This window comes from Lissotriton vulgaris, chromosome 2_1, assembly GCF_964263255.1.
Source record: "Lissotriton vulgaris chromosome 2_1, aLisVul1.2, whole genome shotgun sequence".
Classification (NCBI taxonomy): Eukaryota; Metazoa; Chordata; class Amphibia; order Caudata; family Salamandridae; genus Lissotriton; species Lissotriton vulgaris.
This window is the reverse complement of record NC_141687.1, coordinates 1,911,707,158-1,912,860,590: the sequence shown is the minus strand read 5'-3', so window position 1 is coordinate 1,912,860,590 and position 1,153,433 is coordinate 1,911,707,158. Positions and strand designations below refer to the sequence as shown.

The following is a 1,153,433-nucleotide window of genomic DNA, read 5'->3' as shown; positions in this document are numbered from 1 at the left end:
GCTGTCTTCTGAGAGATAAATAAAGTGTGTGTCCAAGTGTCAGCACTACTTAGGGCCTAAGAGCAGGGAACTGGGTGCTTGTCAAACCAAGGTGAAGATGGAAAACTATGGTAAGAAGCACACATCCCAGTAAAAATGAAAACATAACAAATATTTATTCAGGATACATACATATATCACATTTCAAAATACAGCATTGTCTAGTAATGTTATGAAAAGGGGGTTATTCTTTTTTACCCCAGTAGCCCTGCCCGCACTGACCCCTCCCACTGCCCCGCCCCCATCGGGCAGGCCTATCTGTGCGGACCTTGGCCACAAGCCAGACTGCAATTTTGGCCCACATGAAAAAGTTTGTGACTACCCATGCTCTCCATGATACAGAACTCAGCTGCCAGACTCATCTTCGACCTCCCCAAACCAACCCACATCTACACCCCACCATAAAAGATGCCAATTTAAGATGTTGATACACACCTATAAGGCCCTCCACAACAAAGGACCAGATTATATCAACCACTCACTGAACTTCAACCAACCATCCAGACACCTGCGCTCCGCCTTCCTTGCCCTCGCACACATGCTTCACATCTGCCGAGGCAACAATGGAAGACAACCCTTCTCTTACCTCGTTGCCAAGTCCTGCAAGGACCTTCCCCTTCACCTCCAAACATCATCCTCTAACTCGGAATTCAGAAAGTGACTGAAGACCTGGCTTTTCGATTTATGCCAGCAAGAACCTACAGCATGGCACAAAGTAAAGAACGCAGAAATAGACTCTCTGAATGCCCATCTTTTGGAAAGAACTGGAAACAAACAAGGACTCCCCTGCAATGGTCTACCTCCAAGCAGCCATTAATTCCCTCGTGCTAAGAGATCTTTGGGACTCGAGTTGCACACACAATTGCTTCAAGTGTGTCTCCCTTAATACAGCTCCTCCGAAATTGAATTGGAGTATCGTTGCTATTGCTTACCCAAAACAGTATAATTTAAAATCAGGTAAGCCTCAATAAGTCTCTCTAGTTCACTTGAATGAATCTTGTAAAATCCAACAAAGTGGTACCAATGGCATATAATGAACGATGACTCATTGTCATTTTTGTAGTGTCCGTTGAATTCCGGAGTGGAAGCTCGTATTTTACCGACTTGGAGGCATTGATTGTTCAAATAACAAGGTAATTGACACCACCCAGCAGGGTAATACATTAGTAACTATTAGAAAGTCCACGCAGGGTATACTGATGTTACTTTCATTAATTTTAGGTACTACCCGCCATGTCAACATAAGAAATAGCGTCTCCTTGACATGGACCAAGATATGATTTCAAGGTAAAATGATACCTCTGCAATAATAGTTACCATTCGTGGATTTGCATACCAGGTTATCTAGATATATTCTGGATTCCATTCCATTTTGTCTCTGCAGGATTCCTGTTGAGATGTGGTGAATTCGGATCACCCAACAGCGTTTTCTCTTCTACAAAGGGTAAGAGAAACTGCCAAACCCCATGTGGGGGATAGGCTTCACTTTTACACCACGGATAGTAATTCCAAATTCCTCTCATTTTAGGGTTATTCAATATTCCCTGGTTGCCTAGTTTTGCTCTTTGTCCTGATGAAGACTCGCAATCCCCAGGTCCAAATCACCGGTTGGGAATAAGTTGAGTCGAAACGTCGACATTTTCAATATATATACCTGGGACCATTGTTTTTCCAACATTGTAGACAGTGCAAGATTGAGGACATTTATACGTGTGTACCACAATGTTGTTGATTACAATTTAAATGAATTAGGTTTGTCGGCCAGGTGTTCAATACGGTGAATTTTGTGTCCAGTATTGATTGTTAAAATTATAAAAAACTATCTCTTAATCACTACTGTGTAATTCCTTTTCTCCTCCTCACTTGTTTTCACCCCCCTGAATCACATCTTTTCTTTTGCACGTTCCCGCCTTGGGGCAACCTATGTTTTATGTTTTTATCGACAAAAATAATGTAAAAAATTAAACAAGAATATATTTTTCTAAACCGTGGTGTAAGGTTCTTTTCAAAGATATAGCCTTTGAGTTACAGATAGCAGACTGATCATTGTTGCTTTTGTTTTGAACATTTATTCATTTTCTGATTTGATCAAATATTACAATCTATAGGTCTAGGACCATTGTTTGTTTATAATTCCATTTACCCAGGTCCATACCTTATGGGCCACCCCATTCTCGTAATGGTCATTTGAGGTGGGTAGTATTAAAGTCTGTGACTTAGGAGTGACTACACTGGGTGGTGCAGTGAGTTGTGCCTTGCTGCCATTCTTTGTTCCCAGCTTTGGGACATTGCTCTCCAACACGGTGGCCATCAGCCAGTCCTCAAGAAAGAGCTTGGTGATGGGGTGTTCTGACCATTTGGGGAACCCCAGAAAACAAATGTTGTTGTTGTTGTACCATGAGCTCCCCTAGCATCCTCCGCACGACAGTACACTTCCTCCTTCATGGTGTCAAGCTGGGCTTGTAGTTGTTGCACTGAGGGATCCAGAGACATTAGTGCCCATCATCCTAGACAGCCCAGCAATTTATGGTGATCCACCCTCAGCAAATTCACGAGATTATTGCTTCCAGAAATGTCTTTGTGCCCAGAATGGCATGAAGAACTGTCTTGAATTGCACTGTGTGCTTGTCAAGGGCGGGTTCAAGGTTTTGCAGGGTGCCCATAGGTTGATCTGGGGAGATCGAGGAAGGCACCATGGTGCAAGGTTCGAAGATGAGATTTCTGGTAGTTCTGTTTTTCCCCATCATGATACGTTAAGGGGTTGAAGCAGTGAATACGTTCTGCAGATTAAGTGCGGGAGAGGATCCCGTTGGCGTGTTGGCTCCTCCAACGATGCAGTGAGCAGCAGGGAAGAATTGCACAGTCACAGCCCTCCAGTAGATTTCCAGCAGCGGAGCAGAGATCCGCTTTCACAGTCCAGTCAGGCAGGTAGCAATGAGGGATCCCAAATGCTGCCCAAAATAAGCCCCAGAGTCACAGGTGAAGTGCAGATCTGCTCCAACAGACTTCAACAAATGGTCTGGGTACAGGCAGGCGCCAATCCTAGAACCTCTTTTTTGAAAAGTGACGCATCGCTGCGTGAAAACAGTGATGCGTCACTTTTCACTGCACCCTCCTTCCAACACCAATGATGCGTCATATTTACAGTATTACGCATCATTGCACAAGGAGTTACAGATACGTCCGTCTTTCTGGCGTATCTGTACGGCGCAAAAAAGACGTATTGCTGGAGTGTGTCACAAAAGTGACGCAACTCCAGCAATGTGTCCTTTCACATGGGGCAAGCCCCATGTAAAAGGGCCTGCGTCAGTCTCACGACTGCTGTGAGGCAGGCGTAAGAAATTGACGCATTTGCTTCCTAGAAGTGGCGCAGTGAAATCTAATAGATTTCACTGCGTCACTTCTATGACCTTTTCCTGCATCAGAACACCCCTGCATAGATTATAACTGGCGCAGGTATAAAGTAGTGCAGGGGTTCACAAAGTGACGCATCTACCTAGATGCGTCACTTTGTAAATATGGTGCAACAAGGCACATTTTTTACGCTGCTGGTGCATCACAAAAAGTGATGCACCGGCTTCCTAAAAGTGACGCACGGCCTCATAAATGAGGCCCCCGGAGCGCATTCCCTTGCCTGGAAGGGGCCCACCACCCCATGGAAGTCGCTGTGCAGTAGGCTCTAATCACTAGGGGCACCCAGGGGCTGCAGGCACTGAAGGGCACACAGGAGGGTGGAGAGCTCACTGTAGCACTCCTAAATTAGATTCCTAGTCACCTGACAGCAGACAGCGATGCAGCAGGGTACTATCGCCAAAGGCGGGACCCCTGGAGCAAGGCCTGGTCTGTGCAGCTTTTTATCCCCGACGCAACCACACGTCCTGCATCTACCTCTGGGAACTCTTCTAGGGCCACTACAATGTTCATTGGACCCAGGAGCGCCACAGTGCCTGCAATCTAATGATGCCCCAATAACTCACAGGGATAGCCACATCTTCCACATCGACAGTACATTCTTGCGGCAGTCCAGAGGTGTGCCTGCCTGGGAATGGGAACCCCTCCTGAGGCTTCAGCCTGCTATAATGTTGTAGGGTTCACCTCAGATGGCAGGGCCACTTTAGAGGGGTCAGGACTCCTGGCATTGCTTCAGGGCCACAGCGCAATTATGAAGTGTGCATGGCTCTTAAGGGATTGCCTCAGTGTCGTGCTCCAATACAGAAGCAAAAAAAAACAATTAATGGAAAGAATGTTGAACAATGTCAAAAAGTCTCCACAGTAAAGAGCCTAAATCCATTGTTTTATGCTTCCCATGCCATTCCAGTTTAAACCTAGCCATAAGCAAATTAGTTTTGACCCGACTCCCAATGAGAACTGGTCAGCCCGAACTGCCAGGCCAGGTCCTCCCTGGACCAGAAACAAGCATTCTAGGACTGGTTTCAGGATTTTACCCCTCATCAGCCAAGCTAAGTTGACTCTAGTTGCATGGAGAGCAAGGGACCGACATCTGGGCATCCCCCTCCCAATCAGAGTGACAAATGCAAAAAGAACACTTGATAGACAGAATGTTGAACAATATCAAACATTCACCCCAATACAGAGATGAGGGCCTAAACCCATCGTTTTTGCTTTGCATGCCATTCCATTTTAAACCCAGCCATATGCAAATCAGTCTTGACCCTGCTCTCAATGGGAACAGTCCAGCCCGAACTGCCAGGACAGGTCCTCCCTTGACTGGATACGAGCATCCTATGACCAGTTTTGGGGATTCACCCCAAATCAGCCAGGCTGGAGTGACAAATACAAAAAGAATAATTGATTGACAGAACATTGAACTATGCCAAACATTTATTTATTTATTTTATTTATTTTGAAGGTCTTATATAACGGGAACAAGACCCTTGAGGATATCAGATATGAGAGCTTTTCTTTGAGCCAGTGATGAGTCTTGCTGCTGCATTTATATTGGCTCTTAGGGGTGCTGTTGATGCTTTAGGGAGGCCACATAGGGAAACACTTCCATACTCCACCCTCGGCATAACAAGCGCTTGAACTACCAGCTTAAAATCGTTAGCTGGCAAAAATGGTTTCAGCTTCCTCAACGTGTTGATCTGGAAGTTTGCTCCTTTTATTGCATTACTAATGTGCTTTGCATGGTAAGGTTGCTATCAAGAGTTATTCCCAGGGATTTAGCGGAGTCTACAATGTTTGGTTTGACGTTGAATGCAGTGTGATATATTTCACCAGGTCTTGCATCATGGGGACTTTGGACGGTGGTTCAATAAGTAGGAATTCAGTTTTTTGAGCGTTCAATTTGAGATGTTTTATGCCAACCAAATCTGAGTGTTCCTGAGCGTTGTGTTGAGCATTGTAATATCCTCTAAAGAGTGGATCTTAAGCTAGAGTTGTGTGTCGTCCGCATACATGTGAAATTGGACATTCGATGCATGAAGCAATTCCGTGAGGGGTCCCAGGAAGAGATTGAACAATGTCGGAGATAAGGAGGAGCCTTGAGGAACTCCTAAAGCGGCTGGTACTGGATTATAGAGAGTGCTGTTGACCTTGAATTTTTGCGTTCTGTTATGGAGGAAGGAGGTGAACCAGTTTAGTACAGATCCAGATAGCCCCATTCTTTGTTTAAGGATATCTATCAGGTTTTCATGTTTAACCATATCAAAGGCTGAGGATAGGTCAAGCAGGATGAGAAGGCAAGCTCCGTTCTGATCTAGGATCTGAAGCGCATCATCAATGATGTGTGTCATGGCTGTTTTGGTGCTATGACCTGCCCTGAAGCCTGATTGTTGTTTGTTAAGCAGGTCGTAGTGGTCGATATGCTTAATGAGTTGGAGATGAACGCATTTTTTCAGTAGTTTGGCCAGGGTAGGAATATTGGTGATGGGACGATAGTTGTTAAGGTCAGACGGGTCAGCGGAGGGTTTCTTTAGTATAGGAGAGACCTGTCCAATTTTGAGGGAGTCTGAGATACAACCTTGTTGTAGAGAACTGTTAATAATTTTGGTCCAAAAGCTCAAAAGCCATGAGGTCAAGTCTTTGACAGAATTTGCAGGGAGAGGGTCTGAGGAGTGATTGGACGGCTTTAGAGTGGTGAGAATCTTGTCTAAGGCTTCATCCGAAAAGGTATCGAAGGATGTCCATGCTGCATTGTTTTTTAAGAGCTGTTTTGAGATAATTTGGTGTGATGCTGAAGGGGGTGTAAGTGCGATGTTCAACTACAGTCTGGTGTAAAGTACTAGGTCATTTAAAAGCTCCTTCTTAATGGTATCAGTTTTCTGTCTGAAGAAGTCAGAGAATTCTTCACAGTTGGGTTGCAAACTAGCTGAGTTTTGAAGTTGTTGAGGAGCAGCCTTAGTTTGGGTTTTGATGAGCTCAAAAAGTTTTTTGGGCCGATTTCGTGCCTGGTCAAGTTGGTGGCTAAAGAATTCCTCTTTAGTGAGCTTGATCTTTCTATAGTACGTGTTTCTTTTTCGCCTAAGATACTTAAGGTGCAACGAAGATGGGACTCTTCTCCAAATGAGTTCATGAGATCTGAGAGATCGTCTGTCCTCGTTAAGAAGACCGTTGTACCAGGGCTTAGAATCTTAAGTGGAGACTCTCTTTAATTGTAAGGGGGCTACATCATTAATTAACATTCACCTCAGTACAGAGATCTGGGCCTAAATCCATTGTTTTTGTTGCTCCCCATGCCATTCCAGTTTAGGTCCAGCCATTTGCAGATCATAATTATTATGAAAATGCCACTTTCAGAAAGTTGGTATTTTCCTGTCCTAACCACTTGGTGCTGGCAGCCTGTATCTTGGGTCACATGACTCAGTGTAGCTGGCTGTTGATCTTTGAGTATTTGTTAATATTGAAAAATAGGATGTTGATGTATACCAAGATATCTGTATGTATAATAACAAACTCACATTTCTGTTGTTGAATTCACCCAATAGGAATTCCCCCTCAACCTCGAGCCAGAAATACATGGTCAGGCAGGCCCTGCGACCTAATCCTGAAGCAACTGATTGACAGATCACAGGTGGGGTGACACATAACCCTTAGACAAACGTGCAAACATGAAAACCCAGATCAATCCCACAGATAGGCAACAACACCGCAATGGTCTCAGGAGATTGGCCCCAATAGGACACATTTCGCCAGAGGGGCTTGCGTTCCCCAAATCCCAAAAAACACCATAAAGTCAGATGCCACACTAAGTTAGGAACACGCAGCCAGTCAGAACCCAGCATGCACATTAAAAGCAGTGATCATGCACTCCCTATGCGTGTCATCTGGACACATACACATTGGCTCCACGAGGCCCACCTGCACTTATTATGAAATGACCAGATTTATGGCCTTGTTACTAGGTCCAAATTTCTGTCTCTGAAGGAATGCATAAATCATGTTATGACGCTTCATGTAATGTATAAAATTATGGCCAAAACCAATGTGCTTTGAGACAGTCTTCAGACCCTGAATATGTTGCCTGCTCTCCCAGCCGCTGCATTTAATTAAAATAATTGTTCCGGTTTTGCCAAACAATTCTTGTCTTTCACTTTTCAAGATAAATTCATATTCGAGCAACATTTTGGTGATCCAGAGAGAAAAGATTAGTTCTTTGAGCCGACTGCAGCCAAAGGAAACAGAAGTCACCGTAAGGATTCACAAATGCACAACAAGAACAGTGAGCAGACATCACAATTGATTGGAAGGTCTGCTGAATCCACAGAACAGAGGTCCACCCTGAAGCCGCCTTCAGTGGGTAAGAGACTACATCTTATCCTTAGTCCCAGCATTTGGCATATAAAAAACTAGGAAAGGTGAGGGTTATTTGTTGCTTTGACTGCTGGGCGTGAAACTGAGGATATGCTTGTCTTTCGGTGTGATACAGGGGCGACTTAGACCTCTAGGCGAGACACAGAAGGTATGCTTGATCCCTAGGTGTTATACAGGGGTGTGGCTTCACCTCTTGAACAATTGGTGTGACACATAAGGTACATGTAGGCTCTGGCTGTGATATAAAGCCAGCATCTTGATCTTATTTTTTAGGCTAAATGATTTTTCTTAGTGTTTTCTGTTTCCTAACTCTGGTAGTATCCGAAAGAATTGAGAGTTGATATTCGCTTGGACCACTAGGCATGATACAGCCAGTACTCACAACCTTTGGGTGTGATATAGGGTGTAATTTGGATATTAAGGAAACATTTGGACTTTGGGGAGTTGTGTGCAGCTTGTTCATGGCCAAGGAGGGCCTGTAGTTATCGAGTTGCACCTTCTTCTCAGTGTAAATTGCTGATATCTTTGTCCCCAACTATCGGCCTCTCTTAGTTCTATGTTCCTCGCGGAGCTTCCCCTCATCATTGTGCAGCATGTGCTAGGAGCGGGCTTAGGTTTTTTGGACAAAGTCATAATTTTTTCCTCTGTCGTCTTCTCTTTTTACTTCTATTTCATTGTGGTTTAAAATGGATGCATTTTTTCTTGATGTTGTGATGCTGAAAGAATTAATGCAACTGCGTTCCATGTTTTTTTTTTGATGAACACATTTTTATTGATTTCACAGAAAAGCACCAGCCAATCACCAAGGCACCATGATATCAAAGGAATATATGCAGCAATCTGGACAGCCTAAAGACTTAAAACATGCAAATTCAATAGGAAACATTTTGGAGCATCCCCAGCGAAATCAGACCATTCCCCCGAACCACTTACCCCAGACCCTGCAATACTTTGTGGGGCAGCAACGCGCTGTGTACATTGTCTTCTCCTGCGTGGCACACCAATCCTCCCAGCCCGCCATTTCCCAACGGTGGGAGGATCAAGGTATATCCAGGCGGACGCTATGTCTCTCTTGGCCACTACCATCCCAGTGGTGTAAAACGGTTTTTCATTTCTGGTCCCATCCACCCCATCTGTGATGCCCAACAGTGCATGTTAGGGGTCGTGCAGGATCGCCCACCCCAACACTTCAGTGAGTTCCTCTTCAATGTCTCCCCAAAATCGCAGCAGGTGCGGGCATGTCCATACCATGTGGAAAAATTCAGCTAGTTCGTGACTGCACCTATCACAGGCGGGGGTCGGCTGGCGCCCCGCGCGATGTAGGGGTGTCCGAGTCAAATAGGCAAAAGTAACACAATTGATGGACGGAAAGCAGAACAAATCAAAACATTCTCCCCCAGTCAAAAGATCTGGGTTAAATCCATTATTCTTTTGCTCACTATGCCACAACAGTTTAGATCTGGCCATATGCAAATCAGTCTTGATCCTGTGCCTCATGGGAACAGTCCAGCCCGAACTGCCAAGCCAGATCCTCCCTGGACCAGAAACAAGCATCCTAGGACCGGTTTCAGGGTTTCACCCCTCTTCAGCGAGGATAGCTTGACTCCAGTGGCACAGTGAGCCCAGAATCCATGTCTGGGCATACCTGGCACACTTAAGGTGAGAGAGCAAAGGACACACAATTGATGGACGGAATGTAGAACAAATCAAAAAATTCTTTCTTTCACTCACAATGCCACCCCAGTTTAGACCTGGCCATATGCAAATCCGTTTTCACCCTGTGCCTCATGGGAACAGTCCAGCCCGAACTGCCAAGCCAAGTTCGCTATGAACCGGAAGCAAGCTTCCTAGGACCCGTTTCGGGGTTTGACCCCTCTTTAGTCAGGATAGCTTGATTCCCGTGGCACAGTGAGCCCAGGACCCACGTCTGCATATACCTGGCGCGCTTAGGGTGAGAAATCAAAAGACACACAATTGATGGACGGAATGCAGAACAAATCAAAACATTCACCCCCAGTTAATAGATCTGGGTTAAATCCATAATTCTTTTGCTCACCATGCCACCCCAGTTTAGACCTGGCCATATGCAAATCAGTTTTGACCTTGTGCCTCATAGGAACAGTCCAGCCCGAACTGCTAAGCCAGGTCCTCCCTGGACTGGAAACAATCATCCAAGGACCGGTTTCGGGGTTTCACCCCTCTTCAGCCAGGATAGCTTGATTCCAGTGGCACAGTGAGCACAGGACCCATGTCTGGGCATACCTGGCAGACTTAGGGCGAGAAAGCAAAAGACACACAATTGATGGACAGAATGCAGAACAAATCAAAACATTCAACCCCAGTCAAGAGAACTAGGTTAAATCTATCATTCTTTTGCTCACTATGCCACCCCAGTTTAGACTTGGTTACATGTAAATCAGTCTTGACCCTGTGCCTCATGGGAACAGTCCAGCCCGAACTGCCGAAATCCCAAGCCAAGTCTTCCCTGGACCGGAAACAAGCATCCTAGGACTGGTTTCGGGGTTTCATCCCTCTTCAGCCAGGATAGCTTGATTCCAGTTGCACCGTGAGACAAGGACATACGTCTGGGCATACCTGGCGTACTTAGGGCAACAAAGCAAAAGACACACAATTGCTGGACGGGATGCAGAACAGATCAAAACATACACCCCCAGTCAAGAGATCTGGGTTAAATCCATCATTCTTTTGCTCACCTTGCCACCCCAGTTTAGACCTGGCCTTATGCAAATCAGTCTTGACCCTGTGCCTCATGAGAACAGTCCAACCCGAACTGCAAAGGAAAGGTCCTTCCTGGACCAGAAACAAGCATCCTAGGACCGGTTTCAGGGTTCCAACGATGGATTTAGGCCCAGATCTTTGTAATGGGGTGAATGTGTGTCAATGTTCAGCATTCTGTCCATCAACTGTTGTTTTGCATTTGTCACCCCGAGTGGGACAGATATGCTCAGACGTGAGTCCCATGCTCTGCATGCCACTGGAATCAAGCTATCCTGGCCGATGAGGGCTGAAAGCCCGAAACCTGTTCTAGTATGCTTGTTTACAGTCCAGGGAGGACCTGGCTTGGCAGTTTGTGCTGGACTGTTCCCATGGGGCACAGGGTCAAGACTGATTTGCATATGACTGTGTTCAAATTCGAATGGCATGGTGAGCAAAAAACGATGGATTTAGGCCCAGATCTCTGAACTGGGGTGAATGTATGACATCGTTCTTCCTTCTGTCCATCAACTGTGGTTTTTGCAGGCATCAAATAGGCGACATGCTAAAAAAAAAGCTGTATCAAACGCAATCTGGCGGAGGCAGTGACTGTCCTCGGGCCATAAGGGCATCACACCAGTCCTCCTTCTCTAAGGAGCCTACCCATTGTCCCCGTTGAGTCCGCAGCCGATCAAGTGATGTTGGGGTATTGTTAATGATGTTCCATGTTAAATGTTCTGTCCAGTTAATGATTCAATGTGCATATGAAAAAGTCTCCATTTGTCTCCATTTTGCTATTCCACTGCTAAAAGTACAATTCAAAATGTTTTTGAGTTAACCAATGCACTTTCTTACAGGTTGTTAAATTCCGTGTGTGCTGTTTTATGAACTAAGAGTGTTTGATACATCTCTGTCATAAGCTGAGCTCATAGTAAAAGTAGTTATTGCCAGCATAATCCCTTGAACATATTTTCTCCATGATCAGGGTAGTATTTAAGTTTATTTAAAAGACTTGTTACATTAGAAGTGTACTAGACCTTAAAAAGTTCCCAAGTCATCAAGGAGCCATTTTTAAAACACATGCAAGCTACATTCCCTCACAGGCTAAAAGGCTAGATAAGTATTGCTCTGAATGGCACGCTCACTCTGAGGGCTAGATGTATGACCGGTAAAAATAGCGACTCGAAAATTGCGTCAAATTGAGATTCGCAAATGGCGAGTCGCAAATGATACCTAGGTAAAAAAGAGACACCATGATTGCGAGTCTCTAATGACTCACATCGCTTTTTTGGGTCATGGTTATTTGCAAGTCAGTAAACGCTTGCAAATAGTGTACTTCTCAGAAAAGTCCTTTTTGCATACGCAAATAGCGAGCACGGCAAAAACAAGCCCAAATAGTGGACGCAAATTACGATTGTAAGAAAAACACGACAAAACACTTCCTGGGTGAGCTGACATGATTATTGAAGAATGCTGCAACAATCATTAGGATTTTTTTGGGAGGGACTCGCACAGTGTTCTAGAGGCGGACAAAAGAAAGATCTGGCAAGGAATGCAGCAGAGCATCAATGCCCTGGGTGTGGCACACAGGTCCCTGAATGACATCAAGAAGCAATGGTATGGCCTGCGCCTCAGGGCCAATGAGAGGGTGGGAGCAAGTCTGCAAGAGGTACAAGGGACAGGAGGAGGGCTATCTATGGCATCTAAACCATCTGCAGCAGAGGCATGGTAGAGAGTACCCTTGAGAGAGCAGCTGTTGTTGGATTTGTGGCCCATGTTACATCACAGCCACCACCAAACCCTGGTAAGCGTGAAATGTGTTAGAAATGTTTGATTCACCACTAAGGCCTGTTCTGCACATGCATACTAATCATCCACACCCAACAATCCAATGCCACAAAACAAAAAACCCAAATGGTGCATCATGGGATATGTACTCATTGACATATACAGTGTAGTTATGAAATGACATGAGCTTATAAACATCGCAACACCACTGAGATAGTGACTCACATATTTAATTTTCTCCTTGCATGTTTTGTCACATAGATACACCACTGGGAGGAGAGCACAAGGCAGAGGACCTGGAGGAAAGCCCCGATCAGGCCCAGTTGGAGGAAAGGCAGGATGGGGGAGCATCAATTGGGCCACTTTGCCTGGAGGACCAGACACAGCTGCAGCAACCACATCACAGGCTACAGCCAGTGTGACACCAGACTCACAGCATTCAGCACCATCAACACAGTCTCCTGCCACAAGGGTGTGGCTAGTGCGACCAACCCAGCAGCCTGTACAGTGTATACAAGCCAGTCTGCAAAGTGAGCCCCCTGCTGGAGCACCCAGTCAAGTATTGTTTGGAGGCCTGTAACAGGTGACGTTAAGAATATAGCACCTGCAACAAAACCACCAGAGGAAAAATTAATCTAAAGCTTACACAGGCATACAGGAACATCATCGAAAAAATGACTGATACCCAGTGCCGACTGGAAGCCAAATTTGATGCTCTCACAGGTACCATTGCCGATCTATGCAAAGAATTGGCAGAAAAAAGGGTGCAGAACAGACGCATGGCGCGCAGCAGGGGCCACAAAATGGACGCTTTGACTAGGGCCATTGGGAGGCTTCCACATGCTACAACCCAAAACATAAAGCTCACCCTGGGGCTCCAGGTGGAGATAGGCCACTATAATGAAGATGCTGATCGTGGCTTGCAATAAATTACTGCAGCAGTGGAAACACTGTAAACCTATATTTTTGACGGTGGTGGTGCTATGGAGAGAGCAGACAGTGAGGTATCCAGTCGCACTAGCGTCTCTTCTACAGAAACACTTCTAATGCATGGGAGGAGCTGCAGCCAGACTGTGATTGCATGTGGCAGATCTAGCCAGGCTGGACAGAGAGGCAGAAAGTTAATTCTATAGTGCAACTGCACAATTATTGGGCCACATATTAGTTTCAAATAGTGGTGATAAAACCACAATGCAGTTACACATTTGTTTAAGCATGCGTTTTGTGAGGGACATGTTGTCATGATTTTGTTGCAAGCTTGCACAATAAAGCACCAATTCATAATCACAGTTCGTCCTGTCTTATGTAGAGGGTAGTGTGTAATTGCTTTGGACATATGTTCAAAAATAATAGTTAGCTATCTGGTCTCTGTGCCTTCTCCACTGTGCTGCAGACCTACCACCCCTTTGATGATGAGCAGGTGGTCCTGTGTCCTCATCCTCCGATTCAGAGTCAGACACATCCATGGGAAATACACCCTTGCAGTCCATGTTGTCAAGCATGGCAGATGTTGCCACTATTTTGCAGACAGTCTTAGGTGCATACTGCAGGGCTCCGCCACTCTTGTGGAGGCACCTAAAGCACGAATTTAGGATGCCAAATGTGCACTCGATCATGGTCCTGGTGTGCCTATGTGCCTTGTTGTACGCCTTTCATGTGCGTTGTGGGGAGAAAGGTACAGTGTGAGCATCCATGGTGGCAAGGCATACACACTGTCACCTGGTGAAAGATACATGATGGTGAAACAACAAGCAGACATACATAGAAGTGCAAATACATTTCTCTGGGGACCTGAAAGATCTGTACCTTGAAGGTATCCCTCATCAAAGTCACCTCTTTCTAATTTCTGGTATATTGTACTGTGTCTGAAGATGTATGAGTCATGTGTGCTTCCAGGATATTAGGCAACTAGATCTGTGATGATGTTTTTTGCATAATAGGTACTCTATGACGGATGGGGGACATGTGGGCACATGGGTCCCATCTATGCTCCCTATAACCTGTGGAAACCTTGCTATTCTGTAAAACTCCAATTTCGTTTCTTCATGTTCCTCATCATCCCTGGGCAGTTAGATGTGTTGTTGGATGTAGTGTAGCGTGGCATCTAGGAAATTGTGAAAGAAACGCAAAAGCGCACTCTGCAATACACCTCTGGCCACTGCAATGACATCCTGTTAGCTACCAGTGTCCAATAGGTGGAAGGAGCACAACACCTTCCCATGTGTGGGGATTGCATTGCTATGCAGGGTTCTGCTTTCCAGTTGTGGCTTCAAGGTGTCTATGAGGTCTAGGATGATAGTGCTACTCTGCTTGTACTGGTAATAAATCTCTTCCTCTGTCATCTCAAGCAATGTTAGCCTGACTCTGAATATCCTCTCCAGTCTCCACAGTCTCTGGTTGGCCGCCAGTCTCTGCATCCTCCTTGCTGTCCCTTACAGAGCAGCTATTGTGGAAAGATTTCTGATGCATTCTGGGCCTGTTTTTATAGGTTGGGCCTAGTTACCACCTGGTTCTGGTTAGTAGTAAATTGAATGCGCAAATGGGCCTAATTACTAATTTTTGCGACTTGTGACTGCTCTGTACATTGCAATTAATGACTCGCAAATTGCGAGTTGCAATTTTGGAAACGCAAAACCCAGTCTCATTTTTGTATTTTGCCAGACCCTTTCGTACATTGCATACAACCATTTTTGCATGCACAAATCGTTTTGTGACCAATTTTGTGCATAAAAAATGGTTGTATATCTTGGCCTAAAACCCATGCTTGCCCCTGGCCAGAGGGGGGATCCTTCCACATCAACATAATAGAACAGACAGGGACACACATTCATGCTAAATACGTAGGACAGAAAAAGGCTAAAAGTCAGGCATTGTTAGAAATATGGTCCATCTTTGAGGTGGCCCAACCCACATTTCTATCCCAGAAGCTGCAAGCAATGTGTCCACACCTCCCCCACCATACACAAGCACATGGGCCTGAACTGGGTTACACAAATCTCCTGGTCGAGGGAAACGAAAGGCCCCCTAGTGGGCAGCAAACCACTAGATCTAAGGCAGGAAGGTTGCCAGATCAGGAAACCCAGACAATCCCGGCCTGGATTAGCTGAAGTATGAGACCCATCCATCACATGGCCAAGATCTGTATCATTCAATGTTATACTGAGGAACTTAGCGAGTCACCACTAGCTACTGTATTCATTCTCGTTCTGAGGGGTATGCACTTTAGAGTGATATACAGTTGTTTCTAAGGTTTAGAAACAACTGCATACCACTTGTAATTGACACCCCACATAGTATGCAGTATTCACTGCAGACTATGTAAGGCACCGAGTGTTGTTCGGCTGCACTATTTCCATAGCGCAAAATTCATCCTTGCATCCATTTTTAGATGCTAATGTGAATTTTGCGCTAAGAAAATAGTGCCACATGCCAATTCTCCCCACACCTAGTGAAAACACAACACAACACAATAAAAAATCCCACACCAATTTAGAAACATAAAGTAAGATTAATTATTTAAGACCAAACTAACACAAATTCAAGCCCAAAGCACCAACTGTGTTTAGCTGGACTTGCCGGACTGGGACAAAGTCACACGTTCAGGTGGACCGCAATGGAGTTTGGGCCAGATACCTGTACTAAGTTGTTCCAGTTGATAAATGTACCTTATTCCTGCTTGTGGAGCACTTCCCCTGACACCAGTGGTACTGAGAAGTGGTGCAAGGTCCATACCAAGGATACGCCGCACAGCATCAGATGCAGGATGATTAGAGGCTGCAATGTGTTACATTTTGTCTACAATGAGATGCTGCAAGGTCTGCATCGAGGATGAATCATGCAGTGGAGGTTCTGATGAGCTGAGCAGCCTGTGATGCAGGCTTGCCTCAAGGCTGCATCATGCTGTGTTGGTTCCGGCGAGGTTCTGCATAGAATCAGGTTTGTGCTGTACTGCATCAGTTCTGTGGGACCACAGCTGGGCAGGCAGGGCACCTTTAGCTCCAGTTCCAAAGGACTAGGGCTGGAGTTGCACCACTTAGGGGGGGGCTCACAAAAGGCAGAGTCCAGGGGCAGGGTCTAGGGTGGTTGGAGCCTTTTCTTCCCCTGAGGCTCTGATCAGGAGGCCAGCCAATTAGCCCTTGTAGTCACTCTGGTGGTCCTGGGTCCACGATGTAGGTCCATTCCTTCTTCCTATGGTGGCAACAGGGCAGCAGGGCAGTCCTTCTTGCAGCAGAGCAGCACATCATTCCTTCCTTTGAGTCTTCCAGAGATCCAGACGTGTGCCAAAGAGATGGGTCTGAGTGTCCATTACATATAACAGCTTTAAGTGGAAGACGTTTATGGAGCTCTCCATCCCCAAAAGTGTCTGGAATTTCCTTTCTTCCTGTCCTGGCCCCAGTTTGTCAGGGGGCACACAAGACTAGTGGGAAATCCTTTGTGAGTGTCCTGAGGCAGAGTCCTTTTGGCGTACTAGTATGTAGGTGCAGCTCCTCCCTCTCATTCTGACAGAGATGGCTCATCTGGCAAAACACCTAGTCCCCCTTTGTCTCACTGTCTGGGAGTAATATGTTGATCGAATATGAAAATTAAAAACAAGAGGCATTTGGCAAAACAGAAACAACTAGTTTAATTAAACAGAGTCTGGGAAAGCAGACCACTGAGCCAGGGTCTGGAGAATGTCTTAAAGCACATTGGTTTCGCACGTCATTTTATACATTACATGAAGCGTCAAAAAAAGATTTATGCATTCCTTAAAAAAACAGACATTTGGGCCCTGTCACAGGCCATAAATCTGGTCATTTGATGCGAAGCACAGATGGGCTTCAACATGGACACAATGCTGGGCCAGTGTGTATGTGTCCAGATGTCCAGCTTGATCACTGTATGTAATATGCATGCTGTGTACTGATTGGCTGTGTGTTCTTAACTTAGAATGGCATGTGACTTTATGTTCATTTTGGGAATGTGTGCCCTTCCAGCCAACCGTGCTTTTTTGCAGCCAATCTCCTGACACCACTGTGGTGACACTGCCTATCTGTGGGATTGATAATGGTTTTCCTGTTTGCATGTTTGTCTAAGGGTTACGTGTCCCCCACCTGTTATCTGTCAATCAGTTGCTTTAGGCCTAGGTCGGAGGGCCTGCCTGACCATGTATTATGACTCGAGGTTGAGGGGGAGGTCATACTGGGTGAATTCATCAATAGAGATGTGAATTCGTTATTTTACGTACAGATATTATGGTGTACATTAACATCATATTTTTCAATATTAACATTCCTCCCTCTAGTTGAAGTTTCAACTACTTCATTTAACCCATACTTAATGACAATCACATTATTTGAGTTTTGATGTGTATCTTTTCTGTCTATTACTAATTCCCTAGTTAACTTGCATCCTACCAAACTTAAGGAGTGTGTTTTAACAGCAGGAACCCCTCACTTGTAGGAAACCCCACAAAACAGCACAACAATGGGAATAGGGAGCAATTACAGGAAAATTCTGGTCATCAATCAGGGAAACCTGGATACACATCAGAAAACAGTCCTGTTCACGGGCACCTCCCTGCTTCTTCACGTCTGCTAGAAGACCATGCAGTGCTTAGATGGCAAGAGCTAGTGTCCCATTATCCATGTTCTCTCCAGGGATAAAAGAACAGCAGGTCGCACCGATCTTGGCACACACATCACCCTCTGTCGTGGTGATCAAGTCCATCACATACTGATGTTGCATCACTGTAAGGTGGATAGCTCTTAGTTCTTCCTTGATGGCATTTAGACTGAGTTCAAAATCGTTGATCATCGTCTGTATTTCCCACTTGGTTCTTTGTCACCAGCTGTCATTCATCTTTGTTTGTATGGTAAAGAAGGATATGAGCCCTCCAGCATTTACTTGAGTGTCAGAAAACAGTCTTAAGTCTTCTGAAATCTCCTTGTACTGAGTCCAACTAAAGTAATCTGCAGTTCTTTTTTCTTGAGCTTGATGCAATAGTGTTGTTTTCTGTAGTGGATGTTGGAACAATTCAGACAAAGCTTCTCCAGGGATGACCAGGTTTGGGGTGTATATGGTTTTGAGGGTGCAGAGGCCTGCCATCCAGGGACAAGCTGGGTTTAGGCAAACTTGCCACACTGCCAGTAAGTATCTATCAACAGGGAGGTGCTGCATTGCAGATCTGGCACGTGCTGTATTGCTCCAGCAATTTTTATTGGTGTCAAGTGGGATTATTCCTTTACCTCTGAAACACAAAGAATACAGTGTATGTTTCTGTACAATTAGAGGTTGCCGCTTCCCTTCCAGCCACATGTTCTCTCAGTGTCCCAGTATTCCTGATATGGGCTATCTATGCTGGCATTCAACTCTTTTCTTATAGACTCATTTCCCCTTGTATCATCAAGGTGAATGGCCCTGCACTGAAACTCCATGTCTGGGGTCCATATGTTAATAAAGAATACTACCCCAAATACTCTAAGGGCCACCCAGGGACCACAAACAAAGGCAGGAGTGGACATGTTGGTGCACTAGTGCGTTGGTCTTGCTACCTCCAAGAACCTCTTCTCTGGAAATTCTTGGGACCAGACAGTGTCCTACTCTATGGTGCCCTGCCTGCACATCCTTTCTAACTCAGTTTGAATGTTGCTAGTGTCAGTGAAAAGGTGTACTGCTGTGGGGTTGTTTTCAAACTGGGTGATGCTTACCACTACTTTATGGGGTTACTTCTTGGCCCTAATCCTACATAGGTACAGATGGCTGTGATAGGTAAAGTCTGTCTGCGCCCATGGTGTGGGGTATCAGTGAGCAGACATACCATGACCTAGCCGACATTAGGGCGCCTATGGCAGTCACAAGCTCTGTAGAAATGTCAAGGTAGGCTCCATGTAACTAGGCATATTTCTCTCTGCGGATGGATGCTAAGCAGATGATATACAAAGGTGCCATAATACATAACTTTTGGAACATTACAGGTCTCGTGATGATGTCTGGAGGGGTCTTCTACAGCTTTCTGGCCTCAGGGGGTGTCTTTGCCTGGCACAGTATAAAGAGTCTGTTGTTAGAAATTAGTCAGTCAAAATAATCTGTGGTCTTTTTGATGTGAACACTCGGGCCTTCTTGGGATTTCAGATGTTGCTACTGAAGACATGGCAGACCACAGTAAAAGTGGTGCATGAGAAGCTCAATTGCAGACTTGTTGGATAAGAGGTGTGACTTGAAGGTTAGCTTTTAGAACAACATGCATCCTTATTTGGTCTTGAAAGTTCCTGTGTCTGTCATTTTAGGGGAATATACAGTACATCCATTTTGTGCAACCTTTAGAGGGGTACTAGATGGTGATCCCAGTTGGGGAGTCATTTTAGGAAACTGTTAACATTGAGTCATGGAGCACATGAGTTTTATTTTTGTCGGTCATTTGGTTCTCCTTCCTCTCAATGACAGGGGTGAGTGTATTAGTTGGGTGATTTTCGTGAGTGTGTGGATTATCCTATTTATCAAACCACCGTTTTACAGGCGTTGCTGGCCCTCTAATACCCTACCTTTCTTAACGTTCGTATGTCAGTATTTATACCGATGCGTATTGGTACCTTTTGACCTCTACATAATCAATGCGCCATGAAAGGAAGGGGGGTTGTTCCAATTTGGGGGTTACGGGTAATTGCAATGTGTCATGAGGACATGTGTATACCCCTCTTGTACCTGCATGTGGTGTGCAACGGAAGTCTTTAGTGGTGGTGGGTGTATTGACTATGCCCTTTTTCTGAAATCTTCTCTTTTGGTTATTTTAGGACTGCTTCTTGTAGGTCATTGGACGTCTTCCTAAGGTCTCATGCAGTGTGGGTTGTATTGTGGCATACCAGTGGAGGTCGAGAGGCTGTTGTGTGGTCTCCATGTGATTCCAATGTGGCAATGATTGGGATTATGCCTATTGCTCCCATGGACGATGCTAATACAGCCCTGTGCATATTATCTGATAAGTTGGTTGTGAGCGTATTTGTGCACCTTGTGTGCGGCTTTGTGAGTCATCTACAGAACCCCCTGACCTCCCTTCACCCCTAACTCCCTAGGATCCAGGATGCTTGGGTCTGCTGCCCTTGGCAGGAATCAGGGACTTCTTACCCAGTGACACGCTACTCCCCCTGTTTTTGAGGGACATGATCTGATGAGCAGACTTTGGATGTTTAGAGGAGAGGAGGCAAGATCTCTAACTTGCAACGGGAGTCAGGTGTGAAGCTTGGACTGAGATGGCTGACTGCCCTGGTGAATCTCGCACTAACTTTGTGCCAAATTGTTGCTTATTTGTGAGTGGACTATGGAATTCTAGAGAGGCATTTTTATCCCTGGCTTCCGGCACCGGAGTGTCACCTTGTTGTTTACTGAATAGAGGGCCTCCACTTGCTAGTGGTCTTAAAAAATGAGGTCTGTTTGACATAGTAGTCGGAACGTGACCCCATTGAACTTGGTACGAAGGTACCTGAGTACCTGTTTTTATGCACTGTTCAGGGGCCACCATGCCCCCATGTCAGACTACCCTCCCTCCCTGGGCATAGCCAGCCAACCCAACCCAGCAGAGTGGGGCCTAAGCCCCAGCAGGCAGCCAAAGTGGCAGATTTTAGCGTGGATTCCCGATTAACTGCACCTTCGGCTGCCCTGAGTTTTTCCTGAATGTAAGTAAAAGCTTGAGTTTTCTTCTAATGCTGTGTCAGTAGTATTTGTTGTCTGACATGGGTATGAAGTGGATGTGTTGTATTTACAATCTGGATTTACTGCGTATTTTGATTGGGCAATTGCGTAAAGGTATTACCCCCCACCAACAGTTATGCCTCCCTACCTTGGCCGTGACTCTGGTGCTTGTTGGTCTGGGTTGCTTGCCTGCTGGGCCAACCACCTGGTCCTTATTGCGGTTGTGTGTTTGCTGTCTGATTTCCTTGTGGCTGAATGTGCTGCACGCTTGGGTTGATCTGGGATTGGTTTTGTGGATGAGGATTTTGCAGGGACTGGCCAAGACCTATTGATCGTTGCTCGTGATAAGCTTTCAGGCTGGTTCGGTCAGCCATGTGGCCCATTCAGTGATAGTAGTAACACTCTCTGAGGTCTAGCTGCTGCCAGCCTCCCTGACCTTTATGCAGTGGAGCTCCCTTCAAGACTGGTGCTACGTGCATGCTTTCACTAAATGTGGCTGAGGAGTATTTTTTAACTTATGTTTGACCAGCTTAGCGTTGTCTCTTTGGGATTGCTTCTGTTTTTCCATGTCAATTTCTTCTTGTAGTGATGTAATATGTGGATTGTTAGAATTTTGTGTTGTGCATGTACCATATTGCACGGCGCAGGCATGATGCAAAGCCCTCATAAATATTCCCTCTAGTGTCCTAAATAGGCCATAATAGGACTTCAAAAAATATCATGTCTTTGTACTTGTTGTGCTGCTTAATTTTATTTTAAAAGCAGGCCTTGTCTCTATGCTTTGTCTAGTGGCTCTTGCAAATAAATTGTGCCAGGGGTTACTTGACTCAAATAAATATACGACAGAACAAAAATCATACTACCAGTACATGCTGTAATGAAGAGAAGCAATGTACTTGGTCAGATTGTCTCTTAAATGAATTTATAATAGCTCAATATTTTTAGACACTGCTTAAGTGTACCGCCTAGGTTTAAAATTTTGTGGCAGAAGAATAGGTTTAAAAATACAGCTGATAGAATACAAGAAATTGCATGCGACAGATCACATTTCTAAACTAACTCGGCCAGTCTGAAATGGCCTTTGGTCTGAGAGGCTGAAACACTGCAGTGTAATCTTACTTTCTGCAAATTCTTTAGCAATCCGAGTTAATTGCATATTATGAAATAATAATATACTTGAGTGTTAATAATCAAAGAAGCTCTAGTACAGCAATTGCAAACTGCTCCGGATTTTAGTATATTCATTTTATCAATAAAATACATTTTTATTTATTAAGCCATGCGTTTTTTAATGAAAATGTAAAGCAATAACATCCACACAGAGAATATTGCATTCAGTGTTCATCAAACTACCAAAGGTCTCACCCACAGGGAGCTAAATTATCATTAAAACAATAATATAACACACATTCAAGCTTTATTGAGAGTACAGCTATAACAGGGTAAAAAAAAACATTAGCAAAGCCACTAAGATTAGCTTCCATATTGAATCCCGACTAAAGTTTTTTCAGAAAGTCTGCTGATGACAAAAAATCATAAAACATCTGATTTCTGTATACAAATACATCCATAAGAAAAATAATTTATTGTGTGATGATTCAGTGTTTTTTTTTAAGATTTAAAGTGGACTCTTGTGTATTACAATACAAGCACATGAGCGGTAGATTGACACACCAGTAGCCAATAGCATGAGGTGAAGGATCCTGCTGTGTGAAAGGGGGGAAGGCTGAGAGAAAGCCCAATTATATTGAAGAATTGTTACCAATAGGTCAAACAGGCGCCTGCTCTGTCAAGCCGAAGCTAAAAAGCATTGTGTGGAAATGCTCGCGTCAGTGCCTCACAAGCACTGACAAAACTATTAGGTAGGATTCCAATCTATCGCTATATGGGTTTTCTGTGTCAGTTCAGAAAGCAAATCAGTCTTGCCTGTGGTCCAAACGAGCAGGTATGCATGAATTATTAAGCCACAACACCCTTGCACAGGAAAACTGGGATCGTTTATCCTTTATATGCCTTCATCAATGATGTGCAAATTGGTTTTCTAATATTACTTGCATCTAGTTCTGTAGTACTGACTTCGGGTCTGACTCCGCTTTTTCTGTGAGTTGTTCTGTGTTACTCTAGAAAAATGTATGACCTACTGCCGTATTTCCAGGACTAAGACAGGCTTACACAGGGAAAATGGTTGTGAATTGCATCCTTGATCAGTCTCTGGAGTTTAAAAGAAAGGTGTCCAGCTTCGTGGAAATCACAAAGGGAACTCTACTGTAGATACCACTGGTGCGCATTTATGTTGCGTTAAAACCACACTTGAGCTATTAACCAGTGCCAGATGTCCGCAAAGTGGTGTTTTGTGTGTTTTTGCACGGTAACGCCTACTCTGTTTATTATTAGCGTTAGTTGTCACTCTCATTCGTGGCAATGTTTTTTGCAGAAGCTACCGCTGGAAAACTGCCTATATCGGCAGTTTGAGAACGGGCGATAATTATTTCACCGCTTTTGCTGCGCTAAAGTGCCAATAACTCGACGATAAGTCCTTGAGAATATGCCCCTTAGGGTCCATATAAATTCCCTTTTTTGAAAATTGGCACAATGGTTGATAAAGACCAGGACTATGTGATGTGGATGTTAAGTGAACTGTTAAAGATGTTAGTAATCAATGGCCACCACAGCTCTGCATTACAGTTTAAGAGATCAATAGGGATCCCATCGGGCCCGATCGCTTCCCACCGGTACACTGGCCTATTAACTTTGATTCTAGGGAGTTGTCTAGATCTGCACACTCTTCTAAATAATAATAATAATATTAATGATATTAGTAGTAAAATGTTAAACCCAATCTGCCCCAAAAATATTATACTGGAGGTGGGAACTAGCAGTATGGAGGTTGCATAAACATACCGCCCTTATGTGACGACAAGTTAGAAGGAAGACCAAACAGCAGGGTAAAATGTATACAATTTGAATTAGCAAAAGTCTTTATTGTAAAGGTTGACTAAATAAAACACAAATCAAGGGACCCTGTCCAGGAACTGTAACATTTGGAAAGATACAGACCCTGTCTCAATAGATTTAATGTCCACACATACATTTTAGCAAGCCCAGACTGGAGGGGGGCAGCCAGGACTGGGGACCACAAATAGGTTCAGCAGGAAGATTAGGAGTTCCAGTGGAAGAGAGCTTTTTTCTGTTTACATGGGGATTTACTGACCAAAGAAGAAACCCAGTGGTACCAGGGTGATATTGGCCCACATGCATCAAGCACTTTTTCATTCGCAAACGGTGCGATTTCTTAAAATCGGCCGTTTGCGAATGCAAAAGTGCTTTTTGGGATGCATGAAGCAATTTTAGAATTCGCAACATTGTTGCGAGTTCTAAAATTGCGGGTGCTTTTAAGAAGTCGCAGATGTGCGACTTCTTAAAAGCAATGCATCATTACTTTGACAAGTGGAAATTCGCAATTAGGGTTCCAAATTTACCGAGTGGTTGAACCACTCGGTAAATTTGGAAAAAGTGTTTAAAATGCTTTAAATGTTTTTTTTTTCAACATTCATGTTTCACACACACATGTCCTTAGGACATGTGTGTGTGAAACATGATGCGAAAAATACATTTCAGGGGTGCAGGGGGGGTCCTTTGGACCCCCCCCTGCACCCATGACATTTTCTAAGTGCCACTCGCAATTTGCATTGACTCCTATGGGCCTTTTGGCCCATAGGAATCAATGGGAATTGCGAAAATTAACTTAAGAATTCGGTATTTCTTTGGGATTCGGTAAAAATTGCGATTTTTACCGAATCACAAAGAAATACCGAAAAAAATGATGCATAGCATTTTGCACTTCTTAATTTGCGATTCCTTATTTTTCGCAAATTAAGAAATGCAAAATGACACAATGATGCATGTGGGCCATTGCTCCTAGATGCAGGCTGTGGACATGCTCCAAATAATACATTTCAGGCAAAAAGTGGATACCTAAAATTAACAATAACACAGCTAACCGTAGAGTTCATAGTTTCTGGGACAATCCAGGCACATCGTCGGACCATTAAAATATCCTTAAAGTAAATAGCAGGGAAAACGTTATGCCTCACCAACCAGTTCAAGGACTTATTAAACAGTTCCTCTGATGACTCATTCTGACCCTTCAACAGGGGTAGAACCCCAATAAGTACCACTATGTATGGGTAGGTGGTGGGCAGAAGGTTAAATTCTACTTGGGCAGGCACTTGAGCTGGGGTACTAACAGGTGATACAGCTCCTCGGGGGCCATTGTTCAAGGTGCTTCTCTTGTGCCAACCACAATGCTGGAAGAGGGATTGGAAAAGATGGGGCCCTGGGCATTGCTCAAAGGATGTCAGAATGGACTGCTTGTATGATGGAACTTCGCCGGACAAGGATGTTAAATTTGGATCGGGTGTTACAGCCACAGCGTAAGGCTGAGAGAAGGAGAGCGCAATGGTTCTGCTGATTGCAGAGGAATTTCAGCGTTATGCAAAAGAGACAAAGAAGATGAGAGTTCGTTTCCAAAGCATCTAGGGGCATGACTTCGGGGGATAGTTCGGATTTTACAAGGTACTAAGATGAGTACAAAAATCCTCCAAAAGTGCTCTGTACCTCTTTGGGACATACAGGTAGTGCTCTTCTTCCCCCTCAAATGAAGAATGCTATGAGGGGGGGAAGAAAGGCACAAAAGAGCTTTCTTTGTAGCTGGGCATTAGGGCGGCGTGGCAGTCTGTGTTGGGGTGGTAACTCTGTTGCTCAGCTGTTTGAGATGTGCTCCACGTTTGGATTTCCTAGGTGGTGTTAAAGAATCAATATTACCCCTCACATGAAGAGAACTGGTACCCTTCATGTGGCTCATTGATGGAAGATTTAAACTTGGGGAATTAAAGGGAACTAAGGTTGCGGCACCAGCAATTGAGGTGATAGTATCAGGAGAAGCAGCTAGTGAACTAGCTCCCACCAGTCTGCATACGCGACTCTTGTCATGCTTTTGGTTGGGGGATGAAGTCCCCTTCACTGCTGGGGGTCATTATGGCCAACTAGCCTACCAGTTACCTCCAATAAGCCCCACACAGTGGGATTGCTGAGAGGTGGTCGCAGGCCATGCCCCCTTTTTTCAATACCCTGCAAATGCACCTCTTGGTGCACTCTTTGTTGGGGGTGAATTCCCCTTGCCCCTTGGGGGTTCCGGTGGAGCCACTAGCCCACCTGTTACCTCCAGTAAGCTTAACACAGCTGGGTTTCTGAGAAGTGGTCAGAGACCATGCCCCCTTTCTTCACCACGCTGGAAACACGCCTCCTGGCAGTATGCTGCATGGGGGATGAAGTCCACTTTAGTCCTGAGGTCCTCGGGACACAAGAAGACCTCATTGCCCCACCAGCAGTGCGCCAAGAGGCGCGTTTGTAGAGTAGTGTAAAAAGTGGCATGGCCTCAGACCACCTCTCAACAATTCCACTGTGTGAGGATTATTGGAGGTAAAAGATAGGCTAGTTGGCCCCTAAGAACCCTCAGCATCTGCAGAGCAGTGGAGAAACGGGACAGAGTCTCTGGGGAGTTGCCGGATTCTATTTTTTTTTTAAGGAAGGGAGTCTGTCTGGCCCCCTTCCTTTGACCATTGGAGTTCTGGACTTTTTGGTTCCGTCCAGAGGTGTCAGGGATAACACCCGAAGACCCCGGAGTTCCACCTGTCTCGGTGCACAAATAAACAGAAACACAGGCTTCTCGATGGTGGCGTCAAAGACCAAAGGTTTATTACTGCAGGGACACAGAAGTCACAGAAACTACACACGGGCAGTATCTAGGAGCCTGTTCGATTTGTACAAAAAGGGTTGCTCCTTATATACTAAAATTTGAGCTTGAGGCAAATTCTTTACATGTAATACATTCCCAAACCTTTGTGTCCTAAACAATAAATATTTGGCGTTGCACAGGAATCGTCGACAATATCTGATGTCAAAACATTACGAACGAGGGGTTCCCACTTTTCCATCATAATCTCATGTCAACTTTTCATTCAAGACCCGGACCGCCTCATCGTAAATTTCGTTACCTCCCCCTAATAAAGGCCCAGAAGGAAAGGAGCAGAGCCAGGTGCAGAAGATAGAAAAGCAGGATAAGGGATGTTTGTGGGTTGTAAATGGGCAAGGCTACTGGCTTCGGCCGCCTAATCATGATCAGGCCAACGAACACAAGAACCAGTATAGCTGGACTGGCCTCGGGCAGAGGAGACAGCCTTTGTCGAGTCATGCAGCTACAGCGTGTTCTGTTCTAAGGTGCACGTGTCACTGGAAAGGTGAATCGCCGGCTAAGCCTACGTGTCCTTAATCGAAATGAAGTAATCAGAGGTTATTGCGTATGTGAGGGCAAGAAACAAAAAATGGCTGCCATGATCTAAGATGGATGCCATGGGTAGATCGGAAATGTGTTTGTAACAGGAGTACTCTTGCTCGTAGCATAGCGAAGACACCAGGATATGCTAAATGGATCATTTGCGGTTCGCTGATACCAATATTATGTATTTCCGACAATACTGAAAACACGGGTTCAAATCGTCACGGAACCTCAGACCCTCCTTTTGCCCTTACATAGGCAATTACTCAGTCTATGTCAGAGTCTAATTCTATGCTCATTAGGTCAGTAACATGCTGTTGTATCATCATCCTTTCTCGTGCCTTTTCTCTAAACGCAGGTGGTTTTCTAAAACAGGTTGCAGCACAAAGACTACACAAAGCAGGACCACACTGGATAATCAGGCAGCATGAGAATAGGAATACTAAGATGACACCAATGACCATCAGAACCTTCCATCCCCACGCTGATATCAGAGTCCACAACCACTCCATGAAGGACCAGTTTCCCTTGTCTACATGTATAGAGTCGGAAATCTTGTGTAGCTTAGAGATCGCCTCATAGACTGTTGGAGCATTATTGGGAATAAAGACACAGCAGCTCGATTGGATCATTCTGCATACCCCACCTCGATCTGCAAGTATTACGTCTAGAACCATACGGTTCTGCAACGTCATGAGTCTATCCGCCTGAAGCTCAGCTGTCAAGTTGCTAAGGGCACCAGCAGTTTCGGTAATAGTAGATTCAACTACCCGTGTTAGCTGACGTATGTTTCTACTATTGGCCATAGGCCCCCAGAACGGAAGGAAACCTTTGAAGAAGTCTCCAGCTTCCTGACCAGCGGTGTCTTCCTTGCTGAAAACACCTCTTGCTACTCTGGTCTTGTGATAGTCAGAAGAAGCAGTGTATGTTGGAGGCAACAATCGAGCAATATAACATGAACCTGAAAAGTCAGCAGGCAACCATGTATACGCTCTGTCTTGACAGATGAAGTAGGTTCCCCCTAGCAGTAAGAAAAGCAGGGGAAGAGTTAGACGGAAACACGTAAGTCTCTACGCACTCACTCCTCCCTAGCTGAGCTCTCGGATTTCTCCCATTACCTTGCAAACAGACCTGACCTCAGTGAGGCACGACCCAGATTGGAGTGGAGCTTCTTCGCTTGCTTTCTCCCAAGCTAAGGCGATACTCTGTAGAGTTCCAACTCAAATATACTCGTAATTCGTCTCTAGGGTAAGATGGAGTATTATTGACGTCCTTGATCATGTCAATAATTCCCTGGACTAAAGCTTTATTGGCAGAGTTATATTTAGTGGAACGTGGTGGACGCGGAGGATAGGTTTCAAGGGCATAGGCAAAAATGGTCTGAAGGGCCTGAAATGATCCATTATAGCTAAAAGGCAAAACCAGATAGGGAATGCCTTTATCCATAGTGTGGGGTATCAAGCCACACACCCAGCAGTCTGTAGTGTTAACTACCAGTTGGTGTTGGTGCAAGAGCTGTACGAAAGTGTTATTGATAAATTCTGAGCGTCGAGCTTGCTCATGTTCAGGAAACGAGTGAAAAGAGTGTATAGAAGAAACAGTAGAGGTAGCAGGATCAAGGGGAGGTACTGTAGTTACTGGCACAAAGATTAAATTTATACCAAAAACGATTCCACCCACCAACGTTATTAAAACAATTAAAAATGTAATAGCACATTGCATCAGAAAACATTTGCTATGAAGGATTCTGTAAAGTCTGTTTCTGCGAACATCAATCACATTTTCTCGTTGCAGCGCAGGAAGCTCCATCTTCTACAATCCGCTCGCGACCACTGATGATGTGTACGTAGATGAAAATGCCTCTGTCAGCCCTGGTAGTTCCCAGAACCAACAGAAAGATCGACCTTGTGTCTGACCCCTGCAGATTCAACTAGGCACACAGCCACGACCCTACGGCTACCCAGACGGCAAGGCAATTTTTTAAAAAAAAACAATAAAACAATAGCAAACTTCCTGGCTGAAGGCAAAAGTTCAAAATTTCAAATATCACAATAGGCAGTTTCCTGCTTTATTTGTCCATATTACGAGATCGTAAGTTGTATCTTAGTTTTGCAGGAACTGTTTGATCAGGAAACAATGTCTTGTCAGCAGAGGTTGCAATGTTCAAGTTCGCAGATGGCAAAGTTTCTTCTGATGCAGAGGGCAAGTGTTCAGGAGTCAAAGAAGTAGTTTCAGGAGAGTCAGAGTTCGAAGTGTCAGTTATCAGTTCGGCATCGCTGAAAGGGACAAACTTGGGTGTTCGCTCGAACTCAGAGGCACCAATTCCCTTCTTAATCCAGTTGTCATAAGGAAGTGGCAGGGGCACACGTTTGACGTGTGTCGCATGGATCCAATGCTTGCGACCAGCCACACGAACAGCAGTTCTCGTTGTTAGCAGTACTTGGTAGGGGCCAACAAATCTGGGCTGAAGGTTCTTCGTCCTCACAAAGTTCCGCACCACAACGTGGTCACCTGGTTTCAGCTGATGACCTGGACTCTCCGGAGGCTTTGGCAATGCATCGAAAACCTGTTGGTGAATAAGACTCAATTTAGCAGTCAAGTCGTAAAGGTAATCAATCAACATTGGATATTCCAGAGAACAAAATTCCTTTGGCCTTGGCACTCCCCAAATATTAGCAGGACGGCCAAAGACAATTTCATACGGACTAAGCCCTACTCTAGAATGCACAGTCGCTCTCGTGGATAACAAAGCCAAGGGTAGTGCGTCTGGCCAAGATAAACCCGTGGATGCCTGTATTTTAGCGAGTTTTAGTTTGAGGGTGCCATTGTAACCCTCAACTAAACCAGCAGACTGGGGATGGTTTGCACTGTGGAATTTTTGTTTTATTCCTAAACCGGCACACACACTCTGCATAACTTTCCCTATAAACTCACTTCCGTTATCTGACCATACAATCCGTGGCATTCCGTATCTAGGGAAATATTCTTTGAGAAGAATTTTGGCAGTTGATAGGGCAGTGTTGTCCTTTAGTGGATATGCTTCGATCCATCTGGAGAAAGCACAAACTACCACCAGGACGTACTTTAAGTTATTGCACCGATCCATGTGAATGAAGTCTAACTGAATCACTTCAAAGGGGCAAGAGGGTGGAGCGAAGTGACCAGCAGGTGTAGGGATTCCCTTGCCAGGATTATGCATCAGGCATACCATACAATTTTTCACCACTCTTTCTGCACATTTACTAATCCCATCATTCTTCCAGACTGGAGCCAACATCTTACATATCCCTTTAGAACTTATATGTGCTACTCCATGTGCCATTGTCACCACTGCAAGCACATACGCATCAGGCAACATCCAACGCTGTTGTTCCGACAAGTCAATCCAACACCCACTCGAATCCAACTTGCCCGCACTTTCTTTCCATGCACGCTTTTCCTCCTCAGTTGCCTCTTTCTGAATCTCTTTCACACTTTCCACTGTATCCTCACACATTCCAAACTCGGAAATCCATCTTGCAGACGTTGCAACATACATTCTACTCATCATATTTCTAGCTGTCTGTTTAGCGGTCTCGTCAGCAAAAGCATTCCCACGACCAACATCATCCGTGATTGCTTTATGCGCACTGCATTTCACAATCGCAACTTCAATCGGCAAGGTTAGAGATTCCAACAAGTCGTTAACTAGCTGACCATGTTGAATCTTAGTCCCATGGGACGTAATGAAACCTCTTTCTTTCCACAAACGGCCAAAATTATGGGCCACGCCGAACGCGTACTGACTATCTGTGAACACATTCACTCTCTTTCCCTTAGCTAAAACACACGCTCTCGTTAGAGCGATTAATTCTGCAGCTTGGGCAGAATTCTGACTCACTCTTGCAGTCTCCACAATCGTACTCAAAGTCGTTACTGCATAGGCAGCAGTCACATCACCATTCTCCAATTTAAAGCATGACCCATCAACATACAACGTGCCATCTGGATCTGACAATGGGGTGTCTTTTAAATCAATTCGTCCTTTTGTCTCTTCCTCGGTTCTGAAACAACAATCATGGGGTTCGGAATCACTCGACTCTTGATTAGCCGGCAACAGTGTTGCTGGATTCAATACATTGCATCTTTTGATCTGAATATGACTCGCTAGTAGTGTCAGCTCGTAGCCAGATAATCTAGCACTGGTAAGGTGTTGTTCTTGGTTCTGTTCATGAGTGTGTCCACAGCATGAGGAACCATGACCACTAGCATGTTATTCATCACCAAACCAGCAGATTGTCGAATGGAAGCCGCAGCTGCCGCTGTAGCTCTCAAACAACTAGGTAACGCTCTAGCTACCGGATCTAATGTTGATGAAAAGTACGCACAAGGGCGTTGTTTATCACCGAATCTCTGTGTCAGAACACTCAACGCGCAACCTTCTCTCTCGTGAACATAGAGCGTGAATGGCTTGCTGTAATCGGGTGTACCCAATACAGGAGCTGAACATAGTGCATTTCGTAACTCAGAAAAACTCTCCTGACATTCAGCAGACCATGGCACCGGACTCGGAACATTTTTTCCAGTCAAAGCTACCAACGGTTTTGCTAAAAGAGAAAAATGTGGGATCCACTGCCTACAGTAAGAGGTAATACCTAGAAAGGCACGTACTTCTCTCTGTGTGCGAGGAACACTCATCTGCGTAATTGCTTTTATTCTCTCTGGGGTCAACTTCCTTCCCTCCTTTGACAAGAGATGACCTAGGTAGGTCACTTCTTGGCAGCAGTATTGCATTTTCGAAGGTGACACCTTGTGATTCAAATTAGACAAATGATGCAATAACGAAATCGTAGCTGCTTTGCAAGTTTCCTTGTCATCGGCAGCCACTAGAAGGTCATCTACATACTTCACTAGAGCAGAACCTGGAGGAAGTACAAAGGAATCTAACTGACTTTTTAATGCCTGACTGTAAATGGATGGGCTTTCACAATAGCCTTGTGGAGCGCGTTTAAACCTGAAGCTTCGACCTCCTAGACAGAAGCCGAAAATATCTCTGCTTTCCTCGGCTATTGGAATGCTGAAAAAGGCATTTTTCAAGTCGATGACTGAAAACCATGTAGCTGTTGCAGGAATCAATGTTAACAATGCAGTAATGTCTGGAACTACAGGAAACTGCGGAACCACAATTTTATTAACCTCTCTGAGATCGATAACAAATCTATATACTGGAGGCTTTGAAGGATCAGTACGTTTCAAAATTGGCAATACAGGACTATTACAGACATTTCCTCTAGTTTCTTCAACCACCCCTTTCTTAATCAAATCTTGCACAATCAATAAAAGTGCACGTTCACCCTCGCTAGAGATCTTGTATTGAGGAATTCGTGGAAATTTGACATTTGCTTTTAAAGTGACTACATATGGTGGTATTTCTAAAAGGCCTACATCGTTAGGACCAGTCGCCCAAAGAGTATCAGGGAGTGAACGCAGCTCTGGTGGGAGTGCATCCATTGACAAGTACATCGGAGAGGTGATTCGTTTACCCAACGTAAGCTGTACTCCTTCCGGAGAACAGTACAATGTCGCATGTAGGAGTTTTAACAAGTCTAAACCAAGCAGATTTTCATTACAACCTGTCGTCAAAATCAGGGGTGCTTTCAATTGACACGGTCCAACAGAAATAGACAAAGGACCAGATACAGGATTGTGAACAGGGGCGCCTGAAAAACCTACAGAAACATTTGTTAAGCTGGACAAAGGTGCGCCAGGGAGTTTCGCATCAATGATAGAACTTTTTGCGGCACCAGTATCCAACAGAAACGGTTCGACTACACCTGATGTTGCTACTGCGACATAAGGCCCACTCTGATCCACTGGAACTGATACTACCCCCTCTCTCTGTCCATGGCTGTCCTAGTACTCATTTTGTTGAAATCCCTCATCAACTTCACAATAATCCTCAACATGATACTGTTGAGATCTATTTTGTTGAGCAGACTGTCCATTCAGCTGATCAAAGTGATTGGAAGGGCGATCATTTGTTTGTGGAGGCATAGCACCTCGTCCTCGACCTCTAGAATTTTGCACAAAACCACCACGACCTCTCTGAGCTGCTGCTGCGCTATTTTGCGCTAAGACTGGACACTCATTCTTATAATGTCCTTCTTTCTTACAATATGCACATTGATTCCATTGGTATTGTGGTCTCTGAGAACCATAATCTGTCCTTTGATACGACCCTTGCTGTGTATTGGTCTGATTCATGCGAGGCGGATATGCTTGTTGCAGAAGAACTTTAGTCTTTAAGTCTTTCGTTTTCTTATCTGATTTCTCTTTCTCCTCTTTATCCCTATTTTCATAATACTGTGCAGTTGCAAGTATTTGCGCAGTTGTAGAGACAGCCCACGCACTCTCGGAATCTTTTAATTTATTGCATAGCTCAGGTAGCAAATTGTGTACAAATTTATCTACAAACAATCTCTGACCTCCTTCTGTGCTCATATCCTGACCACTGTGATCTACAAAAGTCTCTTCGAAACTCGTGAAAAAGTCGGAGACACTTTCGTCTTTCTTTTGCCTGCATGCGGACAACTTGTCCCAGTTAACACGCAATGCTGGCATCAGAGTTTTCATTAAGTCGATTATCCTACCTGGAAGATTAGCAATTAGAGGTTTGGGTTTGGAACCACCTATTTGCTGACCATCCGCTGCAATAATAGCTGCCCAATCACCACCTAGAGCAACTGGATGATTCTCTTTGCGAATTTTAGCCCAAATTGGTTGTGGAACTACATTCCCAAATAACATGTCAATGTCCGCTAGATTCATCACACAAGCCTCAACTGTTTGTGCTAACTCCTTATAATATCCGGCAGGATTCTTACGCGGATCTGGCAAGGCCTGTTTCACTGCTAACACTTCAGCTCGCTTCCACGGAATGTGTATCCACACTCTCTGGAATTGCGCCGGAGCGGCTGCAATACCAAGGACTGCATCAGCTTGTATAGCTTCGCGCCAAATTGGAGGAACCTCTCTCATTGGATATTGGCGATTCTGCTTCGTACTATTTTTCTCTAAGTCCCTCGGTGAACGAAGTGATGGATCATTCCTATAACTTAAAATCAGTTCCATCGCTTCTTTTATATTTTGACCTACTATCATACCTGCAGCAAACTCTTTCTGAACCTTAATTAAGTCTTCTAAATTCAATTCAGAGTCATCTTCTTCTAGTTCCTCACGTAAAAGAGAGCACATCTCGTCGAAGACATATCGTTGTGTTGGTTCATTCCATTGCATAAATGTATCCAATACATCTCTAGTACTGTATCTTCTACTCTTCGAAATCCATCTGAGAGCCGTGGAATCTAATATTCCCCGTTCCTCAGTACTTGGGAGCTGACTACGCCTCTGTACAGAGTCAGAAGTAGGTGTCTTAGTTAAAGATTTATAGAAAGGAGATAGAATGTTAGAGGCAGAATCAGTGATTCTTCAACGAACCGAAAGCGGAGTCATAATACTAGCAGATGTAGAAAACACAGTAGCAGTTGGAACAGATTGTACAGGGACAGTAGGAGTATCAAGTAAGGTAGCTTGTGAAGCAGTAGGTGTAAGCAATATAGGTATAGGCAAAGAAGTCGGCAACCCAGGAAGAGGTGGTGCCGTAGGAACATTCACATTAACCACAGGAAGTACAGGGGCTTGATTCTGAGGGGCAGGAGCAGGAATACCAGGTTGTCCAGCAACCGGCAATAGAACATTTGGTACAGGTGGAGCCGTAGCACCCTGTGCATACGGTGGTGGTGACCGTAACAAGTAAGACAACAGAGGATCGTTTTCGGGGTCCTCTACTATCTTAGTCGTACTCGATGGCAAGGCTGGGTAGCACTTATCTATCGCTAAGTTACGCTCTCTAGTAGCTATCTCCATTGCTTTCTCAGACTCGTTATCTTGCAGCTGCTTAGCCGCTTGTTCTAAAGTTAACTCTTGCTCTTTCTGTTCTTTTTTCAACCTTTTAATTTCTCTCTGTTTAGATTCCTTTCGCCAGTAACTGAAAGAATCAAACATTGCCGGCCGGGATTTCTTCTTAAACAATTTTACTTCTAAATTGTCAAGAACTTCAGGTTCAAAACTACCATGTAGTGGCCAACTAAGGACACCATCTTTTTCAGTGTATCGGACCCACACCTCATTATAAGATATAGGACCCACTCCAAACTTACAATAAAGATCATATAGGGGAGTTCCGATCGGAGGAACCAGACATGAGTCCTCCAAGCGGGAATCACTGTTGCAACCAAAGCACGACAACATACAATTTTTCCGACTTACCATTTTATAATCCGGAACACAGAACAAACAAACACAAACAGGAATGTGCACTCGAACCAAGAACTTAGGCCTACCAAAAGCGAACAAATGTATCGATACCCAAACTAAACCAATAGATTATCGTAACCAGAACAACCAGTGATAATCTTACGAAACCAAACCAAACCAAGAACTAAAAAGGATTTTAACAACCCTTACGAAGTAACCAACTAGCAACCACTAAATACTTAACTGAGGCACTGAAGACGTCACCAAGGAGAAACCCGTCACGTTTCGCCGTACTAAGGACTGCACCTCGGGTCCAAGACAGGGCGACGGTCAAGGCAACGGACCACTGCAGCCGTCCGAACGGGAACCCTCGTGGAAGAGAACGTCGGGCCACTTTTGCGATATGCCGGGATCGATGAAGTGGGGTGCCTCCCTCAGGAATCTTCACACGAAGCTTCTCGAACTCTTCAGGCTTTTGGACCGGTACCGAATGACGTCGCCCTACGTTGGGCGCCAATTGGAGTTCTGGACTTTTTGGTTCCGTCCAGAGGTGTCAGGGATAACACCCGAAGACCCCGGAGTTCCACCTGTCTCGGTGCACAAATGAACAGAAACACGGGCTTCTCGATTGTGGCGTCAAAGACCAAAGGTTTATTACTGCAGGGACACAGAAGTCACAGAAACTACACACGGGCAGTATCTAGGAGCCTGTTCGATTTGTACAAAAAGGGTTGCTCCTCATATACTAAAATTTGAGCTTGAGGCAAATTCTTTACATGTAATACATTCCCAAACCTTTGTGTCCTAAACAATAAATATTTGGCGTTGCACAGGAATCGTCGACAATATCTGATGTCAAAACATTACGAACGAGGGGTTCCCACTTTTCCATCATAATCTCATGTCAACTTTTCATTCAAGACCCGGACCGCCTCATCGTAAATTTCGTTACCTCCCCCTAATAAAGGCCCAGAAGGAAAGGAGCAGAGCCAGGTGCAGAAGATAGAAAAGCAGGATAAGGGATGTTTGTGGGTTGTAAATGGGCAAGGCTACTGGCTTCGGCCGCCTAATCATGATCAGGCCAACGAACACAAGAACCAGTATAGCAGGACTGGCCTCGGGCAGAGGAGACAGCCTTTGTCGAGTCATGCAGCTACAGCGTGTTCTGTTCTAAGGTGCACGTGTCACTGGAAAGGTGAATCGCCGGCTAAGCCTACGTGTCCTTAATCGAAATGAAGTAATCAGAGGTTATTGCGTATGTGAGGGCAAGAAACAAAAAATGGCTGCCATGATCTAAGATGGATGCCATGGGTAGATCAGAAATGTGTTTGTAACAGGAGTACTCTTGCTCGTAGCATAGCGAAAACACCAGGATATGCTAAATGGATCATTTGCGGTTCGCTGATACCAATATTATGTATTTCCGACAATACTGAAAACACGGGCCCCAGGGACTCATCCCGTCTCAGGGAGACCAATATATAAGGCATTATCATAATCCAGTCTAGACATGATCATAGCAGAAACAACCATCTGTATTTGGCAGATGAGAGGAGGGGGGGCAAGTCTCCACAGCTGTCTCATTAAGCCCGCACAGGTTTCGACCATGTCAGAAACTTAATTTGCCCTGGAGAGATTGGCATCAATCTTGAAGCCCAACGTTTTAAAAGACCAGAACTGACGTTGGGGGGATGCCTAGCTCTTGTGGACAGAAGAGGTCATTCCAGGGATTGTTTGTAGAGGAGATGACAAGGACCTCAGTTTTATTGGGGTTGATTTCAGCGAATTAGCTATCATCCAGTTCACTGTGCATCTAAGTGTGTTTTGCACATGGGCATGGGCTTGAGCAGAGTTATCAATCAGGAGGATTAGTTGTGTGTCGTCCACGTAGTTAAATACTTGGCAGTCCATGCGGGCCAGAGCAGCCATTAGTGGCTGGAGGTAGATGATTAAAAGCAGAGGGGACTGTGCTGAACCCTGGGGGACACAACAGATGAGTGTGCTAATTTGCGACACCTGAGCAGGTGTACCCAGTTGGACCCTTTGGGACCACCCTGACCGAAAGGACTCAAGCCATTGGTGTGCCAACCCACAAATGACCAAATCAGCGGTCTGAGCCAGAAGGTGTGCATGATTGACCATATCGAACACCGCTGACAGATCTAACAGGGCCAGGACGCTCGGTTTCTTGTTGGTGGACTTGAGCCTAAGTTCATCGAGCACTAACAACATCACCAATTCAGTGCTATGGTGGGCCCTGAAGTGAGCCTACCGCGCCTTGAGTAGCTGTTTTTCCTCAATAAACGACAAGAGTGTTTTGAGAACCTGCTCTTCCACTACTTTCAGGAAAGGGAGCTGGGAGATGGGCCTATAGTTCTTAAGATTGGCTACATCTACCACTGTTTTTTTCAGTCGGGGTGACCCTGGATTCCTTCAGGCTGGTGGCCAAGCAACCTGTCTCCAGCGAGTGATTAAGTAGATCAAGGATCTCCCTCTCTAACCTGGGAAGAGCCATTTGAAATATACTTGGAGGACAGGGGTCTGCTGGAGAGCCTGATTTGACATGGTTCATTCGGAGGGACAGGAAGGCTAGGTCTAAACTCGGGAGGGAGGTGAGTTGCTTGCCGGGGATACGGGGGACTAGATCCTGATCAGGGGGCACTGGTTAGTTGGAGTGTTATCAATATCAGCTGGAATGTCCCTGATTTTATGAAGGAAGAAGACCTGAAACTTATTATAGTCTGCTGGATCGGGTGTGAATTTCTGCTCTAATTTCTGGCGGCTGAGTTCTTTCAGGATTCTGAACATTTCTTTCTGTTTGTTTGCGGCATCCATAATTCTAGCCTCATGGTATTCAGCCTTCCTGGTCATGATGACTTTTTATATGTGGCTAGCATGGTTTTGTAGCTTGCAAGCGCGGCTGGGTCATAGGATTTGCGCCAAAGCCTCTCAGACTGGCAGAGGGTTTGCTTCTTTCCCTCAGGTCCTCATTGAATCAATGGGCCCCCTTGCCCTTATTCCTGACTCTTTCCCTCAGGCAGGTGCCACCTGATCTAAGGCCTCTCTCAAGATGCCGGTACGGGACTCACTCTCCTGGTCGAGGTTACCTTTCTTGTTATTTTTAGGTGGGATACGAAGCAAAGTACCAACTAGTCTGCCTGCCTCGATTTTAATCCAGCCTAGCACCACTCTCCACTCTGGAGGTGGTTGCATCAGTTGGAACCCAGCAACTGATTAGTGAATGTTCTGAACAGGCGCAGAGGTAGTCTATTAAGCTGGCCAGTGGCTGAGTGGTCCAAATGAGGTCAAGGATGTGTCAAGGATGTGTCCCTTGATGGGGGTTGGGAAGTCATCCAGCTGATGGAGCCCCAGAAAGCTCATAGCTTCCTCAAATTGACTGGCAACCAACTCTCTCAGTGCTTTTCCCAGCAGTAATTGAAGTCCCCTCCTACTAGGAGTCATTGGTACTGTGAGCAGAGGTCACTGATGATTTCCGTAAATAGCTCAAAGAACTTGGGGGTTGATCGTTGGGGGCCATATGCCAACATGAGTGTCAAGCAGAAAGAGTCTGACAAGATTTTTATCCTCAAAATGTCTGCACTTTCAATGTTCTCTGCCACTATCTTATCTACCACTAGCAGTTTGTCTTAAAATATCACTACTCCCCCTCCTCTAGTCTTTTCTTGTCTGTCTTGCCATAGGACATCGAAATCCCCAGGAAGGGCTGCCACAACATTTGGGATTGAGATGTCCAAAAGCCAAGTTTCTGTGACTATCAGGATGTCAATACCTCCATCCTGAAGGAGAGAGACGATTTCAAGGCTGTGCTTCTGCAGTGAGTGCATATTTAGAACTGAGATGTCATCAGTGATGTCATGAGTGATGTCACTGACCATGTTATGAGTGATGTAGTATGTGGCGTCATCAGCAGTGCATTGCGGGCGTGCTAGTTATAGTGAGCTGAACTAACTATAACGAGGAATTTCAATGGTTTTGTATGAGTGAAATGTCCAGCTAACTATAACATGTGTGAAACCTAAGGTTTTTTCAGTGAATTTCAAAGGTTTTGTAAATGATAATTTTTAAATATATAAATTATTATATATATATTTATTTTTATACTATTTTCTTAAATTTGAATTATAAATATTTATGTTTATTTAATTTTTTAAATTATATTTCATAATCTTAATGCAAAATAATAACAAAACTAAATCCCATTTTTTTATAAATTATTTTTTTTCGAAATTTTTTACAAATAAATTCTGTATAATTCCTTTTTCATATTTTTTGGGGTAACCGCGTCGTACACGTACAGTGATCACACCACACTTTGTACTGTAAATGGTCCTCTGCTCATAGCCGCGCACTCGTTACGGATACGCTTTGACCTTGCATGTCGCATCAACGCTTCTGCGTGGCGTCATGTACGGCGCCCCGTAAGCGTACGGCGCAAAAGTTTCTAATTGTTCAAAAACATATATTTATGTATTTAATGTACATATGAAGGGAAGACATTATCTAGGACGATCATGAAAATAGTTTTTTCAAACTTTTAATAAGCAATTATTACTTTGAAAAGAAATTACGCAAATCGCAGAGGTACGTCGTACATACTCGCATCTCGAGAGCACCGTAAGAGCACCTTAAGAGCACTGTAAGCGTACGCAAAGTCATGTGAACATAAAAGGAGAGTTTTGATTGGTTCATAATACTTTCCTATTCCAACTGTTGAAAGACCCCTCTCATTTTGATCATCCTACTTGGACTTTCCTAGGAGAAACATTTATTCTGAGGAGCTGTAGTCTTTTAGAACCAAACTCTACAATGTCTGCTCTTTTTGAGACTACATCAGTACATTCCTCTGAGGAAGATTTTGTTACTGAGTCACCTCAGAAAGAGAAAAGAAGCTTTCATTTGGAAGTTTTTTTCATATCCAGAGGGACAGAAAAAGGTGAATACGCCGAAAGTAACGTGCAAGATCTGTGAGGTTACACTTTCCAGGGGTGACCCCAGTAAAAAGTACTCTTTCGCGACAGCCTCAATGGTTCGCCATGTCAAAAATTTTCATCCAAATAATTATGCAAGGATGGCAACACAAAGGTTCAAAGAGAACCCTAAACCTGCAGTTCCTTCTACCTCAACTGTACCACCACCTCCTCCGAGCAGTCTGCATCCTATTATTGTGCCTCAGTTTGCGGATCTTACAATTCGTTGTAAATTTTGCAGAGAACTCCTTTGTTACGGTGAGCAGTCTATTGACCTCATTGTGAAGAGGAAAGAAGAGCACCGTTGCCCAAAACAATAATATATTTTTTTCTTTTTTGTTCCTGTTCCACAGTTTTTTTGTTTCCAGTTTCATTTTTTTGGCTTAAAAAAACAACTAAAAACTTGCTGAAAAAATACAAAAAAAATATAAAACTTAAAATAAAAAAAACAGTTCTTTTCAGAACTACCTCCACTGGCTTAAGAAAAAACTATATTTCTATATTAGTGTGTAAAAGTTTGTCGGAATGAATGTGTAGTGCATAAATGAATGAACGGATTAGTAGTGTATGGTGAATGTGAAAGTGCAAAACTATTAGGGAGTGCTACAGCATAATTGTATACGGTGTTTACTTATAGTATACTGTAGTACCTCCGAAGCACTTCAATGTAACATATCCATATACATATGTTACAAATCTATGCTTCAATTTGCACTGCTAGTAAAACTGCCTGGGTGAATTTGTATGTTAGGAGTGGATTTACAACCCCCTTGTGGCTCTTTTACACATGTTTTCCGTCACTTTTGTGATGCAGCGGTGGTGCAAAAGATGTGCCATGGTGTCTGATATTTACAATGTGATGCATATGGAAGGTGCATCACATTTTAAAGCCCTGCGCCAGAAAGAGGCTTTCCTGCTCATAGAGGGGGGGGGGGAGTGGAAGTGTTCTGGCATAGGAACGCCTCCTAAAAGTGACTGAGTGAAATCTATAAGATTTCATTCACTCACTTTTAGGCCTATGCTACGTCAAAACCCTGCACCTGCTTGAAACAGGCATAAGGATTGACACAGCATTGTGAGCATAGAACCCCAAGAGCATTGCTGGAGCTGCGTTGCACTTGGAACGCAAGTCAAGCAATGCACCACCTTCACAACACAAATACATAACATATCTGTGCCGTTTTTGCTCTATATTACACTACATTGTAAATACGATGCATCCATTGTGGTGATATCACAGTACACAATAACAGGCATATATCTGGGAATGTACCACTTATTGTACATCTGCTGATTACTGTTTGAATGTATTGAATGGATTACTACACACTGATCAATGAGTCACTACAAAACTATAACAGGAATGACAGAGTGCTTGGTGGAAGTATAAAGATAAAGATCGAGGAATTCAAAATATAAAAGGTAAATTTGCAGGTGCTTAGAACAGTACATGCATAGTAAATAGGAATTTGAAGCAGTCCATACACTAAGGGCCACTTTGGCTCCATAATTACTTGGGTACTGACTGCATGATTAAAGTTTTGCAAAGAGAGTGCATGGCTGAATTTATAAGAGCTTCAGTTTTACCACAGTACATATATAAGGAAATATTGCTGAATTACTCACTACAATATTGAAACAGTAGAGTGAGAGTGATTGTGAAAGTCTAATGATACAGACTGGGAAATTGAATGTATAAAAAACAAATGTACAGCTACATAGAAGACTGCATGCATAGTCTATACAGGTTTAAAGCAGTACATGGCCTAAGGCCTACTTTGCACCATGATTACTTGAGTACTGACAGGATAATTACAGTTCTGCAAGGAGAGTGTCTGTCTGAATTTAAAAGAGCTTTATTTTCAGCACAGTGCGTACATAAGGGCATTCTGCTGAATAGCTCACTACAATACTGAATCATCAATCACAAAGAGTTTGCTTAAAGTGTAAGAAAATAGACTGGAAAATAAAAACTATAAAAGACAAGATTGTCCGTGCATAGAAGAGTGCATGCATAGTGTATAGGAGTTTGAAGCAGTCCATGCCCTAAGGCTCACTTTGCACCATGACTACTTGGGTACTGGCTGAATTATTACAATTCTGCAAGTAGAGTGTCTGGCAAAATGCAAAGCCGCTTCACTTTTGGAACAGTGTATACATAAACACATACTGCTGAATGGCTCACTACAATACCAAAATAGCAGTGCCAAAATGTTTGGAGGAAGTCTAAAGATACAGACTGGGCAATTGAAAGTTTAAAAGCCAGGTTTGCAGGTGCATAGAAAAGGATATTTATTATTTATTAACCTTCCCAAAGCCCCAAGCGCCAGCACATCTTTCCGAGGGTAGGATTACGATTTACAAATGCTAGCATTTTTTAAATTAAGAACCATAAAAATAACAAATAATAAACTTTTTTTTTCTTCTAATGATAACGATATTTTTTTATACGTCTTCTATTTAGATGCTTTTAATCATGAAAATGCAAAGAACACATTTTACCGAGTAACACTTTTTAAACTTTCCAACGTATGTAGATAATAATACCTTATACAAGTTACTATCAAAATCAAAACCTTTACAGCTTCATAGTTTGTAACTGTTCCGAACACGTGCAGAAAAAAAACAGTTAAAACGTGAGCACGTGTAAACTGCAAAACGTGCCATCTAAATAAGGGGAGCCACATCTTCCTTCCATAGATTACTAAACAACAAAAAATCCTATAAACCACACCTACTGTGCAATTAGTTTAATTTTTGCGAGTTATTTCGGAATCGCCAATCTCTGTTGCAGGTTCAGTTCTCTAGCATCGGATTCTCTTTTTACAAACATAATCCGGAGTTGTAAGTTGTTTCAATATGGTATAGGTATAGTACTTAGTTATAATTTGTGGCTATTTGTCAATATTTAAACATTTATATGTAGAAAAAAATGTTTTTGCATGTTTTTTGCTTTTTCTCTGTAACGTCGGCAGCTTGTTTTCAGAAACAGATAGATTATAACAAATAGTGTTCGTTTTCTGGCTCCTTTCACCTTATATATAGTGACTTTTTATATTATAATATTGATACTGTACTTCACTCGAGAGGTGTTGCTGACCCGTCGACGCAAACCCTAAACATTTAGAATCAACGTCACAATGTTACACTTGTTATTGTGTTTTTCCCTAGAGAACACATACTGTTTATATGTATATTATAACATTAACAGTCTTGGTGATCTTAGTGGAATTCACAATCCATCGTCACAAACAGTAACGATAAGTATGCAACGTTACCGGCTTGCGGCTTTCTGTCTATTTTCCCCTTGTGATCATATGCTGTGAGAATATATACATATTATTACTCTCACCGTCATGATCTCAGAGGAGTTTAGGACCCGTCGCCACGAAGATCAAATTTTTTCACCTCCCGGAGAAAAGAAGTTCAGTAAATAATTACCGCTCAACAGAATTTCATTATGGATGTTCTGTTAAATACATAACTTTATTTTCCTTTTCTTTCTACTGTAACAATGGTATCAATCGTTATATATAATAGATTGTCCTATTGATACAGAAGAGGAATCGGAGATTTTTCAGCGACATCTGTAATATAATTATCAAATATTTATGAGTACTTGATCAGATATTTTTATATATATTAAAATATAGCTATCATGCATACTTTGTTACTTTAAATATTTAATAAACCCTACATTTCTGAATGTTATTTTCTTATTTCTATTCTTATTTGCGATTCCTATTCACCTTCTCCCTAAAGAATATATAGGACCTGTACTATATATTATAAGATTACCATTCTATATATTCTTTGGTGAGTATGTGATTTATTAGCGGAACAATCTGCAACCTGTAAACACTATGACAGCACATTTCTGAATTGTACAGAATACAAATGTGAAAAATAATCATGCATGCATTTCTATGTAATATGAAATAGTTTAACTGTTTTACTTGTTCTCTTGATCTGAGATAATGTAGTGCGGGAGTGTTTGTTGTAGCACTTCTATTCTACTTTATTTAAAAGTAACTGATGCCCTCTTACATCAACAAGAATGTGGGGCAACACTTTTACAAACTGTAGCACAAAAAGGAAGAATATAGCCACGCTTAACTGATATTTTATGAAATTCCATTTTTAATTGTCACCTCTTTTATATATACAGCGACAGTTTCTGAAGAAAGTTTATTTGTATTTGGTTAATAAAATTGTTTCAAACCTAGACTGAATGTTTTGCTGCGCAACCACACCTCCCCATCAGGAAAGTAAACACCACATTATAAGTAAATAGTACTACTAAGAAGTATGTCACCTACAAACTTGATTAAAGAAAACAGCGCAAGACACTGTCATTTTTCCGCCGTGATTTATACACCACACGGCAATTATATAAATGGCCCTTGAAACATATAAAAAACATTGTTCCCCTCATAATTCCTCTCCACCACCTTATGGGCACTGTACAGAGTTAATAGTGTTCCTAACCTGCCCTCTACTAAAATGTATCACAATATCACTGACAACAGTGAACAGTTCCCACCCAATAAGGAGCAAACTTGTGCGTGGAACACTTTAGCCAATAAAATATCCATGTTATTCCACACACGAGCAAGGAATGACTGCTAAACCTTCAACCTTTAATACTTTACAGCCAATGAACATTAAACTTTGTAAATTCCAGATTGGAGCACGTTAACCTAATACTCCATGAACAGGAAGGAATCCCTAACAAAACTTTTCCACTGACTTCTTCAATGACTAACATGTTGTAATGAACTTCTAACCTCTGTACTCACGCAAGTGATCCATGAACTGATACTATGGTAACAGGCAGAAAGGTAGTGGCTGTACAAAAAAAGTTATATTTACCCTGGATCCTCTACAAGACAGAAACGAAAGCAAAATACCACATTTACAACCCTTTTGCACTGTTTTTTAAATAAAAAGAGGCCCCGGGAGGGTTTGAGTGGAGGAAGAGGCGGTCCCCGTACCTCCGGGGCGCAATGAGCCCCCCCATATACATATAGTTAAAGATCCAGGGGTAGCGATCCCCGCGCAGGGGAGATTCTCTAGGCCCCCCATTATGTAAAAAAATTTCCCCAGGGATTTGGCCCCCCCAGAGGCTGATTAACAATAAAACAGGCTTCGCATTTTTTTCTTTTTCGCCCAAAATGCGTACCCTGAGTTTAAAAAAAAGGAAAAGAAATTATCCCGCGTGACATCATATATGGCGCCCCGTACACATACGGCGCCCCGTAAACATATGGCGCGAAAGATTCTAATTGTTCAGAAACATATATTTATATATTTAATGTACATATTAAGAGAAGAAATTATCTGGGATAATCATGAAAATAGTTTTTTAAAACTTTAAAAAAGCGTATATTACTTATAAAATTAATTACAGAAATATCGGCAGTACATCGTAAGAGTAAAGATAGTTTGAAGACTTATACATTTTATAAATCAATATAGTAGTGCACGCTAAAGAAGAAAAGTTCGCACAATTATTGACCCCTCTCCCAACATTTAAAAGCCCCTGGGGGAGGTGGTAAATTAATCGAGACTGAATAAGTTAGTACAGCCTACTGTGCTTATGCTACCAGGAAAACACAACAACAGTACAAAGCCCAGATTTCCATTGTAGTGATTTCTTAGTTGCAGGTCTAGCTGTCAGATCAACACACACTCTCTCATGGCTCGTATACACCCACAACTAAACAACAAAATAACTATGGGGCAAAATGGGGATGTGTCTTTTCAGAAGTGTGTCTGGGTGAATGAGTGAATGTGTGTTGAACAAATCGTTTGAACAGCACACAACAATGTATCGCACTCGATGGGAGGATATCCATCAGTTTATTGTCCTTTGCCGCCCTGTCATCATCTGAAACCTTTTCCAAAATGTGGAAGGTGGAAACCGCAACGCCCCCGCCCTACCATAGCAAACCGCAGTGTCCCGGGGGTAGGCACCCCGAGACACTGCAGGAGCCGGCTCTGGGAGGCGGTGGTCCCCATGGCCATCAAGGGCTCCAGGAGGGGGGCCGTGCGACCCCCTCCCAACCTTAAAAAGCCCCGGGGGTGCAGGTCCCCGGGGCTGAAAGGTAATTTTACATATTACTGCCCCAGGAAGGTGGCGGTCCCCGGGGCGTGTACGGGGGCAGGGTGAGCTGAAAACATACTTTTTAAAAAAAAAAAAAAAACAAGGGGGTGGCAGTCCCCGGAGCTCCGGGGGGCCTTACAAGCCCCCTCTATGGATAAAAATTGCCCCTGAGATTTGGCCCCCCGGAGGCTAATTAAGAATAAAACGGACTTCTAGTTTTTTTACGTATATGTGTACCCGGCATTTTATTATTTAAAAAAAAAAAATTGGGGGCCTAAAGGTCCATGTGGGACCCCTGAGCAGGCCTAGAAGGTCACGATGTTTCTACACTTCCCCCTTTCCTTTTTTTCATCTGTGTTGTACTGTTTTCTTGTTACTCGGTTCTACAGAGGCACAAGATGGCTGCCAACACTTCCTGGTTTGGAGTGTTGACAGACAGTTGACATCCAATCAGCATGCAGCTCGTGCTCGTAATTGTACGGATTTCCGTACCCGTGCAGTACTTCGTCTCTAGATATCTATTGTACTTGGGCCTTCTGGCAGGTTCACCCCTGAACTTTTTGCTTTTGATATGTGACTTGATGTTAGTGATTTTTGGCTTCTGCGCACTTTACCACTGTGTCCCAGGGTAAAGTGCGTGCATGTAGTAAGGTTGGCCTGCCCTCCCATGGGAATGCATGGGGAATGTATGTGTCTATGTTAGTTCCTGATGTGTGGGGAGGGCAGGCTCGAGTTTGGTATGTGTGGACTCGTGTGATTAAATGCTGCGCGTTGATGTGTGCGGCGTGAATGTGTCTAGTGTGAAAGTGCCACTTCTAGAAGTTGGCATGTCTGTGTAATTTATGTGCATTGGCTGGTGAGTGGCAGGAGCTGGCTGGTGTGCCAGGCTCCAGGAGTCAGGATGGGTCTGCCCCAGTGGTGAATGGGAGATCTGCATGTTGATGGCCGGGGAGGAGTGCACCTGGGACCTGAATAGGGCTGGGCTTTCCCCACACAATCCTGGCTCCACCCCCTGTGGTGCGACTGATTACCCTACCCATCCTGGTAATAGGCATAGGGGCTGAGCAAAACAAAGTGCTCAGGAACCAGTTGTATCTGGTTCGCCCCTTGCCTGCACCTATGTAGACAAAGAATGTTTTAGTATAAGAAGGGGCTGTGACCCCATGCAAAATGTCTTCTTCCTGATCCTAACCTTGAGGGAGGCCTGCTGCTGCTGGGCGCCAGGAGGACCACCACTGGGGGCTGCCTCCCTGCCTGGAGGGCCCTGTGAGCTGGCCCCTGGGCCCAGCCTTTGCCCCCACCTCCTGAAAGACTTATTTTGGGACCTGTGACCGTGTTACTTAAAGCGCCTGGGCAGCGCTTGATTTCTCCCCCAGAGGAGCGCTTTCACTTGTGAACGGCAGCCTGGAGCTGCGATCGCCTTCCTGAGGGATTCGCTGGCGTGGGGATCCCCCTGTCTTTGCTTTGCGGCACGGGTGCCCACCCCGTTTATGTGCCGTACTTTGTGCCTGTTCATATTTTGTCCTCACGGGTGCCCTCCCCGTGTCTACTTTAATTTTGTGGTTAGAGGGTGCCCACCCCTCATTTTGTGCCCTTGAGTGAAATTACTGCCGCTCGCCTGGAGATCGCTTAGAAGGCGCTGTGCCCGCCTCCCTACCAATGGCCCCGCTGGCATTGGCGGCCCTCAGTACCAGGAAGCCAGGCACAAGACGCCCGGACGTGGGCAGGACCGGCCGATTCCTCTTCCCGCTTCCCCAGGTCCGGGGAAGCCAAGCAGAGCCCCTGGCTGCCGTGGGGGCCCAGCAGCGAGAGAAGATTCGGCCGCCAGAGCAGCGTGGCTCCCCCAGTGGAGGGAGAGCCCCGCAGCCCAGAAGAGAGGACCGGAGTCCCCCGAGAGCCGCCCGGTGAGTAAAGGAGGGCTGGTGGGGGGCTCCGCGAGTGTGACCGTGGAGCCGGTCCCAACCCAGCTCCGGTTCTGAGCGGGCCTGCCATTGCGGGCTGCTCCAACGGCAGAGGCCTTTGTTTAGAGCTTGAGAGGCTCCACCTTTTAAGGGGGCATTGTTTCTTCGAGTCCCCCAAGCAGGGGCTCCAACGTTGGGTGCCACATTTCTTTTAGAGCCCACAAGGGCTCCGGGGGCATTCTTGTAATTCCGAGTCCCCCGAGAGGGACTCCAATGACAGGGCACAATTCTTTAGAGTCCACGAGGCTCCCAGGCTCCCACATCGTTTTTGACGCTATTGTTCCTTTCAGAGCCCAGAAGAAGAGCCAGGAGGTACGATGGTGCCAAGCTTCCTGCTACAGCTGCCCAGCACTTAGTGGGCAGCTGCTTCGTTTAGGCTTGCCCCTTTGCACAATCTTCTGTTGACTGCCTGCGCAGCCTTCCCTGACTTTGCTGGACACAGGGCGTTTCAGCCCCAGAGAGGCGAGTTGGGCTGGGGACAGTTCTGGTGTTGTGCCCTTGCGTGGGGTACATGTTTTGGCCCTATATGATCTTTGCGCAATTTGTAATAACCTGCCTAGTATGATTTCTGCATCATGTATGTCTTTGTGTCTATAACTCTGAATGTGTTTTTATGCTTAGGTGGTTGTTTTTCCTAGTATAGGTTCTACTACTTAGTTCATGGTTCCCTATGTGATATTTTCGTAAGGGGGTTAGGGTTGCGTAGGTGATACTTACCTTTTACCAGTGGTTACTGGTTGTATGCTACATTTTGCTATTTGGTGCTATAGTTATTATATGTGCTATGATCTAAGTGTTAGTTCTACCAAGTGCTTATTCCTGACAGTGGTCCATTTGGCCCTGTCCCATGTACATAATCCCCTGTAAATTCTGCCCATGCCTATGGCACATTGTAAAGTGTGCGTTTATTATCTAATGTGTTTGGTATAATACAAAGGCTATTTTTATATATAACCTTGTGTGGAGTTTCCTTTGTGGTGGGCCTTGGGTGTTGTTGCTGGGTGCGTGCGCAAATACTTAACCTACATTTATGTTATGTTATGTTATAATGCTTTTGTAGCATGCACTGTTACTCGAAAGTGTTCTGGCACGGAGGAGAGCACAGATGAGGGCGGATGTATGTCGTTACTACGCATGCTTTTACAACGCATGCCTTTACCACACAGGTTTTACAACGCAAGCCGGTATAATGACTTGCGTTGGGGGGGGGAGTTGTAACGCTGAGCGCAGAGGTCTCTTAGAGAGTGAACCGTTTCTTAAGATAAGTGGGACCCAGTCCGTGCAGGGCCCTATGGGCCAGAGTGATTGCTTTAAACTGCACCCTTTGGGCCACAGGGAGCCAATGTAATTCTCGGAGATACTGTCATGCACTAGATCTCGAGGGGGCATTAAATAGGAGCCTGGCTGCGGCATTTTGGATAATTTGAAGCCTGTGCAACAGATAATCAGGCAGCCCCAAGAACAACGCATTAGCGTAATCCAATCTGGACAGGATCAAAGCACGGGTGACCGTTTCTTTAGCTGCTCTCGGGAGGAAAGGGAAAAACATTTTAAGTGTTTTTAGAGTGCCAAAGCAGGTCCCTGTCAGTTTTTTTATATGGTCACTAAATCTAAGATCCTCGCTAAACCAGATACCCAGATTTTTTGCTGTCCCTACCTTGGGCACCGGGCACGGGAAGTCTGGGGGCCACATGCAGGTTTTAAAGTCATCCAGGAACTGGCCATAGAGAAGGACCTCCGATTTATCCTCATTACATTTGAGGGAGGCTTGGGCCAGCCATTGAAATACTGAGGCCAGACAAGTCCGGGCAATGCCCGTATTCAAGTCAGAGCCGTCCCAGGTGAAGAGAAGCTGCGTATTCACAGCGTACGCTATCACCTTTGCGCCCATCTCCTCTGCCAGGCAGACTAGCGGCTTCAGGTAAATATTAAAAAGCAGGGGACTGAGGGTAGAACCTTGTGGCACCCCAGTGGCCAGTTTTCTAACAGAGGAGGTGCAAGAGGCCATACAGACCTGTTGTGAGAGGGAATCCAGAAAGGATTTAATCCATTTCCATGCCAGGCCAGAAATCCCTACCGCAGAGCGCCTGTCCAGGAGCCGCGGTGAGGCACCGTATCGAAGGCCGCAGAGAGGTCTAGTAAAATTAGGGCTGCCCTGCCGCCACCATTTAGACACTCTCTGATGGCCTCCGACATCTCCACCAAAGCAGTCTCTGTACTGTAGGAAGATCTAAATCCTGACTGGGCTGGGTGAAATGCTCCTGATGCTTCCAAAAATGCCTTAAGCTGCCGGAAGACCACTTTCTCACAAACTTTAGCAAGTGCAGGAAGAAGGGAGATGGGCTGGCAGTTAGCTGGCAGCAGAGGGTCCACTGTGGGTTTCTTCAGGAGAGGGAGTAGTTTAGCACATTTCCATTGAGTAGGCACATGGCTGGCCTGTAGGGACCAATTCACAATATCCACTACTGATGGGCAAACCACCTCAGTAACACCCGCCAAGACTTGCGCCGGGCAGGGGTCAGCTGCAGAGCCAGACTTCAAAGACCTTTAAAGGGTGAGTATATCTGTTTCGGTAGTGGGCAAGAATGAGGAAAACAAAGCGGGTCATACTGGCTGCAGGTAGGTTGGGTTCCGGGGAAAAAGTCTCATTGGGCCTAGACGCAAGACCAACGCTCTCTTGGATTTTAACAATTTTATCAGTAAAAAAAGAGGAGAGCTCTTCGCACCACTCATTAGATGCAGAATGCGCGCTTTGTTCCGCACATGGGGAGAGAAAGCTATGGACAATCCCAAAGATCTCTTTACTATTATTCCTTGCCATCATAATCCTACCGGCAAAGTAATCACTCTTTGCCTTTTTTATAGTCATGTAGTAATCTCGCTGGGTTGAGCGTAAGGTTGCTTTTGCTCTTGGACAATAGGTCAGACCCAACAGAGCTCCAGCTTCTTACAGCCCTGCTTCAAATCCCTAAGATTTGATGAGTACCATGGTTGTGATGGGAGAGAGTGCCGGGTACTACCTTCTTTGCATTAGAACACGCTCCCACACCCTCACATTGCCTCCAGGATTAGCCTGTCTGCTCCTGTCACATTACCTAGAGGGTGCGCAGGGGTTATCCTTGGCGTGTAACTCCCTTGCCCTGACTAGAGTGGTGGTTTCTGCCTGGCTTTGGCGCAAGCCTTAGCCAACCGGAAATCCCATTTCTAACAATATCACTATGATTTTACTTTTGATTTTCTCAGGAACTACTGAACGGATTTACACAATTTAACAAAAAGCACAATCTGCGAACATAACTCTACCTCTCTGCGAAATTTGGTGTAATTCCGTTCAGCCGTTTGGGCTGTAGCCCTGGCTAAAGGTCCCTATAGAAAATAGCATGGGGAAAACATGTTTTGGGACCCCCCTTTTTTCTCGGCCTCCACTTGACGAATCACCCCAAAACTTTCAGGGAAGGAGTGGAGCGAAAAAGGCCATTTTCTTGGAGAAATTCACAAATATATATATATATATATATATATATATATATATATATATATATATATATATATATATATATATATATATATATATATATATATATATATATATATATATATATATATATATATATATATATATATATGATCTACTGGCGATAGCCAGTAGGTATATATAGTTAGGATTTTTTCTCTATGGAACTTTTGAAAATTCTATGTCTAATAACTTTGGCGTTTGTGGACGGAATAGGCTGAAATTTTCAAGAAAATGGCACATTTTGTTTCTGAGCAGCCCCTGAAAATTTGGGGGGGGGTTGTCAAGGGGGGGCCGAGAAAAAAGGGGGGTCCCAAAACGCGTTTTTCCCATTCATTTTTCCATAGGGCGGTTGGCCTCACTTTTAGCTCGAACGGCTGAATGGATTTGCACGAAACTTGGCAAAATTGTAGGGACTGTTAGCCCGATGTGCCTTTGCTAGGTCTCAATATATGTGCTTCAGTGGATTTTGAGAAATTAACGTTTAAAATAAGATATATATCTGTAACAGCGCTCCGGGCAGCGCTCCGGTTCGCGTACTTTTCACGTAACGGAACTTTGCGATGCGAAGCTGATTGGCTCTCCGGTGTCTGTCAACATTCTAAACAGTCCGGAGCGGCCGCCATCTTGTCTCTCGGTAGGATCGAGAGACAAGAGGAGGCCAAAACAAAGGGGGAAATGAAGGAAAGGGGGCAAGGTAGACCCCTTTTGACCCCCTAGGATTGATGAGGGGGATATTATAGAGCCACGCGGGGCCCAAAAAAAAAAAAAAATTCCAATTTTTTCGCCGTAGAGACGCGTCTTGGTACGCGAACCGGGCAGCTAACCGGGCAGCTAACCGGGAAGCTAACCGGCAGTGTAACGGGAGTCTGAGGAGTAGCTGATTGGCTGTCAACATTGTAAACAGTCCGGAGCGGCCGCCATCTTGTCTCTCGGTAGGATCGAGAGACAAGAGGAGGCCAAAACAAAGGGGGAAATGAAGGAAAGAGGGCAAGGTAGACCCCTTCTGACTCCCTAGGATTGATAAGGGGGATATTATAGAGCCACGCGGGGCCCAAAAAAAAAAAAAAAAATTCCGATTTTTTCGCCGTAGAGACGCGTCTTGGTAAGCGAACCGGGCAGCTAACCAGGCAGCTAACCGGGAAGCTAACCAGCAGTGTAACGGGAGTCTGAGGAGAACATTGTAAACAGTCTGGAGCGGCCGCCATTTTGTCTCTCTGTGGGATCGAGAGACAAGAGGTGGAAAAAAAAAGGTGTAAATGAATGAAAGGGGTAAGGCAGACCCCTCCTGAACCCCTAGGATTGATGAGGGGGCTATTAAAGTTCCCTGCGGGGCAAAAGAAAAAAAAAATTGTGATTTTTCGCGGTAAAGGTGCTTCCTGGTACGTTAACCGGGCAGCTAACCGGCAGCGTAACGGGAGTCCGACATATTGTGTTTTTTGAACGTTTGTGATATGTGCACGTGTGGATTTTGTCTAATTAAGGTTAAAAAAATATATATCTATCTTTAAGCGTGTTCTGGCGCGCTTACATTTTGGGTTTGGTTTGCGCTGCAGAGACGATACGTCACGGTTATGCGATGCATCATGAGGCGTCTCACGGGCTACGTGATACGTCACTTAATAAAGAATATATTTTACAGCTATAGATATTAGCTTTTAAAAAACCAATGAAATTCACAGAAAAAAACATAGGTTATAGACCATATATAGTTAGGAATTTGCATTTACAAAACCTTGAAAATTCACTGAAAAAACCATAGGTTATAGACCATATATAGTTAGGGATTAGCATTTACAAAACCTTATTTTATTTGCACAAAACCATTGAAATTCCATATATAGTTAGTTGCACTAACTATATATCGCGGACCCGCAATCCACTGCTAATGATGTCACATATTACATCATTCATGACATGGTCAGTGACATCACTGATGACATCACTGATGACATCACTGATGACATCACTGATGACATCTTAAATGACATCACTGATGACATCACTGACATCTCATTTGACATTACTGATTACATCACTGATGATATCATTCATGTGATAATACATCTTCAGACTCTAATATAACCTTAGATACACTCAGTGTAAACAGGCACTCACAGACTGTCACACATCCATGGAGTTACTCACACACCTAGTCAGTCATGCAAAGAATCAATCACATCTCCATTTCCTTAACTATACAGTTATACACACCTTACTTATTCAAACATATACTAACACATATTTACTCTCTTATACAATCCTTGATACAAGTTCACAATGATTCATACAGCCACTCTCACATTCACTGGCTCTTATGTTCAGTTATTTATATATGTCAACTCTCACATGGAGTGTGTTTTACATATGTACTTACTTTGACATGTAGCACTGAGATATCCATTCACTCACCAATATACTCATGCACACAGTCAACTGTCCATACAGCTGTTTCTACATGCACTTTTGAACCCATACACCTAGGGAATCAACTGCTCACACATCTATGCACAGAGTTATACACCTCCCAGCCACCCACACACATACTCAGTCTCCCATACAAATACTTGGGCAACCATTCAATAACCCATATAGTTACTGTTATAGCTACTGATTTAAACATGCAGCAGTTTACAGAACAACATAAATAATGATTGCCAAATTAAGACACTTTAATCACTAACCCATGCACTCAGTGAGACACATTTAATCATTCTCTCATACAGTCAGTCATGCACCTACTAAATCCTTCATCCAGACACTTATACATCCACTCATTCTTCAATATGTAAGACATATTTTAACTTTACAGAAACATACAGTCACTGGGTGTTGTCATCAGTGATGTCATCAGTGATGTCATCAGTGATGTCATTTGAGATGTCATCAGTGATGTCATCAGTGATGTCACTGACCATGTCATGAATGATGTAATATGTGACATCATTAGCAGTGGATTGCGGTTCCGCGATATATAGTTAGTGCAACTAACTATATATGGAATTTCAATGGTTTTGTGCAAATAAAATAAGGTTTTGTAAATGCTAATCCCTAACTATATACGGTCTATAACCTATGGTTTTTTCAGTGAATTTTCAAGGTTTTGTAAATGCAAATTCCTAACTATATATGGTCTATAACCTATGGTTTTTTCTGTGAATATATATATATATATATATATATATATATATATATATATATAGATATATATATATATATATATATATATCTCTCTCTCTCTATATATATATATATATATATATATATATATATATATATATATATATATATATATATATATATATTACCTACTGGCGATAGCCAGTAGGTATAATATATAGTTAGGATTATTTCTCTATGGAACTTTTGAAAATTCTATGTCTAATGACTTTGGCGTTTGAGGACGGAATCGGCTGAAATTTTCAGGAAAATGGCACATTTTGTTTCTGAGCAGCCCCTAAAAATTTGGGTGGGGTTCGTCAAGGGGGGGCCGAGAAAAAAGGGGGGTCCCAAAACGCGTTTTTCCCATGTTAATTTCCATAGGGCGTTTGGCCTCACTTTTAGCTCGAACGGCTGAACGGATTTGCACGAAACTTGACAAAATTGTAGGGACTGTTAGCCCGCTGTGCCTTTGCTGGGTCTCAATATATGTGCTCCAGTGGATTTTGAGAAATTAACGTTTTAAAAAATTTATATATCTGTGACAGCGTCCCAGATAGCGCTCCAGATCGCGTACTTTTCGCGTCACGATGCTGATTGGCTCTCCGGTGTCTGTCAACATTCTAAACAGTCCGGTGCGGCCGCCATCTTGTCTCTCGGTAGGATCGAGAGACAAGAAGAGGTGAAAAACGAAGGGGGAATTTAATGAAAGGGGGCAAGGTAGACCCCTCTTGACTCCCTAGGAATGATGTTGGGGTTATTAAAGGGTCCCGTGGGGAAAATAAAAAAAAATGATTTTTCATGGTAGAAGGGCTTCTCGGTTCGCGAACCGGGTCGCAAACTAATGGCTGAATGGATTTGCATGAAACTTGGCAAAATTATAGGGACTGTTAGCCCGATGTGCCTTTGCTGGGTCTCAATATATGTGCTCCAGTGGATTTTGAGAAATTAACGTTTAAAAAACAGATATGTCTGTGACAGCGTCCCAGATAGCGCTCCAGATCGCGTACTTTTCGCGTAACGGAGCTTTGCGTAGCGAAGCTGATTTGCTCTCCGGTGTCTGTCAACATTCTAAACAGTCCGGTAAGGCCGCCATCTTGTCTGTCGGTAGGATCGAGAGACAAGAGGAGGAGAAAAACGAAGGGGGAATTTAATGAAAGGGGGCTAGGTAGACCCCTCTTGACCCCCTAGGAATGATGTTGGGGTTATTAAAGGGTCCCGTGGGGCAAATAATAAAAGTTTGATTTTTCGCGGTAGAAGCGCTTCTCGGTTCGCGAACCGGGTCGCAAACTGGTAGCGAAACGTGAATTCGCCATTTTGTGTTTCGATTTCATTAAATTACTAGGTATAAGGGGGTACGGGAGACGTATCCTGACCCCTTTTGTTTTCTGAGGGTGGCTGAGGAGGCTCATATATGTTGATACATTTCTTCCAGCGGCTGTGCGTGAGCGTTTTTTTTTTTTGCTGCGTGACGTCTGTTAACGTTCGATTCGATGGAAATCAGGAACTGTTGACCGCCATTTTGTCACTGCCAGTAAATATTTTGTTAAAAATAATTGTTATAAATTAATCCTTATTGATAAACATTGTCTGCGCCATCTTGTCTTTTTTGCAATGCCACAATTTTGTTGAGCACGGCAGCCATTTTAGATGCCTTGACCAGACCCACTCTCTGCACGCCGCCGATCCTCAGCATGGTTCCCCACCCTCGCAAGCATCTCCCCCACGCACTGGTCACCCCCGCTCTCTCTCTCATGCATGGGCCAGAAACCTCCTCCCATGTGCGCTGCTCTTCCCTGAGAATCACACCCTGTGCCCGCCCGACACCACCCTTTCACCCTATTCACTACCGCACCCTCTGACACTCCTCTTCCTCTGTGTCCGATTGTCCAGGCCGGTCCCAGGCTATCACCTAGCCCTGCAGATGTAGTTTATGGCCCCAGCTGTAGAGAATCACCTCTCTTCAAAGGAGTTACAGTAGATCAAGGCCCCCACCCGATGAGATCCGTCACACCACACGCGTTCCTACTATCTGATAACCATCCTGTATTGTGCTTGGGGAGGGGATTCTCACTGTGAGGGTGTGTGGGACCGAGCCTGAAGCGGAAGATTCCAGGGATGCCTCTTTGTACATCAAAGTTTTTACAATTATGTGTCACATTAAAAATATATAGCACTCCAACAAAGTAGGATTATAACACTTTAATAACTTATAAATATATAGAACGCAACAAAAACAGTAAATACATTTAAACATTTTTTTGAAAAAAGAAGCAACAGTGGTCAGTAGCTGTGTTTTGTGCGAATAGTCCCAAGGCAGCACAACGTGCTGAGTTCTGGACGGCACCCAGGTGATGTTACCTGGGTGCCGCACTGGTTTTTGGTATCCTGCAATGCAGCTCCGAAAAACGGCGTGGGGCGTCCCGGGGGGTGCGCGGGGAGGCCTCGTCAGTAGCGGTCTGTTGTGCGAATAGTCCCAAGGCAGCAGAACGCGCTGAGATGTGGATGGCACCCAGGTGATGTCCAGTAAGTTGTCGCACTGGTTTTGGCATCCTACAATGCTGCTCCGAAAAACGGCGTGGGGCGCCCCGGGGGGGGGCGGGGGGGGCGGCGTGAACGGGTCTCCCCAGGTGGAGGCTCGTCTGCTGTACTGGGGCGCCCCTTTACCGTTTCAGTTGCCATTCCGCCCGCTTTTGCTACACTGTGCCTCATCCTCCATTCAGCTGTTTATCGCCCGCTCTTGCGTCTACAGCGTCTCGCTCACCATGTAGTTGAGTTGCGCCCACTCTTGCGGTGCAGCGATAGGCGGCTGCCACAGGACTCTCAAAATGGCGGACGGCTCTTCGGATTTGGGCCTGGTCCACTAAAATGGCCCTGGGACACCTTGGAACTCGGACGTCCCCTGAGCCTTGAAGATTTTACAAAAGTCTTGGGGGCTCCCGACTCCTGCAGGCTTCCGGTGGGGAGCGGCTGCCATGATTGCTCGCGGAATGACCACGACGGAGCCACGAGATGGTGGTGCTCTCAGGCTGACGCCAGCTTCAGTCTGAAACATCTAGAAACAAGGTGGGGCTTTCATCGTTTGGGAAAAAAAATGTTTTAATCCAATGAAAAGTGTTATTTTTAGGTCATATGATCAAGCCTTCCATCATTAGGAAACCAAAAGTAAAATGAACCAATGAAAAGTTTTATAAAGAAGTCACATGACCTGTTATGCTTACGTTACGCGCTGCTATAAAAAGCGTAGAAAATCCGTTGTCACATGAGGCGGCGTCAGTAGCGGACCGATGTGCGAATAGGCCGAAGGTAGCACAACGCGCCGAGATCCGGATGGCACCGAGGTGGTGTCCAGCAAGTTGCACTGGTGTGGCCAACCTGTAATGCTGCGCTGAAAGTCGGCGTGGGGTGCCTGGGGGGGGGGGGGGGGGAGGTGGCGCAAACTGGCCTCTCTCGCCTCCCCAGGTGGAGGCACCTGATGTGCAGTGCGGCGCCCCTTACCGTTTCACTCGCTGTCCAGCAGAGTTGCGCCCGCACTTGCTGCTACAGTAGGCCGAAGGCAGCACAACGCGCCAAGATCCGGATGGCACCGAGGTGGTGTCCAGCAAGTTGCCGCACTGGTGTGGCCATCCTACAATGCTGCGCCGAAAGTCGGCGTGGGGCGCCCCGTTGGCCTGTGAGGTTGCGTCAGTCAGTGGGGGCTGTTTGAGAAAGCAATGTGATGCTGTGCGTCGCCCCCAAGATGGAGGCTCCTCGGCTGCAGTGGGGCGCCCCTTGGTGTTTCACTCGCTATCCAGCTGAGTTGCGTCCACACTTGCGGCTACAGTAGGCCGAAGAATGCACAACGCGCCGAGATCTGGATGGCACCGAGGTGGTGTCTAGCAAGTTGCCGCACTGGTGTGGCCATCCTACAATGCTGCGCCGAAAGTCGTCGTGGGGTGTCCTGTTGGCCTATGAGGTAGTGTCAGTAGCGGACCGATGTGTGAATAGGTCGGAACCAGCACAAGGCGCCAAGATCCGGATGGCACGGAGGTGGTGTCATAGTTGAGAGTTCTGAGCAGCGCTTGTAACACTGTCTGATTCTTATTTGCACCTGCTGCAGCTTCACTATTGCCCTGGTGTGGCCAAAGATCGCCCATGACATAGGCGGCCGGCTCCCATGGTCCGGCGGAACTTTTTTCCTTTTCCTTTCTGCATCTTGTCCCACAATCCGTTTGACCTTTAGACACGACCAGGTCCCTGAATGTGTGCAGGGGGACACTATTGATTGAATCAAAATGGCGGCTTCACACAAAGCTGACTCAAGCGTTGCTGGTGATGCTATACAGACAAAAAATGGTTTTCAGTTTGTACATTCTTCAGGATTTTTCCATTCTAGTCTGCTTGAGAGTTTGTAGAACAATGGCTTTAGATCTTGCCCACCCCTCTTTTGACTGTTGGTTCTTGTTGCCTATCTCTTCTGTAGTCATTTAACTGAACCTTTTTTGACTGCCGAAAGGGGTTCTGGTCCGACCGCTAGTTGGTGGAGACATTTCGACTATATCCTGGACCAGCCCGGCCTCGCCCAAAATGGCGCCGGTATAAATGGGACTCGTAACTCCTTGTTGTGTACTGGTTGCACAACCTTGATATCACGAGATACGTATGCAGTTTTGAAGCACATGGCGGCGGGAACGAGAATTGATTGAATATTTCGACATCCCTATTGATATTAAGTTCTGATGTGTTATTGATTACTGTACTATTGAAAGTTCGAATTAACGTCACCCATGGTACTTGCCCGCAAATGTATATCTAGATAATTTTATTGTAAGTGGCCCTGTCGTATTTTAATTACAAAATGTACGTCCACCGATTCCGCAACTGTTAGACACCTTAGTTCTTGCAACCTAATGGCCCGCTCGTTGCGTTCCTCTACAGTGTAAATGTCTCCTCATCATATACGATTCCAGTCTGCTCCGTGGCCGGCCCACGTGGTTATAGGCCCGTATTTGTATACTGACATTTTCACAATAAAGGTTTTTAAAACAAAACATGGTAGTAGTATTTACATTGGTAAAGTTTTTAATTTTAGTCACTGTTTTCGAATCAGTAAAAGGCAAGTGAAATAAAGCAGTCCAATTACATGATGGATAAAAGGTATAATACGCAGGAACGCAGTAAAGATAAATGGTCAAGGGCTGTTGTGTTTTTTACTCCTGCAACATAAAGTGATCGATAAGAATCTGATATTCAGGCGTATTGGCGACTAAGACAGCAGGCCGAGCATCTTTTGCTCAACGGCTCCATCATGGGACGAAGAAACGCCCTTTTTCTAGAAAAAGGAATATATTTTACTTGCAGGACAGTTGTAAATTTTCCGGGAAAATACATTAGCCTGGAACATTATAACATATATGTTTAAGAAAAAATAATGTTCGAAAGCAATAAAAAGCGTAATTTTTAGGTCATATGACCAAGCCTTTCATCATTAGAATAACAAAAGTAAAATGAACCAATGAAAAGTTTTATTAACAAGTCACATGACCTGTTATGCTTACGTTACGCGCTGCGCGCCGCGCCCCAGATCCCTTCCGGGAAGCTGCGCTCCGCGCACTGGAGTACTTCCGGGTGTGCTAATGCGGCGTGTCATATAACGCATTACGCGACAATGTAGGTCCAGAATATAGTCAAAATGTCTCCACCAACCAGCGGTCGGAACACAACCCCTTTCAGCAGTCTAAAAAGTTCTGTTAAATGACAACAGAAGGGACAGGCAGCAAGAACCATCAGTCAAAGAGGGGAGGGCAAGTTCTTCCCTACCGGGTCACGTTGGGGCGCTACCGGAACTGATCGAATTGGTAGTCTACAGTGTTTCTGGATGTTTCAGACTGAAGCTGGCGTTAGCATGAGAGCACCACCATCTCGTATCTCAGTCGTGGCCATTCCACGAGCAATCATGGCAGCCGCTCCCCACCAGAAGCCTGCGGGAGTCGGGGGCCCCCAAGACTTTTGTAGAATCTTCAAGGCTCAGTGGACGCTTTCGAGAATGGGGCCCAAGCCCTAGCAGACAAGCGTCCGAGTTCCAAGGTGTCCCATGGCCATTTTAGTGGACCACGCCCAAATCTGTAGAGGCGGCCGCCACTTTGAGAGTCCTGTGGCAGCCGCCTATAGCTGCATCGCAAGAGCGGGAGCAACTCAACTACATGGTGAGCGAGATGCTGTAGTCTCAAGAGCGGGCGGTAAACAGCTGAATGGCGGAAGAGGCACAGTGTAGCAAAAGCGGGCGGAATGGCAACTGAAACGGTAAAGGGGCGCCCCACTACAGCGTGTCTTCAGGTCAAACGGATTGTGGGATAAGGTACAGAATGGAAGAGTCATCAAAAGGCAAAAAGTTCCGCCGGACCCCGGGAGCCGGCCGCCTATGTCGGGGGCGATCTTAGGCCATGCCAGGGCAACACGACTTGGGGAGGGGGCAGAAGTCAAGCGCACCCTCCCAGTCCGCGCCACCACACCGTATGTTGAAAATCTGAAGCCATCGTTCTACAAACTCTCAACCAGCCTTGGATGAAAAATCTTGAAGAATGTACAAACTGAAAACCAGTTTTTGTTTGCATAGCATCAGCAGCAACGCTTGCTATCAGAGTGCATGAGTTTCATGCTCGATCGATTGAGCTAGCCGGATCAGGCAACAAAAAGTATAAAATAGTTATGTAAATAGTTATTTAATAAAATGTTTTACCCTGTTACTTTGCTGGTGTGTTGTATATATTTATAATATTTGCATAGAGTTTATCGTTATTTTGGGCGGGGTGGGTGGCGGAGCCGAGCTGTCTTGCAGCCATCATGGTGTGGAGCTCAGTTGAAGGGTTGTTCCTAATGTTTCTATTTTAGCGAGGTCAAAAAGAGATCCCATTAGTGGCCTACTGATTTTGCTCGATTATTATTTTTTTTTTTACACGATTTTTCACTATCTGCAAAGACTAAACAGAGTATTGCGTCTTTGTGCTTGTTAGTAAATAGAGAATGAACCAAAGAGAATAAATTCTAAAATAGTAAATGCTTGGATAACAATCAATCAAATGGAGAGACAAGCAGGCACGACGGATTACAACGGGGGCAAAGGCCTGTGTTAACTACCCTTCACTATCTGCAAAGAGAGAGTACTTCTAAGAAAAAAGAGGGGGGCAGCGTTCAAAGCACATCAGCGTGCATAAACACGAAAATGTTTTTACCTATCACGTACTTGACATTTGACAGCTTTTGATATTTGCTATTAAAAAACCATTGAAATTCAATGAAAAAACCATAGGTTTTAGCCCATATATAGTTGGGATTAGCATCTACAAAACCTTGAAAATTCACTGAAAAAACCATAGGTTATAGACCATATATAGTTAGGGATTAGCATTTACAAAACCTTATTTTACTCGCAAAAAACCATTGAAATTCGCATATATAGTTAGTTGCGCTAACTATATATCGCGCACCCGCACCACTGCTGATGATGTCACATATTACATCATTCATGACATGGTCAGTGACATCACTGATGACATCACTGATGACATCTCAAATGACATCACTGATGACATCACTGATGACATTATCCAGTGACTGTATGTTTCTGTTAAGTTAAAATATGTATTACATATTGAAGAATGAGTGGATGTATAAGTGTCTGGATGAAGGGTTTAGTAGGTGCATGACTGACTGTATAAGTTAGTGATTAAATGTGTCTCACTGAGTGCATGGGTTAGTGACCAAACTGTCTTAATTTGTGCATCATTATGTCTGTTGTTCTGTAAACTGCTGCATGTGTTGATCAGTAGCTATATGAGTAACTATATGGGTTATTGATTGGTTGCCCAAGTATTTGTATGGGAGACTGAGTGTGTGTGGGGGTGGCTGGGAGGTGTATGACTCTGTGCATAGATGTGTGAGCAGTTGATTCACTAGATGTATGGGTTCAAAAGTGCATGTGGAAACAGTTGCATGGGTGGTTGACTGTGTGCATGAGTGTATTGGTGAGTGAATGGATATCTCAGTGCTACATGTCAAAGTAAGTACATATGTAAAACACAGTACATGTGAGAGTTGACATATATAAATAACTGTGCATAAGAGCCAGTGAATGTGTGAGTGGCTGTATGGATCATTGTGAACTTGTATCAGGGATTGTATAAGGGAGTAAATATGTGTTAGTATATGTTTGAATAAGTAAGATGTGTATAACTGTATAGTTGAGGAAATGGAGGTGTGATTGATTCTTTGCATGACTGACTAGGTGTGTGAGTAACTCCATGGATGAGTGACAGTCTGTGAGTGTCTGTTTACACTGAGTGTATCTAAGGTTATATCAGAGTCTGAAGAGGTTCATCGTATAATCACATGAATGATGTCATCAGTGATGTGATCAGTAATGTCAAATGAGATGTCATCAGTGATGTCATTTGAGATGTCATCAGTGATGTCATCAGTGATGTCATTTGAGATGTCATCAGTGATGTCATCAGTGATGTCACTGACCATGTCAAAAATGATGTAATGTGACATCATCAGCAGTGGATTGCGGGTGCGCGATATATAGTTAGCGCAACTAACTATATATGCGAATTTCAATGGTTTTATGCGAGTAAAATAAGGTTTTGTAAATGCTAATCCCTAACTATATATGGTCTATAACCTATGGTTTTTTCAGTGAATATATATATATATATATATATATATATATTTATATATATATATATATATATATATATATTACCTACTGGCGGTCGCCAGTAGGTATATATAGTTAGGATTTTTTCTCTATGGGATTTTTGAAAATTCTATGTCTAATAACTTTGGCGTTTGTGGACGGAATTGGCTGAAATTTTCAGGAAAATGGAACATTTTGTTACTGAGCAGCCCCTGACAATTTGGGGGGGTTTCATCAAGGGGGGGCCGAGAAAAAAGGGGGGTCCCAAAACGCGTTTTTCCCATGTTAATTTCCATAGGTCGGTTGGCCTCACTTTTAGCTCGAACGGCTGAATGGATTTGCACGAAACTTGGCAAAATTGTAGGGACTGTTAGCCCGATGTGCCTTTGCTAGGTCTCAATATATGTGCTCCAGAGGATTTTGAGTAATTTAGGTTCAAAAAAAGATATATATCTGGGCGGAGCCTAACCACACATCTGATCTGATTGGCTGTCAGCACTTCATCCAAGAAGTGTTGGCAGCCATCTTGGGACCAATATACATGATAGCACCTCATTAAAAAGCATTGTAGTTAATAGAGGGTTTTAGGACTTTAGTTACATTATAAATCATTTGTTGATGGTACCATACTCGTTTTAGGAATTGTGGTGGGTTCTAAGGTGATTTTACCATGTGAAAAAACCTTCTGCTGTGATATCATGAATATTGTTTGAAAGAAAACTAATATCTCATGATTTTCCCACAGTGGTTTGGAAGGGGATCTATAAGCTAAACTGAAAGCATATTTTCTGTAAATTCACATTATCTTTCTCAGTCATGTGAAAATGAAGTCTGACATTCTCAGTAAAACATGTACATCCAACAAGGACAGAGACTGTCAGTTGATTCCTTTGTGTTCTACTGCAGCCTCCTAGAGTGTTCTAAAGAACAACTAGAGCGCTAACAGTCCTACTTATTACAAAGGTATGGCACACCTGAAGCCATCTTGATTGGAATAAAGTGGTAACTCTTAAAACATTTAATTTAAAAAGAAACAACATGAGGGGGTATATTTTGCCATAGAAAGTATGATTAGTGCTGCAGAATGAAAAATTAGGGCACATTTTGAGTGACTTCTCAAATCCTTTTCTATTTCATTAAAACATTCTGACATACAGTCTCCCAAAATGGCCACCAGAGACAAAAGAGCCCAAATGTAGCCCAAATATCACCCAGATGTAGCCCAAGTATAGCCCAATGACAGAATGTCCCAGAGTGTTCTAAAGAACAACTAGAGCGCTAACAGTCCTACTTATTACAAAGGTATGGCACACCTGAAGCAATCTTGATTGGAATAAAGTGGTAACTCTTAAAACATTTAATTTAAAAAGAAACAACATGAGGGGGTATATTTTGCCATAGAAAGTATGATTAGTGCTGCAGAATGAAAAATTAGGGCACATTTTGAGTGACTTCTCAAATCCTTTTCTATTTCATTAAAACATTCTGACATGCAGTCTCCCAAAATGGCCACCAGAGACAAAAGAGCCCAAATGTAGCCGAAATATCACCCAGATGTAGCCCAAGTATAGCCCAATGACAGAATGTCCCAGAGTGTTCTAAAGAACAACTAGAGCGCTAACAGTCCTACTTATTACAAAGGTATAGCACACCTGGAGCCATCGTGATGGGAATAAAGTGGTAACTCTTAAAACATTTAATTTAAAAAGGAACAAAATGAGGGGGTATATTATGCAATAGAAGGTATTATTAGTGCTGCAGAAAGAAAAATTAGGGCACATTTTGAGTGACTTTTCAAATCCTCTTCTATTTCATTAAAAAATTCTGACATGCAGTCTCCCAAAATGGCCACCAGAGACAAAAGAGCCCAAATGTAGCCCAAATATCACCCAGATGTAGCCCAAGTATAGCCCAATGACAGAATGTCCCAGAGTGTTCTAAAGAACAACTAGAGCGCTAACAGTCCTACTTATTACAAAGGTATGGCACACCTGAAGCCATCTTGATTGGAATAAAGTGGTAACTCTTAAAACATTTAATTTAAAAAGGAACAAAATGAGGGGGTATATTTTGCCATATGAATTATGGTTAGTGCTGCAGAAAGAAAAATTAGGGCACATTTTGAATGACTTCTCAAACCCTCTTCAATTTCATTAAAAAATTCTGACATACAGTCTCCCAAGATCGCCACCAGAGACAAAAGAGCCTAAATGTAGCCCAAATATCACCCAGATGTACCCCAAGTATAGCCCAATGACAGAATGTCCCAGAGTGTTCTAAAGAACAACTAGAGCGCTAACAGTCTTACTTATGACAAAAGTATGGCACACCAGAAGCCATCTTGATTGGAATGAAGTGGTAAGTCTGAAAACACTCAATTTAAAAAGGAACAACATGAGGGGGTTAATTTTGCCATAGAAAGTATGATTAGTGCTTCAGAAAGAAAAATTAGGGATCATTTTGAGTGACTTCTCAAATCCTCTTCTATTTCATTAAAAAAATTCTGACATGCAGACTAAAACATGCACTTTGAATACCAGCAGCAGACGTCCCTGGTGAGCAGTAGCTTTACTACAGTGATCTAATGTGCAACTAGAGTGCTAACATTCAGAATTTATGGCAAATGTGTGACACATCTGAATGCCTTCTTGATGGAACCAAAGTAAACAAGCATTGAAAATGCAATAGATCTCGCCCTCGTTTAAGTTAAAGCCATTCTGTTTGTAATGAGGTGGCTTTTTAGCTTTGCTTTTATTAGTGTTTTTTCAACTTGCATGTAAATAACATGCATCTGTATGCATATAAGTATATGTATGCATGCATTTATGTTTGTATTTATATGGATATACAGATGATATATGTATGTATATATATATATTCACTGAAAAAACCATAGGCTATAGACCATATATAGTTAGGAATTAGCATTTACAAAACCTTGAAAATTCACTGAAAAAACCATAGGTTATAGACCATATATAGTTAGGAATTAGCATTTACAAAACCTTGAAAATTCACTGAAAAAACCATAGGTTATAGACCATATATAGTTAGGAATTCGCATTTACAAAACCTTATTTTACTCACACAAAACCATTGAAATTCCATATATAGTTAGTTGCACTAACTATATATCGCGCACCCGCAATCCACTGCTGATGATGTCACATATTACATCATTCATGACATGGTCAGTGACATCACTGATGACATCACTGATGACATCTCAAATGACATCACTGATGACATCACTGATGACAACATACAGTGACTGTATGTTTCTGTAAAGTTAAAATATGTCTTACATATTGAAGAATGAGTGGATGTATAAGTGTCTGGATGAAGGATTTAGTAGGTGCGTGACTGACTGTATGAGTGAGTGATTAAATGTGTCTCACTGAGTGCATGGGTTAGTGACTAAACTGTCTTCATTTGTGCATCATTATGTCTGTTGTTCTGTAAACTGTTGCATGTGTTGATAAGTAGCTATATGAGTAACTATATGGGTTATTGATTGGTTGCCCAAGTATTTGTATGGGAGACTGAGTGTGTGTGTGGGTGGCTGGGAGGTGTATGACTCTGTGCATAGATGTGTGAGCAGTTGATTCACTAGATGTATGGTTTCAAAAGTGCATGTGGAAACAGCTGTATGGGCGGTTGACTGTGTGCATGAGTGTATTGGTGAGTGAATGGATATCTCAGTGCTACATGTCAAAGTAAGTACATATGTAAAACACAGTACATGTGAGAGTTGACATATATAAATAACTGTGCATAAGAGCCAGTGAATGTGTGAGTGGCTGTATGGATCATTGTGAACTTGTATCAGGGATTGTATAAGAGAGTAAATATGTGTTAGTATATGTTTGAATAGGTAAAGTTTGTATAACTGTATAGTTGAGGAAATGGAGGTGTGATTGATTCTTTGCATGACTGACTAGGTGTGTGAGTAACTCCATGGATGTGTGACAGTCTGTGAGTGCCTGTTTACACTCAGTGTATCTAAGGTTATATTAGAGTCTGAAGAGGTTCATCGTATTATCACATGAATGATATCATCAGTGATGTGATCAGTAATGTCAAATGAGATGTCATCAGTGATGTCATCAGTGATGTCATTTGAGATGTCATCAGTGATGTCATTTGAGATGTCATCAGTGATGTCATCAGTGATGTCACTGACCATGTCATGAATGATGTAATATGTGACATCATCAGCAGTGGATTGTGGGTGCGCGATATATAGTTAGTGTTATGTTATGTTAACAAGTGGTTTGTATAGCGCGCGGTTACTTAGGCAGAGTGTCCCGGCGCTGTGTAGATCTGCGGAGAGACGTTGAGCGGAGAACAGGCGCACTAGATGCTGAAAAGCCAGGTCTTTAGGCCTTTCCTGAAAGACAGGAGGTTGTCAGCTTTCCTCAGCGAGAGGGGGAGCTTGTTCCAAAGCTGCGGGGCACAAGCTCTGTAGTGCAACTAACTATATATGGAATTTCAATGGTTTTGTGTGAGTAAAATAAGGTTTTGTAAATGCGAATTCCTAACTATATATGGTCTATAACCTATGGTTTTTTCAGTGAATATATATATATATATATATATATACATATACATATACATATATGTATATATATATATATATATATCCAGTATCTCCGAATCCCCTTGCAGCGCCCAGCCGGAACACAGCCAAAGAAACGGATACAGACTCCAGTTTTGCGTGGATCTAGCAGGTCTTTATTTTGTTTTCAAATTGTCAGACGCGTTTCGAATACCTCTGTATTCTTTCTCAATTGACAAACAAATAGTCCGCTTTTTATTTTTATACTTTTAGAAGTGATGCTTTCACCTATTCCCAGTGCAAAAATAGAAGAAATACTACATGCCAATGCATGCTGGGTATTGTAGTATCAACACCACAAACTTTACCAAATCCATAGTATAATTTGTCCATTGAACAAAATACATTATAACTGCATAAATGCCAGTTCATTGGTAAGAGAGTACATTACCATGTGCAATTAGGTTCCCGTGCATATAAGCTAAATAGTTTAGGTCAGATATGTATATATTTACAACATTTTTCATGAAAATACCATAACATACAAAAATATATATATCTCACATTATAAAAATATATATTTGATAAATGTATATATTATGTACAATATAAAAATATAAAAATAGAAATATATACATATTCACTGAAAAACCATAGGTTTCATCCACGTTAAAGTTAGGAATTAGCATTTAAAAAACCTTGGAAATTCACTGAAAAAACCATAGGTTTCACCCATGTTATAGTTAGATGGTCATTTCTCTCATACAAAACCATTGAAATTCCCCCGTTATAGTTAGTTCAGCTAACTATAACTTGCGCGCCCGCAATGCACTGCTGATGACATAACATATTACATTACTCATGTCATGGTCAGTGACATCACTCATCACATCACTGATGACATCAGTGCCTGATGTCACTGATGACATCTCTGTGTCAACCTTAATCGCCATTTCCCGTGGAGCCAGCCCTGGGCCTAGCCCTACTTTCAAACACAAATTACAGGTAAGATAAGCGTTTGGTGGGAGGTAGTATAATGGAGTATTAGGAGAGACGAGAGATTGACAGTAGTACTACTAAAGTCCTAGGACTCTTGAATTCACTTACCTTAGTGTTGAAAACATTTAGCCATTTACACTTCAAGGAAGAAAACGACACAGACTTAAGTTTCAGGAACACAAACTTTCTGTTAAACCCCCACCCACCACACTCAAAAGCAGTAAAGAACAGGTATGCTCAGATAAAATTTCAAAAAGTATATTTTTGTAGCCCTAACAAAATAATCTCCCGCAAGACCCTCCCTAACCCCAACGATTGTCCTTCAAAAGTCCCAAAAACAACCCAACTCCCAATTCCCACCCCCCAAAAGTTTCTAAAAAAGGGGCAAGGGACACTACGGCAGGCTGCTGTTCACTTTTGCGGCCAGGACATCATACTCCTTGCGTAGGGTGGCATGGTCGGAGCGGAGGCCCTCCACCAAGGTCTTGTACGTTAGGACCTCCTGCTCCAGGTAGGACACTCTGAGGGATAGGCGGTGCTGGCGTGCCTTGAAACGCCTGTGGGGGGCAGCTGCTGTCTTTGATGCTCGGCGGTGGTGGTTGGCTTTGGTAGCCCGGCTCTGTACCGCTGGAGCACTGCGCTGGCTGGCAGCCCGTGGGGGCACGGAGGAGGATGCAGCTGTCCCAGTGGATGTGGTCCCGGTAGACTGCGTGTCCTCCTCCTCCAGGGCCACCAGCCACCGATATTCGGCAACAGTGGCATCCAGCCTCCGTTGCTGGGCCATTCGAGCCAGCTCCTTCCTTGATGGTCTGTTTGATTTGGAAGGAGCAACTATATGAAGAAAGAAAGACATAGTCTGTAACCAATGCTCCTTAAGATTAACACAAAATGATTGAGCAGAAAGTTGTGCCACAGTACAAGTAGCAAATTGAAAGCACAGTACATAACTATTGAGGACAGTATCTATCTAACCTCCCTCTTCTTCATCCTTGCTCTAACATTAGTGGGAGTTTAAGGAACAAATTCTACAAGCACTATGGACTTCCATTACAGTCGACTATGACAGTACACCAGTCTAATTCTTCTTCTTCTGTCTTGTTTAGGAAAATTGGTACGTTATCTTATGCAAGCTGGCATAATGCCAGCGCAGTGAACTTGCACCCGAGAAAAACAGAAGCACACCATGATGAGTGAGACAGACTTGCGTTACTGTACCGGTCCAGTACATGCAGGTGGTGAAGCTCTTACTTTTCTATTACGGGTGGCACTGAAAATACTCTGTTAAAAAGGCTACTGCTTAATTAATTTAGCTTTCACCCTACAGTGCAAATGAGTAGTAGAAAATGAAAATGAAGAAGCTAAATAATCTGATTATCTATCACTTCACATGGGATGTATTTGATTACATATGGGATGACTTTAGGTGCTTTTCTTATTATTGAGTGAACAATGATACACCCGCACATGAATGGCTTACTACTACTAAACTAAAGTTATTAAGAGAGGTAGGGAGTGTCCACCGTAAGAACCGGATATATGCTGTGCTTGCAGTTGCAATACAAACTACTGCTACTATTTTTGGTAGTATTTGGACAAAATTGCAACTTCTTTTCCTTGCCTTCCATACACTGGAACGGACGTGCGGGTGCGGTGTTACATGCTCTTCAAAGTAACAATTAGTTCATCCAGTGACCGTCTACTCTCTCTAGATACACAAATGCTATCTAAAAGTCAGATAGTACCATGATCCAGGCATCCATCCATTCAAAGTATATGCACACATACAGTTTCTGTTTCACCCACCCAGGCTGTTCTCCTTCCACCCATCCTTGCTTCATCATTCACCCAGCCATGCACCATACCATATTCTTTCCTTCCCAGCCACCTCGGGGACCAAGCAAACACATATCATTCTTCTTTGCCAGTCATCATTAAATTTCTCGTCCTTCCACACTTACTTACACCCTTCTTTCGCTTTTCATTCATCCCATCCATCAAGTTAATCTCAGATCTGATTGGGATTCTTCTCCCAAAAACTACACAGCTAAGTCGAAGTACATTTAGAGGAGGCTACTACCTGGTTGATTTATAATACACCCGTGCAGATAGCTGGCGCAGGCTCCTTGCACTTGCTGGTGCGCCCCCTCTCCCTCCCAGAGCCCCAGATAGCACACTCTGCAGTCTTCAATCTCAATAAGTAAGGAATATATAGCTTACCTCTGCCCGCCACCACCGTGTGAACCCTCACAGGCACACTGGTGTCGTCCGGCACTTGCACCGCATCCTCCCCAAAACTGTCCCCCTCATCCACCACCACCACCTCCGCGCTGGCCCCGCCATCAGATGTTCCAACTACAAAGAACATTTAAGAATGTTAGAATACACCACTCACTACTATATAATATTTGGTCTAGGAATAAAGAAATGTTAAAAAAAACAGCAAACAATGTAATAATTTGTGGCTGTCTACTCTAAAGTAAAAATGTCCCTTTTTCCAGGGAAGGCTGTTGTCTTGCTGCACCTTTTGGCACAACTGATGAATGCTTGCTTTTTACTTTTTAACACGCACCACTTTTTCTCCTAACAGACAGAAGCTTGACTTCTAAGAACACAAGCAAGATCAAGTTCAAACCAGGTGAGAGCTCGGCTCGACCACAAGAAATGCGTCCAATTAATCGTCAGCACTAAGCACTTTTCCATTTTCAGTTAAATGTTTACTTTTATGACAAACTTGATTTTAATAAATGTGTTTACTTTTAATAAAGCTTTTAAACTTAAATAGACTCTGTGGTTTTTGGTCCTCTAGAATAGAGTGGCTGAGCTAAAGGTTTTGGAATTTTTGCAAGCATGAGTCCGTGCCTCTGACACTTCTTGACTCTGACTCCGTACTCTTGTCCTGCTTTCAAGTTCAAGTTCAGGAATTTGTATAGCGCACTACTCACCGAGAGGGTCTCAAGGCGCTTGAGGGAGGGTGGGTGCATTACTTATCGAATAGCAAGGCTTTTAGTTGCTTTCAGAAGGAGAGGTGGTGCGTTGGATAATCTAATCATCATTGGGGATCAATCATCGGTGACTTTGGGAGCTAAATGACTCTGCCACACTATCTAGTCAGTAAGGAGATTGGGGGTTCAACTACAAAGTCTGTTATCACTGAGGTATGTGGAAAGTCTAACAGTGCCTATTATAATTGATAAGCTAAGCAATGCATTATTTAGTGTCCATAGTTCTGTTTCTGCAGATTTGTCCCTGGAACAGTAGTAGAATGGATTGTCCTCCTATCCAAACCAAAAGTAAATAGTATCTTATTATTTCTTGGTGGTCATGCACCTTTTTATTGTTGGCAATTGTCAAAGCAAAAACATTTAGAAGACTTGAAAAGACAGTATGGACAATCCCAGAGAACTGCACTCAGTGTATAGAGCTATTGCTGACTAGAATGGGAGTCCAATGGAATTGCCAAATGTGCAATCTTAGTTAGTTACACAGACAGACTAATAAGAATAATCTAGTAATACCACAGTGAGTCATAGTCGAGGCAGGATAAGAATTTAGATCCAGTCTACAAGAAGATCAAAGGCGATTTAGAAAAAATCGAATGAGGAACGCTAGGAAAAAATAGGTACTCTATATTAAAATAAAACTTACCGGGGCCAGCAAAGGAGCCCTCGCCTGCCCGATCCTGGCCGCGAACAGCAGCCTCCTCCTCCTGTGTCCTCTTGCCCCTGGGAGGAGCTGATGTGCAACATGAAAGAAAGAAAGACCAGAAAACATGGATGAGATTTGTCAACCAAATCAAACACTTCAAAAGAACAATAACAAAATATTTTGACGAAATAGCAAATAGACAACTATTCCACGGGATATATTGACCAATCTCATGTGGTCTAGTACGTTATTAGTATTGCTTGATTTGCATGCGAAGTGACAGATAAAGTCCATCGGGATTGCAGATCAGCGACAACACTAAAATGTTTCCTTCTACATTAACCAGCCATTAAAATACTCAGACTATCAATCCACCACCGCTATTTCTTCTTATCGCCATGTGTACAAAGGAAGGACTGGACTTGAGTCTGTAGGGGCTGATTTAGAAGCCCCTTGCGGCTCTTTTGCTCCATTGTTGCGTGACTTTTGTGACACAGCGGTTGAACAAAAGAGGCGCCATGGTGCGGCGTATATTAACAACGTGACGCATATGGGAGATGCATCACGTTGTAAAGCCCTGCGCCAAGGGAGGTCGTTCCTGCGCAGGAACGCATCCTAAAAGTGGCTGACGGAATTCTACAAGATTTCAATCAGTCACTTTGAGGACAATGATGCGTGACTTAAACCCTGCGCCTGCTTGAAGCAGACGTACGGCTTGACGCAGCATTGGGGAGATAGGGCACCCCAGAGCATTGCTGGAGCTGCGCCATCGTTGCGACGCAACTCCAGCAAAGCGCCGCCTTTACGGCACAGATGCGTAACGCTTTGGTGACGTTTTGGGCCCATGGTGCTCCGCATTGTAAATACAGCGCACCTTGGGTGGTGGTGGCGTGGCGCACAATTACTGGCGCATCCCTGCTACATTGCAGGGTTGCGCCAGTAATTAAAAATCTGACCCTTAGTGTCTGGCATTAGGCAGTTCTTTAAACTACACTCATGCATAATTTCACAGGCCAATGAAATGAGTACAAAATCGAAAACAAATAAGCATATTAGCAGCGCTACTGAGAAGGAGAGCAGTGCACCTGAAATGCACAGAAGATTTTGAAATATAATTTACCTACAATGTAATCAGCAGCATTATTGCTCTTGGTAAAAAACAAACATTTGCAAGATAATAACACACAGAGCAGGAGAAAACATAGTAAAGAAATAGCTACTACTACTCACCAAGCCCGAGGATCTCAAGGCCAAGCAGGTCGAGCAGATCGCGTTCCCGGTCCAGGACATCCGTCCAGCGGTGGGTGGCCTGGTTGTAGGTGCGCCGGACCCGAGAGTGGTGGTACATGGCCCGGCACACCTTCTCCCACCGCTTCCGGCGCTTCTGGATCCCGTACCCGCTAGCGATCCTGCCGCCTACCATGATGGTCCTGGGGAGTCGGCGCTGAACATAAAAAAATAGTGCGGCCAACTCCTCCGGGCTGAAGATCTCCCGGGGTGCGACCTGCTCCCCCCTCAAACGCCCTCAAGGGAGCCGGGCACGGGGTGCGGGACCCTTCCCCTTCTCGGGATGCTTCCCGGCTCCCTTCACCATGGTCTGGGCAGAAAGGAAGCTAAATAATAAAGAAAATAGAATAGGGAAGACAAGAAAAAAAAAGAGTTTAAGAAAGTAGTTTAAAATTAACCAAAAGTAGCAGAAAACCAAAAATATAGAGCTAGAAAAATAGAGAGAGAGATAATAAGTAAAATAGATCAAAAAAATCTTCAAACAAGCACAGGATGGCAGATATACAGAGAGGATACAAAAAACATGCCCAGAACCATAGCAATGAATGAGAAACAAGATGGCCGCGCGGGTAAGTTCGCACAAGATTTTCCTCGCGAACACACGCAAAATTGTACTAGCGAGCTGCACACTTTGCGAGATTACACATCGCGCCCGGAAACGGAAATACGTCATGCAAACAAGATGGCCGCGCCCTTGAACGACCACGAGGGTAACTTTGCGCCGTTGCGCTACAAGCGGCTCGCTAAAACGCACAAAACCTTGCGAACTAACACGCCGCAAAAAAACAAATCGCATATTCGCACAAATTTGCGGCTTCTGAATCCGATCTTGCGCAAGTTTGCGCCCCGTGAATCCAGCGAAATTGCAGAAAAATTTGTTTTGCAAAACTGAAAGCACTCAGCAGGTGCAAGAGTTCAAACTCATCATTAGTAACCATTCCCTGTAATGCTTCCTGACTGGGGCCCCTCCAGAGTTCAGTTGTTAGTTGCAACAATTGTATGACCCTGCTATGACCCTTACAGCAGGCTCATAGAATAGCTACAAGTAGACCACAAAGGTCCTGGAAAAAAAAATTGCACTGCAACAGAAAGCAAATTACTGATAAGGAAGCAGGTGCCAGACCTGGAATTTTAAAACAGTGACACATTAATAAACCAACCCCAAATTAATTCATGTCAGTTGAAGCAGGGCAGGTGTGCTTGCTTTTCCCCCGCATAATCTACAGTGATGATGAGCCAGAGGGTGGCATTGATATACCAGAGGGTGGCATGGGTGAAACAGAGGGTGGCAGTGGTGAAACAGAGGGTGCTGGGAACCTGTGATGATGAACCAGACGTAGAAACAACATAGTCGCGACCGTTGCGAGCGGACAAGTAAGTTCGCAATTGCGAACTGGTACCAAACCCTCGCGAACTGGCAGAAACACTTGCGAACACAAAAAAAAAATCCGCAAATTCGCGAGAATTCGCGGATTTTGCGGATTGCGAGTTCGCAAATTCGCAAAATTCACGAGCGCCGGATTTGCAAAATTCGCCCATGCTTAGGACTTAGTCATTTTCTTGGCAATTTCCAAAATCACTCCACGCGCTCTCTGCAGCTAGACCCTAACTCCCCTCTGCCACCATGGATTTGTTTCAAACCTCTTGCAATCTAAAGTATCCATAGCCAGCACTGCTCCCAGACCCCGAAACCCACCCACAAACACCAGGAAGCCCCCCAAACAGGCCCCCGAAAACGCTACATTGAGCAAAATGTCAGAAATAACCCAAAGAAATTCTGCATGGATTTTGTCCAAACCACTTCTATCCGGCATTAGACCTTCCCAGCAATGCCCCAAGACTAACCCTGGGCGAAGAACTACGCTCCGTTTGCGGAGTTTGCGGAGTTTTGGCAACTCCGCGTTCCGCGGAGTTCGCGTAGCTGTCGATAACTCCGCTATCCGGTGCGGAGCGTAGTTGTCGCGCGCTAAATAACATTATCGCGTGCGCGGCAATGGCTTACCTTGGTTCTGCGTTCGCTTTTTCCCGGTCGCGTCTGCCACCATGTTTGTAAACCCTCCCGTGCAACTGTGCAAACGCGATAACGTCATTGGAAGCGCGACCACGTTAATTGTGACCCGGAACAGGAAATAAGGGAACGCAAGCAGGCGGGACAAACCTCTGGGGTAATTTAGCGCGCTAGCCATCCCGAGCATGCAGGCAACGCCCCGAACACGCGCACCGCGCTCCCGAAGACGAAAAACGGCGCGCGAACGGGCCCAGCAAGCAACTCCGCATGGTTGCGGAGCTACGCGTAGTTCGCGGAGTGCAACTACGTCTTCGCGTAGCTCCGCGGAGTCCGACTCCGCGAACTACGCCCAGGGTTACCCAAGACCCGCCAACCCACCCGCAAAAAAGCACAACACCCCCAAACAGCCAAAAAGGAAAATCTCATACTTACAATATTTATCGGCCTTCGGTCCAAACGCGCTGTGCAGCTAGGTCATAACTCCCATTTTCCACCACGGATTTCCTGAAAAGCAAATGCAATCAAGATTAGACTGTCCCAGCAGTGCTCCCAGACCCCAAAACTCACCCACAAACACCCAGAACCCCCCCAAAGAGCACCTCAAAGGCAAGCAAGTCAGCAAAAACGCAAAAAAAATTCCGCCTCCGATTTGGTCCAAACCACTTTTATCCGGTATTAGAGCTTCCCAGCAATGGCCCCAGAGCCGTCAACTCACCTGCAAAGAAGTAGAACACCCCCACAAGTGCAGAGTCTTTCTCCATTGGGCGTAATCCAGCCCTCTGCTTTGAGGGAAATAGGAGTCTGGGGGAGGAGGATAGAGGCGCATGTTCTTGTAAACTTGTGAACCTGAGGAATGCAGACTGCGGCACCTTCAAATCAATCAGCAAACAAGTGAAGACAGTTCTGCTGATGGGCTTGTTTTTGTGATTAGGTGATTAAAGTTTGAATTAAATTAACTGTGCAAAACAAAGAAAGACAGACACACAGGAATAAAAGTGAATAAGGACGAAAAAGAAAGTTATTGACTCATTGTCTCATTTTCAGGGCTCGGTGTCAGGGAATAAGAATAAGGCATTGTCATCATACTCTGCGAATTCAGGCAGGATGAGGTCAGTGTCACCTAAAAGAGAACAAATTCCCTCATCTACGTTGCTGTGCTCCTCGTCTTCAGCCGGCGTGCTTTCTCGTACTTTGTAATCTGGTGGTATGAGGTGCTGATTCATCTTGATCATTGTTAACCTCTCTACATTTTTGGGCGAGAGGCGGCTCCGTTTGGAAGTTACAATGCTACCAGCAGCACTGAAAACATGTTCAGAAGACACGCTTGCGAGTGGGCAAGACAAGTAGTTTATGGCCAGGTTGGAGATCTGTGCCCACAATTCTTTTTTCCCATGCCAATACTCCAATGGGTCAGAATTAGCATAGACCTCTGTTGAGTCATTCAGATAGTCCTGCACCATCGACTCAAGGTCCTCCAAGGTTCCTCCACTTTGCTTACTTTTTGCTGTGACCTTTTGAGAACCAACCCCAAGCAGAGTTAGCCAATCCTCTTCTGCATCCAATGTTACTGTTGTGTCTGGTGCAGATGATCCGGTTGCCGGTGTCTTTAACGGCTGAGAGGTCACTTGTGCCACAGCCACAGGTGCAGAAGTGGCTTCTTTTGACTGGGGATGGCCTGCTGATGCTGATGAACTGCCTTTTCCTTCAATTTGCTGCTGTTCTCTTTCAAACGTCTTGGCTGACAAGGCTAGCCAACGTTTGTACTTTGTAACATCTTCATCATCAAAAGGGAAGAATGCTCGGGCTACCAGCGTCTTTTTGTCGTGTGGATCCAGAATAGTAGCACAAATGTAATGCTGTTCTGAGTGTGTCATTTTAAGAGGTTCATCACCACGTAGGCGCTCTAATAATTTCTCCGCCAAAACAAAAGCGTCTTGTTTTTTTTCATCTTTTTGAAACATAGAAGACACCACCTTCAGTTGGTGCTCCACCATGCGCAACAATGGGATAGCTTTTCGCAAATTACAGTCCTCCTTGCTGACTGCACGCGTGAAGACCTCAAAAGGACAAAGCATGTCTGTCAGGCTTTTAACTAGGTTCCATTGCGCCGCATCTAGCCTTAGGTCCTTCTGAGCTGCACCCAGTGTTAAGAAATAGTGATTGAGTACCGTATACTGCTCATACAGATGCTCAAGCATGTAGAAGGTTGAGTTCCAACGTGTTGCCACCTCCTGGATAAGTGCTTTCACTGGCAGATGCTTCCGGGCCTTAAAAGAATAGCTGAAATGGCTGCACATTCTTCGGCAGGCGGCCACTAACTCGTACGCTGGACTGTCTTCATCACTCAAGAATTTTTTAACAACCAGGTTTATACAGTGCGCCAAACACGGCACTCTGAAATATTGACCCAGCTCCATGGCCTTAACTACATTGGCGCCATTATCCGTGGAAACATAACCAATCTGGTGTTTTTTGGGGGACAGCCACTGAAAGACCTTTGTGTTAAACTCATTCAAAATGTTTTCTGCTGTGTGACGTTTCTCCGAGCCAAACATGGCTAGTGTTGCATGTTTCCGAGCAGCTTTAAAAACTTGGTCCGGGTCAACACCTGCATTTAGCTTTGCTTCAACCCCTGAAAAAGAGACCCAGTGTGCAGTGATGCACATGTAATCAGCGCCTGCACCAGTGGTCCACATGTCTGTTGTCAGATGTATAGTGTGAACAGCACTCTTCTGCAAAGCTGCCCCAATCACCTTCAGCACATCTTCGTGTAGTGCTGGAACCGCAACTCTGGCAAAATAGAACAGGCTAGGAACCTTCCATTTAGGTCAGAGTGCTGCCACTAATTCTAGAAAACCAATCCCTTCTACAAAAGAAAAAGGGAGAAGGTCCAGAGCTAGCATGTTAGCTATCTTAGTGTTATACAGACGCGTCAGTGGTGGTTGCGTTCATATGGCGCTTCTGTAAACAACATGGTTCTAATGTTGCCCTGGACCAAGCATTTACGAGATGATGATGACTTCTTCGACCCAGTTACGCTTGCTGATGAACTTTTTCGCATTGGTGTCTCACTCTCTCCCACACTCTTAGTGTGGCTCACATGGGGTGTGCTGCTGACAGGGTACTGGGTGTAAGTTAAGTGTTTGACACGTCTTCTTCCTCCTCATCATCATCAGATGAAACATCAACGTTTTCTTGACTTGCAATTCGGGCTTCCTTGATCTCCTTTAGGTGCGCAAACCATTGGACAGCGTGCTGTCTCTCAAGATGACCTCTCTGGCCTCCGGAACCATAGTTGGTACCAAACTTACCACGACTAACTGCATGCTTACAAATGCTACAAATGGCTAAGTTTTCCTTTTTTGGGCAAACACTAAAGAAGTCCCAAACTGCGGACTTGAAATGTCTTTGGGGGCTGGAGGAGGCGCCGATACTGGTGGTGGTGGTCCTGCTGCTAATGCCAGATGAAGTGGAGGATGTGGATTGCCGAACTTCAGTACCTTTTGCACTGTCACCACCACTAATTGAGGTTGAGGTGGATGGATGTCCCATCTGGCGAGGAAGAAATATGGAAGCGGCACGTGTTGGTGTACTAGTTAACTCCAATGATTGTGGTGTTTCCATTGCCTCCTCATCGACAACATCATCACACTCAGCAGCTTCTCGGGCTAGGGTCAAAATGTCTGTTTGCTGCATGCCTGCTGGGGCTGCAGTGACCTTTATGATGACTGGGTCGTCGTCATGAGAGTCTTCATCAGCAGCTGTATCCGCCACTTCTTGTTGAGCCTCATCACACTCCATAAGTATGAGACTTTGGGCGGGCTTCCTTTTACACTTAACTACCTTTGTCAGATCATGGTGTGCCTCACTCTCAGACGGCAGTGGTGCTGGTTCCCAATTTTGATCCGTATCATCAGAAGGAAGTGTGCTTGAAGAAGATGTAGACACCACCCTTGATCTCTTCCTTGCTAGGGGTGTGGAAGACAATGAATGATCATCAGGAGGAGTGGCTTCCTCAAATGATACCTCGGCTTGATTGTTGATTCCCTGATGTGCCCCTACTTCTGGGGGAACAACAATTGGGGGCACTTGTGACCCTCCATGCACCTCTGCTTGCGCATCTCCTTGGGCTGCTTCTCCTTCCACAAGTACTTGGGCTTGTACTTGCAAATGTGGTTGTTGTTGCGGCTGTGGTTGTTCAACACTCGTCAGATGAGTTACAACAACCTGTGTTGATTGAGGGACATTGCTGCTACTTTCTTTCGATGAGCCAACATCACTGGTCGATGGTGAATAAACAACTAGACTAAGTGCCTCTGCAGCACTCAAGGGCTTGGACTTAAGTTGGCCTGGTGGTGGTGGTGGCACTGAGCCCAATAGAGCGGGGGTGCTGCTCCCGGCTTGGTCCCCAGCAGATCCCGCTGCTGCTGCAGGCGTACTTTTTTTTTTACTCCCAAAAAATGTGGCGGGCGGCACACCAGTCTCCTTGGTAACTTGCTTCTTCTGCTCCTTACTGGCAACTTTCTTGCTAGAGGAGCTACGGGGAACTTTTTGGGTGCCATCTTCTTCAGAGGTCAGAACAGCAGGCCGCAGTTGCATGAGTTGCAGAGTTGTCTGTGGCCAGACGTGACGTCGCGTGACGTTATGCTGCACACACACACCGCTGCAGGACTTCTTCCTGGCACTGGTGGCTCTCTTGAGTCTTGTGCACCTAAAAGCAATAGAAGACAGAGGAAGATCAGTTCAGTTATACACCCCCAAAAATCGAAAAACACAGAAAAATCAGCACAATCCCATGCCCTCCATGATGTGTAAATTCAAGACACCCCACAGAAATACTAGGCCCATGCACCACTCACTACCCCTGGTGAAAAGGCCACAACAACAGCTCAAAAAAAGAAAATCACAGAAAAATGAGCACAATCCCAAGCCCTCCATCATGTTTAAATTCAAGACACCCCACAGAAAGACTAGGCCCATGCACAACTCACTACCCTTGGTGAAAAGGCCACAACAGCCCAAAAAAACGAAAATCACAGAAAAATCAGCACAATCCCAAGCCCTCCATGATGTTTAAATTCAAGACACCCCACAGAAAGACTAGGCCCATGCACCACTCACTACCCCTGGGCATAAAGGTTGAAAGCTAGGCAAAATGGTTGCAGACCTAAGAACACTGCCTGCATTCAAAATCGAAAAACACAGAAAAATCAGCACAGTCTCATGCCATCCATGCCCTCCATGATGTTTAAATTCAAGACACCCCACAGAAAGACTAGGCCCATGCACCACTCACTACCCCTGATGAAAAGGCCACAACAACAGCCCAAACAACTAAAATCACACAAAAATCAGTACATTCCCAAGCCCTCCATGATGTTTAAATTGAAGACACCCCACAGAAAGACTAGGCCCATGCACCACTCACTACCCCTGGGCATAAAGGTTGAAAGCTAGGCAAAATGGTTGCAGATCTAAGAACACTGCCTGCATTCAAAATGGCCCCATGCCTCCCAGCACATTGCCTGCCTGTAGCAGCACTCAAAATGGCCCCCACCCACATGGCCTGTCCCCATGAACACCCCCAAAAATCGAAAAACACTGAAAAATCAGCACAATCCCATGCCATCCGTGATGTTTAAATTCAAGACACCCCGTAGAAAGACTAGGGCCATGCACCACTCACTACCCCTGGGCATAATGGTTGAAACCTAGGCAAAATGGTTGCAGACCTAAGAACTGTGCCTGCATTCAAAATGGCCCCCTGCCTCCCAGCACATGTCCTGCCTGTAGCAGCACTCAAAATGGCCCCCACCAACATGGCCTGTCCCCATGAACACCCCACAAAATCGAAAAACATAGAACAATCAGCACAATCCCATGCCATCCATGCCCTCCATGATGTTTAAATTCAAGACACCCCACAGAAAGACTAGGCCCATGCACCACTCACTACCCCTGGTGAAAAGGCCACAACAACAGCCCAAAAAATCGAAAAACACAGAATAATCAGCACAATCCCATGCCATCAAGGTCCTCCATGATGTTTAAATGCAAGACACCCCACAGAAAAACTAGGCCCATAAACCACTCACTACCCCTGGTGAAAAGGCCACAACAACAGCCCAAAAAAACGAAAATCACAGAAAAATCAGCACAATTCCAAGCCATCCAGGCCCTCCATGATGTTTTTTATTAAAGAGACCCCACAGAAAGACTCAGTCCACCCACCACTGAGTACCCCTGGGCAAAAGGCACCAACAACAGCCCAAAAATCGAAAATGTCAAAATTGTAGTTGCAGCAACTGTAATGCCCCAAACAAAACTTACTTGTGAAATTTCTAATCCAAAAGTGATCCAAAGAAAGTCTAAAAGGCCTCAAATCCAAATATCCAGCAGCATCCACAAAAAGTAATCCTTCCAGGTGAAGAATCCGAATGAAAGTGACCAGCACATGAAGAAAGAACTGGGAGGAGCCTGCTGGACAGGAACAGGAAGTTGGAGACTGTGGGGCACTTCCTTCCTCCAACCCCCCCCCCCAAAAATGGACTCCTTGCAAATAAAAGTGCAGGCAAATGTCAACCTGAGGAGTTATTCTAATAAAAATCATAATTTTCAGAAGGTTTATGCTGCTTGCTGGTGGATTTCTTGTGCAGAATTTCAAATTAATAATTTCGCGAGTGCGACATTGTTGCTGCTCGCCGCATCTTGCGAACTCTCGCGATACGTGCTGTGCAAGGTGGCAAGCCGCGATTACGTAATCACGGTCGCCAAACTCCCGTGGGATCTCGCAGTAAGATCCAAAATGGCGCAGCACTCGCAAAATATCGGCAAACGCTGAATGACGGTAAGTGAGCACCCCACGCCGCAAAATTGTATCACCAAGAAAAAAAAATCCGCTGCGTGCAAATTTGCGGATTTTCTGTAACTTCGCGAGCGTTTGCGGTTTGCGAATTTACCAAAAATCCACAAAATCCGAGAGCGGAACGGATTTTCCGCCCATGCTTACTTGACACCTTATTAGCAAAAGAGGGCGGAGTCTGTAGAATGTTGAAAGCGCAACATTTTTGCACTTACATACCTGACAAAAGTGTGGAGATCAAAAGGTATGTGAGGAACATTACAAATTTGAAAAAGGAGCTCAAATCACTGGAGGTTGACAGTGCCTGGAAGAGACTAACTGATGGTCTCTCCTCTGTAGGTAATTGGTTTTGTAACTTAGGAAAAAATCTTTTGAGTAAAATACTTATGCCAATCATGGGGATAAGTATAGTAGTGTTTATCATATTCATTTGTTGTAAATGTCGCAAAAACACCAGAAAAAGTACACTGTGAATAAGAGAGGAGTGAAGATAAATGTGGATGAAATGGTATTGGAGGAACTGAATAATCAGATTTATAAAAAGGGTGAAAAATTCTCACCCTAATAAAGATGCGGAGAAAAGGCTGAAGAAAAAGTTTGAAGAAATTGAATTGGGTGAAATGTGAAAAGTTGGCATCTGGTTCCATTAATAAGTGATGATAGTAAATATCATCAAAGAGGGGATTGATGGAGCCAGTATTCGCATGTTACGCGACCTACTTGTATCAAGAACCTCAAATAATGTTAATAAATTAATTCAACCTGTTTTGTCTTACTAATATTGCACATTATACACTACACGGGGTGTCCTAGAGAAGCTTGCCTATGTGTTTATTAATCGTAATATGGTTGCCTTTAAAATGGTCACTGCTTTGCGGGAATTTAGTCTGCGCATGCAACGGTCATACCCATGTGATGTGACGCACTCACAATTCTGGAAGGATTTTGTTGCTCATGCGATGTATTCCTAAAAATGGCCGCTTTGTTTTTTCACATGCTCCGTGCATGCATTGACGCTTCTGCAAAGCTGTCTGTTCTGCTTAACTCCTAATGCTATAGTTATTATACAGTTTAGGGGTGTAGTATAGCCAATCACGGTATACAGTGTATTAATTTTTCTGTGTTTCTAAATTGTATTCGCTTACTTTTCATGTATCATATTCCTTGGGCCTGGGAGGCGCTTACTACTCCATCTTTGAAGCCCGTATAGTACCAGTCATGTGATGAGGGAAAAGAAAGTCATGCAGCAGTGGAACTCAGCCAGCTGGCAGCCAAAGCTAAGATGCTCATGAGAATCGACCTGTTACCCAGCAAGACGAAGCTGAACTGTACCTGCATTTGAAACATTTGTATTAAAACTACTGTGTACCCTATTGTATTCTACAAAATCTTATGCCATGGGAACTGGAATGTAAGGGGTGGGGATGAAAATGAATATTAAGCCTGAGAAAGTCTAAGTTTTAGGTGGTGCAATGACCTAACCTCCTTTTTTGACCAATCAGAAATTAGGGAACCTTTCACTTGCAACATTGGTGGGTGGTACACTGACCTGAAAACAGTATAACTAGCCTAGGTTTAGCTAGAGAAATTGTCCGTCTTGTCCGAATAGCAGACCTGTCACTGATCCAACGAACTCTATAGGTGATTGATACAGAGAGATGCGGAGCACTCTGTCCGTAGTCCGTATTTCCACGGACTCATTCGTGGTTTGGAAAACCTTGAGTGCTGGCGAAGCACTTTGCTGGGAGATTCGAGATCCCAATCGGGGTTATTGGCAGATTCCTTGCAGAGAGGGAGTAGCGCAGGCGTTGCATCCGAAGCTGCAGGTGTTGGTTGTACCCTTTGGTGAGCCCAGTCCTGACCTGAATCCTGGGGTTATCCTGTCCTGACTGTCCATGAGCTGTACCTGCTCGCCTACTAGCAACCTAAGTCCTTGAGAGTCCTTTCCCGCCTTTTCCAACTGACCCGTGGCCAGGGTTAGTCTTCAACCTATCCTAGGTAAATATAACTGAGTGTGGGTGTTTGTCTATCTAAACTTCTCTCTCTTGTCCCGAATAAAGCATAATTGCCTACGTTCTTTCCCTGTCTCTCTATAAATAAGATTTTCATGCAAACTTGTCTATTAGCATGTTCCACTTTTCTCCCTACCGTTAGTAAAATATTGAATCATTCACATGTGTAGTATGTTCCATTCTTACCCTCCCTTTAGAAAGTAAGCACATCTAGATAAATCAAACCGCATAGGTTTCGTTTCTTCTGAACCGTTAGTGAATTTCAAAAGTCTGCTTTGATTAGTATGTTCCCTTTCTTTACCCGCCTTTAGTGAAGTTGCGGAAGTCTGCTGATCAAAATAGCGTGTTCCTTATTTTTCCTTTCCCTTTATATTTTTCGGTTTCTAAATGATTCTCACTCTCATTCATAGCTATACAATAGTTCTTATTTGAGTTATAGATAGTTTGACCTGTGTAAATCTGTGGCTCATGGCATATGAGGATGAAGATAATTAGATAAAGGTGTTTAAAACTTCTTGTGTCTGTGGTCATTATAAAAAGTACAAAACCGTTGTTACTCCCACAGCTAGCTCCCTGATCCGTTGTGATCATAGGTACCTGTTTCAAGGATTGGTAAGTCAGGTACATGGAAACAAACAGAAAGGAACTGAATTGCTGATAATAGTGTGTAGGTTTCCTGATTAAAGTATACCTGAAAAATTATTTCTTATGGGCCCAAGTGTGTGTTATGTTTAGTCGGGTGACCTGCGCGCTCTATCACCAGGAGAATGCTATCTCGTAACTGTTACTTCCAGGGTCGTTTGCTGTATGCAAGTATTGTATCCAAACAGCAATCCAGACATGGAGGTGGCAATATGGCCTCATGTGAATATCTCTTCTATTCGAATTGATACTTTAAGCAGAATGAAGTCTATTCTTTTACAGACAAATGTGCCTTTGACCTCATCCAAAGAAATGTGTGAACTGCAAGTTGCAAGGACAGCGGCAGAGATACATACCCTTTTATCAACAAATTGCCCCGTGCATTTCGTCGAAATGGTAAGCCAAATTTTAAACATGTCTGATACCAGTGGCATCGCACATGTATTTAAGACAATTTTTTCGGGACTGTTAACACCATTTGAAACAGTTCTGGGCATCTTCCCGAATTTTGTCCATTCTGTCTTTGGCGGCCTACCTTTAATTTTGGTACTTGTAGCAGGAATTTTATTTTTGTTCCTTCTGCTCCGATATGGCAAGCCAATCCACAGACAAGACTCCAGCAATGATGGAAGAAACTATCCTAGCAATTTGATACCGAGACCGTATCACTAAGGTCCTCGGATTGGCCCGGCTAAGAGATCTGAGTACAACTTGGTTTCTTTCATTTAGACCAATCTGGCAGGATTGCATCTTACCTCTGCTTCGATGTCTGCTATGCGGAGAAGAATGCGTGTTGGACGACTGTCTTACACTACCATCAGCAGTATTAATGGATATCGATACTTTGCTTTGTCCTGTAACGACTCATGCAACGTATTTTCCACAGCGGCTACCTATTCTGATGACGGCATTCGTTGAGACTTCACCACTACGAGTAGGTGGTGCTGAAGTACGAGAGGCAAGCAGCACCAAACAGGTACAACCTTCTGTGAGCATTGCTGATCCAAATATCGATGATAGCAATCACGCACAAAACTGCACAGTTTCAGTATTTTCAAACTTGGTCGAACTTTCACCTGATGTTGTAGACCAATTTTTTGCAAGCCTATCTGATATGATGTTTTTTTCCCTTGAACAATGACAATACCTTTTTAAAAACAACAAGCACACAGCGTTCCCTGAACTCTGAATTTGGCCTTCAGTTCTGTTAAACAAAGCAACTGAAAACATTTGGAACTATTTTTTCCCCTAAAAGCAAAATTATTTTTCTTTCAAATCAAAAATATTTACCATTTTTTCCGGCACATGGTACTATGCTTAAAGTAGAACTATTCTTAGAGAACAGAGCTTCTATTTTTAGAGACATTAGAGGGAATATTTTACCTCAGCGTCTAGCACATGTACACTATCGTTTAATAATATGTGATGGAATGGTCTCGACCTTCTTTTCTGTATACAGAGCCATTTCATGTGTAATTTTCGTGATTCGTTCAGCTGATTTATATACATTTAACTGAATGATAACCTTGCTTGAAAAAACGTACAGTACCAATACTCATTTTCGTGTATAAACCATACACCATTTCAAATGCAATTATGTATTTTGGGGTGGGTTGGAAAACACACATGCATCGTATGTTTAATATTGCTTATTTTTAGTAATGATGGACATTAATATGTGGAGTGGGTGTTATATTTCTATCTAGGACCCTATTTCGATATTCCCGATTCATGCCCTTATGTGGTTATATTAAATAATATCCTTAAAAAGGCATAAGAATCATATCCATATTTAGTAATAGCCCATGCAGTCCAAAGCACGGCAAGGCTACTCCCAAAGACTCCTAGAAAGCACAACGCGTTCTTTAAACAAACCAAGCCTCCAGCAGCCCGGGAATTCCCCCTGCTTTTGTTTTGATTTGCACAAGAACTCCTGGAGTCCAGAAAGAACTGTTAGTTCTTAGTGACGTCTTATGTCCAACCTTACGTCAAACCCGGCACCTTTCAGGTATAAATATACCAACGTTGCCTTAAGCCAACACACAGTGGTGGGGAGCAGAGCAAAGTTCTACTTGTCCGAGAGCCCAGCTGTTGCCAGAGCCGAAGGAAGCCGCCCCCCCCTTTTTGACGCACTGGAGAAGCTGCCTTTCTCACGCCGAGAAATTCAGCTCCGGTGTTTCCAAGTCACCCTCGCTGGTTGCTGGGAGATTGAGTCCTGAGAAGCAAAATACAAGACCTCCTTCATTCTATAACCAAGGTACGGAGCTGATTAAAACCTTAGAGAGAATACTTGATTCCGATACTTGGCAAAAACCTAACTTTAACTGAAAACTGCTACTTACTTACTCCTTCCCACGTATTAGGCTCAGGTCAGGTACACTGGGGTAGGCGTTTCTTAGAAGCATCAATTGAGTCTGTTAGTCAATGTTTTTATGTACGTATATATTTTATCCATTTTAAAGTATCATATGGCTAAGAAACCATATCAATGCTTTTACAGTATTATTTCATAATACTACTTTTACTGTACGCACTTTATTTATGATAGGTATTGCAATTCTGGCAATTCATTTCTCTTGCATGAGAAAGAAGACTACTCAATAAAATAACACCTTTTTATTGAAAACGCCGTCTCTCTATTTCTCTGCACTCTGGTGAAATTGAGCATGCACGATTGACTGAGTGAAATAGCTGTCTATTGTTTTCACACGACTCTAGAGATACACTCTTTATTCTGAGGGAGCAAATTTGTCATGTTTGTGCGGTTGTCAGAAACTAATCCCTTCTTGTCTAAATCAGGATGATTAACCCTTTCCTGAACATTCGAGAAAGTTTCTAGTGACCTCTGAGCTAACTGGCAAAACTAATTAAGTCTAACATAGTCAGTAGAGACCTAGATGACCTCAGTCCTACGTCTACACTGCTGTTTAGGTCATTCCAAAGCCCAGAGCCTATTGGGAATATAGGAACTACACTACAGGCTCTTCTCCTTGGTAAACGTTCATCTTGATTCCCAGAAGTGCCCTAAAAGTCTGGGGTTTGGGACCATCTTTTTATGCACAAAAACCCTTTGTTCTCTGAAGTCAGAGAGTGTCCGTACCCAGCCAAAACCAGTTTTGCCCTCACTGGTGCGGCTTCCTGGCAGGAGGTGGAGACAGCATTGTTGAAGGCAGACCAGGCCCATTTAGGTGAAAGAAAATCTCCTCCCCCTACTCTAAATAAAGTCCAGGTCTATTCAGCTCAGCCCAGACTCAACAGGGTCTCTTGAGCCACAGCCCCTCTCCAGCCCCTGTCATCCAAAACCCGGACATGCAATACACAAACCTAGCAGTGGCACACTGGATGGTTAAACAAGAAAATACCTAGTTTCTAAAAGTGGTATTTTCACACACAGAATGTTAAAATCATCCTCACTACAGGATGCATTTTAACATTCTAAGTTCAGGCATACTAAACTTAATTTTCCTACCTTGTTCCCAGGGGTAGTTATGTTTATAAGATGTTAGAAACAAACTCCCCATTCTGTCCTATAGGAACAGGTAGCCTTGCAATGGTGAAAAACGAAATTGACAGTAGTTCACTATCAGGACATGCCACACACATCAGGGCATGTCCTACCTTTCACATACACTGCACCCTGCCCACAGGAATACATTTGGCCTACTTTAGGGGTGACTGACATGTAAGGAGAGGGAAGCTTAGCGCCTAGCAAGTGGGTACACAAGCCAAGTCGACTTGGCAGTACTAGACTGCACAAAGGCTCTGTAATGGCAGGCCTGCGTTACATTTTACAGGCTGCTCCTCTGGGAGGCACAATCAGTGCTGAAGCCCACTAGCAGCATTTGATTTTCAGGCCCTGGGCACACACAGTGCACTGTGCTAGTGTGTGACTTGCAAATCCAATATCCCAATAATGGGATCATTAATCAATAACAACAATTTACAATGGGAGCACTTACAGTTTGGCACTTAACAGCAGCGGCAAAGTGCCCAAAGCATTTGGACCAGCAAAACGGAGTCCAACACACAGCAAAACACAGGAGGCAAAGGCAAAAAAATGCAGGGGCGATCCACCCAATGGTGCCAGGTCTAACACTTCTCAATCAGGAATTACACTTAATAAATGTCTAAAGGTATCCCCAATGTAACCTCTGAGAGGGATAGGCCTCACCGTAGTGAAAAGTGCAATTGTGAAATTTTCAGGATCAGGGCATGTAAAACTAAAAGGTATGGGGCAGATTTACAAGCCCCTTGTGACGCATTCTGTGCACAGTTGCATCACTTATATGACGCAGCGCGGAGTAAACAATTCGCCACGTTGCGGACAAATTACATCTAGGGAAATGTGCTAGTGCTGATACTATGGATAGGACTGACTATAACTATTCCTTCTATGATGAGTAAAAACCTGAGTCTGTACCCCAATAATAACCTACCTGATGATACTGTAGAATCACACACTAGAAGTACACCCCAAAGTATAGACGTACTAGACAGACCACTTAGCCTGAAACAAACAAAACTGAACTTAGAAGCACCAGATGAGGAAGATTTACAGTTTAACAAGATTAAGAACAAAACTCATTTAAATGTTTTCACAAACCTATTAGTACATTATGTAGAGACGATGGAAATAAATGACCGTTATGTCTGCATGAAGCTACCCACTTCAGTAGCTGAAGGTGTGACTTACCACCACTTGCCCTTAACCTATGGAATTTCCTGTAGTGTACTAACTAGCTTATTTTACAGAAGAGGACCGTTACAGTATTACTACTCAAACCTTGACGTGACATTTTCTGAAATTTCTGTTCGAAGAAACCTGAACCCTGTACATACGACTAGAGATGTAGCTAAATACATGGGTGATTATTTTCTAACTGTAGGAAAGATTAACATAGATGACGCACACAAAAATAACTTGACTTGTTCTTTACATGAAAAGGAGAAAGAATTTCTGGATATGGTAGAAAAGAGAAGAGAAAGTTTCCAAAAAGAAAGCCAAAGACAAAACTCAGAAAGTTCTTAAATGGGCAGAAAGTATAGGGAGCACCTCAAATGGTGGAGCCAATGCTGCCATGTTACTGGATTTCGAAAAGAAAGGGAAACTTTGTCTTCACAGAGAAAAGACTAGTTACTATAATAACATATTCAATGGTTCCAGTGAATGCGAACATAATTACAAGGTAATTGCGGGGTTGGGGGATTCAAAGATGGGTCAGAGCCGGTGTTTCCCGGAATTTATTTTATATATGGAAACAAGGCATATTTCAAATTGCCGGACCATTGGTACGGAAGCTGTTACTTTGGTATTGTCTTCCCAAAGATATAACATGTGGGGAAAATCACTGGAAGCACTGAAAAGACTAATAAATTAGCACGCACAAAAAGAGAAAGTGTCGGAGAAATAGTGGGAGATATTTTTAGTGCATTGATACCTGCAGTGGGTGTGACTCTGAATACACACAGAATTTGCAAATTGTCAACAGTAGTGGATCGGTTATCTACTGACACTGCTGGAGGTTTCCTGATGGTCAATACCGAAATGGTTGCAATCAGATCTACGGTTTTACAAAACAGGCTTGCTCTTGACACCTTATTAGCAAAAGAGGGCGGAGTCTGTAGAATGTTGAAAGTGCAACATTGTTGCACTTACATACCTGACAAAAGTGTGGAGATCAAAAGGTATGTGAGGAACATTACAAATTTGGAAAAGGAGCTCAAACCACTGGAGGTTGACAGTGCCTGGAAGAGACTAACTGATGGTCTCTCCTCTGTAGGTAATTGGTTTTCTAACTTAGGAAAAAGTCTTTTGAGTAAAATACTGATGCCAATCATGGGGATAAGTATAGTAGTGTTTATCATATTCATTTGTTGTAAATGTCGTAAAAACACCAGAAAAAGTACACTGTGAATAAGAGAGGAGTGAAGAGAAATGTTGATAAAATGGAATTGATGGAACTGAATAATCAGATTTATAAAAGGGTGAAAAATTCTCACCCTAATAAAGATGCAGAGAAAAGGCTGAATAAAAAGTTTGAAGAAATTGAATTGGGTGAAATGTGAAAAGTTGGGAGCTGGTTCCATTAATAAGTGATGATAGTAAATATCATCAAAGAGGGGATTGATGGAGCAAGTATTCACACGTTACACGACTTCCTTGAATCAAGAACCTCAAATAATGTTAATATATTAATTCAACCTGTTTTGTCTTACTAATATTGCACATTATACACTACACGGGTTGTCCCAGAGAAGCTTGCCTATGTGTTTATTAATCGTAATATGGTTGCCTTTAAAATGGTCCTGCTTTGCGGGAATTTAGTCTGCGCATGCGTCGGTCATACTCATGTGATGTGACGCACTCGCAGTTCTGGAGGGAACTTGTTGCTCATGCACAGTATTGCTAAAAATGGCCGCTTTGTTTTCTCACATGCTCCGTGCATGCATTGCCGCTTCTGCAAAGCTGTCTGTTCTGCTTAACTCCTAATGCTATAGTTATTATAAAGTAAGGGGTGTAGTCTAGCCAATCACGGTATACAGTGTATTCATTTTTCTGTGTTTCTAAGTTGTTTTCGCTTACTTTTCATGTATCATATTCCTTGGGTCTGGGAGGCGCTTTCTACTCAATCTTTGAAGCCCGTATAGTACCAGTCATGTGATGAGGGAAAAGAAATTCATGCAGCAGTGGAACTCATCCAGCTGGCAGCCAAAGCTTAGATGCTCATGAGAATCGACCTGTTACCCAGCAAGATGAAGCTGAACTGTACCTGCATTTGCAACATTTGTATTAAAACTACTGTGTATCCTATTGTATTCTATGAAATCTTATGCCATGTGAACTGGAATGTACGGGGTGGGGGCGAAAATTAATATTAAGCCTGAGAAAGTCTAAGTTTTAGGTGGTGCAATGACCTAACCTCCTTTTTTGACCAATCAGAAATTAGGGAACCTTTCACTTGCAACATTAGTGGGTGGTACACTGACCCAAAAACAGTATAACTAGCCTAGGTTTAGCTAGAGAAATTGTCCGACTTGTCCGAATAGCTGACCTGTCACTGACCCAACAAACTCTATAGGTGATTGATACAGAGAGCTGCGGAGCACTCTGTCCATATTTCCACAGACTCATTCAGGGTTTGTGAAACCTTGAGTGCTGGCGAAGCACTTTGCTGGGAGATTCGAGAACCCAATCGGGGTTATTGGCAGATTCCTTGCAGAGAGGGAGTAGCGCAGGCGTTGCATCCGAAGCTGCAGGTGTTGGTTGTACCCTTTGGTGAGCCCAGTCCTGACCTGAATCCTGGGGTTATCCTGTCCTGACTGTCCATGAGTTGTACCTGCTCACAACCTAAGTCCTTGAGGGTCCTTTCCCGCCTTTTCCAACTGACCCGTGGCCAGGGTTAGTCTTCAACCTATCCTAGGTAAATATTACTGAGTGTGGGTGTTTGTCTATCTAAACTTCTCTCTCTTGTCCCGAATAAAGCATAATTGGCTACGTTTTTTCCCTGACTCTCTATAAATAAGATTTTCATGCAAACTTGTCCATTAGCATGTTCCACTTTTCTCCCTACCTTTAGTAAAATATTGAATCGTTCACATGTATATTATGTTACATTCTTACCCTCCCTTTAGAAAGTAAGCACATCTAGATAAATCAAACCGCATAGGTTTCGTTTCTTCTGAACCGTTAGTGAATTTCAAAAGTCTGCTTTGATTAGTATGTTCCCTTTCTTTACCCGCCTTTAGTGAAGTTGCGGAAGTCTGCTGATCAAAATAGCGTGTTCCTTATTTTTCCCTTCCCTTTATATTTTTCGGTTTCTAAATGATTCTCATTCATAGCTATACAATAGTTCTTATTTTAGTTATAGATAGTTTGATCTGTGTAAATCTGTGGCTCATGGCATATGAGGATGAAGATAATTAGATAAAGGTGTTTAAAACTTCTTGTGTCTGTGGTCATTATAAAGAGTACAAAACCGTTATTTCCAATGTTACATGGTATTTGAGTGTTGTCTACTTACTCCCACAGCTAGCTCCCTGATCCGTTGTGATCATAGGTACCTGTTTCAAGGATTGGTAAGTCAGGTACATGGAAACAAACAGAAAGGAACTGAATTGCTGATAATAGTGTGTAGGTTACCTGATTAAAGTATATCTGAAAATTATTTCTTATGGGCCCAAGTGTGTGTTATGTTTAGTCGGGTGACCTGCGCGCTCTATCACTAGGAGAATGCTATCTCGTAACTGTTACTTCTAGGGTCGTTTGCTGTATGCAAGTATTGTATCCAAACAGCAATCCAGACATGGAGGCGGCAATATGGCCTCATGTGAATATCTCTTCTATTCGAATTGATACTTTAAGCAGAATTAAGTCTATTCGTTTACAGACAACTGTGCCTTTGACCTCATCCAAAGAAGTGTGTGAACTGCAAGTTGCAAGGACAGCGGCAGAGATACATACCCTTTTATCGACAAATTGCCCCGTGCATTTCGCAGAAATGTTAAGCCAAATTTTAAACATGTCTGAGACCAGTGGCATCGCACATGTCTTTAAGACAATTTTTTCGGGACTGTTAACACCATTTGAAACAGTTCTGTGCATCTTCCAGAATTTTGTCCATTCTGTCTTTGGCGGCCTACCTTTAATTTTGGGACTCATAGCAGGAATTTTATTTTTGCTTCTTCTGCTCCGATATGGCAAGCCAATCCACAGTCAAGACTCCGGCAACGATGGAAGAAATGATCCTAGCAATACGATACCGAGACTGTATCACTAAGGTCCTCGGGTTGGCCCGGCTAAGAGATCTGAGTACAACTTGATTTTTTTTCATTTAGACCAATCTGGCAGGATTGCATCTTACCTGTGCTTCGATGTCTGCTATGCGGAGAAGAATGCGTGTTGGACGTCTGTCTTACACTACCATCAGCAGTACCAATGGATATCAATACTTTGCTTTGTCATGTAACGACTCATGCAACTTGTTGTCCCCAGCGGCTACCTATTCTGATGACGGCATTCGTTGAGACTTCACCACTACGAGTAGGTGGCGGTGAAGTACGAGAGGCAAGCAGCACCAAACAGGTACAACTTCTGTGAGCATTGCTGATCCAAACATCGATGATAGCAATCACGCACAAAACTGCACAGTTTCAGTATTTTCAAACTTGGTCGAACTTTCACCTGATGCTGTAGACCAATTTTTTGCAAGCCTATCTGATATGATGTTCTCCCCTGAACAACGACAATAACTTTTTAAAAACAACAAGCACACAGCGTTCCCTGAACTTTGAATTTGGCCTTCAGTTCTGTTACACAAAGCAACTGAAAACATTTGGAACTATTTTTTCCCCTAAAAGCGAAATTATTTTTCTTTCAAATCAAAAATATTTACCATTTTTTCCGGCACATGGTACTTTGCTTAAAGTAGAACTATTCTTAGAGAACAGAGCTTCTATTTTTAGAAACATTAGAGACAATATTTTACCTCAGCGTCTATCATGTACACTATTGTATAATAATATGTGATGGAATGGTCTTGACCTTCTTTTCTGTATACAGAGCCCTTTCATGTGTAATTTTCGAAATTCGTTCAGCTGATATATATGCATTTAACTGAATGATAACCTTGCTTGAAAAGACATACAGTACCAATACTCATTTTCGTGTATAAACCATACACCATTTCAAATGCAATTATGTATTTTGGGGTGGGTTGGAAAACACACATGCATCGTATGTTTAATATTGCTTATTTTTTAGTAATGATGGACATTAATATGTGGAGTGGGTGTTGTATTTCTATCTAGGACCCTATTTCGATATTCCTGATTCATGCCCTTATGTGGTTATAATAAATAATATCCTTATAAAGGCATAAGAATCATATCCATATTTAGTAATAGCCCATGCAGTCCATAGCAGGGCAAGGCTACTCCCATAGACTTCTAGAAAGCACAACACGTTCTTTAAACAAACCAAGCCTCCAGCAGCCCAGGAATTCCCCCTGCTTTTGATTTGATTTGCACAAGAACTCCTGGAGTCCAGAAAGAACTGTTAGTTCTTAGTGACGTCTTATGTCCAACCTTACGTCAAACCCGTCATCTTTCAGGTATAAATATACCAACGTTGCCTTAAGCAAACACACGGTGGTGGGGAGCAGAGCGAAGTTTTACTTGCCTGAGAGCCCAGCTGTTGCCAGAGCCGAAAGAAGCCGCTCCTCCCTTTTTGGCGCGCTGGAGAAGCTGCCTTTCTCACGCCGAGAAATCCAGCTCCGGTGTTCCCAAGTCACCCTCGCGGGTTGCTGGGAGATTGAGTCCTGAGAAGCGAGATACAAGACCTCCTTCATTCTATAACCAAGGTACGGAGCGGATTAAAACCTTAGAGAGAATTCTTGATTCCGATACTTGGCAAAAACCTACCTTTAACTTAAAACTGCTACTTACTTACTCCTTCCCACATATTAGGCTTAGGTCAGGTACACTGGGGTAGGCGATTCTTAGAAGCATCAGTTGAGTCTGTTAGTCAATGTTTTTATGTATGTATATATTTTATCCATTTTAAAGTGTCTTATGGCTAAGAAACCATATCAATGCTTTTACAGTATTATTTCATAATACTACTTTTACTGTACGCACTTTACTTTATGATAAGTATTGCAATTCTGACAATTCATTTCTCTTGCATGAGAAAGAACACTGCTCAATAAAATAACACCTTTTTATTGAAAACGCCGTCTCTCTATTTCTCTGCACTCTGGTGAAATCAAACATGCATTGACTGAGTGAAATAGCTGCCTATTGTTTTTACACGACTCTAGAGATACACTCTTTATTCTGAGAAAGCAAAGTTGTCATGTTTATGCGGTTGTCAGAAACGAATCCCTTCTTGTCTAAATCAGGATGGTTAACCCTTTCCTGAACATTCAAGAAAGTTTCTAGTGACCTCTGAGCTAGCTGGCAAAACTAATTAAGTCTAACATGGTCAGTAGAGACCTAGATGACCTCAGTCCTACGTCTACACTGCTGTTTATGTTATTCCAATGCACAGAGCCTATTGGGAATATAGGAACTACACTACAGGCTCTTCTCCTTGGTAAACGTTCATCTTGATTCCCAGAAGTGCCCTAAAAGTCTGGGGTTTGGGCCCCTTTTTTTATGCACAAAAACCCTTTGTTCTCTGAAGGCAGAGAGTGTCCGTACCCAGCCAAAACCAGTTTTGCCCTCACTGGTGCGACTTCCTGGCAGGAGGTGCAGACAGCATTGTTGAAGGCAGACCAGTACCATTTAGGTGAAAGAAAATCTCCTCCCCCTAATCTAAATAAAGTCCAGGTCTATTCAGCTCAGCCCTGACTCAACAGGCTCTCTTGAGCCACAGCCCCTCTCCAGCCCCTGTCATCCAAAACCCGGACATGCAATACACAAACCTAGCAGTGGCACACTGGATGGTTAAACAAGAAAATACCTAGTTTCTAAAAGTGGTATTTTCACAAACAGAATGTTAAAATCATCCTCACTACAGGATGAATTTTAACATTCTGAGTTCAGGCATACTAAACTTTATTTTCCTACCTTGTTCCCAGGTTTAGTTATGTTTATAAGATGTTAGAAACAAACTCCCCATTCTGTCCTATAGGAACAGGTAGCCTTGCAATGGTGAAACACGAAATTGACAGTAATTCACTATCAGGACATGCCACACACACCAGGGCATGTCCTACCTTTCACACACACTGCACCCTGCCCATAGGAATACATTTGGCCTACTTTAGGAGAGGGAAGCTTAGCGCCTAGCAAGTGGGTGCACAAGCCAAGTCGACTTGGTAGTACTAGACTGCACAAAGGCTCTGAAATGGCAGGCATCCGTTACATTTTACAGGCTGTTCCTCTGGGAGGCACAATCAGTGCTGAAGCCCACTAGCAGCATTTGATTTTCAGGCCCTGGGCACACACAGTGCACTGTGCTAGTGTGTGACTGGCAAATCCAATATCCCAAAAATGGGATCATTAATCAATAACAACAATTTACAATGGGAGCACTTACAGTTTGGCACTGAACAGCAGCGGCAAAGTGCCCAAAGCATTTGGACCAGCAAAACAGAGTCCAACACACAGCAAAACACAGGAGGCAAAGGCAACAAAATGCAGGGGCGATCCACCCAATGGTGCCAGGTCTAACACTTCTCAATCAGAATTTACACTTAAGAAATGTTTAAAGGTATCCCCAATGCAACCTATGAGAGGGATAGGCCTCACCGTAGTGAAAAGTGCAATTGTGAAATTTTCAGTCTCAGGGCATGTAAAACTCAAAGGTATGGGGCAGATTTACAAGCCCATAGTGACACTTTCTGTGCACCGTTGCATCACTTATATGACGCAGCGCGGAGTAAACAATTCGCCACGTTGCAGCCAAATTACATCTAGGGAAATGCGTCACATTGTAAAGCCCTGCGCCACATTATACCAATGTCAGGTATAATGTATGCAGGGTGGGCAGTCCCATGCAAATACCCATGTAGAACGGACGCAGTGAAATTTACAACATTTCACTGCGTCACTCTACACATTCACTTCATCAACATTTCTACACTTTCTCAGACCAGGCAAAAGGAATGACGCAGGACTTTTTTAATGAGACTCACCTATCTGTTGTGGCGCATTGCTGGAGTTGCGGCACTTTCATGAGCAACTCCAGCAATGCGTCACTTTTTGGCCAAAAGATGCGTCCGAATTTTTGAGGCATCTGTCGATCCTTGCTCCATGGTGCGTTGTGATGTAAATACGGGGTATCCATGGTGACGCAAAGGGTTTCGTTTGGAGTCACAGGGAAACTGACGCATCTGGACAGATGCGTCTGTTTTTGTAAATCTGCCCCTACATGTCCTGCAATATACTTACACAGCACCCTGCCCTATGTGCTACCTAGAACCTACCCAGGTGTAACTAATGTGTAACAAAAGGGGAATTTAAGGCTTGGCAAGGGGTTTTAAATGGCAAGTCAACAATGTAATGAAACTGCAGACAGGCTCTGCAGTGGCAGGCCTTAGATATGTTGGTAAGTGCGTGGCACAATCAGTCCTGCAGGCCCACTCGCAGAATTTACTTTACAGGCCTTAGGCACATGTAGTCTACTTCACTATGCACTTATACGTAAATTAAATATACCAATTGTGAATACACCAATGTTACCATTTTAAGGGAATTGAGCACATGCACTTTAGCACTGATAAACTGTGGTAAAGTGCTCAGAGTCCTAAGGCCAACAAAAACAGATTAGCAGAAAGTGAAGCAGAACAGGCAAATAGTTTTGAGGAAGACCACCCTAAGCTGACAGGTTTAACAACCACTCATCCGTGAACCCTAAAAAACGCTTACCACCCCAATTCTCCACCTATTTTTGAACCCTAAAAAAAGTGTTCTATGCCTGAACTCCAATTATTCCTGACCCTTTAAAACCCCTCATCAGCCTAAATATTACCCACCTCTAAACACAAAAACCCCACAGTAGTCGTAAACTCCACCCAAGTTTAATGTAATTTGGGATTTTTCCTTAAAATTATCTTTCCTCTAAACTGGTTTTCCATGATTTAATTTCCTCCAATGTGGGTTCTCAGTTATCGTTGGATTGTTTTGTTTTTCCTTAAAATTGTATTTCCTTAAAACTGGTCTTCTATGATTTATTTTCCTCCAATGTAGTTTCTCAGTTATCGTTTTCATTTATCCACACATATCATTAGTTGCCATGTGACTTTAACTGTGAAGTCAGAAAACCCAGGGGGCATATTCCCAAGGCAGGCGAAAGGAAATTATCGCCGCTCTTGCGGCCGTTTTCAGCTGCAAAGCGGCGATAATTTCATCGCCCTATTAGCAAGCTGTCGCTAACATCAGTTAGAGACAGCTTTTAGCTGATAGCGAGCGGTTTGGGGCCCGCTCAGACCACTTCTTAGCCTGTATATCCAATGGGAGGTGGATATTCAGGTTAAGTACCTATTAGCGATAATGCCTGAATATCGCTGAATTACCAGCGTTATTCGCGCATTTCGCCGCTATCGCCGGATATTTTATCGAGTTGGAGATAAACGTTATCTCTGCGATAAAATCCAGTGATGCGCTGCGATAAAAAACATTTCGCTAAGCCTATTTAGCGATAAATATCGCTAGTTGTTGAAAATATGCCCCCCGTTTCCTTCTTTCCTTCAGCCTTTCAAGGTGATGAATTACTAGCCGGCTTTGCTATTAGAAACTCATCATCCAGCACCCAAATCACCAGAGGACCTCTGAATATATTCAACAGCAAGCCTATCCACCTAAGTGGAGTTTTTTTCAAAAGAGCAGCAGTCACAAGCTGTGTCTCCCTGGCAGGACTCAAAGACATCAGCCTTAGAGAATGGGTTTTTCCCAAGATGGCCACTAGTTACTGCAATAGCTGGGGTTCCGGTGCCTTTCACCAGCCCTGAGATTCTCGGGACTGGGGCAACTCCTTTGAAACCCTATAAACACCTCCAGGCTTATTGCTGTCATGTTTATGAATTATGGTATGAGGTGGATGCTCAGAATAGGGGCAATGAGGAGCAGCTGCGAGTGACAGTGTGGCCACAGGGCCAGGGGCAGAGACAAACCATGGTTAGGGTGCAGTATGCTGTGGTATGGTATGCTCAACTCACCAGAAGTGAAAAACAATTAAAGTGAAAAGCAATCCCGTGAAATAATGATTGGACTGCAGCCAGCAAGGTAAATGCTAAGGGGCAGATTTACAAGCTCCCTGCACCAACAGTTCGTCACTTTTTGTGATGTACTGGTGGCGTATTTTACTGCTCATTATTTACAAGGACAGGAAAAGCCACCCTGTGTGGCTTTTCCTGTCCTTGTAAATATGTCCCCTTTACACACAGCACTTTGCGTGAAAGGGGCGTTCCATGGGTGTTGCTGTGGGTGTTCCCAAGCAACACCCATGGAACAAGACACATTTTCAGAATTACGAGGAATCGTAAATCTGGAAATGAGTGTGAATGCTCTGCCTCCCCAGGGGAGGCGTAGGGAGGTGAAACGAGGAGAAATGTTTTCATTTCTCCTCGTTTTTTCCTCGTTCAATGATTGCTGCATACTACAGCATGCATTGTAAGAGGAAAACGCATGTAGTGATTGCTTTTGTGCAGGAAGGTGCCCCTTTCCGCACAAAATCAATCTCCCCATGACGCAGGTATCCCTGCATCATGGTGTAAGGGTGCCTGCGCCGGCGCAGGCAGCTGTTTGTGCGCTAGCGCTAGGGAAAGCACAGGAATGCAACAAATTATTGTAAATATGTCACATTCCTGTGCTTTGGAAGTGCCACAGCCTTGCGCAGCCAAAAGGCTTGCATTGCGGCGTGCAGCACTTCCTCGTAAATCTGCCCCTAAATGCATTGATGCGTCACAGCCAGCGAGCAACAGAGGCTCTTCCATTAGGGCGAATAAGCGTTGGGCCCCATCCCCCATCAATCAATAATAAAATGGTAATAAAGTTAATTTATCACCATTTTATTTTTCAAGAACCAGCGTCCCGAGCTGAGTGTCTGAGCGGGCAGAGTCGCTGCTGAGTGGCAGCAGCAGGGTAAGTGGTGGGCTACGCACTTAAGTTTAAAGTGTGCATATCTCTTTGGCCGGCTGTCTTGTGATGGCCAGTCAGACATTCGCACTTTAAACTTCTAAACCCAGCTGTCTTAGACAGCTGACTGCAGAGCAAGCACAGGTATCGGTCCCCATGGGAGTGCTCATAGAGGCCGCTCCATCCAATTCTGGAGCTTTTCTCATAGTGGGTAACAGCATAAGAGAAGCTCCAGGATTGGTTAGGGGAGCTGGCTGGGTCCCATGCTGTAAGAGAGAAGAACACCGAAAACGGAGCGAGGAACGTGCAGCAATGTAAGTGACTATTTTATTTACTTTTTTTTATTAATATATTTATTGTCGCTGTGCTAATGTGCGCTAATCGCCGACATGCATTACATTACCGTTTTAAACCTTACCATTTTATCTTTGAAACGATAATATGATGTATGTCGGCAATTTAATTCATGCAATTTTGCGAGTGCATACGCCCTCCTCCCCTTTGCCCGCCACACCACTCTCCCTAGTTGGCACATGCCACTGCCAGCGAGCTAGAAATCTGAATGTATCGACCTACTGCATTTCCCCTTTTGGCATTTAACAATCTATACTGTAACTAAACTGCAGCTGAGTGGTAATGGAAAGTGGGACTCTGATGTATTCCTGATAATCTATGAGAATAATCTATAATTACATTTGCAAGTCAACTTCTGTTTACACGCGTCTATTAAATTCTAGAAATCGTTTGTATTCTTTACGGCGGCGAGATGCCGCTCTTATGCACTAATCTCCCGCCATGCTTTAAAGCGAGGATAATATATAATTTCTAAAAATACTCAGCTGGTCTCCTGCAGGTTTTCCATGGGCTCCCTGTTGGCTAGGCCCGTAGACAGCGCAGCATCTGTTGATAGCAACCTTTCGTCTGATAGCAGGGGGGAAAACACGTTCAAAGTCATGAAAGCGTAATGCACCTGTTCGAGGTAGCCACATAAAGGTGTGTGATTCTGATGGTGGCTGCAGTAAGCGATCGCCCCCGGCCATGGAACGCTTTCTTCTGTCTGGGGATTACTGCCCACATTAGGAGCGACTTCACCAAAAGAGAACGCGATCCTGAAACCCCATTATTGACATGTAATAAACTTGAAGAGAACAATAAACCGGAATGTCAATCAGTGGGTTATTCTGCTGTGGTTTGAGGATGATAGTAATTTATTCTGAAATGTAAGCTAAGGTTCTGCTCATGTTAGACCAATCTGAAGGCCGCACCCGTGGGCATGATCTGGGCAGCGTTCATCAAAAGCCCCTACTGAATAATCAAATTGCATCTTAATCTCGCGTGCTACCATTTTACGATATGAAAAGATTAGAGAAAAACTGCTGCCTTTAGGGAATATGAAATTGTATTTGTGGGATACATTTTGTTTGAGTGCCATTGAAGAGCGATAAAGCCTGGTAACTGTGTGAGGTCTATCTGGTATTTGTATACAGCAGATATTGCAGGCACTGTTAAAAACCCTTCAGTGCTCGCGTCGCTACCAGCTGGGTGCTGCGCACGACCGTTGGCCGACACCCACTCCGTCGAACGCCCGTACGGCGGCGGGCTCAATTTGGGCGTCATAATTGTGAGAGACGAATTCATAAAGCATCTGGCACATTTATTAAAAACGGCATTTTAAATAATAAAATACCTAGTGCCTCATCGCCTTTATTATGAACTCACTAGCTGAGGTTTTAGGCAGTACTAGTGATTCCTACGTACTGAGGTGATTCAAATAGTCATGGAGGGTACATATCTCAATCTGCCTAATATTGAACAAAGTAAAGCGACTATTGAAATGACCTGGAGTTGAGAGGTCAGCGCACCCCACAATCACAAGTAGCATTTACTTCTAGTTTTTTGGCATTTTGGAAGCATGTATTCAAGTTGTTACACTTGTCAGCCTTAGGGTAGTCTGCCCTCAAACTTTTTGCCTTGATTCTTCTATTTTTCTGTATTGGTTTTTGCTGGCATTAGGACTCTGTGCAGTTTACCACTTCTAACATGTGCTAAAGTGCTTGTGCTGTTTACTCCCTACAGCATGATAAAATTGATTTACACCTGATTGGCATATTTCATTTCCCTTTAAGTCCCAGTAAAGTGGTACTACATATACCCATGGCCTTTAAATTAAATGCTACTATGAGCCAATTTTTCGTAAGAGCTACAGTGGGTTTCATAGGCAACCATACAATGATGTATATTATATTCAATAAAGACTGTAAGGTATGAAAAAAGATTAAAAAAGGGTTTGTGAAAAAGCACTCACCAAACGCAATTAACAATGTCACAGACAAGTCACATACATATAGTAACCCAAATAGTAATAATAATCACCATGGACGTAAAAGAATTGGGGTGATTTTTTTCTCTTGTTTTTATGTGCAAATTCATAATTAACCTAGCACCCCAATTAACATCACTGGTAGGTCTAGAGTGCATATACATTCATATATTATGCCCCAGGTGGAAAGAAACACAACACAAATGAATGACAAACACAAGAGTATATACAGAAAGAAAGTTGTTATTTGAGCAACATAGAACTCCTTAAATGATTAATAATATCTATAGTTTACAGGAAATACGCAAGTTTGTCTCTTTATACTGTCATACTCATATTTGATATTGGAGTTGCGCTGTTTTTAATTTGATGTAGGTCTGGATCCATATCAAAACTATAGTATTTTATTTAGATCAATAGTCATTTTTAATTCGCACCTGTTCAATCTTCTCACTCACCATCTGTGATGAATCGCCTTCCAGTCATACAAGGCAATTCTTAATGAAAGATCTCTGGCAAAGTGGCCCCTTGCAGCGGCCCCATGAGGAGCATGCCCAACGATGAAGCATGACACCTTTGGGTGGGCGGGGCACTTTTTTCTACCAGCAGTTGCTCCCAGTGATTCCTCTAGGTCTCTAGTAGGTTACCTGGTGAGGTACAACAGAACAGTATGCTCAAGTAGAAATTTTAGTGAGTTCTATTTCTTTTTTTTATATATATATAAGCAATTTTATTGTTTTAACAATAAACAACACTAGCAAATCAGCTTTGGACACTGAGGATGACAATTTACAGCCAAGTACATGATCAATACATAATGTCCGACCCCAACTGAACAAATAGGTATATTCATTGTATACACAGCTGTGACTACTTCATGGCACCAAACCATTTGCTCCACACCCTGCGGTACTTCTTTGGACAACCTTGCGCTTCATACATGTTCTTTTCCTGTGTTGCGCACCAGTCCACCCCCCTCTGCCACCTCCCGGAGCAAGGCGGTTTTGGACATTTCCAGGAAGCAGCTATGTCTCACTTGGCCACTACTATTGGCATGTTTTAAAAAAATGTCATTCCTAGACCCATCCAGCCCATCTGTAATCCAAGGACAGAGTGACGTGGGTCATGAGGAACTTCCCACCCCAAGATTTCTGTGAGCTCTTCTTCGATGTCATCCAGAACCGTGCCAGAAAGTGACATGTCCACACCATGTGGAAAAAGTCAGCCTGGTCGTGGCCGCACCGTGTGCAAGAAGCGCTTGGGTAAAAGCCCGCCCGATGAAGGCGTACTGGGGTTAGGTAGGCAGGGTGCAAATAGTATAGTTGGATCAAGCTGAGTTTAGCTGATGCTGTAACAGTCTTGGGTGCCATGAGAGTGTCACGCCAATCCTCTTTCTCTAGAGTACCTACCCACTCCTCCCATTGGCTTCTAAGCCTATCCATTGAGGTTGGGGTGTTGTTGACCATTGTCCAGTAAATGCGAGAAATACCCCCTTCCCCAGGTCACCCAACATAATCTGTGCTTCGGGAGGGCTATACTCAGGGAGCCTTGTGTCATCTGATATTTGTACGTGGAGGGCATGTCGCAGTTGCAAATATTTGCAAAATTGTGATGAGTTCAGTGAATACCGGGTCTGGAGGACTTGAAAGGAGTGCATGTGACCACTTGCCCACACATCGCCCAATTGCGAGATACCTATAAGGTCCCATGCTCTAAATCCCTGTAGCCCACTGACTTCTCGTAGCCAAATGCCATGCCATAGAGGTATGCACTGAGTCAGCTTATGTGTCCAGTGAGTGTGGCGCAGAGCTGCTCGCCAGGCCAACAGCGCAGAGCGCGTTTCATCTGGTAAGGTGGACGGAATGGACTCCCCGTACATCAGGGACTGGATTTTGGACAAACCTAGCTCGCTCAATTTAAGCCTATAGGCCGAGTTGGACAAGCCCCCATTAAGCCAGTCATGTAGGGTCAGTAAATGCTTGGCCAAGTAGTATGGGTATGAGTGTCTCATCTCCATGCCCCCATCAAGTGAAGGAATCTGGCATAAGGTCAGGCCCATACGCTCTCCCCCCCTCAAGGAACTTGGCGGCCATAGCATCCAGTGCCCGAAAACAGGCCCTAGGAAAAGAAAAGGGGCTGTTCTAGAGGACATATAGGAACCTGGGGAGAATCATCATTTTAAACAAGGCAACTCTACCTAAGGGATTCAGAGGTAACGTCTGCCACTTCTGAAGGTCTTTCTTTACCAACAGGGTAACATTAAGGGAACAGCTTAGCTCAGGGAGAAGGGCCACCCAGATCCCTAAACATTTGAAAGACTGACGCTGAATCGGTATTGTGGATTGTCAGTCATAGCAGTCTCTGAAGAGGGACCAGGACCAACTTATCGGGATTCACCCGGCAGCCGGAGGCCTGCCCAAAGGACTCTATGTCTTTTTTTAAACATATTTTATTGGGGTTTTACACACATACATAATGTTCAAATCTTTACCAATTATGATTATAATTACATTTCCATTTTCATATCACAGTCTCTTAGTTTACTTATGCCAAGTCATCCATTTAATATACAATCTTATTATGGATTAATGCGATTCCCCTTATATCTAAATCTAAATCTAATCCCCAACTCCCTTCTACCCACCCCTGGCACAGAACCCGTGCGGCCAGTTTTTATCATCATATCTTAATTTGTTATAGCCCTCCGCCCTCCCACCCACTTTCCAGGCATTCCATAACTCTGATATTGGTCCTAAGCTGCAACCATTCCTCTCTTTCACTGGGGTGGTCTACGTTCCCCGCTCTCATCCTGATGTTCCTGATTTCTCTGTGGGGATGCCCCTTCCAGAGTCACTTCTCCTGTTGTGAGCTCAGGTTCCTTTAGGCTATCTATCAATGTTTCCCATGCTCTGGCTCATTCCAGTGATCCAATTCCCTCGTCTGGCTTTTCTGAGGAGCACTCTCCTTGTTGTAGCTAGTTCTAAGTGGTCAGATTCGCCTTCTTGGAGGCAGAAGTCCTTCTGATTTTTTGTGCCCTGGATCAGGCAAACAGGAGGTTAGCCACCTGACTCTTGGAGAGCAGTTGCAGTCCCTGGGAGCCAGCTTGAGTCAGGAGACTTTGAGTCTTCTTCTAGGAGTCAGAGAGAGCCTTCTACTTTGAAAATGTTTTCTTTCCAGGGCAAAGAATGTTCTGAGGAGGTGGTGATGGCGAGGTGCTAGTCCAAGCAAGTGACTAGCAAGTTACTGGAGACTGTACACCCAATCCTAAATACATTCTTACAAATTTCCTGCATCCTGCTGTTGGGCATGCCCTCTTGGTTTGCTGTAACCCTTCCCATTAGCCCTAAAACAAGATGGCTTCCACCAGCACCCACAAGGGAGATCTCTGGTCCTTCCCATAGCCACTTGCCTATTTAGATGAAGTGTCCTCCTTCTATAAGGACCTAAACTGGACTTCCATCATGCTGAGGTTGGAGCAAGAAAATCTTGGAGGGCCATGAGAATGAATGATAGTATCTCAGTCAGTCACTTAGCTTTATTCGATTTTGATTTAAAACCATAAAAGCATACAGATAAAAAACAATATGAACATAGGAGCGTGGAAGAATACATATAATACAAGTTAAAAAAGACATATGCCCAACCTATAGGAGCCTTTTCCTTATTTAAAACATAATACATAAAAACCACATTACTGACTGGGTTAAAATGTAAACTTGACCCTTTATAAAAGCTTCTCAAACATTGCAGTATTTGTAGAATAAGTCGAATCTATGGAGGGCAGGTGAGCTAATACCACCCCTTTCTAGCAAATAATTATATACTGCTGTGGGTCTTGGTAGGGGGATGTGTGGGGTACACGGATAAAAATCATACAAATCCCAAATGGAGATGGGACCGTCACCTTCGTGAGGCTGGGAGGATCGTAAATAGGGGACGATGTTCCTATTCCTAAATTTGACAAGAATTAGGTCCCCGGGAATGTCCTTAGGTAGTGATCCTAACCAGCCCACCCTTCTAACACTCAGGATACCACCGTCCTTATTGGGTGGCAGGGGTCTATTTTTAGCTAACCAGAAAATGACCTTGTGTAATAGGTCCTGATAACTCTCGGGTTTCCTGTGAGCGGGAGTTGGTACTCCTGAAAGAACAAGCACAAAGGGTGCGGCTTCCGGAGGTAAGTCTATACATGCAGCTCTGTTTGGCTCTGCTCTAGCAGCAGAGTAATTAGTTAACACAGGATTTGGGGCAATTTTAGTGACCAGTGGGGGTTGACTCTTGGGAGGCTGTCTTTCAATCGGGATATTTTTCTTGTATTAAAAGAAGGTTTGTGGGCGGTTTTGGTAGCAGTTAGAGGTAACATGCTGGGAAATTGTCTTTCAGTTGGAACCGTTTTTGTTGTGTCAGTTAACATAGGCACTTCAAGTGCAGTTTGTGGGATAGAACAATTAGGTATCTCCATCTTTATAACGGGTGAAGAGTTGGCTTTATTAGCTGTCTCTATACTTGTCAACCTATCCCCTAAAATGGTAATTCGTTCTAGCAAGGGTGCTATTAGAGATCTTAACAACAGTTCAAGCTGAGGCAGTAATTGCAATTGAGGCGATGATACTTTATCCTCCAAACTTTCAGTGACCCCCCTGGATGTGATGGAGTTTGTGGCAGGCGATGGGGGATTGATACAGAGTTTTTGTATTTTGGGTTGGAATTCGTAATCGTTTACCCCGTCGTGTTTCCTTTTCGCACTTTGGTCCTGCGACAGTGCAATAGCCTGGATGTTGTCCTCATTGGGTGGTAGGGAAGGTTCACGAGGTCTGTCAGCGGGAGTGTTAATACTAAGGCCTTTTACGGGGGAGGGGGATGTTACTGGAATAAACTTAGTCCCGCACAGAGCATTTAGTTCCTCCCAGTAGGACAAGTTTTGCAAACTTTTAGGGGTATATGACGGGGATTGCATTGTATCGAGGGGTTGGCGACGGTCATCAATATCTATTTCGCAGATAGTGGTAGGTGATGTATAGCTCTGAATAAGCTTTTCCATTCTCTGGCTGTAGTATGGAAATTTAATATGCCCCCTTGTGTGTCATGAATAATAAAGTGTGTTCAAAAGTAGTGTCTGTGATGGGGAAGGCAAAAAGTCCATGGGTAGTCTGTGAATGGTATACAGTACTATACCTTCTTTTGCTGTGCAGCCAAGGGAGGTGGCCCGTCCCCGTCCACCTCGTGCCTCTGAGGGCCTCAGAGGGCCCGCCCTTTGCCCGGGCTTAGCCCCGGGCACCCACCCGCGCGCGTTCCAGTGACGGGGGGGCTGCTGTCCTTTTCAGGCGCCGCCTGACGCGCTGGTCCCGTGTGTGGCGAGAAGCGCCACTGGGGCGTTTGGGGATTGTGGTTTCCACCCCTCGCGCTCCGGCCGCTGTTGTGCTTGCGGCGGCGAGGGGGAAACCGGACAGGAAGAGTTGCTCCCCGGTTTACGTGAGCCCTTGGTTCTGGGTATTCTCCCGGTTCTGCTTTCATGCGCCCCGCTCCCCCGGGTCTGCAGTCCTTTTCAGGCGCCGCGTGGCGCGCTGGTCCCGTGTGTGGCGAGAAGCACCGCTGGGGCGTCTGGGGATTGTGGTTTCCACCCCTCGCGCTCCGGCCGCTGTTGTGCTTGCGGCGGCGAGGGGGAAACCGGACAGGAAGAGTTGCTCCCCGGTTTACTTGAGCCCTTGGTTCTGGGTATTCTCCCGGTTCTGCTTTCAGGCCCCTAGTATCTATTAGGCATTTCCCAATGAAAGGAAGAACTGCTAAGGTTGCCCTTTGTTCTGCCAACTGTTTCTACACCCCTTTGAGATGACCAATCACTGGTAACGGACCACTTCTTAGCAACACCCCTAGGCCGACCCAAAGGCCAAGTTATTGTTTTGCTGGAAATGAGTTATTGATAGCCAGGCAAGAAGGTACCTTATACCTCCACAGTAGGGGTGAGAGACAAACTCGTTCTCAGCCATTTTTATCTCAGCCAGACAAAATACACTTTCTGAATGTCACTTTTCCACTAGTCATCAAAATCTTCTTTAATTGTTGAATTAGATATTTAAACTGAGTAAAAATGAAATTTGTAATTATGACTGAAAGGAGAAGTTAATAAATAATGATTTTTCTCATGAAAAATGCAGCTTTACCAACACAGTAAAAACTGTTTTTGATTAATTGATCGTTGTAAGTGCATGATATCCGAATGTGTAGAAAGCCACATTTGAAATATTTAGCATCCAGTCTTGTGAGATTACAAGGCAGCCTGTAGGGGTGTTGGCTAATAATATATAAACATATTTTCTTGCATACTACACTCACTTTCCCTTGCTATGTGTTCATGCAATTCCTGTAAGCTGCAGCCCAACCAGAGCACAATGGTACTCCTTGAAGTCACATATTTTTTATCATATTGGTGGTATTGGAAATGACAATCTTTTGGGAGGTGTACCCCAAATTTTTGCCTTTACTGATTTTGCTGGCTGTAGAACTCTGTGCACGGTACCCCTCAGGGGTACAGTGGTTGCGCTCCTCCATTCAAACTGATGAAATTGGCTTAACCCTAATTGGCATATTTAACTTACCATTAGTATATGGTACATGAGTGTACCCAGGGTCTGTAAGTTAGATGTCACCAATGGGCTGCAGCACCCATTGTGTCACCCACTGCAATGACAGTGCAAACATGATGCAGACCTACCATTACAGCCTGGCTGTGCCCTTTCAAAACTGCAAATTCAACCTGCCAAAATGACCCCTTTTGGGCCTAAACATTAATTTTAAATATTAAAATGCCACCCCTAAGTAGGCAAGTTTTCAAGTTTTATTTATTTATGATAACAGAACTCTCACGAGATCCACATAAAAAACATAGAAATATATTCAAATAAAATCTTATAAAAGAAAACATACTAACTAGTACATAAAATAAAGATACACAGAGATCAGGGCATCTGAATTACCACTTAGTACATATCCAGAAAACATTTGAAAAATTTGTATAGTTTAAAACAGAACATTTCATTGGGGGGATTTATCATAGCTGCATTAAAAGCAGAAGCGGACAAAATATTCAATTGAAAGCAAATGGGTCTTAGCCATTTCCGCCTATAAGGCATCAGTGCTGGGCAAACATAAATAACATGAAACAAATCCTGCTCCTTCATATGACATAAATCACAGACAGCTGAAGAGCCATACCATTTGGATAAGAGCAATTTCAAAGGCATTAAATCCTGTCTTATTAGAAATAGTAGACGTCTAACCACGTGAGGAATGTTCCATAGAACATATGGTTGAGCTTTCCTCCCAAGACAGGAATCGATAACTGGAGTAATACCCTTTTTCAGAATGCGAAGCTCTCTATCCAGTCTAGACCCTAGTTCCCACGAGGAAGACTTCAAGAGAGTTTTTAACTGATATGGTGACAAAGAAAATAAAACATCTTTATCTAGTTGTAAGTGACTCACACCATATCTGAAATTTTTTATAATTAATGAATAGTCATTAAAATTTCCCAACAACACAGTTTTTATAAGATGTCTTAGAGTGCCCGGCTCGCCCCTTGCTAGGCTGAGAACCCAGCGCACGATCCCCGCCAAACCTTGGACCCAGCTACTGCGTAAGCCGAATTCCTGTCTCAAGACAGCCGTTGAACTCGCTGTATTGACAGATACAAGGCTACGTAAAATTTTTCCTTCCGAGGAATGTAAAAAGCTCCAATTTTTTATATCAATTAGCTCTATTCTGTAGAGTAAGGAGGCAGGAACTTTTGCTCTAAATACGTCTAACAGTATTGAAAAGTGTCTCCTACCTGTAGCCTTATACAAGGATACCAAACTCTTTCCCTGGACAATAGCTTTCCGGGAATTATTAGCTATATGAGCTTTTTCGCTTAAGTTACTCATAACAATTTTACCAAGGAAGGTATACGATTTCACTGTTTCCAATTTTTGGCCCCCTACAGTCCATGGAAAATTTGCATATTTAGTTTTCTTCCTACCCGACATACACATCACTTTGCTTTTTGCGATATTAATCAACAAAAAATGTTTTCCTGCATACTTATGTAAGGCATGTAGGCGATTATTCAATCCCTTGGGTGTTAGGTCAAGAATCAAAATATCATCAGCATACATGAGACATACAATTGGGGAACCCCCCAGGATCGGAGCTATGCCAGAGCATGCAGAGAGAGCCAGAGGTAAATCAACTATATAAAGAGAAAACAGCAGAGGAGCCAATAGGCAACCCTGCTTTAACCCATTAGACGTGTGAATAGTTCTAGATAAACCTCTTTCCCCGCCTAGCAACACTCTGCACCAAGTGTCCGAATACAGGGCACGGACTAATTTAATAAGAAAAGATGGCATTCCTAAATCGAATAGCTTTCCCCACAGCAATGTCCTATCCACTTTGTCGAAAGCTGTGGAGAAATCGATGAAGGCGCCATACACATGTCCACCACGAACTTTGACATATTTCTCCGTTATAACCTGGAGTGCACTCAAATTATCTAACGTACCGTGCTTTTGCCTAAAGCCAGTTTGTTCAAAGGGCAAAATTTCGGCCTTAGATACCCAATCGTTAATTAAAGCAAGAAGACACTTTGCGAAGACCTTGCCAATGGCATCAAGCAAAGCGATTTGACGATAGTTTTGGGGTAGGTCTCTAGCCTCTTTTTTATATAAAGGCACTAAAATGCTCCCTTTCCAGGATGGAGGGACTGTTCCGCTAATAAAGCAGGATTTAAACACAGGATAAAGAATTTTGCTCCATAATTCACTTTGTTGTTTTAAAACCGAAATAGGGACCTCGTCGGGACCCATCGCACCAGAAGAGCGCATGCTTTTGATGGCAAGTTCAATTTCCTTTTCGGACGGTGAATCATATAAACGAGAGTCTACAATGGGAGCATCATCGTCCCATTGGGGACCATTGTTGCTGTATAAGTTCTCGATATAATGAGCCCAAATCTGCTCATCAATGGCAATAGGCATAGGACAGGATCTAGTGCCGCAACCCTTGCCAATTAATGACCAGAATATCCTGGCATGTCCCTTATATGAGGCTTCCCGGAGTTGATTCCATAAGGAGTCCTCATTTTCTTTTTTTAATCTGGCCTTTAACCTCGATCTCCTTCTTTTTAACAGTGGGCATTACAGCCCATAAGACAGGGCGCATGGTAATTAAAAGTAATACACATAAGTAATACACATAAAAGATTAATATTGAAAATGTCCTGACAGAGGAAAGCCATTTTCATTTTACCAGGTTTGGCTGTTCCATAGGAAAGCAATGGGTTACAATAGTGCATTTAATAATGTTATCTCCAGCTAGGAAACAGATACAAAATTAATTCTTGGACTTTTTGAAATATTTATTACGAGTCCAATTCACTGGTGAATTTGATTCTTAATGAATAAGGAAAACATACTTTTACAAAGTCACCTTTTCCTGGCCTAAAGTGTCTGGAGTTTCATTTGCATGCACTCTAGCAAAGGCCTTGGGTGCGGCCGGATGACCATGTAGGCTGTACCCAGGAACTTGATTACCTTAAAAAATGCCTACCCTGTCATAGGCAAATGTTAGTGACACATATGCAGGGCTTTTCTCCCCCCAAAAACCCCTTCCCAGTCAGACAGGCACCAATTCCATTGGGAGAGGAGCTGCCCCCATAATTAGTTCAGAATGGCCATAGAGGAGGGGTTGCTCATTTCTCTGGCCACACCTCTCCGGTGGAGACATAGGTTCTGCACAAGAGGTTAAGGGTCTCGCCATCTTGGATTTAGGTAGAGAGAAGCACTGTGAGATTGTTTGCAGTAGGGGCACAGGGAATGCTGCAACAGGCGGAAGGGTTGACCCTAGGAACTTTCACCCAATTACTTAAACAGGAGCCAACCCACAGAATGGTGCAATGCTTAAATGTGACCCCTACAGTACCCTAAAGTGGCCTCCTCAGAACAATTCGAGACCTGTGGAAAAACAGAAAAAGACTGGACATGCTGCCTGTGACCTGAGAAGAGCCTGCAGATTGAGCCTACTCTCCCTCTTGCTCTTCAAGGGCCGTAAGGCTAAACATGTACTCAAGCTATAGGGATACAACAATCTACAAAAGGCCTTTTCTGCACCTGCCCAGCTGACCAGTTCCAAATACATCAGCGCCAGACCCAGTAGATGGCCTCTACAGGAGTGAGTCTTGACCCCCACCCAACCCCAAAATGCTGTTCCCAATGTCCTGGACCCTTGGAATCTGTTAAGGTTTACTCCTTTTACTGTATTCTGAAATGTTTTGGCTTCAAGAACCTGGAAACAACCTGCCCGCATATTTCACATCATTGGTTCATTTTTTGCACCATTTACTGTGTCATTACAGGAGCGTTAATTAAGGCTTATTCACCAAGACTCAGAGAGTGAAAAATAGAGGGACCACAACAAAGATGTTGTCCTTTTGTACTGTAATCAGCTGCTTTGCCACACTCTCTTTTACACATTTGAACGATGTAACTTGTTTATGCTGTAGGGTGCTTCTCTCTTCCTAGTAGGCTTATACAAATGGTGATTCAATTGTCTTTAATGCTCCTTTTCCTGAGAAAGCACGGTCAACTCAGAAGAACGGGGTAAGACATCAACACTTTACAGTTGTGGATCAATACGTTGGATTGTTAGATTTAACTTATATGTAGCAACCGTTGGTTCTATTTTCTAACTTATTACCTCACTTACTGGGACACAGGTGTTTGATATTCGTGCAATGTTCTTTTATGTAAATTCTCAGATTTTGGAAAAAGATGTGCGTGAAATTATGTGAAATAGGAGTCTAGCATTTATCACTATATTTCAGTGTGAAAGGCGTGTTTGCATCCGTTTTGGACACAAGGTCGAATGGGGGGATATTAACAAGGACTTATCTCCAATTTATCTCCACATTAATGCATCAAAAGTGGAGATAGATTTAACACACGATTCACAAGCTGGTGCAAACTGCAGACATCGCCAGTATTCCCTTGATAACTGCCCCAAAATTCCTCTCTACGGTGGACACCACCAACTAACCTTAATGAGATGCAGAGTAGGCATTCCCGTGCAAAAACACATGAAAAAACCACAACACCACTTTCATAACAAACTGCCAGATCTGCGAAGCGCATCAAAAACAGGCGATAAGCTGCAATAGCACCAGGTATGTAACACCTGCCTTTTGCTGGTGCTAAGCAGGACGACTACCCACAGCATGAAAGGGAGCCCAGCCAAGAGCCACACCAGAAGACCCACAGATGCCATGGAGACAATGATCATGCAGCTCCGATACCTATGAGGGCCACAACATCCCCCGCCACCACCCCCAGCCCCCCCCGAACCGGAAATACACATACCGTTCACGACACAAGAGCCACAAAAAGGGCATGATGATGCACATTGCCAAAATAAGTACACACGTGTGTGGCCAGAAGAACGAGAAACAGTCACACAGCACTGAAGTAACAACCAAAATCTTTATTGAAATACAACACAAAACACCAATGCGTAAGACTCCTGTCGGGTCCGTCAGGGACAATATCGACGTCACAGCATGGAAAATAAAGCACAAAATCAGGACGTGTGTCATGCGCACATCAAAGGAGCGAGACACATAGAAATAGAGAAGGAAAGTAAGCCAAAGAGAGGGAAGGAAAGGAAGGGAGGGAGTGAGAGAGAAGGGGGCGAGAGTGAGAGAGAAGGTAAGGAAGGGAGAGAGAGGAAGAGACATTGCCAGCCCTGCACACACAGGCCCCACTGTTCACCTGGTACCACCGGTGTGCCCACCAGTAGGCACACCTAGTGCCAGTGCAAGCTACAGGCCCCGGTCCCACCACCATGGCATGGTCCACATCATGCAGGCCGGCCCTGCGGCGCAGCAGGTCCCACGCATGAAGCTGAGTCCTGAGTCATCAATGGCGAAGACCACATCAGTGCACACATCATCAACGCAGGCTGCACACCCGCTCAGCTATTTCCGTGGCACTAACCCTGTGCAACTCCAGCCAGCACCACGTGGTGGTAGGCCAGTGATGGCCGCAAGTCTTCAGGTGCCACTAACCCTGTCCAACGCCAGTCAGCGCTATGTGGTGGTAGGCCTGTGAGGGCCGCAAGGCTTCAGGTGCCACTAAAACTGTGCAACGCCAGTCAGCGCCACGTGGTGGTAGGTTCGTGATGGCCGCACGGCTTGAGGTGCCACTAACCCTGTTCACAACAACTCGTTGGCCCTTTATGATTGTGAACCATGGAGCGTCCGTCATCCAGTCACCTCTGGCAGAAGGGAATGTGACGTTGTCGGCCCCTTATATTTGCAGGGTCACATGGCCTGTGACCCCTGTGCTGGATGGGTGTGGTGTGTGTGCAAACCTGCCCTCAGGGAGTGGCCGTGACATGCTGACAACTAGACCAATGACCTGCACACCACCTGCAAATACGCCTCTGACAGGTAAATATGTGGGCCCCCCCCTCGGAGCGTAAGCGGAGTGGTCTGGCCTGGTATACGCCGGATCAGCACAGGGCTTGCAACAATGACTCGGGGGCTATGGGCATAGTTCAGTCCAAGTCCAGACAAGGAAGTGACTGATGCGTGTGTCCCTGTTGTAGTGTCTACGGCACCCGGAACACGATAGGCAATGTAGCACACAGTGACAGGCATCCCACTAGATGAGCATCATTGACGTAGGAGAAATCACTGTCCCTACATTAATCCACACATTCATACATGAATGATGAAAGACATGACACAGCAGTGCATTACTGGGTTTTTATTGCACATCCAGTGACGTTTTGCAGGTGAAGTGGTACAGGGCCATGCCAAGCTCACTACACAATATGGGCCCATGGAGGGCCAGCAGAGTCCATCCGCGGATGACAAGTACTGCGGAAGAGGAAGGGTACAGTCCGCAGTCTGGTCGCCGTGTCATTGGTCATTAAACAAGATATGGCAGTCCATGTCTCAGTCCAAGGTGAGAGCAGCGGAGTGTATCGGGGAGCAGTGGAAGGTCATGGGGCCGTGTGCGACACTAAGCAAAAACTGGCCAGGTGGCAGAAATAAATGCTAGTGCCTCCTTCTGAACTCAATCCCATCCACGTCCTCGTCCTCGGATGTGTGCTCTGCCCCACCTGTGGCTGTTGCAGTACCGGCTGCTGCACTGTGTGCCACTCACACATCAGGGGCCATAGGAGGATTGCCGGCCGTAAAGTGTGGCAGTGACACATCAGGTGCTGGAGTGGATAGGCCTGTCGCACTGTGAGGCACTGACACACCAGGGGGCAGAGATGTGGATGGTGTGGGAGCAGCAGCATTCATCAGGGCCACGCCTTTTTGCAGCAATGCCATCATAAGGATCTGTAGGTCATGGTAGATCCCAGCTACATTTCGCGGAAGTGCAGCGGTGGCTGCCATCCTTTCCGCCTCCATCCGCAACATCTCCTCCATGAGCCTCTGCATGTGTGCAAGCTCAGGCTGGGATCCCTGGAGCCAGTCTGAGCGGACAGTTGTTCTTCTCTTCGTGCCATGACTCCAGCGATGTCAGTCAGGGCTAGTTGGAGACCATGGAGCAGGCCGTGGGTGACCGTTAGGGACTGGAGTTGGCCCCTGATGTGACCTAGACACCCATTAATGGTGTCCAGTTTGGTAGACATGAGGTTGAACCCCACCACACCTGCTCAGTCGTCTCCCGTTAGCCCTCCAGCACACGGCAGTGGAAGGCCATGGGTTGTTCCTGGGGGTCTTGGGAGACTGCCGGGACTGTGGGTGCCTCCTGCTGGGTGGTTTGGGTAGTGGATGGGGTCTCCTTGATGCAGCTGGGCTGCCCTGATCTCGAAGGTGAGTTGCAGATGATGTTAATGATGTCTTGGAGGGCTTGGGTGGCGATGCTAGGGGTGTCCTCCTCGTTATCAGTGAAGCGTGGCTGGAACTGCTGTGCAGGTGGTGTTGAAGGTGCCTCTGCAATGTGAAGGGGAGATGGTGCATTACAATGTGTCCAAATGTATGTAGCCGCACGATACATGTTGACATTCAGACAGCATGGCATTGTACATTGTGACAGTCTGTAGATCAGGGCCATGACCCAGTGTCATTGTGGGTGTGCACTGTGCTCTGCTTGATTGTGCATGTGTGCCATTGTGGCCATCTCCTCCCGTCTCCCCAGTACCTGGTGGTCACTCACCCTGTTGTGGTTGTGTTGTGTCCTGTCAAGCGGTGTCCGGTCTCCCGACTCCAGCCACAGTCTCTACACTGACGACTGTCGACACCAGCTCCTCCATGTCATCCAGCATGACCTAGGGCGCTGGGCTCCCACCTCCAGTCTGCATTGCTGCCTTCTGGTTGGCTGTAAGTTTCTCCTTGGTCTTGCGCTTGATGTCAATCCATCATCTCTTGGTCTCATACATTAACCTCTTGTGCTCTCTGACGGCATTCACCTTTTCCACAATGTCCCGCTATATCCCATTTTTGGTGCCCAATGACACGTTGGAGGTGACGAACAGTTGTTGATGGTGTTCCATCACCTCCGTGGCCAGGATCCTGTTTTCGATGGACTGAACTTCATCTTCCTCTTCTTCTTGTCCTTGCCCTTCCCTGTCCCCAATGTCCCAGGCTGGTCATCAGGGGTGCTTGTGGGGTTGCACTCGTCCTCTGCACCTGCTCCGACTGCCTCCATGGCGCTTGGGTGTTGGTCAGTTTGTGTTTGAGTGTTTTTTCTATTTTTATAGTGATTTTTCCCGACTGCCATGTGTGTATTGCAGGTGTGGCGCTGCTTATTGCTGATTTCCTCATCGCCCTTTGGCCCATCGCATGTTTTTTTGCGTTGAGATTTGTGTTTTTATCTCCGTCGAGTTGGTTGTATCGCGGACATTGGCCGCGATTTCACCATACTATCACATGGTACCGCCTAGTTGTGAATTCCACGTTGACACAGGGTTATTTTCCTGCGAAGGCTGCAATGTATAAAGTTGCGTTAGCATTTTTTGGTGATGTTTAGCACACGTTCTTGTGAATATACCGCATTGTGTGCTAAAAAATAGCACACAAACACACATGTCGCCAACAAAAGCCACCAGCTTCTGTTCATTCGTAGTGTTCATGTGTCACACAATAGCATGCTTAAGGAAACAGTCTTTATTTACAAAACCATGCATTTTTATGTTTCAAAGGGTAATATTATTAAAAGTATGTCACAAAGGATAAAACTAAATATCGAATAACAGAGCATCAAAGATAAGCAATACAAAGCATAATACTAATGGTAGATAAGCAAATAATCATATAAGAGGAGAAGGTTTAGGGAAAGGGCACAAGATAATTGGGAAAAGAAAACAGGTATGGAGCATAATAATTGTACAATGAAGATAAGGTTTCAAAAACCATGCATATTTTAGTAATTTCAGGAGTTTCATGTAGTAAGAGTAATGCAAAATGTCAGTTATTACCTGCGATTATGACGCTGTAATGAACATTTCACCAAGGGCTAGCAGGTAACCATTACCTGGAGATTGAGCATTTCTCAGCTAAATCTTCTGTTGAATTATCGATTGCAATCCTTTAAATAGGTTTGCTCACTTACTGCTATTAATATTCAAACTGATTGAATAAATTGATTCACTCCTAGTCCAGACCTTTTTTTACCACATTTGTGGCTAGATGTAGGTAAATCAGATTTACCGATTCATAAATACTGAATTTTACCGATTCGGTATTCATGAATCGGTAAATCTGACATAGGTAATTATTCGGTAACAAATACCGAATCGGTAGGATTCGGTATTTACCGATTCGGTAATTACCGAATCGGTATTTGCCATTGATTCCTTTGGGCCTTGAAGCCCATAGGAATCAATGGCGAATACCGATTCGGTAATTACCGAATCAGTAAAAATACCGAATTGCCAAGGGGGACAGGGTGTCACTTTGACACCCTGTTGCACCCCTGTATCTGGCTTGTGTGTCATGTGACACACATACATGCCCTGTGTGCCACATGGCACAGGTGTACAGGCACAGATGTGCATGTACACAGGAATTCGTTATTTACCATGGAATAGTATTACATGGTAAAGAACAAATTCTTAGGGGCCTGTGGCACTGTTTGCAGTGCCACCTACATATTGATTTACAGAATCAGTAAATTTACCGATTCGGTATTTTACCGATTCTGTAAATTTACAGAATCGTTAAATTTACCGATTCTGTAAATCAAAGGCCCCCCTACATTACAAAACCCAAATATCGGTCGGTAACGGCCGAAATCGGCCGATACCGACCGGTATTTGATCTCCTACATCTGGCCCTTGGTTTCTTTCCAAACAGTGAAAGAAGTACATTTATTGGCCCGGGTGCTGTGTATTGAATTAGAATATAACGCAGCATTTAATAATGATCTGTTTCTTAAAAAATGACTCTAAAACGACTTTAGAGGGAATATTGTTTTCTTATGATTTACGTCCCTATTTTCTAATGGAATGTGTGGTAGATTTACTTCTCTGTTGTTGTCTTTAATACAATATGGCATAGAAAATACATAAATAACGTAAGCGCAACCCAAACGTTTATCTTCAATAAATCATTCAGAAAGTTTAAGACTTTTGCCATTTTGTAGAACCTGTCTATGAAGCACAATGTAGAAGAACACCCTATAATGATAGGATATCCTGTATTGATTACTCAGTATAATGAAAACGGCAAAGTCAGGATTATTTTTTAATATGAATTACAATTCTCAGGAATTACGCCAATATCGCGGAAATGCTTATAAATCGCCAAGAGCATTGCAAACATGACACAGCAAGTTTAATGCAGTGCAACTAATAAACACCGAACAGTGTGTAATCATTTTTTGAACTCTCGAAATCTTAGTGTAAGATTAACTATACAATTCTTCTATGGTAGTCATTTTTTATTTTCAAAGCGTGCAATAATATGAACACGCGATACAATGCAGTTCACCTAATGTAAAGGAACACGCACATGCACATCACATATCATCAGCCTTTGGATATGCGATGCATAGATCTGCATAATGCAGTAACTTCTAAGTCTTGCCAAACTTGCATTAATTGTATCTACCCAAAGTCATACTTGCAGTCACTTGAACTTTCATTTGTCATATATACAGATCTAATACATTTCACTGATATCTAAGGCCTAGATGAAACAGTTACATATGTAAGAGGAATCACTCCCCTGATTCACGAAAGAAAAAAACGTCCTAGAACCGTGGAAGGTTTCATGGGCCTGCAAATATAAGAAGTGGAAAGAAGCTGCACTCTCATGCCCATGGATTGTCCCTTCTGGTGAGCAGTCAAAATGATTTGTCACAAGCAGATTCAGTGAATTGTTTCATGGCCCTGGAAGCTGTGATTTTTTCCTCCGAATCGGGGGTTTACTAAACCCTGTTCGACCTATTGGAACGGAAACCATGTTATATTGGTATACAGGATATTTGATTTTGCTCTGCCAAATTACAGCTTTGATGGTAAAAACGAGCGATCGCAGCAATGATTAGAAATGTTTTCTATCTGTCATATGCTGCCTTTAAACACACTGTAGTAGATGTGGCTTAAACTGATTGGAACACTACTTTTGCAAGTTATTTCTCATCTTCAATGCACATTTTAACATCCTACACTAATAGCTTGCCATATGTTATCACTGATGCAGGCAGGTGCAGCTGTATTTTGAGGACGGTTGAAAAAATGTCCATCTTCATCTGAAGGTGCTTTGCCACTTAAAGGGGAAATTACGCACTTCTGTGCATGGTACTTTTCTTTTACATGAATCTTTGAAAAGGTTGATCACTTCAAAAGCAAAATAGCTGATTTGTGAATCTTGTACAATGTGACAGATTTACACATAAAGCTCAAACCCAAGTCATGTGTCTCGGTAAGTATGACCAGAGATGTAAGGCATCAGGTGGGCAAACGAACTGGCATTGTTCAACAATGTCACAGAACTAAGGGGCATATTATCAAGGGGGTTTATCTCCGCTTTTATGGCTTTAAAAGCCAAGAAAGTGGAGATAAAATTATCTCCCTATTACCTAGCTGTCGCTAACACCAGTTAGCGACAGCTAGTAGGAGATAGCGACCATCTTGGGCCCCGCTTTGCATGTCAGTGATATTTATCACTAATGACATGCAAAGTGGGCGTGCCAAGATGTTAGCGACTGGAAGCAGTCGCTAACATCGCTATCTCCTATTACCAACTTTTGGAGATATTTGCGCTAATCGTGATTATCTCCAAAAGCTAACACCTGCCCTTGAGCAGTTCTTAGCCATGTTATCCAATGGTAGGTGGATAACATGGCTAAGGGCATTAGCTCGGAAATGCATGAATATCGCTGACTTTTCAGCGATATTCATGCATTTCGGACGATTTTTATTGCTTAGGAGATAAACCTTGATAATAGCAAGGTTCCTAAGCGATGAAAATCGCCGCAGCTCGGCGATAAAAATATTGCCGCTAAGCCAACATAGCGATAATTATCGCTAGTTGTTGTTAATATGCCCCTGAAAGTTTCAAAGATAATCTAATCAAACTTTCTTTGCTAGGGTGGATAGAAAGGAAGGTATTGCATACTCTCCTTGAGGATAATGGGGATAGAAGAATAGTTGATCTTACCACTACATTAGCGTACAATTATCAGGGATTCAAGGGCAATGCGACCAATGAACCTTGCAGTCATGGCACTGAAGTGCAGGTCGCTGACAAACTCAGACATGTGGATATCCTACAAAGCCAATTTAATGATGAAATACTGGAACTTAAAAAAGGATCAGACCAGGAGATCCAAAAGGAAATGCAAGGAACTGACCTTGTGACCCCCAACAGTAAACAGTATCAGAATGTAAATGTTAGAAATGTTGGTTCTCTGGTTGGCAGAGGTTTCCACCCTGTCCAAGTAGGGACAACAATCCTAGTCAGGGTAAGCTACAACCACACTAAAAGAAATGAGGGGGGAGAATCTCAAACTGTTCAGGTGGTCCATTTCTCTACAGGGAATGAACTTTACCATGGAGCGACCTCTGACCCTGACACCAGCCAGGTCGCTCCCCTCACTGCCACGCAGCCCCCTGTGTGACCTGTGACCCCTGAGGTCTGCTCTGCTGCTGTTGGTTCCTTCCTTGTTTTGTGCTCGCAGCCCCCTGTGTGACCTGTGACCCCTGAGGTCTGCTCTGCTGCTGTTGGTACCTTCCTCGTTTTGTGCTTGCAGCCCCCTGTGTGACCTGTGACCCCAGAAGTCTGCTCTGCTGCTGTTGGTTTCTTCCTCGTTTTGTGCTCACTGCCCTTCTTTTCTTCTGTATCCCTGTGCCCGTTTTTGACCCCTGCTCTGCTGCTGTTTGGTTCCCTCCTGGTTGTGCCCCCTGTCCATCTTTTTTCTGTGCCCGTTTTGCCCCGTGCCCCCTCTCCTTTTCCCCCGCCTTCCCTGTCCTCGCCGTTCTTTCCTGCCACTGCATCCCTGCGGCCCCAGCCCCCTGTCCCCCATTGGCTGCCCCACCTCTCAGCTACTCCTCCCTCTGACCCTTATATGGAGGCCGCGCAGCGGTAGAGAGAGCGACCTCTGACTCTTGCACCAGGCAGGTCGATCCCCTCACCGCCACGCAGCCCCCTGTGTGACATGTGACCCCTGAGGTCTGCTCTGCTGCTGTTGTTCCTTCCTCGTTTTGTGCTCGCAGCCCCCTGTGTGACCTGTGACCCCTGAGGTCTGCTCTGCTGCTGTTGGTTCCTCCCCTGTTTTGTGCTTGCAGCCCCCTGTGTCACCTGTGACCCCTGAGGTCTGCTCTGCTGCTGTTGGTTCCTTCCTTCCTAGCTGCTCCTCCCTCCATCTGACCCTCATATGGAGGCTGCTATTCCTTCTGCGCCCGTCCGCGCCCCGAACGCGCCCAGCGCCAGAACCCCTGGACCCCGCGCCCCCGCAACACCAGACTGCGCTACGACTCCAACACCCTCAACGCACTCATCACCGGACGAGACCACCCCTGCTACCGGGCCACCCCGAAGCGCACCCAAGGGCCCTTCGCCTGCCGGAACTGCAGATACACCAGCAGCCAACCCACAAGATCACCAACCAGATAACCCAACTACCTCCGCTGCATCCTCCTCAACACCTGCTCCACTCGCAAGCACGCCATCGAACTCTGGGACCTCCAAGACTCTACCGCCTCCGACGTGGCCTTCCTGACGGAGACCTGGCTGAACGCCACCTCAGCACCAGACATCGCCATAGCCATCCCACAGGGCTACAAGATCACCCGCAGAGACTGCACCTACGGATTGGAGGGGGAATCGCCATCATCCACAAGGACACCCTCAGAGTCTCGACCAACACCGATGACACCCTCACCGCTGCTGAGCACATGCTCTTCCAGATCCACACCGACCCCAACACGACCCTCCGAGGAACATTCGACCTAGTCAGCCCCCACGCCCTCGCTTCCACGGACTACATCCTCCTCGGGGACCTGAACTTCCACCTTGAGAACAACAACGACGCCAACTCCACCGCCCTGATCGACAACCTCACCAACTTCGAACTCAAACAGCTCATGACGACACCCACCCACGCCGCCGGACACATACTGGACCCCATCTTCTCCACAAGCCCCCATGGCTCCTTCAACCACACCACCGAACACCACTGGACCGACCACAGATGCGTCCGCTTCACCTTCAGGAAACCCACCACACACCACCGCACCCAACAGCTGCCACGCAGCTGCTGGGGCAAGGTCACCAAGGACCAACTGACTACCACCCTCGCCATGAGACCACCCGCTGACCCCACCGACCCCGACACCGCCGCAACCAAACTCAAACAGTGGATCAACGACTGCACCAAAACCCTCGCCCCTCTCAAGACCTCTACAATCAACCACACCAACAAGGAAGCCGCCTGGTTCACCGAAGACCTCCGGATCTCCAAGCGCACCTGTCGGAAGCTGGAGAAGAAATGGCTCCACTACCAAACACCAGACAGCCACACAGCCCGCAAGAGCGCCACCCACTGACACCACCAACTCATCAGGACCGCCAAGAGGACCGCCTTCAAGGACCGCCTAGTTAACAACGTACACAACACCAAAGAGCTCTTCAGCATTGTGAAAGAACTCTCCAACCCCAGCTCCAACACCAACGACATCCCACCTTCACAAGACCTGTGCGACTCCCTGGCCACCTTCTTTCACCGCAAGATCGCCGACATCCACGACAGCTTCAACTCCGAGATCCCTGCACCCACCACCGAGTCCACCACCCCGCGACCACTACCCACACCAGCCGCCTGACCGCCTGGACCAACGTCAGCGACGAAGACACCATCAAAACCATGAACTCCATCAATCCCGGATCCCCATCCGACCCCTGCCCTCACCACGTCTTCAACAAAGCCAGCACAACCATCATGCCCCACCTCCGGAAAACTATCAACAGTTCCTTCAAGACAGCAACCTTCCCAGAAATCTGGAAGCACGCCGAGATCAACGCTCTTCTGAAGAAGCCCAAGGCGGACCCCAAGGACCTCAAGAACCTCTGGCCCATCTCCCTGCTCCCGTTCCCGGCAAAAGTGACAGAGAAGATTGTCAACAAACAGTTAACCGGCTACCTCGAAGACAACAACATCCTGGACCCCTCCCAATCTGGTTTCCGCAGCAACCACAGCACCGAGACCGCCCTCATCGCCGCCACTGACGGCATCAGGATCCTGATGGACAAAGGAGAAACAGCCGCCCTCATCCTCTTGGACCTATCAGCTGCCTTTGACACAGTCTGCCACCGCACCCTATCAGTACGCCTCCATGACGCCGGAATCCAAGAGAAGGCCCTAGCCTGGACCACTTCTTTCCTCTCCGGCAGAACCCAGAGCGTCCGCCTACCACCCTTCCGCTCGAAAACCGCTCAGATCATCTGCGGCGTCCCACAGGGATCCTCCCTCAGCCCGATGATGTTCAATATCTACATTGCACCGTTCGCCCACGTCGCACGACAACATAACCTCAACATCATCTCCTACGCCAGCGACACCCAGCTGATCATATCCCTCACCGAAGACCCCCACACCGCCAAAGCCAACCTCCACAGAGGAATGAAGGCCATAGCCGACTGGATGAAAGACAGCAGACTGAAGCTGAATTCAGGCAAGACGGAGGTCCTTATTCTCGGACCCACCCGATCAGCCTGGGACGACTTTTGGTGGCCCACATCGCTAGGCACAGCCCCGGAACCCAAAGACCACGCACGCATGCTTGGGGTCATCTTCGACTCCACCCTCTCCATGACCAGGCAAGTCAATGCCGTCTCTGCATCCTGCTTCAACACCCTCCAAACGCTCCGCAGGATCTTCAAGTGGATCCCTCCCGACACAAGAAAAACCGTCACCCAGGCCCTCATCACCAGCAGACTAGACTACGGGAACGCCCTCTACTCAGGAACAACAACCAAGCTCGTGAGATGACTACAACAAATCCAGAATGCCTCGGCACATCTGATCCTCGACGCCCCTCAACGCAGCCACATCACACCCCACCTGAGAGGCCTGCACTGGCTCCCCGTCAACAAGAGGATCCCCTTCAAACTCCTCATCCATGCACACAAAGCACTACACAACACCGGACCTACATACCTCAACAACCGACTCAGCTTCCACATCCCCACCCCAAGTCTCCGCTCAGCCAACCTCGCCCTCGCCACAGTCCCTCGCATCCAAAAAACCACCACCGGCGGCAGATCCTTCTCCTGCCTCACCGCCAAGACCTGGAACGCTCTCCTTACCAGCCTACGACAGACTCAGGACCTGCTGGACTTCAGAAGACTTCTCAAGACCTGGTTCTTCGATCAGTAGCGCCCCCCCCCCCCCAGTGCCTTGAGATCCTTTTTTTCTGATTTAATTATGTATAGGTGGCAGCAGAAAGGGATAAAGTATCTGGGTGATTTATTTTATAATGGTCAAATGATTTCATTTCAGGATTTAATGACTAATTTTTCTGTGGGAAGAAACGATTTTTTTAAATACTTACAACTTCGTAGCTTCCTACAGAATCATCCTTCAATTCCTCCAGTTAAAATTCCCCTACTAGAGCTTATGCAAAAAAAACCCCGGATAGGCGCTATATATTTAACCCTAATGCAGGAATTTGGGGATGATTTAGGCCAATGCCAGATGAAATGGGCTAACAGTCTAGGTATATTGGATGTTGATGTCTTATTGTCGATTAAAATGGCTACAGAGTGTCTTATAACTGGGATGATGAAATCCCAACATTTCATGTGTATCCATAATCTTTATTATACTCCAAGTAAAGTAGTTAAATGGAGTACGACGGTAGGCACGACTTGTAGTCGATGTGGATTGTATGCAGCCGATGAATTACATATGTTTTTTCTTTGTTCCAAATTATCATTGTTGTATCAACAAATTGAAACTTTTCTATCCATTATTTCGAAATGTAATATAAAGATAACCAACGAATTAGTCGTACTTGGTATAGATCATACTGTTACTAGGCCCAGACCAATTTCTTATTTCCTTTTTCTCTGTATGGCTGCAGTCAGAGCTTGTATTACTAAAGAATGGGTCAGCCAGGATCCACCCACGTTTTCTATGTGGCGGGAAAAATTATTATTTATGTATAACATGGAATCTGCTATCTATAAGCTTAAGGGGGTTAAAAAAAGAACTATGGGGGAAAATATGTGGGCACCGATTGCCGAATGGATCTGACTTAATTGCCTGTACTCTCTGCTGCATTTATTTATTTATTTATTTTTGTTTGTTTCTCTGTCAAAAATTATTATATTTTTTGTTCTTTTTTTCTGAAGATACTGTGTTATCTTACTTATTTTTATGCTTTGCTGTATTCCCTTGCAATAAAACAATAAAACTTTAAACAAAAAAAAAAAAAAAAAAAGAGATCCTCATGGATATGTAGCATGCTTTAGAAATGCAGTGATTGTTTGAATACCAATCTGGAACAGACCACACCAATGCTGATGGTCTCCCCAGGTTCCTTTGTCTTAGTGAAGAGGTCTCCCAAGGCATTGGGTAGCTCTCCCCACTTTCATCATGGTGGGGACACGTGTTAGACTCGTCATCCTTGGCGTGGCTTCCCCTGACTTTTTGCCTTCAGACCTCCTGTTTCTTGCTGACTTCATTTTGGATGGCTTTAAGACTCAGGGCACTTTACAATTGCTAACCAGTGCTAAAGTGCATGTGCTCTTTGCTTAAAAGATGGTAACATTGGCTTATCGACAATTGACATATTTAATGTACTTATAAGTCCCTAGTAAAGTGTACTGCATGTGCCCAAAGCCTGTATATTAAATGCTACCAGTGGGCTTGAACCACTGATTGTGTCACCTACATAAGTAGCCCCTTCAAACATGTCTCAGGCCTGCCACTGCAGAGCTTGTTTGTGTTGTTTTAAACTGCCTTGTCAACCTGGCAAGCTAACCCTCTTGCCATGCCCAAACCTTCCTTTTTGATAAGAATAAGTCACCTCTAAGCTAGGCCCCAGCAGTCCAAGGGCAGGGTGTAGTGTACTTGAAAAGTAGGACATGTATTTTTTTGATTTTACATGTCATAGTAGTGAAAAACTCTTGCATTTGTTTTTCACTACTGCAAGGCCATTTCTCCCATAGGTTAACATTGGGATGCCTTATTACATTTTATAAGTGTAATATTCTATTGGGTAGAGATGGGCCCCCAATTTGGTGTCTTGAGAATCACAGTTTAAAATCCCAACTTATGGTGAAGTTAGATTTTAAATTGTAATTCGGAATATTTTACTTTTGGTAAGTTGGCATTTTCTTACTTTAGCCATTTATTGCCACCTGCCTGTTTGTGATACACATCTGGGACGGGTGGCAATTGGGCTTTGCACATTCCCACTAGACAGCCACACACAAAGGGAACATAGGTATGACTGATGGGCCATCCACATCCTGATGGTCCATCCTGGTTAGGATGGGAGGAAGGAGCTGAAACTTACACCTGAATAGGCTATGTTCTGTCCCCATACAAAGGGCTGCATACACCCCTGTAGTGAATCTGGAGCCGGGGCAGGAAGGACAGGGAATCTGTGCACTTCAAAGGCCTAACTTTGAAGTCTCCCCTACTTGTATAAGTACTGTACCCCTGACACCACCTACTCAGTAAACTTCTGAACCTGTGGATACTCTGCCAGGAAGAAGGACTGCTGTGCTGCTGAAAGGACTGCCACTCTGCAGGACTTCTACTCTGTTGGACCCCTGCTCTGCTGTCCTGACCTGATTCCTGCTGCCCTCTATGCCTGGGAGTACGAATAACTGGACCTGCATTTCTCCAACCCAGAGTGACTCCAAGAGCTTTCTGTCTTGCCTCCTGTTAGAAGTCTCAGGGACATAAAAGACTTCCAACTCCCCTGTTAATGCACATGGACTCTGCCATCTGAGAGTCTTGCCCTGCAAAGTCATGCCAATCCAGTCTCGGACCCTCGGAAGTGGGTGTAAAGTGCTGCTCCAGTAGAAACTCACACATCAATGTTGTTGCATGGTTTGGAATCAATGCATCTCCTTCAACAACGACACATCACCACTGCTGCGAGCTCAGACGACGATGCATTGCTCCTGCTTGTAGGATCAAGGGCAGTGCCTCTCCATTGATGGTGTAGCATCATTGCTGCTGCAAGGATCAAGGACATTGCATATATTGAGTGGGAGGTCAAGAAGGGTATGAGGCAGGGATGCCTGCTCTCCCTACTTCTGTTTTCCCTTTAACTGGAACCCTTAGTGATCCACATTCGGGCATTGAGTGGGCAGTGAATGTTCAATTTGGGAGCACAGAATATGTTGTCTTGTGGTATGCTCCTTCTACATCTGCAACAAACACAGACCTCAGTGACAAAGTTACAGTGATATTACTATGGTTTGGTATATCCTCTAGTCCCCATATCAACCAGTAGAAGTGCCTGTTTTTTCCACTAGCATGACTGCAGGGCCAAGTCCTGGAGCATCTGCAGGGAATAAGATGGGAACGGGAGAAATGCAGATATTACAGGTGATACAGGTGCTACAGGTGACACACATGGCAGTTGAACAATATACTTGAAGGCATCAATGTGGCTCTGGGATAGACTGCTGCTAGCAGTGGCGGGCAGTATCTCAGTGGAAAAAGTATGTTACTTTCCAGCTGTTTGTATGTCCTCTCGAATTCACAATGCATTCTCTAAAGACCTACACTCAAAGAAATTTACAGTCTACTAATCTCCTAATATGGGAAGACAAAAGAAGGAGTATGGAGATGGGGATTTTAAAGTTGATTGCAGCAGAGAGATTCTTGGCATCACTGATCTGGAATTGTACTATCCAGTGTCACTTATTTACAGCACCCTGCCAGATGGTGTGGGATGAAGATAATTGGGAAAAATGCTTGCAGGGATTCTTAGGGTGGAGGATCTGCCTGTGAGACTGATGGTGGGAACATGGCAGGGTCCACAATGTTCTATGAACAGAACCTGTTTCCTCCTGAGGCGAAAAGCCGGGAGTTTGTTTTGCTCGTTTTTAAAACTTTGTGTCACCACTTACTTGCTGCTTTTAAACGCACTCTTCTCCTGGCACCACAGAACTCTGGTTAAAATACTCTCTGCACAGCGGATTTTAGCGCTGGCTGTAGAATCGAGTTTCCCTAACTATTCGCGCCGCCATTGACAGCGAGCCGCGAGGCCACGTCCACTCGAGGCCACGCCCCTCACCTCGCTCTGCATAAAACGCTGAATACAAGCGTCTTCAGTCAGAACCTGTTTCCTCCTGAGGCGAAAAGCCGGGAGTTTGTTTTGCTCGTTTTTAAAACTTTGTGAATTTAGATTTTAAATTGTAATTCGGAAAATTTTACTTTTGGTAAGTTGGCATTTTCTTACTTTAGCCATTTATTGCCGCCTGCCTGTTTGTGATACACATCTGGGATGGGTGGCAATTGGGCTTTGCACATTCCCACTAGACAGCCACACACAAAGGGAACATAGGTATGACTGATGGGCCATCCACATCCTGATGGTCCATCCTGGTTAGGATGGGAGGAAGGAGTTGAAACTTACACCTGAATAGGCTATGTTCTGTCCCCATACAAAGGGCTGCATACACCCCTGTAGTGAATCTGGAGCCGGGGCAGGAAGGACAGGGAATCTGTGCACTTCAAAGGCCTAACTTTGAAGTCTCCCCTACTTGTAAAAGTACTGTACCCCTGACACCACCTACTCAGTAAACTTCTGAACCTGTGGATACTCTGCCAGGAAGAAGGACTGCTGTGCTGCTGAAAGGACTGCCACTCTGCAGGACTTCTACTCTGTTGGACCCCTGCTCTGCTGTCCTGACCTGATTCCTGCTGCCCTCTATGCCTGGGAGTACGAATAACTGGACCTGCATTTCTCCAACACAGAGTGACTCCAAGAGCTTTCTGTCTTGCCTCCTGTTAGAAGTCTCAGGGACATAAAAGACTTCCAACTCCCCTGTTAATGCACATGGACTCTGCCATCTGAGAGTCTTGCCCTGCAAAGTCATGCCAATCCAGTCTCGGACCCTCGGAAGTGGGTGTAAAGTGCTGCTCCAGTAGAAACTCACACATCAATGTTGTTGCATGGTTTGGAATCAATGCATCTCCTTCAACAACGACACATCACCACTGCTGCGAGCTCAGACGACGATGCATTGCTCCTGCTTGTAGGATCAAGGGCAGTGCCTCTCCATTGATGGTGTAGCATCATTGCTGCTGCAAGGATCAAGGACATTGCATATATTGAGTGGGAGGTCAAGAAGGGTATGAGGCAGGGATGCCTGCTCTCCCTACTTCTCTTTTCCCTTTAACTGGAACCCTTAGTGATCCACATTCGGGCATTGAGTGGGCAGTGAATGTTCAATTTGGGAGCACAGAATATGTTGTCTTGTGGTATGCTCCTTCTACATCTGCAACAAACACAGACCTCAGTGACAAAGTTACAGTGATATTACTATGGTTTGGTATATCCTCTAGTCCCCATATCAACCAGTAGAAGTGCCTGTTTTTTCCACTAGCATGACTGCAGGGCCAAGTCCTGGAGCATCTGCAGGGAATAAGATGGGAACGGGAGAAATTCAGATATTACAGGTGATACAGGTGCTACAGGTGACACACATGGCAGTTGAACAATATACTTGAAGGCATCAATGTGGCTCTGGGATAGACTGCTGCTAGCAGTGGCGGGCAGTATCTCAGTGGAAAAAGTATGTTACTTTCCAGCTGTTTGTATGTCCTCTCGAATTCACAATGCATTCTCCAAAGACCTACACTCAAAGAAATTTACAGTCTACTAATCTCCTAATATGGGAAGACAAAAGAAGGAGTATGGAGATGGGGATTTTAAAGTTGATTGCAGCAGAGAGATTCTTGGCATCACTGATCTGGAATTGTACTATCCAGTGTCACTTATTTACAGCACCCTGCCAGATGGTGTGGGATGAAGATAATTGGGAAAAATGCTTGCAGGGATTCTTAGGGTGGAGGATCTGCCTGTGAGACTGATGGTGGGAACATGGCAGGGTCCACAATGTTCTATGAACAGAACCTGTTTCCTCCTGAGGCGAAAAGCCGGGAGTTTGTTTTGCTCGTTTTTAAAACTTTGTGTCACCACTTACTTGTTGCTTTTAAACGCACTCTTCTCCTGGCACCACAGAACTCTGGTTAAAATACTCTCTGCACAGCGGATTTTAGCGCTGGCTGTAGAATCGAGTTTCCCTAACTATTCGCGCCGCCATTGACAGCGAGCCGCGAGGCCACGTCCACTCGAGGCCACGCCCCTCACCTCGCTCTGCATAAAACGCTGAATACAAGCGTCTTCAGTCAGAACCTGTTTCCTCCTGAGGCGAAAAGCCGGGAGTTTGTTTTGCTCGTTTTTAAAACTTTGTGTCACCACTTACTTGCTGCTTTTAAACGCACTCTTCTCCTGGCACCACAGAACTCTGGTTAAAAAACTCTCTGCACAGCGGATTTTAGCGCTGGCTGTAGAATCGAGTTTCCGTAACTATTCGCGCTGCCATTGACAGCGAGCCGCGAGGCCACGCCCACTCGAGGCCACGCCCCCACCTCGCTCTGCATAAAACGCTGAATACAAGCGTCTTCAGTCAGAACCTCTTTCCTCCTGAGGCGAAAAGCCGGGAGTTTGTTTTGCTCGTTTTTAAAACTTTGTGTCACCACTTACTTGCTGCTTTTAAACGCACTCTTCTCCTGGCACCACAGAACTCTGGTTAAAAAACTCTCTGCACAGCAGATTTTAGCGCTGGCTGTTGAATCGAGTTTCCCTAACTATTCGCGCCGCCATTGACAGCGAGCCGCGAGGCCACGCCCACTCTAGGCCACGCCCCCCACCTCGCTCTGCATAAAACGCTGAATACAAGCGTCTTCAGTCAGAACCTGTTTCCTCCTGAGGCGAAAAGCCGGGAGTTTGTTTTGCTCGTTTTTAAAACTTTGTGCCACCACTTACTTGCTGCTTTTAAACGCACTCTTCTCCTGGCACCACAGAACTCTGGTTAAAAAACTCTCTGCACAGCGGATTTTAGCGCTGGCTGTAGAATCGAGTTTCCCCAACTATTCGCGCCGCCATTGACAGCGAGCCGCGAGGCCACGCCCACTCGAGGCCACGCCCCCACCTTGCTCTGCATAAAACACTGAATACAAGCGTCTTCAGTCAGAACCTGTTTCCTCCTGAGGCGAAAAGCCGGGAGTTTGTTTTGCTCATTTTTAAAACTTTGTGTCACCACTTACTTGCTGCTTTTAAACGCACTCTTCTCCTGGCACCACAGAACTCTGGTTAAAAAACTCTCTGCACAGCGGATTTTAGCGCTGGCTGTAGAATCGAGTTTCCCTAACTATTCGCGCCGCCATTGACAGCGAGCCGCGAGGCCACGCCCACTCGAGGCCACGCCCCCCCACCTTCCTCCCTCCCTTGATAGTATGTGCTTACACCGTACGCGCAGCGGACGGGCGCAGCGGGCGCGCCGATTGCGTGCCGAAGGCGCGCCTAAGGCAAGCCCGTCTTCGCCCGTCCTCGCCAAGTCATCGCCTCTCGCCAGACCCCCTGCACAAAAACCACGGACAACATACGTCTACGACAGAAACCTACTCCGGTCACTCAACCCAGGCCCACGATGTGACAATTTAGAGGGATGCATTGGACGAACTGCTCTTCAATGTAAGGCCTGTAAATTAGCTATACCTGAGCCACGTGTACTTAGCCACAAAGCTACCAGAAGTAACCAGGCCTCGCTCACTATCTCTCAGCTCAACGTCAGGTCCTTGGTCAAACACCATGCGGAGGTAAAAACGCTTCTAATAGACGAGAACCCAGACATTATGTTCTTATGTGAAACCTGGCTTAGGGATGATCTAACCAGCATCCCCAATCTAACGTTACCGGATGGGTTCTCTATGACCTACATCAATAGAGACTCGAGGGGAGGCGGCATTGCTGCCATCTATAGAACTTCCTTCACCTGTTCATTCTTAAAGGAAAACATTACTGGCTGTGAATGTGCGCGTTTTAAAATCTCCACTAGCCCTCACTGCTCCCTTTCTGGCCTTTTTATCTACAGACCCCCGGGGCCTTCCTCGAAATTCATAGAGGAGTTCCTAGAGACAGCCCATGCACTGATCACTAGCTCCGCTAATTTTACAATCCTAGGGGACCTTAACCTCCACCTAGATGACATCTCGGACACTAATATCAGCAATTTCCTAGCGGACCAATCAGCCCTGCAACTGACCCCTCTAATACAATCCCCCACGCATGTCGCTGGTCACATACTTGATCCGGTCTTTACCAACATTCCAGAAGCCAGAGCTGACTCTCCTAAGCCCATGGCCTGGACTGATCACTCTCTTGTCACATTTTCTATCCCGATCATCACCCCACCCAACAAAACGGCACCCGCCTCCTGCCTGAAACGGCCCTGGCACAAACTCCATAAAATAGACCTCTCTGCCAGCCTAGGCAAACCTAACTTTGAGGGTACTAACGACATTGACACGTCGTATGCTGCCTTCCAGGAATGGATCACCAAGGGACTGGATGCTATTATACCGGCCAAATGGACTAAAGGACGTAACATCCCCTCCAACCCGTGGTACGACGAGAAATGGAAACTACTTAGGAAAGAATGCAAGAGAGCAGAACGACACTGGAGGAAAAACTACAATCATGAGGACAAAAACTCATACCTGGTCGTGCTCAAAGCATACCACAAAGCTATACGCGCTGCTCGTTCAGCCTTCTACGCTAAGGAGATCAGCGCAAGCCCCAACCCCACGAAAACTATTTTTAAAATCGTCCAAAAACTACAAAGCGGCGGCAACCCTGCCTCTTACATCTCCTCAACTCAGCAGTGTGAAGACCTTGCCACTTTCTTCACTGAAAAGGTGAGGAAGATTTACAATTCCTTCACACAAAACCCCTTAGATTGCACCAACTCTCCCACCGCCCCTTTCGAGGGCTCCAGGCTCACCTGTCTGCCAGCTATCTCTCTTGAGGAGCTAGCCACATTTTGCAGGAAGGTGAAATCCGGTGCCCCTACAGATCCTATGAGACCAGTCCATTTTCTGGGAGCTTTGGACTTCTTCCTCCCATCTCTGACCTCACTCCTCAATCTCTCCTTCTCCTCGGCCACAGTACCCATCTGCTGGAAACAGGCCTGGGTCACTCCCATTATAAAGAAACCCACCCTAGACCCCACTAAACCGGAGAACTACAGGCCCGTCTCACTGCTCCCCTGGGTGTCCAAACTAGCAGAGGCTCACGCGAACAACGTACTAAATGACCACATGGCGGAAAATAACCTCCTGGACCCCTCCCAACATGGGTTCGGGCCGGGCCATAGTACGGAGTACGCTCTCCTTTCCACCACTGAACACCTGCGGAAGATCATGGACACCGGTCAGAGTGCTGCGCTGATACTGCTCGATCTCAGCGCGGCCTTTGATACGGTCTCCCATGACATCCTTCTAAGACGCCTGGAAAGCATTGGGATCCAGGACCTGGCACTGGAATGGTTCCGATCGTTCCTCACGAGTAGGTCCTTCCGGGTGTCAGCTCCCCCATTTATCTCCCAACCACAAGCGATAGGCCAAGGAGTCCCACAGGGCTCTGCCCTCAGTCCATCCCTTTTTAATTTATACATGCAGCCTCTTGCGGAAGTAGCCAAAAAGTGGGATCTCACACTGGTGTCGTACGCCGACGACACACAATTGGTAATCACCCTCAACGAGGCGCCCTCCCCCGATGCCACTAGATTTAGGGATGGATTGGCCGCCGTCGCCAACTGGATGACTGCAAACTGCCTTCAACTTAATGCAGGAAAAACCTGCTCCTGGGCAAGAACCCCAACAGCTGGAGTGATCTCTGGTGGCCCCCCTCATTGGGCCCAACCCCCCCCCCAAAACTCTGGCAAAAAACCTGGGAGTATGGTTGGACTCAGCGCTAAACTTCCAGACCCACACCAAAAAAGTAGCCGCAACTTGTATTGGGCTGCTAAGAAGCCTCAATCCCATTCTAGGCTTCTTCGACCCTAAAACGCGGCAACTCATCGTCCAATCGACCATCCTTGCCCGGTTGGACTATGCGAGTGTCCTGTTACTAGGCGCGAACAAGGCTGAAACTAAGAGATTTCAACGAATACAGAACTCTGCGGCCAGGGCAATAGTAGGCCTTCCTAGAAGGTGCTCCGCTAGAGCCACCATTCACAGACTTCACTGGCTGCCCGTGGAAGCCCGCATCCAATTCAAAGCCCTCACCATTGCCTTTAAAATTCTGAAAACTGAGGGCCCTGAGCTCCTACGCTCGCTGTTAACACCCTACATCCCCCAACGCAACCTTCGTTCTATGGGGCAACACATAGTCTTGGTTCCCCACACGAAGTTCTGCCGCATCGGAGGACGCTCATTCAGTCTGCTGGGTGCAAAGCTATGGAACTCCCTTCCCCTCCACATCCGCTGCCTTGACAACCTGTCCGCTTTTTGTAAAGCTATTAAAACCCACCTCTTCCCCCCCCTGTAGGCCCCCTTCTCCCCCCCTTTCTCAGTTGGTTATGATATGGTTCTTAGCGCCGGGACGCCCCGTCGCTGGGGCAGCTGTCGCGCTCAACAAATATATAACATAACATAACATAACATATAGTACACCAAGTATCTTAGGCATGGGAGACTTTGGTGAAGATGCTAATATGCAAAGCGCCCTTCTATTGGTAGCTCCCAATCTGGTGGTGGCTGCTGTTTCTAAAGATTGGTAAAGTTATTTCAATGATTGGGTGGAAAGAGGGGAGGTGTGAGATATTAGGGGATCTTTACCTAGGTAATAAAAGAGATTGAGTTCAAGTTTGATTGCCTACTAGGCCTACATTTAAAAGAGGACCTCTGCATGCCATTGTCTAATGGGGACTGGAATAAAGCCTGTACATTGGTAAAGGAGGTTTCAAGCAATGCCAGATTTAAACTTGCACATTTCTACGTATTGCATCGTACTTAGTTATACTGTCACCTACTAAACTGTATAAGATATACCCAAGCCATCCAGACTAGTGTCCCAGTTCAATGGAGAGGGGCATGGGGTTTACATATATGATTAGGAACCATGTGGCGATAACGCACTATTGGACAGCCATTGTCCAACATCTGAAATGGGTGACCGGTATGAGACTAGATATCACAATACAACATTGTTTGTTGAGGGTAATACTGCGCCCTAACAGCAGTAAGGTGTGATACAGGGCTGCACAGCTGTGGCTCTTATTGATCAAGAGATTCATTGCTATTAGATGGATGTTAGCTTCCAGTCCCACCCGATCAGCGTTGACATATGTCTGATTAGGCGTTGACTGAGGAGAAATGCATGAAAGGGGTGAGGACATACGAACACAGAGAAGAACACTATTTAGAAAGGCCAATTATACTACAGAATCGAGCAACACCAGACGAGGCTGCCTCCCTTGTGTGTAGCTTAAGAGGGCTGCACTTGACTGATAGGCACGAAGCATAGGCCATAGGCAAAGTTGAAGTAGACTGTGGAGAGGATGGGTCAAAGGGGCATTTAACAAGGAAGACATCAGTCATAGATGACAACTGTTGCAAATTTCAGGGGTAAATGTCTTCTCAATGTACTTGAGGGCTGGTGGGAGGAGCTCGGTGTGATGCATCTGGAGAAACCAGCAGGAGAAATCTGGCTAATTTCACTTACAAAGTAAGAACAGTGAGAGGAACCTGTAATGGGCATGTCCTGCTGTTGATATTTGCTACGGATGCTGAAAAATGTTGTGTCTCTGTTATTGACTATCCGTGATCTATGTCAAAAATGTTTTTTAAAAAATACATTTCTGTTTACTGTAAAGTATAACTCTTGTGGTGCTATTTTATTTGGTTTCAGCAACCTTATTTTAACTATTTTTAAAGTTTCCAAGTACTCTGTCTTTTAAAAAAAAAAATTTAAAACGTGACAAACAATACGTTTAGCCACTGAAATAATTGGCTGAATATTCAATGCATTTTTAGCCCATTCGTTTCCTTTCATCAAGAGATAGCAATACATGTTTACTAGCTTGCCTCTCTATGATTAGATTGAGCTTATCTGAGGTTTGTCTGTCCTCATGATGATGAATTCACTGATGATGAATGAGGTAGGTATCGGTGTGGGGAACCAGTGAAAGACTGACTGAAAGGGTTGAATGTATACTGGAGTTTCCTACACTGAAAACTTTAAGTGATACCCATTAGCCTTCTCTGCACTATTCATAAAACAATTGTGCTCTACTGGTAAACAGTAAAGTGAGTTTCAGAGACCTGAACTCTTTACAAGAGAAGACAAAACTTAGTGCCAGATGTACATAGCTTTTTTGCCTTCGTAAATAGTCTGATTCACAGCATTGGGCAGTCTGAGATCGCAAAAAAGGCTTTTTTGTCTGAAACAAAAATCATGACTCTGTAAGATATTACCCAACCGCAGTTTGTGATAGTGGTCAAATAGTGAATCGGCATGGAACGTAATAATGTTGTGTGACCGGAATCCAGTTGCAAAACATTAATAAATTACCACTTCTTGAAAGGACGGGGTAAGCCATTTGCAAATGGATTGTAGTCCCAATTGTACTGTATTGCTGTCCAGTCTTTCTGAAATGTGTCAGTTTAAAGTGTTCTATGTTTTAGTTCAAAGTGGAGCGTTCTCTTGTTGGCCTGTTGTTTCTTGACCAGCTGGTAGGAGTCTGCTCTCATATAGATTGCCCATGAAGGCCATCTAGGTCAAAAGTTGACTCAAAGTTTTTTGAAAGCACATTTTTGGTGGCCCAGTTTGGATGGAGAGGTAGGCAGTTTGGTAGAAAAGTGCCCTGTTTGCAAGGAATATGAAGAAGTGAGTTGTGCACAGGTCAACAAAATTCTGGTTGTTGGTAATGAGGAGGTGCAGAATGAGGATGACAGAAGGAAAAATAGGCCCAAAGCTTTGTTCGTAGTGGATTGATGTGAAACATGTTTGATGATGGACACTGGATCTCACTTTAATTCCCAAGAGTTTATTTGAGGAAGCATGGTGTAACAAAAAATGATTGCCTAAGGATATTTACCCTGGTGGATACCAAGATGAATCCATCGATTTAGTGGGGTACTTCAAAGCTACTCTCATGTTTTCCGGCAGGGAAATTCAAGGTAAGGTCTATGTGGCAGAGCAAGGTCCTCCCATTATAGGGAGGGTGCACCAATACGATTTGTGGATCATAGTGAATCCCAGAGCACCTACTTAGGTTCTGGTCATTGAGGATGAAGGGGTTGAGAACATTTTGAGGGGGGCAGAGGTTGTTTTTAGAGAAGAGCTAGGACAACTTAAAGATTATAGGCCATATTATTAAGCAAGGGCGATACATAATTGCCGCTTTTATTAGCAGGAGACTGCCGCTAAAGCGACGATAATGGGCTTGATAATATGCCCTTGTGAATTCCCATAGAAGCCCAGGTTCTGGTGTTAACCTGTGCTTCTATGGGAATTCACAAGGGTATATTACCAATCCCATTATCGCCGCTTTAGCGGCAGTTTCCTGCCGCTAGAAGCAGCAATAATATATCGCCCTTTCTTGATAATATGGCCCTATGAGCATCGCATCCTTTTAAAGAAAGATGCCATTTCCATGCAACATAAAGTCAGAAGGATGCCCTTTGTTGTGAGAGAGGACGTCAAAAAACGTATCAAGAAATGCTAGAGGCAGGGGTGACAGAACCCATGGAGGCATCCCCTTGGGTGTCTCCCATGGTAGCATGAAGAAGGCTGATGGGAAATTGAAATTTTGTGTGGATTTGAGATCGTTGAATCAATGTATGGTGGCTGATACGTTTTCTCTACCGAACATTAGTGAATTGGTGACCACCCAGAAACACGCTAAGTTCTTTTCTAAACTCAACCTAAAGGGCGGCTACCACCAGATTAAATTGCAAAATTACTCCAAACATCTCACGGTGTTCATCACCTCTGAAGGCATATTTCAGTTCACACATTTACTATTTGGTTTATCATCAGCCGCTAGTGTTTTCCAGCAAATGGTCACTAATATTTTTAAAGGAATCAATAATACAATTTATTTCCAAGATGATATCTTAATTTTTGCCAAATCTGTGGAGGAACACAATGTTATCTTGAAACAGGTTTTAGAAAAATGGCTGAAGTGGGTCTAACTCTTCGGAAAGAAAAGTGTACATTTATGGTAGAACAAATCGAATATCTTGGGTACACCACAAGTGCAGATGGAGTTAGACCTAAGAAAAGTCTGTGCAGTGCCATTTACCTAGCGCCTCCTCCCTTAGGCAAAGATCAATTAAGGTCATTTATAGGTTTAATTAAATATTATAGCAAGTTTGTTAAAAAAAATTCTGACAAAACTGTCTGTTTGAGGAGTTTGCTAAAAAAAGGAGTGAGTTTTGTGTGGGACGTACAACATCAGGAAGGCTTTGATAACATAAAGAAAGAAAGTTGTGAGTCCAATGTTTTAACTCACTTTGATTTGCATCGTTAGTCAATAATCACAGTGGATGCTAGCGGTACAGGTTTAGGAGCCATCTTATCACAGCAAAATGCAGGGTCTGAGGGAACTGTAGCTTTTGCATCTAGGACGCTGACCCCAGCTGAACAAAATTACTCTGTCATCGAGATGGAGACCCTTGCGGTGTCTTGGGGTTTGGAGTACTTCCCCACATATCTGTGGGGTACCAAGTTTTTAATTCGCACAAACCTTTAATCAAAATGTTACCACCTGGTGGTACTGGTAAGGGTTCGGCAAACTGGTAAAATTGGCTTCCAAACTTCAAAAGTTTCAGAATGTGGTGGAACAAATTTATGGCTGGAGAAATGTGCAGGCAGATTGTTTGAATGTCTGTTAATTTGAAGGTGGTGGATGGTCACGTGGAAAATGGAAGAGGAAGAAGTCGTAGCAGTAGCCTCAGTGGAATATGTAGTTATGGCGGGTGAGGGTGCTTCTGAGTGGATGCAAGTAATAGGCGTCAATGACATTTTAAAGAATTTGAACTTAGGTTCTTTAAGATAGAGTTGCATCTCTGTTTCTGTTCGTCCATCTGTAAAAGTTTTGGGTGAGTTGTCAGTGTGTGGAAAAAGTGTTTTAATGAGGCGTGAGAAGTTTGTTCCTCCTTTTTGTCTTAGGAGGAAGTTGTTGGCTCTGGTCCATGAAGGCCATCTAGGTCAAACGTTGACTCAACATCGTTTGAAAGCACATTTGTGGTGGCCCGCTTTGGATGGACAGGTAAGCAGTTGGAAGGAAATGTGCCCTGTGTGCAAGAAAGGTGAAAAAAGATTGAAGGTGGTTGCTACCTCTGAGATAGGACATATTAATAATCCTGCTGAGGCTTGGCATAGTATATGTCTGGATTTCATTGGTCCTATGGATGAATTGAATGGAAGAGATAGATTTGCATTGTTGTGGTGAATGTTTTTTCAAAGTGGTTGAGCGTAAAGTTTGTGAGAGATTTTACCACAGAGACTCCCATCGGGTGTTTAGGGGTACTGTTTAGGGATGAGGGCATTCCATCAGCGCTGATCACTGTTAATGGCACGCAATTGGTCTCACAGGAGATGCAATTCTTTCTGAAGGATTGTGGTTTTGCACACCACCGCACTTCACTGTACAACCTGCAAGGGAATGGCCTGTGTGAGATGGGTATCAGAGTCATGAAGGGAATTATCCAGGTGGCGACCGCCAACGCCTGTGGTGTGCATAAAATGGTGAATGAGATGCTATGAGAACACCAGGCAAGGCGCTGGGTAGAAATCTCCGATTGAGTTGATGTGAGGGAGAGCCCCCGGCTCCAAATTGGTTCTTGCATGGATGAGGAAGTTGGCGCCTTTAGGTGGGCTTTTTCCAGAGCCCCAAGAAAATTCTTGTACTCCCAGCCCCTTCAAGGTGGTTGACTTAGTAAAGGTCAGGAGTGGGAGGATTGGTAGAGGCCTAAGTTTAAGGGACCTTACAGAGTCAGGAAAGTTTTAGGTAAATGTTTAATTATGGAAAATGGCAAAAAACTGAATCTTCGACGGACAGCTCTGTACCAAAGGGGTGGTAATCCAAGGAGGAAACCTCCCGCAGCAGTGGTTATGTGTCTTGCTCAAAAATCAGATGTTGTTGCCCTCCCAGTCGCGTTGAGAGCGACTACTGAGAGTGCCGACTCATTTCAGTCATTGTCTGGGGTTTCAGAGGGGCTAGGTGCTTCACAAACCAGGGATTCTTTCCCTGGTCCTGAGGGTTCTAGCGCCTCTAAAACCGCCCATTTTCCTTAAGGATTTTGTATGTTAGTTTTGTTGTACACTATGACATTTTTGCCTTTGTTTTTCTTTTCTTTTCTTCTTGGTAGTTGGGAAGGGGAAAGATGTGTTGTACTTGTATTGTGGTCCAGTCTTTCTAGAATATACCAGTTTAAAGTGTTCTATGTTTATGTTCAAAGTGATGCGTTCTCCTGTTGGTCAGTTGTTTCTTGACCAGCGCTCTCATCTACTCTCCGATTTACATAAAGAATTAAAACCTACCTGCGGAGATTGTATTGTCATTTACTACAGTCCCTAACCGACCCCTTGGTGAATGTAGGCAAAACATGTTGACAAAAAACATGCGAACATGGAACCACTGCCTACTCTTGAAAAACGTTACTTCCACTTTTTATTTTGGGTACACATCTCATTTTTATTTAGGAAGACGGGTTACATTAAATAAAAATACTTTTTTGAAAATCTATCACAGAAATCTGCAGGCCAACATCCCTGTGATGATTAAAACCTACCTACGGAGATTGTATCGTCATTTTCTACAGTCCTCAACCGACCCCTTGGTGAATGTAGACAAAACATGTTGGCAAAAACATGCGAACATGGGACCACTGCCTACTCTTAAAAAACGTTACTTCCACTTTTTCTTTTAGGTACACATCCTATTTTCATTTGGGAAGACTGGATACATTAAAAAAATACTTTTTTAAAAAGCTATCACAGAAATATGCAGGCCAACATCCCTGTGATAATTTTGTGGGTGCAGGGATTTCCTGCATTCTTATACCCCAAAATGACACCTCAATAACATACTCACGAGTGGCTGTGTCAGGACGTGTTAAACTGCAATTTCATGAGGCAATGCAACCTGAGACAAAGCATCACATTACATATAAAAAATACAGCCACCTTAGCAAGGATGGAATCAATAGGTGAGTTCTGGAGTATTTTAGTTTTAAGGGATTTATTGTAAAAATTCAATAGGTACAGTGCATAATTTATTATCAGCAGATGCATATGTTATTGCCATAAAGGCTCTCAGTAACCTGACCCCAGGAGGTGACCTGACCCCAGGACACCCCCCACGTCGCACGGCTCCTCAGCTGTGAGCGCATCGCTGCCCTCGGCGCCGCAGGTTCGCTCCTGACCTCAGTGTCCCCTGCCGCTCCTTATCTTTTGTTTTCCCACTGTTGCCCACACTTGGGACTTGATTTGTGCTTTTTTCCCTGTATCTTTAGGCGTTTTCCTGTATTTATAGGCGTTTTTGTTGTTATCCTCGTATTTTGTGTTCGTGTGCCCCCCAACACTCGCTTCCCGCTGCTGCTCCCTCGCGGCCCCACCCCCTTTTCTTTCTGTACCCCCACCCATCGGACGCCCCGCTCCTGCCTCCCAGCTGCTCCTCCCTCCTACTTCGCCTCATATGGAGGCCGCAGGGCGGACACGCGCAGAGGGCACGCCTAAGGGAAGCCCGTCTGCACTCGTCCGCACCTGGACCGCGCCCAGTGCCAGGACCCCTAGCCCTCGAGGATGCCAACCCAACCGACGGACTTACAATGCCACCACCTTCCATGCACTCAACACCGGCCGGAACCCCGCCTGCTACCGAGCCACACCGAAACGCACCCAGGGAGCCTTCAGGTGCCAAGCCTGCAAATTCACCTGCCTCTGAACCTGCACCACACCCACCAAGCCAAGCACCAGCAACAACCACCTCAAGTGCATCCTGCTCAACATCCGCTCCGTCCACAGGAACGCCGTTGAACTCTGGAACCTCCTCGACACAACATCACTGGACGTCGCCCTCCTCACGGAAACCTGGATGAACGCCTCCTCAGCCCCTGACATTGCCATAGCCATCCCGGAGGGCTACAAGATCACCCGGAGGGACCGCATCAACCAAACTGGAGGAGGCATCGCCATTGTCCACAGAAACACCATCGGAGTCACGACCAACTCCGACAACACCCTCACTGCCACCGAGCACCTCCACTTCCAGATACACACCAACCCCAAGACCACCCTCAGAGGCACTCTCATCTACAGACCCCCTGGACCACGCAAACAATTCAGCGAAGCCATCGCAGACTTCGTCAGCCCACACGCCGTAACCTCCTCAGACTACATCCTCCTAGGGGACCTCAACTTCCACCTGGAGAACAACAATGACAGCAACACCGCCACCCTGCTGGACAACTTCGCCAATCTCGGACTCAAGCAACTGGTGAACACCCCCACCCACTACACCGGCCACACGCTTGACCCCGTCTTCTCCTCCAGCAAGCACATCTTCTTCAGCCACTCCACATCACTACACTGGTCAGATCACAGCTGCGTCCACTTCAACTTCAGGAGAACCACGACTCACCACCACCCGCAACAGGTTCCCCGCAGAAGCTGGAGCAAGATCACCATCGACCAGCTCACCACCTCCCTCAGCCAGAACCCCCCCGCCAACACGACAGACTCCAACGAAGCAGCCCGCAACCTCACACAGTGGCTCACCAACTGCGCCGATGACCTCGCACCACTGAAGAACCCTCCTAGCAGACCCGGCAGCAAGAAAGCCTCGTGGTTCACCAACGACCTCAAAAACTCCAAGAAAAACTGCAGCACCTTCGAGAAAGCCTGGCGCCACGACCAGACAACAGAAAACATGACAGCCCTTGAGAACGCCACCCGCAAACACCACCAACTGATCCGCACCACCAAAAGGACAACATTCAGTGAACGTCTGGACAACAATACCCACAACAGCAAAGAACTCTTCAGCATTGTTAAAGAGCCCTCGCAAGACCTCTGCGACTCAAGCGCCTCATTCTTCCGCAGCAAGATCACCGACGTACACAACAGCTTCGGCACACAGACCACGCACCCAACCACCAAACCAATGCCCCTCACCACCACCCTCTGCACCTGGACCCTGGTCAGCACCGAAGACACCACCCACATGATGAACACCATCCATTCCGGCTCCCCAACCGACCCCTGTCCTCACCACATCTTTAACAAAGCCGACTCCATCATCGCACCCCAACTATGGGACATCATTAACAGCTCCTTCGCATCCGCCACCTTCCCGGAGAGCTGGAAACATGCCGAACTGAGCGCCCTCCTGAGGAAACCCACCGCGGACCCCATGGAGCTCAAGAACTTCCGCCCCATCTCGCTCCTCCCTTTTCCTGCCAAGGTCATTGAGAAGACCGTCAACAAACAACTCTCCGCCTTCCTCGAGACAAACGGATCCCTCGACCCCTCGCAGTCCGGTTTCCGAGCAAACCACAGCACAGAGACCGCACTCATCGCATCTACCGATGACATCAGGTCCCTGCTCGACAACGGGGAAACAGCTGCCCTCATCCTCCTGGACCTCTCAGCAGCCTTCGACACAGTATGCCACCGCACCCTGATACAGCGCCTCAGCAACGCCGGTATCCAAGGATCGGCCTTGGAGTGGATCCTCTCATTCCTCGCCGGAAGAACCCAGAGAGTCCGCCTCCCCCTGTTCCGCTCCATGGCCACCGAAGTCATCTGCGGAGTTCCGCAAGGATCCTCACTCAGCCCCACCCTCTTCAACGTTTACATGAGCCCCCATGCAGCCATCGCTCGCCAACACAACCTCATCATCTCCTACGCGGACGACACCCAGCTGATCCTCTCCCTCACCAACGACCCCACCACCGCCGGAACAAGCCTCCAGGAAGGAATGAAAGACGTTGTGGAATGGATGAAGCTTAGCCATCTGAAACTTAACTCATACAAAACGGAAGTCCTCATCCTGGGACCATCCCCCTCCGCCTGGGACGACTCCTGGTGGCTTCCGGCCCCCGGCACCGCCCCCAAGCCAACGGACCACGCACGCAACCTGGGCTTCATCCTGGACTCCTCCCTCACGATGACCAAGCAAGTCAACGCCGTCTCGTCATCCTGCTTCAACACCCTGCGCATGCTCCGAAAGATCTTCCAGTGGATCCCCACCGAAACCAGGAAGACGGTCACCCAGGCCCTCGTCACCAGCCGTCTGGACTACGGGAACACCCTCTATGCTGGAACCACAGCCAAACTCCAGAAAAGACTTCAGCGCATACAGAACGCCTCAGCACGACTCATCCTGGACATCCCCTGTCACAGCCACATCTCTGCCCATCTGAAAGACCTGCGCTGGCTCCCCATCAGCAAGAGGATCACATTCAAACTCCTCACCCACGCACACAAGGCTCTCCACGACATGGGCCCCAAATACCTCAACAACCGCCTCACATTTTACACACCCACCCGCCAGCTCCGATCCGCCAGCCTCGCCCTCGCCTCCGTCCCACAAATTCGCAAAGCCACCGCCGGAGGAAGATCCTTCTCCTACCTGGCGGCCAAGACATGGAACTCCCTCCCCACCCACCTACGGCTGACCCAGGACCACCTCTCTTTCAGGAAACAACTCAAGACCTGGCTGTTTGAGCAGTAGAGACTACCCCCCCCCCCTCCCAGCGCCTTGAGACCCTAGCGGGTGAGTAGCGCCCTTTACAAATTTCTATGATTTGATTTTATTTGTTTTAATATTGCATTACAGAATGGTAAGCAAAATCCGAACAATTCTAAGTGTCAATGAGCAACATCTTCAGTAAGAAATCAGACAGCATCCCTAGGATCTTAGGAAGGTTTTCTGGCTCACCCCCAAAATTAAGAGTTTATACAGGAAATCTTAAAATTGAATATAATTAAAACTGCAGATTCATCTTGGTGGTGCCAAAATAGTTTCAATCTCAGCAATTTAGAGCACAATTGTATTAAAAATCACATTGCTGCACCATCTTAACACTATCAGTAGAAAAAGAAGGAGTAACCCTTTAAACCCCATGGGTACAGGGCAAATGGTCAAATAAAACAAAAGGATTCCCTTGGTTCTATTTACAACTGTCTTAGCATTAGTTTCCCTCCTAATCTAAATTAGCTCTTGGTTTTTGCCGTGGTACCAGAATATGCAGCACAGAGATGCCAGAATTGAAGTCGGGGACAATTGATAAAAACCCCATGAAAGAGGAGAAGAAAGAATTGCCTCCTATTGTCAACGTGCATAAGTAATAACTAAGAATCTACACAAAATACAGTTCGGTATAACTGTCCTCACTAAGATATTGAAAAAGGACGATTAATTTGCAGAGCAATTACATGGTATAAAGGAAGAAATTTAAGCCCTAACCATACCCTATTTAAGGAGTAGGAAAATGATGAAAAGCTGAGCACAAATACCTCCACAGAAAAGACTGGGGGGATTCTTGGGGATTTTAAAGAATTCTGGTCTTTAACTGTCCTGAAGAAGGTGGTGCGCATATCCGGATCCACCGAAACGCGTTGACATGTATTAACCTTTGTGGTTTTTTAAATTTTTATGTATTTGATTGTATAGAAAACTTTTTGGCATATTTGATCATTTGATTTGTATATTGAAACAAAAGTTTATAGGATCTCTAGTGGTAGATATAAACTTGATGTTGCCTTCAACTGGACATGTGGGAATGGTTTTAAAATATTATCTTTGAAGCACAATAAAAAAAGAAAGACATATATATCTTGGCAACGTTATTGAATATTAATTCTTAGACTGTAAGTGCTTTTGTGGTTCTATTTATGACACGGGGCCCTGAGTAAACAGGAGTATGATTGTTGATAGTTTCTGACCAAGACCTAATTTAGATTAGGAGGAAAACTAATGCTAAGACAGTCGTATGATATATTGTAAATAGAACCAAGGGAATCCTTTTGTTTTATTTGACCATCTTAACACTATCCCACTATGGAATATTGATCCAGTCCCTCTATGATAATGGTATCCAGAGATGGCAGGACAAACAGCAGCAAGGCATTGTGAATGAATGCAGTACAGTGAGCTAGCTGGATGGATATGAGTAACTGCAACATGAATGTGTCCATGTTGATAGTTTTTCTTTGAGAACAGCAAGAACCTTGTCAGTGGAAATAAACAAATACAACCATGCTTGACTGTGTGCTGTACAAATATTAGAAAGTGAACATGCAGGGGAAGACATCCATTTTGAACAAGATGGTGTTGAGGCCTAGCTGATGCCTAGTTAGCATGATATATCAAAAAAGCACATCAACATGTCATAATCAATTTGTTCCAAAACCAATTACATCAAATAAGTATAAACATATAATCAAGTGTAAATCCACATTTTGAAGATTGCTAATAATGAGAAGGTTTAAAAAATATATAACATTTCTAACAGCTATGAGGCATAGTGAGTCAAAATGTAGGATATCCCTCATCAATTTTCATGAGGTAGGTCAAATTGTGACCCACTACAAATCATATTTTTGTGAACGCACCTATCAGTACATACTTCAGTTTGCAAAAACAGTATGAATTTGGTAAAACTTGGTGCACAGTTTTCAACCATTTTTACTGGCTCCAGGGGTTTGCTCAATTGGCTTTGTGTACATTAATCCACATTTTTATTTGACTAAAGTTAATCTAACAGATGGCCTCCTACTCTGTAAACCATTTACAGCAGAACACTTTTACACATAAAGCTCCTCTCTAGGTCCCCTGGCTGTCTAGAGCAGTGTTTCCCAAATTGAAGTCCAGGCAATAAATAAAGATACCTTTAAATTCTGTATTTATGTGTCACATTTGCTGCGCTTCAAAAACAGAGGTCAAATGTCCAGCTATATCTTCTGTTTATTTTTTAACAAGGAGACTAGTATTCATCAACTCCGCTGACTTTGCAGTTAGAGAAGGAAAACTAAAGTGAATCATGTGGCAATCCTGACTGACAAAGAGCATACCTTTACTATTTCTGTGATGTATATAGATAGTTGGTTATGTGTATATATATATATATATATATATATATATATATATATATATATATATATATATATATATATATATATATCACCTTCGCTTCTTCTTCTACGAGTTCGTAGATAAAGACACGGCACAGCAACAGTTGATCTTCTCACAATTTTATTTACACACCATGTGCAAAAGAAAGTGCATCAAATAGACAGTCTATGCGTTTCGGCTCCTGCCTTCAACTGGACCATATATATATATATATATATTACCTACTGGCGGTCGCCAGTAGGTAGTTATAGTTAGGATTTTTTTCAATGTTAAATCTCAAAATTCTATTTGGAATAACTTTGGCACCAGTTGACGAATCTGCCTGAAAATTTCCTCAAAATGGCCTTGTCGAGTTCCGGTCTTTCCCTGAAAGTTTGAGGGGGATTTGTCAAGCGGGGGCCGAGATAAAAGGGGGGTCCCAAAACACGTTTTCCCCATATTAATTTCCATAGGGCGGTCGATTTCACTTTTAGCTCGAACGGCTGAATGGATTTACACCAAACTTGGCAAAATTGTAGGGACTAGTAGCCCGATGTGCCTTTGCTATGTCTCAAGATATGTGCTCCAGTGGATTTTGAGTAATTTCGGTTAAAAAAAATATCTATAGGCGCGCCCCGGTACGCGCTCCGGGGAGCGCACCGGGCGTGCCACGCAACTTGCGCGCAGAAAGCTGATTGGCTCTTGGGTGTCTGTAAACATTCTAAACAGTCTGGAGCGGCCGCCATCTTGTGTCTCGGTAAAATCGAGACACAAGAGGTGGCAAAAACAAAGGGGCAAATGACCATAAGGGGGCAGAGTAGACCCCCTCTGACCCCCTAGGTTTGATGTGGGGGCTAAAATAGGGTCCTGCGGGGCATTTAAAAAAAAAAATATCGATTTGCGCGGGGGGAGCACCCGGTACGCGCTCCGGGAAGCGCACCGGGGAGCGAAGCACGGGGAAAATCCAGGACCATATTTATGAAGGCCTTGCGCTGCCAGTTTTGCGACGCCTGTGCGTCACTTTTTGTGATGCACCAGCGGTGTAAAAAAATGCGCCTTGTTACGCTATATTTAAAAAGTGATGCATCTACCTAGGTGCAAGATTTTGACGCAACAGCATCCTAAAAGTGACGCAGGGAAATCTCATAGATTTCACTGCGTCGTTATTACCAAATATTTTGCGGGGGAATGCCCCCTCTGCATACATTATACCTGACGCAGATATAATGTGGCGCAGGGTTTTAAAAAGTGACCCATGTACCTAGATGCGTCACTTTTTAAAAATAGCGCAACGAGGTGCATTTTTTTACACCGCTGGTGCGATGCGTCACTTTTCTGTGCGCACTCCTTACGACATTCCAGATGTGACATATTTAATGTATGACGAATCATGTCGCAAGGAGTTACAGATACGTCAGTATTTCTGACATAAAAGTAAACATAAAAGTGAGGCATTGCTGGAGTGCGTCACAAAAGTGACGCAACTCCAGTAATGCATCCTTTCACAAGGGGAAAGCACCATCGCACCAGCGGTGTAAAAAAATGCGCCTCGTTGCGCTATATTTAAAAAGTGACGCATCTAGGTAGATGGGTCACTTTTTAAAACCCTGTGCCACATTATATCTGCGTCAGGTATAATGTATGCAGAGGGGGCGTTCCCCCGCAAAAAGCTTGGAAATAGCGACGCAGTGAAATCTATGAGATTTCACTGCGTCACTTTTAGGATGCTGTTGCGTCAAAATTTTGCGCCTGCCTCACAGCAGGTGTAAGTCTGATGCAAGACCTTTCACATGGTGCTTTCCCCATTTGAAAGGACGCATTACTGGAGTTGCGTCACTTTTGTGACGCACTCCAGCAATGCATTACTTTTGTGTTTACAGATACGTCAGAAATACTGACGTATCTGTAACTCCTTGCAACATGATTCGTCATACATTAAATATGACACATCTGGAATGTCGTAAGGAGTGCGCACAGAAAAGTGACGCATCGCACCAGCGGTGTAAAAAAATGCGCCTCGTTGCGCTATATTTAAAAAGTGACGCATCTAGGTAGATGGGTCACTTTTTAAAACCCTGCGCCACATTATATCTGCGTTAGGTATAATATATGCAGAGGGGGCGTTCCCCCGCAAAAAGCTTTGTAATAGCGACGCAGTGAAATCTATGAGATTACACTGCGTCACTTTTAGGATGCTGTTGCGTCAAAATCTTGCGCCTGCTTCACAGCAGGTGTAAGACTGACGCAAGACCTTTCACATGGTGCTTTTTCCATGTGAAAGGACGCATTACTGGAGTTGCGTCACTTTTGTGACGCACTCCAGCAATGCGTTACTTTTCTGTTTACAGATACGTCAGAAATACTGACGTATCTGTAACTCCTTGCGAATTGATTAGTCATAAATTAAATATGACATATCTGGAATGTCATAAGGAGTGCGCCCAGAAAAGTGACGCATCGCTGTTTTCACGTAGCGATGCGTCACTTTTCAGAAATGAGGCCTCCAGTTTATTCACTGTGTCACCTCTACGACCCTTTCTTGGTTCAATACGTCCCTTTTGCATACATTACACCTGACGTAGGAATAATGTGGCACAGGGGTTTACAAAGTGATGTATTTACCAAGAAACGCCACTTTGTAAATATGAATAAATAAGGTGCATTTTTTATTGGAATGTTGTGTCACAAAAAGTGATGCTTTGGTGGCGTTAAAGTGACGCATGGCTTCATAAATGAGGCCTTCTACCTTCAACTCCAGCAATGCATCTTTTCTTATCCTTCAACACTCCTGTTCTTTTTCAACATTTTCATTGAATATCAACATTCCCCATATTCACTCTTCTTCTCATAACTTTCTTTCCTAACACTCACCTTCTTTCAGTCCTCCTACTTCCCTTCTTTTTTCCTCTCATACCTTTCTGTTCTTTCTTACTCATTCTCCTTTCAATTATCAATGCACTCTATTTCACTTACTCTTTTTCATTTTTTTAAGAATATAGCTCTTTGATGAGAATTGGAGGTAGTTCTGAAAAGAACTTTTGGTTTTCTTCTTTTTTCAAAACAGGAACAAAAACAGGGAATGGAAACTACTCAACAGGAGCAAAATAAAACGAAAAAAAATTAGGGGTGGGAAGGGCAGCGATGGTTCTCCAATGCTCGAACCATGAGCTGGACACTTTGCTCCCCATAGGTGAGGAGTTGATTGCAGTATCTGCATCTGAGGACACCATGGTTAAATGCAGGTTGAATGTTTGGCACCTGCTCCTGTGATTGCCCCCTCCCAGAAGAAGTTGCTCCTCCGGTTGATGTAGAGGCCCCATCACTGGGAACCTCTTGTGCCAGAGCCCTGACACTTTCCCGGGCAAAATTCTGGGGGTGCTTCCTCTCCACATGCCGGATCATTGTGAAGTTGCCAAAAGAGTACTTTTTCAAAGGGTTTCCTCGTGACAGCTCTTCTTTGCAGATCTTGCACTGCACTTTTGGAGCATTTACCTTTTTTAGTCCAGGTGGGATTATAAAAAATTTCCAAATGAAATGTTCCTTAACTTTTCGTTGAGGAGGCTGTTCATCGATGAATTCTGGTTCATCCTCACTGCTGGATTGTCTGCTAGCCATTGTAAAACCAAAAAATATCCAGGAGCAAAAAGGCAGGTCTTTCAGTCACAAAAGTGAAAGAAGAAGTGAAGGAAATGGGTGGGGATTTCATTCTTTGTAAAAAAAACTGTTAGCAACCAATGAAAAGTGTTATTTTAAGGTCACATGACCCGACGCGCTTACGCTGCGCGCTCCGGAGCGCTTCCGGGTGCGCAAACACGGCGCGAACGTAGGCCCTTCCGGGGCGCATACGTGGCGCGAACGTAGGCGCTTCCGGGTGCGTTTACGCGGCGCGAACGTAGGCGCTTCCGAGGGCGCTTACGTTGCGCACCGAAGTGACGTCATCAAACTTTTACGGAAATGCATAATCATTTTCCTTATTAAAAAAAACTGATTTTATTTGTATGGTACGAAATGTTTTGCATTATTATTAACTTTTCATTCCTATTTTTTTTCACGAACGAAAGTAGCGCTCTGGGTGCGCTTTCCGGTGAGCTTACCGGTTAGCTTACCGGAAAGCTTACCGGAGAGCTTACCGGAGCGCGCACCCAGAGCGCAAAAGAAAAAAATTATATAAAAAAAAAAAAAAAGAATACTTACACAAAAAAGCAAATTGAAAAAAAAATAAAAAGGTTAGAAACTCGATATAGAAAGGAATTAGCATTTAAAAAACCTTTGAAATTCACTGAAAAAACCATAGGTTTCACACTGTTTATAGTTAGGAATTAGCATTTAAAAAACCTATTAAATTCACTGAAAAAACCATAGGTTTCACACCAGTTATAGTTACCTGGAAATTTTACTGACATAAAACCATTGAAATTCCATGTTATAGTTAGTTGGACTCACTATAACTTGCGCGCCTGCAATGCACTGCTGATGACATCACATATTACATCACTCATGACATGGTCAGTGACATCACTCATGACATCACTCATGACACCATCCAGTGAATGTGTGTCTTTCTGAAAAAATAAATATGTTTTATATATGATTGTGTATACATATGTTTTATTCTAGTATATGGAGTATTGATGTATATAAGTGAGTAAATGTGAGAGTGAGAGATTGTAAGTGTTCCTGTTTAAATAAGTATGTGATTCTATAAGTGATTGTTTAAGAGAGTAAGTATGTGTAAGTTTCCTTAGAAGTAAGGTGGTAGTGTGTGTATAGCTGTATATGCAAATAAATGGATGTTCAATAGTTTTTTTGCATGTGTGAGTATATGTGTGAGTAACTTTTGGAAGACTGTCGGTGTGTTAACGGATGTAAAGGTGTCTCACTACATATGATAAGTGAATATATGTAGAATGACTATTTAGAACTGTTGGTGAATGAGTGGATGTGTATATAAATGCTTGAATTACTGAATTGGTTGTTGTAACTGGTATAGGTATCGCCACTTTTTTGTAGATGTTAGTTTCTATTTTTGAATATGCGTTTCAGGGGTTACATTACACTGAAAGGAGGTCTGTCACTCTGTCACAAGGATGGAGTCATCAGTGATGTCATGAGTGATGTCACTGACCATGTCATGAGTGATGTAATATGTGACGTCATCAGCAGTGCATTGCAGGCGCACAAGTTATAGTGAGTCCAACTAACTATAATGTGGAATTTCAATGGTTTTATGTCAGTAAAATTTCCAGGTAACTATAACTGGTGTAAAACCTATGGTTTTTTCAGTGAATTTAATAGGTTTTTTAAATGCTAATTCCTAACTATAACTGGTGTGAAACCTATGGTTTTTTCAGTGAATATATATATATATATATATATATATATATATATATATATATATATATATATATATATATATATATATATATATATATATCTTTTTTTTTTTAACGGGTATGATATGTCATGTCGGCAATGTGCTTGTCTTTGTCTTACCTGTGACATTTTTCACAAATGTCGCTTTTTCGGAACATATTCATCGGGTTGTGACAGAAATAGTTCAAACAAATAGATTGTAGTACAGGGCCGTCCCCTTCATCATCTGTAAAGAGTTGGCAGATTTCGAAATAGATAAATTAGTGAGTTTTGTTTCCAAGTAAATAAAGCAATGTAAAATAATAACTCTCAGCAAATGTACAACTTTGTATTAATAGCGTTCCAGTTCATTATCATATATTGGAATGACAACCTAGCAAATTAATATGACCATATTTTAAGATGTTAGTTTATCCTCCTAATAAAGTGGATATGGTTTATGTAATGAGGCTGCACAAAAGAACATCCTCTGACAGGTTTCCTTGAGTCATAAACGTAGACACTTTAATAATGCCGCATTAAAAAATAATTCTAATAGCAAATGCAATTCTTCAGTCTTATAGCACCCAGAACAATTTTATGGTCGGACAGTCTGTTGAAAAAAAACATAATTTCAGATGTAAATCACAGTCAAATTGAAAAAAGTGGATACAGAAACCACTTCAATTAAAACTGCCATGCTACAATACCAAACACAAAAACATATATGTGGCAATAGTATTTATTCGAAGTTAAGGGCTCGATATAAACAGCTAACGTTACAAACCAATCAGTGACTTTTGTACACCAACTAGTTTGCACTTGGGACTTCATTTTTAGATGCAACTGATGTCTTTTGAATGCCAAAATTCACATTTTCATAAGCTGGTCAAACATTAATATTTATGAGGCAGGAGTTATTTTCTGACCTCTTACATACACCTGTGAATGCAGGGAAGGAGGCATGTGAGGCACGGCAGAGCTCCATATATGCTTTTGCAATACTTAAATGCAGTGGTGGCTCCTCCACAATGGAGGAGGAGCATCGCCTCACTGCCTGGCGCAGAGCCTGCAAACGAAAACTAAAACAAAGCTAGTTTTATTTTTTGTTTGCTGGCTCTGAGCCAGCTTGTGCATGGAGGGCATGGGAGGGAGGAGGAGGAGTGCTTGTGCACTCCCTAAGTGCTCATGTGTGTTTGGTCGGCCGTCTCAGGCTGACCAAAACACACAAGCACACTTAGGTTTCTCCAGTCAAGGTGCATTCAGCAGCCGTGCAGGAGAAACCTCAAAGACTCAATGACCTGAGAGGAGAGTCTTTCCTTCCTACTCAGACCAATCCACATGCTGCTGCACTGCAGTACAGGGAGTGGCAGGGAGTCTGTCCCAGGGGCTGCTGGGACCCAGAAAGAGGCCAGGAGAAGCAACGCTTTGCGTAAGGGTGCCGACTGCCTCAGGTCCGTTTTTAAAATTATTATTATCAACCTGCGGTACCCAATACACCCCCATCAGCTTGCTCTCTATGTTACTGGTGGCCGCCACTGCCTAAATGTTCCTTAGAGGAACAGGAGTTCATTTAAAAACAATTTTTATGAGCAGGGAAAGCCATTGGAGACCCCTCAAGAACACCTGCCATCGGTCACAAAGTTGCCACACTGTCTTTAGGACCAGCTTCCACTTTATAAATCAAATACTACCACAAGTCAGGAATCAGTGTCTTGTCAATCGGGTGGTACTACAATTGCGATCTAAAACCTTTGATTCACTGTAATCCATATCGCAGAGAGAAGGGGTTGCCTCTTTCATGTCCTCTCCTTCTTGAGTTTTGAGAAGGCAGAAATGCACTTTGCAAGTTGGAAAAACTCTTATGACATGCAATATTTGGGAGAGGTTGTGGCCTTATGGCTAGAGCTGCCGACTTTGGAGCTGGAAGACCAGGTTTGAGCCTCAGCGTCGGCTCAGCTTCCTGTGTTTCTAGGCAAATCACATAATCTCCCTGTGTCTACTAAGAATAAGAAATGAATGTGTCCTTGTGTAACGTAACTGGTTCTCATGTAAAGCGCTTTGAAACTTTCGGATCGAGTTTGCGCTATATAAATCTGCACAAACAGTATACATTTAGTATGAAGTTTGTGGATGAGTGGGTGAAAGGATGAGTGAATAGATAGGTGGATGGACAGGTGAAAGTGGAACGTGGTGTAGGTGGCAAGGGTAATGTCAGTGCAGACTCCTCCAACAGTGCGTTTGTGATCTTAAGGTTACTGAAAGGTGTGAATACAAGGGTAAAGCATCCACACCAAATGCCCCCCAAGAACAGGTAGACCCTAAAACCTATAGTCCAATACACTGAAGGACACAAGGTGATTCTCTAACCATATTCTTCTTATTCTTTCTGAAAGCTCTCCTACAAACACATGTTTCATTCCATCTCTCCACTAGGACTTCCTCAGTGCTAGAAAACACATAAAAGTACCCCATTTATTAAAACATGAGTCTAGAGCAGGTAATCTTCTATCATCAAAAATGCAGAACACCAACCAGCGTTACACTAATCGAAAACCAGAATATAAAAGTAAACACAAATGAAAAAAGGCAGAGGGGATGTGATTACATAAGTAAACTTGGGATGTTTTTATATTATATAAGGGTATTATGTTTTACCTTAAGAGCTCAATTAAAAAAGTATTTTATATTATATAAGGGTATTATGTTTTACCTTAAGAGCTCAATTAAAAAAGTATGTCTTATTTTAAATAAAGTAAAAGAATACAAAGCGTAAATGAACATTGTGTTCATGTTAGCAATGTTTGCAATTTGTGTCAATTCTCTCCAAACTTGTACCAATGTTCGCAAATAGTGTAGAAACCTTGATGTACCACTTATGTACAGGACGCCCCACACTAAGGGCCCAATGTAGGTGGCCAATACCGGTCGGAAACGGCCGAATTCGGCCGTTTCCGACCGGTATTTGGCCTTTTGAGATGTAGGGGACCTTTTTTTGTCCGATTCGGTATTTTACCAATTCAGTAAAATTACCGAATGTGAAAAATACCGATTCGGTAAGTTTACCGAGTTTTACAAATCGGGATGTAGGTGGGACTACTTTCAGTCCCACAGGCCCTTCAGATTCGTTATTTTAACACCCAATCCAATTGGGTGTTAAAATACCGAATACAGGTGTGCATGCACATGTGTGCATGCACACCTATGCCATGTGACAGACAGACATGCCCTTAGGGCATGTCTGTGTGCCACATGGCACACAAGCCAGTATTGGGGGTGCTAGAGGGTGTCAAAGTGACACCCCCTGCACCCTTGCAGAAATCGGTAATTACTGAATCGGTAAATACCGATTCGGTAATGCACATTGATTCCTATGGGCTTCAAGGCCCATAGGAATCAATGGGGGATACCGATTCGGTATTTACAGAATCGGTAAATACCGAATCTTACAGATTCGGTATTTACCGATTCTGAAATACCCACATCTCCCCCCCCTCCAATTTACCACTTCTTAAATACCGAATCGGTATGATTCGGTATTTATGAAGTGGTAAATTGGAGTTTACCTACATCGGGCCCTAAGCGACTTAGTCAGTCAGAGCAGAAAGTCCATCTTAAAGTGGACCATAAAATAATTCCATCTGAAAGCAATTTAGTGTTAATCATACCTGATTGACTAAGTCACTAAAATATAGTTTACAAGTGTAACACACCCTTAGAAAAGAGAGTAACTCGAATTTCAAGTTTAAAGGGTCTACCCCAGCGCATCAAAAGCAGGGAACCAATAATCTAAACCAAATCACAACGTGAATAAAACATGTTTCTGTAATGTAGTCAAACGGGTAATGCACTTCAAATGCCTCCCCTCTTAACAATCATGTTTCTATTTTATGACACTGGCACGAATAAAAATATATCATATATCCAGCAGTATATATTACATATATGAATCCTGTCATTTATATTATCCCGTGTAAAAATGTTTTAGAAATGTAATATTAGGCCTTTAATGTGATAGCCCTCATTAATAATATTATATCATGTGCTAGACTTGGCATCTTTTGGCGTGTTTCCCCTGAGTTTTTGCTTTCTGCCCTCCCGGTTTTTACTCTGTTTTTGCTGGCATAGTGTTTCTGCGCACTTTTCGCACTGCTGATCAGTGATAAAGTGCAAGTGCCCCTGTGGTAAAGTATGTTATGGATTAGTGTTTCCATGATTGGCTGTTCGGTTTTCTTGTCATGCCCTAATAAAGTGCACTGAGTGCGCCAGGGCCTGGGAAACAAATGCTACGCGTGGGCCTGCAGCACGGATTGTGCCACCCACGTGAGAAGCCAAGAAAACATACCTCAGACCTGTCATTGCAGAGTCTGACCGTAGTTTGTAACTGTCATTTTGACTTGGCCCGTGCACCAACTGACCAGTGCCTTACCTTCCATTTCTTACATGTCAGGCACCCCTAAGGGAGACCCAAAGTACCCCTCTGGGCAGGGTGCAGTGTATGTGAAGGGTAGGACATGCCCTGGTGTGTGTGGCATTTCCTGATAGTGAATTACAGCCATTTCGTTGTTTCACTATTGCAAGGCTACCTGTTCACCATAGGACAGAATGGGAAGTTTGTTTATAACATCTTATAAACATAACTGGCCCTGGAAACTAATTGGGAAAATAACATTTAGTATGCCTGAACTCAGAATCTAACAATGCATCTTTTAGTGAAGGTCATTTTTACCTTCTGTGTTTGAAAATACCACTTTTAGGGAGTAGATATTTTCTTGCTCAGTCATCCAGTGTTCCTCCGCTGGAATGTGGATTTGCCTGTCCAGGTTTTGGATGACAGATGGCTAGGAAGCAAGGGTGGCTCCGGACAGTCTAGGTAGGTCAAGAAAGGGCTGAATAGACCAGGGCTGTGATGGGGGAAGAGGGAGGAGATTTCCTTGCACCTCAAAGGGCCTGGTCTGACTCTGACAATGCCGTCTCCACCCTCTGCCGGGAAATCACACCAGAGAAGGCAGAACTGATTCTGGCTGGGCACAGACACCCTATGCGTAGAGGATGTATGACGTTACTCCGCATACCGTTACAACTACCTACCATTACAACGCGACCATTACAACGCATACCATTACAACGCATAGCGCTTTGGGGTGCTGGATAGTGGTAAGTATAATATACTATTCTAACTCCAGTCCCCGTGGACCCTAGGGAAGGTGTTGGATAGTAAATTATACTTATTCCCTATCCTAGAGCGCCCCCCAGCGCAATGCGTTGTAATGGTATGCGGAGTAAAAGTCGCGTTGTAATGGTAGTGCGGAGTAAAAAATGTGTTGTAACAGGTGCATACCATGCGTAGAGGATCAAAGGGTTTTTGGATACAAATACTGGATACATATAGCTGGAGAAGCTGTGATAAGGGACTACTACTTTGCTGTGTGCTTTGCTGTGTTGGACAACAGTGGCTGCTTCTGTCTTGGGCAGTGAAAGGATAGGACTGAACTTTCTGCAATCTACTTTTGTGAGTTTTTCCAAGGGCATGAGGTAGAGCTTGCCCCCTGTGCAAGAAGTCTCAGGAACAGCAAAGACTTCAAGCTCTTCTGCCCTCAGCACTGGGGACTGTGACAGTAGAAAAGCAACTCAACGATGTCTACGACGCCCCTGCCTACACCGTGTCCAAAAGGCACAGCAGAGGACACCGCCGCAATGTCGCACCGTGACCCTGGTCTCACCGATGACGCCTGCTGATGCCACCACCGAGCCATTGCTCGCACTGCGACCTATGGGCACCGCACTCTCCACAACTTTGCCTTGGCCTCCCCGATGCCGCCGCTCCACGCCGAAATCAACGCCGCTGCTTGCACCGTGGTTCGAGGGCACCACTCGTAAAGTTACACAACGCATCACCCTCATCCCACACCTCTGCCTTGGCCTACCAATGCCGGCACCATTGATTCCTGTTTATCAGCAGACAACAGCGCTTCAGCAACGACGACGACGCTGGTTGCACCGTGACCTACCAGCACCGCGATGAGCACCGCCTTCACCTCGCACCATGACCCATGTCGCACCGCGACCCTCGTCTCACTGACGACGCCATCTGACACTGCCACTGAGCCGCTGCGTGCACCGTGACCTGAGGGCACCGCACGCCGCACTGCTGCATTTTGCACCGCAGCACCTGATGCCTGCTGATACCAGCACTCCTGATCCCAACAGAAAGGAGCTCGACCTGCAACGTGAGTGACTTCAAGGGCCTTGGCGCCCTTCATCTCTAACAGGTACTGTTTGCATGTCTTCCCTACACCGTAGTTGGTCTGCGACGCCGTGACCAGCCTGAACTAGATGGATTTGTTTTCTCACAATGCCGCGATAGCCCCGGATGGAGCTATCGACATCAAGGAACTGCTTTTAAAGCATATTTTGATAACTGTAAATTTTTAAATACTCTAGTGTGGATTCTTCTCGTTTTTGGTCTTGTATATATATTGCCTATTTTTCTAAACTGGTGTGGTGTCTTTTTGTAGTGCTTACACTGTATTACTATCGGTTATATGCAAATGCTTTACACACTGCCTCTAAAATAAGCCTGACTGCTCCTGCCAATCTACCAAAGGGGTGAGCAGGGCTTAGTTTAGGAGTGTAACTCCCTTATCCTGATTAGGAAGAAGAGTCCCTACTTGGACAAAGCTGCAAGCCCTTGCCAACTAGAGACCCCCATTTCTAACATCACGCAAAACAAACCCTAGGTTCCTATTTAATAAACCCCAGAAGTATTGTAATTCATGGTCCACATTTAAACCCTTCTTGGGTTCGCTAGAAATTTGGAGGAGAACTATAAGAAAGAATGAAAAATAAACATTTGGTATAAGGATCCCCTTGTGTCTTCCTATGTGCTCTCAGGGATATTGGATTGGACGGGTGGAAGGATGGCATAGTAAATGGAAGCCTTAGAGGGTGGATGGATGAATGATGAATGGATAGGTGGATGAATAGAAGGAAGAATAGCTCAGTTCATGGACAATTGAGTGGACTGATGGATGGACAAAAGATCAATGCATGAAAGACTTTATAAATGGATGAGTAAATCAAAGGATGGGTGAATGGGTGGGTGGGGTGGATGGATGCATGTACAGATGATGGATGTGTGAATGGATTGATGGATGAATGGATGGAAAGGCAGATGGATGGATTGTGAAAGACTAAATGAGGGATGAAAGAATGAACAGATGACAAAATGTAAAGGGAAAATGGTGGATATCAGTTAGTGGATGGAATGGTGAAAGCATGAATGAATAGATGCTTGGGCAGAGGAGACAAAAGAGGTCTTCTAGGGAGAGTTGTGCTCTCTTGCTTAGTGCTGTCAGAGCTTTAGTCCAAAGTGGGTGTATTTGCATTTTCTGGCTACTCCATTGCAGCCTAGATGGAGTCAAATGATGCGCTCAGTGGACTTTGAAGTGGAAGGGTGGTGAGTAACTTTAGTGATGTCATATTTCAAATCAATTGCGAAGTGATGTAGGAAGAAATCATTGATGTCATTAATAGGGTTACTTATAATTTTATTAGGGATGCCTTTTGTGATGTCTTGCATGTTGCCATCTGTGAGAGCAAGAGCAGCATATGGCTAAGGGGAGTTAGAAATATATAGCTCATTTAAGTGGAGAATTTTAGAATTTGTTAGGATTTGTGCTACAGGCATGCCACAATGACAACTTTGTTTTTGATTGATTACTTCACCTTATCATTGGCTTGCCAGCAATCTGGAGTCACTTGGCTGACTGTGATTGGCTCTTTCATAGTGGTATTAGTCTTCAGTAGTCTATCAGTCTTATGATGGTATTGCCTGCATATCTCTGAGCAAACTAGACCACTTCTATGGTCATCGGATAAGATTACCTGTGGTGTTATTGGTCATTGTTGTTTGAATGAGGAACATTCTATGGCATCAAACACAAGGAAAACCACCTGAATTCGAACCCTGCAAATGTCTTTAGTAGAGAACTTTAATTATCAGTACCTACTGTGGTAGTGAGCCTTTGTCTTCATCGACGTTTACGGGGTTTCACTTTGAGGTCAGAGTCCAGGTAGGAAATTAAGAATTTGCTAATTCCAAACAGGTTACTGGAAAATCCTTCAGCGAAAGGTCTTACCTGTTGCTGCAGGGAGTGACTAGATGTGCTGATGTTCATGTGTCAATTATTTCTCCATTGGAAAGAGAGAACAAGGCTCTATTTTTCTGCAAATAGGATGAAAGGGCGGGGGAATGTACAACTTGACAGGGCAATAAAGATAGATTAAAGCCAGAGCATGTGTCAATGATTTGCAAGGCTCAGAAAAGGCAGCACTGAAGACATTTTAAACCACCCAAGGATCTGGCACGGGATGAAAGGGCGCAGCACACGTGTCACAGTGAATGAGCTAAGAGAAACTTTTCACAAAGGGTCTTATGTACTACATACACTAAACCACATTCCTTGCTATATAAACAGAGATGACGTTTGTTAACTGAAACCTAGAGTTGCAATTTATGGGTGAGTTTCCTGAAAGGCTTTCCTTGTGAAATTCCTGTTTTGTAAAACCATAACTTGTACAAAAACAATGTGAGTTTCTCTCCACTTCAGGTAGAATCTTGCAACATGTGGCGGCAGTCAGAATCAGAAAGTGGCATCGAACACAATTTGAGTTATAGGCAGAGTCTTAAAAGTGTTCTGGAAAGCAATGCAGCGAAACATTAATTAGACCGTTGCTCAGTTTAATTATAATGGCTCACACAATCGGTAAAACGGTCCTGTTTACAGAATATAAGACTTAGACCCATTCATATTGTCTTCCAGTGTATGTTTATAAATACCGTTCTTTAAGCTATTAACCCTTTGATACATTTTAAGCTTTATGTTCACATGCTTATAAATATTAACCTGTTTGCAATAAGGTACTTTTTAACTTTTTCTTGAACTCCCATTTCTATAATAACATAAATCTTTTTAGTAAAGGCAGTTTCCAAATAATGAGCAAATGAAGCATATACATCTTTAGACCCTTAAAAAAGGATTCTTGAGATTACTTAGTGTTCTTGCCTCCTTTGACTCTTCAGTTATACCTTGTTCGATTTTGAAAACGTGATGAAGACATATTCAAAATACTCCGTGTTGTCTTAAAATCTACGGTTCTGTCCATTTCTCTCTGAATGTAGATTCATGGCCTTTCTTCTGTTTCTGTCTCTACTGCTCATTTGTTCTTCCTTCCCCTCTTAATTTGTAGTCTCCCCTTCTTATTAGTCATCTTTTATCTTCTCCTCTACTTTTAACAAATACTCAAAATGTATTTCTTCTTTGGTGCCTAAAATGCATTGGCACCTAAGCTTCATCTATGTTATGTTATTATGTGTTTGCGTTAAGCTTACAGTCAGTCGCTTTTTGTACTGTTTATACGTTGTGCGACACACCAGACTCGGTAAGAATACTGAGCAGAAGCGACAGGGCGGCATATGATGCACCCTTTCTTTACCCAGCACACGGCATGGCGCATTGGTGTGGACTTATGCCTGCAAGCCTTGGCCTAGCAGAGCGGAGCCACTGTGGGATACCATAGTGTTGTTAGAAGGGGGGGGGGGGGTATATTGTTGATTTTTGCCTGTGGTGGCCGCTTATATTCTCTCTCCTTCTTGGTTTCATATGAATTGTATCCCATTCCCATAACTCTGTGGACTGCTGGCTTGAGCCCTGTTATTTTAAAAAACACAAGGGAACCCGAAAGGTAGGTAAGGACCTTGGGTAACAGTTTAGTATTAGAACAATGGTCCTTAAAAAGAACAGTATGGTCATAAAGATAAATATAGACTCCAATCAGTGCTTTATTAAGAGTGTCCAGCCGGACAGTCAATGTAATCATTCAAAAATTTCAAAACCAAAAGTATAAACACATCAATTCAGTGGGACACAATCCTGCATCCTACATAAACACATGACAAGTACACTTTAGGACAGGAACATATCAGGCAAGAAAGGGTAGCTTATGGAATATTGAACACAGGGGCATATTATCAAGAACAGGAGATAAAAGTATTGCCGCTTTATCGTCAGGAAACTGCCGCTAAAACGGCGATAATGGGCTTGATAATATGCCCTTGTAAATTCCCTTAGCAGCCCAGGTTAACACTAGAACCTGGGCTGCTATGGGAATTCACAAGGACATATTATCAAGCCCATTATCGCCGCTTTAGCTGCAGTTTCCTGCCCATAAAGCGGCAATGATTCTATCGCCTTTACTTGATAATATGCCCCACAATTTTTAACAAGCTGGAGGAAACAGTAAATACACTATTTTGATTAGATTCGATTAATGTGCAAACTGTTTACATTAGTCGACGACGTTTCGATCATATTTAAAAAATAGTAGGATCATCATCAAGACAGTAAGGGTACAAGTCTGAATAATTAGAGATTGCCTCAATAAGGCTTGCGAAAGGTTAAGCCGCATACGCATTTGTTGGCAGTAGTTGAATTACTAGCATTTTCTGAAGATGACTAACCTGGCGTTTAAAATGGGAAAATAACAAGTTCCAAAGCAGCAAGTGGCGATGCACGTTATGTCGTTTGATCCAAGGCTCGATGTCTGCCATCGAGCCTTGGATCAAACAACATAACGTGCATCGCCACATTGCAGTTGATTGGAGTCTATATTTATCCTGATGACCATACTGGGCTTGAGCTCTGATGGCTGCAATTTTTCTGTTGCAAATACAACCTTTGTCAATACTTTCCTGTGCATGGCTTTTCAACAGTTGAGGTCTCAATGAACAAGGGCTGACCACATTTGGATCTTCTGAGTCGTAGATGATGCAGACCTGAGGATTATAAACATAGACGTAGTAGGGTGCATATGGGTTCATGGTGTTTAAGCCAATAGAATTATTGTGAGTGAGCAGAACAATTCAGCATTTTTATAGAGTTCTAAGAAGTTGTGTTTCATGTAAAAGAAAAAAGTTTGGGGGTAATTCATCTTCCTTCGCTGAGATTTCAGAAAAAAGTTTACTTGGAGGCAATCCCCCACTTCAAAGAGTCCAAATTTAAAAAAGGTCCTCCAACAATGAAACCTGTCCGAATACGTTCTTAAACCAATGCTTTCTTGTCATTGATAAAGGGTCATTGGCAAACACTGGAAGGAAAACCTCCTGCATATGTAAATGTTTCTTGTCAAGCTTCAAAAGGCAATTTGACGCTATACCTCATCCATAGAGGATGGTGATGTGGCATACATGGTTATACAAACTAGAAAAAGTAAGAAGATTACTTTGTTTGGAACTTCTCAAACTCAAGTGGTAATTGCAGCTGGTCATCGTATCTCAGTGGATCTGCAAAGCCTTTTGGACCAGGCATGCCAACCTTCTCTAACCTACAGACAAGCCTAGAGAGAGGACATGAATCTCCCTGTAAAGTCAGTGGGTTGGGAACTCTTATTTTACTCTTCGAAATGTTAATTGGAATGGTGTCTGTCCCCCTGATGGCTGTGGAGACAGAACATAAATTGAAGTGTAGGTTTCTGTTTTTAATTTCCAGTATTGCCTTTACTTCCTCGGGGTAGGGCTATAATGAGTACTGTGGAATGTAGCTATCTATATATTTGATGAGGAAGTGTGACCTCTTTAATATAGACTTGATCTATGCAAAGAAGAAACCGTTGAAATCAGAACCCTTAACTACAGGCGTGAACAGGTCTTTGGAGTCATTGGGTTCTATTCAATTATATTAGCTTTAGCATCAACTTATATGCCATCTTTCCCACTGTCTACAGTTTCAATTAGCACCATCAAAATCAACATAGTTTCCAAAGGTTCCCAGGAGAGTCAGATGGGATGGACCATATAGAGACTGTGATGCAGCTGATGAATCCACTTGTGAAAGAAAGAGATTGCATTCTCAATCAATCAAATGACAAAAGTAACTGCATCCTCCAGGTTTCTGATGTTGGAGATATAAACTATTGAGAAATTGCTGTCGGCTAAGGACAAAAGAGACTGAAATGAAGTGGGAAATATTAATTATTCTGTGGTTAGTGCTGACAAGGCTCCTTAAAGGTATACGAGGAAACACAATTTTCTGGAGGCTCAAACATCATGGCCACACCAATGTCCGTGTAGGAAGACACTAATGTAGGATCGGTCTGAACATTAGGCGAGGGCATGACATACTGATGAACAGTGGAAAGTCAGTACTCAGTCCCAGCCTGAGTAAAGTGTTATCAGTTGGTAAAAGGAAGGAACATACTTTAGCATGCTCGAAAGAAACAAAAACGAAACACGTCAGTAAAATGCATGTTCATTTAGTAGGTGTGATATAGCACCAAATGAGCCCAAAAGGTCAATCTTATTTGTACAGGTAGCAAATAATCATGACTTTTGTGCCATGAATGTGATATTCAAGAATTGCAGTAAGAGGGGCAATTATCACTAGAAGCACTTCAGAAGTAGAAAAGTGCAGTAAGAGTAAATAAATTTAATGGGATTAAGGAGATACTGTTTCCTGCCAAAAGCAGGGCTGATTGTGGACATCCTGTGAATGTGGTAAAACTGAATGATACAAAAAGTAAGATCAGAATGAATTCGGCTTATGTTTAATGAATATGTTGAAAGACAAATGAAGGCGAATACACCTATTAAGAACCCATATTTAGACCTCCTGGGACTGATGGTAAAGGAAAAGTTGCATCTCCTGTTGGCACCACCAGAAACTTCTTAGAATTGTTCTCAAAGCCAATGCTGAGCTGCCAGTGCATGTAATCATTGCAGGTGCGCAATCTAGTCAAATATTTTTGTAGTTTCCAGAAGTGTTCCAAGATAGAACTGTACGTCTTTGGGGATATGCACATAAAATATAACTGACAGTACGATCAAGACTTCTTATATGCCAAGAGATAAATGTTCCTAAGGGGCAAAGTTTGAAAGGCATACATATGTTGTGTAATGGTGATACCAGAGACTAACCCTGGGAAAAGGACTTCGCTCCTCCCACGGAGTGGGCGTAGTGTTGCCTACTTCGTGCTTCACAAAGTAGGCGTAGTAGGCAACACTACGCCCACTCCGTGGCGGCGCGAAGTTGCCCGCCACCCGCCTCCCTCCCGCCCTCTTATAGAACCATATTTTTACAATTAAAGACAGTAAAATAAAAGAAAACGCACTTACCAGGATGCGGTGTCTTCTAGAAGAGGGTGGGAGGGAGGCGGCCGGCGGGTAGTGGGGCTACGCGAAGTGTGTTGGTGGGCGAAGCACCCACCCGACTTCGCAGAGCTTCGCGTAGCCCCACTACGTGCACTACGCCCACCCTTACCAGAGACCTGTTTAAGACAACAGAGTGGTTGAAGAGCTAAAGCCTGCTGCTTTGGCCTGCTGATTAATTTAGGCTTCCATTTTTGAGACTAGGGTCCAGATTCCCAAAGAATCCTTGAATGCAGCGTAGCAGCCAAAAATTCTGCGCTGTATTGTGTGACAGGGATAGGGCAAGAAAGAATCGTATCTAGTGAGAAATGGCACTTTCTCCCCTCTCCCTAGTGCTGACACGGATTTCAGCTGCCGTGTGCCAGGTGCACACCCTAGTGCCAAAGTGCTAGGGTGCGTGCCTGAGTCTCCCGTAGGTTTTGTACATGAAGCATCTCCTTCTGGTACATAATACTATGACTAGACAGGTATAAATCCTTTTCCTACTTTGTGTTTGTACTGTACACTGCAGTACAAATGCAGTCAGAAAAGCAAGGAGAAATTAAAAAAATTCTCCTTTTAAACACCTGATTTTCAGCAACGTTGATTTGTGGTGCTAAACCCTGTCTACTAATGTAAGTAGATAGGGTTTAGGTTTAAAAGGCAGGGGTGGTTGCATGGGAACACCCATGTACCACCCATGTAACTTCCACTTGGTCATAAGTATAGCAAAGCAGCGATGGGTGCTGCTTTTCATTACTTTTGGGTTCTTTCCGAAAGTGACTCGGAAAAAAAACATTTTGTGCTGGTGAGCACCACTTTTGTGATGCTAAGCCAGCGCACAATGTTTGAGAAGCTCCCCGTATGTCCTAAAGTAAATCCTACGACCGCGTAAAACCTGGTCCCTGTGTCCAATCCGCGTTCCTTCATCGTCAGTCTTAAATCATGCTTAGGTCCCGGTCTACTGCAACCAATTGTTCATGGTTTGCTCTTGACGCTTTTGATACTATTTTTATCTAAGAACTTAAAAATTCACATCTCCGGTTCCCCTCATTAGATTTTTGTCACTTTGTAGACATTTTACTTAACAAGATGTACTATATTATGCTAATTTGGTTTGAGAGTTTTATCGTATTGTATTTTGACTTAATGACTATTTTGGGGCTGCACAAATGCTGTACACATTTCCTCCAAGTCTGGTTTGTCTTCTCTGTGCCATAGCTACCTGGGGTTTGAGCTCAGGTTAGCTGAGTTGTTTTAGTGGTTCCCTCGAACAGGGAATGTGGTGTTACTTAAGGTGAGTAGTCACCCCCTTAAGTAATAATCCAATTTCTTACACTCACCATGTAACAGTACATGGGACTATGAGCTCTGTCAGAGTAGGCCAACTTCATCATTTTAGGGCCACCTTTATTAAAGATATTTTTCTGTCTTTCCAGCCAAATATCAGTATTTGTTATGTCTAACCATTTCTAAAAAAACCTACTGATGCAGTTCCGAAATCTCAATCAATCACTTGCCAGCAAAGGCCTCCTAAATCTTACAAAGGATTTATGTCATGTGACTCAAACTAGCGCTGCATGAAATTCAATTGATTTGCTTTAATTACATGAATTGTTGGTGAAATAATTCAAGATTGCAAATTAATTATGTGAGAAAAAAAAATCCATCATTTCGCACTATATGCCCAAAATGTATCCTCGGGACGAGGATACATTAAAACAAAGCACCAGTAGCAACAGCTTCTTGCATTCTGTTCGTGTAAGTCTGTGGTAAATGTTTACTTCAAATGACAGATTTCACGTAAATCTTTACCGCCCATGTCGCATAATTACGTGACTAACCCCCAGATGCTTGAAGCACCGACTCTGCGAATCCTAAATAGCGAAAAATACTGAATCGTTATCCAGAATTCGCAGAATGGGATGCATCATCAAAATCGCTAAATAACTGCCATTCGCAACCGGCCACAATCGCCATATGCAAATTTGCCAAAATCACTATAAAATCGCAGTTTTGGCTGTTTCCCAACTCCAAATTGCAATTTAGCAAAATCCAAAATCGCAAATAGCGATCTCACAGATTACGAGATCGCTAAAACGGAAAGTCGCATTTTGAGCAAAATGATAACATCACTACCAGGAAGAAGGCTGCTCCATGCTTCATTTGGATCACCGAGCTGGATAGAGGAGGAGGCACAGCACTGAGCTCCAAGAGACACACCCTGCAGTCCCAATACAGGATACACATTGATTTCAGAATGTCCCAGGAAGCTGTAGGACCCAGTGAAACAGCCAGGAAGCGCAAAATCAAGTTCTCTGAAAAAGAACTGGAGTACTTGATAGAGGAAGTCAGCAGGGACCATGATCAGCTGTTTGGGAAGCTGTCCCGGAAGGTGCCCGAGGCTACCAAAAGGCGCATCTGGCTGCGCTTCAAGGCCAAGCTCAACGCCATTGGAGTCATGCACCGGTCAATCGATGACCTCAAAAATAGGTGGTACGACCTCAGAGGCCGTGCCAAGAAGCGCTTTGCGGAGAGACTGGGGGAGAGAGTGGCCATGGGAGTGAGGTTCTTTGATTTCGACTCCATTTTACATTTGCAGCCATTTTGTGTTGCCTTTACACAGGCTGCTAGATTCACAAAGTGTCTCTGCCCATTGGACTGCAACGTGGCAAAACCGCCTCCGTCCTTGTCTTGAAACCCATCTCAGACACCAGCCGGCCTAACTAATCCTTGACTGGACTACCTAATCTCTATATCAACTATATGTTAGCCTTTAGTATTCTTCTCTTGCCGTATCTTATCTTTTGGCCTTCCCCATTCTCTCCTTGTGTTTTCCTATTTTACAACCTTTCTTTTGAAGCATACAGACATGTCCTGCCATCGCAACACTGAACCATGGGTACCAGTATTGATTAACTCTGGGGGCTGGACAACACACAAACATATAAGCAGAGAGCATTCTGGTTACTCAACACCTTGTTTTCAAACTCTTCTGATTGGCTAAAACTTTGTGCATTGGGTGTATGTTTGTACAGATGTATTTTGGATATAAAAGTTTGTGAGCCACGGAGTAAAGTGGCAGTCTCCTGAGAACCTACTTGGTGCACTTCTTGGACAACTGTGCTTAGTTGCAGCTAATAAACTTGATCTTCCTATGCCCAACAGAGTATTCCGTGTCTCTGTGCAACAAGGCAGGTGAACTCAAAGATTGCAGGCGAGCCCTGCGCCGCCAGGCCCAAAGGCCCGGTTCTTCAATTGACAGCCCAACGTGGGGCGGCTTCAGAGGTAGCGGTTGAGCCCAAGGATCGTGAGGAGCCCTGCAGGAAAATTCCAGAGGAGGCGCCCCCAATCCAGCGACCCCTGTATGTCGAAAAGTGGACCGATGGTCTATTGAAGTGTGGCTTCTCCTTTCCAACGGCTGCTGGTGACTGCTGCCCTGACTGCCGTCCTGCCTTGGTCCTTTTTTTTTTTTTGGTGATGACTGGTATTGCGAGACGCAAGATGGACCTCTGTTGGCGTGAGAAGACATTTTGTTAAGTATTCGTGGGTAGCGCCCACTTCTTTGTTTTTGGGTTCTTTGATTCGAATATTGCAATAACCGAAGCCAAGGGGTGAGTACGTTTGCGCTGTTTTGATTAGCCCCTTGTTGTTTGTACAGGAGCCAGTGAAATAACGATGCCTGGTTTCAGTAAGTTTAGGAAATTGTGTTGTTTTGGTTGCGATAGGGACTACCGACTGGAGGACTCTTGTCCAATTCCTCCGGCTGGAACTCCTACTTATGAGCTCTATTCTAAGCATGGTGTGGGCCCCATCACCTTTGATGAAGTGTGGGTTCACTATACAAAGAAAGATGGTGTTTTACAGTGGCCACATAATGGTAGTTTTGAGCCTGACATTCTAGATGATTTAGAAGCTACTTTGTTTAAAAGAAAAGCCCGGTCGGCTATGTTTGACTCTTTTTGCCTTTGGCGCAAGGAAGCCAAACAGAAAGAAATTAAACAGGCAAAAAGAGATGGGAAAGAAAGAGGCATGACTGTTATACAGGCTGCCCAGCAGTTTAAGGATGATGAAATAGATTATGCAATTGAGGTCTCAGATAGACAATATCGCATGGCAATCGATAAATGTTACCCAGTGCTGCCAACTTTTCCCCCAAATACTGATGCTGATCTTGAGAAGGATCCTTTAATGTCCCACTTGTTAAGATCGCCCCTGCCCTATGTATGAGGTGCTAATGCACCCCCGCTTTTGTTACCCATCCAGCAACCTGTTATTCTCCCACCAGCTCCAGCTCCTGCACCTCCACTACAGCCCCTTGTGGCACTACCACTACCGTTATCTCCTTTGCCTCCAGCTCCCTCGCTTCCAGCTCCTTTGCCTCGACTTCTTTGCCTCAGCCTCCTTTGCCCTCGACCTCAGCTCTACCCGTTGCCTCTTCTCCTGCTCCGTCTCATACTTTATCCCCTGTCTTTCTGTCAACTTCCCCCTCAGTTCATAAATGGATGGTTGATACCGTTTCTGGCCTTTTATCTCCTTTCTTTGGGTCAGTAAGCATGACTCCTGTCCTTCCCCGCAGGCAAACCCGTAGTTTACTCCCAGGTTCCCAAGAACGAGATGCGTTCGATCTCCTTGCCCGCAAGTGGATTATAAATGGCCCGAGTATACTCTACAAACTATTATGGATACTTTTGAGCAGTGGGATGCCCCTATACAAAGATTGGTTTTTGACACCATGTGTGGCATTTTAGGTCAGGAATGGGAGGCTGCGGGATTGGGTTTAGCTCCCAAAGGTTTGCTGGATATTAGGACTGATTTTGATAAGGGAATTATTGTGGGTCCTGAGGTTGAGGATGCTATACAGACACTTGTCACCTTCAGATCGATGTTAATTTCCCGGTCTTTTTCTGAACCTGATCCTTCTGTTAGGCGCAAACTGAAACACTATCCTATGCGAGAGGTTCCCCCAGTGTGGAGAGAAGTGGTTGCAGCCCAGGATGGTAATCAGCCTATACCAGCTCATTTCCAACGTATATGGGTACAGGTACCTTGGAAGAGATCTGAGGTGCTGGCCCTTAAACAGTCTTTACCTGACCCCCCATAAAAACCCTGGTGGTTACTACAAAGATTTATCTCAGACTGTTGATGCTTGCATTATGAATTTGGCTGACATAGATATGTTGATGGGAAATGTTGTCCCACAATCATTGTGGGCTAGGATTCGGAAAGAGGACCATGCCCAAGAATTAGGAGGTGATTGGAATGCTATACTGGCTGCTGATATACTCCAGGTGGGCGGTGCTAAACCTGATGATTTAGTTGCACAACTTCCTGGTAGGATTATTACCTAATGAAAACTATGATGCCCGCTCTGCGAGTTAATTGGGATAAGTTAGCTGCCTGTAAGCAGAAGAAAGATGAGAGTGTCTCCGACTTCTTTACTCGTTTTGAGGAAACGTTCCTCGATCACAGTAGTCAGGATATGAGCACAGAGGGGGGACAGCGATTGTTCGTAGATAAATTTGTATTTAATTTTCTTCCCCAACTCTCTAATAAATTAAAAGATTCCGAAAGTTCATGGGCTGTTTCTTCTTCAGCCCAGATATTGGCTACTGTTCAGTATTATGAGAATAGGGATAAGGAGGAGAAGGATAAACTTGATAAAAAGACCAAAGAACTAAAGACAAAAGTTCTTTTGCAACAGGCTTATCCCCCTCGCTCTGCTCAGCGTCACTTTCAGCCGACTCCCCAATTTCAGAAGTTGTTTCAGAAACCTGAGCCCTTTGTCCCACGGCCTCCACTGGGTCCGAATCAATGCGCCTATTGCAAGGAGGAAGGACATCTTTAAGAATAATTGCCCGGTTTTATTGCAGCGTACTGGTGGTACACCTGGGCTGCGAGGCCAAGGTGGCTTCCAGTCAACACCTAGGGGGAGGGGGCAAAGTACAATGTCCCACGATCAATGTTCCTTTCTGCCTAAAAATTCCATGAATTATTTTGATCAGCAAAATACTCAGTCTGCCCATTATTATAATGACGATTATTATATGGAAGATGAGAATCAGGGTTTCTCCAGCTAGGACAGCCATTGACAAAGTGAGGGAATCATATCCGTTCCAGTGGGCCAAAATGGGCCTTATGTTGAAGTCGTTGCGCTAGGTGTGTCAGAGCTATTCCTCTTGGATACTGGTGCAACAAAGAATTCTATCATCCACTTAAACTCCCTCGGGCACCGTTGTCTGGCTTAACAAATGTTTCTGTAGGATTTTCTGGCGCCCCAGTTCCTAACCCAGTTTCTTGTCCTCTGCCCATTTCGTTGCTCCTTATGATTTAGAGGCTCCGCTTATTTTGACGACTGGTTGTGGTGAAAATTTGTTGAAAAGACTATATGCGACACTGCATTGTTCTCCTTCTGGTGTACATCTTACTTTAGGGAAGAGACTGATTTCCCCGACATATTTGTCTAGAGACCAACTTCCTCTTGAATTACGCTCCCTACCTGCCACTCTTTGGGCTACGGGCCCCAATGATGTTGGTCTCTTGCAGATTCCACCCTATGTTGTCACCCTGAAGTTCAATGTTAGGTTACCTTGCATTCCTCAGTACAGAATTTCGAGTAATGGTGAGAGAGCACTGATGGCTCTCATTTATGATCTGGTTGAGAAAGGTGTGGTTGAAGAGATTAGAGGAAACGTGTGCAATAGTTCTGTTCTGCCTGTCCTTAAATGTACTGACTCTTCCCAGCCACCTGTTTATCGTTTTGTGATCGATCTCCGGGAGGTCAACAAGATTGTTGTACCCCAGTTTCCGGTCGTTCCAGATATCACTGCTCTATTGACAATGATACCTGCTTTGGCTGCCTGGTTCTGGGTCATTGACCTTAAGAATGCTTTCTTTAGCATTCCCATTGCTGAGGAAAGTAGGGATATTTTTGGTTTCTCTTTGGGAAGGCCGAAGTTTCCGGTTCAAGCGCGCACCTCAAGGATATTGTGAAAGTCCCTCCATTTATAGTCAGGCTTTGAAAACTCAGCTCGATGCTTTCACTTTGCCTCTGGGTGCCACCCTTATTCAGTACATAGATGATCTGTTGGTTGCTGCTGATTCTGAGGATGTTTGGAAACTAGTTACTGTTTCACTGTTGCATCACTTGTCTGACCTTCATCATAAGGTTTCGCCCTCTAAATTACAATATTGTCGCCAAGAGGTTACCTAATTAGGTCATCTCTTGTCGAAGGAGGGACGGCGATTGACCCCAGAAAGAATCTAAGCAATTGCACAAATGTCTGTACCATGCACACAGAGAGAGGTGCGTGCCTTTTTGGGCATTTCCTTTTATTGCAGACAGTAGATTCGGAATTTTTCTTTGTTAGAAAAACCTTTGTTAGCACTTACCCTTAAGGATACACCCCAACCTCTTCCTTGGACAGAGGAATGCCAGAAAAGTTTTACTGATTTGTGCACCTCCTTATGTTCTGCTCCTGTGTTGGGTACTCCGGATTACAGTAAACCTTTCACACTTTATGTGCATGAGAGAGAAGATTGTGCGTTGTCAGTCTTGACACAGCAATTTGGGGACAAGCAACGTCCATGTGCTTATTTTTCGGCTACATTAGATCCCATGGCTAAAGCATTGCCTAGTTGTCTGAAAGCTACAGCAGCAGCAGCAGTTTCTATTTGCCAATCTGATGGATTGGTGCTAGACAATACGCTTATTGTCAAGGTGCCGCATGCAGTGGATACTCTCCTAAACAGGAGAAAAACTCAGCAATTTATGAGCGCCCGCTTATCTGGGTACGAGCTGACGCTCTTGGCTAGTCACGTGCACATTAAACGATGTAATACCCTAAATCCAGCTACACTGTTACCGATCCTAGTAGAGAAAGGCATTCAAGAGCAACATGATTGTTTTCTCCGTACAGAGGAAGAGACGAAAGGTAGAATCTATTTGAAGGATACGCCGCTCCTGGACCCGGATGGGATCCTATGGGTGGATGGTTCGTGTTTTAAGCTCCCCAATGGTGAAATGACTGCAGCCTATGCTGTTACCACCTTGCATACAATTGTGAAGAAGCTTGTTTCCTTCCCAGTATAAGAATTGGCTTGGGAGTTTGGTTTGCCCTATTCCCTGTTTGCTGGAATGGTGCAGTGAGCTAAAAAACGGTGATGGATCAAGCCCTGATCTTTGGACTGGGTAAGAGTGGTCTGCTTAATTCAGACACTCTGTTCATCACCACCCCCTTTTCTGAATCATTTTGTCCACCATAAGCATGGAAGGATATACTCAGATGTGAGTCCCTTGCTCATTGCACCATCAGGATTCAAGCAAGCCGGGCCGACTACGGCTGAAATCCCAGAAGCTTGTTTCCTTCCCAGTATAAGAATTGCCTTGGTAGTTTGGTTTGCCCTGTTCCCATCATGCACTGGGACAGGAACAGACTAATTTGCATGTAGCCAAGTTCTGAGCTGGGATGGTGCAGTGAGCTAAAAAACGGTGATGGATCAAGCCCTGATCTTTGGACTGGGTAAGAGTGGTCTGCTTAATTCAGACACTCTGTTCATCACCACCCCCTTTTCTGAATCATTTTGCCCACCATAAGCGTGGAAGGATATACTCAGATGTGAGTCCCTTGCTCATTGCACCATCAGGATTCAAGCAAGCCGAGCCGACGACAAGCTGAAATCCCGGAAGCTTGTTTCCTTCCAAGTATAAGAATTGCCTTGGTAGTTTGGTTTGCCCTGTTCCCATCATGCACTGGGACAGGAACAGACTAATTTGCATGTAGCCAGGTTCTGAGCTGGGATGGTGCAGTGAGCTAAAAAACGGTGATGGATCAAGCCCTGATCTTTGGACTGGGTAAGAGTGCTCTGCTTAATTCAGACACTCTGTTCATCACCACCCCCTTTTCTGAATCATTTTGTCCACCATAAGCGTGGAAGGGTATACTCAGATGTGAGTCCCTTGCTCATTGCACCATCAGGATTCAAGCAAGCCGGGCCGACGACGGCTGGAATCCCGGAAGCTTGTTTCCTTCCCAGTATAAGAATTGGCTTGGTAGTTTGGTTTGCCCTGTTCCCATCATGCACTGGGACAGGAACAGACTAATTTGCATGTAGCCAGGTTCTGAGCTGGGATGGTGCAGTGAGCTAAAAAACGGTGATGGATCAAGCCCTGATCTTTGGACTGGGTAAGAGTGCTCTGCTTAATTCAGACACTCTGTTTATCACCACCCCCTTTTCTGAATCATTTTGTCCACCATAAGCGTGGAAGGGTATACTCAGATGTGAGTCCCTTGCTCATTGCACCATCAGGATTCAAGCAAGCCGGGCCGACGACGGCTGAAATCCCGGGAGCTTGTTTCCTTCCCAGTATAAGAATTGGCTTGGTAGTTTGGTTTGCCCTGTTCCCATCATGCACTGGGACAGGTACAGACTAATTTGCATGTAGCCAGGTTCTGAGCTGGGATGGTGCAGTGAGCTAAAAAACGGTGATGGATCAAGCCCTGATCTTTGGACTGGGTAAGAGTGCTCTGCTTAATTCAGACACTCTGTTCATCACCACCCCCTTTTCTGAATCATTTTGTCCACCATAAGCATGGAAGGGTATACTCAGATGTGAGTCCCTTGCTCATTGCACCATCAGGATTCAAGCAAGCCGGGCCGACGACGGCTGAAATCCCGGAAGCTTGTTTCCTTCCCAGTATAAGAATTGCCTTGGTAGTTTGGTTTGCCCTGTTCCCATCATGCACAGGGACAGGAACAGACTAATTTGCTTGTAGCCAGTTCTGAGCTGGGATGGTGCAGTGAGCTAAAAAACGGTGATGGATCAAACCCTGATCTTTGGACTGGGTAAGAGTGGTCTGCTTAATTCAGACGCTCTGTTCATCCAAATTGTTTATCACGGTCTTGCTATGTATAAATTTACGAATGAACTAATTCAGTTTTGTAAAGAAGCTAACATGTATTAATTTGTATAATACAAAGACTTTTTGAACAGATAACTGCGTTCCTTTGTGTTTTGAGTAATTGATATCTCACTAAACACTATTCCTTGTATCAGAGAGCTGATTTGTGTTTATTTGCATTTATGAGCATTGTACAAATAATTTGTCTTACCCAACAGGACCAATTTTTGCTGAAATATTGCAGAAAGACTACATTCATATGGAGATATGCAATAACCTAAGGTACGTCCTTGTGGTGGTGTGTGCCTTTTCTAGATGGATAGAGGCCTACCCCCAAAGGATAATACTGCCTTGTCTACAGCCAAGGTCATGCTGAAAGAATACTTCCCGAGGTTTGGTTTACCTCGAATTGTCTGGAGTGACAACGGAAGTGAATTCGTGGGTCAAATCATGCAGAAAGTATGTGCCGGTCTTGGTATTATTTTGAAAAAGGGCGTGGTGATGAACAGAGTGTCTGAGTTAAGCAGACCACTCTTACCCAGTCCAAAGATCAGGGCTTGATCCATCACCATTATTTATCTCACTGCCCCATCCCAGCTCAGAACCTGGCTATATGCAAATAAGTCTGTCCCTGGCCCAGTGCATCATGGGAACAGGGCAGACTAAACTACCAAGCCAATTCTTCACCAGAAAGGAGACAAGCTACCGGGGACCGGTTTCTGGCATTTCAGCCTTCTTCGGCCCGGCTTGCTTGAATCCTGATGGAGCAGTGAGAAAGGGACTCATGTCTGAGTATACCCTGCCACACCTATAGTGGCCAAAAACGATTTTGAAAAAGGGGGTGGTGATGAACAGAGTGTCTGAGTTAAGCAGACCACTCTTGCCCAGTCCAAAGATCAGGGCTTGATCAATCACCGTTATTTATCTCACTGCCCCATCCCAGCTCAGAACCTGGCTATATGCAAATCAGTCTGTCCCTGGCCCAGTGCATCATGGGAACAGGGCAGACTAAACTACCAAGCCAATTCTTCACCAGAAAGGAGACAAGCTACCGGGGACCAGTTTCTGCAATTTCAGCCTTCTTCGGCCCGGCTTGCTTGAATCCTGATGGAGCAGTGAGAAAGGGACTCATGTCTGAGTATACCCTGCCACACCTATAGTGGCCAAAAACGATTTTGAAAAAGGGGGTGGTGATGAACAGAGTGTCTGAGTTAAGCAGACCACTCTTACCCAGTCCAAAGATCAGGGCTTGATCCATCACCGTTATTTATCTCACTGCCCCATCCCAGCTCAGAACCTGGCTATATGCAAATCAGTCTGTCCCTGGACCAGTGCATCATGGGAACAGGGCAGACTAAACTACCAAGCCAATTCTTCACCAGAAAGGAGACAAGCTACCGGGGACCGGTTTCTGGCATTTCAGCCTTCTTCGGCCCGGCTTGCTTGAATCCTGATGGAGCAGTGAGAAAGGGACTCATGTCTGAGTATACCCTGCCACACCTATAGTGGCCAAAAACGATTTTGAAAAAGGGGGTGGTGATGAACAGAGTGTCTGAGTTAAGCAGACCACTCTTACCCAGTCCAAAGATCAGGGCTTGATCCATCACCGTTATTTATCTCACTGCCCCATCCCAGCTCAGAACCTGGCTATATGCAAATCAGTCTGTCCCTGGCCCAGTGCATCATGGGAACAGGGCAGACTAAACTACCAAGCCAATTCTTCACCAGAAAGGAGACAAGCTACCGGGGACCGGTTTCTGGCATTTCAGCCTTCTTCGGCCCGGCTTGCTTGAATCCTGATGGAGCAGTGAGAAAGGGACTCATGTCAGAGTATACCCTGCCACACCTATAGTGGCCAAAAACGATTTTGAAAAAGGGGGTGGTGATGAACAGAGTGTCTGAGTTAAGCAGACCACTCTTACCCAGTCCAAAGATCAGGGCTTGATCCATCACCGTTATTTATCTCACTGCCCCATCCCAGCTCAGAACCTGGCTATATGCAAATCAGTCTGTCCCTGGCCCAGTGCATCATGGGAACAGGGCAGACTAAACTACCAAGCCAATTCTTCACCAGAAAGGAGACAAGCTACCGGGGACCGGTTTCTGGCATTTCAGCCTTCTTCGGCCCGGCTTGCTTGAATCCTGATGGAGCAGTGAGAAAGGGACTCATGTCTGAGTATACCCTGCCACTCCTATAGTGGCCGAAAACGATTTTGAAAAAGGGGGTGGTGATGAACAGAGTGTCTGAGTTAAGCAGACCACTCTTACCCAGTCCAAAGATCAGGGCTTGATCCATCACCGTTATTTATCTCACTGCCCCATCCCAGCTCAGAACCTGGCTATATGCAAATCAGTATGTCCCTGGCCCAGTGCATCATGGGAACAGGGCAGACTAAACTACCAAGCCAATTCTTCACCAGAAAGGAGACAAGCTACCGGGGACCGGTTTCTGGCATTTCAGCCTTCTTCGGCCCGGCTTGCTTGAATCCTGATGGAGCAGTGAGAAAGGGACTCATGTCTGAGTATACCCTGCCACACCTATAGTGGCCAAAAACGATTTTGAAAAAGGGGGTGGTGATGAACAGAGTGTCTGAGTTAAGCAGACCACTCTTACCCAGTCCAAAGATCAGGGCTTGATCCATCACCGTTATTTATCTCACTGCCCCATCCCAGCTCAGAACCTGGCTATATGCAAATCAGTCTGTCCCTGGCCCAGTGCATCATGGGAACAGGGCAGACTAAACTACCAAGCCAATTCTTCACCAGAAAGGAGACAAGCTACCGGGGACCGGTTTTTGGCATTTCAGCCTTCTTCGGCCCGGCTTGCTTGAATCCTGATGGAGCAGTGAGAAAGGGACTCATGTCAGAGTATACCCTGCCACACCTATAGTGGCCAAAAACGATTTTGAAAAAGGGGGTGGTGATGAACAGAGTGTCTGAGTTAAGCAGACCACTCTTACCCAGTCCAAAGATCAGGGCTTGATCCATCACCGTTATTTATCTCACTGCCCCATCCCAGCTCAGAACCTGGCTATATGCAAATCAGTCTGTCCCTGGCCCAGTGCATCATGGGAACAGGGCAGACTAAACTACCAAGCCAATTCTTCACCAGAAAGGAGACAAGCTACCGGGGACCGGTTTCTGGCATTTCAGCCTTCTTCGGCCCGGCTTGCTTGAATCCTGATGGAGCAGTGAGAAAGGGACTCATGTCTGAGTATACCCTGCCACTCCTATAGTGGCCGAAAACGATTTTGAAAAAGGGGGTGGTGATGAACAGAGTGTCTGAGTTAAGCAGACCACTCTTACCCAGTCCAAAGATCAGGGCTTGATCCATCACCGTTATTTATCTCACTGCCCCATCCCAGCTCAGAACCTGGCTATATGCAAATCAGTCTGTCCCTGGCCCAGTGCATCATGGGAACAGGGCAGACTAAACTACCAAGCCAATTCTTCACCAGAAAGGAGACAAGCTACCGGGGACCGGTTTCTGGCATTTCAGCCTTCTTCGGCCCGGCTTGCTTGAATCCTGATGGAGCAGTGAGAAAGGGACTCATGTCTGAGTATACCCTGCCACACCTATAGTGGCCAAAAACGATTTTGAAAAAGGGGGTGGTGATGAACAGAGTGTCTGAGTTAAGCAGACCACTCTTACCCAGTCCAAAGATCAGGGCTTGATCCATCACCGTTATTTATCTCACTGCCCCATCCCAGCTCAGAACCTGGCTATATGCAAATCAGTCTGTCCCTGGCCCAGTGCATCATGGGAACAGGGCAGACTAAACTACCAAGCCAATTCTTCACCAGAAAGGAGACAAGCTACCGGGGACCGGTTTCTGGCATTTCAGCCTTCTTCGGCCCGGCTTGCTTGAATCCTGATGGAGCAGTGAGAAAGGGACTCATGTCTGAGTATACCCTGCCACACCTATAGTGGCCAAAAACGATTTTGAAAAAGGGGGTGGTGATGAACAGAGTGTCTGAGTTAAGCAGACCACTCTTACCCAGTCCAAAGATCAGGGCTTGATCCATCACCGTTATTTATCTCACTGCCCCATCCCAGCTCAGAACCTGGCTATATGCAAATCAGTCTGTCCCTGGCCCAGTGCATCATGGGAACAGGGCAGACTAAACTACCAAGCCAATTCTTCACCAGAAAGGAGACAAGCTACCGGGGACCGGTTTCTGGCATTTCAGCCTTCTTCGGCCCGGCTTGCTTGAATCCTGATGGAGCAGTGAGAAAGGGACTCATGTCTGAGTATACCCTGCCACACCTATAGTGGCCAAAAACGATTTTGAAAAAGGGGGTGGTGATGAACAGAGTGTCTGAGTTAAGCAGACCACTCTTACCCAGTCCAAAGATCAGGGCTTGATCCATCACCGTTATTTATCTCACTGCCCCATCCCAGCTCAGAACCTGGCTATATGCAAATCAGTCTGTCCCTGGCCCAGTGCATCATGGGAACAGGGCAGACTAAACTACCAAGCCAATTCTTCACCAGAAAGGAGACAAGCTACCGGGGACCGGTTTCTGGCATTTCAGCCTTCTTCGGCCCGGCTTGCTTGAATCCTGATGGAGCAGTGAGAAAGGGACTCATGTCTGAGTATACCCTGCCACACCTATAGTGGCCAAAAACGATTTTGAAAAAGGGGGTGGTGATGAACAGTGTCTGAGTTAAGCAGACCACTCTTACCCAGTCCAAAGATCAGGGCTTGATCCATCACCGTTATTTATCTCACTGCCCCATCACAGCTCAGAACCTGGCTATATGCAAATCAGTCTGTCCCTGGCCCAGTGCATCATGGGAACAGGGCAGACTAAACTACCAAGCCAATTCTTCACCAGAAAGGAGACAAGCTACCGGGGACCGGTTTCTGGCATTTCAGCCTTCTTAGGCCCGGCTTGCTTGAATCCTGATGGAGCAGTGAGAAAGGGACTCATGTCTGAGTATACCCTGCCACACCTATAGTGGCCAAAAACGATTTTGAAAAAGGGGGTGGTGATGAACAGAGTGTCTGAGTTAAGCAGACCACTCTTACCCAGTCCAAAGATCAGGGCTTGATCCATCACCGTTATTTATCTCACTGCCCCATCCCAGCTCAGAACCTGGCTATATGCAAATCAGTCTGTCCCTGGCCCAGTGCATCATGGGAACAGGGCAGACTAAACTACCAAGCCAATTCTTCACCAGAAAGGAGACAAGCTACCGGGGACCGGTTTCTGGCATTTCAGCCTTCTTCGGCCCGGCTTGCTTGAATCCTGATGGAGCAGTGAGAAAGGGACTCATGTCTGAGTATACCCTGCCACACCTATAGTGGCCAAAAACGATTTTGAAAAAGGGGGTGGTGATGAACAGAGTGTCTGAGTTAAGCAGACCACTCTTACCCAGTCCAAAGATCAGGGCTTGATCCATCACCGTTATTTATCTCACTGCCCCATCCCAGCTCAGAACCTGGCTATATGCAAATCAGTCTGTCCCTGGCCCAGTGCATCATGGGAACAGGGCAGACTAAACTACCAAGCCAATTCTTCACCAGAAAGGAGACAAGCTACCGGGGACCGGTTTCTGGCATTTCAGCCTTCTTCGGCCCGGCTTGCTTGAATCCTGATGGAGCAGTGAGAAAGGGACTCATGTCTGAGTATACCCTGCCACACCTATAGTGGCCAAAAACGATTTTGAAAAAGGGGGTGGTGATGAACAGAGTGTCTGAGTTAAGCAGACCACTCTTACCCAGTCCAAAGATCAGGGCTTGATCCATCACCGTTATTTATCTCACTGCCCCATCCCAGCTCAGAACCTGGCTATATGCAAATCAGTCTGTCCCTGGCCCAGTGCATCATGGGAACAGGGCAGACTAAACTACCAAGCCAATTCTTCACCAGAAAGGAAACAAACTACCGGGGACCGGTTTCTGGCATTTCAGCCTTCTTCGGCCCGGCTTGCTTGAATCCTGATGGAGCAGTGAGAAAGGGAATCATGTCTGAGTATACCCTGCCACACCTATAGTGGCCAAAAACGATTTTGAAAAAGGGGGTGGTGATGAACAGAGTGTCTGAGTTAAGCAGACCACTCTTACCCAGTCCAAAGATCAGGGATTGATCCATCACCGTTATTTATCTCACTGCCCCATCCCAGGTCAGAACCTGGCTATATGCAAATCAGTCTGTCCCTGGCCCAGTGCATCATGGGAACAGGGCAGACTAAACTACCAAGCCAATTCTTCACCAGAAAGGAGACAAGCTACCGGGGACCGGTTTCTGGCATTTCAGCCTTCTTCGGCCCGGCTTGCTTGAATCCTGATGGAGCAGTGAGAAAGGGACTCATGTCTGAGTATACCCTGCCACACCTATAGTGGCCAAAAACGATTTTGAAAAAGGGGGTGGTGATGAACAGAGTGTCTGAGTTAAGCAGACCACTCTTACCCAGTCCAAAGATCAGGGCTTGATCCATCACCGTTATTTATCTCACTGCCCCATCACAGCTCAGAACCTGGCTATATGCAAATCAGTCTGTCCCTGGCCCAGTGCATCATGGGAACAGGGCAGACTAAACTACCAAGCCAATTCTTCACCAGAAAGGAGACAAGCTACCGGGGACCGGTTTCTGGCATTTCAGCCTTCTTCGGCCCGGCTTGCTTGAATCCTGATGGAGCAGTGAGAAAGGGACTCATGTCTGAGTATACCCTGCCACACCTATAGTGGCCAAAAACGATTTTGAAAAAGGGGGTGGTGATGAACAGAGTGTCTGAGTTAAGCAGACCACTCTTACCCAGTCCAAAGATCAGGGCTTGATCCATCACCGTTAATTATCTCACTGCCCCATCACAGCTCAGAACCTGGCTATATGCAAATCAGTCTGTCCCTGGCCCAGTGCATCATGGGAACAGGGCAGACTAAACTACCAAGCCAATTCTTCACCAGAAAGGAGACAAGCTACCTGGGACCGGTTTCTGGCATTTCAGCCTTCTTCGGCCCGGCTTGCTTGAATCCTGATGGAGCAGTGAGAACGGGACTCATGTCTGAGTATACCCTGCCACACCTATAGTGGCCAAAAACGATTTTGAAAAAGGGGGTGGTGATGAACAGAGTGTCTGAGTTAAGCAGACCACTCTTACCCAGTCCAAAGCTCAGGGCTTGATCCATCACCGTTATTTATCTCACTGCCCCATCCCAGCTCAGAACCTGGCTATATGCAAATCAGTCTGTCCCTGGCCCAGTGCATCATGGGAACAGGGCAGACTAAACTACCAAGCCAATTCTTCACCAGAAAGGAGACAAGCTACCGGGGACCGGTTTCTGGCATTTCAGCCTTCTTCGGCCCGGCTTGCTTGAATCCTGATGGAGCAGTGAGAAAGGGACTCATGTCTGAGTATACCCTGCCACACCTATAGTGGCCAAAAACGATTTTGAAAAAGGGGGTGGTGATGAACAGAGTGTCTGAGTTAAGCAGACCACTCTTACCCAGTCCAAAGATCAGGGCTTGATCCATCACCGTTATTTATCTCACTGCCCCATCCCAGCTCAGAACCTGGCTATATGCAAATCAGTCTGTCCCTGGCCCAGTGCATCATGGGAACAGGGCAGACTAAACTACCAAGCCAATTCTTCACCAGAACGGAGACAAGCTACCGGGGACCGGTTTCTGGCATTTCAGCCTTCTTCGGCCCGGCTTGCTTGAATCCTGATGGAGCAGTGAGAAAGGGACTCATGTCTGAGTATACCCTGCCACACCTATAGTGGCCAAAAACGATTTTGAAAAAGGGGGTGGTGATGAACAGAGTGTCTGAGTTAAGCAGACCACTCTTACCCAGTCCAAAGATCAGGGCTTGATCCATCACCGTTATTTATCTCACTGCCCCATCCCAGCTCAGAACCTGGCTATATGCAAATCAGTCTGTCCCTGGCCCAGTGCATCATGGGAACAGGGCAGACTAAACTACCAAGCCAATTCTTCACCAGAAAGGAGACAAGCTACCGGGGACCGGTTTCTGGCATTTCAGCCTTCTTCGGCCCGGCTTGCTTGAATCCTGATGGAGCAGTGAGAAAGGGACTCATGTCTGAGTATACCCTGCCACACCTATAGTGGCCAAAAACGATTTTGAAAAAGGGGGTGGTGATGAACAGAGTGTCTGAGTTAAGCAGACCACTCTTACCCAGTCCAAAGATCAGGGCTTGATCCATCACCGTTATTTATCTCACTGCCCCATCCCAGCTCAGAACCTGGCTATATGCAAATCAGTCTGTCCCTGGCCCAGTGCATCATGGGAACAGGGCAGACTAAACTACCAAGCCAATTCTTCACCAGAAAGGAGACAAACTACCGGGGACCGGTTTCTGGCATTTCAGCCTTCTTAGGCCCGGCTTGCTTGAATCCTGATGGAGCAGTGAGAAAGGGACTCATGTCTGAGTATACCCTGCCACACCTATAGTGGCCAAAAACGATTTTGAAAAAGGGGGTGGTGATGAACAGAGTGTCTGAGTTAAGCAGACCACTCTTACCCAGTCCAAAGATCAGGGCTTGATCCATCACCGTTATTTATCTCACTGCCCCATCCCAGCTCAGAACCTGGCTATATGCAAATCAGTCTGTCCCTGGCCCAGTGCATCATGGGAACAGGGCAGACTAAACTACCAAGCCAATTCTTCACCAGAAAGGAGACAAGCTACCGGGGACCGGTTTCTGGCATTTCAGCCTTCTTCGGCCCGGCTTGCTTGAATCCTGATGGAGCAGTGAGAAAGGGACTCATGTCTGAGTATACCCTGCCACACCTATAGTGGCCAAAAACGATTTTGAAAAAGGGGGTGGTGATGAACAGAGTGTCTGAGTTAAGCAGACCACTCTTACCCAGTCCAAAGATCAGGGCTTGATCCATCACAGTTATTTATCTCACTGCCCCATCCCAGCTCAGGACCTGGCTATATGCAAATCAGTCTGTCCCTGGCCCAGTGCATCATGGGAACAGGGCAGACTAAACTACCAAGCCAATTCTTCACCAGAACGGAGACAAGCTACCGGGGACCGGTTTCTGGCATTTCAGCCTTCTTCGGCCCGGCTTGCTTGAATCCTGATGGAGCAGTGAGAAAGGGACTCATGTCTGAGTATACCCTGCCACACCTATAGTGGCCAAAAACGATTTTGAAAAAGGGGGTGGTGATGAACAGAGTGTCTGAGTTAAGCAGACCACTCTTACCCAGTCCAAAGATCAGGGCTTGATCCATCACCGTTATTTATCTCACTGCCCCATCCCAGCTCAGAACCTGGCTATATGCAAATCAGTCTGTCCCTGGCCCAGTGCATCATGGGAACAGGGCAGACTAAACTACCAAGCCAATTCTTCACCAGAAAGGAGACAAACTACCGGGGACCGGTTTCTGGCATTTCAGCCTTCTTAGGCCCGGCTTGCTTGAATCCTGATGGAGCAGTGAGAAAGGGACTCATGTCTGAGTATACCCTGCCACACCTATAGTGGCCAAAAACGATTTTGAAAAAGGGGGTGGTGATGAACAGAGTGTCTGAGTTAAGCAGACCACTCTTACCCAGTCCAAAGATCAGGGCTTGATCCATCACCGTTATTTATCTCACTGCCCCATCCCAGCTCAGAACCTGGCTATATGCAAATCAGTCTGTCCCTGGCCCAGTGCATCATGGGAACAGGGCAGACTAAACTACCAAGCCAATTCTTCACCAGAAAGGAGACAAGCTACCGGGGACCGGTTTCTGGCATTTCAGCCTTCTTCGGCCCGGCTTGCTTGAATCCTGATGGAGCAGTGAGAAAGGGACTCATGTCTGAGTATACACTGCCACACCTATAGTGGCCAAAAACGATTTTGAAAAAGGGGGTGGTGATGAACAGAGTGTCTGAGTTAAGCAGACCACTCTTACCCAGTCCAAAGATCAGGGCTTGATCCATCACCGTTATTTATCTCACTGCCCCATCCCAGCTCAGAACCTGGCTATATGCAAATCAGTCTGTCCCTGGCCCAGTGCATCATGGGAACAGGGCAGACTAAACTACCAAGCCAATTCTTCACCAGAAAGGAGACAAGCTACCAGGGACCGGTTTCTGGCATTTCAGCCTTCTTCGGCCCGGCTTGCTTGAATCCTGATGGAGCAGTGAGAAAGGGACTCATGTCTGAGTATACTCTGCCACACCTATAGTGGCCAAAAACGATTTTAAAAAAGGGGGTGGTGATGAACAGAGTGTCTGAGTTAAGCAGACCACTCTTACCCAGTCCAAAGATCAGGGCTTGATCCATCACCGTTATTTATCTCACTGCCCCATCCCAGCTCAGAACCTGGCTATATGCAAATCAGTCTGTCCCTGGCCCAGTGCATCATGGGAACAGGGCAGACTAAACTACCAAGCCAATTCGTCACCAGAAAGGAGACAAGCTACCGGGGACCGGTTTCTGGCATTTCAGCCTTCTTCGGCCCGGCTTGCTTGAATCCTGATGGAGCAGTGAGAAAGGGACTCATGTCTGAGTATACCCTGCCACACCTATAGTGGCCAAAAACGATTTTGAAAAAGGGGGTGGTGATGAACAGAGTGTCTGAGTTAAGCAGACCACTCTTACCCAGTCCAAAGATCAGGGCTTGATCCATCACCGTTATTTATCTCACTGCCCCATCCCAGCTCAGAACCTGGCTATATGCAAATCAGTCTGTCCCTGGCCCAGTGCATCATGGGAACAGGGCAGACTAAACTACAAAGCCAATTCTTCACCAGAAAGGAGACAAGCTACCGGGGACCGGTTTCTGGCATTTCAGCCTTCTTCGGCCCGGCTTGCTTGAATCCTGATGGAGCAGTGAGAAAGGGACTCATGTCTGAGTATACCCTGCCACACCTATAGTGGCCAAAAACGATTTTGAAAAAGGGGGTGGTGATGAACAGAGTGTCTGAGTTAAGCAGACCACTCTTACCCAGTCCAAAGATCAGGGCTTGATCCATCACCGTTATTTATCTCACTGCCCCATCACAGCTCAGAACCTGGCTATATGCAAATCAGTCTGTCCCTGGCCCAGTGCATCATGGGAACAGGGCAGACTAAACTACCAAGCCAATTCTTCACCAGAAAGGAGACAAGCTACCGGGGACCAGTTTCTGGCATTTCAGCCTTCTTCGGCCCGGCTTGCTTGAATCCTGATGGAGCAGTGAGAAAGGGACTCATGTCTGAGTATACCCTGCCACACCTATAGTGGCCAAAAACGATTTTGAAAAAGGGGGTGGTGATGAACAGAGTGTCTGAGTTAAGCAGACCACTCTTACCCAGTCCAAAGATCAGGGCTTGATCCATCACCGTTATTTATCTCACTGCCCCATCCCAGCTCAGAACCTGGCTATATGCAAATCAGTCTGTCCCTGGCCCAGTGCATCATGGGAACAGGGCAGACTAAACTACCAAGCCAATTCTTCACCAGAAAGGAGACAAGCTACCGGGGACCGGTTTCTGGCATTTCAGCCTTCTTCGGCCCGGCTTGCTTGAATCCTGATGGAGCTGTGAGAAAGGGACTCATGTCTGAGTATACCCTGCCACACCTATAGTGGCCAAAAACGATTTTGAAAAAGGGGGTGGTGATGAACAGAGTGTCTGAGTTAAGCAGACCACTCTTACCCAGTCCAAAGATCAGGGCTTGATCCATCACCGTTATTTATCTCACTGCCCCATCACAGCTCAGAACCTGGCTATATGCAAATCAGTCTGTCCCTGGCCCAGTGCATCATGGGAACAGGGCAGACTAAACTACCAAGCCAATTCTTCACCAGAAAGGAGACAAGCTACCGGGGACCGGTTTCTGGCATTTCAGCCTTCTTCGGCCCGGCTTGCTTGAATCCTGATGGAGCAGTGAGAAAGGGACTCATGTCTGAGTATACCCTGCCACACCTATAGTGGCCAAAAACGATTTTGAAAAAGGGGGTGGTGATGAACAGAGTGTCTGAGTTAAGCAGACCACTCTTACCCAGTCCAAAGATCAGGGCTTGATCCATCACCGTTATTTATCTCACTGCCCCATCCCAGCTCAGAACCTGGCTATATGCAAATCAGTCTGTCCCTGGCCCAGTGCATCATGGGAACAGGGCAGACTAAACTACCAAGCCAATTCTTCACCAGAAAGGAGACAAGCTACCGGGGACCGGTTTCTGGCATTTCAGCCTTCTTCGGCCCGGCTTGCTTGAATCCTGATGGAGCTGTGAGAAAGGGACTCATGTCTGAGTATACCCTGCCACACCTATAGTGGCCAAAAACGATTTTGAAAAAGGGGGTGGTGATGAACAGAGTGTCTGAGTTAAGCAGACCACTCTTACCCAGTCCAAAGATCAGGGCTTGATCCATCACCGTTATTTATCTCACTGCCCCATCACAGCTCAGAACCTGGCTATATGCAAATCAGTCTGTCCCTGGCCCAGTGCATCATGGGAACAGGGCAGACTAAACTACCAAGCCAATTCTTCACCAGAAAGGAGACAAGCTACCGGGGACCGGTTTCTGGCATTTCAGCCTTCTTCGGCCCGGCTTGCTTGAATCCTGATGGAGCAGTGAGAAAGGGACTCATGTCTGAGTATACCCTGCCACACCTATAGTGGCCAAAAACGATTTTGAAAAAGGGGGTGGTGATGAACAGAGTGTCTGAGTTAAGCAGACCACTCTTACCCAGTCCAAAGATCAGGGCTTGATCCATCACCGTTATTTATCTCACTGCCCCATCCCAGCTCAGAACCTGGCTATATGCAAATCAGTCTGTCCCTGGCCCAGTGCATCATGGGAACAGGGCAGACTAAACTACCAAGCCAATTCTTCACCAGAAAGGAGACAAGCTACCGGGGACCGGTTTCTGGCATTTCAGCCTTCTTCGGCCCGGCTTGCTTGAATCCTGATGGAGCAGTGAGAAAGGGACTCATGTCTGAGTATACCCTGCCACACCTATAGTGGCCAAAAACGATTTTGAAAAAGGGGGTGGTGATGAACAGAGTGTCTGAGTTAAGCAGACCACTATTACCCAGTCCAAAGATCAGGGCTTGATCCATCACCGTTATTTATCTCACTGCCCCATCACAGCTCAGAACCTGGCTATATGCAAATCAGTCTGTCCCTGGCCCAGTGCATCATGGGAACAGGGCAGACTAAACTACCAAGCCAATTCTTCACCAGAAAGGAGACAAGCTACCGGGGACCAGTTTCTGGCATTTCAGCCTTCTTCGGCCCGGCTTGCTTGAATCCTGATGGAGCAGTGAGAAAGGGACTCATGTCTGAGTATACCCTGCCACACCTATAGTGGCCAAAAATGATTTTGAAAAAGGGGGTGGTGATGAACAGAGTGTCTGAGTTAAGCAGACCACTCTTACCCAGTCCAAAGCTCAGGGCTTGATCCATCACCGTTATTTATCTCACTGCCCCATCCCAGCTCAGAACCTGGCTATATGCAAATCAGTCTGTCCCTGGCCCAGTGCATCATAGGAAAAGGGCAGACTAAACTACCAAGCCAATTCTTCACCAGAAAGGAGACAAGCTACCGGGGACCGGTTTCTGGCATTTCAGCCTTCTTCGGCCCGGCTTGCTTGAATCCTGATGGAGCAGTGAGAAAGGGACTCATGTCTGAGTATACCCTGCCACACCTATAGTGGCCAAAAACGATTTTGAAAAAGGGGGTGGTGATGAACAGAGTGTCTGAGTTAAGCAGACCACTCTTACCCAGTCCAAAGATCAGGGCTTGATCCATCACCGTTATTTATCTCACTGCCCCATCCCAGCTCAGAACCTGGCTATATGCAAATCAGTCTGTCCCTGGCCCAGTGCATCATGGGAACAGGGCAGACTAAACTACCAAGCCAATTCTTCACCAGAAAGGAGACAAGCTACCGGGGACCGGTTTCTGGCATTTCAGCCTTCTTCGGCCCGGCTTGCTTGAATCCTGATGTAGCAGTGAGAAAGGGACTCATGTCTGAGTATACCCTGCCACACCTATAGTGGCCAAAAACGATTTTGAAAAAGGGGGTGGTGATGAACAGAGTGTCTGAGTTAAGCAGACCACTCTTACCCAGTCCAAAGATCAGGGCTTGATCCATCACCGTTATTTATCTCACTGCCCCATCCCAGCTCAGAACCTGGCTATATGCAAATCAGTCTGTCCCTGGCCCAGTGCATCATGGGAACAGGGCAGACTAAACTACCAAGCCAATTCTTCACCAGAAAGGAGACAAGCTACCGGGGACCGGTTTCTGGCATTTCAGCCTTCTTCGGCCCGGCTTGCTTGAATCCTGATGGAGCAGTGAGAAAGGGACTCATGTCTGAGTATACCCTGCCACACCTATAGTGGCCAAAAACGATTTTGAAAAAGGGGGTGGTGATGAACAGAGTGTCTGAGTTAAGCAGACCACTCTTACCCAGTCCAAAGATCAGGGCTTGATCCATCACCGTTATTTATCTCACTGCCCCATCCCAGCTCAGAACCTGGCTATATGCAAATCAGTCTGTCCCTGGCCCAGTGCATCATGGGAACAGGGCAGACTAAACTACCAAGCCAATTCTTCACCAGAAAGGAGACAAGCTACCGTGGACCGGTTTCTGGCATTTCAGCCTTCTTAGGCCCGGCTTGCTTGAATCCTGATGGAGCAGTGAGAAAGGGACTCATGTCTGAGTATACCCTGCCACACCTATAGTGGCCAAAAACGATTTTGAAAAAGGGGGTGGTGATGAACAGAGTGTCTGAGTTAAGCAGACCACTCTTACCCAGTCCAAAGAGCAGGGCTTGATCCATCACCGTTATTTATCTCACTGCCCCATCCCAGCTCAGAACCTGGCTATATGCAAATCAGTCTGTCCCTGGCCCAGTGCATCATGGGAACAGGGCAGACTAAACTACCAAGCCAATTCTTCACCAGAAAGGAGACAAGCTACCGGGGACCGGTTTCTGGCATTTCAGCCTTCTTCGGCCCGGCTTGCTTGAATCCTGATGGAGCAGTGAGAAAGGGACTCATGTCTGAGTATACCCTGCCACACCTATAGTGGCCAAAAACGATTTTGAAAAAGGGGGTGGTGATGAACAGAGTGTCTGAGTTAAGCAGACCACTCTTACCCAGTCCAAAGATCAGGGCTTGATCCATCACCGTTATTTATCTCACTGCCCCATCCCAGCTCAGAACCTGGCTATATGCAAATCAGTCTGTCCCTGGCCCAGTGCATCATGGGAACAGGGCAGACTAAACTACCAAGCCAATTCTTCACCAGAAAGGAGACAAGCTACCGGGGACCGGTTTCTGGCATTTCAGCCTTCTTCGGCCCGGCTTGCTTGAATCCTGATGGAGCAGTGAGAAAGGGACTCATGTCTGAGTATACTCTGCCACACCTATAGTGGCCAAAAACGATTTTAAAAAAGGGGGTGGTGATGAACAGAGTGTCTGAGTTAAGCAGACCACTCTTACCCAGTCCAAAGATCAGGGCTTGATCCATCACCGTTATTTATCTCACTGCCCCATCCCAGCTCAGAACCTGGCTATATGCAAATCAGTCTGTCCCTGGCCCAGTGCATCATGGGAACAGGGCAGACTAAACTACCAAGCCAATTCTTCACCAGAAAGGAGACACGCTACCGGGGACCGGTTTCTGGCATTTCAGCCTTCTTCGGCCCGGCTTGCTTGAATCCTGATGGAGCAGTGAGAAAGGGACTCATGTCTGAGTATACCCTGCCACACCTATAGTGGCCAAAAACGATTTTGAAAAAGGGGGTGGTGATGAACAGAGTGTCTGAGTTAAGCAGACCACTCTTACCCAGTCCAAAGATCAGGGCTTGATCCATCACCGTTATTTATCTCACTGCCCCATCCCAGCTCAGAACCTGGCTATATGCAAATCAGTCTGTCCCTGGCCCAGTGCATCATGGGAACAGGGCAGACTAAACTACCAAGCCAATTCTTCACCAGAAAGGAGACAAGCTACCGGGGACCGGTTTCTGGCATTTCAGCCTTCTTCGGCCCGGCTTGCTTGAATCCTGATGGAGCAGTGAGAAAGGGACTCATGTCTGAGTATACCCTGCCACACCTATAGTGGCCAAAAACGATTTTGAAAAAGGGGGTGGTGATGAACAGAGTGTCTGAGTTAAGCAGACCACTCTTACCCAGTCCAAAGATCAGGGCTTGATCCATCACCGTTATTTATCTCACTGCCCCATCACAGCTCAGAACCTGGCTATATGCAAATCAGTCTGTCCCTGGCCCAGTGCATCATGGGAACAGGGCAGACTAAACTACCAAGCCAATTCTTCACCAGAAAGGAGACAAGCTACCGGGGACCAGTTTCTGGCATTTCAGCCTTCTTCGGCCCGGCTTGCTTGAATCCTGATGGAGCAGTGAGAAAGGGACTCATGTCTGAGTATACCCTGCCACACCTATAGTGGCCAAAAACGATTTTGAAAAAGGGGGTGGTGATGAACAGAGTGTCTGAGTTAAGCAGACCACTCTTACCCAGTCCAAAGATCAGGGCTTGATCCATCACCGTTATTTATCTCACTGCCCCATCCCAGCTCAGAACCTGGCTATATGCAAATCAGTCTGTCCCTGGCCCAGTGCATCATGGGAACAGGGCAGACTAAACTACCAAGCCAATTCTTCACCAGAAAGGAGACAAGCTACCGTGGACCGGTTTCTGGCATTTCAGCCTTCTTAGGCCCGGCTTGCTTGAATCCTGATGGAGCAGTGAGAAAGGGACTCATGTCTGAGTATACCCTGCCACACCTATAGTGGCCAAAAACGATTTTGAAAAAGGGGGTGGTGATGAACAGAGTGTCTGAGTTAAGCAGACCACTCTTACCCAGTCCAAAGAGCAGGGCTTGATCCATCACCGTTATTTATCTCACTGCCCCATCCCAGCTCAGAACCTGGCTATATGCAAATCAGTCTGTCCCTGGCCCAGTGCATCATGGGAACAGGGCAGACTAAACTACCAAGCCAATTCTTCACCAGAAAGGAGACAAGCTACCGGGGACCGGATTCTGGCATTTCAGCCTTCTTCGGCCCGGCTTGCTTGAATCCTGATGGAGCAGTGAGAAAGGGACTCATGTCTGAGTATACCCTGCCACACCTATAGTGGCCAAAAATGATTTTGAAAAAGGGGGTGGTGATGAACAGAGTGTCTGAGTTAAGCAGACCACTCTTACCCAGTCCAAAGATCAGGGCTTGATCCATCACCGTTATTTATCTCACTGCCCCATCCCAGCTCAGAACCTGGCTATATGCAAATCAGTCTGTCCCTGGCCCAGTGCATCATGGGAACAGGGCAGACTAAACTACCAAGCCAATTCTTCACCAGAAAGGAGACAAGCTACCGGGGACCGGTTTCTGGCATTTCAGCCTTCTTCGGCCCGGCTTGCTTGAATCCTGATGGAGCAGTGAGAAAGGGACTCATGTCTGAGTATACTCTGCCACACCTATAGTGGCCAAAAACGATTTTAAAAAAGGGGGTGGTGATGAACAGAGTGTCTGAGTTAAGCAGACCACTCTTACCCAGTCCAAAGATCAGGGCTTGATCCATCACCGTTATTTATCTCACTGCCCCATCCCAGCTCAGAACCTGGCTATATGCAAATCAGTCTGTCCCTGGCCCAGTGCATCATGGGAACAGGGCAGACTAAACTACCAAGCCAATTCTTCACCAGAAAGGAGACACGCTACCGGGGACCGGTTTCTGGCATTTCAGCCTTCTTCGGCCCGGCTTGCTTGAATCCTGATGGAGCAGTGAGAAAGGGACTCATGTCTGAGTATACCCTGCCACACCTATAGTGGCCAAAAACGATTTTGAAAAAGGGGGTGGTGATGAACAGAGTGTCTGAGTTAAGCAGACCACTCTTACCCAGTCCAAAGATCAGGGCTTGATCCATCACCGTTATTTATCTCACTGCCCCATCCCAGCTCAGAACCTGGCTATATGCAAATCAGTCTGTCCCTGGCCCAGTGCATCATGGGAACAGGGCAGACTAAACTACCAAGCCAATTCTTCACCAGAAAGGAGACAAGCTACCGGGGACCGGTTTCTGGCATTTCAGCCTTCTTCGGCCCGGCTTGCTTGAATCCTGATGGAGCAGTGAGAAAGGGACTCATGTCTGAGTATACCCTGCCACACCTATAGTGGCCAAAAACGATTTTGAAAAAGGGGGTGGTGATGAACAGAGTGTCTGAGTTAAGCAGACCACTCTTACCCAGTCCAAAGATCAGGGCTTGATCCATCACCGTTATTTATCTCACTGCCCCATCACAGCTCAGAACCTGGCTATATGCAAATCAGTCTGTCCCTGGCCCAGTGCATCATGGGAACAGGGCAGACTAAACTACCAAGCCAATTCTTCACCAGAAAGGAGACAAGCTACCGGGGACCAGTTTCTGGCATTTCAGCCTTCTTCGGCCCGGCTTGCTTGAATCCTGATGGAGCAGTGAGAAAGGGACTCATGTCTGAGTATACCCTGCCACACCTATAGTGGCCAAAAACGATTTTGAAAAAGGGGGTGGTGATGAACAGAGTGTCTGAGTTAAGCAGACCACTCTTACCCAGTCCAAAGATCAGGGCTTGATCCATCACCGTTATTTATCTCACTGCCCCATCCCAGCTCAGAACCTGGCTATATGCAAATCAGTCTGTCCCTGGCCCAGTGCATCATGGGAACAGGGCAGACTAAACTACCAAGCCAATTCTTCACCAGAAAGGAGACAAGCTACCGTGGACCGGTTTCTGGCATTTCAGCCTTCTTAGGCCCGGCTTGCTTGAATCCTGATGGAGCAGTGAGAAAGGGACTCATGTCTGAGTATACCCTGCCACACCTATAGTGGCCAAAAACAATTTTGAAAAAGGGGGTGGTGATGAACAGAGTGTCTGAGTTAAGCAGACCACTCTTACCCAGTCCAAAGAGCAGGGCTTGATCCATCACCGTTATTTATCTCACTGCCCCATCCCAGCTCAGAACCTGGCTATATGCAAATCAGTCTGTCCCTGGCCCAGTGCATCATGGGAACAGGGCAGACTAAACTACCAAGCCAATTCTTCACCAGAAAGGAGACAAGCTACCGGGGACCGGATTCTGGCATTTCAGCCTTCTTCGGCCCGGCTTGCTTGAATCCTGATGGAGCAGTGAGAAAGGGACTCATGTCTGAGTATACCCTGCCACACCTATAGTGGCCAAAAATGATTTTGAAAAAGGGGGTGGTGATGAACAGAGTGTCTGAGTTAAGCAGACCACTCTTACCCAGTCCAAAGATCAGGGCTTGATCCATCACCGTTATTTATCTCACTGCCCCATCCCAGCTCAGAACCTGGCTATATGCAAATCAGTCTGTCCCTGGCCCAGTGCATCATGGGAACAGGGCAGACTAAACTACCAAGCCAATTCTTCACCAGAAAGGAGACAAGCTACCGGGGACCGGTTTCTGGCATTTCAGCCTTCTTCGGCCCGGCTTGCTTGAATCCTGATGGAGCAGTGAGAAAGGGACTCATGTCTGAGTATACTCTGCCACACCTATAGTGGCCAAAAACGATTTTAAAAAAGGGGGTGGTGATGAACAGAGTGTCTGAGTTAAGCAGACCACTCTTACCCAGTCCAAAGATCAGGGCTTGATCCATCACCGTTATTTATCTCACTGCCCCATCCCAGCTCAGAACCTGGCTATATGCAAATCAGTCTGTCCCTGGCCCAGTGCATCATGGGAACAGGGCAGACTAAACTACCAAGCCAATTCTTCACCAGAAAGGAGACACGCTACCGGGGACCGGTTTCTGGCATTTCAGCCTTCTTCGGCCCGGCTTGCTTGAATCCTGATGGAGCAGTGAGAAAGGGACTCATGTCTGAGTATACCCTGCCACACCTATAGTGGCCAAAAATGATTTTGAAAAAGGGGGTGGTGATGAACAGAGTGTCTGAGTTAAGCAGACCACTCTTACCCAGTCCAAAGATCAGGGCTTGATCCATCACCGTTATTTATCTCACTGCCCCATCCCAGCTCAGAACCTGGCTATATGCAAATCAGTCTGTCCCTGGCCCAGTGCATCATGGGAACAGGGCAGACTAAACTACCAAGCCAATTCTTCACCAGAAAGGAGACAAGCTACCGGGGACCGGTTTCTGGCATTTCAGCCTTCTTCGGCCCGGCTTGCTTGAATCCTGATGGAGCAGTGAGAAAGGGACTCATGTCTGAGTATACTCTGCCACACCTATAGTGGCCAAAAACGATTTTAAAAAAGGGGGTGGTGATGAACAGAGTGTCTGAGTTAAGCAGACCACTCTTACCCAGTCCAAAGATCAGGGCTTGATCCATCACCGTTATTTATCTCACTGCCCCATCCCAGCTCAGAACCTGGCTATATGCAAATCAGTCTGTCCCTGGCCCAGTGCATCATGGGAACAGGGCAGACTAAACTACCAAGCCAATTCTTCACCAGAAAGGAGACAAGCTACCGGGGACCGGTTTCTGGCATTTCAGCCTTCTTCGGCCCGGCTTGCTTGAATCCTGATGGAGCAGTGAGAAAGGGACTCATGTCTGAGTATACCCTGCCACACCTATAGTGGCCAAAAACGATTTTGAAAAAGGGGGTGGTGATGAACAGAGTGTCTGAGTTAAGCAGACCACTCTTACCCAGTCCAAAGATCAGGGCTTGATCCATACCGTTATTTATCTCACTGCCCCATCCCAGCTCAGAACCTGGCTATATGCAAATCAGTCTGTCCCTGGCCCAGTGCATCATGGGAACAGGGCAGACTAAACTACCAAGCCAATTCTTCACCAGAAAGGAGACAAGCTACCGGGGACCGGTTTCTGGCATTTCAGCCTTCTTCGGCCCGGCTTGCTTGAATCCTGATGGAGCAGTGAGAAAGGGACTCATGTCTGAGTATACCCTGCCACACCTATAGTGGCCAAAAACGATTTTGAAAAAGGGGGTGGTGATGAACAGAGTGTCTGAGTTAAGCAGACCACTCTTACCCAGTCCAAAGATCAGGGCTTGATCCATCACCGTTATTTATCTCACTGCCCCATCACAGCTCAGAACCTGGCTATATGCAAATCAGTCTGTCCCTGGCCCAGTGCATCATGGGAACAGGGCAGACTAAACTACCAAGCCAATTCTTCACCAGAAAGGAGACAAGCTACCGGGGACCAGTTTCTGGCATTTCAGCCTTCTTCGGCCCGGCTTGCTTGAATCCTGATGGAGCAGTGAGAAAGGGACTCATGTCTGAGTATACCCTGCCACACCTATAGTGGCCAAAAACGATTTTGAAAAAGGGGGTGGTGATGAACAGAGTGTCTGAGTTAAGCAGACCACTCTTACCCAGTCCAAAGATCAGGGCTTGATCCATCACCGTTATTTATCTCACTGCCCCATCCCAGCTCAGAACCTGGCTATATGCAAATCAGTCTGTCCCTGGCCCAGTGCAATATGGGAACAGGGCAGACTAAACTACCAAGCCAATTCTTCACCAGAAAGGAGACAAGCTACCGGGGACCGGTTTCTGGCATTTCAGCCTTCTTCGGCCCGGCTTGCTTGAATCCTGATGGAGCAGTGAGAAAGGGACTCATGTCTGAGTATACCCTGCCACACCAATAGTGGCCAAAAACGATTTTGAAAAAGGGGGTGGTGATGAACAGAGTGTCTGAGTTAAGCAGACCACTCTTACCCAGTCCAAAGATCAAGGCTTGATCCATCACCGTTATTTATCTCACTGCCCCATCCCAGCTCAGAACCTGGCTATATGCAAATCAGTCTGTCCCTGGCCCAGTGCATCATGGGAACATGGCAGACTAAACTACCAAGCCGATTCTTCACCAGAAAGGAGACAAGCTACCGGGGACCGGTTTCTGGCATTTCAGCCTTCTTCGGCCCAGCTTGCTTGAATCCTGATGGAGCAGTGAGAAAGGGACTCATGTCTGAGTATACCCTGCCACACCTATAGTGGCCAAAAACGATTTTGAAAAAGGGGGTGGTGATGAACAGAGTGTCTGAGTTAAGCAGACCACTCTTACCCAGTCCAAAGATCAGGGCTTGATCCATCACCGTTATTTATCTCACTGCCCCATCCCAGCTCAGAACCTGGCTATATGCAAATCAGTTTGTCCCTGGCCCAGTGCATCATGGGAACAGGGCAGACTAAACTACCAAGCCAATTCTTCACCAGAAAGGAGACAAGCTACCGGGGACCGGTTTCTGGCATTTCAGCCTTCTTCGGCCCGGCTTGCCTGAATCCTGATGGAGCAGTGAGAAAGGGACTCATGTCTGAGTATACCCTGCCACACCTATAGTGGCCAAAAACGATTTTGAAAAAGGGGGTGGTGATGAACAGAGTGTCTGAGTTAAGCAGACCACTCTTACCCAGTCCAAAGATCAGGGCTTGATCCATCACCGTTATTTATCTCACTGCCCCATCCCAGCTCAGAACCTGGCTATATGCAAATCAGTCTGTCCCTGGCCCAGTGCATCATGGGAACAGGGCAGACTAAACTACCAAGCCAATTCTTCACCAGAAAGGAGACAAGCTACCGGGGACCGGTTTCTGGCATTTCAGCCTTCTTCGGCCCGGCTTGCCTGAATCCTGATGGAGCAGTGAGAAAGGGACTCACGTCTGAGTATACCCTGCCACACCTATAGTGGCCAAAAACGATTTTGAAAAAGGGGGTGGTGATGAACAGAGTGTCTGAGTTAAGCAGACCACTCTTACCCAGTCCAAAGATCAGGGCTTGATCCATCACCGTTATTTATCTCACTGCCCCATCCCAGCTCAGAACCTGGCTATATGCAAATCAGTCTGTCCCTGGCCCAGTGCATCATGGGAACAGGGCAGACTAAACTACCAAGCCAATTCTTCACCAGAAAGGAGACAAGCTACCGGGGACCGGTTTCTGGCATTTCAGCCTTCTTCGGCCCGGCTTGCTTGAATCCTGATGGAGCAGTGAGAAAGGGACTCACGTCTGAGTATACCCTGCCACACCTATAGTGGCCAAAAACGATTTTGAAAAAGGGGGTGGTGATGAACAGAGTGTCTGAGTTAAGCAGACCACTCTTACCCAGTCCAAAGATCAGGGCTTGATCCATCACCGTTATTTATCTCACTGCCCCATCCCAGCTCAGAACCTGGCTATATGCAAATCAGTCTGTCCCTGGCCCAGTGCATCATGGGAACAGGGCAGACTAAACTACCAAGCCAATTCTTCACCAGAAAGGAGACAAGCTACCGGGGACCGGTTTCTGGCATTTCAGCCTTCTTCGGCCCGGCTTGCTTGAATCCTGATGGAGCAGTGAGAAAGGGACTCATGTCTGAGTATACCCTGCCACACCTATAGTGGCCAAAAACGATTTTGAAAAAGGGGGTGGTGATGAACAGAGTGTCTGAGTTAAGCAGACCACTCTTACCCAGTCCAAAGATCAGGGCTTGATCCATAACCGTTATTTATCTCACTGCCCCATCCCAGCTCAGAACCTGGCTATATGCAAATCAGTCTGTCCCTGGCCCAGTGCATCATGGGAACAGGGCAGACTAAACTACCAAGCCAATTCTTCACCAGAAAGGAGACAAGCTACCGGGGACCGGTTTCTGGCATTTCAGCCTTCTTCGGCCCGGCTTGCTTGAATCCTGATGGAGCAGTGAGAAAGGGACTCATGTCTGAGTATACCCTGCCACACCTATAGTGGCCAAAAACGATTTTGAAAAAGGGGGTGGTGATGAACAGAGTGTCTGAGTTAAGCAGACCACTCTTACCCAGTCCAAAGATCAGGGCTTGATCCATCACCGTTATTTATCTCACTGCCCCATCCCAGCTCAGAACCTGGCTATATGCAAATCAGTCTGTCCCTGGCCCAGTGCATCATGGGAACAGGGCAGACTAAACTACCAAGCCAATTCTTCACCAGAAAGGAGGCAAGCTACCGGGGACCGGTTTCTGTCATTTCAGCCTTCTTCGGCCCGGCTTGCTTGAATCCTGATGGAGCAGTGAGAAAGGGACTCATGTCTGAGTATACCCTGCCACACCTATAGTGGCCAAAAACGATTTTGAAAAAGGGGGTGGTGATGAACAGAGTGTCTGAGTTAAGCAGACCACTCTTACCCAGTCCAAAGATCAGGGCTTGATCCATCACCGTTATTTATCTCACTGCCCCATCCCAGCTCAGAACCTGGCTATATGCAAATCAGTCTGTCCCTGGCCCAGTGCATCATGGGAACAGGGCAGACTAAACTACCAAGCCAATTCTTCACCAGAAAGGAGACAAGCTACCGGGGACCGGTTTCTGGCATTTCAGCCTTCTTCGGCCCGGCTTGCTTGAATCCTGATGGAGCAGTGAGAAAGGGACTCATGTCTGAGTATACTCTGCCACACCTATAGTGGCCAAAAACGATTTTAAAAAAGGGGGTGGTGATGAACAGAGTGTCTGAGTTAAGCAGACCACTCTTACCCAGTCCAAAGATCAGGGCTTGATCCATCACCGTTATTTATCTCACTGCCCCATCCCAGCTCAGAACCTGGCTATATGCAAATCAGTCTGTCCCTGGCCCAGTGCATCATGGGAACAGGGCAGACTAAACTACCAAGCCAATTCTTCACCAGAAAGGAGACAAGCTACCGGGGACCGGTTTCTGGCATTTCAGCCTTCTTCGGCCCGGCTTGCTTGAATCCTGATGGAGCAGTGAGAAAGGGACTCATGTCTAAGTATACCCTGCCACACCTATAGTGGCCAAAAACGATTTTGAAAAAGGGGGTGGTGATGAACAGAGTGTCTGAGTTAAGCAGACCACTCTTACCCAGTCCAAAGATCAGGGCTTGATCCATCACCATTATTTATCTCACTGCCCCATCCCAGCTCAGAACCTGGCTATATGCAAATCAGTCTGTCCCTGGCCCAGTGCATCATGGGAACAGGGCAGACTAAACTACCAAGCCAATTCTTCACCAGAAAGGAGACAAGCTACCGGGGACCGGTTTCTGGCATTTCAGCCTTCTTCGGCCCGGCTTGCTTGAATCCTGATGGAGCAGTGAGAAAGGGACTCATGTCTGAGTATACCCTGCCACACCTATAGTGGCCAAAAACGATTTTGAAAAAGGGGGTGGTGATGAACAGAGTGTCTGAGTTAAGCAGACCACTCTTACCCAGTCCAAAGATCAGGGCTTGATCCATCACCGTTATTTATCTCACTGCCCCATCACAGCTCAGAACCTGGCTATATGCAAATCAGTCTGTCCCTGGCCCAGTGCATCATGGGAACAGGGCAGACTAAACTACCAAGCCAATTCTTCACCAGAAAGGAGACAAGCTACCGGGGACCAGTTTCTGGCATTTCAGCCTTCTTCGGCCCGGCTTGCTTGAATCCTGATGGAGCAGTGAGAAAGGGACTCATGTCTGAGTATACCCTGCCACACCTATAGTGGCCAAAAACGATTTTGAAAAAAGGGGTGGTGATGAACAGAGTGTCTGAGTTAAGCAGTCCAAAGATCAGGGCTTGATCCATCACCGTTATTTATCTCACTGCCACATCCCAGCTCAGAACCTGGCTATATGCAAATCAGTCTGTCCCTGGCCCAGTGCATCATGGGAACAGGGCAGACTAAACTACCAAGCCAATTCTTCATCAGAAAGGAGACAAGCTACCGGGGACCGGTTTCTGGCATTTCAGCCTTCTTCGGCCCGGCTTGCTTGAATCCTGATGGAGCTGTGAGAAAGGGACTCATGTCTGAGTATACCCTGCCACACCTATAGTGGCCAAAAACGATTTTGAAAAAGGGGGTGGTGATGAACAGAGTGTCTGAGTTAAGCAGACCACTCTTACCCAGTCCAAAGATCAGGGCTTGATCCATCACCGTTATTTATCTCACTGCCCCATCCCAGCTCAGAACCTGGCTATATGCAAATCAGTCTGTCCCTGGCCCAGTGCATCATGGGAACAGGGCAGACTAAACTACCAAGCCAATTCTTCACCAGAAAGGAGACAAGCTACCGGGGACCGGTTTCTGGCATTTCAGCCTTCTTCGGCCCGGCTTGCTTGAATCCTGATGGAGCAGTGAGAAAGGGACTCATGTCTGAGTATACCCTGCCACACCTATAGTGGCCAAAAACGATTTTGAAAAAGGGGGTGGTGATGAACAGAGTGTCTGAGTTAAGCAGACCACTCTTACCCAGTCCAAAGATCAGGGCTTGATCCATCACCGTTATTTATCTCACTGCCCCATCCCAGCTCAGAACCTGGCTATATGCAAATCAGTTTGTCCCTGGCCCAGTGCATCATGGGAACAGGGCAGACTAAACTACCAAGCCAATTCTTCACCAGAAAGGAGACAAGCTACCGGGGACCGGTTTCTGGCATTTCAGCCTTCTTCGGCCCGGCTTGCCTGAATCCTGATGGAGCAGTGAGAAAGGGACTCATGTCTGAGTATACCCTGCCACACCTATAGTGGCCAAAAACGATTTTGAAAAAGGGGGTGGTGATGAACAGAGTGTCTGAGTTAAGCAGACCACTCTTACCCAGTCCAAAGATCAGGGCTTGATCCATCACCGTTATTTATCTCACTGCCCCATCCCAGCTCAGAACCTGGCTATATGCAAATCAGTCTGTCCCTGGCCCAGTGCATCATGGGAACAGGGCAGACTAAACTACCAAGCCAATTCTTCACCAGAAAGGAGACAAGCTACCGGGGACCGGTTTCTGGCATTTCAGCCTTCTTCGGCCCGGCTTGCTTGAATCCTGATGGAGCAGTGAGAAAGGGACTCATGTCTGAGTATACCCTGCCACACCTATAGTGGCCAAAAACGATTTTGAAAAAGGGGGTGGTGATGAACAGAGTGTCTGAGTTAAGCAGACCACTCTTACCCAGTCCAAAGATCAGGGCTTGATCCATCACCGTTATTTATCTCACTGCCCCATCCCAGCTCAGAACCTGGCTATATGCAAATCAGTCTGTCCCTGGCCCAGTGCATCATGGGAACAGGGCAGACTAAACTACCAAGCCAATTCTTCACCAGAAAGGAGACAAGCTACCGGGGACCGGTTTATGGCATTTCATCCTTCTTCGGCCCGGCTTGCTTGAATCCTGATGGAGCAGTGAGAAAGGGACTCATGTCTGAGTATACCCTGCCACACCTATAGTGGCCAAAAACGATTTTGAAAAAGGGGGTGGTGATGAACAGAGTGTCTGAGTTAAGCAGACCACTCTTACCCAGTCCAAAGATCAGGGCTTGATCCATCACCGTTATTTATCTCACTGCCCCATCCCAGCTCAGAACCTGGCTATATGCAAATCAGTCTGTCCCTGGCCCAGTGCATCATGGGAACAGGGCAGACTAAACTACCAAGCCAATTCTTCACCAGAAAGGAGACAAGCTACCGGGGACCGGTTTCTGGCATTTCAGCCTTCTTCGGCCCGGCTTGCTTGAATCCTGATGGAGCAGTGAGAAAGGGACTCATGTCTGAGTATACCCTGCCACACCTATAGTGGCCAAAAACGATTTTGAAAAAGGGGGTGGTGATGAACAGAGTGTCTGAGTTAAGCAGACCACTCTTACCCAGTCCAAAGATCAGGGCTTGATCCATCACCGTTATTTATCTCACTGCCCCATCCCAGCTCAGAACCTGGCTATATGCAAATCAGTCTGTCCTTGGCCCAGTGCATCATGGGAACAGGGCAGACTAAACTACCAAGCCAATTCTTCACCAGAAAGGAGGCAAGCTACCGGGGACCGGTTTCTGGCATTTCGCCTCCTTCGGCCCGGCTTGCTTGAATCCTGATGGAGCAGTGAGAAAGGGCCCCATGTCTGAGTATACCCTGCCACACCTATAGTGGCCAAAAACGATTTTGAAAAAGGGGGTGGTGATGAACAGAGTGTCTGAGTTAAGCAGACCACTCTTACCCAGTCCAAAGATCAGGGCTTGATCCATCACCGTTATTTATCTCACTGCCCCATCCCAGCTCAGAACCTGGCTATATGCATATCAGTCTGCCCCTGGCCCAGTGCATCATGGGAACAGGGCAGACTAAACTACCAAGCCAATTCTTCACCAGAAAGGAGACAAGCTACCGGGGACCGGTTTCTGGCATTTCAGCCTTCTTCGGCCCGGCTTGCTTGAATCCTGATGGAGCAGTGAGAAAGGGACTCATGTCTGAGTATACCCTGCCACACCTATAGTGGCCAAAAACGATTTTGAAAAAGGGGGTGGTGATGAACAGAGTGTCTGAGTTAAGCAGACCACTCTTACCCAGTCCAAAGATCAGGGCTTGATCCATCACAGTTATTTATCTCACTGCCCCATCCCAGCTCAGAACCTGGCTATATGCAAATCAGTCTGTCCCTGGCCCAGTGCATCATGGGAACAGGGCAGACTAAACTACCAAGTCAATTCTTCACCAGAAAGGAGACAAGCTACCGGGGACCGGTTTCTGGCATTTCAGCCTTCTTCGGCCTGGCTTGCTTGAATCCTGATGGAGCAGTGAGAAAGGGACTCATGTCTGAGTTTACCCTGCCACACCTATAGTGGCCAAAAACGATTTTGAAAAAGGGGGTGGTGATGAACAGAGTGTCTGAGTTAAGCAGACCACTCTTACCCAGTCCAAAGATCAGGGCTTGATCCATCACCGTTATTTATCTCACTGCCCCATCCCAGCTCAGAACCTGGCTATATGCAAATCAGTCTGTCCCTGGCCCAGTGCATCATGGGAACAGGGCAGACTAAACTACCAAGCCAATTCTTCACCAGAAAGGAGACAAGCTACCGGGGACCGGTTTCTGGCATTTCAGCCTTCTTCGGCCCGGCTTGCTTGAATCCTGATGGAGCAGTGAGAAAGGGACTCATGTCTGAGTATACCCTGCCACACCTACAGTGGCCAAACACGATTTTGAAAAAGGGGGTGGTGATGAACAGAGTGTCTGAGTTAAGCAGACCACTCTTACCCAGTCCAAAGATCAGGGCTTGATCCATCACCGTTATTTATCTCACTGCCCCATCACAGCTCAGAACCTGGCTATATGCAAATCAGTCTGTCCCTGGCCCAGTGCATCATGGGAACAGGTCTTGGTATTAAGCAGAAATTCCATGCGGCAAACCACCCTCAATCAGCGGGTTTGGTAGAGTGCTATAATGGCACTCTCAAGCTTAAACTTGGGAAGACACAAGCCAGTACAGGTCTTGCCTGGCCCGATGCTTTACGTTTGGCCCTCTTGTAATGTAATGTAATGTAATGGCACATTTTTATAGCGCGGCTATCACTCCAGGGAGCATCTTGGTGCTGGTACCGTTGCCAGTTGGAGTGAGGCCGGCTGACTGTTGGGTTTATGGAGATCCTGCACGTTTACACCAAGGCTTTACTGGCGGTATCGGAAAGTCTAAAAATCCAAGTTTTCTAGGCTTTTTTAAACTGGCTTTCTGAGGGGATTTGACGGAGCTGCAGTAGGAGCTTATTCCATGCCTTGGATCCCAATACCGCGAGGGATTTTCCCCCCTTGGTGGCAAGCCTAAAGCTCGGGATCCGCAATAAATTCTGATTTGATGACCTAAGGCTCCGAACTGGTGTGTAGCGTCTAAAGTCGTTTTACAGGTACTTAGGACCTTGTAGGTGGAAAGCCCTAAAAGTAATGACAAGTATTTTAAACAAAGTAGGCTTATGTATTGGCAGCCAATGAAGGGCATTGAGTGCGTCCGAGGCAGATGACTTCCTCGGCCAACCAAGAGTAAGGCGGACGACTGCATGTTGGACCATCTGCAACCTGTGGAGCACAGATTTATTTGCTCCCGCATACAGGCTGTTGCAGTAATCCAATCTTGATGTTACAATTGCAACCGCCACCGTTTGCCTTGCTGTCAGGGGGAGAAGGTCGAAGAATTTTCTGAGGCCTCTGATATGTTAAAACAGGTACCAGCGACAGTCACCGCCTGTTGTTTAAATGACAAGGAGTCATCAAACTTAATGCCCAGGTTCCGGGCGGTGGAGATGGTGTTTGGGGGAGCTTCGGTATCTTCCGGCCACCACTGCTTTGGAGAGAAAAAAGTTTGATGACCGAAAGGCAAAATTTCGGTTTTACCCGAGTTGCATTTGAGATGGTTGCTCCTCATCCAACGGAATGTGGCGGCCAGACAGTTTTTAAGATTTTCCTCCCCTCCAGATGACTCTCTATCCAATACTAGGATGAGCTGAGTATCATCAGCATATGATATTGTGCTGATCTGGAAAGATGAGATTAGTTCGATCAGGGGGACCATGTATAAGTTGAAAAGTAACGGGCTCAAGCTAGAGCCCTGCGGCACCCCAGTCGCAATAACCTTCTCCTCAGAAAAAACTCTCCCAATACGGTGACTTGGCGCCTTTGACTGAGAAAATTCATCAGCCACGCCAGCACTGCTCCCCCTAAGCCCGATTTTACTAGGCGGTTGATTAGTATAGAGTGCGAGACCGAATCAAAAGCCGCCAATAAATCTAGTAAAATCAGGACGGCTTTCTTTCTCTGGTCGATGGCAGCCCGCAGGGTCTCAGCCGTGAACAGGAGGGCAGATTCTGTCGATTGCTTAGCCCTGAAGCCTATCTGGTTGGTATGCAGAATGTCGTTGTCCTCTAAGAACTTGTCAACTCAAACAGCTGTTCATTCTCATGTGGGACTTAGCCCATATGAGATTGTGTTCGGACGCCCGGCTAATGTCTGGGGTGTCCCTAGACCCAAGAAGTGCTCTGACATAGAATACCCAATGTTGATTGACTATTTGCATGACCTCACCACTAAATTGCGTGTTCTCCATCAACAGGTACAAGACGCTTTGCCTCAGGCTTCTTCGGATCCTGGTCACACCATACAACCCGGTGACTAAGTTTGTACTAAAAAATTTCAGAGGTCAAAGAACTTGGAACCTCGCTGTAGAGAGCCACGTCAGGTGTTATTGACAACACGCACAGATGTGAAGGTGGTCGTAAAGAAAAACTGGATCCATGGTGTGCACTGCAAAAAGGTGCCCTTGCTTTTGCCTTTTGATCAGTGGGTCCGCGAAGGTATAGGTGATTGTGAAGGAGAGAGGGTCCCCCGGTTGGTACCTTTTGCCAATGCACACCTAGAATGGACTGAGAAAGAATATGATGACGTTTTGCAAGAAGCTATCCCACCACATCTGAGATTAAACACAACGAATCCAGAGACACTTTTCCAGAATCAGACTGTACCGAACAGAATTAGATACAATTTGAGATCTAGAGCAACTAAGGGCAATTAGGGAACTTTTTTTTGTTGTGTACTTTTTGCGATGTTGACCATCTAATTAGGTTGCAGGGTCGTAGTAAGAGCCTTAATTAGTGACCCGAATTGTGGCAATAGGTCTGCGAGACTTGCAGTGTCATAGGACGGCTAATAATCACGGCTAAGTGAAGAAGGAAGACTGCCACGAGCAACATCTAGAAGCTGGATTCTGCTAAATATTGTAAATTATTATTTAATAGATGTGGCGTAGTACTATGTGTTTTAACTATGCTATGTGTTTTATTAGCTTGTGTGGGTTGGGTTATTCACACTTTGCAGCCAACATCTGTACCTATATCTACCTCCCAGCCCATACCTTTTCGCACTACTGTTTCCCCACACCAATTTCATACGCTACCAGAGCATGAGCAAATTAGGAGAATGGAGTATTTCAACAATTCCTTCATTCAATTGTTACACCAGCATCAATTGGTGATCAATACCACCGATCGCTGGGTTTGTGGTCTTTTACCCCATAATACAAATAGAGGAATGCCATATTTAGTTCTACCCTTCTCCCTAAAAGGATCTGCTTGGGCTTACACCTCTATGTTTACCAATGCCTATGAGAACCAACATCGACATCCTGTTGGTCCGTATAGAGATGGAATTGACGTTAGTCATGACGCATTCATAAAAGGAATAGTGGCTATGTCAAAACATTATAAGAAATTTAATGAATTCCCCACTGACGAATGACAAGCATACGTTGACTGGAATGTGACACAGTACGTCATTAGTCTTACAGACAGAGACAAAAGGAAACGATCCCCACCTATATATACTGTGCCCCACCAAGGTCACCTATGTCTCCAAGCAAATGGTCGAAGTCCAAAGGCTCAATTGGGAAAGAGCACTTGTAACATCACATATATCTATACATCCCGAACGTCTCCACCACTGGTAGCGTCTCAAGGAACATATTTCGTTTGCCATGACAGAGCCTATACATGGCTACCAGCCGATTTCTCAGGAACTTGTTATATGGCTTTTCTCCTCCCTCCAACATATACAGCTCCATCAGGACATCACAAGACAAGGTACGGTAGAGGGGTTATTGCTTTGGAAGACACAGTAGGACAAGAAGGAGGCGACTTCCTTAAAGGATTCCTCCCATTTTGGGGCCCTATGGCCAATAGTATAAATTTCAGACATCTCATTCGTGTTGTTGAAGCAACAATAAATGAAACTGTCTGAGCACTGGGTAATATCACTGCTGAGCTTCAGGCGGATCGCCTTATGACATTATAAAAAAGAATGGTGTTAGACATCATTCTTGCGGATCGTGGTGGAGTCTGTAAATTGATCGGATCCAGTTGTTGCATTTACATACCTAACAACGCCCCTACAGTATACCAGGGCATCTCTCAATTACACCACATTGCTGAGTCCATCCACCAGGACGAAGGAAATTGACCTATGATGGGATGGTTTTGGGGACTACTATCCACATGGGAATGGAGGGTATTGACCTTTATTGGAGTAGTTTTGGCCATCATCTTTTCGTGTTGTCTTTGTTTGCAATGTGGCCCTGCAATTTGTGGTCTTAGTGCTACTACGTGTGTCCCAAGACCCATGTCACAGAAAACAGAGATTATGAAGATGATGTTGCAGCAACAGCTTGATGACCTCCTGACCATCGACATTGGTTCAGATTAGTGGGAGTCTTTATGTATTGCCTGTGTAATGGCAAAAGGAGGGTCTGAGGTTCTTTGATTTCGACTCCATTTTACATTTGCCGCCATTTTGTGTTGCCTTTACACAGGCTGCTCGATTCATGAAGTGTCTCTGCCCCTTGGACTGCAATGTGTCAAAACCCCCTCCATCCTTGTCTTGAAACCCATCTCAGACACCAGCCGGCCTAACTAATCCTTGTCTGGACTACCTAATCTCTATATCAACTATCTGTTAGCCTTTAGTATTCTTCTCTTGCCGTATCTTATCTTTTGGCCTTCGCCATTCTCTCCTTGTGTTTTCCTATTTTACAACCTTTCTTTTGAAGCATACAGACATGTTCTGCCATTGCAACACTGAACCATGGGTACCAGTATTGATTAACTCTTGGGGCTGGATAACACACAAACATTTAAGCAGATAGCATTCTGGTTGCACAACACCTTGTTTTCAAACTCTACTGATTGGCTAAAACTTTGTGCATTGGGTGTATGTTTGTACAGATGTATTTTGGATATAAAAGTTTGTGAGTCACAGAGTAAAGTGGCAGTCTCCTGAGAACCTACTTGGTGTACTTCTTGGACAACTGTGCTTAGCTGCAGCTAATAAACTTGGTCTTTCTACGCCCAACAGATTATTCAGTGTCTCTGTGCAACAAGGGAGGTGAACTCGAAGATTTCAGGCGTGCCCTGCGCCGCCAGGCCCAAAGGCCCGGTTCTTCAGGAGGAGTAGACTCCACAGTTCCTGCGAACACACCAATGGAGGAATTAGTGGAATACACCATCAACCCTGCAGCCTGCGTGGTGGTCCCTCAACTGGACACCTCCCATGCCACACACCAATCACAAGGTAAGAACCATGCAATTACGACCCCATCCCCTATCAATGCCCATGCCCCCAGAGCAAGCCATATTGGTAACCCAAGTCCCTCCCAAATGCCCAATTGCATTGTGGGACCTGTGTGTGACAATGTGCCCTGATAGCCACACACAGCCAGAATAGTCAAGTGAAACATACCCCTAAAGGCAGTCAGGGAATTCTAGCCTGCATGCCTGTTGCTACATCCTAGGTGCCTGAATCATATCATTAATCATGCACTCATTCACATCACAGGTGCTGCAGATGATGAGACGTCTGATAGCGAGACACTCCACATTGTGGAGACTCATGATGAGACGGAGGCAGAGAGCCAACCAGCACCAGAACCTGGACCAGCACATGCACCAGCACCTTCACCAGCACCTGGACCAGCACCTGGACCAGCACCTTCAGAAACACACAGGGCCACCCCTGCAGCCATAGGAGGAGCACAACCTCACCAGTCGTCACGCATGGCAGTGGAGCAGACCCCACCACCATCCAGGAGGCAGATACGCCACACAGCCACTGTGCGGTCTCAGGCAAGCAGCAGGTTGAGGCAGCAGCGCTCTGTGGCCACCCCAGCAGACATCGAGCAACATGCACATAACCTAGGCCTTGGTATAGAGGCTCGGATGATTGCTGTGCACCGCAAGCAGGCACAGCACATGGCAGCAATGCAGCTGCAGCTCTACAAAACTACACGAAACATTAATCAACTAACCGAAAGTGTGCAGGAGCTAACCGCAGCTGTCAAAGAGAGCAACCAACTTATGGTGGCGCAGCAGGACATTACACGCAGATGCCACTGCCAGCTGCTGACACAGCTATCTGCCTACACCCGCTCAAACCACCTGATTGGGAACGCCACTTCCCAGCAGGTCACTGGCCATGCAGATACAGATGGTACAATGCTGCCAAGATGTTGCAAGGGCCCTGGAGCAGGTCACCACAGTTGTGGAGAACCAACAGGTTTCTGGCCATGGCCAGGCAAGGGGGGGATGATGCCAGTGAGGGTACATCTAGCATCAGCAGCCTGTCTGTGCCGGTGCAACCTGAAAGGCGCCCCAGTTCCCGGCCCAACGCTGCATCACGGCAGGACACTCCCAACGTGGAGGTTGAGAGGCGACAGGGTGAGCCTGGCAGGAGGCGCCAGTGAGTGTACATTACCGGCAGTGCCATGGTGACGTAACCGCGCACGCCTGCTCAGGATACAAGAGCCTGTATGACTCAATACAGTTGCACAAATGTTTGCATATTTGAAGCACATCGAGAGCTTGTTAACTAAACAAAAGATGTATTTTGAACACAAATATTCCTCATGTCATTCATTCATGTGGCATGCATGAGTGCAGTGTTGTGTGAGGGGTATGGGTGCACTAGAAATAGTTCAGTGTGATGTTGGTGTGGCGCATGTGTCCTTCAGCAGGATCATTCCCGTGTGCATGATGCACATGTGCAGGTGGCAGGTTGTCCCCCTCCGACTCACTATCAGACACCTCCACAGGTATCCTCCGCTTGGTGGCAATATTGTGGAGTATTGCACACACGGCCACGATGCGGCAGCAGACCTCAGGCCGGTATTTGAGGACCCCGCCAGCCTTGTGGAGGATGCGGAATCGACTCTTTAACATGCCAAATATCCGCTCTATCACATTTCTGGTGTGTATATGCACAGCATTGTACTGCCGTTCTTGTGGTATAGCAGGGTTGAGGTATGGGGTGAGGAGGTATTCACAAACGCCAGAGGCGCTGCCACCTGAAGGTAGGGGCAGAGGGTCAGTGCCTGTTGTGAGCAGCAACATGGTCTTAACATACTGTATGTGGGCATGTGTACTTACCTAGGAGATGTCCTTCGCCAAATTCACTCCTAGCCAAGAGGGTGTGTATGCCGCTGTGCCGGAAGATGAACGAATCATGTGTGCTCCCCGGGTATTGGGCCACAATGTCTGTGATGATGGTCTTCGCATTGCAGACCATCTGGATGTTGAGGGAGTGGTATGACTTGCGGTTCCGGTACAGGTATTCGGTCTCTGCAGGTGGACCGATGTGAATGTAGGTGCAGTTGATGCAGCCAATTACATGGGGGAAATGGGCAGTGTGATAAAAGTCCAGTTTTGTTTGCACTAAGTCCTGTTGGGTTGTTGGGAAGATGATATAGTGGTGTTTCCGGCTCAGCATGGCATCCAGGAAAGTCTGTAGGCATTGTGACATTGTGCTCTGTGATATACCCCCTGCAACTGCGACTATCCCCTGAAAGCTGCCAGAGGCCAGGAGGTGCAGGCATCACAGGCAGGACCTGGACATGGGTGGGCACGGCATTGGTCCTCCGTGTTGGGTGCTGCATCAGGGGGTCAAGGTCTCTGATGAGCTTCTTTATCAGAGCCCATGAGCCTGTATTTAGAGTAGATCTCCTCTTCAGTGTGGCCCAGGAGTGTAATCCGCAGCCGGAAGATGCGCTCCTGGATCCTGCGTCGGTTCTGGGCTGCAGCCTGAATCCTCAGCCGCCTTGCCACGATGTAGAGACCTGGCATTGCAACTTTCCTCATGCTCCTACTGAGTCTCCTTAAGTGTGTTTGATTTACCCAACACCTGTTTCTTGTTTGTCATTTTTTTTTCACCAATTGGACTTCATGGTTACCACCTGGTTTTGCTTCTCCTTAAATTGCGACTTGTTTTTAGCGATTTAGGGTATTTTCGCTATTTGCGATTTATGATGAATGGGAATAGCGATTTACTAGCGATGTCGCAATTTATTTGCGAGTTCGCTATTTATTTCGCAAAAAATGTGGGTTATCGCTGTTAAGGAATAGCAATGGGGGTTATCAAATGGTTTTGCAATTCTTTGTTTTGCAAATTCGCTATTTCCTTCTTTTGTACTTGATGCATTGCGGGAGCGGAAATTGCAATCGCAATCGCTGTTTCGCAGCGATTGCGATCGCAATTTCGCTTGATGAATTTATGCCATAATTCTGTAATTTTATGAATTTTGGATAAGTATAACACAAAATTCCTTAAATTACGCTGATATAATTAAAATTTTGTCCATGTCTACTAAAAATAAATATCCAAACAACCATGTTAACAATTCCTTATCCACCTGTCCAAAGCCTTTCGTAAGTTCTTATCATAAATTGCCAAAATGCCAAAACCTTACATTCCAACTCTGTATCCTCTTTACAGTACACTTTGTTTACTAACGGGGGTCTAGGAAACTCTAATTTTATTCTCATCAGCACTCATTTTGTAATTTACCTGCTATCTTACACATAACAAAACATAATTAGCCAATCACGTATGTGGCCTAAACTCCAGAAACAATGGGTGCTGGATTAAGAGTGTCTCAAATATATATCCCCGAGAAGACCCAAAAACATTTATGCTCCTCATAATTACCTTCACTATTTAAATGAACCCTTTACAGTTACCTCATATTAATTAGAATTATGATGAGAATAATGACTTAAAACAACATCACAATCAAAAAAGCAAATGAAGCCTATGGAATTGTTACATGTCATCTTATTTTCAGAATGTACCATTAATTGTCCATTCTTTGATTAATCATTTTTCTCAGGAATCAATCATAAGTTTCTTGTTTAGAGTTTCTCCAATTTACAAGCCATTCAAAAACAAATAGTATCCCCATGTATATGGTTTAAATATTTCTTTTAATGAAACCATGTTTCTCATTTTGATACTTGTATCTCACGTTTAACATAAATATACACAATTTATACATATATACAAATACAAACAAGACTTGTACATTTACAATTATATACAATTTTCTTCGAACCAAACTTTGGGTTCTTTTGCCCAACTTATTCTCAAAAAGGATGTTTATCTACACCAATATATCCAAAAACATTCCTTATTTTAAGACCGCCAAAACAAAATAGAACAAAAAGAGTGTCCAAGGTTTGACATTTTTAACCTCTCTCCATCTAGCACTCCTTATTAATCATTATTTCAGATTCCAAATCAAATGAACTTTTTTTGTATTGGTGCCTTCAATAAAATTGTCTCGACGCGTATCAGCCTCTTATCATTCCAGGCCTCATCAGGACTTTAAGGGCAAACAAAATTCAGACATCTGCAGTCTAAGTATGACAGAATAGGGAAATAAATTCTCCTCCGGGTGGTTCTCTGATTCACACCTCCGTGAAGGAATGCCGAGACTACAGACTTAGTCATCTAATTAGACACAATCTCTCTCGATAGATCCTATGAGCAGATCCTCCGACCAACAAAGAAATCCTTTCAGTACACCAACTCTACTGTGAGTCTGCCCGGAGATGGCCGCCCGTTTTAGGTGTAGCCTGTGTAGGTTCCGTAATTGAATAGACAACGGACTACACAACATCCTGAGAATTCATCACTAGATATATAAGAATGGCCACACATAACGGCCTTCTTCAAGACCAGTTTTATCGTTTGTTTTACAGAGCTTTTCAACGGCTCAAACAAAACAAAATCTACTACCATTGCAGATATCACTTTTGGGGGTATCGGACCATCATCTTCCATATTTGACTGTTTTAGTTTCACATTTTTCCCTTCCAAGTGCTTTCTTTTTTCTTTAACCTTACCTTTACATCTTTTGGAATCCACAGCCTGAGATTTCACATCACATCGTCAGCTGACCAGCATCTTCCTTCCTCTAAATTTGTTTTCCTTTTCATCCCTACCACATTCACCTGTTCATGCAGACATCACACGTTTCAATTTCCCCAACTTCTCCTCCACTTGCTCTCCAATAACTTCAATTTGATCTCCATAGCCATATTTACATTTCCCTTTATTTTTTATCCAAGGCTAATCTATTCCCTTTAATCACTCAAAGACAGAACTGTCACTTTCCTGACAATAATTTCCTCTTAGACCAGTAATCACTAGATCGATATCCCAAATCATGGGCACATTATCCAAGTTAAAGGGCAGTTCCTAACACTTGAAGTTTACCCCTGTATGCAGGGTTATGTTTTCCCAACACAAAGGCCAAAAATGAAAAATATGTGTTACTCCTGGCATCCTTGGTGTGGTCTCCACTGTCTTTTAGCCTCTACCTCCTTTATTTTTGACTGCATGTTGAACTTAATTGTTGCTGATTTGTGTACTCTGGCCACTTTACCACTGCTGATCAGTGCTAAAATGCAAGTGCTACCTGCGTAAATTGTGATTATATTTTGGTATCCATGATTGACATGTTTGATTTACTGGTAAATCCCTAGTAAAGTGCACTGTGTGTGCCCAGAGCTGTAAACCAGATGTTAATTGTGGGCTGCAGCACTGATTGTGCCACCCACCTCAGTAGGCCTGTAAACATCTCTCAGGCCTGCCACGTCAGTGTCTGCAAAAGTAGTTTTTAACTGCAATGTCGACCTGGCAAGTACACCGCTTACTAGACCCAAACATTCCCTTTTCTTACATGTAAGGCACACTTAAGATAGGCCCAAGGTAGTCCCATGGGTAGGGTGCAGAGTATGTGAAAGGTGGGACATGTGATGGTGTGTTTTACATGTTCACTATTGTAAGTACTATCTCACCCATAGCCTATCGTTGGCGCTGCCTTGTAACATCTTACCAGTGTACTTTCAATTGGAAAGAGATAGAGATTTGGAGTTTGGGCTCCATGAGCTTAGAATTTAAACATGCATCTTTTAGAGAAGGTGGTTTTTGAATTGGGTGTTCTAAAATGTCACACTTAGAAAGTGGGAATTTCTTTCTTTACCACTCTGTGTCTCTGCCAGCCTATGGAATCAGTGTCTGGTTTAGACTGCCAGCTGGGTTGTTTGTGCATTCACTCTAGACAGTCACACAAGTGTTGTATGGCGTTTTAGATTCCGAATGAACTTTCCAGATTCATGCCCTTATATAGGTACAATTCGCATTGCCCTATATAGACATAGAAATCAAGCCCTTATTTAGACATAGCCCATGCTCCCCAAATACAGTCATGGCTAATTCCATCCATTCATCAATGTCACAACGATTTCTTGGAAAACCAGACTCTTGTGCAGAAGGGACTTTCCCTAGCCTGGATATTGATTTCTTCAAGAAACTCATTTATTATGCATGAACAACTATTCCTTAGGGGTTCATCCATGACGTTCATATGCCCGACTTTACGTCAAAGCTGGCATTCCTAAACACCTTCAAGGTATAAATATACCTTCACTAGCTATAGAAAAGCACGGTGTGGTTCGGTGCAGTTTGACTACCTACTTGCCTTGACGCAGCTCGCTACAGCAAGTGCCAAAGGAAGCCGACTCTCCAGCTGATGCACTGACAAGAAGCTGTCCTCCTCTGCCGAGAATCCAGCTCCAGTGTTTCTGACTCTCCTTGCGGGGTGTGGGAAACGATACCAACCTCGTTCATTCTAAGGTATCGAGCTGATTAGAACCTAGAGAAACCTTTGGCAGTTTTTGGCAGTACTAAAACCTATGCTAAACAGCACTCACTCCTCGTACTAGACTTAGGTTAGGTACATTGCGGTAGGTGTATTTTAGAAGCACCAGTTGAGTATTTTAGTCTGTGTTATTTATGTATGTATTTTCATATGTCATAGCACTAGACAATGCTATTACAGTATTATTTAATAATACTATTCTCGCTGTACGCATTATACTTTGCATTCTGTCTAATGATTGTAGCAGTTCACCTCTCTTGCATCAGAAAGAAGACTGTTCAATAAACCTTTTATTGAAAACGCCTGTCTCACTATTTCTCTGCAACTCTGAGAAACAAAGCATGCACGATTGACTGAGTCAAATAGTTATCTATTGTTTCCACGACTCTGAAGCTATTTGTTCCAGTACTAGGGAAACAAAGAAGTCATGTGTATGCGGTTGTCAGAAAGTAATCCCTTCTTGTGAATACAAGAACGTTTATAGTGACCTCTGAGCTAGCTGGTACTCACAATTAAGTTTAGTATATTCGATAGAGACATACTGATCTCAGTCCTATGTCACATCTATAGGATATAATATTCCAATGTGAAGAGCCTATTGGGAATTAAGGGCCAGATGTAGGTGGCCCAATACAGGTCGGTAACGGCCGAAAATACCAATTATCGGCCGTTACCGCCCGGTATTGAGCCATCGGGATGTAGGAGTCCGAAATCCGTCCGAATCGGTAAATTTACCGAATCGGTAAAGTTACCGAATCGGTAAAATACCGAATTGGAAAAAATACAGAATCAGTAAATTTACTGATTCGGTAATATACCGAATCGGTAAATATACCGAATCGGTATATTTACCGATTCGGAAGTGTTACCGAATCGGTAAAATACTGATTCGGAAAATAAGAAGTGGTAAAAACGATGTTTGAGATGTAGGTAAGCAAAGAAATACCGAATTAGCCTCAAAATCGGTATTTAAGAGTCGGTATTTACCATGGATTGGAATCAGGTGGTAACCAACTGCAACCCATAAAAAAAGGACCCAAAATGCAATTCAACTTGCAGTATTGCAGCATTTTATGTCATTGCAAGACGGCTACGGCTACAGCAGGAAGGAGAGAGGGAATGGCAGAGAGAGGAGCAGGTCTACAGACAGAGGATCACCCTGTTCATGCTCACAGAGGCAGAGATCCTCCAAAGGTACAGGCTGGACTCAGACACCATTTTGGATCTCATCAGGGACCTCCAACCACTGTTGGAACACACCACCCCAAGGGCACACGCTATCCCACACTACGTGCAGGTGCTATGCAGCCTACACCTGCTTGCGTCTGGCAGCTATCAGAGTGTGGTTGCTGCGGTAGGTGGGGTGACCCAGAGCAGTCTGTCAAGGTTTTTCCACAAATTCCTTGATGCCATGTTACAGAGGATGGACCAATACATTTCTTTTCCTGCAACCCATGCGGAACTGGTACAAACAAAAGCAGACTTCTACCAGATGGCACGATTCCCCTATATCATTGGCTGCATTGATGGCACGCACATTCCCATTTGCCCCCTGCTGACACAGAATACATATACCGGAATCGGAAGTCAACGCACACCATCAATGTGCAGGTGATTTGCAATGCAAAGTGCGCCATCACTGACCTGGTGGCAAAATTCACTGGGTGTACCCACGACTCCTACATATTTCAAAACAGCGGCATCTATGCACGGCTAACTGCAGGGGAATTTGGTGAAGGATACCTCCTAGGTGAGACACATTGTCAGACCCCCATAATAACAATAGCAGTGTGAAGTACATGTATGCATGTGAGTAATGTTACCCCTTATCCTTCTAGGAGACAGTGCATATGCCCTCCGCTCATTCATACTGACCCCCTACCTCAACCCCTCAACACCCAGCCAGAGGAGGTATAACCGGGCCCACAAAAGCACAAGGAATGTAGTTGAATGGACCTTTGGCATATGGAAAAGCAGATTCAGATGCTTGCACAAGAGTGGAGGTGCAAGGCAGTATACCCCCTTCACCTGCTGTAAGATCATTGCTGCCTGTGCCATGTTGCACAACCTTGCGGTGAAGAAGGGCACTGAGGTGGAGCTGTCAGACTACGAGGATCATGACGACGACATTGCTGTGCCAGAAACCCAACCTGCTGGAGTGTCAACACCAAGTGATGGCAGATACAGACGTGAGGAGATTACAGACAACTATTTCTGAGTGAGTAAAGGAACACAGACATGTTGTGAATGTGAAAAACGAAATTTAATGTTGCCACAATGTTCATGCACTGATGTGCAACAAAAAAAAAATATTTAAAGGTGGGGACTGGTAATGTCCCGGGTTGCCTCACCCACACTGTCAATGTCATTTTTGGCTGCGCTTCCCAGAGCCACTGGGATGTTGCTCACTCCCTTCAGCATGGCCTGCAGGCTCTGCTGAGCGCCTGGTGCTCCTGCATGGCTCTACAACAGCGCTAGCTGTCGTCTGCCTCAGCCACGTCCAGGGCAGGATTGACAGCAGTATGAGAGATGATCATGGCCTCCAGGGCACTGGTGATCCTGGCCATGCCCCTGGTTACCTCTGCGGTGTTTTGCGTGAGGCTCTCCTGCATGTTCACGCCTCTGCGGCATAGCTGGGAAGTTGCCGTGGCCAGCCGGTTCATAGCCCTGTTGTGCACACGCGCATCCCTGCGCCTTGTGTGCTCGATGGTTTCCATTTTTGCACACAGCTGGTTGATGGTGGTGGTCATGTGTAGCATTCCAGATGCAATGTCACTGTTGGTCTTTGCAACCTCCCTGTTGCTTTCCACTAACTCACTTATGCCCTTGCCCATGTCTCCCATTTGCAGATTTAGGGTCCGGAATTGGCGGTGGCAGGCCTTAATAGATTTACCCTGCATGCGCTGGATGCGCACCATGCTCCCCTCAAGGCCACGGGACACAGTGCCCTCTCCGGGTGGACCTGCACTGCTGGGAGTGCTTTGGCGGCGGCGAGTGGTGCTGGGCTGATGGGTGGACTGCTGTGCAGCAGGAGTGACTTGTGTGGGTGCTGGAGCCTCACCCTCAGCTCCCGCCATGACTCTCAGTGGGGCCACAATTCTCCTCCTGATGAGGTAGCAGGTGCTGGCAGGGACCGTGATGGGGAGTTCTCAGGTGAGAACACCAATGGGGGGGATTGAGAAGGGTGTGGGGAGTGGGGAAACACGAGGGGATGAACAGTGTCATCCTCATGGAAGATGGCAGTGGTGTCTTCCTCCACCTGCGAAGCATCTATGGTGCTTGGCCCTGCCTCCACACTCTCCTCCCTCGCTGGTGCAGTCCCTTGTGATGTTGCCCCTAGGTATAAAGAAGCGTATGTAAACTGAGTGCTAATGTGTTACAGTCACTTCAATAAATGCATTGCACATTTCACTTTCATTACTCTCATTTGCTTTCAGTGTCTTGCTGATTTCTGTGCACTTACATATGGTCCTACATTAGCTGACTACATTTCCCATAATGCATTGATCATGTATAGTGCTAGCAGTACTGGACTGGGGTTGGCCTGTACACAAAGGCTAAAGGGAAGCTGTTTGCTTGGGGGGGTCATGCTGCGCAAGCCTCTTACCTTTTGTAGTAGCTCTGGCTGAGCTGTCCACATCTCCTACTCCCACAACACTGTCCGGCTCGATGGTTGAGGCCACCAGTTCCTCCAGGTCAGTCAGGGGGGGTGCTGGGTTCCTGCCTCCACCGGTGACACCAGCCTGCTTGTGGATCTCTGCCATTTTTTTTTCTGGTGAGGCTCCTGATGTCGTAGAACCTTTTCTTCAGGTCCTCTATGCTCCTGGGGGTCACACCCACAGCATTCACCTTCTCTCCTATGGCAGTCCACAGTTTTCTTTTGGCTGACTCTGGTACAGTGAGGGACTGCCTGCCAAAGAGCTGTTTGTGGACCCTCACCACTTCCTCCACCAGTACCTGCAGCTCCATGCTGCTGAACTTTATTTTTCGTTTTCTTTCAGCCTTCTGGCTCTCAGTGCTGCTTGACATTATCACAGTCTTTCAATACAAAAAAAACTCTCCCTGCTGCTCTGTCTCTCTGCTCAGCTCTGACTGCCTCTCCAGAACCTTCTAATGAGTTGCAGCTGCCTGGGTAGCCACTCCCTGGTAGGGTGGGGGAGGGTGGTGCCACCTGATTGGCTGTTTTCATTAGTTTCACTTTTACTTGCTTGCCGAATCCGTATTTACCGATTCGGTATTTACTGATTTGGTATTTCCAATGCATTCCTATGGGCCTTTTGGCCCATAGGGTTGTATGGCCATTACCGATTCGGTAACTACCGAATCGGTAAATACCGATTCGGTAACTACCGAAAGTCCGATACCCAATTTTTCCGATTCGTTATTTTTTACCGATTTTTTTCCTGCATCTTGAATACCGATTCGGCAAAATTCAGCATTTAAGAATCGGTAAATGACTTTTACCTACATCTGGCCCATAGGAACTACACTCCATGGCGCTCAATGTTTGGTAAGGCACTAATTTAACTCTAGATACTTAAGTAACTCAGTTGTGCTTTTCTCAGAGACCCCTACTCATAATACTCCAGAAGAAGTCTGAAGTGGGTAGGGATAATATCCGCCATAGCTGAGTAGGATGGAAATCCTATGTATTGTGCACCTTATCGTTGTCTCCTTGAAACTTGTTCTGCAAACTTTCAGTCAACAAAAATGTCGAATAACGGCAACTACACCGAGAATGGTGGAACTGCGGCTGATCTAGTAGATTTTAATCAAACAGGTTTTAATGAAACCAATGAGGATGCTACATCCATTCCTCATAATTTAAGGAAAGCCATCACTATAAAACCTATAGGAAATGGTCTAACATCGAGAAGTGGTAGGATAGTTTTTGTGATAGAGGCACATGAATATCACTAGACAGCGGTATTGTACTCATGGATAATCTTCCCCGAAGCAAATCCAGTGACACAGGTGTTTCACTTCTACAAAAAAGATGAACCACCAGAGGAATACATTCCTTTTGAGGATATACAAATTCCACTAACTTACCAGGAGCATGCGGTCTGATTTAAAGGCGACCTAAAACATTTAAATCACATTTCCATGCTTGGTCCACTAGGTAGACAAGGAGCAACATGGCCGGTCTTAGCCAGCTATACACCATATCCTGACATTAATGAAATGACAGATGCTGAATTACTAACTCAACTTAAAGAGTTAATCAAAATCTACAGACAATTGGTTCAATATGTCATGCAGACTCTCACAGTCCAACCTGCCATAATGATTCCACAGCATACCCCTCACCAGGGGAATACACTAAAAATGACAACACAGACTTTACACAGTCATTGGTAAATTACCTGCAAAGCGGGCACAAATTCCAATTTGGGTAGCTCAAAAAATAACTCAAATCGAGGCAGTATTTCCTAATACTAACCCTCATGAAAAACACAGGATTTAAACAATCTGTTTACCAATAGGGATCACACCACATCTGGAGGACTGCACCACTTGGGGTACAGTCTTCGCAGCTGTCTACACTAAAACACATGGTGTTCCATCCATGGTGGTAATACCTGATGTCCTGAAACAGATTCAAAATGAATACGGGGCAGAGCCTGCTTTAAATTTAGGTATGAAACTACTGAAAGATTTTCAAACAGGTCTTGACAATAATATTAGCTAATATTAAAGGTGAAGCAGCATCAGTGGCGATCCGCCAGAAACTAAGGGAATTTGATGTAACTGAGCATTCACAAGAACTAGGCAGAATAATTGAAAAATCCTATGAAGAATTAGGTAGAGACTGTCTGGGTGTGATACCAGTTAAACCCCAACTGTCTGAAAGTCCTGAAAAGGCCTTTACTAAAAACACTCCTGCTCTTTCTAAAAAGAAGTTGGAAAACACTCAACAAACTTCCAAAAGAGAAGCATTCTCATTCCAGAGGTTGGTCTCCTCAAAAGGAGCCCTCTTAAAGGAGGTATAACCTCAGGAATATGGATAATTTGAGAAAACCTGATAGGTATCAAGATACTGATGCACATTCTTCTAGTACCTTTCAGACTTCGTCACAGAAATTCGAAAGAAGAGGACGATCAGAACACAAGGAAGAACGCGTGAAGTCCAAAGATGACCAACACGTTTAGAAAAACAAGAAAACTCAATACACCAAAAGGAAGGTAGCAGGTCTAAAAATCAGACATGCTGAGGATCCTGAGGATACAACTCAAGAACGGGTAATGGGCTCAGACAATGTTGGACAGCGCAGCAGAAGTCACCATAGCTCGTAAGAATTTGAAGGATCATCTGGAGACAGTGGACTTGAATGAATTCTTCCAAGTTGAAAATGCAGGTACCAGGGTTAGTTCTCCTCATAAGTTACATGAAGTAGCACTCTGGATGGAGGGAGACATATCAAGAAAAGTGAGAGCACTCTTTTGGGAGCGACTTTCTAAGGGTTATGACATTCTTCTAGCCGAACAAGACAGGCCACCAGAATTTGTCAGGGAGTGCCCAAAATTCACACAGTGCAGCATTAATGAATAACATTGTGCGTAAAAAATATAAAACAGCATTAGATATTTCTAGCGGTTTCTTCTGTCAAAACATTGCACCAGAAAGTAGGTATTTGACCGCTTTCTCAATTATGGGGACACAGCGTCACTTCTGTTGTCTCCCACAGGGATTCAAGAATGATCCTGGGTTATTCTCAGTGAGGGTAACAGAGTTACTACAAACTTATGATGATGAAGCATTATCATATGTCAATGACATCTATCTAACAGATGACTACTTGGATAGGCACTTGAATAGGGTGAATACTATTATACTTGGATTTGCCTCTGAGGGTTACAAATTCAATTAAAAAAAATGTCCTCTTTCTAGAATATGAACTTTCAAGTGAAGGCAAAAGCCTGGCAGCAAACTTTCTAGAGAAATGTGCATTGCACTAACCTCCAAAAACGCCGAAAACCTTACAGTCAATTTTAGGTTTCCTGAATTTCGGCAGAACTTATTTTCTAAACTACGCATAAAGGGTTAAACCTCTCTACAAATTAATCAAACCTGATTTTAAAACAGTTAATTGGACGCAAAAACACACACACATTTTGCATTCCTTGCAAACAGACATGTTAGCAATAAAATATTTGCAAACACGTGTAAACTTACTCAACTTAGTGATCCGAATCATTCCAGGACAATGCAGATTCACGTATTTAACTTTTAATGAAAGTGAAAAAGTACCAATAGCTTACAAATCACACTTGTACACAGAAGCAGAAATGAAATTCACTTCAACAGCGAAATTCTGACAGCGGTTCAAACTGCAGTAGCGAGAGAGAGAGTACTTGCATAGAGTAAGCGCATTATGGTCGTTACACCTGTACCTGCCTTAGAGGCAGTGACGAAAGCGAGCATTCCAAATACTAAACCTTTTCATCTGAGATCGATACAATGGGTTAATTCTCTTGCTGCAAAAGACATCGAATACGTTTTTGCCCCTTATTTGAAGACACAAGCATTTCTACAATACGAACAAGAATGTCCTCTGCCTACTGAAATTCTGCCTCTAGAACAGTATAAATTTATCATTTATACTGACAGATCAGCTCGACCCGCTATTGGGGGGTAAACAAGCCTATAGTGCAGTGTGCGCTATCGTTATAGGTCGCTGGCGCAATGGCGCATTCTGACCAATAGTCACTCGAACTCAATCACTAGGAGATTGTACAGTTCAGTGAGCTGAACTGCAAGCATTCAAGATTGCGCTTGAGAATACGGACCACGAATTCCCCACATTCATAGTGTGCGATTCGTATTATTGTGTTCAATCTTACAATGAATACTTGCATAACTGGATTCAAAACAGATTTAAAGATGCAAAAGTTGGCACAATCAAGCATAAACCGCTTTGGGGACAAGTAGTTCAGTTACGACAAGGACTACATACGCTGAGTCACCAACGTGATGGTGTTCACGTTGCAGTGAATTCATTGGCTGATGAAGCCGCGAAGGCAGCTGTGCAAACGGCTTCTGTAGCTGCAATCACTCGTTCAAAAACGAAAATAGACGGCGAAATAATGCTAGCTGTCAATGCTTCAAGCAAACACATTTGAAAAACGTTACTGAAAGGGTTTCCACTCAAATACTCAAACATCACTGATGCAAACAATGTTCCGTTTCTCAAATCCCTTGAGTGGGGGATATAGTAATTCCAAACATGGAACATAGATTAGGACTAATTTTAGCAGCACATGAAGAGCTTGCCTCTGCACATGCAGGTGTTTCTGCCACAGTGTCATTATTAAAACAGAAATACTGGTGGCCGCGCATGAGGAAACAAACCAGAAACTATGTTTTGGAATGTGAAATATGCCAGAAGATGAAAGTCTCTACTGTGAAACATCCTGCGCAGACGCCCGGTTAATTTCAGATAAACCATTTGCTTGCATTTACCTGGATCACTGCGGTCCCTTACAGAGGGATGGTAACTATAAATACATAATAGTCGCAGTGGATTCGTGCTCAAGATTCGTTTGGATGTGGCCTCAGTGCTCGGCTGACGCTCAAGCTGTCATAAAAGATTTGCGAGTCTTTATCAGCACATACGCAGTCGGCACGCTACATTCTGATCAGGGTCTTGTGTTTGGCTCTCTAGCTTACAAGAAGGCCATGGTCAAATTGGGTGTTGCATTGCAGTACTCTAGTCCATTACATCCTGAGGGAAATTCGGTTGTGGAGAGAAAAAAACGGGACACAAAGCAATCTATATCAGATAGGATATTAGGCTCGGGTGATGGTTGGATCAAACATCTAATAAGTGTCCAACGTAGTCTTAACAATCTGCCAAGAAGTTCTCCAGGGGGATCACTCCATATGAAGTCCTTTTTGGGACCAGAATGTTAGTAGCAGACCTCGATTATCAGACTTCAGTGGTAGATCAAAAACCTTTTGATATCAAAGAATGTTTGGCTGTTTTACAGGACTTAAATGAAATAAGAACGAAACAAATGAACGTGTTCATGAAGCCAACCACCACTGAAGAAAAAACGACCATCCCAGCAAGGCCTGTCTGGATTACTAAGCTTGGAGATGTAGTCAGAGAGAAGATCGCAGACAAGAAGGAATTTGGGCCTTCATACAGACAACCAGTACCTGTCCTAGCAATCCACGGTTCAAGAACAGTAATACTGCGGTCCCTTTCTGGTAAAAAGGAGAACAGGTTCATGTCAATTAACCTGGTCAAACCACATCATGTAGCCGATCATAAGCAGTAGGTCAAGTGGACTCCACCGATGTAGCAGACGACCTAATCTAGCTACTATCTAAGAGGTTCAAACTAAGAGACTCTTCACCTTTGAAGAATCTGCAGTGCAACAAAGCTATGGAACTTGTACCTCTTGAGACCCAAATAACAGTTCGTCAAGAAACGCCTGTCTACAATGAAGTAGCATCTGACTACACAAATGTAACAAGTGATCAAGTGGTTCCAGTGATTTCAACGTATCCTGATGCAATCCCTACAATTGACAGAACTGCTTCTAACTATTTCATTAACTTTGATACATTTTCTGAGGATCCCAGCTCACCTGAAACGACGCCAGCTAAAAGAACTTTCAAAGAACAAGCAACAGACCTTTTTCATCACCTAGAAAAGACTTATCTGGTTTCACCATTGATTGAACTTTGGATTGTGTTGGGTGTGCTTTTTCTTCTAATTTGGTTGACCCTGGTAATAGCTTTGGGAATGCTTATAAATGGAAAATATGTCAAAATGGACAGAGCAACTAAGAACATCAAATTACTACTCAAGCCACACAAATCGTCCCATCGTTAACAAGGAGACTTGTCATAAGTGAACATCACAGCCGTTCCTATACCTGGTGCTATAGCTTGGGAAAGAACTGACTATGACATTTTTGGCCCGTTGGAGCTGTTGTAGATTCCTCACCAATTCAAGATTTCGTTAAGTGACTTTGTTTCATCTAGTACCTTTAATAATATGATGTCAGACTTAGAAATGTCTGCAGTATTCACTAATCATGAATATTTAGAAGGTTCATCAGACTATGAACAAATCTTTTGTTATAATCACTATGGTCATCATTTCTTGCCAAATCTGCAAATCCTAGAAATGTATTAATGTATAACCAATGGGAACATTGTCCAACACCTCCAAAGGGTAGCTCAAAAACATTTACTATAAAATTTCCATATTTTTCAGGGTTCAATGTATCCAATGCTGAATCATTTTACTTTAGAAATGTAAACAAAACAGGCATGAAAAGAATGTTGACAAATACCAAACTAATTTATTCTGCAGCCTTTTATGCTCAATTGTCTAAGCTAGGTTTCGACTTTTGGAAAGACAACATTGACACGAAAACTGCATGGGGCACAAAAGATTGGCAGGTACAGGGGATAGAGGCTATGTTTAGAGCATGTATCATCCCTGAGCAAATTATGTTTTTGAATGATACTGTCCAACAGACATCTTGTCTTGGTTAGTCCAGATAAAAGACCTGAACAATCAGTCCATACCTACACCTACCTATACCTGATAGTAACACTTCATAGGGAGAGGTCGACGTGCACACTATTTTGCATCACAGCAGAACAGACCCAGATTGGAAAAAATGGTTGATCTGGCCCACAGACACAAACAACTGTCAAAATAGATTCCTGAACAAAACACAAGGTTTCACATTTTCTGGGCCGGACCCAAGATATGTTCAAAGACAGCATCCAGGAATAGGACCAACATACAGTGTAGGGAAACTGTGCCTTGAATGGTTACATAGTTATACACTCAAAGTAGTAAAACAACACTTATCTTTACTGAAAGATGGCGCTGATCTTAGGGAATTATTGCTAGGACCAAAAACACCGCGTCAAAAACGTTTTATATATGCCGGTATCTATGCTGCTTATAATGATGCATGGAAGAATATGCAAGCAGAGACTGCAGAAAGAATATGAGAAATTGATCGTATTCATTTAGAGAAAACTCTCTCAGTGGTTGACAATGGGTTAACAACTCTGTCCTCCAGGATATATTCTTTGGACAGCGTTGTGTCTTCTGCCATAGACACAATTGCATTTGCAACTTGGTCATGTTGCAACATGGTCAGTCACAATAACGTTCTATCATACGATTCGGACTTGATGTTTCAAAACCTTCGTTCAGGCTTTGTGCCTTGGCATTTAATAAATACTACGTCACTGTTTTTAGAATTTAATCTCACTGATATACAGATCGAATTGGCACAAAGGGGAACAGACTACAAGGTGCTGAGCATTGAAAAACTGGAAAGATTGCCATTTACAGTCGCTGAAAAAACAGCCACTGAATGAATAATACATGGAACGATCACTTTGCCTGTTACAATTTTCCATTTTCAGTATTGCCTAAAACACATACCACCAGGCACATATGAAAGGTTGGGTAAAGAATACATCAAGACATCCTGGGAATTACCGTACACACACAGATGTTAGAGTGGGGGAAGAGAGGTTTTTCTTAGTGGTAAAAATTGTGAAAAAGCACTAAGCGGTTCTCTCCTTTGTCAGGGTATTAATTTACACAGGCCTGTGATGGTTCCTCTACCAACTTATCCTGCACATGCAAGGTTCACCAGCTGCAGTGATTGATCCAATTTTTGGACAACTTTCCAATGGAAGTTACATCATGTTGAACGATCACAGCTGCTGTGGCATGTTGCCATGTTTACCCTATCTAGTAACTGTGTCAGCCAGAGTCACTTGCTGTATGCAAGTATTGTTTCCAAAGACCAAGACAGACAGGGAGTCGCCATTATGGCCTTCACTGAACATCTCTTCTATACGATTTGATACTTTAAGCAGAATGAAAGCCATTCTTTTGCAAAAAACTGTGCCACTGACCTCGGCCAAAGAAACCTATGATCTTCAAGTTTCAAGGAGTTCTGCCGAGATACATGCTCTCTTAACTACAAACTGCCCTGTACAATTCTCAGAAATGTTAAGCCGTATCTTAAACACATTTGATACCACTGGTATTGTGCATGTATTTAAGACCGTATTTTCTGGACTGCTGGCACCTTTTGAAGCAGTCCTAGGAATATTTCCAAACTTCGTGCACTCAGTGTTTGGTGGACTACCTCTCATGTTGGGACTTGCTGCAGGGATACTATTTTTGCTCCTGCTGCGATATGGCAAGCCAATTCACCAGCGACACCCAGTTCTCCATGGAGACAACTCTACTGGCGATGAAGTGTCGTGAGTGCATCGTCCAAATTTTGGGACTACCTCGTCTACGAGAATTAATTACCACATGGTTTCTGTCATTCAGACCAATTTGGCAAGATTGTATCTTACCTGTTCTACGCTGCCTGCTATGCGGAGAAGAATGCGTGTTAGACACATGTCTCACACTCCCATCAGTCATGCCAACGGATGTTGATACTTTGCTTGAACCAGTAACGGTCCAGGCACTGTGGCTACCAATTCTGCTGACAGCATTCATTGAGATATCAGAGACGCAAAATGCTGACGGTGAGGTACGAGAGGAAACGGGCACACAGGTAACATCCGACTTGAACATTGCTGATGCGACCAATGCTGAAGACGATGCTTCACATCTATGTGCGGTTAATCTTCTAAACGAGGTAATCCAACTTTCACCTACAATGGTAGATGACTTTTTTACAGATTCAGAACATTTGATGTTTTCTCCAAACAATAACACTGACTTTTGATTTGGCACACAGTGTTCTGAGGGACTTTGAATTCGACCTTCATTTTTTCATAACAGTGTTGTAACTTTGGGACTCTTTTTTCCAATGATTAATTTTTTTTCTCCAAATTTGTATTTTTACCTTTTTTTGGCACAAAGTAAATCTGCTATTCATAGCGAACAAGAATTCTTTGAGAAACTTCCAAAGACAATATTTGACCTTGTCCACATTCACAAACACTTTTATGTAATCTGACATGAAATGGTTTTGGCCCTTTTTTCTGTATTCATAAGCCATTTCATAAATGTATATTTTCGTGATTCATTCATTTAGCATCCAAATGTCAACATATATGCTTAGAATGAAACATTGCTTTAAATGCATACAGCACCAATGCGCTTTTGTGTACAACCAGTACCATTGCATTTTTATGTGTTTTGGGTGGGTTTCAACACCTAGGGCCTGATTCTGATGCGGTTAGGAACCCATTCCCACCCAGGGCCTGATTCTGATGGGGTTAGGAAGGCCTCCCAATGGCATATGCTCCTTCCAAATTGGAGTGGGAAAGTGTCTTCCCAACCCAGGGCCCAATTATGATGCAGTTAGGAACATATGCTCCCATTGAAGTCAATGGGAGTCCAACCAAATCATATCTGGAAGCAGCCAGATGCATCATAAACCGTTGGTCGGACTCTCCCGATACGAGTGGGTCAGAAACCATTTCCAAACCAATTCGGTCGGGAAGCTTTCCAACCCACATCAGAATTAGGCCCATAATGTTTAGATATGTTTAACGTGTTCAGAACTGAGTAATTTTGTACATAAGAAAGTGGAGGGGGTGTTGTATGGCGTTTTAGATTCCAAATGAACTTTCCTGATTCATGCCCTTATATAGGTACAATTCACATTGCCCTTATATGAAATTGAAATTGAAATTAAAATACTTATAGAGCGTACGACTACCAAGCGGTTTCTTGGTGCTGAGGATACACTTCCGTGGGAGAGGCAGGAGAAGGGTGCTAGTGTGGAAAGGCTTGTGTAAAAAAGAACGTCTTGAGAGCTTTCCAGAACTCAAGGTAGTTAAGGGAAGACCTGAGGGTGAGGGGAAGGGTATTCCAGAGGGCAGTAGCAAGAGTAGAGAACTTCCTACCCCCGACTTTTTTTTCCTAAAACGAGAAACAGAGAGAAGAGATTGGGAGGAAGAGCGCAGCTCTCTACTGGGAATGTAGGTCTTGATTTCAGAGTTAATAAAGGCCGGGACCGTTCCTGCTCGAGCCTGGAAGATTTAGATCTGGTGAGATTTAGGGAGATTGTGAACCAGTCGAGTGGCCTGATTTTGGACCAGTTGGAGCTGTCGAAGGTAATAAGCAGGGACACCAGTGTACAGAACGTTACCATAGTCAAGGCGAGATATAACTAAGGCTAAAAGAATGAGCATGAGAGCGGAAAAGGAAAAGAACCGTGATATTTTACGGATAGTGCGGAGGATCAGGAAGCAGGACGAAACAACTGAGCTGATCTGGGAGTGCAGGGTGAGGTTATCATCGGGAGAGGAGGACAAATTAAAAATGAGCTGGAGGTCATCGGGGTAATTGAGGACTGTGACCTCCATCTGCTAGAGTGCAAAAATAAGAGGAAAGATATACAAATTAAACAAGAAGGGGGACAAAGAAGAGCCCTGAGGAACACCGGAATGGACCTTCCATGAGGGTGCAGACCAGAGCAAATCCCCTGATGCCAGCCGCCTTGACACGGGCAAGAAGGATGGAGTGATCAACCATGTCAAATGCGGCGTATAAATCAAGAAGGACCAATGTCTGGGGCTGATTGTTGTCTATTTCCTCTCTGAGTTGGTCCATAACGGAGAGAACTACCGACTCCGTAGAGTGTGCGGGACGAAAGCCCGCCTGACAAGGGGCTAAGCAGCCATTGTCCTCAGCAAAGGCACTAAGAGCTTTGGCTACGTGTCGTTCCAGAATTTTGCCTAAAAAAAAGGAGAAGGGAAATGGGACGATAGTTTACCTTATATAGGCATAGAAATCAAGCCCTTATTTAAGCATAGCCTTTGCTACCCAAATACAGGCATTGCACTTCCATCCCTTCATCAGTGTCACAACAATTTCTTGGAAAACCAGACTCTTGAGCAGAAGGGACTTCCCCTAGCCTGGATATTGATTTATTTCTCAAAGAAATTCATTTATTATGCATGAACAATTATTCCTTAGTTGTTCATCCATGATGTTCATAGGCCCTACTTTATGAAAAAGCTGGCATTCCTAAACACCTTCAAGGTATAAATATACCTTCACTTGCTATAGCAAAGCATGGTGTGGTTCGATGCAATTCGACTACCTACTTGCCCGACGCAGCTCGCTACAGCAAGTCCCGAAGGAAGCTGACTCTTCAGCTGATACACTGACAAGAAGCTGTCCACCTCAGCCGAGAATCCGGCTCCAGTGTTTCTGACTCCCCTTGCAGGGTTTGTTGGGAAATCGAGTCCGAGACAGAGATACTAACCTCGTTCATTCTAAGGTATGGAGCTGATTAGAACCTAGAGAAACCTTTGACAATTCTTGGCAGAACTAAAACCTATACGAAATAGCACTTACTTCCTCGTACTAGACTAAGGTTAGGTACATTGGGGTAGCCATATTTTAGAAGCACCAGTTGAATATTGTAGTTTGTATTATTTATGTATGTATTTTTATATGTCATAGCACTAGACAATGCTATTACAGTATTATTTTATAATAATATTCTCGCTGTACACATTATACTTTGCATTCTGTCTAGCAGTTCACCTCTCTTGCATGAGAAAGAAGACTGTTCAATAAACCTTTTATTGAAAATGCCCGTCCGACTATTTTTCTGCAACTCTGTAGAAACGAAGCATGTACGATTGACTGAGTCAAATAATTATCCATTGTTTCCACAACTCTAAAGATATTTGTTCCTGTCCTAGGGAAACAAAGTTGTCATGTTTATACGGTTGTCAGAAACTAATCCCTTCTTGTGAATTCGAGAAAGTTTTTAGTGACCTCTGAGCTAGCTTGCATTCACAATTTTTGGTAGAGACATACTGACCTCAGTCCTATGTCACATCTATAGGATATATTATTCCAATGCGCAGGGCTCATTGGGAATATAGGAACTACACTACACAAGAGGGATTTGAGGTGTGCCCTGCTTATCCTGATGGCCCATCACCAAGCTGATGGGTCTTCCTGAGCTAGAGTGGTGGGAGGAGTTGTTACTGACACCTGAAGAGGGCTGTGTCTGGCCTCTCACAATGCTGTCTCTGCTCCCCTGTAGTGTGCCTGGAGCCAAGGTAGGGCAAGGCAGGATCTTGTGGGGAATAAAGTCTTTCCTTTGAAGTATGTCTACTTTGAAGGCCAGATAGAGTATAAGTATTGGACCTTTAACCCCACATATTTAGAACAGATCACTGACAGAATATCGACCCGACAAAATATGGATGAAAAATATAGAATGACAGAATAACAACTTCCATCTACAAACAGGTAGTACAAAAATATCGAATTCTAGATATCATTGTAAATAATATAGTTTGCTAAAATATCGACTTTTTTAAATGTCTTAAAAGTAATATAATATTAATTAAATTATCAATATAATTAAGTAAAACATACTTAAAAATAATTAAAAAACGTCAAAAGTAATAAATAATAAATAATAAATAAAATGTAAAAAGAAACATGTATTTATATTTTTATTATATATATTAACGTAATAATATATCTATTTAATTATAAAATATTAAAAACATAATTTAAAATATAATTACAAAAAATATATAATATATATATATATATATATATATATATATATATATATATATATATATATATATAAAATACATTATATTTAGTAAGTTCAAACATTAAAATAAATATTTTTTACAAAATAATATTTTACACTACATTAAGTACAACATTACTGGAAACATTGCATAGTGTAGGGGATAAAATAACTATTTCCACTGCAACGAGTGGTACACTTGGGCAAGTGTTGGATAGTGGGTAGATACAAATTACTATTCCCACTCCAGTGAGTGTAACAGTAGGGAAAGTGTTGGATAGCGGGAGGGTAAAAATTACTATTCTCACTCCAGTGACTGAGTGCAACAGTAGGGAAAGTGTTGGATAGCGGGTGGGTAAAAATTACTATTCCCACTCCAGTGAGTGTAACAGTAGGGAAAGTGTTGGATAGTGGGAGGGTAAAAAATATTATTCCCACTCCAGTGAGTGCAACAGTAGGGAAAGTGTTGGATAGTGGGTAGATAAAAATTACTATTCCCACTCCAGTGAGTGCAATATTAGGGAAAGTGTTGGCTAGCGGAAGGGGAAAAATTACTATTCCCACTCCTGTGAGTGCAACAGTAGGGAAAGTGTTGGATAGCGGGAGGGTAAAAATTACTATTCCCACTCCACCGAGTGCAACAGTAGGGAAAGTGTTGGATAGCGGGTGGGAATAATTTAATATTCTCACTCTACCAAGTGTAACAGTAGGGAACGTTTTGGATAGCATAGGGGAATAATTTAGTATACCCACTGCTGCTATATAATGAACATTAATTAACAAGTAAATATTTTTTTAATTAATTTACCTCCCACCATTTCCCCTATAAATGTCACCTACAGTATTGTAAAATATTAATAAATAAATATAATCAGTTAACAATTCATTCATTAACTTATTACAATTTTCAATAAAATTAATAACCTTCAAATCTAAATTAATTCACAAAATTAACACTATAAAATAACTTTTAATAAATATAATATAAAAAAAATTAAAAATGACTAAAGTACTTCCTACCCTACTCCCCTATCAACCCCCACCCCACTCCAAAAAAAGTACACAATTAACATATTTACAAAAAAATTATTAATAGTTAATATCTAATTAATTACTCATTAATACAAAGATAACACACAACATAATTACCACTTAATTATTAATTGTTATTATTCAATGTATAATTAATTAATAATAAATTATTAAATACTAAATAATTAATGAATAAAGCAATTAATTTAGTTCAAATAAATTACATCCTACCCTATTCCCCTATAAACCCACAACACGCTACAGAATTAAATGGCGCAAAAAATAATTAACATATAATTCCTTATTTCTAAATATTTCTAGAAAATATGTTATAATTAAATTACTTCCCACCCTATTCTCCTATAAACCCACAACCTGCTACTGATTTAAATTTCACAAAAATTAGAATATTTCAAACTCATTATTTAAAAAAAATTCAAACATACAATACAAAAATAATACATACTTTTAACACATATACTAATACGTAAAGCACTATAAAAAGTCGATATTTTTAACAACTAAATTCGATATTATGTCCATTTTATATTTTAGACTCGATATTTTGCCATGTCGAAATGAAAAAATCGATATTCCGACTGATTACCATTAGGAACACTTATGGATTGAGGACTGAGAAGCTGTCAGGAGCAGTACTGCCCCTTTGCCGTGTGTTGCTTTGCAATGTTGGCCTGCAGTTGCTGCTTTTGTATGTGGGCAGTGAAAGAACTGGATTTTGCTCTTGAATCCGGCTTTTCCAAAGTTCTCCAAGGGTGTGTGTGTACTTGCCTTCTGTTGGAAGTCATAGGGCCATTGAAGACTTCATCTGCAGCATCCATGAATTCCATTGCTGGCAATTCTAACCTGCCAAATGGTGCCAATTCCAGTTCTGGGCCTGTGGAGGTTGGTCCAGCTGCAAAAGACTGAAAAATCAACACATCGCCCTTCCTGCGCCTGTGTTTCGGACGCAGCACCGCTGTGTGGGAGACGTTTTCATACGCTGCCGCTGTGCGGCCAAGGAAATCAAGGCAGCGTCTGTTCACAGCCCGAAGTTTAGCACACTGTGTTTCTGATGCACAAGACCGCAGCACTGACTCCAACGCAGACCCTGCTTTGTGGCTGAAAGAATTGACGCAGCATCTGTTTGCTGCTGCCACCTCAACTTCCAGCTCGTCTGGATTTCCACGCATTGCACCTGTGCTCAGTTTTTCACCACACCACCCGCAGACCAGAACTGTCGTACGATTTTGACGCATCGCTTCTCCTTATATCGCTGAGCTGACACAACACTTCTTTTGCGTATAGCAGAACTGATGTATCACAATCCCAGGGACTCAAGAACTGACGCATCACTGTGTTTTCCGACACTTCTCTCCTCTGTGGCTGTTTTTCTTTGTGGATTTTGACACCTCAAAGGTACTTTGTGTAAAATCCCACATCCATAGAGTTCCATGGACAGAATTGCCTAAATCTTTTAAAAGTGAAATTTTTTGCTATGTATGTTGAATTTTTGTCTTTTTGGTCCTGTTCTATTTAGATAAGAATTGTTTATTTTTGTGAACTGGTGTGGTGTCTATTCATAGTAGTTTTTCTGTGTTACTATGTGTTTATGTACAAATACTTTACTCATTGCCTCTGAGATAGGCCTGACTGTTTGTGGCAGCTATCAAGAAGGAGAGCAGGTATTATCTTAAGTGTGTACCTCCCTTACCCAGACTAGAAGGAAGAGTCCCTACTTGGACAGGATGCATACCACTGCCAACAAAGAGAACCCCATTTCTAACAATTAGTTTACAGAAACGAAATGCAACCACAACAATCAGAAAGTCTACCACACTTTAGGAAACACTTTCTTTCTTCAGTGGTTCACAATGCAATGTGCCATCACAACGAGCCTTCCATGCCCCTTTAGCCAAGTCATCATACATGGCATACCACACATGCGACAACCCCATTCTCGAACTATGTCCAGATATATATAAAACAATGTCAGGAAAAAAACACTTCTCGCATCCACTGAATATTTGACTTGTTTACTGCTCCCACTTCCAGAATCCTTGCATACAGTAACTTCTTCCTGCGGCACAGAGCACTTACCTTCTCAATAAGTAGCAATAAAAATAGAAAGATGGCTGCATTCCGAAACTTTTTAGGATGTTTAAAATTTTGAAAGTGCTGAGAATTTTTCATTTCATTTCATTTATTACTTTATTTTCGATTTGTATAAAATCACAAAAGTTAAAACATACATAAAATATATAATAAAAACAGTGACAGTGACAGGGCTGCTCATGGTAATTACATTAAATGATGCAGTATCTATAGTCTAGCACCTTATTTAAACATTTAAAAATTATTATTATTAAATAGTTTAAAAAGCATTAAACGTTAAAAGAAAACCATGATTATTAACCTATATTTGGCTCACAGCATTTGGATAGGGTACAGATAGTCTTGGTAGATAATACAGGATGGTAATTCGAAATCAACGAGGCTTCGCTAGAGATGAGCCTTTGCCTCTTCCTCTTCCCTTTCCAGCGAAGCACCCATACCCACCCCAGGTACTTTGCTACTGCTACCACAACCGGAATGGCCACAGAGGTTTTAAGGATTCGAAGGGCGTCAAGGATGGACCTAATACCCATATTAGCAGCGGTTGGTTCGTTCTTGGTTTACTGTAAGCAGGACAAGCGAAAAAAATGTGGCCTACTGTTTCTAGTGTCCACGCAAAACAGACAGTGACTGGATTGTGTGTTGGCCCACTTGCTTGTAAAGTTGTTGGTAGGTAGCGTTCCAACTCTAAACTGGTGGAACACTTTCCTATCGCGGGTTGATGAAATAATATCCCAAAATACATCAAATTTGGGCTCCAGCTTGAAATCTAAAAAGACACTAGAAAGAGAGGTTCCAGAGGAGGTCTGGATATGTTTCATGTTGACCGTAGCCCAATAAACAGCTTTAAACTTGGATATTGATGGAAATGTGCTATCAGCTGGGGATGACCACAAATGGACCAAACCCATGTCTGATAGTATATTATGTACAGTCCTGAACAAGCCCAATCTCTTGTTGACATCCTAGTCCTTGACTTCCAACAGGGCTTGGGCATAATGGATAAGTTCAGGGGGTAACCAATAATCTTCTCCAATAGGCAACCAACCTATAATGTACCACATCTCTAAAGGTGTAGCACCCTGAATCCGAAAACATGGGGACTCGAGGGGTCGATTTTGGAAGACCGATTATAGAACGTAAGGCAAGGTAAAACTGTATTTGCCTAGTTACTTAAAGCCATTGCAATGCATACAAATATACAACCATATTAAAAATGGTCCATATTTAAAAAGTGCATGCTCCCTCATGAGCGTCGCAACGTGAGCTGCAGAAAGACATTTCTGTGTCCATACAGTTTTAATGTCCCGGCTGATTTTGTCTTTACTGCCTGTGGAAAGATGCAGTCCGCTGTGAGATTTATCCATTCACTTAGTGAAATTTCCCCCGTAGAGCGATTGTCTACAAAGTCATGATCAGTTTGGCATTTTTAAGCAAGCTGCTTCGAGAAATTTAACTAGCCTAGTGTTAATTTGTGGTGATGAGGGATCAAAGCATGCCAGTACAACTTGTCTCCTTGTCCTGATCCCTCTTTGATTGAGGGGAATTTTTAGCAGCTGTCTCCTTTCTTGACACAGCTCCGTGCAGGTATAGATTGTGTGAGTAATGTCGCCCTGATCCTTGTTGCACAGACTGCAAAGAGTAAAAGCCTGCTCCCTTTTCCAGGGTGGGAGCTGCTGCGTAGTTGGTAACACTCCTAGTCTGAAGTTGAAAAAATTTTGTTTCAGTATTTTTGAATTACCCAAATTAAAGTAGTGTTGTGGGGCTAAGGACTTATATGTGGCCACGGTCATCCAGGCATGCGCTCTAAGCGAGAAGGTCGCCTTATCCTCTAGCAAGGAGAGTGTCTTCAGCGTCTTCCGCACCGTTTTTTTGAACGCCGAGTGGAGGCAGTGTGTGTCCCATAAGGTGGAGAGGTCTATGATCATCAAAGCCTCCTCAAGATATTGGCCTGTGGATGAGTTCTGCCTCTGTTGGATCTCTTGCCAGAGGATATAGTTTAATGTGTTAGGGTTTTGCTGACCTAATCTTGTGCCAGCAGTTAATGAAAGCACCGTAGCTAGCCAAAGTTTGCTTTATGAGACCAAACTTAAGACGAATTTGTGCCGGTGAGGTGTAGGTCGGGAGGCTGAACATTGTTCTATATGCTTTAACAAGTGTTTTATCCAGCCGATTACTAGCTCTCCCGCACAGTGCCTCAGTGCCGTAAGTAATAGAAGGTAATATTTTGGCCCTGGATACCATCAAGAGTGGATTCAGAGTGGGGCCCAGTAATTTGGCTGAGACTCCTTTCAGGGAGAGTGCGAGAATCATCCCTTTCCTTTTGATCTCCTGTTGCTGGCGACTGACTAGACCTTCTTTGTCTATGTAAATACCCAGATACTTGTAAGTCTCTGCTGATTCAACGTGTTTATTACCCAAGAGCCACTGGTAGGGCTTTTTTCATTTCTCGTTAATTGTCATGGTGCTTGTTTTATTTAAGTTTATTGAGGGACAATTTTCTTCTGCATAGACCTCTAGGCAATTCAGGAGATCTTGCAGGCCCACTGTTGGGTAGCTGAGTAGGACAATGTCATATGCGTAGAGTATATTAGATATTCCGCCAGGCACATTCCACGGAGGTGGTGATCCTCGCTGTCCAGGATACTCTGAGGTCCAACGCCGATAAGGGCATACATCGGGCCCTGGTTCTCCTGGACCTGTCGGCTGCATTCGACACAGTGGATCACACCATTTTATTACACCGTGTCGAACAAGCCGGCCTCAGCAGCTCGGCTCTTGGCTGGGTCAAGTCCTTCTTGAAGGACCGATCCCAGGCAGTCAAGCTCGAGAACTTTATGGCACCCAAACTTTCTACCACCTGCGGCGTCCCGCAGGGTTCATCATTATCCCAGCTTCTATTCAATTTGTATCTTAAACCGCTGCTGCATTCCCTAATAAACAGGAAGGTCACTGTCTACAACTACGCGGATGACCTGCAGCTGGTATTCCCACTAAATTCAACGGACTCTGTCGAGGAATTCCAGATTACTATGTTGCACATTCAAGGGTGGATGGATCAGAACCGTCTAAAGCTTAACCCTGGAAAGACTGAGTTGGTACTCCCAGGCAAAAGTGCAACGAGCTAGGGACCTCATTTTTGGCCGACTTCAATTATTATTATTTATTAATATTTATTATTGACATTTATTGAGCGCACAGCTACCCCCAACGGGGGTGTCCCGGCGCTGAGGAATGCAGAACAAAGGGGCAGGACTTAGTGGCCTGAAAATAGGAAGGTTTTCAATTTGCCCCTGAACTGAGATTCAGTGTCAATAGTCCTAAGACTGATGGGCAGAGAGCTCCACAGCTTGGATACTGCCACTGTGAAGGCTCTGCCTCCCTTTCTCGCATAACGAAATCGGGGGGTTGACAGAAGGTGAAGGTGGTTCGATCTGAGATTGAGAGCGGAGTGGACTGGTTTTAGTCTGTGACTCAGGTATTTAGGGCCTTTTCCATTGAGAGCTCTAAAAGCTAGTACCAGGGTGTGATGGCGGGCGGACTGCAGGCTGGAAAAGCAAGCGCGGAGGCCGAATATAGTGGGCGATGTTGTTATTTATTCAAAAACAAGGTAACCAACAAGGTACGGGCCACATAACATATAGTCCAGGTAAGGGATCCGAGGTCGGGTAGAGGGCCTGTGTCCGGTTCCTTTCTTCAGGTTTGTCTCTGGGGTCCTTCGTCGGGGAGGTACCTCGGAGGGCAATAAGAGACAAACAAAGGACCTGTTAGTCTGGTCGGTATCTCTATACAATGCTTCCACCGTCAACCGGGTAGTGAGGGAGAGAAAGGAATGGCTGTGAGGAAGGAGGGGGGGCGGTATCCAGAAGGGAGGTAGGGTGAGAGCGAGTCAAGTGAAATCGTGACGGGCAGGGGTTTCACACAGTGAGGTGCTATACAACTAATATACAGTGCGAAGAAGTGGCTAGGGGATAGTCTATACATACAGTATATACAACGAGCACCTAGCGAGCTCTCAGGTGGAATTACGGTACTCACACGGTCCGCCGTGACTCTCCGCTGAGTCACGGCCGCTCTTCAGCCACCTCCTCGGGTCTCCACCAATCCTCCGTCCACACGTCTTCTTCGGTTGCCTCGTCTCCGTCTCCAGTTCCGGTTCGAGTGTCCTGCCACGATACTCCAACGTCGGTCGTCTGCCAGCTCTCAGCTTTTACCTGTTCCGACGCTGCCACGGGGTTGGAACTTCCGGGGTTAGAGGGTTGTCCTTCCTGTGGTCGAAAGTCACTGATTGGCTCCTGCAAGAGAGAGGAAGGTGGAGTTCCGTTCGACATGGTTGTAGTGCCTATGTTCGTTACTGTCATGGGGAAATGGTCGCGGCGCCTCAGTCCTGGCGGGAAGGAAGCTGATACAGGTGTGTGGGAGTGTTCGTAGGATAGGGGGCTCCGGGACTCCGTCTTACATCCCCTTCCCCTAGCTGTCCTTCCTGTACGGGGTGGAGGAGATGGAGTATGGGGGTAACGGGAAAGATAGTCTGCGTTGCCTTGGTCTGTCCCTTTCCGGTGTAGAGTTTTGAAATGGAAGGGTTGTAGGGAAAGGAACCACCGGAGAACGCGGTCGTTGTGCCCTTTGTTCCGGGACATCCACTCCAAGGGGGCGTGGTCAGTGTAGAGGATAAAGTCACGGCCTTCCAGGTAATATCTTAGACTTTCCACTGCCCATTTTATAGCCAAGGCTTCTTTTTCCACTACCGCATAGTTCTTTTCTCTAGGAAACAACTTCCGGCTCAAATATAAAATGGGTTTTTCGTTCCCCTGAGCATCTCTCTGAGACAACACGGCCCCCAACCCTTGCTCGGAAGCATCAGTCTGTAAAATGAAGGGAAGTGAATAGTCCGGGCTCATCAGGACCGGGCTGGAGGTCGGAGCATTTTTCAGGTCCGTGAAAGCCCTCCATAAGATGGGAGTGGGGTTCTTTAAAATCTCTTCGGACCTGACTGTTTTCTTGAGGATGTCGGTTAGGGGGGCTGCTCTCTGTGAAAAATTGGGTACAAATCGGCGATAGTAACCCAGAAGACCTAAAAAGGCCCGGAGGTCTTTTTTAGTTTGAGGAAAAGGCAGGGACTGAATAGCTTTCGTCTTGCTTTCTTGGGGTCTTATCAGGCCATCCCCCAAGAGATATCCCAGGTATTTCACTGTTTTTGCAGCCAAGGTGATTTTGGCGGGGTTAATCGCAAAACCAAAGGAACCCAAGGTAGAGACTACGTTAAAGAGATGGACCAGATGTTGAGCCCAGTCATCACTGAAGATAACGATGTCGTCTAAATAGGCTCCGGCATACTGTGAGTGGGCTCGCAGGACGTGGTTCATGGCACGCTGAAAGGTGGCAGGGGCACCATGAAGCCCAAATGGCATGACGATAAACTGGTATAACCCCTCAGGGGTCGAAAAGGCAGTTTTCTTTTTATCCTCTTCCCGGAGGGGTATTTGCCAATACCCTTTACAGAGATCGAGGGTGGAGATGTACTTCGCCTTTCCAATTCTCTCAATCATTTCATCTACCCGGGGTAATGGATAGGTGTCAAAGCTGGATACCTTATTGACTTCCCGAAAGTCAATGCAGAACCTGACAGAGCCGTCAGGTTTCGGCACAAGGACTATAGGGGAGTTCCATTCGCTTATGGAGGGTTCTATTATCCCCATCTTTTGCATTTCCTCTATTTCCTGCCTTATAACCGCCCGGCGGGCCTCAGGGACCCTGTAGGGTCGTAACCGGACTACCTTCCCTGGTTCTGTCTGTATCGTGTGTTCGATGATAGAGGTTCTGCCCGGAGGAGAAGACCCCTTTTACGGGTGCTAGGGCCGCACGGAGCTCATTGACCTGCAGGGTGTCAAGTTCGGGATTGATGCAGGGATCAAAAGGGGTTGGAGATGGGAGATTGGTGCCGGACAACACCGGACGGGGTCCTTCCCATTCTTTTAGAAGGTTCACGTGATATATCTGAGTTGTACCCCGAGTGGGATCCAACTCCACTTCGTAGGTTACCGGGGTCACCTGCTGTAAGATGGTGTAGGGACCTTGCCATTGACCTAGGAGTTTCTGGTCTGAGGAAGGCATCATGAGTAGGACCAGGTCACCTACAGCGAAGACGCGGTTTTTGGTGCCCTTGTCATATTGTCTTTTCTGTGAATATTGGTCCTGCTCTAGGTTCTGGCTGACTATGTGCCGAATCACCGATAGGTGAGTCTTCAGGTTTTCTATATATTCAGGGAGTGGCCGGGTACGGTCTGGCTCCGCTTCCCAGGCTTCCTGAGCCATGTCCAGCAAGGTACGAGGAGGACGCCCATACAACAGCTCGTACGGGGAATATCCCAGGCTACTCTGTTTCTTACACCGAATGGCGAATAGGGCCAGAGGTAACATGTCTTCCCAACGTTTTGCCTCCAAACCTAACAGTTTTTTGAGGGTTTGTTTGATGGTGGCGTTGTACCGTTCCACCAAACCGTCGGTTTGGGGATGATACGCTGAGGTTCGGATTTGTTTGATTCCCAGTTGGGAACAAACGTTTTTCATGAGTGCAGAGACAAACGGGGTACCTTGATCGGTCAGGATTTCCCTGGGAAACCCCACCCGAGAAAATATGGCAATCAGGGCTTTGGCTATATTTTGGGCTGTGGGTTGGCGTAGTGGAACAGCTTCCGGAAAGCGAGTGGCGTAATCTACTATGACCAGCGCATAGCAACACCCGCTTCGGGAAGGCAAGAGGGGACCAATGATGTCCATCCCTATTCTGCTAAACGGGACGTCAATGATAGGGAGGGGCTGTAAGGGTACCCTAGGGGGTCGATATCTGCTATTCCTTTGACAGACCGTACATTCTCGGCAATAGTTCTTGACCCTCTGGTGAACTCCCGGCCAGTAAAACTTCTCTAAGATAGCCTGACTAGTCTTCTCATCCCCGAAATGGCCTCCTAACAAGTGACTGTGAGCCAAAAAAAGGACTTTGTCATGAAATGGAGCGGGGACTAGTAGCTGTGGGTTCTGTTGGGGCCCCCCTTTTCGGTATAGTAACCCGTTCTTTTTTAAAAAAATAGGGACCTACGTGTAGGGGGTCTTCGTTCTCTAGGGCGTTTCCCCATGCTTCTCTTAGGAGGGGGTCTTCTTGTTGGGCTGCCCGGAATTCCCGGTCTGTTTGCCAGGGGTGGTCTTCCGTGAGAGTGGGATAGGCAGTTGCATAGTCTTTTTTCTCTCTTCGCTTCTGACTCTTGGGTTTGTGAGATTTGGGTTCGACATCCGGGAAGGTGTGGCCCTCTGAGTAAGGGGCTTCCTTCCACCACTGGGTCAGAGAGTCAGTAGTGTCCTGAAGAAGCGAAGGCAGTCCAGGGTAATCGCTTCCCAATATGGCTTGTTCCGGTAGTGCCGGCACAAGGCCCACGGTGAGGTTAGTTCTGGAATCATTCTTATGCTGCACTCACACTTGCGTCGTAGGGTATCGTTTAGTGTCTCCATGGACGCATTGAATTGCTACAACACCCGTATGGATACCAGGCGGATGGGCTAGGTCTTGTGGCCTGAGAACACTCTGACGGCACCCCGTATCAGCAAGGGCCATGACTTGTTGTCCGTCAATAGACACGGGGCAGTGGAAGGGAGGAGGAGAGGTCCCCGGAGTGTTACAAACATAGTTTCTTACGAGGCCTATCTCCATTGGCTCCTCCTTCTGTGGACACATGCGTGCTATGTGCCCAAAACCCCCGCAAGAATAACATTGGGGTCCAGGGTTGGGTGGCCGAAAGGGGACCGGTGGTTGCAAAAGAGGAGGAGGCTCTGGTCTCCGAACTAACGGGGGTCGTGGAGGACGAGGGGTAGCAACGTGGTGGGGTCTGTGCAGGTGTTCCTCCTTGCCCAGTTGGAGTTCTTGAGCACGACTGAAGGCACAGGCAATGTCGATGGCTGTGTCTAGTGTGAGGCGGGAGTGCTGTCTCACCCAGCGTTGTGTGGCCGGGTGTAGCAAATTCAAAAATTGTTCGAGATATATTTTCTCCAGGATATCTTCCTTTGTAGAGACCTCAGGTTTGAGCCACCTGTTGGCAAAATCTTTGATACGAAACGAAAGAGCCCTTGGATTCTCTTGTGGTTTTTCTCTTGCTTGTCTCAGTTTGACCCTGTACGTGTCGTCGTCTATACCAAGACGTTCGAGTATGCATTTTTTTTATGTCTGCATACGGGGTGGTCCCCTGTACGTTTGCCTGTTGATAGGCAGCTTGCAGGTCCCCGGTTAGGAGGGGTCCTAAATATTGGCCCCATCGGTCAACCGGCCAATTGGCTGCTTGGGCCAACCTCTCGAAGTTGGTGAAGAAATAGTCGGCATCTTCTCTAGGCACATACTTCTGGAGGACTACTGAGGGTAGTGAGGTCAGGGGTCGTTGTTGTCCCAGGGCATCAGTCAGTTTGCCCATAGCTTGTTCGTGAACCGCACCCTGACCTTTGAGGACGTCGTACAGCAGACCCCTATCATCTTCTGCGGTTTTCAAGAACTGTTCCATCAGTTTGCCGAATTGTTCCTGGGACTCGGCCATTTGTTTCACCACGGCCTCCATGCTTCCAGCGGATCCCACTTCTGACACCAGATGTGATGGTGGGTGGACTGCAGGCTGAAACGCCGTTGACGCTATTTGTGGCTGTAATTGTTCTTGTAACAATAATGTTTGTTTGTTAGCCACCAGTTTGGCATGTGATTTATATGTTTCTTGTTCTGCCAACTTTTTCTTGAGCGTTGTTGTCCATTATGAACTTTTTTATTATAAATATGTATATAATAAATTATAATGGTTTGTGAAAATTTCCTAATACGTGTATATATAGGCTTCTTCTACTTTTCCATCCTCATTTTGTGTGTAACTCTAATTTTTAGTGTTTAAATGTTAATTGTGATTTTTGTTTTCACCTGAACCTTTTGTTAGGTGTAATCTCTTTTCAAAAAGAAACGACTTGGCAGATGCTGATTCGCCTATCTGGCCCCTAAGATCTGGAACTATTTTCCCCTATCACTCCGGAGCTGCACTAATCTGGCGGAATTCAAGGGCGCACTGAAGACCTGGTTATTCAAGCTAGCGCACGGTTAGGGTATTGTTTACCATCTTTCTTACCTTTAGCACCATGAAACCCCTGGGTGACCGTGCGCTTGATATATTTTGAATAACATAACATAACATAACATATTGGGGAACCCCCTAATTTGGGTGCGTGCGAGTTGCAGTTGTTAAGTGCCAGGGTTAAGTCTGCCATGAATAGGTTGAATAACATGGGGGCCAGCATGCGACCCCGTTTCAGCTCTTTCGATTTTTGGATTTTCCTTGAGAGATGCGTTCCTGAGCCCAATTTTACTTGAACCCAGGTGTTGGAATGTAGGAGCATGATCAATGATAGAAGATTGTTGGGAATGCCTCATCTAGCTAGCTTCGACCATAGTTTGGGCCTATCCACATTGTCAAATACGGCACTATAATCCATAAAACAGGCATGGACCTGCATGTGCTTGGTTTTTGCCATGTCCATTAGCATTGACATTGCCATGATGTTAGTTACTGTGCCGGTGCATTTTCGGAATCCTGTCTTGTTAAGCTGGATTATTTTTTTGTTTTCTGCCCAAGTTGTCAATTCCTCCAGCAATGTACCCGCGAAATATTTGGCTTCATTATCGATCAAGGCTACTAATCGATAATTGGCTGGTAAATTCTTGCTGCCCGTTTTATGGATTGGCACAATTATCGACCCTTTCCAAGAGTCTGGAATTATGCCCAGCTGTCGTAGTTCAAGAAATAGTGAATGCAGTATTTTTGCCCAGTCCTCCGGTTTTTCCTTGAAAACTGCTGGTGGAATACCATTCGGCCCTGTTGCTCCCTCCTTTTTTCCCTTTTTGATCTGTTTTTTAATTAAGAGCTGGTCAGTTGTGGGTGCACATTTACTGCTGTATAGCTTATCACCAGCAGATTGAGATGTGCTGATTGTCTTTAAGCATGAACCAGCTTCAGGGTTTGCGGGAGGGAAGCTGGCGCTTTCCCTACTACAGTCGATGGTATCAACTTCATGCTCCGCTGTTTTGATCTTCCCCGGCGTTGAGGCAGTGAAACTTTGGCTGTTAAAGTGGGACTTTAGATAGGTTTCCCATGTTTCTTCTAGTATGTAGGAGGTGAGGCCCACATGGTTCGGTGTGTTATCTTATTTACTGTTTTCCAGAATCTATCACTGGCGTTGTGCTTGATGTTATTCAAGAGTTTCACCCAGAGGTCCTGTTCATTGTTGTTGTTAATATTCCATTTCAGCCTCTTTAATTTGGTTCTCTGTTCCCGCACGTTGGAAATGAGTTTAATATTACATGGGTCATGGCATAGAGATCTTAGTGAGCCTTTTATTGATTTTTTGAGTCCTTTTAATTATATTATTGATTCCTAGATAGATTAATCAGTTGTGGCTGCCCATGAGAGATCCTTGGTATAGTAGCTGTTGCCTTTAGAGCGCTGAAGTTTCTTGTAAAGCGTTCCCAGGAATTTATCTGGTTCTCGCCAGGTATTTGACCCGATATATAACTGATCGCTGTATCTATCAAGGTCTTTATGGATTCCGTTGAGAACTTAATCCTCTTGTAATTGGTTGTGTAACTTGAGCCTAGTTGTAAAGCGGGGAGGATGCTGTTCGTAGCCGTGCCTGCTAGGGAGGCCTGATGTGGGCGGTGATCACTGTCTCCTATATCGCCCATTTTGAAGCCTGTTACATATTGCCACAGTGGAAGGCTAACAAACGTGTAGTCTATAAGCGAGCTTGCTAGCTCAGTATGGTAGCTTGCCGCTGGAGGAGTATCATTGTCTGATCTTCCGTTATGGGCCCTCAGGTTTAGGTGTTCCAGATCTTCCAGAAAGTGGCGATTTACTTTGTTTGGCCTCCCATGGGAAAAGGGGCTTTGCTGAGGTAAATTGTAGTATAATGATTGGAGACAGACTTCCTTTGACTCGGATGTTCCCATTAGAAATAAATTCATGTCCCCTGATAGAATGAATTTTGAGACTTCTGAGCAGTCTGCTTGCGAGGATATTAGTTCTATTAGTTTTGCTGTGTCAGTTGTTGTTCGTTTCGGGTGGATGTAAACGTTGAACAGGATTACTTCAGACTTTGTCTCTACCCATGGGAGGGTGAGTTTAACTGATAATGCTACATCATTCTCCGGCCCCGTTAGTTCCGCTGTTAGTATGGATGATATTGAGATATATGTTGCCAGCCCCCCTGAGGCTTGGCCCATTTCGCTCCCTTTAATGGCGGGGCAAGCGAAACAGCAGAATAATTGGATGTACAATGGTTCTATAAGCCATGTTTCCTGTAGCATGATGATATCAAAATTGTTGAGATATTGAAGGAAGTCTGAGTCCTGAGATTTTGCTGCCAAACCATGTACATTCCACAAGCAAAGGCGAATTGTTGCTCCTTTCGGCACGACTTTATCCTAATCTACGTAGTTGGTATGTCATTGTGACACTGTTGCAAGAGTTATTGTTCTGACACATTGGTCTGGAAGACCAGAGTTCCATCTGCTTGAAAGTTCCGCCCTTAACGGCGAAAATTGTTTACCTCGATTATCAGCCCTTCTTTGCTCCGAATGGTCAAGAGCCCCTTTAAGATCGAGGTGGAAGGCCGAAAACCTTTTTGTTGTACTTAGCTTGGGCTATTGGCTATTAGCGGTGCCGGATAAGCTGGAGGATGGTAGGGTCTGCTTTGAATGCCCCAGTCCTTAAAGGTGGTGTACTCTTTGTGCTGTAACCGCTGATTTCCATAGAGCTCTTCTTATTTCTGGTTTTGCTGGATTGTCGGCGGGGAGGAACTCAATTGCAAGTAGATCTGAAGTATTTAGACCATTCAAGGTGGGAACTTCCCAAAGTAGTTTTATATATTCCCACGATTCAGCAGATCATGGCGACCTTTCGTGATGTATTCTGGTTTGAGCAATATGTAGCTCTTATGCGACATCTGATCATTTGACGGATGAACTATGCTTTCCCCAGTGCCTGTTTGGTAGGGGACAACATTTTCTGATCTTGTTGCACTGCTACGCATAGATCATTGGAGGCACTTCCCATAGATGTTGTCAGGATTATGATTCCCGGAGGTATCTGAGCTTGCCCAATGGGAGCGGACTGTAGAATTTGGTCGGGGACTACCCTCACTTGGATTTCCTCTGGCAAAAATGCCATTGCCTGGGGTGTGCGAAGCTTTCTCTTTACCAATTCATTGTATCCAACTGTGGCAGGTGTTATTCCCTGCTGAGTCTGGTCGTGCCTAAGGAGAGGGAGCTGATTCAGCTGGTCCGGGGTTGTCCTTATGTGATTCCCCTCTGATGCGAGTGCTACTATCTGTGATTTGCCGGTCTTCATTTCCCCCGTCGCTTCTTTGCCCGCTGGGTAAATGGTAATTTTTAGCCCAGTTTTCTGCCCTGGGCTCACCTGGGGAGGCTTCTCATCTTGGGAAGTTGGTTCCAATTGCTCAGGCCAGCCGGCGTGGCTATATATCTCACAGCTGGTGTTTGGAAACGGATGGCCGCTGCCAGTTGTATTAGTTGTTTTTTCATATGCTGAAAGTGGGTCTGTTTCATATTGCTTAGAGGGGGCTTCCTTTGGTCTTGTTGGCTTACCAACTGGGTTAAGGGGTGCTGCTGTGTGAGGGTGTAAACCTGTGAGGGTCATTCTTCCTTGGCTGCCATCCACTGTGCTACGTGTAATTAAGTTTGAGCTTTGTTTGATGAAAATTGGATATGTCTGTGCTTGCTTCAATGTCTGTGATTTATGGTTGCGGCCTTTTCTTTTTAGATGGCGACGTTATTTAGCGTTCAATGTAGTCACTCCCGGAGTTGTCTTTGCTGCCTTTGGAGAATTGCCGCTGCTGTTCAAAGTGCTTGCCCTTTGCAGTGAGCGTGTTACAATTAGTTTGCTGGGTTGCTCGGACGTTGTTTCTGCTATCGAGAGTGCGTTGCTGTCATTAGTGAAGCAGTTATCTCTGGGAGCGTCGGATGATTTTTCCTTCAACTCCTTAAGCATGGTAGAGAGCGTTCCCGGGAGGGTTGACAGCTTATCCACAAATTCACTGCACCCGCATTGGAGATATGATGCTGTTTGTGCCCTTCTTATTAATGAATTAAGATCCCCAGTTTTTCATCAATCCCTGATGTAAACACTGCCAATGTGTTTAGTAATGTGAGCTGTGTGTCCATCTTATCAGATTGACATTGTAGTGCCTCCACTGACAGCTGCATAGTTTTTAGAAGGGAGACCTAGACGCCTCCGTCTTGCCCATTTGGGTCCCCCTGTGACTGTCCCTTAGAGCCTCCTTCCCTCCCCCCCCAATGCTTGTGAATCTACTGATTCGATCTAAGAGTGATTCAGCTTCAATGGGGGAGGGTCCTGATTTTGGACTGGGGAATATGCTGCCAGCATGCCTCCCATTCCTGAGTTCCTAAATATGACAAGGCAGTCCTATCTTCCTCCCGCCTTGAAAAGTTTGAATTGGCTGGCGGGGATGTGGGCTTTTGGTTTGCTTGGCTGGTGAATCTGGCATTTTCAGCGTTTTCGGCGTTACCAAATGGTGTTATTGCCCTTTCATTGTTATGAACCTTTGAGGTCTCCTAACTAATGGCCACCCCTTCGGTGGGCCCAGGGGAATCCTGATGAGCCAGCTTGTTGTCCAGCCTGAAGGCTGTTAAACCCATTTGGTTTCTCTGGTTAGCCTCTAGATTTGTTTCAGTTGGCTGAGCTTCTCCACTTGAGGGCTTCGGGGCCTGAGTGGATTCGGGAGGTTCTGCTGATATCGGTGAAGTTGGTGCCAGTGTAGTGCTGGCTGCTGAAAATGAGTGCTGTTTTGTCAATTGTGGTGGGAGCTGCCGCTCCTTGAGTTCTAATACTTTTGTTGATGCCTCAGGATCTCATTGGGTCGGGCCCGTAGGTTTTGCATCTCCTGTTGAATTTAAACACTGCACCTTCTGATACACTGAAGGGCTGTCTAAGAGAGTGGGTGTTGGAGTCCCAACTTTGTGTTGGTTTAACAGTTTCTCGTTATTGATTTTTGTTGAAGGCCCTTCCATTGTGGAGACCATCCTTATAGGTGAGATTATATTGATGTTTGGGGATTGGCAGTGCTTGTTGTTCTTTTGGGTCGATGCACCGTTGCACCGACTGGCTGGTCTCTGGGAGCCTGTGGACCCCCTGATGCCCAAGGTTATAGAACGTAGAAATTTGTTCTGACCCATGACTAGGTTATCAACATTTGCATAGCCCCACAGCTCTGCTCCATATAGTATCGAAGCACCAATTTTGGAATTTTAGAGCTGGAGGACCGGTGCTATGGGTTTGATGTGGGAGAGTCTGTGTTCCTTCAATAAAGCTCCCACAAGTGGGGCATGTCTAACTGCTTGTTGAGTAACCTGAAGCTTCCAGGTGACCTTCCTGTCTATTAGAATACCCAGGTATGAGAATGTCTCTAATTGTTCAAGGATTCCCTCGTTCATCCGGATGACACCGACAGCCTTGGAGGAGTTTGTCAGTACCATTTACTTGGTCTTTTCAACATTGACAACAAGATCATGTTCCAGACAAAACTCCTCAAATCTGGGCAGGGCACACTGGAGGCCCTGTCTGGTCTTAGAAAGTATGAGGGTGTCGTCCGTGAACATTAATAGCGGTATCTTAGTCCCTGCTAATGTTGGAGCATCTGTGGGGAAATCCTTGAAAAATTGAACCACCCTGTTTATATATATATATAGAGAAGAGGATGGGAGCAAGGACACACCCTTGCATCACCCCCCTGTTGACTGAAATTTTTTGTGTGGTATTACCCCTTGCATACCAACTAACCTGGGTGAAGTTGTTAGTATATAGTTTCACCACAAAAGCCAACAGGTCTGCTGGAATGCCCAATTTTTCTAGTATGCTCCACATCTTATTGTGCGGGACCAAGTCAAACGCAAACTTAAGGGCCACAAATGCAGCATAGATAGTACCCCTCCCTATGGTCACAGTACACCAGTAAAACAGAATGAACCTCATGACCTGGTCCACAGTGCTTATACATTGCCGGAACCCTGCCTGAAGATTCAACAAGATGGCAGATTCCTCGAGCCAGGCCTGGATTCTGCACAGCACCACCCTTGCGATGACCTTTTGAATGCAATCTATTAGGCTGATAGGCCTATAATTAGCCAGTAACGACCAATCCCCTTTTTTAAAAATGGGCAAAAGGTACAGGGCAAGCGAGCTCCTCTGGCAATGGCATTAGTCAGGAGCTGGATGTATTCGGCCCATAATCCTGTGTCTTAGAGGACCAGATCAGCAGGGATGCAGTCGAGCCCCGGCACCCTACCCTTTGGGACCCGAAGCAGAGCGTTTTCAACTTCCTGCTTAGTAATCTGAAGAACAGGGCTTTCTGATGGGATTCCCGTGAAGACACTGGTTACAGAATCACTAGTAAATTGACCTCCGAAATAGGAGACCTACTACTGCGGCTCTACATGGTTTGATGGGACATTGGCCGGAACGCCGTTGCCCCACTTCACCAGGTGCCAGAACGTGGTCATATCTCTCCTGGTACTTGCCTTCTGCAGGGCAACCCAATGCTCCTCATCCCAATCCCTTTTGGCTGCTACTTGCGCCGCCTTGTAAGAAAACCTACTTTTATTTATTAATGCCCTGTCTATAGACCTTATAGCCGCTGCTAACAATCTATAGGCTGTCCGACAGGATGAATTGTACCATTCTGCTGCTTTAGATCATGCTGGTTGGTTAGATATTTTATTTTTAGTAATAAAATACATTTTAAGATCGTTAAAAAGGTGCTTATGGACATCTACTGCCCTATCACTCTGTGCTTCTTCTGCTGCCTCTGCCTGGAGTGTTGCTACCGCACTAGACACCAATATATTCATGTGGGTCACACTCTTGGCATTGCATGCGACCGTGGACCATTTGAGGCAACGAGTATCATTAGTCGCGTGAGCTTCTACATGATCAGAGCTACCTGCCATACCCTCTACTTGGGTGGAATTGTTATTGCGCAAAGAAAGAAGCAAGGGATTGTGGTCGCTTTCGACACGTACAATAACCTCCATGTCTAGTAGGCACGGCCAAAGTTCTTTGCTTAACAAAAAAAGTCTATACGACTTGCACGTTGCCCACTTGTGAAAGTTTCCTTCCCAGTTTTGTCTGAATTGGTGCGCCCACTTACTGCTCTCACCCCGTTTTCCATACAGAAAATATTCAGTTGTAATGCAGCACTAGACCATTTTTTGATAACGGGGAGATCCAGTGTGGGAATAGACCACAACTCATCCTCTTCTGCACTAGAGTGCCTGTCATTGATATCTAGGGGTTCATATGTACAATTTAAATCTCAGGCAATGAGGACCAGATCTTCCTCTTGGTTCTTGGTCAAACAAGAATCTAAAATAGCAACCGTTTCCAACGCTTTGCCACCTTGATTTCCCCTGGAATAGACATTGACGAGTAGAATACCTGGGAGACTTCCGTTGTACAGCTTAATAATAAGGATGTACCTGGATTCAATGGAAATCTCCTCCAGCTTAAGTTGGAGGGACTGCCTTACCCATGTTGTCAAACACCCTTTGGGCCGACATTGCATTCCCTGTTCGTCAGGGTTTGAAAAATTTAAATAACCTGGACGAAAAACTTTCTCTGTGGCCCAGGTCTCCTGCATGAAAACAATATCCTGCGCTTCTATAAATGTGGACCATTCACTAGAAGCAGTTTTTAATCACTTGGCCCGCTATATTCCAGGAAATCAGTTTGGGACCTGGGTTGTCTATACCTCTTGATAAAGAGCTTAGACCACACCCTAGTGGAGGATGATTTTTAACATTGCCATGGCTGAGCTCCTCTGAGTCACAGGAACTAGTCAGAGGCACGGTAAGACCCGGAGGTGGTAACTGATTATGGATGGTAGACATGCCCTGAAAAAGCAAAGAGGGAGCAACTCCAAGTATTGAGTCTTGCACTACTACATCTTTTCCCAAGTCAGACTGCGTAGGGGTTTATGCTGTGCTGAAGGTAAACGACTCAGTCAGTCTATATCCTCTAAACTAGTAAATGGGTCAAATCTATTGTAAGCGGGCACATTATAATCATAGCAATTCTGGACCTGCTGACCACTCCTTTGATTACCCGATTTAGGAGTGGGTGCTATAGTGTTACGATAGAAAAACCCAAGAGGCATTATAAAAATACCATCCCTGTTCAGATGCCCAGCCCCTGCCCTTTCTAGGATCGTCCTTACAAGGTGCGGAGACCCGAAATTCAAAACCACACAATCACCACTGCACACTTTGGGTGACAAACCTACCCACGGGGTTCTACATTTCATTTTGAACTCTCGGAAATGGTGAATACCCAGACCAGCTCTGTTATGTAGTAAATGGAGGGCCTTGTTTTTGAGGGATGAACAGTGTTCCACTGAGTTTGTCTTAAGTGATGGAACATTGGTAAGTATGACCGTATACAGTGTGGATTCGGGTGGAAGCTTTAGGGAATCCCCCCATATGTGAGAATTGTTCTATATTACTGGTGCGTGGTATCAATAAATAAAGTTGACAATATTAGCCTCAGTGCTTTGCAGTAAGTACAACGCACATTTTATCATTTAAAGCTGGATTTCAACATGGGCATTTTTAGGACTTCGAAAATGCATCAGAAAATGTTACTGAAATGTTCCCCCTTAATCCTCAGGCATTCTTCACTAAAAAAAATAGTAGAAAAGCGAACTGGCGTCAAAAACTCTAACATTCAGCTCAAACCCACAAAGTCCAGAGCATAAACATGCAACAATTCCTGTTAAAATTTTGCATTTTGAAGACGAACTGTAACAAATTTGAACAAGCTATACTTTGGGCAATTCCATTTCTAAAGATTTAAATATACAACTACTTTGTTTTAAATAATTTCTATATGTCTTTTTAATATTAAAAGTGTATCGAATCAAGTGAGGTTATTATATTTTTTAGTATTTGGAATAATTTTTGACCAGCTGCTGAAAGATTGCAAGTATGCGCTAACCTTCAACCTTGGCTTTCAAAGACCAGTGCTAATTTGGTGCCATTTTTATTTTTAGTCTGATGATCACTAGCTTTATATCATCCAGTGGGAAAACGAACACCGTGCCTAATCAGGCTGCCTGTCACAAATGCTTTTTTAATGAGGCGCTGTTCTGAACAGAGTAGGATGGAGCACCATCCATCTTGAAAACATAATGTGATAAAATAATCTTTGTACTTGTTCTGTTCATCCTTCTTGTCATTTATGCTCATGCAATAAGCCTGAAAATAATTTGTGCGGGGGTGAGCTGGCGTGTGTGTGTGGTGTTTCGTTTGTGTGTGTGTGTGTATGGATGCCTCGGTAAATATAAATTACTATCAAGTTCCGTGCCTCTCTAATTGTTTTCTCAGGTAGCTACATGACTATGAACGGAGGCCAGTATACTTAATCAGGGCAACTTTCAAAGATTGATTTACTAAGGGTGCAAGTCAGGCCTGTCTGAGCAAGGCTGACATGGCTTGGCAGTTCGGGCTGGACTGTTACCATGAGGCACAGGGTCAGACTGATTTGCATATAGCATGTCTGAACTGGGGTGGCAGAGTGGGCTAAAGAACGGTGATGGATTAAACTAAGATCTTTTGACTGGGTGTGAGTGTTTGATTGATTCAGATGCTCCGTCCATCACCACCCCCTTTTGTACCGCTTTTGGCCGCCATAAGTGTGGCAGGGTATGCTCAGACGTGAGTCCCTTGTTTCCAAAAAACTGACTACTTTGTGGAAGCAAACGCCTTGTCTGATAAACTACAACATAGAGGCTACCCGCGCCGACTGGTGAAAAATGCAATGAAGAGGGCTTGGTACTGCACTCGAGAAACCCTGCTAGAACCCAAACCAAATAAATCCACTGAAAAATTGGTATGTGTCACAACATTCTCTACAATTTCAAACAAAGTGAGAAAATCCATTAAAAAGAATTGGCACATCCTGAATTCAGGCCAGCTAGATTTGGAGCAACCAATGTTTGCGTTCAAGAAAAATAATAGCCTAAGGAACCAACTTGTCAGGGCAGTATTGCCCTCCACTGCGACTGTGAATGTGACTTTCAACGATCACTGGGCACTTCCACCTGTTAAGGGTCACCATAAATGTGGTTCATGTATTGTATGTGGCTACTGTATTGAAGGGCAAGAATTTGTGTTTGAGGGTGTAAAAAATGAGCATAAAAACCTTCACGAACTGCAATAGCTGTGATGTCATCTACGCCATTTTTTGCCCCTGCAATAAGATTTATGTGGGACAGACAACACAGAAGATTAAACTGCGCATTTCCCAACATCGCAGCAGGATCCGCTGCAAAACAGCAAACGCCCCCCTCGTTGAACATTTTTCTGAGAAGGCACACAACGAAAATGAGGTTCGCTGGACAGTGATCACCCAAGTAACCCTTCCACCAAGAGAAGGTGATCTCACAAGACTCTTAAATAAAGAGGAACTGAAATGGATCCTGAAAACTAACAGTTTAAACACCGGACTTAATCTTCAGGAAGACTGGACCAATCTAGTCTGAACAAATGTCACCGTTGAATTGCATGCAATGTAATTTATCTTATCTGTTGTGGTTCAAAAATGTATATAAAAAGCCTTACTGGGCAATATCTTAATAAGTGGCTATGTGTCTGCACGTCCATTGGTCACTTCACAATCACTATCACTAACACTTCCCCATTCACTCTCCTTTCCTTTTTTTAAAACCACTTTCGCCCTTCCCAGGTGACCCCCGCCTACCTTCCCAATCGCCTGGAACTAAGCCATGCTCACTACATGGTGAGTCATGCTCCGCCGTAACACAGTTCATTATCCTCTGCACCACAATTTCCCGCCCCCCCCTTGTTTAAAATAATATCACCCGTTTTTTCACTGCGCGGCTTAAATCCACACTACGCCGCTACTGTTGTATTGGTTCACTTCACGTCGCTGCACAAACAGGACCGCTATCAATTAGTCTGATCCTCGATTGTCTGCGTAATGTCACGGTAAATCAACACTCCTCGTGGCACAAATAGGACTGCCATCCATTGTTTTTAGCCTCGATTGTGTGTGTGATGGCACGGTACAACAACACTCCTCTGCGGATACTAGCCCGTGTACTGGTTATAACCACGCCAACGCCAGTTGCAATTGACTATCACCATTGCTGCACGATAGTAGATTCCCACCCACGGGGTCTACCATTAGTCACAATATGACAACGCTGTCTCAGTCCCACACCATCTACGATCACGTCAGTAATCTCACTGTCCTGTGCACCTAGCTGGTTTCATTTGACACATTTTTAAGCACTGAAGCACAACAATGTCAAGTTTGAATACACTATTGGTTGCTTAGTCCATAATTCTTTGTAAATATTGTAAATATTCTCTCCTTTTTCCATTTTTTCACTTCTACCTTTCTAGGTTTGAGAGATTTGTTATTATTAGGCATTTATGAAGTGTCCTGATCATGATCCCTGTGAATTAAATGTGGGATCGAAACGCCGTCGACCATATTCATGTGCCATATACAGTCTGTATACTATATGCAATGTTTATGTAATGGCGCATATGACAATATCTGTTCACACTGTGATTTAAAAGAACAATTTAGCGTTTTGCCTAGAAGCTCTTTCTGTTCACTTTGAGTGTACTAAAGTGTCAATGTGTAATTGAGGTACAGGCTTGTGCCCCACACTGTGATACAGTTGAAGGATATTCTTTCTTATATTCTGTTATGAAAAATACATGCTGACCACTGTCCGGCTGGACAAGTCACCTAAATACGGATTCCATTGTGTCTGTATTTATTTTCTTGGCTTATCTTGTGTTGCATGGAACCACTGTTGTTTTCATAAGATTGTTTCCTGAGGTCCTTTGCTGATTTACATGGGTCCCTTGTTGTTTTGAAACGGACTGTTCCCATGAGGCACAGGGTCAGACTGATTTGCATATAGCCATGTCTGAACTGGGGTGGCAGAGTGGGCTAAAGAACGGTGATGGATTAAACCCAGATCTTTTGACTGGGTGTGAGTGTTTGATTGATTCAGATGCTCCGTCCATCACCACCCCCTTTTGTACTGCTTTTGGCCGCCATGAGTGTGGCAGGGTATGCTCAGACGTGAGTCCCTTGCTCACTTTGCCACTGGATTCAAGCAAGCCGGGCTCAAGATGGCTGGAATGCCAGAAACCGGTCCTTGGAAGCTTGTTTCCGGTCCAGGGAATACATGGCTTCACAGTTCGGGCTGGACTGCTCCCATGAGGCACGGGGTCAGACTGATTTGCATATAGCCATGTCTGAACTGGGGTGGCAGAGTGGGCCGCCAAAGAACGGTGATGGATTAAACCCAGATCTTTTCACTAGGTGTGAGTGTTTGATTGATTCAGATGCTCTGCCATCACCACCCCCTTTTGTACCGCGTTAGAAGTTTGAAAAAGGCAGGCTTACTTTTCCACTTCATACAACATCAGAGGCTCAGAGAATGAGGCATGTAAGATCACCACTTACTGCGTGGCTCATTTATATAGCCTTTTTTGGACTTCTCCTGTTAACTCGAATATTGGGGTCAATATGGCATTCAATTGAACAAAAATAGCTTTTAACATATGTAAGTGAATTGCTAATTTAGGTGGGTTGTAGTCTGCCACAAGAAATAAAGTCAATATCCCGTTAGGTCCAAACATAGGTTTCAATCATTTAAACCTGAGCTCAATCCTTATATCTATGGCACAGAGCAGACATCCTTCATTAAGAGAAAATATGTAAATACATTAGAAGTACTGAAACAGTTATAAAGTCAAAAACACACCACAATGAAAATTCATAAAAATAGAGAACAATCTTTAAAGAAATAAAAAATACTGTTTGCATGTGACTGCGACCTAGGTGTAATTCAGGTCAACTGCAATGGAGTTTCAATAAACCTGTCCACTCAAATTGCTTACCCCACCTCTTTGGACCAAAATCATCAATGCCTTGCTAGCACAAGGTTACATCCCGGATTGCCTAAAAACCGGCCAAGTCACCCCAATCCTAAAAAACCAACAGCAGACAACTCCAACCCCAACAACTTACAACCAATAACCAACATTTCCATGCTAGCCAAGGTCCTGGAAAAATGTGTTCAGCAACAACTGAACAAACACATCTCGAACTTCAGTCTACTGAACACCCACCAATTGGGTTTCAGACCTGGGCATAGCACAGAAACAGTCATCCTGACCATAGTAGATGATGCCATTCAAGCCCTTGACTGCAGCAAAACGTGCCTACTAGTCTTACTCGACCTCTCATCAGCCTTCGATATGGTCAATCATGACAAACTACTAAGAAGACTAGAAAACAGGATGGGTTTATCTGGTAAAGTCTTTCAATGGTTCAAATCCTTCCTGGAAAACAGAACACAATCGTACATGAGCAACAAAAATCAGTCAGTTTCCAGAAGGTTCCACCCTATCTCCCATGCTATTCAACCTATACGTCGAACCACTTACCGATCTACTACAGCAGGCAAACATCTCCTTCCACATGTACGTGGATGACACCCAACTGTACATCAAGATCTCCTCTATTGAAGAGATAAGTACAATGAATCTAGCTCTCGAAAAGACTTTCAAATGGCTATCGACCAACTTCCTCAAGCTAAACTCTCAAAAAACAGAGTTTCTTTTAATCTCCCCTCCTAATAACTCCACTGAGACAAAGGAGTGGGTCAAAATGATCACTGCTCTGAACTACACGCCGATTTTGGTGGACTCTTCCATTTTACTTGGAATCACTCTGGATAAGAACCTTAACATGCAAAGTCACACCAACTTGTTGGCTAAAAATGCCCGCTTCAACCTCAGCTATCTCAGAAAAATGAAACCATTCCTCGAGAACTCGGACCTCAAAACTGCAGTTCAGTCCTTAGTTATCTTGAGGCTGGAATATGGATGTACCACCCTCTCAGAGCTTCCCAAAATCTCAACCGCTCCTCTAAAAACTTGTCTCTATGCCACAGCAAACTCTTAACAGGATCTAGGAAATATGACCACATATCGCCACACCTGAAAGCACTCAACTGGCTACCCTACGAAGCTCGAATCCACCTAAAAATGGCCTGCATCACTCACAAGGCGCTACACCACAACACCCCCAAGTACCTAGCCCAAAAACATACCTTATCGGGAAGAAACAGACATACAAGGAGCACAGACAATCTACTTCTGAAACCCTTATGCTTCAAGAAGACTAAAACTTCCAACAGAGCATTCTCCGGAGCAGCACCAAAGAATATGGAACGCTCTTCCACCATACATCAAGAAAAATCTCCTCTCTTCAAAAAGACAGCAAAATTATTCTTGATGAGCAAATTCCTTCCTAAAATCCGCACAATCACGACACCAGCTCTACAGCCTCCTAACTACCTCTACTCTGGGGTCACTGAGACCGCGAAGTTAGACCCGCACAAACTTGAACTTACTTTCTTGTTCAGAACAATTCTCAATGCTGCTATTCTCTGTTAGTTTTATATTATTTTTTTTGTATGCAGTGTTCTCCATTAAATGCGTACACCCTGCTCTTTATGTAAAGCGCTCTGATACCCTATCTTGGGTCTGGTTCGCGCTATAGAAAACTCTAAAAATCCATACTAATATAATAAAGAGAGAGCCCAAACCTTTGAGGCGAGTAATCTCAGGAACCACAGCACCATTCACAACACCCAATACAGCGTTGGAAAGGGCAGTTGCAGCAGAAGGACATAGGCTATGCAGAAGCCCACCATATACATTTAAAAGGTAAAAGAACCTTGCCAGGAAAGTAGTCCCTTGTGGGCGTGTCTGCATTGTGCTGTGGGCGTATGCTGGGGGCGTGAAAAACGCTGGGGGCGTGTGGTATGTTCCGCCCTTCATGCCATGTCTCATATTGTGTGCTAATCCCACTCTGCTCCCTTTAAATACCCCTACACCCCATAATCATAACCCACCCTTACTCCTTAAAATACCCCAGCACCCTTAAACACTAGCCTATCTTAACCCTATAAATATACCGTGTACCCCAAAACCCAAACCTATCCCTAAACCCTAAAAATACCCCTGTACCCCAAAACCCAAACCTAGCCCTGAACCCTATAAATACCCCTGTACTTCAAAACCCAAACCTACCCCTGAACCCTAAAAATACCCCTGTGCCCCAAAACCCAAACCTAGCCCTGACCCCTTAAAATACCACTGTACCCGAAAACCCAAACCTACCCCTGAACCCTAAAAATACCCCTGTACCCCAAAACCCAAACCTAGCCCTGAACCCTAAAAATAACCCTGTACCCCAAAACCCAAACCTACCCCTGAACCCTAAAATACCCCTGTACCCCAAAACCCAAACCTAGCCCTGACCCCTTAAAATACCACTGTACCTCAAAACACAAACCTACCCCTGAACCCTAAAAATACCCCTGTACCCCAAAACCCAAACCTAGCCCTGAACCCTAAAAATAACCCTGTACCCCAAAACCCAAACCTACCCCTGAACCCTAAAATACCCCTGTACCCCAAAACCCAAACCTAGCCCTGAACCCTAAAGATACCCCTGTACCCCAATACCCAAACCTAGCCCTGAATCCTTAAAATACCCCTGTACCCCAAAACCCAAACCTACCCCATAACCCTAAAAATACCCCTATATCCCAAAACCCAAACCTAGCCCTGAACTCAAAAAATACCCCTGTACCCCAAAACCCATACCTATCCCTAAACCCTAAAACTACCCCTGTACCTCATAACCCAAAACTATATCTGAACTCTTAAAATACCCAAACACCCCAAAACATATACCTCAGTACCCCAAAACATATACCCTATACCCAAACTTACCTTATCAAAAAAAATTTAAAAACAAGTTTTTATCATTCATGCATTTACAACAAATTTTGGGGCATATTACCAAGCAATAGCGATAATTATCGCTATTGGTTGGTTAGCGTTAAAAAATTATCGCCGAGCTGCGGTGATTTTTATCGCAGATAAACCTTGGTATTACCAAGGTTTATCGCAAATGCGATAAAAATTGGCCGCAATGCATGAATATCGCTGAAAAGTCAGCGATATTCATGCATTAGGGAGCTAATGCGCTTAGCCATGTTATCCACCTCCCATTGGATAACATGGCTAAGAACTGCTCAGGGCAGGTGTTAGCTTTTGGAGATATTCGCGCTTAGAGCGAATATCTCCAAAAGTTGGTAATAGGAGATAGCGATGTTAGCGACTGTTTCCAGTCGCTAACATCTTGGTACGCCCACTTTGCATGTCATTAGTGATAAATATCACTGACATGCAAAGTGGGGCCCAAGATGGTCGCTATCTCCTACTAGCTGTCGCTAACTGGTGTTAGCGACAGCTAGGTAATAGGGAGATAATTTTATCTCCGCTTTCTTGGCTTTTAAAGTCAAAAAAGCAGAGATAAACCCCCTTGATAATATGCCCCTTTGTTGTAAATGTATGCGTGGTAAAAGCATATAAAATGTAATGCCATGCGTTATAATGGCATTGCGGAGTCATGGTACTTTCGTAATGAAAGTATGCGGAGTGATGGTATGCGGAAAGAAAGTTGCGGAATAATGGGTGTTTACCCTCCCCCGGTAAGTACATTGGTGGCACGGCGGCCCACATCTCCAGCAACATACTCATATTTTTTCACCACCCATTTGAAAAATGCACAGGTCTCTCTCATTGATGGCCAGCACCGACATACACTTTTAGACACACCTCCCGCCACAAGTTCTAGAATTGCGAACTTTAGAGCTGGGGAGCTACGTTCGAGTCTCGGCATCAGCTCAACATCCTGTGATTCCAAGCAAATCGCTTTGTCTACAAGTGCCTATCACAAATGAATGTGTTCTTCTGTAATATAAATGTGCTCATGCCATGTTGTCGAGTTCACGCTATATAATATTACAAGGAAAAATAAAGTAATCTTAAGTGCATCAGCAGTGCACTGTGAATCCGAGCGTTTCACAGGCCTGTCATAGATAAGAAATGCCATCAAAACAAAATCCTACAAAACAATATACTACTGGCCGACAGCAATTCATACTCAGACAACGTCGGGACGGGCTGCTAGTAAATAAATAAAGTCCCATACACCAATAGGAATGTTCCCGTTAAAGATTTTACCTTCTGACTTAGTCCTTGAAAAAAAAAGTCAAAATCCACCATGGAAGTACTCTGAATGCCAGATGGCTACTGAATGAGGTCTTGCTGAAATCGTTGGTTTTGGTAGATAAAGCTGAGGACAAGAAAAGTTCCAATTTCATGCCCAGCGAAGAGTTTTCATAAGCCATATGCTTTTTGGGCCTTTGCTTGGTCAAAATTTCCTTGTTTAAACTTAGTCTCATTTTGTAGAGCTCAGAATCCCCCTGTGGGGGAATGCTACAGGCTGCGCATCGAAGGTCGGACCGAAATCAAACAAGCTTACTGTGAAGATCTGCTGAATGGATTTTTCATGTGGCAAAAAGCTCCAAGTAGTACCACCTTGAAATTGTCACCCGACATAATCACCCTTGATTGAATTGTCTTGGCTTATTGATCCCATTCCTCCATTCCTTCAGCAGCCTGACGGTCAAAAATGTTTCTAAGTCCTAGCTTTTCAGAGATGGTATGAGATGTACATCTGGACACAGTCAAGGGTCCCAGGAATTCTAGGACAGCATTTGGGGATCAGAACGTACTCCAGCAGAAGCCACCAGTGGGGTCCAGTCCTTCTCCAGTTGCCACTGGTCAGTTTGTCACTTCAGGAAAAGTCCTCTTGAAGCTTTTCACCATGTTGTCACACAGGAGGTCAGCAATCTGATTCTTGGTGTCTGCCTAATTGTCCTAAGTACACATGGGAGCAGGCCCAGCCCTTCAGCTCTCCTCACATGTCTCAAACAGTAGGTGCAGTCCATCTTCTCTTCTTCCACAAGTCCAGAAAGTGTCCTGAGCAACTGCTGATTTGGTCTGTTTTTGTACAGTTGAATAGCCGATGGGTGGGGGTGACTCTTGCACACTTCCTAACCAATAATGAGAAAGGTTGTGCATAATATCATGTTTGTCTTACTGGAAACTAACCCAGAATGCATTATGCTAGGGGGAATCCAAGAAGCCCCAGGCCTTTTACCCTTGGAAGGAGCATGTGTGTCAGGCAGGGATGTTTTAGGGAAATGAGCATTTCCTCCTCCTAAGCTACACCAATTTGGTTCTAGGGCAACCTCCCCCTCACTCTGGGATTGTGTGCACTTTGGTTTAAAGTGTGCATGTCTCTTTGGCAGGCCATCTTGCGACGGCCAGCCAGACATAAGCATTTAAAACCTGTCTAACCCAGCTGTCTTACACAGATGAGTTAGAGAAAGCCAAAGCCTCCAGTGGTCTTGAGAGCACTTAGAGAGGCCACTAGCTCCAATCTTGAAGCTTCTCTCATACTGGTTACCAGCATGACAGCAGCTCCGGGATTGGTTAGGGGAATTGGCTTGACCCCGGAGGAGCTAGCAGGGCGTTGGACATCATACAGCAAGCAAGGTAAGTGGCTTTTTATTTTTATTTATATTCAACACTCACCTTGCATGCATGCACCCACCCACCACCCATTTGCCCGCCCACCACTCTTCTGATTTGCCAGCCATCACTGCACTTTGATATCAGCTAAGGGTCAGGGACCTATGGACAGCAGTTGGGGGCCAAGGCTCACTTCAGCAGAGACCAGAAGCTGGTTCTAGGGCAGGCCCAGTTGCAACTGGTCAGTTGGGCAGCTCCATATTTACAGGAGGTCTGTCATATTACCGTTGTAGTCCACTTCTTTGTCCTGTGTAGAGAGATGGTGAGCAGTACCAAGGTTCTCGGATCTTCTTAGCATGTCCAGTATTCTTCAGTTCTTCCACAGGTCCCAAACGTGTTCTCAGTTAGGTATTGTAAGGACCCTTTGTATGCCTGGCACCAGCCTGGGTGTGGGCTGGCTCCTGGCCTCTCTCCAACCAATGGAGTGAAAGTTAAAATTGATAATCCTACCCACAATTGCCACATTTATGTGTGCCGTACTGCAGACAATCCCACAGTGCCTTTCTGTACCTAAAACTAAGTTTACAGAGTATTTTCATTCCCAGTTCAGAGCTCCTGTGCCCTTCCCAGTGGTGTACATCTAGTACAATGGGGTGACCCAGTGACCTTCAGAAACTGGGTGTACAGGAATGTGGAAAATGTTGGTTCTGTTGGGTACAGAATTTCTTACAGGTTTACTGAATAATAATCAATAATAACAAGCAACAATTTATTTTATTTTATTTTATGAACTTGTATAGCGCTTGAATCACCCCTGTAGTGGTATCTCAGCGCTTACGGACCCATAGTGAGAAAGCCGTCCCATAGGAGCAAGGAACTAGAACAGAACAGTTTTCAGCTCTTTCCTAAACAGCAGATTGTCTGGGGAATGCTTCACTGCAATGGGGAGCTGATTCCAGTAGAAAGGTGCTAAATATGAGAAAGCTTTTCCCCCTGTCCTTGACTTCTTAACCTTTGGTATCTTGAGGAGGGATTTCGAACCAGAGCGGAGTTTCCTACGGCGAATGTAACGGTTAAGTTTGTCTGCCAGGTAAATAGGTCCCTTACCCCCCATTGCTTTGTGAGTAATGCAACAAACCTTAACTTTTATTCGCTTGTGTACGGGCAGCCAGTGGAGCTTTTGGAGAAGGAGGAGTGAGGCAGTTCGATAAGGGGCATTCAGTGTTAAGCGGGCCGCCGTATTCTGCACTACCTGTAGGCGATCCATAAAACACTGATTGGTTGAAATCAGTAAAGCATTGCAATAACCCAATCTTCTATACACTAGAGTCTGATAAAGAGACTTCCTTATAGAATCAGGAAAGAAAGGGAAGACTCTTCTTAGCAAGCTTAGCACATGGAAACAAGATCCAACAGTATGTGTCACATGCTCCTCTATGGTTAGGGTCTGCTCTATACGAATCCCTACATTTTTTACCATTGTCTTTGGTACTGGAACAGTCCCCAGCTCTCTAGGCCACCACTCCGGGGTCCACAGCCCAGGTCAAGCCTTTCAGTAGTAATCAATGAAAAGCGGAGAGAAGAAAAGGTAAACACCATGAATCAAGAGACAACAAAAAGGCAAAAACACACCAAAATTAAATCAATCAAAGTCTGTATTTTAGGATACATCCATATGTTTTTATCATTTTATGGTGTCGAAAATTACATTAACAGGCTGTCAAACTTCATGAACATATAATTTGTTCCAACAGCGCAAGTGATAAGGTGAAAAGGTTGCAAACGAAGTGCTAAATGTGAACAAAATATATACAGTGCAGTACAAAATGCTGAAATTGATGATTCAAAGGACATCCAACCCTTGGTACATAAAGCTCTGTGCCGCTTGGGATTTTAAATTTCCGTTTCGCGTGGGGTTGAGAAAGTAGGGTCAGGATTTTCATGAACACGTTGATGTTTCGACTCAATGGAGTGCTTGATTTACGAGTAGGCACAACGGGTCTTTCTCAGGACAAGATGATAGGAGGGACAGCCATAGTTAATGAAGGAAAGGTCTTCAGGGAAAGTTCCACCTTAGGTTGGACTTATGGCAACTGTGGAAGGGACTTAGATGGTTATAAATCACTTCAATAGGGCAACATCGTTCTGTAGCACTCCGGCGCAGCATTTAGCTGAGGTATAGCCAGGGAAATGAGCAACCCTTCTCTGTGGCAACTCAAAACATGTTCCGAGTGCAGCTGCTTTCCGAATGGGTTTGGTGCCTGCCTGACTGTGGAAACAAAGATACACCCTGCATAGGTGTCCGATAACATTTGCCTGAGACAGAGTAGGACACTGTGAAGTTAATGAAGTTCTTAGACTAGGCCCAGGTAGCCATATTGCCAGAGAAGCAGAACACCTTCCCACAGTAAAGGCCTTTGTTACAGCTTTGAGAGCAAGTTAACACTGTATCAATGGTGCTATTCAGCTGTCAGGTGACAGCTGAAGTTCATACATATGAGCCTCTAGAGGCTTTAGGCATGGAAAAGGTAACTTTCTAAAAGTAAACACATGTAAAGCAGAATAGTGCTTCATATATCTGTCAATACCGGTTTGGGACAGATGTGTCACTGGGATTGGCAAGGGCCTCCACTCAATCCGGTCCTTCACTGGATTATTTCCTGCACTTAGGTTTTTCCTACACATAGGTATTTCCTATTTTTCACCAGAGACATTTAAAAAGAAACAGGTCTGGAGAAAACCACAGACCCACTGGGTTTCAAGTAAACAGCTGAAAAATGTAAGTGTAGGTAGATTGTAGGGTACTTATAGCCTCAATTCATCTCTAGCAACCATTTTAATCCAGTCAAGAAACCCACAAATTAAATAATACTTAGGGATATTGAAGACTGTTTTAACATTTCTTTTCTCTGGCACTGGGAGATTTTCTCTCCTTCTGAAACAACACAAAAAAAGGCTTGCTCCTAAATTATTGGTTGTAACACACTCCTTGAGCCACTGTGTATTCAAGTGTTGAATGCCTGCTGATATTGCATGCCATGATTGTATGGTGAGAGCCTTGCAATTACATCTGGCAGATCTGTCCCAAATCGATATTGACAGATTTACAAAGCCCTATTCTTCTTTGCTGTGTTTAGTTTTGATAGGGAGGATAGAGAACATGTCTTAAGGACCTCACTCACCTCTTGTGATTGTAACTTTCTAAAAGTACCTTCTGCTAAATATTTCTTACAAATTAGACTTTCCTAGTGAATTGGGATTATAAGAAATATTTTTAAAAATCCAGGAATTAATTTCGTAGGTGTTTCCTAGCCAGAGATACCATTAGGAAATGTAATGTTGTATCCAATTGTGTTACTTGATACAGGTAAAATAGCTTTTGGGGGCTTTTAACCGTGAAGAAATGTTTAACATGAAAGATTCATGTGTCCTACTTTTAAATACCATGCATCCTGCCTTACAGTCATTAAGGCATACTTAAGGGTAACTTAATAAAATGTAAAAGGAAGGTTTAGGTCTGTCAAACAAGGTTATTTTAACAGGTCAAAAATGAAGTTTTAAAATCGTACAGCCAGGCTATAAAGTACAGGCCTGAAGTTATGCTTGCATTGTCACTGCAGTGGGTGGCTCAGTAGGTGCTGCAGTCGACTTATGACCTTTAAATTACAGGTCTCAGGTACAGTTTGTACCATACACTAAGAACTTATAGGTAAGTTAAGTATGTCACTTAGGAGTACGACAGTTTGACCAGGTTGAAAAGGAGTATACAGGCATTTTACTCTGGTTAGCAGGGGTAAAGAGTACAAAGTACAAAGCAAAAACTGTCAAGGATAAACCCTGGGGCTACACCACACAAACAATGGTCATTTCCAGCAGAGCTACTTATAAATCTAACCATTTTTTGAACTGATACTAGTTTTTTACATTTTACTTCAGGATTTATCAGTCTGTCTCAGTAGCCATCCAGTAGCTCTATTTAGTGTTCCAATTTATTTACAAATGGTCAGTGCTGCTAAGGTCTATTGGGACCCCCTATAATTTTTTTTGTTTGTTGCAGTTTTACATGGCATGCAGTCAACTTAGGGAATTGGAGTGCTTTACATGAGTACCAGTTGGCACAGAAAGATTAAGCGATTTGTCCAGAATCACAGTTTTTTGTGCCACGCTGAGAATTGAACCTGCTTCACATCCTCTCTTGTTATCCTCAGGTCTGCAATTTGAAAGTTGTTTTAAGTGTTTTTTTCACGGTTTATCATCACAGTGAGGGAGTGTCCTTGGACAATATGAATATCCCTAATGAATTGAAATCTGAATATGAATTTCAAATTGTTCTTACTCTAGATTCTATAATGCTTAAGAGAAGGAAAATATTATCGTCCAAGAAAGCAACTGTAAGTCACTGGTCCCCGCCTCAAGGTTATTCTTTTGCAACTCAAGGGCATATGGTTGAAGCATTTTTGGAGGAAGACTAACCCGGAAATGGGCAAAGAACAATGCACATGGCATTCAGAAATGTCATTTTGTATGGAGTGCGAGACTACGAATAGCAACAGCCTAGAAAAATATCAAAAGGTCTTTTTTATCAGTTATCCACAGATGACACCCAGATGATGCTGGGCCTCCAGGAGGATTCAGTTACAAAGAGGTTAGATCCCATGCGATGTGGATGGTGATAAAATTAAAATACCACTTTTGGACTGTTATGTTTTCTATCATTCTTTTTGAGTGGCTTGGAACATTGGAAGCTCAGAAAAGATACACAGGAAAAATCAAGTGTTCTGTTCACGTGGAAAATGATAATAACTCTTCTGCCTGGGTATTTGCTAGATACACTATCTAAACCAAAGCCATTCAGCTGTACTCTACTTGAACCCAAGTTAGTAACTGAAAATTGTCTGATGACTTGTATGTGTGGGAAAACGCTCTAATCCGCTGCCATGCGTCATTTGAAAGTTCTCCGTACAGATCTGTGGGATTTTCTTTCCTTTCAAAATTTCAAAAAGTATTTAAAAGTACTCGTTGCTAAAGGAATCCTAACACTGTATGTAATATTCCCAAGAAGGGTTATAAATGAAACTTATACTGATGTTTTTAGCTTTTTCTGCTTGGTGTTCACGTTTTTTGGTTGCTCAATAAGCAATTTTGTCCAAACGTGTTAGATCTTTTAGGAGTTTAATGGTTTTTAAATATGCGTCTAAAAGAGTTAGTAAGGAGCAATGAACAATATTAATCAAAAGCAAAGACAGAGATGCAAACTGAATAGTAACTGCATACTGTAGCTTCCGGTGTCTCATGAGGAATAACACCATTGATATTAATACTGTGAATGATATGGAGCAATTGCAAGGCTAGCATGAGATTTGTGTCAAAATATGTAAGTGTATGGTCCTTATTAACAGAACCCATACAAATGTGTTTACACTAGCCGCAAAACATTAATCAGAATACCACTCCCAAAAATCTTAGCATTATTGCAACTTTTCTTTTAAATATAAGAATAACTAGCAGAAACAATGTTTCCATGTTTTTAACACATTTAAAGAGGCAGAGTTAGCACTAGCTTTATGCTGGTGCCAAAGGCCATGTCATATTTTGGTAGTACACCATTTGCAATGCGGTACTACCACATTACTTAATATAGCAAACTTGTGCAGTTAATTCACTTATCCATCGCTAACTCTAAAATTAGGGTCTCTGTATAATAAGGAATGTACATTGAAATTAATACAAAGCAGAACTGTGTTAACCACCAGAGATGCTTAAAGTTGTAAAAATAATTAATTGAGTAAAATAAATAGTGACATTTGGTTGCAATTGTGGGAGTTAAAAACACTTCTTAAGTTACAGGACCGCAGCCAACATACTTTGACCAGGTACGCATAAAATGTGACTATCCACTATTGTACATTTACCTCGGCCCTAAACTAACTCTACTGAAGCTAAAGTTAATGAAAATGTAATAAATTTAAATTAGTACATTTAACCAAACCATTGGTATAGTACAAACCTTATTCTAAATGTCAGTAATTTACATTACACAAACATATTACATTACACATGGTCACTGTAGGAAAGTAATCGTTTTTGGCTTGACCACCCCTATTTTTTGATGGATGCTACTGATTACTGACTCAGAAAGTGCCCAGGGCTCTGCTGACCATGCCGAGGTCCAGTGATCTATCCGCTAAAGGTGTATGTTATTGGTATAATTCTAATTGGCAAAGACAACCTGCCTGTAAGTCTCTAGTATATGGTAGGGCATGTAGATTTAGACACCTCAGTGGACTTAATAGACTTAAGTTTGTACTGCTGTAGTGGCTGGTGCCATTTAAAAGCAAGGTCTGCCTTGCAGGCTTGTTCTAGTATACAACTATGTCCAAATTTATCTTTGGAACTAATAGTACTTCCAAAGTCCAAAACTACATTTATATTTCTTATACGTCACCCGTAAGGCCTGCCCTAGTAGCTCCAAGGGTAGGGTGCATTGTTATCAAATGCAGGGATAATATAAAATATGTTTTAAATACCCTGGTAAGGGAAAACAAAAGTACTTTTTCCCTAGTGTAGTTCTGCCAGTTCCATAGGCTAACTTGTGGGAGGCTTTATTAAATGTAATAAAGTCAATCTTTGTAGGGGAGCTAGCTACCAATTTCATTCAAAGTTTCAAAATAATGGTTACAATAAATCCAACAACCTGCCAAAGTTGTATTTATTGTGTAGTTATCATTACAGGCGTGTAGTTTTATCATTTACTATCCTGAAGCCACCTAAAACAGCCCTGTAACCGCCTCTTCTGATTGGTCCGCCTTTGAGAGACTGAGCAAAGCTGCTTCCTGAGTAGGTGTGAAGAGGCCTGGGGCTGAAACAATACAGCCATTTGGTGGGAGGAGATTTGCTTCCTGGAGAAGATGAGCTAGATTTCAAAGGTAGGAGCCTCTGCAGAAAACAGATGACACAGGACCCAGACTACCCTCACTTCCTTGATCTATAGCCAGGTGGGAGCCCCTCCTAATTAAACTAGCAGAGGGGCTGGAAGGGGAGGGTAGTCAGTTGCTAGCCACGCCTTTGGGTTGTGTTAAACAGACACGGACCAACAAGAGATCTTCTCCATTTTGATTTTTGGGAGAACAGTGCATTATGGGCCAAACATTTTCCCCACTTCCCAGAAAATTGTCATAGCATGGGATAGGTGGCTTTGCCCCTATTGGTTTGGGAGTCCCCCCTCCTCCTCCAAAATGGTGAGAAAATATGGGTGAACTGGAGCAGCTCCTGAAAAATACTGCCTGGAACTAATAAGAAGGGCTGCCCAATTGGACCCTTGAGCTGCACATAGAAGGCTTGCACTCAGAAGGACTGCACCTGCTACACTTATAAGACTCCACGAAGAAAGAACTGTGAGTGTCTTAAAGGAAAAAGAGTGTACTTCCTGATCAGCAACATGCACAACAGTGATGGAAAAGGTCACCTGAAAAACCAAAGACCGAATCACCCCCAGCTGACAAGTTGTAACTAGATGTTTCCTGGACTGTGCAGGTGCATTGTGGGAAATGGAATCTTAGCCACCAAGAGGCAGTCCAGAATCTCTGAACCCTTCGCTGGAGCTATTGGAACCTTATTTTCCCCAAAAGAACCCACTCAGAAACAACCAGATCTCAAAGTTTGGAAACTTTCTGCAAAGTTTTGCAGAAAAGCTACAGGAGGAGAAAGGCTCAACGTTAAGAGTTAAGTTGATGTTGTTGACTTGCAAATCGGCCTGACCATGCTGCTTTGTCTTGCTGAAAACTCCGAAGTCCCTTGCAATTGACATGAAAGTCTTCCAGAGACTCACAAAGACATCGCAATGCAGCAGGCCTCCATCATCAAATCGCACCTTTGATCTGAGAAGCCAGATGACCCATGATGAGCACTTTGATGAGATAAAAGATGAATTTGAAGGTAAACTTATGACCGAAACCTAGCCTCAAAATATTTGACCCACACTCAAATGCGTTGGGACTAAAAAAATAACTTTTTCCTGGTCCAGCACCGCCAGATGGCCACGAGTGGATATTTAAGCTTTTTATTGATAGAGTACACAATTTCTTATTTAATATTTAAAGGTTCATATTACGTCAGGGCTACTCCATCTCTCTGGTGGAGAAACTGTCAACCCGCCAACATTTAAAATAAGCCCTAAGACTTTTGGGAGCAAAATACCTTGTCAGCTAATTAGTGATGCAAATTGATGACAAAATATTCCACTGTCCCTACCTACTACCTAGCGAAATCGCAACCAAGGGAATAGTCATGGCAAAATCAGCAGGGAGAGAAGAGCGGTATCTGGGAATGTGAAGAGACATCAGAGGTGTCGGATAAGTGGGAGACCTTCAGGCTCTTATGAAATACTACTATTCTTTCTTTGCAGCTGGAGAACTGGCCTTTCACAAGTGCATCCAACATTACTGTGCAATAAATTCACCTCATTACTATGCAACCCATAACTGGGTCCTGACAGGGATGAACCTGGTTTAAACTGTAAGGGGACAAGTTAGCTCTACCTTACTGATGCAGGTTGAGAGGTTTGGTGTACATGCTCATTGGAGGAACCAGTAGGGTAATACTACTGTGTGTGTTTAACAAGGAAAGACTAATTCATATTCCCCCTAGCTGCATACAGATACTGTAGTGCTGTAAAGCTTTGATTGGCCTAGGCTATCTGGACAACAGCAGGCCACGACCATCTGGTCAGTGACATCTATGGCCAGTTCAGCTGTGTCCAGCTTTTCACTCCTGATTACCATAAGCCACTATGAAGTGTGGCTTAACAGTTGAGGCAATATGACTTCCTGGATGGCCCCAAAGGTTAAAGGGGGTTTAAACCAGCAGATTTGGGCTCCAGGAAGGCAGACACTACTCCTTCACATCTAGGGGTGATCTGCTAGGCTGGCAGTCCCATGAAGGTATAGGGTGTGATATGCTTAAACATGCTCCAATGAGAGATCTACAAAACCTGTGCGGGTGCTGAGGACCTGGCCCCCTCACGGACTAGGGCTCCTGGTTTAAATCAGAGCCACATTCCTACCCAGGGCAGGGTAATGCCAGAAAGTGGAGGAGTCTCACGTTTCTCCAGGCCAACAAGCTCAGAAATTTCCCAGTGTGTTGCCAATTAAGCCAATGTGGGTCCCGGGGGACTGGTTCATAGGGTGATGGCTCCAGGAACCAGCCAGACTCATCTTTCATCCATAGGACAGGGTTCCACCATCCCCTCAGGTTATCAATATTGACAGACATCTGTCTGTTAAATCTACATTGCTTCAAAATCATAATGTCACCAGTGACGTTTCAAGGTAGATCCTGCCAATAGCCAAGTGTGGTCATACCAAGATTGAGTCAAGCCCATGAGTATACAAAATATCACCGCCAAACAGGCGTAAGAAATTTTGCAAACGCTTAGTTCTAGCTTCGGCCTTCCTCCAGTATTAAAGGATTGATTCCTCTGTGGCTGCTCAGTTGATAGTCCTGGGTTATCAAAAAGTATCATCTGTGAACATTCCATATGGAATGTTTTATCAGTGCAATCCAGAGATGCAGTACGTGGAGACATACAGTGGTGAGCTGGTTTTGCCACTGACAATTTCAAACAGTTCATCCAGAGTTTCTATGAAGTCCAGTTGTTTTGTCTTTAAAATGTGTTCAAAAATGAAAATCTTTGTGTCTGACAACAAATAGTTGACAAGGTTAAAATAAAGCTGCGGCAGAGTTCGCATAGGCCTGCTACTCAGAACTCAGCGAAGTGGTAAAAAACTTGCAGCGCTACGCGAATTTGCGCGAGCATGCAAGTTGCTAGTTCTGCATGCTCGCGAGACATTTCTGACGTTCGGCAATGCGGATTGCGTGTTCGGGGGGAATATCGCATGAACGTCACTACACGGTAGCATATGGGCGCAGCCATCTTTTTTTTCTTGTCTGGTTATGGTTCTGGGGCCTGTTTTTGAATCCTCCCTATATCTTTTCAATCCTTTGTCCCTAAAACTTTTTTTTCTGATCTTTTTTATTTCATATCTATACATCTCTCTTCCCAAGTGTATATTCTGCGTTTTTGTACTGGTTTTCTATTATTTCCTTTTGTTTTGCTTTTTACTTCCCTTCTTTTTCTCCTGACTTAATTGTTTACACCTACCTATTTTTTTATTCTCTCCCTAGCCCCCCAGAACCATGACCAAGATTACGAAGAGTGCTTCCTCTAGTTCCCGGGGAAACAGGAGGAGCCGTCTTCCTTGCAGAAGGCAGCACCCGGAAGGGTGCAGCCCGAGACTTATTTTCTAAGGTGGAGGTGACTGCACTCGTTTTTTTTTGTGCAGTGCCACCTCCCCTTAACCCTGGCAGCACGCGACAGGCCTGGTTCCGGGTTGGGGATCCAGGAGCGACACCGCCAGTGGGCGAGGGTGCGCCGGGCAGTGTTTTGCTTCTCTGTGGTACGCCGCACCCATAACCAACTGTCACACAGGTGGTCCGACATCCTGGACCAGAAGCAGGACCTGCTGGACCTGGTAGGTGTTGAGGATCGTTGGGCTTGGTGAGTAGCTAATTATATTACTATTGTATGTTCTGTTCTGTGTTATTGCAAATATTACTTTTTTTCCCAAATAGCAAGAATGCTGCTGTTGCTTACATGCAGGTAACTTACGTTTAAAAATCTTATATTATGTGATTGTTATTCTTCTAGACAGTTGCTCAGCTCTACTAATCTAACTTGTTTGCAACTTTGCACTCTCTGTGGGTGATTATGAAAGCCGTCTAGAGAACTTAAGTTAGGTAATGCAGACTAGAGATGCTCCTTTCCTTTGTCCTGTTATCTAGATAGTGGTAGGTAGTCAGTTAGTTAGTTAGTTAGTTACTTAGTATTAGTTGGTAATTTTTTAGTGGTCCACTTGATGCGTCCTCCTCTCACATGCTGCTCACTCCTTAGTAGAACTTTTTGTAGTTTGTTAGTGAGTGAATAATATAGCAACTCAGCAACCAAGCAAGAATTTGGTGTTTGCAATATGCATGCGTCAATCTATGCATTTTTGAGGACTCAAATACAAAATACAGACAATACATCAAAGAGGGCTGATGATTGCAAATGAGATCGGAACTTAGAAGAAGCAAATATAATTTCTAGGCATTTCATTCCAAAGTCTTTGGAATAGGCAGGTTAGGTGGTACTTAGGTTTAGGATTCTGGAATCGGAATGGGACTGTGGAATAATAAAGAGATAGGACGGTCCGTGACCGCGATCTAGTATACTACTAGTTGATCTGATTAGATAGGTCAATTTTATTGCAATTGCTGTTTCCTGCCCAAAAATCTTTTTGGAACGATTTTTTTATATTTAGTTCACACCAATCAATTTTTGTCTCTTTAATTATGTCTTAAATGATCAGCATCCATGGGCAAGAAGAAGAGGGGGTCTGATGAGGCGGGAGCTGGATGTGCCTCCCAGCATCGCTCCATTGCAGATGGCTCTGCTGGCCCGTAAGTCCTCCTGTTGTTAATATTAATATATATTTTCCTAACTTTTACTGCACCTTATTTTTTTTTAAAGTATTATTTCGGTTTGGGGGGCGCTAGGTGGCGCGCGACCAAGATGGCCGCACACCTGTGAGGCTCCAGCCCAGCCGAGCCAGTAAGCATTCATAATGCCCATCCTGAATCGATTTTCTGTGCTATAACCTACACTGCGTGAAACCTACTTCTCTGCTGCTTCCAGCGATACCACATTCGTGAGTGTGGCCTGACGGGCGGTGGAGGAAGAGCCCCCTGAAACAAGAGCGGTAGGCTTTGGGCTGCTCCAGGTGCTGCGCTGTGGACCGCGCGGTCAGGAAGCACCGAGGCTGTGAGGGCGCCCGAGCGGAGTTGTGGACAACTAGTGGCGGAGGAGCGCTGTCTTCCTGGTGTTTTGGCCGCTCAAAGCGGATATCAATATCTTAAACTTTGGGTGTTTCGACACCGCGTCCACCTGCACCCTACCCCATCGACCCGTGGCAGTGAAGTAGCCGTGACGCGGGGGTGCCGAGACCTGCCAGAATCATTTTGCGTGGCTGCTGGACTGCAAGCTGCACTCGGGGGCCGCGTGAGATCGCCACCTCGCGTTCCCTGAGCTCTGGACCACTCCCTAGTTCGCCTCAAGGTGAGTGGCTTTATTGGTCAAGAGGGGGTTGGAATTCATACCAGGCGAGTTGGAAACTGATGCAGAAGGCAGATTCTGTTGGCTCTGGGGTAAATTTCACTCTCACGATGTGACCTTTGTCAATTTTTATGGACCTAATACTGACGATTCGCAGGCCCTCCTTCGTTTATGGAGCAGAATTCAGGAGATAGGCACCACCTACATCATCTGGGGCGGGGACTTTAATACTATAATGCACCCCCACATTGATAGATCCTAAGATTCCCCGGCACGTTATACGACTACCCAGAGAGTGCTACGAGACATTGTTGATGAGAACTGCTTACTCGACTCTTGGAGATATAAACACCCCATGCACCGGGAGGGCATGCACTTCTCTGCATTCCATTCATCTTGGGCCAGATTAGACTACCTATTCGTGGCCACAGGTATGGAGCACTGCCTAGGGCAGGTTACCCACTTGGCTCGTACCCACTGTGATCATTCCCTGTTCGTCGCTGAGATACATGCCCCCCTCCAACACTCTCCATACAATAGCTGGCGCCTCAACCCACTGCACCTTCAAGACACGTTATTCAGAACTGAGGTCGAGCAAGACATACAAGACTTTTTTGATCGCAATTAATACTCTGTTCCTAGCATCACAACTGTTTGGAAAGCGTTCAATGTTACAGTCCGGGGCTGGTGCATATCTAAGGGCGGGGGCATACTCAGATCGCTGCGCAATAGCTTATCCACATTGGAAAGGGAACTCAAACAATTGGAAAGTGGGCTGGGCTCAGATCCTGATGGGAATGACACCAGGGCCACCATACGCAGCAAACTTACGGAATATGAAGATCTTACTGATAGGGAGTACAAGTTTTGGGGGAAACACCATATAGCACAGGTTTATGGAGAGGGGACGGCCCCGGGAAAGCTCTGGCAGCCGCGATCAGGCCACCTAGATTTTCCAATTATGTGACTAAGCTGCAGGATGTTCAAGGCAATGTGCATAGGAACCTCCCTGATCAATTGCGCAGGCTTAGGGACTACTATAATAACTTATACTCCTCCCAAGGAGGCACCCCTCTTGACTTGCCAGGCTACTTCGAGCATACAGCCTTCGCCTGGTTAGGGGACACTCAACAGAAATTTCCCAATCTAGATTTAGAACTGGATGAAATTATAGAAGCTATCATGCAGATGAAGTCCGAACGTGCCCTGGGGTCCGACGGACTGCCAATAGAATTTTATAAAACCTATGCTTCAATACTAGCTCCAATCCTGAAGGAGGTGCACTACGCTGCTTTGGAGGAAGGTAGTCTGCCTATTACAATGTGAGTGGCACTTATAACCTCCCTGTTGAAACCGGGGAAATCCTCACACTATTGTGACTCATATCAGCCCCTTTCGCTCTTAAACTGCGACACTAAAATATTAGCCAAGGTCTTGGCGTCCCTGCTCAATCTATTGATGCAGCGCCTGGTGTTACCTGACCAGGCTGGTTTTATTCCCAGCTGAGCCACGTCGCATAATCTCCAAACCCTGGCCTCTGTATTACAAGATATTGACCCTAAATGCTTGGCGGTTGCTGTACTCCTTGACGCTACCAGAGCGTTTGACTCCCTGGAGTGGGACTACCTACTGGGCACACTGGGTTATATGGGGATGCCTTCTACCTTCCTCCAAGGGATCCAATTGTTATATAATCACCCGGTGGCCTCAGTGCTCCTGAACAGGACCAAATCTTCTCCTTTCACTGTATCCAGAGGCACACAGCAAGGTTGCCCGCTGTCCCGCAGCCTACTTGCCCTGGCCATCGAGCCCTTAGCCGCTAAGCTTTGGCAACACCATAACGATAAAGTGTTAATCTACCCGACTAGACAGCTACTCATCTCCCTTTACGCAGATGATATGACACTTTATGTTCAAAAACCCATGATAATCTCAACCCCATACTTCGTGAGATAACCAAATTCGGGGCCATTTCCGGGGTGCAAATCAACTGGTCTAAATCTGCGGTCTTTCCCCTTACAGACTACACTCCACCGCACCAACTGGACTATCTCCTGGTGTTGGTAGGGCAGACGAGGTAAAATACCTAGGTATATGTGTCACTGGAGACAGGGATACTCTTATGCGGCTAAATTATGGCACACCCACAGACAAAATTACAGACACCATCACTAAGTAGATACCCTTCCCCTTTCCATGGCGGGGAGAATCTCCTTAATTAAGATGGTTTTATTGCCCAAACTTTTGTACCTTTTTCTTAACATACCTTATCCTCCTGGGACCTTTTTCTTTAAAACACTCAATTCTCAACTTACGAGGCTTATATGGGGTGGGAAACAGGCACAACTAAACCTGACCACTTTGATGCTGCCATACCACCAGGGGGGATATGATGTACCTAATTTCGAGCTATATTACTAATGTGCACAGGCCCACTTCGCTGCGTATTGGTTTCACCCACCTCCCTTCATGCCCCATTTAGCAGTGGAGGATGGCTATATGGCCCATAACACCCACAACGTGCATTCTCTTCACGGCGGTGAAGGAACACGAACGAGACTCGTCCACCGTAGACTGTACAATACTGGCATGGCAGCGCATAGCTCGTAAGCTGGAGATTCCCATTTTGTACTCTCCTAAGTTGTCACTATCGCGAAACCTGTATTGCAAGTCACTTACGAAGGGCTGTATCGGAAGATGCTGTAGAAACTTAAGTATAGCACCTAGGGTGATCTCTACATGGGAGGGCAGTTCCGTCCAGGGAACAATTTTTTGAGACCTGCGGCCCGACGACAATGGACGCATTTATGTATACCTGTCTCCGACAGAGTGTGAAGGGTGTAACTCCTGCCTTTTCAGAGGAGCATGATACATTAGCCCCACGGCATGCCATACTACAAGCAGATAGCCCCCGGCACGTTATATCTCTCCTTTATCAGCACACACAAAATTCGCCGGCCTCCTACCCAGTGCGCGCCAGGCAGGAATGGGATACTGATCTACATGTTATTCTGACGGATGAACAGTGGAAACCTAGCTGTGCGCAAACAGAGGCAATGACCAGCAATAGTAGGTTACGCCTCATTCATTTAAAATGTTTGCACCGCCTATACCATACTCCGGCCAGGCTCCATAGGTTTCGCCTCAGGGACAGTGATGCATGTACGCGACGCGGTCGGGAGGGAGCAGGGTTTTTACACCTGGCGTGGAACTGCCCCCAGGTGATGGCCTACTAGGCACAGACGTTTCAGGGACTATCGACCATGATAGGTATCCAGATGACACCATGCCCTCTCATGGCCCTACTAGGTTTGACCTAGAAAATCCAAACAGTGCACAAACCGTTCCCAGCAATGGGATTACTGCTGGCGAAATGACAGGTGGCATGTAGGTGGGGGAGAGGTCTTGCTCCTAAATTTAAGGACTGGATTCACACTATGTCTACATAGCAAGACTTCATGCACCATTAGGCAGACATGCTTCCCACCAAATCACGCCTGAAAGACATCTGGGGCCCACTCACCTCATATCTTCTCACGCAGGAAGTAGATCGGGGGAGGAGGATGAAGCACCCGGAACTGGGACCTGCCCCCACACAGGAAGTATCCACATGAGACACGAGCTCTCAGAACGGGGCGTTGTGGCATTCTGACTCGGGACTGGAAACAACAAGGTCCTAACTATTGTATTTATCGCTGTTGGGGAGGAGGGTGGTGTGAAGCTGTGCTAACTTTACTAGTTATGTTCTGTCTCGAAATAATGTTGTGACCTAGTGCATAGCCATATTGTATCGCTACTTCTACATAAGCGCTAATAGACTGTACTACCATGGACTGGACAGCTTTGCATTAATTCTTGGCCTGTTTGTCGGTCGGTTAGGGAAGGGGTAAGTTTAGTTTGTATTCATAATTGCGTGGACAGTTGCACATTGCTGTACTGTGCAAAAAGTCAATAAAGGTTTTTGAACCTAAAAAATAAAAAAAGTATTATTTCGGTTTCCTAAATCTATTTTTTTTACCAAATTTTCTTCTATCTATCTTTTTCTAAATTATTTTATCCCTGCATTACCTACCAACTTAGCTATTTATATTTGTAGTGTCTGTTTTTATTTACATTAAAACTAACTGCCTCTGACTCTTTACTATTAGTTTGTCTGTAGCTTGCTTTTTTCTGGTTTTTCAGTCAGCTTTCCCTCTCCCCTTATATTTTGTGTACTGCCTAGTGGTGGTACTACTGTAAGACTCAGAGAACACATTGGTCCTTACTACTACCAGTACTACAATTCTGCTATGCAGATTGCATGCTCAACTAAGGTATTCCACGCATGTTTGTTGATATTAGAAGCCTTTCTTTTGCTTTCTTTCTCATGCTCAATCAGTAAATAAAATGATGGTCACGTTGGACACCCCTATGTGGTGTATTTTACTTTTTCTCATATAGGCCTAGTACTATTATTAGCAGTAGTTGATGGTGAACAATTGATTACTAGGCATTTTGGCTGGAAGGAAGTATGAGGAGGAGGAGGGCACCATTACATTTTCCAACCAAGAGAGAGGACTTGAGAGACCTCATGTCCGATTGTCCACCTAGTTGGACACTCTTTTTCTATTTAAAAACTCAGATCCACCAATAGCTCTAGCCACTGAGCCCAGTCATTTGGATTGTCCTCTTTATGAGAGGTGTGGTATTCCTTTATGCTTATTATTCAATTGTAATGGAACATTCATCAATGTAATTCCGTAGAATGTAGAACGTAAGATTCTGTTGCCTAGTGCCTTGGTCAGTTGCTTTTGGGCCTGCTGGTAGATATGACGTTTTCAAAACACTTGTAACCTGAATAAACATCTTATGTTCAGCATCACCGTGACTTCATGCTTCTTCACATTGGCGACGAGCGGAGAAATTTGTAACCCTTCAAGATCATCCCTCATCACAAGGAAGAAGACTACTGCGTGATCAAAATACGCACAGCACCTGGCATGTCAATTACAAACTTAATTTTAGCAAAGCTTGTTGATTTTCAACCACGCGCCCACAAAGACTATTGACCTTAGGCCTACAACCAACACATCACTGCTTCAGTGTCCCTGGTGCCTTTCACTCAAAGACGCTGATGTGCACAGCACCTTCCATGTCATTTACAAACTTACTTATCTTTTATTTGGAGCTTTCAATGATATTATTTTTTAATTCTGCACTTACACGCACAGCTCATTTGCTAATTATTCAGCTCACATTGGCATCTTGGCTGTTATTTAGCACTTTAGCAGACCCAGACATATTTTTATCCAACAACGCTGATAAGCACTGCATCCTGCGTGTCAGTTTTGGGAAACATGTTTATTCTTCATTTCAGCTGTCTTCTTATTTATTCTGTGCTGACACGCACAGCTCATTTGCCAATCATTGATATCACTGCTCTATGAAAATTGGGTGAAACCTGTAAATTTGATGTGTCTCTTGAGGAGCGCATTCGGGATCAATTTATGCTTGGTAGCAATGTTGAGAAAATAAAAGATGAACTTTGGCAGAAAGATTACCCTAAATTAGATAACGTTATTTCCATATCAAAGAGGACAGAACACTCTCTTGATTGTGTCGAGGTTATCAAAAAAGAAAATGGTGTCCTGGAGGAGAAGGTCCCCTCTGTTACTAAAAAACCCATAAAACCTGTTTGGAAGCAGCATGAATCTACTCTAACTTCTCCAGCTCCCCATTATTCTGCTGCCTTTAAATTCAAAGGAAACTACAAGATTAAATTTTACAGATGTGACATGTTTGGTCATCTCGCTCTTTCTTCTAAATGCCGCAATTGCAGGAAAATTGGTCACATAGCCAAAGCATGTAGAGCTCAAAAGCACAAAAAGGACAGACGGGTCTAGGAAGTTTCCATTAAAGAATATTGTGATTCTGATTATGATGAGCTACACTGTGGGGAAATTCTAGTAGGTAACGGTCAAGTCAAGTGTAAAGGACCTGTGGATGAGGTACTGATAAGTGATTGCAACCTTAAAATGCTTTTCGACTCGGGAGCTAAGATCTCCCTCATTCCTAAACAGTTCTTTGACATGAAACTCTGTGGGAAGGTAAGAGTCTACAAGTCTGACATTAAGCCCCTGGCTTACGGAGGACAATCCATAACATTGTTTGGCTACTTCTTGAGCAATATAGAATACAAGGGTAGACTAACTGCAGGGAAGGTTTACATCTCTTGTAGGGGGTACAGTATTACTAGCTGGTTCCATAAGGCTGGTCTGGGTGTGGCATTGGTCCCCGGGCTGACCCTTGCATTGTTCTTAGGCACATTTCTCCACATCCAGTCCCTCTGAATGTTATTTCGAGTGAGATTGCTCCTAATGGGGCTATGCCTGAAGCTGATTCCAGCAGTACACTACGCTCTCAATTTAATAAAGTGTTTTGTGAAAAATTGGGTTGTCTCTCAGACTATACACACAAAATTACGCCAATACTGTAACATGTAGAGTACGCAGTGTACCGTTGTCCATGAGGGAATCCATGCATGCTGAACTAGAGAAACTAAAAAAAGAAGGGATCATTGTTGAGACAGAGGCAAGCGAATGGATGGCTCCGGTTGTGCTCGTGCGGAAACCTTCTGGTGAAGTGCATTTGTGTGTGGACCTCTGTGCCCTAAATCGTGCAGTTGTCACCGACAGATACCCTCTTCCTAACATTACGGAGATGCTAGGACAATTAAGAGATGCACATGTTTTCTATACCCTTGACCTCATGGCGGCTTATCATCAAGTTAAGATTGATGATGTGTCTATGAATTTGACTGCATTCATAACTCCCTTTCGAACCTACAAATTCCCTTATCTTCCTTTTGGCTTAAACTCTGCAGCCTCTGTTTTCCAAAGAGTCATGGAAGATGTGTTGAAAGGTGCGGATGGACTTAAGATTTACCAAGATGATGTACTGGTTCATTTCTCATCTCAACAAGAACATGATGTCAGAATAACGTTTTGGTGCGCAAGGTTTGAATTTGCGTGAGAACAAATGCAAATTCAAACTAAGATAGATTACCTGGGTCACTGCTTAACTGAGGGTGGAGTCAAACCTAAGAATCGCTTCATAAGGACCATTGAAGAACTTACCGTTCCACAAGGCAGAGATGAACTTTTCACTTTTTTAGGAATGGCTGAATACTACAATAAGTTTGTACCTCAATTTGCATGCCGAACGTTCACTTTAGGATCTATTTTAAAAAATGTGAAGTTTTCTTGGTCGGGCCCATGCCAGTTGGAGTTTGACGACATCAAAAAGGCATTAACTTCAGCCCCCCTCCCTTCAGAGTTTTGACTCTTCTTCGAGCTCCATCCTTATCACTGACGCCAGCTCTAAGGGTTTGGGAGCTGTTCTTAAATAAGTAAGAGACGGAAAAGAAGTGACTATCTTGTTCTTGTCTAGGACACTTGTTGGCCCAGAACTTCACTATTCAGTAAAAGAGAAAGAAGCTCTGTGTATCTTCTGGGCCATCAAGAACTTAAAAAAATTCTATGGGGAAGTTCTTTTGTCATCCATTCAGATCAGAAGCCTTTAAGATATGTATTTTGTAAAAAGGGTCTAGATGCCGTCTCCTTCAGGATATGTAAATGGGTGATAGCCTTATAAGGCTTTGATTCTTTTGTAGTGAAGTACATTCTTGGAGTAGATAACAAGGTTTCCGACGGCATCTCTCGCCTTGTTCCTAAACAGTGTGGTGACATCCCTGATGACTCATGGGAGATTTATGACTTCAAGATGTGCAAGATTATAGAAGGTATAGTCTCTGAGGCTGAATGGAAATAGGACATGAAGAATGACATGGTTATAATTGAGGTGTGCAGGTTGGTGTCTGAGGGTTGGTCTGGTAGCAAGACTTTGAACAAAAGTGTCAGGGATTTCTGGAATGTTCGGTAGGAACTCTTAGTGGATGGTGGCTTACTTTACAGAGGCACCAGACTCGTTCCTCTATCACTCATTAGAGAGAAGATTGTCCATTTGGATCACCGGGGACACCAAGGCATTTGCAAAACTTAGAAAAGGTTTTGATTTCATTTCTGGTGGCCGGGCATTGATATTCTTGTGGAATGAATGATAAGAGACTGTACAGAGAGCAATGCTTGCGATAAGGTTTACAAGACTAGGGTACAACCCATGGTCATACAAGAACCACCCACACATTGTTGGCAACATGTAGCCTTGGATCTCTTGGGGCCTATTTCTAGTAAGACGGGACAGTTTTATGTGCCTGTGTTAATTGACATTTTTTCTACATGGCCTGAAGTTAAAGTGACACAGAGCATTGAGACAAAAGACATTACTACATTTTTGGAAGACATTTTCCACAGAGAGGCACTACCAGAATCTCTCTTAATGGACAATGGGGTCCAACTTGTGTCAAGAGAGATGGAGGAGTGTTTGGCCTTGAAGGGAATCAAACACAAACTTTGTTCTCTCTACCATCCTGAGTTCAATAGAATGGTGGAGAGCGTTAACTGTGTTCTTAAAGAATCCATTCAACTAGCTAAAGAACAGGGCAGGGACTGGAAGTCTGGAATGCTTGAAAGCGTCATGATTTAAAGCTTGAAAAAAAACGTACTTGTTCCAGTCTTGGATGAGAGGGGAAGGTACTGATGTTGTTGCTAGCCAAGATTCTCAATTTAGAGCTCAACAAGATGGCCAAAAGAAAAATGAACTTTGATGGCACAATTGTACGTGTGGGTGACCCTGTGAAGGTACGGCAGCCACCAAAGTTTTCTGGTGCAAAGTTCTCTTCTCCGTTTAAGGCGACAACATTTTTTCACAATGCTGCTAATCTTAATGATGGTCGCATTTGGAATTTGAGTAGGATTGCTCTCATGCGAGAAACTACTCCCAGGTGTTCTAATACAATCTCTGAACAAAATCAATCTTCTCTTTCCTCCAAAGTTGTTGCTCCACTACGCAGGAGTTCTCGCGTATATAGAGCTTCTGGGAATCTACATGACTTTGTTTCTAAATAGGTATCTTGCTGTGCTGTTAAGGTTTTTGTTTTTTTACGTTTGGAAGGAAGGTGTGTGGAATTGCTTCATGTTTATTATTAATTTGTAAAGGAACATTCATCAATGTAATTCCGTGGACATGTAGAATGTAAGAATATGTTGCCTAGTGCCTTGGTCAGTTGGTGTTGGGCTTGCTGGTGAATAGGACATTTTCTTACACGTGTAACCTGAATAAACATCTTATGTTCAGCATCACTGTGACTATGTGCTTCTTCAAAAGAGGCTTTTCAAAAATTTCCACCAAAAAAATGCCCATTCGGATATTTTATTATTACTACTCTAGTACCCGATTTGTACTAGTGATGTGTAGTTTATGTATGTATTGTATTTTCAATCTTGCTTGTGAAAAAAAAATAGGGGAGGCGTATATGGAATCTAAGACATGTGCAATGTTTTTTCTAGGCAAACTGCCCACCAGTGCTGTCGCCAGCGGCGAAGGCGATGCCAGTAGGATACCCGGATACTTTAAGCATGTCCTCGACCCATTGATTAACTCAATCGGTTTTAAACATCCCCCTCATTCTCCACCCAGAACCAGTCGGCAGTGAGGTAGCCCTGAGACGCAATTCCTCCGCGCTCTGGAATAATTATCGGGTGAGTAATGTCATCGACATCATCCTAAGGGCCAAGTTTAATTATTTTAGGCATTACAAGATGTTAAAGCCTCCCCACTCCTGTTTCCCCCACAGTATCCGCAGGCAGCAGGAAGGTCTCAGAGCTTCAGAATAACGATTGGGTTAGTGAAGATGTTGTACATCTCGCTGCAGATTAGGAATCTTCCTAAGGGCTCAATCTAATTCCTAGTGATCTTTTCATCCTTAGTCAGAGGCCAACGCCCCTCTTGATCGGTTGTAACTAAAAGGCTGCGCTATTGCCTAGTCGCTCTTTCTGCCCCTCGGTGCAGCAGTAATATAACAATAATCCACATTTTTAAAGCATCTCCAGGCGCTGGGGGCCGTCGGGAAGATTAAGCAAGCTATTGCCCAGATCGTCAGATTCCAGCGTCAGTCGCCCTGGCCGCGGCGACACACCTCTCAGTAGGTGAGTCAGCCGCCTCTGCTCAAGACAGTTATTACATTAACACTAGTATACACCAATATGAAACACACCTGACCCTTACACCTTCATATTCACAGGCTGTCTCCCCCGCCTATGTCCTGATGAAGATCCACACTGACTAACTAGTAGTGCAGATCCTGGGTTGAAACTTCGACAATATCCCTTGGATCAGTCCTAAGGCTTTGCGGAAAAGACTTATTCATTCAATTCACATATTCATTCATTTCTAATACCTACTTCCTGGCCACCAATCCTCTTGTACATATTTTTAATCACCTTGTACATATTGTGTACCGTTATTGGTAAGAGATTATGAATACAGAAATGGGCAGTGAGACCTAGTGTGGTGGAAATGAGTGAACTAGAGCAAGCCCACCTGTTTCGCAGTCATCTAGCATGTCCATACACACTGTCCTGAAGAAGACCCGACTTGACCTCCAGTTGGGGCACTCTCAGGGTTGAAACGTCAACGCTCATTGAAGGCCCAGACTAACCCAGACTCCGCACAAACGATAGAAGGGAGTCTTTGCTGTTCAAACAATATCTGGCCTATCCCTATCCTTCACCTGTATCAAAAAACTACACTCACCTTGTATAAATTGCGCACTTGCAGAGCACTGAGCACTTATATCACATGATTACCTCACATTCATGTAATTATCCTTTGTTGACAGCTTCTGTTTACTATGTTAATCAATGAATGACGCAATTCTGATAAAAGAATCCTTTTATCTACCTGGCGCTACAATATAGTTGTTGCCTGTTTGCGGATGTATATTAAGAGCACTATTGAATAAACCCACCTTATACCTGACAGAACCACTTTTTTGTTAAACTTCCTTTGACTTGAAGCATATGTTTTGTTGAATAATTCATTGATTTTTTGGTTGCTGAAGGAATATGTGACACCCAACAGAACCATTGTTTTCCCTATATAAGTAAGGAGGGAGCAGCAGATGCGGCAGCTGCAGGGGGTGAAACAGCAGCAGTGGCGGGCGTTGGTAATCTATATTCCTTACTTATTGACAATACACTCGCAGCATGGGTGTACAGTGTACTGTTTATAGAGACTAAGTTGTGAACAACGGTTGAAGAAGACACCCTCTACTTAGCATTAGCAGCGGGAGTTGAGTAACTAATGACCTCTTCTATCTGAGTTCAACTCAGCGGAACATTTTTATGACGAAGACTAAGAGTTAGACGACCTTGATGGATGGGTTGAACTAAAAGGGCAAGAAGAATGCATGAAGGAAGGACAGGTGACATACAATATCCGACTGGCAGAGAAGAATGCATTGGTGAAGGAAGGGGGCCTGGGATGCATAGGTGGCTGATAGGATCCATGGGTGGTTGAAGGATGGGTGAAAGGTGAAAGAGAGGATTCCTGCCTGGGTCAGTGAAACTGTATGAGTGAAAGGAATCCTCCAGGGGGTTTGATGGATCAAACTCAAAGGCAAGCAAAGACGCATGGTTGGTGGTTAAAAAAATGAAAATTGATGTTGTTGGTGAAATGTTTGTTGAGATTAAGAAGAATGTTTACTTTTAATGGATGGAATGCCTGGATGGTATTCAATCACAGCATGGGTGGAGACTGGATGAAGAGAATGGAAAAGAAAAATAAACTGTGCCAGAGTAGCAAAGCCAAGGGTGAAGATTAGAATAAAAAAATAACGCTAGAAGACCAATGCAATGATAAATGGAAAAATCGCTGGGAATTTTCAAGGTTTTTGATTCAAGGTTGTATTTCAGAATACTCCTAGGACTCGCAATAGTTTGCAAGCAAAACATATATATTTTGTATGTATGTACCCACACCCACCCATTATCAATCGCCTCCCTCTCCCAACCTATGTCATTTCGACTGTGTCAGTCATGGGTGGCCTATCAGCTGCATTGGTTTTTTTTCAACTTCTTTTTATTAAACAGAAAAACAAGTTTCAGATAATCATTACATTCGCATTTAAATTCCAGGATAAAATTTACTACAAGTATCTCAAAACATGGCAAAACTCTATCTCCATTACTGGCTGTTACCATCCATACACTTGAGGGGTATATAGTAACATCATGTCCTCCTGGCAGTTTTGGGACACTCCTCATGACACTGCCCAATGGCCACGACACCTTGCCCACGCACCCCACATCTTTTTATCAGCTGCATTGTTAACACAATCAAAACAATAGTAGTAGCTCACGTCATTCCATATATCATCATTCATATTAGTAATCAGATATCATCTGCCTTGTTGTAGTAGTCAGGTGAAAGTGAAATTGAGCAGTTGCCATTGATTTAACAAAGTATGGCCATAATAGAAAAATAGATAATTGTGTAGTACAACTGCCCCACCTGCAGACAGTAGAGTCTGCGACTATGACACGAGATGTCTGTCTGGGACGCAAGCTGACTGAACTGGCTTAATTTAGCTAAACAGGAGAGATAAGAAGAAGACTTGTCTATTCCATAGTGCCTAGTAATGCCTGAAACCCACACAAATATTTTGGGCTGAGGAAGTGGGAGGATACCACAATTGTTATGTACTGTACTTGCTAGTGCTACTGTGCCACTATAATTTTATGTGTATAATTTTGTGTTACTGTTTTGCTAAGAGTATTGATTACAATTGTCTTTTTTCTTTCTTGATATAGCTACTCCTTCCCAACCAAAACAACCCACCAGGCAAGGGTTTGCAGCCAGGGCCTGGCAACGGAAGTTGTAAGCCATCCAGGACAAAAATCGGTGGCTGGTGATTCTAGGCCCCAGCCAGGCCCACCCCAGCCTTTGGTGATATGGCGCCCTGGTCTGGCAGCCACCCGCTGCACTTCAAACACTGCTGTCCACCCTTGCTGTTCATCCAAGACATTTCACTACTGCATGCTTCTCCGGATGACACGCCTAGAGGCCAGGATTGAGGAGAGGTCAAACACCCTAGAGAGGAAGATCCGGCGAGCCGGACATCTGTCTTGGACCTGGCCCTTCTTTAAAAAATAAATTTGGGTGGGTGGGAATTGGGCGTTTGGGAAAACATGGGGTGTATTTTATGGATAATTCTTGGAATTTTTTTTAATTTATGGACAATTAGACTTACTGCTGGATATTGATTGGGGTTGGGGAGAAGAGTGGGTCAGTTGTTGTGGGTCTTTTTTCATTCTAGTTTATTTGTCAGGGGAATACATTATTTATAGTTTACATATGATGTCAATCTTTTGTGGAGGGGTCACTCTTTTACTTCACACTGTTTCCTTTGCTGCAGGGCAACAGACAGTTTTTGATTGAAATCTATTGATAGTGCAACACACTAACAGATAGATGCGGTACCCTCACTTGTCCTACTAGTACTGTCAGTCCCTCCTCCTAGTCTATGCAGGTTGCAACTAAAACCCTAAGGACTCGGAAGAGTGTGGGTGTGTGAATAAATTAATTTCCATAGTGTATATATTCTGCACCCCCCACACTTCTTCTCTTACCGGTGATTGACGTTTATACTTTATAGGTGAAGCGATGGCTGCATGGTGATGGCTTGGATTCCCAAGGTGCCATGGTGCTGGTAGTAGTAGACACTGAAAGCAGCATTTGCAAAAAAAGAAAATGAGACAGTCTGTCACCTGAGGGAGACTAGGGAATGAGTAGTAGAATTAGTTACACATGAAGACTGCCAAACAAGAAACTATGATGATAAGCAATACTAAAGAAAATTAAAAGAGAATGGAGGGCTAGTCTAGTACAAGTTACAAACTGATGTCCATTTGAGCTATGAAGTGGACAAACGGCTGCATAACCTTTGGTGCTGGAACTAGGATGATTGATGACTCAATGCTGGGAAATATATAATGATGGATTATGTTCCTCTGGGAAAAATTTGAATATTGAATACTGTGCATGGGTGGGTAATCTAATCTCTAAGGAAGCCAGTTTGGGCTATAGCATATATACTTTGCGCAGAAGAAGATCCTCGCCCTTCTTTGAATTAGTGTTGTTTCACCACTTCCGCCGCTGCAAGCATGTGAACAATAATTGGTATAAATTAATTTTAGTCACTCATCTATAAATCACACAACCCAGGGGAAGAGGGTTATGGTTTGATAAATGGTTGGGAAGGGGCATTTGAGGGAAAAATTTGACAAAGACGAGCACTACACATGGACATTTGGAAGGAAGGGTATTCGTAGAGCGCAACGTTCGCTCCGGAAGGAGCATCATGGCGCTGAAAATCCTTGAAACCAGGTCACAGAGAGAAAGGGGGAAGACTAGATGGATGCTTTGGTCCAGTCGTCGGAGAGATTAAAGACCCACGTTTTAAGAAGTTTCCTAAAGGGTTTCTCAAGTGTCTGAAGTCTGAGGTGTCTCGGCATACTGTTCCAGGCTCTAATAGCCAGGGTGCTGAGGGTTTTTCCGCCTTTAGACTTCAGGTTGAACTTGGTGGGGATCATGAAGTTTTCATGAGAAGAACGGAGGGAACGGCTCGGATTGTAATGAGGGAAGCGCTTGGTAAGGTAAGAGGGGCCTGTTTTGTTAAAGGCTCGGAAAGCAACAGTGAGAATCTTAAAAAGTATTCTTTTGTGCAAGGGGAGCCAATGTAAGGTGTTCAGGGCTGAGGAGATAGAGGATTTGCGTGGGAGTTTTAGAACAAGGCGGGCGGCGGTGTGTAGAACACTTTGAAGTTTAGAGAGAGTGGACTTCTTGGTCCCTGCCAGAAGGCTGTTGCAGTAATCCACACGTGAGAGTATGAGGGCTACTGTTACTGCCTTTCTAGAGTCGAGGGGGAGAAAATCAAAGAAGACATTCAACTTGGCAGCAGACCATGACTTGATGAGTAGTACTAGTTTAGTACAGGGCAGTATATTATTAATTATGCAATTGCCTTGCCTGTCTGCCCCAGAGAGTCCCAAGTTGCATATATTTTTTGTTCTGTTGTACCAGGCTTCCTTTGACAGATAGCAATTAAAATTTAAAAATATCTGTAGGAGTCAAATATAAGCAAACATAAACAACAACACAGTTGTAACGATTGAAGAGAAAAAATGAATCAAATGAAATGATACCATAATGATTGCCATATTGGGAGTTGCATTCTTCTTGGTCCTTCCTTGGACCGTCCGTCCGTCAATCGTGGGTGTCTGCCTGGTGGATGCAGTTTGGTAAGGTATGTGTGAGTTATTTTTCCCAGCATAGCGTAGGGTAAGGGACAGCCTGTAGATGGAAAAACAAAAAGGATATTGAAAAATCAAGGAGAAAAGTTAAACTGCAAAATTAAGGGGGAGTGCAACAAGAAGACTTTCAGAGGCGGCATGGCTAAATCATGTATGTTACCAGCAATTACCTCCAAGAACAGGAGCAGGTTGCCCACCCAACCTCCACTTAGCTTCGAATTTGAGCCAGACAGCACAGAGCACACATACCCACAAAGCAACATAGCATTTTCCAAATTAAGTTACAAAGGGCCATATGTATCAAGGTAATTTTTATTCGCAAATGCTACAAATCCAAAAACAGCATTTGCGAATACAAATTAGCTATTTCCAATGTATAAAGCAAAATCGCATCGCAAAATGAGAAATCGCAAAAATTGCGATTCCTTATGTTGCGATTCCCAGAATTCTGCGAATTTCCTAGCGATTCCTTATTTTGCAATTTCAGAGTTAGCGAAATTCACAAACGGGAAATCTCAAAATGAGAAATCGCTATGGTATGAATGAAATAAATCGCAATTTGCGAATTCACAAAAATCGCAATTTAGAGAATCGCAATTACCACCAAGTAGGAGCAGGTGGTAACCCGGTGCAAACTATTTAAGGAGTCCCAGAATGCAAAAGACTTTTTCCACAATGGCTGGGCTGTACCTGATAGCCAGGAGGCTGCGACTGAGAACTGCTGCACAGAGGAGGAGACGCCAGGAGAGGATATTCCGTGCATGCATTACCATGTTCCAGCGCACTGAGGAGGACATCTACACACACTACTGACTGGATGAAGAGAGTATCCTTGATTTAATTGAGGAACTCAAACCCTTCCTTGAAAACCCCACAGGCAGGACACACTCCATCCCCACCCACATCCAGGTCCTGTGCTCACTGCACCTTTTGGCATCGGGTAGTTTCCAGGGGGTGATAGCCTCAGCAGGAGGGGTGTCACAAAGTGCACTTTCGCTCTTTTTCCACGCGTTCCTTAATGCCATGGTACAGAGGCTGCATCACCACATTCACTTCCCAAGCACCACACAGGCACTAGACTAGACCAAGCAGGACTTCTATCAAATAGTCCAATTTCCCCACGTCATTGGTTGCAAAGATGGGACACATGTTGCAATATCCCCTCCCTCCCAGAATGAGTACGTATTCAGGAATCGCAAAGCTACTATTCCCTGAACATACAGGTGGTATGTGATGCCAAACACATCATCACAGACAATGTCGTTAAATACCCAGGAAGCACGCACAACTCTTTCATCTTCCGTCACAGTGGGATACACCATAGACTCACAAGTGGGGAGTTTGTCGAGGGATATGAACTAGGTAAATGCATTTGAACAGAGGCCACACTTGTTAAGACTAGCATGTGCAGGACAGTGTTTAACCATATTCATCCCACCCCACAGGTGGCAGTGCGTCTGTTGTCCGGGACTTCATACTGACGCCCTACCTGAATCCAGCCAACGATGGGGAGCGGCTATACAACAGCGCCCACATAGCAACCAGAGGCACAATTGAGCGTACATTAGGGATACTCAAGAACAGATTCAGATGCCTACACAAAAGCGGAGGGGCACTACAATGCAGCCCCCAGACCTGTTGCAAGATAGTGGTATCATGTGCTATGCTGCACAACATCACCACCAGGAAAGGCACACCGGTGGAGCTCAGTGAATCGGATTAATCAGATGTGGAGGGGCCTGCCCCAGGACGTATGCCAGCCGGTGTAGCTGGTGCAGCTGCTGGACGCCCGAGGCGAGATGAGATTACACGCAACTATTTCTAGGTAAGAAAATTTGACACAATGCTAGATATCATTTGTGAGACTGTGTTTTATTCCTTAACTGCAGGATAAATGATGTCACACAGCCTGAATGACACCCAATGTCTCTCCCAATGTCCAGCACATGTTATTGTCACAGTGCAAGTCTGTAAACAGGAGCAAGTGTACAAGTAAAGTGGGTAGATGCACCCATCCAGTGGTCACATTCGCTGCACCTCAAATGCGGCGCTGCCGTGAGGAAGCCCCTGTTTGGGGTTGCTCAGTGCCCTCCTCACTTGGGCCACTAGGCCTACTGGTACGGGCACTATGGCGCCTATCCATGGTGGGCAGGGGAGTGATGCTGCTCCTTCCTGACTGTGCATCCTCATCTGTGGGAGTCAGGACTCCAGGCCCAGTAGTACGAACTGCCCGCAGCTCGTCAACTGCTGATGTAATTTGAACCAGTGCCCTTGCAACATCCTGGCTGTTGTGTGCCACCTCGCGCTGCATGCAGATGCTGCGTCTTGATAGGACATTGGTGGCAGAGGACAGGCGGTTCACCGCCTGTGTGTATAGGTCCAGGCGCTGCATCTCTCTGCGCTAGCAGCATGGTCAGCCTTGAGTTCTGCACAGAGTGCCTCCGGGGCACACGTCATGCCCCTGAAGCCTGCCCTCACTTCCCTCTGTAACACTTTGATAGTTTTTGCTTGCAGGCGCTGTGCCTGCAACATGTGCATCTCCAGGCCACAAAATACTGTTTCCTCCCCTGGATCTGCAGCACTGCTTGATGTGCGAGCCCTGTGCCTGGTTGGGACTGGTGGGATTGGGTCAGCACGTGCATGTTGTTGTCTCTGTGACTGTTGCTGTCCTGGCCCTCGTCCTCCAATGGGGGTAGTGGTGGGACTACATGTCTCCTGCAGCGCTTTGGAGGGTTAACGGGACTGTCCTCCTCCTCTGTGTCCTCCTCTTGCCCTGCTGCTTTTGCGAATACAAATTAGCTATTTAGCTTCTATGTTTGGGAAATCACCCTGTCTTCCACTGCCTGTAAGCTGTGTTCCAGATGGTGCTGTGGACGTAAATGCACTCATTTAGTAACTGGTCTGACTTGCACTTGACAATTATTAAATATCACTGTTTCGGATTACATGTGTCTTTTGTTTGCCTTTCCTGAAGTGCACATTATTGGGGACTGGCTAGGTGTAAATGCACTATTGTAATGTGCATGTGACATCCCATAATGCATTGCAGTGTGTGCTTGTGTACCTGCTCTGGACTACTAATTTTGGACTGCCCCTGGGTCGCTGCTGGGGGGGCTCGGGGGGTGTCAGGGTTGTGATGGCATGCTTCTTACCTGGTCCTGGTACCGGGTGCTCGGAGCTGTCTAGGTCAACCACGCCCATGACACTTTCAGGTAGCAGGGTCTCCTCCACCAGTTCCTCAAGAGGTGTGGAGTCAGTGGCTGTGGAGATCCCTCCACCGGTCTTCCTGGACTGCTCCAGCCTGGCAGCCACCTTCTCCTTAGAGCGCTGGCGCATGTCATACCAGCGGTTTCTTAAGTCTTCCACACTCCTGTGGGTCACCCCAACAGCATTTACTTTCTACTGGATTTCTGCCCATATGCGCCGCTTGCGTGTCTCCGGGACCATGAGTGATTTTTTCCAAATAGGTGCTCATGGCTGACCACCATTTCTTGGATTAGCACCTCCAACTCTGCCTCAGAAGATTTCTACTTTCTCTTCCTCTGGCCTTCCCCCTGCTGCTGCTGCTGTGTTTCCTGGCTGGCCATGTCTCCAGTGTCTGCCATTCTGTTCACCACTGCAGAGTTCCCTCTCCACTAATCGTTCTCTCTGACTGTGATTCAGCGACTCAGGTGCAGCATGGGGAGTCACACTTCCTGGTTGTGATGTCATTAAGCTGCACCTGAGTTTCCGAATAGCAGATTTGCAAAATTCGCCAAAATGCGATTTTTTTTACGTTAAGGAATCTCAAAATTGCAATTTTTTACGTTAAGGAATCACTATTGGGGGTAGCGCAATGAAAATATTGATTTTTACCGAATTGCTATTTTATTGCGATTTCTTACATACAAACCATTTTGCGATTCTGATTTTGCGATTCGCGAAAATTCGCTAATTCAGAATCGCAAAAGGGTAGCTTGATACATATGGCTCAATATTAATGCACCTCTGTCAGTCACACCACCACACTCGCCTCCATGACTACACAGACATGTAGGTCTGGTATTGTTGTTTTCCTTTTAGGCCACTTCACACCCGAGTTATTCCACAATCATCTCCGATCCTACTGACTCTGACTGCAAGTATGGTAGGGCCATGCTGTCCAACTCTGTACCAAAACGAAATGGATCGGCCTGCAGTAATACAATTTTGTCATTGAACAACATAAAGGGAAAGATTGACTTGAGTCACTTTTTTTGTGTGTAGAATACTAGTAGACCATGCACAACAAACACCAATCACTCAGCATACAATGCATGCCATCATTTACCTGTGCTTCCGGGGCAGACCCTCTAGACTAGGAAATGATAAATGTATAGTCAGGTTTTTTTGCACTCGAGGCAGGCACACAACTCACATTTGTTGTATGTATTCTCCATCTAATGTCTGGCTTGAGGGAAATGGATTTAGGGAGAGTCAGGAGGAGTGGAATTACTTCTTCACTAACTGCACACAGGTGAAACTCCAATCCAGCAATAATAAAACATAAGCCGGTGGTGATGGATTTGTTGTAATCTAAACCAGAAAGTTGGTGACCCACACAAATAATAAAGCAAATAATATTCCTTAGCTATATCTTTTTTTTGGGGGGGGCATCAAAGGAAGAAAGAAAGTAACTTGAAAGCCAAGTTGTCAGGAAAGTGGAGCTCGTTCTCAAACTCTGGTGGTTCACCCAGAAATAGGTCACCTAACACACTACTTCCATGACCTGAGTCTCCGTCATCATCTTCCTGCTGTGCTACTCCAGGTATGGTGTAATCCGGTAGTATAAAATGCTGATTCATTTTGATAATGGTTTACCTTTCCAGGTTTTGGGTTGAGAGACTTTCTGTTCACTGTCAGAACGGCACCAGCAGCACTGACAAAATGCTCAGGAGAGACATTTACTGCAGGGCAAGCCAGATAGTTTATCGCCAGCCTACTGAGCACTGGCCATTGGAGCCTTTTCCCATACCAATACAGCAATGGGTTTTGATCAAAGTAGACCTTTGTTGGATCATCCAGATAGGCCTGGACCCTGCGCTCAATGCTCATGGGTGCTCCGCTGAATATATGATGTTACAACGCATGCAATTACAACGCTTTCTTTTACAAGGCAGTCTTTTCATCGCAACTTCCATTACATTGCATGATATTACAACGCATACCATTACAATGCATAATACTTTTAGGGCAACAGTAGGGTAAGTGTTGGATAGTGTAGGGATAAACATTACTATTCCCACTCCAGTGAGAACAACAGTAGGGTAAATGGTGGATAGTGTGGGGTAAAAATTACTATTCCCATGTACCCCAACACCCATACCAACCCTAATACAAAATCTCCATTACTTACCTTATAATGCGTTGTAATGGAATGCGTTGTAATGGTATGCGTTGTAATGGCATGCGTTGTAGGGACATGCCTTGTAATGGCATGCATTGTAATGGCATGCAATGTAAAGGCAGTTGCATTGTAACAGTTGCATTGTAAAGGTAGGTCGTTGTAATGCCTGTGTTGTAATGGATATTTCCCATTCCGCTTTGCTCTGCCTCTTTTGCCTTTGCTTCAGCACTCAACTTAAGCCTTGCCTGTAGAAACCATTCCTGTGTTAATTTTGGGGATTTTGCTACTGTTCTTGTTGTTGTTTATCTTGGTGTTTTGGGGTTTTTTGGCTGCTGTGAGCCTACCACACTGCCCTCAGACTCTGACTTTGAACTTGAAGCTGGCTGCCATGTAGTACTTGTTGTGCCCTGTAGGAGCGGGCCTTTAATTCCCAGCGGTTCTTTTTCTAGCTGACTGGCTTGTATCCAAGTTTTGTAGCGGGCAACAAACCCGTCTGAAAAAGGAATGAAAGTGTGTATTAATGGTTTTTACCGTGGATCAAGAATTGTGCCACAAATGTAATGGTTGGATGACACAATACCTCTTTGCACCCTTGTATTTTCAAAGAAGCAAAGGGTTAAGCTCTCCACCAACTCATGTGCTTCTTTTTTTCCTCCACATGTGCGTACATTGCAGGCACCCCCTTCAGCTGTTCCCGTAGCATGAGCAACAATGGGATAGCTTGGCCCATAGTACAGTCCTCCTTGCTGACTTCACGTGTGAAGACCTCGAAAGGAAGTATCATTTCTTTCAGACATTGGTCCATCTCAATGAGCATTAAGCACTCTTAGTCGCAGTCATTCAAAGACTTTATTTTCAAAGTCTTCCAAAATGTTTGCAGCAGTATGAGATTTCTCCATGGCGAACATGGCTACTGTTGCATGTTTCTAAGTGGCATTAAAAATCTCGGCAATGTCAACACCTGCAGATATCTTCTCTCTAACCTCCACAAAAGAGACCCAGTCTGCAGTAATGCTCATGTAATCAGTGGCTTAGCAACTGGTCAACATGTCTGTTGTCAGGTGAATAGTGTGAACAGCACTCTGCTGCAAAGCTTGTACAAGCACTTCGAGTACGCCGTGATATAGTTCTGGAACAGCAACTCTGGTGAAATAGGATCGCTGGTAACCTTCCATTTCGGGGCAGATGGCTGCCACAAATTTAAGAAAATCCACCCCCTTCTACATAAGAAAAAATGGGAGGTCCAGCGCTAACATTTTAGCCAACTTCGCGTTGTACAAACGTGCCTTTGGGTGGTTATGTTCGTTCTGCCCCTCCAACCTAAATATGCCGAGAATGGTAGCCTGGATTTTTTTCCTTTTCTTGTGCCACTGACGCATGTGACTTCTTGAGACCAGATATTCGTCTCAATGCGCTTTTTTCCATTGCGGTACCCTCGTGCCTTGGGCCCCTTGGGTTGTCAGCCTGAATCTTGTGTCATTGCGATGTTTCTAATAATGATTTGGGCGGTACCACTGCACTGCTGGGGACAGGGCTGCTTTGTGTAACAGAGAAAATGTCTCCCTCTTGTTCACCTTCCACCGTGATCATATCTTCTTCCTTCCCTCCACCAACAGCACTTTCAGTTATTTGGCTGCTAAGGTGCACCACCCGCTGGATCAAGTGATGTTTTCTCAGATGGGTTGTTTGGCCTCTGAGACCATAGTTTGTACCAAGCTTACCCCGACTAACACATACTCCACAAATGGAGCATATAGCAATGTTCACCTCCTTCCTGCTAAACAAAAAGAGGGCAGGTCAATTTTGTGATGCTGCTGGTGCCACTTGCAATGTCGGATGAACAGGTAGGTGGACATGACATTTGACTCTCTGCAGTACCTACATCTACTTAGGTGGTTGTGGTGGATGTAGGTCGCTGCCAGGACTTTGTAAATATGGCAGCTGGAGGTGTTGTTGGTGGTATCTGTGTTGGTGGTATCCGTGCCACATCCCTCACAGCATTTTGGGATGGGTTAATGTCGGGCTCCACTGGGGCGGGGCTAATGTCCATGATGACTGGCTTGTCATCATCCTCCTCTTCTAAATCTACCTCTATAACTCTAAGGCTTTCTGGAGCCTTCCTTTTCCCGAGCCTTGTCTAATGGCATGTCTCACTCTCAAACTGAGGTGGCTTCCAAGTGGCGTATATATCATCAGAAGGGGGCTTGCAGAAGAAGTTGATGGACTAACCCTCCTTTTCCTTGCTGGGTATCTGAAAGACATTGGATCTTGCTCTTCTTCTTCCTCTGCAGGAAGATTGGTCACCTGAACTGCCCTTACTTCGGGAGTAATAGCTAATATTGCGGCTAGTTGCGGCTGTTGTTGTCCACTCATCTGAGTTTCCTGCATTGATTAAGTACTACTTTGCGATAACGATAAGTCAATTTCAACATCACTGCTCATCGGCGTTGTCGTGATTAGACCGGCTGCCTCTGCGATAGACATGGGCTTGGGCCTAGGTCGGTGGGGTGGGTCGACTGATGCGGGGGTACTGCTCCCAGCTTGCTCCCCAGACACTGCTGCTGCAGGCGCAATTTTGGGTTTCCTAAAAAATGTCTTGAGCGCCATACCCATGGTGGTAAGTGGCCGTGCCTTCTTCTCACTGGCAACATTCTTGGTACTGGACCTGGTACCTTTCTTTGGGGTCATCTTGAAGATATAGACCAAAGGGGGTTGGCAAGGTGCAGAGCACAGGTAATCCGTGTTTTCACAATCTTAACTGTTTAGCAGTTGAGTTTTGAGAGGGTTGGGTGCTACAGCAGGTAACGTATCCGTCCATATACGTTCTCAAATAATGATAAGCAATGTGCACACATATATTATGAACGCATCCCTGCCATTGAGCACTCCTTATAGTTCTTCACAGAAGACTCACTTCAAATAAGGTTGATTATTGTTTTAATGTTCAAATTAACATGTGTTCAACAGTACTTTACTTCGATATTCACATTTCATATCAAGTGAAGATTTCAAGTGATCCTTATATTCAATACACATTTCATTTCATTGAAAGTCGCTCCAATGCATTTCGGGCTCCATCGCCCTTTATCAAGGAGCTCTGCAAGCAAAAATACATAGTGTGTAACCCATCATATCAATGTTCAAGACTGGTACAGTAACGTAACATGCATTCAGTTTCATGCTAGTAAGTGACTGCATATCTGTGTCGGCGGTTGACAGGTGATCAGTGCACAAGTGTTAGAAGCGGCTGTGATGTGATGACAGCTCTCTGCGTAACCGTGTAAAAGCTAAAAAAAATGGGATTTTAACACTTACGTGGATAAGCGTTTAAGGAGCTTGACTTCGACTGCAAAAAAAATGAACACGCTTCAGTTAGTTCATGCCTCCGAGGGAAAAGGTTCGCGCTATTCCCTAAATAACTCACGTCATGCCAGCAGGCTTAACGCCGACTTACTATATTAGTAGCGAGATGCCTTCTCAGCTTTCTACGGGGTGACTGCAAGAGCGGTTCCCGGGCTCGCGTCGTAGGTGTCCTCACAGGGAGTGAAAAATAACTGGGCGGTAGGAAGCTTTGAATTCCAAACGCGGATGTGAAATAAACGAGCCTTGATTGGCTCAAGGGACGCTCACGTGTTTGCTGGTGATAAAAAATGGACTATGTGGTGAAAAACCGGGTTGAGTCCAATGGTGACAGCCTTAGTAGTCGCGGCCATGTTAGGTGTGTACGGTAATGTGTGCAATTCAAAGGCATTCTATCTCAATATGAATATATATTAACAGAGCAGGCACATGTATTACAGTCATATATATGTTATAATACCAGGCAGCACAAAAGCATTATGCAATAGGTTGTCACCGGATAGGTGGTTACAAAAAGCAGCTAAATTCAGTTCGGTCATTAAGCCCAAATGGCTTTAAGGTCTGAAGGCGATATATCCAGGCTATTTCACGCTGTAATAGTGTCTTGCTATTGTCATTGCCTTCTTTTTTGTCAATTACTTCCAGTACCAAAAATTTAAGTTGAGCAATACTGTGTTTTCGTTCCGCAAATTGCATTGCAATATTCGATTTTTCATTTTTAGTGCGAATGTTCGATTTATGTTCGTTTAAGCGTACTTTTATTTTCCTTTCCGTTTTCCCAATATAGGTTTTCCCGCATGGGCACTTCAACAGGTAAATTAAGTTGGACGAATCACAGGTTGCACTGACGTTTAATTTGATATTATGGCCCTTCATGGGGTGGCATATGGAATTACTTTTAATCACGTTGTTACGACTATTGCAGTTAAAACATGGATGAGCTCCTTTAGCCTCTGTTCGGATCATAGCTTCTTTAGAGAGGATCTCCTTGAGGTTGTTGTTCCTTCTATAAGCAAATATGGGTGGTGATTTGAACAAATCCTTAAATTCAGGTTCAGATGCCAAAATTTGCCAATGGTTCAAAATTATTTTTTTATATGCAACACTTTGTGTGGAGTATTTGGAGACTAATACCATCCAGGATGGTTTTGAACCATTGGCGAATTTTGGCATCTGAACCTGAATTTAAGGATTTGTTCAAATCACCACCCATATTTGCTTATACAAGGAACAACAACCTCAAGGAGATCCTCTCTAAAGAACCTATGATCCGTACAGAGGCTAAAGGAACTCATCCATGTTTTAACTCCAATAGTGTAACAACGTGATTAAAGGTAATTCCATATGCCACCCCATGAAGGGCCATAATATCAAATTAAACGTCAGTGCAACCTGTGATTCGTCCAACTTAATTTTCCTTTTGAAGTGCCCATGCGGGAAAACCTATATTGGGAAAACGGAAAGGAAACTAAAAGTACGCTTAAACGAACATAAATCGAACATTCGTACTAAAAATGAAAAATCGAATATTGCAATGCACTTTGTGGAACAAAAACACAGTATTGCTCAACTTACATTTTTGGTACTGGAAGTAATTGATAAAAAAGAAAGCAAGGACAATAACAAGACACTATTACAGCGTGAAATAGCCTGGATATATCGCCTTCAGACCTTAAAGCCATTTGGGCTTAATGACCGAACTGAATTTAGCTGCTTCTTGTAACCACCTATCTGGTGACAACCTATTGCATAATGTTTTTGTGCTGCCTGGTATTACAACATATATATGACTGTAATACGTGTGCCTGCTCTGTTAATGTATATTCATATTGAGATAGAATGCCTTTGAATTGCACACATTACCGTACACACCTAACATGGCCGCGACTACTACGGCTGTCACCATTGGACTCAACCTGGTTTTTCACCACATAATCCGTTTTTTATCACCTGCAAACACGTGAGCGTCCCTTGAGCCAATCAAGGCTCGTTTATTTCACTTCCGCGTTTGGAATTTAAAGCGCCCTACCGCCCGGTAAGTTTCCAATCCCTGTGAGGACAACTACGACGCGAGCCCGGGAACCATTCTTGCAGTCACCCCGTAGAAAGCTGAGAAGGCATCTCGCTACTAATATAGAAAGTCAGCGTTAAGCCTGCCGGCTTGACATGAGTTATTTAGGGAATAGCGCGAACATTTGCCCTCGGAGGCATGAACTAACTGAAGCGTGTTCATATTTTTTGCAGTCGAAGTCAAGCTCCTTAAACGCTTATCCACGTAAGTGTTAAAATCCCATTTTTTTGAGCTTTTACACCGTTGCGCATACATCTGTCATCACATCACAGCTGCTTCTAACGCTTGTGCACTGATCACGTGTCACCCGCCGACACAGATATGCAGTCACTTACTAGCATGAAACTGAATGCATGTTACGTTACTGTACCAGTCTTGAACATTGATATGATGGGTTACACACTATGTATTTTTGCTTGCAGAGCTCCTTGATAAAGGGCGCTGGAGCCCGAAATGCATTGGAGCGACTTTCAATGAAATGAAATGTATATTGAATATAAGGATCACTTGAAATCTTCACTTGATATGAAATGAGAATATCGAAGTAAAGTACTGTTGAACACATGTCAATTTGAACATTAAAACAATAATAAACCTTATTTGAAGTGAGTCTTCTGTGAAGAACTATAAGGAGTTCCCAATGGCAGGGATGCGTTCATAATATATGTGCGCACATTGCTTGTCATCTTGAAGATGTCAGCAGCATGCAGTGGCACAAGTTGAAGAGAAGTCTGTGGTCACAAGTCACATGACGTCAAGCGCAGAAGGACTTCTGTCTGGCAGTGCAATGGGTGATGTTGTCTCCTCATTTTCTGTGCACCAAAAAGCAAAGAAGCAAGAAGAACATCAGTGAAAGGTGGTATTAATTGTTGTGGTCCACTTACTAGAAAAAACAAATGTAATATACCTTAGTGTATGGTCACACTTGTTATTATTATTATTATTATTATTATTATTATTATTATTATTATTATTATTATTATTATTATTATTATTAATAATAATAATAATATTACAGTTATTACCTCAGTTATTAAAAAAATAAACAATAGAGTGTAGCCATTTGTGAGACTTTAACAACAACAAGGGCTTTCATGGTGTACTGTACAGTACTCTCTGGAAGGATAGGAAAGAAGAACAACAACAAAATTATAAACGTAATGGTTTGGCACTGTGCATCTCGTGAGATGCAGCATTCAGGGTGCTGCAGCTGACAAATGAAAATGGATGGAAGCAATAAGCCAAGAGGAACAAAAGGAAAGACATGCAGGCCTATGGAAAAAGCTCACTAACTGCCACCACAAAATGGCCACCAGCCACATGGTCACTTACAACAAAAGGGGATGATGGACGGAGTGTTGAACATTGCAAGCACTCACCCCCAGTCACAGATCTGGGTTTCATCCATCATCACTCTTTAGCTCTGTCCGCCACCCCAGTTCGGACATGGCCATATGCAAATCAGTCTACCCTGTGCCTCAAGGGAACCGTCCAGCCGAACTGCCAAGCCAGGTCCTCCCTGGACTGGAAACAAGCATGCTAGGACTGATTTGGGGCTTTCAGCCTTCATCAGGCAGGATAGATTGATTCCAGTGGCATGGAGAGCACAGGACTCACGTCTGAGCATACCCATCCCACTCTGGGTGACAAATGCAAAACAACAGTTGATGGACAGAATGCAGAACAATGTCATACATTCACCCCAGTACAGAGATCTGGGTCTAAATCCATAGTTTTTTTGCACACCATGCCATTCCAGTTTGAACCCAGCCATATGCAAATTAGTCTTGACCCTGTGCCCCGTGGGAACTGTCCAGCTCCAACTGCCAAGCCAAGTGCTCCCTGGATTGAAAACAAGCATCCTAGTACCGGTTTCGGGCTTTCAGCCCTCATCAGCCAGGATAGCTTGATTCCAGTGGCATGGAGAGCACAGGACTCACGTCTGAGCATACCTGTCCTACTCGGGGTGACAAACGCAAAAACAACAGTTGATGGACAGAATGCAGAACAATGTCATACATTCAGCCCAGTACAGAGATCTGGGCCTAAATCCAACATTTTTTTGCTCACCATGCCATTCCAGTTTGAACCCAGCCATATGCAAACCAGTCTTGACCCTATGACCCATGGGAGCAGTCCAGCCCAAACTGCCAAGCCAGGTCCTCCCTGGACTGGAAACAAGCATTCTAGGACCGGTTTTGGGCTTTCAGCCCTCATCAGCCAGGATAGCTTCATTCCAGTGGCATGAAGAGCACAGGACTCACGTCTGAGCATACCCATCCCACTCTGGGTGACAAATGCAAAACAACAGTTGATGGACAGAATGCAGAACAATGTCATACGTTCACCCCAGTACAGAGATCTGAGCCTAAATCCATTGTTTTTTTTGCTCACCATGCCATTCCAGTTTGAACCCAGACATATGCGAATCTGTCTTGACTCTATGCCCCATGGGAAAAGTCCAGCTGAACTGCCAAGCCAGGTCCTCCCAGGACTGGAAACAAGCATGCTAGGACTGATTTGGGGCTTTCAGACCTCATCAGGCAGGATAGATTGATTCCAGTGGCATGGAGAGCACGGGACTCACGTCTGAGCATACCCAGTGGGTGACAAATGCAAAAAAACAGTTGATGGACAGAATGCAGAACAATGTCATACGTTCACCCCAGTACAGAGATCTGAGCCTAAATCCATTGTTTTTTTTGCTCACCATGCCATTCCAGTTTGAACCCAGCCATATCCAAATAAGTCTTGACCCTGTGCCCCGTGGGAACAGTCCAGCCCGAACTGCCAAGCCAAGTGCTCCCTGGACTGAAAACAAACATCCTAGTACCGGTTTCGGACTTTCAGCCCTCATCAGCCAGGATAGCTTGATTCCAGTGGCATGGAGAGCACAGGACTCACGTCTGAGCATACCTGTCCCACTTGGGGTGACAAATGCAAAAACAACAGTTGATGGACAGAATGCAAAACAATGTCATACATTCACCCCCATACAGAGATCTGGGCCTAAATCCATTGTTTTTTGTTCACCATGCTATTCCAGTTTGAACCCTGCCATATGCGAATCAGTCTTGACTCTATACCCCATGGGAACAGTCCAGCCCAAACTGCCAAGCCAAGTCCTCCCTGGACTGGAAACAAGCATCCTAGGACCAGTTTCGGGCTTTCAGCCCTCATCAGCCAGGAAACTTGATTCCAGTGGTATGGAGAACTCGGGACTCAGGTCCAAGCATAACCTTACCACTCGGGGTCACAAATGCAAAAACCAAAAGTTGATGGACAGAATGCAGAACAATGTCATACATTCAGCCCAGGACAGAGATCTGGGCCTAAAGCCAACGTTTTTTTGCTCACCATGCCATTCCAGTTTGACCCCAGCCATATGCAAACCAGTCTTGACCCTGTCCCCCATGGGAACAGTCAAGCCCGAACTGCCAAGCCAGGTCCTCCCTGGACTGGAAACAAGCATCCTAGAACCGGTTTCGGGCTTTCAGCCCTCATCAGCCATGATAGCTTGATTCCAGTGGCATAAAGAGCACGGGACTCACGTCTGAGCATACCCGTCCACTCTGGGTGACAAATGCAAAAACAACAGTTGATGGACAGAATGCAGAACAATGTCATACATTCACCCCAGTACAGAGATCTGGGCCTATATCCATTGTGTTTTTTGCTCACCATGCCATTCCAGTTTGAACCCAGCCATATGCGAATCAGTCTTGACTCTATGCCCCAAGGGAACCGTCCAGCCAAACTGCCAAGCCAGGTCCTCCCTGGACTGGAAACAAGCATGCTAGGACCGATTTGGGGCTTTCAGCCTTCATCAGGCAGGATAGATTGATTCCAGTGGTATGGAGAGCACGGGACTCACGTCTGAGCATACCCATCCCACTCTGGGTGACAAATGCAAAACAGCAGTCGATGGACAGAATGCAGAACAATGTCATACATTCACCCCAGTACAGAGATCTGGGTCTAAATCCATAGTTTTTTTGCACACCATGCCATTCCAGTTTGAACCCAGCCATATGCAAATTAGTCTTGACCCTGTGCCCCGTGGGAACTGTCCAGCTCCAACTGCCAAGCCAAGTGCTCCCTGGATTGAAAACAAGCATCCTAGTACCGGTTTCGGGCTCTCAGCCCTCATCAGCCAGGATAGCTTGATTCCAGTGGCATGGAGAGCACAGGACTCACGTCTGAGCATACCTGTCCAACTCGGGGTGACAAACGCAAAAAAAACAGTTGATGGACAGAATGCAGAACAATGTCATACATTCTCTCCCGTACAGAGATCTGGGCCTAAATCCATTTTTTTTGCTCACCATGCCATTCCAGTTTGAATCCAGCCATATGTGAATCAGTCTTGACTCTCTACCCCATGGGAACAGTCCAGCCCGAACTGCCAAGCCAGGTCCTCCCCGGACTGGAAACAAGCATCCTAGGACCAGTTTCGGGCTTTCAGCCCTCATCAGCCAGTAAACTTGATTCCAGCGGTATGGAGAGCTCGGGACTCAGGTCTAAGCATAACCTTCCCACTAGGGGTCACAAATGCAAAAACAACAGTTGATGGACAGAATGCAGAACAATGTCATACATTCAGCCCAGTACAGAGATCTGGACCTAAATCCAACATTTTTTTGCTCACCATGCCATTCCAGTTTGAACACAGCCATATGCAAACCAGTCTTGACCCTATGACCCATGGGAGCAGTCCAGCCCAAACTGCCAAGCCAGGTCCTCCCTGGACTGGAAACAAGCATTCTAGGACCGGTTTCGGGCTTTCAGCCCTCATCAGCCAGGATAGCTTGATTCCAGTGGCATGAAGAGCACAGGACTCACGTCTAAGCATACCCATCCCACTCTGGATGACAAATGCAAAACAACAGTTGATGGACAGAATGCAGAACAATGTCATACGTTCACCCCAGTACAGAGATCTGAGCCTAAATCCATTGGTTTTTTTTGCTCACCATGCCATTCCAGTTTAAACCCAGACATATGCGAATCAGTCTTGACTCTATGCCCCATGGGAACAGTCCAGCCCGAACTGCCAAGCCAAGTGCTCCCTGGACTGAAAACAAACATCCTAGTACCGGTTCCGGACTTTCAGCCCTCATCAGCCATGATAGCTTGATTCCAGTGGCATGGAGAGCACAGGACTCACGTCTGAGCATATCTGTCCCACTCGGGGTGACAAATGCAAAAACAACAGTTGATGGACAGAATGCAAAACAATGTCATACATTCACCCCCATACAGAGATCTGGGCCTAAATCCATTGTTTTTTGTTCACCATGCTATTCCAGTTTGAACCCTGCCATATGCGAATCAGTCTTGACTCTACACCCCATGGGAACAGTCCACCCCAAACTGCCAAGCCAAGTCCTCCCTGGACTGGATACAAGCATCCTAGGACCAGTTTCGGGCTTTCAGACCTCATCAGCCAGGAAACTTGATTCCAGTGGTATGGAGAGCTCGGGACTAAGGTCCAAGCATAACCTTACCACTCGGGGTCACAAATGCAAAAACAAAAGTTGATGGACAGAATGCAGAACAATGTCATACATTCAGCCCAGGACAGAGATCTGGGCCTAAAGCCAACGTTTTTTTGCTCACCATGCCATTCCAGTTTGACCCCAGCCATATGCAAACCAGTCTTGACCCTGTCCCCCATGGGAACAGTCCAGCCCGAACTGCCAAGCCAGGTCCTCCCTGGACTGGAAACAAGCATCCTAGAACCGGTTTCGGGCTTTCAGCCCTCATCAGCCATGATAGCTTGATTCCAGTGGCATAAAGAGCACGGGACTCACGTCTGAGCATACCCGTCCACTCTGGGTGACAAATGCAAGAACAACAGTTGATGGACAGAATGTAGAACAATGTCATACATTCACCCCAGTACAGAGATCTGGGCCTAAATCCATAGTTGTTTTGCTCACCATGCCATTCCAGTTTGAACCCAGCCATATGCAAACCAGTCTTGACCCTGTCCCCCATGGGAACAGTCCAGCCCGAACTGCCAAGCCAGGTCCTCCCTGGACTGGAAACAAGCATCCTAGAACCGGTTTCGGGCTTTCAGCCCTCATCAGCCATGATAGCTTGATTCCAGTGGCATAAAGAGCACGGAACTCACGTCTGAACAAACCCGTCCCACTCAGGGTGACAAATGCAAAAACAACAGTTGATAGACAGAATGCAGAACAATGCCATACATTCACCCCAGTACAGAGATCTGGGCCTAAACCCATAATTTTTTTTCTCACCATGCCATTCCAGTGTGAACACAGCCATATGCAAATCAGTCTTGACCCTGTGCCCCATGGGAACAGTCCAGCCGAACTGCCAAGCCAGGTCCTCCCTGGACTGGAAACAAGCATGCTAGGACCGATGTGAGGCTTCCAGCCCTCATCAGGCAGGATCGATTGATTTCAGTGGCATGGAGAGCACAGGACTCACGTCTGAGCATACCCGTCCCACTCGGGGTGACAAATACAAAAACAACAGTTGATGGACACAATACAGACCAATGTCATACATTCAGCACAGTACAGAGATCTGGGCCTAAATCCAACATTTGTTTGCTCACCATGCCATTCCAGTTTCAACCCAGCCATATGCAAACCAGTCTTGACCCTGTGATCCATGGGAACAGTCCATCCCAAACTGCTAAGCCAGGTCCTCCCTGGACTGGAAACAAGCATCCTAGGACCGGTTTTGGGCTTTCTGCCCGCATCAGCCAGGAAAGCTTGATTCCAGTAGAATGAAGAGCACAGGACTCACATCTGAGCATACCCATCCCACTCTGGCTGACAAATGCAAAACAACAGTTGATGGTCAGAATGCAGAACAATGTCATACATTCACCCAAGTACAGAGATCTGGGTCTAAATCCATCGTTTTTCTGCTCACCATGCCATTCCAGTTTGAACCCAGCCATATGCAAATTAGTCTTGACCCTGTGGCTGTGGGAACAGTCCAGCTAGAACTGCCAAGCCAGGTGCTTCCTGGGCTGGAAACAATCATCCTAGTACCGGTTTCGGGCTTTCAGTCTTCATCAGCAAGGATAGCTTGATTCCAGTGCCATTGAGAGCACAGGACTCACGTCTGAGCATACCTGTCCCACTCGGGGTTACAAACGCAAAAACAACAGTTGATGGACAGAATGCAGAACAATGTCATACATTCACCCCCATACAGAGATCTGGGTCTAAAGCCATTGTTTTTTTGCTCACCATGCATTCCAGTTTGAACCCAGCCATATGCGAATCAGTCTTGACTCTACACCCCATGGGAACAGTCCAGCCCGAACTGCCAAGCCAGGTCCTCCCTGGACTGGAAACAAGCATCCTAGGACCGGTTTCGGGCTTTCTGCCCGCATCAGCCAGGAAAGCTTGATTCCAGTTGTATGGAGAGCTCTGGACTCAGATCTAAGCATAACCTTCCCACTCGGGGTGACAAATGCAAAAACAACAGTTGATGGTCAGAATGCAGAACAATGTCATACATTCAGCCCAGTACGGATATCTGGGCCTAAATCCAACGTTTTTTTGCTCACCATGCCATTCCAGTTTAACCTCAACCATATGCAAATTAGTCTTGACCCTGTGCCCCATGGGAACAGTCCAGCCCGAACTGCCAAGCCAGGTCCTCCCTGGACTAGAAACAAGCATCCTAGGACCGGTTTCGGGCTTTCAGCCAGGATAGCTTGATTCCAGTGGCATGAAGAGCACAGGACTCACGTCTGAGCATACCTGTCCACTCTGGGTGACAAATACAAAAACAACAGTTGATGGACAGAATGCAGAACAATGTCATACATTCACCCCAGAGCAGAGATCTGGGCCTAAATCCATCGTTGTTTTGCTCACCATGCCATTCCAGTTTGAACCCAGCCATATGCAAATCTGTCTTGACCCTGTGCCCCATGGGAACAGTCCAGCCCGAACTGCCAAGCCAGGTGCTCCCTGGGCTGGAAACAATCATCCTAGTACCGGTTTCGGGCTTTCAGTCTTCATCAGCAAGGATAGCTTGATTCCAGTGCCATTGAGAGCACAGGACTCACGTCTGAGCATACCTGTCCCACTCGGGGTGACAAACGCAAAAACAACAGTTGATGGACAGAATGCAGAACAATGTCATACATTCACCCCCATACAGAGATCTGGGTCTAAAGCCATTGTTTTTTTGCTCACCATGCATTCCAGTTTGAACCCAGCCATATGCGAATCAGTCTTGACTCTATACCCCATGGGAACAGTCCAGCCCGAACTGCCAAGCCAGGTCCTCCCTGGACTGGAAATAAGCATCCTAGGACCGGTTTCGGGCTTTCAGCCCGCATCAGCCAGGAAAGCTTGATTCCAGTGGTATGGAGAGCTCTGGACTCAGATCTAAGCATAACCTTCCCACTCGGGGTGACAAATGCAAAAACAACAGTTGATGGTCAGAATGCAGAACAATGTCATACATTCAGCCCAGTACGGATATCTGGGCCTAAATCCAACGTTTTTTTGCTCACCATGCCATTCCAGTTTAACCTCAACCATATGCAAATTAGTCTTGACCCTGTGCCCCATGGGAACAGTCCAGCCCGAACTGCCAAGCCAGGTCCTCCCTGGACTAGAAACAAGCATCCTAGGACGGTTTCGGGCTTTCAGCCAGGATAGCTTGATTCCAGTGGCATGAAGAGCACAGGACTCACGTCTGAGCATACCTGTCCACTCTGGGTGACAAATACAAAAACAACAGTTGATGGACAGAATGCAGAACAATGTCATACATTCACACCAGAGCAGAGATCTGGGCCTAAATCCATCGTTGTTTTGCTCACCATGCCATTCCAGTTTGAACCCAGCCATATGCAAATCTGTCTTGACCCTGTGCCCCATGGGAACAGTCCAGCCCGAAATGCCAAGCCAGGTGCTCCCTGGACTGGAAACAAGCATCCTAGTACCGGTTTCAGGCTTTCAGCCCTCATCAGCCAGGATAGCTTGATTCCAGTGCCATGGAGCGCACAGGACTCACGTCTGAGCATACCTGTCCCACTCCGGGTGACATACGCAAAAACAACAGTTGATCGACAGAATGCAGAACAATGTCATACATTCACCCCAGTACAGAGATCTGGGCCTAAATCCATTGTTTCTTTTGCTCACAATGCCATTCCAGTTTGAACCCAGCCATATGCGAATCAGTCTTGACTCTATGCCCCCATGGGAACAGTCCAGCCGAACTGCCAAGCCAGGTCCTCCTTGGACTGGAAACAAGCATGCTAGCACCGATTTGGGGCTTTCAGCCCTCATCAGGCAGGATAGATTGATTCCAGTGGCATTGAGAGCACAGGACTCATGTTTGAGCATACCCTTCCCACTCGGGTGACAAATGCAAAAACAACAGTTGATGGGCAGAATGCAGAACAATGTCATACATTCAGCCAGTACAGAGATCTGGGCCTAAATCCAACATGTTTTTGTTCACCATGCCATTCCAGTTTGAACCCAGCCATATGCAAACCAGTCTTGACCCTGTGACCCATGGGAACAGTCCAGCCCAAATTGCCAAGCCAGGTCCTCCATGGACTGGAAACAAGCATCCTAGTACCGGTTTCAAGCTTTCAGCCCTCATCAGCCAGGATAGCTTGATTCCAGTGGCATGAAGAGCACACGACTCACGTCTGAGCATACCCATCCCACTCTGGGTGACAAATGCAAAACAACAGTTGATGGACAGAATGCAGAACAATGTCATACGTTCACCCCAGTATAGATATCTGGGCCTAAATCCATTGTTTTTTTTGCTCACCATGCCATTCCAGTTTGAACCCAGCCATATGCGAATCAGTCTTGACTCTATGCCCCATGGGAACAGTCCAGCAAACTGCCAAGCCCGGTCCTCCCTGGACTGGAAACAAGCATGCTAGGACCAATTTGGGGCTTTCAGGCCTCATCAGGCAGGAGAGATTGATTGCAGTGGCATGGAGAGCACAGGACGCAGGTCTGAGCATACCCATCCCACTCTGGGTGACAATTGCAAAACAACAGTTGATGGACAGAATGCAGAACAATGTCATACATTCACCCCCGTACAGAGATCTGGGCCTAAATCCATTGTGTTTTTTGCTCACCATGCCATTCCAGTTTGAACCCAGCCATATGCGAATCAGTCTTGACTCTATGCCCCATGGGAACAGTCCAGCCGAACTGCCAAGCCAGGTACTCCCAGGACTGGAAGCAAGCATGCTAGGACTGATTTGGGGCTTTCAGATCTCATCAGGCAGGATAGATTGATTCCAGTGGCATGGAGAGCACAGGACTCACGTCTCAGCATACCCAGTGGGTGACAAATGCAAAACAACAGTTGATGGACAGAATGCAGAACAATGTCTTACATTCACCCCAGTACAGAGATCTGGGTCTAAACCCATCGTTTTTTTGCACACCATGCCATTCCAGTTTGAACCCAGCCATATGCAAATTAGTCTTGACCCTGTGCCCCGTGGGAACAGTCCAGCCCGAACTGCCAAGCCAAGCGCTCTCTGGACTGAAAACAAACATCCTAGTACCGGTTTTGGGCTTTCAGCCCTCATCAGCCAGGATACCTTGATTCCAGTGGCATGGAGAGCACAGGACTCACGTCTGAGCATACCTGTCCCACTCAGGGTGACAAATGCAAAAACAACAGTTGATGGACAGAATGCAGAACAATGTCATACATTCACCCCCGTACAGAGATCTGGGCCTAAATCCATTGTTTTTTTGCTCACCATGCTATTCCAGTTGGAATCCTGCCATATGCGAATCAGTCTTGACTCTATACCCCATGGGAACAGTCCAGCCCAAACTGCCAAGCCAGGTCCTCCCTGGACTGGAAACAAGCATCCTAGGACCAGTTTCGGGCTTTCAGCCCTCATCAGCCAGGAAACTTGATTCCAGTGGTATGGAGAGCTCGGGACTCAGGTCCAAGCATAACCTTACCACTCGGGGTCACAAATGCAAAAACAAAAGTTGATGGACAGAATGCAGAACAATGTCATACATTCAGCCCAGGACAGAGATCTGGGCCTAAAGCCATCGTTTTTTTGCTCACCATGCCATTCCAGTTTGACCCCAGCCATATGCAAACCAGTCTTGACCCTGTCCCCCAGGGGAACAGTCCAGCCCGAACTGCCAAGCCAGGTCCTCCCTAGACTGGAAACAAGCATCCTAGAACCTATTTCGGGCTTTCAGCCCTCATCAGCCATGATAGCTTGATTCCAGTGGCATAAAGAGCACGGGACTCACGTCTGAGCATACCCGTCCACTCTGGGTGACAAATGCAAAAACAACAGTTGATGGACAGAATGCAGAACAATGTCATACATTCACCCCAGTACAGAGACCTGGGCCTAAATCCATCGTTGTTTTGCTCACCATGCCATTCCAGTTTGAACCCAGCCATATGCAAATCAGTCTTGAACCTGTGCCCCATGGGAACAGTCCAGCCCAAACTGCCAAGCCATGTCTTCCCTGGACCGGAAACAAGCATCCTAGGACCAGTTTCGGGCTTTCAGTCCTCATCAGCGAGGATAGCTTGATTCTAGTGGCTTGGAGAGCACAGGACTCACGTCTGAACAAACCCGTCCCACTCGGGGTGACAAATGCAAAAACAACAGTTGATAGACAGAATGCAGAACAATTCCATACATTCACCCCAGTACAGAGATCTGGGCCTAAACCCATCATTTTTTTTCTCACCATGCCATTCCAGTTTGAACACAGCCATATGCAAATCAGTCTTGACCCTGTGCCCAATGGGAACAGTCCAGCCGAACTGCCAAGCCAGGTCCTCCCTGGACTGGAAACAAGCATGCTAGGACCGATGTGAGGCTTTCAGCCCTCATCAGGCAGGATCGATTGATTTCAGCGGCATGGAGAGCACAGGACTCACGTCTGAGCATACCCGTCCCACTCGGGGTGACAAATACAAAAACAACAGTTAATGGACAGAATGCAGAACAATGTCATACATTCAGCCCAGTACAGAGATCTGGGCCTAATCCAACATTTTGTTGCTCACCATGCCATTCCAGTTTGTACCCAGCTATATGCAAACCAGTCTTGACCCTGTGACCCATGGGAACATTCCATCCCAAACTGCCAAGCCAGGTCCTCCCTGGACTGGAAAAAAGCATCCTAGGACCGGTTTCGGGCTTTCAGCCCTCATCAGCCAGGATAGCTTGATTCCAGTAAAATGAAGAGCACAGGACACAAGTCTGAGCATACCCATCCCACTCTGGGTGACAAATGCAAAACAACAGTTGATGGACAGAATGCAGAACAATGTCATACATTCACCCCAGTACAGAGATCTGGGTCTAAATCCATCGTTTCTTTGCTCACCATGCCATTCCAGTTTGAACCCAGCCATATACAAATTAGTCTTGACCCTGTGCCCGTGGTAACAGTCCAGCCCGAACTGCCAAGCCAGGTGCTCCCTGGACTGGAAACAAGCATCCTAGTACCGGTTTCTGGCTTTCAGTCCTCATCAGCAAGGATAGCTTGATTCCAGTGGCATTGAGAGCACAGGACTCACGTCTGAGCATACCTGTCCCACTCAGGGGTGACAAACGCAAAAACAACAGTTGATGGACATAATGCAGAACAATGTCATACATTCACCCCCGTACAGAGATCTGGGCCTAAATCCATTGTTTTTTTGCTCACCCTGCCATTCCAGTTTGAACCCAGCCATATGCGAATCAGTCTTGACTCTATACCCCATGGGAACAGTCCAGCCCGAACTGCCAACCCAGGTCCTCCCTGGACTGGAAACAAGCATCCTAGGACCGGATTCGGGCTTTCAGCCCGCATCAGCCAGGAAAGCTTGATTCCAGTGGTATGGAGAGGTCTGGACTCAGGACTAAGCATAACCTTCCCACTCAGGGTGACAAATGCAAAAACAACTGTTGATGGACAGAATGCAGAACAATGTCATACATTCAGCCCAGTACGGATATCTGGGCCTAAATCCAACGTTTTTTTGCTCACCATGCCATTCCAGTTTCACCCCAGCCATATGCAAATTAGTCTTGACCCTGTGCCCCATGGGAGCAGTCCAGCCCGAACTGCCAAGCCAGGTCCTCCCTGGACTGGAAACAAGCATCCTAGGACCGGTTTCGGGCTTTCAGCTCTCATCACCCAGGATAGCTTTATTCCAGTGGCATGAAGAGCACAGGAATCACGTCTGAGCATACCTGTCCACTCTGGGTGACAAATACAAAAACAACAGTTGATGGACAGAATGCAGAACAATGTCATACATTCACCCCAGAGCAGAGATCTGGGCCTAAATCCATCTTTGTTTTGCTCACCATGCCATTCCAGTTTGAACCCAGCCATATGCAAATCTGTCTTGACCCTGTGCCCCATGGGAACAGTCCAGCCCGAACTGCCAAGCCAGGTGCTTCCTGGACTGGAAACAAGCATCCTAGTACCGGTTTCAGGCTTTCAGCCCTCATCAGCCAGGATAGCTTGATTCCAGTGGCATGGAGAGCACAGGACTAACGTCTGAGCATACCTGTCCCACTCGGGGTGACAAACGCAAAAACAACATTTGATCGACAGAATGCAGAACAATGTCATACATTCACCCCAGTACAGAGATCTGGGCCTAAATCCATTGTTTCTTTTGCTCACCATGCCATTCCAGTTTGAACCCAGCCATATGCGAATCAGTCTTGACTCTATGCCCCATGGGAACAGTCCAGCCGAACTGCCAAGCCAGGTCCTCCTTGGACTGGAAACAAGCATGCTAGGACCGATTTGGGGCTTTCAGCCCTAATCAGGCAGGATAGATTGATTCCAGTGGCATGGAGAGCACAGGACTCACGTTTGAGCATACCCGTCCCACTCGGGGTGACAAATGCAAAACAACAGTTGATGGACAGAATGCAGAACAATGTCATACATTCAGCCAGTACAGAGATCTGGGCCTAAATCAAACATTTTTTTGTTCACCATGCCATTCCAGTTTGAACCCAGCCATATGCAAACCAGTCTTGACCCTGTGACCCATGGGAACAGTCCAGCCCAAACTGCCAAGCCAGGTCCTCCCTGGACTGGAAACAAGCATCCTAGTACCGGTTTCGGGCTTTTAGCCCTCATCAGCCAGGATAGCTTGATTCCAGTGGCATGAAGAGCACAGGACTCACGTCTGAGCATACCCATCCCACTCTGGATGACAAATTCAAAACAACAGTTGATGGACAGAATGCAGAACAATGTCATACATTCACCCCAGTACAGAGATCTGGGCCTAAATCCATTGTTTTTTTTTGCTCACCATGCCATTCCAGTTTGAACCCAGACATATGTGAATCAGTCTTGACTCTATGCCCCATGGGAACAGTGCAGCCAAACTGCCAAGCCAGGTCCTCCCTGGACTGGAAACAAGCATTCTAGGACCGATTTGGGGCTTTCAGCCCTCATCAGGCAGGATAGATTGATTCCAGTGACATGGAGAGCACAGGACGCACGTCTGAGCATACCCATCCCACTCTGGGTGACAAATGCAAAACAACAGTTGAGGGACAGAATGCAGAACAATGTCATACATTCACCCCAGTGTAGAGATCTGGGTCTAAATCCATCGTTTTTTGCTCACCATGCCATTCCAGTTTGAACCCAGGCATATGCAAATTAGTCTTGACCCTGTGCCCCGTGGGAACAGTCCGGCCCGAACTGCCAAGCCAAGTGCTCCCTGGACTGAAAACAAGCATCCTAGTACCGGTTTCGGGCTTTCAGCCCTCATCAGCCAGGATAGCTTGATTCCAGTGGCATGGAGATTACAGGACACACGTCTGAGCATACCTGTGCCCCTCGGGGTGACAAAAGCAAAAACAACAGTTGATGGACAGAATGCAGAACAATGTCATACATTCACCCCCGTACAGAGATCTGAGCCTAAATCCATTGTTTTTTTGCTCAGCATGCTATTCCAGATTGAACCCAGCCATATGCGAATCAGTCTTGACTCTATGCCCCATGGGAACAGTCCAGCCAAACTGCCAAGCCAGGTCCTCCCTGGACTGGAAACAAGCATTCTAGGACCGATTTGGGGCTTTCAGCCCTCATCAGGCAGGATAGATTGATTCCAGTGACATGGAGAGCACAGGACGCACGTCTGAGCATACCCATCCCACTCTGGGTGACAAATGCAAAACAACAGTTGAGGGACAGAATGCAGAACAATGTCATACATTCACCCCAGTGTAGAGATCTGGGTCTAAATCCATCGTTTTTTGCTCACCATGCCATTCCAGTTTGAACCCAGGCATATGCAAATTAGTCTTGACCCTGTGCCCCGTGGGAACAGTCCGGCCCAAACTGCCAAGCCAAGTGCTCCCTGGACTGAAAACAAGCATCCTAGTACCGGTTTCGGGCTTTCAGCCCTCATCAGCCAGGATAGCTTGATTCCAGTGGCATGGAGATTACAGGACACACGTCTGAGCATACCTGTGCCCCTCGGGGTGACAAAAGCAAAAACAACAGTTGATGGACAGAATGCAGAACAATGTCATACATTCACCCCCGTACAGATATCTGAGCCTAAATCCATTGTTTTTTTGCTCAGCATGCTATTCCAGATTGAACCCAGCCATATGCGAATCAGTCTTGACTCTATACCCCGTGGGAACAGTCCAGCCCGAACTGCCAAGCCAGGTCCTCCCTGGACTGGAAACAAGCATCCTAGGACCAGTTTCAGGCTTTCAGCCCTCATCAGCCAGGAAAGCTTGATTCCAGTGGTATGGAGAGCTCGGGACTCAGGTCTAAGCATAACCTTCCAACTCGGGGTGACAAATGCAAAAACAACAGTTGATGGACAGAATGCAGAACAATGTCATACATTCAGCCCAGTACAGAGATCTGGGCCTAAATCCAAAAATGTTTTGCTTACCATACCATTCCAGTTTGACCCCAGCCATATGCAAACCACTCTTGACCCTGTGCCCCATGGGAACAGTCCAGCCCGAACTGCCAAGCCAGGTCATCCCTGGACTGGAAACAAGCGTCCTAGGACCGGTTTCGGGCTTTCTAAGCGTACCCGTCCCACTCGGGGTGACAAATGCAAAAACAACAGTTGATGGACAGAATGCAGAATAATGTCATACATTCACCCCAGTACAGAGATCTGGGCCTAAAGCCATCGTTTTTTTGCTCACCATGCCATTCCAGTTTGACCCCAGCCATATGCAAACCAGTCTTGACCCTGTCCCCCAGGGGAACAGTCCAGCCCGAACTGCCAAGCCAGGTCCTCCCTGGACTGGAAACAAGCATCCTAGAACCGGTTTGGGGCTTTCAGCCCTCATCAGCCATGATAGCTTGATTCCAGTGGCATAAAGAGCACGGGACTCACGTCTGAGCATACCCGTCCACTCTGGGTGACAAATGCAAAAACAACAGTTGATGGACAGAATGCAGAACAATGTCATACATTCACCCCAGTACAGAGACCTGGGCCTAAATCCATTGTTGTTTTGCTCACCATGCCATTCCAGTTTGAACCCAGCCATATGCAAATCAGTCTTGAACCTGTGCCCCATGGGAACAGTCCAGCCCAAACTGCCAAGCCATGTCTTCCCTGGACCGGAAACAAGCATCCTAGGACCAGTTTCGGGCTTTCAGTCCTCATCAGCGAGGATAGCTTGATTCTAGTGGCTTGGAGAGCACAGGACTCACGTCTGAACAAACCCGTCCCACTCGGGGTGACAAATGCAAAAACAACAGTTGATAGACAGAATGCAGAACAATTCCATACATTCACCCCAGTACAGAGATCTGGGCCTAAACCCATCATTTTTTTTCTCACCATGCCATTCCAGTTTGAACACAGCCATATGCAAATCAGTCTTGACCCTGTGCCCAATGGGAACAGTCCAGCCGAACTGCCAAGCCAGGTCCTCCCTGGACTGGAAACAAGCATGCTAGGACCGATGTGAGGCTTTCAGCCCTCATCAGGCAGGATCGATTGATTTCAGCGGCATGGAGAGCACAGGACTCACGTCTGAGCATACCCGTCCCACTCGGGGTGACAAATACAAAAACAACAGTTAATGGACAGAATGCAGAACAATGTCATACATTCAGCCCAGTACAGAGATCTGGGCCTAATCCAACATTTTGTTGCTCACCATGCCATTCCAGTTTGTACCCAGCTATATGCAAACCAGTCTTGACCCTGTGACCCATGGGAACATTCCATCCCAAACTGCCAAGCCAGGTCCTCCCTGGACTGGAAAAAAGCATCCTAGGACCGGTTTCGGGCTTTCAGCCCTCATCAGCCAGGATAGCTTGATTCCAGTAAAATGAAGAGCACAGGACACAAGTCTGAGCATACCCATCCCACTCTGGGTGACAAATGCAAAACAACAGTTGATGGACAGAATGCAGAACAATGTCATACATTCACCCCAGTACAGAGATCTGGGTCTAAATCCATCGTTTCTTTGCTCACCATGCCATTCCAGTTTGAACCCAGCCATATACAAATTAGTCTTGACCCTGTGCCCGTGGTAACAGTCCAGCCCGAACTGCCAAGCCAGGTGCTCCCTGGACTGGAAACAAGCATCCTAGTACCGGTTTCTGGCTTTCAGTCCTCATCAGCAAGGATAGCTTGATTCCAGTGGCATTGAGAGCACAGGACTCACGTCTGAGCATACCTGTCCCACTCAGGGGTGACAAACGCAAAAACAACAGTTGATGGACATAATGCAGAACAATGTCATACATTCACCCCCGTTCAGAGATCTGGGCCTAAATCCATTGTTTTTTTGCTCACCCTGCCATTCCAGTTTGAACCCAGCCATATGCGAATCAGTCTTGACTCTATACCCCATGGGAACAGTCCAGCCCAAACTGCCAACCCAGGTCCTCCCTGGACTGGAAACAAGCATCCTAGGACCGGATTCGGGCTTTCAGCCCGCATCAGCCAGGAAAGCTTGATTCCAGTGGTATGGAGAGGTCTGGACTCAGGACTAAGCATAACCTTCCCACTCAGGGTGACAAATGCAAAAACAACTGTTGATGGACAGAATGCAGAACAATGTCATACATTCAGCCCAGTACGGATATCTGGGCCTAAATCCAACGTTTTTTTGCTCACCATGCCATTCCAGTTTCACCCCAGCCATATGCAAATTAGTCTTGACCCTGTGCCCCATGGGAGCAGTCCAGCCCGAACTGCCAAGCCAGGTCCTCCCTGGACTGGAAACATGCATCCTAGGACCGGTTTCGGGCTTTCAGCCCTCATCACCCAGGATAGCTTTATTCCAGTGGCATGAAGAGCACAGGAATCACGTCTGAGCATACCTGTCCACTCTGGGTGACAAATACAAAAACAACAGTTGATGGACAGAATGCAGAACAATGTCATACATTCACCCCAGAGCAGAGATCTGGGCCTAAATCCATCTTTGTTTTGCTCACCATGCCATTCCAGTTTGAACCCAGCCATATGCAAATCTGTCTTGACCCTGTGCCCCATGGGAACAGTCCAGCCCGAACTGCCAAGCCAGGTGCTTCCTGGACTGGAAACAAGCATCCTAGTACCGGTTTCAGGCTTTCAGCCCTCATCAGCCAGGATAGCTTGATTCCAGTGGCATGGAGAGCACAGGACTCACGTCTGAGCATACCTGTCCCACTCGGGGTGACAAACGCAAAAACAACATTTGATCGACAGAATGCAGAACAATGTCATACATTCACCCCAGTACAGAGATCTGGGCCTAAATCCATTGTTTCTTTTGCTCACCATGCCATTCCAGTTTGAACCCAGCCATATGCGAATCAGTCTTGACTCTATGCCCCATGGGAACAGTCCAGCCGAACTGCCAAGCCAGGTCCTCCTTGGACTGGAAACAAGCATGCTAGGAACGATTTGGGGCTTTCAGCCCTCATCAGGCAGGATAGATTGATTCCAGTGGCATGGAGAGCACAGGACTCACGTTTGAGCATACCCGTCCCACTCGGGGTGACAAATGCAAAACAACAGTTGATGGACAGAATGCAGAACAATGTCATACATTCAGCCAGTACAGAGATCTGGGCCTAAATCAAACATTTTTTTGTTCACCATGCCATTCCAGTTTGAACCCAGCCATATGCAAACCAGTCTTGACCCTGTGACCCATGGGAACAGTCCAGCCCAAACTGCCAAGCCAGGTCCTCCCTGGACTGGAAACAAGCATCCTAGTACCGGTTTCGGGCTTTCAGCCCTCATCAGCCAGGATAGCTTGATTCCAGTGGCATGAAGAGCACAGGACTCACGTCTGAGCATACCCATCCCACTCTGGATGACAAATTCAAAACAACAGTTGATGGACAGAATGCAGAACAATGTCATACATTCACCCCAGTACAGAGATCTGGGCCTAAATCCATTGTTTTTTTTTGCTCACCATGCCATTCCAGTTTGAACCCAGACATATGTGAATCAGTCTTGACTCTATGCCCCATGGGAACAGTCCAGCCAAACTGCCAAGCCAGGTCCTCCCTGGACTGGAAACAAGCATTCTAGGACCGATTTGGAGCTTTCAGCCCTCATCAGGCAGGATAGATTGATTCCAGTGACATGGAGAGCACAGGACGCACGTCTGAGCATACCCATCCCACTCTGGGTGACAAATGCAAAACAACAGTTGAGGGACAGAATGCAGAACAATGTCATACATTCACCCCAGTGTAGAGATCTGGATCTAAATCCATCGTTTTTTGCTCACCATGTCATTCCAGTTTGAACCCAGGCATATGCAAATTAGTCTTGACCCTGTGCCCCGTGGGAACAGTCCGGCCCGAACTGCCAAGCCAAGTGCTCCCTGGACTGAAAACAAGCATCCTAGTACCGGTTTCGGGCTTTCAGCCCTCATCAGCCAGGATAGCTTGATTCCAGTGGCATGGAGATTACAGGACACACGTCTGAGCATACCTGTGCCCCTCGGGGTGACAAAAGCAAAAACAACAGTTGATGGACAGAATGCAGAACAATGTCATACATTCACCCCCGTACAGAGATCTGAGCCTAAATCCATTGTTTTTTTGCTCAGCATGCTATTCCAGATTGAACCCAGCCATATGCGAATCAGTCTTGACCCTATACCCCGTGGGAACAGTCCAGCCCGAACTGCCCAGCCAGGTCCTCCCTAGACTGGAAACAAGCATCCTAGGACCAGTTTCAGGCTTTCAGCCCTCATCAGCCAGGAAAGCTTGATTCCAGTGGTATGGAGAGCTCGGGACTCAGGTCTAAGCATAACCTTCCAACTCGGGGTGACAAATGCAAAAACAACAGTTGATGGACAGAATGCAGAACAATGTCATACATTCAGCCCAGTACAGAGATCTGGGCCTAAATCCAAAAATGTTTTGCTTACCATACCATTCCAGTTTGACCCCAGCCATATGCAAACCACTCTTGACCCTGTGCCCCATGGGAACAGTCCAGCCCGAACTGCCAAGCCACGTCATCCCTGGACTGGAAACAAGCGTCCTAGGACCGGTTTCGGGCTTTCTAAGCGTACCCGTCCCACTCGGGGTGACAAATGCAAAAACAACAGTTGATGGACAGAATGCAGAATAATGTCATACATTCACCCCAGTACAGAGATCTGGGCCTAAACCCAAAGTTTTTTTGCTCACCATGCCATTCCAGTTTGAACCCAGCCATATCTAAATCTGTCTTGAACCTTTGCCCCATGGGAACAGTCCAGCCCGAACTGCCAAGCCAGGTGCTCCCTGGACTGGAGACAAGCAACCTAGGACCGGTTTTGGGCTTTCAGCCCTCATCAGCCAGGATAGCTTGATTTCAGTGGTATGGAGAGCTTGGGACTCATGTCTAAGCATACCCGTCCCACTCGGGGTGACAAATGCAAAAACAACAGTTGATGGACAGAATGCAGAATAATGTCATACATTCACCCCAGTACAGAGATCTGGGCCTAAATCCAAAGTTTTTTTGCTCACCATGCCATTCCAGTTTGAACCCAGCCATATCTAAATCTGTCTTGATCCTGTGCCCCATGGGAACAGTCCAGCCCGAACTGCCAAGCCAGGTCCTCCCTGAACTGGAAACAAGCATCCTAGGACCTGTTTCAGGCTTTCATCCCTCATCAGCCAGGATAGCTTGATTCCAGTGGCATGGAGAGCACGGGACTCACGTCTGAGCATACCCGTTCCACTCGGGGTGACAAATGCAAAAACCACAGTTGATGGACAGAATGCAAAAGAATGTCACACATTCACCCCAGTACAGAGACCGCAGCACTGATCGTCCGTACTAGGTCATACTGGTGGGGCGCCATGACTGCCCCTAGTCGTCAGTATATAAAGTAGAGGGAGGAGGAGGATTTAAGTCTAGGTCGCCCTCCTTAGACGTGTAATCAAGACATAAACCCTAAGTATCGGGTCCTTAGACCTAGTTTGAAACTGTGGCACCTGGCCAATATGGCCGGAAAAGAACCTGAAAGAAAGAAAAATGTATTTATTTAGTCCCCTCACTCACCAGGGTTTCCCCACAGTGACATTCTTCATCATTGGGGCCATCCCAGCACTCTACGAACTGGGGCGTGCTGCGACTTGCGGAGTTACGTAGGAGCACTTTATTGTGGAAGACTATGTGTGGTGCAATGTGTGGTGGAGTGGGTGTTAGTGATTAAAAATACTGTGCAAGTGGGCCTCAACTACTTTATTCCAGCTCCAAGGTAGGTATGGTTAAAAATGGAGTTGACACTGTGTACCAATCTATAATGAGAAGGGAATCAGTGTGTGGTCGACATGTTTCGAGCTTCCCCTAGCTCTTCCTTAGGACCACACAGGGACCAGCCTTACGTAACTCCGCAAGTCGCAGCACCCCCCAGTTCGTACAGAGCTGGGATGACCCCAATGATGAAGCATGTCACGGTGGGGAAAACCTGGTGAGTGAGGGGACTCAAGAAAGACATTTATCTTTCTTTCAGGCTCTTTTCTGACCACATTGGCCAGGAGCCACAGTTTCAAGCTAGGTCTAAGAACCCGATACTTTGGGTTTATGTCTTGATACATCTAGTCGTCCTCACAGATTTGAACACACTCCTGCCGAAGCTCCTACTGAGAACACCCCCCTTGGGTAAGTGGGCCACAGCACATCACTGTCCTGTCTAGCCCTGTTGCTGACAAGATTGTGCTCAAATGGATTGGCTGCAGTGTTCAGGAAGCCCTGAACAACCAGGCTACTGCCTAGCAGTGGCACAGATATAAGGTGAGCAGAGTGTTGTGGAGCTGCTGTGGCCCCGCCTATATAACCCCTCCCCCAGGCTGTGGTCTCAGCTAGAAGCCCAGAGGTCATGCCCGGCCTAGGCTTAACTGTGCAGGGGAGGAAGAGACCAAAAGAAGTGGTTGCAGTCTTGAGGAGGCCCCCGGGGAACTGATTTGCTGACTGGCATGGGAGCTGCTACCGTGTGGGGGAGGAGTGATGCTGCTGCTGCAGCCCTGCCTGCACGCCCCCAGTCACTGGCCCAGCCAGAGGCTTGGAGTCTGTGTCGGGCCTAGACCTGACTGTGTGGAAGAGGGCTTGGGCCAATACGTTGCATCTGAGGATCTGACCGTCCCTGCTCCACCACCCTTCCCTGCACCCTGGTTGGAGGGCTCTTGGACTTGCACCTGATCACCCAAAACACCACTGTGACATTTGCATACATAGGCGAGAAGGCCTTCGGCCCTAGCCTGGTGCCTTAGACTGAATCCCCCCGAGGCAAACAATGTGGGGCATAAATTACCGAGAACATATCTGCCACGCACCAGCAAAGATACACACACTGTGTTGGAGTTTACTACGTTATTGTTAACCACCGGGCTGGGAGGACTCTACTGTGTAGTTCAGCGGAGGGGAGGGCTGCTGTCATCTAGTTGTTTATACCCCTACTCATCAGGTCTGGTCCGGGCTTGGAGACAGGGTTGAGTCGGGCCTTGTACTGGGTGCGGTGGATTAGACAGGGATTACAGCCTAGGGGCCCTGCAACAGGCCTAGCTCTTGGCTCATCACATCGTCAGCTGCGCACCTTAAGACACTGCAATAAAGAGCCTTGCAAACCTGTGGCTGGCTCTGCCCTAGGACAGTAACCTCGCTGACAGCTGGGATGTGACACCAGCGGGCTCATGTGGAGCCCCTGGGACTTGACGCGAGGCATCATACACAGCCCTCTCATCTGGTCTGCCAAAGAATCAGTTGAAGTGCTCAGACCCTGGCCTGGACCTGTCCACTGACGCCCCCTGAGTGAAACAAGCATTGGGCCTGCCTCATTGCACACTGACCATGAGGGTCATGCCCTTTAACTGGCCATGGGATTCCTGCGTTCAAGGACCTAGCCGGTGCAGGTGCACTCAGCCTCAACCTTAAAACAGTGAGCTGGAGAGCAGGTGGGAGACGGAGTGCTTAACCTAGATAAGTCCCTTGGGGTCAAACTGGATACAGTCCTACAAGCAATTGAAAAGATTAGCACCACCCTTGAGCACACACGTACGTCACTCAGGCACATGATTGAAAAAGTGACAGCTGATTTCACCCTGCTGCATGCAGATCACTGCAAGCTTGCAGAGAAAGTGAACGTGGTGGAAGACACACTGACCAAACTCCAACCAACAACCTGCAAAACCACAAATCTGCCACAGACTATGATGGAGCGTGTGCTCATCCTGGAATGTAGGGCTGAAGATGCTGAAGGCCGATCGAGGGGAAATAATATACACGTTGTAGGACTTCACGAAGGGTTAGAGGGTCAAGATACTATAAGAGAACTGGATACGCACACTGCTGCTGCCCGATGCCACACTCTTGCCCTTCTTCTCGCTTGCCATCGCAAAGGCCGCCACCTGGTGCCAACCCCAGGCCTTTCCTGTTCCGCCTACTAAACTACAAGGATCGAGACTCCATTCTTCATGAATCACAAAGGTTACAAGACAATAAAGTAAACAATGGCTCCATCATGATCTTTTCTGATTACACTATGGCAGTGCAGAGGCAAAGGAGCGCATTCCAAGCGGTCAAGTGGTGCCTTCTAGACCTTAAAATATGCTACTCATTGCTTATCCCCTGCGGTCTTTGCACCGTAGTCAATGGCATGGCATATTTCTTTGATTTTCCGGAGGAGGCATGGTACTGGATGGAGGCTGCTGGACTTATGGCCTCGTGCCCTGCACCTGCCAAAGTGGGATGAACAGGAGATGTGACAAAGAGTCGCGCCTGCCGGCATTGCAGGAGGACCAATCACCCCTCTCAGATGCGTGCGGTTCCAGACCCAAATCAAGTGATCCTAGAGAGACGACAAGCCTTATACATGTCTTCCACAAGGGTGTTCAGGATATGGCCCCAGATTAAGATGCTAACTTCATGCAATCTTTAAGTGATGTTTGTTTCTCTAGCACATGGCCGTCCAGAGCAGACTACTTGGCTCTGCCAAAAGTTACTCCACAAGTAGCAGATTACATACTATGAAATAACAATAAGGCCTTACCTTATAGCAATGCCATAGCTGTTAATGACTTCCTTGCTTTTGAACTGACTCACGCCTGCAAAGGCAATGGATCACTTGCCTACTGCAGTCTACAGCCAAAGCATGCTGCAACTATACTGGGAATCAATACAGGTGGAATGTAGGACTAAACCAAGATTTCATAATCAGCAGACACATGTCTATAGTTGGGTGCACACACATTGCAAACAAATGGGGTCCCACACAATTGTCTCCTGTGACCCTACGTTCCTTAAAGCTGGCCCACAAGACTGGTGGTGAACGTTTGGGCAAATACCTATTGTACCTCTGCTCAGGAAATATTACACATATTGAGATTAACTTTTCTTTTGCAAATTTTAACTAGTTACCCTATTACACCACGCCCCCAACCGCACCCACCTGATCATGCCGCCACACGTAGGTGGAAGCCACAGCCCCCAAGGTGCCGCCACCCACGGGGCAATAACACATTACCCACATGACACGCACTAACATTATCACATTGGATGTGAGAGGCATGCACGCACTCTTGCATCGAAATGTTGTGTACTTTTACCTTAAGTGCAGGTCTGCACACAGCTGTACTGCAAGAAACACAACTGGCATTAACTGAAGCTAACAGACTCAGATGGCTCCGGAGAGGCCAGGTATTCACCACAGCTTACTCCTCATATGTGAGAGGTGTCCTAATATCGGTGAGGCCAGGGAACCCCTTTGCAGCAGACAAAGTAACTATGGGCACTGAGCGATGTTTTGTCCTGACCACCTAATGGTTGCCAGTTACTACTAGTGTCAGTATATGCCTCCAACACAGACTACAGCTAACCAACACAACTTATCTAACACAATGTCTGGTTGGTGCAGAATCCCATGGCTATTAAGGAACGATTTTAACTCTGTTCTGCACGCTACACTATACCGCTTGTTTCCCCACTTTCACCCACAAGCATTACGTGATTGGTTCCAGCACTGGGGACTGGTAGATATAAGGCATACCCACTCTCTCCGATGCTTTTTTCTCTGGTTGTAGAGCAATTAGCCGCTGTTATCTGTACACAAATCCGGGAGTGGGGTATCCTGCTAGTAGACGGGATACACACAATTTGACTATACACCGATGATTTTCTCCAGTACATCCAGGACATTCAAGAATACTGTCCGGACCCCACCTCTACACTTAATGGCATTCCCATCAAGCAGCAACTTACTATCTTTATGTAATTGGGGATTAGAATCTACCATCCGCCAACAGACCTGTTGGAAGGTAACCTTGGAAGAGTTCTAACAGCTATCAGATTCCATATGGTGTTCTGGCACACACTCCCCTTATTGGTCATGGGTCAAGTTGCATTTCTCAAGATGGTAGTCTTACCAAGTCTATTATACTACTTCACCAATCTACCCCTTTACATTGTTCCCCCTATCTTTTGCAAATTCGAGTGTTTTATGAGAGGATTAAACTGGAATAATACCGGTTGCTGTGTGGCACTCTCCCAGCTGTATTTACCAATCAACCAAGGCGGGCTGGCAGTTCCCAACATGGAAGAATACTATCTCGCCTCTGGGCTTCAGTGGGTGACCGGATGGATGACGGGGAGACAGCAATCTGACACAGGCTTGTTACGCCTCCCTACAGTGGTATCACTCTGTCCACTGAGACAGCATTGGGACCAGACCTGACCCACCCCTGTACTGACAAGGAATGGGCCGCAATTCTAAAAGTCCAGTCCAAATCCCCCACAATGCCCGCTTTGCCTTATCCAATACTTCATAACCCAGAGAGCGTAACTTACTTCTGCCAAAATAAACAGATACTTCTATCATGCAGACGCCGCTAGTCCCAGATGTCACGTGCTAAATGATGATTTCATACACGTGCTAGGTGCCTGTCTACTCCTCATCCCTTACTGGCAGAAAGTCATGTCCCAGCTATCCGACTGCACAGGCCGTACAATGGCGATCACATGGGAGGCGCGCATCCTGGGTCTTTTCCACAGAAGTAAACAACTTAAGGTGAATACTAATTTCTAAGACCTAGGAATGCTGGTGGACAAACTTCTAATCACTAGGAGATGGAAATGCCCAGCACCTCCCCCGCTGGTGGCTTGGAGACAATCGATGTTGACATGGGCATTAGTCGAGAGTTTTGCATTGCACAGGGAAGACACCCTAGGGATTTGCAAGATCCCTATTGCCGCCTATTGGGGTACAGTTCTGCAGGACTATTAAAACGGGCCACATCTGGAACTAAACATCCAAGAACCCACACTGCCACAAGTGGAGGGGGCAAGGAGAGTGGGCATACCGCATAATAGCAAACACGAGAGAGGATAGCTAACATCAGCATGTTCGCCTTACACTATACCCGTGGTTTGAGGTAAAGAAAGCTTAGCAATGTGGATGCTGTTGATATATTTGGCAGGACAGAGAGAAGGGTGTGGACCCGGGGATCTCGAGGTTGGGCCATGTTACCCTCCTAGACTATATTTGTCCCTTCCTTATCCCCTCAGCCTCCGGTTATTATTGAGAATTTTCAAGAGGGACATGTTGTCAGCACAACAAGCCGGAGTTCCTACAGCACAACAAAAGATTGAGCTCCTAGTAGCCCTATCACACCTGGAGGTGAGTGTCCTACCGCTGTACAGAGAGGGTAAATTAATCAATCACTCAATCATAGCATTTGTAAAGTGCACTACTTACCTGTGAGGGTCTCAAGACACTGAGGCGTGGGGAATGCTGCTACTGTTCGAAAAGCCAGGAGTCTTCTGAAGGTCAGTAGGTCAGGTGTCTGCCAGAGGCGGATGGGTAGGGTGTTCCATGTCTTGGCGGCGATGTGGGAGAATGATCTGCTGCCAGAGGTCCCTCTGCGGATGCGGGGGACAGTGGCGAGGGCGCGGTCGATGCGGCGGAGCGGAGCTGGCGGGTGGGGATGTAGAAGCTGAGTTGGCTGTTGAGGTACGCTGGTCCGGTGTTGTGGAGTGCCTTGTGTGCATGGGTGAGGAGCTTGAAGTTTATCCTCTTGTTGACGGGGAGCCAGTGCAGGTCTCTTAGGCGGGGTGTGATGTGGCAGCGACAGGGGATGTCGAGGATCAGGCGTGCGGAGGCGTTTTGGATGCGTTGGAGTCGTTTCAGGAGTTTGACCAAGGCTCCTGCATAGAAGGCGTTTCCCTAGTAAAGGTACAATGTGCACAGTTGCAGCTGGTAGGGAACGGGGTGGCAGGCACTGTTCCCTCTAGGGCGCGTGTGCGCGCACCTCCCCTGACGTCAGCGCGCACCACCTCGCGTGGAGCGCGCACACAGGACGTCGCTAGAGAGAGTCGCGCCGCCGGCCGATTTAAAGAGGCGAGCGGGCGCGAACATGAGGAACTTTTTGTGGCGGTGACGGCGGAGCGGGCGTGAGGAGTGCAGGTAAGGAGGCGGGGGGGCTGGTGGAGCTTGTGGCGCTTGCGGCGCGTGGGCTATGTGGGAGCGCGAGGCAGGGCTTTTGTTATTAAAGTGCGGGGCAGACTGTGGCCTTTTGTTTAAGTATTGCTGTTAATCAGAGCCCCTTCACGGGCTCCGATTAACAGCAATACTTAAACAAAAGGCCACAGTCTACCCTGTGCTTTAATAACAAAAGCCTAGAGACAGTACACGTTGTGTTTAGAAACTGTCTCTACGCTTTTGTTATTAAAGCGCGGGGCAGACTGTGGCCTTTTGTTTAAGCATTGCTGTTAATCAGAGCCCCTTCACGAGCTCTGATTAACAGCAATACTTAAACAAAAGGCCACAGTTTGCCCCACGCTTTAATAAAAAAAGCATAGAGACAGTACGCGCTGTGTTTAGAAACTGTTTCTACGCTTTTGTTATTAAAGCGCGGGGCAGACAGTGGCCTTTTGTTTAAGTATTGCTGTTAATCGGAGCCCGTGAAGGGGCTCTGATTAACAGCAATACTTAAACAAAAGGCCACAGCGGCTGGGGAAATGAGCAGAACTGAAGGCAAAAGGGACACAAAAACAAGGAAAAAAACAAGTGGCACAGAGGGCAGAACGGCACAAAAACGAGTAGGACAGAGGGCAGAAAGGCACAAAAAAACGAGTAGGACAGAGGGCAGAATGGCACAAAAAACAAGTAGGACAGAGGGCAGAAAGGCAGAAAAAATGAGTAGGACAGAGGGCAGAAAGGCATAAAAAACGAGTAGGACAGAGGGAAGAATGGCACAAAAAATGAGTAGGACAGAGGGCAAAAAGAGTAGGACAGAGGGCAGAAAGGCACAAAAAACGAGTAGGACAGAGGGCAGAACGGCACAAAAGACAAGTAGGACAGAGGGCTGAAGGGCACAAAAAACGAGGAGAAAACTAAGTGGATCAGCGGGCAGAAAGGCACAAAAAACGAGTGGAACAGAGAGCAGAAGGGCACAAAAAACCAATGCGAAAACAGTGGAACAGAGGGCTAAAAGGCACAAAAAAAAATGAGTGGAACAGAGGGCAGAAGGGACCAAAAAACGAGGGAAAAACGAGTGGAACAGAAGGCAAAAGGGGGCAGAAAAACGAGTGGAACACAGAACAGAAAGGCACAAAAAACGAGTGGAAAAGAGGGCTAAAAGGTACAAAAAACTAGTGGAACAGAGAGCAGAAGGGTACAAAAAAACCAGTGGAACAGAGGGCAGAAAGGCACAAAATACGAGTGGAACAGAGGGCAGAAGGACACAAAAAACGAGGGGAAAACAAACTGGAACAGAGGGCAGAAAGGCACAAAATACGAGTGGAACAGAGGGCAGAAAGGCACAACAAACGAGTGGAACAGAGGGCAGAAGGACACAAAAAATGAGGGTAAAACGAAGTGGAACAGAGGGCAGAAAGGCACAAAAAACGAGTGGAACAGAGGGCAGAAGGGTACAAAAAACAAGGGAAATAATAGTGGAACAGAAGGCAAAAGGGGCACAAAAACAAGTGGCACAGAGGGCAGAAGAGCACAAAAAACTAATGGCACAGAGGCAAAATACAGAAATATAGGGGCAGCTAAGAACAGAAGGCAGAATGGGTAGAGAGGCACGGTGGCAGCGAGGGGAACAGAAGGGAAAACTGGGCAGAGACACGTGCAGTGAGGGGTACAGAAGGAAAGACCGGGCAGAGAGAGCACGGGGACAGCGAGGGGAACAGAGGGAAGAAAAAGGGGCACGGACCACGTACAGGCAGCGGGGAAGACAGACAACAGCAGTCAGAGACACAACAATGAAAATACAGGCAATACAATACATTTGCAAACTGCCCTTATGACCCTTATTGTGGGTCTGTATTCGTGAAAATGCACCATCTTTTCACTTTTTAAAGTAAACGATTTGAGTGCCATTTGGCGCCGCAGACATGCGCGGTTTGGTTCCTGGCGCACATAGCCATGGTTGCAGTGCACAGAGACCCTACACTGCCGCACACAGAGGAAAATAATTAGAGGGAACATTGGGTGTAGGGTGGGGAGGATGGGGGTTGAAAAATATGTGTTTTTTTTAAAACACTTACCTTTTGTAATTGGTCTCAGCACCGTGGATCGGCCCTCAGATGGAGACAGGGAGCCTGTGCCTGTTCTCAAGCAGGCAGTGCATTGCAGCCTGTTGGGAAACATGCAAAGTGCACAAGACTGTTTAGCTGACCAAGCACTGACTAGACCTGGGGACGCCCAGCTCTGCAAGGCGCTCTACCACATGTCCCTAAGGTTTCATTTCTTAAAACATATCCTTACACTATAATACACTCAAAGCATTATACATGCAAATGTTCAAAAACATCAACAAATTATATACCAAAAATCTTTTATATGATTCAAATTAGATCAACAAAAAACAGTCAGTGACTTTTTACTTTCAATACATTCATGTTGCTCCCATAATCACCTGCTATGCAAATTGCTCCATAGTTAACAATTTTTCAAAATAAAAAGCCCAATGCATTTCGGGTTTTAAATAAGCCCTTCTCCAGGGGTTATATGTCACAACTACGTTTTCTTGCAAATTTTCTGGCGTTCAGTCCTGCTGGTGGGCACTACAATGCAAACAACAAAGAACCCACTTGTAATGCTGACGTTAATTCAAGATAAACGTCATGTTTACATTTTGTTCTGTAGGATTTGCAATTTTTTTTAAAAAGGAAAAGATATGGTGAACTTGTTTTGAGAAACCGCAAAATCAAGTGATTAGTGAGTTTGTCTAAAAAAATGACATTGAGGTGATGTTTTATCAAAAAAACGGTTTGTAGCTGTGGTTTTAGTGTTCTCAATACCGCAGCATGCACCCTATTCATGCTTCATGCCATCTCGTGTATAATTACGGTGCTCAGTGTGTACCGAAAAATGTATTCACTGCTATGATTTCCAACGTCTCTTGTGCTAAACGAAAGGAGCAATTGTGGAATAAATACTACTGTAACCTCTGCTGTAGACATTTATGTAGACACTCTAATTAATATTTCTTACTGATTTTGTGTTCCGATGAACATGCGAAGTCAGTTACTTTAAATGTTCTACGCGTGCGTGTTTTAGGTGCCTCGTGCGTTAACGTCGTGTTAACAGCAGGGGCGGCTGGTGACATTTGAAAGCAGTGGGGCGTAAAAGTTGGGCATGACTTTTAAGCCGCAAGCAAAGCGAGTAAGCGATGCTAACAAAAGTGGGTACAGGTTGGATCCTCCTCCGAAGAGAAAATTGGAAAACGATAGGCAAATGGTGAATTTGAAAGCAAAGGTATTATGCTATTAAGTGGCTGAAGTTTTGCTTTCAATGTAGGAATTGCTCCCTGCCAAGTAATAAAACCTTCCTACTGAACAAAAGCCACAGTTTACATTATCAATATCGATTCAATGGCAAAACATACTGCTGTCACGGAAAAGCTATTAATTCAACAGTATGACGTAGGGCTCACACCCACTTTAAACACTTATGTGACCATAGGCGCTTCAGTGCGGGGATTGAGGGACGGCAACTGGTGCGCATCACACGCTCATTGTTGCTGACATTATCTAAGACCTGCGACACAGTTGGCACTACTTGACAAACACAGTGGCAGCATTAATGGCCAACAGCAAAGTTAAGGAATAACCCCAATGACCTCTGTGGTTTTTAAGGCCCGCTGCTCGTGAATCTGGGTTAGAACTGCCAGGGACCTTAAGTGAATGCGTCATTTAGAGGCACATAACATAGCAAACAGAGCAGAAGACAGCCCTTTCAGAGCTCCAGAGAAAGCTTGCTAGGTCTGGTTTAATAAGATCCACTATTGTTCCCTCACACGGTGAATGGTGATCCGAAACACTTTGAGGAGCATCCTGTGAATGGGTCATTAATGGAGCTTTTGCAAGTATTTGGGGGCACTTCCCTCACCTTGCCTGTAATGTGATGTCGCCCGGGGGGGAGGAATTAAATATAGTATATAATAGTATAAATATATAATAAAACTTACATCACCGCCGGTCCGGGTCCGCACCTCCTCTTCTCCTCAACCCCTTATTATTTATTATTATTATTTATTTAACGATTTGTAGAGCGCCTGGTGACCCGGAGGCATCCCCGCGCTGTAAGAGCTTGCAATGACCAAAGGAGGAAAGGAGGTCCTATTTGGGGAAAAGGAGAGTTTTCAGCTTTTTGCGGAAACGCAAGTGGCATGGTTCCAGCCGCAAGCAGCGTGGGAGCGAGTTCCAACCTGAGGACGCTTTTACTGCGAAGCGTCGACCGCCAGTGCGCACCTTCCTGAATCTTGGGACGTTGGCCAGACGCTCATTGTCCGAGCGCAGGAGTCTGGGTGCTTTATAAGGGGTGACCATGTCTCTTAGGATCGAAGGGCCTAAACCGTTGAGGAGTTTGTGGGCGGTACACATGGCCTTAAACTCTATCCTCTGTCGCACTGGGAGCCAGTGTAGGGCCTTGAGCGCTGGTCGGGCGGAGGCTCTGGAGGGAAGACTCTTAAGGAGCCGGGCAGCCGCATTTTGGGTGCGCTACATTTTGCCAGGGTAGATTCGGGGGCTCCTAGATAGACGGCATTACTATAATCCAGACGAGCAAGGATCAGGCCTTGAACCAGGAGTTTCCTCGATAGGGGAGGGAGTAGCGGAAGGATCTTCCGGATGGAACGCATGAGACCGAAGCAGGTTCCTGATGTTTTGGCTGCTTGGGTCCTCATGGACAGATCAGGTTCAAGCCAGACCCCCAAAGTCTTGATTTCCTTCTTCGGGGTGGGCACCTCGCCAAAAACATCGGGCCAGACCGATGGGGGAATAGTAGACCATTTTTTGCCCATAAGCATGACTTCGGTTTTAGATCCGTTGAGCTTAAGTGATGACTCGCACATCCAGTGGTGGATTTCCTGGAGGCAGTTCAACAGATTGTCTGGGTGGTGGTCAAGATGTGAGAGTGAGACGACCAATTGCGTGTCGTCCGCGTAGCTCACTATCTTGATCCCGAATGGGGCAACTACGTCCTCCAGAGGGGCCATGTAAGCGTTAAACAAGGTGGGACTTAGCAAAGACCCTTGGGGAACTCCGCTAGACAGAGGGAGTGGGGCTGAGCGGGAGTTGCCGTCCCAAACCTGGAACGAGCGGCCCAACAGAAAAGATTCTATCCAGGCGAGTGCGGTGCCCCCGAGTCCTGCCCTGGCCAGCCGGTGGAGTAAGACACAGTGGTTCACCGTGTCAAAGGCTGCACTAAGGTCCTGGAGGATCACTGCCACTGACCCTCCTGAATCCAAAATGCACCTTGCCTCCTCGATGACTGCGAGGAGGGCGGTGTCCGTGCCGTGGCCAGGACGAAACCCAGTTTAGGACCGACGCAGGAGGTTGTTGGATTCGAGGAACTGGGACAGTTGGACATTGACCAGTTTTTCGGCCATTTTGCTAATGCCCGGGAGGAGCGAGATCGGCCTGTAGTTTGCCAAATCGGTGGGGTCCAGTTGAGGTTTTTTGAGGAGAGCTTTGACTACTGCACCCTTCCAGCTCGGAGGGACAGACCCTTGGCGCCTTCACGTCGTCGAATGGCATTGGCAGCCCCTTGCAGCCAATCCTGGTGCTGCTGGGGCACAGGTTACTCTACGCACAGGTTACTCTACGCCCACCTTCGATCTCCTAATGGGCGTGCGCAAATAAGCACGAACACAAGTGCGCATGCGTGGGCACGGGTAAATAATTCACCCTCCGTCCCCACGCATGCGCACTCGTGTTGCTGCCTGCCTGGTGACAATCATGTCAATCAACATGACGCCTCCCGAAGTCTTGCTGACTAGCATGCATTGTCAGTTCTCCCTCGGTGTCTCCTGCGGGCGGCTGCGGGTGGGGGGGCTACGACCCCACACCCCTATGGACGCACCGCGCCTGGTTAACAGTCTCTACGACTTCCAACCTTAATCGCTTGTGTGTACAAGTTCCCAAAGGCGCTAAAAAGCCTCCATGAATCATTCCTCTAAGTTTTAAAGTGTGAAGAAATATGCTTTAAACCCGCAGTATCGCTCACCAAACGGACTTCTCAATTTTGCGGTCTCCGAACCCAGCGGCTGCATCCGATACCCAGCGGCTGTGTCTGATCCTACACTTCCACCACTGACCACAATTCCAGCATTTGCTCATTCCCCTGTACACTATATTTGGCCTTGTCTGTTTACTTTTTAATATTTCCCTTAGATTTTTAGACAGCGTATGAGCAAAGATGGGTGTTCCTTCAAAAACATTTTTAAAGTGTGGTTCATTTGCAATTATCACCCATCGGTTTCGAATAATCTTCTTGATCGAAGCTCCTGAGAAGATTGTTTTGAAAACGAAGACCATACGCTTGTTTGATGATTTTGTTGATTATTTTACAAGGGATGTACATTGAAGTTGTGCTACTGTCTGTTTTGCTGTTTTCAATACTGTATCTGGATAACCTCGAGCCTTATATCGCTCAATCTGTTCCTGTATTAGTAAATCACTTTGTGTTGCCTCCGATGTTATTCTCTTAATGCGTATTAGCTGAGAACCCGGTAAGTGATCCTTCAAAGACCTAGGATGCGCACTGGAGTAGAGTAAAGCATTGTTGACATCAGTCGATTTCCGATATACCGTTGTGGATAGACCTTCAGGGCTTTTGTATATTTCAATGTCCAAAAACTGAATCCTGTCTGGTTGAATGTTATGGGTGAATTTTATTCTAGGGTTCTTCAAGTTGATATCATGTATGCATTCCTCCAAAATCCTCCTACTCCAATTCTAAATTACTATAATATCATCAATGAATCTCAGGTATACCAGTGCGCGATCCCGCCATCTTTGATCCTGTAAGATATGGGTGTCTTGGAAATAGGACTTAAATGTGTTGGCATACGAGGGGGCTCCCGGAAAGCCCATCGATGTGCCAGTCCTTTGTAAGTAATACTGTGTTTTTCAAATGAAATAGCTATGGTGTAGGGAAAAATGTAGTAGTTCAAACAGTAATACCCCAAAATCTCGATCAATTTCTGACTACAGTAATCTCCATTCAATGGCTTCCAGACCTTCGTTTTGAGCAATTGACGTATATAAGCCACTACGTCAATTGTACAAAAGACTGTCTCTTCATTGATGAGGTGACTTACTCTTTCTAGTTTTATAAGACAGTCCGTGGTATCTTTTACGTATGTTTCCCACCTTTGTACTAGTGGTTGCAAATGGTGATCTATGAAACGTCTGATCGGCTCATATATCGATCCACATCCTGCCATGATGGAACGAAGAGGAGGGTCTGTCGCATGCTTGTGTATTTTCGGAAGCATATAGATGGGCGTCCCCAGGCCTCGTCAGTGCAGTTTCAAATAGGGGGTTGGGCAACACCCCAAGCAGGGCAGCTCCCCAAACAGTTGAGTCCATCACATTTTGAAACTCAAAATACTTTTAGTTTATTTAGGTGTGCAGGTCTACACCTTCACAGAGCTGTTTAGCTGACCAAGCAGTCATGTGCACGTAGTGTGCACAAACCACTCCTCCTCCCTGAGCCACCAGCCCTGCCACACCGAAACTCAGCCCAAAGCCAGGAAAAATAAAATAATAATTTTATTATCATTTTATTTTTCCCTTTTTCATTGCTATAAGAGCAGTTGGGCAACACGCCTCTGCCTTAGCGCCAGAGCCGCCCCTGTGCATATGGATACATATTGCTGCTAAAACATGCAAAGATGGGACCATTTTCAGATGTTTTCTTCCTGGTAGCGTGTAATGCCCCTCTGTCATTTTATATCTAATGCAAAAGACTGAAACTAATTAAATATTGTAACTCGTATTGACATATCGACCCTTTCCCTATGTTGCAGTTTGTAAAATGAAATATATTAAAACAGATTTAAAAAGAACAAAAAACAGATAGCCCTAGTAAATTTGGATTAGTTGACCAGATACCTTAAACCTATAATAAAACCAGCATAAAACAGAGATTGAGGGTTTGCAGATTTATATTTCGGTGTAGTACTTTCCTTAGACATCTGTGTAGTATAATTCCTCTGTCTCTCTCCCATTCATCTTGATTCTAAACATTGGTTCTCTGACGTAGTAAGACAAAGAGTAGGATGGCATGGAGTAAATAGCTATTTACAACAACCAACATAGGGATAATTCTTTCTGATGTAAATGTAAATCCTTATCGATCGACTTGTCGATTCCTGCTTTGATGATGGAGGACCTCCAGCCTGACAAAAAGGTGAAATAATTAGGATTGGTGCAAGACAATCATGTGTTTCTGAAGCCAGACACCACTGTAATTTATAACAAGCTTTAACAAAGTCATTAGGTCTGGCCTTGGCAAGTTTGTGCGATAGTTTTTGTTTCTTTTTTTAATTGGAAATATATGACATAAAAATGAGAAGAATCATGCCTTCGCCTAAACGTGAGAGTCAAGTGCTTCCACTAAAAATGTTAAATGACAAAGAAATAATTATTGCATGAAATGTTAATAGAGCTGTATAGGTGCTTCCTAGGTCTAGAAAAACATTTTAGTTTTAATATACATCACAGGGTAATGTGTTTCTCATTGGCACAAAGATACAGTACTATTGGCTTTACAATACTGTAATATGAAATTATAATTCAAACACACACGTGGATGGCTAAGAACAAATTAAAAGGGATAAAAAACGGAGATGTTTATTTTGGTGGATGCGCACATGTAATCAAGTAACAGGCATCTACCCGCAGTGCGAGAGCCAATGGCTGAAGTGGGCAGACACACCGCCCGATGCTATCAGCAGAAGATAAAGGAGTATGTGGGTTGAACAGACCAGTGCATGAAGAGGACGAACCAAACCCCCTCTGAATGTATACATGCATGCAATTTTTAATAATGATATTTCTGATTACATAAGGCTGACAAAACAAACAAAGCTGCCTCTATGCCAAAAATGAAAACAAATATCCCAATTCCCTCTAAGTTGCCATATACAATTCACAGCTGACCGCACAACAGATGCCACAAAAAGCCTTTGTAAAACGAATATCTAGCCCGAAAGTAAGGGTGTCAGAACTCTTTTCAGAGGGCCACTGGCTAGGCTGGAGCTACTAGTCCCACCTGTGGGGTTGCAGCTTTTTACTCCTGATGTCTCATGTCCCAGTCTACTATTAATTTGGAGCAACTGGGCCATGTAGTCCTTCGGCACTTGTCTTTCAGTGGTAAGCTTGGTCCAGCACTCTAAAGGAGTGTGGTGGATAAAGATTACTGCACACATTTTCACAACTCAAAATGTACTCAGCAGTAGCAATAAATCAATATTCAGCCAAATTCACTTTTGTGGAAAAAAGAGAACTATTGTATTTCTACGGCTAACCCAAATAAAGGAAAAGTACGACATTCACAAACAATACCATGATTCCCCTTGTGGTAAAGGATCTAATGTTTCAATGGCAATTCCCTGCCCCACTCCCTTTTGGCATTAATGATACTGATTATTCCCCATTCACTGTTGGCAACATTCAAGGGATGCCCTACTAGAAGTCTGTGTCTCAAGAGACAACTCTGACTCTTAAATTAAAGTCAAAAGTGTCCTGGTGCTTCAGTGCTTTCCACAGTCAGCACCCCTGGGCCCGATAGGCTTGAAACAAGACTTTATGGCTCCGGTAGGAGTGAAGCGTACAGAGTCCTGAAGTGCGACTGTGGGTGCTGGCGCTGGCTCAGGTCCCAATCAGGTAAGTCGGTTGCACGTGGACTCAATGGATGCACACAGCAGGAGCAGATTCTCATTCCTTCTCAGTCGTGATCCATATGCATTCTGAAGTTTTCCTGCAATCTCCTGCGGGTCGAGCTTCCCCATGCTCCTGATGGGAGGGAGTGATTCCGACACTCCGGTCCTCAATCCCAAATTTTGATGACAAGGTTCTCATGGCATCCCCATTTACTCCAGCGGGTCGATCTGTTGCAGTCAGTGTTGCTCTGGGTGACCTACCAGTCACTACTGCTTGCAGTCAATGAGCTCTAGCTCAATTTGCACATTACAAGTATTCCCGGCAACCCCTCCTGGCATGCAGAGTTGCTGCTCAGCTGTCACATAAGGCTTTGGTCCTTACCGCATGACAGTTTTTACCACAGTGGCACCTCCTGGCATACAGGGTTGCTGCAACGTTACTGGACAAGATCAAGGCTGCGCATTGTTCTTTATAAAGGTGTCCCCTTCTGGCACACGGGATCACCATTGCATTATGGCGCAAGACTTAAGCCCTTACTACACAGCAGTCTTTTCCACGGATATCTTCTTGGGGTCCTATCTGGCATACGGGTGTCGTCAACTCAGTCCTGCACATGGGCAACAACCCGATCAATGCAGCTGGTATTTTCTCACACCACTCGCAGGGAGTCCACTCAACAGGGCTAACCATTGGACCTTGCTCCAGGGCTGGACAGGCTGTGGCAGGCACCGAGTATTTTTCCGGTGGGCAGGAAAGATGGAGGCCAGTTTTGGAACCATGGGGGCCAGTTTTGCAGCTTTGCTGCAATATTGGCCCCCTGTAACAAAAGCGGTAGTGGTACTTCTCGCTAGCACACTCCCCGCTACTGGGGCAGGACAAGCAGATTGCCAGGGCTGGTTTCTGTTTCCAGTCCGGCCATGCCTTGCTCCGTCCAATGCTTTCGTCTTCCTCACAGGGCACACTACTTTTGGCAAGCAGACCATGTGCTGGAGCTCCAGACTCCAGGGCAGGTGGATTTGGAATCCCTGGGTCATGTACTCACACCTAGCTGGAAGACTAGCAGGCCTTAGCCCCCAGTCCTGGTCATAAACAGAATCCCGGGGGTGACCCGGCCTCTCACCAGGCCGGGTCACCCCTCTGCTCCTGCCTGCCAGCCTTTCCGCCTTTTTCCGCCGCAGATGCCCCCCTGGCCCCCCGAGCGGCCCAGCCTCAGCAGAGCCGCCCGCTCGCCAGTTTCCCGCCGTAGCTCGCCACAGGCCCCGCCCACCACTGGCCCATTGGCCGAGCCGCTCCCGCCGCCCAGCTGACCCGCCCTCTCGTCCCCCTTCTTAAGGGGACAGCAAAGAGTGCTCGGGAGTGACCGCTGCGCCTCTCACCAGGCCGGGTCACCCCCTTGCTCCTCCTGCCGCTTCCTGCTCCTGCCTGCCAGCCTTGCCGCCTTTTCCCGCCGCAGACGCCCCCCGAGCGGCCCAGCCTCAGCAGAGCCGCCCGCTCGCCAGTTTCCCGCTGCAGCTCGCCACAGGCCCCGCCCACCACCGGCCCATTGGCCGAGCCGCTCCCGCCGCCCAGCTGACCCGCCCTCTCGTCCCCCTTCTTATGACGCCCCCAGAGCGACCGCGCAGCTGACGCACGCAGCGGGAGCACCGAATGAGCGCCGAAGGTAAGCCCGTCTGCGCCCGTCCGTGCCTGGACCGCGCCCAGCACCAGGACCCCTGGCCCCCGCAGACCCCAGCCTACCCGCCGGACGTACGATGCCACCACCCTCAACGCACTCAACGCCGGCCGAATCCCAGGATGCTACCGAGCCACCCCGAGACGCACCCACGGACCCTTCTGCTGCAACGCCTGCAAGTTCACCTGCATCCGGACCTGCACTACTCCAGCACCAACCAAGACCAAGATGAGCAACAGCAGCAGCCACCTGAAATGCATCCTGCTCAACACCCGCTCCGTCCACAGACACGCCATCGAGCTCTGGAACCTGCTCGACACAACCTCACCAGACGTTGCCTTCATCACGGAAACCTGGATGAACGCCTCTTCAGCGCCCGACATCGCCATCGCCATCCCAGACGGCTACAAGATCATCCGAAGGGACCGCATCAACCAGACCGGAGGAGGCATGGCCATCATCCACAGGAACACCATCCGCATCACGACTAACACCGACGACACCCTCGCACCCGCTGAGCACCTGCACTTCCAGGTCCACATCAACCCCAAGACCACCCTCAGAGGCACCCTCATCTACAGACCCCCGGGACCACGCACACAATTCAGCGAAGACATCGCCGACTTCATCAGCCCGCACGCCCTCCTCTCCGCTGACTACATCCTCCTCGGGGACCTCAACTTCCACCTGGAGAACAACAACGACCGCAACACCACCACCCTGCTGGACAACCTCTCAAACCTGGGACTCAAGCAGCTGGTCACCACCCCCACCCACTACGCCGGACACAGACTCGACCCCGTCTTCTCATCCAGCAAGGACATCGCCTTCAGCCACGCCACCGGACTCCACTGGACGGACCACAGCTGCGTCCACTTCAGCTTCAGAAGGACCACGATCCACCACCACCAGCAACAGGTTGCACGCAGAAGCTGGAACAAGATCACAGCCGACCAGCTCGCGACCTCCCTGAGCATGAACCCTCCCACCAGCGCAACGAACCCAAGCCAGGCGGCCACCAACCTCGCGAAGTGGATCAGCAACTGCGCAGACGACCTCGCCCCCCTGAAGACCCCGCCTAGCAGACCTGGTAGCAAGAAAGCCCCATGGTTCACCGACGAACTCAAGAGCTCCAAGAAGAACTGCCGAGCCCTCGAGAGAACATGGCGCAGAGACCCAACACCGGACAACATGACTGCCCTCAAGCTCGCCACCTGAAAACACCACCAACTCATCCACACCACCAAGAAAACCGCTTTCAAGGAACGACTGGACAACAACGCACACAACAGAAAGGAACTCTTCAACATTGTGAAAGAGCTCTCCAACCCCAACGCCGGAAACAACGACATCACCCCTTCGCAAGACCTCTGCAACTCCCTCGCCTCCTACTTCCACAACAAGATCGCGGACATACACAACAGCTTCAGCACTCAACCGACGCACGCCACGACCGAACCACCGCCCCCCACCACCACCCTCCGCGCCTGGACCCCGATCAGCACCGAAGACACCGTCCGCACGATGAACTCCATCCACTCCGGATCTCCTACCGACCCCTGCCCTCACCACGTCTTCAACAAGGCCGACGCGGTCATCGCATCCCACCTGCGGGACATCATCAACACCTCCTTCGACACCGCTACCTTCCCGGAGAGCTGGAAGCACGCTGAACTCAGCGCTCTACTAAAGAAGCCATCAGCCGACCCCACCGACCTCAAGAACTACCGCTCCATCTCGCTGCTCCCGTTTCCTGCAAAAGTCATCGAGAAGACCGTCAACAAGCAGCTGGCCGCCTTCCTCGAGACGAACGGATCCCTCGACCCCTCGCAGTCTGGCTTCCGGGCCAACCACAGCACCGAGACCGCCCTGATCGCAGCCACCGATGACATCCGAGCCCTGCTTGACAACGGAGAAACAGCAGCCCTCATCCTCCTAGACCTCTCCGCGGCCTTCGACACTGTCTGCCACCGTACACTAGTGCAGGCACTCAGCAACGTCGGAATCCAGGAGAAGGCACTGGAGTGGATCATCTCCTTCCTCGCCGGAAGGACACAGAGAGTCCGCCTCCCCCCGTTCAGATCTGAAGCCACCAAAGTCATCTGCGGCGTTCCTCAAGGCTCCTCGCTCAGTCCAACCCTCTTCAACGTCTACATGAGCCCCCTCGCAGACATCGCACACCAGCACAACCTCAACATCATCTCCTACGCCGACGACACCCAGCTGATTCTCTCCCTCGCCAACGACCCCGCCACCGCCAGAGCCAACCTTCACGAAGGGATGAAAGAGGTAGCCGAATGGATGAAGAACAGCCGCCTGAAACTGAACTCGGACAAGACGGAAGTCCTCATCCTGGGATCCTCACCCTCCGCCTGGGACGACTCCTGGTGGCCCCCCGCCTTAGGCAGCGCACCCAAACCAACAGACCACGCACGCAACCTGGGCTTCATCCTGGACTCCTCCATCTCGATGACCAGACAAGTCAACGCCGTCTCCTCGTCATGCTTCAACATCCTGCGCATGCTACGTAAGATCTTACGGTGGATCCCCACCGAGACTAGGAAGACGGTCACCCAGGCCCTCGTCACCAGCCGTCTGGACTACGGCAACTCCCTCTATGCCGGAACCACCGCCAAACTCCAGAAGAGACTCCAGCGGATCCAGAACGCCTCAGCACGACTCATCCTGGACATCCCCCGTCGCAGCCACATCTCCGGACACCTGAGAGACCTGCACTGGCTCCCGGTCAACAAGAGAATCACCTTCCGACTCCTCACCCACGCACACAAAGCCCTACACAACCAAGGCCCAGGATACCTCAACAGCCGCCTCAACTTCTACGCTTCCAAACGCCAGCTTCGATCGACCGGCCACACCCTCGCTGCCGTCCCCCGCATCCGAAGAGCCACCACAGGGGGACGGTCCTTCTCCTACCTCGCCGCCAAGATATGGAACTCCCTCCCAACCCACCTCCGCCTGACCCAGGACCACCTCGCCTTCAGGAAGCAACTCAGGACCTGGCTGTTCAAGCAGTAGCGGACCCCCCTCCCCCAGCGCCTTGAGACCCTCTGGGTGAGTAGTGCGCTATATAAATGCTTTGATTGATTGATTGATTGATTGAGATTCCCCTCCTCACATAGCCCATCTGCCTGCTTGGCAAATGACAATTTCGGGAGTTTCAAACTCCACTTCTTATTGTCCATTTCTAAAACACCAAATGTGATTTAGGGCCTGAGCCTTAGAGGTTTTATGTTGTGGTTCTGCCGCTTTTGAAGTGACTCCTCCTCCATTCTCTGGTCCTCTTGTAAGCCTGTCTATCACAGCAGGAGGGTCTCCAAAGCTGATAAACCCACAACACAGGCAATTGGAGTGACTAGCATTCACACCTGGATGTCGGTCACAGTGATATGTGTCTCAAGAGATTAGCACACGGCTCCCAGCCCTACTCTTAAAGATTTATTTTCCTAGCAGCTCCATCTGCTTATTGAGATGTGCTCCAGTCCCCTAGTTGTGTTGTCTCACTGAGGTGTACAGTGGAGGCCTGGTCCTCCCCTCCCCAGTGTGTGTCCCACCTAGTTTCCAGGAATACTTCCAGGAAAGCAGCAATCTACAAACCTGTCTGGGGGATCTCTCTAACTACACTCCATGTTTCACCATGCAGGCCTAGGTCTCCCAAAATGGATCTCAGTGCCCTCCAAATATTGTACCATCCACAGGCACACATACACCAAATGCATGCATACTCAATACACGCACGACACACTTCTGTACCCTCCATGTACTGTACCACTCACAAGCGCACATAAATCCAACATATGCACTTAACATGCACACACTGCACTGTAGTGTAGTTCCTATATTCCCAATAGGCTCTGTGCATTGGAATAATCTATCCTATAGTTTAGACGTAGGACTGAGATCGACTAGGTCTCTATTGAATATACTAAACTTAATAGTGAGTGCCAGCTAGCTCAGAGGTCACTAGAAACTTTATCGAATTCACAAGAAGGGATTAGTTTCTGACAACCGCGTAAACATGACAACTTTGTTTCCCATGAATAAGCAATATATCTCTAGAGTCGTTGAAACAATAGATTAATATTTCACTCAGTCAATCGTGCATGCTTCGTTTCAACAGATTTTTGTAGAGAAATAGAGACGGGCGTTTTGTCTTTTTCTCATACAAGACAAGTGAACTGCTACAATCATTAAGCAGACTGCAAAGTATAATGCGTACAGCGAGAAGAGTATAATAAACTAATACTGTAAAAGCATTGTATGGTTTCTAAGCCAATAATAAAAATACATACATAAATAACATTAACTGAAAATACTCAACTGTTGCTTCTAAATACGCCTACCCCAATGTACCTAACCTAAGTCTAGTACGCGGGAAGAAGTAAGTATGGTGTAGCATAGCTTTAGTTGTTTTTGCCAAGAATCTACCAAAGTTCTCTCTAGGCTCTAATCAGCACCATACCTTGGTTTAGAATGAAGGCGGTCTGGTATCTCTGTCTCAGGACTCGATTTCCCAACCCCCCGCAAGGGGAGATTGGAAACACCGGAGCTGGATTCTCGGCGAGAGAAAGGCAGCCTCTTGATCAGTGCGTCAGCTGGAGGGTCGGCTTCCTTTGGCACTTGCTGTAGCGAGCTGCGTTGGGCAACCATTTTGCCCTTTGCTGTCTCTCCCTTCACCCTGGGGTGTAGCAATTCTGTTTAAAAAACATCTAACAGTCACTAAACTAATGGCAGAAACAGTCGATTTAGCTGATATACTTGGCGTGAAGATTACTTTGAGAAACACTTGTCTTGCTGTTCTTACAGTCTATCGTCCCCCAAAATCTACATCTTTGTTTAATGACCTACTGGCCCCCATCATTTCAGATATCTGTACAGGCTATCAAAAAGTCTTAATAACAGGAGATTTCAATGTCCATTGAAACAAAACGCTTAAAGATGTGGCAACCCGACAGGTGGAAACCACTATGACCACACTTGCGCTCCAACAATTAGTAGAGGCACTCAAACATAATAAAGGCCATACCGTCGATCCTATCTGGACCTCAGCTCCAGATGTAGCTCTCACAGATATCCTACCCTGTATATGGTCAGCTCACTACCTAATAAACTGTGATATCCCAATAGATGGGTATCTGTCTCAACCACCACCCCCAAAAATTAAAAAAGTACGTCAATGGAGGAAAGTTGACTCAAAAATACTGACGGACACCCTCCTCAAAAATATACAGTTACCTGATACGCATGGTGATCTAGATCAGGAATACATGAATGTGCTGCAAAATCTTAGTCAGGCCATTGATCAAATTGTACCCGAAAGGAATCAAAAAATAAATAGAGCAGTAAAAGGGGCCCATTGTTTAATACTTCCTTGAGGGAACGCAAAATAAAGCTACGCCATTTAGAGAGACGCTGGAGGAAAACAAATGATCTCATAGATCGGGATCATTATAAAACATTTCTTAAACTGTATAAAAAATGTATTCTGTCAGCAAAAGCAGATTACTATGAATCCCGAATTAACAATGCGGAGAATATCCAGAAAGAAACCTTTAAGATTCTAACAGAGTTGAGCAAGAAAGCAGAAAAATCAGAATCCCCGATAGATTGTAACACCTTTCAACACTACTTTCTTGATAAAGTAAAAACTATTCTTTCTGACATCAAGAATACCTCCAGCAGTCACCCTTCATTTTTCCACCTTCAAGCCCCCCACCCAAAAATATACCATCTCTAAGTTTCCCTTGATTGACTCTACAGTCTTAGGACAGCTTATGAGTCGAACCAAGTCAGGCTCACTAGCAGACCCATGCCCCCCTAGCATTTTCCGCCTGGCGCTCCCTACCTTAGAGAGTCATATTGTCTCCCTACTGAACAAATCATTAGATATTGGCCAGCTACCTCCCAGTTTTAAAGAAGCACGAGTTAGGCCCCTAATAAAAAAGCCTGGGGCTGACCCTACCAACCCAAAAAATTATAGGCCAATATCCCAGCTACCTTTTCTGTCCAAGATTTTGGAACAACACGTTTTGATATCTCTCTCATCATTCCTAGAGTCACACCATCTACTACAGGAACGTAAAGCAGGGTTTTCGGGCCCATCACAGCACTGAATTGTTGATGTTTCAGTGCTGGATGAACTCAGAGGTATGGCTGACAGTAAGAAGCTGAGTGCCCTGATACTGCTAGACCTGTCAGCGGCATTCGATACTGTCAGCCACACCCTGCTTGTGGACAGACTGGCCGCCTTTGGGATACAAGATATAGCCTATAAATGGCTAAAATCCTTTCTTTCTGGGAGAACTCAAAGGATTCAATTGGGGGACTATATATCAGACCTGGGTACCCTGAAGTGTGGAGTCCCTCAGGGATCTGCCTTGTCCCCACTCCTATTCAACCTGTATCTGCAGCCCTTAATTGACTCTTTGGTAAACATGGGCTGCAGAACTTTCAACTATGTCGATGACACCCAGTTGTTACTTAGCATTGACAACACGGCATCTGCACAGACCCAAGCCCAAAAAATTCTCAGACATACGGTGAGCTGGATGACAGCGAATTAGTTGGAGATTAATCCGGACAAAACTGAGGTCCTGGTGGTTTCAACTGATGCTTCTTTTTTTAGAAAAAGGGGACCCCTACACACTGTTCGGTTTGCTATTCGTAGGGAGTACGTAAACAAGTAGGAAAAAAGACTGTATAGCAAACCAATTATTGTTGTACCGCCCTAATAATACATAGACTCACAATATTGTGCGACCTTAAATGATTATTAAATGATAAAAAAATATATATATAAATTCAGAGACCATTTTATTTATATTTTTTTCTTCTATTTGTTATACATATTATTTATAATTTTTAAATGTTTTTTTCAATTAATTACACAAAATACATTCAAATACATACATCACATATAATTACATGACAACATAAGAAAAAGGGGAGGGAAGGTGCTATACCATATATTCGGTCGGTGGAGAATTTGAAGGAGGCAATGCGGTGGAATAGAACTTTGCGCGTTTCGGCCAGTAGCCTTCGTCAGGTGCCCGTCATTCGCAAGTTAAAGACATGACAATGTGCAACATAGATCTAAAGAAAAAACACATAATATACATATATGAATATATCGGTCGCTATTATACAAAGATTCTTACATCTTAAAAGACTTTTAGGGTCACTATTTACATTTCATGATATATATAACAGCAACAAACATATTGTCAAACTGTACTGTCCTTTAGTGTTTCACTTATTTTTCTCATTAAAAACTTCCAGTATCTGCAACGTCAGTTTCTAAACATACTCTTATCCTTGTGGATAACTGTCTCTATTGTGTCTATGTTTAAATCAATATACACCACAAGATGTTATAAACTCTGTGTTCAATATCTCACATTTCACAAATTTCTTCACCCTCTAGCTTGGAACCATCATTTATAGGTAAAGCAGAGATCAAAGAGAAAAAGGGAAGGAAAAATAATACAACATGAATTTACAAGAAAATGGCACTAAGTTGACTAACTAGTACTCACAAATGTGGTATCTAGTGGTGCTTCACTTTAGTATTCCCAATAATTGTTATTCCTGGAGACAGCGTTTCATTTGTACTGTAAAGAAAAAAGCGTCTTTTTGATGAATTGTGAACCTTTAGTATCGCAAAAAGGGTCTTATTGTATTCAAAATTGTACCTCGTGGGGATCTTATACAGGTCTCTGTAGTTAGTGGACATCTGCGTGCTGGACATTATTTTTTATCCCTCTGGAAGAAATACCAAAGATGATTCCTAGTTTAAGAGCTGCTCGTCGACCTGAGATATAGACAAAAAGATGGACACTTATAGCTGAGCGAAATGCTAGGGAATCCACTCCTTTGTCTATATATGCTTTACTTAAATGTCGCCCTTCTTCACTATTAGTCCCCATGGGTTGTGCCTGCCTGTATATTATCATTAACTGTATACGAATTTAAACAGACGGCCCATAAGTACCCTATATTTATCTGTGTTTCCTACAGTATAGAGGCAGTCACGGGTATGTTTATTTAAACCCTCGTATTTGCTTAAAGAACAGATGTGATAATAGATTTCTGTTGTGGCTCAATTATGTATCCTTGATACAACAACAATGTGCTGATAGGTTCAAAAATAGAAGACACGGGTTGGATATTCCTAAATAAGCAGTCGCGGGTAAAGCTAGACTGATTATATTTATATGCGACCATTACACTGGCTGTAAATATAAGAATTCTAAAGATTAATGTTATTACCTTTCACAGTGCCTTGGTTTAAATGCAGAGGACTCATTTATGTCGACCATCTTTTTTCAAATTGTAAGCCAATGAAATCCGCCTAATTGCTTCTAAATCTGAAAAACCGCCAATAGTATCATTTAGTTGTTTATCAACCTACATAAGACACTAATCCTTGCACTATGTCGTCTACTTTCTTTGACAGATATTACCTGATAGCAGGATAGTCTTTGTCTGTAATGTGTCGGTCGGGTTGTCTAAAAAGAAAAAAATGCTAATAAGCGTCTACACTTCCGTTGCACTAAACGACGTTATACATGTCTTAATGCAACCCGACTAAAGCCGATTTCAGAACATACCTTTGCTTTTATGCGGCTTTACGGAAAATGGGGGTTCTCGTCTGGCATCTGCTTGTCTTGGCAGCCAAATGTTCAAGTAAATGTCTCTTCATTACAGGCGTTTTTATATAACTACAATCCCGTGTTTTTCCGCTAATACTTGTCAGGTGTTCTGCTTTTGACTGGCGCATCTAAGTGACGTATGTTCTTACCATAGGGTTTACTGTCAGAGGAGATTTCTAGTTAGTCGAACCATAGAATCCGGCGCATTTAAGTGACGGATGTTCGTACCATAGAGTCTGCTGTCAGAGGATATTTCTAGTTAGTCGAACTATAGAAAACAGACTAAGCCGTTACCACTCAGTTACGTCTTCTACTTCTATGGAAGTAAACAACAGACTCAATGATTTTACTGGTGATTCACCACCTTGAAGAAACATTTATTTAAGTGTGGCACCGCACGTGTAGGAAACGCTTAATTGACTTTGACACTACACGTGTAAAGTTAATACGGACACATCCGTATTGTATGGAACTGACTAAAAGGTCAGTTGGAGACGGGGGATTTGCAATTTGAAATATGCAATCTGATGACCTAATGTGCATAGGTGTTTCCTTGTTAATATATCAATTAGGGAACTTAAATAAAACCATTGTACGATGGCTTCTTCCCATAGGATTTCATAGTTTTACCCTGGTCGTTGGTATGTCAGCGAGGGAACTGAAAAAAGACCATTATATGATAACTTGTTCCCATGGGATTTCAGAGTTTAACCCTAATCTTACTGTATCCAGAGTAAATATCCAATATACTTCATGTTTGCGGCAAATTTTGTCCACACAGATCCCTGGTTTCGCGACAATTTTTTCTAAAACTGTCCACCGTATCTCTTCTGGCTTGTGGTCAAATTCCACATAGTGGGCTACTAGCGGGGCATTCATTTTTATTGTACAAATGGCTGATTTATGCTCAGTGATTCTCGTGTACACTGAGCCAGAAGATTCTCCAACGTAGCCTTTGATACTTGGGCAAACTAACAGGTATACGATATTTTTGGTCTTACAATTTGTCATACAAGTCAGAGATATAGAGATGCCATTAAACTGTAAGTCTTTGGTCTCAATGGCTTGTGGACAGATCTTACAAATTCCACACTTGTAGTTGCCTATTACCGGAGCCCCGGTAGTAATGTTTCTTTGACTACTTTCCTTCATTGCTGGTATTCGTGATCTGACTACTAAGTCTTTTAAGTTTTTGTTCTTTCTGTATGCAAAGAGGGGTTTCGGTATCATATTGTTACTGGTTTTGTTGACATTCAACACATGCCAATTTGAATACATGATTTGGCGGATTTGGTTGTTCAACAGGGAATGTCTGGTTACAAACACTAAACCAGCATCTCGCTTAGTTTTAGTGTTCGTAAGAAGATGTTGTCGGTCATAGTATCTTGCTCTTTTATATGACTCGTGTATTAATCGATGTGGGTAGCCACGTTCTTTGAATTTCTCCTTCATTACAGCAGCCCTGTCATCGTAGTCAATTAATCTAGTACAATTTCTCCCTAATCTGAGGAATTGACTGAATGGTATACTGTCCTTCTGTGATGTTGGATGAAAGCTGCTGGAATGGAGGAGTGTATTCCGAGCAGTGGGTTTAACGAAGAGGTCCATGGCAAGCTGTCCCTCATTGTGTTCTATCTTAAGGTCCAGGATTTCTATTTCCAAATTGCTTATTGTTTCAGAAAATTTTAAGTTGGGATCACAGGCGTTAAGCCAAGATATGAATTCTTGTAATGTGTCTTCATTATCGTCCCAAATAATAATTATATAATCGATATATCGTGACCAGTAAAATATCGATTCAAAAAATGGTGCCACTTCATATGGCCGGGATGCCCGCCACCCCCTCCCAACACCAATTCCCCATGGGCGGAGACAGACACAAGTTTGAGCTTTTGGAAGGCGGGGGGGAGTTACCCCCCGGCCGTATTTATTAAAATATGAAACAAAATTTAAAACTTTAAATTAAAACGTTTCATAAATTATGTACAATTTTACTTTCATTACATTTTGATGAAGACATGTTCTTTGGCTAACCTTAACAGATCTCTAATACAAAGGTTTCCTAGCCGAGTCTAGCATCCTGAAAATGCATACATTCTAAAATAAAATTGTACATCCTAGCATTAAGGGCCAATGGCAAGGTCTTAACCGGTGTCAGATCCCTACTACCAAACTCCCGCCCTCACGGTGTGAGTGGCGCATGCGCAGAGGACTTTACCCTCGTTGCCAACTGTAACTTCCCTTGTCGTGGGGGCCCCCTTTCACTCGACGCCATTTTAAAGGTCGTCCGAGTTCCCGTGTGAGGTATCTGTAAGAAGGACAGCGTGGACTCCCCCCTTCCCCACACTCTCTTCCGCCGGAGCGGATATCCGGCCCCCGGGAAATTCGTAGGAGGGGCATATAGCCGTCTCCCCCCTGGGAGGGGCCTATGGCCGTCTCCCCCTAGGCGACCCATCCGTCGTGGGTGCCGCCTCCCCTTGGGAGGGGCCAATGGCCGCCTCCCCCCGGGCGCTCCCATCCATACTGGGTGGCGCCCCCCCTAGGGACCTTGAAATTACTTGCTCACCGATCATGACCTTATCGCCCGACCAAAATAAATACGACCGTTGTTTTACCTACTATGGAAAGAAAATACGCCTAATCTCCAACAGCTTGACGATTCATCAACTTTGAATTTCTACAAAGGGAAAAAAGTCCTAAAGCACAAGACAATTTTTATTATGTGATACACTCCTTCACTTTTTCTACAAAGGAAAAAAGGCCTACACACATTTATTCAATCCAAGGCATACATCAATGCTGTAAAATGTGACTGCATCTCTTTAATACATTCAAATATTACCAACAATTACTTTATTCAAACAAACATTGCAAGAAGAAGCTGGTGGGTGGGTCAAAATTGCTGCTTGTTCCATCGAGGGCTCACGAGCAACGAGTGGTGCAGCCTTCAGAGCACTGGAACAAGAGGACGCTTCCTTGGATTCCCGCTCTATTTATCTGTCTGCGGGAGGGCGGGGGCCCTCCTCGGGTACGCCCATCTGGGCGCAGTCTTCCGGGTGGGTGTCTAGGACAACCCCTTCTGGGCGGGAAGGGCGTGCTCCGGCTACGCCACTTTGGGCATACCAGCCGAACCACGCCCCCTGCCCAAAACGGTTTCCCGGGGGGAGCGGGGCACCCTTCCATACGTTCGGGGGGACCGAGTGGTCTTCCCTTTCCATATGGCCGGGATGCCCGCCACCCCCTCCCAACACCAATTCCCCATGGGAGGAGACAGACACAAGTTTGAGCTTTTGGAAGGCGGGGGGGAGTTACCCCCCCAGCCGTATTTATTAAAATATGAAACAAAATTTAAAACTTTAAATTAAAACGTTTCATAAATTATGTACAATTTTACTTTCATTACATTTTGATGAAGACATGTTCTTTGGCTAACCTTAACAGATCTCTAATACAAAGGTTTCCTAGCCGAGTCTAGCATTCTGAAAATGCATAGATTCTAAAATAAAATTGTACATCCTAGTATTAAGGGCCAACGGCAAGGTCTTAACCGGTGTCAGATCCCTACTACCAAACTCCCGCCCTCAGAGTGTGAGTGGCGCATGCGCAGAGGACTTTACCCTCGTTGCCAACTGTAACTTCCCTTGTCGTGGGAGCCCCCTTTCACTCGACGCCATTTTAAAGGTCATCCGAGTTCCCGTGTGAGGTATCTGTAAGATGGACAGCGTGGACTCCCCCCCTTCCCCACACTTTCTTCCGCCGGAGCGGATATCCGGCCCCCGGGAAATTCGTAGGAGGGGCATATAGCTGTCTCCCCCTGGGAGGGGCCTATGGCCGTCTCCCCCTAGGCGACCCATCCGTCGTGGCTGCCGCCTCCCCGTGGGAGGGGCCAATGGCCGACTCCCCCCGGGCGCTCCCATCCATACTGGGTGGCGCCCCCCTAGGGACCTTGAAATTACTGCTCACCGATCATGACCTTACCGCCACAGGCCGGATAGTTGACCGACTATCCGGCCCCCCACACCTCCTAAAGGTCATGCCTCCTCAATCCCACTAGCCATGCTATGAAGTCTCCTAAGAGTAAATCATTCCCCGCCCTGGACAGGTGAACCCCATCATTCAAGTAAAAGTGATCACCCCGAATACACCCATGGGGAATGCTTTGCAAATGCGCGGAGCGAAACAATTTCCCAATTTTATTGTTGACCCTCTTTACCGAGTGGTTCAACTCCGTCACAGAGAAACCCCCCCCGCCAAACTCTCCTGTGGATCATGTGGGACCAGGCAATTGTGCACCCCGGGAGCCTCCTAGCCAACCAGCTGACTGCCGACAATATGTGTTCCACTAACACTCGTCTTCCCAGTCTTACCAAGTCATTGCCCCCCAAGTGAATATGAGTACAGATGGCGGTGACCTTTGCCGCCCTAAGAGACCCTCCACAAACGATTGAAATTGGTCAAAACAGAGGCCTCCCTTCCCATGGAAGGTTACTCTGAACCCATATTCCCCAGATGCGTGAGTCGCGTCACCTGCCATGAATACGTCCCCGGCGCGCCTCACGTATGAGTGTCCAACGACCCATACCACTTTCTCTCCAGTCGGTGATCCTCGACCGCTGGTCCTCTGGTGATGGGTTGATCCCAAATTCCGCCCCGCGTCACAGGCTTGCGAAACTGTAATCAAACAAAAGACAACAAGCGTGAGTGCATTTCATCAGTCTTTTACAACATGTGCAGTCGCACATACCTCTTGAAACAGTTCGAGGACCAACGGCCTAACTGTTTTACTTCTTCCGCACCCAGACCCCGAGCCGTAGCCTCAGTAGCGGCCCCTATTCTGAATGAGTGGGTCCCAAAATCGCACGGGTTCAAGCCCGCTGCAGCAATCGTAAGTGCCAGCACCCTCTGAAACTGAAATTTCGTCAACGGGGTGCCATCCTTGTGTCTAAGCAGGCTCCCTCCCCATGTCGCCGGCCTCTGTGCCAGGTAGTCCTCTAAATACCTTATCGGACAACTGGGGCTCCCTCGAGCGCGCTGCACAACAACACTACTCCCTAAAGCTTCCTGGTCTGTCGTGGACCTGGCTATCGAGATTAGCATAGAATCACCCCGTATTTGAACGTGATCCCTGCATAGGCCTCCCTCCATATCTTTCTTGTTCCTCTCCACGAGTTCACTTACCCGCATGGCCCCATGGAATGCCAAGGCGAAAGCCGCTCGGAACAGAACTACCTCGGAAGGGGAGGAGCAAGTCTCATCCAGTTTTGCTAGTAGCAGAGACAATCTCTCTAAACCAATCGGTTGCCTTGTATCTTGTCTGCGACCCTCCAGGCGTTGCCAACCGCGGAGCGCCTTCCTGACTAAAAAGGAACCTGTCGTGTCCTGTATGCCGTGGAGCTGTGCCATGAATGATATGGCCGCCCCTATGTCTGTTGGCAGTTGCGGCTGATCGGCCTTCTCTATGACGCGCCACTAAGAACCCCAGGAAGGATTCCTCCTGCCCCCAGCTATGTCTCCCTGCCGCCCTAAAAAGGCGCAGTAAGAACGAAACGCTCCCTCATAGGCTTTCCTCGTCCTGGGCGCTAAGCTGGCTGCCACGAGGTCCTGTAATCCGGGGCACCGATCAGCCATAGTGCTTCGGGGAACGGTGCCGCCACTAGATCCGCTGTAGGTAGATAGCTCCTGAAAGCCTGCATGTGTGAACGAGAGAGTGCATCAGCTGCATTATTCAGTGCACCCGGCACATGTTTTGCCCTGAACTGTACATTCAATCTCATGCAACGTAATACAATTTCTTTCAACAGTCTCAAGATCCACTTGCAGCGTGCTGCCTGCTGATTAATGCATTCAACCACTGTCATATTGTCAGACCAAAACACTACTGAGCGGTCCCTGAAATCTTCTGGCCATGCCAACAGAGCCACCCAAATGGGAAATAGCTCCAAGAACCCAATGTTACCTGTTAGGCCACTGGAGTGCCACCACGTCGGCCATAATTGTGCCGACCATTGGTTACCAAAGATTGCGCCAAATCCCACGCTCCCAGCTGAGTCGGTCCATAAACCCAATTCATCCGACGATGCTGGGGGTTCGTTCCACGCCATTCGACTGTTGAAGTCCGCCAGGAATGCCAACCAAATGCGCATATCCTGGCGAACCTCTGCCGACAGTCTCGTGCGGTGGTGTCCCTCCTTGAGGCCGGCCATCGCCTGTGCAATGGAACGTGAGAAGGGGCGAGCTATCGGTATTACTCTCAAGGCAAAGTTAAGCTGGCCCACTGTTTGTTGTAACTGGTGCAGGGTCACTTTTTCTTTGCCCAGGCATTGTATTAAGGAAGCCCTGAACTTGGCCACCTTCTCCATTGGCAGACGGAAGCATCCCTCCACAGAATCGAGCTTAATTCCCAGAAACTCCATTGAAGTAGATGGCCCCACTGTCTTACCTGGTGCCAATGGGACCCCAAACTCCTGCATGAGAATGCAGAAGTCCTGCAGTGCCTGTGCACATTTCGTAGTGCCTGCCGGCCCTAAGAACAGGAAGTCGTCTAAATAGTGCATCACCTGTCTATGCCCAGTGGCCTCGGTGAACGCCCATTCTAAAAAACAGCTGAACATTCCAAAATAAGCACAAGAAATTGAGCAGCCCATGGGCATGCATTTATCCATGTAATACTTCCCTTGGAACGTAAATCCTAGCAAGCGCTGGTCCCACGCGTGTACCGGGAGCAACCTGACTGCTGATTCGATGTCTGATTTCGCTATCAGAGCACCGGGGCCCAGGTGATTCAGTAGGTCAACGGCATCGTCGAACGATGCGTATCGGACTGAACAGACTTCCCGGTCAATGGCTTCATTCACCGAGGCCCCCCTCGGGGCCGACAGATTGTGAATGAGTCTATACTCCCCTGGGTCTTTCTTCGGAACCACTCCTAGAGGTGAACACACGAAATCCGCCACTGGCGGGCATGGAAAAGGTCCTGCTACCCGTCCCAACCTGACCTCTTTGGTAATTTTCTTGGCTGCCACTGCCGGGTTGTGTTGAACAGATAGCTGATTCTTACAAAAAGGGCTCCCCCGAAAATTCCCCGCCGGGATGCTGAAGCCATATAGGAAACCATTCCTCAAAATCCCGGTGGATACATGATCAGGGTATTTGTTCAGCCAGGGAGTCAAAGCCATGATGTCGATGGGTGAAGATGATTGCTTCCCAAGCATCACATCAATCCTGCTTGGATCCCCCCTTTCCTCCCGAACTACCGCTCTTGGACCTACAGCTACTTTCTGGGTATGAGGAGTTCCCACAGCCCGCACAAGCATGCCGGAACCTACATGTTCCCTGGGGCCTGTTACAGTTACCTCTGTTGAAACCCCAACAAACCCCGCGCTTGCCCCCATTCCCGCCGGTCTTGGGCTTTGATTCCCCACCGGCGCTTGCTCGAAAGGGCTGCGCCGGCCTTTGTTGAACTGTCCCAGACCCGCTCCCGCCCGGCGAGGACGTACCCGCCGATCCAGGCAAGAGCTGTTTGTGCCATGACACCGTGTCGAGACAATCCCACGTTAAAGTTACATCAAACTCTTTAGATTTTCGAAAGTGAACATCATAACCCTTCCATTCATTCCCCCCGTACATTGTATAAAAATCCATGATCCTGTTCTGGTAACATGATAGATCGGGCAACACTTCAGGTTTACGTTCCCCCATTACTGCCGTAAATATAGAGAAGGCCTTCACCCAGTTCGCTATGGTCTCGTCGACCCTAAATTCCGCCATCTTGGCCCGCCATACGCTGGGGTGCCATAAATCTTTCTGGGTCTTTGCGTACTCTATCTCACGATGGTCGGTCAACAGTGAAAACAAATTAACATATTTGTCCCCCCACATCATTTCCTTCGTGGCCCCCGGGATGTGCTGGGCCAACCTTTCCCGCCTCGAAGGTACTGAACTCTCCCCTACCATTGGCAACGGGTTCTTACCGGGTTCAACCGCCGTGTCTGCTGTCTTTTCTCGGCCAACCGCCGTCACTCCCTATGCCACCTGTGGGGGAATAGAAGGAACATTCGCCGTCCCGGCTTCTCTTGACTGCCGTAACTGCTCGATTATTATTCTGCTTCCTCGGCCGCATCCCCCGCAGCCACTGCCCCCCCGGTTTTCTTCTTAAGCAAGGGTAACACTGCCGCTAACTGAAGGGCCAGTTCTGGGGGCATCTGATCATCCTCAACCGGCGTTATTACAACGGGGATTGGTAAACCCACATCCGGAGTTTGTACCGGGCTGTCCACCGGTGTGACTGGGCCTGCTGGGGGTACCTCCGGGCCTGGGCCCTCCCCGGAACTCGCCCGCTTCTTACTACGTTTCCCCCTACCCTCTGGGGCGACTCCCGGCAAGGCCGGTCCTATCACCTTCTTAGGCCGCCCGAGAGGTTGTTCTGGGCTGCTATCTGCTTCTTAACCTCTGCTAAGCCCCGACCGATCGAATCCACTTTACCCAGTTTTCGGTCCATCACCGCCATTCGGTTCGCCAAAGTGCGTAGTATCTTCTCCACCTCGGAGCTCTTTCCCGCTTTTTTGCCGGACATGACTTCGTTCACTCTGTTCGACTTGATCGACGAGGTCCTAGATCCTACACACGCCTGATACTGAAAGAGAAACAACAAAGATTACAAGTTCTCAAAATTGCTGCTTGTTCCGTCGAGGGCTCACGAGCAACGAGTGGTGCAGCCTTCAGAGCACTGGAACAAGAGGATGCTTCCTTGGATTCCCGCTCTATTTATCTGTCTGCGGGAGGGCGGGGGCCCTCCTCGGGTACGCCCATCTGGGCGCGGTCTTCCGGGCGAGTGTCTAGGACAACCCCTTCTGGGCGGGAAGGGCGTGCTCCGGCTACGCCACTTTGGGCATACCAGCCGAACCACGTCCCCGCCCAAAACGGTTTCCCGGGGGGAGCGGGGCACCCATCCATACGTTCGGGGGGACCGAGTGGTCTTCCCTTTCCATTAAAGATGTGCTTCTCTTCAAAATGTGCTACATAAATGTTTGCAATCGTAGGGGCGCAAGAGGCGCCCATGCTGACTCCCTTTGTTTGCTTGTAAAGGTTCCCTCTGAATTCAAAAATATTGTTTTCCAAGATGATATTAAGACAATCCAAGTTAAAAAGCATGTTGCAGTCGATGTTAAAGGACTCTATGAACCATTTTGTGGCTTCAATGGCACCTACACATGGGATTTTGGAGTAAAGGCTTTCAACGTCCAATTTCACCATCCACTGTCTTTGAGCATTGAACGCTGAGCCTTCAAGTTGGGTAATAATGTGTCTAGTATCTTGAATGTATCCCAATATTTTCTCAATAGGTGGACGTAAAATTGCATCCTGATATTTGGATATGGGCTCGGTGACGCTACCAATGGTGGTGACAATAGGGCGAAACGACGGATCGTGTTCACTCTTGTGTACTTTTGGAATGCTGTATATACTGGCCATTTTAGGATTGTCCACATTCATATATTCATATTCTTTGGGACAGATATCCCCGTTGTTTAGTGCCTTTAACGTTAGTTTAGAGATTTTGTTCTTGATCTTGGCTGTAGGATCCTTCGAAATTTTGGTGTAGAAGGTGATATCATTAAGCATTTGTTCCATTTTTTTCAATATACTTGTCTGTATCTAAGAGGGCAATCCCACCCGCCTTATCGCCACTTTTAACAGTTATTTGGGTAGAATCTTTAAGTTCAAGCAAGGCTTGATGTTCATCCATGGAGATGTTATAAATGGTGTGTGGTATATGTTTGGTTATATTTCTTAATTTTGAAGTCACAATCTTTTCAAAAATTCCTACTTCTGGAGCTACTTGATCAAGGGTGGGTGTAAACACCGATTTTGGAGCCAGACCGGATTTGTTATGTTCTATTGTGTCACATTCTCTGTTAGAGAAAAAGCTTTTAAGCCGAATTTTTCAGAAGAAGCTCACCATATCATTGAATAACTCAAATTTGTTCAACCCAGAATGGGCAACAAATGAGAGTCCCTTAGATAATATGGAAAAGGTGGCAGGACTAGCATCATGACTACTTAGATTAAATATAGGAATAGTTTTTACTCCCTCCAGTAGCGGGCATTTCTTGTTTCCAAGTATCTGTCCGCATTCGGCTGAAGGTCCTGGAAATGCGGCTGATATTGTCCCTGAGGTTGGTAGGATTGATTCTGTGGATATTGTCCCTGAGGCTGATATTGTCGGTTTTGTTGGTACTGATATAGGGATCGATATTGGGGTCGATAATTCGGTCTCCAATTGCCTCGCTGTTGGCCTCCCTAAAAAAGGCCTATAGCCTTGATTCGATCTAAAGCGATTTCCTCTGGGTTGGTATGGTGACATGCTTGAATTGCTGCCTGAATCGGAGAAGTTGAAAAAAGTAGTGAATTTGTTGGATCTAGGTTCTGGGTGGTATGTCATGTTGTCTTGATCTGTTCCATCTGATTGGCCGTAAATGTTTTCTGCTAGATAAGGATACACTTTTTCCTTGCTGAAAAAACGAAGATCTTTTTGTAGTTTATCCATCTTTCGCTTTTAAATACTCACTATATGAGTTGAGATCCATCTCTATGTCGTCTAACTTTTTTTAATATCTAGTATTACAGTGGAATTTTTAATTTTATCCTCGAGTTCTGTTATTTCCTGGGCTAATTGTGTCAGGACTTCCCTTACAGTCTCTATAATAAGCATCATTAGGTCCCTCGAGCATCTATTTGCAATGAGGGACCAACGTTCTAGAAAATGCTTAAGGTGAACAAATCAACCAGGGATGTTTTTTATCTGGAGGCCTTGAGGGATCACTCCAGCTTTTAGATAATCCAGTATGAACCTACCATGAAGTTAAATTCTTTTTGTCTTCTTTTTTAGAGCTAGTAATTTTATTAGGTCTCCACTTTGCTCTTCGTTTGTTGTGTTTCTAGTTTCAAAACTCACAGATGATCCCACCATAGAAGCAAATTCTTCATCACTAAATCCATATAATTTTAATGTAGCCATTATTTGACCTAGGATGATGTTATTTTTAAATTACTGATTTCCAAGTCGTAATAAGGACTATTTGAGATGTAGAGGCTAGATTAATTTCCTCATAGGATTAGGTCTTAAGTAATGTAGGGCTAATTTAACAAATAAAGGGGATCATCTACTTTTCATAACGCTCCAGATATTATGCATAGACTGCCAAATATAAAGATGGAAAAGATACTAGAAAGGGAAAAGGAAATTTGGAGATAAGAGAGAGACAGTACCATTAGAATTAGCTTACAACTGGCATGGAGAGATACATGGAACACTGCCAGCTACCAAATCTATGATTGATATATTAATGACAGTAATTCCCCTCATGGACAGGCCATGAGCATGCAATTTTTAGAAAAAGGGGGCCCCTACACACTGTTCGGTTTGCTATTCGTAGGAAGTACGTAAACAAGTAGGGAAAAAGACTGTATAGCAAACCAATTATTGTTGTACCGCCCTAATAATACATAGACTCACAATATTGTGCAACCTTAAATGATTATTAAATGATATTAAAATATATATCAAAATTCAGAGACCATTTTATTTATATTTTTTTCTTCTATTTGTTATACATATTATTTATCATTTTTAAATGTTTTTTCAATTAATTACACAAAATACATTCAAATACATACATCACATATAATTAAATGACAACATAAGAAAAAGGGGAGGGAAGGTGCTATACGATATATTCGGTCGGTGGAGAATTTGAAGGAGGCAATGCGGTGGAATAGAACTACGCGCGTTTCGGCCAGTAGCCTTCGTCAGGTGCCCATCATTCGCAAGTTAAAGACATGACAATGTGCAACATAGATCTAAAGAAAAAACACATAATATACATATATGAATATATCGGTCGCTATTATACAAAAATTCTTACATCTTAAAAGACTTTTAGGGTCAGTATTTACATTTCATGATATATATAGCAGCAACAAACATATTGTCAAACTGTACTGTCCTTTAGTGTTTCACTTATTTTTCACATTAAAAACTTCCAGTATCTGCAACGTCAGTTTGTAAACATACTCTTATCCTTGTGGATAACTGTCTCTATTGTGTCTATGTTTAAATCAATATACACCACAAGATGTTATAAACTCTGTGTTCAATATCTCACATTTCACAAATTCCTAAACCCTCTAGCTTGGAACCATCATTTATAGGTAAAGCATAGATCAAAGATAAAAAGGGAAGGAAAAAGAATACAACATGAATTTACAAGAAAATGGCACTAAGTTGACTAACTAGTACTCACAAATGTGGTATGTAGCGGTGCTTCACTTTAGTATTCACAATAATTGTTATTCCTGGAGACAGCGTTTCATTTGTACTGTAAAGAAAAAAGCGTCTTTTTGAGGAATTGTGAACCTTTAGTATCACAAAAGGGGTCTTATTGTATTCAAAATTGTACCTTGTGGGGATCTTTTAAAGGTCTCTGTAGTTAGTGGACATCTGCGTGCTGGACATTATTTTTTATCCCTCGGGAAGAAATACCAAAGATGTTTCCTAGTTAAAGAGCTGTTCGTCGACCTGAGATATAGGCAAAAAGATGGACACTTATAGCTGAGCGAAATGCTAGGGAATCCACTCCTTTGTCTATATATGCTTTACTTAAATGTCGCCCTTCTTCACTATTAGTCCCCATGGGCAGTGCCTGCCTGTATATTATCATTAACTGTATACGAATTTAAACAGATGGCCCATAAGTAGCTTATATTTATCTGTGTATCCTAGAGTATAGAGGCAGTCACGGGTATGTTTATTTAAACCCTCGTATTTGCTTGGAGAACAGATGTGATAATAGATTTCTGTTGTGGCTCAATTATGTATCCTTGATACAACAACAATGTGCGGTGCCACACTTAAATAAATGTTTCTTCAAGGTGGTGAATCACCAGTAAAATCATTGAGTCTGTTGTTTACTTCCATAAAAGTAGAAGACGTAACTGAGTGGTAACGGCTTAGTCCGTTTTCTATGGTTCGACTAAGTAGAAATTTCCTCTGACAGCAAACTCTATGGTACGAACATACGTCACTTAGATGCGCCGGTTTCTATGGTTCGACTAACTAGAAATCTCCTCTGACAGTAAACCCTATGGTACGAACATACGTCACTAAGATGCGCCAGTCAAAAACAGAACACCTGACAAGTATTAGCGGAAAAACGCGGGATTATAGTTATATAAAAACGCCTGTAATGAAGAGACATTTACTTGAACATTTGGCTGCCAAGACAAGCAGATGCCAGACGAGAACCCCCGTTTTCCGTAAAGCCGCATAAAAGCAAAGGTATGTTCTGAAATCGGCTTTAGTCGGGTTGCATTAAGACATGTATAACGTCGGTTAGTGAAACGGAAGTGTAGACGCTTATTAGCATTTTTTTCTTGTTTGACAACCTGACCGACACATTACAGACAAAGACTATCCTGCTATCAGGTAATATCTGTCAAAGAAAGTAGACGACATAGTGCAAGGATTAGTGTCTTATGTAGGTTGATAAACAACTAAATGATACTATTGGCGGTTTTTCAGATTTAGAAGCAATTAGGCGGATTTCATTGGCTTACAATTCGAAAAAAGATGGTCGACATAAACGAGTGAGTCCTCTGCATTTAAACCAAGGCACTGTGAAAGGTAATAACATTAATCTTTAGAATTGTTATATTTACAGCCAGTGTAATGGTCGCATATAAATGTAATCAGTCTAGCATTTCCCCGCGACTGCTTATTTAGGAATATCCAACCCGTGTCTTCCATTTTTGAACCTATCAGCACATTGTTGTTGTATCAAGGATACATAATTGAGCCACAACAGAAATCTATTATCACATCTGTTCTCTAAGCAAATACGAGGGTTTAAATAAACATACCCGTGACTGCCTCTATACTCTAGGATACACAGATAAATATAGGCTACTTATGGGCCGTCTGTTTAAATTCGAATACAGTTAATGATAATATACAGGCAGGCACTACCCATGGGGACTAATAGTGAAGAAGGGCGACATTTAAGTAAAGCATATATAGACAAAAGAGTGGATTCCCTAGCATTTCGCTCAGCTATAAGTGTCCATCTTTTTGCCTATATCTCAGGTCGACGAACAGCTCTTAAACTAGGAAACATCTTTGGTATTTCTTCCCGAGGGATAAAAAATAATGTCCAGCACGCAGATGTCCACTAACTACAGAGACCTGTAATAGATCCCCACAAGGTACAATTTTGAATACAATAAGACCCTTTTTGCGATACTAAAGGTTCACAATTCCTCGAAAAGACGCTTTTTTCTTTACAGTACAAATGAAACGCTGTCTCCAGGAATAACAATTATTGGGAATACTAAAGTGAAGCACCACTAGATACCACATTTGTGAGTACTAGTTAGTCAACTTAGTGCCATTTTCTTGTAAATTCATGTTGTATTCTTTTTTCTTCCCTTTTTCTCTTTGATCTATGCTTTACCTATAAATGATGGTTCCAAGCTAGAGGGTGAAGGAATTTGTGAAATGTGAGATATTGAACACAGAGTTTATAACATCTTGTGGTGTATATTGATTTAACAAAGACACAATAGAGACAGTTATCCACAAGGATAAGAGTATGTTTACAAACTGACGTTGCAGATACTGGAAGTTTTTAATGTGAAAAATAAGTGAAACACTAAAGGACAGTACAGTTTGACAATATGTTTGTTGCTGCTATATATATCATGAAATGTAAATACTGACCCTAAAAGTCTTTTAAGATGTAAGAATTTTTGTATAATAGCGACCGATATATTCATATATGTATATTATGTGTTTTTTCTTTAGATCTATGTTGCACATTGTCATGTCTTTAACTTGCCAATGATGGGCACCTGACGAAGGCTACTGGCCGAAACGCGCGTAGTTCTATTCCACCGCATTGCCTCCTTCAAATTCTCCACCGACCGACTATATCGTATAGCACCTTCCCTCCCCTTTTTCCTATGTTGTCATGTAATTATATGTGATGTATGTATTTGAATGTATTATTGTGTAATTGATTGAAAAAACATTTAAAAATGATAAATAATATGTATAACAAATAGAAGAAAAAAATATAAATAAAATGGTCTCTGAATTTTGATATATATTTTTGTATCATTTAATAATCATTTAAGGTCGCACAATATTGTGAGTCTATGTATTATTAGGGCGGTACATCAATATTTGGTTTGCTATACAGTCTTTTTTCCTACTTGTTAAACTGATGCTTCACCTTGGGGTGACTTGTTTTGGCCTCAAGACCTTGGCCCCACCCGAAACCATGTTCTAATGTAAAAAGTCTTGGCATAAAGATCGACCATGAGCTGTCAATGGCCAGCCAGATTTCCTCCGTTGTTGGGACCTGCACAAATCTAATTAGACAGCTACGTAAGCTAGTCCCTCTTCTTTCCTCTTCCACGCTTCGAACAATCGTCTCCACCACAATAATTTCAAGACTAGATTATGGGAATGCCTTGTATCTGGGACTGCCCAAAACATTGATCAGTAGGCTCCAAGTGGTCTTGAACGACGCAGCTAGGCTGATTTTTAGGCTACCTAGACGGACTCATGCATCTCCACTGCTGTGTAAGTTGCACTGGCTCCCCATAAAACAACGGGTGGAGTTCGAAAGTCTATGCATCGCCCATAAGGCAATCTATGGCCAAGCACCTGCTTACATTAAAGAACACCTTGGAGATTATAACCCCACACGATCATTAAGGTCCTCTAACACTCAGCTGCTATCTTGTCCCCGTTATAAATTGGCAATGAAGGGAGGCAGAGCCTTTTTTGTGGTGGTTCCAGAGATCTGGAACAAACTTCCAGAGTCTCTTCGCAAGGAATCAAATCTGTTGCATTTCAGGAAGTCTCTAAAAATGCTTCTGTTTAGGGAAGCCTTAAGTATCGCTTAGTTGCCACGGCCTCACGCATCTTTTCCTTTCACCCACTCTGCTAGAGACCTGACGGTGATTTGGAGCTATACAAGCTTCACTTAATAACAATAGTCGAACTGCTCCGAACCACAGTAGTTTGCCATAGCAAGTGAAGGTATATTTATACCTTGAAGGTGTTTAGGAATGCCATAGATTGACGTAAAGTCGGGCATAACAACGTCAGGATAGAACCCCTAGGGAATAGTTGTTCTTTGCAAAGTACATGAGTTCTTGGGCAAATCAATATTCAAGCAAGGGGAAGTTCCCTAACTGCTTAAGCCGATTTTCCAAGAAATCAATGTGACATTTGGTACGGGTGGAAGTAGCCATGCCTGTATTTGGTCTGCATGGGCTATGTCTAAATAAGGTATTTATTTCTATGCCTATATAAGGGCAATGTGAATTGTACCTATATAAGGGCATGAATCGGGAAAATTCACTCTGAGCTCTAAACACCACACAACAGCACGCTTAATGTATTGTACCACTCACAGGTACACATACATCTAGCATGCATCTAAAATGCATGCGCTGTATCTTTCATGTATTGTACTGTTATGAGCCCCAATGTATCCGAATATAGGCCTGGGTAGATGCACCACCTTTTACCTACATTTGTCCTACCTTGCTCTACAGAACTGCTCTGGCCTGGCTTTTTACCTAGTTATGTGCCAACAAAAAGTGTGTGTTTTTTTTTTGGCAAACTAGCCCCATTTATCATGCATGTGGATTCTTAGTATTACAGCAGGATTACCATCTTCTGTATAATAACTTTGTACAAAAGTCACCACTATGGTCATCCTTGAATGACAAGCCCACAGTACCATTCTAGGTAGACCCCCTGCGGGTACCTTTTGAGTATATAAGCACCACATCTTCACTAAGCAAACCAGAGGAGAAGCTTCCATGCTGACACTAGACGCTGGAGTCCCAACACGCAGAAACTCCAGCGTGCAGTGGTCTGACATCCCTTGTGAGGTGTCCAACTCAAGACCAAGACGGTGTCCTTTGCTCTTTCCCGTAAGGTAATGGAGTTGTCTCTTTCCTGGGGTAATTCTTGTTTCCACACATACATACATGCTAAGTACACTTAGCTAGGGTACACAACTTAGGAGTATGCTTGATTATTGCTATGTATCCACATGCCTGCATTTATTCACTATTTTAGCACCATGGTAGAGTTCTACCCTTTATGTACTCTGTCGGTGCTTGCAATAGTATTTATCGGGTTCTGTCTAATGGTTGTGTAGCACATGCATTACTAGAATGATGCTGGCTCACTAAATACTTATTGAAAACGTCCCCATCGTTTGTTCTGTGTATCTCTCTGAGGCCGATTGAGCATGAGTGACTGAATGAAAATATCTGTACTATTTCCACGATCCCTGAAGGATGAAGGGTTGTAATATTAGATAGTTGCACTGTGAGCTAGCTGGTCTAAAGGCTAACATACGTTTGGGGGTGTCTGGAATCAGTCTGGACACCAATTCCTCTGTTTATGTTGTCTACACGCATAGATCATATGTATCATTAGGAACTACACAACAGTACCACTCAAAGGTACAATTACAACCAGTGTGTGCATGTACTGCAGAGCGCTACACCTTTCAGGTATTGTGCCACTCATAGGCACATCCACCTCCAGCACATATGTACACCATGCAAGCACTACTTAGTACTGCATTATCAATGTATGGCACACTTCCCAAGCACACATACACATGGTGCTGGTACCCCACTTCTGTGTTGTGTAGCACTTCACAGCAAAACTGATGTAGGTTAAGGGTGAGTTAAGCACACAGCAAGGGAACCTTTCAAATAGGAGTGAGCATGTCGGCTTTACTCCAGTGACAGGCTGAAAGGGACCTGTTCACTCCTACTGATCACTACATGGTATAGTACCACTATCGCGCTTGTGCTGCATAACTCCTGATGAAGGTGGTAGCCTTCCCCAACTAGGAGGGATGGAACTTTGGGTGCTTCTCCTGATCCAAAAAGACCACAATCCATGAGACAGGCCAATTTCATGATGCACACGCATGATATGTATTTGCCTATGGCAACAAAATACAGCATTAGGGATTCCAACACCTATACAGTTGGGCACTCAGGGCAGGGGTGAAAGTCCATTATCATGGGGAGGACTTTTTCAATCCAGACACAGAGACCAGGAAGCAGTTGTACCAAAAAGACTAGACTCACTAGTTGGTGTAGACAGAGTACGTTTGAAGACCAAATCTGTTGAAATTATTTGTCTACTCTTCACGGTACCAGAAAAACTCGATGAGGAAATTGACACCTACTCACCTTTAGGAGAGCTCTGATCGGCTGAGGCAAGGTTGGTGCAGATACGAAAGTTTGAATGGGTCTCTAAGGATGCAGATGGTTTTGGTTCACAGGCAGTTAAAATGGGACACACCACTTCCTTAAATTGAAAGTATCACAGTTCTTCACTGTGGTGTCTGTAACTACATTAATATAATATCTTTGAAATATATGTGCTTCATGTTGTTATAGTATTGCTTGCTTACTGTCTCCTTGTTGTCACTCTTTCTTTTCCGATTCAGAAAAGGAGCTATATGCAAATTAGTCTGTCCCTGGCCCAGTGCATCATGGGAACAGGGCAGACCAAACTACCAAGACAATTCTTATACTGGGAAGGAAACAAGCTTCCGGGGACCGGTTTCTGGCATTACAGCCGTCTTCGGCCCAGCTTGCTTGAATCCTGATGGTGCAATGAGCGGTGATGGATCAAGCCCTGATCTTTGGACTGGGTAAGAGTGGTCTGTTTAATTCAGATACTCTGTCCATCACCACCCCCTTTTCTGAATCGTTTTGTCCACCATAAGCGTGGAAGGGTATACTCAGATGTGAGTCCCTTGCTCATTGCACCATCAGGATTCAAGCAAGCTGGGCCGAAGACCGCTGTAATGCCAGAAACCGGTCCCCGGAAGCTTGTTTCCTTCCCAGTATAAGAATTGGCTTGGTAGATTGGTCTGCCCTGTTCCCATGATGCACTGGGCCAGGGACAGACTAATTTGCATATAGCCAGGTTCTGAGCTGGGGTGGTGCAGTGAGCTAAAAAACGGTGATGGATCAAGCCCTGATCTGTTGACTGGGTATGAGTGTTCTGTTTAATTCAGATACTCTGTCCATCACCACCCCCTTTTCTGAATCGTTTTGTCCACCATAAGCGTGGAAGGGTATACTCAGATGTGAGTCCCTTGCTCATTGCACCATCAGGATTCAAGCAAGCTGGGCCGAAGACGGCTGTAATGCCAGAAACCGGTCCCCGGAAGCTTGTTTCCTTCCCAGTATAAGAATTGGCTTGGTAGTTTGGTCTGCCCTGTTCCCATGATGCACTGGGCCAGGGACAGACTAATTTGCATATAGCCAGGTTCTGAGCTGGGATGGTGCAGTGAGCTAAAAAACGGTGATGGATCAAGCCCTGATCTGTTGACTGGGTATGAGTGTTCTGTTTAATTCAGATACTCTGTCCATCACCACCCCCTTTTCTGAATCGTTTTGTCCACCATAAGCGTGGAAGGGTATACTCAGATGTGAGTCCTTTGCTCATTGCACTTTCAGGATTCAAGCAAGCTGGGCCGAAGACGGCTGTAATGCCAGAAACTGGTCCCCGGAAGCTTGTTTCCTTCCCAGTATAAGAATTGGCTTGGTAGTTTGGTCTGCCCTGTTCCCATGATGCACTGGGCCAGGGACAGACTAATTTGCATATAGCCAGGTTCTGAGCTGGGATGGTGCAGTGAGCTAAAAAACGGTGATGGATCAAGCCCTGATCTGTTGACTGGGTATGAGTGTTCTGTTTAATTCAGATACTCTGTCCATCACCACCCCCTTTTCTGAATCGTTTTGTCCACCATAAGCGTGGAAGGGTATACTCAGATGTGAGTCCCTTGCTCATTGCACCATCAGGATTCAAGCAAGCTGGGCCGAAGGCGGCTGTAATGCCAGAAACCGGTCCCCGGAAGCTTGTTTCCTTCCCAGTATAAGAATTGGCTTGGTAGTTTGGTCTGCCCTGTTCCCATGATGCACTGGGCCAGGGACAGACTAATTTGCATATAGCCAGGTTCTGAGCTGGGATGGTGCAGTGAGCTAAAAAACGGTGATGGATCAAGCCCTGATCTGTTGACTGGGTATGAGTGTTCTGTTTAATTCAGATACTCTGTCCATCACCACCCCCTTTTCTAACTCTTTCTTTTCCATCACCTTTTTCTTGTGTTATGTGCATAGATCCCACATGTTAGATAAGAACGCTGGGGGCATTTGACAGTTGGGGGAATGACAGGTGGCCACATTCTGAGGTAATTTGGGTAACTGAGAGTTAATAAACCTTTGTACCTCTTATGCTTGCTCTTCTTTTCACAAAGCAAACACAAGGAGATGATGGACGGAGCACTGAAACTTTTCAGACACTCACCCCTAGTCACAGATCTGGGTTGAATCCATCATTGTTCTTTAGCTCACTTTGCCACCCCAGTTCAGACATAGCTATATGCAAATAAGTCTTGACCTTGTGCCTTATGGGAACTGCCCAGCCCGAACTGCCAAGCCATGTCTTCCCTGGACCGGAAACAAGCATCCTGGGACTGGTTTGGGCTAACAGCCTGGCTTAAATCCAGTGGCAAAGTGAGCAAGGGACCCCCATCTGGGCATACCCTGCCAACTTAGGGGGAACAAAGCAAACACAACGAGATGATGAACGGAGCGCTGAAACTTTTCAGACACTCACTCCCAGGCACAGATGTGGGTTGAATCCATCATCGTTCTTTAGTCACTTTGCCAATATGTGTATTTGTAAAAAAAAATTAAAAAAAATTTTAAAAAAAAATTCCAAAGAAAAAAAAAAATGTTTGTACACTTTTATGGTTCTTTTTGTAAAAATGAAACCGAATAAAGTTTTTACTTACTTACACTTTGCCAACCCAGTTCAGACAGAGCTATATGCAAATCAGTCTTGACCCTGTGCCTCAAAACATCTTAACTGGCAACGAGCGCAGGTTCGTGTCATGCGGCATTATCCCAATATATGTTGCTGGTAAGGAAATGTAACATCCCTTCAGCGCTGCTCGGTTCCCTGCTATACTGCTTCTTCTGCCGGTCCCTCCTGTTGGGCCAAGGCATTCTGGTTTTAATTTGGCCATGGCAAATCAAGACATTTCAGCACTACACCCTTGTCTCAACAGGAAGGCAAGGCTTCTTTCCAAGTACTTTCTCGACTGGGCCATGCCTGCTGGTGACTCTACCTCCATTCCGAGCACACCCAGTTTTGTCTTCGCTGACTGACTGCTTCTACTTCCCAGTCAGTGCATTTTCCTGTGGAGTTCTTCAACCGTGCCACGCCTGCCGGCGACCCTGCCTCCATCCCGAGCACGTCATTGCTAACTGACTGCACCTCTCCTTCCCAGTCAGCTCCGCCCTCCTCGTCTGCTCAGCCATCTGCTCCTCCTGTCCAGCTCCTTTGGCCGTTCCCACTGGCTCTTGATCATTTTGGAGAACAGTAATTTCACATTTGCACCTCTTGGTCATTAACTCCATGCGCGCTAGCGGAATTCCGCTCCTGCGCTGAGTTTTTGTAAATCGCTCTTTACGTGATGAGCTGGGCTCGTCATCAGCGTGCCAGGAGGCTACGCCATGACGAGCCCAGCTCGTCATCAGCGTGGAAGGGGTTAACATTCATGGAGAAGGAGACCTATTGTGTTTCGATCCAGAAAGGAAGAACACATTATATGTTTCCATACAGAGCTGTATCGCCACCCTTATTTTATTTATGCGATTTTATATAGCGCAGACTTTACCCGAAGGTGTCAGAGCGCTTCACAATAGGAACAGCAATGATACATGAGGAGAAAAATTACAAGTGAACAAATTACAAAAGCAAACGTTACGTTACATGAATCAAAAGTGACAATAGTGAGCAACCAAAATACATGAGGTAGCAATCGGTACATTACGATATGTGTGCAGGTTACAAAAGTATACAAAGTACAAGTAGAGGTATAATACTGCAATAAATGGCAGACACTCCAGCACAAGAACAAACGTTACGTAGGCAATGGTGGCACTTGTGCAAGTATCTAAAGCAAACAAAAAGTGAGAGGTAGCATACAGTGTGATACAAGGGAAAAGTGAAGTGTGCAAGTTACTAAAGGGTACCATACACAGGTACAAGGATAATACTGCAATAAATGGTAAATACTCAAACTGCCAGAACACACTGGGAAGGCACTTCAATAGTCAAGGACAATAGAATTTTCAATAATGGGAGGCCTTCCTTCAGGTGATAGAGAGGGTGTGAATTAGGTTTGGAGGTGTCTTTGGAGGAGGAGAACTTTGAGGTCCATTTTGAAAGGCTGGGAGGAGGAGGTGGTCCCGAGCTGAGGCGGAAGTGAGTTCCAGATTCTCACTGCGCTGCCTGAAAAGGATTGGGCCATTGAACTTTCCTTCTTGAAAGTGGGGGTTCAAGTAGTAGATTTTCTGCATTAAGAGATGGTCTAGAGCCTCCAGACAGTTTCAGTTTATTCGACAGGTAGAGAGGAGAGGAGGAGTGCAAGGCTTTGTGGGTGATACAGGCAGTCTTGTAGATAGCTCTAGCCTCGATTGGAAGCCAGCGAAGGGTGGATAACAACGGTGTGATGTGGTCGCTTCTTTTTGCCTCATAAATGAAACGGGCTGCTGAGTGCAGGACAGATTTAAGGGGGGGACAGGTGGGATTTGAGGAGGCCAGTAAGAAGAGAATTGCAGTAGTCCAGTCTGGAGAGGACCAGCGATTGCACCAGTGTTTTGAGGTCTTGTTCAGGCAAAAAGCGACGAATTCCCCAAAGAAGGCGCAATTGGTATCGTGCAGATTTTGCAATGGAGTTGATGTGTGGGATTAGATTGAGTTTGCTGTTGAGTATGACACCAAGGGATTTTGCGCTGTCGACAATGATGGGTTTATTGTTCCGCAGATTCATCTGATCCATCCATGATTGAACCGGGGGAGGAGAAAGTGAGGAAGAGTGGCAGTGGCAATCACATTAAGTGCTCTCCGGTACTTTTGATTACTTATCCACTATAAATGGAGTAATGAATGCCATCACAATGCCAGAAAATTTCCTGGAAGTGTCGGGAGCACCAAAGGAAATATGGGGCAATGGATAAAGTTTTGAGATGCATCTGTTGGTGATAGATGGACTGGAGTATTGTGCTGAATGCAAAATGGCTCTTTTGTGCAATAGTTCAGGTACTGAAGGAAGGCATATATTTGATAATGTCAGTCCAAATATAAAACCTGAAGGAGAAACAATTTGGAACTGATATATAGAGGCATAGAAAAGAATGAAAGATTACTTTAATACTACCCTCAGCATTATAATGGAGAGTCACAACTTTTACTCCAGATCTCAGGCCCAGGGCAAATCTCATGGTGCTACCCTAAGTATGCTAGCTGTCATGCACTTTCCAGAATCTGGATGAAATGATTCAGGACCAATTACTTATTTGCACTACTTGTGTGAAGGCTTGGGGAAATGTGTTATGTCACAAAAATCCCCCCCAAAGATAAGGTTATAAGTACAATCAAAAGGTGTGAGTATGCAGTAAAAGGCATCAACATGCTAAAGAAACCGGACAACGTATACAGCGAAATTTCCTTCATACACGCTCTGAGGCATGACAAGAATGAAACCTCTTGAAACTAAAATTAGGATAGATTTGCCAGCAAACAAGCAAGATGGACACAAAATGGAATGATACCATTGTGTATTTACTAGTCATGTTGCATCTTATAAGAAATTTCTTGCCTTGGTCAAGGATTACCGCCAGAGTGGCAAAAGGGATCATTTTGGCCCGGTTTGTCGATCAAGCACATGCCAAAAAATGAGTTTTCGCAATCCAATAGGAGGACAATGCATGTAGCAGTACTGATGAGCAACTAGAAGACTAAGGGCCTGATTACGAGCTTGACGGTCAGGGTTACTCTGTCACAAACATGGCGATATTACGTCTGCCAAAGTGCAATTCCATTATATCCTATTCAAATTGTAATACGGCGGACGGGATATCCGTCATGTTTGTGATGGAGTTTCCCATCTTTCAAAATTGTAATCCACCCCTTAGTTTTATTGGTAGCCCTCCTAAATAATATAGAACATGATTGTTAGAAATGGGGTTTCTGGCTGGCAAGGGTATGCACCTAATCCAGGAAGAAATCACCACTCTAGTCAGGATATGGGAGTTAAACACCTAAAATAACCCCTGCTCACCCCCTTGATAGCTTGGCAGAGCCGTCAGGCTTATCTCAGAACACACTACGCACACCACAAAAGAGACTCCACACAAGTTTATATAAAAATCTCTTTTGTATTGTACATAAAACACATAGACCACAATCACATAAATCACTTTGCCACTAGGCAATGTTCATTACATAGCAAACACAGGGAGATGATGGACGGAGCACTAAAACTTTTCAGACACTCACCCCCAGTCACAGATCTGGGTTTAATCCATCATCATTCTTTAGCTCACTTCACCACCCCAGTTCAGACCCAGACATATGCAAATCAGTCTTGACCCTGTTCCTTATGGGAATAATCCAGCCCAGACAGTGAAGCCAGGTCTTCCTTGAACTGGAAACAAGAATACTGGGACCGGACTTGGGGTAACCCCCCAATGCAGCCAGGCTTGCTTAAATATAGTGGCAAAGTGAGCAAGGGTCCCACATCTGTGCATACCCTTCCAACTTAGTACGAACAAAGCAAACACAAGGAGATCATGGACAGAACACTGAATCTTTTTAGATACTCACCCTTAGTCACAGATCTGAGTTAGCCCATCATTGTTCCTCAGCTCCTTTGGCCACCCGAGTTCAGACCCATCCATATGCAAGTCAGTCTTGACCCTGTTCCTTATGTGCACAGTCAAGCCCAAACTGTGAAGCCAGGTCTTCCCTGAACTGGAACAATCATACTGGGACCGGTTATGGGTTAACACCCTATATCAGCTAGGCTACCTTGAATATCGTGGCAAAGTGAGCAAGGGACCCACGGCTGGGCATACCCTTCCAACTTAGGACGAACAAAGCAAACACAAGGAGATGATGGACAGAGCACTGAATCTTTTTAGATACTCACCCTTAGTCACAGATCTGAGTGTAGCCCATCATTGTTCCTCAGCTCATTTTGCCACCCGAGTTCAGACCCATCCATATGCAAGTCAGAGTTGACCCTGTTCTTTATGTGCACAGTCAAGCCCAAACTGAAGCCAGGTCTTCCCTGAACCGGAAGCAATCATACTGGGACCGGTTTTGGGTTAACACCTTATATCAGCTAGGCTACCTTGAATATCGTGGCAAAGTGAGCAAGGGACCCATGGGTGGGCATACCCTTCCAACTTAGGACGAACAAAGCAAACACAAGGAGATGATGGACGGAGAACTGAATCTTTCCAGACACCCCCAGTCAGAAATCTGAGTGTAACCCATCATTGTTCTTTATCTCACTTCGCCACCTCAGTTCAGACCCAACCTTATGCAAATCAGTCTTGACCCTGTTCCTTATGGGATCAGTCCAGCCTGAACTGCCAAGCTAGTTCTTTCCTGGACCAGAAACAAGCATCCGTGGACAGGTTTTGGAGTGTCACCCATCATCAGCCAAGCTAGCTTGAATCCAGTGGCAAAGTAAGCAAGGGACCAACGTCTGGGCATTCCATGCCAACTTAGGGCGAACAAAGCAAACACAAGTAGATGATGGACAGAGCACTGAAACTTTTCGGGCACTCACCACCTGACACAGATCTGGGTTTAATCTATCATCGTTCTTTAGCTCACTTCACCGCCCCTGTTCAGACTTAGCCATATGGTCATTACATCACATGTAGTGCACTTATGTAATTATTCATAAGTTGCACAAGTCATAAATCACTTTGCCCTAAGGCAATAGTCATAAAAGCAGCAGTTAGTGGAATAAATTAGATAATTGTAGGTTCCACAAATCATGAAACCCGTATCCCTATACATGAATACCACCTTAAACCATCACTGTGCACACTTGTGCATATATTTTATAACATTGGGGCATAAACACGACATAGCCATATATCAGGATCTGAAAATGCAGTTATAAGACGTAGAGATCAAATACATGGATCTCTCAATTTAGGCAAGGCCTGGAACGTAGACCACAAGAACACATTGCTTGCCTACTATCAGCAGTGTGGTAATTTCCCCAGAGCTTTGTTCTCTTAATTCTCGCCCAGCAATTGCCACAACAGTACGAGATAGTGCCCCCCAGGTATGTGCAGACACTGGGGAAAAGTACTCATGACCATCCTCCGCGAGGCGACATCGCTGGGTCCCCTGCATGTAACAGCCTTCTGTGACTGCCCACTAGCACATGGGGCAGCTGCTTTCCTTGAAACTGCAATCTCCTCCTGGCTCACTCTGGGTCGGTCGCCCGTATGTGGTGTACACAGAGTGGTGGGGTCAGCTCACAGCCCAAATATCTACTGTCAGACCTCAACTTAGCTGGCCCATCTCCTCACATGTTGGAGGGGAAAGTACTCATGTTGGAGACCTCTCTTTGTCTCAGGCGGCCTCACTTCCTGGTGATGAGAATTACTGGTCCGCGGCCTGTGCACAAGCTTTCTCTCTGTCTCTCCGGTCTGTGCCCCGTCCTGCACTTGGGTTGCTTCAGCAATACTCTGCTGCTTCGTCGTTGCGATGGCAACCTGCTAGGGCCCTGCTCAGGCTCCTTCTGGCACTGCAGCTTCTTCCCCTGGCACAACTTCACTCCTCTGTGCCTTCTGCATTTGTAGAGTGAGCTCACGCCTCGGGTTCGGACAACAGGACTCAAAGCGCTCACCACGTGCTGTTACTCGATAGTTATAGTTCTTCTTAATGGTTGCCAGGAGGACAGACACAAGCATCGGCTGCTAGGTAGGAGGGGGGAGCACTTTCCCAATAGCAAGATCTCTCTTCCCACAGCTCCACACACAAGGGACCCTTCAAGAGCGATCTTCACAGTAAAATCAAGTGCTCCTCAGCACTTTTATGCACAATATAAAGGGGAAGAACAGTCCAGTTCTTCTCCTGTCCCAGTTTGGAACAGCAACTGCAGGCCATCCCACCCCCACACAAATCGGGCGGTGCTCTCCACACAGCTTCTACAGCTCTCCCACGAGGCAGGTCATATTTAGATCCAGCAAGGATCTGTCCCATAAAGTCTTTGATTTCCCTGAGACTTCCAACAGGAGGCAAGCACACACAAGCCCTTGGAGATTCCTCACAAGCAGTATATCAGAGTAGGGCAAAAAGAGTTAGTACATTTCCGCTAACACAGACAGAAGCAGCAACTGCAGACCAACCCACCCCTCACTCACAAAAGGCAGCTCTCCTCACACAGTCCTTCTGCTCCTCTTCTTGGCAGGGTCTCAGCATTGTATCCTATGCTGATGACACCCAGCTTATCCTCTCGCTCACAAAGAACCCCCAAGACATCAGACTCTGTTTCCAGGAATGTATGAAGAATGTGGCAACCTGGATGAAGGACAGCTGCCTGAAGCTAAACTCAGAGAAGACCAAGATCCTCATCCTCGGTCCCTTCACCTCCGCCTGGGACAACACCTGGTGGCCCTCCACCCTAAGGAGCCCACCCACCCCAATAAAACATGCCTGGAACCTCGGCATCATCCTCGCTTCCTACCTCTCCATGAACCTCCAAATCAACGCTGTCGCCTCCCTAGTTTCAACTGCCTCCGCATCCTCCACAAGACCTTCAAGTGGATCCCCAAGACTGCAAAAGGACCGTCACCCACGCACTCATCACTAGCCAACTGGACTACGGCAATGCCCTCTACACCGGAATAAACAAGACTCTCCTCCACAGGTTCCAGACCATCCAGAATGCTGCAGCCAGACTCATCCTCGGGACACCTCGCCACAAGCACATGACCTAAAACCTACGAGGCATCCACTGGCTCCCCGTCGAGTAGAGGGTCACCTTCAAACTCCTCACCCACGCCTACAAATCCCTCCACAACATCAGACCAAAATACCTCAACCAGAGAGAATCCTTCCACAAACCCAAGAGGAACCTCCACTCTGCCGACCTTGCCCTGGCAGAGGTTCCCCTCATCCGCAGGAGCAGAACCGGTGGGAGAGCTTTCTCCTACATCGCAGCCAAAACATGGAACGAGCTCTCTGTGAACATCAGATACTCCCAATCCATTCAGGAGTGACCTCAAGACCTTGCTCTTTGACTGATCTGGAGCCCCCCAAGCACCTTGAGACCCTCATAGGTGAGTAGAGTGCTTTACAAACCCCTGATTGAGGGTCCTTGTTATACCTGCTACTCAGCCAGTGTGACTGTGGTGGTTGGATTGTTGGTGTGTGAGGATGCTGTGGAATGTTGGTGAGTGAGAGAGTCAGTTGGAGGATGGGCTGAGCAGCAGGAAGGGTGCTCCTGGTGGGGCTCTTGATGATAACATCTATCTTAATAAATCAACCTTCATAATCTGCATGGACCAGGCGTCTTTCATTTACAACATATTTTGGCAACAAGTTGGTGAAGGAAACCTACGTCTGTAAGCTGAACTTGAGAACCCAGAGAGAAACTGAGAAATAAGGAAGAGACTCAAGAGAACTGCTGAAGATTTAAGGAAAAGTTCTAAGAATGTAAAGCTTGCCTCTGCCCTGGAGATCACCCCACCAGTGTTCTGTTGCATCAAATAGCGCTCTCTTCGGGCGCCCATCTATTTGACTCGGCCTGCGTTTGGAACAATATATGTTCTGTGGCAAGGATAATAGTCTGGCGGATTTATGTTGCCAGAAGTTCGATTATCAGCAAGCACGGAATCATCAACAAAAGAATTTAATCACAGCCAATCGAGTTATCAAGGGCAAAGTTTATTGACCAAGGATTTCACCTCTCATGTTGGCCACATGCATCGTCTAGAGGGGGCGTGGTGACTTATATGGATATCTCCTGTGGTCTGCTGCCTGGAGAGTAGGTGACCAGTAGCGGTTCAATTCTGTGAACCGGCTGGGGAACTAGTATATTTTTGGTGAGCTGTGCCTGGGACATGGCTGTGTCGTTGCGTACTGGCAGTTATAATCAATATCCTGCACTTGAATAGTCCGCGAGGTGTAGCGCGCATTCGCTTACCTTCTCCTGGCCGTAGCGTGAAGATGTGCTAAGGTGTTGCAGTGAAGTCAGCAGCATTCTCTTCATTGTTGGCATGAGTGCAGCACCTCGAGCAGCATGTACGTGCCTGGAGCCACTCAGGAAATTTTTCCGATGTGCTGCCATCTTGTTGTCATGACGAGGCAAGAGAAGGAGTCCTGCACAGACTGGAGATTTATTCAACGTCATCTGTGTCAACATCTTGAGGAGCTGAGGGGACCTCAGCACTGGCAGCGATGTCCAGTTTGCTGCTGCACATGAAGCATTGCCTTTCTGGGTTGGAGACAACGACGGGTTACAACTGGTCCTCTTCCATATTGGTAAAGACTGACCTGTGAGTTTACTTGTATCATTTGGAGAAACTAGTGAGTCGTTTGGATTTCCTGTGAGCGATTCGCCTCATCAGCTTTCTTGGCTTGTGATTTCCCCAGCTCAATTAGACAAACTATTATAGCTTGCATGGGTCCTCTGCCTGTGCCGACATTGGGGGAAGTTGGAAAATGACCTTGCCCGAGAGGCTTTATTGTTATTGTTCCGAATGAACATGGTAGGTCTTCTTTCCTTGTGACTGCCATCTATACTACTATTATAAAGAGAGAACACAAACCTTTGAGCCAGGTAAACTCGAAAAGTACATCACCAATCAAAACACCCAAGACATCTTTAAAAACCTCAGGGCAAGCAGAAGGACATAGGCTATTAAAAATAAAACATATACGTTGTTTAAAAAATTTCGAAATAAAAATAAAGTAGTCCCTTGCAAGTAGCGCCGTCCACGACGTCTGCGTGATGACATCATTTGCCTTTGCGCTCCCTGGCAACACTTCCGGAAATGGCGCCGAAGATCGTGACCTGCTGGGAGGACTGCTGCTGCCCTGCTTGCTGCTGTGCGAAGTGGCGGCCTGTGTGGGCGTGGGGCGCCTGGAGAGTGGTGGCCTGTGCGGGCGAGGCGCCTGGAGAGTGGCGGCCTGTGCGGGCGGGGCGCCTGGAATCGGGCCCGCCGGCTGAGGTAAGGATCTCCGGGACACGGGCGGGAGGGGGCCGGGGGCAGAAGTGCACGCAAGCCTCAAATGCTGCCCCCAGCCCCTTTCTGCCCCAGGCAACGCTGGGACGGGCTGCTAGTTTATATATAATAAAAGGATTTGTGAGGAAAAGGAGTTAGATCAAAGGGTAGCAAATGTTTTATTGTCTTGGGGTGTGTAGACGGTCTAACACCATTGTTGGTAGATCAATCAATGCTGTTTCCCTTCTGACCTTTTGGAACTTTGAGCAGTGCTATATGCGTATACTTATGCAGTGCGAGTGAATTCGTTTTGTGCACCTTGTGTGTTCATAGTACAGATTTAGCTGGGTGAATTGACGTTTGTGAGTGAATAAACATGCGTAGATTGAGTTTGGTACGTCAGGTACATATGAGCATATTGTGAATGGGAGCTTTTGTTATTAAGAGTGCTTTTGCTACCCATATGGTATTTGATTACTATGCTGTTGCAGGAGTAAAACCTGCACATGGGTGGGCCAAGTTGGTAGGCTCCTATAATTTGGGCCCTACAGTTCTTAGGTACATCGTTGATTTGGTCATGTATGGTGATTGTGTTATGTTTTGCTGGAGTTTCTTCCTGGTGGGTTTATCAACCATCTTAGTTACCATCTTAACCTGTAACTGGACTTAATAAACCACCTTGCTATAACTTACTACTTGACTACATCTGGACTTCTTTTGGTGTACAACAGTCCTCTTGTTTCTTGAAGTAATCTAAAGTCCTGGGGTTTCAGATCTACTACTTATACCCCATTTTGTCATTGTTTTGTTTGTGGCAAGGGTCTCTGAACCCAGTCCAAAGCAGTACTGTTCTCCCTGGTGCAGCATGACCACTGGGGCTGATACAGCAGTGTGCAAAGGAGACACAGCCTATGATGGAGCAAGGATTTGCTTGTAAAGAGACTTCCTCGGATTCAATCCTCTTGAAATAAAACAAAATGCACTAATAAACATGTTTTTTCTTACTAATAATGCACCACACAACATTTCTAGTATCTAGAGGAAGCTTTACTATGTGCCTTTACTAACCGTAACTCGAGTGTCCTACAATGGCCGTCGCAATGTGGGAACTTTTCTGAGCATGCGTCTGTCACACTCATGTGATGTGACGTATTCTCTGCTTTGGTGGGAAATATTTGCTTCTGCGTACTAGAACTAAAGATGGCTGCTCTATGTTTTCACATGCTAACACTTGCATTGCTGTTTTTACTAAATTATTTGTTCTGCTTAATTCCTAATGCTGTAGTTAAAATAAATTAATGGGAATAGAGTACATATAAGTGGTATTCAGTGCGTTCATTTATTATTTGTTCTAAAACTGTTCTTTTTAATTTTACTATTAGCTCATGTTTGGACCAATCAAGTACGTGACTGCGCATGTGCTGAATTATCCCGAGTCCACAAGCCATGGCATTCAACGTGTGCCAGTGACAGTCTTGCCTGCGATGCGCCTGGAAACCCGACCTTATGAACCTCTAAGAGGAAGACAATTTGATAAATTGTTTAACATTATATTCACTATCAGAACATTCATTGTTGGGTGGAATAAAATGCATGCGAAAATAAAGTTATGGGCGGGAAAGATCATTTGAATTATTGAATCAAGTGACCGCATAACTGGTATGGTGTGATGACCTCTCCTCGTCTTTTGACCAATCAAATTGAGGGAATACACGAACTTGCAACATTGGGGGGTGTGCACTGCCCTGGAATATGTTATATCTAAGGTAGACTTAGCTAGTTAGATTGTCCGGCTTGTCCGCATAGCTGACCTGTCACTGACCCAACGTACTCAATAGGTGATCGAGAGCAGAGGTGCTGGAGGAGCACTCTGTCAGAAGAATCGATAACCCAATCGGGGTTCTGGGAAGGAGTTCGATAACCCAATCGGGGTTTGGGAAGGAGTTCGATAACCCAATCGGGGTCCGACAGTTAGCTGCAGAGAGAGAGTTGTGACGCTGGTGTTGCACTTTAGCTGTGGGTGCCGGTCCTGACCTGCAGTGGTCCTGTCCTGATTCTGGCCTACACCTGTCCTGTCCTGTTGGCACCTGAACTATCAGGGGTCCTTTCCCTTATCTAAGCCCAGGGCCAGGGTTGGTCTTCACACCATTCTAGGTAATTATAAATCAATGTGGGTATGTCAATGCAGTGTTTCCCTTTTCTTACCCTTCCTATGTTTCGATGCTTAAAGAAAGTCTCATAACATTTTCACATCATCTTGCTTTGATCATATTCTTTCTAATTGAATGCACTTTAATTGAATTGGTATGGACTCTGACATTTAAGAATTTACATAGATAAAGTGTTTAAACCTTTCCCGAGTCTATGGCTATTTTATTAATGCAATTGTTTATTACTGTCTATTATGCTAACTCCCTTGATCCCTTAGGACTCTAGGTACCAGTAACTAGGATTAGTAAGTCAATTGGTATAGGTCCTAAATGGGTAATTAAAATTATGATTAGCGTAGGTTTACCTGTTCAAAGTGTGTATGTTATATGGGCCCAGGTGAGTATTTTAAAACGAGCAGGTAAACCCGCGCTCTATCAGTATTCTTTTGGTAGCAGAGAAGTGGTTAGGGTTTAGTTAAGATAGGTAGTTAGTTACGTATTGATTATTTTGAATTTGAATTGATTTTATGTATTAACCAAAACCCGTTTGCATTGTTCTATGTTTGTTTTGGAATCCCCGGGGGCAGAATAGAGGGTGGTAAATGGAAGCATTAGAAGAATGGGAAACTGAGGCTTTTGAGCGAGATAGACCCAGAAGCGACAGAAATTGGAATACACTTTATCCCAGATTTCCTAAAGAGACAAGAGATAAGCAAAAGAAGAAATGGTTGGAGACAGTCTATGTTAGTGGAAGGATTATATCCTGTACTGACTCTAGAAGGATCTTCAAAAAGCAAGTGCACAGAGAAAAGGAAGAATTGAGTGACTAGTGGTGACTCTGATGATGATTATCTGGAGGATTTATTGATGAAAAATCCACCACCTTACCATGAGGAAGCTAGTAGAGCTAACCCTAGTGCCCCGTTCTTAAAGCCACCTTTGGTTCCACAAGTTATACATGAACCATCATTAGAAAAAGTGTTGCAGAAACGGGAAAGAGAGGGAATAAATAAACAGAGAAACAAATTAATTCAGAAAATTTCCCAGTTGAATACGAGTACTGAAGCCTTGACTATACCGGTAACTATAGGTCCTGTTGTTCCCTTGTACGGAGATAAACAAATCTGTCCTAAAACTCCCAGTCTGACCACACCTGTAGTACAGCCTAGAAAAGAAACTTTGATTGTTGATGACCAAGCAAGTGAGTGCGAGTCAGTAGTATCCCTAATGGATTTACCTATAAGGGAACCCAGAGGTAGCTTGAACAGGAAAAACACGCCCGGAAGCATTAGAGAGGTAAGAATGGAAACATCCTCAAGTACAAGAAGTGCAACTATAGTGTCCCCAGAAGATATAGAGAGGTGGTCTCGAGAAATAGAAAAGCCAAAATCACAGCCGAAAGCATCGGATATTTTCAAATTAAGAGTAGAATTGGAAGAATTGATTGCTGGAAATGTGGGGTTAGATAGATTAAATACATTCAGTGAAGACGAATTGGTGTTCATATGTCGAAGTATTACACAAAATTAAAAATAAATCCATGAAAAATTGATGAATTTGGCTTTGGAGATGGGAATTGACATTGGAAAATTTAAAGTGTTACAGAAACCTTACAGAACTGAATTTTCTGACAAAGATTTAGAAAACATGAATGTGTCAGGACGTAAAGTGCAAATAAAGGAGCTACTGTCACTGTTGCAAAAGTGGGGTGATTTCGATTAGTGGAAAGCTAAATGGACAAAGAAAAAGGAGGAAGCCCAAGCGAAAAATACTGCAAATGAATATTTATTAAAATGACCAGGAAAGGTTATGTCCAATGAGAGAAGTGCCAGGAGGAGGTTATGTGCATGTCCCATGGTCCCGACAGGATATTTTATCATTTATGAATGATTTCTCAAAACTCAGAGAGAAACCTGTATAGTGGTACAGACAGGTCGAAAGATTTGTAAAAGTATCAAAGGTATTGTTGAAAGATTTAGATGGGTTGTTTGATATTGTAGTTCCCGCAGATTTATGGACAGAATGCTAAATTACTATTGATTGGTCTAGTGACAAGTACCCAAGAGACCCAAAGACAGGAGCACCATCAGATGACGTGATGAAAAAGTATCATCAAGTCATAACATTTCTGAAAGGGAAAGTACCCCCAAAAGAAACAGATTGGACAAGAATAGACAGAACTACCCAAAATAAAGATGAATCAGAACATTCATATTATGAATACCTTTTACAGGTATTCAAGTAGTACAATGGGTTAGAGAGTATTGATACGAAAGACATAACACATTTTATTTATTGATTTGTGTCAGGGTTAAAGCCAGACATTTCGAAAATGATTAAAGATCATAAAATCTGCTGGCAGGCCAAGCCTTTTGAAAAGATACTCAAATATGCAAAATATTGTGGTTATGAAATTGACAACAAACGAAAGAATTTAGAAGAAAAGGTAATGTGGGCACAGGTAAATTTAGAAGAGCAGCAGGAACTCCAGTTGAATCAATTGAAAAATAATCAGAATAAAGGAGATGGATACTGGGGTAAACTTAGAGGAAGGATTAACAGAGAGGAGGCAAAGAAAAAGTTTCCTTGTGATGGGTGCGGAAAAATGGGGCATTGGAGGAACGAGTGTAAGGCTGTGCTGAGTAATAATGTGCAAAATGACCATTTTAATCCACAGACGCAGAATGGGGTGTCAAGGAAACCACATCAACAGGTAATACAGAACCAGTTACCACTTGCACCTATGCCAGATTCTGGGAACCAAGCAAAATACAGTGTGGATACCACAAATTGGGAAGTGGAAGGAGAGACGCAGTGACATCACAATTTCTTTTGAGTGAAGCATTTTTCGAAGAAGATAGTTATTGAAGGTGCCTGAGCGGGGAGGACGAGGAGTGCGTACTTGGCGCATCCTTGCCGGTAGGACAGTCAGGTCCATACATTGAGGGAAAAGTTGAGGGAAATAATGTTACCTTTTTGTTGGATACTGGTGCTACCCGTTCGACTGTGAGAACAGCAGAAGTTCCAAACCTACCCCTCTCGGGAGAAGCGATCCAAGTAGGGGGCATTTCTAATAAACAAATTAGTACCCCTGTTACAGAACCTATGGAAATCAGAATAGGTAATTTTAAAGAAATGCACACATTTTTAGTGTGCGACTCCAGTCCTGTGAATCTATTAGGTAGGGACTTATTGTGTAAAATGAATTGCACAATAGTTTGTACCACGAATGGTGTTGAAATTCAAACCCCAGACCAAGATGGAGTTTATAAATTACTGTTAGCCAAACAAGAAACTGAAAATAAAAAGTTGCTAGTGGAAGACCTCCTAAAAGAATTGCAGCATACGGTGAATCCAGAAATGTGGGATTTCACTGGGAAAGATGTAAGCTTAATGGCAAATGTTGACCCGGTAAAAGTGACAGTAAAAGAAGGTACAGTTTACCGAAATATTCGACAATACAAGATGAGCCCAGAAATAAAAGCAGGTGTTGCAGCAGAAATAAAGCGTTTGGTTAAGAAAGGCATTTTACAAGAAATTATGAGCAGTCCATATATTTCACTTATAATTGGCATAAAGAAACCGAGCAGAAAATATAGGGTTGTACAAGACCTTCGCAAAGTTAATAAAATTGTAGTCCCATGTTGTCCAGTTGTGCCAAATCCTGCAGTGATCCTGTATCAGATACTACAGGGAGCCGGATGGTTCACAGTAATTGATTTGTGCCATGCATTTTTCTCCATACCATTACATCCAGCTAGCAAATTTATTTTCTCATTCAAATTCGACGACCATGTTTAGCTTTGGAATCATGTCTCTCAGGGGTACACAGAAAGTCCATTGATTTTCAATCAGATATTGAAAAAATTTCTTGAATCTCTGGCCTTGCCCGGACAGTCTGTCCTGGTGCAATATATAGACGTCCTGTTGGTGGCGTCTAAGACTCGAAATGACTGTGTTGTTGATACCATTGCATTGCTGAATAATTTGGCTGAAGGAGGGCAAAGAGTGTCACCTGTGAAATTACAATTCTGCACCACATCAGTAAAATATCAAGGGGCGCCAGATAGAGAGAGGTGTCAGAAGGGTTACCTCTGAGAGAATCAAGATAATCAGAAACATTAATCTACCTCAAACATAAAAAGAAATCAGAATGTTTCTTGAAGTTGTAGGTTACTGCAGGCAGTGGATTGTGGAATTTGCAGTCCTAGCTAAACCCCTGATACAAATGACAACGAAAAGAGCAAAAGACCCAGTAGAGTGGGATGACGAAAGCATGACTGCCTTTTTGAAGCTGCAAGATTGTCTCTGCTCAGCTCCAGCCTCAGGGATGCCTGATCATTCAAAGGAATTTGCATTGTTCTGTGATGCAGGCAACAATTGTGCATTGTCTGTTCTGACCCAAACTCATGGTTTAATGAGACATTGTGTGGCCTATTTTTCATCCACACTAGATCCAGTGGCATCTGCATTGCCAGGATGTCTGAAAGCAGTAGCTGCGACCTGCATGAGTCTTGAGCAAAGTGAATCCATCATTATGGGACACCCTGTAACAGTGTATGTCGACACTCAATGGTGATTCTGTTAACCAGAACACGTACTCAGAATTTGACTCCTAGTCAGCTGACTAAGTTTGAGCGATGCCTTCTGGGTACAGGGAATGTGACCATTGCCGTATGCACTGTCTTAAATGAAGCCACAGTGTTACCTGATTTACACTTTGAAGAAGTGAAAGGGGAAGTCGAGCATGATTGTATCGACCTCACAGAGTACAGTACTAAGCCCCGTCCAGACATAAAAGAAAAGTAATTGTTAAATTCAGAATATGAGCTATTTGTGGATGGCTCATGCATGAGACATGAGAAAGGAGGATTGAGTGCTGCCAATGCTGTGTGTACTTTGTGGGGTCCAGTAGAGGCATCCTACTTACCTGAAGTCAAGTCTGCACAAATAGCCAGATTAGTTGCATTGTCGAGAGCCTGCAAATTTGGGAAAAATTGGAAAGTAATCATATACACTTATAGTTAGTATGGTTACGGAGTTGTGCATGACTTGGGACAACTTTGGATGCAAAGGGAGTTTCTGACTTCTTCCAGTACTCCTATTAAAAATGGACATTATGTAAAAGACTTGCTAGAAGGAATTCAATTACCAAAAGTAGTGGCTGTGGTCAAGTGTGCTGCTCACCAATCTGGAAATGACAAAGTGACAGCAGGTAACCAATATGCTGACCAACTAGCACAGCATTGTGCCAAACATAAGATGGCAATAAATAAGAAAATCGATGCATATGGAAACAGCTGCCAACTTATGTTGCTTGAAAGAGTGAAAACATGGGAAGAGGTGAGAGATTTGCAAAATGAGGCCGAAACAAAGGAAAATGAAGAATGGGAGAAAATAGGATTTCGGAGAAGGGTTGAGGATGGTGTTATTGTGTACCTTATGGGAGACCTGTGTTGCCAGATTGTATGCTTGCTCCTGAGGGTAGGATGTAGCATGGAAGTTCACACATAGGTAGGGATGGGAGGATTTGATTATTTAGACAGAGTTGGTTCAATGCGAGAGTCAGGAATGCAGCAGAGAGTCTTTGCCAGAGGTGCATAACCTGCCAACAAATGAATCCTGGTAAGAGAACTGTAGTGTTGCCAGGAAAGATTGGTAAGGCAGAAGGTCCCTTCATACGACTCCAGATTGATTTCATCCAGTTAACCTCTTGCCGAGGACTGAAGTATGTCCTTGTCATTGTCTGCTTGTTTTCAAAATGGGTGGAAGCCTTCCCCTATCCGCAGGAATGATAGCATCACTGTAGCTAACCTACTACTGAGGGAACATATACCACCTTTTGGTTTTCCAGTAACAATTGAATCAGACATAGGGTCTCATTTTAATGATGAAATAATTTGTCTGATCTGTGATGCATTCCAAATTGAGCATAGGCTGCACTGTGCATACTGCCCAGAGGCTTCTGGGGTGGTAGAACAACTGAATGGCACAATCAAGTCACGATTGGGAAAGATGTATGAATATAACCGATTGGAGTGGCCAGATGCTTTACCTCTTGTTCTGATGGGACTCAGAAGCATCCCAGACAGAAAAACAGGCTTGAGTCCCCATGAAATAATCATGGGAAGAGCAATGAGGCAAGCATGGGTACCAGGACACAAGCTGATAAATATACCTGATGATTTAGTACTTGAGTACTGCAAAGAACTGGCTGACCAAGTGAGTTCTATCTCTCACCAGATTGGGGAAAACGCTGTCGCCAGACAATCAACTCCAGCACATGACCTGAATGCAGGTGACTGGGTAGTGATAAAAGAACATACTCGAGAATCTTTCCTAGCACCAAGGTAGGGAGAGCCACATCAAGTGATATTGGTTACCACCACAGCTGTGTAGTGCAGGCAAATTCCTAATTGGATCCATGCCAGTCACACCAAGAGGGTGAAAGAACCTGATGAAGTAGAAGCTGAAGGTTGTGCAGCTGAGGGGTCTCGAGAAGTTGATCCCGAAGTAGTTGATGAAGAACAACCGAGCACCAGTCAGGATAAATGGATTCCAGTAGTCAACATACCTGCAGAATTTGTGAGAACCAGAAGTCAAACCTATCTAGATAGACAGAGTGATCGTGAGGATGAGTCAGGTATAGAAGAATGTACTCATATTACAGAAATCCAAGCCAAAAGTAATTCTGAGGAGAACCAGATACGGAAAGATCGATTTACTCAGACTTTTGAAACTTCAGCAAGAACTCCTGAGTCTGAGGAGGGACAGATAGGTATTAGGTCGAAAGCTCAGGCAGAAGACAATCAAGAAATCCAAAGACCTGAGCAGGACCAGATAGGTGTAGAAAAACGTGTTCAGGAAGAAGAAGGCGAACAAAGTCAAACTCAAAGTCAAAATCAAAGTCAAACTCAGCAAATTCCTGAACAAGGCCCGATTAGTATTCAGGTAAAAGAAACAAAATAAAGCCCTGGACCAAGTCAGATAGAGAGGAATTCAGAAGTTGACAAAGAACAATTACTTCCACAATTGAACGAAAATAAAAGAGCATCTGAAGAAAGTCAAAGCACAGTGCCAGCCAAACGACTCAGAAAGGGAGATAAGTGGCCTGGTTTTGTCAAAAGACTGACATTTCTCCTTAAAACAATAAATGAAGAACCAGAACAAGTAAATGAAATATCAAGCCAAGCTGGACCGTCCACAGAACAACCAAAAAGGAGAAGTCCATGTTTGAAAAGACTGAATACCAAGTTCAAAGGACCTGAGTGGATGTATGTCATACTTGAAGATTTCCAAAATCTAGAACTGAGTGATGACAAACTTATTGTTGATCAGACTGACAAAGAAGTGAGACCAACTTGAGAAAAGGTTCACAGGTTGAAGTCTGTGGAAAAGATACAAAGAGGGGACAAAGTCTCCTTAGTCAAAAATGGCTGATTATAATGTTAATGGAAGACCGAAAAGAAATTGTCTAAAGACATGTTGTAGAATATGGACATGTGGTATATTATTAGTAGTTATAGTATGGTTTGGATTGACATTAGCTATACCTTACTTAATGAGCAAAGAAATGCAGAATAACACTAATATACCTGAGCAAGTAGATTCACCCAAGAAAATAGATACACATACACATGAGAAAGCAGTTAGTCTTAAGCAACCTGGAGTGGGTTAAGAAGCATCAGATGAGGGAGATTTACACTATAGAAGAGCTAGAAATAGAACTAATTTAAAAGTATTTGCTAATGTGTTAGTACATTATGTAGAAGGTATGGAGATCAGTGATTGTTATGTGGTCATTAAGTTGCCCACATCAGTAGGTGAAGGGGTCATCTATCATCACTTACCCCTTACATATGGTATTTCATGTAGCATTTTAGCTAGTTTGTTTTATATACCTGGAAAATTGCAATATTATTATTCCAATTTTTATGTCATCTTTTCTGAAGTTCCTTTACGTAGAAATGTAAATCGTATTTCTAGTACTAGAGATTCTACACACTTCATGAGTGATTATTTTCTAATAGTAGGATCAATAGATATAGCTAAGGCTCACAAAGATAATCTAACATCCATATTACACGAGAAAGAAAAGATGTTTTCATATTTAGTTGAGAAAAGGAGACAAGATTTCCATAAGAAAGCATCTGATCATAAACGAAAGATTCCTAAATGGGCTCAAAATAAAGAGTTTAACCCTAATGGCAAGACTCAAGCTGCTATGTTGCTGGATTTTGAAAAGGAAGGGAAACTGTCTCCATAGGGAGAAAACCGATTATTATAAAAATATATTCATTGGTTCCAGTGAATGGGAACATAATTTCAAAGTAATCGGAGGTTGGGGTTTCAAAGATGGAACTGAACCTGTATATCCTGGAATGTATTACATTTGTGGGAACAAGGCCTATTTTAAATTGCCTGATCATTGGTAAGGGAGTTGCTATTTTGGAATGGTATTCCCAAAGGTGTACCATGTAGAGAAAATCACTGGAAGCAATGAAGAAACTAATGGACTAACACGTAGTAGAAGAGCAACGTTTGCTGAAATTGTAAGTGACATATTTAGTGCAATAATACCTTCAGTGGAAGTGGTTGTGAACACTCAAAGAATTTGCAAATTGTCAACAGTGGTGTATCGCTTATCGACTGACACTGCTAGTGGGTTTCTAATGATCAATACTGTACTAGTTGTGGTAAGATCAATGGTTTTACAAATCGACTTGCTCTTAATATATTATTAGCAAAAGATGGCGGAGTCTGTAGAATGCTGAAGATGCAACATTGTTGCACTTACATTCCAGACGAAAGTGTTGAAATTGGAAAATATGCAAGAAACATTACACATTTGAAAGAAGAATTGAAACCACTGGAGGTTGACAGTGCATGGAAGAGACTAATTAGTGGTCTCTCTTCAACAGGCAGTTGGTTCTCTAACATAGAGAAAAGTTTTGTAGGTAAAATACTGATGCCAATGGTGGAAGTAGCCCTACTGATTTTAGGGATAATAATTTATTGCAAATGTCGCAAGCACAAAAAGACATATACAGTAAATAAGAAAGGGAAGAAAAGAAACTTCAATGAAATTGATCTTGAAGAATTAAATGGGGATTTGTATAAGAAAATTAAAAACTTCCACATGAATAATGGGGAAAACATAAAAGAGTGTTTGAAGAAATAGAAATGAGTAAATGTTGAAAAATTGACATCTGTTTCTGTAATTTGTGATGATATAAAATATCATCAAAGAGGGAATTGGTGGAGCATGGTTTCGCTTGTAAAGAGACTTGCTCGGATTCAATCCTCTCGAAATAAAACAAAATGCACTAATAAACATGTTTTGTCTTACTAATAAATCACCACGCAACATTTCTAGTATCTAGAGGAAGCTTTACTATGTGCCTTTACTAACCGTAACTCGAGTGTCAAAAAATGGCCGTCGCAATGTGGGAACTTTTCTGCGCATGTATCTGTCACACTCACATGATGTGACGTATTCTCTGCGTTGGTGGAAAATCTTTAATTCTGCGCACTAGAACCAAAGATGGTTGCTCTATGTTTTCACATGCTAACGCTTGCATTGCTGTTTTTACTAAATTGTTCATTCTGTTCAATTCCTAATGCCGAAGTTAAAATAAAGTAATGGGAATAGAGTAGAGATAAGTGGTATACAGTGCATTCATTTTTTCTTTGTTCTAAAACTGTTCTTTTTGATTTTGTTATTTGCTCGTGTTTGGACCAATCAAGTACAATGTTGCTCCATCTTGGGTCCGCGACTGTGCTGAATTATCCCAAGTCCATAAGCCATGGCATTGAATGTGTGACAGTCTTGCCTGCGATGCGCCTGGGGACCCGAGCTTATGAACCTCCAAGAGGAAGACAATTTGATAAATTGTTTAACATTTCATTTACTATTAGAACATTCATTGTTGGGTGAAATACAATGCACGGGAAAATAAAGTTATACACAAACTTGCAACATTGGGGGGTGGTACACTGCCCTGGAAAATGGTATATCTAAGGTAGGCTTAGCTAGTTAGATTGTCTGACTTGTCCGAATAGCTGACCTGTCACTGACCCAACGCACTCAATAGGCGATCGAGAGCAGAGGTGCTGGCGGAGCACTCTGTCAGAAGAATCAATAACCCAATCGGGATTCTGGGAAGGAGTTCGATAACCCAATCGGGGTTTGGGAAGGAGTTCGATAACCCAATCGGGGTCCGACTATTAGCTGTAGAGAGAGGTTTGTGACGCTGGAGTTGCACTTTAGCAGTGGGTGCCGGTCCTGCCTGCGGTGGTCCTGTCCTGAGGAAATTTGGTCCGTACCTATCCTCAATCAATCAATCAGGAGTTTGTTAAAGCGCGACTACTCACCCGTGAGGGTCTCAAGGCGCTATGGGTGGGAGGTGAGGGGGGGTGCAGGTTCCATTCCATCAAGGAGGGGGTCTGTCGAAGAGCCAGGCTTTGAGGTTTCTTGCGAAGATGGGGAGCAATGTTGTCTGTCTGAGGTGGAGCGGAAGGGCGTTCCATGCTTTGGCCGCGAGGAAGGAGAAGGAACGGCCTCCCGATCTGGTCTTTCTGGTGCGAGGGACCACGGCGTAGGAAAGCTGGGCTGATCGTAGGGTCCTTTGGGGTGCGTGGAATTTGAGTCGGCTGTTCAGGTATGCTGGTCCGGTGCCGTGGAGGGCCTTGTGTGCGTGGGTGAGCATCTTAAAGGTGATTCTCGCCTCGACGGGGAGCCAGTGGAGTGTGCGCAGGTGCTGGGAGATGTGGCAGTGTTTTGGCAGGTTCAGGACCAGTCTTGCGGCGGCGTTCTGGATGTTCTGTAGCTTGCGGATGAGGTTTTTGTTTATTCCGGCGTAGAGTGCGTTGCCGTAGTCGAGTCTGCTGGTGACCAGGGCGTGAGTGACTGTCTTTCGGTGTTTGAGGGGGATCCATTTGAAGGTCTTACGAAGGAGGCAGAGGGTGTGGAAGCAGGAAGATGAGACAGAGTTGATCTGGCGGTCCATTTTGAGCTCGGACTCCAGGATGATTCCCAGGTTGCGTGCGTGGTCTGTGGGGGTTGGCGGGTTTCCGATGGCGGTGGGCCACCAGGTGTCACTCCAGGCATCGGGGTTTGGGCCCATGATGAGTACTTCTGTTTTGTTGGTGTTTAGTTGTAGGCAGCTGTTTTTCATCCATTTGGCGACAGCTTCCATGCCTTCTAGAAAGTTGCATCTGGCGGTGTTGGGCTCGTTGGATAGCGAGAGGATGAGCTGGGTGTCGTCTGCGTATAACACGATGTTGAGTCCGTAGGTTCTGACGATGGGGGCAAGTGGAGCCATGTAGACGTTGAAGAGCGTCGGGCTGAGGGAGGAGCCCTGGGGGACTCCGCAGGTGGTAGGTGTGGGGTCCGAGAGGAAAGGGGGGAGTCTGACCCACTGCGTCCTGCCGGAGAGGAACAGATCCAGTCGAGGGCCTTGATGACTTTTGCTGGGAACGGGACTGTAGTTTTTGAGGTCGGTGGGGTCAGCTGAGGGTTTCTTCAGGAGGAGGTTGACCTCGGCGTGTTTCCAGTCGTCGGGGAACGAGGCGGTTGCCAGGGAGCGGTTGATGGTGTGGCAGAGCATGGGTGCGATGGTGTTGGCGGCTCTGTTGAAGATGTGGTGGGGGCAGGGGTCCGTGGGGGCCTCTGAGTGGATTGACTTCATTGTCTTCAGTGTGTCTTCGGTGTTGAGGGCTGTCCAGTCATCAATCGCTGGTTTCCGAGTGTTGGGGGTGGTTGGTGAGGGTGCAGTGTGTTGGTTGTCTTCGTCGAAGTTGTCGTAGATGCTCTTGATTTTGTGGTGGATTCTGGTCTACACCTGTCCTGTCCTGTTGGCACCTGAACTATCGGGGTCCTGTCCCTTATCCCAGCCCGTTGCCAGGGTTGGTCTTCACACCAATCTAGGTATTTATAAATCAATGTGGAAATGTCAATGCTTTGTTTCCCTTTTCTTATCCTTCCTATGTTTCAATGCTTAAAGAAAGTCTCATAACATTTTCACACCATCTTGCTTTGATCATATTCTTTCTAATTGAACACACTTTAATTGAATTGGTATGGACTCTGACATTTAAGAATTTACATAGATAAAGTGTTTAAACCTTTCCCGAGTCTATGGTATTTTATTAATGAAATGTTTATTACTGCCTATCATGCTAACTCCCTTGATCCCTTAGGACTGTAAGTACCAGTGACCAGGATAGGTAAGTCTATTGGTATAGGTCCTAAATGGTTAAATAAAATTCTGATTAACGTAGGTTTACCTGTTCAAAGTGTGTATGTTATATGGGCTTAGGTGAGTATGGTAAAACGAGCAGGTGAACCCGCGCTCTATCACCTAATCAGGTGCAAGCAAAACTTCTCCCATCACTCTAAATGCAGACAAGGTCTATTCAGCCCAGTGATGAGACACCCAGGCAAGGCAGGGCGCACCTTAATCGCCCCCATTGGCTGTCTAGAGTGAAGACACATCCCCACCTTCTGTCATTCCAACACCAGATGCTGAATACACAAACAGCCAGTGCACACAGAATGGTAAAGCGTGAAAAAGCCCACTTTCTAAAAGTGGCATTTTCACACACATAATTTACAACCCACCTTTACTAAAAGGTGTGTTAATAAAGTCTGGGTTATTAGAGCCTAAACTTAATTTTTCAATCTTGTCCCTATTGAATGCTACACATGTATCTCAGTGCTTAATTTATAACTTTATAATGATGCTCTATATTGTAAATGTACTTTTGCTTCCTTTATTTATTGCTTTTGTTATGTTTTTTAGACATTATGTTGTATATTTGCTCTGTTTTTACCTCGTTGCTTTATTTATTTCATTAATCTGTTGCACTGTATTTCTTTAATATAGAGATGATCTTTCTTACAGGCAACAAATTAATTTATAATAAAAGCTATAATAATTTAGTCACAGCTATACTGGAGGAGAAATAAGTCATCCATGGAAAATTAATGAAGTTAACTCTAAGATAAGTGCTTTAATGTAGTAGATTCACCTCCCCAAGTAAAGAAAGTAAATCGCACACCCACGGCAAGTCCTACTGAGATTATACAACAATCCTGTTGAAAGTCACACCTTAGCCCAGCAAGGATTGTATTGTTTCCCTCAAATTCCCTACCCTTTCGCTTCGTTCTGGATTACAATAATTATTGGTTTCGATATTTAAATGTTTTATTATTATGTCAATGCCCATAGATTTTACTATTTACTCTTTTGCTCAGGATTATCTATTTTCATTTTTGTTAACCCACTACTTTCATTATCATCCCCAGTTCTCCTTGCCATCCTACACAATGCTGTAGAATCGGGAGCGCGCGCTGTCAGTTGCAACCTGAGCGTGTTTGAGCTCCTCTGACAGCGCGCGCTCCCTGCTCGGCCCCCCTGTGTTATTGGAAGACCCAGCACCAATGGGTGAGCAGGACCTGCGCATTGATTGGCTGACGGCTCTTCATTGAGGCTGCCTTCTTCGGGGGAGATGCGGCGACGCGCTCGGGTCCTGCCGCTGGTGAAAAAATTCAGACTTTGGGGCAAAAAAAGCCCCAAAAGTCTAAAGAAGCGGCTGATCCGCATCGTACGCTGGACAGGGCAGGATCCCAATGCCACCAATAACCTGCGCGCGGCGTGGCTGAGACGCACGAGGGAGCCGCAGTGAGCGCGCGCGGTGACGGGCGCAGCAAGAGCAGGATGCCTGGGCAGAAGAAGCAACCCCCGCCGGGCGGCGCGGCCCTGGAGCCCCTGACACCAAGCAAGAAAAAGAGCAAACCCTCCTGCTTCCTCAATATCAAGGTCTTTCTGGTATCCGAGTGCGCGCTCATGCTGGCGCAGGGCACCGTGGGGGCGTACCTGGTGAGTGCGGTGGCTGGAGGGATATGGGAGAGGGAATGGTCGGATACTAGTTAAGAGGGGCCGGGGAGTTTCGTGTGGCACCTGGGGAATGAACGATACCTGGGGCCAATGGGCGGGAAGTGAATACTGCTGGGAGGGCACCTGCAGAGTGTTGGGGAGGGTAGGCACACTAGCAGTGTTCATGTAGAACCATTGATATTCTAAGGATTGCACCTGGCTAGTGCGAATGAGTCTGGAGAGTGTTGCGCAGGCACTTGGAGAGATATGTGGAGTGTGCGGGAGTAGTGGGGGCGTGAGGGCCCCTACCGAATGCCAGGAGGTGAATCCCAGGAGGAGAATTGTTGCAGGAGAATGAGGGCGGTAATGCTGGCAGCATTCAGTGATCATGTGTGGGAGGCTAGCAAAGAATGCCGGTTTGTACACGGACGGGGAGCGAAAGAAGAACCTCAATACTACTAGGTAGCATCTCGGGAGCATGTGGGTGCCTCTGGTGGGTGCGTGGGGCACAGGGGTGATATCGAGAGGCATGTAGAGTGTTTAGACTCCCCTACTGCACTTCGGGGGTGGAGCCGAGGAGCGGGTCTTGCTCGGTCAATTATATTGTAAATAGCAGTGGTGTGGTTAACTACAATGTCATTGACGGTTCACGAGGAGCTTACTTAGTGCTTGGTGTGATAATAAGACTTTGGTGGCGCAGAACGCGGGTGGAGTTGGAATGGATGGAGCGCGGGATATCTTGTTAAACGCAGTGTGAGGGGGTCATTCTAATGAATGCAGGAAGCGAGAGTGGAGACAGCCGTAAGTGACTTAGTGCATCTACTGTGATACCTTCGGACCTGACCAATGATTTGGTGCATATACAGATTTGTGTCAAACCCAGGGGAAGAATGGTGGCAGATTTTCCAAAGGTCATGACCCGGCATAGAGTGCATCCAAGATCCCTGCTCCTCAAGAGACAGCAGAGGACTGTATAATGGGGACGTTGGTAAGAGATGCCTTGGTTTAAAATCTCACGTGAGAACTGCATGATTCCTCGATTCATGATGCCGGGGAATGGATCCAGCTGCAGAAGATCACAGGAGCATTAGGGGTGCCGGACGCCCAGATATCGGGTAGAGCAGACCGTGGAATAGAGCCGTGGGGTGATCAACGCCAGTGATCTAGACATCAGTCTGAAATCTATTACGGATCTACCAGGGGACCAGAGTTGGAGGAGAGAGTTATGGGTGCTAAGGCCAAAACATTGAGCTGAAACTGTCGATGGAGCAGAGTCTGTGAGCACCAGGTGTCTATTCACGGGCTTCGAACTGCCAGTGTACCAAAGATTAGGGCTCAGACATGGCAGGATCCTTATTTGGTAGTGAGTGGTGAGTAGATTATAGACTAGGGGAAGGCAGTACCCGCTGCAATGCAATTATCGTTCACAACCCAGCTACCTTTCCTATCAATTGTTGACAATGATTCTTTGTCTTTGACCCTGTACAGTGCTTCACTGCCTTTCGACTTGGTTTGCGCTATAATAATATCATACACATACATGTGAGGCATGGGTATTAGATCTGCCAGGGTGTCTGAGTTGCCTATGGTTTTGATTTGGAAAGAGAGCTGCCAGAGTCAGCAAGCCAAAGGTCTGAGAGATGCCAGCATGTCAAACCTAGGCATAAAGTTTGCCAGGGATCCATAGCTGAAGGCCAGGGGTGCAGACTAGGGGGTGACAGCTGGCACGGGTCATCCGAGTTGAGTGTTTCAACAGGTCTTGGGCTAGTGTTAGATCTATGAGGGCCATGACCCTGAGGGCAACTCTGTAAGGGTCGGAGACATATTATAAGGAACTTCCATGAGGGTCATGACCTTGAGGTGAACTTTGTAAGGGTTAGAGACACATTATTTAGGACGTCCATGCATTCTAGCATGAGAGTGTCATTGTCCTGCCAGCAGCGATCGGAGGAAATAGCAAGGGTGAGGTCTGACAAAAGTGTTGTCTCTTAAGGGTCCTTGCCATTCACATGTTGGCACGACTTCGTGTCCCATTTAACGTCAGTCGAGGGGCTGGAATGTAGCGTGTTCATGACCAGCAAAAGGATAAAGGTGGCCCACTCCCCCATTCAGAGCAGCACCAGGACGACAAGATGCTACCATTAGCTCAAGCTCATGCGTACAACGCGAGTGCACTCTTTCTTTCAACTGTTTCAAACGTGTGCTGTTCTTGGGACTGTTGTGGGAAGGTGAGGGGCGGCGTTACACAAGGCCTTTCATTTATTTCCTTTCAAACTTGACGTCCCTAAAACTCATAAACATTCACAGAATTTTTCTTTGTAACGCACGTGGGCGGAAACTAGATTTAGTTGCTTAACTGATATACCCTGCCGTTGATGGGAGGATTGGGGCAGGGGTGTGAGGGCAGGTAGACAGATGTGCACACAACACTCTGCAGTGAAACTAGAACACGTTCAGTGACAGCACTATTACTTGCTTCAGTTGACGGTTTCCGAATCTTGCATAGCACCTAAAGGCACTGTTACCCTTTCAAACCCGTTTCAGACCAGCTTTAGTGTTCGCGGCGTTGACTGCAGCAAGATATGGATCGTGACTGTAACATTGCAAACCGTGCAGATATAAACACGGTGCTGTTTCATCACCGTACAAACGATAGTACAGTGTGAGATGCTACATTTAAAACCTGATTGCAGATACACGAAGGCTGCTGCTCCGAGCTGTTTGCTCGCCAAATCGTCGACGTTCTGTGAGGCTCAGGCCTGCACCACAGTGAGTAACATCGCCGATACAATTCAGTTCATGTACACACGTCTGCAGACCGCTCTTCAAAGGCAAGGAGAGATTATTGCGCACGGCATGTTCTCTGGTTAATTGCTGATCCCGGATGATATGCATATACAAGGATTACACGCAGGAGTTCCCAGGGCATTACACTGTGGGCTCTAATTATTTGCCAGGTTTAATATGGTTGATGAAAGAGAATGACGTATTGCACGCTGTGCGTGACATATTTACGCACACAAGTCAAAAGAAGGGGATAACGCGGTCTGATTTTACCCACGTTTAAATATTGTTTTTTCAATTTTCTAGGGAAATAATCCAGAGCCTGTAGCTATGAAAATCTCGGGGTTTTAAACGACAGTTATGGAAAAATGAAAATGTCACATGCAGTAGAAGTACTGTAAATTGATCACTGCCGTAAATGACTCAGCAGCTCTACTGAAGTTTTACCCTATCATATGTGAAGTATTGATTTTAATGAACTGAGGTTTTCTTCCAAATCAGCCCCTCATACACTTGTTTGGAGCTTTTTGAAAGCTATGCAGCTTTCCCGTTATTGCATTTATTAAAATGTGATAAAGAATTACATGTCACGTGACATTTTGGTAGTGCCAGAATAGTGGACAATGGGGCTCATGCATCAAACTCCCGTTTTGCGTTTCCAAATTTGCGAATTTTACCGAATCGCAAATATGGATTCGCAAAACGGGATGCATCATGGAAAGTGCAAAATATTTCCGATTCGGTAAAATTCGCAATTTTTACCGACTCGCAAATATTTTGTGACTTCAAAATTGCGAATTCGCAATTCCCATTGACTCCTATGGGCCAAAAGGCCCATAGGAATCAATGGAAATTGCGAATGGCACTTAGAAAATTTCATGGGTGCAGGGGGGGGTCCAAAGGACCCCCCCTGCACCCCCGAAATGTAATTTGAAATGGATGTTTCACACACACATGTCCTAAGGACATGTGTGTCTGTAACATGACATCGTTTAAAATGTAAATTAGTACATTTTAAACATTTTTCGCAATTTACCACGAGGTTCAACCTCGTGGTAATTTGCACTTCCAAACCTTGTTCTCGCAATTTCATTTCTGAATGATGCATTGCATTTAAGGAATCGCAAATTTGCGATTCCTTAAATGCATTCGCATTCTGGAAAGTCGCAAAATCAGCGAATTCCATTCAGAAATGATGATGCATCTGAAAAAGCACTTTTGCATTCGCAAACGGCCGATTTTAAGGAATCGCACCGTTTGCGAATGCAAAAGTGCTTGATGCATGTGGGCCTTTGTTTCAAGAGAAAAGAAAACATTTATGCTCGCTAAGTGGGCCTTTCTCAGAATTTTGTAATTCGGTTTATGTTACCAGTTAGTAAGTCCCCTTTACAGGAATCTTTAATATTAGGGGCAGAGGGGCAGGCTTGAAACTGTCACGTGTTGGTGACGCTTGTACTAGGGTAGCGCTATGAAGATCTACGAAAGAAGAATGTCATATTTTGTTGCAGTTTTAATTTAATTCCCAATATTTATGATACTCCACAAATTCCACGAGCTTAATATCTTCATTGGAACCTTTGAAAGAACACTTGAAAGGAACATTACAAAATCTTTCAGAGAAGAAATGTGTACATTATTTGAAAACAGCACAACGAATTGCAATGTTGATTCATAAAATATAACAGTATATATATTCCTGTAGTAAAAACGATACTGACGTTCTTATGTCGTTCCTAGTAAGCTCTGTCTGCTTCTCAGTATAAAACACTGTAGCAGCTGAAGGTCTGTTCTGCATCTGGTGAGTTTGTCACATAGTCCAAACAGACCATGGAAAAGTTGATTGTATGTCAGAATACGATTGTCAGAAATATCGCTTGACATAAATATTGTGTTCTAAATATTTCCAAAAATATTCAGTTTGCTGTGGATTTTCTATTAATAACTCTAATGGGATCATATTTTTGTCAGTGATATTTTAAACCACATATTTATGTTAGACATTCTGACAATGGAAATCTGGTACTGTAGGAAATCCACAATTTCTGCATAGTCACCCAGTATTTATGCTAGATTTAGAATCCTGCTCACGTTACCCCTGCTAACCAGTAGTACTGTGCCTGCTCTCCCCTTTACACAAGACTAGATTGACTTATTCCTGATTCGCACATTTAACTTGCCTGTAAGGTCCTAGTAAATGATGTAGAAATCGGACTCAGGCGTGAAAGTTAAATATCGCTTATGGACTGCAGCACCTATTGTTCCATTCACTGCTGTGACAGTACAAACATGACTAGAGGTCTACCCTGTGTAGCCTAACTGCAGCAATGTAAAACCTGCAGTGCAAACTTTCAAAACAACCCTTTTTGACAGGTATATACCTCTCTTTTAAATATTAGTAAGTCACTCCTAAGTAGGCCTTCTAGCCATTTAAGCAGAGTGCGCAGTATTTAAAAGTGTGACGAACAGAACATTATTATTACCATATCCTTACAGTAATAAGACCTAAAAAGCTATTTTCACTGTGGCAGACCTAGTTGTCCTATGTAGAAAATAAGAAAACAAATTGAAATACTAATACTGTATCTCAGCAATGGGACCAGCTATAAAAATAATTAAATAGATAATTAATATTACCAAATCCCCTCAGTGATAACGCCCAAAAATATATATTCGCTGTGGCAAGCCTGGCTTTACTATGTAGAAATTCATAGTACAAATTAGAAGCAATATTTAATAGCTATTAGAATTTCAATTCAATGGCGAAGTCCTATTTTTAATTAATTCAAAGGAAAGGTAACTTTTAAAAAGTACTGTTTCCCTTCCTGAAGTTCCTGGAGGGTGATTTGCATTAACCCTCCAGCAACTCCCTGCATGTGCTTGCCTAGCAAGAAGTGTGAAATTCCTCTTATGAGCACAAAATAGGCTGATCTGAATCAGGGCCGGACTAGTCGTAGAAGGCATCTCGAATTTCCCTGGTGGGTCACCAGGGTGGGGTCGGTTTTGGGCCCCTGGGGGGCCATTTTGTTACCAGGATCCAGCAATATCATCCCACTCTAACAAAATCGTCTGAAACCAGCTTCAGCAAAAGGGTCGACCGCACCACCTTCTCCCCCAGTGGGGACGGCCAAGCAGTTTGCCAGCACCAGTTTCGGTTCCCAGTCCAGACCTGATCTGTATGGGCAGAGATGACTCCTCTGTGTTCAATAGAATATATACTCATTTTTAGTAAAATAAAGAAAAACCTGGTTGTTCAGATTGAATTGATTCTTTAGCTTTTGCAAGTGAGTAGCACACTGGATTTTGGGCATTCGGCGCAGGGACACTTCGTGTCGAAGTAGTTATGCTCTTTACAAGCTCCACTAGTATTATTATTAATATTAATATACAGGATGGGGGCTAGGGGCATGAAATCACAGTGTTAAATCCTGCCTTACAGGTCTGTTGAGTCACATGTAACACTTCATCACACTTGAAAGGGAGAAAACAAAATCAATTCGTGTGCATCTCCTTTTGTTTGCTGAGTGTCACTGCTTTTGTCCTACCAGGCTTCTATCTCTGGGTTTGCTGTGGGTACAGTACCAGCTTTAAAATGGATTTCAGTGTTTGATGTGGGAGGATACTAGTGATGACCTTAGTGTGCTCCTTTACACACCCAGACTCCTCAGAGCCCATTGGTTTTTGTGGCGAAAGGCTTTGCAATCTTGAAAATGCATTTTGGGGCTGTTTCCAGAAAGGCAAAAGGAGCTACTGAAAACGTGGGTATGATTGACCTGGGGAACCTCTACCCACATTGATTAGGAAGTCACCCACATCCATTAGCTGGTGCCAGGCATAAATGTCGCACCCCAAAGCACCAGGGCAGAACACTTTCTGGACCACGGAAGAACAGAAGAGGATTGGACTTGCTGTCTGTGACGATCCCCAAAGGACTGTCTCTGCTCCTCTTGTAACCTGTGCCATGCACCCTTAGACTCTCTGGATACGCAGCTCTAAGGTCATGAGAGGCTTGGAAGTGTACTCCTATGGTTGCTTAAGTAGCAGGAAAAGGTTGAAATATTTTGAAAACTTTTTCTCAAGAGCCTAACCTAGCTACTGTGAGAAGTACCGGACTGGAAGTTTCACAGCATTGGAATGTATTTCATATTCATCCTACTGAAGGGCTCCAGCATATCTTAAAAAAATACTTACATAGTCTCTTTCTGTTTTAGGACTTAGAATCATTTTCAAACAAAAACCTCAAAAGCTCCAGGGACTTAGCAGGACCAGCATGCTGCAGGTATTTGGCCTGCAGACCCAGAGCGCCAGCTGCAATTTCAGATTTGCCCCATAGGGAGTCAGCTTTTTCTAAACAAAATGGCAAAGTCCATTGTTTATTAGGACTTTTAAACTTTGTCAATTGTTTTGGCTTTCATACTTTCACTTGGACAAATCCATTTGGCGTACCCGATCAGGGAGGTCAGCCTCAAATTTCTAGGTCTCCTAGGCCCTGATCTACCACAGCCTTTGACTACCATTGGTGCATTGTGCTTTTTTGACTCTCTTTTCATTTAAATATTTAAAAAGTAATTTCTACAGTTCCATATTGCTCTAAGTGAAGCCTGTCTGCTTTGTGCCATTGCTACTAGGGAGTTGAGGTCAGGGTATTTTAGTACTGTCGGGGTTTAAACTAACAAGAGTTGTGAATATTTCATGAGGTGGGCAATTGCCAGCTGCCTATTTGCTCATGTCTACCAAAATATCCAGTGTACATTATGTTACCATTCCCTACACATTCGACCTGATTAAGAGTTTGACGGAAAGGGTACTCCATCGCAGGTGCAACAGACTATCCGCTCCACCAAACTGAAGGTTCTGCCTCCTCTTCTAAAGTTGGACTGATGTTAAATATTACATTGGCAGAGACTTTTCTGTCACCACCACTGATATACACTGCCAACTGTTTTATGGCCTAAGGGACATTTGAGGTTTGGCCATTTCATCACCCACCCCATTTAGAGTCGGCTGTCACATGGCTAGTTTTTACTGTCCGTCACTGTCAGATAAAATGAAGCGGTAAATGGTAGTGGACATTTCTAAATGATCCGTGTACCATTGGAGACAACTCCCATGGTTTGGGGGTTATTAGTTTGTTTCATTTTCAAAAACAAAGAGTGGTTTGAGATTTTGTTTTTGAAAATAAAAAAATAGGTTAAAAGTTGGATAAACGTGACATTCATGTTGACTGAGCCATCCGTCAAACTTTTAATACATGGACAGAAACCACGATGACAGCTGCTCCTGCCAATGTAAAGAAATGTCTACTGGGCCGACAGACATTTCTGGATTCAGAGGATGTGTACTCCATCATGGCGATAGAGTATTTTACTCTATTGCCTTTACGGAGTGTAGACCATCCCCCACACTCTAAATAAGCCCAATTTTTGTTATACCTTTGTGGTAATCATTTATGTCTCTCCTGCCTTGTCTCTATTTTTCTCTTTTTGTTTTTTTCAAAGTCCCCTTAACACATATTACCAAGCCTTTTGCATGGGAAACTGGGCAGCCAATTTATTACGTTTAAAAGCTGTCCATTCAAGCTCAGATTTTTTTCTGAAATGAGGAGATTCTGAGAGCTATTCCTACTATGTGAAAGGTGTGTATGCCAATGCCAAATGCCGTGGAATAGAAATAACATTGCCCACAACAGTCCTGCGTACTGTTGTGATGAATAGTGAAAACATTAACAGAAAGGCCACTTTTGGATAAGACTATTTATTAATGTTACAAGACATTCTGAATTATAAAGAGTACTACAGAAAATTAAGCCTCGTTGACTGCTTTTAGTGTCTCTTTTTTTTTACTGTCTATCTCTGTGTTTCCAGTTTGAAGAATACTTAGTGGATTCATCAGACTGCTCTGAAGTTCTTCCCACGCATTTAAAGCATTCTGGGTGAGAATAGTGTCTTGGTTGACTTTGCTGCTGATTAACAACACAAGCCTCTGCTTATCCAACCAGTTGACTCAAATTAGTACCTTTCCTATTGCAAATTTTCAAGTTCATTTTCTATCTCTGAGTACATTTTTCAGTCTTTCGTTGGAGTTTATATTTCTGATTTTATTTTAGAAAAAAAAACTGAATACCGAGGACATGTGAACCTAAGTTTCTGTAGACTTAGAATCAAACATAACCTGAGGCCATCAAAGTTGGCAATAGCGCCCACAAAGATGACAACATTGAATTTAAAATGTGGGGTTTTGGCAGTCTGTCATAAAACTTAATTTGAATTATTTAAGCAACAGAGGCCAGGCGGATCAATATACTTATCACAAACAGTGGCAGATATTGGCAACCAGTGTTTGTGAGTTCAATATCAAGTTTTGCGAATCAAACTATTTAGTAATAGGGCGGTTAATAATTTCTCAGTTGGAGTGTTTTGCAATATGATCTCCCTCATTAATATTCATAAGGTAGGCCACAAATTGCGATTCACTTCGATTGGTGGCATTCGCGGCAACGGCGGCTTCCAAAGGTCACAGACCACTGTTTCTATGAATAGCTTTTTAATTATTCTTTTTAAAGCTGCCTATTTTCCATAATAGAAACAAAGCTACTTTTTTTTTGGAAGTGAAAAATCACTTTTACCAAGTTTCTCGGAGAGCTGGCCTATTCCCCTAAAATGTTTTCCACAGTTCACACTTTGGACCCCTAGCCTTTTCTGAATAGGTTAAAAGCCAAATGTAGGAGTTAGTAACTTTTCAGTGGTTTGCAACGAGAATTTAGTGGCAAACCACCGATAAATACGGTACAAATTTTAAATTTGGAATGGATGTCCCCAACACACCACTTCCAAATTGCAAGTCAGTAAACAATCAAAAAACATTTTAGGAGTCAACAAACGTTCCTCAATACTTAAAATAGGCTTCAGTCATAAGTGGTATCTATTCTGCAGTCACAAACACTCTATGTATAACTGTTCAGTTCACCTGATTACTTATATTCAAAGATTTGCTAGGGAATTATCACAAGTATTTCTCCATGATGTGCTGGTCACAGCGATAGGACATTTGATATATTTTTACTTGCGCCAGGGATGGTATGCTGCTTTAGAAATCTACATACCCTGTAAAAACTCTGTTCAATTTTGGTGCTATGCTGTAAGGGAGCACCTTTTGTCATTATTCCCAATATATTAGAGTTCTGATAACACCCCCTGATAACGCCAGAGTTCATATTTTATCAGGGTTTAGATTTCTGAAATGCTCTGAGCTTGTCACCTTTCTGAAAATCTAAATACAGAGTCTGGAAGAGGCAGAAATAATTAGTTCTAGGATTGGAGGGGACTGTAAGTCTCTGAATGCCCATAAAAAGTGCATGGTTAAGGGTATTTACCAACCCCTCTTCTCTATTTTTTTCCCACACTGGAAAAGGTTGGAAATTTCCTTCTGACAGGGTGGGAACATAGGGGCTGTAGGGATAGAAATTTTGCCATGGCACAGCAGATTTTTGCGTGAACTATTATATCTGCTCATTCAAAAATGGATATCACAAAAGTTTCCCAGAAGTGTGGTTTCTAGGCCCACTTCTGTAAACACTCGTGCATTTTCAGAAAATCGCAAATTTGCATCAAGGCAAGGACATAGATCAGAGTATGTACTTTTGGGTTTTTCTTTAGAAATTAGGAACCAAATATATTTTCATGTTTTTCCAAAATGTTGCCCATAATGGGCTCATACATATTCTCTATTTTTAATCTTTTTTTAAACATAGGTAAGCCTTAGACACATTTTACTAAATGATTCCTTAGTACATAGTATCTAAAGTTGTACAATAGTTTATAGCAATTTCTTTTATCAAATTGCTATTGTTTTCTGTACATTTTATTATGAACGCAATTTCCAATCTTTCTTTCAGGCTTCTGCATATAGTTGAGTACTAACAAGGTGCATTCTGGGAGCATTATTAGTGGCCCCCTATTTGTTAAATTTTGCAAACATGTAAATTCTTTATACTGGGTCCACTGTCAGTAATGCAAGTTGAGTTCGCAGCATTTCCTTAGAGCACTCACCCTAATAGTAAAAGCTTTAAAATAATCAACCACGTGTACCTTTTTTAAAAGCTTTTGCATATGGGTACAATTATTGCCTTTGGTTCAGCATTCCTCTTATATATAATTGGCAGACAAGGAATTTGTATTGCAAGGCATTGGTCCTACTTGGCCAGTGGTCAAATTGAACATAACATTGTGTTGTCCTTTTCCCCAAACAATATGTACTGGTCTTTGGGTGATGCATTATGCAATTTCTGAATACCTGTTTTACTTTGCATTTCCTGCACTTTTACCCAAAGGAATTGAATGCTTCGACTAGAGACTAAACAACAAAAAAAACAGCTATATAAATAGCTATTCTGTAGCAAAAGTTCGAATATTTAACATGGAGCCATGACATTACTAGAGAAAAAAGTGTGGCTCATTGAGTAATTGTACCTTTGCACCCCAGCTTCATCAGACTGAATAGGACCAATGGCAGTAATAATCCTTATTCATCACAATAGACATTTATGAGGTAGGTAGGTATTTTCATTCCCGTTCTTAAAATGAATGCATCAATCTCAGTAGCCCTACTCACTCAGTGCATTAACTGACTCAACCTGCACAGACATTCCATGGTTTATTTAACCAAGAATTGAAGTTGTAGTCTGTCCCCATTAATAATGGTTAATTAAGTGGACAAGTGAAAGGAATGCTTTCACTTATTTAATCTATAATGCTTTCAGTGTATCTTGCATCTTTAGCTTAAATTTTGATACTTGTGTAATTGATGTGATTTTAAAACTGATTTTACCATTTGTTGAGTGTACTTTTGTGAAATAATACAATCCTACCTCGATCCCCTGGGCTCTCCCGTGCAGCTGCAGGAACGCTGCCACGGGATACTTCCTGGTGTGGACGCCCTCCCCTGGGACACGCAGGCCACGCCCACCACCTGTCAGGCCACGCCCCTTTTTCGGCGATCACTTAAATAGCGCGCCAAACCGAGCGCGAGGCAGAACCTACTGACCTCCTGAGGCGGAAGCCGGGAGAGTCGCCCTAGCGAATTTTAAAAATACTTGTGTAATTGATGTGATTTTAAAACTGATTTTACCATTTGTTGAGTGTACTTTTGTGAAATAATACAATCCTACCTCGATCCCCTGGGCTCTCCCGTGCAACTGCAGGAACGCTGCCACGGGATACTTCCTGGTGTGGACGCCCTCCCCTGGGACACGCAGGCCACGCCCACCACCTGTCAGGCCACACCCCTTCCTCCACCCCTACTTAACATGTGCCTCCACCGGAAGCGCAGCGGACGAGCGCAGCGGGAGCGCCGTTTGCGTGCCGAAGGCGCGCCTAAGGCAAGCCCGTCTGCGCCCGTCCGCGACCAGACCGCGGCCGGGGCCAGTTATGCTGCCGGTAATGGAACACAAGGTGGAAGGATAGTGTGGTCAGGTGAGGACTTAAGGGCTCTTGATCCCCCATCTGAATGTTGCTCTCATACTACAGATCCTCTGACTTTTAACCCCCCTCAGATCTGTGGCAATTGTGGGATAGTTTTTGGCAGTGAAGACTCTGTGAGGCTCCCCAATCCCAAACCTCCAACTCAGATAGGCTTTAGAACTGGCCTACTGAACTGCAGATCCCTAGCCAAACATGCAGACGATGTTTGGTTATTACTAGAAGAGCAGGAGTGGGATGTCCTGTTTTTAACAGAAACTTGGATCAAGGAGGACAACTTGACCTCTATTGCACTAGCAGTTCCTCCGGGATTTAAAATATGTCTCGCCAACCGCCCTGGCGCAAAAAGAGGCGGAGGTGTAGCTATTATCTTTAAAGAGCAGCTAATATTAACATCCTCGGCCCCCACTACTATTCAGGGAATCGAAGGCCTTCACTTCTGCTTTCAGGTTAGCCCTCAGCTATCGCTAGCAGGATTGGTGATATATCGCCCTCCGGGCGGTGTAGATCCCAACCTACTCACCCTACTAGACACGATTGTTCAGAGCTCTCTCCTCCACCCCCAATTCATTGTGGTAGGAGACTTCAACATCCACATGGATAAACCTGACTGTGCCGTGGCAGAGCTGCTCAGAGCAACGTTAAATACGGCCAGTCTTAGACTGATCAATGAGGGCCCTACACATACAGGGGGCCACACGATCGATCTCATTTTCTCTAATATCAAGAATGTGCTGCCTGAGGCACCACTCCCTCTGACATGGTCAGACCACTCATTGGTCCCATTTAAACTGAACATGGTTTATGACATTCCAGCTTCAAGTAAATGTTATTTCATTAAGAGACAATGGAAAAGGCTGACCCCCGATACTATGGGCCCTGTCTTGGCACAAACTACCCCATCCTTGACCGACAATGCCAATATAGATGCACAGCTCCTCAATGAGTGGGTCGGAAAGATGGTCTCTTCCATTGCTCCGGCCTCACGAGCATTATCAAAGAGAGACTCCCCCTCAGCTCCCTGGTTTTCACAGGACCTGAGGAAAGAGAAAGCAGCCTGCAAAAAGCTGGAAAGACTATGGAGAGCAAACTACGGCCTGGAAGAAAGAACTATATATAAGGAAGCTTCCAAAAAACTACGGAAAGCAATTAGAAAAAGTAAAAAACAATTTTATGCGGACTCTATTCTACAGGCCGAACAGTCAAGCAAACAGATTTTCAAGGTGGTACAGTCGTTTTTTAAACCCAAGTGCATTGAGAGGGAGGTTTCGCTGACATCTACTCTATGCGAGCACATCTCCGAGTTCTTTGACCAAAAGATCAAAAAGGTGTATGAATCTTTTGGACCAGAAATAAAAACGTTGAAACAGGGCCTCGCGATTAAAGATGAGCCAGGTGAGACCCTCACCCAGTTCATGAATATTTCCCTGAGTGAGGTAAGACAAGAACTTATCCGATGCAAATCCGGATCCCCAGACGACCCGTGCCCAGCTAAATTATGGAGCTCTCTAGCTGAGTTTGTAGCCCCCACACTACAACACATTTGGAACTCATCCATCACTTCGGGCATATTCCCGGACGTCTGGAAACATGCTACTCTCCTCCCACTAAAGAAAAAACCTAATGGGGATCCAGAAGACCTTAGTAATCTCCGCCCAATATCACTGTTAGCCGCCCCGGGGAAAATGTTGGAGAAAGTCATACAGCGCCAACTGAGCAAATTTGTATAAGTAAATAAGGTACTACATGAGACACAGTCAGGCTTCCGACCCGGCTTTAGTACGGAAACAGCGCTTATTGAGGTAGCCGAGTCAGTAAGGTGGTCGATGGATGCAGGTAACTCAGCAATGCTGGTACTCCTGGATCTGTCGGCCGCCTTCGACACGGTGGACCATGCCAGACTACTCAGCCGCCTGGCCGAGATAGGTATCCAGGATAAGGCACTGGGATGGATACACTCCTATCTGTCCCAGAGAACTCAAAAGGTGGCACTAGGGACGGTCTCTTCAGCACCCAAGGTCCTCAGCTGCGGAGTTCCGCAAGGGTCGGCTCTCAGCCCCCTTTTGTTCAACATCTACCTCGCTCCTCTCTTTACGTTGATTGCCAACTGGGGTGTCAAGGCAATTTCCTATGCCGACGACACCCAGTTGGTATTTCCGTACTCAGAGATGACGCAGGAGTCCTTTTCGAACTTCAAAGGCTGTCTCCAAGACATAGCCCATTGGATGAACATGAATAAATTAAAATTAAACGCCAATAAGACCGAAGTAATCTTCTTTGGCAGAGGCCCCACCCCCACCTCAGAACTTTGGTGGCCGACGGAGATGGGCCTAGCCCCCTCACCCAGCCGCACGGCAAAACATCTTGGAGTGAGGTGGGACGATAGCATGTCCTTCACCTCCCACATCCAACAAGTCGCCGGCTGCTGCTTGAGCAAACTGAGAAATCTCCGTAAAATCCTGAGACTCCTCCCGGAGAGCTGCCGGAAAACGGTTATCCATGCCACTGTTACATCACGGCTGGATTACGCCAACGGACTCTACCTAGGCCTACCAAAATACCTGACGCAAAAACTTCAGGTAGTTCAAAATGCGGCTGCGAGACTGCTACTGCGAATCCCTCTCAAGCAGTCAGTCTCTCCGCATCTTCGATCACTGCACTGGCTGCCAGTTGCCAGCAGAATAAAATTTAAAGCACTTACGCTGGCGTTCAGATCTCTGCATGGCTCCTGCCCAGAGTACTTGAAAAACCGCCTCCCGAGGTACTCCCAAACCCGCGCTCTGCGGTCCAATTGCCGCGTTCAACTGGCCGTCCCGCGTACGAAAAAGGCTCGACTAGGCGGTCGGACTTTTTCGGCAAACGTTACCTTTCTATGGAACACTTTACCACGAGAAATCCAGCAGGCCCCTTCTGAACCTTGCTTTAAGAAGCTGCTGAAAACGTGGCTCTTCACCCAACCCCGCTAGCTCTCCTATTCTAGCCTCCAGGTCAACTGTGTTCTCCTAGCGCCGGGACACCTCCTAGCGAGGTAGCTGTTCGCGCTTTATAAAATGCAGTATTATTATTATTATTATTATTTACAAACAAAATAGCAAAGTAATATAAATTGATTCAGCGTGTAGTGTTAACACTGAATTTCTTCAAGGTAGTTTAGTATAGAGCATGAGATGATAGTAGATTTATACAGGCAGATTTTACGATCCAAAGATAGTCTTTTTTTGTCAAGCCTTAATATTTTCTCATGTACAGGACAATTTCAGGCTCTTCCTTATATCTTGAAAATGCGCAAGTGACTTAATTTCAACCAGTAGGGTGTTCCACAGGGCTAAACTAACTGTGCCAGTAATCTGCCACCTCCTATTGTTTTTGAACTAGGTTGTGCCCCGGTTCAAAATGAGTTAAAACTAATTCCCAAAGTACTGCTGCATGCCTACATTTGACATTGATTAAAATTAAAATGCATACCAAACAATGGGTTCACACAAAAAGTAACTTAAATCAAAAACACTATCTCTTGGTTGAAGTGTCTTTATGTTTGTTGATGGGTTAATGATTTAGTTTGACTGTGCTTTCTGGTACCTGGATAGGAATCGTCAGATAGCAAAGCAAGATTGTTAAAAGTGGAGCAGGTTCAGTGTTGGTATGTACATTTAAAATCCAGGAATTAGTACTTTATGTTTCTCTCCGTGTTGTTTTCTTGAAGTAACAGCAAGGTCCTAACAATAATGTACCATAATGCATTTGGATTGTAAATGCCAACCTGTAGCCAAGAAAGAAATTGAAGCCATGATGCTAATAGCTTTTAGACTTTAGACACTTTAAATGTTAACACACTTTGTAAAAAAAATAAAAACAGACATTTGCCTTTTAAATTGAACACTTTTTTGTTATATAATGTGACTAATCTGTCATTCGTTTCGTTTGTTTGAAATCTTTATTTCGACCAATAAGATCATAAAAGATATACACACATCACAATCAGAAGCAATATATACATTACATCAAAACAATGATTTTTTTAAAAATTGGTCGTTACAATACGAATCAAGTTGTCTAAAATCAATTACCATCTAAAATTTAAAAGAACATAATTAAGAATCCGCATCCAGCTTAAGAAAGCGTGAACGTGCGTGCCACATTGCTGTTAAGTACTTAGCCATTGCAAACACTATCTGTGGGGAAAGATCAGTATTCAGGATTCTGTACGCAGGTAAGAAGTTTCTAAATCCCATATTTTTGAGGAGAGGGATAAGCCAATATTTCCAGATTTTTTGGTAAGGCTCGCAGAAAAATACCACATGTAAGTCATTTTCTTGGGGGTGCGCGCATGCCGGGCAGCGCTCAGTGGTCGAGGGCGAAGACCATGAACTTGTAAATTACCTTAACGGTAGGGTACCATACCTCCACTGCAAAAAGAGTTTCCTAGCGAGCGCTGGACTCATACCATACAAAACACTTTCAAAAGAATAATAGTCTTTGTTTTGGATGAATAAATTTGTAAGGGGGCCCACCCGCGTCTCATTCACGGCAGCAATTAGCTTTAGGTTGTAATAGGCCTTTGATAGTTCTTTCTGTGAGATCTTGATGCTTGCTTTTGCCGGATCAGTCCAAAGTTCTGGTAAACCAAGGGTCTCAAGTGACCTTTTTAAATAGGTTAGCCATGGAATACTACTAGCGTTTGGTATGTTTAAAAACTCCTGAAGCTCAGTCCTGTATTTGTTGAGATCAATGCTGCTCCAGAGTCGTCGCCAGAAGGTTAATTGCTTGAGTCCCAATTCATCTGCATTTGGCCTGATGTCCAGATCGAGTCTCAAAGGAAGCAGCGGCGTACTTGCGGGAAGAGCTACCATCTGCCTGATAAATTTATTGTCTGTGGTCATCAGTTTTTGAGCAGTGGTGTGACCCCACAGTTCGCCCCCGTATGTGACTGCCCCCCGGGCCTGTGCTTTATAAATTTGAATGATTGGACCCAGTGGGCGGTATATAGAGTTCTTGACCATCCTTGAAATACCACCCACTAACTGCACAAGCTTCATGTTGGCTTTAGTCTTGTGTGTTTCCCAGGTCATTTTCTCGTTTAGAGTTACCCCCAGGTATTAGAATGTAGAGACCCTCTCTAAGCGGACTGAGCCGAGCAAGCGGTTGGGACGTGTTGAGGGAGTGAGGTTTAAGATCATATATTTTGTTTTTTGAGTGTTGATCTCAAGTCCCCTTTCCGTGCAGAATTCGTGAAAACCATCCAATACCCTTTGGATTCCCATGGGGGATTTCGATAGCAGCAGGGTATCATCCGCAAACATGATAGCGGGGACCCTGCTGCCATCCAATTCGGGGGCATCAATATCTGCAATCCTAGACAGGTGGGCAATTACCCCGTTCACAAAGAGGCAGAACAGGGTCGGTGCAAGCACACAGCCCTGTCTCACCCCTCTGTCAACAGGGAATCTGTCTGTAAGCTCCCCATTCCTGCCACACCTGACACGTGCAAAATTATTCTGGTGTAATTTAATTAGGATGGATAGGATTTCGACTGGGACACCCATATCTGCCAGAACTCTCCACAGTTTTGGTCTTGGGACCAAATCGAAGGTGGCTCGCAAGTCCACAAACACAGTGTACAAGCTGCTGCCCTCGATTAGTGCAGTCCTCCAATAAATGATATTCAGGCGGAATATTTGGTCGGTTGTAGATATCCCCCTAATAAAACCTGCCTGATATGGACTCAGAATAGCATATTCCTCCAGCCAGGTCTGGAGCCGATCTAATATAAGTCTCCCAAAGAGCTTCTGGGACACGTCTATGAGGCTGATGGGCCTGTAATTGGCTGGGAGCAGAGGCAACTCCTTCTTAAATATAGGAACAACCTCTGCGCCCAGCCAAGTACAAGGCACATCCATGCCCTTCAGAACTGCGTTAAATAGTACCAATAGGTAGGGGGCCCATATATCAGGCTCCTGTTTAAACAGATCACCTAGAAGACCATCCAAGCCTGGCTCTTTGCCCAGTGGTAGGTCCGCAATCGCAGCTCTGACCTCCTTTTCTGTAAAGATGTCCCCCTCTAAATAGTTTGTGACAAATGGGGAAGAATAACATTTAGCCCCATTTTCCTCTGTGTAGAGGGACTGAAAATGTTCCTGCGATACGCTTGGTGCGATATTTGGTTCCATTGCTGGTGCTAGGTCTTCGTATCTTCGAGGGGTAGTATCTTGGTCCCTATCTTTAAGAAGGGCGCAAGGGATATCCCTAGTAATTATCGTCTGATTGCTCTCCTCAACTCAGTCGGTAAGATTTTTGCGAAGTGTCTTTTAAATCTACTTTCCGACTGGGTGGATGAGAATAATATTTTACCACTCGAACAAACGGGATTCCGTAGGGAGCACGGCACTCTAGATAATTTGACCACCCTTCATGTGATATCGGACAAGTATACGCAAGTGAGAGGGGGATTTGTGTATGCAGCCTTCATTGATTTCTCCACAGCGTTCGATAGAGTGGATCGTAGAACGCTGTGGAGAAAATTATCATCTCTTGGAGTACCCCCATACTTGTTAGAACTTGTTCGCACATTACATACGGAAACCTGGTGTAGGGTGTTGCAGGGGGGAGAAAGGGGTCTTTCCGATCGTATCCCTTCTCTAAACGGCCTGAAACAGGGCTGCCTTTTGGCGCCTCTGTTGTTCTCCCTATATACGCAGGACCTACCTGCAGCCGTATATGTCTGTGAGGGTATTGCTCCAGTGATAGGGGGGGCCTCCATCTCCTGCCTGATGTACGCCGACGATATTCTTGTTTTGGATTTAACACCTAAGGGTTTAGCAAATAGGTTGCAAGCACTCCATGCCTTTGCAGTTTCCCACTCTATGAGGATTAATATATCTAAAAGTAAAATCATGTGCATAGGGGGGAAAAAGAAGTGTCGTTCGGAAAATTTTGGGTGGAACATTGGCGGCCAAAAGCTGGAGGTAGTTAAAACTTACACCTTTTTGGGAAAAATCATTGCGGCTAACCTGAGCGAGAGGCCTCATATTGAACATTGTTCTCGAAAAGCCCTCGCACATGGTAAAGGCATAAATTCACTATACTCAGCGACCGGTAAAAGACATTTTTCTTGTATGCTTGAGGTATATAGGGCTAAGATCCCCGCTACCCTTCTTTATGGTATCGAACTCGTTGAGTTAAAACTCTGGGATTTCTGCCATAAAACTGAAGGGAAACTCTTAAGATCCTTGTCTTCACTAAACACCAATTGCTCTTTGGCAGCTTGCAGACTTGAGTTTGGGCTAAGGAGCAGTTGGGTGCAGGGATTATGTGCTCTAGTACGATGGGTGTCCTCTCTTGCCAGAGCAGAACCGGGGACGATGAGAGCCCTACTTAAAAGCGAATTATTAGGCAACTTTAAAGAGTTTTCACAACTTGTAAAGAATTTTAGAAGAGCGGTGACTCTTCTGAAGCTAGATGAAAGTACTTTGTTCCTGCACTCTCAATTGCAACTAAAAATCCTGTTAAAACAGGCATCTTGGGAACTTTGCTTTCTAACAGATAAGAATGAAATACAAGGAAAAGGGGGTTGTGATCTTCTCCTTAACTCATATGTTGCCAAGAAAGCCCAAGCCTATGTTCTATGGAATTTACCCCATGGCATTAGAAGGTTGTGGTTCCTCCTTCGTCATGACCTATTACCATTAAATGTACTTCTATCTAAATGGTATGGAACATCTAAAATGTGCAATCTTTGTAATTCAAGTATACAGGATCGTATGCACGTTTTGCTGATTTGCCCCGCACTCCGCACTTTGCGCCTTAAATGGCTAAAACCAATTTGCATCCGCTTAGGTATATCCAATGTAAATATCTTTCTACAATCTTTATACTCGCCCTTAAATGAAATGTTCTGCTTCTACATTTTTAAATTTTTTAAAGGATTTTTAGATATTTATAAATACGTTATTTAACTTAATTTGTGTCAGCCCTTTGTCGTACTTTTGTTAACGGATGATTCATGGACTTGTATAACATATGTTTATGGAATATTATGATTGAATTTGTAGTTTTTTGAACTTGTTGCATGTCTTTTTATGTGGCCCTCGACGCGAGCCAAAACATAAATAAAAATAAACTAGGTCTTCGTATCCTGTGTTAACGATACACCAGAACTTCCGGGAGTCCCTAGTGGCCAATGAACAAGAAAGTTCCTCCCATTTATTCTGGTCCCATTCCATTTTAGCACTATTGACCATTTTCTTATATGCCCGTCTTCTAGACTGTATCTCTAGTCTACTTTTGCCCTCTTTAATAGAAAAGAGAAGATCCCCCTTTGCCTTACGACATGTTGCATTGTACCATGTGGAACGGTGGAAACCAACGCCTCTAGTATGAACCTTGGAAAAGAGATCTATCGCTAAGGTCCTAACAAGTGCCTCGTGTAACAACCACAATGTTTTATGGGTTTCCCTTGAACTTGGTTCCCCACTGAGGGTTCCGACTTTTTCTAATGTTGGAATTATTCTCGTATAGAGGCTGGATAGTTTTTCCCTACTGGCTGCCAATTTTTCCCACCTTACTCTCTTTCTATTGTTCTCGAGAAGTAGACTAGGATTTGGATTTACTGCCACCAGAGCATGGTCCCTGCCCCCCTTGCCAGGGACGGGCAACAAAAAAGGTTTGGGTCCTGTCTCTGACTGGCTTGGACCTCAACTATCTTACGAAACAGAAAAAACTAGCCAGTCAGGATTACTTTTCTAGTGATTTAGGAGGTATCCAGCCTGTCTGTACTGAGTGATCCACAGGGTTGTTTAGAAAAGATTTTTATTTTGTTTTGTTCGAATTTGATTAACTTATCATATGTTTTCAAAGGCACATTTATCAAAACAATCAAGTAAACATTCAGACAAAAATGTGCGCAATATATACAAGTGTTGGAACTGTACACAATAAATACTCAAAATTCAGGAACACCAAAAACAAAACTATATACAAATCAATTGAGACATGAGAAACATTTAACATAAAGAACCAATCCTTCAAATTATAAACCAAAAGACAGGCGGACACAGGGATTCAATGATACTGCCTGCCTGTCTCAATAGGCCTGTGATTAGGTGTTTTTTTTGGATTGGACAACTAGGGAGAGAGAGAGTGGTATTATTTGTTCCCTAGCTGCACCCTTCTTCCTTGTAACAGGTTGGGGGTCAATGCGTTTCGAACCACCGATGAGTTATGGGTTCTCCTTAGGACGTGGACTGGGTGAATCCATTTATGCAGAATGCACGCAGGGGCTGCAATGTTGAGAAGCAGCTTCACACGGTGTGGAGTTTCCAAACTTGAAAACGAGTGAAAAGATGTGTTGTGGAATTGGAATGCCCGGGGATTAATCCGGAGGTCAGGGAGGAGCACTGCTTGCCTTCAATTGGAAATCTGGCGGGAACTCGACTGAATCGGTTCCGCGGCCTCCGGCGTGTGGCTGGATAGTTTTTTCCTACTGGCTGCCAATTTTTCCCACCTTACTCTCTTTCTATTGTTCTCGAGAAGTAGACTTGGATTTGGATTTACCGCCACCAGAGCATTGTCCCTGCCCTCCTTGCTAGGGACGGCATAGTCCAATTCCAGGACGTTGTTGTCACTATCTGTTCTGACCAGCACCCTAAAATCAATGATATGCTGCCACGAGGACAGCTGAGCTAATGTAATGTAATGTAATGTATGTGGTCTTGTAAAGCGCACTGCTGCCCTGAGGCGTCGTGGCGCTGTAGACCGCTGGGGAACCCGTCCTGGCTATCCCTGTGAGATGGTCCCTACTGGGTATCTCCAAGGTGAAACCAGGCATCCCCGGCGACTGTGGGGGGCCGTTGTAGAGATGAGGCAAGCTAATGCCCAGAGTTGCAGAGTGTGATCCCTGGTTAGAGTAGGCACAGAGGCGAGATTTATCAAGTCCGCTGACCCTAGTCCACGACCCTGCCGCGTCGGGAATTGAACCCTGGCCCTGGGCCGTTCTCTGCTTCCGGGTCTGCCGCCTCTAACCAGTGAGCCACACCACTCCACAGCTAGGACGTAATCTATTCTTGACTCCCTGCCCGCTCTGTTAAAGGTATGTTTACTGGGATTGTCAGATTTAGTACGGCCGTTACACGCCCTAAGTCCATGTTTTTATAGGTTTGGGCGTTAATCTGTAGAGCAAGTGGGGCCCATGCTCTAGGGGGGAAGCTACCGTTGGGGGAACTAAGCATCTAGCATCCTCTTCTAGTGAGGTCCCATCCAGGAGGTCGGCAAGAGGCTCGAAGTGTGAGTTGAAATCCCCTCCCACCACGATTGGGATCCCCGTGGGTAGTTCATTGAGGAAATCTGAAAGTTCCTCAATGGTGATCGATTCTTGTGCTATGTTTACTGGTCTGGAGTAAACATTTATCAAGACGAGTCTACAGGAATTTGTCCAGTCGAGCTGCACAGCTAGAATATCTTCTGTGGTCAGCGGGAGTCGAGTGGCCTGGCATCCCAAGTGAGTTGCCACCCATACTGCAAGGCCACCCGAAGGGCGTCCCCTACCCCCCCCATTTCGCCGGAGTGTAAAATGTAGCAAAACCCAGGGGAGAGTGCTCTTCCCTCGCCCAGGTTTCTTGGAAAAGGCATATGTCTTTAGAATCAATAAATGATATCCAATCCAGTTGGTCCCACTTGTTTCCCAGGCCTGCCACATTCCAAGAAAGAATTTTCAGGAAGGGCGGCCTGTGGTTTGCAGATGGTACTGGAGAGGGAACGTTGTCGTTTGAATTGGCCGTGGGCATTGTTGCTGGGGCCGTAACTCCTCGTAATTCTCCAACTTCCCTGTAACTATTAGGGTGGTTCCTATTTGGTTCGCTATTATGGGTCATTTCTCCACTTTCATTTATAGAGCTACAGGGTGTGGTGGTTCCATCGAGACCCTCTCTATGGCAATGGTGGTACTCCTTGCCATAAGACCTCACCCTTCAATCCACCATTTCTAGTTCACTGTATCTGTTAAATGTGGCAAAGTATGTTGGGTGGTGGACTCTAGGGCGATATTCTCTTCTGTTTCTTCCACCCCAGCCACCTCCCCTACCATGATACATTTCCCACCCCTCCTCCTCCAAGAATGCTGTAAAGATCGCTTGCTAATGGATTCTGGGATAGTTGAAGTTTGTTCTCCCACTGTGGTCCCACCCAACCCCGTCTCAGGGAGACTGCCCCATCTCTCCGCATTTTTCTCATAATTCAGTGGAGGATAGAAGAAAGAAAGGGGTAGTGACTTGATGTTACTCTCCTGGTCATCCGGGTGCCATCCACAGATATATGCAGCGATCCTGGGATCTCTAAAATGTATCAGAACACAATCCCCATGGATGGTTTTCTTTGAGCTGCCTACCCATGGAACCCTTCTAACCATTAGGACCTCACTAGTTATGCCTTGAGGTAAAGGTCTGTACATTGATAGCCAGCTAACCACCTTGTTCTTCAGGGAAGCTGTTGATTCTCTGTAGGTAGTTTTCAACTCCGGGACCCCTGCTAGAATTACTGTATAAGGGCTGGCCTCCGGAGGTAAATACACAGCTCTAGGCTTTTTAGTATTCCTAGGTGCCTCAACTGTTGGAGATTTTAGTTTGTGTGGGTCATAAGGGACCTGTGCATTGTCCTTGACACTGTTTGGGTTGGTCTGGAGGGGAGGGAGCGGTGGTTGTTGGTTTGTGGGAGTATTAGGATTGTGTACTTTGGCCCTGGGTAGACTTGTCGTAGTTGGGGGATGAATGGGTTTGGCCTTTTGTGCCACAGGGACTGCCCTATTATCTTTTCCAGCGTTTGTTTGGGGATCCCTTTTGTTCTTTATCTCTGTGCCACCTCTGCCACCCCCACTATCTGCTTTTAGACTGTCAGCTAGTTGGACGGTCGATTTTTCTATGAATACTAGCCTAGCTTCCATCTTAATTAACCTTGCTTCTAGAGGACTTAGTAGAGATCTAATGAGAGCACCTATATCTCCAAGCGTAATATCCTCGCTAGAGGTATCAAGGGGGTGGTCTGTTGCCTCTACAAGCAGTACATCAGAAGAGGTTATCTCTGTTGCATCAGCAGGCCTAGTTTTTGTGGTGGTTGAGCCAGGTCTATTAGCTTCGGGGATAGGATTTAGTTTGGGCGTTTTTCTCTTCCTTTTCCATTTGTTTTGGGTATCTGTTTTCATTTTGGGAATAGCCCCTTCCCTTGCCCCCTGAAGAGAGTTATTGGCTGTTCCTTTATCAATGATTACCTCTGGAACGAGGACTGTGGCGGTTAGTGGGGTGGGGTGTGATTGAATCAATGGCAGATTTAACATGCTCATGTCCACGTATTCACTAAGGTCCTTTGCAATACTAAATGAAGTCGAGTTTAGTGTAACTGGGTTCACAGGAGAATTGACAACACCAGGTGTCTCGTAATTAGGGTCAATGTTGTCAATGATTGGTGTGTGATTGTCTCTGCTAGCAGGGGACTTGGCATGTGCCAAGGGGCCCATGGAAGATCTCCTTGCCCAATCTAATTCTTGAGAGATACGCCTCTCTAGGACCGTAATTTCATCAATCAGTTGCGAGCCGGCCTTAGCAAAATAGTTTTCTAGCGTACCTTTATCAGCTCCCGCTGCCGCCAAGTTGCTTTTGCTCCGGGTTTCCCTTGTGGTCATCCTGCAGGGGTGTATGATCGAAGTTTTCGAAGTTTTGAAGGAAGGATGGCCAGAAGTACAGTTGGGCCAGAGCAAGGGGGGTGGCCCGGTCCCGGTCTCTCCCGTCCTCGAAAGGCCAGCCCTTTGCCCGGGCCTAGCCCGGCGCACGCCCACGCGCGTTCCGCGTTCGCGCTGAGTGGAGAGCTATTATAGGAGCAGGAGGGGGCGGGGAAGAGACACCAGGTGCACTGCGTTGTTGATGCGCGGTGATCCCTGGGTCTCGCAGTCCCGGCCCCTGTCAGCGTGTAGATGTGGCTGTTGAATCCCAAATGCAGGCTCCGTAGTAGATCAGGAGAAGGGCAGAGTCTCTCGTCAGAAAACGGCTGCAAGCGGCCCCTGCGAAGCGGGGGCGGCGAGCCGTAAATAGCCGTAATAGGATTTTTAATAGACCATTCTCCTTTGTTTCTTAATCTTTATTTAGTGATCTTTCACAAATAGAATACAGAAAAAATTAAATTAAAATAAACAATGTAAAATGAGACATTCAGCATTGTATTAACAAAACACGAGCTTGACTTGACTCAGTTATACAGTGGAATTATGCCACAAGCATCTAGGAACAGCACTTGACAATATATTGAATAACAAAAGGATAAACAATAATAGGGAGAGCATAAGGGGAGGTAGACTTAGGCATATGCATTGGTGTTTTGAAGTGTGACATAATGAGGATATAGCTGCAGGTGATTCAGGGAGTAATTCCAGGGGGTCTGGATCCAGGGATTATAACTAGGATGTGAGAGGCTGAGGTGGACTTAGGCCTATGCATGTCTTGAAGTGTGACATAATGAGGATATAGCTGCAGGTGATTGAGGGGGTAAATCCAGGGGGTTTGGATCCAGGGATTATAACTAGGACCTGAGAGGCTGCCAAAGTTATATCGCAGTATATCATACTCTGGATCCAGGCTTTATTAGTTCGGCGTATTGCACTAACCCAGCAAAGTGCAATCTCTCTCTTCGCTAGTAAAAAAGCAGTGGCAGTGAATCCACGGAGGTTCTGTGGAATGAACGAGAAGTTGCCCAGAAGAGCTAAAAATGGGGAGGGGTCTAGGACCAGCGAGGTAATCAGAGAGAGAAAGTGCCACAAACACAGTGGAGTAGAATGTAGCAATGACTGGACAGGTTCAACTCATATGTGGGAAGTCTGCCCCCAGGAAATGGCACTTAGGGTAGAGGGTTGACATGGATGGGTATCTATGCAAGAAATGAAAATGGAGTCATTTTTGACAATGGTTGGGGGATACCGATTTAATTTGTGTGCAGCAATAGGCCCAGTCTTTGTCAGTGATGGTGTGACCTAAATCTTCCTCCCAATACTGTTGCACCTTGCTGTCGCATGTATGTTTAAAAGCGAAACAGCCACTGAAAAGCTTGGTGATCCGATGTGCTCCATTAGGGTCAGTTATTAAGAGTGCGAGAGGAGGAAAGTCCTCAGATGTGAGGGGGTAGAAGGAATGCGGGAATGTAACGTGCTGAATAATGTACAAAAAATAAGCCTGTCCATATATATAGCGTCTGCATGATTGGTATCAATAGTATAAGATATCGCATGTTCGTCTGGGAACAAATCACCAAGTGTGTGAAGGTTATGTCTAGTCAAGGTATGATGTACAAGTTTTTCAATCGTGAGAAGCAGCCAGGGGTTCGGAGAGAGAGGAAGTACAGGGGAGTATAAAGAGTCATAATCCAATAGCCTGCTGAGTTTCCGCCAGGCCCAGTATGTGGCAGACAGAGTTTGTATATCCGCAGGGTCCAGCTGGAGGTCCTGCAGTAGTGGGGAATTTAAAGGTGTGAGATCCGCCAGCTCACAATCTGGTTTTGTATAAGGCAGATGGGTCCCTGGGTGAAACAAATGGTATACAAATTGAGCCTGGGCCACCAGAAAATAGATAAAAAAATCAGGGACAGCGAAGCCACCGCGTCCATACGAGTAAGGGTGTCTGTGGTCTGCGACCAGCCCAGTCTAAATATGAGAGGAGCTTGTTAAAGGGACGGCTATGTTTAGAATTAGGCTTAGAAAACAAGGATGTACAGTCATTTTTATAATGGCTATACAGCCCGCCATCGAGACGGGGAGCCGTATCCAACATTCAACTTGGACTGCAAGTCAATCCATGGTGGTACCGTAATTCAGGCAAACAACTTGGTATTTGTCTCTATGTAAAATGCTGCATAGATACCTAGTGGTGTTAACGAGCCATTTGAGGGTGTATTCACAGGAGGGAAGGCTGGTAGCAGCGGTAAGAGTTAACAGTTCAGATTTCACCCAGGTGATACATAAACCAGAAAGACCGCCAAATTGAACAATTTTCCTCAAAAGAGGGGCCAGATTGTTCAATGGATGCCGGACAAATAGGGATATGTCATCGGCAAATATAGACATGAGAAGTGGTCCAGATTTAAAATGGAGGCCCGATGCATGTGGTGCTCCTGGAAATGGCGAACCAAGGGATCCATGGCTATAATAAATAATAAGGGCAAAAGGAGGCAAACCTGTCTGATGCCTTGAAATATGGCAAAGGACTGAGAGAGGAAGCCATTGATACCGATGGCTTAGAGGGGTCTGAGTATAGTAAGGAAATTAGGGCAGTGAATCCAGCTGGAATACCACGTTTTTGCAATGTTGTGTGTAGGAAGGGCTATTCCAGAGAATCAAAGGCTTTTCCCGCAAAAATGTGCGCAACCACTGCTGGTGTTTAAGGGGGAATCCTGTTCAGGAAAAAGAAAACTGTGCTTTGGTGAAATTAAGTTGATCTATGTGGAAAGAAACCAGTTTGTGTGAGAGAGATGATTTGTTTAAGTATCAATAACAATCTTTGGCAATAATTTTGTTGTCAAAGTTGAGCTATGAGAGGGGTCCGTAAGATGCACAGAGATTAGGTTCTTGCCAGGTTTAAGTAGCAAGGAAATTGCTGCCTCTCCTATGGTGGAGGAAAGACCCCCCTGTCCAGAGCCTCAGGATAAACCTCCAATAGATGGGGAATCAGAATAGAATTAGACAATTTATAAAAAGCGCAAGTAAAGCAGTCGAGGTGTTAAAAAGGGTTCCAAAGACAACCGGTAACCAAAGACCCTTTTATGTTGCCCGGCGGTATCGCCTCTATGACCCACCAATATTAATTAATGAAGAAGCAGGCGCTGGAGACTGGAAGGCGGGAAACGAGGATTTTATTCTCTCCGGAGGAGAACACATCAATTCAGACAGCAAGTATCGTCACGAGGTGCTCTAACCACATCTCTGAGGCCTGGCCTCTTATACTAGGGTTTACGACCTTTATTGCACATAACACATTCTCGCAATACTTTAGTACTTGAAAGAACATCCTTGGAATCTCCCCTTCAGACCCGTTCCCACATACATTTACAGTTGGATTCCCCACCCCGGTCACAACAGGTGATGGTTGTCGCACAGCAGGGCATTCCGCCGATTCACGGAATGCATGGGGTTTGATCGGATCTCATGGGGTGGGGGCTTTGATCGGTTCGGGGATCTTTTGATGGGGAGGGGAAGCTTCCTACTGTACGGGGTAATAAACAGTATCCGCAGGGCCAGGTGGCGGCCTGGGAACAGGGAAGACAAACGGGGACACAGGAAAAGGGGGTTTGCATCAGAAGGGTTTGAGGCCATGAAAGGAATGAGGGGAGGTGTCGCGCTGGGAACAGGATGGGATTCCGTGGTGAAGCTGCGCCGAGAAGGGGTTTATGACCCAAGGCATGAGAGAGCGGGGGTTGTCAGCGTGCGGGGGAATGCTTGCGAGGTTAAGAGAGAGAGAGACGCGCTGGCTATCAGCGAGGGGCAGGGAGGCCATGGTGCTCAAAATGGCTGCCGCTTACGCGCACGAATGGGCTTGGAAAGGGGCAAGATGGCGCCGATAATGTTCACCAAGTTTGTACTTATTTTCCACAGTCCTCCCTTTAACATTTCCAAGACATCTTGCTGGCCTATTTCCTATCTACACCTATATGCAGCGGTCATAAGTAAGGGAGAGGGGACTTAGGTGAAAGAACTGTACATAAACATCACATTATAAACATCATATTGAAAAATCTCATCATTTAGTAGGCGGGTTCATCGTTAAGTTGGTTGCAAAAAAGTCATCGTAATGCAATATCAGACTAGAATTATGTAGCGAGGGCGTTGGGTACAGATCATAGAATAAGAACTGGTAAGTTATCATATAACTAAGTCCTTTTTGTATACGGCGGGTGCATAGTCAGTCCAATGGTGGTTGGGAGAGAAATGAGATACAGTAAAAAATATATATATATCAGAGTTCTCGTTGTCCTTTGTCGTCTTCTGTCGGCACTGTGGAGCACCTGGATTACCTATCAACAGAAATGTTCATGTGGATTGAATCGTCTGCGGGCAGGGGTGCATTCTGTTTGGTTTTCGCCAGACCTCGTAGGGGAAATGCGTTACGGTTTTGGAGCAGGTGCATCTTCTTCCGTAATGTAGAGCATAGATTTTGCAATGGAAAGTGCAATTGTTCCAGAATTGTGAGATCTGTTCGTTTCTTGTGTCTCTGTGGTGGGCATTTCCTGTTGCTTCCATCATCTTCAGGGTGCTTGGTAGCGGGCAGAACCACAGACTTTGTTTATCTTTTCTTCGGGGGCGACCCTTGGTGGAGTTCTAGGTCACCGTTCTGGGATTTAACATAGTTCGTGGTCTACTTAGTCGGAGCTCCCTCCCTTCTGACGCAGGGAGTACTCTTCTCTGGGTAGCTCAGTAGGATTTGGAGGAACTTGGGAGTTCGGGTGGAAAGGTGCGGGTGTGAACAGTCCTTATGGTAGGTCGGAGGAGGAGGGGATGGAGCAAGGCCGAGTCGGGAACAGATCGGGGGGACGGAGGGTTTGCGACAGGCGGGTCCGTAACCATGTTCAGAGAGCGGGGACTTTTTGGCACACGTTGATCATAGAGCAGGGGCTTCAGGTCAGCCCTTTCCTTAGCTTTGTTTGAAACAGTGCCCCGTCCTGCGACTCCTTACTGCTGTGGTCTCGCCTCGGCCTCCGTCGCTGATGTTCCACAATCCGCAGTCAGGCCGCGTGCTCCCACATCCGGTCTCTTTCCCCTCCGACAGTGATACCCTTAAATGAGTGTTGAAAAGACAGTCTTTAGAGATTTTGCAGAAAAAGGTAATTACATAAGTCTATTTTCTCTCCCAACACCAAGGGTAAGTACTCGCTACATTTGAAACAATTGATGATGGATTTTGCTGGATTCCTTACAACTTCCTATTGTTGGCTAATTCTTTGACGCTTTGATGATTATTACGTTCATTTGTCATATGTCTATTATAGTAGATGTCAGTTCTTCTGGCAGAGACCCATTTCCCTAGTACGAGTCTTGCAGGGCTAGGCTGGTCTTCAGGGCCTTGTATTTTACAAAAAGTGCAACGTGCTATTCACCATAGTCTGATAGGCATCCTTCTGAGGGAAGAACATAGGCTAAACAAGTCCTCATTACATCAAAACATCTTATTTTCAGCAAGGCTTACAGCAACAAGGTCTTTCGATTTTCGATCTAATTTTTAACTTTGCATACATCTTTCTAACTTTCTATATAAATCCTCGCAACCTGGTTACTACAAAAACTCGGGGGGTGGTTTGCGATAATTATTAAACTTATCCTCGGGGAAGGTGGGATCTTATGAAAAGCGATTAGGAGAGCAAGGGGCGTTTTTCAAGTTCTCGTTCAGGGCAGCTGATACCAAACTGGGGGCATTTTGGGTAGATGGGGGTGTCCCGATCATTTCTTACAGCTTGGGGTACGGAGACAATTTTCAATGGGGATGGTCGCATTACCACAGACACATTTTATCACAGAAGCCACTGACAAATAGTTCCCTGAGAGTGGGTCAAATTTAGGGAACCTTAGTCGTCTTACCTGTCCCTTTCTTATCGGTCAATTTAAATTTCATCCATATTTTAGTAGAAAAGGAGAGGCAGTAACGTGGTACCGATACAATTTTATTTAGGACACATTTTTTTTGCAAATACTTGTGGTATTTGAGGCCAATCAGGAGGTGCACCAGGTTCGCCAATTAGGTGCCAGTCGCTAGGAAGAGGGAAAGTGTGGAGGGGTGAAAGAGTGAGAGAGAGAGAGAGAGAGAGAGAGAGACAGACAGAGAGAGAAAGACAGAAAGAGAGAGAGAGAGAGAGAATAGGCAAAACAGTACGCATGGGACATAGAGAATGACCGTGTATTGTTTGGGCTATTCAGTGCGTTACCCAACGTTAGACGTTTCGGGTCTGTGTTAGGATGTAAAAGGCATGCAGTTTTGGGACAGAAAAGCATTAGATCTAGTACAAAAAGGTTGTGCATCGGGCAGGGCGTCCTTTTTGTGTCGTCTTGCAGCGGTAGTCCGTTTTCATGCATCGGGCGTGACGTGGTTCCAGATTCCTTATGATACTCTAATCGGGATTCTAATGTAACCTGCAGAGGAAAAAGGGGGAAAAAAAAAAGGGGGGGGGGGTAGGGGGACAACATTCGAACACATCAAATGTATAGGCACTTAAGTCCTTTACTTACCACATACTCGTACTTATCTCTTCGGGATATAATCCCTTAGGGTTCTGGTTTCCTAAAGTCATGGGGGCAGGCAATGTGATAGGTGGTTCATGGGGAGGTTCGAGGATGGCATTAAGGATCGTGTGTAGTGAGATGTATCCGGCCATCGGGATCCCTAAATCATTCCCAAAGCTGTGATGTTCTAAGGCATATCAGCTCTTCGTTCAACCCTGTACCTTAGTACCTTCGACCACCATCTCTTTATAACTTTTCATCGATCACACCGTTTTACTTTACCCATTCTCGGAAGTCGAGGTCCTTCTTCATACGTCAGTTCCTGAGCTTAGTCGCATATCTTGGAGGCAGCGTATCATACCTTTGATTCGACCATCAACCCAGGGCCGAACAACCATTTCTCGGATAACCTTAAAAAAAGAGCAGAACAGTTGCGCACAGAAAAACCCTCCCACCGATACCCGCATTTACAAAAGTATGCGATGCCTATCCATAGCCTTTTTTAAGACCTTTATTTGTAGAGTTATTCAGTACGTAAAATGTGAGAGCGCAATTCATATTTCGGTCTGACATGTCGTCGATGGAAGCACATACAGTAGGGGGTTATTTTGTAGCACAAGAACATGTAAAAAGGTCTAATTAATTATTTGCAAGTAACCAAAAACATTTCATTGCGTGACGAAGGAATCAGGGGCATTTCAGTTCATAAATGGAAACACAGTCAAGCTCATCGTAATCACATTTCCTAGATGTAAACCGCGGGTGTGCATCATGAGCGACGTTATGTATCAGTTACAACAAATATCAAAAAATAAATTGTTCATTGAAATCAACATTTTACGGAACCCTTCTTAAATGTTCGCCAAGTGAACCCTCCTCCCTTTAACATCGAGTGCGCAATGGTTCGTATATATATATATATATCTTAGTACATCAAGTTTCATTAGCTAAGGAACACCATGAGGCATCCGTTAGTTTTCATTGATACCAGCGCCATTTTGGGCGAGGCCGGTTTTAGTCCGGAAGTAGCATCAGGGGCAAAATATCCCCGACAATTGGCGGTTGGACCAGAGTCCCTTTCGGCAGTCCAAAAGAAAACTGTGCTAACAAAGGGGCTGGTGGTGTGGGCCGTCAATCAAGAGAGGGAGGGGGTAAAGTCTCTCTTACCGGGTCATGTTGATGTTCAGCCGGAACTTGCTCGAGTTCGTTAGCCCATAATGTTCCTGGGTGGTTCAGACGTAGGCTGATGCAGACACGAGAGCACCGCCATCTTGTTGCTGTGCCGTGGTTATTTCATTTGAGATCAATGCAACTGTTCCTCACCGGAAGCCTGAAGGGGCCGAGGGCCCTTGGGACTTTGGTAGAATCTTCAAAGTCGAGGGGATGTTTGTCGATGGTGGGGGCTTGCGCCCAGGTGGGCAAGTGCCCGAGTTGCAATTTCGGACAAAGTTACTCCGGCGGCCTAGACCCGCCTTTCGAGGGCCCAGACGCCATTTTGAGACCCTGTGGCAGCCACCTTTGCCGTATCCATCAGGAGTGGAAGAAACTTCTTGTGATGGCAAAAGACAGAGCATCATGCTGCTGGAGCAGGACATTTTGGTTCGGGGCGCCAGGGTGCAGCAGTGGAGCCTTCGTCTGGGGAGGTGAGGGAGGCTCGTCCGTGCCGTCTCCCTCTCCCGGCGCATCCTACACCGTCCCTTGGAATCAGGGGCGCACATGATGACCACCCTACACCCCTGATTCCGACTCTTGGGGGACCACTGTACATCCGGTGCTCCGTAAATATGCCCATCGGACATTGTGTGTCCTGTACCACGCAAGTATACCAGCCGGGTCTTGTATATCCTGTACTGAGAAAATATACGAGTCGGGCATTGTGTGTCCTGTGTTGCGGAAATATGGCCGTCGCCCGGCTGGAGGACATCGGCGTCGGGCCAGGGCAGGGAAGCCTCCTACCTGTGGAGGTGGAAGAGGCTCGTCCGCGTCGCCTCTTCCTCCCTGCCCACCCTGCATCCGTTCGATGGAGGAATTTGTGATGGCCGGACCAGGAGATACAAGGGAGGGGGTCATTTTCATCCGCCCCCTCCCTATTCGCGGTCCGGGGGACGCCATCCCTGGAAGGGCAGTATGGGAAGACCATTTCATTGCCCGCTGTGTGGGGTCTCCAGTACCTTCTCGCCAGCAATCTCTTTTTGGCTCATGGTTGCTGGCAGGCCCCGCCCCACACGTGCTATGTGTTTCGGATGGGCGGGACCATCAAACTGTTACATTGGGAGACTTCCGGAGTGAGCATAATATGTTTTGTATTTTTCCTATTAGTAAAGTTTGTTTTTTAAAGAGTTCTACTAGTTATTCTATTTACTGTTGGTTGTGTGTTTTACCGTAATTAAATCCTAAGTTATATAATAGACGCTTGGCTTCCTTGAGTCTTTTCTCTAACGGGGGGGGTTGTTTACACTGACCTGCAGTTGTGTTTGTTTTTCAGAGTGGGGGAGCAACAGAGAGCAATCAGTCCCAGAATTCTAACATGTCGTTAAAATTGGTCTGACGAAATCTGTGCCATCGAGCATAATCAAACGGGGTGGTCCTGTCTGTACTAGTCTGATTGGTTTTTATCTCACGCCTTTTTCCTTTCTGCCGGTCCGTCCTTTCTGTCAACCTTCCATTCTTACCTATGCTTTGCAGAATCGGACATTGGGCTTTCCAGTGTCCAAGACATTTACAAAAAGCACATTGGTTTTGTTTTACATCTGTTCGTCCTGTGCGTAATGTCGGGGGATTACCTTCGGGTCGTTGTGTTCCGGGGTTGGCTTGTCGGCACATCCCTCTACACCGTTCTCTTTCCATGTCTACTCCTCGGGACTGTGCCATCGCTGGCCCTTCCCTTTGCCTACTAGACGTTTGGAGGGTTATCCGTCGTGTCCCCTCATCTTTTCTAGATTCGTCGCCTTCCCTTCGTCGTGTGGCTTCTTTGCGCCACATGCCGAGACTATCGAGCATAATAGGTGTTGTTTCATTCCTACGAAGGGCTATTTCTACCGTTTCTATTTTGTCTAGATCAAAGGATCCTCTCAGTGGCCACTGTCTTTCTCGATCCTTTTTTGTATATTTATGCCACAGCTGGCTATAGGCTATAGCAACTAATCCATGCTTTGTGAACATGTCCTTATTAGGGGTGCCTTCCAGCGGAGCCGGATGGTTCATCTCTAATAAGCGGTCCGGGCTAAACAGGCTACTGACTAGTGGGGAGAAGACAGGCATGACGGATCACAATGGGATAATAGTCAGCACTACCTATCTTATCACTGCGCGCAAAGACTAGACAGAATATTTCTATTCTACGTTGTTTGTACGTAGTGAATACCTCATGAACCAATTCTGAGCAATCAACGTTAGGTCAAAAATAAAAAATCAATATTGTCAATGGGGAGAATAAGTAGGCTCGCAAAAGTTCGCGTCACCTACCCTTTCACTATCTGTAAAGAGGGGACCTATTTTTCCCTGTTTGCAGACAGAGAATCTCCAGAAAACAATCTATAACAGTTAATCAATGTTTAGGTCGAAAATAAAAAATCAATATGGTCAATGGGGAGAATAAGTAGGCTCGCAAAAGTTCGCGTCACCTACCCTTTCACTATCTGTAAAGAGGGGACCTATTTTTCCCTGTTTGCAGACAGAGAATCTCCAGAAAACAATCTATAACAGTTAATCAATGGGGGAGAAAGATGGGTCCGATGGGTGCGTACCTATCCTTCGCTGTTTATAAAGGGAGAGCCTGTTGTTTCTCCGTTTGTAGACAGTGAATCTCTAATAAATTAACAAAAAGTAATACTAGTATTTTCTCAACAATTATCAACCACTTCCAATTATCTATCACTTTCGCAATTCGTCGTGTTTACACGACCTTACCCGGACCGCATGGACAGTTTCTCGTCTTCCGAATCCAGCGCCCGATCGTCCTCTTCTCTTCGTACTTCTCGTGGCACTTCCTGATGGTTCCCAGTCAGGACCGCAGATCACTCGAGAGAGGTCTGTTCGGAACCAGTGAAGTTCGGATGATCGGCTGTCAGACAAGGGTCTATCGGACAGGGTACCTTCCGATCGTTGCAGTCGTTCACTCTGTCGTCGGGACCTCTCCCACTGGATCCACGAGTCGCTGATGGGCCCCACGTTTGGGGCGCCAATTGTTAAAAAGGGTTCCAAAGACAACCGGTAACCAAAGACCCTTTTATGTTGCCCGGCGGTATCGCCTCTATGACCCACCAATATTAATTAATGAAGAAGCAGGCGCTGGAGACTGGAAGGCGGGAAACGAGGATTTTATTCTCTCCGGAGGAGAACACATCAATTCAGACAGCAAGTATCGTCACGAGGTGCTCTAACCACATCTCTGAGGCCTGGCCTCTTATACTAGGGTTTACGACCTTTATTGCACATAACACATTCTCGCAATACTTTAGTACTTGAAAGAACATCCTTGGAATCTCCCCTTCAGACCCGTTCCCACATACATTTACAGTTGGATTCCCCACCCCGGTCACAACAGGTGATGGTTGTCGCACAGCAGGGCATTCCGCCGATTCACGGAATGCATGGGGTTTGATCGGATCTCATGGGGTGGGGGCTTTGATCGGTTCGGGGATCTTTTGATGGGGAGGGGAAGCTTCCTACTGTACGGGGTAATAAACAGTATCCGCAGGGCCAGGTGGCGGCCTGGGAACAGGGAAGACAAACGGGGACACAGGAAAAGGGGGTTTGCATCAGAAGGGTTTGAGGCCATGAAAGGAATGAGGGGAGGTGTCGCGCTGGGAACAGGATGGGATTCCGTGGTGAAGCTGCGCCGAGAAGGGGTTTATGACCCAAGGCATGAGAGAGCGGGGGTTGTCAGCGTGCGGGGGAATGCTTGCGAGGTTAAGAGAGAGAGAGACGCGCTGGCTATCAGCGAGGGGCAGGGAGGCCATGGTGCTCAAAATGGCTGCCGCTTACGCGCACGAATGGGCTTGGAAAGGGGCAAGATGGCGCCGATAATGTTCACCAAGTTTGTACTTATTTTCCACAGAGGCTGTTGACCTTTGTTCCATATAATGAGCCTGGGAAATTTCTTCAGCAGTAAAGGGTTCACTTAAAAATTGGGATTGTCTGGTGTTGAGTCAGACCAATGTGATCTCTTCAGAATAAACCTGGCACGATGCAGCATCAGGGGTCAACTGCGTAGTATATAAAGATTTGTAATATGATTTTAGCTCACAAATTCAGTCTTCATTCACAGTGACTCGAGTCCAAGTGGAGTTCAGCTATATACCAGGGGCTGCATGGAGGACGCATAAGGAGTGACAGAGTTCAACCAGGGCACTCCCCCATCTCCATATCTGCTTGCCACAGAGTATTTGCCAAGAAATGTAACTTCTCTTTCGAGCGAGATCACAAAATTCCTCTAGAAGAGACGAGCGTCTATGTAAAGACGATGAATAGGGGAGAGGGGTATTCCCCCTGTTGCTGTCCGTGAGTTTAGGCTCCACCATGCCAGACTGTTGCGGAGATCTCGTAGTACTCCTGCCACCAAAAGGAAGCACCCTGGGTTATCTGTAATGATATTATGGTGAATAAAGGGAGACCTTCATGTAGGGAGTATGCAAACTCCACAAGAGTAGGAGCTGTAGTGGGCAAGATATCTATAGGGTCCCCATGATGACGCAAAAGTGGGAGCTGATTGCAGAGGCAAATGCATTTACTGTAAAAACGCAACTTTAATGCCACATCGATTGAGATATGACAAAATCAGTTTACCCTTTCGGGGATTGTTCAGGCCATAGAGTTTCCAGGTAAGAAGTGTGGGATCTACGTATCGTCTAGTGCTTCCTATCGGTAGAGGAAGAGGGAATTGCAAGCATGTCAAAATTAACATATGGCCTCATCCAATGTGTTGTAAAGAGAAAAAGAAGAAGAAAAACCTTGGAGAAATTAAAATCCTAATGAACACCCAAAGTACCCACCCCCCTACCTAGTGAATCTCTGCAAAACCCAAAGATCAAACAGAAACCCAAACATTTTGAAATGTGGAATCCTCCTTGGGGGGGGCAAGCAACACATCGGAAATTGATGTCCAATATAGGGAGTGATAGCTAATGATAGATTAGTGGAAATCAGGGTTACATGTAGGAAGAAGCTGAAAATAGAAGTGCAGAGAGTCTGCTTGTGCTCTCTTTTTACAGAAGGTGATGACATCAGCTGAGTTGTTGAAGAAGCGGGGCTTACCATCCAACACCACCCAAAGCCTTGCAGGATACAACATGCCATAATTAAGTCTATGTTTTCGGAGCAGTGCTTTGGCATTGCTGAATTTCCACCTTGCCCCCTGAATGGCAATGCTGAAATCAGGGTGAATGGAAATTGTGGAACCTTGGTACTGCAAGGGGGTCTTTGCATGAGCTAGGTGGTTTACGTTGTCACATTGTCATGGTCTCTGTAATTCAAGAGGCAGGCCACAAGGGGCGAGGTGAAGTTCCTGGTGGTGGCCGAGGACATAGAGATCTATAGGTTCGCTCTACAACAAAAGTAGATGTAAAATGCTGGATGACAAATAGTTCAGAAAGCAGAGGTTCGACAAAGTGTTCTGGGCACCTCAAAGAGGTAGATTCCGCAAGGCCAATTATGCATAAGATGGCACGAGGCCTGAGACACGTTCCTCATCAGCATCAAGTCTGGTGCCATGTTGTTCAAGGCACTCTACCATTCTGTCAAGCCGGGATGCAAGGATATCAAAGCGTGCATCAATCCTGCGAAAGCCGGCTCGAAGTTCTGGCAAGATCACCGCCGCGCTCACGGGGCAGCCCTGGAACCTAGTTGACTCATGGTCATCCTCAACATCTGATGGGGGAGCCAGGTTGTCCAGTCGGTTTGGGATGATAAAAGGTGGGTCGGCATTGTTTGGGGTCCCCCCTTGACCCATGGTGAGAAAGTTACGATGTTGAATAGGAAACTGTGGGTGAGCAGGGCCAAATCATGATTAGAGGTTCTGCCAAGGTGAGGTATATTAACGTGCTATGGGGGAGAGAATATCCCGGGCTCCACTGGTGTAGGGAAAGGGCACTTAAGGAATCTTCCATGGGCAGCACCAACGATGAAGCATAAGGTGAGAAATTCCACTAGCTGCCATGAGTAACGAAAGCCATGCAGGGGAATATGCCAGTACTATTCCTGTCCTACAGCACCCCCTGCACAGTGGGAGGGTGGCTACAGCAGCATTGAGTGCAAGTCTCAAGGAGCACAGTAGGCAAGTACTTACTGGCATGATGGTGCCGTCCCGAGTGGGCAATGAAGCAACCAGTGTTATGCCGCTGGTAGCAGCATGGAGGAGATCTGCAGACGGGTAGTGTGTGCTCTCCCAGAAGGATCTGGCTGGGTCTTTCCTCAGCAGACACTGGTGGGCTGCCAGTAGATGCAGGAGTGTTTGGCAGCTGCAAAGTGGGGAGCGTCTGGTGTAGTGGCAAATGGCGACAGCCAGGTCCTGCCTCCACGGGCCCTGGTGTGCTGTGATGGATATGGGGATGGTCAGCCGGCTGCTAAGTGTTGAATGGCTAGCCGTAGAAAGTAGGGGCATGGACCTGATGCGGCAGCAAAAGGTGGCCCAGATAAGGGGGCCCAACGAGGCACTGCAGCCTTGGCCTCACGCTCATCCACAGACACTGCAGCTGCGGGGCCTCCCAAGCAGGCTAGGCCGTGTCCTACCACCCAGTGATCCAGCAGCTGGAGGGGGCACCAAGTGTAATCCGACAAAGCACTGCCTTATGAAGGATAGGTAATGCAGTTTTCTCCTATTGGTGGTTGGCAGAGGTGAGGATAGGCACCATAACCCTCAAGAGAAGTGCTTTTGGTTCCAGAGCTTTACTGCTGTCGGCCATTGCGGTTGATGGCTTGGCCACGCCCCTCGACGGTACTCTTAAATGTAGCCAATGCCTTGTTAATTTGACAGCATATTCCTTTAAATTATCTGATTTCTGTCTTCCAGTGATTAACAAATTGATTTTTTGAATTATCTCTCAAGTAAATGGCATGATATTATCAGACTGTCATTCCAAAACTTAGCAACAAAATTAAGTTTGTCGTAAGTAAATGTGTGTTTTTGAAGTCACTTTCCAGCAGCTGTAATTCAGAATCAAATTAATTAATTATTTAGTGTTTTTGAGGAGCAGGAGCATCGCTATTGCTGATCAGTTAGAGGTGAGGGAACCACTGGGGCTCCATCGGTAGCCAGCTCGTTTTGCGCATATCCTTAAACCATGGTTCTATCCTGCACAGTGATGAGTGCGCCACTCTTTCTAAGGCACAGAAAACCACTATTGCTTTGTTCATTCGACCCTCCTGTGGAGTGAGTTCTTCCTGGAAAGGAAAGTTATTAAATTACTCTGACACAAATGAAGTAATCTCCTGGCACATTAAGGATATTTGCCTTTTGCTTTGCAGCAGCAAATGCTCACTTATTGGGCTTGTTACATCTTAGTGAAGTAGAATTCCCAAGGGGCTACTTCAGCATGGCCACTCTTTCAGCATTCATCAGTAATGAAAGTAAAACTATCTAATTGACTGATACACTTTCATTAGATGGAGGATTTTAAATATGGCCAACTACCTCCTACCACAGTGCCTTGATTGACATACCTGACTGGTGGGCCACATGCTAAGATCTTAATGACCTCCTTAATCATTGCTGTATCTGCCTACGTTACATGTTTTTCACACTCAGTATATCTTGAAGTATTTTTGACCATAGGTCTTTAAAATCACTACACAAAGCTCATTCTACCAATCTATAGTATTAATAGTAGCAAGTTATCCTTATGAATTGCGTTAGCTAGTGAAGTCTTTAAACTTCCTCTTTTGCCACAAAGTAATTTACCTTCAACAGTGCCCTTTTATACACTGATGCCGGTAGCAGTACGTTTCCAGTAACTTTCGGAGACCACTCCTGATGTCAAAGGTAATTGAGGTTTGATTTTGAGATTCTGGAAAGAAACACTTTTATCCAGTTGAATAACTTAGTCTAATCTTCTTCCAATCGTGTTGGAATGGATTCTTACTGCTGTAGATAGTTTCTGGTTAATCTTTTTCTCTAAAGCAGGATTTCAATTTCTCTCTTTCTGTGGAAAGGGCTTCTCTTTTTCATCTCTTGCTTTGTGGAGAAATGACATTGTATTTCTTTATGACATACTCTACCACTATGAAATCTTTGTTGTGCTGACCATTATAAGGAGATCAGGTGCACCAAATGGGTGCTATGCTCTCGATCAGATCCCCTAGCAGGTCTGCGACCTGATCTTTGCGAGACTGTCCATAATAAAAAGATCATTTGCACCCAACACATGGTTGCTGTGACTCAGGTTCAGAACCTTTCGTTGGCCTTTATCAGTGACCTGAGTCTGTGACATTAGTTATTTATGGTGTAAGCCATTTCTATGTGAACTAATATGTTGCTGCTTAAAGACATGGCCATATCCACAAACCCTTCTCCAAGACAAAAACTCTGTCTGGATGAGGAGCAGCCGTCTAAAACTGAACTCGGACAAGACGGAGGTCCTCATCCTCGGACCCACCCCTCAGCCTGGGACGACTCCTGGTGGCAGACCACACTGGGAACAGCACCGATACCCACCGACCATGCACGCAACCTAGGATTTATCCTCGACTCTTCCCTCTTCATGTCTAAGCAGGTCAACGCTGTCTCCTCCTCCTGCTACAACATCCTCTGCACGCTCCTCAGGATCTACAAGTGAATCCCGACCGAAACAAGAAGAATGTTGACAAAGGCCCTCGTTAGCAGCAGACTGGACTACGGCAACGCACTCTACGCAGGAATCCGAGCCAAACACCTACGACGACTACAACGCATCCAAAATGCCTCCACCCGACTGATCGTCAACGTCCCCCGCCGCAGCCACATCACCCCCTACCTGAGAGACCTACACTGGCTCCCCGTCGACAAGAGGATCACCTTCAAGATCCTCACCCACGCACACAAAGCACTCCACAACGGCGGACCAGCCTACCTAAACAGCAGACTCAGCTCCTACACCCCTACCCGCCAGCTCCGCTCCGCCTGCCTTGCCCTCGTCGCTGTCCCCCGCATCCAACGAACGACCTCTGGCGGCAGATCGTTCTCCTACCTCGCCGCCAAGACCTGGACCACCCTCCCTACCCACCTACGGCAGACCCAAGACCTACTCGCCTACAGATGACTCCTCAAGACCTGGCTCTTCGAGCAGTAGTGGCACCTCCCTCCCCACAGTGCCAAGAGACCCTCACAGGTGAGTAGCTCGCTTTACAAGTACTCTGATTGATTGTAACCTCTTCCTCGTCTGTGGTGTATATTCATCTTTTGGAATGTGTTCCTGCGTGCAGGAATCTGGGGGGTGAGACCTAAAACTACATTCTCTTGCGTCTTTGTGCTTTTGTTTGGACAGTGTAACGTATTAGCAAACCATGCTTTCCGTTGCACTGTCATTTGCTCAACGTTTAAATTTGCAAGTCGACTCACATTGCCCTTATTGCATAACTGAGGGTTCACACTTTTTTCCTTTGAGTAGTCCAGCATTTCAAAAGCACTGGGATTCACTTCTGAATAATTGTGCAGAACCTAACTTAATAAGCAAATGGCTATTTTTTTACTGGGGTCAACCAATGCATTTTACAGTTAGATTGGCCAAAAAACTCAAGGTTGCAGAGTTAATTCTGAAGTGGCACTCTATAATGATTCCATACTTTAATTGCGTGTCAAACAAGTCCAGCTCTCCTCTGGGTATTTTCAGGGGTTTACTTCCCAAGATAACTTACTGTCCATTATTTCGACTTTCATGCAGAGCAGCAACGAAGGACCTTCACATTTTTCTGTCTTGGGCAAGTTTCTGTATGTGCCCCAGCCGTGGTTCAGAATCTTAATTTTTGTTTCCATAGTTCACCTTCAGGTGTACTCTGGCCTTCTTGTCTTCCGTATGCCTTCTGGGGTCCAGTGGAGAGCTTTTCCCGTGTTGGAGTCTTGTTCTTTTCCAATGGAGTGTCCTATCTATCTTCTTTTTTTCTCCTAATGATGGTGTCCACAGGCACGGCCCGTGCCGGGCGTTATACTAGGGCGGTGACGTCAGGCAGGGGAGGGTCAGGGTGGGGGGATGTAAAATACGGGGTAAGGACCATTAGAGGTAATTATCAAAAAAATATAAATAAAACGAATTTCGTTGCCCACTCTGCATCGCCAAATGTTATGCAGCTTGGGCAACGAAATTCTTTTTTTTTTTTTATACTTACCTCTAATGGTCCTTATCCCGTATTTTACATCCCCCCACCCTGACCCTCCCCTTTCTGACGTCACCGCCCCAGTATAACGCCCGGCATGGGCCGTGCCTGGGTGTCCATGCTCTTTGCTTGCACCTGGTGAGCAGAACCTGGGTGGAGGTGGTTTGCAGCCAGAAAATGAGCAAAGTTTTGCTCAGGTAACTGGTGTGGAAAGCTGACAATTTGGCGGTGTCGCTTTTTGTCATCTGCCAGCATTCTGATCCATACAAGAGTTTGGATGGTACGCAGCTATGGTAAAGCCTTAGCTTGGTGTTGGTTCTGTACTGATATGACCTCCACAAACATTGTTACTCACATTTTAGTTTTTCTCCAAACCATAATTTTTCTTATTTTTTTACATGTAAAATAAATATATTAAATTTGCATTAATATTGTATTTAAAATGGCCACCTAACAGAGGAGCTCTGCGCTAACTTCATCGATCCAGCAATATATTCTGCATTGCCGCGTAATATCGACTCTAAAATGAGCAGGCCTGTACTTTAAGAGTCACCCAGAACCTGCGAAGCCCTCCAGCTCCTGATTTGGCGGTGCGTGAGTGACGAGCCGGGTTGCTGCTGCAGCGTTTACACTGGGCCGTGCACTTCCGGCCTGACGCACTCCTCTGGCCGACCGGAAGTTGATGCTGGCCAGGCAAGCACGCCTTATTGACTCGGCCAGAGCAACAGGACGAGCATAAGGTGCCGAAGATACGGAGCTGTGAGACTCTGCGTCCCCCCAGCCTTGGTGTGAGGTGTACCCTGCCGGATTGCGGGACAAGCGCGGCAGCGTGCGGTATGCGGACACAGTTGCTGCCCCACGCTCTCCACTACGACAGTACTGTCAGCTACTATGGGCCGGACAGACAAAACCCAGCAGAAACTATCCTTTGAACAGCGCCATCCCAGGGTTTGTGCTGGCGATAGAGATGCAAGTGGGGAGCGGCCCTTGGAACTACCGAACAGCGATATCAAGGCCATGCTGACATCGATGGAAAAGGGTCTTCATAACTCGCTAACGTTGCTTGGCACGAAGATTGACTCCCTCTCCTTCCGCATGGACAGGTTGTCCGAAAGAGTGGGCAAACACGTGGAACATCTCGATATGGCTGAGGGACGACTAACTGAATTGGGGGAAGCTCAGACGGACGTTGAGTCAAGTCGCAAACACATGGAAAAGCTGGTACAGTCCCTACAGGACAAGGCTGAAGATTTGGAAGCGAGGTCTCGGAGGAGCAAATTACGCATTACGGGCCTGCCGGAAACAACACCCACCGGGAACATGGAACAATTTGTGGAGAAATTGCTGATACAGCTGCTGGGCAGCGATACTTTTTCGTCCATGTTTGTGGCCGAGCGGCCGCACCTATCCTTAGAGTCCACGGCTGCCCCCGGAGCATCCCCACAACCCATCATCACTAAATTACATAATTATCGGGATGCAGTGCTGAGATTTGCCAGGGAAAAGCAATCACTTCACTATGAGGGTTCAGTGCTTGCCTTGTTTCCTGAATTCACAGCAAGGGTACAGGAGGCGCAATGCCTGTTCGTTCCACTCAAAAAGCAGCTGAGAGAAAAGAACATCGACTATGCGATGCTGTACCCTGCCCGACTCTGGATAAATCGGCAGGGCAATCACTCTTCTTCACTGACCCAAAGGCATTGCAGAAAGCGATCAAAGACTGGTCCAGGGTGCAATGGGGCAGCCCTGAAAAGTCCACAGGAGCTGAGGCTGCAGGAGGATCGCTTGATGAGCATGACTGAACACGAGATTGCAGACCTCTCAGTTAAGGAACTTCTGCTAATGACTCTGGGTATCACTATAATGTGTCTTCTAGGGCAGGGTGGGTGTGGCGTGATTTCATGGTATTGTGTTGTCTACGATGGGATACAGATTTTCTAGTATTGGTTGCTAGCTCTTTGAGTTACGAAATGTAAGTTAACTATTTTGTGCGCCAATGGTTTATACTATCAAGTTGATGTGCGGTCTAGCATATACTTTGCCAAAGGTTGGTTTACTAGAGCATAAGTTGTAACCTCCGCCCGAGTGATTCACACACAGGGACTCTTGTTGTTGCTGTATTTTAGGGAGGGAAGTAGAGGGTTGTGGGGGGGGGGTCATCTTGTTTCAATTTGCAAAATATATGTTATGATTTTGGGGCCACTTCAGGTTTTTGTTTCTTCAGGTCCTGGTTGGGGGAGCCTTGATGTGGGTGGTGGGAGGTTGGGGTTTGGGTCACACACAATTTTATATATTGGCTTTAATTGATTTTGCCCGCAGCACAGTTCCATTTAGTTGCATACTATTCAGCGAGGGTGGTTTTGTATGACTTTATGACACAGGTGACTGAAGAAGGGCAGGTCCTTGAGGTGGACACACTTACAATACTAACCTGGGACTGAACGATCATAGGAAGGTTCGTAAGGTTCTGGCCTACTTGGAAAGACACCACATTGATGAATCGTTTTTGCAAGAAACACATCTCCCGCTTACTTCCTCCATGTTGCATTGTAGGGGCCTATTGGGAACCATACATGCTGCGGGTTTTACCACACATGTGCGAGGGGTCCTCACATGGGTCAATCCTAGGTCCGCTCTGACCCTCACACCACTAGCCACTGACACTGCCGGGAGATATGCACTCAATAGATGTAGAGGGAAGAATATGGATCTGCTGCTATTCAACATATATGGTCCTAATTTTGACAATCCTGAATTTTTCTCTGAGCTGGCACGGGTGGGAGGCTGCCATAGCAGGTTACAGCAGCTTTGGGGTGGAGATCTCAACCTGATTCGTGACCTCTGCTTAGATAGGATGGGGGGCCCCACATGTCGCATGACAGGGAGTTGAATAGTATTCTGATTGGGTCTGATCTAATCAATGTTTGGCGTTGGAAGCATCCACACACGGGGGGTTACACACACTATTCCGCATATCATAACATCCACACTCGTATTGATTAATAGCTTGCCTCTAGCTCACTATGCAAAAAAATTTGCACTTGTCAAGTATTACCACGCACGCTTTCTGACCACTCTCCGGTTCTTCTAGTGTTAGAGACACCCGGCCGGCACATACTCCCTTTCACTTGGCGATTCCCTCCCTACTCTTTGCTAGATGCGTTGTTTAAAGACGAGCTTTCAGAAGCTATTGTGCGTTTCTTAAAAAAGAATGTGGAATCAGTTGACGACTATCAAATCGTCTGGGGGGCCTTTAAAGTTTACATTCAGGGGATTACTATAGCTAAGCACTCAGGGGTTCTCCGTTCCATACGCAACCGGCTGCAAGTCCTAGAGGGGAAGATCAGAGACCTAGAGGGCGGACGGCTGCAGGGTTGTGACGCGGAACCAGAAGGTGTGCTAGCAGACTTACTGAGTGAATATAATCAGGCAGCGGATGATGAGATTAAACATCTGGGCAAATATACCCTGGCCCAGTCGTATGGAGAGAGGGACAGGCCAGGCGGGGTTTTGGCTCGGCTACTTAAGAATCGGTGGGAAGCGAGGCAGGCTGTAGAGATTAAGTCAGCTTAGGGCTCGGTGCTGTCGGATGCCAAGGAAGTAGCGGACAGATTTCACCAATATTACACATCGTTATACGCCACCCGTGCTACCGCTGTGGATGAGGATATAAATGATTATTTAGCACATATCAAACTGCCCTGGCTGTCAGACATGCCCAGGGAGTTTCTTATGCGGCCTTGAGAGTGGGAGGAAATTCTGCTGGCTTTATCTTCCATGCGTGCAGGTAGCGCTCCTGGCTCTGATGGTCTCACAGTCACGTTTTATAGAAATTCTTTTAATCTGCTGCTTCTGCAGCTTGCTACGCTATTCGACGATATTTGCGTCACGGGGTTACTATTCTTATTTACGAATATCCCCAGGGTATTCACAATGGCCTTTTTTTGCCGGCTCACGACGTTGATGGTCCAGTTGGCGTGGGCAGGCAAGCAGTTGCAAGTTAGAAGGCAAATCCTAGTTTTGCCTTACTCTATGGGTGGGCTGGGAGCCCTGGATTTTGAACTGTATTATGGAACTGCACATTGTGCACATGCCAACTGGATGCATGGCTCACCTGATATTCCGCATCTAAGGATAGAAACAGAGGTGGCTGCACCATTGCCACTGTCTTCAATGCTGTTTCAGAATGTTGACCGTAGGGCTTGTATCCTGGACTCAATTAACTCCACTGTAAATGACTGGCATCAACTTCTACAGTTGTAGGCAGGAGCTATATTATATTCACCGATAGCTTCTCTGGACTGGTGCACCTGGATAGCCCCTTGTGCAGAAAAGGGAGTCACAAACGCACTGGGCATGTTGGGAGTTCACACTGTTGGGGATTTGTTTACAGGAGGGGTTTGCAAGGTATGGGAGGACTTGAGTAATGTTGATCACCATTCCACCGTCTTGACCAGATTCCAATTTCCCAGAACCAGGCTGGCGCTAAGAGAATTGCTAGGGGATAAATATCTTGAGCCACCTGAGGTGTCAGCTTTTACTTACATTAAAGGTGCTGCATCCCCGAAATGTGTGGTTGCCAGACTATATAGCATATCTATACACACAGAGTGCACCAGTATACGAAGGTTCGTGTGGCTTGGCAGCGTGATTTAGAGATTGCTATAGATGTTGACATGTGGACCTATTGCTGCACGAGAATGAAACGCATTTCTCTCAATGGCCGACACCGGCTGGTGCATTTTAAATACCTGAACAGGGTATACTACACCCCGGAGAGGCTGTACAGATATGGGTTACGGGATAGTGGTGCATGTGACCGCTGTAGGACGCAGGTTGCTGACTTTCTCCATTTGGCTTGGGGATACCCAGGTATTTTGACATTCTGGGCGGCGGTGTTTAAGGAATTGAGTCATATCACAAAGCTAATTCTTGAGCCAGACCCAGCGCTAGCATTCCTAGGATACTCCAAACCCCTACCAAAGGGGTGAGGCGTTTGATAGACATGGGGCTGCTGATGGCTAAACTCAGGGTTGCGATTAATTGGTTTAGGGGACCTTTACCGACAATCTTGAGGTGGAAAGAGGACATGAAATACTGTAGCATGCAGACTGAACTTTATAGTGAGCTACTTCCTCCACGTAACAGACCAAAGAACTTTTGGGAGTTATAAACTACTTACCTGCAAACTGCTACTACTGCTGACGACGAGCCTCATGACCGGGGTGGCATTGGGCCCACCGACAGTTTAGTGCATGTCATTCCGACTGTTTAAATTGTGTTTAACATACATTTTGGTTTCTTCCACCTCAGGGTACTTGTATGCCTACTGACATTACCATTACCTGGGAGCTTCTGGATTATATAGGGATGTTACCTGTGTATCATGATGTTCATCTAGAAGTACATTGATGTTAATGTGACACATGATCATTTTGGGAACTGAGCGAATTGACAGGATGCATTGCTATGACTTGGAGTTGTTCTGCATTAAGAAAATAAATAAAATAAATAAAAATAAAATCTATATATATTGTATTTAAAATTGAGTTTAATGTTTATATTTGAATAAAAAAATAAAAAATGTCATTACTTTACCATAGGGAGACTCCAATAGTTGGGGCAACGGTCTCCACCTGGTAAAGTACAAAAGAAAAAGGAAAAAAAAGTTTACTTCACTAAATATAAATATTAAACATATATTTATGTTGAATATTTATGGGAATTAACTTCATATATTCATCTTAAATGTAGAAGAAATTAAAAAAATTACGATAGCATTATTAACTAATTGTATAAATAAATCTTTAATTAATCAGAAAATATTATATTGCTTTTTTTTTATGAAGTTTACATTAAAGATGTGTTTTGTAATATGCCTTAATAATTATTGAGTGTGTAAGAACAACAGGAGAGGACCCATAAACCACGTTGGGATGGGTGTATCGTGTAAGCAGAAACAATTCCCAACAGGTATCATGTAAAGGCAATTTAAATAATGTATGCAATTTGCATTACACAAAGGAAGAACAAGGAGTCACTGGAATTTTTTGAAAAAAGACAGTATTATTCACCAATGAACACAGGGAAAGGTCTTTCACATGGCAATACAGTTAAACAGCACTGTACAGAGCAGATCATGTGACAACCCAGTGGCACTTGGTGCAAGGTGCTATATACAATTGGTGATGGTGAAGGTGCAAGTGCTAAAGTGAACAGCGTGATCGACGCATAAACTTAAGTATATACATCAAACAATAGCTCCACAAAAACAAGTTGTAATCACTTAAAACAAGATTGTAGCAATTTAAACAGGAGCACAAAGCGTGATATGCGTCATATAGTTTATGCTGTAGAGTCGACGGCGTTTCGATCCCCTTTAGTCGGGATCGTCATCAGGACTGGGTTGTCGATGGATTCAGTGGGTGATACCCAGGCAGGGAAGCGTGGGTGGCTGAGGTCCATGCGGTCGCTCAATAGTCGAAGGCTGATCGTCGATTGTATCGGATCAGCGGGCGGGACGTGCGGCGCCTGTATGAATCAGGGCGGCGGAAGGCAATTAGGGCTCTTCTGGTGAGGGGCTGCTAGCAGTTAATGCTGGAGCTAACCTAGTTAGCTCCAGCATTAACTGCTAGCAGCCCCTCACCAGAAGAGCCCTAATGTTCTGCTTAATAACATATTTTTCTTATGCATTAATACTTTAGTCGAACTTTTTTGAAGAACCTGGTGTCCCCAAACCTATAAAGAAATCCCTCCTTGCTCCACGATTTCACCGTCTCCCCAAAAGAGTTCCCCATGTCGAGTCATCCGCCTTTACCAGCAACATCTGAATGGTTTTATATTGGAATGCTGCACAGTGCCAGTTAAAATCGGGCAGGGCCAATCCACATTTGTTGCGCCTACGTCGACGTTTTTTCCAGGATAACCTAGAACCAGTATGGGCCCATATAAAGCTCACAACCTCCCCCTGAATTCTGTCAATACCTATTTTATAAAACCCAAGGGGAATAGCATTAAAAAGGTAAGTCAATTTAGGGAGAATAACCATTTTTATTAGATTAACTCATCCAAAAATAGTCAATGGCAGGTTTTTCCATCTAGTTAATAGGCGGTCAATTTCTCTAGCTACCCTTTGCAGATTCAGCTGCAGGATTTTATCTATCTCGTTCACTATTATGATTCCCAATTATCTAAAATTGGAGCTTACTTTTCCATCCCAGTCCAAAATGTTCCAGCACATAATCTCAGCTTTAGAGGCATTTACTGAATAACCAGAGAGGGGGCCAAATTCCGCTTATAGATGTTCCACCCTCGGAATGGATGAAAGAGGATCAGCCATGTAGATTAAAATATCGGCTGCATAGAGCGCAACTTTATAATGCGGGGAACTAAAAGGGACTATGGAAGTGTCCAACCTTAATTGTTTGATATGGTAAATAATAAGGGAGAACAAAAATGCTAACCGACGTCACTTTATAAATTGCCTTGAGCGTATCAAAAAAATTACTGCTGAATCCCCTAACTCTCATAACCTCCCAAAGAAACAGCCAACAAACTCGATCAAATGTCTTAGCAGCAACCAAAGCAACTACTGCCAAGGAGGCTGAGCGTTCAATAACAAGGTCTATTGTGCCAATTAGCTGTTGAATCTGGTCCTGTACGTTTCTCTTTGGGATCAAACCCTTCTAATCTGAGTGGATTAATTGAGGGGCAAATTAAGCAATTTTATAGTCTGCATTAAGCAGGGAGATCGGCCGATAGGAGTCAGCCATCGAAGGGTCCTTAGAGGGTTTCAAAATGAGGACAATTATAGCTTCTTTCCAGGTTTTAGGGATGTGCCCACCTTGTCTAAAAATCAAATTAAACAGGGACTCTAGAATTGGCACCAATTCTTCTGTTAGAAAGGTTATACACTTCGTTAGGTAGGGCATCCGTTCCTACTTTTAGCAATACTCCAACAAATCTCCTCTTTAGTTATAGGAGCATCAAGTATCTCACAGCTCATCGATGTTAAACTGGTCACTTGCAATTTACTCAACCAGGCCTTGAGATGGGAGAGATTTCTTCCTTATATAGTGTGGAAAATAAAGACACTAGGCAGGCCTGCAATTCCTCAATGTTGCCGGAGACATCTCCTCTTTCATTTATAACTAATTATACCTAATTGGTTAATAAAGTTCCTAGATCTATCTGCCCTAGCTTTCCAGCCCAACAATACACCAGCCTTTCCCCCATATTCGAAATTCTGCATATATCTGGCATTCCACTGCGCTCTACACTTTTGATCTGTTTCGACTAAAAGTATTAAGATCTGCTTTGAATTTATGGTATAAGGTTAGGAGGAGGTGGGGCATTGGATACTACTCAGACTTGGCTCCAGTTTGGGATTCCCCCGGTTACCTGGTAAGCTTAAAAGACGGAATAAGTGCACCATTAAGGATAGCGGGTATTACAACATGGATAGACCTGATGACAACAGAGGGAGTTTATCCGTGGGAAAAATTATAAGCCAAGACGGGAAATCACCTGTCTAGATTTTAGTTTATTCAATTGTCCACTTGGTTTGCGGCCTCAAAAAAGAAATTGGGGGTGACTGGGAGCTGGAGCTTTCTCTCCAAGACAAGACTCAAGAGTAAGGATGTTGCAAGGTGGTATGAGCGGTTTTTGGAAGCTGTGGAAAAAAAGCAAGCACCACCTTATTCAGTCTGGCATGGAACCTCTCATGAGGGAGACATCAAAACAATCTGGGACAATTCCGTGAGGCTCCTGTATTCAGTTGTCAAACCAGCTAACTTGAAGAGGAACCATTTTTTCACCATTAATCGTCTGTACTGGACCCCATTAAGAATCACCAAGTTCGCTCTACAGCCTCCCCCCAAGTGTGTAAGATGTCTAGGAGCCAAGGATGTCCATATGTTCTTTGAGTGCCCTAGGTTGAGTGATTACTTGGGAGGAATAGAACTTGCCCTAAAATGTATTTTTGGTCGGGAGATTGATTTGAATGCAAAGCTGGTCCTTCTTGGAGGAGATAAGAAAACCAGCAAGCCGTTGAGGGGGGTCCCACAGAGGGTTACTCTTTCATTTGATTCTAATCGCTAATAGAGAAATATGCATGAAATGGAGTGACCCTATACCTCCGAAAGTGGAAGACTGGGTTAAGGCGGCCATCAAGGTTGGGCAGCTCAATCAGGGCACGAAGAAAAGCCTTACTCCTGATATATTTACTGATTTCTCAATCTGGTGCAGCTCTCTGAGAATTGATTATTTGTTTCAATGATTACACCAAGGCGTGATAAAGGTGATGGTCCGGTATGGTAATAGGATGTGGGCGAATGCCGTTACCGCAGGGTGGACAGCTTGACGGTGTGGTGTATTGAGTTTTGCAGACGCTCTCTAGGGATATGAGGAATAATAATAAATAAATAATCATCATTATGCATTAAGGATTACTAAAAGTGATGTATAGAATTCTTTGCAATTCATTTAGTTATATTTTAATAACAGTTATTGTACATTAATTTTTAAATTCAAAATAAGGTATTACATTAGTTAATTGTATATATGTACTATCGTTATTTTTTAACATTATAATATATTTCTTTAACTTTTAAATATTTGAATTCAACACAATTTCCTATGGGACTTTTAATTCCTCACTTCTATTATGTTCTAGAGGACGGTGTTGAAGTATCAGTTACTGGCCACTTGTGGTGCTGTACCTACTGTTGTACCTTTTTAGGAATAACTTACACTTTTGAGTTTGTGAATAGACAAAAAGTAGTTAACTTATGTATAATGTGAAAAAGCCTTGTTTCCATTTACACCTTTTTAGGTGTTTTATTGTGGCTGCTCTGTTAGATGAAGGGTCGGGCAATTCAGTGTATTATTAAACAGTTCTTTTGATAAAACACAATTGTTTTAATCTATAAGAATAATTTTCTCATGCTGGATCTCTGCGAAGTTGCTTATGATGCTGTAACTAAGATTCAGTGTTAAAAAATATTAATGATTGTAGTGTCTCTTGCTTGTTGTAGTTGGTCTGTGAATGATGGAAGCAAGTCTTGCACTGATAAAAGCACATTAGAATTCCAGTTAACTTGGCTGCTATATTTAATAATTTACATTCTTCCACTGTTCAAATTCAAGGAACTAATCTCTTATTCAGTAATTGCCAATTTAATAATAAGAATAGAGTGGTCATTCATGCTATTAGATATTATAATTCCCTCAGCTAGCCTATCAAACAACACAAAATTACAAATAATGTCTACATATATATACAGGGTCCCAATGGTACCCACCTGGTAGGTTTAGCAGGTATATCCTGATTGAGGTGACAATTAACTATTACACCACCTATCTCCTTGAGTTTGAAGTGTAGTACAATGCCACTGTGTCTGCTTTAAAATTCTCAGGGAAAGTTGGTTTGGGAATCGATCAAGATCTCTGTGCTGCTGTGCTATTAATTTGGTGGCATTGCTGGGATATTAATAGGGAGACAACGATGGGAGACAAGGTGATGAAGGAAAGAGAAGTGTCAAGTAGACCCAAGCACAGGAGATCCTTGGTGAAACATTTATTCAGCTACAGGAAAAAAAAGAGGAGTGAAACTATGAGTAAACTGTAAGGGTAAACATGAGCTCAAAACATAATGAGGAAAAGGAAGGAAAGAGAGCAATTGAGGCAAGAGACAAGGGGCTAATAGTATCAATATTAGGAATAGCGATTACCTAATTGCGATTTACTGCAAATCGCAAAAAGGAAATTGCTATTCTCAACATATGAAACTTTTTTAGTTTAATTTAGAAATTCCTAGTGGATTTCAAATAGAACTAGCTCATGAATAATAATGAGGTAGGTCGCAATTTAAGACCTGTTTGGAATTGCAGCCGCTCAGGTCCTTTTACCATACCAGACCTTTTTTTTTTAACAGTCTTTATTCATTTTAACAATTGCAATCTCGCCAAAACCTCTCACCTCCTTCCCCCACTCATACAGGTATAGTTTGAAATACACAGCTAAATCACATAAATTCATTACAATATTACATGATATAGTGTATTTTTACCATATCGACTATTGCTTAATAAAAAAGATATATACTAAAGTAACATGTTCAATGTAATTCCCTTACAATATAATACCATACATAGTGGAATTAATGTTCTTATTACAGCTGAACGACGCAGAGCCAACAGGCATGGTTAAAAGAGAGATCGGTGAGCAGGTACTAACTACTCCTATGCGTCAACAACCCTTAGACTTGAAAAGGCCAATACCATTAAAGATTAATGTGGACATTACAACTAATAGGAAACTTCTTGAAACAAGTAATAAGGTCACTGACAGCACGACAGCACTGGCAGCAGATCCCTCACATTCAAACAAGTTTGAGTGGGAACCCAGAAATATTGTACGGGAAACGTTACTACAACCATCAGTGGAGGTCGAAGTTGATAAAACCAAAAAAACGGAAATTTCTTGAATTAAGAAACCACGACTTGGATATATCAAAAAACCATGTGGTAGAATCTACTCGATAAAAATTCTTGAAAGGAATAACTTAACTCACAGGGAAAGGGAGCAAATTTGTGCGACCCCCAAAAACGGGGATTTGACTTGTCCAATTAAAGATTATAACCCCACAAGAGAGTCAAAGGAACAAAAATGATTCTGGAACTACATGGGACATATTTTACCAAACGTCTGCTCTAATACTAGAAGCGCTGACATATCAGTCAAACAAAATGGATACACAAATTGACATACTCGGAGTAATGGCTAATGCAGTCTCTGGAATAGACAGAAAGTTGTCGGCGCTGAACTGCTTAATAACTAAAGCCCAAGAACACGCAGCAACTAATCATTTTGAGTGTCCCTGTGAACCAATCATAAATAAACTTTCAACCATACCCGATGTAGTAAATATTATATTGGAAGATGTAAAAGATCTAATTCTCAAAAAAAACATAGGCAAAGCAGCCGGAGCAGGTCAAATCACACAGCCCGCTGAAGATCATAACATTATTCAAACAACAAAAAAAAGTAACCTGGAAGAGGTTAATAAACCAAAACATCAAGGAAAAACAATAGGGCAGAATGTGGAAACCGAATCACCCCCCGCAGGCAAGCAAAAGCTTTATGGACAAACAATTGCAGAAAAGGAAAAAGTAAATTGCCAAGGATATAAACTCTCAAAGAGACAAAGGAAAAAAATATGTAAGGCTAGAAATAAGTTAAGAAATCAAAACACAGTAAATCTATACCCCCCAGCAGAAGAATCCCAGGATTCCGATCCGGAAGATTTAATCGAAGAAGAACCAGCTCTGAAAAAAAGTGAGATGGAGGAGATCCAGCTTGATACTGTGGGCAAGAGCGTAAAAGTTGAAAAATATTACGATATCTTTAATAATCAGACCGATAAACAGACTGAAAACAAGCCAAAAACCCACATCGAAACCAAACAGAAAGATAATGGGGCCAAAATAATCGGTGGAAATTTACCCCTTGGGAAAAAAATGCAGTCAAACGATAACCAGACTGCATCCCAGGACCCTATAGTAAGAAATACTCAAAATGGAAAGGGATGTATAGCCTAGAATTATCCATGCAATATACAAAGTGACTCTAGTGATATTCAAATTGCACTATCTGAAGTAGAGCCTAACACCTCATTAAACGGAGGAAACAACTGCTCAGGTTTAAGGATACGGAGAACAATTTGTCAAGAAAAAATCAACTCACTGAATGATCCTACAAATTCCCTCCAAAGGGAAGATTACCGACATGGTATTGGAAATCAGCCAGAAGACACTGCAACTGATGCAGAAACAACAAGCAAAAAGAGGTATATTGGAGATCTTTACAGTAACCATGAGGAATTAACAGTTACAAGGACTGGAGAAGATAAACAAATTATCCGTAAAACTATGCAAAAAAAAAGCGAAAACAAGATGGTATCAATGAATTCACAGAAATTGCCACAAATAATATTGACACCAGTATACAACTCAAGAGGTTCTAGTGACATTTTGAATAGAGGGAATATCTTACAACTATTCAAATCGATTCCTGAACTAGAAAAAAATAACATCAAAAGACATTGAGTTGGTGGGATTTGTAAAAAATACGGACGGCTCTCAGCCACAAACAGTCCTAACGGTCAACACCCCTCGTCTAGCGGAGCATATTATAAAACAGCAAGAAATTTTTGATGGTTGGGGGATCAAAATTGCTCATCCACCTCCCAAACCTTACCCAAGTCCGTTTAAAAAAGATCTCCCAAAAAACGCCCTTAAGGAAGTAACGGGCATCCCAGTATATTCAATATTAAAAAACCCACAGGGTAGATCACATCAGATTAATAAAGAGAGCCCGGAAGAAATAAAACTGGCAGAACCCCGGCAAATAAATGAAAGTTGGATAGGGAATGCTCTGCACGATCTCTGACCGGGTAATAATGATAACAAATTGAAGGAACGTAGAGATCGGCAACCGGTAACCATATGTTCATGGAACATCAATGGACTGGGGAAAAAAATCCATAATGCTGGAATAGAATTCCTGTCAAATACTTATCAAATCATATGTTTGCAAGAGACATGGGATACGGAAGCTTTCTTCTTACAAGGTTGTAAAGGGTTCTATGTACCAGCCACCAAATATTCCAAATTTGGACGCCCATGTGGGGGACTGGCAATATTTATAAGGATGGACCTGAAAATCAACCACGAACAGCTGGACACCAATAACGCAAATATACAAGCTGTTAAGATAACAATGGGGCATGATGAGCAAAAAAGCAGGAATAACTTACTAATACTTAATATTTATATTCCACCAAACCAGACGTCACGCAAGAACACAAGTTTTGAACTAGTAACATTCCTGCTGGAACAACTAATGATTGATCCGAATGTTAGTATTCTAGCCACAGGGGATTTTAATATAAACTTGCTGATTAACATGACACAGAATGATTTGGTCCACTCTCAAAACTATGAATGGTCCATCCCGGAACAATTAATGGATCAAAGTTCAATCCGCAAGGGCAATAGGACTACGTGCTCTAAACGGAAGGTTCCCAACGGATCAAGCACCTGGCTGGTCATTTTACAACCAAAAATCTAAATCAAGAATTGACTTTACATTGATGTCATTAGACATGTTTGATAAAATTGGTTCCTATCGACTTAATAAGCGAATTGACAGTGATCACAGCCAGCAAATAGTGGAATTGTGTTTTGATTTCTCCAGTCATCAAAGTTATTTAACCACACGAGGACAGATTACGTCAATTAATCATAAGAAACTCATCTGGAAACCGGATAAAAAATATGTTGTGGAAAAAAGGGCTCAACAATTGGCAATTGAATGTTTTGAGAAGCATGCAACGCAGTCAGCAATACTATGTTGGGAACAATTCACCGAAAAGGCAGTAGAATTGGATAACGAAAATACGACTTGTAAGAAATTGAAATTTAGGAAAAAAGAAATAAAAATTGATAACAAGATCAATCTTCCCTACACAATTAAAAAAGTGAGGTGGACCCGTAACAAATTGAGGAAACATCTTACCAAGATGCCGGAAAACGAAGATGTCAGGATACAACTCAGAAATACGAATAGTAATTTGAGGAAATTAATATGGTCTGAAAAAAACAAAACCCAACAAAAGCTATGGACAAAAATCTTCCACGCTAGTAACCAACCAAATTCCAGAGAATTTTGGAAAATTAATAATGAAATAAACAGACCAAACAAGCATGTAATAGCCTCGCCAATAACAGAAGAGGACTGGGTAAGGTTTCTTAAAAAAAACCTAGTCGTCGAAATAGAATTGTGTACCAACGGTGAGGGCCACAAAGAGCCCACTGAAGTACCAACTGAAATGGATCAGGTTATAAATTTCACAATCAGTGAGGTAGCAAACTTAATAAAGAGACAAAGGGATGGAGCTCCGGGTCCCAACGGTATCCCTTTTGCCCTCTACAAAGAGGACCCCCTAATATGGGCCACCTATCTGACAAAGGTTTTCAATGAAATTATCCATACCGGGCAAATACCACAAGCCTGGAGAGGATCACTTATTTCGCCTGTGTTCAAAAAAGGTAATTGGCAACTACCGGAGAATTATCGTCTGATCACCCTGCAAGATACGGATGCTAAGTTATTCGCAGGTCTCTTACTATGAATTTTGACTGATTTGGTCAAGGAAAAGTTAATACTACCTTCAAACCAAACCGGCTTCATTAAGGTCTTGGGCAACACAACCAATTTGTTAATTTTATCAGTTTTAATGGATAAGCCACTTTTTTCTAAACAGTCACTTTACTTTTGTTTTGTCGATTTCAGATCGGCCTTTGATTTAGTAAATAGGTCCCTCCTATGGAAAAAACTCGAGAGCTACGGAATCCCAGGCTCACTACTGACTCTTATTAAGTTATTATACTCTGATAACTGGGTCAAGGTGAGGATAGGTGATGGCCGAGCTTTGTCCAAAAAAATACTGGTGACTCGTGGCCTTAAGCAGGGATGCGTGCTTGCGCCTTTACTTTTCAACTTATTTGTGGCCGATCTTACCACCTCATTAAACGAGGTAAACTCACATCCACCTAGGTTAGCCGGAGAACAAATGTCTAACTTGCTATATGCAGACGACGTGGTGTTGCTGAGCCACACAAAAGTGGGCCTGCAAAGACTGATCAATCGTACACTTAAATATGCTAAGACCAACCAAATGACAATAAATGAGACAAAAACAAAAATAATGGTTGTGACAGGAAGAAAAAGACAAAAGATGAAATGGTTCTTGGGCCAAACACAACTAGAGCAAGTGGAGAGTTATCGATATCTCGGTGTCCTTTTCAATGAGACTGGAAGTTTTGTACCACAAAGGGAAGATATAGTAAGGAAGGCGAATAGCTTGATTGCGGCATTTAGAACCCTACAAAAGAATCTATCTGCACTGTCATATGGGCCCCTGTTAAAAATCATAGCTGCCAAATTATTACCATCCTTAATATATGGTGCTGAAGTGCTAAACGGGAAGGATGCTGTGCTTATCAACAATGCTGTGGCAAAAACCTATAAAATATTATTCACCCTACCATGTAATGCCTCACAAGCGCAAATAAGGATGGAATTCGGTATGAACAATCAGCTATATGCCCCGCAAGGCCAAACATTAAAAGTTTGGAATAGAGTAAAAAATGATCAGGACAATCAATTGTCTATAGCTCTGTGGAGAGAGGTTAAAGATAACCAGAAACTGCAAGCGTGGAAATACCTAAACAATGCAAAAGAAGAAATCGGAATATCAGCAATCTGGGAAAACACAATAACGCAGGAAAGCGTTAAAAAAACAATCAACAAGCTGGTTACTCACTTATAACTGCTAAAAGACAAAGCTCTATTAGTTAAACGTAAGCACTCATGGCCAATCATAAACGGCTACAAAAAAAAACAAATCCAAACTTACCTTCATACTGCATGGTCAGTCCAAAGTAAGCGAACATTTATAGGAGCACGCTTTGGTCTATGGCCAGGTTTGTGTCATCTTCCACCTTGGAAGTCAAACGAGGGCCATACGTTATGTAGACTTTGCAAGGGGGGAAAAGAAGACATTGTGCACTTGGTATGTCTGTGCCCTGCCATAGACTCAGAAAGGAGACTAATCCTCAGGAGGTTGTTTAATGCACGAGATATAAGAACCTGTAGACAAGCAATAATGGCGTGCTTAAGCCCGAATGACTTACCAATGAATGTTGCTTTTGTAAAAATTTTAAATGTGATTGCCAAAGGTCTTAAGCAAAATTTTACCTAGTTTTATTTATTTATTTATTTATTTTTCTTAAACTATTGTCATGATGTTTTAAATCTGTATTGATGCTGATATTTTCTCTAAGGTCACATTTTTTGTAAGATTTTAATTAATCAAACAAATAAACTTAAACTTGAAACTTGAATTATTCCCCACCTTGGGTTTGGTTCCAGGTAAGTAGGGGGTTTTAAATGTTTATACTTTTCCTGCACAGGTTACTACCTCTTCATTTATAGATGGCTATTTGTAATCTATACACTGGTAATAGCCTGGTAAGCCATTGTTGGAACACCGGTGCAGTAGGATCCAACCAAGTATATGCAATACACATTCTTAAAACTGTTATAGCGATGAAAATCAGTTCATGTCCCCCTCCCACAAGATTAGTTTTGAAAAGCCGAAGCAAAATTACATCATCTATCAGTATTATTTTGGTTTTTAGAACTTCAGTTAACAATTTTCCTATATTTTTTGTTTGTTGTTTTAACCCGTCACACGATGCAAAGATATGAACAATAGCAGCATTATAGAGTGTACACCGAGGACAAAATGTTCCCTTTCCACTCCCCCATTTGGCGTTTTTTTGTCAGGTGCGTAATACATAAAGAAGCATGTTTTATAAAATTGTGCCTGTAACCTAGTAGACATTGGAATGATTTGCGACTTCTCATATGCATACAAAAGGTCCTATTTGATATCTCTATTTTCTCCTGCCACTCCTGTGAGTATTTATCCAGATCATCTGGTGAAGCTACATTTATAAGCGTATATACCTCGCCAATAGAGCTGACTTTATCCTGGGTTATTCATTCAATGATTTCAACTTTCTCAAATTTGGCATGTTCTCCCCCCTCCCCCCCCTTTCCGTAACAGATAATCTCCAATCTGGAGATACTTAAAAAAGTCCAGATAGTCTAAAGAAAAATCTTGCTTACATTTTTCAAAGGATCAGAAGCTAGCAGGAGAAAAGAAGCAGTCAATCTGATCATTTCTGGCTTTTTTTCCATTTTCCCATGCATGAATCTCTAAAAATCTCTGGAAGAGAATAATTATTCACTAATTGTGTGTAAAAAGATAGTCTACCTATTCAGAATACTCTCCATATAGCACTCCAAACTTTAAAAACACTACAAAGGGTTTTAAGCTGGACTTTTTTGAAGTAGCTGTCATGTAGTTGACACCACAGACAACCGCTGGTATCGCTCCCCAACAGAAGTTCAAAGGTGGATGGTATTTAATCTGTCCGCTTGTTATCTGTTCAAATCTGAAATAGCTCTCAGCAATGGGTTATTGTGGTTGCCTAGTAAAATAATTTTAAGTTTGGAGGGGCCAACCCCCCCATCCCTAGGTAGAATAAGAAGTGTAAACACCCGTCGTGGTCGTGAGTAAGCCCAGATGAATCTGCAGAATATTTGCTCTATTGCTTTGAACCACTGTGGTTTGAATTCCAGACAGATGGCTCTAAAAAGATATAAGATCTGGCAGTTCTCCCGTTTTTAACCAATTTGTATATCAATCGTTTTATTGTTTGCACTTTTATGGTCCTAGAGGCCGAAATAAAGTATACATGCATGGATAAAGTCTTGGAAAAAAAATTTTCATACCATTACACCTTCCTACAATGGATAAGTGTAGGTTATTAAGCAGTTGGAGATCTTTTTGAATAGTATCCATTAGGAGGTAAACAAGAGCAGGGTAGCCCATAAATATTGCTAGGAGACCCTATCAAAGTCTTTTTCTGCATCCGGCAAAACCAAGGCGGTAGGGTCTTTCCCCTATGCCAGACTATTTATGGTCAATAATAATTCCGCTCAGTTGGGTGGGAAGTCTACATTTCCCCGATCTTCTTTTTCAAATTGTTTATGTGGTATGAGATCTATGTACCCTTCAATATCTCCTTGCACACTCCCATCATTTGCTGTATATAGGGAGTGGTAAAACCTCCCAAAAGCCTCCCTTACTAATTCTGGGTTAGTAGTCTAGCCTATCACTGGGTTGATAAACTCTCACATTATATTTGATGAGGTTTTCTGCCTGGTGTGAACAGCCAGCTGATGACCAATTTGTTTGTTAAGTTCATAGACCGATTCTTTCTGAGATATAGCTTTGCTTACAGATTTGTCTGTAAATATGTTAGTAATAGCAGTCTTTGCAATTGTTACCTGCTGCTGTACTGCCTATACATCCTGATTTTCTCTAGCAGCTCTTACAAGATCTTCTTCTGCTGCCCCCAGCTTATCATGCAATGTCTACAGAGATAGCTTGACCCGTTTATTAAGGTTCAGGGAGTACTGTATGTTTCTCACCTAATTCCTGCATTCATGGCATCCCATACTATTTTGATTGCGGTACTACCCAGGTTATCTTCCAGAAACCTTGGGATCCAATGCCTCATGTGTGTACAATATCCAGTGTTTAAAAGCAAGGATCTCTCAAATGTCCAAGACCTTATGCTAGGCTTGGCCATTTCTCTTTCTAGGTTAAGCACCAGCGGGCTATGGTCTGACAGAACCTGTGGTAGTTTTTCTATTTAGAATTTAGCAAGTTAGAAATAAACACATAATCTAATCTTGCATAGGGTACTTGCGGATTGGAAAAGTAAGTATACCCTGGATCGGTTGGTTTTAATAGGTGCCAGCAGTCGACCAGACCATGAGCCTGGCACATATTTTTTAGTGCCCTAAACACCTTTGGTTTCCTTCCCACATATCGCCACCCTTCCTCCATAGACCAGTCACTGGGTAGGTTGATATTAATGTCACCACAGACAGTAAGTGGAAGGGGCCAACGAGTAAGTTCACTTGATATAACATCCAACACAGCAGGGTCATCACTGTTACAGCATATAATGTACAAAGCGTTAATTTCTGCCACTCACCATATTGACATTCAGTGATCACCCAGCGGCCTTATTTATCCGAGCTAGAGAGGTTAAACATTATTTCACCTCCTTTGGCCAGGATTACCACCCAATGGACCCTAGCCCCCTGTATTCTTGCACTAATAACTCTAAACCCCAGTGTTTTCAAAATATGCAATTGTGCGCCATCTATATGTGTCTCTTGGAGACAGATGATATTAGCAGCCATCGATTGAAACCCAACCGCGACTTTTTGTCTCTTTTTCCCAGCATGTAGGCCAGATATATTAATAGATGCAGCTCTCAATACCCCCATACGATTTTGCGACTATACCTAGCACAGAAACCCAATTACCAAAAAAATAAAAAAAATACTTTGTCCACCATACATCTCTGCGCTTTTTCGTGAACTATATTACATCTAAAAGGCTGTGTGAATTTAGCTTAATCCCTCTTGTCACATGTCTGAGACCCCACCCCCTCCCTCACCCCCTCCTCCCACCAATAAGTAGGCAACCAGGCTCAACCATGAGCCTGTGTGAGGGTGTCTGTGTCGTTCCACCTCTCCCTTTGCCCCCCCTTCAACTACTGCACCGTGATGTATACCCATATCCTGTATTTAGACCCGATAACAGCCTTAAGCCAATCCATTGTTATGTTGGTCTGTGTTTTCAAGGTTTAGCACCCACAGTCCCTGTTGTAATTTCATCCAGAAGTTATTGGGCTTGCACCTCTGAGGTGAAACAGAAATTCTGGCCGTTATATTTTACTTTAAGCTTGCTGGATTTTGTAGGAATACCAAGGCTCCTGTCGCTTGAAGCTGAGTCATAAGTTGCCTAAGCCGCCATCTCCTTTCCACCGGGGCGTGTGCAAAATCAGGTTTGGCAAAAAAGGAATTCCTTCAAAATGTCTTTTGGCATTGGGTCTAGCTAGATCATACACCGCTTGCAGAAGTAAATCAGTATGGCACGAGGTAGCGCTTTCCCTCTGGGTGAGAGCCTTGATGGAGCTAGAGGGAATCGGTGAGCCCTTTGAACTTTTTTATCCCTATCCTAGGTGGACAGTTCAGGTAGGGAGTCCTTCAGCATGCTTATGACAAACCACCTCACATTGTTACCCTCACCGTTCTCCGGCATGCCCAGTAGCCTCAGATTATTAAGGGGCTGCCGATTCTCCTAGTCCTCAAGCTTCCACATGACATCCTTGAGAGTCTTATCCAGAAATGTGGCCTGTACCTTGAGAGTTTCAACTGTATTTTCCAGTACGTCCGCGCGTGACTCTACCATATTCATTCATTCTGCAATGTCAGAACAAATTTTCCCCACCTTTTGCACTGAACCATGAAGTTTCTTGGTAGCTAGTCTTGCCTGTCGATTGTCAGATTTGTCGTCATCTTGAAAGGCTCTTAAAGATTGCAAGATCAGGGCAAATGATGGCTCAGTTGAATTCCCCCTCTTTGTATGGTACGGCCCCCACCAACATCAAATGCCGGTTTCTTCACATCTTCATTTGACGCCTCTGGGGAAAGCATTTGGGTCGCTGAGTAGTCTCAGCCCAGCTCCTTCACTAATTCTTGCTCCTCCGCCGTCTTCCGGTGTGTCTTTTTCTATGATGCCTGTTGAGATTTTATTCTGGTGGTAATGACTTTCTCTGCTGGAAAATGGGCTGAATTAGAAAAAAAACTACTTTATTGAAAAAGCAGTCACAGACATGGTGGTCTGCTGACCCCAGCAGGCCACCATCCCTGGGAGTGCTAGCCTTTCCCAATGGGGTCGCAAATTTCACTTGCCTCATGAATATTGATGAGACATGCAATTTGTGACCCCATTGGGAATTGCAAACAGTGTCTGAGACACTATTGTACATTACAATTTGCGAGTCGCAAATTGTGAGTCATAAAGCGACACAATTTGCGAGTCGCAAAATGCAAGCGGCGTACATCGGGCACATTGTGTTACAAATTAGGAGTTCACAACAAAGGTAGCAGCTAGAACTGGATTTGGCATGCTACAAATAACAGTAAACTGTCACAGTTTATCCAGAGTATAGAAACTTGGAGATTTATGTAGTGATGCTGGTTAAGTTTCACCATGCAATACTTTCAAAATACCCCAAAGATGGTCCTTGGGCTCACATTAATAAATCCTTGGCTCAGTCCTGGTATTGCGGTAAAGAGAAGTCAGGCTTTACTAGAGGAACATGTGTTAAACATTTCAGAATACCAACACATAAGTAATTAACATGACTCAAAAGAAATCCAACAAGTAAATCAGGTAAATACAACCGGAGTTATGGACTTTAGAACCAACAATAAATCACTGCAAATCAATATTGCAAATCTATCACGTTGTGGTCAATGGGAAAACGCACAAGGGTTTAATGGGTCATTTGTAGGTTGAGTTCCATGGAACCCAAGGAGGCTAATGGTTAATGTGGGTCCTAGGACCAAGTCACGACAGTCAGTTCGATTTCACCTGGCTCGAGAAGCACCGGCTCAAGAAGCCAGGGTGCAGAGTTGTCCCGGATGTCTGTGGTGCTTAAGTGAGAGAGCTGGTTTTACTGCTTGCAGGAAAATAGGATCTGATTTTATGGTTACCCCCACTTTTCTCCTGGTACAATGCTGTTTATGACTAGTCTGACTGGGATCCTGCTAATCAGGACCCCAGTCTCTGTGCTTTCTCCTCTAAATTGGTATGGTGAGTACTTATGTACATCTCAGATTGGACACTAGTGTACCCTTATCAGTCCCTAGTATATGGTACAGACGTACTTAGAGCATGCATTATGCCACCCATGGGTGATCACTCAAACTGTAACTACAGGCCTGCTGTTGCAGCCTGTGTAAGCTGCTGCTAGCACCACTTACAACAGATATAGTATTCCCTATATCTGAGGTGTTAGATTTGGGGGACTCTAGTTGGCACAGGTAGGTACTTGTGACAAATAGGGACCCTTGCCTCTAGTCAGGATAAGGGGATTACCCTCCTAAATAACCCCAGCTCACCCCCTTGTTAGCTTGGCACGAGCAGACATGCTTATCTCAGTGGCAGTGTGTAAAGCAGTTGTGACCACATACAGTAACCCAGTGGCAACCCTACAGATGGACACCACACAAGGTTTATATATCAAAAATAAGTATACTTTATATAGAGTTACCACAAGACCATAATCGACAACAATGCACAATACTGTTACTTTAAGATGGTAGACTTAGCTTAGTTAAGTTCAGTTCTTAAGATGCAACACTTTGCATCAATGTACCTTAGGTTGCGTTGCGCTTCCACGACAGGCAATGTCGCAGCGAGGGAAATGCAGCAAAGTTCAAGTACAAAGTAATAAAAACGTGAAGATCTTTCAGATGCGGCCTGCTTCGCCGGGGATGCAAGAAGTTCTCGGTTCGATGCGTGGATTGCAGGGGCGACACCCTGATTCAGCGATGCGACGGCAACAGCTCCAACTGGGACACTCTTCTCCCACGATGCGTGAAGCTTCCACGCAATGCGACAACTACAGCGGGGACATCCACGATGCGACGGCAGCCGCTCCGACGGGTGCGCGCTTCTTGGGGATGCGAGTTGCTCTTCTTCTATGCGGTGCAGTGTGACAGGTCCAGCGGCGACACCCTCCCTTGGAATTTGCGACGGCAGGCACAGCGATGGCGACACGCTCCGACCTCGTTGCAGGACTCCTCTCGATGCGGTGCAATGCGAAAGCTACAGCAGCGACACCCTCCTTCAGAGTTGTGACGGCAGCAGCAGCGACGGCAACACGCTTCCTCTTCATTGCCGCACACTTCTCTCAATGCGAGGCAGTTCGACAGTTCCAGCGGCGACACATCCTCCTTTGGAGTTGCGACGGCAGGCCCAGTGTCGGCGACACGCTTCTTCCTCGATGAGTCGCTCTTCCAGCTCCTTGCGAAACGCAGTTCCTCAGAAGGCCCAAAACAGCAGCAGGCACTTCCAAAGAACTCTGGGGAGCTGGGGGGTGAAGTCGGTTGTCCCCGAGACTTCAGCTGGAGGCAAGCTCTTTTCCAAGCCCTCGGACATCCTTCACAAGTTGAAAGCAAAGTACACAAAGTTCCTTTCTCCTTCCTTTGGCAGTAAGGCAACCACTGATGGCCAATCCCCCAAGCAGCACTTCAGCTTGGGAATAGTCTCTCCTCAGTTTCTTCACGTTCCTCTCCTCAGTTCCTCTCCTGTAGTCCAAAGTGATCTAATTTCTTGAGATCAGGGTTCCAATATTTATACCCCAAAATCCTTTGTTCCCTGAGGCGAGCGGGGCCTTTGCCCAGTCCAAACCAGTTCTGAAGCACTCTGTTTACCAGACTTCTTCTTTCCTTTCACAGTGCAAAGCAGAAACATCAGACGCCCCACAGGAGGTGCTAGCCAGCATTGTGGAAGGCCAGTACATCCCTGGAGCACTTTGTTGACAGGACTCCTTCTCTTCTTTCAGTGTGCAGTACAGAGACATCAGACGCACCACAGGGGGTGGAGCTTTCACTGTGGGGGGCAGGCACTATCCTATTCTGGTCCCAGGTGCAACTCCTCCCTCCCATCTAGATGCAGATCTTTCTATTAACCACTAGGCGGACTCACCCTGTCTCCTGGAATCCCCGCCCTGTCACTCAAACTCCAGCCAAGAAATACACAACCTAGCAGAGGCAGGGTTTGATTAGTTAGACAAGAAAATACCTACTTTCGAAAAGTGGTATTTTCAAACACAGAATGTTAAACCCAACTTCACTACAAGATGTATTTTATCATTCTGAGTTCAGGCATACTAAACTCAAATTTCTACCATGTTCTCTGAGTCAGTTAGGGTCATAAGAATGTAATAATCTAACTGCCCATTCTGGCCTATGGGGAGCAGGTAGCCGCAATAGTGAAGAACTAAAATTGCTGTAATTACTCTTAGGCCACACACACCAGGGCATGCCCGACCTTATTCTTACAATGCACCCTGCCCTTGGGCCTACTATAGGGGTGACTGATATGAAGAAAAGGGAAGGTTTAGGGACTGACAAGTGGGTGCACTTGCCCAGTCAGCATGACAGTACCAGACTGCACGCAGGCTCTGCAATGGCAGACCTTAGACACATTTTACAAGGCTGCTTCTGTGGGTGGCACAACCAGTGCTGCAAGCCCACCAGCAGCATTTGGATTTACACGCCCTGGGCACACTCAGTCCACTGTACTAGGGTCTGACAAGTAAACCAAATAGCCAAACAAGGAACCACTGATTAATTCATTCATTTATAATAGGGAGACTAGAGCATATGCACTTTAGCACTGATCAGCAGCGGTAAAGTGCCCAGAGTCATAAAATAGCCAACAACAGATCAGAAAAAATAGAGGAGGAAGGCAAAAAGTTCAGGGATGACCCTGCAAAAAAGGCCAAGTCTAACATGAGGTCACTGCACTTAAAACCTATTATCCACCCCTAAAGCAGGCCTTTTAATCCAATAGGCAGGGGGCTCGGTTCTAAGAGGGAGGGTGCCCCTGCATGAGCAGTATACCCCTGCAACCTTCGGAGTCCATTCTCTTGAGTTGTAAGAGCGTCAGTCATTACGATACATATAGTGGCCATGCGTCATTATGCAATGACCATCTCTAAACTGGCTGTAACAAACCCTGTCATGTTTGCTATAAAGAATGTGTGGATCATACCCCCACATGGTAAACAGCTTTGAAGGTATGATTCCATGCAATGTAAAGCTCCTCCAGGAGGCCCTCAGTGCTCCTGGTACTAGTCTTCTAGACCAGGACAGCCCAACATGGCTGCTGCCGACCAGAGACACAAGTCTGCTCTCCTGCTGCTGCTCCAAGCTCGAGTAGGGGAAGGCGGGGCAATAGGTATCCTGCCACAAGGAGGTATGACCACCTCCCAGGCAGGGTTTAGTGTGTTGGGGCCAGGTGGGAGCGCTTGCCAGTGCCACTCAGTCTGCTTGAGGGGGGTATTTGATGCCTTCCTTGTATAGTCCAATCAAATCAGTTCAGGGAGTTGTTGCCTCCCTTTCTAGTGTGAAACTGGACAATGAACATGGGAGTATCCACCCCACTGTCCGACCCCTCCCCTGGAAGGGAACCCTGAATCATCCCAAACCTTTTCTTTGGGTACTTAAGGGCTTACCTGTAGGTGGGTCCCTAGATTCATCGTGGGACAAGATTAATTTCAAGAAACCACTTCTTCGACCGTCTGGGCACTCTGGATTTCACTGGACTTCGCTCTGGGCTTCAAGACTGCAACTAGGAAGACACCTGCTACTTCTGGTCTTGTTTACCTGCTCGTCTGCTGACATGTCTGTGCCTGTGCTCTATACAGGAACCTTCCAAAGCCTCCCTTGAAGTGAAGGAGTCACTTCCCTACATCTGCAGGCACTACAACAAATCTGACTGGATTTGTTGATCCCAAGCCTTCACATCTCCAAAATGCTCAGCAACCCAGGTGTTAGTTCTTCACAGTCCTTGAGGTCTGCCCTGTCCTCTCACCAAGTTTGAGGCCAGTATCCCTCGTCAGAGCCGCAGGAATCAAACCCCTGTGCACTGCATCGACTTGCTGTTGCAAAGGCTTGTTGGCTTCCTTCCTCCAAAATCTTTGGGCTCCAAATAGCCCAAACCACAAGCATCTCCTGTGACCAAGGTCTTTGTCCTTACCGCATGACTTGCACCGTGGGCTTGCATCTTTGGTGGGCTGCTCAAAGTCCTCTTGCAATTCCAGTGCCTCCGGCCTGTGGATCCTCTTGATGATCTTCTTTGATTTCTGTGGGCTCCCCTGATTGCTTGGGACCGTCCCTGATTCCCCTGCTTGTGGTGAGTCATCTGGACCTTGCTGGTACAGACAATGCACCTTTTATGACTTTCCACATTGTTTGCAGCTGCCTAGGCTTGTTGGTGCTCCCGACGGACACCGAACCCTCAACTCTCAGCATCTGACATGGGACAGCTCCTGAACGGCTCCCACAGTATCAACTGGTCCTCACAGCTGCAGCTCCAGGGTCACCGTCATCTCTCCTGCAACACCTGCCATCTGTGGGCATTTGTTTTCTGTGCCTCCTTGTCACTCCTGAATGGCATGAACTCTGTCCACTCTGCTTGAAGGTACTTCTTACTTTGAATCCACCTTTGGGTTCCACCGGACACTTTCACCTACTCCAGCAGTGCCATCTTCCTGAAGTCTCCCTTTGAGTTTGATGGCGGATTCCGATGCCACTTTGCAACTTTGCACCTGGCTTCCCTGGAGTAGGTATCCTGGTTTCTAGGGTATCCACGGGTGGGGCTGCTCTCCAACCTTCTATCTTCCACAGGGTTTCTTCAGGGTCCACTGGGAAGGGTCCGCCATCTTTTAAATTGCCCGCACGATGTACCCATTGACTTGTATTGAGCCTATATCTGTGTTCCCACTCTGCACACTGCTCCGTAGGGTTCCTGGTTACTTACCTCGCGTGGTTCCTTGGGTCCCTGGCACTTCTACGGTCTTCTGGGTATAGTCTTGACTCAAGTCGTGGCTCACCTGCCACTGTTTTAGTATACGGTTTGGTCTTCCCCTGTTTTTATTCCAAAGTATTTTGTGTATTGTGTATATCTCAGGGTAGGAGATATCTGTATGTGTTGATGAGTGTGTTATAATAAATACATTTTTTTTATAAATACACTGTGTGGTTCTTTTTCACTTAATCTATACCAAAAAGATTATGTTCTGGCAAAACAAGCTACTTTACACTCCTTCTGGACTGAGTCTGAAGGCTGCTCTCCACAGCTATCACATAGAGAGCTTTCTAAGGTTGTCTCAGACCACTAAAATCACGATTAGGGTTGTCTGGCTTAGTGCAGGGTGCCCACTTACATAAGTGTGCACTGTAGGAAGGTGGAATCTGACTACATGGTTGCCCCCACTTTTTCCTGGTATTTTGATGGTTTTTGACTTAGTTTGGCTGGGATCCTGCTATTCAGTGACCCAGCCTAAATTTATTCCAAGTACTGTAGGTCCACTCCAGTTTGTTTACTGGGGTACCCTTGTGAGTCCCTAGTATGGTACAGTAGGTTCTAAGGGCATAGGTTCCCCAGAGGCCTACCAGGGGCTGCAGCATGTAGTATGCCACCCTTGGAAAGCCTTCCAAAATGACACCACAGGACTGCTACTGCAGCATGGGTAAGGTCGTGCATGCACCCCTTACTAAGATATAGGTTACCTATAGCTACCTTAAATCACTGCACATAGAAACCTATCAGTCACCCCTATAGCAGGCCTTATCAACCCTGAAGGCAGGGTGCTTGGTTTCATGTGAGAAAGGTTGCCCATGCTTGAGCAGGATACCTCTGCAGTCTTCGAAATCTATTCTCTGGGGCTGTTCTGTGATGCAGCCTAACCATATACTCTTAAGTGCATTATAACCTCGCAGTAAATGCTAACTTTGGGATGGCTGAATGGAAACATGTCGTGTTTGGTGCCTAACACTTTGGAATCCTACCCCCCGCCAGTTCTGGTGGCGGGGGTAGAATTCCCCCCTTCTAGAGGGAGAGACATGTACACACCGGTCTGCCCCGTAATAGTTTAAAAGAACCCTGGCATCACAAAATGGATGTTGCAGCCACAGATACGAGTCTGGCCTCCTGCTGCTGACCGAAACTCCGGCAGGGGAGGTCTGGACAATAGGTTTCCTGGCACAGGGAGGTGTAACCACCTCCCATACAAGCCTTAGTGGATTAGTGCTGGGTGGGTGCACTCCAGGAGTGCTTTGAAGTCTGTACTTGTGCATAGCCCAGTTACCAGCCCCTGCTCTGGCGCGAAACTGGACAAAGGAAATGGGTGTAGCCACCCCTCTTTCCAAACCCTCCCATAGGTGGGTCCCCAGAGTTAGTCCAACCCCTTTCTTAGGTATAAGTAAGGAACCCCTGGCAACAGGACTTTAGATATCCCTGGACGAAACTCTGCAACTGAATCCTGGAACTTCGCTGCTCTACTCAAGACTAGAGGACTGAAGAAATATCCCTTGGGGTCAAAGAGTGACTCTCTGCTTGGCACCAACGAAGCATTTGCTGTTCTGCATCACCGAAGCTCCTGACTGACTCCCAAGTACCTGCAGCCAAGGAAGAGGCTTTCAGACTTCTCAGAAGCCGACCCGAGTCCCCAGCAAAGTTGAGACCCGCAGCCCTCGTGAGTGACATGGAACCGGAACTCCTAGACACTGTGCACATTTGCTAGTGCATTGTCTTCTCGACGTCTATTGAAGTTGTGGTTTGGGTTACTTGTGTAGCCCAAGCCCCGAGCACCATCTGTACCAAACAATGTGGGCCTACACTCCATGGGTGTTCTGTGAGCCCACTTCTTGCATTTCCGCTCAAGGTCCCTTTGTGATCCCTGGTCCGATGACTGGTGGCTCCCCAAGAAGCAACTCTGATTTTCTTTGGGCTTCCCTGGTTGCTCCAGACGTTCCCTGACTCCCCACTGCGTGGTGAGTCCCTTGGACCTTGCTGGTCCACACTGAAGCATTTCTTTACTTTCTGCAAGGGTTGCTGTTGCCAGGGCTTGTTGGGTCCAATCTGGGCACAGACACCGCAGCACTCGACATCCTTTGTGGGTCAGCTTGATTCCAGATCCTGGTCGTCTTCGACGCCTCCTGGTCCTCGTGGCTGAAGAGTCAAGCTTCACCTTCTTCAACTGAAATCACCCGACATCGGTGGGCATCTGCCTATCATGCTCCTGGTCACTGGCTAGCGACCCAGACTCTGTCCCCTCTGCTTTCAGGTTCTTCTCATCCACCGGACACTTTCCTCTTCCACAGCAGCAGCACTTTGAAGCCGATCGCCATTTGAAACGTCGACGATTCCCAACACCAAAAGACACCTTTGCACCTGGCTTCCCTGGGTGAGGTAACTTGAATACACCAGTGCTCCCGTGGGTGTTGGCCCCAGAATCCCTTAAGTCTAAAGGGGTTTGCTCAAAGTCCTCTCCGAAGTGTCCCTTTTCTTTAAATTTCCAACCACGACTTTCCCCTTTGAAGTTAACGGCAATCCGCGGCTGTGTTCAGACACTACATGCGTCACTTGTGGGTCCCCTGTGTGCCCCAGCAGTTCTACAGGCTCTAGGCCTTGTGTCTAGTCAAGTTGTGGTTCTTATACCACTTTCTTAATATAAGAGTTGGTACGTCCCTAGGGCTCATCGTATATTGTGCTAATTTACTGTGTGCTCTTAAGTTTTCTGTATATACTTTTGCCTCTCTCTAGACTCATAAAGAGACTAGTATGATATGTTTAGAATAAATACATATATTTTAAATATATACCTGGTGTGGTTCTCCTTTCATTTGGTCATTCACGAGATTATAGGGTGCTAAAACAAGCTGCTTTACATTCCTTTAGAACTTAGCCTGAAGGCTGCTCTCCATAGCTACCACTAGGATAGCTTTCAATAAAAGTGGTCTTTAACCTATCATCAATAAAGGTCATTTGAACTGGTGCAAGGTGCCCACTAGAATAGTGGACAGAATATGGCAGGCCATCTTCTCACATTCATCATATACTAAGACAGCTTTTCACTCTGCTCACACAGTGTTGGGAAGGAAACGGGTACAAATGTCAACATTGAGGCCACTGCCTGATAAATGTGTTGCAGTGTTCCCTTAAGATGCATCATCGAGTAAAGGTAATAGTTGCCAACAAGCCGTTGCAGTGGTAAGGTCAGCAAAAGTTTGTTTTGATGTCTGGAGGGCCTGGGGAAAACGGTAGCCACCTGCAACTTGTTGGCGTTCAGGACTACGCTTCCTTCAATACACTAGACCATCTTCTTTTAGGGGATACCTCGGAAGGCCCAATGGCCAGCGATTCTTTGGTTCTGATATGTTGTTTTTACCTGCAGTATGCAGTGGACTACTGCCACATGTCCAGGGGAGTCTGGATTTTCCTTTGGCTCCAGAGTGGCTGCTCTGTCGGGGGGAACCAGTCTTTGGTCCGGGACGAGTCGCAAGCCTGCAGTTCCATGAAGGTTGCCACAGGATCAGAGTATCACCCCTTTGGTTTCTTATGTGTCCTTTGTTGTACGTCAGATCAGAACTGAGGTTCTAGTGCCATGTATCCACCTTTAGTGCTAAATTTAAGGGTGGTATGGTTATGGGTGCCCGTGGCCAGTCGGCTATTAGCACCAATGGATAATTTGCCCCTGAGGTGACCACATTTTGATGAGTTTGTCACCTTTGTTATTTAGAACCCTCTACTCTGCCACTTTTAAAAACAGCAGAAACCTTCCTTAGCTGTATGAATGAATGAATATTGGATTTGTAGAGCGCAAACTTAGCCCAAGGGCATCAAGGCACTGTATGCGGAACCTGAGGTTGCAGACAAAGAGACATGTTCATTCCAACGTCTGTGAGAAAAGCCAGGCTTTACGGAAAAACAAATGGGACACCTGACTCAAAAGCTTTTCCTTTCCGGGACGGAGTTCCACAGATTAGCAGCAGACGTGGAGAAAGCTCTACCTCCTCATTTGACCTTCTCAAACCTTGGTACTGTTAGCAGATTTTTGTCTGAGGACCGGAGCAGTCTACTGGGAACATAGTGATGGACAATAGCCTTAATCCCCTCTGCGCCTGAGCCATAGTAGGCATCATGAGTCAGGCACAAAGTCTTGAAGAGGATCTATGGTCCAAAGGTAGCCAGTGCAGCAGCTTTATAAAGGCTGTGACTGAGTGATATTTTGGAATGTTCAACACCAACCTGGCTTCAGCATTCTGCACCATCTAAAGGCGTTGCACTAGGCCTTTGTCAATGCCCAGATGAAGGGCATTACAATAGTCCAGTCTGGACGTTACCAAGGCAATGATGGCCTGCTTACGTGCATCAAAGGAGAGGAAATGGGACATTTTTCTGAGGATCCTAATGATCCCGAAACAAGTGGAGACTGTCCTGCTGACCTGCTTGTTGAGGGAAAGTGAATTGTCCACGATAACCCCAAGATTGTCCCATGGGATACCGGACGGGGACAGACACCAAGCGCATCCGGCCACAAGTCATTGGACCAGATCTCCTGTTTAATACCAAAAATCAGGACCTGAGTCTTCTCTCCATTCAATTTCAGAAAATTTTCCACCATCTAGGAGGTAACTGCATGCATACAGCTCCTAAAGTTAAGGGCAGAATCCCTTATACTATACGAGATAAACACGATGATTTGGGTGTCATCCGCATAGGACAGCACCTCTAGCCCAAAGGATCTCACAACCTTAGCAAGTGGAGCAACGTAGATATTAAAGAGTGTTGAGCTCAGGGAGGAGCCCTGAAGAACACCGCACAGCAGGGGTTTAGGGGCTGAGTAGAATTGGTCAAGCTTCACTGTCTGTGTCTGCTCACTAAGGAAGGAAGCAAGAAGCCCCAAGGCCAACCCCCGATACCTATCTCTCTAAGGCGTTCAACCAGCCTGTGAGGAGACAGGGTATCAAAGGCTGCGGTGAGGTCAAGTAGAACAAGCAGGGTGGTATGCCCTGCATCCACTTGAGTACGGATGTTGTTAAACTAAGCCGTCAGTGCTGTCTCCGTACTGTGGTGGCTTCTGAACCCATGTTGTGAACCATCAAGTAGGTGGTGATCTTTTAAGTAGGTGCTGAGAAGAGAGTTTAAATAGGTTTCCAGAATCTTGGTTAGGAAAGGAAGCAAGGAGATCGGCCGATAATTCTTCAGTTCTCCAGGGTCCAGTGAAGGTTTCTTCAAAAGAGGCTTCACTATATCCGTTTTCCACAGAGTGGGCTACAGTCCCTCTGAAATGGCCACATTCAGAACAACAGTGAGAGGAGGGATAATAATCTCATGGCCAGTTTTTAGCACCTTGAGGGGGCAGGGAAGCAATAGGGAGCCCGATTTGACTCGTTCTAGGAGCCAATCAGTCAGCTTTATAGACCAGGTAGCCCACCCTAAAAGTGTGGCTAGCCTGATGGGGGTGTCCACCTTCTGAATACCTAACTGTCCCACCTGCTGAGGTGTAAATGTTCATGGGGGCAGGGAGAAGGCTGTCTCCTCCTTTGAGAGACAGCATGGTTGCATATCACAGATGCTGGATCCTTTGAAGCTCTCTTCCTGGATGTGCCACTTAACTAACCATCCTGTCAGGAAGGGAGGTGTGATATCCTTTCCGTCCAGGCCATTGTTTCTGACTCCTGAGAGAGTTCACACCTCCTGGCAGGGGTCAGATTCCTGTCTTGGCGGCAGCAGCGGTAGGTTGGTTGCTAGAGTACAGGAATGGTTGGGGCAACCAGGTGGACAAATTCTAAGAAAGTTAGCACAGGTTCAGAGATGTAGATCTTCCTATAAGGTTCTCATTGGAAGTCTTGCAGATGATTTTTAGAAGCCCTCTCTCACCACCCTGGGTGGTGACATGCTTCATCATCGGGCCCACCAGGAGAAGCCGAATGCTTCCCTGGTGTGCTACAACGCCAGGTTACTGCGGAGCAAGTTTTTGTGACAGTGATGTGAAAATCATCTGCAAGACTTCCAATGCGAACCTTATAGGAAGATCTTCATCTCTGAACCTGTGCTATTATTATTTTTTGACACTCTCTTGTTATTTACCAATATATGCCTGGGCGACTGAGGGTGTCCCGTTTTCCCTCTCTCTCTTGTTGTTACTACAAATTCTAAGAAAGTCACCTGGGCGCATGCCACGTCGTCCTCAACACAAGAATCATGTCAGAGGTGATGATGCACCTTATTTGATACCAAACATGACATATTTCGGCAATACCATACTGGAACTGGCAACCTTGAGCTTGCGCGGGTGCTAGCCCGTGGTACCCTATTGGCAGCTGACAACTTAGAGTATCTTTTAACTGAAAAGTTCACTATAGAGACATATAGGCTTGTCCTTATATGCCCACGCCTTTAATATAATGCAACCTGCCAGCCTGCTGGGCTCAGGAGGTCTTCCTTAGGTGTGACAGGCATATTTTAGGTATTGACTTTGTCCAGTGCTTAATTTGTAAAATTTGAAGTGCAGGTGCTCAAATCTTTGTCGGAGGCCACACCTACTTTTCTATGGCCCCACCTACTTCCTCCATTGGCTCCACCCACTTCCTATATTAGCTCCGCCCACCTCCTCAACTGCACTGCGAAAAGACAGATGTCCCTCCCGGCCCTGAATATTGCTGGCATAGGACGGAGCATCTTTCCAAAGCCCAAGCCTGTCGCCTCCCACTGCACTGCTGTTATCAGAACACCTGTGACCAGTCTACACCCCCTGGGTATAGCTGCTTCCTCCCTGTTGTAGGAACCTCTCTCCACAAAGCCCCATGCTGCCTCTTTTGTTGAAGCATTGTCAGCTATATGAGCCTCTCTAATCTCTTCCTTTCTTCTCCTTCAGACCCCATGGATCCTGCTGCAGTGCTGCACCCCTCCGAGGCCCGCTCGCTCTGTCAAATGATAAATATATTAAAATAGTACATTTATTTGGTAACCCGTCCTTCATGTCTCTCCTGAGGCGGTGTCTTCACTTACACACTGCAAGTCTTTACACCATGTGGCGGTGGCACACGCACAGACATATGCCCATATGTTCCTTTTGACAATGGGTGGTCACGGGCAGGAGGAAGCTGAGCTGCATCTCTTGCCTGCCCTTCAGTGCACTGAAGAGGACTGCCTGCAGGCCTCCAGGCACTGATACATTCGACTGCTTGGGTACCACAGCCACTACTACTGACAGCGAGTCGCCCTTGGTCTGCGCCCCCGAGGCTGCGAGGCACCAGTTGTGTGATTGGTTGTACTGTCCCACTGCTACTCCCTCTGCCCCGCTCCCCTGCTCCCACCAAGTGTTGCCCATACTGCGGCCTCAGTGATGCTGCGTGCACCCCACACCCCACCCCGCCTACTACCGGGCCGGGCACAGGGCACACTCTGCGTCTGTAGCCTCAGTGTGACTGGTGATGTCTCTCCCTGCCCTCTGAGAGTGTTGCCCGGGCTGGGGTTAACGTTACTCAGAGATCAGGGCCGTTACGATCTCTTTCACTGGGCAATAGGAAGAGTAAACATATAAAAAAAAAAGTGTGCATCGTGCGAGCAATTTTAAAACAATGCTAGCAACTAAGCCACACTATACATGCAGGTTCTATGAGTCTGAGACTCGCCCACTTTGAGATGTAAACAACATTTCATAAACTCGTTGTTAACAAGTACAAAAGTCGAAATTACTTACGGTTAATGGCAATTACTTTCATTTCCTACATTTTTGTCACTAATGTGCCCTGCTGACTTTTGATCTTGCAGATTACAGATTTTTGATGTTGAGCTGAGTGATTCACCCTCTTGGCACTGCAGAGAGCAGATGCACAGAAATCGTGTCTGGAGAATCCAGTGGCATCACTAGGGTTGGTGTCACCCAGTGCGGTAACTCATGGTGTCACCACCTCACGACTTACCCCATGATGGACCTCCTCCGAGTCCGCCAGTGCCTAATAACACTCTAGCACAAAGCATGGCATGGTACAAAGAAGATAAAAAGTCCCGAGACTTAACACCTTTCATAGAAGGTAAACGTATCCGGCAAACCACCATTGATATATTGCCCCCCATGATATTGCGTAATTTTTTTAATTCATTCATTTCAGTGCGGGTTTGAGCTCTGGGCTGCCGCACTGTGCTGGTGAGGCATGGATTTTGAATGCCCACTTCCATTAGCTTTGTAATTGGCTGGACGGCAGCGCGTGCCTCAGTGGTGGCTGATGAGATTTAAAAGTGGCAGGGCGTAAAAAACAGTTTCCAAAGTAAAAAAGCAAGAATGTATGCACTACTATTTTTTGTATATATGTTGCAAACTCAATGAAATTTGACCAGAGCACTCTGCAAGAACACCAGTTAAATTTCACAAGGTCCGAGTCCTTTTTAAGCATAAAGAGATTAATTGATTTGCCGAGAGTCACAGCCGGTGTCAGGAGAACTCGACCACAGTTCCCCAGTTACAAAAGTTGGTGACGGCACATTATCATAAAGAAAATTAAAGCCTTTTCTCTCACCTGGCTCGAAAGAGAAAATATGTTTATTGTGTTGACCCTGGAGCTGGGTTTCCAAACTCTGTGTTTATATCTAATAACTGTTCATGAGCCAAACGGACGTGCGCTGATCTTTATTCTTTGTGAGAGGATCCGCTTCTTAGTGTCTGGGCTGGGCAGTGCCTGCCCAGCCAATCCCGAAGCTGCTCTATAAAATAAAGAGCGCAAGGTTCTTTCAACAGCATTGCGTCTCTTAGTGCACTCTGCCCAGTGCTTAATTTGTAAAATATTAAGTCCAATTTTATTTTTGGAGGCCATACCCATTTCCCCCATCTCCACCCACATACTATGCTCCACCCACATCCTCAACTGGCACTGTTGTAAGCCAGGTGTAATACTTAATCTAAATTCCAAGAAGGGAGACTTCCTTAAGTAAGTTGCTGATAGGCGGTTCCCGCCACCCAAGAAAATGTTGAAAAAAAGGAAAAAAGGAAAGCAAAAGGGAATTCAAAGCTCAATTTTGGAAACAATTTGCTAAAATAACAAATGCAACTTCTGCAACATAACACAGTGGTTAGGGTTGAGTTAACCAGTAACAATTTATTTATACACAAACAAACCCTTTTTAGTAAAATTAGGATAGTCAAAGACTGGTGAAAAACGTAACTCTAACCTATACCATGCTGTTTGCATCTAGCGCTTTGATGGTAGTAGTTCATAGCTCAATGTGCTAGATCATGATTGTAACATATGAATTGTACAATAACAAAAGGATCTCTGTTTTAAAAGCGGCATCCCACTGAGCTATGCACATGAAATACTGTTCTGTATTCTGCACGGTACACACTCTTTGCAGCAGGCATATTAACCCTTTGCGCTACCTTAGATGAGTCAAAACTGTCACTAGACAAAAACTCCGAACTCTCTCCGGCACTGGCAGGTACATTAATTACCAGAGTCATCGTGGCACATTTATTGTTGCCTGAAAACTGTTGGATATACAAAGAACTCTGCAGTGCTTGTAAAACTGATGCGCCGCTACAAAAATGCCCCCACCCTTCCAGCTTTTCAGCATAGCGTCATCTGCCTTGATGTAGATAAGTATTAAGGACAGATAGAAGTCTGTGTTAAGGGCAGGTGGCACATGCCTTTTTCCTATGGCTCCTCTGATAACACTCACTGTCCCAAGGAGCCTCACACATTATCGCCCTCTGTAACCACAAGGTCCTCGGACCCCTAACTTATCCACAGACCCAGACTTCTCTAATAACCTACACCCCCCCTCCCTGACAATGCAGCCCCAGAGACCCCGTTATTCAGATACTGTTTACTTACAATTTTTTAAACAGTAGGTGCCAAGTCTCAAACTTTTACTTAGAATAGACTGGCCGGTGCTACTGAATGTCGACGTGCAGAATGCCAAAGCAACAAGGGCTGGACTAGCCTATAGGGCAATTAGGTAATAACCAATGGGTTGGTCTGACAGGTCAAGTGTGTGAGCCTTTTTTTTGGCTGTTTCTGGGATGTTTTGTGCTCTACTGGGGTGGGTTTTTCATATTGATTTCCTTGGTTTTCAAACAAACATTATCTGCAGCAAGCTCAAATCCTTGCCAACTTAAATAGCTTGAAAATTACTTGTACAACTTTCTTTACAAGCTCAACGACTGAAGTTGAAGGTTGCATACTCTTAAATCCACCTCATGCTTTTTTACTCCACCCCCAACACTCTCCCTGCCACTTTATATCACTCCTGCAGGTTCCTTCTCAGCCCTTCTTTTTTTCTTTGTCACAGTTTTTCTATCTTATTCCGTTTTGATCTATCACTAAATCTTTCGATTTCCATGCAGGCCAGTCCACCTCTGGTGGATCTACTATTCAAGATAATACCATTTTGAAGTCCATTATAAAATAAAAATTGTGAAATGTTGCTTTATGCAGATTAAATGTTCCCAGGGCAGCGACGCTCTTGAGGCCTCAGTCACTATCTGTGCGCCCAGGGTCAGCTGAGGTGTCAGGGGCCTGGCTGTCAAGTGTAAACCGACCTTTCAATCGTAGAAAAAGGAGATCACCATTACTCCGTGGTTGCTGGTGCACCTTTTATGTCTGCACACGTGTAAATGCCTGGTAACGTGTGTTATGTCTACATTCTAGGATTCAGGATCCGGGTGTTTTCATGCGTGAGTACTAGTAGGCAGTGCTGCACCATCCAAGTGCAGAGAGAGAGGAGGGAGTGATGGGCACATTAGAAACAAAAATGAGCCCACCTCTCTTCAATTCAACCTCAAGAGAGGGGGCGAGCAGCTTGTGCCCGACCGCCGTCAGAGAAACATTTCATGCCATCCTTCCAGTGCAGAGGTGATGCGCGAGGGGAAATTTAAAACAAATGGAGGATCAAATAACTAATACACAATGTGCAAAAGAACTTGGGGTCTGTCTCATGTGAAATTCAAAGTGAATCTGCACAAAGATGCAACCTGCAACTTAGCGACATTTATTTCATTTCTTACTTGCCTCACAGTTCACACACTGCTAGCATCATGTTTCAAAATCACTACTTACTGGGACTGCCGCCTTTCAGTTTTAATTAGTCCAAGGCCTGCTGTGCACCAGGCTGCTTGCTTCTTGTGTCGTCAACAGAAAAGCGTTGCGGCTGCGCAGTATGCTAGGGCGGGCCGTAGTGAAAACACTGATCCCATTGGTCCACTCAGGACACACACGCACACCTGACGATTCCCAAGCAGGGAAGGAGCGAGTTTCTAATATATTTTAAATTGTAAGCGCTCATCATGGATTGATTGGAACGAGTGACCTGAAAGTTAGAATGAGGCTGGGACACAATTCGTTTCTGGTACTGCGTGTGTGCTTTACAAGGCAGGTGCAGGATCCAATTTGAAAAGTTTTACCCACACAATCATGTGTGATATCGGCTGTTTACTGGGGAGACCCGTGTGCACTTAGCGAACAGCCAATATCGCATGTAGACCCGGCCCCGCAAATTAAGTGCCGGTGCTTAGCACCGGAAAGCCTCTGCCTGCATCTCCTCATCTTCTGTGTCGCTCCTGTATTTGACAGGTTTGTGGTGCTCTCTCCTTTCGTCTGCTCCTCTGCCTTCAGGCGCCATAGTTCATAAGTCTTCGAGAGGCAGGCTCACGGTGTCACCCCATGTGGGGGTGTCACCCGGTGCGGTCCGCACCCCCTGTACCCCCCTAGTGACGCCACTGGAATCAGTAATTTACAACCCTCTCTAGATAAAAAGATCGGAACCTTCTCTCTCGTACTGTGACCCTGTCCAGCCGTTTATGAGGGACAAGCAGAGGCTGGTGGAGGCTTCTATCGGGGTCAGTGGCTATCGCAAAATAATGGCACTCCCTGCAGAATGTTCAGGGGCGAATGAGTTTCCATTTTTTAAATATATTTATTGGCTTTAGGCTAAATGGTGGCCCCCTGAAGGGTTAAAGACCCTCTGTGTTGCAGGTCATGCGGGGGCATGTTTTATGCCCAGGGCTTTAAGTGGGGTGGGTCCCAGCAGCACCGGCAGTTCTAAAGCAGGTGCTGAGAGAGAGTACACAAGAACAATGAAGCCCAGCCCCGCCCCCCCCCTCGAACCCGGTCCCGCGAGAATCAATATAAAGTAATACATGCAAGTACTCAGTTCCCGCCCATTTACACCGAGCGAAGCTAGAGGCTGTGGTGGGTTTGAGGCGCTCCTCGCCCATACTTCCGTCTGGAGGACTGCAAGCAAAGGACGGCGGACATCCTTTCAGAACAAGCCACCCTGCGCACATATCACTCATCCTGAGATGGGGCTGCGCTGCCTGCCTGCTGTTCACCCCGCATGCAACCACGTAGGCCTCGCAGTGCTTCCCCACACGTCCATGGCCCTGGACCCTGGCCTCGAGAACCTTCCATCTGTGCCAAGGGCTCACAACACTATACCTTCACGTCACTCATCGTGACAAGTTCAGAAGGCATGTCAGATGTGACCCCGGATTTCTTTTTAGTGTCCGCTTTTGTTCTGCCCAATCTAGACAAAGCTCAGAAAAGTTATCACGTGTGCGTGCAACACTGCAGAGGATGTACACAGCGTGTCCATAACTGGGATTGTTCATTCATTGTCGTGCAGGCGCCGAAACTACTGACAGCAATTTGCCGCGCTCGGAAAACCCTCTTAAAGCCACGCAGCGACTCACAAGGTGTCCACAGAAGACTTCTAGTTTTAGAGAGATAAGGCGCAGGACCACATCTCCAGCAATTATGAACATGTGATGATTGCATGTTTCAATTTCACACACAATGACTATCCGTTGCCAGCGACAGCGCCGCACCAGCCGTCCAGCCATCATGTTTGGACAAGTCAGAGTTGAGCGGCTGGGCGGATAGGCTATGGCAGCAGCAGTAGGGCCTAAAACCTTCACTACTCTTCTTAAGTTAACCCGCGGGCAGCAGTACAGTACTCAGTGCTGTGCCAGCACCAGCACGACTAGATCGGTCCGCTACGCTACAGCCGGTGGGCCTTAAGTGAATATGAAATTCAATTGCAATTAGTTTGCAGCATTTGCATTGGATGCGGCATCGGACATAATCAGTATGGATGGAGCTGTCTCGCCCACGGACCGGGCCGGGCCAGGCCCGCTTCACGCACGCTGGTGATCTTGATCGTAATTACAACTGGACCGGCCTACACTCAAGTGAGTCACATGACACTAGTACACTACAAAAATACAGCGTTGTTTTTTGCACGATTCAGTAGTACCGGTATTGGAATGGCAAGTTGAAGTAGTTAGTACGCAGTGCAGTTGGCTTAGCCTAGCTCACCTCACTCAGTAGTTTATGGAGTGCTTACTAACTATCTCACTGTTGTTTTATTGCAATCTCTTACCTATTTACTCGTGGTGGGCGGGCGGCTCAGTGAATATTTTAGATTAGGCGGCCTGGTGCGCTGCTGCTGCTGTTTGCTCTACCATTCCAATACCAGAACCTGTCCTGGTTTGCTGCAGCTGCGGTGGTTTATGCTGGGGCGTGGCGACAGTGGCGCGGGTGATCACGTGACAAATTCTGAGCGTGCAGCGCGTACAGCGCCCCCTACCCCCCTATCAGAACACTCAGAACCTAAATCCAGCCCGCCCCAATAAATCAGTGTGTGTGCCCTAGTGATTAAGTGACAGACAGTACTGCTGCCAGTGTACTGGTCCTGCGTCTCACGCTCGCCCACCAGGCAGCTTCAAGCAAGCGCACGCACACTCACTGTTGTGTTGTGCAGTGTGAATTAAGAACTTTAACCACCAACCAAGAAGAAGGGCTGCGGCCGCCATGATGAACACAAGCCCGCGTGCGTCAGAAATGTATTGCATTAATTTCTCTCTGGTTGGACGGCATCGTGCGCGGCGGCAGGCAGCTAATTAAGAAGAGAAGCAGTCAAGTATGTGTGTTTTCATTTAGTCATGATCTCACACACAGCCGTCCGGCCCGCAACAACTACTACCACAGTCTTAACCGTCCGCTCCTGTGACCTGCATGATGATTGACACGCTGAGTACAGAGCAGTAAATAACATTTTAAGAACCATCAATGACGCATGGGCGAGATGCGTAGACCCGGCCCTGTCAATTAAGTGCCGGTGCTAAGTACCGGAAAGCACCGGCACAAATTAAGCACTGACTTTGTCACTCATGTGAGGGCATAATTGAATTTGAGCAGTTTGCACTGCTCCTGCAGTCTGCTTTGGTAGGACTGATATCATCAGTTTATCGGGCCTCCCAGGGTGGTACAAACAGTGCTGCAGGCCCTTGTGACCCCCTTAACACCCATGCCCTGGGTACTGGTATCTTATATTAGGGACTTATAAGGGGGGGTAAAGTCCTTGCCGATTGTTGTTACCAATTCACACATAATGGTTTTGGTCGAGAGCACTGGCACTGGGGCCGGTTAGCAGGCTTCAGTGCACTGTCAGGGTTGAAAACCAGCATTTAGTAGTCTGAATCGGGGCACAAAGTAGGGGGCATCTGCAAAAAGGTCATGTTTTCTTGCACACTAGGAGGCATGTAACGACATAGTATCAGGAAACTAGGATATGAAGGAATGGAGGTCTGCGAGGCGTGCTATCAGATTGAAATATTAAACAAGCTTAAGCAAAGTAGTAGGTCTGGCTTTTTGTGCTAATGTATGTAAACACAGGCTTGCACAAATGTACAGTGACATATTGATTTTGTAAATTTGTGTTGTAAATGTGTTTGAGAAAGCTAGATTTTAGTATTCCAACTCTTTTAGCATGGTAAGAGTTCATGAAGGCCAGGATGTTTAAAGTAATACAACATACGTTGTATCAATCCAGTTTTAGAGAATTAGAGATTTGTCTGTGGTGTTTCTTTAAGAGCAGCACTTCCAGGGTATACTGGTTATTATGGGTGGGGAAGTTGCAAATTGCAGTAGGTTGTCGTCCTAATAGAAGGAATTGAAGAGGAATGTCAGATGCCTTTGTCTTTTTTCCACTAGATGCTTTTATCTTTATGGACAGCTTGATCACAAGATATACCTTGCTCCCTTGAATTTGGTTTATTGTGCTGGCCACAATTCATAAACAGATTATCATAAATTTTTAAAATGTCTATTTGCAACAAACATCTATACAGATGTTTGTTGCAAATAGACATTTCAAGAATATAACTATATAACTATACATCATTATGTGCATGTAAGAAATCTGAAGGTGTAGTCAGAAGACTACTTTGAGGTTTTTGGCCACTGGAATGATTTCCGATTATTCCCTCAGGAGGTAGCAAAGAACCCACAACCCCATCTAGCCATGATTTGTTTCCAAATAGAAACAAACAGGCATTAAGGACATAAACTTGGAAGAAAACTGGGGCAAACACCAGAACTGGTGAGATAAAAAAACAGAAGGACAGGTTAGAAGAACCTTTTTCCAGATACAATTAGCTTGAGCCTAGAAAAAGATGATAAGGACTGTTCAGAAAGGTAAACTTAGACTTGAGTAAATCTACACTTGTAAGTTTACTCTTAACTAAATGTGCTACTTTTGGTTATCACCATTTACAAGTGCAAATATATTACTACATGTTTACTTATATGTCTCCACCCCCTGAAACAAGGGACTGGTGCCTAATTTATAATTGCGAAGAGACTCCTTGTAGCTTTTCACATGTAGGTGGAGATCTTTGCCACCTGTGGTGAGATATACCTGTGGTAAAGTATACAGTAAATTTAAAAACATCATTCTACTTTTTTTTTAAATTTAAATATCTTTATGTTGAAATATTAATGTAAATTAATTGAATATTTTTATTTTAAATGTAGAACCAAATACAAATACGCAATAGTCCCTACCTGTGTTATTTTCTTTGAGGGTGTGTTGCAGTACCCGTGGTCAGGGGCAGCTCCTCTGTAATGGCGGAGGAGCATCATCCCACTCGTCAGAGTCAGTGACAGAAGAATAACATGATAATAAAACAACATTGTTTTAATTTTTTGATAGTGGTTTAGGCATGCATGTAGGGCAGGGCGGGGCGGGGCCGGAAGGAGTGGTGGTCACATGGAAGAGTGCATGTAAGTTTGGCCGGCAGTCTTAAGCCGGCCAAACAGACATGCGCATTTCTATTTCTCCAACCCGGCTGTGTTCACAGCTTAATTGGAAATAGCAGCATGCTCCCTCCCAGGAACTGTCTGAGCAGCAGAGCAGCCGCTTAGACCAATCCTGGCACTGCGCATCTGAATTGGATAGGGACCCTGCTTTCCCACAGACTGTGGAAAGAGCACTGAGGTGGGCGTCGGAGGGAGGCAGCGGCAGCGAAAGGAAGGGTACGTTTCTTTAAAATCATTATTTTCCCCGTCCCTTCCCCGCAACCATGTCCATCCATCCCCGCTCTCCCCACTTTCGTTTAATGGCAGCCACCACTGCCCATGTGTGGTGCTATAATTGCTCCATATCTACACTGCAGTACATTTAATACTGTTTTGGGTCCTTTTTGGCTACCATAACTTTGGAAGTGCAGTCTGTGAATTACAGTGACTTACTCTTGTAAGGGGGTCCATATCCGTTTGTAATCCGCTCCACAACTGTCCCTTAAGCCCTCCTGACTTCCCCCGAAATTCCTCCAATTTAGTAGTAAGTATATTCCATTTTCCAGTGACTCCCCATTCCTACCACTAAAATGTGGTCGTACATGTGAAGAGTTTGCTACACTCGGTGCAGAGAACCCCACACAAAAAAGATAGGAAAGGCTGAGGTGGAGACCTCCTTATGTAGGTTTGCAAAAAGTATTTGTAGTACTTGAATAGTATTATTGTAGTACTAGTACACATTAAACAAAATGCAGTTTGTGAATATACTTTGGAATAATTTTGAGTATTTACAAACCTCTATATATACACTTCTCATGCTTATCTGGACATATAAGAACAGGGTTTGTGATGTAAATAGTACAGAAGAAAGAAAAATGATTTGCTCTTTGTGTCAACAAATTGTACTGTGCACATAAAAGTGAAGATCCCATTATTCTAACCAAAGGCATTCCTAAAGTATCAGTTGGCTAAATACTTATGTGTAGAGCAGAAATCATATCACAATACATAGGAATGCTATAAAAATACACGTGCCCCTTTTGTCATTTGTACTTTAAGCATGCATAGCAAACAAATTGACTGAGTACTTAAAAGTAAACGATACACTTTAATAATATATGCATGGTGGGGCCTGATTTCCCACATATATCAATAACATTCAAAAAAAGGGGCTCCGCGAGACAGTGTGAAAATGTTCCAGATTCACACTATGGAGAGCAACATTGTGCACAAGTTGGCCCAGGCCCCCCAGTCCACCCCACTGGCGTAACGAAACTCGAGGAGGCCTCCCTGTGAGGCACGTGGAGGGCCCCCCTCCGGGCTCAACCAGGAGCTCTGCAACTAGAGTGCTGTGCTGAGGGGGCCCCCTGGAGCTTGGGGTCCCCCTTTACCACGGGGGCTGCAGGTGCCTGTGTTACGCCCCTGCACTCCACCCCTACGTTTTCTGTGCATGCCCGGTTAGGGTTTGATTATGTCTCAATCTCCTTCAGCCCGCTTATGTGTTGGATTAAGATCTGAAGCAGGGAGTAGCTGAAGCTAAGTCGGTTGATTCTGAGGACTGTCTGCCTTTGGACTGCGTAACTAGTATACCCTGGTTCTCTCATGTTAAGTCATCCTTTCTCTCTTTAGGTAGGCCTGATTATTTTATGAATCTAATTTCTCTCTCCATCCACGAGTTGGGGAGTATCAAAAGACTGTTCTTAAAGTGCTCCCGTTCAGAGAGAGAAAGTTCAGCACTTCAGAAGTCATCAACCAGGAGTCATATGGTCCTAAAATATGTGCACAGGATGGAGCCATACATGGGCTTGGTCTGTTCACAGCATGACAGGTTTTTACTGGTCAGGTTCAGGTTTAACCAACAAGATTATATTCTGGCTCCCTGTGTGGATGGGTTCGGCCTCAGCAAAGGGCACCCTGCGGCATGGCCAACTTGTCTTTGCAGGTTCTTCTCCATTTTATAATATTTTTCTCTTACTTCAAATGGCCGAGGGGGCGCCCTTCAATCCCCTTGCTGAAATCACTGCATTTCAAACACGTCTGCCCTGCCTTGCTGTATCTTCAGTGCATCCCCACATAGCATGTGACATTTACTAGTTTATACTTTTTACGACCTGCTGGGTGTCTAGAAAAACGAAACCTGATTAACTGTCTTATGTGCTCTTTGTTTTTATGAGTAATTGTATTGTCTGTTTTTATTATTACTCATGAAGTTGATCTTATTTTTTGGGATCTGCAAGTCTTTTCTGGTGAATTACTTTCCGAATAAAGATTTATTGAATTGAATATATTTCATTATTATCAAGCTCTGCTCATGCACCCTACAGTGCTGGCTGTTCTAATTTCTTTATGAGCCGTAACACTTTCCGATCTGGGGTCTCTAGCTGGAGGTGACTTGTAGACTGGTGCCCCTTGAAATAACTACTTGTGCTCGAATGCCTGAAGCAGATACTGCTACAGCTGGAACAAATGATTCCTCTTTCCTTTCTACTTGGACAATACACCCTCACTCTAGCTCCTTACACATTGGGCCAAATATCATTCAACCACCTCTACTTTTATTGCATATCCATCTAAAACCTCTACCTGGAATGGAGATTCTTTTTATTGATGTCATATAAAAATAAACATACTTTTTCATTTTACAAAGTTAATGTTTTATTAAATCTATTTTCTCTTGTTTCATTTATAATCTGCTTTATGCCAGTTCTGGTTATGCCAATTTGCATCTTCATTTCAGGTACTAACTGGAAATACCATCGGCAACTGTACCAATAAAACTCACTCAGGTAATAGAGCAGCCTGTGGTGGCTTGCCACGCGCTAACAAGCCTGGTGTCATCTTATTCTATAGCAGGCTTACCTTCATCTTGAATACCCATACAGAGGACTGTTGACTGCAGCACCGCATCCTTCATGTATTTTTAACAGGTGCCAGGTGTTGTTAACAGTAGTCAGGTGTTGCAGTACCATTGTTTTATGAACTTCCTTGACCTAGCCGAATCCAAATGTCCCTGTCTCGGGATCTGTATACCCCAGGCTTACCGTTTTCTAAACTGAATCTGTTCCAGAGATAGAGCCACCTTCTTTGACTTCTTCTGGCCCAGATTTGACTTATTTGTAACTGTTCATAATTGATCAGACACGCATAGCTTTTGGAAAAGTTGGACTGCCATCTCCATACCCTTGTTCTTCAATATGATGCCTTTGCTTCTAATGCTTCAGCGATTTTAAAAGCTTATACACCATATTGCCTACATCACAGATTGAAGGAGGGTTGTGCTGTTTTTAGTATAGTGATTGTCATGGACTATTTCCATGGTAAAGATACTATGGTGCACCTGGGCAGGCCTATAGACAGCTATCCCCTATTTTACCTGATCCTTTTTAGGCATTGGTTCATCTCAAATACAGTACAAACTTAACACATGATGAATGGATTATCCAGTCAGTTCAATTACCTATGAAAGTAGGTGACATTTATTCTCTGTATGTTCAATTACGTAGTAAAAATAAAATAACACTACAGTTAAACATTTCAACCGAATTGCTTTGGGTTCTCTGTTTTTCCCACTTTAGTACATTAAGAAAGCTGATGTCCAACAGCAAGTAAGGATCGAGGAGCACCTCTGTAAGGTTATTTTTGAGCAATGTTTTTTTATCTTTGGGGAAAGTCAGAGTTCTCTTGAATGTGCACAGTCTGTTTCTTATGTGTTCTCCAAATGCTGGGTTATCTATGTTGCTGGTATATTCTGTGACTCAGAGGCTCTCTCTGTCACTTGCCCTGATTAGAGCGGGTCTGAGGAGTAGAGTGGCAGAGGTAAGATTCATCACCATATTTTATAAGGGAGTGTCTGACTTCAGAACTTGGAACATTGTTCAGTAGAGGGCTGGTACACAGGGCCCATGCACCATGGAAACTGTTTTTCCTTAAGATGTGGGGAAAGATTTATAAACTTCCATGGTAGGGTTAGTGGCAGTGGTTCACGGTCAAAAAAGGTCCATGTCTCCATGGTCTGTGCTACAAAGGCAGCATCAACAGCAGAGGAGGAAGAGTGCGTTAAGCAACCTGCACTAAGGAGCAATTTGCCCATAGTGTTCTTAGGCTATTCACTTACTTTGCACAGGCACAGCCCTACAACATGAGTCTCACAAGGCAAAAGATGGAGTGAGGTTTCATTTATCTAATTGCTCAGTTTGGGCCTAGGCTAAGCAGTGTTAAAAAGCTCTGGTCTTAGGTTGGCTCGTTTTTTAGGTCTCTGGCCCTGGCGAAAGCGCGCGAGAGCGTGCTCTCGCCGTGAGGACTATAGCTGTCGGCTCGGCCGACAACGAGTGGAGACAAGAGCTGGCCACGCGCCCAGCATCGTCAATAGGAGAGGGAGAGACAAGAGCTGGCCACGCGCGCATGGGATTTGGTCGCGCGCGTGAGTCAGTCTCGGAGCTGCCGATGTGCACGCTCACGGCGACATCTACGCCTCGCGCCACAGCCCCATGATGAAGGTGACGACGAGCACGCTTTCACTTTCGCCGGTGTTGCAGAGCCAAAAGACGTAAGCAGCAGAGTTCACGGACCTCTGACGGGCTTGTTTTTTTTCTCTCGGGTCCTTCCAATTGGTTTGGCATGATGTATTTCCATAAAAGTAATATTAGGAGTACGAGCGGGCTTTGATGGAGTGCGGCGTGCACGTATCGGTGGCTTCAGATGTATGCCTTCACAACCTTCTCCTCTGATGGACAGCTGTATCACTTCCAATAACACAAACCTGGGAAATTGACTAAAAATCCGCTCAGCTCTGGTAAGCTTGAGCTCCCCCTGCGTCCCTGGTGTATTAACTTCCTAAATCACTGTGGTAGAAGGAATGTAATGCAGAAGTAGTTTTAAGGGTGGGATTGCGTCCTGTTTTCGAGGTGATCAATACCCTCCTGTCAGCAAGACGGAGTGGGGCAGGAGTTTGATGGCCACTGGACTCGCAATGTCGGCGCCTGTGTGTGGGTGGCTTTTCAATGAAAAGTTGATGCTCAGTAAAACTGAATGTCTATTATATAGAGGGATCCTCGTCTTAAACACTTGTGCTCTTGAGTGCACCGATTTTTAGAGCACGTGGCTTGCATACTGTTTTTCATTTTAATGCGAGCGGAGTCATCGGAGATGTGAGATACTGAACCATAGCCTGATAGAATACTCCTCTGCTGCATCACAAGAGGGATTCAACAAAGCATCCCTGATGCAGCCTAATGAGGGATGATTAATGGTATCAGGTCTAATCAGATTAGTTGTCACTTCTTAACCAACAAATGCATTCTTAAATGGCCCTGGGTACCTTTGAAGCAGAAGAAAACAACAATTTGATCTTGCAGTAGAGGTGGAAATGGAAGGAGGGGAGACACCAGCTGTTAATTGAAAACCTCAGCTTGACCAATGCCTGTACATTTTGCACTTGGTCAACAATTTGCATTACCATTTCTATGCTTAAGCTACACATGAGGGTGCATATTTTGCCCCCTACTGGTTGGGTCACTGGTGAACCCTTTGTTCAGGGGTTTAGCTATAAAAAGTGACAAACAGGAGCTTGAGGTGCAAAAAAACACCTTGCTTAGAGCATCCAAATAACTTAAGACCTATGCAGTTTGTGTGAGCATATGACCTAGCCTTTAATGGGCATCAGATTAGACCCCAAGCAAAATTTGCAATCAATGTTTGTACTCTTGAGTTATGTGTTTATCATTTTGGTACATTCGCAGCCATGTTTGGCTCTCACTGCGTAAGTGATTGGAGTGGTAATGCAGTTTCAGTATGTCTGGTCAACAGAAGCCTTTTGATCCGGGGCCTTCATCCATACATCATTTGGTCTAGTGAGGTCTACAAACTCTTGATTATGGTGAATGAGTTTAGTGCACCCCTGCTGGTAAATGAGAACAGAGCTATGTTCGACACCCCATTGGGCACTGAGGCGACTGCACATTTCTTACTACCTTTCAGACACAAACATGTATTTATAAAAAATGTGCACTCTTTTCCAGTCTGGTGATCTCACTATGTGCTGCCTGGTGTCAACAATGAGACAGCATACATTCTCTCTCTCGCCAATAACGTGCTATAATTGTTCTTGTTCACTGTAACACTATAACAATCCTATCCAGGCCCTTACATGACCATCATAACATTAAACTTTAACCAAACAAATATACAATGTTTACATATTTATTTACAAACAACAAAATAGACACTTGCAAATCATCTTCATGGGCCAATTCAGAGTTTGTAAAAACATTCATGCAACACATTGTCATATACAAAGCCAATAACTCAAACTTGAATGCTGCGAGACCTATTGCATTGCAAATGCTTGTTTCTTCAAGTAGTAAACTATTATGGGGCAACACCGTAACCCTGGGAACCTGGACTACTGCTAAACAATAACAATGGCCCCCTCCAGGGAGGATGCAAGCCTAAGCCTCCTAGGCTAAATATAATCAGCAAAACTAATTTTGATGAAGTCTTAAAGTACTTTTAATGCAACACATTAATAGCTTAACAGGTGCTCCTAAAGGCCTCTCTGGAACCCAGCACTAGACGGAGCCCTTTATTTATTTTCACTTATTTCTCTTTAGGTAGCAGCCTTTATGGCAGCACTTGCAACAGGTTGGCTTTCTGCAGTTATGACAATGAATTAATGAAGGTTCTCAATTCATAAGGCATTCCACCTCCTTGACTGAAAATGCAAATACTGCAGGTTTTTCGTTCTGGAGTGGAGTACTTAGTGCTTTCTTGGAACAGCCACATCTCTTGTCCTTGTATTTTTCTGTTCAGAGAGCTGTTGAAGTAAAAGAATTTAAAAGGAGTAGGTAAAATGTTTTACTTACATGTCCAGTTTATGTTCGTAGAGCGTGGAAAACAAATTGTGGACTGTCACTTTGGTTCCATGGTGCTGGCAGGGATTCCATACTACTAACTGATTGTTTTACATGTCCCACTCACTGCTGCAGCAAATCACTGACTATTGCTGGGCTCCTATCTCCATGCTAGAGCTAGTCACAATATACTGAAGATTAGGAGTCATACCATCTGCTTTGTTCAATTTTTTAATGGTGGCACTGCCTTTGGCCATAGTCCTTTGTTCAAGTATTCCTTTCCCCATGTGACTGGTTGACCACTTGTAAATGGTTTGATTTGAGGCTGACAAGACACACCATACCTCGATTACAATGGCTTTTAAGGTAGAGTGGAGAGGGAAAACACTGCAGAAGGAAATAAAGAAAGGTTTAATAATTGTCCTTGTACAGCACCCTACAATCCAGGTGGCTACATGTTTATAGGTTGTACCGCAGTATTAAAAAATTCATGCACATAAGAGCTCCTCTCATATTCGGCAGCTAGTAGTACCTAGTCATGATACACAGTATGGATTTTACCAGGGATAGCCATCCTCTCCAATTTGAAGCACAGGTAGAAGACCAGTACATCCTATACTGAAATGACATGCACATGAGAATTAAGGTTGCCAATTTAAAAGGATCGCTTCTTTTTTTGCACCCCTACATTCCATTAGAGTCTAGAATTCTGCTTGGGATAAATACATAAATAATGTAGAGCACCTCCTGTGGGAATTGTGACACCGGTCAACTGAGCAGGAAAACTAAACTGGTTAGTCAAAATACTGATATTGAGCCGGAACATACATGGCTACTGTACCAGGAACATTCAGCACTGAGCTGCTGAATTGATTTTATGTTGCCTTTGTGGACCAAGCCTTTGGTCATTGCTGCTGAACACAGAATTTTCCTTCCTCTGACATCCAGTACAACCTTTTTGCCCATTGGTGATTGATCTGCCTGAAAATTTGGAATCTTGAAGACATATCTGTCCTCCTTTGCCCAAAATCCTTGAATTGTATTCTCCAACTGTTGTTATTGTTTCTATTGACCAACAACTATTCAATGGCCCTCAGTGTCCCTAGATAAACGATCACAAATCCACAAATTAAATACTTTTACTCAAAAACTATAGCATGAACCCAAGGCAAGGACTCCACCTCTACTTATCATGCTGGTGCAGTGATACCCCATCTCCTATAAAAAGGTGTCTACTCGTTCCCCCAACTTGATTCTTATTCTTATTATTAAAATGCTTGTATGGCCCACTCATGTCTTCCTAGATGTAGCCATAAATGTTTGGGAAGACAGAAGGAGGCCCATTAAAGCAACACTAATGCCATGTCCACTTACATTTTTCTTCCCCAGGAACCCAAGTAAATCGTGGCAGCTCCAGATAGGAAAATTCCTTAATGGTCGTCAGTGTATTTATAGAAAACTCTTAGCTTATGCAGGGCATTGATTGGATAATTTCCAAAGATGGACCTTTTCTAGGAGTTTATTTCCAGGAAATCATGTCCGTTTTGACAAGTCTGACAAGTCTGCCGAGCCACCATGGCCCTGTTTCTTCGCCATGCGGTCAGCAGTATTTATTAGCAGAGGGAGAATAGCCTTCCACCCAGACAGCAGCACCTCCAATTTTAAAAGGTGAACTCAACAAGCTTACAGGTAGGCCCGAAGCCATTTATTTTGTGAAAAGGGACACATTATGCTGTCTGTTGCTGGTACCAGGCTTCTGGGGAGTCTCATTTTAAAATAAAAAAGAACATTAACTACTTTTTCATTACCACTTTCAAAATATGTAGTGATACAAATCATAATCAATAGTAAGCACGTTAAAATTATCATCTGAATTGCCTGACAACATGAGGGCAATTAGGTATGCACTTGTGTAACAAAAGGATTATTGACTATCAGGCTGATCAAAATATTATTTTCTGATCTTGCAGGAAATCCCCCCCAGATGTGCATGCCCATCTCAGTCAGAAGCAAATCCAGGAAATGTATACTTCTGCCTGGCTAGATATCTTTGTACCATTCCCTGCTGCATCTGTATACAACTCCAATATGCCACGCTCACCGCTCCAGAGTGGGACCACATTAATCACTTACAACACACATTCCACATCTACTCATTTTATTGGCCTTGCAGAGGTGTATGAAGGCACCTAACAAAAGGCATAGCCCAAGATATTGTTTTTTATTACTAAATTGAATTTCTGTATGTGGCATTGGAATTACTGAATTTGTAACTTTGTTTTTAATAGCAAGCAGTGTTTTACTTATGCTTTGTACTCCACCAGTTACTAGCAATCTGGTTTACTCCTTGATTGTATCAACACTGATAGCCAATAAAGATATTGTTCAGGAGTCATTTAACTTCAGTCTTTTGGGCGATTGTGCACATCCATCTGCTGCATTCCTTTGTGAGTGTGAGAATAAAAAGAAATCATTTAATAATTGGGCCAAATCATTTAGACCAGTCATTGCCTTATGACCACATTTTGGAAATGTACTTGCATACTTAAACTCTGAACATGCTACTGCAAAACCCATAGGTATACATTGGTCAACGTAGTATTGCGTCTTCTCTGTGAAATGCAGCAGATGGCAGCTTCCAAATTAAACAGGAAGCTGCCTGAGAATCAATTTTATTCCAGCTTCTTCAAACAGTTCCCTTTGTGTCCAGGATGCATACACAACCATACATTTTCACTTCCTTAATGCTGGTAAGCATATTTCCCTTCTCAGTGGATGATTCTTTGACAGTAACCTGCATCAGAAACCTTGCGCTACTAATGTGTAAATAGAAACAGTGCTTGCGTCCGTCCACGAGCCCTGAGTAGGAGGGAACGTCCGCATGGGCTGCAGCGTTCCCTCCTGTGCAATTAGGATGTGACCGCCACCCTGGCGGTCACATCCTCTATTTGTAACATTGCGGCGGGTGCGGCTTCAAGCTGCACCCGCCGCAATGTTACAAATGCATACATTGCATTTGTATGCAGAAAGCGGCAGGCACCGCGCGGTGCCTGCTGATTTCTGCATACAAATGCAGGGGGGTACCATGGGTACCCCCCATGGGGGTACCATGTGCACCCCCAACACCCCTCCACCCAGGGGGCCCGCTATGGGCCCCGAGGTGAAGATCCACATGCTTTTCCTTGGCGGAGAAGCCGCCGTGGAAAGGCATCTTTTCACAGCCATCCTAATATGTCTGGCGGTGTCTGAGAGACATCACCACCATATTAGAGCTTTTCCGCCGCGGTTGTAAGCCGACTGCGGCGGAAAAGCGGCGGACTGAAACCAAGACCCACCAGCCATCCTAATGTGGCGGTGGGTCTTTGCTGGGTCCACAGCGGTTTTCCCGCATTCTCCGGGCCGGCGGTGGCTACCGCCGGCCCGGAGGATGCGGGAAAACTGCGATCGTAATGAGCCCCATAGTTTGTTAATTATTTCCTTCAATCCCAAAATCTTATTCTGACTGATGTCAAAACCCTACTCAAAAATAAAACTCTTGGTCACCCCCCATATGGAACTCTGAAGTGACATTTAAAACCTCAGACAAAGAATTCAGCTTCTTTTTTGGCTTTGAAAACCCCCAACATTGTCTCTATTTGGCTTGCCATTGTGGAGGTTGACATGGCAGTATCACTATTATATCTATTGAAATATAGCCTCATATCTTGGTCTCTTGTCTTGGTTTGAATTTTTCATCCCCTCTATCTTGCTTGTCATCTTCATCATATCTGTATTCATTCTTCTGTCTTTGTTATTTCTTTTCTACTTTATCTTTGTGAATAAATAAATGTTCTCCTGGAAATATGTGTGGTAATCGTGGCATGCACTTTCTTACATCAAGTGCCATGCTTGTGTCTGCATTTTTTTTGCAGGGCCCGATGGCAGCATGATAACACTGAGGCCATCAGCATGTCCCCCAGTACTTTAAATTGTAACTAGGTTGAGTACTGTATAATTATATTTATTTCTTTAAATAACTATAAAGAAATATAAATAAATGAAACATGCACAAATAACAAATATTTAGTGCAGAAACACATTGCAAAACAGTTACAATAATTTTTTAATGACATAATATATAACACTAACATATTTTAATGAACTGCATATAATGTTAGAAATTGTAACATACATCACACCACGAAAGATAAACGTTTCGATTGTTACAGGGAGTTCACCTATTGAAAAGAAAGCACTTCTATTGAAATGACGCGTTGGTAATGCACTAAATATTACTCCTGTGTCTGTTATGGCAGAGTTGCCACCGACCAAGATAGTGTTGTAAGTGTAAGAGAACCCAAACTCCCTTGAAAAGTCACTAAAGACCATCATAGAGGACTTAAGTGAAGCAATTACAATCTATCAAGAAACTCCCTGCCATCGAAAAACTAAAAAGACTATTAAGTAAGACAAGTAGAATCACTACAGAAATACCAAGAACACTCAGAATATATGACAAAATAAAAATCTCCTCAAATTTAATAATAACACATACTGGCCATAAATATTAAACAGCATGGCAAAGAAAACATGAACAAATGAATCATGGTCTATGCTACTTGCAATAACCTGCTAATCCTAACAACACAAGACATGAATAATGGGCGGCACACTTAAATCATGAACTCCTACATTTAAACAAATATACACTATTCAAGGGCAATACCATAATGCAAATGTCCCTTTAGTATACACTGCTTCCAAACATGCAAAGTGCTACCTGTAACTGACTCTTAGAACTAATAAAACAAAGAACAAATAATTATAATTCTCCCCAAAAAGTAATTGATTTTGAACAAATGCAAGAATCTGGGTATTGATTGGTTCAATTGGGTGGAAGCCCCACTGAGGCAACAATCATAGTCATTGTCAGCGTGCACCACAAAAGTCACTATTAACCGGTATGCAACCTTTACAACGCAACTTTTACCACGCAGTGCTGTTACAACGCATGTATTACAAAGAAAACCATTACAACGCATTACACTGGGGGCGCTCTAGGATAAGGAATAGTTTTAATTTACTATCCAACACCTTCCCTAGTGTCCACGGGGACTGGAGTTGTAATAGTAAATTAAACTATTCACTATCCAGCACCCCCAAGTGTAATGCGTTGTAAAGGTTTTCGTTGTAATACTTGCGTTGTAACAGCATGCTTGGTAAAAGCATGCGTTGTAACGTCATACATCCCTATTAACCTGTTTAACCCACTGGTAGCTTCGCACAATGCAGTCATGCTTAACTTAGAAGAAAAGTGTGCAGTATTTATGTAGCACATGAAGAGCAATGAATTGAAAAACCAAACAAGATATTTAGAAGAAAAGAAAGAGTAAATTGTAAGAGCGGAATGACAAAAATTGAATCAGTAAAATCAAAGATATTGAATTTCAAAATGTAAGTCGGAATATCCCCTAAAAGCACAAAGCGTCATTCGAAGGCATCTACTTGAGCTAGACCGTGGGGCAGTCGCAAGCTCAGACCAACCATAAGAGAGCGCAGGCTGGGTACAGAGATCAGGTTAGTCCTGCTGAAAATGTTACCTTCACAAAGTCTGGCTCCAAGAGTCCAGTTCACTGTGGAGGAGGCAGCAAGGAGCAGGGAGTACGTCACAGATGGTCATCATTGTCATGCCAAAAGCAAACCTGGCATTGCAGACTGTTGACGTAGCAGCATGAAGATGTGGTCAGACTTGGTAGATGGTTGTTGCTTGCCGCAGCTGTGTTTTTGCAGAGTCAGCACAGGCTTTAACAGCTGTAGCGCGAAGTGTAGCGCTTACATTGCTCGACACTCCTTGTGGTTGCTTTAGATCAAAGAGTCAGGTTCACCAGAGATTTACGTTCACGATCGTTGTAGGCAGCAGAGTCTTGGCCCCAATGAGCCCTTTCATTGTCTCAAAGAACCCAACACCTTAGGCTTTCACTTTTTGTTTGCATAGGAGTGCACTCCGATGATAAGGGTCAAGGACACAGGGATGCACCTACTCAAGATCAGTGACATATTTTATAAGAGGCCAGCATGGCTTAGACAGGTCCGGTTGCAGGTCTCTGGAGCCTGTTGTGTTAATGTAGCTCAGAACAGGATGTCAGCCAACTGACCCTCATGATAACCTGGGAGGAAGGGACCATGTCCAATCTTCCTTCCCAGAGAGCAGGGCAGGCCTCTGTGGAACAAGGCATGCCTCAAGTAGCATGGAAGTCCTCTGGGGGAACAAGGCAGACCATCTGTGGTGTCCACAGGTCCAGGAGTTTACTGAAGTGGTGTTGTGGGGGTTCAATATATTAACCTGGTGACGGCCTTTGAAGTGGTATAGGATTTCCTATACTACCCCCACAACTGGTTCTGGAAAGTTCTTCCGTTACCCTTGCAATGCTCTAAGAAGTCTAGAGTGACAAAAGACTAGTGTCAGGTTACCTTGTGTGGGCAAGCCCCAAGGTCGAGGAAAAGCAGCTGCCATAGGGCGGTACAGGGGATTTTCACAGCCATCTATATAACGAGTTGGTCTTTCCACAAGCTGACCTCAGCGGTGAGACCACCAGCTTCAAGCCAGCTAAAACAAAGGATTTGGAATGCGCACTCACCTCTTTCTTGTTATTTCGGTCAAAGTTCGACATGGATCCCCTTCTTCAGGGCCCCCCTTCACAGCCGCATCTTCACCTTGAGGATTACTACCCTGTTTGTGACGATGTAAAATGTTGGCTTGTGAAGAAGATCGTTTGATTGAAACGCATTGCCAGTAAATATAATTCATTACATTCACTCTGGAGTGCAAGTCCTTTTTTCCTGTCCGAGTGAAGTGGTCAAAGAACAGGATATTTTGTGTATATATCTATATATCTATATGTATCTATATATATCTATATATATATATATATATATATATATATATATATATATATATATATATATATATGCGAGAATTCTTGCTGGCCACACTATCAAATTGAGATAGGAGCACTTTGCTCTCATTGCTGTTTTGCACTTCATCTTGTTTGTATTTTATACAACCTGTCACGTTTGTTTGTACAGCTGCTACTATGTCATCTTGCTTATCTTTGCATTTCATCCTTTTTTTATGGGTGATCAAGCTTTTAAAACACTTTATAATGCAACACCTACTTTTGGCGCGTCATGTGACCAAGCTCCGCCTGTGGAGCGAAACGCGTAGAGGAGAGCACTTGCTCTGTGATTGCTAACATTAAAATCACTGCCAACACGACTGACGGTGTGATTAAGTTTTATTGAAAAAAAGCTGAATTCAAGGAGAAGAGGTCAGTGCCTGCTCGAGTCCGCGCTGATAGCGGCCAGGATTGCTTTGATTTTCGTGACCGGATTTGGTTGTTTCCGGTTTCGCAGGACCTCCCCAACTCAAGAGGCACAGCGTTTCTTCAACCAGCTATGCTTCAGTGTATTTTGACTTCAACTCAGATGAGTTTTTTGTCTGTTGTGCCCCCTGCTAATCAGTGACTTTCTGTTTGAGACGGCATTGGGTTGCTGCACGGCGTGGTGTTCGTGGAATCAGCGAGGTAGGCCGACCTACGTGAGCCTTGAACCCAGAGTCCGGTAAGGCACCCAGTGCTTACAAACTACAATTTGTGAACTGTTGATATTTTAAGCGGTTTTTGGGATAATTCTCCAGAAACTTGACACTACTTGTTCTTGCCATCCAGCAGTGAAGCGGCTTAATTACAGAGAAAACCGATAAATGTAATATCTGTGCAAACATGATTTCCTGCGACACGCTCTGAAGTAGAGAGAGACGGCGGCTGAGGCTCTTTATGAAAAACTACCGGCAGTTAATGATACACCGCCCACTGTTAACCATGCAACTTCTGCTAACAGCAATGCCAGGGACTTACTAAAGAATTTGGAGAAACTTCTCCGTAGTGAGTTATCCAAATGGTGGGAAAAAAAGTCACTTGAGAAATATCTTGACGCTAATCATGTTCCAAGGGGCCTCAGGATACTAATTGTTCCTACGTACGAGAACCCGGATCCTAAGATGATGCAAGAGTGGGCCGATAATAATCTGCAGGCCTCTAAAAACATGCTGCACATCTTAATTAAGTATGACTAAACCGAAAGAGACGCTTTACTTGTGGAAATAGATCGTATTAATGGACTGCTAGAGGCTACCGGCGAAACTGACCTTATAAACAAAACTAGAAAGGAGTTCGAACCCCGTTTGGTTAAATACGAGGAGTCAATCCAAGAACGCAAAATACACAAATTTGCACGTGACCAACGCGATTATGCCACAGGTCGCATTTTCACTTTTGCGAGGAAATACGACTGCTACAAACGGAAGGCCATGTCCGGGCAACAAAAATCTGAGCCAGTAGCTGGACAATCGACAAACACCAGTGTGAAACCTACAGACTCAGACAATGTGTCCTTGACATCCCACAGCGGGTCAGATGACAGCAAGTCAGTTACCTCCTTGGACCCAAATGAATTACAGATTTTTCTGTTATAGACGAGCTGAATTTTGTCAGTGAGGATCGGAGGTACTCCCTGCGCCTCCGCAACCCTGAGCAACAACAAGGCAGAGCAGCAGCCAAAGGCGCCGCATCAGGAGGCACAATACCAAAGTGAGGCGCAGCCAGGGGCAACACGCGCAGGAGCTGGAACAAGTAACATCAAAACAACAAAACACTGTTATTAATTTGCTCTATCAAAGGCGGAGGAGCAGCTTCTGTCATTCGGCTTTTCATATTGTCCATCTAATGATTTCTCATATACGCAGGCACGCATAGACGTTTTTAAGTTCATTAGAAAAATTAAACTGATGAAATATTTCCAACTTCATCCTATGCAAGACAACAAAGAAGGTGCCAAAACAGAATCAGTTTCAGCCAGAACGCCGCTGCTAGTAAGGAATCTAGAAGGCCTGCAATCTTTGCTATCACTAGCCCATGAGGACAGCTCGCAAGGATCCCCCTCTGTCAGCCAAGTAGTCACAGTTAATAAGCCAGCATCTAGCCCTTTTAGGAGTAAATCGACTTTTCTACCCCTAATGCCAAAGTATGCAGTAGATGTTTTCAGCGACAGAGTTGTCACTGAATCGAAGAATCTGAACAGGGTGACTTTGGGAAGAAAGAAACAACAAGATTACAACAATAAACAATACTTGTCACTAATAAAGAAAATACTAGAGAATCCATCTGTGATTGTAAAAAACGCTGATAAAGGTGGTAACATGGTTTTGTGGGCCAAAATTGACTATCTTAAGGAAGCCACAAGACAATTGGAGGATACCACGTGTTACACTAAAACCACCAAATTTGCCATGTTGAAGAGTATGAATCCACCAGGAAAATCATCTACCAATGGAAAAAAGGGACTCCTCACTAAGGATGAGGCCAAATTTCTAAGCGTTACACATCCAATCACCCCTGTTTTTTACCTTCTTCCCAAAATTCACAAACTTGTCACCCCTGCCCCCGGACGGTCTATTATTTCGGCACGTGGGAGTATTAATGAAAATGTATCCAAATATGTTGACTTTTTTCTCCAACCCCACAAGACCTCACTTCCTTCTTACCTTAAGGACACTACAGACTTTTTAGTTAAAATCAAAAATGTTAATTGGTGTTCGGATTTCAGTTTTTTGGTCATGGGCATTGAATCCTTATACAGGAGTATCCACCACTCTCAGGGTCTTGAGGCAACCAAATATTTTTTAGCCACACGCAATGCAGTCCTGCGAGACCACAATGTCATGCTATTGGAAATGACCAAGATTTGTTTAACCACCGTCTTAACATTTCCAATTTGAAAATGAGATTTACCATCAGTAACGAGGGGTTGTCATGGGCTCGTGTTTCTCCCCCAGCTATTCATGTCTACATGTTGGCTGGTGGGAGGAGCACGTGCTCCATGGAGCCCATCGCCACTGGCTTCCACATCTAGCCCATTATTGGCATTTTATAGATGACATATGCATCATCTGGAAGGGCTCGCAGGCACAGGCCCAAGCTTTTGTGAACGAGATTAACATCAATACTCGGAACTTAAGATTCACTGCAACGATTACATCAAGCTCGGCTGAGTTTTTAGATGTATATATTTACATTGAACAGGGCAAGTTGTTTACAAAGCTTCACGGGAAGGTAACAGCGGGGAATTCTATTCTCCACGCCCGAGTGCCCATCCATCCCACACCATTAACAGTATACCTTTTGGCAAATTCATTCGCATTAGGAGAATCCGCAGCGATCCCACTACATCCAAACAGTGCTTAGCGGAGTCAGTACAAAGGTTTCTCCAGCGCGGTTACAAGTTAGATCTTTTGAACCGTGCACTCTCGAGAGCCTCATCTCGCTCGAGACAAGAATTATTGATTCCTAAGAACGTGGCCATATCTGATTCAAACTCATTTGGTTCTGTCCGACTCATTACCACCTACAGTTCACAGGAACGTAATTTGAGACGGATTATAAATTCAGAATGTCCTATCGTCTTAACAGATGTAATTTTAGGTCCCATCTTCCCTAAGTTGCCTGCAATCACCTTCAGGAGGGCTCCCTCCATGAAGTATGCACCGGATAAGACACAGCCTGAGTTAACACCTAAACGCACTTGGTTGTCTAAAACAGGTTTTTTTAAGTGCACGTCATGCCGTGCATGTACTTTTGCGAAAAATGGCACACATTATAAATCCGCGTTTAGTGATAAACCAATTGCCCATAATGAATATCTTACCTGTCGCAGTGAGTTTGTCATCTATAAATTGACATGTACATGCCACCTATCTTACATTGACAGCACTAAGTTGCCAGCTAACCAACGTATCTTGCAACATGTGCGAGCCATAGTTAACTCTGACAGTAACTATCCAGTGGCTCGCCACTTTAAAGCTGTCCATGACAATAAATTAAAAGGCCTGCATTATACGCTTTTGTGTTCGGTCCCCAACTCCGGACGGGGAGGCTACCGAGAAAAAATTCTAAGGCAAAAAGAAACCTATTTCCTTTTGCTACTAGACTCTAAGGCACCAAATGGATTAAATATTATTGATGAGTTACATAATTTTTTTGTAAATAGGGTATCCCTGTTTTGATTATTCTGTTTCTGCAGTGTAATTTCCTTTTGTTGGTCCTACTTGAGAATGAAAGTTCCTTGAAATTGTTGATTGTTAGGTGCACATATTCTGTTATGAATTCGTAGTTCGATTAATTTTGTGCCGTCAAAGTCACTTTTTTTTATAGTTAATTATTTTTTCACCCATTAGACAATAGCACTTTAGTGGAAGTGGCATGTAGCAGCTTCTGTGCATTGTTCTATACTTGGCAATCCAGATTTGAAGTTTTGTGGCCATAATGAATGCATTTGCACTTTACCTTTTTATGAATTCTGTTTTTAGCGTATTCTCTGTACATTTTTTCATTGAATGATGCACTTGTACTTTATTCTGGAGAGAATTTGTTTGTACTGCTATTAACTAGATATGGATAATTTTGCTTTTGTTAATCTCTACGATCAGGCACTTGCCATCATGCGAGAATTCTTGCTGGCCAGACTATCAAATTGAGATAGAAGCACTTTGCTCTCATTGCTGTTTTGCACTTCATCTTATTTGTATTTTATACAACCTGTCACGTTTGTTTGTACAGCTGCTACCATGTCATCTTGCTTATCTTTGCCTTTCACCCTTTTTTATGGGTGATCGAGCTTTTAAAACACTTTATAATGCAACACCTACTTTTGGCGCGTCATGTGACCAAGCTGTGGAGCGAAACGCGTTGAGGAGAGTTCTTGCTCCGTGATGCTAATATTAAAATCACTGCTAACACGACTGACGGTGTGATGGCGTTTTATTAAAAAAAAGCTGAATTCAAGGAGAAGAGGTCCGCGCCTGCTCGAGTCCGCGCTGATAGCGGCCAGGAGTGCTTTGATATATATATATATATATATATATATATATATATATATATATTTATATATATATATATATATATATATATATATATATATATATATATATATATATATATATATATATATATATATATATATAAAACAAGAGTTGTCATTCCTTGGCCCTTAAGTATGATCAACATAGCCAAATCAAGTGGCTATCGTCAGGATCAGTATGTCCCTATTAATACTCTTATACCCTACCTAGGTGGCTGGTTATTTATTTATCCATTCATACAGTGCCACACACATACACAATAAACTACCATAATATCCTTACTTAGAAAAGGGCCGACCTGAGGATTAGAAACACATTTAGTCACAGGGAAGGCCTTGACCTCTACGGACTGGGGCATTCTACTACGCCTGGAGCACTTAATAGATAAATAAGAGTGTCCCTGGACACCTATACACCTACGTAGTCTTGTTATGAAGATGGAGTGGGTTTTGGAAGTGAACGTTCAAAATATCTAAATAGTGGGACACAAACAACTTAATTTTCTACATGCGGTATACAAATGCTGGTGCTCTGATATATACAAATAAAAAGACACAGAACAAAGAAGCATTTGCTTCTACACAGACAGTGCCCAAACCTTTTGTCCCTGGGAGTAGGAAAGCCGGACACTACATTGACGCAGTCACATTGCAGCTGCCGGAATAATGATTCTACCATTTATTCTGGCCTACACCAAGCTGCTATGGAGCATTAAGGCCCAGCTTGGCCAGGAAGCAGGGGCAGCCAAACAAAGGCTCAATGGATTTAAATATTTACATGGTCTGAGCTCACGACTGCATCACATGTGGCCCAGAGCCATGCTAAAATTGTCTCTCATTACTGAAGTAAATTCAGTATACCATTTGCAAACGGCTTCCGTTACGTTCACTGCACAGAAAGAAAAATAAACTGGAATTTCAACCAGCTGGTAGATGGATTTACTCAGTACCAATGTGCAACTAAAACTCTTCGGAATTGGCTTGCCAGCAGTTCAGTTTATTCCCAAAAACACAAATGCTACCAAATAGATCTTGTAAAAATCAATGGCAACTGGTCAACTGGAACTTTCGACTGGGAAGGAGGGTTTTGCATGCTATCTCTTGAGTAAACTTTATATGTGTAGCATAGTACTGTGAACCCTCTATATTATGTTACCCATTAAAAATGGGTTGCAGTAAAGTAATATGCACTGATTGCCATTCCGTAGACTATTACCCATAGTTCGAAAGAAAAATGCACATTGCAGTATTTCACTGTAGGCATCTGTGGTGTATCAAAGCACAGGCAAAAAAAGTCTGTCACTCAGAGCAAGGCAAGCCCATGGAAAGTAAACAGGTCAGCTAGCCCCCTTCATTTCACTAAGAAATGCCAGTCATTCCGACCCACCCATCCCCTGCTACTTTGTACTTTTTACCAGGACTTGTCCCTGTCTGCCACTCAGACAGACCAAGGCTAAGCCATTTCTTACACTCTGTCAGCAACGAAGCAACTGACAGCCTGAGGATTAGTTCCCTGCCGCTATCCGGGGTGTTAGCTTCTGTAGTTCAGTTCCCCAGCAAAGGCAAATTCCAAGATCTCTCACAAGGCTGTGGTACACATGTGCATTCTACTGTGTCCGACACACTTGGATGCCCATCTGAGACGGCTCTCAGCTTCTTCTCAGGCCAGGACACAAAAAACAGGTGCGGGGCTCGGAAGAGAACTGCTGAGAAAGAATCCGCCGAAGAGGTGCACCTCCTTCCCTCTCCTCACACATGCTTTCAAAGCTTCCAGTAACTCTTCTCACAAACCCAGCTTGTTTCTCCTTCTCACTCCTTGCCACACCACATTTACATAACCCCACAGAGGCAGCAAAAGTAAGTACAATTCGTTCGCTAAGCACACTGCTTTAAAGGGACATAGCCAGCTCATTGAAGTTAATTGCTAGATTGCTACCAGAACCTGAGTCGTTTGTGGTATTAGGCCAGGCCCTGGGGGATGGGGTTCCCAGGGCCAAAAGTTGCTTGGGGGACGGAGGCTATGCTCACCTACTTCCTCCATTATAATACAAAATCAACCCCCTGGGACCTGTCCTACCCAGTGGGCATATAGAAAACAAGGGCAAGAAATAGCGCTTTTTGTTTTTTAATGTTGCTGCAAATTCGCAAATCCACTGCTGTTTTCCTGCAAACTTTATTAAAAAGCAATGTTTGGTCCTCTAGCAGGGTCTCTGTGGGACCCCACCATTAGGCCTAGAGAGTCAGGGTATTCCTACTGTGCCCCCCCTAATTTTTGTACCTTTTTTCTTGGGTCTGGTACAAGTCAAAGATGGCTGCCAACATTTCCCGGTTGAAGTGTTGGCAACCAATCAGACCTCTGCACGAAACTGGCAAGATTTGCGGATGTTCTGTGTCCATAGATATACAAATGTGATTTTCCTTTAAAGTCACAAGAACAACATTAAATAAGAAAAAGCATGCTTTCTGGACCAAAAGCTACACTTCTTGCAAATGTGTGGTTATTCCATCCAGCTGTTAACGCTGTAGTCCTGTTCAAAATACCTATGGGAAATTGCAAAGGGAAAACGTGTATTGGGACCCACCCTTTTCTTGGCCCCTGTTTGACAAATCAACCCAAAACTTTAAACACAGCAGCTAAAGTGAGTGGTATGCTAGTTTTGAAAATGTGATGATTCATCAAACTGCACCAAAATTATTGGTAAAACAAAAAACGCTTTTCCTATAGAAACCAGGCCCTAATTACAACTAACTTCTGGTGAATATATCTATATATATATATATATCTATATCTATCTATATTCTAAATAGGCACAGCAATACATTATACATTTGTATTAATAGATACACATGTATCTAATGTACAGTTTGAAATTCCAATTATTTTTAAATAACTTAACTAATATTTTTTTTTAAAGCAGAGTAATTTTGAATCAAATCTGAATAAAACTCCATATTAAAATAACAATTAAGATAATTAAAAAATATAATTGTAATATTAATAGACACATATGTAAATCATATATATTTGATAAAACACACACTAACCTTCAATGCTAACAAGTAAAAACACTCCCTATGTAAAGATTCCTGCAAAGTAACAACTGACATTCTGTACGTCGGTTTTGGCTATAGGCACAGGACAAATTCCCAGTGGGAGATAAAATTGGAAAACACATCTTTTTTCTGTCTACGTTTTTCCCATGTATAGATATGCATGAACATTGGCGTGAACTAACTACACCAAAAGTAGAAAGTGTGGTTCAATAAAAACTACACAGTGGTTATTGCCAATGTCTCTTACAATATTTATATTCAACGAAAATTCCAGGGGTTAAAGTGACGTTATAATAATGTGGAATGAGACAGGAACTAATGTTAAAGCCCAAAAGCCACTGAAATATGCCAGTTATAATTTAATGAACTAACTGTAACTTGTGCCCCCATCATGCACTTCTTATGACATCACCTGTTATACCACTCATGGCATGTTATGCCATTGAAAGCATCACAGATTGTATTTAAATAACAACATTGTTTCAAAATACTGATGAGATCAGCCAGTCATTCTGTCTTCCTGAAGGAGGAGTAATACAAAAACCTAAATCAATGGGTGGACTCCTTTAAGATTTCCTCTCAGTTTTCAAAAGATGGTAAAGAAATTTGATATTTTAGAAATGAAGCACTTTGATGGATAGCAATGTCTTTTTATTTGCATTCATCCAGAGGGTCAAGACCCTACTTGTTTTTCTTTACTTTCGCTCACAGTATGAAGCATTGCTAAAAATATTTGTTTACTGTTATATCTTGTCTAAGTCCACTATTACACCTCATCAAAGGTTTACATTTTACTACTTATCATTACTCTCTCTGATGAAAAAGGGTATACTTCACATTTAGCCTAGCATGTTTCCTATATTATATTTTATATCTCTACTCTGCCTTCCATAGTTTTTAGATTCTAATTAATTTAAAAGAGTATTTACACCGAGAAAAACGTTCGGGGCAATGTAATTCAAACAAAGTCAAATTGCAGACCTTCTGTTCACATCCCAGTTCTGGCTCCTGTTGGTATAAGGGGAACCAGTCAGTGGAGGCCCACAAAATGGTGAGCCCCCTGCAGAATGTTATGAGATGACTCTGAGGCCCCCATATATATTGCAGATCTTTATTGACCTGGGGCTGAGTTTGGGGGCCCTTTAAGGGTTGGGGTACCCTGATGCATTGGAGCTCCCCCTGCGCCGCCCATGGAACAAGAGTTTGCTAAACGTCTGTAACCAATCCAAACAGGCTCTTCACATACACTATCTGGAGGTTTAAATCATTCAGTGTTCTGAAATCCCAACCACTTCAGTATACATTAAACTGTAATTATCTAACTTTTTCTGAAGAGACTGCTTTAACCCCTTGCGTGCGGCGGGAATTCCCCGCCCATGCTGACTCCGCCTTGCGCGGGCGGAGTCATGACGGAACGGTTCCGTCATCAGCACAGCTCACCCGTAGCTGATGACGGAACCGCTCCGTCATCAGCATGCAAGGGGTTAAGTGTTCTGTATGATTATGAAAAAACAAAAACGTAAAGGTGCATTTATAAACAAGTTTTTATCAAGAACCTTTAAGAGAAAACATGCATTTTCATTGCATTGACATTTATGAAGACAGTATTCTGATTAGTACTGCGAAAAGAAATATGCCTAAAAATGATCCTGACCCTATTTTTCTCTTTAAGCCTATGTTTAACTCTTACCTTTCAACTGACCGTTACCCTAACTTTAGAACACCCCAATCCAGCTATAATGAATACTAACCCAACCCCTACTCCTGGCATTACACCCTGTGGCTACAATGCTGATATCACTAATCCTAAAAAGTACACAATACCAATTTATTTTTCCCATTGTTACTCAAACGTCCGTGTGATTATTTTTACGTTTCTTCACAGTGGGTCTATTTATATTTTTTCACTTTCCCATAATCCCTTCTTGAAGTGATTATGAAATATTGTGGAGGATTGATAAAGCTTTTTTAAAGTAGGTCAGAACCCATATCTCAACTGAGGATGCAGTTCCAAAAAAGCGGTATTTTATCTTGCAAATGTGCCTTTTTTAAACAACTGAGGACAGGATGTACAACTTTTTTCAGCAAACGGAAAATTGGGACATTTGCGACTGCTAAAAAAGGGTGTAGCATGTACAAACCCTATTTTGCGAGTTGGTAATATATTACCGACTTGCAAAATAGGGTTTGCGAGTCGCTATTAGGAAGGAGTGTGCCAAGGGCATCCCTTCCTAATAGCCTGTTGCAGGGGTATGTATGATTATTTTGCAAGCACAAATGCAGTCGCAAAGCAATCAAAGTTACCACCAAATTCAAATTGGTGGTAAGCAAGTCGCAAAAAAGAATGGGTCCCAAGCGGACCCCTTCCCTTTGTGTTCTGCAGCAGAAATATTTTTTAAGGGCAGGCAGTGGTCCTATTGACCACTGCCTGCCCTTAAAAATAAAAAGAAAACTTTTCATATTAACAAGAATTCTTAATAATACAATGTAAGACTTCTGCTGGAGTTGTAGAGAATTCATTCTTTATAGGAGGTAGAAATGCTTTACCTGCAATAACTTTACTTTTTAGTTGTGTTTTGAGACCTGGTTGTAATCTGGTTTGAGGTGCAGGTAGGATTTGCTTAAAGGATTTGGTGGAGTGAAATACTTTAATACCTTTTGTGCTGGCACAGTCTTAGTTTTTGAAAAGCTTTTGTTTTGCTAAAGCTAGTTTGAGTATAACAGTGATAGCATTCCACATCAGTGGTTCTTAACCTAGGGTCCGGGACTCATGGGGGTCTTTGACTCCTACCCAGGACCCAGGGGGGAAATTAATATTATCAGCAAATTCATAAAGTAAATATGCAAAAAAGCGAAATTGAAAGTTTTAAAATGCTTTGAATTTGAAATTGGAAGGTACATTTTATGTTGATATTCATATCTTGATTTGTGGAAGCAGCTCAAGAACTAACACTGAATCTAGTATGGATTTGTGGCCTCAATTAAAGCAGCACTGTTATGTACTGACAAAAATCATGTTTTTTAGCAGCCAAAAAAGAAGAGTCTAGCATATTGCTTTGCCTTTTAGAACTAAAGCCACATTTTGACAAGCTCTAACTTTCCCATTATAATTATTGCTTTGTTCATATTCTTTGTGAACTGTCTTCCTTTGGTGGACACTCCTTTTTGTATTTGTGAGTTTTGTTTTGAGGTTCAAGTCGTACAAAATATTAAAGTGGGGGACTCCGGCATCCAGTAATGAATCAGCGGGGATCACAAAAGTCAAAACCTTAAGAACCTCTGTTTCACATCATTAGGGACATAGGAAATCTTTCTCTCCAGTTACAAAGTAGGGTGTTTGAAAAATTAAAAGTGCGTAATAGGAATGTGTCGCACTGATGTCAAAATGTTACTTACATTTAAAAAAAATGTTTATATCCGTGACAACAATATCAACTACACTCAATACAATTTTTTTTAGGTATAGAAACTGCTAGTAGTTATGCAAAATGTCCATAGTTGGCATTTTGCAGTAGCTACATGACTGACCTGAACAGCGCGATACCAAAGGGGATGATGCACGGAGCGTCTGAGCAAATCAAACACTCACCCCCAGTCAACTGATCAGGGTATAATCCTTCATCATTCTTTACCTCACTCCACCACCCCAGTTCAGACATGGCCATATCAAAAGCAGTCTGACCCTGTGCCTCATGGGAACAGTCCAGCCCGAACTGCCAAGCCATGTCTTCCCTGGACCCGAAACAAGCACCTGGGACCGGTTTCGGGTTCATAACCCTCATCAGCCAGACTATCTTGAATCCAGGAGCAGAGTGAGCAAGGGACCCACGTCTGGGCAAACCCTGCCAACTTAGGACGAACAAAGCGATGCCAAAGGGGATGATGGACGGAGCGTTTGAGCAAATCAAACACTCACCCCTAGTCAACTGATCTGGTTTTAATCCATCATCATTCTTTAGCTCACTCCACCACCCCAGTTCAGACTTGGCCATATGCAAATCAGTCTGACCCTGTGCCTCATGGGAACAATCCAGCCCGAACTGCCAACCTATGTCTTCCCTGGACCGGAAACAAGCATCCTGGGACCGGTTTCGGGTTCATAACCCTTATCAGCCAGGCTATCTTGAATCCAGTGGCAGAGTGAGCAAGGGACCCACGTCTGGGCAAACCATGCCAACTTAGGGCGAACAAAGCGTTGCCAAAGGGGATGATGGACGGAGCGTTTGAGCAAATCAAACACTCACCCCCAGTCAACTGATCTGGATTTAATCCATTATCATTCTTTAGCTCATCCACCACCCCAGCTCCGTCCATCAACCCCTTTGGTATCGCTTTGACCTGAACAGTGGCGGGGAAGAACTTAGATATAATTGCGAAATTAAGTATCATTAAATGAAGCTGGTAGACACTTTTGTGAGAGTATGCTGTTTAACCCCTCCGCCGCGGCCGGAATTCTGCACCTGTGCGGCACATTCCGATCGCGGGCGTCCAACATAACTGATGACGACCGGGAGCCGTCATCAGAACCGAAGGGGTTAAAGAAAGTATGATTTAAAAGGAATGAGGAAGTGAAAGCCGTTTAGGATGTTCTGTGAGAGGTGACTAGCCAATACAGAGATTTATCCAGGGGAAGAGCGAAACACTTGGCTCCACCATCAACCTCCCACCCAACAAAGGAATTGTAACAAAAACTTAAAAACGTGCACGCAACATTTTATTTTTGATGATAATACATGGAACCAGGATTAAAATTGGGATTGATTAACAGTATTTGGGCAGCACCTACAACACCCCATGGGTAACCTTGTTACTTGTCTTATCAACTTTCTAACTAAAAAGGTAAGCCTTCAGTTTTTGACTGAAGCTTAAGCATGACGTATTATTACTCTTGATATTTGAAGCTAGTAGTACAGTCTACAGTAATGGACCTTTACAGAAAATGAATGTCCTTATTGTATGTTAAGGCTATATCATTTAAACTTTACAAGGAACCTTTTATCACTGAGTAATTCTCGCAAGAGCACCTGCGGGGTTATTTAAAACTCAGGTACTTAAGTGCCAACTAGTAAAGACATTTATAGACCATGTATTGGGTCTCGAAGCGAAGAGCAATATGGGCTTGAAAGGCACATGTAAATCTCTGCATTAATCAAGTCTTGCATTGATCATGGTGCCCCCAAACACTGTATGATTCTTTAGAGCAGCGTTCCCCAAACTATGGATCATGAACCAGCTGATGTCTTGCCTTTAAATTCTGTGTTTATCTTGTCACACTTACCCCAAAGACAGAGGTAAATTGCCAGGCTGCTTTACTCTTTTAACAATGGGTTAAGTGTTTGCTTTTGTTTTCTGACTGCAAAGTGAGAAAAGTTTTTAAAGTGAATTATGTGACAATGTAGAATGTTGTTTTTTGCAATACACAACAAGTGTAAATACCTGTAAATAAACTGTATGCATCCAGCTTTAGGTAAACAAAAATGAAGCCCTCTTTTTTGTAATTCTGAAGAGTGCTGGAAACAGAGATTTTCATAGGATCATAACAAATCGAGACACTTACTTGGTGATGGAAACACAAATGATACATATTCACAGAAACCCGATTTTCACTCTTTAGCATGTGTGTGCTATACAGTTTTATTACTAAAACTATATGTTTGTGAAATGTAGTGGCCATTTCAATGAAAAAGTGCCCTCTGTAAATGGCAATGCGCGACCACATGTTGCTTTAGTTAACTTAAAAAATCACTCTGCCTCATGTCCATTAAATTGGGGTAGCACAAAAGCTTGATGTTCTAAAAAGTGGGTTGTGGTTCTGAAAAGTATGTGAGCCACCGCTTTTAAGAAAATAATGTAAGAAGATATTTTGGCCACTTAATTTGCAAAATAGAACCTGTTTTTTCACTTTGGGTTTAGCATAGGTTTCAGCTTCATAGCTGAACACTTGCTTGTTCTGTGGGTATAAATGTAGGCCTCAGATGTCAGAAATATTTAAAGTGGCTAGGAAAGACATTGTCATTATGCAAAATTTTAGCAGCTCCGCCTTGATTGATCTGAAATTACACTCTTTGATCTTTTGTTTTATATCTTTAAGCAAGAGTGGAAGAGAAGAACTGATATAAATCTGCATGTCATCTGCGAATAGTTGAAGAGAAAGCTGATGTCCCATTACCACGTCTAAAATCGAACAAATGTATATGTTGAAAAGTATAGGAGTGAGAAGGCATGGGGCACCATAAATTCAGTAGTTTGGCCCGTTTTGACATGTTAGTATCCGAGGGCCAAGAAGGAGTGAAACCATTTGATAGATTCTACTGAAGGCCTAGACACAATGCCAAGAAGCTTTAATAAGATACCATGATGCATTGAGTTAAATACTGAAGATAAATCCAGTATCATTTTTTGACAATCTTGATAGAAATGGTAGGGTGGTAATAGGATGGAAAGTGACTTGATCTAAGGGAGACTTATTGAGCTTCTTCTTAATGAGGATGGTTATCATGGTTATCATTATCTGATTCAGGAAATTGGTTACGTGATTCCAAAACTGCAATATTAATTAGAGGTTAAAGAATGAGTGAGAACAAACTTGAACAGTGTATAAGTAGCCATTCAGGTAGTGGACCTCTCAGATCATCAGTAAGCTACAACTTTTTCAAAAGTAAAGCAATATATTATACATACTATATATAATATATTATATTCATTTTATGTAAGTAAGAAATTGGGTTATTAATTGTGAAGAATGTGAATCTTTCGCTAGTAATAAGTCCGCAAGTTTCTTTTACTGGGAACCAAGTACCCCATTGGAGCACTTGACTCTCGCAGGGAAGTGCTCTAGATTTGAAGATGGTGGCACACTGAGACTCTGAGGCAGATAGGAGGGTGGCAACACTGTGAAGACAGAGCATGTCAGGCAAGTGCACTAAGCTTTGTTACTGCCATCAATATAATAATCGTAACGTTTTATAATGAAAAGGATAGGTAAAAAAAGAATAGAAAGAAGATTTAGAATATAGAGACAGACACTATAAAATTGCCTCATATGCTTTAGGTTTGCTTTGGGTGTCGCACATAGGAACACATAAGCCTGCAGATTATTGAAGCTGTTGCAGCAATACAACAACAAGGCAGGGCACCAGCAAAGCTCCTGCATGGCAGCAGTGGGTTTGGGCTGGCTATCTGCCAAGTAATGAGCTTTGAGATCGCATGAAGTAAGTCAGCAAAGTCAGCTACCACAGCGAGAACAGAGGCAGCTGCTGCGGCCAATCCTCAATGCCCCTGAGCACTGCAAAATGTCTGTGCTCTCCCAGAGAATACTGCAGCTGAAACTGAGGATGGATACAGCTGTGAGGAGAGGCCGAAGGAGACAACACACTCAGATAATTGCAATGTCCCCTGACCTAGGGCCTTATATCAATTTCTAGGTAACAGCACAGTGCCCAAGTAGAACAGAATGTATGGATTGGAACAACAATTTTAACAGCACGGCTAACCTTATACATATATCTATTGATGTTGAAAGGGTCAAAAGTGTCCATAGAATCTTTGAATATTGACATGACTCTTGTTTCTGCTCATAACATTAACAGTGTAGCTGATGCTGAAAGTGGTTCTCTTAATCTTCTGGATTGAGAATCACTAAAGCTGGAGGTGGACACATCACTCTTCACTCCCCGTTACCTCAACCAGCACTGTCACTTCTGAAGAGCATGAGCTACAAATGGATAATATGACAAAAATGAGTGGCATTGGCAGGACCTCACTGTACATGCAGAGTGTCTGAGTTTTATTCCCCAAAATGCCAAGGCTACATCAATCTCGAATTTACAGGAATCACAGGAATCATTTTTCTCCATATCTGAAGAGTCAAACATGTCCATGAATCAGACTTTGGTCACATGGCAGGCCCTGATTCTCAGGCTGAGCAAGAATTAAGAAAATTAATCAATCCCACAGCACATTGGGTAACCTAGAACACATCAGGGGGACACAGAAACAGAAAGACTGCAGGCTGCTTTTGTTTCACATGAAATGGGGCAGTACATGAGTGGAGAAAGAGATGACTACCCAGTGCAGAAACAGCCTGTGCTAGGATTACACTGCCCTTCAGTTCATGCCATCAGCTGTATCAGTCACCTTGCATATAAGCCAGAGACCTGACGAAGACCACGATCCAAAATGTCCACCAACAGACCTATCCACAATACAAAAGAAATCTGAAGATCCTTCGGTTGGGGCAATATATAAACTGTTAAGCAGAATTTGCAAAGAATATGATAAGGACTAAGCTTCCCCGTGTCTCAAAACATCAATTGCTTTTCAAAACAATTCCAAGCAGCTGGTTTAAACAGAGGGGTGGCGTAATATCCTGATAATATGAAGTCATGCACAGCAGCACATTATAAGGGGTAATAACGATGATTACGTGATGAATTCTCAACTACTGTATGCTATTTAGTGTTTTATGCTGACTAATCTATGCTTTTCTGTATCATCATGAATTTCTATGCTGTGACGGGGTGATTGGGGTTGGGCCCATTCCAGGTCAGTATCTATAACTGAAGAGTCCCTTTGGTTACACACTACCTGAGTGCAGGTATTGGCATTTGAAAGACACATATGCTCATGTGTTAACGTGTACCCAACCCAGAGCCTCTTACCTTAACTGCACCAGCAGTTGAATTCTTTTAAACGGCGTACACTGGCGGTTAGCACTCACAGTCCATTTACTGTGAATTTACAGTGAATGTGAGATTCACTAATAGCAAACCTTTTTTTTAAATGGGTAGAACATGTAGAAAAAAATCCAGGAGAATTAAATGGGAAGAATCAGTTTGCTACAACATAGCTTCTGAAGCAAAACTTCCACAACATCATGTGATTGTTCAGTTCAAAGGAAAGTTATGTCATAATGTTTGGCCTCCATAGTTGGTGGATATGAAGAGTTCTGAGGGATATTACAATTGTTGTTTGATGCTTGCACTCCTATATTCCTATTTCTGCGTAAATAATATTGTTTCAGGTCCTAAGTGAAGTAAACCAGAGTTTTGGTTTTAGATTCGAATGCATTTGCCTCTATCTTTCTGGTGACTATGGGTTGAACAATCTGATTAAACATTGATGTCTGGATATTGTCATCCTTTCTATAGCCTTTCATTAGTGATATTGTTAATTTCTGAATTACTTCATATTTTATCAATGTCTGATGACAAAAACTGAACTCCTATCATTAACGTATCCTTACAAGAACACAATAAATTAAAAATGTTGGTGATTTACTGGCCATATATTTTTTAATATTCTAGTATTACTAAGTATTGCATTGCACATTTTAATTGTATACTATGTTGCATGTTATTTCAAGATTATTGTTCAGTACTGAACCTGAATATATTACAGATATAATACAGTACGGTTTTCTTCTATACTTTCTGCCATTATATTTTAAGTGAATAGTGTCTACTTTAGTGTTAAATTGTTTTTATTGAAGAAGTTATGTCTAATGGCAACAACGTGCAGGCAACTAAACAAACCATATGCAGTATATCCGCCCAACACAAGTAACATTGCTGTAAGTTATGTGATACCACATCGCCTTAATCATTTTCTTGATTAAACATCACCAAACGCCACAACGATAGTCATATAAGTCTTCAATTGAGTAAACACTAAAAATGTCTCATCAGTCTTCCATTTCGGCCTGTTTAGCCACACGGGAGGATTTAGTCATAGCTGCAATTCAAGACACACCCTAGGTATTCTGAATACTTGCAAGGAAGGAACTGCCTGAGTTGAGCAAAGACATGCATTTTTCCCTCCCACTTAAGTACAAGAGAGAGGGAATGCTGGCCCAGACATGAGTTATTTGCCCACTTCTGATAGCCCTCATGTTCTAGCATGTGTGGCGCTACTGAAATGTGAAAATAGAACAATTCTTTGGCTCTTAACATGCGGTTATGCTTGAGAACTGTACTTTCTTGAGTATTCGTGCATGCCAATTGGAGTATTAGATTGCCCTGTAGGTAGCCTATATGCTTTTTAACTATCTTTCTCTTTTTACCCTCATGAGAAGTCAATGATTACTGAAAAGTATTACATCACATCGGTCACTGGATATTTTGGTTGAATGTTGCGAAATATCAGAACCCTAATATTGGTTGATCTTGTAAGGTTTTCCAGCAACTCCGCTCTGCTTTCCATTGTTAGCAGTGCCCAAGACATATATCCTGAAAGTCTCCATAGATACAATCCTATTCTCCACTTGACACGATCTGGCCATCCAAAGCTTGCTGATTAAATGCAGTTGCTCATGCTGAGGCTTCCATCTTTCCCTTTTTTCAATACTCTCACGATGTGCTTCCACTGCCTTTGAGGTCTCCTCCACACTATAATTTCCTCAGAATATCCCCCAAAGTCACCATCATTTTTTCCTGTCATTCATCATGCCGAGGTATGCCTGTGTACAAACCAACTGTTTCACCTTCCTAGGACCACCTCTTAGCTCCATTTTTCTTTGCCACTGGGGGAGTCCCGGTCACTCCGATAGCACCCTCCTCTCTATGGTGGCCTCTCATTATCCCTCTAGTCACCAGCCATTGGATTGAAACCATACACCATCAGAGCCTACCACTGTCATTTGTCATATCAGCAATGTAGTGCCTCCAGACTGGCTGGGTGCCATCTTTTAAATCGAAGTTCACTCTATTACTCCACCATTTGCTATCACTGGGCTGCTGAGGAACAAACAATGTAGCCTCCACCATTTCCACTCGTTTGCACACTAAATCTGTAAACCCTGACACCTCAGGGCTCATCTTTTACCCCATACACTCTTAAAAGAGCAGGATACCTATCAAGCTCTCAAAAGAGTGCCCATTTTACTCCTGGCACTACTTTCATTTGCGTCTATGGTAAATCCTGGGAGCAGAGGTTAGCTAAGCCTTCCTGTGTAGTCCATCTGTGGCCTTCATTGTGAAAATGGTCAAATGCTGGTCATATTAAGTTCAACCCTCCCTGAGTTCCATGTCTTTGAAGTACTCATAGCCCAGGGATTGTAGGTGGGATCCTAAGGTTTACCTAAGACATTTGGATTTACCAGGATAACTGGTAGTTCAAAGTCAGATTCCGCTTGTAATTTCTCATTCCCTACCCCTGAACTTTCACTCAGAGATTTTGTCTGTTTCCAGTGTCCAAAAGTGAAAGTAAACAGGCCCACGCTGTTCGCATGGATCTCATAAATCCCATGAGGCCTCTAACTGCTGTCATTAAAAACATTGGAATCAAAAGGTTCCTTGTAATCAGGCCTGGTGTCTTTTTGAAGTTTTCCTCTGCTCATTGCCCATCCTTTTTTTTTGCTGTGAGCATCATTTAAATAGCGATGATCCCATAGTTCTCACTTTCTGATATAGCATCCCTTACTGTTGAATTACCCCTGTATTTACTTCACTATTTCCTGATCTGTTCAACAGTATGCATGTCTACGATAAATTTAAGGCATAAAGGCTCAAGCCTTGCCAGTCCCCCCTCCTGCCTACCAGCTACTGGGCCCAATTAGGTCATCCACACCATGAAGCAAAACTAAGGCCATGATTACCCATACATAGTGGGCCAGGCACAGAGCCATCTCTAGGCTGATGCTCAGGATTTTGGTCATCCATCAAATATGATCATGGTATTTGACAGTCTTCACTCAGATTGAAAATTGGCATGGAGAAAGGATCTTTCAGTACCTTGTTGTGAGAAACTGCCTCTTGATGTGTGGTCACCTCCATTTATTAAAAGTGGTACATTCAAGAATTTAGTGTTGGCATGTTCTTAAAATGACTAGCCCCAAAAGCTAATTGCACTGCATAGGGATGCCCCTATAAGAAAAAGTGAACCTCAGATAAGTACAATTTGTGTTACCTTGTTTGAGATAAGATACATAAATGACTTAGCCACTGCTTTTCATATTTATTAATAATCCAATTCAATGGTGAAGCTGGATTTTTGATAAATATTTCTGAAAAGTAACTTTTTAAAAGTGAGACTTTGTCTGTCTGATCATCCAGTAGGCTAATTAGCATTAATTCACTAGTACCCCCACAGGTAGAATGAAAAAAAGAGGGAAATGTGTTGCTGCAGATTGCTCCCTCTCAATCATAACCCAATCTAACAAAAGATAATTTCAACGTTAGGATGGGACTTCCAAGTGAGTATTGCACAATTGGAGGAAATCCTCTAGCATTAGCCTACCAAAAGTTGCTCCCTGTAAGTGGCTTTCACTTCCCAGAATGGTTTAAGCCATTTGAAATGAAGTCCTAGGTGTGTGGTAGTGACTGCTCTCAGCTCAGGAGGGGCGCTGGAGTGTCCAGGAGTCACCCCCACCCACTAGCTACGGAATCCTATAAAAGGGCACCTCACTCCCAGATTTCTAGAACACTTTCAGAATCTGCTTAAGAACAGTAGATTACTTCACCTGCTGTCTATGATCTGTGTTGACCTGCTCCTACTTGCACCCTGGATTGAGAAGTGGACTTGAAAGGTCAATTGGTGACCTCCTCTGTGGCTACAGGGCCATAACAAATTACAAGATGTCCTTTTCCTGTATTGATCAGCTGACGAGTAGCAACTGGACCTGGACTGGACCCTGCTGATGACCTCTACTGGAACGAGTTCTGGACCTGAGGGTCTGAGAGCCTTAGAAGAGACCAAAGGGAATCACACCAGAAAGTCTGAAAACGTGTGACTTATATTATTTTCCGACTTCCAAGTCTTTCGGAGTGTCAGCAGGACCTCACTGCAACTTCAAAAGAAGTTTAACTAGTACAGATTCCAGGTTTGCTCCTCTGGAGGAGTTTGAGCTCCAAAAAATAGACTAAGTCGCAAAATTGAGCCCTTCACCAGATGAGGGTGTGAAAAGAATCTGACTGACCGGAGGACTTTGGCAGTCATACAATTTAGATTTTCCCTCTCAGAGTGTCTCTTGCCAAATCCAGTGGCTTTAAAAGGACTGTTAGCTGTCTTCGAGAAGACATACCTGAAAAAAGCCTGCTACTTACCCCACAGGAGGATTACAACAAGTTCAATAGCGACGAGGAGGAAGGAGAATGGCTCTATCTCCTGAATCTCACCACTGGCCCATGGTTCTGGATGAGGCACGGGCTCTTGTTAATGCCTGCTGTAATAATCACTGTTCCATCCTCGTCCTGCCTTGATGACAGATAGCTCAGCGGCGGCGGCTATGCGCTCTGCCCCATCTGCGTCCTATTTTTTAACTCAGCTGCAGGCCAACTTCCCTCAGACGAAACCGACGTACTGAACATTTTTACAACCTGAGGCTCCTGATGGATCCCAGCACATGGTGGTCAGATAAGTGATCGACTCGATATCAGACTGTTGCATGCTCTAGATGCAGGCTCACTTCCTGCTCGGACAGGTTGAACTGAACTATGCCAAACCCCTTCCCTCTCTCTCCTCCTCTCTCCCCATTTGATTGGGTAACTGCCTGCAGTTTGAGCGAGAAGAGAGGGAATCGTGACCCACCAGCGATCCCCCAACTTGGGCGATCCCCATTAGTTACTTGTATTCCTCTCTGCTGGACTTCCTAGACCCTGGATGGTCATACGAGGTCTGCTTTGGGTGTGGGGTGGGTCATGTGATGCTGGCACGATTGGGGTGCCATTGTGGGTAGGGGTGGGTTGCGTTTTGATGTTTTTTAATGTTTTTTGGGAAAGTCAGCAACAGATGTTCATAATAATGCGCACCGAAGGAGGCATACACTACATTAACCATCACGTGTACCCAACCCAGAGCCTCTTACCTTAACTGCACAGCTTAAACGGTGTACACTGCCGGTTAGTATTCACAGTCCATTTACTGTGAATTTACAGTGAGTGAAAGACTCACTAATAGTAAACCTTTTTTTAAATGGTTTGAAAATGTAGAAAAAAATCCAGGCAAATCAAATGGGAAGAATCCGTTTGCTACAATATAGCTTCTAAAGCAAGACTTCCACAGCATCATGTGACTACTTGTCACTCCTCACATAACACATACATCCCTTGACGCACTCCATATAAAATTGCTTACATGGAATGTCAGAGGACTTTGCGATCCCTGAAAATGTCGGTAAATCCTTGCCGATCTCGATAGGTATCAGATCCACATTGCGATGCTCCAAGACACGCATGTCGATCCACCCAGTTCCCCTTGTTTTGGCAATAAATGGGCTGTGGGGCGATTGTTCTCTTTTTATTCTACGTACTCCTGTGAAACCTTAATTTTAGTTAAAAAAAACACTCCCCTTATCTTAGGCGGCACCTTCAGTGACCCTTCTGGTAGGAGTTGTCTGTTCTGGGGCACACTGTGTACGCAGTCAGTTCCACTTACTTGTTGCTATGGACCTAATACAGATGATCCAGACTACTTCACTACATTTTGGGGACACATTCTGAAGATAGGCTCCACTAATGTCATTTGGGGGGGGGGGATTTCAAAACTGTATTATGCCCCTCCATGGACAGATCCAATCCACTTCCGCAGCATTACACCAAAACACACGACGCATTAGCGCGCTTACTCACCGATCATGGGCTTATTGACGCCTGGTGCTACGTTCATCCCTTACTATACAACGGCACATGCGTCTTGGTCATGGCTTGACTATTGGATCGTCTCCCGTGGGGTTGCTCCTTGGATTCTCTCGGTGGAGCACATGGCCAGAGACCCTATCGGACCATGCTCCAATGTGCATGACCATTGCCCCCCAACTCGATCACCTCCCCGCGCACCTGTAGTCTACAGCTAGAGGCACTATTAGAGGCAGCCTTTAGGGCAGAGCTCGGTAAGGAGATTTCCGATTTCTTCGAAAGGAACAAGGGCACAGTCACTCATATGAGTACTCTTTGGGAAGCTTTTAAAGTTACGATGCGGGGATTCTGCATATCAAAAAGCTTTGGGATCCTTAGAGACATTCGCCTAAGTCTGAGTCAACTTGAGGAGGAACTTAAACAGCTGGAAAAGGATATGTGGTGTAATCCAACCGGGGCTCAGAAGGCTACACTCCTGGACAAGCCCACTGAATACACCTTCACTGCTGAACTGGAGGTCCGCTTTTACAGTAAATACTTCATCGCTCGTAGGTTTGGGGAGGGGGTAAGGCCTGGCTGGGCGTTGGTGACAGAAAGTTTTTTACCTCGATTCTTCAATTACATCTTGGATATAATAGACAGCTTGGGTACACAATATCAAGACAGTGTTGATATTCTGCAGATATTCACTGACTTCTATGTGAATCTCTATCATTCTTGCAGGTCCGGAACCCCTGATTTTGCTCCATTCCTTAAAGAAATCACTTTGGGGCGGTTAGGAGATAATTAACGGGAATTTTTAACTGCCCTCTTCGAGGAGGATGAATTTAGAGCAGCCAGTATTCAAATCAAGTCGGGGTAAAGCCCCTGGGTCCAACTGCCTCCCCATTCATTTTTACAAGGCGTATCTTGACCAGTTGCTGCCAGTATTGAAGGAGGTATACCATGAAACTCTGGAGGAGCAGATCTTTCCCGCCACAATGCGCGACGCAGTTCAGTAAATCTTTATTTCGATGATTAGAAACCATCATAAAAATACATAGTACAAATCATCAATCTTAGAATACATTACATTTCTGAACTATACAATATTTAAAAATGAAATTATTAAAAAGGCATTTAATACATTCCGAAATCAGCCCCTAGTGTTTCTTAATTTAACAGCCATTTTTAAAAAACTCATAATAGAGCACAGAGTACGGATGTCAGTTGCTCTTTGCAAAAATGTTAAAGCAGATTTAGCAGTACGAATTTTTGACTCATTTAAAATATCTACAAGAAAGCTGCAGCGAGGGATACGGTAAAAGGGACATAATAATACAAAATGAAGGGTGTCCTGCGGAGACCTATTGTCGCAGCCGCAGGCACCCTTCTGCTCAATTGTTAAAGGAAAACCTGACGGATAAGCTAAAATATTTGGTAACAAATTGATCCGAAAACGACACATTAAAAACCTCTCTTGTTGGTTGTGCATTAAAAATAAATATGGTTCCATACCCTCACCATTGCTTACTATGGCATGCGCAACTACAGATAATTTAGTAGAGACCAGTTGTTTCCTGCTACAATCGTATTTTTCAAATAACTGCTTATGAATCCGGTGTTTACAAAAAGGATCAATCATTGCCGGGTCAGTGAATAGTGTTTGATGGTCTATGCTCTCTAGAGTTTCTTTAACGTGTTTAAGCCAGGGGATTTGTAGGCACCTGTCTCTCTGGAGGCAATCTTTGATTATTTGTCTGCTGAGTTCAGCTTCTGGATTTAGCCAGATTCGGAGCCAGGTCAGGGTGGGTCTCACTTTAATCAGGTCAGATATATACAGAATCCCAAGCTCCTTATGTGCAATTGCTGCTGGGGTGGTCTGTGGCACCTTCAGCAATTGTCTTAAAAAATGTGTCTTCTTCAACTTGTATCTGGTGTCCATCCCTAAAACCCCACACCTCTGCCCCGTACGTGGCTTTAGCAATGCTGACCGCACTATACAGCGTAATTACTTGCTCCGGTGACCAGCGGCCCATCCTACGTGCAAAGTTTAGAATAGTACCATTTGCTGACACCAGTTTCCTGCTTCTTTCCTCTACTAAAGGGGCAAACCTGACCTCTCTGTCGAACAATAGACCCAGATACGAGAATGTATTTACAGTTTCTAAGGCATGAGTTCCTATTTTAAAAACAAATCTCTTGGGGTTTTTTTTTCCAGCCACCATGACAAATGACTTGGTCATGTTCACCGAGAGATCCAGATTCTCCATGAACCTTACAAATCCACTGACCAGATGTTGCAGGCTCACTGCTGTTTGTGCGAGCAGAACCGCGTCATCCGCATAAAGCAGAACTGGAACATGACGCAATCCTACTCTAGGGCAGTCAGTCTCCAGAGCCGTCAGTGAGGTCTCCAAGTCATTTATATAGAGGTAGAATAGGAATGGGGCCAGGATACACCCCTGCCTCACCCCGCCAGTGCAAGGGAAGGGATCAGTACTCACCCCCCGCGCTATAGCGGACTTTGGCAGTGGTGTTCTAGTGGATTTCCTTTAAGATGTTTATAAGGTCTGGGTCAATTCCCAATTTAAACATAAGGGCCCCGAGTTTGCTTCTGTTTACATTATCGAATGCAGCTGCCAGGTCCATGAACCCCATATACATTGTTCCATTAGTCATTTTTATGTATTTGGCAACAAGTAGATAGATTGGTCACTAGTTGATTTGCCTGCCCTGAAACCGTACTGAGTGTCTGCTATAGTATGGTGTTCTTCAGTCCACTCCGCAAGGTGGTTTAGATTTGCCCTGCCTAGTAGTTTAGCTGACCCATCTATCAGTGAGATTGGGCGGTAACATTGCGGGTTGTCCCTGCAGCCTTTCTTGTAAATAGGGACAATCAGCGCTGTTGACCAAGATCGCGGGAGCCCAGTTTTTATTGCTGCATTTAGTACTCTGGTCATTATCGGTGCCCATAACTCTATGTTGCTCAAATAGAGGTCGGGGGGGGGGGTGCCATCCGGGCCTGGTGCCTTGTTTCGGGTCAGGCCTTGAATTGCATTCGAGATTTCCCTTAAAGAGAATTCTAGTTCAGTTGGTCTCGCCCCCTCCCACGCTTCAGCCCTATCTATCTCCCCTTGCTGATTGTATAGATTCTTAAAATGGTTGATCCATTGCTCCGGCAGTATGTTGGTACTAATAACAGGGGAACTCGAATCTTGGTAGCAAGGTCTGTTAATAATGCCCCAAAATTGGGTATAATCCCTATTTTCTCCTGCTTCCCTCAGATCTGCCCAAACTTCCTTTTGTAGCGTGATCTTTCTTTGCTTAACCTGCATTTTGTATTTACGTCTACATTGGGAAATTTTATTCTTATCTCTCGGGCACCTCTTGAGGCTCAATTTTAGCTCCCTTAGAGCCCGCGAGCAATTAGTATCAAACCATCTTGGAGTTGGCGATGCCTTTATAGGACGCTTGGTTGTTAATAGTCCCTCAACCACTCTAGTTAAAGCCTCAAATGCCAGGACCACATCTCTGCCCTCTGTTGAAAGTTCGAGGCAGGCCTCTAATTGGTCTTTCCCTTTTTCCACAAGGGAGCTATAGAATTCTTGAGCATTAATCTTTGCCCATCTTAGGCGCCTCCCCTGATCAGTTGGGCGGATTACAGTGTCTTCAGCGGGATATCCTGCTGGCAGGCCATTATATTCTATTTCGAGGATTAGGGAGTTGTGGTCACTGTAAGGGCTCTCCTCGGTTCTTACCTCTATGATCTTATCTTTAGCAAAGGCAGATATTATAATAAAATCTATGATGGAAGAGCAGCCTCTTCCCTTAAAGGTTGGTGTAAGAGTGTCCCCTATTTTCAGTGCCAACAAATCCATTGTGTGGGTGAGGGCGAACCTGTCAAGTAACATCATAAGCAGTGTTCCCTCTTTGTTGTGTTCAAAGTGTGGACCACATTCTTCAGGGCAGGAAGACCAATCGGGACTCATGGGGAGTAGTTTTCGACACAGGTGACAATTAAAGTCGCCCATCAAGAAAATAGTTGGTTTTGGGCCCCCCTGCCTACGGTCGGTTTCATTGCTTAATCTGCTCTCTAGTTCTTTTAAACAGGGTAGTTTCCGTCAACTGGGCCTGAATTATAAATATTTTATATTACGAGCCTCCGTCCCTGTCCCTGGAAAACCACCGCCTGTATGGTGTCTGATACCCATGAGGGTTGTGACAATATACCTTTCAAGTCTAGGTCAATATAAATGACTAACCCACCCTTCGCCCTCCCTGATCTAGCTTCCTGCGCTGGCCTAAAGAAACATTTATAGCCCTCTAGTTGACAGGTATTGGGAACTCGTGCCCATGTCTCCTGTAAGGCTATAATATGAAAGCCCATGATGTAGTCCCGCCACTCCTTGTTTTCGAGTTTACCCCCCAGACCCGCTATGTTCCAAGACAAAAAGGCTAGCCCAGCCCTAGATGCTTTTCTTCCCTCTAAGGTCTGGTCATTCAGTCTGGATGCTGTTTTTTCCTGAATCTTTGGGACGTTTGCAACCTCATCCCTCAGCATAGGGGGATCTTCTGTCCTCCTCGCTTCCACACTTCCTCCTACCCCTTTCATACTGTGAGCAGATCCCTCCCAGTTACAATCTTATATGCTTGCTCATTATTGGTAGTGAGTAGTCAGTCGTTTTCGTCGAGCGACTGCAGAGGGGCATATCTATTTCTCCACTGTGGGTAGTCTCGGGATGAGTGCCGCAAATCAATCCCGTGGACAGAGGCGCATAAGGGGGAGCTGATCGAGTTGACGAGCGGGAACAAACGCTCGGAGGGAGACAACACAGTAGAGACAATCCCGCAAAACCCTGCAATCACCTGGGCATCCAGTCGCGCTCTCCCCTGCCGCCGCTCCACACACCGCGGCCGCCGAGAGGGGGGAGCGTCTCCATTTGCTCGGAACTACATTTCCTAGCGTCCCCTCCTGACATCTGGGGACGCTGACTCCGGCAAATCAATCCCGCGGACAGAGGCGCATAAGAGGGAGCTGTTCGAGTTGACGAGCGGGAACAAACGCTCGGAGGGAGACAACAGAGCAGAGCCAAACCCGCAAAACCCTGCAATCACCTGGGCATCCAGTCGCGCTCTCGCCCGCTGCCGCTCCACACACCGCGGCCGCCGAGAGGGGGGAGCGTCTCCATTTGCTCGGAACTACATTTCCCAGCGTCCCCTCCTGACATCCGGGGACGCTGACTGCCGCGAATCAATCCCGTGGACAGAGGCGCATAAGAGGGAGCTGTTCCAACCGCCACACGGAACGCGCGCGGGCGATGGCGGGGTGAGCCCGGGCAGAGGGCGGGCCGTCTGTGGCCGTCCGAGGATGACCAGGGACGGGACGGGCCACCCCCCTTGACTTTGACTAATACAAAAGGTACTTTACTACTCGGACTGGTATTTTTGTCACTATTTGGGGCACTGTACAAGTCGATACCGAACTGCCTAAGAAGGGGAAGTGGGAGAAGGGCATTTGTAGCCTGTTTTTAAAACCTTACAGAGTCTTGGATTGATACACAGGGCAGGGAAATAGTTATTTACAATCCTACGATGTCTAATCCCCCAAAAACACGCTCGGTTACGAGTAAAGCACATCTAGCTGGCACCCCAAAACTAACTACGTCTGATACAAATAGCGGCCCACTTAACAAAGTAAAAAAAAAACACTGCAATTGACCTGATGTTGAGGAAGGTCTCCGGGGAGATTGAGCGCATGGAAAGGAGTTTGTCCTCTTCACCAAGTCCTATATTACTTACCCCCACGCAATCCAGGGACCAAACATTAGCTGTAAGCCCTAATATGACGGGGAACATAGAGCTAGTGAGTAACTCAATTGAGAGCATCCTCTGTGCACAACATGTACCGCAGTCCAGGGTTGAAAGCCCAGGGCACAGCAATCTTCCCTCTCAGTGAAAATCCAAATAACGGGGGGCGGCAAGGGCCTAAACAGGAAAAACAAATCAAATATGAGAACTGGTCGATCTAAGAACAGACAAGAGATTACCCCTCTAGTAGACAGACTCTCAACCAACGCAAGTCCACCTATGTGGATAAAGGAAGTAATTGGGGATCTCAAAAAACATTTGGAAACTTTCATTATCACCCAGTTAAAACGTTAAGCAGGATGGATAAAATATCCAACGAACTGACTAAACAGGGCAAGATAACGGGTGCGGAAAATAAGAATTCTACCATAGGCCCAATCAATCCACAAACACGACCACTGACAATTCAGCGAGTAATAACAATAACTGTGTCAGTAACATTCAACATACGATCGCTCAGGTACATGACCCCCCTAAAGCTCGTCAACATCCTGAGAGAGGATCAAATGACAAGAGTGGCACCAAAAATATAGATACATTCCACCAGCAACCCACTATACAAATGGGGCTGGCAGTCCATCACTTAACCCAAGGCCCATCTAGCCTATCCCAAACTGATTATGACCCATTCTACAGCTTGGAAAGTCCACCACCTCACATAAATCTACCACCTGAAGCGAGCCCCTTTGTTAGAGTATTCGCAGGGGCGCCGGAACTCAGGGCCATAGAAAAAGAATCACACTCACAACTACACTCTAAAATCGCAAAGTGGTTGAATATCCATAGGCCCTTGAACACTGGGGAAAGGGGGGAGATATTACATGTAAGAAGAGTGAACTGGCTAGGTGGCAGGAAAAAAGACATAAGAGGGGACTGCATTGTAGCAAATTTTACAGATGTTAATTTGGTGGAATACATACTAAGCAACACAAATAGAAATCACACCAGCACAATCCGCACCCTACTGCTGGGGTATTTTTACCCAAGGAGAAGGAGCGTGAATAACCAGAACTATCCTATATGGAGTGCAGGAAGGACACCAATTAACCAAAGGGACAGAATCCCAACCCACTCAGGCCAGAGGTGATTAATGCGCGACGCATTAATCACCTCCCTCCTGACACCGGGAATACCTGCAGACCGTTGCCACTCTTACCGGCCCCTCTCCCTCATAAATACAGACACAAATATTCTCACCAAACTTCTAGCCAACCGCCTCTGCCTGCTGATGGAGAAGCTAGTTTTGCCAGACCAGGCAGTTTTCATTCCCGGACGGGCAACCTCCTATAACCTCTGCACCTTCTTCTCCAATCTGCAAATTGTCGTTCCCAACTGGCTCTAGTGGCTGTCTTCCTAGACGCTACGAAAGCCTTCACTCTGTGGAATGGGACTACTTCTTCACTGTCCTCCAGTGTATGGGGTTGCCCAGGTTTTTTTTTTGCATTGATACGCCTTCTATGTGCCTCCCCTATGGCGTGAGTTTTAATCATTGGTCATACCTCCCCCCTTTCTCCTCACCCGCGGTACTCGACAAGACTGCCCCCTCTCTCCTCTCCTTTTCGCCCTCGCCATAGAACCGCTTGCAGACAAAATCCAGCAGCATTATCAAGGAAAAGCTTTGCGTTGCTTCCTCCGTTGAATCCTAATTTCCCTGTATGCTGATGATGTTACCCTTTATGTCAAAGCCCCTCGACAGAACCTCAATCCACTCCCACACGAATGTGTTGGATTCTATGGGCATTCTGGTATCAATTGGGCCAAGTCGCAAATATTTTCACTCACAGTGGTTGTGGAACAATTCCCCAAAAACTATCCTATAGAATTGCGTGACGATGAGGTATGATACCTAGGTATACGTGTCACAGCCGAATGTGCAGAATTACTGAGGCTAAACTACGTTTGTATACTCACAAATCTCACCAGCAGCATTTCTCGCTGGAATGCGCTTCCCCTTACTATGGCAGGTCGTATTCCGCTCATAAAAACTGTCATCCTCCCCAAACTTCTATATTTGTTTTTAAATATTCCATATGATCCGGGCAGGCATTTCTTCTCCCAGCTCTGCTGTGAGCTTATTAGACTGGTGTGGGGTGGTAAGCAGCCCCGTCTGCAGTGTGATACACTTACAAGGCCGTATGCCCAGGGGGGATTTGTTGTCCCTGAATTTGACCTGTATTATCTTTGTCCCCAAGCAGACTATGCTAATTATTGGTTTTACCCTCCCAGATATACACCTCACGTGGCAACTGAACACTGGCTGGCAGACCCCATCCCGTTGGACGGGGTTATCTTGACTACATCTTTGCCCCACGCACCCCGCCCGACGTCAGCAAAATGTGCGGTCGCAGCGTAGTATCGCATTGCACGTCATTTGCAGGCCCCCATATTATACTCCCCACTGCTCCGACTCGTATACTATCCAAAGATACCGGTCCTGCAAGAAGGAGTTTTTCGGAAAACTCAAACTCAACATAACATGAATCACTGCAGTCATCTGTACGCTGATGTCACATTCCGCACTAGGCAGCAGATTTATGAGGACAAACAACCCACTCCCATGGACATTTTTCTCTACATACGCCTACAACAGGGTGTTAGAGAGCACACTCCCTCATATCCACAAGAACCTCCAACACTTGCCCCCCTACACCATATGTTGCGAGCTAGAACTGCGTCCCACTTGGTCTCTACACTCTATCAGAATATACATACAGAAAAGACATATCCCTCTTGTCAATCCCGGGAGAAATGGGTGGCTGATATCGGACAAGAGGTCACGGACCAACAATGGTGGTTTTGCTGTAAGCATACGGAGCAGGTTTCTTCTAGCAGTCGGTTGCGTATAACTCATTACAAGTTTTTGCATCGTATTAATTACACCCCATCAAGTAACACAAATACAAATTACGCGTAACTATCCAATGCGACAGGTGTGGGTCTGAAGCTGCTGACTTTCTTCATTTTGCATGGGATTACAGTTCAATATTTATTTATTGGCAAAATGTATTTACTGCTTCAGAAGTGATGACATCATTGCAAATTCCCATGTCCCTGATCACTGCATTGCTGGGGTACACAGAAAAGATACCGGCTGCACACCGCAGGTTTGTCTTATTTACTTTCTTACTGGCCAGGCGGCAGGCAGCCTGTAGATAGGTCCGGGGCGTTCGCACAAATTTAAGGACTGGATTGGTGATATTACACTCTGGCAAGAACAAACATGCTTTTAAGCTGATCTGCTTCCACTCTCATCCCGACCCCGCGACATTTGGGACCCCTTTACAGCATATCTCCGTGAGCACCCTGTGCATGCCTCCCAATCAACTTAGCTTTCCTTTTCAATTTCCATTTTACGCTCCATATACGACTGATTCATGCTCGATAATTCTTTTTGTCTGCAAGGATAATCTGATTTCCTACCAATTTTTACACTGCTCTACGTGTGCAGTTGTATACAAGAAATTATCACGCAATATGATTTTAATATATGTTACTTGTTCCATGACAAATGTGTTGCAACCAAAAGGATTCCATGGTCATGATGGTATGTATGCAGATCTCTGTAATGTAAAATGTAATGCTAGTATGTGCATCCTTATTGATTGTAGCTGTGAATACTCTGCTAGTTACGTTGAAAAACTTTAATTAAAATTAAAAAAATTAAAAAATGAAAGAAGATTGATGTCTTTGAAAGGTTTTTACACTGTGATTGCATTTACTGGAAATGGGTCTCTAAATATTTATTTCGCCGACTTATTGAATGAGGAAACAACCATCTAAGTTGCATTTGTCTTTGAAACGAGTACAAATGTTTTAAAACATTACGGAAAATGCATTGTTATATATTTCTAATACAAAATCTATTTCAATTTTCGCTTTTAAGAAAACAAATGTGGTCCGTGTAGAAACGATTTCATGTTTGTGTGCTTTTCTTTTTAGGTAAGCGTTTTAACAACGCTAGAGCGAAGGTTCAACTTGCAGAGTGCAGATGTTGGAGTAATTGCCAGCAGCTTCGAGATTGGGAACTTGGCCCTCATTCTCTTTGTGAGCTACTTTGGAGCCAAAGGCCACAGGCCTCGCTTGATAGGCTGCGGAGGGATAGTGATGGCCTTGGGAGCCCTGCTTTCAGCCCTGCCTGAATTCCTGACTCACCAGTATGAGTACGAGTCTGGCGAGATACGATGGGGAGCTGAAGGAAGGGACGTGTGTGCTCTCAATGGAACTGCCAGCGACGAGGGCCCAGATCCCGATCTCATTTGCAGGAACAGAACTGCCACAAATATGATGTACTTGCTTCTCATTGGAGCCCAAGTTCTCCTCGGAATTGGTGCCACACCTGTGCAGCCTCTGGGGGTCGCCTACATTGATGATCATGTGAGAAGAAAAGATTCATCCTTATATATCGGTAGGATCAAAACTAATAACATTTCTCTACTTTTATAAAAATGTATCACATCTGCTAGTTGAGTGTTATTTACAAATATTAAAAATTGTATATGGAGTTCTGGTGGAAACAATGACTGCCCAATCTGCTGTACCAGCTCTTATAACATCGAATGATTCATGCGCAAGACTTTAATAAATCAATTCGAGTTCATGTAATTATGTCTGGTCAGAGAAGCATATGACTTCTTATCGTTAGGTATTGATCTTGGTGGGGATATGCATGCACATGTGTTTGCGCTTTTGTAGCTGAAAGATCGCTTGGAGTATCTCAACAAACACAGTGAACTAACTCCCTTTTGTCTTGTTCTGTGATAAAACATCACCTATTTTCACAATATTCTGTGTTTTACAGAAACAGGAGTTTGGGTTGTGATGCTGTTGCACGAATGTGCAGCAGATTGTGCATTACAATGTCAATACTATTAGCCGGATCCACTAGAGACAGAGTTTCAGTTACTAGGGAACAGTTTAGTTGTTTGTAGTACTTCACTATGCTTGGTGCATTTGCAATGTTTGGCTCTCACTGAGAACCACTAGTGTGAACAACAGTTTCTAAATCCTGCTATAACATGCAATTCTAGGCTGCTCTGGCTGGGCTCCCTGAGAATCAGTCAGTGCAGCGCTGGCATTCCACTCCGATGGGGGCAGAGGGCTGTACTGTCAGTGTGTCAAAGGGCTCTAGGGGAGGTGAGTAGTTTGAATTGTATGTATATATTTTTTTACATTCGGAAATGGAGGAGAAGCCATGTTATGAAGGGCTTCACAATACTTCTCGGCCCCTGCATAGCAGGTGGTAGCAGGAGCACATTATTTGGGGGAGGGGGCATACATAACATAACACTTTACTTTGGACAAATAAAATAACTTGGATGTTTTAAACCTCGGGATTCTGAGTTACATCAAGAAACAGCCTGCTCTCTTTGTCTATTTGATTTCACTTAAATCCTTTAATCAAAAATATCTCCTTTATTCACTGTTACACATTTATTATTCCATATGTATTTCAAATTGAGGAACAGATTAAGTGCACAGTTATATAGCATAAACGAAAAAGAGCATTTTACGGTATCCTTTCTTCTAGTGTCTTTTAAGATGTTCTCTAGAACATTCTGACATTGGTGTTGCTTGTGATGTCCGAAATGTTTAGTGATACACATTCTAATTGTGTCTTTTGTGATGTTCTACAGGGCATTTTTGAGATGTTTAGTAGCGAACATCATTCCTCTACTGTCTTTTGAGATTATCTGTTGGACATTCTTGGAGGTCTAGTACTCCATATTCGTTCTTCCTGTGTCTTTTGGGATGTTTTGTAGAACATGCTAAGATGTTTAGTACACATTCTTTCTTCTGGTGTCTTTTTGTAATGGCCAGTGGGCTTTTTGAGATGTTTAGTAGCAAACCTTCTTTTACATTGTGTCTTTTGAAATATTCAGCAGTGTATTTGGAGATATTTAATAGTACACAGCTGAAGGTTCAGGCTGGTTGAGACGCTGGAAATTCATTTACCCATTTTTAACTTTAAAAAAAGAGAATGTATTGTCTTGTAACCATATTTTAAAGCTTGTGATCTCTCATTTTAGGGATCTTTTTACTGAGGGAGGAAATCATTAACTAAAGGTGTCCCATCAGGCAAAATGCAAAGATATGTTAAGATTTTTAAAAATTATATTTGATTTACACCCAGCGGCTTTCAGCACTCTCTGTCAACTTGCTCTCGTGCCACAAGGACAGTAAAGGTTTTGAGAAACAAGAATGCTGATTTTAAGAATTCATTTTTGTAGTTAGTGCAATAGCGTGCATTAGCTAAGGAAGGAAGATCAATCTACAGTATATCAACATGTCATCAAAGTTATTTGTAATGGGCAAGACAGTGACAAAATGTGGTCAAGTTTTTTTTTACCTCTGCAGGCACTGGGAAGGAAAAAATGAAGTTTTGAAAACAGTATACATGCCACATCTGTTTAATTAGTGATTTCAATATTTCAGCCACTCATAGTCAAATGAAAGTCAATCAATTCAATTCAAGAAAACTTTATTTGGTTTGTAGTTCAAACCATAAAAGTTGCACAACATAAAAATAGTGTAACTGACAGTGTTTGTGTTATGATGACAATCAAAACAGCGATAAAAATGTATAAATAGTTAAAAACCTGAGGAAAACACTCATTACTGGTCCATATAGTTCCTGGAGTTGACAGTAGCTTTTAAAAAATCCACTATAAAAAAATAACAGTCCTCTTTCAATAGTTGCAAATACACCAATGCAGGACGAACCTGTCTAAAATTAATTCTTTTTTAAAATAGGAACCAAATAGTGTTTTACGTGGGAAATCATAAAATTTGCATAAGACCATAAAATGCAGCATATCCTGCGGAGATTGTTCGTCGCAGCCGCAGGGAGCTGCCACCTTGCCTCTAGTAAAACATTTGGGTCTGGCACTTCGTATGTAGCGGTATGAGCCCGCTGGGAGATGCAGTTTAGAACCCAGTAGCAGAGTGTTACAAGCGAAATTTGGGCTGCCATTCCCCTCACGGCACTGCAGGAACCAGGGAATGAGACTGTGCCTCAGGTGAGAGAGGCGTTCCCCTCACAACACCTGTAAGCAGTTTTCAGAGCGTCCCTTGATAGTTCCACGGCACAGGTGAGCTCAGATATATAAGAAGATACAATTTAGACACTGTACATATACAAGAGGGGTACTTCTTGTTTCGGTTATAGTCTCAAATTGTACTCGACATTTAGTATGGAATGAGCTTTTCCTCCCGAGCAAAAGATTTTTAAAGCCAATACCAAGTGTCTCTCGCAGTGTCTAAAAAAGTCTATATGATAGGTGCTAATTCAAGGTTCAGCCTACATCCGTTCACAGGTACAGGTTTCAATGTCCAGTTATACACGCTTCATTTATGGATCAGCCAGTATCTTGAGCGATGGATCAAGAGCGGTGGCCCAGCCCGGTCTACCACGCTTTCCTTTATGCGCCTCCGGGTGCGAGAGAGTAGCAGCGGCGGTAGGCCTCAGAGCCAATCAAACCAACCATGAGCACTCTCCCATTTTCTACATGTAGGCTGCATGCAGCCTGCATGGAGAAAACGGCCTCCGCATAGACGCCTGTACGGACGAAGTCCTAGCCAATCACATGTAGCATTGTGATTGGCTTAGGGAGGCTGCCTGCTTCTGCTTCCTGTGAGCAGAGAGAGAACAGGAGACGCGGGAGGCGCAAGTACGTTTAAAAAAACAAAAATGATTTAACTTACCCCGCCTCCCCGCACGACCCTGCGCCCACCCACTTGCGAGTCATGCTGGCAGCAACTGGTAGCATTGTGATGTGACCACAAATGGAACATTGCTTTGTCATCAAAACTCACTGAAAACAAATAAATAAGCTTTCTAAATATATTTAGGCCCTCTCGGTCACATATATATTCAGTCATAATACAGATGTCCATCAACACCTGAAAGAATTCACTTGGACACGCCAGATTAACTTGTTATTTCAGAATTCCCTTTTATTCCTAAAATCACAATCTAGTACCCTCTTTGCTGGCTAAAAACATCTAAAGCAATTATTCACTTATTTATTTAATGAGCAACAAAAAAAATTATAGCGTCCTGTGTGAAACCTATCATGTCTTTAAATGATTCTGCAAAACACACTTTTTTGTTAGGATTAAAACATGCACAGGAAGTGGTTCCTACTTGGAAATGATGCACACGGACACAGTGGTATGGTTACTGGAACTGGCCCAAGACACATTTGCCCGGCCCCTTTTATTAGCCAGGCCACCTGACTGGCGATGCCTATGAGGGGTGGGTGTAGAGTCTATGAGCAGTATATTCCTGGAACACTAGCATGTGTCCTGCAGGACACTACAGTTTCTATAAATGATTTTTAAAGTTGCTGGGAAAAACATTGTTTGGAAAGTTCCATTCCCTTGCAGTTTATTCCTGGCTGCCCAAAGCTTTGCTTTTGATCCTGAATGCCTGTAGAATATTCTCCAATGTTAGGAATTGTTGTTTTTCTTTTCTACTAGCGCCTTTTTATAAAATTCATGCTCTGTTTATGGAACAAGAAAGGGAGGAAGCCAAATCGAATTCGTATTTGGTAGGCGAGGGCATAATGGGAAGCTAAAGCACGGTTTTAATTTAAAGCAGGGTAGCTGTGATTGTCGGAGTCTGTCTAGAAACACCCTAAAACTTGCACATGGGACCGCCTTCCAAGAATGACATAGACATGCAGGTTTGTTTGCACTGCACCAGCTGCCTCCCTAAATAGTAATGTTATGTGAGAAGGAGGAAGGGTTGATTCAGTGCACCCCTGTCCTCCTATCACGTCATCCACTGAAGTTCTGCCTACAGCTCAGCAGCTGACGTTTGTAGCTCTGTGACCACATATTTTGTAAGGTGCGTACAGTATCTCAGGTAGTATTCCCATGTTAAAACAAATGGCATTGGGACTTCACGGTGGAAATGAGAGGGCAGGCATTTTCCGGCCATAAATTATTATTTTGTAACGTAAACACAAATATGACTGTTTAACTAACGCCAGAACAGTACAAAGGGGACCATAACTTAGTGGCCCATCAAACTTGATCTACAATTCTCCCTGCCTATATTTTTATGCGATAAAATTCGTAGATTTTCAAATCTGTTTTACAGTAACACCAATTGTAGTTGTTCTTTTATAGACATTGCCGAGACTCAGCGCGTTTATTTTAACTTTAAAAAGATGGATCGATAATTATTAGTTAATAACACAGAGTATATAATTTAATGAAATATAATAACAACGTACATAATCGTGTATGGTATGATTAAATGTACATTATTAAAAGTGTTAGCAAGTTAATATATACCACAAAGGACATTAATTTCTAATAAATTGCTGATATAATAGAGCAAAGTGGAGACGTGAAAAAATACATCTCAGCCCGATTACCACAATTAAGAGGAATTAAGAGCAGCATACATGAATGTAACAATAATGCACACTAAGGCTGAGGAGTAAAAACATACTGCAAGGAATGACATTAACATATAACGTATCAGCGTGACCTAGTTAGGACGCTGAAAGTCAGACAACCAGGTGTAAAACATAGACGCCATTTGCAGAGTAGCATGGTAATAAATGACTGTTTTTTTCTTGGCTGTGACGAGGGCAAGAGTAAACCAAACATAAAATTCGCTAGAGAGAGCGACATGATAGAGGAGGACACAAACAAAAATTAAATGTGGAAGCAAGAACCAGTTATACAATGTGAGTATCAACTTTGCGATGAAAAACAACGCTGAGAATGGCAGGAAAGCGTTGAGAGACTATCGAAAATAAACGCGGAAGTATACATTTACATAAGATCAGAGGGAAGATTGCCAACTACGGAATAAGAAAGCACGGACAAAAGTTTAAGAACAACCATAAGGACTCTTGAAACAAAAGATGTAATAACACGATTAAGCAAAGCAAAAATGTCTAGTATGGGTGATATAAGATTAATCAAATGTATCATGATTCAGTTCTTTGTATAATGATTCCACATTAGTAACTTGATTTGAATTTCGTATACTGTAGTTCATGAGTGAGGGGGTGATGTGCTAGTAGTGTATTATGTTTTTGTGGAGTCTCGATTTGGGGAGCATCCTAGGTCACTTTGTTTTTTGTGAACACTTATGGTGAACGCAGGAACCCTGAGGCATCTTTTTTTTAGGGTGATCCGTGCGGTATCACTTTTTTTTTTTTAAATGTTCCGCAACACACTTCAACTTCATTTCATCTTCTGTTATTGCAGGGTATTGTTTACGACTGCTGTGTTGACTTCCCTAAATCCTCTTTATTAAACTACTTTGTGCACTGTAGTCATGGAAACCAGATTAACGTGACATGGTGGAGAAGTGTGGCTCAATGGTTAGAGTGGCAGACCCTGATGCAGAGGTCTAGCTCGGGACCAGGGTTCAATTCCCCGCCTCGGTGTGTCTTGGGCTCGACGCCATCTTAAAGGTCGTCCGAGTTCCCGTGTGAGGTATCTGTAGGAAGGACAGCGTGGACTCCCCCCATCCCCACACTCTCTTCCGCCGGAGCGGATATCCGTCCCCCGGGAAATTCGTAGGAGGGGCATCTAGCCGCCTCCCCCCTGGGAGGGGCCTATGGCCATCTCCCCCTAGGCGACCCATCTTTAGTGGGTGCCGCCTCCCCGTGGAAGGGGCCAATGGCCGCCTCCCCCCGTGCGCTCCCATCCATTCTGGGTGGCGCCCCCCTCTAGGGACCTTGAAATTACTGCTCACCGATCATGACCTTACCGCCCGACCAAAAAATAAATACGACAGTTGTTTTATCTATTAAGGTAAGAAAAAATTCTGACATAGCCTTGACAAGTCACAACTTTCACCTTTCTACAAATAAATACGACAGTTGTTTTATCTACTAAGGGGAGAAAAAATTCTGACATAGCCTTGTTACAAAGACAATGTCCTAAGCAGAAGCAACATCATTATATGAATCACTCCCTTACTCTTCTTCAAAGGAAAAAAGGCCTATACACATTTTTAATCCAAGGCATATATAATTACTGAAGATGAGACTGCATCACTTTAATACGATCAGATATCATCCACAACTTTATTCAGACAAACATTGCATTAGGGGCTGGTGGGTGGGTCAAAATTGCCGCTTGTTCCGTCCAGGGCTCACAAGCAATCGAGTGGTGCAGCCTTCAGAGCACAGGAACATGAGGACGCTTCTTCGGATTCCCGCTCTATTTATCCGTCTGTGGGAGGGCGGGGACCCTCCTCAGGTACGCCCACTGGGCGCGGTCTTCCGTGCGTGTGTCTAGGACAACCCCTCCTGGGCGAGAAAGGGCGCGCCCCGGCTACGCCACTTTGGGCATACCAGCCGAGCCACCCCTCCCGCCCAAAATGGTTTTCCGGGGGATCGGGGCACCCGTCCATACGTTCGGGGGCACCGAATGGTCGCCCCTTTCCATATGGCCGGGATGCCCGCCACCCCCTCCCAACACCAATTCCCAATGGGAGGAGACAGACACAGGTTTGAACTTTTGGAAGGCGGGGGGGAGTTACCCCCCCGGCCGTATTTATTAAAATATGAAACAAAATTTAAAACATTAAATAAAAGTTTCATGAATTATGTACAATTTTACTTTTATACATTTTGATGAAGACATGTTCTTTGGCTAACCTTAACAGATCTCTAATACAAAGGTTTCCTAGCCGAGTCTAGCATCCTGAAAATGCATACATTCTAAATTAAAATTGTACATCCTAGCATTAAGGGCCAACGGCAAGGTCTTAACCAGTGTCAGATCCCTACTACCAAAATCCCGCCCTCATGGTGTGAGTGGCGCATGCGCAGAGGACTTTACCCTCATTGCCAACTGCAACTTCCCTTGTCGTGGGGGCCCCCTTTCACTCGACGCCATCTTAAAGGTCGTCCGAGTTCCCGTGTGAGGTATCTGTAGGAAGGACAGTGTGGACTCCCCCCATCCCCACACTCTCTTCCGCCGGAGCGGATATCCGGCCCCCGGGAAATTCGTAGGAGGGGCATCTAGCCGCCTCCCCCCTGGGAGGGGCCTATGGCCATCTCCCCCTAGGCGACCCATCTTTAGTGGGTGCTGCCTCGCCGTGGAAGAGGCCAATGGCCCCCTCCCCCCGGGCGCTCCCATCCATTCTGGGTGGCGCCGCCCTCAAGGGACCTTGAAATTACTGCTCACCGATCATGACCTTAGCGCCACAGGCCGGATAGTTGACCGACTATCCGGACCCCCCACTCCTCCTATAGGTCATGCTTTCTCAAACCCCTTAACCATGCTATGAAGTCTCCTATGAGTAAATCATTCCCCTCCCTGGACAGGTGAACCCCATCATTCAGATACATGTGATCACCCTGAATACACCCATGAGGAATGCTATGCAACTGCGCGGAGCAAAATAATTTCCCAATTTTATTGTTAACCCTCTTCACCGAGTGGTTCAACGCTGGCACTGAAAGACCCCCCGCCAAATCTTCCTGGGGATCATGTGGGACCAGGCAATCGTGCACCCCGGGAGTTTCTTAGCCAACCAGCTAACTGCCGACAGGATGCGTTCAAATAACACTCGCCTTCTCAGCTTCACTAAGTCATTGCCCCCCAGGTGTACTATAACTACAGATGGCGGTGACCTTTGCCGCCCTAAAAGACCCTCATAAAACGATTGAAATTGGTCAAAACAGAGGCCGCCCTTCCCATGGAAGGTCACTCTGTACCCGTATTCCCCAGATGCGTGAATCGCGTCACCTGCCTTGAATACGTCCCCGGCGCGCCTCACATAGGAGTGGCCAACGACCCATACCACTCTCTCTCCAGTCGGTGATCCTTGACCGCTGGTCTCCTGATGCTGGGTCGACTTCCCATTCCGCCCCGCGTGACAGGCTTGCGAAACTGTAATTCATACAAAAAACAAGAAGCGTGAGTGCATGTCAATTGACTTTTACAACATGTGCAATCGCACATACCTTTTGAAGCAGTTCGAGGACCAACGGCCCAGCTGTTTCACTTCCTCCGCACTCTGACCCCGGGCCGTAGCTTCAGTAGCAGTCCCTATCCTAAATGAATGGGTCCCAAAATCGCACGGGTCCATGCCCGCGGCAGCGATTGTCAGTGCCAGCACCCTCTGAAACTGTAATCTCGTCAGTGGGGTGCCATCATTGTGCCTAAGCAGGCTCCCCCCCCATGTAGCCTTCCTCTGTGTCAAGTATTCCTCTATACACTTTATCGGACAGGCGGGGGACCCTCGTGCGCGCTGGACGACAACACTATCTCCCATAGCATCCTGGTCTGTCTTGGACCTGGCTATTGAGATTACCATCGAATCACCCCTTATTTGTACGTGATCCCTGCACAAGCCTCCCTCCATATCCTTCTTGTTCCTTGCCACAAGTTCGCCTACCCGCATAGCTCCATGGAATGCCAAGGCGAAAGCTGCCCGGAACAGAACTGCATCGAAAGGGGAGGAGCACGTCTCATCCAGCTTTGCTAAAAGCAGAGACAATCTGTCTAAGCCAATCGGGCGCCTCGTATCCTGCTTGCGACCCTCGAGGCGTTGCCAGCCGCGGAGTGCCTTCCTAACCAAAAAGGAACCCGTCGGGTCACTTATGCCTTGCAGCTGTGCCATGAACGAAATGGCCGCCCTATGTCTATTGGCCGTTGCCGCTGATCGGCCTTCTCTGTGCAGTGCTACCAAGAACCCCAGGAAGGATTCCTCCTGACCCCAGCTCTGTCTCCCTGTCAGACCCAAAAATGTGCAGTAGGAACGAAACGCTCCTTCGTAAGCCTTCCTTGTCCTGGGCGCTAAGCTGGCTGCCACGAGGTCTTGTAATCCGGGGCACCGATTAGCCATAGCGTTTCGGGGAACGGTGCCGCCACTAGGTCCGCTGTGGGTAGATAGCCCCTGAAAGCCTGCATGTGTGAACGAGAGAGTGCATCAGCTGCATTGTTCAGTACACCTGGCCCATGTTTTGCCCTGAACTGTACATTCAATTTCATGCAACATAAAACAATTTCTCTTAACAATCTCAAGATCCACTTGCAGCGGGCTGCCTGCTGATTAATGCACTCAACCACCGTCATATTGTCAGACCAAAACACCACCGAGCGGTCCCTAAAGTCGTCTGGCCATGCCATCAGAGCAACCCAAATGGGAAACAGCTCCAAGAACCCTATGTTACCTGTCAGACCGCTGGAGTGCCACCACGTCGGCCATACTTGCGCCGACCATCGGTTACCAAAGATGGCGCCAAATCCCACGCTCCCTGCTGAATCGGTCCACAAACCTAGTTCATCCGATGATGCTGGTGGTTTGTTCCACACAACTCGACCGTTGAAGTCCGCCAGAAATGCCAACCAAATGCGCATATCCTGGCGAACCTCTGCCGACAGTCTCGTACGGTGGTGACCCTCCTTGAGGCCAACCATAGCTTGCGCAATAGAGCGTGAGAAGGGGCGGGCCATCGGTATCACTCTTAAGGCAAAATTAAGCTGACCCACTGTTTGCTGTAACTGGTGCAGGGTCACTTTCTCCTTGCCCAGGCATTGCGCCAAGGAAGCCCTAAACTTGGCCACCTTTTCCATTGGTAAACGGAAACATCCTTCCACAGAATCGAGCTTAATTCCCAGAAACTCCAGTGAAGTAGATGGTCCGACCGTCTTATCTGGTGCCAATGGGACTCCGAACTCACGCATGAGGATGCAGAAGTCCTGCAGCGCCTGCGCACATTTCGTAGTGCCGGACGCTCCCAAGAACAGGAAGTCATCCAGATAGTGCATAACGTGCCCATGCCCTGTGGTTTCGGTGAATGCCCACTCTAAAAAACAGCTGAACATTTCAAAATAAGCACAAGAAATGGAGCAACCCATAGGCATGCATTTATCCATGTAATAACTCCCTTGAAACGCAAAACCTAGCAAGCGCTGGTCCCGTGGGTGTACCGGGAGCAACCTGAATGCCGATTCGATGTCCGATTTCACCATCAGCGCTCCGGGGCCCAGATGATTTAACCACATGCGCGCTGCTCTGATTCTGCTGGTATGCTGACTTTTTAAAAAACGCACTTTACATGACGAGCTGGGCTCGTCATCAGTGTGCGAGGAGGCTACACCATGACGAGCCCAGCTCGTCATCAGCCTCGAAGGGGTTAATATGGCAACAGCATCGTCGAACGATGCGTACCGAACCGAACAAATATCCGGGTCAATGGCATCGTTCACCGAAAAACCCCTTGGGGCAGATAAGTTGTGAATGAGTCTAAACTCCCCTGGGTCTTTCTTTGGGACCACTCCTAGTGGTGAACACACGAAATCCGCCACCGGCGGGCATTGAAAAGGCCCCGCCACCCGCCCCAAGCTGACTTCTTTGGAGATTTTCTTTGCTGCTACGCTTGGGTTATGTTGGACAGATAACTGATTTCTACAAAAGGAGTCCCGCCGAAAATCCCCCGCCGGGATGTTGAAGCCATATAGGAATCCATTCCTCAAAACCCCGGCGGATACATGATCAGGGTATTTGTTCAGCCAAGGAGTCAGAGCCATGATATCTACAGGTGTAGGCAATCGGTTCCCAAGCATCCCCTCACTCTGGCTTAGACCCCCCTTTTCCTCCTGTTCCGCTGTTCTTTGATCTACAGCTACTCTCCGGGTGAGAGCAGTTCCCACAGCCCCCACACGCATGCCTGAACCTACATGTTCCCTGGGGCCTGTTACAGTTGCCTCTATTGAAGCCCCAACAAACCCCCCGCTTGCCGCCATTTCCGCCGGTCTTGGGCTGAAAGTCCCCAGCGGCGCTTGCTCAAAAGGGCAACGCAGGCTTTTGGCGAACTGACCCCGGCCCGCTCTCGCCCGGCGAGGACGTACCCGCTGCACCAGGCAAGAGCTGCTTGTGCCATGACACCGAGTCGAGGCAATCCCAGGTCAAAGTTGCATCAAACTCTTTCGCTTTTCGGAATTTCATGTCATATCCTTTCCACTCGTCCCCCCCATACATGGTATAAAAATCCATAATCCTATTCTGATAACAGGACAACTCGGTCATCACTTCCGGCTTTCGTTCACCCATGACTGCCGTAAATATCGAAAAGGCTTTTACCCAGTTCGCAACGGTCTCATCGACCCTAAATTCGGCCATCTTGGCCCGCCATACACTGGGGTGCCATAAATCTTTCTGGGATTTTGCATATTCCATCTCGCGATGGTCAGTCAACAACGAAAACATATTCACATATTTTTCCCCCCATATCATTTCTTTTGTGGCCGCAGGAATGTGCTGGGCCACCCTTTCGCGCCTTGAAGGCAATGAACCCTCCCCTGCCATTGGCAATGGTTGCTTACCGGGTTCAATCGTCGAGTCTGCTGCCCTTTCCCGGCTAACCGTAGGTACTCCTGGCGCCACCTGTGGGGGAACAAAAGGAACATTCGCCGTCCCGGCTTCTCTCGACTGCCGTAACTGCTCGATTATAAGCCTAGCCTCCTCGGCTGGGTCCCCCGCGGCCACTGCCTCCCCCGCTTTCTTCTTGAGCCAGGGTAACACTGCCGCTAACTGGATGGCCAGTTCCGGGGGCATCTCCTCCTCATTAACAGGGGTAATCACAACCGGGATTGGTAGGCCTATGTCGGGTTTTGGTACCGTGGTGCCTGCTGGTGCGATGGGGGCGACTGGGGGCACCTCGGGAACCGGATCCTCCCCGGAAACCGCCCTCCTCTTAATACGCTTCCCCCTACCCTCAGGGACGACTCCCGGCAAGGCCGGGCCTATTACCTTCTTAGGACGGCCTGAGGGGTTGTTCTGGGCCGCTAACTGCTTTTTGACTTCGGCCAGACCTCGACTGATCGAATCCACTTTACCGATTTTTTGGTCCATAATCGCCATTCGGTTCGACAAGGTACGCAGTACCTTCTCCAGCTCGGAGCTCTTTCCGCTTTTTTGCCGGCCATAGCTTCGATTATCCCACTCTAGTCGGTCAACAAGGTCCCAGATTCTTCGTCCTCTGGATAACTGAAAGAGAAACAACAAGATTACAAGTTCTCAAAATTGCCGCTTGTTCCGTCGAGGGCTCACGAGCAATCGAGTGGTGCAGCCTTCAGAGCACAGGAACAAGAGGACGCTTCTTCGGATTCCCGCTCTATTTATCCGTCTGTGGGAGGGCGGGGACCCTCCTCAGGTATGCCCACTGGGCGCGGTCTTCCGTGCGGGTGTCTAGGACAACCCCTCCTGGGCGGGAAAGGGCGCGCCCCGGCTACGCCACTTTGGGCATACCAGCCGAGCCACGCCTCCCACCCAAAATGGTTTTCCGGGGGGATCGGGGCACCCGTCCATACGTTCGGGGGGACCGAATGGTCACCCCTTTCCATTCAAATTGTGATCCCTGCTGTCCGCAGAGTAGATCGACGGCAGTAGTTGACACAGACATCGAGGAAGTCTTTTTTGTGACATACTTTAACAAAATCTGAGGACATAGTACAATTGTGTCTGCCTTAAATAAATCAAGACTGAATTCAATGTTGTCTGTAGTGCTGGTGCGCCACTGGTATCAAGTTGTAAACTCTACTGACTGCACTGTAGATCGAAGGCAGTAGTCAGCACTGATATCGACGAAGAATTATTGTCACTTATTTTAGCAAAGTCTGAGGACATAGAGTAGAATTGTCTCTGCCTTACATAAATCAATGCTATCTTCAATGTTGTCCGTAGTGTAGATCCAAAGCTGAATTCAAGTTGTGAATGCTGCTGTCTGCAGTGTAGATCGAAGATAGTAGTGAATACAGACATAAGTCTGCAGTGATGTGGCGCTGAGTTCGCAATGGGCCTGTATCAAGGAGGCATGTGGTCATGGCGGCAGCCACGTGGCAGGGTGAGGACCGTCGCTGTGTTAGAGTCTTTTCTCTTTGCAGAAGCTAACCACCCCCAAGGCGTAGGCTAATTATTTATACTTTTACGCTGGAGTTGCGTACGTTGGACCAGCCCACTCTGCTTTTGCTTCAAGGGGGGGAGACAACACAGCTACATGACCGAGATATTCCCCAGAGTCTGAGATAATATGGTTGCATCCAATGTGCAGTACACTACTGGTATCAATACTATATTTTCACATGGAAAAGTTTTTTGTTTCTATAATGAGTTGTGTATAGCATATCACTGGTACACTTGGGATTCTGTAAAAGATTGTTGATTTGCGAATTTACTCCCTTATACATAGTTGGTTGCAACATCTCTGAACATTCAGCTATTATGCGTTTGAGAGGATATGGTATCTTGGGAAGGTCCGTTGACCTGTTTTGCGCTGCCTCTGAGGTGGTAGGGGGAAGGGTTCCAGGGGGGTGGTTGTGGTGGTGGTGCGGCTGGGTGTTGTGATTTTGTTGTGTATCGGAGGTGCATGTTACATATTCGTCTTTAAATATGGGTGTGAGTTGGGTTTAAGTCACGCAGTAGATAGTCGACGTCTTTACACCAGTTAAATGTTGATGTTAATTTGTTACTGGTAAGTGGAGCTATAGCCTGTTTTTTAGTGGTTTGTGGCGAGTTTGCTGGCGGAAAGAATCAATTGAAGAGTGGTGATACTTGCAGTTACAAATTTTCATTTTTATTGGTACATCTTTTTAATTCTCGTTCTCGATATCCTCTTCTTTTTAACCTCTCAATGCTTTCTCCAATTTCTTTTTTAACATTTTTCTCTTCAGAGCAATTGCGTTTCATCCTTACAAATTCTCCATATGGAATACTTTGAATTACTGAGTGAGGATGAAAACTTTCAGCATGTAGAATGCTGTTTGTTTGCAGTTTTCTTCCTATATAGACATTTGTTTATCCTTTACCTACAAAATGAGCTGCCATAAAATTGACTTCCTGTATATTTGTGTCTATATAGATGAAAGCCAAATCGAAACGACTCTATATAGGAAGAAAATCGCAACAAATTACAAAGACGTACCAATAAAATTGAAAATTTGTCACGTACAGAGATTCTGATCAAAAAATCAAAGAAATCAAAAGAAGAAGAACAAACTCAACAAGCTCCAAGACTGATCCTGTCATATAGTAAGGAGTCTCACAAAATACGCCAAACTGTACAAAAATATTGGCCCGTCTTAAAACAAGATGCAGACATGGTAAATCTAATGGTCCGGAATCCTCAGATTACCTTCAGAAAAGCGCCATCAATAAAGATACAATAATTCAAAGTCATTTTACTCAAAAAAGAAAACTTCGAATTGGCTAGATAAACAACAAAATGGCTTCACAAGGTGCCAAGTCTGGAAAACATGTAAAATTGGTGTAAATAAGAAGAACATAAGAGACGCAGAAGGAAGGCTAATTGAAATTCAAAAGAGAATCACATGCTCAATAAAATTTGTGGTGTATGCCATCCAATGCGACTGTGGAATGCTGTACATTGGCAGCACAATTTGTCATTTGAAGAAACGAATTTTGGAGCACCTAAGGGCGGTCAAAAATAAGGACCTATCATATGTCACAGCGAAACACCTTCAGTCATGCCAAAATGGAGATTGGAGAAAAATGACTTATTTTGCAATAGACACTGTGGAAGAGCATGAAAGAATGGGAGATCAGAAAAAGAAACTCCGACCACTCGAATCGAGATACATAATCAGACTACGGACAAAAAACCCAAGAGGCATGAACTTCGATGAAGAACTTTATGTGCACTTAGAGTAAAAACAAACTATGGGGCCCCAAGAACAAACTATCGGAGTAGGGTTACCGAACAAATGCATAAGACTCTCAGTACGTTTTTTTGAAAAATTGATAAAAAGGGTAATATACCGGATACTTATGTCTCCACCATGATACATATCGTACTTTTGCTCATGTCATTTTTGTTTCAAGTACTATACTTTAAAGAAATGTCACAGATGAAAATCATAATTGACATAACCAAAGAACTGTGGCACAATGAGAAACGACTAAAATCTTGAATATGTGCAATGGTACTATATGCATTTATTTTTGGGAAATGTGCAGACTTGTAACATGAAATGTATTCCACTTACAATTAGAACATTGTCTAACAAAAGGTGAATTCCTGTAGAAATACGAAAGACTACATGTCCCAGAGTGCAATGGGAGTAGTAGAAATAGAAAACAGTATAAACAGGTGCAAGTGCAGGAGAGTAATTACACCTACCGTGAGCAAGGCCGCTAGGCTGAAACGCGTTGGTGTTAGACTGGGCACTGAATAAAACTTATAAACTGGAGGTGCTATAAATATATTGCCCACTGTGTAGTTCTAAGTTAGATTCTAGATCTAGTTGCCATAAGAAATGATGGAATTTTTGAATTTTTAGTTTTGGTAACTTCACAAAACTTTCCCCCAAAAACTTCATCCATCTCAGCTCCTTTCTGGAAAAATTTCAGATGACCTTCAAGCAGGAGCCAAGAAAAAAGGGGGGTCACTGAATGCACTTTCCCAATTCTGTTTCCGTAGGGATTTTTGAGTATCGCCAATGCCAAAACGGCTAAAAGGAATAACACCAAATTTGGCAGAAACATACATATTTACCCAGAAAGTGTGCTTTTTGGGGCCAGATGTACAGCCCTTTTTTGCACTTGTAAACAGGAGATCGGCCATGGCATGTACAAACGCTATTTTGCTAGTCACTAACTCGCAAAATAGCGTTTGCGACTCTCACTATTAGGAAGGAGCATCTCTGCCCATGCCATTTACTATTGTTTTGCGACCCAGTTGCGGTCGTAAAACACTCACAGTTTACCACCTACTTCAAGTAGGTGGTAAAACACTCGCAAACGGGTAGGGGTCCCCAGTGGACCATTTCCCCTGTGTGAATGGGTGCTAAAATATTTTTTGAGCGCAGGCAGTGGTCCCATGGACCACTGCCTCCCCTTAAAAAATTAAACTGAAAAGTTTCATTTTTCTTTTTTAAATGTATCCCATTTTCCTTTAAGGCAAACAGACTGTATTAAAAAAAACTGCTTTATTGAAAAAGCAGTCACAGACATGTTGGTCTGCTGACCCCAGTAGGCCACCATTCCTGTGTGTGCAAGCCATTCCTAATGGGGTCGCACATTGCGCTTGCCTCATGAAAATTGACGAAGCATGCAATTTGTGACTCTTTTTGTGATCACAAACAATGTTTGACACACTGTTGTACTCCCCCCACCCACCTCCAGTTTTGTTGATCTGGGGAGTACCCAACCCTATCGGGGATACTAAAGACAGAAATTCTTTAAGCATAGAGTGATAACAAATCAGCTGTGTGTGAATCACAATCGGGGGTTGCTGACGCCACACCGGGCCCCACATCTTGTAGCAATAAAAATACATAGAAGCATTATAATTGTCATATACTGAAAAGTGATTGTTAACCATTGCCATTTAAAGACAGCCAATACCAAAATCCAGTGTGCATGATCTCCTATGCAGCCAATGTTTAGTTAGCATCATTGTAGGAGCAGGGAAATTAGGATGTTGAAAAAAAGATCTTCACTGGCGCCAGAGTGGACATCCAGCGGCGATTTTCCAGGGGATTTACGCTGCAGCGAAGTGCGCTCCTCAGAGTACTGGCGACAGAAGTCCTATACATCCGTCAGGGTGTCGAACAGATGGGTCTTGTTGTTCACCTCCACTTGTAACTGGACGTTATACACCATCCCATATCGAAGTCCCAGATTGCACAGTGCAGCCTTGGCACAAGTGTATTTTCGATGGACATCCTGGATTATTGAGGTAAAGTCTGGGAACAGCGAGACAGAAGATCCCTGCCAGTTGAGCAGGCCCTTTTATCTCAGTAGACAAAGACCCGTGTTCCGGTCCTCGAAGTTCACCAGGCGAGCAATAAGTGGTCTCAGTGGACATCCTGGATTCAGGGGCAGCCCAAGAGAGTGGGGGCCCTCTCGACCACAAAAGTTGTTGTAAATGAGACTCTGCCAAACATGTCTGATAAGAGTTACTCCATAAGCTAATCAAGGCAGCCGGTGTTTGCAGGTTCAGGTACTCCTAAAATGCGGATATTGTTGTACCTGCTACTGGCCTCCAGGCCCTCTTTTTTAATCACCATCATCTTCATGAGTCTTTCCATATGATCTAGCTTCCTTATCCGACTGTGCGGCTCCAACCTGCAAGTCTGAACCTCTGTCCTCAATGATGTCATGCTGCCACTTCTGTTGCTCCAGGCGTACTCCCATTTGCGTCAAATCATTTGTCTGAGGTGTCAAAGAGGCCATCCAGGGTTTTAAAGCCTGCTCGCAGCTCCGTCATAAGGGCATCTGCACCAGGAGGCCCCACAACAGGAGGGTCTGATGCAGTGCCCTTCTATGCCATTTCTGGGGCCAGGTGGCTTGGTTTTGTTGCAGTTTAGCCGCCGCTGTTTTGGGTCACCGCGGCTCATAGTATTTTGTGGCGTTATGTTCAGTGACAGTTGGGCCCCAGCCAGTTATATTGTTGTAATCTGTGACCCAGGCTGTGGTGAAGGTGAGCCTACAGCTTTTCCATGAGTATTGCAATGCCAGAGAGATCAAGGAAGCTACATGTTGTACTGTGCAGATAGTGTATTTGGAGCCAGGCCTTTAATGGAAACATCGACTCTGGTGACAGGGGTCACACCCATGACAACATCAACGATGCCCGGTTCATCCAGATTAGGTCCTTATCAGTGCTGGGGAATAGGGCTAAGTCGCAGAGGGGTAGAAGCAGTTCAGCAGGCAAGCGGGGTGCCACTCAAAGGGAGAGTGTTCAGACAGTGTCCATGCCCACAGCTCATCACCGCGCATTTGTGACAGCGAGAGCCGATGGGCACGTGGCAGGAGGAAGGGGGAGCCAGCCAACCAGGAGTCAGGACCACCATGTGCACCACCGGTTCTGTTTTCCTCTCAGTCCAACACCGCAAGGTCAACAAATGCACAGGGGCCTCCAAAAAAATGCAAGCGTTGTCACTGATGACAAGGGACCACCTATCGTGATGCAGTTCAGGATCCACAGTGCTCAGCCAAGGACGTTCAATCCTCCCCAGCTTCCAGGCGACGCCAGCAGGTTGTAGCTTAGTATGATGGCATATCCCGGGGCCCTGGGAGGCACATACACAGCTCCAGGCCAGCCCAACTTGGCCCAATGACCAACCACCAGGCTCAACCACTGTCCCTGTCACTGTGGGGCCTCCAGGGAAACCCCGGCCTGATTCTACCTCACTCCTGTATACACCACTCTTCTGCAAGGCCTCCTGTCTGGCCCCACACCACCTCCCCTGCAGGCATTGCTGCTGCTCATGGGCTCTGCTTCTTCACTGCAGCAGCGCCACTCACCTCTGTACAGCTGCCTCCCCTGCAGCTTCTTCAGCCAGGACATCTTCGGTCCATGCGCCAGCTGGGTCTCTGGGGCCTAGTCACAGTCTTCTCTTGGGCATATGCAGGCACAAGCAGCCCTGTTGCACAGCATCTCACCGGATCAGTCGCACATCCAGTGTCTGCCCACCTGTCGTAGCAGAGGCAGGCCAGGCCTCAGACAGTCCTCAGCAACGCGCCGGCCACTCTGGATCACCACAGCACCTTTCCTCACAGCAAGGCGGCCCCCAGTGCAGCGGAGTTCACGTCAGGCAATTGTCTAGAAACAATGGCGGCATTATGCATACTTCACGGCCAGAATTGTGAGGGTGCCGGCGGAGCTTCAATACTACACTGCCATCGCGGTTGGTAGCTTGTCCATACCTCCCCGATCACGTATTTCTGAGCTGGGTTTGACGGGCAAATTTGATAATAGTGAAGTAATTTTATTTGTGTATTCGAGTGTATCATTATAAGCACTGGCAACATTTTTATCAATATCAACATGAGAAACTGGGCTGTTGATTGAGGGCCTGAAACCCTTCTGAAGCAACAGCAATAATCCTCATCAGGGAGAACGACAAAAAGCCACTAAATTAACCTGCACTTAAACCTCTGGTAGCTTGGCACAAAAGCTGTCAGGCCTAACTTAGAGGCAATGTGTAAAGTATCTATGAAGCAAACATACAGTAATAAACTGAAACCACAACACAAGAAAAATCCCACACCAATTAAGAAAAATAGAGTTACATGCAATAAACTAATTGAGACAAAAATAATAAAACTCCAAGCAGTTGAGATGGAGTTAAGCATTTTTAAAGATTTAGATTAAAGTAGCGCCAAAAGGTGAAAAGTAATAACTATGGGTATGTGGTTGCACTGGACCCGGGCAAAGTCACAAGTTCAGGCTGACCATGAGGGAGTGCAGACCAGGCACAGGACCAACTTTGGCACAGTCTGCATGGCTTTGATTTGCGAGTGTTCTTGTTTGGCATCAAGTTGCGTCACGCTGTGCTGGTTCCAATAAGGAGCTGCAGGTTCCTGCAAGGCTTTACTGGGCTTTTTGATGCTCAGCATCATTTCCGATGAGGCTTGCAGCTGTGCAACAAATATTTACAAGGCTTCATGATGCCTCGCATCAGTTCCAATGAATCTTTCAGCTGCGCAGCAAAGCTTTTCAGGTTTTCACATCGCTTTGTGCCAGATTTGATGGAACCTTCTGTTAGCCCAGGAGGATCTCTTTCTTTAAACCCAGGTCCAGGATCTGGGGATGCATAGCTTGGTGAGAAATAACTCATTCCAGCAGAGGCCAGCAGGTCTCAGGCAGTTCCAGGCAGGTCTAGTGCAGGAGGTAAGCTGGTCATTTGTGAGGAGGCCTCTGGAGCTTGTTATTTCCCTGTAGCTCAGAACATGAGATCTGTCCATTGACCCTTGGAGCCACTCAGCCTGAGATGAAGAGTGCAAGTCTATTACTCATTCTCAACAAGCAGGGGAGGTCTCAAACTGGAGGGCAGCGGGTGTCCTTCTTCTGTAGTATCCACAGGTCCAGTAGTGAAGTGAAGAGTGGGTCTGAGGATCTCCTTTTTATACCTGGTTCCTCCAATCTAGTGGTCTGGATTTTCCAGCCTCCCTTCCTGGTCCCAGTTTTTATTGTGGCACAATAGCTTAGTATAAAGTCCTGTGTGTGTGTTCTGAGGCAGCCCTTATAAATTGCTCTGCCCCCTCATCCTACAAGAGATGGCCCATCCTGTCAAAACACAGACTGTCTACTGTGTGGCTGCCTCGGAGGAATACACAACGGCCACTTGAAAAATACACCTAGTCATGTGGCCCAGGAACAGACTGCAAGCACCAAATGATTGAGACAAGAAAATTACAACTGTCTAAAAGTGGCATTTCCTGCATTGTGACTTAAAATACAACTTTACTATTAAAGAGGGTTTTACATTGCAAATCTTCAGACACAAAACATGACTTTCCTATTTGCTCCCGATCAAAAGTTATCACGTATTAGATGTAATAAGGTAACCCAATGTTGTCCAGTGGGAGAGGTAGGCCTTGAAGTAGTGAAAAACGAATTTCAAAGTTTTATACTGCCAGGACAAGTAAAACCTAAAAGTACATGCCCAATTTTTTTTTAAAAAATACACAGCAACCCACCCTATTGGCTGTTCAGTGCCTACTCTAGTGGGGACTTATATGTACTAAAAAGGAAGGTTTGGCAAAAGGTTTTATTTTGCCAAGTTGATATGGCAGTTTTAAACTGCACACAAAGAATGCAATGGCGATGCCTGGAACATGATTAAACAGTCTAAGTAAGTGGTGGCCCACTAGTAGCATAGCATAGGTGCATGTAGTACCACTTTACTAGGAACTTATAAGTAAATTAAATTTGCCAATTGGGTGTAAGCTAATTTTATCATGGTCAGTACTGGTAAAGTGCACAGAGCCGTAACATTTGGGAATGACCCTGAAGAGAGGGCCAGGTCTAACACCTGGGATTCACAATATCACTAGGGTTGAGACAGTAAACTAGCTTTTGGTATGTATTAAATCTATTTTATGTCAGAAAAGCCTTTTTGACTTGCTAAATGGGTTCAGTGACCCTTACCAAATCACAATTGATTATAATTCAGTATAACATGCATCAATTTCAGTCACAAAGCATTAATCAGTTACTGACACCTCACAGGAGATTTATTTTTTATTTTGTATTCATTTATTTGAGTTTTCTATAATGCTGGCTAGACCCAGAGGTATCACAGCGCTTTACCTAAGGAAAACAGTGTGTTACAAGTTACAGAAACTTCACATTAATTACAGAATGATTACAAATAAAATACAGGAGGAATTGGCTAAGACGAGTATCAGGATACAAAAAGACCAGGGGGAGCTAGGAGTCCACCGGAAGGAGACAGCAGCAGAGAAAAAGACGAGACATATGTCTGAAGTCCGACTGGGTAGGTGACGGACAAAGCGGTGTGTGCCAGAGCCAATCTGCCCTATAGCTGTCGGTGCAGCTCCACCAGCAATCGGCCATGCGGGGTAGTGCTCTGCTGCATTACAGTGAGGATCAGGAGGTGACCGAAAGTCTAGAGTCCAGGTGCGTGTGAGTGGAGATGGCGAGGATGGCAAGAAAGGAGTGAATGTGTAGCATGGCAGCCATCTTATAGTCAGGCAGTAGAGTCTGTTGATCTCCATGACTCAGCAGCAGGACTATTCGGCCACAAGACTTCCACTTTAACTAGATGGGATCTGTGGCAGCCATTTTAGTGTTAGGTGCAGAGTGATACTCATGCCCCTTGTGGAGATAAGCCAGTTCCCAGGATTAGGGTTTTATGCAATCTGGAGCCTCCCCGGTGGACAAGGAAGAAGGTCATCAGTTGGAGTGGGCCAATACTGTTTCTCCTGTATCTAAAGCACTGTGGGCACCATGTTGGAGTCAGGCACGGCCGGGGAACATTTAATCTCCTGCAATGGAGATAGCCCATTGCTAACAGGAGCAAGCCCAGTCCACCTCCAGAGTTCGCTATGAGTCATCCAAGTACCTTGTGGTACCCCCACTGGTGGTCAAGGAAGTTGGTCATCAGTTGGGGTGGGCCGACACTGTCCCTCCCGGAGCTACAGTAATATGGGCACCATGTTGGAGTCAGGCGCGGCCCTGGATCATTATTTCTCCGGTGATGGAGACAGTCCTTTCCTTATAGCTGCAAGCCAGTCCACCTCCAGAGTTCACTATGGACCTTCCAGGTATCTCGAGGAACACCACTCACCGCCGTTTTACCGCTCATTCGATTTCCAAGATGGCGGATGAGGTCCGCCCGAGATCCCGGAATCCTCCAGTCGATGTCAACTGCCAGTATCAGGAGCCCAAGGTGTAAGTTCAGTCTAGGCTCCTGTATTGAATGGAGCATTGAGGAATGGTGGTCAGAGTTGGTAACTGATTTGTAAAGGTGAAGGTTTGGGACACGTTCCTTCCCCTTTGTGAGTGGTGTCAGCATCCCGGGTGGGGGTTTGAAGGGTAGTAGGAAGTGGACCACTGATTTAAAAGAAAAAAAATCTTATTTGGGGTGGTGGTCTGCTTTACCTTGCAGGCCACCATCTCTATGCTAGTAGCCAATCACAGAGGGCTGAAATTGGTAGCCTGTCTTATTAATATTAATTAGGCAGGTTTCACTGGGACCCCGTAGGACTGGCCATTTTGTGGAGTGGCCAAATGGTACAAAAATCGCATCGCAAAATGAAAGACTGGCCGCAAAAAGCTGGTCAACAAACTGCAACCAATTGTTGTGACTGGTCGGTCCCTTAAAGTATAGTCTACGTTTGCAGAAAAAGATCGTTTAGGCAGACTCCTGCTTGTGACAGGTGTTTGGAAGGCAATGCCTAGAATTGTGATTGCTTTTTAGTGCTTTTGCTGAACGCCGGCACAGGGAATACATTTGTCCTTTCAACGCTTAAACCGTGTGCCAAGAAATTAGCCTGTTTTTTTTGTTTTAAATAAATGGTGAAAACAAAGTTTTGATTCTTCCATGCAGTCGTCTTTTCATAAAGGCGCAGTTATATGATGTGGGTAGGAAAAAATGTCCGAGCCTCAAAGCCTTAAACATGGAGGTCTGCATGTAGTCCGGTATTGGTTTGATTCTGTTACAATTATTCTTTCAAAAGGGGGACAGGAAATACATGATGCATGGTTTCACCAGTCTACATCACTCAGAAATATTAACGAGTATTGTTCCCCATGGCATAGCAAGCAATTAATTTCAACAGACTGCACAGCCTTTTTTTTTTACTCTTGTAGTTGTGGCATAAAGTGATTAAGCACACTATGCGGTTTTACTTGGAGTTGCAGGCTAAATTAAGCCACAACACGTTTCAGTTCTATGTTTGGATAGCAAAGATGGAAAAGCTTCTGCATATTTAATCATAATGAACTTCTGCTGGTTTGGAAGTACACCATCACGCTCTATAATGGCGGTTTTTCCATTAAATCACCCTAAATTTTGTGCTATTATAAGTACACATTAACTGCAGCCTGTAAATGCAGATGGTCATAGATACCCCTATGAAGGATGACAACCCCTGCAAGTTTGTAATGAACTTTGCAAATCGGTTTTCTTATTTTCGAAACCTAAAGGAGGCAGTAACATTTTCCTCTTGTCTCCCTTGCTCCCCCCCTCCCCTGGCTCCCTGAAATGGAGAATAGAGAATTGTTTGTTTTTTACTTACGTGACTTTGGGCGCACGTCCCGCTTGCCTCTGTATGAGAAGTGGATTTCCCCAGTGTTATCGATTGCAGGAGGCGAGCAAAGGATCGGGGTCAGATCCCCTTGTTTGACAAAGACGTTTTTAATGTGTGGCAGTTATGGCAAGGATGGACTTTTTACATGTTAAATGCACGCATTCACTTCCATGGTGGGAGGCCTAGCATGTCACGGTGGCATGGTGTAAATACTGTCACAAATGTGGATGCCGAAAATGTACCACCCATATGAATACCTACATTATTAAGTTTCTTATGGGCTGATAGTTTTCTTCCTACACATCATGGACACTTTGAGAATTGTCTTTGCAAGCCCATCACAATTTACATAGCGTTCAGCACAGAAGAGTTATACCTCAAACGGATGGAGGGCCAGCCACCTTTAAGGCAGAGGTTGGCCAACGCCATTTTGCAACATTGTCAAAGTCCGGCAGAACAGAGTTCGCAAAGGCAGAAAACCAACAGTTTTGTCAACAAGCACACAACCGGGGATGTGTGAGAGGGTAAAAAGGACATCTTCCTGTATTTTGTTTTAGCTCACTTCTTGTTTTGTAAATGGAAAACCGAATACATTTTGTCCCATATTCCTTATTTTAACATTGGCAATATGGTAGTTAATAGTTTAGAAGTAGGTGTCGATTTTTTAAAAGTAATAAAGACTGGCCTTCTCGGACTTTAGTGACATAAATTGAAAGAAAAGAGTTCATAATCCACTCATGTTGAGGTGCTGTCCTAACTTTATTGTTCATTATCATCCAAGTAACCAAAACCTTTTTATAAGTATAAGTACGAGGATACATCAGCTGGCCCAATGCAACAGATCATACACAACTTGAGAAGATGCACATTAGAGATACTTTTGAATCACATTTGTATTCATTATTTGCAGTGATAGGCTCTTTTTTACAGCAAAAATGCCTGATTTGTGCTAATGAATTCGACAGGATGGTTCAGTAAATTCATAATTTGCTGCTGAACAAGACTGATTTACTCGTCTGGGGTCGGTGAAATGAGTTCCAATAAATTCATAGCAACACTTGCTATTTACTGCACTTAAAATTACAAAAGGGTGATCTGATGCATTATAAAGAAATACATTATTAATATTAATGGTTTTAGTATTAATGTCAATAAATGGTACAGTGTTTACTTAAGGTTCATCCACGGTCATACCAATCCATTTCTCAGAGCCCCTTTTAGAAGAAAGTAACCAATGTATATGATACAGCCCTTTCAAGGTTTTTAAATTCAGTTTCAGGCAGGCACTCTGGTATGGCTTTTGGACTGTCTCAGATAGTATGCAACAGGCACACAATACCCCAATTGCATCAAATAATTGGATAGTCCCCTCTCTAGATGGAGATGTGCTAGCAAATTCTTATTTCCTTAATTGCAGGTGGTATTTCTTATCCACATTAGAGAAAGTTATTGACTTATTGGATGACATGTACCAGAGGTACTACTCTTTCACTGGTGCCACTTTGTAGAACTCAGCACAGTTTAACTGGTATTGCACCTGCCACAGTGAAGGGCCAGGTGTATTTTACATAATATGGTCCTATCACTGTTCCAATGGATCACCCTATTCTGTTGCATACATTGTCACACCTTGTTGCATTTATTTTTCAGTAACTATTATCCCAAATAGCATGAGAAAGTTCTGCTTCAATCAGTATTTTGCTAGATAAGAAGCCCTGAGAACATCATTGGATCGCCTGCTAAAAGCTATAAATGTTCCCTTTTTAGTAGGCCTTGGGGAAATTTTGATTAGGTCGTAGTAAACAGAGTAATTTCAGAAATTACGCATTACTATTGCGATGCGAAATTACCGAAATTATGCAATTACGCCAGACTTAGTAATTAAGAGTAAATTGTGGAAAAATTGCTACCACAGGAGCACAGGAACAATGAACTAAAAGAAAGTGATCAGCTGCTGACTAGTGCTGTTCATGTCCTGTAGCATTTAGTGCTATTTTTGTAGCGCAAATAGCATACTCTGACACATTTTGGATGCAAGGGTACATTTTGCCCTAAAAATACAACGCTAAAATATGGATTGTGCTTCTCACACAGTTATGCATAACTGCAAGTAATTTTTCAGGAATTACAAGTAATTATGCTAGAGAGAATTGCACCAGTTATGCTCACCCCTACTTTTTAAGTCTGGCTACAGACAAGATGTAAAAGTTACTCCATCACTATTTGGAAGTTACATTATACAAAATGATCTAAGAACGCTAACTTACAATCAATCAGTACTTGTAAAGAACGGCTATTCGCACCTGAGGGTATCCAGGCACTGCAGTCTCGCTGGTCTAAATTGAAAAGCCAGGTCCTGAGTCTCCTTCCGAAATCTGCGAGTGATGGTGATATTCTCAGGTGGAAGGGGTAGGTCATTCCAGGATTTGGCGGCGAGGTCGGAGAATGAACGATGTCCGCTGTAACTTCAGCGGATGCGAGTGACATGTGCAAGGGCGATGGAGACGGAGTGCAGTTGTCTGGAGGGTTGGTGGAAGTTCTGCCAGTGGTTAATGTATGCTGGACCCCGGCTGAGGAGGGCCTTCTAGGCGTGTGTCAGCACCTTGACCTGGCATCTCTTCTGGACGGGGAGCCAATGGAGGTTCCTGAGGTGGGGGGTAATGTGGGTCTGTTTGGGGAGAGTGAGGATGAGTCTGGCTGCTGCATTCGGTATGGTCTGTAATCTATTGAAGAGTTGCGTGGTGGTTCTGCATTAGAGTGCCTTTCCGTAGTCCAGCCAGCTGGTGACGAGGTCTTATGCAACTGTTTTCCTGGTGTTATTGGATCCATTAAAAAAATATCCAGTGCATGCAAAGGGTGTGGAAGCAGGCGAAGGAGACTGCTTTGACCTGGCGCTTCATGATGAGTTTGCTATTGCGGTAGTAGAAGCACTTTTAGATGGTTGTCTAGCACTGGGTCCACAGTAGTACTAAATTTCAAATCTACTTGCTATACTTTACCACAGAGGCATTGGTCCTCTGATGGACCTTTCTTCATCCTAATAAGAGGTGAAAATCTAGGATAACCCAGTGCTAGTCTACCCAATGAGGACCATTAATTGATAGCCAACAGTCTGAAAAAGAACATTAAATCTCAAATTAATGACTCACAACAAATCTTAAAATAAATTAATTTTTGTATTAGAGATGCAAAGTGAATGCAATTAAGTAAAGTTTTTAGCAATTCTGTTGTGCATACTAATGCATGCAGCAAACATCCAAACATGCATTCTAATTAATGCAAGGAATGGTTTCCAAATTAACAGCATGGTTCAATTAAAATCTATCAAAGTGACACTGGGTTCAAGTTAATGTCTTTTAGGGGAAAATCCATAAGTATAGGCAAAGGGGAATGGAGCATTTAATCAAAAAATTCAAGTCTTGATTCTCACCAGACAGGTCCAAATAGTCCAGCATAAGTTCATTAACATGAGGAAATGGCAAAAAACAAGATAGTTCGGCAGGCAGGATAGAGTCAAGGAAGTGATGAAACGTGGCAATGGCAGCATTTCTTAAGAGCATCCCCAACAGAGTCCTCAGGGAACCAAAACAGGTAATGAAGAGATAGCGTGGAGAACGGAGCCCCCTCCTCCTAAACCCATTAGACTTTACAGTGCATTTTTTATTTTTTATTTTTATTTTATTTATAAAGTTTTATATACCGCAAACCTAATCCCGAACGATATCAGAGCGCTTTACAGTTAAAAGGAAAGGAAGGAAAAAGAACATAACCAGACTAAAATGGGGAAGCTAATGAGCATAAAATCATATAGTGCAAACATAACAAATCCTTTATAATTCAGGGGTACATGTCATTATGATGTTTTGTCTTGTCAGTCCACTGTGGAGTGATCTCATGTGATCACTCTTCTGTTTAGCAGGTACAAATTGATACTCTATAATATTTTGCCTGTTCACGAGAAAGAACAGTACATTGCATCCTCATAGGTTTATTGACACAAAGCTTTAATATTGTTGCTGTCCAAAGATGCGGTCAAAAGATTAGGTTCATATGAAATCCACACAAAGGAGAATTAATAAAAAGTGTCCGTTTTGTACTTTAAGGAATGTGGCATGATCAGAACAAATTAGCAACATTTGAAACGTGTCAAAGTTCATCATATTAGGCCATAGAAAATACACAGCCTAAAGAGAAAAGTCAAATCAAACATCTTTTAAAAAGTCATACTTCATTTGGTGTAAAACTCCTAGGTATTGTTAAAAAGCATTATACGATTACTTAGATAATATATCATATATAAGCATTCTGTAATGTTTCTCACTAATTAATACCCATAAATGTGCAACTGTGATTATGGCCTAGTATTATATTCTCAAAAGTAGCAATGTGTAAAAACATTTTGTTAAATCATTTGACTAAAATTGTTTTCATAAATCTAGAAAGTATGTAATATTAATATGTCTCAATTAAAAATGTCAAAGCTCTAACACGTAACAATAAAAGTTTTGCACCAGTATATGTTGTCAAGTCACTCTGCTTTTCATGTTTCATCTTCAGGACATCTTTGTTAGAAATGTTAAATAATAATGTCACTATGTTTATTGATTCTATCATTCTCTAACTAACCAAGCACATGTTTACGGTGATGGATGGTTCTACTTAACATGTTTGTAGTATTGTTTTTTTACACACATGGAAGATGCACATTTAAATTTCATCATAGTTTTCGGTGCTTTTGTTTTATTCAGAATAATCATTACTTTCGCTCTAACACTGTCCAGGATGAGGTCGAGATTGCTGGCGTGGTCAGTTGGGGCAAGTGTGGGACCAAGTTTGGCAGGCCACCTGATGTCATCCCATGGGAAGGTGTTTTCCCAAAAATCAGTACTTCCATCTTGTCTGTGTTCAGCTTCAGGCAGTTGGTCCTCGTTCAGTCGGTGACGCTTGTCATGGCATTGCAGAAGTTTATTCTAGTAGTGGCAGGGTCTTCCGTGAGTGAGAGGATAAGTTGGGTCTCATCTGCATAGGATATGATGTTGAGTCCATGGGTGCTGACGATGTCAGCCAGGGGGGTCATGTAGATGTTGAACATGGCGGGACTGAGGGGTGGGATGCCACAGATTATGCTTTTGGGCTTGGAGGGGAAGGACAGAAGGTGGGTTCTCTCCTATGAGGCAGAGTTCTGGGAGGAAGGATACGATCCATTTGAGAGCGTCTCCCTGAATGCAAATGTGGTGGAGGCTTCTAATAGGGTGTGGTGTGATACAGTGTTGAACGCTGCTGAGAAGTCAAGTAGGATAAGGGCCTCTGTTTCACCCAAGTCATGCAGAGATTAGGGCGGTCTTGATGCTGTCATTGATGCGGAAGCTAGATTGGGATGCGTCAAGTAGGTTGTTTCCTTTCTAGGTTTTTAGCGAGTTACAGGTGATGGTCTTCTCAAGGAATTTGGCAGGGAACGGGAGCAGCTAAATGGGACTGTCATTTCTGAGTTCAGGGGGGTCAGTGAGGGTTTCTTAAGGATGGGTCTGACGTCCGCGTGGTTCCATGAGTCGGGGATGTTGGTCGTTGTGATGGATATGTTGAGAATAGAGGTGAGTGCACCACTGATATCTTTGTGTCCAAGGTTGAAGATGCTGTGGGGGCACGGAGCCCCACACTTTTTAATGTTTACATGCAACCTTTGGCAGGGATAGTACAAGAATTTAGTCTGCCCATAGTATTGTACGCTGATGATACACAACTTGTATTTTCAGTGACGAACGTCCCCCGCTCCATGCACAACAACCTAGAGCCTTGCATGACACGAATAGCAGATTGGATGTGTAAATGTTCTCTGAAACTGAATGGGGATAAAAACAGAACTTATGTTCCTGGGAAACAAAACAGTCCCAAGGAATCTTATAAGCTGGCCTACTCAGTTGGGAGAACCCCCAACTCCTAAGACTTCCATCAAAAACCTGGGAATATAGCTAGATGAAAATGTAAGTATGGAGACCCAAGCAAAGAAACTATCAGGCAAATGTTTCGGCTTACTCCATATGCTTCGAAAAATTCATCCTATCTAACCTGAACAATCCCGCAGAACTGGGGTCCAAGCATTAATTATGTCACAGCTGGACTACAGGAATTCTCTGTGTCTGGGTGCACCCAAATACATCATCAACAAGCTGCAGGTAGTACAGAAGGCCACAGTAAGGATCTTGCTTCAAATCCCAAGACAACAAGGGCAGCCCTGAGGACGCTGCACTGGCTTCCAGTCCAGGCTAGGATCAAATTTAAGGCAGTCTGTATCGCCCACAGAGCCATGAATGATAGAGGACCTGCCTTAATAAAGAAATTGGTTGCTCACTACATCCCAAGGAGGGCCCTAAGATCCTCGTAAGATCTTCTCATGCAACAGGGAAGAATAAAAAGAGCAAGATGGGGAGGAATGTCTTTCATGCACCTCGTTCCCAAATTATGGAACTCACTACCCAGGGATGTGCGCGTGATAACCAACAAATTAGCTTTCAGGAAAAGACTCAAAACATTGCTCTTTATCTAAAACTCCCATCCTCAGATAGCCTGATCTAGTCGACCACTGTTATGTTTTCTCTTTGCGCTGGGAAGCCTAAGGGCAGGTATGGGCTTTACAAATCCATAAACATAAAAAATGGGTACTTCTGAGTAGATGGAGATCATAGTGACTGTGTCATTCTGCGTGGTGAGTATGTTCCATGTGTTGAGCAGGTGGCTATGGGTGGTGCCAGTTGGTCGGAAGAGATTGTCTATGTTGGCGGGTTGGGGTCGGGGATCGAAGTTGCTGCAGATGACAGATATCTTGTTGTAGAAGAAGTTCACCAGTGTGTCGCAGAGTTCTTGGGAAAGGTGGACCATGCTCTTAGTGGCTGATGGGCAGGACAGCTCTCTGATAATGCTGAACAGTTCCTTGATGTGGTTGGCGCTTGCCTCGATGCGATCTGATAGGGCATCTCTTTTTGTGCACTTGAGGCTTTGTTGGTACTTGTTGAGCACCAACTTCAAGGCGGCATGGTGATTGGAGATTTTGTCGAGGCTCCAATTTCTTTTAAGTTGCTTGCATTTGCTTTTGATGGTCCGGAGTTTTGGTGTGTACCAACTAGTATGTTTTGTTGATCTGCTAGTATTGGCAGGCTTCACGGGGGCTATCCCCTAAATGACACACTAATTGTCTGTTTAATCACTGTCTTTTGTGTAAATTATCAAATTCTGAGCTTAATAGGAATCACAGGACTAGTGGTACTAGTGGTACTAGTTTGATAACTGAGTTAGTAAGTCTGATGTGCTTGCTGCTTCCTTTTTTAGGTTTGCTGTATACCGAGACGTCTCCAGAGAATGGGCTTTGTATTCACCCCATTGAGCCAATGACTCCTTTGGCTGCCTACTTTATTTTACATTAGCATATGACGTTTTGTGAATGGTTAATTTTTTTATTGGTGTATAATAATCCATAATATGTATTAATTCTAATAAGGTGCTGAGGAGATTATGGTCTATTTCCTCCTCCCTAGACCTGCCAGTGTCTACAGTCTAGACTCTCATGGCTGAGGCCTCTTTGGGTGTGCAAGCGTATAGTGCTCTTAGGAGGTGCTGTAGGATTGTCCTTTGCTGATAGTGAACATGCTGCCTTTGTTATTTTTTAATTGTATTTACATGTGTTGGATACCAAGAACACACACAGCATAGAGGACAGGAAAGAGGCAACTCCCGCCGGCCTTCCTGGAAACTATCCACATTCAGTTTCTTAAAAGGGTTAAACACTATGGAGGTATCAGCAGGAGCTGCAGGGGTAGGAAGTTTACCACAGGTAGAGGGGCAAGGGAAATGCAGACACCACCTATTTCATGTACCCTTATCTGCTGAGCCCTCATCTTACACCAGAATACAGGCTCCAAGAGTGGGCATTGAGGAATCTACAATGCCTGGAGAACGTTGAACAGGGCTGGAATCTCCTGGGAATCTAGTTCTGTTGTATCCTGCAGCCCATGTTGTATGCTACTGAAGTGCTGGGACTGTTGGGGGACTGAATGATAAATGAGCAAGGTGGTCCTGCTTATTTAGTATACACTATCCCAGCAGCCTCTTAAGTTCACTATTAATTTGCTTCGGCTGCAGAGGAACCCTGTAACTGGTTGCTTATGCGAATCCTCAGTTAGGTAATGAAGGAGTCGATAATCCCACAACTAGTCTCAAAGGCTGTGAGTATTCCATGGCAGGCTGCTATTTGCCCTGAGCAGTCACAACAAGAGATTACAAGCACCCATGCACCACGGAGGACACAAAGTTTGCATATGCTCTCTGCGTAAGGAATTAGTTATCCGGCCCCTTCCGCAGCAGGATCCATTATGGGAATGTATCGGCCTGCGAATCAGAGATCAGACAGGAATTTTCAATGGAATTATTCTGGGTTGTTGATCTTTGTCTGCAAAAGTTATCCAAGTGACTTTGTTTAGGTCTGCAGGGGGGCATTAAGCCTTCCCCAGCCATCTGGTGATTTTGCTTGTTGTTTGCTGTCAAGGGATAATAATTATTTCTCTGGAACAATTTGCATTTACAATTTAGTCTTTGAAATATCCACCTACAAGTGAATCTACTGTATTGCATATTTTACTACTTCACAGTAGCGATCCAATGTCTTTGAAAGCACCCTTTACTTTGAACTTGTATTTAAATCCCCTGTATGAGTCTTGCAATGGATATTTATGTGGTATGGGACTGGTGTAGGAGGTGCAGTGGCCCAGATACTCTTGGTCTGATGGCCCTCTTCACCCGAGTAGGGATTTACTACCCACTCAGGAGACATGGGGGCCTTATTTCTGTCCTTACATCAGTGCCCCTGGCACCCTTGATATGTCACCTTTGATGGGCAAGTATGTGCACTTTTAGGTTTGATTTTTCAAGGTTATTTTGAAGTGCTGCTACTGTCTTGTTAAGTAGTGTGTATTTTGACCCATTGGTGGCTGATAGGGGCCAATGGGACTCATTTTTGTGGACTGCTCCGTTTATTTTCTCAATATAAGACATTTATCAAGAGCAAGAGCGGTAGAAACACACAAAGCGAAAAGGGCATTGTGATCTACAACAAGAGTGACTAAGTGGCAGATACATTACCCACTGTGGGTTGTTCTCATTGTATAGCCTATCTGATAGAGACTTTTGTCTGCAGATTCTTTACCTTTGAATTTCCCAGGCGTGAGGGTGGATCCGAAAACCTTTGCTGAGTAATACCCCTTACACACAATGTCGGGTGGCTCCATTAGGCTCTGCGTAACGTCTTTAGCTCCGGTTATGATGTCACGGTGTCTGTATGGACGCCACCCAGGCGCATGGATGTCAATTATTTTCTTTCTGTGTCAGTTAAGCCCCTCTGCTGCTTTTTCTTGACTTTTGTTAAAAATGTTGCAATCTACTTAGTGTGTGAGGGATATCTTCGAGGATGACATGTTTCAAACCATGCAGGACTTGTTCCTGCATGATGTCGGTTACCGATCCCCACGTGTATGTCTTTTGTGTCTTGAATGCGACTGCGACATGATGTTGTGTTCATACTTTCGAGCGATGACTCTGTAGACCTTGAGGGAGTGAGGGATTAAATGACTTGCAGCCCGGCAGTTGACACTGTCAAGCGAGACTCTGCAGGGCTTGATAAATCCAGAAAATGGTACTAGTCCTGCAGGACTAGTACCCTAAAAAATGTCCTCGACCTAACTGCAACCTACTTGACCTCCGTCTCTGAAAGCGGAGCAAATGGGACAAGATAACAGGATTTAAAGGCATCTTTATTGCTCATTAACTTTGTGAGCAATAAAAATGCCTTTAAATCTTGTTATCTTGTCACATTTGTTCCGTTTTCCCAGACAGAGGAGAAAAGTTGGTTTATTTTCCTACTCGCCAGAAAGGGCGAGTAGTACCTAAAAACAGCTCGACCTTGTTCAATTTAGCTCGACTATGCGAGCGGTCGAGTGGGATTTTCAAGCCCTGCTTGAGGAAGTCGTGTTCCCGTTCGAAGAAGAAGAGGTTACAAGACCACTCCTGAAGCCCTAAGTCTTCTTCTTCCCATTCGAGGTGCTCGGGACACTCGGGGAAGAGGCACAAGAAAGAGAAGTCCTTGCGGACTTCGTCTTCACCTCAACTGTCATCCCTCGTCAAGAGAGGTAAGTTGCACTGCGGAGCCGGAGCCAGAGTCCACTTCGCGCCTCCCCCCCTTTCCAGGAACTGGAGCGACTCCCGCTCAAATAGAATAATTTTATGAGGCCATGCGCTGCGTATTTGAGCAGAATGACCCCGCTGGAGAGCCTTCGGGTCCCTTGGGGTCGGAAGTGGCCCCATTGGGTTCGACTCTGTTGGCTCCGGCTACAATGCTGGTGGGGCCTCAAGGTTCCGATCCCGGATACGGTCCGATGTCGGTCGTGCCAACACAACCTTCCCCGGTGTCGAACCCGAAGTTGGTGCTTGCAATGTCGCCGTTGCCATCAGTGGCGCAAGCCTCATCCTAATCCCTGGCAACATGGAGCTGGAATGGCATAGATCGGCGCCCAACATCGACAGAACCCAGAGATTCTGTGCTGTTGCCTGAGCATTTTGAAGACGTGCTAGGCTCAGGAGACAAATGGGAGGGTTCTAGGGACCCTCTTGAGATCCAGGATGTCTCTGAGGAGAATTTGGACTAGTATGGGAAACTTGGGGAGGCCAGTGGTCTGGATACTTCTGAAGATACTGGCATGCTCTCACCTCCTACGGTGGCTACGAAGGAGGGAGCATCCTATGCCATGGTGGTAAAGAGGGCAGCTGAGGTCCCTGCAAGTCAGCACCAATCTCCTAAATGAGGTGCTTAAATCTGGGCCTTCCACTTCCGAACCCTTGTGCCCCTTTAATGTGGCACTTACCGACATACTTATAGGAACTTGGTCCAAACCTGGCCCAGGGGTTCCTGTGAATAGGACAATTGCACACCGCCATCGCCCCGGGCTACCCAAAGTTCCTAAGCCAACACTCCTGCCCAGAGAATTTGGTGGTACAGGCCGCTATGTCCCAAGGTGCATTCCCTTCCATCCCTGTAGATAAGGAATCCAAGAGGTTGGATTCACTTGGGAAGAATATGTTTTCTTCCTCCAGCCATGCATTCCGGTGGGTGCTTATTGGGCTGTTTCTTTTAATGTATGCAACAAGGACCCCCTGAGAAATAGTTAATATAATTCCTAGGTCAGGGAAAATTACTAACTGGAAAATAGCAACCTAGGCAATTATTTCAAGGCATGTCTAGATAGTGCTAGCTAGGGCAATTAAAAAAATCCAAAAGTTTAGACCAAAATATTTATTGTCACATTATATAGCTCATCACAAAATACATATTTTTATATAAACATTTTTTTTTTTAAATTGTATTGACATACAATATCAAACAGATCAAAACATAATATCGTGGACACAATAACAGTAAAATAAAATAAAACAGTGGCAGAAAAGGTAAATTCGACGCGCGTTTCGGCGACCAGCGCCTTGTTCAGGAGTAGCCACTAATGACTTCAAATTACTATCAATCAGGAACCACTACACATCTCGTAATGTAGTCTCAAAATCACAGATGTGTTGATTCTTACCAAGGTGAGTAGTAGATTCTAATCACTTTGACTCGACGCAGCTAATATAGGTCGAAGGCTGGCAGCAGGCTCACATTGATCAGCGTTCTGAAATGCCAGAAATTACGTATACAGATAGATTTGCCCTAGAGAGCACAGGGTGGATCCCTATTCTGTTTCGTAATTAGTGTACCCGTCCGTGTTGAAATAACTTGCTTGATGGTACTGATTAGCCAGTATCTTGTGCTTAGCCTTGGTATACCGTTATCTTTAAATCTGATATCCCAGCGCAGCTGATTATCCAATGTCTTGTACGTAGCCTTCGTGTACCTTTATCTTTATGTCTAATATCCCAGCACAGCAAAGATAATACCGTGCCGGACCCGAAACTAAAGCGAGCGAAAAGCACAGCGTTATTATGGCGTCCTTGGTGTGATAGCGGGAAAGATAACAAAACTGGGCTGTTTCTCCCATTCCCTTTGTGAGGAAGTTGTGCAAGTGCTGCCACAAGTCCAAGAGGAGGCCCGGGCTGTACTCTCCTAATCTGTTAAAGACGGGAGGAATGCAGCAAAATTTGTCATATTGTGTGGGTTAGATACAACCTATTCTCAGGGCAGATCGATTTCAACTACTGTAGCCCTGACACGCCATGCCTGGCTTTGTACCACTGGCTTCTCAGGTGATGTTCAAGTTCATTTGATGGACATGTCCTTCGATGGAACCCACCTTTTTGGGAAAAGGCAGACTCGGCCCAGGTCAGGTTCAAGTACACTTGTGCTGTGGCCAGATCCTTGGGCCTTTCCTCTACTCCTCATGGCCAGTCTTTCTTTCGCCCCTTTCATGGCAATGGAAGGGGTTTCTCGCCGTGTCAGCCCTATCCCAGCCACCATCCAGCCCAACTTGCCAAAGCTGTGTGTGATCATGGACGTGGTGCATTCGGATCTCAGAATGGAGGCCAGAAGTCGTCTACCTCATTGCCTCCAGCAGCCGCAGCCTCCAAGCACTCCTAGGCTGATTCTGTAGGACCACACCACTCCAGTTGGTGGTAGAAGTCATCATCTCCCCCACAAGAAATCCATAACATCAGACAAGTGGGTCTTGCAGATCGTCCAGGAGGGCTATTCTCTACCTTTCCTTTCTTTACCCCCTACTATTCTGCCAAGTCAGGAACGGCTGACAGAGGTCATTTAAAGTTGCTCCCAGAGGAATTTACGGCTCTTTTTAATCAAGGAAGCTATAGTAAGGGTCCCAGTTTCAGAAGTAGGCAGTGGCTGTTATTCTCGCTACTTTCTGATTCGAAAGAAGATCTTTGGACCGTCAATCTCTTCCTCAAAAAGAAAAAATTCAAAATGCTCACTCTGGCTCCGGCCTTGTCTGACCTAGACCAGGAAGACTGGATGGTAGCGTTGGACCTGCAGGATGCATAGTTTTACATTCCCATCCTGCAGGGCAACAGGTGTTACATGCGGTTCGAGGTAGGCCACAAGCACGTTCAATTTACCGTGCTCCCCTTAGGCCTACCAGTACCCCTCGGGTGTTCACAAAAGGTGAAGTCGGTGGTCGCAGCTCATCTGCACAGGTTAGGGGTGTCGGTCTTCCCCTACCTCGACGACTAGCTGTTGGAGGCATCCTAGTCCTAGGCAGTAGACTCCCAGCTTCAGACTATGGCAAACCTCCTGCATTCGCTGCGGTTCTCTAAAAACGTGCTGAAGTCACACCTCACTCCTTCTCATACGCTCCCTTTTATCGGAGCTGTTCTGGACACAGCAGTTTCGTGCTTATCCTCCTGAGTAGCGAGTCCAGGATATTCAGGCTATGATTCCGATATTTCAGACTCTATCCTGGATTTCGATGAGACTGACTGTGAGGCTGTTGGGCCTCATGGCCTCCTGCATCCTGTTAGTAAGACACGCAAGATGGCGTAAGAGGGATTTGCGGTGGGACTTGAAGTTCCAATGGGCACAGCATCTGGGAAATCTCAACTGCATTGTTCAGATCGCGGTATGAACTGAGAAAGATCTGCAGTGGCGGTTGATGAACCGCGATTGGGTCAACGGCAGACCCCTCTCCCTTCCCCTACCAGATCTCACAGTCATCTGGGAGAGGTGGAGATCAGGGGACACTGGTTTCCGGTGGAGTCGGAGCTTCACATAAATTTGTTGGAGCTCTGAGCGATTCTGTTGGCATTGAAAGCATTTCTTCCCTCTGTCAAGGGGAAGCTAGTGCAGGTGTTCACGGACAACACCACTGCCTTGTGGTACTGGAACAAGCAGGGCATGGTGGGGTCATGGACCCTATGTCGAGAGGCCCTGCATCTCTGGACATGCGGGAACAGCAGGACATAACCCTGGTGATTTAACACCTGGCAGGCTCTCTGAACGCTAGGGCGGACAAACTCAGCCGTCGATGCCTAGCGGATCACGAGTGGCATCTCCAGTCAAAGGTGGAGCAAGGTCTCTTTCAGCAGTGGGAAAAACTTTGGTTAGATTTGTTTGCCTCCGAAGAGAATGCACAGTGTCAGCAGTACTGCGTGCTAGAGTTTCCAAGGTAGCCATCGCTCTGCGACACTTTTCGTCATGAGTGAAACTTAGGCCTGTTTTACGCCTTTCTGCCCATACCACTCTTACCCAGGGTTCTGAAGAAGATCAGAAGCGACCGGGCCCAAGTCATTCTTGTGGCTCCGGACTGGATAAAGAGAGAGTCTGGTATCCAGAGCTTCTGAGAATGAGTGTCAATCCCCGATCAGCCTGCCCCTTTGGGAGGATGTTCTGTCGCAGCAGCAGGGGAGGGTTCTCCACCCGAACCTGTCAACTCTATGCCTCCATGCGTGGAGATTGAGCGGCAACAGTTAATAGCCTTTGAACCTTCTGTCCCAAGTCTGCAATGGTATTCTGGCGGCCAGGCAGTCCTCCACTATGTAAATGGTTTACGCCTGCCGTTGGCAGCAATTTGCATTATACTGTACAGAAAAATCCATTAGCCCTCTTTGTGCTTCTCTTTCTACTGTCCTCTTATTCATTCTAACCCTTGCCCAGCAGGGCTCTGTCATAGGAACTCTCCAGGGTTACCTCTCCGTTCTGTCCGCTTTATTGCGGCTACCAGACAAGCCTTTTCTCTTCAAGTCGCCTTATGTAATTAGATTTCTAAAAGGGCTGGCTCACTTGTTTCCACTCACACCCTTTGCCATGCCTCAGTGAGACCTTAATTTGGTCCTCACTTATCTGATGTGTGATCCCTTTGCGCCTTTACACAATTGTCCCCTCTGGCTGTTGACCATCAAAACAGTCTTCTTAGTGGCGATTACATCGCCCGTAGTGTGAAAGAGTTGCAGGTGTTATCCAGCTTGCCTCCTTATCTTATGTCCTTTCCGGACAAGGGGGTGCTGCGCACCAGGGCATCCTTTTTGCCAAAGGTTGTGACCCCATTCCTCCTGGGTCAGTCCATCACTGTGCCCACCTTTTATGCACCTCTGCATCCCTCTAAGGAAGAGGAATGTCTCCAACGACTGGACCCAAAAAGAGCATGGTCGTTCTACCTTGACTGCACAAAAGAGTTTCGGGTGGATGTTCAACTCTTTGTGGGGTACGTGGGAGCAAAGAAGCAAAGGGCATTGCAGAAAATGACCATCTCTCGCTGGGTTGTTCTCTGCATCAAGATTTGTTATGACTTGGCAAAGAAGCAGCCCCCTGAGCGATTAAGAGCCCATCTCACCAGGGGAAAGGATGCGACTACAGCCTTGGCTCGGGGTGTCCCAGTCCAAGACATCTGTCAGGCAGCGACGTGGGCATCTTTGCACACGTTCGCAAAACATTACTGCCTTGATGGGCAAGCACACTGGGATGGACATTTTGCCCGTTCAGTCCTACAAGACTTGTTAGTCTAAGTTGTGTGTCCGAAACCCACCGCTGGGATTTTATGGCTCAGCTATTTGATTCAAAGGGGAGGAATATACAGCTAGAACTCTCTATCAGATGAACAAGTTACTTACCTTCTGTAACACATTATCTGGTAGAGACTCTATTTAGCTGCAGATTCCTTAAAGCCCCACCCATGCCTCTCCACTTTTCGGACTGATATTGTAGTGCTAGTGTTATTCCCTTTTTTTCAGGGCCCTAGTTTACATGCTTACGTCAGTTACTTCATGGGTCTGCGCTGCTGGCATAGCGAGCAAGGGTTATTGCTTAGCAAAAGTTTGCGGATCCAGCCTGGCGCGTGGGAAATTCAAAGGTAAGGAATCTGCAGCTAGATAGAGTCTCGACCAGATAATTTGTTACCGAAGGTACATAACTTGTTCTTATATGCTCCACTGAACATATATGGTGCACACAGTGTGGCTAAAGAATGTATGAGATTACTTTGTTAGTTGTCAGCTGTAAACTCTTCTGCCAATGCTTCCGATTTGAATACGGATGTCAGCACTGAAACTAGATTCAATGTCATAGAATGGAAACGTGTGAGGCGTCACTTGCAGAACATGAGTAGAAACAAATTGATGCATTCCCAGACATACGTATTTTTAGGCAATCAGAACAAAAGATTTTGAAAAATGCTTCAGTAGCTTGCATCCCAGTCATTAAGTGTGTATACCCACACAGGCACTGCATTTTCTGACTCTTGTAACCTTATACTCCCCCAGTGCCTTTTCATGTAAAAGTAGGCAGGTAGTGAGTTCACATACAAGTGCACGCTGACTAGCATTGCTCTTACATGTTTAGTTGATGGGGAGTCATAAAGCTGCTGAAGTATTTTGCAATCTGTAAAAGAAGGATGGAATTTAGCAAGTGACAATTGTGACCTCTGTGTGCATCACAGACTATAAAGCCAACTATCTCACTTGAAACTGAAAGAAGGAGGTATTATTGGAGTCAAGGGTCTGGGATGTCCAATATATAGGAGACTTACCCTTTAAAGGCTGGGTCGTTCTTCCATACTTAAAGTTAATGATTTCAGGGTTCACCAAGCAAACATTGTGATATTTTACTGTTGCTGAAGTCACATAAAGAATGTTCGTAATGCTCGCTTCGCTGCGGTGCCGTAACTTACTCTTTTGTAGATTCACTTTGCTCCAAAGAGGGGAGGCTGCAGACTCAAAGAACTCCAAATGTTGTGACAAATTAAATCCATCAAAGTGTTTGACAATTCAGACTGCATGGTAAACGAGCAAGCAAAAGGTGAATGAAAATGTTATGTCTGCAAATCAAGATCATCTGTTCAGCCTGTACATTTCACCCAGATGTATTTTCCATTTAACAGGCATATTTTTCAGATTAAAAAATATAGTGGACCAATACTGGTTTGCATTGCAATTCTTTGGAAAAGTCCCCATCCCTCACCTTTCACTGCAATGAGATGTTATTAAATCACTTACGGTTACACTTGAAAGATCGAATATAATATATTGGGAAGCTAATTGTGCTTCCTGGCGATTCCTTTTCGTTTTTCATTTACCATAATATGCATTTTTCATGTAATGTTTATGTCGATTTTACATAATAGTATCAAAAAGAATTGTCAATATACGTATACCCCCTAAGGTGCAATATGAAACTTCTACAAAGCAATACATCTTAGACATGCACTACCTAACTTATGCTTCCTACATATCCCTACCGTTAGTAGAGTTTCCCCTTCCCAACCTCACCACCACTCTACAATGTGGACTGTTCAGAAACCCCAATTCTGTTTGTCTGACGGGCTGCGAATTCAAAAAGGACAAAATCATATGGCAGGTTAAGTTAGTAGATCATGAGAGGGTAAATATATACCTAACAAGGTGTGTCAATCGTCAGAAAGAGAGTAGGCATACAGAGATGGTTTGGTAACTAGTCACTAAGCTGAGCAGGGTTGGGTGACGTCCAAGCATATAATCACATGTTTGTCAATTTCTTCCCTTAGCTTTTAATATCAACATGTGGCGTTTTTTTCCTCAGATTCCAGTTTTCATTTTGCAAGGAATGGAAGACTGCATGAATGTGTGTCTGCTATAAGCAATGCTTGTGGTAATAACAAGAAAATCAACAGTAAAAACCTGTCCACCAGACCGTAAACAGGCCCATGCAGCCCAAAAACAGCCTATACAGTGATCTGTTAGAACAGCCTTTCTAACACTGCCAGATTGTCCTATATGATATTTCGACCCTGAGTGACTCCATGTAAATCTAGGGTGGTCAAGGCTCCCCTTGTGATTGTGATGGGGCTTTGTCTACAGTCATATATTCTTATGACACTTTAATAATAATTTTGCTTTGAATATACTATGCGTTTCTTGGTTAAATTGCAAGGCAACATATATAAGCAATTAATATTATTTAATATATACTTGTACACCCGATTATGTGGTTACATTTAGTTTTTCCCAGAATATTCTTTCTGGATTGTCCTTAAACTTGTTTTACCCGTACATTTGATTAATCAATTTTAATTAATTCCACTAAATAGTCCATAATTATTTAGCATGAAAACAAATTATAATGCTGAGCATGTTAATGCACTTAGGGTAGAATACAGAATCCGAATCTGACTTTTTGTTTTTAAAAGAGTTAGATTCTAAAGATACAAGGACGACAAGAGCTTCCCTGGCTCTAGCATCTAAGGCAGTGTTTCCCAAACTTTCGAACCGATTTTTTGGTGAGCCGGGAGAGTTAAATAGGCTTTAAATTCTGTTTGACACTTTTGCAGTGCTTCAACGACATAGATCAATGTCAGGCCATGTCTTCTGACAAGTTGCTGCTGCTTATTCATTTAACACAGGATTGGTGTTTTCTTTTCTATCTCTGGCTGCAGTGATAGGAGTTTTCAAAGTGAATTATGTGATACTCTTAGGATGTATTGTTTTGCAACATATAAAATGTATACCAGTAAATGAACTGAAATCATTCAATAGTTAGGAAAGCAAAAATTAGGCACCATATGTTTTTTGTAATTCTGAAGTGTGCTGGAAACAGAGATTTTATTAGGATCAAATTAAATAAAGCCATATTATTTGTGATGCACAATTGATAAATCTACACAGAACCTCGATTTCAACACATTATCATTTAAGTGCTGTGTGCTGTCTAGTATTATTAGTAAAACTGTATGTCTGTGCAAAGTTTGTGGCTATTTAAATGGCAAATTTACTTTCTGTAAAAGACAATGCGCTATCACACAATGCTTTAGTTACATTAAAATATCACCCGTCCTTATGACCATTAAAGATGGGTCGTGAAAGTTTCTCATTGTAAAAGTGTTTTGGGGACCACTGATCTAAGGTATAACATTTAGAACTTGTTGGTCTTCATTAGCACTAGTTAACATTATTTTGGACCCAAAAGCTGTTATATTTGCATCTAAGGTACAAAATAAACTAGCATTTTCCTATGGTGAGTTTAAATATAATTGGCGACCTTTATAAAGAATCATCAAAATACTTTATAATCATAATTCAAAACTAATATATTTCTGAAAAATACCATGCTTTAACCAAACCCTCAAATGAATACCCATAAGAAAAGGCCACAGGAAACGATATGCCTCCCAAAACAGTAAGAGTAGCCGTAGGATAGGATAAAGAGCTGACTTATTTTGGGAAACAATCTCAACCTTTGAACAGAACATGAAAAGGCCTCGCCATCTAAAACTATAACAGTAAACCCTGGCAAAGCGAGCTACTAGTATCTGTGGGAATCTAAAACAAATGTGTTAATTGATAAGGAGAGTCAACATTCTAAGTTCTTAGGGGCCCATTAGGATGGCGGGCGGACTTCAGTCCGCCTGCCACCATAGCGGTGCTGGGACCAGCAGCCATTGGTGCATTGGTCCCGCACTGGCAATTAGGATGCTACCATTGTAAGCAGCACCCGCCACAATGCAAAATATGCACGGTGCGGTGCCTGCCACCTTGTGCATGCCAATGTTGGGTGGTACCATGGGTACCCCCCAAGTGCAGCCCCCCACCCCCACCCCACTCCCCTGGGGGTCCGCAATGAGCCCCCGAAGAAAACTCAGCATGCCTTTCCATGGCAGAGTCTCTGCCATGGAAAGGCATTGAAAATGCAACATCATAATATGGATGGCGGTGCCTGCTAGGCAAGGCCATCATATTATGGGCCTTTTCCGCCCAGTACGCAATCAGGACGATTGCCTATCGGCGGAAAAGCAGCGGATGGTCGTTCAATTCGCGGCGGTACCCCCGCCATGCCTATGTGGCTAGTGGTAACAGGACGTCGGGCGGGGTGTTCTGACGGGCTGATCGCCACCGCTGGTCGTGCCCGCCATGCTAATGAACCCCATAGCTCATTAAAGATCTTTAAAGGTGAGAGAGGCAAATTTCACTCAGATCTAGGATTTCTCTGCAGATCATAGGTAATGGAAGGCTTGTGCGGGAAGTGAGAGGTACTGCCCTGCATACAAGCCGCCACATTCATTACAAGCCATAGCATTTTCAGCAGTTCTAGAAAATGGACAGTCACAAAACATATCAAATTCAATTTTGAGGAACCTTTTGATAAATGACCACAGTGATAAGAGGACCTAGGTAGTTGTAGTACCCATTGCAAAGAGTGAAATATATTAACTTGTCCTAACCACAGCAGTACTGACTATCTGTTGAGAAACATGTCAAAACACTTCTGCATTGCGAACATTAGGCATAAACCTCAATTAATTAATGAGAGTTCACATTCTCTTGCAGTCCATTATCTAACTTTTTTCAAATTCCTAAATAATATCTTCTGTCTAATTACATGTCTAAGACTGAGCTTTATTCATTGCTGCATTATATATATGGCAACGCTATGTAGCAAGACTGACAGTGTTTTGAGTTCAGCAGCAAGAGAGCCTTAAAACGGACAAACATAGATGTTCTATTGGGTTAAATGCTTTAGATTGTGCATTTTTGTCATAGATATTGAGAAACATAGGAGTCAGCTATTGTATATTTTTTGAAAAGGTGGGGTTGCCTATACGGTCATCGTCGGCCAATGAGAGAACATCTAATATCAGATTATTATTAGTGGTTGAATAAAGGCCATTTAATTAGATGTGAAACCCATCTTGTATTAACATAACACCAATGTCCAATGCAAGTATACCGGGAGCTACGGGGACACAGCACTGTTCGATATACAGGGGTCAAACCTCATTGGACCAGGTAACCGAGAGCTGACAATTGATACAAAATCCTTCAATAGAAGAGCTGCATGTTTTTTAAATACTCTCACTTGTTCCCGTCTTCCTAAATAGCTGAAAATGTGTTCAGTCTTCTCCTTGCATTAGTAAACTATGATGATAATATTTCTATTTTCTATACATTGTTACAAGATCAAGCTCTACAGATGCACAATTTTATCATAAATCACAAAAAAAAATGCAAGTCTTTCAGATAAGTTTGAATTATATTTGATAGTAACCAAGGAAAATCCAAACACAAAACACTATTTAGATATTATATGCTGATTTGAATAGAAACTTTAAAGCTTACAGATGAACTAGTATTTCAGAATAAGTGATAAGTTCAGTGTTTCAAACTTTAGAAAATAAATATTTTTACAACGCCGGCCAGAGCATTACAGATCTTTCAGGAGAAATGACAATGATCATATCTCTTTCAAGTTGTTTACAGTTCCAAAATAATCTACTTCAATCTTCCTCTCATGGAGATACGTAAGAAGGAACACTGTCTTCTCTTTAATGGGATGAGGCACAATCTCTATGTTTGTCTTCCTTGGGAGAAGTCATTTTCATTTATAAAACTAACTCATCCTGTCCTTAACTCACTGAATTAACCTTTTCCAAGATGTCCAACGTAAGTTCAGCTGAGACTGAGCCTTGCCAGATTTTCAGGATATCAATTGACTATGTAAATGAACTGTTTTACGACTCATTATGTGTAAAAGTATCCTGTGTGATTATCCTGAAAAATCTGGCCTGGTTCCCGTTCTCTTGTACCTACTTTGGCCGGATGTATGTCATTACGACGCGGTGTTTACACCGCGCTACCATTACAATGCAGAAATCACAACGCAAATGGTTACAACGACTTGCGTTGGAGGGCGCTGGATTGTGGAATATTTAAATTTTCTATTCCAACTCCAGCCCACGTAACAGTAGGGAAGGTGTTGGAATAGAACATTAAACTATTCCTTGAGCAAGAGCGCCATCCAGCGCAAGTCGTAGTAATGACTTGCGTTGTGATGGCTGCATCGTAGGGGCCCCGCGGTGTAAACACCGCGTTGTAAAGGATGTTTCCCCTTTGGCCCTGCTCTATCTTTTTCATTTGCTGAACAATGGGGAACAGAATGACTGCATCTCTTTGAAAAGCTTGGGGGACATATTGACGACTTTAGAAATAAACTGTTGCCATTGATGTTGTAGTGTTTGTGCTACTGTTAATAAAACTTTAAAGTCAGCGTTTAATTTGAGACAGTGTTTTTCGGTGCTAGGCACTGGCACCTAATCCTCAACACCAGCACTGACAGACCACCACCATCTACCTGCCTGTCTGATTTTGACTTGAGTGCAACTACAGTATTTAATATTTAAATATACCTTAGAAAATGAATAATACCTGTTTTCCGTGCCACTCCTTTAGCTTTGGGTGACCTAGATTAATATTAACGGTCTCATTTTTAGGAGTGGAATTGTTAGCAGTTGTGTTGGTTCTGTCATTGCAAACTCTGGCAGGGGCAATGGGTGGTGCAAGCAGCAGTGCTGTCCTGAGAAGGGCCCTGGCTTTTACTTTTTCACAAAATAAGAACAGTTTACCATTTTTGAGAAATATATGTAAAATATCAGGGAGTGATCAGAATAGGAAGCATATTGCTATTAGTGTGCTTACTTCACTTAATAGAAAGTTCTGCGTCAAATGCTTCATCAAACCCACATGTGTATGCTGTGTTTTAATCCCTCCCAATTGCTCTCTGGTCACTATGTTTTGTGTAACACACTGTAAGCGACTGCTACATATTTGGTGGAAGCCCACAACTTCTGCCCAACGAAAAACATGTCCCCCGCTCCCAACATGTGGGCAGAGCCAGTTCACCTCTCTTGTGGTGCTCAAATAATTGCCTGGTGACATCTGCGCTAACAAGCGACACCAAAAAAACGGTATATTGCAACCACTGCGCTCATGTTAAGCGCTACGACACCTCGTCAGGGGTAGTAAGCGCTATACAAATGCAATTACAATACATTACAATACAATGTTACTTAACTCTGGGCAAGGGCAGCAACCCTTTACCACTCCCAGGCTATCACTCTCAACACACTCCTAGTCTAACACAACCACAATCTGTGAGACAGACTTAAGTCATGGCGCACAAGAATGATCCATGTTCGCCCATGACCAGTACCAAGTTTTCAGATATAACTGCAGCTGGGACACTTATGGCAGGGGTGCAAAGGTCCATTACCTTGCAGAGTCCCAACAGAAGAGTACTTCACTACAATTTCCTCTATAATCTGTTCCACAAACACCATCCTATTGCACAAGGCCACATTACACACTGAAAGGAAAGGTGCCCAAGGATTGCAAACAACATCTGTACCTCAGTACAGATGCCAATGGGCAGAGAAGATGTAAAGTACTCTTACACGTCATCGCAAATCTCAATGCATAACTAGATGTAAGTATGAAACATCCTTGTCATTAGCAGCCAAAGATGTAGTATTCTTGCGGGTTGTGCCAGTAGAAGCCCAGAACATCAGGATTCGACAAATAAGTGAAATACTCTGCAGCTAGCGTTCAAGAATTCATAATTACATTTTCAATCAAAGTTCCACGTAAAGAGGCAAATTCGACAGCTTACGGTATTGGCCTTTTTTCAACAATCCCATCATCAGTTTCAAAAGAATTGAATGGGCAACTGAATATTTTTACTAAAACTAAGGAAGGACTGTAAAGAGAAGCAAGTCAGGCGTTCAACAAAAGGCATTTTTCAATCAAACATAAATCCTGCTTGGCTTGGAACACATAATGTAAAAGTGTCTAACTTAAGTAGTTTAGTGAAGATGTCATATAATATAGACACACTCATGGCTACTAACGCTATTTTTGTGCACTATAGTGTGTGTAGATGATAAATACAATCAAGATTTACATTTGGGTACACAAGTGGTAATTCACATGCATACACAACAAGCCGCACCCAATCGTAGACAGGCCGCTTCTACAGGAACGGACTCTACCTTACTGCTAGAGCCACTAATACTAAAGCACCCCAGATCTCAATAACCGTTACCTTCAGGCCACTCTGAAAATAATTTCTAAAGAGCAATAGAGGAACCCAATATAAAGATCTCTCAACCACACATGTTAACCCAAGAATCGTCTGAGAAAAGAAGAAAGTCTCAAGTGTAAGCACCACCTCACCTTCCCTAGTAGGTTTCCACTGCCTAATACTACGGGGGGCATGAGAACGCTAACAGATCCACTACAAGACTGTGGATAGCTGCAGGCAGCTGCAGCACACAACTGATGTGTAGTAATCAGCACTGGGGCTTGTGTGGAGCTTAGATTCCGAAAATATAGTTGAATGCCATGTAATCTCTGGAAGCTCTAGTTACCCAGTCACACATAGGATAGCTAGCTGGGAAGCATGGCGGTGAGCTAGCAGTAATGTTTTTTTAAATGCCTTATGGCCTTCACTCCTTGGAGGGTAAAGGCAGTTAATGGGTTCTAGTGGTTCTGACCGGCTGGCGGAGGGGTCAAGGGAACAACAGTAGACTAAGGCAGCAGCAAACACTGAGGCGTGCACAGGCTGCACCAGCCTTAGTTTGCTGCCCAGTGCCGTTAAGAGCAGGAAAGTGTATTGTGGGGTGGGGTGTGGGCAAAATACCATTACGAGTAAGGGGGGTGACAGACGACAACGAACGGGAGGAGTTTAGCGAGGCCAGCGAGGGTGAATAAAGAAAAAACAAAACTTACCTTGAACTGCCTGCTCGCCACCACCCCCAAACAAGCCACCCCCAAACAAGCCGCAAAATACAATAATAATAATATTTTTAAAACGTGAGTTGTGCGTGTCACGCACGTGTGCAGGTAAGCTGGTCACCTCTTTTTGCCGCTTTGGAAGCACTTCCAAAAGCGGCTTACTAAATGTCTCGCTGACGGCGCATGCACGCTGGATCAGCTAGACCTAAAAAGGAAGGCTTAGCTCAGGCAAAAGGTTTATTCTCTCATGTAGAAATGGTAGTTTAAATCTGCAATACGGGCTGCAGTGGCAGGTTTGAGCCATGTGTTAAAAGGTTACTTTAGAGACTGGCACAACCAGTGCTGCAGGCCCACTAGTAATGTTTAATTTACAGGCCCTGGGTACATGTAGTATCATTTACTAGGAATGTACAATTAAATGAAATGTACCAATAAGGTATATGTCAATAGTCACATGTTTTAGAGAGTGCACAAACAGTTTAAAAATGGTTAGCAGGGAACAAGTGTACAAAGTCCTAATGCCAACAAATCTGGGTTTAGCAATGGAAGGCAAACATTTTGGGATGACCCTACAAAAAAGGCTTGGTTCAACAAATATCACTAACTTTCCAACGTGGAGAAGTACTGATTAAAGGACCAGCAAGAGTGTGACATGCTTTTTCCTGTATGCCCGTTTTCCTATATAGGAAGGTGCGTTGTGAAGTTCATGTGGCATGGCACGTTCGTAAGAAAAATAATAATATATACGCAAAGGTGTATTTTTGTTTTTAAATTCATTATTGCATTGCATAACAGAAGAAAGTTAAAAATTGTAAAAGGAGAACCAAATCCTTTCTACAAGAATAATGCCTCGTAGTGCAGGAAACGTGAACAAAATATATAAATGTTATTAGAACACTTTATCACACATATGAAGGAGAAGAGGGGGTTATTTTATGCCCAGTAAAAACTTGCCTGAGTAACTTAGTTCATGTTGTGTCATTATTTTGTGGGAAAAAAGCTGTTGAACTCATCGGAAATAAGTTGAAAGGCAGCTCGTTTTTGCTCTGGAAAAAATATCCAATTGCACCTGCTCCAGTATTGGACGTTTAATATCATATTCACTCACCCAGTAATAGGAACTATCACAATCTATGCCAGCTCACGGTTTACGTGAATCAAATGTTAAAACTGCGAGCCTTTTCTTCTATATTCCTACGTTCATAACACCCTAAGGGAAACCTGTTACTGAAGCAAATAATGTTGTGACTTATGTGAATTATCATCAAATGTACTATTCTGTTTAATACTGGAGGGTACCAAGGAGGTCATCTACCATTTGGTGGGAATGGAGATGCACCCCAAATTGGCAGTTCGCCTGGCCAGCTCCATGTAGAAGTGGAAGTACCCATAGGTTTACAATTGCAGAGCCTCAGCCGTATCCACCTTGATACACTTAATTCAAATATTAAGTACACATCTTTTGAGCATCGGCATCTCACTGTAAAGTTTCATGTCTAGCTGAAGGGGCTGTGATTGTATTAATTTTGATGTTCCATGCACTGTATTTTCAACTCCACTCAGCTTAACTCTGGGAGGCAGTGATGCTAGTTCCGGACTGATGATGGAGATGATACAGGCAGTACTCTATGGTGCTTTTTAGGAGACTCAGTAAATTCCAAACTCATACCTTTATCATGGTCGACCCGAGATAACACTTGGAAGGCTGTTGCTGTGCCTCGTGGATGTGATTTCAGTGAAGTGTATTACGAAAAACAGACAACCTGTGGATGATCTCTACTTATTGAACAAATTATGCTAGTTACTGCATCCCAGTATTACCCTTCCTGGTGATGACCTTTTATATTAGTTTTTCCTACTGAAGAAATGAGCTACCTTGCCAAATAAAAATTTCAAATCCATTGCTGTACATTCATGTTTCACAAAATATTCCAAAATATATATGTTGTTATGGATGTCTAGTACAGAAAAGGATTAAGTCATGGAGAAAGCTGCTACAACTTCTCCCAGAAGAGACACAAAAAACTGTAATCTATGACTTTGTGATATCATGTCTGGGTTATGCTAACAGCCTTTATTTGGGTCTTCCCGCTTACCTGATCCATGGACTTGAGATCATACAGAATGCGGCTGCCAGGTTAATTCGGCAGGTCCCTTTCTGCCAACATGTCTCGCTTACCTCAAACAGCTTCATTGGCAACTTGTTGAAAAAAGAATCAATTGTAAAGCCCTTGACTTGGCGTTCAGAGCTCTTTAGGGTGAAGAGCCTTACTACCTGAGAAATAGACTCGATCAATACCACTAGGAGAGATCCTTAAGATATAACCACCTCAGACTCATGCACATTCAAGGGTTTGCGTGTGTCTGCCGAGGTGGTAGATCTTTCATGGTACTGACAGATTTTGGAACAACTTGCCTATTGAACTCTCTATGGCTGAGTCTGAGTATTGTTTTAGGAAACAACTAAAAGCCTGTCTATTCAACCATATATAGATAGGTCTATCTGGCCTATTCTTAGTCTCTGCTTTTGAGCTCCAGTACTCCTCAGCAGAGGTAGCCAAGCGCTTTACAAATGCCATTGATTGATTGATTGAGGCACATCTCGACAAATGTTCAGTGCCAACGTCTTTTTACTAAGGGAGGACCAAAAATTCTGCTCCGCCGATGGAGTTGACGAAGTTTTGGACACTCCACGTTATGCATTAACCCGGAATTCCGGCCAAATGACCTTAACCTCCGCGTGGTAGAGTTTTTTCTCACACGTGGCTCAATAAGGTAAGGTGGTGAGCGCAAGCGAGAATTGCTGGCCCTTTGCTAGATTTTCTGTTGCTAGGAGGGCACCTAGCGAGATTTACCCAACTTGGGAGGTTGCAGCCATTCACAGTCAGAAAGCTACTGCTCGAGTAGAAAATCTACTTGAGCGGGAGGAAAATCAACTCTGAGTGGTGCTGTTCATACTGATTTTTCAGTGTGGAACAAACTCCCGAAGCTAAACCTCAGCGCGAGCAGCGCGGCGTGCCTAATTCTGCCTCTTTGTGTAACTCATCAGCATCTCGCGTCTTATGTAACTCCTTTGAATTCTGCAGATAGAAACTCTGCAAGTTCCACCCACCTCTATCTTGTGAAATGAACAATTGGCCAATTTGGAAACACAATTGGATGCTAGAAGAGAACACTGATATTAATATATTCAACTGATGAGAACAATAAAAACGCAAATGCGTATTGCTGCAATATGTTTTTTTATGTGCACTGAATTTTTCAATTCAAGCACATGGTATGGGCTGTGCAGAATTATGTATGGCTGTATTACCCGGATGTATGCTGCCAGGGAGAAATCACTCATTTCTGTTAGTACAGGAAAGGGTGTTCTGAACAAATGAAAAGCTTGGCCCTTTAAAGAAACCCCTAAGGAATGTTGGAAAGCACCGCAGAACAAGCTAGAGATTTGATTTCTTATGATTCACTGATATTTTTTAACATACTTCATCTAAGGTGCATGATAAACCTAAAAGTTAAAGTCCGAAACTTTTTTTAAACCATGTGAGATTTTAAAACAAATTGTGCAGATACGTGTTTATGGTAGACTGACACTGTCTCATGTTTAAATCGAATAATAAGCAAGTTATAATAAATATGTGGTGTGACGGACTCTGTAGGCTCGAATTTTCAAATACTTATCTAAAATACGGACCAATAAAATGAGTTATTGGAAACACATTTAGAAACACACACTGATTCATACATTTATTACTATTGTGAAAAAAGTGAAATTGCACGTTTCATCGTTATTTTCATTGTGCAGCCTAACTAACTCAAGCAATCAATGCTCATCTTTTTCATTTTAAAATTACTTCACTAAATAGCTGAACCCTATACTCAAAAAGCATTTGCGCAGCCAAAAGTTCCGGCTTAGTAAAACATTAAAAAAGCCTGCTGTATTGTTAAAAAAAATGAGGGTACTCTTTTTACACTGTAGCTTCGAAATGAAGAACATAATGTGCAATTGCTAGGACAGGCATGCCCCTGGAATGGTAAAAGGGCTTGTTCTCCTGCCTTGTGTGCCCGACTGTATGTGAAACTGGTATCTGATATTTTTATTTTAGTCTGATATCACATCTAGAATGTGCACAGAAGCCTAGGCATGTCCTTGTAATGTGAGGACCAGACCTGTCCTGTCATCCGGAGGGGCTGACAAAATGTGCTCTTAAAAGGACATAGGACTAATGTCCAGGCCCTGGATGAATAACGTAAATTGATGGTTGCACCATACCAGATTTCTGTGAATAAGAAGTGTGACCAGATTTGTTTGTGTCAGGAAGACTAGAGCTTGACGATCTCTCTCATGCTAAGTTCTGCTATTACATGAATCCTAGAAATGAGCATGTTAAGTGTGTATGTGCAGTGAGTGTATAGCACTTGAATTGTGTTAGGACTCTGTATATGGTCTGAATCTGAGTACTGGGAGCAGAGGAATACATTATAGATGGCCCCTGGTTTAGCATATAATGGAGGATTAAACAGCTTCCCCAGACAATGGAAGTGTATTTACTCCATTCCTGTGAATGGATATGGAGAGAATTAGGTGATTTATCTGCTTCTGTTTCCCAGATTAACTACTGTTTTTAAACATGCCCCAAGAAAACCTTTATTTTTAATTTGTCCTGAAGAAGGTTGGGGTTTGATCACCAGTTTAATTACGAGTACATTAAGAATTTTGAAAAAGTTTCTATTTTTAATGTGGCAGATATTTACATGCATAAGAATTCATTTTATGTTTTTTATGTGCACTTATATTATCATTGTATTCTTGTATGTGTATCAAAGTTTTATAGAAAAAGTGTTTTTGATTGTATTAGAATGTATGTACATTGAGAGATCATAGACGAGAGAAAAATGTGATTGCATTGATATTTTTTCAAATTAGGATAATGTGTATAAAGCTTTTTGAATCTATGTAAATCCCTTTTTAATTATGTACTAATACGAAATAAGAATATTGTGACTGTATTGAAGTATCATTTTATAATAAATACAAAATAAAAATCTTTTATAAACAACAGAATCATGTATGTTTTTTTAGGTTAATATACTCCTTGGTATTTTTCCAGTTCAGTGCACTCTGTTTAATCATAGTTTGACCAAGTAACATACATCACAAAAGAGAATTCTTTATTTTTTAGTTAATTTAATTAACAGTCCCTTTCGGCACATATAGGGTGACTCTCTGTTTTTGGAGTGGAACACCACATAACAAGACCATCCTTGCGCACACAAGGCGAATCCTGACATAATGCTTGTTATCTAACAACGTAACGCAAAAACGACATACATTAGAACAAATCAGGGCCTACAATGCAGGCTAGGTCATACATACATCATGCCTGCTGGGCATGCTATGCCAGTCCTGGGAATGCGAGGAAAAACAGCATACATCAGGGCATAGGTATCAAACAGTTAGGCAATGGTAATAAACTTTATTGTTTAGTTAATTAAAACCATAACAAAGTCAAATTGAAGAGAATTGAACATTAGAATAAAATAAAATCAATAAAATTCATCATAGTACAGTTTAAAGCGCACAATTTAAGATTATGCTGGTAAGAGCTTTATCAAATTGCTCGTCGTTAAAGTAGTTAAAAATACTGAAAATCTTATTTTGAAATTTCGAGAGCTTTCAGACGCTTTTCAAAGGCTATCAAGAACTTTATGAGTTTGCAATTAATAATAGGGTCTGCTGAGTCTAGGGCGCCAATAATGGCCGATCTACAGGTGTGTAGACTTTTGGCCCTAAAAATATTCTTTAAAAAGAGTGTGCGGTCCCGGTTCAATGTTTTACAGTGGCATATAATATGGATTATATCTTGTTTTGTAGTGCCACATAGTCGACAGGCGTTTGCATCTGAGCGTTTCCGGGTAGGTTCATCAGCCAAGGTTGGTAGTTTGCCAAATCACACTGCCATCAGCCTTTTTTTTATAAACACAGAATACGTTGATGCTAGATAGGTAGCCGAGGTGAGATTGTTGTAGCTGTTAATCACGGTACATGAATGGGAGCGGGCGGCAAAGATAGCTTTGTCCGTAATTAGTGAGTGAAATTTGGCCGCTTTGTTTAGAACATGTTTAAAGGATGTGAATGGCAGGTTTTTTTCCCACAGGTTTACATTGCCTGTTTGCTCCAGAGCGCCAGTCAGATATTTGTTTGCTGCAGAATTTTTTTGGTTTTCGAATTCCTGCCATAACAAGCTGTCCAAGGTGTTGTTTGTGGAATTCATTTTAATTCTATACCATACTCTAATACTTGTGAAGAGTCTTCCCAGTGACTCATTCATCAGACCAAATTCTAAACGCGTCTGGGCGGGTGAAGCTGAGCGTGGAAGTTGTAAGACCTTCTTGTAGATTTTTGTGATAAGGCTGTTTAAGGTAATATCATCCTTGCCCTGCATGGCTATACTGGCGTATGATAGTGTTGGAAGTACTTTGGTTGCCATCACTGTTAGTAAAGGTTTCAGCGAGGGGCCTTCCAATTTTTTTACCAGTGAGCTAAGTGCGAATGTTAATGCTCCGGCTCTCTGCTTCATGTATTTTTTTTGGGCGTTTAGAGTAAGCTTGTCATCGAGGTAGTATCCTAGGTATTTATAGTTTGTTACTCTTTCCAGTGATTTTCCCTCAAGTGAGATATTAGGTTGCACTGTACCATGGTTAGTTATTGACATAGTTTTTGTTTTAGATAGATTCAGAGCAAGGTTATTTACCGTCAAAAATTCTGACGTTACGGCCAGTAGTCTGGACTGACCCACTTTAGTTAGGCTCAAAAGCACAATGTCATCGGCGTAAGCCAAATGGGTAAGATGAAAATTACCAAGTTTCGATGCATGCGCATTGCAGGTGTTTAAATTTCCCGAGAAGTCTGAAATGAATAGGTTAAAAAGCTGTGATGCTAATACACAACCCTGTTTTAATCCGAACGATGTGTATACTTTTCCTGATAGGTGTGATTCGTCCCCTAACTTGATTTGTGTCCAAGTATCGGTGTAGAATAGAAGTAGCCCCCTCAGTATTTTCAATGGTATGGACCAAGCTTTCAGCTTCGCCCATAATAGCTTGCGATCAACGCTATCGAAGGCCGCCTTCAGGTCGATAAAACAGAGGTTCAGGTCCTGTTTTGAACGCTGGCATTTTTCTGCTATCATGGTTATTGTTAATATATTAGATGCCGGCTCTAAAACCAGTTTGGTTTATTGGAATTATTGCTTTATCATCTGCCCAATTTACCAGGTCTTTTAAGAGGAGAGATGCAAAATATTTTGCTTCGATGTCCTGGAGTGTTATTAGGCGATAATTTAAAGGGTTAGCTCTGTCTCCTCCTTTAAACAGCTGTAAAGAACATTACCACACCAACTGAAGCCACAGACGGCCGGTACACGGCTGATGAGATTATCACCATCATCAGAAAGGAAAAAAGTAATGGAGCGCCGGGCCCGAATGGCATCCCACAAATTGCCTTTAAGGAAGCACCAGACTTTTGGGCCCCACATCTCAAAGAACTTTTTGTCGACGTTCAATGTTATAACCGCATCCCAGAAAGCTGGAAAGGTTCTATCATCACCCCAATACTTCTGTGGGTGGCACAAGCAGTGCTGCAGGCCAACTAGTAGCATTTAATTTACAGACCCTGAATATGTAGGATACCACTGAACAAGGGTCTTACAGGTTAATTAAATATGCTAAACGGGTGTAAACAAGTTTACAGGAGAGAGCACATGCACTTTAGCACTGATCAGCAGTGGTGAAGTGCCCAGAGTCATAAAACCCACAAGAACAGGTCAGAAATAAAAGGAGGAATTTAAAATGTTTGGAGATAACCCTGCAAAAAATGGCCAGGTCCAACATGGCCAATAAGTGCTGGTCAAAATAATGAGTGATGTCGACTCCACCTGAAACCACTGGATCAAATTAAGCACTGTGCCTGACTACAAGTAAATCCACTAGAGGAGCTGCAGTTGCTGCCGAACCAGAAACCTGGTCCTAGTCGAGAGGCCGAACCTACCAGACGAGCACCCCATGTGATCCATGCCCATACAGCCGCTACTGCCTCTGATGAACACCAATTGGATCCTAACCTGGAGGCCTCACCTGCCAGAAGGGATGTCCGCCGAGTAGGCCTACCTGCTGTGTCCTAAACTGAATGAAGTTACTACCATGGTCTTATGTCAGTAGTGATGCTGCTGACAGCCCCTGCATAGAGGATGGCTGCCAGCACTGCACAACTGCTGGGGCCTCACACATGAAAGACTGAGCTGGCCGTGCAAACTGTGTACTACAGTGAGGCCACTGACCGTTATTTAAACAATCCTATTTTGGTTACAAACTCTTGAACTGAAGCATAAAATACTCCTGTTGAGAACAGACCTATTTATCTGCACTTGTGCCTAATATATGCTTCATAACGGATTAAATGATTGAATTATTTTCAGCCACTAGTAAGTACTCAGGGCCTCATCCCAGTCCCTCACTATTTTGCACTGCATGCCGCCTCAGGTTGGACCCAGCTATGTGCAAATCAGTCTTGACTCTGCTCCATAGCACAGCATCAGTTTACTTTATATTTGGTTTCAAATCTTGTGTAGTGCACTTTCCTTGGCATACTGTTTCTTTATATATTAATATACTGATGTGTTTAAGTGTTTCCGCACAGAAAATACAGACTCTATCAAAGAAATCTAAGGATGTTAATGGACAGTAACACTCAGTGGTATATGTAAAAAATCTGTCTAGCACACATTTTGCTGCTAATTTAGTGCTGCTTTTATCTACTATTCGGTGAAGATTATTCCTAACTATTTAGGATGTAAATATACTTTGGATAACAATGTCTACAATGAAATGTGTTGTGCATTGCGATTATCTCTCATAGCCATATGATCGATCCTCTGGTCATAGCGTTTCTGTTTTATATTCAATAGTATTTTGATGCGCTTCTACTGTGTCCACTTCCAATCAGTCTGCATACAATTATTGGTTTGAGTCCCAGAGTGGGAGAAGGTGCTGAGCTGGAGGGGTGCTCCACTTTTAATGGCTGTATTATGACGCAACATGGAGTTTATCTTTCTAATAGGACATCCCTTCCTCGTATAAACCTTCTCCCACGAAAGGTCAGATTTTTTTAGAAGATGTTACCATGCATTGTCTAGAATCTGTTTTGCCGTTGAATTCCAGCAATGTTTTGACAGTGAAGTCACTTTTCAGTGGTGATCAATGTGAGATAAGAAGGTTGCTTTAAACCGATGACTGTCTCGTGAATGAGATAACCAGATATTTTATGAAGAATATTTGCATGTGGATTATCCCAGAATAAAAGAGTGTTAAGGACCATAGGTTCATTACATTATTAATAAGAACGATGACTCTGAAACAATTCTTCACATGTTCAAATAATAATGATGCTATAACTTTGGGGTCATTTCATGCTATGTATCAAGGAAGAGCTGGAATAAAAAGAAATGTGGAGAAGAGCCCATCTGTACAAAGTCATGCTGCCTGTTGCTAAACAAGCAGAGCTCTGAGGATGCTGTAAGTGCGGTGCTCCGTCTTTTTGTGCAGTCTAACTAGATTACACCATTTTTGGATTGCTTTTATTCGCATTTTGACTATGGGCACTTTGACACTGCCATTCTGTCGCCACGTGCACATGCTCTGACCCTATTAGATGAGATAACATTGGATACACCCAATTGGCGTATTGCTATGTATCTTTAAGGCTACAGTAAGTTGCCACAGGAAGTACACTGGTGGTGTGAAAGTTTAATGCCATATTTGGGCTGCAACTTACATTTGCACGGATTACATGTTTAACTGATGAATATGATTCCAGACTCACCATTGTGACCTGACTGGCTACAGCCTAAAACACAACAATAACACGTCTAAAGAAAGTGCACAGTCGATTAGGAAAACCTTCATTTATGCACCATACATCTCATCGTTACCTGTGCTTTGTGCTTGCTTGTGTTATTAAATGTGGCCATGAAAAAAGAAACGTTCTGTGTATACAGTGATCAGCTGAAAAATGTGTCACAGTATAGTTAAAAGCTATTTTGTCTGTTCTACATCCACATTCCCAAACTAAAGTCCATAGACTAGTAGCACATTTATGTGTAATTTAAGATCTAAAAGCTGTCTTATGTGCTCGCAAAATTGTCCATTTAGGTGTGTTCTGGCCTCACATTCAGTTTTAGGGGGGACTTTCATGATGATTTTAGATATTTTAAAATGTAAAAGGCATGCAATCTTGAAGTCGAGTCTGCGGCCCAACCCTGCCTAAGCAGCGACGACAGGATTTCCTCTATAGCCTACATACTTCCGGACGAATGAGTGGACTATTTATATAGTTAAAGAGCATTCTGAGCTTTTCTTTGCCTCAATGTTCCATCGCATCAAAGGGCCTTTTCCTTAGCAACAGGAGGGTACACCCATCATTATGTGAAAGACAGGAGACCTGAACAGTTGAAATATGCTGTGGCTACTGTTTTCAGTCTCTGTGAGCCATGCTGAAAACTAGCATTTACAATGCAATAAGTCTCGCATTTACGAGAGTTTGAGCTATTGGCATTGTAAATGACAATGTCAAAAGCCTATTGTATTCCAAATCAATTTTTGGGAAAGAGCCTTATGCCACGCTTTCTGTGGCTGTGCTCCTTTCTTTAGACCCGGCTCATCTAAGGAAAGGGGCGCAGCCACCAATAAAGTGAAAGCACTGTATGGGGTGCTTTTACAAAAAAAGCTTCTGTTTGTCAGTCAGTCAGAATATCTTTATTCGGCTTATTTAAAAGCCATACAAAGAGAGAAAAATAAATAAAATACATTTCATACAAAATTTTTCCTATTTACACAGAAAACATTAAATATAGACAACAAGTTTAGAAAATGTAACAAACAATTAAAAAGTGTTGCATTTGAACATAGACATAAATGATAAAAACATTTACTCTAAGACTAATCTTGACAGACAGCTTTCACCCTTGAAGTGGCTACCAGAAAATTAGCAATGCAAAAAGTAATGTGGGGATTGGGCAGTAATTGTAAAAAGAGCAGAGCCGGTCTCACTTGAGTGAAGCCGGCCTCTTTTAGAATAGGCAACAAATATTTTTTCCTTGGCTCTGAGTACAACCCACAAAACATGACAAAATGCATTGTATCTTGCACTGAAAACTGGTCGCAGCTACAGGGCAGGGCTTGTTCTGGCTTCTGTCAATTATTAAAAGAGCCTAAATAAAAATGTAACAAATTAAATCTGAATTTGGTTAAAAGGAACCTATGGAAGGGGATTGTGACAAAACCAAGATAGGGTGCAAGTGATAACGAGTTAACCAGTAAACAATGATCCCTCACTGCCGGTTTTACCAATTCGCGTTCTTCACGGCATGCTTCCTTCCTTCCCATGAAGGACTTTTTCACAAAGTCAATGTCTTGGATCCTAATATTCTCAGGGGAGGTAAAAAGCTCCGGGTGGCCTAGGTCTGAAAAAGCCCTGGCCAAATAAGCCAGCCAAGGAATCTTGTTGGATTTATCCAGGGACAGAACGTCGGACATAATCTTGTGATTTAATGGGAGTTCTTCATTCATCCACATTTTTAGCCAGAAAATCAAGTGGGGCCATACTCAGCTTATCAGAAAGAAACTGTAGGCCCACTTCTTTATGAATGGAATAGGTTGGGGTCGACTGGGGTACAGAAAGTAGGGTTCTGATAAATCTATTCTCCGCTCTCTGAATAGCTTCCACACTTACATATCCCCACAATGCGGAACCATATAGTGCAATAGCCACAGATTTACTATTATAGATTTTTAGTATAGCTTCCTTAGGCCTAGCCCCTAGCCTACCAGAAAAGCCCAGGTGTGCTGATGTTATGTTATTTATTTATTTTTGATGAGGCATTGGTGATGATCTAATAACAGCCAACCTCTTGGCTCTTACCTGCGGAGCCCAGGACCCTTTCTGATCGAACAATACGCCTAAGTAGGGAAATGTAGATACCCTAGAAACCGTGTCCCCCCTGCATGTGAATGTTTTATTTCTCTTTTTGCGACACTCTTGGCCTACCACCATTGTGTGTGACTTGGTTACGTTTATCTTAAGATCCAGTTGCTCCATAAACGAACCAAAGGCATTCAAAAGGCGCTGGAGGCCAACACCCGTGCGAGCGATCAGCACGGCGTCATCCGCATACAGGAGCGCCGGGATCTTAATCGCTCCTACACGCGGGACGTCGGCTTCCTGCCCACCTAGATGTGCGCCCAGTCCATTGATATAGATGGTGAAGAGCAGGGGGACTAAAATGCAGCCCTGCCGCACCCCCCTTAATGATCTAAAGAGAGGGGTACGCCTGCCCTCGTTCGTTACGCGTACACTTGAAAAGAGTTCTTGGTGTAGGGTGGCTATAAAGGTAACCAATGCCTCATCAATACCCATCTCCAACAAGATGGACCACAACTTTGTCCTATTGACCAGGTCAAAAGCCGAGGAGAGGTCCATGAATGCAAGATACACAGACCCCTCCTTGGCCACAGTGTATTTGGAGATGAGCAAATGTAAGTTGGCGCACTGTTCGATAGTCCCTTTTCTTTCCCTAAAGCCGTATTGGATTTCGGACAACCCGCCACAGCTCTCAACATTCTCCCTCAACCTGGATAAGAGAACTCTACCTAGAATTTTTACAGATGAGTCCAGAAGGGATATAGACCTATAACAACCTGGATCATCCCGCTGGCCTTTTTTAAAAATAGGGACAATAGTAGAGGTGTCCCATGAGGCAGGTGCAGAGTTACCATTGACTGCGTTGAACACGTTTGCCAAAACCTCAGCCCACAATTTTGGTGAATACATGAAAAAGTCGGCGGGAACACCGTCAGGGCCAGGTGCCTTATGCTTTGTAGTGGCCAAAATGGCTTTTTCCACCTCATGTCGGTTAAAGAGGATGGGGCGGGTGGCTGAGATTGTCAACGAAACATCTTTAGTCGCATCGACAGTATCCCCGTAGATGTTTTTAAAATGAGACAGCCATTTTTCATCAGAGATAACGCAGTCCATAGATTCGTTATTGTCATCTGAAAAAAAGGGCTGTTTGATAATCTCCCAAAATTTTTTACTATCCTTCAGGACTGCCACCGAAAGGAGACTATCCCATGCTTCTTGTTTGATGATGTCCTTTCGTTTTTTTACGGCTAACTTGTAGATCTTCCTGAGTCTGGTAATCTCATCTTTTACTCTAGGAGTGTTTTTTAGGGCTGCCAGCAATGATCTATGTGCTTTTGAGCATGCTGAATCAAACCAGCGCTTATTTCCTGGGGTTTCTTTTTTGTCTTTGCTAGAAGATCCTGTGACACCTGCCCACATATTACCTCAAATGCCTCTACAACTTCTTGACCCTGGGCACAAGGATTCTTACAAATCTCAACCTGGTCCTTAATCTTTAAGAAATTTTCGGCATAAAATGTTTCCGGTACCACCTTTGCCCATTTCATACGTCTACCTTGGTCAGAAGTCCTCAGGGGGTGGGCGATTACTATCGACGGGGATGGTCCCATATGACCTTCCCACGCCACTTCAAGTTCTACCGGATTATGATCGCTAAAATGTGATTGTACCATACGGTAAGCAATAACCCGGTTTAAAATACCTAGGGATATGAATATGTAATCTATAATTGTGCCTTGAGGGATGCCAGTGAAAGTTGGCAATCTGGTGCCACCATCTGGTTCATGCAAGTCAAAGTTGGCAAGAAAATCTTCCAGCTCCTCTCCCTCTGTGGTATGTTCGAAATGAGGTCCCTCTAGTCCATCATCCCCTTCATTGCTACTTCTCCTACAGATTAAGTTACACGGATGAATATTAAAATCACCTAATAAAATATATTCTATGTCAAACTTGGTATTCTGACTGACCAAATTTAAAATGCTATCTAAGTCAGTAATGTTACAACCTCTATAATCACTATTCCCTGAGTTGTAAAAATTTATATAAATGGTCCTGCTGGTATTATTAGTCACTCTTTCTACCATCAGAATGTTGGGGGAATCGGTGCTAATCTGCCTACAGCTTCCCTTTAGATCTAAGGAGAACAAGATTAAAAGGCCTCCCTTAGCCCTCCCCATACGACTGGGAACAGCTGCTTTGGTGAAACTAGTAAACCCATCCCACCAAAGATTGGCAGAGATGTCCCAGGTTTCCTGGAGGGCAATAATGTGGTGGCCTAAAACAAAGCTTGACCATGCCTTATCCTGTCGCTTGCCATTTAGCCCTGCTATGTTCCAACTTATCAGCTTACAGGAGTCTATGGGTGTCTTAGGTTCTGAGTGCCGCACCAATACCCCTTCAGTCTCTCGTGGTGATTGGGTTGCTTCGTTAGGTCCCACTTTTGATAGGCTCTGTAGGTTATCACTGGTGAGACCCTGGATCGCACAGTGCTCAGACAGATATGGCATGGGGAGATGATCATGTCTAAATGTAGTTTGGTCTTCCTGCCCTATCTGAGGGATGGGCTCACTGGGATCAAAACCATTAATGCGTAGGCTGTTCTTATCTAGTTGTTGATCTATAGCATCTTTTCCCAGGTTAGTGACCTCTATATGTCAGTCACAGTCATTTAAGTTGGACAAGACTCCATACCTGTTCCCTGTTCCAAATCCCCAGCCAAAAGGAGTGGCCACCTGACCCCATCCGTTTACTGCTGTATTCCACATAGGCTGTGGAGTGTTAGGGCGCATCAAGAACTGTTCATTTCCCGGCCTGGCCATGAACCCGTTTCCCTGGCCTCTATTATCATATCCCGGGGTGCTTGGTCCCCACCTATTTATATTGTGCTAATTTAGCCCCGGTGTTCTGGCCATTGGCCCAATCGGAAAGTTGTGTTGCCCTGTCCCAAGACTAATCATAGGGTGAAAGCGGTCATTGTTAAATCTGGGTCTAGTTTCCCCACCCCAATGAGTAACTCTTGCGTTCCTTCTAGGCCTGGAGATATTAGAAGAGGTCGCAATCTGATTCTCGTTATAAAAGAATTTCAGGGTAAGGGGGATTATGGAACCGCTTCTACGTTGAGGTGGGAAGATGTTAGCAAGAATGTTTGGGAGTACTTCTGCGCTAGCAAAATTTAATACTACGCAGTCCCCTTTAAACTTCTTTGGCTTATTCCCAATCCATGGTACCCTCCTTGTCATAACAATTTCCCCTGCTAGCTGGTCAACTCCCTGGTATGCCATGTGCATGTTATTAGTGAGCCAATATAGAGCTTTATCTTTTAGTCCTTGAGTGGATTCTTTTTGTCCGTGAGTTAGGACAGGGACGTTCGCCAATACCAGAACTAATGGTGAGGCTTCCATGATAAATTGTGATGAATCATCCCCTAAATTCAATGGTGCTGGCTCAACTGGTGGTAAAGCGGGGGACTCTCTTGTTACATCCTGGCTGGGCGCAGGTGGTGGTAACTGCCCTACCAGGGTGGGCTGTAATTGGCCTTCCAAGGGGCCTGGGTCAGCGCCTGTGTCCTCCTCCACTATGACTACTGGTTTGATAACATGAGTGGCTAGATTCTCCAAATCATTAACCAGCTTACTTTGCGACCCACCCATCTTTTTTACTTCTGCTGTTAATTTGTCTATCTTCCCAATAAGTGGCTTGATGATGGTCTTAATTTTAATATCTATCATATCCGAGATCCTATTAAATAGGTCATCGTCATTGATTTGTCTAAGCTCGTCAGCATCTTCGCGCTCCACGTTTTTCCCTTTGTGTCTAGGTGGTGAGGTGAGCTTTTTCCTTCCTGACTGTTTCCCCCTGAGTTTAGCTTGTGATTTTCTACAAGTTCTCACAGGACGTGTAACAGGCAACGAGGGTGAGGGAACTTCCGCTGCGATATTTTGCTGTTGCTCGGAGTCAGGCACTGCATTTGTTGACAAGTCAACTAGAAGGTCAGAGTTTTCATCATCGTTGCCAATGTCTTGAGAATTAGTGTCGGATATGTAAGTTGTGGGATCAAGTGGTGATGTGCCAGAGATTTGTGCATTAGGGTCAGGGCTCGGTGGGAGCAAAATTGGTGATTGGCTCAAACCTAGGGATTCCCTTCTTTCATTATTTATTTTTTTAACCACTTGGACTAGAAAGGAGTCTAAGGTATTAAGTGGTTCTGAGGTTACAGGGGCCAGTTTTCTAGGCATATTTACAATAAAGTAAAGATGCTATCAGGGGTCAAGGACGGCGCTCAAATGGATAAAATAATGAGGACAGGCCACAGTACTAGCAAAACAGGAGAAGAACAATACCATACAGCGATAAACAGTTTCTTACTCCAATCAATTCAGGGACCTAATACAATTACAAATAAGTGCTGGGGTCCAGATAAAAATAACCTCTCAAAACTGCCTATATTGGGTCCGTATTAACCTCAAGTGGTTCTCCTATAAAACAGAATTAATCAGCAAGGTCCTAATTGAGTTCATATAGGCAAGATCTAGTCCTATTCTGTAACAATAACCCCTCCTACTAGTCCGTGTTCCTGGGCGATTCAGTGAGGGCTCAAAGAGACCTTCTTCAAACTGACCCCCGTCTGGTAACCGGAAGAAGGATGGAGGATACGAGTAAATGGTAGGACCGATCGAACACAGTTCAGTAACAAATAAAAGTCAGTAGACCACAAAGTTTTCCTCATGTAGCACAATACCTTAGCTGGTCCACAGTGGGAATGTCAGAGAGGTGGCCCAGCCCGGCCTCCTTAGGCCCCAGACGGCCATAGACGGTCCCGCCCTTGTCCCGGGCTTCTCCCGGGACGCTCCCGCGCAGCGGGGATCAACTATCCCTAATAAGGGGATGAGGTGGTTGGGGGCGGGGCAACCAGGGAGAGCGTCCAGGTGCAGGTGATATCAGCCCAGGGACTCCTGGGAAATGGAGTCCCTGTCCCTCACCTGGCGCTCGCAGCCCTGCTTGGATATTCTCCTCCTGCCCAGCGGTGTGGCCAAGGTCCCAGGCAAAGCTCCTCTTCCTCAACACAGCGCCCAGCAAGACGGGCGATGCGGGACCCGCGCAGCGGGTACCGCGAGGTTCAGAAGCGGTGGCGAGGGTGATAGCAGCAGAAGGTACGTTGCAGGGAATGTGCAGCAAAGCTCCCGGATCAGCAGAAAGAGCGGTGTAGGCGTCTCCCAAATTGTCCAAGACAGGCAGCACCTTTAGCTCGGTGGTCGGGGCGGGGCAACCAGGGAGAGCATCCAGGTGCAGGTGATGTCAGCCCAGGGACTCCTGGGAAATGGAGTCCCTGTCCCTCACCTGGCGCTCGCAGCCCTGCTTGGATATTCTCCTCCTGCCCAGCGGTGTGGCCAAGGTCCCAGGCAAAGCTCCTCTTCCTCAACACAGCGCCCAGCAAGACGGGCGATGCGGGACCCGCGCAGCGGGTACCGCGAGGTTCAGAAGCGGCGGCGAGGGTGATAGCAGCAGAAGGTACGTTGCAGGGAATGTGCAGCAAAGCTCCCGGATCAGCAGAAAGAGCGGTGTAGGCGTCTCCCAAATTGTCCAAGACAGGCAGCACCTTTAGCTCGGTGGTCGGGGCGGGGCAACCAGGGAGAGCATCCAGGTGCAGGTGATGTCAGCCCAGGGACTCCTGGGAAATGGAGTCCCTGTCCCTCACCTGGTGCTCGCAGCCCTGCTTGGATATTCTCCTCCTGCCCAGCGGTGTGGCCAAGGTCCCAGGCAAAGCTCCTCTTCCTCAACACAGCGCCCAGCAAGACGGGCGATGCGGGACCCGCGCAGCGGGTACCGCGAGGTTCAGAAGCGGCGGCGAGGGTGATAGCAGCAGAAGGTACGTTGCAGGGAATGTGCAGCAAAGCTCCCGGATCAGCAGAAAGAGCGGTGTAGGCGTCTCCCAAATTGTCCAAGACAGGCAGCACCTTTAGCTCGGTGGTCGGGGGCGGGGCAACCAGGGAGAGCGTCCAGGTGCAGGTGATGTCAGCCCAGGGACTCCTAGGAAATGGAGTCCCTGTCCCTCACCTGGCGCTCGCAGCTCTGCTTGGATATTCTCCTCCTGCCCAGCGGTGTGGCCAAGGTCCCAGGCAAAGCTCCTCTTCCTCAACACAGCGCCCAGCAAGACGGGCGATGCGGGACCCGCGCAGCGGGTACCGCGAGGTTCAGAAGCGGCGGCGAGGGTGATAGCAGCAGAAGGTACGTTGCAGGGAATGTGCAGCAAAGCTCCCTGATCAGCAGAAAGGGCGGTGTAGGCGTCTCCCAAATTGTCCAAGACAGGCAGCACCTTTAGCTCGGTGGTCGGGGGCGGGGCAACCAGGGAGAGCGTCCAGGTGCAGGTGATGTCAGCCCAGGGACTCCTGGGAAATGGAGTCCCTGTCCCTCACCTGGCGCTCGCAGCCCTGCTTGGATATTCTCCTCCTGCCCAGCGGTGTGGCCAAGGTCCCAGGCAAAGCTCCTCTTCCTCAACACAGCGCCCAGCAAGACGGGCGATGCGGGACCCACGCAGCGGGTACCGCGAGGTTCAGAAGCGGCGGCGAGGGTGATTGCAGCAGAAGGTACGTTGCAGGGAATTTGCAGCAAAGCTCCCTGATGAGCAGAAAGGGCGGTGTAGGCGTCTCCCAAATTGTCCAAGACAGGCAGCACCTTTAGCTCGGTGGTCGGGGGCGGGGCAACCAGGGAGAGCGTCCAGGTGCAGGTGATGTCAGCCCAGGGACTCCTGGGAAATGGAGTCCCTATCCCTCACCTGGCGTTCGCAGCCCTGCTTGGATATTCTCCTCCTGCCCAGCGGTGTTGCCAAGGTACCAGGCAAAGCTCCTCTTCCTCAACACAGCGCCCAGCAAGACGGGCGATGCGGGACCCGCGCAGCGGGTACCGCGAGGTTCAGAAGCGGCGGCGAGGGTGATAGCAGCAGAAGGTACGTTGCAGGGAATGTGCAGCAAAGCTCCCTGATCAGCAGAAAGGGCGGTGTAGGCTGTTTGTCACGTTGACAAGCAAATGCTTTTTTTGTAAAAGGTCTCCATGCCACGGTTCTACTTTAGTAGCAGCCACGCCCCTTTTTTTTGACGAGCTGCATCTAAAGAAAGGGGCGGGGCAACCTTTAAGGTGAAAGTGCGGAATGGGGTGCATGTTAACAAAACAAGCAGATTCACTAAATTAAGACAGCACCCCTTTGCGGTTGTCCGTGCTATGGGGGAGGGAGTGGGGAACAGAGCGCATTTAAATGTTATAGTGCAACACCCATTAAGCGGGCACTGCACAGAGGTACTAAAAACAACAGAGCAGCAAAGAGTTTGGCAAGCTGCGCAGACCCACGCAGCCTCCACAGTAAATAAAGTAAAAGTAAATAAATAGAAAAAAATAAAAGTGGTGCAGTGAGCAGCAAATAAAACAAGAAATGCAAATGAAAAGTCTGTTAGGAAGCAGACGCCATTACTGAAACTGGCGTGCCATGAGTGCTGTGCACATTATTTAAGTAAATATTTCTCGGAACTGCTATGAAAGCTCCCAAGTTAGGACAAATGTAAAACGGCCTGTCCTCATGGGAGGTAACAACAGAAGACAGGGCTGTACTAAGGAGGGACTAGTAAACTTATCAATAAATGAGAAGCCAACATTTACAAAGCACAATGGCATAAGCCAATGAAAAGTATGGGCGGAGAGTGGGCGGAGCTTTAAGTCAGTACCTGAATACAGCATGCCTCGCAGAGCAGCGCATGCGCTGCCAATGCTCGACATAAAAAAAATAGCAAAAGACTGTAAGACCTTTTCCTACATCTGTTGAGGATGAGGCAACCTGAACCAGGGAGACAGTGGAATCAATGAAGAACACCAAGTATTCCATATTTTTAGGGTTCTTTACCCATCCCCCAGATGAGAAGAAGCTAAATGTCAGGAGGGTTGCCTAGAAGGTCTCTGACCAGAAGTGAAGCAGAGACAGCAAACACTACTCCTTTGGCACTTTGACTATGAGACTATGAAACAACACCTCTGGGTGAAGCATGAAGGGCACTTAAGTTGCCAGCAGGGTAGATCAACCGCTGACGTAGAGGCTGAAATGTAGTTGCTTTGCTTTGTATATTTATGTATTAATTGAATGTATTTCTATCATACAAGCCCATCCACTTGGGCAGATGAGTGCTTCACGTCACGTAGCATACGATTGGGGCAATACAGTAACTATAGTGATAATACTGTCAGGGTATAGAAATAGAAGAACAGTTTTAGTGTATCATTGAAACCGAACAGGACGGCTATCCATATTTAGTGCCTGCTTCTGCATATGCATTTTTGAATTACATTTCTATCTTCTACTTAGTAGCACCATTTATTATTAATTGGTTTATTTAGTTTCTCTCTTTTCTTCTTTCCCGTCTGCACATTAAACCTGGTGCTTCTCCTCTTTATTGTTTCCTTCACACAAACATTATTTCACTCTGTTCTTCATTTCTCTTTCCTTTCTGTAGTTTTTCTTTCTCTAGAAAAATATTCAGTGGCTCCAGTCTGCTTCCTTTCCCTCGTCTTTCAGTGTTCTCCTCTGCGTGTGTCTTCATCTACTACCCAGCTCTTTGTACTACCCAACTTTCTGGCTAGTTTATCCAGATTGACCTTCAATCACTAAAAGCAGCAGGTAATGCGGAATCGAAACACTAATCTCTCAATGAATCATTACCTATGTTATTTTTTCATATCAACTGAACCTTCGGTCCTCCTTCCGCAATGCTCAGAGGAGTTTGGAGGGCGAGATACCAGGCTGGAGTGACTAATTACAAACTCCAAGTTACACTAGTTGTCACAGAATGGGCAATAACCCATCAGACCCGGATTATTAATCGGTCTTCTGGGCCTGGTTTTCCTGCCTGGTAATGTTATGTTATGTTATGTTATGTTATGTGGTTTTTATTAGGCGCGCAAATGCTCCAGCTAAGGAGCGTCTTGGCGCCAGACAAGGCAGCTACACAACACAACTAAATAAAACAGCACAGAACACACAAACTAAGGAAATAAAAATGTTTTTAAGGCGCGACGAAAAGAGAGCACATCGCTCATGGCGCGAATTGCCGGGGGCAAGGAGTTCCACAGAGCAGCGGCCCGCACATAATCCCAGACATAAGAACTCTGGGGCACCTTAGAATCTCCCAAAACAGTATCCCCATGGAAATACCGCTCTGAGAACTCACTCATTCTGAGGACCTATATTGCACTGCTCCTCTTTGCATTTAACACTTTGGAATGAACTGCCTTTCATTTGACCGATGGAGTCCTAGTGTTTTGAAAGGAAACGCTTGTGGTAACACAGGCTTTTTTTCTGCATTGCATCTAAGGATTGCACTGTATGATATATTGACTGTAGTTGTCAATAAAGGTCAAGGCAATAAACTGAGCCACAAAGTGAGTGCAGCTGACCTTTAGAGTCGAGTTACTGCCTTCACCAATCATTTAGAAAGGTTATTTAAAAAGAAGAGCTCGAAAACCGGGGCCTATGTAAGCTATGTGTTACAGGGACCACCATGTCATTCATTTGAGGCTTCAAGCACCGTAATGTATGTAATTACCTGTTTACGTTCAAAAGGTTATTTTTTTATTGTCCTGCATCTGTGGTTATCTTTTTTTTGTTTTGTTGAGTTTTTATCCTCGTTTGCTGTCAGATAGAGTAAAATACACCCACCTAAAAACGGAAGGGGGCGCAGGGGGTATGGGGTGCCTATTGCCATTCGATGAAAAACTGCTGAATGAAGGAGTGTGGGAAGGAAAATCCTCACACCCAAGTATTCTCGACAAATCTGGTTTAATCAAAGGGCTTAGGGTCTGGGTTACCATCTCTCCATGCTGTATAAGGCAACCAGAGCTCTGTCAGCCTCCTACTTTTATTACACTCCAATCCAGTTTACATACTGTTCTCAACCACTTTCCCAAAATGGAGGTGAGGTTATCTGCAACCAGTTCACACAAATCTCTCTCCTAGCCAGCAAAATGAAGCAAAAAATTTGCCTCATTTGCCTATTAGAGATAACCTGACCAAGCTTAGCATCAGTTCCAAAAGGAATCGAAAGAGGGCCTGCCTCCATTTGACTGTGCATGATTCCTTAAAATGTAGTGCTGCTGCCCACCAAAAATCTGCACAGTCTAGGTGGGCAGGAAGCAAACATATGTATGTCATCAACTTTCTCATACCGGCTACAGCATGGTGTGACCCCCTCTTTGATAAATGTTTCCACCTGAGGGCAGCCAGCTTAACTGTTTAGTAGAGAATACGCAGGGGCACTAGCCTTACCTCCGGTTGCTCCTCTGCTGGCAAAAGCCTTCCATGGGCGAAGGGGGATTTTCCACTTCTTTACGGATTCCCAATACCACATAGAAACTTCATTTGCAAAGAGCTTGGAGACTAGCATTTTTTATTGAATTTCCACATTCCCTGCTGCCCCACCTATTCAATTTTCACATTCCCCGATGCCCCACTTTTGCTTTGACCACCATGAAGCCAATTGCTGATATTTATACTTCAAGCAATATTGAGACATGTTTGGACATAATAGTCATTATCTCGGGTTCTGCATTCACCTCTGCATTACTCTCATGTCTATACAGGGTATCCCGAAACCTGCCTTAATGACCTGGAGGTCCATGATTTTATCCACCACTTAGGTACTTTCTGACAATATCCACCCCCCCCCTTTTTTTACCTTTCCCCCCATCTCATTAAGGGATATTAGAGGCCTCCCTCGTCGCCAGGGATCACCGTTCTTATCCGCCACCCAGGTCCAGCCCTCTTATCTCGTAACTAGAGTACCCAGTTTCCACGTCTACCTGTCTTCCATGTTGCATTCACTATGTTCTAGGTAAAACAACATATTCTTGGGCTTTCTTATCCTTTCTCCTGCTATGACGTCTTTGTTTCCCACTAATCACATACTTTGTACTTTTACGTAGAGGTTCCCATATCATAAAGGTCGCGCCATTTTATAATGTGTATTTGTTCCCTGTTTTACTACTCTACTTACTGTCCTTCAGCCGATTCTGACTCATTAGGGCTCCATAGGCTTGGCTAACTCATTAACAAATCAATTGAGGTTCAAAACATCGTTCCAATTAATGCACTGTTAACTTTCTGAGCCTCCTTGCATTGCAACAAACTCTTGTGTCCTCAACCATGTATTGTATTACTTAGATTGGAAGGCCTGTTTTTAATGATTGCACCATTTTGAAACATATTCATATGTCCTCTGTTGTCTGTTCTATTACCTGTTAACCGGCCACAGCATTGGGGTCATTTCCGGCATTGTTATTTGTCAAAGGGATGCCTCGGATTGTTCTGATTCATCTACTAGGTAATTTTAGAGTTGAATAGTCTTTCAGTATGTAACAATTTACCCCACTTGATTCAGTTAATTCTAATTTATCCTTGCTCACTTAGCGGGGATAGTTTTTCCCAGATACTCGTAATTCATCTACTCTCTATTTTTACTGGGGTGCAAATGTCCTTGTTGGGTAACCTGATCTGTATCGCTCATTTTTGCCTAAAAATGTGGACATCCCAATAAATTATCAGCAACTTAAGATCCAATTCAAATAAAGACAATCTACAAACGAACTCTCTTTGCCTAACATCCCAGCCGTGCAGATCTGTGGGTGCAGCCAGTCCGACATATAAAATGAATGCTCGTTTTGTTCTGGATTGTCATTTTACCTACATTTCACAGACTACAGTAGCCGTCAGTTAATGATTTTTATTGAGTCTAGTCCATTCCTCACCGTATAAGTCTGGAGATGTACTATTGTTCTCTTAGCTTTCTTTTATGTTCTAAGCATCCACCTCTCTTATTCTCTAAGATTTTTTCTAAGATATACCAACGGAAATCTAGGTCTTCATGTTTGGCTTTTGTATAATGTTCAACTAAGGGGACTTATGTTCCAACAGGAGGAGTCTTAACTCCCGACCTGTTTTGCCCACATATCCCTGTCCACATGAGCATAATAATGGGCAGACAATGTTACTGCTCCGACTGTTTTTCAGGCTTTTTGATGTTATTTTGAAACCACTGTTTTCTATTGTCTTGCTCACTGTTCATATGTTGTTCAGATTTAGGTTATCTCCATGTATGTACTATAGTATTGCACAGATTTTTATTTCATCTGAAGGTAAAAGCGTTTTTTCCAACTGCGTCTCTTCACCTTCATTCAAAATACTCCAATTCCTGTTCACAATGTTTTTTTATCTGATTGCTCACTCCGGAGAACTGACTTACAAAGACTATCTGACTATTGTTACAGTTGTTATTTTTTTTATTGAATATAATGTCTCAGTTGTAAAAGTGGGCTCTTTTAAAAGAATGATTTTTACATTTTTCTGGGTCGCCCCTATCTTTAATTTTTTTCTTTAAAGTGTCTGAATTCCTATAAAAATCGTTAAGTGAAGAGCAATTTCTTTGAAGGCAAAGAAATTGCCCAAAAGGAATATTATCACAGAGTTTTTTTCTCGGATGGTACATTGAGTAATGCAGAAGAATGTTTTTATCAGTGGGTTTTGTATATAATTTGATCCCTAGTTGTCCTGATACATTTTTGATAGAACTATCGAAAAAGTTAACTTTTTTTTTGCTCCAATGAGCAGCAAATTTAAGGCTTGGATCACAAAGATTTAACCATTCCAGAAATTCTACCAGTGTGTCTCTAGGACCATACTGTATTAAGAGAATATTGTGTATGAAACAATACCAACTCCTCACATTCTCTGTGAAAGGGGTCATCTCATTAAAGTATGTTTAGTCTCAAAATCATTCACATACAAGCAGGCCAGACTTGGGGCACAGATGGCCCTCTTGCTGGTCCCTTTTCATTTCCAGAATAGTTTGCCTTGAATACATTTGCTTTATTTTTTGACACAATGAACACACACTGTGTGATAAACTCCTTGCTGGCCCCTTGTATCTCCTCTCTTCTTACATTTTTGTAAACAACTTGAATCGTATAATTTTGAGGTATGTTTGTATATAACGCTTCATTGTCAAGGGTAACTAAATTCTGTGTACCCTTGTTGAAGCCTTTCCCTTAGGTACCAAGATATGTGCTGAATCTGCAATGTTTGGATACCAAAGTTTTAAAAATACAGTCAGCGTATTTATTCAAAGGTTCTGGAAGCAAACCTAAACTACTGACAATTGGTCTCAGGGGAGGTTTATTTTCTAATCCTGATGGATCTTCTGTTATTTGTATATACAGGGGTTATAAGAATATTGTTCTTTAAGAACCTGAACTCCTCTTCACATATCCAGTTACTGTCTTCAGCTGTCTCAGACAGCACATCTACTTCATTTTTCAAAGCAAGATGTTTCCTAGAGGGAACTTTTGTGTAATGTTCCTCGACATGGAGGAGTTTTATTGCTCGCTTCTTGTACTCCTCTGTCCTTATCGGCTGGCTTAATGATAAAACTGCCATCATTTTAAAGTGAGCCTAATGCCTGTCTCTATTCCCTGCACATACTATTGGGTTGCCAATGGGAATCCCTAAGAATTCGGTGTACATTAATCTCTACTACTCTTTCAAATCTTTTCTACATTTTTGTTGACTTGATTTATGAATGGTGTGAATGAGGATTTTGGTTTCAAACGTTTTATGCAAAAATAATCCTTTCATTAATTTCTGTATGTATTTTTAAATCTGGTTTTACTTTTTACATGAAGGATTAGATTATTTCACATATACATTGTCATTTAAAATTATTCTATTACATCAAATGTGATAGAGACTTCTAGAAACAGATTCGTTACCTTTGAACTTCCAGGCGTCAGGCTGCATCCAGATGATTTTTCTCAGCAGTACCCCATGCCTGCCGGTAGGTGGTGTTGCTTGACTCCGTGTGACGTAGTTGGCATTGTGTTCCTTGTCGTTGTGACATCCGCGTTGTCAATATACCCACCACTCTGGCACACTAACGTCAGTTCTTTTCTTTCCGCACCATCAGCACCGATCAGTTGAAAAAAGCTACCCCCTGTTGCTTTTTGACAGACACATTTTGTAATTTTTGTCGACTTCGTTGGTGGGTTAGGTTATCATGTCCAAGGAGACTTCGGGGTTCAAGCCGTGTAGTGCCTGTCATTGTGCCATGTCGGTCACGGACATTCATTTCATCTGTCTTTGGTGCCAGGAACCCGACCACGACTCCAAGTTGTGATCTGACTGACAAGCCATGGCACTGTCGGCTTTGAGGGAGCCGTCCCTGAAGCTTCTCGCTGCCTGGCGTCCTGCACCGCAGAGGTCACCTTTTCGGTCTTGATCCCCATTCAGGTCTTGGTCGAGAGAAAGGTCCAACCCCCACTGCAGTGAATCAAAATCCTCTTCTTCAAAGTCAGGTAAGAGGCACCACAAAAAACACAAGAAGTTGAAGCGTGCTTCGACTTCACCACGGCCGTCTTGCGACGCAGCCGAGGAGCCTGGGTCATCTCTGTGTTTCCCTTTCTTTCCGGAGATGGGAGCGACCCCCGCCCAACTAAAAGAATATCATGACGCCATGTGCGCCATATTTGGGAGCCTGGCCCTGCCGGCGCTTCTTCGGGCCCAGCAGGCCCGGAAGACGGAGTGTCCCCGTGGTTCCAATGCTGGCGACTCTGGCGGCGGCACCACTGTCTCCAAGTGGACATGTTGTCAGTTCCGAACCAACACGGGTCGCACCTCCATAGCTAACTTCCCTGGTATTGGGCCTGGTAGCAAGGTCCTCAGCGTTGCCCTCGACGGCACCTCCATGTTCCTCATTCCCAATGACATGGAGCCGGTCAGGCATCCTCCGACACCGAGAACAGTGCTGACAGAGGAATACGGCTCCATGCCCTAATCTGAAGGTTTAAGGATGGAAGAAGAGGATTGGGAGGGGGAGCAGGATCCCTTAGAAATCCCGCAACAACAAGATCTGGACTTGTAGGAGGAAATGGGTGAGGCAAGTGGTCTGGTCACCTCCGCAGATTCTGGCATGCTTTCCCCTCCTACCCTGGCTACTGAGGAGGGATCATCGTTCGCCATAGTGGTGAGTAGGGCTGCAAAGGTCCTTGGCCTAGAGCTTCCTAAAGTGGCGGTCAAGACAAATGTCTTGCCTGGGGTCTCGAATTCAGAACCCTTACTGCCTTTCAATGAGGCCTTGATAAAAGTCCTTCTTGTGACATGGTCCAAACCCAGCAAAGGGGCTTTTGTGAAAAAGATGATTGTCCACTGCCATCGCCCTCTTCCAGGCGACCTCCTTTTCCTCACCACTCACCCGAAACCCTCAAAGCTTGGTAGACCAAGCTTCAGCACTCTTGGCGCTTTCCCTTCTGCACCCCTGAACAGGGCATCCAAAATGCTGTAAAACTTCCGTAAGAAATGTTTTTCTTCTGCCAGCTTAGCATTGAGGACTTTAACACTGCATGCCTCTTGGGCCGCTACTCACATTCCATATGGGATACCCAGAGTCTCATCGGAGGACCGGGCTGTACTCTCCCAAGCTATCTGGCAGGGGGTACGCCGCTAAGTTCGCCATCAGATGTGGCTTAGAGATGACAGACTTGCTAGGTAGAGCGATATCCACGACTGTGGCAGTTCGTCGCCACGCCTGGCTGAGAACATCAGGTTTTACAGGGGCCCTTTGATGGCTCCCGTCTCTTTAGAGACAAGGTGGATGCTGCCTTGTGGGCTTTAAAGACTCGCTGGCCACGTCCAAGTCTTTGGGCCTAACTCCCCACCCTCCCCTGCACCCTTAGGCTTCATCCAATTTTTGCTCCTTTTGTGGCTGAGGAAGGGACTATCAGCCACTGAAAACCTATCCTGGCCAGAGGGCCTTGCAAGTTCAGTAACCTCTGCAGGGCAATGGACACGGTTCACCCCAGCCTCTTGGATCGGGATACCTGAAGTAGAGCCAAGCCACCATCCCCTGCTTTTCCGCAAAATCTTCCTAGCCCAATCCCTCAGGAACACTTTTGGCCAGTTGGTGTCAGAATACGCCATCACCTCAAGCAATGGCAAAACCGTATATAGGTCAGGTGGGTTTTGCACATAGCCCGAAGGGGCTACTCCTTCCCCTTCGAGACTATCCCTCCATCCATGCCTCCACTGTATGATCGGCTGACAGAGGATCACCTTGCCTTGCTCCGCGAGAAGTCCTAACTCTCTTGGCCGAGGGAGTTGGAGGGGGTTCCCAGGCTTGAAGTAGGCGGTGGTTGCAATTCCCACTACTTCCTGGTCCCAAAGAAGGACAGAGGCCTCCGTCCTATCCTAGACCTCAGAGCCCTCTATTACTGCCTCAAGAAGGAGAAATTCAAGATGCTCACTCTTGCTCAGGTCCTGTCTGCCTTGGACACAGGAGACTGTATGGTAGTGCTGGACTTGCAGGATGACTATTTTCATATCCCAATCCTGCTGGCCCTTCGTTGTTACCTTCGGTCCGGTTTTCTGAACACCAGCACTGATAAGCTCAGCCGAAGGTGCCTTACTGATCGCGAATGGCGTTCTCATCCGGAGGTGGCACCTTCAGCGGTGTGGAGAGCCTTGCATAGATCTGCTTGCCTCTGAAGAGAATGTGCAATGTCAACAGTTTTGTGTGTTGGAGTTTCCAAGGCAGCTCTCCCTCGGCAACTCTTTTCATCACGAGTGGACCTCAGGCCTCTTATCCCCCAATAGAACCATACCTCTCCTGCCCAGAGTGCTCAAGAAGATCAGGAGCAACCAAGCACAAGTTATTCTTGTAGCTCCAAACTGGGCATGGACAGTTTAGTATCTTGAGCTTCTAGACATAAGCATCAATCCTCTAGTTTGGCTGCCTCTTCGGTAGGATCCCCTGACGCAGCAGCAGGGGAGGGTTCTCCACCCGAACTTGTCCACACTCTGCCTCCTAGGGTGGAAATTGAGGGGCAACAGTTGACAGCTTTTAACCTCCCTCCCGAAGTTTCTGATGTTATCTTGGCAGTCAGGCGTCCCTCCACAAAATCGGTATACGCCTATTGATGGAACAAATTGCGTAAATACAGAACGGTCTAATGACCCTTTATCTCCTACCTTAAATCAAGCCCTTCTGTTTATACTTTCCTTGGCCCAGCAGGGCTCTGGGCACTTCAAAGGGCTACCTTTAGGCCCTTTCTTCTTTTCTTCTGCTGCCTTATCAGCCTTCTCTATTCAAATCTTCTCTAGTGCAGAAGTTTTTGAAAGGCTTAACATATTTTCCTCCTTCCCCCGTCATCATGCCACAGTGGCACCTTAATGTGATGCTCACTTTCCCGATGTGTGCGCCATTTGAGCATCCATACCTGTCCTCTGCGGTTGCTCACCATCAAGACAACTTTTGTGGTGGCTATAACCTCTGCCAGAAGAGTGAGTGAACTGCAGGCACTGTCCTCTTACCTGACGTTTTTTCTGCACATGGTAGTACTCCCGAATAGGGCATCCTTTCTGCCTAAGGGGGTAAGACCCTTCCATCTAGGACAGTCGGTTACCCTTCCCACTTTTTATGCACCCCGCATCCTTCCAAGGAAGAAGAACATCTCCATTGTCTGGACCCAATAGGAGCATAACCATTCTTCCTTGATGAAACCAAATATTTCCGGGTGAGTGACCAACTCTTTATTGGATACGTGGGTGCAAAGAAAGGTTGTGCTGTCCAGAATAGGACTATATCCTGATGGGTCATTATAATGGTATTAGAGTTGAAATGCTATACTTATTAATTGTGACTCTGCAAACACAGAGAACGTTATGTGAGACAGATGCACCAGAGGAGCAACTTTCATACATTTGTATATTTTTTGACATGTGAATCAACACATATTTTCTTAATTAAAGTATATCATGACTTGTTATGATTGAAATTCAAACTCTGAGCAGGTCACAGACGTACATTTTAATTAAGGAAATGAAGAGTTTAGGATTTTGCATTGGTTTGTAAATGTCAATTGTGCAAATTTTGTTACCCATATTTTTCTAACTGTGCGAAATGTGCCTCGAAATTCGCCCCACTCCATCATACTTGCGAGAGGGGGAATCTTACTAATGCGCTGTGTGATATTCAAGCCTTAACCAAGCAGCATGGGAAGGATTTAAATTCTCCATTCACTCTATGGGAGAACACAAATGCTACCTGGGCTCTAGCAGAGGGGACACATTTGTTTCTAAAGGTTTGCCAGCTGAATATAATGTTACATATCAAGACTTTGTAGCCTCCCAAATGCAGGAGCTCTGTTTAGCTGCCAGGAGTTTCCCTCACACACCACAAAAAGGCGCTAAGATTGTTATTAACAAAAGCCAATTGAGAAGCAACTGCAATACCGAATATCGACACCAACAACATTTTAGTACAAGAATATCAAGGACAGAATATCGAAGGATAAAATATCAAAAGGTAAGTGCATATAGGGAAGTTTAAATTTAATATTCCTAAATCCGCATCTACCTCCCACGGACATATATGTACTGCACAGATGCATATATGTGACCTTAAGTATAGAAAAGCTAGACTTATTTACCTTTCAACATTTATTTCAGATATTGTGTCCTCGATATTGTGCCCCATCGATATTGTGTCCCAAAGATATTGAGGTTGTAATACTCAGGGGACACACCTTAAGAAACGAGTTGTATCATTCACTTCTTATGTTAAACGCAGACTACAATATACTTTGGAAAAGGCTTTGATGTAGGGGATTTAGGATGCTACCATGTCTTTCACACTTAGATCGAGGTGGATTTTTCCCTAACATAAACACCACACCAAGCATATCTAGATTATTAGCACATGGTAACCCTCACTGTTGACTAATCCTGCATTATAAATCCTGTTTGTTTGATTGATTTCAGTTGAATTGATTTATGGAGGGCACATCTGAGGTTGATTCTTTCTCCTCAGAGGCCCCAGGCAAAGAGAAGGCCTTTGACACCTTCTGGTGGTCTCCCCTTTTCCTAGAATTGAAGCATATGTGGTTTTGCAGTGCAGTACTTGCTTATATATGTCTGCTGTATACAAGCCCGACACCATGTGTCCATACAGCACGTAGTATCTTGGTATATTGGCCATTAAAATGGGATATCAGACAAGGCTGTTCCCTCTTATCGCTTCTCTTTGTGCTGGCAATGGAATTGCTGGCAAACTTTATCGGAGGGGAAGGATAGGAGTGAGCTATGCAGGTAAATGGCTCTCCATCTCTTTAAACACTAATGGCATGCATAATGCCTCCACTGTTGTGGAATACTCCATCCACATACTTTGAGATGCTTGTGTAGCATTGAGCTTGAAAGTTAGCTGGTGAAGACTATGCCTTTTCGCAACATAACCAAACAGACTGATACACATATTTGGTTGAGGCCTGTGTTAGACCTGACTGCCTTAGCGTGGTCTTCCACCAACATTTTGGCTGCCTCTCTCTATTTTGTGACCTAATTTTGCTGTTTTTAGGACTCTGTGCCTTTACCATTGCTGACCACAGCTACCGTGCTTGTGCTTTCTCTCCTAAACAAGGTAGCATTGGCTTAACTCCAATTCAATTAACTTATAAGTCACTATTAAAGTGCACTACATGTGCCCTGGGCCTTTACATTGAAGGCTACTGATGGGCCTGCTGCACTCATTGTGCCACTCTCTTAAGTAGCCCTCTAACCAAGGCCCATGCCTGTTATTGTAGAGGGTGTATGGGGAGTTTTACAGTGCGACTTCGACCTGGCAAGGTAAACCTCTTGCCAGGTCCAACCTTTCCTTTGTATACCTATAAGTCTCCCTTAAGTAGGCCCTGTATGACCCACAGGGCAGGTAAAATGTATTTAAAAAGCTGATCATGTACTTGTACGTTTTACATGTCTTGGTAGTGAAAACACACTTAATTTCGTTTTCCACTTCCAGGCCTATCTTCCCCCATTGGATAATATTGGCATTACCTTGTTACATTTTATAAGTTTAATTCCCATTTGTGAAGAGGTAGAATTTTGGTGCCGCTGGACTCACAATTTAAAATGACAAGTTATGGTGAAGTTGTATTTTAAATTGGAACATGGCAAATGCCACTTTTAGAGAGTTGGCATTTACTTACTTTAGCCATTTTGTGCCTGCTGCCTGTCTCTTTTCAGTCTGGGTTGGGTGACAGGCGGGCTTTTTCTATTTCCTCTAGACAGACACACAAAGGGAGCTTAGGGTTGTTTTGATGGGCCATCCTCCGTAGCTCCTGTTCCTGTAGTATGGACACCAAGCGTTCCATTGCCAAGGCGAATAATATTGGTGACACTGACAGCCCTGCCTCTTGCCTCTAGCCACGGAAAAAGGTCTGATATCACGACTCCTGTGTGCACCTGACTGACCGGATTAGTATACAACGCCAAACATCGGTGGTAGGGTGGACCAATCTCCATGTGCATTACAAGTGCCAAAAGATAAAGCCATCCCAAGGTGACAAATGCCTTTTCATTATCTAGATATGCAGCCCAACCCTCCTTCTCTGTGCTCCTCACCCAATCCATAATGTGGAATAACCACTGCAGATTAATGAAGGAATTACGTCCGAGGATGAAACCGTTTTGGTCTGAGTGCACCCAAGACAGGACCACTGCAGTCAGACGATTGGCCAGGATTTTGCCAAGAATCTTATAAACCAGGTTTGAGAGGAATAGAGGGTGATCGGATGTTACATTTGAGGGGTCATGCCCAGGTTTGGGAAGGACAACAATCAACGTTTTCGTCATGGAAAACGACAAAGTCAAGGTCCTGCTATCTGCCACCTTTTTATATACCTTCAATAGCCGAGGGGCCAACTGGTTATGGTATTGTCTGTAGAACATAACCCGGGAATCCATCAGTGCCTGGTGACTTCCAGCAGGCGATCTGAGCTATCGACCCTTTTACTTTTTCCGGGGTAATCGGCCCATACAGCTCCTGATGAAGCTTGAGGAGCTTGTGTCGAGTACCACACCAAGAGCCTCTAAGTGTCCAAATGAGTTCATTTCTCTTTATACCTTCTTCCCTTCTTTCTCCTCAAGGCTATCATTCACACTTGATACCTATTTGGTTTGTGGGGCGATACTGGAGGTGAGAGGACAGACTATCTCCATTCTTGCTGAAGCTGGGTTTCAGGTCAGTGGGACTGTGACACTTGAGCCCAGAGTGACTCCAAGGGCTTTTGTGTAGAACATAACCAGGGAATCCATCAGTACCTGGTGTCTTCCAGCAGACTATCTGAGTTATCAACCATTTTACCACTTCCAGGGTAATTAGCCCATCCAGCTCCTTATAAAGCTTGAGGAGCTTGTGTCGAGTACCACACCAAGTGCCTTCAAGTATCCAAGTGAGTTCCTTTCTCTTTATACCTTTTGCCCTTCTTTCCCCTTAAGGCTATCATTCACACTTGATACCTTCTTGGTTTGTGGGGTGATATTGGAAGTGAGAGGACAGACTATCTCCATTCCTGCAGAAGCTGGGTTTCAGGCGAGTTGAACTGTGAGACTTGAACCCAGAGTGACGCCAAGGGCTTGCTGGCTTGCTTCCTGTTCTATGTTTCTGGAACATTAAAGACCAACTCATCCTGCTACTGCACCTGGACTTTGCTTTCTACAAGTCTTGCCCTGCCATGTGGTGCTAACCCAGCCCTGTGCGCTTGGAGGAGGGTATAATGTGCTGGTTTTACCAGAACTCTTGCATCCTCATGGGAAACAGCACATCCTCCGTGTTGCATGGAGCAAACCCAGCTCATCACTTTCGGGACCAGTGCATCGCCTTCGGAATTGATGCATCGTCTATTGCTGGAGCAACAGCATTGCATCGCATTTGGAATCAGCGCGTTGCACTTGGAACCAAGGCATCGCTGCAGTTGCGTGGAGAAAATGTACACTTCTCGTTTACTGCCTGGTTCGACACTGAAGAATCACTTTGGCTGCACCTCGCATCTTCTTCGATGAGAATGTATTCTGGATTAAGGTACTTTGGTTCCGCGGGCACAAGTGGGTCTCTGTATTCAGCCCGTGCTCCATCGCCGTCGGTCTGAACTTTTGACTTTGCCCCGATCCAATGCGACCAGATATCCTATTTGAGCGCTTATTGCTTCCAAGCACTATTTGATGTTTATTCTTTGGAAAAATCATACATCAACTTCTGCTCATTGGATTTTTGTCATTTTAGTCTTGTTTTATTTATAATATTAAGCTTTATCGTTCTAACTTGGTATGGAGTCTTTTTGTGGTGTTGTTACTGTGTTACTGTTTTAGTGTTGCACAAATACTTTACACATTAGGATTAGCCCGACAGCTGTGTGCGAAGGTCCCAGAGGGGAGCACAGGTTAATGTAGGGTGTGTTGTGATTTACCCTAACTAGGATTATGGTTCCTGCATAGACAGGGTCCATACTTCTTCCAACCAAAAAACTAACTTCTAATAGCAAGGATACAGCATGTGGGAGACCTTTGAAGTCGGCGAATTGTACACATTTGATAAATGTGACATTCTGGAAGGGCAGGTTTTGACACAAGGTCTTCTAACTACAGCTGCTTGCTAGTCATGAGCTTATGACACTAAAGAAGCATTCAAGTAGGAGATTCTATCCTAAGAATTAGTTAAAGAGAATGAAATGAAACTAGTGACATTATCATGGTCTGCACTATTAGGCATGATTCAACTCACTCTAGATGAAGGCAGAGATAAATGGGTGACGGATCTTGGCAGGGAGATCACAGAGGGGGAATTGATGTTAGCACTTAACCACAGAGCTGCAGTGTGCAGTAACACAAGCATTAAGGTGTTACACTTTAACTACCTAGATGTAACATACTTAGCATCCATCACCCAGGCATGACTAATGACTGTCCACAAAGCAGATACGGCGGGGTAGAATTACCTCATCATGGTCTTGGGCTGGCTAGTGCTGATGAAATATTTGATAGCTGCCATTAACACTCTTTCAAAATTAAGTGTAAAAGTGTGCATTTATACAACCGATAAACGTCTCCTATGTTTAATGCCCAGATCCCAAAAACATAAATCAGCTGAAAATTTGCAGTGTTGGATTTGGTAATTACAAGAATGTTGATAAATATGTTGTTGAGGTCTTGCTGTACCTCCAGACTCTCTACCTTGTGAGACGAGGTTCAGAAATTAGCAGAAGCTGAAATTCCAATGCTAGCAACAGACTAAAGGAGAAGTAGGCGGACCGCCCGAGCAATATGATGGGACAGACCCTTCTTGATCAAGCTAAAGTAAAGTCTGATGATAAACCACGCCGAGACAGGAATTACTCAATGGGGTAGGCAACTGGCCATCTGTTGGGTTTGCACAGATGACCGCTTGACGATTTGAATCCCTGTTGTGCATTGCTTCATTCCAGACAGGTGTATCACGTGAGGGTGCTCATGCTGCCACCTCTTCCTTCTCCTTTCTCCCTGTCAGAGGCATTAATTCCAAATATTATGGTTTCAGTTTACACAGAGAGGGGTGATATTAGAACTCTCTACTGAAGACATACAGGACTGATAATCACTCATTAATGCTATGTTTGTAAATAAACAGATTACAAAACTAGTGCGCACTGATGATATACTGTTGGTGTGCATGACACTCGTGCCTCCACAGGCAGGCAGGTGACCAGGATCCTAGACTGAGGCTGTGCACACTTTAATTCTGCAGGACGTGTCCGGTTTTGCTCAGACACTACCCTGGACCCTAATTTGCCATCATACAATGTTTTAACGAGCATGTTTGTCACATGTATACAGCATTATATTATTAACTGTTACGTAAGAATCACACTGGTACAATGAATCATTGCAAATCTGCAGCATTTGTGATAAAACTACCTGTTTAAATGTGCCTACAAATGGGAAATGATTGAGATTCCATAGTTAAAATATATATTAACGGTAGTGACAACATAAAAGACTTCAAACCCTGTGAAATATCCTGATAGCATATGCACTCTGTGTTAGGGCAGCAGCTGCCAGCAGACTTGGTAAGACGGCTGCATTATCACCACACTGGGATTTGTTCTGCAGCAAACAATGATCTCATGATCACCCTGGCCTGTACTGCAGCAATAACCATATGTGATTCTTTGTGTGCCAGGTTGCTGAGCGTAGCCAAGCCTGTCTCAGCTGTGAGTACATCACGGTTTGTTTTTATCTGATATGCAGAGACGTTTTAAGGCATGGGCAAAGTGGACAATTGCCCAAGGCCCCCACCTTCCTAAGGCCCCCCTAGGAAAGTGAACTTTCGCTCGCTTTGACCTCTCCCTATTTTTATTTCTGTAGCTAAACCTCTCTCCATTTCTGACTGGCTTTACATTTTTGGGGGTTCCTCGCAAGACACATTTCAACTACATATCATTTTGTACTGAAAACACCTACTACAAATAATTTTGAATTGTTTGGTATCATTTGAGCCTGAAATAGTAGTAGATTAATTATACAAATAAAAATTGTTCCTTCCAGAGGCCACCAAAATATGCCTTGCTCAGGGCCCCCCAAATCCTTAAGATGACACTGCTGATATGTATTTGTTAGTTCAAAATATGACAGGTATGGCTGTCCCTCCGGCAACAACGAAGCTGCCTACAAAATGATTTGCTGTACTCATATACTCAAGTCCTTGAGGCAACATTTGCAGTTCCAGAAGACTGCAAGGGCAAGCGTAGCCCTTTGAAATCAATGTCAAACGCAGCAGCGAATAAAATTAAGTTGAGCAAAGTGCAGCTACTAAACTGCTTCACACGGTAGGGCGTCTCTTTAAGGAGAAACATGACATTCATTCAAGTGGAATAAATGCTGAACAATGAAGAGCCATTGCATTTAACTGGGAGACTAATTTGAAATCATCCAGAAAGATTTCAACTAAAGAGATTTCATGCAGCAGACTCGGAAACGCCTGCTTAGTTGCTTAGCATTGATGCTCAGCAGTTTTCTCTCACCATCTTACGAAGCAATGTAGAGGAGCGCTGCAATGTCAAGATACCACACTATCTATCTAAGGCCTCCTAGATGAGATCTACAGGAACTCTTCACGATATGGACCCTTTAGTTTTTGTCAGACCAGAAATTCAGAAATCTCATTCATGTAAACTGTTCAAGGATGTCAAATCAGCGGCGTTAGGGGAACTGATTGCTACTGCCTGGTGCAGTTTGAACGTCTGTGTTTTAGTACATTTGATTAGATGTACATCAGAAGTAAGATTGCCTTTAATCTGAATTAGTTTCAGTAACCTTATCATTGCATCTGTTACCTATTACTATTTATTTACATGCTGCAGCGTAAAGGTATTTGAAAAAGTGCAGTCATCAATCATTAGACTCGAAGCGTGTGCTACCACATACTGTACGACAACACGCCCGGGTACTGTCTTATGAGAAAGGAGATACAATATTGTGAAAGCTAACTTGACGGTGAGATAAGTGGCATTACCCCACGAGCAGAGCTGGCCGCATGTCAATGTTTCAGGTATGGTTAGACAATCATCCTTCTCAAAGGAAGAGCCAATTGCAGCTGCCGCCAGCCAAGGCGACCTGGCCGCCAGGAATGGAAAGGGGCGACCACTCGGTCCCCCCGAACGTATGGTAGGGGGCCCGGATCTCCCCGGGAAACCATTTTGGGCGGGGGGCGTGTCACGGCTGGTATGCCGGAAGCGGCGTAGCCGGGGCACGCCTGTTCCCGCCCAAGAAGGGTTGTCCTAGACACCTACACCGTTGGCCACGCCCTGTAGGCGTACCGGAGGAGGGTACACGCCCTCCCGAAGAGGAATAAAAGGAACAGCAATCCGAAGAAGCATCCTCTTGTTCCTGTGCTTGGAAGCTGCACCCTCTCGTTGCACGTGAGCCCTCGACGGAACAAGGAGCAAATTTTGAGAACTTGTAATCTTTTGCGTTTCTCTTTCAGGACTTCGAGCCTAAGGGGCCCAGGACAGTGTTGAGCAACAGAGATCGGATATTCGTTGAACAATGCCTGGCAGGAAGGCAGGAAAGAAGTCCGGGACTGACCAAATGCTTCGAATGCTGATAAAAGATATGGCGAGTATGAAGAAGCAGATGGCGGCGATGAATAATACGGGTAGACCGAAGAAAGTTATAGGCCCTGCATTGCCGGGCATTGTCCCTGCGGAGCGAGGTAAAAGGGTCAGGAATAGGGCGGCAGGGGGGGAGGTCCCGGTTCCCGAGGTACCCCCGGCAAGCCCAGTCATTCCAGTCGAGGCCCCGGTACCGGTCCCAGACGCGGGTCAACCGATTCCGGTTGTTGTTACGCCCGCCAGTGAGGAGGACATGCCTCCCGAATTGGCCGCCCAGTTGGCCGCATGGCTTGGTAAAAAGACAGGGGGTGCTACGGCACCGGCAGACACGGCCGAAGAGGCCAAGTTACTAATACAGCAGTTGTGGCAGTCGCGAGATGCCGCAAAGGCGAATCTCCCTTTTGTCCCCCCACAGGTGACCCCAGGAGGACCGGCAGGACCGGCAGCTGGTGTTGAAAAAACGGCGGGAACAGCGATGGAGCCGGGTAAGCAAGCATTGCCAATGTCAAGGGAGGGGGCTTTGCCCTCAAGGCGGGAGAAGGTGGTCCAGCATATACCGTTGGCCACGAAAGAAATGATATGGGCTGATAAGTACGTTAATATGTTTTCCCTGTTAACCGACCATCGCGAGATGGAGTATGTTAAGACACAAAAAGATTTGTGGCACCCGAGTGTATGGCGAGCCAAGATGGCAGGATTCAGGGTTGATGAGACAATCTCTAATTGGGCCAGGGCCTTTGCGATGTTTACTGCGATTATTGGGGAACGTAAGCCAGAGGTTTTGACTGAATTGTCCTGCTATCAGGCGCGAATAATGGATTTTTATGAGACATATGAAGGTGATCAATGGTTAGGTTACGATATGAAGTTTCGTAAGGCCAAGGAGTTCGATTCATCTCTGACGTGGGACTGTCTCGACTCGATCTCTTGGCAGAAACAGCTCCTGCCGGGCGCGACGAAGTCGTCGTCGCTTGGCGGGAATGGGTCCGGGCCTTCCCACCGTCAGCCTCCGGCGCCCTTTCGAGCGGGCCCCGCTGGTGACCACCAACCGAGGAATGGAGGGAACGGGGGAAAGAAAGGGGTCTGTTGGAACAGGGGCAAGTGCACGAGGCCTCAAGGGACACGTAAGTTCAGGCATGAGTGTGCAGGTTGCGGAAATTCTTCGCACCCCGAGAGTTCGTGCAGAGCCAAGAATGGTGATACAGGGGGTAAAGGGGGGGCCAAACAGGTCTGATGGGGACCATGGTGTACCGCTGCCTACCCCCGTAGATATCATGGCAATGATCCCCTGGCTAAACGAATACCCTGATCATGTCTCCGCTGGGGTGTTAAGGAACGGCTTCTTGTATGGTTTCCACATCCCGGCGGGGGATTTTTGTGGGGAATCACTGTGTAAAAACCAACTGTCGGCTCAGCATAATCCAGTGGTAGTAGAAAGGAAGATTGCAAAGGAGGTTGCCCTTGGCCGGGTTGCTGGCCCATATAGGCACCCGCCAGTAACTGATTTCATCTGTTCCCCATTGGGAGTAGTCCCCAAGAAGGACCCGGGGGAGTTTAGGCTGATCCATAACTTGTCAGCTCCGAGGGGTCTTTCGGTGAACGATGCGATTGACCCGGGAGTTTGTTCGGTGCGGTACGCATCCTTTGACGATGCCGTCGCCATGTTGAATCGCCTGGGGCCCGGAGCGCTGATGGCGAAGTCGGATATCGAGTCAGCGTTCCGGTTGCTCCCGGTACACCCACGGGATCAGCGCCTGTTAGGCTTTGTGTTCCAAGGACAATACTATATGGATAGATGTATGCCAATGGGTTGCTCCATCTCTTGCGCTTATTTTGAGAAATTCAGTTGTTTTCTGCAATGGGCGTTCACCAAAGCCACTGGCCATACCCAGGTTATGCATTACCTGGATGATTTTTTGTTCTTGGGGGCAGCCGGCGACACACAATGTGCGCAGGCGTTACAAGACTTTTGCACTCTCATGGAGCGGTTTGGGGTGCCATTGGCACCAGTTAAGACGGTCGGACCATCAACTTCACTCGAATTTCTGGGCATTGAGCTCGATTCCGTGGAGGGATGTTTCCGTTTGCCAGTAGGGAAAATAGCGAAGTTCAGGGCTTCCCTGGAATTGTGCATTAGCAAAGAGAAAGTCACGCTCCATCAGCTGCAACAAGCAGTGGGTCAGCTTAATTTTGCCCTCAGAGTGATACCAATGGCCCGCCCCTTTTCCCGCTCTATTGCACAAGTCATGGTTGGTCTCAAGGAAGGACACCATCGCACGAGACTGTCTGCAGAGGTTCGCCAGGACATGCGCATATGGTTGGCATTTCTGGCGGATTTCAACGGTCGAGTGGTGTGGAGCAAACACCCAGCGTCCTCGGACGAGCTGGGTTTGTGGACCGACTCGGCGGGGAGCGTGGGATTTGGCGCCATCTTTGGTAATCGATGGTCGGCACAAACATGGCCGATGTGGTGGCACACCAGCGGTCTCACAGGTAACATTGGGTTTCTCGAGTTGTTCCCCATTTTTGTGGCTCTGACGGCATGGCCGGACGAGTTCAGAGAGCGCTCTGTGGTGTTTTGGTCCGACAATATGACTGTTGTTGAATGCATAAATAATCAGGCAGCACGCTGCAAGTGGATATTGAGACTACTGAAGGAAATTGTCCTACTTTGCATGAGACTGAACGTACAATTCAGGGCGAAGCATGTGCCAGGTGTACTGAACCAGGCGGCTGACGCACTCTCTCGTTCGCACATGCAGGCTTTCAGGGGTTATCTACCTTCCGCGGACCCAGCGGCGGCACCATTTCCCGAAGCACTCTGGCTACTCGGTGCCCCGGATTACAAGACCTCGTGGCAGCAAGCCTAGCCCCCAGGACAAGGAAGGCATACGAAGGAGCGTTTCGTTCCTATTGTGCATTTTTGGGTCCGACAGGGGGGGTCAATTGGGGTCAGGACCAGTATGTCCTGAAGTTCCTTGTAGCACTACACAGGGCAGGCCGGTCAGCGGCAACGGCCAATAGGCACCGGGCCGCCATTTCATTCATGGCGCAGGCGCATGGCATCAGGGACCCCACATCGTCCTTTTTGGTAAAGAAGGCCCTTCGTGGATGGCAACGCCTTGAGGGTCGTAGAGTAGACAAAAGGCGCCCGATTGGGTTGGAAAGGTTGTCCCTGCTGATGTCGATACTCCCCACGACTTGTTCCTCCCAGTTCGAGGCAGTGCTGTTCCAGGCCGCTTTCGCATTAGCGTTCCATGGGGCTATGCGGGTGAGCGAGCTGGTAGCAAGAAATAAGAAAGATGTTGAGGGAGGGCTGTGTCGGGATCACATTCTGATCAAGGGTGATTCAATGGTGATCACGATAGCCAGATCCAAGACCGACCAGGGTGCTATGGGAGACAGTATTGTTGTCCAGCGCATGCGAGGGACCCCCATTTGCCCGGTGAAGTGCGTTGAGGAATATTTGGCGCAAAGGGCGGATGCATGGGGGGGAAGCTTGCTGAGACACAGCGACGCCACCCCACTGACAAGGTTTCAGTTTCAGCGGGGCTGACAATGGCGATCGCAGCAGCGGGCTTGGACCCGGGCGATTTCGGGACCCATTCCTTTAGGATAGGGGCTGCTACAGAGGCTATAGCCAGGGGTCAGAATGTTGAGAAGGTGAAACAACTGGGACGATGGTCCTCGAACTGTTATAAAAGGTATGTGCGATTGCACATGTTGTGAAGCCAATGTCATGCACTCACGCTTCTTGTCTTCTGTTTGGTTTACAGTCTCGCGGGCACGCGATGTGGGGCGGACTGTGCAGTCGACCCGCCACCTGGGGACCAGCGGTCAGAGATCACCGGCTGAGGAAAAAGTGGTGTGGGTCGTGGGCCACTCATACGTGAGGCGGGCCGGGGACGTATTCAAAGCAGGTGACGTGATTCACGCGGCTGGGGAATACGGGTACAGGGTGACCTTCCACGGAAGGGGCGGGCTCTGTATTGACCATTTTCAATGTTTTGTCAAGGGACTGTTAGGGCGGACAAGGTCATCGCCGTCTGTAATCATAGTACACCTGGGACTTGGTGACACTCGGTCGGCGAGTACTGCTAGAGGGGGTTCTATCTACTGTTAGCTGGCTAGCAAGAAGGATCCCGGGGTGCACAATAGCATGGTCCCACATGATTCCCAGGAAGGTGTGGCGGGGGGGCCTCTCTGTGTCAGCACTGAACCATTCAGTAAAAAAGGTCAATAACAAACTTTGTAGGTTGTTTCGCTCGGCGCAGTTGCACTGTATTCCGCATGGATGTATTCGGGGGGATCACATGTATCTCGAGGATGGGGTCCATTTGTCCCGGGAGGGGAATGTCTTACTCATAGGAGACTTCATAGCATGGTTAAGGGGTTTGTAAAAGCATGACCTTTAGTAGGAGTTTGTGGGGGGCCGGATAGCCGGTCAACTATCCGGCCTGTGGCGGTAAGGTCATGATCGGTGAGCAGTAATTTCAAGGTCCCTAGAGGGGGGGCGCAGAGGTACAGTCCTCTGTGCGCCCGCCCCTCACACCGTGAGGGGGGAGTTCTGGTAGTAGGGATCTGACACCGGTTGCGACCTTGCCGTTGGCCCGTAATGCTAGGATGTACAATTTTAATTTAGAAAGTATGCATTTGCAGGATGTTAGACTCGGTTAGGAAAACCTTTGTACTAGAGATTTGTTAAGGTTAGCCAATCAACGTGTCTTCATCGTAATGTAATAAATGAAAATTGTACATGATATGAAACTGTTAATTTTAATGTTTTAATTTTGTTTCATATTTTAATAAATACGGCCGGGAGGGTAACTCCCTCCCGCCTTCCAAAAGTTCAGAACTGTTTCCGTCTTCCCATCCTTGGGGATTGTGTTGGGAGGGGGTGACAGGCATCCCGGCCATACAGGCACCTCCATCTTAGAAGAGCGAATTTGCTCGTAGTTTGTTTCCTTGCAGCGGTGAATAAGGGAAAAACCAGGACTATCGACATATAGAATACCTAAGCTGAGCTGCTCTCAACCTTGAATGTTTTCTAAACAGATCTATATTGAATCACCACACCCTAGCAAATAATAAAATTGATCCTAATGGTATTTTATTTTCTTAAACATAAATGTTGATAGGCTATTAGCCTGCAGAGTAGCAGTGATGAACAGCATGTCCTACCACGGTACTAAAAACATATTTCTCTGGTGTATGGTTATAGAAGGACAGTTCTTTAAATCATTGCACAGTATATCAGATAGGGTCAGCTTCTCTGAAAGCACATTATTTTTGAGTTGTTATTCATTTGATTTTCGATGTTTCAGGCCCACAATTTTCTAATGGCACGTAGATAATGTCAGGGTATCATGGCAGACATGGAAGTATTGGAATATTTCATACATTAACATTTAAATTGTCCTCTAAAATCAATGACTCCTGCAACCATAAGCGAAAGGGAAAATGTTCTGTAAAGTGAATATTTTAGTGCCATTTTTAATTTTTGTGTGGTCTGCTTGTAGCTCACAGATTAAGCCTGGATACCCAGATATCACTTCCATGATCCATATGATTTTGATGAAATTACATCCCGGTCTTTTGTGTTGCGGAAGACATGAGTATAAAAATAGTAGAGTATCAAACTATCAAATCAGGCTAAGAATAAAGCAATTGTGACATCTGGCACCTCGCAGTTGTGAACCTAGTTTTCTACAATTTATAATGCATTTAAATATTTAGTTTGATGTCACATTTTTAATTATTATTTTTCTTGTGAATTTTGAAACACTTTGTGTAGCAAATGGGTTCATTCATTTAGTCCACCAAGATTTTTTGCTTGCCGAACCGGTTGTTGAACCTTTATTGTGGGTACATCTCACTACATGAGTCTCCTTCATGGCAATTCATGGAAATTTGACTCCGCATGGCAAATGCCAGTGTCCAACTTCCTAGATAAGCCTTTGCGGCACAGCTTGGGTAAGAGGCACTTGGCTGGTTGCATGTAAGCATGTGTGCCGGTGTGTGTAGCCCTGTAATTGCAGCGGGTGCAGAAGGAAGTCTTCAACAATTGGTGCTGACCTGTGGTAGTCATTATTATATAAGTGAAATATACAAAGAAATTATGGATGGAATGCTTTAATTAATCTCATCCACTGGTAATCACTCGTGCCATATCCCAGTCCTTCTTTATTTTGCACACCAAGCCACCTCAGTTTCAACCCAATCATATGTAATGAAGTCTTGACTCTGCTCCAACATGGACAAACATGCCCAAACCGCAAAAGCTGGTCCTTACTAAACAAGAATACAAGCAACCCAGACCGGATTAGCCTTTATTCGAGCTTATCAGCTGGGTGTAGCTTTCTTTCCAGTGGCACAGTGTGCATGAGACCCATGTCTGGGCATACCCTTCCCACTTAGGAAGGGTATGCCAAATATACAACAAGCATTGAAAATGCAATAGGTCTCGCCCTCGTTTAAGTTAAAGCAATTCTGTTTGAAATTAGGTGGCTTTGTACCTTTACTTTTATTAGTGTTTTTTAAACTTACATGTACATAACATGCATATGTATGCATATATGCATATGTATGCATGCATTTATATTATTATTTATATAGATATGTAGATGTATATATATGTTTATATATATATATATATATATATATATATATATATATATATATTTACACACACATACATATAAATGCATATGCATATATATGCATATATATATAAATATATACAACCCTACATGCAGGTAGCACTCACTCGGCTCATTTAATAATGAGTATTCCGTATGGCGAAATGATTCGCCTCAGGAGACTGTGCAGCAATGACATGGATCTACAACTTGCACAGGCAGCCAGCACAGAGAGGTTACTGGAGAGAGGGTATCAACCTAAGATCATTGATAAAGCAAGACAAAAATCTATGATGATTAGCGGCCCCACATTACTATCTAAATATGATGTCTCGGACGAGGCATCAAGACAGAAATCTTTAGAAAATGTAGGGCAGACTAATGCGGCAGACTCCTACCGTTTCATTATTGGTTATTGCAACCAACATAAGGATATACGTAGATTGGTCAATAAAAACTGGCCCATCATACTTAAGAACCCTGTAATAGGCAATCTACTACCAAAAAAGGCATCTATAACATACAGTAGAGCCCCAAACATGAAGGATAGATTGGTTGATACTGGCCCGGAAGAATTGGAAAAAACCTCTTGGCTGCAAAGCAATAGAGGTTTTTTTAAAGGGTAAACCTGTAAAGCCTGTACACACGGCACTAACAGGATGACATACAAGGATGGTTTTAGCAATCATGAACATCAGATTAGCAAAATTCTCACATGTAAAACTGAATACGCGGTCTACATTCTTGAATGTCCCTGTGCATTACGTTGTGTGGGAAGTACCAAGCTTCCGGTCCACAAACGTATATTGCAACATCTTAGGGCCATAACCTCCCATGACAACACCTATCCTATTGCTAGACATTTTAAAATCACCATCAGAGCAACAATAAGGGACTCTGATATTTTGTTATTGATGCAGTACTAGCCAGCAGACGGGGGGAAACAGGGAGTAAAAATTGCACAAACTTGAAACCAAATAGATCCTACAGTTAGACACCAAGCAGCCTGGATGTTTAAATCTCACGGAGGATTTATACACATGTTTACACTAGGCTCTGTAGGATGTGAATAGGATCTATCAGTAATTGTGGGGTGCAGGAGTCAATTAAGGTTTTTTTAAATAGTGTTTTATGAGATTTATTACTATTTATTGTTTTAACATGACTCATCTTTTAATTATTTCTTATTACACCATCCTATGACTATTTATTGCGCTGTTTGCACTACATACCCCCATTTCACAACCCTTTGAGTTGTGATAAGTGGTTCAATACATCCCTATGAGTACTGTACAATGTGGTATTATCTACCTCCTGATTATAGTCTGATTAGTATCAGTTCATTCCTTGGAACTTCATAGCTATTTTCTCTCATTGTACACTAATTGAGCACTTCTGGCTGTTCATACCTACTGGAATAGACATGACTGGGCTCAGTCTGTCTAAATGAATATTATCTGAATGTGATGTTTTTAATTGCACATATTGCACTTTTGCACTTTTTTCAAGTATGTTGCACCTTAGGTATGGGTTATTTGTGAGAACACAAGTTTTGTACGCAATTGCACTTTACTTCTGGGGATTTAACCCATTATTTTTTATTGATGACAAATACCTGACATCCATGGCATCCATGATGATGAGTAGCATAATTTGTAGTCAGGTATAATGTGTCAGTTTATGTAATATATTCTCAAAGTGTTGGTATTTTACCTGCACTGTGACTTGGTTTTATTGTGTATATATCTTCTATTTTAGTGAGATATTGTAATCAAGTCTGTCTATTATGTTTACTAAACTGTAACCCAATGAAATGGTAGCACTTGCACCTTAAAAGTACTTTCACCCTTATGGCACGCTGTCATGTGATCAAGGCTCGAGAGGGCCGAAACCTTATGGCGACAGCACAAGAAATAAAGTAAATTTGGCATCATATACCTTGGTTCGTGCCTGTTCCTGTTCGAGGCTGTGAGAAAGGCTGCAGCGCGAGCGAGACAGAGATTTCTTTCATATATACATATATATGTGCATATGTGTGTGTGTGGAGAGGTAGAGGTAGAGGTAGAGGTAGAGGCAGAGGTAGAGAGAGATAGAGATGTAGAGGTAGAGAGGTAGAGATAGAGAGGTAGAGGTAGAGGTAGAGGTAGAGGTAGAGAGGTAGAGGTAGAGAGTAGTGGAGAGAGAGGTAGAGAGGTAGAAGATTAGAGAGTAGAGAGTGAGTAGTTGAGAGTAGAGAGTGAGTAGTAGAGAGTAGAGTGAGTAGTAGAGAGTACTAGAGAGTGAGTAGTAGAGAGTGAGTAGTAGAGAGTAGAGAGTAGTAGAGAGTGGGTAGTAGAGAGTAGAGAGTAGTAGAGCATGAGCAGAAGAGAGAAGTAGAGAATGAGTAGTAGAGAGTGAGTAGTAGAGAGTAGAGAGTATTAGAGAGTAGTAGAGAGTGAGTAGTAAAGAGTGAGTAGTAGAGAGTAGTAGAGAGTGAGTAGTAGAGAGTAGAGAGTAGAGTAGTAGAGAGTGAGTAGAGAATGAGTAGTAGAGAGTGAGTTGTAGAGAGTGAGTAGTAGAGAGTGAGTGGTAGAGAGTAGAGAGTATTAGAGAGTTGTAGAGCGTAGTAGAGATTGAGTAGTAGAGAGCAGTAAAGAGTGAGTAGTAGAGAGTAGAGAGTATTAGAGAGTAGTAGAGACTACTAGAGAGTGAGTAGTAAAGAGTGAGTAGTAGAGAGTAGTAGAGAGTGAGTAGTAGAGAGTGTGTAGTAGAGAGCAGTAGAGTGTGAGTAGTAGAGAGTGAGTAGTAGAGAGTGAATAGTGGAGAGTAGTAGAGAGAGAGTAGTAGAGAGTGAGAAGCAGAGAGTGAGTAGTAAAGAGTAGTAGAGAGTGAGTAGTAGAGAGTAGAGAGTAGAAGAGAGTAGTAGAGAATGAGTAGAGAGTAAGTAGTAGAGAGTAGTAGAGTGAGTAGTAGAGAGTGAGTAGTAGAGAGTAGAGAGTAGTAGAGAGTGAGTAGTAGAGAGATTAGTAGAGAGTGAGTAGTAGAGAGTGAGTAGTAGAAAGTAGTGGAGAGTGAGTAGTAGATAGTGAGTAGTAGAGAGTGAGTAGTGGAGAGTAGTACAGAGTGAGTAGTAGAGGGCAAAGTCCTGTGTCTGGTGAGGGGTGTCCTATGTCTGATTATCACAGTCCTGTGTCTGGTGAGAGGTGTCCTGTGTCTGATGAGCACCGTCCTGTGTCTGGTGACAGGTGTCCTGTGTCTGATAAGCACAGTCCTGTGTCTGGAGAGGGGTGTCCTGTGACTGATGTGCACAGTCCTGTGTCTGGTAAGGGGTGTCCTGTGTCTGTTGAGCACAGTCCTGTGTGTGGTGAGGGGTGTTCTTTGTCTTGTGAGTGTGCTCTCTGTCTGGTGAGTGGTGTCCTGTGTCGAGGAAGCACGGTCCTGCGTCTGGTGAGGGGTGTCCTGTGTCTGATAAGCACAATCCTGTGTCTTGTGAGGGTTGTCCTGTGTCTGATGAGCACAGTCCTGTGTCTGGTGAGGGGTGTCCTGTGTCTGATGAGCACAGCCCTCTGTCTGGGGAGAGGTGTCCAGTGTCTGATGAGCACAGTTCTGTATCTGGTGACGGGTGTCCTGTGTCTTATGAGCACAGTCCTGTGTCTGATGAGTGGTGTCATGTGTCTGATGAGCATAGTCCTGTGTGTGGTGAGGGGTGTTCTTTGTCTTGTGATTGTGATCCTCTGTCTAGTGTGTGGTTTCGTGTGTCTAGTAAGCGCAGTACTGGTGAGTGATGACTTTAGTCTGCTGAGGGGTGTTCTGTATCTAAAGAGTGGTGTGCTGTGCCTGGTGAGAAGAGCCTCAAATGTGGTGAGGGATGTTCTTTGTCTAGTGAGTGGGCACCTTTGTCTGGTGAGCAGTGACCTGTGTCAGGTGAGGCAAGTCCCGTACCTGGTGAGCAGGGACCCGTGTCTGGTGGGGAGTGTTCTGTGTCTGGTAAGCTTTAAATCCCGCCAAAAAGAGGGAAGGGGTACTGAGCAAGCCCCTGCAAGGAAATAAAAAACAACAAACAAATCCTCCTTCCCGAGAGGAAGGTAGGGCTGAAAGACTGCAAACAGTAGTGAAAGGGGCCAGCTGCTGCTTCTTGGGGTTGCAGCCGAACCAGGGCTACAAATAACCTGAAACTGCACAACTTGAAACTGCACAGCATAGCGCCTTCAAGTTGCAAAGCGCGCAATCACCCAGTTAAGAACATTTACTACAGCAACACTTCAGGTACAGTTTAGGCATCAAGTTACCCCTATAAAATAATGCATCACAGCATGTGGGTTCCTACGAATTTCTCAAACTTCCATTGACAGGGTGTCGACTTGAAGGGGTCCAGCTGGTCGACTTTAAGGAAATCATGCATGCCTTTTAACTGCTGAAAAATACCTATATTGTTGCAGAAATATCAGCGTAAAGAGCAGCGTAAGGTTTCTCCGATCTCCCCTACCTCTTAACCAGAAAGGCTAGTTCTTTGAAAAAAACATAAAAGTACACTGAACCTTATTGTTAGTAAACTTCTTAAAAAAAATGAATATTAAGAAATCTTGAGACACATTTTGCTCAAAACTGCAAAAGCACAGAAAAATGAAAAGCGCCTAGAACAGAGAACAGAAAAGCTCTGAGAACAGAGAAATGAAAAGAGCATCAGCCATTGTTGAAGGCAAACGAGGTAACAAAAATAAAAAGTGCCTAGCGGCTAATTAGGAGACACTGTCTCCTGCTGAAAGTAAAAGATCAAATCCTGGTGGGCGCTGCCAAAAGAGGACAGGGTGGCAACCCTCATTGTAACGATTGCCTCCGGTGCAATCATTACACTGTGTTTTGCATCATCCATGACGCAAAACGACCTGCACCAATCACAATTATAGGCGGGGCCACGACACGACTTCTGGAATCGTATCGATTCCAAAAAGCCTCGTCATCGCAGTGCAGCGCATGCGCTGCTTTCGCCAGGCCGAGACCTAAAAAATGGCTCATTCAAACTGAGTTGCCTGTGAATGAGTCCATTGATGGGAAATGTGTACTGTTTCATTGTGAAGACAGTTTAAGAAAATAGTAGTCTAAAACGGAGGATATTTAAAATTCATTATCGTGATATAGCAATTTGAAAGTGAAATTAAAGAAGCAGGGTAAGTAATTTGAGAAAATTGGTTGAAGAGAAATTTAAAAAGATATAAAAATAAAGTTGTCTCTGTAAGGGGAGTAAAGGACGAACAGAATGGTAATACTGTATGATGGTTTAGTGAGGCCTTAAAACTATAAGAATAATTACCAGATTGTCTGTATTGTAGAGGTGACAAAGCAATAGGATTTAACAAGAACTCCAGGTCACATGTTGAGAATCAACAGGAAGGTTTCATAAGGGCTCAATATACATCTATCTTTAGTGAGGTACCGTCTGTTGATGTACATTACCTAAGCAGAATATGTGTGATGATCACATACTGGATTGTATTTCATAGAAAGGATGTAGACATGCCCCTAACTTAAACTCCCACTAGAAAATAATCATGGCGTACTGGCCCTAAGCAGAAATCCCAAACAGTAAAAAGGGTAACTGGTAGAGCTCACTATAAAATGATTATTAAAAAAATAAAAACTACAATGGTGGATTATTAGGTGAATCAAAATTAAGTCCTTGGTTTAGTCTGTCGGCAGCCAAGAAAAAGTGTAATTGTGCTACAGAAAGACAGCAAACATTGCACAGGTAAAACCTGTGCCACCCCAACAAACAATGAGCCGCCCTACTCTAGCAGTGCTCTGTGGATGATCTATAGCAGTCATTCAGAGAGACTCCTACAATGATGGTTTCTGCTAGTCAAAACGGAAATACTGTATGAGCTAGTGTATTGAATTGCAATTAGGCGTCCATAATCGTGTAGTGTGAAATATATAAAGCTATGATGTATAGATTTCAGTGCAATATATATTTTTATATCTGATCAAAGATCTATATTGACCTAAGAATCGTTTATAAGGCGTTCTGTATGTATTAAAAGCAATATCTCGTGAAATGAATTATAAGATGGCTATTAATGCATAACAGCATCTCATTCAATGTTACCTTGAAGGCATAGCACAGAAAAACATAATTACAATTGTTGCTGTGGAACCAATTCCCCTGCGCAATTAAGGCGCGTGAAAACATCAAGGTAAACTCACAGTCGAATGTAATGAATCACTTGCAGAGAACCATTTTAATATTGCTATTCTGATGATAATATATGTGTGTTCCATGGTTAAAACCCAAGCGTTAATTTTTGCGACACATTTGTATTTTGAACAAGCCTTTGCTCCGACCTGTTTACCAACATTTTATTTGCACTGAGGGATCGGCTAGAAACACTATTTTGTGCCAGTCAGTTGATGCAACTGTTATTTTTGCAGTATACAGTAATTGCAAACATCCCAGTGGGAATCGAACACCCCATTGTAGCGCTTGACTATCTCTGGTTGGCTAAGATGAGCAGTCAAATGCCTACTCAGGAAAGTAATGTGGTCTAGTAAACACCAATCGCTGGCCTACAATATAATGCTCAATAAATAATTGTGCAGTCAGTGCTTTTTCTTTAGAAAAAAGACACGTACATTTACAAAAGCACTACTAAATACCATGCATAAATCTACAAATAGATACAATGTCAGATGGAATATACCATAGATGACATTGCCTAATTACTTTTTCCCCCTAAAGGGATCATGCAAACATATAAGGTAAGTTTACCGGCTTGGTTAAAGGTTCAAGAGCAGCAAACCACATGTTAAAGATATAATTTTGTACCGAAATGCAATCATCAATAATAATAATGTTGTTAATAATAAAGCATATTCACCTTGATCAGTAATCACTGTCAACATTATTCTATCAATAATTAATATTAAAATGCACCTAAAAAACAGCCCCTATAGGGCTTCACATTCTGATCAAAGAAACATGCAGCCATGGATTTACCCCCTAGACGACACTGTCCAACATGGACTTTCTGTAACATCTTCAGGCCTCAGTGGAAGCATACCTAGAATAATCTCCCAGAGCATGCTGCACTCCAAGCTGTAGAGCAGAAACTCGAACCTTGAGAGTGTTTTGAAAATTTAAAATAAAATCGCAAAGGGCCATCATTTTCTGGATTACACAGACGTAGGGCCTGTTCTGAATTAGTAATCCGGGAGGGCTATTGTAACTCCACAGTGTCATGCACTCACCTGGTCCCAACCGTGGAGACAAGGAACAAGAACGGAACTCTCACGGGTATCTACTTTAGTATTAAATTACTTTTATCCAATGTATAAATCATCATTGTCCCAAATCAAAAGTTATTTAGAAAAACATATTCTTATTTATTTATAGCTTCTTCATGACATTAATCATAAAACACATAAACAAATTTATATTCAGTTCATTAACTTATATAAGCCCCAAAGGAAAACATATTCTCAAGCACCATAGAAATATACACTCATCTAATCATATATACAGAAACCAATACTTCCACTCAACCTACCAAACACTCCACTCTCATACTCAAGAAAGTTCATCAAAGACAACCTAAAAAACAAATCACAATTATATACAATTTATACAAACAAAAAAAGGAAACAAAGCGCCGACGCGCGTTTCGGAAAAGGACCAAATGTCCACAGATCTTTCGTCAGGGCGCAGAGGAAATCATAACATAAATTCTTCATATATGTAGAGAGTTTCTTATTTTTCTTCTTCAATCTAATACGAATATCCCAATATACAAAACTTGCACAGCGGGGCTTTAGACATATGAAAACATCCAAATTCGTAATGTCATCTCAGACTATTAGCTCTCCCGTCCCAAGGGTCATGAGAAGATGTCCCTCGGTGTCAGACACTGCAGATATAGGTCAGACTAAAACCTTTTTTCTTTTTTTCTTGCCAAGGGGATATCCTTAGATTGACACTGACTTATCCTCCAATTCTAAGAATATGGGGATACAAGGAGGCCAAAGGTATAAGAGATCTTGAGGCGCTCAGTCAGAGGTACACGCCGATAGAGTCACAATGGCGTCACTTCACTGTCTGCTCATACGTGGTTAGCTATACACAGCTTCAAAGAACGTCCTCCAACGATACCGGACAGTCAGAAAAACCGTGGAGACGACACGGGGGCTGATGGTGGACCACATATTACTCTCAGCTGCACAAGATCAAGGGTCAAACTCCTTAGATCACACACCGCCCTAGGGGGGAAAGTGGACTGGGATCAAATAGGAAAAGAGAGACTTGTGGTATTGGATCAGCTTAGCGGTTGTGTGACACTGATTAACAGGGTGAGACCTTCTGCGTTTAAAATAAATGTGCACTTATCAAAACATCTAGTTTTGGGATGATGCAATGCACAAGAGGAGGAAGCTGCCATCAGTACACTAACATATCTCTACATACAACAGCCTTGAATTCAATTCAGTGGCATACACAGGTTTCATCAGTAGCATGGCATGAGAGCAGAACAACCAAAGTCACAGATTGGAGTGTGTCACTCCCAAGGATAAACTGGGAACACAAGTTGGAATTACTTGCACTCCCATGGATAAACTCGGAACTCAGGTTGGAGTTACTTGCAATTCCAAGGATAAACTTGGAACACAGGTTTGAATACAAGGGTTATGCATATATCAAAGATTCTGAAGTGCTTTCTCATGGCACTACTGTAAGAGAAACACAAAACTAAAGTGTTTAATCCATGCACAATTACAGTTCTAGCCTCAAGGTTGCAGGAAGTATCTCGAGTATAAACACACAAGAAGCACTTGAAAAAATCACAGCGAGGGCATGGAGGAAAAGCCTACAGTCTTTAACACACTGATACTCAGTTCTGCTTAATACTATACGAGGACCTGATATCAAGTATTTAGCCTAGTTCTTCCACTTGACTGAAGTTCGAAGAAGATCTTGAGGCTTTGGCTCAAGGAGTCGTGGAAGTCCAGAGTAGCTGTGGAGGATAGCGAGAGGAGGAAGACGTCCATGGAGCTAGAGCCATGGGAACCACAGTTTTTACTTGTACTTGAAGGGACTGCACCACTTCTCAGTACAAGCAGACTTCATGTGAGTGGGAAGGGTGAAGCTTGTTCTCCAGGGAGCGAGGCCAAGCCACGATTCTGGGTTGGGCTGGGATTATATACCCTTATGAAAGCTCAACAGATGGAGCTAGATCAATTTTGGCTCGTGGGGCACATGGCCATCTGGAAGGTTCTCAAACCCTTAAAGAAAAAATGTGTCAGTACACTTACTTTGACCTTACGGATTGGGCATGTGCAACTTGATGATAGGAACCAAATAGCAGGAAACAAATGTATAATTTTCGCTGAAACGTGCATAATGGAAAAGGCCCCAGAGACAGTGGGAGTAAGGGTAGTCATTGGCTCATGGGATTCTGGGTGAAGCTTGCAGGGATTCAATCGAAAACCACACCAAGGCCCTAGTACAGCAGGTGCAAGATAATCTATTTGTTCACGGGTTCTTGGGTCACTTGCAGGGATTCAAGGCAATGGAATTACCAGTCTTGGAGAACATCAGTCATGGTATCATAATGAACCATAAAGAGTCACAGGGGTAAAATAACTTGAGTTATGTGCACTAGACATCTACGCAGGGGGCGCAGGAAAGGTTTGTGACAGAGAGGGTGCAGGAGGGGGTCGTGACACATTGCACTTTCCAGATGTGTTGTTGGTGCCCTGGTTCTCCAGGGGCCACCACAAGGAGAGAAAAATATGCATATTAGGAAGCAGCACAGGGCAATATGGGGTGCTCCAGCTAGGACCAGTGAATATGTTATCAGCAGCATTCACACTGCCAGGAGAGCTGTAAAGCTTTTCTTTAGTTTTTCTTTTTTTTCTTACTGGGGTGCCTGGTCCCACCTGGACACCCCAAGGACCAGGACCAATAGATAGCCTCGACAGGGGGCCCTAAGCATGCCCCTCACTGAAAAAAATAACTAATCAAACTTGCACTAACCCTCCGGACCCTAGCCTACCCCAGGAGTAAAGTCAGGAAATGGTGTGGTTCCCCATGCTCAGTTTCCCTTCCAAAGGTTAAAAAATGCCCTAGCTCGGGCCCCATTAGGACAATTTGGATGAGCTTGCATTTGTTTTACTCCTGGTAGCGAGCTGTTGCCACAAGGAGCAGTCTTAACACACCACCCCCCCACAACCCCGCATCCAAAGTAGTGTAATCTACAGGAAGCTGGTCTTCCTGGTACACAGACAAAATATCGATTTTTAAATATCGATATACAAAAATATCGAAGTTTAAATATCGATGGGACAAAATATCGAAGGTAAGTAATATCGACAGTCTTAATATCGATATTGGTATGATATCAGTAATATCGAAGTAGTAAATATCGATGTCAATAATATCGAAATTAATAACTTCGATGTTACTAATATCAATTTTTAAATAAATTTAGTGTATATTATATTGTATTTATTATGTTTTATTATTTATTTTTAATGTAATTTAATTAAATATTGTCTTTTACTACTGTAGCGGGTTGTGGGTTTATAGGGGAATAGGGTGGGAAGTAATTTAATTATGTTAAATTAATTATTAATTAGTAGGAATTATTAATTAATTAATTGAGAAATAATTTTAAATTATTTTTAATTAATTGATTAATTGATAAATATGTGCTGTAGCGGGTTATGGGTTTATAGGGGAATAGGGTGGGAAGTAATTTAATAATAATTAATTAATTGATATATGTTTGTACATGTTTTAATTAATAATTAATTGGTAATTAATTTCTATTAATTCGTTAATTAATTAATATAATTTTTTACATATTTATAATTATTAATTAGTTGGTAATTAATAAATATTAATTATTTAATTACATTAATTATAGTAATTTTTTTATATATACTTTATTGTTATTCTTAATTAATTAATTGGGAAAAATAATATTAATTATTAAATTAAATTATTTACAGCAAATGTGCTAATATATTTACTTTATTGTTATTGTTAATTAATAATTATTTGGTATTAAATAATATTAATTAATTTTGGGTAAAGGAGTATTTTTAGGGTTCAGGGTCAGTTTTCAGTTTTTGGGTAAAGGGGTATTTTTAGGGTTCTGGGTCAGTTTTCAGTTTTTGGGTAAAGGGGTATTTTTAGGGTTCAGGGTCAGTTTTCAGTTCATGGGTAATGGGGTATTTTTAGGGTTCAGGGTCAGTTTTCAGTTTTTGGGTAAAGGGGTATTTTTAGGGTTCAGGGTCAGTTTTCAGTTTTTGGGTAAAGGGGTATTTTTAGGGTTCTGGGTCAGTTTTCAGTTTTTGGGTAAAGGGGTATTTTTAGGGTTCTGGGTCAGTTTTCAGTTCATGGGTAAAGGGGTATTTTTAGGGTTCAGGGTCAGTTTTCAGTTTTTGGGTACAGGGGTATTTTTAGGGTTTAGTGTCAGTTTTCAGTTTTTGGGTAAAGGGGTATTTTTAGGGTTCAGGGTCAGTTTTCAGTTTTTGGGTAAAGGGGTATTTTTAGGGATAAGGGTCAGTTTTCAGTTTTTGGGTAAAGGGGTATTTTTAGGTTTCAGGGTCAGTTTTGAGTTTTTGGGGTACAGGGATATTTTTAGGGCTCAGGGTCAGTTTTGGGTTTTTGGGGTACAGGCGTACAGGGTAAAAACCAAAAAATATTACATTAAATCAAATAAATTACATGAAAAAAATTAAAATTACATTAAATTATTAAGTGTTTTATTTATTTTAAATGTATATGTATTAGTTTTAATTTTGTTTTAATATTTTTATTTAATAGTTGTAAAATTATATGTATTTTAAAATTATTTTTACATTATTATTAATACATTTAAAAAAACGATAATTTTGATTCCGATATTTTTGTACTACGATATTATTTTTTCAATATTTTTGTACTTACCTTAATGAAGATAGGATTCCGATATTTTTGCTGTCGATATTTTTGTTCTGATATTTTTGCATTTCGATATTCTGTCTGTGGATATTATGTCAGACATTCGGTATTCCTGACTTCCTGTGCCAGACACAGACATAAGCCTTGTCTTTGCCTTGGAGTGCAGAAGTCCAGGGCTTTCCCCCAATTGGTCCTATGCCAGCCCCAAGATCCAGCAAGGAAGTCCAGAAAAACACCAACAAAGCAAAAGACACCCCTTGTGCAAAAGTTTTAAAAGGGGAGTAGAAGTTTCCAAAAGCTAGGCATCTCTGCCCAATCCTGGGGTGCCACGTCACCTCTCCACCCTGTCCCAACTCTCCTGCACAGCATGCCGGGACAATTCAAAATGGCATCATCCAGGAGTCACTAGTCTCCTCTCCTCTGTGAGCCTTAGGGTGGTCTTCCCCCAACCTTTTGCCTTCCCCCTCTAATCTTTGCTGATCTTGCTTTTGCCTTGTTTAGGTCTCTGTGCACTTTGCCATTGCTTACTAGTGCTAATGTGAATGTGATCCTTCCTAAAAACATGATACAATTGAATTATCCCAATTGGAATATTTAATTTACTTGTAAGTCTCTAGTAAAGTTGCAGGACACGTGCCAAGAGCCTGTAAATTAAATGCTACTATTGGGCCTGCAGCACTTACTGTGCCACGCACTTATCTAGCCCTTTTAAACATGTCTGAGGCTTGCAATTGCAGACTGTATATGCAGGTTTTAACTGCCAACTCGACCTGGCAAAATAAACCTTTTACAAATGGGGGGACTGCTATCAATCAAGGTCCAGCATACACGCTCCCCTGTATAATCAATATACAAAGTGTATACAGTTCCTAGAATTCAGCTCATGGGAGAACACCTCCTGTGTCATTCTCATGTCAACAATGGTCGGTGGAATATGAATATTAAGGAGCAAGAGCCCTCTCCCACCCAAATGGGTGACATTTTGTATCATCGTGCAGCTCCTTGTTGGGCTGGCGCAGCGATGCCCAACTGGCCTCTGAAGGGGCTCTTTGTCCGAGATCTTTTCAAATGAATTGCCGGGATGAGCTTAACGTGAGGGTGCTTGAAGGTGTAGATTGGAGGAAAAGAGTGAAGGACCTTTACCTAAATTGATCTCTTGTGATACAAAGGAACATCATTTCCTTTAGAGTTTCACGTTGTTTTTAGGGGTGACAAGGCCCACCATTAGCAGAAAGTAGCCATTTGGTAACCCTTTTGTGGTTTCTGCTTGAGAAGGATTTCACCCCCTTTAACCGGTAACCCAATGTTTTAGGGCCACCAGGACCTTTCTCATAAAATCTTCAAAGGGGAGCCCACTCTTGTGTTGGCTCCTGAAGTCTGAGTTCCCTCCTTTGTTCAGTGGACTTGGGCAGGTCCAGTCCTGGTATAGTTTGGCAGCTGATTGACTGCTACAGATCCTTCAGCCCCACCACTTTCCTCCTCTGAGTGAGTCACTGTTAAATGCTCCCTGTGTATGGGCAGACCTTTGTTTCTGCTGCTGGAGAGAAATGTAATTCATTTGGCACAGCAGAGTAACAAAAGCCCTAGGCTCTGATCCTGGGCTGAGACAGAGAAATATGACATTTCTAGATGACCCGTAATTTGTACAGATCTTTTTAGAATTTGCAGATTTGATTTTCTAGGACAGGTTATACCCCATTTTGATATTTCACTGAACACGGTACCAAAAGGGAGACAAAACTGCAATCTAAGTGTATAATAAAGTGGTAACACAGACAAAACAGTAAATCACAGGGACTTTCTTTTAGTGTACACTAACATAATAAGGTCTGCCCCAGGTCAAAATCCAATCTTGCAGAGTCCCCTCTGTGCCCGGCTACCTGTGCGCAGTTACCAGGCTGCACACGGCAGTAGTCTCACACGTGCAACCTGCACATGTGTGTGCATGTGTATGCTGAAATGTGTGCATCCGGGTCTGGTGGCTCAATGGACTAATGCATCCACTGCAGGGGCCTGTGTTCGACCTCATGGTCACAGGTTCAAATCCCGGCGGGTCTACTCAGCCATTTATCCATTTGAGTTCGATAAAATGAGTACCATTGAGTTGGGTAACAATATACATCTGTTATTTCAGCGCCAAGATGCCCCGTTGCTGGGGCGAACGTACGCTTTACAAATACACCTGTTATGTTATGTTACACACTTGGGCACAAATGTTCACATGTTACCAGCTGAGTGCCCCTTACCGTAGCTGTGCCACAGCAGCCTTATCTTAATTGAAGGACACTAGTGCTAAACATACTCAGTCCATTTGCTACGTGATCACCGTAGGGGAAACACGTGGTGAGACTCACCCACAACAAAAAGTCCAAAACCGGGTGATCCAAAAAGGCATATTAAATGGGCGTAACCCAATTGTAACATGTATGTATCGACTATCATGGAAACACCTAGGATTGTTCTAGATACTCAAAGATTCAAGAGTTTGATGGTCTTTGTAAGACATGTTCCTGTCTTAATTATTTAAATATTACAGTTTTACTAAAAGCTTTTAGGATTCTTGGGCCAAAGCCTGCAATTAATTGCCATCCGGGGCCTACATGAAGGTCCTGTATGGTAAATATTCTTCTGAAAAAATATACTGTATATTGCATGGATAACAATGTTTTGAAGAAGATACATTTGTGCTGTTGTAATTACAGCCAGTTGTTATGCAGTGCTGTGTAAATGATGAAAAACAGTAGTAATTTTGAAAATGAAAATATGATTTATACTTTAGTGAAACTTTATTGCAGACAATATTCTAAAAGGAAAGGTATATTTTCGATATTCATGCTTGATTTGGACTACTGAATAATGGCAAATTATTTTTAGAAACCTATTATTAACAATCGGAAGAATACATTTTGAACTTGATAGCGGATGTGACTTTGTGGAAATGCCACTTATTTTATTTATTTATATTGAAAAATGCAGAGAGAGCAAATAATATCCAAAAAAGTAATGAAGCACTGTACGCCTTAAAATAAAATAAAAACAGGAAATATTTAAAGGCAGTATATTGCAAGAGAAGTTCCCGTAAGAAGGACACAAAGAAAAAACAGTGGTCACAATAAAAGAAACAACATCAACTATTTAAAATATTGTCCAGGGGATGGGGTAGGGTTTCTATCAAGGTAGAAATCTATTGTCATTAATTACAAAGTCTATAATCTTTCATGCTTGAGTACAAATTATCTAGTAAATAGTGATGATCATATTTTAGATCATACCACTGGCTTGGAAAGAGTTACAAGCAGAATAACATTCTTACATTTCAGTCGCCTCCTTGGTCTGCTGTATGTCACTCTATTGGTTAGCACAGCACTGTCAGATATTTAGAACCAATAAACACTGATGTTTAGTGACACCACTAACATATTCATACCTGCCACCATCAGTGGCATGATTATTACATCATAATGATTTACGCGGCTGAGCAAAACATTCTGCCCATAATGGGTATCTCATTTTTTATGAAAAATTAATTCCTTAAAATATCAAGTCTTTCTAGATATCTGTTGACTGGTACACTGGTTCTTGAACATGCATTCAATTAATAATAGAAATACAGTTTATATGGCAACAAGGACATGTGCTAACTCATTATGTCATCTGAATGAGAAGACAGAAGAGAAAGATGGTAAAAAGGATGGCAAATGGAAGAAGGAAAAAGGAGTGGGCTGTTATGTATCCACACCACAGTTCTCCCTCATGGCTAATGCTTACATTATTGCTTCTTTTTTTATAATTGTTATTGTTTTCTGTTTTTCTTTCAATGAACATTATTAAAGGAAAATATACAGCATTGTTACAGACATTAATTATCCAATCTCATGCTCTGAAATATCCACGTTGCATTTTCTAGTGTACATCATATTTACTTTCAAATGTTTTCCAAGATCTAGACTCATATTGCCTTCTTTGAGGTATTTTCATTTACATTTCTCCAGCTTAGTTGAGCATAACATCCAATATCTCTATCCAGGGGAACTCTACCAATATAACAACTCCTCAACCTCACACCTTCTCAAACCTATGAATACAACCCCTACTAATGCCACTTAGCTAGAAAGAAATGTAGGCTATCATCTTTATTCAGGCTCCTTCTCCATTTTAATAACTGTGATTTATTCTAAACCTCTAATCTTTAATATATGCCTGTTACTGCCAAAATAACTGAGGCCACATGGAGACATCGGAGTGAAAACAACAAATTTACTCTGGCAGTTCATAATGAATTTGTTCACATATATTGTATTGAGGTCAACATTGTACAGTTTTTTTGAATCTTTTTACTATCAAAACAATATTTCTTACTCTTTTTTGTAGTTATAATATCCTATTAAAAATTAAGAAAGTCAGGTCAACATGTGAGGCAAATTATATCTAGGAACCATATCACGTGCTTTCCTATAGGTCATTTAAGGCCTAGGACAAATGCAGTCACCAAGATGAACAGCCAAACAAGCCTAAATGTGTTGCTTTGTTTTAATGAATATCATAGCACCCAGTAAATGTGTTCACTTTTTTATTTTATTTTTAAAATCTGTTTTATTGTTTTCAAAGCAAACTGCGGCATATATTGCAGGGCGTACATATTCATAACGGTACAAAAGGGGGTGGTGATGGACGGAGCATCTGAACCAATCAAACACTTACACCCAGTCAACAGATCTTGGTTTAATCCATCACAGTTCTTTAGCCCACTCTGCCACCCCAGTTTAGACATGGCCATATTCTGCTCCATAACTGTAAAATGAACACCGGCCATGGGAGAAGACTCATTTTCGAATTTTATTTTTCGGAAAAAAAAATATTGAAATTTTGCAGCACAACTCGATCATATTGACAGAGCTGTCCTTCAAACATGAATTAATTGTATGTATTTATAAGCTTCATTTCGACAACTCTGGTCATAAAAGCTAGAAAACACCAATTATATTACAAGCAAACATTTAAAAATAGATAATTCATACAGAAGCTTAATACAAATGGTTACAGATAAGTAATTCATCATAATTCACAGCTGCGAAAAGAAAGCAATTTTAAATACAGCAGATCAATATTAAACAGAATTAGCACAATATTACAGTAACACAGTATAATTAAAAATGGTTTAAAAAATAAAAAGAGCATTGCTGTATTTTCACACGTGGGACCTCTTTACATGGGCCTATTACACAATGAGCAACCGAACTTTTGGTTGCTTTACCAGCCCACTAAAAACAAGGTTTTCAGGATAATTATAAGCAGTAAAGCGAGTGTGCGTAGTAGGTGCATGAAACATAAATTTCCTTCCTATGAGCCCTTAAACGGTGTAATAGAAGCATCATGCTACTGGAGACTGTGGCATTTCTGACAAGGCCTTCTTCCGTATAAACAATGCATGGCTTAAAAACGTGGCCACTCCGCATGCAAAGAGTGGTCTAGGGTCTGATCTTAGAATGCGCAAGTCATCCTGATGATTCCGTGACCCCAATTGCAGACAAATCGGTTTAAGCCATTTGGACCTAGGTTTGGCATAGGCCTGCCAAGCAAACATGACATTGGGCAAAAGATTCCATTGGGTCCTTGCAGCATGGTCACTTGCTTTAATTAATTTAAAGCGACTGCCATGACAGTGGTTCCAGTAATTGAAAGAAATGTCTGCTGGGCCGGCGAACATGTCAACATTTGGCAGACGGATATTCTGTCAGGGTGGTGAAGTACTTTACTCCATCGCCTTGATGGAGTAAATTACCGTCCTCTAAACTCTAAATAAGCGCTATATCTTTAGATATATAATTAACACATTGAGAATAGACTCTTAATTTAAATAGTCAGTGCACCCTTTTGGTCTTCTTCCGGAAAAGGCCATCAGTGGAACAGTTCTTCTTCTTCTTAGTAGTTCTTTATGTGGAATGATATCTACCAATGTACCAGGATGGTCACTACTGTAGTGTAGTTTCGATAGTACCTTTTCATGCAGGACCTACGCTGTTTACGGATGACATATACTGCGGGTTTGATGGCAAACTGACTCTGTACACCCCCACCGAATATGTCAGCCTATGTTTTCGCATTAGCTAGCTCGCAGTGCCACCAGAATCTCCTGTTATCGGAGATATTCGTTTTTGGCAACCTAAGAACATAATTACCTCATACCTGTGGAAACAACATACTACTTTGCACCCAGTCACTCGTGTTGCTTATTTTGCTCTGAGAGAGATAGACAGAAGAAACAGTTGAGCGTGTTTACAATAAGAATTTATTGTACTGTGGTTCTTCTCATGTAAAATAGGTGCACTACTACAACTGTAACACAGTAGCAGAGATATAGAACCTGCAGTACAGTGAATAAAAAGAAATAGCATTGTTCTACCATTTTGCAATAGTCATGAACACATACATGAAAATGCATTTCTAAAATAAAGTGCGTACTCCTAAGATGCCAGTCTAGATGTACCTAAGAGTACCTAGCATGTGAGTAGGTGCAAAAGAGCCTAAGCGACTAAGTCTAAGAGCCTATGTCTAAGAGTCTAAGTCTAAGAGCCAGGAATCCCACTAGTATTTAGTATAACTGAATAGTGAGAGTGTGGGACTTCGTCCTTGACTTGAGCTGGACAGCGTGCAAGGGATCGTCAGACGCTGTGAGCTGGAGCAATGGCATGCCGGAGCCGCAGCGTCTCTGGTCAGTGCGTTGGCCTTGAGGTCTTGGTTCCCTCCTGCTTTCTGATAGCAAGAGGTGCTGTATTTATACAGTCTATGTGCGTATGTTCCCCATTGGTCAGTATGAGGACGATGGGATTAAACCTTGTGCATTGATGGGAGAGGTGAAGTGTACCTCCTGGAGAGTGTACTTATAAATTATTCATATATGCCAAGGATGATGTCTTAGCAATATCGATTGGGAAAAAATTACCCTCTGCATGGAACTAGGTGAAAGATTTAGTCCATTAAAGGCTACAGTCCTTATAAGGCGTTATGTCCATACAAGGCTGTCTGTCCTTATTTGGAACATGTATGTATCGACCATCCTTATAAAGCTTGTTCATATGAAATGACGCTGAGCTGATGTAGGGAAAGTGTACGATGTTCCCTGGAACTATATCATTTTCCGGGATAAGTTTTTAAAATAACTTAGAAGTAATATTATACCAAATCAAGGTAAACATATTTAGAAATGTCATACTTGGTTTATAATGTCTTTTGGTGAAACCTAACTTCAAATAATTATATAAACAGCAATACATTTTTCAGCTCAGTGACTTGACCATCCATATTTGAAACAAATCGTTAATATAGCAAAGCCTCAGTATACCACTGTTTTTATGCCACTTGCCATATTACTATTCTTCACTATAGCCCATCAGTACGTTACTTGAATGACATGAATCAAGATCCAAGAGCTGTCACTGAGTTGGCAATAGTAATAATCTTTACAAATAATATAAATGAAGGGAAGAACGAACTCAATCAATTCTGTATTTGTTTCATTATGCTGATAATAAGATGTTGAATGGTTTATTTATCCTGAATAAAATATTGTGTTACTTTCAGTCCATCTGTGTCCATATTCTAGTTTGCAATGATGTGGCATTGAGTGAAACAAGAGTATAGTTTTACTGCCTGGATAACACCTTAAGTCTGTTTATTACTTTTGTAGAATCCTTTTCATACACTGGCAATCCTGCAGCATAGGGAACTAATAATGTATTTCCATACATTGATAGTCACTCTGTCAACTGAATATACTGGACACCGTTGGACAGTCCTGGGGAAAAACATGGATTTATGGACTTTTGGTAGTTAGTACTATGTAGGGACATTTAAAAAGCATACATTCTCATTCAGTAAGACATCACTGACTGCTTATTCAGATGCCCATTATGTTCGACCTACAGAGGTTGATAGTGTGAAAACTCAATGAACAAAGATGGGACAAATACCCATTAGAGAACATAAGTGATGACACTGTACAATGTGGCATTCACGTCCTACATAGACGCTACTAATATCAATAATGCGGCAAACATGTGAGTACCTCACCAAAAATTTGAAGAGCAAAAAATAAAACATATGTGTGTGTAACAAGCTTCAACACACCCGACTCAAATGTACATGTACATGCGATAGGGTGTATGTGTCACCGTAGATTAGCAGTAGAAAAGACACGCTCCGCTTTCCCCATAGATGATGTCCATGGCGGCATTGTATAATTCGAACACAATAGTGCTTGGCACTAAAACAAAACGAAAATGAGGACTGTCACACCATTACATTAAAGATGAAGACTTTACTGAAGGTGACATGTACCGTTAAAGAGATAAGTGTAGCATAACCACCTGACAGAATGACAACAAGAAATTAGAATTAGCCATGTGAAGGAGTCCCAAACAAAACTGCGTCAGCTACAAAAATACACTGGAGAACCGGAAGAACTCCGGAGATCCGACGCTTGAGTGCTGCTTCTGCAAGAAAGATGAGTCCGTTGCTTGAGGAGAAGATGTACAGCATGTGAAACTCACGGGCATACAACTTCTCCAAATTTGCGTAAAACCAAAATGGAACCACGCATGCGTTATGAGCGCCAGGCCGTTTCATGCGCCACTAACCAGCAATGCGCCCTGCAGTAACAAAAAGCTGGGTGCTCCCATAAACATTACCGAAGTTTGAGAGTTGGCACCAAATTCAAGATGGAGGCACTCTGAATACGCTGCACCGGAAGGCAGCAAAGCGTCCTATCGCAGCAGAGGAGCTGCCTAGCAACCAACGTGTGGTAGAAGTTGAAGGGAATCCTCATGAAGGTAAGAGTGCACGCGATAAAGACGACACACTCCCCATTGTTCAAACCGCGCTGAAGCGGTTAAACTGCCAATTCTCATAGACGGCTGCCAGATTTTAAAAAAACTATGCCAAAACAACATGGGCCACCTCCAAAACATTCACAGCAGCCCTCAGAACATGGCAATTCCCAGTCAGCAGTACAAAGTGGCAAAGCAGACTGCACAATAATGTTCCCAAAGAAGTCTCTTGTGATACAAACACAGTGACAAAGCACCAGGAGTCAAAGAAAAAGTATAGACATACCAGAAAAGAGAACGAATCTCGCAGGGAAGAGTAAGTCATGGTGTGCTGTGAAATCTCAATCCAGTTCACATAGTGATGGTTACCACCACAGATGACGTTTGTAAATAGCAGCTCCCATACTCAGCAAGCCAAATTCTCATTGTAAGCCTCTGGAGATCGTGATGGCTGTTTGTCGACCACTTGAGTCAAAGTCTCTATTGACAGGTCAATAAAACATGTCCAGGCAGGGGTTGTAGGCTGAGACTGGTGGAGTGCTGAAGATCGCACAAGCTGTCGTGGAAGCAGGAATTCCAATTGTTAAATCAATAAAGTACAAATAGATTGGGGGTGCCGGAAGTGCAAGCCACTGGTGAAGAGCTCAGAATCACACAGTTACAGAAGCAGGACCAAGTCCTTGTAGCCAATGAAGTACGCGCAGGCCAGGGCTGTCTTTTGTAAGAGACACTAGTGGGGCTGGCGTGCCTTGTACTTCAGACTGGAGATTTCTTCTTATTTTCTGTAGCTATTCTTTGAAGATGTCTTGTTTCAGTAAGACCTTTTTAAAACACACTTAGTTTTGTATCCCATCCTTGTTGCCAAAATCTGTAGTAACTGACTCCAGGTAGCTGTGATGTATTTCAAGTAGATTTATTGAGTTAGTTACAAGTAGATGAGTTGTAGAGATACAGCCTCACCAGGAGCAGTCTTCCTGCTGCTCAGCCCATACTCCAACTGACACACTCAAGCATCCAGGTACCCAAACATTCCACTCAAGACTCTCACACAAACATTCCATGCCTCACATTCAACGCTGGCTGAGCAGCTAGGGAGTAAGTAACCAGATAATTACAACTCAGGTTACTATAAATTCCTTAGACAATTTTCTATAATAATCAACATTAAACACAGATGACTCTAACGCTTGTGAGTATTTGTTATATATACTCACACCTAAATGTGTAGTTAGGCATTCAAACACAAGCACGAAGAAACTTACACAAATACAAATAATAAAAGCAAAATCAGCAACTATGTGAAAAGGAAAAGTGCAGTCATGTCATAATTGACCTATGCCAGGTAACATTAGTATGCAACCTTGATTAATTGACACAGTTAATATTAGTCAGTACGGTATCAAGGGTAAAATAAACCCTAATTAAAGTAATGATAGTGAAGCACTTAAACCTTGTTGTCTAGTAAAACGAATCCATAGTTGGATTGCTGTGGTGATCCTTAGAACCCAGCGCAACTGCAATTACTGCACACTGATAGCCACTCCACTAAAACCTTGCACAGAACAATGAGGGTTAGTCAATGCCTCTCAAGCAACAGGTTTAATATTTGATACAATGTCATTGCTCTTAATACTCTAATGGTAATCTCAAATTGGCTATCATAGCAGTGGTTAGTGTCAACATATGTGAATGATATACCTTAAACGATCGTTCATATGTTAGCTACCCTACTACTTCTTGTAAATATTTTAATCACTGTCCTATTGATGTAGCATTGGACATCTGAAGCTGAAGCATTTGTTGCGGTCTGCTTTGTGATTACAAATAGATACATGATACATGATTACGCAGTTTTATTTGCTCTGGCAGTGGTTTAATAACGAATTGTATATATGTATGTAAATTTGGCGAATGCAGGTACAAGGGCTCTTTAATCCAAGGCTTTGTTGCATTACATAAAGAGGCCATTGTATTAGGAAATGTGTAAACAGTATATTTCAACTGAAAACATGTAATCATTAAACCCTAATGAATTTGTGAAAGGCATTGCAGCGGCGTCACTAGGGGGGGTGCGGGGGGTGCGGACCGCACCGGGTGTCACCCCATCTGGGGTGACACCAATCTGGTTAGTTACGCTGGCTGGCTCCGTGGCTCGCTCTGCAGTGCAGCCTGAGCCTACCTACCTATACTAAAACCACGGGCCCGGGGCAGAGCTGACATTGGTCATATACGGTCCAGGGGCCGGGGGCCTCTGCAGAGACTGTTACATGACCGAGGAGAGCTCAGTCAGTTACGAGAGTGTGACATGCGAGGCCACAACAGGTTGTCTGGGCTCTGAGTACGAGGAACACTCGGAAGCAGGGGGTGCTTCGCTTGCACAGATGGATATGTTTAAAAGAACTAGAATATTCCAATTTTTTTGATTTATGCATTTTTATACAGCGCAAACATTTCCTTAAGGTGCTAGAGCGCTTTATAATAAACTTAGGTCATTCCATAAGGCTCACACTTACATGGTTAGATACGGTCTTTAAAGTAAAACATAAGTCGTAACCAGCGACGGCTCGTGGAGGGAGTTACGGTGGGGCAGGAGGGTGGGGAGGGGGAGGGGCAGGGTGGAGGTTGCTAACAACCGGCATATGGATAATTGCAGGTAAGTAAACAATGTAATTAATAAAACGAATTTCGTAGCTCGCACTGCATTGCATTTTGCGATGCAAGGCGCACTACGAAATTCGTTTTATTAATTAAATTGTTTACTTACCTGCAATTATCCATATGCCGGTTTTTAGCAACCTCCACCCTGCCCCTCCCCCTCCCCACCCTCCTGCCCCACCGTAACTCCCTCCACGAGCCGTCGCTGGTCGTAACATAAGGGCCCAATTTACACAATATGCAATCATTACATAAGGTCGTAATGTTTCAAATTTGGAAACCAGCAGATGTTAGGTCTAGAATTACAACTGTTTGAGGATGTAGGCAGTGTGAGTTGCGGCAGTGAAATGACTTATACAATGGTGGTGGAGCAGTGAATACCAGGGCAATGGTCAGAAGCTAAACCATAGCGGCGAGAGAACAAGTTCCCACTGGAGAGTTTAGCTAAGTTGTCACTAACTATGGGGCATATTAACAAGGCCAGGCGATAATTATCGCTCAGCGCACTTAGCACTAGGATAATTATCGCCGGCCAACTCTGCATTTTATCGCGGAGAAAGCGTGCTATCAGCAACGCTCATCTCCAAAATGATAAAATGCAAAGCGCAAGCTGCAAATTGTGAGATTATCGCTGAAAAATACAGCATTAATCCCACAAGGTTTGGCGATAGCTTGCTGATAGGGATAGACATACTTAGCCATGATATCCACCTTACATAGGATATCATGGCTAAGTCAGAAAAATACCAGATGTTAAAAATCAGCATTAACCATAGTTAGCGATATCCTTGATAATAAGCAACATTTCTCCTATTATTTTACTCTGAAACGCTCCCTTTACATCTCATTAGAGATGCAAGGGGAAGCGTAGAGTAAAAGGGTGCTAACATGCAAATTTGCGTGTTAGCACCCTGTTGCTGATAGGGCTCTAGTTTTATCTCTGCTTTTTTGGCTTTTAAGAGATGGTGCAGGCAGAGGGGGAGATGGTGCAGGCGGAGGGGAGATGGTGTGTACACAGGGAGAGATGGTGCAACCAGAGGGGAGATGGTGCATGCAGAGGGGAGATGGTGCAGGAGGCAGAGGGCGAGATGGTATAGGCTGAGAGAAAGATGGTGCAGGGAGGGGGTGAAATGGTGCAGGTGGAGGGGAGATGGTGTGGACAGCGGGAGAGATGATGCAGGCAGCGGGGACATGGTGCAGGCAGAGGGTGATTTGGTCCATCCGGTAAGTTGTGAGGGGGTGACACCATGAGTTACCCGCACCGGGTGACACCAACCCTAGTGTCGCCACTGAGGCATTGAATACATGAGAAGGATCACACACATAAATGTGGGAAGGCAGGATATTTTACTTCACTGAAGTGCTGGTGCAATTCTCTGTAATTTAAAAATCAATTTGGTGAAAATCTGTATCAGTGAAATGTCATTTAAACCTGTATATCTTACGAAGGTCATCTATTCCTTGAAATCAATATGGTGGGCCAGCTTAACCACGTAAATGCTGCATAATAATTGTTCTGTAAATGCCGCAAAACTTCAGTTGTTGTGCATCGATGTTTTCTTACGATCCATGCTTGTAAAATGGCATGGGGAAAGAATGTTGCGTGGTGTGCTGCTATTACAAGCCTATATTTTACTCAGTTGGCTATGGTCATAAAATGCAACTGCACTAACCATGTTGGTTGTCTCAGTCCGCTATCCCAGTAGACAGTGGGAGTTTGTAATCTACTGTACAGGGAAGATTGTGGGGTTCAGTTCAAATACTTTAAGAAAATGATTTCAGCTTTACCAAGTTGTTCAGACAAGGTGACCCCTGTTAAACGTGCATTACTGCCATTTGCAAAGAAATGAAACAGAATGCTGCTGGCATTGGCAAATGAAAGGTTCTGATACGCAAATAAGTGGTACAGAAGCAAAGCATCATGCATAATACATGCAACATGTGAACTGGTTCTATCTATATAGAGCTAAAGATGCAAATACTAGGATCCATTATGTAAAAATATCATTAAGTAATCATGTTTGACCTGGCCCGCATTGCAGGGTCACCCCTAAAGGTCTTGCCGTCACTATTTGTCGAATTTGTTTTTGCTGGCCTTAGGACGTGTTCACGTTACCACTGCTTACCAGTGCAAAAGTGCTTGTGCTCTCTCCTTAAAACATGGAGAATTGGCTTATACCCAATATGAATAATACATTTACTTCTAAGTTGCTTGTAAAGGCGTACTACATGTACCCCAGGACCTGTAGATTGAATACTAATAGTGGGCCTGCATCACTGATTGTGCCACCCACTTACTTAACCCTCTAAACAGGTTGCTGGCCTGCCATTGCAGCTTGTGTGTGCAATTTTTAATTGCCATTTGGCTCCAGCAAAATGAAAACTTATTATTACATATCAATCACCCCTAGGGTAGGATCTGAACAACCCACAATGATTTACAAAGTGGGACATGTAACTTTATGTTTTTCATGTCCTGATAGTGAAAAACTCTTTTAAATTTGTATTTCGCTACTGAAAGGCCTATCTCTGCTATAGACTAACATTGGAGTTACCTTATTACATGTAATAAGCTGTAATTTCCAAATTGTAACAGGTTACCAGTATGTTTGGTGTCTAACTAATCGTGAAGTCGGAATTTAAATTACAATTTTGAAAATGCCACATTTAGAAAGTTATATAAACAACAGAGGTTCCAGAAAATTGGCCTTTTGATATTTAAAAAGACAATCAATAAAGCCAAAAATTATTGTTTGCATGAATTGCCACAAATAATAAAGGAAGATTAAAAAAAAAATGAAAAGAAGTAAGAATGCCCACAAGCAGTCTTCAAAAATTATTCAAATACTTATTAGACAGTCAAGGTTATTTATGAAAGACATATTACCCAGTACAAAACCAATTAGTGCTCAACACTTTCCACAAACAAATGCATTAATTTTGAACATAACATAGTGCTAACACACGGAAAAACAAAATGACAACAGATTGCCAATCCAACTAAATGTTGGCCGAAAGAGTATTGACTGCGTTTCGACCGTAATAATTCAAAGAGTCATCTTCAGAATAAGAATAGTGTGGAGCAGAAAAAAACAAGAAATATGAAAGAAATAATAAGGGGCACCTTAGATAGATGAAAATAAATATGAGTAAAGGAATGCTAATAAAGTACTACAACCATTGGCTTATTACTCACATCTGGACTAATGAGCGCAACCAAGGATAAAATCACAAAGATGTTCTTCAGAAGAGATCTTTTTTTTTTTAATATTTTTATTATTATTGCAAGAGGATAATAAAGCAAGTACATTATGGTTCAAAACATAACATTAAAGTGAATTATTTTTTACCACAAATTATTATTACAGAGGAATTCATTACGACAAAAATAAGTTCAGAAATAAGTTATAAACATATAAGATAACTGTAAATTAAAATGGTCTCATCAGTCTTTTAAAGTTAAGCAATATTTAGCAAATCAGTTAAACTTTCCCCAAATTTTCTCCCTTTTTCTCAGTGAGCGAGGCCCTTTTAGCCTGCTAGTGCTAGTTCCATTGTATAATTTTCGTTGACTAAAGCCCACCACTCCATAACATGTGGAGGTTCTGAAGAGATCCACAACCTAGCTATTATTAATCTTGTACAGGCAAATAAAATAGAGTTCAAATCTTTATGCATACTATTTACATCCTGTAGATCAAGTAAGATCAAGTGAGCTGAGAGAGTCGGGAATATAATTTGTTTCTTATTTAAAACGCATTCTATTCCTTCCAAAACGGAGATAGCGCAGGGCAAGAGAAAAGCATATTTTCTATATCAGCAGCTTCCAGATCACACTTAGATCACTTTGTACGTTCATTATATCGATCATTTAGTGACCAACTGGAAATTCTTTGAGGAGTGTAGTATAATTGACAAATAGTTCTGTAAAGTTGTAATCTTACATTAGAGGACTGAACCACCTGATTAATTTGGCATAGAGAGGCAGATATCTGACTAGAAGTGATATTTCATTTCAATCTTTTCGACCATTTAGATGCTATCTTTCCACAATCATCCATCTTGCCTTGATTTAAATAGCCATAGCTTTCGCTTATAAGTGATTTAGTCCGGTCCGAATACAAACATTTTAAAGTATCTAAATAGCGAACCTCATTAATTTTCATTTTCCGGACTAAAAAATCCTGAATTTGCATATATTTAACACCTTGGCTGCTCAAGAGATTATCCTGCTGTGCTGGGCCCCTATGTAAATGGGTGAGGCCGTGACAGAACCATTCCGTCATCAGCACAGCCCAACCGTGACTGATGACGGAATGGTTCTGTCACAAGCATCGAAGGGGTTAAAATGCATACCGTCATTCAATTTATATAAAAGTTTGAGTGATGTAAATCCTAGTAATCTATCAAAGCCATAGAGGTCCCCCAAAGTTTTAATACCGCACCTCGCCCATGAAATCCCTGTACCATCTGAGAAAATTCCAGGCAGTCCTGGATTCCCCCACAGTTGTAGTTCTGCATTAAAAAAAGAAATCTTATCAAAAATCATAATTTGATTCCAGATTTTTGTTATATGTCTAGCAGTCTTAAACTTGACTCGTTTAAAGTAATTTGGATCATGGGCTCGAGCCGGAAATTGTTGACAGTCAGGTCCTAACATAAACTGATGGAAAAATAACAAGCTTTCATTTTTAAGAAGGCTGCGGATCCGACCAAAAAAAGTTGCAAAGAAATATAGTCTAAAATCGGGGAAAGTTAAGCCTCCTTTTTCAATTGGGAGTTTCAGTAGCTGAATTGATCTGCGATCTTTTTTGTATCCCCATATGAAACTACTGCAAATTCCATCTACTTTAAAAAAAAAAAGAGTATTGAGTCGTAATGGAATTGATCTAAATAAGTAAAGAAATTTAGGCACAATTTTCATTTCAATTAAATTAATGCGTCCAACCAGGCTAAGTGGTATCTTAAGCCAGCTTTTTAGAGAGTTTCTTCCTTCAATAATGAGTCATAATTCAATGCTATTATTTCATCAATATTTGCCACTATTTTTACACACAAATAAGTAGCATTTGGGCACATACCTTGTACCAGAACCGCAGGTTTATAATTGAGAATGACCTGAGTTTTATTTATATTCAATATATAGCCTGAAACATCCCCAAATCTTTTCGCTTCCTGGATGGCCTTAACTACATCAGTGGTGAATATCGTGATATCATCCGCGTATGCAGTTATTTTTAAGCTATTCCCAGCATGTTGAAAAGGGATAATATCACCTTGAGTAAGGAGTGAGTTTAAAAATGGTTCCATAGAGAGGGCGAACAACAAGGGAGACAAAGGGCACCCTTCCCTTGTTCCCCTCTCTATCGGAAAATTGGAAGAATTCATTCCTGCATAACTTATCTTAGCCATCGGATGATCGTACAGTGACTGAATCCATCCAAGATATTGCCCCTGAATGCCAAAGGCCTTAACAACTGCCCATAAATAGTCCCACCCCACTCGGTCAAATGCTTTTTCAGCATCTAGCATAACCCTTCCGAGTGGGGAGAGTTTAGTTGACGCTACATCAAAGGCTGTAATAGCCATGTTGATAGGGGCAGTAGTATCTCTCCCCATGACAAATCCATGTGGTTGAATGTTGACTAGTTCGGGCATAAGGGGAGCTAATCGATTTGCCAAAAGTTTAGCAAAAGCCTTGGCATCAGCGTTAATCAATGAAATTGGTCTATATGACCCACAATCATCCGCAGGCTTTTTTTTTGGAGAAAAAATAAAATTTTACTAGTTTTCCAGGGCGAAGGGGCCTTCCCAGTTTCTCCAATTGAATCTATTACTAGCCCAAAAAGAGGAAGTAATTCTTGAATGCAGGTCTTGTAAAGTTCGATAGGAAGTAAGTCTTCCCCAGCTGCCTTACCCGAGGGAAGAGATGCGATTGCAGATTTTATATCAGTAGCTGTAATCTTAGAGCCCAATTGTCTAACGCCTTCGTTATCTCGTTGATTGTTCAGGTTAGTACTAAGATATAATAGTATATTATCATTGGTGGGGTAGTTCTCAGGAGTGTATAGCTTACGATAGTATTTAGCAAATTGATCTAGTATCTGCTCTGGCTGATTATAGATGACCGTATCTAAGCCCTTAATTGCTTTAATAGTAGTTCTAGCTTTCTTATCTGCAACCTTATAAGCTAACACTTTCCCAATTCTATCCCCACTTTCATACTGTCACAAATGGTACTTATGAAGTTTCCCACTGTATTTCTCCCTTAGCATCTTTTTAGTATCTGATTGTAATTTCACTAATTCGATCCTTAACTCCTCGATATTTGGTTTTCTTTGCATGAGGGCCAGGGCCAACTGTTGTTCCACAGATAGAATATTGGAAGTCCAAATTTCTGTCTCATTCGACAATCAGAATTCTTTTTTAGGACTTATTGTTGAGCAAAGCCCCTGATGCTGGCCTTACAAGCATCCCATACAAATATTGCTGCCGCAGAGTTCTTGTTAATTTCTATAAATTCAGTAATATGTCCTTTATGTTGTGAAATAAATATTGAATCTGTAAAAAGGTGTTTAGGAAATGAGCCCCTTGCCTCATAGTAGAAATATTAAATTCCAACATTATAGGATTGTGATCAGATGTTACTCTCGGACACAATTCTTTACTACAACTTTCCAAGATTCGATCTGTGGCCCATATCATATCTATCCAGGAGCATAATTGGTGGGGTGCTGAATAATAAGTAAATCCTGCTATATTAGAATGTATGGTACGCCAGAGATCCTTCAGATTATGCAGACGACTTAGTTCCAATATAGCAGCTCTAACTTTGCGCATCCGTGGTGAAGCACCTTGCCTGGTAGAATCTATGTCATAGTTCATGACACAGTTGAAGTCGCCCATAATCAGTAATTCTCCCTCCCAGTCTAGCAACTCGATATTCAGCTGATCATAAATTGTTGGTTCATCAATATTAGGCCCATAAACCACACAAAATACATATTTACAGTGTTCAACTTGTGCTTGAGCAATCGCCCATCTCCCCTTCGGATCAGCAGCAGTTCTGATAATTTCAATCATTAAATGCTTCTGCTTCAATATTGCCACCCTCCTGATCGATGCTCCCAAAGTAGAACAAACAATAAGTTCGTAACCCAATTGTCCGAGAAGTTTTCTATCTTGAAACCCAATATGTGTTTCAGAAATCATAGCCAGATGTGATTTATACATGTTAAGCTCTTCCTGAACAAGTCTCCTCTTTATGCTTGTTGTTGAGACCAGCTACATTCCAAACTAAACATCTAAAAGAAGACATATTTTGAAATCTACATGACTAGCCTTCCTCTGTATTATCAAACTCCTAAAATGAAATGATTTGCTTTGTTTCTGTTGACCACCTCTACCTCTTCCAATAAGATGTTTCCCCCCACTTACCCCCTCACCCCTCACCCCAAGCTCAGCCCATCCACCCTCTAGTCCCTGTGGGGAGAACACCCCTCTATACCCTGGTGCCGTTGGAATGGCAGCACTGCAGAATAGCAGCCGGGAGGCTTTAACCGAATATCCTTTACAAAAAAAAAAATCCCATATGGAGAATGAGATAAAACAGTATCAGATCATATAGTATGCATTATCAGAAATATATATATATGATTAACATATATCCAACATCTAACTCAAGAACTAAATTTAGCTAGTGCTTGCTCAGCTTCTTTAGGATCCGTGAAGAAATATACATGGCCATCTTGATCACCTTAAGACGGGCTGGTTCTTGTAAATATACAGTGCAGCTAATATCTTTAAAAGAATCAATTACCTGGCGTAGTTGCCATCGCCTATCCATTGTACTTTTGCTCACATCTGAACGCACAAAAATGTTTACACTATCAACAGTTACAGGAGTATTGGGCCTAGCTTTTAAGGTCACTGCTTGCCTCAGCAAAACATTTCCGAAATTTATCAGAAGAGGGCGTGGGAATTTGCTTTCCTTATTTCTCTGAACAAAGAGGTAATCTATGTACACGTTTGTAATTGCGAGTCACAGTCCCAATCTGAGAGATCTAAGAAGGCTTTCTGAAACAGTTTAACTACATAGGCCCTGGGGTCTGCACCTTCATATCCCTCGGGAATCCCAATAAGTCGGAGATTTTGCCTTCTTGTGCGATTTTCCATATCCTCCAATTTAGCTTCCAGACTGGTAATTTGTTCTGCATGTAAGTGGGTTAGGGATTCGGTTCGTGTAGCTCCTTCCTCCACCTCAACTACTCTTTGCTTTAGTTACTCAATTTCCTGCGTCACCCCACCTAATTTGCTAGATACTTCTAACAAAGAATTCTGTAATTTAGTATTGTCCTCTCTTAACTGCAGAAAGTATTGTTGCCCTTCTTGCCGTTGGTCCATTGGAGTCTTCAAAATTAAATCAATAGAATAAGCAGACTAATCTTGACCCAATGTCTCCTCAGAGGCGGGTGGCTTATTAGCAGACATAGAGGATGAAATAGGATCAGTAGCCGTGAAAGTGGCAGGGACAGCGGCAGTGAGAGTAGTGATGGCAATGATAGGAGGTGGGGGCATATCAGAACAGATAGTGGTTGTGTCCCCCGTTCTGTCCCCATCCAGGGCTGGAATTGAGGAACTCAAACTCCCTGATCTCGAAGAAGATTCCACGTTACCCTTGAATTTATATCTTCCACAGGACTCGCACCTGATAATCTCAGCGCCATAATCTTGATACCGCCCTTCGCTTGAATCCACTTTCTTAATGGACTTTCATCCTTATTTAGTTTTTTCCGAAGATTAGCTGCCGAAGGGCCCAAGATCAAAAAATTCCCACTGCCTTTCTTGAGTTTGGATTTAGCTTTCATTTTCCCCTTTTTTAGACCAGGACTTTTAGTAGTATCTGCACTAGTATTAGCACTACGTGGCTCCACCTCGTCGTTGGGGATTTCTTCGTACTCGGCATTCAGACTCTCCTCCGTCTCCTCTGTCCCTTCAGAGAGGAGGCCACAAGTGTCTAAGATATCAATTGCATAGCTAATTTGTTCCTCCCTCCCGGAACTAGCTGATATTGGTGGGTCCGAGGGCTCATTTAATATGTCTATAGATGCATCAGCGATATCAACTGAGTCAGATGAGTCAGGGCTTTCTAAATTCAATGCCAAATCAGAACAGTTCTTAGTTCTACCGTCAATAGTTAAGTCAATTTGGTTTTGTGTTTCTGTATCCATATCTAGTTTATCGGCACCTTCCGCCAAATTGCCTTTATCCACATCTTCTCGGTTAGCTCAAGGGGAGTAGGTGTTTTTCCGCCTCTATTACTAGCGTTAAGACTTCCAGACAGTCCTGCAGTTCATGTAGCTTTAATATTTACTACATCAGCAGAAATGGAAACAATTTTTGCCAGTACTCCCCTTGTTATATACACTGTTGCAGCCAGTTTTGATTAAGTTGTTACATGCATTCAGATCCGCCACAAACACCGGGGGCCCGGATCAGCTGTTTACTTGCAGCATTGGCCACCGCTGCGGCCGCACCTTTAGCCCCCAATGCTTTAACCCCAACAGAGGACTCGGTGATATCGCTGGTCATTACCTTCAATTTTGATATTGATGTTTGGGAGTCTGCTTTGGCAGCTTTTCCAGCACGAGTAGATCTTGTGTTTAATTTCTGAGCCATCGCCTTTTCTGGCATCAATCCAGTTTTTAGAGCCTCCAGCCGCGGTGTCTTTTCCCGCGAGTCAGTGATCGATTGAGCCGAGAGCAGCGTGAGGCCCGCTCACTGAGTCCACCGACTGAGGAATGGCCAAGTGCTCGGCAGCCTCCACATGAGCAGCCGCCGCCTGTTCCAGCCACTAGAGAAGCAGAGCATCCAGCTTCCGGCGTCTGAATCCAGCGAAGTCAGCAAAATCAGCAAAGCAGTAAGCCCAGGCACGCCAAGGTACTTCTCCTTTTCTATAGGTTTTTTTTTAGTTCATTAAAGGCACTCTCTCATAGTCCCTCGTATTGGGGAATCAGGAACCTCCGGGCGCTGCTTCCTCTGCTAAATGGCGTCAATCCGCCATCTTGATTCTCCCCCTCCCCAGCCTTCAGAAGAGATCTAAGCACTTTTACGCATTGAAATAAATGATGACAACCATTATATATGAGCTTTTACCATTTGGCCAAATCTTTGACCAGTGAAATCCAAAAATAAAAAGGGGGACACTACAAAGCGATACCATCACCACACTACAAAGAAAAATTAATTGTGCCAAAAGGTGATTTCATCAGGATACCACTATTAAAAACCACCTCAGTGTCATAATATACCCTAAAAAAGTATATATTTAGTTATATAACCACTCACATGAATTGTGGGAAATTGCTCCTTCCTGATTTAAGCAAAGTATGGACCTCACAGCCCTCCAATGTATGTTGTAAATAAGGGCCCACATGTGTATCCGCCTAAAGGAAACAAATGTAAAATCTGAAAGCTGTCTGTTCTAAAATCTACAACCAAACCCAAAAACCAAAAACCATAGAAGCCGGCTCACTAAATAGCCAATATCAGAACAGTTTGCAATGTCTTGAAATTCCATAAAAAAGTTGGAGCGCTAATACGTCTCCTATATAAGAATATATAAGGCACTTAATATGAGTCATGCACTTTTATCGCAAACCAGGGCTAGTGTTAAAATCAGACTAACTTACCTCTGAGTGAGCAGTAATTCGATCAGTGCGTAAATTGGGTCCTTGCCAGCAACAGCGTTTTAAACTGCTCTGATCCCCATAAGAATAGAGAAAATACTGCACTTCAAAGAACAACCTATACATTGTTCTCAGGGAACATTCAAAAACAAGATAATGGACAAAAACAAAAGCCCACATTTGATTTGAAAATATTAATTAAGGTGTTCCGTCGCAGTTTGTAATAATGAGACATGGGGTACTGGGACGCGAGAACACTACTGTGTACCTACGATATTGAAACACTACTCCCAGTACTCTTCAATAATTTAATCTGGCGAAGCAGAATCATTATTCTGATGCAACTCAATTCATTGCAAGTGCATTACGGCCATAGAACAAAAAAAATTTAGGATCTGTCAATGATTTTTTAATACAGCTAGCCAATTTTGACAATGGAAACATATAAAGTATGGCAATAATAACAGTCCATAAAGACCATGAGATGACCTGGCCAATAAAATGGAAACATTGAAAAAACAAATTTGAAAATTATTTAAAAAAAGCAAATATTTCAACAATTAAACATAGTAAAGCATCTGACATTTTTTTTTAACTACAGGTCCTACTACATTAGCAGTTTGTTTAACATGTAGTAGAGAAACATAATCCCAACAGCATGTAATAGTAGTCTTATTCAGAAGAACTTGTAGCATAATGGTAACAGCTAAAGTCCTATACATAGTTATGCATTCAGACTGATTCATATAATAAATTAGCACAGTACAATCGTAATTTGTATTACTAAAAATGTCCAATTCATTTTCAAACGTATACACCTATTAAAGTAATACAAATTGTTACAGAGTTCTTCATGTATTCACCTATAAATGTATTCAAAATTGTTAGTGCGATCTTCACGTATCCAGGTATATATAGATGAATACAATACCACATTAGGAAGCAAAGACTTTCAAAATACTGATGCTGGATCCATCACCAGGTGAGTTTATAGGTGCCAAAAACAATTCTACTACATACTACTGAGTGCCCTTGTAGAAGTATATACAGATGAATACAACTTCATTTTACAAGGCAAATTATATAAAGAGTACAAGTATGGGGTTTACATTAATGTAATGTCACAGGGTTACACTCTAATTTAGGTCTTTCACTATGCGATCACATCTGAGAATCCTGCGGCATTAAGCCCTATCTAAAGAGACTTAATTTTCTGTGTGGGATGTTCCACATAAATCAAGTTACATGGGCACCATATCGCGTACACAGCATTCTGAGAGTTGCAGCTTGTATGGTCCCTTAAGTTCTGCATAATTTTTCCATGGATGAACTGGTTAGTATTGAATGTGTAATCACACATTACAAAATTCCCACATTTGAAGTGGCACACAATCCTGGTATGACCCCATAGAGAGGATAGATCAACTGCATTTATTTTTGGTAGATCTGCATGAAGTGATCTTTCAAATTCTGTCCTTTCCTAAATGAGATGCTTTTTCATGATTCTGGTGACAGCAGTATCTTGCATCAAAAAGTGGTTACTTACACAATCCTTTCCATGGTTTTCTTAGTCTTCAGTGTTAGTAAAAGTTCCCTATAATTATTCCAGGCTCTCTTCATTGAGTGCTCGATCAATCTTGCAGGACTTTGTGATAATAATCTAAATATTTCTTTTTCTTTATCCTGATTTATGATTTTTTGCAATTTACGCAAACAAAACATTTGGATTCGTTGATTGTCTTTTTTAATATCAAAACGTCAATTTCCTGAAACCACTTTTGTTTATAATCTTTCCCTGGTTCTAGGAGAGGCCGGCTGCCCCTGTTGTGGTTAAACATTTAGAAAGTTGGCATTTTCCTGACTTAGCCATTTAGTGCCTGTAGCCTGTCCATTGATCACGAGTGGGTGTAGCTGACAGTTGGCTTTGTGTATTCCTCCTAGACAACCACATACGATAGATAGCTGAGGTGTGACTGGATGGGTCATCACTGGCAGGATCGGAGGGCAGAACTGAGCACCTCCCTACTTACACTCAAATATGCTGTGTGCTGCCTCCACACAAAAAGGACTGCATACCCCTCTAGTTTGTCTGGAGTCAGGGTTGGGAAGGGACGATACCTAGGGACTTCAAAGGGAAACATCTAGAAGCTTATCCCTCACTTCAAAGGCACAACTATGTATAAATACTGGACCACAGATACAAACTGTTCAGTACACTTCTGGAACTGTGGATACAGGAGAAAGGACTCCTGTGCTGCTAAAAGGACTGCCACTCTGATGGACTGTTGCCTGCGTGGGCTGCTGCTCTGCTGGCCTCCTGCCTGAGTTAAAGGCACTGGACCTGCACCTGAATCCAGGACCACCAGAGTGCTTTGAAGGGCTAATCGGCTGGTCTCCTCTTCAGAGCCATATGGACATACCAGCCTCACCAGCACTTGAACCAGCACCCAGATCCATCTGGAGCAATACCTTGATACTCCAGTGGTGCTCCTCCGGTTCTGGTCCATTGGTGTGGCCTCAGAGACGTTGAACAGAAGTTTTTTGTGCTCCTTGTGACCTTGATCTGGTTTGTTGCCACCAACAACTTGCCACTCGCACAGCCCGCCCATATGAGGTTTGTCAGCCTACCTTTCGCGCTACAACATCAACCCCTCGTGATGACCGAACCAACCTCTCACATCGACATAATGATCTTTGCACTACAGCAGCGCCTGTCTTTGACGCCAGGTCTGTGTTTTAAGAAACATCGGCAACCGTCTTGCACGCTTCCCAGCTTCTCATGGTTCTCTACACTGCAAACAGGAATTTTTTCCCTTGACTGAGAAGGTAACGTTTAATCAGAACTAACCTGGCCTCTGTATCTGACCGGTGCTCTGGTTCTACTAATTGGATTTTGTCATTTTGGTCTTGTTTTATTTATTAAAATCTACTCTGTTTTTCTAATCTGTTGTGGGATCCTTTTGTGGTGTGTTTTCACTGTTTTACTGTTTGAAGTGTTGTACAAATACTTTACACATTGCCTCTGAGTTAAGACTGACTGCTCTGTGCCAAGCTACTCAAGAGTTGAGCTGTGGTTATTTTACGGTTTGCTTGTGATTGCACCCTGAGATGAATTGTGGTTTCTGATTGAGAAGGGTTTCAACTCTCTCAACCAATAACCCAATTTCTTTCAAAACTCAACTCAAATTGGGCAAAGCGTGGGAGTTATAAAACTCCATTGCATAAATTAATCTGCTACCTTCTCTGTATTTCTTTTTCCCTGTTTAGAATTAATGTAAACATTTGATAAAGAAATTTCCCAAATTTAATCAAACCTCACCAACATACGTTACTCACAATGTTAGTGTCACCATCTCTCATATTTTCGTAGCTGATGCAAGTCTTTTCTGCCCATGTTCAATAGCATGTACATTCAGGCCACATTTCAAATTTGTGAGGATTACCAGGGGTCTTGAATATCACCGAAGCCAAAAATGTAGTAAGTATAATACAAGGCAGGAGAGCTTGATTGAAGAGCATCATTTTCTGCAAAGAAAAGATCTAATGTAGCTGTTGATGATGTGTACAGCAAAGGGTAATCTGGGTTTATGCACAGTCAGGTAAATCTTGTATTAGACAGTACACAGAAGGGCCCAGTAGTTGCTCATAAATAGTCCATCATGTATTTATAAGTTTTAATCTCATGGCCTCCTGGACTGGATAAAAAGTAAAGTACTTTATAAGAAAAGATGAAATACCCCTGTTAGGAGAGGTCACTACTCATATAAATTTTGATGCTGAGAGGTATTAGCATAAACGTGCTTTGGCTCCTGGTAAGCCACACACACTCCTGTATTTCATAGTGTGGTGACATTTAGGGGCCAATTACGATGTTGGTCGGAAAGCCTCCGACTGCTAGTCGGAAGCTTTCCGACCATGGTCAGAGGCTTTCCAACCAAAAAGACCAGAAAGGATGAAGTCACTTGTGTCCTGAAGTCCTCATCGCCCCACCAGCAGTGCACCAGAAGCCACGTTTGCACAGTGGTGATAAAAGGGGCATAGCCACAGACCACCTCTCTGCAGTGCAGCTCTGTGGCGCACTGGAGGTACCTGGTTGGCTAGTTGGCCCCCCAGGGACCCTCAGGTTAAAGAGGACTTAAACCCCCAATTTTCAATGTGCCAGGGGGTGTGTTTGCACACTTGTATTTCAGGCCACGCCCTCTCCCTGCATTACTGTGCAAACATGCCCCCTGGTGCGTTGTAAGTTAGGGGATTAAATCCCCTTGAATCCTGACGGTCCCTGGGGGCTAACTAGCCCACAAGGTACCTCAAGTAAACGCCACAGAGCTGCGATGCCGAGAGGTGTATAAAGGGGCGTGGCCTCAGATCACCTATCCTAATGTGGAAATTGTTCCTGCAAATTTGCAAATCTCCGGCGGAGGAGGCTTCGTGCGGTGTGGACATACGGCCCCAAACTGCAGTTTTTACAAGGGGACTGACTGGAATAATCTAAACAGATATAAAGGACCTCTCACGCACATTGAAATTATGGTGTAAAATATGCCAGCTGATCATCGAAGCCCTAAGCCTCCACCTAACCTCAGCCATCTATGAATAAGCTGCAAATCTTTTAAAAAAGCTAAATAAGTTTCTTAAACTTTAAAATAAAGCTACTTACTGGCGGCATAGGACGTCCTGCCCCCTGAAATGTATTGAAGACGTTCTTTTTGGTGATTCCATTGCTGTGTTATAAGACTGATCCCTTGGTATCTGCACAGTTATGATGAAAATGGTCCTGATGAAGGCGGTTTAAGCTGCCGAAACGCGCGTAGACCTGCGACGGGAGCCTAAAGTTACATCTTGGCCCGACCTTTTTTAGCATTGTCATCTTGCTAAAATAGTAATTCAGTTCCTTTCACCATCCTAGTCTGGAGTTTGAGTGTGGTATGATTGTTAGCACGCGAGTGTGTTGAGAGATATGGGTGTTACCAAGGGTTATTACTTAATAATTTTGTATGTTGTACATATTCTTTTGTTGTAGATATTTAGGATTTAACTGTATTTGTCCTGAAGAAAAAAAAAAAAAAAAATTTTTTGATATGAATTGAAAAATGTTTGTCCTGTGATTTCTGATTGATAACAGAACTCATATAAACTAAAAGATAAAAAGAGAAAAATAAATTTTATACTTTTTGAATAATTTCAGTATTTTTTCTATTTTTTGTCACCTGGTTAGATATCTATAAACTTTGTCGTGTAAGTGAATTAGCAGGCCACTGCAGGAACAATTTCCACATTAGAATTGTTGCTTTTTCCCCTCTGTTCCTGTTCCACAACGTATTCTTTTGAGGGGGTCCCTTTGTACATGTTGCTCAGATCACCTATCTGCAACGCAGCTCTGTGGCACTTACTGAAGGTACCAGCAGGATTCCCGCAACCAGCTCGAATTCTGCTGCTTTTCTTGTTTTTTATCTTTGTTTCACACTTTTTCTTGTGACTCGGTTTTAATGAGTCACAAAATGGCTGCCAACACTTCCTGGTTTGGAGTTTTGGCAGCCAATCAGAGTGAAGCTCGTGCTTGGAAGGAGTCGCAAACCCACTGCCGCCATAGATATAGAAACTTTTTCTTTTTCTAATTTCTCAGGGACTACTGAACGGATTTACACCATTTAAAAAAAAGGGTTCTTCCAGAACCAAGACCTAACTTTTTGCTAAATTTGGTGTAATTCCGTTCAGCAGTTTGGGCTGTAGCTTTGTCTAAAGTTTCCTATGGAAAATATCATGGGTAAAAGGAGTTTTAGAACACCCTTTTTTCTCGGCCCCCGCTTGATGATTCACCCTGAAACTTTCAAGACAGGCTTACCGAAGTACCCCACTAGTTTTGAAAATTTAGAGAACATTCGTCAACCAGCGGCAAAGTTATTGGGAAAAGAAAAATGCTTTTTGAATATAAACAAGGTCCTAACTAAACTACCTATATATATGTATATATATATATATATATATATATATATATATATATATATATATATATATATATATATATATATATATATATACATACATACATATATATATATATATATATATATATATATATATATATATATATATATATATATATATATATATATTCACTGAAAAAACCATAGGTTATAGACCATATATAGTTAGGAATTAGCATTTACAAAACCTTGAAAATTCACTGAAAAAACCATAGGTTATAGACCATATATAGTTAGGAATTAGCATTTACAAAACCTTATTTTACTCACACAAAACCATTGAAATTCGCATATATAGTTAGTTGCAATAACTATATATCGCGCACCCGCAATCCACTGCTGATGATGTCACATATTACATCATTCATGACATGGTCAGTGACATCACTGATGACATCACTGATGACAACTCAAATGACATCACTGATGACATCACCGATGACATCATCCAGTGACTGTATGTTTCTGTAAAGTTAACATATGTTTTACATATTGAAGAATGAGTGGATGTATAAGTGTCTGGATGAAGGATTTAGTAGGTGCATGACTGACTGTATGAGAGAGTGATTAAATGTGTCTCACTGAGTGCATGGGTTAGTGACTAAACTGTCTTAATTCGTGCATCATTATATCTGTTGTTCTGTAAACTGCTGCATGTGTTGATCAGTAGCTATATGAGTAACTATATGGGTTATTGATTGGTTGCCCAAGTATTTGTATGGGAAAGTGAGTGTGTGTGTGTGGGTGTCTGGGAGGTGTGTGACTCTGTGCATAGATGTGTGAGCAGTTGATTCACTGGATGTATGGGTTCAAAACTGCATGTGGAAACAGCTGTATGGGTGGTTGACTGTGTGCATGAGTGTATTGGTGAGTGAATGGATGTCTCAGTGCTACATGTCAAAGTAAGTACATATGTAAAACACAGTACATGTGAGAGTTGACATATATAAATTACTGTGTATAAGAGCTAGTGAATGTGTGAGTGGCTGCATGGATCATTGAAAACTTGTATCAGTGATTGTATAAGAGAGTAAATATGTGTTAGAATATGTTTGAATAAGTAAGGTGTGTATAACTGTATAGTTGAGGAAATGGAGGTGTGATTGAGTCTTTGCATGACTGACTAGGTGTATGAATAACTCCATGGATGAGTGACAATCTGTGAGTGTCCGTTTACTCTGAGTGTATCTAAGGTTATATTAGAGTCTGAAGAGGTTGATCGTATTTTTAATTATTTTTTTTTGTTTCACTACCGGTCCGCGCACCGGGTAGCTTCCCGTTAGCTCAATTTGGTGCCGCGACCCGGTCCGCGAACCGGTAAACGTTCCGTTAGCGCAACTGCCGCGTTAGAAAACAACATCGCGACGCATCGCGTAAGCGCGACGTATCGCGTTGCCGCGTGATGCGTCTTATGATGCGCTGCATTAGCGCACCCGGAAGCGCTCCGGAGCGCTACAGAGCGTGACGCGCAGCGCCCCGGAAGCGCTCCGGGGCGCGTAAGGTAAGTGTAACAGGTCATGTGACCTGAAAATAACACTTTTTATTGGTTCTGAACCTTTTTTTTTTCAAAATGATGAAAGCCCCCACCTTTTTACCTCATTCTTACTTTCTACTTCCAGAGAGCAAGACCTGTTTTTTAGAATGGCTTCTATTTTAGCTGCAGCTGGTGCTTCTCAGCAACCACCACCACCACCACCACCACCAAAAGGACCACCTCCAACACTGGACTTTGGTGTAGAGGAAGATAATGAGGATGAAGAGGAGGAGGAGGAGGAGAGCAATAAAGCAGTTCCTGACAGAAACACCATTGCAGAGCCATTCCCAAGCACAAGTAAGGGATCTTGCTGCCAACCCCCCAAATGTCATCCCCAGCACCTCCAGTGGACAAAGCTCATTCGCCGGACCGAAGGCCGAGAAATGGTCTACAATTTTCAAACTCCTTTTGAAAACTACAAAATAGTTTGTATATATTGTGGAGGAACTATCAGTTTTGGAGAAAAGAGTATTACTTTGATTATCCGAGCTGGAGAAAATCATAAATTCAACAAGAAGACAAAACATTGATTCCTTTTTATTTTTTTTTGCTCCTGTTGAGACATGTTCTAACCCTGCTTTTTTGTTATTTCCCCTAAAAAAACACTAAAAAAACACAAAATAGTTTTCAAAAATCCTAAAAAATCTAAAAATTGTTCTGAAAATGAATAAAAAAAATAAAAAACAAGAAAAAGAATAAAAAAAGTTCTTTTCAGAACTACCTTCCATTTATATCAAAATTGCTAAAATTGTTACACCCTGTCTTTCTTTTTTTCTCTTTGTTGCGCTTCCCGGAGCGCTGCCCGGTTCGCGTACCGGGCGCTCCCCCTGCGATTTTTTTTAACATTTTTTTTATTTTTGGCCTATATGAGCGTCCTAAGCCCCCCTCATAAAACCTAGAGGGTTAGGAAGTGTCTACTGTGTCCCCTTCTTCCCATTCCCAACGTTTTTTGTCCTCCATCTTGTGTCTCAATTCTACCGAAACACAAAATGGAGGACTCCCGTAACGCTACCGGTACGCGTACCGGGGCACGCACCGGTAAGCGCTCGATAAAAAAAGGTGGGAAAGTAATTTACAGAAAAACCACTGGAGACACTTTCATCAAATATAGAATAGGCCCTACTACATAGCAGTCCCTACCATTTACCCAAATTTGGTGGTATTCCATTGAGCCATTTGGGCTGTAACCCTGTCTAAATATCCTGAGGTAAATTACATGACAAAAACACATATGAAACCGTTTGAATTTTTAACCAATTAAAATGTTACTTACATCTTGTACTTTTATGTGCTGACATTTGATTGGTTAAGTACAAGAATATATATAAAAAATGAGAGGGAAATACAGCCATTTTGACTAACAATACCTAAGGTACACTTGCAAAAGAATTTGACAGAAAACTTCAACTACTTTAAAGGAGGTAAGTTGTTAATTTGAAAGGAGAACTATGTTATGCACTTTAAATTAATTTGGGAAAACGTTTTCAGATAGTTATATACTGTCCCTCCGTAAGAGTTAGACATTGAGATAGGCTTGACTATTATAATTATGGATTGATTTAGGCTTCTGTGGTATAATTATGAATTTACTTAGGCTTCTTCACAGGTACTTTTTAATAGTTCTACTTCCTGCCTGAAACCATACAGTGCCCAAAGATAACTTCTCTGTTATAAACTCACAAGTACCTGTCTGAACTTAAACCAAACAGTGCCCTATCTCTACTGATATATTTATTTTTTATGCAATTTACAGCAAGAAAATGGAAGCACAACAGAATGAAAATAAAATGTCATTTCAAATTAAGATTGAAAACAATCCTAAAGAAGAAAAAGAAGAAATAGACTTTTTGGATGACACTGTAGACGAAGAATTAATTAAATGTGTTGATGAATGTGAATCATGGAATGAAAAGGAAGACATACCAGATGAATTAATGTTGCAAATTCTTTTAGATTTTGAAAAATCAGAACAATGAATTTAAATTTTATAAGTTAAAATTGTTTGAGACATTATTCCTTTTTATTTGAAAATGCTGAAAAAGTACCCCAAAAGATTTAATATAAAGTGAGACTTAAAATATACTGTGCAACTTTTTTGTGTTACATAGTAATTTTGCTCATAGTTACTTCCTTTCTCCAACTATATTATCTCCAATGTGTATTTAACATCTCTTTATCATCTCCTGCCTCCATATTGTTTCTGCTTTCCTGACACACTATGGTATGAATTCCATATACCACAATAACTTCTGAAACAACATGCAAGATATCTACAAAGGAGACGGTGTATATTAATTTTTTGACTCTGCATTGGTACCTACATGTCGCTACTTAAATAAAAAAAAACAAAAAAAAAATCAAAAAGAACAATCAATAAACATACAATATTTGAAAAGTCTTTCATTCTTTTTTCCCCATAGTACGCTCCCCGGACCGCTTCCCGGTGCGCGTACCGGGCGCTCCCCACGCAAAAAAAACGTGCTCCGCGGGGCCCTTTTAAAGCCCCCACATCAAACCTAGGGGGTCAGGGAGGATCTACTATGCCCCCTTATGGTCATTTCCCCCTTTGTTTTGGCCACCTCTTGTGTCTCGATCCTACCGAGACACAAGATGGCGGCCGCTCCGGACTGCTTAGAATGTTTACAGACACCCGAGAGCCAATCCGCTTCTCCTCGCAAAGTTCCGTTACGCGTCTGGTACGCGAACCGGGGCGCTTACCGGGACGCTGTCACAGATATATATATTTTTTTGAACCTAAAATACTCAAAATCCACTTGAGCACATATCTTGAAACCTAGCAAAGGCACATCGGACTACCAGTCCCTACAATTTTGCCAAGTTTCATAGAAATCCATTCAGCCGTTCGAGCTAAAAGTGACTCCAACCGCCCTATGGAAAACTCAATGTTAAAAACACGTTTTGGGACCCCCCTTTTTTCTCGGCCCCCACTTCAAGAAACCCCCCCCCAAACTTTCAGGGGACGCTCAGAAACAAAATATGCCATTTTCCTAAAAATTTCAGCCAATTCCATCCTTCAACGCCAAAGTTATTCAACGTAGAATTTTCAGAAATCCTAATTATATATACCTACTGGCGACCGCCAGTAGGTAATATATATATATATATATATATATATATATATATATATATATATATATATATATATATATATATATATATATATATATATATATATATATATATATATATATATATATACAGTTCCACAAGACCCCTCGCGAGGCGCACTCATAAGTCAGTGTTTTCAGGGTCAGGGAAGGGCCTCATCACATCTCGTCAGCAGTCACCTGACGTGTTTCGGGCCAACGCCCTTCCTCATAGGTATCACTGCACAGATCAAACAGCCAGCAAATGGATTCTCCAGCGTCTTCCCTTTTATTTAAATTCAATCACACTCAGGTGAGTAATACCGCATTGAATACTGGGACTGGTAGTCCAAAAACAATAAAACCCCTGTGGGCTGCTGGCAATCTGTTCTGTAAATATCAATGTTCATCATAGGATGTGCAAGGAGCACCTTCCCCCATGCTGCCGCTCACCAGTCTATTCTGCTCCGCTGTCAACACGAACAGCAGCGGAGCCGCATCTCATCTCCGCTGCTGTTCGTGTTGACAGCGGAGCGGTATATGTTAGAGACACGTCAGATTTTCTCAGAATTATAAATGAACTGACATGGGAACCTGAATATTGGCTTGTCAGCTTTGACGTTGCAAGCCTAAATACAAGTATAACACAGGACCTGGGCATAGATGCCTGCAAATATTTCTTGAGAGGGAGATCTGTCTCACATCTGGTACACACTGATATGCTTCTTGATATGATGTGGATATGTCTGCGAAACAACTTTTCATTTTAAATAAACAATTGTACAAGCAGACCCATGGGACGGCGATGGGAACCTGCTTCGCCCCCAGTTTCGCAGGTCTTTACCTGGGCTGGTGGGAGGAGCTAGTGGTGAATAAAATCTCCCACTTTGGTGCCCACGTCGTTCTATGGGTCCGCTACATAGATGACATTTTCTGTATTTGGAGAGGCACATACGACCAAGCGAAGGAATTTGAGACCATTCTAAATGATAATTCTCTAAATTTGCAGTTCACTAGTCAAATGAACCAAAAGACATTAGATTTTCTTGATGTAAGATTGGAAATAAAAGAGGGGAAACTACATAGCACTCTATTTCGTAAATCCACAGTCTCTTGCATGCGGAGAGCTGCCACTCCTCTAACTTAATAAGAAGTATCCCTCTGGGAGAATTGATCAGAGCAAAACGTAATCGTAGTACATCTGATGGCTTTGAAAAAGAAAAAAATGTTATGAATCAAAGATTCTCAGAAAGAGGGTACAGCCAAAGTATAATTAAGCAGGCTGAGGACAAAGTGGACGCTATGATTAGAGAGGACTTGCTCATTCCAAACGAACGTCAGAATCTGGACCAAATTAGATTCGTTACTAACTATGACAGTCAATCATGGGAGGTGAGACGTAGTCTCAAAAAGTATTGGGATGTGCTTAAACTGGATAAAGACTCAAAAGATCAAAGAAAATCAGAAATCTAACCTAGTACAAGGATTTTTTCCTTGCAGGAAATGCACAGGTTGTAGATACAGCCAAAACTGTAAAACCTTGAAAATCTCGAAAGATCGAGGGGCTCACAAAATTGTGAAACATCTAAGTTGCAACACAGAGTATGCAATTTATGCACTACAATGCCATTGCAATAAATTCTATATAGGTTGTACAACTAAGCAGGCCAAACTGAGGATTCTAGAACATTTAAGAGCTATAAAAAATCTGAATCATCAGTATCCGGTGGCCAGACACTTTGCGGCTGAACACAACCAAAATCCTAACTTAATGAAGTTTTATGTACTAGACTGTGTTGAAAATACAGAAAGGGGCGGCAACAGATGGTTGGAATTAAGAAAACTCGAGTCTAAATACATTATAAAGTACAATACAACACAACCCACAGGCCATAACTTAGGGGAGGAATTAGCAGTTCATCTACAACCCTAAGTATAAGCTGTACATTGTGATTATGCCTCGCTGCAGCCTATTTGGAATCTCCATTCTTTTAATTGTAACACTGTTTTAAATTTCTGACATGTGATCGTTACATATGTAATTTCATCTAGTAAATCGTTGCATTGTCCGTTTTGATTACAGGAACTGGATCGAACTGTGTAATACGCAGGAGTGCTTTAGCCCACTGGGGCGATATATATTTTTGGATTGGAACATTGCATAATCCAGGTTACAACATTAGATGTAACTACGAAAAGAGATTGGACATTCGCCAACTTGGGCAATACTGACAATTCCTTCTTATAAATCTGGATTACTTTCGGATCTGATGATTCAAGTATTTACTTTGTTAATTGGCAGTCCTGCAGAATTTATAAAATTACATAATTGTAAACTTTATTGTTCCCAATAAGCCTCTGTATGCAACAATGTAACAGGTATACGTATTTTGTTTATGTTTACTGATCACGTGGCTTTGTCAAAAATGTATTGAAACTCCACCCGTGAGCAAGAGGTCGGCTGACCTCGAAACGCATAGGGTGTTTTTTCTGTGCCAATAAACCTTAGCACTGCACTAACATTGGGGCCTCGACGCTGGTTTCTTTTCTGAATGAAAGCTGGACCAGGAGCTTTGAAGATTTAGGGGTTGGCGACCCCGTTGTGTGCCCGCCATATCAAGTGGCAGAAGTACGCCGTTCTTAGAAGTGTTTATGTATATATATATATATATATATATATATATATATATATATATATATATATATATATACAGAAACAGCAGTCTTTCACCACGCCGCCACCCAGCAGGTAGAGATAGGAAAGACCACGCAAGTCCAAACGTACTTTCGGCAAGATTTATTTCAAAGAGAGTTTACCAAATCTGACACGTTTCGGGCATCCGCCCTTGCTCACAGATCGTCAGGTAAATGACAAAACACCCTTTATATTTGATTTAGTGCACGATTTTTTTTTCAGTTTCAAATTGCATTTTTTTCACTTTTACGACACCATGTGATGAAAAATAAAAAGGAAAGACACACTACACATTGCTGACATATACAGTCTGTTTTCTAAACAACAAATAATGCTCAACAATCTGAACGGAAAAATAGGTGCAAGTATCATCTTTTGAGGTTGCAAATGAGTCCGATTAATTTATAAAGCAATACAAAAGGACTATAAATTACTTATAAAGTGCTGTGATATGCATGTTGGAGTATGTAGTTATACAGGCATAAATGCTTAAGCCAAATGAACTGCCGTGAATCCCAGATGAAATGTAAACAACAATCACTTTGTGCATATTGGTGCAAATTGCGCGAATAAAGTGCAGATATATGTTGTGCAAAAAGCGCAAGGCCATATGTGCAAAAATGCATGGAAATATAAATATATATAAATAATTTCATGGTAAAATATTATTGATCATATATTGTAAATCAACAAGATAAAATCAGACCATAACAAAATCATTGTCCCATTCATATCAGCAGTTTGAAATATTTCTGCATAAATGCAATAATGGCTATCTACATATTTACAGCACTGAAAAACATCTTTTTTTTATGTATCACAGGCCATCTCTGTTTGATAATCGATTTGATCTGTCTGGCCTGTTTACTGTAGCTGGTAATCAGCCTAGGGGTTTGTTCCTCAGTTTATTGCAGAACTACTGTGATTAGAGGCTAACAGTGACTCACGAGTTCTGGCGTTGGTTTTTTGGATGGCTATATTTAAGATGGATTCCTTATAGCCTCTGCGTCTAAACCTATCCAAGGCTTCATTAGTGCAGATTGCCAAGTCACGATCAGTACTACATATTCTCTTCAATCTGAGCAGCTCCCCAAAAGGAATGTTGTTTATAGTGTGTAGTGGAAAGGCACTGCTGGCGTGCAGGATGGTATTGCCAGCGGTGCTCTTTCTATGGAGTTTCGCGGCTAGACGACCATCATTGACAAATACTTTCACATCAAGAAATTCAGCTTCCCTGGTATTTATATTGGAGGTGAACTTCAAATTTTCCTGATTGGTAATGGAAGAAAGGAAGTTGTTAGCACTTTCATAGTCCCCCCTCCATATAATAAAAACATCATCTATGTAGCGCATTCACTGCACAACGTGTTTCTTATAGGTTGCACCATGAGTGCGCATGAGGACCTGTTCCTCCCACCAGCCTACGTGAAGACACACGTAGCTAGGAGAGAAACAGGCTCCCATAGCTACACCTCGTTTCTGAATATAGATATTATTGCCATATAAGAAAAAGTTGTTGTTTAGACACCATGTAGTGAGTTCAATTATCATCTTGTTGTGAACATAACAACTGACAGGTCTTTTACCAAGGAAATATTCCAAAGCTGCCAAACCAGTTGTGTGAACAATACTGGTGTAGTGCGATTCAATGTCTAAGGTGATCAAAAAGATCATCACTCCATGGAATATCCTTGATTTTTCTGATAAAGTCTCCAGTGTCTTTAATATATGTTGGCAGATCCTTGACTAAATCCTGCAGGAAATAATCAATATATTCAGTGACATGTTCCGCCATTCCTGCAATGGCCGAGATGATAGGTCAACCGGGAACTGGAACAACCTTTTTGTGTACTTTAGGGAGGAGATATAGTTTTGGTAATATCGGAAATTCTACATGTAGGAAGTCGAATTCTTGTTTAGAGATCATATCGTCTCTCTTCCACTTATGTATCAATTTCAATAATGAATCTTTGGCCTGGTTAGAATCCTTGCCCGTAGTTTTGGTATAACAGGAAGAGTCATTAAGTTGTTTCATAGCCTCTTCAATGGAGGCCTCCTGAGGCCATATAACCACATTGCCTCCCTTATCGGCAGTGGTGATGATGTTTTTATGGTCCTTGCACAATTTGGACACCAGAGACACATAGTTTTGCTCCTGCTTGCTTTTGTAACGTTTTTTTATGTTTGATCTTGTGATGCAGTTGTTTTAGATCTTTCACAACCACATCATGAAAAACGTCAATCGAGTCCTTTGGCATGATAGCTGTAAATTTCGATTTGGGCTTAAAAGGACTGCTGTTGGCGCCCACCTGTGCAATAGAAGCATCTCTGAGTTCGTCTTGAGTGGATATGGGATTGGTCTGAGATGTGTCATTTGTCGCCAGTTGATGTAACAGAAGAAAGGCTTTAGTGTATTGAGCCGGTACAGTCAAATTTTTAGTAACACTGGTGGTTTTGTTGGTTTGCGTGTTGTCACTAGGACCATCCTTAATGTTGAAAAACTTCTTTAATTTGAGCTTTCTAATGTAGCAGTAGACATCAACCTGGGTTTTGGCATAGTTGAAGTCTGAAGTCGGGCAAATATATATATATATATATATATCCAAAGACTGCAACTCCTGCTACTTCCACTGCAGCGGCGAAGAAGGAGAAACGGACCACTTCATTCAGGCAAGATGTTTATTCAACCTTTACATCCAGTACAGCTACGGCAGATGACACGTTTCGGGCTCGAGAGCCCTTATTCACATAGAGACTGTGTGCAAAATTGCTATTTTTAAATGCTACTACGTATCCGCCCAGATTATAAAATGCAGTCAAATTACAGTAAAACTAAAAGGCAGACTTCTATCATTCGACTTTACAAACACGAATTTCTTCAATATGTTTGTATCTCTTCTGCCAAGTATTATTTAGAAAAATAATAAATAAATGCACAGTACCTCATGATAAATTCAACTTGAAGAACCAATTGGCCATCTAGTTATGAAATGTTATACTATTACTGCTTAAAATGCATTTTTTTAAAACAAACATACAATTTATACACAATTTGTTCCGGCAAGCCGAGTCATGATTTAAACAGTAGTTTAAGCCAAATAAGGATCAACAATGGCTAGAATCCATGGCATATATTATGTTGGCCATTTTTATACCCGGTTAAATCCGAGAAGATTCTGCCTATCTATTCATGTGGATTTCGTGTATGATATTAGACTGTAAACATGGAATAATGATTCACTGGCATTTTTTACGGATGTGCAAAACCAATGCATAGCAGCAGTAAATAATTTGTGCAAAACAATGCAGATATTATCTCTATGATTCTAGAGAAATAAATAACATGTTATAGTATGAATCGATATGAATAAATAAATACACATTGATAAAAACAATATATAAATATAAATTTCATATTCGTAAAAAATGTTTACATATATATATGTATTTTTACAAATATATACTTACATATGTATTATGTAGCAAACGTCCTTTTTGAGGAGGAGCAGCTTTCAGCTGGTGCCGGCGACGAGACAAGGACTCTGCTCGTACTTATTTTGTAGCAATTCAAAAACTTACATATGTATATGCAAATATATACGCACATACATATATATGTATGTGTGTATATATACATATACACATAAACTCAAACACACACACACACATACATATACATATATATATATTTATATAAAAATGGATTTATACTTACTTGCGAAATACATTTTAGTGATAAAGGCATGTTCATTGTAAAAGTTTGCTTAGTAAAGGCATGTGTGGTAATGATGCATGTGTTTTGTAAAGCCTGAGTTGTTAAGCCATGCGTGGTTCTGTCTGCGCGATAACGGCTGTTTCCCATATAAGATAGAATATCAGATTCTTGCAGGATTCAGACCATGAAAGGGGCTTATCTGGACTATTCTTGGCCATTCTAGGCCATACAGTTGCCCTCCTCTTCTTACTTTTGTTCCAGCGAGGAGATATAATCATCATTGTAAGATGGATGAAAGTTTAAATCAAAAGTAGCCACATTTGGGGTCGAAATTAGTTGAGTAAAAAATGAAAGCTATTGCTACTACAGTCACTTAGAATTCACTATGATTGGGATATTGTTAGTTATCACATTTGAATACAGCCGTTCAGTTTTACTACTTAAGATAGAAAGTGGTACAGACAAAGGTTTGAGGTTTTTCTCCAAATATAGGCCCAAACTGCAAAAGCAGATGGATGTGCTACAGAAACAAATTGGCCCTGGACCCTATTAAGGCAACACAACACAAGGAATGGGAACTGCTTTTTCTTCTGCATGCTATGAGCAGATACCAATGCAAGAAAGAGTTGTGATGTAGCAGTGACAGTTCTCCCATAGTCGATTGGTTCCTACGATAGCGTTTAAAAAATGTAAAAATTGGTTCAAATATATGCAATAGCTGTTGCATAGAAAGTTTCTGCGTTTTAATTGTATTTGCACCAAGGCACATTTGTTTTGGTGCTTTGGAAATATGTTTTTGGAAATGTTCTATATTCACAGAAGACTTTCGATGTGTCAACTCAGTATTTAGTTTGGTTAATGTTCCTTAAAATAATTTCAGGCAACCCATGTTCTCACTGCTTGTTATGTAATTAATTTAAACCATTTCCTTTTTGCATTAATTGGCACATTGAATACTGTAGCTGTTCAAGGACTTCAATATCAGTCATAACCTCTAGCGGAAATGCTCAGATGTGAAATCATTGCAAATAATGTACAGTTGAAGGAATTTAGACTCCCCTGGGCTGGATGAAAGGCAGAAAACATTCAGCGTTTGATTAGTAGAGAAAATGTTGAAGTGTAATGATGCATGTTTGTAGGTTTCTTTTTATTGCTGAATGTTATTAAAGGAATGTTGGTGGGATACCTCAATTATACATTATCTATTAACATATTTGGAAACTGCTTACTCTTCCGTGGTTTTTTGTGGTTTTATTATATTATATTAAGTTATGTTATGTTACGTTATGTTATACACACTAACAGTTGCTTGCGATAGTAGACCAAATCCTTCCAGAACAGCAAAGTCTTCAAATGCTAAATTTTTAAAACAACAACATTCTTGGTGGCAAGTTAAAATACCTCTGTTGTGGATCCGTACGGGAATATGCTACTCCATTCCTTTAGTCTATGCGAGGTCACGCCCTTAATGCTTGATCCACAGAAGTTGCAAGTGTTTCTCGTGACCTAAATTGCAAACATACTTTTCTGGTATTGTCATTGATCCAAGATACAAATGTCTTTAATGATTGATATTTAGGTGGAACTAAGGATGGCTATGATTTTTGGTGATATTGTGTTTTGAAAGTAGATTATTAGTAGTGGTAAATATGCATCTACCACTGGCAATAAGGCCACTAAAGCATTCTAGGGCTCAGAATAGGTCTCAGAAAATTATTCCCATGCTCTACGCTTGGTAGCTTGGCTGCGAGCAGGCAGGCTTAACCTCAGAGACAGGTATGTAAAGCATTTAAAAACACCAATTCAGTAAATAATTAGGATAAAACACCCAATAAAAATCCAACACCAAGTTATAAACATAGGAAATATTGTTATCTCTAAAATAACACCAAAATGAAAACAATCCAATAAAGGGAACCGGAGATATCAATTTTTAAAGAGTTAGCACTATAGCACATAGAAACCTATAGCGCCTATTAGGACATCTGGTCGTGCTAAAGTGGGTCAAATTCAAAGTAGGCTATGCCTCTCGGTAAGCATCGGTTTTACCTTCAGACTTAGAAACTTTTCTGGAGTTTTTTCTGCTGGGGTCCCTCCAAGCTCTTCACCAGTCCGGGTTCGGTGAGGGTTCGCCAGCTTGCTTTCCAGGGAGCTCCCGGTTGAACTCTGGAAGTCGGACCTCTGGAGCTTTTCAGCAGGACAAACCACAGGGCAGGCCGGTTAGCAGTTGAAGGTCACCTGCTTGGCTCTCATGGGTGAGTCGATCTGACTCTTGAGCTTTTTTCCAGAGTTGCTCCAAAATTCTCCAAATTTTCGGAACTTCTTCTTGAAGTTCCAAAGAGGTCCTAAAGTGTCCAAAAACACAATCCAATGGTCTGCTAACTCCAAGCTGCTCCTTGAAAGTTTGGGACTTTAATTCCCACAATCCACTTGGACAAAATCTGTACCAATTCACTGGATGCACTCCAGGCTGGGGATGGTCCAGTTTTGCTCTGTTAACCTGTAGCTTGCTGGGAGTCCACTCTTTATTCCCCTTGAATCACGTTAGGTCCAGAGGGCTGCAGTTTAAGATTGGACAGCAGGTGAAATCAGTCAGAGTGTAGGGCCTGGTTGGTGCAAATCAAACTTCCAGCATGGACCCTTCTTCTTCTCTTTGTTTCAAGCAGCAGATCTGAGAGGCTCTGCGCCTCTCAGATACTTATTCAGTGTTCTCTGGGGTCAAGCAGGAGCGCACTCCTGAGATGCAGGGAAATACCCCATAGCATGACTACCTGCTACAAAGTGTGGCATAATGGTCTCCCAGAATGCACTATTCCTCCAAAATCCAATATGGCTGGAATCTCAGCAGAGGAGTAAGAACTAGTTAAAGCAACCTATAGTCTGGCTCATTTCCATAGCTCCCCCCAATGCAAATTCCTTCCTTAAGCCTAGCATCTGGTTAGGTTCAGAGGGGATGGGGTACATGGACCTGGCCTTTTCTGCCTGTCCCATTCTTCCTTTGAAGGCCATGCTTCCTGACCCCCCTGCTCTGTCATTCTTGTGTAGCAGACCACTCTCCTAGCACGTAGCCTCTCTCCCCAGGTGCCACTTATAACTTCATCAAAGCAACATGACTAATCCTAAATGTGCCCTATCAGGGGAGACCACATGAAGGCTGAATGTTGGCTTACAGACAAGAAAGTCTTATAATTTCTTTATTGTACATTTCAGAATAAAAATCAACGATAGCATATATTGTTGGATTTATCAATACCATTATCCTAATTCCTTGAATGATATTTTTTTGGTAATGCCTAGGGATAGTTATGAGTTCATAAAACTATTGCAATGTTAACCTATGTGGCTCGGTATCTACAATAGGGAAAATGAAATGTCCAATTTCTCCAATACCAGGGTTATTAAAACATTGTTTCTAAGGATCCTACTTATTGCTACTTGATTTCCCAACCCTGGGAAACCCAGGGCAACCTTTAGGGGTCCTGAATATGCAAAAAGTATATTGATCCTCACTCCACAGTGCTCCTAGCTCAAAAGTCCATTTTGGGAAGTACTTACTACAATGGGGAAGTGAATTGTGCAATTTCCCAGGGCAGATAAAACAACTTTTATAAATGTCATCCTTATAAGTATCTGACCCCCCTCCGCCCCCTCCCTCCACCACCCTGTGATAGACCGGGGGGTACCTAATATGCCAAAATATTGAAGTTTAGCAATTTTGTAAGTGGTCCTACCACCATAGTCGAGTTTGGGCACCATGTGCATTTAAAAGCAGTTATGCGACACAGGGCTTTTAAAATTAACTCAGACTCTAAGAAATAAGGGGTTTCCAGTGCACAGGATGACTTTGCAACATATTGATAATCTCTATGGGAGCCACTCTGCTAAGTTCTCTTCTTATCATTCTGCTTCTTTGTGTTCAGTAGTAATTTCAGGGCTTTTAAACAGGATGTTTCATGACTTTGCCATGATAGAGCGCACAACGCTTTTAAATTTGTAAGGGGTGCATTATATTTATGACCGAACTGCACTCGTAGATATTCAATGTTTGGTTGAACTTCTTGCATATTAAAATGACGTTCATATATGATTGTATGAACATCTGTGGAGTAACTTCATGATGTGATTTACAGAGCTGATTAATATTTCGTATGTATTTAGAGAAATCAGGTAATTGTGCACATAAACATTGATTAGAAAGTAACCAGACGTAGTCACATTTATAAGATTCATATAAAGGCCTGTGTAACAAGTGCATATTAAAGGATGTTTTAAGTTAGCCAGAATTGTAGGCCTGACTTTCGTTCCTTCAAGGTTTCATTTCTCCTAGTTTGCTCCTAAGGTCAGTAGCTAATTAAAATGTATGTGTGTACAATGTTTTCTTTTCACCCCTACTGCAGGTGCTGGAATTTGACCTTGTTATTTTACATTTGAGAAGAGACATGGGAGGAAAGGAATACCTTTGAGGTGCTCGGGACACAGAGAGAAGGGAGGACACCTTCCATGCCTGGGGACACTTGGGAACCAAGGGAACCAAGGTCGGCGGGCTTTGTGGAAAGTTACTCAAAAACCTGTTCAAGGAACAATGTACAATGTGACCTGTTAGGGGTGTAAATTTGCCTTTTTGTATTAGGTACAGGGACAGATCTCCAGGACTTCTGCTTTTTTGACTGAGAAAGGAGATCATCTTGGAACAAGCTCTGTAGCTTTATGCTACTGGACCCATTTGATATGAGTGTACTTCTTTGAAAGTGAACACGTGCTAACACCTTTTGGGGAACCTATTGAGAAGACAAGAAGCGATGTCACTTTAGATGCCTGTCTCCTGGTCACATGCCACCATCATTCCAATCTTCAAGAAAGGCCAGAGGGGAGACCCGAGGTGCTACCGCCCCATCTCACTTATCGACTCGTCTTTCAAAATCTTGGGGAAAGTGATACTGGCAAGGATCGACGAGTGGGCTGCCAGCAATAACATCTTATCAAATGCCCAATAAGGGTTTCGTAAGGGAAGAGGGACGGAGGACCAGTGCCTCAACCTACATCTGATCCTAGGCAAATACACAGTGGCATCCAGCGGATCAATCTACCTAGGGTTCATGGACCTGTCCACAGCCTTCGACCTAGTGAATAGGTCCAGGCTGTGGGACATCCTCTTGGAACTGGGGATGGACCCTACCTTGGTTCATTTTCTGGCTGAGGCTCATCGGGACCTAGAAGCGTCCATCAGGATGACGCAGGAAGGAGCCTGTACAGCTGGATTCAAGTCTACCAGAGGGGTGCGACAGGGGTGTATCCTCGCCCCAATGTTATTTACACTCTATATTAACCACCTTGAATCAACAATGGAGCTGGCAACACTCGACGTCCCGCGTTTTGGCGGACTGACCACCCCGGTCCTCCTTTACGCGTACGACGCGGTGCTCGTGGCACGTACTCCTCTTGGGCTACAAAGACTATTGACATCCTTCGATGCCTTTATGACCTCCCTTGATTTAAAAATCAACACAGCAAGTCCCATGTTATGGCTGTAGGCGGCAGAAAAAATAAGGACTTGAAGATCCTCTACTGTGCTAATACTCCTATTTCCAAGGTGAGAACTTTTACCTACCTGGGGGTAGTATACGACGATAAGGGCACGTGGGCACCTCAAATATCTGTCAAAACCAACGCCATGAAAAGAACAGCAGCCGCCATTGTCGGCTTCTCAAAACGTCTGGGTGGTAAGCCCACGGAAGCAATGCTGGCACTCTACAGAGCGAAATCAATCTCAGTAGTAAGGTACGGGGCTCCCATCTGGGGTTATTCCAACAATATAGAATCAATACAGATGGAAGAAAACAGATTTTTACGTATGCTTTTAGGATTACCTCAATCTACAGCCACTTTCTCTGTCCATATGGAACTAGGCCAGGGGTCCATCAGTGACATCATCAAACAATCCCCTATCTTGATGTGGTTAAAAACATGGCTGAACTCCAATTTAACTCTGAACCACACAATTATGAGAGACTGCCTACTTCTGGACAATATGAAAAATAACCCGTGGCTAGCATATATTAAAAAAACACTAACTTCCCTGGGCCGCCCAGATCTCTTCCATAAACCAGACTGCATCGTTAAGAATGACCTGGAATGGTGACTTTTTCCAAAGTGAGAGAAATGGAGCGGGAGAGCTGTGAGCTTGCGAAACCCACTGTGAGGGAGCACTATATTTCCAAAACTACACCGGCCATTGAACCTTATTTAACAGTAGTGTCTATTCCATTACATCGCTGGTTATTAACCAAACTAAGACTTAACCAGATTCACTTTCTGTTAAATGACTCGAAGGTATGGGCCAAGCCAGAGGACTTAGCGGCCTGCAAATGTGACGGTTTTTCTCTGCAGGACACTGCCCATTTTATGTTCTTCTGTGGTATATATGATCTGCCCAGGAAAAAGTATATTGTTCCATTGCTTAAGAACAAGGGGTTCGTTCAAATTAAGCCTGCCCTATTTTACTTTAAAAAGTTAGATTCACCACTAACTATTTTTAGTGTCGCTAACTTCTTGGTAGCTGCTTTTCGCCTTAAAAAACGTTCTGGAAATAGATAACTTAACAGTTTTTGACAACACCCGATGGAATTATCGAAAAATTTCTGCATTTTTTAAAATTTTGTAAATATTTTAATTGCTCTATTTTAACAGCGACTGCAACCCGATGTAACTGTACCCCTTAATTATGTATTTTATGTCTACGTGCTTTTTATGATTCGTTATGAATCGAAATAAAGTTGTTTTGAACTTGAGATGCAGAGTAGGGACAGATTATTTTAAATTGTGAAATACAAATTAAAAGTGATTTTGACGCAGCATCTATACCCTGCTGTGTTCATATTTTGGAATTCATCATTTTATACCTATTTAGTCATATGAACTTTATTCCCAGATTGGGTTCTGTATTCGTTTTCATGTACCTTTATACTTTGATTTTGAGGTGTGTCTATTTTTTGTTGTTCCTGGCTTTGTGATAAATCTACAAAAGCAAAATTCGGAGTTCGTGGTTATTGAATACGGATGGGAGGGAAATTGTATAATTGGTAAAATGTATTCTTCCCTCCACACTTTTTAGCAGGCAATAAAGACCATCGGCCGGAGATTCTCAAGTAAAATTAGGGTGCGAAATTCAGCCTTATCAGCCATATCTGTGAATTAAACTGTTGCACAGAAACACACCTTTGTCAAAGTCTCCTTCGGAAACAGAGGCACAGCATTGGCTTTAGGTGACATCTTTGGCTACCTAGCTTCAGATGTTTCAGTAACAATGTTGGTAGTATCTTTGCTGGCATACAATATGCAGTTTTTAAGAATACTGCTATGTGCTTTTAGTCACCACACATGCTGTAGTTTTGCTATGTTACAAACATGTTAAAGTAGCAATTGAAAAATCCTGTGCAGTGGTGATTGGCTCTGACATTAAAAGTGAGAGGATGAGTAGTACAAAAGGGGGTGGTGATGGACGGAGCATCTGAATCAATCAAACACTCACACCCAGTCAAAATATCTGGGTTTAATCCATCACCGTTCTTTAGCCCACTCTGCCACCCCAGTTTAGACATGGCTATATGCAAATCAGTCTGACCCTGTGCCTCATGGGAACAGTCCAGCCCGAACTGCCAAGCAAAGTGAGAGGATGAATCAGTGGCATTGTTTCCGTAGGCAGCAGGTCAGGTGTATGGAATGAATATGGAGAATAAACATGCTTCCAGATGAGTGTTAGTATAGGTACACCCATGCCATGTTAATTCTAAGTTGGAGAATGAATAACAAGGATTAGCAATGGTCGTTAAGTTCTATGTGAGTTGGACTTTTTGGGTGAAACACCAAGATTTTCAAAGTGCCGATTTTAAACAATGTGCACTTAGTGTAATTAGAAGTACTTTTCCTGTAGGATAGATGTTACTTTGTCGTGACTATACTCCTCTCATCCTTTAATTTCCTAGTAAGAGTACTGTGTGCTGTAGAGTGGGTTTGTGGTGAATATTATGAAATCAGGAGCCTCCGTAGATCAAAGCCAAGTCCACAGCACTCTCCCAGGATGCCCTCTAGGCATCTGGGGTACATGTTGGCCGCCACACATCATAGAGACCTGAAAAGAGAAGACTATTGTGACAACTCCGGAGTGATGGTAGGATATGGGGCGCATAGGAATGATGTCAGGTAGAGTTAGCCTCTCTCTTACAATGAATACATGCATATCTATATAAGATGAATGAGGAAAGCATTAGTAAAATTAGTTTTCTATTGTTTCCTACAGTTATGGAGGTCAGGTTATGGCCTGAGTAGGAGCGAGGCGAGCTCTGTAAACTAGATGCAGCAACACTGAAGCTTTGAGTTGAGTTGTTTTCAGTTTCACAGATTCCAGTTGAAACTATGTATTGTTCCTTTGCCTCCAATATCCTCCAAAGATGGTTAGCAATAAAGTCAAATACAGCACGGTGCCCACATTTAATGCCTTTTATATGACATATTAGATTATAAATTTTACTCTGGTCTGGGTAGGAAGCAAATATAGTTATTTCTGAACAAGTGAGATATGGTGGAATATTCCTTATGTTGCTATCAGTTGCACAGTAAAATGAGGTCTGGCCCTAATCAGAGTTAGTGATTAATTTCTTGCACTGTACCTATCTAATGTTTACATTTCTTTTCTCGCAAAGGGACACCTGTGTCAAATGTAATACTGTGCATGGCTTTTGGTGGTAACACTGAGAATTGAAAGTCATAAATCAGAGATTCACTATCTTTAGTAAACCAAAAAAGCCCCAAATACCTTCACAGAGTCTGGTCTGAAAATGTTCAGAAGTCCTATTGACCGGCTTGGGATTGATCTGTTCGTACAATACTGATAAACTGTTGCTGGAAATATAGGGCAGAGAAGGTTTTGGAGCATGGTAAGGTGATTAGATTCCTGTGCCTCTCTGACAGGGTTGAGCAGTGATTTCATCCCTCTAATGGTATGGTGAGGCAGGGTTTGGGACAGGCTGAATATTATACCAGCAAGCTGCAGCGATTAAAAATATTATCTGCTTTCAAGATGCTTTCAAATTTACATGCTTGTGGCTAAAAACAACAAATACCTTTTTTTACACTATACTTTAATCTGCCATTCAGCAGTGTGTATCCCTTTGGCAAATATATTCAAATACACTCACGTAATCCACAACAGTTACATGTAAATCAGGGTGCATGCCTGGTCTTAATCCAGAAGCGAGAATGACCAGTAACCCTGATGAGAAGTATCACTCTGAAGCCTCCTCCGGTTAAGGTGAGGGTAGAGTAATCTTGCGTTCACCTCTACGATTCAGGGACTGTTTTTATTATTCACAATATCTTCATTCACTTTCCTCTTTTACTTTGTACGCAGCGTCTATGACCTGGCTGAATGTAAATAAATTATGAAGATTTGTCAAGAGTTATTGCTTCTTGGACCATTCAACCCTATTTTATCTCCCACCATTTGTTTATTGTCAGGGGTGAAATAAGGGTAGATTAAGTTTACAGTAGAACTATGTCATTCTACTGCTCAATTTTTGTTATTCGGATTTATAGAGTGTGCTTACACCCAAAGATCTCATTACGCTGAAGCTCGAACACTACCAGTAAGACCTCACACATTAGCATTAAGAGGAGAAGTTTTTAGATTTATCCTAAGCAATGAGAGTGATGAAGGAGTTAATCTTAGCAGCAAGCACAGAAAAGGAGCTTCCAGCATCTAGTTCTTTCAAAATGAGGAATGTGCAAAGTATTTGGTTTAGAAGAGTGCAGTCATTGTTGAGCAATATGAAATGTCATGACCTTTTTCAAAAAGGCAAGAGCTGATAAATACAAACACTTACAAATGATGTACAATACATTGACAGTAATGCTTTTGCAAGCTGGAGGCCAATGGAGCCTAGGAAGCAGTGGTATCATGAACAATCTTCAGTCTTTGTATTTACTGTTTGTGTGTACCTAAATACAATAATCTAGTCACAAGCCTATGGTGCCTGTGTTAGAAATGTGGTTTCTTGTTGGCTAGGGTATGCACCTAAGTCAGGCAGACCCCACCACTCTAGTCAGGGTACTGGAGTTACACACCCAAGATAACCTCTGCTCACCATCGTGGTAGCATTGGCAGACGAATGAGGCTTATCCCAGAGGCAATGTGTAAAGCGTTTGTGCAACACACACACATGTGACACAACAGATACACCATAAAATAGACTCTGCATAGTAGAGTATAAAAATATCTAATATTTTGTATATAACACACAGGCCACAATCACATAAACCAAAAATTACTTTGCCATCTAGGCAATTGCCATAGAAGTACAGCTAGTCCAATAAAGTAATTCCTTATATGTTGCACACATCATAAAAACATCTTCACTGAACAGAATCTGTAGGTCCTGAAAGAGTAGTTGTTATTCTGTCATTATAAGGTATGAGCACACCATACATCATATATCAAGGCACAAAATATGAAACAGTTGGATAATGCACCCAAACATATGAATCATTACATGTCACCATAGAACCATAGAAGCATAGGGTAGAGCCCCTTTAACTGCAGAGAACACATAGATACAGCACACCAGTGCTTCTATTACATGTTATGCTGTACTTTAGTTGTTTTAAGGACACAAGGGAACCCAGTAGAGGGCCTTTGGACCGTGGGTTACTTAACTTATTTTAAAGAACAATGGTCCTAAGGGATCAAAATATAACAAAAAATGACAATACAGACTACAATGAGTACTATATTTTTGAAACACGTCCAGCCGGACGCAAGTTTATTCAAAAGATAACATGGAGTTGTTGGCCTGAGAGGAGGCCAAAAAATATAATGGCAAGATAGGGTACAGTCCTGTACCTATCCCAAGAGGTTTAAGGGAAGATAAACCAGGAAGAGAGGGATAGAAAAAAGGAAAACTTTTCAGGCAAAACAAGAAGTTTTTGAGCCAATCGGTGACTTGTAGTTAAAGTAAATACAAATGCAACAAATTCACCGTGCAGTGCCAACCATTTCATATGACCATATTAAATAATATGCTACACTGCTTATTGCGTCGACGTTTCGATCCCTAGGGGCTCATAGTACAATGGGATCATCATCAGGACTATTTTTATAGTTAATGCCTGCAATACATAAAGCCTGTAAAAAGGAAGGGGGAGATAAAAGACAATTTTAAGGCCTAGGCCTACAACAACGAAAAATCAGACAGTAAATGACAGGGCACAATTAAAAGTTTTTTAAAAAACGGTCATTATTTGGGCTCACCGGTTTTTTGCTAGTGTATTTGTGATTTTAAGGAAAAACATTTTGTGCCGGTGAAAACGTGCGGAAAAACGGCGCAGTGACAGCGGTGTCATTCATCAAGACTTGTGCTGTATCGACGGTGACATTAGGGTCGCTTTTGTAACAATGTCGTGGTTTGTGAATAGTGACATCGTGAGTGAAACAGTGCCAAACAGCATCTACCGATTATGCATGCTTAATCTGGGTTTTTTGGCCCCCATGGGAATTGCTGAGCTAAAATCACTGTATAAAGCTGTTGCACCGGAAAACAAGATGTGTTAACCGGTTTGCAATGTCAATTGCTGGAGTCAAGGGACCAATATACATTATGGAAGCATCGGCGGCAAGCAGGAAGCTTACCTACCAATTGGTGTTGACTAGTGAGGCCTGGAGAGATGTAATTGGTTGTGGCAGCGAGGTTCCCTCTGATGGGTCCTCGTGGTTGCTGGGGGTGAAAATGTAAGGGATAAGTGGCGCCGCTCCACTTTGGGAGTAATACTTTTCGATATGGGTTGGCTTACCTAGCTACATATGGTGTAGCAGGGCATCGGATGGTCTCTGTAAGCGGTTGGCTTGAAACAACTTGAGGCTCCTGACAACATTGCCGACAGTAAAAAGCTAATAGAACAAGTAGACAAAACTGTAGCAGAGTTCTATAGGATTGAGCAAAATAAGAAATCAAATAAAATTAAAAAGGACATAAAAACCTATAACATTGAAACAACCTATCCCTATTTACAAAAAGATTTTTACACCACCAAAGCATACAGCAACCCCCAACAAAATAGACCTTGGGGTAGATTCAACAGGAGACAGAACCTGGTCGGTTTTTCCGATACTTCTGCCGAATCTTCTGATAGTAAAAAAACCCCAGAGATGGGTAAACCCACCCGGGGAAAGGAGGACCAGGAACAATTACTACCAATGGTAATACAGCCTAGCCCCTCAACAGAGTCTATCCCTATCTTTAATCTGTCTACTCATGTGCTTGCACATGACGAACTCTCCCTCCTGAAAAAAGGCCTTACTTTTGTCCCAACTGTGGCCCCCAACTTTATGGAATTGCACACCGAACTCCTAAGATTCTTTAGAAGAATACGCCTCAAAGCATTTTTTCAAATCCACCCCTCCCCCGAGATAAATGCTCAAACTCCCTTTCGGCCACCATCTACCTTTCTACCATCAGCCAATATGATCCCAGCTGAGGTCACTACATTTGAGAAATTGATCCTCAAGGACCTAACGCACCTAAAAGGACAAAAAAAGTTTGTACCATATAACATCACCCTTAAAGAGAAGGAATCCATTACCTCCCTAAAAAACAATGACTCCATTGTAATAAAAAGTGCTGATAAAGGTGGCGGCATTGTTATACAGGAGTTAGACTCCTACACAGCTGAAATTCAGAGGCAGCTAGGAAACAAAGACCACTACCTCAGACTAGCATCCAACCCAACTAAAGCCATCCAAGAAATAATACTGAAAATAACAACTGAGGCATTGCATGAGGGTTTCCTGACCAAAAAAGAATTTAACTACCTTAATGTAAAAAACCCTAGATTACCGGTAATTTACACCCTACCAAAGATTCACAAGAATCTGAATGCTCCGCCTGGCCGTCCAATCGTGTCAGCATGGGGCTCAATATTGGAGCCCCTAGGAGCTTACGTTGATTTCTTTATCAAAGAATTTGTCCCTCAAACATTCTGTTATGTGCGAGACTCCATGGCCATGATCAATCTGATTGAACACCACCCCTTCAATCCCACCTCTGATACACTCTGCACCATGGACGTGGAATCGTTATATACGAATATTCCACAGACAGCAGCCCTACTTGTTATACAACGGACCTTGGACAACCGTCCTCGCCCCCATGCCATCCCTACATCGTTTATTTGTAAACTTTTGGAAATATGCCTGACTAAAAATTTCTTCACCTTCCAAGGTCTATTTTACCAACAAGTGAAGGGGACCTCCATGGGAGCTATTTTTGCTCCAAACCTAGCCGTGTTGTTCATGGACGAGTTGGAGAGATTAACCATCCTTGTACCTTCCAACCCCTTTTTCTCCGGTGTCATTATGTGGAGAAGGTACATCGATGACATCTTCATGTTATGGAGATTAGACATCGATGTGCTTTCCCAATTCTTACACTGGATGAATAACAATTGTATGGGTCTTCAATTCACCCTTTCCTCTGACAAAGAGTCCATTAACTTCCTTGACCTGACAATATTACATCAGGATGGTGAGCTGTTCACAAAACTCTACAGGAAGCCCACAGAGAGAAATACCTTGTTGGAATACTCAAGTAACCACCCTAGGGCATTGAGGGATTCCCTACCTTTTTCCCAATTTTTACGCATCAGGCGCAATTGTTCCCGCAAGGAAGACTACTTCCTTGAAAGTACCATCTTATCGAACAAACTGAAAAATAGGGGATATCCAGGAAAGATTGTTAAAAATGCACTCAAAAGAGCGTGGTATCGCCCACGAGAGACACTTCTTGTCCCTAACCAGAAACCTAAACAGGACAGAATAGCTTGTGTCACAACATTCTCTCCCATTTCCAATAATATAAGGAAAATGATTTTGAAACATTGGCCTGTAATAAATGCAGGCATCCTAGACTTGGAACGCCCACTTTTTGCATTCAAAAAGAGTAGGAACCTTAAGGACCATTTGGTCCGCGCTGCCCTTCCTAGCCCTAGCAACTCCTCCACTCTGGAATCCGCTTGGGGTCTGTCCCCCACAGTTGGACATGTTAAATGCGGTGGCTGTGTAGTTTGCAATTTCACAATTGAGGGGAAAAGTTTTGTATTTGACAAAGTCACTTTCACATGCACTACACTAACAAACTGTAACACCACCAATGTGATTTATCTGATCCAATGCCCGTGTAAGAAAAACTATGTAGGACAGACTGCTCAAAAAATTAAAACCAGGATATGCCAACATAGGAGCCGCATCAGATGCCGCACACCTAACGCCCCACTGGTGGAACACTTTGAGGAATTCAACCATAATGAAGATGACATTCGCTGGACTATCCTGAAATCACTAAAGCTCCCACCCAGAGGGGGCAGCATGCCCCACCTACTGAACAAAGAAGAGCTCAAATGTATAATTCTACTGGACTCTATTCACAATGGACTTAATCGAACAGAGGATTGGACATCACTTCTCTAAGTAACTGTATACAGCCCTACAGTGTAAATAATGTTTCTGAATTGAATACCTGAAGTTTGCGGTTGTCACTATATTAACCCAGATGTGTATATATGCAAAGCATGGACGGTCAGCACTACTCGCCTGTTTCATTTATTTAATTCACTTCACTTTCGTAGCAGCACTGCATGCCATAATGCTCCATGTGTTAAGCTAGTATATATTACTGATCCAAACTTTGATATAATCAGCGGGCAATTCACAAGTATTGGATCACGCTTCTCCCAAACCATTCTAAGATGCCTGCCACACACTAATGAATCGACATTGACTTCAATACCACTCTAAGATGGCTGCCATTTCCACATTGCCGGAATAAGTCCTTCCTTAGTTTCTACCTCCCCATAAGCGTGTCGAACGCGGGTTGCACACACAGCGGACCCGCGCTGCGACTAAGAAGGGGGCAGAAGCAGATCGTGCTTCGCCCAACCCGCCGCTGCTCTCATCGGAAAAGCAAGGTAAGCCCCTGCCTAGCGGTTAAGCGTAAAACTCTGCTAATCACGGAGCCCGACCCCTGATCCAGCCCTTAATTCTATTTCCCCAGCCACTGAACGGGTAAAACCATCCCGACTAGCCTGGCATTGAGCGCCTACATACAGCACACTCGCGCTGTAACTACGAAGGGGCCAAAAGCCGATTGAGCTTCGCCCTACACTCCATAGCATTTCAACTGGAAGCAAGGTAAGCCCACGGTTCAAATACCGTTGTTTGCAATTAATCCGTCATTCCCGAAGCCTGACACCTTATTACGCTAATTTTTATCTTCAGTCAAAGAACGGTCTGACTCCAAGCCAACCGCTTACAGAGACCATCCGATGCCCTGCTACACCATATGTAGCTAGGTAAGCCAACCCATATCGAAAAGTATTACTCCCAAAGTGGAGCGGCGCCACTTATCCCTTACATTTTCACCCCCAGCAACCACGAGGACCCATCAGAGGGAACCTCGCTGCCACAACCAATTACATCTCTCCAGGCCTCACTAGTCAACACCAATTGGTAGGTAAGCTTCCTGCTTGCCGCCGATGCTTCCATAATGTATATTGGTCCCTTGACTCCAGCAATTGACATTGCAAACCGGTTAACACATCTTGTTTTCCGGTGCAACAGCTTTATACAGTGATTTTAGCTCAGCAATTCCCATGGGGGCCAAAAAACCCAGATTAAGCATGCATAATCGGTAGATGCTGTTTGGCACTGTTTCACTCACGATGTCACTATTCACAAACCACGACATTGTTACAAAAGCGACCCTAATGTCACCGTCGATACAGCACAAGTCTTGATGAATGACACCGCTGTCACTGCGCCGTTTTTCCGCACGTTTTCACCGGCACAAAATGTTTTTCCTTAAAATCACAAATACACTAGCAAAAAACCGGTGAGCCCAAATAATGACCGTTTTTTAAAAAACTTTTAATTGTGCCCTGTCATTTACTGTCTGATTTTTCGTTGTTGTAGGCCTAGGCCTTAAAATTGTCTTTTATCTCCCCCTTCCTTTTTACAGGCTTTATGTATTGCAGGCATTAACTATAAAAATAGTCCTGATGATGATCCCATTGTACTATGAGCCCCTAGGGATCGAAACGTCGACGCAATAAGCAGTGTAGCATATTATTTAATATGGTCATATGAAATGGTTGGCACTGCACGGTGAATTTGTTGCATTTGTATTTACTTTAACTACAAGTCACCGATTGGCTCAAAAACTTCTTGTTTTGCCTGAAAAGTTTTCCTTTTTTCTATCCCTCTCTTCCTGGTTTATCTTCCCTTAAACCTCTTGGGATAGGTACAGGACTGTACCCTATCTTGCCATTATATTTTTTGGCCTCCTCTCAGGCCAACAACTCCATGTTATCTTTTGAATAAACTTGCGTCCGGCTGGACGTGTTTCAAAAATATAGTACTCATTGTAGTCTGTATTGTCATTTTTTGTTATATTTTGATCCCTTAGGACCATTGTTCTTTAAAATAAATGCTGTACTTTAGGGCAACTCTAGGGCACAGGAGCTTTTTTGCGCCTTACATTTCAGTTAGGCCTGTATTGGAGCTTCTACGGTAAGTTCTTCAGCCTTTGCCCAGAACCTTCTCTGTGGTATTAGAACATTGTTCTGTGGTTTTAGGCGCACCCTATTGTCACTATTTATGCCGCCCCACCTGCCCTCAATGACGCTGGGGCTGGAAGCCAAGGCCGCCCAGACCCCGTAGGCATAGTTCCTTGCTTAAGGGAGACAACCGCAGAGTGGCCCGTAGAATTCCAGCTCAAGGTGAAGGTTAGGCTCCCACAGCCTTGGGGAGGTGCTCGTCCAGAGTGATGCTGTTGGGGTACCGGGGATGGGCACCTAAACCGGTCTGCAGTGCAGGTCCATGCCCCGGCCTCAGGGGTGATGCAGCAGTGAGAGCGTGACACGCAAGGTGCGATCCTGACCTCCGACATTGTGATACAGAAAGGGACCCCTTTGGGGATATTGACTTTGCACTTGTCCAGTAACACTGCAGCAAAGCGAGTCGGCACATGGGTGCGTGGCACTGGATGGGAACATGGATCCCTTTTGTATGCATGCTGCTCTTCCTGCAGAGTAAACATGCACACACTGCTCTGAGCGTTACTCAGGTTCTTGTGCTGGAAATGAGCTACGCTGAACTCCGAAGAGTTTCTCTGCACCTACTTGGGCCCAACTGGGCTTGAACTCTGAGAGCGCTCACCAGGCACTGGTTATAAAGTGCTCTCTCTACACACGTTTGTGCCACAATTAAAGCGCTCAACACTTGCGTAATTGATTAAAAAGGTGAAAAACTGTCCAGTCCTCCCCCTGCTCCAGGAAACAGCAGCAACTGCAGGCCAATCCACCCAATGCACATCAGGGGTAGTACTCCTCACACAGCTCTCTCAGCTCTCCTTCTAAGTAACAAGGATCTGTTGAAGTCTTTTATGTCCCTGAGACTTCGAACACGAGGCAAGCACACACAAGCCCTTAGGGATCTTCTCAACCAGGATACCACAACAGAAAGGATAGCACTCTTCACGCAGCTCTGCTTCTTGGCAGGGTCTTTTGTTTCCAGAATTGATCTAAAGTCCTGGGGTTTCATATCCAATACTTATACCCCATTTTCTTATTGAAGTCTTTGTTTCAGAGTCTCTGAGATCAGTACACACCAGTTCTGTCCTCCCTGACTCCTCTTGACTGCAGGGGGTAGAGGCAGCAGTGTGCAAAGGGCACACAGCCTATTCTGGTGCTTGTGAAAACTCTTCCCACCACTCTAAATGCAGAAAGGTCTATTCAATTTGGCAATGATTCACCCAGGAAAGGCAGGGCACGCCTCAATCCCACTTGTGACTGTGTAGAGTGAATGCACATCCCCAGCTCCTGTCACTCCAAAACGATATGATGAATACACAAACAGGCACAGATAAACAGTACGGAAAAGCAAGAAAACGCCCAATTTCTAAAAGTGGAATTTTCCAACATACAATTCAAAAATCACCTTCACTATAAGGTGTTATTAAATTCTGAGTTCAGAGAACCTAAACTCCACTTTTCTATCTTGTCCCATTGCAAAGTTACACTTGTAAGATGTTGCAAGGCAGTTCCCATGTTATCCATTGAGACAGACAGCCTTTCAATAGTGAAAAATGAAATGGACAGTATTTTACTATCAGGACATGTAAAACACCAGCACATGTCCTACCTTTCACATGCACTGCACCCTCCCCATGGGGGTACATTGGGCCTACCTAAGGGATGCTTTACATGTAAAAAAGAGAAGGTTAGGGCCTGGCAAGTAGGTGCACTTGCCAGGTCGACATGGCAGTTTAAAACTGTGCATGCAGAAAATGCAGTGGCAGGTCTGAGACACATTTACAGGGCTTCTCATGTGTTTGGCACAACCAGTGCTACACGCCCTCTAGTAGCATTTGATCTATGAGCCCTGGCGCACTCAGTGTACTTTACTACGGACTTATCAGTTAACCAAATATGTCAATCATGGATTACCAACCACAATCACAATTTACACAGAGAGCATATGCACTTTAGCCATGAGCACTGCGCTGTGGTAAGGTACCCAGAGTCCTAACACCAACAAAAAAAAGGTCAGAAAATTAGGAGGCAAATTGCAAAATGTTTGGGGATAAACCTGCTGAAAAGGCCAGGTCTAACAGACAGTAATCATTGTCTTTCTAGGATCCTCCGACAGCAATCGAAAAATATCCAATTTGAGTGCCTAATTAAGTCTGAAACTGAGGCGCTTAATTCAAGTTTGAGGTTTTGTACATGGGTTTGACCATTGGAAATGAGACTAGATCGACTGCCAACCAAGTGAACCTCTGTTTTTCCATGTTTATCTTTATCCACTTTCTGTCCAACCAGCTTTTAATACATTGTAGACAAGAAGGAAGATGTTTAGAAACACATCCCTGCCAATTAAGTTAAAAAGTAATTTAATGTCATTCACACAAGAATATAACAAACACACAAAGATTTTGAGAATAAAAGAGAACACATGTAAAGATTAAAAAGAAAAAGGAGAAAGAACTGAACCTTGAAGATATCCTGTAGCTACATCAGAAGGGTCAGAGACAAATTGATGGATCATAACTGCATGAGTATAGAAAAGGCCTTTTTAGGCCACTCTATCTAAGAGGTTTGTTTGATCAACTGTGTTGAAGGCAGCTGGCATGTCCAGTAACATCAGGACTCCAGACACAGGTTTAGTGACTGATGGAAGCCTTCAGACTTTTCCTATTGTAGAGCTACTGATGCAGCTTCTCTGTTTCAGTTGGAATGGAAACCAACCTGGGAGCCCTTAAAGATTGGTGAGATTTCACCAATCTTCATTTTTTAAAAGCATGATGTTAGCCGCTGCCAGCAAGAGTAATACAATAATAATTTTGGGGTTCTACAAGATCCAAGTTGTTTTTAAACAAAACTAAAATCAATGACATTTTTGAAATACAAAATTATTAACTTCCCCCTCATCTCCCCTTACAGCCGTTCACGACAAGCTGCAGACATTCCTTCTTTTCTCAATAATAAGATGTTTTCATTCTACCATCACCCTACACAGCCTTTGCCCAGTTGGTTTCTTTTTCATCATTGTGTTCTGTTGCTGTATTACAAAAATGCGCAAAAGATTGTCATCTTCATTGATACACAACGTTGAAAAGTGAGCTTTACACAGAAGAACGGTGCATTCGATAACACAGAAAATATTTCCTAGCCTCTTGGAGTTTTCTACACTTTAGGGGTTGATGCCTGCAATGGAATGAGCACAACAGTCATATACTGAAAGAAAGTTTTGAGTCAGTGCTTACTCTTTCACTGTAGGAAGAGCATCCTGACTTTGAAGGAGGTCTAAAGCACTAGCGGGGGAGGGTGGGTAGGGGATAGTTGGCAACTGCATCACCCATGATGGTCCCTGGGGCAATCCATAACCCTTTCCAAGGTAGTCCACAGTTAGAGCACGTCCTGAGAAACATTTGTTCTTTTGAATCTGTCATTTGGGATGGGCTCATATGCCGAGGTATTCCATTGTTCACTGTGCAATTTGTGTTAACACCAGGTGTCACACAAACACCTAAACTCCTTTGATTGTGTTCCCCGCATCATTGAATCAGCAAAATCACTAGGAATCACCATAGACAAACATCTGATTATGCATTCGCACATCGCCATTGCCACCAAGGGAGCTAACCACAAGTTGAGTATACTAAGGAAACTCAAACCCTTCCTCTCTCAGGCAAATCTAAAAACGTCAGTACAAGCCCTTGTGCTGCCAAAATTAGACTACGGAAGCACCACTCTCTGTGGTCTCCCCAAATACAAGCTGGCTCCGTTGAGGGCATCACTGAATGCAGCGGCTAGACGTATCAGGATCCAAAAGAAATAGTCACAGCTCCTTGACCTTGAAAGCCCGGATCTGGTTGCCTTACGAGGCAAGAATTCACCTAAGAGTGCCCTGCATGACACACAAAGCAATTCAAACCAATACACCCGGTTACTTGGCCCTAAAGCTGGGAAGTTCTGGAGGTGACCTTTGACCCCACCAGGTAGGTCGCCCCCCCCCCACCGCCCAGCACCACCTGTGTCTCCTTGCCCAAGCTGCCACAGCTGAGGAAGTTTAAGGCCCTCCATCATCCACAAGCTACCACCTGTGCCTCATCCCTGGTGGCCAGTGGTAGGCCGTGGGTAGGTTTGTTCATCCTCCGCTTTATTGCTTTTATTGTATTGCCTGTATTTTCATTGTGTGTCTGTGACTGCTGTTGTCTGTCTTCCCCCGCTGCCTGTACGTGTTCCGTGCCCCATTTGCTTCCCTCTGTTCCCCTCGCTGTCCTCGTGCTCTCTCTGCCCGGTCTTTCCTTCTGTACCCCCGCTGCCCCCTTGTCTCTGCCCGGTTTTCTCTTCTGTTCCCCTCGCTTCCCCCGTGTCTCTGCCCCGTTTCCCATTCTATTCCCCTCGCTGCCCCCGTGCCTCTCTGTCCGTTCTGCATTCTGTTCTTACCTGCCCCAGTATTTCTGTGTTCTAGTTCTGTTTTTCCCTCGTTTTTGTGCCCCTTTTTTCTTCTGTTCCACTTGTTTTTTGTGCCCGTCTGCCTTCTGTGCCACTTGTTTTTTTGTGCCCTTCTGCCCTCTGTGTCACTCGATTTTCCCTTGTTTTTGTACCCTTTTGCCTTCTCTTCCACTCGTTTTTTGTGCTCTTCTGCCTTCTGTGCCACTCGTTTTTTGTGTCCTTCTGCCCTCTGTTCAACTCATTTATTTGTGCCCTCTGCCCTCTGTGCTACTCGTTTTTCCCTTGTTTTTGTGCCCCTTCTGTTCCACTCGTTTTTTGCGCCCTTCTGCCCTCTGTTCCACTCGCTTTTTTTGTGCCCTTCTGCCCTCTGTGCCACTCATTTTTCCCTCGTTTCTGTGCCCCTTTGCCTTCTGTTCCACTAATTTTTTGTGCCCTTTTGCTTTCTGTGCCACTTGTTTTTCCCTTGATTTTGTGCCCCTTTTTCCTTTTGTTACCTTTGTTGTCCCTCACCGCCCTCACTGCTGCGTCCCCTGCGGCCTCTGCCCCCCTGACATCCCACTGCCCATTCGCTGCTCCCGCTCGACACAACATCCCCGGACATCGCCTTCCTGACAGAGACCTGGTTTAACGACTCCTCCGCACCCGACATCGCCATAGCCATCCCAGGCGGCTACAAGATCAGCCGCAGAGACCGCACCAAGGGAGTCGGAGGAGGAATCGCCATCGTCCACAAGAACAGCATCAGGGTCTCAACTAGCACCGACGACACGCTCAGCACCGCCGCACACATGCATTTCCAGATCCACACAGACCCTAATTCCACCCTCAGAAGCACCCTCGTCTACCGACCCCCAAACCCTGCCCCCAGTTCAGCGACTCCATCGCCGACTTCATCAGCACGCACGCCCTGACCTCCACCGACTACATCCTCCTTGGAGACCTGAATTTTCACCTTGAGAACAACAACAACAACAACTCCACAACCCTGATCGATGACCTTGCCAACCTCGGACTTAAGCAACTCGTCACAATGCCCACCCACTCCGCCGGCCACACGTTTGACCCCGTCTTCTCCTCAAGCCCGCACGTCTCCGTCAGCCTCACCACCGAACTCCTCTGGACTGACCTCCCCTGCATCCACTTCGCCTTCCAGAAGCCCACCACACACCACTGCACCCAACAGATCTCCCCCCGCTGCTGGAGCAAAATCACCTAAGACCAACTACACGCAAACCTCGCTCTCAGCCCACCCACTGAACCCTCATACACCGACGACGCTGCCCACAGCCTCAGACGCTGTATCGAGGACTGCGCCAACACCCTCGCCCCGCTGAAGAAACCCCCCCACAGAGACACCAGGAAGAGGGCCAGCTGGTTCCCCCCAGAACTCCGAGCCTCCAAGGAAGCCTGCCGTAAACTAGAGAAGAAATGACACCGTGAACAAACTCCGGAAAGCCACGCAGCACACAAGGATGCCATCTGCAACCACCACCGCCTCATCAGGGCAGCCAAGAGGACCTCCTCCAAAGACTGCCTCGACAACAACGCACACAATAGCAAGGAGCTCTTCAACATCGTGAAGATACTCTCCAACCCCAGCTCCAACACCAACGACATCCTGCCGTGGCAAGCCCTGTGAGACTCCACCGCCATCTTCTTCCATGCAAGATAGCAGACATCCACAACAGCTTCAACACCCAGACAGCCCCAACATACAGCAACACAACTGTAGTGATTTCACTTAGCAAATACCAGTACAGAGCAGGGCACCAAAAAAACTGCTGCACTACATCTACCAGAACGCCCTGGGCTCTAGCGATCCGGAACTTGCAAGCAAATACTGGTATATAAGCACCTTCCAGGATGAGCTGGGTGCTTGTCAATCCTTCCCGATTCTTTGTTAGAGCTTGTTCTTCGAGAATACGCCGAGGTCTGGTTTCCGCGGACGCTTTCCTTCCTGCTGTATGAGGACGCTGCTGCAGGGTACCGCGGACGCTTTCCTTCCCGCTGTATGAGGATGCCGCTGCATTGTTCCGCGGACGCTTTCCTTCCCGCTTTAGGAGGATGCCGCTGCAGGTTTCCGCGGACGCTTTCCTTCCCGCTTTCGGAGGACGCCGTTGCAGGTTTCCGCGGACGCTTTCCTTCCCGCTTTCCATGGTAGGATCTAGAATGATAGCGCGGCCGTGCTATCTAAAATGTTTTTGTTTGAGACTTCGTTGTTTTTTCCAGTACTTGGAACCTTTTGTTTATGACTCAGATCCCTGCCGCTTGGCTACCAGACATTACCTTCCCCTGTAGTAACTGTAACTACATCGTTACCCAAGAAGCCTCCCAATTCGCCCAAAAAACATTTGCCTTCATTTCTTCTGGTGCTCTGACTGAACAGCAGAAGAAATAGTGTGAAGCCTTTTGCCTTCTGATCTTGTTGCCGATGTGACTGTTCTTGCCGATTACATTGCAGGGCATCTTGTGAGTATTCCCCGAGTCCCCCTGCCTAGTAACAGTACCGGAGAGCCTACATTCCAGGATAACCAGCTTTCCTTTTTTGTCTTTGTAGCTACGTTGTGCCAAGAAGAATCCCATACATTAGACCAGACCTAGATGGGTGCCTTATCAACAACGTATTTCTTATTTTGTCCCCTTCCCTTTTCCCCGGAGTGCGACCTGTCTTAAGTGTGTGTCTCACATTGGGAGAGTTGGCGCTTGCGGGAACTGGGAGGCCTCTCTTCGAGCTGTGGTCCCCGCTGGCTAGAAACCAAAAGTTAGTGGCATGTGCGTTATTCTTTTGGGTTACTTTTTGTCTGCTAACCGTGACAACAACAGACCCTCCGCACACCATCGACAACGACCCCTTGCTAGCCTTGGCCAGCGTGAGCATCGATGACACCATCAAGACCATGCACACAATCCAATCCGGCTCTCCATCAGACCCATTCCCCCAACACGTTACCAACAGTGCAAGCAGCTCCATTGCACCCCACCTGCGCAATGTCATCAATCTCCCCCTCAAGACCGCGACCTTCCCAGAGATCTGGAAACACGCCGAGATCAACGCCCTACTTAAAAAACCTAAGGCAGACCGGAGACCTCAAGAACTTCCGGCCCATCTCTCTGCTCCCCTTCCCAGCCAAGGTCATCGAGAAAACCATCAACAGACAGCTATTTCGATACTGCAAAGAAATCCTGGACCCTTCCCAGTCAGGGTTCCGCACCAACCACAGCACCGAGAGTGCCCTCATCGCCGCCACCGATGACATCAGGACAGTGCTGGACAACGGCGAGTCTTCAGCACTCGTCCTCCTAGACCTCTCTGCCGCCTTCGACACCGTCTGCCACCGCACACAATGTGCACGCTTCCACGCCGCAGGGATCCGAGAGAAGGCTCTGGATTGGACCACCTACTTCCTCTCCGGCAGAACCCAGAGCAGCCGCCTCCCCCCATTCTGTTCCAAAGCCTCCGAGATCATCTGCGGCATGCCCCAAGGATACTCCCTCAGCCCGACGCTGTTCAACATTTACATGGCCCCGCTCGCACACTTAGCTCGACAGCACAACCTCAACATAATCTCCTACGCCAATGACACTCAGCTGATCCTCTCCCTCACCAAGGACCCCATCACTGCCAAAGACAACCTCCACGAAGGAATGAAGGCCATCGCCGACTCGATGAAGACCAGCCGTCTGAAGCTGAACTCGGACAAGACAGAGGTCTTCATCTTCAGCTCCAACCCTTCAGCCTTGGGACAACTCCTGGTGGCCGACGGCACTGGGGGCAGCCCAGACACCCACCGACCACGCACGCAACCTGCGAATCATCCTCGACTCAACACGCTCAAGCAGCAGACTCGACTATGGAAACGCCCTCTACGCGGGAGCCCCGACCAAGCTCATCAAACGACTACAATGCATCCAAAACACCTCAACACGACTGATCCTCGACATACCACACCACGCCCACATCACCCCCCAACTTAGAAACCTGAACTGAGTCCCCATCAACAAGAGGATATCATTCAAGCTCCTTACCCACGCACACAAGGCACTCCACAAGACCGGCCCAGCCTACCTCAACAGACGGCTCTCCTTCTCATTCTCTTGACCCTATCCCCAGTGCCATTGCCTTTGACTTCTATACCCATTCCCTCTCCTATTGGACCACTCTGATCAACCTCTCCCTCTGGCAAGGCTCCCTTCCTGTCTCCTTCAAAACTGGGCAGGTCACCCCTCTGCTGAAAAAGCCCTCTGCTGATGCGAATGACCTCAACAACTTCCGCCCCATCACTAACCTTCCCTTTCTTGCAAAGATCACGGAAAGATGTGTAGCCAAACAACTCTCTCGTCATATCAAGGACAATGATCTTCTTGACAATTGTCAGTCCGGCTTCATCCAAAACTGCAGCACTGAAACAGCCCTACTGTAAGTGGTTGATGATGCGCTGAGGATATCTCTAATCTGCTAATTCTCCTTGACCTCTCCGCAGCCTTCGACACTGTTAATCACAACACCCTCCTCAATATTCTTCAACAGAGAATGGGCATGGAGGGCACTGTGCTTAAATGGTTTGCATCCTTCCTCTCTGACAGATCTCAAATGATCAAAATAGCGAACAGTCTTTCTTCTCCTGTGGCGGTGGGTCAAGGTGTTCCCCAAGGCTCTATACTTGCACCCACACTGTTCAATCTCTACTTAGAACCACTGGAAAACCTCCTAAGCAAATCCGGAATTCACTATCATCTCTATGCAGATGACACTCAACTCTACCTCAAGGTTGCCTCCACTCATGATCTCTCCATCCTAAGATCTACTCTTGACTCCATTCAAAACTGGATGTCATCTCATCAATTGAGTCTGAATCCCTCCAAAACTGAATTCCTCCTCTTCTCCTCCTCACTCTCTCCTCCCCGGTTCAATCATGGATGGATCAGAGGAATCTACTGAACAATAAACCCATCATTGTCCCTTGGTGTCATTCTAGACAAAAAACTCAATCTTACTCCCCACATCAATTCTATTGCAAAATCTGCTCGCTACCAACTGCGCCTTCTTTGGGGAATCCGTCGCTTCTTCCCGGAGCAGGACCTTATAACCCTGGTGCAATCGCTGGTCCTCTCCAGACTAGACTACTGCAATTCTCTTCTTACTGGCCTCCCCAAATCTCACCTGTCCCCACTTAAGTCTGTCTTCCATTCAGCAGCTCGTTTCATCTATGGGGCCAAAAGAAGCGATCACATCACACCGATGTTATCCACCCTCAGCTGGCTTCCCTTCGAGGCTAGAGCTATCTACAAGACCGCTTGTATCACCCACAAAGCCTTGCACTCCTCCTCTCCGCGCTACCTGGCGAATAAACTGAAACTCTCTGGAGGCTCTAGACCTTCACGCAATGCAGAGAATCTACTGCTTGAACCTCCCTTTTTCAAGAAGGAAAGAACAATGGCCCAATCCTTTTCAGGCAACGCAGTGAGAATCTGGAACTCGTTTCTGCCTGAGCTCCGGACCACCGCCTCCTCCCAGGCCTTCAAAAGGGACCTCAAAGTTCTCCTCCTCCAGAGACACCTCCAAAAGTAATTCACGTCCTCTTGCTATTTGGAGGAAGACTTCCCACTACTGATATTTTCTACTTTCCATGACCATGGGAGTGCCTTCCCAGTGTTTTCCTGTGGTGGGAGTGTCTGCCTTTTTGCAGTATTCTCCATGTACTTGTCTTCGGTGCCCTTTTGTAACATGCACACAACACTTTGCCCTTGTAACACACGGTTGCTACCTCTCACATGTTTTTACCTTTGATACTTGCACAAGTGCCACCTTGCCTACGTAACGCCTGTTCTTATGCCTAGCACTTATTGCAGTATTATACCTCAAATTATGCTCTGTTTTCTCTTATAACTGCACACTTGTCACTTTTCCTCTTGTGCACTTTTGACTACCTCATGTATTTTTGGTTGTTCACAATTTTTACTACCCCAAGTATTTTGTTTGCTCACAATTGTCACTATTACCTTTACTACCTCATGTATTTTTGGTTGCTCACAATTTTTACTACCTCAAGTTTTTTGTTTGCTCACAATTGTCACTATTACCTTTACTACCTCATGTATTTTTGGTTGCTCACAATTTTTACTACCTCATGTTTTTTGTTTGCTCACAATTGTCACTATTACCTTATGTAAGTAACGTATGTTTTAGTAATCTGCTCTTTTGTAATGTTTCTCATTATGTTTCATTTCTGTTCCTAATGTGAAGCGCTCTGACGCCTTTGGGTAAAGTCCGCGCTATATAAAAATGCATAAATAAATAAATAAATAAATAAATACATCCCCAACCGCCAGCTACGCTCCGGCGACCTCTCACTTGCCACCGTCTCGCGTATCCGAAGAACAACCAATGGTGGGAGATCCTTCTTCCACCTCGCCGCCAAGACATGGAACACCCTCCCACTGAGCCTACGACAGACCCAAGACCTGCTGACCTTCAGGAGGATATTCAAGACCTGGCTGTTTGATCAGTAGCGACCCCCCCCAGCGCCTTGAGACCCTCGCGGGTATGTAGTGCGCTTCACAAATGATTGATTGTTTGAGGTTGCAGACAACTACGAAGTGCGTGTACTTTCCTTCTAAAACCTCAATCCTTCCAAAAGAAGAGAACTGGCTGCAGAGCTTTCTCGGGGATCGCTCCAAAGATTTGGAACTCCTTACCTCCAGTCGTACGTATTGTATTGTATTGTATTGTATTGTATTGTTATTTATATAGCGCGGTTGCTGCCCAATGGGCGTCCAAGCGCTGGAATATCTTCCTTTACTGCATTCAAAAAGAAATAAAAATACTTCTAATGAACAATTCACGTCCTAAGTCTTAATACTAGGAGCCCACTGTATCGTCTATAAGACTCGCTTATCATTGCCTACAGCCAGTGCAATGAATGATATGAAGGAAGGTAGAAGATTGTGCCCTCAGAATTATCAATAAAGGTTCATAAGAAAATACAGGCATTCATTGAAAGTTTAGCGTGCTTAAGTTTTATTTCATTTTTCACAGTATAGTAGGACAGCCGACACGTGTTTCGCCCAAAGGCAAAAATAAATGTCCAGTCAGGTTCGTAACTCAATAAAAAGCCATGGTCGAGGTCTCTGCGGTCCGGGAGCAGTATGAATGGAATAGAATGAATGAGACTTTTTTTTGTCTAAGTTTAATACCTCAACCCTTAATGCTCAATAACTGTATGTAATTTAATGCTTAGTTGGCTTTTATCCTTGTTGGCGCGCACAATCACCTAATTGTTCTATAACAGTATATTGCACATCTTCCTGCAGATTCCCTGTCCTCTGTGTTTGCAATCCATAGATTTTATACCTCAATTGTAAGAATTGACACATTTGAATGCGTGTATATCTTCTCATACATCTATGTTCTTGTACTTTATACTGTAAAGCGCTCTGATACCTTTGTGGGTCACGTTTGCTCTATATAAAACTTATAAATAAATTCTGTAATTTTCAAGTTCAACTTAGATGCAAAAGTGGGTCCAAAGAACCGCTGCACACAAGGGGACTTTGTAATCAGGCACCCAGTTCATTTAAAAAACCTTCCCCTTTATCTCCTGTTTGCATCTAAGTTTGGACGGAGAAATATGATGCTGCCTTTTGCGTATTCCAAAACTTTTATTCGATTAGCACTTAGCAAATCATAAAAAGTACATCTTAATTACAGTACATGTTTAAATCACATTATATATTACAGATAAAAACTGATTAACTTTAAAAACTATAGATAAAAACAATTATGACAGTTTGTGTACAAAAAGGTATAAAATCATGAAAACGGTAGCTCAAACTGTACAGCGAATTTTCAAACATGATTTCAAAAAGCGAGCTACACATTTAGCAGCATTTTGTGAGTCTAACGACTGCAGGGCCAGATAAGCTGGACGACAAGTTCTCAGGCCCATTGCACGAAGAAGGGGGATAATCCAGCGCTTGCGGGGTTGTTCGTAGTATCGGCAGAACATAGTTACATGTAATGTGGACTGAGATGATATTCCATCACACGGGCATTTAATCAAATCGTGGGACCAGTTTAATTCAGTGGGGAAGGTAACAAGACGAAAGAAAGAATTAAAACGAAACCTGGTTAAGACAAACTTTTCATAGTTAGACAAGAAAAAAGTTAAATATGGTTGGATACCAACAGTCGTCTGGACCATTAAAATTTGCACATTCGTTGGTTTAATCACTTCTTGAGAAAGCCGCAGATCTCTGAGATGGTTTAAACAGAGATTTTTTAGGGCACTCCTGGAGATGGCTGATGTTGAAGTGGGCTCAAAGAAGTAAGGTGTGCAGTTCAAATCCTTAAGAAAATTGGAATTTTGCTCCAACAATCCAAGGATAAACAGTCAGTTAGTAATGAACGGGTTAGATGGCATTGCGGTTTATTCCAGATACGGTGCCATAAAAGGATCGGTTGACATCTGATGTTATCTATTAAATAGTCGATGCCCAACTCGATGTAGCAACCGTAAGTTGGGGCGCTTTGAGGAAGTGCCAAGATCTATTTTAGAAACCCGTTTTGGACCTTTTGTAGATCGTCTACGGGAGCGTAGCCCCAAACACCTGCGCCGTATGTTGCTACGCTGTGACATTTAGCGTGGTAGATTTTAAGCAACTCGGCTGGAGCTGGTTTGCCCAATTTTCTTGGAAAGGAAACAAGAGCAGAGGTTGCTCTCTTGTAGAGTAACTTTTTAGTAGACACTGCATGTTTCCAGGCTAGTTGGTCATCCATTAAAATACCTAAATAGGGATATTCCCTGGCGCGTTCCAATCTGACTTGTTCTATGAAAACAGGTTTAGGGTTCTTCGTCTTGGGCCCAAAATGCATAACAAATGTTTTGCTTTTATTTACTTTCAACCCCAAGGAAAGCATGAACTGGCAGTATTTGTCTAGTTGCCTTTGTAACTGTATCAGTGTTCTTGCTAAAATGACTGAGTCGTCCACATATAATAGAGCGGGAATAGGGCGATGGTTGATAGTTGGAAGGTCCTGGCTCCCTACTAGCATGGCCGCTTCCAGCCCATTGGTATACAAATTAAATAGGAAGGGAGCCAGGACACAGCCCTGTCTGACTCCTTTAGTTACTGGGAATGACGGGGATAGTTCAGCGCCAATCCCATACCTCACGCAAGCGGTAGCATCAGAATAAAGCTCGCGGAGAAATTTTATAAGTGGGGGGTCCACCCCCAGTTCACTAAGTATAGACCACAGCCTAGAATGGATCATGCAGTCGAATGCTGCGCTGAGATCGACATAAACTAAATATAGATTCCCTCCTTTTGCCCCTACATACTTGCCTATTAGGAGGGTGAGATTCAGTGCCTGTTCAACTGTGCCAAGTCCCTCCTGGAAACCATACTGGAGATCGGTTATGATGTTATTCTCCGACGACCAATCTTGGAGACGTTCCAAGATCAGACGGCCTGCGACTTTCCCCAAGGAGTCCAGGAGGGAGATAGGCCTGTAACAGGCTGGATTGTTGCGTTCACCCTTTTTAAAGATGGGGAGCAGAATGGAGGAGGACCAGGAATCTATCAGGACTATCTTTGACACTGCTGCCATTATCTGGGTAACGAGGAGTGACCAAAGTTCTATATTACTGACAAAGATATCAAGTGGGACTCCGTCGGGGCCGGGGGCCTTACCAGTTTTAGATGATGATAGGGCATTAATGACTTCGTTTAGATCGAAGTAGAGGTCAATGGGATATATTGAATCCTTGACACTGTCCTTACCCGTCTGAGCCACAGTTGTAACGTCGGGGGTTGAATCACCGAATATCTTTGAAAAATTAGCCACCCACTCGTCAGCCGTCACGGCCACATTTAGATGTTGAGAGGCTGTGGCATCAACCAAAAAGGGTGATTTAATTGTGCGCCAAAACAGGGAGCTGTCTTTGCGTAGACAACTCTCGTGTAATTGGGCTGCATTTTTTTCCCATTGTATGCTTGGTTTGCACCCTATACATTGAAAGTAAGTGGTAGCCCATGAGGGTTTTTGGTTGTGTGCATATGTTTGTTAAATGTTGATGAAAACCATCACAGACATAATCAAGTCAACTTCATCATACTAGATATCACATGCAATATCATGTCAGCATCAGTGCATGTTTGACATTGCAGTAGAGTAGCCTTATGGAACCTCTTTCCTGAGCTCTATGCTGTGAAATGTGGCACTATGGATGCACCACAGCATGTCTTCTCCCTTTGCAGATCCAACATGGTACCAACTCCAACGAAGGTAGCTGTTGTAAGTGTACCTACTCCCATTGAACGTTCCAAAAGTGGAGAAGAGAGGATCTATCTATCTATCTATCTATCTATCTATCTATCTATCTATCTATCTATCTATCTATCTATCTATCTATCTATCTATCTATCTATCTATCTATCTATCTATCTATCTATCTATCTATCTATCTATCTATATATATATCTTTGCTTTTTTATGCGTCACAGCATCAGAGCAGAGGAAAGAAGCTTGTTTAGTCTTACCGCTGACCAACACTGTAGAGAGAGGAAGCACTTGTGTAGCACATTGGCTCCACTATACGAATGGCATACAAGTGAATTGGGCTATTCTATATCTTATCATTAGATGCAGCAAGAAATTTGCATCTTTTAAAGGGGCAGATTTTTTTTGTTGCTTTTCACCAAGTACAGTTGCTGTGTTGTGTTGTTCTAAGGAAAGAGGCTTGCAAAGCAATATCTAAGATATGGTGCTGCTGCTCTCTTCCCCAGGGCTAGTGTGACACCTGGCTGCCTAGCACAACATACACACCTTTGCACCCTAGTGCAAAAGTGTGTAGTTTAAAACTTTTCATACAAGGGATGTGTGCTGTATAGAGCAGCACAATTGCAATTTGTGAAAAAGTAGGAGTCACGCAAATATTTCTCCGTGGTAACATCACTTTCGAAGGAACGCTATTTTTTGGTGCAAAATCCTTTCTACCAATTTGTATAGATAGGGCTTTCCATAAAAAAACATGCGTTGTAGTTTTGAAATGCCCAGGTGCCATTCATGGGATGCCCCTTTGACGCAAAGTAATGCAAAGTACTGGAAAGTAACTTTCTGATAGATACTTCTACCCATAGATTCTTCTCCTTGTGAATACCCCCAGACACCAGACTTGATCATAGATTTTTTTCTCAGATGTTCCCTTGCATACTAGGATGTCACTGACATTTGTCTGTGGCAGTCGCTGACATTTTTTTAAATCTGATATTTTAAGGGGAGAAATGTCCCTTGCACACTACACAAGTAAGAGAAATTTTGAAAAGGAATTTGTAAGGTGACATAAAATGATGGCACGTTCTCCAGATTTGTGTTGAAAGACATTGAACGGAACTGACCTCGACTTACAGAGGTGGCGGTTAAATTGTGGCCCCATTGGCACTTCTGGGGCAGAAAAGACACAACGCAAAGCTGCACAATGCCCCCCACCAGTGCACAAAGAATTTGCTGAGAAGTCTTTGGATTCAGTCTGGTACCCAGGGTATTAACAAGGTGAGGAATCTGCGGTTTAGAATATCCACCAGAAAAATTGTAACTGAAGGTAAGTAACTTGTTCACTTTTTGAAGACTTTGCAGAATGTTAACATCACTTTGCATGACTTTGCCCTAGCGCACTGTCTTGATAAATATGTCTCATAGTTTGAACTTAGGACATGTAAACTTACTCTGCTCCCCAATCAGCAAGGATGTTAGTAGGGATGTAACCAAATTCAGTGTAGAGCTTGTGCTTTGTGTGAATGCTTTTTCATCAACTGCTTAAAGCTGAATAATTAAATTGGGGTATTTGTCGAATGGGGATTTAAATAGGAATCTTTTTAATTCCGCAATTTGTTTTACCAATTGAAATCAAACTGTTAATTGTTGGTAATTTGTTAATTTGTTACTGTCTGACTTTAATTGCACAAGCCCCAAAAACAAATCGGAACAAAACACATTAAAGTGTTATATTATGTGTGCAAAAACTGTTTATGACTAATGGAGCTTCTGTTCTTAGTTCTCAGCTGTTTTGTAGACTGTCATCACCTGAATATTAGTTTACCCCCTCGATAGACCACCAGATGTTAGAAAATGAAGCTGAGGCATTTGATGTGATCACTGATGTCATCCATGTTTGATGACTTACACAATCCTGGAGTGTTCTCATGAGTGGTGTATTTGTGAGGTCCTGTTTTTAGGGTCAATGGTTGTCAGCATCTTTATCTATCGGTTAGCTGACCTATTGTTTCAAATGCATAATGTATGCTTGCCCTGTGATTTGTATCAAGTCCATGCTCATGATTGGATAGGTCTGGTGTCTGTCTCAATTGCCTACTAATGATTCACTGCATTTCCTTCAAATCCCTATGTTTTCTCGCTCAGGACCATTTTCATCCCACAGTGCTCTGAATGGATATGTTTTATCTTTCCACCATACACGTGATGAGACTTTTATTTACGCTTCAACCCTCCATGGGAGTGCATGTATATCCTTGCTTTCTCGCCCTTTTTTTTATTGTTTTTCCTTTCCTCTTACTTCCCCCTTCCCACAATGCCTCTTTTTGGCTCCCCCTCCCCATCTCCAGAGGGGCCCGCTCTGCGCCCCAACTCATTCCCTGTCTTTTTTATATTTCTTATTTTTATAAGGGCCTATCTGTTCCACAGTGATATAGGGCTGCTCACTTCATACACGGTTGTTAGTAAGATAACACTACTACCCCTTATGGTCCCCGAGCCAGACATCATCCCACCTCCCTTGTTATTTATTATTAATTTTCATGGTTTGGCAGCTACACAGCTGCCAGGGTTTCAGATTGATTATGTGTGACATTTTGCGAGCTAAATAAACATATATGTATATATATATATATATATATATATTACCTACTGGCTATCGCCAGTAGGTATATATAGTTAGAATTTTTTCCCTATGGGACTTTTGAAAATTCTATGTCTAATAACTTTGGCGTTTGTGGACGGAATCGGCTGAAATTTTCAGGAAAATGGCACATTTTGTTTCTGAGCAGCCCCTGAAAATTTGGTGGGGTTTCGTCAAGGGGGGGCTGAGAAAAAAGGGGGGTCCCAAAACGCGTTTTTTGCATTGAGTTTTCCATAGGGCGGTTGGACTCACTTTTAGCTCGAACGGCTGAATGGATTTGCACGAAACTTGGCAAAATTGTAGGGACTGTTAGCCCGATGTGCCTTTGCTAGGTCTCAATATATGTGCTCCAGTAGTTTTTGAGAAATTAACGTTCAAACCAAGATATATATCTGTAACAGCGCTCTGGGCAGCGATCCGGTCCGCTTACTTTTCGCTTATCGGAACTTTGCGCGCAGAAAGCTGATTGGCTCTCCGGTGTCTGTCAACATTCTAAACAGTCCGGAGCGGACGCCATCTTGTCTCTCGGTAGGATCGAGAGAGAAGAAGAGGTGGAAAACGAAGGGGGAATTTAATGAAAGGGGGCAAGGTATCCCCCTCTTGACCCCCTAGGAATGTTGTTGGGGTTATTAAAGGGTCCCGTGGGGAAAATAAAAAAAAAATGATTTTTCACGGTAGAAGCGCGGCCGCGAACTGGTAGCGAAACGGGAATTCGCCATTTTGTGCTTCGTAAATTAAATTACTAGTTATAAGTGGGTGCGGGAGACGTATCCTAATTCCCTATGTTTCCTGAGGGTGGGTGAGGAGGCTGATATATGTTGATACATCTCTTCCAGCGGCTGTGCGTGAGCTTTTTTTTTTTTTTTTGCTGCGTGACAGTCCGGAGCGGCCGCCATCTTGTCTCTCGGTAGGATCGAGAGAGAAGAAAAGGTGAAAAACTAAGGGGGAATTTAATGAAAGGGGGCAAGGTATCCCCCTCTTGACCCCCTAGGAATGTTGTTGGGGTTATTAAAGGGTCCCGTGGGGAAAATAAAAAAAAAATGATTTTTCACGGTAGAAGCGCTTCACGGGCCGCGAACTGGGCCGCAAACTGGTAGCGAAACGGGAATTCGCCATTTTGTGCTTCGTTAATTAAAGTACTAGGTATAAGGGGGTGCGGGAGACATATCCTAATCCCCTATGTTTCCTGAGGGTGGCTGAGGAGGCTGATATATGTTGATATATCTCTTCCAGCGGCTGCGCCATCTTGCCTTTTTTCGAATGCCACAATTTTGTCGTGCACGGCAGCCATTTTAGATGCCAGGCTGGTTCCAGGCTATCACCTAACCCTGCGGATGTAGTTTATGGCCCCAGCTGTAGAGAATTCAGACATGCCAATCCTCCTGATTCAGGCGTGTGAGTACTGATTTCAGTGCTAGTCTCCCGCCTCCCGATTTCTGCAAGCAAAAACCCGGGGGCATATTACGAACAACTAGCGATAATTTTTGTCTCTAACTTGTTTAGAGACAAAAATTATCGCCGCACATCGGCGATTTTTATCGCAGATAAACCTTGCTATTATCGCAGAAAAGTCAGCGATATTCATGTATTATCGACCTAATGCTCTTAGCCATGTTATCCACCTCCCATTGGATAACATGGCTAAGAACTGCTCAGGGCAGGTGTTAGATTTTGAAGATATTCGCGCTTAGCGCGAATATCTCCAAAAGTTGGTAATAGAAGGTAGCGATGTTAGGGACTGTTTCCAGTCGCTAACATCTTGGCACGCCACTTTGCATGTCATTAGTGATAAGTATCACTGACATGCAAAGCGGGGCCCAAGATGGTCGCTATCTCCTTTTAGCTGTCACTAACTGGTGTTAGCGACAGCTTGATAATAGGGAAATAATTTTATCTCCGCTTTCATGGTTTTTAAAGCCAAAAAAGCGGAGATAAACCCCCTTGATAATATGCCCCACGATTCCTTGGGGGTTTCAGCTGACAGGGCTTGGTATTGTGTTACATGGTAATTTTTCCATGAAACGTAAGAGGGTCGATGCAGGGGTTCTAGAAGAGGTGATAAACCATTTAAGCCTCATGAACAAGCGCATGGTCTTTTAAAGATTTGTGAAGTACTCGGGGCGGCGGTGTGTGTGTGCCCTCTTTCAGGAGCGGGCGGGGGGGCACTGCCAGCAACTTGCCAGGTCAGGTAGTGTTCAACACGTGCATCACCCTTTCTCTGCCTGCTATTGCGCTCCATGCTTCGGAAAGGTAAGAAAAAGAACGTGCATTTGAGTTTGAAATGTCCGATCCTGCAGCAGCACACTTCCAAAGCCCACACATGACAATAACCCGATTCAAGGCCCCATTCACCCGTTTTTAAAAAAATAGATAACACTCCAACAAAGTAAGGTTATAAAACTTTATTAACTACTAACTTTAACAAACGGAACAAAAACTAAAAACATTTAAACATTTCTCAACACAAAAAGCAACAATGGTTAGAAGCTGTCTTTTGTGCGAATAGTCCCAAGGCAGCACAACGTGCAGAGTTCTGGACGGCACCCAGGTGATGTCGCCTGGGTGCCGCACTGGTTTAGGGATCCTACAATGCTGCTCCGAAAATTGGCGTGGGGCGTCCCGGGTGGGGCGGGGGGAGGCCTCGTCAGTAGCGGTCTGTTGTGCGAATAGTCCCAAGGCAGCACAACGTGCAGAGTTCTGGACGGCACCCAGGTGATGTCGCCTGGGTGCCGCACTGGTTTAGGGATCCTACAATGCAGCACAGAAAAACAGCGTGGGGCGTCCCGGGTGGTGCGGGGGGAGGCCTCGTCAGTAGCGGTCTGTGTCCAGTGTCACATGGCTGACACAACATGTACGACAGGCACCCAGGTGATGTCCAGTAAACTGCCGCACTGGTTTTGGTATCCTACAATGCTGCTCCGAAAATTGGCGTGCGGCGGCCCGGGGGGGGGCGTGGGGGAGCCGGCGTGAACGGGCCTCCCCAGGTGGCGGCCATCTAGCTGAGTTGCGCTCGCTCTTGCGGCCACAGCGTCTCGCTCACCATGTTGTTGAGTTGCTCCCACTCTTGCAGTGCAGCGATAGGCGGCTGCCACATGGCTCTTAAAATGGCGGACGGCTCCTCGGTTTTGGGCCTGGTCCACTGAAATGGCCCTGGGACACTTTGGAACTCGGACGCTTGCCTGCTAGGGCTTGGGCTCCATTCTCGAAAAGCGTCCCCTCAGCCGTGAAGATTGTATAAAAGTCTTGGGGGCCCCCGACTCCCGCAGGCTTCCGGTGGGGAGCGGCTGCCATGATTGCTCGCGGAATGACCACGACGGAGCCACGAGATGGTGGTGCTCTCATGCTGACGCCAGCTTCAGTCTGAATGATCCAGAAACAAGGTGGGGCTTTCATCGTTTGGGAAAAAAAAATGTTCTAAACCAATGAAAAGTGTTATTTTTAGGTCATATGACCAAGCCTTCCATCTTTAGGAAACCAAAAGTAAAATGAACCAATGAAAAGTTTTATAAACAAGTCACATGACCTGTTATGCGACATAGGGCTACAAAAAGCGTAGAAAATCCGTTGGCACGTGAGGCGGCGTCAGTAGCGGACCGATGTGCGAATAGGCCGAAGGCAGCACAACGCGCCGAGATCCGGATGGCACCGAGGTGGTGTCCAGCAAATTGCCGCACTGGTGTGGCCATCCTACAATGCTGCGCCGAAAGACGGCGTGTCCAGCTGAATTGCGGTCACTGTTGCGGTACAGTGACTCGAACGCGCCGAGATCCGGATGGCGCCGAGGTGGTGTCCAGCAAATTGCCGTACTGGTGTGGCCATCCTACAATGCTGCGCCGAAAGACGGCGTGTTCAGCTGAGTTCCGGTCACTCTTCCGGCACAGTGACTCGAACGCGCTGAGATCCGGATGGCACCGAGGTGGTGTCCAGCAAGTGGCTGCACTGGTGTGGCCATCCTACAATGCTGCGCCGAAAGTCGGCGTGGGGTGCCCCGTTGGCTTATGAGGTGATGTCAGTAGTGGACTGATGTGTGAATAGGTCGGAACCAGCACAAGGCGCCAAGATCCGAATGGCAAGTCCTGGATGTTGAGTGCCTCAGTTGAGATTTCTGAGCAGTGCTTGTAGGACTGTCTGAAGCTTATTTGCACCTGCTGCAGCTTCACTAGGTCCGGCGGAACTTTTTGCCTTTTCCTTTCTGCTTCTTTTCCTACAATGCGTTTCATCTGAAGACACGACCAGGTCCCTGAATGTGTGCAGGGGAACGCTATTGATTGAATGAACGCGCCGAGATCTGGATGGCACCGAGGTGGTGTCCAGCAAATTGCCGCACTGGTGTGGCCATCCTACAATGCTGCGCCGAAAGTCGGCGTGGGGTGCCCCGTTGGTTTATGAGGTGATGTCAGTAGCGGACCGATGTGTGAATAGGTCGGAACCAGCACAAGGCGCCCTGCACTGTTGAGCCTTTTTCAATGTCTGTTTTTTGTTGTTTCCCCTCCATCAAAAACAAAACAAAAATACAAGGCGCCAAGATCCGAATGGCAAGTCCTGGATGTTGAGTGCCTCAGTTGAGAGTTCTGAGCAGTGCTTGTAAGACTGTCTGAAGCTTATTTGCACCTGCTGCAGCTTCACTAGGTCCGGCGGAACTTTTTTCCTTTTCCTTTCTGCTTCTTTTCCTACAATGCGTTTCATCTGAAGACACGACCAGGTCCCTGAATGTGTGCAGGGGGACGCTATTGATTGAATGAAAATGGCGGCTTGACACAAAGCTGACTCAAGCGTTACTGTTGGTGCTATACAGACAAAAATTGGTTTTCAGTTTGTACATTCTTCAGGATTTTTTTTCCCATCCAAGTCTGATTGAGAGTTTGTAGAAAAATGGCTTCAGATTTTCCACATACTACTCTTCAACATTCTTCCTAAATGTAACAATGTGAAACTCACTAGGAGAACGGCTGTTTCTGTTTCCTTTCAAAATGCTGCCACCAATATTTTCTGAATGGAAGACACCATCTTGTAGCATAAAGGGCCGAAAGGGGTTCTGGTCTGGCCGATGGTTGGTGGAGACATTTTGACTATATCTTGGACCTGCCCGGCCTCGCCCAAAATGGCGCCGGTATAAATGGGACTCGTAACTCTTTGCCCGCAAATGTATATCTAGAAAATGTTATTGTAAGTGGCCCTGTCGTATTTTAATTACAAAATGTACGTCCACCGATTCCGCAACTGTTAGACACCTTTGTTCTTGTCACCTAATGGCCCGCTCGTTACGTTCTTCTACAGTGTAAATGTCTCCTCATCATATACGATTTCAGTTTGCTCCGTGGCCGGCCCACGTGGTTATAGGCCCGTATTTGTATACTGACATTTTCACAATAAAGGTTTTTAAAACAAAACACGGTAGTAGTATTTTCATTTGTAAAGTTTTTACTTTTAGTGACTGTTTTCGAATCAGTAAAAGGCAAGTGAAATAAAGCAGTCCAATTACATGACGGATAAAAGGTATAATATGTAGGAACGCAGTAAAGATAAATGGTCAAGGGCAGTTGTGTTTTTCATGTCTGCAACATAAAGTGATCGATAAGAATCTGATAATCAGGCGTATCGGCGACTAAGACAGCAGGCCGAATCTCTTTTACTCAACGGCTCCGTCATGGAAGGAAGAAACGCCCTTTTTCTCGAAAAAGGAATATATTTTACTTGCAAGACAGTTGTAAATTTTCCGGGAAAGTACATTAGCCTGGAATATTATAACATATGTTTGAAAAAAAAATATTGTTCGAAAATAATAAAAAGCGTAATTTTTAGGTCATATGACCAAGCTTTTCATCATTAAATTAACAAAAGTAAAATGAACCAATGAAAAGTTTTATTAACAAGTCACATGACCTGTTATGCTTACGTTACGCGCTGCGCGCCGCGCCTCGGATCACTTCCGGGTGCGCTAACGCGGCGTGTCATAAAACGCATTACGCGACAACGTAGGTCAAGAATATAGTCTAAATGTCTCCACCAACCAGCGTTCAGAACACAACCCCTTTCAGCAGTCCAAAAAGTTCTGTTAAATGACAACAGAGGGGACAGGCAACAAGAACCATCAGTCAAAGAGGGGAGGGCAAGTTCTTCTCTTCCGGGTCATGTTGGGGCGCTACCGGAACTGATCGAATTGGTAGTCTACAGTGTTTCTGGATGTTTCAGACTAAAGCTGGCGTCAGCATGAGACCACTACCATCTCGTAGCTCCGTCGTGGCCATTCCACGAGCAATCATGGCAGCCGCTCCCCACCAGAAGCCTGCGGGAGTCGGAGGCCCCCAAGACTTTTGTAGAATCTTCACGGCTGAGGGGACGCTTTTCGAGAATGGGACCCAAGCCCTAGCAGACAAGCGTCCGAGTTCCAAGGTGTCCCAGGGCCATTTTAGTGGACCAGGCCCAAAACCGAAGAGCCGGCCGCCATTTTGAGAGTCCTGTGGCAGCCGCCTATCGCTGCACCGCAAGAGCGGGCGCATCTCAACTACATGGTGAGCGAGACGCTGTAGTCGCAAGAGCGGGCGGAAAACAGCTGAATGGCGGAAGAGGCACAGTGTAGCAAAAGCGGGCGGAATGGCAACTAAAACGATAAAGGGGCGCCCCACTACAGCTTGTCTTCAGGTCAAACGGATTGTGGGACAAGGTCCAGAATTGAAGAGTCATCAAAAGGCAAAAAGTTCCGCCGGACCCCGGGAGCCGGTCGCCTATGTCGGGGGCGATCTCAGGCTACACCAGTGCTATAAGACTTGGGGAGGGTGTCGGAGCCAAGCGTCTTCTCCGAGTCCATGGCCATCACACCGCCCCTCAGGGGCCTCCGTCAAGCTGTTTAGGAAGGTAACATATCACATTGTTTTCTAATGCAGTCAGGTCCACAAACGACACTCACTTACTTTGAGAATAGTGAAGCTGCAGTAGGTGGAAATAAGCTTCAGACAGTGTTACAAGCGCTGCTCAGAACTCTTAACTATGGCACCCAACATCCAGAACTTATGCTATTTGAGAATGGTAGTGACATCGAAGCATCTCAGGGACCAAAACCATTAACGTACTTTCACGTATGAAAATCTTACTTGGGGAGGGGGCAGGAGCGAAGCGCCCCCTCCCAGTCAGCGCCACCACACCGTATGTTGAAAATCTGAAGCCATCGTTCTACAAAGTCAACCAAACTTGGATTGAAAAATCTAGAAAAATGTACAAACTGAAAACCAGTTTTGGTCTGCATAGCATCAGTAACAACGCTTGAGTCAGCTTTGTGTCAAGCCGCCATTTTGATTCAACAAAGCACAGGCATTGAAAAAGGCTGAAATTCAGAACTCTAAACTATGGCACCCAACATCCAGGAGCTTGCTATCCGGATCTTGGAGCCTTGTGCTGTTTTCGATCTATTCACACATCGGTCCACTACTGACATCATCTTATAAACCAACGTTATGTAAATAGTTTTTTAATAAAATGTTTTACCCTGTTTCTTTGCTGGTGTGTTGTCTATATTTTTAATATTTGCATAGGGTTTGTCGTTATTTTGTGCGGGATGGGTGATGGAGCCGAGCTGTCTTGCAGCCCTCATGGTGTGGAGCTCAGTTCATCTCACTATTTTCGTATTTCTCAAGAAGGGTTGTTCCTAATATTTCTATTTTAGCGAGGTCAAAAAGAGATCCAATTAGTGGCCTACTGATTTTGCTCGATTACTTTTATTTTTTTACACGATTTTTCACTATCTGCAAAGACTAAACAGAGTATTGCGACTTTGTGCTTGTTTGTAAATAGAGAATGATCCAAAGAGAACCAATTCTAAAACAGTAAATGCTTGGACAACAATCAATCAAATGGAGAGACAAGGAGGCACGACGGATTACAACGGGGGTAAAGGCCTGCGTTAACTACCCTTCAGTATCTGCAAAGAGAGAGTACTACTAAGGCAAAAGAGGGGAGGGGGGGGGGGGCAGCGTTCAAAGCACATCAGCGTGCATAAATACGAAAATGTTTTTATCTATCACGTACTTGACATTTTAAAGCTTTTCATATTTGCTATTAAAAAACCAATGAAATTCACAGAAAAAACCATAGGTTATAGTGGATATATAGTTAGGAATTTGCATTTACAAAACCTTGAAAATTCAAAGAAAAAACCATAGGTTATAGGCCATATATAGTTAGGAATTAGCATTTACAAAACCTTATTTTACTCGCATAAAACCATTGAAATTCCATATATAGTTAGCTAACTATAAGCGCTAACTATATATCGCGCACCCGCAATCCACTGCTGATGATGTCACATATTACATCATTCATGACATGGTCAGTGACATCACTGATGACATCACTGATGACATCTCAAATGACATCACTGATGACAACTCAAATGATATCAATGATGACATCTCAAATGACATCACTGATGACATCACTGATGACAACTCAAATGACATCACTGATGACATCTCATTTGTCATCACTGATCACATCACTCATGTGATAATACAATGAACCTCTTCAGACTCTAATATAACCTTACATACACTCAGTATAAACAGACACTCACAGACTGTCACTCATCCATGGAGTTACTCACACACCTAGTCAGTCATGCAAAGAATCAATCACACCTCCATTTCCTCAACTATACAGTTATACACATCTTACTTATTCAAACATATAATAACACATATTTACTCTCTTATATAATCCCTGATACAAGCTCACAGTGATCGATACAGCCACTCACACATTCACTGGCTCTTATGTTCAGTTATTTATATATCTCAACTCTCACATGTATTGTGTTTTACATACGTACTTACTTGCACATGTAGCAATGAGAAATCCATTCACTCACCAACACACCCATGCACAGTCAACCGCCCATATAGCTGTTTCCACATGCACTCTTGAACTCATACTCCTAGTGAATCAACTGCTTACACATCTATGCACAGAGTCACGCACCTCCCAGCCACCCACACACACACTCAGCCTCCCATTCAAATATTTGGGCAACCAATCAATAACCCATATGGCCACTCTTATAGCTACTGATCAACACATGCAGCAGCTTACACAACAACAAACATACTGATGCACGAATTAAGACAGTTTAGTCACTAACCCATGTACTCAGTGAGACACATTTAATCACTCACTCATACAGTCAGTCATGCACCTACTAAATTCTTCATCCAGACACTTATACATCCACTCATTCTTCAATATGTGAAACATATTTAAACTTTACAGACACATACAATCACTGGATGTTGTGATCAGTGATGTCATCAGTGATGTCACTGACCATGTCATGAATGATGTAATATGTGACATCATCAGCAGTGGATTGCGGGTGCGCGATATATAGTTAGCGCTTATAGTTAGCTAACTATATATGGAATTTCAATGGTTTTATGCGAGTAAAATAAGGTTTTGTAAATGCTAATTCCTAACTATATATGGCCTATAACCTATGGTTTTTTCTTTGAATATATAATATATATATATATATATATATATATATACATATATATATATATATATATATATATATATCGACAGTAGGCAATATATATATATATATATATATATATATATATATATATATATATATATATATATATATATATATATATATATATATATATATATATATATATATATATATTGCCTACTGTCGATAGCCTGTAGGTATATATAGTTAGGACCTAGTTACCATAGGAAATTCCGGACATTCTATTGGGAATAACTTTGGCCCCGATTGAGGGATCTGCCTGTAATTTTCCTTAAATTTGCCTCGCTGCGCTCCGCTCCTTCCCTGAAAGTTTCAGGGAGATTCGTCAAGCGGGGGCCGAGAAAAAAGGGGGATCCCAAAACGTGTTTTCCCCATGTTAATTTCCATAGGGACATTCTGACAAGGCTACAGCTCGAACAGCTGAACGGAATTACACCAGATTTGGCAAAATAGTAGGGACTGGTAAGCAGCAGTGCCTTTTGTATGTTTAGTGAAAATCCCTCTAGTAGTTCTTGAGAAAATTGAATTTGAAATTTTTCAAATGGCATTTTCTATGGGACCTTCAGACACGGCTACAGCCCGAACGGCTGAACGGAATTACAACAAACTTGGCAAAATGGTAGGGGCAGGTATGCAGTAGTGCCTTTTCTATATTTTATGAAAATCCCTCCAGTAGTTGTTGAGAAATTGAATTTGAGCAAATTAAATATCTATATGCGCTCAACATTCTATTGGGAATAACTTTGGCGCAAATTTAGGAATCTGTGTGTAATTTGCCAGAATTTTGGCCAGCTCCGCTCCGCTCCTTCCTGAAAGTTTTGGGGGGATTCGTCAAGCGGGGCTGAAAGGGGGGTCCCAAAATGTGTTTTCCACATGTTAATTTCCATAGGATCTTTAGACACGGCTACAGCCCGAACGGCTGAACGGAATTACACCAAACTTGGCAAAATGGTAGGGACAGGTATGCAGTAGTGCCTTTTGTATATTTGGTGAAAATCCCTACAGTAATTGTTGAGAAAATTGAATTGAGCAAATTGTATATCTATATGCGTACGTGCGCGTACCCTTACGTGCGCAAGCGAGTTTCTGATTGGCTGGCAGTCGACTGTCAACATTCCAAACTGTCCAAACCAGGAAGTGTTGGCCACCATCTTGTTTTTCAGGAGAACTGAGGCACAACAGAGCCCAAAACAAGAGTGGAAAACACGAAAAGGGGGTAGGGTAGAGCCCCCAACCCTCTAGCCCTTCTCAGGGGGTCCCAAAAGGACCCCCAAGGGCAAAGAAAAAAAAATCGAAAAAATCGCGGGGTACGCGCACCGTACACGTACGGTACGCGTACCGTGCGCGTACCCCGCGATTTAAAAAAATATACATTTTTTTTGCACTTGGTGGTCCTGCTGGGACCCCCTGAGAAGGGCTAGGGGGTCAGGGGGTCTCAACCCTGCCCCCTTTTCGTGTTTTCCACTCTTGTGCCTCACTTCTCCTGAGAAACAAGATGGCTGCTCAGGTGGTCCCAGAAGGATAATAACATATATAAACTTTATCCGCTAATAGAATTAGCATTTACAAAACCTTTGAAATTTATTGAAAAAAAATATAGGTTTCACGCCTGATATAGTTAGGAATTAGCATTTAAAAAACCTTGCAAATTCAGTGAAAAAACCATAGGTTTCAAGCCTTATATAGTTAGGAATTAGCATTTAAAAAACCTTGCAAAATCACTTTAAAAAACCATAGGTTTCAGGCCTTATATAGTTAAGAATTAGCATTTAAAAAACCTTGCAAACTCACTTAAAAAACCATAGGTTTCAGGCCTTATATAGTTAGGAATTAGCATTTTGAAAACCTTGCAAATTCACTTAAAAAACCATAGGTTTCAGGCCTTATATAGTTAGGAATTAGCATTTAAAAAACCATTGAAATTGCTCCTATATAGTTAGTTGTACTAACTATATTTCGCGCACCCGCAATCCACTGCTGATGATGTCACATATTACATCATTCATGACATGGTCAGTGACATCACTGATGACATCACTGATGACATCTCAAATGACATCACTGATGACATCTCATTTGACATCACTGATCACATCACTGATGATATCATTCATGTGATAATACGATGCACCTCCTCACACTCTAATATAACCTTTGATACACCCACTGTTAAATACAGACTACCATTCTTGAAACCATTGACACACGAATACCAGTTACTACATTCGCACTCACTGATTCCTAGGTCTACACACACATTCACTCATTCACCCATAGAATCACTCATACATAAAGTCACTTCTCAATACAACACTATCATATGCACTCATACACCTATACAGACACTCACACACTGCCACTCATCCATGGAGTTACTCACACACATAGTCAGTCATTCAAAGAATCAATCACACTTCCATTTCCTCAACTATACAGTTATACACACAACACCTTACTTATTCAAACATATACTAACACATACTTACTCAATTATACAATCACTGATACAAGTACACAATGATCCATACAGCCACTCGTACATTCACTGGCTCTCATGTATAGTCATTTATATATGCCAACTCTCACATGCACTGTGTTTTACATATGTACTCACTTGGACATGTAGCACTGAGATATCCATTCACTCACCAACACACCCATGCACACAGTCAACCGCCCATATAGCTGTTTCAACATGCACTCTTGAACTCATACACCTAGTGAATCAACTGTTCAAAAATCTATGCACAAAGTCACACACCTCCCAGCCACCCACACACACACTCAGTCTCCCATTCAGATACATGGGCAACCAATCAATAACCCATATAGCCACTCATATAGCTACTGATCAACACATGCAGCAGCTTACACAACAACAGACATACTGATGCACACATTCAGACAGTTTAGTCACTAACCCATGCATTTAGTAAGACACATTTAATCACTCACTCATACAGTCAGTCACGCACCTACTAAATCCTTCATCCAGACACTTATACATCCACTCATTCTTCAATATGTAAAACATATTTAAACTTTACAGAAACACACAGTCACTGGATGATGTCATCAGTGATGTCATCCGTGATGTCAAATGAGATGTCATCAGTGATGTCATCAGTGATGTCATTTGAGATGTCATCAGTGATGTCACTGACCATGTCATGAATGATGTAATATGTGACAACATCAGCAGTGGATTGCGGGTGCGCGAAATATAGTTAGTACAACTAACTATATAGGAGCAATTTCAATGGTTTTTTAAATGCTAATTCCTAACTATATAAGGCCTGAAACCTATGGTTTGTTAAGTGAATATATATATATATATATATATATATATATATATATATATATATATATATATATATATATATATATATATATATATATATATATATACATACAGTTTCCCACAAGTCTGATCATTAAATCCAAACTCTTACTTTTATAGGTAAATCAATAATTACACCTCTCGAAAGACTCTGGACTGGCTGCTACTTATACACTGATGGTAAATGCTTGCGCTCAGCTGAAGTAGTTTCCAGCAGTGGTGTACTGCTGTGCTCTGCTACATTAAATTGTTTGCAATGCTGCTCAGTCCTTGACACTTTGGCCCTGCTGGCATCGCACAAGTCAGCTGACCCGCACAGGTCGCAGCCTGCTAACGCGCTATACTATTAATGGCACCCTAATCGCTTAGCGGCCACCTATCAAGTCTAGTCCTCCATAGTTGCTCAAGTGAGAGCAAGACATCCCCCCTCTCATAGACGGGAGCTGAAGGGATGGCAGGTATCATAAAGAGGAAGGCGGAGTCTCAGGGTGAATCAGCATGTAGAATAGCTTTGGTAGGTATTAGCTGGGGCATTAAGGGAGGCCTCAGAGCATAGCAAAAAACTGTCAGGCCAGGACACCGCCCCCAGCACGCCAGGCAACAAGAACGCCAAGGGAAAGCAGGCCGTGTCAGGCCTCAAGTGCGGGCCGATGCGCAGCAGGCACAGTGCACTGAGGGAGGCATATCCTGAAGTAGCTGCACGCAGATAACAGAACTTCCTGCCTGCAGCCCTCAGGCAGAGGATCAGTGCGGTTTAAGCAAGGGGGAGGCAGCTGGGTTCGCACTCACTGACTGGCGGCAGGGGCCGATGCCAGACGCATCTGAAAGTCACCTCGCGCTAAAGCGCTATTAACATTATAAAACAAAATCAGTGTTATTATAAGAAACATGAGCGAGATATACCTCACTCAATCCACAAACAGTCTCACTTACTTTGGAAATGTCGGCCGACCGGCACGATTCAGCCTCTCAGGCCCAGCAGCGGCTGGAGTGGTATGCTCTGGGCTCAGTGGCCTGCTGCAGTAAATGGGGTTGCGGTCCGGCGGTGGGTCATGATCGTTCTCATTCTTACACATTTTACTGCGGTGCAAGCAGCGCTGGCATTGCCACTGGCTGCAGCTAGCACAATTTCATTCATTTCATGAACTGCAGACACCCGCTTGCGCCGCAGTTCCCTCTGCTGACACAGTTTTCTCTCCTAATGTCATCATGTTATAACCAATCGTAATTCCGCATGAATCCTACTGTTACATTGTAGCAGTTACACCTGTAGAACAGCCAGATCTCAAACCTGCGGCTGCCAACTACATTTTTTTTCAATCAGCATTAATTGTGCATAATTAGCAGCGCTAGTATTTCAAAGCCTAGGAGGTGCTATGTGTATAATTATGCGTGGCATTGCATTTCAGTGCGGTGATGCGGATCACCAGACTGAAATGCGTTAGTCTAACGCCTGTTGCGTGATACTTGGCAGGGCTGCAGCTACAAAGGGCTACCAGATGCTTTTCTTGTTTCAAACATAGCCATCTGCCATTTTATGATGGTAAATTAAAAGTAGCTGCAATGCGTCCCTGTCACACTCATGCGCATGCCTAATGATGCACATGTCATGTTGCATGGTTGCACATGCATCACAGTGCATGTTTGTGTGTTGGTGGCAATTTTGGAATGGGTTTTATTTAATAGAAAATCAATTTCAAAATTGCCGTCTATGCATATTCATGTATCTTGACACATGCAGTTGGCAGCAATGATTGCCAACGCCAACAGCTTGGCTGATCTGAGATCTAGTGGCTTTTCCAGTGCTTCTAATATTTAAATGATGCCACATCTGAAATCATTAACAAAACATTGGAAAAACGAATACCACATGACTTCTTAAGTAAGGCATTTCAAATCTTTTGTGTTTCAATTAAACCTTTAAATATCATTTAAAGTAAAAAAAAAATAGCACCTTTATTTTGTTTAATTTTAAATCATTGATGCTGCCTTTTGATCACATTAATGTTGTATTAATGTGTTTTCTTCTTTTTAAATACAATTAGGTATTTCTGAAAAAAACATCAAATAATCATTCGAGTACTCCACAATATCCTCCAAAAGCATATGTAAATAGGAAGACTCTCCATCGTATTTGGGTTATAATGAACTTAAAAGCTCTCTTTTTTCTCTAAAATTGCCTCTCGCTCTATTTCACTCAATGTCTGGCTTCCCAGTCATCATGAAGTAAAAAAGCGTGTCTACATGAAATATTATTAATTGAACTCAATGAGCTTTATCAATTATATCCACAGCTCTTTTATCGGCTTTTTCTAGGACAGCATAGTGACTAGTATCAATTTACATTGCTTATTAGAGCTGAGGCAGAGTGTTTTAACCTGGGAAGAGGAATCAGGGAAGACTGGGCCATAGATCTATATATAAGTGTGAGATGGTGTAAGTGATCATGATATTGTTGTTACAAATCTTTTTTGTTTGTGGTTATTTCTAGTTACAGTCTTGTGGAGGGCAGAAAGACATTCGTACAGTATTTGATGGCTTTAACGGAGTTGTTGAGTGTTCTAAGATTGTGTGAATTTCATTTGAATAAAGACATGGATGTATACAAATTCAAGAAGGACATTTTTGAGTCATTTAAAGAGATTGATCCTATATATTTCTTAGCAGGTCGGAATGCTAAGGGACATTGACACTATCAGAGCACATTAGAGGTGAACTAATGCCAAGACAGTTTCCAACAAGTAGTTGAGTATAAGTCTTCCATCTTTTTTTATGGCAGCATTCGGAGCTTTTAGACTTTGTACAGTGACAATAATATCTTGTTGGGAAAGGGAGGCAAGTGGGCTCTCCAACACTCCATTTAGAGGGGGATAATGCTTCCACAACCATTCTAAAAGAAGATGAAAATGTGTGAAGCTCAATACTTTAAGTATATGGAGAGAATTGGACCTCTGAAAACGGTGTGAGGTGTGCCCAAGGTGTCAGAAAAGTCATCCTGATTATCTGTGCCAGATTGGGAATTAAGAGCAGAGAAAAGCAGTTGCAGATATACAGATAAATATACGTTGGAAAGAAAGTGAGATGAGATTTATGTAAGGAATGGGTAGATGGGTAAATGGTGAACGACAGGTATTTGGCTAGGAAAGTTGGCAGGGGAGAAGACCAGCATTCATATTTCTCTTATTTTCAAATGGACAGCAATTACTTATAAATGATGTATCCTAATTATTATTTGTTGTAATGCTTTGAGGACACAACGGTAGTATGCATGCCTCCTTGGATGAATGTTACAGGGCCTATTCATGGAGGCTTTCCAAGAACATAAAGTTGTGCTCCTTATGAACTATGTTAAGTACTCTTACATGTCTTTCGGAATTGGCCCCAATACATCAAAAAGGGAAAAAACGGGAATATTCATACCCAACTAGTACAAATAGAAAGAACTGCACACACTTTGCACTTTTCCTAACAGGGTGCTGTACGTTTCAGGGCCAATTCACAAAATAATATTTGTTTTCCTAAAATAGTACTTCTTTTGTGAATTAGACTCAATATAGCTTAACTTCCATATCACTACAAAGTGTTTTGTTATGGTTATGTTTTGTTTTTCTTCTGGTTAGGCATGGACATTGATTCGGCAAAATGTCATGGGCAATGGAATTTATGTCAGATACCCTTTCAGTCAATGAAAGGCTTGTTTCGCACCACTACTCACCCATAAAGGTCTCAAGGCCCTAGAGGATATCACAGGAAGTGGCACTCAAGACCTTTAACCCCCTGACTTCCCAGGAAGTTACATCATTTGACATTTGACACCTCCCCAATGACAGGACAAGAAGTGACATCACATGATCTTTAACCTGGTGCCTTCACTGGATGTGACATATCTGACCTTTGGTTAGTTATGTCACACACAGCAGTTGGAAAATCTCTTGCAGATACAAATAAAATGCTCTGTACACAAACTTACTTTTTTCAAATCCTATTGGAATGCTCCCACATACAGTGTCAGTACCAAACCATATCTTCAGATACAGGGCTGAAATAAGGCAGCATCAGGTAAGAACCTCCTAAATAGTGTACACCAATGGACAATAAGCCAAACTACCCACTATCAAATACATGTGTTACATAATGGGAAGGTCAGTAGGCATAGAATACTCAGCATATGTGAACTTTGGTATTATGTGTTTCATAACGAAAAGGTCAATTGGCACAAAATTCTCAGGACAAGTGCACTTTGCTATTTGAAACTAGAACAATAAATGTCCGTTACCCACTGCTATGATGAGCATGCCACTTGTGAACTGAGAGCCAGCTATCATGTTTGCCCTAACAAGTGCTAATATGCAGCCTACGTTGTTTCTATGGATGTACCAATATGAAAGTCTATTACAAAAAAAAGTTTCTGTACAGTGCACGGTGAACTTATCTATGTCAAGGTGCTCCCAATGGGATGATAAGAGAAAACGGGGCACAGCAAGATAAGTTATTGGTTTAGGAAAACACAATGTGGTCATGTGGAAGTCAGGATTGATGCCTGTTTTCTGACTTTCATGTTGTGCTATTTGGCTACTAGATGGATATCTTTTTCCTTCTTTAGTTTTACATAAAAGAAATTATGTGTCTTTCATTCATTCCCTAATTAAAAGTATTATGAGTAATTCATGGTAATGCATGGTGTGGTCCACGTACAAACCACGCCATGCCGATGTTCTTCACATACACTGCCTTTTGTACGGTGGCTTACACAAAGTCATAATGCACAGTGGTACAATCCAACACATAGGCCACTGTTTGTGACCAGGGGGAGCTCTCTGCCACCTGATGAAAAACCCTCTCAGGGTGAGTAAGCATCACTCTATCCCTTTCATGCTTTAACAGCTGTGCACTCCTGTCTTCAGCGTGCAGGGAACCATGACCCTTCTTCTAATAAATGCATTTGTGGTTGTGAATTTCCTTTGTAGGAGGCTAAGTACCAAGCCTATTAGCTCTTCCGTGGGGCATGGTTTTCACTGGTACACTTGACATTACAGAAATGTTTAGTAGACCTTTTGAAGAATCCCAAAGTATAGGCACTACAATAGGGCACAAAATAGGTATGTACCCAACTTAAGATTGCTTTTTGTTAGGGACACTTTGAGGAACATTGGCCAAATTCTTATATTCTTCAACAAAGCTACACACCTCAGCAAAATAAGAACGTTTATCCATTCTGATCTGAGGTTTCAATTTATGATTTCGGAGAGTGTTGATTGATATGGGACGTTGCTAAGTTTGCAGAGTGGTCTTTGAAGTGTCTAGTTAAGTGCTGAGCATTTCTTGAATTCATATGTTTTTAAGTAGTGTGCTCTTGATTTGTTTTAGGTGGTTTAAAATTGCTTGGCACACATTTGAGCTTCTTAAAATAAATCATTTGCATGTCTTTTATTATTCCATCTAAGCTAATGACATTACTTAGTGGTCGATCAACTGCTACAGACATGCATGCATGAGCGTGGACATTATCATAGAACTTGCTAATTACAAATCTGAATCCCAGTTGGGTAAGCTTATGATTATTCTGAAGTTGAGAGAGCACCAACGATTAGTCGTGATAATAACTGCTGCTATTTACAGGGCTATCAACATACATCCTTGAAAGTGGGATTGCTCAGAAGGCTAATCTCCTGCAGCAGAGTTGACTGTAAAGCTCGTAAATTATAAGTTTATATTCCATTGTAATTAGGGCAGCCAGTCATCATTCTGAGATAGATATAAAAAGTACTTTTGAGTGGGGGTAATTTTGCCTGATACTTATAGTGCTTTTTAGCAAAATTCTTGTGGCAATAACTGAAATGCTACTACCTAGACCACCTTTACAGTATTTACAGACCACTTGTTGGCAAGCTTCCAAAAGCTGCACACAATTCATGCACCCTGTTACTTGGCATGCCTTCTCTGAGTATGCCAATGCTGAAATGTGGAAGTGATGATTTTAGTTATTTTCCAACGTTTTAAATATTGTACTTTGGACAACAAGTAAATGTTTCCAAGAAAAGTTCACTGCCATTCATAGAGTTGTTTTTCATAGTCAAGTATTTTTTTGCACTTTGTTCTGTGAAGCTGTTTTGCTGTAAGCAGTATTCTTCGGGATGCAATGACTGAAATGCCTGACTAAGAGAGCCAGGAGACACCGAATACAGGAAACACAGAAGCCTTTTTTGAACAGTACAAAGTATGACGACTGTTTTGTTTTTGTATATGGAAAAATTTACTCTCAATAAAATATTTTGAGATAAAAAAAAAAAAAGTATATATCAAGGCACTATATATTTTCTAGCTGGAGATACACTTTCACTGGAAAAATAAAAATTGTCATTATAGAAAATGCAAGATTGTTGAGGATTGGAATCAGAGTAAGAGATTGTAGGCTTTTCTGTAAATATTTTAGAAACATGAAAAAGGGATGCAATGGTATTCGTTTTTTTACTTTATATTAGCAGGTTACGCTCCAAAGTTTGAGTAGCTTCAGTTACAGTCTATTTTAATTTCAACTCCACGGCCTACTTGTTCTTCAAAAAGTAACTCCAGTGCTGGGCAGCTCAGACCACCGTGGCAGGGTGTATAGAGGACACAATCCTGCTGCACCTCCCTCTGGTATTGCACAGTACAGTGCGACTACTATTTCTGAACGAAGCAGCTCTATATGCCTATACACATGTACTCATTCCAAAGAGCTGCACAGCCTCTCCCTGCACAATAAATATTTTCTAACTGAAGACAGGAGTGCGACTGCACAGTACAGCCGAGCTGACCTTCAGCAAGCACAAGGAAACCAAAGGCTGATCCAAACAATTTGATTACTTGTCAGTAATGGGTTGCAAACAAAGTAACAGGGATCGCATCTACTTGCCCAGAGGACTCAGCTGCAACCCCTATCGACCCTATCAAATTCCATGTACAGTCCTATAATAATCGTCAACATTTTTGAGGCACCAAATTATTTAACTGAAATTGCTCATTTGGACCAGTGCAGTTTATGTTTAAACAGGTTCCAGTTTAGTTAGATATCTTTTAAAGGTGTTTGTGATTTTGCTGATGTAGTATCTTAAAACACTATTGAACCTCAATGTCGATTCTTCATTTTATAACCAACCGATATACCTCCATCGCTGATCAGCCATGGTATTGGAGGAAAGCCATAAACAAGCCCCCTTCTGACCACCTCTCTAATGATCAGCTTCTAGATGCCACACATTTTGAATTCAGATACAACCACAGCATGGAAACCACCCTCATAGCAGCAATGTATGACATCCGCATTATCCTCAACAGGGGTGGGAAACCGCAGCCCTCATCCTCCTAGACCTATCAGCTGCCTTGAACACCATCTCCCTCTAATCCAATGAAGCAGGTATCCAGTGACACAAGCTTGAATGGATCTGCTACTTCCTCACCATAAGAACCAAAACTGTTAACATGCCCCCTTACTCCTCTAAAGCACAAGAACTCATCTACAGAGCCTGCAGGGCTCCTTGCTTATCCAGGCGGTCTTCAGCATCAACACGCCTCCCTAGCCCACGTCATATGGACTCACAACATAAACATCCTCACATACACCAACAACACAAAACTGATACTGTTTCCCTTGGACAAAACAACCAACATCAGGAAAAAGTTTACCACATGCATGATTGAAGTGGTCAGCTGGATAAAATCTAACTGCCTCAAACTAAATTTAGACAATGTTGAATTGGTGGCCTTCAGGAAAGACACCTCACCAAGGGAGCCCACAGACCTCCATCCTACCCTCACGCCTTGCTCACAAGCAAGAAACCTCTGAGGCACCATAGACAACAAACTGCACATGGCCCCCCAAGTCAACTCAGTGGCTTTGTCCTGCTTTGACACCTTAAGGATGATAAAGAAAATATTCAAGTGGCTACCAGACAACACTAGGAAAATAATCATCCAAGCCCTCTTAACCCGCAGACTAGACTATGGTAACACACGTTATGCAAGGATAGCCGACTAGCTCACAAGAAGACTGCCAACCGTCCAAAATATAGCAGACTTGTCCTCAATATCCAATTCCAAGTCCAAGTCATCTGCGGCGTACCTCAAGGATCCTCGTTCAGCCCCACCCGCTTCAACGTCTATATGAGCCCCCTCGCAACCATCGCACGCAAACACAACCTTAACATCATCTCATACGCCGACGACACCCAGCTGATGCTCTCCCTCACCAACAACCCGGCCAACGCCAGAGCCAGCCTACACGAGGGAATGAAGGACGTCGCCGAATGGATGAAGAACAGCCGCCTGAAGCTGAACTCAGACAAGATGGAAGTCCTCATCCTGGGATCATCCCCCTCCGCCTGGGACGACTCCTGGTGGCCCCCTGCCCTGGGCACCACCCCCAATCCAACGGACCACGCACGAAACCTGGGCTTCATCCTGGACTCTGCCCTCGCAATGACCAGACAAGTCAACGCCGTATCGTCATCCTGCTTCAACACCCTGCGCATGCTCCGTAAGATTTTCCGATGGATCGCCACCGAAACCAGGAAGACGGTCACCCATGCACTCGTCACCAGCCGAATGGACTACGAGAACACCCTCTATGCAGGAACCACTGCCAAACTACAGAAAAGACTTCAACGCATACAGAATGCCTCCGCACAACTCGTCCTGGACATCCCCCGCCACAACCACATCTCCGCCCACCTGAGAGACCTGCACTGGCTCCCCGTCAGCAAGAGGATCACGTTCAGACTCCTCACCCACGCACACAAATCTCTCCACGACCTGGGCCCCAAATACCTCAACAACCGCCTCACTTTCTACACGCCCACCCGCCAGCTGCGATCAACCAGCCTTGCCCTCGCCACTGTACCACGCATCCGCAGAGCCACCGCCGGAAGAAGATCCTTCTCCTACCTGGCGGCCAAGACATGGAACTCCCTCCCCATCCACCTACGGCTGACCCAGGACCATCTCTCCTTCAGGAAGCAACTCAAGACCTGGCTTTTCGAGCAGTAACGGACCCCCCCCCCCAGCGCCTTGAGACCCTTTCGGGTGAGTAGCGCGCTTTACAAATTGTTCTGATTGATTGATATCAAACCACACCCTAGGGAACTCCACAAGCTCCCAATACACAAGCGAGCACAATTCATTCAATTCACCCACACCTAGAAAGGCCTCCACAACACAGGCCCTAAATACCTGCCTTCATTTCCACCAACTTTCCAGACACCTCCGCTTTGTCACTCTCTCTCTAGAACACCCCACGCATACACAAAAGCAGAGCAGGAGGCTGCACATTCTCAAAACCATTACAAAAACCTAATGTTACCACATAGACGTATTTAAGGAGTCACCAAGGGTTGCAGCTGTGGCGGGTGGCTTAACCTTTGTGATCCCTGCCATTGCCTTCATGACCCCTACCCTCAGAGATGGCAAAATCAGAGTCAGAACCACAGTGGCAGCTCGTCCTTATGGATGTCGGTTGGGGCTCCACTCTCTTTGTTTTCTCTCATTTTTGTATTACACTAATACTGAATAATACTTTGTGATTTACTATTAGTGTAACATGAAAGAAGTATTAGCCTCCCTGGTACCTGAAGTAAGCAAAACAAATGATTTTAAATGTATGTTGTATGTGTGATTGCAAGTGAGTGTTTTCATGTGTGAGAGAAAGTGTGTGTAAGTATGAATGTGTGTGTTATGTGTAAGTTTGTGCACAAGTAAAATTGAAGGTCAAAGGGCATGTGGTGTCACTTCCCCTGTCCCTGGCATTTTGGTGAATTCACGTTCATGGGGCTTTCATGTCATAAAATGTTTTTTTCAGTAACTAAATCTGTTAGACCTGTGGTGGTCTTCCCCCAGTCTTTTTACTTGTTGCCTCCACGCTTTGCTGAATCTTTTGGTTGGCCTTGGGTCTCTGAGTACTTTAACACTGCTAATCAGTGCTTAAGTGCATGTGCTTGTTCCCTAAATATGTGTATAATTGGTGTATACCTGATTGACATGTTTACTTGTAACTCAATATAAGGTGGTATACCATATACCCGGCCTGAGAGTTAAATACTACTAGTGGCTTGCAGAACTGATTGTCAAACCCAAAGAAGAAGCCTTTCAAACCTGTCTCAGGCCTGCCACTACTGTGCCTATGTGTGTAGTTTACTGCCACTTTGACTTGGCATTTACAACTACTTGCCTTGCCTTAAGCTCACCTTTTATTACATATATGTCACCTGTAATGCATACCGTAGGTAGCCCTAATTGCCGGGTGTAATTAAGGTAGGACATGTACGTTTATGTTTTGCATGGCTTGGTAGTGGCAAACAGCCTATTTTGTTTTTCACTACTCTGAGGCCTATTCCTCCTATAGGTTAGCATTGGGAATTTCTTAAATACTCTTTTGAGCTGTAATTTCTCATCAGAGAGCAGCAACCTTTTCATGATTCATATGTTTAGAATGGCCTTTTATAAGTCCTACTAACTGGTTAAGTTGGATTTAGCATTACTGTTTTAGAAATGTCACTTTTAGAAAGTGGAAATTTATCTGCACTTACTGCTCTGTGTGCCAGACAGCCTGTCTCCAATATATGTCTGGAGTGAGTGGTAGCTGCACTTTATGCATTCACTCTAGATAGCCACAACACAGGAAGAATAGATGTGCCTGAGTACCCATTAGGGGTTAACACTTCACTTGAATAGGTAGTTTCATGTGCCCACACAACAGGTTGATCAACCCCCCCCCCCCCCCCCCAACCCCCCTCCGACATAGATAGCCTGGCAGCCAGAACTGGGCTGGAAGGGGAACCGGTGCACTTCAGAGAGCTGCTTTGGAGTCATCCCCCACATCAAAGGCACTTTTGGGTTTAAGCAGTGGGTCTCTAACCACTTAAAATCATACACTTCTGGATCTTGAACTGAACCTCAGTCAGAAGGACTACTGCGCTACTTAAAGGACTCATCTTTACAATGCATGCTGCTTGCTGCTCTCTGACTTAGCTAAAGAAGAGCTAGAATTTGCCTTCACTCCAAATGATCTCCAGGGGCTTGTTGGCTTGCCTCCTGTTGCTTGAGACTCTGAAAAGTCAAAGTCTCTATCTCTTCTCCTGTGCATGTCTCACTGGAAGTGACCTAGATACTTGCCATACTTGCATTGATGCATTGGACAGCATATCGTCACAGCTGCAGCGGGATGAAATTGACACATCCCCTGGACCGTGTGGCAGAATCCAGCGCATTGTTAGATGCCTCTCAACTCCGGCACCCGTCTTCGGAACTGACGCATCTCCTTCACTGGGTGGAACAGATCACCGCATCTGACTGTGTGCGACCAGGAAAGATACTTTGTTCACCCAGCATAACCTAAAGTAACCTTTTTAGAACTACTTGCATCAAAAGATATGGTTTTGTGCTGGTATCTTACGCTGATGACTCACAGCTTGTTATTTCCATCTGCAAGCAACCTGAGGTCACAGCCGCTAAATTTCACGCATGCCTATCCGAGATCATTATCTGGATGAACCACAATTTTTTGAAGATCAACACAGATAAAACAGAAGTGATAGGATTTGGAGGGGGATCCCCCGTATGGAATGACTCATGGTGGCCAGTAGAGGCTGGGAAGTGTCCAGCTCCCGTCTCTAAGGTTAGGAACCTGTGGGTCATCTTTGATGACAAGTTAAATTTTTCCGCCCAGGTTAATAGCTTGACATCCTCATGTTTTTTTTCTTCTGAAAACTCTGAGAAAGATTCTCCCATTTATTTTGCATGAGCTTCAGAAGACAGTAATGGTGAGTTTCTTTCTATCCAAATTAGATTACTGTAATGCCCTTTAACTGGGTATAGACAAAACGCATATGGGAAAGCTCCAGTCCCTTCAAAATGCAGCAGCAAGGCTGCTTTTGAACATTCCTAGGTGCTGTTCAACCTCAGCGGCCATTAAATCATTGCATTGGCTTCCAGTGCAGCAGCGTGTTGATTTAAAGGCCTTGTGTCTAGTTCATAAGGACGCGATCTCCAAATAGTTCACCCCCTATACCCCCACACGCCTTCTAAGAGCTACCAACCTAGGTCTGCTTAAAACGACTAGGGTTAAGCGGGCCAGATGGGTAGGTAGGACACTTTCCACGGGGCAGCGCATCTCTAGAATAGACTACCTCTGGCCATGAGATTCCAAGCTGATAGGAAGTTGTTTAGGAAGAATCTTAAGACTTTTCTTTTTGCCAATTAAACTGTTGAAGTTGTAGTTTTGGTTTCTGCTCACTCAAATCAGCGCCAAGACGCCACGGCAATCGTGCGCTTTATAAACTCCTATCCTATCCTATCTAAGTGCTTTACTGCATTTATCCCTATAAAATTCAATATCTCAACTCCTATATCTTTGGATTTTTGTTCTTTTGGTCTTGTTTGGATTATAATATAATAATATATTTTTATAAACCTATGTGGAGTCTTTTTATGGTGTATTCATTGTGTTACTGTGCATGTTGCACACACTCTTTACACATTGCCTCTTTAGATAAGCCTGATTTTGCTGTGTAAATCTACTAGAGGGTGAGCACAAATTATCTTTTAGTGTGTATCTAGCTTACCCTGACTAGAATTGTTGCTTCTGCTTGAAAAGGGTGCGTAACATTGCAAACTGAAATCCAATTTCTAACTCAATCGAAGTACTCTGCCTTTAAAAGTGTGATTGATTTGAAGATCCGAGTAATAATGCTGGGTTCATGTGTTCTATACAGGGCCCATTGTAGTTTTCTCTATGTTAGCGTAACTGTGCACGACACAGGCCGCCTTAGCTTTGCACATGCTACTATATAAACATGTTTGCTTCTGTGCCACATTATATTTTCACACAGAACCAGTTTTGCAGACAAGGTCAAACAACAATGTCCTTTGTTATTTTGTTCTGGTCTGGCACTCACACCTAGACACAACACAGAAATGCAGCTGATGTGCATGAACATGTGACCCTTGTCATGTAGGTATGCACAGCAATGTAGCACACTGAGAGAGACACATTTTTCCTGAGAGATGATCACAGCGGTATCTGAGATGTAAAACATTCATCTGTGTATGCTAAGGTACGGGTCCACTGCTCATCCCAGAGATCTTTGCTGCATAATTAGTTTGCTTCTGTAGAAGGTCTGAGGGGTAGGGTTGGGCTTTGTTGCCATGATAATATGACATGGCTTTCCGTATTATACAGTTTATTAACAATGCTGATGGTATTCTTGCTAGGCAGTTGTGTTCTGATTGTGGCATGTATTCTGCATTCTAGTACACAATAGTTTCAGACTTCCTTTGTGTCTCTTTCATATCTTTTTGTGTACGAGTATGAGTGTGTAAGCAAAAGGAGGTGTCCTGTCACTGCGATCTCTGAGAGGGTTGGGAATTTTGTGTTCTCGGACGACAATTCACTTGTCTCGGTGAATTGTTATCATTGAGTATCAATGATTAAACAGGGAACGCCATGTGCATTAATCTTTCTGCTAATATTTCTATTTAGCAGGTGTGTGTCTTCACCAACTAGAGACTAGAGAGCTTGTTTGCTTTCCATTTATTGTTCACGCAGCTAGGCTCTAAATTACCCATCCCAGCAGATGGTGTATGAACCCTGTACACTGTGCATCCACTTTTCCGTTTTAACATCATATGGCAATTAAATACTGCTGCTGCTGCTTATCAGGATCTGGCACAGCATACAAAACAGTTTCTTGCGAATTAGTCAATTTGACTTGAAGCCAAACTATGATAGCTGTTATTGAGAAAAATTGCACTTCCAAAGGAAAAAAAATACGGTGCCACAAAATATCCATGGAATCTATTGATTGGCTTATTTTTTTTTCCATTCCGGCTCGTCTAAATTTGATAAAAAAAGTCACTGTAAAGTTTGATACATTTTGATATTAGTCATTGGTACTGTCAATCTGCAAACACAAATAGATACAATCGGCCACCCTAACCTGGTACATTACAAAAACAGAAGCCACATTCAGCAATTATCATAAAAATGGATTAATACCAAAATGGAACACAGACTCTTTTCACGTATTTTCAGTGAGTTAGACAAGAGTTCATCTCTCTCAACCTCCTACTTGCAGGAATGTTGCAGAGTTTTAACGTTTTACGGGTTAAATAAAAATGTGCCTCCCCCATTGACAGAAGAAGACAGTTTTACTGTGCAATTGCATCAGTTTGATTCTCCTAATAAAAGGTGCCTGACTTACTAATCGTGCGACCGACTGTTCTTCCTTGTCTGCCATAGAGACTCCCAAAGCTCTCCAATATTAGCTCTCCTCTTTGGCATTTCACACAACAGCGTTCAGAGGCGCAGTCTTACATCCAAAGCAAACAGTGTTGTTGTTCCGATAGATATCACTTCACGGCTGTGCCAGAATGCCCGCTGATGTGGACAAGCCGATAGATATATTTAGGCTTAACCCAGGGACCCACAAAACAAGTTTACATTCCAATCAAATTCGTTAAAAGTACCTACTTAAGTCCCCTAATAGTCTATGAATGGTTTTGGAAAATTCACTAATTAACTAAGACTCTGTATTTACTTGAGGACACAAGCTTGAGAATATCTTTCTTGAGAAAGTCTATCACCATGGAGCCCACTTCTAATTACCAGAGCTCAGCACAATGCTTCCCTGTAAGCCTCCAGACATCAGTGAATGGTACAGTGATCTGTGCCAGCTTTCTATATACAGGTCTGTTGAACCCTGGCGTGTTGCTATTGTGTTACCGTCCTGCACTGTTTAAATAAGACATGGCCTACACAAAGCCACGTCTTCAATCCCCAAACATATCTTCATAAGCCATTCTTTTTTCACATTTGTGGGCTGGGCAAATACTGTTTTGCTGTCCAGAATTTCAAAGTCTTAAACTTGCCTCCTTTCCAAATCAATGTTATTTTAGCCTCAGTTTCTCTCAGGAATCTTCATAAAATTGCCTGTTCTAATTATTATCATCCCCTCGAGATTCGTCAGGACCTTACAGTGGCTCAGAAATCGTACAAATTAATAACTGTTCAATTAGCTGAAGAAACCGGTTTTACCAGAGTCGGTCACCAACATAGCTAATTGTGCTTAGATGATATGCTCGCTAATAAAATGAAGGACAGTCATCAATTCTGGAGTGAGAAGGTGAACTAGCAGCACCGCCATAAACTACAGTAAATGTGGTGAGTGGATAAAGAGAGGGGATTACATGAAAGGGATCAGAAAATATGTAGGAGGACCAGGTATAGCTCAGCGCATGACTGCACCATACACAGAAATGTATATGTGTCTCACAAAAGACCTAATGAATTTGCGGGGAATGAGATTTTGATATCAATTTATGATTATGATAAATTTAATAAAGAATCCCATTCATCTGTTTTGGACCGCTCGTATCTGTCATTGAGGAAAGGACCACCCCCGCATTGGTTAGATAAACCCCATTAACTGACGCCACTCTGAAGAACCACTTACAACTGATAAAGTTTTAAGAGTTTTATATAAAGTTATTTTGAATGCGTTACTCAGGATAAAATCTCAAAGAATACAAAATACAAAATCGGTTACAATATCAGCTGCTTAAGCTTCGATGTGAAGTGGTTCCTTCTGCGTCATCTGCAGTAAGATAAAATCATCAAGTTAATCTGTCCCTACTCTATGCTATGTGACAATCCTACTTCGCAAGTTTCTTCCCTAAAAAGGTGTCAGCAGCAGTACCCTATCTGCCTACCCATCCGCTCTCTAAGGGTCCTCGGCCTACTGCTCCCTTGTGCTCTGATGTCTCAGCACATCTGCTCAAGGCATCTACCCTTGTCTTCGCTCTCGCCTTAGCCTAATGCTAATTGCTCTGCCCTCCTCCCCGGGGTGCTGTCCCTAAAATACACAATCACAGTGTGGGTGGAACGCCCCTTGACGCCCACCACGGACTTTCCCCGATGATGTCAACTTCCTGCTTCTTCCATTGGTCCACTCCTTGCGTCGCCCGTTAAGTTGACCCTTCTCCTTTGGATGTCATCTTCATCATTTCATCGTCGACATTTATCGATTCTTTCAGATCATGTAACATGTGAATTTAGACAAGGCCTTAACTCTATATCTCTTAACTTGACCCTGCTAGGTCCTGTGAATGGTCTTGTCAAAACATAGTCTACATTCAAAGTGTCTCTCCTCACGTTCAAGCAATAAGCTCCGTCCGGCATTGTCACCTTAAATCTAACAAGTGCTAGACTTCTCGGCTCTCACGTCCACATCAAGCTATTTACGACTTTTACAAGTCCTCTAAATTACATACATTTGACTATGCTCCTGCGAACTCTTGACCAGTTAGGTTACAAACACAAATGACCTAAACTCTTCCAACATTCCTACAGAAACCCTCTACACAGTATAACCTTTGGCATACATTTATATATCCGTATTTTTAGCAAAAGCCTTAGTTATACTTAAATACATTCTACATCAAATATAAGTAATACATAGAATACGACTGCATAGAATATAACTTATGCATTTTCCTTGGTTACATCTTTATGTGAGTTCTCTTATACATTTATCCACGTTTCTCCGTTTAAAGTTACACATGTTTAAAGTTACACACGTACACGAATTCTACTGTGCACGTTCGATATTTCCTAAGCATTTCTACATTACCCATCATGTATACGGGCCTTCTAAATCTAATGCATTTTAACATGTAAATACATTTACATTTCCTATACCATGTTATCACTCTTCGTTGGCCTTTTCATTATAGTTGCCAACTTTACATTACGATATGCGTTTCATTCCTACGTTTATAACATATACATCTAGATATGGTTACTATATACTATATATTCAAATTGCGCTCTCTCAGTTCCCCCCTTTGATGACTTTTAGGAGTCATCACTAAAGCAATTTGAATACATCTCTTATACCGAACTAGTTACATCAGTTCCTCTTTTTATCGATTCAAGTGCTCTCAGACTTTTATACTGTTGATCTTGTAGAACAGCTAGTCTCCTTTCCTGGTCTCTCATCGATCTTTGTAACTGGTTCGACCTATACCATTTATATAATTTTACTAATCCCAATAATGTAATTATGCAAATTAATACTATTAATACAGGCTTTAAAATATACCAAACTATACTTTTGCCAAGATTTGCAAACCAACTTCCAACCTTTCCCACTCCATTTCCTACTTTTTCCCAAACATTTACTTTTGATAAATCTTCAATTTCTTGATGAATCTGTGTAATGTTCTGTATGACTTTCTCAAGTGGTTTTGAATTATCAGGAATATATGTACAACATTCCTGAACTTTCAAAGCTTTACAAACTCCGCCTTCTTTTGCTAATATCACATCTAAAGCAAGTCTGTTCTGTAAAACCATAGCTCTAATCGACTGCATCTCACCCTCAACTAACATTAATGATCTTGCAGTGCTGGCAGACAATCTATCCACGACTGTCGCTAACCTTCTAATCTTAACATCGTTAAGAATCAAACCTAACAATGGAAACATTGCTCCAAATACATCTCCTACTACTTCTGCATCTCCTACTTCCCTTTTCGTTCTCCTCGAAGCCTTTCCTTCTATGATCGCTAAATCCTTTGCATGATATATTTTGGGGAAGACAATTGCCAAGTAACACGAACCATACCAATTGTCTGGAAGCTTTACATAGGCATTTCTCCCACATACAAAATACACATTCGGAATAGCTTGCATCCCTTTCATAAAATCTTTCGTGTAGTACTCCAGTCTAAAAGAGTGCTCACAACTAACTTCACCTACAAATTCACTCTCATAATACGTTTTGCTTCGAGTTAAACATAACTTTCCTTTCTGCGTTTTATCCAATGCTATTGGACCATTGCTACCTTTCCTTTTATGTGCCTTCTCTTCTTCCGTCCAATCTGTTTTCCATTGTCCTGACATTTTTAGAATCTTCTGCCGTCTGCATCGGTCATCTACTTGTGCTATAAACCTTTTCTCTACTTCTGATACTTTGCAAGTCAGATTATTTCTACGTGCATATGATGTATCTAATGTATCCCAAGGAAGAAAGAATTTAGCTAGTCTATCCTCCTTTTTGTAATAGTCCCACTTATTCATTTGCTTATAATTCGGAACTTCGGGCAGTACCGAATCATAATTTGAAAAGTAGTACTCAAAACCTTCTCTACCATAAAATATACTAAGCAGTAAACTACATGTTATCCCATAAGTCAATGGGAGATGGTGATATCTAATGCCTTCGTCTACAGAAGCCGGCAATTGCATACAAACGTAGCAATCTTTGGCCTCCATGGCATCGATATATTCATACAATAATTTGGCATATGCATTTGACCTAAAGTTTCCCTGTGACTCGTCTATGTGTAATCTACGAGCTTCATCTGTAAGTAACGCCTTTTCACGTATAACAGTGCTCTCCTCCTTCCTTCCCACAAGAGCAGGTTTCAAGGTCGTTACAATTTTTACATTCACTTCTCTTTTATCATTCTCATGTCCTGTTATGTAAGATATCGTTACTACTATGATTATGAGAAATATCACTATTGCTATAAGTGTACCTATTATATATCTAGCTTTTCTGTTTGGGTTGCCGTTCTCCATGTCCTCCAAACAGCGTACCTCGTTCTCTAGCAAAGTTCTCTTTCCAATCTTTGGTTGCTTGTTTGCTTTTACAGTCTTTTAAAGTGCTTTTTATCAACAGGTATCTTTTTCACCACAATGTCTTTTCTCTTCTTAGCAGCAGACAACCCTAGCCCTTCTCCGTCCTCTAAATGTAATCCCTAATTTTATTCTTCTTTCCACTCGGTGCTAGGTTATCTTCTTCTTTATAACATATGTACAAAAAGTCTTTCATGCATCAACAATTATTTTTGGACCTGCAGCTTTCACAACAATAATTAACAGTTCAAAACGAATAACTTTTTCTTCTTCTTCGGTCATTTGCTGACCAACTGTTGGAAATTGTAGTCTTTTTAACACTAAATCTTGAATTTTACTCAAACGTGGGGGTCGGGGAAGTGTGAAAGTCAGTAACCCCTCAGTCTCAAGCCCAGGCGCCAACATCCATATCTCCACTGTCACGACTGGATTGAGAGTGGTTACTTTCACACTCTTCACTCTCCCAGATTTCTGTCCCCAATACATCTGCTAGATAAGTCCACTCTGGGGTGGCGTACCTTCTGCAGGGCACACGTACCCTTCTCGATCTTCGTGGACTCTCCGTTCCTGAGTCTGTCGTGTCTTCCTCCTGATCCGATTCTTCAGCGATCGGGGCAAGAGTTCTTTCTTTCTTTCCTTCCGAACTTGGCCTTTTCCTTCTCTCCGGCCAACTAGCTTCTTCACTCTTTGTCTTTCCGCTCCTTGTTCTAGGACCTGTCTCTTGGTCACTCTCAGTCTGCTCGATATCTGTGTCGGACTCCCAATTACTTTCTTCTCCTGAGGCGACTTCGGTCCCACTAGTGCCCTGACCTTCGTCTTCCTGTTCCAACACAGTTTCAGTTTCTTCGATCACCTCCACAGCTTGGCTTTCCCCCTCTATGGCTTCTCCGCTTCCCGCCGGATTTTCATCCGAGAGAGGAGCTGTTTCTTCTGGAGGTGTTGGCACTCTTCGGGTGTGTGAGGCATGTATCCAGTTTGGCAGACCTCCACACTTCACCGCAGTGTTAGTTACAAGTATGACTTGAAATGGTCCTCGCCAACGCACGTCTAAGCAGTTCTTCCTGACGTGCTTCTTCACCAGGACCCAGTCTCCTGGACTCAGGTCATGGCACAAGTCTTGTACTGATGGAACCTCTGCAGCCTGAACCTGGAGGGACACAGAATTAACGGCATCAGATAGTCCCTTGCAGTAGTCCAAGATCAAATCATCTGTGATGTTCACTAGCGCTGCAGTCGGAACCGATGGCAATCTCATAGCTCTCCCCATTAGCACTTCATGTGGAGAGAGGCCTGTTCTTCTATCAGGTGTGCTACGTATACTCATAAGAACTACTGGAAGTGCGTCTGGCCAACTCAGGGATGTCGACGAACAAACTTTAGCCAGTCTGGACTTGATAGTACTGTTAATTTGCTCTACGATCCCTGAAGCTTCCGGTCGATAGCTGCAGTGTAACTTCTGATCGATATTTAAAGCTGAACATAGCATCTTCACCACTTCGCTATTGAAGTGAGTTCCTCTGTCTGATTCCAAAGAGGATGGCACCCCAAATCTTGGTATCAATTCTCTAAATAACAGTTTGGCTACTGTAAGTGTATCGCACCTACGTGTAGGGTAAGCCTCAACCCATCTAGAAAATATACAAACAATCACTAGCACGTATTTGAGTCTGTTGCATGGAGGCATTTCTATGAAGTCAATCTGCATCCTATTGAAAGGCCCCCCCGACCTTCCTATGTGACTCAAGGTAACTGGTGTTCTCTTTCCCACATTTAGTTGCTGACAGATTGTACATCGCTGACACACTGCTTCTGCCGCTACTCTAAATTTAGGGTTAAACCACGTCTGTCTGAATACTCTCACCATAGCATCTCTTCCTATGTGTGCTGATCCATGCAATTTCCTTGCCATTGGACTAACAAGCTCATTTGGTAATACTGCCCTCCCGTCGGCAGAAACCCAGAAATTCATCTCACTTTTTTCACACCCTGCTGTTTCCCAGCTCTTTTTCTCATCATTTGGTGCATTTTCCTGTACAGCTCTCAATTCATCCCACGTATCCACCGTGTCTAACAACATGGTCAATTCAGTCATTTCCTGGATTCCCCCCACTTTTGTATCAGTGTGAGAATATCCCTGCTCTGCGCAATAACGCGCTACCTCATCTGCATATTTATTTCCTAGTGATACAAAATCCGTGTTTTTGGTATGAGCTACACATTTGACCACAGCTATGGCCATTGGTTTTTGCAAAGCCTCTAACAGTAGTTTCACGAATTCTCCATTCCTAATAGGAGAACCCGTGGAGGTCATGTAACCTCTTTGAGACCACAACTGCCCATAATCGTGAACTACGCCGAAACCATACTGACTATCGGTGTATATAGTGACTCGAAGTCTATCGCCTGCTAAGCAAGCACGAGTCAAAGCCACAATTTCAGCTACCTGTGCGGAGTGTACTCCTTCCAGGCAAGCGGCTTCTATAACTCTGGTAATCGTGCATACTGCATAAGCTGCTCTCAGCTGACCGACATCGTTTCTTACGCATGAACCATCAACGAAGAAAATTTCGTCTGGGTCTGTCAATGGCTCATCTACGATATCAGGTCTCGGTTTGGTACATAGTTCAGTCACATCGAGGCAGTCATGTTCTGTACAATTTTCGTCGTCCACTTCATTCGGTAGTGGCATCAAGGTTGCAGGATTCAAGACAGAGCATCTCTTTAGGGTCACATTCTCGGCAGCCAGTATGACCTGCTCGTAGCGTGTGAGCCTGCTATTCGTCAGATGCTGAGTCTTAGTCCTGGTCATTAACAGTTCTACAGAATGTGGTACATACACTTCTAACTGATGTCCCATAACTACGCCTTCAGATCGTTCAATGCTGACACCCGTTGCAGCTACGGATTTGAGACATCCGGGCAACGCTGCGGCTACTGGATCTAATGTAGCCGAAAAGTACGCCACTGGCCTGCGCGCATCTCCATGGACCTGTGCTAATACCGCTAAAGCGCATCCCTCTCTTTCGCAGCAGTAAAGCAAAAATGGTTTGGTGTAATCTGGCATTCCCAAAGCCGGGGCACGACATAAGTCCTCCCTCAGCTGCAAAAACGCCATCAAACAATCTTTGTCCCATGGTACCGGATCACTTACTCCCTTGTGCGTCAGTTGTAATAACGGTTTTGCCTTCAGTGAGAAGTTGGCTATCCACTGTCGACAATAACCGACCATGCCTAGAAACATCCTGACTTCTCTTTGTGTCGTAGGCGCGTTCATTTTCATAATCGCCTCTATTCTGTCTGGAGACACCTTCCGCTTTCCCTTTTCAATCCTGTGGCCCAAGTATTGCACCTCAGTCTTACAATATTGCAATTTACTTGGAGACACCTTGTGTCCGTTCTCGGCCAAGTGATTTAACAAGGTGATCGTGTCTTCTCTGCAAGCTTCCTCAGTTTCTGACGCAACGAGGAGGTCGTCTATGTACTGGACCAGAACTGACTTCTTGGGCAGTACTAGACTCTCAAGATTTCGTTTCAATAACTGGTTAAAGATCGACGGGCTTTCTGTGTACCCCTGAGGGATACGACACCATGTTAAAACGCGATCTTCCAGCTTGAAAGCGAAAAGATACTGGCTCTCTTCGTCTAACGGTATCGAAAAGAAAGCCTGGCACAAATCTATCACGGTAAACCATTCAGCTTGGAACGGTATCTGAAACAATATGACTGATGGATTCGGTACCACTGGACAACATGAGACAACAATGTTATTAATCTTTCGAAGATCCTGCACTATTCTGTATTTTCCACTAGGTTTCTGCAAACCCATGATCGGGGAGTTACATGGACTTCCCACGATCTCCTTCAGTATTCCCTGCTTAATCATGGATTCGATTACAGGCTTGATCCCTGCAATCGTCTCTGTCGTTAGCTTATACTGTGGTGTTCTTGGATACTCAGCATGGGGTCTTACCAAGATTTTTACCGGGTCTACTCCTTTGATCAATCCAATTTCTTCCCCAGTAAAATCCCATACCTCAGCTGAGACTTTCTCTCTTAGGTCTTGCGGAAGTTCCTCCACTGTTAAGGTAGGATAAAGTTCCACACATTCCCTTGAGTTTACAACTTTGAAATCTGCGTCCTCATCATTGGTCTGCACTTCTACTCCCTCAGGTGTGCAATGTATCGTGCAATTCAGTTTGCACAGCAAATCTCTCCCTAATAAGCACACAGGACTAGAGTCGCAGATCACAAACTGATGTTCGTCACTGTAATTCCCTATTCTTACTGACACTGGTTCGGTCAAGGGATTTGTCATCCTTTTGTTCGCAACTCCTACCACCTGTACCGTTTCTCCTGACATTGGCAGACCCGGGACTACCACAGATCTCAACGTGGATCGAGTGGCCCCTGTATCCACCAAAAAGGTTGTAGGACATCCCGCTATTTCAGCCTCTACGTATGGTCCTCTCTGATCTACTTCCAAGGCGGCTCCTAGAGTACAGTCTTCGTCCCTACTCGCCCACTGCCCTGTAAGAGGATCAACGTAGTAACATTCCTCTCCTCCTACAAACAATGGCATCTGTCTGTAGGTTTTCCCTCCATTTGTGATGCGAGGTGGTTGAGGAAACGGGGCTCGAGGAGTCTGAGTCCCCCCTTTGACAAGCCTGCCCTTCGGGACTACGGCTCCCTTAACCACGTTGTTCTGGACCTCTTCCTCCTCCTGCTCTAATTCCCCTGACTCAACATTGTAAGGACACTCGCGTCGCCAGTGTCCCACCTCATTACACTGATGGCATCTCGTCGTCTTTTTCAGTGTCGCGATATCCATTCTCGGTCTCGGTCTTTCTTCCTCGTCTCTGCTCTGATTATTCTGTTTCTTGGCCTGCGTTCCTGTTCCCTGCTGCCGTGGTTTATCCTTTCCAGCAGCTTGCATTTGCACTAGCATTAACTTTTCTTTAAGCTTCTTTGCTTTAGAGTCTATCTCGTCACTACAATACCTTGCATACCTCAGAATCTCGTCTAAAGGTTTGTTCTGCCAACAGATCAGATGCTGTTGGATCATTAGGCATATTTCTGGTCTTAATCCGAGGACAAACTTTGAAACAAACTGTCCTATGTCCTTGGGATCCATCACATCTAACCCGCTGTATTGCTTGAATGCTTTCAGCAATCTTTCGTAAAACTCATGCACTGTCTCTTTCGGCTCTTGGGTAGTCCGATCTATCTTTACCCAGTCTATGTCTTGTACCGGCACTTTTTCTTTTAGCCATGTTATTACTCTCTCGTACTTTTCCATGACCCTATCAGATGGACCATTCGTCCGGGTATCCCTTGATGGCTCTCGAGTGGGCCATTCAACACTAAGCTTGCACGCCGTCCATAGGTCTCCGGGTACTACGATATCGAACAGTGTGTTCAAATCGACCCACAGTACCTTTGAAATCTTCACGAATCTTTCTACCTGCTTATACCACTCGACAGGATTATCTCTAAGCTTTGGGAAGGAATTGGTGAATGCCGCCAAATCCCCCCTAGTCCAAGGCACATGAACGTAACTTCCGTTCGCGATTTCTCGCAAAGGGAAAGCTTCCATTCGCATCAAGCCTGTGTCCTGGGAACCCTCAAGTACACTCCGTCTAACGGAGCCCTTTCTGGACCATCTTTCCTCCCATCTATCTAGATCTCTCCATATTCTGATACTTACGATCAATTCCCTTATGTGTACTTTCAGCGCGATCGTTCTGCGGTCATCCAAATCCTGATCTGTGCATGTTAGCCTGTGGTTACTCTGTAAAGCCTTAGTTCGTGACAGGTCTACCATGTACCTGTTTGCTAAATTAGATAAGTTCTCATGAACTGACCTCGCTCTTCGAGTAATATCTTTGGATAGGAACAGTATCTCATCTGGTGTATACGAGGCTAATCTCTCTAATGACACTGTACCGTCAATCAATTCATCCAGATCTGCCTTCAAACTCATCACGTCAAGCCGTTTTGCTTTTATTTCAGCTTTTAGCATTTCAGTTCTATGTTCTTCTCTCATATCCCTCTCACCTCCACTATGCGCCCTACGCCTGAGCACAGGTGAGTTATGAGGAGTCTTCCTTCCATCTCTTCGTTCCCACCCTTCTAGATCCCAAGCCTTTCCATCTCCACGTGGGGTATGGTGGAATAAGGCTCCGTCCCCCAACCCTACGTTCCGATTTCTCGACTCGGTTTCTCCAGATGTGAGATAGGATCCACCGTTCAGTTCTAATCCATTATAACTTGCTTGTTGTCTGGTATCACTGAACAAAATGAAAGGCCCTCGCCGGTCTTCCGTGTTCCCGTGATCTCTTTCGTGATCACCGGATGCATGGCGAGATGTTTCGCGACTCTCCAAATTCCCATGACTCCTTCCACTGTCCCCGGATGTATGTCGAGACGCTTCGCGGCTCTCCATATTTCCGTGACTCCAATGTCTCGCATTCTCACCTGGGGCATGGTGTGTGCACCTAAAGGTATTCTGGTACTCCTGTGTCCTGCGTTCCCCTTCGCTGAAGGTGACACGAGGCACTTCGCCACACCCTGCACTTCTGTCTTCGCACATTAGTCTATTGCTGTTATCAGTAGGATAAGTATCTCTTCTGCTCTCTTGGCTTCCTCCCTCCCACTCGGGGCTGCTTTCGCCAGCTCCACAATGAGAGAGAATCCTGTTATCCTGCTCTCTCCACTCGGATCCTGTTTCTAAACTTTTATTCCGAGCCTCTTCGGCAGCATCCCATTCTCTCAGGTATTCCCTTAATTCCTTATGGGTTTTCGGTTTTGGTCCCCTTAAGTCCATTGGTCCTCTTCGACCTCCCTGTTCTACCCTGGGACCTGCTGCGGAATCAAATGGGGTACTCCGACTTATTGGTGCTCGTATCTGCCTGTGGGAATTCATCGTGGCATTCCTATTCTCCCCTTCTGCTCTTTCATTGTCCCATCGTGCCTGTTCCTCCTGCTGGACCCCTTCTGGGTTATAGATTGACACAATAGGGCCTATGGTAACCGGGACCTGCAAAGCATCCGGCATTTGGTATGACCTGGCGCATTGCGTCTCCGGCACCTTCTGGACCACAAATCTTCCCACCACTCTCTGTTCAGGACTAGCTTGGGGTATTTCTACGGTCTTAGTAGCGTCCCACTCCGATACCGGGATCGACTTATACTCTCCCCACCTAGTTCCGTCTACTTGCGGTAATATGGGACTCGCAAGTTCACCGCTATATGGAGGTGGTCTGTCTGTTAACAACCTGTCTATTAGATCCTCCTCCGACTCACTTTCCTCATCTTCCTGTTCTAGAGGTTTCCTTTCTCCCGTAGCCTCTATCATGGTGAACAGTTTATCCGCTTCTATCTTTTGTACCCTCCATTTCTTAGCTTCGTCGTCCCATTTAGCATCCTGCACTGCTTTTACCGATCTTCTCACTCTTTCTTGTCGCCTCTTTACGCCCCTTTCGTGTGCTGTTCTAAACCACACACCAAGAGCTTCAAATTGTGTTGGCCTCGGTAGAGGTCTCATTGAAAGCATTGTCGCCTTCAGTTGGTTCAACACTTCTAATTTAAACGTTCCAAATCTTGGAAACGCTAGTTCTTTTTGCCCTTCTGTTAGCCTATGCCACTCGGAAATCCATAATATCGAGTGTAAGCCTACATTGACTGCCATATGATATGCAGGTGTGCCTTCTGGTGGAGCTTCTTCTCCGGCATATAAATTTCTCCTTTTCTTTTTAAAGATTTTTCCTAAACCCTTAAAACACTTCATTTTGATATCGTACGATATTTCTTACTTATTTACGTCTTGATAACAACCACCAATCCCTGTGCGACTCTCGCTAATCAGCCTATCCCAGCACGGTTCTATGCTGACTGACCAATCTCAGCGCGGCTCTACGCTGACGTCACTTCTCCCTTCTTCAGCAGCTTCCCTCGTTTCTCAACTCGTCTCACGATCTCACATGCGTTTCCATTCATACATTTGAAAAATGACTACTTCCGTCCAAGCGATCACTTTTCTCTGACTGTACGGCCACAGTCTAACTGTAATTGCTACCTCAACTGGCACAGCGTCTTTCCTCTTACGGTCGGACACTTGCCTCAACTGATAGGTTACTTACACACAGTGAACGTACGACCAGCGTCCGCTACTCATTCTCTCATACATACGCTCCCCCTATCATCGGTCTGTCGGGAAATCAATGGTACCTCATGACCCCCTTTCAATGGTAGACAAATTACTCTAGGTGTTCGATACACCTGAACCACTTAAGTCCTCTGGACATAAGATTTCATCCAGTTGCGCGCGCTCACAACTTTCCCTCAATCACACTACAGGCATTCAACTCCGCTTGACATTACAACACAGGAACAACATAAAACACCGCAATCTTACAACGCATGACCCTTATACTCACTCTCGACCGACTCTGCTGTTTTTCTCTCGACGCACCATCAGCACCGTCTTCGGCTGCAATTCTTCTTCTGGTCGACGATGACTAGGGACCTTGGGGTAAACTAACCTGGCCTAGGTCGTCTTCCTCAAGAAGATAACCATCATACTCTGCTACCAACTGCGGGGAATGAGATTTTGATATCAATTTATGATTATGATAAATTTAATAAAGAATCCCATTCATCTGTTTTGGACCGCTCGTATCTGTCATTGAGGAAAGGACCACCCCCGCATTGGTTAGATAAACCCCATTAACTGACGCCACTCTGAAGAACCACTTACAACTGATAAAGTTTTAAGAGTTTTATATAAAGTTATTTTGAATGCGTTACTCAGGATAAAATCTCAAAGAATACAAAATACAAAATCGGTTACAATATCAGCTGCTTAAGCTTCGATGTGAAGTGGTTCCTTCTGCGTCATCTGCAGTAAGATAAAATCATCAAGTTAATCTGTCCCTACTCTATGCTATGTGACAATCCTACTTCGCAAGTTTCTTCCCTAAAAAGGTGTCAGCAGCAGTACCCTATCTGCCTACCCATCCGCTCTCTAAGGGTCCTCGGCCTACTGCTCCCTTGTGCTCTGATGTCTCAGCACATCTGCTCAAGGCATCTACCCTTGTCTTCGCTCTCGCCTTAGCCTAATGCTAATTGCTCTGCCCTCCTCCCCGGGGTGCTGTCCCTAAAATACACAATCACAGTGTGGGTGGAACGCCCCTTGACGCCCACCACGGACTTTCCCCGATGATGTCAACTTCCTGCTTCTTCCATTGGTCCACTCCTTGCGTCGCCCGTTAAGTTGACCCTTCTCCTTTGGATGTCATCTTCATCATTTCATCGTCGACATTTATCGATTCTTTCAGATCATGTAACATGTGAATTTAGACAAGGCCTTAACTCTATATCTCTTAACTTGACCCTGCTAGGTCCTGTGAATGGTCTTGTCAAAACATAGTCTACATTCAAAGTGTCTCTCCTCACGTTCAAGCAATAAGCTCCGTCCGGCATTGTCACCTTAAATCTAACAAGTGCTAGACTTCTCGGCTCTCACGTCCACATCAAGCTATTTACGACTTTTACAAGTCCTCTAAATTACATACATTTGACTATGCTCCTGCGAACTCTTGACCAGTTAGGTTACAAACACAAATGACCTAAACTCTTCCAACATTCCTACAGAAACCCTCTACACAGTATAACCTTTGGCATACATTTATATATCCGTATTTTTAGCAAAAGCCTTAGTTATACTTAAATACATTCTACATCAAATATAAGTAATACATAGAATACGACTGCATAGAATATAACTTATGCATTTTCCTTGGTTACATCTTTATGTGAGTTCTCTTATACATTTATCCACGTTTCTCCGTTTAAAGTTACACATGTTTAAAGTTACACACGTACACGAATTCTACTGTGCACGTTCGATATTTCCTAAGCATTTCTACATTACCCATCATGTATACGGGCCTTCTAAATCTAATGCATTTTAACATGTAAATACATTTACATTTCCTATACCATGTTATCACTCTTCGTTGGCCTTTTCGTTATAGTTGCCAACTTTACATTACGATATGCGTTTCATTCCTACGTTTATAACATATACATCTAGATATGGTTACTATATACTATATATTCAAATTGCGCTCTCTCAAATTAATAGCATACCCCCCGATAATTAAACAACTTTGTTGGACATCTATTGAGTGAACTCCAAAATGCAGCTAAAATTGAAGCCTTCCATAACTTCTAAAGGAAGCTTGTTTTTAGGATAAGGAATGGGAAAATCACTTTATTTTGAAAAAAAATCAGCAATGTTGGTGGCATTGGAGACTTTGAAAACAATACACAATTATATATACTTGTATTTGGCTCCATCTTCAGTCTTTAGTATCCCAATTCATCCCTGTGTGAAATATTGTTGTCATTTGAAGGAGATGTTGTTATGAGAAGTCTACAATGTGGTACTTCAGTGTCCATGCTACTTTGATCGATGTTCTACTGTAGACCTGCCATTTTTACATAGACTTCCATTAGTCTTCCTTCCTGTGATAATTAAAGTACATGGACGTTAAAGCAAGACATACTCCTAGTAATTGGTGCTGCCCTATTACATAATTATTTGAAAAAAAAACATATTTTATTGAGTTTAAGTGGTACAATCGGAGAGGGCCAGACTGGGAACCAAAACCGGCCCTGGCAAAGTGCTCGGCTGCCCCCCGCACACTCCCCCCCGACCCTTCCCCACTGGGAGTTGCCGCCGAGCGCTTTGCTAGGGCTGGTTTTCAGCCGATTTTGTTGCAGGGCCGATTTTGCAGCTATGCTGCAAAAACGGCCCTGTAAAAAAATCGGCCCTTTGGGGCTCAAAACCGGCCCCCATCCTTGCGGCGCACCGGGGGATTGCCCGGTGCCCACTATGGCCAGTCCGGGCCTGCAATCGGAGCCGCAGCCCAGCACATATATACCGAGGCATTGGATAAATCACAAAAACCAGATTTTGTATACATAATTCAAACCAATAACATATATAACCAAAGCAACTTTGCATGGACATTTCCTTCACCCGTACAGTTTATTAATCAAGTTGTAATGTTTGTGGCACCAGAGCTATGATACTGTACGTGACGGGTTGTGACCTGGAGAGGACGGGGAAGCCTCCTCCTAAGGGCGACTGGGAGGGAAGGGGAAGCAGTTCTATGCCCCAGTAGCCTGCCCATCTAGACCATATTTTCCTATGTTTTAAAGGACAACCTCTCGCTTGGAAGACAGCAATCTCGTCCCCCATGCATCTGTTTAGCACGGTCTGCCACCTCCCAATCAACGGGGGAGACGTTCCCTTCCACATTTAAGCAATATCCCGCCTTTTATATTAATTTTATGTTTTTCAGGGGGCAGTTATTGCGATCTGATTGGCATTCTTCGGATCAGTTTCCAACGTGAAGCTCAAATATTTCCCCGTGTGACAAGAGGAAATCTAAATCCAAGCTGGTGTTACTTTTGTACTCCACCATTTCAAAGGAATGAAGTAGGTACTGGGTTTAAAACATCTGTCCCTATGTGAAACAGGTCGAAATTATTTTTTACTATACCAGTCATGTATTTCCATAATGTCAGCAGCAACGTGACTGAATATACGCTGGTGCTAGTGTGTAAAAGGAACTGCTAGGGCCTGGGTGTTTACTATGACATCAGCAATGATCTTTGCATCAGCTTGACTTTTTCATTATGGCAATTTTGAATGGTAATGGTGTTCCACATCATAAACACTCTCTGGTAACGACTGAGCATGAATGACCCTGTGACTTTACTATTCCTTCCATGTCAGGTTGGCATTTAAACGGAGTTGAATCCGGTGAAATACAATAGTTAGTACTTCTAGTTGTGCCAAAGCTGCTAATTTATTACTTCTCTTGTATTCCCTGGGAATAGAACAGGCTGGTTTTGACACTTTCTTTAGCTATGCCTTCACATCTGATATGAGGTCGTGCCCTGATTGTGGGACCTAGACAAGTGACAACCAGACTATAAAACACACCGATGAGCAAGAGTTGGCTCTGCCTTTTAATGATGTGCTGCTCATTTCTCTGACAAAAACTTCTATTGCTGAATGGCTCCCCTCTCCACTCTTGCAGGAAGATTTATGTGCCACAGTGTGCTTTGTGCTGCACAGGACAATTGAGAGATTGCATACAGTGAGTATATATTTAGCATCCCGAAGGTAGCAGCATACTGCTAATTGCTCCACAAGCATTTAGTTATGCAGGTGATATTCTATAGTCATTGACAGGTATTCAGAAGAACCGAAAAATGTAAATACATGACTGAGAACATAAAAAGACTGTGTCCATGACAGTTCCACTTATGTAAATCCCATCCAATTTTATTACCTCGTCATGCTGCAAGAAGGTTGGCATGATGTAGTTAATGCATATAGAAAAGTGGATTATTATTTGGGGTGGGCAAGAGTCCACCTAAAACGGTAAGGCTGCACCTGCTAGATCAAAGCCAAAGGGGATGATGGACTGAGTGTTGAACATTGCAAGCACTCACCCTCAGTCAACTGATCTGGGGTTAATCCATCATCATTCTTTAGCTCACTCTGCCACCCCAGTTCAGACATGGCCATATGCAAATCAGTCTGACCCTGTGCCTCATGGGAACAGTCCAGCCCGAACTGCCAAGCAATGTCTTCTCTGGACCGGAAACAAGCATCCTGAGACCAGATTCTGGCTAATCAGCCGTCATCAGCTAGGCAAGCTTGAATCCAGTGTCAAAGTGAGCAAGGGTCCCATGTCTGGGCATACCCTGCCAACCTAGGGCGAACAAAGCAAAACCAAAGAGGATGATGGACGGAGTGTTGAACATTGCAAGCACTCACCCCCAGTCAACTGATCTGGGGTTAATCCATCGTGATTCTTAAGCTCACTCCGCCACCCCAGTTCAGACATGGCCATATGCAAATCAGTCTAACCCTGTGCCTCATGGGAACAGTCCAGCCCGAACTGCCAAGCCATGTCTTCCCTGGACCAGAAACAAGCATCCTGAGACCGGTTTCTGGCTAATCAGCCAGGTTAGCTTGAATCCAGTGGCAAAGTGAGCAAGGGACCCCCTGCTAGATGTCAAACTAATAAAATGAAATAAATCTGTGCTCAATCTCTAGTGATGCGACACAAACCAGTAAGGATTAAGCCAAAGGAAACGTGTGAAGTATTTGCGCATTGCATAAACAGTAGAAAAAGTTGTACAAAACTCAGTAGAACTCAATAATCAATTATATATTAAGGAGTGAAAATATTATGAGGGGAATAAGACTAAAACAATAAAAATACAAGAGGGGAAATGGAGGTGTGAATGTTCAAAGAATTAAAGTGAAAAAGCACAAAGAAAAATAATGTGCCCAATGTTAAGTCAATAGTCGCTGTAGACCGGGACCAGGGTGCAAATTCAGGCCGACCGTAAAGGAGCGTGGGATTGATACACCAAGTGCTTTAGTCCCTGAGAAAGTCTAGAAGTCAGAAAGTTTAAAAAGTTTCAAAAAGTCTCACTTCAGAAATTTACTTTTTCGCTTCATTGAGGTAAAATGTTGATGAAGGGGCCTCTTTTTGAGATGAAATGTCTTCACTGCAGAGGATGATCATGAAACTGAAGCCGCAGTTTCTGAACAGAAGTCTGTATGGATGGCTGAGGCAGGTTGGTCCCACTGTCACTTTGGAGATTTTTAGATTTCTTGATGTAAATTTACCAAGTCCCAACTCAGAAAGTTACTTAGTTGTGTTTGGGAGATGTGGTGATCTCAGTTTAGGTGAAAGATAAAATCCAGTCCATCTCTTTGGAACTGATGGTCAGATACATTTTCCAGTGGATCTTGCTATAGCTCTGGCAGAAAAGATTAAAAACATGTTCAAACTTTCTTCTGGAGTGCAAGTAACTACTGAAGTACACCTATGAGGCACCCAGGACCTTAGGGGTAGGCACTGCAAGACTCTCGGGATGGTAAGCAGAGGCCAGCAGCAAAATCCAGTCCCAGAACAGTTCGCATTGTTCTACTGGAATTCTTCATAGGAATATCCAATTCAGCTTTTTTATATTCCAGGAGCAACCCAAGGATCAGCTCATAGTCTTTGCAGATCTTTCTCTCCTTGGATTTCAACTGGAAGGGTGTACAACTTTCTTAGGCTCTTCTCACAGATCACAGATGCCAAGTGTAACAGGTTCAGACCACATGGTATCCTTTCACAAGTGCACCAGTGTTCTAAGGAAGGCTGGATGAGGGTCCAGCCTTGTAGGTCTCACAAGCCTGTGGGTGGCAGACAATATAGGGCACTCCCAGGCCCTCTCTGACCAAAGGAGGAAATTTTCCCAGGCTCTATCCCATCTGCTTTTTCAAACGTTTCTGTTTGCTTTACTGCAATCAGGGACTAAATATAATATGTCATGACACATCTAAGATATCCAACGTCTTCAGCCACTCTAAACTTTGGTTCTGACAGCTGGGATTGTACAGGTAGGTGGACTATGTCAATTACTAGTGTCTTCCCACATCTAACACTGAAATGCAGTTTGAAGCAGGCCCCTGACCAGGCAGGAAATATTCAAGACCTGTGATCTGGGCCTGTTTGATCTCTTTCAATGTCAAAAGTGCATGTGCCTCAGACAGGCCTGTCATGCAGGATTTGACATGATTGTGCTAACAGGAAGGGCAGCTTCACCCCGAATAATCTGCTGAGCTCAGATGGGCCATCTCAGTTCAAGTAGATCGACCTGTCAATCAGAGGGGTCTGTTGGGAAGTTTTTGGAAAGAGTTTCAACCTTATTACAGGCAGGGCACGCCTTGCCAGCAGCTGCAGCATAAGGCTAAATAGTGTATAGTGGCTCAGGCCGGTAAATATATATTTTGGGAAAGCTTTGTTTCTTGACTAGTTCGTAAAAACAAAACTTTACCAATGTCTTGTATTCTTAAAACTATTTGGGAAGCGATTTTGAAAACTTTCTATGAATATTTCCTACTGGATAATACAGAAATAGTGATTTATTCTATTTGGCTAGTATTTTCTAGGGCTTGAACTAAACCCAAATACAGTGAAAATAGCTTTTGATGAGTAAGTGGGCACTAATATTAATTTAGACATGTAGCACTTCTTTGCACTATGCATCCAAAGTTATGGACAATAAGTTAATTTTATGGGTGTATTGTTTAGCGCTTAAAGGCAGGTTTTTAGGCCTATAATAGATTGTATTCTTACCGGTCTATCTGCAAACATGATAACTTAAGGGCTGCTAGTGACCAGTGGAGGCCTATGTTGTGTTTTCAGGGTCACAAAGTGAATGGCACCAAATGGGACTTCAGTCCATGTGACATTGAATTTTACTTGCCATAGGTGTAGTTTTTCAACCATATACAATTTCCTTACTGTAAAAGTAAGTACCCTAAATGTGTTTTAGGGCTCAGAGCACATACACTGGGAAGTGGATAGCAGTGTCCCAGTGTTAGGGTTCAAAATTACCAGCCTGCGCGTCCAACAAATGCTACAAAACTGGGAAGGCTACCAAAAAGGGCCAGTTTTCAACAATGTACATCATTAAATGTTTCACATCACACATGAAAATTGCCCTGTTTTAATAGTGTTTGGCTGAGTAGACAGGCAGGAGATCAGCCGGGGTGTTAGCTTAGCTGCGAGGTAGCCCAGTATTGTCAAGAGACATAAGAAGCATAGCACTCCACCAATTCAGTCTCATCTTCAACTGCCTTCAGTTCCTTAGCAAGTCCTTCAAATGGATAACCCCCTGAATGCAGAAAAACCGTCACACACGCACTCATAACCAGCCGACTGGACTACGGCAACGCCCTCTATGCCGAAATAAACATAACTCTCCTACACAAGCTCCAAACCATCCAGAACACAGCAGCCAGACTCGTCCTCGGAACCCCAAGACACAAACACATGACCCAACACCTACGAGACCTTTTGCTGGCTCCCCGTTGAGAAGAGAGTAACCTTCAAACTGCTCACCCACGCCTACAAATCCCTACACAACATCGGACCCAAGTACCTCAACGAGAGAGTCTCCTTCCACATACCGTAGAGGAACCTCTGCTCTGCCGACCTCGCAGAAACCCCCCGCATCTGCAGAACGAGAGCAGGCGGAAAAGCTTTCTCCTACCTCGCAGCCAAGGACTGGAACGAGCTTCCAGTCAACTTCAGGCTTTCCCCCACACTGCAAACCTTCAGGAGGAACCTCAAGACCTGACTCCCCCTCACCCCAAAGCCTTGAGACCCTCACAGGTGCGTAGCATTAGCATTGGACTGTGGGTGCCTAATTTAAACATGGTTTATCAATCTGGCTTCCAGGAGAGGACTTTTTAATGTTTGTCAATAATGGTGGGCTGATTCTGCTCCTCGACATTTTTCCGGTTGTCGCACCACCCTACTCTGGTGATGACGCCTACTGCCACTGCACTCTTCTAGACCAACATCTCCTCTGTTGTCATTAGCTTACTGTGGAGGTGTACCCGGTTGCTGCTGTCCTTTCTTCCCATTAATGCACCTACAAAAGCGCAAAATCACATTTGGGGTTGCCCTTTTAAAAATATTAGAGCACTGGAGCTCTGAGTGAGTTATGAGGGGTCGTACACCTAAACTAGATACAAATTCCGTTTCTCATATGCCAAAAAAAGGAATGTAGCTAGAATAAAGCGGCACTGCGTTCACAACTATGATGCTTAAATGTGACAAATAAGAAGAGACTTGGGTCTGATACTGAAAGCAGCAATTTTTGAGGTGGTATTGTTGTAACATACTTCTGTGGTTCGAAACCTTTACAACTCTTTTTGGTCCGATAATGTTGGCAAGTAGGCTTTATCGGGGAAAGTGGGCGGGGGTAATGAGGGGCACACCCTGGGCAGTTATCCCCTAAAACGTCTCCGGTTTCCCATGCAATTGGTGTCAAGTGAACCAATGTTTTAAAAAGAGTTAAAAAAAGATTCTTATGATAGAATTTTTAATTAAATAATAGCGTAATCTCCAGTCACTGATGTGACTGTGAGAGGACAGCTGTAAGTAGCATGCACTGATTCACTAAATAAGTTTGTTTCTGTATGTCTGGCCATTGTCACTTCAAACATAATCAATATAAAATTAATTAGCGAATGAAGAAAATTAAAATGTGAGCATCGGCAAGTGACAGATGATTATACAGCTACACTAGTTTTGACTTGCAGCTCTACTTTTGGTGAATAAAGAGATTATAGGTTAGTACTAAATAACATAGCTAGTTTATACATACCAAATAATAGTAACAACATGCCCCGAAATGTAGGTTTGATGTTGTACCAAAAAATTACGGTAAGAGCATTTATTGCAAAAATGTCAATAGGGTAAGGCCACTACACAAATGTGCAAACTAAAATAAATGTGACAGTTCTCAACTTTCTTTTTACAGTGGTCAGCCAACAGTAACAGATCTGTTTTCACATTTGTGCAAAATAGTGTGAGACAGACCGTAGATGAACGCTTGTCCATACTTAACGATGGATACATTCCCATTTAAGAGGTGCAAATAATATTTCAAGTACTCTAGACTAAAGTGACTCTAATGAATGCTTATATCCATCAGAGTTAATCTTGACACCATGCTCCTCAATATGCAGTAAATTCACCCAAATTGTAACCCATTTCAACATTTAACATACATTTTGTGGCATAAACATTTGTTACATGTATGATTTTTAATCCGACATATTATAAATTGAATTTTGAATGTTTGTTCACCTTTTTCCAAGCCCACCACTGTTCTGGTCTGTCTCTTTTATGTGACAGGTACAGTCACAAAATGGAGTATTCATTGACTAGGAATGGAAGTTATGAGTATTCCAATACAAATGCAGATTTAGTAAAACTAAAATGTTTAACCTTTAAAAAATGTTAGCTTAAATGGAATTGGTATAGGCATTTGCTAATGCAGAAATAGAAGTGACCACTATAAACTGAATATGAAAAAATATTTCGTTAAATATTACGTTTCATTAGTGTAGATATTATGAAAGGAGACCTGTTCAGATAGACTCGAGTTCTTAAGAACGAGGCTACAAGGAGTGCTCAGAGAAACCGGTCAGCTACAGATAACTAGCAAAGTAACAAGGTCCTCTACCACTGTCCGTAGCATGCTTTATGGTAATACAGCTCCACGTGCTCTAAGTCATCCTCTGCAGGGATGTGAGTGTGCTAGGCTAAATACACATGCTTATTATCTTCAGGGTGTATTTAACTATTCGGTCTTCAGAGCACAATAAAAACGTTTGGATATTTATTATTATAGCCTTATAGCCCGCCGTAGAGGGCTATACCGGTTATTGAAGGCCCTCTCCAGCGTTAAAGGCCCCGAGCGGAAGGCGAGGGCCTTTAAAAAGGGAGAGGGACTTTAATAGCCGGTATAGCCCAACTACGAAGGGCTATAAGGCTATTAGAACATTCTGCCACTAGAGGGCAGAATGTTCTAACAAAAAAGAACAAATCCTTATGGGAGCGTGAGGGGATTGGACTCTCCTCAGGGTCCCTGAAGCCTTTGTTCACAGCTAAAGCTGTGAACAAAGAAACATTGGAATGTTGAAGCTCCAGGCTTATACCAGCCATTATAAGCCCGGAGCACTCCTTTGTTTTCTAATGTGCTATAATGCACTACATGTACCCTGTGGTAACCTGTTTTCTATAGCAAAGCTTTTGTGTAGAGTTCTCCAAAATACTGGACTCACTTTTCACAAGATGATTTCACACTTTGTTAACTGCTTTGAGTTCAGTTGCAAGGAATCTTGGTGAGGAAGCAGATTCCAAGAGGTTGGTCTCCTAAATTATACTTTAAGTTTACATCACCGCTAAGGAATAGCTGGTTGCTTACAATTTTGTATAGTTCATCTAGAAGAACGTTCTGTCCATCTTACCCGTACTAATATCGTTACATAGGGACCTCTCACAGAAAGATAATTTCTTTCTGTGACTTCTCTGCGGCTGGCAGTGCACTCCACAACTTCCCTCGTACAGTATGCTGGGCTGCCATAGATACAGTAGCAAAGACAAATACATGCCTGGCGTTGGTTCAATCTAGCACCATAGCAACACTGCACACACAAAGAGAGCTCTGGGGTATCTTACATCATGTTTAACCAGTGAAATACAAAGGCAGCAGGCATAAATTCCCGGGGCTGGGCTGATAAGTCACCTCACCCTGTTGAAATAATCCCACAAAATAAATATTATCATAATTTGAAGTTCAGTTTACCTCTAGGCAACATTGAATATACAGACCCTCGAGGGTGGCATTGCCTTTTCAGAGCGCATTCCCCCCAGAGTGTGGCTGTGTTGTGGCCCTGTAATAATTTGTAAACCTATGGAGGATGAGTCGCTTCGAAATTATGTTTAACAAGTGTTTGTTTGGGACTCCTACAATCCCAAATTACCCATACTGATAATGTTTGCAATTTTGGGACTGGGATTACAAATGTGACGCGCTGGTGGAAGAGTAATGGAGCCCTAAAGAGAGACGCTCAACAACAGACTGCAAGGACAGGGCGAGTTGACAGCAGCTTCACCTGTGAAAATAAATGATCACAATATGTAACATGAGCAATATATAAAAATATTGCGGGTCGTGCTACTGTTAGAAAATTCTGCTATTCAAGTCAATGCAGGACACAACACAGGAGATGAATGAAACGTAGGTAGAGAAGATATACTCACACAGTATGCTGTACACAATCTGTTCTCAATATTGTGATTGTTAAATTATGCATTATGGTATTTCATCCAGCTTTTTGCAGCCTTTAGTCAACTTCACTGGAGGGTGAAATTTGTCTTTGAGATCTCGTGCCTAAAGAAATGCTATTTCCAAGTCAGGATGTCCAAAAACTATCATAAATGTTCTTATTGCTTATGACAATTCTCAAGGAAGGTCTTTAGTTGATGAGGTAAATCTGCATTGTCTAACATGATGACTCAGACACATTATTAAGACCTTGGACTACCAAGATGCTAGGGCTGTGTGACTCATATATTCATCATTTTAGGAAAAATAAATATTTAGCATAGTTTGAAACGGGCAACGGTGTGACGTTTTTATAAATAAGAAGATCAGCGACAACAGGATCAATTTCAGCGGCCCTCTGTAACAGCGGGAAAATGTTCCATCTGTCGCAAATGGACAAATATAGCAGTGAGTTTGTAAAGCACTCAACCCACTACATACCCTGCTGACAACGCTATCCATTATCCCCTAACCCCCTTCCTATAACATTTCTGGATGCTCCCCCCTCTCCACCCACCTCTGGACAGCATCACAGTGCTCCAACCACAGCTCCATTTCCCAAGTCCCATCTAATCCCTTATCATACCATTGCCCATTGGCGTTTTCCATTTGTAGGATGTCGCACAATTTCTAAATCATTATTTCTTTGTCAAACTATATGCCTCACAAAAATGATCTGCAAGGAATGGATATTTTGAACACTGTTTCCAGTTTTCTTCTTTTTTGATCTGGCACAAACATTTTACTGTGATAGAAACTGGAACAAAATGTGCTCCCTTTATTCTGCATTTCATTAGTGACAATGTTTCCGTTGCATGCCCGGCGGTTCCCAAAGGAAGTCTGCAAGGAGCTGCAGCTCAACCTGCCTCTAAGCTTGTCTACTCTAAAACTCTTCTCTCATCATTACTCCCCATTTAAGTCACCTGCTTGTTCCACGTACAGCACTCCGTTAGACCCCTGGTAAGCTAAGCATTTAAATATCAACACCTGCTTGCAGAGAATTTCTTTGTAATAGGAGAGTTATGACACACCCAGTCGTCTATCATAAAGAAATGACGTAGGATTACTACTTATTACGGTTGACTTCAAACATCACAATGCCTAATGCCAGATCCAGCAGCCAAAGAAAAATGGCAAGTTTTGTCATGGAGCGGAATTAAAGCAGTTATTTAAACAAAAACAAAACATTGTTTTTCTTTCTTCTGCTCTGTTTTTTTAGGTCACAGTGACAAGCATTAAAGGAGACATTTATGGGAACATGTTTATATTTTTGCACTCCTTAGGTAATTATAGAAAAGTTAGAACCTTCCTGCCTGTTTCTGCACATCTCGAGCTACTGTGGCCGTATTTTTTTATTTTTTTTATTTAATGAACCTGTGTTAAACTGATTCTTGTCATATATTATATGGGATAAAGTTACCTTGCCATGCACAATAATGATATTGCAATATTAGGAAACTCTTAAATGACGTGCACTATCCTTATAATGTGTGGCAGGGGTACTTTATCCCATATATTATTGACATGTTTTTAATCTAATGCTCAAAAGGGGTCCACTTGTTTTTACCCAAAATGAGCAGCACTCTTCCTTGAACTTGCTGTCAGAATGATATGGTAAAGCCTCCTAACTGGCCCATGCTTAAAGAGGCTACATTTGGCCGATAAATGGATGGAACACATTGGAGCACCGCCACCATTCTTAAGCATGTCACTGTGTGCGCTATGAAAGCTCAAAAGGAATGTGCAGTAAAAAGAAGAATCGTGTTATCAAGCAGTTCTCCCGTTTGAAGGCATCAATTGCTGTGAGGATTATGGACGCCATTTGTTGCCAAAGTTTGGAAAGAGCAGATATGTGAGGAGTAGCGTAAAAAATAAACTGCCCTCGACAAGGTGACTAAATTGTGATTCATTATTTTCATAAAGTACAGCAACTCTAAACTTTTCCATGAACAAAACCAACCATACTCTTTTTGTATTTCACACACACCCCCGAGCCAACTATATTGTAAATGTATTCAATGATGACTCGCATAAATATTGAGGCTCGGCGAAGATGCGGGGCCTACATTAATGGGTCTACTCCTAAGGCACATTTAATGAGTTTTAAAATCTGTGGAGTGAAATGTTTCATTGCTGTCTATTCTCTTATTCCTAAGTCGCCATTCAGCGTCGCGAATTAGAGGGCAAATAGCACGTGTCATAAATGCATGGCGAATTTGATTCTTTCTGGAGAACATATATAACTGTGACAAAGATGTTCATTCTATGAATTCACTTAGGACATTGCTGTTTTAAAAATACAGCTCTAAATCAAGTACGCCTCAAAGAAATGTCTGAAGATAGCATCACAGAACTGAATTGTCTGTCTGGAAACCTTAATGCAATGCAACATGGCCTGTACTTTGCCACCTAATTTATAAAGGATACAGGACAGTGGATGTTGCCCGAAACTTTCGAATCTACCCTTAAAGAGCAACTTTCAAACTGAATATATCCAAAAACCTTTGTGGGAATGACATCCACACATATCGAGACCATGCCTGAGCCTAAACTTTCAGTGACGATGAACATGTTCTTGGTAGCTATGGCTTTAGAGAAGTAAGTGCCAGTCAGCATCCACGCCTAAACATCCCTTGATATTCGCACATAAGTCACCACAGGATTAATTTGTTACGCAGAACGATCAGTGTGACACGAATAAAAACTGTGTCTTGAGGTATCATGGTACAGTATACATCCAAAATGGCGTGAGCAAACGCACACATGCGAAGAATGTTTTACAGCTTGCTAGGTGGTTGCATTTAAAAACATAATGACAGGATTGTCCAAGTCCAACTTGCATAGGTCAAAGTACTGTCCTACATCATTTTGAATTACAGCAGAAAATCGGCTGTTTTAATGCTCTCTCTCTCATTTGGTACTAAGTGCTAGTAGGAATATTGAAATATTAAATAAAATCACTGCATTTCAGTCAAATTAATTAAAAGCACAGTGTCTGTTTTAGTCTGCCAATAAGGAACATTTTTCCTGTGGTTACACCAATATTTCAAGAAATAGAAGTAGTTGCATACATTACAGTGTGAAAGACACTGTTCCCCCCCGCTGCTTGGGGGTTGGGAGTGAGGGTGTTACTGAACGCGCTCTTCGTGCACCTGTTCTTTATATGAAAACAGTCATCTTAAAAAAAGATATATACTTTTTATCTTGCAATTTTTTTTAACCTACCTTCTTATTGGTCATGAAATTGCTTCTTACTGTCGTTATTTGCCTCTGAGGACTGTGCAGGGACCTAGAAAGTGCGGGGTGGGGGTAGTGAGGATTCTGAAATGCGTATTTACACAGCAGAGTTGCCATTTTTTATTGCACTCTAGTTGCCATGTCTGGCTCGCTTCAAATGAGGGTCGCGGTGTAGATTCTGCACTGGTGCACTGAAAGCAAGCCCGTCTGTGCCCATCTGTGCCCCTACATCCATGGGGCCAGGGATGCTGCCCTTTTTTATCAGATAAGGTAACATACTCCTCAGGTCAATTATTAGCTCTCCACACCTCACCACCTTAGCCCTGTTTGCACATAATTGACCCCAACTTACATTTATGGTCCTGCGACCACTGTTAATGGTCAGCTCAGTTTGGACTGAGTCCGCTTCACACTGCTCCCTCCCCACCCCTTATCTGGCATTTGGCCTGGTGAACAACCACTATTTGGCTGCCCACAAGTTTGACCTTTTTAGTCTTTTAACTGAGTCTAGGTCAGATGTACTATTTCTGACTGAGACATGGCTTTAAGAGGACTCTGGGCCTAATGTGGTTCTGGCCCTACACTCTGATTATTGCTTCGCAAGGCTAGACAGGCAGGGCAAAACTGGGGGAGGGATAGCAATTATATACAAGGAATCGCTAAAGTGTCAAACTTCATTACTCAATATCCTGAGTTGTGAAAGTCTGCTCTTCTCGTTAACACTCTGCCTCACTTTTACTTTTTTGGACATACTTGTGTCCATATACTCAATTCTTCCGGAAGTGATTGCTGGACTAGCTATGTACAGGTCCAATTTGACCTCACTTGGTGACTTCAATCTTCATATGGATGATATGAAGGATTGCAAATCCAAAACCTTTCTACACAATATGGCCTTTGTGCAGTTATGCCAGTTGGTGGCGAGCCTAACCTATGGCAAGGGTAACAACATTGATCTTGTTTTTAGCAATATTCCTAAACTTCAAGTCCAGACCTCTCCCCCTCTAACCTGGTCGACAGCCACGGTCCGTGGAGGGAGTTTCGGTGGGTCGGAGATGCGGGGCGGGGGAGGGGCAGGGTGTAGGGGTGCTAAAAACCGGAGTATGGATAATTGAAGGTAAGTAAAAATGTAATTAATAAAACGAATTTCGTAGCGCTCCCTGCATCGCAAAATGTGATGCAGGATGCACTACGAAATTCGTTTTATTAATTAAATTGTTTACTTACCTTCAATTATCCATACTCCGGTTTTTAGCACCCCCCCACCCTGTCCCTCCCCTGCCCCGCCTCTCTGCCCCACCGAAACTCCTTCCACGGGCCGTGGCTGCTGGTCGAACCATTTTCTGATTTTGTTTTGTTCTTACCAAGTGTCCTTTACATGTCCTTCTCCCTCTAGCTAGACGTCTGGAACCTTCCGGGCCCACAACTAATCTGGAAAAATGGCTAGAGGTTTTAGAAGCATCTAACCCAGAACCCTTTGATCAAGTTCATCCAGTCACTCTTCTCGGTAATGAATAGATAGCCAAGTTATTGGACAAGGTTCCCCATGTAAGGTGGTGAAAAGACAGCGGGCAATGAATCCCCTTGGTTCAGCAACTGTTTATTGGCTCTGAAAAAGGAGTGTAAGCGTTTGGAGAGGAAAAGGAGAAGGACCTACAATGAGACTGGCAAATGTGAATATAGAAAGTCTGTTAGGTTCTATCATGCAGAAATAAAAACTTCTCAAGCTGCCTTCTTCTCCACAAAAATTGTTAATTCCTCCAACTCGCCTAAAAAGTTGTTTAAGATCCTCAAAGATATTACAGTTCCCCCAACAGTCAGCTCCTCTCTAGTTTCCGCTGCTGAGCACAGTAACAAACTAGCTCTTTTATCCTGAATAAAATCTTGAATATTTATTGCTCTTTTCCTGATACGCCCAACCCAGTGAATTCCCCTTGTAGTTAAACCCCCCTTCGACCGTCAAGAGGGTTCTCTCTCAGTATTTCCTGTGCTCCCCATGAACCTGGTAAACTATCACCTAAATACATTAAAATCGAGCTCTGCTTTCAAACTGTCCCCTCCCCATATCTTAAGGCAGGCTTGGAGTTCATCGTCCTAGTACTGAAGAGCTGTCAAACATTTAAGCATGAAATAGTCAAGCCATTGCTCAGAAAACCTAATGTGAATCCATTCTGTCTGAGCAAGTTCATGCCAATCTCCCTGCTTCCTGGAGTCTCCAAGCTTCTAGAAAAGCATGTTAACAGAAATCTGGCTGGTGTCCTCGATTCAAAGGAAATTCTCCACCCCATCCAAATGGGTTACCCAATGAAACACAGTATGGAAACAGTGCTGCTGGCAGTGGTCAAGGAGCTCAGGCGTCTCCTTGATCAAGTAGGATCGGCAGCCATTATCCTGTTAGACCTGTTTGCAACCTTCGATACTGTGAACCACCATACTCTCATCCAGAGAGTCTCAAGTGTCTGTATTGAATGCAGAGCGCTAGAATGGCTCACCTCTTTCCTGGAAAATTGCTCATTCCAGGTTTTGGATCAGTCCTGTTATCCAGCCACTCTCCCCCTGAGCTGTGGGGTCCCACAGGGCTCTGCCGTGAACCCCACTTTATTTAACCTATACATGAACCCCCTCGCCGAGATTGTCCATGCATTTGGTTTGTTATTGTTCTCATGTGCTGATGACGCTCAGCTGGTTGTCTCAATTTTTTCCAACCCTTACTCCAGTCACCTATCTCTGACCCCCTACCTCCAAGAAGTAGCCAGTTAGACGACTGGCTGCAAATTAAAGCTTAATAAGGACAAAACAAAAGTGATGCTGCATGGTAATAACTTTGCCAGTAACCTCCCAAGCCCTCTACCCAATGTCTTAAGCAAGCTGCAATCCCCCAAAAACATAATAAAGATTCTTGGGATGTGGCTGGCTGTCAGCCACACTATGGACCGTCAAGTGAAAAAGATTGCCACCAATTGTTATGGCATTCTGAGACTGCTGAGGAAGGTTCTCAACCTTCTCCTGTTTACAGCTAGGGGAGTGATCGTCCAGGCCCTCGTGTTGTCTTGCCTCGATTAAGGAAACACCTTGTATCAGCTCGCCCCTTTATGTCATTAGAAGGCTGAAGACTGTGCAGAATGCTGCTGCCCAACTTCTAATGAACATTCCCAGACACCAGTCTGCTGACATAGCTCTTAGGGACCTTCACTGTCTACTGGATGAATGCCCAGTGCAGTTCAAGACACTTTGCATTATGCTTAGGGCAATCAACAATAAAGGTCCCACTTTGTTGAGACTGCTAGCCTCTCCATACGTGCCAGGGAGAACCCACAGATCTTCTTCAGCTCATACATTGAGGGTACCCAGGATTATAGGATCTCGATGGGGTAGGCATTCCACCATGTTTCTGGCACCAAAACTACACCTGCCTCTGAATCTGTGCCTAATAGAGCTCGAACTCCCTTTCCCTAAATCCCTGAAGACTTGGCTCTTTCGCTACTAATTCTTTTGCAGCCGTATTATTTTATGGTGTCTGTTGCAGTGCTGGAAGACCCTGGGTAGCCACACCCTACATTAAAAAACTCCAGACTAGGGGGAACGACTTGGGGAGAGGCTGTGACCTTACGATTAGAGCTGCCAACTTTGGAGCTGGGAAACCAGGTTCGAGCCTTGGCGCCGGCTCAGCTTCCTGTGATTCTGGGCAAATCACTTAATCTCACCGTGTCTACCAGAAAATTAATGTAAAGCACTGCAATACCTTCGGGTCAGGTTCGCGCTATATAACGGTGCAAAAAAAACCCTCCAAAAATGACATGCTAATTTACAGCTTAAGTCTCCACTCTACTGTAGTAGGAAATCCATAACACAGCCAATACAATTTGTAGATGTGAAAATATATTTGGGTTGTTCCAATGATATGCATGGCAGAGTGGAGAGCAACAGGCTACCCTCTAGGATGAAGGGAAATGAGCAGGTGCTTTGGGGGAAAGGATCTGCAACATGAGCTGTGGTAATGTGTCATGGGAGTGGGGAATGGCAGGGATATGTAACAGTAGGCTTTGCTTTCAAGCACTGAGCAGCTAAGCTGATGAGTCTTGCTGAGATAGTTGGTGCTTTTGGATCTGCAGTCAGAAGATTGAGGTTCTAGAACTGATGGGCCTCTCATGTCAGGAAGCATGGAAAATGCAACATAACTTAAAACTCACACTAGAAATCAAGATTACCAGAGGGAATGTGCACATAAATTCTCAAATTTAGTGCTGCAGAAATCAAACCTCTAAGCATTCCAGGATCTTCACTGTCAGGTTTGGCAGAAAACACATTTTATGTTATCCCTGGGTGTTAAAAAATTGTCCATTTGTAGCCTCCTGTTGAAAAAGAATTGATTCATCACTTATTTGTTCAAGCCTATCTCATCTTATAGCATTCTACCACTACACAATGTGATTGCAATCCTTACCTGTACAACATTTAATCAGAAGTTGATTAAACAAAGAAAGACGTGGGAAACGCAATTAACGATGTACCTGAATGAATACCTTTGTGTTAAAATAGAGCGGTTACAAACGTGCCATTTGTTTTGAAACCAGAATAAGGACTGCAGAGCATCTGATACCTCAGTGGAGGCATGGAGTGCAGGAAGATTAAGTGAAAAAACATTTATTATGTGCATCCAACTAATTAGCTTTTTTGGTATTTGAAGACCCACCAAATAAGCAGCAGAGTATTTTCATCTGTTTTAAGCATAGCATAAAAGTCTCATCAAGTGACCACTAGTCCAGTAAGCTGAACCTCAAAAGGGATGTAATCTGAAATTACAAAGGGTCCCTCTCTTGGTCCCATTACAGGACAAGATAAAATTGCACATCTCTGCTCATAAGAATCCAAACCCAGATAACAGCCTGGGCACAAAAGACCATGACACCAGAGACTATCTGCAACTTGTAGACTGATTTGAATATTCTAGACCTGAGTTCGGGGGCCTATTTCTAAAGGAAGGATGTCCTAACCAGAGGAGGTGAAGCCACCGCTATGTGGTTTTTGATGGGTATATTTACAGATTTTGACGTTGTGGGGTAAACCTAACAGGAGTAACAGCGAAGTCAGGCCAACTGGCGATTCACCCTCAGCTGATCGGCTTGGAGATTGGTTGCAGTTCTTCAATGGCTCTCCAAGTAAAAGGTTTGTAGAAAGTTTCTAAATCCCATGTTTAGTGTTAGCCAGGAGGATTACACTCTGACATGAGTCAAGGTTTCCATGACCTCAGGAAAAGTGCTTGTGGATCAGGACACACTCCAACAGAAGACACCAGCGGGGTACAGGGTAGGTGCAGTGGAAACTGGTCAACTGGGCACTTCCAGGAATGTGGACTTCTTGATTCTATTGTGTCTCTGTTGCTTAGGAGGTGGCATGCCAAATGTCCCTTGTGGTCCACTTTCATAGTCATGGATACACATGGGAGCAGGTTCAGACCATAGGTTTCTTCTAAAAAGTCCCAACAGCAGGTGCAATCCTTCTTCTGCCTTCCTCCTGTTCAGTAGTGATCTGAAGAAGGTACCAAAGGGTGCCTCATTTATGCCTGTCACTAGCCTGTGGGCGGAAGTGACTCTTGCCTTTCAAAAAGTAACATTTTCCAAAAGTAACCCTAACCACTTTTGTAGCTGCTGCTGTGTACCCTTTTGAAAACAATCCCAGAATTGCCCTCTATCTATAATCAACATAGCAGAACCCTTTCTCCTCTGTGGACAGCTCCTGTACCCACTGTATAGGTGTATGCAGAGAAATGACCTGCCCGCCCTTTTCACTCAAAACGGTATCTAGGGCAGCTACTCTCCCACTGTCATGGCTGGGTAGTTGCTAATATAGGGGGCAGGCTCAGGTGTGAGCTATATCTGTCTGTGACACAGTGGGCCTCTTTGTATGTAAGGGGCTGAGCACGGCCCCAAGCCATTCTGTCAGGGGAAGGCACCTTCTGCCCACACCCAAGGCCGTTGTGTCACCTCTGGGAGTCAATTCACATCTCATCAATGAGCTATTTAGCTCCTGGGTGAAAGGTGGAAGCTCATGCAGATTGTCTTTTAGAGGCTTTAGGCATGATAAAGGAATTTATTTTAAAGTACCCTTTGTAAAGTATTTGTTACAAATCCGACTGTAACAATGAATTGGTTGTGTTATAAATGTTTCAAAAAGTCAAAGAATTAGGTTCCTAGGTGGAGATAACTTTATTAAATATAATAATATATCCCCATGATATCCTATGAAACAGCTAACCTTGCTGCTGTTAAAATAGCTTTTAGGGCATTTTTTCAAATTAAACATTTATATTTACTGCTTTTAAATATCATGCACCCTGCCTTACGGGCATGTTAGGCCTACATAGGTGAGAGTTATTATTAATGTTTAATAGGAGGTTTTATTTTGGCTGGTCGAATTTTCAGTTTTAAACCTGCACAGCTAGGTTACTGGTGGCAGGCCTGCAGTCAAGTTTATCACTGACGCTTTAGTGGAGGCACAATATGCACTGTAGTGCACCAGTGATGTTTTGCTTATGTGCCCTGGGTTTATTTTGTACCTTATACTAGGGACCTGTATGTAAGTTAAATATTTAGGAGTCAGAGCACATGCACTGGGGCCTGGTTAGCAAAGCTCCAGTGCACAGAGTATAAAACTCAGCAACAACAGCCCAATTAACACAGGGATGATCATGCAAAAGGAAGCATTTTATTGCATTATCTATGCTCTATGAGAGAACATGTAATATCTACACAACCAAAAGGAGAAATTACCCTTACACATGAAAGGAGAAGGGGAGAGGAAAGTTATAAAGTATTGGGCATCAGTGAATCTGATTGTCTCTCTGGTCCCTGCACACAGTTGTCAGTGGAAGTAAGAATATGCTATTCAAAGCAGTGCACAATCACACTGGAATTTAAAGATGTAATTCTGTGCTCAATGCATCGTACTAAATTCAATGTTAGTTGTGTTTTAAGGGGACAAACCATAATTACAAATAGCAGCTGAACATAATGTGTTTTTCAGTTAAATATAAGGGATCATTTTGCATGCTATTAATAGCAGATGTACGTTTTAAGTGAACTTACATAACATTCGAAATCAAATATCACTTTGGTAAAATTGTTCAGGAACAGAATAGAAAAATCCCCTTGAATATGCATGAGTCTATTCCAGATATGTTTGGCATCTGAAAAACTTACTTTGGAATTGTTAACACTAGATTGGATAACATTCATGTAATGTATTCCATTGTCTGACATTAAAAATATTGACTGACAAATTGGAGCTGCAAAGCAATTCAGGAGGGATTTGCACTGTCATCTTTAAAAATATTCCAGGGATTCTTTCTGGACTTACTGATTTGCAAGAAATGCATACAAATAAATGTAAAGCTAATTTAATGAAAACTAACATTAACAAAAGAAACATCGCTACAGGCCAAATGTAATAGGGATGTACATAATTGGTAGATGGATGACCTGTCCCATGCAATTGCGAGTCCTTTTTAGAAATTCCCTTAGGCTAGTATGTACTAAGTCCATTCTGGCATATCCGTAAGTCAAATTCATGCATAGGATTAGTGGCCCAGGAATTCGAACAGCCAGAGGGGAAAAGTGATAAGCTAGCAAAAAACAGGTCTGCTGCTGGCTTATAATTTCTAAACTCCTCAATTGGATTTTTTTAAACATCACCTATTTTGCTAGAGCGTTTGAAAGTTATAATAGACTTTATGCAATATAATATCTAGTAATGTGGAGACACAAACAACGTATCAAATGTGACCATGCCTTGTTAGCAAAGTAGCAAAACACACAACATGATGGACGGAATGTTGCACAATGGCAGAACATTCACCCCCAGTCACAGATCTGGGTTTAACCCATCGTTATTTTGCTCACCAAACCACCCCAGTTCAGACGTGGCCATATGCAAAACAGTCTTGACCCTGTGCCTCATGGGAACAGTCCAGCCCGAACTGCCAAGCCATGTCTTTCCTGGACTGGAATCAAGCATCCTAGGACTGGTTTATGGCTATCAGCCGTCTTCAGCCAGGATAGCTTGACTCCAGTGGCTTAGTGAGCAAGGGACCCACGTCTGGGCATACCCTTCCCACATAGGGTGAACAGCAAAACACACAAGATGATGGACGGAATGTTGCAGAATGGCAAAACATTCACCCCGAGTCCTTGGATGCTTGTTTCCAGTCCAGGGAGGACCTGGCTTGGCAGTTCGGGCTGGACTGTTCTCATGGGGCACAGGGTCAAAACTGATTTGCATATGGCTGGGTTTAAACTGGAATGGCATGGTGAGCAAAAGAACAATGGATTTAGGCAGAGATCTCTGTAATGGGGTGAATGTATGACATTCTTCTGCATTCTGTCCATCAACTGTTGTTTTTGCAATTGTTAGCAAACTAGCCAACTACAGAAATAGAAACAACATTTGTCAATCAGTAGGTAACACTGCTGTATGCTGTACTGGAAGATGATTTATGTATGATAACAGTCCTGCAGTGCTGCATTAGCAAGGTGTTAATAATGATGTTGATGTATGTAAATATACATGTTTTCTTAGAAACGAAATCGAATAACTGTTCTCAAAATCAACCAAGATGACCTCTTGCTCAACTCCGAGTCAGAAATATGTGGTCAGGCATGCCCTGCAAACTATGCCTGAGGAAACTAATTGACAGATCACAGGTGGAGTGGCATATAACCAGGCATAACAAACATGAAAACCTCAGATTAGTCCCACAGATAGGCAGCGGCATCACATTGGTCCAGGAAGATTGGGCCCAATAAAATGCACATGGCCGTAGAGGCATGTGCTCCCAAAAGATCATAATGTTAGATGCCACATGAAATTAGAAACACTTAGCCAATTAGGGCACACCACACACAGCACTTGCAATCATCACGCGATCCCCATACTGGACAGCTTGACACGTTATCCACTGGCCCTCATTGTGTCCATGCATTTTTTCATCATGTGGGAGTAAATTGATGGCTCCATGATTTGGCCCATATTCCTCTCCCTAAACAGCATCTATGAATTTTTTTATGATGCTCCAAGAAATGTATATAAGATATTAGTTTAACTGTCCCTTTTGAGAAGAATACAATCATTATGACTCAGACTAGTGAATGATCTTCTCTTTTTTAAATCAAGAAACCTGTAACAGTTTATGAAATTATTGCTTTATCCCATCAGGTAAGCAGGGTGGTACTTCTGTTATTATAACTGGCTGTGGTTGGAATGGAATGTGCCCATCTGCCACAGTGTGTCTTTTTCAGCTGACTCCCTTCTATACTTCTCCCCATTCCATGTTGCTCTATGGCCCGTCCGGCCTCCCTCCCTTGTCCAGGCTGTTTGCCCACACCCATACTCCCTCCCTCATCTGTACTGCTTTTCCCCACTCGTGTTTGAGATTTAACATCCTCCATTTATCTTCAGAAGTGTTTGAAAGTGTCCCTTTGGCCAGTAGTGACATTAGTATGGGTTTGTTTTATATTATACATTTTCTTTGCCTGCTTAGCACAGTCACTACATTTTAGTAACAGAAGACTTGAATCCTTTTAACTGAAAACAGTTACTTAAAGCAAACGAGAAACAGTCTGTGTCAACTGATTGGTTGAATCATTAATTTGACAGGTTGCAGATCTGTATGCTGGTGAAATATCTGGATTCTTTTCCAAATATAATAAATGAATGTAGGAAATTGGGTTACTGGTAGAGGGGGTGAAGCCCTACTCAAGCAAAACCCACAATTCTTGTCGGGGTGAGGCACACGGAAATCTAAAATTAACCTGTGCTAGATCGGGATTGAGCGGTACAAAAGGGGCTGGTGATGGACAGAGCATCTGAACCAATCAAACACTCACACCCAGTCAACAGATCTGGGTTTAATCCATCACCGTTCTTTAGCCCACTCTGCCACCCCAGTTCAGACATGGCCATATGCAAATCAGTCTGACCCTGTGCCTCATGGGAACAGTCCAGCCAGAACTGCCAAGCCATGCCTTCCCTGGACCGGAAACAAGCTTCTGAGGACCGGTTTCTGGCATTCCAGCCGTCTTCAGCCCGGCTTGCTTGAATCCAGTGGCAAAGTGAGCAAGGGACTGACGTCTAAACATACCCTGCCAACTTATGGCGAACAAAGCGGTACAAAAGGGATTGGTGATGGACCGAGCATCTGAACCAATCAAACACTCACACCCAGTCAACAGATCTGGGTTTTATCCATCACCGTTCTTTAGCCCACTCTGCCACCCCAATTCAGACATGGCCATATGCATCAGTCTGGCCCTGTGCCTCATGGGAACAGTCCAGCCCGAACTGCCAAGCCATGCCTTCCCTGGACCGGAAACAAGCTTCCGAGGACAGGTGGTGAACCAGAGAGTGGCAGTGGTGAACCAGAAGGTGGCAGTGATGAACCAGAGGGTGGCAGTGATGAACGAGAGGGTGGCAGTGAGGAACCAGAGGGTGGCAGTGATGAACGAGAGGGTGGCGCTGCTAAACTGCCCGGGAGCCCTGTGGGTGTGAGCCCCCACGCTGCTGAGCTGCCCAGGGGTTGTGAGCCCATGCGCTACTGAGTGTGAGCACACATTGTGCTAAGTGCGCCCCTGCCCCCGGTACATATATACCCGTACCGCACAGCACCCTTATGCTCTTGCACCATGAAGTCGGGTGCCTGGATGCTCCTGATCCATGTAGGTGGTACCACCGTCTGGTGCAGTCAAAATGTAAAGTCATAACTTGCTACACAGCACCAATAAACACGTGTCCCCCCTGGCACCGGTATGCGCATGTACCAGGCGTGGAGCACCTGCATGCCACTGCACCCTACTGCCCAGTGCCAGCATATGCCTGTACGGGGCAGTTTAGTATGAGATGGGACATTGTCCAGCAGCAGCAGCTGCATGCGCCTGAACCCAGTGAGCAGGATCAGAATGGCTTTGTACCAACACGCGCAGCAGAGCTATCTTGGACATCTGAAGGATTCTGGGGTCCTGTGCCAAACGTATTTTTGCATCCATGAGTTTCCCGAGCGCCATCCCCGTGTAGCTCCTGTGACCAGGAGGCTGCTTTCTCCTCATCTGCTGCTCTGCTCGGTCTCCAACCCTTTATAAACAAAATGCATGTGAACTCGCATAGAAGCCCTGCCCGTTTGGCCCCGCCCACCACACACTAGCGGTTTGAAACATCTTCCCGCCCGTCCCCACTATAATGGCCATCTCACTCAAGGGACCTTGGCGCCTTTTGGCACGCTGACAAAGTTACAGGCACACGTGGTCACATATTTGTGCAAATGGCACACAAATCCGCGAGTTCGTGGGAAAATTCGCGAACTCGCTGATTTTTTTGCCATTTCGCATGAATTCGCGGACTGCGAATTCGCAAATTTCACCCATACTTAGCACTGGTTACTTTATTGCCAAGGAAAGGAGAAAAGGAACTTTGTGTGCACTTTTTGCAATCTTGAAGAAGAATCTCCAAGGGCTTGAACTGTGCTTGCCTCCTGCCTGCACGCATCACATCCAGCATTGTCGCATCGCATCAAGACGCCATTTTATCACATCGCACCAGATCATTGCATCGCATTGAGGCACCATCTTGTCCCATTGCAAGGGATCACAATAAGATACCGACGCATCACTGACGCATCACCTCTTCTCCGGTAAGGAACCGTCACATCACCTCCCCTGCGCTGCAGTAAGGAACCGATGCATCACCTCCCCGGAGCAAGGAACCAACGCATCACCATCCTTACGACCCTTTTGTTTGTATTGCGTGACTCATCCCAGGTACTTTGAGAGTGTTGTATTTTCCATCTACATTGAACTAAGCTATTTCTACCATTTTGAAGCCTATTTTTGATTACAGTATTGTGGTTTTTTGTCATTTGGTCGTGTGTTAAGTCTAGTAAAGACTACTTTTTTCTAAACTGGTGTGGTGTCCATTTGTAGTATTTTCACTGTATTACTGTATGTGTTCACAAATGCTTTACACACTGCCTCTGAGATAAGCCTGTTTGCTCATGTCAAGCTACCAAGGGGTGAGCAGGGGTTATTTTAGAAGTGTACCCCCTTACCCTGGCTAGAAGCAAGGGTCCCTATTTGGTCAAAGGTACCTACCTCTGCCAACTAGAGACCCCCAGTTCTAACATTGGTGGTCAGCGGTGAGGATTTGGACGTGCATTTGTGACTAATATACAGTCATTGGTGTACACTACTAGTGAGTGCAGACCATAACGCCACCACATACTTTTTGGTAGAATTTTCCTTGGAACTTCTTTTCATTTTTTGAGAACTGCTAATTCTTGCCACCATGACCAAAGCAGCATCCAATGCATCTATGGATCTACAATTTGAAGAAGAAAGGGCGGATACCTACACTGTGCCACAGCTTAAACCTTCTGTAAAAGTTTTAAAATCCCTGTGAAAGGCATTACCAAGAAGGAAGAGTTCAAAATGGCGCTGAGGGCCTGGTTGGAATCTAGAAATACTATTGAGCATCCTGAAGAGCCTAGGGATGAAGCAGAGAATACAGATGGGCAGCTGGATGGGCTATTGGGCCAGACCGGGGAGAAAGTACCTTCTGGGCCAGGCAGCACTGTTTCTTCAAAGGCCCTATCCCCAGAGGAGTTGGAGGACAGGGAGAGAGATATAATGCATACAATGGAGCTAGCCAAGCTCAAGATGGGCGGGCTGATGGAGTTAAAGAATAAGAAGCTAGCCTTGGAGGAAAAGGGGATGCATTTAGTGCATGAAAGGATGTTGAAGGAGCTGGAATTGAAAGCCTGAAGTTTAGAGATTATTCCCTCTGGTGGCAACAGACCGTCTTTGCCTGTAGAAACAAGAGTGTTCATTCCAAAGGATGTTATTAAGGAGTTTCATAAGAATGAAGATATTGGGCAATGGTTCAAGGCCTATGAGATTGCTATGTTTTTCTCTGGTAGCACATTATGCCAGACCTTTTGGCTTTGCCAATGCTCCCTCCTGCCCTTGAGCTGTATAGCCCAGTCAAGTTTCTCTGCAGGCCACCAATAGCAAAGATTATTCTCTACAATCTTGTCCTTGCACTTGATACATGCTTCCACTGCGAGGAAACCCATGGCTTTGCAGCATAGTCTCCCTTCCAGAGTCAGTCATTAATGAATGAGCGCCAGTCGCGTTCTGGCTCCTACTTTGCTGGGATTGGTCCTTCGAGGCAGTAGAGTGATGCCCTCTGGAAACATATTGTGTTTTAGAATACCTCATTGTGGACATCTCTGCAACAGCAAAAGCACACTTTGAGTGTTGCACATTCTCGTTTGAGTAGACTTCAGAATGCCAGAGAGGAAACATTTTGGTGTTTTTCTAAATTGTTTATTACTGGCTATTTGTGCAGACAGCCTCACCATATTTCAAGTGTGACAAAAAGCTGACATCATTGCAAGTTTATGCACATTCTCACACACGATACCAGCTGCAGTTACATAACAGAGTTACTGTATGGCCTGAACCATGACCCCATTGGAAGGTCTAGTGACATTAAGTAAGCATCCATCAAATGTCATGGGCTGATCTAAGAATTGCTGGAAAGCCACCCAGGCATTGGCTGATGGAGAAAAAAGCAGGGAAGCCAATAAATAAAGCATGTTAGCACAAGGCCCACCCTCTATCTGTATTTGTTGTTGTTGCTTTTTTTGGAGTGTTGATGATGTGCTCTGTCAGACAGCTAAAGCTGTTTGTAGCCATACCACAAATTTTCTGTTTTTGGAAACTGTAATCTAATGTTATGTATTTTTTCAGCAAACGGCCACCAAAGGTTTTTGCTTCTATATTAAAATCGTTTGTGAAAGATGTGAAAAGATTAAGACACATTAAAGAAGTTTTTAAAAGAAAGGTTTTTAGAGGAAGCCAGAGAATGTTGAGTACATGGTCCTTCTTGCCGTGGTGACTGGCAGGGAATGTGGGTTGCGGGTTGAGGCGGCTGAACAAAAAAGGACAAAAAAACACTTACCTTTTCCCCGCTGCCATCTCACCATCGTTGCTTTGCTTCCTGGTAGTCCCGGCACCGGGATCCCTCCCCTAAAACAATCACAACTCTGCAATGCTGCGTTGTGATTGGTCTGAGCACCATGGTTTAGTGCTTAGCCCGGGGTATTGAGACTGTACATGTTCCTCACCAGGCTGCATATTACAGTCTGGTGGAGAACATGCAAACTGAGCATGACTTTGGCAGGGCCAAGACGGCCGGCCAAGCAGTTATGTGCACTTAGTGTGTGCACACCACTCCTCCCCTTGTGCAACCAACCCCGCCTGCCCTAACCCAGCCCCATAGCAAAGAAAATAAAAACGATAATAACAAGGTTATTATCATTTTCTTTTCTTTTTTTCTGCTCTGAGAGCAGCGGGGCTACGCTCCTCCTCCCTCCCCCCTCCCCTCCCCCCAACTTGGTGTAGAACACTTTTTTACAAGAGGCTGTAAAGAATTTGGGAATACCAAGAGTAGTTTGTAAGTAGTAATGCGTCCTGTGATGGCACTCTTGGTAATGATTCGAACTGCGACTTTTTAAATAAAATTATTGTAGTAATGCATTTACTTGTTTAGTGAGCCTATCTCTATAGTTATGGAATGTTGATGTTCAAACTGCCAGGGACTGTTGGTCATTCCCTGGAAGATGTGGAGATGAACGGTCAATAAAAATATGGTTTATCCACTTACCCTGTTTGGAGTGGTCACTTCAATGATGTTATCAGGATAGTCTCATCAGCAGAGCAAGATAGAAATAATTTGTATAGTCCAGTCTGGATTGGATCATTGTGGTGTCAATTTGGTTATAAAGAGAAAAAAGTATAAATGGCAAGATTTCTTTCATTGTTTAAGGTACCATAAACAAGAGCTTGAAACCTTATTTATTTAATGTTCAACTATTACGTTTTCCTCTAATATAAACCGTTTTTACTATGGTTACTGGAACAGGTACCAGACACATGTTATCTGACCATGAAAATAGTTTCCATTTCTCAATGCTATTTTCAGTGATCAATACTTGTATCCTATCTAGGTTCAACTTCAAGAAGTTGGCCACCTTCCATGACTGGATACAATTGAACATTGCTAGGAAGTTGGATGGGAGAGCAGATATGAAATGAACTTTAAATGAACTTCTGTTGCAGTGAATTCACCAGTAGTTTTAAAATAAGTGGTTATGGTTTCTTGCAACATTCTGCTTGTGTATCAGGTAGAGGAACAAAGAAATCTAGTGATAACGGGCTATTGAGTCAAGTCATAAATAGTGGTTGTAATTTGTGCATTAAGATTTTTGAGAAGTATCAGTAATTTTGTAAATGTATTCTGTTTACTAACAGACTACATCACAAAATGCACAGTTGCATTGCAAGGCATCGCTGAATGAACTGCCGAATGGTTATTAATTAGGCAGGTGACTATTTGTGGCCCTCTGCAATTGGATATGAATGCAGTGATGGTTGTTTGCAAGGGACTGTATACCACCATTCCTGCATGCACATTCCCAACAGAGAAACCTTTTTTACAGCAGCCCATGCTTCTTACAGGAATAGGTGCTGCATTAAATCTATGTTTCCCATCTGGGAATACATCAACCGGTGTAGGCAGTTGTCCATTGAGCCTTTGGGTCTTCTGGCAGAGACGGTTTTAGCATTTGATGAATTACCTTCTGATGGAAATTATTCAGTCCTCCATTATAGGTCTTCTGTGGCATGCAAAGTATCTGGAAGTCGGACTGTTGCATTACCAGAATCCAAAAGATTAGGCAATGTGCTGGAGGAGTATGATGTTTTGAGAAAATGCCCTTATTGCATGGTCACCCCCAGTTTTCACTGAATGGTATTGCTGGTTTTCAAGCTCTGCAGCGTATGTGCTCTTACCCCTACTAAATGAAGAAATTGGATGGTCTCTCTATTAACTCTTCTATAAGGCCATAGTATATGGTCTACATACTTCTTATATAGCATGAAAACTTAAATCGCACCGGTGGGATACAGCACGTATTGTGCCATCCACTAGTGGGACAAGGAAAACAAGACTTGAAGCCCACCATTGTAACTTGACTGTTGCTGTTTAAACCTGCAGTGCAACCTGGTAATACAAACCTAGCATGCAAAAAGCTCCCTTTGAAATATTAGTAAATCACTTCTAAGGACTCCTTGAAGCCGGTAAACTTGGGTGCTTGGTATTTAAAAGTGGGACAGGTAGAAAATTAATGCCACCATGTACCTACACTAACAAAGCCCTAAAAGCAATTTTTTACTGTGTAGGGCCAAGCTGTTCTATGTAGAAAAACTGAATACAGATTAAAATACTAATATTGTATTTCATGAGATAGGACCAGTTAGACAAATATTGGTACACCTATTTTTAATAGTTATTAAAAATCTAGTTGAGTGGTGAATAATTAATAAACATTAATGAAAAGTAACTTTTAGTTCACATTTACCTTTGTGAACTGTCAAAAGACTAAGTAACATTAGCCTTTCCTAATGCCCAGCCTGTGCTGAGCCCAAGAATCAAAGAGGTGTGACATTAACTTCCAGCAGCCCAAAATGGGCTGTCTGGAATGGGATGTGGCAACTCCTATGAGCTCGATGGAATATGCAGAATGGGGGTTGTGGGCATCCTGTTAACACCACAGTATCAAATCACACATGTCAGGTCTGTTCAAAGCACATCTAACAGTTGTGCACCCTTCAAAGGAAACAAATCTGATAGGACAGTTCTTGGGTATCACCTGCCCGGTTGTTGAAGGACCCTGATTGTGTCCTACCAGACTTTTTATCTCTGGGTTAGTAACAAGACAAAATATCGAATTCAAAATATAGAATTACCAAAATATCGAAGTCAAAATATAGAATGGACAAAATATTCGAATGGACAGAATATAGAGGTCAAAAATATCGAATTGAAGGTAAGTAATATAATATCGATTTTTTAAAATATAGAAAGTCAAAATATCGTAGTATATAAAATAGGTATTAAAATATATCGAATTTTTAATAATATCGACTTTTTTTAAGTGTTTTGTATGTTAGTATATGTGTGAAAAGTGTATATTATTTTTGTAATTTATTTTAAGTAATGAATTTTATGTTATTTCATTTTAGCGAAATTTAATTCTGTAGCGGGATGTGGGTTTATAGGGGAATAGGGTGGGAAGTAATTTAATTATATTAAATTAATATAAATTTTTAGAAATCACTAATTATTTTTAATTAAATTTTGCGTTTTAGTTCTGTAGCAGGTTGTCTGTTTATATGGGAATAGGGGGGGAATTCATTTAATTGTAGTTAATTAAATATTTTTATTTATTTATTGATATTCATTTTGAATTAATTGTTAATTAATATTTAATTGGTAATTAATTGTTATTACTTGATTCATTGATAATTATGTTAATTTAATTAATTTATTTTCTGTAGTGGATTGTGGGTTTATAGGAGAATAGGGTGGGAAGTAATGTAATTGTAATTAAGTAAATAATTGTTATTTATTTATTGGTATTGATATTTTATTTATTGTTAATTAATTGTTAATTGGTAATTAATTTTTATTAATTGGTAATTAATTTGCATTAATTTATTAATTGATAATTCCGACAATTGTATTAATTTATTCTCTGTAGCGGATTGTGGGCTTATATGGGAATAGAGTGGGAAGTAATTTAATTACAATTATTTACATTTTAAAAATAATTTATGTGTATTATTACTAATAATTAGATTTTGTTATTGAAAATTAATTAGTTGTTAATTAATTATGAATAGGTAATTAATATTAATAAATAATATTTATTTGTACTTATAATTGATTAATTATTACATAATATTAAATTGTTAAATAATTTTTGTTAATGTGTTATTGGTATTGATATTTCATTTATTTTTATTAATATATTAAATCATTACTTTCCCTACTGGTAAATTCACTAGAGTGGGAATAGTAATGTTTACCCCTACACTATCCAAAGCTTTCCCTACCTTTGCACTCTCTGGAGTGGGAATAGTAATTTTTACCCCTACGCTATCCAATGCTTTCCCTACTGTTGCACTCTCTGGAGTGGGAATAGTAATTTTTACCCTTACGCTATCCAACGTTTTCCCTACTGTTGCACTCTCTGGAGTGGGAATAGTAATTTTTACCCTTCCGCTATCAAACGCTTTCCCTACTGTTGCACTCTCTGGAGTGGGAATAGTAATGTTTACCCTCCCGCTATCCAACGCTTTCCCGACTGTTGCACTCACTGGAGTGGGAATAGTAATTTTTACCCTCTCGCTATTGAACGCTTTCCCTACATTTGCACTCACTGGAGTGGGAATAGTAAGTTTTACCCTCCTGCTATCCAACGCTTTCCCTACTGTTGCACTCTCTGGAGTGGGAATAGTAATTTTTACCCTCTCGCTATCCAACACTTTCCCTACTTTTGCACTGGCAGGAGTGGGAATAGTAATTTTTACCCTCCTGCTATCCAAAGCTGTCCCTACTGTTGCACTCTCTGGAGTGGGAATAGTAGTTTTTACCCCTACTCTATCCAACGCTTTCCCTACTGTTACACTCACTGGAGTGGGAATATAAATTTTTACCCATATGCTATCCGAAGTTTTCACTACTGTTGCACTCACTGGAGTGGTAATAGTAAATGTTACCCTCCCGTTATCCTACGGTAAAAATATTGTATCTTTTTTATTAATAATATGTTAATATATATATATATGTATTAAAAAATTAAATTGAATGTTTTTTTAAAACTTAAATTAATTATTTAATAATTTTAAGGTTAAGTATATTTAAGTATATTTTAGTTAATTATATTCATTATTTCATTATTTTTTAATACTTTTAAGACATTTTAAAAAATTCGATATTTTGACAAACTATATTTTTTAAAACAATATTTTTGATTCGATATTTTTGTACTTACCTGTTTGGAGATAGGAATTCGATATTTTTGCATTCTATATTTTTTCCTCAATATTACACTATATTCTGACACAAGGATCAAGGTGAAGCAAGGGGCTTCAACTATATCCTCAAATGAAACGTATAGCAACAAAGGCCTAACGCAGAATTTTGTGTTGGGTCCTCCCCTGTAGACCTTGGCACTGCCATTAATAATGCTAATACTTTCCTCCAAAAATGGGTTAAAAGGCTTTACCCATTTGCAATAGGCCAATGACTCCATCCAGTTAGACAAGACAGTCAGTAGACCGAAAGAGCATTAAATGCTTTGGGGATTTATTGTTGTTCAAATAAGTCAACCGTCAATATTGAAAAGACAAAGGTGGTGTGTTATATTTGGACATAATTTGTAGAAAAGGGGTCATTGAGTTGTAGACCAAACAAAATTAAAACGTGTACAGGTGACAATTATCTGGGAAAAGCGTTTGAAGAGAGGGGGGCGGTCATCATTTACTCCTGCATATTTGAAAGCAAAGGATTCAGCCCTAAGTTCTGTGTTTTTACATTTAGGTAAATAACTTGCCAGCCCACAGCAAGCATGGTGGAGTAGCAAAAGCCAAATTAATGCCACCATTGACCTACAAAGTTATTGACTATACTAATAGAATGTTTTGTTGTGTCGATAAAGCACAATTCTGTAACTATCAGTTATTGCTCTCCCTCTCTGATGTCACACTAGTTCGTACTTGATTAAAGTTAACCAAAGCATGCATATGATCCGAAACAATTCCTGGTTAAAGAAAGTGGTCCAGGATAGCATTATTGCAATTGAAACGGGCTTTGGAAGAAACATCTTCCGCCTAAATGTTTTTTCAAACGTTAGTGTGAACACATATAAAACTCATATGACACACATAAACAATTTTACGTTTAAAGGAAACGTTCTGGGATGGCTGTCCCTTATAATGCTGTTTGGCAAATAAGGTTTTTCTGAATACTCACATTTCAATAGCAGAAAAGTGCAAATTAACGCAACTTAGTTTTCATCTAGTTTCACTGAAAGAATGTTATGGTGGATGTTAATTTGTAAATAGAATCATTTATTTAATTACGAAATGGAGTCTATAATGCTTATTGTTTGTTCTTGTCTGGCATTATCGTTAAAAAAGCGACCTGAAAACAACTCTTTGAAGGCTTTACATTACAAAAATGCAGCGACACAATATTCTCCTGTTTACATAACGACATTTCATAACTCACAGCTTGCTGGCTAGAGTTTATGTAGAGCGCTTGTGTTTTTCTTTTCTTAATTATATTTTAGTATTCGATGTAAAGGGTATGCATTTTAATGGAACCTGCTGTTTGACTAACTTCTGTTTTTAGCTTCTGATTTAAGGCCCACAGCATTGTGGTGCTTTTTTATTGTTGAGTACAATGTTTTAAGTTATCACGCAGCCATAAACTGAAACTTAAACGTAATAACGTTCCAGTGTTGGATAACATTTATTGATTCTCCACCCTCACCCCATCACTACAGGATTAGAATAAAAGAGGGAGATGTTTATCTCCAGTGCTTAATTTGTACAAACACAACTACTAACCATCACACTTCTAAAATTCGGATTATTCCATGGCACCCAAAGCTATAAGAGTGGCCTGGGACTCAGGATTTTTTTTTACATGTTTATTGTATATTGTATGTGTGGTGTGCTCACACCAAATTTTGAGAAACAGTGCCACCAGGTTGTGGAATGTGATAAGTGCTGGTTTTGAAAATTAAATGCCGGTGCCATGCACTGGGCAAACATTGGCTTAAATTAAGCACTGTGTATGTCCATTCAAGTCTTTGTAATGTCACTGTGGTTCATCTTTTTTTATCGCCCATCGGGTAACACATTCGTTAGGACTCATAAATGGTCTTGTTGAGTCAAGGAATGTTTTATTACACTAGTTTACTATGTTACTTAAAAACAAAATCGTATAAGGATGCCCTGAGGTCATTTGTCAGCATAACTCTCTGCTGGCTGACTCTAGAGATCTGGTGCTCCACAACATCCACTGTGTGATAATATGTCAGCTCGAGGAGAGCGTCTGTTGGGTATGGTACCATAACATTCATCTGAGAGATGTGCTTGTACTAAATATCCTTTACAAAAACACTATCACCTTGGAGTGAATAACAGAAAATATATACCCAATGGAAAGATATTTTTGTATATGATATTTAGGACATAACATTTTTGGCAAACAATGTTTTTATTAACAATCTTTGGACATATAACTTCATAGTGAGCTGCCAGCATACTCAGATAATCTCTGGTTCTGCTCATGAACTCCATTCTCAGAGAATCTTTCAGCATAAATACTCAAAGCTTTTTGTAGCCCGACCCAAAAGGTGGAAAGGCTTCTAAAATACCATTTTCTTCATTTGTACATATTCGATGTTCCTGGTGCCTATCATTCAACCCTCCAGTTCACCGGAGACATGCAATGTGCAGATTGCTGGTTTGAGGCCGGTGCATACATTTTAACGGAAGACATACGACTACAATTCGCGAGTATACCTGCGACCAGTGGGTAAAGCAAAGTGCTGCCCCTCTCCCCCACAGAATGTGAAGAGAGGCCCCTTAGTCTTCCATATATCGATGTAATTCATAGGTCTTGTTTTGAATGGGGGCGCACTGAAGGGTTGTGGGGCACCAAAAGGTTATTCCCCCCTGCGCCGCTGTGGCTGCAAGGTCGTATATTACCTTTTTGCCTTAGACCTAGGCATCTGTTTGGCAGTAAAGATTCACATTATCATCTTTGTAGCAGGAGAATAACTTTGCCCTAAAAAGTGTTTTGAGGTCAAAGATTAAATCCATGTATGTCTGAAAGTGACTAGTAAATTATTTATGAATGCTGAATAGTTAACATTTGAACCAGTAATTATGTGTACTATTTTTCATTGCACAGCGGTGTACCTGTCTATACCATTTTATATCACTTCAGACATTGGGTTGGGCGCTCTAGGGAGGTTGAACTTGAGGGATGTGTCTTCTTTTGCTTCCTTTAGGTTTGCAATAATGCCTTTTGACGGGCAGACTTTTTCATTGCTGATCCAGCTCAAGAAAGTGAAACAGTGTCCTCATTGTTTGTTCCCGCAGGCGTTCATAGTTTGTGCTGGTTTGAACTGTTGAGCTCCCTCTCCTTGTCTTTACCCTTGTGTGTGTTTTTTTTCTTTTCTTTTCAATTTTTGTTGCATCAGAGCCACTTGCAGGACAGTGCCAGTCGCCCTGGTGGTGTCAGCAGAGACAGAATGAAACTCTCTGCGTACGTTTCTTTTTTGTGTGCCTATTGACTTCTTCCCAAGAAAAGTGTTATAAGCATTCCCTCCTCCTGCCAACCTGTACATGTTCTTGATTCCAGTTTGGCGAGGGTATTTAGAAGTCAAAATGGGTGCAATTCCCACTGTATTTATATTTATTATAAAATGTGTGCTTCTGTTTCATTTACTCGAATATAGAAGTAGAAGTACTCTCTCTCACAGCTTCGAATCACTTTTAGCGTGTGTTCTGTTTGCTCCTTTTTCATGAGGTTTTTTGCTGCGAGGAATAAAACGTCCCAATATCTTTTTACAAGCCGTCACATAAACCACCACTCGTGTTAGTAAAATGGTGAGAACCCTCTAACTGCACAAGAACTCGTTGTTCCATCAGTTGCAGACAGGACAGATTTCTTCCTGATAAGACTTTATTTTCCTTCAGATCATCAGAGCATATTATTAGAAACTAAAATTAATTTTTGCTTTACTATTTGGGCTGCCGAATCAAGCATAAACCACAATCTTATCTTTGCAAGCCTGACTCCTAATAACACTTCTTTGTAAGGAGCCCCTGGTGTCACCGTTCAACTGTTCGCAATATTTCATCATGAGTATCTACTTCACATTCAAGCTTGTACACCTAGCATTCTCCTTTAGGTTCGGTGTAAGTAAACTCCTAGAGAATTAGTGTTTGAGTGAACAGAAACAAAAACTCACCGTCATTTCGACAGTCTTCAGTGAAATGGTCGACGCGAAAAGAAAGCGTCAATCTTGATAAAAGAATATTCTAATGAAAAACCTAACGTTCGGACAGTGTGGGGATTAAACAGTAGTTATTTCAAAGCAATTTTGCTCTCAGGATTTTGGAAATTGGAACTACTTTTCACTTTCGGGTCATGTTTATTTTTTTTATCATTTTGAAACCTGAATTCTCTTTTTCTCGTTCCAAGCAGCCAAGAGCGTGTTTTTTAAAGGCCACACTATGCACTTAAGTTGACAGTAAAGTGTTGTTTTCCCTTTTCCCTCTGCTTTGAACACACTACCTTTAAACATCTGTGTTGATCTTCGGTGATGCTCCTTGATGTAAGTATGTCAGAGCCTCATCCTTTCATAAAAGTCACACTTGCTATTTAAAGCTACATATCTCATGTATGTTCCTACTGAGGTGTTTGTAGAGCCTAAGGGTTAGTTCGTGATTTTCTGGTCTCTCAATTTTTGAAAAATAAGGTAACTGGGACACAGGAATTAAAAGTGATATATTCTTTATGCCTAAACACACTGAGTGAAAAGCAAAAGAATACAGAATCCTAGGAATGAGTAGAGGACATATGAGAATGAGGCAATGGCAGATGAAATTGACAAATCTCATAGAAAGGTGCCTGTTGGTGAACTTTGTCTGAGAAGTATAGGGACATGTACCACCAAGCAAACAACACTCACTTGCCGATTAGTCCGGCAGACCCAAAGTGTCTGCAGCCAACAATTTGAACATATTTGTCTGACCTGTGGTGGCTGACGCTACTGACATTTTTTCCCATTTGTTTTCTTCTTTGTAATCTTTCCACAGATTAGAAATAGAATAGGGCCATGTGAAATCAAGAACATGCAACCTACCCGATGAAGAAACTTCGGTACCCTTTCCGTCAATCCAATATGACTCACTCTTTCATTTCAACAGATAAGGCACAGACATGAAAAGGCTCCTGTTGCTTATGGTTCTTAGGAAACTGAGGCACACATTTCAAGTTTGGCAGGCGGAGATCGTTAACTCCCCCTGTTATAGGCCCTGTGCGCCAGGATGACTGATCCGGAGATGGATGGAGTTAGAGAGTTCACCAGCTACTCCTTGGGGATCTGTGCCCATGACACTTTCTACCAGATGCATGCATCTCATGATGTTAGAAGTGGACATCGGTGCCCTTGAGTCTATCTGTGGCAGCCTGGAGAGGAGATAGGTGGGTGGTGGTGGATCCCACAGCTCAGAGGCTGCACCGCCTCCCCACCCCCCTTTACTGGTTCGCAAGGGTTCTTGAAGCATCACTGTGACCTCTGCTTGTAGGCCTGGGTGAAACCGAGGAATGTCCCTGTAGTCTGAGGTGATTTCACAGCACTTGGAGTGTAATCATTGCGTTATCCTGTTCCCTCAAAGCCAAGGAATTCAAAACCATACATAATTAGACAAGGGAACAGGAATACCCTGGATTCCCCCCTGTTTAATGAAATTTTCCATGGGGCAGCCACCTGCAGTTATTTGCTGACGTGGCCATGTGCCACCGCTCAAAGTTACCCCAGATGGCTCTGCAGCCTTGTTGGAGAAGGACATCAATATAGTGATAGCTCTTTTGCCATGCTCGTGTCTGTCTCTGCCTCATCGAGATTGGCTGCTTCTATGGCCAGGCAGCCATCATGCTGAGGAGCATCACACAGTGACAGGCTTGTTGCCATGCTTGTGTCTGTTTCCGCTACTCCATGGTTGACAACCTCTATTTATTTAATTTAATTTATGGTTTTATATACCACGGACTGCACCAAAAAATAGTTTGTGCTCTTTATTTATAACCTTAGAAAGAACATATTACAGTAACATTTGAAAGGCTTTAAAAACGAAGTAAAGTAATCGCCAAATGAAAAATGAAGAATCAAAAAGAGTGATTATTGTATTGAGGAATCAATTATTACAGTGATGGGGCCGATATCTTAGGAGAAATGTTGTCAAAGCCGGTATATTTTCAGGGCTTTGCGGAAGGAGACAAGGCTAGTTAAAGTTCTCTGGGGCACCCCTGCAAAAGGGTTTTTTTCCGAGCAAATCTATATTGAATTTCAAAGATTAGAGCAGGAGAGAGAGCTTAATCCTCAGGCCTCCTTGGCCTCATGAGCAGGTCAACAGATTTGGACATTCTGTTATCCTTATTCTTGGTGATTGTGTATGACCTAAGATTGGGATAGAAGGCAAGCTTTTTCTTTCATTGGGTGTACACTTTCCAAAATGGATTAAGGCTTGAGACACTCTAGGCATCCAAAGATGGCAGAGAACCGAGGTATCTAAAAAGACTGCACATAACATCTTTCGTCACACTACAATATAAAGTTGACAGTCCCACTACCATTAACCAGGTGTCAGTATTCCATACTTTGTGGATAACGAGAATTTACAACCAAAAAGTACACTCATCCATGAATTGAATTAATTGTCTTACTCAATTTCGAAATCTCTTAAAATATTCTTTCTTTTTTGCCTGCTATGCTCACACAAATTCATTCAGTCTTAAACACATTTATGAGTCCTTACTCCTGATACTGGGCAAGTCACCAGTCATAATGATGGCCTAGAAAATCACCTAACCTAGAGACATCAAGGTGGTGGACTGGCGCTGTCTATTTAAAGCAGTTTAGCTAGAATTGTGTGGTGATTGCATGTTACTTTAAGAGCTGTTAGAATTATTATGTGTAATGGAATCCACTGCATTGCTCTGTACTGAATAGGAATGCTATGATCTCATTTATGCTGTTCCTGTTTGTGTTACTGCATGCACTTTGCTTCTCCTGAAGTTCATCTCGAATAAATACCTGAATACCATTTCAAGGAGTTCGTCCCCTTTGTGAAGATGTCACTACAGAATTGGCAACGAGATGGGCACAACTTGTGATTTCAACCTCCACAGCGATTTCTTCTCTTTTTACATTCACCTTCGTTTTTCTACTCAACTACAATCGTGAGTAACTCAAGGGAACATTTATATTTTTTTTTATGTTCCTTTTGACTCTTTTTTCGTGTGGGGATTATCACAACGTTGTGGCTCCAGCGTTTCCCGTCAGTGAACCTCTCGCGTGTACTTCTACTTCTAACTGTTCTGAAGGGGAAAGCACCTAAAAGACCTAAAAGACGCGAGGGAGAAGAACCATGATGGAGAAGAACCATGATGTGTTTTGGTGAAAACCTAATCGTTTTTGGGAATTGTGTGCTATTTTTACTGGCTTTAGCGTGTGATTCGGTTTATTAGCGTTTTGCTTTTTTTCAAAAGGATTAACGCTTACCGGCTTCACAGCTCCTCGCTCTCACGCACGCAGCAGCGTCTCCGTGAACAATTGAGCTCTACACGCGCACACTCTCAGTGCATCAGCGCGCATCTACGTGCTTTCCTCCACGTCACAAGCGTCATCACGCTCTCCACCGCCATCTTGTGGTTGCTAGGGCAACGCGACCACTGAAACGAGGAACATTTTCTCCGGTCTTCGTGTGGGTATTTATGACTTTATTTCAATTGATCTTTCAAGCGCTTTCCTCAACAATTTGATTGCGCATTTGTGTTTCAAGAAGCTTATTTTTCCTGTTATTATCTGTAAAGTGCATGCAGCGTGAAGCTTATACTTGAAGTCCATTCTTTTCGTTCGCTTTTTAGATTAAAAGAGAACAATTATATTTCCAGTACTTCTACAAATTCTTCATTCTTTTATTTTATTTTTGCATTCTTGAGGACAATTGTGTGTATTTTCAGCGTGTCAGCAAATATTTCTTGACATACTTTTTACGCCTTCAGTAACATTAATCTTGACAATTTTCAAGTTACTGAATATACAGTTTATTGAACTCGACGCTGACAACTATTTACAAGAATATTCATACAATTTTCTTGGAGTAATATTCTGCACGCTGATGCACACAGCTTTTACTTCTTAATCTGACATTTCTCATAATTACACCAATGAACTACGTGTCTCGACTTCAAATTTGGAACTACAACACGTAGAACACACGTCAACTAGCCGGACAACATCATCTCTCATCTCCAGTTGTTGACCATCTTATATTAAAAAAAAAAGAATAAATTCTGCAGGTCTTACTTTGAAGGGTTATATGTTCCACTACTCACATTGTGGAAATATCAAGAAAGGCAGAAGCACTGATGGAAACAAGTCATTTTTACGTGTAACAGAAATTTCGTGAAGCATCAGTTTAATATTGGACCACCGTGTATGTATATATTACTAACCCAATTTGTTTTGCAGGTTGTACTTAAAAGAGTTATATGTTCCACTACTTGCGTTGTGGAAATTTCAGGAAAGGTAGAAGCACTGACGGGAACAAGGCATTTTTACTTGCAACAGAAATCTCTTGAAGCATCAGTCTGATATTAGGACACTTTGTAAGTTGTGTCTGAAAGAAGATTTTTTTATGAAGATATAATTTGTATCCCTTTTACATGAAGACATTGTTCAGTTAGCTTTCATTTTTCAACGAATACAAGTATTGTTTGGTATCTGCGGTTTTCCTTTATATGAAAATATTATTCACGAAGTGGTTTGTTCAAATTTAATTGGAAAAGAAGATTTTTTTATGAAGATATAATTAGTATCCCTTTTACATGAAGACATTGTTCAGTTAGTGTTTGCTTTCATTTTTCAACGAATACAAGAATTGTTTGGTATCTGCGGTTTTCCTTTATATGAAAATATTATTCACGAAGTGGTTTGTTCAAATTTAATTGGAACTATTATTCACGTAGTGATTTATTCAAATTTATTTGACAACATTATTCACGAAGTGGTTTATTCAAATTTATATGAATACATTATTAACTAAGTGTTTTTTTCTTTCGAATTTCAATTGTTGTTTCACGAAGACATCGCGCATGAAATGGTGTTTCAAATAATTGTCTAGATATTGTGTTAGACATCAGTTGCGAAGGAGTCATTTCTAATAACTAACCACTTTTCTTTCAGGTATTCGTTTTCTGTAAAACGATCAATAATGTCTCTGACAGCAGATGGATCAAAAACGGTTACTACCAGGAACAAAAATTCAGAATTAGACAGGGTTCCATGGAAAGGTTATGGTGTAGCTGGTGTGTTTGATAGTGTTCCTGGCCTTTCTGAACAAGTGTGGCTGAAGGAATACCATGATGACACAATTTTACATGCAGTCAAGGACAAAATCGTTAATGGTTGGTCAACCAAAGCTAAGGTTGATCCAAAATTGAGGCCATTTTGGAAGGTGCGAGATGAATTGAGTATGGAAATGGATTTTGTTTGCAGGGGAGGAAGGATTGTACCTCATTCAGGTATTAGAGACAGGATTATGGATATAGGCCAGGAAGGGCTCCCAGAAATCTCTCGCACCAAGAGAAACATAAAGGTCTTGTATTGGAGGCCTAAGATTGATGTTGATATAGAGAGAAAAGTTCGTGAATGTTTCAAGTGTGAAAGTGCAAACAAAACCCAGAAGACTTTACATCCTCCTTTGGCGTTAGTGCAGGATTGTGAATTTGCTCTATGTTACAAGGATTTAACTTCTGACCGGGTAGTTGGGCATACCAGGAACAGGTCTTTACAGGACAAGTTATGGGTTAACTGTCTTACAGATACTATTGCCTTTGTTGGAAAGGCAGGATTGTCTAATCCTCGTTCTAAAGCTATGTTATCGCAAGGTAACAAGACGTCAGTAGAAACGGTAGGAAAAGTGGTAGAAGAGGGAACAAGATATAAGAATCTTGAAACCGATATGTTTGAGGAAGGGAAAACTGGTTTTCATGTTAGAAGAAGATTTAGGAGTAGTGGGAAAGAGGAGTGTAGCAACGTAAATTGTGTTGGAGGTGGTGGTTATTCACATGTGGCTCCCTTTGAAAAATTTCCTGCTAGTTCTACCATGTGCTGGGAGTGCGGAATGAGTGGACATTTTTCGCGAAGGTGTAACAGAAAGAACAAAAAAGAGGTGCATGTTCGACATAAGGGTGATTGTTCTGCATCAAGGTGGGACAAAGTGGATTTAGGAGCCTCTAATGTCTCATCATTTAATCCTTTTTGCGATATTTCTTTGAGTGGAATCATATTACGATTGGTGGTAGATTCGAGTTCACCGTTCACTGTGGTGCCGCAAGAGATATGGAAAAGTCACTTTGTGGATAAAATAGGAGGGTGGTTAGAAACTGATGATGTTATTGCCGAAAGTTTTACAGGAGGAAGAGTTGATATTCTAGGGTTTAGGACCCTTGTGTTTCGTTTTAAGGGAAGGCATGCTATGGGAAAACTGTATGTTGCAAGAAGTGGTCCACCGGTATTAGGGTGGAAGGACCTAAAGTTATTGAACATCAGCCGCTGAAAGTTCTCAGAGAGTAGGGTCAAACCTTTGTGGCCACTTTTCTCTTTATCTTCAAGTATTCTGGTTATGTGTATGGATACATTCAGCAATATATCCCTTTGCGGGAGGTTTCGTCCATTTCTCGTTGTTTTGGTTGCTGGAAGCAGCTCACCTAATTTTAATACTAAATAGGGGAAGTTTTATCCTGATCTTCAGCTAGAATAAACAAGATGTCTACAAATTTTCGTTTATAATATACAGTGTGTTCCTGGCTTATTAGTAGGCATTCTTTGCTGCTTTAGGGAATTACCCAGGACCCAAAGCATATGTAGTGTATTGATGCGGTATTTTAAGATATTATTCCTGTTTAAACTTATATGCAAATATTATATGTTGTGTACAGTTTCTAGCAAATTTTCTGGGGTGGTATTAAAAGAAGTGACAAAGAGATTATTTTCTGGGGTTGAAATGTTGAACTAAGTCCCAAAATTGAAGTGTTCCAGAAATCTTTTGACCGATAGAGGTATTAAAACATATTGATATGAGCATAGTTTGACAAGTAAGTATGTTTAAAAAAAAAAATGGAATCCACTGTTACTTTCGTATTAGGCTGCCATAACAGTGGTGTTCCATTTTGAAGCAGATTTGTTGTAGAATTTTGCAACTAGTTCAGGTAGAATTCATTGCTTTACACTACCCCTGGAAGAGGTATTAAAAAATGTATATATTCATAGCAGTACTAAAGCCTAAGCATCGCAAAAGTTATGGTGAACACTTTTCTTAGCTTAGTTGTGTAACCAGAGGAACACCGTTCAGTTTGAGGATGGAAGCATTCACCACATGAGTCGCATAGCTTTAGCCAAGCAGGGTGTTACTGCAAAAAAAAGCTGTGAGCATGTATGTAGGGATTATTGGTGGTTGAATGTCTTTTCAAATCTAAAGGAGGGGGATGTGCGGGATGTTGTTGAATCTTTTGATGATGCGGTTGTGCCTGGAATTAGTTCTTCTGTTCCTGAGTGTCTCAATCGTTCTCTCGCACCTCTCTGTCCTGATGCAAATACTAGGGGTGGTCCTTGTCCTCATCTTGAGAATCCTGCAGATGTTGTTTCCGACCTTCCGTCTGCACAGGACTCACTCATTGCTGGTGTTGTTAAGTCTAGCAGTTTTGGTAGACCTATTCGAACTCCTGGCAAATTTGATGATTTTGTTCTTCAGTGATTATTATTTATTTTTCCTTCTTTTGTGTTTTAAGGAAGGGGGATGTGTGGTGATTGCATGTTACTTTAAGAGCTGTTAGAATTATTATGTGTAATGGAATCCACTGCATTGCTCTGTACTGAATAGGAATGCTATGATCTCATTTATGCTGTTCCTGTTTGTGTTACTGCATGCACTTTGCTTCTCCTGAAGTTCATCTCGAATAAATACCTGAATACCATTTCAAGGAGTTCGTCCCCTTTGTGAAGATGTCACTACAAATTGCTTATTGCTCATACACCTTAAAAATTACCTGGAGAAAAGTTGCAAGCATTTTAACATCACCTCCCACCATACCGATGAAAATCTTTATTGACAATCCTTTTCTGTTTCCAGAGTGCAACATGCAGGGCTCAACAGAATGTTTCATTTGGTCTTAAAACTTGGACAAAAATCAGAAATGGTAAAGTGTACAGCAAGCGTAATTAATCAAGAACAGCTGCCTGCTCTTCATTTGAGTGATTTTACAGAAGTTTGCTATGCAAATTATTCATACTGAGTAATGTAAAGAGGCATTTGAAGATTTTTCGATTTTTATTTCACTGCAAAGTGGCAATTCTGTTATTGAGCCTAGCTTTCTACTTTGAGGGGGCCAAAACAGTCTATTAGATTAGATAAGGGACCAAACATGCCTTCCTTTCTAGAATCATCAGTTATGTTTAACGAATTGTCAAGTACAAGTACCTTAACATTCCGAATGTTCGAAAAGCAACAGCACAGGAACACTAATAATTGTTGGGAGCCCTCTTCTGAATAATATGCTCCTACAGATACATAATTCGAGAACAGCGAGGTTTAGAATAAGGCCTTGGACACTTCACCTTCTCTTTCAAGCTTGAAAAAGGTAGACTCAAACAGCTGTCTGCTGACACACTTATAGAGCGTCCAGTACATTTCAAAGCTCTGTTCGGTTTAAGAGTCGACGTGAAACATCAACGTGCAACATGTTCAAGCTAACTGAACAGCCTGAAAATACATTGTTGGTGCAAACTAACATTTCTTGCCTTGTATAGCTGGCAGCTATTTTCGAACATGTTTAATGTTCAATTAATTGCCTCTACTTCCAATAGAGACTTTTAGACTTCAAGTACAGCAAGCATTGGCAAAGACAACAGTTCATGCCTTGGCGAAAAAACTGTTTGCTTTGACAATAATTACAAAAAATAGTTAAACATCTTTATTACAAAAATGCATAAAAGTAGCTGCACCAATATGCACACATCTGCCCCCACACAGGTGGCTCTTTTTTGATGTTTCTGTAAGAAAGTTTTACTGAAACATTCAAAGATTGACACCCATTTGTGGACGTGTTTGTGTATGTAAAGACAGCCAACGTTGAATGTTTTGTAATTTGAAGCATTCCTTGATGGCTGCCTGTGTGTACATATGTGCATATGGATACACGGAGAGCTATCTTTGAATAGGATTAAAAGCCAGGCAAAAATGTTCGAAGCATGTTGTGCCCACGTGGAATGCAGTGCACTGCAAGCAACAGACCGAGCATGGGGGTAGTTTCTGGAATTTGCCCTCCGCAAAATAAATAATAAAACAAGTGCACATTGACAAAGCAAGCCCACTCACTCTAGTGAAGTACTTTTTTGGGGCAAGACAAATTGTGCACAAGCAGCATGCCATCACTCACAGTGAAGGCAGTCAATGGATCAGGTGGCCTGTCTCACTGGCACATGTTGAATCCTGTAGTTGGTGAAAGTAAAAGGTACTTGGACACAACGAACCAATGGATAAAGAAGCCCCTACAAGTAAGGTATATATTATATGTAAAGTTTTTGTAACCTTATAAAATGTGGCTAATGCCAGAACTACAGGGTGCACACTTCCATATATTAATTGAAGAAAGTACTGCTTGTGGCAAGACAAATCATAAAGAAAGAAGATTACAGACAACGTTCAGATCATAACATATTGAACCAATAACCTGTCACATGAACACATAATAAATCAAAATATCGACATAATCTTATCCAGTTTTTATTGCTAAAATAGCACCTGAAAGATCAAAGTGCCAATTGCGGGTATCAGGCTTGTCGCGCAAAATAAGGTTGACCATGATAGAGCTGGTCAGATACATGGGGTGGATTGGGCTGGTGTCTACTCATGTTCAGACTTGGAAGACATTTTGAAGAAAGTTCCTGAGAAGGTAGAGTTCATCAGGGCAAGTCATTAGACGGCATCTGAGGAGTCATCCTCGCTGAGGAGGAGCTGGGCAGCTTTGTAGTGAAGATTTTTACCTTCAGACTTGGTCATTTTTTGGGAAATTGAAAATCATCAGCAGTAAAAAGCTGCAGGCTGTAGGTTACAAGGGCTTAACAAGGCTGAATACCTTCGCAGAGAGGTGCAGCTGAACAGGATTTGCTGCTGCGGAGAAGAACATAGCGGGAGCCACTGCAATGTCAGGCCAACTGATGAAGCAGCTTAGGCAGATTGGCTGACATGTAGGTCCCAGTCTTCTGTCGGTTCTCAAGGCACTTTTTATTTTAAAAAATGTAAGTTACAATTTTTTGTGTTAGGCAAGAGCAGCACCTCCAAAACCACTTCCAGGAACTGAGGGGCACTACTTGGGGGATTAGAACTAACTCCAGCAGATGCCAAGTGCAGGGTTCAATGTCTCCTGAGATTGTTATGTCAGTGTAGCTTACACAATAGGCCATCCAACTAGCCCTTTGAGTCACTTCTGCTGGACCTGGGACCAAGGAGATGGCCCAGTTCTCGTTCAAGCAGCAAGGCTGGTCTTTAAGCTGCAGGGCACTGATTTGGGGGTCTAGATTGTCCTACTCAATTCTTCCGCAGGTTCAGGGTCGAATATTTATAACTGGTGCTAGCTTTTCTAGTGACAGGGGCATCCTGGGCTACCCCCACACTTTGTTCTGAAAAGTTCTTCCCTTCCCGTGCCAAAGCTCTAAGACATCTGAGATAACAAGAGGCTGGTGTCAGGTTCCTTTGTGTGTGCAGGAGGCAAGCCCTTTGAAATATAAGTGGGGCATGGAGCAGCTCCTCCCCAGCCATTTATGCAGGACAAGCCATCCTCCCTACTCCCATTCCCCTTTGTCTCACTGTCTGGCAAGAATACCCAAACCCCTACGGCAGAGCCATTCATAGTCATGTGACCCAGTACACCGGCAGAGGCACAAAGATGGTTAGGGCAAGAAAAATGGCAACTTTTTAAAAGTGACATATTCAGAATTGTGACTTAAAATCAGATTTTACTATTAAAGAGGATTTTAAAGTGCAATTTATTTGAGTCTAAATATGCTATATCTATCTGCTCCCAATCAAAGATTAGCACGTATTAAATGTGATAAGAAAACCTATGTTATCCAATGAGAGAGGTAGGCCTCCCTGCGGTGAAAAACTATGCCATAAGTGGTCCCTTATTTTTCAATGACTGAACATTCAGGGCTGAAAAACTACCTTTCCCTAGCATTGCTTACAGTCCATCTATTGAAATAAAACATTTATCCTTCTATCCAGTCTAGCATCATCAACAATAACCAGTAATAAGAATTTAGGAATGTCCATTGGTATCCCAATGTCTGTTTGGGTTGTACAGTCTATTATATCATACACAACATACTTTTGTAAAGAGCTATTTTAATCCTTGTACTTGATCTGCCAGAGGCATTGTGGCATCAATGTTTAGTTGCAATTACTTTTTATGGATGAATATCATGACGTCATATTGCAGACATGTACTGATGCCACAACCAGACCTAAAAAAGAATGGAGACAGGTTTATTAACTCATTACATGTTTCTTTTTTTATATCCATACATCTGTACATATAAACAAGGTCACATACTCACACGCACCACCACCTATGTGGTCACTTATGATACAAATACAACCGAAAGAAGAAAAAAAATGATTGTGTACAATGTGTATAGCTCTTTCCGAAAATGTTCTGGATATTAAAGTTTTAATAACTGGTTTTAGCACGCCAACCTCTCATTGCTTTTTATAGTTTTGTGAACTTTAGAATAAATTTACCCCGATGTAGTCACAATGCTCTTACTAAAAGGGTTGCAAATGTACGTTAAAGGAGGAATTTAAGTGATGACAATCAATGTAATCCTTTCTTGTCCTTGCAGAGACGTTCTGGGCAGATAAAGATGTTGACAGATCTCTTTAAACGGCAGAAATATCTTTAAATTCCATGCAACATTCATCACTCAACCTATACTTTGACTTCTGATTTTATTCAGGAACAATGTGCAATTATATACTCAGTGTAGAATCCACATGCCCTTTTTTGCCCTTCATCAGCCAATGTCTGAATTATCCACCCTGTATCAATACACAGTTTTAGTAATGTCGAAAAGCAATGAAGCATAATGAACAAGGGTATACCAGTACCTTCTAGCACCCCGTATTTTAGTTTAATAAGCGCCAAACTGCTGTGTCCTACCTCCACTTTTCTGATTTGTGTAATGTATGTAATCAAATGGTTAACCCATTTTCAGGGATGGAAAGTGGCAACAGACACTCCACAACCATGTTTGGCTCATCAGACACAACCTGTGCATTGCCACAGGAATCCATGTTGTAGCATACTGTTGTGTTTCCACACCAACCTGGTAGTGCTCAAGCTGCAAGAGACACCGAGCTGTTACAAGGAATAAGAACAGTTATAACAGCATGCCACAAAGCCAGGGATTCACTAATGCTACTCAAAGCGTCAGTCTTTGATACTTAACAGCAACAGCACTGATATCCCAAAACTGACAATCAATTCTCAGACCATCAACATTTTCCCACTTTTTTCTCGTTCCTAATGGCTTCATCGTCCACTTGCCATTTAAATTATGGACAACAGTGGCCAGCTGAATTCCACTTCCTGTCTCTTTTTCCTATTCCATATATTATAGCATGAGAAAGGGGTTTCATTGTGTAGTGTGAGAAAGTCGTCCTTTTTGCACTGATCAACTCCATTTGTTTGACTGATATTGGTGGTAACTGACTCTGACTGTGCCCTGGGTCCTGCTAATCAGGGCTAGTAGGTATATGGTAATTTGGTGTAATTACAATTGGCACTGACAGCCTACTGCTAAGTCCCTAGTATATTGTAGGCCATGCAGGTTTAGAGGCCCAGCAGCTTGGAGACACTGAGCAATGCTTTGTTGCTTGCTGTCATTTTAAAAGTCAGCTGTGCTTTGCAAGCTGCTTTTAAACTGAATTACATGCAAATTTGACTTTGCATTTAAAAGCACCTCCAAAGTATTAAACTACCTTAAGTTTACAAATAAGTCACCCATGAGGTCTACCCTAGGTGCCCCCATGGTAGGGTGTCATGTACAAATAAGCAGGGATATTTTAAAATATGTTTTATATACCCTGGTGTAGGAAAAACTGCCGATTTTGTTTTTCCTCATTTTAGCACTTTTAGCTCCATACACTAACATAGGAATACTATAACTATTGACTGGAGTAGGCTCAAATAATATTTCAAGGACTTGAAAGATTGGTAATGATAAAGCACCAACTTGCGACAATTGAATGTATCATTAATAATACAGAAAAGAAGTTGTAGAAGTTTATTTTCTGTGAGACAAAATCCAGCTTTCAAGCAACCTCTCCTGATTGGCCAACCCTTAACAGGCTTAGTGAAACTGTTTTGATGAGTGATAGGTGGCCTCTAAAGAGACAGAGGTTATCTGATGGGGGGAGCTCTGCACCTGCAGAGACCAGGCCAGGAAGGGGTTGGGTAAATCCAACTGGGCTTCAAAGAGAGCCAGACAGTAAGGAATGCCAGCCAGGCCGATCCCCTCTTCCTGCCCCTCCCCCCCCACCCTCCTGCCAGATGGTAGTCCCAGGAATAGAATTTGCAGGAGGGTTGGAATGGGAGTATTAAGGAAATGAGTCACACCAGTGGGTTGGCGCAGCCAGCTCCTATTCCCAAGGAGAGGAATTCTCCATCTTGAATTTGAAAGTGAGGTGCTTTACAGGACAAGAGATTGCCACACTTTAAAGGAAGCTGCCATACTCTGTACCCCATTCGGTGGGGGTGCCCCCTGCTTGTCACCCAGGAACATTCAATATATATATGACAGCTGCATAGCAGCTCATTAATGCTACCTAAAACTACATGTAAAAGCCGGACTGCCATGCTGGAACTCTGGTCTGCACCCCAGAGGACTGCATTCTGAAGGATTACTCCTGCTGCACATTCATAACTACAGCCCTGAGGACTTCGCTTCACCTTGGATTAAAGAGTGGACTTCTTGAAAGCAACAGGTTAACAGAGCTCACCTGCAGCATCGATCCCAAGACATCCCCCGCCTGGAGTGCGTCCAATGGACTTTTATTGATTTGACCAGGTGCAATGTGGGAACTGTAGTCCTGACTTCCGAGGAGCAACTCAGAGACTCTAGAATCTTGGATTTGTGCTTTGGACACTTTGAACCCCGAAGAGGAACTTCAAGAAGAAGTTCCAGAAGTTTGGAGAAGTTTGGAGCAATGTTTAGAAAAAGCTCCATAAGGTGACTGACCCAATGTGGAGAGTCAAGCTGACAACTTTGTGCTGCTAACTGTCTAGGATTTCAGATTTATCCTGCTGAAAGCTCCAGAGCTCAATGCTTTTAGGAATTGACCGCGGGCTTCCGCTGAGCCAGGCCGATGAGGCTGCTGCGAATTTGACCTGCTGGAGAGGTACTCTCGACGTTGAGAGAAAATCCATCAGAAAAGTGTGAGGGTAAAAAGCTACTCCATTGCGGTTGGCTTCAGACTTTGACTTTGTCTCAGTCAAGCCCTACCAGATGTCTCAAAGTTGCGCTATATTTTTTTAAGCACTGGAAAGTGTTTATTCTTTAAAAATTCATATCTCTGGTTCACTATATTGGATTTTTGTCATTTTGGTGTCATTGTAATCAAAGAAATATTTCCTATTTCTATAAATTGGTTGCAGATTCGTATCACATGGTATCCCTTACTTATTTATTTGTATTGGTCTTTTTAAACTGCTGGAAACGGTATTTGATTGAAAACTGCCTCGCTAATTGTTTTAAAACTTTGATAATTGTGTGTTATAACACTTCTTTAACTGTCTAATCACTGCGTCATGCTATTTTCTCTCTCTCCGGCAATATGCGCCCTCACCACTCTCTGGTCTGCACCAGCTTAATGCTGTTTGCTGCGGATAGTGTCAGTTTTGTAGGCCGGTCATTATTTCCTGAGAACCAGTAAGCCGCTGCCATCTTGGCCAGGTTGGCGGTCCAGATTCAGGGCTCATACTTTAACAAACCACATGAAAGCAGCTGCAGGGAGTGGACGCGCAAAGGCATGGCAAAGATAAGCCAGTCTTTGCCTGTCCGCCCCTGGACACCGCCAGACGTCAGGAGCCCTGCCTGTTTTTCCTTTCTGGACCTTGATACTAGGGCCCCCAACATGGTGAGGAAGTACTCCTCCAAAGAACTTAAGCAAATTTGGCTGGCTTGTACCAAAGCTTATTATTCCTCTCTAAGCTGTAGCCAGAGATTTCCATCCCTTCACGGCCCTGTATCGTACTGGAAATGTAGACCTTCCTGCTCAATACCCTCTGGAGTGTTAAGAGTTGGCAAAACACTGTCTTCATCATATTTGTCCTCCAGCCTTCCTGCAGCAATTCTTGACCAGGTAAAGGACCTCTGCCCTCCCATTCATAAGGACAACTCTACGAAGATGGATGGCTTGTAAAGTAATATTAAATTTATGGCTAAGCATGCCATAGAAATGTGGGACCTTATTACAACGCTCAATCCCAAGATTACTTTTGTTACGGAAACCTGGCTCGGTAATTCAGCTGTCCCCTGCATTTTACTAGCCATACCATAACATTGCTCACTGGTCAGATCTGACAGGACAGAGCGCTCGGGGTGGTGTCGTTATCGCCTTATACGATTCCTTAAAAGTCAAGCTAATTGACACCCTCTGCAAAGGCTGCCTAGAAATATGTATTTTAAAACTGATATTATCTGGAACAGAAGCTTAGAAAGGGGTGCTGTTATATCGTCTTTCAGGCGCTAAGAAAGATTTTACCCAGGCACTAACATTAAATTGCACCTCATTTTCTGGCCACTGAGAAGTTCCTATTACTGGGAGATTTCTACAACCATGGCGAGAACACTGATGCTAAAGGAGAAACCTAACTCTTAGTAGATTTGGAATCACTTAGGCTTAAACAGATAGTGTCTGGCCCTACGCATAAGTCAGGACATATGTTGGATCTTATTCTCACTAATGTTGAGGAAGTAACATGTGCACGTCCACTTCCTCTCTCTTGGTTAGATCATTATCTGATCAGGTTTTCCATCTCTCATAATAATGCCCTAGGAAAACCAGTTAAATCAGTTAACAGACTTCGGTGCCTCTGGAAAAATAGATACTTTGTTTTCATTCAAGGAGGTTTTTTATACCCCCCCACTTACATTTTATTCAGATGTGTACACAGCATTGTTTGCTTACCATGATTTCCTAATATCCTCTTTTGATCAAATAGCCCCTTTTAAAAACATCCACATTTGTCTCCTCTAGAAGCCCAGCTCCATGGTATTCTGACATTCTGCACCAAGAGAAATCAATTTGTAAATGCCTTGAACGCAGATGGTGCTCTACAAAATCCTACAAGGACAAAGCATAATATCGGATTAGGATTGGAGTTTATCAAAATCTGATCGGGCAGCACGGAAAGCACATCTAGACTCTACAGTTGATAAAGTGGGTTACTCCACTAAAGAGCTATACAAAACATGATATAGATTTGTGCAACCCCTTGTCTGTGCCTCTACTAATGTGACTCCTTAGGAACGTGCCAACTTTTTTAAAACTAAAATATAGACAAGCTACAATAATTTTCCAGTCAATCCTGATGGCCTTAAGAATAAACCTAACTTAAAGTGCCCTCATCCAACAGCCACATCAGTGTGAGTGACTTTGAACTCTGCTCAGTGGATCAGGTGTTGGAATTGCTTCACCACGACAAGTCCAGCTCCACTTAGGATCAACTTCCTCCCAGGACAATGGCTAGTCTAGCTTCTTATCACTGACCACAGCCAAAGTGCCTAAGGAATGGAAGTGTGCTCAAGTATTTCCTCTGCTTTAAAGACATAAAGAAAATCCCAATGTCCTTTCCAACTACAGACAAATGCCCAGGTACCTTTACTTGCAAAAACTCTAGAAAGCTTTATTAATAAATGGCTTCTAACCTTTCTCGAAGAACACCACATCTGGGACCCCTCATAATCATGTTTTAGAGAGCTACACAGCACTGAGACTGCATTGCTGGCTGTTGCTGATAACATCAGGTTCCATCTAGATGTTGGAATCCCAGTCATGTTGCTGTTGCTGGATTTGTCTGCAGACTTTGACAAGGTCTCCCACTCCATCCTAACCCGCAGACGTCCCGAGGCCAGTCTTCAGGGTATGATGCTACATTGGCTCAGGGACTTCCAGTCCAGTCGAATGCAACAAGTCTACCTGTACCTTTTCAAGTCATGACTGATGCAAATGAACAAGGGAGTGACCCTCGGATTGTGCCTGAGCCCAACTCTGTTAAACATCTATGTAGAGCAGCTTGCCTAAATTGTAAAAGAATGCGTGTGGAGATTGTGTCGTACTGATGATACTCAACTTATCATCTCCTTCAGCCCTGACCGAGACAAGGTAAGAGGCAAATTACATGAGGGAAATCGCTGTTTGGATGAATAATAACAGTCTCCAATTAAACAGCAACAAGACAGAGATCATGCTATTTAGCAAAGCTACAAAGTTATAGTGAGCTGACTGGTGGCACCAGAGCTTGGTCCAGCCCCGGCACCTAAGTAGGTACTGAAAAATCTTGGAGTGAAGCAGGGTCAATCACTATCCATGAAGAACCAAGTTAATGCCACATGTGGCACCTGTTTAACCACCATGAGGCTCTTAAAAAAAGCCTTCAAGTGGCTTCCAGACACTGCCACGAAACTCTTGTCCAAGCTCTTATCATGAGTCACCTGGACTATGGGAACGCTCTGCTGGAATCAGTAAACAATACTTTGTTGTCTGAGCTGCAGTTGGTCCAGAATACAGCTGATTTGCATTCTTCCCTCTCACTCGCCCTCCTCCCCGATCTTTAAGAAGCTTCATTGGCTGCCTATTAGAAAGCGTGTCATTTTTAAACTATGCTGCCTGACACACAAGGCACTCCACAAGGTCCACTCAGCCTACCTGTCCACACGACTGAATCTTTACCTGCATACTAGATGTCTAATGTGTTCGGGTAAGGCGCTCCCAGTGACCCTGCGCATCCGTACCTTAAGACATGGGGCAGATGTTTCTCTTATGCAGCCCCATATCACTGGAATAAACTTGCTCTTCATTTTCATTCCTGCCTAGTTTTCTCTACCTTAAAGAAGAGGTTAAAGACTTGGTTGTTTTACAACATATATCTTTGCTAGAGCAGGGCAGCTCCAAGATACAAAGTGTCCAAAATAAAATAAATAACTAAATGCTTCACACACCTGTCCCCTAAATTAAGCCTTCCTGCTCATTGCCAGTTAACAAGGCTTGAGCAAGGGAATAATAATTAAGACCTTGCCTGGACCTTATATTGCGTTGATGGCCTTATGCCACTAGTAGGTGCATACTAACTCCAACTAATAATCCAGCTAGCAACATGTAGATGAAACTTGCCTTCTCCCAGAGACATAATAACTCAACTGTCACCTTAGTTGCTGTTAATGGTACCATATCAATACATTTTCGGAAAAAGAGCATTTTAAGTCTCGTCTTTCTCTTTATTCTTGCCGAATCAGTCCCATGTTCCTACCCTGACCACACTAATGGAAGCAGCGTAAGTCTCCTTCACTACAGCGTTGCTTGTTCTTTGTTTGGCTGTTCCGTTTTTGCCATGAATCGTCATTCTCTGCTGAAAGTGAATGTGCATGTGCCAAGTGTACATTTTAGGAAAGCTGAAGTATATAATCTAAACAAAAAACTGCAAGGGACGTTCCAGCTTTCATAGCATGGAACAGGACTGGGGCTTAAACTCCTGCTCAAAATTCACCTCTTTCCTCCTAGGACGAGCAGGCGAAAGCTGGATTCTGCTTGGCTGCCAACTTTGTTTGCTGTTCCACTTGTTATTTTGGAGATGTGGCATACTTGCATTGATTTATCATTACCCCAGGCTTTTGAAACCTGCCTAGCTTCAGCTCATATTCCCATCTGAATTGCCCGGCCTGCTCTGGGTACACTCTTGTAAATACATGGTGGGTTGTATTACAAGCATAAAAGAAGCAAAACGCCTGCCATCAAATACTAATAAATGGCATGGCATTCTAACCAGTTGACAAACAACTTCATCCTTATTCAATAGAGGAACTCCATCCTTCATCCGCAGGTAGCATGTACCCAAGAATACATCCAGATTACACTACCTGTAAGGAGGCATCATAAACTGAAGGAGATTCTGGGTTGCGATGATGAGTTCAGAGAAACTTGGAAAGACTTGTGATGCCCGTTGGGGCTACAAGGCAAAACCATTGGCAGAATGTGTGCTATACAAATGTCTAGAACATAACCTAATGTACCATAACATAACATTCTATGCGAGAGCCAAAAACGCCTTGACGTGCTCCTGTTGTCTTGCATCCGGCCTTCACTGGACTTCGCGCTTTAGATCAAAAACAGCTCTCACACATTTGTAGGTTTCAGTTGAGCGTCGCTTACATTTCAGGCCGTCTTTTCATATTTTAGTAGCAAACCTTATACATTGCTTGAACCTTAGTCAATGCATCTCTCCTGAAGACACATATCTATTACTCTTCAGCAGCGGTGATCTTGGTTTGCTGCCGAATGACTGCCAAAGGGAACTGTATGAATTACACTATGTACTACAGAATGGCTTTTCTTTTTAATGCTCCCACGAGTCACCAAAGCCTTTTAACTGACTGGCTACACTCCTCCGTGTAGCCACTTAAAATAATGTGTATGTATGCCTCCTAGTCAGATAGTTTAATTGGCATGTTTGGCTTGCGGCTATTTACTCCGTTAACACTTTTTTAAATATATCTTTTATTGCACTTTTGAAACTTCTCTATTTTGAGGTTAAGATATTTTCCCATCTGAGCGCTTTCTTACATTATGCAGAAGCGTGCCAAGTGTTTCAGAAGCCAGATATTGCATCTTGGCTACAAATTCCAGTTGGTGAAATCAAACATATCTGAAACAGAGTACGAGATTCAGTAATAATGCTATGACGATCTATCATTTACAAACACTTTTGTATATATAGTACAGTGAAATCGCGTGGTGGCTGGGGAGGGTGGGACAAAGTATTTTGTACTATAGGCCTAAGGCATGTCGTAGAGGGTGATTGCATAATTTTAGAATTTACCATATTAGGCAAAATATGAGGTCACATATTTGTATGTTAATAGTGACATACACAAAATGGCATGTCGCTAAGTATAACAAATAACACTTATCTAAAGTGCTTCAAAATGTTAGAAGTGTATAAATTGGTGTATAAAAATACCTGGCTATTGTTTTTGCCATTGAGCAAGGAGAGTGATTTATTGCAGACTAAGCATATCTGCATAGGAGTTTTATGATCTCATAAGAACTTATTCAATCATTTATAGTATGGCAAATCACCTGTGTGGGTCTCAAGGCGCTGTGATGTTGGCTACTGTGTGGTGGTTTGTTCATTCAAATAACCAGGTCTTGAGTTGTTTCCTGAATCGCCGGAGCCAGGAGGAGGTCCTGAGGTGTAGTGTGAGGTTGTTCCATGCCATTACCATCAGGTGCGAGAAAGAGCGTCATGCACTGTTGGTGTCCCGTATCCGGGGGTGTCCACGAGGAAGAGGGATGTAGATCGAAGGTGTCTGGTATGTTGGTGGCAGGTCAGGTGTTTGTTGATGTATGCTGGTCTTTCATTGTGCAAGACTTTGTAAGTGTGGGCCAGCGTCTTAAACTGGCATCTATTCTGGATCAGGAGCCAGTGTAGTTTCTTGAGCTGCTGAGAAATGTGGGTAATTCTGGGGAGTTTGAGGATTAGTCATGCAGCTGTTTTGCATTGTCTGAAGTCTTTTCAGAATGCTTGCCATGATTCTTACGTAGAGTGTGTTTTTGTAGTCCAGCCTGCTGGTGAGGGGTACCTGCATGACGGTCCTTCTGGTGTTGACAGGGAGCCACCAGAAGATCTTGCGGAGCATGCAAAGGGTGTGGAAGCAGGTGGATGAAACTGCATTGACCTGCTTTTTCATAGATAGCTTGCAATTCCAGATGATGCCTAGGTTGCAGGCATGGTCTGTCGTGGCAGGGGGGTGCCAAGTTCCCCGGGCCACCATGCATCTTTCCAGGGTTAGGTGTTGTTCCCAAAGTTGAGTACTTCTGTCTTGTCTGTTCTGAGCTTGAGGCAGTTGTCCTTCATCCATTCACAGACATTCATCATACATCTGTGGAAATTGGCTTTCGTGGCGGAGGTGTCTTTGGACAGCGAGAGGTTGAGCTGGTTGTCATCGGCATAGGGGATGATGTTGAGTCTGTACAATCTGATGGTGTGGGCCAAGGGGGTCATGTAGGTTTTGAAGAGGGTGGGTCTAAGGGATGATCCCTAGGGAACTCCACAAATGATCTACTGGGGCTCTGAGGTGACCGGTGAGAGATAGATCCTCTGGGCTCTTCCAGATTGGAATGAGGTGATACACTTGAGGGCGTTATCTCGATGTGATTCAGTCTGTTGATCAGGATGTGATGTGAGACGATGTCAAACACAGCTGACAGTTCACGAAAATGAGGGCTGCCATTTTGCTGTGCTCCAGTAGAGCCCTGAGGAGGTTGGTGGCTGCGATCAGGGCTGTTTCAGTGCTGTGGTTAGCTTGAAATCCATATTGGGAGGGTCCAGGAGGTTGTGGTGTACCAGGTGTTGGGTGAGTTGCTAGTTTATAGCTTTCTCAAGGGCCTTTGCTGGATAAGTGAGCAAAGAGATGGGCCAGTAGTTCTTTGGTTCAGCTGGGTCGGTGAATGTTTTTTTCAGGAGAGGCTTCACTTCAGCATGTTTCCAGTCCTCAGGGAAGGAGGCCAAGGTGATGGAGGTGTTCAGGACTTTCCTGAGCTCACTGCCGATTGTCTTGCTTCTGAGGTTGAAGACGTTGTCGGGGAAGGGATCTGTGGGTTCTCAGAGTTCATGATGAAGATAGTGCCTTGCATGTTGAGGAGGTCCCAGTGGGTGAGCAGGTGTTTGGGGTTAGTGTTTATGGGTGGGAACTGGTTGATGCTGTGGACAGCGTAGGGTTGGGATTCGAAGTTTTGAGGGATGGCCGAGAGCTTGTCATGGAAGAAGCCCTGGGACGGAGTAATGTCATTCTCTGTGGCACTGGGATTGGAGAATTCCTTCATGATGGTGAAGAGTTCCTTACTGTGGTTAGGGCTAGCTTCAATGCGGTCTGCTAGGGAATTTTTCTTAGTTTCTTTACAGAGGCAGTGGTACTGATAGAGCGCTATCTTGAAGGTTGTGTGGTCTTTCATATTTTTGCTGATGCCCCACATCCTTTTAGTTGCCAGCAGTTACACTTAGTGGATTTTAGTTCCTCTGTGAACCAGTTGGCTCTTTTGATTGGTCCTTTGAAATTGGCTGACTTGTCGGGGGTGATCGTGTCTGTGCTTTCTATGCTGCACTGGGGACGTTTTTTGCTGTTTGTTCTGGATTGTGTGTTGAGTCTGGGAACTGGGAGCAGAGAGCATTGTTCCACTGGCCTTCTGATATCTTTTTTCAGTCTCTGCATGAGGATCTGGAGGTGCATTGCCGGAGTTAGTGGGTCTTGAAATGGTGAAGGGGATGCTGTAGTGGTCGGCCCAGGTGAGCTATGTGGCTTGATTGTACTTGACTCTGCCGCTAGAGGTAAAGATGGTGTCAAGCTTGTGTCCTGGTATGTGGGCAGGGTCAGTGACAAGTTGCTTGAGGTTGATGTTGCTCATGCTTTCCAGAAGGTTGGTTGTGTTGGCATCGCTGGGAACATCGAGGTGGCAATTAAGGTACCCTACGAGTATGTAGTGCTCGGGGTTGATAGCATTTGGGGCAATGATGTCTGAGATGGCGTGGAAAGAATCTAGGGCATGTTTCTGGTGGTTTGTAGGCAAGGGTGCCTCTGATGGTGTTTTTCCATCTATGTGGAGTTGAGGAGTTCCATTATTAGGTTCGGGTCATCTGGGGATGTTGTGCAGTGGATGGTGTTCATGCAGGTGATGGCAATTCCACGTCTGTGCTTGTTTGTTTGGTCCCGGTGTGTTCTCTTGTAGCAGTCAGGTGTGGCAATGGTGATATCTGGTGCAGAGGTGGGGTTTAGCCACGTCTCAATGAGGAAAATGACCAAGGCGAAGGATGAGATTGTGTCCCAAATATCTGTGGCGTGTTTGCCGAGCGATTGTACGTTGATTAGGATGCACTGGAGGTTGTCTGTGGCAGTTTCTGTAGACGTAGTGGGCGCGGTCATGTTTACAGTGTCCCTGGTGTTGTTGGCTGCTTCGGTGCTGCAGGTGAAGTGGCAGACTGGCTTGCCTTTAGTGCGCCAACAGCGTGGCTGCACAGCGGCCTCCATAAGTAGTCCTGGGCTACTCACTGGAGCTGTGCAGTAGCCTTCATAAGTAGTCCTGGAGGTGTGGGGGGCTGGCAGAGAGGAGGGAGGGAAGATGGAAGGAAGCAGGAAAAGCTGCAGGAACGGACGAAACTTGTGGGGAAAAACAACCAAACCAGTGGGTAAAAAACTGTTATGAAACAGGAAATGCGGGCAAAAGACAGTACTTACATAAGTTAAAAAGACAGTACGGGTAAAGTGAAATAACAAAGTTGAACAGACAATGCAGCAAAAGGAATTGTAAGACAACGGCACAAGGAATTACATATATCGACAGACTGTGCAGGCAAATTCAGTAAGAGAGATTTACCTGAGCAGCGGGTTCGTTCAAGAGAGCTCGAAGACTGTGGCAGAGCGACAGTAGTGTTGAGCTATCTTGGCAGCAGCGGGGGAGCGGCACGCTTGACCTTGTAGGTCGAGGGCTACTACCTCTGATATCATATGTTACATATTATGTGTCAGAATCAAACTCTTGAGCTTTAGGAATTGTATTGTAGTTATGAATTTACCTGTCAAATTGCAAATTAGATTTTTTTTTTTATTTAAGTCAGTGACTATTACCGTAAATGCAACATTTGTGTTATCGAAAGTTCATACGGTTTTGCGTTATGCAATAACATCACAAAGATTGCTCTAATCACTTCTATTTCCGTCCAAAATATGCTATACGAAACGGACTGGCCTTCCAGAGAGAGGATGCTTTGGGATTTTGTTTTTGTCTTGAAATGATATAATAATTTGATTAAATAACAGGCCTTCAGCTGGGGTAAACATGTCACGATTTTGAGCACATGCGGTTAATTAACCAGATTACTGATCTTGTAAGAATATGTATTTCTCTTGCTTGCTTGCTTGACATTTACAAGTTTGTGTAATGACAAGATTGATAGACAAAGATGTACACTAGAACATCAGGTTGGTTAATATTATCCTACTATTGTTTCTGTGATGTCGTTCAGGTCAAACAGCAGCAGTTTCACTTCCAGGATCCTTTGATTACGGTGAAATCATTTAAAAATACAAAGAGAGCTCCCAGTTTCAGCTAGTGGACGCTAATTTCCCCTTTGCTGATAAATAGTGCCAAATATAATTTTTTTGTATTAGGTAAGTCTAGCAGCACCTTTACTGCCAATTGTACTTTAGAAATTGCTTTCATTTAGCTTTTTGTAGACGCTTCGGTATTTGTGCACTGGAGACAACTCATTCAGTTATTTTACGAGTCGTGTAAACATAGGACACTTGCTTACACTTATCCGTACTCATTGTGATACTTCAGACTACACTGCCCTGTTTTTTTAGTATATCACTAACCTTGGTAAATGCTTACACTGTTTCTTCTTTTATGCAAGAACAGCAAGGCTATTGTGTATAATGGTTCTAGCGCTGGGACACTCTTGAGTAGCCCTGAGCTTTATAAATGTCTAATCAATTAAGTGATTGATTTAAAAACAAAATAATGATAAAGGAAAATACTCAAAAAATGTCTTTCAGTTAGTGTAAAAACCTCAGACTGTTCATACTAAATGAAAGCTTACAGGTTGCTATACACACATTACCTTCACATCAGACTGTTATTTGTTTTACTTTTCCTAAGGGCTGATGTTAAGGTTAAAGTGGATTAACTCAAGCTGGTTTAAACAATCCTCATCCTCTTTGTGCTAACAATTAATGTATTATAGTCACACATCCCTCTATAAATTCTATAATTCTTGAAGCATGTTGCTTTAGCTAATGAGTACTCACAAATATTTTCCAGGTGCCCAAATGATTGGTCTGTTTGGTTACCGAGGGCCGATTTGATGCCTGCACGGTGGTGTTTGGGATGGGGGCATCAAGGATGGCGTGGGGGCTGTTGGTGGTATGTATGTATGTATAGGCATTTATATAGCGCACTACTTACCCGGAGGGTCCCAAGGCGCTTCGACCGCTGCGAAACCCTTCCTGGCTTCCCTGAGAGATGGTCCCTTAATGGGTATCTCCAGGGTGAGACCAGGCATCCCCGGCGGTCTGGTGGGGCCGTTAGTGAAGATGAGGCAAGCTAATGCCCAGAGTTGCCGAGTGTGAACGCTGATCAGAGTGGGCACCGAGGCAAGAGAATTATCGAGTTCGCTGACCCTGGTCCAGAAACCTGCCGCGCCGGGAATCGAACCCTGGTCCCAGGCCGTCCTCTGCTCTCGGGTCTGCCGCCTCTAACCAGTGAGCCACACTACTTCACCTACTGGTAGGTATAGGAGAAGCTAAATCTATATATCAAGTGGCTAAACTGCACAATGTGAAACCGGAATACCTGGTATTAATCCTGGCTTCCCCACTTACCAAATTGTGTGATCCTAGGCAAATGTTTTTTTCACTTTCCCTCATTTTTCTTCATTATTACATATAAGAGGACTGCGGAATACATTACTACAGGATGTGAGCTTTACAATTCCTTCTCCTGTGTTTGATTTAATAAACTATGATGATGTTTATGTATAAGAGAAACCCAGGCCAACCAGAGGGTGCACATAACACCCCATTTATAATTGACATTGTTGTCAGGGTGGGTACAAGAATTAATTCTTCTAAGTTCATGTTTAAAAACCATCACTTCTAAAATAATACTTCTCAATGCACTGACATATTCTCATATGCTAAGAAGTAATGGATCTGCATGTTAATGAAATACCCTTTTAAAATTTTTAAAAGACTATATTTTTACAGGTTTGTTGCATAATGTGTCTATCTTTAATTAAATGCTTACCTGTTTATTTAAAAAAAATGTAATGTTCGTGTTGTGTACAGTTAAGTACAAAAATAAAATACCCAGCATCCGTGCAGTAATATTTAACATAAAATCAAAGGTCTGTTGTTGAGTTCACCAGGTGACTGCATGTAAAGGTCAGGAGGCTCGCCCGCTGCCCCGGACCGTACTTTGGGTACCCCAATTTTTTTTAGTAAGCTGTCAACTGCTCGTAAATGAAAGTTATCACTTTTTAAATGTAATAAGGTAACACAATGTTGTCCTATGGGAGAGGTAGGCCTTACAGTAGACTCCTACTTCTTAAATACACTGCTGCCTGACTTTGCCTGTTTAGGGCCTACCCCGGGGTGACTTAAGTGTGTTCAAGTCAAGTCAAGTCAAAGAATTTATATAGCGCACTACATACCCAGAGGGTCTCAAGGCGCTTAGGGAGGGAAGGAGGATTACTTGTCAAATATCCACGTTTTAAGTTGCTTTCTGAATGCTAGGTGGTTCTGGGTAAGGCGAAGTTAAGTGGGGAGTGAGTTCCATGTTTTAGCTGCCAGGTATGAGAAGGATCTTCCTCCCATGGTGGTCTTGTTGATGCGGGGTACAGTGGCGAGGGCTTGGCTGGAAGAACGTAGTTGGCGGGAGGGGGTGTAGAAGGACAGTCGTGAGTTGAGGCATTCTGGTCCGATGTCGTAGAGTGATTTGTGTGCGTGGGTTAGCAGTCGGAAAGTGATCCTCTTATTGACGGGTAGCCAGTGGAGGTCTTTCAGGTGGCCAGAGATGTGTTCGTTACGCGGGATGTCTAATATGATCCTGGCTGAGGCGTTTTGGATTCGTTGGAGTTTCTTCTGGATTTTAGCGGTAGTCCCTGCGTAGAGGGTGTTTCCGTAGTCCAGTCGGCTCGTGACCAGAGCATGGGTGACTGTTTTTCTGGTTTCGGTGGGGATCCAGCGAAATGTTTTTTTGAGCATGCGAAGAATGTTGAAGCAGGATGAGGATACGGCGTGACTTGTCTGTTCATTGAAAGTGAAGAATCCAGGATAACGCCTAGGTTCCGTGCGTCGTCTGTCGGGATGGATGCTTTTCCAAGGGCTTCCGGCCACCAAGAGTCGTCCCATGCAGAGGGGGATGTACCTAAGATGAGGACTTCTGTTTTATCTGAGTTCAGTTTCAGACGGCTGTGTTTCATCCATTCGGCAACTTGTTTCATTCCTTCGTGTAGGTTGGTTTTGGCGGTGCTGGGGTCATTGGTGAGAGAAAGGATCAGTTGAGTGTCATCCGCATAGGAGATGATGTTGAGATTGTGTTGGCGAGTGATGGCCGCAAGGGGGCTCATGTATACGTTGAAGAGGGTGGGACTGAGTGAGGATCCTTGTGGTACGCCACAGATGACTTCAGTGGCCTCGGACTTGAATGGTGGAAGGCGGACTCTCTGGGTTCTTCCGGTGAGGAACGAGGTGATCCATTCAAGTGCTTTTCCTTGTATTCCGATGTTTCTGAGGCGTTGTAAAAGGGTGCTGTGGCAGACTGTGTCGAAGGCTGCAGAGAGGTCGAGGAGGATGAGGGCGACTGTGTCTCCATTGTCCAGTAGAGTTCGAATGTCGTCTGTTGCTGCGATGAGGGCGGTCTCAGTGCTGTGTTTTGCTCGGAAGCCAGATTGTGAGGAGTCGAGGGATTTGTTGGCTTCGAGGAAAGCGGCGAGTTGGTTGTTGACAGCTTTCTCGATGACTTTGGCCGGGAAAGGAAGGAGCGATATGGGGCGGTAATTTTTGAGTTCGGTGGGGTCCGCTGTGGGTTTTTCAGAAGGGCGGTGAGTTCAGCGTGTTTCCAGCTTTCCGGGAAGGTGGCGGAGTTGAAGGAGCAGTTGATGACGTCTCGGAGGTGCGGTGCTATGACGGAGTCTGCTTTGTTGAAGATGTGGTGAGGACATGGGTCTGTGGGGGATCCTGAGTGGATGGAGTTCATCAGGAGGATGGTGTCCTCAGTGGAGATTGGGTTCCAGTCGTTAAGGGTGTTCAAGGGGGGAGAATGTTCAGCATATGGTTGGGTGGGTTGGTCTCCGGGTTGGTTGTCGAAGCTGTTGTGGAAGTTTTACGCTTGGCAAGAGCTTTACTTTGCCATGCCAAAATGGCAGTTTAAAACTTCACACACAGGCAGTAATGATAGGCCTGATAAAGGTTTAAAGGGCTCCTTAAGTGGGTGGCACAATGGATGATATTGGCCCACTGGTAGCATTGAATTTACAAGCTCAGGGTACATGTAGTATCACCTTACTGGGGACTTACAAGTAAATTAAAAGTCGTCTTAAGGAGAGAGCACAAGCAATTCAGCTTTGGTTAGCAGTAGTAGAGTACTCAGAGTCCTAAAGCTAGAAAAATGAAGTCAGCAAAACAGGGGGGTTGAAAGCAAAATGTGAGGTGAGAACCACAACTGGGCTGCCATGTCTAACAATAGCTTTTTGAAAATATTGTCTCTGAAATCAATTTCCAAAGAAAGAAACAAATTCTTGACAACATGCTCAGCCACAATCTTTTCAAATGCCAAAGTGAAATGTGAAATGCAAACGGTTGCCGCCAAATCGTCACTCTTGTAAAAAAGAAAGACAGGTACTAAAAAATGAGACAAATTACATTGCATACAACTCAGGGTTTAAATAACCTAGAAATACATTTGAGTGTGTCTGTCACAAAACATATATATGTGTAGTAATAAGTTTTACATTTTTGAAACATAGTCTGTATGTTTTAGATGCGAAAAAACAACTAAGCATAAGCAGCGTCGGATTGGTAACAGGGGCATTCGGGCAATGCCCGAGGGGCCGGGGTCCAAGTTCCACCTGAGGGCTGCTTTTGAGCAGACTGGGGGCCGATTTGGGCGGTGCCTCTGTTGTTCGACTATACCTCCAGCGGCCCAGTGGGTGTCTAAGTGGCCTTTCTGGAGGGAGATGGGCACTCATTACCTCCTGTATAGCAGCAACAGGTAGAGGTGTCACCCCTTTTTCTCGTTGGGCCTCCAATTAATAAAGGCATACTGAGCGGGGCAGGGGGCCTGTGCAGAAGTGGTCTCACTTGTTTTCATGCGTTTCACTAGTGTAAACTGATGCGTGCATGCCGATTTTTAATCCCAATCCAACCCTGTGCATAAGTGCATTTCAGGTATGTCAAATGTTTAATTTGGCATCTTAGACTTGATGGAGCCGGGTGCCATGTTCTAAATTTACTTTGGAAGCCCTTGGTGATGGGTATTTTTTGCCTCCTTGTAAGTGTGGAGGATTTATTATGAGGCCAAGAAAATGTTGGACATAAAAGCATCTCAAGACAAGAGTGTATAGATGTATGGGTACCATTACAAAAACAAACTAGGAACAAAATGTACACGGTCCAACATGTATAAAATGACCAATTCGAGAGTCAGAACTCAAATAATTATAGAGACTAGATCAAGAGCCTTCGTCATTTGCGATTCGTAAACAAAAATTATTAGTCTGTCCATACACTACTGCTAGCATGACATCCATACTTAACATTTCCCCAGGCAAGTCCCCAGAAAGGTATCAGCAGGTGAAAAAATCCTAAGAAGTGCACTCACGTTAAATGTGTCAAGTAGCTTAAAGCTAGAGAGCTCGTTCTAAGATGCTCCCCACTCCTCAGGTAAAGCAGAAGATCCGGGACTCTGTCCCTAATCCCAATACAAAAGTCGGAAAATCACACCCACAAAGAACACCTCATCCAGTTAGACACCCCCTCGTAGGTAACTTTCCACGAACCAATGGTGTTCTTCTGGCTCCCGTCCGGAGATCTTGGTTCCCTGGCCTACCAGACGAGGAAGACATCCTCCTACATTATCAGCTACACTTGTTCAAATGTATCCTCTCCTCCCTATGTCTATCCAACTCCTGAAACAAAGATGTTATTCTCACTAACGAGGACAAATTCTTGCACCTGCAAGAGAAACGTGAAAAGAGAAAAATTCCACATACATATAAATTCTAATTAGCAACCTTCAACATGAGAGCGAACAGGGAGAAACCAAAGTTAAGCCTACCAAGTTCGGCTAACATAGGAACAGCACACACCTTTAAAATACATGCATATATGAGCCATTAATATCCACGCCTTATAGGAACATTAATATCGAAAACGTTCATTAATCATGAATACACTTTTACACCTTTAAATTTCATTCGAACACATGCATTTACTACATTAATTATTCGATTTACAAGAAAAAATACCTAATACTTTCATTACACGTTATTACAATACACAATCTAATGACCTAATGTTAATACAACACCAGTTTATAAGTGGATACTAACTATCAGTGATTATAATGCACGCTTACAAATGAAAGAACAGAATTACGCTCTATCAGCCTCCTTTGAATACAATATATATTTGCAAGTCAGTTTCAAGTGCCTGGAGGAAAACGAGTAAGTAAACAACTAAGGGCCTGATTACGAGTACGGCAGTTGATAGAACCGATGGACTCGTGGTGGCCGTCCGACCACTGCAACACTGCGGCCTCACCCGCAGTATTAAAAGTGTGGCAGTCGGACCACCACAGGACAGCTGCGACTGGGATCCAAGATCCTGTTGCAGTTGTGCAGTGGTCAGAGGCTGAAATATGCAAGCTGTGCTGTAGCGACACTGCAGAGCATATTTCGAGTTGCCTCGCCACTACCCTTGACGGTGAGCTCGCCAAGAAAAGGGTGGTGGAGAGGCAACAAAGGGGGCCCACAGTCCCCTCTGGGCCTAGGGGTGTGCGGGGGCATTTGTTGTGCACCCCTTGATTGGCACTCCTAGTTCCTGCAGTCAGCACTCTGGTGGTGGCAGTCTACATGTTAGGCTCTTTTACGAGCCTAACAGACTGCCTCAGTCAGACTGCCGCAGGAGCGCCCGCCAGACCAGGACTGTGGTCCTAATCTGGCAGTTGGCAGCACCACAGCTTTGGCGGTCCTACAGCAGACAGCACTTTTCCCGGGCCTGCTGTGGGCCCACCAATGTCATAATCAGGCTCTTAGTGAGCAGATTACACTTAGTAGATGAGAGTATTGAAAGCAAAACCTTCTTGGCATGTAAGCTTTTGCTTAGAGGCCACATGCAGAGGGTTATGTACCATATTTGAATGTAAGTTTCTGTTTTTTTTCAAAACCTTATGTTACTGTGTTATAAAAATGCGTAACTGGTTAGAAATATGACTAAAGAAATGTTTATGTCTTCTTTGTTACAACCTTTTTGTAATATCCCTGCATTTATTACTTATTAAATTATGTCTTCAAGTGTTTGTGCTTAGTATGTACTGAAATGCTCAGTTTAATATCGTGTAAGCAAATATTTATTTTACTGATAAAGGGCGTAGTACAAATTAGATTTTGCAGAAATGAAGAATCACACGTAACAAACATTTCACAAAGTGCAATCTAAAATATACTATTATCTAACAGCTGAACCAATTAATCTTTATTTCTACATTTACTTTAGACATGCTTGAAAGGAATAATAAATTATGCACACGTGTTCTTCATACAATGCAAATTACCTACTATTGTTGAATGTGTGTGGGATATTCATTGAAGAGGGTGACAGCAATTTTCAAAAGGAGACTGACTTCAGAAAGCAGTTTCAAGTTAGCTTGCAGCAAGGTCTGCTTCTGAATGTGGTTCTGTTTAGTAAATCGGTAGAGTGTATCTGCCAAGTCCCCTTGTGCTAGCATGAGCCTGAAAGGTCGATGCACATGAGCCTGGAGGCCAAGCAAGCTACTTCGGCAGTTGAGAACAGGATTTAAAAATATATGTTGAACTTAGTTCATTAAACATTATAATTTATAATGATTTGTCAGTAATAATAAGTAACGAGTGAAATGAATTGAAGGGGGACAGAAGTAGTTATCAATTGGAGCTTGTCTGATATACACAGTATGGATTTTAAGACCATCCACACTAAATAGGGCGGACGCTTTTCTGAATTTTGACCTATAATTTGGAAAGTCAGAACTGTGTATTTAAGACGCGTAACAGACACTGATTTGCGAAAAATTGAGGATTTTTAGGTTAATGCTGCAATTGCAATATCAAGGCATGGATGCTATGGATTAAAACACAATACCATGCTGTACCCAACCACACAGTTTAGGAAATTACCGTCATATAAATCATTAATATATTTTGGATACAATTATGAATATATAAAATCTACTGACTTGAGGCTCTCAGATAAGGTTTCTTGTGGTGTGAAGTAGAACTCTTCTTATCTTGCTTATGAGATAGGAATACCAAGATATATTGAGGGATAGTTGCAGAAGAATTGGTTGAATTGAAACACATCTGTCTCATACTGTCCGCATTGGGCACCGTATCTGAGAAGCATGTAGTCTTTTGTACATATTGCCCTAGTAATTGAAGAATGCAGTAGAACTAATGCTATCTAAACCCCTCTCAGAGCCCATTCGTCAGTGCTACATTTGTGGTGGTGTTTTCCTGTGCGGGGCACTGGCACCTAGTTTCTGACAACACCAGTAATTTATGACATTCAACCACTTTGTGGCAATATCTGTCTAGTTTGAAGCAGATTTCATTTGTATTTGTTAACTTTGACAGGGAAAGTGGATTGTGCAAGCTGCAATGGCCTCGAAGAAATGCCAAGGGCACTGGCACTTATTTTTCACAAATTAAGCACTGCCATTGTTCGATAATTCTAGAGTAACTGTACCAGCATAGAATAACAAATAGTATTCAGTTCAAGGCAGTGTGTAAAGCTCCTAGGCATACTGATGCCAAGGGAGCCTCCTTTCTGCAACAGAAACCAAATCTCTACAGACAAAAAAAAAACATCACTCGTTCACATTGTTTGGATATAATCTCTCGCTTTCTGTGGGCTCAAATGGAAGGCAGATCCTTTCTGTTTCAGGGCATCTATTTATAGGATACTCACTAAGTTGATGACAAATCGCAGTGGGGAAGCAATTAAAGGCATAGGGCATAATGTACTCTTAGGATTCTCAAACCATTAATGTGGAATTTGCACACAGGGTGGTTTCAGAAATGGGAATGCTGGAGTTTGGAATGTGATATTAGTCTAATATGTTGCATTGCAAATTGACCTTCACAGAAAAGGTCTCGATTAAGCTATTGCTTTGATGAGGAAAAGTTCAGAGTGGGAAAATTCTAATTTTGCTCCGAGAGAGTCTTCAACTTTGCCTGATCAAGATTTCCACATTTGGATTTAGTCCCTTTTTTGAGTTCAGATTCCTGTTGCTAGACAAGATTATTATCTGTATCTGGTGATGTGTTCAATGAGGCCAGATACTTTTCCGCCAGCAGCTCACTGAAATGGATTTGCTGCTGCATAGAAGAACAACGTGAGAAAAACCTGTTTCTTTACACTAGCTTAGTTGCACACTCAGTGGATTGGCTTGGGTGGTTGGTCCCAGTCCTCTGGGGGTCTGGAAGTCCAAACATTTTCTAACTCCCAACTTTTCAGAGTTGATAGGAGTAGTCCAATCACAGACAAGGGGCCCAGTTCTCAGGAGCAGAACGTGGGGGCCAAGATGCACTACAGCAGAGAGCACAGCAGGGTCCAAACTCCTATCCAATTGCTACAGGTCAGCTGGGCACTCACATGAAAAGGCCTCTTGCAGCTTGTTGTGTCCCTGTAGCCACACAGGAGGTCCCCTTCTTTGTTCTTGGTACACATGGGAGCAGATCCTGCCTCTTAGGTCGCCTCACAAGTCTAAAACAGCAGGTGTAGTCCTTCTGTGTTTCCACAGGTCCAGAGAGTGTTCTGAGGAAGGTGCCACAATTATGCTGGGCACCAGCTAGTGGGTGAAGTGACTCCTGGTTCCTCCCGAACCACTTGGGTAAATGTTCCCAGGGGCAACCCTTCTCCTTTTGCAGCAATTCCTGTTTTCCCTACTGCAAACAGTTCCACCGTCCCCCCTTACTACTAAAATAAAAGATGGAGAGCCTGTGTACCCAGCCACAGCTGAGACAGGGGGCATGAGCAGTTCTGTCTTCTCTGGTCACTCATTATCAATCCTGTTGATAGCTCTCCTCCCACTGAGTTTGTTGACAGACTGATTAGGGGAACACAATCTGGGCCTCTCCAGGTGTTACCTAACATTTATTTGTGGAATGGCAGGCCCTTTTGAAGTTGATTAAGGGCCTAATTACGAGTTTGGCTGTTCATAGGACCTCCAAACTCACAATGAAGATGCGGTGGCATTCGGGGACCTACACACCAGTGGTGCAACAGCCGTATTATGAGTACCACATCAGACAGTGAGAAGACCACTGCATCCGCCAGGAATCCATGATCCCTGGCACACCAATCTTGAGGCTGCAATATGTTTGGCAGTGTCTCTGCGACACTGCCAAGCATATTACAAGTTTCCTCACTGCGACCCTAACCACAGCAGTGAGTCGCATTGGAAGGGGCGGCTGTGAGGAAACAAAGAGATGCATGCCAGGGCACATTTTGAGCCCCCCTGTGTGCATGAACCCCCCTTTCCTGCACGGTATGGACTTTTTTTATAAACATACTCTATTAAATAACTAAAAAGTCTTGCGGCGCGCCCCGGGGCGCGTACGGGTGAGCGTCCGGTTAGCGCTATTGCTGCGAACGAAAACATCATCATGATGTATCGCGTAGCCGTGTCCGCGTGATATGCACGGCGTAAGCGCACCCGGAAACACTCGAGCGCATACGATCGCGCTACGTAACCATCCGACGCGCTTACGCGACGCTCCCCGGGGCACGCTCCGGGTCATGTGACCTAAAAATAACACTTTTTATTGGTTCAGGACAGTTTTGGTTTCTAAATGATGAAAGCCCTGGTCATGTCACCTGAAAATAACACTTTTCATTGGTTCAGGACACTTTTTTTTCCTAATGAAAGCCCCCACCTTTTTTCCTCATTCTCAGTTTGTACTTTGAGTGAAGAAGACCTGTTGAAAGACCTCTCTGTACCTTTTTGGACTGAAAAATGGCTTCAGTAGCAGCAGCAGCAGGAGCATCTCAGCCACCACCACCACCGCCACCAAGAGGACCCCCACAACACCACAGTGGTGGAGATGAAGAAGAGGAGGAGGAAGAGGAGGAGGAGAGGAGGAGGTTCCTGCCAGAAGATAATACCCCATATAGGCCAAAGCAGCACATTATCTGGGAGTTTTTTTTTATCCCAAAGGACCAAAAAAAAGTAAATGTGCCAAGGGTTACTTGCCTAATCTGTGGCATTGAACTTTCAAGGGGGAACCCTAACAAAAAATACTCTTTTGGCAATGACACCATGATTCGCCACATGCAACGCCGGCACCCTAACAACTATGCTGCGGCAGAGGTGAGAGAACTGTCCAGAAACCCTCCCCAATCTTCACCCAGCACATCCAAAAGTAAGCAACCCACTCCATCGGGTCCAGAGACAAGGGAGATGGTCCCAAACATACAACCCCAGTTTGTTGGAATACAAAATCAGTTGTATTTTTTGTGGTAAAACAATTACCTATGGTGAGCAAAGCATAAAGTTCATCATCCCTGCTGGTGACCACAATTGCCCCAAAAAACCTTAATTTTTTCCTAATTTTTTTTTTTTTGCTCCAGTTGAGCCTTTTACAATTCCCTGTTTTTTGTTTCTCCCCATAAAAATAACAAAAAAATATATAAAATTGTTCATAAAAGCCAAAAAAAGTACAAAATGTTCAAAAAACAATAAAAAAAATATAAAACAACAAAAAGAAGAAAAAAACCAGTTCTTTTTAGAACTACCTCCAATTTATAAAAAAAGGTACTTTTTTTAAAAACTCTGTCATTCTTTTTCCCCCATAGTACGCTCCCCGGTGCGCGTACCGGGCGCTCCCCCCGCGCAAATCGGAAAAAAAAATGTTTTTTTGCCCCGCGGGCCCTTTTATGGCCCCCACATCAAACCTAAGGGGTCAGGGGGGTCTACTCTGCCCCCTTTTGGTCATTTCCCCCTTTGTTTTTGCCACCTCTTGTGTCTCGGTAGGCCGCTCCGGACTGTTTGGAATGTTGACAGACACCCGAGAGCCAATCAGCTTTCCGCGCGCGAACTCGCGTAGCGTGCTGGTGCGCGCCCCGGTGTGCGTACCGGGGCGCGCTTATAGATATATATATTTTTTTTTAACCTAAATTACTCAAAATCCACTGGAGCACATATCTTGAGACATAGCAAAGGCACATCGGGCTACCAGTCCCTAAAATTTTGCCAAGTTTGGTGCAAATCCATTCAGCCGTTCGGGCAAAAAGTGAGTTCGACCGCCCTATGGAAATTAACATGGGGAAAACATGTTTTGGGACCCCCCTTTTATCTCGGCCCCCGCTTGACGAATCCCCCCCAAACTTCAGGGAAGGAGCTGAGTGCCGCGACGCAAATTTGAGGAAAATTTCAGGCAGATTCCTCAACTGGCGCTAAAGTTATTCCCTATAGAATGTTGCGAATTCCCTATACAAAATAATCCTAACTATAACTACCCACTGGCGACAGTAGGTAATATATATATATATATATATATATATATATATATATATATATATATATATATATATATATATATATATATATATATATATATATATATATATATATATAAAATATATATATGTATTACCTAGGTAGTTATACTTAGGACCTAGTTGCCATAGGAGAATGTCAACATTCTATTTTCAATATCTTTTGCGCCGATTGATGAATCTTCGCAAAATTGTCAATTGTTGAGATCAGCTCCTATGTTGAACGTTTGGGGGTGATTCATAATGGGGGGGCCAAGAAAAAAGGGGGTCCCAAAACATATTTTCTCCATGTTAATTTCCATAGGAAACTTTAGACAGGGCTACAGGTCGAAAGGGTGAACGGAATAACCCCAAATTTGGCAGGGAAGCACGCTTTTGTTTATTTGGTGTAAATTTGTTCAGTAGTTTTTGAGAAGTATCGAAATTTACAGATATCAATATTTCAGAAGTCTGCCATCTGATTGGCTGAGGCGTTACGAGCACGAGCTTGTTGCTGAATGGCTGCGAGCCGTGCGAGCGGTTGCAACTAGGAAGTGTTGGCCGCTATTTTGTGAGGCCATTGAAGTGAGTAAGGTGATGAAGGGGGAAAAGTGGGAAATAGGAGGGGAGGAGCACTGTAACCTCTGTGGGGTGTTTAGGGTGTTCTATAGAGGGGTGCAAAGCGAAGTATATACTACTACCGGTGTGTAAGTGGTGGGCTACGGAAATTAAGTGAGGTATTGCGTAGAGTCTGATGCGGGTAAGGTGAGCTGGTGCGAGACTCGGGATTAAAGTGTGAGACAAATTGTGTGTCTTATGCTGTGAAGTCATGTGCCGTGGCGGCTGCACTACAATTGTGGAAGCAGTGTCCGGATGTGTTTAGAACTACTAGGACGAACTACTGACCGTACTGGTATGAAAGCCCTGGGGTACGAAATATATGTGAGGTATGGTCTAGAGTCTCATGTTGCTAAGCTGAGCTGCTGCCGGAGTCGGGGATTAAAGCTTGAGCCCAAACTGTGTGTCATATGCTGTGAAGTCATGTGCTCTGGCCGCTGTGCCCCGTCTGTGCAAGTAGTGTCAGCATGTAGTTATAGCTACTTGGATGAATTTTTGTTTACAACATTGTAGCTTGTGTATGATGCTTAGGTGGTGTTGTATAGGGCGTGCGAAGGTAAGTCAATATGGTTTTTGTAAAGCGCAAACTACTCACCCCTATGGGTGAGTAGAGCTGGGGATCAAAGCGAGAGGACTGTGCGAAAAGTGAGATAGTCTGGCCACTGTGCCACCGCTGTGTGGAGAATAATTTTGGCGAGGGTGCAGGAGTTGGCGTTATATGGCCCTAAAATAGCAGGTCTAAGTTGTAAGTTACAAGGTGGCTCTAAAAAGAGCCCTTGTGTTCATTAGTTAGAGCTAAATATAAGTGTGGATGCACAGCTTCAAGTTATTCAGGAAAACTCGGTTTCCCTGATCTGTGAAGTGTACTCCATCACTTCTGTATATTTCCGCCATATCAAACGTATGTTGTTCTTGTATATGGACCCCATTTTATGGTCTCTGAGGTATGCAGAGACAGCTTTATTGACTTTTTTCCGAGATTTTTCAATCTGAGGACAAAATTGTTTGGACCATTTCCACTTCTGTCTTTGGCATATATTGGAATATACAAAGACAGTTTGAGGCAAAAGTAACATCAATTGTCCAAAGGTGTCCTTCATAAACATTTCCAAATCTACCCCAGTCAATGTGGCTAGGTCGTTTCCACCACAGTGCACAATCATGAGGTCAGGGTGTTGGATATGAAAACAGGTTTTAACCAAAGGCAACAATTGGTGCCACTTCAATCCTCTCTGTCCAAACCATTTACTGTCCACATTTTGTAAACCTAGGTCTAAGTCAATACGTCTCTGTTCTGCATACCTTTTGCACCAGAAAACATAGCTATGTCCTACGATCCACAATAGCATTTTCAAAGTATGGCTGGAAGGTATGGAAAGATGTCTGTAGCTCATGCAGTTCCTTCGTAGAATAAGAGATATGTTTGAAGATGGGAAACTAGTTTCTTTTTGCGTACAAACGGTACCTGATTGGGAGATGAAAAGCGTTGTTTTCCATGGAGAATTCCAATAGAAGCCCATGTTAACACCAAAACATGGGCTTCTATTGGAATTCTCTAAGGCATGTTATCAAGCCCATTATCGCCGTTTTAACAGCAGTTTTCTGCCGCTAAAGCGGCGATAATTTTGAGGCCATTCCTTGATAATATGGCCCTCAGTATGTAATGTTCAAATGTAAGGCTGTCATGAGGAGATCCTTGCAGAATTTGTACACTGTGCTGGATTAGACGGTTGCTTTGCTATCTGCTCCTGTTTGTGGTTGTTTCACGTGTCTTGTTTTCTTGTAATAAATCTACTTATTGGATCCACTGCTGTCTGCCTCTTTACTACATGAATTTGGCGACGAGCGGGAGAAGGCAAAAAGAAGGCACCACTCACCATTATTTCAAAATTGCTTGCGTTGTGCTGAAGACCCGTTTTGTTCGTGTAGCTGTTTCTACTCATGCCAGGGTTGTCGGCTCATTAAACTATGTCATACAACTTCTGGTAGGATTTATATTTTTAGATTTTGCGCTTCCTCTGCTTCTTCACTACATTCTGGTTGCTGTACTACACGTGTGTAAGTAGTGTTAGTATGCGTTTAAACTAACAAATGCATCATGGTAGTAGGGAGGGCGACCTCTCAGGCACAGCTCATACAATGTCAAAGGGTGTGCATTCGCTGGACATTTGTGTTTGCTTCTAGAGGATGGTGCATGGCTTCCACCCTGAGATAGCAAATACTTATTCAACTACTTGAAGCGAGAGGAGGAAAACCCTGTATCGCTGTAATAGAGGGTATGCGGATGGTAAAATGGAGAGAAAGGAACAAAAAAAACCAAGGTCTCATCCGTTCATTTAAATGAGGCCCCTGATGGGTGGGTAATGTTCCATTGTCAATCCAATTATTATATTGCGGGGTCTCTGTAGGACTGGGGATCTTAATGTAACATGAAAATTAGGCACAGAAGGGCACAGAGACGTTTTGCAACCTAGTGGAGTTCCACCTTCCCGGGTATTGTTTACTAATTGTTCGGGGGTTCGAGGCCAACTGAAGTCTGATGTTCGCCACACTCTGGGTCTTTATTTAAATATGCAGGGTGGGCCTCTGCAGTCCCTGAAGCCTCAGTGGTCCTAGGCAGTGCCTTATTTGTTCTGTAATCACACGGGCAGTACTTATGGTGTCATAACGTTATACACTCATAGGACTCTTGCTGTTGTACAATTACCCAGGCTTCATTTGTCTAATAGTCAGTTAGATTATGTTTGTTAGGTGCACTCTATTATTAAATAATGTTGTCCTTAAAATCTCCTATATATTAAAACAGAAGTAAATAGAAATGTAACTTTAATAGAACAGTATAATAAAAAAAAGTGGGTTGGACTCCAGTGGAAGCAGCGTAGGAAACCTGCAAGATATAAATAAAACATAAGTATGTGTCCTATGTAGAAGAGGTAAAGAAAGGTAGTCCGAATGAAAGGACCATCGTGAGAATGGAAGGAAGGGGGAGTGGGTGGAAGGGAGAAGGGGAGTGAGAGTCAAAAGAAGAGCTGGAAGAGGAGATAGAGTGTCGGCCTACTGCACCTATCCCTTAGTGTTTACCCTCCATTGCCGTTTGTCTAGGACGCTGGGGTCTGCGAGTAAGAGTGTGGTTCAGCAAGTCCTTAAAATTAAATACATGAGGCCAGAGTTTATGGGCCATATTATGAAGGTGTGAACCTGGGCTTCTATGGGAATTCACAAGGGCATATTATCAACACCTTATCGTCGCTTTAGCTGCAGTTTCCTGTTCCTACAGTGGTGATAATGTTATCGCCGGTCTTTTATATTATAGGCCTACATTTTTAGCTACAGGAAAATCGCTTGCATAAACCTGTGCACCCAGGGTGCTGCACCCCAACCCCTTCCCCGCGCACTGTGCTCAATTGTAGGACTTACACTCCGAGGCTTCACTGCTCACCTGCCACCACTGATGTGTCCCACGACGTGTTGGTACAAGCTCCTTGTCTGGGGTATGTTTGTATGGTAGACCAGGTCTCTGGTCGGGGACGGTGTCTTGATACCACGATGGAAGGTGTCAGAATGCCAGGGCATCATTGCGGAGTCAGCTCTTGCTCCGCCCTTCTTGTGGCAATCAATGGAATGGTTGAAAAGGGAGAAATAATTTAATGGTAAAAACTGGTAAAAAAAAATGGTAAAGGAAGGTTTATTTCAAGCTTGATAGAAAATAGGAGTTGAGTACATCCTTCATTTTTGAAGTACGATTTACCAACTGTTAGTGGTAATCGTTGTTCAAAGAGGAGTTGGAGTGCATGAGAATACACAAGGTTAAATAATAATACGTTAGGCCAACATTCACATACAAAGGAATAGAGCGCATGCTAGAAGCATAATGTGCGCATGTAATGCAGTGGTGGGAGCCTGTGTGCATGTAACCTTAGTAAGGAGCTCACTACAGTGTCCTAAAAGCCAACGCCATGAGTCTGTAGGGCAGTGTTGCCCGCTGGATCAGGCCTACAGTACGGTCCAGCAGGTCCTTAAAATTAGACCGATGTGGCTGAATGAGGTCAGAGATCACATCATTACGCATGGCAACATCGCTTTTTCGCACATTCGCACTCAGGGTGAGGCACCCCACCCCTCCACAGAACCAGCTTTTAGCAGGTGTTTGTAGGGCAGCGCTGCCCGTAGGCTCAGGCCTACCTTATGGTACAGCAGGTCTTTAAAATGAGACAGAGATGTGACTGAATGAGGCCAAATATCACATCATAACACATGGCAATATCGCTTATTCGCACGTGCATAGTCTGGCTGATGCACCCCACCCCTCCCGCAGCACCGCGCTGAAGAGGTGTCTGTAGGGCAGCGCTGCCCGCTGGCGCAGGCCTACAGTACGGTCCAGCAGGTCTTTAAAATGAGACATAAATGTGACTGAATGAGGTGAAAGATCACATCACAACACATGGCAATATTGTTTGTTTGCACCTGCGCAGCCAGGCTGAAGCACCCCACTCCTCTCAACGCACGCGCTCAATTGGAGGCCCTGTGCACCCAGGCCGCTCTGCTTACCTGCTGTCATTGTTGTGTGAGCAAACACTACGGGCAGCAGTGCTCACAATTAAGATGGAGTGTTGATTGCAGGAGAGTGTACACCTCATGGATCCCTTTCGTAGAAGACGGCTGTAGGGCTCACAGTTTAGAGCCTGTGTTGAGTGCCTGGATGGTGTACACCTCATAGATCCATTTCTTTATTTTATTGTGCATTTTGATATGGAGGTGGATGCGGCGTATCATTTGAGGTAGTGTGGAAGAAGAGGGACGTGTGGCTTTGTGGTTATCCTGTTTATACGTATGCAAAGTAGGCTGGGCTTGCATACGCCAGGCCAGCGTAGTGGTGTGAATAAATATTTCTGGGGCTTGGCCGTTGTTCAGTTCCTGCCTGGCCAGGAAGTGTACTTATGTGTGTTTCTTTTGTAGTTTTGACCTCGCAGAGTGTGCAATTTAGATTAGTGTAGCATGTGTCAGGAGGGGGGAAACTATCGTTAATGAAATGGAATGTGATCTATAATGGGCAGTCTGCCTGTGGCTGATGATGCTCCTTAGAGCCACCAATACCCAGACCGAAAGGCAGCACAATAATGTGCAAACACACACACCAGGGGCATCGCAAAACACATATCTGTTTTTTGAACGAATGTTTGAGATGCATGGCAATCACACGTGGAAGACTAATGTACAGAGCATGACTATTGATCAAGATGATCGTTGCATGTTGTGTGTAGTATAAGATATGTGTGTAAAGGAAAACACTTTTCAAAAAAGCTTTCTAAGCAGAAGAGGTGTCTCTCATCAAACGCAGAAGAGAGAATGAGTAAAATGGGTGGGGTCTTACAACTGTTACAATGGGAAATGTTATGAACCAATCAAATACTTTTTTAAGGTCACTTGGCAACCGCAAACCGAGCACGAAAGGAGGCCGCACCCGACGCGATTTTGACAAAATATATTTTATCATAATATAAGTTTATTACAGTTACAAATATATAAATGTTTAAAATAATTTAGATTTTTGTGTGCTCTCATATACTGTTTAAAGTTATTTAGATATACTTTTGAGACAAAAAAAAGGGAATGGCGTACCCTGCGTGATAATATACATCTGTGACCTAACACAGAGCCTGGCAGCGTGTACTCGCCGAATACACAACACGCTGCAGGCGCGACCCCATACATACATGATGTAACGCGTGGCTTGGTACTGCGTAACCGTCGGATACCAATTACGAATTTAAACATATGGCGGATAGGATTTGTGTGGTGATGGAGCTTGGTACGCTACCGGTATGGGACTGCAGTTTTTTTCCCCCGAAAAAAGATATATACATTTTTTTGGGGAACATATTACATGATTTTTAAAGTTAAAAAAAGAAGTATAATAGAGTTCCAAAATATCAAAAAATATAATAGAAAAAATATAGGTTTGATAAACATTAACATATGAAATGAACATTTAAAAAAACCTTTTAAATTCACTGAAAAAACCATAGGTTTTACAGACGTTATAGTTATAAATTAGCATTTAAAAAACCTTAGAAATTCACTAAAATAACCATAGGTTTCAGGAACGTTATAGTTAGTTGAACATTTGACTCATATAAAACCAGAGAAATTCGCCTGTTATAGTTAGTTGTGCTAACAATAACTTGCGCACCCGCAATCCACTGCTGATGATATCACATATTACATCACTCATGACATGGTCAGTGACATCACTGATGACATCGCTGATGACATCTCAATTACATCACTCATGACATCACTCATGAGATCATCCAGTGAATGTGTGTTTCTATAAAATGTAAATATGTTTTATATATATATATGCCAAGGTGTATTGAAGAATGAATGCATTTACAAGTGCCCGAAAGGAATTATTTTGTATGTGCGTGACTGACTGTATAAGTGAGTGATCGAACATGTCTTATTGAATGCGTGCGTTAGTGACTTAACTGTGTAAAATAACCCTGGGCAAAGCACTACGCTACGCTCGCGTAGTTCGCAAAGTTTGCGCTACTTCGCACTTCGCGAACTGCATGTAGCACAGTATTATACAAAGCATTTGCACACTTTTTGGTGTCTATCACTTTAAAAAAATGCTTTATTGAGACCTCCAAGGTTAACAGTGAGTGAGTCTTAAGAAATTTAGTTGTAAGATGGTACCATCCCTATTGATTTCAATGGGATTGCAATGGGTCAAATTTGAATATCGGTCTTTTGTTGCTCCATGAAGGGCAATGACATCCCCAACATTTTATAAAGTCTTCTGTGGACTGCAAGGCGGCCGGCAGCCACCACCTGAGCTCCCAAAGTTTGATAATGGATGTCCTACGTCTCCCAGGAAGTTATATTATTGACCCAGAAGATGTTTCAATGTTTTAAGTACTCTTGGAGCTGGTACTTTTGCATATAGGCTCTGGAATCTGCGGACTCCTGTTTGGCTCCAAAGCTGCATTGGAAGCATTTTAAAAACAGAAGACTCCTGTACACATTGAGTAGAATTAAAAAAGCTTTATTTACAATGACAGAACAATAGTATGTGGTTTAACCAAGGACAAAAAGAGATTTCATTGATAAATTCAAACAGTCACATTTAATGATGATCATTGACACATTTAAAAAAAATGCTTTATTGAGACTTCCAAGGATAACAGTGAGTGAGTCTTAAGTAACTTAGTTGTAAGATTGTACCATCCCCATTTATTTCAATGGGATTGTAATGGGTCATTGTCCTATAATTCTGCTCCTCTTAATGTGGTGACACCCTGGCAAAGCAGTATGCCTGCCTTTTTGATAACTGCATCCTTTAAATTGTGCCAAGTATATGTGAGAGGTATCTTGGTTATAGGGTTCAGGACTAGCAGAGGGGGAGTTTCCATCTGCCTGTCTGTAGATAGTTGTAAATTAATGTGTAGTATTCATAAGTGTGTGTATAATAATGTACTTATCCTTTTTGCAAGAAATTACACTGACTAGACAGTAATTTATTGAGTGTTGTCTGTTGTGTACCAGGGAGCAGGGCCGAACTGGCCATAGCGTGCACCGGGCAATCCCCCAGTGCGCCGCACGGGTGGGGCACGGCTTTGGGCCCTCGGGGGCCCTTTTTGTTAACGGGCCGTTTTTGCAGCATAGCGGCAAAATCGGCCCTGTACCAAAATCAGCAGAAAATCGGCCTCGGCAAAGAGCTCGGCTGCACCTCTAACCCCCCTGAGTGGGGAGGTGGGGGGTGGGGCGGCCGAGCTCTTTACCAGGCCCTGTTGTGGTTCCCAGTCCGGCCCTGCCAGTGAGCTAGAACCTCCCCTGAGTAGGCCTTGGACTTCTAACTTCACTACCCTAAGAGGGACAAGTGCTACAGTTAGGTACATGGTTCCTAGTAAAGGGAAGTTGGAGACGTAGAACGTGTGAAGAACTTGCAACTGTCCCAACTAATTATCAGATTACCTCCACACACCACCTTCATTTCCAATACCACCAGTATGAATATCATCAATGCCACCACATCAACACCACCAAAACTACCACCACTACCAAAACCACCATCACCAATACCCCCACTTACAATGCCAACATTATGAATACCACCAAAATCACCCCCATAGCCAATGCCACCACCTTCACTACGAATACCACGTCATCACTATAAAGACTATCACCACCCTTGTTACCAAGCATTGGCAAAATGAATAAACTTGGATTAAATGTGCTATTGCATGGAAACATAATTTCCGTATTCCTGTGTTTGTGTGCATACTCATGTAAATCCCGGACATTTTAGCTTTGCTAATGATTGTTAAACCATGTAGATTGAATATACGGAGTGGTTTTTAAGAGTCATTCCTGTGAAGAGGACCAGGCTAAATGAAAACATTGAAATATTGTATTAAATTTCAGAAGCTCATAAACGTGATAGTATTAATGTAGTTGTGGACAGATTTAACAAATATTTGAAGTGCCTTAGGGATAATGGAGACCTGTGTGACTGTAATCAGTTGCATGAAGCCGGGTAGAACGTTTAGAAAGCTCACCTCAAAAAGGTTGGTCTAGTTAAGTAATTGTTTATACTGTTCGTAAATTGCACATCGATAAGATCACAGAACGTATTACACTGTTAGAATTTGCACATATTCCATGATGACATTCTAGTGCGTTAATTGTGTGAACAACAATTTTCTGCCCCTACCTTAAGTAATCTCTCACTATTTAGCAGTAGACCCTATATGGCAGGACAGAGGGTGGTGATTGCAAAACCCTCTCTGGAATTACAGCCTAAAATAGGAATTAGTACATTCGATTTCAAGTCCATCTCAGACACTCGAGATGATACGTCATCCTAATATTTGTCAAGGGAAACAGTGCAGTGAATCAAATATTAGCTGTTGAAGGCTTTTCCCCGTGTGAAGGTTAAAGGTTGAAATTGAGTCATGGGCAACTCAGATTTATTATGTTCTTATCCCAACGACGTTGCTCACATGAGAAGCATTGAGTCAGGCCAAAGTAAAACACCTGGTGCTTATAGTGTTATGAAATGATAAAAGTGCGGTAGGCTCCAAGTTATGAAAATGCAGTTAATGTTTATGACTGTGTAATTGGAGTCGAACTATGTCTGTTGGTATTAAATGATAAAATCCTCGCCAAATAGACAAACCTTTGAGTATAAATGGTCATTGTTCAAAACAGACACTGATTACAGTCACCTGGATTACATTTACTACGGCGTGTTATCAACATCTTCTGCAACCAAGTATTGTATGTAATATGTGCTGAAAATTTTGCTACGGATGACATCATATGTAACCAATCCTAATTTATATTGTACATCATCTAATGTCATTAAATTATATTAATATGTCCATTCATAGATCATTTGCATCCTGCTGGTTAGCTGCACGATGTTAATTCCTGTTATTGTGTGTATTACTCATACATTTTTACTATCTTTGTTTAGTTGCTTGCGGGCATGGCTGTAAGTAATCCCCTATAAGTATTTGCAGTAAAAAGCTTCCCCATGGCTTATTACTAACCATGTACTGTTTTTCCTTCTCCTGTCATCACCGCCCGCATACTATGTAGCTCAATGGATGGAAAACCATTTCAAGCTTTTTGGAGCTAGCAAAGGGCCGCCTTGTAGCAATCATTATTTTTAAATGGCGTTTGCCCAGCCTCTTCGGAGGACTATTTTTAAACAATGCTGTTAAAATGTAATTTTGGCTCAGTTAGGATAAAAAAAATATTGCGAGCTGAAAGAGGTCACCGAAGTAACAGTGTGGCCTGCCCCCAGTTATGTCTTATGTTCCATTTAGTTTGACCTCCTGGCTTAATCAGAATGAAATTAAATATGGAAATATTGAAAGGATGTTTCATGACTTGAACTGTGGCTTATGTATAAACCTACTCTAGCTCAGGATTTACAGTACTGTACAGGTACCATTTTAAAGCAACCAAGTAGAAGTATTTGTAAAATATCTCATTATGAGAGATACAAATTGCAAGATATGGTATATGTACTGGGTTGCATTATACTGATTCATATGATCTGCTTCGTACAGATAAAATATCGACTTTGAGATGTGAGAACACCAAATATGATATGAACAGAATCTAGTATGGATTATTGGTGATCCTAACTGAAGCGATGGTATGACAAAAAGAAAGAACAACAAAGCTAAAGTGACAGACTAGATTCTATATATTGTATGGTGACTACCTTTCCATTATGCAAGAAGTACTAGGATGTTAAATGCTATTATTTACAATTTTTAAAATGGATATTTTTTAAATGTAATGGCTTACCTCATTTAATTGTAGGCATAACTAGAAAATAATGTTTGAAAATAAAAATAAAATAATATATAACGAAGCACTGCTTTATAGCAGTTTAAGCCTTCATGTTACCTTTCAGTGTCGCTGTTAATAAAAGATCTATTTTTTACATGTTCTTGCTTGCACCTGGGCAATTGAAAATTTGAATGAACGCCATCATCGCCTCCCATCAAACTTTTGTTCATTTTCAGCTAAATATATAATAATGTACTTGATGGTACACTAACTTGTCAAGAAAACCAAAATTGCAATTAGTATCAAACTAGCATTAGCAGTCTTCTCTGGATGTGAGCAAAATAATTTTGAATATGAATATCTTGTGCACGTTCTCCCACCCCCACCCTCATAATTTAGTGTAGCTTGACATCACCTGCACCAATTGTCTACACTACGTCTGACTGGAAGTCTCTCCTGATCTTTCTACAGTCAATATGCACCACCTGAAAACGGAACACAGAATATATATATATATATATAAAGAAGCTCCCAATGGTTCCCCGCTGTGTCCCCTGGGTTTCTTTTATGGAGGAATCGTTCTGGTGATATTTTCACGCGGCTTGCCTGCAACGCGTGTAAGGGGATCCGCTCTACAATAGAGTCCTGCGGATTGCAAGCAACGTGGCAAACTCTTTAAGTCCGAGGTATCGGAACTGCAGGATCGCCTCTTGATCAGGCCAAGCGAACGGCTGTTGTCCATGACAATTCGTGACTGCACGAAGGAGTAGGATGTATGAAACCCCTCTCCATGGCCGGGTTTGAACTGTTATTTGAGGAAGAGCGTAAGGGGACCCAAGGGGGTTCGTACTTTTATTCAAGAAACCTTCGCAATACAAACACCCTCCTTTGCATGGCACAACAGCGCTCATTGAGCAAAGGATTTTCGTGCCCCACACAGTACTCACCGCAACACGGGATGCTGGGAGCTGTAGTCCTGGACATTGGCAAGCAGCTGATATCGTTTTGGGTGGAGCCTGCTGACCTCCTACTACTGGGAGGGCCTAAGGAGTACAAAGGAGGGTGGAGAAGGAACTTCATTTTGGCTGGCGGCATCTGACGAAGGCATTGCGCCGAAATGCATTGTGCCTTGCAGCAAAGTAATTAAAGAAGCTCCCAATGGTTCCCCGCTGTGTCCCCTGGGTTTCTTTTATGGAGGAATCGTTCTGGTGATATATATATATATATATATATATATATATATATATATATATATATATATATATATATATATATATATATATATATATATATATATATATATATATATATATATATATATATATATATATATATATATATCCTACTGGCGGTCGCCAGTAGGTATATATAGTTAGGATTTTGGGATTTTTGAAAATTCTATGTCGAATAACTTTGGCGTTTGTGGACGGAATTGGCTGAAATTTTCAGGAAAATGGCACATTTTGTTTCTGAGCAGTCCTTGAAAATTTGGGGGGGTTTTGTCAAGGGGGGCCGAGAAAAAAGGGGGGTCCCAAAACGCGTTTTTAACATTGAGTTTTCCATAGGGCGGTTGGACTCACTTTTAGCTCGAACGGCTGAATGGATTTACACGAAACTTGGCAAAATTGTAGATATGGTTTGCCCGACGTGCCTTTGCTATGTCTCAATATATGTGCTCCAGTGGATTTTGAGAAATTAACGTTTTAAAAAACAGATATATCTGTGACAGCGCTCCGGTTAGCGCTCCGGTTCGCGTACCTGACGCGTAATGGATCTTCGCGAAGCGAAGCTGATTGGCTCTCCGGTGTCTGTAAACATTCTAAACAGTCCGGAGCGGCTGCCATCTTGTGTCTCGGTAGGATCGAGACACAAGAGGTGGCAAAAACAAAGGGGGAAATGAGCATAAGGGGGCAGAGTACATCCTCCCTGACTCCCTAGGTTTGATGAGGGGGCTTTAAAAGGGCCTCGCGGGGTTAAAAAATAATAATTTTTATATCGTTTTTTTTGCGGGGGGAGCGCTCGGTACGCGCACCGGGAAGCAGTCTGGGAAGAGTAATATTGGGAAAATAGGATGAAAGAATGTTCAAATATTGTATGTTTATTGATTGCTATTTTTTTTTTATTTATTTATTTTATTTAAGTACCAACATGTAGGTACCAATGCAGAGTCTAAAAATAAAAATACAATGTTTCCTTTGTAGATATCTTGCAGGTTGTTTCAGAAGTTATTGTGGTATATGGAATTCATAGCGTAGTCTGTCAGGAAAGCAGAAACACAATGGAGGCAGGACATGATAAAGAGATGTTAAATACACATTGAAGATGATATAGTGGAAGAAAGGAAGTAACTATGAGCAAACTTAAAGTTGCACAGTATATTTAAAGTCTGATTTTACATTAAAATCAATTTGCTACTAGTTTAAAAAATACATATAAAAATGAATAATGTCTCAAACAATTTTTGAATTATTATATATAAATTTATTTTTCTGATTTATTTTCAAAATTAAAATGAACTTCTAATAATTCTTGGTCAGATTTTGTCTCATTTTCAATTAAGAAATCCACAGCTTCAACACATTGCAGAAGTTCTATGTCCATTGATTCATCAAAGAATTCTGAATCATTTTCTGTGTCTTGGTTGCATTCTGCAACAATTTCCACGTTATTTTTCTGCTCTCCTTCCATTTCTATGCTGTAAAATGAATTTAAAAAAAAATATATCAGTACAGATAGGGCACTGTTGGGTTTAAGTACAGACAGCTAGTTTGGGTTTTTAAATAGTGATTTTTTCGTTGGGCAGTGTATGGTATCAAACTGGAAGTAGAAATATCAAAAAATTTATGTGATAAAGTCTAAGTCAAATCTTAATTATACAGGACAAGTCTAACTCCATCCATAACTAAAACAGAGAAGTCTATTTTATTCTATAAGTATTACAGAGGGATAGTATATAACTATGAGAAAATGTTTTCCAAATTAACTTACAGTACAGAACATACTTCAGTTTTTAAAATAACATCTTACCTTTCAAATAGAAGTTTAAGTTATCAGTTGAAATGTACTTGATATGTACTTCAAGAAGTAGTAGTCAAAATGGCTCTGTTTCTCTCACTTTCTTTATATATATTCAGGTACATAACCAATCAAATGTCATGAAATAATAGAAGATATTGAAAGTAGCATTTTGATTGGTTATCAATTCTAACACTTCATAAGTGTTTTGGTTAGGTAATTTACCTCAGGATATTTAATCAGGCTTACAGCATAATTTTCACAATGAAATTCCATCAAATTTGGGGAAATGGTAGGGACTGCTATGTAGTAGGGGCTATACTATATTTGATGAAAGTGTCTGTAGTGGTTTTTCTGTAAATTACTTTCCCACCTTTTTTTATCGAGCGCCTACCGGTGCGCTCCCCGGTACGCGAACCGGCAGCATTACGGGAGTCCTCCATTTTGAGTATTGGTAGAATTGAGACACAAAATGGAGGACAAACAATGTTCGGAATGGGTAGAAGGGGGCACGGTAGACACTTTGTGACCCTCTAGGTTTTCGGAAGGGGGATTAAGATGCTGATACATGCAAAAATAAAGAAAAAAAAAATGTTTTTAATTTCGCAGGGGGGGCGCCTGGTACGCGCACCAGTAAGCGAACCGGGAGCGTACTTTGGAGAAAAAAAAAAAAGAATACATTTTACAGCTTTTGATATTTGCTATTAAAAAACCATTGAAATTCACTGAAAAAACCATAGGTTATAGACCATATATAGTTAGGAATTAGCATTTACAAAACCTTGAAAATTCACTGAAAAAACCATAGGTTATAGACCATATATAGTTAGGGATTAGCATTTTCAAAACCTTATTTTACTCGCACAAAACCATTGAAATTTGCATATATAGTTAGATGCACTAACTATATATCGCGCACCCGCAATCCACTGCTGATGATGTCACATATTACATCATTCATGACATGGTCAGTGACATCACTGATGACATCACTGATGACAACTCAAATGACATCAGTGACAACATCACTAATGACAAATAAAATGACATCACTGATGACATCATCCAGTGACTGTATGTTTCTGCAAAGTTAACATATGTCTTACATATTGAAGAATGAGTGGATGTATAAGTGTCTGGATGAAGGATTTAGTAGATGCATGACAGACTGTATGAGAGAGTGTTTAAATGTGTCTCACTGAGTGCATGGGTTAGTGACTAAACTGTCTTAATTTGTGCATCATTATGTCTGTTGTTCTGTAAACTGCTGCATGTGTTGATCAGTAGCTATATGAGTAACTATATGGGTAATTGATTGGTTGCCCAAGTATTTGTATGGTAGAGTGAGTGTGTGTGTGTGGGTGGCTGGGAGGTGTTTGACTCTGTGCATAGATGTGTGAACAGTTGATTCACTAAATGTATGGGTTCAAAACTGCATGTGGAAACAGCTGTATGGATGTTTGACTGTGTGCATGAGTGTATTGGTGAGTAAATGGATATCTCAGTGCTATATGTCAAAGTAAGTACATATGTAAAACACAGTGCATGTGAGAGTTGAGATATATAAATTACTGTGTATAATAGCTAGTGAATGTGTGAGTGGCTGCATGGATCATTGAAAACTTGTATCAGTGATTGTATAAGAGAGTAAATATGTGTTAGAATAAGTTTCAATAAGTAAGATGTGTATAACTGTATAGTTGAGGAAATGGAGGTGTGATTGATTCTTTGCATGACTGACTAGGTGTATGAGTAACTCTATGGATAAGTGACAATCTGTGAGTGTCTGTTTACACTGAGTGTATCTAAGGTTATATTAGAGTCTGAACAGATTCATCGTATTATCACATGAATGACGTCATCAGTGATGTTGTCAGTGATGTCATTTGAGTTGTCATCAGTGATGTCACTGACCATGTCATGAATGATGTATTATGTGACATCATCAGCAGTGGATTGCGGGTGCGCGATATATAGTTAGTGCATCTAACTATATATGCGAATTTCAATGGTTTTGTGCGAGTAAAATAAGGTTTTGAAAATGCTAATCCCTAACTATATATGGTCTATAGCCTATGGTTTTTTCAGTGAATTTTCAAGGTTTTGTAAATGCTAATTCCTAACTATATATGGTCTATAACCTATGTTTTTTTCAGTGAATATATATATATATATATATATATATATATATATATATATATATATATATATATATATATATATATATATATATATATATATATATATATATATATATATATATATATATATATATATGTTGCTTTTATTCATTTCAGGTTGGCTTGGTTGGTATTTTACCAAATCAATGCTGTAATACTGTGCCTGTAGGGATAAATGGATTTTGTCATTTTACAGCTCGGCAAGGACAGCACTGAGCTAGCCCTATGCTTAAAAACTTTGCTGTAGGAATGGCAAAAGGCTATGGGCCATATGTATCAACACATTTCCCCATAGACAGAGAATGGGCAAAACTCTTTGATACATCTGACCCTTTGTCCATTTCTATCTCGGCGTGGATAGCACTATGCTAATACTATGCTTAATAACTTTGATAGAAAAGCAGACATTTGAGGTGAGCAGATCTAGAGTGTCGCTGAGAGTGCTCTAACAGGAGCTGCTTTCCACCTAAACTGAAAACTACCCAGAGTTCTCTTCTTCTCTTCTTCTCTTTTTTGCATATATATATATATATATATATATATATATATATATATATATATATATATATATATATATATATATATATATATATATATATATTACCTACTGGCGGTCGCCAGTAGGTATATATAGTTAGGATTTTTGAAAATTCTATGTCTAATAACTTTGGCGTTTGTGGACGGAATCGGCTGAAATTTTCAGGAAAATGGCACATTTTGTTTCTGAGCAGCCCTTTAAAATTTGGGGGGGTTTCGTCAAGGGGGGGCCGAGAAAAAAGGGGGGTCCCAAAACACGTTTTCCCAATGTTAATTTCCATAGGGAGGTTGGCCTCACTTTTAGCTCGAACGGCTGAATGGATTTGCACGAAACTTGGCAAAATTGTAGGGACTGTTAGCCCGATGTGCCTTTGCTAGGTCTCAATATATGTGCTCCAGTGGATTTTGAGAAATTAACGTTCAAAACAAGATATATATCTGTAACAGCGCTCCGGGCTGCGCTCCGGTCCGCTTACTTTTCGCGTAACGGAGCTTTGCGTAGCGAAGCTGATTGGCTCTCCGGTGTCTGTCAACATTCTAAACAGTCCGGTACGGCTGCCATCTTGTCTCTCGGTAGGATCAGGAGACAAGAGGAGGAGAAAAACGAAGGGGGAATTTAATGAAAGGGGGCAAGGTAGACCCCTCTTGACCCCCTAGGAATGATGTTGGGGTTATTAAAGGGTCCCGTGGGGAAAATAAAAAAAAAATGATTTTTCACGGTAGAAGCGCTTCTCGGGCCGCGAACTGGGCCGCAAACTGGTAGCGAAACGGGAATTCGCCATTTTGTGTTTCGTTTTAATTAAATTACTAGGTATAAGGTGGTGCGGGAGACGTATCCTGATCCCTTATGTTTTCTGAGGGTGGCTGAGGAGGCTCATATATGTTGATATATGTCTTCCAGCGGCTGTGCGGCCGCCATCTTGTCTCTCGGTAGGATCGAGAGAGAAGAAGAGGTGAAAAACCAAGGGGGAATTTAATGAAAGGAGGCAAGGTAGACCCCTCTTGACCCCCTAGGAATGATGTTGGGGTTATTAAAGGGTCCCGTGGGGAAAATAAAAAAAAATTGATTTTTCACGGTAGAAGTGCTTCTCAGGCCGGGAACTGGGCCGCAAACTGGTAGCGAAACGGGAATTCGCCATTTTGTGTTTTGTTTTAATTAAATTACTAGGTATAAGGGGGTGCGGGAGACGTATCCTGATCCCTTATGTTTTCTGAGGGTGGCTGAGGAGGCTCATATATGTTGATACATGTCTTCCAGCGGCTGTGCGTGAGCGTTTTTTTTTTTTGCTGCGTGACGTCTGTTAACGTTCGATTCGATGGAAATCAGGAAGTGTTGACCGCCAATTTGTCACTGCGATAAAATATTTTGTTATAAATGAATCCTTATTGATAAACATTGTCTGCGCCATCTTGCCTTTTTTCCAATGCCACAATTTTGTCGTGCACGGCAGCCATTTTAGATGCCTTGACCAGACCCACTCTCTGCACGCCGCCGATCCTCAGCACGGCTCCCCACCCTCGCAAGCATCTCCCCCACGCACTGGTCACCCCCGCTCTCTCTCTCATGCATGGGCCATAAACTTCCCCCCATCTGCGCTGCTCTTCCGTGAGAATCACACCCTGTGCCCGCCCGACACCTCCCTTTCACCCTATTCACTACCCCATACATGACAATAACCCGATTCAAGGCCCCATTCACCCGATTTTTTAAAAATATATAGTACTCCAACAAAGTAGGATTATATTAACTTTATAAATATATCGAACGCAACAAAAACTGTAAATACATTTAAACATTTTTTTGCAAAAAGAAGCAACAATGGTCAGTAGCTGTCTTTTGTGCGAATAGTCCCAAGGCAGCACAACGTGCTGAGTTCTGGACGGCACCCAGGTGATGTTACCTGGGTGCCGCACTGGTTTTTGGTTTCCTACAATGCAGCTCAGAAAAACAGCGTGGGGCGTCCCGGGTGGTGCGCGGGGAGGCCTCGTCAGTAGCGGTCTGTTGTGCGAATAGTCCCAAGGCAGCAGAACGCGCTGAGATGTGGATGGCACCCAGGTGATGTCCAGTAACTTGCCGCACTGGTTTTGGTATCCTACAATGCTGCTCCGAAAAACGGCGTGGGGCGCCCCGGGGGGGGGGGGGAGGCGTGAGGGAGGCGGCGTGAACGGGCGTCCCCAGGTGGAGGCTCGTCTGCTGTACTGGGGCGCCCCTTTACCGTTTCAGTTGCCATTCCACCCGCTTTTGCTACACTGTGCCTCATCCTCCATTCAGCTGTTTATCGCCCGCTCTTGCTCACCATGTAGTTGAGTTGCGCCCACTCTTGCGGTGCAGCGATAGGCGGCTGCCATTGTATTCTTAAAATGGCGGACGGCTCTTCGGATTTGGGCCTGGTCCACTAAAATCGCCCTGGGACACCTTGGAACTCGGACGGTTGCCTGCTAGGGCTTGGGCTCCATCCTCGAAAGCGTCCCCTCAGCCGTGAAGATTCTACAAAAGTCTTGGGGGCCCTCGACCAAGCCTTCCATCTTTAGGAAACCAAAAGTAAAATGAACCAATGAAAAGTTTTATAAACAAGTCACATGACCTGTTATGCGGCATAGGGCTACAAAAAGCGTAGAAAATCCGTTGGCACGTGAGGCGGCGTCAGTAGCGGACCGATGTGCGAATAGGCCGAAGGCAGCACAACGCGCCGAGATCCGGATGGCACCGTGTTGGTGTCCAGCAAGTTGCTGCACTGGTGTGGCTATCCTACAATGCTGCGCCGAAAGTCGGCGTGGGGCGCCCCGTTGGCCTGTGAGGTCGCGTCAGTCAGTGGGGGCTGTGCGTCTCCCCCAAGATGGAGGCTCCTCGGCTGCAGTGCGGCGCCCCTTATCTTTTCACTCGCCGTCCAACTGAGTTGCGTCCGCACTTGCGGCTACAGTAGGCCGAAGGCATCACAGCGCGCCGAGATCTGGATGGCACCAAGGTGGTGTTCAGCAAATTGCCGCACTGGTGTGGCCATCCTACAATGCTGCGCCGAAAGACGGCGTGTCCAGCTGAGTTCCGGTCACTCTTGCGGTACAGTGACTCGAACGCGCCGAGATCCGGATGGCACCGAGGTTGTGTCCAGCAAGTTGCCGCACTGGTGTGGCCATCCTACAATGCTGCGCCGAAAGTCGGCGTGGGGTGCCCCGTTGGCTTATGAGGTGATGTCAGTAGTGGACCGATGTGTGAATAGGTCGGAACCAGCACAAGGCGCCAAGATCCGGATGGCAAGTCCTGGATGTTGAGTGCCATAGTTGAGAGTTCTGAGCAGTGCTTGTAAGACTATCTGAAGCTTATTTGCACCTGCTCCAGTTTCACTATTGCCCGAGGTGGTGTCCAGCAAATTGCCGCACTGGTGTGGCCATCCTACAATGCTGCGCCGAAAGACGGCGTGTCCAGCTGAGTTCCGGTCACTCTTGCGGTACAGTGACTCGAACGCGCCGAGATCCGGATGGCACCGAGGTTGTGTCCAGCAAGTTGCCGCACTGGTGTGGCCATCCTACAATGCTGCGCCGAAAGTCGGTGTGGGGTGCCCCGTTGGCTTATGAGGTGATGTCAGTAGTGGACCGATGTGTGAATAGGTCGGAACCAGCACAAGGCGCCAAGATCCGGATGGCAAGTCCTGGATGTTGAGTGCCATCGTTGAGAGTTCTGAGCAGTGTTTGTAACACTGTCTGAAGCTTATTTGCACCTGCTGCAGCTTCACTATTGTCCTGGTGTGGCCAAAGATCGCCCATGACATAGGCGGCCGGCTCCCGGGGTCCGGCGGAACTTTTTCCCTTTTCCATTCTGCATCTTGTCCCACAATCCGTTTGACCTGAAGACACGACCAGGTCCCTGAATGTGTGCAGGGGGACGCTATTGATTGAATCAAAATGGCGGCTTCACACAAAGCTGACTCAAGCGTTGCTGTTGATGCTATACAGACAAAAATTGGTTTTCAGTTTGTACATTCTTCAGGATTTTTTTTTCCATCCAAGGCTGGTTGAGAGTTTGTAGAACAATGTCTTCAGATTTTCAACATACTACTCTTCAACATTCTTCCTAAATGTAACAATGTGAGACTCACTAGGAGAACGGCTGTTTATCTTTCCTTTCAAAATGCTGCCAACAATATTTTCTAAATGGAAGACACCATCTTGTAGCATAAAGGGCCGAAAGGGGTTCTGGTCTGGCCGATGGTTTGTGGAGACATTTTGACTATATCTTGGACCTGCCCGGCATCGCCCAAAATGGCGCCGGTATAAATGGGACTCGTAACTCCTTGTTGTGTACTGGTTGAACAACCTTGATATCACGAGATATGAATGTAGTGTTGATGCTCATGGCGGGCGGGGACGAGAATTGATTGAATATTTCGACATCTCTATTGATATTAAGTTCTGATGTGTTATTGATTACTGTACTATTGAAAGTTCGAATTAACGTCACCCATGGTACTTGCCCGCAAATGTATATCTAGATGATTTTTTTGTAAGTGGCTTTGTCGTATTTTAATTACAAAATGTACGTCCACCGATTCCGCAACTGTTAGACACCTTAGTTCTTGCAACCTAATGGCCCGCTCGTTACGTTCCTCTACAGTGTAAATGTCTCCTCATCATATACGATTTCAGTTTGCTCCATGTCCGGCCCACGTGGTTATAGGCCCGTATTTGTATACTGACATTTTCACAATAAAGGTTTTTAAAACAAAACATGGTAGTAGTATTTACATTGGTAAAGTTTTTACTTTTAGTCACTGTTTTCGAATCAGTAAAAGGCAAGTGAAATAAAGCAGTCCAATTACATGACGGATAAAAGGTATAATACGTAGGAACGCAGTAAAGATAAATGGTCAAGGGCAGTTGTGTTTTCCACTCATGCAACATAAAGTGATCGATAAGAATCTGATAATCAGGCGTATCGGCGACTAAGACAGCAGGCCGAGCCTCTTTTACTCAACGGCTCCGTCATGGGACGAAGAAACGCCCTTTTTCTCGAAAAAGGAATATATTTTACTTGCAGGACAGTTGTAAATTTTCCGGGAAAGTACATTAGCCTGGAACATTATAACATATATGTTTAAGAAAAAATAATGTTCGAAACCAATAAAAAGCGTAATTTTTAGGTCATATGACCAAGCCTTCCATCATTAGAATAACAAAAGTAAAATGAACCAATGAAAAGTTTTATTAACAAGTCACATGACCTGTTATGCTTACGTTACGCGCTGCGCGCCGCGCCCCGGATCACTTCCGGGTGCGCTAACGCGGCGTGTCATATAACGCATTACGCGACAACGTAGGTCAAGAATATAGTCAAAATGTTCCCACCAACCAGCGTTCGGAACACAACCCCTTTCAGCAGTCCAAAAAGTTCTGTTAAATGACAACAGAGGGGACAGGCAACAAGAACCATCAGTCAAAGAGGGGAGGGCAAGTTCTTTTCTACCGGGTCATGTTGGGGCGCTACCGGAACTGATCTAATTGGTAGTCTACAGTGTTTCTGGATGTTTCAGACTAAAGCTGGCGTCAGCATGAGAGCACCACCATCTCGTAGATCCGTCGTGGCCATTCCACGAGCAAACATGGCAGCCGCTCCCCACCAGAAGCCTGCGGGAGTCGGGGGCCCCCAAGACTTTTGTAGTATCTTCACGGCTGAGGGGACGCTTTCGAGAATGGGACCCAAGCCCTATCAGGGAAGCGTCCGAGTTCCAAGGTGTCCCAGGGCCATTTTAGTGGACCACGCCCAAATCTGAAGAGCCGGCCGCCATTTTGAGAGTCCTGTGGCAGCCGCTTATCGTTGCATCGCAAGAGCGGGAGCAACTCAACTACATGGTGAGCGAGACGCTGTATTCGCAAGAGCGGGCGGTAAACAGCTGAATGGCGGAAGACGCACAGTGTAGCAAAAGCGAGCGGAATGGCAACTAAAACGGTAAAGGGGCGCCCCACTACAGCATGTCTTCAGGTCAAACGGATTGTGGGACAAGGTCCAGAATAGAAGAGTCATCAAAAGGCAAAAAGTTCCGCCGGACCCCGGGAGCCGGCCGCCTATGTTGGGGGCGATCTCAGGCTACACCAGTGCTATAAGACTTGGGGAGGGGGTCGGAGCCAAGCGTCTTCTCCGAGTCCGTCCCATCACACCGCCCCTCGGGGGCCTCCGTCAAGCGGTTTAGGGAGGTACTATATCACATTGTTTTCAAATGCAGTCAGGTCCACAAACGACCCTCACTTACTTTGAGAATAGTGAAGCTGCAGTAGGTGGAAATCAGCTTCAGACAGTGTTACAAGCGCTGCTCAGAACTCTGAACTATGGCACCCAACATCCAGAACTTATGCCATTTGAGAATGGCAGTGACATCGAAGCAACTCAGGGACCAAAACCATTAACATACTTTCACGTATGAAAATCTTACTTGGGGAGGGGGCAGGAGCGAAGCGCCCCCTCCCAGTCCGCGCCACCACACCCTATGTGGAAAATCTGAAGCCATCGTTCTACAAACTCAACCGACCTCGGATGGAAAAATCTAGAAAAATGTACAAACTGAAAACCAGTTTTGGTCTGCATAGCATCAGCAGCAACGCTTGCTATCAGAGTGCATGAGTTTCATGCTCGATCGATTGAGCTAGCCGGATCGGGCAACAAAAAGTATAAAATAGTTATGTAAATAGTTATTTAATAAAATGTTTTTCCCTGTTACTTTGCTGGTGTGTTGTATATGTTTTTAATATTTGCATAGGGTTTGTCGCTATTTTGGGCGGGGTGGGTGACGGAGCCGAGCTGTCTTGCAGCCCTCATGGTGTGGAGCTCAATTCATCTCACTATTTTCGTATTTCTCATGAAGGGTTGTTCCTAATGTTTCTATTTTAGCGACGTCAAAAAGAGATCCAATTAGTGGCCTACTGATTTTGCTCGTTTACTTTTATTTTTTTACACGATTTTTCAGTATCTGCAAAGACTAAACATAGTATTGCGACTTTGTGCTTGTTTGTAAATAGAGAATGAACCAAAGACAACCAATTCTAAAACAGTAAATGCTTGGATAACAATCAATCAAATGGAGAGACAAGCAGGCACGACGGATTACAACGGGGTTAAAGGTCTGCGTTAATTACCCTTCACTATCTGCAAAGAGAGAGTACTACTAAGAGTAAAGAGGGGAGGGGGGGGGCAGCGTTCAAAGCACATCAGTGTGCATAAACACGAAAACGTTTTTACCTATCACGCACTTGACATTTGACAGCTTTTGATATTTGCTATTAAAAAACCATTGAAATTCACAGAAAAAACCATAGGTTATAGTCCATATATAGTTAGGAATTTGCATTTACAAAACCTTGAAAATTCAATGAAAAAACCATAGGTTATAGTCCATATACAGTTAGGGATTAGCATTTACAAAACCTTATTTTACTCGCATAAAACCATTGAAATTCGCATATATAGTTAGTTGCGCTAACTATATATCACGCACCCGCAATCCACTGCTGATGATGTCACATTACATCATTCATGACATGGTCAGTGACATCACTGATGACATCACTGATGACATCTCAAATGACATCACTGATGACATCACTGATGACATCTCAAATGACATCACTGATGACATCAATGATGACATCTTAAATGACATCACTGATGACATCACTGATGACATCTCATTTGACATTACTGATCACATCACTGATGACATCATTCATGTGATTATACAATGAACCTCTTCAGACTCTGATATAACCTTAGATACACTCAGTGTAAACAGACGCTCACAGACTGTCACTCATCCATGGAGTTACTCACACACCTAGTCAGTTATGCAAAGAATCAATCACACCTCCATTTCCTCAACTATACAGTTATACACATCTTACTTATTCAAACATATACTAACACATATTTACTCCCTTATACAATCCCTGATACAAGTTCACAACAGCCACTCACACATTCACTGGCTCTTATGCACAGTTATTTATATATGTCAACTCTCACATGTACTGTGTTTTACATATGTACTTACTTTGACATGTAGCACTGAGATATCCATTCACTCACCAATACACTCATGCACACTCATGCACACAGTCAACCGCCCATACAGCTGTTTCCACATGCACTTTTGAACCCATACATCTAGTGAATCAACTGCTCACACATCTATGCACAGTCATACACCTCCCAGCCACCCCCACACACACTCAGTCTCCCATACAAATACTTGGGCAACCAATCAATAACCCATATAGTTACTCATATAGCTACTGATCAACAAATGCAGCAGTTTACAGAACAACAGACATAATGATGCACATTTAATAGTCACTAACCCATGCACTCAGTGAGACACATTTAATCACTCACTTATACAGTCAGTCATGCACCTACTAAATCCTTCATCCAGACACTTATACATCCACTCATTCTTCAATATGTAATACATATTTTAACTTTACAGAAACATACAGTCACTGGATAATGTCATCAGTGATGTCATCAGTGATGTCATTTGAGATGTCATCAGTGATGTCATCAGTGATGTCACTGACCATGTCGTGAATGATGTAATATGTGACATCATCAGCAGTGGATTGCGGGTGCGCGATATATAGTTAGCGCAACTAACTATATATGAGAATTTCAATGGTTTTATGCGAGTAAAATAAGGTTTTGTAAATGCTAATCCCTAACTATATATGGTCTATAACCTATGGTTTTTTCATTGAATATATATATATATATATATATATATATATATATATATATATATATATATATATATATATATACACAATCTAAGCCTAACCATAACGTCCCTGTAACCTTTGGTTTTTCATTGAATATATATATATATATATATATATATATATATATATATATATATATATATATATATATATATATATATATGTATTACCTACTGGCGGTCGCCAGTAGGTATATATAGTTAGGATTTTTTCCCTATGGCATTTCTGAAAATTCTATGTCTAATAACTTTGGCGTTTGTGGACGGAATCGGCTGAAATTTTCAGGAAAATGGCACATTTTGTTTCTGAGCAGCTCCTGGAAATTTGGGGGGGGTTCGTCAAGGGGGGGCCGAGAAAAAAGGGGGGTCCCAAAACGCATTTTTCCCATGTTAATTTCCATAGGGCGGTTGGACTCACTTTTAGCCCGAACGGCTGAATGGATTCCTACGAAACTTGGCAAAATTGTAGGGACTGTTAGCCCGATGTGCCTTTGCTAGGTCTCAATATATGTGCTTCAGTGGATTTTGAGAAATTAACGTTTAAATCAAGATATATATCTGTAACAGCGCTCCGGGCAGCGATCCGGTTAGCGAACTTTTCGCGTATCGGAACTTTGCGAAGCGAAGCTGATTGGCTCTCCGGTGTCTGTCAACATTCTAAACAGTCCGGAGCGGCCGCCATCTTGTCTCTCGGTAGGATCGAGAGACAAGAGGAGGCCAAAACAAAGGGGGAAATGAAGGAAAGGGGGCAAGGTAGACCCCTTCTGACCCCCTAGGATTGATGAGGGGGATATTATAGAGCCACGCGGGGCCCCAAAAAAAAAAAATCCGATTTTTTCGCCGTAGAGACGCGTCTTGGTAAGCGAACCGGGCAGCTAACCGGGCAGCTAACCGGGAAGCTAACCGGCAGTGTAACGGGAGTCTGAGGAGTAGCTGATTGGCTGTCAACATTGTAAACAGTCCGGAGCGGCCGCCATCTTGTCTCTCGGTAGGATCGAGAGACAAGAGGAGACCAAAACAAAGGGGGAAATGAAGGAAAAAGGGCAAGGTAGACCCCTTCTGAACCCATAGGATTGATGAGGGGGATATTATAGAGCCACGCGGGGCCCCCAAAAAAAAAAAATCCGATTTTTTCGCCGTAGAGACGCGTCTTGGTAAGCGAACCGGGCAGCTAACCGGACAGCTAACCGGGAAGCTAACCGGCAGTGTAACGGGAGTCTGAGGAGTAGCTGATTGGCTGTCAACATTGTAAACAGTCCGGAGCGGCCGCCATCTTGTCTCTCGGTAGGATCGAGAGACAAGAGGTGGAAAAAAAAAGGTGTAAATGAATGAAAGGGGTAAGGCAGACCCCTCCTGAACCCCTAGGATTGATGAGGGGGCTATTAAAGTTCCCTGCGGGGCAAAAGAAAAAAAAAATTGCGATTTTTCGCGGTAAAGGTGCTTCCTGGTACGTTAACCGGGCAGCTAACCGGCAGCGTAACGGGAGTCCGACATATTGTGTTTTTTGAACTTTTGTGATATGTGCACGTGTGGATTTTGTCTAATTAAGGTTAAAAAAATATATATATATCTTTAAGCGTGTTCTGGCGCGCTTACGTTTTGGGTTTGGTTTGCGCTGCAGAGACGATACGTCACGGTTATGCGATGCATCATGAGGCGTCTCACGGGCTACGTGATACGTCACTTAATAAAGAATATATTTTACAGCTATAGATATTAGCTTTTAAAAAACCAATGAAATTCACAGAAAAAACCATAGGTTATAGACCATATATAGTTAGGAATTTGCATTTACAAAACCTTGAAAATTCACTGAAAAAACCATAGGTTATAGACCATATATAGTTAGGGATTAGCATTTAAAAAACCTTATTTTATTTGCACAAAACCATTGAAATTCCATATATAGTTAGTTGCACTAACTATATATCGCGGACCCGCAATCCACTGCTAATGATGTCACATATTACATCATTCATGACATGGTCAGTGACATCACTGATGACATCACTGATGACATCTCAAATGACATCACTGATGACATCACTGATGACATCTCAAATGACATCACTGATGACATCACTGACATCTCATTTGACATTACTGATTACATCACTGATGATATCATTTATGTGATAATACATCTTCAGACTCTAATATAACCTTAGATACACTCAGTGTAAACAGGCACTCACAGACTGTCACACATCCATGGAGTTACTCACACACCTAGTCAGTCATGCAAAGAATCAATCACATCTCCATTTCCTCAACTATACAGTTATACACACCTTACTTATTCAAACATATAGTAACACATATTTACTCTCTTATACAATCCTTGATACAAGTTCACAATGATTCATACAGCCACTCACACATTCACTGGCTCTTATGTTCAGTTATTTATATATGTCAACTCTCACATGGAGTGTGTTTTACATATGTACTTACTTTGACATGTAGCACTGAGATATCCATTCACTCACCAATATACTCATGCACACAGTCAACTGTCCATACAGCTGTTTCTACATGCACTTTTGAACCCATACACCTAGGGAATCAACTGCTCACACATCTATGCACAGAGTTATACACCTCCCAGCCACCCACACACATACTCAGTCTCCCATACAAATACTTGGGCAACCATTCAATAACCCATATAGTTACTGATATAGCTACTGATTTAAACATGCAGCAGTTTACAGAACAACATAAATAATGATTGCCAAATTAAGACACTTTAATCACTAACCCATACACTCAGTGAGACACATTTAATCATTCTCTCATACAGTCAGTCATGCACCTACTAAATCCTTCATCCAGACACTTATACATCCACTCATTCTTCAATATGTAAGACATATTTTAACTTTACAGAAACATACAGTCACTGGGTGTTGTCATCAGTGATGTCATCAGTGATGTCATCAGTGATGTCATTTGAGATGGCATCAGTGATGTCATCAGTGATGTCACTGACCATGTCATGAATGATGTAATATGTGACATCATTAGCAGTGGATTGCGGGTCCGCGATATATAGTTAGTGCAACTAACTATATATGGAATTTCAATGGTTTTGTGCAAATAAAATAAGGTTTTTTAAATGCTAATCCCTAACTATATATGGTCTATAACCTATGGTTTTTTCAGTGAATTTTCAAGGTTTTGTAAATGCAAATTCCTAACTATATATGGTCTATAACCTATGGTTTTTTCTGTGAATATATATATATATAAATATATATATATATATAAATATATATATATATATATATATATATATATATATATATATATATATATATATATATATATATATATATATATATATATATATATATATATATTCATTGAAAAACCAAAGGTTACAGGGACGTTATGGTTAGGCTTAGATTGTGTATATATATATATATATATATATATATATATATATATATATATATATATATATATATATATATATTCATTGAAAAACCAAAGGTTACAGGGACGTTATGGTTAGGCTTAGATTTTACTCATACAAAATCAGTGAAATTCAGCAGTTATAGTTACCTGAGCTAGATATAACATACGCCCCCATGCACTTTTTATGACCTCATATATTACATCACTCATGACACAGCCAGTGACATCAATGATGTATCTGAGTGGGTCTCTGAGTAGGGGAATGAATCTCTGAGTGAGTATGTGTCCACTTAAAGACCCACTCAGACACTCGCACTCACTCTGTGGTAGTCTCTGGGCAGGTCTATGAGCAGGTGCGTGAATTTCTGAGTAGATCAGTGAGTGGGTGGGAAAGAGTATGAGCGGCTCTGTAAGTGGGCGCATGAGTGTCTGAGTAGGTCTGTGAGTGGGTGCATTAGTGCCTCAATTGGTTTGTGAGTGGGTGTGAGAGTGTCTGAATGTGTCTGTCAGTGGGTGCATGAGTGTCTGAGTGGGTTTATGAGTGTGTGTGTGAGTGTCTGAGTAGTTTTGTGAGGGGATGTCTGAGTGTCTGAGTGTGTCTTTGAGCGGGTGTATCAGTGTATTAGTGGGTCTGTTAGTGGGTGTGTGAGTGGGTGTCTAGGTGTCTGTGTGGGTGTGTTAGTACCTGTGTCAGTGATTGAGCAACAATGGAACCACACCTGCCCCTTTATCCAAAAAGTGTACACAGTTTTGCACAAAATAGCTACCGAAGTGGAGTACTTTCTTCTAAGTACTACCTCCTTGGCTAAATGTCCAGTACGTATTTTACACTACAACTGCATAATGGAGCACGAGGAAATGTCACCAGTGACCTTGTGTGCAATATTCTAATGTGATTGTTCCTCATGTGTCTTTAGCCAGATATTTGTGGTAACATGAATATTCCTATAGAGAAGACGAGAGTACAAAAAGGCAAATATCCACCAAACAAGGGTCCTTCCTCTTAACTATATGAAGTAAATGCTTCTATGTTTGGTGGAGAAATCCTCATATTCTTTGACATCAAGAATGCATCAAAATCGGCAAAAAACGCACTGGGGGGCCTTTTAGTAAGTTGCTTATCCTCTTGGTCAAAGGCAGGAAGACCATTGTTTATTTATTTATTTATTTATTTTTAATATTTATAAAGCGCTGCTTATACCCGTGGGCTAAAACCAAAATTAACTAAGGGAATGTGAGGGCATAGGTTGAGTGGATCAGATATGACAGAGTGGAAAAAAGAGATTACTGAGAGAATATCCAGGTTTTCAGGAGTTTGCGAAACTGAAGCAGTGTAACACTTTGCATATTAATAAGGTGAACTGAGCGGACGTGAATGAGCAGAGCTTTGGGGGATTTTTCACATTTGTAAACTCGTAGTAATTTAAATAGGTGAACCATGGGCTCTGCTCTCACCAGGTTAGGACAAGAAAGAACCTACTTTTTGCAGTCACTACACATTCCTCTCCAATAGATCAATGATGCATTCACCTTCACCAAGCATGTCAGATCGACTTTCACTTGCTTTGCCTTTGTCAAGCTCAGGAGGTCAGGATCATTTACAGTAGTGGAGCTTCAATTGGGTACCCTGCTATGTTGTTATATGTAAGTGTTTCCTGTTGAGGTTTCATTTCTGTAAAAATTAAGCAGCCAGCTCCTCCTGCAACAGTTCTCATCTCCAGCTTGCCTGGTCCCCTCTGCTGCCTGTCTACTTGCTGCCTTCTGTTTGTGCCTCCTCTGCTCATTTCTTGTTCTGTTTTGCCTTTTTCTGCTTTTTTTCTGCCCTCTGTTTTGCGTTTTCTGCACCCTGTTTTGACTTTTCTGCTCATTTTTCTGTCCTCTGTTTAGCCCTCCTCTGCTCTGTTTTGCCTTTTCCGCTCATTTTGCTGCCCTCTCTTTTTCCTTTTCTTTTCGTTTTTCTGCCCTCAGGTTTGCCTTTTCTGCAATAGGGGTAGAGGCTGCAGGCCTGCATGGCCCCCCCTCCCGGGCCATTTTCAGCTCTGATGGCCCCATCCCCTGGGGCCTGGCCACATCTACCTAGGTGCCCTGGCCCCACCCAGGGCACCCAGTGTGCTTTGATGGGGACCACGGGGAGCCTTAATACCCCCACAATCCCAGACACCTCCTGGCCTCCTGAGGGAGCCATTATTGCTACTGCACGCAGGGAGCTGCTAAATATGCGCTCCCAGCTTGCGGGAACAATCTTTCATCTGTTTCCCTACCTGCACACACGGAGAGGGCAGGCCCCGAGGGATGGGGTCCCCGCGGCCATAAGTTGCCCAGGAGGGGGGCCATGCAGCCCCCCTCCACTATTAAAAATTTCAAATTAAGGAGAAAAAAGATTTGTAGGCCCCGGGGATGGGGTCCGCGGGGTCTTTAGGGGGCATAGAAGGGGAGCTATGCAGCCCCCCTCCAGAAATAAAATAGAGAAGTTGACCATGCCCCAGGGGGATGGTGTCCCCGGGGCCAGAATTGGCCACGGGAGGGGGGCCATACGGCCCCATTCCCATTAAAATAAATAAATAAATAGGAATTGGGGGCAGGCCCTGGGGGATGGGGTCCCCAGGGCCAAAAAAATGAAAAAGAAGGAGGGCTACACAGCCCCCTTCTTAAAAGCAGATTTTAAAGAAAAACGGGATCCGGAGGAGGCCACGCCCTCTCCGTGCACCTCTGTGCAAATGCGCCCCCTGGCGCATTTGCAGAGGGGGAACTAATTCCCTTTGCAAACTGGGGTCCTTTGGGCCCAACTAGCCCACCAGGAGCCTCCAGTATGGGCCAGGGGGCTGCATTGCAGAGAGGTGTAAAAAGGGGCGTGTCCTCATTACACCTAAAAAATATATATATTTTTTAAACATTTTATTTTATAAAATTAAAAGAAATTATAATTAAATTAATATTAATAAAATTAAATACTTACCTATACTTACGTTGTAATAGCACCCACGTTGTAATGGCATGCGTTGTAATAGCATGCGTTGTAATGGCACCTGCGTTGTAATGGTTGCGTCGTGATGGCATGCGTTGTAAATGTATGCGTTGTAACGTCATACATTATCTCCGAAGTGTGACTTGTGCCATGGATAATCTAGTTGGCATTCCATAGATGAGCACTTCATACATCTTTAGATGTTGCAAATGATCTTTGGAGTTAAGCATTCACAATAATCCATAAATCGAGCTGGTGATCTCATATATGACTGGGGATCATCTTCTGGAGTGTGATTTTTCATCGTTATAAGATTAAAGTCCTGCTCCAACCGTGATGTATGTAAGTAAGTCTTGTACTTGATATCACCTCTCCCTTTTCTGACAACAAAACCCCCACAACTCAGTATTTAACTTGTTTTTGGGCAGTTTTCTGTAGCGTGACGCGGCCCAACGGTGTCATAGCACTTTACATGAGCACCAGTTGCACTACAGACGGACATCTTCGTTTATAGGCTCGGGGAGTTTCAGGCATTGGCCAGAATCACAGGATGCTTGAGCCTCTCCCTGACTGGAACCTGGTTCCCCAGCTTCAAAGTCAGCTGCTCTGGCCGTTAAACGCCATATCACCTCTTTATTAATATCTTTATTATCCTAATTTCTTATCTCTCTTCTTTTTATGATGCGTTATCTCATGTTGAACACACTCCCCCTATCTGTCCTACCCACCTCTACCCCTTCTCTTATCCCCACCCATCCTTGTATAACACAAACCATATAAGGATATAACAATGACACTGATATACGTTTGAAAAATATGCCATCTAGTATTTCTTATCTTTCCATTATCTTAAATTATGGATAAGATAAACAGTGACAATATATACATTCATGGGCATTCACACAACATTTGCCAGTGTTGCTCTAGTTGTTAGGAAATACACTTCTTTACCGAGAAAGATGAAAAACCATTGTTAACACAGTATGTTTGAGCTTTGGGTTGTATAATATAGGAGTCATTGCTGTGGGCAGGGGAAGTGTCCAGACAGTTAGATTAGGGAGACAAAATAATGATAGCACTGGCTTTTTGTGGTCTAGGGATTTGTTGTATGCTGTAGCCCAAAATGTCACGGTAAATATAACACGTTAATTTTGCCTGCTAGTTCTTGACTTTATCCACCTCTTATTTACTGCCCAGCTTTTGAGCTGGTCATTCTGTACAAGCAGCCGTGAGTACGAAATGGAACAACACTACAATTAACATAAATGAAACAGCTTAAGTGTGTAACGCCACAGGCAGAGGCAGCCCTTCGTCTTGAGTGATCTTGCTGTAATTGTGCTTCAGTTCCAGGCAATTTAATGGGACAGTGGCTGGAAACATGGCATTTGTCCAAGAGATGCAAGAAGCAGAAACTGATGATTTTTTTATGATGCAAAATATAGAAAAGGGGCGGCAAATCTCAAAGGCCTTTTTCTGTTGCTCAATGTTTGCATTTAATGTCTCATTTACTAGTGCAAACTGAAGCAGCGCCTGGGATCTGCATTAGATGATTTGTCTTAAAATGGTTATAATTGAGTTTCAAGTCTTACCCCTCTGGTGTATTAGGTAGGCATGAATGAGTCCTGCTTTGTCTCTTTATTTCTCAGTGGGTTTCTTGCATGCCTCCAGTCGGTGTCACCGTGAGCATCAAGTTTCCTCCGCCATCTGGTAAGCTGGGGGAGGGCTGTGTCTGTTTATGCTTCTGTTCAAAGTCAGTCTCTTGATTCTGTAGCACCAGCACAGGTGCAGCCCAGGTCACAGTGGTCTCAGGTGATCTAGCCTTGTCTTGAGCAGCACAATCACAGCCCGGGTGGGGCCAATGGTGGTCACTGCAGATGTGGTCCTTATCAGACAGAAGGGAGGTCATCATGGATAACGCGCCTATGCTGATCATGGCAGTAGCAGCGCCTCCCAACCCACGCCCATTTATAGGGTTCAGGTCAGCCAGAAATGCATTGGGGTTAGTATACACACTATGTACAGAATGGATGATTCATTGTATATGCACATGAATAAAGGCCTGAATACATAATGATCATTGGATACTATAAGTAATTTGTGAGATTAACCATAGTTACCCACAGAAGAAGCAATATACGTAAGGAGGACATTTGACACCAACAAAGAAGCAGTGCTATAGGAGGAAACAATCCCGGGGAGGGAGGGTGGTGTTAGTCTATTAGATTATCATGACACCAGGGCCAAAATAAAAGTCAATAAGAAAACTTGGTTGACAGGTAGAAGATTATCAATTGAATTAATATTCGTTGTGTTCATAGTTACAAGAGTCAGAAATGTAAGATTACTCTTGAAGCTATCAGCAAGTATTCTCAATTTTGCATAACCCGTTAAGCGCGCCGAAAATTCCGCCCCAGTGCGGACGTTCGATTGCGCTAACAGGAATGGAACGTTCAGCGGACGTGCGCAGCACTAGCGAGGTAGGGCACGCGACGATCGCTGAACGTTCCCCGCCCTTAGGGGGTTAAACTGTGGAAATAAGCTTTTGCCACAACTTTTCTAAAAATATATTCTCAATGCAGAAAGCTTCAGAGGAATATTTATCTCTCACTATGATGCCATTCCTTGAACATCAATTCTCAAAAATACCTGGGTCAGGAGAAGTGACATCACATATCCTTTAACTTGCAATTTCAATTATACACACGTTTAAACATAACACACACATTCACACTTACGCACACTTTCTCTCTCACATGAACACACACTCACCCACAACCATGCACACAACATGCATTTTTTTACGTCAGCCACCAAGGAAGGTTATATTATTGTAAGTGCTCCATTTTTCATTCCACTAATAGTAAATAATGAAATATTATTCACTATGAGTCTATGCAAATATGAAAGAAAACAAAGAGAGTGGAACCCCATCTGACTTCCATAAGGACAAACTGCCACTGTGTTCCTGGCTCTGATTTTGCCACCTCTGAGGCCAGAGGTCTCAAAGCCAGTGCCAGGGGTCACAAGGGACAAGGCAGGCCATTCACGGATCAGTATATTATTCCACCTCCAAGGGAGTGCTGCTATTACAGTGTAGGAGCTATGCAGAGTAGGGCTCAGTTTGTTACACTGCCAAACCATTAAGCTAAAATGGAGACATCTCTTGCTCTTTTGATGCATCTTTCTTCGAAAAAATACTGCACTATTCCCCCAAGGTTTGTCATTAAAGCACACCATAGATCTGATACAGGGACATCTGCTCCTGAGCCTACCTGACTGCTCTGTGGGTATCTGTGAATGCACGAGGAGGGGCCACTGCAGAGTCAGTCAGGGGAGGATCATGGTATCAGGGGCACTGATGAACCCAAGAGGTGAGGAACTTTATTGTGTTCATGCAGTTCTGACCAGTGAATGAAGCTGCATCAAGTAGTGTAGTGTTCAACAGCCGTTTGAAAGCATGCAGGTGTTTCTTAGCTTTGGCTGTTTCTTATTCATAAATACATAATTCACTAACTTTAAACGATGCAAGGATTTTCAAAAGCCTTAGCATGGTACGAACTTGTGACTATCAAATTGGTGCATTTTACTGGCAAGTAGCTGTCTTGCCAAGAATGTGGGAGCCTTTAAGAGGCAGCACGCGGAGCTTAAGGAGACTAGAACCAAACTTGCAAGTCAATTTCTGTGAGAATACTAACATATTCCTGCTTCAATAATATGTGTGTATGTTTCATTTTACAAACAAATCCTGCAGACCATATTTCTTAATGCCTTATTATGTCTGAGTATAATAAAGTCAGGCCTGTTGTTTAAAGTATTAGAGATTTAGAGCATCATTCAATGTAGTAAATATCCATTCTGTTTCACCTCTTACACTATTATCACCATTAGGTGCACTCCACAGTCAGACTTTTTTAATGTATATGTAGTTCTTCGATATTGCATCTGAAAGGAGGGCTTTGGGATCTTTCTGCATAGAAATAAAGGACTGGTGCTTGCCAATAGCTCGTCCAAGTTTTAGGATTAATATCACAACAAAAAAGCGTGAATGTGTCCAATCCTCCAGATTGTGTTTTGTTGGAGTCTAGAATCAATGTAAAAGAGACGTAGACGTATTTTTACCTTTTGTACCCTTGGTACCTGCCAACATATTTTCCCTTATTGCTCATAAACCATAAATGCACTTACTGTCGTTTTTTTTTTTTAACTAGCTATGCCCGCAGGTGACTGCAAATCGTCCAGAGTTAACCATAAAAATATCTTAGTCACATGTTGGGGAAGTAGGCATTGCCATGAAGTCTTAGCACGGCTTACATTTCCACAGAGGTGCTCCTTTCATCCTTGCGGTTCAGCGGGACATACGTTTTAATGCTGTGCCAGCTGATTTAGCGTGCTGTTTAATGCATTCTCTTTGATCAGTGTGACAGGCATGGAGTGTGGTGATTATGACTCTAGGGTGAAGTTTTGTGTTGCGCTTCATGCTGCCCCGGGCTTTCGTTCCACGGGTTGAGTGACGGAGTACAGGTTGTAATTACTTGTTCTTTCCCCTTCCAGTGCTTATATTCTCGTTTACTTACACTAAAAAAAGCATATCTGCATGTAAATATCAAAGAGTTGATTGTTACTTCAATGCATTTCACACTTCTTCGTAAAAATAAAGGATTGTCAACTGTATTCCCTGTAGGCATTGAAGAATTGTGGATTTCTTAAAATGGCATGTTCAGTATATAAATAGGCACACTTTTCCTTTACCTCTCATGTTAAATTGCTCGAGCAAACCCAGCCCCTGCAGCTAATCTACTGTCACTGCTAAATATATATTTGTTCAGGGGTTTTAGCTATGTGGCGCCTTCGCCACTTTTGTTGCGAACTTTGTATCCCAACTAGAGCCGACCTTATTTCATAGGGGTCCAGGGGGGTGCCATGAGGTCATCTCTATATGCTCCAAATACTCAGTTTTAGAGGCTTCGTCGTGAGCAATGCGTGTACTGTATAGCTCTGCGTAACAATTCCGAAATCTGGCTGCTATTCACTCGGTGTCCGTTATTAAATTCCTCTCTTCATCTAGAATGCTTGTGATAGCTGTTTGGTCGGAGTAGTGTTGCTAAGGCGCCCCCCCGGGCGCTTTCCTTCTACGTGTTTTCTGGCGATAGAGTTTTTGCAGAGATGTTTAATCTTGTCATTAGCTGTGTCGTGGTATTCGGCTACTTTAGATTTAATTTTCCCCAATACCTTGGTGTCCCCTGTATGTTTGTGTCGTGACTCTAATTCCCTTTCCAGGTTTGAGAACATACCTCTGAAGGACATCAGGACCCTCGCATGTTTAGAAAGTGCCACCCCTCTTATATATACTTTAAATGTTTCCCAAACTGCTGACAGAGTCTTTGTTGCCAATGAAGAATTCTTCTATTGCCTGTACCATCTCTGCCTTGAAGGTGGGGTCCAACAGCGAATATGGAGGGAAGCGCCAGGTGAATGGGGTCATTCAGCGAGGTTGAAGTCTGTGGAGTGATCCGAATAGGTGTGTGGGAGTGGCCTACACTTTTTTATTCGGGACACTAGACTGTTGGATATGAGCTAATAATCTATGCTGGAATATAAATTGTGTGCCGGCGAATAGTGTCTGAATCCCTTTCGTCTGGGTGCTGATGTCGCCATATGTCTATTAACCCTGTGTTGTCTGTGATATCTAGTATACCTGTGGCTGTAGCTGATATACGTTGAGGGGGACCCTTAGACTGAACCAAGCCAGGGTATAGTGTACAAATAAAGTCACCTCCCCATATTTGTGGGAGATTGCCCCTCTGCTTTATTCGGGCATTACAGTTGTGGTAAAAGTGTGGATCATCGTTGTTGGGCCCATATACTCCTACAAGCTCTACCACTAGATCATCTTTGCAGCATCTGGTTAGCACGTAAATGCACCCCACATCGGCATGTATGCCTGTCAGGTGTACCCCAGCCTGGCTATCAGCCGAGACAAGGACCCCTCGAGCGTGCAATGTGAATCCTGCAGCTTGATAGTGTCCCTGCAACCATTATCTAGTCAGTGTCTCGTTCTCTTGCGGGAGATGTGTTTCCTGTAGAATTACGGTACAAAAGGGGGTGGTGATGGACGGAGCATCCGAATCAATCAAACACTCACACCCAGTCAAAAGATCTGGGTTTAATCCATCACCGTTCTTTAGCCCACTATGCCACCCCAGTTCAGACATGGCTATATGCAAATCAGTCTGACCCTGTGCCTCATGGGAACAGTCCAGCCCGAAATGCCAAGCCATGTCTTCCCTGGACCGGAAACAAGCTTCCGAGGACCGGTTTCTGGCATTCCAGCCGTCTTCAGCCCGGCTTGCTTGAATCCAGTGGCAAAGTGAGCAAGGGACTCACGTTTGAGCATACCCTGCCACACTTATGGCGGCCAAAGGCGGTACAAAAGGGGGAGGCAGCAGCGCTGTTCTGCTGGATGGATGAGACGGCAGCAGCAGACAAACTTAAACGCGCTCTAATGACGGTATGCTTGCTAGGATATTTACACTTCAGAAGAGCGGGCAGCGAGTATATGTAAGGGGCACTTGAGTCTAATTAAATGACATATGTTCGGAACTTGTTGGCAGTGTGTTGCTGCCTACGGCTATAGTGTGCACAGAAACATGGTCTGGGGTCCGGCTGCCTGACGGTAATATCAGCGTCCATTAAAACAGAACTTACCAAACATGTACTAACGGGGGTAGGTTCAGTCTAAACTATACACTCAAGAGAATGGACAAGAAATATATGGATGTAGCCTTTCATTCGACAAAATATGTGCCAAACTAAACAGGCACCTGAGGCATTATTTATATGCTTATATTGATTAAGATCACCCTCTGACTGCCAAGGGTCAGAAGGATTTCTAGATATGAGCATTGACGTAAACTTGGTACCAACAAAAAGATCTATAGATATTAGTCCTCGCACGATTTGGTACCATGAGCGGTTGTGTGAATTTGGCAACTTTGATGTCCCATACTAAAACCCCTTCTTCTTTTTATTTGTTAGCCTATGGTTTGCCCTGGCTTCATTTAACGTTCGGTGTGGTTATCTGTGCTGCCCTTATGGTGGAAAAGGTCTTTTCGCTAACTTGTCCACATACCCTTAGGAGACGGCCCCGTCTTCCCTTACGGCAAGAGGTAGCTGTAATACTGCTGACCGGGCCAGAGGTGCCCTTTGTAGCTGCAAGGGTTCTGATATTGCGTTGCTCCTCCAATACTCCTCTGACCCGTGGATTTAAAAAAGGCCTCTCTTGTCTCCCCTCAGATAACGCTAAAGAATCAATCTTGCTGCCCCCTCTCAGGACAATAGACCAGCCTGGGACCGTGTGTTCGCTCTGCCGTAGTATACACTACACAGTGTGGGTAGCCTGCCGCACCACAATCACAGGCAATTGCTGTACCTGCTGGTAGGCCTCATGTGCAGTCGTCCGCCAAGGCTCCAGTTCCCCATTGCCATGCCTGCTTTCTGAGTCGGCCTGTTGTGGAAGAGCAGGCCACCGACTCACACGATCTCCCACGTACTCCACAAGTCTAGCGGCCCCATCTGGACTACGGGGCCTGGCTCTGTGAGTTTCCCTCCCACTCCCTCGTACACTTTGCCTTAGCAAGGTCTGACTTTCTCCAGTTTGCAGCGCGGATGGCTACAGAGTAGGCGACATGTTAGTCACGGTGCCGGCTCCGGGCTCAGAGTATTTTCGGCGCTCACCGGCGAGGTCCTTCAAGTTTAGTGACTGCTCCTGGGTCGTGTCACATTCCGGATCTTTGTGCCTCGATTTTTTGTCCGGTTACAAGTTGCGAGTGCAGGATCCGAGCAGGATAAACAGTCGGGCCGCCGGAGCTCTAGTCCCTTGCGGCCATCTTGGAGCAAGGCAAGCTCTGCCCTCTGCTTTGTACATTATTTAATATTGTTCTCTAGGCAGTGCATGGAAGTAGTCCTATTATCATATTTTTGTAATGGTGTCTGGTGGTTGTATTGCATACAGCAGCCGCCAGCATTACAGCCTAGCACTGTTGTCTTGTGGAATTAAATTAGTAGCTGGAGCAACCATATGTAGTAATGCTCTATTACTTACCGGTAATCTTCATTACTCCAGGTCCCGTTGTCCTCATCCCATTCATTACTACGTGAAGATAACCATCTCCTGACAGAAAAAAAGATCAGAAGAATCCTTGGTCCCTAACCCCGCCCCTCCCACCGGGAGTACATAAGGGGTATATACCCAGCATTCAGCCTGAACAACCAAGCCCACTGGAAGCCCGGCTGTCCGAGAGGGAGGGTGGGCGTTTAGGCATGAGCGGATTTTGCGGATTGGCAATCCGCGAATTTGCGGATTTGCAAACTCGCAATCCGCAAAATCCGCGAATTCCCGCGAATTTGCGGATTTTTTTTTTTTTTTGTGTTCGCCCGTGTTTCTGCCATTTCGCGAGGGTTTTTACAATTTCGCAATTTGCGAACTTACCTGTCGGGTCGCAAGTTTTGCGAACTTGTTGTTTCTACGTGTCCAACCTGTTTGGGACACTCTTCTTCATCACTGCCACTCTCTGTCACCACTGCCACTCTCTGACTACTCATGCCACCCTCTGGCCCACCCATGCCACCCTCTGTTTCATCACCACACCCTCTGGTTGTCCAGTGTACATTATTTTCGGCAAAGCAAAGCACACCTTCCCTGCCTCAAGTGACCTGAATTAATTTGGGGCTGATTAATGTGTCACAGAATATTTTTTTAGCTGGCACCTGCTTCCTTAGTGCGCCCTGATTAGTGATCTTTTGCACTTGCTAAGTGCTTTCATTGTTGCAAAATTAGTTACAACACCTGCCCTGCCCCAACTGACAATAATGAATTAGGGGCTGATTAATGGATTTTAACTTCCAGCCTGGCTCCTGCTTGTCTCCCTTAGCTGTAATTCAGGACCTTTGTGGCATATGTGTAACTATTCTGAGGTTCAGAGCAGGGTCACATAATAGTAGCAACTGGCAACTGAACTCTGGAGGGGCCCCTCAGGAAGCACTACAGGAAATGGCTACTAATGATGTGCCTGAACTTTTGAACCTGGTAAGTAGTTACTTTCAGTTTTGCTTAGATCGTATTTCTGCAATTTCGCACTTATTCGCGGGGCGCGAACTCACGCGAACAGTGCGAGCAGTGCGAGCAAAATCCGCTGCTCGCGGATTTGCGGATTTTGCAGGAAATTTGCAAATCTCGCGGATTGCGGATTTCCCGAAAATCCGCAAAATCCGCGAGCGGAACGGATTTTCCGCCCATGCCTAGTATGAATGGGACAAGGACAATGGGACCTGGAGTACTGAAGATTACCGGTAAGTAATAGAGCATTACCCCGAGGCCCCTTATGCCCTTGTCCCATTCATTACTACGTGGAGAATACCAAAGGAGAAAAAAAACGGCCTTCCCAAACAAAACAGAAGCCAACCCAGGAAACCACACTAAGACAGCAACTGCAGGAAGCAAAAGGCAGAACCGGCGAAACCCCAGGCAGAGCCCCCGACAAGAGGGAGCCCCACCAAACCTGGAGGCACCCAACAAAACAACGGGAGAACAACCAGACAACCAGGCTGACAACCCCAGGGGCCAACCAGAGAAGGGGAGAGCAGGGACACACAAGCCATCCAAGGCAAAAAGAAAACAGCAGCGAGGAGGCAACCCAAAGAGAAAGGACAAGAGCCACCAGCCCAGCAAGCCAGAACTGGGCAACACGAGCCAAACCCAGGCACAGCGACCAAAGCCACCCCCTGAAAAAAAAGATCAGAAGCCCTCCAAAGGCAGGACCAAACCAGAAGAAAAGGGAAGCAAGCGACCCAACCCCAGAGAGACCAGAGGACAAACCCCCGGAATCGCACAAAAGAGGAACAGACCCCAGGAGAAAAGGGCCAGCACCAGCTGACAGGCCACCAGCACCCAGCCCGGAAGGCGAGACAAATCCCAGGGACAATAAAAGAGGGGAAACCAAGGCACCAGGGAAGGAAGAACAAACCCGGGAAGCCAACCAACCAGGACCCGAGAGACCAGGAACAAGGCAGCAAGGGAACCAATACTCCCAGGAGGCCCGAGCAGCAAGAACCCACAAGGGCAACCAACCAGTCAGATGTATGTGAGACCGTTGGCTGCGGTCGTCAAGCGGTGGGGCCTGACCATGGTCTCTTACGCAGAGGACATGCAGCTGGCGGTCACACTGAGTGGGGACTCAGACCTGGAGGCTCCCAGGTTCTGTGATGGTCTGCGGGAAGTGGCTAACTGGATGAATTCCAACTGTCTCCAGTTAAACACCAAGAAGACAGAGATTATGGTGGTTGGTAAATAGGTGGCTTTGTGGGGTGACAAATGGTGGCCTTCCGAGTTGGGTGTGACTCCCCTCCCAGCGGCAGGGATAAAAAACCTGGGGGTGTGGCTTGATCCTTCTCTGAGTTTCATCTGTCATACCAAGAAGGTGGCGGCTTTTTGCTATGGCATCATCAGAGGACTTCGACCCATCCTCAAATTCTTTGATGCACCCACAAGACAGATGGTGGTCCAAGCATCAGTGCTGTCCAGGCTGGACTATGCCAGCTCCCTACTGGCGGGGGTTAATCAGTCAGAATTTCTGCGACTCCAGCGGGTTCAAAACGCTGCGGCCCGACTGGTGACAGGTCTGCCTAGGCGGTGCTCTGTGTCCAATGCCCTTCGCTCTCTCCACTGGCTCCCTGTGCAGCAGAGGATTAGATTCAAGGTTCTCTGCCTTGCATTTAAAATCCTCAAGGTTACTTCCCCACAAATCTTGGAGAAACTGCTGATCCCCTATGTCCCCTCTCGCACTCTTAGATCGCTAGGCCAGAACTTAGCAGTGGTCCCGCGTTTTAAGTTGAGCAGAATTGGTGGCCGCTCCTTTCGAGTCCTGGCAGCGAGCTGGTGGAATTCTCTTCCTCCACAAATCCAGGCCATCGATGAGCTCCTTCAGTTTAGATGGGCTATCAAGACCTTTTTATTTGTTTAGCTCATCTGTTGTGTCCCTTCTCCTTTCTGCCCGCTTTTAATGTTGTGTTGTGTTTACCTTCTCTAAGTGCCAGGACGCCCCTTTGCTGGGGCAGCTGTGCGCGGTACAAATAAAAATAACATAACATAACATAACATAACCAGTAAAAAGAGACCTGGAAAACAAAGAGGAAAAGGGAACAGGAGGAACCACAGGAACCCCAGAACACAGCTCCTGCAAAACACCCCAGCAGCAAACCGGAGGAAAACCAAAGCAGGAAGCCACAGCCCGAAGAAGGCACACCCCAAACCACAGAGAAGGAGTGCAACCGGATAGACAAACGACCCAGAGAAACCAAGACCACAGCAAGGGAACCCTAAGGGAGCCAACAGCAACAAAAGACATGGCCAACCAGAGACAGGCCAGGCAGAGAAGACCCCAAACAGCCCAACCAGAAGGCAGGGGAAAAAACACAAAGGCCAGCAAGACCGAGGGCCAACAACCCCATGAGGACTTGAAGGAGCAGGACAGGCCCAAGCACCACAGCATGAAACCCCCAACAGAAGCCAGGGCGGAACACACAAGCAAACCGACCCAAGGCAGGGCACACACAGGGGACGAACCCCCAGGGCAAAAAATGGCAATTGAGGACAGAGCCGGAAAGCAAAATCTGAAGCCAAGCAACCCGCACGACCACAAGGACCCGAAGGCCCAACCCAAAAACCGGGGGAAGGCCAAAGAAGGGGAGGCCCCAGCATAACAGAGGAACCAGCCACCCCACAGGCAGAAACGACACCATCAAAGAAGTGTCAGGCCACCCATGAACCACCAACACAGCCCCAACACCCAGGCCAGTACCGCAGCAAGAGCACAAACAGGCAACCCTGAGCAGGTCGTACCAAACAGAAACCAGTACACCAGCCAAGAACAGGAGCCAACAGGGAGGAAGGCCGAATGGCAACAGGCAACAACAAGTAGCCACCGCCCAAGGAGAGGCACAAGCAACCGCAAGCCCGCAGACCAATAGGGATAGAAACACGGCCCCCGGAACAACATAAGCACAGAGAAAAGCAGAGGCACCACCCTGGCAAAAAGAACAACCAGAAAGGGTAGGGACAACCCCCTCCTTCACTACGAATCAAGCCGGAGAAGAACACCGCAGGCCAGAAGAGACCCAGCGGAGGCCAACCGCACCGGGCCACCCCGCAGCACCACTGATACCAGACGAGACCAGAAGAAGCAGGGAGGAAAAGGCCGAAGAAAGAAGAACAGCCAAAAGCCAAGAGGCCGAACACAAGTCACCCTGGGAAAAGCCAAAATCCACTTAGGCAACAGAGCAGACAAGGTGCCCAGAACTACACGCAGCAGCGAGGATCGACCAGGGCATCCCAAAGCACACCGGCAAGGGAAAAAGACCCAAAAGAAGGGCAGACCAGCACCACAGCGCCAGCCAAAAAACAGCCGCCCGGGGAAGCAGAAAAAAAGGAATCCAACCACATCCAGAAACCCAAGCGGGCGACCCCACCCAGGAGAGAAGCCAACCACAGGGAGCAAAAGGCCACAGGCAAAAACCCTGGAGGCCAGGACCGCAACATCCAAGCCCAGGACACAGCCAAGGAGCACCAGCACCAAGCCTGAAAGTCAGGGCTAGCAGACAAACAGTGCAAAAGCAGCACAAACAAGCGTAACAGGAAGAACCACGCAAAAGTGCAAGCAAGGGCAACAGGGAAAGGGACCATGAGAGGCAGAACAGCAGCAGGATGGCAAAGACAACAACCTAGCACTGTAGCCGTAGGAGAAGCAATGGGCAGAGACCCACAGAGGCACCGGCGCACAGAGCACCACTCCAGAGCCACAGGGAAAGCCAAGTCCAGGCCAGGGGCGAGAAATCCCCAAATAAAATGGAAGGACCGCAGCAAACCGGAGGAGAGGCATCCACAAACAGGTTCCTTCCCACCCCCCGCAAACTCGATAGGGCAAAAAGCTGAACACCCACGGGAATACGGAAGGACACAGCCCCTGCAAAACCCATAGAGGAGGCTGGGACACCACCAGGAAAAAAGGCCCCAACCCCAAAGACAGCCCAGGGAAGCCATGAAGGCAACGCCAGAGCCGAGAAAAAAGAGCACAGCTCCGATGAGCAAGGAGAAGAAGACAGTGCAGAGACACCCAGCACAAGAAACACAACAGCAACACAGCCAGTGTGACAGGCCACAATGGTGGAAGAACACAGGAACTGAGTAGAGCCCAACAACATGCCCCAGCCCTGCCAGAAGGAGCTCCCCACCAAAAGCAGCAGCCCAAGGAACAGGACGCAAAAGAAACCGCCTGCCAATGGCAACACAGACAGACTCCCCACCACCAAAAAAGGCAGGAGAAGCAAAGCACACTACACAGAAAGCAACAGAGTGCAGCACGCCACCCGGGAACATAACATAACACATGCATGTGTAAAGTGCACTGATCACCCTGGGGTGACAAGGCGCTGAGGAACAGATGTTTAAGGTCACCCAACTCAATGGCACTCAGTATATCGATCTCAAATGGATAAAAGGATGAGTAGACTCAAACCTGTGACCATGAGGTCAAACACAGAACCCTGCACTGATTGCAATAGTCCACGAAGCCACCAGCCCAGGACCAAGGGACAATCAAAAAACAAACCCTGGCAACTGTGAAAGCATGCGCCGAAAGAGTAACCTACCAGGCCAGAATGGACGGCAGACATGAAGCACACAGCCGCGCGCCATGGTGCAAAAGGCGGGAGTGCATGTCGAAAGGCCGTACCCTTGGGCGCTACAAGAGGAAGCAAAACAGCAGGGAACACACCAACACAGCACACCCCACACAGGAAAAACTGAAAATAGGAAACAGGAGCACGGGACATAAAATATGAGCAATGCCCACGACACTACCCGGGAACACAAACAGCCCAGGCATGAAGCTTCGCCACGTTCCCAGGCATCTGCACACAGGACCAGCAGAAGTGCAGCACAACAGCTGCGCCAACCCTAGAGAAACGCCACAGCAGTGCAGACCGTGCACAAAAACAGGAGAGCAACAGACAGAGCATGAGGGACGAAGAAGACGCCACCCCAGAGTCATGGGGAGCAGCAGCCGCTGAGATGAAGTCCCAGTTTTCAGCCCCCAGGGGCACTCCGAGAAGTGTCCCGAGCAGAGAGCTTTAGAGGCAAGCGGGGAGCAAGAATTGCCCCGAGGCCAGAGTCAGGCTGCCGGTCCGCAGCGCCAAGCAGGCCCCTGCCACACACGCTCACCTACGTTCCCTCTGCCTTGTGGGCACCCGCTGCAAACAAACAACGGAGCCCCGCCAGCAACCCCGTAACGCCGAAGGATCGCCTTGCGGAAAGCCCACGAGTGCAGTGCGCTGTCCCAGAGATTACACAGTGCGAGCATCATGGAAAGCAAGTAATTTATGAAAGCGAAATGGAGAAAACACACCGCTATGCGGGACTCAACCTGGAGAGGTGGCGCGCGAACAGCAACAGGCCCCGCCTCCCTTTCTGGACTCCAGGAAGCAGCCGCCAGGCATCAAAGGTAGGGCAGGAAGGCAGGAGAACCAGGAATCGGCACATGTTCCTCCCGGCCAATCCCCAGGAAAACGAGTCTACATCAACCCGGAAGGACCCGGGAGACTGGCTCACCAGCCGCAAAGAGCCACCAGAAAACTCCACTCACAGCAAGCAAAGAGCCGGCCGAGAAACCAAGCCTCCCAGCAAGCCCAGCAGACCGGGAGGCAAGGAACCAGCTACCCCGCCCGCACAGCCAGGCAGCCGGACGGGGTAGACCAGGAACAGAAGCCACTCAAGCCCAGCAGGAGCAGCACCAGCATCCACAATCAAATCTGTCGACAGACAGAAAAAAGAAGAGGCAGAATGCTGGGTAAGTACCCCTTATGTACTCCCGGTGGGAGGGGCAGGGTTAGTGACCCAGCATTCTTCTGATCTTTTTTTCTGTCTGGAGATGCTAATCTCCACGTAGTAATGAATGGGACGAGGACATAAGGGATCTGGGGGTAATGAATTTGCTTGGGTGGAGGTTTTCTTATATGTGTGAAGTTCAGTGTTTTTTCAGGAGGCCAGAGATGTTCTCCACCTGTGTCTGCAAACTTTCTGCAAATAGTTGAGCAGGTGAGAGAAGAGTATAAGATATTATAGATAGTGCCCTTTACTTATAGAATTTGGTGATCCCTCCCTGAGGAAATAAAAGTGATTGTTTACTCCTGTACGTGGTGGATTATATGTTAAGGACTATGTGGTGCAAGGAGGGTGGACGGGAGTGATTAAATATTAAACATCTCCAAAAGACATCAGAGAATTTTTGGAAGTAAACTGAAAAAGGTGTTACATGACTCTAATGTTGTATGGGTAGAAATAAGCTTTACTGCTCTCTGGAAGAGGGGGCAGGCTTGACATTTCCACGTACAAGCTCAAATTTGTTTCTTTTGATGATACGCTAATTTGCACTACACTGGTAGTGGTACAAATTGTTGACACAATTTTTTAGCCTTGGCTGAAAAAAAGTTATTTCTCAAGTACTATTTGTAGTATTGAGGCATCAAAATCCAGCTCTGAATCTTTGAGTATAGGTTTTATCAAGGCCAGAAGAGCATTGTTCTGATTACTTGGCGAGTCCAGAATGCAAAGTAGAGGGCCTAAATTGATATTCTCCAGGTGCCTGGCTGGCATGAAGTCGGGTGCTTTGAGGGCCAAGCAGATGTGGTGCCATGGTTATAGACGTAGAAAATATCACAGATTTTCCCCAAAATTGTTACAGTTACAAAAGTAGATTTTCAGGTGCATGAGGTATAGTCCAGTAGAATAGTAAAAATAAGAGAGTACAAAGGCTTTGTTGGAGAGCGCTTGGTGTGGGGTCCTAGGATATGAGTTATTCGCCGCCTGACTCACAGGAGGGTGAAAGAAAGTTTAACCCCTTTCATGCTGATGACGAACCCCAGCCGTCATGCACTACGGTGCTCGTGTGCTGATGACGGCTGGGGTTCGTCACGGCCCGCCCCTGTTCGTGCTGTTTACAGCACACCAGGGGAATCGCGGCCGCATGGAAAGGGTTAAAATAAGGAATTGCTTGTGAAGTCAATGTGAGTACACACTCAGGGAGGACTCCTCAGTTCCTTGCAACAGGTTGGTTGGCAAAGGTGAGCGGGCAGGTACAGTCAGGCAGCGGAAGGTAAGTTGCTCCAATCTGACATTCGGTTTCAAATGATTCTTGGTCATCCGGTTGTGAACTGTAAGGAGAAAAGTTGTCAGCAAACTGGTTTTAGAGCTAGGTGCCATGGATACTATCTCTTTGAATGTGAGATGTAAGCCAATAGGACTGGATCAACTGAGGGTGGGGTTGGACAGAAAATGGAGTACGTGGTGACTTAAATGGTGAGGGAAGACATGAAAGGAGGGTGTTAATTTGGACTTCTACTATGTAAAGTTAGGAGATTTCAAGGATCGGACGTTTACTCAAATGTGAGAGCACAAGTCCAAGAGTAGCTGAAGCTTTCAGCAAGAAATGTGTGTTTTCACTATTTTACATATTTCACATATTTTTGGGTACAGAGGTTAAGTGGATGAGCCATTTGATAGGATCTGCAACCTAGATGGAAGCCAACTTGGGTGTTGACAAAGAAGTTGGCTTTCATTTATGCTGTCAGCCATTAGTAAAGTACAGGATTTCCTAGAAAATGAGTTTTAGCGCAAAGGTATTGAGATATCTCAATCCAGGAGGTGAGAAGAGAGATAAAGCATTGAGTGTAGCACTTGAAGCGATGTGTGATGGTGAAGTTGGGAGAGGGGGTTAGGGAAATCAGATATTTTGACAGAGTCATGCATTCAAATCAGTCTTTGATCTTAAAATTGGTTGGCTAGTAAATGATAGAGATGTTTAAATGAGTACATTTTTTTTCAAAGACGATTTCTGAGTTTTTGACTGTTGAGATGCTCCTTATGAGTTCCTTGCATGGGCATATGGCACGACTGCGGTGATACCTAATACTACCTTTCTGCATCATTATGCTGTACTGCCTAAAGTATTGCAGTAACATTGCCTTCTGTGCTTCAACGAGCTATTAAGTGGCTTTAACGATAGCAACATCCTTGGTAGACTATTTGCCTAAGGTATTGAAGGCTTTGGTTTAAGATAAAGATGTGTTTTTCATTTTTCTAAGTTTGTCCAGCGATCTGTCTGAGCCAAGAGAGGGGAGATATTCCATGTATGAGATTTAGATTATGACTGGGAAGCAGTGTTTTCTATTAATTTGCATGTTGGAAAGGAAATCATGGAATCACAATACTATAATGGACACTTTATGGAAGTGACAATGCCTCCAAGGTAACTCTATAATATCAGTGTCTGTTAAAATGGTATTGCTAGTATGTTTGTATGAAGAGGCCTGCGGTGAGCTTGTCTCACTGTGGTGCTCCCAAATTGAAGACTAGGGATGTCTTTAAAGCAAAGCAAGGCCTCTGATACCATGGAAGTTGTTCAAGATGGTTAGATTTAGGTACTAGATATACAGATGGATTTGGCAATGATTGTGTTATATGGGATGACGCAGCACACAAGGAGAAAAGATTGCAGTGTGCTTGCCTGAGATTGCTCTTAAAAAGAAGAGAAGGAGGTATTCACTTTCAGCATCAGAGAAATCATTGTGTCTACAACTAAGACCCTCCTCCTCAAGCGCCTTGAGACCCTCTGGGTATGTAGAGCGCTATATAAATTCTCTGACTTGACTTGTTTAGATGGATTTTATGGATTATATTGTTACCAGGTACAATTGCTTTGTGTAGATTTGGGATACTCTCTTCCATTAACCAGATCTTTGTGTTGAATAGTCAGTCTTGTTTCTTACTTATATACCGTTTCCTGGCGAATTATTTTGCATTGATAAATACATATCATATGACAGTTTGTGGGGAGGCGCAAGCAAACCTTGGAGGAAAGGAAAGTTGAGATGAGTGGGTAGACATAGGAATAAATCCAAGGAATGGGGAATCTAACAGATTGAGAAGAGGCAGGGAAAGTGCAGTCTATCAAGTCAATAAGGTGCTATTTGTGTGTAGGGTGAAGTCATGCCAGTGAGAACTGCTGGAAAGTAGTAGAGAACAAATGGCTAGAACTAGTTTAAATGCATCAGGATCATTTCAGGAGTCCACTTCAGCAGTTGTGAATTGGTTAAGTAATAAGATAGTTACCCTGCTCATGAGGACGGTAACTAGCTGCACAAGTACTACACTGCAATTTACACAGCTTGTGTACACATTCTGAAAAACATAGAACATTCAAAAAGGAGTTGCAAGAGATGGGAAGGGCCATCACCCTGCTAAGAGGTGATAAAGAGGTTTTAAGAGTTGTGCGACCAAGGCTAGTAGCAATAAAATTCAACATTTAGAGACTGTATTACATGGTGGCAGCATGATTCCTGGTTAAAAGTCCTTTGGATATCAGCAGAGTCGAATGGAGGAGCCTGCGATAATTGCGTTCATTCTTAATAGAGGGCATATTCGGAAACTTCAAGAAGAAGGATGCCTTTGACATGCGATCAAGTCACATGGCATAAATAAATCAATCAGGGACCAATTGACAGGCCAGTTATTGTTGGGTAAGTTGTAAAACAAAAGTACAGCTTCAGGCGTCAGTGCTTAGTGAGAAAGTGTACCTAGGGAGAGAAAGTCTGCTGATTGACAAGGGCTCTCCCAGGATTCATATGTAAATAAGATTACAGAGGTCTAAATGATTAGGTTTGCTACTTTTAGAAAGTTCACATTTTCTTGTCCCAACCATTTGGTGGCTGCACCCTGTTTCCTGCGTTACCTGACTAGGTGTGGTTGGCAGTTGGTCTTTGCATATTACTCCCAGACAGTGAGACAGAGGGAGACTAGGTGTTGGGCGGATGGGCCATTTCTGACTTGAGTAGGGGTAGGAGCTGCTACCTATCAGACTGGCACATCACAAAGGCTCTGACTGAGCATACTCACAAAGGGTTTGACACTAGACTTTTGTGACCCCAAACCAACTGGGGCCAGAGCAGGGAGGCAGGAAATTCCAAACAGCTCTGTGTGTGGAAACCTCCAGAACCTTCTCCTACTTTAAAGCAGGCACCAAGTATAAATAATGTAACCCCAGACCTAACTCTTCAGTGCTCCTCTGACCCGGTGAAAGACTCTGAAGGACTGCGGTGCTGCTCTGCAAGAAGGACTGCTACTCGATTGCCCCGCTGCCCTCCTGCCCGAGTGAAAGGACCTATGTCCTTCTATACCCAGGCATAGTATGCCGCTGGGGCTAGATTTTATTTAGCAGTTGAGTCTGCTCTGGGTACATGATTAAAACATTTGCTACATGGTTACCCTCTATGAATTTCACTTGACACTTGCACGCACCTTTATTTCCCTCAATTAACCCACTACCCCGCACACCCACATGCACCATCCGGCAGTCCTATAAAAGATCTCCGATAATGAGACCCTTCGGGGTCCCGTAGGGAATTGCAGCGCCGGCCCTACGAGGAGCAACTGCCCGATGATGAAGCATGAAATCTTTCGAGGTGTGTGAGGGCAACAGAGGACACAATGTTTCCCCTATTACTATATTTTTTTGTGGGTCCCCTTACCTAAGGATTCTGTTTTTCCTCTTTCTTTTATTTTCTTTTTCTCACATATGGGTGACTTTTGCACCCCCATGCATTTGGTGACTTTTTGCACCTTGCATTAGGAACTGTGTCCCCTTTTTTGGAAATATGACTGAGCATACTCACAAAGGGTTTGACACTAGACTTTTGTGACCCCAAACCAACTGGGGCCAGAGCAGGGAGGCAGGAAATTCCAAACAACTCTGTGTGTGGAAACCTCCAGAACCTTCTCCTACTTTAAAGCAGGCACCAAGTATAAATAATGTAACCCCAGACCTAACTCTTCAGTGCTCCTCTGACCCGGTGAAAGACTCTGAAGGACTGCGGTGCTGCTCTGCAAGAAGGACTGCTACTCGATTGCCCCGCTGCCCTCCTGCCCGAGTGAAAGGACTAGATCTGCTTCTTAAACTCAGGACCACAAAATTGACCCAAGGGCTAGTTGGCTGGCCTCCTGTTAAGAGCCTTAGTGACAGAAAAGGCTCCAACCATCTTTACCCCAGCACCTGGACTTGGTCTGTTGTGAGTCTGCCTCCCCCAAATCCCAAGTGGTCCCACCCCAGTCCTGGACACTTAAAAGTGGGCCTGTTATCCTATGGTCGGAACTAATGCAGCGCAACAGATTTCCTTGCAGCCACACTTCGGAATTGCTTCAGTGCGATGCATCCTCAACCCCCGGCCTTCGCATTGCAAGTATCTTGTCAACGGCATTCTCGCTGACGACGGAGGACTTCGCACTGCAGCCCTGCAGCTTTTTTGGAACCACTGGTGCACAATGCCTCGACGCAGTGTCTCGCATTGCTCTGCAAACCAGGATTTAAGGTATTTTGTTCAGCGGACCTAACTTGGTCCCTGTATCCGGCCCACTCTCCATCGTGGTCAGCCTGAAGTTGTGACTTTGTCCCAGTCTGGCAATTGGCGCTTTCTGTTTCTAGGCACCATTTTCACTTCAGTCTTTAAAATTGCATACCACCAGTTCTACTGATTAGATTTTTGTTGTTGTTTTGGTCTCAAATAATTTATTACATTTTGAACTATTTTTCAAAATTGGTGTGAGCTTTTTCTTCGGATGTGTTTTCACTGTATTACTGTTTGAAGTGCTGCATAAATAATTTCCTCCTTGCAGTTAAGTCTGACTGCTTTTGTGTCAAGGTACCAGAGGGTAATTTGGGGGTTTGCTTGTGTCTCTGACATGAATCGTGGTTCCTGCTTAAGTATGATTTAACCACCCTCAACAAGTAACCCAATTTCCAACAGTTCATACATAAAATACCCTTCATAACAAAAAGATTCATTTCAGGCATTGGCATCAGCAGTGTGCTTTCCTGCCCTACTTATTATACGTCTAGCTAATTCCACACATTGTCATTTGAAATCTTGGCAGTCTTCTGAACATTTTATTCAAACTACTTTCCAAGGCACGCTTTCTCGACCGTAGCAGAATGGTACCATATGGTTGTAACTATCTTATGCCTTCCAGCACTTGACTGCTATCAGCTGTTATAGTTTGGCGTGCCTTGTATTTCTTTGAAGGACCAGCCAACCCATCATCTGTCTGTAACGAGAACTTGGATTGTATATTTTAATTAGTTAATTTACAAAAGCACCATCCCCTTGTAACATCCAACGAAAGTCTAGAACTCCAACCTTTTTAAACTGCACGATTGTTGTCATGTTTTTTTTTTGTGGTCGTACTTTCAAAACGGTATTGTCACTCATTAGTGGTTCAGAAAAGACTGCAAGTTAGAAAGTAATGCATAACTACATACTCCTAAATAGAGCTATAGTTAGACTAATACGCCTGCCTCTACTTCGTCGATGTTTATGTATTGACTGAAATGTCGTGGTTGATTTACAGGATTCTCTGGCAGAGCTTTTACAGTTGTTTACTCTGGTGTTGCATGGCTCCACAAAATGGCAATTTTGGAGAGAGCCGCTCTCATTTTTTACGAGCTCCGTCTTTGAACTAAACTCGGTTAAAAACGAATAAGCTGCTTGCCGCTCTTTTTTGGGTGATCAGCATTTTCTTCCATTGGCCGAGACAGGAAATGCGCGTTTCTGCGATAAATTCGAGCAGAGGCGTTTTGGCTTTAATAAGTTGCAGGTTAGATGCGGCTGTATCAGACGGAAACCGAGATGAGACCCACGGCAGCAGACGCAGAGAGTAATGTGTCATGGAAACTGCACCGCTTGAGTGAAGGACCCTGCTCAGAAGACTGAGGACTGCGGAGATTCATGGATCTAAATAGAAAAAAAAATGCACCACTTATGAGAAAGAAGAGGAAAGAAACAGAGTAGCAGAGGTCCGGCGCATAGAAAAAATGAGAAAACATGGCAAGATTATGGATTTCCGTCCATTACACAATAAAGCACCTCTGCTGGGTTTGTCCAGGACCCTTATGGGTAGAGCAGCCATCCTGTGAGGACAGCGCCTATCACTACTCAATCTGAAAACCAATTGTTGTTCTCTTCGTAATAAAACGGTTTCTAATGGGCCCATAGTGGGTGAGATATTGGGGTTGTCTAGCACCATCCATAGTATTTCGTTGACTGTGTGACCAAGGTCTGTGAAGTGCCTGGGGAACGAACACCAAACTCACCAGAACCTTCACGGTCCTGGTCACACGATGGGTTTTCAGATTTAGTAGTGATAGGCTCGGACCTAATGATGACATCCCATGGGCCAGCCAGGGTAAATGATATACAATTTCTGATTGAGCCTACACAGACTCAGAGTTAATGATGATATCCCGGAGACCAGCCTGGGAAAATGACACATAAACTAAATGTCTTTAAACATGATTTGACAAATAGCTCTCTGCGTGTCTTTCTGTGAACTACAATAGAATCAGTGAGCATATCCCATATTGTTTGTGAAATATAATTACATCATTTTTTGACCTCTTTAGATCGGGACAAGTTCTTTTGTTTTATTTGTAGGCCCCCCCTACTGGCACTAGACCATCTTGTATACCCTCTTAAAACTAATCGTGAATTCAGCCTGAACATACAGTCAGGGTTATCAGACACACTAGTATGTCACCGTTTCTGCACCACTCGGCCGCTGTCACCAGTATTCTCTATACGAAATACTAAACGTTTATTAAACTCTCTATTTTGACTAATAATACCGCTTCTCCATAGACATGGTCCACTCCAAACATTCATCTGGGAGTAGGAAGTAGACTACACGACCCAGAAACGCTGTGGAGGAAACAACATACATGGCGCGCTGTATGCGCTAATCGCATCTCCTACGCAGGTACAACCTCCGTCAATAATGGACGCTTGGCACGAGCGCACTGAAACACTTAGGTAAGCTAATATACGAACATGATAACAGTTCCCCGTCTGCCCACCCATCCCGAGCTTTACACAGGGATGATAATCGATTGCCATACCGGACAGTAGCCGTCTCTTTGATTAAAAATACACGTCATGTGAACAATGCTTTTCTTATAACAGGCATGGAGTCCCTGCCTGCCTGATTGAAGCGTGCGATTAATACAATTGAACAAGCTTCCCTCTCCCCCCTTTCCTTGACTAGAGATGCATGCACATTAATGCTAAAAGACGGCATCCACATTTTGGGATCTACTCAGTAGATTAGTCCTGTGATACAAGGATATTGAAGCAGCTCCTCATTTGTACCCTGCTTAAGAGCTTCACACTGGGATGACAACCGATCACAACCGATCCCCACACTAGGCATTAGCCGCTGTTTTTAATTATTTCTTTTCATTTAACATAGACAGTTCCACTACAGTAGCTCATGTGAACCGCTTTCTTTATTATGGTCATCAAGCGCCTACCTTCCTAACATCAATACCTCGTCTGAGTAGTAATGCGATTACATTACTGCTACAAGATGGGAATCCACTATTAGGGACTCACACAGGAGACTAATGCGAAAATCATCCTCTACTTTACACATTAGTATACAATTTTTGGACTCTACAATAGTATGTATTCTTAGATGATCCATGTACAGGCTCTATAATTACGGTACATTTATCCTTTGGGCACCACAAGGTGTACCCTTAAGGCTGTAGAGGGGATTTTCTCACCCTACACTATAGTTAAGACTGCTTTTGGGTAAACTACGCTTACACAGATATAAAACCCCTAAAGCCACGAGATGCCTTATGAGGCACTCTATTCACAATATGACAGGCCATAGAGGGGAATTAATTTTTAATAATTACCTTTGAATTTCAGGAAGACGAACCCCACAGAACAATACGGTTTGTCGCCAACCTGACCTCTTGGATCCAGTGGTGGCCAGTATATATGTATTCTATTTTATAATTTTTTCACTAACACAAATACCTGCAGAGTGACTACTCAACTTTGATGTCCTGACGAATGCCCCGGGATCCCTGTATGGGACCAACTAAAGGCAGAAACATGTTGACCCTTGGGAGGGATATATTTGGTTGATCCCTAGACCTCTTTTAATCTCTATTCTAGAAGCCACCGAATAAAGCTTAAGTGGACCCCTAGAGATAGTTTTATTCATCACGCTGATCACTCTTTCTTTGCACTCTGCCCCTCATTCGCTTCTCTTCACCTCTCATCTCTGATAAAACACCTCAGCTCCTCCCTGTTGGGGAGTCGCTGCCCACGCCTTTGATTTTTTCAATCCAGGTGTGAGGAGGGAACCCATATGATGAAGCATGTCTACTAATGGTGAGTGAGGGTTCTTGTCCTGAAAGGATTTCTCCTTCCCTTTTCTGTTCTGAAAAGCTCTTACCTGTTTCACTTATGGTCAGTTGTACAAGGTGCGAAATTGCTGCTCTAATGCTGCCAGCAGCATGAAAGCGGCATCAGGATTGGGCGCAATGGACTTTGGGAGCCTCTGCCTGCAGGGTAGAGGAGTGCGATACAGCAGGTAAGTGGTTTTTTTTTGTTTTTCTTTCTTTGTCTCGTCATTCCTTGGCCCTCCCTCCCCACGTCTCGCCACTCTATTGAGATACCTGCCGCTACTGTCACCTGGGGCATTTGGGCTCCCCTTTATCAATGACCACCAGCTGCCATTGGCTATAAGTTACGTCAAGAAGTGAAAGATTATATGGAACTAAGTGCCAGTGGTATTGACACTCGATGCTGTAGACTTATAGGTAGTGAGTCAAGCAAAATTGAAGGTAAGTGGAAAATGACACATCTCTAGGAATCATAGAGAACTGGGGGGTGGAGGGGGTGGCGGAACCTCTTCAAGCATTTTTCTTTGTAAATACTACCTATTTTGCAATTCTTTTTTTTCACTTGTGAGATGTATTCCTACAGATTGCTGCTTGTTCCACTGCTCTTCATTTCTCCAAACCTATGCATTTTCCAACATTCCTACGTCTAGGATTATCTCTGAGATTCACTCTGCGTTCCACCTTTGAGTCAAAACAAGACGACGGCGTGAAAGTCAAGTTACTTTTTAAGAACAAAATCAGTTATTTGGTTACTTTTTGGCATTGTGTAGTTGACTACAGTCCTCTGTTGACGATCAGAGTACGGAAGTGGATGAAGAAGGCACAAATGACCTCTGCTCATGTACAAGAAGCACACTACTAGCCCAGGGCACACTGTGGCCCATCCACCGTAGAGCATGTTTCCTCCATTAGCTCCTTTGTCGGTGGGTCTTGCTGTTTCATTCATCTATTATTGCACCTGTCAGTCTTTGTGCGGCTCTCTTTGTTTCGGTGTTCATCCTGCAGGAGACAACGTGTTCTTATGTAGATCACAAGCACCTATTGATCGACAATTCTGTCTGGTGCTGCCCTCCCTATACATATGTATGAGTGGACAACGAGCAGAGAATTGGCAGGCAGGCTTTGTTTTTCCTTGTGTGACATTGCCGTCACATCGTTGTGGCACACATTCCCCTTCCTGTGCTTTTTCTCAATTAACAAGTGTATCTTGTGGAATGGGAGCCTGCGTGACTCTTTACTACAATTGTAAACCTATGCTCATAGTGTCAAGATTCTGCAGGTTTGGCATTTCTCCAAAATGAACATCCCTCCAAGCGAACACTTTAACATTCACACTCGCAGGGCACAGTTGTTTCCACTGTGCATGAATAAGTGATGTTTAATTAGTAAGTATTATATTTAGAGCAGACTTTGCTCAAGACTCGTGGCAGCAGCTGTCGTGTTATGTTATGCAGGGGCTATTTGAATAGTGTTTACTACCATTCTGGGGACCTGCGCGGATCCGGGAGGGCCGTCAGTCGGCTGCCTCGGTTGTATGGGGATCCGCGACATTTTTCGAGGTGGAGGAGAAGGCGTTAAATACTGGTAGAATAAAGTGTTGCGTCCCAGAGTTCATCAGTAGCCTTCTCAAGCAGGTGGTGTCTCCTCAAAATTACCACTGTGGTGCCATTGTTAGGTATTTGGAGCAGCACGCCCATTACTCATCCTTTACGAACGGTAGGCATATTTTCAACCCAAAAAAGTTCAAATAAAAAAGTAAATTAAATCCTACTATTTTCTTTGTTCGTCTCTCGTTGTTATTTGTCATTCTAGCCATTGCCACAGGATTTGTGTCCCGGGAAGCGGTTTGTCTGAGCGTTTATCTATCTCTTATTAACCCATACACTGTTAGGAATCCCAGTGCCCAGAGGCATAACACGTGTGGATTTTCTCAGCATCAGAAACAGCACAGCATCTGTGTTACATCACTGCTACACAGACACAAATATTCGGAGACACTCCAGGTTAATGGAGATTGGTGCTCGATGCGAAATTCATGGCACCCTTCATTAATTACATTTTGACACGCGATGTTGCCGTGGGTAAGCAGCATCGGACTGAGATGTCCAGATAGGCCTCTTTAAAATCAGGGCACTCCTGGGGCCCTCTATTATTGACTAGCAAGATTAAGTGAATTCTGGAACGAGGGTATAAGTCGACAGAGGTGTGCTCAAAAATTCTGACTTCAGCCAAAAGCTAAAGAGAAGCCATAACAGGAGCGCTCCAAAACTCAGGGGCCTTATTTATGAAAAGTGATGCATCGCTGCGTGAAAACAGCGATGCGTCACTTTTCACTGCGCACTCCTTGCGACACCTATGATGCGTCATATTTAATGTATGACGCATCATGTCGCAAGGAGTTACAGATACGTCAGTATTTCAGACGTATCTGTAAGCGCAAAAGTGACGCATTGCTGGAGTGTGTCACAAAAGTGACGCAACTCCAGCAATGCGTCATTTCACATGGGGAAAGCCACATGTGAAAGGGCTTGCGTCAGTCTTACGCCTGCTGTGAGGCAGGCGCAAGATTTTGAGGCAACAGCGTCCTAAAAGTGATGCAGTGAAATCTCATAGATTTCACTGCGTCACTATTACGAGGCTTTTTGCGGGGAGAACGCCCCCTCTGCATACATTATACCTGACGCAGGTATAATGTGGCGCAGGGGTTTAAAAAGTGACACATCTACCTAGATGCGTCACTTTTTAAATATGGCGCAACAAGGCGCATGTTTTACGCCGCCGATGCGTCACAAAAAGTGACGCATCAGCAGCGCAAAACTGACACAAGGCCTCATAAATGATGCCCCAGGACTTTAAATTCTACTAAAGACTCAGCGCCTGAAGGACAAGGTATGTTAGCATTGCAAAGCCTGCTGTTCACAAAAGGACAGGATTTCAGTCGGCAAACTAACTTTTACCTATTTTGGGCTATTTCATATAGCCCTTTTACCAGATGGAAGAGTATTTATAAAACATAAAAGGAGTTTTGCAAAACTGTTCGAATCACAAATCGGACAGAGCTTAAAAATGGCACCGAAGTACAAATAGGAGGGATCGTAAAAATGGCACTCCACTCCTATCGCCACTGGGACATGAAGATACTTATGGTTTGTGACCACAGTCATGGCCACAGACCATTGATCAAATGCCAATACCTCCAAGTGGGTGTAGCTGATATGCAAAAGGAAAGCTGTCCCCGTGGTTCACCTTCAATCTTTGGCAATGTGACAGTGGCCTCAGGGAGACCATGCAATGTTCAGAGGACCAATGCCTCATATTCCCAAGATCTTTTCAAACTGAAACTTTTCTTAAAGCAGTTTTCTTTTATAGACACGATGGCTTTCCAAAAAATGTCCAATTTGAGAAGGCAGATGCAGAGACTGAGGACTGCAGTCCCTTGCAGGCCTCTATCTTTACACTTGCAGCCAATCATATTAGCTTGCAAACTGCGACCTGCCGAAGAATATTTATACAGCAGGTTGTTTTTCAAATCCCTGTAATTGTACAGCTTACAGGGTAACTTATTAGTACGTAAGTCGCATCCCACATTGCATTTTCATTTGTAAACCCGTTTATGTACACATTGCACATCATTGGTTTGCGAATGGGAATAGGACACTTGGCCCTACATTTCCAAGAAGGGCTTTCTTGTTTATCACAAAGTCATAGCTCTTTGCTCCGTGCTGAAACCGACTAGAGGTCTTGTAAAGGAAACACTGACATTTTCCCTCACTCCTGACTTTTATATTTATGAAAGAAGTCTAATGAGGATAGAGGGGCAAGATGAAGACCTCCAACACCAAGGAGGAGAGAAGTGCCAGAGGGCTGCTAGACCCTTTTGTCGGTGCTATTAAGCCAAAGAAGAATCAGATTGTTACCTTGAACAAGAATCTTGCCCATACATGTCATCTTAGTAGAGTTCTTTGGAGTTGGAGTTGTGAGATGACGAATGCTACTGCAAACACCATTAGAGGGTAAGCGCTTAGTATCAACAGGTGCCAGGAATTCGTGCTCAAGCTCTATAAGTTGGCAGTTCTGTGAAACTTTCTGATTTTGGCTACTGCTTTTCCAAATCACAACATTCTTGCAAGATTGTACTGTAGGCCACTTCCTGCAACTGCTGAGACCCAGGACTCCTCTCCTTAGTCTTTTCCTGAGGTGATGGGTGATAGCATCTATTCATCTGTTCTGCTCTCTTTGGAATTATCCGTGTCATGCAGTTTATTTCACCACAGGAAAGGTGGCAGGGCAGTTTCTGTTCTGAAAACTACAATCTGGAACTTTCTTCTAATCCACCTTAGTTCGGAAAATCTCTAAAATGGTATTTTTTGTCTTCCTATTAAGCACGCTAGAGCTGTTCCTGGCTTGGTCAATAACTCTTCTGCGGTGCCATTTTGTGCCCAGTGACCCTGTGGCGTTAGAGTGCTCTTTACAGAATAAGAGCTACCAGGAGTAAGCTTGCTGCGCTATATCCATGAATCGGTTAATGGAGCAAGTAATAGAAAATGGATGCACCTCAGTAGGAGGCTGTAGCCGAGCTACTGGAGTGCGTAGTAGAGTGACTGTATCGGTAATGCGAGTAACTGAGAACGTTGTGTGCCAGATAAATCTATTATGAGAGGAAGATAGGCCAATGAAAGTCCTAAGGCCTATGAGATGCTCTTGCTAATTGTAGTATTTAATTCCAGAATACTCCATTCTTTCATTCACAGACAGTTGTCAACTACAGTCTATAGAAAAAAAAACACACTATGAAATACAAAACACAAAAGTAGAACTAGATTCTGTCTTATATATGAAGACCACCTTATCGTATCTATCTATGTTCGAAGGATTCTTCACATCTGTCATCAGTATTACCCTGCCCAAGAGAGCTAGCAGTCATCTGCCTAGTACAGGAAGAAACTTCAGTGGTCCCCACAGCCTGGCGAAAGAGATGGAGAGGGAAGAAAGTGAGAAAGAGGGGACGACAGGGTAAGATAGAGAGAGACTGTGTGTGAGAAGAGGGAGAAAGAGCAAGAGAGAGGGAAAGAGAGAGGGGAAGAGGCATACGTGTGGGAGATGTTAAGAGGAGGAAACAGAGAGATCTGCAGAGAGAACGTGTGTGTGAGAGGGGGGATTGGGAGACAGGGCAGCAGTGTGGGTGTATGTGAGAGAACCTCACTGACGGGCATCTTGCATGCAGGCGCGTGCCTTTCCACGTCATGAGCTGGAGCCGCGCGTTCCTGCGGGGGTGCAGAATCAAATCATGTTGCAGAGCTGCTTGAATTCAGCTGCCTTAGAAAGCTAATTATGTAACATGTTATGCAAGTGCATTCTCTGTTGTGGAACATTCTGTGGGATTACTTTGAAGCCACCATCACATATTCACACGCTTATGTATTGACGTCGAGCATATCTCAGACCTTTAAAATGCAGAACGTTCTTTTTAGAAAGCTATCTACACACTCACCAGAGAGCACACGAAACGATCTAAGCATAACGCAGAAAACCGGTTTTCCAAACAAAATGCAACTCTTAGGATGAATATATCAACTATGTTTCAAACCCCCGCCCCTCGTGTTGTGTGTGGAACGGGCAGAAAGATTTTGTAAAGATTCATTGTGACTTCTAACATGAGGGTGCGGCAGACAGGACTAAGAAGACACGCTCTTTACAGTTAAAAGGGAGATGACAGAGAAACGGAAAAAATAAGAACGTTTTTGTTAACACTGAAGAGTAAAAACTAGAAATTGGAAAATCAGGTTGGCACACCGTGTAGTGCAGCCGGTGTGGGCCGCTGACTGGCACAAAAGGGTACAGGGGCTGAAGCGCCGTTTCCAGGAGAGGCGCCGCGCATTATCTCTTCCCATTTTAGGAGGCAGCCGGCGCCTGTCCCCGGAATGCAGATTAAGGGTGACGCCGCATGGCTTGAATTTTTCTGCTCCCCGTCAGAAGGGAAGCCGAGTATTAAAGTGGAACGCCTTAACATTGTGCCTCATTAATTAACAGCTGCAGGCACTTTTAAACATCTGCCAGGCTTCCTTTAAAATTCCATTTGCTTCGGCGGCTGCACTTAGGCAGCAAAATAAACTAACTCCGTCAGTTTGGGAATACCTGGTTCTGGTTCATTGTATATCATTCGCACAGGCAGCTCCAGCGGGTCAGCCCTTGCAGACCCCGAACCAAAGCTGTCAGCCTCTTATTACAGAAAAATGTAAAATGTCGACGGGAGAGAGAAACAGAATTAATGATCACGCAGGTCAAAATCACCTCATTAACAGTCACGGTTTCGTTTGAAATATGAACCTAAATCTTCACCGACAGCACACCTGTTCAAATCAGTAAGTCAGAGCAGTATGTATGTATGTATGTTTTAAATATTGGGTCGTGTGTCTCAGTGTGTTTATATATGTATGTATATATATTTATTTATATATATATATATATATATATATATATATATATATATATACATACATACATACATACATACATATATATATATATATATATATATATATATATATATATATATATATATATATATATATATATATATATATATATATATATATATATATATATATATCAGCGACGGCTCGTGGAGGGAGTTACGGTGGGGCAGGAGGGTGGGGAGGGGGAGGGGCAGGGTGTGGAGGTTGCTAAAAACCGGCATATGGATAATTGCAGGTAAGTAAACAATTTAATTAATAAAACGAATTTCGTAGTGCGCCTTGCATCGCAAAATGCAATGCAGTGCGAGCTACGAAATTCGTTTTATTAATTAAATTGTTTACTTACCTGCAATTATCCATATGCCGGTTTTTAGCAACCTCCACCCTGCCCCTCCCCCTCCCCACCCTCCTGCCCCACCGTAACTCCCTCCACGAGCCGTCGCTGATATATATATATATATATATATATATATATGTATTATATATATATATGGAGGAGTGTGGCTCACTGATTAGAGCGGCAGACCCTGATGCAGAGGTCTGGCCCGGGACCAGGGTTCAATTCCCGACGCGGCAGGGTCCTGAGCCCAAAAATGTCCACGGACTCGATAATTCTCGCCTTGGTGCCACTCTAATCATGGGGTCCCACGCTGCAACTCTGGGCAATAGCTTGCTTAATCTCCACTACGGCGGCCCACCCGCTGCGGCATGCCTGGCTTTCACCTTGGGGATGCCCAGTAGGGGTTATCTCACAGGGAAAAGCCAGGACGGGTTCCCAAGGCAAGCGCCTTGATGCCTTCGGGTGATACGTGCGCTATATAAGTCGCAATACATTTACATTTATATATATATATCTCCAAACATCAACAGGGTCCTCTCCGGGATCCTTTCTCCCCAGTCAGGTGGCGTCTAAAGTTCGGCGGACCACACCGGCCGAAAAGTAATCATACAAACAGTTTGCTTCAAAGCATAAGACGCACTCAGGAAATACTGCAGCAAAGAGGTTTATTTTCCAGTTTACACGCTACGTGTTTCGACAAATACTCTTGTATTGATCACACGTGAAAAACCCCTGCAGGTCACAGCATATTATACACATTCTATACACATCCATGAATATAGAAGAGGAATACCCCTAACAGCCATACTGAATCAAGTAATACTGAGTCGTAATGGAAGCCGCCATCTTAGAATGGTGTACCTTGTGTACACATGCAACACTTGCTGGTCGGTGTTACATTTGTGCAAACCCACACTCCCAACCGGGACCAAATTACTAAGGTTCAAACAGGTTATGAGGTTATTCAAGCAAGAAATATTAGGGGGTCGCATTCTGCTATCAGCGTGCAGATTCTGTTGGTCTAGTGCCCAACTTCTATATCCACATCACTTGTTCTTACTATGTGAGGGTGGGATTTACGGGTGCCTGCAGGCGACGTACCCATAAAAGAGGGGGGGGGGGGCCTAATGCTCCCCAGCGGCTACGGATGAAATGATTTGTAAAGGTCTAGTGCCCAAAACCATATCATCCAAGAAGGGAATCCCCCACCTGAAGAATGACGTAAACATGCCTATGTCCTGCAGAGAACGGTGCAAATAAATTAAAAAGTGAAAAGTGTACTTTCATACAGGTGCTTGTGTCTTTCATCCAGATTTCAAGAAGGTCCAAGGACCGTGAATATAGACGTGACAGGAGTGAGAATATCTTCCATTCCTCCTAAAAAACACATAAAACATACAATTAAAATCTACATTAAAATCAAATGAACATTTTAACTTCTTCATTACATATAGATTCTTCAATTCTTTTCTAATTGATCATAATCAGTAGATACAACATAATAGGCACATAAGTCTCATACTAGATGTGAGGTCTAATCCTCATGTAGATGGGTTGCAAGCTCTTCATCCCAGTTATGCCCCCCAGGGAACTTAGTTTCGAGTTCCATGATCCAGCGCGAATCTTTCTTTCTAAGGGCTAGTTCACGATTCCCCCCCCCCCCTTCTACCAATGTTAACCTGCTCAACAGCGAAGAACCTCAGTAGGGAGTTATCAGACTGGTGATGTTCTCGGAAGTGTCTAGCAATGGGATAGTGACTATCTGAATGTGTGATGACCCTGAGGTGCTCTTGTATCCTCTTCTTGGCCATGCATGTGGTACTACCCACATACTTCATTCTGCAGGGGCACTCAAGTACATAAATGACATAAGTGGTAGTACATTTCAGGAATTGTATGATCACTTTGGGTTCCTTCCTGCCTGGTACGTTGGTTTGCTTGACCATAATGCTTGTTGTACAGGCCTTGCAGTGCCCGCACGGGTAAAACCCCTTTAGGCCTTGTACTTGATGTTTATTTTCAGTTATGTCCCCTTTGATCAACATGTCCCTGAGATTCCTGCCTCGTCTGTAGGTAATTAGAGGTCTATCTTTGAAATGAGTGCCCACTATGTTGTCTGCCTTGAGAATTTTCCAGTTACTGGCAAGGATTTTGCGGATCTTATCCGATTTCTGGTTGAATGTGGTTATTACTCGGGTACCACTCTCAGTATCAGTATCAGTCTTGGGAGCTATCGGATTGAGTGTATCACTACGATCTACACCTGCCACTTTTTGGACTGCTTTGATAAGGACCCCTTCCGGGTATCCTCTTTCCCTGAACCTTTTCAGCATATTTTTTTGTTCAGCAGCAAAACCAGCCCCATCACTGAAGTTCCTCCTTGCCCTCAGGAACTCCCCGTACGGAATACTTCATTTAAGGGGATCCGGGTGAGCACTGAGGGCGTGGAGTAAGCTGTTACCTGCCGTGTCCTTCCTGTGTAACTTCGAAGTGAGATTGCCGTCAATCACTTCTATTACAGTATCAAGGAATTCTATAAGTTTCTCATTGATGTTATGCATCAGATGTATGTTGTAGGTGTTAACATTAAGTTTCTCAATGAACGAGATAGCTTCCTCTCGTGTGCCTTGCCATATAACAAACAGGTCGTCGATGTATCTGACCCATGTGGAGACCTTCTCGAAATCTTTCATGAGATTAGTGTCGCATCTGATTTCCTCCTCCCATTTACCTAGGAACAGATTCGCGAAACTAGGCGCGAAAGCTGAACCCATGGCTGCCCCACGTATCTGTTTATACATGGCTCCATCGAACATGAAGATATTGTTCCTCAGACAAATCTTCAGCATTTCAATGAGCATGTGAGTGTGGTCCGAGAAGCATATGTCCCTTTGTCTCAGGAAATGAAGGCTTGCTTCCATGCCCTGGACATGATCAATGATCGTATACAGGGCATTTACGTCCATTGTAAAGGGTAGAGAGCCCTCTACCCATTGTATGATACCGATCTTATTCAGGAAGTCGGTGGTGTTCCTAATGTATGCTGGTAACCCACAAACATACTCCCTCAAGAAATGGTCAATGTATTGTGAAAGGTTCTCATTTACACTGCCTATAGATGAAATGATAGGTCTGCCAGGAGGGACCCTAGCATCCTTGTGCACCTTAGGTAAAGGTAGAATATAGGCAGTTTGGGGTAATCCCTTTTCAGAAAATAGAATTCATGCCAAGTAAGCAGACCATTATTGCGCCATTCATTCAATAATTCCCAGGTTTCCATTATACTTTCGTTATAGTTCATCATAGTACATTTTACATAGAAATTGCTGGTGTTAAGCTGTCTTAGTGCTTCGTTGACATACATGTCCCTAAGTTTAGCACAATATTTCCCCCTTTGTCGACAGGTCTCAGTATGATACTTTTATCTTCTGCCATTGAGAGAATAAATTCCCTCTGGGTTTTAGTGAGATTAAAGTCTCCTTTCCTCCATCCCCCATCCTCCATCCTCCCGAAGTGTGTTTAAGTTTGGTCAGTTCTTTAGTGACCACTTCGTGGAAAGTATCTATGGCGTCATGGGGCATGATCGGGCAAAAGACTGATTTAGGTTTAAATGAGGAGCATGCTGCTCTATCAGTTCTAGTTTCTTCCAGGTTCATGTTGCTAACATCTCCCTGACTCTCCCATATAGTCAAGTCAACAATACCAGTTATATCTTCTTCTGGCAGTGTTTCCACCATGTCTTCCCACCCTCCGCGTGCAAGGCACCCCGATTTTGTCTCAAAAAATGCCATTTCTTCAGCTTTAATTTTCTGGTGAACTTAAAAATATCCACCCTAGTGTCTGAGTAATTAAAAGGTTCTGTGGGGCAGAAGGTAAGGCCCAGACATAGAGTTTGTTTTTCAGAGTGGGTAAGGGTTTTAGAAGATAAATTGATGATAGTTTTATGATAGTTTTATAATAGTTTTATTTACCGTTTGTGCATCCATGGTTATTTCCTTAGCCACTGGGGAGCATTAGACACGCCCCCCCCTCTTGTACGGGTACGTCGCCTGCAGGCACCCGTTAATCCCACCCTCACATAGTAAGAACAAGTGATGTGGATATAGAAGTTGGGCACTAGACCGACAGAATCTGCACGCTGATAGCAGAATGCGACCCCCTAATATTTCTTGCTTGAATAACCTCATAATCTGTTTGAACCTTAGTAATTTGGTCCCAGTTGGGAGTGTGGGTTTGCACAAATGTAACACCGACCAGCAAGTGTTGCATGTGTTCACGAGGTACACCATTCTAAGATGGCGGCTTCCATTACGACTCAGTATTACTTGATTCAGTATGGCTGTTAGGGGTATTCCTCTTCTATATTCATGAATGTGTATAGAATGTGTATAATATGCTGTGACCTGCAGGGGTTTTTCACGTGTGATCAAGACAAGAGTATTTGTCGAAACGCGTAGCGTGTAAACTGGAAAATAAACCTCTTTGCTGCAGTATTTCCTGAGTGCGTCTTATGCTTTGAAGCAAACTGTTTGTATAATATATATATATATATATATATATATATATATATATATATATATATATATATATATATATCAAGCTCCGCAGGTAATGTCCAAGTAGAGCGGCTCACGAGAGTGAGTAGATTTTCTCTAACAGCTTTTTTTGGTACAGGCATGCGTGGAAAAGCTAATTAAAACACCTGACTTTCGTCAACGCGTTTCATTAATAAACTTCTTCATGGACGTTACAATGTTGGAAAGATGCATTATGGGAATGTTAGTTCCTTAGTTTGGCAAAAAACGTTGCCCCAATGGGCTGCATGTATTGCTGTATGCAGTTTTAAGGATTTCCAGTCCACGTTAGGGGAAACACCATGGAGACATCTTTATTCAGACCAGTTTGCTTGGTGAACGCATTTCAGCTTCGTAAAGCCTTCCTCAGCGCCCACAGTCATTTGCAGTTTATTTGATGCCAGCGTGGTTTAAATATCCTACCCCTTGCTGTTACGCTGTGTTCTGCTCCGCCCCCAAGACTGAGTCCCTGCTCACCTGCTGCAGATTGCGGGGTGTGAGCAAACTGCAACTCCCAGAGTTCACCATTTCGTCCAGGTAAGTGATGTGGGGGGGTGGAAAGAATATGTAGAGTTCAGGGCACCACGCTGAAATCAAATCCAATCTGCTGTGTGCTGTCTGAATTCTTATGCCCCCTTGGGTCCCCAGACCGCACAACCACAAAACCACAGGAAATATTACGGCGCGGGTAAACATGAAGTATATATATACAGTGGAGGGAAAGGGTACCCCACCTTCCCTATTGGTTTCCGATGCCCCTGTTGTGCTCTTGCTTAGAGGCAGACGCAGTCACCTTAGATAATGTTGATCTGTCTAGACAAAATAGATTGCGCAGAACAGATTGCGCGCAGATAGGTGCAGGCCTTAGTTCTTTTAAATCCAAGTCTGTGTTCGATCCTACCATGCCCAAAGATTCGGTAGACACATACCACAATATGGTTGTTTCGGACATAAAGAAATTGAATCATACTGTAAAGAAAAACAAATGGCAAAGAAGTATGTTTTTTAAGAACTTGACATACATAAATCTAATGAAGAGACTGGGTAACAACTGTGACATAATAGTTAAGAAGTCTGACAAAGGCGGTAACGTAGTATTATGGCCTAAATCAGACTACATTGCTGAAGCTAACAGGCAACTTGATGATATTGCTTGCTACAAGAAAGCTATTCCCAAAGAATTTTATAAGGCTAAAGAAAACATTTACTAATTGTTATGTCAGTGGAAAAGAGAAGGCCTCGTTTCCAACTGAGGAGTTTAATTTTTTATATAATGAATTTCCTAAACTCCCCATCTTGTATCTTATCCCTAAGATACATAAAGGTAGAACGCCTGTTCCTGGGAGGCCCATTATCTCTGCTATAGGAAGTATGGGACAACATATTGGTCAATGTTTTAACTATTTTTTGCAAGAGTTAGTGGTCACCCTTCCCAGTTATGTAAAAGATACTGGCGACTTCCTTTAGAAAATAGATAAGGCAGTATGGTCAGACGATCTGTTGTTAATTACACTTGACATAGAATCGCTGTATACCAGCATTGACCACTGCCAAGGACTTGAGGCCATCAAATACTATTTATCCAAGCGTTCAATTGAATATTATGGACATAGTAAAGTCATTATTGCATTAATTGACTGGTGCTTACATAACAATTTCTTTCTTTTTAATGATGCCTTATATAAACAACTAAGAGGAGTCGCTATGGGGGCCTGTTTCTCCCCCAGCTATGCATGTTTACATGTCGGCTGGTGGGAGGAACAGGTCCTCAGGCACACACATAAAGCCACATTTGAAGCGCATGTCACTGCATATTATCGGTATATCGATGATGTGTTCTTATTATGGCAGGGAACACAGGAAAAGGCAGAATCATTAATTGCAGCCATTAATGATAATTGCATGAATTTAAATTTCACCTCTACTATCGACAAGCTACAAATTGATTTCCTTGATGTGAAGCTTCAGGTCAAGGAAGGAGTATTATGTACTACTCTATTTCGTAAACCCACAGCTGGGAACATAACGTTGCATGCTGAAAGTTCCCACCCAAAACATCTAATAGCGAGTATCCCGTATGGAGAAATCCTAAGATTGAAACGTATTTGTAGTGATAATGCAGATTTTTTTGACATGCCAAGAGGAAATGTGCAAGCGTCTTAGAAATAGAGGGTGTAGCAACAAAACCATTAATGAGGCCATTGTTAAAGCTAGTGTGCGTCCCAGGATTAGTTTGTTCACAAAGCAACATACCGGTCAGAATCCAGTGGAGAATGTTTCTGATAGTCCTAGATTTATAACTACTTTTTCTAGGCAGGAGAGAAGAATTAAAGCCATTGTAACTAAACATTGGCCAATTGTTTTTACTGATGTGGTGTTACAAGAAAGGTTGCCCAAGGTACCATCAATCACCTTTAGGAAAGGTAAATCTATGGGCACTGACCTTGATAAAAACTCTCCAGAAATTAGGAAACCACCACTCTGGTTGCACTCTGCCAATGGCTTCAGACGCTGTACCTCCTGTCGAGCCTGTAAGTTCGGGTGCAATAAGACGAGCTATTGCACACCTTTTGAAACATCTCCTGTTCCTATAAATGGCAGCTATAATTGCAAAACCGAATGTGCTGTTTACGTTCTGACGTGCACTTGTGGACTAAACTACATTGGTAGTACTAAGCAGCCAGGGCACGTCCGAATATTGCAGCACATAAGGGCAATACTACACAATGATCCCGCCTACCCTGTGGCTAGACACTTTGCTAGTTGCCACGATAAAGACATTAATTGTCTAACATACTATGTTGTCAGTGCCATACCGAAATCCAAGAGGGGTGGCAATAGAGAGCGACAGCTCAGGCAACTTGAGACCAAGTTAATATTAGATTTTGACAGCAAGTGGCCACAGGGATTAAACAACACAGAAGATATGCACACCTTCTTGTAAGGGTATAAGTTGTATTGTTGTGTTAATGATGTAAATGGTTATAATTATGATGTCTGTCAATTATTTGGTGCCATTGGAGACTTTCAAATACTTCCAAATAGTCAGCTGCTATCTTTCCTAGAACTTTCTTTGATTAATGTTTTTATAAGACAATGGTTTTTTAGCAATATGCCATTTTACGTAATAATTTTATCATTTTTATTATTTTACCCCGGCTGGAGCATTTTATTAATGATGGATTACAATACGTGCTTGCTGTCAACTATTATTATTGTATCTTAGTATATTAATCAAGATCTTAACATAATATATTTATTACTGCATTGCACTTTTTATGCTATATTGCACACTACTGTTTTTTGCACTGTTATATTAGTTCCTAATTTAGGACCTTAGCACTCAAGCACTTTTATTGGGTATTTTGGTTGCCTGGATTTATCCGGATGGAATTGCAATGTACATGGGCAGTGCATGTGTGAAAAAACAAAAAAACAACGCTGATTCAATATGGATTTACCCAGAAAGAATCTTTTTGCATTCATTTGCAATTAAGAAATTGTATTTAAACAATTGTAGTTGTTTAAATATGCTGTATTTGTTAAATTAATGTTGCGTGCAAAATACATCAACATTTTAAATTAAATGAATAGCATACAAGCATGTATTGGTGTAGGGCATGGAAAAAGTACGCTACACACCTTGCTTCTGAAGTCTTTTTACACTGTCTTTTGACCATGTGACTGTTTTTTAATGCGACCCAGGTGTGCACTTTCACTACATGTATAAAAAGAAAAAAATGGCGCAGTTTAAGCTGAATGTGATCAAGGGCTGCTCGTCGTCGTGAAAAGTGAACGATAAAGTTTTTTGTGCCTGAAAATCTGCTGCCGAGGCCTGAGTCTCCTTCCTCGTCAGGTGCTTGCTGGAAGTGGTCGTGGTAATCATTGGGTATATATATATATATATATATATATATATATATATATATATATATATATATATATATATATATATATATGCTACAAAACTCCTTCAAAAAAGAGAGCAGAGGCTACGTTAGGGGAAACACCATGGAGACATCTTTATTCAGACCAGTTTACTCGATGAATGCATTTCAGCTTCGTAAAGCCTTCCTCAGCGCCCACAGTCATTAGTAGTTTATTTGACGCCAGCGTGGTTTAAATATCCTGGCCCTTGCTGTTACGCTGTGTTCTGCTCCGCCCCCAAGACTGAGTCCCTGCTCACCTGCTGCAGATTGCGTGGTGTGAGCAAACTGCAACTCCCAGAGTTCACCATTTAGTCCAGGTAAGTGATGCGGGGGGTGGAAAGAATATGCAGAGTTCAGGGCACCACCTGAAATCAAGTCCAATCTGCTATGTGCTGTCTGAATTCTTGTGCCCCCTTGGGTCCCCAGACCGCACAACCACAAAACCACAGGAAAAATTACGGCGGGGGTAAACATGAAGTCACGAGTACCCAGCGTAGAGTCAATGACCCCATCACCGCCCTTTCTCCTCCTGCGTTCTGTGGCGGACCCTGGCTCATCCAATACCTTGGAAAAAACACGTAGAAACAGTCCGTTTCTGCAACAGCCAGTGATAGCCGGGCCACTTGAAATGCGGGGACCTCTGTTGCGCGCCTCTGGCTGACACGATAAAAATGCTACAAAAACTCCTTCAAAAAAGAGAGCAGAGGCCATGTTAGGGGAAACACCATGGAGACATCTTTATTCAGACCAGTTTGCTCGGCTAATGCATTTCAGCTTCGTAAAGCCTTCCTCAGCGCCCACAGTCATTAGCAGTTTATTTGACACCAGCGTGGTTTAAATTTCCTGCCCCTTGCTGTTACGCTGTGTTCTGCTCCGCCCCCAAGACTGAGTCCCTGCTCAACTGCTGCAGATTGCGTGGTGTGAGCAAACTGCAATTCCCAGAGTTCACCATTTCGTCCAGGTAAGTGATGCGGGGGTGGAAAGAATATGCAGAGTTCAGGGCACCACGCTGAAATCAAGTCCAATCTGCTGTGTGCTGTCTGAATTCTTGTGCCCCCTTGGGTCCCTAGACCGCACAACCACAAAACCACTGGAAATATTACGGCGGGGATAAACATGAAGTATATATATATATATATATATATATATATATATATATATATACTTATACACATACACATACACATACACATACACAATTATATATTTATATATATAAATATATAGTAATGTATACTAATATATATATATATATATAAATTTATATAGATATATCTGTCTGTGTCTAATCGTGTGCTGAGCCATAGGCGAGACTCCAGAGATGCGATTAAACAACCTTTTCTTTAAGCCAGAAACTGTGTGGGTGACAACTGTGTGGCGAGGAAAAGAGCCAAGTCTTCAGTTTCTTCCTGAATTGCAGGAGGGCAGTGTCCAGGGTTGTGGTGTGGCGATGTCCACATTACGTGGCTGGCTTCTGAGCTAGGAATGCAGGAGCCTTGTTTTGAGAGCTCCGTAGTGAAGCAGATGGGCCCGTGTTACAGGTAGGATTTACTGCCCAGGCACACCTTTAACTGGGTGCGCCAGGAGCAGACCGTGTCTGTGTATTCTATCACAATGAATGCATTGTTTCCAGTGAAAGGTGGATCAGCTCTTTGAAGTAGCCTGCCTGCCTTTCACTGTGGACACAGGAACCCAGCCTGTGTTTTACAGTGGAGCTGAGATACGCTCTGCAGGCAGGTGGAGTAAGGGCCTGCACTCGCCTGCAGGATGCAGTCACTTCTCCAAAGGGCAGCCTTCAGGAGGTGCACTGAGTGCCACCTTTGTCTGGCACACAATCAGTTTGCTGTTTGACAGCCTCTTTGACCATATCTATATTACAGCACAGGCAGAAAGGATTCCCTCATCTGCATAGGGCCTCTCCTCTATGCAAATCAGACAATGTTCTGCTTGAGATCATACTAAAGCACATGTAGCACCAACGTGATTTGTATTTTGGAAGGGGTAAAGCACTGTAGGCAGAGCCTTCTGTAATACCAAAGTGCCCCGGTTGCACTAAAAGTGGGTGGACACACTCATTGCGCCTCTGGTCTTCAAGGTAATTTGAGCTGAGTGGGGGAACCAGTGTAGTTCTTTTGGTGCGAAGTTGATGTGATTCAACTTCTTTGCAGCCACGGCCCGTGGAGGGAGTTTTGGTGGGGCGGAGAGGCGGGGCGGGGGGGGGGGGGGGGTCCAGGGTGGGGGGTGCTAAAAACTGGAGTATGGATAATTGAAGGTAAGTAAACAATTTAATTAATAAAACGAATTTCGTAGCGCGCCCTGCATCGCAAAATGCGATGCAGGGTGCGCTACGAAATTCGTTTTATTTATTAAATTGTTTACTTACCTTCAATTATCCATACTTCAGTTTTTAGCGATGCAGGTTACGCTACGAAATTCGTTTTATTAATTAAATTGTTTACTTACCTTCAATTATCGATACTCCAGTTTTTAGCACCCCCCACATTGCCCCTCGCCCGCCCCGCCCCGCCTCTCCACCCCACCGAAACTCCCTCCACGGGCCGTGGCTGCTTCTTTGATAAGATGAGTCACAGTCTGCTAGAAGCTTTTCAAGGGAGCCGTTGGGTAGCTCAGAAAGCTGTTGAGCAGGATGCTGCCTTCACTAAGTTGGACCGCAGCAGCATTAGTACTTTTGTTTTGAAGTCAGGTTGGAGTTGAAAGTGCTTTTTATAGGTGAAATAGCTGGTACTAAACAGTCTTGGCATTCATGGAAACATGCTCATTGAAGGAGATGCCTGTGTTTGGTCTCAATCCATAGGATTTTGCATTGGTTGTCGACTGAAGTTGGAGGGTGAATACACCTAGGTTTATGAAGAAGAGACAATCTTGAATCTAAGGTTGGTTGGTATTGTTAGCGAACAAGCATAAGTCGGTCATAGTATGGCTGAACTTGACGTTTGTGCCTGATGTCTAGTTTTTGATTAGCTGGAGGCACATTTTTGGCTTCCTGAGTGTTCAGAGCTGAGAAGATTTTGAGGTACCGCTGTGTATCATTGGTATATTGATGGGACTTAATGTTGTGAGTAGGGTAACAAGGAGTTGCATGTAGAGGTTGAAGATTATGGGGGAGAGGAGGGGTCCCTTGGGTATTCCTCAGGAGATGGGTAGTTTATGGAATCTTGAGGTTATCATCTGAACACAGAAGTTATCATCTGAACACTTAGAGGAGGTTGATGAGTTAGGAGGTGAACTAAGGGTGCTGCTTGCGTCAAGCTCACCCTTTACAATGACCATTCTCATTTCTCACTTTTATATACAAAGATCATCTTTACATGCACACCAAATTTGGGTTTTTCCCAAGAATTGGTACCAAAGTTTTGAACTTTATTAGCAAAGATAAATACAATTATATTGAAATGATAGCCCAGTTGGTTATTGAACTTACTACAGAATCTGTTGTAATCTGCTGATCAAATGCTTGAGTAATCATTAAATAATGTCCCGATGCAGACTATTGCATGCAGCTTGTAGGTTGCCTATTCAAATCATAATAAGATATTCCAGTGAGTTTCAGCATTTTGCATAGATCTTTGGTAATCTGTAGGTCAGAGGTTTCTACATGGAGCTCAGTGAATTATGTCCCTGCAGCAAAAATCTACATGAAACTAGAGGCCAGATGTACAAAATTTCGGGTTTGTGATTTCCTAATAGTGAATTATTGTGATTCGATATTAGGACATCATAAACTGCGATGTACTACAGTGTGTATAACACTGTTTGCGATTCTCAAATGGGCCACAAAGGGACTTGCCTCATCAGTATTCATGAGGCAGGTCACAATATATGACCCATTTGGAATGGGCAATAACACAGGGAGGATGGCTGCTCGGGACAGCAGACCACCATGCCTGTATTTGCTTTTAAATAAAACACACAAGATGATGGACGGAATGTTGCACAATGCTAAAACATTCACCCCAAGTCATAGATCTGCCTTTTAAATAAAGCAACTTTTTTTTTTAAATGCAGCCCATTTTCCTTAAAGGAAAACAGGATGTATTTCAAAAGGAAAATTAAACATTTCTATTTCATTTTTAAGCATAGGCAATGGTGGCTGCTCTTAAACAACATTTTTGCAACCATTCACAAAGGGGAAGGGGTCCCCTGGACCCCTTCCACTTTGCAACTGGATTACCACGCAGGGGCGGCTGGTGACATTTGAAAGTGGTGGGGGCGTAATTACTGCACTGTGGCGAGCAAGCATAGTAAACGAGCCCGAGCCACCTACAGCGGTGAAAAGTTTGAAAAGAGAGTGGGAAAATGGTGCATTCTCAAGCACATTTGAGAAAGAGGTGGCTTGGCAAACACATCTCTGGGAGTAGCCAGACAAGTCTCTTTGTCTCTTTGCACTTGCACAGAAACATCACTCTCCCTGCATTCACATAGGCACACTTCTCACCCTGCACTCATAGACCCATTGCTCACCCTTCCCTGACAAATCACTAAGCATGCATTCACCTATCCACATCACTCACTCTGGATTCACACAGGCACACTGCTCCATCTGTACTCACACAGACATCGCTCACCCTTTGCTGCACTGCATTCAATAGGTTTAATGTATTACAGCCTGTCTAGGCCTGACATTGCCTGGTAACAGACTACAGTAGAAGCCCCATGCTTTAGCAATCCCCAGGAAAGCCCATGGAACATAACACCCTACAACACAACTTAAAATCATAACAAGTCCCCACTAAACAAACATCATGTAAAAGTAATATAAAATCTCTTCAAAATTAGATGTTTTTTTAACATTGGAAAGCAGCACACACAGTGGGCCTCCACTATTTACGGCAGCCCCTACTTCTGGCTAACCCTGTTGATTATCCATGAACTGCTTGAGAGTTTCACACGCTCCTCACCACACCCTGCAGAGGCCCCTTCATATTGTCTCACACCGCTGAGCATTTCTCACTGCTCCATCAGGATTCAAGCAAGCCGGGCCGAAGAAGGCTGAAATGCCAGAAACCGGTCCCCGGTAGCTTGTCTCCTTTCTGGTGAAGAATTGGCTTGGTAGTTTAGTCTGCCCTGTTCCCATGATGCACTGGGCCAGGGACAGACTGATTTGCATATAGCCAGGTTCTGAGCTGGGATGGGGCAGTGAGATAAATAACGGTGATGGATCAAGCCCTGATCTTTGGACTGGGTAAGAGTGGTCTGTTTAACTCAGACACTCTGTTCATCACCACCCCCTTTTTGTAAATCGTTTTTGGCCACTATAGGTGTGGCAGGGTATACTCAGACATGAGTCCCTTTCTCACTGCTCCATCAGGATTCAAGCAAGCCGGGCCGAAGAAGGCTGAAATGCCAGAAACCGGTCCCCGGTAGCTTGTCTCCTTTCTGGTGAAGAATTGGCTTGGTAGTTTAGTCTGCCCTGTTCCCATGATGCACTGGGCCAGGGACAGACTGATTTGCATATAGCCAGGTTCTGAGCTGGGATGGGGCAGTGAGATAAATAACGGTGATGGATCAAGCCCTGATCTTTGGACTGGGTAAGAGTGGTCTGTTTAACTCAGACACTCTGTTCATCACCACCCCCTTTTTGTAAATCGTTTTTGGCCACTATAGGTGTGGCAGGGTATACTCAGACATGAGTCCCTTTCTCACTGCTCCATCAGGATTCAAGCAAGCCGGGCCGAAGAAGGCTGAAATGCCAGAAACCGGTCCCCGGTAGCTTGTCTCCTTTCTGGTGAAGAATTGGCTTGGTAGTTTAGTCTGCCCTGTTCCCATGATGCACTGGGCCAGGGACAGACTGATTTGCATATAGCCAGGTTCTGAGCTGGGATGGGGCAGTGAGATAAATAACGGTGATGGATCAAGCCCTGATCTTTGGACTGGGTAAGAGTGGTCTGTTTAACTCAGACACTCTGTTCATCACCACCCCCTTTTTGTAAATCGTTTTTGGCCACTATAGGTGTGGCAGGGTATACTCAGACATGAGTCCCTTTCTCACTGCTCCATCAGGATTCAAGCAAGCCGGGCCGAAGAAGGCTGAAATGCCAGAAACCGGTCCCCGGTAGCTTGTCTCCTTTCTGGTGAAGAATTGGCTTGGTAGTTTAGTCTGCCCTGTTCCCATGATGCACTGGGCCAGGGACAGACTGATTTGCATATAGCCAGGTTCTGAGCTGGGATGGGGCAGTGAGATAAATAACGGTGATGGATCAAGCCCTGATCTTTGGACTGGGTAAGAGTGGTCTGTTTAACTCAGACACTCTGTTCATCACCACCCCCTTTTTGTAAATCGTTTTTGGCCACTATAGGTGTGGCAGGGTATACTCAGACATGAGTCCCTTTCTCACTGCTCCATCAGGATTCAAGCAAGCCGGGCCGAAGAAGGCTGAAATGCCAGAAACCGGTCCCCGGTAGCTTGTCTCCTTTCTGGTGAAGAATTGGCTTGGTAGTTTAGTCTGCCCTGTTCCCATGATGCACTGGGCCAGGGACAGACTGATTTGCATATAGCCAGGTTCTGAGCTGGGATGGGGCAGTGAGATAAATAACGGTGATGGATCAAGCCCTGATCTTTGGACTGGGTAAGAGTGGTCTGTTTAACTCAGACACTCTGTTCATCACCACCCCCTTTTTGTAAATCGTTTTTGGCCACTATAGGTGTGGCAGGGTATACTCAGACATGAGTCCCTTTCTCACTGCTCCATCAGGATTCAAGCAAGCCGGGCCGAAGAAGGCTGAAATGCCAGAAACCGGTCCCCGGTAGCTTGTCTCCTTTCTGGTGAAGAATTGGCTTGGTAGTTTAGTCTGCCCTGTTCCCATGATGCACTGGGCCAGGGACAGACTGATTTGCATATAGCCAGGTTCTGAGCTGGGATGGGGCAGTGAGATAAATAACGGTGATGGATCAAGCCCTGATCTTTGGACTGGGTAAGAGTGGTCTGTTTAACTCAGACACTCTGTTCATCACCACCCCCTTTTTGTAAATCGCTTTTGGCCACTATAGGTGTGGCAGGGTATACTCAGACATGAGTCCCTTTCTCACTGCTCCATCAGGATTCAAGCAAGCCGGGCCGAAGAAGGCTGAAATGCCAGAAACCGGTCCCCGGTAGCTTGTCTCCTTTCTGGTGAAGAATTGGCTTGGTAGTTTAGTCTGCCCTGTTCCCATGATGCACTGGGCCAGGGACAGACTGATTTGCATATAGCCAGGTTCTGAGCTGGGATGGGGCAGTGAGATAAATAACGGTGATGGATCAAGCCCTGATCTTTGGACTGGGTAAGAGTGGTCTGTTTAACTCAGACACTCTATTCATCACCACCCCCTTTTTGTAAATCGTTTTTGGCCACTATAGGTGTGGCAGGGTATACTCAGACATGAGTCCCTTTCTCACTGCTCCATCAGGATTCAAGCAAGCCGGGCCGAAGAAGGCTGAAATGCCAGAAACCGGTCCCCGGTAGCTTGTCTCCTTTCTGGTGAAGAATTGGCTTGGTAGTTTAGTCTGCCCTGTTCCCATGATGCACTGGGCCAGGGACAGACTGATTTGCATATAGCCAGGTTCTGAGCTGGGATGGGGCAGTGAGATAAATAACGGTGATGGATCAAGCCCTGATCTTTGGACTGGGTAAGAGTGGTCTGTTTAACTCAGACACTCTGTTCATCACCACCCCCTTTTTGTAAATCGTTTTTGGCCACTATAGGTGTGGCAGGGTATACTCAGACATGAGTCCCTTTCTCACTGCTCCATCAGGATTCAAGCAAGCCGGGCCGAAGAAGGCTGAAATGCCAGAAACCGGTCCCCGGTAGCTTGTCTCCTTTCTGGTGAAGAATTGGCTTGGTAGTTTAGTCTGCCCTGTTCCCATGATGCACTGGGCCAGGGACAGACTGATTTGCATATAGCCAGGTTCTGAGCTGGGATGGGGCAGTGAGATAAATAACGGTGATGGATCAAGCCCTGATCTTTGGACTGGGTAAGAGTGGTCTGTTTAACTCAGACACTCTGTTCATCACCACCCCCTTTTTGTAAATCGTTTTTGGCCACTATAGGTGTGGCAGGGTATACTCAGACATGAGTCCCTTTCTCACTGCTCCATCAGGATTCAAGCAAGCCGGGCCGAAGAAGGCTGAAATGCCAGAAACCGGTCCCCGGTAGCTTGTCTCCTTTCTGGTGAAGAATTGGCTTGGTAGTTTAGTCTGCCCTGTTCCCATGATGCACTGGGCCAGGGACAGACTGATTTGCATATAGCCAGGTTCTGAGCTGGGATGGGGCAGTGAGATAAATAACGGTGATGGATCAAGCCCTGATCTTTGGACTGGGTAAGAGTGGTCTGTTTAACTCAGACACTCTGTTCATCACCACCCCCTTTTTGTAAATCGTTTTTGGCCACTATAGGTGTGGCAGGGTATACTCAGACATGAGTCCCTTTCTCACTGCTCCATCAGGATTCAAGCAAGCCGGGCCGAAGAAGGCTGAAATGCCAGAAACCGGTCCCCGGTAGCTTGTCTCCTTTCTGGTGAAGAATTGGCTTGGTAGTTTAGTCTGCCCTGTTCCCATGATGCACTGGGCCAGGGACAGACTGATTTGCATATAGCCAGGTTCTGAGCTGGGATGGGGCAGTGAGATAAATAACGGTGATGGATCAAGCCCTGATCTTTGGACTGGGTAAGAGTGGTCTGTTTAACTCAGACACTCTGTTCATCACCACCCCCTTTTTGTAAATCGTTTTTGGCCACTATAGGTGTGGCAGGGTATACTCAGACATGAGTCCCTTTCTCACTGCTCCATCAGGATTCAAGCAAGCCGGGCCGAAGAAGGCTGAAATGCCAGAAACCGGTCCCCGGTAGCTTGTCTCCTTTCTGGTGAAGAATTGGCTTGGTAGTTTAGTCTGCCCTGTTCCCATGATGCACTGGGCCAGGGACAGACTGATTTGCATATAGCCAGGTTCTGAGCTGGGATGGGGCAGTGAGATAAATAACGGTGATGGATCAAGCCCTGATCTTTGGACTGGGTAAGAGTGGTCTGTTTAACTCAGACACTCTGTTCATCACCACCCCCCTTTTTGTAGAGCATTTCACTGCAGCACACCAGTTTATAGCGCTGCAATGAGAGGCATCTGTTAACAGGGATAGTGTAAACTGAGCTTATAAGCATCCAGGTGTCGCCACAGACACAAAGCCAATTTGGAGACAAGTCATTGCCTCGTGTAGTCTATAAGGGTCTAGATTTATATTAAACTCGGTGCAATGTCATAGTCTAATATCCTAAACACAAGAACAACGTACATGCTGAACTCACTATTTCAAGGTGCTCAATTATGCAATAATAAACACGTAGGCAGGTTAAATACTCTCTGGCCGTTTGAGGATGATGTCTGCACATAGTGCTGTGTGTCTGATCAGGTGCAGTGTGACATGCAGCGCTCTGGTGCAGCAGAGTACCGGAACTGACCAGTTCTGCTGCAGGGTCCCATGGCATGTCCCTCATGGTGGTGTGGTACCTATGCCCCCGTGCTTCGGGTATGCTGTGATCAATGGTGTGTACATGACAGCTTGCTCCTCTCATACTGGTGGCTTCTCAAACCCTGTACAGCCTTGTTCCCTGGGGTCATGCCCAGTGGTGCTCTAGTGCTACTGAGCCCCACGCCCTCTCGAGCGTGTTGTGCCCAGTGGTAAGGGCATACCATCTCCCCAATTCACTACTCTGGTCATGTGTGTACTCCCTTTCTGAGTATCTTAAGCCCAGCGGGGTAGTCGTGCCATCCAGGTGTCACTCCCGCTTTCAACACCTAATCCCTCACCTCCTGCTTGTCACTTTCCCTCCCACCACCCGGTATATTAGTGTGCGCTGCTGGGGAGGGCTGCTAGTGCACAGGTGACAGGCGCTGCAACTGCAACTTGGAGCCACCCCCCTCACCTGCCACGTAAGCCCCTCGCCTATCGCCTACACTCAGCTCCGCGCCTTCAACCTGCTACCCCTTAAGGCTTTTCAGCTGCGTCTGAGCCTGCACCCCCTTCACCCGCTCTGCCTACTTGCTCACCTCCTGCTCTGGACGTGTCCTCATAACGCTGTACGAAAGCAGGTGGGCTTGGGAGCACAGCAGAGCACAGCAAGTTCAGCCAGTGGGATACGAGACACGAGTAACTGCGCACAATCGAAGTTTGAGCTTCCCGCCGCCTGCCTGCAGCCTCTCTATCCCACCTCTTCATAACTTATCATAGGGCAGAAACGGCCCCCTGTGACGAATTGGAAAAGGGATTGGGTAGAGGGCAGAGATGACCCTGCCCATTAGAAGACGTGGGGGCCGGGCTGCTACAATGAAGCAAGCAACCCTCGGTTCCTCGCTCTCCTAAGGGGAAGGTAGTGGCTAGTAGTAGTGTGCATGTTCTGGCTGGTCATAAAAATGACCATGCCCAAAACCAAACATGTGCACTATTACTACGCTCACAGACAACAACTGCTTCTTCATGTCTGACTAGTGTCATTCACCACCAAGTGGTCGTGTCCCGGAGTCAGGTGCCGGCCCAGAACAGCAGCGTCACTTTCTTACAACACAACAATCAGATTAGATTGAATGAACGAGATTGAACTTCAATCTCGTTCGTCACATTAAACGAATGATGAATGGGCCCTTGGGTCACAGGGGCAGGTAGGGCAACGCCCCAGCACCCAAAGTACGCACCGCCACTGTTACCACGTAATTGAAGTAGGTGGTAAACTGTGATTGTTTTGCTAACTCATTCCGGGGGCAACACAATTGTACATCCTCCTGCGCCTCGCTATTAGGAAGGGACTTCCTTGGCACGCCCCTTCCTAATATCGACTTGGAAACTCTATTTTGCGAGTCAGTAATAGGTTACCAACTCAGAAAATGGGGTTTGTATATTCCAAAAGGTGTTTTAGCAGTCGCAAGCGGCCTGAATCACCATTTGCAACTGCCAAAACGTTCGTACAACTGGCCTCAGTAAGGCAAATATCAGAACCCTTGCACTGATAAGGCAAATGTTTGTTCTTCTACTTTACTCGTTGAGTTTGTAGTCCTACATATATGTGCCACAAGTAATTCTGTTTTCATTGTGTGCTGTAAAATGTATATTGTTAGTATAGTTTACATAATAACACAATCATTTAATGTCATAGTAAAGATACAAAATATTAAATTACTGTTGAAGATGCATAATATTTTCCTTGTCTGTATTCAAGATATAATAGGCAGACAATTGCAGGTGGCTCCCATCGTCCTTCTGGTATTATCACACAGATGTTTTTAATTATTTATTGAGGAGTTCTAAAAGTGGTGGTGAAATCCTTTGTTTACTTCAGAATGCTTAAAAGCGGAAAATGCCGCTTCCTGCTTGAAACGGGGTTGGACTCCAGTCAGTGTAAGTGAGCAGTGTTTGAAATGTTTCGCTTTTGAACCCTCTTTGAGATGAGTTCAGTTGGAGGTCAGTCTCAATAGTGCCGTTTTCAGAGGTCTCCTTCACCTCAAATGCTTGAGTTCTGCTACATGTGCTTGTGAAAGGCATTGCAGTGTTTTTAGAAGCCCTTTGTATTGCTCAGATGGGTTGTAAAACTAGAGAGCTTTCAAATCAGTGTATTTCTTGCCTGATTTGTGTAAAGAAGATCTTCATTTACCCTGCTGGTCTTCTGAGTCTGGAGGCAAGGAGTGAACATCCAGCTGTACTGACTTCTCAGATGTACCCCGTGACACAACTCACAACAAAAGGCAAAACAGTTTTACATTACTGATTACCCCTCTTGTGTTGCAATCAGAGAGTTTGATGCACATCCTTTCATTATTTTCAATCACTAATGCCTGGTCTGTTTTTCACCCAAGACTTGTTTGACTTCACCCAGGACAGACTAAAAGCCAGGAGGCCGAATTCAGCAGGTGCAAATATGGTCACTCTGCTCTAAATCTAAAAGGTAGCATCTTTAATCTGATCAGAGAGCCCAAACATTCATTGGCACACACGTTTGAAGTTATAAAAGGGTGTCCACGAAGAGACTAAACTGAATTGCTGCTGACATGCTCACTAATTCTTGAGGCACGAGGAGGAGCAGTTGGAAGGATAAGCGACACGAATAATAATGCACAACACCGTAAAACTGCAAACTTTAGAAAAGATAGCAACAAGACGATAGGGGGTAAAAGTCACAGAACAAAATAGCAAGCTTCCGATTCAAGTGAGGAGGGTGGTTTAGGGGTTAAGTTCATAACTTTGAACCTGTAGCATTAAATAACAGCTAGGGCAGTGCTTAATTTTTAAAATAAAGAAGTGCCGGGCTTCTCGTCAGTAAGCAGCGTCAACTAGCCCATTTCTCCTGATAGCGCTGCCTAACACAGCACCAAAAAACCTTACAAGTGGGCAGAGGATAAGCCTAATGGCCAGAGCTGCCAACTTTGGCGCTAGGGAACCAGGTTCGAGTCTTGGCATCCGATCAACAACTGTGTGATTATGGGTGACTCACTTAATCTTTCTGTGTCTACCAAAAATTAATATGTCCTTGACTGGTGCTCAAGTGCCAGTGTTGATGATTAAGTGCCGGTGCTGAGCACTGGAAACCACCTGCTCAAATTAAGCTGTTTTAACTTGCTTCCGTTCTATGATGGATGATATTATTCTTAATTATCAATTAGTCGAGAAATATAGCTGTTTACCTTCGTCAAATCACAAATGTTTCCTCCACCTTCAAAATGTGAAACTTTGTAAAATGTTGCACCTATCCTTATTATGAATGTGCTTGAATGTGCTTGAAGTGGTGCAGAATGAATGGTTGCATTTTTCCTACTGCACAATTTCCACAAATTGGTATCTTGCTGGATATAGAGTAAATTGTTGAGTTTCCTAATCCTCCCAACCAAGCTTGACCCACATAAAACAGAGGGCTAGCATATATGTCATCACATGCCACACCACCACAGTGAAGCTTCTTCTCCTGCAGACAAATTATTGACAACCGATCAGCAGCAGCCAGCCAGAATTAGCTCATTGAAGGAGAGGGGACGGGGTGGAAACACCTCACCACCAAGCAATCACACAAGCAGCAATATCCTCTGTTTAAAATAAAATGGATGCACTAGGGAGGTCTAACATCGACCCCGGTAGTGGTGTGGTAGGTGCGCCAAAACCAAGGCCCCGGGTAGCTGCTGGAAATGTCCTGCCAGCTGCACCACAGGTGGCAGTAATTTCAGACGGCAATACATTTTTCAAGAGGGCTGCCATTTTGTGTTACGTCAGTAGTTTTCCCAGGTGTCACCTGTTTGTGGTCAATGGCAAATTGACTGCATTAAATCAATGTTTGTGCACTGCACTTTGTTCAAATTATTTATGATGTAAAGCAATGTAAAAACATACGATGGGTACCTTTTTTTCATTTCCCTGCCTCTGGAGGCTCTGAAACAAACCCTAAGTCAAAACCAAAACCACATTTGTCGAGCTCAGGGGGCGAGGGGTTAAACTTCTCCTGGCTTAATAATGAGCTTCATGCCTCTTTGGGGACATGACTTTTGACATGGAGTGAAGGCCCAAATAAGAACCTGAGTGGGGGCCTCACGGGAATGGAGATATCCCTGCCTGGTGAGTCCTGAACCCTGGTAATGTCTGAATGGCTGGCAGCGGCACTCAGACTGAGTGGTGGGGTGCGGGCGTGCGGGTATGCTGGGGCGTGGCACTGGCAGCAATGCGCTCTCTGAAAAAATGAAACTGTGCACGCTGCCTGCTGCCGCACAGCCCCAGCCCTTGCAGAATCTCCATTCTCCACTTGCCTGACAAAATTCATGATGATCATCAAGGCATGGGCAGCGAGGTTCGGCCCGGATTAGTTAAAAGCTGTACAAAACGTGTTTGCATTAAAAATAAAACACATTGTTTTTTTAATTTCTATATAACTGCGCAAACACTTAAAGGCCGGAGGTGAACCACTACCACAGACAATATGCCAGGTGGGTGCTGTTACTTTCTGAAGAAGTACACTTTATCAACGGGTGGACACTTTATCAATGAGTGGAGGGTCAAGAGAAGGGGGGAATGGGGGTCAGTCAGTCTTAGAAACCACAACAAAGCCAAAACGCGGACACAAACTGATTGCAGAGTGAAGACAGTGCACTGCAGTGAGTGCCTTATTAACTGATTAGAGCGCTGGGGCAGGCCTGTGAGCCTGCCTGCCTCACCTGGTGCTGCAGCTGTTGACGGTACTGGCTACACTATCACTGGTGCGCTGCCATTCCTCAACCAATGTCGTCGTTGGGTCGCGCTTCTGGGGAGTTGAATGGCCGTTCTTGGATTGAAGTTGAACCAGTCACCATGACTCAGTGGAGGGGTGCGGCTGACCCGTGCAAGTATGCTAGGGCGTGGCAATGCGCAATCTGAGATCTGCTCATGCTGCCTGCTGTCACACAGCCCCAACCCCGGCAGAAGAATAATCCAGCCCAAATCAGTGTCCCCACCCACACACCGGGCAGCAACACTGAACTAAGGGGCCGCGTGGAACATATCACCAGAGATTGATGCAGTACTGATTGATGAGATGAGAAGATGGAGATTCATTCATAAATCTCCATTCTCCTCTTGGCTCAGGCTCAGCCGGGAAAGCAGACAGGCTGAGGCTCACTGTACAGCTTTTCAAATAATAAAGATGATGCATTATGGTCAAGATAGTCATTTAGGGCCTCATTTATAAAATAATTGGTGTACGGCAGTGCCGCAAGTGTTTTTGCTGCACCTCCTATGCCAATCTGAAAGGGCAGGAATGGACCGTATTTATGAGATATGTGCATTCCTGCTCTTTCAGATAGCACCGCAACTGTTCCCATGAGGCACAGGGTCAGACTGATTTGCATATGGCCATGTCTGAACTGGGGTGGTGTGGAGTGCAAAAAAACGATGGATTTAGGCCCAGATCTCTGTACTGGGGTGAATGTATGGCATTGTTCTGCACAAAAACAGTCCTGTCTGCAACGGCGTCATTAGCACCGGAGCACCGTGCCTCATGACGAGCTCAGCTCGTCATGAGCATGCAAAAGGTTAAGATGGTAGATTTTAAGCTTAGTTCAGGTCAGTTCTTAGATGCGACACTCTGCGTCAATGTACCTTAAGTTGCGTTGCGCTTCCACGACAAGCAATGTTGCAGCGATTGGAAATGCGGAAAAGTTCAGATACAAAGAAATAAAGACGTGCAGATCTTCCAGATGCGGCATGCTTCTCGGGGATGCGAGAAGTTATCAGTTCGATGCGTGGACTGGAGCGGCGACACCCTTACGACGCGACGGCAGCAGCTCCAGCGGCGACGCTCTTCTCCCATGATGCGTGAAGTTGAAAGCAAAGTACACAAAGTTCCTTTCTCCTTCCTTTGGCAGTAAGGCATCCACTGCAGGCCAAACCCCAAAGCAGCACTTAAGCTTGGGAATAGTCTCTCCTCAGTTTCTTCAGGTTCCTCTACTCAGTAAAGGTTTCTTCTTGTAGTCCAAAGTGATCTAATTTCATGGGATCAGGGTCCCAATATTTATACCCCAAAATTCTTTATTCTCTGAGGGGAGAGGGGCCTTTGCCCAGTCCAAACCAGTTCTGAAGCACTCTGCTTGCCAGACTTCTCCTTTCTTTTCACAGTGCAGGGCATGCACATCAGACACCCTTCAGGAGATTGAGCTGGCATTGTGGAAGGCAAGTACAGTCCTTGAGCACTTTGTTTACAGGACTCCTTCTCTTCTTTCAGTGTGCAGAGCAGAGACATCAGCCTCTCCCCAGGGGGCTGAGCCAGCATTGAGGAAGGCAGGCACAGCCCTATTCAAGGTTTAGGTACAAATCCTCCCTCCCATCTAGCTGCAGATCTCTCTATTCACCACTGGGTGACTCAGCCTGTCTCCAGGAATTCCTCAGCCCTGTCACTCACAAAGCCAGACAAAGAAATACACAACCTAGCAGAGGCAGGTTTGAATGGTTAGACAAGCAAATACCTACTTTCTAAAAGTGGTATTTGCAAACACAGAATATTAAAACCAACTTCACTAAAAGGTGTATTTTATTATTCTGAGTTCAGGCATACTAAACTCAAATTTCGACCATGTTGACTGAGACAATTAGGATTATAAAATGTAATAACTCTAACAGCCCATTCTGGCCTATGGAGAACATGTAGCCTTGCAATAGTGAAAAACAAAAACGGCTACAATACAATTCACTAGTAGGACATGCCACACACATCGCTTGTCCTACCTTATACTTACAATGCACCCTGCCCTTAGGCCTACCATAGGGGTGACTGATATGAAGAAAAGGGAAGGTGCAGGGGCGGGCAAGTGGGTGTACTTTCCCAGTCAGCATGACAGTACCAGACTGCATGCAGGCTCTGCAATGGCAGACCTTAGCCACATTTTTCAAGACTGCTTCTGTGGGTGGCACAACCAGTGCTGCAGGCCCACCAGCAGCATTTGGATTTACACTCCCTGGGCACACTCAGTGCACTAGACTAGGGTCTGACAAGTAAACCAAATATCCAAGCATGCAACCACTGATTCATACATCAATTTACAATAGGGAGCACTCGCACTGTGGCACTAGATAGCAGTGGCACAGTGCCCAAAGCATCTAACACCAGCAAAAATATGTGAGGCAACAGCAAAAACGGAAGGGAGACCAACGCCAATGGTGCCAGGTCTAACAGGGTGTATATACCTCACTGCAGGGAAAACCGTCTGGCTTCCATCACCAGAAGACCCGAGACCTCACTTATGGCATTTTGGCATAGGGCAGTGCAGCAAGGCACCTTGCTGCACTTCCCTACTCCAAAGTAAAAGGGCAGCAATACACTGTATTTAAGCAATACAGTGCATTCCTGTCCTTTCTGCCTGCGCTGGCACCGTTTCAGCAGTTTAGTGCAAACGTAGGCACCCTCGCACCATGGTGCAAGGGTGCCTCCTTTGCAGGCAGGATTGTTAATGTGCAGGAAGGGGCACTTTCCTGCACAGAAATAATCTAAAATAAACATATTTCTCCTAGTTACGCCTCACCTTGGGAGGCATACAGATTTGGCACTTCTCCAGGTTTATTTTACTTTGTAAATCTGTCAAATTCTATGGGTGTTGTTCAGGAAACCCCACTGCAAGGCCCGTGAAATGACTCCCGACCACAGAATAATGCGATTTTCAATGCATCTCTTTACTCATGATTTATGAGGTCACTTAAACCCACACAGTGTGACTTTGCCTGTCTTCATAAATCTTTATGGGAGCCCAGCATCACGCTTGTAGCACTTTACGTGGTGCAACAGTGAAGCAAGGTTCTCATAAATGATCCCCTTTCGGTTTATAAAGTTTACTCAAATCGAACGAATTGTACTGACATAAATGTAAAAAAATTACTTGTGAAAGAATAGTCCAGTTCTTGAAAAGTGGTGCTATGTAGAAATGGAATGAGCTTGTAAACTTCCTGCAGGGGGATGGCAGTTAGTAGGCTTGCATGTCTATTGTCTACAGCGGATACCCTCGTTTGTTGCGCCAGAGCACCGCTGCCCTTTTATGTCAAGTGATGAAAGGGTCGAGATGCGCTTGAAATATAGGTACATACATATATTAAAGGAGGGGCCAATGCTAAATTCATTACCAGATTAAGTTAAATGACAAAATTAAGTAATTATACCAAAAATGCTGTATGTGAATGTTATAATGTGCTCCCACAATGCACTGTGTTTACCCCGTAAAAAGTATTTGGGTGGTAAAACGTTGTTTTCCCAGGTGGGGCCGCTTGATCCCAACTAACCCGTTTTCTTTATTTTTCATGTTACATACAAGGCCTATTTTATAATGAAACGGTACCAGTGCCACACTCCTTTCCTTGAAGTATTGGAAGCTTTCTAGGTTAGGAATTGATACACTAAACAAAAGTACCTAGTTAAGGGTGCTTTTGCTAATTACGTGTGTTTCTTCAGAGTTAAAAGTTAAAGAATGCAAACGAGTAATTTAATTCCACGGCTTTTAGGAGGCATAAATCTTTTTTATAAGTTTTACTTCATGGTACAATACCGCCATCTCGTGGCCAATAGCAGTTTCTACATACAAGAGAGAGCGATATGTTAATGTTGATCCTTGTACCGCCTTCGTATTGCAGCGCCTAGGAAGCTTTACACTCCAGATAATGGGGTACTCCTCTAATTATTCGCTTTTCCTCGATGTAAGCTGTTGAGTCAGGTAGTTTCGAAAATGCTGACTCATCCAAATCAGCCACCGCTGGCATCCTAACCTAGACGCTTTGCACTGTGTCCGTTGGGCTGTTTATCTACTGTGACTTTTAGACATCATCATTCAAAACACAACTTTAGATTTCATATTTTCATTCTCATATTGTATACTTGAACCCTAATTTACTAATCACTTTTTGTGACTTTTTAGATGAATTTAGTGTTTTATAACGGTGCGGTAAAATATTTTTTCATTTTGCGGATTCAGAGCCCTGTATATTCAGACGTAATTGCAGTATCAGCAGTATTACGTCTACTTAACAAAGCATTCTTTATGAGGGCCTTGATCATTTGTGGTAACCATCAAGGCTGGAAAGCACTGGGATCCTGCTGGATTTGTATTCAAGTATCACCTTGGCTGAGAGCCATCTGGAGCCTAACACCTAAATAAATGCAAATGGAAGTGCATTTAAATGGAAACAAAAGCAGGCAGCCTCTTATCACTTCACAAGTACTTTAGAGAACTTTGACTTGATGGAAATTTTGAACTTTGTTCAGCCCCCGTGTAAGAGCTGTGCATGCATTGTAAGAATGCAAGGTGTGAGGGAGCTCTACATCACACGTAGAGACACAAGAACACATACAAATGTGTAAATCAGTGTTAAGGAGGACATTTTAAATAAGACAATGGGGGATATAAAGACATTATATGGTTAAAGTAAATGATAGGAAGAAACATAAAGTCAGGATGTAAAACATAATGTAGTGGTTGTGGTTGTCTGTACTACATTTTTTTAAAATTAATTTCCAGAGGAGCCCTTCCTTGCAATCTTGGACAAATGGCAGATTGAGGGAAAAAACAACAAGGATTAAACCCATGATTTACAGTTTGCATGCATCTCCTTGATGCTGGTAATAGATCACCGTGCTATATTAGGATTGCAATTTATAAACTGGAAGTAGCAAAATTGTTTCAGTGACAAAAGTGTTATTATCCCCTTAGAATTGGTGGGCACACAAAGATCTCTGCAACAGGTGTCTTAACGCTGTAAGATATTTTAAAATACAGCCTCTTTGTACTCAATGAAGAAAGATATACATATCTACTTTCAATGTGTGCTTGTTGCCAATTTTGTAAGCAGACTTTTAGAAATAATTGTATAAGTTGCCTGTCAGACTCTGCTGTTCAAGCTAACCACTTTGTGGATCCACCTCCTTTCCCCTGCCACACTCGGACCCCCAATTTATTGGTTACCATAGTAAATCGTTTCCAATTCCACCCCTGGCAGCCATTTGCATTTAGGCATGTTTCAACAATTGCTGAAATACACTGTGTACAACTGTGTGTGTCAGAATAAGGCATATATGATCCCTGACACAGGGTATACAACGTTTACCACGCATTTTTTACCACGCACTACACTTACAACGCAGGCATTACCACGCATACCATTACAACGCATTGCGCTGGGGGCGCTCTAGGATAGGGAATATGTTTAGTTTTATATCCAACACCTTCCCTAGTGTCCACGGGGACTGGAGTTGGAATATAAAATTATACTTACCACTATCCAGCACCTCAAAGCGCTATGCGTTGTAACGGTATGCGTTGTAAATACCGCGTTGTAATGGTATGCATGGTAATAGTATGCGTGGTAACGTCATACATCCCTGACACAGTGTCTTTGCTCACTGAGATATTTAAAGAGAGAGGGAACTCATGTTTATATACTAAGGAGCCAACCAACAGGGTGAACACTTAAAACGAGATGCATTTTTGGATGACACAATATGTTCCTATGGGTGGTGTTTTGTCAAATTAATTCCATTTACTCATTTGAATTCAGACAACCTGCAGCGTTATAACCTCAATATTTGATAGATTCAGAGACTGCTTAGACTCCATCTTTACGTATGTGCTTAAACGAAGTCATTTTATACACATACATGTAAACATGTATTTTCATGCAAATACATACAATTATTTTAAATGCACAGAAGGCACTGATGCACTTCCTTAGTTCTGCCCATTTTTACTGCTGTTATGACATTGTGGACTTTACGTAGTGAGGAAGACACAAAGATTTTCAGCACTTATAATCTTTTGGTTGAACTACTTTCTGTAAACCAGTAAATTCTACTCTGTAGTCAACGGTGGCCTCTGGTTGTGTGGCTTCCGTGTGTTTTTTTCTCACAAGAATAGAACAGTCTCTGAGTCCCATGGCTCAAGGGATCCAGGGCACGGTTCTGGCCTAGTTGGCCTCCTTTCTTAAAGAACGCTCGCAGCGAGTCCAACTAGCAGATCTAGTGTCCAAACCAGCCAAGCTGACATGTGGAGTGCCCCAGGGTTCAGCTTTATCACCTCTGCTTTTTAACACCTTCGATGCTCATGACGAGCTCAGCTCGTCTTGAGGGACACCTCTCGTACACTCATGACGAGCTGAGCTCGTCATGAACAATGGGAATAAATCAGGGTCAGCACAGGAGGGGAATACCAGCAGCAATCAGCATTGATGGTGTTAACATCTATTTGCAGCACCTGATAGCAGCTCTGAACCAGATGGACTGCAGTGTTTATAATTATGCCGACAACACTCCAATTCTGATCCAGATTGATCATTCACCTATGGCTCACTTGAGAATGCAAGACATTCTCAAGTTCACCTTCAACTGGATGTCAGATCATTCATTAAAAATAAACCCTGACAAAACTGAAGTCCTAGCGGTCGCCACGGCTTCAAATCCGTGGAGTGATCTGTTCTGACCGGCAGAAGTGGGGCCTTTTCCAGAACCCTCAGCGGCAGTAAAAAGTTTGGGCATCAAAATTGATGCCCGGGTATCCATGACACAGCATGTGTCGGCGGTGGTGGGTACATGTGTTAGTCTGTTGCGCCAGCTTCAAAAACTATCCTCACTGTTGTCTCTCTCCACTCTTAGACTGGCGGTCTCTGCCCTTATTCTGGCACGTCTCGATTACAGCAACTCCTTATACTATGGCCTACCTAAAAACCTTCTGGCTAGGCTACAGGTTGTAATGAACGATGCCGCCAGACTAATCTTTAAAAAACCTAGGTGAACCCGGGCCACGCCCTTACTACAGGATTTACATTGGCTTCCAATTGCCCAGAGAACCAAATTCAAAAGCCTCTGTATTGCACAGAAGGCCATTTACTGCTCAGCCCCTAGCTATATCAAGGACCGACTGATCAACTATTTGCCGAGTAGGGCCCTTCGGTCAGCATTGAGTGTTAACATTGCGCACACTTTTACAGTGACCTATAGCAGTGCACCTAGTATCCAGAATACACATCCATGTCTTATCTTTATGTCATAAGGCCACTTGAAAGACTTGTGAAATGCAAAATTGAATATAACTCTTGACTTTTTGCATTTTTTTCTTGTAAGCAATCAAGGGTTAAACGGCTCAGTAGTAGATAGGGCAGAGATAGCCTTTCAAATGTAAATGGGAGCACCTCACTACTAATGGGCTAACATTAACACTTCTTAGAAAACTGCCATGATTGGGGCTTGTCTTACATGGATGCCTGTATATATAATCACAAGTTTAGCTTTCGTTTGAAGAACATTTTTCACTTTGTGATAAACTGTACGGACCATGTATTTGTGACCATGTATTTCTCATATTTCTTTGTTTTTTACCCCCATCTGTATATAATGGGTTGCAACCCCGAACTTGTGTATGTAATAAGTAGGTTTTCGTTTTTTTTTTTGGGGGGTTCTGAACTTGGTCTTTTGGGTGGGGGGTGTACTTAATGGAAAATCTGTGAATAAAGATAGTTAAAAAGAAAACTGCCATGCTAAAAGACACATACAAGAACAGTCTAAGCAGCTTCAGCGGTTGGAGGTTTCTAAAGGAAGGCTGACGAAGGAACAACAACATGGGGGCAGCGCTCTTCCAGAGCCCTTCCTCAGCCTAATTGTTGGTACAATGTGAAGAGATAGGTGCAATTTGAGTGCTGTTTGAGTTCAATTTGGTTTTACTAGATTGTGGTTTAAGGTGAGGTGTAAAATGTATAAAAGCACAGAGTTACGAAATGGTAAAAAAGTGCTACTGCTCCTTATCAATGGAGCAGCCCTGTGAATATAGCGACCGTTAAATAGATATGATTCAACAGATGTAAAGATGTCGGTATAAGTGGTGGGCATGTTGGACTGGGTAACATTACAATCTGGCTGTCAAATGATCTGTGACAGCTATAGAGGTATTAGTTTTCCCTTAGGATGGGTTGTGTCACACGGGCTGGTGAGAAGAGTGGGGGAATCATGTGATGGTCATGTGGGGCGTAAGCAATAGTAAAGAGTGACAGAAGACACCTTCAAATGAGAAGAAGATGGGAACAAGGAGGTATCCGATTATGAAAGCTATGCAGGGTAGCAAGACTAGAACAGATCCTGAATTTGATTTTTGTTGTTGAAAACAATAGCTTTTTCTTGATTATGAGCTGTTTTGTCAGAGGTCATACCAGAACTAATGAAAGGTGTGTGATTAAGGAGGAACGTTATCATTATAAGGTGGGGTGGAGAGGTCTGTGTACTCCAGACCTACATGGCTTTTAAATAAATAACTCTGTATCAATAATTTGAGTATGACATTGTTGTCTGCTACACACAGAAGATATTGATCTGAGGAGCAGGAATTTCAGTTAGAAGAGATTGGTAGAATTAGCCCTACAGCAGCTGATGTTAGTAGGTGATGGCCAATTGCATTCATAATCTACAACAACAAACAATATACACTATGGCCCTAATGTACACGATTCAAGTAGGTTTGATGCCCTCACACTTGAACTTAAAGGGTGGGAGGAACTTTTCATAATATGTGGGGACTTCAATGCATGGACTACCTGATACATAGAGGATGCTATCGTGCAATGACCCCCAGATAGACATACTCTGCTCATGCACACATACAGTACTCTTGCATCATCTGATTTTTGTGTCTGAAGAGATTACACCTCATGTTGTTATAGAAATGTTTCAGTAAATTACATAGCATTTTATTAATTATCATGCAACAGCCCAGTGATCAGAGGAGGGTCTTCCGGTGGACATTTTACAAAGCACTACTAGAAGATGATGGATTCAAGGAACCTACACAAGAACAATTTAGGGAATTGTTCCCAGTAACATGGGTACAGCATTCACGATTATGGTGTGAGATTACGTAATAGCATTCATCCGTGGGGCAGCATTTCAGTATGACTTTAGCAATAAAGAGAGGCTCAGATATCGGGAGATCAAGAACGCTAAGGCGTTGAATCTAGCACGCAGAGCTAATTTTTCAGATGTGTCTGGGTAAGAGCTGCAGCTTTATATCTGTCCCAAAGAGGAAAGGTGTTTGAATATGTAAAATCTTAATGACCAATACTGGCTTATAAAATCAAGGAAGACAATAGCCTAGGAAAAAGATTAAAATGTGAAGGAAAGCAATGGGAGCATTGTTTCTTAACCAGCAATAGTAAAACAATGTTTGTCTTTTTACAAGCAGTTTTATGACAAAGACACCAATCCTACTGTATCAGAGATAGATGCCTACCGAGTAAAATTTCCACCTGAAAAGGTTAATTTATTAGATCCTTGCATTACTTTTGGGGACAGTTCTGAGTCATCTTCCAGGTAAAAAAGTGACTGGTGAAGATGCCATTCCTGTATTTTCACCCACATTGCTGGAAGTTATCAGCAGTATTGATAGGGAGTCGACTGCCACTGTCGCGAAATTCTAGTGATATTGTGGTTTCCACTTAAACAAGCATTGGCAATGCCAATTGGTCTCGGCATATTAACGAGTTTAGTGATGTAGTTGCTATTATAAATATATTAACATACTGTGTTTAGTATCAGATGAATAAGTTAGCAGTTTAGCAATGACTTCAGAAGTAGCAAAATAGTAATGCAGCAGTTTTAGTAGTAAAGGAGTTACAGAAGGAGCAATAGAGTAGTGATAGCAGTTAACATTAGAGCATTGCTAGTAGTGTTAGCAGAACATCTGTATGAGCAAAGTTAGTATGATAGCAGTGTCAGCAGATTGAGCAGTTTAACAATAACAGTAATATAAGGAGAACAAATACAAATTCACCAGGAGAATAGTAATAGGAGTACGATTACAGAAGTGAAAGTGGGACAGTATTGTGAGCAGCATTATTAGAGTAGAACTGCACTAACATGAGAATAACAATAAAAGCATTAGAAGAGCCAATAGTCCTGGCTTGTTGTAGGTGTAATGTTATTTGTTGTATCATATATGTGGATTTTATGACTGAAGCAGCAAAATACCAGTAGCGTGGCACACTATGCTAAGCACAGATGTTTAGCTTACGTGTTTTAAGCCACGCCCTTTATGAGACTGGCCACGCCCCTTTGAGAGACCTCCCCCTCCCCAGTTTCTTCATCTTACTAGTTAGAAGTGGGCAGAACATCTGAGCAGGAGGGAACAGTGCCCAACATAAAAACGCAGCACAGAAGTGGGTAGAACAGGGCAGCACAGAACAATGCAAAATAGAGCAGGGCAGCACAGAACAGTGCACAATAGAACAGGGCAGCCCATAACTGAACAGAACATTGCAAAATAGAACAGGGAAGAACAGAACAGCGTACATCCTAACAGGGCAGAAGGGAACAGGGCAGAACGGAACAGGGCTGAATGGAACAGGGAAGAGCAGAACAGGGAAGCACAGTCAAGACCAGCAGAGAGCAGAGCGGAATAGAACAACGAACAAATGGTAAAGCTAACATTGGGAACAGAAAGGAGGAGACGCAGTGCGTGAAGAAAGAAATGAAAATTGAAAAGGGAAAAGTGAAGGACAGAGACAGGACAACAAAAAAGGGAGAGGAAGTGAAGGGGTATGGGGAAGGCATTGTATGCCGTAGAAAGGAAGAAGAGACTGGGTGGTGAAAGGGAAGGGCGCGTTCTGAAGAGAGGGGCACAAAGGGGGCTCTGCAAGAGAATGGAAGAGGAGGGAAGTTAGCGCGGCTCTGTGGCCTTAGAGAGCTCTGGTCTGATAAGGTCATGTACGTTTTTGTGGCCCATTGTGTACATGACCCCAGGTGGCTCCTGATCTCTGGAGGTAATAGCAGTCAACGGTGGCGTCCGGTTATGTGGCTTCCGTGTGTTTTTTTCTCACAAGAACAGAACAGTCCCTGAGTCCCATGGCTACGTGCGGGAGGGGACCACAGGCCTCACAATGCCACGGCAGACTCGGTGGTTGCAGACAGAGTGCACACATAATGCCATCATCGCTTGGCAGAGCCGGACCACAGCTCACATGCTCATGATATTAAGACACGCCGAGGCTTCTGAGAAGAAGGTCACACATTACAAAATCCTTCACAGACATCAAAAATGCGGCGAAATGGCAAAGACATTACAGAATGACTTACCAAATAATTCCAGCTGAAATGAGCAACTCTCTGCCATAAAATAACAGAAAAGTACTGTATCCCAGTAATACAAGTATTGGCATAGCCAATAGGTCTCGCTTTTGGGACCTTATGAGTATTTAGTTATGCAGCACAATATCCTCAGTGCAACAACATCAACTGTTGCATGGCTAAAAACTTATAAGGTTCCAAAGGCGAGACCTATTTGTAATGCCAATGCTTGTTTTAAAAGCAGTCCTTTTTCCTTAAAGGAAAACGGGATGCTTTTGAAAAAGAAAAATTCAACTTTTCAGTTTCATTTTTTAAGGGCAGGAGGTGGTCCTGGGGACACTTGCCTGCCCTTTAAAATATTTTCGCAAACACTCACAAAGGGGAAGGGGGTCCCCTGTGGACTCCTTACCATTTGCGAGTGGGATACCACCTACTGGAAGTAGGTGGTAAACAGAGTGTTTCGCAGCCGCAAATGCGCTCGCAAAACAGTAGTACATTGCATTGAGACTGGCTATTAGATAGGGATGTCCCTTCCTAATGGTGAGAGTTGTAAACGCTATTTTACAAGTCAGTGACTCGCAAAATAGCGTTTGTACATGCCAGGACCGTTTATTGCAGTTACAAACGGGACGATCTCCCATTTATGACCGCAAAAACGGTCATACATCTGGCCCTTAGAAACAGCATTTTGAGTCACAAAAATATGCATTCTGCTAAAAAATGTTTAATGCTGTAGTAATTACAGTTTGGGTATTATACTTATTGTAAATAATACATGTGCTTCTTAATCTAGATGTTCTACACCACAACACGCTCCAGCAGTAAGCCATGACTGTTCAACCTCACTAATCCCTAAAAGTCAAGACCTAGAAAAAAAGAGGCACATGGTAATTTAGTCAACTCGCAATAGTACCCAGTCCCTGTGTTTGAAAGAACAATGTTAATGTTTGTCACAGGGATTGCTTGAGTTCCCATGTATATCATAGGCCCTGGAAAGTAGGTCAGGTGTATTTTTTGTTTTGAGTTACATTCGACAAGGTGTGTTTTACAAAATACATGTTATGTTACTTTCAAACTGAATAGCAAAGCCACTACACCAACCTTTCTGCAGGATAAGGTCATGTTATACTTTCAACTGCCTTTGACCTGAAAGTGTTCCGATTTTGGCATGGCTGCCCAGTCTCACCAACTTTAATTGTGAACAGGCCCTAAATCCAATAGAATTGTATCTGTATTTCGGTCATCTTCCAGCCAATTCATCAATTATCCCACTGCAAAATCCTTTTGCATAAACATAGTTTATTTCCAACTAGAGTCTGGGGAAATATTCACCGTCCATGAGGTAAAAAGACCTCAAAGGTAACTGGCCGATTTGGTACCATGAATGAATCCATTTGCTCCAGGGCTTGAGGTTTTTTGCTGTATTTGGGGAAGGAGAGTGTAAATCTTTTAAGCCACATAAAGGTAGCAAGAATGCAGCTGCCATAGCCATAGTTGTTGCCTATTTATCTTATGCAACTAACAACCATTGGCAAAGCCAATAGTCCTGGTTTGTTCAAGGTGTAATGGGACTTATTGCATTAGATATCTGGATGTAATGACAGACGCAGCAAAATACTAGTCGGGCGGAACACTATGCTATACCAAGATTTCTAGCTTGGGTGTTTATAAGCCACGCCCTTAATTACACTGGCCACGCCACTTTGGAAGACCCCCCCTCCCCATCCCACTTAAAGCCCTGGCTGCAGGGACCTGCTTTACAAACCTGTTTTATGCCAGTACTACACGTCCCAGCATGCTTTTTGTATTCAGGTATCAAGCCATGGCTTGGTAATAGCTCTCCCAATAATGCGACCCCATCTGGCAGTTGGCAAATCCATATAATTTACTTGAGCGTACATGAGGGGACAGCAAGCTTATTTAAAGTTGAGTGGTATCGTCTTCATTAAAAAATCATAGAAAAACTCTTAAGGCTATCTGTACAGAGAAATAAGAAAAGAAAAACCAGATGTCACAGACAGAACCGTATGTATGTAGTATGATTTGTAGAGCTTCTAGTAGCTGATATGTCAGACAGCAAACGCAAAGGAAGGGTTATGAAAATGGAATAGAAAGGTAGGAGAGAGCAGAGAGCGTAATTCCTAAAGGTTGACTTCTAAATAAATAAAATGTTACCACAACAGAAGGATTAGAAGATCATAAGAAAGCAAATCGCCTTGGAGGAGGGAGCAAGTCGGATTTGTACGACTGCTGACATCCACCAAAATACACCTAGTTGTCTGCCCAGTCACGTAGCTAGGGGGTTACGGGGGCGGCTCGCCCCAGGCGGTACCATTTTTGAGGCGGCGCGGCCGCAACGAGCCTCCAGTGCCGCGGCCGTAGTTTAAAAGTAAGTGCAAAGCCGCCAGCGCTGCAGCCTGCACTCCTTTTGACCTGCGTTGGGTAACTGCTGCAGAGTGCACACAAAGGCGGGACTTTGTTTTTGGCAATATAATTGAAAGCACAGGGCTTTCAATTATATTGCCAAAAACTAAGTCCCGCGTTTGTGTGCACTCTGCAGCAGTTACCTAACGCATGTCAAAAGTAGTGCAGGCTGCAGCGCGGCTTTACTCTGTGTTTGTTCCTCTCTGCAGTGGCGGTTCCTCTATATGGCAACAAACCCCACCCTCCTCTGTGATGAGATGGAGAAGGGTGGGATTAGACTCCACTACGCAAAATCCAGCAAGGTCAGAGAAAAGGCCAATCTGTGAAGTGGGGCCTGACGACCAGATGAAGGTAGGAAAAAAACACAGCAATCACCTGCAATGGGCGGGTAAGTGCGTGCATCTGTTTTATTTCACCAAACTTCAGAGGCTCTCTTCACCAGATATAATGCACCAGATTGCCTCTTCTCGTCATTTCATTCGGCTCTTTCACCAGGCGCTTCTGTTTTTCCCACGGCACTGTTAAAACGTAATTCACTGAAATATCTAAATCCTAATCATGCCACCAATGATCAAATGAAGTTTCCTATTTTTATGTAAGGCAGCTAACGTGTATTTATATGAGGATGGAAATACATTTTAGAATCTTATCCTTTCTATGGAAACTGCAAATATATATTTCTCTTGTAACACACTGTTTGCTAACTCTCACATTTTGTTTGCTTTTGATACTTGCACAAGTGCCGCCATTGCCTACTTAACGTTTGTTCTTGTGCCTGAGTGTCTAGCATATACTGCAGTATATTACCTCTAAATGTACTTTGTTTTCTCCTGTAACCTGCACACTTGTCACTCTTTCCTCCTGTAATGTACTGTTTGCTACCTCATATATTTTGTTTGCTCACAATTGTCACTTTTACCTCATGTAACTTGTCGTCTGCTTTTGTAATTTGTTCACTTGTAATTTTCTGTTCCTATTGTGAAGCGCTCTGACGCCTTTGGGTAAAGTCTGCGCTATATAAAAACGCATAAATAAACAAATTAATTAATTAAAAAACACTGCATGAGTATTATGGCGCACCTTACAGTTTAACTTGGGCCTCTAGGTGGGATGAATGTGGTGGTGCCCCGATGGCTGTTACCGATTATACAGCCTGCAAAACATGTAAAGGAAAGAGGATAGACGACGTACTGCAGGAGAGTGGGTTGTGTGAATGAAGTTTAAAACACTATTATTGACATTTTAGATATGTTTACTTTTAACTTATAAGGTTTCTTTAGGTCAGGGTATAATTTACATTAACAAGTTGCTGCTTTAGTACTACAGGAACATTTAACACAATGTGACCAAATAGCCCTAAATACTAAAAAGGGCCTTTCACTTGCATGTGATGAGAATAGGAGTACACATCAATTTACAATTCACAAGACAGGCCAACCTTTGTCCCCCATTGCTTGTTGAGTCCTAGGCATCTGCAGGCAGGACAGCTAGGAGGGTGTGGTATACAGCGTGCTCACCGTCCTTTTTCCCCAGCACCTCCCCCTCCACCCAAGGGGCGGCAATCTGAGGGATAGGCCCGGGCGCCACCAGCTCTAGCTACGTCCCTGTATCTGCCTACGAGGCAGTCCAGATGAGTCACTGGTCAAAGACGACACGTCCTACTGACAGATGTGGGCGAAGGTTTATGGTGTGAAATAGTTCACAGCTTGTTCTTCATTTTTCTATTATTTTTATGCTGTCTATTAAACATTACCTTAGAAATATGTTGCTGTTAAATGCCTACACAGTGACTGAATAACGCTCAGACATTCTGTCTCACTGTGTAAAGTAATGTGGATACTGTACTCTTACTAAAGGACCAAAAATATAAAAAGTCTACTACTAGATACTCCACTTCATCAAGACAATGAGACACATGGAAGCTAAAAATTAAAAGAGGACTCACAGACCAGAAATTCAGCTGAGTGTACAGGCTATAAAGTAAAGTACGAGTACAAACCAGTTTCCCTATAGATAAAAAACATTATAGAACAAGATCAACTGGCTTTGTCAATGTTTACAGTAATTTTGTTCAGCAGCTTAACTGCACCTGGCTAAAAGTTTTTTTTTCAACATAAGTGCTGCAACATGGTCAATGTTGTCCTCTTTCTTTCTTTCTAGGGCTTTTTTTCTTACTTACAAACATGCTTCACAGCAGCCACACATTTGTACAACGTGGCAAAGAAAACATTGACAAAGCCAAATAGTCCTATTATTTGGTTTTACAATGTTTTTAAGCCACGTTGTACGGTTGTGTGCAGTATGGTTGAAAGTAATACAAAACGGTTTCTGTGCGGCCATCGTTTAAGGTGTCATAGCACTTTTATTATTTTATACTTTCAGCCTTGCTGCACTAGGTAGGATTTTGTACAACATGCCTACAAACATTGGAGCTGAGAAACCAGGTTCCGGCGTCCGCTCAATATCCTGTGATTCTCTGCAAATCACTTAATCTCCCCACGCCTACCAAAAAACGAATGTGACACAGTGTAACGTAACTGGTGCTTGTGTAAAGCGCTACAATACCTTCGGGTAGATATATAGCTGCTCAAAAAAATTGTCTAGCAATGATTGAAAGATAACAGGAAGTGCGTAGGCTTGCTTCTTATTTTATCCAAAGTGAAAAGTGTCATTAGGTTGATGGGATACATTCTCTGGCGATAGGTGACAGTGCAGTTTTTTGTGCAGATTTGTATTACACATTCTGTTACGTTTCTCATGATTTGAAGCACTTGCCTTACTGTAAAACTATTGATGCCTTTCGCCCCGTTTGCGCTGCCTAAGTATGCTGACTTCTAATAAAATAATAAAACGAAGATCTCTACATTAACTTGGCCGAAGATTACATTTCACTGCAGTCAGGCCCCAGAGGCCATCTCGGCTCATCCTGCACCGTGCACAACGATACAGCTCTTCCCTTCTGCATGCAGCCGCTTCACGATGGCGGCTGCTTTCTGGGAGGCGTCAGGTTGAACAGTTTCCAGCTGCCCTATGAGTGTCAGTGCACTGCCTCCGAGCTTTACTATACGGTCCACAACAGCCATGCCTTCGCGGGGTTCACCGGAGGCAGAAACAGCACAGGGAAGTACTACAGCCACTTTACTAATACAGACTTCACGTCAGCAGTGAGAAGAAAAGGAGGCATAACCAAAACAAGAGGTTGAAGCAGACTTTTAGCGCGCATGCTTGCGTACGATGTATAGCATCGGCGCATGCGAGAGGGACAGGTCAGGTAAAATAGAGTGCGCATAAAAACAGCCAATCAGAGGGGAAAAAAGCATTTACAAATGCAATAGGACTCGTATTTACGCGAGTCCTATTGCATTGTAAATAAAACTATGGGCTCCAAGAATGCAGGAACAGGATTGGGTGGAGGGGTTGTGGTGGGCAGAGAAGTGAGGGACTGCAGGAGTGAAGGGGGGAGGCAGGGTAACAGTATTAAAAGTAAAGAGGCTGATAGCTATGGAAGCAGAGAACTATGACGACATGGTGGTCTGGAAGGGGGATTAAGCTGAGGAAAACCAATCAGATTGCAGCATTTAGGAATTCGGCCAATCAAGAAGATAGGCAGAGAGTGGATGGAGCTTTCCCCACTATACTGTATACAGTATCTCTCTGACGAGCAGCGCATGCACTGCGTAGTCCAGGACCTAAAAAGGGAAACTGAAGAAAGAGCAAGGATCATACTGTCTTACCGCCTTGATACTCCAATGCATAAGTATGCTCCAAAGTTTTAGCTATGTCTGGAAGGGATTATTGGAAATATAGCCTCATTGATTTATGCCTGGAGATGATACAACAGTTTATATCAACGTGGCTATGACTTTATTTGACACTAGTGACAGTCTTGATAAGGACTTCGGTGGGATCTTTTTCAATGCTGAGAAAACGTTTGACAGTCTCTTAGAATGGTTATGCGAAAGACTTTGGACCAAGATTATTAAGTGGGTCCAGGCTTTGTACAATACTTTGGTTGCCAGGATTGTGGTGATGGGAATGATATGTCACCTAATTCAGATTAAAAATGGCACCCATGAGGGATGCCCTTTTTCACTGTCCCTCAGGCATATCTTAACGAATGACGAATAACAACATCAGGACAGTGAAGCTTAATAGATTTATGACAAAACTATCTGCTTATGTTGATCACTTGGCAATCTGCTCCACAACAGTAAGAGAAGTAAGAGAAGCCATCAAGTCAATTGAGCACAATGTTGAAACAATTTGGTGGGTTTTATGCTGAACTCCTCGAAAACGCATACCATTCTGAACCCTAAATCTGAGATGCATCATAAAAGAAGCTATTTATTTAGGGGTCCCAATCATTGGTAATTTGTGAACCCTGCTTATGCAGTGTATATCTAAACTACGTACGACACATTGGTTGCCTATTGTCGAAGAAAACCCATTATTCTACTTCTGAGCAAATTTCAGGATATGTCCAGTATCAGCCTGAAATAGCATTGATCATTGGAGAGCATGCGGCAAAAACATACGGACAGCTCTCTCGATTGCACAAGTTGCTACATATTATTACATTCCCTATGGAGAACTTGTGAAAACTACAAAGCCATCATCATCAGTAATCAATCCTGTGGCAAAAAGTTAAATTAAAGTATTACTGTAACTTTACTCTAAGGGGTGCTGGTCACCAACTAATCAAAGGCAGTTTACACCAGCATGGCAACAAAACATTCTTTCCATATTCGGATATCAGTTTTTAGGTTGTGAGTGTGTCACTCTACTAACCAGGTTCTAGTAAAGTCTATCTGACCATATATTATGGGTCACAGCTTGCTTCACAAAAAGAGCCGATATGTTTAACCACACAGCCCCTTTCTTCCTTATCTCCAAGGTCTGTTGTTCTAGTGCCAACTGCAACTTCCGCTCATAGTTGCTCAACGCTCTCCTCGCAAGCACAAACAGCTGTTGCCCTGTTCTTTGGTTCTAACCATATTCTTCACCTTTGCATGTACCACTGATCCCCTCCTCTGACTTAGCTTCGAAGGCCAAATTATAAGAAACACTTGTCATTTTCCAATGCAAGGCCAAGCTTGAAAATGTGCTTTTCCAATAACACGGTATCAGTCATGATGGCTGTACTTCCTAATTTTCTGTATTTGTTTTGAGCAACTCTGCTTCTAGTCCCCAACTTTGTTTTGTTTAACAAATTAGATTCTGCCATTAATAGTTTTTATGGGAATATCAGAAAACGAGATGGGCTATAGTGTTTATTAAATTACCATTCACCAAAGGAGGGCAGGCACTCCCTGTCTTCACATTTTATTTCTGTTCTGCAACGAGGTAACTGATAGGTGCCCTGCTGTTAAATAGGTCTGATGGAATAGTGCCTTCCTTATATCTTGTCTGTACGTCATGGCGCAGGATGCAATACCTTGATTTCTAAGGTTTTTTGATGCCAATTATCAAAAAGGGGCAGGTTCAAGATAACAAAGATAGCAGCGGGTGTTTGCAGGTCTGGTGTAAATTGTTAACATCCAGAAACACTATTTCCATATGCAGTTTTAGGTGGAGTTTTCTCTACCGGACATGTTTAGGAATCTGGTTCATAAGATATGGGCCCAAAACAGTCTTGGTACTGTGAGACAAATATCTCAACAAGCATTGGCATAGCCAATAGGTCTCACCTTTTGGAACTTATGCGTTTGTAGCCATGAAGTACATTATCCTGGGTGCTGTGCCGCCAGGGATTGAAGAGCTGTACAATTACTGCACTTTTTTTGATTGTGTGTGTGTAATATGTGGTAATCCTAGCTTTAGAGAGCATATAAACGGTTCTTGGGCAAACCAAAGAAAAATAGGGATGGATGAGTGCAGAGTTATATTTCATAACAGTGGGAAAAACTCAAGACAACGGTCAAATTGTGAGGAGAAAGACACAATGAGAAATGAAAGACCCCTGTGGTATGGTTGACCCAGCCTGGGAATAGAGACAGAGGAAGTAAGAGAAAGCAGGGGAAGGACTATGGCCATGGTGATATCCAGTAGTGGGCTCGTAATGCCGAGGTGACGGAGTAAACGACGGATAGATGCAGCTAAGCCTGACAGACGTGATAAACAGGGCTGGACTGGCCACAGCGGGCACCGGGCAATCCCCCGGTGCGCCGCACCTGTGGAGGCCGGTTTTAGCTGCAAAATCGGACCTGTACCAACTTAGGCTGAAAACTGCCCCCCCCCCCCGGGGTGCCGGACGAGGACTTTGCCAGGGCCGGTTGTGGTTCCCAGTCCGCCCCTTATGATAAATAAGTGACACAGAAACGGAGGGGGTGACAAAAAAGTTCTTTGGGGAAGCAAATATAAAGCGATTACAAATGAAGTGAGAAAGTGGCAGAGTGACTCTTTACAGATACAGTGGTTTGACAATGGGAAACTAAAGGGGTGTGACAAACAGTAAATACTGTTGCTATACTGTGGAAGACAGAGGCGAATGTGGAAACTGCGGTGGTTGACATACAATGGAGGGTTGACAGGTACAGTTACAGTGACAGGTAAAATAACTTGAAAGATAAAGGGGGAGTCATGTACAGGTTATTAAAAGTGGCGTTTGGCGACAGATAAAGTGGAGGCAAACAATAGTGGTAGGCAGATGCTGTGGGGGGAGGTGTATAGGGGGATGATTTGTGTTGTCAGGCAGATTACAGATACAGCGATGGTGGCCGATGCAGCAGAGTGTGGTGATTATCACTGGCGAGACAATGAAATAAAATCAGTCTTGCAGTAGAGGGGTACAGGCAAGGGGCAGAGACAAGTGCAATGGGGGCGACAGCAAGGTTGCAGATTCAAGTGTTTTGTGTGAACTCGTGTCAAAGGGCTGGTCAGGTAACAGACTTGTAACCTTTCTGAGTCGTATTCATCTTTCTAGAGCTTTTCTGAAACATGTGCAGATATCCCTCTGCCTGCTTGTATAATCGTAAGTGAGGTGACAACCCTACATGTGATGCACCATTAAGCACTTTGAAACTGTGTTAACACTACCATACCTACAACATCATAATTCTTACTACCAAGAATTTGTTGACACGCGTTTTCTTGTACATTAAGAGATGCTGGAAAATGTGAGAAATTATGTACATTTGAACAAAACCTCTTTTGCCTAAAAATAGGATGGTGGTTGTTCTCTTTACTATGTAAAATATACAGTAATATCAGTAGTATCGGATTGTCTCAGAGTAAATATTCCCAAATCCGGATTTTTTTAACCATTATCCTGGAATAATGCCGTATTAGCAAAACAACTGTTTGTCTTGTCACATGTAGGAAAGAGCCAACATGGCAACTTTTGGCAACTACACGGTGCTGAGAGCTCCCGCTTTCATTAAATAATTGTGTTTGGTCATATTGACCTTGTTTTAAATTCTGTATGACAAGGAACTGACCTATTTTAAATTTTGTTTATTTTGAAGGCGTTGACTCGAAAACACAGTAGAGTATTTTGTCTCTACACTCTGTTATTAAAGCATTCTACCAATGTAGTATGTGTCTTCCATAAGAGACAGAAAATTAGACTTGGCATACTCGCCCAACTTGCCCTTTAATTCCTGCTATAATATTCTAAGACTCTTTTTTTGCAGTTCGAGCGATAATGACAGGCAGGTTTCAACTCGCGATCTTTAAAATCACAGAGTGACACTTCCTTTTATGCGTGACAAACCCCAAAAATACAGTAAAGATAAATATTTTTAGGTCTAGGACTGGATAGACTGGAAAAGTGCTGACTGAGCTTGGGAATGTAAACAGACACTCGGGGAAAGCAAGCGGGTACTCTGGGTCGGATTTTCACAGCAGCTGTGCTCCTGCTTGGCAATGTGCACTTTCGCATAGAAAAAAGGCATTTTTTATTAAAATCTTTATATACAGTTCTGAGATCCTCCGCGAGATGTCAAACATGGAGGGCACCATTATAAAAAAATTAACATCACTGTCACCCACACCAATAGCGCGTGGAGGATCACAGCCATGAAGGTCTCCCTGGCTTGCGCCCTGGCTCTGCACCACGAGAACACGACCGCCCCGCCGACTCCACTGACGCCTCGCAACCAAAGCGCAGTGAGTATTCCCTGATCTTTGACTCCAGGGAAGAAAACTAAGTCGCACAAGGAGAGTCGAGTTCATCCTTCCATGACACACCCCCATTACCCCTCTCAGATATTGACTCGTGGCTGGCAACTTCAGTAAGTGGGTGGTGAGAAATCCGGCAACTCTTCCAAGCACTAACTAACGCTATAAATTTAAACAATTTTATTTATTTATTTATTTTATATTCTTCTATAGCGCAAGAATAGACCCCCGAAGGGGTATCTCCGCGCTTTGCCAGTAAGTGAATCCTCAGATGTTAAATGAAGAGGAGAATGGAGCATTTAGAGAGAGATTATTTCAGTTAATGGGAAATAGATGTGTTTTCAAGACCTTGCGAAAGGTCAGATGATTGGTCAGTGTCCTTATCTCAAAAGGCAGAGAGTTCCAGAGCTTTGGACCAAGGTGGGCTAGGGCTCGCCCCCCTTGTCTGGCCTTCTTAATTCTGGGCACCTGCAAAAGTTGTTGGTTCACAGAGCGCAGGATTCGCCCAGGGGCATAAGGCAGAAAGATGTTGGCCAGATATTTAGGGCCTTTACCTATCACACTTTTGTGAATTGTGCATAGGGTCTTAAATTGCACTCGTTTCCTCACTGGTAACCAATGAAGTTTGGTCAACAGGGGAAGGGAGGGAGTCCTAGGGGGGGCATTGAGGACTATCCTAGCTGCCGTATTTTGGATTACTTGCAGTTTTTTGATCTGCCCTTCATTTGCTCCCAAAAGAAGGCCGTTGCAGTAATCCACTCTGCTGATGATTAATGCCTGCACTAGTGTTTTTCTATGGCAGTCTGGCAGGTAGGGAAACACTCTCCTTAGCATACCGATGGCTCGGAAACAGGTGCTTGCCACCTGGTTTACGTGGTCCTTGTAGGTAAGTGTTTGATCTATTAACACTCCTAGATTTCTCACTGTGTTTTTAGGGCTAGGGACGGGGCCTAATTCCAGGGGCCACCAGTCCGGTGTCCAGTGTGTTGTTGCTTGCCCAAACAACATTACCTCCGTTTTTCCTATATTGCATTGGAGGCAGTTTGCTGACATCCAAGCAGATATTGCTCTCATTCCCTCTGCGAAAGATTTTTTTATCGCAGGTGTCAGATCTTTAAAGGGAAAGAGGAGTTGGGTGTCGTCAGCGTACGACACTGGTGTAAACCCAAATGATCTTGCTAGGTTGGCTAGGGGAGCCACATACACATTGAAAAGTGTAGGGCTTAAGCAGGAGCCCTGTGGCACTCCCTTATTGAGCTCCCTATGGATGGATTTGTGGGAGCCCAGCCTAACCTCTTGAGAGCGTCCTGACAGAAAGCTTTCCATCCATGCCAATGCCGTGCCCTCCAAACCTACGTCTTTTAGTCGCTCAAGAAGCACTTTGTGAGACACCGTATCGAAAGCGGCGGAGAGATCCAACAGCACCAGAATCATAGAATTGCCCCCATCCAGTGCCATTCTGATGTCATTGGTCACTGTTTGGAGGGCAGATTCGGTGCTGTGGTTTGGCCTGAACCCAGATTGGGAATAGTCCAGGCCCTCCGTCGCTTCAAGATGTTGTGACAGATAGGTGTTCACATGCTTCTCAGCTATCTTACTGATGTATGGTAAGAGTGAAATAGGACGCAGGTTGGAAAGGTCGGTCCATGGGGAAGCAGCTTTCTTGCGTATTGGGTTTACTACCGCCCTCTTCCAGTCTGCTGGGACTTGTCCTTTCGTAAGAGATGTATTGATGACATTCTGTATGAAGGGGCCCAGGAGAGGGAGCAGAGGAGGAACCATCTTAGCAGGAAGAAGGTCGTTTGGAGACCCTGATTTAATGTAGGTAATAAGGTGAGGGAGATCTGCACTTTCAATAAGGGGAAAGTGTGATATGGGACATCCACTGTCTTTGGGCAAGTTTGGGGGTATAATCCTGCTAGCACCCTTTGTACTGTTATTGGCAGCCACTATTTTCTCATATATAGTGTCAATTTTACTTTCAAAAAAGGACGATATCTCGTCACATAAAGTCTGTGAGAACTCCTCTGCGCTTTCACATGCGGCAGGATTAACAAAGTTTTGGAGGATTTTGAAAAGCTCCTTTGGGCAGTTAGTGGCTTCTTCTAGTTGTTGCAGGAGGCGATTTTTCCTAGCCTGTTTGATGTTTTTGTAGTACTGAGATTGAGCATGATGAAAAATCGCTCTAGTATCCTTGGTCTTATATTTCCTCCATTTTTTTTCGGCTTGCCTACATTTTTGTTTTTCCTCCCTTAACTCCTTGGTGTACCAGCTTTCTTGTTTGGAGGCAGGATGTTCTTTGTATAGCTTTAAAGGGGCTAAAGTGTCAATGGCTTGTTTGATTGAGGCTGTAAGTTTATCCAATGCTACATCCACTGTATCTTCTGCTGATATAGTGGGTTGTACCCACGTTTCCTGTAGATTGCTTAGAGAGATTTTGTGCCATTGACGGCGCCAAGAAGGGAGGGAGGGTCCTTTATTTATCGGTCTTTTGGGAGTAAGGAGTGTGAATTCTAGAAGAAAGTGGTCTGTCCATAAAATTTCTCTGGCTGGAAGACAGATGACCTTGGGACCATTGGAAGAAACAAGGTCTAGCGTGTGGCCACCATTATGCGTGGGTCCTGTATTTTTTATCTCTAGACCTACGTTTAGCAAGTCAGTGATTAGGGCACAAGAATCAGGTAAAATTGGTAAGTCTACATGAATGTTGAAGTCCCCTAGAAGAATGAAGTCTTCATTGGATTTCAGTTGGGGAGCTAGTAGTTCTTGGAGAAGGAGAGAAAAATCGGGGTTTGGTCCTGGTGGGCGGTAAACAAGGGCTCCTTTCCAGAAGGTGTGGCTAGTAAGGGCAATTTTAAAAAACATAATTTCTAATTGCAGACTTTGATATTGTGAAAATATGGTGACCTTTAGATCATCCTTATGTATGATTGCTAGTCCACCGCCTGTCTTCCCTTCTCTATCTAGATGTTTCAATTTGTATCCGATTGGGATCCCTAATGTTACGGCTGTGATGGTGTGGGGTTTCATCCAAGTTTCAGTGAGGAAACATATGTCTGGTTGGATAGAGTTTACCAGGTCCCATACCTCATGTTGGTGTTTAGGCAGGGATCGTACATTTAGGAGGAAAGCCTTCAGACCAGTAACAGGGGCTCCTGGGTTGGGCGGTGCGCTGTTACCACGTAGTCGGTGATAACATTGGAGACATGAAAATGATCCTTCTACGGTGTGCCATGGTATTTTAGAACCACATGCTGTCTGTGGTTTTAAGTCTAATAGAGCATGAGAGGTGTAGGTGATACGATGTGGACACATACCTAAATGTGGAAAAATAGAGGGAGCAATGTCCCTGGCCCCTGTGTCCCGTCCTGTCGCGGACGGGCGCAGACGGGCAGCTCTTAGGCGGGTCTTCGGCGGGGCTGCGCGCGATCGCTGCGCGCTCGGGAAGGCGCGAGGGCTATATAGCGCTGTGAGTAACCTACATGTCACTCTTGAGCAGTGCTTAATTTCTAAAATATTAAGTGCCAGGGTTCTGACCAGGAGGCCACTGCAGCTTGCACCGCCCATTGCCTGTGTCATTGCTGTCAAAAGAACTACTAACTATCTCTCTTGCATGTAAATGCGACTGTTCAGATTATTCCAGGTCACCAAAGCTAAAGGAATGGCTGGGGAGGCAGGTATTAGCAATTTGTAATGTATAGTGTATTCATAAGCAACCGTTGTTGTGTTCATCCCTAAATTAGATGAGCAGCACATCCATGTGGCATCCTGCTCTAAGTATGGTGTTGACAAAATAGGTGTCGGTGCTCTACACCGGAAACCAATTAAGTGTTGGTGCTGAGAAAAGCACCAGCTCAAATTAAGCACTGCTCTTGAGTGTACATTTTCAACAGAACTGAAACTAAATACCAGTGTGACAATGGCCAAGGCAACCATGTTGTGTCAACATTTCACAAATGATCTGCTTAGATGCGTCACTTAGTAAATAGTGCGCAACAGGAGGCATGTTTTACGCCACCAATGCGTCACAAAAAGTAACGCATCGAACGCGCAAAACTGACGCAAAAGGCCTCATAAATGAGGCCCAAAGTGTCCTGAACCATGATTAAGGCAAGTTGTAGAAAAAGGTGTTTGAAGGAGCTCACCCCAGTTCACAGCTATTAGAATCATTTGCCCAACTAATAAACAAACGTCCTATCAACAGAACATAAAACATACAAAATGTAGGTAGATGACATGGGGTGTAAGGTGTCAGACTCTGAAACAAGCGCAGTGTCCAAGCTGAAGCAGGACCTAATCTAGCTCCTCTCCGTTCAAGACGCTCCTGACAATCAAACTAGTTAGGCAATGCTTTGATGGTGGATAAGTTTAGATAATGCTTAATTTGAGCCTGCGGTTGTAGATGGGGCCACCAGCAATCATTTTTGGTGACCAACAATTAGTTTTCCTAGCAGACTTTGACCCAGAGCAAGCAAGAGAAAAACACACAAGATGGCAAGAAGGAGGACTAGAAAGATGGGAAAAACATGACAAAAAGAGAAAGCAGAGATGAAAACGAACCAGAAAGAGTGAGATCAATGGACAGGGAGTGTCTGGTGGTGTATTAAAATGTCATGAGAGGGAAGCAAGATTATAGGGTTGGCATTCGGCACGCTGACATTCAGTAGTACCTACCCATAATGCGTCCAGTCCTTAACCAGTCTGGAATCAAACTCTGTTTGATTCACGGCATGTAAAGCGTATCCTAACTCCTCCCCCACAATGGCTGATTACCTTCTCCTCACCCATCACTAATCACTTCCCGACCCAGTGAACTAGCTGCCCTCCATTTTGGAAATGAAGCGAACCTTCTAAATCACAATCTTAGCTTTATTACACCCACTCAAAGATGCACTTCAACTATTCGGACCAACAAACAAAGCTACTTGAGTGAAACAACAAGACACTCTGAGGTACAACAAGGCAACAGGTGTCACAATCTTATAAACACATGAAATACATTGAAATTTATAAGATGAAATATCCCTGCCATAAGTAGTTATTTATATTAACAATTGAAATTCAAATATGCAGTTTCCCAATATATGCTCCTCTGCAGACTTTATGAAGGTTTCGTGAAGACTTTCATGTGTTTATGCATCGTGAGTGTTTCTCCATAATAATGACGTAGTTTTACTCCGGATACTGGGCACCATGGTGCTCACCACCACAAGGTAACTTTTATCGACTTTGTGATGGCGATAGGGGCTTAGCCTTATTTACAAGGTAGTGTTAAGCCACTTAACGTGGCTCAACACTGCCTTGTGAATAAGGCACCCTTTCACACTATGGTTAGTTTGAAAGAGGTGGGCAGTGGCTGTTGAGGTGGGCATTCCACCGCAACACCCATTGATTTTGACGCTGCCCCCTATGTACAAGGGCAGCAGCGTACATAGGAGGCAGCGCCAAAATTAAAACCAGGAAAAACTTGGTCTTAAGTTGGAGAAACAAGGAGAAATGCATTACTTCTCCTTGTTTTTGCTTTTTCCATGTGTGCTGCCTTGTGCAGCACACATGGAAAAAGCAAAATGTAATGGATTGTTGATGTACAGGAAGGCCCCCCTTCCTGTACATAAACAATCTAAAAACAAAAATTTAATTTTGTGGCTTTCATGTGTGCTGCATTAAGCAACACCCATGACAGTGACAGAATGGCATTTCAGGATTGTTTATGTGCAGGAAGGGACACCTTCTTACACATAAACAATCCTCCCCTGCACACAGACACCCTTGCACTATGGTGCAAAGGTGCCTGCATCTACACTGCTAAGTGTAGAGCCATCAAAGGGGGAAACGCAGGGCTGCACCATGTCGTTGTAAATATGGTGCAGCCTTGGGTTTCTGAAGAGCCGGAGTGAAACGTTAAACCATGATGGCCAAACCCTCACTCCGCCACTTCATTGTACATATCCCCCATGTGGCAATAATCACGACCAATTATTGCAATGGTGTTAAAGCCAATAGTCTTTCTGGCGGGCAATGTTATTAGTGGCTTGTTGCTATGTTAAGGTCTCTTTGTTGAACTTAACACAAAACGAAGTTGACCTTGAATGTCAGAAAGAACGTGGGTGGCGCTTGGTTAGAGAAGGTTGTGAGGTAAGAAGCTGTGAGTGAAATCATGTACATTCCACCCATATGCGGTTTGCTAATACGTGCCAAAGTATCGATCGGGTAGTGATAGTTAATACAAAGAATAAATTGCCTAGACATACTTCATACATTTTTATACATATACACGCGTGGCTGTCTATTCATCTGTTTTGTATATCTCTCCTGTTGTACGGAGAGTATGTATGTGCTTTACACAGACTCACAACAAGCACCGTAAATAACATAATTTAATTGTGTTATCGTTGTTATTGCCAAATAATTCTTGGTTAGATCAGAATAACTGAGTATCACTAATTATTCTGTCATATTGTTCCATGCGCCTCTGCACAAAGGTGCTGTACACACTAGGTGGCAGCATTGCCTTATTTTGCGATTTGCCGTTGTTAATCAGTTCTTGGGCTCAACTGATGCGACGAATAAGCGACAGATACTTACTCAAGTGAGAATGCGGCATATTCTTAAAAGTAGAGAGCTTGCAGTGATGCAGGTGAAGGACATACCTTATTTGTACATGAGACGCGTGTTAATGACAATGAATGATTCAGTGCCTGCTCGCCCTAGTGTTTGAAGGTTACATTTTAGAAATAACTATACAGAAGCTGGGTCTGCCAACAGTAACGTGATGTTTCATTTATAGTATTATTACTACGGACGTGCTATTTATTATTATTATTCATACCAATAAAGACAACAATAACACATTTATCGTGTGAGTACCCGTGATTTACTCCCAGCTTAAATGTGACTTATTCCTGGTTTCCAGGCCTTTGACAGCTAAGGCATTGTTGGAAACAACACTACTGTAAAATAGAAAAATGCACAACATGTCTTTACACATTGCAGCCAGACAAAATTAGGACTTACTTAGAGCTTGTTCCAGGAAAGGATGGTTAAAGTTTACTTGTGGACTTGAGCACCTTTTGTGCCATCACCTAAGCTTACATTGAAAACATGGTTTCAGGCCTACATATATAGCCCAATGGTTGCAGCTTTTAATCCTGCAAGCGAGCCTATCAAAATACCCCTTTTCGTCAGGAAGAGACCCTACTTTTAATATCATGTAAGTCATCTCTAAGTAGGCCTTGTAGTCCACCAGGTATGGTGCCTGGTATTTAAAGTGGAAGACTTTAAGGATGACATGTTGCTACATTGACAAGCCCCGCAAACTATTTTTACTGTATAGGGCTGTAGGTGTTTTCGAGAAGAAAAACTAAAGTATGATTAAAATGTTATTTTGGTAATTTTGGTTTGGAATGAAAAAATAGGATTTTTAGTAAATATACAGGAAAGGAAAGTTGTAGGAAGTTAGACTGTGTCTTCCTGATGCTCCAGCAGGCTAATTAGCATTAGTCTGTCTGCAGCCGCCAGCCACCCTGTCAGTGCTTTCACCTTGATGAGGTATGAAAACTGCTCCAAGGCCACACACATTGGGGCAGATTTATGTTAACTGGCGCATCCCCAGGGATGCGCCAGTTAACATGCGCCACAGTGCGCCACAGCTCCGCCAGCCATGGTGCGCCGCATTTATAAAGCGGCGCACCATGGTGCAAAAACGGCACAGATGCGTGACGCATCTGTGCCGGAAATGTGGCGCATTGCTGGAGTTGTGTTGCAAGCGCGACGCAGCTCCAGCAAGGCTCGGGGGTGCCCCATTTTAACAATGCTGCGTCAAGACCTACGCCTGCTTCAAGCAGGCGCAGGCTTTTGACGCAGCATTGGCTTAAAAGTGACTGAGTGAAATCTCATAGATTTCACTCAGCCACTTTTGCGAGGCGCACCTGCCCCGGAACGCCCACCCTGCGCCGGAACGCCCACAAGCGGCGCAGGGCTTTACAACATGACGCATCTGCCTAGATGCGTCACGTTGTAAATCGTTCGTAGGGATGCGCCACGTTTACGCCGCCTTGCGTGACGCAACAGCGGCGTAAACGTGGCGCAAGGGCCTCATAAATCTGCCCCATTGTCTTTGGGAAAAAGACCTGAGAGTGAGGTATATGACTCATCCTCTCTCAGGAAAGGAAGTTGAGAAGGAGTCAGCAAGTTCATTAAATTGAAAGGGACCACGGTGGAGCCTGTTGTGCGAGTAAGTAATTGGTTACGACTTGCAAAATAGGGTTTCTACCACCACACTTTTTAGCAGTCGCAAATGGGCCGATTGCCCATGTGTGAGTGCTAAAAAGGGTTGTGCATCTGGCCACAGATCTCTTACTATTTTTTTTGTGAATGCAGAGCAGCAGTATATCTCGCAGAGGGAGATGAGGCTGGTGTTTATTGTTACTATTGGTGATTTGTTTGGTACTCTGGATACGTTTAATAAAACTGGTAAATATATCCAGTATCTTACTTACTGCATTCCAAACTAGAGATGTGGCATCAATGTATACTAGCCTCACCAAGGACTTTAGGCTAGAAGTGGCAAGAGAAATGCACCCTTTTTATGAAAAGAGAACGTTCTGTCTGTAGAATTAGCAAGCTGATTTCATTAAGGTGCATCTAACAATACGTCCCAATTAAAATGATAATGTTCCCATTTTATTTACATTTAAGTAATAGATTGTTGATTGAACAATGGACAATGACAAACGTGTGCAGAGTGGTTTAGGATATTTAAGGATGATGAAACTGTTATTTCATGCGGTATTACAAATATTTTCCATATTCAACAAGACCCCATCAAATATGTTGCCTATTATAAGGGTTCCTAGCAAATATTGGGTTATCTACTATGCATTATCTCCTATAAAATCATTTAAACAGGAAATAGGCCTAGTATGTCGAGAAACTGATAGAAAGAAGAATACATTAGTTATTATGCTTCTAGCACATTCTGTCTGAACTTAATAAGACTAAATATTAATGTTTTCTATCTTTTGCAGGGATATTGTTCACCATGTTGGTATTTGGACCTGCCTGTGGATTCATTCTGGGTTCCTTCTGCGCCAAAATCTATGTGGATGCTGTCTTCATTGACACTAGTAAGGAGATACATTACACAATATAATCATCACACAAAAATGTTTCCTTTTGTCAGCGTAACAAGTGATGGTATGATCTCCTTAAAATGCATAGTTATGGCTTAAATACATATTTGAAAGTGAAATGTTAAATAATTCAGTTCATTTTGAATTGATTTTCAAAAAATGTGTTTTTCTTTGTAAAGTCATTAAAATAGCCCTATTCAAATGCAGAGGGAACTTTAGGACTATTTATCAAGAGAATGCAATTGTTCTTTTCTTTTTAATTAATTTTTTATTTGAAAAGGATAAGTAACAGATCATTCGTTACAGAAAATATGATTGGTAATGCAATTTTCACCTACTGCCAAATATCCAAATTCAGAATGTTTTTGCAGTTTTCTTTTTTCTTTTTCAGTGTGTCTCAATCAAGTTACAGATTTTAACAGTTTCAATATGCCTAGAACATGATCTGAAATTCTCTAATCTGCGTCATTCACGCACCTTCAATAGACGCCATTGTAGCGTGCCCCAAAGCAGATTCTCATTCTTTCTTTTGTGTCCCTAAGGCACTGAAAAGTAGGCCAGCCACAGGACTCTTGGAGAGCATTTCCAGTCCGTGGGTGCATGTAAAGAGCAGTAGTTCTTCAGGCTTTCTTGCTCAGCAGGGCAGGTAGAATTCAACCATGTGCAGATGTTTTTCTAGGCCCAGGATGTTTTGAGGCGGCGACAATGAGGTTTCATGTTTATCTTTTGTACTAGCTAGTGATTGGAGAATACCTTTGGCACAATACTGACAGAATCACCACCAAAAATGTCCTATTCCAACTGTGGCTTGATCTGTGGCCACTGCAGTTAATCTGTGTCAAAATTCCTGGATGCAATTCACAAGCCCTTTGGTGGATTTTGGGTCAAACCTAATTCTCTTGCCTTCTGATGCGAAAGTGAGCGTCTGTTTTAAGAGAAGACGGACTCCTCCCTGGACCCCTTTAACACCATCAGTGCTGCAGCAATTCCCCGTCTCTGCTACTTCTGATTTATTCCCATGAGCACACGACCAGTGTACTGCATGACGAGCTGAGCTCGTCATGAGCATCGAAGGGGTTAAAACCCTGGCACAGGAGTGCACTTGCTTGGACTCCCCCTATTGGCAAAGAAGTCAGCAGAATTACCATTTCTCAGGCTGTTCTTCCACCAATGGCATCTTTCTCGCCCACAATGGACTCCACAGGAGCTATAGCACTAGTTTCGGAGAAGAGATGTGGACCTAAGGACGTCACTAGAAGCAACATCTCATGTCCCAACCATCAAACAAAGGATTTGCCATCTCTAAATCGCTCTGAGTCCTCCACATTCCACCACCAGCTTCTGCTAGGTGAAAGGACCTCCTACTTTGTCACCATTTGGGTGATGGTGTGTATGGTTTAATTGCTGCTCCGGCCTCCCTTGATGGACACCATTAGTGACTGCCCAAAAACAGATTCAAATATTCATGCCATACCACCCACAACGATGGGAGCCTCTGTGGAATGGGAGTTATATTTTAACATAGGAATCATCCAAATAACCCTTTGTTAAGCGTAAGTAGGGGCCAAAGCCTAACGTTCTAGTTCTACGTAAGTTTTAACATCAAATGAATCTGTTTAGGGACTAGTAAAGCAGTTCTCATGTACTGTTTTTTTTTCGAGCAGAGGTATTAGAGGGGCCATAAATCAATAATTTGATGAGGTAACAAACTGGAAAGCAATTTAATACCACTAACTAGTGTAACATTGATGCCCTCAAAAACAGCATCTTGCACCCCTCTTTGAAAGATAATAAGAATGAACCAAGTGTAGCTGGAGTCAAATTAATTCTGCTAGACTAGATTACTTTCTCTGGGTCTGTCGTCTATCTCCGCACTCAGCAGCATCTAGGCACAGAATGCCTGAACCTACCACCACAAACCATTGTGTCCGCCCCTTTTAATTAAAAGACATAGGTATGGGAGTGGGAACAAATCCAGTAAATCTGATATTAAGTGTAAATCGTCGATCCCTGGTACAGATGCTGTAAGAGTCCTCAGTATGACCAAATGTTTCCATTTCGATCTTGACCATAAATGCCAAAAGCTGTACTATTAAACTATTCTATATATATATATATATATATATATATATATATATATATATATATATATATATATATATATATATATATATATATATATATATATATCATTCTGACGGTATTCAAAAACAAATACCAAAGAGATGCAACAATTGTTGATACGAAATATTTTTCCTTCATAAAAATCGAAAGTCATTGATAAAACTACAAAACATGGGAGCCCTAGGTGGCATTCCTTTATGTTCAGAAACATCACATGCAGTGAATCCTACTGTTTACACCCAGGTATTTAGATTATGTTATTCGCGCGGGAGGGATGTTGATCCATTAAAGCAGTACTGCTAGTAAATGGTAATGTAACCTGGTCTACACAGAGGCTGACATTTGGCAATTTTTCACGGTGGGGACATACTTTCCTTTAATATTTAGGGGCCAATTACGATGTCGGTCAGAGTTACCACTGACTGACACTGTCGCAGATTCGGTACCGACCGAACTTCGGTGCGGTTGCATAGTCCTATTTATTTATGGGAGCTTGTGCTGTGGTTGTATTCTGGCCGTAGCACAAGCTCCTATAGAGAAATGGGAGTTTGCTTAAATCCCTGCACCCAGTGGCAGGCACCTCAAAGTGCCAGCCACACGGTGCAGGGATTTACCATAGGTGCCCACCTGGCCCACAACCGTAGGCCGTGGAGGCAAGTCACTTTGCGACAGCCTTTCCGTGTCGGAAAGGCTGGCACGGAAAGGCTGTCAGAAACCGACATCGCAATCCCGATGGCAGAAACGCCATTCTATTTGAATAAGGGGCAAGTCTCTGACTGGCTGACGGGATCCTTGAGCCCGTCAGAGGCCAGCGAGAATCGCCAGCCATTTTCAAATCCAACCAACTACATTGTTATTAGGCGGTCGGAATTGAAACCGACGATGTCGGTCGGAAAGCCTCTGACCTGGGGTCAGATGCTCTCCGACTGACATTGTAATCGCCCTAAAGTCTTCATCACTTTTATACATTAAGCAGCCAGCTCTGTGGGCTAAATTGGTACCCTAAGAGGTGATTTATCAAAGGTATAAACATCGTTTTTATTAAAAGATGGATACATTTTAAACTGCAGCTTAGCCTGGACACAGCAGTGTTTTCTGGAGTCATATACTCTAGTCACATATGTTGGTGATGTAAATAAACACTGCAGTCAACATAGTATATTTACTTTACACACAACCTTTACATTTCAGGTTTCAATTTAACATGTACCTGAAAGCAAAATATGCCAATTAATTACTATCAATTTTACGTTATACTTTAATGGGTAAACTCAACACACACGCTGTGACATTGAATCACAGTGCCATAGTTCACATAGTCCTGATACCAGCAAAGCCAACAGGAAAAAGTGTGGGACTTATATAAAATGATGTCATAAATTACAGTCATAGAAAAGCAAATAGCAAGTGCACAAGCCACAGTTCCATATAGTTGTGTTAACATTCTTCATTACAGATATAACTTCAAACAACCGAAAAGCCACAGCAAGGATCAACGTTTAAGCTGAAAAATAAGCAGGGCAATAGATACGTATTAATTCATAACTATTGTACTAGTACGTCACCGGCTGTGAATGTGAACGAATGATACAAATAACGAGCAGCCGGATCATGGGAGTGGTCGAGGAGAATCCAATTGAGCAATTTATTTCCAATCTCTTTTTTACAGTTCAAGTTTGATGCCTTAAGGTAACACGAAGTCTAATCAAGACCTTTGAAACATATATGGCACTATTTACATTCGACAGGGGCACAATGTGCAGCTCAATGAAGCCTCCCCATTGACACACTGTAAGGACCTTCTAAGAGCTAACTTTGAAAACCCACCTTCTTTAACATGAATATAAACGGTGAAATCGGTTATCTGGAGAATAAGGGGATAGAAGCTAAAAGTTAATGCTCATGAAGCTTTCTCAAACCAACAAGCGCAATTTATGTCTCAGTAACAGATGCACTGCAGGTCCATAGTGTATGTACTATTGTCTCTGTATGACCTTGAATCACATAGATCAAGCAAATGATTTTTTATGTGCAATAAGCGAACGAATATTATGTCCCGTTTACATTCAAACCTCCACAAAGTCTATGTTGCTTGCAGTGTCCGAAGGTTAAAGTGGAGCATGAGACTAGGGGCCCGATGTAGGTAGCCCTTTACCGATCCGAATCGGCCGAAAATACCGATTTTCGACCGTTTTCGATCGGTAAAGGGCTACCGAGATGTAGGGGCACATTTTCGGTAATTTTACCGAATCGGTATCATTACCGAATCGGTAAATTTACCGAATCGGTAATATGTACCGAATCGGTAAAATAATTACCGATTCGGTAACATTTACCGATTCGGTAAAATTACCGAAAATGCAATGTAGGTAGGCAATGTACCTTCTGCACATGGCTTACAGAATCGGTATTTTACCATGGAATACAAATCCATGGTAAAATACCGATTCCGGTGTGCATGCACATGTGTGCATGCACACCTATGTCATGTGACAGGCAGACCTGCCCTTAGGGCAGGTATGCCTGCCACATGGCACCTGTGTCTGTTTTGGGGGTGCCAGAGGGTGTCAAAGTGACACCCCCTGCACCCTTGTGAATTCTTTAATTACCGATTCGGTAAATACCGAATCGGTAATGCCTAATCATTCCTATGGGCTTCAAAGCCCATAGGAATGAATGGGCATTACCGATTCGGTATTTACCGAATCGGTAATTAAAGAATTGCTAAGGATTCGGTATCGAATCCAGATGTTGGGACCTACATACCATTTACCGATTTTGAAATACCGATTCGGTAGGATTCGGTATTTCAAAATCGGTAAATGGGATTTACCTACATCGGGCCCTAGATCATGCAAATCATATTTTTGACCCATTGAATCGGCAGCAAAGCACAAACACCACTGTCTGAACATGTGACTCCTCTTTTAAGGAGGAGAAGTACTAATGCAACAGCACATTCGATGGAAGCCCGTATCCACCAATATACACGTTTTTTAGAAAAACCTCGGAGTCATGTGAATTCCACTGGGTAGTGTCAATAAAAGTGTAAGCACCGGCTACCAGTGTCTTGAAAGCGGCTGGGACTAACACAGTAACGAACAGCCTGTTTACAAGGAAAGTGTGGTAAATGCGTAGTCAAGTGTCTGTAACACACTCGCAGGCGCAGCTGAATATATTATGAAGTGGAATGTTGACACAAAACGATCGTGCTGCTATGTAAGCTAACTGGAGATGGTGGTGGTGGCAGAGGGGTGGGTGGTTTTCATTCTCTCGCCCATGTAGCATGTTCTTGAACAGATAACCAGGTCCTTAACTAAATATCAGGATTAGGTCTCAGCTGCAGAAAGGTACTTTTATCAGATTAACAAACAGCTTGCATTTCATGGCAGCTAAGCTAAGCATGGGGTGCAGAGGATACAATTAAAGTAATCGATCAATCCAATTTACATTTAGGTGTGCTTTAGATGCAGCTGGCCTAAAGGTGCTCCGAGTTCTCAAAACGACAATTCACGGGTAAGTAGGGTGTAGGGACACCATCAACACATTGTAGGTACAGTGTATCTGCAGCACTAGGACACTGGTTACTCCAACTATTACTCGTACGACAGTTAACAGTGTGTTTTTATATAGGGGTGGCGTTGATTCAGGCCAAGGGCAGAGTTTAGCGCTCATTAAAAGTAAAATGTGGTGCCAGAGGGACGCTGAGCACTGATCAACTCATATATGCAATGCACAGCTTGGTACAACGTAGGTGAAAGGGGAACCAAAGCCTCAAAATGAAGTTTAGTACAATGAAAGGACGTACTGATCACTCGTGGTTACTGCTAAGAGATTTAAAAAAGACACCTGTCACTCAAACATGACACATCACTGATAGGCACATCTCAGAAGTCACCCTCTTTTAGGTACCGATAGGGCACTGGACACACACAGCCGTCAAGGACCACATTATGTGGCACAGTTTACTAAATGTTATAGCGAGAAAAGGCAAATTATGCAGCATTATTTTTTTAACTTGTCTTTTTAAGACACACATACCAAAGGGTTACTAATACTCTGCAAATACAAAGGTTTCGTAAGAAAGAATAGATGTTCCCCAGATCCTACTGAAAATGCTATGTATCTACAATTAATGATTAAGCTCACTTCCAGCAAAGCGCTCTCTGGCCCCATGGACCATCTTGACTTCAGCGGACTCCTTCCTCCACTCGCACGTGCCAGGAGGCACACTTGCAGAGCCAGCACAGGAGGGGGTGGGCCAGCTGCTGACATTCTGATAAGTGCCTCTGCAAATCCACAGAGCGTGACAACTCACTTGCCAGTGGTAGAGCCCAGAAACTACATTTTTTTATAAACGATGACTCAATCCACTATCACCTTTACCAATCAATACCAGGCCCATAAACATAGTGAGTGAGGTGAATGGATACTATATGTTGAATAACTTTTAGCAATAAACTATCTACAAAAAAACAAGACCAGCTTGTCATTTGAAAAGTTTATTTTTTAAAATTCATAATTGAAAATCTTTAATTACTCACTTTATTAAAATCAAGCATTAAGTTTTATTAATTCAAATCACATAATCATTGGCACAAAGTAAGCTGTCAAGTTAGAAACAATCAAAATGATGAATTTAAGAAATCATAGCTTTTCCTCTAAGTTAATTTTCTAACCTGAAAGAGAAACAAATAATAAACAGTTGCATGCTTACTCTCCCAAGGCAATCCGACAGCGCTTCGCCCCTCTGGAAAAGACAGTCCCAAACCCCTCAAGAGAGCCAATTTTATATCATTTTTCGCTCTCAAAAGTATCTAAATGTTATTATTTAGGAAAGTTCAGCACTGTGATTGGTTAATGACTGTCAGACCACCACAGCTACCAGTCCAGAGAATATGCGCGTCACCATGCCATTGTCCTTTGGAGCGAAATCAGCTTCCGAGGCTTTGCAACAAAAAGTTGCCAATCTACTTCCACCTAAGCTCGGCAGATTCACGCTTGTCACTTCCTCGGCCTTGAATAAGAACATTCAGAGCAGTCCATGAAAATATTCTCCATTGAAAGAGTCTCTTTTTTATAAAAAGTCTGAGCCACGAGAAATAAGTTCAATAACCTCTTGCATGGAAAGTTTTTTTCTTTTCAACGTGCAGCTTGGCTCAGCTTCTGCTCAGTTCAGGCCAACCAACTTTTCTCCAAAGCAAAGACTAGGCCTCAGCTCACTCTTGAGCTATTATTTAAACAAACACAAAAAGAGTGAGTAATTCAAGTAAAGCAAACCCTTCTGTACCACCCAGTCCCTTATTAATTATTAATTAACCCACTAATAAAAACATTTAGCAAAAGCAAACATTTAAAGCAGCACATAAAATAACCACCATTCTTCATGTAGTCCAGCTTAATGTTTCTGAAAGAATAAAAAGATAATTAAATGATACACAGACAGACAAACACAACATAGGACATACATATAAGCACATATAAAAGCACATGCCATGAATGATCAGCTGCATATTAATAGTGACAAAGACAATAGGACAGACATAACAAACAGGACAATATTAATAATATGTTACAAAAACAGACTTGCAAATGCAACAGAAGCACATATAATTAGTTTCCCGCGTGTTCATGTGTGGTGCAAACTTAATCTAGGTTGGATTAATAAAATAAATCATGCAACAGTGCATTAATTAATCAGTTAATGTTATGGGGAATTGAATCCACAAGCCAGAATAAAATATTTTCTGCAGCCCGCTTTATCAACTCCCTCATCTGGTGATATTAAAATCACCAAACAACACACCAAAATTTTAGAAAAATTTTACCCATTTTAGAGACAACACACACTGAATTCTCTCGATATTAGTTTCCCTAAACCCCTGTTTCAGCTGTCTGATTATCTTTATCAAACTGAACTCTTCGCATTTCTTCTAATTCATATTCCTTTTCCTGTTCCTTTCTGAGTTTATAAATTCTTTTCTTTTCGTTCTGACGCTTCCTCCTCTTGTGAATCAAACAACTAATTTTTAGCAGCATTATCATTATAATAATGACAATTACTGGATAGAGCACTTTGCCAATGATGGAACTGCCAAGTTCTGAAAACCAATCTTTGATAGCCTCCATTCTTTTCCCAATTTTTTCAGTAACGGTTTCCTCCTCCATGGGTTCAATTTCCTCATGGAAGTGAGTGATATTTTTAACAAGTAACTCTATATCCCGACTTTTGTCAGGTATATAAGTACAGCAATGTTGGACATGCAAGACCCCACAGACTCCACCCTCTTTTGCAAGCAGAATGTCTAACGCAAGACGATTCTGCATAACCATACTTCTGGTTGCAATAAGTTCTGTGCTAACCAATTGGAAACCACTTGCAGTATCAGTTGACAACCTATCTACAATTGTAGAAACTTTTCTAATTTTCATTGAATTCATTGTAATCCCCACCATAGGAATAACAGCACCAAAAATGTCTCCCAGGATTTCAGTAAAGCTTTCTCTTTTGTATCTATTTTGATTCAAGTGTTCACCAAATTCAAAAGTACCTTTTTCATTTCTGTCAACATGAAATATTTTTGGAAAGACCAGGCCAAGATAACATGTCCTGTACCAGTGGTCCGGGAGGCTAAAATAAGCCTTATTGCCACAAATAAAATAAATTCCAGGGAAAATTGGATCCTTTCCACCTTTGAATACCCATCCCCCTTCAATACGATAAGTATCTTCACATTGACTAGCACCTACAAAAAGATTATCATATAATGTATTATCTCTTCTAATGCAAAATAGAGATCTTGCATTCTGTCCAAAGATCTGATGGAACAACAATGTCAAAGAATCCATCCAGATCAATCCACAGAACTTTTGACACCCTTATGAATCTGTCTACCTGACGGTACCACTCCACTGGTTTCTCCCTCAAACGTGGAAAATCATTGGTAAACAGAAGAATATCCTGTCTAGACCAAGGAACATGCACATACCCACCTCCAGCTATTTCTCTCATTGGAAATTCAGAAATTTAATCATTTCTTAGTCTTTTATCTTGTTCTTTCTTTGACCATTTTATTCTCCATTTACCTAATTCACCTAATTTTCTGAGAAAGCTTATTAATTCTCTTATGTGAGCTATTCTTCCAGCAGCATTTAAATTATCAATGTCCCTCTCAGAGAAATCCACCCTGTAATGTTTCTGTAAATGTTTTTGTTTGCTCAAATCAATTTCTAACTCAGCAGCCATTTCTTCCAGTTGTTCATACCTGTTTTTAGTTTTCCACTGAATGCTCTTACAAATGAATAACAATTCATCATCTTGATACAATTTCAAATTATCAGTACCAATTGTGCCAATGATCAATTCCTCCAGATCAGCTTTTAATTTAGCTACATCAAGCTTTTTATAATCAGGGGCTTCAGGGGACATTTCATTTTGAGATAATTCCGTTCTGTTTAAACTTTTTTCTGACAAACCTGAGTCTGAACCTGCCACTGTTGGTGTTTGCCAGCTTGATAAACTTCCATGTAGTGTTAAATTTGGCATCATAGATTTTTCTCTATGAATCTCAGAAAGTTCTGAATAAAATTTTTCAGCAACCTTTTGAATTTCAGCATTTAATGGAACTGTTAGGCTGTTTGTCTATTATCTCCTTGGTCAAAAACTGGTACCACAGGACCAATAGTTACTGGTACTGTAACTGCTTCCATGCCTTTTGTCAGCTGTTCAATTAAATCATGCTTTGCTTTATTATAACTAGAAATTTCTTGCTCAGCTGGTAGTCTTTCCTGATTCCTTACAGAATTATTTTCTTGATAAGCTACTCTGCCTCTGTTAGGTGTACTACAATTATTTACTGAGCCTACCCTTCCAGGTAATTTTAAAAATCTGGGAGAACCTTCCTCAACTTCTCTAGGTGGTGCGCTTGGAGAAGCTTCTGTAGAAACTCTCGGGGTAGATTGAGAACCTGCTTGATAAGGTGGCGGTTTAGATTTAGTGGCATAAATATCTTCTAAAACAGCATCATCTAATTCCTCATCAATTCCTCTTCCAGCTGTCTTTTGTTCTAAATCTTCATTAATCATTATTCTTATGGGATACAGACCATCATACATGTCTGCTTTTCTCCAGCGTCTCACTTTATCTTCATGTGTTTCTTTATTTACAACATATTTTGAATATTTAGGTGCTGTACACTTGCTTTCACGTTCAAGTTCCATCATCTCAACCTCCCACTCAACTAGGGCTTCAAATTGTGTAGGTCTTGGCTTTGGTACAAGATCCATAATCTTTCCTCTCAAGTGTGGCTCAAGTGTGGAGAAGTGTGGCTCACTGGTTAGAGCAGGCAGACCCTGAAGCAGAGGTCAGACCCGGGACCAGGGTTCAATTCCCGACGCAGCAAGGTCTTGAGCTCAAATGTCCATGGACTCGATAATTCTCGCTTCGGTGCCTGACCTAATCATGGGTTCACACTCTGCAACTCTGGGCATTAAGCTTGCTTAATCTCCACAACGGCCCCCCCGCGGCGGGATGCCTGGCTTTCACCTTGGGGATGCCCTGTAGGGGCTATCTCACAGGGAAAAACCAGGACGAGTTCCCAAGGCAAGCGCGGAGATACCCCTTCGGGGTCGATTCTGGTGCTATATAAGAAATATAATAATAATAATAAATTTTGTAAAACTTTCATATTAAATGACCCATCTTCTGGCCAGGCTAGTACACCATCCTTTTTGGTATACTGCATCCAGTTATCAAACCAAATTACTGTATGATAACCATATTCACCTTCCATATAGGCTGCAGGTGTTTTGTACTTATGAAGTAATTTACCACCACGTGTCTCAATTTTCTTGTCAGGTTTAAAATCATTTTTCACTTTTTGAAACCATGTAGGCTTTTTTTTATGATCATCCCAATAACTCATGTTTGTATTTTAATTCAAAAGCTATAAATTTATAATTTTATTTGTAACTTTAAACAACTGTTTTTATCTAATTTGTATTAATTAAATAATTAATATCTTTATTTTAATCACCTTTGCTACTATTATCCTAATCAGGGTCTTTATTGCTGTATTATTTACTAATTAACAGTGGTAAATATCAAAATAATTTTTAAATTTAAAAGAAATGAAGCTTTAGGCATAAATAGCGTGGGAAAATCAATTCTGGCAAATGTAAACAATGTGTTTGTGTATTTTAATCAATCACCGTGTGGCTACACAGCATTCAACCAATGAGAATGCCTACTGTCTCTCGACCAATCCGGTCGCGGCCTCTCTATGACACTGTAGTGTCAACAACCAATCAGAACAGAGCCAATTTTCAGCCTCCAATCAGGACATAACATGTGACTACACACGTCACAACCAACTCCTTCCTATCTCTCGTGATACACTTCGTATCACGGAGCTTCACAAAGCCCCCTCTCAGCTTCTGCTCCACAATAGAAATAAAATAAATGCTTATAAGCAAGAGCGTGTCACCACAGCGCTCGCTCACACAGCGCTCGCTCCTCAAAACCTGCGCGATGAGACTCTTTCTAGCACACGCGTTCCAAGAGCGTGTCACTTTTTATCACACGGGCTCATTTCTTTAAAATACACAGCGCGGTCACAGTTATAAACAGACCTCGCCGGAGCCTTGCCTAGAGCAGTCACCACGGAGCTTCGCCCAATAGGAGCGCGACTCACGAAGCCTTGATGACACGACGCACCAGCATCCAATGAGAGCGCGGCTTTCCAATGACGCGACGCACCAGCGTTCAATGGGAGCGCGACTTTGACTATGACGCGACGCGTTGGCGTCCAATAGGAGCGCAGCTTTGGCTATGACGCGACGCGTTGGCGTCCAATAGGAGCGCAGCTTTGGCTATGACTTTAATCAATGTCAGCGCAACAGCTGACGCGCTGCTAACTTTTTTCGAAAGGACAAGGACTAAACTAAATATTACTAAAGCCTCTCCTAATGAGAGCGCGGCTCACCCCCCCTGACCTCGCACAACATACGGAGCTTCGCCCAATCAGAGCGCGGCTCCGTGTGTGACGCGTCGGCCTTTGGACCAATGAGAGCGCGGCGGCTGACGTAAACAGCCGCTGCAGACAGCTCTCCTCTCCTTCCCACTCGCTCCTAGCGTCCCCCACTTCCTACACAATGCGCAAACGGCTAATCCTTCAACAAGCGAGCAATATATAAGTTAGGCTCGAAAAGCGCTTGTATTTAGGCGGGTTGCTAAAAGAAAGGACCGCAATGCAAATAGCAGAAAGCTCACAGGGATGAGGTCAAACCCACCCTAAAAATAGCGCAATGAATTTAATAGGATATTTACAAAATGAATACCATTTTAAACATTAGATCACGCTTCAACCAATGAGAGCGCTTACTCTGTCAGTGCAGAGACATTAAACCAATCAGAGCGCGGCAGGCTCTGACGTATGCAGCAGGCTGCAGCTGCAGGCTCTCTCCCACACTTTTACTCCTAAAACAGCCCCTCCCTTCAGAATTTTCGATCGGGGCACTTTTAAATGGATTTAAACAACGCACAATGTTTCTAAATGTATTTAAATGGCGCAAATCACTTTATAACACCTTAAAACAACATTTTCTTTACTCTAAGGCTCAAAAACGTTTCCAATCATTTTATAAAAACGCAATTAATAACAACATTGAAAACAAACCATTTGTCTGCTTCTCTAACAAAGAGATAGTTTTAAACATTCATTCAAGTATCCCTAGTGTGGAATAGACGACGCTATTCTCACAGAATATTTTCAATTACTAATAGAGTAATTCTTACCCTACCCTTCAGTTTTACAAACCATTCACACACTTTCAAACAAAGGAAACCCTGTTCATACACACACGAATTATTGGCAGGACTTGAACCAACCACAGAAAACGTCAGGCGTTGATAAGAATAGACGACGCTATTTTACGCTTCACTCAAGTTTGAAGAAATCCTACTACTCTTTTCACAGAAAGCTTTAAAACAGGCTCACCAGGTCCCTCTGCTTAATGCTACAATTTCATAGGCAATCCTCACTAAACATTTAACCATACAATCTAAGGTCCCTAAACTTGTGTTGTACGCCCAGAACACGTGATATATTCTTATACCACAATTTTGAAACAGACAAATGCACTGTGTAACTCTTCTAGTCACACTACCTTGCCGGCCGGCAATTAACCAAGAATCTTTCACACTGCTGGAAAAATTCCTTAAGACTACATATAACACTCTGACATAACCAAAACTTAACATATGTTAAACATCAATCCTATGTCTATACCAACATATATGTAACATGCATGTCAAAAACAACATATAAACCATCCTCTGCTACCAAATTGGTAGAGCCCAGAAACTAATTTTTTTTTATAAATGATGACTCAATCCACTATCACACTTACCAATCAATACCAGGCCCATAAACATAGTGAGTGAGGTGAATGGATACTATATGTTGAATAACTTTTAGCAATAAACTATCTACAAAAAAAACAAGACCAGCTTGTCATTTGAAAAGTTTATTTTTTTAAATTCATAATTGAAAATCTTTAATTACTCACTTTATTAAAATCAAGCATTAAGTTTTATTAATTCAAATCACATAATCATTGGCACAAAGTAAGCTGTCAAGTTAGAAACAATCAAAATGATGAATTTAAGAAATCATAGCTTTTCCTCTAAGTTAATTTTCTAACCTGAAATAGAAACAAATAATAAACAGTTGCATGCTTACTCTCCCAAGGCAATCCGACAGCGCTTGAAAAGACAGTCCCAAACCCCTCAAGAGAGCCAATTTTATATCATTTTTCGCTCTCAAAACTATCTAAATGTTATTATTTTGGAAAGTTCAGCACTGTGATTGGTTAATGACTGTCAGACCACCACAGCTACCAGTCCAGAGAATATGCGCGTCACCATGCCATTGTCCTTTGGAGCGACATCAGCTTCAGAGGCTTTGCAACAAAAAGTTGCCAATCTACTTCCACCTAAGCTCGGCAGATTCACGCTTGTCACTTCCTCGGCCTTGAATAAGAACATTCAGAGCAGTCCATGAAAATATTCTCCATTGAAAGAGTCTCTTTTTTATATTTATTTATTTATTTATTTATTTATTGACATTTGTAGAGCGCGGCGAATACCCGTGGGCGTCTCGGCGCTAGTTAAGGGATGGATCAGCAACTGGGGTAAAGAAGATATACAAGGCTATTGGTCAAATAACCACGTCTTTAGCTGTTTGCGGAATGGAATGTAAAAAGTCTGAGCCACGAGAAATAAGTTCAATAACCTCTTGCATGGAAAGTTTTTTTCTTTTCAACGTGCAGCTTGGCTCAGCTTCTGCTCAGTTCAGGCCAACCAACTTTTCTCCAAAGCAAAGACTAGGCCTCAGCTCACTCTTGAGCTATTATTTAAACAAACACAAAAAGAGTGATTAATTCAAGTAAAGCAAACCCTTCTGTACCACCCAGTCCCTTATTAATTATTAATTAACCCACTAATAAAAACATTTAGCAAAAGCAAACATTTAAAGCAGCACATAAAATAACCACCATTCTTCATGTAGTCCAGCTTAATGTTTCTGAAAGAATAAAAAGATAATTAAATGATACACAGACAGACAAACACAACATAGGACATACATATAAGCACATATAAAAGCACATGCCATGAATGATCAGCTGCATATTAATAGTGACAAAGACAATAGGACAGACATAACAAACAGGACAATATTAATAATATGTTACAAAAACAGACTTGCAAATGCAACAGAAGCACATATAATTAGTTTCCCGCGTGTTCATGTGTGGTGCAAACTTAATCTAGGTTGGATTAATAAAATAAATCATGCAACAGTGCATTAATTAATCAGTTAATGTTATGGGGAATTGAATCCACAAGCCAGAATAAAATATTTTCTGCAGCCCGCTTTATCACCAGCAAAAGGCTCTCCAACCTCCACAGACCATCTTGACTTCAGCGGACTCCTTCCTCCACTCCAGCACGTGCCAGGAGGCACACTTGCAGAGCCAGCACAGGAGGGGGTGGGCCAGCCGCTGACATTCTGATAAGCGCCTCTGCAAATCCACAGAGCGTGACAACTCACTTGCCAGCAAAAGGCTCTCCAACCCCCACAGACCATCTTGACTTCAGGGGACTGCGTCTCCCACTTCAGATCCAGCACACAGCAGGAGGTGCACTTGCAGACCCAGCACAGGAGGTGGCGTGTCCAGCTGCTAATGCACTAATAAGTCCCTCTACAAACCCTCATCGCTGGACAACTCAGTTGCCAGCAGAGAGCTCTCTGAGCCCCACAGATCATCTTGACTTCAAGGATCTCCTTCCAGTGGCGTAAAGAAATTTGAGGGGGTCCCCCTGCAAGATACATAAAGAGGCCCCCCTCCAGACTTAATCAGGAGCTCTCAGGTCAGGGTATCGTGCTGAGGGGCCCCATGGGGGTTCCTACAGCTTGGGGGCTGCGGGGCCTATGATACACCACTGACTCCTTCCCCCACTCCAGCATGCGCCAGGGGGAGCCCTTGTAGAGCCAGCACTGTAGGGGCGCGGCTGGCTGCTGACATGTTGATAAGTGCCTCTGCAAGCCCTCAGGCGGGACACACACAGGCCTTGCCCAGGCAGAGCCGGGGTGAAGGCTGGGCCTGTCCTGTGACCATCGCACCAGGAGGAGGCAGAACCGGGCCACCCCCTTGTCACTGCATCAAAGTGCTCCTGCCGTCTTGGGATGAAATATCACGCAACCACCAATAAAGGTACTCTTGCTTTTGTCTCCCAGCCATAACTCTCCCTTGAAAGGGCTCTTTATTATAATTGTCCAAACCGCATTTAAGTTGAAGTACTTTATTGAGGTATGGAACAAACGACATCCATGGCCCTGCCAGTCAGGTACTGATCAGGAGTGCACATTGGAATGTTGACAGGACAGAGGGTCAGCCCAACAGGGGCAGAAAGGGAGGGGGGACAGAATGTACCAACATTGCATTTAGGAAATTACAACACATCTCCTACCCCATAACGGAACAGCACACAACAGGTACTCGCCACATGATGTAGTCTCTCAGCCTCTCAGGAACTAGAACACCCCAAATGGACTGATCAGGGGAGCATGGCCTTTACCTTGTCTCCAACTTCCCATGTCCTGCTCAGTTAGTCCAGGTCTACATAGTGCATATTTACATCTTATCCTGATGATTCCTTATTCTACCTGCAATCTGTACTTTATCATTCATCTCCTCCTCCTTCCCCCTAAGCCATAAAGAACTCATCTTAGTTCCTGGTTCTTTTACTTTTTTTTCCCTTGATTTAAACGGAGACAACCCCGTCACACTGAGTGGCGTAACCGGGTACAATCCACTAGTTCTTCTAGGGCTTTTCCCACCTTAGCCCCACTGCTGCTATTCAACTGTATATTCTCTTTGAACATCCCATTCACTCTAGGACAGTGCAATGCTGTTCTGTGCAAGAACTCACTCATTTGTGACAGAATCATCTGGGTTCCGTTGTCCATCACCCATGTTGGAGGAACTACTTCATTCCTGAACATTTCATGCAAGGACAGTTTGTTTCATTGTATGTTATTGCACCACCCTGCTCTGTACTGACTCTCTGACTTAATGTTTGACTTGTCACCCCTTTTGCTGATACCCTGGTTAGGTTCGAAGAAAAGCCACTTGTGCACGTTCACTTAGGGGACCGTGTGACTTTTCCTAATTTTGCAGTATTGTGTGCATTAAAACGTTTGTTTTTTGTGCAATAATAGGAAAAAGGAAAGCCAGGATGGGGCCCCTGAGAAAAAATTGTCTTCTGGTGCAACTGGTAATAATGTCATCGACATGATTGATACTCTGTTATCTGAATTCCAAGAAATTGTGAACCCACCACAATACCCTACACTCAATTACCCAAATGCCCCAATCCCAAACTCACCTGATGTTCTACCCACTCCCCCCTCCCAAAAAGACAACTGCCAAGTGCATTCCACAAATATTTAGTAAACCTTGCCAGAGTACTCACAATGGCACTCACACAGGCAGCAAACAGCCACTCTCCTGTATTTCTGAGCAGTCTCTAGACACCCACGTGGTTAAACAGCTTGAATACTGCAATAGGTATGTCACCCTATCTGTAGTGGACAACAGAGCAGAGGGGTAAAATGCGGCACTGTCGAATGTCCCCAATGAGGATGTTCAATCCCTGTTTCAAAGTGTAAGGGGTACATTTGAGGGACTTAAGGAGGAGGTAGCAGCCTTGAAAAAAGTGGGTGGAGGATTTGGAGGCAAGGGTAGCCAAAGACCTGGTTTTGAGCATAGCTAAATAATCAAAGGTGGAAACAGATAGATGTGAGGGATCCCTGCACGATAATGGCCATCAGGCTTGATTTGATTTGACTTGATTTGATTTATAAAGCGCCTGAATCACCCCCCAAGGGGTATCTCCGTGCTACTGGACTTCCTTCATCAGCCAGAGAAGAGAAACAGATCAGAACAGTGCAGTCTTAAGGTAATTATGGAATGGCAGCTTTCCCTGCTCAGTGGTGCATGTACGTCAGCTACTTACTCGCAATAGTCACTGGACTGCCTCCATTCCTGTCCTGCCCCCCCACTTTTCTCCCTATCCAGCGTGTAGCCCTGTTTGGGCAAAGGTCAGGCCCCTTGCCTCTCAAAGTTTTTCACAGGGCAGGGACCTGGGAAGAGGAACTGAAAGAGGAGAATGGGTCATAGACGAGGGTGAGATTCATCATAGAAGGCATTTCCAACCTCACATTAAGGGGTGCTCAGAGTAAGGAAGCTGCAATTTTCCTCATGCAGGTCCCAGAGCTAACTTCTGCTGTAAGGAAGGACCACAATTCACTTAAAAAAAGGTCATGTATTGGTTCAGGGAGACTCTGCTATGGTATTCCATTATAAGGGATGATATTACCCAAGTACAAAGGATATCCACTCCCTGCAAGGTACATGATATGGTTAAAGTATGCTTTGCCCATAGAGATATAGTAAGTGGCCTGATGGCCATAGATTTCCTTACAGTTCCTATTGCCAATATATTTATTTTGATTAGGTATTGTTTAACTCCCTTAAATGGAAGTGTTACTTGTAAGGGGGGAACCATGGTCAGTGGGACTGTGTTGGACCTCAGGATTGACTTCAGGAAGAGGGTGCAGGCAGTGCAGAATGGGATGCATTGATAGCTGGGACCGCCCTGTATGAATCACCAACAGCTAGGTTCCTTGCTTGCCCTCTGCCTTCTGCCCAATGTTTGGTAGCTGATGTTCCAATCAAGGATCTGTTTGCACTACCAGTTGTCCAAGCAAATGTCTGTGGGGGCCCGAGGAGGGAGGCTCCTATCAGTAAAGGAGATACCCAGGAGGTGCGATATACTGACCCAATGCCCAAAACCTAGTACAACTTTAGCAAACGAGACCCAGATAAAAATCTTGCTTTGGAATGTAGCAGGGATTGTAAGGATGCTTTAAGATGAAGAATGGGGCAAATTTATAGATGTTCATGATATGAGTCTGTTTTGGGAAACATTGAAGTACGACTCCTTTAGACAGGAGTAGATTTACTACCTGTGAGAAAGTGGCTCTATATATATTGGACCAAGATAAGGTACAGTGTGTATAGAGTCCACAATCCCCAGAGGTATAACAGAAGTTAAAGCCAGGTGTGACCTTGCTCTCTAAAGTGGTAGCTTGGTCGAGCAGTAAGGCAGTACCAGAGAACAGTGTAAAGCATTTGTTGTACCCACTCAGTCAGCAAAAGGTTTCACACACTCAAAGACTGAACTCCAGGTCAATTGTTTTTATATCAAAGATATAGTTGTTTTATTTTTACAACCAACAGGTATCAAAATATACGGTTCTCAATATGAGAGGTCTCAGATGAGTACTATAAATGTTGTAAACACAATGGTACAGGGGTTGCAGTAGGCAACGCAATTCTAAACACAATTTAGCATTGAGCTCAATGGGTTTTTCTATATAAATACAGCTGATGAGTTTGTAGATTACTCTGGTAGTTCCAGGACTGGATCCTAGATTCAGTCCTGGGATCTAAACTGAAAAAAGTTTAGTAAAAACGTTTTTGTTATTGCAGTGATTTTTAAGGAATATAAAGCTATTTTAAAAGTTCACACTTAGAAACTTTTCAATGAAAAACTGGCAATATTACCCAATGATAGACAATTCAGGTTGCAGTTAAATTACAATGTGGAGAAGCGTGGCTCAGTGGTTAGAGGCGGCAGACCCAGAAGCTGAGATCGGCCGTGGACCAGGGATCGATTCCCCGCCTCGGCGGGTCTCGGGCTCAAAAATTCCACAGAGTCGACAATTCTCGCTCTGGTGCCTACTCGACTCACGGTGTCACACTCTGCGACTCTGGGCAATAGCTTGCTTAATCTCCACTACGGCCCCTCGCGGCGGGATGCCTGGCTTTCACCTTGTGGATACCTGGCCGGGGAATACCAGGACGGGTTCCCTAAGCAAGCGCCTTGAGGCCCCTGGGTTAAAGTGCGCTATATAAATCGAAACACATTTACAATCTTGTTACTTTTGTAATTAAAGTACTGGGCTCCTAGGTCCAGCACTGGGGTCTCAATTTAAAACAGGTAAGTAATTACGTTTCAGTATTTGGTATGATTTTTAAAGAATATTTCAAGTTTTCAAAAGTAGACACTTAAAGGGAATTTCACAGAAAAGCAAACAATGGATTCCCATGGAGAAAATTCAAGTTACTAGTAAACCCGACTAGGATTACTTTTGCGGTTCAGTACTGGGCTACAAGATGCAGTACTGGCTTCTGTCCTGATCACAGGTGAGTACTTCGGAATTCGGTTGATTTCATGGGAATATTTAAGTTTTCAAAACTTCACACTTAGAAGATTTTTCGAGTCAAACCAGTCAATGTTATCCAATGGCAGGTACGTGAGTTACCGGTTTCCATGTGAATACTCGACTGGGGAAGTTAGGGTTCTGGGCATAGACTCGGGGGTCCCCCAGGGTCAGGTAGGTACAGTTGGTTCACCCTCAGCGGCACAGGGGCGGCCGGGTGCAGAGATAGTTAGGCCCAATGTAATCCAATGAGGGGTTGGGGGCCTCCGGTTGGTGGCTGCTGGCTAGCAGGCCACGCGGCTGTGGGAGCTGGGTTCCTGGTTACTTGCTCAGGGCAAATGGGGAAGTAGTATAGGACACAGAGTGCAAGGCCAGAAGCACCCCGGCGGGTATTCAATGTTATTCAATGGGGAAAGTTAAAAGGTAACAAAGGCTGCAGACTCGGGGACAGTGATTCTTCAGGTGCGACCACCACTTCGAGAGGTAAGTTGGGATCTTGGAGAAGAGGTAGGTACCCCAAAGGCAAGCACAGGGGGCTGCAAGGAGCCGGGTGCAGGGGTGTCTTTTGGTGTCAGGAATCTTACCCTCGGCTGGTCGCGGTCGGTGGGGTCCCTGGTTCTGAGGCTGCAGGCATCGTCTGGTTCGTCGAGGAGGGTCCCAGTCACTGAGGGGACGTCCTTGTGGTCTTGGGTCATTCGGGCACGGGCCGGGCTCTGCAGGTGCAGAGTTGGCAGGTCTTGAGCTTCCTGGTTGGTACCAGGGGATGGTTGCTGTAGCAGAACCTCTGCTTATGGGAGTCCCAGTCTTTAAGAGGGTCAAGGCAGACAAGTCCTCCGGGTGTCCCAAGGTTGCTGTCCGCAGGAGTCGCGGGATTAAGCAGGAGCAGGTTCCAGGATCGACAGGCCGGTAGGGCTGGGGCCAAGTCAGTGGGTGTCGTCCTGTTGTTAGCAGCTGCACAGCGGATCTTCTTCTTCGTTATCTTCTTTCTTCTTTTCTTATGGGTATCTGAGGAAGGAAGGTTCAGGGTGCCCCTAAATACTAAATTTAGGGGTGTTACAGGAAGGGCAAGGGCCGGGGCCAAATAGGTCCCTGTCCTGCGGTGGGTACACCCCCTAGCCTGCTCCTCTCCTGTGGAACGGGGGCAGAAGCCTAGCTGTGATTGGGCAGGGCTCCCCATCTTCAAGATTGCCGGACCCTGGGGTCGTGCTTCACCTCGCCTCTCCCACCTGAGGGGTGGGGTTGGCACAGGCTGGCACGCCCCCCCTTCCTGACGTAGCGTTTCCCGCTAGTCTTCCCTCCAGAGTGGGGGTTAGAACTGGTGGGGGCCAGTTGCTGAGTACAGCAAATGGTCTGGAGAAGCTCACAGAGGCGGCATGCCTTTGAAGCTTCCCCCTGCCCATCCTGGGGGAGGAGTTCTAGCACCTCGCCCAGGGTGTGCTTTGTTGCAGGCCCAGGAGAGCGGGGGTGCTCTCCACCCAGGGGTCCAGAAACATGTCTGCTGTGTGCCAGCCTCTGCAGCTACTCAGACCAGACATGAGTTGTAGGTTAGGTTTTCAGGGGGCATCTCTAAGATGCCCTCTGGTGCATTTTACATTAAATCCTACACTGGCATCAGTGCGGGTTTAATGAGCTGAGAAGTTTGTTACCAAACTTGTCAGTCTTCATTGTAGCCATTATGGTGCTGTGGAGTTCGTAATGACAATCTCCCAGCACCATATACTCTTAATGGCATCACTGCACTTACAGTGCCCAGGAATGGCTCTGGGTACTGTAGGGGCACAGGGCTCATGCACTTGTGCCCACAACACTGGCATAGGACACCCAGCTAGAGGGGTGACTGAAGTATGCCAGGGCAGTGGGTTCTGTGGGCATGGCACACAGGGATGTGTGCATGTCGACTCTCTGTTTAGTTCTATTCTTAGACACTCAGCCTGCAAAGGCAGTGTGTGAGTGTCAGGGTGCAGGGCCCCTACGGGTAGCAAAATAAGTGCTACAGCCCGTAGGGGTCTTCTCTGGTCACCAGGCCTTTGGCACCTGGGGTACCATTTACTAGGGGCTGATAGGTGGCCAGAGATGCCGATTGGGGTTTGCTTCAATACAGCTTTAGGGAAGGAACACAGGCCCTGGGTACCTGGTTGGCAGGAGCCCAGGGCACACTTAGTCAAAGCACATCAGCAGTTCAGCAAAAAGTGGGAATATACCAATTCAAGAAAGATGGCACTTTCTCAAACAACCTAATACTAAAATGCAGTTAAAATAGGGAAAGAAAAACTGTCCGTGAGTTTAGCGATTTGGGTGAAAATTGCACTCCAATGTAAAATCAAAATTGTGCCTGTTGATTCCCCGAATATTTTGGCAGTTGATCTCGCCTTTCGTCTGGGTTGAAAACTAGAGATATAATGTGTACAACCGACCGAGCAAGGAGGAAACTAGTACTGTAACTGTTCTTGATTACACTCTTATGGAGTACGTGAGCAGCAATCCACTAGTGGCAGCAAAGGATTTCAACTGTACATTTTAACCCTTCGCGGCAACTCCTTTAGATCTGACTATAGAATGGGATAGACATTGGAAAATCCCCCAGATCAAGATACCTACTGTTTGATGGACAGAAAAAGCAGCCCAGGTGTTAGCCCTAACAGTACAATATGATTTGAAGGCTACCAATATTAGGACCAATTTCGATCGTAAAGGGAAAATGACCTACAACAGACCTGGGCACTCAAGTCGTATTGATTACTGTATAATTGACTAGATTCTTGGCCTGCTGTTCATCATATGGAAGTGGTCCAAAGAATAGACAGTGACCACCACTCTTTGAGCCTAACTATATATGATTCTAAAGAGATGAAGCCACTTACAGGGTTTCCAGGAATTTTGGCGCACTGTCCCAAGCCAATAATTTAAGGACTATAAAATGGGACTAGGTGGAAGAAAACCCTGTATCCTTTGAAATTGTTAAGAGTAAAATAACAAAGGAGGTGGATTTTCTGCTCTTCTTTCCCCAATAATCTAGAATAGAGAAAATGAAAACCAGACATGATGCATTATACTTTCAGATTAGAGATACCTCTGACCAAGACAAACAGATGGGAAGGAATCCATCAAAAGCAGCCGTTTGGTACAATCAGGAATGTAGGAAGTTAGAGGGGGAGCTCCTATTTGCAGCAAAATCCAATTCACGTCAGACTCTAGCAAGGTGCAGAGTTAGGTACATACTGACACTGGACTGCCCCAAGAGGCAATGGGAATGCTCGCTATGATCGACCCTCTACAAAACTCTGGTGGAAGAAATCAGCATTGTGTTAAATGGCCCAAAGACTGCCCTTGAATTTACTGTCCAACCAAATGAGTGGACAAATCATTTTGGTGGCTTGTACTCACATGAAAGTGGCGAAGAAGAGGAAAATTGTAGTTTTCTGGAAAGGGTCCCACTCAATAAGTGAGATGCCCTTGCACTTTCCCCAAAGAAACCTATGCAGCGATTAGCACATGTATCCCAGCCAGAGCTCAAGGCCCTGATAGGATCCCAAACAACTTTTAAGAGGAAGACCCAGAAGTGTGAAGATTTCCCCTTCTTGGAAGCTGTCGGAGATTATACCAGTTTTCAAGAACGTGGCTATGGCAAATCCTGGAAGCTGTATACCTATCAGTTTAATCGAATATTTGCAGAAAATATTTTGTAAACAAATATTGCTGCGTCTCCAGGAGTGGATTAGAGAAGGAAATATTTTGTCTGATTTCAGGCAGAGTTCTGCACCAATATTAGTACCCTGGATCAGGTTTTCCATTTTATCTGAATTTGGATAGAGGTGATAATAAAAGGGGGCAAATTGTTTGTAGCATTCATGGATTTGCAAACTGCTTTTGACCTAGTGCCACGGGGCAAATACTGGAAGGTGCTGGCTGAGATGCGGATCTGAGAAAATGTAATGGATATCTTGAGGAGGATACATGCTGATAATATGAACCAGGTTGGGTGGGGAGCAAAGGGGCAGCCAAGAGAGCCCTTTAAGATCAGGCATGGATTCGGGCAGGGGTGCGTTTTAGCACCCACTCTGTTTTTGCTATTCATTAACGATACTTTGTTATCTTAACAGAGCTGGGCGTGACGCTCCAAAAGTCAGGGGTGCAGGGCCGTGGCCCTTCTCTTCACCATCTACTCAAAGTCTCTCCTAAGGCTCCAAAACTACTGAACAATTTAAATTATTTTTTGTGATGAGCAAGGGTTTAAGCTAAACGATATGAAGAAAGAATATGGTCTTCTCCAATGGTGTTTTGAAGCCATCTAAGAGACGCATCTTTGTTGGGTAAACTCTATCAAATTGGTCTCCATCTCCGATTATTTTGGTATAGGACTCACCCCAAATTTGCGTTTGGCTCCACATCTCGACAAAGAACATGTCTCACTTATCTAGTAAACTTCATATATAAGAAAGTTACATAGAAGAACTGTGTCAAGAAAAGTGGCCCCAGCACTCCTAATTTACACTACTAAGACCCTAAGTTTGTTTTTGTATGGAGCAGAATTGTGGAGATGTTGGAACACTGACAGTTTATCAGTGATTGACCATCGCTTTAAAAGAACTTTACTCAATCTTCCTGCAAGTACCCCTTTAGCCCCAGTTTTCCTAAATTTGTCCCAAAGGAAGATTGTACATAATATAGTGTTCAGGCTTTTAATGTTTTGACATTGGGTATTATCTACTGAAGCACTCGCTCCCTACCTTGTAGTTCATATGGATCTCATCCTATCGCCATATGTTTGCAAAATGTCCTGGTTATGTTCCCTTAGAGCACTTTTGAGGAACCTGGAATGAGAAATATATTGGACAGATCCAGAGAAGTTGTCTCAGATTTCCAGAGACAGAGTTAAAGAAATCTACTGTGAATTTATTCAGGTGGAAAGTAAAACCAAATCTATGGAATTGCTTAAATGCACATTAACACCATTCTGATGAAGTTTCTCGAGGAAAACCATCTCCTCGATGCTTCCCAGATGGGCTTTCGCCCTAAACATGGGACAGAGACTGCTTTGTTAGCTGTGACAGAGGAGGCGAGGCGGATCTTGGATCGGGGGTGGGGGGGGTCAGTGGCAGTGATCCTCCTCGATCTGAGTGCCGCTTTTGATACGGTTCATCATAAAATCCTGGTAAACCGTCTCGCCGACCTGGGTGTGTCCGGAGAAGCCCTGGCCTGGTTCAAGTCTTTTTTAACTGACAGAGCCTTCCAGGTCTTTGACGGCACATCCGTCTCGTCAAGCAGGCCTCTGGGGTGTGGAGTACCTCAGGGTTCGTCATTGAGCCCTACGCTCTAATGCATATATGAGACCGCTGGCTGGGATTGTTCGTCCGCATGGTATTAACATCATTTCCTATGCGGATGACACCCAGCTGGTGGTTTCCCTTGTGCAGAAGAGTGGCCTCCAATCACTGCCTAACTTAGCAGTGTGTTTGGAGGAGGTGAAGAGCTGGATGATAAGCTCCTGTTTGAAGATCAATGACGATAAGACCGAGCTCCTGCTCTTGGGCCCGGCAGCCCCTTCTACTTTGGGGCTGTTATGGCCCGTGAGCATGGGTGCGGTCCCTGCCCCCAGAGATAACATCAAAAGTCTGGGGGTATGGTTAGATAAGTCGTTGAGCTTCAATACACAGGCTACCAAGGTGGCGGCCACCTGCTTTGGCCTCCTCAGGGTGATAAAAAAAATCCTTCCCCTCCTTCCATTTGAGGCCAAGCAGATAATTATACAGGGTCTTGTTCAATCCCGTCTGGATTTTAGCAACGCCCTGTATCTTGGGGCACCAGAAAATAGCCTACAAAAACTTCAGCGCAAAATTGTGCAACTCGCGCACTACTTGGAGTCCCACGAAGAACGTCAATAAAAGCTGGGCTAAGAATGTTACACTGGTTGCCAATCAGGGACAGAGTAAAGTTTAAATCTCTGTGCATTGCTCATCAAGCATTCTGGAAAATGGGCCCAGAAATCAATCGCTCTTTGATCTCCCCTTATTTGCCCAATAAAGCGCTTTGTTCTTCATCTGCATCTCTGGCCAAGATTCCCAGAATTTTTAGAGCCAGAGCAGGAGGCCGTTCCTTTTCTTATAATGTATCAAAGTTATGGAACACCCTCCCTTTGTACATGAGAATTAACTCTAATTTATCTAGCTTTCGTAAACAGCTTAAAACGTTTCTGTTCCAGTAATTAGAACCCTTTGTTCCTGTCCGATGGCACCTTTTTTAGTCTTAGCGCCTGTACGCCTGAGGGCAGCTGTAGCCCTTTACAAATTTAATTTCATTTCCTTTCATTTCATTTCAAATGGGATTGCTTACTCTAGTGCTCATAGATTTTAAGCACTATCCCCAATATGAACACACTATTGATGAGATTGTTCCAGCTATAGCATAGAAACAGTTCCTTCAATTTAGGTACAGGACACTCCCTACTAGGGTGTTCTTCAGTAGAGGGCGAACCCAAGCCCCGCTTGATGATCTATGTCCAGCATGTGAAGTAGGACCTGAACCAGTGGTTATTTATTATTCTTCTGCCCTTACTACAGAAATTTGAGGTCCAAGTGGATTGCTCCTCTATGTAGGTGTATTTTATTCCAGGAACCATTTTGAAGGGCTTCGAAATTCTTAGCACTAACACAAAAAGAGATGTGGTATTCGGTTTAGCAAAATTCCTGATCGCCTAATGGATTAGACATTCAAAGTGTATTGCGTGATACTTCTGATTTAATACTTTGAGAAGGTTTTTCACTATTCTATTTATTGAGATGTATGTTTTTAGGCATTAGGCCCTTCTTTTTAAATATTTATGTATGGGCTGGGTCAGTGACCTTGTTTTATTGTTTATTTAAAAATGAATGACATGCATGTTGTTCTAGGAACCATTGTGCATATATGGGGCTATATATGATTAGATAGAGTAACATCCCATAAAGCAATGTCATATTATGATGCTAACGGGCCATTTAACCCAGTCTTTGTAGGGAGGCAGTTCTGTGTTTTACTGTTCTTTTAGCTCATTTCTTAAAACTATTTTTAAATTATGATTGTCATGTTTGTAATAATCCTGCGAAATGTTCTTTTATAACGAAAATAAAGTTTATGATGATGACTTTGTTTAGAATGAAAGTATAGGAACACATTTTCATTAACACTTTCCCTTTTAACTTCTATCATGAACTAGTTTGTGTAACACAGACAATGTTGAACTTGACGAAAAAAGATCCTATTGGTACACACATGTAATAAAAGGTGTGCCTCATTTATTCTGCATCTCCAAGTAATGTTTTCGAACCGTTAACTCATGTTCCCACTGTACGTCTCGAGAAGCGCCTATTTCCATTAAGAAACAACCTTGCAGATCATAAATGTACATATTGCTTGTGCATGAGTGCTTTGCTATGAGTCAATATAAGTTTCAATACGTTATAACTTAAAAAGAGAAGCTACATGTTTGAGATTTTTCTGCACTTTAAGTGCCCTCCTGAAATAGAGGGTGTTTGCAGAACAGTGTCTGCACTTTGGTGACATGAAAATGAATGTATAGGAAGCAAAATATTTTCATGTGATGTAAGTTATTTACACCCAGTTCAATGTACATTGAAATAGACCAGGATTTCTTTCATTCCAGTAGCAAAAGCCCTTCCTCAGCCCACCCATAGGTGACATGAATACTTTCAGCGTAACGGTTTCACCTGACTAGTACACTAACGGCTGAATCCCGCAATCAGCTATTGTAAGGTTAACTATTGCAAAGTGTTTGCAGTTGTATTGCATCACATGTGACAGATTCTGTTTATTAACTGTTGCAAACTGAACCTATTTTGGATTGCCACACCCAGTTGTTTTTGATGAATTTAGCACTACTGCTTTTTTTCACTAAGCTAAACAGTTCACCTTGATATTCATAGGTAAGCTTGATATCACGCCAGATGACCCCCGGTGGATCGGTGCCTGGTGGGCAGGGTTCCTGCTCTGCGGTGCCTTACTCTTCTTCTCGTCTCTTTTGATGTTTGGATTTCCACAGTCCCTGACTCCGAGCATGGACCCCTCCTGTGAAAGTGAGCAAACCATGCTTCCTGACAGAGAATATGAAGGACCCAAGCCCAGCAATGGGGTGCTGGGGCATCCACTGGAGCCAGACGACGGTGCATCCTGCTTCCAGCAGCTGAAAGGTGACCATGCTTTAGTTGAAATCATTTCATCTTGTATAAATGACAACACCACTCTTTTTAATGGCAATGTAATCACCGTGCAATCAATTCTGATTCTCTTCTTTAGAATCTAAATATCTGAATGTATTGTTAAGATTTGCATCGCATGTACCTGTTTTGGAGACTTATTATGGTTTTGTAGAAAATAACGTAATTTGTATGTTCTGGCTTAAAAGCGCAGCTGTCGCCAAACAATTATGTGAAATCACCAGGAGAAAGGGGCTTTTGCTCCGCACCCATGTTGGGAACCAGGAGTACACGGTTGGATCAGGCAGAAGTTGTATGCCTCCTCGGCTCAGAATCAGAACAAAAGTAATGCAGTCTGCGCAGTGGGTAGTATCTTGAGCTCTGCCAGGTACACAATTCATTCTCGGACAGTCTGAGGTTGAGCCACCTGCACACGTCAGAACGGGGTTTACTCTCATCAGTGGTCAGAGTGCATAAAAAATCGTGGGAGCTGTGATATTGCGCGCAGGGTGGTCATGGTGAGTGGGTGTGGGGGTGTGGTCATAGATGTGGCTAAAAAATAAAAAATATTCTGTAACTTTTTTCAGTCTTTAACGCTCAGGCAAAAACATTTGGGGGCATATTATCGAGCACAGAGTTAAAATTATCGCCGCTTTAGCGCCAGAAAACTGATGCTAAGGCGGCAATAATGGGCTTGATAATATGCCCTTGAAAATTCCAATAGAAGCCCTTGTTGACACCAGAACACGGGCTTCCATGGGAATTCTCAAGGGTCTATTATCAAGCCCATTATCGCCTCTTTAGCTGCAGTTTTCTGCCGCTAAAACGGCGACAATTTTAACTCTGTTTCATGATAATATACCCCAAAATAACTTAAAATAACACCAAGCTAAGAGGAAAATTGAATGCAAGTTATGTTAATCAGTGAGAAATGCATCAACATACATTATGAAACCTCTGTTGGTTAATGCACTGCATTAGAGGGCCACAGAATTGAATCCTGGTTGATGTCATGGAGAATAGTGACTTGTGAATGTTTAGTGCTTCAAGGTCCCAGTCTGTGACAGAAAACACTATGAACATATAAAACTGTATTTTAAGCTTGCATTACACACATTGTAAGAAGGCTGCTACAGATGCTCAAAAATGTTTAAGATAAAAAAGTGTTTCCCAGATATAGATTATTTGCAGACTGTACGCAGTGATTTTTTTAATAACTTTTGTTTAAAAGCACATACTGCACAGTTTAGCTTGTAGAGCCCTTTCGATACCTCTCCAAAACGATAACTGGCGTATCATCAAGAAGCTTCAAGTGATTCCCTCAATTAAAGGCAGTAGCAGCTTCAAAGCATCCTTTACATTTGCAGATTGACCGTTTGCACGCATTTACATTCGTTTCAGGCAGATGGCACCCATTTATGAGCAGAAAACATTTTGGGTTTTTTATTTAATGAAACACAGACCGGGGGACTGCATCCTCGCTATCTAAGCCTACTTGTGCAGCTTTCATATATAATGGCAATGCCTTGGGCTACCATAAGTGCCTTGGGCCAGGGGTGAGGTCACAGGGGGTGATTGCTATTACAGCACAAGTGGATATTGAATAAATATATGAGACACCCCCATATATCAACCGCAAATTCCTGTGAGACAATAATTTAGAAATAAAAACAGTTTATGGCAGAAGCAGTTTGAAGGATTCTACCATTTCAAGAAAGGTAATAGAAAATGTGCAAACAAGGAGGAGTTATATATCTTAATAGTGGTATATTTTAGCTGTGACGCTATTCCTAACTTATGGCCAGGGCCACTGGTATTATGCGGCGAGGGAAAACCAAATTATGCTGCAGGATTTACAACATTTTCTGGCAAGAAAAGTAAATTACGCTTTGTAGTGCAGCACATTTTGTGATAGAATGACTTCATTATTTTAACATTTTCATACTTTAATACTGTCTTGGCAAAGATTACCAATTTAACACCAAAATGCAGCACTAGGCAACTGAAACGTGATTAGGTAACTTTTCCAAGGGGCCGTCAACTGCGTAGCAACATGCCACTGTGCTTTTAGGAACTTTTGATCCATTCAACATAGAAACAATTTTTTTGTTAAAATCTGCAAATTATGTAGAAGATGATGGATTATGTTACAAATGTGGCAAATCCACAATCATGCGGAATACCCTGCAGCTGGAGAATTGCACAATCCCCATGGCCCTGCTATATTCAGCATAAAAACACTGACGATGGCAAGGGTTTGACTCTCCTTAAATAAAAATACTTGTAAAGTTTCACTAATATATCACACATCGAGAATAGAAAAGAACAGCGCCATTGTCTATTATGCAAAGAAACGGACTGGCAACAGTTCCATGGCAGCACCGACCACATGTGCAGCAACTGTCCTGCCAATTCCCAATCTCCCGAGGACCTTGCAGAAGAAGGAGCTTGCTAACATAATTAGAAGGAACCTAAATAACAAACATCCCATTTTGGGGAACCAGTGACTGTGTATTTATTCTCTCATTTTGTCACTTGAAAAGACAGGAATGGATTATAGTGAGTTCCACTGGAAATATGCAATTCTGCATTAACAGTGTTTTAAACATAATATGGATTTATCTCACTTGCCACATAGTCCATCATCTGCAGCATAATTTGGAGATTTTAACAAAAGCCATTTAAATGGATTAAACGCTAGTAAAATGCAACCATGTGTTGATGCACAGTCGAAGACCCTTCACAAATGTTTACTTATCAACTTTCAACTGCTTACTGCTGTAGTTGCGTTTTAAATTGCTACTTATGGGGTCAAACTTTTTTTCCCAGACACTTCTAACGTGCAAAAAATGGCAAGATAATTAATACTACCTTTCATCACGCTGCAAAATTTAGTCAACCCAGTTGCATAATTTGGTCCTTCTGTGTTGCATAATTCCAGAGGCCCTGATTAGAGCGCAGCCATTACTCCCCTGGTCCCAAATTGATAAGATAAGACAGAAAAGTGTGAGGTGAAGCAGAGGGGTAGAAGGGTAATAGTGAGGAGGCTGTGGCACAAGGGAGCATAGTGAGGAAAAAAGCAGGATGGTGAGAGGGGGAGAAGGATGGCAAGCCAGAAAGACAGAGGAAGGGGAGCAAGGAGGAGGGACAGAAAAGAGGGGGAGGAAGAGAGAGAAGGGTGAGGAAGTGAGTGAGTAGTGAGGTGAGAGAGAGAAGGATGCAGTTTGAATACAAGGGTGAAGTGGAGCAAAAGTAATTTTGTGCACAGTGAGAGAATGGCTAGGTCAGGAGCGAGAGAATCTAGGATATGCCAGAAAGAAAGGGGGATGAGGTGAGAAAAATATGAGGCGAAGTGGCGAAATAAAAGGGCAATGCAAGGAAACAGGTGGATAAGGTGGAGAGAGAGTAGAATGATGTGAAGAACGTGAGGTGGAAGGAAACAGAGGGTGAGGTGAGCAGAGCAACACGGTGAAGTTGAGAGAAAGGAAGGTGAAGTAGGGAAAGAGGAAGGTGAAACAGAGAGAAAGGCTGGTGAAGTGGAGAGAGCAGAAAAGATAAAGTCTGTAGGTTTAAACCTCTTGAAATATACAGTCTACAGTAGTAGACAGAAGCCGGCAGTAGGTATGGTATGCAGCTCACACCCATGCAAGACGATCCAGCATGCCCAGACATGCGGGACTCTGGACATCCCCATTTATAATTATGGCCCACCAATGCTACTTCCTGGCCCTCCCAGATCCTAAATCCTGGAACCGGGCCTGATTACAAGGGGTCTCAGGTAGGCAGGGCAAGGGCAAGATGACACCTTGTGCATTTGCCACACCCGCTCAGGCAGATGTCTTTCCTGGCCGAAGCTGACCATCTCTGTCTCCCGTTGGCGTCCTGATGGGGCCACCAAATCGTTCACAGGGGTGTATTCCCTTCATGCTGTCTGCCAGGAGTTTGGGCTGCCTCCATTATTCATCTCGACCTCATGTTATGCACAGTGCTGCAACACTCCTTGTGTTGGGTGGACTCCCGTAGAATCTTATCAGTGTGCAGCAACCTCTGGTTTACACGAATATCTTTTACCGAGTCTGTGGGAAGCACAGACCTTGTCCTCAGGAAGGTAAAGTACAAATGAGGTCTCAACATACTTTACTAACTGTAACAATTTCCGGTACCTATCGTCTGCCTTTAACAACATTGGGATGGAGTCCAAACAGCTGAGTGAAGAAGCTTTATAATTCAAATCAACTGACCAGCAGCCATTTCATGAAGGCGCTGTTCAGAAAGGGCCATTTGTATGACTGATCCCCGGCCCCCAGGTAGGTAACAAACATTCTACTCTGGGGCCAAGCGAGCGAATGTTTCCTGTCTTGTAGTTATTTGTATAGTGCATTCATAGCCCTGGCAGGCGTCAGCACTAGATATTCCAGCTGAGGGTGCATGGAGCAGAATTATTAATCTTGAAAGCTGTCAAGCAGGGTCAGATTGGGAAGGCGGGCAGTCTGGCATTGGGTGATGGGCCAGTGCCTCAAGGTCATCTGTAGGCCTTTTTTTTGGGCCTCTATAAACCAGTCCATTAAACGTACTATCTCCCCCGGTCCTGACAGGTCACTCTGAAGTGTCACCATTTCTATGGGCCTTCCCCATGCTGCCAAACTGAGGTTGGGGCCATGTGTTGTTCTGGTCCTTGGGGAGTTCTCCCCTCGGCCCCCTGCCTCGTGTGGCCGGCCTGGCACAGAAGCAGTGTCTTTCCCCCACTGGGCTATACCTTTCAGGCCACGGCGGGTGTGGGGAGGGTGGAAGTGGCAGGGGCCTAGTAGGCGGGCCCTTCTCACATAAGCTCTCCTGGAGTAGCAGCATCCGCTGTGTGCTTTTCTTGACACCCCCCCACGCCAGGTTAAACCCTAAGGCTATAATGGGATGGGGAGGGGGTAAGTAAAAGAAGTGGCCTCTTTTGGGACCAGGTGTTGTCACCATGGTCCCAGTGTTTTTTAGGCCTTGATGGAGGATTGGGGGAGTATTTGCACAAGCCGCACTGTGAGGTCACCATTCCCAAAGGGAAAAAAAATTGGATGTAGCGTTATGGTCTCAGAGCTGCTGAAGTTAGAAATGGCGAACTACTTTAAAGTTCTGGCCTTAGCTCAATATCCAGTTATTCTGGGCAAATCCCTTAATTTACCTAAAATAAAAATGAATTTGATTTTGTGCAATGTATCTGGTGCTCATGGTAATTGCTCTAATGCCTTTGGACCGAGTTCACGCTGTATAAAGCTAAAAAGAAATACTAACCGTTTGGGAACGTGGGCCACTTTTTTTGGGAGTGCCCGGGCCGAATTGTGATCCCAATCTGAAACTGCTGGCAAGCACATTTCAGCAAACATGTCTCACCTACCTGTGAGCAGCAGGTTAATTGTCTAAATGCATAAGACAACTGAGATCTCTTTTCAGTGCCCAGGAAAATGAATTAGAACTGCTTCAAAGTTCAAAAATGTGTATGCCATAATTATGAAACAAAAAGAGAATTCCTAAAATGGAATGTAAGCAAAATTACATGCAAATCTCCTTGTGCCCCCCACCCCCCAAAGAAAACACGTGACGGAGTGTGTGTCCGCAGTGACGTGCTCTTATGTCCGTAGGCAAGGTCCACGCGATATCAAACTTCCCAAAATATAATGTGAATGCTGCCGGCCACCCATACGCTAATCTGATTCCCTCAAGAATTAAGAGCAAACAGTGTTTGGCCAAATTGTGTGATCCTAAGCAAATACAGATACTTTATTTCAGCATGACTAATTTTGTTTATTATCACAGATAGGATCTCTTTCGAATACGCAAGATGTGAGCTGTACAAAGCCTCTATTGTGGTTTAAATTGTTAGCCTTTAATGTTACTCCATCTACAATAAGAATCTAAAATATGCAGAACATTTGATAGCTGATTAGACTTAAGTTTCCTAATGGTATGGTTCAGGGTGGGGCAGGAATGTTTCTCGGATCAATTTGAAAAAGAAACCTCACTCAAAGAACTACTTTTGAAAAGGATCGGAAGCACTAACGTGAAATGCTTCCACATGTTAAATAACCCATGTTCTTGAATTTTAAAGAAGCCTTATCTTACTCTACTGTAATGCTTGGTGCATGATTGATATGCGTGCACAGGCTCTTAGAGCCACAGCTAACCCTTTGCTCTGCTATATAATATTCCCATTTGGTGTCCACAGGTTGGAGAAAGCGCTCTTTGGCAACAGCTCCCCAACCCGTCTGTTCTGCAGCTACCAGCACAAGTTGTATCTGTGTTGGATGATGAAATTGGAAAGTAGGGTTATTGAAACAGCAAAGTCCTCTGCATGTCAGGAAACATGCGCCCCTGCCCTAAGCGCCCAACAGTACTGTTGTCTGGATCCCTAGGGTTATCCTCGTAGTTGTGGTCGGCTACCGCCTTCACCAGGAGTTAAGCAGCATGAGCACAGTGGTGGCATCATACTGAGTAGAGATCAGTAGTAGTGAACAGGTTCTATTTACCCTGTGTGACTGGAGTAAGGCATATAGACTCACTCACCATTTAAATGTTCCCCTTCTGTGGGCTTAACAAACCTGTGGCCTACATCAGGTATATGTGAAGTGCTGCACAGGAGTAGTGTGCAGGTTGTATGGATGCCTGGAAAGGGTACTGTACAGGGATAGAGCAATGCTGTGTAGTACATGTGGGATTAGTGCATGTGCTGAGTGTATGTATGGCTGCGAGGAATACATGACATGAAAGATGTGGTGCTGTGCAGTGTGTCCGAATGAGAGCATGTTCTGGGTGTATGTGTACTTGTATGGAGTACAGAATACATGGAGAGCAACGTGTTGTGCACATGGTGAGTGTGTGTGCTGGTAGTGTGTGTTTGTAAACAGCAAACTCTGGTTAAATATAGAAAAAGCTTCAGTGCTGAGCAGTGCACGCAGACTGAGTCTGTGTGCTGAATGCCTGTGTACATGTAATGGTACAATGCATGGAGGTGTACTGTGAATGTTCATTGAGTTAATGTGCCCGCAATGGTACATAACATGTAGCACCCCAGGTTCCATTTTGGGAATCCCTGGCCTGCCTGGTACAGGCATGAGAAGGAGAGGTATCCCCCCCGAAATATTTGTGTATTGCTGCTTTCCTGTGAGCTGGGTGGGACACACACACACACTGGAGGGAAAAGGGAGAGACTTCCGTTACACTTGCAACAATCCTGTGCACACAAAAAATCAAAACATAATATGTTTGGTTTCAGCACATAGACAAATTTGTTGTGGTTATTCTTTTTGCTTCTTTAATGCTTGTTGGTACAAACAAAGGCCAGCCGACACGTGTTTCGTCAGAGAAACTGTAGTCTCCGACTCTTCAGGGCAAAGTCGAAATCGACTGTATGTCACACCCCTGTACCGTTGATAATTCCAACCCGGTCGGCGTCTAGGAGATGCAAATTGGTAAGGGTAAAACCACTCTCTATGAATTCAGAAGCAGGTAGCGGTGAGATGAGTGATCCGTATCACAGTAAAAGGAGTAACATTCACAGGGTAATTTAGGCTAGATAAAAGCAATGATATATAATAATCAAAAATGAGGTTCTTAGTAAATATTGATTGATAGTCCGATAGATAAACACCTGACATCCCAGACATGTGAGCCTCACCTTCAATAATTGTCGAGAAACTCATATGCCAATATGGGGCAGTCAGGGAATGAATAATTCCTTCCGGTCTTTACAGCAACCGCCAAGACATGGGGTCCACGTCAGAGAGATAATTCATTTGACACTTACTCTGTGCCATTGAGGACGGACGTGTGGAATCACTTGACTTCGAATATCTCCCTCAGAGGTAATATTTGTTCCCTGAACCTTATTTTTGATTATTATATATCATTGTTTTTATCCAGCCTAAATTACCCCATGACTGTTACTCCTTTTACTGTGATATGGATCACTCATCTTACCGCTACTTGGTTCTGAATTCTTACACAGTAGTTTTACCAGTACCAATTCACATCTCCTAGACCCCGACCGGGTTGAAATTATCACAGGTACAGGGGTGTGACATACAGTCGATTTCGACTTTGCTCTGAAGAGTCAGAGATTACCGTTTCTCTGACGAAACACGTGTCTGCTGGCCTTTGTTCGTACCAACAAGCATTAAAGAAGCAAAAAGAATAACCACAACAAATTTGTCTATGTGTTGAAAACAAACATATTATGTTTTGATTTTATGTGTGCACAGGATTCTTGCAATTGTTATACGTGTTTGGTTTTCCAACGCAAAGTAAGGGGTTGGTAGGGTCACCCCTTCCCTGTTAGAACCATAGTGATTAGATCAGTGTCCATCTGACCACCGTTTACTGTGCAGAGTGCCATAGTTTCCTTTACACTAAAACCCTAGGTCTTAGAAACACTTCCTTTATACTTCACAAGACTGCTCTTTGATTTAGTGATAGAACACAAGGAAGGGAGCCTGGACACATCTCAGGAAGGAAGATGGGGTGGATAAGGGAATAATAAGGAGCCGGCTGAGGCTCCGGGATTAACCATTTCATGCACATATCACTCAGGTTGACATCCAGGTGTGAACTCTGGTCACTCCCATGAATTGTGCAGCTTTAGAGTCTTGCCTGCTGTAACAGATTTCTTTCATAAGAAAAGAAAGAAGTGTCCACTTCAAAAGAAGCAGAACCCCAACATAAAACTTCAAAGATTCAGACCCTAAATCACAATTAGTATCTGGAAAAGGACAATAAGAAAGGGAGGTTGAGTCTCCAAAAATGTTAATCTGCCAAGCAACCGGATGGTCTCTGTGAGTAGGGGAAGCTCTGCAAGACTTCTGCCTGTGACAGATCTGGGGGCAAAGGCCTGCTAATCTCCCTGTAAGTTGAAGGTACTTCCTCAGGTAAACCATGACCTTCTGGAGCATTGCCTGCCTGCTTTCCATGACCTGTGAAGAGGAGAGCTTTGGAGGGAGTGAGGTCCAGTGGGAAGCATTACAAAGAGGACTCCCAGAGCGAGGGGCAAAAAAAGAGGCTGCGCACGGTTCATTGCTGTTTCCTGAAACAGTCCAGCGAACCCCATATGCCAGAAGTGGCCAGATTTCAGCCATGTGATGTGCGCCATTCAGGAAGCACCAGGACTGCCCCATTGTGCTGCAGCGACCTCGTATGCCTGAAGGGGCCATTAATGAACTTAATAGGACCAGAGCATGAGACTTGTGTCAGCCGTGTTAAGAGTGATTACACTAAAGATTCAGGACCCGATTGTGAGTGACACCGCAACCCTGTATGCCAGAAGGGGCTGCTGGTATCACTGTGGCGAAAAGTTCCATTGTGGCCTGGACTACTTTGACTGGCGGGGCTAGCCTGCCAAGGGCACCTGACAGTTTTCCCAAGAATCACAGGATGCCCCTGCAGGTATCGCACCCTCACTGGTGCTCCAGTTGGGAGTCTGAGAATCCCACCTCCACTTTGTTCGGTAAAAAGAGACTTACCACAAGTTGGGCAAACAGGAGAGGCTCCGATTGCTGGACGAGAGAGCAGCACTGCACATAGGAGAAAGCCTGCGCCTGCCCGGTGCTGCCAGGTGCTGCCATGTTAACTGCATGTGGTCCTCCTCCGCCGAACAGGTCTAAACTCCAGTGCACCAAGGTAGAGGACACTCGCTGCACCACTGAACACTTCCATAACTCTGGAGCACGTAAGACCGCAACTGGGCCTGTGGGACCCCGAAAGACTCACTGCTAACGGTGCTGCAGAAACATAGGTACTTTTTATTAAACCCTGAACAGTCAAAGAGGAACGTTTGAGTACGGCTTAATGGTGAGCATTCCCTGTATACGGCCACCAGTGAAGGGGGCATAACCTTGCACAAGTTACACGAAGGATGGTGTGACAGGGATTTGCTTAATATCTACTAGATCTCTGACTTCAAGGGGATTTTGTTGCTTCTGAATGTTGTATTCCTATGCATGTGTAGAGTTAGAAATAAAATGCTACTTTTCTTACAAAAGTATTTTGCTGGACATTGTTTTATTGTTTGTTCTGTTTGCACTAAGAGTTATGAGTCATGTTCACTCTCGTGTTTACTGTCCTGTATCTACAGCCCCCCTCCCACCTAGCTTTACTGCTCTGCCACAGCTACCACTGAGAGTCAAATGCAGAAAGGATACTTGGCCCACTTGAGCTGGATCCATAGTAAGTTGGTCCCCAGAACATCAGGAGTAAAAGGCCTCAACCACCACGGTTGGGCCCATTAACCCCTGTGTGCCCTGTAGCCCTCTAACACGGGTTCTGACAATTGGTGGCCAGTAGTGGGGAGCCTAAAGTTTAGAAGTCAAAGGTACAGAGGTTCATTGGCCTTGTCCAATCTGCACCAGTATTGTAATAAGTCCAGGCTTTTTTTATTTCTAAGCAACAAGAGTGACAGGGGTAGGTAATGGAGAACACAGGCTTTGAAAAATGACCTCAGCACCTGTCCACAGATCAGATGAAGGATTTATGTAGCGACAGGAGGTGGAGGAATCCCTGGTGTAGTGACATAGAAATCCTTGGTAATTTCATTAGGGAACGATTTGAAATACTGGATGAAATCGAGGAAGCTGTAGCTGACTGGGGAGGAAGCCATGGTAGGCACCAAAGAAGAGAACGCTGTGTACTCACTCTCTACGATCTCCTTAGCACAGATATATCCCAGACACATCTTGAGTGTGTCCCCTAATGAATTTTCCAGAGTTTCACCAAAACACTCATCACCTTTAGTTTCTATGGTATCTTAGGTGTGCACACCACTTTGAATTTCTAGGGTACCCCTGTCCCAAATTCCAGGATTAAATCACTTGGGTGGGTTGAGTTTAGTAACAATAGAAGAGAAGGAGGGAGAAACAAGGGAAAGGGGCCGGGAAAGAGAAATTGCAGGAGAGAGAGAAGAAAAAGAAAAAAAGTAGGAAAACAGGAAGAGTGGGAGGAGAAACAGAAGGAAAAGAAAAGAGAGCTGGAAAGAGAAAGGACAACCCTTGAGAGAGAGAGAAACTTAAGATGGCAGCAATGACACTCCATATGGGATTAGTAATTCTACTTCCAGTTCAGTCTAGGCTGTGACCAAGGTTCCAAAACATCTTGTGCGTGTGCATGTGGAAGGTCAGGATATTTTTGAATGGTTTGTGAGCTCTGAAGTCGCTTGTACTGTGCTAGCCTTAAATGAGGTGTTGAAGTCAGCTGCCCTAATAGGGTGCATGCAATCGGAAGGGGCAGCCATCATTGGGAGGATGCCTGTGGCAGACCAGATGGTCTATGAGTGGATGAAGGAAGCACTCAAAAGGCCGGTTGGACTTAAGCTATCTCAAGACCCACAGAGAATCTGTGACTGCAAGAGAGTGAATGGTGTCCCTTTTGAGACTTGGATTCATGATTTATTGTGTGATTGGAATGATTGGGAAGAAGTATAGAGTCCAAGGGTTTCAAGTCACCAGTTGATGGCGACAGAGCAACTTGGGGAAGGAATTCTCCATTTAGGCAATGTCTGCCTAATTTGACACAGAAGGTGCCAACAAAACTTACCTGATAAGTGGTTGGCTATCAGGGTTCACAAAGGGCTGGAGCAGCATATTTCTAGGCCAGAGGCAGAGCAGAGCTCTCCACAGACTGGTTCCAAACTGAAGGGTAAGGGCCAGGGTAATTCTCATGGGACTCAAGGAGGGCCCAGGAAACATGGAAATGGTAATGGTTTATCAAGGAAGGAGTATTATGAGAAGGCAAGGACACCCTTTTAAGTCCAATATGGTGACTTCTTTTAAGTGTCACAAGACATTGCAAGAGGGATTGTTAGGAGAAGGAACTTGATCTAGCAACACCCATGGCGATGGCAAGCGTTTTACACATGGGTGAGGTACCTGGGAGGGACTGGTTGCATTCAGCCCAGGTGTTATGGACATTTGGGAGAAAGACCCTGATGCTCTGAAGCACATTCATCCTGACACAATGGGATTTGTGCAGGAAGTTAGTATCAATGGGAGGAAAGTGTCTGCCCAGATGGATATGGGAGCCTTCTTGCAAGGAAGTACTTCAAGCTTGAAGAGACACTCCCTGGAACCAAGGATACAGGTTTGGTAGCCAGTGGAGAGGGCATGGAGCATCTGTTTGCCAGGGTTGAGATTGAGTTTAATGACAACACTGTCGTGATTGATGTCTGGAAAAGGCAAAATCAAGGAGCGTGATGCCTCACTGGCAATGATTTTATTGCTCTAGGCTTGGTGCCAGGGCCAAAAGACTTTATGACTAGGACAAAATCAGGTGTGTTGACCAGAGCACAGGCAGAATGTCCGTCTCAGTTTGAGGCTGGGAGCATCATAGTAAGGAGTAAGCCAAGGTAGTTTAAAGGAAAGGGCAGACTCTGAGACTGCAGTGATCATAGAGGTCATTGCTTCTGCTCCACAGAGAGAGAGAGGATCACCTGCTAGAGTATGTTTCGCTTCCAGAGCTGCACAGTTTGTTGGCTATTGGAGAGCCTACCTGAGAAGATTTATACAAGATTTCTACAAGGCACAGTAAGAGTGTGCTATGCTTATCGGACTTTGGAATGATGTCCAGGATCATGTCAGCAAAGGGAGCAGTCAGAACACACTATGTGGGCTGGAAGGATGGCTACTCCGTAGTGAACCAGTAAATTTTGAGCCAGGAGCTACAAGAGGACAGTGGTTCCATTAGTTCATAGGAACATTCTCTTATCACTAGCCTATTAAGTGCCCTAAGCAGGACACTTAGGGATTGGAAAAAAGCAGGGTAGGTTGAACCCTCTGTTCTGCTGGCAAGGGATGCGCAGAGACAAAGATCCGTTCTATGGAACTTGGCCTGCTAGCCTACCAAAATGAGTGGTAAGCTCATGATGGGAACTCTTCCAGAGAACCTCGAAGGAAATTGAATCTTCTCCTGATATCTTTCTTGTTTACCTACCAAGAGATTCCGCAGAACGGATTAGGGATTAGTCCCTTTGAATATCTGTATAGATACCCGGCACAGGCTCCACTTGCCTTAGTAAGAGAAGCATGGAAAGGACCCTCAGACTCTCCACAGAAGGATGTGGTGGACTATGTGATTGGCCTAAGGACATTGATGGTGCAGTAAATGTTTCAGGCAAAGAAAAAACGTCAGGCTAGCTAATCACTGACGAAAGAATGATACAACTAGAAAGCTACATTGACTGGTTATCAAGAAGCCCAGGAGGTGTTGGTGTTAAAGCATATTTGCCCCAGAGCTTTGGAGAATAAATTATGTGGCCATATAAAGTAGTTCAAAAAGTATCTGAGGTAAACTACTTGAAGGACACTGGTGCCACAAGGGAGCCCAAGAGGGTGAACAGGCTGAAGCCTTACCTCTGAAGTGACTACACAGTGAATGTCATGGCTATAGCAGAGGAAGTTGAGGTAGACAGTGAACCTCTTATTCACTTACTACATAGTAACATTAAGGATGGCACTGTGGAAGAGTGTAGAGAGTTGATGGGACGGCTTGCCAAACTTTTCGTGCTAACTCCAGGATTGACACAGACATTGGTGACAGCCTGTCACTGAAGGGCAGATTGTAGAGAATGTCTTACCAAGTTGAGGGAAGCATTAAGGTGGATGTTGACAAGACTTGGGACCTGGGTGTCATTGAGAGATCTCGTAGTCCTTTGTCTAGTCCTGTGGTTCCAGTATCAAAGCATGGATCTACTGACTTACGGTTCTGTGTCAACTACCCATCCCTCAATGAGGTAACCAAACCCGATATCCGTCCAATTCCCAGAGTGTATGAGCTTGTACATTGGTTAGGTGCTGCAGAGTACTTGAGCACCTTGGATCTGACCCTTTGACATTGTCAGATCGCTTTGGCACTGAATGCTGAAGAGAAGACTACATTTCTACTCCAGAGAAGCTGAATCAGTTTAAAGTGGTATCCTTTGGGTTGAACAATGCTCCAGCCACTTTTCAGTGCCGGTTGAATCATGTTGTTGCAGGGTTGGCAGAGTTCAATGTGGCCTACTTGGATGAAATTGTGGTCTACATCAATTCATGGCGGGACCACCTGAGTCACCTGAAACAGGTGTTGGCAAGGATAAAGGAGATGAAACTGGCCATCAAGGCAACTAAGTGTCAGGTAGGTCAGTACTCTGTAGTTTCCCTTGAACTTAAGTTGGGGAACAGATAGATTCACCAGTTTGATGCCAAGATTCAGTCTATGATCAAGTGGAATGTACCTGCTACCCAGACTGAAGTCAGCGCCTTCATAGGGCTCACAGGGTATTTCAGAACATTTGTGGCAAACTATGGAAGTATAGTTGTCACACTGACTGCTTTGACCTCTAAGAAGCAGCTCAAGAAGGTAATATGGACTGGAGTGTGTCAAAAGGCATTTGTCAAAGAAGTGGGAGTAGTGGTATCTCAACTGTATGAAAATGTTAAAGAGCATCCATTGTCTTTACTAGTAGGAGATTACGACCTAGTGAGCAGAACTGGGTGACTATTGAGAAGGATTGCTTTGTCATAGTGTGGGCCTTTCGTAAGTTCCACTCATATTTCTTTGGTACTAAGTTTGTGGTGTAAACAGATCATATGATGGCTAAGAAGAGAGATAATGTCACGTTGTTGAGATGGTCTATTTCTTTTTAAGGGTTAGACTTTGAAGTGGAAAACACCGTCAGATTGAGCCACTGGAATACTGATGGTTTTTCCTGCAGCTTTACCAATCTGACCAACCAACCTCTCCAGGTTAGGTGTTGAATTGTAGTTTAAAACCCTCTTTAATAGCAGCAAAGTTGGATTTTAAGTCACAATTCTGAAAATGCAACTTTTATAAAGTTGAAAATTATATACCCTGGATTCTTGAATATATATATCCGGGGAATCTAATTTTCCTTTGAATTTTGGTGGCTGTCAGAGACACGCACCTGGTGCACACTTTAATCCATGAACTTTGGATAATGTGTTTATTATGTTTGAATACGTTTAAAGGAGAGCATTTGAGCTATACTTCTGTTATTACTTTTAAAAAGTTGGCATTTACTTGTCCGAACCATTTTGGTGCTTGCAGCCTGTATCCAACCTCATATGACTAGGTGACTGATGATCTTTGTATATTGCTTCCAGGCAGTGAGGCAAAGGTGGTGAGGCAAAGGTGGAATAGGTGATGGCAGGATGGGCCGTCTCAGACTTGATAGGGCGGCAGGGCTGTCACCAACCATACTTGCACATCACAAAGACTCTGCCTCAGCACATGCACAAAGGGTTTGACACTATTCTTATGTGCCTCCAGACAAGCTGGGGCAAGGCAGGCAGTAAGAAAACTCCATGCACCTCTGTAGCGGAGGACTCTAGAAGCTTCTTCCACTTCAAATTGGGTACCCAATATAAGTAGTGTACACCTCTGCACCTGTGGAAGAATCCGAAGAAGGACTGCTGTGCTGCTGCAAGAAGGACTGCTACTCTGCTGCAAGAAGGACTGCTACTCTGCTGCCCTGCTGATCTACTGCTTGAGTGAGAAGGGCTTGACCAGCATCTTGAACCGAGGAAAACTAGAGTGAATCCAGGGCCTAGTTGACTGGCTGGCCTCTCGATCAGAACCACAAGAACAGAAAAAGCTCCAACCAGCCCGTCCCTCCCCCTTCGCTAACGCCTCCCAGCTCACCCTCCCACCCACGAAGCACTTGCAAGCACTCGGCTGAGGTGCCCCTGTGACCAGCTGAACTCCCTGTGAAGCGGTTGCTCCTTGCTCACCTCCCGACCTACAAGCGCCATTGGGGTATCGTAGCGCTGACTTTTCATTCACTGGCAATATCTCCTTATTGGCATTTCTCACTCGTGTTTAAGCGCCCAGTCCCCAGCGTAGCGCTCCGCATATGCGTAGTTCATAGCAGTTCTGCAGTTTTTGTCTTAGGCGTATTGTGCTGTCACTGCAGTTATTCATCTCAGGATTTTAAATATTGTTTATTACCTGTGTGCATAGCGCCGCCGTTTTCACTGATCGCATCTGCTATTGTGCATTTACTTTGGCCTCGCATTGAGTCGTGTTGTTTGTTTGGAAGCCCTCCATTTTGTTGTTCCTGCAGCCCGTCCCTCCCCGTTCGCTAACGCCTCCCAGCTCACCCTCCCACCCACGAAGCACTTGGAAGCACTCGGCTGAGGTGCCCCTGTGACCAGCTGAACTCCCTGTGAAGCGGTTGCTCCTTGCTCACCTCCCGACCTACAAGCGCCATTGGGGTATCGTAGCGCTGACTTTTCATTCACTGGCAATATCTCCTTATTGGCACTTCTCACTCGTGTTTAAGCGCCCAGTCCCCAGCGTAGCGCTCCGCATATGCGTAGTTCATAGCAGTTCTGCAGTTTTTGTCTTAGGCGTATTGTGCTGTCACTGCAGTTATTCATCTCAGGATTTTAAATATTGTTTATTACCTGTGTGCATAGCGCCGCCGTTTTCACTGATCGCATCTGCTATTGTGCATTTACTTTGGCCTCGCATTGCGTCGTGTTGTTTGTTTGGAAGCCCTCCATTTTGTTGTTCCTGCAGCCCGTCCCTCCCCCTTCGCTAACGCCTCCCAGCTCACCCTCCCACCCACGAAGCACTTGGAAGCACTCGGCTGAGGTGCCCCTGTGACCAGCTGAACTCCCTGTGAAGCGGTTGCTCCTTGCTCACCTCCCGACCTACAAGCGCCATTGGGGTATCGTAGCGCTGACTTTTCATTCACTGACAATATCTCCTTATTGGCATTTCTCACTCATGTTTAAGCGCCCAGTCCCCAGCGTAGCGCTCCGCATATGCGTAGTTCATAGCAGTTCTGCAGTTTTTGTCTTAGGCGTATTGTGCTGTCACTGCAGTTATTCAACTCAGGATTTTAAATATTGTTTATTACCTGTGTGCATAGCGCCGCCGTTTTCACTGATCGCATCTGCTAATGTGCATTTACTTTGGCCTCGCATTGCGTCGTGTTGTTTGTTTGGAAGCCCTCCATTTTGTTGTTCCTGCAGCCCGTCCCTCCCCCTTCGCTAACGCCTCCCAGCTCACCCTCCCACCCACGAAGCACTTGGAAGCACTCGGCTGAGGTGCCCCTGTGACCAGCTGAACTCCCTGTAAAGCGGTTGCTCCTTGTTCACCTCCCGACCTACAAGCGCCATTGGGGTATCGTAGCGCTGACTTTTCATTCACTGGCAATATCTCCTTATTGGCATTTCTCACTCGTGTATAAACGCCCAGTCCCCAGCGTAGCCCTCCGCATATGCGTAGTTCATAGCAGTTCTGCAGTTTTTGTCTTAGGCGTATTGTGCTCCCACGCTCCGCCCCCTCCACCATCCATTTATGGCCAATGCCCCCACGCGCAGCGTCCACGCGCTACGGCCGCGCCGAAGGTGCGCCAAAGGTAAGCCCGTCTACGCCCGTCCGCGCCTGGACTGCGCCCAGCGCCAGACCCCCTGGTCCTCGTAATGCCCACCCCTCCCGCATTACTTACGATGCCACCACCCTCCTAGCCCTTAACCCTGGCCGCTCCCTCAACTGCGTCCAAGCTGCTCCTGGACACACCCATGGACCCTTTTCCTGTTACTCCTGCAAGTTCGACGTCACCAAGAACAACTCCTCATCCTCGAACACACAACAGACATCTGATCCCAACCACCTACAATGCATCCTGCTCAACACCTGCTCGGTCCACAGACACGCCATTGACCTCTGGAATCTACTAGACACCATCTCTCCGGACGTCGCCTTCCTAACAGAAACATGGATGAATGCCTCTTCATCCCCAGACATCACCATTGCCATCCCGGAAGGCTATAAGATCACTCGCAAGGACCGTACCGGCCACACAGGAGGAGGAATCGCTATCGTCCATAAGAATTCCATCCGCATCTCAACCAGCTCAGACGTCAATCTCGCCAACTCTGAACACCTTCACTTCCAGATCCACATCGACCCCAAGACCACACTCAGAGGCACCCTCCTTTACAGGCCACCAGGACCCCGCGCACAATTTAGTGAAGACATCACGGACTTCATCACTCCACACGCGCTCCCCTCCAAGGACTACATCCTTTTGGGAGACCTCAATTTTCACCTTGAAAAGAACAACGACCGCAACACCGCCACCCTTTTGGACAACCTCGCAAACCTTGGACTTAAACAACATGTCACTACCCCCACCCACATCGCGGGTCACACACTCGACCCCATCTTCACCTCCAGCAAGCATGTTTCCTTCAGCCACACTACAGCTCTCCTTTGGACCGACCACAGCTGCGTTCACTTCACCTACAACAAGCCCTACATCCAACAACCACCCCCAACCCACTCTGCAAAGAAAGTGGAACAAAATCACCATCGACCAGATCTCCTCATCGCTTCTTCAAAAGCCCCCCGCCCACTCCTCAAACCCAGACCAAGCAGCCACCAACCTCACCCAATGGCTATCCAACAGCGCCGACATCCTAGCACCAATGAAAAAACAACAAATCAAACTAGGCAGCAAGAAGGCCTCCTGGTTCAACGATGACCTTAAGAAATCCAAGAAACTATGTCGCTCCCTCGAGAAGGCCTGGAAAAAAGACCCAACCACCAGCACCAAGGACGCCTTCAAAAACGCCACACGCATACACCATCAACTAATCCGAAATGCCAAGAAAGCATCCCTCAAGGACCGTCTAGACAACAACGCCCACAACAGCAAGGAATTATTCAACATCGTCAAGGAATTTACCAACCCCTCAGCCAACCCCAACGACATCACCCCCTCTCAAGCCCTCTGCGACTCCCTAGCCTCATTCTTCTACAACAAAATTGCAGACATCCACAACAGCTTCGACAACCAACCCGGAGACCAACCCACCCAATCCCCTGCAGAACCCCCACCCCCCCTGAACATCCTCAATGACTGGAAGCCAATCTCCACTGAGGACACCATCCGTCTGATGAACTCTATCCACTCAGGATCCCCCACAGACCCTTGCCCTCACTACATCTTTAACAAAGCAGACTCCATTATTGCACCGCACCTCCGAGACGTCATCAACTGCTCTCTCAACTCCGCAACCTTCCCAGGAAGTTGGAAACACGCCGAACTCAGCGCCCTCCTGAAGAAACCCACAGCTGACCCCACCGAACTCAAAAACTATCGCCCTATCTCACTCCTTCCATTCCCGGCCAAAGTCATCGAGAAAGCTGTCAACAACCAACTCGCCGCATTCCTCGAAACCAACAAATCCCTCGACTCCTCACAATCCGGCTTCCGATCCAAGCACAGCACCGAAACCGCCCTCATCGCAGCAACAGACGACATTCGAACTCTACTGGACAATGGAGACACAGTCGCCCTCATCCTCCTCGACCTCTCCGCAGCCTTCGACACAGTCTGTCATAGCACCCTCCTACAGCGCCTCAAAAACATCGGAATCCAAGGAAAAGCACTGGAATGGATCACCTCGTTCCTCTCCGGAAGAACCCAGAGAGTCCGCCTTCCACCATTCAAATCAGAGGCTACTGAAGTCATCTGTGGCGTACCTCAAGGGTCCTCACTCAGCCCCACCCTTTTCAACGTTTACATGAGCCCCCTCGCGGCCATCGCACGCCAACATAACCTCAACATCATTTCCTACGCCGACGACACTCAACTGATCCTATCACTCACCAGAGACCCTAACACGGCCAAAACCAACCTACATGAAGGAATGAAAGAAGTAGCCGAATGGATGGAGCACAGCCGTCTGAAACTGAACTCAGACAAAACAGAAGTCCTCATCTTAGGTACCTCCCCCTCCGCCTGGGACGACTCTTGGTGGCCAGAGGCCCTTGGAAAAGCACCCATCCCGACGGACCACGCACGGAACCTGGGCGTCATCCTGGATTCCTCACTCTCGATGAACAGACAAGTCAATGCCGTTTCTTCGTCTTGCTTCAACATTCTTCGCATGCTCAAGAAAACATTTCGCTGGATCCCTACCGAAACTAGAAAAACAGTCACCCACGCTCTGGTCACGAGCCGACTGGACTACGGAAACACCCTCTACGCCGGCACCACCGCAAAACTTCAGAAAAAACTACAACGCATCCAGAACGCCTCAGCCAGGCTCATATTAGACATCCCGCGTAAAGAACACATCTCTGATCACCTGAAAAACCTCCACTGGCTCCCCGTCAATAAGAGGATCACTTTCCGGCTCCTAACCCACGCACACAAAGCACTCTACGAAATCGGACCCGAATGCCTCAACACACGACTATCCTTCTACACCCCCTCCCGCCAGCTACGATCCTCCAACCAAGCCCTTGCCACTGTACCTCGCATCAACAAAACCACCATGGGAGGTAGATCCTTCTCCTACCTAGCAGCTAAAACTTGGAACTCACTCCCCACTCACCTTCGTCATACTCAGAACCACCTAGCTTTCAGAAAGCAACTCAAAACGTGGATATTCGACAAGTAACTCCCCACCCTTCTTCAAGCGCCTTGAGACCCTCTGGGTATGTAGCGCGCTATACAAATCTTTGACTTGACTTGACTTGACCTTGAACCCTGTACCTACTGTGAGTCCTAACCCTCAAGTGGGGCCATCTCAGACCTGAACCCTTGGAGGTGGGTCTGAAGGTGCTCTGCCATCCCAACTGAGTTCCTAGCATAACCGACATAGTGTGAAATCGGCTCGCAGCTCCACATCGGTACTGCCGCTTTGTGATGCACATCCCTGATGTAGGACCTCACAGGACAATGCAGGACCCTGCAGCTCCTCGAAACTATGGCCGCGTGACACATCCTCGATGCAGAGTCTTGCATCGTAGCCTCGCTGCTCCTCGGAAATGCTGCTGCACAACGCATCCTTGGCACAGGACCATGCATTGCAGCACCAAGGTTCCTCAGAACCGCCACTGAATAATACATTCTTGACGCAGCACCTCACATCTCAGCCCGAAGATCCTTGGAACCGCCGCTGCACAATGCATCCTCAACGCAGGACCTCGCAATGGTCCGCAACCAGGATTTAAGGTACTTTGTTCAGCAAGCTTAACTTGGTCCCTGTATCTGGCTCAAGCTCCTTCACAGCCGGCCTGAACTTGTGACTTTGTCCCAGTCCGGTCCAACCAGATAACCATACTTGGTGTTTTGTGCTTTTAAGTACTAATTTGACCTAAATCTTTAACATTGCATATCTCCATTTGTACAAATTGGACTTTTGTTGTTTTGGTGTCAAATAATTTATTTCATTTTACTCTGTTTACATATTGGTGTGGGAATGTTCATGTGTTGTGTTTTCACTTTAGTACTGTTTTTGTGCTAAATAAATGCATTAGACATTTCCTTTAAGTTAAGCCTGACTACTTTTGTGCAAACCTACCTGTGGGTTAAGCACAGGTTAATTTGTGTTTTGATTGTGTTTCACCCTGACAAGAATTGCAGTCACTGCTTGAGTAGGGTTTCAAACCTCTCTACCAATAACCCAATTTCTTGCAATTATGATGCATTCAATTTTATTCAGAGACGTCTCAGCACAAGAGAAACATTTGGATTCTACAGGACTGAGAGCAACAGAGTCATGAGGAATGTTGAAGAACATTGAAAGAATAACATAAACTTCTTTCATGGAATATTTTCAGACAGCCTGTGCATTTGAAAATCATTTGGAATGTGTGACTGTTGGAATAGACCCTTTTAGCAGGGGCACCCCCAAACCTTTTGCCTTCCTCCTCCACTTTTCTGACCTCGTTGTTTGCTAGTATTAAGAGTCTGCACACTTTACCACTGCTAACCAGTGCTAAAGGGCTTGTGCTCTCTCCCCTAAACATGGTAATATTGACTCATACCAAATTGTTATATTTAATTTACATATGAGTCCCTAGTAAAGTGCACTATATGTGCACTGGGCCTGTAAATTATATGCAACTAGTGGGCCTAGAGCACCGCTTGTGCACCCACTTAAGTAGCCCTTTAACCGTGCGTCAAGGCCTGCCATTGCAGAACCTGCTTGTGCAGTTTAAACTGCTATGTCGACCTGGCAAAATAAACATTATGCCAGGCCCAAACCTTCCTTTTTATACATATCAGTCATCCCTAAGTTTGGCCATGGACAACCCAGAGGGCAGGGTGGAATGTATTTAAAAGGCGGGACATGTACTTTTAAGTTTTACATGTCCTTATAGTGAAAAATGCCTAAATGTGTTTTTCACTACTGCAAGGCATATATCCCCCTTAGGATAACATTGGGATTACCTTATTACATTTTATAAGATATAACTGTTTCAAGTTTGGTGTCTCTGGAATCCTAATTTAAAATCCTACCTTATGGTGAAGTCAGATTTTAAAATGCAATTCTGAAAATGCCACTTTTAAAAAGTTGACAGTTTCTTGCTCTAGCCATTTGGTGTCTGAAGCCTGTCTCTGATCACATGAATGGGTATAGTTGGCAGCTGGACTTTGTGTACTCCGTCTAGACAGCCACATACAATGGGAGCATAGCTGTGTGTCAATGGGTCATCTCTGGCAGGATGGGAGAGAGGAGCTGGGTACAGCTTCACTTACACCTGAATAGACTGGGTTCTGTCCACACACAAAGGGCTGCATACCCCCTGTAGTGAGTAAAGAGCCAGGCCAGGAAGGGATGACATCTGTGCAATTCAAAGGCATGTCTTTGAGGTCTCCCCACTTCAAAGGCACCACTGAGTATAAATACTGGACCTCAGACTCCACCACTTCAGTAAACTACTGGGCATGTGCATACTTTGCCAGAAAGGAGAACTATTGTGCTACTGAAGGACTGCCATTCGGCTGGACTGGTCTCTGATGGACTCCTGCGTTGCTGTGCTAACCTGCTACATGCTGCCCCCTGCCCGGGTGAGAAGGACTGGACCTGCATCACTTGACCTCAGAACCCTGAGGGAGTCAAAGGACTAGTTGGATGGCTTCCTGATCTGAAGTTTCAGGGAGATAAAAAACTTCCAACCACCCTGCTTCTGCACCTGGACTCTGCCAGCTGTGAGTCTACCATGCCAAGTGGTGCCACCCAAGTCCTGGACTCTTGGAAGTAGAAGTAAGCCTAAGGTGCTTGTTAGTGGAACCAATGTATCCTCCCTTCTGGTACTCGCCATTAGTGAAAGCCTTTTATTTTGTCCAAATCTAACAGTGTTTTGTACATTGTCGGTCAAGATAAATAAACATTTCTGTAGTTCGTCGCTCATGTTGGAATGTGGTGAGCATGAAAAGTACACAAAAGGACTAAACATATCCTTGGAGAACGGTGAATAGCACTGTTCAAATTTAGGGATCTATGGTCCCATGGATGACTCTTTGATCTTTGTATATCAATATATGTGGAAACTCCAGGGTCTGTTTAGTTTACAAAGAGCGAAACTGTTTCCCACAAACCATGTGGTTATTGGCAGTCAGCAGATAAAACACTGGGCGATTACAAGAGAACCAAATAAAAGAAGAAAGACTGCTGTGGATTCAAAAACAAACTATTATCTGACAGGGAAACCCATGAAAAGTACCATAAATCTCTGAGGAAATTATCACGTGGAACTGGCCACAAACACCTCTGCAATTGGAATTCGAATGTATCTTCTTGGAGACAGTTGACGTATAGTTATCAAGGACCCCGTGATTACAAAGAGTTTGTGATTCCTAGGTCAGAGATATATAAACAATTGGCAATAAACAACCTAGGCAATCATAAGTAAAACATTTTTTTAAAAGAACACAAAATTGTTAAAAGACAAAAAGCTACCAGTAAATTCAAATTTCTGATTTTTATTAACATATATATTAAAAAGAGATGCAGGAAGTACAAGAATGGCATTTACATAAAAAATTATTCAAAGGAATATTTAATCACTGTACATAAAATTATATTTTATAATAAAAGATACAATACATACATACAATTATTAACCAATCAAACAGTTAAATCATAAAAAGGAAGTGGCAGATTAGTTCTCAAAAGAACTAATCTGCCACTTCCTTTTTATGATTGAATAATTTTTTATGTAAATGCCATTCTTGTACTTCCTGCATCTCTTTTTAATATATATGTCAATAAAAATCAGAAATTTGAATTTACGGGTAGCTTTTTGTCTTTTAACAATTTTGTGTTCTTTTAAAAAAATGTTTTACTTATGATTGCCTAGGTTGTTTATTGCCAATTCTTCTTAGAGACAGATCAGGGAACCGAGGTAAGACCTGTGGTGTCAAACATTTGAAGGTATATACACAATTTTATGCATATGCACAATGGTACTTTAATGGCACTTGTAGTTAAAGCATAGATTGTAATGCAACACAAACATAAATACTTGTCCACTACAGTATGATTTTATATTTAATGTGTTGATTGTCAAATATTATGCAATGAAACCAATAATTGAAGTGGAAATGAAATTCTTTTGGAAGATTAGCAAAAACACACCAATTATTGAATTTTAATAGTTTCCCTTTTATAAAATGTAGTATTTTGAAACATTGTGACGAATTTTATTGACTTATAACAGTAAAAATTGACTCGACTTGACTTAAGGTATATACAAATTTTCAAGCCCACTTGTATTGGATAGAAGATGTTGTTGGTAAGCTGAGAATCTGATCTCCTCAGTCGACTCTCTTACGAATTACCTGATTGCATTAATCAATCAATCAATCAATCATAGCATTTGTATAGCGCCCTACTCACCCGGAAGGGTCTCAAGGCGCTGGGGGAGAGGGGTACGTTACTGCTCGAAAAGCCAGGTCTTGAGTTGCTTCCTGAAGGAGAGGTGGTCCTGGGTTAGCCGAAGGTGGATGGGGAGGGAGTTCCATGTCTTGGCAGCCAGGTAGGAGAAGGATCTTCCTCCGGCGATGGTTCTGCGGATGCATGGAACGGCGGCGAGGGCATGGCTGGTCGATCGTAGCTGGCGGGTGGGCGTGTAGAAGGTCAGGCGGTTGTTGAGGTACTTGGGGCCCCGGTCGTGGAGAGCCTTTTGTGCGTGGGCGAGGAGTCTGAACGTGATCCTCTTGCTGATGGGGAGCCAGTGCAGGTTTCTCAGGTGGCCGGAGATGTGGCTGTGTCGGGGGATGTCCAGGACGAGTGGTGCGGAGGCGTTCTGGATGCGTTGGAGTCTTTTCTGAAGTTTGGCTGTGGTTCCGGCGTAGAGGGTGTTTCCATAGTCCAGTCGACTGGTGACGAGTGCCTGGGTGACCGTCTTCCTGGTTTCGGTGGGGATCCATCGGAAGATCTTTCGGAGCATGCGCAGGGTGTTGAAGCATGATGATGAGACGGCGTTGACTTGTCTGGTCATCGAGAGGGAGTAATCCAGGATGAAGCCCAGGTTGCGTGCGTGGTCCGTTGGCTTGGGAGTGGTGCCCAGGGCGGGGGGCCACCAGGAATCGTCCCAGGCGGAGGGCGATGATCCCAGGATGAGGACCTCCATCTTGTCTGAGTTCAGTTTCAGGCAGCTGTTCTTCATCCACTCGGCGATGTCTTTCATCCCTTCCTGTAGGCTGGTTCTGGCGGTGGGGAGGTCGTTTGTGAGGGAGAGGATCAGCTGGGTGTCGTCGGCGTAGGAGATGATGTTGAGGTTGTGTTGGCATGCGATGGCTGCGAGGGGGCTCATGTGGACGTTGAAGAGGGTGGGGCTGAGTGACGATCCTTGTGGTACGCGGCAGATGACTTCGGTGGCCTCGGATCAGAACGGGGGGAGGCAGACTCACTGGGTTCTTTCGGCGAGGAACGAGATGATCCACTCCAGTGCCTTCTCTTGGATTCCGATGTTGCTGAGGCGCTGCACTAGGGTGCGGTGGCAGACAGAGTCTAACGCTGTGGAGAGGTCCAGGAGGATGAGGGCCGCTGTTTCCCCGTTGTCGAGCAGGGATCTGATGTCGTCAGTGGCTGCGATGAGGGTAGTCTCGGTGCTGTGGTTGGCTCGGAAACCGGACTGCGAGTGGTCGAGGGATCCGATCGTCTCGAGGAAGGCGGCAAGCTGTCTGTTGACGGTCTTCTCGATGACTTTGGCAGGAAAAGGGAGGAGCGAGATGGGGCGGAAGTTCTTGAGGTCGGTGGGGTCCGCTGTTGCTTTCTTCAGGAGAACGCTGAGCTCGGTGTGCTTCCAGCTCTTCGGGAAGGTGGCGGTGTTGAACGAGGTGTTGATGATGTCCCGGAGTTGGGGTGCGATGATGGAGTCGGCCTTGTTGAAGACGTGGTGGGGGCAGTGGACGGTTGGGGATCCGGAGTGGATGGTGTACATCGTGCGGGTGGTGTCTTCGGTGCTGACCGGGGTCCAGGCGCAGAGGGTGGTGGTGGGGGGGCGTTGGTTCAGTGTTTGGGTGCGTGGTCTGTGCGTTGAAGCTGTTGTGTATTGTGGCTATCTTGCAGTGGAAGAACGAGGCGAGTGAGTTGCAGAGGTCCTGCGAGGGAGTTATGTTGTTTCTGGCGCTGGGGTTGGAGAGCTCTTTGATGATGCTGAAGAGTTCCTTGCTGTTGTGGGCGTTGTTGTCCAGTCGTTCTTTGAATGCTGTCTTCTTGGTGGTGCGGATCAGCTGGTGGTGTTTGCGGGTGGCGTGCCTGAGGGCAGTCATGTTGACTGTGGTCTGGTCGTTGCACCAGGCTTTCTCGAGGGTGCGGCAGTTCTTCTTGGAGTTCTTAAGTTCGTCGGTGAGCCAGGAGGCTTTCTTGCTGCCGGGTCTGCTGGGAGGGGTCTTCAGTTGTGCGAGGTCGTCTGCGCAGTTGGTGATCCACTGTGTGAGGTTTCGGGCTGCTTCGTTGGGGTCGTTGTGCTGGCGGAAGGTTTCTGGCTGAGGGAGGTGGTGAGCTGGTCGGCGGGGATCTTGTTCCAGCTCCTGCGAGGAACCTGTTGCGGGTGGTGGTGGTTCGTGGTTCTTCTGAAGCTGAAGTGTACGCAGCTGTGGTCAGTTCAATGAAGTCCGGTGGAGTGGCTGAAAGAGATGTTCTTGCTGGAGGAGAAGACTGGGTCAAGCGTGTGGCCGGCGTAGTGGCTGGGGGTGTTCACCAGTTGCTTGAGTCCGAGGTTGGCGAGGTTGTCCAGCAGGGTGGTGGTGTTGCTGTCCTTGTTCTCCAGGTGGAAGTTGAGGTCCCCTAGGAGGATGTAGTCAGCGGAGGGGAGGGCATGCGGGCTGATGAAGTCTGCGATGTCTTCGCTGAATTGTGTGTGTGGTCCCGGGGGTCTGTAGATGAGGGTGCCTCTGAGTGTGATCTTGGGGTCGGTGTGTATCTGGAAGTGAAGGTGTTCGGCGGCGGTGAAGGTGTCCTCCAGACTGGTTGACGCAGTCCCTCCGGGTGATCTTGTATCTGTCCGGGATGGCGATGGCGATGTCGGGCGCTGAGGAGGCGTTCATCCAGGTTTCCGTGAGGAAGGCGACGTCTGGTGATGTTGTGTTGAGCAGGTTCCAGAGTTCGACGGCGTGTCTGTGGACGGAGCGGGTGTTGAGCAGGATGCACTTGAGGTGGTTGTTGCTGGTGCTTGGCTTGGCGGGTGCAGTGCAGGTCCGGAAGCAGGTGAATTTGCAGGCTTGGCAGGTGAAGGGCCCGTGGGTGCGTTTCGGGGTGGCTCAGTAGCAGGCGGGGTTTCGGTCGGGTTTGAGTGCGTTGAGGGTGGCGGCGTGGTAGGTCCGTCATGTGGGCTGGCGACGACGGGGACCAGGGGTTCTGGCGCTGGCACGGTCCAGGCGCGGACGGGCGCAGACGGGCTTGCCTTCGGCGCACAATCGGTGCACCCGCTGCACGTGAACGCTGCGCGAACGCGAACTCTGCGAATAGGAGGACGAGGGACGGGGGTACAGAAAAAAAGTAGGGGGGCTGGACCGCGGGGGAGCAGCAGCAGGGAGCGGGGAAAACGGTGGGAAACAAGCAGCAGAGAGGCACAGAACAAACGGGCAAAAACAGGGGCAGACGGTCCAAACAGACAAAAAGCAGAGAAACACAACCAAGGGGCACCTGTGCCCAGGGGGCAGCGGCGAGCAGGCCTCAGCAGCAGGGGGCCACCGGTGCACTCAGGAGGAGCCACGCGGCGGGTGGAGCGACCGGCTCTGACGAGGTCAGTTCAGGTCACAGCTCACCGTCGCGTGTCCTCCGCCTAAGTATCCAGTGGGAGGGAGGAGCAACTGGGAGGCGGGAGCGGGGTGGCGAATAGGAGGATGAGGAACGGGGTACAGAAAAAAAGAAGGGGGGCTGGGCTGCAGGGAACAGCGGCAGGGAGCGGGGAGTGGGGAAAACGGCAGGAAACAGGCGGCAGAGAGGCACAGAACAAACGGGCAAAAACAGGGGCAGACGGTCCAAACAGACAAAAAGCAGAGAAACACAACCAAGGGGCTCAGGCGTCAGCAGCAGGGGGACACCGGTGCACTCAGGAGGAGCCACGCGGCTTGTGGAGCGATCGGCTCTGTCTAACCTATCCGTGTGCCCAGTACCGATAGGATGTGCATGGTGGCAGTGTTATCAAATTTAACAAAAATTGTATCCAGCTTTTCTGCAGTAGATGCATCTGACTTTGTAAAATAGCATGGACAACTAAAATGAGTTTCATGAGCAGCCATATAAGTCCCCATACTAAAAGCCTGATTTAGAGTTTGGGGACGAGTTATTCCATCATAAACATGATGAGCATCCCATCGAGTTTATTAAAAAGGCCAGCATATAATGCACTTGCAGTAAGGCAGACACATATCTGTCACGTTTGTGACGACGTAGGCTATCCGCCAAAAGCTAAATCAAGGACCAAAATGTGTTGGCTTTTTTAGCGCTTTACATACATCAGAGCGTTAGCGCTTTTTTAAATAAAGTGAAGCACTTCCAAAGTGATGAAATGTTTCTAAAGTATGATGCCAAGCTGTAGGTCAGCACAGTCTCTTTTCGATGTCGATGTCTTATGCTCCAGTTCAAGAGTCCTTACCTTACAAAGGGACATTTGGCTAATGGATCAGATACCGCATGTTCTGCCTCAGTGAACACTACAATTAGCCTGCGACAAAACAGGCTGCCCTGCCAGTGATCACACTGCTCTCCACCACGTGGCTGCTCACAAGGTTCGATCAGAATTAAATGTGATAATGACATAACCTTTGAAATTATCTTGAGCGGGATGCAGGTGGAATACTATGTTTGCTTAATAAATTTGCTCTGCACGCTCTGAATATGGACGACGTGGCCGTGCTGACGCTGTTGTTCTCAGAGGCGGGCCTGCTTTCTTCTTGATGTTCCTATTTCCCTGCAGTTGACATTCCGCTATTTAATTATAAGGTTTCCATTCTGCACAAATCGGTATAGGTTTATGGCATAGGTATAATTGGCCGTTGTCCAGATTATTGCAAGCCATTCGGTCCTAGAAGTAAATCGGTGTTTAATTCATTTGAGTCACTAGTGTATGAACATTCACGGCTCCTAAGGGCGCAGTTGCTTTTAATGAGTACGCTGCATACTCCTTCACGGTATTAATTTCAGAAACAAAACAATGTAACACAAGCTTGATGTGTTCTCATTAGTTCCCTTGTCCAATCATCTAAGCCACCTGCTGCCTTTTTGAAGATATCAAAGAAAGGGCCTTCAAGGAATTCAATTTTTATTAGAAAAAATAGCCGTTGAAATTAGCAGAAGGAGAATGCAAAATAGGTCTGCGGTTCATTATTGATGCTTCTGCCGTAGAGTGCACCCCGGAGCCTAATTTGTGTAGTGTGTGATGTGCCTCCGCAGACGTTCTGGGCCTTTCCATGTGCATTGATTACACTCAGGTCGCCGAAGCCTCGCTGGGACTACAGCCCTGCAGATCTGAAAGCCGAGTTCATCTTTCAGGGAAATGTTCGTTCCTTAATGCGCTTTCCACCCTGACCTCGATTCAGTATCAAATGAAAACAGAATGATTTTATGTAATTGCACGCGCGTATAACACTCCAGGCACTGTTTTCAAATGTAATTGGGCATCTACGTGAAATGTTGGTCCTTGAAACAGCCATTTACATGTGCAAAACCCAGCTCCTAACAGTCTAACTTCGAAGTGATGGTATTTTGCTCTTGTTAGAGGGTGTAGTTTACTCGCAGAGAAAGTTTTCTCTCAGGCATGGAATTTCGCGCATTTCAGGATGGCTCTGCCACGAAAACATGACGAGCAAGAGTCAAACATCTGCAGCAGGTAGTTTTCTGCCCTGAGAATAGTCCTATATTTGCTCCTGCCAAAAGTAGGAATAAATCAATGCTCATGGCGGGGATGGCAGGCAACATCCACAGAATTGATGGTGGACTACGAGAAGGAGTTTCTACATGGTCAAAAATATTCTACCCATGGACAAAGAACAACAAGCAATTGCAATGCAATAGGTCTTCACATTTGCAAGAGTTTGCACTATTGACATTGTAAATGACAATGCCTTTTATTTATCCGTTTTGAAAACCTGCAAGGAGTGCGTAAACACACACTTTGGGGCAGATTTATGATGGTAATGCGCCACGTTTGCGTCACACAACTGCGGCGTAAACAAGGCGCATCCCTATGACCCATTTACAATGTGACGCATCTAGGCAGATGCGTCACGTTGTAAAGCCCTGCTCCACTTGTGGGCGTTCCGGCGCAGGGTGGGCGTTCCGGGGCAGGTGCGCCTTGCAAAAGTGGCTGAGTGAAATCTATAAGATTTCACTCAGTCACTTTCAGGCCAATGCTGCGTCAAAACCCTGCGCCTGCTTGAAGCAGGCGTAAGGCTTGATGCAGCATTGGACAGATAGGGCACCCCCGAGCCTTGCTGGAGCTGCGTCGCGCTTGCGACGCAACTCCAGCAATGCGCCACCTTTACGGCACAGATGCGTCACGCATCTGTGCCTTTTTTGCCCCATGCTGCGCCGCATTGTAAATGCGGCGCACCATGGGTGGCGGAGAAGCAGCGCAAAATAACTGGCGCATCCCTGGGGATGCACCAGTTATCATAAATCTGCCCCCAAGTACTTATAGTCGTTGCTTACGAAAAGCTAGGCTGGCAGTAACTGCCCCTCTTTTACTGCTAGCCTTGTTTCTCATTAGCAACGACTATAAGTACAAAGGGGCAGATTTATGTTAACTGGCGAATCCCAGTTAATGTGCGCCACAGTGCGCCACAGCTCCGCCACCCATGGTGCGCCGCATTTATAATGCGGCGCACCATGGTGCAAAAACGGCACAGATGCGTGACGCATCTGTGCCGGAAAGGTGGAGCATTGCTGGAGTTGCGTCGCAAGCGCAACGCAGCTCTAGCAAGGCTTGGGGTGCCCCATCTTCACAATGCTGCGTCAAGACCTACGCCTGCTTCAAGCAGGCGCAGGGTTTTGATGCAGCATTGGCCTGAAAGTGACTGAGTGAAATCTCATCTCAGCCACTTTCAGGAGGCGTTCCTGCGCAGGAACGCCCCCCCTGCGCAGGAACGCCTCCTTATGGCGCAGGGCTTTACAACGTGACGCATCTCCTAGATGCGTCACGTTGTACATAGGGCGCATTGTTTGCGCCGCCGTTGCGTCAAATAAAGTGACGCAATTGCGACGCAAAGAGGCGCCAGGGCATCATAAATCTGCCCCAAAGTGTGTGTATACAAATATGCACAACTCATGATATTATTGGACACTAATTAATACACATTGTAAAACACGAATTGCGGCATATTTCGAAAATGCAATAATGTCATGGATATTAGAGTTTGAAAACAGCGGGAAAAAATGTAAGTACAAAGGTGGTGGCATAAGTTGTTTGGTGTGCAATATAAATAAGTATTGCACCTCAGGAGGGGACACATTTATGTATAAATACCTATGTATCCTTACCACCGCATGCATGAAAGATAGGGACTGGGGCAGCCTTAACATGTCTTTAACCTGCACAATCTTTTTGTGCCTATTGGGTGAGCCAGAAATAGAGGAGTGGACCATCCCCCTCCCCCTCCTCCCATTTGGCCGATGTGCCTCTGAAGTCCACTAGAGTCCAGCACAGATATGCCTCTGCTAAGGGAGGATGATCAATCAGTGCTCCCTAAATTCACCACACAAGACAAGACCACTGAAATGCTAGCCTTATCTTGTGTCATGTATGTCTACTTAGTACTGGCAGTGCAATGCTGAATACGTATTTATTGCCGAGTATGACAAGAGATGGGGGTCTGCTTTGAATGGGATTGCTTCCATGCGAAATAATATTTATCAATTAATGCTATTCTTTCTACAACTTGTAGTCCCTTCTGAGGAGAATTGTCACAAGAAATGGGCACATATGCATCACCTGTGTCTATAAGGAAGCTCCATACTTGTATGTGATGTGAGTTCTGTGACGAAGGTTCCTTGACTTTTGTATCAGTAGGTGTAAAGTGTAGGCACTCCATTCTGCTAATGTCCGTTTTTATGCTGACTATCAGGTTTGCTCTATGGTCTTTCAATATCTCTTCGTGGTGACATTCTTTCCACCTTCTTTGTAGTCTTGGTATGATATCGAAAAAGTCTTTGGAACAGTCTTGCCGAGTGGTCTTTTATGGGCCAATCTTGAATGGTCCAACATCACCTATGTAGGTGAGCTGCACAAGGTGGAGGAAAGGAAGGGATGTGCCTGTGATCCCTGTGTTAAGGGTTATAATAATACAATGCTACTTTATTTTTCAGTCCTTAGGTCTTCAGAGCTAAGAACAGTATGGCAGGACTCCAAGTCGATATATCAGTTGGTGGTGTGATTTGTTATGTTGGTGTCAATATGCATTGTAATGTATAAAACGTCTCGACAGTAATTTTTCCGTGGAGGTTCTCTGTATTATACTGCCAGCAGTCACGCCTGATAGAACAAATTGCTTAAAATGATGATAAATTGTGCAATAAATGTTTTGATGAATGTACTGTTTGACAGAATAACGTAAGACTGAAACTTCAAGCTTAATCATAGGCAACGAGTTGAGCCATTTCATTGTCATAGACAATGTAATAATGTTCTACTATAACAGCTTATTTTTTCTAATTTTCTGTCTCTGAAGAAAGGTTATTGGCATTAAAAGTTGTAAAAAAAAAGCTTGTTTATAGGGGGGGGGGGGTAAGAGGCAGCTCTGTAAATAACAACTTTTGTTTATGACTTTTTTTCAGTTATTCCAAAGGTCACAAAACATTTGCTCTCAAACCCTGTGTTCACATGCATAGTTCTTGCTGCATGCATGGAGATTGCGGTGGTGGCAGGTTTTGCTGCATTTTTGGGGAAATATCTTGAACAGCAGTTTAACCTCACAACGTCGTCTGCCAATCAACTTCTAGGTAAGCGAAGATATTTCTTGTTTATTTTTTGTGTCTAAAAAGAGAAATGTTATTTAATTCCCTTGTGGTGTGTAGTAGCAAATTAAGAAAGGTAGCCATAATTAGCCTGGCGTACTTATGTTCAATGCATCACCTATTATGCACATTATTCAAACTGACAGATTAAATAGGTCAGTGGACAATATAAACTGAAACCTTGACAGCAGAATTGAAGAGAGAGAAACACCGAGAGGTCAACAGTATGCAATTCCACATAAAAAAAGTAAAAATAAAGGGGTATACTAACTAAATTAGTAAACATTTATAATTAAAAAAAAATATATAATAATAATCATGTCTCCTAGCCGCTGCCTCAGAGCTCTTGAGAGTGGGGTGCACAGATACCCTAGACTGATGGGCAATTAATCACAATTGACCGCAGTCAACATTCTTTAGTCACCACGCCAGTCTATGTTGAATTTAAGTAAAAAGACAGTTTGAATTGTTCAATTTTGAAACATATTCTCAACCACATGCGTTGGTTTAAGATCTGACTGTGGGCAAAAGAGAATTTGGGCTTCCTCTGTTTTTCTTCCCTTTGAATGATCATTGATTTATTCAATGGACAGACGTGAACATATCTCAGCCAATGGGTCACTTTGTTGATTCTTGAGTCAGAGGATTCATAAGCACTTTCAAGAGTTTGGCACATTTATTAAATAGATGTCAAAAGGCTTAGTAATGGTTGGAAGAGTGTCAGAGTTCTTCCTGTAGGTGGTTACGTGGAACATCATGCATATGGCCTAGAGCTGTAAATGTATAATCTAGGACACCTCTATTAGTCCTACAAGTATCAGTAAATGCCTTCCTAGTCACCCTAAAGTTACCTGACGGGCTTTGTAGATTCGGGTTCAGATTGGTAAAACCTGAGAAGAAAGGTGACCCTTTGGGAAATGACGCTTGCTACCTCATGTAAGGTTAGTACCACCTACTATATCTTTATCGTACATTATCTACTAGTGCTGTATTTAAAATTCTGCATGAGTGGATAATGTCAGACTGCTGTATTTATACTGTCCAGCTAATTTTTGGCATGATGCAATTTTGTTGCAGAGGTGAGTACTATGCACAATTGCCAGATGTTCTCCTGCAGAAGAACTAAAGCCAGGACGCATGTCCTGTGTATGCCACTGCTTTGGGTATGCCTCGTTATTTCACAAGAACTACACCATCAATTCATTCACAATATATTTTGAAAGTTGCCATGCTAACTGAGTTATGTTTAGGGTTGGGTGGTAAACTCCACCACACCGGTGGGGTTCACGGAGTTTGCCCACTCCAGACGCGGAGTTTGGCAAAAACACTGCCAACCACTGCGTAGCAGAGTTTACCGCCCAGCTTTCTAGAGCTGTACCCAACTTGCTGATAAAAATGCACAAACACACACACAAGGATATCAATGACATGCCTGCAGTGCCGTAACATATCAGCAATGAGTGCTTCTTTGTCCCAAACCTCTGAAACACAATAAAGTGAAGAGCGCACCAGCAACTCAGTCCGCTCGGTACACAAATCATGGCAGAGATGATGATAGCAATTTGGCGCATGCACAGTTACTTCAAGGAGTGTCCTGGAACAAGACAGCATAATTCGGAAGGTGAGCAACAGAGGATTAGCACCTCCAGAGAAAGCTTAGTCCAGGCTACTGATTCGAGATACATTAAGGGCCTTCCTGAACTCGGACAAGACGGAGGTCATCATCCTTGGCCCTACCTTTTCTGCCTGGGATGACTCCTGGTGGCCGACCACACTGGGAACAGCACCAACACCCACGGACCACTCACTTAACCTAGGATTCATCCTCAACTCCTCTCTCTCCATGTCGAAGCAGGTCAACGCCATCTCCTCCTCCTGCTACAACGCCCTCCCCATGCTCCGTAGGATCTACAAGTGGATCCCGACCGATACCAGAAGAACGGTGACCCAAGCCCTAGTCAGCAGCAGGCTGGACTACGGCAACGCACCCTACGCGGGAATCCCAGCCAAGCACCTACAACGACTACAGCTCATCCAAAACGCCTTCGCCAGCCTGATCCGCGACACCCCACGTCACAGCCACATCACCCCCCGCCTGAGAAACCTGCACTGGCTCCCTGTCAACAAGAGGATCATCTTCAAGCTCCTCACCCACGCACACAAAGCTCTCCACAACACCGGACCAGCCTACCTGAACAGCAGACTCAGCTTCTACACCCCCACCCGCCAGCTCTGCTCCGCCAGCATCGTGCTCGCCGCCGTCCCCCGTATCCAACGAATAACCTACGGTGGCAGTTCCTTCTCCTTCCTCGCCGCCAAGACCTGGAACACCCTCCCGACCGAGCTGCGGCAGACCCAAGACCTGCTCACCTTCAGACGACTCCTAAAGACCTGGCTCTTCGAGCAGTAGCAGCACCTCCTCCCCTCAGCGCCTTGACACCCTCACGGGTACGTAGCGCGCTCTACAAATGTTTTTGATTGATTGATTGATTGATTCCTCCCTCTCTTGTGCGCCAAATTCTGGGGTACTCTGCAAACAATTTGTTGGTGGATCTCAACTATCTAGAAGAATGACAGAATTCAAACCTGGCTCTGAGGTATTAGAGAGCAGAGGGCGAGTAAAAGGCTAGGGCGTGCCACAAGGAAATGGACAGAGAGGGGGAAGTTGAAAAAACATGGAGGGCCCTTCAAATTGTTTTTAGTGCTATGTTTTTTGACTGCAGGGTTTTGGCCGTATTCTCCTAGACTTGTTTCAGAGCTACTCCTAAGATCAGCTGTGTCAGATGGTAGAGTGCAGAACAATAACAGGTCTGTGATGCACTTACATGTCCGGACTACACACTTGCTACTCTGAATGGATCAGTATGGGTCTACTCTTCACTGACTAGAATGGATAACCTGCTGAACCCCATTCATGAAAGGGATTGTGGATTGTATTTATTTCCAGAGAACAAGGCATTCCCAGTGAGTGTGGGTCATAAGCTTGTGTTGAGTTAGTCCCTGTCCTTGTACACACCACCTATCACTACTACTGAGTGAATGGTTCTAAGAGATCTTTAGATTGGCCCTGGCAGACAGCTGAGAGTATGATCAAATGACTGTCTGGAGGAAGCAAAAGTGGGTTTCCTTAGTTGAACTTGTAGATGAATCATAGATGATGGAACAGTTCAAGGGATCTTGTATGCCTGACCTTGGCTGCCTCACAGATGGAACTCAAGTCCACGGCCTGTCCTTCCCTTATTTGTTGGTTGGCGGAAGTGTCTGTAACTGTTTAGCAGTTGGAGGAGGACAGGTTACTTTATCGGAAAAACTGCTGATACCCATGTGCCAGGAGCCTTGGGGTGCTTGTTCTACACTGGGTGCTGCAGTTATTATTATTATTATTATGTTTCTTATATAGCGCCAGAATCGACCCCCGAAGGGGTATCTCCGCGCTTGCCTTGGGAACCCATCCTGGTTTTTCCCTGTGAGATAGCCCCTACAGGGCATCCCCAAGGTGAAAGCCAGGCATCCCGCCGCGGGTGGGCCGTTGTGGAGATTAAGCAAGCTTAATGCCCAGAGTTGCAGAGTGTGAACCCATGATTAGGTCAGGCACCGAAGCGAGAATTATCGAGTCCATGGACATTTGAGCTCAAGACCCTGCCGCGTCGGGAATTGAACCCTGGTCCCGGGTCTGACCTCTGCTTCAGGGTCTGCCTGCTCTAACCAGTGAGCCACACTTCTCCACGGAGGTGGGGGATCCCAGTAGTTTGTTAGTGGTACCTCCACAGGGAAAGGGTCTTGGCCCATCAGCACAGCTTGGGGCTGTAAACTAGGCATAACTCTGGAAGTGCAAGGATTGGTCTTTGCCTCCCATGGGATATGACGGGTGCAGAGGAGAAATGATCACATAGAGCGAACCCCCCTTTTTTATTAGATACCTAGTTGCTCCGTCCCATATGGCTCAGCAGTGGTTTGAAGAGTCTTGTGCCTTGACATCCTCATGCCTGCCCAGGAGGACCAGTGAAAGAGCTCTCTGCCTCTGCTACTGAAGTTCCTGCTTACCTTCCTGGTGCAGTGGGGTGGAGCTCTCGGTTAGAGCACCTTAAACTTTTATGAACTGTTAAGTTCCCCTGCAAGAGGGGAAGCATGATGAGGAACCAAGCTGTCTTGCCATTTGGGCCGTAGACATGTAGCACTGCTTTTCTCCTACTGCTCCCGAACCTACAGGTTGGTGATCGTGGTGAAAGTTGCCTGTCATAAGGTTCCCTAAATGTTGGTGCGATGGGGTCTTCCGTGACATGGCTGGAGCAATCAGAAGTGGTTTTGCTTCCTTTGTACCTCAAAATCAGATCCCACTTGTTGTTTTCAGGACCCCAAGTCATGGCACAGAGCTACACAACTGGCATGCCTGGCTGCGCTCTCATGGGGAGGACAAGCACCCAGTGGGTCCTTGGGTTGATACCTTAGGATGTCTGGCTACATGCCACTGTCTGTGGTGTCCCACGACTACTTGTGTTCACTGTTGCTGGCGTCTCTTCCATAACCAGGATTGGGAGGCAACTCTAACTCTGTGGAGTTTGGTACTTGTATGAAAGTACACCACTGGTGTGTTGTTTCTGGCATAGGCCCAAATGATGCAGGGGCTTAAACCACATCAAAAACCCATACCTAGGTTCCATGAAGGCAGATAGCACCACTTAGCTGAATGAGTGAGCTGACAGTCTCAGGCAAGGACAGGGTGCATTCCACTAGAGTAAGCCACGGTGAAAGGTCCAAGAAGCCTACACTGGTGCCAGGGAACTATCCCACTTGGCCAGGGCTACAGACTAGGGCCAGAGTGACTTCTCCTAACCAGGGCAGGGTCCTGCCAGACCGTGGCGGAAGCATACTTTTTTCATTAATGTTTAATTTATTTTATGTTGTGCTGTGGCACTAACAGAGCACTTCACATCACCCAATAAAAAAAGCACATCATTTGATTTCAACTTGTATACAGAATGAATACTGCAGTGATGTACTGGTTTTCCCTTAAAGCACTTAGATCTTAAGGCTTCCAACTGAACCCAGCTGTATACGAGCAATCATTCCCAAATTGTATTGTCCATCAGTCTTGTCTTGAAGAAGGGCCTTCTTAACAATGCACTGGGAAGTTGGGGCGGTTCCTGACTTTAGGATGTCAGGCCCTGCATGGGAAGGCTCAAATTTAAATGACTTGACTCACTGAGTAGGCCCATTTCAGAAACATTTAGCCCAATATCGTGCTCCTTTATTTATGATGATAAGTACTAAAATATCAGAAAAAATATTGTTTACACTAACAAAAAATATACAAAAATATCGATTTGTTTAATATAACTAGATTTTAAAGTAATATAATTAAAATTAATTAAATTCCACTGGTATTTAATATAATATATACTTACATAAACCACAAGCTCATATATATTCATATATGTGTTTGTGTTTATATAAATACATATTTATTTTACTTTCTATTAAGTTTTTTAGTATTTTAAATGTATTACTATGAATATAAATATATATTCATAGCAATACATAAAAAATATTAAAAAGCTTAATATAATTTAATTATATTATGCCATATATATTATGTATATACATATAAAAAATGATTTATACAAACACCAACAAATGCATATGTGTTTGTGTGTTTATATAAGTAAATACAGATGTTTAGTATTAAATATTAGCGGAATTTATTTAATCTACAATACTTTACATTTATATACGAAAATATTTACCTTTACTACTAAAATACATACATAATAAAACCATAAAATATAAGCAAATGAATTAGAAAAAATATACTAATTATTGTAGAAATTAAATTAAATAATAAAACATGTCATCCCTAAACCACACATTTACCAAAAATCAATTAACATTAAGTAAATTAATAAACCTAAAAAACAATATAAAATATAAAAAATTAAAGCATTAATGCTATAAAATCTGTTTAACCAATAACATGAAAAGTATTGGACTCTAATAATAATAATATTAAATATATTATTCTCACTCTAGGTATGCAACAGTAAGACATTGGAGGAGTTAGATTTACTATTTATATTCTAGTTATTGCAACAGTAGGGAAAGCATTGGACTTCAGGGGCTACATTTACTATTCCCACTCCAGTCTAAACAACAGTAGGGATAGTTTTGAACTTCGGAGGACTTACATGTACTATTCTTACCCCAAGCAACAGACCAGAAGGGAAAGCATTTAATTTCATTGGGGGGAAATTGACTATTCCCACTCTAAACATCTTAGAGTGGGAATTGTCCAGAAAGCTTTGGACTTCGAAGGAGTTAAATTTACTATTTTCACTACAAACAGCACACATAGTAGTGAAAGTGTTGGACTCAGGAGGGGTACATTTATTTATTCCTACTGCACTCTGAGCAAGAATAGGGAAAGTGCTTCACTTCAAGCCTATTACATATATGAGTAACCCAATGAATGTAGAACAAATATTAAATTCTTAATATAAACATTAGTGAATAACATAATATATATGTATGAAAATACTAGAAACAAGTAATCAATTTACATAATTGCTATTGAATATTTATTAACTCAAACATAATTGTGATTTAATTATTAATTAACTTCCCACCCTATACCCCTACAAAACTAGCAGACCGTACCTAAAATATAAAAAAAAGTATTCCATAATTCACAAATTTACAATAATTAAATAATTAACATTTAATAATTAATTGTTAATTAATTGTTACTTTATTAAGTTCCCTACAAACCTAGCAGCTTGCCACTTGTTTTACTTAATTAACTTCCCAGCCTATACCACACAAACCTAAGAGCCCACAAATAACATATAACAAAAATAAATCAGTATTACATAATATAGATCATAAATATCAATCATTTAAGTACATTCTATTTATCAAATAATTCATAATTAGTTATTACCTAATTCACTTCCCAGTCTATCCCCCTACAATGCCAACAACCTGCTACACCACTATAAATTACTATTAAAAATGTAATTAAAACAATGGAAATCACTTAGAATGTTGTGCTATATTTTATTAAATTAATAATATTTCCATAAACACCAGAACACATAAAAGTAATACATCAACTATATTTATATATCACAATATTTTTTTCTAACATTTCTGCTTCCTGATATTTACAACTCAATAGTTTTATCCAAACACCAAATTTAATTTCTTCTGGTTAAACAATCTTGGCTACAGTTGGTTCCTCCATTGCACTAAGCTGCACATCTGGCACATTGAGATACATATTGTTTATGGTAATAGAGCCACTCTACCTCTTTCTCTGCTGTTGATATTGTAATGAATAGCAATGTACAAGGAAAGAGTGCCATAACCACAGCAAGCCCTTGGAAGAAGATTCCAGAAAACCCCCACATGATGATGGGCAGATCTGTCTTTGATTTGAGGTACACATTGGTGGAAGTTCATGTACAAACTTCACCAGCCTCATAGTTTGACAGCAAAGAACATAGGCATGTATACCTATGTACTCAAACTTCCTCCATGTCAAGACATAGTTAATCACATTCAGAGGTGAATTCAAACTTTCTTCTGTTATTACTTGCCCAGATAATTAATTGGCAAATCTCAAAAACTTACTCTCAGAAGAGTCAAGAGCAATAAAAATTAAATCAATACAATTTACGTCATGTTTGGATTAAAGAACATAGTACCCCAGACAGATATTCTAGCAAAGATAAAAAAAAGAATTATTTTTATATTTTTGTAAAGATTGACAAAACCATACATAATCAAAGCCATACTTAGAATACACATGTAATAATTGATTAAAATCACACCATCAAAATAAATTAAGGCAGATACAGGAATACGCAAAAAACAAATTCAAAATATTGTGCATAGTTTAACAGCAGTATTTAAAAGTTCTGTAATAGCAAGCAATCATGCCTCTTATCTAAATTATGGAGCATCTTGAGAATTATGTGCTGCGAATTACGTTTTGAGATTGCCATGCCAAAAAGGAGGGGAGCAATATGTTCACTTCTTTCTATACGCAATTTACTGCAGTCCATAAGGATTCAAATAAAAAACGTGTGACTCCTGAATCAAAAGTAGATTGCGATCATATGAGCAGCTGTTTATTCATCCACCATTTCGCGACAAATTGCATTTGACAGACACGTTTCATAAGGGGGAAAACAAACAAACTGCATGTAAAGTAGGCGTTATCTGCTTGTGCAGGCAGGTCTGTACCTAACCCGTGCTCCACATAGCCAAGGACCATACACATCAGGGTTGGAAATTATGGATATCATAACATATTTTAAAAATCCACTGAGTAAAACTACATTTGAAATGTGTTATCTTTGGCGTGGTATTCCCCAAAATGGTTTGCTAAAACCTTTTGCCTTCATTTCTCTTGTTTGGCTGAATTTATTTTGTTGGCTTTCAGACCACTGCTAACCAAGTTAAAGTACTTGTACTCTCGCCTTCAAACCTGGTAAACATGGCCTACACCTAATTAGCACATTTAATTTAATTGATGCTACTACAAGTACCCAGAGCCTGTAAGTTAAATGCTACTAGTGGGCCTGAATTATCCATTGTGTCACCCGATAGACTAGCACTCTGAAACAAGTCCCAGGCGTGGCCTGCCACTGTATGCTGTAGTGCAGTTTTAAACTGCCATTTCAACCTGCAAAAATAAACCTTATGGCAGTCTTAAACCTTCTTTTTTTAATACTTATAAGTTACTCCTAAGGTAGGCCCTTACAGCTCAAAGGGCAGGATGCATTGTATTTAAGTTTTAAATGTACTGGCAGTGAAAAATGTCTTCAGACATTTTTGCACTTTTGTTAGGCATATCTCTCCCATTGACTAACACTAGGTTACATTATTACATTTAATAAGCGCTAACGTTTGGTTGGGAGCAGATAGAGATATGCTGTTTTCTCTCAAATGAACTGTAATTTTAAATTCTCTTTAATAATGAGGTCTGGTTTTGAGTGGAATTCTGAAAACGCCTTGTTTATTAAGTTGGCATTTTTTTTGTCTCAACCACCTGTGCTTTCTGTCAGAGACCTGGGTCACACAACTGTGAATAGCTCTGCAGTTTGTTTTTCTTTATTAATTCCAGGCAGTAACACTAAGTAGGCTTTGTTGTGGACATGATGGGCCATCTTGTCGGGATGACTGGGGAGGGACTGTACGCAAAACCCACTTACACTTTATAGGGCCTTCCCTACAGCACACACAAAGGAACATGACATCAGGCCTGCCCTGCCTTTTGTCACCCCAGAAAGTTTGGAGCCTTGACAGGAAAATGGCCCTAACCTTCAAGAACTATATGTAGGGGTAGGACAGAGAGTCACCCCACATAAAGGCTGGAGCCAGGTCTAACAAGTGGACCTCAAAACCCACCCATCAATAAAATCCTGAACCTGGGAAAGTTACAGAAAAAGGACTGACAGGCTGCCAGAGGACTGCCATGCTGCTTGAAGAAATGCCTTGCTGTCTGAGAAGATTGGACCTGCCTATCTTCATCCCAGACTACCCAGAATGATTCAGAGGGTCAGTTGATCGACTGCCTGTGTGAGCTAGAGGGACACAACAAGCTTCAGTGGCCTCCCTGCAAATGCCCAGCTGATCTCTTGCAACTGAACCTGCCTGAGTCCTGCTGCTAGCCTCTGCTGATGCGAGTTCCTGATTCCTAAATTGTGCAACCCCAGATTCTAGCATCTGGACTTGTATCAGAGGGAGCTCTTCCTTGCCTAACTTAAGGCTCCATTAAATCTGTTGCGAAGCGACGCAAAGCAAAGCCTCACTGCACAACTTACAGCTTCTTCGGAACCATCGCCAAGAGATGCAAAATCTCGCTGCACAGCTAAGAGCTTCATCAGAACTGAAGCTACGATGGAAATTCCCTATCGCTCGGAGAGCGACCACAAACCCCTAACGGTAACACTGCACTTGCAAATGCCAGTTGCCGTTGAAACAACAGAAGTGGGGTACTCAACGCGGGTCGAACTCCATACCCTGGCTAGAAGAATCAAATGGAATTCATCGGGTTCTGCTAAGGTAGGAACTTGGCTTAAGGGCGCTACTCCTAATTTCAGGAACAAAGCGCCCACTGATTTACATCACCGGTGGGACAATGCCATTGTCAAATTACAAGATCTCCTAGCGGGTCCTGTGGCTCATCATAGATCATCTGGGCCACACTCGAAGCAAACCTTTGATCCAGTATTTACCTCCCAAAGAATGATTCTTAGGAGGGCTGTGCGCCGGCATAAACTGATTGGAACTGTACATACTGCCAACAACTTAGCCTCACTGGGAAAGGCCTTCAAGAAACTCTTATGGGAGGCCAAGAGACTAAAAGATCAGAATGAATGGCTAAAAATATTTGCCTTGTTAAAGGGCAACATTCAGTCCCAGTTTTGGAGTTACATGAACAAGCTCTGTTCCACGAATAAGATGAGAGGAAACGCAGTTCGTGAAGAAGATTGGGCCCTGCACGTGTCTCAGCTATACCGCAACGATGCCTCGGATCCCGTGGTGATTGAATTAAGTGACCGTGCTTATTCCATCCATACAGAAATTCACGAGCTGACCACTACAGCCGAGGTCTCCAAATATCTGCGAGCCATGAAGAACGACGGTGCCCCAGGGCCCAACGGCTTGCCTGCTGGGGTTTTTAAATGTGCCCTGGTAGAGTGGGCGGAATGTCTGACCCCCCTATATAACAACGTGTTTAAGTCATGTCAGCTACCTGACTCCTGGTTAGGCTCGATTCTGTGCCCCATATTTAAGAAAGGAGACCACACGTGACCGGCCAATTACCGAGTTATCGCCCTACTAGATCCAGAGGCAAAGGCATACGCCCGGTGTCTTCTAAGGTCACTTGAAAAATGGGTCGCAGAAAATAACATCATACCCTATTACCAAACAGGGTTTCGGGCATCGGCCTCCACAATAGACAATATCACAACCCTAGCCATTCTGAGTCAACAAGCAGCACAAAAAAACCATCTCCCACTTTACTGCTGCTTTATAGACTACAGTGCGGCCTTTGATAAAGTATCTCGAAACATCTTATGGAGGAAACTGAACAAGTGGGGGATTCCGCAGAGCCTTCTAGGAGCACTCATCTCCCTGCATAAGAACACGTGGATGCGAATTAAAACTGGCCCAAAAACTATCTCTTCAAAAATTGCTACAGAAGACGGGCTAAAGCAAGGCTGCGTTCTTGCCCCTCTCTTGTTCAATCTTTATACAGCCGACATTGGAACATTCTTGGAGAACAGTAATCTTCTTCCGCCAAAACTTGACCCTGCAAAAAGGTCTTTGCACATATTACAATATGCTGATGACATTGTAATAATGGACCAAGCAAAATCGGGTCTCCAAAGAGCCTTAAGTATGCTCCACATATACAACACCGTCAACGCCCTTAAAATCAACCAGGAAAAGACCAAGGTACTGATATTTGGCAGATGCAAGAATAAGAAAAGCTTGAAGTGGAACATTGGGCCTGCCAGGATTAAAACAACCCTAAAATATAACTAACTGGGAGTCTGGTTAAACGAGACGTCTAGACCAGCAACTCATCTAGCCGCCTTGAAGAAGAGAGCAGGAACAATTAAATACTCCCTGACACGATTGAACCTGTCCCTGAGCAGCCCCTCTGCTGAACCCATTTTGAAGGTGACCAAAGCCACTCTACTTCCTGCCCTAACCTACGGGCATCAGGCCTTCCCCGGTGCATGCTCTGTTAGTCTCGATCTCGCTCAAATTTCCACCTTTAAAAAAATCTTCCATCTCCCAAGTTTCATCCAGCGGGCAAGACTACGTTTGGAGCTGGGCTTACAAAGACAATCAATCTACTGTGCGGCAGACACCCTGAAATATTTTATAAGGTCACTAAAAGCCGGTGATAATACCTTAAAATCCCAGCTAAAAGAAACTCTTTCTAGTCCTGGTAACCCCTGGAATGCTCAGATTGAAAAGGCCATAACAGTGCTAGAGAGTGACAACTTATCTCTCCTTTCAGACACCATTCCATACTCAGTCTGGAAAAAACTTATCAATAAGCAGGTCAAACTAATCTCCCATCGTATGGACCTTCAGGCTGTAAAAGCATCTACCATTTTGCTTCCTTTGAACAATTCTTACCTTCCTGGGAAATCGCAACCTTATCTCCAGGAAAACTTAAATGCAGCAGCACGGAAGAACATAATGTTTATACGACTCTTAGGCCTGCGTTCAAAAAGCCTTTAACAGATGGGCTCCAACAAGCGAGGGGGGGGCTTTCAGACTGTGTAATTACCACTCCGAATCATGGCTGCATCTCTTGTGCTGTTGCCCCGCCCTGGCTGCCCCCAGAAGGTCTCTCTTAAAACCTTTGTATTTAAAATGGGGCATCAGAACATGCTGGGAGGCATCAGCCCTGTGCTTTACGTCTACAGACATTCAAGTACTTGCAAGGTCTGGAAAATATGTGAGACTTTTGGACAATCTTTTTTTACCTCCTTTGATCCCTGTGTTTCCACCCCCTCCCCCCCAAAAACTAATCACAGACTTTTTCTGTCTCCCGGTTTAGAATCTTATGTCAAAATTTATTTTTTATTTTAGGTCTAGCAAAGTAATATGTTTACCTTGGCAAATATAAGACTGTTTCCTTTACAATTGTAATGGTCATTAAGCCTGGAGAGTTGTTTTTTAGCTTTGTTTCTTTTAATATGATAAACGTGTTAATGCTGACTTTTATAGCAATGGTTTTAAGTAACTGTGCTAAAGTAATAAAAACAAACAAACGAATGATGCCAAGCCACACAAAACTGCACTGCATCGGTGAAAGCTTTATCGGAATCTATGCAGAGCAAAACAAAGCCCCAGAAAGCAATACCACGCAAACCTCACATCAAGGATATAAGGTACAAGTCCCAGCAAGCTACACTCGGTCCTGTGCTCGTCTTGTGCTTGGCCTGCACTCCATCACAGTCAGCCTGAACTAGTTGACTTTGTCCTGGTCCAGCGCAACAAGATATTACCAGTTGACGCTTTCTGCTTCTTGCCGCTATTTTTACTTAAAACTGTCAAATTCAATATCTCCTGTTCACCTGATTGGATTTATGCTGTTCTGGTATAATTTTATTTATTAAAATTGACTCTAATTTTCTAAATAGGTTTCAGATTTCTCTTTTGTTGTACCTTTACTTCATTACTGATTGTATGCTGCATATATAATTTAAACAGTGCCTTTAAGTTAAATTCAACTACTTTAATGCCAAGCTACTAAAAGGTTAACTACAGGTCAATTTGGTGTACAAGGATTATAGTTGTTGACTGATTGGGGGTTACCTCCCCCTCAAGCAATAACACAATATTTTACAAAACGTGAGTTATGGTTCTTTCTCACACACTGAAAATCACTCTAATTCAAGCCCGTTATGTTACCCACACGCACAACACACACCATATTTTGTGGCTTTTTAAACTGTTGAGCCTTTTACTTTTTTAACATATCTCATATCTTATATATCTATATATATATATATATATATATATATATATATATATATATATATATATATATATATATATATATATTATTTATATACGCACAACACACACCATATTTTGTGGCTTATTAAACTGTTGAGCCTTTTACTTTTGTAAAAGGCTTAACAGTTTAAAAAGCCACAAAATATGGCGTGTGTTGTGCGTATATATATATATATATATATATCAGCCAAAGATCTCTCCCAGTGTGGCGAGAAGAAGAGACGCACACGTTACACAAGATGTAGGCAGTATTCTTTAATGAGCAGTCTGAGGCACCTGACGCGTTTCGTTTTTTCATAAAACTTTTTCAAAGGTATTGCCCCAGTTCGTGAGAGTTCCGAGTGGATTGTGGGGAGGGTTTCAACGTCTATGCCAACCCTCTAGTGGACACCACGGCACTACGGCTCAATGTGGCGATTTGCTCGGCATGATGGTCCCCGTAGTTCCACGTATGCTGTTTGTCTGATGACTCTCTGCGAGATGGTCAGTTACTTCATTTTTCTTTTTTCTTTCTTCTTGAAACTCTTTCAAAGGTCTTAACCCCGACCGTGAGAATTTCAAGTGGATTGCAGGGAGGATTCCATCAAGTAATGCCAGCCCTCTAGTGGTTGCTTGGTATGATGGTCCCTGCAGTTCCACGCATGTTGTTGTGTGATGACTCTCTGCGAGGTGGTCGGTGAGTTCATGACTGTCTCTCTGGAACGTTGCGGTTTCCAGTTTTGTGTAACTCCCTGTTACTTCCCAATATTTTCAGGGGCTGCAGGGGACCCATACCAGACTCTGGTGTCTGGCGGCAGCCTATTTCCCCAGGAATTTGGTTTTGCCGAGACTTCGCAGTTTTGGTCCAGGTCGGGGAAATTTATGGCGCTCTCGCTGGTGGTGCGTGTTCTCTGCGACGGGACCACGTCGCAATGTGTCAGCCAAAGATCTCTCCCAGTGTGGAGAGAAGAAGAGACGCACACATTACACAAGATGCAGCACATCTCCAAGGCGGGACCTGCCCTGCTTTGTGACTGCAAATCGGAGCTTGAATGAACCGGCATCCCCCTGCAAAATTACCTGTTCATCTTTGTTCAATCGCGTTATACCTATAAATAGATATCCATACTAATATAATAAAGAGAGAGCCCAAACCTTTGAGGCGGGTAATCTCAGGAAACACAGCACCAATCACAACACCCAATACAGCGTTGGAAAGGGCAGTTGCAGCAGAAGGACATAGGCTATGCAGACGCCCACCATATACATTTAAAAAGTAAAAGAACCGTGCCAGCAAAGTAGTCCCTTGTGGGCGTGTCTGCGTTGTTCTGTGGGCTTGTGCTGGGGGGGCGTGACAAATGCTGGGGGCGTGTGGTACGTTCCGCCCTTTGGGCTGGACTGTTCCCATGAGGCACAGGGTGAAGTCTGATTTGCATATGGCCATGTCTGAACTGGGGTGGTGTGGAGTGCAAAAAAACGATGGATTTAGGCCCAGATTTCTGTACTGGGGTGAATGTATGATATTGGTCTGCATTCTGTCCATCAACTGTTGTTTTTGCATTTGTCACCCCGAGTGGTATGGGTATGCTCAGACGTGAGTCCCATGCTCTCCACTCCACTGGAGTGAAGCTATTCTGGCTGAAGACGGCTGATAGCCAGAAATCGGTCATAGGATGCTTGAGTCTGATCCAGGAAAGACATGGCTTGGCAGTTCAGCCTGGAATGTTCCTATGAGGCACAGGGTCAAGGCAGATGTGGTGTGGAGTGCAAAAAAAATTATGGATTTAGCCCCAGATCTCTGTTTTGGGGTGAATGTATGACATTGTTCTGCATTCTGTCCATCAACTGTTGTTTTTACATTCCGCCCTTCATGCCACATCTCATATTGTGTGCTGGGGGTGTGGGTGTGTGCGGGGTGTGCGTTGTGTCAAATATTTCATTGTTCTTTCTTTCCAGGTTCTGTACATTACAGCTCCGGGTATCCACCCTGCTCCCTTTAAATACCCCTGCACCCCATAATCAAAACCCACCCTTACTCCTTAAAATACCCCAACACCCTTAAGCACTAACCCATCTTAACCCTATAAATATACCCTGTACCCAAAAACCCAAACCTATACCTAAATCCTAAAAATACCCCTGTACCCCATAAACCAAACCTACCCCTGAACCCTAAAATACCCCTGTACCCCAAAACCCAAACCTAGCCCTGAACCCTTAAAATAACCCCGTACCCCAAAACCCAAACCTACCCTTGAACCCTAAAAATATCCCTGCACCCCAAAACCCAAACCTAGCCCTGAACCATAAAAATAATCCTGTACCCCAAAACCCAAACCTACCCCTGAACCCTAAAATACCCCTGTACCCCAAAACCCAAATCTAGCCCTGAACCCTAAAAATACCCCTGTACCCCAAAACCCAAACCTAGCCCTGAACCCTTAAAATACCCCTGTACCCCAAAACTACCCCTGTACCCTACAAATACCCCTATAACCCAAAACCCAAACCTAGCCCTGAACCCTAAAAATACGCCTGTACCCCAAAACCCATACCTATCCCTAAACACTAAAACTACCCCTGTACCCCATAACCCAAAACTATATCTGAACCCTTAAAATACCCAAACACCCCAAAACATATACCTCAGTACCCCAAAACATATACCCCTATACCCATACTTACCTTATCCAAACATTTAAAAAAAACATGGTTTTACCATTCATGCATTTACAACGAATTCCGTTGTAAATGTATGCGTGGTAAAAGCATATAAAATGTAATGCCATGCGTTATAATGGCATTGCGGAGTCATGGTACTTTCATAATGAAAGTATGCGGAGTGATGGTCTGCGGAAAGAAGGTTGCGAATAATGGGTGTTTACCCTCCCCCGGGTATGCACAGGTCTCTCTTATTGATGGCCTGCACCGACATACACTTTTAGACACACCTCCCGCCACAAGTTCTAGAATTGCGAACTTTAGAGCTGGAGAGCTATGTTCGAATATCAGCATCAGCTCAACATCCTGTGATTCCAGGCAAATTGGTTTGTCTCCCCGTGCCTACCACAAATGAATGTGTTCTTCTGTAATGTAAATTGTGCTCATGCCATGTTGTCGAGTTCACGCTATGTAATATTGCAAGAAAAAATAAAGTAGGGAAACTCGAGTTCACACACTACTGAACGCGCACTCTTAAGTGCATCAGCAGTGCACTGTGAATCGGAGCGTTTCACAGGCCTGTCACAGATAAGAAATGCTATCAAAACGAAATCCTACAAAACAATATACTACTGGCTGGCAGCAATTCATACCCGGACAACGTTGGGACGGGCTGCTAGTATTATATATACTTCCACCAATCCTGCCACGATCACTGTAGCGGGGTTCGGGGAAGTGGATGTAATGCCGATTCAGCAGCTTCAGGTGTAAGAACAGAAATTGGAAACAATCAACACACTGGGTATAATGTTAAGCGGATAATGTTGGATGCTGCAGTTGAGTGTCCCGTCTGATGAGGGTCGGAGGGCTCTAAAATGGGATTTACTCCCGCAGCACCTTCCTATGCCTGCGCCCATTGCAAATCTCTCCCAGAGTAGATCCACGGCTGGCCAGAACTCACAAGAAGCCTATGTAGCACATCGCTGTTTTTTTTAACACAATTTCAGGTGTTGAACAAAAAAAAGACTCAACATTACCAATTCCAGTAGTGCCTTCGCTATGTTTAAACATATTTGAAGAAATATCTCTCATAGATAACAACAGGCACTGATAAAGTGTTAAACGCATTGCTATTTGTCCACTGAACCTCTTGAAATGAGTGATTCGGAAAAGCCACAGCCGGCTGCTGCCCTTTCCCTACTCAATAAAAATGTAGATATTGAGGACACTGTGAGTAAATTGTTGACAAATCCTAGACTGAATAATCAATCAAACAGAACCTATCATTGTTAGATAAATTAGCAAAGGGAGAGTTGGGTAAATGGTCGGAAATTACCTTGTTAATCAAGTATATAGAGGTTGACTTGGGCCCTAGCTGCCTACGTATTTTAATTATAACCACCTATTAAAATCCAATTCCAGAATTGTTGAAGGAAGGGGTATTGGTTTCGATGTAACGGACGGTATGTTATGTTATGTTATATAGTTGCTTATAACGCGCACTGCTAGTCGAAACTGTCCTGGCGCGAGAGAGGATCGTGGTGTCAGCTAAAGGAAACAGGGAAACTACAAGCCTAAATAGGTGTGTTTTCAGAAGTTTTTTAAAGCTTGAGAGGTTTGAGGTGTACCTAAGTACGTCGGGAAGGTTGTTCCACATCTGAGCAGCTCTATCCATCAGAGATTGCCCCCCTAGACGAACTCTCTTAAATCTGGGAATATCCAAATGTCTAAGGGTGGCTGATCGCAGCTGACGGGATGGTTGGTAAAAAACAAATCTGTCCCTTAGATAGGAAGGGCACGGGCCATGTAAGGCTTTGAAGGCCAATACCAGGATCTTAAAGCGTACTCTTTGAGCTACTGGAAGCCAATGTAGCTCCCTGAGCTGCTTGCGTACGCTGAGTCTCCTTGGAATGTCAAAAAGGAGCCTCACTGCCGCGTTCTGGACCACTTGTAATTTGCGAATCAAAAAGTCAGGCGCACCGATGTATGCTGACACTGTTCTACTGACACCCCATCCCGGTCTGGTGCCCCGGGTTGGATCAGCAAAGTTTTGATGGAGCATGTAAGCGCAAACTTGGAGCCCCCCCCTGGCTGCCTAAACACCAAAGTGTGAAATACTGCCTGCTAAGGGGAGGGAGGATTAGGTATCTCCCAGTAACTCACCGTGCGGATTTCATCGACTATAACCCTGCTGCTGTGTTCAATGTGCTGTGAGCTGGTTAACCTGTGTTGGGACACCCCTGTGTGTCGGGCATGCCAATCACTGAATGAGCGCCCTTGCTGGCACCAGCGCGTTTGTCGAGGGTGTGAGCAGCGCACGAAACGGAGGCAATATACCCTTAAGAGGAGAGAAGGAGCCGTGTCTTCACCGTAAGGGAGTGATGACGAGAACATTCAAAAGGACCCCAGGTGGAACTGCTTAATTTTGAAAGTGGCACTGAGGAAAGCGGTAACGCTGAAACGCGTCTGCCTGAAGTTTCACATATTAAGGACATTAAGCTTTGTATTGGTGAAGATTAAAGCAATGTGGACTTAGCTTGGCTGTGTCAGACCCTTTTCTAAGAAGGAAGGGGTATTGGTTTCGATGTAACGGACGGTATGCTGACACCGTTCTACTGACACCCCGTCCCGGTCTGGTGCCCCATGTTGGATCAGCAGAGTTTTGGTGGGGCATGTAAGTGCAAACGCGGAGCCCCCCCTGGCTGCCTAAACACCAAAGTGTGAAATACTGCCTGCTAATAACCCTGCTGCTGTGCTCAATGTGCTGTGAGCTGGTTAACCTGTGTTGGGACACCACTGTGTGTCGGGCATGCCAATCACTGAATGGGCGCCCTTGCTGGCACCAACGCGTTTGTCGAGTGGCAGGTGGGTGCAGCGCACAAAACTGAGGCAATATACCCTTAAGAGGAGAGAAGGGGCCGTTTCTTCACCGTAAGGGAGTGATGATGAGAACATTCAAAAGGACCCCAGGTGGAACTGCTTAAATTTGAAACTGGCACTGAGGAAAGCGGTAACGCTTTGTATTGGTGAAGATTAAAGCAATGTGGATTTACCTTGGCTGTGTCAGACCCATTTCTAAGAAGGAAGGGGTATTAGTTTCGATGTAACGGACGGTATGCTGACACCGTTCTACTGACACCCCCTCCCGGTCTGGTGCCCCGTGTTGGATCAGCAAAGTTTTGGTGGAGCATGTAAGTGCAAACGCGGAGCCCCCCCATGCTGCCTAAACACCAAAGTGTGAAATACTGCCTGCTAAGGGGAGGGAGGATTAGGTATCTCCCAGTAACTCACCGTGCGGATTTCATCTACTATAACCCTGCTGCTGTGTTCAATGTGCTGTGAGCTGGTTAACCTGTGTTGGGACACCACTGTGTGTCGGGCATGCCAATCTCTGAATGGGCGCCCTTGTTGGCACCAGTGCGTTTGTCGAGTGGCAGGTGTGAGCAGTGCACGAAACTTAGGCAATATACCCTTAAGAGGAGAGAAGGGGCCGTGTCTTCACCGAAAGGGAGTGATGACGAGAACATTCAAAAGGACCCCAGGTGGAACTGCTTAATTTTGAAACTGGCACTGAGGAGAGCGGTAACGCTGAAACGCGTCTGCCTGAAGTTTCACATATTAAAAACATTGCGCTTTGTATTGGTGAAGATTAAAGCAATGTGGATTTACCTTGGATGTGTCAGACCCTTTTCTAAGAAGGAAGGGGTATTGGTTTTGATGTATATATACATATATATACATAAATATATATTATATATACTTCCACCAATACTGCCACGATCACTGTAGCGGGTTTCGGGGAAGTTGATGTAATGCCGAGCAGCTTCAGGTGTAGGAACAGAAATTGGAAAAAATCAACACGCTGCGTATAATGGTATGATATCCCAACTGGTATTATTTTAAGAGAAATACATTTGACATGTAAACAACATTGTCAGAGAGGAATAAATCAAACTCATACGTAGTTATGAATGTGCAAATGGCATCATGTTTATCCAAAGCAGAAATCGGAATATACAGTTATATCAGCACCTTAAGTTAATAAATAAATACAACCCGAGATTGTACTTGGTGCTTATGAGGGTGCAAGTGAGGTGCACGGTGGCGACACAAGTGACAATTTGCAGAGCACGAACGGCGCAAAGTGACTGGTGAAAAATTATGTACAGTGAATAGAGGTAACAATAAGGTTCCAGTTGAGTTGAGTAATTTGTTCTAAATGAACCAAATTGTATTGTCGCGCCTTTGTTTGTGCTGCGTGGTTGACGGTGTTTTGATCCTTTTAATTCTGGGTCTTCATCAAGACTGGGTTGGTCGAGAAAGCAGTGCTGGAGGTCAGGCAAAGTTGCGTAGTCGGAGCCCTGGGCGTCGGTCCAGTTAGACGCGTTCCATAAAGGCAAGGGATTCCAGTCTGGCGGGTGGGTGTGATTTAAGGCAGTGATCCAGCATGGATCAGACTGGGATGAATTAATTCTGTCGGAAGGACGGGATAGTTCAGAGCTGTCAAAGCCCAAAGTGCCGGTTAAATTACACCCGATCCGTGATTCCAAAGGAGTACTGTTAGGTAGTACGGGGCCGCCGATCCAGCAATGATCCGCGTCGGGGGCCAAGAATAAATCTCTGGCAGGGTCTGCTTGAGAAATCAATCCAAGTTGCCTGTCATTGCCTGTCATTTAGAACAAATTACTCAACTCAACTGGAACCTTATTGTTACCTCTATTCACTGTACATAATTTTCCACCAGTCACTTTGCGCCGTTCGTGCTCTGCACATTGTCACTTGCGTCGCCACCGTGCACCTCACTTGCACCCTCATGAGCACCAAGTACAATCTCGGGTTGTCTTTATTTATTAACTTACAGTGCTGATACAACTGTATATTCTGATTTCTGCTTTGGATAAGCATGATGCCATTTGCACATTCATAACTACGTATGAGTCTCCTTTTTTCCTCTCTGACAATGTTGTTTACATGTCAAATGTATTTGCCTTAAAATAATACCAGTTGGGATATCATATGTTTATTATATACTACTTACCCTAATACGTGGTTGATGTTTTTTTTTGCTCCTGTAGTTTTTACAAGGTTATAATGTTAAGCGGGTAATGTTGGATGCTCCAGTTGAGTGTCCCGTCTGATGAGGGTCGGAGGGCTCTAAAATGGGATTTACTCCCGCAGCACCTTCCTATGCCTGCGCCCATTGCAAATCTCTCCCAGAGTAGATCCACTGCTAGCCAGAACAAACAAGAAGCCTATGTAGCACATCGCTGTTTTTTTTAACAGAATTTTAGGTGGTAAATCGTAAATCATACGTTCTTATATAGCGCCTTTCACCGTAAGGTCTCAAGGCGCTTGCTTTGGGAACCCGTCCTAGCTTTTCCCTGCGAGATAACCCCTGCTGGGCATCCCCAAGGTGAAAGCCAGGCATCCCATCGCGGTGGGGCCGTAGTGGAGATTAAGCAAGCTATTGCCCAGAGTTGCAGAGTGTGAACCCATGATTCGAGTAGGCACCGAGGCGAGAATTATCGAGTCCGTGGACATTTTGAGCTCAAGACCCTGCCGCGTCGGGGATTGAACCCTGATCCCGGGTCTGACCTCTGCGTGATTCGGAAAAGCCACAGCCGGTTGCTGCCCTTTCCCTACTCAATAAAAATGTAGATATTGAGGACACTGTGAGTAAATTGTTGACAAATCCTAGACTGAATTATCAATCAAACACAACCTATCATTGTTGGATAAATTAGCAAAGGGAGAGTTGGGTAAATGGTCGGAAATTACCTTGTTAACCAAGTATATAGAGGTTGACTTGGTCCCTAGCTGCCTACGTATTTTAATTATAACCACCTATTAAAATCCAATTCCAGAATTGTTGAAAGAATGGGCTCAGATCATGGCCAAAACATGCAAAGGTATTATGGAACTTTTGATCAAATATGCCAAAATAGATTAGGAAACAATTAGGAAAGATCTGTTGAAGGTGCGAGAACAAATAGACCAACACAAAGAAGAAAGTGGTGTTGTAAATATCTTTAAAGGTTTTAAAGCTTTAGAAGGAAGAGTTCATTGCTGTGAGGAAGATAAAAAGGCCAAAAAGCAATGAAAATTTATAGGAGACAACAGTGGTTATGCAGAATGACGAATCGTAACCTTTGCTAAAAGCTTTGATTCGGTTCAAACAGATTTAAAAATAACACAACAATAACGAAAACAGGAACATTTGTCAACTGGATCTAGCTCTGGCATAAGTTTTGAAATCATGAACAATTTGGATTGGCCCCTTTAAGAATTCACCCTTTAACTTTTTTTCAGGAGTTTCAACTTGTCAAACAGAAACAAGAACAGTTATCATGCAAAAAGCACAAAGGAAGAAGACGAGGAAGCAGCGGATGGAAAATAAAGAAACAACCCTATTATAGATAGGCCTAATTTATTCTGTTTGCGCCACAGCGCACCACAGCGCACCTTTAAACAGGAAAAATGTGCCCTATCATGTAGAATGCTCCCAGGGCAGTGGATACAATAGAAATATGGAGCAGCTGTTTGAAAGATGCTCCTTGTTTTTTTTTCTTTGCAGGCGGCAACCTGCCTGCACTTTAACAAAGGATTTGTGATTGACTGCACCTTACTGCAAGGGGCTGCGTGAAGGGTCTATAGGCACACAGACAATGCACCTTCTGACGGCTTCTTTGCCTCTGCACCTATGTCTATGATACAGCGCGGATGCAATGGCAAAGGAATTACCTCATTTGCATGGTGCCATGCTCCCATGCAAATGAGGGAATGCCCTCTTGAGAAAGCGCTGGTGCTACATGTGCGCCAGCGCTTTCAGTATTGCATAAGGGGTTGCACAAGCATCTGCAACACCTTCTGTAATACCAACATGCCCCCGAGGCACAGGTGGAGGGGCAATAGGCTCGTTATCAGGACAGACGAATTGAAAGACTGAACCTGATTACATAGGCTATGGATACAGAACACTGGAACTTGGCATGTTGGGAAGGAAATAGAATCGGGTGGTGAGGATTGACTTGACATACGAAAAAAAGATAGCCCTGAAGAAGTCGTGGGGAAGTTCCTAGACGACAAAACACGTGTTGGCTGGGCAAAAAATTAACAATAAAATAAAGATCAATAACAATGATTATTTTGCTGTGTATTGAGTACATAATATATATTTGTATCTAGCTTGTGCTCAGGGAAAATGATATAAATGTTACAGTGATCCTCTGGGATCGAATTTTAAGGGGGCAGATTGATTCCTCCTTCCTTTGGAGCACCGCAAAATACCATAAGAGTTCTCCGAATAACATGTGAACTGTGAGTGCCATAGTTCACCCTATTGATATTCACCCTATTAGATTAGGTGTCCCCGGGGTGCACAGAGCGGGCGCACATGTCCTGAGGCACGTTCTGTGATACCACCCCTGGAGGGGTAGTAGGAATAAGCAAAAGAGATTGATCTGCCTAGCGCAAGTAGGGATGAACACTGGGTGTACCTCAACTGTGGAGGACAAACTACAATTATCTTTATTACATGTGCACCTTCTAAGGAGGAAGATTCTGTGTTAAAACTTGGACTATCTGTATGTCCCATTGTGGATAAAAACGACACTACACTAGATTTATTCTTGTATGTAAGGAAATAGAAGTTAATGAAATCATACAAAATGTCTAATGATTCAAATCAGGATAGGCTAAGGCCAATTTACTATTCCACATTACCATGCTTTGAATTGCAGGACATTGATTCTGTTATGTCGTTGCATGATTTGGAAATGAATTGTGATAACTGTATCCAAGGAAATAAGAGTGACATCCTAAGAAACGGGGTTCACACCAGATTCTACACATTGTAGTGGTTTGAAACCTAAGTCAAGGTTTTTTCCCAATTTGGCGCATGGCAATATTGAAGCCTATCACAGTGTTGTGATACACAAGTTTACAAAGCTTCATAATATTGATATATTTGTGACAATCTAACTATACAACAAAGATCTGCTTTAAGCAATTTGATGAAAGATCCCACCATAATCATAAAATCGTCTGCTAAGGGTGGTAATGTAGTAGTGATGAACATCTTTGATTTCAGAGCAGAGGCACTTAGGGCCTTATTATGACTGGCGGTCTCAGAGTGGGGCCACCATGCCACTCGGAGACCTGCTGTGTGGGCAGTTCTTTGCCGGTCCCACGGCGGTGCCTTTAAAAAAGGCCTCGCAATGATAATGTCAAAGGCAGTTCCTGCAGGGCATGGACCCCTTGGCACAGAGGCGCAAGTGGGCCCTGCTGGGCCCACTTTGCTTCCTCACTGCCACACTTTTCATGGCAGTCACACCTCCATGAAAAGTAAGGCGGTTAGGAAACTCGTAATATGCTTGATGGGGCCCCAGTGACCCTTGTCAAGACCGCTGTGCCATCTCTTATCTCTGGTGGTTGCCTTGGTCCCAGGGCAGCCTGACATCCCTGTCATAGGGCTGTTGGAAAACCGCCACTGCTGTGCTCTGCGAGTCTGATGGTCCGTGGACCGTCAGACTCGTAATGAAGCCCTCAGACAACTTAGTGATCAAAGTTGTTATGCAGCATTCGCTTCACACTTATCATGACTTTTTGTAGGACTGCCATGAATCAGGTCTCTTTGACATAGATAAATACAGTTTTTTGAAAATAGGTAATCCCTAAGTACCTTGTCTATACTTGCTCCCCAAGGTGCATAAGAGTGCCATTGAGACCGATTGTATCCTCAAATGGAGGATTACTTGAAATCACTGCGATATTTGTGGATCACCTCTTGTCTCCATACGGAATACGTAAGTGACCTAAGTTCATATTGTCGAGACAATATTGATTTTCAATGTAGAATACATGAGATACAATGAGAAAAGGCCTATACTATGATTACCCGAGATGTGTGTTCTCTTTATCCATGTATTGAACAAGAGATAGGCGAAAATGCCTATATGTACTATTTTTGTGGTCAACCCAGTTCCTTATTTGATCATACCAAAAGTTACAAAAAAATATGACCTATTGCCTGGAATAAGACATTTTCCTATTTAAGGACACTTTGTGTCGCCAGCGTTCTGGTAATGTGATGAGCACCTGCTTCAAGCCAGCGTTGCAAATCTTTTTCTAGTCTGGTGGGAGGAGCAAGGGATCTGGACAGATAGAAATGAGAAATACACCACACATATCCCCATTTGAATCAGATATATGAGTGCCCTTTTTTTAATTAGGGATGGAGACATCAAGTTAGCTTCAGAGTTCATTAACATTTTGGAATGTAAGGATTTAAACCTTAAATTCACGTATAAGATGAGCAGAGATGACAGTGAGCAATTAGACATAGCTTCACGGTGTGCTGCTGCTCCGGGAAGAACGACGTGGTATTCCTGTGCTCTGCCTGCGCTTTGATAGCGCTTGTCACTCTGTGTGGGCTGTGTTGTGGGGAAAAGGACTTGAATTGCACCAAGCGCCGAGGGACTGCGAGGACCAGCAGGCTCTTTGCTTCACAGCTGCTGCCTCTTCCCTCGGCGCTACCGCCCCCCGCCTGGACAATACAAAAACTCATCGCGGCCCCCGCTCCGCGGGTGCAGCTCACGGTGTGCTGCTGCTCCGGGAAGAACGACGTGGGATTCCTGTGCTCCGCCTGCGCTTTGATAGCGCTTGTCACTCTGTGTGGGCTGTGTTGTGGGGAAAAGGACTTGAATTGCACCAGGTGCCGAGGGACTGTGAGGACCAGCAGGCTCTTTGCTTCACAGCTGCTGCCTCTTCCCTCGGCGCTCCAGTCCCCCCGCCTGCAGTGATTTGATCTCGATCCATATCCCGCGACGCGGGACGCGCGCGGGACATAGCCTGGGGCGAAGCCCGGGCAAAGGGCGGGCCCTCTACAGCCCTCATAGGCTGGATAAGGACGGGACGGGCCACCCCCTTTGGCTGCCACACGGATGGCATATTAGTACGAAGGCCCAGACCCCCTTTTAGCGATTAGCCTTCATATTAGTGGACTTTCTAGTATATCGCTGCTCCATATCCCCCTAACACCATGACCTCCAAGGGGGAACATCTAACTAGCGTAGCAGGTACTGGGCAAACGTTCTCCCTGTTAGATGATTTAAACCTGCTTTGCAATACCAACTATGTCACACTGGAAACTCCCCCTCCGCCAACAAGCGCTAGTATACTACCAGCCAAAGATACACTTTTAGACCCCCCCACCTTATTTAACAATACCTGCAGCCCAAAAAATCAAATAATTGAACCCCCTCAGGTCGCATCTACCAAAAGGAAATATAATGGTGCCAACCAAGGAGGAAGCGACCCCAAAACCCCAAAACTGTGCTCAAGCCCATCCACTGCTAATTCCTCAGTGATTTACTCAGAGGTCATAACACCTCCTCCCCACTTGAAAATACTACCCCTTATCGAACAACTGCTTAGCTCCATGATAGCTCCGCTGATGGAAAAAATTAACATGTTAGGGGAAAGGCTCTCTGGATTAGAGATAGCCATCAAGTCAAACCCGCTAATCGACAAACGCGGTGACATATCCAATCGCCCCAAGTCACCTCTTACCCACCAAGGCTCTAAACCACTTGTGCAGGATAAAAGGCCTCAAATACAACTTGCTGGCCTCAGTGCACCAGGGCAGAAATTAGCTAAACCCCCGCTAAAGTCTTCACTTCCCAGCTAACCGCACCCAGTGTAGGTTACAACAAAGTTAATTCTATCTATTTACCACCGGAAGCGGCCCCATACGTGTGCATTCTTGCAGGTGTACCTGCTCTCCCCCCGGAAAAAACTGAGAGGCAACACGATCTACTTAATAAAACCAAATTCTGGCTGTCAAAAAATAGGCCACTGCCTCGTAATTTATACGGAGCAATAAGGAGTGTCAGAAGGGTGGGCTGGTTGGGCTCCCTTCCCAAAGATATTGCCGGGGACCTGGTACTTGTGAGATTTAGAGACAGTAATATTGTCCCTTACCTAAAAACTTGGCCACCTCAAGTAAGAGATGGCCCAATATCCATACGGGACTTACATGATTTTTATCCCAAAAACTTCTGCTCTCCTACTCTTCACAAACCATACCCCATTTGTCAGGACTCACAAAATGCATTATGATTTCCTTTTTTTGAACTCCTATTAACTCTGATATTGTCTCAACCCTGGAGTGGAAATGAATTCTTATGATTGGGACCGCACCTAAATGTATCTGGTTTTTTTTAAAGTGTTTTTTTTATAATTCGCACTGTAAATTGTATGTTTTATGAACTTTTATGGTTTTGTATCACTAAAAACCGAATAAAGTATTTGAACGAACGACATAGCTTCACATGTGGAAAACAACACATTACACAGAATGGAAACTGCTGAGAATAGTGTTCTTCACGCTGGGAGTTACCATTCCAATTCATTCAATTAGAGTATCCCCTATGGGGAACTCCTTAGGGCATGCCAAAATTGCAGCACTGAGAGCGAATTTAAAACAGAACAAGAAAGCATATTACAGTATTTCACACAGCATGGTTATCCTAAAACAATGTGGGCTCAATCCAAATGCATCGTTCGGGTCAAAAACAGGAGAACAGCCTTTTCAATGAAAGTTCAAAACATTATAAAAACCAAGGATAAGGCAAGTCGGTCCATCACCAGCTATAACAAGAAATCATACAAAATAAGAAACATGATGAAGTAACATTGGGGCTTTTGACAGCTGACCCTATCATAGGCAATGATATACGATCTTTCCCTCAATCACCTATAGAAAACCAAGATCCCCTTTGTCTATATTAGTGCATAGTCATCTTAATGGCAACAAAACCGTCACTTGGTTAAACAAACAAGATGGCTTTTACAAATGCTGTTCATGCAAAGCGTGTAAACAAAGTAAGAATCATAATCAATATACACTTTCCACTAGCAAGGTCCAAACTGTTTCTAAATGTATCACCTATACCTTCAACTTTGTAATCTTTTCCTTGGAATGCACATAAAATTGATGTATATTGGCAGCACTAAGTTACCACTAAGAAATAAGATTCTGGAGCTCATGGGTGCGATAAAAAATATTGATCAGAGTTACCCAGTGGTTAGACACTTCTACCATAAAGATAATAGCAATAGCGAACATCTATGTTTCTTTGACATGGACAGAATCATGAAACAGGACGAGATTATGAACAGCAATTGAGAGTGTTGGAATCATGATATATCATTGAGATAAACACAAAAAGTCCCAATGGGTTGAACAGTGATGAGGAATTGACAATCCATATTGGAATGTAAGGATTATGTGATATCTGTGAACTGTTTTTGCTGTTTTCAACTGTCATGTTATGATTTTTAATGAATGCCCCAAAGTTATTTTATTCACTTCTTGCTTGCACTTGTTGAATAAGGAATTTTGGATAATTTTGCTTTACTGGACATTTACTCCCTTTCTCCTTTTGATCTGGACTTTTTCAGTCAGCTTAGGCATCTATATTTATGTTTGTCATTTTGTTTGTTTTGTGATTTGGTTAGGTATAAGGTAATCATTATGATATGCACAGCAACAGTTTGATCCCAATTTATTTGAGTTTAAATATGAAGCTGAGATAATCACTAAACTTAAGGTTTGGAGATTTATGGGGCACTGGCTCATAGATTAGGCATGTTTGCTGATTCAGATTTGCGTTTGGTTATATATAGGGTAATCGTTATGATATGCACATCTATACTTTGATCCCTACTCCGCTTGAGCTTTAACACCAAGCTAATTGAATGCCCAAATTTCTGGGTTGGGGATATATGGGGCAGTAGCCGATTGATTATCCATGCTTTGCTGATTCGGAACTCTAACAGGATCTGTGATTATGGATATCTATTTATGTATGAAACAGGGAACATCTGCACACTGGTTATGATTCCAAGAATGACACATATATTGTCTGTGTTTCTATTCATTGCTGATTCAGACCTCTAACAGAATCTCCGTTTATGGATTTACATTTATGTGTGTAGCATGGAATTGCTGCACATTGGATATAATTCCAATAAGTATGTATTTATTATTTGTGTTTTAATTTTTGTTACCTTGGAATTCATGCACTTTCATTTTATTTAATTTTGTACTATTTTTTATTACAATGGGGATGTGCTCGCTCTTGCTCAAGATTGACAATTTTGAGAATAACATGCATCATATATTCGCTAAAAATGCCAATTTCAAAATGTAATTAAGTTTGTCTTTAATTGCGAAACATTTCATGTCTTTGTTCTTTAATTGTGAGAAATTGTTTAGGTACACTGAATTTGGTGACAAGAGATTAGCTAGCAAGAGTGATTCTCAGCAATGTCTATGTGTTTGATTTGGATATATGATGAGTTTTGAAACATATATGTACAATAGATGAGTTTTGTATTTGCTCTCAAATACGCTAGTACTACAATTCAGCAATATTCTGACATGAAAACATTCAATGTATAAGCGTGAAACAGTATGTTTTCTAAGTCCATGAACAGTATGCCTATTTCTATGGGGGTTTGAGCACATTCTTGTATCTTTACAAAGGCTTTCTGCGTTGTTCCTTCCCTCACAAATACATCAGTGTTCATTTGGTTTGCTGCTTCCTCTCTTTTCCACATTAAATGTAAGAGAGATGAAATCGAACATCGTTGGTTTTCCACTCTGGCTTTATTTCTTTAGGAGTGACACAATCATCTACGCATCTTGGCTGCCAGACGCAGCCTTGTTCACGACGATGAGCCCCATTTGCTTTCTTGCTTAAATACTAGTTACATTTTCTCAACTACACATAGCAAGAAGACAATAGCTGTCGTTAGTTCATACACACAATGTTAGGCACGCACCAAATATCAAGAACTGTTTCTTGTAAGTTAAAACACTTTATTGCTTACATTCAATTGAAAAGTTACCCTGATTCGACTTCTATGTTGAATTTCAGATTTAAATTGATCAAGTGCATATTTGTTCATAGCTGCCGTCTCATACCAGCGTGTCTCTAATGACTCCCAGCAATTTATTTATGTGCAAAACATGCAAAATGTCAAACCAGTTTAAAGTGCTTGTGCTCAAAAAGTGCTCTACTTTGTATAAAGTGCAATTTCCACACAGATTGTATCTATTTACATTTCATATTTGAAGAGATGTTTTGCCGAGGTGTGGCGCGTGGCTAGGGCAACTGATTCCGGAATTTGGGGATCACGATTTGATCTCCGGCACCGGCGGCAGATTAGCCCAGCACCATGTGACTCTGGCAATAGCTTGCTTAATCTTCCCAACAGCCCCCAGCGCCTAGAGACCCTTACGGGTGATTGTGCGCTTTACAAATGTGGATTATTATTATTATTATTATTAATATTATTATTATTATTATTATTATTATTATTATTATTATTATTATTATTATTATTATTATACAAATCTCTCCCTCTCCAATTTACTAGGACGTGCATTAATAGCAATTATTGTGATATAGCGGAGTACATTTCTCCAATACTCCAATTTGATTATTTTGGTTAATTTTTGCTTCCTAATACAGGGAACCAAGAAATAAATAGCTAAAATATTTACTCTATGTGACTAAAGTGCTATCCCTAACTATTAAAGTTAGTGTTTATCTTCCTTTCCCCTTGTCCTCTTCTATTCTATACATCTATCTTTGCTCTTGTGACGAATGTACTTAACTGGATGCAGCTATTAATAAAGGCCTGTAAAAAATTATTTATCCACATGAAACCATTCGGTTCCTTACAATCCAGTTCTAGGATGAAGTATTTTTCTAGTTTTCTCAACTCCCTCTCTCTGTCTCCACCCCTTCGTCGTCTTGGCACATGTGCTATACAGCTGTATCTAATTAGTGTCAGGTTGCTCTGGTGTTCTTTCTCAAAGTGTCTAGCTACAAGGTAACTGCAATCCTCACTAATTACGGCTCTCCTCTGTTGTAAAATTCTCTTATGCACTGGTAGTGTGGTGCTTACGACATACACTTTATTGCACAGGCACTTCAAGATGTACACTACAAAACTTGTTATACAGGTTAAAAGTCCCCATGTGTTTACAGTCTTGTCAAAAACTGTTATAAAAGATGAGATATTTTCCCATGCTGACATGCCTTACACTTCAAGCATTTTCTAAAACCTTCCTTCTCTTGAAGCCAAGTTTGTTGTAGTGTACCACCCGAGCAATCTTTTCTCACTATATGACTTGGATTTTCTGTATGTAATCTGTGAATGTTTCGTTGCCTGCTGTCCTATTACCGGATCCTCTCTAATAAACTGCCAGTGCTTTTTAAAAATGTATTGTATTTTCAAATGTTCAGTATCATATTGTAGTGTAGTTCCTATATTCCCAATAGGCTCTGCGCATTGGAATAATATACCCTATAGTTATGACATAGGACTGAGGTCAATATGTCTCTATCCAATATACTAAACTTAATTGTGAGTGTCAGCTAGCTCAGAGGTCACTAGAAACTTTCTCAAATACACAAGAAGGGATTCGTTTCTGACAACAGCATAAACATGACAACTTTGTTTCCCAAGAATAACGTATCTTCACCTGGTCATTTGACAGGAAACTTCTGCTTGACTTAGAATACTGCACGTATATGTCAAACTGGATCACGGAATTCTTTGGGAGGAATAAGGGCACTGCCTCTGAGATGATTGTTTGGGATGCTTTTAAGGCAGCAGTGAGGGGGAAAACCCTTAGCTTTTCTTTGTACCTGCAAAAGAAAATAAAAAACATGATCAATAACTGGGTGCAGAGGAAGAGGTTATTCGCGGGGTGGGGGATCCACAGAAAAGAGTGGAAAGTCAAAGAAAGATCGCTATAATTAGAACCAAGATATATCAGTATTTCGTAGACGGATTGGCTATTAAATATCAGCAACACCGAGAAGACACTTATGAATTCTGGGAGAACACAGGCAGATTGTTAGCAAAGAGGGTTCAGCAGAAAGCGGCTATGATTAGAATCTGCTGAATAGAAGATCAAAGGGGACAGATCCAGGATCTCCCCAGTAAAGTTTTAGAAGTCTTTCAAGAGTTTTATCAAAGGCTGTATTCCACCGAAAAGGATGGGCCAATGATATCCGGGGAGGATTTTCTTTCTGATTATGTAACATCTCAGATAACCACTGAACAGAGAGATTTATTATCTACTCCAATTTCGCCAGAAGAAATCGAGTCTTCTATAACTCTTCTAGCAGTAGGCAAGGCAGTAGGTCCGCCCGCTAATCCTTAGGAATTTTTTCGCACTTTTAGACGCATCCTAAGTGGGGAGCTTGAATCCTTATTTCTGGGAGCACAAAAGGGCCAGACTCCTCCCTCATGGCACAAAACGACTATTGTTGTATTAAAAAAAAAGATAAGCCTGAACTTAAACCATCATCTTACCAGCCGATTTCTTTAATATGTGCGGATAGCAAAGACTTGGAAAGGTGATCGATCCACTAGTGTCAATCCGTCAACACTGTTTTATTCCGGGTCGTGATACATCTGACCACGTCAGGCAGGCAATAGAACTATTTGACTGGGCTCAGGTGTCTAAATCTTCCTTGGGTATGATCCTGTTTGATTCTGAGAAAGCATTCGGCAGGGTCTCCTGGGGGTTTCTCTGGCTAATGTTAAAAATCGAAGGATTTCCCCCAGAATTTATCACAGCCATACAGGCTTTGTACCTCTCGCCTGAGGCCCGTGTTCGAATCTCCGGGCAAGAATCTAAATCATTGTCCATAAGCAAAGGCACCGCCAAGGGTGTCCCTGCTCACCAGTTCTATTTTCTATTTATATAGATCCCTTATTAAGTAAGATTAACTCGGATTCACGGATTGCTTCCGTAGTAGTTAACGGGTTTGGATACAAGACACTGGCCTATGCTGACGATGTCGCTATTTTAACAACTAATATTAGATCTGCTCTTCCGGCAGTGTATTACAATGCAAATTCATACGACGCCGTCTCAGGTTATAAATTAAATGCAGATAAGACACAGATTATTCACTCCGAGATCTCAATATCTTGGTATTAAGAATCACCGCTGCGGTTGAGCAGATACCTGAGCTGAACATAAATCCGATTATAAAAACTGTGGATCAGACACTTATAAGATAAGACCATTTTCACTTTTCGTTATATGGGCGATGCAACATAATTAAGATGCTTATTTTTCCGAAATTGTTATACTTGTTCTGGACAATTCCTGTAAAATTTCCGGTGTCCACCATTTCTAAAGCAGAAGCTGTATGCATAAGATTTCTGTGGGGTTACCACAAAGCAAGAAGGGCAGCTAAATGGTTAATTCTTCAGAGACTAAGGGTAGGTTGGGGCTTACAGTCGCTGAGATTTTATTCACTGGGTGGCATTGCTACAGCAAATGGGAATACTGCTGGCTGGGAATAAAATGATAATCCCCAAACCAGTAAGACCTACCATCTATGAAATCCTACTAGGAGAGGATGCGCAATATTGTTTATCTAAAGTAATAGAACCAAGCTACTATAAGAAAACCAAATTTAAGATGATCTAATTAGCGTTTTCAAATTGGAGAAGAATACGGAAGTGGCTTGGGATTTCAAATATCAATACCTATACCCCGTTTTCTGCTCATGGGCTGCTCTCTTCGATCTTTTGTGATCAGATAACAATAGGGTGGGAAGCATCAGGACTAACAATGCTGGGTGACCTCTTCTATAAGGGCCAAATCTTTTCTTTCTCGGAATTACAGGGAAGATATCAGCTCCCCACCAGACACTTTTTCAGGTACTTACAGATAAGAAGTTCTCTAGATAAAAGCATTACACAAGGAAGGGGTAATTTTGGTAGAGTACCATTGGTTGATAGTATACTGACCAGGTCTAGGATCGGTAAACTGTACCATATGTTATTATCTACTTTCCCTGATGATTTAGCCTCTCAGAATGACACCTGGTATAGGAAGCTGGCACAAGTCGGTACGGACTTGAAAGAAGAGTGTTGTATGGTTTTCAAAGGGACCACAAAAGGAGCAAAAGTAACTAGCCTCACTTAGGTTAATTAAGAAAGCCCTCACTCACCAACCTGGTGGTGACATGCTTTATCATCGGGCCCCACTAAAGAGGCAGAGTGCCTCTTTAGTGTGCTTCGACGCCAGATTTACTGCGGAGCGGGTTTTTGTGTGAGTTCAGGCGTGCAGTGAAAATAAAATTACGTGGTAGTGAGGGATTAAAAAATGTCTTCAGTGTATCCAAAAATATTTATTGATTGATCACTAGGACATCAGTAAAAATATTAGTGTAGGAAAATTAGTCCACAATTAATTGTGTGGTTATTTCCAAAGTTATCTATTTTCAGTCAACATGTTTCTGCCTTTAAACTGTGTCAATTTACCAGGCATTCATCAGGACTATAGAAGTGTATTAAACCCTGGCGGTATGAGCGCGCTAAGGCTCACCTTACCTAGGGACGTGAAATAGTGAAAAAGAAAGTGACACAAAAGTGCAGGAAGGAGGACGTGTCTCCTCCTAGATACTCCTGGTTTAGGAGGCTCCCAAATTTGGTTTCCGCACTTGTTAGGTGTGTTCAAAGTACACCATGGGTCTCAGGAGGGGGGTGGTAGCGTAATTGGCACACCGCCCTCAACGCCAGGCACCCACAGTATACCTGCTGAACCCTCAACCGGACCCTGAAGAGGTCCGGTCGAGGGTTCACCAGGTATACTGAGGGTGCCTGGCGTTGAGGGCGGTCTGCCAATTACGCTACCACCCCCCTCCTGAGACCCATGGTGTACTTTTGTCACTTTCTTTTTCACTTTTTATATGATGCAAGAGCGCTATTAACACTGCAACAGATGGGGGATATGCAAAGAGATATCGATACAAATATGTCCACCCAAGAAGAACTTGGAGAGGCGGAAATACAACAAACAGGCGCAGGGATGAGTCCTTTTAAACCTGCATCTTGCTTTATACCAACCATGCCAAGAGACGCCATAGACTCCTTTCATGAGGTGGTCACGTCAGATTTGAAAAAATTGTACCACCAAGTGAAACATCGCAAAAGGATCAAATTGGAAAAAGAAAAAAAAATACTGGGCTTTGGTAACCAAACTCAAAAATGACCATCAGAATATTGTTTGCAGCTCAGATAAAGGAGGCAATATCGTGATCTGGCCTCAAACACAATATATTGCAGAGGCCAACAGGCAACTTTCGGACACGACGTGCTACCAAAAAACATGTTTCAAACAATATGACCTGGCAAGGGAGAAGTTGAAAAAACTGCTTTTCAAATATAAAAGGGAAGGACTGATTTCTCTACAGGAATTTAAGTTTTAACATGTTGAGCAACCAGTAATACCCAGGTTTTATCTTATACCCAAAGTGCACAAGGAAACATCACCTACTCCGGGAAGGCCAATAATATCGGCCATTGACAGTGTAGCTGAACATCTTGCACAATATATTGATTACTTTTTGCAAAGCTTGTTCACCAATCTACCTACCTATGTAAGGGACAGTGGTCACTTCTTGGAAAAAGTGAAACATGCTCCATGGACAGAGAACTCTCTACAAACTCTCTACTAATTACTTTAGACATTGAAGCTCTATACACGAGCATTGAACATCCCACAGGGCTCAAGGCACTGGAATTTTCTCTTGGCACAAGATCCCTGCAGTGTTACAACTATAATAAGATGCTAGTGGATCTTGTAACATGGAGTTTGTACCATAACTTCTTTGTTTTTGGTAACGATGTCTACTTACAGAAGAGAGGTGTGGCCATGGGAGCCTACTTTTCCCCTAGCTACGCATGCTTGCACGTCGGCTGGTGGGAGAAGCGGGTCCTCATGGGTGAACACCACAAAATATTCTCTGAACATGTAGCACTATGGGTGCGTTATATTGACAATGTGTTTTTAATTTGGAGGGGGGATGAAGCTAGCGCCAAACAGTTTATCATGCAACTTAACACCAATGAAGATAATTTTAAGTTTACCTATAACATAAGTAGAAAAACAGTAAACTTCCTGGATGTTAAAGTATTCATAAAGGCAGGCAAAATAGCTACAACCCTTTTTAGAAAGGACACAGCGGGCAATTCGACCCTCCAAGCGAGTAGTGCCCACGCTCGCCATGTAATTGATAATATCCCATATGGGGAATTACTCCGTCTTAAAAGGATCTGCAGCAATGAGGAAGAACTAGCTAGATGCACAATGGAGGCTCTAGCTAGATTTAGAACCAGAGGTTACAAAGAAACAGTTTTAAAAAAAGCAGTTATGGGGACCCTCATTACGTTCTCATGTATCCAATTCCTTCCCTGAGCTGCTCAAAAAGAAATCCTGGTTTCAACCCCAGCGGGGGTTCTTTAAATGTACAAGCTGCAGGGCATGCAAATTTGGTGTCAACACAAGCACTTACACCACTCCGTTCAGTCCAGTTCTATTGCCAATTAAGGGCAATTACGGTTGCAAAACGGAGTATGCTATTTATGTTCTGGCGTGCACCTGCGGCCTGAGATATGTTGGTAGTACCAGGCTCGAGGTGCATGCCAGAATATTGCAGCACCTCCGTGCGATCGTAAATAATGACAGCTCCTATCCTGTCGCGAGACACTTTAAATCTGTACATAACAATAATCTACAGTGTCTCAGCTATTTTGTCTTGAAAACAGTCCCTAAGCCACGCAGGGGAGGGGATAGAGATAAAAAGCTTCGGCAATTAGAATCTAGAATGATTCTAGAACTGGACACTAAGGCACCAAACGGATTGAATACTACGGAAGACCTTTATCATTTCCTATAAAGTTCTTTCCCTTTCAGTGTTGATAATTCTGCCTGACGCCTCACATGAATTGACATTAATCTGCAACTGAATCTAATTGAGGCCGTCCTCTTATACCTAAATCAAAAGTACTGATCTTTCTTTGCCACTTGAAATATCTATTTTTTTCTAGTTGGCTTTTCTGTCACCCATTATTTATTTGACCTCTCTTTTTTAGATGTAGTTATGGATTATTAAATCCCACTACCTTAGCAATACACACCATATCACAGAGTTGTGATGGGCACTTATCTTTTTATTCATGTTTTTGCCTATAGTAAGCCTATTACTTAGATAGCAGAGGGGTTGCCATCTATATTTGATGTCCCCATACCATTAGTGAAAGGTTTTTAAACTTGTTGTTCCCTCAAATGGCATGGTTTTAATCTTATCAGTAATGTAATTATTTGCATAAATTGTACAATTGTCATGTTTATATTGTATACGATTTGTATTTTCAAATGGATAGTTTTTAGATTAACTTATTTTGTGGTTTTAAGTATTTATATGATTACTTTTAACATCATCTATAAACCTGTATACTTATTTATTATACTTACAATGTTTACAATTGCTACATTTGCACAATTATGAGTTGATTTGCACATGGGCATTATGCCTTAATAATTGCACTTTATACTGGTATTGTATCAATCATGTTTGAATGATTCCAACTTTTCTCTTTGGCATTTATGCGGGAAGAAATGAATTGCTAAAGAATTTATTCAGTAATGGTCACACATTCCATTTATTTATTTTTTGGAATCTGTGGAATTTACATTATACCCCAATGTGAACAAACTTAGTCTGCATTAAGGCCTGCTATATAGTATTTCTTCACTGTTTATTTATCACATGGTGTGCACAGATGCATTAAAAAAAAGGCATTATGGGTAATAACTTACTGTGATCAAGGACATCTGTCCGAAATGCGTCAGTCCGCTGCGCTGCTGTTTCCGTTGGAATAAATGTACCCCTCTTTTGCCTCAACTTGGGATTCGTTTGGTCTTTTTGTCTCTGATCGCCAGCTCTCTGGAAGTTCAGGACTGACTATTTTCGATGATATATAAATATATATATATATATATATATATATATATCTACCACGTGACTCCTCCGAATCTCTCGGCGTCTCAAGCTTGCACGCCAGCAAACAGAAGGAAGACGGACCACGGTAATTCAGCATCAGAAAGATTTTATTCGATACACAGAAAGCAGCTACGCGTTTCTGGCAAATTATGCCCTTGATCACGCTGCAACATGTAATGAAGACATAATGCTTTTTTTAAATGCAAAGTTAGAAGGGAACACCCCCTCACAGTGACGTAATGTGTCATGTGACAATTAAATAGTGAAGACATACTGCCGCTATTGAGTCTCTAACAAAACATAAACACTGATAATTTTCACCGGATTAATCCAGGATTCTTGTATGTATAATGTGGGAGTTAGATAAACTGACCACATGATAACATCAAACAACGGAACAAAGTCTAACTGTATAAATACAGAGTTCTCATAGGACGTACCAATGTTACCACATACAAAATGATCATAAAATAGAGGCAGATAATAAAGTGCTGTGTGAGAGTAAAATAAAGGGCAAAAAAGGAGAAAAAAAGGACAGGAAAGGGAGCAAAAAAGTTCAGTGCAATACCATTCATTAATCAAGGAACAGGAAATATCATGACATAAAATAGTTTCACAGGTCCCTGGAAACATTTAAATATGCCTAGTTCATAAACATGAATTATCACTCTGTAATAAATAGTATAAAATAGTATCAAAAGAATGTGATAAAAACCCAATAAATACACCTAAATTCCAATTCAATAATATATATACATATATACAATATAATATATACATGCATATATATACAAAGAGTAAAAACTATGATCAATATGATATTTCATGTATTCAATTTCAGACTTAGTCAAAGTACAAAAGTAGAAAATCATTTTAGAAAAATAGAGATGTATATAGATAAACATATAAAAATATAAATGTCTATGTACAAATGTGCATATCAAGGACTAATACACAAGCAGAATGACCTTATATAAGCTAGAACAAGTAAGTTAAACACACATAGGTCAAAGCGTTCACATTTCAATCAACACATATTCTATGGTCATCTCAAACCTCTTGAGTGAGATACATAAGTGTGGGACAGATATAGGGCCCGGCCTCAACCTCGAAATAGGGAACCTAGCTAAGAGGGAGAAAAAGTAGTTTACCGGGTCCAAAAATGTTAATGCATAAGCGATTGCTGAATCAGAAAGAGGCATCACAAAAAGTGATGCATTTCATCAATATTATTCAATCCATTCGACCAATGGGTATCTAGTTCTAAAATCATCTTGGTTTCCAACTGCCTTAATAATGACTCCCTGTCACCACCTCTTTTGAGGGGGGGTATGGCTCCAATCACAAAATATCTTAAACAGGATAAGTAATTATTATGTATATAGCCGGGTCACTATGTAGTATGGCGCGTAAATGCTGTAAAATCCTGACGTGTACCTGCAGTTTGGTGCTTTCAACATATCTTAACCCACAGGTACACGTCAGGACATACATGGCAAAGTCAGTCTTACAATTGAAATTGCCGGTAATCATTTTGGGTTCTACATCAAATGGAGTTGAATAATGTAGAGTGTTGATACTGAACCTGCACGCGCGGCAACTGGAACATTTGGAAAAAATCCTAGAGGGTTTCAACCAGGGAGTTTTAGACTTCAATTCGGGGGCTGCTTTGTCCAAAGCAGAGCCCATGCTTCTGGCCCGTCTAAAGGTGATGACAGGGTTGGCCGACAACCTAGTGTTCAGAATGTGATCACTAAGGACAATAGACCAATTCTTTTTAAATATGGCTTTTAGTTTTCTGTCCTCACTACTAAAAGCAGTGATCATGCGCGGACCGTCTTCTTGGATGACAGAGATATTTTCTTGTTCTGGTTCTAACTGAGATATTGGGAACAGGCTCTCTCTGGATCTGAGTTTAGATTTTTCAACTGCTTTTTTCAGAATGGTGTCTGAGTAACCCCTGTCTTTTAAACGCGCTAACAACTCTTTTAGGCAATGTTCATAGTCAGAGGGGGAACTACAGATTCTTTTGAGCCTGAGAATCTCGCCATACGGTATTCCCATGATGGTATGTTTAGGGTGCATGCTAGCCGCATGCAGAGTCATATTACCGGCAGTAGATTTTCTATGAAGTGTGGTGTTCAGTTTGGAATTTGCCACATAAATCTCTACATCCAAGAACTGCATCCTATGCTGGTCAATATGTGCAGTGAACTTTAAATTCATGGAGTTATTATTCATACTTTCAATGAACAGTAGTGCCTCATCTTTAGAACCTTTCCACACCATGAATATGTCATCTATATACCTCAGATAACAAACAACCTGATTGGTCATCACGGTGGAGTACAATGCGGCGAGGACCTGCTCCTCCCACCAGCCGACGTGCAAGCACGCATAGCTGGGGGAGAAACAGGCCCCCATCGCCACTCCTCTTAGTTGTCTGTAAATGTCTTTGCCAAAGGAAAAAAATGTTTGTACAGACACCATTTAATGAGTCCCAAAATGACTTTGTTATGCTCATAAAAAGCTATAGGTTTTTTAGCCAAATAGTACTGGATAGCATTAAGACCTTGTACATAATCAATACTTGTGTATAACGCTTCAACGTCTAACGAGATTAACCACATACTGTCTTCCCATTCGATGTTAGCGATTTTGAGCAAAAAGTCACTGGTGTCCCGAACATAGCTGGAAAGATTTTTGACAAATATATATAGAGAGAGATATTTCTGGAGTATTACATACATTAAAATATTTTACTAATTATTTACCTACAAAGTAAACTAATACCAATAAAACTGTAACACAATTTGCCTGTGATGTAATGACTCCTATCTACGTCTTACAGTTTCTCTCTCTCCATGTTTGTTTAAAAATAATTGATTTTAGTCTTTTTTGGCAGCTGACTTAAGGCATGATTTAGAGAGTTATGAACAGAATATTCCACCATAGACTCCCTATTTGTGGGGTTCAATAATGATTTGCTTTTTATAAATATACTCACAATTTGACAGCCATCTAAACCAACAAGGCTCACCACCAAACTTTTGATGCCTTCAGAGGAAGATGGCAGTTTCTTTGAAGGTACGGATATCACTGCTGGGGAAGTGTTGTTCTCTAAATATGGCAGTCTGTCAGGGTGATAAACATAATGTCTGCTGTCACCCTGATTTGCAAAGTGCACACTACCTAACCATAAATCAGGCCCTAAATCATCTTTACATCTGAGTTTGGCTGGGAGAGAGTTCCAGAGCGAGAGGCTACCTCAGTGAAGGGCCTGTGTGAGGTTTGGAGGGATTCACATTTTTTGCGTTCCAGTTGAAGGGATATTTTGCTTCTCTGTGTTCTTCCCCCGTCAGCAATGTGGAACTGGGAGAAACTATAGGTTAGTTGGCCTGGTTCTAGACAGGCAAGTTTAAATGTAATCTCCGCCTCCATAGTGAGCCATTGGAGATCTTACATGGTGAGGGTGATGTGATTGAATTTCCTGGTGTTTGTTGTTAACTGATCAGGCATATCAAGATTGGCTTATAGTGGGACCAGTGCCTTTTCTATAAGTAGCACTGTACTGTAGTCTGTTTTTCTAGATGACAATAGGTTGTACAAAAGTACTAAAGTCTGCTTTAGTGAAGATAGGTCTGAGACATCTGAGGGAGAAACGGGTAACTGGGGCTGATTTGGTGGTGTGTTTGGCATATGAACTGATAGTTAGGTTTGAATCAGTCCAAAAACCTAGATATTTGTATTAGTGCTTTATATTTTTAGTAAAACCATCATATTTGAGTTGAGTGCCCTTAGTTGAGCTATGGTGCTCACTCTGTTTTGAACTTGGCTATACACTCCACCTTCCTCCAGATTGAAATAATACAGACTTAATTAAAAACAGATTGTAGGCTACTTCAGTTACAAAATTAAACACTAAAAGAAGTCGGTAGTAATAATCTCATAATGTGGTTGCAAAAAATTAATACTGTATATTAGGAAGGAACATAAATCTTTTTTCATTACAACATGTTAGTACCTTTATTATCAAATATTTTGGAAACCTCTTCCATATCCAGAAGCTTTCAGTAAGAATTTTTTTGGAGCACGTTTGCCCCATCGTGCCTTATGTGTAATTGCTGACTTGCATTGTTAAGTGTGCAAGAAATAGCGTTATACACAAAAAGTCTGTATTTTGTTTGATTGTGCCTTTACTGTCTAATTTGTTTTCTAAATACACCTAAAGTATATGTAGCAAACATGAGAAATATAGACTCTAACTCATTTATTTTGATCATTTAGGAATGACAGCTATCCCGTGTGCATGCTTAGGAATCTTCCTGGGTGGCCTCCTCGTAAAGAAGCTTAGCCTCTCTGCCTTGGGTGCCATTCGCATGGCCATGTTGGTGAACCTGGTATCTACTGCTTGCTATGTCTCTTTCCTTTTCTTGGGCTGTGACACTGGACCTGTAGCTGGCGTAACAATTCCCTATGGAAACATGTGAGTATTCACAGAAAATTGCAGAGTGGAGGTAAAATGTAAAATTGCCATCTGGAATGTGGAATTTAGTGAGTTCAGGTAGTGGCTTCCAGTATGATAGCCTCATGTAAATTTGATGTACTCTTAGATATTGCACAAAGACATACGGCATTTACTATAAGAGCATTGTAGACATAGATGAAAACTTAGGGGCATATGTACAAGCTACTATCGTCACAGGAACGTCACTTTTTGTGACGTTCTCATGGCTATAGGGGCCTTTCCTTATGTACAAAGCAACGTTAAGCCACTCAACGTGGTTTAACGCTGCCTTGTACATAACTCACCCTTTCACGCTATGCTTAGCGTGAAAGGGGCATCCAGTGGGTGTTGTGGTGGGCGTTCCACCACAACACCCATGTATTTGACGCTGCCCTCTATGTAGAAGGGTGGCGTACGTAGGAGGCAGCGCCAAAATTAAGACCAGGAAAATCCTGGTCTCAAGTTGGCGAAACGAGGAGAAATGCATTGTTTCTCCCCGTTTTCGCTTTTTCCATGTGTGCTGCCTTGTGCAGCACACATGGAAAAAACTAAATGCCATGGTTTGTTTATGTACAGGAAGGTGTTCCTTCTGTACATAAACACTCCTTTTAAAAAATGCCATTTTGTAACTTTCATGTGTGCTGCATGAAGCAGCACACATGCAAGTTACAAAATGCCATTTTAGGATTGTTTATGTGCCGGAAAGGCACCTTCCTACACATAACCAATCATTTCCCCTGCACGCAGACACCCTTGCACTCTGGGGCAAGGGTGCCTGCGTTGGTGCTAAGTTGTTAAACTTAGCGACATCGCAGGGGGAAAGGCAAGGCTGCACCACATTCTTGTAAATATGGTACAGCCTTGCGTTTCTGAAGTGGCAGAGCATGTTGTTAAGCCCGGGAGGCTAACAACACCCTCCCCACACTTTTTTGATATACCACTCCGCAGTCACATTGTGTATGCCCTTTTCTGAAGAGATCACCTCTTGAGCATATTATGGTGGTACAAAATCAACACAGCAAGTTAAGAGAGTGGTTAATATTGAGATGTTAACATATAAGCAATCAATGTATATGCCTAGTCGTGAAAAAGGTAACCGTATTACAAAAACACATTTTCACGTAGACACTGATGTGAACAAAATCGTGTTTTAGTCTAATGAAAATCAATTTGGGAAAAATGCTGCTTTGGTTGATGGTGTGTGAGCAATAATGCAGATTTTCAAAACCTACCTCGCTGCCCCGCAGCGTCTGTTTGGTCACCTCGAGATTCTAAATTTTGTTGTAGAAAAGGATAAAGATTAGCATTTTTACCTGAGAGTGAAAGATGTGATCAAGGTCTGTTCAATCAATTGAATCCATAAAATGTCCCCCTATCTTTGTGTTTTCCAGAGAATGAAAATACTGAACCACTGAAATCGTATTTTCTGGCAACATGACGCATGTAATAATGATGGTGTCTTTGTTCTGTTTGCAGTTCTGTTCCTGGCTCTTCCTTGAACCCATACTCCCCTTGCAATAACGAGTGTGAATGCCAGACGGACTCCTTCACTCCGGTTTGTGGAGCAGATGGCATCACATACTTATCCGCTTGCTTTGCTGGCTGCACTAGCACGGTAAAAGGACACTCTTCCTTGCATCCTTTCAGCAACTGCAATCGTAAAACGTTACTTTAAAGTTTTAACTCATACAGGTGCTCAAGATGGGAATCCCACATGAAACACGTTATATTTAAAAATGTTATATAGATCCAATACACTTCTGTAATGAATTGATCTCGAGTACACACTTAATAACTAATGTCAAAGGTCATAATTCAAAGGCAATTCAAAAGGAAATAACAGGTGAAGTACATGAAAAAAGTAGCAAAAAAGAAAGTCGTCCGATCACCTCCTGTTTGCCTACAAAAATGTAACTAAACATGATGTGTTGTGAATAGGGGAGAATGTGGGGCAGCAGCCAGCGCTGCCGACTTTGAAGCTGGGGATACGGGTTGAGGCTCAGCGTCCACTCAATTCTGTGATTCTGGGCAAATCGATTAATCTTCCTGTGCCCAATTGGGTAGCACTTGGATAACCTCACGGTTAATATGCAGCACTCTATATATCTGCTAATCACAATTGTTAAAATCGTAGGATTGATTTTCATTTAGTCTAGTAAAGTGTTTCTTTCATTTAAGTCAATCTGAGGATGCTGCTATAGCCCTGTCACGTGTAACTGGTGGTTAAGATCAAGCTCACTACGTGGCATGCTCTTCATCACAGGTGGAAAACACACAAAAGCTAATTTCAGGTGAGAGAGAGAAACTCTAAAAGGGCCCTGGGAACACCTGCACGAGATTCCCTTGTCATTTTGCAATTGTGATGCCCTGCTAACTCTGCTGCAAGGTTCTTTCTTCCCCAAATGGCTGCGTCACCCAGTGGAGTAAAGCAAAATGATGGGGCCCCCTGTAGAATGTGTTGGGTGGCCCCTGGGTTTCCCACAGCTCACATGTAATCATTGGCCTTGGGCTGAATGATAGCTCCTTGAAGTGTTGGAGGTCCCAGTAGGGCCAGCAACGGGCACCTGCACTGCAGGAGCAGTAGGGGTCTGCATTACCCCCCAGTGTTCAGCAACCACCCAAAACGTATTCATAGTCCTGCATATCCACCAGACTCATCCACTTTCCTAGAAATCTTTATTGCTCTGTCCTTCTATGCTTTTTGCTTTTCTGCTACCGTTCCTGTTTAATTAACACTTACAGGTCCCCACCCAGCTACTAGTTCTTCTTAGCATGTCACTGTCTTACAGTCTGCATCTTCATGCAATCTCATTTATTTATATTTATTGTGCAGTCTCACCCTATACCTTTTCAATAGATATGTAAATTACATCATAGAACCACCATTCACAAAAAATAGCTTATAGATTCTGAGAGGTATGCCCATGGTTTGCCCAAGCCACCTTCTTCCGGACAGTCACAGTGGAGTCACAAACGAGGCTGAGGAAGTTGGAAAATATGATTCCAAAATTGGTCAACTCCCTCTTCAAATGAGACAAAGTAAAGAAATAGTCTGTTATATAAGAGGCACTAGATAACAAATCAAATCACTGGAGTAACAGCATCTACATTTAAGAAGGGGTGGCACCACTATGGACACCAAAGTAAAAAGGAGAGCAGTTGAAGATGTAGGAAAAAGTAGAAAGTAGGAGCCAAATGTAAAATCTCTTTCTGGTTCCTAAGCCAGTGATTAACAAAATTACATGCTTTGCTACTGTAATGTAGTAAAAAGTACCTTTACAGGTCAAAAATGTATTTGTGACTCACACAGCACCTTTTGTGATTCACTATCACTTTGCAAAAAGGAAGGGCTGATAAAGTGGCGTCATTCTCATCATTGCTATTCACTGCAGATACAGTCTCAAACCATTAAGCATATACTGATACCAAATACTTGGTGGTATCTGATTTATCCACCGGGTGAATGGGGGTTTCTTGCCTTGTTGAGATTATACAGCAGCACAAAGGACCACAGATCGTGTTGCTCCCCTGATCTCCCGGATCTCATTCCCTGCATGCCTCAGCATTCAGGAAAACCAGATTTTAGTTTATTAGATTTGAGAAGGTTATATAGCACTGGCTAGACCCGAAGGTATCAGAGCGCAAAACCAGATGATTGTTGCATTACAAGGTATATCTAAAAAGGTTTATATAGTGCTGGCTAGACCTGGAGGTATCAGAGCGCTATACAAGAGGAACATTACGTTACAAATTACATCAGTTACAATAGCGTAATAAGGTATAGTCAACAAACAACAAGGATGAGAGAATTTGTAGGAAAGGAAGGGAGGAAGGAGCCATAACATGGAGACGAGGAAGAACTGTTTCCAATGTCCGGCTGGGTAGGTGACGGTCGAGGGGGAAACCAGGGCCAATCTCCTCATTAGCTGTCTAGCAACTCCACCGGGCATCAGTCATGTTGCTCAGGTCTCAACGTTCAGGAAAAACAGTTTTGAATAGATACATAGGGTAGGATAGAGGTAACAGAAGGAGACTGGGGAAGGAGTAAAAACAAGCCAGAGAAGGAGCGGGGGCTACCAGTTAGGTCGATGGGGGATGCGATCAAGGTCTGGTCGGAGTCTGGTGGTAGAGAAAACTGTGGCAGCCATCTTGGGGTAAGGCCAGGGATTCTGACCTTGAAAATAGACACAGCCAGTACCCATTTTAGTCTTTCACTGGAGTATTTCCTTAAGAGATTGACATCCCCATGGTGGGCCGCCGCCACATTGTTCCACAGTCCAGTCACAGTACACTCAGTCCGCCTTGCCACTGTTTATACACCTATTACACCAAGCCCGATATCATCAGGAAATAAAAGCGATCTGCTTCGCCTTACACAGCTGCCATTTTAGGGTCAGGCACCGAACAGCTTGCAGGACATCGGGAATCTGCGGTTGGCCTCGTTATCAATAGCTCCTCAGAAACTGATAGCACTGGCTCCTCACGCTTACCTAACGCATCGAGGACGGAAAGCCTTAATGCAGACTTGCTAAACTTGGGGATGCAGGCGGTAGTCCCCAACGCTGCCCTGGTCAGTAATATCAGGGCGTGGGAGGCTCACGCGTTCCACCCGTGTTCAACAGTAATCCCGGTGGGCGGTCCACTGCCTAACCCTAATGCCAATACTTGCCACGATACGCACTCATCCAGGACCCTCAGTGGTAACCAGGGCCTCGGGCAGATGCAGCAGCTCACTGCCAAAGCTCAGCCGTGGCACCTGAGCCACTTACAGGTGATCCTGCAGAGGCGATGGGGCATCCCACACCTCCTCAGCCACGGGGCTATGCCTCACTCACCTTTCCACGTCTCTGGGGGTCCACCACTCACATCAAGAGTGCGATCGACCCAATCATCTGATCACTCTCAGGCTGCTGTCTCAGCAGGTCCGCAGCCACCCGACACAGCCCGACGCCCAAATCCGTACTGGGCTGGTATGGCAGCGTCGCTTCAGGGTAGTAGGGCCCAAGCTCTGGTGCCCACAGGATATGCGTGGCTGTGCCACCGTCTCCTGGATATCGCTGCTACGTGCAGCCTGGAGACCACACAACACACTCCAGAGGCCGCTGTGCAGTCTGCTCCCATGGCTTCACCGTTGTGTTTCTCAGCGTTCACAGGGCCCAGCTCCTCGGGGATAGCTGCATACAAGAGCCCCTCTCGGATAAATACAGGATAATCCGGCCTGTTGTGCAGGCCTCGGGGGAGCTCCCCCTTCTATGTGGCCATCTTGGCCAAAGCCCCGCTCTACTTACCTATTGTTATGCCTTTCATTTTTTAAAAATGTGCAGGTTGGCTAATAAGACCTATAGATCATCATTGGGACTATTATTTGAAGCTATGTTAAGGGATGTCTGCCAAGGTCAGCAACAGTTTCTTTATATTCTGCCTTGTCCCACTTGTAATACTAAACCAATCTGATATTTCCCCATTGACTAACACCTTTGCCCTGGGGGTCATATATACATTTTGTACCACCTTAATCATGTTTCGTGGGAAACCAACGCCATTTAAGGTCTCCCACAGATATGCTCCCACCCAGTTCACTTGATCAAAGGCTTTGGAGGCATCTATTGCCACTATAGTTAAAGGGACCCCTTGAGTTTCTGCCATATCTATAGACCCCATTATCTGAAAGGTTAGTTCATTAAGCTGCCTCCCTAGTATAAAGCCCCTTTGGTCAGAGTGAACCACCCCTTTTATGACCTTAGCAACTTGTGATGCCACAATACCTGAGAAGATCTTATTATCTATATTTAAAAAAGATATAGGTCTATAAGAATCTATCTTCTGTGGGTCTTTATTTGGTTTTAAAATTAACATGACCGTAGCCTCTGCCCATGAACTAGGTGGATTTTCCCCATTTATATGCATTTTATTAAACAACATTTTTAAGACTGTCACCCCTCTATCTATGATACACAAATACATCTCCACTGGCAGACCATCCGGTCCGGCTGCCTTTGCCCTTACCATTTTTTTGCACTGTGCCCTAACTTTTTCTTCTGTAATGTCTGCTTCTAGGACTTTCTTCTGTTCCATTGTTAATTGGGGGAGTATCATCATTTTTAGCCAGTTCTCTATATTCTCTCAACCTGGTATTGTAAATCGCTCATAACGCCTCGGGCTTCTTCATGAATATCTATATCCACGTGAAGCACTTCTCCAGAACCTCTTTTAATTAGATTTCTTATTGTATTTCTGGCCCTATCCGCTTTCGCTTTCCAAGCCAGCAAGGAACTGCACTTCTCCCCATGTGCGAAATGCTGAAGCTTGCTTGCTCTTCTACTGTCTAGTATCTTTTTATCTAGCTGGGCCTGAAACTCAGCATGCCAACTCTCCAATTCCTTCATTAATAATGGTAAATTACTTAGGCCTTCCATCGATGTATTCTGCAATTCCCCTTTTTTTCCTTAATCGCTCTGATTTTTCTCTCTTCATCTCATTTCGTAGCCTTCCTTTTTTCCCCTGTTATGGACCTGAGTATCCCCCTTAAGTATGCTTTAAAAGCATCCCAGACTGTCTGATCTTTAGCTGAGCCCAAATTAAATTGAAAATACTAATCTTTTTTTTCCCTTAAATCACAAATCACTTCCTCATCTAATAAGATCGTCCTATCTAATGTCGACCTCCTCTGTCCCTCTTTTCGCGGAAACTTCAGAGACATGGCCACTGCCGAGTGATCCGATAAAATTGCAGGAATATGATTTACTGTCTCCACATCTATGTATAGCTCCTGGTCTATAAGGAAATAATCTATCTGTGAAAAGGAAAATCTCTAGCTTTCCTAATCTTGCTACGCCAGATGTCCACCAAGTTAAATTCTCTTATCAAGTTCTTTAGACTTGCAAATGTTTTTGGGTGGCTAACGTGTTTAACTCGTGAGGTGCGGTCTAAGTCTTTGTTTAGAATTAAATTAAAATCACCTTCCATAATAATCAGTGCTGTTGTCTCTAATAAGCAAAATTCACGCTTTAATAGTGCCTCTGGATTGTCCTTATTTGGCCCATAGTATACTACATACACTAAGGTTCTGTCCTGAATCAATTTGGTGGCCCCCAACCATCATAATTGTATTCAACCTATCCATAACTTAAAGCTTTTTTCCTTATAGCACCTTGACTCCTTCTATCTAGAGCCCAGCTTAATCATGAGGACTAATTTTTTCAGTTTTTTCCCTCTGCTCCCCACACCCAGTGATCCCCCCCCCCCCCGGGAAACCCCCTTTCTACTCCGTAGGTGGTTCAATCTGCCCTTCGTGACCCCCATCCCAAAAAGAAGCATTAAACAAAATCAGCCTATTACTTCATACTAAATATACACAATGTCTCTGTCTCTACTGACGGTACCCCCTTATTGTGAAAGACTCATCCCCCCATCTGTGCTGGAAGGGTGTCCACCTCCTCCGGGTTGCTGATATTGTGCATTTTGTTTCGACACATTATTTTTAACATGGCCGGAAACTTCCTTTGAACCTGAGCACCCTTGCTCCTCAGTTCTCTCGTTCTGACCCCCAGCCCTTGCCTCTGAGCTGTTCTTTTTCCAAAATCTGATCTTATATTGTAACTGAAATTTTCGTACATTAAAGATCCCTCTTTCAAAGCACGCCCCAGCACCAGCTCCTTCACCCCATAGGTAAGAAAATGTTTCAGAATTTTCCTCAACGCCTTCCTAGTTGGATTTAGCTTGAAAGAGTCTCTGTGAACTCTCTGTATCTCCTTCTTGAGCTCAATGTCAGGTCTGTCCTTCAAAATGCCTTCTCTCAACAGGTTATACACAAAGGCCTTGATATCTCCTCCCTCTGATCCTTCCGGTACTTTGAGGATTCTCAAGGTTTTTCGTCTGGCCTGCATCTCAAGCCTCTCCATGTCCTTTTGTAAGGCTCTGTTCTGTACTCTTAGGGCCAGATGTAGGAGAGAAAATACCGGTCGGTAACGGCCGATTTCGGCCATTACCGACCGGTATTTAGGATTTAGGATTTGGCATGTAGGGGCCATCATTTTACAGAATCGGTAAATTTACCGATTCGGTAAATTTACAGATTATGTAAAATACTGAATCGGTAATTTTACCGATTCGGTAAATCCACATGTAGATGACACTCCTAAGAGTGTCACAGGCCCATAAGAATCGGTATTTTACCACCCTAACCAATTGGGTGGCAAAATACTGAATTCAGGTGTGCATGCACATCTGTGCATGCACACCTGTGCAATGTGACACACAGACATGCCCTTAGGGCATGTCTGTGTGCCACATGGCACACAAGTCCGGAATTGGGGTGCTAGAGGGTGTCAAAGTGACACCCCCTGCATCCTTGCAGGATTCGGTATTTACCGATTCGGTAAATACCAAATCGGTATTGCCCATTGATTCCTATGGGCTTCATGGCCCATAGGAATCAATGGGCAATATCGATTCGGTATTTACCGAATCGGTAAAAACCGAATCCTACCGATTCGGTAATTCTTAAATTCGAATTATCTACATCTCCCCCCTTCATATTTACCGACTCTTAAATACCGAAACGGTAAAATTCGGTATTTAAGAGTCGGTAAATATGAATTACCTACCTCTGGCCCCAAATGTCTCTAAGTCTTTGGTGTTGTCTAAAACGGCTTCTGACAAGACCTTCACCTCACTCTCTAGCACCCCAGTTCGCTGTGCTACATCGAGTTTTCCTTCCAGAATATCACACTTATCTTGTATCTCTTTCTGGTTAGTCTCGAAGATATCAAATTTTGCAAAGATGTCTTGCCTCAAGCTAAGAAACAATAGTTCGACCTTACTCATCGCCTCCCTTCCCTCCTTCCATTTTGTCCGTATTTACTACCTCTAAGGTACTGCCACTACCTATAGGTAGACTTAAACTGGAGGTGGAAGAGGTGGGGGGCCTCCGGCTTTTGATTGAGTAGTCTTATTCGCTCCGCCCTTGGGTGCAGCAATATGCTCCATTATTTTGAAGTAAGAGCTAAGGGACGGGTGAGGGGTTTATCGATTTTCGCATCGCCTTAGCACTACACCGCTTTGGCTTCCCCCTGGATTTTATCACCTTTCTCTTAGGGGAGACCAGTATCACCTCCCGTACCACCTTAGCTGATATCTATTCTTTATTTGGGTGGACTGTACCTCCCTACTTATACAGGTGCTGGTAGTGGCACTGCCCTCCTCTCCCCTACCAATATATCCGTACTCCTCTGTGAGCTAACAGTGCCTTCCTTATCTATGGTATTTGTTGCATTGGAGCCCCCTCCCTTTTCCCTCCTCTCTTTATCGAGCTGAGGTGCCGTGGGGGGTGGGGGGCGCGTTTCGGCGGCCATCGCCTTCTTCCTGGAGCAGCCACACAATATCTATAAGGTGAAGATGCATACAGAACATAAAATTATATCGATTCTAAATCACATAAAAAAATAACTTTTTAGACATTTTATTTAAAAAAGAGAATTATGTCCCTAACCAAATCTGCTCAAGAAGATGGTCTAATCAATGCCAAAGAATTTGACTACTTGAATCACCACCAAGGAAAAATTGCCTGCATTTATGGTCTACCAAAGATCCATAAGGATGCCAGTAACCCCCCATACAGACCCATAGTCTCTACAATAGGGACAGCAACCGAGCCACTTTCCAAATATGTAGACAATTACCTACGCCCTTTTGTCCCCAAAATAGAATCTTACATTCGCGACACAGGGCATATAATACAAAAGACTGAAGGAATCTCCTTCAATTCTAATAACGAATTATTAGTCACAATGGACGTTGAGTCTTTATACAGTAACATCCCCTTGACCGACGCATTAAAAACCACCAGTTGTTTCATTGACCTCCACCAAATCCCATGCCCAAAAGAATTCCTGCTGGCGTGTCTAGAAATTGTACTGACAGAGAATGTTTTTGAATTTGGCAACCACTTATATCGTCAGATCAAGGGTGTCAGCATGGGGGCTTCAGTAGCCCCTTCCATAGCCAACATCTTCATGGCAGCATTTGAGAAAGAATGTGTCCACAATGAAGTTGCCCCTTTCTATGAGTCTATCTCCCATTGGTCCAGATACATTGATGACATCTTCTTTATCTGGACCGATGGGAGAGAAACTCTCCAAGAATTCCTCCAATGGATAAATGGAGCTAATCCCAACCTAAACTTTACCTCCCATGTTAGCAATAAGAAAGTCGAATTTCTGGATATAGAAATTATAGACAATGCAGGAACTCTAGAAGTAGACCTCCATATAAAGCCCACGGCAAGAAACACCTTACTTCACTACCAGAGTTTCCATCCGCGAACTCAAAAAAATAGCATCCCCTTCTCACAGTTCCTACGTGTTAGACGTAACTGTACAAATATAAAAGATTTTGATAAACAAGCAGCAGTGATGAGAACCAAATTTATTGAGAGAGGCTACCCCCACCGACTGATAAGAGAATCATATAAACGGGCCCGATATTACGACAGAGATTGTCTTCTAAAAACAAAATCTACTAAACCCAACGACCAAATAGTCTGCATTACAAGGCATTCAACGATAAATGAAAGAGTAAGGCATGTCATAAACTCCAATTGGCATATACTAAACAGCAACTGTACAAATGACCAGAAACTGATGAAACCCATTTTTGCACACAAAAGAAACAAAAATATAAAAGAATTTATTGTTCATTCTCGCTTTGCTAAGAGTTCTAAAAATGATGCCCTTAGTCAACGCTCAATCTTGACCAACCACCCCCTAAAAGGAACTTTTCCATGTTCATCATGCAACTCATGTAGCAACATCTTGTCAGGTGAAGAATTTGAGTATAACGGCCACAAAACCAAAGCAAAGGAAATGTGGAATTGTAAAACAAACAATGTAATTTACTTCATACAATGTCCGTGTCCCCAAGGATACATAGGTGAGACTTCTAGAGCAATTCAAATACGCCTAAACAAACACCGTTCGGCGATAAGGACTAAAAAAACTGCATGCCCAATGGTCAAGCATTTTTTAGATAAAGGACACAATGCTGACGATTTTAAATGGAGGATTTTAGAGAAAATCCATGTTCCAGACACAAAGGGAGGCATGTCTATCCGAAAGAAAAGAGAAGTTTTCTGGATTTTTGTTTTTAACACTTTCAGACAAGGCCTAAATAGCGAAATACCGTGGGAACACGCAATCCTTTAAATAAAACCCCAACTACTAGCCATACACATATATGTCTACATGAGCAATAGACAGTGTATTGCACACCTAGATACCTGAATTAAACATAAGATCCCGTATTTACCACTCCTGTGGGAATCTCCAACATAATTGCTTTAGTCTTCCCCAATAAAAGCCCATACTTGTACAAATTATAATTTATATTTCAAACAATAAATACCGAGAAAGAAATAATTCCATTTAATTACCATGGCTTCAATAGATATCTCTATGTAAAAATTAATATTCACAATGGTCTCTTTCTGTGAATGAATTTATTATCTCTAAAGGAAAGTTGTTCCGCTTTAGTGAATCGGTGATTATATATTCCACGCTAAATTATCCAGTTTTACACTCTGATTGTTGCAACCCTTACTATTTCGCATACGCTAAAACCTTCCATATTTACTGAGTAGATACATAACTAGCAATTCCAATAGACGTTTTCCAAAATGCGCTACGTCGGACCCTCAATCGTTGACATCAAGAATGGGAACGCACATTAGGACTTTGCTAGAATTCGACCAATGTCGTACTACGCAGAGACACGAGAGCAACCAATCGCGAGTGCCGACTGTGTATACACCCAAACAAGTACGAGTTTACAAAACTCCGCTTCATCCGAAATAGAACTCCGCAACTTCGCGCCAAAAAAAAACGAAAAGCAATGAAACATTATTGAAAAAAGAAAAAAAAACAAATTTCGTTGCCCACTCTGCATCACATTACATTTGTAACGCCTGGCACGGCCCGTGCCTGAAAGTGACTAACGTCAAAGGTAACATTTTAGAATTGGGGCAAGGTATAAATCTATCCAATCCACGAAGAAACTTTAGCAGTTATGAAACCCAGATTTGTCCTGCTCTGAGCTTTTGGTGCCAACCCAATGGCTTCATCAGTAGCTTGACAATGGCAACCCTAACTTCAAGGGTCCCTCATTGGCCATATCCTTGGACTATACCCTGCTAGATTTTGAATTCCATTTCATAGACTAAGTCAGAAGTTAAAATGTAGTGTATCTGGCCTCCATTCCATTACAGTCCATTAAGATCAACCTGAAATCACGCCTAAGTCCAGTTCAACAGCAAACAATGACTTGCAATTGTGTTTTACTTTTTCTTGTTGCTTTTTTCCTTAGATCTTTAACAATTTTTTATCATGTTTTCTGAACTTTGTTAGAATTGTTTTAACTCATGTTTTCACTTAAAACTTTAAAAAGTATTATCTTGTTTTCTGGCTTTAAATGGTTGGTACTGTGTGAACTCATCTTGCATTTCTCGGGAAAATCGCCCGCTGCTTTGGCTACGATCGCCAGGAGTTGAACAGAGATTCTCTAGGGACGTTTGTAATCACCTAACCAGGGAGGATTCATTAAGTTGGTGGGAGTAACCCACCACTCGCAAATGAATAACCACGTTTCCTCACAGGAGGTGATAAAGTTACGAAATTATACTAAAAATACCACAGCTACGGCTCACTATTATCTGTCCTGTGGTAGAAGTAACATGTAGGGTAACATTTCTTATGGGAATTTATGTGTTTGTGTTATCCGCTTGCATGCCCGTTATCAGATGGGACACTAGACCAGAGAAGACTGACACCACCTTACTTACATTGCAGAGAGGAACAGGTGCAAGGTGGTTTAAGACAATGCCTGCCATTTTAAAATGGTTGATTATCCCTAAATCTAGCGTCAGATTAGTGTTTCTTTGTTTAACGTGTCTGTGTGCGTCAGTGGTTCATAATTTTTTGAATAGCTACATTTTTATATTTTTGGGACTGGGATATAGTGGTCCCTGGTTGTGGGTCATGGCTTTGAAGAAATATTGTTTGGGATTTCCAAAATTATTTGTGCTATTTCATTCAATTGGGGCCCTATGTCAGGTAGGAGGTGGCCTACGTGAACCATGGGCATACTACTCAGAATCTATAAGCTATTTTTGTTGGATGGTAGTGCTATGATGCCATTTACATATCTATTGAAAAGGTACAGGGTGAGACTGATCAATAAATATAAATAAATGAGACTACCAAAAGATGCAGACTGGAATGCAGGGATATGCTAAGATGAACTTGTAGCTGTGTGGGGACCTGTTAGTGTTAATCAAACAGGGACGGCCGCAGAAAAGCAAAAAGCATAGAATGCACAAACGAAAATAAGAAAATCTGACTACTCCCAGCGTTTGGATTAGGTTACAACGTGAATACATCTAGTTTAAATAGAGCCAACCAAAAATAGGCACTTTTCACTACTATTTGCTCATGTCTCTAAATGGCTAGGAATTCCTTCTTAGACAATTGCTTTGCTGTCAATGCATCTACATTCGTCACAAGAAGCCAGACAAAACGGACTGCCGCCTCATAAAACACGAAAATAGTTGCTAAACTTAGTGTATCAAGCACACAAAGAGGCAAATCCTTTTTTCTAGCCAAAAGAAACACTTCGAACAAAAATGTATCATTTTAATTGGATTCGTGTTGCCCGCTCCGTGGAGCTGGGAATATGTAACGTCTACTTTGGATTACAGTTCTCAAAAGAGAGCCCTGTGGGCCGAAGCAGTGAAGTCACGCCGCTGGAGAGAGCCCTACAAATCCGCAGCCCTCGTTATCTGTTCATAGCATGTCCTGCGCATGCGCACCTAGTCTAAGTCTTTGTGCTGCTAGAGTGTTAATGGCATGTCCTTGAGCTTACCTCTTTTATATGTGCCACTGCATGACAGTAGTTTCTGTAGATACAAAATGCATCCCTGACTGCAATGCTATGCTGTGCAAAATTAATATTAATAACATTATTTTTGAAACAGCATCTTAGTAATTGTTCTGACAGTTTAACTAGGAAGCCGGGTAAACGTGCCAAATGTGCAAAATACTGAACTAGGAATCCAGTTTTGCCCTTCGTTATTCGCAGGGCTACTTAAATGCACCTTGCCTAACATCAAAAATAACATTGTCAGTTCATCAGCTACTTTTAAGCCAACATTACCCAGGACAGTGAAGTACATTTGAATCACTTTAAGAATATAACATTTTAGGCGAAAGTTGCTGGTAAATAATTAAGCTTGCACTGTCCCATTTCAAGGTTCTGTAGCAGTACGTGCTTAGAACTGGGTTGAAAATAATGCAAATACACTTCCAAACTACGCATTCAAACTCTAATGATTACCATATAGGAGAGACATCTTGACTCATGTCTCCACTGGGCGTCTGTTTCCTTATGCGGATCCATTCCTGCTGACGACCACTGTGAAAATACGACATTTAAGCCAACACACGAATGCTGCCCATGTGTGTTAGATTTGCGAGTGATATCCTGAAACTCTATAGTCAATGCATAGCGATAATCTGTCCACACTGTTAGTGTGAAGATTAAATGTGAAGCTCAGGTCGCTTGAGTTAGGCTGAGATAACCTTGCTAGCTCGAGCTATTCACTTACCTAACAGTTTCATTTATTTAAACTTTTTTTATGTTTTAGGAAATAAAACATCAATAAATTACAGGTGTACATCTGCCAATGAATACAAAATGAGAGCATTTACCTAATTATGGTACTCGTAAAAACGTACACTGGAATTGACTGATGCAAAAAGGAACAACAAATAAACATTCCCAAAGTTCACATTTCATTAAAGAAGGAAACCATAATCCGTTCACTTCCGTTTATTTCCAAAATAAAGCAAACAAAGAGCATGGCAAAGCAAAAATGAAAAGAAAATGGAGGAAGACATATAATTAAAAGCAAGTTCAGAGGCCAAGAAAGAGGATTTGTAAGGATTTGCAAGCACACTTCAAGAGCAGCATCTTTTAATTTGGCAACTTTTATGTAAATGACAGTACTTATAACTGCATCAAAGCAACTTTTAAGTGTAAACGTTCACAAAAGTATATGAATATCCTGCTCTTCACAGTACTAGCAAACCTGGGGGCATATTATCAAGGGGGTTTATCTCCGCTTTTTTGGCTTTAAAAGCCAAGAAAGCGGAGATAAAATTATCTCCCTATTACCTAGCTGCCGCTAACACCAGTTAGCGACAGCTTGTAGGAGATAGCGACCATCTTGGGCCCCACTTTGCATGTCAGTGATATTTATCACTAATGAGATGCAAAGTGGGCGTGCCAAGATGTTAGAGACTGAAAACAGTCGCTAACATCGCTATCTCCTATTACCAACTTTTGGAGATATTCGCGCTAAGCGGGAATATCTCCAAAAGCTAACACCTGCCCTGAGCAGTTCTTAGCCATGCTATCCAATGGGAGGTGGATAACATGGCTAAGAGCATTAGCTCGCTAATGCATGAATATCGCTGACTTTTCAGCGATATTCATGCTTTGCGGCGATTTTTACCGCATTTGCGTTAAACCTTGGTAATACCATGGTTTATTTGAAGGTAAAAATCGCCGCAGCTTAGCGGTAACTTTTTGTCTCTAACCAAGCAATAGCGATAATTATCGCTATTGCTTGGTAATATGCCCCACCATTTGCCATGAATACATCCTAAACAGTAGCGGTCGGCAGTAGGTGTTTCTATAGGGCGGTGACGTGGGCAGGAGGAGGGGCAGGGTGGGGGGAAATAACGTCACCGCCCTATAGAAACCCCTACTGCCGACCGCTACTGATCCTAAATATCACTGAGGAGACTTTTGCTAAATTACGCCAAATTATTTGAGCTTCATTTGGGTCTATCAAATTCAGGAAAGAGGAGGCAAAGGCACTGTGCAGGGGATTCACTTTTTTAATTTCGCTTGAAAAAAGCTGAAGAATGTTCTCAGGGATTGAACAAGCACAAACTAGATATAGTATGCACTATGTTTACTTAAAGAAGTCTTTACCTATAGATCTCACTTTTACCATATACACTGAGACATGGGAATAACATTCAGTGCACTTAAAAAGACGATTACCGGTTTAGGCCGGGTCTGGTGGCTCAGTTGGCATAATACATCCACTCCAGGGAATTATGTTTGACCTTATGATCACAGGTTCGAATCGCAGCGGGTCCACGCAGTCTTACCTCCTGAGGTTGATGAAATGAATATTATTGAGTCGAATAACAATAATATATCTTTTATTTCAGTGCAATCCTGCCCTAAGGGTGAATATGTGTGCTACCAATAAATGTGTTATGTTATTTAAAATGCTGAATATGAAACATATATCTTTGACATATGCTCAAATAATAACTTCAGGTTTCTAAACAGAAATGTAGTTTATTTTTCATGTTTGCTTATTTCTTCCTGCAGGGTTTTATTTCATAAAGCATATAATAAAGGGTACAGCCTTCTCATGTTCTTTTATACACTCCAAAATATGGTGGCAATATGCCAATTAGAAAAAGCAAGCTGCTAGGCTGTTTAGCAAGAACAAAAAAAGTAGGCTCTTCCTAAAAGAAGAACATCATTCGCTACATCCATTGTAACTATAGTTCAATATTTCAATGTACTTTCAACAGAGAACACAACAATACACAATAACTGGCTACCGGAGTTCTGTTTAAAATCTTTAAGAAATCATGTTACTCACCGCTTGTAAGAAGAGTAAAATAAGGGCTTTCTGTAGCGCAACCACACCAATGATATTAGTGCGATGTACTTTTAGCAAGAACAAATACATTTCAGTACATCCAGCTAGCATAGGGTATGGTAGATATTGAATCCAACTAGGAGTGTGTAGGGCTAGTTGCAGTGCAAGGAGAATTCGATGGATAGATAACCTATATGTAAAAGTAGATTTGCATGGTTGTATTCGTATGAGCTGTATAGATTTCTACAAGTGTTATTGTACTATCTAAGAAATTAATATCACTTCTGCCATTTGAATGAATATTGTTTGATAGACATGCTGAAATTGACAGGAACATCAGCAAACGTTGCACCTTTGTCACTAACCTACCATCAGATTTAACAATGGTGTAATCTTTCTGAGATCATCCAATGCTTATGGCTTTACCTGCAGCCTTAAAGAACTTGCATTATTAAAGTGAGTCGAGCTTTTAAAAAATATTGCAGATATGATAATGAAAATGCATTTAAATCACTCCTAGTTCAACTGATCATTTAGCCTTCAATGTGTCCCTATTTTTACTTATGTGTTGGAGTGGCAGCATCTCTGAAAACCTCGTAATGGAAGAGAGTGGACTAAACGATAATGATTACTGTGCAGTCTGCATCTTAAAAAACAAAATTCACTTGCTCATGTTCATAGATGAAAAGGCTAAGATTCCTTCAAAATTAGTTGCCTTTTGCTGATTTCACAAACAATTTCATGAACTGTATTTTTGGATGTAACATCTTCATGCCTCTGCTGTAACCATTTTACCTAAGGCTCCATACCCTGAACATAAATAGGAAATAAAAAACTACTAGAATTACACCTGAGGATTGAGGCTGGCTTTGTGGCGCTTGTGTGTGTCCAGCTGACCCCGGGACTGACCCCTGCATTCCGCCGCTGCCACTCGCCGCACCCGCTCCGCGGGTGCCGCTTCGCGGTTGGAGGAGGGCAGACACTGTGTTTGGCGCTGGGCTGCAGGAGGCGGTGAGGAGGAAACGCGTTGGCTCCAGCAGGGACTCGGAGATCCAGGAGTCCCTGCTCTCACAGGTGCGCCAGCGGACGCGCCCACCACCAGCCACGCCCCCCGCCTGGTCAGAAGGAAAAGGCGCGGGTTTCCAGCGCATCACGGGACCCACCTGAGGATTGAGGCTGGCTTTGTGGCGCTTGTGTGTGTCCAGCTGACCCCGGGACTGACCCCTGCATTCCGCCGCTGCCACTCGCCGCACCCGCTCCGCGGGTGCCGCTTCGCGGTTGGAGGAGGGCAGACACTGTGTTTGGCGCTGGGCTGCAGGAGGCGGTGAGGAGGAAACGCGTTGGCTCCAGCAGGGACTCGGAGATCCAGGAGTCCCTGCTCTCACAGGTGCGCCAGCGGACGCGCCCACCACCAGCCACGCCCCCCGCCTGGTCAGAAGGAAAAGGCGCGGGTTTCCAGCGCATCACGGGACCCACCTGAGGATTGAGGCTGGCTTTGTGGCGCTTGTGTGTGTCCAGCTGACCCCGGGACTGACCCCTGCATTCCGCCGCTGCCACTCGCCGCACCCGCTCCGCGGGTGCCGCTTCGCGGTTGGAGGAGGGCAGACACTGTGTTTGGCGCTGGGCTGCAGGAGGCGGTGAGGAGGAAACGCGTTGGCTCCAGCAGGGACTCGGAGATCCAGGAGTCCCTGCTCTCACAGGTGCGCCAGCGGACGCGCCCACCACCAGCCACGCCCCCTGCCTGTAACGCCCTCTTATTTAGCGCTGTCCTAGGCGCTCAGCGGGACGCGAGCGGGACGCCGAGCGAAGCCCGAGCAAAGGGCGGGCAGTCTGTGGCAGTCAGGGGCAGACAAGGCTGGGCTGGGCCACATCCCTTTGCTGTCGCTAAAAGTGAGTACAAACGCCTGGTGTGTTCGCACTAAATCATGTCTACCCGATCTGGGAAACCCCTTAGGAGCGATTTGGAAAAAGGTACAAATGCCGCGAGCCCTGTTATAGGAACTATGGACCGGTTCATCACCAGGGTGGCGGCCGTGATCGAGAAGGAAATTGCCATGTCGGAGCGACGTTTATCCGAGGTTTACCTCCCCTCAAGACGTTCATCTCTGGGGGTTGCTGCCCAGTCGCTTACACCGACCAGTAGCCGGGTCCAGGATGTATCCTCACCGTGTATCCCAGGTGTTTTCTCAGACCCTCCACAGTTGGCTGGTATAGAGCAAAATATAGATAGGCTGGAAAATCTGGCCGCTCTTCTCCCCGTAGTGTGTGCAGAAGACGGCGATTCCAGTAGGCTGTCCACTCCACTATCACCTAATCTCCCAAACGAAGCAACTAGTAATCCTGAGTCCCCATTCCGGCTTCCTCCCTCCATAGTTATATCTGAAGGGGAGTCAGTTAGGGTGTCTCCCACCACCCAAACCCCTGACAATAGGCAGGAGAATGGGCCTTTAAGCAAAAAATTACGGAAACGCAAAAAGGGTAGGCTAGCGAGTCAAGCCGCTCTTTACCAAAGAGCAAAAAATAGCTCTGGAGTAGGTGAAAGACACACTAGGGGTATGCCTATAGAGAATGGATGTGATATAGTCAGGGAAGTTCAGACCTCTTCCAATGGCCTGCTCCCAGACGATATCATTGCTAATGCCCCTAAGCCCGCTGACTTAGTAACGGTGGAAAACATCCTTGAGAAGGTATACAGTGTTTTGAAACCGCTACTATTGCAAGTCACAGGTTTAGGAGAGAGGATTGATAAATTAGAGCAATCTACCCTTGATGGGTTTCACTCACTCAAGACTACTATTAAGCACATAACCAGAGTGACTGAAAACAAGGACTTGGGCGCAAAGGGGACCGACTTACCAGCTCAGAAAGACCCTAAGCCTCCAGTAGGTCAAAAAAAAGTTGTCCCTAATAAGCCTCAAATTCCAGCTCTTAAATCCCCTCCCCTCCCCAAACCAGGGCAAAACCACAAGGGACCACCAACAAATTTAGAGCCTGACAAAAATAAGACTAAGCCGCCTGTACAAAAGCAGGCTCAGTCAGTTAGGGATAAAACGGAAGACTCCCAAACACGAGGGGCGCGAAGCATACCACAAGGGCAAGTGGCAGGGAAAGCCCCCAGGTCTGTATCCCAACCTACTGCCCCCACTACCCCCCCAACGGTTCTCAGTAATCCAGTGCGACGGATTCCACCAGTAAATCTTCCTCCGGACTGCCAACCTTATGTTGCTGTCATGGCTAACGTGCCTCCTCTAAAGGACGGCCAGGTGGAAAATCACTCGTCACTTAAGAATAAGTGTATACATTGGCTGAAGGTAAACAAGCCAATCCCGTTGGGTGTGGATGGTATTATTTTAAGCGTCCGAAGAGTGGGTTGGGTAGGACAGGGGAGAAAAACACAGGAGGGGGATTGCATAATTATAAACTTCCAAGACCCAAGAGTAGTCCCATCGATTTGTACCCCTATTAAGAATATGGGGGCCCCGGGGGTTAAGGTGGTAGATCTTTCTTATTTCTACCCCAGGCAAACTGTCAGCCCAATTGAAGCAAGTTTTTGTCCCCCTTTTTTAACTCAAAACTGGGCTGGGGTCTCGGGGGGTACCAGGGAGAACCAATTGTGGACATCGGGGCCTCATTGACTGGAAACTGGTAGCAGAGTGGAGCCAGCAGGAGTATCACTCACTCAAACAAGCCCCATAAACGAAACAGATTTTTCCTCTACCTTCCTAGAAGGTCACCCACCCCTCCAGACGTCTCCAAGGAGGCCCTCTGATAGGGGCAGTACAGCTCCCAACGGCAATCCAGCTGTGACGGACCTAGTCTTCAAGGTTTTCAGCTGGAATGTCGCAGGGATTGCAAGGAAACTTCCCCTCCCGGAAGTTACAGCCTGGGTGGATGAGCATTCCGTGTGCCTTTTCCAAGAAACTTGGAGTCGGGTCCCAGTCCACAGGGTGGGATTTTCTTCATACTTCGCTCCCGCACAAGTCTCGGAAACAGGGAGAGGGCGACCTTCGGGCGGCCTTCTTATCTGGGTTGCGGCTTCTTTAGACTGTAGGGTAGTGGAGTTCCCTACAGGTTCTCCGGACATCCAAAACATAACCCTAAGAGACCAAAGGGGAAGAACTGTCCTAAATGTTTATAATGTCTATGCCCGGGGAACCAAGGGTGGGAGAAAATCCCCGGTATTATCTCTCCTTGAGACCTTGCTAAATAATACCCCCCACAGAACTCGTACTCTGGTTGCAGGTGACATGAATTGTACGTTCGAGCCCCTGGGCTCGGACGTTTCCCTCGATCAGGATGAGGAGGACTCCAGGATGGGGATACCGGTACTAGAAATCCCACCAATCAGAAGGTGGACAGAAGTGGCGCTCCAGTTATATTCACTGAGCCTCGAATTCAACTTAAGGGCAGTTAATGGGAGGACACCCTCGGATAGGGGGGGTGCCCACACATACAATAGGCCAGGTCACACCTCTAGGCTAGATTATCTACTAATAGACGTACTCTTATGGCCTTGGGTAAGGGATATGCAGGTGGTTCCATCATCCGAAAGTGATCACAACCCACTCTCCCTAACCATGGCTCAGTGGTGGTGCAGTCTAAGAAGGGACAATGTTACCCAGGTAGCCGTACCCCCGGATGAGTCTGAAGTCTCCCCCTGTGGTAGGCGGATAAAATGGGCGAGATTGGTCTTATCCGAGGTTAAGGTAGGGGAAATTCAATCCCTCTTAAACCAAGCAGTAACAACCCTCGGAACCTCCCTTGAAGGGGTGGGTAGAGCTAGTGGTCTTTTCGTCTCCCTGGTAGAAGCCTTAACCAACGTGTTCACTATGCACCCAAACAAGAGGGGAAATAAAGTTCCTAAAAAAACAGGAGAGGGCTGGTATACCCAAACTTGCAGGGCCCACAAGACAAGGTTAGTTGAGGCGATAAAACTTAAGTCCCAAAGTGTGATTCAGGAAGCAAGGAAGGCCTATAACAAATCTCTTAAACTTGCTAGAAGGGAGTGGGAAGAAAAATATTGGGACGACCTGCTCCAGGCTAGTAAAATCAGGGATGTAAGGGCCTTCTGGAATCTCATAAGCACACGTAATAAACCCGATGCACTTGCGAGACCCTGTAACATCCCGCCCCATAACTGGGTAGAACACTTTGGGGCCTTATACCTCCCTCCTAACGGGGAACTGAACGAGGGATTCGACCTTATATGTGAAATTGAACCCCATGCCTATGACTTCTTCACTCCCCTTGAGATTGAGGGGGTTATAGGCTGGGTAGCGCCCCGTAAGGCGGCGGGCCCGGATGGACTTCCGGGGGACCTCATGAGAGCCTTCCCTGCGGAGTGGGCGAGGGTTATAGCAGCTCTTTTAAATGATATCATGATGGGAGGGGCAGTGCCAGAATCTTGGAAAGGGGCAGTGGTAGTCCCGATCTACAAAAAAGGGTGTAGGGAAATACCGGGGAATTATCGGCCTATTAGTCTGATAGACTCCACCCAAAAGATAGCTGGTAAAGCTATCCTTGGAAGGATTCTACACTGGGTGGAGGAGAACAAAATCTTATCAGACTTCCAGGCGGGCTTTCGGGCTGGTATGGGGACAATTGAGCAGGTGTTTAGGCTGGCACTATTGGGGTGGAAGGTTGTGGAACTAGGCAAGGGTAGTCTTTATTTGGCCTTTATAGACCTGAAGACTGCCTTTGACCTGGTGCCCCGGGAAGAGCTTTGGAGGGCACTTTATGAGCTAGGATTACCTCCTTACATTCTATCCCTCCTCATTAGCCTCCATACCCATACCTATGCACAGGTCCGCTGGGGTAAAAACGGAGAGCTCACCGAGAAGATACCAGTCTCCAGGGGCGTAAGACAGGGCTGTGTCTTGGCTCCCACCCTTTTCTCACTATATGTGAACGGGGTGGTAAAACATCTTCAGCAAGAACCAGCCGACGCCCCCTGTCTCGGTGGAGTCCGCATCCCCACCCTACTCTTTGCGGACGACACGCTCCTGATTTCAAAAACCCCACAAGGCCTGCAGAAATTGTTAACACGGTTCCAGGAGTTCTGTACCGCAAAGGGGCTAATAATAAACGTGGACAAAACAAAATACCTAGTCCTAAATCCCCCTAAGAAACTGGGCCGCCCCCCTACCCTTAACTCGATCCCCTTAGAGAAAGTAGCCGAATTCGATTACCTCGGTATTCGGATCACAGATAGGTTGTCCTGGGGAAACCACATTGGTAAAATGGTTCTCAACCATAAGAGAGTAGGAGGAGCTCTTATGAGGGAGTTCAGGGCCTCACCCAGGAGATCACTCACCCCAGTAATTGACATCTACAAGGCCAAAGTAGTCTCATCTGCCTTGTATGGGGCAGAACTGTGGGGCCACTGCCGAATGGACGCCCTAGTGACAGCGGAGAGCAAGTTATTGAAATCCATTATCTCCGTCCCACTGAGCACCCCATCTGTACCAGTGTGGTTGGACACGGGATGTAAAAACATTAAAGACCAGGCCCAGCTCCGACCGCTCCTGCTATGGACACGAATTTGGAGGGGTGAAGAACTAAAATCCTATGCTGATGCCTTGGGGGAAATTATGAGTCTGGGGGGTTGGGCCAAGATAAAATGGTTAAGAGAAACTAAAAATCTCCTGGAGAGCATTGGGCTAGGGGACTGCTGGTCATCACGTTCAGCCCCACCAAAAGAAGTTGTTAAGGCCCTTTATTGGAAATGGACTTCGGAGCGTTTAATCACCAACTCTAACCATTGCAAATCTACTGTTGCTTTTTTACAAATTAAAGACTCTGTGGCCTTTGAACCCTACCTGGACTTGATTACCATCCCCTTTGACCGTGCACTTTATTTCAAATTCAGAGTTGGATCCCTCCCCGTAGGTGCTGTGGTTTCAAAATGGTCATCAATGGTTCGTACTTCCCCCAATTGTGCATGTTGCCCGAACAGGGTGGAGTCTATTGCGCATGTTTTATTTGAATGCCCTGACTACGCAAGGCCCAGGAGCTATTGGCTAAATCCTCTCTGTCGGAACATGGGCACACGTAACCACCTAGAAGCTCTACGTATTTTATCCACGGACACTTCCCCCCCTATAGTGTGCGGTATAGCAAAGTTTTTAAAACAGTTTTGGCTTATTCGTTGTAAGAGATTGTCAGTAGCTGTTTAATCTATTTTTAGCTAATTTATTGACCTTTTATCCCTTTTAATAACTTTTTTACTGGCTTCTTGTAGCATTGTTCTTCTGTTTTTGAAATTGTAATGTTTGTATTTTATATGTGCTTACAAGATATCTTGCATATCGAATAAAAGCTTATGACTGGATAATGATTACTGTGCAGTCTGCATCTTAAAAAACAAAATTCACTTGCTCATGTTCATAGATGAAAAGGCTAAGATTCCTTCAAAATTAGTTGCCTTTTGCTGATTTCACAAACAATTTCATGAACTGTATTTTTGGATGTAACATCTTCATGCCTCTGCTGTAACCATTTTACCTAAGGCTCCATACCCTGAACATAAATAGGAAATAAAAAACTACTAGAATTACATGTATTGTTGCCTTAATATATCAGAATAGGCAACTGTCACAATCTTTTCTATCTTTTGCTGCTCCAGTGCTGTTATGCGAGAAGGCAATGTTGGGCAGCGTTGTTAGTGGTACATTCTTTCTGTGGAATAGCTGTCAGATGTAACATTCTAAGTGTTTATAAATGTGTTCTGGCCATTAACCTGTGGTCAGCATGCACAGTACACAGTATCAACATTCAGAGTATACAGTAAACGTTTCTGCAGAATTTAGGAGCCTCTAGAGGGGAAGTGTTATCTAAAGTAGGTTGCATAACCTTTTCACTTTATTTCTATTGTTTTTGCTAAACAATTGGCACTACTTTTTTCATGCTGAATGGTGATCGAAGATCCTTATAGTAACTTTGTGCCTCATACTCTGGGACTCTTGAAGCACATTATATTGTCTCAGTACAAGCACAAGCCACTATTCATCTGAATAAGTGTATGTTTTAAAAATAAGTATTTGAATGCAAATTTCTAATATATTGATTTGATGACTTAAAATCTTAGATCATTTAAAGTGGCAGGCTGTTTGTACAGAGTTGAGTTTTTAGAACATTTGTGAATATCACTAACCTCTTCCCTACAAATGACTTCTCGGTTCTTTCCCCATCATTGTTTGCAAAGGTGTACACGAAATCTATATTTATTTTATACCTCCAACTGCTCATCATACACCTTTTATTTATAGGTTCAACTGTCCATTTGCTTGCATCTTTTTAGCATTCTTCTGTCACATCATTCTATAAAACGAGATGCAATGCTATGAAAATGCAGGCCCGGCCCGTGCAGGGCGTTATACCGGGGCTCTGTCGTCAGGTGGGGGAGGGGCAGGGTTTGGGGTTTTAAAATGCGGAATATGGACCATTACAATGTAAGTAACGAAAAAAATGAATACAACGTATTTCGTTGCCCGCGCTGCATCGCCAAATGTGATGCAGCGTAGGCAACGAAATTCGTTTTTTTTTTCCCGTTACTTACCTGTAATGGTCCATATTCCGCATTTTAAAAAACCCCCACCCTGCCCCTCCCCCTCCTGACGTCACCGCCCCGTTATAACGCCCTGCCCGGGCCTGTGAAAATGTATTAGACAATAACCTGGGGGCAATCCTATATTCCAAGGAACCAGAGTAATTATGAATATCAAAATGAAATGTGTTCCTTCGAACTCATTTATGCACTCTTATATTTTGCGGGACCCCAATGAGTGCTATGAATACCCATTATTTCAGTAAATGTGCTATATTGTTGAAAATACTGTTACAGTGTCAAATTTGGTAATGGGTGCACCAAGTGAAGTTGCAGTGCAAGTGAACAGCAAAAAGGTGATGGGGGCACAGACCAAAAAAACACAACGGTCTCTATGGCACTTATATTTGTTAACTGATAAATACGTTCTGGAGTATCTTGTTGTTAGAAATTAAATTATATTTTGGAGTGGGTTACTACCCACTTTAAGGAATAATTACATCCCTTGTCAGGGTGAACCCTCAAAGTCACAAAATGAACCTGCCTCCAACCCCTGGTAGCTCCGGCACGTTGTCAACAGGTTTTACTTAGGGAAATATTATGCAGTACCAAAGTTATGCAGTGGCAAAACATTAATAAAGTAAAATTGTGAAACAATATACATCTCAAAACGAAGTAGAAAAATGGAATAGCATGTTATAGGCCAAAACGTGTTTCACGACAACACTCTTCATCAGGGCCATGTAATATATGTTATACAGATGGCAATTGTTCATCCAAAATATTATATTTTCACAGTTTTTGTATAGTGACCGATAGCTGGATTACATCTGTCGGAGGGGGTAGGAGGTATTATTACAGCCGCCCTCATGCGTAATCCAGCTACCAGCCACCTTACCAAAATTGTAAAAATATAACAATTCGGATGAAGTCTAGAATACTGAATATATTTTATTAGCATTATTCGTGATTAACATAAAGAACATATCATCTTTAACCACACCTTACCTTAAAACATTGTGAAAGATTGTCAAATTGGCATCTGGACTGGAGGATCTTGTGCTGTAATTTTCTTTTGAGGTCGGTGTCTAACCCTTTTTGCATGTAATGTTCGATAATTGATGTGCTAATGTCTACGGCCCTGTGGGATGCAGTTTTTCACATTTTGTGTTATGTGGGCCACATATGTGTTGCAGCCGGGACACGAGATAGCACACATGAGTTCATTTGAGTTGCAATTAATGAAATGCCTTATCATGTACTTGAGATAAATGTGTTCAAAGGGTTTAGTCTTCAAGCAATATTTACAAGAACTACATGCACCACACTTATAATCAGGGCTACTGGAATAATACAGCGGCTGCGATTTCCACACAATTATAGATTTGCTGTATTTTGCCACATAATTTATCATCTGCTGCATAATCTGCTGATTTAACCAAAATAAATTGTTTCTATCTCAAGCTGCCTTTTTAGTAACCTTTAAACCAAAGGTGACAAAAAATGCAGTGACACATGTTGCCACACCTTTGCAAACTGGACTGGCCAGCTGCTTTCTGCTACTTATTGCTATGTATGGGTGTTACACTGGTACTAATGAGGTGCAACCAATGCCCATATAGTGTTACTAAGTTTAAAAATTACAAAATAATGAAGTAATACTAGTACAAATGTTTTGCACTATATCACATAACTTGTTTTTCTTGCTGCATAATTCCCTCAACTGTGCCACATAATTTGACCTTCTCCTGCTGCATAATTCCTGAGGCCGTGCTTATAACGCTTAGTATCGACTGCAAGCTCCAGTTATAATACAGTTGGTCGACTAATTCTTGAGAGTGTAGGCCTATTACCATGTCCCATCTATTTTGGCCCCTTTTGAAGGGCACCTGGGTTTGTCATACGTATCAAGAGAGAACCCACATGTCACCTGCAATGCTTTCTTCCAATATAAGCTGCCTGTGAACATCACAGAGTTCTGATAAAGAACTAGAAAGTTCACCTAGCTCATCGAAAGGGCCTGTACTGGGAGATATACTGCTGGAGAACACAGCTTTATAATAAGTCTTGGTTTGGAAATGTTATTGTGTTGAGTTCTTAAGTGTACAATTGTTAGTACTGCTTGAATTTTAACACACTCTTCTCCAGGGATTTCGTGCTGTGTGTGTCACAGCTAGCAGATATAAAAAATGGTGGATTTATTAAGTTAGTAGGCGTGGCCCCCTCCCAAATTAATAACACCATTACTGACATATATTTGATGTTTCTTCTGTTTACAGATTAATAGTTTACTAATGTGATTTATTAAGCACACTGCCATCAATTGTGCCATAGTGTTGCACAGTATATGCAGTGGCAAAATACACTTCAAATGTTACTTTTGGGATTTCTAGATTGACGCCAATTATGGCTTTTTTAATACAGTGAGAGTAAGCCTAGAAAGGTAAATGTTATGCAATGTTATTATCGCTGTACACTCTTGGACTGGTCATGCTATACCATTTGTGTGAAATAAATGTGTGCATTTGCAGGATTAAGAATATGAGTAACTAAATGAGTTTGCGGTTTATCAGTATATTTGACAAGGTTATATTTGTTCGTTAAGAGTCAATTACTTTTTCTTCACACCCGATCTAGAATTTACAGCAAACAACATCTTAGAAAATTATTGCACTGCCTTTGTAATTCATTTGAATATCATTATTTTAATACAAAAGTCAGATAAAAGAGGCAGTGCATTTGACAGTATATTATGGCTCAGGCTGAATTCTTCCTATTGGATTTTGTAAGTTAATAAATATGAAATGAGTATTGTATGAATATAACTGCGTTTTATTAATACGTTATTCTTGCTAAACTTTTGGTGAACCACGTTTTATTTACCTTAGGGAATGGAAAAGAAAGCAGAGCCCCACAAAAAGGTAAATTATCTCATCTCAATCTCTTGTAGAAAATATGAATATGAAATGATATTGAATTAATTGGGTAAATTAGGAGGAGTTAGTTATTAAATCACAACAGAATGTCTTATTATGATTTGGTAAATGGTGTTGTTAAGCGTTTTTGAACGATGAAGAAGTAAGCAAATTATTTTATAACCGTTGTAATTGGTCTTCCTTGCAGAGCCATGCTGACTGTGCATGCGTCAGCGGTGGTCCTAGTGGAAATAATACAGTGGTGCCTGGAAAATGCCCAAGCCCTGGTTGCCAAGAAGCCTTCCTTACATTCCTGTGTGTGATGTGTGTTTGCAGCATGATTGGAGCAATGGCGCAGACTCCATCGGTTATCATTCTTATACGGTAAGATTGTTGGATTAAAAACCACACAAGCAAATGCAGTGGTGTTGGTAAAATATGACTGTACCCCTAGATGAAATTTGACAACAAATTTAAAATTGATTTATTCACTGTAGGAACCCTCTGATGAAACTTTGACTTGTTAGCTGCCTAAAGCAAGAAGGCAAGAAGCATATATATGTTGTATATATTATGCGCTATACATACATTTATATGTGTGTGTGTGTGTGAGTATGTATATATATATATATATATATACACACACACACACACACACACATATATGCATATATATATATATATATATATATATATATATATATATATATATATATATATATATATATATATATATATATATTTATATTTACCGTAACATAAAATTCACTAAAGCACCTCAATATTTTGTATCATCATGTTCGAGCATGTGAGCTGTAGATCACATGCTGTGCATAGCTCGCCCTCTGGTGTTGGGTCCAGATGTCTGCAATTTCTTCGAAGATGTCTTTCCAGTCACAAGGTATGTAACTCCTCCTTTCGGTGATAGTGTGCATGGGCATCCCCTTCATTGTTAAATTGTTCTTTCCTGCCATCGGGTTCGGATGTTTATTGCTGCACTCCGGTTTGCACCGTTTCTCGGACCCCTTCGACGCGCAATTCACTACCCTCAACAGTATTGTTATCGATCGCGATTTCCCATTCTACGCGTTTCGCATGAACTTAAGAAATCTTAGAAGGGAAAACTCGTTGCAGGCCGTCCGGCCTTCCCGCGCCGACAGCATCAGCAGTCGATGGAACGGACTTCCTTCAAGTTTTGCCCTGGGTGTCGTTCTAAGTTTCCACGCAACGACTTGCACAACGTGTGCAACCTCTGCCTGTCCCCAGAACAAGATGAGAAAGACTCCAACGCGTGCCAATCATTTTGATTGTATAAGACGCTTTGTAACCGTCTGGCTTGACGTCACGAGATGCAACATCAAACCAGCTTTGCACCGGACAGCCTCGGTGAATATTCCAACACAGAACATCACGCTCAAGGAGCTGAGGTAGAAGAAGAACATATCTCCCTATCCGAAGCCGACTCCGACATGGAAGAAGAGGAGCAGGTTACACTGACTCCACAATACCCCCTTGGCCCCTCATCAAACAAAGAAAAAGGCTCTGGTCCCTCCTCTGCCTTTGGGCCAAGGACGGCACCGCCAAAAAGTTTCAGACACCCCTCCCTCGGCATCGAAATGCAAAGAAAAGCCTTCTCGCTCGGGCTCGAGTCGGCCCCATATCAGTGCCCAACCAACACCTTCGGCACCGAAAGCCAAACGGAACCATCTCTCTGTGCCGGTCCAATTGGTATCCAAAATTCCACCCTTGGCACCGAAAGCTTTGGAACCGAAACCTCGGACGCCAACACCGGCGAGTAAGGACAAAGACATCTTTGACGCCAACACTGGCGAGTAAAGACAAAGACATTCTGTTTAAGAGCCTCGGCCCGATGCAACGCCATCGGATACGAAGCAGAAAAAGCTGGTGATACACCCAGCAACAGGACATATACATGCCACCCTTCCAAAAAAACTGAAAATAGACCAGCTAGAGGACTACCACATTCCTCTCAAAAGGAAAAGTGTGGTTAATAACCCTTCTCCACCTTACATTCCACCACATTCCCCTACTCATCCCAACTTACTTATTGCACCCAGAAATTTACCACCACTATCATCTGACCCACAGGATGGCGGGGATGGTAATTGGGATGAGGATCAGATAAGCCACAGGACAATGACCCCTGGGAGGATTATCACACTGACCCAAATACGGATAATGACCCTGATCAATATCCGTCCAGACCTTCGCCACTTGATGATAGCATTGTATATAATGAGCTACTTAAAAGAGCTGCTCAATATCACGGGGTGGAGCTACATAAGGAGCCATCAGAAGAGGACTTTCTATTTGAGACCCTAAGTTCCACTCAAAGAACCACTCATACACTGCCAATGCTTATAGGCATGTTAAAGCACGCAGATGAAATTTTCAAAGATCCTGTAAGGGCAAGAATAATCACACCTGAGTGGAGAAAAAAGTAAAAGCCTGCACCTATTGATCCACCTACATCAAAGGTCAGTTGTGCTTAGACTCTTGTGGTTTCCAACGTACGTAAGAGAGCTAACTCACAAACCCCTCTCTTGTGGTTTTAAAGGTACGTAAGGGAATTAACTCAAAAACCCCAGGCGAGGCCCCTCCTCCTGACAAGGAGTCAAAGCTAATTGATGCCCCGGGCAAAAGAGTAGTTCCCCAGCGGTCAATCATTGGCGCATTGCTAATACGCAAGCCTTGTTGGCCCTGTACGATAGGGCTCATTACGATGAGATAGAAAAGCTCATGATATTTCTCCCTGACAAGCATAAGACTAAAGCTAATGATCTCATCCAGGAAGGCACACTCATTACTAATACTTCCATCAGATGTGCACTAGACAGCAGCTTGTGCAGTAACACTAGAGTACTATTACGCAGGCATGCTTGGTTGAGAATTTCAGGATTGCAAATGTCCATTCTCAATCAAACATTTGATAAAGAACATTTCTTTGGCCCAGCAGTTGATACCGTCGCTGGAAAAAAATAAAAAAGACACAGAGGTCGCAAAGTCCATGGGGGCTTTACAGTCATCTACACATAGGGCGTTCCTTTCGTCGCTCCTTTTACAGGGGTGGCTCCAAGACTGTATCCAAAGAAACTCCCTCCACCTCTTATAAAGGTTAATAATCAATCACCCTTATTAAGAGGCTACTTTCGAGGGGGTTTTAGAGGAAACAACAGGAAGAGAAGAGGTAGAGGCAATTCCCCACACACTTCCCCTGCAAACAAACAGTGACTCCCTTCAGGCACCATCCGAAGATTCCACTCCTCTCAGGGGATGTCTCTCACATTTCCTACCTGTCTGGAATTCAATAACCACAGACAACTGGGTACTCAAAATTGTCCTGGAGCTTACAGACATTCCCCCCAATATTCCTCCAAGAACACATACAATATCACAAGAACATATCACCCTCCTCAGACAGGAGGTGCTTTCTCTGTTGGAAAAACATGTTATAGAGCTAAACCCCTTATATTACCAAGGGACCGGGGTATACTCCCTGTACTTCTTAATTCTTAAAAAGGATGGGTCTCATTCAGTTCAACCATTTTCACATGGTCACACTTCAGCAAGTGCACCAACTACTTCAACAAGGTGACTTTCTATCCAGTCTGGATGTAAAGGACACTTATTTCCATATTCTCATACACCCGGCTCACCACAAATACCTCAGGCTTTTGGTAGAGGGTCAGCATTATCAATTCAAGGTCTTCCTATTCGGAGTAACTACCACACCCAGGGTTTTCGCAAGTGCTTGGCAGTAGTCGCACTTCATCTAAGAAGACAATAAATTCACATTTTCCCATATGTATAAGACTGGCTCATAAAAGCCAGCTTGCAACAAAGCTGCCTCGCCACACTTAAAAAACGGTGCAGGTTCTCCACAAACTTGGGTCCACCTTAACCCTGAACTAGTCTCATCTACAACCATCCAACATACAGGAGTATCTAGGAGCCACAATAAGCACTCAAAAAGCTCTAGCATGTCTCAACCCAGCCAGAATCTGCAACATGCAGACTCTAATCTATCAGTTTCGCCCCCGCATTTGTTACCAGCCTGAGTGTTCAAGCAATTACTAGGAATAATGGTGTCTTGCATCCTAATTGTACCTTACGCAAGACTTCTAATGTGTCCTCTCAAAGAATGTTTAGCAAGTCAATGGAACCAGGCTCAGGGTCACTTATCAGATCTGGTGTTGGTGGACGGCCGCACACATTGCTCTCTGCAGTGGTGGAATACACAAAACCTATCAAACGGGCGGCCCTTCATCAACCCGGTTCCACAGATAGTGCTAACAGCAGACGCATCGCTCACTGATTAGGGAGCTCATCTCCAGCTGCATTCAATTCAGGGCACATGGAGCCTGCAGCAAAAGTAGCTTCACATAAATCATCTAGAGCTGCTAGTCATCCTTTCTAGCGTTAAAAGCATTTCAAGTTCATCTAGTGGGCAAAGCCACCCTGATCCATTCAGACAACATGACAGCATTGTACAACATACAGAAAAAGGTTGGGACACACTCTCTCCAGCTATCACAGCTAGCACCATCTATCTGGACATGGACCATACATCACAGAATGTTTCTCCTTGCAGAACACCTTCCAGGAGTAAACAATCAGAGTGCAGATTTGGTTAGTTGTCAAAGTCAACAGATCCACAAATGGGAACTCCACCCTCAAGTTCTCTTCCCATTCTTACAAATGTGGGGATTTCCAGACATAGATCTTTTCGCCACAAATCTAAACGCAAAATGCCCAAACTTTGCATCCAGACATCCACACCAATTGTCCAAGGGTAATGCACTATGGATGAAGTGGTCAGAGATACTTGCCTACACTTTTCCACCTCTCCCACTCATTTCCCTATTGGTTCAGAAGCTCAGACAGGCATCCCTGACATTAGTCCTAGTTGCTCCCACATGGGCCAGACAACGCTGGTTCACAAACCTGTAAGAGCTCTCAGTAGTTTCGTCACCAATAGCTACACCTCACTCACAATCTGCTCTCTCAGAGCCGTGGAGAGATAAGACATCCAGATCCCAGCCATCTCAACCTTGCAATCTGGAACCTGAAATCATGGATACCTTAATCTTCCGCCAGACTGCATGAACATCATGAAAGAGGCTAGATGTCATCTTGCAGGGACCTGCACCGCTCCTCCCTTCGACTGCTTGCTAGTAACCACAACTGAGTACCTGGGTATACATATAACAAAGGATCAAATTGAGTTTTTCTCCAGAAATCTGGCACCCCCCTGGAGAGATTGCGTAGGGATGTGATACATTGGACATCCCTACTCCTCACGCTACCGGGTAAAGAGGTGTTGTACAAAATGATGGCCCTGCCTCGGTTCCTCTATGCTCTAGAAAATACGCCATTCCTCGTCCCACCTTGATACTTTAAACAAGTAGCGGCATAGGTGTCCACTCTTCTTTGGGGTCATCACCCAGCAAGAATAGCACAAGCAAAACTATACAAAAGCTGGTATGACGGCGGGATAGCACTCCCTGACCTATAGTTGTATTATTGGGAGGCGCACCTTAAAGTCATCAACCAGTGGATCCACACACCTCAGGTCGATCCAGCGTATAGGGCAGATAGAGCCAAACAGGGAACAAATAATATGCTGGCGGTCTTGTATAACAAAAGGGGCAGGCAATGACACTAGAGGGCCCCACAAAACACACGGCCAAATTATGGCATACAGCACAGACACAGTTGGGATGGAGAGGGGTCATCACTAAACTTACTCCACTGTGGGATACAAAAAAACTGGGCAGTTGACAAAAAGCAAGGGCTTTGACCAGTGGGACACTATTGGCATCTCTACAGTAGGTGACCTATGGAGCGGGGAACCGTCATACCATTTACACAACTACAACTCCAATTCGACCTGGGCCCCACCGAGAATTATAGATACTTGCAAATAAGACACCATTGCTAGGGGCGATACTGCAAGAAACCGAGGTCCCAGATTCAGCCCCGCTGGAGGACCGTCTGCTTACTGACTACTTGCAAAAAAGGGAGCTACGTCCTTTACATACAGAAAGCTGATAAATAATCTGCCAGACCCGACGATCACACTACAGGGTAGATGGGTAACAGAAATAGGGGATATTGATGACTCAGAATAGCAGGAAGCTCTGGCGTAGCCTAGGGAGGTGGGGATCTCTACAAGGCTCCGGTTAGTACAACTTAAGATCCTGCACCGAGTATACTACACTAGGGCTACATTACATAAAATACACAGGGCGCAACATCCATACTGCCTTAGGGGATGCGGGGAAGAGGGTTCTTTTATACACACAATGTGGGAATGTGCAGCAATAACAGACTACTGGCGTAAGGTGCTGCGTACTATCTCACAAGTGATAGAGGTGTCACTCCTGCCTGAACCACGCAGGTGCCTGCTCAACATATGGGAGCCAAATGACCTTACACGGCATGGGCAAACATGGGTCACGTTGGGACTCATAGTGGCAAAACGGAATGTTGCGCAGAAATGGGGGGCAGTTGAAGTGCCGACATTGGCGGGCTGGTGCAAAGAATGGATCTGAACCTGGTCACAGAACAGACAGTTTCTAGAGAGGATGTGGTCCAAAGGAGAATCCAAGGCTATATCAGGCTTCACATGGTTTTTGTAGAAGAAACACACTCAAAAAAACTCTGGACCTCTTGAGTTTTAAACAGTAAAGTCTTTAGGGGGATAGTGAGTGTGTTAGCAACAGTTCTTTATATCATTAGGCTGAATCCTTGCTCATATAGATTGAGTCAAAAGTCCATTTTTGTGTAGAAAAAGGCTCTTTATTGATTTTAGTAAAAACATGAACAGCCGACACGTGTTTCGCCCCCTGTGGCGATTCGCGCCAGGGCTTTTTCAAGGCTATTTACATTACGGTTTGCTCTTTGCAATTCTTCATCATAATTTGTACTGCTTTCCAACAAAAGTCCAGTTTTTCAAAATGTGGATTTGTGAGGGGAAATCCCTAAGTTTGGTAGTCGGGAGCCTGCAGGTCGTTCCTTCCGCTTTCACGGACAGTGTAAGCGAATCGGAAGAGCCCCCGCAAATGGTCTAAAATATGGGCAACCTGGAATGGCTATCGAGGGGACATTTGTGACCCAATACCAGAGTCTGAAGGCGATGAACAGACGAGGAGTGAGAACGAGATGATGGGATTGAGGGGATGGGCACTGCTGAAAGGGTCACTGCGGAAAGTATGGTTGGCTATTGCTTACATAACGATATTGTATATGAATGTTTATAACCTGATTACACTATATGCTTCTCTGTATATTGTCATGACTGCTGATGGATTGGATGAAAACAATAAAAACAGTTTAAAAAAAAAAAGAGGCTAGATGTCCTACCACAAGAACATGCTATGCAGCAAAGTGGAAGAGATTTGTGATATACTGTAATAACGATCAAACAGATCCACTGGACAATTCACTTCAAAGCATCATTTGCTATTTACTACATCGTTCCAATATAGCGTACTCTTCCATACGCTTACATCTTTTGCAATAGCTGCATACCTACAAAACAGACAACATCTGTCTCTTTTTAGAGTGCATGTCATTAAAGCATTTATGGAGGGACTTAAGAGAATCATTCCTGCAAGGCTTCCATCTGCTCCAGTGTGGAATCTCACCATTGTACTCACCAGGCAAATTGGTCCTCCCTTTGAACCATTGCGTAGTTGAGAAATACAATTTCTTACTTGCAAGTTGCCTTTCCTCATATCTATCACATCTTTGAGGAAAGTGGGCGAGCTTCAGGCACTAACTATAGAAGAACCATTCCTACAAATACATCAAACCAAAGTGGTTCTCCCGACTAACCCAAAATTTCTACCAAAGGTCATTTCTGCCTTTCATATCAACCAATCTGTTGAGTTGCCTGTGTTTTCCCTCAACCAGATTCTGTGGCAGAACGTGTTTTACACACTTTAGATGTTAAAAGAGCAATTCTTTACTATATAGAAAGGACAAAACAGCTATTTGTCGCCTTTGCTTCGCCAAATAAAGACAATCCAATATCAAACTCAGGCATTCAGGCAGTGCAAACATCTGGGCACAACACCAGATGGCGAGCTATGCACAGCATGTGACTCAACTTACATTGGTACTTCATGACCTCAGTGGGTTCCCCCACTATATGTATTACTTACAGTTTGGTGGAAGCAAGACATCCATCAAAAAAAGTTGCAGATGTACTGTCCACCTTATAATGCATAGAGTTGATGTAGACTGTAAAACGGGTTTATGGGATATCCGTGTTTTTTTTAGCGGATTTCGCTACATTTTCTACGGTCGTAATAACTGCATATGTCCTTATCATGATAAAATACTAGTTCCTTGCTTTAAAAAAATATTGACATTCTGTAATGTGCAATTGTGTAGGCTGGATACATGTTTTATGTGTAAATCTGCCTCTGCATTTTCGAAGTAAAAATGTAAGTAAAAAAAAAACTTGTAATAATAAGTAAAAAATGGATACAAAATACAAAATATCAATTATCATGATAACCTGATGTATAGGGTCAGGATTTGGGTTAGGTAGATGCCTAGGTTCAAATTTAGATGAAAGGTAAACGGTAAAAGCAAAGCCAGAATTAGTGTAGGGATCAGGGTTACGACTAGGTAATGATGAAGATAAAGTGAGGGTCAAAATAAGGTTTGGTTCAGGGTCACATTAGATTAATGCTAGGGTACTTCTCAATCCTCCCAGTTTCTCCTTTTTGAGTGCAATAAATGTACTGCAGGCACGTTTGAGGGAGCACTCTTCATTCTACTACAGTAGCCTTCCAGCTAAAACTGGCTTCTTGAGGAGTGATCATAGAGAGCAACATTCCCAGATGCCTTACTTGTTTAAGAACTTATGCTTCTGCTGAAAAAATCTATTTATAGCACTAGAAACATGCCTTTCATGTTGATTCAAGACAGGTAAGATACTTACAACCCATAGATGGTGCCTGATATTATAGATGCCTATTTTCTATTTTATATTAGAGCATTTCCTTACTGAAAAACACGTCTTGATGACATCTAGGCCAGGCAGCACAATTTTGACTTGGGCCCACAAAATTTTCTGACATGCCAGCTGGTTCCTATCAGCCCAGACTGAGATAGTCCAGGTGCCAGAGATGCGCAACCTTGTCAGAAAAAGACATTCTACCTGTGAAAATGATATTTTCTCCACAGTACATTTGCAGAAGCCAAGATTCCTATGGATAGTACGAAGATTGTAATTTGTGCTAATCAGGGAAAATGATTGTAAGTCCTAATAGCAGAGTAATTCAGATTCCCATTGGATGCTTTTGTCGCTATAAATCCCAGTAATCAGGGCTGATGGATTCCCTTTGAAGTCCTGTTGAAGCATTCCTAAATGCTGTCCCTCCACAAAAACAAAAAAACATTGGGGCATATTACCAAGCAATAGCGATAATTATCGCTATTGCTTGGTTAGAGTGAAAAAATTATCGCCGATCTGCGGCGATTTTTATCGCAGATAAACCTTGGTATTACCAAGGTTTATCGCAAATGCGATAAAAATCGGCCACAATGCATGAATATCGCTGAAAAGTCAGCGATAATCATGCATTAGCGAGCTAATGCTCTTAGCCATCTTATTCACCTCCCATTGGATAACATGGCTAAGAACTGCTCAGGGCAGGTGTTAGCTTTTGAAGATATTCGCGCTTAGCGCGATTATCTCCAAAAAGTGATAATAGGAGATAGCGATGTTAGCGACTGTTTCCAGTCGCTAAATTCTTGGCACGCCCACTTTGCATGTCATTAGGGATAAATATCACTAACATGCAAAGTGGGGCCCAAGATGGTCACTATCTCCTACTAGCTGTCGCTAACTGGTGTTAGCGACAGCTAGGTAATAAATAGGGAGAGAATTTTATCTCTGCTTTCTTGGCTTTTAAAGCCAAAAAAGTGGAGATAAACCCCTTTGATAATATGCCCCATTGTCAACTTAAAGTTGGCAAATTCTGTTACATACATTTCGATTGAAGAGGAGTGTGGAGCTATTCCAGCCCATAATGATATTCAGGTCCCAAGCTTACTGCTGAAACATTCAATGCATAATTTGTGAAATAATAAGTGCCACTGCCCAAAAATTTCTCAAAAGCTCATGGTTAGCACTGCTGAATGTTGGGTTGTCAAATACCAAGACTTCGTAGTATTGATTCCACCACCAAATACTCCTTGCCCCTTTATCTCATGTGGATGGATGATCACATTGCCATGTGAGGGTTTATGGTGTATGAACAATAACATTATTAGTATAAAGGTTGGATTTAAATAATATATTATGGAACTGACCAACTAACGCATGGAAGATGTTTACATGATGAAAGACCTGGTCAGAAGTAATAGCAGATGACAGTCCCAAGCAGATAGCTGCATGTCCAGTTCTATGGAAATGTATCAAAACAAATAAGATCAATGCAGATACTTTCAAGCTTCATCTGAAGAATGTTCATATTTTGCAAGAGTCTGTGATCAAGAACTGAAGAGGACCTTGCAGAAAAGCACTCCCTGTTCTGTGAGTGGTTACACACACTGCCAGAACCTTCCAGTTTCATTGTTGGAATTTATGACATTTGATTGTTATGGATCACGTCAACACTTACCATTACAATGGAACAACCTTTCAACCTATTGTCTCACAGACTGGGGTGGGATCGTCTTTTCTAGTCTACACACAGCTGGTGGCAATATGAGAAAAGTTGGAGTTAGACACATCACTGCTTTCACTATTTCTGATCTTTTCAGTGGCTTTGAGTGAGATTGTCAAACTCTAAGCTCACTTTAGCCTGTGACATAAGGAAAAATAATGGAGTGATAGATAGCTTCTGTACAATATTCCTCGTCCTGATGAGAGTTAGAGATTCTTGTGCCTGGAGGGTTTTTAATATTCTGTGCATTCGTGTTGCTTGGACTGATGCCTTTCAATGGGGATCAGAGGTCTGTACAAGATTCCTCACTATCTGCATCAGTGGCTGGGTTATCCTTACACAGTATAAAGACTAATGTGACTTGTATAAGACTATGCCCTGTTTGATGACGCTGAAGGGTTGTGAGTGGGAGGACGGAGTTGACTTCCTTATATCAATTCAATAATCTAGTGTTGTGCCTTCACCCATAGGGATTGTATCGTTGAGAGCAGTTACTTATTAAAATGTGGTGTGCACAAATCCTTCTACCAAAGAACCATCTGAAAGATCCTGCATTATTACCCTGAGAGTTATATATCTTGGTTTCATAGCCACAGTCCCTTCTATTCCTAGATCTTTTTCATAACTTCAAGCATTCTTTACTGAATTCACTTGTTGCATTTGAGAATCTTTGAAACCTGGACCCAGTTTGAAAGCTCAAAGATAGCTTAATCTTGATGTATTTCTGAGTTGCCAGTTACACTTTCGTGGAAGAAGGTTCTGTGGATGACACCCATAGCCTCTATCCTCTATTCAAGAAGATAACTGGAAGGTTTGTAGAGGAACTCATAATTGAAAGATTGTTAATCAAAATCCAAGCATGTAACAACACTGTATTAGCAAACTTTGGAAAATCCAATAGGTCTTGCTTCTTGTTAGGGGAAGTGTTTGGCTATTGTTTATTGGTTGTTATCTGTGTTGATCACAACTGCCCTTGAAAAAAAATCCCACAATGAACAAGCTTGATAAAAATCATGGGGTACCGCAGCAGCTGAGAAACTATCCCTTTGCTCGACAGTTTCAGAGTGTGGCTCTTGTCCAATAAGAAGAGTTGTATGAGAAGAAGTTAGATGATGAAGCTTTCTGAACTGAAAAATGTAACATATAGATAATGTGGGCTAACAGACAGTATTTCCATTGCAACATTAAAACGTGTGGGCACACCTCCTTAGCTTGCAACCATGAAAACCATAAATCCAGCAGCAGGTTATCATGGTGGAAAAGTAAAACAAATTAAGGAGCACGGGCAATTAATGAATTGCACTCTGCCTTTATGACAGGATTAGGCATCCAAAGAGCATACTCTTCCAAAGTAAAAAGTCATAAATGAGCTATAAAAAAGTTGTAGTGTCAGCACAGCAAAGAACATACACCAGTTGTCAAACAAATGGACTCCTTGATTCATCACCAAAACCTCTTGGAAACTCAAAATTGACAATGCTGCCATCCACAAAATGCCATGGATTTGATTAGCAGTTCATCCAATTAAAGGCAAACAATGAAAAGTGCATGAAAGCTAATGGCTGAATAGACCTCGTTCGTAGACTAGTTTCTTTTGGTACTTCTTATTGTACTTTTTTGAAGGATTTGTTGACATGAGGTCAGGAAATAAAAATAAAAGAGCTGGAAAACAACAAGATGGCACGCACTCGCTTTTGATATCTTCATGCTAACTGGTAAGCAGCATGCAGGGTTTTGTACATTTTAGGTCTCATTTCTCTTGCAAATTATAAATTTGGGAATATTTAGTGATCATACAAAGGTGAGATGATCTGCCTAAGAGGTTATCTGTCAGTTTGTGTTTTTATAGAATTTATTTCTAACATCATAATTTAAAGTGACATAAGATTTTTGAACCTGGTGAGGATTGTTATTCTGTCACCTAAAGACACTTTCTATTCCAATAAGATATAACTTCCAATCTCAAAAAAAGGATAGTTCAATGGGTGTTTTCACAGCATGTTGAGATAAATATAGGTTACTTCCATTCATAGCCAGAGAGCAATTACCCAGACCGTGTTCACATTAAACACCTATATTCTAACTCAGAGAACAGGAACAAACCCTCTTTGAAACATGCTGTGTCCACATGTTACATATATCACACCAAGCCACCATTGCTGCGGAGCTTGTGAGACATGGTAGAAAATGTATCCTGGCAACAAAGCCTTTTCATTCAGACATTTCACTCACAGCATATTTGGATTGAGTCACTAGAATGTTCTATCAACTAGAGCGTGAAGTTTCAAAAGGAATGTGCAATAAGTGATGACATGTTGGAGGAGTGGACTAGGTCTTACAGTGATGCGCGTTGCTAATGTTCTCAACAGTTAAGGGTCGCTTCTGAAGGTATAATTCATAAACAAATGAGCAATTGTGTTCTATTCTGCAGAAAGGGGAAGACAATTAACTATTTCCGTAAGAGCTGACAGTGCTATTGTAATTGACAATAAAGTATTGATGATGGGCCTGTTAATTAAGCAGTGCGATAGGAATCCATTTCTCTCTTTTTTTTTCTTGTGCAGGGCAGTGAGTCCCGAACTCAAGTCCTACGCTTTGGGGGTTTTATTCCTGCTTCTCCGTTTGATAGGTATGTGGAATTTCTTTTACATTTAAAATAAAAAAGTATAATGGAGTTTTCAAAAGTCCCGTCGAATTAACTGCTTTAGATAAAGGTTTTGCTCCATTTCAAGTTTTATCCTTGTAGTGACGACTTTAAAGCTATCTATAATATCCACTCTAAAAGGCGAACATTATTTATTGGAAATGTGACATTTAGTTTTTACCATTCTTGCCATTTAATTGGCATGAATCCAATTATGGATGCATTAATCTTGGATTTAAATCTGCACGTCCGTAGTCGCTTGAGTGCTTCTTGTGAAATGACATTCACGTCCAAAAAAAGAAAAGCTGGTTTAATGCATTGCTGACCTGCCATAACAGCGGGGAACTGCTATCTCTTTAATAGGCTATTAAGATTATCTATGCACAAATTTACTAAATTAATTTTGGCAATTTATGAACAAGGACATTGGAAATTATTTATCCTATTCAATGACAGCTACATGAAAGTCTGAGGAATATTCACATTTTAATGGACCTGAAATCACTAATTTGTATAAAGAACATATTTTCCTGTGCATTATGTAGAGGTATGACTCTGGAGCCTTAAAGTGTTTGTAACTTGAGAAGTAAGTTTGCAAATTTACAGAAATACAATTTGTCATAGAAGTCAGTAAAAATCTCCATGTAGGTTTTCAGGTTTAATCATGAGCCCCACCTTTCAGTCTCATGAGCAACTAACTGTTGTTATTTTTTACTTCTAAAAGGATTGTTATTCTTAGCCAAGGAGAATGTAGTAAATCATGTTCAGTCATTTTAAGTACTTGGATTCCAAGGCAATTAATTTTAGTATCCATTTGATTGGGTGACTCAACACACAGGGCGTCTCATATGTCCCCATTACAATAAGTGTATGAAGGTGTGCATTTTCAACTGCAACACAGCCCCCAACTCTTGGAATCACTGCGGCAAAAATCTCAAATTGTAGATATCCAATGGGTCTGCAGTTTCAGTTCTGACCATCAGACATGCACAGCTGTAGGTAGGGCAGAAATCATGCTGTGTCTGCTATCCAGGAGAGTGCTGCATGTTTGCATTTCAAATGCTATAGTGATAGTGAGTAGAGTGCAAACAGTTAGCCTAGATATTTGGTTCTAAAGACTGCTGGGCTTATTTACATGAAGCTTCTGCTGCCAATGTGTCAACATTTTTGACGCTATGGCGGTGCAATCAGTTCTCCACATATACAAGGTGACCCATCTAGGCTGATGCATCACCTGTGCCTGAAACTGCTGTGTCGCGTAAGTATTAATATGTACAAGGTAGGCGTTCCATCTATATTTACAATGTAAAACTAATGCAGTGATACTTTCGAGTTTTGGCAAAAGTGACGCATCATTGGCAAGTGGCGCGCAGAGCATGAAATGTATCAAATTCTCTGCGCGTGGGTAACCCAGGCATAGGAAATGACGCATGGACACTGGTACATAAAGAAAAGCAACACAAAAAGGTTTGGCAAGCTCAGCTATGCCATGGAGGTGCTAATTTTGGAGCTTAGAGTTGCAAGGGGATGATCACAATCCACCACCCCTGCCTGCATCGCAAGAGAAGGGAGCGCATCTGTCAGCAGCATACTTCTCTAATTAGTTTTAGGGAGGAAGAGGTAATCACCTATTACTTGCTTAGGAGAGAGACCTTTGTTCAGCTGCTAAACCTGATTGCAGCAAGGCTCCAGCTAAAAACTGTCAGATATACCAACAACTCTCCACAGTTAAAGGTCATGGCTGTACTACACATGTTGGCAACTTGTGTGCAAGTATAGGCTGAATTACCTAAAATGTGCTGTATGGCCTCATTATTGTGCACTACTGCCCTTTTTCAGTGACTTAGTGTAGTGCAGAAAGGTGCCTTGCTGTAATACAGAGTGGCACTCTAAAATTATCAGGGTCCATGGGTCATGTGCATATAGTGGGAACAATGGCAATCATCGGATAGACAACAATGTGCTCCTTTGACATGCATCTACTGCACTGGCTAATAACTTACTCTTAAATGCCTGTGCCAATGTCATGTAGTCTACCATCATCTGTGGTTTACCATGGACACATGGATGTGTCAGTGTAAGGCATGTCTGCTATGTCACTACCTACCTAGGGAAAATCAACTAGCTAAATATCTGATCCCCAATCTGTCACTTCACACATGTAGTGTGAGCACATAACATAGAGTGGTCAGGAACATCTCCAAATGGCCTTATCAGAAAGCTACCGGATCAACATGACAGTCAAGATGTAGAACAGTATAATGTATCAGCCCCTGCTCACCATTTGATATTACAGAGAATAATAGAAGAGACATGTATAAACCTATGACCACCTGTATGAGTAATACATAATGTGAAAATAAGTACAAAATGTGCATGACAATTTCACTATACAAATCTTACAAGGACTTGAATGTATCTGGAACAGTGAGCAAAAACATTTACACTTGTCCTTTCTTTTCACACAGCTGACCAAGGTTATGGGCTTCAGCTGTGGGTAATGACCCCACATGCACACACTCAGACTGAGCCAGAGGAGGCCTACAACCAGGCACTCAGCAAGACACTCAATATTGTCGAGCAAACCTTTGGTGCCTGCTCAAGGCCAAGTTCCATTGTCTTGACATCTCTAGGGGGAGGTAACTCTACTCGCCCCTACTGGTGTTCAGATCACTTGTTTGTACCATTCTGCACAATACATGTGTGCGGACTAATGTGCCCTGGAAGGGGACTAGCCACAGTGACTGGAAATCATAGTCGCACACACATTGTTAACAGTGGCTTTACAAAGGCCCCTGCATTGCTGGAGACCTGAGCTCCAGGGGCCCGCCTCAGCACAGTACCTTCACCTAAGAGCTCCTGAATGAGTCCGGTGGGGGGCCCTTTCATGTATTTTGTAGGAGGAGGCCCCCCTCAAGTTTAGCTACATCACTGAATGACATGTTCTGGGATGCAACAAGGGACATGTAGGGAAGGTTCAACGTGGCAATGAATGTTTGAAACCATTACTTGTCTTTGCGTTTATGTCACTTTTCCAGGAAACATCCATTCAACCACATCTTGTCAACTAGATGTCTGCCTCAAAAGTCTGCATTCATGTCATCAGCAATACATATGTAAAAAAAAAAGGCAGAAAAAATTGACGGCCTCATTTACAATGATTCGACGTGGAGCAGCTCTGCAAGTCTTTTTGTTGCGCTGCCCTATACCAAACGGAAAGGGCAGAAATGTACCGTAATTACGAGATACGGTGTATTCATGTCCTTTCAGCCGGCTCACAAAATGGTGCCTGGCTCCAACACAGGCACCCTTGCACCATGGTGAAAGGGTGTCTGCATTGTTGGCAGGATTGTATTTGAATAGGACTGGACAACTTGTAAACAGGCCCCATGTTTTTTGCTTTGTAATGTGGGAATTGTTGTTCTGGAGACTCATGTTATACATTCCACTACAGGTGCCAGTGTACAAAACCTGGACTGGTGCTGCACTTCACACATAGAAAGGATAAACCTGAGGGAGCTGGACTCATCTGTGCCACATGTGGCTGGGCAGCGTGACTTACATTTATGTGATGTTTGATGGTACATGAACCAAATGACTGCCCTTTGCCCTGTTTACAGTGCACTGGAGTGCTGTGACCTAGCTAGCTGCACTGTACAACAAGAACTTTTTCCCCGCATTGCCCCTAGTTGTACTTACTCTGTGGGTTTTGTTGTTCCTCATGGCTGCACTGTCTTGTCCCGGAACTCCTGCAAGCAACCCCTGTGGGATGACAGCTGCCACCCACTTCTCCAAGGCATTCAGCACCTCCTGTGGCGCCGGACTTCCTCTGTATGGCTGCCTTCAGGTTGTTGGCCAGTTTCTCCTTCGTCCTGTGCTTATAGACGTGCCAGTGTTTCTTGCCATGAGTGACTATCCTCTTGGCTTATCCTATGTTGTTATTCTTGACCACTATGGACTGCCAAATGGTCTCCTTCTTTCCTAATGACAATTTTTAGGTGACAAAGAGCTGATGTTGGTGCTCTGTCACCTCACTGATCAAGATATCATTCTCCTTCTCACCGAAATGCACCTCCTCTTCCCTTGGGAGTCTGTCTGGACATCCTGGCTGGTGCTGGGGTTGTTTGGGTTGTTGCCCTGGCTGCTGCTCTGTTCTCCCTGATCCATGGCTATCTTCTGTGAAATGTGCAAATTGTTTTTAAAAAAGTGTAATTTTAATGTGCATTTTGATGCACTGAAAGGTGACACTAGGGTGGTTAGCCACACTCTGTGTGCCGCTAAGCAGCCTTATGACGGTTTTGCTCCTGATGTGTCATTTTCTGCTACAACATCACCCCGTGCCAACATCATCTTTTTTCCCTGATCATTATGCCATGGTACACCATACCGTAAATATGGTGCTTCTATGGCATTTCAAAATGACGTTGTGAATCGCAAATTTATGACATTTATTGTGTTTCCCACATTGCAAATACATATTGGCATACTAGATAACTAAACATCTGTGCTGAATCTTTAGGTGACTGATCAAAGACAGTTTTGGCTTTTGTATAAAGACCTCTCAAATTTCCCATGTACACATGTGATTTGCTCATCCAAGTCATTCATTTTCTTTGCAATCTAGAATATGTATTCCTGATTTTATAAAGGAATTAAGAGGACTGCAGAAAGCTGAATCTGCACATTGTACACTAGCTCATTAAACAAAAGTTAGTGAAGACTTCAACCTGTGTTGCCACTGGAAAGAAAAGCACTGTTGTTTCATTTGTTGTGCGATCCTCTGTACAGCTGCCTCTGCTAAAGGTAAAGGTTTGTTATGTTGGACACAGCAGAAGCTTGTGAACATGCTTTTGTCTTCAGAAAAGAATCGAGTTTTAATGCATGTTCACCTTTGTGATTATATATAGAAGATATATAAATGTATATATAGATCTATACATATAATCTGCGTGAAATGTTCCAAACTTTTGGCCAGCTCCGGTCCTCTCCTATCCTGAAAGTTTCACGATGATTCATCAAGCGGGGGCCGAGAAAAAAGGGGGGTCCCAAAACGCGTTTTTCCCATGCTATTTCCCATAGGACCTTTAGCCGCAGGTACAGCCCGATTTGCTGAACAGAATTACACCAAATTTGGGAAAGAGGTAGTTCTTTGTTTAGACTCGTGCCTTTTGCTAATCCAAATGTGAGTGTCAACCGCTGGTAGCATCTAGTCCAAAGAACAGCATGTGAAGGTGGCGCTTACAAGAACAACAGGTTAAAGCCACCCAGTCACGTTGACACTATGCAGAAAGGTATACATGCCAGAGAACATCATATGTGAACAGCCGGGTGATTAGGAAACTTTCGAATTAGAAACTGAGCCAAAAGAGCTGAAGAGATGATCTTGAGGGATCGCAAGAGAAGGTGTGAGAGGAGCTAAGAAAAATTGGTCGTTGGCAGGCTCAAAGCAAGCTGGGATTAGGCAGTGCATATTTTCAAGCAGCAAACAATAGAATTGTACAGAGTTCCCCAGAGGGAGCTAAATAGTTTTAGCTCAGCCTCTCTTCTCTCTCACTCGATAAAAAAGTGGGGGTTGAGTGCATGGTGTATCCATGGTGGTCCATCATAAGGAATCAACTCCGAACGACACTATACAGGTCGTATACCAGTGTCCTCCGCTACTCGGGGGATGTTAGCAATCATATGAGCACAAGGTCCTGAAGAATCGCCCTTAGGGCGAGAAACATGTTGACCGTTTCCACAAACAAGGGTTGAATAAAGGTTTGGTCTCATTGTTTACCACTCCTTATTACCCCTTTATTTTTTAATAAAGCAGTGAGCCTGACCAATAAAAATCTTCTCTTTTTAGGACTCTACTGACTTTTTTTAACACACACCACCACGCTCACTATTGCACCTTATATAGGCCCCTCACACCCACACACCCGCTGGCTCGGAATAAAAGATCTCCGCCAAAGTGCAGCTTATCTTGCTGCCCGACGGGCATTGCACCGCCAGCCTGTCGTAGGAGCAGGATACCAATGATGACGCTGGACGGTCATCGGCTGGGACAACAGTTGTGGTCCTGCCGTTAGCCTGTGTGAGGTATCCTTACATTCTGAAAAGGGTCTACACCATGCACTCAACCCCCACTTTTTTATCGAGTGAGAGAGAAGAGAGGCTGAGCTAAAACTATTTAGCTCCCTCTGGGGAACTCTGTACAATTCTATTGTTTGCTGCTTCTCAGGACAAGTACATTGGACCCCAGTCAAAATATCGTCCACCCCCTATCCCCCTATTTGATACCAGTGCATATTTTCAAGGCAGCTGCATCCTGCAAATTAGTCTAAATAGGTGAATTTCTAGAAGTTCAGGACGCTCTTGCCAAATAGAGGCCAAAGAGCAGCAAAAATCAATGGTCTTAAAAAAGAACAGAAAGACACCACAAACCAAAGATATTTTTATTCAAATGACGACAACAAAATGTAATAATTGATGTAAAACGGACAAAACTCACAAGGAGGCCTAGGTTCTAGAGGGAAAAGATGGCAGGACATTGGAAGGAGACTTGTGTAAAACATAGTTAGACACTGGATGGAAACAGATGTTAGGATGGTTGAATACCAGGGTAGGTGAAACATGCTAAATAGAGTAACAAGCCATACAGATGGCCCACAGCTAGAAAGAAGTAAGAACATCCTGACGATTAAGGATGGTAAAGCCCACCTCTGGATAGCATATCTAACAAAGCTCTGTAGTTCATAACCGATATTGCTGATTTATGGCAAAATGTAGTGAATATAAAGGGATTAGTGGGGGGCATCCTTAAAATGTCAAACACATCGACATTTAAGCCTGTGAGCCCCGCACTTGAGATTTACAAAGTCAAGGCGAGGGCATCGGCTCTCTACGGTGGGGAACTTTGGGGGCACTTGTGCAGGCCTGAAATCCCAAACCTGGAGAACAAATTTATGCTGCAACTATTGGCGCTTCCCCAAAGCACACCACTCCTACCATTAAGGTTAGATTTAGGACTGAGCTCTATCCAGGATGAGCTAGCCTTAAACCTCTCAGGGTCTGGTGCAGGCTCTGGATAACTCCAGAACTTTCAAATTATAGGCTTGAATTGAAGGATGTATTGAGCCATAGGAAAGCAGCAAAATCTCTTGGCTTGTATTTGTGAAACAGGAATTGGGGAAAATGGAACTACTTGCCCTGTGGTAGGAACCAGAACGGGCGTGTAGGGAGGTTTCAGGCAAATCCCTCATGAAGTCCTTTATGGATCACAAACGTAACACATGGCTGCATGATTCTTGAGCCGGCTCCCTGACACAAGTGTTTTTAACTATCAAGACTTCATACGTCTTTGAGGAATTCCTGAACGTCATTTATCCAGTAGGAGCAAGGAAGCTCTATATCCAATGGAGGCATGGAACACTACCACTAAGGGCTTTTACAAGCAAATGGCCTTCCCCTATGAATAAATTCTGCCCGGGTTGCAGTGCCAGTCAAGAGCATGAACTCCACATACTCTTTTTCTGCCCTGATTATAGCAAAGCTAGGAAGTACTGGTTAGTACCCTTGTGCAGGAACATGGACTATGACAAATGCTCGGTTGCAGTGAGAATCCTTAGGACTGATACCTCAGGGCATATTGTCTTTGCACTATCAAAGTTCTTGACAGCCATTTAGTCCAAGAGATGTTTTTTAATTGCAAATAGTAGCTAGGGGTGATTGAATATTCCTGATTTTATGAAATTTCTACTGTATACGATGAATTGACTATTTTATATTATGTGTTGAAATATACGTTTTAACTGTAATCTTTTATGGCTGAAAAAAGTCGAAATAAAGATTAAATGATGATGGTTAAACGTTTCTGTAATAAAGTTTTCTCTGAAAAAGAAAGCAGAGTATCAACAAATATGGTCGACAGATTGCAACTTCAAAAGATTCCCAGTTTACTTTCCTAGACTGGTTTTCAGACAGCACTGGAATCAGTCGAGTTCAGTAGCCAATGGTCTCTCTCTCTCTGTATATAAATGTTTCTTGCGCACATGTACACTTTTGTTACACTATTGCACTTGCACTGCTGCTGTCACCAGGAGCACCTTTTGTTCCAAACTTTGCTGGTCAACAGTAATAGTGATATACAATATCTTCATAATATTTGATATGTGAAATTACCTTTTGTTCTCTGTTCTGTTTCATTGATCGTAAATGCGATACTGAAACTGCACGATTTTAGGCTCTCAAAAAAAAAGAATAATCCAAGGCATGAACAATGAGATTGGTTCCACTAGGATGTATTAAATTACAATCGACCTGCTATTTCATTCCTAAAATGGGGAGGAAGTTTAGGGAAAAACGAGGCTCTAGCACAGAAAAATGTAATTGAACGGTTCCACAGACCTAGAATAGTTATACTGTTATAAATATTGATAAACAATTGAAGATGCAATTCAAATATTATATTCAGATTTGCAAGAAAGAGTCCAAAGTCCTTCGTGAAATTTCCAGATTTTGGTACTTACCTAACCAAAATACGCATCAATGTAAATACCTTATTGTTTTCCCTCGTTACATTTTTACAGGTTTGACCTGCAAAAGTTAATGAAGTGTGAGATGTTTAATTTACCCTGTTAAAATGACCAAACTCAGAATTCCGATTACTGCGCAGGGGGTCATAAAACTCCAATCAACTCAAAATGAGGGGCCTCATTTATGAAAAGTGACGCTTCGCTGCTTGAAGACAGCGATGCGTCACTTTTCACTGCGCCCTCCTTGCAACTCCAATGATGTGTCATATTTACAGTATGACGCATCATTGCGCAAGGAGTTACAGATACGTCAGTATTTCTGACGTATCTGTATGGCGCAGAAGTGACGCATTGCTGGAGTGTGTCAGAAAAGTGACGCAACTCCAGCAATGCGTCCTTTCACATGAGGCATGCCCCATATGAAAAGGGCCTGCGTCAGTCTTACTCCTGCTGTGAGGCAGGCGTAAGAAATTGACGCATATGTGTCCTAGAAGTGGCGCAGTGAAATCTCATAGATTTCACTGCGTCACTTCTACGACCCTTTCTTGCGTCAATACGTCCCCCTTGCATACATTATACCTGGCGCAGGTATAATGTGGTGCAGGGGTTTACAAAGTGACACATCTACCTAGATGCGTCACTTTGTAAATATGGCGCAACAAGGCGCATTTTTTACGCCGCTGGTGCGTCACAAAAAGTGACGCACCAGCGGCGTAAAAGTGACGCATGGCCTCATAAATGATGGTCTTTAGTGTCTTTTATGTGGCATTGGCACTGCAACTAAAATGCTTCACCTAGCATAGGACCCATTATGACATCAGTTTCTACTTTGCCATTCTCAGACATGTTATCCTTGTAAAACACACACCATGATGTGTGGTTTTCCACTCCGATGGTTAAAAAGTCTTTCCACTGCTATTATCCTTCATACACTGGAACACGATTCTTCTTGCCTTCTCAATTAAATCTTGCAGTGATGTCTACACTCAGAAAGGGATCCCACTGGTCCTAGCAGCTATAGCAGAAATCCCATATTTAATGAATTCAGTATTTCAAAAAATCTGTCATTTGTTCTAGCCTTACTAAGCAGAGTTTTACCATGCTAAGAGAAGTATGTCTGTATTGAGTCTATATTGAATGACCGATAGTCAGTAACTTAGCAGTTATTTGGGAAGGGGGAGCCGTCACCAACTAAATAAAGACAATATGGTTAGGCCAAAACACATGGGTCTATTAAAAAAATAATCATGCAGCGCAGCATGCCACCTTGCTGACTTCATAATTGGGAAAGGACGTAAATGCACCATAATTAACAATATACAACGCATTCCTGTCTGTTCCCAGCACTTGTGCACAATGTGCTGCCTAAGGCCAATGCAGGCACCCTTATACCAAGATTCAAGGGTTCCTATGTTGTAAGCAGGATTGTTTTTGTGCTGGAAGGGACACCTTTCTGCACAAAAGCAATCCCCTGAGGCATTTTCCTCTTTGTGTGTGTGCTGCAGCATGCAGCAGGCATAGAAAGGGGAAGTAACGAGGAGAAATAAAGATATTTCTCTTCGTTGCGCCTCCCCTGGAGAGACCTAGCAATTTGACACACTGCCAGATCTACCTGTAAAGGTATATGTGGGAATGCATCAATATCTATGGGTGGATGCATGGAACACCACCCTCCACCCACACGGTGAGCAATGTAATGCCCTGATTTGAGATGTGTTGCGTTACTCTAGGATTATTAAGTAATTTCGAGGTGGCCGTATGTAGCATTATGAATCAAATTTAAGAGTTGCGTCGCTGTTGCATCCTGTTGTGTGGGGCAAGGGCAACACAAGTCTTTCATAAATATGCCCCACAATTCTTAAAGAATCTCTGCTCAGCCCTAGCAGGTAGTCCCCAGAGAAGAATTTTTTAAGTTAAACGAAACAGCAACAATATTAAAGTCAAGAAAACAACACAAAAGAAATTCCAAACCAATTTATAAAAAAATAGAGAAAAATTGGGCAAAATACAATAACATTATTACAAGTGACAAGGGGAAACAGAGATATTACTTTTAAAAGTTTTTAGATGGCAAGTAAAATGGCATTGAAAATAAGAGTCTGTGGTGGACTGGAATGGAGGCTTGATTTTAGTATGACCACAATGGAGTGTAGGTCAATTACACCAAGCGGGTTGTCCTAGCCAGAGTTTTTACTTTCTGACCTAGGCCTTTATTTAAAGTAATGCCAGTGTTGCAACTGCTGTATATAAGTATATTATAGTCTATGGCCCTTGTAGTATGGAAGATATGACATCCAACTTATATTGACATAATATTCCACCCTTCAAACTTTAATTAAGGCCCTAAGTCTTTCTTATGGACGTTATCCACCATTGGGGCACATTACAAGTCTCAAGGCAGTGAAGGTCCCTCAAAGTCAGACATTGTTGTTGAGTTCCCGGTGAATCTATTGATTTAGGTTATTTAAGCATCCAGTGGAATAAAGCTGAATTTTGTAGCTGATGAACCTACTATGGCACAAGGATAGATTTGCCACCCCAGCCCGTTCCTCTATGTCACCTTGGACTTGTTCACTCAAAAACCTCTTGCAGGGCAAAGCTAGAGGCTGTAGCTGGGCAGGGCATCACAAGGCTTGATCCTATTTTTTTGGTCCTGCTAACACCATTTGCAGAGCAGCAAAAAAGCTCAGAGCAGAACAAACTTGGTTTTCTTGCTCACTTTGGGTCCGACCTCACTAAGCAGGCCTCTGCACCATGTTCCAGTCTTTTTAAGATGGAAAAAGAGATTATGGGCCCGATTTATATGTTGGTGGAGAGGGAACTCCATTCACATCCCGGCAATTTTAAGGTCAGCACACGCGATATAGATGTAGGTGGATCATAGGTTTGACAATGATGGAGACTACTCCATCTCTGACGTTCCTAAAACCTTCCAATGGCCAGACAGAGCAAGGGCCATTGGAGGGTTGTTTGTTTGTCTGGCCACCTAATTTAGATGGGTGGACATACAAACGATTTTCAGTGACCCTCACCACAAGGAAACAACTTGCAGTAAGGGGCATCAAAAAATGCTCCATGCCCCCCAAACTATGTGAGTAATCTTCCATGGCGATGGGGATATTTAATTTTTTTATATAAAAAGAAAAATCTCACTATGGAATTTTCTTTTTGAAAAATAAATATATGTATATATATGTTATTTTGCCAAGCGCCTCCATCAAACTTTAAGTGCATTGTCAGGAACTGCCATGATGACAGTTCCTGCTAATGCTAAAAATATCTGCTGGGCCAGCCAACATATGAGTTGAGACCTAAGTTCCACTTTTTACCAAGTTCTGGGAACATTCCTCTTTGTCACCTGGCCTCTCCCAAGTCAGGACTCCCAGGTCTTGTTGGATCCTGGAGTACTTTTACATTTTGTGTCCATGAAGCAGTCAAAGAAGCCACCTGACCTTTGGATAGATTGTCCACTCCATAGGTGCTATTGGAAATCAGGAGTCCTTGAGACATCTTTCTTCCAGCAGCACTTCCTACTGGTATAGACTTCCCAGGCCTATGTCTGTGCTTTATGGACATTGGGGGAGATGCGAGTCTTTTTCTGTATAAATGCATGTGAGTGAAGAACTTTCCCTACCCAATCTTATTTAATTTCTCACTCTATTCCACCACCTTTTGTGGTATGTCCTCTCTATTGTAATTGTAAGAACCTTAAAGCCTAAATGACTAATCTTTCTTCCACCAGCAGGATGGCACTATTGAAGCCGCTCCCTAATTTATATGAGGTACCCATTCATCTCTCATCTGAACTGATTCTCCTGCGGAGATTGGCACCTGAAAGTTCACAATAGCCCCAGGAATCAATTGTAGCAAATCATGTCAGCCCTATTTAGCATCTCACACTCAAAAATAGGTAGTATTATGGTTGGGCTTTGTTCTACCAACTGTTCCTTAGGGGTGACTTATTAATATGCAAAAATCAGCATGCATAAATTTTTCCTTTCCATATGTCACTGTGGTGTTTTTAAATGTCAGCTGAGACAGAACACAGTGGTGGCTGCCATCTATTATTGTCATATATGTGGGTTTTGTAAATACATGCTGCAACCCACATATGACATTTAACTTCTGTGCATTTTTAGTAAGCCAGTTCAAAATGTAAATTACTTCAGTACAATTTCCATAATTTTGGAAATTTCACATTCTGATTGTTATGCAAAATTCCTGAAATGATGGCACTTTGCGTAGTTATGCTCTATTCAAAATAAAAATGTACAGCAAAAAGCATAATTTTTGGTGAAAGGTTTGCACACAAACAACATAACTCAAGTGGCTGTTCTTTACAATGCTTTATTCAAAGGCATCGTCATGCCAAAACTGGCATAAAATGGCAGATTTGCATTTTGCATAATTACGAGTAATTTTACTTAATTTTGCTGAAACGTAATTATGCATAAGCAAATGCCTTGAATTTCAGACACCTAATGTTAAGCGCCATTTGCTGAGGCATTACAGGAAAGGTAAATAAACCAATTGGGTAAACCAATTTACCAAGTGCTATTTTAGGTCCAAACCATGTGCATTTTGGTGAACAGGATAGCAGCATCACAGGGCATAGAGTCATAGCCCAGGTAGACATAGGCTCCAGAAAAAGGCAGTACATCTGGGATGACCATGCAGAAAAGGCAGATTCCGTAGATCAACTCAGAGTGTCAATGTTGGCATCCTAATTTTTATGCAAAATGTAACATTACCAAATAACATTTCTTCTTGACTAACTCAGTTTAGGAGACATGGTTTTTAGATTGATTCTCTTTTTACTTCGAAAAACTGGTCCCTTAGTTTGATTGCTCCCATCCGGGTCTTTTTGGCTTGTTTAATTCGTAACGGATCCACTATGTTAGCAATTCTTTCAACATTTTACAATTACCATTTTTCATGGATTCCACTTCCAGCTTTATATCAATTGCAACCAACTTCTTTAACAATATAATCAGTTCTAGGTAGAGTTTGAGTGTAAGCAGTTGGTTCATGAATTGAAACATACTATTTCTAGATATCTGACTTGTGCTGTGCATATGATAAGAAGTATTTGTGGTGTCCTTGGCTGTAAGCTGACCTTAAAATCAATCCTCTGTACTGTTTTCTTAGCATGTTTCTGTGATATTACGCAATATAAGATGATTTTGCGCCAGCTGTTCCTGCACATCGGGCACAATATCACTGCAGATTTGACTTGATTGAGAATAGGCAATGTCAGCAAACTATCTGGGCTTGCTCAGATGCTGCCTTGATGTCCCTCAGAATTCAGATAATGTGATATTTTATTTTTCCTGGGTGAGTTATCATCCACAGTGCTTCATTAACGTCAGTGGTTATCAGTTCTTAAATTTATCAGATTGAAATGCATATATATATATATATATATATATATATATATATATATATATATATATATATATATATATATATATATATATATATATATATATATATATATATATATATATATATATATATATATATATATATATATATATATATATATATAACCCACAGAGGTTTTTCTTCAAGAGCCTCAACCTTTTCTAGTGATGACATTATCTCATTTCAATTCCATTCCTTCATCTCTTGTAAATTTGGGGGTTTTGATGACTTTCCTGTCTGTCGAATGCTGGGGATAGATAATTTTCACTGCTTCCGTTGTCCACTGGGCATCATAGCCATAGTTTTGTAAGCAACTCAACAAAATAATTCTTTCAGCAAGCCTAGGATTAGTTTGTGTTTATTTCTTGGCTATCGTTTGGGTTAGAGTATATTGTAAGAAAATTAGATGTTAGTTGTGAAGAATATGAGTCACACTGGACTAATAACTCCTAAACTCCTGCCAGGTCACTTACATAGTTTCAATAATTTAACCCTGGGCTCAACCCCTGCCAGCTGTGGTACAGAACAGGCTGACTTAATTTAGGAGTATGTGCAAAGTACTTTGCAACATTAAAAACAATCAAAAAGTCTCATCACAGTAAAAGTCCCACAACCAATTTCTAACAATTATTACAAATTTGATAAGGCAACAATGACCAAAATCCAATAAGGGGGACCAGATATGAATGTTTAAAGTGTTAAGACAAAATGCACCAAGAAAAGGAAAGCACCAATCAGAAATTACTGTTTGCGGTTGACTGGGACCTAGGTGCAATTTCAGGCCTACGATTCAACTACACCAGGTGGTTGGTTCCACTCAAATAACATTTTACCTTCGGCTTTGTCTTTTTTACGAAGTTGAAATCTGTCGGAAGGCCAAGGTTGAATGCTGCTTCCAATAAAGTTCCTTCAAATCCGGACAACTGCTGGATGAGGTTTGACTGAAGACATTGCTTTTGGTGGGATAAGCTCCAAGCTGAAAATTCAGCTTTCATGGCAGCTGAAGTTCTCTCTCCTGGAAGATGCTTTTCACAAGGGCCATACCCCCTCTGCACTTTAGCAGTTGCAGTGGAGGTAGGGTTCTTTAAGGACCTTTTCTGTCTGCAACTGGGCAGACAAAAGCTAATTATTAATGCTACAAGAAAGATGGATTGATATAAAAAGGAGAGAAGGGTGGAATGTTTAAAGGAAGTAGACATGAAATTTAGGAAGGGTTGAAGAAAGGTAGGAAGGGCGGCAGGAAGAGTGGATCAATGGACTAGTAGATGAATGAGTGAGTGAAAGGATGAGTTAATGGCTAGGTGAATGGATGGGTGAAACTATGGCAGAGTGAAGGGAAATCTGAAAACATTGATGAATGGACATACAGATGGATGATCGATCGATGGGTAAGCCAAAGGAAGCAATCATGGATGGATCAATGGATGTATGCAGAGATAATGGATGCATGAACAGATACCTGGATTGAATGGCCAATGGATGGATGAAAGGTTGAAAGACTGTATGATGGATGAAAGAAGGCATGAATGACTAAATGTAAAGGTGAAATAATGGATAGCAGGTGGATGGGAAAAAGGATGAATGTTTAGATGCGTGGATGGTAGAGACAATTACACTCTTCTAGGAAGAGTCAGGTTCACTTGCTTGATGCCTGATACCATCAGCGCTGTGGTTCAAAGTGGAGCGTATTTTTATTTTCTGGCTACTCCCTTGTTTTTCGTACCTTTGTCTATTCAAGATACCTACCTTCAGACTAGGTTGCTTGGAGCTCAAGCCTGAAGTTGTATCCAAAGAATTCCTTCCAAAATTGGACAACTTTGTTGTGAGATCCTGCTGAAGCTCCAAAAGACCCAACTTTTTAATCTATTTGGGTTACTCTTTGCCATTTCTAAGACCATTTCTAAGACTCCCTGAAACTCATGGACAGAACTACAAAGGCCAGGACACACTCCACTTCCACTGGTCCACTGGCCACTCCAGAAAAAGACCTATTGGGGCTTATATCCAGTAGCCACAGTATATGTCAGCCAACTGACCCTTGGAGTCCTGGGAACAAGTGGGATTAGGTCCAGTGCTTCAGGTCTCCTCATAGTTTACAGACAGCAGGTCTGGCCCACTTCTGTTCTACTACATACCAAAAAGTCTCCTCCTCAGCATGGGGTCACCTCCAGCAGCACCCTGCAGCCCTCAAAGCGGACTACACTTCATATCGCACTCTTAGGTCCCAAGTCCTCCTGATCAGCACCTGTGTGTTTGTAGAAGTTAGGGGGCAAGTCTCTGAGGAAGTGGGTACCCACACTCAGACCCAGTCCCCAGAAGACCCAGAGAACTCTTTCTCCTCCAGGGGCCCCCAACAAGTCAATCCCCTTACTGTACTTCAGAGGGTGTAAGGGAGACAGACCATTGACAATGGAGAGAATAATCCACGGAACTCCATCCAGGTTAGGTCCAGCTCTATAAGGCAGTAGTGCAGTATTTTTCACAGTCCTGCATAATCCCCTTCTCTTTCCTTTGCTGAGGCATTTAAGTGGAGGTGGAAAGTTCCAGAAGGTAGGCACTTCTGTCCAGTCCTAGGAAGACACATCATCACTCCAACCCTGACCCAACCCACCTGCACAGAAACTTGGGACACCACAAAATGGCGACTTGAAGTGGTCATTTGAAAGACCTCTCTGAGAGCCTGAAAGCTCACCTTTAACTGCCACTCCTGCCTGTTAACTTCCCTCTAAAACTACAACGGAGGGCCACTATGCCATTGACCGCAGATGTGTGTGTGCCCTCCTAAGTTTTGTTTGGAATGGGACTTCCCGGGCCTGGTACAGTCTGAAATGGTCAACAGCACATCCTAAAACTGCCCCCAACACCACCTCTTTTGGGTCCAAGCCTAACCCTGATGAATGGCCCTTCTGTGTGGGGAATGCTTTTGATTCCCTGGCTGATCAGTATAGTCATTACCTTAGGCCTGCGCAGGAATTAAAATCCAGAATTATGAAAAACTGCCAGAAGGAGCGCAGATATGATGGAAGAGAGGGGGAGAGGATGTAGCCTTACAGCTAGAGTGGTCGACCTCAAAGCTGGGGAACCAGGTTCAAATATCGGCAACAACGTACAACATCCTGTAATTCTGGGAAAATCACTTTATCACCCCGTGCCTAACAAAAATTAATGTGTCCATCTGAAACGAAACTGGTGCTCATGTAAAGCGCTCTGATACCCGATGTCTTGGGTCGAGTTTGCGCAAAAAAAGAATTGAACCAATATCATATTTACATTTCTGATGCTTGTTTACCCTACAATTGATATGTCACACTAATCTCAAGGCCTAACTGTGATGAAACTATATTTTGGTGCTGAGTTCCCCCATAATCTACGATAGTTTACATACCCACTAGTTCTAGTTGAGCACTTCTGACATAACACTATGAAGGCCCATCATAGGTCAGCACCAATCCCTGAAGTGTCCCTTCAGTGACAGGCTACCTGTGCACATATACACTAGTTTCACATACTCAGTTTACACTTGTTTGTACACAGCTGTGCCTGTGCAGCCCACACAGTGCCTCTTACCCCAGCTGCACTGCAGTGCCCTATTTTTTAAAGGAGGACATTGGCAGCCAGCACTCTGTTTATTTTAACAGAGTATACAGTGAAAGATTCTCAGTTATTGAGACTCATTCACTGTAAAAGTCCAAAAACTGGGTGGTCCAAAAGCAAGAAATCCAGGGGGTTTAATGGTACCGGACCCCAGTTATTTGAGTCTCTGAAAAGCTTTATTTTGATATAAAAGCATATCATAAAAGCATTACATTACAGCAGTTATTAGTAAAGACTTACCTTCATCATACCAAAGCTATTTCCAATGTATGAAACTAAAGAGTATATTGCTTCATTAGTTGAATGTCAGGTAATTATATTGTATAGTTAATAAAAACCATTACAATAAAACACAAATATCGATTCCATAATAACTTACAAACATTTCAATAGTGCTGATTTAAAGCATGATAATAACTACTTTGTAAACAATTAAAACAAATCATTACCTTATGTCCCCTTTCTGAGGCTTTGATGATATCAAATTAAATCCGTCCCATTTCACCCTCACAATCCTTGGCAGTGTGGCCTGTTGTTTCTGAGGTATTTTATAGGTTCGGTCCAAAGCAATGTGGTCTGAAGGTTGTGCTGCCTGTGTGCAGAGACCATTACTTGTAACATTTATTGTTTTAAAGTCCTCCCATAGTGGACCAAGTGCCTACGGCATAGAAAATCCGATTTTGCTTAAAATACGTTGTCTATCAGTCCCTGATACAATGGTTTCTTTGTGCTGTTTTCGCTCCACCAGCTTGCTGTAAAGTGCGTATACGTTGCACAGATAATAAAGTGCACTTTGATCTCTGTCTGGCCATTATGTACGATCTTATGCATGCTGGTACCCACTGCGCCCTTGTTTTCTAAAAATTCTATAAAGTGCGAGTGCTTTATAAGATGATAACCTCGTTTTTCTGAAGCAACCTTGCCCAACAAACCCTAATCTAAAATGTCACCAAGCTGTTTTTTCACCACACTAAGGGCGAGATGTAGGAAGCCTAATACCGGTCGGTAACGGCCGAAATTACCGAATTTCGGCCGTTACCAACCGGTATTAGGCATTTGAGATGTAGGGGCCTAATTTAAGGATTCGGTAATTTACCGAATCAGTAATTTAAGGAATCGGTAAATTACCGAATTCTTAAATACTGATTTGGTAAATTACCGAATCCTTAATGTAGGAAGCACTCAAGTGAGTGCTTTTCACTTGTAAGGATTTGTTATTTACCACCAACTACAAGTTGGTGTAAAATAACGAAAACCGTTAAAAAAGCAATGTTGTGCTTTTTTAACAGTGCCATGTGGCAGACATACATGCCCTTAGGGCATGTATGTCTGCCACATGTGCACCCATACACTATTCAGGGGTGCAACATGGTGTCAATGTGACACCCTACCCCCCTTGTAGGTCTTCCCCCTCTTACCGAATCAGTATTTACCGATTCGGTAATTCCTATTCATTCCTATAGGCCTCCAGGTCCATACCAATGAATAGGGAATACCGAATCGGTAAATACCAAATCGGTATTTACCGAATGTTACAGATTCAGTAAAAATTACCAAATGAATACCTACATACCATTTATTAATTCTAAAATACCGAATCGGTAAAATTCGGTATTTTAGAATCGGTAAATGCTATTTACCTACATCTGACCCTAAGAGATTTCGTGCCCTGACTCGCTAGAGGTAGTGAGGCTCCATTCAGCCAGTAAATGATGGCTTGCCTACAGGCGCAAATAAGCAATTGCAAAAAAAAGTGGTTTAAGTAGCTTCCTTTTTTGTCCTATAACTGCTGGACAAGTGCAAAAAATATGGGTGACTGTCTGTGATTTATATCTGCGTAGACGACAAATAGGTTGTGATGAACAGTTTTTGCATGTCTGTATGAGTTACTTTGTATCAAATTGGCTGAACTAAAACAGCATAAACTCGCGTTTTAGAGCCGGGGAGAAATGAGTTATCAAGTATTCTTTGGGCTTCAAGTTCTGATATGTTGACAACTGCCCAAACATGTAATTTCTTTGCAAATAAGTTCTTGTCCTGCATTTGAGACAAGAACTTTGCTGAGGTATTGCTTATTCCAAAGAAAGCAGCTCTTTCCATGTGGCTTCCCATGCTTCTTTAATGCAGAGTGCTTACATTGCCAACCCTATGTCGTCCCACCAAGATGTTTTTTAAAATTCTCATTCGCTCCTCTAATTCCAACCAACCATTACAAGCTGTTCAGGGAGCCACTCACTGAAGCACAGAATGTCTAGCATAACTTGACAAAACCATTCATTATTTGCATCTCTTGGTGTTTTTAATCCAAATGATCTGAGCGGAGTATGTGATTTTGGCGAACAGAAGCCAGCTTTGTAGACATTTGGAAGAGACTCAGCATGATCGCTTCCTTTTCGTGTCTCATTTCTAAGCTGTATGATAGGGGACAATTTGAGCTGCCATTATTGTAAACAGATTTGTGAAGAGCTATGGGCCCATTGTGGCTCTCCTGACAGACCTCCCCTCAAAGAAACAGCAGAAGAAGGTAATTTGGCCTTCGGAATGTCAGAATACCTTTGACCCTCTGAAAGAGGCTATGTGTTCAGCACCAAATTTTACTACCCACTGACTATACAAAAGAATTTGTGGTTCAGACAGATTCTCCAGAACAACGGATTGAGATAGTGTTGGCACAAGTAAATAAAGAGGGCCTAGATCAGCCAGTTGCCTTCATTAGCAGGTGACGACTTCCCAGAGAAGAAAGATGGAGTGCAATTGATAGGGAAGCCTTTGCTGTCGTCTGGTCCCTGATGAAGCTGAAACCATACTGTTTGGGACTCATCTCCATGTCCCAACTACCACAGACTTCTCAGACAGCTCATGCAGATGAGGGGGAAAAAGCCAAAATTGTTCAGGTGATCCATTTCCTTATAGAGGATGGACTTTACCGTGGAACACTGACCTGTGACTGCCCATGCTAATACAGATTGACTTTACAGGTTTTTCCACTTAGCTGGTGAGAACTACCAATATGTAGGTTAATTACCCATTCCTTTTTGTCTAGTGGGCTGTTTGAGAAAGTCATCCTTTTTGCCCTGATCACCCCCATTATTTTGACTGATACTGGTGCTTACTGACTCTGATTGTGCCCTGGGCTCTGCCAAATATGCCCAGGGCCAGTGCTCTGTTTTAAAGGAGTATGGCAATTAGGTATAATTACAATTGGTACTGACAACCTACCGCCAAGTCCTTAGTATATGGTAGGGCATTTAGGTTTTGAGGCCCAGTAGATTTAATACATTTAATTGTCCACTGCTACCGTGCCTGCTGTCTTTATTTATTCCGGTCACAAGCGACTATAGAAGAAATAATACTTTAAAACATCTCACACGAATGTATATAGAATATAAAATAGAGTAAGAATATTTAAAACACAGCGAATAATCCACATATTCTTGATAATTCCTTAACAAATCTGATCCTAGCAGCAACTATGCAGTCTGCCACAAATGACTGTATTACAAATTCAAACATGAAAGTTATGCAAAGGAGTAGTAAAATGCAAGATAGAATTATAGCGTTGAAACGCTGCCAGAATTTAGGGCGCGTGCTGTCATTTTAAAGGCAGCCCTGCTTTTACAATAAAACTCTGTCCAGATTTGACTTTGAAATACAAATATAAACTACCTTATATTCACATAAATGTCACCCCTAATGTCTACCTTAGGTGCCCCAAGGGTAGAGTGCACTATGATAATAAGCAGGGACATTATAAAAAATATTTCATATGCCCTGGTGAGGGTAAAACTGATAATTTCATTTTTTGCCATTGTAGATTCCTAATTCCATTGGTTAACATACGAAGGCTTTATTAAACTTTAATAAAGCTCAACATTTGACAGGAGTGAGCTAGAAAAATAATTAAAAGTATTAAAATATTAGTTACAATAAATCCAGCTACTTGTCAAGGTTGGATTTATAAACATCAAACCATGAATCTTGCTCCTCTGAATGCTCCGGAGCTCTTTGCTGTTGAACACCTGAACCAAGATCTCCAGGAATCAGCAAGGCATTGCTCTTGAGAAAACCGCTGTTGTCAAACTGCAACCCAATCTCAATGTAGAGGGAAACAGAACCAAAAAAGTGACCACGTGCAAAGGTAAATGGTTTAACTGCCCCAACCACCCCAGTGTATCCGACCCAGGCTTCATCACTGTCGGCCTGAAACTTGACATGAGTAAATGTCCCTGGTTGGTGCTTTTAAGCACTAGAAATTACATGTTTACATTTAATCTTTAAGCTTGCATATTCCCTTGGAGTTAGATTTTTTATTGTGTTGTGTCTTACTTATTTACTGTATTGGTGGCTTTAAATGCTTTACGCACCTGTCTTCTAAGTTAAACCTGACTGCTCATGTGCCAAGCTAACAAGGGTTAAGCAAGGATTAAAGTTTTTTGAAGTTTGACTGGACCTTATTTGTGATTCGGGTGTTATTACTAGCTCTAGGACCTCCACCTACTCATAGATCACCTTCCAAAAAGGTCTCCCTTTTATCCGTCTTGTGTTTTTCATCCTTGCCTGCAGTAGGGTCAGGTTGTCAATATTGCACTAAGGTTGATGACGATTTGGTGACTGAGCATTTCCTATCATCAAACTGGGTTGGTGGTTCTCTTTTGATGTTTGATGGTTCTCCTTCACCAGTTTGTCAACAGTTATTGAGGATGTATACATTGACTTTGTGTTTTTATTTGGTTCGGCAGTCCTCTGTTCAGTTTTGCAAGTTTGTGATGGGGTCCTTTGTGCATTTGCTCCTATATGTGGGGTTGGAATACTATTGGATGGAAGCTCCTTTTCCTGATGATTGTTGGGGGCTGAAACCGGTGTTACTGGTTTCTGTAGCTTTTAATACACTAATTGTAGGTCAGCTCCTGCTTTTTTATGGGAGAATAAATGGCATATACTTTGTTGTTGTTTATATGTATTCCATGTTGTTTTTTGTCTTTTCCGTTCCTTTTTGGTTAAGGTTACTCTTTCACTTTTGTTTTACTCCTGAGTATTTGCAGAAGTAACAGTTTATTGCTGTGTTTTTAATTTAATTGTATAGCCACTTTATTATTTCCAGGTGTTACATTTGGCACTGGTACTCTTGCTGTGCTTTTGCTAACGGTTGTATTTGTAGCGGATATTTTTAGAGGAATTAAAGATGGAAAGACTACGTTCATTTGTACGGCAGAAACTGGTGATATTTCTATTTGCTCATTTTCTGTTGCCCAGAATGTTCCCTGAGGTCTGTTTAGCTAGGTTTTAACTTCATTCAAAACGTCTTTCAGAAAAATTGGTAGTGACTGTAATCTGTCCAATAGAGTTGAGCTTCGACATTTGTTAAATGTAGTTGTGGCTTTAGGGCCTCACTACCAGATCATTTACTGATTGTAACTTTACGTCGATACCAGCTGCTATGTGGGCTGCTAATGTGTTGAGGAGATCGACCTGTATTTTCTATTTGTCAGATTAAAAGCGGATTTTCAATGGTCATGCCTTCATTGATTTTAAGAGGGCAATAGGTAGAACCTATTGTGACATAGTGTTTTCATAAGGGGGCACAGATTCCAGATCTTAAGAAAATTGCTTCTGTCTCCCGGACCACCTCCACGTTCTTTGCCAAAATCAGATCCCTTTGACCCTTCTTCAAAGCCTCTAGCTTTGTTGCTTTGTTGTTGTGAAAAGCATCACGTTTTTCTGGGGTTTTATGTTCCACATTGAAATTTGTTAACTTAATAGGTCTTGTCAGGGACTACACCAATGAATATAGAAGGGTCTCAGACTGACAGTGGTAATATCCGGATGGAGAATTTTCCACATTGATGTGGAGGACAGTTGTTTGATTGTGTTTACTTCTCTTCCTTGCGAGGCAGAGGACATTTGCAAGAACTCTATCAATGGTTGCTCTTGTATTACTGGATGTACGAGATCATGTTTTTTACTTTTATCTCCTGTGGAACTTGGGCTAAGAGGAAACCAGTTGGTAAGACCTGAGATGTTCAATGTTATAAACAAAGATGATGTGTTGACTTTATGCATATGCGCTTGAACTAAACGTGTATTTGGACTGTGAGGTGTGTCCATTGTTGCCTTGTTCAAACTGTTGACTATCTAGCCCTTGTCGAATTCCTGTCGAGCATACAGTGCTATCAGCTATTATCACTTGGTAGATTCTCTTCACTGTCAGGAAATCCATTATCTTATTTTCTGCACCATTTGCGGCAGCTGTTTTCCTCCCCTTTTTGGTTTGCAGTTTTTTCTGCTGCATCAGATTTCCCGTCTTCCTCTTAGCATGTCGCTAATATTGTATCTGGAGTTCTGGGTCTCTTTGTCACTTTCTACTTACTCTGGTCTCCACTTGTTTTCCCAGACCTCATATTGAACTCAATGATTCCTCGTTTAGACTGAGGCTATTTCTGTAATTCTGATTTCTCAGCTGAGCTGGGTTTGGGGTTTTTAATGTATAGAAGGCTCCCACCGTTTTGACTGCAGTTCAGGTTATTATGAGGGGCTTAAATGTGATGGCTGCAGTATTGGTTGTTCCCCGGCCAGAGTCTCACTTCTGTGTTGTCAGCTTCACTTTTAATTGTTCAACTTTGAGGTGCTACTGTGGAGGCAGGCTGCTAGGTAGTCGGCTAGGCTGCTTAACAGCTTGGCAGCTTATAACAGCATAGGGGCAGTGGGGCAGCAATTTGAGCATGTAGAATATACCGCCTTCGGTCCTTCTGGCTCAAACTTCCAGCCCGCTCCTCCCCCAGATGCACAGCTTCCATTGCTGACCTTATTCTCCTCTCTTTCCTTGTTCCCTGCTCCTAGCACTTTGAATCTTGCTCTACATGAAGGCTACCATGCACTCATGTAACAGCTTCTGTGGGCTCTTTCCCAGTTTAGTGGTGCTGTCTATGTCTGACTGCTGTGGACTCTCCCCCAACTTCTCCTCCTGCTTTGGCTTTTCTGGCTTCGGACTGTGTTGAAACCTGCTGTGAGTTTGCTGTCGGCTGTGGTGGGTAGGAAAGCAGAAGATCACCAGAAGCCTGCAAGTCAAACTCAGGCCTTGCTGAGCACTTCTGCTGGGAACCAGGCTCTCCCATTGCAGATGACACCCCAAAACCTCCTGCGCACACCTGCCCCTTCCCTGTCTGCCCTTCCTGACACTTTTGCTCACCATAGGATGCCGCTGCTAGAGCTGTAATCAACCGCATCTTCCGAAGCCAACCCTACTGCCTTAACCCCTGATCCCCTGACTTGACCTTGAAGCAGTGGCGGTTCCTCCACTAAGGTGCCGCCCCACTGCATATTTTGCAGTGAAAAAAGGAAAAATAAAATTAGAATAACACTGCGTTATTATAATTTTATTTTCCCTTTGCCATGCAGCATTACAGGGCTGACTGGGCTCGACTGTCAGCACAGACAGCAAGGGGAAGAATGGTGGGCACTTAAGTGAGCATGACAGTTTGGCCTGCCATCTTAGACCGGCCAAAGATTCCTGCACACTTTGCATGTTCACCAGCAGGCTGCATTACGCAGCCTGGTGAGGAACTTTCACAGGCTCCCATTACCTGCCTGAGCGCCGATCGGCAGGGCTCCAGCCAATCAGAAAACTATATTGCAGCGTTGTGATTGGCTTAGGCAAGGGAGCCTGTGATTCCTGCTACAGAGGAAGGTGCAAGGCAAGATAGCTGTCCGGCGGTCCAGCAGCAAGGTAAATATTTTAATTCATTTTTCAATCTCCTCCCCTGCCTCACCTGTGTTACTCGGTGGCAGCCGCCAATTTCTGGAAGCTGGTAGGGGGCGTCCAACGGCGAAAAATCAGATAAATCGTCTACTACGATCCTTGGGCGTGGCTATGGTAACTGGGTCGTAGTGATAGTAAACTAACAACTTCATTAGATATAGCACTGTAGGAGGTGTGTAATAAATATATTCAAAGCAGTGACTGTACTTAGTTGACTGAGGGCCTAATGTGCACAATATATTCTGCAATTCCTCATTAGCAAGAAATAATGATTCGCTAACAAGGAATCGCAAAATGGTTTGTACAAATACACCAAGCCCTTTAACAGTGCTACCTTAAGATTCAATATTTAAGACTATTGATTCACAATTAAGGAATCACTGTCATTCACAATTTGCAAATGTTGCTTTGAACACAGCTAAGATGTTAGCAAAAAAGGAAATGAGCCTGCACAATCCACTGCCATACACCCCTATCCTCCACCATGGTTAGCCAGAATCCCCAGGATGATGGCAGTAGGAAACACAAAAGGAAATTAAGCGATCAGAAGTTGGACATTTTGACATGGGAGTGCTCACCCAAAAATTACAAACTGTTGGGCAAGGCCTCACATACTGTGTCTTAAGCTACAAGGATACAAATATGGTTTCATATAAAACAGAGGAAAGGATCAATGCTGTTGGTGTGGCTAAGAGGAGTATAGAAGAAATATGCAAAAGATGGTACAGCCTCCATTTGCACACTACAGAACAATGTGTGGCAAGTACTAATGCACTGCCCACATCTCTGGAGAAACTCAATTAGCCCACACTTCAGGCAGAAGCTGTTACAGCTGTCAGTACCATTGAGACATTGCAACAAAAACTAGCATCCAGAGGTAAGTAACATGTATTAAGTGCTGCATGAACTTTTAAAAGTTGAAAATGTATAGGCAATTAACTTTTACATGTATTACAACCACTCTCTCTAAGACGTTTTACAAATGTAATGGCTATATTTACAGATGTATTACGTTTTGTGTAGTGGACACTAACACAGTGCATTTTGTAGTCCATAGTAGTAAAGAGACTGCAAATCCAACTGCAAAGGTATATAATAATACTTTTGAAATGTGCTAATGTGTAGCAGACCTACATGTTTTATTAACATCACACTTCTGGATACCATTTCATTATGTGACTTTACCATCAGCAAATTATGACACATCATGACTCATATGCATGCCACTGACATGTCATCTCCTTCATTTCTCACTGATCACACAACTTCTGAAGTTACGCAGGTCACAGAACTACAGCACACAGGGAAAGAAGGTAGCATAGCGCCTGAGAAAAACAGCTCTGGCGAGCCAAGCCTGGAAAGTGCAGTACTGACAGAAACACATCAGTGCAATGAGTCAGACAAATTGTTGTCACATCTGCCACTGCTAGTGGCAGAACTACTACCCCACCCACTGTGAGGCCATGCACATCAGTGTTTTACACCTTTTCTGGCTGTAATAGGGAGAAGGCAAGGAAACAATCAGGGTAGCACCAGAACATGTCACGTTCTTGTAGTCACACAATAGCAACAGAATATAAAAACATAGGAGCATATCAACACGACAATTATCGCTGCTTTAGCCGCCGTTTTCGGCCGGAAAGTGGCGATAATTGTATCGCCCTATTAGCAAGGTCACGCTATTGCGTGAATCCTTGCCTCAGCGCCCTTTCCCTTAATGCCCAGCTTTGCATCTCTAATGAGATGCAAAGTGGCGTTCCTCTCCAGAATAATGGGAGAAATGTCGTTATGCGACATTTCTACTATTTTCAAGCCTCACGCTAACCTGCAGAGCAATAAGAAAAGTAGCGCTAACCTAGGTTAGCGCTACATTACTTACACCTGCTTTTCATCTGACTTAGCCATGATAACCAATGGAAGGGGGATATTATGTCTAAGTATGCCCTGTCCTATCACCATTGTAGCACCAAACGTTGTGCGATTATCGCTGGAATCCCAGCGATAATTGCACTTTTGGCAGCTAACTCGGTTGTTTTTATTCCTCTGGATAAATAAAAACAAGCGATAGCTGGCGATAATTATCCTAGCACTAAATGCGCTTAGTGATAATTATCGCCAGTTGTTGGTGATGTTCCCCTTAGAAAGCAAAATGAAAAAATCTGTAAAACATCAGAAGACACCATGTGAATTTATCTGCAAGGTTGGTGGTTTAAAGGACACCATGTATGAAAGCTTTGCAGCAGTAGGCCAAATCATTTATGAAATGGCAATTATTACACTATCACGGTCCTTAAATGAGCGATTTGCCCAGATCCTATAGGAAGAAAGCAAGCTTTTTTTTCAAATCAGTAGAGAGTTTTTTCCTCTTCAACACACAACCTGTGCAGCAGTACTACTAACTTACAGGTTGTGATTGTAAGGCATAGTGGGTATGTTGTGTTGTGAGCTTGTGCCTGCTGATGAGGTTATGGATTCCAATGCTTGATTCTCCCTCGAGCTATGGAATGCAATGAGGTCATCAGAGGATAGAGCAGCGGTAGGAAAGGAGGTGTCTTGTCATGTCTCCTCGGCCCTATTCTTGGATTCAAGTTAACAATTAAGTGAATTCTAATACTCTTGCCTCCGAGTATAAGCTTCGCGACAATGGCGAGAAGCGACTTGAATCCTGTTGGACCCACTCATTGATTACGCCCATCGTCCACTTGTACCCATTATTACCGGATCTTTATTCGTGACAGAGTGAGGTGCAGACAACAAATGAACTGTGTGAGCTTTTCTCCTCCTCCATTTGTTACTAAAGGAAAGGCGAGTTTTCTATATTTTCTGTACTTTGTACCTTTGGGAACTTACAAATGGCCTTTGTCCATTTTGCGTACGAGGATCTCTGGTGCTGCGTGGGAAGCATTCCCTGCTCTCAGAATCCACTTGTGACGTCTTCTGGAACCTTGGCAGTGATGGAATGAGAGGGTAGCATGCGACGTCATTACGCACGTTAGGCACGCAACGTGGATGTTAGGTGGCGATCTTGATTAGGTGTCTGCCATCCTACTGTTCCTGCATTCCACCAGCTGTGGTTCGAGTCTGTACTGAAGCCAGAAGAACACAAAATTATCTTCCTCATTTCCAACTACGTTGATGCACACACCGTGCGTGTCACTCACTCCCAGAGCTGTACAGAAGCTGGTGGTACCGAAGGGAAGCTTTTTTCGCTTCTGATCACGATGACAAGCACACCTCACATGTCACTTATTTTACCCGTCGGTGGAGTGAAGAGTGCAAATTCATCATGTAGTGTCAACAGTGATGCGCACACCTGGCGTGTCACATTTGTGCACCTCCTGGAGAGGTGTGAGGAGCTACAAATCCATCCTTGAATGGTGACAGGCAACCCTATCTGTCACACTAATATCAACAGTAAACATCCTTACCAACAACTGCGTTACAATGCAGTGCATAACCCCTCATTTTTTACTCCTCAAAATCTTTTACAACGTATTCCTCATTACAATGTCCCGGTGGAGTTAAAATAGTAAATTGCATTGTAATGGATAATGCCTTGAATTGGATTACATTGTAAAGCTCTGCGTTGCAAAACATGTGAGGTAATGACACACGTTGTAAACGTGAGCTGAGTAAAGTGTCATATTCGTATCAACATTCAAACGCCTACCGCTGTGCTGGATGTGCTGAGATGTGCACACCTACAAGGCACTTACTCCCTTCTTTTGTTTTTTTCCCACAGCAGAGCATTTGTTTATCCTGTCTGGGTGGGCCATTACCCATTATACGTATTCTTCTGGCAGTTGTATTGTACTGTGCAGCTATGGCCACATTGAATCTTCTGCTCCACATCCCTTTATGGTGAAGGACGGCAAGGTCAGTAGTTTTAAATGGGAAGAGTGGAACGATTTCCTATTTAACCCCTTCCATGCTCATGACGAGCTCAGCTCGTCATGAGGCACACTGGGGCTGTGCTCATGACAAGGTGAGCTCGTCATGAATAATGGGATCCTGCATTTCTCAGTGCACAGCGGGAATTGCCTTAGCATTCAAGGTGTTAAGTACATTGATACTTTCAAAAGTAAGGAACTATTTATTTATTTAATGAATTTATATGGGGCAACATCTACCTGGAGGTTTCCCGGCGCCCTGGACCTGCACTCAGTTAGAAGGGGTCAAGGAAGTTTATTGATTGAACAACCATGTCTTGATGCCTTTTCGGAATTTTACATCGCTCTGTTCCAGCCGTAGCTGAAGAGGTAGCGAATGCCTTAGGACAGGAGCCAACGGAGCGAAGGAGCGGCCACCCATCCCCACTCATTTGAATCTAGGGACTACGAATTTAGCCTGATTCGATGAGCAAAGATAGCGAGTAGGAATGTATTTTTGGACCAGCTTGCACAGTTAGTTGGGAGCCATTCCCATGTTGATTCTGAACATACAGCAGAGTGCTTTGAATTTAGAACGATTGCCAATCTTAAGCCAGTGTAGATCGTGTAGATAGTCAGAGATGTGGGTTATTCATAGGAGGCGATAAATTAGTCTGGCTGCCGCATTTTGGATCACTTGCAGCCGACCAGTGACCTCTTTATTGATTCCTAAGTATAAGACGTTCCCGTAGTCCAGTCTTGAGACAATGAGGGCCTGGACTACTGTCTTTTGTGCTCATTCTGGTAGCTGCCAAAGGATTTTGCTCCGCCATTTTAAAATGGCAAAACATATTGAGGCCGTCTTCGCTGCTTGTTGACGCATGGACAATTTGTCATCAATCATGATGCCCAAATTGCGAACAGACTGCGCTGGTTGAGGGGTAGGACCCATTTCAGTTGGCCAATGCAAAGGACCACGGAGCTCTTCTTGTTCACCAAGGATAAGCAGCTCTGTTTTGCCGCCATTAAGCTTCAATTTATTGAAGTGCATCCAATCCGCGATCCTTTGGAGTCCAGTAAGAAGGGGAGGCACCTCAGCCTTGTCAACTGACGATAAGGAGAAGACAAGCTGTGTGTCATCGGCATAGGAGAATATAGTGATCCAGCGGCCCTAAAGAAATTCTGTCTCAACACAACTACCCAACACCATGATACTCACCATTAATCATAAACTCTTCACAAGGCCCATAAATGACTGAGACAAGTATTGGCCAACTGAATCATGTGAACTAATTAATCAGAACTATTCACAAAACTATTTACATTTATATACAACTGCAGTTTATCATTATCATGTTTATAAAAATGAAAACATTTAATTAAGTCACCTAGGTAATGGATCAATTGATGGTAACTAGACTCAGAATAGACAAGACCAGCTTGTCATTTCAAAATCTATTTTATTAACTTTGTTTTCAAATAAAGAGCATTTTTAATTAAGAAATCTTTTTTATTAGCATTTAGTAAGCATCATTTTATTTAGTAAAGGCACATTAGACTGTCAGTTCAAAACGAATCAGCATGAAAAGTATTTAAGCAAAAGGATTTAATTCCCTAAATTCTAATTCCCTGACTAAACTTATTAAAACCTAAAAGAAAAGTCATTAGTTCAGTTTCCCTTACGTGAGTCAATGTCCGACAGCATCTCACGCCCTTCAGGATTCAGGAACGAGGCAGCAGCCCTCCTGCCAAGGGGCCAAGTTTTATACCTTTTCTCTATCTAAAACTAACTAAAAGAATACTTTTTCTATAACATTCAGCATTTTGATTGGCTGTCAACTGTCAGTTCATGTGAGCTCATAGCTCTTGCGATCCAAAATCGTGCCTTTCTAAAACGTCTTTGTCCATTGTCCACAAGCGCCATTAGCTTCCGAGGTTTTTGCAACAACTTATTAAATAACAGTTCGCTGCTTCCTCAGCTTGGCTTTTCTGCCGCTTCCTGTCCTTGGAAATTATACAACACGGAGCACATCTTGCACAGTTCCTCATATTTGTTTACTGACGATTATGAATGCGACAAACTTTTTTTATTCTTTTGCTGTGCTCGGCTCATCACAACAGGATTCCAAACACCCATTTTAAAAGCTAGGCCTCAGGCCTCTCTTTCGAAGAACTAGTATGCAAAGAAATACAAAACATTAATTAATTTAAGTAATGAAAGTCATTCTGTTACCCACCCCCTTTACTAATGTTAACCCATTAGTTTATGTTATCTAGCTTTAAGCACAATTAAGCAGCTTTTATAAAAACCTTCTTCACATGGGCCTCAGGATTTTCCACAAGCCTTTGCCACATAAAAGACACGACATAGACGAAAGCACTTTTAAAATAAGCACATGCCCTTATTTAAACAGCCGCAATTAATGTTGACAATACAAATAGACAAAGTTAATTTATTATTTTTCAACGTACCCGCAAATGCAACAAAGAGCACATAATGTTAATCCCCATATGTTGGTGAATGCATATTAACACCTTGGCTGCTAATGGTTTTCCCCTCCTGTGCTAACATTCCATGAATCCCTCTATTCATGATGAGCTCAGCTCGTCATAAGCACAGCTCAACTGTGCCTCATGACGAGCTAAGCTCGTCATGAGCAGTGAAGGGGTTAAACTAGGTTGAATTAGTACAAATCATGCATAAACTCATTAATATTATCAATTCATTATGGAAGTTTAACTTTGCGAGTCAAAACACATTTAATTTCTAAAACTCGCTTCATCAATAGCAAGGCTGGCTTCTTCTGCTAACTATCCCCCGAAAGGAAAAAAAAATCTCTTGCATTGTTTGGGGCCAGGTGGTTTACAGGTTTATAATCGTAATCGAAAGAGACCTAGGGCAGGTGATGAAGGCAAAATTCAATTCAATTCAATTCAAAAGTGCTTTATTCGAGTAATTACTCATAAAAGCAAAACATACACAAGATATTAAAATAGAGTCCAGCGGATCCAGAACGCCTCAGCACGACTCATCCTGGACATCCCCCGTCGCAGCCACATCTCCGGACACCTGAGAGACCTGCACTGGCTCCCGGTCAACAAGAGAATCACCTTCCGACTCCTCACCCACGCACACAAAGCCCTACACAACCAAGGGCCAGGATACCTCAACAGCCGCCTCAACTTCTACGCTCCCAAACGCCAGCTTCGATCGACCGGCCACGCCCTCGCCGCCGTCCCCCGCATCCGAAGAGCCTCCACAGGGGGACGGTCCTTCTCCTACCTCGCAGCCAAGACATGGAACTCCCTCCCGACCCACCTCCGCCTGACCCAGGACCACCTCGCCTTCAGGAAGCAACTCAAGACCTGGCTGTTCAAGCAGTAGCGGACCCCCCTCCCCCAGCGCCTTGAGACCCTCTGGGTGAGGAGTGCGCTATATAAATGCTTTGATTGATTGATTGAGTTAAATTTACAGTCAATCACAAAGACAGTGCACTATTGAATCCATAAAATACACTTGATTAAAAAGTTTCTCACAGTATTTGTTGAATGTTTTAAAAAGGTTAATACATTATTAAAAACATTATTAGAAAAAATGGCAAGGTTGTAAAACATTAATGGTTTAAAAAACAATAGTAACAAATTCATGGGGATAGTTTTACAGACAGAGAATAGTTAATTAACTAGCAGTCTCTGTCTGGTTACAAAACATCAACGGTCTATGAAGCAATTATAACAAATTCATTGAGACAGATTTTACAGACAGAGAATAGTTAATTAACTAGCAGTCTCTGTCTGATCGCCCATGCCCATCCAAAATATTTTGCTGTGGCTATTAATATCCATGTAAGTGGGTTTGAACATATAATACGCAGGGCAACAGAACTACAGGTGGTCCCAAGATTCCTACACATAGGTGCTAGCCAAACACGTCTTGGAGCACAGTAAGCTTTACAGGAAAACAAAAAGTGACCAAGTGTTTCCTACCCCGTTCCACAGGCTGGGCAAGTGTCACTCCCCCCTGTGCCCCATTTAGCTGTCAGAGATCCTATGAGGAGGGCTCCAGCTCTCAGTTGGAATAGGAGCTTTCTGTCGCCTGGCTTTGAAATAATATCCCAGTAGGACTCCAGAGCGGGATATAATTTGACCTCAAGAAAGCTCGCAGACATGGACCCGTTGCTAGAAATACTAAGACTCCTACTTGCAACGTTTTCCCAGAATATATTTTTTAGGACAGACTTGGTGGGAAATGTTGCACCTACTCGATCTAGCCATATTGAACTTAACCCAAGCTCATACAATATTGCTTTCAGTGAATTGAGCCAACTAATTATGTGAAAGCAGTCCGCCTTAATGACATCAATAAAACCTTCAGCATAGTGCGAGAGCTCACGAGTAGTCCAGAGCCTTCGCCAGTACAGGATTGGTCGTAATCTGGCTAGATCCTTTATTTGTTTCCTTCCATGGTCATATCTTAAAGGCAGCAATGGAGTGCTTTTCGGGGTACCAGTGAGTAACCGTAAAAAAAATTTCTCTGAGGCTTGAAGGGAATTCAAATTTTCAAAGCCCCACATCTCCGCACCATAGAGTGCGGACCCAATTGCCTTTGCTTCGTAAACCAGCAAAGCTGGCTTGACGGGTTTGGTCAGAGACTTCATGTGTTCCGAATTTATGGCACCGGCTAATTGCTTGTGTCGCAGGGTAGCAATATTTATGTGCTGACTCCACCTGTTGTTATCTGCAACCTGGATACCCAAGTACGTAAATGAATTTACCACCTCAAGAGGATGTCCGCTCATAACAATTTTAGACTTGAAACTGCGGTGCGGCTTAAAAATCATGAGTTTAGTTTTAGTTGCATTCACCTCTAAACCATGTTCTCCACAAAAAATTTCAAAAATGGACAGAGCACGTTGCAAGCCACTGGGTGTTTTTGATAGAATAAGCTCTCTCTGAAAGAGAAGGAGCATCTACTGGCGCTGGTACCATACGGGGGACAACACCGTTTATGTACAGAGTAAACAAGGTTGGTGCCATTGAGCACCCTTGTCGAACCCCTCGCTCAACGGGAAAGTCAGCTGTGACCATCCCATGGCTGCCCCACTGAATTTTAGCAAAAGTAAGCTCGTGGAGGCGCATTATCAAGGTCAACAATTCCACAGGGACCCCCAGACTCTGTAAAACTTTGCCACAATTTAACCCGTGGCACCAGGTCGAAGGCAGCCCTCAAAACGACAAAAGCCGCAAAATGTTTACACAAGCCATAGCGGATTTAGATGCTTATTTTACCCCCATTGTGTGCAAAGCTATGCATCGCTTTAACTTTTCTCACCATAAATAGGATCCTAATGACAAAATGGAGGAAAATGTAGCTGCCTTGTGGAAATTAGCTCTATCTTCTAAGTTTGGTGTTATAGAAGAGTAGTTCATCCGTGACCAGGTAGTTATGCATTGTAACTACTCTCATCTTCAGGACAATGGGGATGTCAGTGTACGTGAAATTACCGCTATCATCCCTAAAGCTGAACTTAGTTCCAGGCGCACCAAGACTGTTGTTGCTGCGGGCAAGGTTGATAACAGTGAAGAATTGGTCAAATTAGTGAAGGGGAGCTTTTCATGCATCAACGAGCAAGGGAAGAAGAAAAATGAAAAGGATCAGGGAAAGGAGATGGGGGAGGGGGTCAAACCTATAAAGAGGGACAAGTTTGCTGTCTTGAAAGGAAAATCTTTTAGGTGTGGTAGCTCATCTCATTTGGCAGATGACAAAAGATGTCCTGCATTAGGTCAGAAATGTGGCAAGTGCAAGCTAAGTGGACACTATGCACGGGTTTGTTGCAAGACTAAATCAGAGAAATGTGTTGTGGATGAACTTGAGCAAGGGGCGGAGAGTTTGGAGTCAGATGTTGAGGAATCCCATATTATGTGTGTACATGAGGAGTCCTACTGGGCTGAAAGCAGACTAAGGAAAAAGACGTTATGCAGGATTGTGTCTGGTGGTGTGTCTGTAACTCTTAAGGCTGACTCTGGCTCACCCTACACCATCATCAATAACAATACTTGGGTAGATTCATTCAAGGAGAAAATTGGTGAGAAGTTAGAAATTCTGGAGGTCCATTATGTGAATTACACAGGTGAGCCTATCAATTTATTGGGGTTTAGCAAGCTCCTTTTTTAAATTAAAGGAAGGTACGCCGAATGCAATCTTTATGTGTTGGCTTCAGGACCGTGTGTTGGATTTGATTTGGGGGTAAATGTCCATCCCTTAAGGTATGATTGGATTGAGGATGTTGCACAATTAGGGAGTGTTTGTCTCCCGGGGGTGTCGCTTGTTGCTAGTGACAGTGGGTCATCTTTGGAAACCAATGCTAGTGTGCCGCCTTTATCCATCTGTTCACCTTAGGGATCAGGGATTTGTGCACGTCCTCTGTCTGCTAACCCAACACAGGTTGTACAAATTCAAGTGTTACAGAGGGGGAGAGTTCTGTGGGCGTTGGGCAGATAGGAGGTACACAGAGTGAGGAGGTCACTAGAGCTGGGAGGATTTTGTGTTAATCCAAAACTTTGGATTATTATGTTACGCACATTTGTCAAACTTGATGGTGATGTTCTCTTCCTCCCATCACACACTTTGTTGTGTACTCCTCTGGCAGTGCCTCTCTGTTTTTAGCATTTTCTTGTTCTGTTTCTTATTTCATTTATAGCATTGTGGGGTTTTCTCATTTTGCAGAACCTGCGTTTTTTTTTCTTGTTCTTTTTTTTATTTTATAGGGAAGGGTAAGAGGAAGGGGAAGGGTTGTGTTGTGAGTTTGTGCCTGCTGGGGAGCTCATGAAGTTCCAATCCTCGATTCTCCCTCGTGCTATGGAATGCGGTGTGGTCACCATAGGATAGAGCAACTTTATGAGAGGAGGTTTCTTGTTGTGTCTCCTTGAAGCTGTTCTGGGATTCAAGTTAACAATAAAGTGAATCAAATACTCTCGCCTCCGGGTATTAGGTTTGCGACAATGGCGACGAACGACTTGAATCCTGTTGGACCCACTCATTGAATACAGCCATTGTCCACTTGTACCCATTATTAAGGGAACTTTATTTGTGACAGAGTGAAGTACTGCCCCGCTCAGATACTTATCCAATGTTCCCTGAGGTCACACAGAAGGGCCCGCCTGTCCAATGAGGTGCAGGGCAACACCCCAGAGCATGACCATTTCCTCCATAGTCTCCCATTAGTCTCCCAGGAAGCACTATTTCTGCAAAATTCAATATGGCTGAAATCCGAGCAGAGAGGCAAGAGCTGTCTAAACCAACCTCCAGGATGGCTCATCTCCATATTCTCCCTCCCCCTGGCATCTGCACATTCCTGACAATAGCCTGCCATCCGGTGTATAACTTTTTGTTTTCTACATTTTTGGATAAATTCAACAATAATACATTGTTGAATTTATCAATACCATTCTAGTAAGTCCTTGAATGTTATCATTTTCTGGATCTCCTGGGGGGATTATTAAGGAATAACTTCTTGCCATGTTAACCTATGTGTTTCGGGATCTGCAATGGGTTAAATGAACTGGACAATTTCTCCAACACAAGGGCCTTAAAACATATTGTATAAGGACTCTGCATATATATACAGGACCCCCCACTCCTGGAAAACGTACGGGAGACTCTAGGGGCTCTGAATATATAGCAATATTGCAGATTCTCACTCCACAGTAGTCTTAGCACCAAAGTCGATTTTGGGAAGCACTTTACTGCAAAGTGGAAAGTGAAGTGTGCAAATTCACTAATCCCAAGGCAAATAAAACCTATTTTATAAGGTTCCTCCATATAGGTACCTGACCCCCGCCTCTGGTACACCTAGCGAAGACACTGGGGGTACCTAATATGCCAAAATATTGTTGGTTATTAATTTGTGAGTGCCCCAAACATCAAAGTCGAGTTTGGGCACACTTTACACGTTAAAAGCAGTCCTGCAACACAGGTCTGCGTTAAAAGTGACCTCAGGCCTGAGCAGTGCTCACAAGCAAGTCCAAAAAGGGCTGCTGGCCTCCAAACTGCTGTCCCCTAATATATACTAGGGACATAACAGTCGTTTTGGTCCCCTGCCCTATTATGTACTAGGGGTGTATAGGGAAGGTCATGCCAATAGGGGTAACCCTAACCTATAGTGTACCCTAGTGTATGTAGGTGTTTTCACTGTATTCAAAGTGAGTTTTCAGCATAGCAGTGGCCCCGGGCCCAGTTAGACTGAGCCCAGGGACAGTCAAAGTCAGTTACCACCAGTACCAGTCAGCAAAAAAAATGGGGGTGCCCTGGCACAAGGATGCCTCTGCGACAACATCACATAAAACATAACACGGAAATACAGCTATTACCTTTCAGTGAAACATTCCATTTCGATCCAGCCACTTAAACCTGTTTCATTTAGTTTTGAATTGATACTTTCTTGGTGAATGGTCTGTATCCACCTACACACATATCATTAAGAAAGCATGACCTACCACAAGAACCTAAAATATGAAGGAATCCTTTAGAAACATGGTAACATTTACAGTAACCCACCGCTCGTAGAACAATGTGCAAACTCCCCCAGTACAACCTGTACTATGAGTAATATTACATTTCCATAAAAGATGATTAAAGGTTTAAATACGTGCGAAGTGGTGATGTCATATTAAATTGTATTCTTTCTATTGCCTCCGGTTTGCTCTGTTTCTCCTGTCAAAAGTCTATCTTTAAATTTACAGTTTATAGAATGTTGGGTTCTTACTGCTATTGGTAGTGATTCCACCCAAAAACCTCCATTTTGCAATTGGAGACAACTTCTAGGACTAATATTAGCTTGTTTTACAGTGACTCCATATACACCTCATCAGAGTAGTTAGGGCCAGCACTGTCTTAAGTAAAGAAAGAACACAATTTATCAAGCATTTAGTAAAATGGGATAACAAAGTACACTTGTAGAGCACAAGGTGCATTGTAATATTACCTTTGCAGGATCAACCATTCCTTAGTGAGCTTCTGCATGTTGCAGACTGCTATCATATGTTACTATCACGATACCAGGACCCCAATTCTTACAGTAAAGTTATTGGCTCCCTGGAAGGTCACATACGATGCTGTATGTGGTTGTGTGGTGTAATGGATGAGGGGCTTTTCATGTCGTGTCGAAAAGGCCGTAGTTTGAAATGCTGTGCTGCTTTTGATGGTGTTATATGTATAGTATTCTGTGTTGAAAGTGCTACTGTATGTGTGGTATGGTGTTGTATGATAAGCTCTAGTGTTATACATTGGGAAATTTAATTAATTGTGTTGTGTGGTATTGATGTGCCCTTCAGTAATTGTGGTGTTCAGTGCTCCTGTGCAGTAAAATGAGATGTCAAATTTGAAAGTGAGTGGTGTCATCTGGAATGAACCATTGCCATATGATGTGTTATTGGCTTTGTTGTCATGTGGTTTAGTATGGTATGGGATTTTAGATTAGAATGCGTAACCAATCAGTAGTGGTGAGGCAGAGAGGGTGATGAGATAGCAATGTGCGTTGATAAGGTATTGTAGCGGTAGAGAAAATGATGAGGTGAGGAAGGAAGGTGGGAGAAGAGGTGATGGGGGACAGAGATGGGTCTGCTGACATCAGATGGAAGTGTGCTGATTTCTGGATACCCCACATTATCCCCTATTACAGCTAACAGCCCGGGGGTCTATGGTAGAGTCTTTATGTAGGGCGACTAATACCTCCTTCCATAGCAAACATCAAGGTCTCAGTCTTGCCCATAACAATTTCATGTCTGGTAATTTAGTTGTAGCAGTGGCGTTTTAAACGGCGGAATTGTATTATGAAAACACTTAAAAGCATTCTTGGTAATTATAATTAGAGGTAAGAAAATGCTGGGCAGCTATTTGAAATAATGCTTTTATCACCAACAGTATTATTACACAGCTGCTCAATCAGAATAGTATGGTGTACTTCTGAAGTGTTTTCCTCAGTCTAATTATTCTTCCATTGGAGGCTGTTTAAAGATTTTAATGACTTCAACCCTCACTACTCATCCGCACATTTTATTTTTAGGATTAATATTGCCTTCCATGGTGGCAAGAAGTTGATAAAGTGTACTGCACAACTTGTTTTTTGTGGGTGAGAACAAACAAACAGCAGAGGCACTACAGTGATCACAGGACTGTTATTACATCAAGGGTGTTGGGCGCCCAGTGCCGAGCAAATAAGAATCAAAAGTTTTCCCCATTCAATTGTTTTGGATAATTCCCTTCCATGTTTTGATTAACTTATTTTAATCAGTTCTCACAGCTTCTTCTGCACACTGTAGATATAGATGGATGTGTGCTCGTTATTGCATTATGTAGACACAGCATTGCTTAGCATAGATATAAGAAATGCAGAAAATGATAAAAGAGTATTCATAAATGTATTGTGTCTGTTTTTTTACAGGTTTTATCCCTCCGCCGTTGATATTTGGTGCTGGAATCGACTCAACATGTTTGTTTTGGAGTACATTTTGTGGAGAGCAGGGAGCCTGTGCACTGTATGACAACGTTGCATACAGGTATCTGTATGTTAGCATTGCTATAACCCTGAAGTCCTTGGCATTCATCTTGTATACCACCACATGGCATTGTCTACGAAAAAACTATAAAAAATATATAAAGAATCACGAAGGCGGACTCAGCACTAGTGAGTTCTTTACCTCCACTTTGACCCTGGACAATTTGGGAAAGGACACAGCTCCCAAAAACCAGTCACAAAGGACAAAATTTATTTATAACCTCGAAGACCATGAGTGGTGTGAGAACATGGAGTCGGTTTTGTAGTAAACAAGAATGGAGACGTTCTAAGTGAAAAGGCCCAGAAATGGTTTATTTTTAAAGGAGTGCACTTGTAATTTAGTCTGCCTCAGATTCAGACCTTTATGCAGGATTCAGCATTAAGAAATATTAATGGAAATTCTGTACAAGAGATGAAATATAGAATGGGGTATCATCAGTCGTGCAGTGTACAATTGTTTTGAAGGAAACCTGTTAAGGCAACAGGTTGAAAAATCTGTGTATCAGCAGAAAGGCTGGCGGATAGATCTTCCTGGACGTAATTCACAATGAGAAATTGGCAAATAAATAAGAATTTAGTAAAGAGCAGCATTCTGCATCATTTTAAGTGGGAATTTTGTTTGAATTTGTAGTGCCCTGGTTGATTGTGCAGGCCAATATCAAAGAATGGTTACTATCTTAATTCATGACTGCTTTTCAGCACCACACACAGCATTGCCAACGTTATCTACACTATTGAAAGGAAAAACCTGCTTTTCACCAATACCATTCCCTTGTAATGCTAGAATCATTCCACAATGGGCAGTAAACAAATTGGAAAGTGCTAAACCTAGAGGGCACTACTTGAGCGCCATTTCCAAAAATGTATCAACAAATCATTTACATGCCTTATAAAGACACTGGTTGATCTAATTTTTTAGGGTTTTCTTTTAGAGTTTAGGATAGGAAGCGCACTTTTACCTTTGGCAAGATGGGAAGATAAATATATTCAACTCCATATATTTTGTTACTTGTGCTTATCAAAACATGCAATAATTATTATTATTATATCCTAACTAGTGTAAAGCTAGTTAAATACTAAAACCAGCAAGATATCTGATTATGCACTGCTAAGCAGCTTCAACAAAGTTATTCCTGTATGCATCCTTTGCAGAACACACACCATTTTTAGGGAGATCATTTTTAAGAAGTTGCGATAGAGCTAAAAATCATATACATGTCATTATCTCATTTTATACTGGATAGTAATGTTGGACATTTTTGAAGCTTTTTAGGCACTGTCACAATATTGAAATTGGTATGAATGCTTTAAATGGTTGTCCTGCTGTCAGCATTGCAACATAAAATGTACGTGGCAAAAGGTAAGGCATATCCTTACAATCCTGATCCACATAATATGCAGTAGGTGCCAGGTTTATCAAATTTCCCAAAAGGTAAATGACCTCCCTGCTCATGGATTTCCATGGATAATGATAAGAAGATCGTTAGAAAATTCTGGTAATGGATACCAGGTGATAAAACATGAGTTCTAAATGTGGGAACAACGTACATTTAACATTGCTTTCAGTACTTCATCCTGGCTTTACGTCAAATTTTGAAAGTTCTATTCTTTGATAGTTTCTTATTGTTAGCAAGCTTTAAATATATGCAAGCACACAAAACAGTATTACAAATGACGAATGTGCCAAACAGTTGAAGCATCTTATTTTAAACTGTGGATAAAGGATAATGCACCTTCCTTAACTTATTGCCAGAAGGAGAAAACAACTGTGTTCCTCTACTATTGAAATCTTTTAGATGATTTGTTACATTTTCGATGACACATTATAGAAGGTCATAGTATTGATTTTCCAGATACCTGTAATGTGTTCTGAAAGTGAAAGATATGTTTTATGAAAATTATAACACAGAGAACATCTAAGTCAGGGTATACTCATGTTTTCTCATTTTGCTGATTTCTATAATACTTATTTATACATATTTTCACTCAGATGAAAGCCATTGAAGCCAAAAAGATATATTTATACATACTTATTTATATCCATAATTCCTTTTCATCCTGCAGTAATTTATATTTTTTGGAGCGAGGCAGGTTTTGTAGTACAGTAGGAAAACCACATATAGTTTTCATTTGTATTACTTTTAAAATGAGATATGGGTGAAAATTCTAATGAGAATGTATTCACTTTTTCCCTCTTGAAAATGTTTTTATTATTTTTAGCACTGAGATGTTGGAATAATGGTTCATCATAGAGAACACCTTATGATGTGAAGGGGCTGATTTCAAAAACAGTTCCAGATATTAACATGGTAGGAGCAGGTTTCACTCTATGACACAGTTTGTGGACAGACTCTGCAGTAATCAAGTTCTTATCATTAATTGTCATAGTTCAATATCCAGTAAATATAGTTACCAACTTTTATAAGATCGCTGAAGCAGCTGTAAAGTAATCGATCCAAAATATCGTACTTTTCCCATGCTTCTGTCATAGATGAGACAATATTGTGTTTACAAAATTGTGACCTACTTCTAAACTAAACACCTTTCTCCTTTCAACTTTAAGTGACAGGGAGGCTTTGCCTTTAACATTAACAATTATACAGTACACCATATTTATGATATTTGTATTTTATTCTAGGGTATGTATCTTTCTCATTAAAAAGGGTTAGTACGTTGTGATCTAACCTGGATTATTTATGTACAGAAAGGCTGTGACAATTGCCATGTGAGTCTTGTAGATGCTTAGTTCTACCTGGAGTAAGCCCTTCAATTATTTTGAAAGCATCCAATTATACTTGTGATCATAGTGTTGGATAGTTTGGAAGAAGCAGGAATTGGACAAGAAGAGATTATTTCTATTTTCAGATAAACGTAGACAAAATGTTGACTTTGAAGCCAAATGAGAATTGCCTAATTTTTATTCCAAGTTTATCTAAAGAAATGTTCTTAATTCGTGCATTAACTGTATACCTCTCTCGGATGATGCTGTCCATGGAAATGAACCAGAATGTATTGTTCCGTCCTGAGAATGAACAGAATTAATTGTTCCAATAACACATTTCTCTTAACAATCGCAAATAGAGCCCTTTATTGTACTTTCAGTCCAATTCAACCGTACAATTAGCGCAAAAAAGTGTTTACGTTCTGCAAAGATGAATTACTCAAAAGCCTGCTCACATAGATTTCTGATGTTTTTATTCTAAAATTGTTTAATCCTTTTTTATTGCCATGATTCCAATTTTTCCAGTCAACACGTGCTTCATAAACGTTTTGTCAAGTTGTAAGTTAAACCTTTATTATAATTTTTTAAGCTTGTCTCATATCTCTTTTTTTTCCTCATATCATATGAGCTTTTTAGTTCTTCGCCAGCCATCTTTCTTGCATCAGAATAACTAAGAGCACTTCACAGGTGTCAGCATGGGATCCTATTAATTTTATCGTGCAGCAGTTGTAAAATATATAGCATTAAAAACGTCCCCTCAGGTAAATAACATCAAAGATCACAGAAGGGGAAAAGGGATGGCTGAGGCCTGGCATGGTTCCATCAGGCTGGGCTCTTCATCAGTAGTTTCATTGTGGCATTTGGTATCTCTCACATCACGATTAAAATACATACGAAACTGAAAACAAATGTAAATGCGGAGTAAAATTGCTTGATGGCTTCAGTTCAAATAGAATCAAGAAAAGTCCAATTAGTATTGACCAAGTTTAAAACGTGTATGAAACAAAACAACAATGTGCAAAAATAAAAGTGAGAGGTTACAGCAAACATCTCAAGTAGGGAGAGAGAAAACACCTAGAAGCGAGGAAAGAAATCGGTGTGGAGGGAGAGTGGAGAAGCTTACCTAGGAGTTTGAGAGTATATCAATCAATCAGGGATTTGTAAAGCACTGCTATTAACCCGCGAGGGTCTATAGGCTGGGGGCCAGGGGGGCGTTCTGAGGGCTGCAGCTGATCCATCTGGGTGTGGAGGTTCAGTTCGAAGAGCCAGGTCTTGAGGTCCTTCCTGAATTGGGTCAACGACGCAGATTGCCTTAGGTGGAGTGGTAGGGTGTTCCAGAGTATATTAATAACCCCAGTCCTTTTTTTAAGAAATACCAGAATAACTAACGACAGCGAAGTAGGTTTGAAAATTGATAGTAAATATCATATATGTTTTAAAATGGTTAGACATTGTAATGTGAGGCTAGGCAAAGGCAGTACGCGAGCGAGCCTCAAAGAAGCAAAAGTCTTTTCACATTCAAGTCATCCATTGAGTCCTGAATGTAAAATAGTTTTCTCTTGGAAATCAGAGTTCACAATAAGATTTCATAAATATGTGTCCTTTGAAGTGCAGCATCCAAAGTAGCTGTGGCAAACAGAATCCAGCAGCGGTACCCATCTCAGAACTTTGGACCAGATGAGTGAAGAGTTTTAGCATTTGCAAACACTTGGAAACAGTAAATAAGTGGGTTTGCGAATGCTAAAGCTCTTTTCCTTATGTACTACTAACCACATAGAGGGATTTGGAAAACGTTTTTCTGAACTGGCAAATGTGTTTAGCAATTGATATTGAATCGACAATTAGAAGAGGCATGTTTTGCGTTTCCCTCCTAAATACCAATTCGGTATCTATATTTTGCAACTGCAATCTGGTTATAAAACATTGATATAATGTGACAACACGTTTTCAAAAAAAAAAAGGCCTGCTGGGGACCTCTCCTCTTGTGTGAATGTTAAGAAAAGATGTGTATGAGTTGACATTGGTAACAGGGATCACTTCTAACTCCCACACAAAACTTTTAAAAGTCCTGTTTTCTTTAAGGAAACCTGAATGCATTTTTTAAAAATGTTTACTTTATTTAATGGCAATCATAGACATGAATGACATGCTACCCTTATCATATCACCATCTGTGTAATGGTCATCAATCAGAGTGAGTCACAATTTGTGACTTACCTGATGAATAATAATGATGTAGATCTGATTGCGACATGCTTTGAATCATGATATTATAAACTGATCATCTGTATAGGTCAAATCCCAAAATAATTTTGTGGTTATAAAATGTCTATATGCAGATTGTGGCCAAAGTTTTTGATCATATTTTTAGTGCATCTGGGATGCAGGAAATTAAGGATAATTGTCACTTTGGAAAAGCAACTCTATACGCCCACTGCTTATCTGCTGATTGTGGAATAGCACTAGAATGCATGACCATTTGTATGCCCCAGATTGTGTCACTGTCATGAGCCACCAGCACACACTTGTGCCATGGAGACTGCCCTAGAGACCTTATTTCCATTTCATTAACCTTGCTTTTACTGACAAGCCACTCCAACTTCTCCCAGAGCAAAGTGACCATCAGATCTCCCTGTGTGCTCTACACATGACATGATCTCACCCCCTCCCCACCACAATGAGGGTGATTTTTACAGTTGGTGGTCTGCTCAAGCATAATGGTCTCTCCACCAATGGCATATCTGCAGGTCCTAGCTGCAAAGGACACCTCCATATCCTACCCGTCACCTCCACTAAAAAAGATGGGATATGGGTAGATGAGCTCTACATTACCTTCCACTGATCTCCACTTTCCCCCTCTCTGTGATAGGAGGTTCATTTGCAATCAAAAGCAAAAATCCTGCGGAGCTCTTTGGATAGTTTAGAAAAGTTTGCAGTCAGGTTCTGTTTCGTCCTCATGGTGGACAGCATTGAAGCAATTCTGTGCATACATTTTTTACCAGCTGCAATATTGATGATTTTCTCTTGGCTAGCTTGCCAGTTTTGCTAATTCTTTTTATATCGCATGTTTTTGGGATAACCCATTTCAAATTTCTAACATGTCCACTTCGACAGCAGAATGTGCGACTTTAATCAATGGGCCCCTGTGACACAAAAGCATTAGTTAGAGCTCCTGATCTTTTTAAGCTAGATGGTAGATTCGATAGCTACACAGGACACCGGTGCATTTCTTAAGAAGTGTGCCTTCTTTCCCATTTGTAATGATTGCGTGCTCTGCATCAGGCCCTTGGTTACAAAGTTTAATTTTGGCTCCAGTTGACCAAATCTTCGGTTTACCCTTATTCTGCCACCGTCTCTGCTCTTCTGCAAGTGATTTTGCTCCATCGCTGTCAGTAATGGCTTGCACAGTCACTGGCTATCTCAGGGAATTATGCCTAGTGTTGTACAAAGGCATCTAGTTCTGTTTAGGCGCAATTCACATAGTTAAGGTGCTAAATACAAGTAGTATGTGCATTTGACATAAATATTGTCCTCACACAAAAAACTGTAGTTCACATTTATAGCAGCAAAGTTAGTATTTGTTTTACCATCTACTAGCACCAAGAAAGGACATGATTCATCCTAAAAATGCGAAAACTGTCAGAAAATATGTTCAATCTCTGCAACAAATATGGGTCAGACAAATACCAATTTCCCTAAAAAAACACGCGACTATCTTCTTGCTGAAAAAAAGAGAAATCTGCAAACTCTAGGTAAAACCTATAGGGAATTATATATGCGATTATGCTTGCATAATAAAAACTATGCAGAGACACCTACTTCTGCCCTTTTTTGCCTGAAGTTTTTTTGCAGAATTGTAGAGACTCCCAAGACTTTCTTCAGATGTCATTAGGTGGCCCCAGGCTATGGGAGAGTCCATTCTTCAGCTAATGAGTAATTAAAATATACCTCAAACTCAAAAGTATGCTAATATCTGGGGATTATGCTAGATGTTTTTTAAGCCTAAGGTCCTAATGAATTCCAGGCCTGTAATGATTTTGAGTACATTTGATTTCTTGGTTGGTTTTTGATATCCTGCATCCTACTTTTAACTTTGGCGCGTGCCTGATGGACAGAGTACCTCTGAACTGTAAATCAGGCTCTGAATTTACAGCAGCGTTTTCGAGAGCCATACTTCATGGAATCTCCAATTCTCTTTCAGAAGAAAATAGATCACTTGAGTTCTGAAGAGCTACTTCGAAGGTGCACTTTGTGAAAACTTAACATGTGTTTTTTCTCTCCTCCAGTGAGTGATGAGACGCATGAATTGATAAGATGACATTCAGGTCTCTTTCTTTGAGAGGTCAGTTCTAGGCAGCATGAATGTAAACCATGTTCTAGAGAAGGCCAGTTGGGCCCGAACCTTCACATTTAAGAAGGCTTTATCACCAACTTGGAAAGCTTGTATCCTGTGCTGCCAGTTGTGGAGATACTTGCTTTTTAATCTTGCTCAATGCTTCAAAATTAATTTTGTTTAATCACACATATATGTCCAATTTCTCCATTCCTATCTGTTTCAGTTTCAGTTTTTCCTCCCAATTTCTGATATGGCTCTGATGGTTCGTATTGTAAACATACACTTTGAAATTTATATAAGCTTACTCATAGAAAAGCCAGAATTCAGTAGGAACCATCATCTGTTGACTTAACAAATCCACCAAGAGTATTCTTTATTTGTTGATTAGCACTATCAGATTTATTTCTTGGATTTCCATCTTGTAATTAGGATAAAAGAGATGTATACATCTTTTGCTAGCATTTTCATGATCCAAAGAGAAAATCTTATAGTGCTGCTTGTAAATGTAAAGCAACTATTATATGGTATCAAACATTGGTGATCTCCTTCAGTATGAAATTCAGAGTGTTCTCCTTACAGTATCAGAGTATTTTTCCTTCCATCAAAGCCACTGATAGCGACAATATCAAAACCATACACAACTCCAGTCTCCTTTTCCTGGATGTACTATTCTGTATTAATTAAAAAAAACCACAATGAACTATTATACTGATAAGCCACCAATCAATACAGATACTATATGAGTTAATTACTACCAAATCATGTTCAATTTAGCATCAAATTCAAGACAACAAGATGGGAAATATTGTTAATACTAAACAAGCATGACTACATGGAACTTGTCATTGCTTGTTTTAGAAACCTTTTCAATGACAACACATTAGAGCTGTGCTACAACAGGTTGTGGCAAGTATGGAGGTAGGCATTTGCAATTCTAAGAAATACATCAGATAATAAAAAAATGTTATGTAAGAAGTCTTCTGACCTAAAACAAGAATAACATATTTTAGATGAAAATCATCTTATGTTAAACAAGTGATTCAGGGCCAACGTACTTTCTGTAAAATGTAGTACATATCCTAAACAGTAAATTATAAGTGTTCACACATGCAGAAATAAACAATCGTAAATATTAACAAAGTTATTTAGACTGTTGCAAACTCTTTCTGCGGTCTATTTATATATAAATCTAGGAATAGTGAAACATATTCAAGCCATATTTTTTTTAAAAAAGGATAACACCATTTCATGTCCCATCTAACAGTATATATGAAACCAAACGACAACACTTCTTCACCTACTCATATTTAAAAGAATACAAGGCTTCATTCATTTTTGTTCCATTTGCCACGTTGAACGCTTTTAGTTAAGTAGAGAAAAAGATCAGAATAGTCATTGAGAAAATAATCATATAATATCCAAGCAAGATGGCGCCAAACCAATATGATATATTATTGTTCCTGTACCATAGTGCCTGGTCATCATGGTATACTTAACCCACTTCATTAAAAAATAACAACTTTTCCGCATAAAATCAGCATAAAATTGTACACTATAGCAGTAATGTGCATTTAAAGAAGTATGATGCTTGTACAGTACATCTGAGGAAAAATGTACAACAAGAAATATACCAACTGACTGTTTTATCCCTATAGTGCCTTACAGAGAATACTACACTCTACTGCATTGTACTTATAATCCTGTAAATAAAGTAAATAGGATGCTAGAAAGGTTTTGATATCAAGTAAAAGCAATCTGTTTGTTCTTCTCTGTGTTGCTACGTGGGTTTAAAATGTCCTAGGTGTACCCTGGCCTTCTTTTGAGACTATTGAGGTCAAGTCAAGTATAATGAATCTGAGACATAGCTAGCCATTATTAACATTACAAGAAACTTTACTGTAGGATTTCAACATTTCATTTTATAATACCGAAGAGACTATCAAGTGTCTCCAAAAAGTTATTTAAAGTGTTTATCACATCATATATCACCATTGTCAGCGGTCTAATAAATATTCTTATAATGTTGGTATATAAAACAGATTACAATCCCAGGTGCCCAAGAGATGCATTCATTTACATCCAAGAAGGGCATAACAATATATGCTAATTTTTTATTTGATCATCAACGTGTTTGGTGCACTGTGGATGAAGTCTGTGGACCCAAGCAGACTATTAAAGATGCCATAATATTTATTATATTTTCCGCTCACATCATTCCATGTCAATAGATCTTCATTCAGAGGTAAATGTTAGCGATATCTCTAAATATTGCAACTAGTTATTAAGTTGACACGTGCAAACCTGCCAATTTCTCCACCCTTCATTGCATCGCATTTTGTATTCTTATCTGTCATTTTTATAAATAAACTTATTTTGAATAGCATACACATTGTTATTTTATTACAAATCATTTTATTAACGCATCCAATGTTTAACAGCTTTGTTTATGTACATGGATCTAGAACCCACTGCAGCATATTTCATGGAGACATGAGGAAGTGAATTGTTTATCGCAGCATGTAACTTTACACTTTTTGTTAAACCTTATTGTTTGTTTTAAATTCATTGCAACTTTGTTATTACTGGTTACAATTCTTGGGTGCATTTAGCAGCACTTCCAGCAAAGGGAGAAAACCATAATGTACGAATAAACACTGATATATTTTGAGAGCAGCATTCTGTATTTTTTCAGCTTATTTTTCCAGATGAGCGATTTAGAAATATGTGATGTGAAATGCATACGTTTGCTGTAACTTATATTAAAGGCACTATTTTCATTCTTGACATGGGTTACTTTGTGATATTTTTGCTACGTCAGATGGAGCTTCCTTTATCGTATTCATATTAAGAAAATGTTTTATAATCGTACTCATATGATCATCCATGGCACACTGGTCTGATTATCCTATGTACCAATTTGCATAGAGAACTAGTGCTAAAAATGAAATGTGCCCGAAATTGGGCACACATCTTGGTTCATGGAAAATGTGCACCCGAGGAGCATACAAAGAGGGACAGCTGGTGCTGATTGCAGCACATGCCTCATTCATAGAGGGGTCGCCATAGAATATGCCACTGGTATGCCTCCCTTATGCCTATGGAAGTTGTAAACATAGGCAGGACTGTTACAGGGGAAGTTGCAATGTAGATAGGGGTTATAAATAATTAAATATATAAAAATGAGTTCCTTTACATTTATCAATATTTTCGATATTATGCCAAAACAATTTGAATGTACAAATGTTGCTGGTATATTAAAAATACCGCTTGTTGAAAGCCATGTCTAAATTAATTTTTTTAGCACTATGTTTTGGAAAGGGGGACTGCATTTTCCAGTTATCTCCTTTTAAAATATATACGTCGGAGGTGGCGGACAGTTGAGAAGCGTTTTCCAGTCTCTCCCTCCCCGCCACCTCATTAGCATCTATAAGCACCCTCCCTGCCAGCCTTGTACGGTCCCCTCAGCCGTATCTGAGTGGTGATTACTGGGGGACATGGTGGGCGATGTGGCGGACCCCATCTGCTGTAGGGAGCTGACCTCCTGCGTGATACCCGAAGAAGATGAGAGCCTTGCTAAGCAGCAAGATAGCGACTGCAGGCCTGGGCTTAGGCATTATAGCCCTCTGGTATGCCTTTGGCTCAGTGCCTGCAATGACCCATCATTGCAGCCTGCCATGTCTCCTAAAGAGTTGGCTTTACAAGAGACCCAACTGCGACAATGAGGTGAGCCTACTGTGGGTAACTACCCACCCCAGCACCAGACGTGTGGGTCTATGTGAGGACGGGGCAGTCGTGTCCCTCCAGCAGCCTTTGCCCCATTTTTATCGGATTGGGGGGACAGATGCTGGTAGTCCCTCCCCCTCAGCAGCTTTCCCACAGCATGTCCCACATTGGTGTTCCTGCAGGGGCAGAGGAGCCGCTTGGAGGCCTGTGGCCCCTTCATGTACATCTCGGCCCCCACCTACCCACGCAGCTGTTGCCCCTGCTAGTGTCCCGTTCCTCAGATGGGGCCCCACTGCATGAGGCTCAGTGGGGCTAACCAGTAGGCCACTTAGAGACTCTAGTTCGATCAAAGTCTGACTGCCGCCTATTGAGGTCCCTTGCGACCCCACATGGCTTTTGCAGCTGAACCTGCGCTGCTCCTTGCTTGTTGTCTGAACTGGTGTGGTTCTTGGCATAGGGATACCAAGCCCGAGGCCTTCTGGTGATTGTGGCATTGGGACTGGGCAGACACTCATCCTTGACTCTACCAGCTTTGTCATGTGGGGGCAGGCTGCCTCACAGAGGTCCCCCTTTCCGTACTCCGGCTTATGGAAGCAGATATCAGTAGTCTTCTCTGGAGGAACCAGAAGTACAGAGAGCCCTACCTGGGGTACACAAAACCTAGCTGCAGGTCCTTGAGAGTGGTGATCCCCGAGGCCTGGAGTGTCCTTCCCACCTCTCGATGGGCCCCTTGTATGAAGGACTTTATCTGTACGCTCTTGGCTGACCAATGGGCTACTTTGCTCCTCACCTGCCCCGGGCTTGGGGTTGGGTGTGAGACTGACCGCAAGGCGTGAAGGCCCTGCCCCTGCCGTCTCTTTGATGGGTGTCAAAGTGTCACATCAACATCTGGATACCGAGCTGACCTTCCCGGAGCTTAGGGGATCCCTCTAGGAGCCACATGACTATCAGCTGAAGGGGAGTATCCTGCACGAGGTACGTAAAACCCACTCAATCCAATTCTGAGGGCATACACCTGTGTTATTCCATGACATGGCATCCATAGCCCTTCAGAAGTGCCCTATTACTGCTCAACTGTAGGAGTCTGGGATATCATACTCATAGAGCTATCCTTTCCAGGTTATCTTTCAACTTGATAGGAAATTGTACTAAAACAGATCTCTTACATTAGCCTACGCAGTGCTCACCATTGCTGATCCCTCGACAGATGGGTGCCAGCCAAGCTGCCAGAGTCGTGTAAAACGTAAATCCTCAAGGTGGCAGCACACCAAAGGCTCTACTGCTAACACAAGGCCCAACCCAGAAGCTATGGTGTCAGAGATGCAGTCAGTCTTTAAAACACTGTCCTAGGACATTGACAAGCCTGAAGTGCACTGAAATCATTGGGACTCTCGAGCCACTATATTGCTCTCTTTTGCAGGGGCGTAAACTGATGACAGGGATGGGGGATGGGATGCTCTTTAGTGGAAATGCTCTGGCCCAACAATTCTCCCTCCTCAGGGACGTATTCTAACTGTTTAAACATGGCTGATCATGCCCCGGCCTGCCTAGTTTGTGCTCTCCGACCTGGACCATTCCATGAAGGACTTTTCTTTTTATCAGTGTTATATATCCTCCATAGGTTTTTCAAGGTTATTTTTTATAGGGTTTCTTTCCGCCCCTCCATTCTGATCTGACTTTCGGCTCTCCATTGTGCGTTCTCCGGGCTCACCCTGGTATTGAAATTGTCACAGCCTTCCTCCTCCTCACACTGTTTCCCAGGATCGTAAGGTTACTATCCTAAATGTACGAGGCCTAAACAATCCCACCAAAAGGTCTGCTGTGTTCTCACTTTTAGAACAGTCCAGAAGTTATGTATTCCTCCCACAGGAGACCCACCTGCTCCCTAAAGATGTGCCAGAATGCAACCCCACTGGTTCTCACGCCAGTTCTGGTCTTCGTGTCCCTATAAAATAGTGGGGAGAGCATTTTTTTTCCAGAGGACTGAGGGGGGAAATCTTATCAACAGTTACTAAGGTTAAGGGATTTCTCCACCTTGGCAGGCTTAAAATTGGCACCTTTAACTTCACCTAGGTGAATATTTATGCCCCTAATGAGCACCAGGAATCTTTTATTATTAGCTCCCTGGCACCCGCCCTTAGATCCTGATAGGAGGGGGCATGAACTTTGTCATTGACACTAGTATGGATTGTTTGGGACAGCACTCTGACTAAACAGGGGCCGTCCTGCATCAGGCTAACAGTGGATGGCAGACTGTGGACTGCATGATGTCTGGTGCCAGCTGCATCCATCTGAGAGGGATTATACGTTTTACTTGGCAGCACACAAAATGTATGCAAGCATTGACCCTTTCCTTGCCACACTGACCCTTTCAGCTCTTGTCTCAGAGGCAGCCATTACCTCTCAGTCGCTTTCTGACTATGCCTCCCACTCTTTGTCTCTTCGGCTAGATGTCACCCAACAGTTGTTTTCACGCTGGTGTCATAGAGACTCCTTGTTGCAGTCCCCTGATACTGTTGATTCCCTACGAATGACCAAAATGGACTACCTCCATGCTAACAACACTAGGAAGCTATCCCTGTCGTTGGTTTGGGAAGCTCTGAATTTGGCGATGAGGGGAGAACTCATAGCAGTCTCCGCTAGTGAGAACCCCAGGCATCGAGACCAATGACAGCTCATAGAGAAATCAGCTCGGAACTAGAGGCTATCCACAAGTGGGCAGGTGCTGCCAGAAGATGGCGGAAGGTCAAAAATGTGAGGCTTCTTCTTAAATGCTTTGACCATGACGAAGCAGAGTATGCGCTGATACCTCTTAAGCACAAATTTTACCTTGAGAGCTACCTCTGCAGCCGTATGTTAGTGCATTGCCTCTGTAGTAAAATTCATTATGGGACAGTAAAGGAGCTATGCGCAGGCCTCTCCACGAAGGTCTGCTCAGATGCAGAGATTGCCTCAGCTTTCCAGGCCTTCTGCTGTACTATGTACTCTACTTCTGATGGCCCCAGTGGGGACCCTTCCCACTCCCTTTGTGAGGTCATCCTTACTTTCATCCCGGTCAAGGAGGCTGAGGCTCTCGACCATCCATATGAATAGAGGAGGTGATCTCAGCTATCGCTCGCCTCAAACAGATGAAATCACCAGGACCTCATGGTTACATTGCCCTATTCTATAAAGTTTTCTGCCACAAACTAGCCCCCCTGCTTACCTGTCTCCACAACTCCTTCGCCGACTATGGCTCCTTCCCTGACTCTATGTCAGAGGCTGCCATTCCAGTCATTCTGAAGCCAGGCAAAGACCTGACCTCTACCATTACTATACTACAGGGTACATCACTGGTGTAACGAAAAGTGAGGGGGCCTCCCTGCACAGTACTTAGAGTGGCCCCCTCCGGGCTCAATCACGAGCTTTTCGGCCAGAGTGCAGAGTCGAGGGGGTCCCTTTGAGCTAGAGGCCCCCCCGCACCGCAGGGGCTGCGGGAGCCTGTGTTACGCCACTGGGGTACATGCCAAGGGTGGCCATTGTCCCCTCTTTGTTTTGCTCTGTAAATGGAGCCTATGGTGCATGCAACAGATGAAAGATAACTCGGCCGTCGCTGGTATTCTCTGATGAGGTGACCTTCACCTCATCATCCTTTATGCCGATAATGTTATCCGGTCGATTACTCACCTGATGTCCTCGAATCCTGCTAAGAACTCCAGCTCATCAGGGAGATCTTAGGTTTCAAAGTAAACTTACAAAAATCAGTACAAAGCTGATTATTCTTTTACTGACGCTAACTGCATTCAGTATCTGCTGCTGCTACATTGGGTGACGTCACCAGAGTACAAGGGGGGGGCAGGCAGGTGGGACGACCTATGACTCTTTTTGAGAGATGGATACTCTTTAGAATGGATGATAAGTGTCTTATTACTGAACTGTATGCCCTTCTGAGCAAGGAGTTTTCCCTGGCAAGGTCCAAGAGGCAGACACATGAGGAGGTAGAGCCTGGTTAGGCCCTTACCACCATAGAATAGGAGGATATTTTTTATAGGGTGCATGACATGGCACACTACATGACCAGCCCAGAAGCTGCTTATAAAATTGGCTGTTATTGGTCTCTGACACCAGCGCGAGTGGAACACGGGGCGCTCAGATGAGTGCTGGTGGGATACCCTCCTCCACCTCCTATGGCATTGTGCAAAACTCACTTGACACTGCGACAAGTGCAAACGGACTTTGACACCGCCTTTATTACTTTCATACCAAAGTTCCCAGCATACAGTATCCTTGGACTCCCGAATGCCTTGTCCTTACCTGTACACTCCACCCAGGGTGATACAAATTACACTAGCTCTAGGGTTGGTGGAACAGATGATTCTCTCACTCTGGGGTACCAATTGAATTTCTGATCATACCTCTTGGTTACACAAGCTATCATTTATCTTGGGGATAGAGAAACCGTCCTATGTGCTATATATATTATTTTCCTCTGTCGGCCTTTGGGTGTAAGTGAACAGCTGTGTGCTGTACTAGACAGACTTTTATAAATAGAATTGTTTCATAAAATATATACGTCATAAATAATAAATTTCCCTCCAAGTGCATAGTTAACATATTTAATACATTTCCAACTTCAAAGACATAATTTAATTGAGTTATTTTTTGAGCAAAACATGAAGATCAGCAAGAAGAGGTGCGTTCCAAGGGATACCTGGAAACAGATGTAATGAGACCGAACCAAGATGGAACCATGATGTAAGGCAAAGATAAGAAATCAAACATTACTTTAAAAAAACCATAAACATGCTTAAAATTTGTAGAATCTGTTAGTGTGCTTTTTGAACTAGCAATGCATCAAGGGATGCTCTGTACAATGAAAAAAGCTATGGCCATAGTTATTTGAAGAGTATTCCAAACGCTACCCTTCATATTTGAAAATTAAGTCAACTTGTATGGTTCTCTTCACATCTACACAATATAATAGTAACTGAAACTGGATTAGAGCCTGAACAGTACTCTAGTATAAGATATGCTGGTGCAGTGCATTTGACCACTTTCAGAGACCTCAAACCCAGCCTCTTTTAGTCCTATAAACTTCAAAAGAGAGCTCTGTCAGATGGCACTCTGATACCCCTCAAGTACTTCTTAACCCAGTTTACACATTCTGAGATAGAGGGAAGATGCTTCTTTATTTCCCTATGGATACTGATTATGGAATGCTCACTACCCACTGAATTTTTAACAAGCCTTCCATCCATACAAAAGTGCCACCAGGTTAGAATTATGCCAAGACATAAGCATCCACTTCTCGCAGTGCATCAAACCACACTCCAGTGCACCCAGATACACCCCTTAATCAACCACAACCAAAGTGTTGCCCACTGTCAACAGTCTTTTCCTGTTGATGAGCCCCTCACCTTGCACACTCACGTGTAGTAATTCACCATATTCAGAGACACCTTCTATGAAAGCAACTGACTTCTCATCACAGCAGCTTTTATACTGGTGCTGCTGGTTTTGTGACTTTATGTACTGGAACTCTGCTACCCAGGCCACGGTGCATGTGCTCCAACCCATATAACATGCCGACTTGCACTATACTTGTACCCTGCCGGTGGCTCCTGTTGAAGTGAGTCTTCACCACCCAGTTGTTGTTCCTGAGGTCCTTAGACTCTGGACTGTGCCAAAGTATACTCTTACCATACTGAGAAACCCTTGCCTTTGAAACTTTTTGACTCCAAAGACTTCTGGATGACTGGGTTAAATCTGCTAAGTAAATCCAACAAAAGTGTGTTGCCACTGGGCTTTTGCACAGCTGCAAACAATTTCAGCTAGATATCACGAAGAGGGTGTAAACCTCGTGGAACCCTGTTTGGCTCCAGCATTCCGGGAATTTCTTTTTGAATATAGAGGGATTTACATGACCCAACAAGCCCAGGTCTAAGAGTCTGGGCTTCCCGATGCATTGCTTTTCTGTTGGATTTATAATGGAACGGGAATCCCACTGGCTTAATAAAGAAGCGGACAATTTGTTTGAAGCAGGGGCATTGCTGGGAAGCCGGCCCGCCCAATAAATTTTGTAATCTTTTAACTTCAGCCAGGATTTATAGGAGCATTTACCCTTTTACGCCATGCCTCTATTATTTTAATGAAAGCAAACAAGTTTGAAACTGAACGACATCGATGTTTGACTACAAAAGTGGAACATACTCGGACTGGGACATAATCCCATTAACTAAGCCACAAACTGAATTGATTCCTTTAAAGATGTGATGACCGAGGCATTGACATTGTGATTAAGAACATTGCTGCACTATGGGTAATGCAGTCCCTGACTCATGAATATTAGGAACTACTGTTAGTGTGCCCAAATTGGAGATGCTATAAAGGAAATTAACATGGATTTACCAATGCATCATTTATAATTTCCACAAATAACACTGGCTCTTTTTAAGAACTTGAATTAGGTAATTATGTGAATATAAGGTGATCATGGACCCAATTGTTGGTCTATTTGCAAGCTTTATTGGTACAATGAACTCTGTCCTTTATCACTGTTGAAGAATATCTGTTTTAAATGAGACCAACGACTGGCCACTATGTGAAGGCATATGATTAAGACTAACCTGAGTCGAAACGCATCATGCTACCAGTTTGCCTCAATAAAGGTTTGATACTGAGGATGGCCGTTGGGCTTGATTTTGCCTTCTAGGAGGGTGAATTTCTTTTGAAATTATATATATATATATATATATATATATATATATATATATATATATATATATATATATATATATCCATGTGATAAGTGCTACATCGGCAGACGACATGAAGGCAAAAAAACACATTCTGGAACATCTTCGAGTGATTAAAATGATGATTAACAATATCCCATAGTAGGACATTTCAAAACACAACACAATCAGAATAGCAATCTTTTTGTGTATTGGATAAAATTCCTGTTCGAGAGAGAGGGGGAGATAGGGTTCAGGAACGTAGACAACTTGAATCGTGGATTATAAGACAGTACAATACTATGACCCCGATTGGACATAATGGGGATGAGGAATTGTCTGTACACCTGGGAAGAATTTAGACAGCCCTAACCATCAGAATTGGAATTAGCTGCAGACGAACATGTTTTTTACTGTACAAATATTTTGTAACCTCACAAGCGGTTTTTAACACTTACTTTAGTTGTAGCAACAAAAGTACACATGTGGGTTAATAATAATGAATTGTTGTTTATGTCTTTTTCAGATTTCCATGTATATTCGCAAACAAGTGAAAGGCAAGTGAGCAAAATGTATCTTTAGTAGAAGAATGAGGCCCCTTCAAAGAGCATTATTAGGCAACACAAATGACAGGTTACGTTTATGAACATGTCCCACTTGTATGGACTTTGAGAGAAAGAATGGTCATTTTAGCTGATATCGCCCATTGGGGCTGAATTGTGGTGATGTAATGACCTTCGAGATATTTCCTTCATCGAGCAGAGGAAGTGTTTTGAGACACGTAGGCGCACTGGGGCAAGAATTAGTGCTTATCAGTAGTAATGGTGATTTTTTGCACAAGGTGAAATAACCGTCTTTGAAAAATAGTGTTGACAAAAAAGATTTTTACACTGGTAAAATACAGGAATATTATATAATTGTGCTACAAGGTCACGACAATATTATCAGTGATAAGACAGCAGAAATTATGTTTACCATGTAAACTGTGAGAAGGGGCTGATTAAGTTGGTTCAAAACTTTATTGTCATGCTAACAGTAGATAATTACTGATGGGCTTCAGTAAACAGTGATATAATTTGCTAAACTATTTAAATTTTTCAAACTGCCCCCACTTGTTGCAATTAAGAAATGGGTATTATCAGTTGATACTGCTTAATGAATTTGATTGACTTGTATGTCGTATTTACTAAAAACGGAAGTCTGTTTTCTGTGTTCATGGGAAAAGGTATTGCCAAATGATACAATATTTAAATGGTGCTTTGAATGCAACAAAGTTACTTGTGAGCAAGGAGCTTTTGGCTCTGAAACGCTTTGAGTTGTTATGCCATTAAATAAACACGCTTTGCAAGCATTTTCCTGCAGCGTGTTGTTTGAGGAAAAGAAAGAGCCCTGGTTTGTGATTTATTGGGGCTCGCAAAATGCAGTCTACAAAGTGGCTCGGGATAGAGCAACCTTTATGCTATATATCCTCTTCTTCCTGAATGGAGAGGTTTTGGTGAATGTTTGGCGCGTCAGCCAGATACGCGCAGGGAGGCTCCGTTCTGCAAAGTTGGCCTGAGCACACCTGGTAGCTGCAGTTTCTTTGTTTTCCGAGGGATCAGTATCACTCTGGCCCACCCCACAGTGCAAGCCAAACAAGAGCTGCTGCCAACGACAGCTCGTGATTACACAAGAGGGGAGATTCACTGAAGTCAAGCCTGTGGCCCAGCGGACACTTGAATTGGTGGCTGGAACATGAAGGGGACTCGAGGGGGCACCAGGACATTATAACCACTGGGACCTGCACAGCACTTGTCGATTTTGGCATCTAAAATCCTATTTCCTATTTCCCCCACGCAACACTTACCCAACAATGGAGAACTCTGGGAGGTGTAGTTTCCATCAGACTACATCAGGTGTGCGAGCACATGACCTGGGGTAACAAGTTTCCCCACCAATTGGAGAGATGCAGAAGAATGTTAAAGGCGGGCTAAGACCTCAACCTGGAAGCAGTGGCATCTGAGGAAGGCAGAGATTGCCGAAATGCATAATGCCAAGCTGTCCATTAAAAGTTCTTCCGAGCAGATTCCCCGAGTGGCCTCCTCTTCGGTTTTCCCGTATATATATATATATATATTTTTTACAAATATTTTACATATATATATATATATATATATATATATATATATATATATATATATGTAAAATATTTGTAAAAAATCGCTATCATTTTTGAAATTAATGTTGTGTGCAAAATACACAAGCATTTAGAATGTTTAAATAATTTAAATAGCGTTTAAGCATGTATTTGTGTCAGGTATAGAAGAAATACTATGCATATCATGTTGACATAGTCTTTTTACACTGCCATTTGACCTTGTGAATGCTATTCTAATGCAACCCAGGTGTGCACTTTCACCACATGTATATAAAGAAAAAAATGGTGCAGTTTAAGCTGAATGTGATCAAGGGCTGCATAGCTCGAAACGCGTCATCGTGAGGGGTGATAAATAAAGTATTTATTGCCTGAAAACTTTGCTGCAAAGGCCTGAGTATCCTTCTTCGCCAGGGGCTCTCTGGAAGTGATTGGAATTTTCACAGAATTTCTACACGAAGGTCGGTTGCCTTCGTCACCAGAGCCTCCTCCCTGCAAACTGGATAACCGCCCACAACCGGAATTCAAGTGGTCCATGGTGGGAACTTTGGCGGTCTTCCCCCTACCATCGCCAAGAAGTCTGTGTATCCGGCGTATCCGTGTGTTCTGCGAGGGTCGGCTGATCCGGAGCGGAGCACAGCGTGGAGCCGGGAAGCGAGATACGGCGAACAAGGTAGGAAGAGAGCAGCAGCAAACGCAGGCAACGCGTGAGCAGGCGACGGACGCTCCGTAACTTTAAATTAATTATATTCACCACCTCGCAATGTCAGCGGAAGCAGAGGCTGAACTGGTACGAGCACGCAAGCTTGCAGCTGACGAGCTTTTTGGAAATCTGCCTAGTACATCAGGCACTGCTAAATCGGCTCCGAAAATCAATGCCGACGAAAATGGAGATGCAAAAACATTACTAAAACAGCTGGAGAAAAAATCAAAGTTGGAAGTGACTAAATGGTGGGAATACAAATCTTTGTCGAAATATATCGAGGTGGGTCGCGTGCCACGCGGCCTTAGAATTTTACTTGCCCCAAGTTTCGACAAACCTAAGCCCAATATGCTCCGCGAGTGGGGCGAATTTAATTTGGGCGCTTCCATGAATCTAGTAAAGCTTCTGACTAAGTATGCTAAAATTGATCGTGAAGAGATACTGAAAGAAATAGAAGCTTTAAATGCCGAATTGGACAAAATGCCTATTACTGAATACATTACAAGCACTAAAGCTGCCATGAAGGAAAGATTGAAAAAACACGAGGACAGAATCAAGGTGCGGAAAGCGCATAAATTTGCCAGGGACCTGGCTGATTATGAAAATGGACAGATTTTTACTTTTAGTATGAAATACGATGTAGCAAAAAGGAAGCAATATAGTGACAAGCTGGACAGCAATTCTGTAAACACTGGTCCCACTGTCAATTTGGTTGAATCCTCCTCTAACACAGACACCATTTCGACATTAAGCTCATCATGTGAAAGTATTGATCAAATGGGCACCAATAAAATCCACTTGAATATGAGTGAAGAATTGGATTTTTTAGTAGAGGAGAGACTGAGAACATTGCGCCCGAGACAGAAAAAACAATCAGACGCAAATGCAGGAATAAAAGACGACGGGCACAGCGCAAACGCTGGAAAGCAACTCACAAAAAAGAAAAAGAAAACCTATTGGAAAAAGAAGGGACAATAATTGATAACACAGTAATTAATCTCAGTGATGTTGAACTTTCCACAGCAGAACAACAGTTACTTGCACTAGGACTCAATTACTGTCCAGGAGAATATTTCAATTATGCCAAAACGCGCATTGATATTTATTGCTTCATCCGAAAACTAAAATTAAAAAAGTTCTTTGCATCCAAAACTGACAAAGCTCATCCACTTAATCCTGAGACAACAACAGTGGGAGAAGGGAATGTACCATCCTTGTTGGTTTCTGATGCCCCTGCTGTGCTTTTGTTTAATGAATGGAATAATGAAGAGGCAGACACAGGCACCCTAGATAATGTTGATCTGTCTACACAAGAGAGGTCACGCAGAATAGATTGCATGCAAAAGGGTGCAGGTCTAAGACCGTTCAAACCTAACTCTGTGTTCATGCCTATTATGCCTAAAGACTGTATCGACACATATCATTATATGGTTGTGGCAGATATAAAGAAGTTAAATCATACTGTTAGAAAAAAACAGATGGCAACGTAATGTGTTCTTTAAAAACCTGGCATATACCAATGTAATGAAAAAACTCAGCAACAACAGTAATGTAATTGTTAAAAAGTCTGATAAGGGCGGTAACGTCCTATTATGGCCTAAAGCAGACTATATTGCTGAAGCAAACAGGCAACTTGCAGACATCGCTTGCTACACAAAAGCGATTCCAAAAGAGTACGATAAGGCTAAAGAGAACATATACAAATTGTTGTGTCAGTGGAAGAGAGAAGGCCTCATCTCCAATGAGGAGTTTAAATTTCTGTATAATTAATTTCCCAAACTCCCCATTTTGTATCTTATTCTCAAGATACACAAGGATAGAATGCCTGTTCCTGGTAGGCCCATTATTTCCGCTATAGGAAGTATGGGAGAACATCTTGGTCAATATATTGACTACTTCTTGCAAGAGATAGTTGTCACCCTTCCCAGTTACATTAAAGATACTGGAGATTTTCTCTATAAAATAGACAATATAACATGGTCGGACGGCCTTATGTTAATTACACTCGACATAGAGTCGTTATATACTAGCATCGACCATTGCCAAGGACTTGAGGCCATTAAACATTATTTGTCTAAGCGTCCCATTGAATACTATGCTCACAGCAAAGTTATTCTTACATTAATCAATTGGTGCTTACACAATAACTTCTTTCTTTTCAATGACACCTTGTATAAACAACTAAGAGGAGTCGCTATGCGGGCTTGTTTCTCCTCAGCTATGCATGTTTACATGTAGGCTGGTGGGAGGAAAAGATCCTTAGGCATATTCACAACGACATATTCGAAAGACATGTTACTGCATATTATCGGTATATTGATGATGTGTTCCTATTATGGCAGGGAACACAGGAAGAGGCAGAATCATTCATTGCAGCCATTATAGATATTTGCATGAATTTAAACTTTACCTCTATGATTAGTACACTGCAAATTGATTTCCTTGACGTGAGGCTTCAGGTCAAGAACGGGATATTAACTTCCACACTATTTCGTAAACCCACAGCTGGGAACATAACATTACACGCTGAAAGTTCTCACCCCAAACACCTTATAGCAAGTATTCCGTATGGTGAAATTTTAAGATTGAAACGTGTTTGCAGTGATCATGCAGATTTTTTAACATGTCAAGAGACCATGTGCAAGCGTCTCAAAAGCCGAGTTTACAGCAACAAACTCATTTATAATGCCATTAGCAAAGCTAGCGAACGTCCAAGGAATACTTTGTTCACTAAGCTTCTAACTGATAAGGATGTAGAAAAGGAAGTTTCTGACAACCCTAGATTTATTACCACTTTTTCTAGGCAAAAGAGAACGATCAGAACCATCATGACCAAACATTGGCCAATTGTTTTGACCGATGTTATGTTACAAGAAAGATTGCCCACTGCACCATCAATTACCTGTAGAAGAGACAAATTGATGGGCACTGAACTTGATAAAAATTCTCCAGAAACCAGAAAACCACCTCTTTGGTTACACACCACTAATGGCTTTAGGCATTTGTACCTCTTGTCGAGCATGCAAATTTGGGTGTAACAAGACAAGTTATCGGACACCTTTCCAGACGTCCCCGGTCCCGATCAGAGGCAGCTACAACTGTAAAACTGATTGTGCCGTTTACGTTTTGACGTGCACTTGCAGGCTAAACTACATTGGTAGTACTAAGCAGCCAGTGCACGTTAGGATTTTGTAGCACATAAGGGCAATATTACATAACGACCCTGCCTACCCTGTGGCCAGATATTTTGCTAACTGTCATGGTAAGGACATTAATTGTCTATCATATTATGTTGTCAGTGCCATTCCGAAATCCAAGAGGGGGTGCCAACCGAGAGCGTTAACTTAGGCAACTTGAAACTAAATTTATATTAGAGTTTGACAGTAAATGGCCACAGGGATTGAATAACACAGAAGATATGCATACTTTTCTGTAAGGATACAATGTTGCCTAATATGTGTAAAGAAACTTTGGTTACAAATCAGTTGTTCTGCCAAATTCCCAAATAACAACATATATGTATTAGCATTTCCATTGTTGTGTTTTATCTAGGACCCAGATCAATATTGTGACCTCATGCCCCTATACTGCTATAATCAATACATATCCCTATAATGGCTTAACAATCAGAGCCATATTTCAGTAACTCACCTCTGCAGTCCATGACAGTCCATGACACAGCAGAAGCCACTTCCTTAGATTCCTAGATAGCACACCGAGTTCTTTCGACATACCAAACCCCCAGCAACCTGGGAAAGCCCCGCTTGCTTTGTTTTGATTAGTAATAGAACTCCAGCGAGCACTGTAAGAACGACCAGTTCTTAGTGACATCTTTATTGACGTCTTATGTCCAAAAACTTATGTCAAACTCGGCACCTTTCAGGTATAAATATACCAACGTTGCCTTAAGCAAGCACACAGTGGTGGTGAATACAGGAGCCGAACAGGAGCCGAACAGCTGTCCCCTTGCAGAGCCCAGCAGATGCGAGAAGCCCACGGACGCTGCCCCTCCTCCTTGACGCGCTGAGAAAGACGCTGTCTTTTCTCCTGCCGAGAAAATCCAGCTCCGGCGTTTCCAGCCTACCCTTGCGGGTGACTGGGATATCGGGTCCTGAGACCTCTCGCATTCTATTCCAGAGGTACGGTGCTGACTAAACCCTAAGAGAGAATTCTGGAAACAAACTCTTGGCAAAACCAACTTAACTTAAACTGCTACTTACTCCCTCCCATGTATTAGGCTTAGGTCAGGTACACCGGGGTAGGCGTAGTTAGAAGCACCAGTTGAGGTCATTAGCTAATGTATATATGAATGTATATATTTTATTCATTTTAACTATCTTATGGCTAAGAAACCATATCAATGCTTTTACAGTATTATTTCGTAATACTCCTTTTACTGTACGCACTTTTTATAATAACAAGTCTTGCAATTGTGGCAATTCGTTTCTCTTGCATGAGAAGGAAGACTGCTCAATAAATAATATCTTTTATTGAAAACGCCCGTCTCTCTATTCTCTGCATCTTTGTGAAAGTAAATCTGCACAGCTGACTGAGTGAAATAGCTGTCTATTGTTTCACACAAGTCTAGAGATTGACTCTTATTCTGAGGAGCAAAGTTGTCATGTTTATGCGGTTGTCGGAAGCTGAATCCCTTCTTGTCTGAGCCAGGGAAGCTGGTCACTTGCCTATTCAGTCAAGAAAGTTTCCAGTGACCTCTGAGCTAGCTGGCGCAAACCTAAATTAAGTCTAACATAGTCAGTAGAGACCTAGAAGACCGCAGTCCTATGTCTACACTGCTGTTTATGTTATTCCAATGCGCAGGGCCTATGGGGCAAATAGGAACTACACTACATGGCGCCCAACGTTTGGTAAGGCGATAAAAATAACGCAAGATGTTAGAGTAACTCAGTCGAGCTTTTTCACACAGACCCTTTCTCCCGTAAATACTCCAATAGACGTCTGGAGTGGGTGAAAGGTTAAAATCCGCGGGAACTTAGTAGGAAGAGATTCCTATGTAAAGTTTCTGGTTTAGTCAACGTTGAAGGATACAGTGTTCCAAAATATTGTGCACCTAATCTTTGTTTCCTTGGAAACCTGCTCTGCAAACCTTCATTAATACAATGCCAGAAAATGGCACTAACAATGGAACCAATGAAGTCGCAGTAGACGCGAATCAACAGGGTCCTGATGTTACAGGGATTAATGAACCGGGTGCGATTATCATCCCGGCAAACATAAGAAAATCTATAACTTCAAAACTTATAGAAAACGGACTGACATCACGAGGTGGTACAGTCATTTTCATGATAGAGGCACATGAATTTCGGCAGACAGAGGTATTCTATTCTTGGATACACTTTCCAGCGGCAAACGCTGCAACACATGAGTTCCTCTATTACAAAATAGAGCATCCACCGGAAGAGTACGCTCCTTTCGAGGAGATTGAAATCCCATTAAAATACCAAGAGCACCTGCTCTGGTTTAAAGGCGCCCTAAAACATAATGATCACATTACCAGGCTCGGTCCACTAGATAGACCAGGAGCAACGTGGCCGGTTCATGCCAGCTACAGAGCACATCCAGACATCGAAAAAATGTCAAGAGAAGAACTTTTAGCACAGCTAAAAGTATTAATTAAAATACACAGACAGTTAGTCCAATATGTAATGCGGACTGCAACAGTCCAAACAGCTGTTAATATTCCACAGCTGACCCCTCATCAGGGGAACACAAATAAAATTACACCACAGAACATACAATCATGTCTTGGAAAAACTCCCGCAAAACGGGAACAAATTCCTTTCTGGTTATCACAGAAAATTACTCAAATAGAGGCAGTATTCCCGAATACTACCCCTATTGAGAAACTCAGAATTCTGACTATCTACCTTCCAATGGGGGTCGCACCACATGTGGAGGACTGTGACACTTGGGGTACAGTCTTTGCTTCCATTTACACAAAAACACATGGTGTTCCATCCATGGCGGTAATACCGGATGTGCTAAAACCAATTCAGAATGAATACGGTCCAGAACCTGCTTTAACTCTTGGTATGAAATTACTGAAAGACTTCAAGCAGGTCTCGGCTATATTACTAGCCAACATAAAAGGAGAAGCAGCATCTGTGGCAGATATAACAGATCAACCAATTGAGCTTGCCAGAATTATAGAAAAATGCTATGAAGAATTAGGTAGAGATAGTTTGGGTGGGAAACCTGTAAAACCCCAACTACTCGAAAATCCTGAATAATTATTTTTTAAAAATAATTTAAACACTCCTAAAAAGAGCTGGGATGGAAATAAACAGTCCACTCCCAAAGAAAAAGTTTTCCAGTCCAGAGGAAGGTCTCCTCGGCGGAGGGAAAGAACTCCGACTCAAGAACACCAGTCTCCCCAGAGGGAACACTCTGAGAAAAGATATAACCTTAGAAATAGGGATAACTTGAAAAAACCTGATAGATATCAAAGTATTGATACACGTCCCTCTTGATCTTTTTCGCAGAAATCAGAAAGAAGAGGACGGTCTGATCCAAGGGAAGAGCACACCAAGTCCAAAGACAAGGAACCTGCTCAAAGTAAAAAATGACAATTCCCAAGGAAGAAGGTAGCCAGTATTAGAGTAATCGAACATGCCGCGAATACTGAGGACACAGCTGAAAAACGGAGAGTGGGCACAGACAATGCTAGACAGTGCAGCAGAAATCAGCATAGCTCGCAAGATCCTGATGAGTCATCTGGAGACAGTGGACACGAATGAATACATTCAGGTAGAAACTGCAGACACCAGAGTTAGCAAACCTCAAAAGATATACGTAATAACACTGCATATAGAGGGAGATAAGACTAGAAAAATAAGGGGTCTATTTTGGGATAACCTCTGAAAAGGCTATGACATCCTGTTAGCCAAGAAAGATTGGCCCCCAGAGTTTGTCAGAGAGTGCCCTCATGGAGAAGAAATGATTAGCCTGCCTTCTCAAATCACATTCCAAATCACACTAAATATATATATGCAAAGAAATGGGCAGTAGCCCAGGCACCAGCATTATATAAGAATCATGTAGGATGGGATGAGGACTCTCCTCCTCACAAAATCCAGTTAAAAAGTCAACTGACTGCACAAAGGCAGTACCCAATTAAGCAAGAAGCTAAAAAACAGGTCAGGGAGATTTTAGATCAACTTGAATACCAAGGGGTAATTGAAACATGCACCTCTCAAATGAACAATCCTTTGTTTCCTACCTCCAAACCGGACGATTCGTATTGTCTAGTCTTGGACTACAGACACCTTAACTCATGTTGCAAAACATTTTCAGTACAAAATTTGCATAGTGCTGCACTAATGAATAACATAGTTCGCAAAAAATACAAAACAACATTAGACATATCTAATGGGTTCTTTTGCCAAAATATTGCACCAGAAAGCAGGTACTTAACGGCTTTCTCAATAATGGGGTCACAGAAAAATTTCTGTAGGCTCCCACAGGGATTCAAGAACAGCCCAGGACTATTCTCAGCTAGAGTAACAGAGTTACTACAAACATATGATGATGAGGCATTATCTTATGTCTTGGATACTCACTTGAAAAGGGTGAACACCATAATACTTGGGTTCGCAGCAGAGGGTTACAAATTCAACTTTAAAAAGTCACGAATTGCCCATCTAACAGTCTTATTCTTATGATACAAATTATCAAGTGAAGGAAAAAGCCTAGCGGACAACTTCTTAGAGAAGTGCGCTGTACTCCAAGCACCGAAAACGCTGAAGAACTTACAATCGATTCTAGGCTTCCTGAATTTCGGAAGAACTTACATTCTAAGCTACGCAGAGAGGATTAAACCTCTCTACGAATTAATTAAACCTGATTTTAAACCAATCAACTGGACTCAAAAACACACGGAAATTTTGAGATCTTTGCAAACAGACATGTTAGCTAAAACAAAATTAGAAACATGTGACAATACACGCAACCTTGTAATCCGGGTCATCCCAGGAAGATGCGGATTCACGTACCTGACCTCTAATGAGGGAGAAACGGTACCAATAGCTTACAAATCACATTTGTACAAATAAGCAGAAAAAACATTCAGTCTCACAGAAAATACTGTAAAGGCAGTGCAAACTGCTATAGCGAAAGAACGAGCACTAGCACAAGGCAAAAGGATCACTGTTCTCACAGCAGAATCCGCCTTCGAGGCACTATCAGCCCAGTAAACCTGCCTACAGTGTCACTAGATCTGAAATGGATACAGTGGGAAAACTCTCTTGCTGCAGAAGACGTGAAATACTATTTTGCCCCGCACATGAAAAAACTGAATGATTTAAAATATGAAAAAGAATATCCTCTGCCAATCG

General features: G+C 43.9%; 1 protein-coding gene across 2 annotated transcripts; it reads left to right on the top strand.

The window, feature by feature from the left end:
• The first annotated feature begins 397,448 nt into the window (after positions 1 to 397,448).
• Positions 397,449 to 1,128,500, top strand: SLCO3A1 (solute carrier organic anion transporter family member 3A1). 2 transcript variants are annotated; one of them, XM_086958095.1, is made up of 11 exons: positions 397,449 to 397,863; positions 530,063 to 530,528; positions 939,381 to 939,479; positions 967,381 to 967,644; positions 1,000,707 to 1,000,871; positions 1,043,261 to 1,043,459; positions 1,044,957 to 1,045,095; positions 1,071,652 to 1,071,684; positions 1,071,887 to 1,072,062; positions 1,084,952 to 1,085,016; positions 1,124,636 to 1,128,500. In XM_086958095.1, the coding sequence occupies exons 1-11, from the start codon at positions 397,702 to 397,704 to the stop codon at positions 1,125,013 to 1,125,015; spliced, it is 2,148 nt and encodes a 715-aa protein (XP_086814221.1). In that variant the 5' UTR covers positions 397,449 to 397,701; the 3' UTR covers positions 1,125,016 to 1,128,500. The 2 variants fall into 2 exon arrangements, with proteins under 2 accessions (XP_086814221.1, XP_086814222.1); XM_086958096.1 differs by lacking the exon at positions 1,071,652 to 1,071,684 and having other exon boundaries at positions 397,468 to 397,863.
• Positions 1,128,501 to 1,153,433: the final 24,933 nt, after the last annotated feature.

Bases quoted from the DNA above. Each gene is read 5' to 3' on its own strand.
- SLCO3A1 (XM_086958095.1), top strand. From the start codon at position 397,702: ATGCCTGGGCAGAAGAAGCAACCCCCGCCGGGCGGCGCGGCCCTGGAG. The intron at 1,000,872-1,043,260 runs GTAAGCGAAGAT...TTGATCATTTAG, and splicing joins GTCTGCCAATCAACTTCTAG to GAATGACAGCTATCCCGTGT. The intron at 1,071,685-1,071,886 runs GTAAATTATCTC...TCTTCCTTGCAG, and splicing joins AAGCAGAGCCCCACAAAAAG to AGCCATGCTGACTGTGCATG.